This window comes from Ovis canadensis, chromosome 3, assembly GCF_042477335.2.
Source record: "Ovis canadensis isolate MfBH-ARS-UI-01 breed Bighorn chromosome 3, ARS-UI_OviCan_v2, whole genome shotgun sequence".
In the NCBI taxonomy this organism is placed as follows: domain Eukaryota; kingdom Metazoa; phylum Chordata; class Mammalia; order Artiodactyla; family Bovidae; genus Ovis; species Ovis canadensis.
This window is the reverse complement of record NC_091247.1, coordinates 78,287,303-79,440,735: the sequence shown is the minus strand read 5'-3', so window position 1 is coordinate 79,440,735 and position 1,153,433 is coordinate 78,287,303. Positions and strand designations below refer to the sequence as shown.

General features: G+C 42.8%; 2 protein-coding genes, 3 long non-coding RNA genes and 2 pseudogenes across 7 annotated transcripts; 3 read left to right on the top strand and 4 right to left on the bottom strand.

Moving 5' to 3' along the window:
- Positions 1–216,343: 216,343 nt before the first annotated feature.
- LOC138436984 (uncharacterized) lies at positions 216,344–224,892 on the bottom strand. Of its 2 annotated transcripts, XR_011255705.1 has the most exons (3): positions 222,384–223,918; positions 217,441–218,399; positions 216,344–216,862 (listed from the first exon to the last, which is right to left on the bottom strand). It is a non-coding gene; the product is annotated as an uncharacterized lncRNA (long non-coding RNA). The 2 variants fall into 2 exon arrangements; XR_011255706.1 differs by lacking the exon at positions 217,441–218,399 and having other exon boundaries at positions 222,384–224,892.
- Positions 224,893–300,035: 75,143 nt separating this feature from the next.
- Positions 300,036–300,416, top strand: LOC138436982 (coiled-coil-helix-coiled-coil-helix domain-containing protein 2 pseudogene; annotated as a pseudogene).
- A 15,861-nt stretch (positions 300,417–316,277) lies between these two features.
- SRBD1 (S1 RNA binding domain 1) lies at positions 316,278–545,004 on the bottom strand. The gene is made up of 21 exons (XM_069583411.1): positions 544,912–545,004; positions 542,433–542,512; positions 541,445–541,619; positions 529,049–529,429; positions 522,261–522,427; positions 518,294–518,411; positions 516,822–516,960; positions 512,750–512,846; positions 511,282–511,417; positions 492,078–492,181; positions 488,799–488,906; positions 484,279–484,436; positions 480,605–480,695; positions 478,162–478,269; positions 415,823–415,914; positions 406,536–406,618; positions 347,969–348,075; positions 345,946–346,122; positions 339,940–340,122; positions 320,409–320,593; positions 316,278–317,161 (listed from the first exon to the last, which is right to left on the bottom strand). Exons 1-21 carry the CDS (start codon positions 544,960–544,962, stop codon positions 316,872–316,874), a joined length of 3,030 nt encoding a protein of 1,009 aa, XP_069439512.1. The 5' UTR covers positions 544,963–545,004; the 3' UTR covers positions 316,278–316,871.
- Positions 425,309–425,635, top strand: LOC138438131 (peptidyl-prolyl cis-trans isomerase FKBP1A pseudogene; annotated as a pseudogene).
- Positions 545,005–587,388: 42,384 nt separating the features above from the next.
- Positions 587,389–1,133,924, top strand: PRKCE (protein kinase C epsilon). Of its 2 annotated transcripts, none has more exons than XM_069583410.1 (16): positions 587,389–587,602; positions 588,667–589,209; positions 800,495–800,558; positions 930,400–930,559; positions 932,641–932,675; positions 934,024–934,109; positions 936,991–937,120; positions 950,733–950,875; positions 954,512–954,608; positions 957,235–957,434; positions 959,986–960,159; positions 1,039,192–1,039,346; positions 1,095,175–1,095,313; positions 1,101,848–1,102,036; positions 1,105,503–1,105,649; positions 1,130,633–1,133,924. In XM_069583410.1, the coding sequence occupies exons 2-16, from the start codon at positions 588,862–588,864 to the stop codon at positions 1,130,777–1,130,779; spliced, it is 2,214 nt and encodes a 737-aa protein (XP_069439511.1). In that variant the 5' UTR covers positions 587,389–587,602; positions 588,667–588,861; the 3' UTR covers positions 1,130,780–1,133,924. The 2 variants fall into 2 exon arrangements, with proteins under 2 accessions (XP_069439511.1, XP_069439510.1); XM_069583409.1 differs by lacking the exon at positions 587,389–587,602 and adding an exon at positions 587,808–588,462.
- Positions 1,035,218–1,038,980, bottom strand: LOC138436977 (uncharacterized). The gene is made up of 2 exons (XR_011255700.1): positions 1,038,839–1,038,980; positions 1,035,218–1,037,423 (listed from the first exon to the last, which is right to left on the bottom strand). It is a non-coding gene; the product is annotated as an uncharacterized lncRNA (long non-coding RNA).
- Positions 1,084,626–1,093,892, bottom strand: LOC138436976 (uncharacterized). Its single transcript, XR_011255699.1, has 4 exons — positions 1,093,328–1,093,892; positions 1,088,280–1,089,629; positions 1,085,745–1,085,888; positions 1,084,626–1,084,969 (listed from the first exon to the last, which is right to left on the bottom strand). It is a non-coding gene; the product is annotated as an uncharacterized lncRNA (long non-coding RNA).
- Positions 1,133,925–1,153,433: the final 19,509 nt, after the last annotated feature.

Sequence of the window (1,153,433 nt, the reverse complement as noted above, 5' to 3'; positions counted from 1 at the left end):
CCTTTGGAACTCTAAATCTCTTCTGCTGCCTGGAGAGCCCTTAGGGGAATCAGGTCAAAGCTGACTGGTTATGTTCTAGGGAGTATGGTTGGAGGTCTGTTTCATGGAAGGTGGATTAGCCGTGCTCCACGTATCCCGAGGAGACAGGGAAAGTGGGCAGGCAGGGAGGCAGCCTCTGGCTGACCAGAAAAGGAAGCATGACTTTTTAATAGCTACTGGACAGGGAGGAGCCCTGTGTCCCTGGAAGTGGTCAAGAATGAGCTGAGACCAGCTTCCTTGGACACTGGAGACGGGCTTTCATACTAGGATGACCTCTGAGGACTTCTAATCCCCACAGCCCATGAGGACTGCCAGCTTGGGGATGAAATTTAGGCTTTCCCTGCCCAGGTGCCTGGGCAGAGAATGCAGGGCCTTATGAACTGCTGTTTCTCCCATTTTATGGACTAAGTTTCATTGTTCAGTCGCTCAGTCATGTCCGACTCTTTGTGACTTTTGTATCCCCCCATATTTGTATGTTGAAATCCTACCCTCCTGCATTTGATAGTACTAGAAGATGGGGCCTTTGACAAGTGTTTAGGGTTAGATGAGATCAGGAGGGTGGGGCCCTCATGAAGGAGATTAGTGCCCTTCTAAGGGTCACAAGAGAGCTCGCTCCTTTTCTCACCCTCTCTGCCTTGTGAGGATAGAAGAAAACAGTTTCTTCTCCATCACAGAAGAAGGCCCTCACTAAGAACCCCATCATGACGGCACCCTTCTCTTGAACTGCTAGCTTCCAGAAGAATTAGAAATAGTTTTCTGTCGTTTAAGCCTCTGAATCCCTAGTACATTGTTAGAATGGCCCACAATGACCAAGAGCACCCTCTGGGAGGTGGGTACCCTATCCTGGCACTCTCCAGATTTCCTTAAGAGAGTATAAACCGTGGCCATTCCTCCCAGCCCTCTCTGTCTCTCAAATACCCATGAGCTCTGTGTGCTAAAGGCCCTGGAGCCCAAGATCAAGTTTCTCAACACTTCCTGCATAGGGGAACTGAGGAAGCTTGGGCAGTGGAGGCAAAGATTCTGGAGAAAGGTCATGCTACCACAGTGACAGTGTTGTCCTGCAGAGAGAGGCTTAGGATAAGGAGACAATGTGTACTGTGACCTCTTGAGACATTGTATAAATCTGGCTGACCCAGGTCTGAGAGGTTTCTGTGTGGTGAGGTGGCTGGGGACATGTCTCCTAACTGAGATCTTCAGTGTCCAGTTTTCCAGGCGACATCCTGACCTTTGAAAAAGGACACCAGGGTGAGAAATTCAATCTGACATCTTCCTGTTATCTCACAGTGCCCACTGGTGTTGATCGTGGTGTTTGGTAATAAATCAATGGAGTTCTTTTTATTGCCTGGTAAGCTTGTATCCAGCTTTGCTTTGCTTGTGCATTTGTGTGTGTGTGACGGGCACACATACATATCTGTGTGTATTTGAGGAGGTGAGGCATGAAGAGGAGGCATGGCCCTGCTCTGGGAGTTATTTGGACACAGGAGAAAACTGTTTATAGTAAACCCACAAAGGTGGATGCTACTCTGTTGAGTTGGGGGGACAACGGTTGCTTATCAGCCTGGAGGAGCTTAGCATGAAGTTGTGTGTGCTGCAGTCCGAAAAACCCTGGAGTAGTCTTAAGACTTTTATACTTAGTTTAACACCTTTTACTCTGTTTCAAAAGAGTTCACTGAGTGCCAGTGGATGTGGAGGGAGTTGATATGAAAGCTGTGGGCAAGTTGGCTGCCTCCTCCAGCCAAGTCCTTCCCTCTCCACCCGCCCTCCTTCTGCTTTTCCTCCCCACTTCCCTCAACCTTAGCCTGTGGGGAAAATACTCTTCTTATTCTGCCCTGTCCACAGCATCACTTTTCTTTCTGGGGGGACGCAGGGTACCATTTACTGATATTGAGCACCTAGGAAGAGAGGACTTGCTGTGGGCACTGCTTGTTGGGGATGGAAGGTGAGTGAGACCTGGTCTTTATCCTCCCAGAACTCAGGAGGGGCACTGCAGAGCCACGGCCAGCCAGGGGGTCAAGAATGGCACAAGGCTCTATCTCCACCCCACCTGCTGGGCAGCTGTGGATGTTGTGAGCAAAGGTGGGAAATGAGACTAGGAGCGACTTGGGGAAAAGTGGGCCAGTGTGTGCCCCGCCTGGCTCTTGAGGGTGAGCAAGCACCAGCCACATTCGGGTTGAACAGGCAGCAAGAGTCTGTTGTCTGAGCTCCCAGAATGCTCAGTCTTTCTCGCTGACCCTGGCACACCTGGCCAGGCAGGGACACAGCCTGATATCTGACTCAGTCTCTGTTCTCCTTGCCCTATCCTTCCCAGAAACCTGACCTCTTTCCTTGGACTTCTCTGGTTTGTTTTTACTGGGTTCCATGGGAAGCATCCAGAATGCCCGTGTTCAGAGATGTCTACCCAGGCGGCACTGAGAGCAGAGCAAGGCCTCCGGGCCTGGCCTGGTGATGGTTCTCTCTCTTTTCCCACTGAGCGGTTGCCCCCAGTGTGAGAAGGACCTTCTGGGATGCCCCCACCTGACTGAGGCTGATTCTGATGGCTCTTCTGATCTGAATGTACCCGGGTTCTGGGCAGCACCAACTTCCTGATCTCCCCCAACAGGGTCTGCCCCCTTGGGTCCTAGGTTTTCTCCCCTTGAGCTGACCTGGTGCTCCTTTCCTCAGGTACCTCCAGCCCAGGAGGATTTGTTCACTTCTTGGTGGTCCTTGTGGACTTGGCCAGTGCCTCCTCTGAATTCACTGGCCTGGTTTAGCTGCAGGAAACTAGTCAGTATCAGATTCTACACCTTCCCGCAGGCAACTCAGCCCCTCTCTTTTAAAGGGTCTATGTCACTCTGGGGGTGGGCGCTGGTTCTGATTCTTGGCCATGACTCTAGTCTGCTGACCACATAGCAGTTGCCACCTTGTGTCTTCCCCATTGCGGGGAGTATCTTTAGCTCTCCCCACCCCCTCTGCCTCTTTCTAGTATCCCTCTGGAGAAGGGAGGGACAAACAATGAGCTGAATGTTTTACTTTTTTTCCCCTCTCATTTAAGTTCTCAACATCTCTCCTACATGCTTTTAGGCTTTTTCACAGAAAGGAGGACTTTGAGGCTCAAAAAGTGATTTCAGTTGCCTAAGGTTTTACCGGTGGTGAGGGAAAGCTGGGTTAGAAAGTAGTTTCTCTGGCTCTAGGGACCCTGCTCGGTTTTTGTTATGGATTGAATTATGTCTCTCACAGAGAAATATTGAAGTCCTAACCCCTGGTACCTATGAATATGACCTTATTTGAAAATAGGGTCTTTGTAGACATAATCAAGTTAAGATGCATTCATACTAGACTAGGGCGATTCCTAATGCAATCGCTGGTGTGATTGTAAGAAAAGACAATTTAGACAGAGACAGACAGAGAATACCATATGAAGTCAGAGGTAAAGACTGGTGAGATAGAGCTTCCCTGGTGGCTCAGAGGTAAAGAATCTGCCTGCCAGTGCAGGAGACACGGGTTTGATCCCAATCCAGGAAGATCCCACGTGCCAAGGAGCAGCTAAGCCCATGCACCACAACTACTGAGCCTGTGCTCTGGGGCCCGGGAGCCGCAACTGTTTGAGGCCCATGTGCCCTAGAACTGGTACTCCTCGACAAGAGACGCCACTGTGACCAGAAGCCCGTGGGCCGCAACTAGAAAGCAGCCCGCACTCACTGCAGCTAAAGCAAAGCCCTCGCAGCATGGAGACTCAGCACAGCCAGAAGTTAGAATGAATCAACGAATTAACTTTTAAAAAAGACTGGTGTGATATCTCTAAAACCAAGGATATTGGGAGAGAGTCATGTTTTCCCTTAGAACATCCACATGGAACCAACCCTGTGGATAGCCGCCTAAACTGTGAGAGAATACATTGCTGTTATTTTAAGCCACCCAGTTTGTGGTCATTTGTTATGGCAGTCCTAGGAAAATAATACAGTTTCTTGTACTCCAAGAATGCCAAGAACCAGTGGACTCCTTCGAAACCCACTCTCAGATTCCTTCTCGCTGGTGCTGACTCAGATCTGGTTAAGAGCCTATTGCATGAGTCTACCTGGAAGTTGCTCCAGGAGGTCACAGAGGACAGTGGATGAGTAAGCAGCTTATTCTTGCAGCCACCAAGGAAGACTTTGTGAAGGCAGAAATGTGGTAGAGAACAGAAACTGGAGATGGGGATGGAGAGCTATTTGGAGCGGGAAAGGAGAGCAGTGCACATAAAGGCCGCCTGGGACGATAAGGCACAGTGCTTATTACACTGTGATCATTAATGTCAGTGAAAGGACATTAAAGATACAAGATACGAGGAAAGAAGCAGCAACCAGGTATGAACCACTGTAAATTACAGCTTTTAGGCAAGAGCATTGTTAACTAAACTGGGGTGAACTGTCGAGCATGGATATTTAATACGTTGGGGGTAATCCAGCCTCAGGCCACAAAAGTTGTGAATTCTGGCTTTGACTCCGCTGCTCTCTAATTTCTGTCACCTTGGACAAGTCATTTCATCTCTCTGAGCCTCAGTTCCCTCAACTGTAGAAATGAGATAATAAATGTCTCTTGTTTTATAGAGTTACAAAGATAGAATGGCAAATAATTTGAAAGTGCTTTGTAAACCACAAAACACAGATATGAACATTAAGTACTATTATTAATATAATTAGTGACTGGGCAGTTTCTCTGCTGTCCTGGGGAGGCCCCAAACCCACTGAGTCTCTGAGTCTTTGACCATGGTCTCTATCCACTTGGAAGTCCAGCTTTGGTAGGTAGGATTAGATTTGCATAGAAGAACAGAAACCCAAGGCAACAGTGGTATGCTTCTCTCCTCTGACAGTCTGGAGGCACTTCGGGGCTGGTGTGGGTGACTTAGACTCTTCATTTTGTTGCTTTGCGGTGCCTGGGTTGCCATTTCCAGGGTCACCTTATGGCCCAAGGTGGCTGCCAGCGTTCCAGCCATTACGTTCATATTTCAGCAAGGAAGAAGAAAAGACAGAGGGCATCCTTTCTGTCTTTAAGGATATTCTCTGGTAGTTGCATATGCCACCTTTTAATATATTCCATTGGCCAGAAATTAATCATATGGTCATATCTACCTTCTGGAGAAACTGGCTTTTGGTTCTGTGTGGTTTTTGTTCTGTGTGGCCATGTGCCCAGCTAAAAACCAGGGTTTTATTTTTGCTGAATAAAGAGAGAAGAATATTTAGGGGAGAGCTAGTATCTCTGTGAGGCTTCCCAGATGACTCAGTGGTAAAGAATCTACCTACCAATGCAGGAGACTCCGGTTCCATCCTTGGGTTGGAAAGTCCCTTGGCGGAGGAAATGGCAACTCACTCCAGTATTCTTGTAGGAAAATCCCATGGACAGAGGAGCCTGGAGGGCTATAGTCCATGGGGTTGCAAAAGAGGCGGACATGACCTAACAATTGATGCAGAATCTCTCCCACTCCCTTTGTCTCATCTCTATAGATCCATATATCATTTTTCAAAATTAAGTCAAGTTCGTCTACAAAACAAGGCGTTTTTGTTAGGGAGATATGTAACTAGTCTGTATGACACCTTACGCCAGGCAGTGTGAGCTAGCTGCTTTGCACAGTTTATCTCACTTAACTTGCACCACAGCCCTGTGGGCTAGGCACTATCGTTGTGTCAGTTTCATAGATGAAGAAATGTGGCTCAGAGCTGTGAAATGTCACAGCCTAGGTTTCCTAGGAAACAAACCCTGAGACAGTGATTAGTAGTTAGTGGGCAGGACATGTATCAGAGAGTGCTTTGGGGGCTTCATACCTGCGGCAGGGAGGGGATGGAAGCAGGATGGGGCAGAGGGAAAAAGGTAAGTTGTGATGCAGTTCCAAAAAAGCTCTCAGCTGAGTCCCCAGGGGATGTGGAGCTGGGATAGCCCTGTGGAGTCTTTCCAAGTTGTCCCTAGGAAGACAGGCCTTTAGGCCCCAGTTGTTGCTGTTTAGTTGCTAAGTTGTATCTGACGCTTTGGCCACCCAGTGAACTGTAGCCCGCCAGGCTCCTCTGTCCATGGGATTTCCCAGGCAAGAAACTGGAGTGGGTTGCCATTTCCTCCTCCAGGGGATCTTCCCGATCCAGGGATCAAACCCATGTCTCCTGTGTCTCCTGCACTGACAGGTGGATTTTTACCGCTGCGCCACTTGGGAAGCTCAGGCTCCCAGGTGATCACTTATTTGGACTCGGTTTGCCCCAGGAAGGGGGCCTGACCTTGAGCAATCACTCTTCTGCTGAGGCAGTCCCCAAGGAGGCTGACAGCTGAGGGCTTTCTGCTGGCAGCACAGCCCTTGGCTGCAAGTGTACGTCCTTCCTGAAGCAGGATCATGGAGGGATCAGAGTTCAACGCATAAAGTCACATGATTAAGCTTGCAGCCAGTAGGCAGTGACAGACTAAGCTAGTACCAAGACATCAGTTCAGTTCAATCACTCAGTTGTGTCTGACTCTGCAACCCCAAGGACTGCAGTACGCCAGGCCTTCCTGTCCATCACCAACTCCTGGAGTTTACTCAAACTCTTGTCCATTGAGTCGGTGATGCCAGGACATCTGACCCCAGCAATTACGCTCTTCCTTTGCGCTGAGGCTCCGTTTACTCAAAGTCCCAGCGAGCAACTAATGCCCACAATCCAAGTTCCCTCCTCGACATTCTAAATCAATTTGCTCTATTGTCTCCTGATATCTCCAATGGTGGTTCCTCCTGGGAACTTTACCTCTGTGTTTCCTATGTACTGGATTCTTTTTTCTTTCTGAACAAACTCTGGCAGTTAATACTACTTTGGCTGAACTATTTTGAGTCACTCAGTCAAAAGTATTTGTTGGTAAAGGGGGTGCTAGGGGCTCAGCCCTCTGCCAGATGCTGTGGGATTCTGAGGGCAGACTCAGGCTGCTAGGAGAGCCAAGGCTGCTGCCCTCAGAGTTGTTGGTGACTGAGGCTGGACGAGGGGCCCGGAGGGTGGCCCTATGAGTCCCATCTGCTGTGGGGTTCAGAGAAAGGAAAGAGGGACCCAGGCTGGATTGAATGGCTCCCATCCATCAGACTCCTGGGGCCAGCTTTGCCCCTCTTTTGGATCCATAAAGGGCTAGTAACGGGGAAGGGATTTTAGCATCAGAGAACCCAAGGAAAACAGTCATATTTCTCTTCTCAGACATAAAACGCAGAGGCCCAGAAGGCAGCATGACCTGCCCAAGGTAACGCAGTTAGGTGGCAGTGGCATGGCTAGATCAAGAACCTGGGTTTCCTGACCCCTGGCCTTGTCCATCACCCTGAACTGCCCCAGGTAAGTGAGGGCTGAAGAACCAGACACAGACTTCAGGCTGTCTCCTGCCTTCTGACATTCCCAACAAGAAAGGGGACTGTGGAGAAGAGACTACAAACTTTCTATTTTGGGCTTAGCACCTGGGACTGTAGACAGTGTCGAGTCGAAGGAGAAGATTTAGGAGTGATTCCATAGGATGTTGGAGTGTAAGAAGCTTTAGCTCAACAGTTCAATATATGAAAAGCTTTTGCCCAGTGCCCGAGTGGGGCTCCCTAATACATTGTAACCTGCATCTTCCCCCTGAAACATCTTAGCTCCACGAAGCAATAAAACAGTCTGGCCTAAGTGACTGAACTTCTTTGAAGTCCTGAAGTGGCCCATAAATAAGGTGGGTACTTTGGAAGGGGGCGTGTTTTTTTTAGGAGGGATCCCTATACGACTCTTTCAGAGTCATATTGATTTGTAGCTGCCTCTAAGTCAATTTCCTGGGGTTCATAAATCTTGATTTAAGCAAAACGAAAATGTCATTAATATTTATTTGATGCATGTCTTACCACTCCATAGGAAAGGAAGAAAAAAAAAATGTCAGCATTCTCACCCGCTACCCCAGAGCAGGCATGGGACACGGCTGTTCCTGGCTCTTCGAGGGCTATTTCGTCGTGAGCCATAAACCCCGGGTAACAAATGTACCATTTCACGGTCAGCAAGAGTGGTAACTGTCACTGGAGAAATAAAACTGAGTTATTGTTTCCAGTTTCAAAAGAACAGCAACAAGTATAAAAAAAACCCAACTGTATGTGATTCCTGTCCTCTTCCCGTCAGACACCTGCAGCCATCTAATGTTTCACTGAATCCTGCCACATAAATGCATAGCTTCACTCACTAATCCATATGGCTCCAGAGACCACTGTTACATGAGAACTTCAACTGATGGGGCCAGGCAGCCCAGGGCAGCTTAATCTTTTTTAATTCAAATCGACTGAGTCCCATGTGGCCGGGAGATGATACCCTATATGCTGCAATCAGACTGACCTAGACTTCTCGTGCTCTAAATGATTAATGAAACTGCCTCGAGTTTGTTTCTATGGTGATTGGAAACCTGACCCGGACAGAGGAATCTGCCATTCACAGGACCACAGCCGAAAGGGGGGCACTGGGGACCCTGGCCGCTGGTCGGGAGGCAGGGATGCACAAATGCTTCCAGTTCTCCCAAACCTGCCCTCCCAAACACCTCACTTGGAGAGTGGGGTGAGGGGATAGGAAAGAATACGGCCCTTTTAGTAACGTTTTTAACTTGACTCAATTGCAGAATTATCCCCCTGCCCCCTGCAAATCTAAAAGCTTTTTGTTTCTAAAGTATTGATCCAAGAGGTGAGGGAAGACAACTCACTTTTGGTTTCCTACAATAAATCCATAAACAAATGAAATAAAACCGTGAAGTATTTTGATTCCTTCTTTAGAATGAATGGTTTTATCCGTTATGAACATATGAAGCCTGCTGAGCCCCTCGCATGACCTGTTTACTCTCTGGTCGTAGTGGCTTTATTTGTTTTTCCTCCTCATTTGAAATCGGTCCCATTTGGGCTTTATGGAGCAAAACTTTATTGTCAGAACTGGCAGAGGTAGGCAGCTTGGGCCTTAGTGCAGGATTAGATGCTGAGAGAGAAGCAAGAGGTATGAAGAGTTAGTGCCAATGGTCACCTGCTGCCATCTGACTGGTGGGACACTTGGGTCCCGCTGCAGACGGAGTCCATCCTAGGCTTCCCATGCAAGTCCCCAAACCGTGCCCAGGTGCCCCAGGTCCATGAAATCCTGAACCTTTCGAGCATTCACGCCTGAAATGCCGTAGGCCATACCTTGTCATTTGAAAACCCAAGGCTTAACCCCATGTGGCCATTGATGAAGGGCTAATGATTTTATAAGTGTGGGTGAGGGAATCATTCCCCTTCTCTCATTCTCCCCTCACTGCCCACCTACCTTTCTTCACAAGGTCCCCAGCTACCTCCTTAAACACGGTTTCCCCCCTGTAAAACTTTGATGCTCCGTCTTCCCTAGAGAAGACATTCCAGACTTTAATAAGACCCACGGGGCCCTCCAAGGTTTTGCCCCACCTCCTGCTCCACCTCCGTCTTCCACTCAGCTCTGCCAACTGTTTCCTGAATGTCCTGCGTGACTCTCTCATCCTCTATGTCTGGAGCGCCCTCCCCAAAGTCCGAGTGTCTTCCTCACGATCGGGCTCCATTGCCATCTTGGCTCATGGGCAGCCCAGTTCCTCAGCACAGTCCTCCTACCCGCTCCTCCCTTCCAATACGTCTTTTTTCATAGGGTGTCCTGGTCTTCGTCTTGTGTGCTGGGACGTCTAGGTCTCAATTGCAGGGCTTGGCACATGGTATTTGCTCAGTCCATATTTGTTCAGTTGAATTTCTTCTTCCAATCTTACTCCTCGGTCCCTGACTCTGTCACTAGCCAGGAAGTTCATCTGGCTGCCATACCTGTTGTCTCCCTAAAGGTCAGTACTAGCTGTCCCCAGGTGAGCAAAGATTTCAGGACTTCGTGGCTCGGCAGACACCTAGGGATGCTTCTAGGAATGCAACCCGGAGCTGCTCTAGATTGGCTGTGCACCACCCTTCTGACCGAGGTGGGGCTCATCTGGCTTGAGTTTCTGCAGCAGGTTCTCCAAATTGAAACCTTCCGTGTTGAAGGCCCAAACTGGTCACAACCAGGCTGGGTGCTGTGTAGAGGGCATGTCTAGTCCAGCCTCTGACTCATCCATATAGTGGTGCAGAGTCCTCCCTCTGCCCTTGGCAGGAGGAGGGGAACCCGAGTAAGAACAGGTCTCAGCCAGCCTCTCACCCATCCAATTAGACCTTTCCACAAACTGCCTGCTGATGAGCAGTCCCTTGGCCTTATCTGACTCTTCCACAGGGGCAGGTATCATGTGTTCCTGCTGTGTTCTCTGAAGACACAGGTGGCAGAACTTGGGTGTGGGGCTCTGATGAGGAGAGAGCTATACACAGATGCCCAGGAGCAGATAGTTGAGTGAGCAGAGACAGGATGCTGCCTGAGTCAGTGAACTGCCTGAATGTGTTACATCCCCATGTAGTTGCCATTTCACCAAATTACAGACCCCACCACGAACCTCTCATTTGGATTCCCCCCATGCCCTAGCACAGAGCTCCTCGACTCTGCCTCTGACATTTGTCCCAGCCTCTGCTCCATTTGTTAAATGAACAAGGAAGGTCACACTCCCTGTCTGTTATACTTTGTAGTGGTAAAGAATCTTTTCTCCCATTCCTCTTACCTCCCTTACCCACCCCACCCTATCCAACCATGCTGGTACTTGTCCTGGCTGGACAGTCTTTAAAATCACATTTTATTTTTAGAGGTTCAGAAAAGTCCCATCACTTCCATTCGGAAAAGTTCTTCCCTGGATGCTGGGGGCACTCTGTCTGGGCTAGGTGGGAGGGTGGGGGCTGGTGGACAGAACTTGGAGGAAGCAGTTGCTGAGGTAAGGAATGTGAGATGTGACGAGAGGGAAGTGAAGCCGTGAATATTCAGACGAGGAGGAGAGTGGAATTCAACCTGACACTGATACACAGGAGGATTGGACTGATAGCAATAATCTAAAATTAGAAGCAGTCAGTCATGGGAATTTAGAGATCAGACTCTAGAGACAGACTAAGTTAAAAACTGAATTTGCCACTTACCAGCTGAATGACCTGTGGTGAGTTACTTAACCTCTCTGTGCCCCAGCTGCTTCATCTGTAAAGTGGAGCTAATAAAGCACTTCCGCTATGGGAATGTAGTGATGATGGAGTTCATGCAACAATACCTGACACATAGTACACACTCACGTCATGGACTTTCTGGAGGCCGTCAGGATCTTTCTTTCTGGCAGAGTTTTCTTTGTTTCTTTCCCAAACCCTTCCACTGTCCCTCCCCAATCTTTTAATTTGTTTTGAGGGAAAGGAGGGTCTAGGGCTTCCTCTGTTCTACAGAAATACTATACCAGACACATAACAGGAAATTTAAAAATTTCTAGAAGCCACACTAAAAAGTAAAAGAAACAGGTAAAATTAATTGTATGGGTATATTTCATTTAATTTAGTACATCTAAAACATTACTCTTTCAACATGTAATCAACACACAAAAAACTATAGATTTGCTGGACTGGAGCATGTCTGAGGTGGGTGCTGAGAGTTTCAGATGTTGCCTTGTGCTAGCCCCAAGTTCAAAGTTATCCCCAGAGAGAACTGAATCCACAAGATTTTGGAGTGAAGCCCTGCTCCATTTTTGCTCAGTCGTCTGTGAGGAGGTGGGGTAGGGAGCTCCACCCCTTTTGTCTGCTCCTGCAGAGGAAAACTGAGTCACGCTCTGCCCTGAGGACATTCTGGGTTAAGAGGTTCTGATCCACAGGGAGTAACAGATGAGATGGAGCAGATGGACTTCATCTTTGTCTTTTGGAAGTTAAACATTTCAATGAAGAAGCCAGATTATCCAGGTCTAAATCCTGCTTTGATTCTTAAGTTTGTAACTTTGCTCCTCAATTTCCCCATCTGTAAAATCAGGTAAAAAGAGTACCGAACTCAAAGGGCTGTTAATGAAGATAAAATAAGTGAGTCTTGTAGAGGGTTCAGAATGATGCCTCTCAGATATTACATTTGCCAAATAAATGTAATTACTTAAGGGGCTACCAACCATTTGATTCATTGCAGTATCTCCAGCCTGTATAGGTGCTCAATAAATATTTGTAGGATAAAATCAATGCTTTTAAGGAGAGCTTTGGGAACAGTTAGAAGAACAGTTTGATAAGCCACAGAATGTGTGTACTCTAGCAACATGGATGATTGCTAACATCTCTGGGGGTGATGAGGGGAGGTGAGTGTGCACAGCAGAGCTTACTTTGTGAGTTGGGGGCAAAACTAGGTGCCTTTCTCTGCTCTTCATCCACTTCTCTTATTGTTTACTCCATTTGTTTAATGAATGTTTAAAGGCTGCCAGTTTCAAAAGGTGCCAGTGATGGGGCCCAGGACACCCTAAGTTTCTGTCTGACCCTGACTTCTGGCTTTGTCTGTCTCTGAGTGGACCTTGGTATATGGCAGAGACCAGCTGGGCCACATTAGACAAAAACTCTTTCTAGACAGTTAGAGACAATAAGAACAATCCAGAAGCACAGACCATTCGCTCCACAACATGGGAGTTGACAACACAATAAAACCCTCCCCTCAACTACCCATCCACCCCCAGTCACTGATGATGAAGGGTGAATTAGGTAGAGAGAAAGAGAATAAACTCTGTCTGCCAACTTCCTGCCCCATGGACTCCTATAACTTCCAAGGGAGTCCAAGTGGACTCTGAAATGCGCTCCCCTAGTCCTGCCCCCTTTTCTGTGGGGAGGATATAATTAAAGAAGGTGTCATCTATTGATTATCAAATAAGGACAGCATATAACCCACAGTGTGACCCCCAAACAGTGGGAACATTTAGGATGTCTCAGAAGACTGGAAAGCCCATTAGGGCAGGTGGCACAAGAGAATTACAAGGAGGTGGGACTTTGAGGATGCTAGGGCTATTTTAGTCAGTCTGGAGTATTCATTTGTTTTGGCCAGTAAACTAACGATATCTTAAAAGCACTGAGGAATCACGACCCCTGTTTTCCCAACCACTCAGTACTCTGATTTTATCTCATGGGGACTCTGGGGCCTAGCCCTTCACCCTGGTTTCTGTGCCAGTCCAGGCCCAGCCTCTGGTGTGCACGTGGGCTGCAGTCTGCTCCCCCAGACTGTAGACACTTGGGTTCCTGTAAGCAGCTTTGACAGGTTTCAGGAGTATTCCCAGGATGAAAGCTGGTTTCTTTTAAAAAGCAGATGTTGATGACAATAAAGTCTGAAGAGAAGGCTACAATATAAGTGGATTTCTAAATCACTTCTACTTAGAGGAATTCACAGGACATGTTTTAAAAAATACAGTCCCCTATGTGATCCCTATTACTAGTTCCATTGATGAAAAGACTCAGCCACATTTGGTTGAACATCCTTAATACAAAGGGGCACCTTAAAACACATTTCCAGATGAAAAATGATGTACATTTTTTTTCTTTTCAATTAGGCCTAACTTTCTGTCAATGGCTCTCTGTTGTTACCTCTTTTTTTTTCTTAAAAAAAAAATAAAGCAAGTAGTCTCATTTCTGAGACAATTAAAAAGAGATGAAAAAGAAAATGATTTTGTTGGTATTTTAACTATTTTAAGAGGAAACACATTAATATGATTCAAAATCTAAGCAAAACAAAAATATAATCAGCAAAACCCCTCCCACCCCACTCTAGCCACCCTGTTCCCCTTCCTAAAGGTAACCAGCATTATCAGTTTTGTGTTAACATTCCAGAGATATGTCACTCACAAACAAGTATATACCACTTTCTTTTTTTTCCTTTTTGCATGTCATATTCACATACTGTTCAATCGATTGTTTTTTCATTTAGTGATATATCCTAGAGATCATGCCTTTTCATTATATGAGACTTTTCCATTTTTTCCAGCTGTATAGTAGTATTTCATTGTATTTATTTAATAAGTCAGCTGCAGATAGACATTTGAATTGTTTCCAACCTGTCACAATTACAAAAAAGTCTACAAACAAGTGCCTTGTATACACATAATTTTTTTTTACATATGCTCTTATATCCATAGGGTAAATTCCTAGAAATGATAGCTTAAGGTCAAAAGATATGGGCATTTGTAACTTCGATTAACTCAACTTTCATTTAAAAGTCACTGATAATCCCTTCTCCAGTGTGAGTCATGTTACCATTTTTAAAATGTGTAATTTCCCAGAGTTTCTCATTTAATAATCACTTACTGAGTCCCTAGGGGCTGAATGTCCTGTTAGGCCCTGGGTATACAACACTGGAAACAACCAGCTTGAGCCCAGAGAGGTGGTACACGGTGGGCAGAGCAGCTGGTTGGAACTGCCCAAGACACTTGGTGTGAAAGAGTTATTCCCCTCGAATCCCATCAAATCTGGCTTTAACGCCACCCATGCCACGGTCGGCACTAAGTTCAGCGTTAGTTGTTGGGGTCATTTCCTTTCCCATGAATTGTCCCAAAATCCTGGGGTTTTTGTGGCTAGAAAATCGGAGGCGGCTCTCGCATGCTCATCCCACTACCAGTCCCTGTGGTCCTCTGCTCTGACTGCTTTGTGAGCATCTCTGGCTCCCAGCCTTCTGCTATTCCCATCAACCCCCCATGTGGGTTCCCACTAGCCCAGGCTGCTTCGGAGTTGGACGCACAGCCTTTCCAACCTCAAAGGAAGCCTTCACCCCCACTGCCTTCTGTGCCTGGGAATTACTCAGTTTCCTGGCACAAACCCCTCTGCCTTCTCTCCAAAACATCAGTTTCCATTCCTCCCTTCCCGGGCCTGCTCAGACACCCACCGACACCTGGGAGATGAGACCCTCCCTCAAACCTAGTCTTGAAATGGCAAAGGTCAAGCTGCTTTGGGAACTGGGGGGCGGGAATCCCATTTTCCTTCCTGGGTTTTCTATATCTATGGGAATAAAGCAAAAATATATACTGTTTATGTATCCCATCACGTAAATACATAAATTAAACTATAATTGCCAACTTCAATGAGCTCTGTTTTCTTTACTGCTCTATTCCCTACACCTAGAATGTGTCAGACACGTTGTATCTGTACCTGACACACAGTGGTTTAGTTGCTAAGTCTTGTCCAACTCTTGTGATCCCATGGACAGAGGAGCCTGGCATGCTAAGTCCGTGGGATTCTCCAGGCAAGAATACTAGAGTGGGTTGCCATTTCCTTCTCCAGGGGATCTTCCCAACCCACGAATTAAACCCGGGTCTCCTGCATTGTAGCCAGATTCTTTACCAACTGAGCTACAGGGGACACACAGTAGGTGCTCAATAAATATTTGTTGACTGAGAGAATAAAGTATCATGAAAAAAAGAGAGAATATCTGAGAGAGAAAATTAGAGTTAGTGGTGACTGCTCTGGACTGGTGGGTCAGATCTATTTTGTCCAGTGATCCTTGAGAAATCAGCTCTGTGAACTGCCTGGGCAGGAGTCATCCTGACACAATGTGGCGGCCCCGAGGAGGAAAGGAATCAAGCACAAGAAGAAGCCTTGGGCAGAGGTGGTTCAAGGAGGTGACAAAGGAGGGCTAAGGCTGATGATGAGGGACCTTGGAGGGTGTATTAAAGAGTGTAGACTGTAAGCAAACTGTCATGCAAAAACATCCCATAATTTTAAGAGAAGAAATAAAGCATTTTTTATTCCTTAAAACATTTTGAAAGGATCTTCCCAGAAGCTGTCTAGGAGTGGATATGAGCACTGGATAGAGACGTGGGTACATAAGATCCGTAAAAGAGGTCACTACAATCTTCACAGCAAGAAGAGATGAGGGGTGTGGAGAGGATGGAAATTCGTGGACAGATTTAAGATACATCTTGGGGACAGACTTGGACAAGACTTGATCTAGTGTGGGAGATGAGAGAAAGAGGGACATTCTAAGTATTGTTGTGGGCTGGGAATAATTGGGAGAGGAGGGGTGGGCAGGATGCCATTTAGCAGATGGCTGAGGGAGGCAGGCTGCCGAGTTTGTGTGTCTATATCTCTCGTGTAGTGTGAAGAATAAAGGTTAGACTCAAACTGCATGGGCTCTAGTCCTGTCTGCCAGATCAGCCATGGGTTACTGGGCAAGTGACCCACGTTGTGTGCCTTGATGTTCTTATCTGCAAGGGAATAAAATAACTCCTTCTTACATTTTTGAGGATTAATTGATTAATAAAATGCTTATAATAGTGTCTTTAACATAGTAAATTACCTCATAAAATTTAGCTATTTTTATTATCCACTACATTGTCATTGAAAACAGATGGACAGTATTCCATTTTATGAATAAATTACTTATCAAAATCTCCATTTGTATTGCGTCCAATACTGCAGCTTAGTAATCATAGCATAGGGGTTAAGAACACAGACTCAGGAGCTAATTTGCTTGAGTTCAAATCCTGCCGGTATATTTACTAAATATATAACCTTGGCAAGTTACTTAATGTCTCTGTGCCTCAGTTTCTTCATCACCAAGGTGAGAATAATGATAGCATCTGTCTTAGAAGATTATATAAAAGGGAAGTGAGTTAGTGAGTCTCCATCACTCAGAACACATTAGACACCACATTAGCGCTTGCTTTCGCCATTATGCGTCAGCTTCTCTTTTAAGCATGTGACGCGGTATGTCCTCATTTAATATTTATAACACCCCTGTGAAGTAGAGATCGTTCTTACCCTGATGTTACCGATCAGAAAACAGGTACAGACACGATTTGAACCTAAATGCCAGAGTCCCTGGTTCTAACACAGCTAACAATGGCACATCCGTTTATATTTATCTTCACTTACCCTGCACAATTATTTTTGTAGATTTATTTGTTTATCTTTATTTTTGACTGTTCTGGGTCTTCGTGGCTGCATAGGCCTTTCTCTGATTACGGAGAGCAGGGGCTGCTCCCCAGCTGGGTGTGCGGTTTCCATGGCAACGGCGTCTTTTGTTGCACAGGCTCTAGGGCGTGCGGGCTTCACCAGCTGTGGCGTGCGGGCTCAGGGGTTGCGGTTCCCGGGCTCTAAAGCGCAGGACCGATTGCTGTGGCCCATGGAGCTCAATTGCTCCGAGGCATGTGGGATTTTCCCAGATTCAGGATCGAACCTACGTCGTCTGCTTCGGCAGGTGGATTTTTAACCACTGAGCCACCAGGGAAGCCCCGCACAACTATTTCTTTAGGATACTTTCCAAGAAATGAAATTTCATGATTTAAAAGTTATTTTAAGGTATGGCTTTTGATATAATAACACATCATTTCCCAGAGAGTTTATAGTAGTTTGCAAGCCCATGAAATTTATAATAGCTATGTTTTCTTGGTAAATTACTCTCTTTACTGTTAAGCTATTCTTATTAATTCACTGGATTCAGAGCAGTGGGTGAAGTGACCCAGCCCCGTGATCTTGTTGGAAGTGACTCTCTTGGGGGCGGAATATCAGATAGAGTCGATGGCTCTCCTGGCCCGAGTTGTGGGGCGTGGTGGGGCTGGTAAGTAGGTTCCCATCTGAGGCCGGGCTTGTGGACAACAGAGACTGGAAACGGAGGGCAGGGTCACGCCTTGTGTCTAGTTGTTATGCTCCTTAGTTCTCTCCGACCTGAGACAGTTCCCAATTCTTTCCATGGTCTTGATTTTAAAGAGCACAATCCAGCATGTTGCGGAATGCCCCTCAATTTAAGACAGGGAATAACTATTATGAGTATGTTACAGAATTTATAGGAAAAGATGCATAACTAAATTAAGAATTATATGAGTATTTCAGAAAAAAATGGTCACTCCAATATAGAACCCAATGACAGTTCTAGAACTGAAAAATAAATAATCTGAAATCATTCCACTCAACGGGATTAAAAGCAGATAGAACTTTGGGTATTATAGAATGAAGGATCCATGAACTTGGAGACGGGCAATAGAAACTAATCAAACAGAAGCAAAGTGAGAAAAATATTCTAAAAAGTAACAAATCATCAGTGACACATGGAATAATATCAAATCATCTAACATACACTACTGGAGTCAGAAAAGAGAGAGAATATGATAGAAAACTTTTCAAAAAACCATGGCCAAATATTTCCCAAATTAGGTGAAAAACAGTTTTCTCAAATTAGATGAGAAATTTAACAAACCTCAAATGGGATAAATACTGATACCTAGACATATTATTGTAAAATTTCTCAAAAAGATAAGGAGAAAATTTTAAAAGAAGGCAGAGCAACAAAGATTACATACACAGTAACTTGGATACAAATTATGACCTTTAAAAATTAGAAACAGCACAGCCCAGCCAGACCACAATGGAACAGTATATTTAAAATGCTGAAAGAAAAAAAAAATTCTTCAAACTTGAATCCTAGAGCTAGTGAAATAATACATTCTTCAAAAATTAAGGCAAAATAAAGAAAGATATTTTCAGATAAGCAAAAGTTGAGAGGATTTACAGCCAGGAGACCCTCAATACAAGAAATGCTAAAGGAAGTTCTTCAAACTGAAGGGAAGCAATCCCAGATAGGAACACAAATGAACAGGAAGAAATCAAGAGTTTCAGGAAATAGCAAGCATGGAGATAAATAGTTTTTTTTTTTTTTTGTCTCTTTCTTCAATTTCTTTAAAGTACAGTTTAACGCAAAAAGAATAAAAATAATCTCTCATGGGGTTTATGACATAAGTAAAAGTAAAATATATGACCACAATAGTATAAAGCACAGAAAGAGCTAAATGAAAATTTATTGTCATTTAGTTTTTCACTACATGTGAAACAGCATAATAGTGATAAATTCTAGTCTCTGAAATGTTAAAGTTGCAAACTGCAATCCCTAGAGTAAGAATCAAAAATAAAACAAAGAGGTAAAACTAAAAGTCCAATAAAGGGGATAAAATGGAATGCTAAAAAATAATCTCCAAAAAGTCAGGAAAAGTGGGAAAAGTGAACAAAAACAGCTGAGGGACAAATAGAAAGTAAATAGTAAGGTGGTAGATGTAACCTAGCGTAAGATAATTATTTATCGATAATTCCATAAATGTAATTAGGCTAAGCACCTCATTTAAAACCTGACTACCTTGGACATATATCTGGTTCTAATAATGTTGTTGGCCATTTGGTTCCTAATTCCCTTTTACTGCTTTGGTTTTAACTTTCTTTTCAAAAGCTCATTAGTGTGATACTGTATTCAAATAATTTTTCTTGCTCTTTTTTTTAGTCAGCTATTTTTATAGTTGGATTTCCTTTGTGAATTCCCTCTTTGTCCTGAGATAGGCCAGGTATGAACTATATTTAAGGTATAACCAGGGTGGTGCAGTGGTAAAGAATTCTCCTGCCAATGCAGGAGATGCAAGAGACACTGGTTGGATTCCTGGGTCGGGAAGATCCTCTGGAGTAGGAACTGGCAACCCACGCCAGTATTCCTGCCTGGAAGATTCCGTGAACAGAAGAGCCTGGCAGGCTACAATCTGTGGGGTTGTAAAGAGTTGGACATGACTCAGCACACATCACTGATCACTGAACTGTATTTAAATTAGAAATCCTATGTGTTTGGAAGTAGGATAGGAAATCCAGAGGCTTCTTGTAACAGTTTAGCCCATCAGCTTTCTGGCAGCTTTATTTTTAGAGTTGAAATAATTAATCCATCCTGAATTTATGTGTTTTAAGCGTGTAACAGATAAGTTTCTAACTTTATAAATTCCTAGGCCACTGCCCTTATTCATTATATAATCTAGACTTTCCCACTGATTTGAGAATCTCTCTTTGAGTGTGTGCTTGCGTTCTGTCGCTCAGTCGTGTCTGACTCTCTGTGACCCCGTGGACTGCAGCCCACCAGGCTCCTCTGTCCGTGGAATTCTCCAGGCAAGAATACTGGAGTGGGCTGCCATTTCCTACTGCAGTGGATATCCCCAACTCAGGGGCTGAACTTGTGTCTCTTGTGTCTTCTGCATCAGCAGGTGGCTTCTTTACCAACTGCACCTTACTGAATTTCCATCCTGTTGCTCTGCTTGTTTGTTTTGTGCTATTATTTCTGCTTTACATTATTTCAGTTTTAGTGCCTGGTAGGTGAAGGCCCCTATCATCACCCTTGTTTTAAAACATTGCAGCTATTCTATTTCTATGAACTATAGGATAATTTTTTATTAAATTCAAACATTTTCTGTTTGGATTTTATTTTGGGATAATGTTAAAAATGTAACATAATTGGTATTGAAGAGGAAGAATTGGTAGTGAAGCAGTATTAGATTTTTTTCTCCTAGAAATATGACATGTTTTTCCACTTATTCAAGATATAAATATCTCTCCAGGAAAGTTTTACAGTTTTCTTTGTGTGGATTCTGTATGTTTTTCAGAAGGGTACTCTTCCATCCACATTTAGGAAATAGTTTTGCTATCTTCAATGAAACTGTTATTGTATATATTCATATACACATAGAGTTTTTATTGTCCTGAACTTATGCTTTTTTAAAATATAATTTTGTTTATTTTTGGCTGTGCTGGGTGTTCGTTGCCGCAGCGGCTTTGCACTAGTTGCAGCCGGCGGGGGCGCCTCTCTAGCTGCAGTGCATGGGATTCTCATTGCAGTGGCTTCTCTTCTTGATGTGGTGTGCGGGCTCAGTAGTTGTGGCTCCTGGGCTCTAGACTCAATCGTGTGGTGTGCAGGCTTTGTTCCTCAGTGGCATGTGGGATCTTCCCAGATCAGGGATTGAACCCGTGTCTCCTGCATTGGCAGGCAGAGTCTTTACCACTGAGCCACTAGGGAAGCCCCTGAACTCATGTTTAAAGAAACGAAGTATTACAAGGAAAGTTCTTTTTAAAAGCTCATTAGTGTGATACTGTGTTCAAATTCTTTTCCTTTCTTTTTCTTAAGCTAAGCTAAGTCACTTCAGTCGTGTCCGACTCTGTGCGACCCCATAGACGGCAGCCCACCACCAGGCTCCCCTGTCCCTGGGATTCTTAGGCACGAACACTGGAGTGGGTTGCCATTTCCTTCTTCAATGCATGAAAGTGAAAAGTGAAAGTGAAGTCGCTCAGTCGTGTCCAACTCTTTGAGACCTCATGGACTGCAGCCCACCAGTCTCCTCCATCCATGGGATTTTCAAGGCAAGAGTACTGGAGTGGGGTGCCATTGCCTTCTCTGTTCTTTTTCTTAGTCAACTATTTTTATTGAAGTATAACATACATACAGTCAAGTGTATAAATATTTAATCTTGTGTTCATCTTGATGAATTTTTCTGCATATATACATATACCTAGGTCAAGATATGGGTTCTTTCCTGTATCCTCAAAGAGTCTCATGCTCCTCCATCCACACTAACTCCTGAGGTAACTATTGTTCATTTCTCTATCAACAGGGAACAGTTTCACCTCCTTGTGAATTTAATGTAAGCCGAATCATGCAGTATGCATTTTAGTGTCTGGATTCTTCCACTCAATATAACATCTTGAGATTTATTCACTTTGTTGCACTATTAGCAGTTTGTATTTTACAGTAGTCTATTGTGTGTGTGCATATGTGCATATGGATATGTCTACGTTTGTGTGCATGTGTGCATACTAAGTCTCTTCAAGTAGTGTCTGACTCTTTGTGACCCCACGGACTGTAGCCTGCCAGGCCCCTCATCTGCAGGGCTTAATAATCTGCTGCCTGTTGCTCTGGCTAAGCCATGAGAAAATCACCATGGGAAAAGAATAAAAGCAAAATATAGCATAACTCAAATAAAAGTACATTGGGTTGATCAGCTGGGGTTGTCATGCCCTGCTAAGCTAGGGAAAAACATAGTGTGGACCTTGGAACGCTGGGTCAGTGCAAGTTCAGAACACTGCTTGTGCACACACTAAGATGTTTTCCCAAGGCATATGTGGGTCTATGACTCTAGGTGATAGCCCTTGTACAAGAAAATAACCAAGATACTTTAAAGTAATCAATAAAATAGGAGATGTGACTGAGGCCACAGGAGGCTGACTTCATCGTAGCACAACAGATACTTTCTGCTTGCCAAGACACTAAATAAGAGTGCTGTGGCTCCGAGGAGCAGGGCTCTTGACCCAAGAGGTCTTGAGTCCCCTGGTCCCATCTTTAAAACGTTAATTCTGTCTCTAGTTCCTTTTTCCCAATCTGTGCATCAACCATTTTCAATCCCTACCTGCTGTGCTGGCCGCAGCACTTGTCCATGGGGTTCTCCAGGCAAGAATACTGGAGTGTGTTGCCATGGCCTCCTCCAGGGGATCTCCCCAACCCAGGGATGGAACTTGTGTCTCTTATGTCTCCTGCATTGGCAGGTGGGTTCTTTACCACTAGCGCCACCTGGGAAGCCCCTAGGTATGTGTACACATACACATAAATATTTATATACTATATACCACAATTTATCAATTGTTTAATCTGTTCTCCTATTGACAAGTCTTTGGGTTGTTTCTTGTTTGGGGCTGTTGAGATTAAAGGTATACGAAGATTCTTGTACATGTGTTTTTGTGAATATGTGTTCAGCCTTCAGTTCAGTGTACAACTGGGTGTAGATTTGCTGAAATACAGAGTGTGCACATGTTTACTTTAATAGATACTATCAAATAATATTCCAAAGTGGTTATACACTCCCACCATCAGTGTTTGAGAGGTCCAGGGGACATTTGGTATTTTCAGTCTTTAGTTATAGTCATTCTAGTGGATGTGTAGCAATATCTCATTATCATTCTAGTGGGTTCACAGTGGCATCTCATTCGGTTTTTTCTTTCTTTTTGTGTTCTTTTAGGGCTCTTTAAAAAAATTTTATTATTGGAATATAATCGCTTTACAATGTTGTGTTAGTTTCTGCTGTACAACAAAGTGAATCAGCTATCTGCATACACATGTACAATCCTTCCTGACCCTCCCTCCTACCACCCCTCTATCCAGCCCCTCAAGGTCTTCACAGAGCACTGAGCTGAGCTTCCTGCGCTATACAAAAACTATCTCATTAGGTTTTAATTTACAATTACTTGGTAAGTAGTAACATTCAACACCTTTTCATATGCCCATTGGCCATTTAGATATTCTCTTTTTAAATGCCAGTTCAATGTTTTTATACATTTAAAATTGAACTGTTTGAATTTTCTTACTGACTTGTAGCAGTCTTTTATAGATTCCAGATGTGAGTACATTGTCCTATCTATTTAAAGATATTTGTCTGGGGCTTGGTTTTTATCCTCTTCATGATTTCTATTGATGAATAGAAGTCTCAATTTTAGTGAAGTTCAGTTAATCAGTTATTTTCATTTAGGGCTACTGCCTTGTTGCATCCTGATTAAGAAATCTTTGCTAACTTAAAGGTCATGAAGATATTCTTCTACAGTTGCTTCTAGAAACCTTATTGTCTTACCTTTCATGTTTAAATCTATGATTTATCTCAAATCAATTCCTGTATGTAGTATCAATAACCTCAGATATGCAGATGACACCACCCTTATGGCAGAAAGTGAAGAGGAACTCAAAAGCCTCTTGATGAAAGTGAAAGAGGAGAGTGAAAAAGTTGGCTTAAAGCTCAACATTCAGAAAATGAAGATCATGGCATCCAGTCCCATCACTTCATGGGAAATAGATGGGGAAACAGTGGAAACAGTGTCAGACTTTATTTTTTGGGGGCTCCAAAATCACTGCAGATGGTGATTGCAGCCATGAAATTAAAAGACACTTACTCCTTGGAAGAAAAGTTATGACCAACCTAGATAATATATTCAAAAGCAGAGACATTACTTTGCCAACAAAGGTCTGTCTAGTCAAGGCTATGGTTTTTCCAGTAGTCATGAATGGATGTGAGAGTTGGACTGTGAAGAAAGCTGAGCACTGAAGAATTGATGGTTTTGAACTGTGGTGTTGGAGAAGACTCTTGAGAGTCCCTTGGACTGTAAGGAGGTCCAACCAGTCCATTCTAAAGGAGATCAGTCCTGGGTGTTCTTTGGAAGGACTGATGCTAAAGCTGAAACTCCAATACTTTGGCCACCTCATGTGAAGAGTTGACTCATTGGAAAAGACCCTGATGCTGGGAGGGACTGGGGGCAGGAGGAGAAGGGGACGACAGAGGATGAGATGGCTGGATGGCATCACTGACTCGATGGACATGAGTCTGAGTGAACTCCGGGAGTTGGTGATGGACAGGGAGGCCTGGCATGCTGCGATTCATGGGATTGCAAAGAGTCGGACACGACTGAGTGACTGAACTGAACTGAACTGAGTATGAGGTAGGGGTTCATACTTTTTTCCCCAGTATGGATATCCCAAGTTTCAGCACCAGTTGTTAGAAAGATCATTATTTCCTGCACTGAACTACAATGATATTTCCTTGTGAATCAAGTGAGCGTAAAAGTGGGTCTATTTCTACACTTTATGTTATTATTGGTCAAGTTATCTGTCTTGTCATTAATATCACTCTGTCTTAATTACTATAGATTTTCCTCATTGTAAGACTTGAAATGCAGTAGTATGAATTCTTCAATTATGTTCTTCAAGATTATCTTAGCTATTCTAGGTCCCTTGCATTTCTCTGTAAATTTTAGTATCAACTTTTCAATTTCAATAACTATAAACTTTCTGGAATTTTGATTGGGATTGTACTAAATTCATGTATCATTTCAGGGAGAATTAATGCTTTAACAATATTGAGTCAGCCAATCTCTGAGCCTGTGTGTGTCATTTAGCTCCTTTTAATTTCTCTCGGCAATTTGTTGTTGCATTTTCAGTATGCAATGTGTCTTGTACATATTTTGTTAAATTTATCACTAAATATTTTATATTTTGATGCTATTATATTGCTATATGGTTTTTCAGTTTTCATTTTCTATTTTTTGTGGCTCTTTTATAGAAATATAATTTTATAGATTGATCTTGTAGTAACTCACTTATTAGTTCAAATAGTTTGTTATAGATTCTCTGGGGATTACATATGTAATTGTGGCAGCTGCAAATAAAGAGTTTTAACTCTTCCTTATCACTTCTTAAGGACTTTTATTTATTTTTCCTTTTGAAAGGACTTCCAAATAATCTCTTTGTAGACTGATGGCCCTAATTTGAGTCATATGTGAAATGATCTCTAAAAGTGTCAGGACAAAGAAGGCTTAGTTAGACAGAATATTGGATAATTTAATCGAAGCAATGGCATGACTTTGATTCCTCACTGAATGCCCCTGTTGATAGAAAATGTTTACCTGCACAAAAAGATAAGAAGAAAATAGCAAGAGAAGGCAGAGCAACAGAGAAAGATTATATACAAGGTAACACGGACATGAATCATGATTTTTTAAAAACTAGAGTACAAGCCAGACCGAAATGGAACAGCATCTTTAAAATGCTTAGAGACAAAAATCCTCAACCTTGAATCCTAGAGCTAGTAAAATGATATATTCTTCAAAAACTAAGGCAAAATAAAGACATTCATGCATAATAAATATGCACACCAGCAACCACATGGTGAGGTGGGTGGCGAATCACCTTCAAAGTAAATGCAAGAAAATTTTGTGTGAAGGAAAATTTTTGTTAAATAACCAAAAACACTCAAGAGCTTGACCACGAGGCCTCGAGACAAACTTTGCTTATTTCAGACTTTTCCTCTTGATCTTTTGAGGCTCTTCTGAAAGCAATTTCCCCTGTATTTATCTACCTAAGCACAGACAAGATAAAGGCAGGATTCCTGTCTCCTATTCCTACCCTGTCATTTGCCAACTAGATGTTCCATGAATGTTCTTTGCATGAGTGAATGCATGAGCAACTGAAAAGAGTGAATAAGTGGAATTATGAATGAGAGAAGTCAGCCCCAATCCTCAGTTCTCTTTGACAATCCACCCTGCTGAATTTCAGTTTATTGCCATTTTCTGTTCGATGTTCAAATAGCCCCAAATTTGTCCCATTCACAACTTGGTTCCACTAGAGGAAGATTCTCATTTATGGCAGACTGCTCTCAAAGATGGCCTTGGCAATCCTTCTCCCCTACCACTTCAGTCCCACTTCTCAGAGGCTGCTAATGGGCACTGCCAGACAATAAAGCAGAAGTGGATTTGGACTGAATTAGGCCATTTTTTAAAAGCAGAATTTGGCTGCATCAATCTGTGTCTGTACATTGTGTAGTTATGGAAGAGAAGCCATAATTATGGTCCAGCTTCAGTGAGTTTCAATCTGCCATCTGTCAGCTCTGGTAGGGAAATGAAAGAAGTCCCTCTATTCCATCTTTTTTTTTTTTTGGCTGCCCTGTGTGGCATGTGGGATTCCAGTTCTCCCACTAGGGATCAAACCCAGAAGCCCAGCATTGGGAGTGTGGATTCTTAACCACTGGACTTCCAGGGAAGTCCCATGTTACATCAATTTTGAGCAAGTGCTTCCACTCTCTGTCCACATTCAACACTCCTGCCAATGTCCACCAGCCCTCCACCCCTCATGCTGATAATTTACTCATTAATCATATTCGTGTCCATCTTGTTATATAACTTCCCTAGATCCTAGAGTGCCCAGCACAGAGCTTTGCAGAAATAGGCCTTTGGAACAATATTTGCTAGATGCCCAAAATAAGGAAGGAGAAGAAGAGGGGGGTAGGGATAAAAGATGAATTGCAACTAATCTTGGATATTACATTCTGCAAGGTATACTATACATACATTAAATTACATTGGATTGCTTTCTAGTAATTACAGTGCTGGGCTTAAAATGGTTTTTAGAAAGGCATTAGAATTTCCTACTTTAACTTAATCACTGTGTTTAGTTTTCCCTTGGAAGGTACTTTATTTATTTAATGTCACAATACTAAAGTCATTTCATTCTGCAAGGTTCAATAAACAGAAAAAAAAACTCCTCAACATCTATACTAAATTGTTACTAACAAGGTAAACATTTCTTCCCCAGTTTTTTCTGAGTTGATTAAGCACCAGTATATTTAAAATGTTTCCCAAGCCTGAGAAAAACTCCCCTCTGAACATACAACTATTCAGTGTAGAATGTTTTTCCTACCACTTGATTACAATTTGGCAGTAGTTTCTGAATAATTTACAAATTTTAAATTTCTGTGCCCCAAACACACATGTGTTGCAGCTAAACAGACTTGAAAGAATATGCAAATTGCACTTTTATGTCAAAAATGAGTGAATGCAGCTTCATGCAGAAAAAAAAAAGCTAACTGTCACCCTCATGTTTTTGTTTAGACTAATCTGTGTGCTGTCGCCCCCACATCAGACTGCATCAACATTTTCTTTGGGATATTAGACGTAAATGTTTATGGCTGCAGATAGCCTAGAAGGGATTGGCACTTATTAAAAACGACCCTGGAGTATTTTCTTTGGTTTCCACATAAATATCCCAGGGAAATGTTCAATCAAACAGGGCTGCCAGGTAGAGGGAAATGAGCACTGCAGCAGAGCTCTGGGGTCCCTCGGGTCCTGTCAAGTGAGGGGCCCCATCCAAGAATGGAGTAAGAAGGCTGAGCCCAGAGAACTGGACTTCTTTTCGGCATAGAAGGCAATGCAGTTGCTAACTGGAAATGTCCCTTGCTGAAGCTAGGAACCCTCTCCACACCAAAAAACTTCACATTTTAAAGAGTCATCAAAAAACTATTGATGCTATATGTGGGTTTTAATTGCATCTATAGCTGTGAGGTCCAGGCCTGCTTGTGTTATGGAGATGGGACAACTTCATGGCACAGTTGGCTTTATTCATGGATTGAAGCAGGTGCGAGCCTGTTGTAGCCTCACAAATGGTGGGAACTGGTTTGTAAAGTTGAGGTCTGGAAATGTCCATTCTTGAACCCAGAAAAAGCTGAGAAGTGTATTCTAGGCTCTCAGACACTGAGGACGTACTTCTAGTCTTTCCTGCTTCAGCTAAAATGTATTTGAAATCCACTATGTAAAGGCCCAGTAAGTTCTCCTGATACTAATCACTTTAAAGTAATCACTATCCTCCAGCTTTTATCCTGCTGCTGCGGCTGCTGCTGCTAAGTTGCTTCAGTCATATCCGACTCTGTGCGACCTCACAGACAGCAGCCCACCAGGCTCCTCTGTCCACAGGATTCTCTAGGCAAGAATACTGGAGTGGGTTGCCATTTCCTTCTCCATCAGCTTTTATCCTAGATTCCCTGAAATCTAGGGAATGTCATCCCACTCTCAGTGGTCTTCTGCCTAGTCTCATCCACTGCAATGGCTATCATCAAGGTTGCAAACAACCTCCACAAGCCAATCAAAATAAGCAATTTTCAGTTCCTGTTTTATCTTACCCATCAATAGTATTGATGCGTGCGTATATTGGTATGTCGCACTCAAATCTGTGTGACCCTATAGACTGTAGCCCGCCAGGCTCCTCTGTCCATGGGGACTCTCGAGGCAAGAATACTGCAGTGGGCTGCCATGCTCTTCTCCAGGGGGTCTTCCCCACCCAGGGATCGAAACTGCTTCTCTTACATCTCCTGCATTGCAATGCAGGCGAGTTTTTTTTTTACCACTGGAGACACCAGGGAAGCCCCAGCAGTAGTGACAGTCGTGGCTTCTCTCTCCCTCTTGAAGCCTTCTCTTCTACCATCTTCAGTGACATCTGGGTCACTTGGTTTCCATTTATGTCTGGCTGTTTCTGTCACCTTGGCTGGTTCCTTTCTCTCTACACAGTCTTTTTATTTAAGTCTTTATTAAATTTGTTATAATATTGTTTCTGTTTTGTGTTTTGGTTTTTCTGCGTGAGGCATGTGGGATCTTAGCTTCCTGACCAGGGATCAAATTGGCACCCCTTGCATTGGAAGGCGAGGTCTTAACCACCAGACCACCAGGGACGTCCCCGACACAGTCTTCTTAAGTTGACAGACCAGAAGCCACGTGATTTCAAGAGACACAAAAAACCATTTGACAAATTCTAATGCCCTTAGTGCCCTGACCACTTCAGTATTCTTGCCTTGAGAACCCCATGAACAGTATGAAAAGGCAAAATGATAGGATACCGAAAGAGGAACTCCCAGGTCAGTAGGTGCCCAATATACTACTGGAGATCAGTGGAGAAATAACTCTAGAAAGAATGAAGGGATGGAGCCAAAGCAAAAACAATACCCAGCTGTGGATGTGACTGGTGATAGAAGCAAGGTCCAATGCTGTAAAGAGCAATATTGCATAGGAACCTGGAATGTCAGGTCCATGAATCAAGGCAAATTGGAAGTGATCAAACAAGAGATGGCAAGGGTGAATGTCAACATTCTAGGAATCAGCGAACTAAAATGGACTGGAATGGGTGAATTTAACTCAGATGATCATTATATCTACTACTGCGGGCAGGAATCCCTCAGAAGAAATGGAGTAGCCATCATGGTCAACAAAAGAGTCCGAAATGCAGTACTTGGATGCAATCTCAAAAATGACAGAATGATCTCTGTTCGTCTCCAAGGCAAACCATTCAATATCACGGTAATCCAACTCTATGCCCCAACCAGTAACACTGAAGAAGCTGAAGTTGAACGGTTCTATGAAGACCTACAAGACCTTTTAGAACTAACACCCAAAAAAGATGTCCTTCTCATTATAGGGGACTGGAATGCAAAAGTAGGAAGTCAAGAAACATCTGGAGTAACAGGCAAATTTGGCCTTGGAATGTGGAATGAAGCAGGGCGAAGACTAACGAAGTTTTGCCAAGCAAATGCACTGGTCATAGCAAACACCCTCTTCCAACAACACAAGAGAAGACTCTACACATGGACATCACCAGATGGTCAACACCGAAACCAGATTGATTATATTCTTTGCAGCCAAAGATGGAGAAGCTCTATACACTCAACAAAAACAAGACCAGGAGCTGACTGCGACTCAGATCATGAACTCCTTATTGCCAAATTCAGACTCAAATTGAAGAAAGTAGGGAAAACCGCTAGACCATTCAGGTATGACCTAAATCAAATCCCTTATGATTATACAGTGGAAGTGAGAAATAGATTTAAGGGCCTAGATCTGATAGATAGAGTGCCTGATGAACTATGGAATGAGGTTTGTGACACTGTACAGGAGGCAGGGATCAAGACCATCCCCATGGAAAAGAAATGCAAAAAAGCAAAATGGCTGTCTGGGGAGGCCTTACAAATAACTGTGAAAAGAAGAGAAGTGAAAAGCAAAGGAGAAAAGGAAAGATATAAGCATCTGAATGCAGAGTTCCAAAGAATAGCAAGAAGAGATAAGAAAGCCTTCTTCAGTGATCAATGCAAAGAAATAGAGGAAAAGAACAGAATGGGAAAGACTAGAGATCTCTTCAAGAAAATTAGAGATACCAAGGGAACATTTCATGCAAAGATGGGCTCAATAAAGGACAGAAATGGTCTGGACCTAACAGAAGCAGAAGATATTAAGAAGAGATGGCAAGAATACACAGAAGAACTGCACAAAAAAGATCTTCATGACCCGGATAATCACGATGGTGTGATCACTCATCTAGAGCCAGACATCCTGGAATGTGAAGTCAAGTGGGCCTTAGAAAGCATCACTACAAAAAAAGCTAGTGGAGGTGATGGAAATCCAGTTGAGCTATTTCAAATCCTGAAAGATGATGCTGTGAAAGTGCTGCACTCAATATGCCAGCAAATTTGGAAAACTCTGCAGTGGCTACAGGACTGCAAAAGGTCAGTTTTCATTCCAATCCCAAAGAAAGGCAATGCCAAAGAATACTCAAACTGTCGCACAATTGTACTCATCTCACATACTCATCTCCAAGCCAGGCTTCAGCAATATGTGAACCGTGAACTTCCTGATGTTCAAGCTGGTTTTAGAAAAGGCAGAGGAACCAGAGATCAAATTGCCAACATCCGCTGGATCATGGAAAAAGCAAGAGAGTTTCAGAAAAACATCTATTTCTGCTTTCTTGACTATGCCAAAGCCTTTGACTGTGTGGATCACAATAAACTGTGGAAGATTCTGAGAGAGATGAGAATACAAGACCACCTGACCTGCCTCTTGAGAAACCTGTATGCAGGTCAGGAAGCAACAGTTAGAACTGGACATGGAACAACAGACTTGTTCCAAGTAGGAAAAGGGGTATGTCAAGGCTGTATATTGTCACCCTGCTTATTTAACGTCTATGCAGAGTACATCATGAGAAACGCTGGGCTGGAAGAAACAAGCTGGAATCAAGATTGCCGGGAGAAATATCAATAACCTCAGATATGCAGATGGTACCACCTTTATGGCAGAAAGTGAAGAGGAACTAAAAAGCCTCTTGATGAAAGTGAAAGAGGAGAGTGAAAAAGTTGGCTTAAAGCTCAACATCCAGAAAATGAAGATCATGGCATCCGGTCCCATCACTTCATGAGAAATAGATGGGGAAACAGTGGAAACAGTGTCAGACTTTATTTTTTTGGCTCCAAAATCACTGCAGATGGTGACTGCAGCCATGAAATTAAAAGATGCTTACTCCTTGGAAGAAAAGTTATGACCAGCCTAGATAGCATATTCAAAAGCCAGAGGCATTACCTTGTCTACTAAGGTCTGTCTAGTCAAGGCTATGGTTTTTCCTGTGGTCATGTATGGATGTGAGAGTTGGACTGTAAAGAAGGCTGATCGCTGATGAATTGATGCTTTTGAACTGTGGTGTTGGAGAAGACTCTTGAGAGTCCCTTGGACTGCAAGGAGATCCAACCAGTCCATTCTGAAGGAGATCAGCCCTGGGATTTCTTTGGAAGGAATGATTCTAAAGCTGAAACTCCAGTACTTTGGCCACCTCATGCGAAGAATTGACTCATTGGAAAAGACTTTGATGTTGGGAGGGATTGCGGGCAGGAGAAGAAGGGGATGACAGAAGATGAGATGGCTGGATGGCATCACGGACTTGATGGACGTGAATCTGAGTGAACTCCGGGAGTTGGTGATGGACAGGGAGGCTTGGCGTGCTGTGATTCATAGGGTTGTAAAGAGTTGGACACGACTGAGCAACTGAACTGAACTGAACTAAATGCCCTTCCATGTTAATGACACTCAACAAATTTGGAATAGAAGGGGACTTCCTTAATCTGATAAAATACTAATACTCATTGAAAATTAATAGAGATTTTGATACCTATAAGTGGAAGTTGCTGTAACGAATACCTGAAAATGTGAACGAAGGAAATTTTTGCCATTGGTGACAACATGGACGGACCTAAGGATACTATGCTGAGTAAAATAAACCAGAGAAAGACAAGTACCATATGATCTCACTTATATATAAAGCCTAGAAAACAAAACAAATGAACAACCAAGCCAAAACAAAAACAGAATGATACACATGGAACAAACTGGTGTTTGGGAGAGGGGAAGGAGCGAGAAGTTGGGCAAAATAGGTGAAGTGGATTAAGGAATATTAATACAAACTTCTAGGCAGAAAATAAACAAGCCATGGGGATGTAATACACTGCATAAGGAATATAGTCAATGATACTGTAATAATTTTGTGTGGTGAAAGATGGTTACTGGACATGTATTGATGATAATTTTGCAATGTATTTGATTGTCAAATCACTGTGTTTATACCTGAAACTAACATAATATTGCATGTAAACTATACTTCAATTTTAAAAGTTTTTTGTTTAATTTTTTTTATGTGGACCATTTTTACAGTCTTTATTGAATCTGTTTCAATATTGCTTCTCTCTCTGTTTTTTTTAATGTTTTGGTCTTTTGACTGTGATGCATGTGGGATCTTAGCTTCCCGACCAGGGATCAAACCTCCACCCCTTGGATTGGAAAGCGAAGTCTTAACCACTGGACTGCCAGGGAAAACCCTAAAAAGTTTTTTTAATTAGAAAAATATCTGAAAATGAAGAACTGGCTTTCTAATTGGGCAATGGGCAGAGGCTGGAAGAATTTTGAGGAACATGACAGAAAAAGTTTAGACTGCCTTGAACAGACTGTTAATAGAAATACAGGTGGTAATAACTCTGCTAACAAGGACTTGGAAGGGGATGAGAAGCACAGTAGAGAAAACATGACTTGCCTTAGATAATACCTACATCATTACCAATAGACTGTTAGTAGAAATGTGGATATTAAAGGTGGTGCTGTTGAAGGTTCAGAGGGAATGAGGAACATGTTACTGGAAGGGAGGAAAGAGGATTCTGGAAAACTTAGCAGAATTTCAGCCTACAGTAATGTGGAAAGCAGCTCTGGTAAACGATGGGATTCAACATTTAACTGAAATTCCCAAGCAAAGTGTTGAAGGTATGACCTAATTTTCTTGCTGCTTAAAATACAAGAGAAAAGAAACAAATTGAAGTGAGAACTGTTCTTTTTTTTTTTTAAAGGATCTGGGACTTCATGATTTGGGAAATTTTCAGCTAAACCAGATTGCAAAAGATGCTAAAATTAACAGATTCCCTTTCAGGGAAGAGTATTATTGGAAAAGAGTTAAGAGTGTAGCCGGATAACTTCTTGCTAATGCCTCAGAGAAATAAAAAAGCTAGAATATTCATTTACACAGAAGGCTCTTAGAAATGAAGTGTATAACACATAAATGCCCTCAGCTATCCCAGCAGAAGCCACAGATAGAGGTGGGATTATTTAGGAAGAATCTAGTGAGGGACTTTTGTCTAAAGGGAAAGAGGCAAATTCTTGAGAACTTTATACCAGCAGAAATACTGCCAGCTTGGGCCAAAAGGGACAGAGAACAAAATTAAAGAAGGTTCTTGGATTCCTAAAATTCTGTAGGCAGGAAATAGGCTGATGAAACTACTCAGCTCTAAGCACATGTTACCTTTCATAAAAAATGAAGGATGACTCAGAAGATGGAGCCTCAGGCCCAGAGTTAGAGCCACGGACCCAGAGGTTGGAACTGAGAGCACCAGAACATTATTTCTAGGTCTTGAAGCCCAGTGGAGTTGGCCCAGCTGAATGCATACATTTTGGGGGATCAATGAATTTTTCCTTTGTCATTTCTCCCTCTTGTAATCAGAATGTCTATGCCTGTCTTACCTTTATATTTTGGGCACTTATAACTTGCTTCTTTAGCTTCACTTGTCCACATGGAGAGGAACTCTGCTCCAGGACAGATTATACTGAAACTAGCTCACACCTACACTGATGATTTAGATGATGGTATTTGGAACTTTTGAATTGCAGCAATATAGGTAAAGTTTTGAATTTGCTGATGCTGTAATGGGTTGAGAATTTAGGGGATTTGGGGATGGGGTAAAAGTATTTTGCATATGGGGCAGACATGAATCTTTGAGGGTCAGAGAACGGAATGTATGGTGGATAGAATAATTCCCTCCCATCACTGCAGATGGTGACTGCAGCCATGAAATTAAAAGACGCTTACTCCTTGGAAGAAAAGTTATGACCAACCTAGATAGCATATTCAAAAGCAGAGACATTACCTTGCTGACTAAGGTCCGTCTAGTCAAGGCTATGGTTTTTCCAGTAGTCATGTATGGATGTGAGAGTTGGACTGTGAAGAAGGCTGAGTGCTGAAGAATTGATGCTTTTGAACTGTGGTGTTGGAGAAGGCTCTTGAGAGTCCCTTGGACTGCAAGGAGATCCAACCAGTCCATCCTAAAGGAGATTAGCCCTTGGTGTTCTTTGGAAGGACTGATGCTAAAGCTGAAACTCCAATACTTTGGCCACCTCATGCGAAGAGTTGACTCACTGGAAAAGACTCTGATGCTGGGAGGGATTGGGGGCAGGAGGAGAAGGGGACGACAGAGGATGAGATGGCTGGATGGCATCATGGACTCGATGGACGTGAGTCTGAGTGAACTCCGGGAGTTGGTGATGGACAGGAAGGCCTGGCATGCTGCGATTCATGGGGTCGCAAAGAGTTGGACACGACTGAGTGACTGAACTGAACTGAACTGATAGATATCCACACCCTAACCCCGGAATCAGTGAATGTGTTACTTTACATGGGAAAAGGAACTTCACAGATGGGATTAAGGTTACAGACACTGGGACAGAACCAGTATAATCACTTGAATCCTTAAAATAGAGAACCATTCCTGATGTATTCAGCCAGAGGAAGAGCTTTTTCACTGTAGAAGAAAAAATGAGAGAGATGTGCTAGCTTTGAAAATGGAGAAAGAGGGCCATGAGCCAAGTATTGTGAGTGACCTTTAGAATTGGAAAAGGCAGAGAAGACTCCCCTAGATTCAACAGAATGGAAAACAACCCATCTGACACCTTGGTTTTAGCTTGGTGAAGCTCATGCTGGACTCCTAAAATATAGAACTGGAAGATAATAAATGTGTGTTGTTTTAAGGCATCGAGTTTGTTACAATTAGTTACAGTAGCAATAGAAAACAAATACAGTTGTCTATGAAAAACCCGCAGTCAACAGCAGCTTATAATGAAAGAAAAGGATCAAGAACAAAAAAAATAAAGAACATGATAAGGATGTTCTTTCTTGCCGCTTCTATTCAACACTGTACTGGAGGTTCTAACCAGGGCAGCTAGGCAGGAAAAAGAAATAAAATGTATCAAGACTGGAATGGGAAAAACAAAACTAGCTGTGTTTACACATGAAATGATCTTATCTCCAGAAAATCCTAAGGAATTCATTAAAAAAAAAAAAACTATTAGGGCAAATAAATGAGTTCAGCATGGTTGCAGGATACAAGATCAGTATGCAAAAATCAATTTTTATAATACTGGCATGAACCATCAGAAAATAAAATTAAAATAATTTCTAACAGCATCAAAAAGAATAAAATACTTAGGGACAAATTTAATGAAACAAGTGCAAGAGATGCACTGAAAATTACAAAATGTCACCAAAGACTTAAAGAAAACTTAAAAAAAATGGAAAGACATCTCATTCCCATGGATTGGAAGACTTTGTCTTGTTAAGAGTCCGAACTCTTCAAAGTGATCTTCAGAGTCAATTCAATTCCTATAAAAATCCTAGCTGGCTTCTTTTCAAATATAATGAACTTATTTTAAAATTCATATGGAAATTCAAGGACCTAGAATACCCCAAACTTGAAAGAGAACAAACTTAGAAGACCCACACATTCTCATTTCAAAACTTACTACAGTAATCAAGACTGTACTGTTTGCATAAAGATAGATATGTATTGATAGATCAATGAAATAGAATTGAGAATCCAGAACTAAACCTTTGTTTTTGGTCAACTGATTTTTGTCAAGGGTGTCAAGACAAATCATGGGGAAATAGTAGTCTTTTCAATAAATGGTGCTGAGACTACTGGATATTCACACACAGAGGAATGAATTTGGATCTCTACCTCTAAAACACATACAAAAGTTAAAAAGTATCAGAGATTTAAATGTGAGAACTAAAACTATATCTTTGGAAGAAAATGTAAGTTTAAATCTTTGTGACCTCTGATTAGGCAATGATTTCTTAGATATGCCACCAAAACCACAAGAGGAAAAACAGGTAAGTTGAAGTTCATCAAAATTAAAATGTTTGTGCTTCAAAAAACACTGTCAATGAAGTGAAAAATACAATCCAAACAGAATGGGAGAAATTTTTTTCAAATCACATATCTGATGAGACACTTGTATCCAGAATAAAGAAACGTGTACAACCCAATAATAAAAAGACAACCAATTTTAAAATGGGTGGAGGATTTGAATAGACACTTCCCCAAAGAAGATACACAAATGGTCAATAAGTCTATGAAAGAATATACAACACCATTAGAGAAATGAGAGTCAAAACCACAATATGTCACTTTATATCTACTTGGATGGCTATAATAAAAAGAAAAACAGTAACTAGTGCTGATGAGGATGTGGAGTAATTAACTCATACATTGTTGGTGGGGACGTAAAATGATGCAGCTGCTTTGTGAAAATGGTTTGGCTGTTCTTCAAAAAGTTAAACATAGAGTTACTTGATGATGCAGCAATTTTATTCCCAGATTATAAGGGAATTCAAAACATGTTCACACAAAAACTTGTTCAAAGCAACCTTCATCATAAATGCCAAAAATGGAAACAATCCATATATCTATCAATTAACAAATGAATAAACAAAGCATAGTATCTATCTTATATTATATATAATAAATATTATTCAGCCATAGAAAGGAAAAAAATGCAGCTACATGCTACAGCATGAACAAACCTCAAAATCATTATGCTAAGTGAAAGAAGAGAGAGATAAATGAAACGTTCAGAATAGCAAATTCATAGAGATACAAAGTAGACGTGTGGCTGCCAGAGGCTGGGGTTGGAAGTGGAGAGTGACTGTACAGGGTTTCTTTTTGAGGTGACAAAACATTCTGGAATTAGATAACTGTGGTGGTTGCACATGACTGGGAATATATTAAAGTACTGAACTGTATACTTTAAGAGGTTGAATTTTAGGTATGTGGATTATATATTTCAATAATGTCATTACATATTTTGCGGGGAGCGGAGTGGGGTGGGGTAGGGCTTCCCAGGTAGCTCAGTGGCAAAGAATTTGCTTGCCAAAGCAGGAGATGCAGGAGACACAGGTTTGATCCTTAGATTGGGAAGATCCCCTGGAGGAGAAAATGGCAACCCACTCCGGTATTCTTGCCTGGGAAATCCCATAGACAGAGGAGCCGGGCAGGCTTCAGTCCATGGGGTCACAAAGAGTCAGAAGGCTGAGAAATTGAGCATGCACACACACACACTTTAAAAACAAACAAACAAAAAAATAGTTTATGAGCTTCAGGCCTTGGTCCTAAATTCTATTCTTTTTTATACTCTCTCTAGGCAATCTCTTTAAGAACCATGGCTCCAACTGAAATTGACATACCTATTAACCTCAAGCATATATCACATATCTCTCCTCTGAGTTCCTCTGAGTTTCCTACTTGGAAGTTTCAAAATCACCTCAAATTTATCACGATCAAGACTAAATTTTGCTTTCCCATTTGCCATCAAAGCCTGGTCTTCCTTCAGTGTTACCTGTTTAAAAAAAATGGCATCCACATCCACTGAGTGGGAAATATTATAGAAATGGCATTTCCTTTTCCCTAATGCCTTATTAGTACTGAGGAAGTCTAATAAATGACAGCCATTGTCTGCTCAAGTTTATATTCTATGATGTCAAGTTGATAGGGACAAATATTTCAGCATCATTTTCACGACTGACAAAGCCAATACTGGAAAATGTAGCTTGGCTACATAGAGCCTGGTGATTTCTCAATGCCAAAACCTGGATGTAGGCAGACTGAACATCCATCCATGAGCAGAGCCAATTACTGCAGCCTCCCACACAGGACCCTGCCTCTGCAAAACTTAGGTTCTCAGTAGAAAATATACTTGCTTACTATGCACATTTCCTACTCAAGAAAGGTAGTTAATAAAATGCATTCGGGCTTGGAGCTGAACTTGAGTGAGTTTTCCTTCCAAGAGGCATGGCAGAGATTATTCTATTGTTCCTGTTGACCTTCCTGGAAGATTTTTGAAAACCCACACCTGCAGATGGGAAAGCCCTTCATGCTTCATGAGTGTTCGGTGAGTGACACTGAGTACTTGACAGTGGGGAGGTCTGTGCACTCTTCTATAAAGATTTTACGACAGTGGCAATGGGAGGGAGGAGAGCATTCCCCACATGTGGCCAAGCAGAGGCAGCCTCATGCAGCTCTCCCGCGCCGGCAGCAATAAACCTGTTATGGCAGTCTTGCTATCTTGCACACCACATATATACCTGCCTGTGCTAATTGTGGTCTTAATTTACTCTCCCTAAAGGAGGAATCGGAGAAGGCAATGGCACCTCACTCCAGTCCTCTTGCCTGGAAAATCCCATGGACGGAGGAGCCTGGTGGGCTGAAGTCCATGGGGTCGCGAAGAGTCGGACACGACTGAGCGACTTCACTTTCACTTTTCACTTTCATGTACTGGAGAAGGAAATGGCAACCCACTCCAGTCCTCTTGCCTGGAGAATCCCAGGGAAGGGGGAGCCTGGTGGGCTGCCGTCTATGGGGTCGCACAGAGTCGGACATGACTGAAGCGACTTAGCAGCAGCAGCAGCAAAGGAGGGATGCACCCATATCTGATCTCACAACTGTGTTTGTAGCCATAACACTTTTGAGCCTAAGCCCTCTTGAAGTTGGAGGTTTTCCTCCTCCACTTGTGGGGGGGCATATTTAAGTTATGTGATTCCAGTCACTCACTGGATGTGTGCTAGGGTCCTACATGGGCCGCATCTGGGATATCCTACCTATACCCAGTATTACATGGTGTGGATACTTGAACCTGGCCATCGTCAACCATCTGAGCTGTAACATGCCTCTGCTCATTTTTAGGATATAACCCAATAGCAGTACAAGCTACCATGTGTATAAGCTACCTTGTGTATTTGCTGAAAAGCATAACCTCCAGAGCCCTGCAGAGACACTATGCTTCCAGACTCACCATTCTGTCCTTTCTCCCAAAACTTTGCTGGAGAAGCCTTGGGCCAGGGATAGAGAGGAGAAGTGTAAAGGCAGGCATTTTGGAGAAGGATCGTTTTCTCCTCTCCTTCTCTGCTGAGAAGAATTGCTGGGTGTCCAGTTCAGCATGTTGCATCCTGACCTACACCCTTGGCCTTTCGTGCTCTTTCAGAGCCTTTCTTGTCCTACAGCAGCTAAACACACACTGCAAATTACTTTACCTTTCTGAATCCTTGTTTCCCCATTTGGGAACAGGTAATAATACCAACTCCCTCATGAGGTGGGGAGAGGAAGAAATGAGCTAATGTAGGTTAAGCAGAGTGCTTGGGATCTGCAGGGGCCCAGTAAATGTTGGCTGTCATCACCACCACCACCACCATCATTAATCTTCATCATTATCATGATTGTATTCATCAGTTTTAGTTGCAAGTGACAGAAGTCCATCTCAAATGAGTTTAAGCAAAAAGGAAAATATATTGCCTGAGATAATTGAAAAGTCCAGGCATAGGCTGAATCCAGAGTTGCAACAAGATCATCTGTACTAAGTCTCTCTCTCCAAATCACTCTACTTTCCTCTGTCTTAGCTTCACCCTCCAGCAGGGGACTAAAGGACAGCTGAGGGGACTCTAGCCTGCAGAGGCCCACTTACCTTCTCTTCCCCCCAAAACCCTTGTATATGTACATGTGGAAACTCCAGCCTACAAGCGCAAGCTCCATCCACAAAACTACCTCCCAGGAAATGGCCTCCCTTGGCCACCCCTCCTCCTCTGAAAGAGAGACGTTGGGGAGGGCCTTCCACAGGCTCTGGAAATAGATTTAGGGCTGCTTGGGCAGAAAGGTCCAGGTTCCTGGTATCAGGAACATGGTCTATAAATAGGAGTAAGAAGCATGTGGACTCTAGATGGGTGGGCTCATTTGGTCCAACACAATCATCACCCTATAAGGAAGGGTGGGGATGGATGAGGGCTGAGTGGAGCCTTCTAACATGCAAGGGCTCTGGCTGCCAGTTCTAAGAGGGCTATTTACTTTTTATACAATTTTTGTTGTTGTATTAATTTCTCAGGCATGTCTGACTGTCTGAGACCCCATGGACTGTAGCCCACCACGTTCCTCTGTCCATGGAATTTTTCAGGCAAGGATCCTGGAGTGGGTTGCCATGCCCTCCTCCAGGGGATCTTCCTGACCCAGGGATTGAACCCAGGTCTCCTGCATTGCAGGCAGATTCTTTACCATCTGAACCACCAGGGAAGCCCTTTTATATAATTTACTCATAATATAGTGATTGTTGTGGAAGAGTCTAAAAACAGTTCAAGACAGGATATAATTCAGTGTTGTGGAATTTCAGTGAATAGAGAGGATCACTGCTAGAAAGAAATGACTCCTTGAGAAGGAGGCCTTGGAGGATGGGAAGATCAGGATAGACCAGAACATAGAGAAAAGCGTGCCAGGTAAGGAGAGCAAGGTGAACAAAGGCCATGAACTCAGATTGAATCTACTGTTTGGGCCAATGGGGAGCTTAGCCTAGTAAGACAGAAGGTGTGGCTGGGAGAACCAGAAGGTGGCCCATGGGGCCTACTGGTAGAAGCTTTTTAGAAAAGGGGAGTCTAGGTCTAAATCTAGTCTAAGAAGGAGTCCAAGTCCAAATCTGTGGTGATAAGAACTGGGAAGACTTTGAAGGTCTGTGAATAGAGGATGATGGTTGAAAGTGGTGTTGGAGAAGCTGGACATGGCAACACCATGTTGGTGGACCAAGGGGCCCACCCAGAGCTGCTCTTTGGAGGAGTGGATGAGGAACCAGACAAGGGCTATCATGAGGATGATGAGTGGCGGGAGAGTGGGGAAAGTGGAAGGAGAAAGGTAGCCCATATACATGGTCAATGGAAGAGGCTAAGACGGCAAAGGGACCAACTCCAGAGCTGATATGATCAGGAAAAACAAATCCCTATCCCAAGTAAGTTACATACAAATGTCTTCTCAAGATGAGCTGTCAGGACAGACAGGATGGACACATGTCCCAACTTATTTGTGGTTGAGATGACCAACTTAACTGTACCAGGTGTTTGCTTTTCAGTTTTGTTCCAGTCCCCTGATGGGCAAATGAAATTCAGTGAGTCCCTGTGACCTGGTCTGGCCCAGGTTTACAGCCTCTGGATGTCCTGGGAGCAGAGCTGTTGTCTCAGACTCAGGCTGACTCGTTGGTGAAGTTCCTGTGGGCAGAACTGAGGGCTTTTTTCCTGGTTGGTGTTTCTGGGTGGTTTGTAGGGCCTTGTCTGTCAGCCAGGGTGAATGAAAACTGGAATGTATTTGTAAAGGTGGCTTCCAGGTCTGGCTTGTGCCCACCAGCTTCTCATTTGAGCAAGGGGAACCGCAGGTGCCAAGCCAGCCACGTGACTGCAGCTGCGGGGCCATCAGGTCCAGGCAGGTCCCTTTGAAGCCATGGCTCCTGGAGCATGAAGCACTCAGAGGGGCCCACAGATATTCCTGGGTGAGAATAAAGTCATGCTGGGCTATGTTATTTCACCCCAGCCTTTAAGCCAGGCAGTTTATAACTATGTGGTATCCATCAACCCACGTTTATTTATTGACTCCCTATTGTGTCTGCGTTGTTGGTGCCACATGAGAATAGAAGAAATTCAAATGACTTCTAGGAGTTTAAGTATAAAGACTTGGGTTCAAGGCCAGCTCTACCCTCTTCCTCATAAATGGATGTTAGCAAGTCCTCTAACCTTTCTTGTCCTCGGTTTCCTATAAAACAGGCACAAAAACACAATCTTTCTAACAATGTTGATGTGAGAAATACATGAGTTAAATAATGATGCATAATAAGCGGACAGGTATATATTCTAATCTAATAAATGGAGATTAATATGATTTCTAATTTTACAATCTGTTTTTAAATAATAAAATTTGTTCTGAATTTCAACGAGCTCTGTGAAACTTTTCCTTGCTCTTACAAAACAAGTAAACTGATCAGGGAACTAAAACTAACACACATGTGTAACAGCAATGAATACAAGACAAAGAGAGTACATCATATTTTGTGAAAAAGAGGCTAAGAGCCACTTGATATTTCCTCAAGTTTGGCTTAATAAATTTGGTCATTTTCTTCTTTTCTTCTTGCCACCTCTTTGGGAGCACTCAGTTTCCCCATAAGTTCTTAAAGGTGGAAAATACCTACAGTCAGAAGCCACTGTCCCTTTAGTCTCTGTTTACAGATGGGACATCCAAGACCCAGGGAAGGAAGGAGCCTTGTACTGCAAAGACTGCACCTTAGGAAGTGGTAGGGCTGGGACTTGATCTCAGGACTTCTGTCTGTTTCCATCCACTTCTGACCTGGCCATCAAACATAATGTGTAAGTCTGGGTCATTGAAGGGGGATCACTGGCTCCTTCCTCCTTCATTACAGGCTATGTCTTGCTTTCCTTCCCTGCAGGAGTCCCTCACATATGACCATAGGGACAGAAATCACTGTCTTTGGAAATGTTAATTTTGGAGTTAAAAAAAAAAGCAGACAGAATTTCCCTGATGGTCCAGTGGTTAAGAATCTACCTGCTGATGCTGGGGACATGGGTTTAATCCCCGGTCAGGGAAGACTCCACATGCTGCAATACAACTAAGCCTGCATCCTGCAACTACTGAAGGCTATGTGCCTAGAGCCTGCGCTCCATGACCAGAGAAGCTCACACACCACAATGAAGAGTAGCCCTCACTCATTGCAACTAGAGATAGGCTGAGCACACCAATGACGACCTGGCAGAGCCAAAAATAAATAAATAAAATAAAAATTTTAAAAGCCACGGGAAATGTACACACTACTATATGTAAAATAGATAGCCAATGGTCATTTGCTGTATGACTCAGGGAATTCAAACCAGGATTCTGTACAACCTAGAAGGGTGGGATGGGCTGGGAGGTGCGAGGGAGTCTCAAGAGAGAGGGGACACAGGTATACCCATGGCTGACTCATGTTGATATATGGCAGAAACCAACAAAATATTGTAAAGCAATTATCCTTCAATTAAAAAATAAAAATTAAAAAAAACCACCCCAAGCAATAAAAATGAGCAGTGGGGATTTTCAAATGGCAGTGAAGTATAGAGACAGGTAAAACCTGCTGTAGTGCTTTTCTCCCCAAGGAAGGGCTTGTCCACTCTGACCTTAGCTCTTCCCGGTCCACACAACCCACAGCCCATAGTTGTAACTGCTCTCTGAGCAATCTCCAACCAGAGAGAACTTGCAGAAACACCTGACTCTGACTTATGGCTGGGAAGGATGAGGAGGGTTGGGGCTGTTGGGACAGTTACAAATGAGGATGTGCCTTCAGCTGCTTCGGTGGTGGTAGTGGGAATCGAGGCAGAGGAGAGAGGCCACCAGCCTCCCCCTGAGCTGAGCGCTAGAGCTGAGGGCGGCCAAGAACTCGGCTTGGGTTTGCCATTTTCCTATCTGGCAGGAGTTACCAGCTTTTCATTACTGAAAATAACTTCTTGATCCAGGACCCAATCACCATGAAACCTCATATCATTAGGATGCTATTTGTTCCAATTCTGTATGGTTACTGATTTTCCTAATGATGTCCCCAAGGCCCTGCAACACCCTGGAATGCTTTCTGAATCACTAAGGGAGAATTCGGCTGGGTTCAGTTTAGTTTTAATGGGAAGCGATACTTACGTTTTTTTCCCAAAGATTGGAGTGAAAGGCAACTCTCATGGGAACTACTCAAATGTTAGAGAGAAACAAAAGACACCTGTCTATGGGATGACAGTACATCTGGTCATTTCAGCCACTTCCAGGTACCTGCACGCCCACGTCAATCCATGCGTATCTACTCAGCTCTGCTTAGAGCTGTGATGCTTGGTGTTTGTTCAAGGGGTGTGAGGCAGTTTTTGGTGTATCCTGCTCCCCTTGTTTGACTGCAGAGTTCTCAAGGGTGAGGAATGTTTCTCATGCTTTGTCTTTCACACATGTTTGCTGATGACTGTGATCACTCCAGGAGCTGAGTCCTGGGCGGTGCTGAGTTCATGGCAGGGTCAGATAAATGCCCACTCCTTGCAGACATGCGTCATCTGCATAAATGTAAACCTGCCTCCCTCAAGCAATCGAGCCTTGGCCCTTCTCCTGCAACTCAGTCTGCCAGCGCTTCTCTCAAGGAGAGCTGCCCACTCCCATTTCTGCCTGCTCTCCTCACACGCTGCCTAAATTACACCATCTGCCTGCAGGGGCCAGAGGTGGTGAACGGGATGAAGGAAACTGGCTGGCAGGGCAGAGGCAGTAGGAAGCCCTGGCAATGAGATAGTAGAAGGCACAGATGGGTGTTGCCCTCTTTCCATGAAGTGGCTCCTTAACCCAAGGCCCTTAGGAAAAGACTCTTCTGGGCCCAGTTCACCTTTCTGTTCTCAGCACTGACAAAAGGGCTCTGCTTATGCTCAATAAATATTTGCAGAAGGAATAAGGCTTGGAGTCCCGAGTCAGCTCAGGCTTCCATGAGCTCCGTGCCTCATTCACTGTCCTCATGTCTAAACTGAGGGCACTACTTTGTAGTTCATTTACTGCATTATCTTTCACTTCATATATCTCAGAAACATAATGCTGAATGGGAAAAGAAAGTAAGCAGTAGACGATGACATGCAATATTATCATTTCCCAAAGCTCAAAAACAGGCAAAAGAAAATGATGTTATCTTTAGAGATTCATTGGGCTTCCCAGGTAGCTCAGATGGTAAGGAATCCACCTGCAATGCAGGACACCTGGGTTCAATTCCTGGGTTCAGAAGATCCCCTGGAGAAGGGAACAGCTAACCCACTCCAGTATTTTTGCCTAGGGAATTCCCTGAATGGAGGAGTCTGGCAGGCTACAGTCCTGGGGATCGCAGTCCTGGGGATCGCAAAGAATCCAACACAACTGAATGACTTTCACTTTCACTTAGAGATACATTGTATTTCATCAGCCATTACCACAATAACGCTGCCTACCTCACTAGTCTGAACCTCAGCGGCTTACAGCATCCATGCATTCTCACTAGAGTATCTGTGGATTACCTAGGGGTTGGCTGATCTAGTCTGAACTCAGTTGGATTTGGTTCTGTCTTCAGGTTGGGCCCAGGTCTGTTCATCCTCCTTGGACCATCAGGTAAGACCTGGTTCATACTCTTCTTGTAGCAAGGGCAGGAATATAAGAGGAGAAAGTGAAAATGTGATACCTCTTGAGACCTGGGCTTAGAATTAGCATCCATCAATGCCTACCACAATCTACTGGCTAAAGAAAATCTAACATTGCACAAGGAAATGTATTTTAGCTCTCATGGGAGGAACTGCAAAGTCATATGTCAAAGGGTATCTAAAGGACTTGGAACAAACATGGTTAGCAAAATTATGAAAATAATCAAGGAAATGATAAACACAAAATTCAAGATGGTGGTTATTTCTACGGAGGAGGTGTGAGAAAGGAAGGGGAGGAGACTTAATTGTGATGGTCTAGTTCTAAAGGGGGTTGTGGTGGGTTCACAAGTTTTATGATTACTCTGGGTAGGGCTGCACCCCACAAACCTGCAAGCCTATTAGTTGCCCAGTTGTGAGAGTGAAGAAAGAGCCTGGAGGCAGAGATAGAGATGTCAATGGATTGTTGGATAGGAAATTTTACAATCTCTGAAGTAAAAGTTCTGGAGTGACACGCTACTGTGTACAGCAGACAGCAAGCAGGACAGGGCAGCAGTCTTTACTACCAGAGGAGTGTGGAGGGAGAAGGCGGCTACCAGCTATAGGGGGAAGTGATGTCAGGTTGGCTCATCAGTTACCAAGGAAACCAGTGGCCGTGGCGGAGGGCAAGTATGTAGGCAGTTACTGATCAAGTCCCATAATTAAAAGGATTGGATGGTCATGTGAATAGTGTGTAGGTGAAACAGAGACTAGCCAAGTAGGTGTGAACAGAGAGAGCAAGAGAACAGCCATTTTGAATGCCCTGACCTTACACTATAGTTTGCAATTTGTGTAGATACTATTCCGTCCATGTCAAATGTTACCTGATAAAATTACTAAGTTTAAAGGAATACCAGTGCCATCCACTGATAGAAGCTTGATGTAAGAGCTCTTCTTTGGTGATGGCAAACCTCTGAACATTCAACAGTCACCCTGATTACACAGAACCCAGAAACAACTCATGCTGGTTCTGTCTCAGGCCCAGAGAAGGAACTGGCAACCCACTGCAGTATTCTTGCCTGAGGAATCCCATGGACAGAGGAGCCTGGCAGGCTACAGTCCATGGGGTTGCAAGATTCAGCCACAACTGAAATGACTTAGCACACATGCAGTACGGAAAAATGAGAAGATATGTTCCCTGCACTTAGAACTATAGGAAGTTTCTAACTTCCAAACTCATTCTATGAGGCCACCATCACCCTGATACCAAAACCAGACAAAGATGCCACACACACACACACAAAAACTACAGGCCAATATCACTGATGAACATAGATGCAAAAATCTTTAACAAAATTCTAGCAAACAGAATCCAACAACATATTAAAAAGATCATACATCATGACCAAGTGGGCTTTATCCCAGGGATGCAAGAATTCTTCAATATCCGCAAATCAATTAACATAATACACCACATTAACAAATTGAAAGATAAAAACCAAACGATTATCTCAATAGATGCAGAGAAAGCCTTTGACAAAATTCAACATCCATTTATGACAAAAGCCCTCCAGAAAGCAGGAATAGAAGGAACATACCTCAACATAATAAAAGCTATATGACAAACCCACAGCAAACATTATCCTCAATGGAGAAAAATGGAAAGCATTCCCCCTAAAGTCAGGAGCAAGACAAGGGTGCCACTCTCACCACTACTATTCAACATAGTTTTAGAAGTTTTAGCCACAGAAATCAGAGCAGAAAAAGAAATAAAAGGAATCCAGATTGGAAAAGAAGAAGTTAAACTCTCACTGTTTGCAGATGACATGATCCTCTACATAGAAAACCCTAAAGACTCCACCGAAAATTACTAGAGCTAATCAATGAATATAGTAAAGTTGCAGGATATAAGATTAACACACAGAAATCCCTTGCATTTCTATACACTAACAATGAGAAAACAGAAAGAGAAATTAAGGAAACAAGCCCATTCACCATTGCAACGAAAAGAATAAAATAATTAGGAATATATCTACCTAAAGAGACAAAAGAGCTATATATAGAAAACTATAAAACACTGATGAAGCAAATCAAAGAGGACACAAATAGATGGAGAAATATACCATATTCACGGATTGGAAGAATCAACATAGTGAAAATAAGTATACTACCCAAAGCAATCTATAGATTCAATGCAATACCTATCAAGCAACTAACGCTATTTTTCACAGAACTAGAACAAATAATTTCACAATTTGTATGGAAATACAGAAAACCTCGAGTAGCCAAAGCAATCTTGAGAAGGAAGAATGGAACTGGAGGAATCAACCTGTCTGACTTCAGACTATGCTACAAAGCGACAGTCATCAAGACAGTATGGTACTGGCACAAAGACAGAAATATATACCAATGGAACAAAATAGAAAGCCCAGAGATAAATCCACGCACCTATGGACACCTTATCTTCAACAAAGGAAGCAAGAATATACAATGGAGAAAAGACAATCTCTTTAACAAGTGGTGCTGGGAAAACTGGTTAACCACTTGTAATGGAATGAAACTAGAACACTTTCTAACACCATACACAAAAATAAACTCAAAATGGATTAAAAAACTAACTGTAAGATCAGAAACTATAAAATTCCTAGAGGAAAACATAGGCAAAACACTCTCTGACATAAATCACAGCAGGATCCTCTATGATCCACTTCCCAGAGTACTGGAAATAAAAGAAAAAATAAATGGGACCTAATTAAACTTAAAAGCTTCTGCACAACAAAGGAAATTATAAGCAAGGTGAAAAGACAGCCTTCAGAATGAGAGAAAATAATAGCAAATGAAGCAACTGACAAAGAATTAATCTCAAAAATATACAAGCAACTCCTGCGGCTCAATTCCAGAAAAATAAATGACCCAATCAAAAAATGGGCCAAAGACCTAAACAGACATTTCTCCAAAGAAGACATACAGATGGCTAACAAACACATGAAAAGATGCTCAGCATCACTCATTATCAGAGAAATGCAAATCCAAAACCCAATGAGGTACCATTTCATGCCTCATGGGTGCTATCCAAAAGTCTACAAGCAATAAATGCTGGAGAGGGTGTAAGAGAAAAGGGAACCCTCTTACACTGTTGGTGGGAAAGCAAACTAGTATAGCTGCTATGGAGAACAGTGTGGAGATTCCTTAAAAAACTGGAAATAGAACTGCCATATGACCCAGCAATCCCACTGCTTGGCATACACACCGAGGGAAACAAAATTGAAAGAGACACATGTATCCCAATGTTCATTGCAGCACTGTTTATAATAGCCAGGACATGGAAGCAACCTAGATGTCCATCAGCAGACGATTGGATAAGAAAGCTGTGGTACATATACACAATGGAATATTACTCAGCCATTAAAAAGAATACATTTGAATCAGTTCTAATGAGGTGGATGAAACTGGAGCCTATTATACAGAGTGAAGTAAGCCAGAAAAAAAAAAAACCCACCAATATAGTATACTAATGCATATACACAGAATTTAGAAAGATGGTAATGATAACCCTATATGCTAGATAGCAAAAGAGACACAGATGTATAGAACAGTATTTTGGATTCTGTGGGAGAGGGCAAGGGAGGGATGATTTGGGAGAATGGCATTGAAACATGAATATTATCATATATGAAATAAATCGCCAGTCCAGGCTTGATGCATGAGACAGGATGCTCGGGGCTGGTGCACTGGGATGACCCAGAGGGATGGGATAGGGAGGGAGGTGGGAGGGGGGATTCAGGATGGGGAAAACATGTACACCCATGGCAGATTCATGTCAATGTATGGCAAAACCACTACAACATTGTAAAGTAATTAGCCTCCAATTAAAATAAACTTATATTAAAAAAAGAACTATAGGAAGTTTCTAGAAAACAATTTGGATGGCAGCTGTGGGACAGTACTGAGATCCCTGGCTTTGACTCCAATCTCACCTAAATCTTCACTGACATACTCACCAGCTGTGTGACCTCGGGAGTATTACTTAGCCCCTCTGAGTCTATTTCCTATACAAGAGAAAACTATACCTTGGAGGGTCACTATGGATGTTTGAATAAGTGTGTTTCTATTTTCTTTTTGATGTTGAGCAGAGAGGCCATGTTAGTTGGTTAATCAGTTAGATAGTGAGTTGTAAATTCTGATACGTGTGTTTGAGTCTAACTTGTGCTGTTTATAATGATGGGCAGTGATTTAATGTTTCCAAATCTCCATTGCCTTCTTTAATGTGGTGACACTAATATTTTTCTTCAAAAGGCATGTTGGGTGGTTTAAATTAGATAGTGTGTATGATGAATCTGACTCGTACCGTGAGGGGTTCTCAATAAATGTTAATCCCTTTTCTCTCCTGCCTCCAGCCTCTACACAGCTTTTTTCTAGCTGTGACTCAAAGAGGGTAGGGGAAAGAGGTCAAGTTCACAGTCAGGTGTCTTAAGGAGAATCCCAGTCCTCTTGGCTCCAATGGTAGGGGTGTCTCAGGTGTGGGTACTGAGACAGGGGTTGGGCCCAGGGAGGAATTATGTTTTCCATTACCCAAACATCTCCAATTTCAGCCTCCAATTTTGGGAAGCAAAATCATTTTGGCCCCCCACACAGTATCTGTCTCTGGAACTGATTATCTGCTTTGTTAAGTTCAGAGGCATTCTGATAAGGGTAATTGAATTAGGCTTCTCGGGGCTCCTACAAGCAGGCCCGCTGCCACAGTAGGGGGTCTCCATCAGGACCTGAACGCAGGCTCTCCCTACACACGCCTCTCTGGGGCACGCCCCCCTGGGGTGCTCAGTGCCTTGGGCTTTACCTTTGAAGATCTTTGCAGAGAAACCTCTCACATTCTCCACACTCGCAAGGCCATCCTGCTTCCCTGGGGTCCTGCCCTGAATCTGTTCCCAGCCCAATTTGGAGGCCCCGGGTTAGGGGGAACGGAGGAGAGACGAGTCTTCCCTCGAGGCAGAGGAATTTCTGGAGGTCAAGGTTCAAATGATGTTGACCTAAAGTTTTCCCAATTCCAGAGAGTTTCTCTCTCAGGAGAACTTGCCTCCACATCTCCCCACAATCTTGGCAGGACTCTGCCCACCTGAAATGAGAGAAGCCTGGTCATTTGTGGGGATGACTGTGAGTTTTCAAAAATCAGCAGGCTGCAAGAAAAACTGTTTGACCCCCAAAATGTGTGCAGACTCAGCCGCCATTTCTCACACCTCATTATGGTCTCCACATCCCCATCCCCTCCCCGTTTCACGACCAGTGCTGAGAAAATCACAGTGTTGTTGTCTGTTGCTTCATGCTTCTGAAGGTGGTTTCTTCTTCCTCCCACCAGACCAGGGTCCCATGGAAACTCAGCACAAAAAGGGTGACAGAGAAAATCGACTGCCAAGTTCATCCCTCAAGGTTTCAGTTCCATGATCTGCGGGCCCCACCTCACTTCTCTAACTTCTGCTGCAGCAACCACCCTGTCTATCCATCTCCAGGTGAGGCCACTGAGCTGCCATCATCATTATAAACAGAGGCAATGCAGTTTTAGAGACCATTAGAAGAGACATGGGTTCGAGTTCTGACTCTGGAACTTAACTACTGGTGTGATCTTTGGCAACTTATTAATAGTAACCTGGGAAGACTGGCAATAAAACAGAGGCTCTCAAGGTTTCTCAAGTTATGGTATCCTCAGTATATCAGTCTTTTTTTTCACTGTGTCTCTAGTCCATAAGGGAGAAGGCAATGGCAACCCACTCCAGTACTCTTGCCTGGAAAATCCCATGGGCAGAGGAGCCTGGTAGGCTGCAGTCAATGGGGTCTCGAAGAGTTGGACACGACTGAGCATCTTCACTTTCACTTTTCACTTTCATGCACTGGAGAAGGAAATGGCAACCCACTCCAGAGTTCTTGCCTGGAGAATCCCAGGGATGGGGGAGCCTGCTGGGCTGCCATCTACAGGGTCCTACAGAGTCAGACATGACTGAAGCGACTTAGCAGTAGCAGCAGCAGCTAGTCCATAAGAAACAACTCAGAGTCCCTTTTACTAAATGTCAGAGGCCAAATAGGAACCTTCCTACATTGTTGGTAGAAATATAGGTTTGTGCAGCTATTATGGAGAACAGTGGAGGTTTCTTTAAAAACTCAAAATAGAGCTACCATATGATCCTACAATCCCACTCCTGGGCAATGTATCTGAAGAGAAATATAATTAGAAAAGATAGTGTTCGTAGCAGCACTATTTACAGTAGCCAAGACATGGAAGCAACTTAAGTGTTCATTGACAGATGAATGAATACAGAAGTTGTGGGGTATATATATATTTACATATATGAATATTACTCAGCCATAAAAAGAATGAAGTAATGCTATTTGCAGCAACATGAATGGACCTAGAAGTTACTGCACTAAGTGAGCCAGACAAAGACAAATATTATATGATATCACTTATAAGTAGAATCTTAAAATGATACAAATGAACTTATTTATAAAACAGAAATGAAAACTCACAGACATAGAAAACAAATATATGGTTACCAAAGGAGGAGAGGGATAAATTAAAGAGGGGGATAAATTGAAGAGAGGAGTTTAGAATTAAAATATACACACAACTATGTATAAAATAGATAACCGACAAAGATCTACTCTATAGTACAGGAAACTACACTCAATATCTTGTAATAACTTTCAATGGAAGATAATGCAAAAAAAGAATATATATATATATATATACACACATTATACATACATATATATATATATATATATATATATATATATATATATATCTGAGGGCTTCCCAGGTGGTGCTAGTGGTAAAGAATCAGCCTGCCAATGCAGGAGACTTATGAGACGTGGGTTCAATCCCTGGGTCAGGAAGACCCCCCGGAGGAGGGCATGGCAATCACTCCAGTATTCTTGCCTGGAGAATCCCATGGACAGAGGAGCCTGAAGGGCTACAGTCTGTGGGGTTGAAAAGAGTTGGACACAACTGAAGCGACTTAGCACACATACATGTATATATGAATCACTTTGCTGTATACCTGAAACTAACACAACCTTGTACATCAACTATATTTCAATAAGATTATTTTTAAAACTTAGGACCAAACAACATAAATATCTATGTCCTGACAAAATAGTAAACATATATTTATTTTAAATTATTAGTTTTATTTCACTCTTAATGACAATTACTTACTAATGAGATGCATGCACTTCTTGGGCACTATACAACTTCTCAGACCTTGCAGTCTGATGGGAGCCTGTGGCTCTCATCCTGTGTTCCACGCTGATTTTCATATGGTTCTGGTTTATTTATTGCAGCTGCCACCAAAGACCCAGCTCCACAAGATATGACGTCCTCAAAAGGAATGCAGAGTGATCTCACGTTAAAACCGTGAACTACCTCAAGCTAGTAGTTTGTGCAGTGTCTAACAGATATCAAATATCACTATGTTTCCTTCAAAATCTAAAAAAACTCACAGTTTTCCCATGAGTTTGCTTCAATACCCAGAGTTGGGACTACAAGACCAATGTTTGAAGAATGCCTAATATATTACAGGTGCTTTAAAAAAAGGATTCTAAAAAAATTTTAGAATCAGTGTTGGTTGACTTATGACTGCATTGCCTTGCCACTAGACTAGACTACGATCTCACTGAAGGCTACTTTTCCAGCTAAGTATCATTTATGACTGGCACTTAGTGAGTGTTCAATAACTGTTTCTAGAATGGATGGATGGATGCCTTTTGGACCATCCATCTATTATATCATTCATAGTAATATCCATCCATCCATGTACCCTGTGAGCTGTAGAAAGCTGATTCTGCTCTTAGCTAGAACTGCCTCCCAACCTCTAGTCCCTCTCTAGTGAATGGTGTTGGCTCCTCCCTGTCTTCTGGTTCCACCTCATGTTGCCTTGAAGAACCATCGTTCTTTGAGCTCCAGCTCTGGAATTGTCCTTTCATGTACGTATCTTTTTTTTCTCAAAAGTCTCTGTAAACTCCTTAAGGATAGAAACAGGTCTTATTATTGAATCCCATACTTTTTCTGACATGAAATTTTCCCTACACCACTGAAAAAAAGATAGGTACTCAGTAAGTATTTGTTAAATGAATTCTTTGATTTATGCTATGGCTCTACGCAACAAACCAATGTCAACATTTTGGTCAGCTTGTCTATTGACTCATTAATAGCAAAAAATGGGCCTGTAGTGATCATCTCATACATAGATGGAAGTAGGAACTAGGGCGACATCAGCCATCAGTGAGGGCTTCGCTAAGGAGACCAGAACTGAATGTTTAGAGGTGGGCAGGATTCAAAGGTGCTGAGGAAAGAGGCAGGCATTCAGAATCGGAATGGTGAGCACAGCATGAAATGGCCTGAAGGAGAAAATGGGCTTGGGGTGGGAGGGGCCAGTGAAGCAAAAGGCTTAACTGGATAGTGAAGGAATGAGATGGCTTCATGAGGAATAAAGTTGGACTAGCAATTTCTAAGATACTGAAAGCTAGGGAGAAGCATTTAGAAATGTGAACATTCATAGTTAAGTGGGAGGTATACCATAGAGTTGATTGTGTAAAGGTGTTTGCACCATATTGAATCACTTTACCTAGAGAAGAGGGACAAGGGGCGGGGGGAAATTCAAGTAATATGCCCTGTTGCAGGAGACATCCAAATGAAAACATTTTGCTGGGGTCTAACTGGCCATAGGTCTGATGGTTTTCTATCCACCGCACAAGTAAATAGCTCAAGGGCAGGCTGCCCGCCAGCATAAACCTTTGTGTGGAAAATACTGCCAGTGTGGCTATGGAAAATGCCCTCTTGCTGACCATAATTATACAGAATGTGTGCAAATAAAAGCTGAAAGAAAACACTTTTGCAGAGGTGTATTTTTTCTGTTCTTATTTTGACAGAGTGGAAGAGAAATTCACAGACCATTTTCTCAGTCTCCCAGGCCGGGCAGAATGAGCTCATGCGTCAAGGCTGGCTTGGAGGCTGGGTTTCAGTGAGAGACCCCAAAGTAGCTTCTACACACAGACTTGCATTTATGGGTCTTTCAAACCTGAGATGTCCTTGGGGCAGCAGGGGGATTGTTGTGCTGGGGCCTGAAGAGGCATTGCCTTGTTTAGCTCTGCCTAAACCAACAAGGTTTGTTCTTGTTCAGCCAAAGGGAGGTGGCAGAGGTGGGGTGTTCAAAGAATGATTCCCAACCTTTTCAGATTAACTTCAGTGGAAAGTAATTCCTTCCTGTCTTCAACTGTTTCCTGGGGCTCCCATCAGGGATAACCTCTAACTCCGAAAGCCCAGAACACAACAATGGCCTCCAAGTGAGCCCTCTACAAGTCACAAGATGGTGGATTTTGTGCCTTCAAATTTTACACCGGCCCTTCCAGAAAGTTGCCCTTCTTCTTTTTGACATTTTTAGAACTACTTGAGTGAAAACTCCTCCGGTGAAGAACCTGTATTTGTCAGTCTGACTGTGACCATTCACAGATTATCTGGCCCCAGATCAGGGCTGGGCTCCAAAGTGCCAAGGGGCAAAGGATAGACCATCAAAGAGAGACACACCCAAGGACCCAGCAGTTGTAGGTTTGCTGGATCAGGAACTGGCAAACTAGGAGGAACTGAGGCAGCCCTGGAGCCCCGCCCTCTCTGCCAACATTTGTTATTCTGTCTGTCTGTCCCATTCCCTCTGCGCTCGCTCACAGTTTGTTACTTCATCTTGCCTATGGGCGTCCCATTATGACGACTGGTTCACTTAACTTGTGGCGACTCTTATACAAATTTTGGCCTCTGTTTCCAAAGCTGGCTGTCTGTCTCTCTGTGTCTTAGAAATATGACTGGCCCAATTGGTCTTGATCATTTCTAGGGGGCAGGGCCTAGTGCCCTGGTTAGCCTGCAACTTGGCTGCCCTTGTGTTGGGCACCCACTCAGAGTGCAGTCAGCTGAGGGGTGGGCGATGTGCCACTTAGGAGAGGAGACTGTGAACAAAGTAGACGACAACTGCTATCTCTAATGATTGTATTCTGATCACTGCTGATGAAGAAGGCTGTGGCAGGGATCACACACACACACACACACGTGCATAGTTTTTACCAGTTTGACTAACATTTTTTTACAGGTAAAAATAATTATAAGAAGAGAAAACCTGGCTATGAATACCATGTGACTGTGATATAGTCCAAGACACATAGATGTATATAAGTCCAATAATATCCAAATAACTTGGCAAAGAATAGAAATGATTTAGTATCATGTTGGGAAAAAAAGAATACATTCCATTAAAAACAAAGAAAAACTATTTAGCTGACTGAATTTTTAAAAATTTGCTTTTTATCCAAGGGAGAGAGGAGAAATAGTAATATTTAGGTTTTAATCTTGATTTCTTTTTAAACTTAACTTCCCAGGAGGACAACCCTTCTTTGTTCCAACCTATACTTTGGGATACATAAGTGTAGCCATGACCTGTACACATGCATTCAGCAACTCTGGACCCCGTGAGTGGCAGGTCCCCTCAATTACAGTAGATGTTGTACTCAGGCATAGCAGAAGGACACATGAAAGGGTGCATATGTCATTTAGGATTAGGTTTGGCTACTTTAACATACAAAATGTCAGTGGATTACACAAAGAAGCTCATTTCTCAAGTGAAAGTTCAGGACAACCAAGTGACTTTGCTTCACAAAACCCCCAGGAACCCAGATTCATTTTGGGTTCTTTCCATTTTGGGGATTTCTAGTTCACAGGTTTGTCTTCCTGCTATGGCTGAGGATGGAGCACGCCCTGGTATGTCTTTGGTTCAAGCAGCAGGAAGGAGGAAGATGGCAAGAAGTAGGAAAGGACACACAACAGCCATCTTTTAAGGAAGGTCCTTTAGAATCTGCCACACAAACTTCTATTTATATCCCATTGGTCACATGGCCACACTGAGCTGCAGGAGAGGCTGGGAAATGTGTTCTTTATTCCAGATGGCCATTTGCCAGCTCAAATTTCTACTCCTCTGTGTATTAGTCAGGGTTCTCTAGAGAAACAAAATCCATAGGATGCATTTATATGTAAAAAGAGATTTGTTATAAGGAATTGACTCATTAAGTATGGAAGATGGCAGGTCCAAAATCCTCAGGGTGGGTAGGCAGGAGAGCCAGAGGAGCTGGGGCTGGAGATCCAGTTTGAAGGCCAGCAGGCTGGAAAAGTCTTTCTTGCTGCCAGTCTTTCTGCCTATTCAGGCCTTCAACTGATGAGATGAGCTCACCAACATTATGGAGGGCGAACTGCTTTTTTCAGGGTTCACTGATTTAAATGCTAATCTCATTCAAAACCATCCTTACGGAAACAAACCGAATATTATTTGATCAAATATCTGAGCACTGTGGTCCAGCCAAGTTGACACATAAATGACACCTAGATGGCCACTGGGGGACAAGAGCAGTCCTCATCACACGGGGGACCAGCAACTTCGACTTTGAGCAAGCATGTTAAAATTCCTGAGGGTAATGACTGTTTGTTTGGTCACCATTGTATTTCAGTGATTTTCATAACACTTTGCCTGATAATGGTGACCATTAACTGTTGAGTCAATATTTGTTATGTTAATAAGGAACAAAATTAATGTGTAGAGAGGAGTAAAATGAGTTGGAACCATACATGAGAACAGGATCAACAAAATCTAAAAATGGCCCAAGAATAAATATTTTCAGTTTTGTGGGTCTGTCAAAGTCCTCTGCTCTGTGACTGTAGGTGAAAGTGACCACAGACAATATGTAAATGAATGGGTGTGAGCAAATCTGACCCACAAACAGTGGTTAGCCAACCCCCGGACTAGAATATCAGAGCTGGGAAGGACCTAGCCTCTCATTTTATAGGAGACTTGGCTTGGTCTAGGTTACACATGGGTCAATGGCAACAGAACCAGGAAAAGATCACAGGTCTCATAACTCCTTGTTTGGAGCTCAAGCCCTATCATTCGAAAATTAATTTCTGAAGGTCAACAATGTAGAAGGAACAGCTCCTGCTCCTCAGTAATGTCACAGGCCTTTGAAGAACAACACTGTGTCTCTGTGTGGTGGTGGTGGGGGTATGTGTCTGTGTGATACGTGTGTATGTGTGGTGGGTGGGTGAGCATATATTGTGGATTGTATGTGATGTGTAGGGTGCATGGGTGTGTGTTATATGGTGTGTGCTGTGGAGGACTGTATGTGGATGTGGTGTGTGTTTTGGTGTAGCAGGCTTATGTGGTTTGTATATATGTTGACATTCATGTGGAAGGACTATTATCCTTCTATGGGGACGAGAAGACATTTTTGTGCCATGACAAATGTCAACTTTTTTGTCAGAGAAGACAGGAATGTAGCATGACCAACCCATACCCACTTACTGAGCTTACCCGGTGCCTTAAAGGGTAGACTGAGGCCTTGTCCTCTCAGTAAGCAATCACACTGAACAGGATAACAAACGGAAAGGAGGTGCCAGAAGGCACATGATGGAAAAGAGAAGACCTGATGCACTTCCCAGTCTGAAACTACAGAAGGCCAAGATTCTGCCACTGTGGCTATCATTATTACTCTATGGTTGAGCTATCTAACATGGTAGACAGGAGCCATGTGAGGCTGTTAAGCACTTGAAAGGTGTTCAGCATGACTGAAGAACAGAGTTTTAAATATATTTACATTTAGTTCATTGAAATTGAAATTTGAAAAATAACACTTCAGTTCAGTCGCTCAGTCGTGCCCAACTCTTTGTGACCCCATGAATCGCAGCACGCCAGGCCTCCCTGTCCATCACCATCTCCCGGAGTTCACTCAGACTCATGTCCATCGAGTCCGTGATGCCTTCCAGCCATCTCATCCTCTGTCGTCCCCTTCTCCTCCTGCCCCCAATCCCTCCCAGCATCAGAGTCTTTTCCAATGAGTCAACTCTTCGCATGAGATGGCCAAAGTATTGGAGTTTCAGCTTTAGCATCATTCCTTCCAAAGAAATCCCAGGGTTGATCTCCCTCAGAATGGACTGGTTGGATCTCCTCGCAGTCCAAGGGACTCTCAAGAGTCTTCTCCAACACCACAGTTCAAAACCATCAATTCTTTGGCGCTCAGCCTTCTTCAAAGTCCAACTCTCACATCCATACACGACCACAGGAAAAACCATAGCCTTGACTAGACGGACCTTAGTCGGCAAAGTAATGTCTCTGCTTTTGAATATATTATCTAGGTTGGTCATAACTTTTCTTCCAAGGAGTAAGCGTCTTTTAATTTCATGGCTGCAGTCACCATCTGCGTGATTTTGGAGCCAAAAAAAATAAAGTCTGACACTGTTTCCACTGTTTCCCCATCTATTTCCCATGAATGATGGTACCGGATGCCATGATCTTCGTTTTCTGAATGTTGAGCTTTAAGCCAACTTTTTCACTCTCCTCTTTCACTTTCATCAAGAGGCTTTTGAGTTCCTCTTCACTTTCTGCCATAAGGGTGGTGTCATCTGCATATCTGAGGTTATTGATATTTCTCCCAGCAATCTTGATTCCAGCTTGTGCTTCTTCCAGCCCAGCATTTCTCATGATGTACTCTGCATATAAGTTAAATAAGCAAGGTGACAATATACAGCCTTGACATACTCCTTTTCCTATTTGGAACCAGTCTGTTGTTCCATGTCCAGTTCTAACTGTTGCTTCCTGACCTGCATACAGGTTTCTCAAGAGGCAGGTCAGGTGGTCTGGTATTCCCATCTCTTTCAGAATTTTCCAGTTTATTGTGATCCACACAGCCAAAGGTTTTGGCATAGTCAAGAAAGCAGAAATAGATGTTTTTCTGGAACTATCTTGCTTTTTGGATGATCCAGTGGATGTTGGCAATTTGATCTCTGGTTCCTCTACCTTTTCTAAAAGCAGCTAAAACATCAGGGAGTTCACGGTTCATGTATTGCTGAAGCCTGGCTTGGAGAATTTTGAGCATTACTTTACTAGCATGTGAGATGACTGCAACACTTCAGTTATTAGAAAACTTTTAAGTCTGTAACAACCTGTACATGTGAATCTACTTTCTCAATTGGATAGTTAATGGAATCTAAAAGTGAAGAGGAACTAAAGAGCCTCTTGATGAAAGTGAAAGTGGAGAGTGAAAAAGTTGGCTTAAAGCTCAACATTCAGGAAACGAAGATCATGGCATCCGGTCCCATCACTTCATGGGAAATAGATGGGGAAACAGTGGAAACAGTGTCAGACTTAATTTTTGGGGGCTCCAAAATCACTGCAGATGGTGACTGCAGCCATGAAATTAAAAGACGCTTACTCCTTGGAAGAAAAGTTACGACCAACCTAGATAGCATGTTGAAAAGCAGAGACATTACTTTGCCAACAAAGGTCCATCTAGTCCAGGCTATGGTTTTTCCAGTAGTCATGTATGAATGTGAGAGTTGGACTGTGAAGAAAGCTGAGCACTGAAGAACTGATGCTTTTGAACTGTGGTGTTAGAGAAGACTCTTGAGAGTCCCTTGGACTGCAAAGAGATCCAACCAGTCCGTCTTAAAGGAAATCAGTCCTGGGTGTTCATTGGAAGGACTGATGCTAAAGCTGAAACTCCAATACTTTGGCCACCTCATGCGAAGAGTTGACTCATTGGAAAAGGCCCTGATGCTGGGAGGGACTGGGGGCAGGAGGAGAAGGGGATGACAGAGGATGAGATGGCTGGATGGCATCACCGACTTGATGGACATGAGTTTGGGCAAACTCCGGTAGTTGGTGATGGACAGGGAGGCCTGGCGTGCTGCGATTCATGGGGTCGCAAAGAGTCGGACACAACTGGGTGACTGAACTGAACTGAAACTCATCTCATTGTGTACATTAAATATTTATACGTCAATTATACTTCAATGAAGCTGCTAAAAAATTTAAAAGTAAACTACACATGACGATCTCAAAGGTTTAATGCAAAATGAAAGAATTTAAAACATTTCACAAATAATTTTGCATATTGATTATATATTGGATATGTGTTGATAATACAGGGTTGGCCAAAAATTTGTTGGATTTTTCCATAATAACATCTGTTGGAAAAACCAAGACAAATTTTTGGTCAACCCAATATTTGGGTTATTGTGTGTTAAATAAATTATTATTATTTTTAACATTATGTTTTTCTCAGAGTTAATTGGGAGGACTTTTTTTTAAATCTTAGTTGACCATATCATGCAGCATGTGGGATCTTAGTTCCCTGACCAGGCATTGAACCTGTGTCCCTATAGGGGAAATGCAGAGCCTTAACCACTGGACTGCCAGGGAAGTCCCTAAATGTATTATTAAAATTAATTTCACTTGGTTCTTTTTACTTTTTTAATTTTCATTTTGTCTTGGAGTATAGCTGATTAGCAAGGTTGTGATAGTTTCAAGTGTACTGTGAAAAGACTCAGCTCTACATACACACGTATTCATCGCCCCCGCCCCCGAGCCGCAAATCCCCCAATTTTTACTTTTGCAGTGCAGCTACTAGACAAGGTAAAATGACATGTGACTCCCTTTGCATGACTGTGGCATCGTGCTGTTCTACGGACACCAGTCCCACAACCCCAGGACTTCCTCATCTACCCTCTCGTTCCCCTCTCAGGTCCTACAGCCAACTTTGTCCTAATCAGGATTCAGCAGCTTCTCTGTCAAGTCTCTGATTGCGTCATAAAACTCTCTCTCTCATCCCTCGTTAGGTAGAAGTGGAAAGATTTCCACACTCTTGGCAGACCCCAACATACCAACACACTTTGTTGCTGTGTAGTTGCCAAGTTGTATCCAACTCTTGCGACCCCATAGACTGTAGCCCACCAGGCTTCTCTGTCCATGGGATTTCCCAGACAAGAATACTGGAGTGGGTTGCCATTTCCTTCTCCAGGGGATCTTCCTGACCCAGAGACTGAACCCGCGTCTCAATACAACAGGGATGTGCTAAGGACTGAGTGGAATGATTTCTAAGCTGGAACTCTGAAAGCTGGAACTTTGCTCTGACCTTACAGTAAACATGGGGTGATTTTTGCAAGCTACCCCACTGCCCTGCACTTCAGATTCCTCACCTCAAAGATGATTCCTTGTACTCTTCTCAGAACTGTTTTAAACGTAAGTATTAATACCTGAGGATAGCTGGAGAAAATGAAAATGTTATTATAATATTAAATTAATTTGCATTCCAAAATGGAGGGATTCTGCTCGAGCCAGCCCTCCCTTCCTTTTCCTTCTATCCATTTAGCAAGTGCTGAGTGCCAAATACCCCTGATGGGCTTGGGCTACGCTGGGCTTACCTGCACTTCACAATCTCCAGTACCTGCTTTGACTCCACCACCTTTCCTGTCTAGTGGCTCACACCATCTCACCTCTTATAATCACCTGCTGTTCACAAACACAGCCTTGGGGCAAACAGTAGTTTGCCCATTTCATCTTCATCATCCCTGCGTGAAACCCTGAGGAAGAAATCAGCTTGCACACTGTGTTTCAGGCCCACTGTTACCCCCATATGATGAAATGTACACAGAGACCCTCAAAATTGGTGTTAAAAGCACATAAACCTCTTGGATTGTTGAGATTCTAGCCCAAGCAGGGTGTGTGTGTAATATCACTAAAAGCAGGTATGATGGATAAAAATGAATGATGGCCCCTTCTCAACGTAAACCAAGCTGCTCATCCCTCAGGGTTGTTTATAAATAGAGGGGAGTCCATTTGTTCGGTATTCCATGGACAGGCCGGCACTCAATTTAGATAACGACCACACTTTGTGCCCAGCCATCACTCTCTGGCTTGCTGGGTGGTGATTAATCAAACAGTGTTTTGGTTTCTCCTGATATACATCTAGTTCTTCCGGTTTAGAGTGAGCTGAAGATGGCTTCAACAGTTTACAGAACAGCCCTGGGCCAGTACATTAGAAGGGTGTGAGGATGAGCGCCTTGGAGGGCCTATCGGGGTGGACATTCCAGTTGGAATTGTGAGTTGAGAGCAGCTGAGTGAATATGGATCCCAGAAGTCTGGTCTCCCCGAGGCCTGGCCTTCTGGGGGCATCACTGACTTATTATGATCAGTCTGAGAGAGTAAATAACACTGGTCATTGAGATAGAGACGCATGAAGCTGAAGGGACACCAAAACTGGATTAATCAGAAGGCAGCTTTTCCTGATAACATACTCAGATACTGCCCCCAGCCTCCTCAGCTCCATCAGCAGGAGCAAGAAGGGGTCCCAGATTCCATGTGCTCTTACAAGATACTCCGGCCCCAGCACTCACAGCCTCAGAACCATAGTCTGCCCTGCAGAACTTCCTGCTCTTCACTCCTATTTATGTCAAGCACCCCAAGGCATCCAGGACTCCCAGACTATCCTTTACTCTCTAACTCTCCCCTCCAGGTAGATCCACGAAGCCCAGGATCTTAGCCTGTCTCCCACTCCCCCAATTCCTCAAGCTCTCTGGGTCTCATGGCCCACCATGAGTTAAATCCCCTCCATCCTCTGCTGCTCCCTGGTATTCTCTCTATGCTCTTGCTCTGACTACAAGCTGGCCCTCCATTCAGGACACTGGTTCCTCCATACCCCTCAGTGAGGGCTGTTTCCTGTCCTCAATCCCTCCTGCTGTGGAGTCTGGAGCTGGAATAGCGGGTCCTCTCTGATCCTCAGTGCTGCTTGGGCATCACTATTCCTCCCTTTTCGAGAAAATGCCTGCTGTGAAGCGCTGCATCAGCCTACAGACTCTGCAAGAGTCTCTTGTTGCAGTCATCCATAGAGCCCCAGCTCACCACACTGTTTCCCAGACCCTGCAGTAATAAGTTTCAGTGATTTCAACATACATGAAGGGGCTCCCCCCAACATCCGGACATCTCAGCTCCTTGACCACCTCTTCTCCAAATCTCCAATACCTTGTCCTCTCCCCTAACACAGACACTCACACCTTATAACCTCCCATTACTAACGACTGCCACCCTCTCCCAATCTCAATTTCATCCCCCTTCTAGGATCATCACCTGCTGCCTTGTAGCATATCCCTCTAGTGCTTGGTTCCAACCATCTTTTGACCTGGGGTTGCCATACACAATTGCGCATTTTGGGTACTGCCCAAAAGTCCTTGGCCAAGGGGACAAGTGCGCCTTGGCCCAAGCTCCAGAAGGACCTAGAACTTACTTCTCTCACTGCTTTTCCAATTCCTTTCATGCTCTCTCTCTCTTTTTTTAAATTTAGTTATGATTTATTTAAGTTCACAAAGGTTAATACATTTCCCTTTTATATAACATATAAGTTGAAATAATCTGAAGACATTTATTTTCATGACTTTCAATTTATCTATTTTATAAAATCAATCACATTCTTTCAATAATTAGCAATTATTAGCAATTAGCCAATTCCTGAAATGAATAGCTATCTATCTCCCTCGTGCTCTTCCCTCCTTCCCCATCTCTACGATGCTCTATAGCCCACATTCTATGAGTGTAATTCCTCCTCTCTGGTACTGATGAACCTATTTGCAGGACAGCAGTGAAGATGGAGACATAGAAGGACAGACCTGTGGACAAAGTGGGGGAAGGAGAGGATGGGGCGAATTGAGAGAATAGCAATGAAACACATATTAGCATAACTAAAATTAGATAGCCAGTGGAAATTTGCTGTATGAGGCAGGGAAGTCAAATCCGGTGCTCTGTGACAAACGAGAGAGATGGGAAGGGATGGGAGGTGGGAGGAAATTTCAAGTTGGATCATATACCTATGATCGATTCATGCAGAAACCAACACAATTTGTAATGCCGTTATCTTCCAATTAAAAATAAATTTTAAAAAGCAATTTCTTCTCTCAGCTCCCTGGCCAGCTTTCTCCCTTCATATTCTTGGCAAAAGCCCAATCCTTTCATTTATGTTTTGTATTATTCTTATTTTTCTATTGGAGTATCATTGCCTTATATGGCTGTACAGTGAAGTGAATCAACTATATGTATACATACATCCCCTTCCTCTTGGATCTCCCTCCCATTCCGTCGGGATCTTGCTCTCAGTTAGATCATCACAGAGCACCGAACTGAGCTCCCTGCGCTATACCGCAGGTTTACACAAGCTATCTGTTTTACACATGGTGTTATATTTACGTCAAGCCTAATCCCCCAGTTCATGGCATCCTCCGCTGTGTCCACACAACCGCTCTCTACATCTGCATCCTCCATGCTTACACCTGGGCAGGTGACTATGGCTAGAGAGAGACCTACACAAGTTCACAGTCACACTCATGAACACTAACTTCAGGTGGATCCTGAGCTCTGTCTGGGACCCCTAGTTTAGTCACTCCCCAGTTTTCTCAGATATCCACCTATGGTCCATACCCAGTGAGAGCCTTGATCCCCATTTCTGTGAAAACACAATCAGCAGAGACCTCCACGTGCTCTGGCTGTGACATCCACCCATGTGCCTGCATCTGTGTCCCCTACATTGCCTTCCCTCTGCACTTGGGTGAACTGTCCCTGTTCATAACCAAAATCAGCCCCTCCACTAGTACATCAAATGTATCCCTTTTGCTTATGCAAGGGCTTTCTGTAATAATCCTCTCTCTTGCATTATCATTATTTTTTTCTCCTATTGGATCCTTTATATCAGCATACTAACAGGTTATTATATCTCCTGTATTTTACTATTATTATTATTTTTTGGTCGCACTGCACAGCTTGTGAGATCTTAATTCCCCAACCAGAGATTAAACCTGGGCCGTGGTCGTGACAGTGCTGAGTCCTAACCACTGGACTACTGTGTATGCTTAGTCCTCAGTCATGTTTGACTGTTGGTGACCCCATGGACTGTAGACCGGCAGGCTCCTCTGTCTATGGAGATTATCCAGGCAAGAATACTGAAGTGGTTGCCATGCCCTCCTCTAGGGATCTTCCCATCCCAGGGATCAAATGCAGGTCTCCCGCATTGCAGGCAAATTCTTTACCATCTGAGCCCCCAGGGAAGCCCACTGGACCACTAGGGAATTCCTTTTCATCTCCTATATTTATAAAACCTCTCTCTTCACCCTACAACCTCATCCAGCTACTACACCATTTCTCTGCCTCCCACAGCAAACACCTTTCTCAAGAATGGACAGTACCTGCTGCTCGTTCCCATTCTCCCTCCAGTTCAATCCAGTCAGGCTTCTATCCTCATCGCTCCACTGAAATCTTTCTTGTCAAGGTTCCTGATGAATACCACATTAAAAAATCTCGGTGAATTCTCAGCTGGTCTCTGCCTTCTAGATGCTTACAACATATTTCAAGGGACCAGACTCAAACACCTGAATCTGTGAACTGAAGTCACAGGATGTAATCACGTGTTCCAAATGCCAGGATGAAATGTACAGACACTGAGGAGGGGGAGGTGGGGGCAAGGAGCTGGGTGGGAGGCTTCCATCCTCTAGAAGCTGTGGTGGTCAGAGGCATCCGTGGCCTGCCTGTTCAAGTTTGACTCTGCTAGGGCACAGGCTGTCGAGACACAGTCACCTTTTATTTTTTTTCCAGCTGTTCCTTCCAAGGTTGCAACTTTCTGGAAAGGAAGTGCCATCTGGACCCTAGAGCCATCAGACCAGATGCATCAAAGGGCCTGCCCCACATGCTTTGAGGATTAGAGTCAGTCTTATTTAACAATCTAACTAATGTTTTGATAATTTAACAATTTTGTATGCTTTCTGGAGGGCTTTCGAGGGGAGCGACCTTGGCAAATAAAGCCACATTTCCTTTCATTCTCAGAGATGTCTTTTCTGATCCTATTAATGAGAAACATCCTTGCTATCTGGGTTGGGCCAGGAGAGTGAGAACAGGCTTTCCTTCTAGTGGGACGGAGTAAAGGATCCCCAAGAGCATGTCAGGCGAAGGGTGAGGAGTACGGGGGGCAGAATGGCAACCAGCCGTCCTCTCGGCCTCCAGCCACCCCAGGTTGAGGGCCAGTCCTCTTCACTTCCTACTACAGTCATCAGAGCGCAGCACCATGAGAGGCACTCTGCCATCCCGCTGTGCAGCCTGGACTGGGCATTTCCACTCTCTGGGACTCCATTTCTTCGTATTTCAAGTGGACGTGGTAATCCTTACCTTACCTGCCTCAGGGGGTGATGAGCCGGGTGCCTGGAACAGCATTGGAATCCCTGTGTGTGTGTGCTCAGTCGCTTCAGTCGTGTATGACTCTTCACAGCACTATAGACTGTGGCCCGCCAGGTTCCTCTGTCCATGGGATTCTCCAGGCAAGAATACTGGAGTGGGTTGCTATGCCCTTCTACAGGGGATCTTCCTGACCCAGGGATCAAACCCATGTCTCCCACATTGCAGATGGATTCTTTACCCACTGAGCCACCTGGGAAGCCTGGGGAAGTTCAAATTACACCCTAAAACCCAAGGACAAAGAGTGTGATGAGGCTACTTAAGTTCTTTGTAGGATGAGGTGCTCTCCCACGAAAGGCACAACTACCTTCCTCCTTCCAAATCAATGCTCTGTGGAGCAGTGGTGAGGAGCGCAACCTCCTCAGATGGGGGTTCCAATCCTCGTTCCATCACTACCTTGCTGTGGGCTGAGGGGGTGCAAGTTAGTTCACCTCCCTATTCTTTCTCATCTACAAATGGGTACAAGAATAGCCTCACCCTCATCTTTCATAAAGCTTATGTGAGAACCAGATGAGATGATGGATAGACAGCACTCAATCTGCAGAGTTCAACTAAGCAGAAGTTTCAATTATTGTGGTTTAGTTCAATAACGCCAGTCCCAACAACATGGTTCCAATTTCATTTATCACATTTACTTAGCTGTGAGTAATTTCATGAAGAACAAACTTCTCTGCTAGCTCTTTGACCCACAGATCTCCAGGTAAATGACAGAGACTTATCGAGATCGGAGACCAACTGCATCACTTCTGCATGTTTGTTACTCAGTTCACACACACAGGCAGCAAAGCATGTAGCCGTGCTGCCTCCTTGTGTCCCAGTGACAAACCCATGTGATGATCACAAGGGGGAGCAGCCCAAGAAAAATAAAAATGCAGCAAAAAAAAAAAAAAAAGATAGTGTTGGACGTGAAACTCAAACTCAACATAAATGGAGTCATAGAAAAAATGGCTGACCACGGAAATATTGATGCTGCTGCTCTCTGAGGGACTCTTGTATGCTGTGGGAGGAGCAAATGAAGGTAAACTTAGTAACAGAAATGTGGAGAGTGGTTGTGATAAAGAGAGTGAAGATGTCTCAGAGGAAGTGACACCAACAAAAGCTTCACATGAAAGGAAATCTCAGAGGTACTCCACAACAATGAAAGTGCAAATAATAACGTGTTGGAAGCTGATCCAGACTTAAGAGAAAGGCACATGACTCTTTGCCAAAGCATAGAAAAGATGCATGCTCTCTATTGTATGTTCTATAATGAGAAGGCGGCGAGCACTATTCAAACGTTCCTTGATAGAATTTTTTTTAAAAAGAGACAGAACACAGTATTTCTCAATGTTTCTAATGTTTTAAGTTACAGTGTACTAAGTAAATATTGTTTTTTACTATCTCATTTCATTTCAGTAAATGTTTATAAAAGAGAGTTCTAGAGGCTCCCCTAATGGTTTAGCAGGTAAAGAACCCACCTGCAATGCAGGAGACAGAGGAGACTCAGGTTCGATCCCTGGGTCAGGAAGATCCCCTGGAGGAGGAAATGGCAACCCACTCCAGTATTTTTGCCTAAAAAATCCCATGGAGCCTGGTGGGCTAGTCAGTCCAAAGTGTTGCAAAGAGCTGGACACGACTTAGTGACTAAGCAGCAGCAGAGTTCTTCTGTTTTGACAAAGATTCTAAAGTTCACAGAACAATCAACATTTTTCCCGTGATTATTAAGATGGTTTGGAAGGGTTAGCCAGCACAAATAGCCAGCACAAATGGCTATTTTATAGTACCTCACTACAAACAAAGTGAGGACTCCCTGCATATAAAGATAAATGATGGTAGGTGATGGCTGTCCTTATTATCACTATATTGACCCAAGGAGTCCAGAGGAGCAAGCTGTACTGACTCTTTCATCGCCTTTTCTACTCACCTATCAGGTCAGAACAGGACTGGGTGAGGAAACTCTGGGACAATGAGAGGTTATAATAACCAGGAGGAGGAAAGGTCCTGAGCTGGCAAGTCTTAGCCAAGAAATTTTTACTTGGAATGAGTAGATGACTGATCTTCAACCACAGGCAACACAGTCTATGGAAATTTGCAAATGCTTTCTACCATCTTCAAAGATGCTGTTACTCCATATTTGGTAGAATCTTCAAATCTCAAATTTAATTGAACTGACATTAGAAGAGATAGAAACTTTCTGGTTGGGTTCAAGAACCTTCCTCAACCAACTCAAAAGAAAAGGTCTGTAGAGGGGGTGCAAAACCTAAGGCACAGATTGGTCCTAAATTTCCAAGTCTCTCTCATTTGCCTAGTGAACTGGTCAATCTCAATTACTTATTTTATGTTCAGCTCCAGGCAAAAAGAAGGTGTGTGAGACAAGGAGGCAAGGGTTGTAGACAATTTGTGCCAAACTGCCAAGGCTCAAATCTTGGATATACAACCTTGTATTTGAGGGACTGAGGGTGAGTTACTTAACCTCTTCATGCCTCAGTTTCTTCTCTTGCAAATTAAAGATAATAGGAATGTCTTAATCAGCTCAGGCTGCTATAACAAAAATACCATAGACTGGGTGGCCTGAACAACAAACATTTATTTCTCAAGGTTCTGGAGGCTGAGAAATCTAGAATCAAAGCACCAGCAGGTTCAGTGTCTGACAAGGGCCTGCTTCCTGGTTCACAGATAGCCATTTTCTCGCTGTGTTCTCCTATGGCAGAATGGGGCAAGAAAGCTCTCTTGTCATTCAGTTGCTAAGTTACGTCTGACTTTCTGTGACCCCATGGGCTGCAGCACGCCAGGCGTCCCTCTCCTTCACCATCTCCCAGAGTTTGCTCAAATTCACGTCCATTGAGTCAGTGATGCCATCCAACTTTCTCTGTTGTTTCATTCTCTGTTATCCCCTTCTCTCCTGCCCTCAATCTTTCCCCTTATCAGGATCTTTTCCAATGAGTCAGCTCTTCACATCAGGTGGCCAAAGTATTGGAGCTTCAGCTTCAGCATCACTCCTTCCAAAGAATATTCAGGGTTGATTTCCCTTAGGATTGACTGGTTTGGTCTCCTTGCTGTCTGAGGGACTCTCAAGAGTCTTCTCCAGCACCACAATTCAAAAGCATCAATTCTTTGGCGCTCAGCCTCTGGAGTCTCTTTCGTAAAGGCAACAATTCCATTCACAAGGGTTCTACCCTCACTTGACCTAATCACTCCCCAAAGATCCCATCTCCTAATACTATTCACATTGGGGATTATGCTTCAATGAACTTTGAGGGGGTACACACATTCAGTCTATAACAAATAGTATCTATTTATACAGATGAGAGGTCTACAAGTGATCACCTATACTAAGCCCCTTTCTGAGTCTCTGGTACACAGTGACTGCTCTCTAATTTTTTTTTAATTAGAAAATAATTAATTAAAAGAAAAAAAAAGATTCACATTCAAACAGAAAGTTTCAGAAGATCAGATTTTTACCATTACCCAAATAAGTGAATTTTATCCTAAGTCACATGACACAGAAAATTTGTGCTGCTGGTATGAATAAGTAAGCATCAGAATAATCATTGGGAAGCGGACTTCCATGGTCCAGTAGAAGCTTCAAAGCATTACCCATCTTATGGGCTAGGCTCTCACTTCCTCTTCACCAGCAGGAACTGTTCTCCTCTGAATGAGATGCTACTACCACTACTAAGTTGCGTCAGTCATGTCCGACTCTGTGCGACCCCATAGACAGAAGCCCACCAGGCTCCCCTGTCCCTGGGATTCTCCAGGCAAGAACACTGGAGTGGGTTGCCATTTCCTGCTCCAATGCATTAAAGTGAAAAGTGAAAGGGAAGTCATTCAGTCATGTCTGACTCTTAGTGACCCCATGGACTGCAGCCTACCAGGCTCCTCCGCCCATGGGATTTTCCAGGCAAGAGTACTGGAGTGGATTGCCATTGAGATGCTACTGAGTTATTTATAAGAGGAAGCTTCCCTTCATCTGTTTGCACCAATAGCAACCATGGTGGCAGTTATTTTATTTTCTAGAATGGAAGAGATTCAGATTGTCTCCTGACCCTCTCCCCATCTACTTATCAGTCGTATGTTTTTGTGAGAGAGTGAGCTAGGGTTAGGAGTTGGGCTGTAGGAAAAGGTGGAGATTAGGTAAAAGCAAGACCTTGTCCATGAAGTTCTGGCAACTCCAGCCCAAGCTGAGCTCTTCCTTCTCTGATCTTATTACCATTGGTCCTTGATACTCAGCATATCCTACAAGTTTGTCAACTGTTGTTCAGAGAGGTGGATAGTATTTCCCTTGATGGTAAGATGCTATCTTACCCCTCACACAGAGATCCTTTAGCAGCTGTAAGCAGTGAGTACATGCTGATTGATTGAGAGGCAGGACCTCTCAGGGAAGCCAAGTGGAAGCTCTTGGGTTGGGAAGAGCCTGGTGGGAGGGTGAGGGTTAGACACCCAGAGCCCACATCCATCTCATTTTTCTCCCCATAACTGACAGTCAGGACAGAGTTTCTCACTTCCCCCAGTCTGCCTGGGAGTGTGTCTTGGATGATTTAATGGTTCCATGAGAATGAAAGTGGGTAATGGGGGAGCTGCCCTTTCTGGAGCCAGTGGGAGGGAAGGGCCCCTTTAAGGACCATGTGACAAGTAGGACCGGCCAGATAATTTGAGAGGCCCCATGCAAAATGAAAATGCGAGACCCATTGTTCAAAAACTGTTGAGAACTTTAAGGCCATGACATCAGGGCGTTAAACCAAGTATGGGCCTGTGTAAGTACCTGGAGTGCTTCCTGGGGGTGATCCTGACTGCTGAGTATTTACATGGACCATGGTAATTGCTGAAAGAAAAATGCTTTCCTATTATAGATTATTTTATTGAACTATGTAAAATGGGTATCAATAAATATATTTACTCAAAAAAAAAAAAAAAAAAAGGGATGGGGCCCTGCAGTGCTCAGGCCTCAAGTCCTTGAAGCCTTCCCTGCAGTGAATCCAGGAGTGCTGCCTGGCTTGGGCACAGCACATTAACTCACCACCCACGGCTCCGAGCCCTCAGTGTCTGGGGGTGGTGGGGTGAGGGGGGAAGTACATAGTGTCCGGCTCCTTCCTCCCTGGCTGAGAGCAGGGATGGGAAAAAAGGAATGCTGGCAGGCCTAGCATGTTGTGTGCCCTCAGAAGAGGCCCCAGCGGCCCCACGGACGGAAATGTTAAACACAGAGTCTCTGTGTTTATCTCACCCCGTCGTCATGCAGCATGACTAAGGCCTGCCTGCAATTCTACCCTGGGTGTGCTCGGGGAATCACAGCCTCTCCATGACAATATTTACTCCACTGTTGCCTGGGGGAGCTCTAAATTCAGAGAATCACGGTGGTTTTTTGGAGATCTCCACCCTCCAAAAACAGCTGCTTTTGCCTGCTGAGATTGTTCTAGCTTGGGTCAAGAGTGGGATGGAAGTCACCTTTGGGAGAAAACCCGGGGAGAACCAAGTACTTCAAACTCGTACCATGGCTACTGACTCTTAGTTCACTTTTCCTACCGCATTTGACTTGTGAGTGGTTTGGTTTTCTCTGAGCTCTTTGAGATGAAGACAGTGGCCAGACCTCTTTCAACTCTGCCCTCTCTATACCTGAGGACCTCTACGTAGGCACTTCTCATAGAACGAAGGAGGAAGGAAGGAAAGGTGGGAGGCCAGGCTGTCTCCCCCTGTACTGAGTGTGTTGGGCATCAGGAGTTGGGCTAGAGGTGGTGCAGGAAGGAGGGCTGAGGAGGATCTATCTGCTCCTCCTGAGAGCCGTAGCCTCCTCAGCTCTTCAAGGCAGCCCCAGCTGACTGGAATTCAGATGTTGACTTTTCCAAATACTTTAAGAGCAATGAACACTTAACAGCTTTGTGAAGCTCCCCACAGAGGCACCAAGGTTTTCCTAAGGATTTAGCCTGTTGTGCATGTGTAACACCTAAGAAAGCTCTGCTTTTGAGGGTGATGTCCCAGAAAAGCCAGGTAATACAGGGAGATGAGCCTCCTGTCTGCAGGAGCCTAGCAAATATAATGTCATTTTGCTTCATACAGATAATTCTTCTATTCTCTTTACCTTATGGCAATACATTTCCTCTGGCAAATGTATGTCAAACCTATCAACCTGTGTTATTAGAACAATTGAACAGGTTTTGTATTTTATCTTAGTAGTATAGGGCTTCCCTGGTGACTCAGATGGTAAAGCATCTGCCTGCAATGCTGGAGACCTGGGTTTGATCCCTGGATTGGGAAGCTCCCCTGGAGAAGGAAATGGCAGCCCGCTCCAGTACTCTTGCCTGGAAAATTCTATGGATGGAGGAGCCTGGTAGGCTACAGTCCATGGGATCGCAGAGTCAGACATGACTGAGCAACTTCACTGGTTAGCTGCATAAGCTGATGTATCTAACTGATGTAAAGGAGAAATAAGAGGAAAGAAATTTGTTATAAATTGAATTGTTACTATTTTAATCTATGTAATATATATGTAAATGCTATATAGACTATGTTATATACATCGTATATTATATGTTAATGTTGTATATTGTATATTCTGTCAATTTCAGTTACTTAGAGGTAACTTAGGGCCCTTTCATCCAGACTTTCAAATATCCAGATCCTTCTATCTTAGTTGGTCCAGATACTTAAGGTTATTATAGGCATCCATTGAAGAGGGAGGCTAATTCTTTCAGCTGGTGGCTTCATCAGACCGCTAGCCATTTTATATATGTGGCACAATTACACTATTCTGTATGTCATCAAATGATCATTTGCTCTGTATCTTTTCAAATAACTTACTGTTAAACATTTCATTTGCAAGCAAGATTGGCTGCAAACTACTTTATGATTTTGTGAAGTCAAGCCTTGAAAGTGGAATACATATGTATAGCTGTCAGTATCTCAAGGGTGACCATGATGATTGCAGGCTCTTTTAATTGTTTTAGCTAATTTTCAGTAAACAGAACTTGCTACAGGGTCAACTTGAGACTCCACTGCTTTCCATAGTGGCTTTACTTCCAAGTTTTCAAGCCTGGAGGGGTTGGGGGAATTTTCTTCAAATCATGGTATCCATAATTCCCAACTTATCCCCCCACCACACAACTTAATGGGTCATTTTTCCCCAATGTAGAGACATTCTTTGCACACAAAGTAACAGACTCTTGGTGACCTCTCCAATATCAACTCTCTACTGCTTTCTGGTTAACAGTGATTATCTCCCACTGTAGAGTTAAAAATGGCTGCCTAGGCCTGGTCATGTGACCCAGTCCTGACAATGGGGCCTAAGGGGAAGTTGACCTGAGGCTTCTGGGAAATATTTTGCTCTTCAAGAGAAGAGCAAAAAGAGAATGGCAAAACCCACCTGTGGAAGATGATGGAGCACAAGAGTGGAAAGAGTCTGGGTCCTAACGTCATGGCCAAGTCTTTGCAATAACCAGTCTGACTCCTGTCCAGCCTTTCAACTTCTTGCTATGCTAGCTGATAAATTCCCATGTTGTTTAAGCTACCTTTTTTTCACTTTGTTAAGAGCTGCCGAATGTTTCCCTTCCAACTAACAGCATTCACTAGTTAATGGTACACATAGTAGAAGAAGAACACTGTATCAGATACTAATGAGAAGTTCAAAAGAAGGAGAAAATTTTCTTCCTTCAGTGAAATTATCTAGTTGACAGAAAGAAAAATACACTTACAAATACAAATTAAGAATTTCTGCCCAGTGCCTCACATTCATATGTAAAGTACTCTGTGTGTGTGTGTGTGTGTGTGTGTGCACTCAGTCCCTTAGTCATATCTGACTCTTTGTGACCCTCCAGACTGTAGTCCACCAGGCTCCTCTGTCTATGGGATTTTCCAGCAAAAATACTGGACAGGGTTGCTATTTCCTCATGCAGGGGATCTTCCTGACTCAGGGATTGAACCCATGTCTCCTGTGTCTCCTGTGTTGGCAGGCAGATTCTTTACCATTGAGTCAACTGGGAAGCCCTGCAAAGTACTAGAGTGTAAGCTAAATACAAACTGCAAACATTTCTGCAAGATTTGTTTATATTGTCAGTTTTCAACAAGATGTTTTCACAGCATAAAGAGAGATCCAAAGAAAACTTAAGATATAAAATGTGGCTCCCTCCCTTTTCTTTTGTGAATCTGCTTGGAAGTTGACATGGTCTTTGAAAGGCACATACTCTGGTACTGTTCTGGAAAGCAATGGGACAGAAAATATTTCTCAGAAATGGGAACTCAGCTATAGAGGCTGCTAATCGCATACACTACCGCTTATGTCTGATTTGAAATATGCAAGCAATTTGCCTCTTTAAGAATTTATTACCATCAGGTTAATAATCTTCACCTGACATCTGGAGAGTAACTCACAGGGGCCGTCATGTTTTTTTAAACTCTATCTGAGGCTGAGGAGTTAGCCAGTGTTAGCACAAACGCCAATCTGATGGTCAGAAATAATAATTTTGGGCCTTTGCATCTTCCTGGAGGCCACTTCCATTAGGCATGTTCTCAAGGTGGTAACAGAGTGTACTTGTAGGTTTGTGTTACACAGCAGTGATTATGGTGGCAGCTCTGACTCAAACTTTTAAAGTTTGGTGAAATAAGCTTTGTTTGAAAGAGAAACTGGACTTCACATGTTTTCCCAGAAATATGATGAAATAAGACCAGAACCTAAATTCCCTTAGAGGAGCTGCAGGGGGTCCAGCAACTGGGGAGCATCAGGATTTGATAGGACCCCTGTCCTGTTAGGAGGAAGCAAGAATGACAAGAAAGGTATTTGTGGATGTCGGTGCTTCTGTTGCGGTAGACGGACAAACTGTAAAGTACCAGACCTGCATGTACTCCAGATCTTTCCTCAGAACTCTCCTGTGATATCTCAAGTTCAAGCTCCTTATCGTATCTTTCCAGCCTCTCTGCCCCACTGTTGGCCCTATTCATCTCCTCATCATTCTCTGAAGTGCATATGTTCTTTCTGGCTTCCCTGCCTTTGCTCATGAAAGGCCCACTGCCTGGAATGCCTTTCCTCCTCCTGTTTTCCTTCTCCACCTGTCCTGTCTGCCCGATCTTCACTGCCTAGTTCAGGTCCCGTTTCTAACAGGACTATCCTGGTCCTCAGTGAGCTCTCTCTTCTTAAGTTAATAATTATAACAACCTATTAAGCATGCGGCGTGTGTCATGTCATCCACATGCGGATGGGTCTTGTTCATCCTTGCAACACCCTTTGCAAATAGATAATTTGAAGAAATTGAGGTCCCAAGAAGTTTCAGGTGACTTGCAAGAAACTATATGAGTTGTTGCTATTGTTCAGTCGCTAAGTCATGTCTGACTCTTTGCAAACCCACAAACTACAGCACGCCAGGCTCCTCTGTCCTCCACTATCTCCCAGAGTTTGCTCAAATTCATGTCCATTGAGTCAGTGATGCTATCTAACCATCTCATCCTCTGTTACCCACTTCTTTTGCCTTCAGTCTTTCCCAGCATCAGGATCTTTTCCAATGAGTCAACTCTTCACATTAGATGGACAAAGTATTGGAGCTTCAGTTTCAGCATCAATCCTTCCAATGAACATTCAGGGTTGATTTCCTTTAGGATTGACTGGTTTGATCTCCTTGCTGTCCAAGGGACTCTCAAGCATCTTCTCCAGCACCACAATTTGAAAGCATCAATTCTTTGGTTCTCTGCTTTCATTATGGTTCAACTCTCACATCTGTATGTGACTGCTGGGAAAACCATAGCTTTGACTATATGGAACTTTGTCGGCAAAGTGATGTCTCTATTTTTTAATACACTGTCTAGGTTTGTCATAGTTTTCCTCCTAAGGAGCAATCACCTTTTTATTTCATGGCTGTAGTCACAATCCACAGTGATTTTGGAGCCCAGGAAAATAAAATCTGCCACTGTTTCTAATTTTCCCCCCTCTACCTGCCATGAAGTGATGGGACCAGATGCCATGATCTCAATTTTTTGAATGTTGAGTTTCAAGCCAGCTTTCTTACTCTCCTCTTTCACCCTCATCAAGAGGCTCTTTAGTTCCTCTTCACTTTTTGCCATTAGAGTGGTATCATCTGCATATCTGAGGTTATTGGTATTTCTCCTGGCAATCTTGATTCCGACTTGTGATTCAGTGGCTAAATCTGGATTCCCATCAGCTCTATCTGGCTCTAGCTGTTTCCTCTCTTCTACCCTGCCTAATTGTATCAGCTCCAGTGCCTCCTACCCAAATAGCTTTGTCTTTTGGAGAAAGAATAATTAGAACTTGGCTTTCCAGAGTGCTAAATCCTCCTAAATTATAGGCAAAGACTGTGCTATGGTGGACTATATGGGCAAGGAGGGGTGTTCTGGATGTGAAACCTTCTGTGATGGGATGGAGGTTTTCCGCTCTCTATACGCTGTTTCCATCCATCCCCACCTTGGGACCTGGTACACACAGTAAAAGGGCATTTGGTAATGAAATTCAAGGGATTTGGTCATTAGAGCTCTCAGCAAAATGCTGATTAGAGTGTCTTACTAACCTCTAGGAGCTAAAGGCACCAAACTGCTCAGAATGGAATGAGATAGAAATGCAAACTGATTAATATTTATCAGAGGCTAGGGAGAGGCTATAGGACGCAAGGATTAGGGGAAGAAGGGTTAAAGTGGAGAGGGCCTACAGACATTAATGATTTGGTTTCCTCATAATAGAATGAATGATGGCCCCATAGCTATTTGACCAAGAGCCATGATCAAAGGCCTTGCTGGTCCTAAATGGATCCTCAACGATCTATTGAGAAGCTAGGGGATGGGTTGAACAGGCAGAGAAGCTACTCCTGAATTTCCATCCTACTGAAGACTTGGGGTGAGAAATCTACTTGAAAAGGAAGAGTTTTTTTGTCTTTTACTGCTTTGCATATTTTAAGTTTCAGGAAAAATTGTCCCACTCTTGGAAATGAACAAGAGTGTGCTTTCCTGGGTTACTTTGAATGGGGTACTGTCCATTTTCTAGTGAACCCTCTAGGGATTATCTGACTCAAAAGGAGATGTAGCTTTGACTCTCAAGTGATTAGGCTAATTGACAATTCTAGGAATACAAGTAAAGTGGCAGAGAGTTCATAGCTGAAAATGATTCTAATCTATAGGAATCAAATACATGTTATCCAGTAGTAATACAATTATTTAAACCCTGCTGAAAGAGCAATCCCAAATAATACATTTTGTTGTGTTATAGGCTATTACCTAGTTTTTCAACTAACTAGCAAATTTGTTTCGAATTTCTGATAACCTAAACATGAACGCCTGTTCTTTAAATTAACATCTTATTTGTTCTTCTATTTAATGAGTTAGATAAAACCCTTGACACATGTTCATTCTGTATTTGGATAAAGATCATGATTTTACCTTTTTGAAAATTATAGTTCAGCATGGACTCAGTGTGCTTGGCTAGCTGAGGGTGTTTGATGATGAATTCTGCTTCACCTTCTGCCTATCAGTGAGCTGGACAAATGGTGAGAGAGGCAGGATTCTATATGTTTCTCTTTCAGCTATCATACCTCAGTAACTTATGGGAATCATCAAGGAGTTTTTGTAACTAGAGTAACTTCTTAAAGCATTTTTAGCTCTTCTTCCACCTTCTCAAACCATCTGTGGTAAAGGATCAGTATTTTTATTTCCAGTCCACTGCAGAATAATATTTTTGTCAAAATACAATAAAAGTGAATTACTAGAAAAATAACTAAGTGTTCAGATGGTGCAGCTATATCAAATCACTATAAAACTTGTTGAGTGCTTACCCTGAATTCTTTTTTTTTTTTTAAATCCTGAATTCTTATACTTATCTCATGGAGGATGACTACAAATAGTTTGAGGGCTAGCACTAGTTCATGGTTTATACTTTGGGGCATACTGCTCTATCTAAAGGGCAGAAAAGACTTCTATTTTCCTGAACCAACTTGTCCTGCAAAATCCCAACAGACCAAACAGATTCCAGGTATACAAATTTCTTTCCTGTGGTTCAGCAGCTTTTGGTGAGTATTATAAACTATGGGCACATACTTTATAATACGGTTCAGTCAGTTCCTTACTCTGAAACAGTGACCCTTCCAGGCTGAGGCTCCTGAAAGGAAGGTCCGCCATGGACATTCTTTCCCTCCAAAGTTTCCTCTTCCAGATCCAGTTTCTTGTTGTTATTCCTCTTGCTCCCTGTATTAAGTCAAAAACAGGTCTGGCTCCTATAATAAAATCCAAAATATCAGTGGCTCAAACAAGATGAGAGTTTATCTTTCTCTTTCTAACAATCTGAGCATGAATAGTCCCTGGCTACTATGGCATTTTTACTGGGTGCGAAGCTGACTCCTGTCCTGCTGCTCTGCTATCCTATCCTCAACATACACCTTCCCTTTCATGATCTAGGAGCCATTCCAGCTCTCCTGTCCCCACAGCTAGAGTCTAGCCAGTGAAAAGAGGGGTCAGGGGAGAAGAGGGAGACCATACTCCTTCCTTCTTGGGACATGACTCAGAAGTTGCACGCGTGACTTCTGCTTACATCCTATTGGCCAAAACCTAGTCACATGGTTCAGACATACCAGGGAGGTTGGGAAATGTAGTCCTTATTCTGGGTACCCATTTGCCCAGTTAAAACTCAGGACTCTTTTACTAAAGCAAGAAGAAGAGATGGATATTGGGTGCCAGCTGACAGTCTCTGTCACCCTCTTCTTAGAGTTTCTGAGTCAGGTGCCTGTGTTTTTCCTTTCCCAGGTCCTCCTCCCAACAAAGGGAGGAAACTCTGCCTCTTAGTACCTTGTTCTTTACAAAACTTAGGCCAAATGCTCATAGAGGCGTTCTCCTGATTGTGCTCTGCCCTCATCGGAGTGAATGTGAATTTTCTCATTCTAGTTCAGCCTCCCTGCTAGAAAGGTATGGTTATTTTTCTTACTAGAAAAAGTAAACACACCTAAATAGACAATTCTTTAAAATGTGAAGGCACTATAGCATACTCTTACATGGTGGGAAGCCTACTTCTCATGTTAGGATGCTTTGGCTTTGTTTGAGAACAAAAGACCTCAATATCACCATGCTAAAGAGCTCCAGACTCTTCTCTTGTCCCACTTGAGCTGGCTTGAGCTTCTCTCCCTAGGAGGGGTTACCTAAGAGAGGTGGTACAAACTGCTCATTCTATATTCCAAGAAATCTGGGGCGATCATAAACAACTAAACTTTTCTGAAATTTACCAAAGGCTAGATGCTCCTCTAGCAGCTTTACTTGGTTTATTTCACTTTATGCTCATACCAACCCTTTGAGGTTGGTGGTATGATTGTTTTTGATTTACAGATGAAAAAAACTGACACTTAAAAAGGGTAAGTAACTTGCCCAAGAGAATACAGAACCAACATCTCAAATGGTTAAGATTCAAAAAAACATTATATCTTTATTTTTAAATGAATAGTTATTGAGCCTTTTTCTAATGATCAATCTCTATGATTTTTTCCTAATTATCCATTTGTATTGTGGAAAAGTATGGTGAAAAAAATCAATATCACTCATCATACTGCTTTCACAAAGATGATGCTGTAAAAATGTTGCTGTATTTTCTTACAGCCTTATGCCTCTGTCAGTCTGTCTCTCTTTATGTATATCCACGGTTTTACTTGAATAGCCAATAACCTAGCTCTTCCCAGCAATAATTTCAGCTTATAGGCACACCACGAGCCCCCTTCACTGTTAATGCGGCTTCATCTAAACCTTCAGCTTTAGTGTGACCTTCAGAAATCGCTCAGTCTGGATGGGGCCCCTTGTCGTGTAATATCCACACAGGGAAATGCCTGGAGAGCTTTTTCAGGCAACAACAGAAATGCTCAGATATTTTTAAAATGTCATCTGCGTTCTTTGAGTCGTAACTCAAATCCTCCCTGGTGGCTGCAGCTTGAACCCCAGGGCTGCAGAGGAGACAGGACGTGTGGCTTGGTCCCAGTCTGAAGGCCTCAGCTATCAACAAGGAATTCCCTCAGAGGAGATCCCAGGCTTTTTTCAGGCAGGAGCCAAGAAGTTGAATCATATGATGACATTAGATAATTTTAAAAAAATGAAGCACCTCCAGAAGGATAAAATGCTAGGGACTGTGCATCCACAGGCGGTAACTTGTCCCACTCTGCCTGATGTTGGGGCCTAGAGACTGGGGACATGGACAAAATTTTAACTGAGTAAAGATACTAACTGATGCGAAGAGCCTGATGCAAAGAGCTGACTCATTAGAAAAGACCCTGATGCTGTGAAAGATTGAAGGCAGGAGGAGAAGGGGACGACAGAGGACCAGATGGTTGGATGGCATCACTGACTCAATGGAGATGAGCTTGAGCAAGCTCCAGGAGATGGTGAAGGACAGGCTCCCCTAAGCCTGGAATTTTGCCGTCCATGGGGTCATAAAGAGCTGGACAAGACTGAGCGACTGAACAACAGTGACAATAACTTTCCTTGAAGCCAGTTTAATCTTGAATTGTTTAGGCAGTGCAACATTGAGGATCCTATGACTCTTTGAACTTGGGCGCATTTGACCAGACTTTTAGAGGGCTTCCCTTGTGGCTCAGATGGTCTCCCGCAATGTGGGAGACCCAGGTTTGATTCCTGGGTCAAGAAGATACCTTGGAGAAGGAAATGACAATCCAATCCAGTATTCTTGCCTAGAGAATTCCATGGACAGATGAGCCTGGCTGGCTACAGTCCATGAGGTCCCACAGAGTTGGACATGTTGCTGCAGGAAATATTCCCAAAATGCTAAAGAGACCAAGATGAAGGATGTTGAAGAGAACAAGATGAAGCATTCTCAAGACCTCTTTTCTCTCTAAAAGAATCTCTCATCCATTAGTTAATACCCATGCTTCTCTCCTCTGGGTTCTTTTCAACATTCCTTGATTCTTAGCAAAAGATGCCTTGTTACCTTAGCCATCTTCCGAGGGCGTTGGTGGCTTGTCTTCAGCCCTGGATGCTGTATTCATGGTGGCCTTTCTTGCTCTCCCAGGTGTCACCCTCAAGGCCAAGCAAAGTGTTACAGCACACAGCAGCTGCTGTTGTATACGTTCCTGTAGGAGGCTGCAGCAAAACATTTCTGAACCCAGATACTCCAAAGAACTCCTTATACAGGCTTCTGGAGGCCCTTCCCCCATTTATTTATTAAAAATTTTTTTTGGCTGCACTGGTTCTTTGTTGCTGTGCGAGGGCTTTCTCTAGTTGCAGCAAGCAGGGATCACCCTCTAGTTGTGGTGTGCAGGCTTCTCTTTGCTTTTGTTGTGGAGCACAGGCTCTAGGGCACAAGGGCGCAGTCGCTGTGGCATACATGCTTCCTTGCTGGGAGGCATGTGAGATCTTCCTGGACCAGGGATCAAACTGGTGTCCCTTGCTTTGCAAGGCAGATTCTTAATCACCGGACCACCAGGGAAGCCCCATTTACTCCATTTAAGCCTCATAATTTACTCCACTGACAAAGGAGGAAGTTGAAACTCAGGCAGAGAGATTTGCTGAAGGTTTCCCAGTGAGCAAGTGGCAAAAACAGGGCTGGAAATGAGATTTTCTGAGCCCCCCAAGTCCAGCGTTCTTGCCCTGATATGACAGCTGTTCTTACTTCGCCCCAATTATCGAGCTGTGGGAAAACTTGAAGCAATGCGTGTGTGAGGAGGGGGCCGCAGGAGCCCTTCCATGGCCTTTGCATTGCTTTGCTGCAGGCCCATCACACTGGGCCCAGACAGGGCTCCACAGAATGCTCCCAGCAGCCTCAGGCTCCTCATTTTTCGACTGAGATTCTTTCATTCCTTTTCCCCTGCCCCCTTGCCTCCCTACCAAACACAGGAACAACCCCAGGAATAAAATGCAAGCGCTCCACCAACACAAAGGAAAGGTTAGAAATTGAATGCCACCCCTCCCGAAGCCAGGAAATTCCAGAGACGGGGTTCTCATGGCTAGGGGACTCCAAGTTACATATTTTGCAGTCTGGCTAACCAGTTGGACTTTTCAGTGTGAGGCTTAAGACAGGGTCTGCCTGTGCCACGAGGGTGCCTCCAGGGCTCCCAGACCCATATTAGATTGCAGGCAGGCTGTACTGTGGATTAGCTGTGAGATTTGCAAATGTATAGTTTACAATGTGGTAAGAGCCTTGTGGCCCCGGGAGCAAGCTCTGAGAGTGGTTACTGTGGCCGTGCTGGTGTTTGGGGGGGGATTTGCCCTTCAAACCTCAAGGCTGCATTAGCATAGTTGGGGCCTACGGAGCTCCCCTGCTGTAAGAAGCAGTCTACACTTCATTTGAAGTGATTTTCATGAGTCCTCCCTCTTGCCACGCAACCTGATGTGTGTTTCTGGGTAAAACCCTGAGTGCTTCTCAAATTCAGATAAGCCAGGATGCCCAAGGTTTTAGCATCAGAAGACTGGTCTCTATTGGAAGTAGTTTCCTAATCAGGTGTGAGCTAAAGATGAGGTCCTGGGGCCCATCTCCCCCTGCCTGTGTGCCCCAGGGGGCAATGCACTTGTTCTAAATGTCTGAGCACCTACTGCCCGCTGCTCTCTGGCCCTGAGACAGGGCCTAGAAAGTTCTGTAGCCCATGGCAAGTCACAAGGAGGAGACTCATCCCAGCCTGGAGAACAGCAGTGGGGAAACCCCAAGCTTTTCTCCAGAAGTCACCTTAGATTAGAAGCTAGAGAGGTCAGCATCCCTTCCCTGAGTTGGCCCTGGCCCCCACAGAGCAAGCCTGGGCTCTATGTATCATTTCTGGGGTCCATGTTTCAGCAATGGAAGCTGAACCCACGTCCTTCTGCACTCATTTCTTCTTTCAAGACCTCTCTCCTATTTCCCTGTGATCTTCTGTGTCTGGCAGGTCCCAGTCGCCTTCCAGGCGAGGCTGTCTTAGACCCTATCTCCCTCTGGAGCTCTCTCCCTCCCATCATCTAGCCTCACTTCCTCAGGCCTTTTGCCAAACTTCTTCCAGTGAGCTGTCACTCACAAAAAGATCTGATAAAAGTGAGTAATAAAGATGGAAGTTATTGTGTTCTATATCTGAAAAACATACCAACAAATATTCTCTCTTAACTCTCACATTAGCCTATGACATTCTCTCTGGATGATGGAAATGAATATCTATCTTTCAGACAAGTCAATAGGCCTACCCCAGATCAGGAAACTAAGAAGGGATGGGATTTGAATCTAAGTCTTCTGATCCCTAATACTCCATACCCTTTCCTTTAGGAGCTGCTGCTTTCTCACCACTGCCTGGCCAGAGGTTCGTGACTTGTTACTTATCCTAGTGGGGCTTGTGTTTTAGGAGCCAGCACTTCTGCTAGATGGTAAGCCAGCATCAGAGTGAGGCTGATGGGAGGGCCCTTCTGAATCTCTTCCAAGCAGACCTCAGAGCAGACGGCTCCCACTTGACCTGCTCAAGAGAGAAATGAGCTGTGCTCAGGCAAAGAGCTTCTGAGGGCTGTCCTCTGCCAAATTCTAGAAGGCAAAGCTACGGAGAGGAGATGTTACTGGAAGTACCATTCTGAATGACAGGCTGACACTGTGGGGCCCACAGGCTCCCCTCCTCGTTCTCCCCTCTAGGCAGAGAGCCTTCTCTCAGAGACTCTGATTTCGGTTATAAAACTGGTCCTGTTGGCTGTGAGCTTCATTCCTAACTGTGAAGCTGGTAACACTCCTCCCCTAATCCCCTAGAAAGTCTTGATTCCCCTTTCCTTGTTGTCTTTCTTCCTTCCCCTCTCTTGTTAAATATTTGTTGCATGAATAAGTGAATGGATGCTGCTCTATACCTGTGCTCTTGAAACCAAGTCGCCCGGACAACTTATCCTTGTAGATGGAGCCTGAGGAGTATAAGAGGTTACCTTGTACTGGAGCGATGCTCAATTGGAAAAAAAAAAAATGAGTTATTAATGTAATCCATAAGGTCCTTAGCTGGAGAAGATAACTCACCAGGAGTCACTTTAGTTTATAAGCAAATGCATTCAGATGACAGTTGATGCTGGCTCCCTTCTACATTACTGGACTAGATGGTTGCGTGTCTGGCATAACTGGAGAGGGACTAGAATAGTGCTGTCACTCACACCAACCTGTCTCAGTGCCTGGGATTCTACTGGGATATATTACTTTTGCAGTTATAAGAGCCTCTTAAAACTCCTGGCAGTTGACAAACTTTGTCAACAACTCAATATGCGGTTGGTATGACTCTAAGTATTCTGATAATGCATCTCTATGGTTGGGGTTGCATAAAGATAGCATCATTATCCTAATCAAATTAAAGAAAATCCACACATGATGAAATTCACATGCTTCTTATTTTCTGAAACTGAAGGCACTTGGCTGACTCTGATTCTGCCTTCCCTTTTCTTCCCTCTCCCTCTTTTGTCTTCTATATTAGGAGATGGACTCAGCAGCACCTTCTGCTCTTTGGAGTCTCCAGCAGGGCAAAGTCATGTCTATGGATCCCAGACCCAAAGCTTAGAAAGGGTGGGTGTATGAGGAGGAAATGGTGCTGGAGAGAAGAAGGATGGGAAGACGAGGAGGCAAGCAAAGAATAGGACAGGAGAGAGGTAAAGAAAGGTGCTTCCGATGGGGAGAGGAAAGAGAACTATGCGCCCATCTCATACAGGAAGCAAAGATTTGTCTTGGTGATGCTCAGGGTCTAATCCGTCCACTGGACGCCTCCTATTCCAGTTCATTCTGGGGCCAGGAATCCTCCCTTCAGAGATGAGCTGTTTGGTAACTTGACAGCTCTTCGGCAAACCTCACTGGTAAGCCTGGGGCTGGTTTCCTATACTCTGCTTGGAACTGCCTGTTTGCAGTCATCTTCTGCTCCTCTAATTGAAGGTCAGACAGTGAGGCAGAAAGGCTGGGTAGACCCGGCCTCTCATAGCAATGCTTTGTTCACACCTTCACTGGCATCTTCACAACCAGAAAAAAAAAGTTCTAGAAAGAGTGAAACGTGTGGCTTGGTTGGGTCTGATCAAGTTGCTCAGTCGGACTGTCTACCCCAAGTGCAGGATGCTGGGGATGGAGACAGGAAGTTCAGCATTGATCCGCTGGTGTATCTCCTCCTTCGCAGCATCCAGCTCGCAAGTCTCCATCTCCCGGTCATCATTCAGAGATCTGGGTGTGAATTGGGGAGCGGGTCCTGGGGGGCATGGTGTTCACTGCTTTTGGAGGACCAGGCTAATGAGTAGATGTTGCTTTGCCCATTTTCTTTTCTGAACCAAATGTGTGTGTAGATGTTGGGTATTTGGAAACCAGCCCTGACCCTATGTCCTTAGATGTCAGGGCCACCCACTCGTCGCCCTGGGCTGCGTTTTCTAAAGCGTTGTTCTCCAGTGTTAATGGGAGTTTCAGTCCCCATAGCATGACCTGGAGTGGGCAAAGCCTGCCTCACCCTTTGAACCTCTGCTGGGGCTTCTGGGCTACAGGCTTGGGGAGAGAAGTCCTGTTTGACTCTGGCTTCCAGTGGGATATTCATGGTCCCAAGGGGCTCTTTCCTCTCAGCCCCCACAGCAGTTTATTCTACCTCCTTTAGAACTTTGAAAACACTCACTATAACTCAGGAAAAGACTTCTACCTTTAGCTTCTCGTATGGAGCCAGAGGTTTATAACTTAACTTCCACCCTCACAGTACTAAAAAAAGTCCTGCTATATGTTAACATGAATAATACTTCTATGAGAAATAACTAGAGATTCAGAAACGACAACCAGAAACCTAGTGAGAAACTCAGCATTATGTTCCATTTTTGAAAATCTTTTTTTTTTTCTTTTTGAGAGTGCTTTATTCAAAAAGATCTAAGTCAGGTGCTTTAAAACATATCAAAATGTTACAGAAATTCACAGTTCCCTACTGAGGACTTGTCAAGTTACATTAAGATATCTAAACACATCAGTTTATAAATTCAGAACCAAACATTGAACCAGGTCATGTACCATTGCTTGAAAAGCAAGTTATGATTATGATAAAAGATACTTCACAAAGCTAAATCAAATGGGGAAACCCTTAAGAAACACTAGCAGTTATACACCAGAAACCAGCAGCTTGGAAAACAGGTCTGCGATCCGCTGGGGAGGCTCCACGGGTAAACTGAGATTCTCCCTTTACAGCTGGTCCATGTCTAGCGCTCGGCTATAACACAGCGGGAGCTGTAACCTCCCACGACAGGGTTGCTGCTGCTGCTGCTAAGTCGCTTCAGTCGTGTCCGACTCTGTGCGACCCCAGAGACGGCAGCCCCGGGGATTCTGGGGCTGGGATTCTCCAGGCAAGAACACTGGAGTAGGTTGCCATTTCCTTCTCCATGAAAATCTTTTTAAAGGTGGTTTGAATCTCACATGTATTTCTGTCTGCAGTCTGTTGTGATATCATGTCATATGGTCTGTGATAAACTCTGATATACACTTGTCAGAGAATAAGAATGAAAAAAACAGCAAATAACGTCTTCATATTGTTCTGAAAATAGTTTCAGCTTATGAGCTGCATTAAGAACCACTGTTTTACAACATCAGATTTCATAGGTTTCTCAGTATGAACTGCTTTCTCTTACACAGGTGTGGGAGTGCACACATACACACACACATGCTTGCACACACTTGTCTGTCTAGTACTTCTGTTTTGGTAATGTCACAGTGTTCTTGAGATAACTGAAAACTATGCATAGGGAGTTAGCATCCTGCATGGCTAACTAGTGATAGAACAGAGTGTGGGGCTCCACGTTAGAGCCACATAACCTCAGCTTTGGATCCTGGCTCTGTCACTGATACATTATGACCTGGGGATGTTATATAACAACTTTAAAGCCTTAGTTTCTCCTTCTATAAAAGGGAACAAGAATTTCCCTTCATAGAATTGTTGGGAGGGTTAAGAACACACACATACACATACACACACACACACACATATATAAGGCAACAGGCACAGTGTCCAGCAGTGAGAGAATGGGTGTTCAATCCACAGCGGTTATGACTGTCATCATTGCTATTATTATTCAATAATGATGTAAGCTCCATGAGTCTTGGGACTTTGTTCACTACTCTAACTCCAGGCTTGCAGCGAGTGTTCCAGGAATATGAAGGCATGACATTTGACACAAGTTCAGCTTCCTTCAGAACCTTTTAGCCTGACTCAGGGTAATGCATATGAGAGAAAAACAGGCGGTCCCTACCCTTGGGAGCTCTTGGTCTAATTAGAGGGGAGAATAAAGACTTACATTTGAGAAACAGAGCAGTAAGCAAAGGTGTGTGATGAAGAGTCAAAATGAGCAGAGCTGCCAGTATTATTGCAGTGATTCACAGATGGGAACTTCATACACCTAATACGGGGACTGTTGTTGGCTCTAAGGTCTGTTTGCTGGCTGCTGCTGTTGTTTTAATCTCTCCAGCAGTTCGCCTGCAAACCACGCAGTACGGAGGAGACAAGCAGGCAGTCCTCAAAGGTGACTACCATCAAGCCCTCTTCTGAACATGGTTCTCCTCCCATTAAGAGGCTTACTTCCCCTGGGCTGGCCTCAAGACTTACTTTGAACAATGGAAGGCCATGGAGATGGTATTCTGGCACTTCCAAATGCAAGTCTTCTTAAGGCAGATTCTGCTTCCTCCCTCTAGGAAGCCAGCGACCACAGGAGAAGTTTGGCCATCCTAAAACCACCCTGCTGGGAGGAAGGGCCACATGGAAAAGCACCAAGGTACCAGACCTATGCATGAAGCCTTCCATGATCTGCCAGCAGCTACGTGAGTGACCCCAGTTGATATTATATGGAGCAGAACTACCTGGCTGAGTCCAGCTAAATTGCAGAGTCATGAAAGTGAAAGTGTTAGTCACTCAATTGTGTCCAACTCTTTGGAACCCCAAGGACTGTAGCCCACCAGGCTTCTCTGTCCATGGAATTATCCAGGCAGGAGTACTGGAGTGGGTTGCCATTTCCTACTCCAGGTGATCTTCCTGACCCAGGGATTGAACCCGAGTATCTTGCATCTCCTGCATTGGCAAGCAGATTCTTTACCACTAACGCCACCTGGGAAAACATGGTGTAATGAGAAATAATAAATTGTCATCTTAAACCATCATGTTCTGGAGAGCTTGGTCACAGTAATAGAAAACTGAAGCAGGAGGGCAGGGGATGGGCAAGAAGAAGAAAGGTGGCAGAGTTACAGTGCTCATAAATCTCTGGGTCTGGTAGATGGCACCCTTCCCCTCCAACCTCTGGGCACAGAGCAGATAAAGAGACTAGACATACCTTAGCAAAGGTGTGTCTGGATTTGAACTTATATCCTCAAAGGAAATTTCATAAACTATTGTCAAGTAGGAAAACTATTTAGGAAACAGCAGAGCTACCAGGATAGACATGCCCAAGTTTCACTATTAGTAAATGTGATTATCCCTCCTGAGGGTAGTTGCTACTATTAGGAGTTTTCTCTTGAATATTTTTATTTTGCATTCTACTTCAATTGTTGTTTTTCAGTTTCTATGTCTCATCCAACTCTTTGTGACTCCATGGGCCACAGCACGCCAGGCTCCTCTGTCCTCCTCTGTCTCCTGGAGTTTGTTCCAATTCATGTCCATTGAGTCGGTGATGGTATTTAACCATCACATCCTCTGCTGCCCCCGTCTCCTTTTGCCTTCAATCTTTACCAGCATCAGGGTCTTTTCCAATGAGTTGGCTCTTCACATCAAGTGTCCAAAGTATTGGAGCTTCAAATTCAGCATCAGTCCTTCCAAAGAATATTCAGGGTTGATTTCCTTTAGGATTGACTGGTTTGATCTCCTTGCTGTTCAAGGGACTCAGGAGTCTTCTTCACATCACAATTCAAAAGCATCAATTCTTCTACTTTGATTGGGATTACCTAGTTCTTGCCGCCAGACCTTTGCTCATGTTTTCCCCATTCTTTAGACTGCTCTTTCCCTTTTTTCTCTTTCAGTTGAACCCAACCATCCTTTTGTTGCAGGAAGGAGGACCCCTTCCAGGGCCCAAAACTGGGCTCTTCTCTAACACTCGGAAATGAATTGTCCGAGGAGACACATGTGCTGGCAAAGCAAGAGACTTTATTGGGAAAGGGTACCCGGGTGGACAGCAGTAGGGTAAGGGAACCCAGGAGAACTGCTCTGCCACGTGGCTCACAATGTTGGGTTTTATGGTGATGGGATTAGTTTCCAGGTGGTCTTTGATCAATCATTCTAATTCAGAGTCTTTCCTGGTGGCACACGCATAGCTCAGCCAAGATGGATGCTAGCGAGAGGGATTCCGGGAAGTGGATGGACACGCGGTGTCTCCTTTAGACCTTTCCCAAACTCTTCTGGTTGGTGGTGGCTTATTAGTTCCGTTTTCCTTATCATGATCTCCTGTCATAAAACAACTCATGCAAATAGTTACTATGGTGCCTGGCCAGGGTGGGCGGTTTCAATCAGTGTGCTTCCCCTAACACTTTAACATCCCACCTGGCCCATCAGCTCCACTGCAGGACTGCTCTAACTCCAGCTGGTCACACCCTCCCATGAAGGCACACAGCTCCTGTTGTATGTCACATGCATTTTGCCACTTAGAATCCAAGCACTACCAGTGGTGTGAGCTAACTGGACCTCAGAAGTGGAGCCCGGGATAGGAACCTGGAACTCAGGGTAAGTGACTTGCCTAAGGTTTTGTAGTTCAGTGAAACCTGCAACACCGACAATGCAGCTCTATGGTTTTAGTAGCCCCAATATGCCAAATATCTGAGTTAGAATGGAACTGAACCAGGACCACTGAGAACTGGTAATTGCAAAATAGGTTTATTCAGAGGCAGTTCGGAACATGCACAGGATCTTGAAGAGCCAGGGGCAGATCCAGAAAATATGGAAGCCCAATATGACATTTGGGACCATACGTTGGCCTTGGTGCCAAGAAGTGTTTCTACACCTATTGCAAGAGCTTTAGAAAGTTGATCATTCTGTGGTGGAAAAAGCCGTTCCTTTATTTGTATAGTGTGTTATTCTGCAATTAGCGGAAAACACGGTGAAGTGAATCACCCTGCTTTTCCATCCCTGTTAAATCGGGTTGTGTTTGGAAGAGCCAGTAGACTTGCAAGCAGTGAGCATTTTAAAAAGCAGCTTACTGAGTTATTTCAAAACAATTCCCTTTTCTCCGAATGGAGTCAGTTGATACTAAACACAGTACAACTGGCTGATGTGGGAGGAATGGGAAATGGCAGGAATATGATTGCCAGCAGGAGCTGACTGTGCTGAGGATAGTGTGAGTCCTAGGCATTGCTTTAAGCACACTGTCTCAGTGAACATCCTGTCCCAGGAGGTAGTACTGCTGTTAACAGGTGAGGAAGTAAGGCCTGGAGCAGTTCAGGAACTTGCCCAGAAGTGCTGGGTGATAATACAGGTCTGTCTGACCCCAGCGCAGCTGAGGATGGGCTGCCAGAGACGACGGCATGCAGATCTGAGATGAGGCCACAAACAAGCCTTAAACCAAGAACAGTTTTGATGTGCTTACCATCAGGAAGGATGGAAAATCTGCACGTTAGTGGCTATATCCCTTATTGGCCACCTGAGACTTCCTGCTTTTTCTGTTATTTACATTTTCATGTGTTTTAACTCCCAAAGAAGGGGACTTTCTAGTGGGTCTCTTGCCCCCTGTATGGTATGCTCAGAAGCCCGTCAGTGAAAACATAACTGACTAATTAACCTTAGCAGCTTCTTACTCTACCCTCTTTGGAAATGAACAACAGTCAGACCCGTGTATTTTTAAAATGTGGTAAGCAAATTTGGTAAACACTTGAATGGGGATTCTCTAAAATTCTCCCTCAGTACAATGAATTTAACGCTGCCCCTAATTTTAATGAAATTCCCTTCATGCTGTCTTCAGGTTGATGTTTAAAAGTTTACGCTAGACTTTTTGTCAATGTTCCTTTTGCATTTAAATTGTCATTCTTTTATGGTGAACAAAGTGTATATTCTGGTTATTAAAATACCATCTTGGGACTATCAGACTATCCTCAAAGTTGTTTTTTGCTTTAAAGAAAAAGAGGCTCTAGAGTGTCCTTTAGATTTTTTTGTTGGAATAACATATTGATGATACAATACTGAAAAAATGATCAGGAAGCAAAAAGAAAAGACGCACACACACATGGGTTAATGCTAATCCACTACTGTGCACCTGGGAGCATGGAGCCGACTTGATCAGGGTCTAGAATGGTTGACAGACTGTCAACATGTCGATGACTTTCTGATCTGATTCTATTTGTTACTTGTTCCCAGGATTCAGGAAAAAGGGCCATATATTGCCCTTGCTTTAGTGATAACCAGAATATCTTCCTAGCTGGAGAAGAGAAAGCCTCCTCCTTCAGGGAGATGCCACCTCAGAAGGCGAGGAACTGTGGATGGCCCCTGGGCTCATGTGAGTAGGATTTAGTCTGAACATTGTATAGTCTCAGAGAGGGGAAAAAAAAAAAAAAAGGTTTCCTGAGGGAGGCTTGGGCAGCAGTGGTGAATCAGCTATTGTTGTATCGGACTTCAGGGAAGTCCAGCATTAGCAAGACCCCTGTTTTGTGCAAACTGATCAAATACAGATGTTTCCAAGGAGTTGACCTTATTCACCGTGACTTCACTGGAGATTGAATGGCGGACAGCCGGTCAGCAGTGGGGTGAAGGCATGTTTTGGCGAGAGGGTGTAAATGTATATACAATCGACAGGATGTGGATGACACTGGACAAACATCTCTTCTTTCGATAAATCTGTGTTTTATTTCCAGAAGGTTTTATACCAAGGAGATGTAATGAAAAATAAATATGGTTCAGGGCTTTGCTAGGTGTCTCTCGTGTATGTCACACTCTGAAAGAGATGATGGGGAAAATATTAAAAATGAGTTCAACCTTCTGTCTTCCTGAAATATCAGTTTTCATATAAAACTCATCAGCTGAGCTAAGTATTAGGCTTGATCAATGGCAGGAAACTAGGGGATCAAATGCTAATAAATCAGAAACAGATACCCCTTCTTGAGCAGAAAATATATCACAAAACTGAAAACAAGGAAATCATCCGATGATTTTTTTAAATGCATGTGCAAGGAGAAAATGAGCTTTTGGGGGCAGGGGGTGGGCTGCATCTTAAGCAGCAACAAAGAATAAGATTCTTAAACACCATAATCAGACTTTGAACACACGCAAAAGAAACAAGGAAGATCCTGATTTGGGTGAAGTCTGGATCTTGAGGCACGATTTAAGTGTTTATACGGGTGTGCAGATATTAACATGGCAAAGTGAACACATTAAAATCGTACTGCTAATATTTTGCTAGATATTTTAATGTATTTTTTCTCTTCCAGAATTATATCTGCAGCCCTCACCTTTCTATCTTTTAAAAATGTAGTCTCACAATCCCATTCCCTTATTTCTTAGTCTTTTTTCCTCTTATTTTCATTTTGTGAAGACAATGTTTTATTGAAATAAAACATATGTACAGAAAAATGCACCAATCTTAAGTTCACAAATTCATTTGATAAATTATCATAAAGTGGACACACCTGTATAACTAGCACCCAGCATAAGAAACAGAATACCACCAGGACCCCTAGAGGCACCTCTTGTTTTCCTGTTGCAAACAGAAATCACCATTCTGACTTGTCATACTAGATTTCTGTTATCTGTTTTTGAGCTTTATATAAATGGATTCTTGGATGTATTCCCACGTCTGCTTTTTCACTCAATGTTTGTGCGATTCATCCACGGTGGTTTGTTGTAAACTACATTATTTTAATACTACATTATTTTTAATAATACACATACATTCATTTCATTAATGTAGTCTTGTAGGTACAGACACGTCTCTATTTCAGCACATTGACTAGCCTCAGTACTCAGAAGAAAGTTCAAAACAGCAAACAACTCCTAGCAGAAATCACAAAGAATCTACTGATAAAATTCTGAATTGAGTTGTCAGTAATGAAAGGCACGTTATGATCAACACCTTTGAAACATTCATATTTGTTTCCCACTTTTTAAAAAAAAATCGACATACAATTATTTTTTTCTTTTACCCAACTTAATCCAGAGAGTGTGGTCCTGCTGTCTGAATAGCAACTGTCTGCTTCTGTGAAAACAGAGCAAGCTAAATTAAATTAGAAAATCCTGGTGTTCAGTAGGACCAAATTTCCCTTCCTTCCTACTTTGCCATTCCACAATCTATCACCTAGAGTAATTAAGACCAGGGAGGTATCATCTTCACTGGATTAACCTTAACTAAATTGTGCTCATTCAACATGTGCCCTTTTGATTAGTCCGAGCAAGGCCTGCTGTCTCTGATACACCCACCTTGTAATTCTACACACTTAATTAATTTCAGATGAATAGTGGAGGAGCTAAGCTAAATTCTCCAATTAATAAACTATAAGTCCTTATTGTGTGTTAGAGTACCTCAAGATTTTCACTCTCCCCTTATTTCTTTGCCCTGCAAAAGAGAGTGGAGATTGAAATGCACACACGTGAAACACATGTGCACAGCTGCAGTTGTGTGAGGTTGGTGAACAGATCTCTGAGCAGTTTTGACACTGTAGAGGGCAAACCTTAAGACAGAAAATACTGCAAGAATTTTTGGTAAAATACATTATTTTTCTGCCAAGTGTGATTTTTAATGTCCTTTTCCCCCTCAACCTTAGTCTTTAGGTTTTACGTGCACATATTTCCATATCTGTGTACAGATATAAAAATTCAATATTAATGCCACTAATTTTGTATTTTTAAATGTATTTCTCTGAAGTAAAATACTATTAATAGTCTGAGAACCCTTCTGAGAAATGGTTTGAAGTTATGTGTTGAATCATTAAATTTGACAGCTCTCAAATATATAATCAAAATTTGCCCTCATGGGCATCTCTGACAGCAAAGAAAATTATTTCCTTAAAATAAAATAGATCCCAAGGATGTTTATGTGCTATAATTTATCTCATATTAAAAGATGGCTAGAAAATTATATAAGGTAGATTTACAGTCTTTCCTTCAACCCAGAAAATTTATGTGTCTAGTTATTAGTGACTTAAAAACTACTACTAATCTGCATAATTGTATATAAAGAGTTTCCCCAGTAGCTCTTATGTCCTATGAGTCAACTTAATGAGGTCAATTATATTCAGGGAATTTAAATTACTGAAGCTTAGGGAATATAGCCAACATAGCTGTTAGTTTCTTATGTTGGTGTGCAAGGAATTCTAGTTACATAAGACAAAAATAATATATCTTAATATAGCCAATTTTATGTTTAATTAAGCAGAGAGTTTTTTTAACCTATTTTATAGAGAAAATTGTTCAAGATACCATATACTCAACTCATTTATGTCTTTAGATATTGGAACTGTTCCGATTAGTTTCCTCCATTTAGTCTTTGTTCCAAAATGATTAAAAAAAAAACAAACAACTTCAAGTAATTCTGTTAGTATTTTCTATAGTTTAGAAAATGTGTAAATTCTTACACTCCACAACATCACAAATTCTCAAACTACTAAATATTCTTACAAGTTAAAATACTGCTCGATAATTTACCATTAAATGAGTGACAGGGTGTGGAAGATTTTACCATTTTACTAATTGCTGATTTGTGAAAATGTCAAACTGGTGGAGTCATTTGGTTAATTGAATGCAAATATTAAATAATTTTTGATTGATGACATGCATGCTGATAGGTATATCATTTTTCAGGATGCATCAGCTAAATGCTTTATCAGGTTTGTATTATTTCCTGCATCTGAAGCTGGGCACATGGGCATTTTAACTCATGTTGAAAAGTCTTATTCTCTCTGCCTTCCCTAAACCAGATCCTTTTTGACCTTTTAGAAAAGCACAAAAGCAAGTAATTTAAGTCAGCCCACACCTGCACCATCTTCCAAAATCTCATACGAATGCTTAGCACATCTCATTCCTGAGCAACTGAGGTGGCTGAGAAGGGCAATTTATTCCCTCTAAAGAACAAAATACTGACATTGCAGTATGTCTTCTTTGAGGCTTCAGGAAAATTGAGATATTTTTCACGAAAGGGCAGTTAAGCTTGGCCTTGAGATTTAGATTTACTATACAAACCAACGTTCTTTGAATGATGGAATTAGGCATTTACATAAGGGGACTTAGTTGTCTAGCCTGATTTTGTTCTGTTGTTTATGTTACACAATCGGAACCTATGAATTTTTATATTAGGAAAGTAACCGCGTTATCTTAGAATGTTAGCTGTAGTAGTTGTTTAGCTAAATTTCACACCTTAAAAAAGTAACAGGAAAATTCTTTAGAACATCTCCGAAAAATATAATAGTCGCATCACGTAGCGATTTAATCGCCATGTGTCTCGTACTGTTGGCCTCTTTTAACAGGACCTCCGTCAGCAAATTCAAGTTGTTTTTTGCTTACAATCGGTCTTTCAATTCGAACAAGTCCACAGAAAGGAATCAAAGTTTGGATCGTTTTTCGACTTCAGGTGCAGCTGTTCATCACTCTGTCTTTTAAGAATAGCTCCCGTATCCGCACACCCTCGCTCGTTCGGTAAATGATTCTCTGCGCCAAGTAAGGTCGCTCTGGGCCAGTTCGAATTTCTCTGTCTTGACCCTCGGATGGTCGAATCTCCCTCGTCTTTTTCGTGCACATCTCTGAAAAAAAAAAAAATTTTTTTTTAAGTTGGTGGTATTTCTACGCACGGATGGAAGGCAAGCGGGAGAGGCGGGTGCAGGTGCCGGCGGGCGGCGGCAGGGGCGCGGCGGGCTGGAGGCGGCGGCTGCGCGCGCCCGGGGCGGAGGCACGGAGGCTCTTTCCGGCGCCGGGGGCAGCGGGGACGCAGGCCCTGGGCGGCGTCGGTTCGGCGCACGTGGCGCTCGGCGCTGCGCAGCCGGAACGCGGAGGGTGGGGTGTCCGCGGGTAATTGCGGTTTCCCCCTGGAGCCCTACGAGCTGCGCCCAGCCGGGAGGGCAGGACGCCGGGGCCGGCGGGCGGCGCGGGTAACGTTCGCTGCCCCGGGGCTCGGCAGGCGGTGTCCGTGTGGAGTCCCGCCGAGCACGCCCGGCGGCCGAGGGATATCCAGAGGCGCCAAGGCGCGGGGCGGAGAGTAGGCGCCGAAACATCTCGGATCAGCTGGAGGCCGGCGGGAGGGCCGGGGCGGCTGGCTAGGCAGCAAGGCCCCTCGGTGGAGGCCCTGCACCCGGCGGCCCGCCCCTCCGGACCTGCAGGTTTCCGAGGGGAGCCGCAGCCTCAGCGGCGGGGCGCGGGGGCTGTCGCGCTTAGGGCTGGGAGAGACGGGAAGGCACGGGTCTAGGTGACTTTGGGGCGGGGGTTGGTGGGGGCCTGGCCTGGGCGCCTCGTCGGGTGGCGGAGGTGGGCTGCCACCAAATGGTCTGCAGCCCCGACCCTGCCACCTCCTCGGCCACGGGACTAAACCCACGGAGACTGGCAGGGAAAGGCGAACGGAGATTTGTTCGGAGCCGCAGGGCTTGGATCGGAGAGCAAGACCCCAGGGCGAGGATGGCCGCGCGGGCTGGAAGCCCTGAAACCGGACGGCTTTAGTGGAGCCACCCAGACAGTGGGGGCATGGTTGTGAATAAATACGAAATCGGGCTCAGGGGGGACGAAACACCAAAGAAGGCGCAACGTTCCGGGTTCCCCCCCGCCTCCTTCTCCTCACTCCGTTTCCCCCGAAACCCTTTAGACCCGAGAGGTTTGCGGAAACTCGGCTGCCCGGCGCCTCCGGTTTGCACGCACTCCGAGCTCCCACGCAGCATCCCGTCCTAGGGAAGCGCCGCTCAATCCTGACCCCAGCTTGGGAACCGATCTGAGCTTGACTTCTGCCTCTGCTCCGCCCGCAGTCTCGGGACCGCACACCGCGGCCCGCAGGCTAGGACGTCTCCTGCATCGCGCTGGGGTGGGGACCAGGACTATGTATTGCGCAGGATTGAACGGGGGTGTGGGGGTAAGCAGCGGCGAAGATCCCGGCTCCCGGGTGTCGCCAACGGGTCAGGCCCTGAGTGCATCCTTCGCGCCCCCGCTCTGCGGTGGAAGAGCGAGGCCTCCCGGGCCACCCAGGATCGCGGTTTCCCGAGCAAGGTCGGGCATATGGGCCCTTGAACGGCTTTTCCGAGGGTGGGTTGTCCTCTAGCCACTTTAGGGAAGAAGCAATGAGGCCAAGGAAATAACGGGCTAAGGGGCACACACAATCCCAGCGATGCCCTTAAACTCGGGGGCTCCATTCCCTTCGCGGTTGTTTGCGGGGCACACCCTTCCTCCGGCCACATTCCCAGCAGCGCACACGGCTGCCGTGTGCACCGGCCTGTGCGGGGTGGAGAGGCGGCCATCCTTGAGTCTCTTGCCTGTCACATCTGCACTTATTTAAAGCTCGGCTGGTGGTCCTAGCTCTTTGGAATGCCAATTGCGGGCCTGGCCGCCTACGACATTTGCATTGATTAGCAGGCCTGTCTTGCGGGAGGCCGAAGGCAGGCGGGGGGAGGGGCATTTGGGGAGACATGATGTTCACAATAGTCTTCTTGATCTCGTTCCGAGAGACAACTTAAAGCCCAGCGATTCCCACCAACCTGATAGCTGAGTGTGTCAGGGAACAGAGAACTGAACTTCCAGACTGTTCGACTTGTATGGAAACTGGCCATTGCCATTTAGGATATAGGTTATGGCCCGCGGGCACACACAATGGTAAATCTCTGAAGGCTCCAACCACTGAATCAGGCAGAGAGGGTGGGCAAGTGCTGTGACCCCACTTCACTCCAGACCCTGCAAGTGTGGCAGTGTCTGAAATTTGTAGTTTACTCAATGCACAACTCTCAAGAAATGTTTGTTGGTGCAAGTCCATAGAGATTGACCTGCCTCACTTAAAATACTGTACACAAGCTTTTAAAAGGCACAGGCAACCTTGCCCGGGAGTCCACACCCTAAGGGTAAGAGGCCTGGGGCAAATTCGTTGGTGAAAAACAAGACCTGTTGCAACTTACTGTGACTCACAGGCACAGGGTCAGAGAGAAGCAGTTTTTATTCTATAAACCTGGGAGAGTTCAGTCTGATTTTGCATTTGCCTCTGGACTTGGTATAATTACGGGTGAAAATAAGGCCCCTCTGTATTTCTATTCCCCTTGCTTTCTGTGAAGCTCTACCCCAGAGGAAAGTTGTTTTAGTAATCTGGAAATGAGAAACCATGTGCTGAGTCAGCAAAGACCCTGCACCAAGCCAGTTCAGTAACACTGCTATGTTACACACTCTCTAGGCCTTGTGGAGATAATGAAAAATATATTGGAATTTTCATGGCATAGAAATGCCCACAAAGTCTGTTGGCATTTGAGAGCTAGATTAAATGCTGTGTCTTCTAATATAAGAAATCTGTTCTGATCATGTTTTTTTTAACAAGCATGAGACCCAACTCCATTGAATATAAGAGGACAAGACAAATGCAATTCTCCAAACAACCCAGTATATATATATATATATATATATATATATATTTTTTTTTTTTCAAACAGTTTTGTTGCAGAATGTTTAAACATTCCTTTCTGCTTATGTTCTTGTGACAGATGTTCAAGGTGGCTCCAGTGGATACAATCTGATTTTTCATTTTGAATCATGAAAAGCATTTCTCAAAAAAGCATCTTTAAATGATTCAAGTTTCCTTGCAAATCCTGTTGGAACCTTGGAAAAGGCAGGAACCTATCGGTCCTACTTTCACCTTTGAGTGCAAGGAATAAATGTTTTCACAGAGAGTTGCTCGGAAGGAAACTCACTTCTTAAGCTGCTAAGCAACTAGTTTGGAGAATTATTTCTTATCTTTTAACTGCAGAAGTCTTACCCAAATTTGCAAAACCGGAGCATTTCAACTTTGGAACAACATTGCAGATCATTGTATTTTTAGTGACAGTATTTCTGGGAATATTTCTTCATAAGTCTTTTAATCGTATAGTTGCAAAATATGTGGCTTTTTTCTTAAACTAGCATATTGCATAAAACAGCCAAAAGTTGGCTTTTTTCATTCATCTTTTCTATCTCAAAACCTAAATGAAATTAGTACAACTTTTATGCTTGTACTATTTAAATTCTTAAAGACATAGCTGAGTTTTTAAGGTTGTTTTGGCATAATGCAAAAACATCTGGATGTGAAATGAAAAATTTAGTCTGTCACCCAGGTTCCAGATGTTTGGTACTATGTAGACAAAACATCAGGATGAGTGACTGAAATTTTTCTCTCCAAGCCAGATGGTTTAGTGCCTGGTGCTTCTATAAGGAAGCATATTTTCCTTTCTCTAAACATCACATCCTACTGTATCTCACGTTAAGGCATGATTTACGCTCTTTCATCGACAAAATGCTGGGCCGTTTGGAGTGCAGCAAAGCGATCTGTAAATGAAACTCTAAAATGGCAACCCACTCCAGTACTCTTGCCTAGAAAATTCCATGGATGGAGAAGCCTGGTGGGCTACAGTCCCTGGGGTCACAAAGAGTCAGACACGACTGAGCGACTTCGCTACAGGAGTCCAAGTACAAGTGTTCCTGTGTACTTAGAAGGGAGTGGTGGTGGAGAAGCCAGAAACGGGGAGGTAGGAAAGAGAGAGCCTTGTTCAATAGGGAATGACTTGACTAAAAGGACATAGCCTTCTGAGACTCCATTTGTGGCATTCTATCATCTTACTGGGGCTAAAGGTAGCATTTAGCACTAGCCTAGACAGGCCTGCCTTTTGCCTGAGGTGCACTTGAAGTGTGAAATACCCTTGTGCCCTCTGAAGCCCTCTTTCCCCTTTATTCATTCTTGAAACATTATAAAACAAGTAAATGTAACATAACCTTAAAACATGGTTACTTGTGAGCATTACACAGGTAGGCAAATTCTGTGTTTGAAAAGTAAGAAAGCAATATGGTGAATATTTTAATTGGTCAAAAAATATATTGCCAATGAATAGATTTCTCTTCATGTGAAGTGTCTTCACGTATCTACTTGGAGATGAAGAGAAAGTAACATTTCTTCCTTCCTGAAAGTTACAGAGATTTAAAGTCATGAGCAGAGTCTGAGCTTTTCCAAGTGTCTTTGGCTTAGCCATGTTGAGAAAGAAGGACAGATATGAGAGGCCTTCCACTAGAATCAGGAGATGAAATCAACCCAGAATGAATTCCATTCTACTTATTAACCTCACACGCTTACTGGGTTATAGAAGAGTTTAGACAATGAATGGCACTGAATGTTAAAACATCATAAAATTTGACCACATAACAATTGCTGCAAGAAAAACATACCATTTTGAATAGACCTTATAACTCAGAATCTGACACTCAGATAATAAGACCCACAATTTCAATACTGGCCCCAAATCAATCTTTAAAAATAGTTTACAGGGATCTAGTAGAGTTTCAGGGGTACAAATATTGAGTCATCAAGAGCCTCAAAAGTCAAAAAGGAATCTTTAACACTATATAAAACAGAATCACAGTTATTTTTCTTGATCGCTATAATTGGGATATTTTCGTGACCTTTTTTGTGATGCATTTATTAGAATAATAAAATGAAAGAGCTGGAAGGAACTTAGAGCTCATCCAGGCCTCTTCTCTCCTTTTACGGATGAGTAAATTGGGGAGCAAAAACATTAAAGGACCTACCCAAGGTCACACATTGATTAGTGGTAAAGTCAGAACTGGAATTGCTGAGTTCCTGTGGTGACTCACAGAGTCCGAAGCTCATTCCACAGCAGCTTGCCTTCAGAACCCACCACTCAGAGTCACGGATTTCTGAGTAGTGTTCAAGAAACCGACACCCATCACTACAAGCTGGAGACAGCTCAAAACCATTCAGTCATGTTACACATCTAAGAACTATAAAAACAAAGCCAGCATGAAGGCAGAGTTCCCCATTTGTCTCCATAGTAAGAGGGACTATTGCAAAACAGAGCTAATAAAACTTGGGCACGTCAACAATTTGGCTAGTGGGCCTGATAACAACAAATGACAGCTGAGCTTTTTATAGAGAACTTGAAGCACCTTGGAAGAATGCCATGCACACAAACTGCTACAGTCTCTATTTTGAAAATAACATATTCAAACATTTAAAATAAGTGACTTTGATGGGGAGGAGGAGGTGACTGTAGCCATGTCAACCCCATTCTTTACAGAAGAAGACAAAGTGTCCCACAAAGTGTCCAGTGGCTTGTATGATGAAATGGAAGATTAGGATGCATTGGGTAGGTGGAAGGGAAGGACAGGGGTGGGAGAATCAAAGAGAAATAGGCTAGCATGATGTATATGTCCCCAGTCTTGAAGACCTAGGACCTCTCTAGCTCTTCATGGATGGCATGAGCCAAGGAATTGGTCTCATACCTGATATTATCAGGACTCATACCTGATGTTATCTTCTGTTTTATGTTTTATTCAACATCAAAATGAGAACTCAGAAGCATTACTTCTAATGAAAGCCAGACAACTCTTCATCATGAGCATTTTGGTCCAAGAAATGCAAGTAAGGACAGAGATTAGGAGAAATAGAAATGGGTGAAGTGAGTGAAATCAAGATTCAGTATTTGGAGCTGTGAGAGAAGAGTTATGTCTTCATTGGCCTGGAGAGAAAGGAGATCCTGTTAAGGTCTTCTCTTCAAGCTAATTCAAGGTCAGTGCCTTCTGAGATGCAGGATCTGGCCAGAATTTGAACTAGGGGATGAGGGAGGTAGTGATGCTGGGAAATGAGGTCTGACAACCTATATTCTTTCTTTGAAATGCTTAGGGGAGCAACTATACCAGCCAAAGTTAAATCAAATAAAACGAGCATGCCCGCTTACCTCTTTAATTTACTCTCCCAAACAGATCATCATTTGGGCTATTCCCCTGAAGTCAAGCATGAAATCTATTTAGCTGGAGAGCTACCCATTTCCTCTGACCTGCAGAAGAGATGCCCTGTTCTTTCAGAATCGCTGGAATGCCAGAATCTGAAGAAAACTGGAGCCACATGCCTGGGCCCCTTGAGATCCTCCCATCCCTACTCCATGCCAAAGGAACATGCTGACAGAAATGCAGCGGACTTGCAGTGCTTGACCCAGAAGCACAGCTGCCGATTCATCGGCAGAGGTCATTGTGTGACTTTAAGTTGCTATGGATTTAAGAGCGTCTCTTATCAACTGGGGTATTTAAATCTCTTTTGTCCCTGGGACCTTTTGGGCAGTTTTGTAAAAACCTATAGGCTCCTCAGAAAAGATGTTCTTAAATGCCCAAATGATATTGAAATCAAGTTATCAGAATATTTTAAAGAAACAAATTTATGAAGTAGTTATTATATTTTGCTTTCTTATTTAACCCAATAAATGAAAAATCTCGTGATGGGTCTAATAAATTATATAATATTGAAATAGGGAATAAGTGTGAATAATAGTTCAAACTTATCAACAATTATAATGTGATATGAAGGATCTGTGATTTTTATTGCTGACCAAGTCACAGGGACAGCCAATGCTGTAGTTTATTGCCTATGTGCATAATGAAAAATGCTAGTTTGTAGAAATGAAGATGTAATTTTTTTCACATCCAAGTTTATTAACTTCTGCTTTTATTTGATTGCATTTCCTATCACTCCCCTTCCAAGTGAAGGGCCCTGTGAAGGAGAAAGAGGAATGGTTCTGATAGTACAGTACTTTGGACATATACAGTAGTTATAGCCATTTGAATCTATTTTGATTGGATTATGCTGGGCCCAGCTTTGGAGTTTAAACACTGAGCCTGTGATATTAGACTTGGTCCTGAGGTGAAAAGTAACTTTATATTCTAATCCAGTAGAATGGAGATCTTTTTTTTTTTTTTAATTTTTATTTTTACTTTATTTTACTTTACAATACTGTATTGGTTTTGCCATACATTGACATGAATCCACCACAGGGGAGACGTGTTCCCTTCCCAAACAGTCACAGAGGGGAGTGTCAGAGATCACCTGTCAAAGTGGGGTGGGGAGGGAAGGCATAACAAGAGCCAGGAAGGATTTGATAAGGAAGGCGAGTCACCTCTGCTTGGGGAATGAGCCTAGGGTGAGGCTCAGGCTAGAATGTGAAAGGCAGAGGGACTCAGGGAAGGATTGTTGGATGCTGATGGCAGGCAGGGAGTCTCCCAGGAGGATGACAGTTCCAGCCTCTAAGATTTGTGGCCACATAGGAGACAAGTCCAGGCACGAGTCAGAAATGCTATAGCCTCCACCTAGGGACTCTGTAGCAAGTCAGGAGAGCAGAAGGGATGGTTCTACAGGTCAGGACAGGGCAGCCTGCAGCCTAGGAACCAAGAGCACAGAGTCCCGAAGCAGAGGGTCTTCCTGAAGTTAAGGAAAGAGATTGATATCATGAACGCCACTCAAGAACTCCATTCATCAAAAGACATCATTAAGAGAAGGAAAAGGCAGACCACAGACTGTGAGAAAAATATTCACAATGTGTATATCTGCAAAAGGATTCATATCTGAGAATATGTAAAGAATTCTTTTGAATCAATAAAAATACAAACCAAAGTTTATGAATGAACAAAAGACTCAATAGGCACTTCATTAAAGAGGATATCCAAATGGCCAACAAGCATATGATAAGGTGCTCAAGGTTATTTAGTCATCAGGAAGAAGCAAATTAAAACTTCAGTGAGACACACACATTACAGAAGGGCCCAAATTTAAAAACAAAACATTGACAATATCAAGCACTAGAGAGGATGTGGAGTGACTAAAATTCTTACACTGTAGGTGGGAACTGGTAAAAAGTGGTACGACCACTTTAGAGAACTGGCAATAGCTACTGAAACAAAGTATCAGTTCATACCCTAAGGCCCAGCAATTCCTAGGTAGAGGCCCAAGACTGCATTTGCTCAGCAATTGATGTACAAGAATCTAGCTTTACATATTTTCCATGTTTAGAAATATTAGATAAAGTTATATAGATATATATAACATTATTCATTATAGCACTAATGTGGACACAGCCCAAATGGCAGTCTGTTCATGCAATGGAATATCATATAGCAATGAAAAAGATGAAACTCTTGTGATCCACAAAGTGGATAAATCTCACAGACATAACGTACAGTGAAAGAAGCCAGACACCAAAAGTACAAACCATGTGATTCCATTTACATGAAGGAAAAGCACCGGCAAAACACATCTATGGCGCTAGAGGTTGGGATAGAATTTACTTTTGCACGGGGTATTGATCGGGAGGGGGCACAAGGGCACCTTCTGTGGTGCTGAATTATAAATATTATTGACTTTCTGAAGAGTGATTTGGAAATGCAGTCAAGTAAAAGCAGCTGGCTATGCTGTGGATCCAGTCCCTGACTGTGGTTTTATGTTACAAGAAGATTTCAGCATGAAGAGAGTGCAGAGGCAAGTGACAGACTGGCACAAGATTTTTACAGTAGATACGTCTGACAAAAGGCTTGTATACAGTTAGAAATGTACAGAAGATGCAGTCTAGAAAAAAAATAACTGAATGGCCAAGAAGTATAAGGAAAGGTTTTTCTTCAGGGAAATCCAAATTAAAACCACAATTATATACATCCACCCAAATGACTGAAATTAAAAAGACTGACAACAACCGAGATGGATGGTATCTTGAGCAATAGAAGTCTCCTACACTGCTGATGGAAGTGCAAAATGGGATAGCCACTTTGCAAACTGGCTGTATCTACTAATGCTTAATGTGCCCAGCAAGTTAGGGCTCTGTGTGTCTGGTTTAGGAACCAAGTTAAATAAGAACAGGGGAAGCACCAGAGATTTTGGCTAATGAAGTCCACCAGGCTTAGAAAACCCCATACCAAATGTCTGGGTTTTCCTTTGATTCTAGCAAAGTTCCTTATGCAAAATCCCAGCATTGTATAGGTTTAAATAAAGGGGAAGAGGAAGCGTCCATGCTTAGTTCACAACAGTAATAGAGGTGATAGGTCAGGTCTGCTAGGACAAATGGCTAAACCAGTCAGAAAACCTGGAGAGAGCCCTAGAAAACTTTGAAGTGAGTGGGCAAGTCAGGATGGCTACAGGGTTCTCTCCAAGGGTGCCAAGTGAAAAGACCAAGAAAGCCACTCACCTCTTCCCACTGCTGTCCAGGAGATGGCCCTCTCCCTTCTTAGAACTCTTGCCACCGATGGCTGGCATGGACCACACACTTGTGGTGTCCTAAGCAGAGGTGTTTCTGCAGCCCTTCTGTATTTGACAAGCCAGCGCTGCAGGAAGTGAAATGAGAGATCACATTCACTGTGAAAATCTAGCTTGGACGGAAGGACAAAGGGGATGGAGGAGGGATGTGGGGGAAGGGGAGCAAAGTGGCCAAAGCAGCAAGGAAGGCCAGAGCCAACGGAAGCCTGAGGCCCAGTCTTCCGGCTATCCTCACGTGAGTCCATCCATCAGCACACACTTCTGGTCACACATCAATGCTTCCCATGAAAATTGGTGCCGGGACGGATGGGCTCCAGGGTGACTCATAACAAACAGCAAATGGCAGAAGGATGGCTGGGGATTTGACATCTGTTCTTCAGCCCGTCGTTAAAACTCCTTTCCCCTAAACACTGAGGATGGTAGTTATAAGTACCAGCCTTTGCATGTCACTGTCAGAGTATTTTTTTCCTAGTCTGAGAATTTTTCTCAGGAGATGTAACCAATAAAACAACAGCCACCCCAAACTTCCCGGGTCACATGTCCAAGTTCCAAGTTATGATTAAATCCTTGAGCAAAATATAAAATGGAAGATCTAGCCCTCTGGCAAATGAAATAGTTGTTTGTTTTTTTTTTTTAAAGTAGTATTAAACTTCAACCTTATTCACATTTATTCTGTTCATTTGGCTCTGAGCTTTGGGAGGCTCACTTTTTTCCAACCTCATGTTCATTGTGGTCACCATCTACTGACGTGTATTTGGTGCCTACGATGTGTAAATGCTGCATTTCTCATAGAAGAGGTTTGTTTTTTTTTTTTTTTCATAAAAGTTATCAGTAGAATGGCATGAGGTTGCTAAATCCAAGGAAGGAATTCAAGTCGCTCAGTCGTGTCTGACTCTTTGCAACCCCATGGCCTATACAGTTCATGGAATTCTCCAGGCCAGAATATTGGAGTGGGTAGCCTTTCCCTTCTCCAGGGAATCTTCCTAACCCAGGGATCAAACCCAGGTCTCCCTCATTGCAGGTGGATTCTTTACCAGCTGAGCTACCAGGGAAGCCCAAGAACAGTGGAGTGGGTAGCCTATCCTTTCAGCAGATCTTCCCTACCTAGGAATTGAACCAGGGTCTCCTGCATTGCGGGCGGATTCTTTACCAGCTGACAAGCCCTGATACTAAATTTGCATTCTTCCCATTCTTCTGTCCATAGGGATTTCACAGGCAAGAATGGTGGAATGGGTTGCCATTTCCTTCTCCAGGGGATCTACCTGACACAGGGATTGAACCCACGTCTCCTGCTTGCCAGGCAGATTCTTTACCTCTGAGCCATGGAGCCTGGTAACTAAATCCTAAGATACCATTTATTAATTCACTCATTCATTCATCCATTCAAAGAAGCTTTATTGAGCCTCTGCCATGTGCCAGGCACCAAGTAGATGCTGATGACACCAGCGAGAGCCTCAGGATAGAAATAGCCTCTGCCTGCCCCCTGGATGTTTATAGTCCAGTGAAGGAGAAAGATTTTCATTTTTAAAAACCATGCCTTTCTGCACGTTTCACCCTTTCCCTAACCCTCAACTACCTGAAATAGATAGTTGTCAATCTTAGGACAATCAGGAATACATAGTGGGAAATATACTTGCTACTTGAGAGGGCTACAGACTGGGGGAGAAATAAGCAAATTGGTCCAGGGGACCGATGGTCGCATCATACCGATTGTACAGGGTTGGGATGAATGGAGGGCAGCTGTGGCATCCTTCAAACTCTGAGATGTGATCTGGCAGGAAGAACCACAGGTGTGTTGTTATTGTCCTTATCTGGCTGTGTGAAGCCTACGAGGTCAAGAATCCCCAACACTGAGTGCAGAGATTAGGTGGAAACTGAGAGGAGAGGTGAGGCCTCAGGACAGGCGGACCCTGACTGAGATCAAAGGGAACATCATTCTAGGTCTATCTCACCTTGACTCTGAGTGGATCTCCACTGACAAACAAGAATGGTGAGATTTCAGCTAGTACTGCTCCCCACCCAGGAAAGAGGAAAGATGATGGATTACACGCTGCCATCCAATTTATGGGGTTTCCCTGGTAGCTCAGCTGTTAGATAATCTGCCTACAGTGCAGGAGACCAGGGTTCAATCCCTGGGTTGGACACAACTGAGCGACTAACACACATCTGGTTTACGAAGCTCCTTCACGTATGTGGGTGCACTTATTTCTGTTAACAGCCTTTAGAACTGGGAAGGCTGGCCCTGTCACAGGTGAGACAAGGGAGACTTTCTGTAGGTAAAACACTCTGCCCCGAACCACTCGATCAATTTGTGGAAGAGCAGGGATTTGAACCCATTCCCTCTGACTGTTATTCCTTCCACAGGCATAAATATTATTTTACCTTGCAGAGTTGAGAGCATGGATGAACCTCCCCTCCTCCACCCCATAAAAGGAGCCCCAAACCTCCCAAGGTGAAGGTCTGCTCCTGAGCTTGGCAGATAGCATTGAAGACTCTGCCAAGAAGGTATCTTGTATTTGCTGGACACTTCTTGGGAGGGCCTTGTCTCCCTGTGTGCTGAAGAGAAACAAATGTCATTCACAGGTTCTTAGCCTCCAACATTAAGTCCGCTCTGCGAGTCTCTTCCATAGACAGATTGAGAAAGAGACATTCCTGCTGGCCTACCTGGCCAGCTCCATGCACATGGGAGACACACATCTGTCCCCATCATATGATTCTAGAGCAGTGCTCAGTACATTTCCTGGAAAGGGCTGGGTAGTATATGTTTTAGGCTTTGCGGGCCACTTGGAAATTACTTTGGCTGCTCCGGCAGCACCCATGGACAATGTGTGAATAAACAGGTATGCTCCAGGAGAACTTTTGGACTCTGAAAGGTGAATGTTATAGAATGTTCCCATGTCACAAAATATGCTCTTCTATTAACTTTTTTTGCAACCCTTTAAAAAGGTACACACCATTCTTAGCTTGTGAACCGCATAAACCGGCTGGTGGGCCATCAAAGGGCTGTAACTTGCCAAGCTCTGTTCCAGAGGATCGAAGAGGCTTGTCAGTCATAAACATTGCCCCCACATGAACTGCGTATTCCATCGGTTCTTTGTTTCTTTGGGGGATAAACTATACCTCTATAGATTCTTCTTTATAGAGGCAGGTTTCCTGAGAGGAGGGGCATATTAAATTCCTAACAACTTCATATAACCAATTAATAAGATGAGTTAGGATGTCAGTACCATGAAGGCAAGGAGTTTTTCATCTGTTTTGTTCACTGCTCAGTTCATTAAGAGCTTATGACAATGAACTCAGTTTTAGAGATGCTCTGAACAAATTCTGGTTGAGTGGGTGAATTTCTCCTCTGATCTGAAAGACCACCAGAAGGGGCAGCTGGGAGTGCACAGTGAGGGCAACAGGTGCCAGGGGAGATGGGTAGAAGTGATGAAGATAAAGCTTAAAAGTTAATGATGTTCCTGGGCCCCCAGTCTGGGAGATGCTCAAGTCTGCTGATGCTCCAGGAAGCCCATGGGCTTGGAAGAGGTGGGGCATGGGGTGTGCCAGAGCCCACAGAGCCTGGGAAGGGTGTCAGGAAAGTACCAGTGGCTATGCTGGCACTGCCTGGAGAAATGGCACCGGGGCCTGATGGCTCACAAACTATTTCAATGGAGTGGTGTGGTCCCTGCCAAGGAAAACGTAAGAACTTGACAGATCTGACAATTCCCTGGAATATTAAAGTCAAAAGGGGTTTTTGGAAGATGGGGTGCATCTGGACATACAAGATGTTAAAACCCACTTCCGCTGTAGGGATGAGCCAGGAAAAGGGAAGGCTGAAAGAGGGGAGACAGTGAAGACCCTCCCCCAGCAGCCATACATTTTCCTGGGTCACACACATCATCAAATGCTGTAGGAATAAATTAATGTGATGGCTGTATGAGTGTTACTAAAAATAACCAGTATTCCTCACTGCAACTACAATTAAAACTATCAAACTGGACATTTACTGGATGGAAAAGGTCTTGGAAATGAGCTGTACCAGTAAAGGGGCTTGATTTCTCACCCTGAGAAATCTCTCCATGTGCAGAGATGAACCATCAGCCGTCCCCTGGCTGCCCTCTTAACTGATCCGTATCTCTTGCTTATGGCCTCCTACATCTGATATGGTGACTTCCAAACTTGGTAAGTCTGGACCAAATCAGCCGCTTTATCTCTGGTTAGATGAGTCAAGCTGGGGCTGTGTGAGACCTTCCAGATGTTGGTACAGGGGGTAGGGTTCCCTAACACCTGGGCTGGGAGCCCCAGGATTGGGAGGCACCAGTAGGACAAACTCAGTTCCCCATTGGAGGCCAGAGTCTGTACCTGCAACAAGGAAGGTCAATACTTGGGGCCAACACGAAAATCACAAAACATTAAGGAGGGCTCATGATGAGTTGTGCAGACACAGGCTGCATCTCTGCATGCTCAGTTGCTCAGTTGTATCCAATCCTTTTGACCCCATGGACTGAAACCCACCAGGCTTTTCTGTCCATGTGATTTCCTAGGCAAGAAATACTGGAATGGGTTGTTATTTCCTTTCTCCAGGGGACCTTCCTGACCCAGGGATTGAACCTGCATCTTTTGCATCCCCTGCATTGGCAGATGGGTTCTTTTACCACTGCGCCACCTGGGGAGCCCACAGGCTGCAGGTCTCTTCCTTAATGCACCCAAGGTGGCATAGCATAGGAAGTAAGAGTTCAGCAGACCTAGATTGTATTCTCAGCCTTCGTCTCACTTAACTTTCTGACTTGGGGTAAGTTACTTTACCTTATAGTAGCTTGCTTTCAGCAGCTGTAAAGTGAGTAATATCTACCTCATTGCCTGGTGTGAGGGTTGATTGAAATGACATGTTTGATGCTACTAGGATAGTGCCTGACACGTAGGTGATGTGTGGTACACAGCATTTTCTGTTATTTTTGAATTGCTGTTTGATGACACCATTTTCATTTGCTGTTATTCAGCAAGGTTTCCCCTCCCCATTGCCTCCAGCCTCTATGAAGAGAAAGGAACCTCTCCATGTCTCCTGACATGTCACCACCAGCTTCTCCAACTTGCTTGCCCAAGTCTCCCAGTAGAAAGGAAGGCGGGCAGGTTTCCAGCTGGGTATGGCTCAAAGTGGCCCTCCATTTTTGTGAAGTTCCTTTCACGTCTCAGCTTTGACTTAAACATTTCGGCCAATTTTATATTTTACTTCATGAAATGTTTTCATAGACTGTCTTATACATTTGTTCCCACATTATCTCGCAGTAATGCTGAGGTTCCGAGAAGACAAGCGATCAACCTTGAACATATGGAGAATCTCAAGCCAACATGATTTCTGCCTCTGAGCATGTTACCAGATCAAGAGAGGGAGGCCCAGGTCAGACCATCAGGGATGACTTCATGAAGAGGCTTTCATGGAGACTGGAGCTGGCCAAGCAAGACTTGGACATGAGGAAAGAGGGAAGAAGGTAAATGAGCAAGGTCTGGAGAATACAAATGAAACTCTCAAAGAACCACAAAGAAACTTTGTTCCCCAAACTGGGGACCAGGGTTCTTTCTTAAATGAAAGTCACTAATCTTTGTGTCTTGTTCCAGTAAAACCTGACCCCACAGGAGCCAGATCAGCGGTCTCAAGGCCATCAGTCACCTTCAGCAGCCACGCGGTCTCTTCTCACTCTCCTCCCTCGCTCCCTACACATTTGCCATCTGGACGGGAGGCCCCGTGCAATCATGGCTGGCGCCAGGCTTTGCTCACATGCCTCCCTCAGGACTTACGGTCATTAAGAAAGTTCTCATAATGAGCACTTTGGCCTCAAAGCACCCAGCCTTCCCTGCCCCTCTCATAGCCAGCCTGCAGGTTCTGCCCCCCACCCCCCCATCCCAGGCCGGCACCTTCTCATGGTGGGAATTGTCCTGGATTCCCTCCCTCTCTCCCCTCCTTTCTCTGGACAGCTTCCTTCCTGGAAGTGTTAATAAGGGCTGAAGGCCAAGGGGAGGGTGAATCATGAAGTTCAATCAGTTCTGCTACATAAAGCATGAGCTGCCCCAGCACGCTGACCTAACTTGCTTTTTATCATCAGAACACTCCCATTTTTCTCCTCTGATGCCAGCTGGTTTCCTCCAGGTTCAAGCAGAGGCATCATGGAAGCAGATCAAGGTACATTCAATGGGGGGATTGAACAGTGCCCCCTCCCACTGGCACATTTGCCACCTTGGAAGAAGGTCCAAAGAAGGCTAATACAGGATGGTGCCCCTTGGAGCTGACCAGGTCCTAAGAACTACTTCATGAAGTTTGTTCTGCATCTTGAAATGACAGTTTGTGCCCCTGGGGCCTGGCTGTAAGGAAGATGAGGTGAGTGGACCTCTTTTTCCTCATCCAAAGCAGGTAGCTGGGTCTCTGCAGATAAGCTCTGTCTCTTTACTTGTTGAGTATATCACAGGTATCAGTGAATAACTGGATGAAAGATTCATTGGTTTCCAGCCCTCAAGTTTAGACATCTAGTCCTTTCCACACAGAAACCAATGTGGGGAATATCAGCATAGGAGGGCTCTTTAATCTGGGGAGACAGAGGTTGCTGTAAGGCAGCAACAGTGGTATAAGGGACTCGGCAGAAAGAGGAAATCTGGAGAACAAGCTTAGGTTTTTTAATACAGATATGATTCCAACTCCGCTCCTCAGCTGTAAAACAGGTATGATGCTGCGTAAGTAACTGGTTTGCATGAGTGCTAAGTTGCTTCCATCGTGTCTGACTCTTTACGACCCTATGGACTGTAGCTCACTAGACTCCTCTGTCCATGAGATTTTCCAGGCAAGAATACTGCAGAGGGTTGCCATGCCCTCCTCCAGGGGATCTTTACAACCCAGGGATTGAACCAGCATCTCTCATGTCTCCTGCATTGGCAGGCAGGTTTTTTACCACTAGTGCTGCCTGGGAAGCCCCCAGTAACCAGTAGGCTGTGAAACAATTTAGCCAAAATGGACACTTGGCAAAGGGTTTAATACATCATACATTCCAACCATGATCATTTACTTCTTTGGTCATCAAATTCAAGATGGCAAGGTGGATCCTTTGGAAGAGAAAGACATGTACACTTTAGACAGTGGAAGTCAGCTTCTGAAATTCCTTCTTTCTAGGTGTGGCTCCGATGGAAAATACAGAGAGTGCACTGGAGAACTGGGACATATCATGAACACTGGATGCTCTGCCTTTCGAGGCTATGAAGGAGCCTCCTGATGGTCCCCACATCAAACCATGCCTGGGTGTTTCAGCAGTCATGAGATTCTAGGTCAGACAGAACCTGGGTACTGATACTGGGAGGTCTTTCTTGGGATCTGACTTTGTCTCCCTCCAGCCTGCTAATGTGACAGTGCCCAAGCTTAAAGTCAACAGGTGGCCAAGAGTGGCTTCAAAAGTCTCATTACAGCTTTGGGAGGGGACTTGGAGATGCCTGAAAGATAGAGAGCAGAGCAGACCCCATAGAGTCACTGCACTTTGTCAGGTAGTCATGATAGATGGCACCAAAGTGCCTTGTGTCCCCTCCTCTGGACGTGTCCCCTGCTTGTGGCCTTCTGACCCTGGACAGCAAGCCTCAGCTCTTCCAATGCTTTCTCCACTCTGGTCAAGGCTAGATGCTTCCCCGACAGAAGCAGGATCCTCCTTCCACATGGGGGTGATGACCTGGCCACAGCTCCAACAGGCTTTGTGTTCCCAGACTGACCTCGATAGAATTTGTTCAGTATCTGTTTAGCTTAGACAACCCCACTGAACATCAGGAACAAGTCAGAAGACCAATGATGTTTCTGCAAAACAGGTTTGCCTGTTTGTTTTTGTTTTACTGTTTCAACAAGAGGAAAAGAACTACAGAATTTTGTAGATCAAACCTTGTTTTTTTGTGAAGTTTCTTTTATTTAGATCATACCTTTTTTCCCAGGAAGCTAGTAAATAAACAGAATGTGTCCCAGAGGTAAGTGTGGAGGATCAAGACATAAAAAGCTCAGTGGTCTGCTTGGATCACACAGCACAGGTGAGCCAAGGGGAAGGAGAGGCTGCACTGAATTTAGTTTTCCAAACCTCTGGTTTACAATTCTCTCTGGCAGTGGTATGCATTTTTGACTTAACATTTTCCAAATTTGCCCTTCAGACTGCAGCCCGAGACAAGGCTCTACCGGTCCTGGAGGTGAAGCTCACCCATGTCAACCAAAAGGCTTCCTGCTGTCAAATTCTCCCTGGTTGGCCCCTAAAGCCCTTGCTTCTGGCTTCCCACCGCAGCTGGGGTGCTATCCTTAGCCAGAGCGTCCCCATTGTTTGTTCTCTGCTTCTGCTCCTCCTCCGAGATGGCTGAGGATGGTCGGCCAGGCATGCTGGACCCAGCCAGGTTTCCATCTCAGGTTTCCTTCTCAGTACTGCTCATGTCCTATTGTTCAAACCATTTGACGTTCTACCCTACTCCTGCCTGCCTCCAGTTTCCAAGTTATCTCACTCTTACATCACCTCCATCCCTAGCCTCACTCTCAGCACATGGATGTATGTCATTCGCCCCTTCCTCGAGAGGCTGCCAGTACTCTCACCCCCACCCTTGCCTTTATCTCTGGCCCATCACGCCTCCTTCTTGCTGCTTTCCAAGGTCAATCCCTCCACCCCTTTCTGCTGCCCCCAGTCATGCTCTATAAGAGTCCCCTCTCAGATACCTTTTCAATCTCTCCCTCCTTACTAATTCCCCATTAAATATTGTTCAAGGGCCTGTCACCCTCCAAAAGGGCTTTCCTTTCCCATCATCACTGTGAAACCCCTTTGCCTCCACTCTTGCTGCCTCTGCTTCCCGCCACCCTTTTACTTAAGACTGTCCTCCCAGAGGTAACTAATGCTTCTCTTCTTTATTGCTGAACCCAACCAGCTCAGCATCTCCCTTTCTGGGGCCTCCTTGAAGCATCAGAAAAGTGTTCCAGCTCCTCTGAAAACTCTCCTCCCTTTTCCTCTTGGCTCAGCTCCTACTCCCCCTGCTGTCCCCTCTGGTCTGTTGCACTGGCTCCTCTCAGTGTGGAAGTTCCTCTCCTATTTAGGTCCATCTCTCCCCTCTGCTGTCCCTTGGATATTGTCTCATGAAAGACACTGCCAAGAATTCCAACTCCGCATTTCCAGTTGGAACATATGCTTTTTTTTTTTTTTCCCTCTCTCCCTCTCCCCCCCGCCCCAAATCACTTCTCTCAGAGTTCCCTGTCTCTGTCATGGCCATGAACATCTTTCCAGGCACCCTGAAAACAGCAAACTACTTGCTGGTGCCTCCCCTGTTTCCACCGTGTCCATTGGTTGACCTCTGCCCGGTCCCCAGCACCCATTCCTCTCTCCAGGAACATTCCTAGTGCCTTGCAGCCCTCCTCCCCTCTAACCTGGACTATTGAAATAGCCTCTGGTCCCAATTCTGACACATCTTCATTTGGATTTCTCTGGTGGCTCAGACGGTGAAGCAATTGCCTACAATTTGGGAGACCCGAGTTCAATCTCTGGGTCTGGAAGATCCCCTGGGGAAGGAAATGGCAACCCACTCCAGTACTCTTGCCTGGAAAATCCTGTGGACAGAGGAGCCTGGTAGGCTGCAGTCCATGGGGCCCAAAGAGTTGGACACGACTGAACGACTTCACTTTCACTTTCTGGTCCCCTTGCCTCCACTGTCTTCCCTGCTCAGCCTGCTCTCTTTAGGGCTCACAAGGTCTCTAACGAACACACAGTGGGGCCACATCACCACTGCCTCACCCACTCACCCCTGCAAGGCTCCAGCATATTTAAGAGTGCCTGTGGTTTGCAAAATAAAGCATGGCTTCTGTAGCCTGCTGATTAGGGCTCTCAATATGGCCATGGCCCCAGCTCAACTTCAATTCCATTTCCCACCACTCTTCCCACACCACCAACACTACCCGCCACACATCCCACAGATACTTACCTTATTTTCCTTTCATTTGAGACCGCTTGTCATTCTCTAGATACAACTTTTACTTTCATACCTCCATGTTATGCATTTAATCTTTCATACTTGCCCTGGAATATCATTCTCTCCTTTTGAAGTCCTACGCACCTTTTCAGCCTAGTCACCTCCATGAGGCTTTCTCTTCTTCCTCTTGGCATAGCTCACTGCTTCCTCCCCTGAAGTCATGTAGCATTTTGTTTTGTATTTCCATTACAGCACTTGGCAGGCCTAGCAACACAGCTAAGACATAGTGAGAACTTAATCTTTGCTGAATGAACAAGTGAAGGCATGAGTCAAGTGTCCCACCATTGTGCAGGGAAACAAGTATAATCACTTGAGTGATAGATGACAGCACTCTCACAGTATTTATACCTTGGGTTCACCAGAATCTCAGCTCAGACTCAGTCAAGGCCCAAGAGAGCAGCCCTCCAGCTTCACTTCCTTACTGTGTCTCCATTCTTCCATCTGGGGCATGGGCCTCTCCTCTGCCCCTTTACCCCGGGTTACCTTAAATCTCTTTAGTCACTAAGTCATATCTGACTCTTTGTGATCCATGAACTGCAGCATGCCAGGCTTCCCTGTCCTTCACCATCTCCCTGAGTTTGCTCAAACTCATGTCCATTGAGTCTGGTGCCATCCTCTGTCGCTACCTTCTCCTCTTGCCCTCAGTCTTTCCCAGCATCAGGGTCTTTTCCACTGAGTCGGTTCTTTGCATCATGTGGCCAAAGTATTAGAGATTCAGCTTCAGCATCAGTCCTTCCAAAGGATATTCAGGGTTGATTTCCTGTAGGATTGACTGGTTTGATCTTCTTGCTGTCCAAGGGACTCTCAAGAGTCTTCTCCAGCACCCAGTTTGAAAGCATCAATTCTTCGGCACTCAGCCTTCTTAAGTCTGCTGCTGCTGCTGCTAAGTCGCTTCAGTTGTGTCCAACTCTGTGCGACCACATAGACGGCAGCCCACCAGGCTCCTCTGTCCCTGGGATTCTCCAGACAAGAATACTGGAGTGGGTTGTCATTTCCTTCTCCAATGCATGAAAGTGAAAAGTGAAAGTGAAGTCGCTCAGTCGTGCCCGACTCTTCGTGACCCCATGGACTGCAGCCTACCAGGCTCCTCCGTCCATGGGATTTTCCAGGCAAGAGTAGTAGAGTGGGTTGCCATTGCCTTCTCCACTAGCAGTCGTTTAATCAAGGAACTGTTTACTTCTTCACAGGGCCACCATGAAGGTGTCTTCTGGCTATGACAACAGTCACCCCATTTCTTTGCCCTCACTCCTTCCAAGAGTTCCCCTCCTGCTATTCAGATTCTGGTAAACTTGGGTACTTTTTCTTTCACCCTCGCAGGATGGGCTTTGCTTTGCCCATCACTGACATTGTAGTGGAGATCTGAGTCTCTGTTTCCCTCCCTCCAAAACCTCTATAGTCAAGCCTCTTCTGTGAAAGGTTCACCCCCTTTTAAGGTGCGAATTGGCACATTTGGAAAAGGGCAGGGGAGTTCTGAGACGCTGAGATCCATCCTCCTGCTACTGAAATCTTTAAGCAGCCATCTCCTCTATTTTCCACCTCAGTAAACTCAGGGAGGCAGGGACCACACAGATGTCCTGAAGACAGATGTCCTAGCACGTGGCCAGAGGAAGCTAGGCTGGGGTAGGACAGCTTGTAATTCTGGCCAGCCCCAAAGGTGAGTCAGCCTCCCTACAGACAGACCCTGGCTCCTCTCGCCCAGTCTGGAGGGAAGATGCCGAACTGCACACCTTGCGGGCAGCCGCTGAGCCAAAGCCACTGCCTCCCCGACCCCCACCCCCGCATCTACGCATGCTCCACATGGCGGCGGGCCTCATGCATCCTTGCTGGCATTGGATGACCGGGCCTGGGAGGCTCCAGAGCAGCCACTGCCCTGGGAAGCCATCCCTCTAGTGGTCAGAAGAGACCCAGGCCGTCCAGGGAAGAGACAGCGCCTCACTCAGGTCCTGAGGGCACGCAGGTCCCTGCCCGGAACTGACTGTGCTGAAGCCTTCTGTCCCCACGCAGCGGGTGGAAATGGAGCCAGCCAAGGCCACCACTGCCGCCCGGTCTCCCTGCAAGAGCCAAGGTTGGAAGGCCGCCTCCCTTGCCGTGGCTTGAAGTGGTTTGCACCGACCGAGTCCAGAGATGTAATAACCGTTCTCTATTTTCTATGAGAAGATTTATTCAAAAATAAATTTAGCTAAGGGGAAAAAGTTTAAAAAAAAAAAAAAAAAAAAAGGAAAACAGAGGGACAGATTTTCTTGTTGACCGGCTGCCAGGGATTGAAACGTTGAGGCAGCCAGTCCCTTCGGAGGAGACAGCTGTAACATTTCACGGTGTAAAGTCAGCGAATTTCCACCGGCCTGCCTGCCAGAGACCGCAAAATGGTTTCAAACAACGGCTCGCTTCATGATATTTGTGTGTGTGTGTGCGTGTGTATGTGAGTGCGCATGTGTTTGAGAAAAAGGCGAGGGTGGGAGCAGGGGTGGGCAGAGAAGGAGCGAAAAAGTGTCCTCCCGCGGCCGGCCGAGTGGGCAGGGGCGCGGGAGCCGATTAATGAAAATGTTTCGCTGGCACGAGGGGTTTGATTGCCCCACTGCAAAATTGCTTGCAGATTTGAAAACAGCATGTTTCATTTCAAACTCATTCTCTTGCCATACATTAGCACTTGTCAATGTAACCATTAAGCACAGGCAGTGCAGAAATTTAATTACAAAACCATTTATTTTATTGAAAGAAAAATAAACCCAAGCTACCTCAAATGCATTAGGTAGGTTCAAAACATGTTCAGCTGATAACACCCAAGGGTAGGGAGGCTGCAGCAGGAATAAATGCGTCTTTCATGTGCGGTGGGGACTCGATATTAGAAACAGCTGCCTATAGGTCGCTCTTTATTTAAGTTCAATTATGAATTAAAAAACAACTGATTTAATGAAGGGACTTTTTATATCTGAAGTTACTCAGCTGTGGTATGCATTCTTCTCTTCCCATTTTTGCCTCCCCTTTCGGGCGTTTGAATTAAAAATGTTAATTAGGCGAACAAGACTTTTTATTGAATGGGGTCTCCCTCCTTCCCTCTCCCCACCCCCTCCCCACCCCCCACATCTCAGGCTTGTCTTTTGTTCTCTTAATGGTGGAAGAACGCGCGGTCTGTGGTATTAAAGGAAGTCACAAAAATGTGCTAAACACATCAAAAAGTCTCCAATCTGTGTCTTATTTATGTCTTCTTCCCCTCTCCCCCATGTGCGTCTTCTGGGCGGTTGGAAAGCCGGCAGCGTAAGGCTCTCTGGTGAAATAATAGATTTGGGTCAAGCCGTAGGCTGATGTCATGCTGGAGACGGCTTCTCTTAGCACTAATGAGCTGCCAATAACGCGTCTGTTTTACTATTCTGCTGGAAAGGGGAAAAACGAGTTATAACCTTAGCGGTTTGGACTGATTTGTCAATTTAAAGTGCTTTTTTTCCTCCCCCTGTCTGAGATATCTACCCACAATTTCTTACAGACATCTCCTGCAGTCCACTCAAAGGAGGAATCTGGAACGCAAAGGTTTATTTGCTTTTTTTTTTTTTTTTTAACTTTCTCTAGTGAGAATGTGAATCTAAAGTTTCAGGGAGGCATCATTTGTCCGGCAGGAAGTGGGAAGCAGGATATAGGTCCCACAGAGGGGGCTCTGGGACTGAAATTTCAGTTTGAGCTCTTGGAACCAAACTTACCCACAGTAGCGGACCTGTGACACTGAGATAGCAATGGGTTTACATGTGTCGTTGTTTTTCAGGGTGAGACCTAAGGAGGACGTCCTGGCCCTTTTCAGAAGGGCCTCCACGCCTCCTTTGCCTCTTGCACAACCGCTGTGACACTCTCTGGGCGGGGGTGGAGGGTGGGGGAATGGGCTGTGATTGTCCAAACTGTGCTGAAACGTGCCAGGAACAAAATCTGAGCAGCTACACTGTGCCGGCGTCTTGAAAATTGGCTCAATGGGCAATATCTGGGTCTCAGGCTGAGACCTAGATGGTCTGCTCTGCTCCTGACATGCGCTCTCCATGCCAAAGACCCAGGGAGCCTGAGGCAAGAAAAACATTCAGAAATAGAGAAACTCACCACTTTTACCAATAGATTTACATAATCACTTGTTTGGGAGGGAGGAAAAAGGGCAGAAGAATACAGGATAAGGAAGTTGGGAGGGGCAGGTGTTTGTGTCCTAATTTACTATTCTAAGGGAATTGGAATCTAACTTGAGGCCTGTAAATCAAGGAAGCCCCAGAATAGAGTGGACCTCCATCCTGTTATCACATGTGCTCCCAGCAGAGAAAATAGCAAAACACTACAAACATTCACTGGTGGGGTCAAGAAGGTGATGGCCCATTCTGACCCAGCCAAGCAGACGACGGTATTCCATGACTGCGTGTAAGAAAGAACAGGAGGAAAAGGGGGATGATGGGAAGAGAGGGCTGATTGGCTAAGGCACTGTTACTGAAAGAACTGCCATTAGGAATACGTGCTATAGACTTTATGAACATTTCATTTCACTCAGTAAAAGCTCATGCCAACACCACATTCTTCTGCTTATGTCTCTCCCTCTTTGGTGCTTGGGATGGATGGAGGTGTTTCAGCTGGCTTTCAGCTCTTGTTAAAGGTGCAATTTCTAATTAAGTGATGTTTCCTGGCCTGGGCTGCAGGCAGGAGAGTTCCAAAACTGTATCCTAGCTTTAGAAACAGCGATGGTTTTAAAAATGAAAGCAACTCAGTGGATTACTCAAGAATGATTTCTTTTATTTTTGTTGTCTTCGGGAGTAAGAAGTAAATTCCTAGGAAACAGAATAGGTTTCCTCTCCTAGGTGTTGACTTGGCAAAGCAGATGGAGCAAACAATTTCTTCAAAACCATCCTGTAGCTTAGAAGCAAGAATTAGGGAAAGTTAAATGAGCTTGTCTCCACAGTAGCCTTCTGAGCAGTGTGAATGGATAAAGAAAATATACATATACATATATGTATATACTTGTACACACACATGTGCAATGGAATATTATTCAGTCATAAAAAGGAAGGGCATTCTGCCATTTGCTACACATGGATGAGTCTGGAGGGCTTATGCTAAGTGAAATAAGCCAGACAAAGACAAATACTGTATAGTATCACTTATATGTGGAATCTTACAAAAAAGAAAAGCTGATTTCATAGAAACAGAGAACAGAATCCTGATTTCTAGGATCTGGGGGAGAAGGGATAAATGGGATAATGTAAGTCAAAGGGTACAGATTTTCAGCCACAAGAAGAATAAATTCTGGGGAGCTGATTTACAGCATGGTGACTATAGTTAATAATATGATATTAAGTACTTGAAAGTTTCTTGGAATAGGTCTTAAGCATTCTCACCACAAAAAACTCATGTTAACTATGTGAGATGATATGTATGTTAATTTTCTTGATCTTGATAATCAGTCTATATATAGATTATTTTTTATATATATATATATATATATATATATATGCAAGAGACACAAGAGATGCATGTTCAATCCCTGGGTCAGGAAGATCCCCTGGAGGAGAAAATGGCAACCCATTCCAGTATTCTTGTTAGGAAAATCCCAAGGACAGAGGAGCCTGGCAGGTTACAGTCCATGGGGTCAAAAAGAGTCAGGCATGACTGAGTGACTAAGTACAAATTATTTATGTAATATATATTATAAACTATTATATATAATAGTATATTATATAACAGAATATCTATTATAAGACATAATATATTAATATATTATAATATAATTATTGTACATTATATAAATAAAATAATATTATATAATTATATATATGTCAGAAGAAAAAATTTAAAAATTTACAATTATAGCAGGATAGTTTAACACCTCTTTCTGATAGAACCACCAGACAAAAAGTTCAGTAAAGATATAAGATTCAGAACAACTGATTGATATTTATATAACACCACACCCAAGAAGTGAAGGACATTATTTTCAGCTATAGAAGTTTACCAAGAGAGGCTATATCCTGGGCTAAAAAGCAAGTCCTAATAAAATAAAAGATTGAAATAACAGTACTGTGTATCCTCTAATCACAATGTAATTAAATTAGGTATCAAAAAAAATAAGATACCTAGAAAAAACCAAATATTGGAAAATTAAATACACACTTCTCAACAACCCATGGGCGAGAGAAGAAATCAGAGAGAAACAAGAAAATATCAGCAATGAAGTGATAGCAACAGTACAACAAAATTTTTGAGATGTAGCTAAAAGAGTGCTTAGAGGGAATTTTATGGCTTTAAATGCTTATATTAGAGAGGAAAAATGATCTAAAATCAGTGACTTAAGTTTCCCGTCAAACCGAAAGTAAACCAAAGTCCAAATCCATGGATATGGAACCCAAGGATATGGTGAGCCAAATATACTAGGCCCTTTTACTATAAGGGACTTGAGCATCCATGAATTTTGGTAACTGAGGGGGTTCTGCAACTGATACCCTGTGGATACCAAGGGAGGACTGTATAACAAACAATAAAGGTGAGAGCAGAAATGAATGTGGTGAGAATCAGACACACAATACAAATAATTAATAACCCCAGACTTGTTTCTTTCTAAAGAACAAAAAAAATTGGTATTTTATTAGACTGCTCAAGAAAAAGAGAGCACAAATTATCAATATCAGAAATGAAAAGGGATTATCAAGACAAATCTTACTGACATGAAAATAATAAAAAGAGAATATGAGTGAAAGTCACTCAGTCGTGTCCGACTCTTGCCCAGGTCTCCCACACTGAAAGTGGATTCTTTACCATCTGAGCCACAAGAGAAGCCCAAAAGAGAATATGGGAATGTTTGTTATAAAGGACTTTATATCATTAATTTATACAAAATGGATGAAATAGAAAAATTCTTTTCTATAAATCTCTAACATTTACACTACATGAAACAGAAAATCTAAATTCTAGGCACAGGTGATTTCACTGGTAATTTCTATCAAACATTCAAAGAAGAAAAAACATCAAACTTACACAGACTCTTTCAGAAAATAGAGAAGAATGGGGTACACTTCTCAACTTGTTTCATGATGCCTGAAAAATTTTAATACTAAAACCTGTCAAATACATATATAAAGGGGCTAATATCACTTATGGACTAGATGTAAAATTCTTAATGAAATCTTAGCAGGTTAAACCCAACAACACCTAAAAAAGAATAATATATGACCATGAGGGTTTGGGGCTTTCCTGATAGCTCAGTTGGTAAAGAATCTGCCTGCGATGCAGGAGACAGTGATTCCTGGTTTGGAAAGATCCACTGGAGAAGGGATAGGCTATCCACTCCAGTATTCTTGGGTTTCCCTTGTGGCTCAGCTGGTAAAGAATCTGCCTGCAATGTGGGAGACCTGGGTTCAATCCCTGGGTTGGGAAGATCCTCTGGAGAAGGGAAAGGCTACCCACTCCAGTATTTTGGTAGGAGAATTCCATGGGCTGTATGGTCCAGGGGGTTGCAAAGAGTTGGACATGACTGAGCAACTTTCACTTTCATGAGGGTTTATCCCATGAAGGCAAAGTTGATTTAATATTCAAAAATTAATCAGTATAATTTACCACATTAACAGAGGAAAAAAGTCATATGACCTCTTTGATACATGCACAGAAAGCAGCTGACAAAATTTAGTATGCATTTATTATAAAAATTCTCAGCAATCTAGGAGAAGAAAGGAAGTTCTTCAGAATGACCAAGGGTATAAAGATGAAATACTGAACACTTTCCCAGTAAGTCTGAGAACAAGGCAAGGATGTCTACTTTCATAACTTCTGTTCAACATCATACTGGTGGTGTTAGCCACTGCAAGAAGCCAAGAAAAAGAAGTAAAAGTTTTCAAGATCAGAAAGCAAGAAAAAGCTGTTTCTATTTGTAGATGATGTGATTTCTTAGGTAGGAAGTTATAATCTACAAAACTATTATTAGAACTATAAATGAATTTAACAATGTTGCATGTTATAAAGTTAATATGAAAAAAATTATTTTTATATTCTTGCAGCAACCAATTAGAAAATGAAATAGAAAAAAATTAATTTACAAGAGTGACCAAAATGCTGAGAAATAAATTTAACAAAAGATATACAAGGCCTATACACTGAAAACTACAGAATATTTCTGAGAAGATTAAAACATAAATATATGGAGAAATATATTTTGTTCATGAATTAGAAGAATCCATTCCTTGTTATAAAAAAGTCAGTTCTGGAACAAGATGGTGGAGGAGTAGGTGGACGTGGAGTACATCTCTCTCCACGGATACTTCAGGAATACACCTTCAAACACAGAAGTGCATGCAGAACACCAGCTGAGAGAGGACAGTAGTACCTGACCAGTGGAAAAGAATATATAGAACCATGCAAGACTTGGTAGGATGAAGGAACTAGGGGGCAAAACAGGAGTGTTAGTAGGCCTGGACCTTTCCTCGGTGGGTAGGGTAACTGAAACAGGGGACTGATCCCCACATCAGGGCAATTGTCTGAGTCAGAGGAGAAATATTTAAGGCTGAGAGTGAAACAGCTGATCTGTGGCAGCCTAAATGGAATGAGAATCAGATAGTCCTTGCCACAGGCATACATACCCCAGATAGGGATGCAGCTTTCCTGGAAGGCGCAGTTTCTGGGAGCTGGAGTTTAGGAATTGTGGAGCAATCCCAGAGTGAGGGCTGCTATTGATTGAGGAGAGTCAGATGGAGAGGATGTGAGGGAGGGGACTGTGGTGGAAAACGCCTGTGGAGAAAAGCTGGGCAGCCATGGAAGCAGGGCGATACTGCTGAGTCACATGTAGTGGGTGGAGCCATCACCATAGCCTCTCTCACCCCACATGCCATCAGCAGCAGCTGAACAACAGAGAGGCTGGCCATCAAATGCCTGCCACTGAACTATAGAATGGGACTCCACCCAGGGTGCCCCTTAAAGTGCCTGATGCACAGATCTACAGAGTAGTGGGGCGGGGGGGGGGGGGGGGGGCCCTCTATGTGCCCGATGTGCCAAACAACAGAGAAGGACCCAGGGAACTCTCTAAGTGCCTGAATGGGCAGAGCTATGGAGAAAGACTGGCCAAAGACGCCTTCTGATCACCAGCTATGAGAGGCTCAAAAAAACCTCTGATAGAGACATAAATCCTATGGTGGAGGCAGTCCATGTCTCTGCACATTTGGCACCGCCAGGGTCCCTGCAAGCCAAGCAGCTGCACCACCTTCACGCTCAACTCTCACTGGGGCAGAGCTGCCACAGGCAAAAACAAGTCTTGCATCTATGTGCACAAGGTCACTTTGGTCACGTCTGACTCTTTGTGACCCTATAGATGGTGGCCTGCCAGACTTCTCTGTCAGGGGGTTCTCTAGGCAAGAATACTGGAGCATATTGGCCATTACTGGTTGCCTTACCTTTCTAGAGTACTATATTTCCTGCTGCCCTAGCCACCAACTCCCCTGAGTACCTGGTGCTGCCAGAAGCCCTGTGACCCAAGCAGCTGCACCACCTCCACACCTGGCCCTCACAGAGGCAAACCCAAGTCCTCCAGGGCAGACTCAGGAGCAATCCCAGTGGATGACCCACATGCAGAGGTGGAAATAAAACCACAATTGAAACCCAGGGGCAGTGTGGCTTAGGAAGAAGACCCAAAACCTTCCCACCAGCTGTACAAGCTGCTGATTAAATCCAGGCAGACTCTGTGTCTATGGAATATATAAAAGGACATTGGGAGCTCCCACAAGAGAAAACCACTAGTTCTGACAGCTGTGGACATTAGAGGCAAGAACACACAGGGGTAGGACCAGATTAGTAGGACCCATAACAGGTCCAGAGATCAGCACAGTGTGGAGAGCATCCTAGGGAGAGGTCAAGCCCTGAGCCTTTGGAGTGGGAACACTGACTCCAAGACCCTAGACTACCAGAGAACTAACCCTAGGGAGTATCAAATAGTGAGAACTCACACAAAAGAAACCACCTGAATACAAGACCTGGCATCACCCAACCACCAGTAGCACCCTGTGCAGGACACCTCATCTAAACAACAAGGGAAATAAAAATACAAACCCAGTCATCACCAGACAGGATTACCACCTCACTCAGCCTTGCCCATCAGAGGAAAAACAAACAAAAAACTCAGCACAAATCTTACCCTATATGAAGCTTACACAAATCACTGGACCAACCTTAGGAGGACAGAAACCAAAAGGAAGAAAGAATTCAACCTTGAAGCCTGGGAAAAGGAGACCTCAAACACAATAAGTTAAAAAAAAAAAAAAGAAAAGGCAGAGGAATACTACAGAAATGAAGGAACAAATTAGAAACACAGAATTCCAAATAAATGAAGAGAAAATAGGCAAACTACCTGAAAAAGAATTCAGAATAATGATAGTAAAGATGATCAAAAACCTTGAAAACAAAATGGAGAAAATGCAAGAATCAATTAACAAAGACCTAGAAGAATTAAGGAATAAAGATACAGAGACAACACAATTATGGAAATTAAAAATACTCTGGAAGGAATCAATAGCAGAATATCTGAAGGAGAAGAACAAATCAATGAGCTGGAAGATAAAATGGTAGAAATAACTTCTGAAGAGCAGAATAAAGTGAAAAGAATGAAAAGAACTGAGGATAGTCTCAGAGACCTCTGGGACAATATCAAATGCACTAACATTCAAATTATAGGGGTCCCAGAAGAAGAAGAGAAAAAGAAAGGGTATAAGAACGTTTTTGAAGACATTATAGTTGAAAATTTCCCCAACATGAAAAATGAAAAGGTCAATAAAGTCCAAGAGGTGCAAAGAGTCCCATACAGGATATACCCAAGAAGAAACATGCCAAGACACATATTAATAAAACTAACAAAGACTAAACACAAAGAAAGAATATTAAAAGCAGCAAGGGAAAAGCAACAAGTAACATACAAGAGAAACCCCATACACTTAGCTGATCTTTCAGCAGAAAATCTGCAGGCCAGAGGGAATGGCAGGATATTTTTAAAGTACTGAAAGGGAAAAATCTACAACCAAGACTACTGTACCTGGCAAGGATCTCATTCAAAATTGATGGAGAAATAAAAAGCTTTTCAGATAAGCAAAAGTTAAGGGAATTCAGTACCACCAAATCAGCTTTACAATAAATGTTAAAGGGACTTACATAGTCAAGAAATACAAGAGAAGAAACAAAGATGTACAAAATCAACCCCAAACAATTAAGAAAATGGCAATAGGAACATATATATTGATAATTACTTTAAATGTAAATGGATTAAATGCCCCAACCAAAAGACACAGACTGGCTGAACGGATACAAAAGCAAGACCCATATATATGCTGTCTACAAGAAACCCACTTCAGACCTAAAGATACATATAGACTGAAAGCGAGAGGATGGAAAAATATATTCCATGCAAATTGGAAGCAAAAGAAAGCTGGAGTAGCAATCCTCATATCAGACAAAATAGACCTTAAAATAAAGATTACAAGAGAGAAGGAAGGCCACTACATAATGATCAAGGGATGAATCCAAGAGGAAGACATAGCAATTGTAAGTATCTATGCACCTCAATACATAAGACAAACACTGACAGACATAAAAGGAGAAATTGACAGTAGCATAGTAATAGTAAGACTTTAACATCCCATTCACACCAATGGACAGATCATCAAAACAGAAAACTAATAAGAAAACAAGTCTTAAATGATACATTAGATGAGATGGATATCATTGATATCTTCAGGGCATTCCATCCAAATGCAGAAGAATACACCTTCTTCTCAAGTGCAGATGGAACACTCTCCAGGATAGACCACATCTTGGGTCACAAATCAAACCTCAGTAAATTTAAGAAAATTTAAGAAATCGTATCAAGCATCTTCTCTGACCACAACACTATAAGACTAGATATCAATTACAAGGAAAAAGAATGTAAGAAACACAAACACATGGAGATTAAACAATTATTTTCTAAATAACCAACAGGTTACTGAAGAAATCAAAGAGGAAATAAAAAAATTTCTAGAAACAAATGACAATGAAAACATGACAACTCGAAACCTATGGGATGCAGCAAAAGCAGTTCTAAGAGGGACGTTTATAGTGATACAATCCTACCTCAAGAAACAAGAAAAACATCAAATAGACAACCTAACTTTACACCTAAAACAGCTGGAAAAAGAACAAAAAAACCCCCAAAATTAGTAGAAGGAAAGAAATCATAAAGATCCGAGCAGAAATAAATGAAAAAGAAATGAAAGAAATAATAGTAAAGATTAATAAAACTGAAAGCTGGTTCTTTGAGAAGATAAAAAAATTGACAAACCATTAACCAGATTCATCAAGAAAAAAACAAAGAATCAAATCAACAAAAATAGAAATGAAAAAGGAGAGGTTACAACAGACAATGCAGAAATACAAAGGCTAATAAGAGAATATTATGAACAACTATATGACAATAAAATGGATAACCTGGGAGAAATGGACCAATTCTTATTCAATCTTCCAAGATTGAACCTGGAAGAAATAGAAATTATGAACAACTCAGTTACAAGCACTGAAATTGAAGCTGTGATCAAAAGTCTCCCCAAAAGCCCAGGACCAGATGGCTTCACAGGAGAATTTTATCAAACATTTAGAGAAGAGCTAATGTCTATCCTTCTAAAACTCTTTAAAGAAATTGCAGGGGAAGGAACACTTCCAATCTCATTCTATGAAGCCACCATCACCCTGATACCAAAACCAGACAAAGACAACACAAAAAAGAAAACTACAGGCCAATATCACTGATGAACATAGATGCAAAAATCCTCAACAAAATTTTAGCAAACAGAATTCAGCAACACATCAAAAAGTTATGCACCATGATCAAGTTGGGATTAATCCAGGGGTGCAAGGATTCTTCAATATACACAAATCAATCAATGTGATACACCATATTAACACATTGAAAGATAAAAACCATATGATAATCTCAATAGATGCAAAAAAAGCCTTTGACAAAATTCAGCACCCATTTATGATTAAAACTCTTCAAAAAATGGGCATAGTAAAGGCCATATATGATAAGCCTACAGAAAACATTATTCTCAATGGTGAGCAACTGAAAGCGTTCACCCTAAGATCAGGAACAAGACAAGGGTATCTTTTTCCCCACTATTATTTAACATAGTTCTGGAAGTCCTTGCTACAACAATCAGAAAAGAAAAAGAAATAAAAGGAATCCAGATCAGAAAAGAAGTAAAGCTCTTACTTTTTGCAGATGACATGATACTGTACATAGAAAATCCTAAAGATAGTATCAGAAAATTACTAGAGCTAATCAGTGAATTTAGCAAAGTTGTAGGATATAAGATCAATACACAGAAATCATTTGTATTTTTATATACTAACAGTGAAAAATCAGAACAAGAAGTTAAGTAATCAATCCCATTCATCATTGTGAGGAATCAATCCCATTCAATACATTGCAACAAAAAGAATTAAATATCTAGGAATAAACTTACCTAAGGAGACAAAAGAACTATACCCAGAAAATTATAAGACATTAATGAAAGAAATCAAAGATGACATAAACAGATGGAGAGATAGTCCATGTTTCTGGGTAGGAAGAATCAATATTGTGAAAATGACTATACTATCAAACACAATCTAAAGATTCAATTCTATCCCTATCAAATTACCAATGACATTTTGTCACAGAACTAGAACAAAAAATTTCACAATTTGTATGGAAACACAAAAGACCCCGAATAGCCAAAGTAGTCTTGAGAAAGAAGAATGGAACTGGAGGAATCAATCTTCCTGACTTCAGAGTATACTACAAAGCTATAGTCATCAAGACAGTATGGGACTGGCACAAAAACAGGAATATAGACCAATGGAACAAGATACTGCTGCTGCTGCTAAGTCACGTCAGTCGTGTCTGACTCTCTGCTACCCCGTAAATGGCAGCCCACCAGACTCCCATCCCTGGGATTCTCCAGGCAAGAATACTGGAGTGGGTTGCCATTTCCCTCTCCAGTGCATGAAAGTGAAAAGTAAAAGTGAAGTCGCTCAGTCGTGTCTGACTCTTCGCTACCCCATGGACTGTAGCCTACCAGGCTCCTCTGTCCATGGGATTTCCCAGGCAAGAGTACTGGAGTGGGTTGCCATTGCCTTCGCCAGGAACAAGATAGAAAGCCCGGAAATAAAACCCATGCACCTGTGGATACCTTATTTTTGGCAAAGGAAGCAAGAATATACAATAGGGCAAAGACAGCCTCTTCAATAAATGGTGCTGGGAAAACTAGACGTAAAAGAATGAAATGTAAAAGAATTTTATTACTTGTAAAATAATGAAATTAGAACACTTCCTAGCACTATACACAAAGATAAACTCAAAATGGATTGAAGACCTAGATGTAAGACCAGAAACTATAAATCTCTTAGAGGAAAACATAGGCAAAACACTAGATGACATAAATCAAAGCAAGATCCTCTATGACCCACCTCCTAGAGTAACGGAAATAAAAACAAAAGTAAACAAGTGGGACCTGATTAAACTTAAAAGCTTTTGCACAGCAAAGGAAAGTATAAGCAAGGTGAAAAGAAAACCCTTGGAATGGGAGAATATAATAGCAAATGAAACAACTGACAAAGGATTAATTTCCAAAATATACAAGCAGCTCATACAACTCAATACCAGGAAAACAAACAACCCAATCAAAAAGTGGGAAAAAGACTGGAAGAGATGTTTCTCCAAAGAAGATATACAGCTGACTAACAAACACATAAAAAGATGCTCAACATCGCTCATTATTACAGAAATGCAAATCAAAATGACAATGAGATATCACTTTACACCGGTCAGAATGGCCATCATCAAAAAGTCTACAAACAATAAATGCTGGAGAGGGTGTAGAGAAAAGGGAGTGCTCTTGCACTGTTGGTGGGAATGTAAATTGATACAGCCACTGTAGAAGACAGTATGGAGATTCCTTAAAAAACTAGGAATAAAACCACCATATGACCCAGCAATCCCACTCCTAGGCATATACCCTGAGGAAACCAAAATTTAAAGAGACACATGCATCCCATTGTTCACTGAAGCACTATTTACAATAGCTAGAACATGGAAGCAACCGAGATGCCCATCAACAGATGAATGGATAAAGAAGTTGTGGTACATATATGCAATGGAATATTACTCGGCCATAAAAAGGAACACCTTTGAGTCAGTTCTGATGAGGTGGATGAACCTAGAACTTATTATACAGAGTGAAGTGAGTCAGAAAGAGAAAGATAAATATCATATTCTAATGCATATATACAGAATCTAGAAAAATGGTACTGAAGAATTTACTTATAGGGCAGCAATGGAGAAACAGACATAGAGAATAGATTTATGGACATGGGGAGAGGGGAGGAGAGGGTGAGGTGTATGGAAGGAGTAACGTGGAAACTTACATTACCGTATGTAAAATAGATAGCCAAAGGGAATGTGCTGTATGGTTCAGGAAGCTCAGACAGGGCCTCTGTATCAACCTAGAGGGTTGGGATGGGGAGAGAGAGGGGAGGGAGGTTCAAAAGGGAAGGAATATATGCATACCTATGGCTGATTCATGTTGAGGTTTGACAGAAAACAACAAAATTCTGTAAAGCAATTATCCTTCAATTTAAAAAATTAATTAAAAATTAATTAATTTTAAAAAGTCAATTCTTTCCAAATGTATCTATGGAGTCAATGCAAGAGTCCAGCATCCCTTTTTGTAGCAATTAATAAGCCAATTATAAAATTTTACGTGGAACTAGAACTGACCTAGAATTGCCAAGATATTTTTATAAAGAATAACAAAGTCTTTAGTCTACTACCTGGTTTCAAGGCTTGCCATAAAGCTACTGAAATCAAGACAGTGTGGTATTGGCTAAAGGACGGACATAGAGATCAATAGGACAGAACAGAGAGTTCAAAAATAGACTCAGAAATATATTGTCTGATTTTTCACAAATGTGCAAAGGCAATTCAAAGGAGAAAGATGATCTTTTTGATACTGGAACAACTGCATATCCATACATCATGAAGAAAAAGAAAGATGAAAGAAGAAAGAAACTTTCTACACTCTCCAGACCTCATAGAGTATTCAGAACTAAAAATGGATAAATGATCTAAATATAAAACCTTAGATTCTACAACATCTAGAAGGAAACAGAAGAAAATTTTTATGACCTTGGGAAAGATTTATTAGATACAACATCAAAAAAATCACAGAAAAAGAGAAATTAGACTTCATCCAAATTAAGCAAGAAATAAAGTATCACTTTATTAATAGCTGGAAAATTGAGACTTGCACCAGGTCAGAAAGCTAGCAAACGGCAGAGCCTGGAAATGAACTCAGGATAGTCTGATTCCAGAATCTACATTTTGGCATGTAGCATTCCGAATCGCTCTGTTCACGAGATACAACACAGGGAGCATGGACTTTAATAGCACAGCTGAACCTCTGGCTAATAGGCCAGGACTGCACCCCCAGCCGCCCAGTCTCCACCCTGAACCTGGGGAGGCCTGAGTGCTTGAGCTTTAACATTAAATGAGCTTTCAGCAAACCTGGCAATGCTCCATTGCAAAAGAAAAAATGTTATGATGGAGGTTAGGGCCAGGCTCTCCTCCCTGAAGATTTGGTAGCTCAATCTTAATGACTTGTCATTGCTTAAAGGACAAGGGCCATCCATGTGACTGGTGTCACCCTAGAGGCTGTGCTGCAGAGAATTCTATTTTGCAAGAGCCCGCCCCTCAGTCAGGGCTTCTACAGGGAGGGGTAGGAGAGCTTGGGGCTGAAATCCCAGTGTGGGCCCTCACTCACTGGACCTGCCCTACCTCTTTCTTTCCTGCAGTGCCTAACTCAGGACTAGGCATATGGGTATGTGTGTGCACTCAGTCAGGCAGTTGTGTCTGACTCTTTATGATCCTATGGACTGTAGCCCACCAGGCTCCTCTGTCCATGGGATTTTTCAGGTGAGAATACTGGAGTGGATTGCCATTTCCTTCTCCAGGGGAACTTCCTTATCCAGGTATCAAACCCATGTTTCTTATGTCTCCTGCATTGGCAGGCAGTTTCTTTACCACTGGCGCCACTTGGGAAACCTAGGTTTCAATAAAGATATTGCTCAAGAGATGGTTTTTAGATACCATTATTCACATTAGGGATTTATCTGTAGTTCCAAACTCCACGCTTAGGCCATTAGATTATTTCCTCTGTGTTCTATAGAGCAGCACATATAAATCTCTTTAAAGTTCAGACTCTAATCTAATAGGTCTGGGGTAGGGCCCAAGATTCTGCATTCCTAACAAGCTTCCAAGTTATACTCATACCGTCCATGGACCATCAAGATGATCAAGAATAGAGAACACAAACACCAGAAATATCTTCTTGCTTCCCTTTCAGGGAAGAGAGAATTCAACAAGATCATTTTCTTCCTGGGAGGAAAGCCTCAATTAGTTCATTTCAATTCATCTTGTTCATTCACTCATTTTAAAAAGATGGATTAAGACTATACTATGTTTGTATTACAGCCACCAGACAAGATGATGAGGTGTGAGTGCCAGGGCAGGCTCATAGGATGGCGACCTTCAAACACATTTGGACACATGTATTTAGAGGCCATGCTAGTTTTCTCTGGTGACTGGGGAGCGATAACCCAGCCTCCCTTCTGTCTTTCCAAGCTGCCTGAGTCTGGTTCAAACTTATAAATCTCTTGGAGAAAAAAAAGTTGAATCTATTGAATGCCTTGAAGTGTCTCCTCCAGCCACAACTTTCCTTCTTTCCATGAGACAGATCAAAGTATATGCTGCTTGCCTTCACACTTTCTCTGGAAGAATTCTGCTATTTAAGTTTCCATCTTACTTATAATAGCTTGGCAGTCAGGAAAGGCCTTGACTGAGCCATCTTTGAATTGACACAATTATATTTCATTCACCTACACTTTCTCAGCCCACTGCTGAGAAAACATAGACTTTGCCTTCATCACGCTTTCCATCCTCTTAAGGAAAGTAGGCTCACAGCTAAGCAATAAGATCATGTAGCCAAATCCTGGATCATGCTGTACCCAGTCTAACTGTTGTGTAAGCAGGGACAGGTCACTGTGGCCTGGCGGGGCTTGTGGAAGTCTTTGTGGAAAGGGCTGGGCCAAGGCCCAAGGGACAGGAACATATTGTGAATCCAGAGAGGGTAAGCCAAGGCCAGGGGGGAGGAAATTTTGCCATCTGGACAAGTACACACAGGACCAGGCCTGCAGGTGGTCAGAACCCAGCTCCTCTGGGCTTTTAGTTTCTCCAGCCCCATGTTCCTCTTACAAGCACCAACCAAAAGTTCCACAAACATTTCCATCCTGAGTTCAGCCAGGTTGGGATATTTCCTTCTACCAAAGAGAGAAGCCAGTGACTTTGACCTCAATGCATAGAATGAAGGTAGAAAAGCAATACTTGAATTTTTCTTCAGAAAAAGGAAGCAACCACCAATAATTTGAAAATTCTTAATAGAGTAACCATTTAGGATGGCAGCAGAAGCTGCTTGTCAGAGTGGAAAACTGTGAGGCACCTTCCCTGAGCTGCAATTATGATACCATTGTCACTAGGAGAAAGAGAGCCAGTGAAATAACATTGCTGTCTTAGGTCTTTAAAATTCAGGGCTGCCTCCACGATCTGATGCTACAGCCAGGCCCTGGGCCTTTTCTTCACCTGCACCACAGTAAAATGCCGGGAATGGGTGATGGACAGAGAGCTTGGCGGGCTGCAGTCCATGGGGTTGCAAATAGTCGGGCACAACTGAGCGACTGAACTGAGCTGAACTGAACTGAACTGAAAATCATCCCCATGCTTTCTGGCCACTCTTCTGCCTTGTGGCAAGCTTCAAGTCAAAACTGTTGCAAGATGGGATTTGTTTGTTGTGTGTTTGTGGAATAAAGTGTTTTAACCGTTTGGTGGAAGGAGGGAAAGATGAAACCAAGATGGCTGGAGTGTTTCTACCTGCTGGGCCACTCTTGGCAAGAGCAGGGAACTCTGGGGTAGCAGGGTGAAGGGGGCCTAGGGCCCCTTCCTCTCAGCCCCAACTCTGGGCAGTTGCCCAGAACCTTGAGCTGGGAAGGTCCCTTCAGAGGGGCAACTGCACAATGAGAAAGGCCCAGGCGATAAAAGGGGCTACAGAGAGTCAAAGAACAGCACAGGCAAGGGCCACTGGGATCCCCTCGGATCCTAGGTGCCCACTGCTTGGGACTTCTGCTCAAGAGGGTTTTGAATTCTTTGGCCATTCAGATCTACGGGAGGAAAAACAATGACAGGAACAAAATTACACCTGTTTCCCACAGAGTCCTGTACCATATGGGATATATTACACACCCTTGACCAGGACTTGACGGTCTTTAACATATGGACCCGAACTCTCCTCCCAGCCCAGTTGTTCCCTGCATACAACACATGCTCCAGAAAGGCCAGGGCTCCCTCTTCTCTGCCCCTCCAGCCAGGCACAGCCTTTCCTCCTTTCTCTCTTTTCCTAGTCCCACCCATCCTTCAAGACTGCTGACCCTACACATCCACATTAAACTCTTCTTTCTCTAGACCTGGATTGCCCACACTGCCGACCACACCAAATTTAGCACCAGCAAAGCAAGGACAACTAAAAGCATTGTTGGTAAAGAATTTGTTACTAGAAAATTTTTTTCGAAAGTACTGAAATAATCTTCATGGGAAAAACATAAATTTTCTTGTATTTCTTTACGCTTATTTTGTTATTTATTATTGTACTTATATTTAATTACCTTCAGGGGGACACTGTTGGAGAAAGAGATGGCAACCCACTCCAGTATTCCTGCCTGGAGAATTCCATGGACAGAGAAGCCTGGTGGGCTACAGTTTAGGGGGTTGAAAAGAGTCAGACATGACTGAGCGGCTATCACTCACTCAGGGGGACACCCTATAATCTTTCCAGGATTTAAGTCCCCTAGACCTGAACCCTGCTGGTCCCTCTCTGACCACTTTAACCAGTGACAGCCTGTCCTGCATGTTAGGGTTTCTAATCATTCATGTCTTACATATAGTTATGTAACTGTTTTCTGTCTCACCTTCTTATTAATCGGAATCTCCTTCTGGGCAGGCACTAAATTTTCAGCATGGTTACAGATTGTGATGCTTAGAAAGCTGTTAGGACAGTGCTTGGCATATAGTAAAAATTCAGTGCATGTTAAATATTACTGTTGCTATTATTTTAATTTTTTTATCACCCTAAAGAAGAGATTTTTATTTTCTTCAAAGATTAGACATGGGCAACCAGTAGGAGCTCAGTAAATACTTGTTAAATTAATTTGCAATGATATAGTGTCTACTGAATTAAACAATGGGAACTTCCCTGGTGGTCCAGTGGCTAAGACTTCATGCTCCGAATGCAGGGGGACTGTTTTTCATCCCTGGTCAGAGAACTAGGTCTCACATGCTGCAACTAAGAGTTTGAATGCCGCAACTAAAAGAACTTGCATGTCACAATGTAGATCAAAGATCCTGTGAGTTGCAACTAAGACCCAGAGCAGCCAGATAGATAAATAAATGGTTTTCAAAAATGGATTCAAGAGCCAGCATAACATAATGACTACAAGCACAGCCTCTGGAGATATGATGTGTATGTGTGAGTGCTAAGTCGCTTCAATCCTGTCCAACTCTTTGCAACCCTATGGACTTTGGTCTGCCAGGCTCCTCTGTCCAAGGGATTCTTCAGGCAAGAATACTGGAGTGGGTTGCCATGCCCTCCTCCAGGAGATCTTCCCAACCCAGGGATTGAACCCCTGTCTCTTAGGTCTCTTGCATTGGCAGCGTGTTCTTTACCACTACCATCATCTAGGAAGCCCAGAGATATGATATTTGGGTCCAAATCCTGGCACCACCATCTGCTGGACCTTAGGTCTCTGTTTCCTTGTCTGTAATGCCTATGTTATAGATTTGTTAAAAGAGAATTGTGCCATCAGCTCCATCTCAGATCACCAAGCATTAGATCTCAGAGGCTGGGGACCCCTGCTCCACACCAACCCAGTCCTTGGATGTGGCTGTCCCTGAAGCTTCTCCTGGGTTGAAGGTAGGTTTCCTTGGGAGAATTTAATGGGTTAACATTTCAACAGTGCATCACACTATGCCTGGAACATCAGTAAGTCCTATGTAACTATCTGAAATACAAATATTACCCATAGACATTCACTGTAGAGAAAAAGTTTTCTAAGAAGTACCAAGAAAATGGGTGCTTTTAAAAATTAATTTGAGAGAATAGTTCCTCTTTTTTTCAGATAAGCATTTGGTATGCTACTTACATTAATTCCCTACTCTTCTTCAAAGCAGATGCAATAGAATCTTTCCTTGGCAGGCTGTGACTAATAATTAAACTTAAAGTATATATCTTTATAATATTTTTATTCAAGTTCTCTTCTCCCTACGGTAGGCAGATGCTGTGATACTTCACCTAATCCTTCCTCAGTACTGCCAAGAGTGCTGCCAGCTATCAGCCCTCCTAGAGAAACCTACCCTCAACTCAGGAGAAACTTCAGGGACAGCCACATCCAAGGACTGGGTTGGTGTGGAGCAGGGGTCCCCAGCCTTTGAGATCTAATGCTTGATGATCTGAGATAGAGCTGATGTAATAATAATAGAAATAAAGTGCACAATAAATGTAATGTGCCTCAGTTCAGTTCAGTTCAGTCACTCAGTCATGTCTGACTCTGTGACCTCATGGACTGCAGCACACCAGGCTTCCCTGTCCATCACCAACTCCTGGAACTTACTCAAACTCATGCCCATTGAGTCGGTGATGCCATCCAATCATCTCATCCTCTATTGTCCCCTTCTCCTCCTGCCTTCAATTTTTCCCAGCATCAGGGTCTTTTCAAATGAGTCAGTGCTTCACATCAGGTGGCCAAAGTATTGTAGTTTCAGCTTCAGCATCAGTTCTTCCAATGAACATTCAGGATTGATCTCCTTTAGGTTGGACTGGTTGGATCTCCTTGCAGTCCAAGGGACTCTCAAAAGTCTTCTCCAACACCACAGTTCAAAAGCAGCAGTTATTTAGTGCTCAGCTTTCTTTATAGTCCAACTCTCACATCCATACATGACTCCTGGAAAAATCAAAGCTATGACCAGACAGACGTTTGTTGGCAAAGTAATGTCTCTTTTTCAGTATACTGTCTAGGTTGGTCGCAACTTTTCTTCCAAGGAGCAAGTGTCTTTTAATTTCATGCCTGCAGTCACCATCCATGGTGATTTTGGAGCCCCCTAAAAAGTCTGTCACTGTTTCCATTGTTTCCCCATCTATTTGCCATGAAGTGATGGGACAGGATGCCATGATCTTAGTTTTCTGAATGTTGAGCTTGAAGCCAACTTTTTCACTTTCCTCTTTCACTTTCATCAAGAGGCTCTTTAGTTCCTCTTCGGTTTCTGCCATAAGGGTGATGTCATCTGCATATCTGAGGTTATTGATATTTCTCCCAGCAATCTTGATACCAGCTTGTGCTTTATTCAGTCCAACATTTCTCATGATATACTCTACATATAAGTTAAATAAGCAGGATGACAATATACAGCCTTGACGTACTCCTTTCCCGATTTAGAACCAGTTTGTTGTTTCATGTCCTGTTCTAACTGTTGCTTCTTGACCTTCATACAGATTTCTAATGTGTCTGAATCATCTCAAAACCACCCCTCCACCCTGGTCCATGGAAGAATTGTCTTCCACAAAACCAGTCCCTGGTGCCAAAAAGGTTGGGGACCGCTGAAGAGGCCAGTTCCCCTCACTCCAACTTGCAATAACTCTGAAGGTCATCCCAGCCCAAGAGCTCCCCATGGGGTCAGCTGAGGCCTTTGATGAAGCCGCTTGATAGTCTAAGTTTTCTCTGCCCAGTTCTACTTTCCTTCCTCCCTTCCTTAGGTGTTGATCCTAGGTGCTCTCCCTAAGCGATGCCCTGCCCACTCATCTCCATCTCAAAATTCACTTCCAGGGAACCCAGCCTGCAGTAACCAGTTAGGGCAAATTCATTTGTTTTCAGTTATTCTGATATGATCTGTAATTTATGATGACCTGGATTCCATCGGTAACACAGGTGAGTGTGGTTTGTCTGGGAAATCTGTTTGTATCTTTAATTATTAAAAGGTTTAATTGTTAACAGCAGTGTCTTTTCCTTAAAATATATTCCCAGTTTGAGTAATAAGTTATGCAGCCATGCTATCTGTACACAATCTCAATGTCCCCAGGCCTGGTGTGGAAAATGAGCTCTTATTAATATAGTCTGAATTCCCCTCATGTGGAGCTCCTGTTAAATGTCACTTTGTAACCTCAGTGCCTTTGTGATGCTCTTTCCACTGAGCTTCCTCTCTGCCTTCCCAGCACATCTGAGCCACTCTCCGGAGCGAACACACTCTCAACAGCTCTGCCTGTTGTTCCACTCCTGCCTTCAACCTTCTTCATACTCAGTGCTGACAGCGCTCTCCACCCTTCCCTGGAGGGGTGGTTCCCACAGATATCGCTGCCTCTGGGCATCAGACAGCCTTTGAGTGTTTCAGCATTGCCACCAGGCCCAGATGGCCCAAGGAGGCCCCATGGATGCTCAGCCCTGACCAGGTTTTGAGCCTCTATTTCAGTTGCATCTCATATATCTACCTTCCCATGAAATAAGTAAAGAAACACATTCCCTTTGTCTGGTATGTGTATATATATATATATATATATATATATAAAAGCTGGATCCCACAGCAGGATGGCATGGACCCTGAGTGGGTGCAGTTCATCTCATATTGTCCAGCATGTTCTTTCCCACTCTGAGTCTACACAGGCCATCAAGGTGGCTGGATCAGGCTGGGATCGAAAAACAGCCTCCAAACTGTACCTGGAACATCTATATCTACCTACCTCAAGTGGCTCAAGTTCTTCTTTCAGAAGTTTCCTTACACTCCAGATAACTGAGTACAAGCTGATGTGGAGGAATTATAATCTAATTTCACACAAACCAGGTATGTACACAGGCAGTCCTTGCTTTACACAATTGTGTAGGACCATAAACACAATCGTGTAAGTTGAAACTCTGCAAAGTGATCTCCATAATCAATGGGAAACATGACAATTGTTCTGTGATCTTTAGAAAATTTTGTCAAAGCATGAAAAACTCTTACTGTTGGTTCAAGTGCATTGGGAAATGAAAAATTAGTAAAACTAATATTTACTTCAGTTCAGTTCAGTTCAGTTGTTTAGTTGTGTCTGACTCTTTATGACACCATGGACTGCAGCACGCCAGGCCTCCCTGTCCATCACCAACTTCTGGAGTCTACCCAAACCCATGTCCATTGAGTCGTTGATGCCATCCAATCATCTCATCCTCTGTCATCCCCTTCTCCTTTTGCCTTCAATCTGTCCCAGCATCAGGGTCTTTTCAAATGAGTCAGTGTTTTGCATCAGGAGGCCAAAGTATTGGAGTTTCAGCTTCAGCATCAGTCCTTCCAATGAATACCCAGGACTGATCTCCTTTAGGATGGACTGGTTGGATCTCCTTGCAGTCCAAGGGACTCTCAAGAGTCTTCTCCAATACCATAGTTCAAAAGCATCAATTCTTAGGCGCTCAGCTTTCTTTATAGTCCAACTCTCACATCCATACATGATTCCTGGACTAAACAGACTTTTGTTGGCAAAGTAATGTCTCTGTTTTTTAATATGCTGTCTAGGTTGGTCATAATTTTCCTTTCAAGGAGTAAGCGTCTTTTAATTTCATGGCTGCAGTCATCATCTGCAGTGATTTTGGAGCCCCCCAAAATAAAGTCTGACACTGTTTCCACTGTTTCCCCATCTATTTGCCATGAAGTGATGGGACTGGGCTGCCGTCTATGGGGTCATACAGAGTTGAACACAACTGAAGTGACTTAGCAGCAGCAGCAGATGGGACTGGATGCCATGATCTTAGTTTTCTGAATGTTGAGCTTGAAGCCAACTTTTTCACTCTCCTCTTTCACTTTCATCAAGAGGCTCTTTAGTTCCTCTTTGGTTTCTGCCATAAGGGTGGTGTCATCTGCATATCTGAGGTTATTGATATTTCTCCCAGCAATCTTGATTCCAGCTTGTGCTTCATCCAGCCCAGCATTTCTCATGATGTACTCTGCATTTAAGTTAAATAAGCAGGATGACAATATACAGCCTTGACGTACTCCTTTTCCTATTTGGAATCAGTCTGTTTTTCCATGTCCAGTTTTAACTGTTGCTTCCTGACCTACATATAGGTTTCTCAAGAGGCAGGTTAGGTGGTCTGGTATTCCCATCTCTTTCAGAATTTTCCACAGTTTGTTGTGATCTACACAGTCAAAGGCTTTGGCATAGTCAATAAAGCAGAAATAGATGTTTTTCTGGAACTCTCTTGCTTTTTCAGTGACCCATCGGATGTTGGCAATTTGATCTCTGGTTCCTCTGCCTTTTCTAAAACCAGCCTGAACATCAGGAAGTTCACGGTTCACGTATTGCTGAAGCCTGGCTTGGAGAATTTTGAGCATTACTTTGCTAGCGTGTGAGATAAGTGCAATTGTGTGGTAGTTTGAGCATTCTTTGGCATTGCTTTTCTTTGGGATTGGGATGAAAACTGACCTTTTCCAGTCCCGTGGCCACTACTGAGTTTTCCAAATGTGCTGGCATATTCAGTGTAGCACTTTCACAACATCATCTTTTAGGATTTTTAATAGCTCGACTGGAATTCCATCACCTCCACTAGCTTTGCTCGTAGTGATGCTTCCTAGGGCCCACTTGACTTCACATTCCAGGATGTCTGGCTCTAGGTGAGTGATCACACCATCATGATTATCTGGGTCCTGAAGATCTTTTTTGTACAGTTTTTCTGTGTATTCTTACCACCTCTTCTTAATATCTTCTGCTTCTGTTAGGTCCATACATTTTCTGTCCTTTATTGAGCCCATCTTTGCATGAAATGTTCCCTTGGTATCTCTAATTTTCTTGAAGATATCTCTAGTCTTTCCCACTCTATTATTTTCCTCTATTTCTTTGCACTGATCACCATGGAAGTCTTTCTTATCTCTCCCTGCTATTCTTACTGCACTGTAATTTAAAACATTAGAAACATTGAAAATTACTGTGCTTTATTTCTTTATAAAAAACTTGCCAAAAGTAGTTTGAACATTTCTTGCCTTCTTTTTTCTCATTGTATAACTGATGCTGTGGAGCAAGCATCTTGTCTATGCCTTGGTGCATTTTCACACTTGTTTCTAAATTTGGATCAACTTGCAATATTTCTTGCAGTGCTATGAAATGCCTTTGAGCATTCCTTTAAGGTGAAGTTTTGTGTCACTTCTTCTGGAACGCGTACATTTTCTTAGAATTTGGATGCACATTTCACTGCAGCACTCTTATCTGAGCTAGCAACTTTCCTGGTTGCTTAATATCTGTCAGCTTATGCTGATTCTAAAATAATGAGACAAGCCTTTATTGACAGCAAAACGTTCTTCTTTTTTTCCATAATTAATTAATTTATTTCCAGCTGTCCTGGGTCTTCATTGCTGTGTGTGCTTCTCATTGCAGAGGCCTCCCTTGTTGCGGAGCAAAGACTCGAGGGTGTGTGGACTTCAGCAGTTGTGGCTTGTGAGCTCCAGAGCACTGGCTCAGTAGTTGTGGCACACGGGCTTGGTTGCTTCATGCATGTGACCAATCACAGACAGACTTTGAAAGAAGTGATGCTAGTGATCACATCACGATGAACATCTATTTTTTACAAAGTGAGCTGTGTCTTTGAGTGGGCAGTGTAATCTGTATTTTATGCAAGTACAGTCTTAAACTGTGGTGACGCAAATCTGAAACATTTTGTTGGGGACTGGTATTTAGCTAAATCATAACTGAAATGTGTATGTATCAGAACTATCAAAAGGAAGGATCATTTTATGAATGTTGTTTACAAACTATCTCTGAGCACATTTCTAGCACCAAATTTCAGTGACCCTGTAGTTGGGTGACTGCATATGATTATTTCTAGCTAATGAATTGTGAGCAGAAATTACATGTATCACTTTCATGCCAAAGCATTTGATTACCAGTTGGTACTGGCACAGCCCTTGAGGAGATCTGAGAAGGCGGCTGCTCTGTTAGCCTGAGGTCCCTAATAAGATGTCATAGACAATAGCATAAGCAAGATATAAACTTTTATTTCAAGCCATAAAGATCTTAGGGTTGTTCATTTCTGCAGCATAATAGCCCATTCTGACTGATACAGTATATGCTTCAGACAGAACCTAGGAAAAGGAGGATGGGGAACTGGGCAGAATTCAGAACCCAGAAATTGACATCTAATAGTCAAAAAGGTTCCAAATTGAGGCGGGATTGGGGGTAGAAAAAGAATCAGGGGCATGTACTGAAAACAAAAATCTTTATATGGTGAAAAATACACAAATACAGAAAATAGATGTTTAGTAAATTACTGAAAGGTGAACACTCTTACAATTTCTACTTAAATCAAGAAACCGAAGTCTATCAGCTACCCCAGAAGCTCCTGAGTGGGGTGCCCCATCCCCCCACAGACTCCATCCTGTCCCCTATCTGTTACGGATTAACTGCCCTTTTATGATAATGACCTCCTTCCATTCTTCATAACATCATCACCATACACGCATCCCTCAACCCTGTGGTTTAGTTTTATTTTTTTTTATCTCTTAATGTACAAATTTGCCGTACACCCTTTTCCCCTTGTGAATTTATCTGGTGATGAATCTATTTGTTGTCTACAGTATCTGTGATATCACAATGTAGCATCTATCTTTAGCAACAGGAAGGAATTTAATCCTCACTAATTTATGCTGCCTAACCCAGAAGATATGTGAAGGTTCAGCTTTACTCCATTTGGCAGAGATCTTAGGAGCTATGAGGGGAGAGAGTATGCAAAAATCCTTCTTAATATTTACAGTGGAGCTGGCAAGGCACAGTGACAGGTGACTTCTAAATGGATCACCTATAGTGAAAACTATGTTTTTGTTCAGTCACTCAGTTGGGTCCAACTCTTTGCGACCCCATGGACTAAGGCACGCCAGGCTTCCTGTCCTTCACCATCTCCTGGAGCTGCTCAAACTCACGTCTGCTGAGTCGGTGATGCCATCCAATCGTCTTGTCCTCTGTCATCCCCTTCTCCTGTCTTCAATCTTTCCCAGCATCAGGGTCTTTTCTAACGAGTCAACTCTTCTCATCAGGTGGCCAAAGTATTGGAGCTTCAGCTTCAGCATCAGTTCTTCCAATGAATATTCAGGACTGATTTCCTTTAGGATGGATTGGTTGGATCTCCTTGCAGTCCAAGGGACTCTCAAGAGTTTTCTCCAACACTGAAGTTCAAAAGCATCAATTCTTTGGTGCTCAGCCTTCTTTATGGTCCAACTCTCACATCCATACACGACTACTGGAAAAACCATAATATTGACTAGATGGACCTCTGTTGGCAAAGTAATGTTTCTGGTTTTTAATATGCTGTCTAGGTTTGTCATAGCTTTTCTTAAAAGGAGCAAGCATCTTTTAATTTCATGGCTGTAGTCACCATCTGAAGTGATTTTGGAGCCCAAGAAAATAAAGTTTGTCACTATTTCCTTTGTTTCCCCATTTATTTGCCATGAAGTTATGGGACTGGATGATCTTCATTTTTTGAGTTTTAAGCCAGCTTTTTCACTCTCTTCTTTCACCTTTATCAAGAGGCCCTTTGGGTCCTCTTTGCTGTCTGCCATAAGAGTGGTATCATCTGCATATCTGAGGTTATTGATATTTCTCCTAGCAATCTTGATTCCAGCTTGTGCTTTATCTAGCCTGGCATTTTGCATGATGTACTCTGTGTATAAATAAGCAGGGTGACAACATATAGCCTTGACATATTCCTATTTGGAACCAGTCCATTGTTCCATGTCCAGTTCTAAGTGTTGCTTCTTGACCTGCATACAGATTTCTCAGGAGGCAGGTAAGGTGGTCTGGTATTCACATCTCTTGAAGAATTTTCCACAGTTTGTTGTGATCCACACAGTCAAAGGCTTTAGAGTGTTCAATGAAGCAGAAATAGATGTTTTTCTGGAACTCTCTTGCTTTTTCGATGATCCAGAGGATGATGGCAATTTGATCTCTGGTTCCGCTGCCTTTTCTAAATCCAGCTTGAACATTTGGAAGTTCTCAGTTCACATACTAGTTCACTTCACTAGTTCACTTCTCAGTTGAATCCTAACTTGGAGAATTTTGAGCATAATTTTGCTAGCATGTGAGATGAGTGCAAATGTGTGGTAGTTTGCACATTCTGTGGCATTGCCTTTCTTTGTGATTGGAATGAAAACTGACCTTTTCCAGTCCTGTGGCCACTGTTGAGTCTTCCAAATTTGCTGGCATATTGAATGCAGCACTTTCGCAGCATCATTGTTTAGGATTTTAAATAGCTCAACTGGAATTCCATCACCTCCACTATCTTTGTTTGTAGTGATGCTTCCTAAGGCCTTGCCCGGAGAATCCCATGGACACAGGAGCCTGGCAGACTACAGTCCATAGGGTCACAGAGTCGGGCATGACTGAAGTGACTTAGCATGCACTACAGTACCACAATATTTAAATATTAAAATAAGGAATGTGTACTGTTTCCAAATAAAGTAAAATGTGAAAGTGAAAAAGAGGGATCATTTGCATACTTTCCCACAGTGCAGATTTTTCGACTTGTTTCCCCTTGGTGCTATCCTATGTGTTTCTCTGACCCTTGTAGTTCTTCTAATTGCTAGCTGGATCTATATATCAGTCAAATTTGGGTCTGATTATTTTTGGCAAGATGACTTCATTGGTGGTGGTGCATTTGTTCACCAAAATGTATGTAGTCATCTACAAAATATTTTTTTATATTATGAACAGCCACTGATGTTCGATTCCAAGATTCAGCCTAAATTGACTCATTTATCTGGGTTTTCAGAATGGTGAAATTCTAATCCAGAAATTTCCTTCTCCTACTATGTGGTTATTCCTAGTACACTTCAAACAGGAAAGCCAGTAAATGCTTGATTTTTCCCCCCAGAGATCAAAGCTCTGTCACATCCAAATAATTTGCCAAGGTCTAAATTTCACAAATGTTTCATAAAGGCCAAGATGGCCTCCATCGGCTCAGCTTTCTCTCATTATGCTTTTGGTCCCCTAAGAATTCTCCCCAGCTTTGCATGTCCATAGTCTTTCTCCCCATCTCTCTACCCCATCAGAGCCCACTTGCAAGGAGGAAAGGTCCTCCTTTTCTCCCACTTAGAAGATAAATCATTACCATCACCCATCCTAGAGGTATATGGATTTTAAGCCACATCTTTTAAATATTCTGTCACGGTCCTTGAGGAATTGAAAATAGGTAGCCCCAAGCCCAAACCCAGATCACGTTTTGTTTTGGCTTGCATGTTTTTGCTTTTTAGGATTTTTGGTAGTTTTTTTTATTTAAGCTGAACAAGACCATTTGGGTAAGGGGCACTTTCTTTCTAGTTAGAGCAGAGCCCGTCATCTCCTTCCCCTTGTTTTATACTTTCCCTGTTTTCTGAGTCCCAAAGGTACTTGTGTTTGCCACCTCTATCTTAAAGCTGCTGTCCCCAACCTTTTTGGCACCAAAGACTGGTTTTGTGGAAGGCAATTTTTCCATGGACAGGGGACTGAGGGGTGTGGGTGGTTTTGGATAATTCAAGTGCATTACATTTATTATGCACTTTATTTCTATCAGTGCACCTCAGATCATCAGGCATTAGATCCTGCAGTTTGGGGACCCCTGTCTTACAGCAATCTTATAGACAGGTGTTCGGAGTCCATATCACAGGTGAATGAACAAGAACTGGAGAAGAGATGGACCTGAGTGAGGCCTCATGGGAATGAGATGGATAGTGAGTGCTCTGAGAAGCAGATCATGTTAGGGATAATGCGGGGGTGGAGCCGTCTCCAGCCCTGCCCAAACTAAAACCCACATTCCTTTTCAAGGAAGCACGATAAAATGAGGCCTAAGATAATATTTGGGGGGAAAGTTTATTTTTCTATGGTCTGTTTACATTAGACCATCAGGCGAAGAGAGGTGGTTAAAGACTTGTCCCAAATGGCTGGGCTGGAGAAGCACAAATCCAATGTCAATAGATGGAAATATAAGCATTTTGTTTCATTAAAATTCTTTTTAGAAAACATTTCTTCTTTCCTTTTCCTGAGGCAATCGAAGGGAAGGAGATACAGAGCCGGAAAGAGACAGGGAGGAGGAGAGATGGGGCCAGTTGGGGAGCATATTCAGGAGATTGCTCCCCTCTACATGACTCCAGCAGGTCCATGATCTTGTCAGACCTGACCGGGAGCAGTCACCTGGAGTCACCTGCTGGCCCCAAGGACTGCTGCTAATTGAGGGCAGGGGAGCCAGAGTTCCAGCATTTGCTCAGCCACAGATGTTTTAAAAACTGAGGGCCTATGAGCAAACTGTCAAATCAGGAGCAGCTCTGGGAAAAAACGATTTGAATTCTGTATTCTCTCATGGCCCCTTTTGGCAATAGCTGCAGCCTTTTCTTCCCTCAACACCGTGCTGTTTCATGGCTGCCCCAAGGCAGAGGCCACTTCTGTTGAAGCAGAAGAGGGCAGGTAAACTATGGAGGATCTAGCCAGCTTGGGTTTGCAGGTTGAAATTCCACCTCTGACACTTGTTGAGTGGGTCATTTGGGGCAAATTCTTTGTGCCTCAGTTTCCTTATCTCTAAAACAGAGAAATAATAATATTCTTAGCTGTTTAAAGGATTAAATGGAGGAAAATGCTTAGCATAGGAGAATCCCAGGGATGGCGGAGCCTGGTGGGCTGCCATCTATGGGGTCGCACAGTCGGACACGACTAAAGCGACTCAGCAGCAGCAGCATGTAGTAAAGTGTTCAGTGAACGCTTGTGTTGTTATTCCATTATTTTTAATGCTTCCTCTCTCTTTATCTCTGTCCTTCCGTTACACACCATGCTTCCCAGTAATCCCACTGGATTTGTCCACGTAGATAAATGCACCCAGAGAAGGGAAAACTCATGTTCTCTTGCAGGGTATTTTGTATGCTGTCCACCAAGACCCTCTTTCCCAGTAGGTTTCCATGCAGGTCCATGGATACTACTCCCTTACTCTCGTCAACCCTGGTTCATATGGCAACAGCTGCCTGGGTTGCCCTCTTCATTCACCTCCGTTCACTCAAATCTAGTTTAAGGTCTTCATTGTAACTATATGATTTCTGTTCCAAGAAAACCAACTCAAGTTCATATGAGCAGAAAGAAAATGTATGGACTGCACAGAGAACAGTCCAGGGGACAGGTGTGTCTTTAGGCATTGATTTAGGGCCTTGTATGAAGTCACTGGTACCTGGTGTCATCTCTTGATTTTGCTGCCTCCATACTGGCACCACTCTTAGACAGACTCTACATTTGTGGTGGCCAGAGGTTTGCATTGCAAAGTGAACTCCAGGTTAAAGTCCAGTGAGAAAGAGAAATTTCCTCTCTCTTAATAGCCCCAGCAGACACTGCATGTGTTCCTTGGCTGGCATCATAGATTCATCCTGGGCCAATCTTATTATTGGGGGAAAGAGTAAGAAATTAGATGCTCCCACCTGTAACCCTACCTACAGTTCCTGGGCTGATGGAGGGGGAGGAGTTCTTCTCAGAAAGAAAGCAGAGTAGTTTCAAAAATAAAGGAGATTGGACACAGGGGAGCCAAATCCCTGCAAATATCGACTACAGATAGATCTCGTCCAACCCATTCCCAACAACTGTAGCCAGTTCTCTTCTCTGAACTCCTGACCTAATTCTTCATAGTGCCAGTCATGCTGGCAATGTATTTTGCTGTGATCTCTTTGTTAGGAATACATTTTGCTATATCAGCGATGCTATGAACTGCTTGATGCACAAACTGTTCCCATGCCCTTCATTTGATACTGCCTTCTTGTATTGCACTGTTACATTTCTATTACTGATATTGAACTTCCCATGTAAGTATGTCTTCCTTTCAGAGCTCCTTAACTTCCACAGGGAAGGAAATGAGGATACATCTTTCTTTATTAAATTAAAAGATTTTTTATTTATTTATTTTTGCCTGTGCTGTGTCTTTGTTGCTGAGAAGGCTTTTCTCTCATTCTGGCAAGTGGGGGCTACTCTCCAGTTGCTGTGTGCAGGCTTCTCATTGTGGTGGCTTCTCCTGGTGCAGAGTACAGGCTCTAGAGCGTGCAGGCTTCAGTAGCTGTGGCACAAAGACACAGCAGTTGTGGTTTCCAGGTTCTAGAGCACAGGTATGCCACAACAGCCTTAATTGCTCCTCAGTATGTGGGATCCTCCCGGACCAGTGGTAGAACCTGCATTTCCTGCATTGGCAAGAGGATTCTTTACCACTGAGCCACCAGGGAAACCTCCAAGGATACTTCTTTCTATATAATTGTTTAATAGATGTTGATTGATCAAGAATTGAATGATATTTCTTCTCTTGTACCTTTCATTGGTCAAATGTCTAGTAGGTGCTATTAATAATAATACTTTCCCCAGTGCATATTCTTGGCACCTTTGCTGAAGATCAATTGACTGTACATGCACGGATTTATTTCTGAGCTTTCTGTTCTCTTCCATTGGTCCATATATCTACCTTTAGGCAAGTACCATGCTGTTTTGATTACTGTAGCTCTGTAATATATTTTGAAATCAGAACATGATTGCATCTTGATCTAAGCATCACTAGAAGCTCCAGTCTGCCTGTCTGGGCCTGTTGGCTAGAGACCCAGTGACAAGAGCAGTTAAGCCCAGCATAGGAGACAAGAGTACAAACTTTAAATAAACAAAACAAAAGACTTATCTGGCTTTTCATTCCTCAGGGACCAGGATTAAGGCAGACTATATCCTTAACAGTTAAAGGAAATAAATCCATAAAATAAGAGAAATACCAAAAGGGTGGTAAGCTAGTTTAGACATTTCATCCAAAGTTTTTATCATTACCTACACTGTAAGCTCCTGTATATCCAGAGGTAACTTTGTCCCAGGCCCGAGATATCTCTCTGGGACCTGGCCAGGGACTTGATGCCAATGCAATACAAGCTGAGCACTGGGCAAGGCTCACAGAGAGCATTGCTTAACCTGACTCCCAGGTCAAAGGGCCCCCAGGGACACCGACTAGCACTTGGCAAGGAGGAGGAGGTCTGGGGGGGGCATGGGACTGAAAAGGCTCTCCAGTTCTCCTCAATCCTCTTTAATAAGTGCTGGGGGCTCCCTAGATGCTCGTACCATGGCAAGAACAATAATCAGGCCAACACGGTCATCTGCCCCACAGGAAATCCAGATAACTCCAGAAAACTATCACACTGCTCTATGTTAGATGACAGTCAATTCTGATGGCATGTCATCACCTGCACCAACTAAACACCCACATGCCACATCTCTAAAACATTTGATTTCTCAGTGGACAGTCAAGGCCAAATCTCTATCCTGGTTTGAGCTGTGGAGCGACAGAGCAGTGCTGTCCAGCAGTGAAGGGTACTCTGGAGCAGAACTGCTGGGTTTGAATCCCAGCTCTGTCCCACTTTCCATGCCTCAGTTTCCCCATCTGTAAAATGGAGCTAACTCTTATTTTGTAGGGGTTATGAATACTCAGTGAAGTAATTTAGACCAAATCTGTCAGAACAGTGCCCAGCTATAAGTACTATATGGTTGGCTGGTACCACCATGCATTCAGGAGGGCACAAAGCTTTCAAACCTGCCATCTGAGCTAATAAATTCTAGAGTGCAGCTCCCCAGGACTTTGGGGAAAAGCTGAGCCTCTCTCACACCAGGCCCAAAAAGAGATGGCCTTGGATGTTCTCCTCCTCACTCTGGTCTGCAGATCAGAGGCCCTTCCAGCCTCCAGATCCAGGGAGCCACTAGGACTGTACTATTGACTTGGAAGGCTGCACCCCATGTTTGCACAATGTGTCCGGATGTGGCCTCCTTTTCCATCAGGTTTGTGCCAGATGGCTCTATTACCATGGGGTGCATTTCAGGCCTCCTCACTATTATCAGCTTCTCACTTTCAGCTGTTGCACCAGGGACAGGATCCTTCCCTTCCTCCTTTTGCCCCATCATTGGGTATTTGTTTTCACTGGCAGCCTGGGTTACAGAGTTGAGCCACCTCTTGTCCTGCAAGGCTTCTCCCAGCCCAACGCTCAGACTCAACTACATCACCTCAATTAGAACTCACTCATGCCTCCAAGACCCAAACTCAAGTGAATCTATCTTAAGCAGGCTATGGGAGATAAGGAAGGGGCAGGGTAATAATTGTCCAGTTCATGCCACCTGCATTTGAAGAAATCTTTTCTGCAGTGATGATTAGCACACTAGGAAAACTAAGAGGGGAGGAGGAGAAAATTGTAGAGAGGGAAGAGGCAAAGAATTACCCTGGAGTCATGAACAGGTTTACAAAATCTGCCATCCCCTCCACACCCTCTCCTACATTTTCACTCGGGATGTGGCCCCTCCTACTGAGCCCTTGCCCCTCCTCCCTGAAGCTGCCCTAGGACATCAGCTGTCAGTCCTTCCTTCCTGATCATTCCTTCCCAAATAGACTGTAAGCAGGAGCTATGAGCTCTCCCCACCATACTCTGGTTGGCACAGCTTCCTTGAAGTGAGTGAAGTTGCTCAGTCGTGTCCAACTCTGTGTGACCCCATGGACTGTAGCCTACTGGGCTCCTCCATCCATGGGATTTTCCAGGCAAGAGTACTGGAGTGGGTTGCCATTTCCTTCTCCAGAGGATCTTCCAGACCCAGGGCTTGAACCTGGGTCTTCCACAGTGTAGGCAGATGCTTTACCGTCTGAGCCACAAGGGAAGCCTTAACAGCTTCCTTATGTTAGATTAATTCCTCAAAGAAAGGGGATTTTACCTTAGAATAAACAAACAAAATTCTTTAATCAAATTGCTCCAAGAGAAGCCCATCCAGCGGAGGGAACTGTTCAGCAGCTGGCCCCTTTCCCGCCTGGGTTTTTGTCCTCACTGGCAATGCTCTTTTGTTCTCATTGCCACCGAGTCACCTGGTCTGACTTGTTCTACCCAGGTGTGGGCTGTACCTCCACTGTCCCCCTTTGCAGGATTCAGGCAGGCTGGAATCTTCTGAAAAATAGCCCCTAAGAAAATCAACAAAATGAACAAAGAAAACACAAACAGCTGAAGAAAAGATGTGCTGACTGAGTGCAGGTATCTAATCCAAAAAAACCAAAGTATTATCATCCCTGGGCCAGACAGGCCTGGGTTCCTCCCTGCCCACTCCATCTCCCATTGAAAAAGACCCTCTCAAGTAAAACATTTTTGATGTTCTCTCTCTCTCCCTTATCTCCACCCCCCCTAACCAAGCAGAAGTGGGTAAAAGAAAGGGCAGGCGGTACTCGGAATGCAGCCAACACCTGGCTTTGTGTCTGACCTAAGACAGAGGGGTGGTGGTCCCTTAAGTTTCTTGGTCACTTGGTGTGAACTAGGAGAAGGGAGATATCCACAGATAGGGACCTAGCATGGGGACAGAAGCTGGTGAAGCTAGGCATGAAGTCAAGGCCAAGGTCCCTGGGAGCAGATGTCTGGTCCTAGCTCTGTCTTTGTCACTCTGGCCTTGTCCCCATCTTTTCTGGGCCTTAATTTCCCCATTGGTAAATTGAGGAAGTTTGAGTAGGTGATCTCCAAAGTCACCTACTCACTTCAAGCACTTGGGAATTTTGCAGTTTTCTAATATCAACCACCAGTTTCCAGAGGTGAGAAAACATCAATCCACCTAAATGGGTCTCATACATAGGGCATCGGTAAAGGCTTCCACTCCCAACAGCTAAACTTCCTGAATGATGACCAGATGCCAGAAACAACCACATCTACTTTACATGTGCTGACTCATTTCCTTCTCACAGGATCCCTGAGAAAGGCTTAGTCTTCCCATTTCACAGAGAGAAAATTCGTGCACAAAGAGGCTAAGACTTGTGGGTGATTATAAAAGGATGGGCTTCAGGCAGTGTGGCTCCAGGGTCCATGCTCTGATTCCCTAAATGACTTCTTCATAATTCATGACTATAATATATACCGCAGGCACAATAGCCAAAAGGCAGAAACAATACACATGTCCACCCACAAATGAATGGATAAGCAAAATGTGATATATTCATACAGTGGGATATTATTCGGTGTTACAGAGGAATAAAATTCTGATATGTGCAACAACATGGATGAACCTTGAAAACATGCTGAGTAAAGTAAGCCAGTTACCAAAGGAGAAATATTGTGTGATCCCATTTACCTGATTTATCCAGACTAGACAAATTCATAGAAACAGAGAATAGATTAAAGATTACCAGGAGTGCAGATGGTGACGGCAGCCATGAACTTATAAGAGGCTTACTCCTTGGAAGGAAAGTTACGACCAACCTAGATAGCATATTCAAAAGCAGAGGCATTACTTTGCCAACAAAGGTCTGTCTAGTCAAGGCTATGGTTTTACCAGTGGTCATGCATGGATGTGAGAGTTGGACTGTGAAGAAAGCTGAGCATCGAAGAATTGATGATTTTGAAGTGTGGTGTTGGAGAAGACTCTTGAGAGTCCCTTGGACAGCAGGGAGATCCAACCAGTCCATTCTAAAGGAGATCAGCCCTGGGTGTTCTTTGGAAGGACTGATGCTAAAGCTGAAACTCCAGTTCTTTGCCACCTCATGAGAAGAGCTGACTCATTGGAAAAGACTCTGATGCTGGGAGGGATTGGGGGCAGGAGGAGAAGGGGACGACCGAGGATGAGATGGCTGGATGGCATCACGGACTCGATGGATATGAGTTTGAGTGAACTCCGGGAGTTGGTGATGGATAGGGAGGCCTGGCGTGCTGCAATTCATGGGGTTGCAAACAGTCAGACACGACTGAGCGACAGAACTGAACTGAAGGGAAGGGGAGTATGGGGAGTTATTGCTTAATTGGTACAGGGTTTCTGTTTGGGATGATGAAAAGTTCTAGAAATTGATAGTTACGGTTGCTGCAGAACATTATAAATGTACTTAATGCCATCAAATTTTATGCTTAAAATGTTTAAGGTAGTGAATATTCTATGTCACAAATCAATTTTAAAAATATCTATTGCAGAATAGACATCACTTATTGAGCATCTACTATGACCCTATGACAGTAGGTGCCTTATGCATTGCCTCGTTCAGCCTTACAACAACCCTGTGAACTAGGCTATGGTGCCATTTCACCTAGTTTATAGGCGAGGATGCCAAGGCTCAGAGAATAAATTCTTAAGGACTCACAAGTAGTAAGTGGTAGAGCTGATATGTAAACCCAGGTACTGCTGACAGTAAGCTCAGAGAAGATAGAAAGAAACCTGAGCAGGCTAGGAACAAGTTGAGATGAACCAGGGTATGAGGCCATTCAATCCCTCCTGTGTTGGCCACGTTCCACAAAACTCACGTTTGTTTTTTCTCACACCTCTCTCTGCATTTGCTGTGTTTTTCCCCATGTTTTATAGCCAACCAATGCCCTCCTGCCTTGCCCCTCCACAGACACCACCAACTCTGCCTATGTCTGCCCAGGACACCCCCCCGCTCCAAGCACAGTAGCACAGCCTGTCGGATTTAGGGTAGGGGACAGGGGTGGCTCAGAGCTCATCAAGGTTTATCCTGTGCTGAGCAAGACAGGGGCCCAGATTTCTGCCAAAGGTGACCCCTGAGCAAGCAGCTCCCATACCCCCATAGGGCGTTCTGCTGGGGTCAGGAGCAGCTGGCTGATGACTATCTGCAGAAAAACCTCAGAAAGGCTTGTGCAGGCACCTTCATGGGGTGCCAGGACTTGGTAGGTTACAAGTTTATCCCAGTGCCGCAGGTTTCCTTTGCCTTGTAAATAACAAACAACAGGCACATAGCATTCTGCATTCAGGTCACCAGGAAAGCCAAGCACAACTACATTCAGGCTGTCATGCTCCTGTCTAGTTGTAGCCTCCAGAGGCATCAGCCTAACCAAGAAGTTTACATGGAAGCACAAAGTATCCTTAGAAACTCCTCATATGGGAGCTCAAGCAAAAGCACCAGATTCCAAAAATTATGACTGTCGGTGTTGGGGGACAGGGTTGTGTGTGTCGCACAACCTGTTTTCTCTAGCCTGCACCCCCTCAGACATTTTCCTGGCATTCTGCTCCCCTAGGCTCTGTTCCCAACTGGATGGTGGCTGTAAATCCCCAGAAGATGTTCACTGAGAATCTGGAATTCCTCTCAGGGGATCTTGAACAACTAACTCTGACCCAGGAAGTGAGATCCATGGGATTCCAGACCTCAGGCACAGTGTGGGGAAAGATTTTTAAGCAGATGAGTCTTCCCAAATTCCCTTTTAATCGTGTCCAGGAAGAGTGACCCCTGTCAGCAGGCAGATTGAAAGCACAGGCTGTCATGCTCTCAGGAGAGTGTGGAGCTTAACAGAGTGGATGCTGATGTCAGACTTCCAGAGCCTAAATCCCGACTCTGCCACTAACCAGATGGATGATCTTGAGCCAGTTGCGGCTAAAATTTCCTTCTTTATAAACTGTTGTTTTTATTGTTCAGTCTCTAAGTCGTGTCTAACTCTTTGCGATCCCGTGGACAGCAGCATGTCAGGCTTCTCTGCCCTCCACTATCTTCTGGAATTTGCTCAAATTCATGTCCACTGAGTTGGTGATGCTCTCGAGCCATCTCATCCTCTGCTGCCGCCTTCTCCTCCTGCCTTCAATCTTTCCCAGCATCAGGGTCTTTTCCAATGAGCCTGTTCTTTGTATCAGGTGCCCAAAGTATTGGAGCTTCAGCTTCAGCATCAGTCCTTCCAATGAATATTCAGGGTTGATTTCCTTTAGGATGGACTGATTTGATCTCCTTGCTGTCCAAAGGACTCTAAAGAGTCTTCTCCAGCACAACAATTTGAAAGCACTAGTTTTTTGGCATTCAGAAATAATAATAATGCCCACCTCTGAATATGGAAGAGAACCAAATGGGATGAAGCACATAAAGCAGTCAGGACAGTGCCTGGCAAAAAAGTCCTATTCAATAGCTAACATTATTGTTGCTGTTGTTTAGTTGCTAAGTTGTATTGGACTCTTTTGAGACTCCATGTACTGCAACCTGCCAGGCTCCTCTGCCCATGCGGTCTTCCAGGCAAAAATGCTGAAGTGGGTTGCCATTTTCTTTTCCAAGGGATCTTCCCAACCCAGGGATCAATCCTGCATCTCTTGCATTGCAGGCAGATTCTTTACTGCTGAGCCACCAGGTAAGCTAACACTATTATGCAGACAGATACTGGTAGTCAGCTGTAGCGTCTTTGCTCCTGAAGCCCCTGAGATTCAGACTCCTTCTCAGAGCGGCAAAGCAAGTAGCAACTATCAATTGGCCAGGGCATTTTGCCTAAGACATCTGTTTGCAACAATGGCCCTATTTTTTTCTGAACTGGGCATGTAGTGCCCTTCACCTCTCTGTGAGCTCTCTACTTCACCACCACATCCCCTATTACACCAGTTCTAGGATCACCCTCCTCGTAACACATATATGCACTTTAGATGCAAAACTTACCCCACGCACAATTTTAAACAGCTTTATCGAACTACAATTCACATATTATATAACTCACCCATTTAAAGTACACAGTTCAATGACTTTTAGATCACAGAGCAGTGTATGTATCACCACCACAGTCAATTTTAGTGTGTTTTCATTACCCTTCCAAAAAACCTTTACACCTCTTACCCATCACCTTCCCAAATTCCCTTCCCCCACCCTCTCAGACCTAATTAGGCAACCACTGATTACTTTTTGTCTTTACAGATTTGCTTACTGCAGGTATTTCATATAAATATGTGGTCCTTTGTGACTGGCTTCTTTCACTTAGCAAAATGTCCATCCACATGGTAGCATGTATCAATACTTTATTATTTTTACTGCTGAAAAATATTCCATTGTATGAATATAGTATATTTTATTGACTCATTCACGATTGGACATTTGAGTTGCTTCCTCTTTTTACTGTGAATAATGCTGCTATCAACATTTATGTAGAAGTTTTTATGTGGACAGGGGATTTACTGACAGAGCAAGAGAACAGTCATCTTGAGTAGCTTGATCATACAGAGAAATAGATGGATTCCTTGGTGTGATGAAATATCTTTCCCAAAAGTTACCATCTTCCCTTAATAGGTGGGAACCTCCAATCTATATCCAGCCTAAAGGGAAAGTAATAAAAGCAATTCCATTATAGATAGTTAAATAAACAGATGAGGATGCCCATTCTTATTACTATTAATAAGCTCTGGAGATAGTAACCAATAAAATTAGACAACAGAAAGAAGTTGGAGGTATAAAATTTGAAAATAAGAAACAAAGTTATCATGATTTATGAACAGTCTCTTGATGAAAGTAAAAGAAGAGAGTGAAAAAGCTGGCTTAAAATTCAACATTCAGAAAACTAAGATCATGGCATCTGGTCCCATCACTTCATGGCAAATAGATGGGGAAACAATGGAAACAGTGGCTGACTTTATTTTTCTGGGCTCCAAAATCACTCCAGATGGTGATTGCAGCCATGAAATTAAAAGATGCTTGCTCCTTCGAATAAAAGCTATGACCATCCTAGACAGCATATTAAAAAGCAGAGACATTACTATGCCTACAAAGGTCCATCTTGTCAAAGGTATGGTTTTTCCAGTAGTCATGTATGGATGTGAGAGTTGGACTATAAAGAAAGCTGAGCACTGAAGAATGATGCTTTTGAACTGTGGTGTTGGAGAAGACTCTTGAGAGTCCCTTGGACTGCAAGGAGATCCAACCAGTCAATCCTAAAGGAAATCAATCCTAAATATTCATTGGAAGGACTAACACTGAAGCTGAAACTCCAATACTTTGGCCACCAGATGTGAAGAACTGACTCATTGGAAAAGACCCTGATGCTGGGAAAGATTGGAGGCGGGAGGAGAAGGGGACGACAGAGGATGAGATGGTTGGATGGCATCACCGACGTGATGGACATGAGTTTGAGTAGGCTGCGGGAGTTGGTGATGGACAAGGAAGCCTGGCGTGCTGCAGTCCCTGGGGTTGCAGAGTTAGACATGGCTGAGCGACTGTACTGAACTGATAGATAACATGATTGTATATCTTAAAAACCCAAGAGAACCAACTGAGAAATTGTTGCAAACAAAAGAATTTAGTAAAGAAGCTGCAATAGTGTGTTTATAATAAGAAATATATATTTGATTCTTATCTCATTTCTAGTACTATTGTTGTTGTGTAGTCACTAAGTAGTATCTGACTCTTTGTGACCCCATGAACTGTAGCCCACCAGGCTCCTCCTGTCCATGGGATTTCCCAGTCAACAATACTGGAGTGGGTTGCCATTTCCTTCTTCACAGGATTTTCCCAACCCAGGGATCAACCATATCTCCCGCTTGGCAGCAGATCCTTTAGCACTGAGCCACCTGGGAAGCCCTCATTTCTAGTATAGAGCTCCTAAAACCCTTGGAGTTTCCTAAGTGATTAGAACCCTAAAAGTATCTTTTGTTATGTTAATGAGGTAGCTAATGGGCTTCACCAAAGGATGGGGGGCTGGTTACCAGGAGAACCAACACTGTGATTAAGGGTTTGGAACTTTCCATCTCATACCTGACCTTCTGGGAGAGGAGAGGGGCTGGAGGCTGAATCCATTGCCAATGGCCAACAACCTAATCAATCATAACTATGTAATGAGGCTTCAGTAAAAACCCTAAAGCACAGAGCTTCCTGGTGGGTGAACACATGGAGATGTGGGGAGACAAGCATGCTCAGAGAGAGCATGGAAACTGCACCCTTTCCCTATAACTTGCCCTATGCTCTTCCATCTAGCTGTTCCTGAGTTACATTTTTTTTTTTTTTATCATAAACTTGTCATCTAATAAGTAAAATGTTCCTTGGAGTCTATGAACTGCTCTAACAAACCAATCAACCCTGAGGAGGAGGTCATGGAAGCCTCCGATCTATAACCAGTCAGTTGGAAGCAAAGGGGACAACCTAAATTTGCAACTGGTGTCTGAAGCCCAGAGAAGAGTTCATGGAAACCTTCAATCTATAGCCATTAAGACAGAAGCACAGGTAACAACCTGGGCTTGTGCTGGCGTTTGAGGTTGGGGGTGGGGAAAATTCTTATAAGACTGACCCCTCAACCTGTGGAATTTGATGCTGTCTCTAGGTAGTGTCAGGCTTCCCTTGTGGCTCAGCTGGTAAAGAATCCGCCTGCAATGCAGGAGGACCTGGGTTTGAGCCCTGGGTTGGGAAGATCCCCATTCTAGTATTCTGGCCTGGAGAATTCCATGGCCTGTATAGTCCATGAGTAGCACAGAGTAGGACGTGACTGAGCGACTTTCACTTTCTAGGTAGTCAGTACTGGGCTGAACTCTCTGACACTGTGCTGGTATCTGAGAACTGCTTGGTGGTATGTGGGGAAGCCCCCCACATATACATAGACATATGCACTGGAATTGGCTTCAAGAACCCAAAAGAGAAGCCAGTTACAACGTTAATGTATGGTAAACAATAGCTTTTATATTGTGCACAAAAATATCAACCAGTTAGAAGTTACAGTGGAGGAAAATAGGTATTTCCAATAGCAGCTAAAATATAAAATAGCTGGGAACAATCTTTAAAATGTATAAGAAATGTATGAAGAAAACTTGAACATACAAAAGGGACTTGAAAAATGGAAAGGCATAGTATAATCTTAGATTGGAAGACTCATCACCATAAAAATGTCAATTCTCCATACAGTTATTTTCTAAATCTAACACTATCTCGATAAATATAACTACAGGACTCTTCTGCGGAACTAGAAAAGTGGTTGAAAGAGTAAGCAGTCAAGCATAGTCATGAAAATAGGAGACATGAAAATAATCAGCAAACTTTAGGGAATCAAGAAATCAGGGTTCTACAGAGCCTGGTCCTGCCCTCATCAATTGATAAACTATTTGTCACTTTTGTTGGAGCTTCTGTTTCCTCATCAGCAAAGTGAAGCACACAGGCTCTAGAAATTCTGATTAATTCTGTTATAAGACTACTCAAATGCCCCAGACTTGGTTGAAGCTCTATCTGTTCAAAACAGGTCTAGGACAGCTCAGCTTTGCAAGGCACCTGGAAGAGTATTTGGCTAAGTATGAGAGCTTCTGGGGTACCAGGGAAGCCTAAAAAGTGTTCCTACTCTTACTTTTGCCAGCATCCCATCTCTGGTTTGGCTCCCTGGGATTTAGCCAATTGATTGGATCTGGCCTGTCCCTCCATTACCTCGTCACTGAAGAAGTAAGCAATGTATTTGGGTCTTGGCTTCCCAGGTGGTGCTAGTGGTAAAGAACCCTCCTGCCAAAGCAGGAAACATAAGAGACCTGGGTTTGAGCCCTGGGTCAGAAAGATCCCCTGTAGGAGAGCATGGCAACCCACTCCAGCATTCTTGCCTGAAGAATCCCATGGACAGAGGAGCCTGGTGGGCTACAGTCCATGGGGTTGCACAGAGTCAGACACGGCTGAAGCGACCTAGCACGCAAGCACATAGTTCCTACTAGAGCCTTTCCTAGGAGTTAATTTGCCAAGTTAAAGGAAGAAGATGGGGTGCACAGAGCCTTCACAGGAGGAGGATAAACTACTCAGAGCAAAGAAGAGAACACAGAGACACAGAGAACATACACTGGACATCTATGTCCCAAGAAATCCATTCTGAGAGGATCATTCTCAATAGGGCTGATATAGAGAAACAGATATTCAAACAGAGAACCGAGAGGAAGGCACAAGGCCTATACTCAGGCTCAGATGGAATTAAATGCATCAGTATCTTCACCTATGAAACAAGTGCATAGTGGACTGAGCTCAGTATTTTCACTTTGAATAGAGGAGAATAATTTGCACAAGAAGAAAAGAAAACTTCTTCTCTCCCCAGTCAGGAACAGGAAGAAGATGCTTGGTTAGGACGTGTTTCCTGTAAAATCTGGGAAGTCACAGGAGAGGGAGGTGGGGGTGACAGAGAGTGAGGAAGGTTTCGCATGAAGAGAGAGAAGGATAGAGGAACCAGGGAAGAAAGAGACTAGCCCAGGATGGCCAAGCCCCATGAAGGTTCTGTGAACGGACTGACATAAAGTACATTGAAAACATGGGGTGGGACAATGCCCCAGTACCAGGCCCTGGTATGGGAGTTATCAAGGCAACTCTCTGGGGACTAGCAGAATTCCCTATGTTATTACTGCAGAGCATTAGAGGAGCTCTGACTCCCAAGCATTCTTCATCTACCCTTGGAGATGTAAATCATGTTGTATTATTGCCTATGAGTAGGCAATGGTTTGTGTTCAGGTCAACCCAAGTAATTGCTAAACTCTTACCATGAGTTCGGCCCCACATGAAGGATGTGGTGACCAAAAGGGAAGTCAGAATAGCGTCCCTTGCTACTAAGGAATTTATAGCTGGAAAACTAAGAATTCCATACTAGATAATAGTATGATTCATATAACTCACCTGAATCCCAAATTAAATGTAAAAATGTTTTGAAAAGTGAGTGAAGTGTAAGTTCGGAGGGGAGAAAGGACAGTGGGCTGGTGGCCAGGGAGGACTTCACAGAGAAGGTGGAACTTGACACCAACATGTATCTGTGAGAGTAAGGTGCCGCTTCCTTCCCCCAACTCCCCAGGCTACAAGGGGCCCAAGCCAGAGCCTGGGAGTGGAGGAAGAAGTTTCTCTATCGGAAGCTTAGAGATGAGGCTCTAAGTGACAACTTTCTCTTAGCCTATCCTTTTCAGTGCTGTTTGTTTGAGAAGGGAACAGATTTTCCTGTTCCAGCAGCCAAAAAACCAAAATAAATCAAGAAAGGAATGACAAGGATGGACCTGGAAATGAAGTTAAAATATCTAGGCTTGGTGAAGACACCACAAAATGGTTTTCTCCTGAAAGTGGCTGCTCAACTTAGAGGGACGGCAGACCAGACTGCTCTAATGGACCTGGGGATATATTCTCCTCTCTGACAACCCCACCCACCCCTCTTCCCACCCCATTTCCTCCAAAAGCATTTTGCAGATGGTACCACTCAGTTCCCAGAACCAGTCTGGAGCAGTGATTAAAAGATCATAATTCCAGAAACCATTTTTTTTTCTTCTTGGACACCTTGGCAAATGCTTAAGCTACACTGAGACACAGTGAATCATTGAAGAGTGGCAATCAAGATGCTGGAGAAAAACTAAGAATTCCACTAGGCCTGGGGCCAGTCCTCAAAAAGGCAGTTGTTTGAGAAAAGGTAGGGTTCTGTGAGGACACTTTTTAAGAACCCTTCCTCCCATCGGTCCGCAGACCTCCTTCTTGCCTTTCCCCATTTTGCATGGGTAAGAATCATTTACATTACTACCAGTTTTCTTCATATTAGGTTGCAATATAGCCTAGAAAAAGAAATAATGGAAAACTCAGGACCTTCTAGGATCCAATAACCATGATGAATCCTCTATACAACACCGCACGTTCCACTGAAAGGACTCCCCATGTCCTTTTTCCCATTTCAGTCATTTACAATTTTTCCTGACACTCAAGAATCTCTTTCAGAATGCAGGGATGAAAGACAAAGAGATTTAAGCATACAATTGAGTTTAAATAATCACTGTCAATATCATTTCAAAGCATGTAATGTAAGCTTCAGTTGATTTTTGAAAGAAAGAATACTTGAAAGAAAGTACACTGTGAATTGTTCATAATGTAATAGTGATACCCTGGCCCCCCATATTTCAAATCACACAACCCACACACAGAAGATGTGCATGGGAAAGGGCAAAAGAAAGTCAAAGAATGAAACTGTCTTCACGTTACACATGGCTATTCAGTATTTTTAAATTCTTAGCATTGGATTCAAGCATGTTTACTGATAGTTTTAAAAACTGGTAAAAACAGTCTGTGGGGTATGTGTGTATATGTGTAAGTGAGAGAGAGGAAGCACACACAAGAGAAAGTAGCTAGTTCCCTTCCCTTTTAATCAATTTGATGGCAGTTTCTCCCTTAGCTTTACTGAGGTATAACTAACAAATAAAAAGTATATATATTTAACATGTACAACTGATGGTTTGATATGTGTATACATTGTGAAATAACTACTTCATTAAAGCTAATGAACATATCCATCACGTCACATTTTCTTTTCTTTTTCTTTTCTTTGTGTGTGTGTGTGTGTGTAGTGAGTACTTAGTATCTGTATCTGTCCTCTTAGCACATCTCGCGTACAGAGTACCGTGTTACTATCATCACTGTGCTGTGCATTAGATCCTAGAATGTTATGTCGAATACCAGAAACAGTGCCATATGACCACCAACCTCTTATTTCCCCCAGGAGGTCACTTCTAAAGAACCTGTCCTTTGTCCCCACTATTAGCTCAGTCATTCCATGTTCCCCCAGCCCTGCAGGCTTCTGTTTCTGATTTCCCTAGCCTTCATAGCCAGTTTTGTACATTCTTGAGTGCAAAGAATCGGGAAGGTGCAGGAGGAAGGAAGTGGGCAGTGGATGCTAAGGCTCTGCTTTGCACACTTTGCCTCTCGGAGCTCACAGCCTGAATTGACTGGGCTGAGCCAGGGTCAAGGGTGGGGGGAGGTGCTCACTTCAAGGATGCATTCTAGCCCTCTGTGCTATGCCGTTTCTAATTTTTGGTCACTCTCAATAACACAGTACTGAACATGTTCATGTATGTTTTAGTTCCAAGACTTGTACTATTTCTGTCCAAGGATATGGAGTGAGACTTCCCCTCCTACCCCCGAAAGCAACCAGGACTCAACACTAGGGCTGAGAAACCGTGAAGTGCCATGCCATGGTAGGCAGCTTTTGAGATGGCTCCCAGCATGCTCCTTGCTTCCTGGTTGTTGTTGGTGTTCAGTCACTCAGTTGTGTCCAGCTCTTTGCAACCCCATGAATTGCAGCATACCAGGCTTCCCTGTCCCTCACCATCTCATGCAGCTTGCTCAGATTCATGTCCATTGAGTCAATGATGCCATGCAATCATCTTGTCCTCTGTTGTCCCCTTCTCCTGCTGCCTTAAATCTTTCCCAGCATCAGGGTCATTTCTAATGAGTCAGCTCTTAGTATCGGGTGGCCAAAGTATTGGAGCTTCAGCTTCAGCATCAGTCCCTCCAATGAATATTCAGGGTTGACTTCCTTTAGGATGGACTGGTTTGTCTCCTTGTGGTCCAAGGGACTCTCAAGTATCTTCACCAACACCACAGTTCAAAAGCATCAGTTTTTCGACACTCAGCCTTCTTTATGGTCCAACTCTCACATCCATACATGACTACTGGAAGAACCATAGCTTTGACTAGATGGTGGCCTCCTGGTATTCACACCCTTACCTAAAGTGCAGGATAGGACCTCCCTGGTGGACCAGTGGTTAAGCATCCACCTGCCAATGCAGGGGACACGGGTTTGACCCCTGGTTCAGGAAGATTCCATATGCCTCTGAGCGACTAAGTCCATGTGCCACAACTACTGAGCCCACATGCTGCCACTACGGAAGCCTGTGCACCTTAAGCCTATGCTGTGCAACAAGAGAAGCCACCACACTGAGAAGCCTGCTCACTGCAACTAGAGAAAGCCTGTGCGTAGCAATGAAGACCTAGCGCAACCAAAAATAAATAAAAAAGTTAAAGTTCAAGATACTGATAGTCATTCCATAAGTCTAAGTAAAGGGTTTCCCAGGTAACTCAGCAGCAAAGAATCTGCCTGCCAATGCAGGAGATGCAAGAGACACGGGGTCAATCCCTGGGTTGAGAAGATCCCCTGCAGTAGAAAAAATGGCAACATTTTCCAGTATTCTTGCCTGGAAAATTCCATGGACAGAGGAGTCCATGGGTTCACAAAGAACAGGACACAACTGAATGATTGAGCACACAGACACAAGTCTAAGCAGAGACTTCTGATACACTTCTAGAAACTGAGAAAATGGATAAGTGCAATGACATTTATTCAAAATAAGTTCTCCCAATTAGTTGATTCTCCATTCTTCACATTTAGCTAAATTGACAGAGGGCCCATTTGAATTGTCAGCTGATAGGGGCTTCCCTAATGGCTCAGCAGTAAAGAATCCACCTGCAATGCAGGAGACTCAGGAGACTTGGGTTCAATCTCTGACTTGGGAAGATCCGCTGGAGGAGGAAATGGCAACCCACTCCAGCATTCTTGCTTGGAAAAATCCCATGGACAGAGGAGTCTGGCAGGCTACAGTCCATGGGGTCACAAGGAGTCAGACACGACTGAGCATACACGCACACAGATCATTAAAAATAATTTTTGATCATAGGTCACCATGTGATTTTGGTATATAACTGGGAAAGGGTTCAAAAAATTGTTATTAATATAACAAAACTCTCTTCCTACCATATTTTTGTGAACACATCTTCTCAGCAAACATGTATAAGAAAGGAAATTAGGAATAGAACTGAAGCTAAACACTGTTTTATTCCAACAATAAATAACACATATCCATGGATAGAGGAGCAAAAAAAAAGGAAAGCTTTCCCATATCATGAAGAGATACATTTATAATAACATTGTATTTTTCTAAAATATTTACTAAAATTTATATTCTATTGATGGTATTTTGATCAATTGCATAATAAAATTATTTTAATGCACAGTCTAGCAAAGTGTTTTTTTTTTAACATTTAGAGGTTACAGTCATAGGAGATTTTTAATGCTAACTTTAATATATACATACATGTTTATTGCAGAGAGTCTGATAAGCATAAAAAGATATTAGAATAAAATTCTATGGGAGAAATGGAATAAAAAAGCAGATTCAAAAAGAAATAGGAACAATATAAGATTTCTGATGGTAAAAAAAATCTTGTTCATGTACTTTTAAAACACATGATGGTGAATATCAAACTGCTATAGTATTTATATTTATTTGGATATATTTTAAAAGAGTAGTGTTATAGTTTTATAAATCATATTTTCAATATGCCAGAAAGTGCACCTTTTTGCAATTACTATTTAAATCTGTGATGAAAATATTTAGCTGTCAGCCTTAATTTAAGCTTTTCCCCTTATCAGGAGTACTCGCTCCCTCCTAGGACAGGACAGCATGGACACAGAGGGCCCAGGACAGGTGCACACAGTGGGGGGTGTGCCTCAGGCTGCACGGTCCGCGTCACAGCTTTCCAGTGCTGCCCTGAGCCCACCACTCTCTAAGAGCCAAGCAAAAGCACATCCCACAGGCCACCTTAGGGATTTTGCCCTCTGAGCTGAGGATAGCAACAGGCCCTGCTCACATAAATAAAGGATCCCCTGGACTTTCAGGGCACACATCCCTCTACTGTTCTCTACCCTAATCAGTGATGCTTGGATTCCCCTGGGGAAGTGGGCTGGGAGGCCTGGGCTACATACTGCCAACCCAACATCCACCGTTCAGCTCACCCTTCCTCCCAGTAAGCCCTGGGAAAGTACCCTGGAGAGAGAGGAGGGCTGAGGCACCCAGGCTGATGGAGAAAGGAGACAGTCTCTACACAGAGATGGAGAGAGGACATCAGAATCGCGGCTGCCTTGTTTTCAGCCTAAAAGAGGGACTTCGTGCTCTTAATTTTTTTTCTTTATGCTCATAATCCAGTATAATTGATGATTTAAAGAGTCCAGGGCCTTAAATAGTCACAGTGTAACTTTAGGACCAATAACAACAGAAGATAACTATCTATGTAATAGCAAGGGCTTCATAAAAGAATCAAATTCTTTGGAAAAGGCAGTCTGGGAAGGCTGCCTGGAGGAAGTGAGATAGTTGTACTAGTTTTTAAAGGAGAGTTGAGTCTAAGCAACAATTCCATTATTAAATGCCTCCTGGAATGTTCTCTCTGTGGTGAGGAGTTCTAACATGGACATTGCCAGAAACCAGCTAGGGACAGATTAGCTGAAATTTGGAGGAAAGAAGTGAGAGGGTTGGATTGGGTGGAGAGAAAAACAAAAGAAAACAATCCTATCTCAAATCCAATAATATGTCCCTGCTTCATTTCATTAACAGAGAGGAACGAGGATTACAGATGACGACATTAAAAGCTGAAACGTGATCCCCTGGGAAGGAGTATCAGCTGCCTCAGTAATTATAGATCTGCTCCCTGCCTGCAGAGAGCTCCAGGAACAACAGGCAGGAGCCCCTTCCACTGAGGCCCATGAGGTATTAGTTGTAAAGAGCATGGTCTCGCACAGTTCTGAGCCTTGTTGGGTCGCCCGGGCCTGGGGTCTTTGTTGGTAAACTCACAGGAGCTCAGTGGACTGACCAAGGGAGTTAGTTGAAGGAGAGGATGCAAAGCAGTGGGCACCTACCAACTTTTCTACACAATTTGGCCCCTCCCTTCCAGACATTCTTGGCTCCAGGCCAACCAAGCTGTTTGCCCCACATCTTCCTGCCCTGTTCTGCCTAAGCAAAGTCCCTCCTTTATATGCATTTTATTCACGTATCCCCAGTGTTGACCATTCCTAAGGCTCTTCTTCTAGAAAGGTTTTCCTGTGTTCCCATCAACTCACCCAGGCCTTGAACTGAAGATTGCCTGTCATCCTCTGCACTGCTGCCCTTGAGCCACCAACTTGCAATTCGCTCCTGAAAAGTATCCCTTTCTCCCTTGCACTATGGTTTCTTATGTGGTCTGGTTTCCCCTCCCAGTCCAGGGCTAGAATTCTCCATCTCTGTTCACTTCAACTCTATGAACGTGAACTGAGCACTTCCTGGGTGCCAGGCACCGAGCAAGGTGCATTAACGAGGGTGGGAGATACACCAGGTGTTTCTGTCCCAACAGGAGAGCAGAAGCCAAGCACGGCCCAGGGCCATCTTCCTGATCACCTTCCTGACCAGGCTCAGGGCTTGTTCATCACTTTGGCCCAAGTGTGGCTTGGCGGTGGTTTAGTCACTAGGTCGTGTCCAACTCTTGCAACCCCATGGACTGCACCCCACCAGGCTCCTCTGTCCATGGGATTTCCCAGGCCAAGAATACTGCAGTGGATTGCTATTTCCTTCTCCAGAGAACCTTCCCAACCCAGGGATCAGACCCTGGTCTCCTGAGTGTGGCTTAGTTCCAGGTAGTTGGAAGATGGTTTATCTTGAGCTGAATGCAGACCAGCCTGTGACTGGGTTAGGCTCCAGGAAATGGCGGTTGGAAGGAGGTCCAGAAAATATTGCTCGGCACTCAGGACATGGGCTTCCAGGGAATGCTGAGCACACCCTTAGTCATCATCTTTTCTCTGTGTGGAGACCCGGAAGGGACTCTAGGGCCAAGATTCCTATGGGCCCCAGTTGAGTACAGGGAGAACATTCAGTTCATATCTAATAGGTGGTTTCTGAGAAGCTAATGAAAGTTCTGGATGTTCTTTCCAGAAATGCACAGAATCACACACCCTCTGTTTGGCACAAAGTTTCAGGGGATTCACCTACTTTTGGAAATCTATCCACGAATTTCTGGATCTGTACCTTGATGTAAACAATGAGTCCTTAAGTGTGGTTGCTGTGGAACCACTGGCAAGACCTACATACCCTGCAGGAAAAGTTGCTCAGTAAATGTTTGTTGAATTAATGATGATGCTGAATTTAACCATACACCTGCACAAGAGGCCAGGTTCTGGGGCTCAGTGGAGCCTAAGAAGGTTTACCCCTTGATTGCAGGTGACTGTGACCAAGGACTCGTCTGTGCATACTTCACGGTGCAAGAAAATTACAAACCTGGGAAAATATTTGTTTTTCAACAACATATATTATTTCAGTATTTCTTTTTGTTCAAAGTATCTTTGTTTACTTTTCCCCTGGCATTTTCTATTGCTTACGTGACCAAGTATATTTCTCATAAATCTGATACTTATCATCATTATCAAGACAGCCAACATCTAGAAGTTCATTTGCAGTTTAAAATGAAATTTCTGCACAAGCACATCACAATCATGGGCCATAACCAAGACCTCCTAAGACAGACTTCCCTTGTGGTAAAGAATCCACTGGTAAAGAATCCTCCTGCAATGTAAGAGATCTGGGTTCGATCCCTGGGTTGGGAAGATTCCCTGGAGAAGGGAAAGGCTACCCACTCCAGTATTCCTGCCTGGAGAATTCCATGGACTGTATAGTCCATGGGGTCACAAAGAGTCAGACACAGGTAAGCAACTTTCACTTTCATTTTCCTAAGACAGAGTTGAGATTATCTTTTTCTTTGGGAGCAAGAAAATAAACTTTCAGTGTATTTATTAACCTTTGTTTCTGGATTTTTTTCCTTTTCTATTTCTCATAGATAATTTTTTTAACTAGGTGATTTTGAATAAATCACTCTTCTACTGATCACATTAGACAGGGAAATAGGAACCAACCAGGAAATCTACATGCAAATAAATATTTTTACACACTAATATCAGCAAACTGATGACCTTTGAGGTTCAGTTGGAGAGGTTTCTCAGACAAAAACCACGTAGATAACATTAAAAAAGATCCCCAAACTTTTCACTTAATAGAGGGCTCTGCATAAGATATTTTTGGCACCTCAAGTTGTCTTGTTGTTAATCAGTTCTTATTATAGGGGTTCACACCAGAACAATGTTCCCAAAACTCTTTATCTCATGACATAAGCAGAATGGCATTTCAAAATCTCATTTTAAAAAGGCATTAGTCACTAGAGTAAGAAAACACATGCTCTGTACCAATAAAACATAATGTTCAAATAAAAAATGCTTGTTTACATGCATTTTTATATGCCTCCCAATATAAAAGAAACCATGTTTTCATGAGATATTTTCCTTAGGTCAGTGGACACTCCCTCCTATTTCTCAGTCTAATGGGAATCCAACCCATCTTATTGTCATCACCCCTGGAGATGAGGCAGAGATCCAAGAGGGGAGGAGCACATTTGGTAGTTATGACTTTGTGATTCGCAGCTAAACAGTAGCTCTGCCTACCCACCCCCCAGGCTCCACCCCGGATCATCAACTCAGTCTGGTATAAGAACTATAGTTTCTACCGGTGGGCAGTTGTTGCAATGAGCCTCATCACTTCCATGCTCCAAACCCACCTGTTGCAGACCCTGCAAGAGGTCCCATCTTTCTACAGCAACAATAAAAAATCAGTTGCACCAACAAAGGAAAATATAAGCAAGGTGAAAAGACAGCCTTCTGAATGGGAGAAAATAATAGCAAATGAAGCAACTGACAAACAACTAATCTCAAAAATATACAAGCAACTTATGCAGCTCAACTCCAGAAAAATAAACGACCCAATCAAAAAATGGGCCAAAGAACTAAATAGACATTTCTCCAAAGAAGACATACGGATGGCTAACAAACACATGAAAAGATGCTCAACATCACTCATTATTAGAGAAATGCAAATCAAAACCACAATGAGGTACCACTTCACACCAGTCAGAATGGCTGCGATCCAAAAATCTGCAAGCAATAAATGCTGGAGAGGGTGTGGAGAAAAGGGAACCCTCCTACACTGTTGGTGGGAATGCAAACTAGTACAGCCACTATGGAGAACAGTGTGGAGATTCCTTAAAAAATTGCAAATAGAACTACCTTATGACCCAGCAATCCCACTTCTGGGCATACACACCGAGGAAACCAGAATTGAAAGAGACACATGTACCCCAATGTTCATCGCAGCACTGTTTATAATAGCCAGGACATGGAAACAACCTAGATGTCCATCAGCAGATGAATGGATAAGAAAGCTGTGGTATATATACACAATGGAGTATTACTCAGCCGTTAAAAAGAATTCATTTGAATCAGTTCTGATGAGATGGATGAAACTAGAGCCGATTATACAGAGTGAAGTAAGCCAGAAAGAAAAACACCAATACAGTATACTAACACATATATATGGAATTTAGGAAGATGGCAATGACGACCCTGTATGCAAGACAGGGAAAGAGACACAGATGTGTATAACGGACTTTTGGACTCAGAGGGAGAGGGAGAGGGTGGGATGATTTGGGAGAATGACATTCTAACATGTATAATATCATGTGAATTGAATCGCCAGTCTATGTCTGACGCAGGATGCAGCATGCTTGGGGCTGGTGCATGGGGATGACCCAGAACGATGTTATGGGGAGGGAGGTGGGAGGGGGGTTCATGTTTGGGAATGCATGTAAGAATTAAAGATTTTAAAATTAAAAAAATAAAAAACTAAAAAAAAAAAATCAGTTGCACATACTGTGAGAAGAACAGTGATAAAAGTTGGAGTTTCTTTTTTTTTTTTTAATACTTTCTTCTTTTATTCCCAATCCAGAGGGTCCATCCATGAAAAAAACTGCTTATCTTTTACTTCATCCAAAGTAACTGAATCCTATGAGGTAGGGTAATAGTTTAATTTATGCCACTGTAACTCTATTTAATATCTATAGGTTAAAATTTCCCATTCAATCTAATTTATGTATCCTTGTTGAAGTTTATGGGCTATAAGTATCTGAGTTTTGTCTGTTACTGGGTTTGATGTGTTTCTTACTTGTATTTAGAATTCACATGGTGTAACACTGTAAACATAAAACTAGGTCATTCATAGATTGGTCTTATACGCTTAGTACCCTGGGAAGGGATATCAGAGTTAGGATGGAGTTTCTTGCACATAAAATCTACCTTTTTGGTTCTACAAACAAAAGTAAGTGTTGTCTTAAGGAATATTTCATTTTACGAAGAGGTTAAATTTGTATTAAGTAGTAGGTTAATGGTTTATCAGTCTTATTAATTAGACGCCAAAGCCCTAATATTTTAAAGTAAGCTTAATAGTAATGGAGAGGGGCTAGGAGGATAGAGAAACATGTGCTGGAAACTATGCATTTGTGTGTGAGGAATAAGTACAGCCACCTCTAATTCTTCCTTCTGTTCACCTGAAAGTCTTGCAAATTCTAGACAAACTACTTCTCTGTCAGAGTTGAGAAAGAAAAAGAAAAAGCAAAATGAAGCTGACACCATTTTTTGCCCATGATGTCATTTGCTGTCTTCCAAAGCCCCTGGGTCTGATTTTGATGTCAGGGTACGTAACGCTGCGGTGACAGGCCCAAATGTATGTGAAGAGGGAAATAACCTTTCAGCTCTGCAGCAGTCATTTTCCCCATGAAGACAAATATAGCCCAGGCTGAAATCACTTAGTGTCAATCAAGGTAACCAGATCAGCCCAGCGTTAATAATGAATTTGATCACGTGCCCCCACAGAGAGAAAAGTGTGAGATAGCTGAGCCCTCGTTCCGTGGGACACCCACCGGCTTCGATGTCAGGCCACAGTTCGCCTAGCCCAGCTGGGAAGTAACAGGGTAATTTAATCTGCCATCCACTGTAATTGCTAAACTGAGAGAATTATCAGGGTTGCCAGGAAGGGCTTTCAGAGGCCTGGGTCTAGGCTGGTGACTGGTATGCAGAGCTGTGTCTGGGATTATCATTAGGGATGGACCCCGGTTTTTTGTGGGGTCTGAGGCTTAACACACGTGGGGATCTCTCCTTAAGGAAAATAATACAAAATTACAAAAACAAAATTAGAAGCAGAGCCTTGGAAGGGGCCCTTTTAAGTTTGAGACCTTGAAGCTTAAATTTCATTAACATCATCATGGTAAATCTGTCTTTGGTTGCCATGGAAACCAAAAGAGCATTAGCTCCTGTTAGAGTCCTGGATTTTGGATTAACTGTCTCCTTTCTATTCTTATATAATTGTTTGTACTTTTCTGTGTTTTATTACATGAAGATGAAATACATATAATGTTATCAGGGGCTGCGGGTCATCCCTTTATCAACCCCTCAGGCCTTTTCAAATATAATGTTATTTTTTTCTGACAGGCCCTAATCACCAGTTGGTTTGCCTTGGTTGTCCTCAATGATGCCAAATTTTATAGGTTAAGTATATGTCCCAAATATCCTTGTGTGTACAAGCTAAGTCTCTTCAGTCACGTCTGACTCTTTTTCACCCTATGGACCATAGCCCATCAGGCACCTCTGTCCATGGGATTCCCCAGGCAAGAATACTGGAGAGGGTTGCCATGCCCTCCTCCAGGGGATCTTCCCGACCCTGGGATCAAACCCTCGTCTCTTAGGTCTCCTGCACGGGCAGGTGGGTTCTTTACTACTAGCGCCACCTGGGAAGCTTCAAATATCCTTAGCTTTCCCTAAATAATCTGCAGTAAAACCTTTTAAAAAGAGGATAACCACACACTCAATCACTAGAGTCAAAAATGATAGAATAATAGTTAGAGGAGACCTTTATGCAGTCAGTGCTCAGGCAAAGCAAAGACTGCCTGTTCGTGTAAGTATTTATAAGTCAATTACAAGCATTATCACAATTGGGAACAATCAAACAGAATTTATACCCTCAAGTGCAATGTTGGTCCAACGTTTCAAAATATTGTTCACTTAATAGATGAGAAGAGACAAACTATACGATTATCTCAACAGAAGCAGAAAAATTATTTCATAAGATTTAACACTCATTTCCAAGAAACTCTTAGCAACTTGGAAACAGAAGATTTTCTGTTCTTGAAAAAGAATGTCAACCAGAAGTCTAGAGCAAATATCATTTTAATGATAAAACAGAATTATTTCTATTGATATTTGACATAAAGACGCTCACAACTATTTCATATTGACCTAGAAGTCCTAGCCAATTAAATGACAAGGAAAATAATACGTAAGGATTTAAACTGTCAGTATTTGCAGACAACATGAAAACCTGAGAGTCCGAAGTAAACTATCACAATTCATAGTTCAGTTAGGAGGCCAAATACTGTATTAACATATGCAAACAACAGCTTGCCTCTGTTCCACAATAACTATGACAAAAATGTCACGACAAAAAAGATCTTATTCATAAAGCCACAAGACCACTAAGAATAAACTAAAAATGTTTGAGATATAAACAAAAAAGTGATAAAATTTTACTAAAGGGTATAAAAGAAAACCCAAATAAATGGAGAAATTGTTCACGTATCTGATTGTAAAGACCTGGCCTCGTAAAGACAGTCATTCCCCTCTTATTAATCTATAAATTTAGTGAAATCACGATCTAATTCCTAGCGGGATTTTTCAAAGAACTCACAAACTGATTTTAAAATTCTTCTAGAAGAGAACATGTAAAAGAATATTCCAGGCAACTTTGAAAAAGGAGTTCTAAAAGCGGGAGTATGCTGTCGTAAATTTCTGAAGTGGTCCAATAGAAGCTGGGCTTGAAGATGAGTAAGAAGGAAGAAAGCACACACGTTGCATGCCATTGCAGCTGACCTTAAAGGATAAGAGATTGTCATTGACTTATAATTGCTTGTAATTGACTTATACACACCAGGGAGCTTGGGGAGCACAGCTTCCCGGATTTACCTTAATTCAACCCCAAGACAGGCTTGAGCACTGGCCATCGTCAGCCTGCCAGGGGGTAACTGCCAGGTACTGAGAAATCCTAATCAGTGTTTTCTGGAGTTCCTACATTCTGCAGCCACAAATCTCAAAACTCCAGAATGGTTTTGCAAAACCGCTGGATAATGTGGGTAAGCCACATTATCCAGACCTATTATCAGGTTCAATTTCTTGCTATATTGCTATAATGCCATATTGCTGCACCAAACACAGATTAAATGATAATAACTAGGCATCAAACATCTTTGGTTGACCTAAGATAATACAACAGGCCATGTGTGATGCCTGGTTATTATCACTACTCATCCTAAAGCCCATTCTTTGAGGAACTACTGCAAAAATGTAGAAAAGCATGGGCCCTCTTTTCGAACTCCTTTCTCAAAATTTCAGGCAGGCATGTTATTTATCCACTGGGAGAAGCTGAGCAGGTCAAGCCTGGCCATTGCCTATCGCAATATCAAAATGTAATATAAAACTATGGGAAATGAAACATTGTGATGTTGGTGAATGTCTGTCTTATTCAGCATTCTTATTCAGCAATCCCTGCAGCATTCTTGCAGGGATCCCTGGGCCTCAAACATGGTTAGTCCACAACAATATTTCTTGAATAAATGAATGAAATCTTACCATTTAGAAAGGAAAATAAGGCACACACATGAAAAAGATATAAAAATATAAGTCAGGATATGCTAATTATCAAATAATCCCCACTAAAGTTCAGGAGAATTGGACAGAGGAACTGGGAAAAGCTTCCCAGTGGAGGTGGAAGTAAGCTGGTCCTTAGGGGAATCGTACCAGAGGGAGGAAGACATTTCTGGCAGGATGGAGTCAAGGTGCCAGAAATAGGGAGAGAAGCAGGTAAAACAGCAAGGCTGGATCCAAGGTGTCAAGTGAGGTGAGTGCCAGAGACAACATTGGACCAGACTGTAGAGGGACTTGAAGGGTTTGAGCTTTTCTTATGTAAGCAAATGGAGTGCCTTAAATATTCTGAGTGGAGCAGTGGCATATACAGAGATAACCTTTTGACTGTTACATCCTGAGAGAGCAAGGGATGGGCTGTAACAGGTAGGATGGGGCCAGGATGACCAATGAGGCCGCCGTTGTGGTACTCTGGGTGTGAGCTGATGGGCGTCTTTGCTTGAGTAATGATTCCTCTCCTATTTTAAACCCATAATTGTAGAATAAAAGCTGTGATTAGTATATACAGCAAATACAAAAGGTGATTTTGAAAAGACTGTGGAAAGAACAAGTCAGGCGGAGAGTATTCCTCACCATGACCCTACAGACAGAAGATCCAGAAAAAGACCCAGGAAAAGAAGGAAAGTTTTCCAGGCTACTCCTTTCCCGATAAAAATGATCTCTTTTTAGGTCCTCTGTGTTGGCTGAGGCTAAGAGAAGAAACTTGGTTCATTTCTTGCAAATTCCAGTGTCATTCATGGTTTGTAGGGTTTTCAACTACAAGATAATTTTTCTGCTGTCACTCAGAGCTATAAATTTTCTTCAAACTACAGAGTTAGGGTCAAAACAACACCAAAGTGGGTGAGTATGCTTTTCTCCAGAAACGTCTTTTCAGATGCAATATGAGGAGGGATATTCAAGTAAGATTTCCACCCCCCCCATAGCATTTTAATTACACAACAGCTTGAAAATTCTTAACACCTTTCATGTGAGGTGATCAAAAGCAATTTTATTGCACTTGTGGTTTTATTTATATGCAGAAAATCTCTTCAGATTTCAGAAAAGAGTTGATATATATTTTCATCAAAGCTACCCACTCATATAGATGACAGTAAGTCATATTTTACCAAAAAATAAAGCCTTAAAATTGTACTGTCATGAGGTTTCCAGTCCCCACGTTGTAACTTAGCATTCCTGCCAAACTTGCCAAGAGAGAAGGTGCCTTGAACTTTTCTGACCCGATTATGTCAAACACATCTCTCATGCTCTTCAGACTTTGTCTCAGTTCTTTTTGACAATCTGAGATTTAAGAAATTCTCCACAGGAAAAACCTCAAAACAAGGACCATATCTTCTACTCACATCTGGAGCTATATATCACAACCTGTCCTCACAGGTTCAGTTCAGTTCAGTTCAGTTGCTCAGTCGTGTCCGACTCTGCGACCCCATGAATCGCAGGATGCCAGGCCTCCCTGTCCATCACCAACTTCTGGAGTTCACTCAGACTCACGTCCATCGAGTCAGTGATGCCATCCAGCCACCTCATCCTCTGTTGTCCCCTTTTCCTCCTGCCCCCAATCCCTCCCAGCCTCAGAGACTTTTCCAATGAGTCAACTCTTCCCATGAGGTGGCCAAAGTACTGGGGTTTCAGCTTCAGCATCAGTCCTTCCAAAGAACACCCAGGGCTGATCTCCTTTAGAATGGACTGGTTGGATCTCCTTGCAGTCCAAGGGACTCTCAAGAGTCTTCTCCAACACCACAGCTCAAAAGCATTAATTCTTCGGTGCTCAGCTTTCTTCACAGTCCAACTCTCACATCCATACGTGACCACTGGTAAAACCATAGCCTTGACTAGACGGACCTTTGTTGGCAAAGTAATGCCTCTGCTTTTGAATATGCTATCTAGGTTGGTCATAACTTTTCTTCCAAGGAGTAAGCATCTTTTAATTTCATGGCTGCAGTCACCATCTGCAGTGATTTTGGAGCCCCAAAAAATAAAGTCTGACACCATTTCCACTGTTTCCCCATCTATCTTCCATGAAATGATGCGACTGGATGCCATGATCTTCATTTTCTGAATGTTGAGCTTTAGGCCAACTTTTTCACTCTCCTTTCACTTTCATCAAGAGGCTTTTAGGTTAGTTGCCAGCTTTTCCTGACAGAAAGGCAAGGCTGTCCATCTTCTGACTGGGAGCTGGCTCTCCTGAATGCCCTCCCTTCCTGCCTATTCCCTCACGTGAACCCTTGTTTCCCGTTTAGGAAACTGCTCCCCTCTTGGCACTCTGAGTCCTTGGACTGTCTGCCCCTGATATCCTCAGGGCTCAGCCAGCTTTTGGCCTCAATTTGTGAAGTCAAATTTCTTCACTTTCAAAATATATGTATCCTTTAAAATACTAAAGCCCCACTGAATCAGAACCTTGGGGGTGAGACCCAGATATCAGTTAAATTTTTAAAGCAGCCTGAGTAACATGCAGCCCACATTCACAACCACCATGTTAGACAGTCTCTGAAGCGCTATCATCTTTAACATTCCATGATTCTGGAAGGTGCTAACAGCTCACTAGGATACACCACTCTCCTTTTCCTTTCAAGGACACAGGCCTTGGAAACATAATAACCAATCCTAGAAGGACAAATCATTTCAATTCAAAGCCCTACATACTGGCTTAATAGTTGTCATCTAGAGCTCTTAGGTGAGGTTGAAGGCAATATCTGGGCTGGATGGGAAAAGGTTGTATCAACCAGCAGTGTCTGTCATGAGTGATGGGGAGAGCGAGGCACTCAAGACTTTTCCCAGCCTGTTCTAATTCAAGGAGATCAGTCAGGAAGAGATCTCAGACAAGGAAGTAGATCAGTGTTAGCTCTTGTTTCAGGTATGTTATTGCTGTGTAACAGAACATTTCAAATGGAAGTAGCTCAAAGTAACAACCATGTGCTCATGGCAATATAATTTGAACAAGGTTTTTGGGAGACAGCTTATTGCTTTTCCAAATGGTACTAAGGGGGAGGATTTGACTGGGGCTGGAGGAGCCAAGACGGTTTCCCACAGCAAGTCCAGGACCTTGGTTGGGGAGGTTGGAATGGTGGGAGATTGGCTGGCCCCCCCTCTCCTGCAGAGAGATGTTCTTACATGGTGGCTCAAGGCTCTAAGAGAGTGAAAGTGGAAGCTATCAGGCCTCTTAAGAGCCTTTTACAAGGCTCAGAACTGGAACAGTATTGATTCTACAGGATTCTGTTGGTCAAAGCAAGTCGCAAAGCCAGGCTGGGTTCAAGGCGGGGAAAAATATGCTCAGCCCTGTGATGGGAGGCACAACATGTATATCTAGGGATGGGAGGAATTTTTGGCATCATCTTTGCAGACAATTTACCATACTCCTTACTCAGCTCATCAAATGGGTCCTATTGTGTGTCTGAAACCTATATTATAAAGTAGGTGAAGAGAGTATGTTGATGTTCCTGATTATCCACCTGTAATTTAAATTGTTTAAATTGTAATATAACCACAAGAACATGCATATTATTAACATAGTCACAAACTCACATATTTAGATCATCATTTTAGTTAATATCTGAATATTGTCAAACATGGTCATTTATTACATTACTATTTTTACCAGTGAGCATTAGAAAGGGATATTGTGGTTGAATATTAACCTGAAAATCCCTTGGAAGGATTTATTTTGTGGTATTTAAGAATGTCAAGGAACCAGGGTCTCTTGCATTGCAGACATGTTCTTTATCAGCTGAGCCACCAGGGAAGCCCATTTAAGAATACACCAGATTCCAGTTTGCAGATAGACAGTCTCTCAGACGTCAGTGTCAGGATATCACACACAGCAACAAGACTAAGAGCAAGAAGTGGAGCCAGTGGATTACAATCTACTTCTAAGAAATTCAACCCAGTCCCACTCTGACCTTTTTCTGCATATCCATATCTCATCTGTCTCCTTTCGGGGACTGTGTTTACTTACTGGGGCTTCCCAGGTGGCTCAGTGGTAAAGAATCTATTGGCCAATATAGGAGATGCAGGAGAGGCAGGTTTGATCCCTGGTTTGGGAATGGTAACCCACCCCAGTATTCTTGACTGGAAAATCCCATGGACAGAGGAGGCTGGCAGGCTACATTCCTGGGGTCATAGTGAGCATTCATGCACATTCACTTACTGAAGTCCTTTGAACCCTTTCCCACCATATGATCCCAAAGACTTTGCAGGAGAGCTCCTTTTATTTTAATTAATCTTCAAATACACCCCAGCTCTGGGCTCTGTTCTTGAAATCATGTCAAGAACAGTGTGGCTTGGGACCACAACCCTGAGCAGAAACAGCGATTAACCAATTGAGTTTACTTGCTTCTACGTTGTAGTTTTACTAGTTAAAATTCCAAGACAACCTTCTTTGTTATTTAAACAAAATTGAGACTTGGGGTATTTTTTAAACCACAAGACAATTCATTAGAAAGTCATGGAGACATAGTTGACAGGCTGCTTGTCCCATGAAGTTTACTGGAAAAAATACATAAATAGTATCATAGACATAGCCACACATGCAATGCCAAATCACTTGCTTAACAAGTGTTCATTGGACACTTATTATGTTCTTGACATGGTGTTAAACACTGAGAAAACAGAGAAAAACAGGACTCTGTTCTGGCTCTAATAGTTGGAGTGGAGGAGGGAGACATATAGTCCCTTACACTGCAAGCAATATATTAAGTATTCTAACAACGACAATGGAAAATATGAAGCACTTACCACGAACCAAGCCCTGTTCTAAATGCTTTAACTTATACTAATCCATTAAATCCTCAGAATAACCCTATAATCTAGATTCTCTCCTTATCCCCATTTACAAGCCCCTAGGAGGTGGTGGAGCTAAAACTTTGGCGCACATGGTCTGGCTCTGCGATTTGCTCCTTTCACCATCACACAGAGCAGATAGCAACTAATTGGTCTGGGGGAGTTGGGGATGGTCCTCTGGAGGTAGTGATGCTAATATTTTAAAGGATAGAGGGGCTTCCCCAGGTGAAGAAGCAACGTTTACAAACTTGAGGCCAACTTTGAGGACTGAGGAGAAGGCTGTTGAGGCTGTAGAGCTGGGGTGTGGTAAGGAGATGAGGGTAGGGTAGAGGGTGTTTTGATGATGATGAGCCCTGTGTATTGTGACTGTGAAGGCCAGGGTCCATTTGGGAGGGGCCAGCTTCCCCACATCCCCTGTTTAGAGTCTCACCCCTAATTCAGAACCATGTCCTTCCAAATGACATGTTGGAATCTGACCAAGAGAGGTGGGAAATAATGGCCATAAAAATCTCCATGCATCATTTCATTTTCAGAATCAACACACATTCTCTTAACTTCATGTTTTGCAGTTGAAAAAACAGTTGAAAAAATAAGTGTCACCCAGTAAATTCACCCAAAGCCAGGCCTCAGACCAGCCAGGTCTTTGGATTCCTTATTCAAACACCTTTTCCATTGTGACCAACACAGTGCACACCTGTCACTGGACCCCTGAACCTCCAAGGGACCGTTCAGATGACCTGGGTCCAGAGAGCTTCTGTCCCACAAAAAGGAGTGCTAGTGACATGTAGCACGCTGAGACTCTAGTGGAGGTGAATGCACTCACAGTGAAAGTGGCATTAGAGTCTTGTCACGATCACAGTCACAATGTGACCTGAAGGTCTTGGCGTCTTCACCTATAAAGGAAAAGAAGAGTGTTCAAGATGATTTCCAAAGGGCCCGTCCAGACGTGTCTTCCTCTGCCTCCATCACTGTCTACACGTAGCTTCATTATTTTAGTCAACTGCTGTTTTTGGCCATCACTGAGTGTCCAGTTCCACTCAAAACAGAGCTGAGTTGACAGATTGTGCCATTAGAGCTAGGAGCTCAGCGTCTGGGATACAGCCTCAGGCGTGTCTGTATCCCAGCCAAGTTCCTCTCTTCAGTTCAAGCTAACCTTGAAGCGCCCAGCATTTCCATGTCCCACTGTGGGATCTGCTTTGTAGGCTGAAATGAGATACGTGTCTTCCTATTAATATCCTCACACTGTCTGAATGCATTTTGAAAAGCTCACCGTGTTCGGCAACCTGTGGGCCTGTTTTTGTTATTGTTGGTTGGAGTTGCGCATACTTGACTTAAAAGTTAGCACCAAATGCAGCTTTATCTGATCAGGGAAGCATGAAATAGAGAAGGAATGGGTAAATTTCCTTTGCAAAGTAGATACCCCAGGATGTGTTTTTCATGCTGGAGATTTGCATCAACTTGAATGAATGACAGTGGCGGTTCTCACCAGGTGAAAAGAATGCCAGTGAGGTCAGGGAGAGAGCAGTACAGCGCACTGCAAAGGTTATAACACAGATTGAGCCTACTGGGCCCAATAAAAGGGACATGGGGCAAGGGCCTGCTAGCCTGACCCTCTAATCATCTCTCCTGTTTATGCAGGGCTCTTTGGTTTTCAAAGAGTCTTTACATCCTTTATGCATTTCAATTCATTTGATTGCCATAGCACCTAGGAAGTGTCCGTGGCATAGGTCATTATCTCCAGTGACAGGAAGCTGAGGTTTGGCTAAATGGAAAGGCAGGACTAGAACCCAGGTCTCCCAACATCCCAGTTCAGGGCTCTTTCCTCTGCACCAGGCTGCCACAACCATTGGGATTCAAACTTGAACTTCCTGGGGTTCAAGTGGTAGCTCAGTGGTAAAAAGTCCACCTGTCAATACAGGAGATATGGGTTTGATTCCTGATCCAGGAAGACCCCACATGCCTTGGAAGAGCTAAGCTCATGTGCCACAACTATTGGGCTCTAGAGCCTGGGAGCTACAACTATGGAGTCCAGGTGCCCCAGCGGCTGAAGCCTTAGAGCCCTAGAGCCCATGCTCCACAGGAGAAGCTACGGCAGTGCAAACCCTGCACACCACAGCTAGAGAGTAGACCCTGCTCTCAGCACCTCGAGAAAAGCCCGTGCGGCGAAGAAGACCCAGCACAACACGAATAAATAAAATGCTTTTTAACTTGAAGGCAGAAAATGCCTTCAATGTATGCCTCAGGACTTAACGTATATATTCAAGAAATTTTTGTTGAATATCTTGAACTCCAGCTTGACTAATGAGAGAGACTGCCTTTTATGAACTTATTTGAGTAGGATTAGAAAAATACAAAGTTACTACAGTACCTGCAAGCTCCTACATAATCTAGTCCCTGTTTTCTTTCTGATCTCATCTCCTTCTGCTTCTCCCACTGGTCACATCACTGTGGCCACTGTGGCCTTCTTGCTGGTCTTTACACATGCCAGGCATAGTCTGGCCTCAGGGCCTTTGCAATGGCTGGTCCCTCAGCCTAGAACACCCTTCCCCAGACACCCTCATGGCTAACTTCCTCGCCTTCCTCAGGTCTATGTTCAAACATCACCTTCTCTATCAGGCTTGTCCCAAACACCCTGGTTTACATGAACTCTCTCTGACTCCAGTACTTTCAGTCACTCTTACCTTGTTTCATCTTATTCATTGGCACTGTTGTACACATTTCTTGTTTATCATTTGTCATTTGCATACACCTACTAGAATATAAACTCCGGGAGGGCAAGGATTTTTAGTTCGCTAATGTGTATCCTAAGGGCATGGAACAGTGTGAGGCACATAGTAGACTCAATAAATATTACTGAATGAATGGACTTGCAAAGTGACAAACACTTTTATTTCATAGAGAAGCTTTTATTCTCTGGTCTATCCAAGAGTATATAAGCATAACTGAGGTATAATTGACTCTTTGATACTGCAGGGTGGTCAGGGAGCAAGCAGTTGTGGCCTGAATCACTGATCTGGAAACTTTTCCCACTGAATATGGGCCTTTTGACCTCAGGTGGGGTTCTTGCAAAAAGGCATAGAGAAGCATATGGAAAAAAAAAAATACAGGAAAATACATTCTTCATGATAGATTTTCAGAGGGGTTCTAACATCTCAGAATCAGTCAGAAAGCACCAAAAGGGCTACAGAGAGCAGTTCTAGAATTTGAGGAAGGGAGACAGAATGTGGCAACAGATCCACTGACATTGGAACACACGAATCAAGGCAGGGATTCACAGCAGATGGGCAGGCATTGGGCTAATAGCTATCGCTTCTTCCAGACCCAGGCCAGCACTGACTAACAGGGTGGGACATTTCCAGGTATGCCAAACCCAGGCACAGATGAGCTAGGGAGCTGGCTTTTAGCACCTAGACACCTATACAGAGCTTTTGCTGGAGCATTTGCTAGGGTCCTAGGCTGGTCACCTGAGCAAGACCTGAAAGAGACAGGAAGGAGGCTGTGCTGTGCTCAGGCAGGATGGGCAGCTGCTGGTCTGGAGACTTGGGGATCACCTACCTCACCCTAGGCCTGACTGAAAACTGGGGTCGAGTGGAGCCAAAGGGGAGAACTGGGGAGGGATATGGAGCAGCCCTAGCTGCAAGAGAGGCAGGGAGGCAGGGCAGAGCCAAGCAGGGCTGACCCTGATGCATAAGGCTACATCTCAGAGAGGCCCAAAGGATAGATGCTTTCCAACTGTGGTGCTGGAGAAGACTCTTGAGAGTCCTTTGAACAGCAAGAAGATCAAACAAGTCAATCATAAAGGAAATAAACCCTGAATAATCATTGGAAGGAGTGATGCTGAAGCTGAAACTCCAATACTTCTGCCATCTGACATGAAGAGCAAACTCACTGGAAAAGACCCTGATCCTGGAAAAGATTGAAGGCAGGAAGGGAAGGGGGTGACAAAGGATGAGATGGGTGGATGGCATCACTGACTCAATGGACACAAGTTTAAGCAAACTCCGGGAGACGGTGAAGGCCAGGGAAGCCTGAAATGCTGCAGTTCATGGGGTCACAGAGAGTTGGACACAACTTAGCAACTGAACAACAACAGAGAGGACCAGCTCTTTATTTGCTCAGACCTTGTAGAGAGAGAGAGCACAGGCTTTCAGGTCAAGGTCAATGCCAACATCACTATTTTTAGAGTTAGGCAAGATGTTACCATGTCAGAGCTTCAATTTCCTCACTCTTTCCTCACAGGAGTGCTGAAATAACTGATGGAGACAGAGAGCTCAGACAGCTTGTATAGCTCACAGGCTCACTAAGGGCCCCTCTCTGGAAGGAGTGGTGGCCTCTGATTTTTCTACCCTTGCCCGGAGCCAGGCTGGTTGGAGGAGCAGAGGTGGCAGCATGCCCTCCAACCCATTTTCCAACCCTCCCACCCACCCTGTGCCCAGCCAAGAGCAGATTTATTTGAACTAAGAATTTAAATGTAAATATGCAACATCCCTTCCTATCTCCCTCCACTCAGTGGGAGAGAGTGTGTGTCCACCCCTGTAGCTGAAGCAAGAATGCCCTGTGTGCAGAGATCCTATCTTCACCGAAGAGAGCAGAAATATTAGACGCAGCTAAATAAGAAAACACAGATTATTGCCGGAGACCCCTAAGGCCTACTTTGTCTGTGCAATAGTTTGTTTTACTTTTCACAGAATTTATTTTGGCTGCAGCCAGATTGATGGTGATTATATCTGAAATCCCTCCCACATATCTGTCACATAAACACTTCGTTTAATTCAGGTTTGTAAAAGCTACAGGCCAACAGGGAGCAGGGTTTTCCAATTAATTAGCAGATGCTAATACCGGGCATCTTGTCACATGGTCCAACAGCTCAGAGGCTGAGGGTCCAAGGTGGGAATGGCAGGCAACCCTGGTCCCTTTCTCAGGAGCCTAATCTCCTGGCCAATAAAGGAAACCCAAGGAAAAGATGGAGGAAGGAGAAGGCCACTCACTGTCTAGCCTGGCTGAGGAGAAGGATTCCAGGCTACAGAGTGGACCAAAGGTGCCCATCCAGGCACAGCCAGAGGTGGGGTATTGGGGGATTCATAGGCGTTTAGCTGCTGCTGCTGCTGCTGCTGCTGCTGCTGCTGCTAAGTCGCTGCAGTCATCTCCGACTCTGTGCGACCCCATACATGGCAGCCCACCAGGCTCCACTGTCCCTGGGATTCTCCAGGCAAGAACACTGGAGTGGGTTGAAGTAGATACAAAATAAACCCCAGTCATCCTTGGACTTTCTGTTGATAGCATCACTGGATTTGACAACTTCTGCAAAGGCGGAGGGTCCTAGCGGGGCTGAGGAGAGAGGTCTCAGCACAGGCAGCCTAGGCGGGGACACAGAGCCTCCCTGAGACCCCCAGCCGGCCTGCTCCCTAGTGGCCGCTGAGGCCCTGCAGTGCCGGGCAGGATTTCCTTCTGCTGATGGGAGCGTGCCCCTAACAGGCTGCATATGCCTGCCAGCTGTTGCTCTCCTCCTGCCCCCGCAGCTGAGACAAGAAAAGCATTATTTCCTCTGGCCTTCTCATCTCCAGGCCTCCCTAACTTCACAGGCCTTCTTCAGGCATCGTTAACTTGGCGCTGCTTCTCAGGGTGAGTCCCTCTTTGCTCAGAAAAGCCCCCTTTTATTCCCCCCATCCCATTTGCCTTTCAGGTTGACGTGGGGTTCCTCCAGGAAGGGGCTGGGAGTATGCCAAACTTTAACAAGGATATTTGGTTTTCAGAGGCTTTATCTGCATCCTTACTGACTCTGAAGAGGCTGTTCTGTCTACATGCATGACCCCAAGCCTGGAAGAATTCCTGGTAGCCCAAGAACAGACATTTTTTGAGTACGTTAGCCTCTGGTCTTTACATGCACCATCTCATTTTAATAAAAAAACCCAACCAAAGAGCTATTTTGAAACTTATTTCACAGATAAGGGATCTGGATGGTGAGGGGAAAAAAGATGAATGGGAGATATCACCACCAAGAAGAGGCTGAACTAGCCCTGCCTGAATCCATGGGCTAAAATAATCCAGGTCTTTCCACAAAGGACACTGGGATTGTGCCAAGACTTTCCCATTCTTGCCTTTGCTGTGCCACTATTAAGGATGGCCTGGATCAAGTCCGCAGCCCTCCCGAGGCTTTGTTTCCCTCTGTGTCATGGATGGGGGTGGTAGCACATCCCAGGCCCTGCCTTCCAGAACCTCTGCCTCGATTCCACCTCCGAATAACTGCAAGAACTGGCCCATGCCCAGGCTCAACCTGCAGAGGAACGGGAGGCCAAAACCCAGCTCCAGCCATATCCAGTTACTAACAAAACACTTGTCTTTCTTCCCGACTGAAACTGGATGTGCCTGTCGCTTGAGGCTCTCAAATTTTTAACCCTTTCACAGCAGCTGATTTTTTTCCCCAAAGTGCATAAAACACAAGGCTCAGATTGGTCACATGTTACTCAGCTCAGATCTCACCCAGGGAGAAAGATCTTTGGGAGCCCAGGCAAGACACATCGCTTTTGACTTAACCAGCGCTAACAGTTCACTTCTGTCCCTTTTTGTAAATGCTATTTTGGAAGTGTGATTCCTATTTCACTCTCCTTCTTAAAACAAAAGGTACCCTTGTTTAGAAGGCTAGAGTTAGGGGGCAGGAATTGGGGTCAAGGATCATGTCTTGGTACAGATGTGCTGTTCCCCAAGGTGGATCTGGGGTGTGCAGACTTCTGGAAAATGCCTAACCAATCAGGGCACCCCAAGTCTGCATGGAACTCCCCATTTAACTACTTCAAAGGGTCTTAATTCCTTATTCCTCAGAGCTCTCCTCTCGTGATAAGACTGGGGTTAGAGTTTTGTTCTCCTGCACAGAATCTGATTAGATTCCAAGATTTTTACAGCTCCAACCCCAGTGCCAAAAACCAGACAAACAAACAAAACTGAAACAGAACACAAAGCAACCTCAGGGGACAGTGCTGTAGAAACCAGGAGGATCCAAATTCCAAAAACCCTGCATTCACCTCAGCGGTAAGGATGTGATCATCACAGCCAGGAAACAAGCGCGGAGCCTTAATGCTGGCCTCCGGGCTCAGAGGCCTAATTGTCAGACTGTGTTTCCAGATGCAAGGTTCTTGTCTTTGGCACGAAAGTTTTCTATAACAAACCCACTTTGGGGTCATTCATCAGTGCATAAATACACACCTGGGAGGTAGGGGACAAGCCCCCATTTTTCTGGCTTTATAAATACGGAACTCACATTTCTCCCATTGACGTTTGTGGAGAAATGATCGATTAGAGGGCCTTGCGCCATGGAGCAATTTCAAATAAACGCGAGTCGGCTGTGCGTGCTCCCTCTCTCCGCTCCCTGCAGAGGAAACGAGCCCTCCTTTCAGCCACTTCCTTGTTAGATGAGCAGAAGTAAAGAGCCAAGCCGAGAGGGGGTCCAGCTTCAGGCTTTTGACTCAACAAGATGAGGGGAGGAGGGTGATTCCCATTTCACCCACACGAACTCTCTGTTCCACATGCTGCTCAGCAAATGGGGGAATCGGAATTCCAAAACGCAGGGCATTCAGGCTTTCGGGACCACCTGGGACCAAAGAGATGGAAGTGGGTGAGCATCACTGCGGGGTGACTTCCCAGTGTCACGAGTTACAGGGACCTTGGGCCACCTTCTGAATGCTGGCCAAGTTGGTAGTTATTCAAATGGAAAGATTTGAGAAATCACTAGCACTGTTGACTGACCCCGAATAGTGTCTGCACTGATGCCTGCAGTGACACCATTTGAGATGCATTTCTTTGGGTTGAACATGTTACCAGCTTATAACGTGAGGGTACACTGGGAGGAGCTGGGAGTGGACTGGGGTACCCTGAAAGGAGGTTAGTATGCTGGAAGCAGGTAGGAGTGGACTGGGGGTGCACTGGGCGAAGGTGTGTACGCTGGGAGTAGTGGGGTTGGACCTGGAGGAGGTGTGAGGTGTACTGGGAGGAAGTGGAAGGGCATTGGAAACTGGTAATAGGAAAAAAATGCACCAGAGCAAGTGAGGACTCAGAAAGGGCCCTAAAATTAGACCTGGACGTTGATGGTCACCTTAAAGAAGGCAGGTCCAGTCAGCGTGGCCAGGGGATTGTAAGGCATGAAGTGGAGGCAGAGTGTTGATACCGTCTCTTTTTCACAAGGTTGAGATGGAAGGAAGGATGAGAGGGCTTCAACTAGATAAGCCTAGATAAGACAACTGAATAGAGGGCTTGGGGGCATAATCTAGACTATAGGAGCTTCCCTGGTGGCTCAGACGGTAAAAAATCTGTCTGCAATGGAAGAGACCTGGGTTGGATCCCTGGATGGAGAAGATCCCCTGGAGAAGGGAATGGCAACCAACTCCAGTATACCAGGGAAGTTCACACAATACACTTTATGCGAAATTCCATCAAAACAGTAGGGGGCCATGTGGGTGAGAATTTGGGGTTCTAATCAGTAGCTTATAGGAGTAGCAAGTCAGTGGGCAGGAGAGACTGGAGCCTCAGCCAGCCAGCTGTGCCACGCTCTCCTCTTCCACCTCTGTGACCCTCCATAGCCTTTCGGGGATTCTCTCCAGAACTTCAGGGACTGTGTTTTTTCCACTTCAGCCATTATACCCACCCCAGGAGATGAAGCCTGAGCCTTGAGTGCCAGGGACAGATGGGTGTGAAGGAGGATTACTCAAGTCACCTCCTCCTCCTATCAGACCCTCTTTCAATATCAAGCAGGTGTCCAGCACTTGCTGAACTTTTGAGAGAAAGACCAGAGTGGTGAGGGGAGGGCTAAGGAAATGGCTTGGGAGGAGAATTAAATTTCCCTGAAGAGGGCTGTCTTCTTGGAATCCCTGAAAGCTTGTGTGACAATATAATTAAGTAGGAGGCCAGGACAGCCTGTCAAATTCGAAGCATGCTTCTGGCTCGCCCGAGGTGGTGGGTGGGTGAGCAGGGCTGGGGGCGTCAGGCCTGCCATCAGCGCAGTAATTCCAGGTATGCACTTCTCTCTGTCAGTTGCTGAGAATCATAAACAAAGTACACAGAGGCGCTGAGCCAGGTGCCTTTCACAGGTAAGGATGCCAGCTACCCACGGCACCTTTTAGCAGGACAGCGCCACACCTAGGGGAACTGCTACCTCCCCAGCCCCACTGGACCTCTTCTTTCTCCAAGATTAGCCTGGTGGTCACCAATGCTAGTTAGCACTTTAGATTGTTTAACTTTCTGGCCCGTTTGCAGGAGTATTGCCCATAAGTTACCATCACATTTGCCCCTTTGATATGGAAACTGGTGCAGCCAGGAGCAGAGAAGGCAATGGCAACCCACTCCAGTACCCTTGCCTGGAAAATCCCATGGGCGGAGGAGCCTGGTAGGCTGCAGTCCATGGGGTCGCTGAGTTGGGCACGACTGAAAGACTTTACTTTCACTTTTCACTTTCATGCATCGGAGAAGGCAATGGCAACCCACTCCAGTATTCTTGCCTGGAGAATCCCAGGGACGGGGGAGCCTGGTGGGCTGCTGTCTATGGGGTTGCACAGGGTCAGACACGACTGAAGCGACTTAGCAGCAGCAGCTTCAACAGCCAGGAGAGCTTTTGCATCCAGGACAGGGATGCAGAGAGAAGGAAGGGCGGAGGGAGGGCGGACCCTCGACTGAGTAACAAAGGGATGTGTGTGTGTTGTGTGCTAGTTGCTCAGTCGTGTCTAACTCTTTGCGACCCCATGGACTGTAGCCCACCAGGCTCCTAAATCCTTGGAATTCTCCAAGCAAGAATACTGGAATAGGTTGCCATTCCCTTCTCCAGGGGATCTTCCCAACCCAGGGATCGAACCCTGGTCTCCTGCATTACAGGCAGATTCTTTATTGTCTGAGCCACCAGGGAAACCCACCTTACTGCTAATTCCATGGCTCAGTTTCCATACCTGTGACTCCGCCTCATCCCAGTCCACTCTGCCTGTGTCATCCTGGTTCACCACACAGCTGTTTCAACCTGCCTCAGGGTTCCAGTCTGAACCAGTCTTTGGTTGGAAAAACATGCTGAATAACCAACAGTGGCCTCTTAAGTGAACATTATTATCCACTGACAACAGACACTAACACATATGTGAGATAAATATATATGTGTTCTGTCTCCCAATTGTTTTAAATAAATGTTACCACAACACCTCAGCTATGTAGACTTTTAAAAAAAATCAATATTGCCTCAAGCTAGCAAATAAGGAAGGAAATCACTGGGAAATACATTATTCATGAGCTTGCCGGAGTGCTGATGAGTGGCAGTGATAAAAGTCCCAGTGTGAGCAAGTTGCAGTCTGATAGCTCCATATCGAGTCAATCTATCCCGCCTGCTTCCTGTTTTGGGAAGCAGGGATATCAGCTCTCATCGCTTTTCTCATCTCTCTCATTTAGGAGAGTGGGGTCTGTGCACCTGTGGGAACTGAACCTGGCTTTTGCTCAGGTCATGACACACGGGGAGCAGGATGGAGCCAGGCAGAGGAGAGGAATGAATTCCCGTTGGGGCAAACCCTGATGAGAACTACTTAAGATTCTGCCCTCTGTAGCGCTTCAGCTCACACCTTCTGGTGGCTGAGAAAAAACCGTCCTCAGCTCTTGAGAATTCTAACTGGCGAGAGGAAATAATCACTGGACATTAGTCAATACAGAGGCCTTGCCTAGTGGAATTCTGGGAAAGGCTCCCAGAAGCATGAGCCCAGGTCTAGTTAGGAATGGCTTGACTGTCCCATACACTAGCTTTCCTAGCAGAGAATGGCCAACAAGCCTGGAGAAAGGAGGATAAGGAGAGAGGAAGGGTTTGTGGGGCAGGGACTCCTGGCCCTTACAGATCCTCTGCCAGCCCATCAAGTTGCCTCGGGTGAGATACCCCACTCCACATGGGCTTCTGAGCACCTGCCCCACAGTGTCAGGAAAGAGACCCAACTGCTTCTGAAGCGCTGCATGAGCTTGAGTGGGAGAGAGAGGTAAACCTGCAGAGTAAGAAAAAAAGTGTTGTGTTCAAATGAGATTTCAGATGATTAACACCGACTCATGCATAACTTATGGGCACCTGAGAAATGTGTTATGTAAATGAACACAGTTCCAAAGAGCACGAGTTCACATGTGATCATATGAACCCAGAACAGTAAGCACTGTGCCTGCACATGGAGATCACTGGAAGAAGGGGATGACGGATCATTTCCAGCCCTGCCAAATCAACCCCAGTCATTTTTGTTAAGCCTCTGGAGGAAAGGAAGAGTCTGTCTGAAGCATTGGTTACAGGCCCCCACTCCACTCCTTGCCAGACCTCCTAGCACACTGGGAGGCTGGTACTTCCAGGTAGCAGAGTCCAAGTCAGAGATCAATGGATGCAGTTCCAAAGGAGGAGGTGGAGGGCAGGAGTGGAGTCCTCCTGGGCAAGCTGGCAGGGTGAGCCAGAAGCAGTGCCAGGCAAAGCCCAGGCCTCAGAGCTCAGCTGAGGGCAAGGAGGGAATTACTCAGCACAGCAATGAAAACCATGTTAGAAAAATCACACCATTTTTCATGTGAAAAAGTCAGCCTTACAGACTTGTTTTCTTTTTATGTTACATTGACATTTTCATGCACACATAGGGCTCTGAAGGAGGTTAAAAAAGTTCAACAAGTAGCAATTTTGTTGGTCCCATTTTACCAAGTAGAGAAGAATCAGCCTTTGTACTCACATGCTTGACTATATTCAAGCACATGTTCCTAAACTGTGTGACAACTGTGCTTTTAACTGAGCTACCTTTGCTCCTGCAGGTTTTTGATTTTGTTTTTAATATGCCGCAACAGGTACCTGAAGGAAATACTTGCAGGAATCTCAGGACAGGACTATCACAATACTCCCTGGGAAGTGGAAGGAATAGCTGAGGAACAGAAAGCTTTCTACTTCGCCAAGCCCATACTTCGCACTCTTAGAGGACACGTGTCCTCCAGCCTCTTGCCCAGATATGGCACCTGAGTGCCAGCGCCCAGGATCACGAGGCACTGGCAGCCGAAGAAATGCAGCGGCCACAGCTCCGTGTGTCTGCTTTCTGCGTCATGAAGACACACTCATTTCATGTGGGGATTGGGAGACACACAACAAAAGCACCTCTCTCCTTTGCTTAATAGTCCCAGAGTGCGTGCCCGTGTTACAGGACAGCATCAAATAGTAGGACTTGGTGTTAAAAGTCACCTTAAGAGTCACTGGGCTTCCCTTGTGGCTCAGCTGGTAAAGAATGTGCCTGCAATGTGGGAGACCTGTGTTCGATCTGTGGGTTGGGCAGATCCCCTGGAGAAGGGAATGGCTCCCCACTCCAGTATTCTGGCCTGGAGAATTCCATGGACTGTGTAGTCCATGGGGTTGCAAAGAGTTGACACGACTGAGCGACTTTCACTTTCACGAGTCATTAGTCTGTTATTTTCAAAACTGGGGTTTCCCAGAATATTTTTCCTAAGAGATGTTAACAGGTAGGCTGTATGAAAAATGAGTTTGGGAAATATTGAATACTCTCTTCATCTAGTATCACAATGCACCCTGACATATTGAAGGCACTGAGAAGTATCGCGGTAGATAAATCTTCAGTTTGATTTATGCAGCATCTCTCAAATTTATCTAGGAATGGGACACTCTTCTAATAACATATTATGGAATAATGTTATTTTGGTTCAACAGATATCTGTCTTCCTCCTCTCCACCCCCCAGATGAAGCCCTCAGAACACCTGCTTGAATAAGGCAGCTTGTCGTATACGATTGATTCCCTCAATGGCCTCAATTTTCACCCTTCCCTGTATCCACACCCTTTACAATACAACTTTGTGATTCTTCCATAAAAGAGGAGGAGTGTATTCCTCATTCTTGATGCTGAACTGGATCATGTGGCTTGGTTTGGCCAATAGAAATGAGTGTGTGCTATTCCCAGCCTATCCGACTCAAGGGGCTGTATGATTCCTCTCGCTATTCCACCTGTGTCACTGCCACGAGGACATGCCTGGGCTAGTCTGCTGAAGGATGAAAGACATGTGGAGCTGAGCCGAGTCACCCCATTTGCCCCAGACAAGGCCAGCCTAGATCAGCCAATAGCCAGTCAACCACAAGACATGTGGCTGAGCCCAGCCAAGAACAGCAGAAGGGCCTGGCTGACTCCCAGCTGACCCCAGAGGGGTGAACAATATGCACTTACTGTTGCATGCCACTGCGGTTTTGTGGTTGCCTGTCATGCATCATGCAGCATTACTGAAGCAATAGATAATTGCTGTAGCATAAAAGCAAGTACATTGGACTTGGAGTCAATTGTATCAATATTTATATCCAAATCCTCACCCCACTCTCTTTCAACTGTGTGAATCTGCGCAAGCCACACAGTATCTCTTAGCTTTAGCTTCCTTGTCTATGGAAACAAAGATAATCACGGAGCATCATTACCAGTCAACAGAGATAACACGAAAACAACTGAAATAGAGTTTGGCACATGATAGGTGATCAGTAAATGTTGCTTGCTTTGCCTGGAATCCTTGAACTGAACACACAGAACTTTCATCTAAGGCTGAGTACTATCGCATCTTCATGCATTGATCTGAACTGTCTGGAATCAGAACCCAACAGGATTCCCAGGCATAGGGGTCACCCTGATGTATAAAATGTTTAGCAGCCCACTGCATCACTTCAGTCAGTTTAGATCAGTCACTCAGTCATGTCCGACTCTTTGCGACCCCATGGACTACCTCATGCCAGGCCTCCCTGTCCATCACCAACTCCCAGAGCTTGCTTAAACTCATGTCCATCAAGTTGGTGATGCCGTCCAACCATCTCATCCTCTGTTATTCCTTTCCCCTCCTGCCTTCAGTCTTTCCCAGCATCAGGGACTTTTCTAGTGAGTCGGCTCTTCGCGTCAGGTGGCAAAAGTATTGGAGTTTCAGCTTCAGCATCAATCCTTCCAATGAATATTCAGGACTGATTTCCTTTAGGATGGACTGGTTGGATCTCCTGGCAGTCCAAGGGACTCTCAAGAGTCTTCTCCAACACCACAGTTCAAAAGCATCAATTCTTCAGTGCTCAACTTTCTTTATAGTCCAACTCTCACATCTATACATGACTACTGGAAAAAATATAATTTTGACTAGATGGACCTTTGTTGGCAAAGTAACGTCTCTGCTTTTTAATATGCTATCTAAGTTGGCCGTAACTTTTCTTTCAAGGAGCAAGTGTCTTTTAATTTCATGGTTGCACTCACATCGGTAGTGATTTTGGAGCCCAAGAAAATAAAGTCTCTCTCTGTTTCCATTGTTTCTCCATATATTTGCCATGAAGTGATGGGATCAGATGCCATGATCTTGGTTTTTTAAATGTTGAGTTTCAAGCCAGCTTTTTCTCTCTCCTCTTTCACTTTCATCAAGAGACTCTTTAGTTCTTCTTTGCTTTCTGCCATAAGGGTGGTGTCATCTGTGTATCTGAGGTTATTGGTAATTCTCCCAGCAATCTTGATTCCAGCTTGTGCTTCATCTAGTCCGGCATTTTGCATGATGTACTCTGCATACAAGTTAAATAAGCAGGGTGTACATCAAGTACAGCCTTGACGTACTCCTTTCCCAATTTGTAACCAGTCTGCTGTTCCATGTCCGGTTCTAACTGTTGCTTCTTAACCTGCATACAGTTTTCTCAGGAAGCAGGTATGGTGGTCTGGTTGTCCCATCTCTTGAAGAGTTTTCCACAGTTTGTTGTGATCCGCACAGTCAAAGGCTTTGGCGTAATCAATAAAGCAGAGGTAGATTTTTTTTCCCCTGGAATTCTTTTGCTTTTTCTATGATCCAGTGGATGTAGGCAGTTTGATCTCTGGTTTGTCTGCCTTTTCTAAATTCAGCTTGAACAGGTGCATCTATATCATTTAGTGATACAGCAAAATTCTTTCCAATATTTTAATTTTTATGTCAATAGTCTTCTACATCCTTTTCAAAGGTCACAGAGTAATCCAGAGAGTTAAGACATCATCATTTATTCTGTTATTTGGGATGTTTCCATCATCTTTCCCCACTAAATAAAGAGTAAATGTATATTAAATGACAAGATGGATGAAGTGATATAATTATAAAATAACACATAATGAATAAAAGAATAGCAAAAAGAAGACAACATCTTCAAAACTGACATTCAAAATAATGGTCCTGAGTCATCAATGAGCACTTAACATCTCTGCAACAATTCTGTTGAAGAGGCACAGGTAATATATTCTTGAAAAGTGTCATGAATAATTAAAATAAAACTGCTCTCTGCAGGAAAAAGCCACAGTTGCCTGAGAAATGTCACTTCTGAGGTACACCAAAGCTAGACATTCAAATTCACCTGCTGATTCTTAGAACAAAGATGAAGCCCAAACTTTTCAAATTTCAAGGGTTCCAATGGGTGAGATTTGGCTGTTAAAACCATCACGATCTCCACCCTTGTGAACTTATTTTTATTCCTGGTCCTCTCAGTACATAAACAAGAGCAGCAGCATCGGCCTTTCTCCAAAGCCCTCCATGAGCTCACAGTCCCCTCAAAATGCCATTTCCTCCCTCCCCAAACCTTCCAGTGGAAGCAGTAGGTACATCTGAAAACAGCCACAGCCAAGTGGTCACCATTAGCCAATCCCGTGCTCTGGGAGGAAGTCATCCTGGCCTACAGCGGAAGTCCATTTCCAGTTATTACCACTAGACAAATGGCTTTTAAATTACATCCTAAAAGCCTAACAGGCCATTTGTCTTTTTAAGTAATGGTACAAAAATACTGTATTACTGCCACCCCAGCCCTGCAAACAGATTCTGACGTGCAAGGGAGAGTTTGAGTGGGTGGATAGGAAAGGGGTCCAGGAGACAGAAACACCTAATGTGAGGTGGCAGGGGGGCAGTGGGTGATCCAGAAAAGCTGGTGGCTTTTCTAGAATGAAATGGGAGGGTGCACACTGGCTAGATCTCCAAGAAGGCAAAGCTGAGGCGGTTTTCCCTGGCAGTGCCTAAGATAAATAAAGAAAAGTGAAACTGAGCTTCTGGAATGAGAAAGGTGAGTGCGTATGAAGAGCTTTGGAATGGGGAGAGAGAAAGTCAGGCAATGGCTGTGATGGCTGTGACTGGGCCTCAGCCAACAGGCTGCAGTTGAGACTTTATCTTCAGACACACTCCTTTGGGACTTCCCAAGGAAGCGGTCAGGTGCTCTGACTCTGCACTCAGCCTCTGGGCTTCCGGCCTTGCCCTACACTACCCTTGGGAGATCTTAAAAGCCAGGAACTGCTGCCTCCACTGGGCCAGGCGTTAAGTCTCTGACATGTTATGAATAGGGAAACATTAAAGAAAGAATGCCGGCATTCCTCCTGCTGCTGGAAAGCCTTTGTTTACCTTATTAGTCCAGGCCTGTCAGCTCCCCTGTGAGCTGACGGGTCTGGAGGGTGAAGGAAGCTGTCACCGCATGGTTTCCACGCTGACAGTCTGTCTGGCCTCCGTTTCAGCACATAGCCTGCCTCGAGGCACCAAGTCACGCTGCGTCTTTCAGACTATGGCCTCCCCGGGGCATGGCGGGACCAGAGCCCCCAGTCTGGAGCCCAGAGAATCACACAGAGGGGCCTCTGGGTCTACCCAGAACAAAAAACTGCCAGCTTTCAGGGATGAACTTATCATCATCTCCTATGGCTGCCCCGCCTCCTTCCCAGGCAGGAGGTGCTACTTCTGTATAACTTTCTCCCTCCTGGTTTCTGCAAGACATCTGAAGTCTCACCTTTCATGGAAACAGTCATTGGCTGTTTAAGATACTCCATATACTAATTTCATGTCCCTCAAACTAGAGTTTCACACTCAAATATGCTCGCTGTACGATAAATAAGCAACACATGTTTAGGAGAGTTGATTTTCATAAAGATAAGGAGCTTGTGGGGGAAACCACTATTTCTATATTGGAACAAACACAAACATTAAGAAATAAAATGCAAGTTTTACATACATTTTTACAGATAACACAAAAGTCCAAGATTCTTATGGAATGGAGTTAAGCCCCTGGATTACTTGGATTTATGTTTCCACTCTTCTCTGATATTAGGTATTCTCTGGTGAAAAGTTTAAGAACCACTTAACTAACATGACAAATTACAAACTAGTTCCCAGTATCCAGTTTCCTGCAAGTCTACAGAATATGTCTGTCTCAAGTTCTTCATTTACAGCAATAATGATAAAACTGTATTTATATGCCAAGCTCTATTCTAAGCACTTTATGTGAATTATCTCCTTTAATTATGGCCACCAACCAAAGACACAAGGACTGTTATACCTGTTCAAAGAGGTTAAATGACATATCCAAGGTCATGCAACTTCAAAGTGGTGGGACCAAAATTTAAACCCAGTCAATCAATGCAGAGTCAGATACAACAGAGCGACTAACATATATGTATATCTATATATGTATGTGTGCATATATATGTGTATATCAATACACAGATATATATTTACATATAGCATGACACCAGACCTTCTTTTCTTAGCCATTCATCCATACAGACTTTAAAATAGGGACTAGATCGAGTGATCTCAAAGGCCTCTTTCAGCTTTGCATTTCTCGGGCTAAAGTACGAGAAACACGATCCAGTAAAGAGAAACACGATCCAGTAAAGAGAAACCCTATCTTACAGAGACAGATCAAAAATGGCCAGGGTATCCTTAGTTTAGTCTCCTTCACTTTTGGTGGGTGGGAATTCCGAGCTGGCTTCACTATCAGAATCAAGTCGGGCAAACTGAAATCAAGACGGCTTCTGGGAGGAAGCCCTTAGCGTGGGCTCACAGAGCAAGGACCGCAGAGGCTTTCCAGAGCATACAGAGTGCTGTGGTGAGGCCAACCTCTAGAATGGGAGTGGCTGCTTAGTAGCCGCACTTGCCTACAAAGTAAATGGAGAAGACGGTAGTCAAGTGACAAGTGTGTGATATGAGAGGAAGGCGTGTGGCTGAATAGCATGCTTAAGAGGAAGGCCTGTCTGCCTGTGGGCTCCTGCAGGGTCTGAACAACAGAGCTCTGAAGGATGAGGACATCTGGTGCCCACACCCCACCTTCCTTCTCTTTAAAAAAAAAAAGGCTTTCTGGGCCTGTTCTTACAAAAAGCACAGCAAAGGCAGGCTAATCCACGAAGTCAAGAGAGGAAGCAGACGACCAGGCAAGAGGTTCAGCGGAAGAGGAGACAAGGGGAGAGGAGCCTCAGTGAGAAGGTGTATGTGAGGGAAGAGACACCCCACCAACCTCATGGCCCAACAACTGCCACACTGGGGACATGGGCTTGATATCTGAGGAAATGGAGCTTTTATTAGCACTGATGAGAAGTCTCTCTTTACCCGCTTGTCTCTAAATGTCTCTCGCCCCACCCTAAACAGTCCAGAGAATTCCCCAAAATACTTGGCTCAAAATAACGCTCCCAAAGAAACTGGCACCATGATCCCAAGGATGTGATGCATGGGAGATTTCAAAATATTCAACTCTTGGTACAGCGTGGCTACCAATTGGCCAGAACAGGATTCCCATCAGACAACTATATGCTAAGTCCCTTCTACCATCTAGTTTTAACTTTCAGCAATGTCTCCCCATGTGGGGAAGGCAGTCACCCTCAAACTTAGCTTCTTTGGATTTCTCCTGCTGGCAGTGCCTGCCTCTCTGCCCTGAATTCCCCCTCAAGCTTCTCTCAAGTCCTGGGCTCTCTCCAGCAAAGGCCATTAAAGCACATTCATTCCAACCTCCAAGTTGTCACCCAACCCCTGCCCCTGGAAAGTGCCCTCTCCTCCCCTTTCCTGGCCACGTGTCCCAGCCCTGAGCTCTGCCTATGGGCTCCTGACTCCCATAATGCTTCCCTCCATTCCAACCAGTGTTTTTAGTATCTCTTCCAGGACACTTTAGTCTGGACTTGGCATTGGACAATAGGAAGCTCCATCCTCAAGTGAGCATTGCCCTACCATTTCATTTGACTGCTTCATTGATGAGTTCTGCTGCCATACCGAGGCTGTACATTCCTTGGGGGCATGGAGCAGCTTCAGTTTCCTTTTGCAACCCCATGGAGCCCAGGGCAGGACTGAGCCTCTGCTGGTGTTCAAAACCATCAAGCCACCAAACTGATCTATGCCTGGATGCGAGTTCTGGCCCAGACACTGGCAGTCACCCCCAACTGGGGGCCTCCATAAACTGAAAGATTGGACTGTGGTTCCCAATCCTGGTATCACATTACAGTCACCTGGGGACTTATAAAAAGTCTCACTAGCCAGGACCTACCCCAAGGCTTTTGCTTGAATTGTGGTGGGTGGGAACAGACATCAGTTTTTGTCCTTTTTAAAAGCATTCCCCAGTGGCTCAGTGGTAAAGAATCTACCTGCAGTACAGGAGACTCGGAAGATGCAAGTTAGATCCCTGCATTGGGAAGATCCCCTGAAGTAGGAAATGTCAACCTGCTCCAGTATTCTTGCCTGGAAAATTAGATGGACAGAGGAGCCTGGTGGGCTGCAGTCCATGGGGTTGCAAAGAGTAGGATATGATTGAGCACACACACACAAAGCATTCCAGATGATTCCAAGTTGCAGCCAAAACTGAGAACCATCGGATTAGATCATCCCAGTCCTGTGAACTCTGTGCTTCCATGAATTGAACTGAGTTGGATGGCAGTCCAGGCAAGGTCACCCCTGAGTGGCTGCTGCTGCTGCTGCTAAGTCACTGCAGTCATGTCTGACTCTGTGTGACGCCATAGACGACAGCCCACCAGGCTTCCCCATCCCTGGCATTCTCCAGGCAAGAACACTGGAGTGGGTTGCCATTTCCTTCTCCAATGTATGAAAGTGAAAAGGGAAAGTGAAGTCACTCAGTTGTGTTCGACTCTTTGCGACCCCATGGACTGCAGCCCACCAGGTTCCTATGTCCATGGGATTTTCCAGGCAAGAGTACTGGAGTGGGGTCCCTGAGTGGGGGTTAGCTTTAAAGCCCTCCGTGACTGACAGGCAGGGAGGCTGCAGGTGGGGCTATAGCAATAGCTACTGTTGGAACTCAGGATGGGTCATCAACTATTCACATGGTGGGTCCTCCCCTGGGGCTGTTCTTGGGTGAAGTTTACTCCACAGGGCTCTTAGATGCTGAATAAAAGGGTTAAGGCTGCCCCCAAATCTGCCCCCCTTCCCCTCCCTACGTGCTCTTTAGAGTGTCAAGAAAAGTTCAAGATTGCTGTTGGCAGATTGTGCCAAAATTCTTGCCTGAACATATTGGATTATAAAATATGTGGATGTGACAAGCATATCTGACAGATCAGTTTGCTTCACACTAAGACAATGTTTAGAAGAAAGATATGTTTTTTTCACTGTTGTGGTTTAGAGTGTTTTTTGGTCATTTCGTGTGTTTCCTGAGCATTTTCATTCTTTCCTCCTTCTTGAAATATGGTCCTGACTTTGACTTGTGACATCAATTAAAAACTAAGCTAATGAGAAATCAAAACCCATGGGAGTGCATTAAATGCCACTTAGGAAAGTTGATTCCGGCTTTTTTTCCAAGCCTAATCTTGGACACCAAATCATACACAATTACAAACCTTCATTTTTCCTTGGATATAAAAGTCTTTTTGTAACTCTCTCTCTCATTGTGGGGCTGCATAAATGGGGTATATTCATATTCTCTCTCGCCCTCCCTCCCTCCTTCCCTCGCTCTCCCACTTGTTGAAACAAGCACAGTAATTGCATTACCAGATTTCCAGGATTAACTTTTGGTTCAGGGAAAAGAGTTCAGTTTGAGCGTGTATCTGTAATTAGAGGTGGTAGGGTAATTAGCTGCACACAGCTAGACTGTGTCTACAAGGCACCTAGAAGACAGGTCTATTTGTTCTGTTTCATCAAACAATTTAATCAAACAGTGAGTGCCTTGCTCACAGACCTCACAGAACAAATATTTGCTGATTGATTGATTCATCAAACAACTGGTCAATTCAGTTAAACTAGCTCTTTGCTGTCCAGTAATCTAAGGAAAGAAAAATAATTGACCTAAGTCTTTCACTTTTTAAATGGTTGCTTTGCTGCCTTACAGAAACAACGGCAGAACAGCACACGGGAAAGGTGCTGAAATCCACTTCTTTCTTTTCTTTTCATGTCTTTCCAAAATAAATAGCATTTAAAAATTAATAGGCTACGAGATGAAAATCTACAAAAGACACTCATCACTTGGTCTACCCAAAGGCCCCCTTCTCTGAGCAGCCTGTCTCCCAGCAGTCAAGGTGTCTCCCATCGCTGAGAGGCACTTAAGTCAGTGTACCCCTCGAGGGATGCCTCTCAAGTGACAGGAGAGGATGCAGACACGTCTCTGGGTATTTTGCTGTGGACACGATGCCAACAACTAGAAGCACAAGAAACACCCAGTCTGGACCCTGGTGTCATGCCCACTTCACAGAGAAACCTCTGATTTCTTTGTTGCTACTAGCAGACAGTAATGACTGGCTAAAAGCCCTGCTCCGTCCTGCTCTGCTGCTACAAATTCCTGGTGGGGAGTGAAGTGTTTCAACACACTTAATTTTCCATTCTGGACCAAGTGACCAGAGGATATTTGTCTCTGTTGGGCCCAGAAGAAAGAAGCTTGCCCCACAGCAAGGCAAGGCTCCAGCTGTGCACAGAAAAGCCTGGCCGGAGGCTCTCTGCGGAGGCTAAAGAATGGCAAGGAGGCCGTTTTCCATGAAAAGCAATTTAAAATGACATGATGTTAAAGGCCAGAAGTCCAAATAAGGCAAACAGCCCATCACCTGTGAGTGATCCCCTGAGCCGCCACATTTTTTAAAAATCCATCTCACAAATTGTTCAGTGTTTAACTTGAAGTCCATTTGTTAATTTGGTAAACACTGGCGTGATATTGACAATATGACTCTAATCCAGGCAGGAAGGAAGTATCAGATGTCAGACGACTTCAGCCCCCACTTCAGTCCCTCCTCACCTGAGGGTCAGGGAGGGGATAGTGACGGTTCAGACAGCAGGTGGAAGAGCCGGAGAGGCGGGGCCCCTTAACCCTCTGTGCGCCAGGACACTCTCACTTGGGGTGGAGGGCAGAACCCACAGAGCTTCCCTCTCTCTTGGCAGTATAGAGCAATTCACCACTCATAAAACACTTCTCACAGTTAACCTTCTGTCCTATCCCATGCGACCAGATGTGACAAGGGTTAATTTTCAAATTAACTTGACTGGGCCATGTTGACCAGCTATTTGATCAAACATTATTCTGGATGTTTCTGTGAAGGTAGTTTATTGAATGAGATTAATATCTGAATCTGTCAACTTGGAGTGAGCAGATTACTTTCCCTAATGTGGTGGGCCTCATCCAATTAGTTAAAGGCCTGAATATAGAACAAAGTCTGACCATCCCTGAGCAAGAAGGAATTGGGCAGCAACTCTTCCCTGAGTTTTCAGCCTGACAGCCTACCCTGCAGATTTTGGACTTGGCAAGCCTCTACAATCACATGGACCAATTCTGTAAAGTCAGTTTCTCTCTCCTCTCCCTTCTCTCAGAAATACAGATATTTCTGTTGGTTCTGTTTCTCTGGATGACCTTAACTAATACACCAGAAATATGATCAACCCCATTTTACAGATGAGGAAACAGCTTCATTGAGAATAGGAACCCAAATCAGGCCACTGCAGTGTAAACTGGTCAAAGAGACAGGCATTGAGTCTGTATTCTCACCTGATGACTTCACCATTTAGTAACATAAAAACCCAGGGCTGGAAAAGGACCCAAAAGTCAGGGCTTTAGCCTGATAAGATAAGCATATGTCTTGATTATATCACTTTTGTTCTTAATGATTTCCAGGTATGTAAGCCCACTTCTTCCCACCCCCATCGTCCACTGCTTCTTCCTCCACTGCCAACTGGAACAACCTATTCTCCTAACTTAAACCATTTTCTTTGGTGATATCACCACACAAGAGAAAAGTACTGCTTACAAAGTTTCTAGCAGGAGCCCTCTGTGAACTAAAATAAAGTTTTAAATAGCATGTGACCCATAGCTCAGAGCACAATTAATGCACAGAATCAACAAATTAAACAATTGTGTTTGTGGTATCCTACAAAGGTGACCTAAGTTTTGTAAACTATAAGGCAAACATACAAATGGAAATCATCATCATCATTAATGTTCCAGGTTGTAGGACCAGATGAAGTTGAGAAAACATTCAATCTCTCAGGTATAAGGAGCAGACACAAGGTCCGTCTAGTTAAGGCTATGTGTTTTCCAGTGGTCATGTATGGATGTATGAGTTGGACTGTGAAGAAGGCTGAGTGCCGAAGAATTGATGCTTTTGAACTGTGTATTGGAGAAGACTCTCGAGAGTCCCTTGGACTGCAAGGAGATCCAACCAGTTCATCCTAAAGGAAACCAGTCCTGAGTGTTCATTGGAAGGATTGATGTTGAGGCTGAAACTCCAATACTTTGGCCACCTGATGCCCAGAACTGACCCATTGGAAAAGACCCTGATGCTGGGAAAGATTGCAGGCAGGAGAAGGGGACGACAAAGGATGAGATGGTTGGATGGCATCACTGACTCAATGGACACGAGTTTGAGTAAACTCAAGGAGCTGGCGATGGACAGGGAGGCCTGGCATGCCATAGTCCATAGGGTCACAAAGAGTTAGACATGACTGAGCGACTGAACTGAGCTGAAGGCTCAGATGGTAAACACTTCTGGTTCAAGGTTAAGACTGTGTGTGTGTGTTAGTCACTCAGTCATGTCCGACTCTTTGTGGCCTCATGGACTATAGCTCATCCAACTCCTCTGTCCATGGAAATCTCCAGGCAAGAATATTGGAGTGGGTAGCCATTCCCTTCTTCAGGGGATCTTCCTGACCCAGGGATCAAACTTGGGTCTCTTGCATTGCACGCAGATTCCTTACCATCTGAGCCACCAGGGAAGCCCCGATGTTGAGACTGCTCCATGAAGTGAGATGACGTGAGATTTAATATCCTAAATTTGACTGAATAAATTCTGTACCGCTGGCTCAGACCCTTTTCAAATTATCCAAATCCTTTCCTTTCTTCATAGCAAAATAAATAAGTCCCCTTTTATTAATAGTTCTTTTATTAAAGAGAATTCTTTTGGTTGCAAGAAACAGAAACCACCTTACGTTAAGTATACAAGCGTAGGTTCACAGAACCTGAGGGCAAGAGCAATTAAACCTAATGAGCAGACTGGAATCAGAAAATGAAGATCCATGGGGAACCCAGGGGTTATTCCCTTTTTTCTCTCCCAATGACTCCATTATCTCTCTGCTAACTCAGTCCACATAGTGGGGAGAAGCCTCCTTGCTGGTCCAAAATTTGTATTTCTTCTTTGTTTGAAAGTGTTAGCCAAGAATGAAATCTCTTGGTCCTTATTCCAGATTCATGGGTGAGGAATTCTGACAGTGCAGATTTCAGCCAGATGCCTACTCCCTTATCAAACTGACTGGGTCTGGGGTCAGTTAGTACCTTCCACTAGACTGGCAGAGGACCTATGACTATGTACCCTTGTGACCCGAGACAATAGGACGGAGACAGGAAAGTCACCCTTCTAGAGTGTCAACCATACCAGTGTTTCTCAAAGTTGCTCTGCATCCAAACCACGTGGGAAGTTAAGAAAACTATACATTCTGCAAGCCCAGTCTAGCTCAGAGACCTTGGACCAATACCTTCCAGGTGTCAGCAGCAGTCTACTAGGAAGGGGGAAAGATGAGCAGTACCATTAGCAATATCCTTCTCTTCTTTTCTTGCCTGGAATCCCATGGACAGAGCAGCCTGGTGGGCTACAGTCCATGGGGTTGCAAAGAATCGGACACACTGAGCTACTAACACCTAACACTCCTCCCTTTTCCCACCCCACCCAAATGATTCTATGCAACTTCCCTTTCTTCCAGAAACCACTGTAAAATATCATCAAGCAGTACAGAGTACGAGATAGAGAACAGTAATCTAATAACCCTATACCAACCTTTCACCTTGTAGCAAGTGCATCCCCACTTAGTAAGTACTCCCTGCTAGCTGGCCATTGAGCAAGGCTGTTTAATAAATATGATCTCGTTCCACCCTCACAATAATCCCACAAGGTACATGCTTCTCATTCTCATTGGACAGGTGAAGAAAGTGAAGTTCAGAGAGGTTAAGTGACTTGTCCAAGGCCACTTAGCTAGTCAGTGACAGACCACCTACCTGTATGCTCATGTTCCATGAGGCCAGGGATGATATGTAGCTGCCTTTGCCCCTCCCAGTACCCATCCATAGCACCTGGTGCCTGACGAAGGACAGTTGATCAGTAGTGTTTAAGGGGCAAATGTAAAATAAACGAACGGCAGTCTGACAGTCTTCAGTGAGCCCAATCTGTGTATTCCTATCAGAGCTTCCCAGCCACTTGGTTGGTGCTCTTTGGCAGGTCTTGATTGGTTATAGGTCGACTGAGATAAATAATCCCCCAGGAGCTGAGGCAGCCAGAGCCCCTGGACTAGTAGCCTCCTCTGGCTAGAAGTAGCTGTGTCTGCTTTCCTTAGAAATATTCTGTTCAACAATCTTCTGTTCTACATGTGGTATGACTAGAGAAAGGGTAGGAAGTACGGCACCAAATCATTTAAAGGACTTCCCTGGTGGCCCAGTGGCTGGGAATCGACCTTTCAATGCAGATGTGTATTTGATCCCTCGAGGAAGTCAGATCCCACATGCCACAGAGCAACTAAGGTCACGCACTGCAGCTAAGACTTGATGGAGCCAAATAAATAAATATCTAAAAAAAAAAAAAAAGACTAAATATGTGTCCTGCTCGTTAAAAACTTGGAAGATGGGTTATCCTAAATGTCTCTAGTTGTCCTGAGACATTTAGAAAATTGTTCCGCATCCTCTTTCTTGGGAAAGTCCTGGATGACAGCCCTCATGAGCCAGCAGCCTCCTCCTCCCCAGCAAGAACACCCAAAGCATCCAGAGTAAAACCCAGGCCTATGAAAGACCAGCAGCATCTGGCATTCCTCACGTGAAAGTCAGAGGCCCCAAGCCTGATGCCAGGACTTTGAAATGCCTTTCCTGCCAGGGATTATGTTCATTTGCACAGGGTCTGAGACAGAAATTCCAAAGAGATGATACTGGAAACCAAGGCCTCTATCATATTAACAATACAGACAGGAAGGCTCCCTCGGCAGCTGGTAGCAAACATGTCTTACATAAAGATGGGGCCCTTGTCTCAGCCCCAATCCCAGCCAGCCAGCCAGGTCACTTTGGATTATGAATAGAAACAATGAAAACTTACTAGATTTATTAGACACTGTTTTTAGCTATTAGGTGTCTGCACTTACATGCTAATTTCTGAGTCAAAGAATCAATGATTTCTCCAGGTAAGGTATCAACCACAGCTTAGCAGGCTGCAAAAATCAGGCTGTACCTACCTTTTTCTTGATCTTCCGTGCCGTACGTGGGTGTAGCTGTGGCTATGGGCAGAGACCAGAGCCAGTGGAAGGCTGGGTCACAAGGCACAGCACACAGAGCATCAGCTCTACGTTCAGATGCCTTGCTCAGCCAGTCAACAGCTGGGTGCCCTGGCAAGGCAGGACCCACACTGTTAATTGACCATTTTAAACATCAGCCTGCCCAGGCACCCTTAACCCTCACACACCCCAAACCCTGATTCCAGTTCCCAGATTCCTATACCCATCACTTCTTCAGTCAGCAAGCAAGTTAGCTAAGTGGATGTCAAATGCAGGCAATCACACCTTTAATTAGTGTGAGTTTAGACATACACAGACAGCCCTTTAGCTTTCCCATCTATAAAATGACAATACTAATAATCCTTACCAGGATTCTGAACCCTTATGGGTTCATAGTCCTGCTCTGGACCATTAGTTGTGTAACTTGATTTAACCTCTCCTGGCCTCAGTTTCCTCATCCATGAAAGGGAGACTGGACTGTGGAGAGGAGTCATGAGATTTGTATATTTATTCTTTTGCAAATTGCTAAGTTTTAAGTCCATCGACTTTGTATTTTGGAACACTTAGCTTATATTGATTTGTAAGAGCGCTTTACTTATTACAAACCTTGCCCTTCCTCATCAATGCCACCTTTTTGTGTTAGTGTGTCTTTTATTTATGGCATGTAAAGTGCTCAACATGATGACTCTGACATTGGCAGCAATTTTATTATTGAGAAACAGTTCCTAAATGGAAAGTTCCAGAACAAGATGAACTATCATTAGTAATAACCAAGAAGGTAATAACCCAAAGAGAAGCAGCTTCACCTTCCTGGAGAATTGAAGCCAATTTGAGCTTACTGGAAGCAAGGGGTGCTATAGAAAGAGACGTGGCTGCCTAGGGCTACACAAGAGACCTGAGGGCCTCAGGTGAAAAAGATAAATGTGGAGAGGAACCAAGATCCTAAGAATGAAGGACTTTCCTAGAATCAGACTACATCCCATCCCCACTTAAACCACACATGCACACACATAATACACACACACGCCTCATACAGACCGCACATCACACACACACATCACACCTCCGCACTTATCACACACACAACTCACGTCTCACATAAACACCCATACACACACATTATACATCACACACAGATGCACACACGCATCATATATTCTACACACACACCATACTCACATACACATCACACACATGCACATACTCATATCACACACATATACATAACACACACACGCATACTCATCACACAAACACACATCTCACACCCCTATCTCACACACACACACACACCGAAGAGCAGTAAAAAGATTGACGAGAAAGACTGCCCTACACTGTTCCAGCAGTCATGTTCCAGCACTGGAAAGGGGGACTTAAGTTGGGCTTCCCCAGGGCGTCCCTCACCTCCCCTCTCTTTCTTTCCCCTCTCTTTACTGTTCCAGCACTGGCTGGAACAGAAACCAGGCTGAGAAAGTGCCTTTGTGTGAACAAAGGTCATGGATGCTTAACAAGGGGAGCTTTTGAGAGCAAAAAGAAGACAGTAATCTGGGTGCCTGCATCAAGACCTTGCAGGACATAATGCACATTCTTTGATCCTCAAAGCAGCCCTCAGAGGTGACCGGAATAGGTTATTTACAAGTCCTTTAACAGAAGGGGAAACTGAGGCTCAGAAGTTTCATGTTTTATTTTAAAACACTTAGTTCTCAAATATCAGAACCAGGGCCAGGATCTGGGTCTTTTGATCCCTATTCAAAGTCATTCACTCAACAGATGTTTATTGAGACCCTACTGTGGGCCTGGCTTTAAGTTGTTTTTTTCCTTAACCTCTGGTTATTGAAGCTTTCCGAGTTCCGCAAATCTTCCCATGTTGGCCTAATGCACCCTAGGATTCCCAGAACCTGAGTCTCAGGCTGCAAGGACCCTTGGAAAGGACTCTGGCCAGACTGGCATGTCGCAGGGTTCTGCGAATATTCCTATATCATATGCCTAAGAAAATAGAACATTGCTCTGTTTGCCAGACAGCTGGACCATGGCAGTTCTAATAAAGACCAAGCTCAGGGCCCAAGCAGAATTCTCCAGTTTATTTAATAGCATAAGAGGTTTGTGAGCCTAGGAAATACCTTTGGTTTCACTGCCCCGGTTGAAAATCCTTTTACATTCTAGTTCCTGCTGACTCAGCCAGATGAACGTGGCTTGGGTTTGGGCTAGAGGGGAGAAGATACCTCCTGTCCCTAACCCCAAGTTCCCCGGCATGCTGAAACAGCCCCCAGTGGGTTCCATCTCACTTCATTCCTCCAACAAGCACTCCCAACACCACCTGGACTGTTTGGGGGTCTGAGCCGTGATGAGACCACAGAGATCGGAAACATGCCCAGGACAAGCTGCCACAGGGTGATCACAGCTCTCCTGGCCCCCTCCTCCCCAGTATCCTCACCCTCAAAAACTTCCCCCCTTTCAGGAAAGTCTAATCAACCAGGGCCAGAGCTGTGGTAACTGAGCTTAGACACAGGATCGGATGTCCGGTGGGCCCCCACCATAAACTTCAGGTCACATAATTCAACTCGATCCCTCACTCCATCCTACACTTTATATGCTTCGGGGGACACAGCGGCTGATGGTGAGAGAGATATGTCCCTGTGATGGGGCTGCGAGATGAGGGATTGCTCTCAAATGTAAAAGTTACTTCAGATCCAAAGAGAAGCAACTGATTCAAGACCCTGAAGTGGGAAGGGGAGGTGAGGTGAAAGAAAGAGAGGGGAGGGGAGGGCCGCCCTGGGGAAGCCCAACTTGAGTCCCCCCTTTCCACTCTGACCCTCATTGGGAAGACTTCTTGCTTGTGACCCAGGCAAACTCAGAACCCTGTTGGGAGGTTTGGGACCCCTCCATTTTCTCATCTGTAACATGGGAAGGAGAAAATCTGCTGAGAAAATGAGATAAAATATCAGTACACATCAGTCCTGGGAGGAAAAACCCTTGAATAGGGCAAGAAGGTTATTTTCCATGCTCACAACCAGATAAACACAGGGTGTATGCTTCATTTTGTTCATAGGCATTGACACAATGGAGTGCGGAAAATGGTGTATGGAGTCAACATCTAAGAAAGCACAGTCCTCCAAGGAGCATCAGAAAGAGGCTCTGACTCCCTCCTTCTGTTTTCAAAGAACTAGTGCCCCCAGAGCCCAGGAAACCAGGAACAATGGAGCAAGTGGCCCAGGCCCTCCGCCTGCTCACACCCTCCCAGCTCGGGAATCAGACGGGAGGCCCCTTCTCCCAGCCAAGGCCTTGCACCTTTGGCTGCTGTATACCCCAGGGTACCATCGGCCCTGTCACACTTGAGTCCGGGCTTTTCATCTGCGCAAACCTCTCTCCCCACAGTCGTGGCCAAACAAGCCCAATGGCAGGGCCGCTGTGCAACGTTTAGACACATCGCTAAATATTTCCAGCTGCCCAGAGGCCCCTGTTCTAGATGAGGTGAGACTGTGAGGTCTCACCGCACAGGCAAGGACAGCCAAAGGGCATCCCTGACTTCTCTCTACTGTCCTCCATTTGATGAAAGACTTGTGGTTAAACCTTTATCTTCCATAAACATTTAAAATGTGGTTACCTTGATTTCCATGTCTCATTTTCGTTTTATTAAAAAAAATGGGTCCCTTGCAGTAAAACATCTGATACTGTGGATGTTCTGCAGAAAACAGATGTTTCTCCCATGTAATAGACATTGGCGGGCCTCCGCATGCCCACCAGGCCTCCCATTCACACTCACACTCACATGCACACATGTGTCTCGTGAAAGGCTGGACGTGGCTGGGTCTCACTGGGGACAGCAAGGCTGGGGTCTCCACGGCCATGTCACCTTTCAGCCCAGAGGCAACAGCGCTGGGACTGTCCCTGGGAGGGCTTCCTGCCTGAGTTCCTGCTCTCCAGGCTCCGCACTCAGCCTCATGCTGCAGAGCTGCGAGGCTCATCTGAGCACTCCCGTTCATTTTGCCTCCAGGGTGCCAGGGCAGAACGTCACACCGAGCAGGCACCATCTTGATCGAGGGCACACAAAGCAGCCTTGCCAAGTCTCCCCCTAGGGCACTGGGGTGGCCTGGCTCACTCATTCCCCCAGGAATTTACTCTCCATCCCCTCTGGAGTTTCCTCTGGAACAGGCTGAGCCAGCTGAGCCTTGCTTCCATCCCAGGGATAGTAGCACTTTCATAGAGACCCTGAAAATTAAAGAGTTATCAAGACCTAAAGAGGTTTCCCTGGTAGCTCAGGTGGTAAAGAATACGCCTGTAATGCAGGAGACCCATGTTCGATTCCTGTATCAGGAAGGTCCCCTGGAGGAAGGCACGGTGACCCACTCCAGTATTCTTGCCTGGAGAAAGAATCCCGCCCCCGCCCCCTGCCAAAAGAAAGAATCCCAAAGACAGAGGAGCCTAGTGGGGTACAGTCCATGGGGTCACAAAGAGTTGGACACGACTGAAGTGACAGAACATGCACCAAGACCTACTGTTAATGTCTCAGGTGCTCAGAAGCTGTTTCTGGGCAACAGCAGACTCTGTTACGCTGAAGGGGGTCTCTGCCACCTGCACACCATACCCAGAGGACAGTGTTCTAGAACTTGCCCAGCATTGGGATGCCTGGGTTTCCCTTTCAATCTGCCTCTCCTTGTCCCATGACCCCAGCAGCATCACTTCCCCTCCATATACCTCAGGATCACCTAAGGAAGCTGGTTGCAAAGCAAATATCCATGCTGCAAAGTCTCAGTCCTGTCCAACTCTTTGCGACCCTATGGACCATAGCCCTCCAGGATCCTCTGTCCATGGCAGGCAAGAATACTGGAGGCGGTTACCATGCCCTCCTCCAGGGGACTTTCCTGACCCATGAAATGAACCTGGGTCTCCTGAGTTGCAGGCAGATTCTTTACCCACTGAATCACCTGAGAAGCCCCTGTAAAGCAACTGTACTCCAATAAAAAATTCAAAAAGGAAGCTGGACTTTCCTCTCTCTGAGCTCTTATAGTTCCTATGAGCTGAAATTCTGAACCAATGATTCTGTGAAATTACTTTCATAGAATTATATTTATAAATCCAAGTGAGATGTGTAGATACTTACTGAAGTGTGAACAAATTCTCAAAAAGAGAGAGAGAGAGGAAGACAATGATGATATTATAACAAATGACTGAAAAACAAGGATAGAAAAAAATGAGAGGAATCCTACTTACTACACAAAACCTTTGCAAAGGAGAACTGTAAATTTGGGTCTGGGCCTCCTAAATATAGAGTAATGAGGATAATATAGTCAGTTACAAGAAGAATGATATCACTGAGTTGAAAATAGCAAACCATGACTCAGAAGAATCACAGATGTTTTTGAGACTTCAAAGCAATTTCTCACAGGGAATTTTGAGGTGTGTAGTAAACCAATTTGTTTTCATCTAGAAAAACAAACGGGTAAGTCTTTTTTTTTTTTTCCAAATTGAAGTTTATTTTTAAAATGCAAAGAAACGAAACAGACAAAAGAATTCCTCTGGCCAAAGGAGAATCTGGGGACAAGGACTCCATGCTGTGTGCTGGATGCCAAAGTAACCTCCAGCCTCACTCCGCAAACAGCTCAGCTGGATTGACCGGCCCTTGCATGAGTCAGTTTCCAAACCCTGCTGGAAGGTAGGAGTCCCCTGGAAGGCTCGCTCGGCACACAGAACCCACAGCCCCACTGCAAACTGACTGCATTAGAATCTTGAGTGACGAGGGAGATGGGGTGTGATCTGCGGCCCCTGGTGACCTATGTCCAGCAAGCTTTGGAAACACTGCTATAAGCCAATATCACAACTATTTGGCTCAATTAGACAGTAAAAGCTTCTTAGTTGGCAAGCCTCATCCCTGCGAATGTGACATCCACTGGAAGGTAAGGCTCCAAAGGGTGAGAGGACGTGGAATAAACCGTCAGGGCCACAGGCTGTGCTGATTTGGGCAGAGAATTTCTCTGCTCCCTCTCTGGAAGCACAGCCCGCATCTCCACACCAGCTGCCCCCTCCATCCTGCACCTCCCTGCTCTCAAGGTGAAGCAGTCTTACTGTCTTCTCCTCCGAGACATGCAAATGTCATGGCAACGGTGCCAGGCAGAGCAGGTGACAAGACTTCCCTTTTGGGAGGCAGAAGTTGGAAGAGCACAAACTTCAGGTGACGTGATTGGCTGTGGACACATGTTCCATCTTCCTACTCCAGTTCACCCCTCATGAATGAGCCAGACTAGGTTCCCACAAACTTTGCTATCATCAGGGTATCCAGTTTGAAAAGTATTTCCATGGCTTCCCATTGTCCATGACATCTGTGTATGGAATGATATCATGGTGGTTTAGAGCCTGGGCTCTAGAGTCATCAGTACAGTTCAGTCGCTCAGTCGTGTCCGACTCTTTGCGAACCCATGAATCGCAGCACGCCAGGCCTCCCTGTCCATCACCAACTCCTGGAGCTCACTCAAACTCATGTCCATCGAGTCGGTGATGCCATCCAGCCATCTCATCCTCTGTCGTCCCCTTCTCCTCCTGCCCCCAATCCCTCCCAGCATCAGAGTCTTTTCCAATGAGTCAACTCTTCGCATGAGGTGGTCATGGTATTGGAGTTTCAGCTTTAGCATCAGTCCTTCCAAAGAACACCCAGGACTGATCTCCTTCAGAATGGACTGGTTGGATCTCCTTGCAGTCCAAGGGACTCTCAAGAGTCTTCTCCAACACCACAGTTCAAAAGCGTCACTTCTTCGACTTTCAGCTTTCTTCACAGTCCAACTCTCACATCCATACATGACCACTGGAAAAACCATAGCCTTGACTAGACGGACCTTTGTTGGCAAAGTAACGTCTCTGCTTTTGCATATGCTGTCTAGGTTGGTCATAACTTTCATTCCAAGGAGTAAGCATCTTTTAATTTCATGGCTGCAATCACCATCTGCAGTGATTTTGGAGCCCCCCAAAATAAAGTCTGACATTGTTTCCACTGTTTTCCCATCTATTTCCCATGAAGTGATGGGACCCAATGCCATGATCTTTGTTTTCTGAACGTTGAGCTTTAAGCCAACTTTTTCACTCTCCTCTTTCACTTTCATCAAGAGGCTTTTTAGTTCCTCTTCACTTTCTGCCATAAGGGTGGTGTCATCTGCATATCTGAGGTTATTGATATTTCTCCCGGCAATCTTGATTCCAGCTTGTGCTTCTTCCAGCCCAGCGTTTTTCATGATATACTCTGCATACAAGTTAAATAAGCAGGGTGACAATATACAGCCTTGATGTACTCCTTTTCCTATTTGGAACCAGTCTGTTGTTCGTACCAGGGTTCAAACTCTGGCCTTCTCACTTTTGACTGGTGTGCCCTGGGCAAATTTTTGCCTACTCAGAGCCCAAGTTTCCTCATCTGTAGAATAAGGGTATTCACTAGACAGAATATGCTAGCTTGTTTTGCAGTAACAAACAACCCCCAAATTTTAATGGACTAAAACAACCAAGGCTTATTTTTTATGCAAGCAAAGTTGGCAATGGTTCCAGAGACCTCTGAAAACAATTGCCCCCCTACACAGAAGCTCAATAATCCAGGCTAAATCAACCACGTGCCACTGCTGTCTATCACATGCTTCCACAATTGGAATGGGACTCTGGAGGGCCTCGGAGAGACTATTAAATGCTTCAACCCAGAAGCAACGTACATCACTCCACTCACCAATCGTTGATCAAAACTAGTCATACGGCCCTGCCTCCAGTATGGAGGTATGGAAAGCACAATCAAGCAGTACCTAAGAGAAGAGAAGTAGAAACGAGGAAGCATTAAGCATGGTGGTAATGCATATCAGGGTGGGGGGTGGGGGGGATTGGTAAGGCAGGTGACCGTGAGATGCATGGAAAACTTGAGCACACTTTCTGGCACAGCGAAAGGTTTAATAAATGCTCAATATTATCATTATTACCATAGCCTTCCAAAGCCTTGCCTTCTCTTCCATTCCGGCTCTGATCAGTGTCCTAAGGAGCAGTGGCCTATTTCCTAACTTGCAACTTCTTTACCCTCCAGGTTTGGAATTTTGTAGCTCTTCCTTTCCATTAAGCCTAGTATCAGTCATGAGATTTGCATCAGCCATTATAAAAACTCTGGATGGTAAGGTGGCAAGAGGCCAAGGATGATTTATCATTTAATACATATACACAGCACGCACATTCTTGGAATGTGTGCATATGACAGAGGTCATTAACTAATGTTTCATTAGCGCTATTATCATCAGTGACTATAGCTGGTTCAAGGTCAGGGAGAAGGAGGGGCCCACCAGAGGCAGAGGAAAGAGCATTCCTGAGAAATGAAAGAGACCCCCAGGTTCTGAAACCTCAGTGTCCACATCTGTAAAATGTGGCTAAGGATCCTGCCAAGCTCACTGGGGTGTTGAGAATACCCAGCACGAACAAGAAGGCTGGTTCCCCGTGAGGTGTTATCCAAGTTCAGTGCATAGTGTTCCCTGAAAGGCGCCAAACACTGTGGTGCCTCAGAAGAAAACGTGTACACAGAGCCCCTTGAAGATCTCTAAAGCTTGTTTTCTGACTCTCAGCATTTGTCTCCCCAGACATCCCTGTCTCCCACTGATTCTTACTCCCTTGATAACCAGTTCATCATCAGATTGCTTAGCCCAGTATCTTTCTCTCTCCAGATGTACAACGGGTAGGAAGTCAGATTGCATGGGGGAGTGCGTGCAGGTTCCCAGGGCTTTTCCTGCTAGACTTGTGAGCTCTGGGGGATGGCTTATTGCTGCCCTAATCCTAACAAGGCTCATGCCACCATTATACAACTTTAATACCAGTTTTTATGCGGGCATCTGGGGATATGTGTGCTTATGAGCAATTTGTAATGAAAGAAAGCCCAACCTTTAGCAGGCTGGGAGAAGAGGGGCCCAGAGCACCAGGCAAGGCAGGCCCCATCACAGGAGCCGCCCCAGGCTCTGGGGACAGGGCTGCTGCCCCGGGACATTTAAGGCACTATTTGATCTCTTGTTAAGTCCCACATGGCTTCAATTTCCATGTGTTCTGAAAGAGAATGGAATTAGAGTCAACAGATCCATCATGTCTTTCATAAAGATGTGTTCTTAATCAGGAAGGAGATGGAAGAGGAAAGGAAATTCACATTCATGGAAGGCCTACTATGTGCCAAGACCATGCCAAGAGCCTTATTTCATATGAGCCTCATAATAGCCCACTTAGGTAGGATTTGTTATTAACCTTTGCAGTAGTTCACAAAAAAGAAAAAACCACCCCACAGTATTTTGTACCTCAACCCCCATGAAAAGGTGGAGTCTGTTTCTCCATCCTTTGAATCCAGTATTGGCTATCCTCTGGCTTGGGCCAGTGAGGCCTTTGCAAACACAATGCAAGCAGGGGCGTAAACATGATTGTGTATCAAATGTGCCTTTTCTCTCTGCTTCAAACCATTTCACTGCTATGCGAGCAAGCACAAGTTAGCCTCCTGGAAGATGGGAGATGACAAGGGAATGACCCCAGCTGTCCCAGCCACAGACACAGCAGTGAGGCCGTCCTAGGCCACCCAGCCACCGCTGAGGCAGCCCAGACCTGAAACACCCAGCTAATCTAAAGAATCTTAGAAATTACTAAGTTCTTGACGTAATTCTTGACGTAAGCCATCCTGTTTTCGGGTAATTTGTTTTTCAGTAAGAGCTGCCTGATACATCCCTTGTTACAGATGAGGAGTCTGAGGCTCAGAAAGCTTAAATCATGTCTTCCAGATTCCTTACCTGGTTATATGGCTGAGAGGGATTTGAACCCCAGACTTATATTCAGGGCACTGAATTACCAGGGTGTCCCTACATCATGCTGGCATGTGGAGTGGGACTCCTGAGAGCAAATTCTCCTGCATCACCATCACAAGATCATCACCATCACAAGATCATCACCATCACAAGACCATCACCATCATCATCCACACTCTTTTCATCTTATAAAACTGAAACTCTGTACCCGTTAAACATCTCTCCATTCCCTCCTCTCCCAGCCCCTGACAATCACCATTCTACTGTCTCTATGAATTTGATGACTCTAGGTACCTCATGGAAGTGGAATCATATAGTATTTGTCTTTGTGTGACTGGCTTATTTCACTTACTAGAGCATCCTCAAAGTTCATCCATGTTGTAGCGTATGTCAGAATTTCCTTCCTTTCTAAGGCTGATGAATAAGATAGTAATATTAATTATTAAATATATAATATTGTATGCTTATCTATCTACCTGTCAGTAGAGACTTAGATTGCTTCCATGCCTTAGCTATTGTGAATAATGCTGTTATGAACATAAGTGTATAAATATTCCAAAGATTAACTAAACCTATATGGTAGGCCTCCTTTGGCTTAACTACGTCTCAGTTCTCCATTTAGAATCCCACAGATTATCTAGAAGCATCAGTGTTTTTTTTACTTCTCTTTCACCTGGAAATGACAGTGGAGAGTCTGTTGGTAGCAGCACCAACTAATTCAACAACAATATAAATTGGATTCTAATCAGTCTGGAATTTCACATATAAATCCTCACATCTGTGGTGAGGAAGGAGTTTGTGCTTTGGGATCCTAAGCTACTTAAAAGCTAAAGTCTGAACCTGTTTAAAAATAAAATGCATAAAAAGACATGGAACCTGGAATTTAGTTTTGAAAGCAATTGTATGCAGAGGAATTAGGGAGTCGCTAATTGATTTCAAGAGAAAATTGCATCACATTACAAACAATTGGATTTTTTTTTTTTTTTCCAAATGAGCTCCTTCCCCTGCAGTGAAAACATCTGGACTCCCAGGGGCCACGCACAGGCAAAGTCAAAGCCTCTTGCAGCCCAGGACAGATGACAGGTTTTGTGAGTTGCTGTAGCTTCAAGCAAGAAAGGGCACAGGATGGGCAAGTGTGGGATGTTGCTCTTTTTCACATGGCAAGGCAAATCTAACATGGGGTCAGCAGCAGCACGGGATTGTTTAAAATCTCAGCTTCAAGTCCAAACTCCACATGGCATTCAAGGCTCTCCAAAATCAATCCAGTTCCTCGGCAACCTGTAAAACCTGTCCTCTGGAGGCTGGAAGAGGCTCTCCACAGAGCGTGATACTGATGACAGAAGGGAAAATGCTTCCAATGGGGTTGTGGCAATCCATGTGTTCCCCTGCAAGAAAGAAAATTTTAAGAATGGTCACTTGTTAAGTAATCACCAAGAATGACTCAGACACCCACGGTTTGCTCACGGGACACCAGTAACTAGTTATCAAGATACTGCCTGTGTAAACATATCAGTTTGGACACACCAGCCAGATGTTTCCCAACAACCAGTAATGGAGCCAAAACTTGATCGTCTCATGTCTGAGTGAGTTGCTACACATTTTTATTTTTTTAATGGTTGTTTTCCCAAAGTAGAATAAGACAACTCACTGGGAATTCTGTGGGAAACAATGTTTTTGCAGATCATTTTAGCCATAGAATCCTTTCTTCAAGTTGAAATGTCACATGGAAGCCCTGTATTTAAAGCTCAAGGTCCACGGGACAGGCGCCTTCCTTTCAGTCCCTTAGGGCCCCATCTCTGGCTCCTTCTTGGGCAGAGGGGTGGGCTTTGGAAGGCTCTGCCCTGCTGTTTCTACAAGCAGATATTCCACGTAAATGGATAGCCCAAAGAGAGGGCCCTCCACACCCAGTAGCGGGCCCTCCACACCCATCAAGACCCTAGGAAAGTAGTTGCCCCCAACCTACTCTGGACTCTCATCCTCTGTCTTCTCCTGCTTGAATCCTCACTGACTCTTTTGAAGGTCCAGAACTCTTCTTTACTGATGAAAGCAGGTAATTAATTCAAAGCTATAAAAAGCCAGGCCATGTGTTGGGGGGTGGGGTGGGCAATACAATTCTGAGCTTCCTGTTTCACATAAGGGACCACACCCCGCTGTATGCGGGATGAGGATGCTTCCTCCTTCCCCGCCCTCTTCTCCCCTCACTTCCCTTTAACCCTTTCCTGCCCACTGGTTGGAAACCCTAAGCATCCATATCGTTTCCTCAGTAGCCCCATCTTTCTCCATTCAATTATCAGTTCCTAACCCCTAAGATCCCTCTCCACATCTTGCAAACTTCACAGACTCTAGCAGTGTCCTCTGACTGTCCTGGCACCTTTTCCCAACCCAGTATCTGCTTTCTATGGAACAAGGGAGGGTGCGCTCTGGTTTTAAGGTTTTCCTGCAATGTGGGGGGAAGATGACAGTGAGACATTCCTTTCCCGGATGTGGCTATCTTCTCAATGGTAACCCACCATCATGAGGATCAATTCCTTAAAACAACAGCAACAGCAACACAACACCTCAGCTGGTCTTCAAGAGAGATTTATACTCCTTCTTTAATGCAATTTTGACTTATCTGTTGTTGTTGAGTTGCTAAGTCCTGTTCAACTCTTTGCGACCCCATGGACTGCAGCACACCAGGCTCCTCTGTCCTTCACTGTCTCCCAGAGTTTGCTCAGATTCATGTCCAGTGAGTTGGTATTGCTGTCTAAACATTTCATCCTCTGCTGCCCTCTTCTCCTTTTGCCATCAATCTTTCCCAGCATCAGGGTCTTTTCCAATGACCTGGCTCTTCACATCAGGTGGCCAAAAGAGTAGAGCTTCAGCTTCAAATCAGTCCCTCCAATGAATATTCAAGGTTGATTTCCTTTAGGATTGACTTATCTGGGGAGAGTTAATAACCCTGGTCATGAATAGCACTATGCCTACATCTCTTCCAGTAACACCCAGGCTTCTTCCTTGCTCACGGAACACAGAGAGAGGAGGAGTTGTTTTGTCTGTCTATTTCAATTAGCTAAAAGCAGAGCTGGTCTTATTAAAATGATAGAAATCCCTGCCCCTCGAGCCCTCCATTCCTCTGCTAGCATACCTCCTCAATAAGGTCGCCAAATTAAGCAAATAAAAATATGGGATACCCAGTTAAATGTGAATTTCAGATAAACAATGAATAATTTTTAGTATGTTCCAAATATTACAAGGGACAAACCTCCCCCTGCGGCAGCCCCAGGGAGCACGGACTGAACCTACCATGTGGAGACGTTGGCTTCAGTTAGGGGGTCGCAGCAGTTGATCTCTAAGATTTCTTCATCCTAAGGACTCTGATTTCTTGTATACCAGCACACCAAGAGTGAGGGTTTCACAGAACATGGGTCCTTGTTCCTGGCAGCAGAAGGGCCCCTCCTTCTTGAGCCTCAGGTCCTATCCGGGGCTCTGTCTATGGTACTGTCTGCTCTAGCTCAGGGGTCTCAGACTCTGCCCCTTGCTCTCTCCTCAGCCCACAAGCTGTCTCCACTTAGCATTTCCAAGTGGCCACCAGTGTTCAATAATGGGCTTCAGTTCTGCCTCCAGCAACTCTCTTACCTGCTTTCCTGCCTGGGACTCTCTTCACTAATTTCCTACAGCTATCACACAACACTTCTGATAAGTAGCGTGTGGCCAAGGACTTGGCTAGGAGATCAGGCTCCTCCCAGAGCAGCACAGACCAGTCTCTCCTGGCAGCAGAGGGTCCAAGGCTTCCAGAATGAGATCCCTTGTCAGGAAAGTAAACGAGGTGTCCCTTCTTAAAAACAATGAGCCAAGATCACCATACAGGAGAGAGAACCCTGTTTAGTTTGGCTAAAGCCAGCTCTAATGGAGAGTGTATGATAATCATCATCTCCAGGCTCAGCTGGGGGATACAGATCGAGGGGGAAAGAGAAACTGGGCAGGGAACTCATGGAATCAGAAGATAACTGAGGGGAAACACAGACTGAAATGCAGGAATGCACCCCGCCTTGGTTCACCGGATATGTTGGAGCAAGCTTACAGATGAAAAGATAAAGATGCTGTCAACAATGCTAGAGTCATCCTCCAAAAACCTCAACTATCTCTCAAACCAGAAAAGAAACAGAGAGAGAGAGAGAAACCACCTCCATTTCTGTCTCTTTTTAAGATGGGCAAGGGTGATGCCTAGTTAACGTCAGCCCCAGGCATAGAGCCTTCACCCAGAGTAATTAGCTCATGAGCGACAAGTGAGTGGACCAATAACTGAAAGTAGCTGCCCAGGTAGCCCTCCGTCTGCACTCAGAACTGGGACGCTGCTGTGCCTAGTCCCCTCGGTCACGTTCAGTCTTTGCAATCTCATATCTGGGTTTGAATCCTAGCTCTGGTACTACCTGTGCTATGGCCTTGAGCAACCACTTGATCTCTCCAAAGCCTCAGTTTCCTCATCTATAAAATGGCATTAATAACTGAATTAGCTTCACCAGACAACAGTAAGGATCAAAGGAGGTGACATATGAGGAGAAGGCCTACAAACTCTAAAGCAATTCTCAAGTAGTAAAAGTACTACAAAATGCAATCCCTTCCTTTAAGCAGCTTACAATCTGACCTGTACAGTCCAATACAGTAGCCACTAGGCACGTGTGCCTACTGAGCATTTGAAATGTGACTGATGGCAGACTGTTTTACACAGGTTGCTAGTATATAATACATGCTAGGGATTGTGCAGGGGGAGGAGGGGTGTGTATTTTAATAAAAAAAAATAATTTAAAAATATCTCGTTGGTATGTTTTATAATAAACACATGATGAAATGGTACTGTTTTTATACATTAAACTAAATAAAATGGCAGTAGCTTATTAGTAAATAAATACTGGCCAACCAATGTGTCTTGGTTGGCCTCCCAGGTGGCACTAGTGGTAAAGAACCTGCCTGCCAGTGCAGGGAACGAAAGAGACCTGCATTCAATCCCGGGTCAGGAAGATCCCCTGGAGAAGGGCATGGCAACCCACTCCAGTATTTCTGCCTGGAGAATCCCTTGGACAGAGGAGCTTGGCAGGCTAAGGGTTGCAAAGGGTCAGACATGACTGGAGCGACTTAGCATGCACAATGTGTCTTGAATAAGTGTAAGCTGATCATGTGTCTCTCTTCGTCACCTCTGCTGATCAGAAGAGCAAGCATAAATGTTTCGAACTCTAAGTGACCTTCAGGACAATTCAATCCAACACCTTGTTTTGTTTTTTTTTCAAATGAAGAATCTGAGCTCCAGAGAGGTTGGAGACCTAAGCAAGATGACATGGCCCATGAACGACCCAGTGTATTTTCTATTAGACAACAGTGAGGTTTTCAGAGCTTTTCAAATCTTTTTTTAATAAAGATTGCCTAAAATTGAGTCACATGATAATTCTGGGAAATGACAACGTATCCACATTTGGCAGATGAAAAAACTGAGGTTCTGAATGACTAAACAGACACAATTAATGGCATCTTTGAGGCCAGCACTCTGACCTTTCACCCCATGCTCTCCCTCCCACCGCAGGCTCCCTCTCTAGGCCCGGAAGACGGTCTAATAATATGTAGCATCCCATTCCCCGGTGCCCCTACCACCTCTTGTTCAGGACACGCCTGTGAGCATTCTTCAGCCTAATTAAATAATGGAACCACACTGATCTTTTCTTCCAAGGTCCAGGGGCACTGTTTCCTCTCCACCCCAGTTCTGCTTGGGAATGTTGACTTTGGAAAACGGCACCAAATACACTCTGACTGCAATTTCCAAATCAGAAACAGCCTCCAAATCCTTATTCAGTGGAGAGTAAAAGATCTCAGAAGGGCAGAGCCTCTTCAGGCCATGAGACTCTAGAACCTCTTCTGCCCTCAGAGCCTCCAGGGACAAACAGGTCGTTACAAGCCAGCTCAGATCCACACATGGGTACCTGCTGCATTTCCTGGGATTCAGAGATGACTGAAACAAAGCTGCCACCTCTTAATCATTCCAGGCCCAACAGAGAAGATTCACACAAATGGTTAGCTGGACTATGAGGCAGAAGGACATGGGTACCATACTTTGGGGGCCTAGAAATTAAGGAGCCTCAGGTTCGGACTTCCCTGGTAGTCCAGTGGTTAAGAATCTGCCTGCCAATGCAGGCAACAAGGATTTGATTCCTGGTCCGGGAAGATCCCACACGCTGTGAGGCAGCTGAGCCTGTAGGCCACAACTACTGAGCCCGCACCATAAAGCCCGTGTTCTGCAACGAGAAGCCGCTGCAGTGAGAACTAGAGACAGCCCTCGCAGCAGTGATGACCCAGCACAGCTTTAAATTAATACATAATGCTTTTAAGAGAAAGAAAATTACCTTTTAGAAAAAGGAACCTCAGACAGGCTTCTTAGCCAGTGGGGTCGGACCCAGTTCTGAGAGGACGAGAAGACATCAGAGGCAGAGAAGGGACTGATAAACTTTCCAGGAAGTGAGAGCAGAGATTCAAGAAAACTTTAGTCTTTGAGGACATGTGGGTTGGCTCATCCTTTCTGGTGCCCTCCTAGGTCACTCTGAGCCAAGCTTTTGCAGCCGCAATACTAATAGTACCTCCTCACCTCTCTGGGATGCTTCATGGCCAATCTCCTTAGATACTCACAAACACCCCAGAAAGCAGGCAGGACAAATGTCACATACCCATTCTCCAACATCAGGGAAGACTTGGGCAAATTAGTGCCCTGACTGGCATCGCATAGCAATGAATTGACAGAGCCCAGGCATCACCAAGCATTTCTGGCTTCTTCACCTCTGATCTCTCTTCCATACAGTTCAGCACCCAAGAATTGCAAAGCTCCAATTTTCCCCAACCTCCCTTGTCTTAAAGGCAACTTGGTAATTGCCAAGCACCACTTACCTTGCATAAATGGCCTTGCTGCTGCTATTAGCTCAAGGGCTGTGTCTTATCTCCCAAGGTGCTTCTTTTGTCTCTCACAACGTCTAGAAAGTGCTCAGTAGACTTGTAGATTCATGGATTGGTAGGCCCAGTTCAGAGATAATATCAAAAGGGAAAGGACATGTTAGAAAAGGATTTTAAATGTTGCTCTCACTACCTAAATTCATAGCCACTTTCTTTGAAGGTCTTTAAAAAAACTGAGCTTGCCTCTGTCATCATCTCCTATCCTCATGCCTGTCATGTGCCTACAAACGTCTCTTTAATCGCATTCAACCAACTCACTTCCCTGATATTTTGACTTTCCAGACTGCTAAATAAACACCAATCCATTTAACATCTATATCCTGGGCACCAGTGCACAGGTGTGTGTGTCTATGTGTGTACATAAGGGGAGGAAGGTGTTGTAAGGAAATACATAGCCGTGCAGTGTCCACTAAACCAAGTGTGGCTATTGAGCACTCGAAAGTGGCCAGTCTAAATGAAGTCAGGCTGTAAGTGTTAAATATACCCTGGATTTAAATGATTTAGTGCAGAAAAAAAGAATGAAAAATAACTCATTAAAATTGAATATACATTGAAAAGGAAATCTTTTCAATATGATGGATTAAATATTATTAAAATTAACTTCCTTTCTTTTTACTTTTGTTAATGTGGCTAGTAGAAAGTGCTATGATACACCTGTGGCTCACATTATCTTTCTATTGGACATTACTAACCTTCAGAGGGAGTCTAACCAGGGAAAGGAACAGACTTGTGAACAAGCCACGCAAGTAGGACCCGGAGTGTGGCATCCCTCGAAACCTTAGTCTTATGGGTTTTAATTTCTTCATCCATTTTCTCCACATTTGGTCCTTTAATTTGTCCAACCCAATAACTATTTAAATCTCCCCTCCTCCAACTAATTCAAACACACGCAGTTCAGAATGCATCTCAAAGCCAGCCTCTACCCACGCTGCCCACCGCACATGCCTCTTGCCCAGTTCCTGCCTTATCAGCCACAGGACGAAAAGCCTGCCACAAGGTAGTCCCTCGACAGTGACGTGAATATGGGGTTGAGAAATGAGTAAACTAATGTAAAGTGCATAAGGCAGACACACGTGTATGCACACACACAGTCCTGTTTGGCTTGCTTGTGTTTCTTGTTCCATACATACATCTTGTGTCGTTGACTATGAGAGTTCTGCCTTAAGGTCTTTACTTAAGCTGCAGCCACATCATCCTCACGCTGCTGCTGCTAAGTCGCTTCAGTCCTGTCCAACTCTGTGTGACCCCATAGAAGGCAGCCCACCAGGCTCCCCTGTCCCTGGGATTCTTCAGGCAAGAGCACTGGAGTGGGTTGCCATTTCCTTCTCCAATGCATGAAATGAAAAGTGAAAGTGAAGCTGCTCAGTCGTGTCTGACTCTTTGTGACCCCATGGACTGCAGCCTACCAGGCTCCTCCATCCATGGGAGTTTCCAGGCAAGAGTACTGGAGTGGGGTGCCATTGCCTTCTCCCATCTTCATGCTAGATCATCAAAATATTCTTGTTGGCTAATAATTCTTTCCTTTTCTAAAGCCAGACGGAAGTCTCACTTCCTTCATGAAGTCTCTGTTATCTCCTTCCACAATGCTCTTCGTCCTGATTCCCATGGAGAGCCTATTCTACACTATGTGGCAATCAGTGTCTTGTGTTTTCTTTTTGTTTCATAGATGAGTTCTGCATTCCTTTTGGCCTTTCCTCTACCCACACTCCCTGTGAACCATAAACTTCTTTGAAGCCTGAAACTATTTTCTCTTAAAGCTCTTGCACAGAGCCTGAAAAAGTGAATTTCCTAAGAGGTTAGAGCTAGGGAAGTGTCTTTTGTTCCATTAATGAGGTAGCTTTTGTAAAGCTCTTAGGCAAACTAAGGATGGGGGTGCCTATTGACAGAGCAACCCACCTTGTGATTAGAGGGTAGAACTTTCAGTTTCGCCCCTGACCTCCTGGGATGGGAGAGGGGAGGAGCTGGAGATGGAGTTCAATCAACAATGGCCAATGATTTAGTCATCCATGCTTCTGTAAAGCAGCCTCCACAAAAACCGAAAAGAATGGATCTAGATAGCTCCAGGTTGGTGAACTTACAGAGGAGATTTGGGGAAAGTGGCTCACCCGGAGAGAGCCTGGAAGTTCTGCACCCCTTCCCATATATCTTGCCCTGTTCATCTCTTCCATCAGGATGTTCCTGAGTTATATTGTTTTATAATTAACCAGCAATCTAGTAAGTAAAATGTTCCTCTGAGTTCTGTAAGCCACACTAGCAAATTTATCAAACCCAGAGAGGAAGCCACAGGCTCCAATCTGTGGCCAGTTGACCAGAGGCACAGGTGGCAATCTAGACTTGCAGTCATCTCTGAAGTCATTATGTGCTGAGGGGCACGGGGAGTTGGAGACAGTCCTGTCGGACTGAGCCCTTAACCTGTGGGATCTGACTCTATTTTTAGGTGGACGGTGTCAGAATTGAATTAACTGTTAACTTGAGTTAACAGACGCACATGGAAAGTCTTGAAAGGAGATGTATTTTGTGAGCTTGGTGCCTGGAGCCCTTGGGGCTTGGATCTCTACCGCTAGCATTTACGAAATGTTCATTAAAAATAAAAATAGGCCAAATAAAAACTACCTTGAAGGTAGTTGCAAAGAGTCAGACATGACTGAGTGATTTTCTCTCACTCTGACTGTCCCATAAGATTGTGGAGCCACCAGCAACCCCAGCTGAGACATAAGAGACAGTTTATTCACCATCCTCACTCACTTTTCCTCTGTGCTGTGAGGGGGTGGGTCTTCAGGCTCCCCAGGAAAGCCTATCCCTAAAGCTGCTGTGATGTTTGGGATTGCCCAGCACTGCCCCTGGAGTTCCTAGGGGTCATCCTCGTTCACTACTACCAGGGTCTTATAAAGCCCTCGGTGTATGAGAGAGGGCTCTGCACTTGGGAGGGTTTTCATTTTAGCCCCATTTCCAGGAGTAAGGGGAGGAAAGGGAGAAAATAGCCAAACATCTCCCAAGCCTGGGCACTCAGCTTGGTGATTTGCACCCACCTTGGCCTTAGAAGCACTCAGGAGACCCCTCTCTCATCGTAGAGCCCCTCCTGGCTCCGTGGGAATACTCTTGGGGGTGCTGTGCACACAGTGGGTAAGACTTCATTCAAAAGGGCTGTCCACATTCTAAGCTCAGCAAGACTCGGAACAAATTTCTGAGCAGCTCTGGGGCAGCTGAGGTTGAGTAATAATTGGTGCATATCCTGAAAAGGTGCATGATATACGGAAACTTTCTGATCACCAGAACTTACATAGGACTTGGCTTGTTGTACAAGTGGTGATGCTTCAGAATTTCTTTCCAGGACTTTGCCACTGGTGGTCCAGTGGCAAAGAATCCACCTGCCAATGCATGGGACACAGACTCGATCACTGGTCCAGGAAGATTCCACATGCCTGCAGGGCAGCTAAGCCCATGTGCCACAACTACTGAGCCTGCGCTTCACAATAAGAGAAGCCGCCACAGTGAGAAACACGTGTATCGCAACCAAACCGTAGCCCTCACTTGGCGCAACTACAGAACGCTCACATGTAGGAACGAAGACCTGATGTAGCCAAAATTAGGTAGATAACTAAATAAATAACTTTAGAAAGAAGGATTTCTTACCAAGGCTCTGTGCTTGCTTACTCTTGGGGCTAAAGCAAGGCTCTTAGGCCTGGGGAATTGCACACAACCAGTGGGTATCTGTATTTCCCATGGACATCACCACCATGTAGAGATGCTGAGAATCACTGGACTGGACTCAGGACTGAAAGCAGGAGAGAATATCTTGGAAACATTACCCTCCACAGGGCCAGAAACATGGTAAATGCTCAACAAAGACTTGCTGATCATAATGCCTTGGTCTCTAAATGGATTTGTCAGCAACCTCAGTACAGGGGACCACAGTCAGGTCTGTCCTGGCCGTGCAATTGGACCACACTGTACCCCCGTGTTCCCCTTCCCAGAGAACAGGCCAAGTCAACAGAGCAGGGAAGGCAATAAAGTGGCTGATAGGAGATCTAGAATGAGGGCTTTCAGATGTCCAGAGGTTGACGTTCATCATGACCTGGAAAGCTGATGAATCCATAAAGAGACCCAGGCCGCCAGTGAAGCCAGGGTCAGAGAGGCTGGCAGGCGAAGCAGGTATGGGGGCCTTCCTGGGAGCACCACTAGGATCCCAAGGAGGACATGGTGGAGAGCCCAGAGCAGGCTTCAACTCCAGGTGAACTGAGTCCTGAGTCGGGGGGCTGAGCAGAGACTGAAGTTCTGGGGACAGAGAGACACCTCAGAAGAGGTGGCCTGATGCTGCTCGTCCAGAGCCCCTGAATCAGCAGCGTGAGCCCCCACATCCAGGGAAGCCTGAGCTGGAGGCTCTGCTCCTGGCCCCTGCAGGAAGGTGACTGGGACACCTTCAGGGCCCCTGCATATCATTTCCAACAGTGGAAGCCAAAGAACCATACCAACTCACCCTGTGTGTGAGCTGCCCCATGCTCGGTCACTTCCGTTGTGTCCGACTCTTTGTGACCCCATAGAATGTGTAGCCTGCCAGGCTCCTCTGTCCATGGGATTCTCCAGGCAAGAATACTGGAGTGGGTTGCCTTGCCCTCCTCCAGGGGATCTTCCAGACCCAGGGATCAAACTCGTGTCTCTTATGTCTGCTGCACTGGCAGGCGGGCTCTTTACTAGTGCCAGCTGGGAAGCCCCAGCGCACTCCAAGAGGGGTCAGAAAGTGAATGCACCTGTGCCTTCGGGGATAACCCTGAGAAAGCCCAGGCTAGGCCAGCAGCCTCTCACGCATGTCTCACCATCCCTCAGCCAAACAGCCTCCTCAAGCCCCTCGCGTCTTCAGGCCAACCACTTCAGCCCACGTTCTTCAAGTGTGTGTACGTGTGCACACACCCACCTCAGGCATTAGAAGAGCAGGCATTCCTGCTCTTTATTGTCCTCCCAGGCACTTCTATTGAAGTTCCATTTACCTCAACCTTTATTGCAGGTGAAAGAAATGCATAAATGCGCGGTATGGAATTACCGACACGTTTAGGATATACGAGAGGCATTAAAGGCGCTGCTAGGATTTGATGACAGCTGCCAAGAATCTTTTCTACAACCATAAATGAGATAGGCACGAAGCCATGAAGATGACATAAAAATCCCAGTGCAGGCCAGGGCAGGTGTTTCCCTGCTGCAGTTAACGACCCTGGGGGAGTTTGCTGCAGACCTGGAACGTGCGTGGGCACCCCTGGCCCAGGGCTTGGAGGGCTGGGGAGGCACGCATTCTTGATGTCCGTTCTTACCTGCATTTTCCTAGCTGATAGTCCTGCCTGGAAAATATGTCCTCCTGGCATTCATCTGTGGCAACTTCTGCCAGCCTCTGAGTTTCCCAGGCTCAGCTGGACCCTCTTCCTCCGGGGAGAGAATCAGCCTGAGCACCTCCAGTCTGCATTGCTGGCAGAGTAGGGTGTTTCTTCATTCCCTGCAGGGCGCACACTGCTCATCCAGGCCAATATTTCATTGGGCTCTTCTCAGCTCCAGCCTGGAGATATCTCAGTGAACATGGGGGTATCTACTGCCTCTACTGTTCTTTCCTCTCAAACACCTCCTCCCTTCCTTCCCAAAGCACTCTGTTCTGAATTCATATTACGGATGCATCCCACCCTGTTAATAGTTTTTTCCCTACAGAGACCCTTGAGCAGAATCAGTCTCAGAGAATCCGTGAGGTTCACAGAGCTTATCTCAGGGCGTGTTTGTCCTTCCCTCTCTCTGCTCCTCTCACCCTGCCCATACCCAGGCCTCTCAAGCCTCCGGGGTCTCACACAACTGGAGAACCCGGAAGCATGGGGAAGGGGTGAGGAGCAGGGCGGGGTGGCTGCCATTTCAGCACTCAACCCGAAAGCAGATTCCTAGCAGTGAGGCAGCAGGGATGAGCCCTCTCTCTGGAGAAGGAACTGTTTGTCATGTCCAATGTCTTACTGTTCTAACACACACTGCATGGAATTTTGGTTGAGGAAGCTGAAGAAACTGAGATGATACATAACTTCCCCCAGTTTACTCTGGAGACAGTGCAGTGCCAGACTGCCTGGGTTCAGATTATGCCTATTTGATCCAGGAAAGTTATTCAAACTCCCTACATCTCATTTTTCTCATCTGTTAAATAAGGATAGTAGTACCTGTCTCTTAGATATGAGAGTTGGTCCATTAAAGAAGGCTGAACACTGAAGAATTGATGCTTTTGAACTTTGGGGCTAGAGAAGACTCATGAGAGTCCCGTGGTCTAGCAAGGAGATCAAATCAGTCAATTCTATAGGAAATCAACTCTGAATATTCATTGGAAAGATTGATGCTGAAGCTGAAACTCCAATACTTTGGCCATCTGATGCGAAGAACAGACTCATTGGAAAAGACCCTGTTGCTGGGAAAGATTGAAGGCAGGAGGAAAAGGAGGTGACAGGGGATGAGATGTTGGATAGTATCACTGACTCAGTGGACATGAATCTGAGCAAACTCCAGGAGATAGTGAAGGACAGCAGAGCCTGGTGTACTGCAGTCCATGGGGTTGCAGAGTCAGACATGACTTAGCAACTGAACAGCAGCACTGAGACACAGGTTTAGCAGACCTTAGAGGATGTGACTCCTAACTGCTGCCTCCATTACATCTAAATCTTCCATTGTGACATAGCTCCATCTTGCATCCCAGTAGAGAAATAACAATCAGCTAAGATGGCAGTGGTCAGGCTCGCTCACCCCACATTCTCTCACTCTTGTCCCACATTCTGTAAACAGTGACTTTGCATGGTTATGTAACTCTGAGATCATTTATAGCACTACGCACACACATCAAACCCGTGTAAACATCACCTGAAAAGCCCATGCCGCACCTTGCAGCGGCATCAACCATCAGAGAACAAACCATGTCTGCCTTGCTACTGCAAATAAAAACTCTCTGCACTTCTTAGGCTCCTTGCATCTTTTTCCAACGTTTTCCTATCTGCTTCCTAGCTTTCACCTTGCCTACCCTGGGTTCAGCAAATAGCAAGACAATACCAAGTGTTAGACTCGCTTGGGCCTCCGTCCACCACATCCTCCATAGCCTTGACTCACTGTTGTGATGAGGGAAGAATCTTGCTCTGTCTCCAGGGGGGCATGTACCTCACTCTCCTATTGGAGCAAATCCTTAGGAGAAAATGCCAGTGCAGCAGAATAGAACCATGTCGCCTACTCTTTTCTTGGGAAACAAGGTGAAGAAAAGAAGGGCCAGATAAAGACAGGTGGCTTAGGTGACAGAGAAGCGGCTCCTGCTGGGGGTCAGAAGGTTGAGGGGCAAGCCTGGGGTTGCACCGAGGTGAAGTGACTGCCAAGGGCACCTTAGATGAGCTTCTGCAGGGCCCCTGGGGATCAGTGTGAGAGCCTGGCAAGCAGGAACTACATAAAGACTGTATGGCCCCATCCCTCCACCAGAATTAACTGAGAGAACAGGACTGCACTGTGCTGTGAGCCCGTGGGGGTCGGGACGCTTTGGAGAGGGGGAGTCCTTCTTCCCTTGACTCCAGGGCTGGGCTCCTGTAATCCCACAGTGAAAGTACCCTCTCAGAGCAGTCAGTGATGGCCTTGAGCAGTCAGGGCATGAGCATAAGACTGTCCAAGATTCTTCTCTGAAGGGCAATATACACAAGTATGTGAGTTCTAATGGGGTTCTATTCTTTACTTAAACACCGTGCATTTGGTCCAATAACCTCGGCATTTCTTGGATTTTTTACCCTAAATTAAAGGTTTGGGCTTTATGGGCTACACTGAATTCCTATGGTTCATGAGAAACACAGGCGTCTTTTTCAGTTTGTGTTGAATCCCCCATGGACCATTTCAATCATTGTTTGCACCTCTCCATAGTAGCTGTAGGGATTTCTGCCCACAGTGGGTTTAAATGGATGACGTTCATTGGTCTACTCTTGTGGGTTTACATAATAGCAGTGGGAATGAGATTAACTACCTGGAAGCAGAGGCTGAAACTCAGAGCTGCTGGACACCCCCTCACGGCCACAGGCACCTGTTATACAGGTAAGATTTGGCAGGCCGTGCTGGGCTGAAATAGGACATTATCAACAGAAGGCTTCAACTCTCTTTTCAATCAAGAAAATGCATTTTTTGTTTGTTGTTGTTAATTTTTTTTTTTTTTTTTGGTCAACCTCCTATCAGGAAAATGGAAAAGAGAAGGAAAAACAAAAAACATTGTTCCCTTAAGCTTGAGAGTGGCCAGACCTTTTGATAATTCAATGGCATTTTTACAGACCCTTTGGGTGGTTTCCACAAGCAACAGATCATAGGCAGCTTCTCTGTACCTACTTATGATAGCAGCAATAAGTAATAGTGCTTCTGGGATTGTTTGCAATTGGAGAGCCTCTGACATGAGTCAGCTCCAGGCTCTGGCTCCCAGCAAGAAGGACCTCAACTCAAAATTGCTCCAGGTTACACACAACACACTCCAGGGATTTGCCATCTGCACAGCTTCAAGCTTCACACCAAACATCTGTGAGATGGATGGCTGACCCTTCGTACAAGCTGGTTTTAGAGGCAGAGATTGAAAGTCTGGTCAGATTCCTAGGAGCCCTTGGCCAGCACTGGGCATCAGATTCACTGACGGTTGTTTCCAAAAGGTGTAATCCCGGGCCTCCCCCCCACAGAGGTTCCCTTTATAGTCCAATCCAAGGCATCTGTATTCTGCAAAAGCAGCTCAGTGACTCTTGTTTATCCCCAGAGTCACTATACACGGCTGAACAGTACACAACTGCCCGTGGACCCTCTAGCTCTAACTGTTGGAGTTGACCCAGCAAGGCAGACAGCTTCCATCCAGAAACAAGCTGGGACAGGATGAAGAAGACTGGCAGGGTGACCCTTTGCTAGCAGTGGGAAGCCCTTGTCAATTCTGATACCGAGGAGACTGGCTGGAAGAGTGTCAGGCCACATCCCCTAGAAACAGCTTTAAATTCTGACTCAAAACCCATCAGTCAGCAGGGTCCTGCCCAGGAACGACTAGCTCAGAGGGTGTGGGCTTTTGAGCTCTTTAGAAGAAAACCAGAAAAGAATTTTTTGGTTTAAAGAAAAAAAATTATAAGCTTCCAAATATAATGTGCTAAAACGTAGGGGAAAAAGTCAAAAAACCCTGCTGCTTGTTCCCAATAACCGGCCAAAACTTTCCAACAAAGCTGACTACTTTGGTGGTTAAAAGCACTTTGCAGGTGCCAGACTGCTGGGTTCACATCCCAGCACAGCCACTTACTATGTGACCTTGTACAAGTTTCCCTCTCTCTCTCTCTGAGCCTCAGTTTTCCCCATAGGGTAGTTATAAAGATTAAGTGAGATAATATTTATAAAGTGCTGAGGACGGGGCCAGGTCCAGAGTGCTGTGTAAATGTTAATCACTTGTTATTACCAGGTGCAGTGTTATCACGACCAATGCCAATCATGCTTAGGCACCAAGACCCCCAAAATAAAGATCTGAGGAACCATCTCCGTGCTCCTGATGGCATCAGCAAGATGAAGACTCTCCCCTCTTCCAGACTTTTGGAGAGTAGGGTCTTGGTCAGAAATTGGGTTAGGAAGTATTTAGATGGACTGGTTGAGTCAATGTTGGCACATTCATATGTTGGAATGTGATATGACCATTCAAAAAATGCTGAGTGCATAGGAACACTTATGCAAGACTTGTTTGATACAGTGCTGAGTGAAACATACAGGTAACAGAACAGAATGGCCCCATTTCTGCCTAAAAGTATATATAAGCAGCATGTATGAATCACACACCATAAACTCAGATGTGTAAGAAGGATCACATGTCATTATTTAAATCAACTCAAATCTGACTTTAAGTTTTACCCTGCTGGGCTGGCAGGAAATTCAGTCCTGGTATCACTGGGGTTTCTTCTTCCCCTACCTGGCATCACACAAGAATCTAACATGCTAACATCGTACCAGAAAGCAAAGGCTGGCATATAGCCTCCCATCCCTTGACCTCCCCCTGCCATCATGATCAAGCCCAAAGGTCCCTCGTAGGTATGTGGCTGTTCATGAAATGGGGGCATGGGGAGTGCTCCTTAGCAAGGCTGGAGGTTCAGATGCCTTTAACCTGTCCCCTGGAGAGGTCGTTTCCCTCAAGTACCATGTCTCCCTTCAAGTCCTGCCAGGATAGGTCGGGTTCCGTGAAACTTGGGGTCCACCAATCTCCATCCCTGACCAGGATGGGGCTTCAGGAAGCTTGGGCTTTCCTGAGAGAAGGAGAGTGTCAGCATTTGCTTCCTGCTCTCCTAGAGGCTCCCCAGGCTAGGAATGCATGGGCTTAGCATAGAGGAGGGAAGGAGCCAGGGAGAACCCACACCAATTAGGAGCCCAGGACATTCCTTAACACATTGCATGTGTGTGTAGGGATAAGTCTGCATGTGGGAGCCCAAATGTAGTCTGTCTAGGAGAGGGGAAGTTGTGGGTGACTGGAATTTTCTCCTTTTAACTCCTCTGTACTTTATACGATCAATATAAATCATTTGCATAAAAAATTAAAAAGTTTGACGATGCATTTGGTAAGGAAGCTAGAATTTGTTTAGAAGCCTGGATGACAGTCTCTGAAATAGGGGAAACCTAAAAGCAAGGGAATGGAACCAGCCTTGTGAGCAAAACGAATATCATCTGAGTGATTTTACACCCAGCGCATGCTCTGAGCATTAAGTTCTTGCCCACGTGTAAATAACTCCATGTGGTAAGAGGCACGCTCAGAACTCTCGGTGGACAAGTCAAGAGCTATTCCCTGGGGACTTCCTCGGTGGTCCAGTGGTTAAGACTCCATTCTGCCAATGCAGTTGGCATGGGTGGGAACTAAGATCCTGCATGCTGGAACATCCAAGAAAAAACAAAAACCAAAAAAGTTACTCCTTGTTCCACCATCCCCTTTACAAGGAACCAGCTTTGCCAAGTGCTTGGACTGAACTGTGCCTGCTAACGTCAAGCAGTGTGTGTGTGTCCATAAGTTGTCCCTGAGTCTCCTTCCCATCCGTGCATCTCTCCCTGAGCTGCGCCTCCAGATGTGTGTTTATGCGCACCACCTTCCCTCCCCACAGCTGTCCCCGGCTCAAGACAACACAGAAGAGGAGTGAGAGGGGCTGCGTGCCACTCACTGCCGCTCTGCGGATCTGGGGGACCTAGCTTATTTGTTCTGGTGAGCTGGCCAGCTGTGAGCTGTTTGGTTTGGGGCCATAGGATTAGGACTGTTTTCCTTTCTGAGTTTGGTGCAGTCAGGGGTGAGAAGGATCCCAGGTTGAGCACACCAAGTGCCTGGCCTTTCGGCGCTGGGTTCTCAGGGCTGCTGCTGGGAATTCTAGCTCCTGCAATGAGGGTGAGGACACTGCCTTCCCAGGAGGGCAGCTCTTTGGACAGGACAGCTGGTGGTTCCCCATGTCTAAGGGGCCAGCTCCCCTAGCTCCTGGAAGAAAGCCCCTGTGTGAGGGCATCTAGGTAAAATACAGAGGAAACAGGAGGGCCACAGCCCCTCTCTGGGCCACAGGGATTCCCCCTCTCAGACCTATCAAAGGCCATTTCCCCCTCCCCCTCCCAGCAGATTCTCAGCCTTCCCCGGACATGCAATTTGTGGGGAGGATCTTTAGACCCTCAAATCCATTGGAGTGCCAGGACATAAATACTATGCTACTACCCCGTCACTGGCCCTCGGGAATGACAATGCCTATGCTTTTAATTCTGACTTAGATAACAAATGGCTAGGTTCTATTTAATGATTCCCATACCTGAGATTTTTCCCCGAAATTGATTAGAAGTTCTTTTAGGGTAGACATCATTTTCCCACAGGTTGAAGCACAGGGCGAAAAATGACAAGGCACCCAAAACACACTTGTTGATTGACTAACCTGGATAGGTAGATGGATAGGTGTACAGACAGACAGATGGATAGATGGATGGATGGCAGACATCCATCATGGAAAACTTCCCATAACAGAAAGTTTTTCTGTGCATTTATCTGAGAAATATTTATTGTGAATGAACTGCATACCAGCCATTGTTTTAAGCCATTGAGTTTCATCAGTGAACAAAAATCACACACACAAAAAAATCTGTCTTCCTGGAACTTATATTTTATCAGGAGTGTTAGTTGCTCAGTGATGTCCAACTCTTTGTGACCCCGTGGACTGTAGCCTCCCAGACTCCTGTCCATGGAATTCTCCAGGTAACAATACTGGAGTTGGTAGCCATTCCCTTCTCCAGAGGATATTCCTGACCCAGGAATTAAACCCAGTTCAGTGGTCATGTATGGATGTGAGAGTTGGACTGTGAAGAAAGCTGAACACCAAAGAATTGATGCTTTTGAACTGTGGTGTTGGAGAAGATTCTTGAGAGTCCCTTGGACTGCAAGGAGATCCAACCAGTCCATCCTAAAGGAAACCAGTCCTGAGTGTTCATTGGAAGGACTGATTTTGAGGCTGAAACTCCAATACTTTGGCCACCTCATGCTAAGAGTTGACTCATTAGAAAAGACCCTGATGCTGGGAGGGATTGGGGGCAGGAGGAGAAGGGGACGATAGAGGATGAGATGGCTGGATGGCATCACTGACTCAATGGTCGTGAGTTTGAGTAAACTCCGGGAGTTGGTGATGGACAGGGAGGCCTGGCGTGCTGCGGTTCATGGGGTCACAAAGAGTTGGACACGACTGAGCAACTGAACTGAACTGAACTCCCTGCACTGCAGGCAGATTCTTTACCATCTGAGCCACCGGGGAAGCCCAGTTTATCAGGAGAAGACATATAAACAATAAACATTTCAAAACAAGTAATTTCATAGCCTATCAGAAAGTGATAACTACTATGGAAACAAAATAAGTAGCATAGAATAAGGAGTATTTGGATTTGAGTAGAGGCAGGTTGTAGTGTACACAAGAGTCAGAGTAGTTCTCATTGAGAGGATGACATCTGAGCAAAAATTTGAGGGAATTGAAGGAGTGAGCCGTGTGGCTATTTGGGGAAGGAGCACTCCAGGAGCATGAACAGATAGGCTATAAAATGGAGCACCCTTGGTGTGTTTGAGGAACTGCCAAGAGGTCAGTAGGCTGGAGAGGAGTAAATAAGAATAAAGGCAGCAGTAGAGACTGCAGAGAGGTAGAGCTGAGATTGGTTGGCAGATCCTATAGAGAGATGGGGAACCACTGAAAAGTTTTGAGAAGAGGAAAGACATGATCTTATTTAAATTTTGAAAGACTCCTTTTAGTTGCTGTTTCGAGAATAGATTGCAAAGAAACATAGGGGGAAGCCATTTGGAGGCTATTATGGTAATCCAGGTGAGACATGATAGCAGCTCTAACCAAGGTGGCAGCCATAGGGGTGGCAAGCCTAAGCAATTGAAGGATGGAGTTGCTGTGATGATGGAGATGGCTGTGGGCAGAGCGGGTTTATGAAGCAGGAGTGGGCACAGGGCAGATAAGGAGAGCATGCTGAACTTATATCATCCAGGCAGACTTCCAAATACACATCTGAAGGCTGGAGGTATACATTTCAATTCAGACATCAACAGTGATATATGATGTGCAAAGCCATGAGATCAGGTGAGATCACCCAAAAATTAATGTAGATAAAGAAGAGAAGAGAATCAAGGACTGAGCTCTGAGGTATATCAACCATAAAATATCAAGGGGATGAGGAGGAACCAGCAAAGGAGACCCAGAAGGAGCAACTCACAAGACAGGAGGAACAAAAAGTGTGCTGTTCTGAAAGTCAAGTGAAGAATACATAACAGGGACGAAAAGTGATCAACTTGCGTCAAATGCAACTGAGTGGTTAAGATCAACAAAGTAGTCAAGACAGACCTGCTCACTAAACTCGGCAATATGAAGGTTGTCACTAGTCGTCTGGTGAATACTAAGCGGGGAGGTGCGGGGCGGGGGTGGTGCGGGGCGGGGGGCAAAGGCTGATTGGAGAGTGTTTAGGAGAGAATGGGAGGAGTCCACATATTTAAGGTCAACGGACCTTCACCAAGTTTGCCAAGAACACACAATGGGGAAAGGTTAATCTCTTCAATAACTGGATATCCACATGCAGAAAAATAAAATTGCATCATTTCATACCACATACAAAATTAACTCAAGATGGATTGCATGTAAGAAACCAAACTATAACACTGCTAGAAGAAAATATGGCGGGGAGGGGGCTTCTTGACATTGATCTTGGCAATACTTTTTATGGTTATGACACCAAAGTAATAGACAACAAAGGCAAAAATAAAGTGGAACTACATCAAGCTAAGCTTCTGTACAGAATGAAAAGGAGAAAATATCTGTAAACCATATATCTGATAAGGAGTTAATATCTAAAATATATAAGGGACTCCTACAACTCAATATTTTTTTAAATGATTTAAAAATGGGCAAAGGACCTGAATGGGCATTTTTAGAAGACCAATAGGTACATGGAAAGATACCAAACATCACTAATCATTGGGGAAGTGCAAATCAAAACCACAATGAGCGATCACCTCAAACCTGTTAGAACAGCCATTATCAAAAAGACAAAATATAAGTGTTGGTAAGGATGTGGGAAAAAGGGAAAACTTGTGCACTGTTGGTGCGAATGCAAATTGGTAGAGCTAATATGGAAAACAGTATTAAAGTTCCCCCAAAAATTAAAAATAGAACTACCATATGATCCAGCAACCCCACTTCTGGGTATATATCCAAAGAAAATGAAATCAGCATCTCAAAGAGATGTATGTACTCACATGCTTATGACAGCCTCATTCACAATAGTCAAGATATGGAAACAAGCTAAATGTCCATCAAAGGATGAACGGATAAAGAAGATGTAATTCTACATATACATATTGCAATGGAATATTATTCAGTCTTACAAAAATGAAAGAAACCCCCCCTTTTGTGACAGCATGGAGAACATTATGCTAAGTGAAATAAGCCAGACACAGAAAGACAAGTTCTACATGATCTCATTTATATGTGGAATTTTAAATGGTCAAACTCATATAAACAAAAAGTAGAATAGTGGTTGCCAGGAGCAAGGAGGATGGGAGGAGGAAATGAGGTGTTGGTCAAAGGGAACAAAATTTCATGAATGAGTTGTGTCGTATGTAGCATGGTGATGGTAATTAACAGTATTGCACTGTATACTGGAAAGTTACTGAGAAGATAGATCTTAAAGTTAAATCTGAAATTAAATCTTAAAGTTAAATCTTCTCAATTACTTACACACACAGAATGGTAACTATTTAGAGATGATGGAAGAGTTCTTGAGCTTGATTGTGGTGATCTTTTCACCATATATCAAAACATCAAATATACCAAAACAATATATCAAATATACCAAAACATCAAGTTGTATGCCTTAGATATATATAATTTTTACATGTCCCTAATATCTCAAAAAATTTGTTTCAAGAGAGATAATGGGAGAAAACTAATTGGAGACAGTGAGTGCAGAGAACCTTCTGGAGATGTTCCGCTACAAATGGGGAGCAACCAAAAAGTTACAGAAGTGGGTTCAAAAGAAGGATTTTACAAAATGGGAGAAATAATCACAGGCCTGAAAGTTGATGGAGATGATTCAGGAGAACATGAACAACTGAAGATGGAGGAGAGAAGTAGGCAACATGTCTGGAGCAATATCCTTGGTAGGTGAGCAGGGTCCAGAGGGATGAATGGAAAGTTCAAGTTACGGCCAAGGAAACAGAGGATATGCGGGAAGACGGAGGCAGGCAGGGAGATGTGGCGGAAAAGTCCACAGAGGTTCTCTTCCGATGACTTCAACTTTGTCATAAAGAAACAAAGCTCCATTTTGGGGGTGGGGGAAGCATTAATGATCTGGAGAAGGAAGTGACAATGTAGAGCTGTCATCCAGGATAATGGGGGAGTGAGTGGACTAGCAGAGCAGAGGAGGATGGCCTGGCAGCAGCTGAAGGCCGCCTTGAAAACCGTGGGCATAAATTTAAAGTGACACTACTCACCATGGAGGTGCTTTTTTCCTTAAACCAGCATGGAGTGAATGGAGAGCTGGAGTCAACCTTGGTTGTGGTTTTGCAAGACGGTACAACCAAATAAGAGGGGCAAGGGAGTGATTACAATGATTGACCATAGAATTTAAGCTGTAGTCTAGAAAGAAGGGTTTCCATTTTAGTAAATGGGAACATGTGAGGTCTTTCACTTTGCCAAAAGTGAGCTGTGGATGGAAAAGTCTAAGACTCAGTGCCCTGGAGTCATCATTAACTCAGGGGCTCCCTGAGGATTTAATGGAGATGACCTTCTCCCGAACTGGCCCTCACGATTGTCTTGCCAAGAGGTGTGTCAGCACAGGGGTTGGCTGTGGAACAGGGAGGCGAGGCGGTGTCATATTTGTACTAAACTTGTTCTAAGGCTGCCCGAGGAGCTCCCCTTTCATCCCAAGACAGAGTCCTCCCTGGACCATCACCAGAATGAGTCCATCAGTCACCTCTGACCTCATGCAGGTCTCTCAGCTCCTCCAGCTGGGCCAAAGTACCCCCACCAGGCATCTGCCTGTCCCTGTCCTCCTTCCTCCCCTCTTGCAGCTGACCTATTCTTGCCCCATTTGTTAGTCCCAGGACAGCAGCTCTACTTCAGCTCATGTCCTTTGAACTTTCAGGGATTTCTGAATTTCTGCTCTGGGCTTATGTGACTAAGTCCTTGGCTGTTCTGCCCACCATTCCTCCCCACTGAACTGATCCCATCAGACACGCAGACTGGACCTCTGCACACCCACCTTATCAGCCAGATTCATTCTTATGTGCTCAGACCAAATGTTTTTTTGGCTTAGTTTCACCCACCCATTGGCAGACAATCAGTGTCTAGGCCTATTTCCAGAATTATGATGACAATAATAAAACAACAGTAGTAACAACTGCAGAGTAACTGCTGGGAAGATAAGAACCTGATCTACTTTGCTCACTGCTACTTCATGTTCTCAGGATTCAGACAGAGCCTTACAACAGTAGGTACTCAGTAAATATCTGAGGAATAAAAGAATCAATGAGTAGCATCTGCCAAGTACACACCAAGCCCCAGGGATGGCACAATATCTTTTTCACATGCGACCTAATTTTAATCCTCCCAACAACCTCCTTCAATGCAGCAGATGGTACTGTACTAATTTTATTAAGGAGGAAAATTAAGATCTAGCTAAGGAACCACATAGCTAAAAAATGGCAGAAACAGAATTAGGACCCAGTTCTGTCCATTTTTTAGCCACTGTATTATATGGATCCAGCCTGATGTGTCCTCAAGTCACCCTGGTCTTTCCCACCCTTCCCTTAGAAAGACAGAGCCAGAGGTTGCAGCTGACAGCACCCAGGCCAGAACCCTCACCAGTCAAACCACATGCTATGATTCGTGGTGTAAGAATGGTAAACCCTTGGCTGCCAGAACTGTCCTTGGTTCCCCACTCTTGGATTTGGGATGCCAGGCTCCAGTGATGGCCCAGCACCCTCAGGAAGTTCTGCACAGGGGTACCAGATGATCATCCCGAGTTCTGGCCAAGGACCCCAGAAATTCCTCCCATGGGGACCACCGCTAGTCCCTCCCTCCACATCCAGCCCCCTTGTGCATTCCAGGCCAGTATCTTAGATAAGAGGTGGGACTTCAGATATTTGGCAATCAAGATGCCCGAAACAGATGCAAAGACTATAAACTGTCCGCAAACATCCATTCTTTATTTATAAGAGAACTCCTAAATTTTAGATGGGTATACAGCTTCCAGTTTTTTATGACCTTATAACTAAATTCTACTCAATAGGATAACACTAGAATTAATATGTACTTTCACTCGGTCAGTGATTCTCAACCAGAAGTGATTTTTGTCTCCCCTCCACAGACATTTCTGGTTGTCAAAATGAAGGGTGCTACTAGTATCTAGTGGGTAGAGGACAGGGATGGTGCTAAACATCCTACAATGCAAAAAACAATCCCCTGCAAAAAAAGAATTATCTGGCCCCAAATTAACAGCCAACTATGTCAAGGCTGAGAAATTGTACTCTAGATCATGCCCTTAAAAGGAACGTACATGCCCTTCTCCAGTCTTCTCCTCTCTTCCTCCAGGGTATGATTAAGGAAAAATTGAGCCATGTCCTTGGACCTAGAAACAGAAGCCAGATGTTTGGAGATGGAGAACCACCATAGCGGCCCTGGACTTCCTATCTCCATTATCACCAAGGGAAAGAAATAGTTTCTTTTGCTTAAGTCTTTTATTATAGCAGCTTAGCCGATACCCTAACTGAAGCAGTAAATTTTAAGAGGACAGGGACCTGGGCCCCCCAAAATGACTTACACAGTCATCAGTGTCCGACTATGTCCTTTGGCCCATACTCCAGACCACTCTCTGTTGCTGTCTGAGATGGTTTCCTCATCCCGGGATAAGTAGGATTTCAATTTAGTATAATTTCATGTTATTCCTTTTCTCCCACATTCATTTTCTCTCTCCCTCTCTGTCTCTTTCTCACCCTTCCTTGCTGCACCTGTTGTTGTTGCTCAGTTGCTCAGTCACGTCTGACTCTTTGTGACCCCATGGACTGCAGCATGCCAGGCTTCCCCATCCTTCACTATGTCCTGGAGTTTGCTCAAACTCATGTCTATCGAATCAGTGATGCCATCCAACCATCTCATCCTGTGCTGCACCAGTCTCCTCATGCCTTCAATCTTTCTCAACATAACTCCCTAAACATATGTATGGGCTTCCCTGGTGGCTCAGACAGTAAAGAATTTGCCTTCAGTGCAGATCTGGGTTCGATCCCTGGATCAGGAAGATCTCCTGGAGGAAAGCATGGCAACCCACTCCAGTATTCTTGCCTAGAGTATCTCATGGATGGAGGAGCCTGGTGGCCTCTGATCCATAGGGTTGCAAAGAGTTGGACACGACTGAAGTGACTTAGCATGCACGTATACAAACATGACTATGTCCTAATCTCCAGAACTGTGAATGTTATGTTACAAGGCACAGGGGAATTAAGGTCACCAATCAGCTGACTAAGGAGAGTATCTTGGATTATTCACATGAGCCCAATATTGTCACAACAGTCCTTATCAGTGAAAGGGGGAGGCAAAGAGGCAAAGACGGAGCCATGCAGTATAGGAAGGACTCCACAGCCCAATGTTTACTTTGAAAATGAAGTGGGCGCCGCAAGCAATGGAATATAGCAGCCTCTAGAAGCTGGACTAGGCAAGGAAATGGATTCTCCCCTAGAACCTCCAGAAGCAGCACTGCCCTATTTGATTTTAGCCCAGAGGCCCATTTAGGATATCTGACCCCTAGAACTGTAAGACAGTAAATTTATGGTGTTTAAAGTGTGTGATAATTTACTAAGCAGCCATTGGAAATAAATATTCACCTGTCTTTCTCCTCTTTCCTCTCTCTCTCCCTTTCCAGCCTCTACTTATTCTCTATAAGAGTCTGAGCGAGTGTGGCACATAGATCAAAGGCCAAGGTGGTGAACTTCTGGGGCTTCCTGGAAAGCTCTTACCTGTACGCTAGAATGAACACCTGGGAGAAGAGCCTGGTCATGCCAACCTGGAGCATGGGATGGGTCCAGCCATTCGTGGTTTTGGGACTAATTCCCTTTATGATTTGCTTTCAGAAACATATACTTCATCTGCCCCCAGGATTCTGCAGTAAGTAGCCCAGTCCTGCTCTTTATGAAATCCAGGTTATCATCAGATTATCTGCAATTCCAAAGGTGCCTCTGCCCAAAGCCAGAGGGACCACTAGGTGATAGACTGACTGGAGGTGGAATTAGCCAACCCTCTAATTCCAAAGTGTTTAGCTTTGGAGCACAAAAAGTTAAACACCTTCTTGCAACACATTGTAAACATGTCAGTGTGTTTAACATGTTAACCGTCCTCTGTTCTCCTGCCCACGTGTTTAGAAAAGAAACAGGTTATGATGTTTAACTAGTGAATGGATGTATGTGCTCATAGCAGCTAACACTTTTTAAACACTTGTGGATGCTTAAAATTATGATGTGTTTAAGATTTGAACACGTTTGCTTTTCTACACTCTTAATCCAATGAGTGTTGGCTGCATTTTTCCCCCCCTGAACAGCAAGGGTTTGTCCACCTTGCAAAAGCCACTCTGCACTAAGTTCCTAGAGCTGCAAATTGCATTGTTTTTGGTGTTTTTGTTTGAGCAAGTTTTGTGGGTTTTTTTTTTTTTAACATTTTCTTTCATATGTGGATCCCTCGCTTGTTATTATTGTTTAGTGTGTGGCTCTTTGCGACCCCATGGACTGTAGCCTGCCAGGCTCCTCTGTCCATGAATTATTCCAGGCAAGAATACTGGAGCAGGTTGCCATTTCCTCCTCCAGGGGATCTTCCCAACCCAGGGATCAAACTCATATCTCCTGCTTGGCAGATGGATTCTTCACCACTATGCCACCTGGGAAACAACAGTCATTCATTGCAGGATGTCTGGAGTCCTATTCCCTTAGAGAATCTAAAGGGTTTTAGTGGAATCAACTCGAAAGCTTTACCAATTTCGCTATAATTTTAGAAAAGAAAAACCGAAGAGGCTCCTGATTCTGCCCAGGCCTCAAAGAAGTGTGTGGAATACCTCGGGTTAAGCCAGAACTCCAGGTGCCTCCTGGGGCTCCGTCTACTTGTCTTCCCCACTGGCCTGCTCAAACCAGTAGCTGGAAAAGGCATTAAATCCTCCCAGTCCCTTCCAAGCATGGACTCACAGTGTGTAATCATGGAGAGGGTTGTTTGGGGATGGTTGTGGAGCTGCTTTCCCGTTTCACTGTGACCTCTCCACCTGAGGCCTCCATTCTCTCTTGCCTGAGGTCTCTGGTGATCTCTCCACTAATCCTCACCCACTTATGTCCACTTGGTCCTCTGTGCCCCACTCCCATCACAGTCCCCGTGGACATGGCCTTTATATGGCCCTTTACTGGAAAAGACCCTGATGCTGGGAGGGATTGGGGGCAGGAGGAGAAGGGGACGACCGAGGATGAGATGGCTGGATGGCATCACTGACTCGATGGACGTGAGTCTGAGTGAACTCCGGGAGTTGGTGATGGACAGGGAAGCCTGGCGTGCTGCGATTCATGGGGTCGCAAAGAGTCAGACACGACTGAGCGACTGAACTGAACTGAACTGAACTGAGCCCCTGCCCTGACCGGCCTTGTTTCTTGCCCGCGTCCCCCTCCTTTGCTATGCTTTGCTGGTCTTCTTTTCGTCCTTGCTACTTTCTGCCCCCGGGCATTTAAATTCCTCTCTGATGAAAGTCATTCTTTTCAAGGACCTCTTCAACTAGATAACTGGTTTGAACAGCAGTGTCTCAGGAAAGGGTCTTCCCAACTATTCACACCCCCTCAAGTTGAGGCAGACCCCCTGCGCATGCCATCCCAGCAATCTGCCCCTTTAGCACCTTATTGTTGTTCAGTAGCTCAGTCACGTCTAACGCATTGTGACCCCAAGGACTGCAGCACGCCAGGCTTCCCTGTCCTTCACCATCTCCCAGAATTTGCTCAGACTCATGTCCATTGAGTCAATGATGCCATCCAACTATCTCATCCTCTGTCACCGCCTTCTGCCCTTGATCTTTCCCAGCATCAGGGTCTTTTCCAATGTGTTGGTCTTTGAATCAGATGGCCAAAATACTGGAGCTTCAGTCCTTGCAATGAATATTCAGGGTTGATTTCCTTTAGGATTGACTGGTTTGATCTCTATCTGTCTAAGATGCTGGTGCTGTCAAGAATCTTCTCCAGCACCAGAGATTGAAAGCATCAATTCTTCAGTGCTCAGCCCTTTTTATGGTCCAACTCTCACGTTCATATATGACTCCTGTTAAAACTATAGCTTTGACCATACGGACCTTTGTCAGCAACATGATATCTCTGCTTTTTAGCTACCATGTATTTAGGTTTGCCTCCCTGCATGGGACTAAGCCTCCCATGAGGGCAGGGTCTACTGCTGTCTTTTCATCAGTGTATCCCCAGCCCCCAAGGCCAGACATGAAGTCAGCACCTAATGAATATTTGTCAAATGGCCAAAAGGACTTCTGGCTCTTCAGCCAATCTTGGGGTCAAGGAAAGAAAGACTGCATTGTGAGTTGGGGGCTGTGAGCATAGCTTCTGACTTGGTGCAAGCTGTTTAATTTTTCTGATTCTCAGCCTGTCTACACGCTGGATGGGGAACCAGCTCAATTCAGCAAGTGTTTTTGGAGAGGTGCAATATTTAAGGATCCTAATGGGCTCTCTCAGTGCCTACAGAGATGAAAACCACAAGGGGCTTGCCTTCCTTGTCCTCAAAAAGTTGGTAGTTTAGCATGCGAGATAAAACTACATAAATAACCACTATAAAAGGCAAACTTGATAAAACTTCCAGATAATTTGAAAGGACTAACGAAAGCATAGAAGAACCCACTTGTAAATGTCAGACTAAGAAGGTCTTGTGGAGGAAAGGACATTTAGGCAGACCTAAGAACAGGTAGGGCTTTAAGAGACCAAAAGGTGGGGAAAATAAGAGGGAGTCTTCTCATCAATTCAATGATATTAAAGGCCCAGAGATGGAGAAGACTGGGACAAGCTTGAGAAATGCATGGGATCTAGCTTAACTGCCAGATAAGACACAGAGGAGGAGATGAAACTAAAGAGGTAGATCAGAATCAGGTATGACTGAGAGTCATACATGTCATACATATGTATGAGAGTCATACATATCAGTGTCAGCTCATTTCAAACCAGAGATCATGAAATGCCACTCAGGCGTTTGGAGCAAGTTCATAAGGCACAGGGAATGCTGCAGGGCTGTGAGCAAGGGAGAGTGCAGTGAACGGTGCACTTAGGGTAGTTAATCCAGCTGCAAGGATTGGGCTGGGATGATCACTTGGGAGGTAGTGCGGTTATTCAGGAGAGACAGGAGAAGGCAGATGGTGGTGAGAAAGGCAGTGAGAGGAAACAGCTGAAATCAGAGACCAAAGATAGAAGCAGAGGGATTTAGGAGCTGATTACATAAATATGAAGTCAAGGGAGAAAGTGAAGCCCAACAAGGATGCCAAGGTTTCAGGCTGGGACCATCAGGAACATGATGCTACAATGAACGAGAACAGAACACAGGAGTAAGACAGGTGGGTGGGGGTCAGACAGCATGTTTCAGAAATGTTTACTGTGAGTCAGTGATGAAGCTGCCTAGTAAAACACTATAGGCAATGAGAAATGCAGGGCTTGATACTGGAATGTAGATTAGTATTTTTCTGGCCTGGCTACAGGACTACTGGGAAAATCAAAGGAGATGGTGGGACAGAAGGCATTTGGAAGCATACAAGTCACTCTGGATGTGTATGGCATGATGGCTTGTATTTTTGGTACGAAATACATCTCTAAATATCTCAGAAGTAAAGTTGGGGAAGCTATGTCTGGTCTCACTCCCTGGAGACTTGAAACCTAAAATTATTCCCTAAGTGTTAAAATCAACCCATAAAGCCGCAGCCTGGAGGTCCATGAAAAAGACACAATGGGCTCAGGGCCAGCAAGTAGCGAGAGAAGGACTGAGTTATCCCTGGGGACACAGGAAGGGAGAGAGTGAGGCATCACTGGCCTTCCCCACCCAGATATCATTTAGGAATGCAGAGGTGGGAGCATTTACATCTTCTTGGAAAATCTGTCCCTGGCAGCACATGGTTCTCTGACCTAAGTACTCAGTCAATCGATCAATATTACTGATGCCTGGATTCTGTCGCTGGTAAAGCCCATTAATAATCCCCCAGGAAATAAAAATAGAATCTGAGTAATAAAGTCTGGCCATTTTTCCCTCCTTTCCTTTGTACTTAGTCTAGTTTCACTTGCTCACAAGGTTCTGTGGCAGAGGCCTTGTCCCTGGCACCTCAAAATGAGTTCTTGGCGAGAAAGGGCTACATCCGACACCTCAGCTTGGGGACCATGTGCAGAAGCTGTGCTGCTGCTGCTGCTGCTGCTGCTGCTGTGTCGCTTCAGTCAGTCCGACTCTGTGCGACCCCGGAGACGGCAGCCCACCAGGCTCCCCCGTCCCTGGGATTCTCCAGGCAAGAACACTGGAGTGGGTTGCCATTTCCTTCTCCAATGCAGGAAAGTGAAAAGTGAAAGTGAGGTTGCTCAGTCATGTCCGACTCCTAGCGCCCCCATGGACTGCAGCCCACCAGGCTCCTCCGCCCATGGGATTTGCCAGGCAAGAGTGCTGGAGTGGGGTGCCATCGCCTTCTCCGAGCAGCTGTGCACAACACTCAATTCAAGATGGTAGCAGTATGCCATGTACAGATGCTGCGCCTGGCACTGAAGCTGGAGCATGAGCAGCACAGCTCTGCCACCTGCAAGGGCTCCATCCGCTCCCCTCCCAGCTGCCTAGACCACAGCCTTATATTTAGAAAAGCTATGAAAGTGCTGCACTCAATATGCCAGCAAATTTGGAAAACTCAGCAGTGGCCACAGGACTGGAAAAGGTCAGTTTTCATTCCAATCCCAAAGAAAGGCCATACCAAAGAATGCTCAAACTACCGCACAATTGCACTCATCTCACACGCTAGCAAAGTAATGCTCAAAATTCTCCAAGACAGGCTTCAGCAATGCATGAACCATGAAATTCCAGATGTTCAAGCTGGTTTTAGAAAAAGCAGAGGAATCAGAGATCAAATTGCCAACATCCACTGGATCATTGAAAAAGCAAGAGAATTCCAGAAAAAGATCTATTTCTGCTTGATTGACTATGCCAAAGCCTTTGACTGTGTGGATCACAACAAACTGTGGAAAATTCTTCAAGAGATGGGAATACCAGACCACCTGACCTTCCTCCTGAGAAACCTATATGCAGGTCAGGAAGCAGCAGTTAGAACTGGACATAGAACAGACTGGTTCCAAATAGGAAAAGGAGTACGTCAAGGCTGTATATTGTCACCCTGCTTATTTAACTTATATGAAGAGTACATCATGAGAAACTCAGGGCTGGATGAAGCACAAGCTGGAATCAAGATTGCTGGGAGAAATATCAATAACCTCAGATATGCAGATGACACCACCTTTATGGCAGAAAGTGAAGAAGAACCAAAGAGCCTCTTGATGAAAGTGAAAGAGGAGAGTGAAAGAGTTGGCTTAAAGCTCAACATTCAGAAAACGAAGATCATGGCATCTGGTCCCATCACTTCATGGCAAATAGACAGGGAAACAGTAGAAACAGTGGCTGACTTTAAGTTCTTTGGGCTCCAAAATCACTGCAGATGGTGACTGCAGCCATGAAATTAAAAGATGCTTACTTCTTGGAAGGAAAGTTATGACCAACCTAGATAGCATATTAAAAAGCAGAGACATTACTTTGGCAACAAAGGTCCATCTAGTCAAGGCTATGGTTTTTCCAGTAGTCATGTATGGATGTGAGAGTTGGACTATAAAAACTGAGTGCTGAAGAACTGATGCTTTTGAACTGTGGTGTTGGAGAAGACTCTGGGGAGTCCCTTGGGCTGCAAAGAGATCCAACCAGTCCATCCTAAAGGAGATCAGTCTTGAGTGTTCATTTGAAGGACTGATGTTGAAGCTGAAACTCCAATACTTTGGCCACCTGATGTGAAGAGCTAACTCATTTGAAAAGACCCTGATGCTGGGAGGGATTGGGGGCAGGAGGAGAAGGGGATGACAGAGGATGAGATGGTTGGAAAGCATCACTGACTCAGTGGACATGAGCTTGAGCGAACTCCGGGAGATGGTGAAGGACAGGGAAACTTGGTGTGCTGCAGTCCGTGGGGTCTTAAAGAGTGGGACATGACTGAGCAAGTGAACAACAACAACCACAGCCTATGGGGAAAGCCTGTGTTGCAGAGCATGAGCTCGTGCTTCTCCATTCTCTGATTCAAGAATAAAGCTTACCTTTGCTTCTGAACCATGATTTGTCTCATTCTGTTGGTTCTAATGATACCAGGCAGGAGGATCCTTCCTCAGGTCCTACTGGAAAGGGCTGGTTACAGTTCTATTCCCAGAGATTCAGATTTAATTGACCTGGGGTATGGTCTGGATATTGAGTGTTTTTTTAAGTTTTCTAAATAATTCCAATGTGTAGCAAAGTTTGAAATATATTGTTTAGTGCCTTAAGTGATCTCATATTGTACAATCTTCTCATTTCAACCTGTGACTTGTCAACAGGGAAAGAATATGTGAGCTAGAAGACCTAGACAACTTAAACCTCACACCCATCAGAAGGGCTATTATCAAAAAGACAACAAATAGTAAGTATTGGTGAAGATGTAGAGAAAAGGGAAACTTTGTACACTATTGATGGGACTGCAAATTGGTGCAGCCACTATGAAGATTCCTTAAAAAATTAAAAATAGAACTAACACGCAATCCAACAATTCTACTCCTCAATATTTATCTAAAGAAAATGAAAACACTAATTTGAAAAGATATATGCCCCCCGTGCTCATTGCAGCATTATTCACAATAGCTAAGATATGGAAGCAACACTGATAGATAAATGGATAAAGAAGATGTGGTGTATATATATTACTTAGCCATAAAAAAAGGATGAAACGTTGCCGTTTGTGACAACATAGATGGACCTAGAGGGTCTTACGCTAAGTAAAGTAAGTCAGGCAGAGAAAGAAAAATATATATTTCTACTTACACGTGGAACCTAAAAAACAAATGAATGACCATAAAATAGAAACAGTCATAGATACAGAGAACAAACAGGTGGTGGCCAGAGGGGAGAGGGATGAGGGCCGAAAAGAAGTCGGAGAGAGAGTAAGAGGTGCACACTTAGAGCTACGCAATAAATGAGTCCTGGGCATGAACTGTACCGTGTGGGGAATATAGTCAATAGCTGCATAATATTTTAGTTTGGTGACAGATGGTAGCTAGACTTATCTTGGTGATTGTTTTGAAATGTATAGAAATACTGAATCACTATATTGCGTGCCAGGAACTAACACAGTGTTGTAGGTTAATTATATTTCAAACACCAACCAACCAAAACAAACAAGCAAACTCAGAGAAAAAGAGATCAGTTTTGTGGTTATGAGAGGCAAGGGGGTAGAGAGAGAGAATTGGATGAGGATAGTCAAAGGTGCAAACTTCCAGTTATAAGATACTTAAGCACTAGGATGTAATGTACATGATAAATATAATTAACACTGCTGTACATTATGTATGAAAGTTGCAAAGAGAATAAATCCTAAAAGTTTTCACTGTAAAGAAAAAAATTCATGTTTCTATTTCTTTAATGTTCTACCAGCAAGAGAAGATGGACGTTCACTAAACTGATGGCGCTGATCACTTCCTGATGTATGTAAGTCAGGTCGTTATGACGTACCTTATACAGTACTGTATACCAAATATGTCTCAAAACTAAAATAAAATTTTAAACCAGGCTTGGAAAATTTGTTTAAATCAATATAAAATTATTTCAGACATTTTGATGACTTTGGCGCAGTCTCTCACTTCCTGGTTTCTTCATCACTTGCAAATGGATAGACAGCCCCTCCCACTCACTGATGTCTGAGGTGACTTCCAGATAAAATTATGAACTTGTGTTCCAAACACAATTTAAATGCCTTTCTCCTCTAGCTTTTCTTTTCTTTTTTCTTTTTTTCTGTGATTCCTTTGGAATCTGGTAGTGGACGGTTGGTTCCCTGCAAGTGGCCTCCCAGATCCCTGCGGTTCCTCTGCAGTTTTCTGAACCAGGTAACTTTTTGGGAGGTATATTAAAACATTTAAATTTTAGATAATACACTAAATCACTCATATCCTGAGAATAGCACTGCTCAGTGTATCATTCAGTGTCAATATTTCAGCTGATGCTACCTGCTGGCTTGAGTTAACTGTCCGCTGGCTGGTCCCTGGACTAGTCAGGAGGCCAGGAATTCATGGCATGCGATTCCAAGTGTGAGTCAAAACGTGCTTGATAAATATGGAGTCAGAGCAGCTGAGACTGTTTCCTCTTGCCTCTGGGATGCACAGCCTGGTAGACTTTACTAGTGTCTACTCATGACCAGTTTTCATCCCCTTTCTGGCAACAGGAAGGCTGCACTCTTCAAGCCCCTGGAGGGTGGCAGAGCTCTATGCTCTAAGGAGGGGTGTTCCAGTATGAAGCACGGAATAGCCCAGGCATGGTTTTCCTTCTCTTCTTCAGCCTCGTTGATCAAGGAGGCTGTGTTTCAGACACAGGGCCCTCATGGATCCCTGAGGACATTTGCTTTGCAGAGTCACTGGGACTGGTGTGAGTGAAAAGTTAATTGTGTGTGTTAAAACATTGATAAGAATGAATGAGTAGCGAAGACTTCTGCAGAAGGCATAGGCACCCACTGCGTCATCGTGGACAGTGAGGTCCAAGGTTAGAGGTATCAGACTGCTGGTTACCCACAGGCTTCTGTTCAGGTCTGCAAGGATATGATCAGAAGAAGATCGTTAGTGTGAATATGAACAAGTGCACCATTTTCTTGGGTGGCCAGAGCCAAGGAGAAACAAACAAATCCAAGCCACAGCTCCTCTGCACAGCAGCAGTGCCAGTCTGAGACCTCATCATCCCCAAGATGAAAATGGATACCAGCCCATGTGGTATGGTCACCTCCCTGGTGGAGACATGTCCATCTTAAAAGACCAAGTTGGCTGGGGTGGGTGAGGAGCAGAGAGATGAGCAAGCTGCCTGCATGCAGACATGAGTGCAGGAACCCCAAAATGCTCTCTTCTTTTCAACTCTCTCTTGCTCCTTCAGACTCTGCAGTCTCCTGGTAAGGTTTTCTCTTTTAAATACCTATATCTGAACCATGCAGCTGGCCTCCCTCCCTCCTCATCAGTTTGCCCATTCTCCATGTCCTTATTTCAGCTCCTCCTCCTGGCTATAATTTTCAGAAAATGGTTCTCCCTATTCAGCTCATTCCTTGAGACCCTTTCCATTTACCTTCCTTGAGGGAAGTCAATCCACTCATCACCAAACACTCAGAAGGACTGAATCCCAAGAGAAAGGGGCAGTGCCCTAGAAAACTCTGGGTTGAGGGGTGAGGATGATGCCTCATGGTGCTCATGGCTCCAAGGGCTGCCATGGGGCTCAGCCAGGTTCCCCATCCCTTACCTTCTTTCACCAGGTCCTGAGGCAAAGTCTATTCTCAAGGATGCTGCTTGTCTCAGACTATGAGTGTCTTGTGAAGAGATGGAGCCACTTCCAGCACTTTCCAGCACTGGACGAGACATCACTAGCAGTTTAAAGGTGACCAAGAAAGAAGAGGGAGACAAGGCAAGAGGAAGGGGGGTGGGTGGGAAGGAGCATGGCCCTTTATCCCAGCCTCCATGCCTCCGTTTATGCTGAAATCTAAGCAGACTGTCCCACGACCACTCCTGCCCTCATTGCCCCCTCCCCCAGCCTTGCCATCACTTAGCAGAGAGACGCCTGTGCCTGCACAGCCAGCCTGGATTCAGCCTGCCGGCGCTGCGGCTGAGTGCTTCCTGTGCGTCAGTCCTGAGTACACACCTCCACTGCCAGCTGCTCCTTGTAGGGGCTCATGGGCCTCAGTGCAGCCCGGATTGGATGATGGGGTGGCCAGCAGCTGAGGCACCCTGGTGGCTCTTGTCGAGGAAAGGGGAGCCCAGGGCACATTCCAGCCCTGTCAGCGCTGGCTCAGCCTGAGCAGTGTAAAATCTCACGCCTGGAGCCCCGGGAGCTCCTGGTGCCAGCTGCAATTTTATTGGTGGTCTGTGACTTCAAAGGCCTCTTTTCCTGCATGGCTAAGCCAGGCAGGCTGTGGGACAGGAGGCCTTGTGCCCAGGGCACTGGGGAATTCCCCTGGATGGGGCCCTGGACCCAGCTTCTCTCTTGCCTGCCCTGTCGCTTTCTTCTGGATTCATTAAAAATGACTTTCCCAGCTCACTCTGTGACCACAGCAAATGGAGAGAAGCTTCTTGTTTAGGAGATTGATTCCATGGGCCTGTATGTCCCAGTTTGCAGACTAGACACTTGTGACCAAATATCTATTCAATATCCTGGCATTTTTTTCCCTGCGACTTTCCTGGTGGTCCAGTGGTTGAGACCTTACCTTCCAATGCAAGGAGTGTGGGTTTGATCCCTGGTTGCAGTGCTAAGATCCCACATGCTTCGCAGCCAAAAAGCCAAAACAGAAACAAAAAGTCACATAAAGCAAAAGTAATATTGCAATAAATTCAACAAAGACTTTGTTTTTAATTGAGAAAAAAAGAAAACCCCACTGGTGACAAGTCGGCTGGCTGGGCTGTGGTCTTGGTGACATGGGCACCCACTAGACATCTCTGTGCCTCGCCTCATCTATAAAGGGAAGTGACACCCAGCCCCAGCTGCCAGCCTCCCTGCGCTTGGAGGCTTAGGAGAGGTCAAGTGTGGGAGAGCAGGATAAAATCTCTCAGTGAAAGGTAATGCTCACTCCACACTTGCTGGCAATCCCTCTCTGGCAGGCCCAAAACTCAATCAAGTGTTTAAGATGCACTCTGGGCTTGAATCTCAACTCTGACATTTCCCAGCTGTGTTACCTTGGGAAAGTTACCCAACATCTCTGAGCTTCTGTTTCCTCATAGGGATTAGTTAACATTGGGAAACACTTGACCAGTCCCTGGTAGGTACTAGAATAGTGTCTGTGATTGTTACTATCATCACACACATACCTCGTCTTGCTTGTTAATTCCACACAAATGGGTGTGTCTGACTGTGAGACGAAAAGTTTCCAGTGTTCCTTCCTCCTCCCTGTGACACACACAGGCACACAGGCAGCCCAGCCTCGTATGGTAGCAAGAGCAGCCCCAGGGTCAGATCCTGCTCTGTCATCTGCTTGCTAAATGAGCTTGTGTAAATTATGACACCCCTGCAAAACCAGCTGACTCATTATGATGAGGAGCCAAGAACAACCTGCTTCACAGAGCAGTAGAGAATTTACATGAAATTTCAGGAAAGCTAGCAGTGAGTATTCATGAAGCCCAGCATCTAGCCTGTAGTCAGCATTTTAGTGAATCTTCTAGTCTCAAGGCTGGACATACCATAGCTCCACAAACACCCACAAACACCGCTGGCCTGTGGCCAGTTCTGCACATGTGTTAGACTGGGAGGTCATATCAAGTCACTACCTCCAAGGCTACACCTTCCCTGACAGCCACACTTAGAACTGATGGGAGTGAAGCCCTTAAGGGCAAGGACTGACTCTTCTCCCTCACACTTGCCAGCAGCTTGTCTCACTCGGTACTTACAATGGGAGACACACCCCCCAGAAGTGACCCTGGCTGCCTAAAATCCTGTCCAGAAGAAAATTATTGAGAGAAAGCTGAAAAAGGAAAAGCTGCCCTCCAACATGCCCAGAATCTCGCTGGAGATGGAAATGAACAGGGATGGGAACATGAGAGCAGAAGAGTACAGGCCGTTCTGAAGTCTGCCCACCTGGGAGTCAAGCCACACTGAAAATCAATAAGGCATCAAGGCCGGGAGCACGGAAAGCGGACTGGATACCTGCTTAGACCTCCTTTAAAGCAAGGAAGCCTTTGAAGTTGCAGACGACCAATAAAAATACAGCTGGCATTTACAGCTTCTACTCCTCCTGCCTCTGCTTTTCACCAAGTACCTCAAGCTGCAGCCACAGTCACTCCAGGCTGGAATGTTGGCCCAGGACCACAGGGCCCATGCCGTTGACAAGGCCAGCGGCTCCTGGCATGCACTGGCTAGGGACTGGTGATTAACTCTAGGCATGCTGGCACTTTCCCAGGACAGCCCTGGCTGGGGTTCTGCACACCAGACGCGGTGGCTGAGGTCTCCCTGGATTACTTTAGTAAGGTGAGCTCTGTCAGAAGCGGTGAGTCATGGCCAAGTTGAGTCCCGGGGAGGCTGTTGTTTGCATGGGATGCTTTCCATCCATTGCCTTGTTCTGTGCTCTCTCCTGAAGGCCTGTAACACCAGAAGGATGAACTTGCGGGAATGACTCCCTTCCCCCTTACTTCAGAAGATGGAGCCATCCAAACAGAGCAGGTTTAAGCAATTAGCGAAAAAAGCAATGGAAGTTATAATGAAAGCGCCCTAGAACCCAGCTCCCAGCCCAACGCTGAAGACTTAGGGTGCTGCAGTTGGGGGCTCTTCTCACTTCTCTCATTTTAGGGAGCTCCGTAACTTCGCTGTCCTTTCAATAAGCACATAATGAGTTCTCAGAGCTTGAGGCTTATGGTCCAACCCAGGAGACAAAACTGAGAGAAAATATCCCCCCAAAAAAGTGATAAAGGAGTCTTAGAATGAATGGAAGATATTGTACCGAACAAAGTACATGGGCAATGTCAGGCCTAATGACCAAGCTGAGCTAATGTAAATAAACAGAGAACTATTAGGAAATTCATTAATCAAGGTCTTGTTTATATGCCTATTTGTCAACTAAACTATTTGTTTGACTTGTGGCCTCCCTGGTTTATTACGGTCATTTCTGTCATCAGCAGAGCGGGGCTGCTGGAATTTCACACATAGGCAGGGCCTGCAACTGTCTTCCTCTGTTGTCTTGGTTGCCTTCTCCAAGAACCAGAGCTCTCATCAGGGGCCAAGATCTGTCTTCAGTTAACAAATAGCTGCTCTTTGTAATCCAATGGCTCACCGGACCTTAATGAATTGATTTGCTAATCACTGTTTCCTGTTTCCAGAAGTTGACCTCTGAAGCACCCTCCAGCTCTTAGGGGAATGTCATCAGGGAGAAACTGCAGGCTGAAAAGCAACAGCAGGGTTGAAGGGGACTAGCAGCTCTCTGAAGACACCTGCGGTCCTGCCCCACCTGGATGTGGTCTTATAAGGTCGTCTCTCACTACCGCTTCCCTCTACCCCATCCATTTCCTTCCTGCTGACTTGGCTCATGCCTACCCACCCCACCCCCAGCCCAGAGATCAAGCTCCTCTAAAAAGCCTCCCCAAGACCTTGAAAGCCAGAAAGGATTTTGTCCCGCCTCGGGCTTTCAAACTGTGTGTGTGTGTCTGTGTGTGTTAGTTGCTCAGTTGTGTCCGACTCTTTGTGGCCCGATGGATCCCACCAGTCTCCTCTCTCCTTGGAATTCTCCAGGCAAGAATACTGCAGTGGGTAGCCATTCCCTTCTCCAAGGGGTCTTCCTGGCCCAGGGATTAAACCCAAGTCTCCCTCATTGCAGGCAGATTCTTTACCATCTGAGCAACTAGGAAATCTCTCCAGCTACTCAGTCCCAATGATTGTCTCTGCTCTTCTGTTGGCTCTGTTCCTATTCAGCTTTGCAAACTGCACTTCAGCTAGTAGCTACTGGGTAAGTTTTTGAGGGCAAGCCAACCTTAAGGGTTTCACAACTTTGCATCCTTTCTCCTTGGCCCCACTACCCAACACATACACACATAAAACGTGGACCTGTGAGAGTACCCTGCTCTGTTATGAAATGTAACTTTCATTAGGGGTTTTACTTCCCCCCAGACCCTAAGGTACCCCTGTGGAAGGCCCTGCCCACAAGCAAATAGAAAATGATAATCACCTTGGCAACCACCTTCTCTACTTTCATCTTCTAAGCTGAACTAATTTCTGGGGTTTCCACCTCCTCTGAGCCAGTGCTTCCTGTTGAGGAAATAAATGTCAAATGATTTCACTATTCAGAGTGATGATCACAGTGGATTTCTGGGTAGCAAGCAGGCAGGGGAGGCCCCCTTTAAAAAGTAGACATCCTTGATTACTTTGAAGGGAAAAGGGTGAAGGGCTTTGAGGGGAGTGGGACGAAGGGTCAGATTTCTCCAGAATGACTCAGAGTAATACCTCCTCTCAGCAGCCACCCTATGAATTCTGACACATCTCAAAAAACAGGAGTCTGGAAAAAGCAGTCAGAATCTCTTACCTTCTGCAAAAAGCTACTGTGCACAGTCTGTCCCTTTGTAGTTTGAGGTTTTTTTTTTTTTTTTTAAATCAAACCATCTTGGAAAAATCAAAAAGCAGATGCACCCATAATTGAAGTTGGCAAGAGCAACAGAAACCTTGTTATAGGTGTTACAGGCCCTCACACCTCAATTAACCTGGGGGTGCGGGAGTGGAGGGGCTGTGGGTTTCTCTGCGCAGATGTCTCAGGGGAGAGGCCCTGGTGGGCAGGAGATTTAGGTACCCTGAGATCCTTCTGGAAACTAAGGCCCAGGACCCTCAGCCAGTCCTGATGCAGAAACACTCTCCAGCATTGGGAAAGCCACATCCAGGGGAGTCCTGGCCCCGGGATAGTCTTGGAGAAGCAAGACTGCTGTGCGGCTGCCAGCCCACCCGAGAGAGCGGGGAGCACCCGCAGCCACGACCCGGGGCCGAATTTTACTACCTGCCGTTTACCATTCTGACGGGAAAACAAATTTGAAACACCTGGGCATTTATGTCTCTGATGGGTCGAGTTGCACTGTTCCATTATATTAAATAATCCAGGCGGTGTGCTTCAAAGGCTGCCATCTCCAGGAGGGTAGGCTCAGGAAGAGCCTTGTGCAGGTTCAGAGGTGGAGGCTTGCAGAGGGCCCAGGGTTTTCACCTGGGACCCATGGCCCCGCCAGGCCACACCCTGGCCCTGCCGACACACCCCTACCCCAGACTTAGTGGCAAAATGGGATTTACTACACATGATCCGGTCATATAGCTCCATAGGTCAAGGTGGGCGCTGAGCAGAGAGGAGGTTAGGGTCAATAGAACACTCAAAAGGCTAAGGCTGGATGGCGAGAGTGGGTCAGAAGAAGCTGCAGAAATGTTTCGGACACATCTGAGACTTGGGGCCCAACAGACCTCTGAGGATGGGGCAGCCAAGAGCAGCATGGTGTTGGGGGTGGGGTGGGGGCAGTACTCTGGCACCCTCCAGAAAGGAGCCCTCAGTATTGACATTAACAGTGGGTGGGGGGTCCAGGGCTTTTCCTGAGCTCAGGAGGTGAAGACCACCTGCCCAGGAACCAGGCAGATGCTTGGAGACTGAAACCAAAAGACTGGTTTATGGGCTCACAAAAAATCCACCTTGGAAACTTCCAGAAAATACCAGAGCAAGGGTAGGGTTGAGCTGTGAGCTGCTCTGGGCCTGGAGTGAGGGCTAAGAAGTTTCCCAGCATTTGTCGTCTGTCTGTGAAATGGAAATAAGGCCTCCTGCTCCCTCTACTCACAGCCCTGCTCTGAGGAGCAGAAGGATATTTCTGAAAGCACATTGTGAACCTAGGATGATACAACTGAAGGACTTCCCTGTGGTTTAGAGGTTAAGACTCCACACTCACAATGCAGGGGCACAGGTTCCATCCCTGGTTAGGGAGCTAAGATCCTGCATGCCGCACAGTGCGGTCAGAAAAGAAATGATACAGCTGAGTTCCTATTAGCGCAGTTATGGACAGGGAGCCTGAAGAACATCTCACAGCTGCAGCAGCAGGAAGAGAAAGGCCGGGAGAAGGGGTCTCACTCCCAACGTTTTTGCCGTCCGGCCCCCACCCTGTAGGGCCCACTCCCTCCTCCCTGTACCTTCTCATGACATCTCTGCATGTCATGACTCCTTCCCAGTCTCTGGTGCCATCCAACTCAGCCACAGCACCAGGGTGTAGAGAAAACACCACCATGACGTCTCATCTCTGTACAGCTAAAAGGTTTGCTAGAACAGGCATGCGCTTCAGTTTCACAGCTGCTATGTGGATATAATCAGCCCATACACACGTGCAGCAGAACACTTAGGAAGCTGCCTGCCTTGGACCAGGGCTTCAGAGGCTAAAGTCCCAGACCTGGGTCTGCCTCCATCTAACTGTGGCCTCCGGGGAACACATCACTTCACCTCTGTCTTGTTACTTTGCAAGTGAGTTCACAGGGCTGCAGTTCATGAAGCCTCCCAACCCCTTCCATGATTCTTGACTTTGGCAGCACATGTGAGTCATCTGAGGGACTTCGAAACAGATCTATTGCCTGGGCTCCACTCCCAGAAGTCCAGAAGTTTCTATGTAATAGGGCTGGGATGGAACCTCAGGAGAGTGCATCGTGTAAGCACAGCTGGGGATACTTGCGCTACTTGCTGATAGGATTTTATTTAAGCAACAGTCAAGTCTATGGCCCGAACCTGGAAACCCTAAGAGGGAGCCCCTGTGAGTCTCATTTCCCCTCCTGGAATAAAACTCTTGAGAATTTGGAAGCCCTGAAGGTGATTTCATCTTCCCTGGTGGCTCAGGCAGTAAAGAATTTGCCTGCAATGTGGGAAACCCAGGTTCGATCCTTGGGTCAGGAACATTCCCTGGAGAAGGGAATGGCTTACTCGGGTATTTTTGCCTGGAGAATTCCCGACAGAGAAGCCTAGTAGGCTACAATCTATAGAGTCACAAAGTCAATGGAGTCAGACATGACTGAGTGATGAATACTTTCAAATGACGGTACTAAAGGCTAGGCCACCAGCTGTCCTACGTAGGTCTGTTAAGAGTAGGCCCAGCCATGGCCTCAGTGTTAGTTGAGTTCACTGGACACAGAAATACAGCACTGAACTACCTGGTCTCCTGGGTAGGACAGGTCTGTGCTGGAGAGACCCCCAAGATGAAGGGGCCCTTTGAACCCCCATGCCATCCAGGCAGCATCTGTGACCTCTGTGTGGTCAACCATCCCTCTAGGCCTCAAGGGAATCAAAGACCTGGGGGCCATAGTTTGCTCTCCCACCATGTAGAATGTCTTCTGAGCGGACATAAGAGAGACCCCAGAACGTCACTGCTCTGTGGACTAGAATGGGAAGGACTTGGGGAGCCCTGAAAAGTTCTCCATCAACGAGTTTAAAAGAAATCCTCTATTAATCTTCAAGGATACCGAATGGCAGATGTTGGAGCTCAAAGCGGCCTCCAAGGAGCACCTACCTGCTGGCAGGAAGGTTCCTTATCCCTGTGTTACCTCTGCCGTAAAAACCCAGAGGAAGGACTGATGATGTGTAGTCCATTGGTCTGCTCTAATGAAATAGAGTCATTTCTAGTTAACCAAACCCCACCTGAATGGATGCAACTGACAGGCTTGGAAAGACTTCCTTTCTGAAGTAATAACAGTAATACTTTCCCTTGATTGCATGTTCGATTCTAATGTGCTTGCACGGAATGACACTTCACATCCTCTTTAGATAAGTGAGGCAGGCATTAATATTAATGTCACTGTTTACAGACTAGGCACCTCAAGTCAAAAGTGACAGGGCAAAAGCATTCTGTAAACCGGATCTCCTGAGTATCTGCCAGGGACTCATCTCCATCTCATGTTGCTGATAGCAGTTCTCTCTCCAGCTACAGCCAAGCTTATACCATTTGCTTGTTCAGGAATTTCATTTTTAATTTAAAGGCATATGTTGTGTCCTCACTTATAAAGCTGTAAAGAATGAATAAAATTCTGTCTGAGGTATGTTCCCAGCTTTGCAAAGATGTGTATGCATGTGTCACTCACATGAAATAAAATAACCAAAATAAGATAATATTATAGATATTAAGATATTATGGTCCATAGTTATCTATAGACAACGAGACTGTGGTTAACTTTCTTCCTTTTCCCTTTCTCTACATTGTAAGCCCTTTAAAACAAGCACATGTTGATTCTGAGAGTTTTGAGACAAGGTATTTTAGAAACAGAATTTTGCTTTAGCGAACTGTGCAACAGTAAGCTTCAGCTGGGCCCCACCTGCATCATCGTGAATTTCAAGATGGCACCTATCCAGTTGGGAATGACAATCACCAAGGGAGGGCTTGTGGCTTAGCACCCCAAGCGAAGCCCCACATTTATGGCTGTTAGCCATTACAGTGGCCGATTTCTCAGGGATCACTCCAATTAGGGTCTTCTCCACGGCTTACAACACTGCCCTCTGACTTCAGACAGGGAGCATCTGTGGTACAGCTGGAGCAGCAGGGTTGGAAAATCAATCACTGCCCAACAACTGTGCGGCTGATGGGCCATCAATCAGAAACACAAGGCATGCGCTCCATTTATAAGACACGTACACGCTCTGGCAAATCTGCAAATGCAATAAGCAGCCCCAGTGATGGAGAAACGGCAGCACCAGTCACTTTGGACTCACAAGGATCACAGACCAGCACCACCAATGAAGCACGACTGGCCCTCCGAGCCCTTGCCGTCCTCAGGGACCCTGAGTCCTCCTGATACCCACAAGCAGGGCTGGCTTTGAGATTTTTATTGGCCCTGAAAGCTACTTGTGCTATAACTGTGGGAATGCATCCGTACTTCAAGAGTTTCTTTGAGATTTTCTAAAATGCCCATTTCCTCCTTTCTTTTCCCTTTGCCTTCCCTTTCTCCTTCTTTGTTTCTTTCTAACCTCCAAATGTTAAAGGAGAAATGTTTGTTCCCTAGACTATGGTCAGGTGATGACCAGATCTGCTGGACTTTAATACTCACCCACATATGAGCAGACTTCTGGGGTGAATTTACTTTCTTAGTAGCCAAAAGACTTTGCCACAGGGCCCATCTGTACAAGATATGACTCACATAGTATTTCTGAGGCCCTGGGTACATAGGTTCTGAATAAATATATAAATAAAACAATCCAAGTTCACGTGGAAAAGCACCAAAGCTGCTTCTCTTCCCCCCAGGCCACCCTGATGCTGCCTGGTGATACCTTCTTCGCTAGCCCCTGGAGGAAGTTGTTGCACTTTGACTAATGTCGTGGAAAGATAGTCCAGCTATTATCATTGGTCCCTACCAGGATCACTTAATACATTTCTCTTCGAATAATAATAACGAACATTATATGCTGTTGTGTGCTCTGTAGATGATCTCATTTGATCCTAAAATTCTTGTGAAATAGTCATTATTATTATTACAGGTGAGGACTTTGAAATGGAACTAAGGGGAAGAATATTTCATGAGGATCTCTCAGTGATGGGCCTGGCACCATGCTAAGCGAAAATGAAAGAGTTGCTCAGTCGTGTCCAACTCTTTGAGACTTCATGGACTGTAGCCCACCAGGTTCCTCTGTCCATGGAATTATCCAGGCAAGAATACTGGGATGGGTTGCCATTCCCTTCTCCAGGGGATCTGCCTAACCCTGAGATTGAACCCCAATCTCCTGCATTGCAGGGAGACTCTGTACCATCTGGGCCACCAGAAGCACTTTTCAAATGTGAGATTATATATTTCTTAGGACAACCCTGAGGAGTGTGGCATGTATACATTATTAGCCCCACATTATAAATAAGGAATTAAGGCTTGAAAAAGACAAAGAATCAGAGAGGTTACAAGACATGCCAAGGTTATAGGACATGTGATGAGGCAAACTAGGATTTAAATCCAGGACTTCTGACTGCAAATCCTCAAAGCTTTCCAACTACAGATTTTGAACTAAAGTATGGTAGAGGTGTGCAGGCTTCCCAGGTGGCTCAGTGGTAAAGAATCCACCTGCGATACACAAGACACGGGTTCAATCCCTAGATCGGGAAAATCCCCTTGGGAAGGAAACGGCAACCCACTCCAGTATTCTTTATTTTTTTTTAGTAATTGTATTTATTTTGGGCTCTGCTGGGTCTTCACTGCTGCCCGGGCTCTTCTCTAGCTGCAGGGAGGGGGGCCACTCTAGTTGTGGTGCATGAGCTTCTCATCGCCGTGGCTTCTCTGGTTGGGGAGCACTGTCTAGGATGCTCAGGCTTCAGTAGTTGTGGCTCCCAGGCTCCAGAGCACAGGCTCAAAGGTTGTGGCTCGTGGGTTTAGTAGCTCTGCAGCATGCGGGATCTTCCCAGATCAGGCATCAAATCCATGTCTCCTGCACTGACAGGCGGATTCTTTAACACTGAGCCACCAGAGAAACCCCAACTCCACTGTTCTTGCCTTGGAAATCCCATGAACAGAGGAGCCTAGTGGGTTAAATAGTCCGTGGGGTGGCAGAGAGTCGGACATGACTTAGCGACTAAACAACAATGGAAGGGGCATAGCTCTTTAGGTCATCTGAGTTTAAGGAACGGAGGAATTCTTTTTAGCAACAGAGGGTTGGACCAGGAAAACCCCAGAGTGGTCCAGTCTGAAGTCCAAACTCACCCTGAGAAGAGTTCCCCATGACCCACCCTAGTCTATTTCACCATCAGGCTGGAACGTGGCATTCTGGGGATACCATAACTTGCATATGCTACACTAGGCCATGTCCTCTTGGTCCCTGCCCAGAGCCCAGAACTGCAGGCTCTACTTGCTCCCCAGAGGATGCTTCCTGAAGCCCCAGGATCCCCTACCTGCATTGTTTGGGAAAAGAAATGTTGAGCTGCCTTGTCCTCAGCTTTGGGGGCCTTTCTTTCCCTCTGTGAGCCCGGAGCACAGGCCATGGGCAAGAGTGAGTGCTACCGGGACTCCATTCCCCTTCTGAGAATCGTAACTGTCATATTACTGCAGGGTCAGAAAACTCCAGGCAGCAGAACCAGACTGCCAAACCACAGTATGCCTTGGGGCAAGCTATGAAACAACAGAGCAGGCAGGGCGCTGGGAGCCTGGCTGGGTTAATGGTGTTCAGAAATAATAATCGTGGTGAGCAGTTATTGAGCGTTCACATGTGCCAGGTGGGAGAGTGATTGAACTTTTCAGTATGGTTCCCAGGGGAGGCATGAGGCCCACTGGGAGGAAGATAAAGGGAGACAGATTTCCAGCTACACAACATTCAAAGGGCCGCCTTGAAGGCTCGCGGCTCCTCCTCACTTGAGTTGTTCAGACATAGTGTGGACAGTCCTTTGCTGTGGTGGTGGAGACAGGATCATGGAATAAAGGAACACCGGGTAAGATCTCAAGATTTTAACAGCCCTTCCAACAATGAGTTTTCTGCAATTCTGCTTCTGTGTTTTAGCCACGTGCCTCCTCTCTTCCATCCTTCAAACCAAGCACTCATTAATATTCTCCAGCTCTTCTCGGTAAACGCCACATCCCCAAAGCTCCTGGAGAGGCCAGGACATGAGGCCTTCTTTTCCTGTGTCCCCCCACAAAGGTTTAAGACTGTGCCCCACAGCTTCCCATCATCTTGGCATTAACTAGTTCATGCATGGAGGCCTCCCTGTACTCCAAACCATAGCAATGTTAGATACAACAGGCAATGAAAACATTACAAAGACCTAGTCCTAATAGCTCAAAACCAGATACATACCTCTGAGGACTTGAAAGCAAGTAGAAAGACAAGCTAGCAAACAGGCGGCAGCTTAGCTCTTGCAGGATAACAGGGTCCAAGAGTGCTGCAAGTAGGTCGATAGCTGGAGCCAAACTCAAGGTCTGAAACCAGGGGTTGGGGACATGGTGCAGCCTCACAGGCCAACAGGGGCCCAGCTGCCCACTGGCTCAGGACAGGAAAGCTGGGCCACAGACACCAGGCCTGAGCCTAGATGGGATTCCTGGGACACTGTGTGAGGACCCTTCAAAACTGCTAACAGAGGAAAGAGTGCAGAGAGAGAGATAAAGAGAACTAAATTTCAAACGAGCTTGTGAACAAAACTCCCCAGACCTCAGAAAAAGAGGCTGAAAGACCAACAATCAGGAAATGAACTTACTCCAAATGAAATGAAAATAAAAGAGAAATCTGAAAGCAAATTTTGAATAAGCATGTTTAGGGAAGGAAGTATAAGAAGAAAAAGCAATGATATTTTAAAATTTGTGAAACAGAAGAAATAAATTAAGAAGAGGGAGAGAAAAATAAGCAAAATTATAACCTTGGAAGTAAAAATAAAGTTGATGAAATAAAAAATGTAAATTCTACATGGGATACAGTTAAAGAGAGAACTAATAAATCAGAAGATAGTACCAAGTAGGAAATAGCAACCGCACTCCAGTATTCTTGCTGGAAAATTCCATAGACAGAGGAGACTGGTGGGCTACAGTTCATGAAGTAGCAAAGACTGAGACACGGCTGCGCACACACATTCTGAAAGGTAATTATTCAGAATGCAGCATAGGGAGAAAGAGAAATTTTAGGTATCTGTTATATACAATGTATATATACATATATACTGTTTAAGAGACATAGAGGATAGATTTACACATATATATATTTTAATATTTATTTACTTATCTGGCAGCACCAGGTCTCAATTGCAGCAAACAGGATGGGCTCTTTAGTTGCAGCATGTGAGATCTCATTGCTGACCAGGGATTGAACCAGGGCCCCCCCTTGCATTGGGAGTGTGGAGTCTTAGCCCCTGAACCACCAGGGAAGTTCCTCAAACATATATTTAATAGAAGCTCCATTAAAAAAAAAAATGAATAAGAGGAGGAACATTCACAGATATGATGCTGGGAATTTCCCAGAATTGGAGATAAAACTCCTTGACTGAGAGTCATTATGGAGAACAGATCAGGATCAAGAAAACCAACTTGACCCATCCCCATGCCCATGCCTAGGAGAAGAGCGACATCATCAGAAGCTCCCGGAGCCTGCCCCGGTAGAGTTCTGCGTAGGCACACTCAGGGAAGGCCGGGCCTAGGAGTGCTACCTTCTTCCCTGGTCTCTGTAACAGGAGCCAGCTTGGTCCTCAACACCAAGCAGGAATGGGCACTGTCCTGCTCTCAGGTCCGCCTGGTGCCCAGGGAAGCGCCCACAAACCCACGGTCCTGGAGAAAGGGAGTCTGTCAGCTTCCTTCTGGGAAGCTTGTTTCCCAACCCAACAAGATTTTTTTTTTAATAAAATTTATTTATTTGTTTATTTGGCTGCACCAGATCTTAGCTACAGTTTGCGAAATCTATTCCCTGACAAGGAATCGGATCTGGGCCCCCAGCATTTGGAAGTATGGGGTCTTAGCCACTGGACCACCAGGGAAGTCCTGAACAATTTTTTTTATAAAACCTCTGAGAGTCACAGTTAGCCCTCTCTGACACTTGCAGTGAACATGGAATTCAGAAAATTTCTCTGTCACTGAAATCATGTTTCTTTCCTGGTTCCCAAAGACATGTGTCTTTTGGAAGGCATTGGAGTCCTTCTTTCACTTTTACCAATTGCTGTTTTTCTTTACCTTGTAACTTTTGGTTTTTCCCACAGTATGTCACTCTGGAAGGAAAATGTGGAAATGGGGCTTTCACATGTCGGAGACAGAGAGCTAACTCTTGTTTGGAAGAAAAAATCTGGAGCCCCCAAGCCTGAGTCAAACTTTCCAAGGAATCAAGATCCCTGCTTGCAACTTGAGAGGTAAAATTAAGTTGTAATATTCCAGCAAATAGCTATTGCTACTCAGAATGCTACTCCTGGCTCCCTGGCTGCATCACAAACCGATGAGGAGGCAAATTTAATTACCTGTCAGGAACTAAATAAAAGGTTTGCTTCATCTAATACTCCCAGCGTGCAGGACAGCTATGAAAACAAGCCTGATGCTCAATCGATCTGCTGTTTACAGAGGCCCAAAGAGAAGCCGAGACATACAAGTCGGCCGCTTGAAGCTTCTGGAAATTTAAATATTCCTAATGCATTTGTCTACTGTTCCCTCTTCCTCAGCTATCCTCAAAAAAAAAAGGGGGGGGGGGACAAACCACTGCTCATGCACAAGGACTCTTCAGTTATTCCTTTAAAATATCCCATAACAATCTTTCTTTTTAAATGTCCAAGATGGCTAATAAGGCAAGCCCTACTCCATTAGCTTATCCACACAAGAAGGCTCATCTCTCTCTGAGAGAAGCTTGTTTTCTGGGGTCTGTTGTCTATTCATCAAGACCTTCAGGCTATCTTTTATCACCACCAGCACTGCCCATCAGTTGAGTCATAATAGAAAGAAACTTTGGCACCAGGACTCTTTGGGGAGGTAGATTGGCTAAGTTCACATCCATTGCTCTAAACTTCAGTTTCCCCAAACACAACTCGGAGAATATTGATGCTGAAGCTGAAGCTCCAATACCTTGATGTGAATAGCCAACTCATTTCCCTGATGCTGGGAAAGACTGTGGGCAGGAGGAGAAGAGGGTGGCAGAGGTTAGATCGCGCCCCCGACTCAATGGACATGAATCTGAGCAAACTCTGGGAGACAGTGGAGGGTAGAGGAGCCTGGCGTGCTGCAGTTCGTAGGGTTGCGGAGTTGGACACGACTCAGTGACTGAACAACATCAACAACAGCTCTACTCGCAGGGTTGCAGCAAGCCTACGTGTAATGATGAGGAGAAACCAGGGCCAGCTCTGGAGGTGCTATGATTGCGGTTAATATGGATATTAATCACTGAGAAGTTGGACAACCAGCGGGCAGGGAGAGAGGAGAATCCATTTTCATGGAAGCTGGAGGTGGAGGCTGTGAGTAGCACCACTGAGAGCAGAAGGAAGGGAATAGACAGGTGCAAGCACAGAGCAGAACCCATGGCATGAGCTGGGCAGGAGAGAGCTGGTCCTCGGCATCACCAGGATGCTCCTCCAAGGCTCTACAGAAAGCAGAGTTGGCCCATTACTGCTGTTTCAGGGGAGATGCCGAAGAGGCACAAAGCAGCAGCTGGTTGGTAATAAAGGGCAACATCAGGCCTAGGGAGCAAAGTTTCTATTTTTAAAAAACTTTCCTGTCTAGGGCCAAAAGCCAGCAGAGCTGGTTTGTAGGGTCAAACTCTACATTGCCAGTCCCTAAAACACATTACTTTTAACTTCTCAGAGCCTTGACTTCCTGATCTATAAAATAGATTCTGAACCGGTTTATGACTTTCTTAAGCGAAAATCATTCTGGAAACCATGATTGCACTTTGATGGATTCTAACCCCTCTTCCCTAGGATCCTGGAGGACTTTGGCGAGTAAACTGGGTTCGAAGTCCTCACTCTGGCCTTAGGAGGGATGTGAGAGAAAGGGGAGCCTGGAGCTACCCCAGAGGCAGTGCCAACCTGGATCTGGCTCCTAAACCTCAGGTCACTGGTCAAGTGGGCACATTTTTTTTTTTCAATTTAAAGGCCCCAGGCTCTCGGCGTGTGTGTCCTAGAACCCATCTGTCCCCAGATCTGACACCCAGGCACTCCCCCGACCTCCAGCAGAGCTCTTGCGACCGGAGAGGCTTCGTGTCCTTTCTCCAGATGCCTTCCCCCTGCTTCCCTTCTTGTCTCAGACAAGTGCCAGGACTGAGGTGTGACTCACCACCTCTGCTGGCACTTCTGTCACTGGAGGGGCCCCTGGGCTCTATCCATAGGGAGCACTTCCTCCAGGAGCAGCTTCTCAGCCTCTGTGACCTCCACTCCTCCACCTGCGCCCCCGCAGCCCCCCCACTGAGTCAGCTCTCAGCACCCAACAAGCAGGCGAAGCCTCGCGGCATGTCTTCGGCTGCCTCTCTGTTAGAAGTAACTGGAGAGAGAGGCTCGGGTCAGCCCCACAGGCCTGCTGCCGGGCCTCCCTCCCCCACCCCCACCTACACAGGCATATGGGAGCCCGACAGGGGATGGGGCATGTGGATGGCACTGGAAGCCCCACAGGCCACCAAAGTAGTGTCTCACCCCCAAAGCCCTCAAAGGGGCTGAGGACAGACTTAGTCCTGACCTGGCCAAACTCAGGGAGGCCCAGGCTGTCCTAGCACAGCTGACCGTCTAGTTAATGATGGAATAGATAGCAGCTTTTAGAGATCCTCTAATTCCTTTATCCAAGAGCAGGGAAAAGAAAGCTGCTCCTGCCACAGCTTTAACGATGCATTATCAGGAAGGCACGGCATGTAAAATTTCTCTCCATGGTGTTTTCTTTTCTTTCCTTGCTAATAAAATCTCTAACCCACGTGGCAGCCCCACTGCTCATCAACTATCAGCTGCCCTCAGGCTGCATCAGTCTGTTTATATTATAACTAACGGCTGAAATATGCTGCTTGCTCAGTGCAGGCTCCTTGGGGGCCAATGGGGGAGCGTGGCCAGCCCCTCCCTGCTCCCTCCCACCCCAGCTGGGGGAGGCGTGGCCCATCAGAGGCCTTGCCTGAAGCCAGCTCCTTTGGACATTAACAAACCACTACAAGGATCTACGATCCATTCCTAGAATCCTGGTTTAATTATTTAGGAAGAGTGCTTTTGCTGCCCCCAAGCTCTGCTCCCTGGAGCCTGAAGAATCATTGTTCAATGCTTATTACAGCTAGGGCCCCCAGGCACCGTGTGCCAGAGACCTCATTTCAATATTTACCACTTAGATCACTTAAGGGCTGTCAGCTTTAATAACATTTTATCAATTGGATACTTATATTATTCACGGCTTCATAAAAGTAACAAGACCTGCTTTGGCATTTCAATCATAGCTGGGCTAATTTCAGTGACTGCTCAGGGATTTTGTTGTTATTAACGTTTAGATCTTACGTGACTGCTTCTCTTCCTGGATGCATAGTGCAAGAGTTGGCCGAGTGGTGGACGGTGGAGAGTGGGCCGCACAGACCTCTGCCCGGGGCATGTGGTCAGCAAAGGTAGGAGCCAACATATCCACAGGTCAGGCTGAGATGTTTCCCCAGTTATGTGACTCCTGCGTGGTGGGTAGGGTGACCCAGGGCTCTGTCAGTTGGGAACTCTCTGCTTGCCCTTGACTTGACAATTGGGCCCCCAATTCACCTTCTTCCTTCTGGCTCCTAGGCTGCAGACACTAGGGACTGTCCCATGAGCCCCAGAAAGCAGCGTTCTCTTCCACAAGACTCAGTCTGGAAAGCTTCTGCTCTGTCTTCCACCTGCAGAACACTGAGCATCCTTCCAGTCTCACCTCCAAGATCACCTCCACCATGAAGCCCACCCTGCTCCCCAAAAGCCTGCATCGTGGTGGCTGCTCGGAGGGGCTCTGGAGGCAGCCGGTGCCCATGTGTCCACTGTGCACCTTTGGACAAGTTCTTTCATTTCTCTGTGCCTCAGTCTGTTCATTTGTAACTTAGGGTTAGTGATACCTCATAGGATCACTATCAGGATTAATAGATGTGAAGTCCTTAGAACAGGGCCAGGCACACAGTAAGCCAACTACTATTATTGTAGGTTTAGAGTGGCCTTCTGCACTTCCTACCAAGAAATTTGCCCCCTCTCCTCTGCACACACACACTGCCACTTCTCTCTTGGTGGCTGGTCATCATTCACCGCTGAGCCCAGGAAGGTGCACTCAGCAAAGCCGTGACTCTCTTACTTTTGTGCAGTTGTTGTAGCTGACCAAGCAGAACTCACACCTAAGGAGCCAGGCTTTCTTGCAAGAAGATGCTTCTCATTCTTATCTACTGCACGAAGACAGACTCTCTGGATCCCCCAAGAAAAAGCCTGTTCTTTGTAACGGAGACTTACAGGAAGTCAGTTTCTCACAAGTACTCCCAAGAAAAGGTTGTGGCATCAGCAGGCCCCATGGGGCAACCTGTGCCCCTGGAGAGACAGGGAAGGGGAAGCCTGGAGCCAGCTTCTCTGGTCCTTCCACCAGGAAGATCACAGCCCGGCCTGCCACTCTTCCCCTGGCAGCCGTTTTCCATACATACACAGGCGTTCCAGAACTGCCAGGTTATGTTTGTGCTCCAGAAACTGCACAGTTTCTGCCGGTAAATCTCTCTATTCCTTGAAGCTTCTATTTCTATTAGAAAGACATTAGATGTCTCCCAAGAAGGGGGAGGGCTCCAGGGTTTCCAGCGTCTCTGGGGCAGTGTGTGTGTGTGTGTGTGTGTGTGTGTGTGTGAGGGGAGCTATGTGAAGTAAGACCTGTCCCTTTTGACATCCTGGGCTGCCTGGGTTCTGTCCTTCCAAATGTCCTAAATTGCAGGAGAAATCACCCTGACAGACCCTCCCACTGACAGACAGCGTCTTTTGTTACAGACAGAGGTGTTGATCCTTCTCTAATCAACAGCTTAATTAGGTCTGCTGAGATGAAAGAGTCATTTTTACTTGGGGAGTTAATATTTATAGACAACCCTCTCCCCAGCCCCTGCACTGGAGGTGTTAACAACTTGAGGGCTGAATCAAATAAAAATTATAAAACTTATTTCTCCACTCTACTAAAATCATGGGCAAACTCAGAACCCTCCAGACTATGGGCCGCCTACAGAGCAGCTTCGTTTGTGGCAGGAGAGCCCAGCAGAGGTTGGTGGCACATGGAAAGCACTTGTTGAATTTTGAAAGAGTAGAGAGCCAGCTGGATGGTTTTCTTCTCTAGTTGGAGTCACTAGGACACTGTGGTTAAAAGTCAGACAGACCTGAAATTGAATGCTCGCAGCCTGGCCACTCAGCTGTATGGTCTTGGACAAGTTGCTTACCATCTCTAAGTTTCAGGTTCCCTGACTGTTAATTGGGACAATGATAATAATACTTAATTTATAGGGTTGTTACTCTGAAAGCCTGTAGCACGATTTTTGACGCATAGAAGCATCTTTGCACTGGCTGCTAGGAGCAGAGATCGGGGGTAGAGGGGGAGGTGACAATTAAACCTTAGAGTCTCTGCTTCTAAGGAAGGTCTCTGGGCAGCTTTTAAGCTCTCTCATTTCACAGACTTCTCAGTTCTGTTAAGAATATATTAGGCTCCCTCATAAGAGAAAAGAAAATCAAAACCACAATGAAACACCATTTTATATCCACTAGGGTGGCAACAATAATAAAAAAAATCCAAAAAAACAGAAAATAGCAACTGTTGGCTACAACATAGAAAAATTTAAGCCCTCATATATTGCTGGTGAGTATGTTTAATGGAGCAACTGCTGTGGAAAACAGTTCGGCATTCCTTAAAAAGTTACACATATAGTCACCATATGACACCATCCAGTAATTTCACTCCTGGACATATACCCAAAATAACTGAAAACAAATTCAAACAGATACTTGTACATCAATGTTCATAGCATCATTATTCACAATAGCCAAAAAGTGGAAACGACCTAAATACCTATCACCTGATGAATGGAAAAACAAAAGGCAGTATGTCCAAACAGTGGAATAGTATTCAGTCATAAAAAAAGAATGAAATGTAATACATGCTATAGCATGAAACTTAAAAATATTATGCTGAGTGAAAGAGGGCAAAAGCTGGACCAAAAAGGCCATGTGCATTGTATGATTCTATTTATATGAAATAGCCAGAATAGGGAACTCTGTAGAGACAGACAGGAGATTAGTGCTTGCTGTGGTTACCCACCTCCAACTCCCCACACACAGCTGTGGGGTGTAGGTAGAGACTGCTGATGGGTACAGGGTTCCTTTATGGAGTGATGTGAATGCTCTGGAATTAGTGGTGATGGTTGTATATCACAGTATACACTAGGGACTACTGAATGGTACAGTTTAAAGTAGTCAGTTTCCTATGCTGTGAACTACATCTCAATTAAAAAAATGAAATAGAGACTTTCAACACATCCATATGTACATATCCTGCAGGCAGCCTCCTTCATCACCTTGTTGTTTGAGACCAGAACCAATGACTGTTTTCAAGGTGAAGCCTCTACAGTATAAAACTTTTACAAACACTTTACAATTTGCAAGCCACCTTCCAATTTGATCCTTATGCCAGCCACAAAAAGGGGTATTATTTTCACTATTATGAAGATGTGGAAACTGAAATTCAGAAATATGAAGCAAATTGGCAGATGAATAAGTAGAAAAGTTGGAACTGGAACTCAAGCCTTCAAAGTCCAACACCCTCTGTTTCCCCTACCAATGAAACACAAATTGACAAATGGTTCCCTCAGATCACAACAGTGAGCCAGTTCCCAACAGTGTCTGGATTACCTATGACTTCAGCCTTTCACCTCATCTATGTGGGCAGCATTCCTGACTCCATTCATTCCGGGCCCCCCCAGTGCAGACTCTGCAGGTCAGAGACCCTCACCCACAGGAGCAGCTCACCCAGTTCCCATCCCACCCAGGCAACGAGTTTGTGACTCATGCAGCCGCCAGTGAGCGAGTGAGTGAAAGTTGCTCAGTCACTCTTTGTGACCACATAGACTATACAACCCATGGAATTCTCCAGGCCAGAACACTGGAGTGGATAGCCTTTCCGTTCTCCACGGGATCTTCCCAACCCAGGGATCACACCCAGGTCTCCCGCATTGCAGGCAGATTCTTTACCAGCTGAGACACCAGGGAAGCCCAGCTGCCAGGTGCTTCCCCAAATGTCCTGCTGCAGTTGACACTGACTGCGCACCGACGGGGCGATAAGGAAGTCCCTGGTTTGGGTCATTCTGTCTCCTCCCTTCCCTACATAAGCCTTACTCTATTTGGAAGAAGCCTTCTCCCGAAGTTCAGAGGCTTTTAGATACAGAGGTGAACCAGGTTTTGAGAGCATCATACCAGGGGGTCAAGAAGGAAAGGACGGATATGAAGGAACTGAGAAGGGTGAGGAAGGCTTTCTGTTCTGCACTATTGGGATGGGAAGTGAGCGAAAGGGAGAAAGGGGAAACCAAAGAATAGAGTGAAAAATGTGTGGAAGGACCCCTGAGGAGCCCAGCCTGCTTGGAGCAGAAAGCGCAGAGATAAGGCTGGACAGCAGAGGGTAACCGGATTTAATCTATCAACAATAAATGCAGGAGAGGGTGTGGAGAAAAGGGAACCCTCCTACACTCTTGGTGGGAATACATATTGATACAGCCACTATGGAGAACAGTGTGGAAATTCCTTAAAAAACTAGAAATAAAACTACCATATGACCCAATGATCCCACTACTAGGCATGCACTCTGAGGACATCATAATTGAAAAAGACACATGCAGCCCAATATTCATCACAATTTACAATAGTGAGGATGTGGAAATAATCTAGATGTCCATTGACAGGTGACTAGATAAAGAAGTTGTGATATGTATACACAATGAAATGTTAGCCATAAAAAGGAACACATTTAACTCAGTTCTATGGAGTAGATAAATCTAGAGTCTGTTATACACAGTGAAGTAAGTCAGAAAGAGAAAGACAAATATTGTATTCAGTTCAGTTCAATCACTCAGTCGTGTCCCACTCTGCGACCTCATGGACTGCAGCACACCAGGCTTCCCTGTCCATCACCAACTCCTGAGCTTGCTCAGACTCATGTCCATTGAGTCAGTGATGCCACCCAACACATATGTATGGAATCTAGAAAGATGGTACTGCTGGACTCATCTGCAGGGCAGCAGTGGAGACGCAGACACAGAGAACAGACTTGTGGGCACAGCAGGGGAAGGAGAGGGGGGACGAATGGAGAGAGCAGCGCTGAGATGCACACATTACCATACGCAAACAGATGGCCAGTGGGGAGTTACCGCCCGATGCAGGGACCTCAACCCTGGCGCTCTGTGACCACCTAGAGGGGCAGAACAGCGTGGGAGGCTGGCGAGTGGCTCAAGAGGGAGGGGACATACACAATACCCATGGCTGATTCATGCTGATGTACAGCAGAAACCCACACAATATTGTAAAGCAAGTATCCTCCAATTTAAAATAAATGAATAAAGGGCCATGGAGTTTGGGTGGCAAAAAGGCTTTAAAAAACCAAGTTGAAGATTACTTCTGGAGGAATGGAACCAATGGTGTGTAATACTTTTGAACAAAACTTCCCAATACCCCCTTCTTTATTTTACCTCCCAGTACCTCATTGGAATAGACACTGACTCCCTTTGGAATCAGTCAGATTTAATAGGTGCAAAGAGAATGGCCTCATCACTTTTTTTCTGTAGTCACAATAAATTATTTCTTCTTAAGGCTGAATGTGACCTTGAAGTCGTTGATACTTCCACGTTGATGCTTTCAGCTCCATGCTGAAGCTGAAGCTGATGTTCTAAAGTCACCTCCTTGCTAAACTAGTATAGCCTCTGCCTGCACACCCACAGTGACAGGGCTGTCACTGTCTATTAGGTAACCTTCTCTAGCTTTAGAAATATCTGGCTTTTTAGAAACTATTTCTTTGGATAAAGTAAAAACCTGACTTCTTGTGGGCTCCTCTCACTGACCTCATTCCACCTCTCAGGGCCATTTAGAAACACATTTGCTCATCCTTCCACATGATGCCCTTCTGTGTTTTAAGCCATCTATTAGATATGCTGATGATACCAATCTAATAGCAGAAAGCAAAGAGGAACCAACGAGCCACCTGATGATAGTAAAAGAGGAGAGTGAAAAAGCTGCCTTAAAAGGCAATATTCAAAAAAACTAAGATCATGGCATCCAGTCCCATCACTTCAGGACAAACAGATGGGGGGAAAGTAGAAACAGTGACAGAGTTTATTTTCTTGGTCTCCAAAATCACTGCAGATGGTGTCTGCCACTACAAATAAAAGAAGCTTGCCTCTTGGAAGAAAAGCTATGACAAACATAGATAACATATTAAAAAGCAGAGACATCACTTTGCTGACAAAGATCTGTATAGTTAAAGCTATGGTTTTTCCAGCAGTCAAGTACAGTTGTGAGAGCTGGACCATAAAGAAGTCTGAGCACTGAAGAATTGATGCTTTCAAACTGTGGTGCTGGAGAAGACTCTTGAGCGTCCCTTGGACTGCAAGGAGATCAAACCTGTCAATTGTGAAGGGAATCAACCCTAAATTTGGAAGGGCTGATGCTGATGCTGAAGCTCCAATACCTTGGCTACCTGAGGTGAAGAGCTGACTCATTGGAAAAGACTCTGATGCTGGGAAAGACTGAGGCCAAGAGGAGAAGTGCATGACAGAGAATGAGATAGTTGGATGGCATCACCAACTCAATGGACATGAGTTTGAGCAAACTCCAGGATATAGTGAAGGCCAGGGAAGCCTGGCATGCTGCAGTTCCCTGGGGTTGCAAAGAGTCAGATACGACTTAGCAACTGAACAACAACAACAATTATATCCTCAATACCTACTGGAAGAGGCTTCTGTTTGTATTTCTTATGTGACACTGATTGGAAGCTCTAAGTCCTAGTTAGCTCGCTTTTTTTTTTTTTTACATTTCACTTTCTAGAGAAGAAAAAATTCATATTTTGCATTTCTTCTGAGATACTTCAGAATTTCCCTTCCATGGCTCAGCATTGCATTGAAAACTTCACAGTAGGCATGGCTTTATCTCCTTCTCACCCTCCAAGCGTTACATCTCAGAGCAAGGCCATGCATGGGTGGAAAGCCACAGTGGGACCTGGAAGCAGACCCATCAGCTGGGGTGTAGCAGGTTCTGGGAGGAAGTCAAGTACAACAGCAGAAGGTGATGTTTAAAGTGCATGGAGACAAGGAGCAGCAGCCCTCAAGGAGTCAGTCCAAGAGGGAAGGTCTCAAGGAAAATGTCCCCACAGATCCAGTGATGGACATTCAGGAGCAAGCGATACCCCAAGAGCCAGGCAATAGTCTGCTCTAGAGAAGTTTTGTAACAAGTGGCCAAGCCTCAGGCCCAGGGCCCTAGTCTGGTGAAAGCCATCAGGACATAGGCACAGAGCCCCAAATCTTGGTCTGAGTGTGGAGCTTGTACTTGGCCAGGTGGTATGCCAGTTCTGATTCATTGGTAGAGAACCCTGGGGCACCATTTTGAACCAGATTCTGGTCCCCTTCTGCTGGTCTAGCCTCTTCTCTGCCCTTTTTTGCTCCAGGAGGCTGAGGTCCTCAGGATTCCCTCTACACACCCTGCACATTCTCCACTCCACTCCTTGTTTTTCCCTTCCTCCCATTCTCTCACTCCCCATCCCAACAACCTGGAATAGGAAGCCCCCCCTCACTAGCTCTTTTCGGCTTCACATCTAGCTTTTCTTCTTGACCCAGATAGCTGGATGCCCCAATACCTGATTCATCTAGATTCTAAGATAAGATTCTAAGGCTGCTTCCAAAAAGTTTCATGATTGTGTTACTTCAGACATAAGAGGCAAGAGGAGTGTTATTTCCAAACTAGCTACAAGGTCATCTGCTAGACCTGGGGCCAGGGTAAAATGCGAAGAGCATCAGTTGGTACTTGACACTGTGGATCAGAGATTTTTCAGTCCCTCCTGCTGATGAACGGGGTCCAGGGAGTAGAGTACAGTATAGCTGAGCCTGCACAGGTCTGAGGAGAGAGAGTCTGCTGAGGCTGGGTGGACAGGCAGTCCTGACAGTCACAATCTTCAGGTCCCCAACACAAGGCTCAGGCTGTATAAATCCCCCAAATCATGCTGATTCTTGACTTTTCTCACTTTAGGTGGTAAAGTTAGGCAATCAGAAAAGCATTCTGCAGAAGCAACTGTTACAGTGAATAAAAGGAGAATTCCTATTTATGTGAAAAAAGGGAGGGAGATGTGGGGGTAGAGAAGACAGTGAATGTGAAGGTGGAAATAGTAATAGAGAGACAGACTTCTATCATAGCACTTGGCTAAATATTTGAAACTTACAAATATTTAAAAGTTTCATATCACTACTTGGAAGGTAATCCTGCATGTGAAACCTGTAAAAGAAACTGGCTGGATTTTCTCTGAATGATTTTATTGTAAAAAATCCACATTGCTAATGAGGCACAGGAAAGTCAGAGGAGGCCACCAGGATGGACCATGGCAAAGGAGGACGGCTGGCATATCCTGAGATGTTTGGAGCCTGTCAGGACATTTGAGTAGGATTTTATGCAAATCCAATCAGCTCCCAGATCAGATCACAATTATTTAACCCATTATCGCTGGTCCAGAATAGTGGCAGACACATTATTCTTACCAGTCCTTACTCTGTCAAGACAAGGAAAAACAAATTCAAGTGTTTACTTTGATTATTATGCATCCTGTTATGAGCCCCATCGTCGCTAAGTGCATGGAGCACCTTTAACTAAAGAAACTAATTGCAAGCCACTTTCAATATCTCTCGTTTTTTAATTTAATGCCCTCGGAGAGATATAATTGGGCTGGAGGGAAGAATTTTCACTGAAGTCATGAATTTGCTATATAAATACAAACAAGAAAGAAAGCTAATACAGTAAGGGAATATGGGATTAATTTTGAAATTGTCTGATTAGTGGATTGCTGCCCATCAATAATTGCCTTATATTTTCCCAAGGCCCTCTCTTTATTAGAGTCTGGCACCGCATCTGCCCACAGTCTGTCAATCAGCCTGTGCAGCTGGGAGGGTCTGCAGAGAGACCGCAATTGGAAGCCTGCTGGGGCGCCTTGTTAGACAAAGCAATATATCCCAGACGTGAAAACACTGCCATCTCGACTCTGGCTGCTAACGTCTTTACACTCAATCCTCCCATGTTGGAGAAGGGACTCACCGTGATTAGGTTTGATTTTTAAAAAGAATAAGAAAAAGTCACAATTGTTTCTTTACCTGTGGTTTACATGCCTGGGCTCTGATAGAGTTTGAGGTCACAAATGCCTTCCCCCTCACAGTAGTGGCTGAATTGCCTATAATGTCATTAAAAAGAGCTTGGCAACAGCTGGAATTTCTAAAGCAACATTGGTGTCATGGGAGACAACTAAACATGCTTCATACATTCACAAATTATGAAAGATTATCACAAGGGTTACGAGCAAGTGTGCAGATGGTGGGTTTCTAACTTAATTAATGCTTAAAATCTGGAATGTTCCTCAAGCTCCCAGAACCCTTCCTGTCTATCCTCTCCAGGCCTGATGTTCCCAAGTTCTTAAAGACTCTTGATCAGAGAGAGATGAGGTGGGTCTGTTGATTGAACTCACCATAAACATCTTTTCAAACCACACAGACACACACACAAAGTTGCAGCCTGGCTAATGATATGTTTATGTCATGTCCATTTCCAGAAATATTTATGTCTATCTTGCCAGCAATCAGTCAAAATATACAAAAATGGATTTGCATGTAAGGATGCTTCGTTTGGAAGACAAAATATGATGATAATAGAGCAAAGATGGTTCAGAGCGTGTTCTTTTCTTGTTTTTTCCTTATCATCTACTGTTTTCCTTTTCTGTTTGGTAAACTGAGCATTTGTTTTAGATTGGGATTTTGTTCTTGTGAGGTAGAAAACACTGGAGCCAAGAGTCCTACAGCACCCGGAAGGGTTTATTAGCTACTGGAGTGCAATTTCCTCTCAAAGTCCAGGTCCCTGCTTTGCCCTGTGGCCAAGACTAGCCTTGGCACCGTCCTCCACTGGGCAGTGTGGACCTCTAGGCCTGCCCCTTAGCACGTCGGCAGCCTGTGAGGTTCGGGGGCTGAGGTCTGGAGGACGGAGCTGGAGCTCCTCCGGTCTGGCGTGATAGAAACACGGCTGGTACACTGAGGACTTGGAGGGTTTTCATTCGGAAACCTTGTAAATGCATCAATTCTCCTTCCCTCGAGGTTCCATTTGAGTCCCGGCCCGAGGGTTGCTCACACCTCCCTCCCTCATGGCTGTGTCTCCTGCCCTGAAAGACTAGTAGGAGCAGGCTCATCAGCGCTGGCGCTTGGACGGCCAAAACCATCCCGCTGGGGCTTGCTGCCCAGGTCCACACTGCCCTGAGTTAGCAGGCCCAGGGCCGCTCTCAAGATGTCCATCTCCTGCCAGGTGTGAAGGCGAATTCCTACAGCAAAGTTGTGAGAATTGAGAGATAGAATAGGGCGGAAGCGATTTTTAAGCTGTAGTGTAGAGCTTTCTGCCCAAGTAAGGGGCTATTTTGCTATTAACAATACTAGCATGGGAATTCCCTGGTGGTCCAGGGATTAGGACTCTGTGCTCTCACTGCTAAGGGCCTGGGTTCAATCCCTGGTTGGGAAGCTAAGGCCCCACAAGCTGTGTGGTGAGGCCAAACAAACTACGGTACTAGCGAACCTCTAATGACTGCCCGTGTGGCAGTACTGAGGCAGCTACCTTGGCCGCTTGCTGGACTTCAGGGGGGCCACGAGCTCAGGCCACAGGGACACGGGGGCCTGGCTCACGCCAGCAAACTTCCTGGGTCCTAGATGCAGCCCCGGAGAGGGTGGAGTGTCTTCTCTGCCTCTGTTCTGCTTTTCCAATCTGCTGCCTCTCCAAGGCCCCTCAGATACTGGACCTCTTCTCACCCTAACCTCGAGGAAATCACAATCCCTTTCCCTTCTGAATCACGAGCCCCCGTAGAGTAAGTAGTGGCAGGCAGTCTTCCTTTCAGGGCTTCAGCTGGCTTCATGGACCACCACGGTGCTAATGGCTACTCCCCACATGCAGCCGCCTTTTCTCTCAGGTTGATCTCATTGCCCCTTCAGAAGGCCTCAGACTCTCATTTGTCTACCTTCTTGCCTCACCTATGATACTTCTCTGATGTCCTCCCATGGCCCAGACCTGTCCCTCTTTAAAGCCCATCCATCACCTCATGGCTTCCAACTTCATCTCGCTCCATTTTTTCCGACCACACCAGCCCTTGACATCTCCTCCTCCAGGACTCTTGTGGCATTTGTGTTGGGTAGTTGCCACTAGACCCACTCCAGTGTTCTTGCCTGGAGAATCCCAGGGATGGGGGAGCCTAGTAGGCTGCCATCTGTGGGGTCACACAGAGTCGGACACGACTGAAGCGACTTAGCAGCAGCAGCAGCAGTTGCCACTAGACGATGGTCGGTGGGCTTGTTCCATTCTCAAGTGTTGAGGGTCTCCTAGGTGCTCAGCACAGTGCCAGAGCTGATCCACACCAGAACATATATCCTGATGTCATGTCTCATGTGGTGTTTGTGATGTTCACCTGTCTGGCTTGATTTTAAGCTCCTGGAGAGCAGGAACCATATCCTACCCTGTATTTTGCAAATGTGCAGTTATCTGTAAATAAACTCTGAGGGTCTTTGGAAAAGACCCTAATGCTGGGAAATATTGAAGGCAGGAGGAGAAGTGGAAGACAGAGGATGAGATGGTTGGATGGCATCACCACTTGATGGACATGAGTTTGAGCAAGCTCTGGGAGTTGGTGATGGACAGGGAGGCCTGGCGTGCTGCAGTCCATGGGGTCACAAAGAGTCAGACATGACTGAGCAACTGAACTGGACTGAACTGAAACTTTGAGTGAGTGAATCAGGGATAACCAGGTGCTACAGAGGTTCAAGGGCGAGCTTGAACCACAGAGAAAACAAGGTCTAGAATATCAAAATAATGGTGCTCTAGTTAAAATGACAATGTCCCTTGCCTCATAGATGGCCTGCCCCATAGTCTCCAAGCACATAGCATGACCGATGAAATTAAAAAGTCACACCATATTCATATCCTTGCTCTAGAACAACATAATCAACTCTGTGGTTCAGATGCAAAATGGAAATGGGCTGATGCCCTTGGTTTCATGGTTCTTGGTCCAAAGGCAGGCTCCCCACTTGCAAATGAGGCCAAATAGCCACTTGAGACCTAGGGCTCTGGCCTAGAAGAGGCTGTCAGGACCTGGGCCAGAGCTAAATTCATGAGATACTCAAGGTCACTGTGGGACAGGAGCCTTAGTCACCAACACATAAGGCTTAGTTCTGGACTGGGAGGCCCAGGAAACCAAATGGAGACTTTCACAAAACTGCTAGACTGGGGTGATGAGCTCAGCATCAGCTCTTCTTCCTCTTCCAAACTGACGAGTGCTGGATTGCCCCATGCTCAGTTCTTGGACCTCTGCTCTTCTCCATCTACATAACTCTCTGAGTAACTCTCTCCAGTCCCACGGCCCTGGTATGACCATTGTACTGAGGATGTTGTATTTATATCTCCAGGTTTAACCTCTTCCTGAGCTCCAGATACTCAGATTTCTGATAGCATCCCAAAGTTTCCATGTCCAAACATACCTCCTGATTCCCACCCCAAACCAGCTCTGCCTTCTCCCCTATTCTCAGTAAATAGCATCACCATTCACCCAGCTGCTTAGACCCAAATCTAGGAGTTTTTGAGTTCATTTATTCTCACACCTGACTTGCTACTCCTCAGCAAGGTCTGTTGGCTTTATCTTCAGAAGAGATGCTGAGTTTGATGAGTTTTCATCACCTCAGCCCCTTGCACAGTACACGAAGCCAGCCAACACTTCTTGCCAGATTGCTGTAGCCATCTAGCTGGTCGTCTTGCTGCTCTCTTGTTCTCTACTCTCTGTTCTCCACACAGCAGTCATAGTGATGTTTTATAATCATAAACCAAAACATGTCGGTTCACTACCCAAAATCTCCTGGCTTTCCCTTAGACTTAAAATAAGTTCTCAAATCCCTACCTGATGTGGCCTTATTTTCCTATCCAGCCCTTCTTGCACACTGGACTCTAGACATATGGGTTTCTTGCTCTTCCTTGAACTCATCATCCTGTTTCTTGCCCCAGGACATTTCCACCTCCTTAACATCCTTCTCTGGGATCTCTGGATAGCTCCCTGCCTCAATTCACTCTAGCCTCCACCCAAACGTCACCTTCCAAAGAACATCTATCCTGTCTACAGCCCCCATAGCCCCACATCCTTGCTGCTATTCATCTCCTTTCTTGCTTCATCAGTCTTCACATCAGCTGTCTGAAACTATGTATTTTGTTGTTGACACTGCCCCATACAAGACCCATGAGGGTAGTGATTTTGCTGCTTTTGTTCAGTTATAACCCCTGTGCCTGAATTGTACTTGGCACATTAAAGGCACTCAATGAATATTTGTTGAGTAAATAAGTGAATGGATAAATAAATAATAAGCAATAAGCTAACACAACATTGTTACCCTTATTAGCATGTATATAGTAACTCTCAAGGAGTAATTTTTTAAAAAATGGGTTTGTGAGGGGGAAAAATGGTCCCAAAAGAAACAAAAACACAGAAGGTGATGACTGGACAGATAGATTATAAAGAGAGCCTCTAGCTCCCCTATTACAGTGAAACCCAGATGGCACAAGTTTGGAAAAGGATATCATGGGGAGGTATGACCCCTCTTCCACCAGCACCCCCACTCTTGCCTTAAGAGCTCTGAACCATGACTGCTTTCATTTATCAAAGCAGAACGAAGACCAGATTGGAACATCCGAAAAAGATGTCACCAAAGGGCCAGGGGGACTGAAGGAAAGGCTTCACCAGGAGCTGGGAGGGCACGCAGAGAAGGAGGAAAGAGCTCCAGTTATGACATTTCGCCAGGGCCAGTCTCGCTTCCAGGATGGCCTCTTTGAAAAAGATAATATAAGCTTCGGTTGGTCGCAGAAGGCCTTAGAAATGGATGTGGGAGTGTGCTTCTGCTTTTACTTGTTCACTTCAGTCTCTCTCACCATCCATGCAAGCTGGTAGATTTTAATCCCAATTTTTCAAAAGCAAACACCGTGCTTGGAGGCAGGAGTTGAAATTAGGTCTGCATGACCAGAAAGCTTTTTGAAACACCTTGGGTTACCCTTCCACCAGAACCCACTGAACCAAGGTCCCTTCTCTTGCTGGCACCTCAAGAACATTGCATGAGTTCGTTTACATCCCATGGTCTTAAAGAATCTACAAACATGTGTGCTGGCTTGTTTTAAAACAAATGCTATCACCCTGATTCCCCAATGAGTCACACAAAAATGGGCTGGGGAGGGGGGAGAGGGGAAGGAAAGGGGATGCACAGGGGATGGAAGGCTCTGAAGCAAATCTACTCACTAACGATAGGCCAAAACCTTGCTGGAAACATGACTGATGATGTGATAAGAGGGTGCCCATGCCCTACCGTACTAAATGCGAAACAGGAATTGCAAGGTAACAGATTGCATATAAAGGAATAGGTAATGGGCTGCATATTAAGAACACAGTTTCCATTTAGCCACTTGGAACAGAACAATCTGCAGCATAAAAGGAGAGGAAAATCTGGCAGGGCTCACTGGGAGCTGGAAAGGAGGCATGAGTGGAGAGAATTCCTAAAAGAGAACCTAACTTAATCAATCACTGGAAGCAGGAGACCAAAGGCTGCCTTCGGAAATAGATCAAAAGAGTTCTATGGGCCCAGGCGTGCACACACCGTATCAGTCTCTGGCCCAGGCATGCGGGCTCCAGGCATCGCCTCGGAAGCATGCCCAGAGCAGCCTGGTTTCATTTGTAAATGCACAGGAAAAGCTTGAAACAATCCCAGAACAAGACTGGTGGGGCAGCGGCCAGGTGGGGTAGGAGTCAGGACCAATTGGAAATTTCCTCTGGTTCACTTTCTTACTGATTTCATTCCCATGGAACATACACCAAATACATCTTTAGCCTGACAATTAGTGGGACCCCATCTAAGGAATGGGAAAGGGCCTGAGGCAAGAAAGACCAGCCAGGCCTGGCTCACACCACAGACAGAGGACCCGCCCCTACTTCCTGCATCCACATGAGCTGGACTCCAGTGACTGAGGCCATGCCTGTGACCCATCTCACAGTTCCAGACTGGGCCCAGTGGCCAGCCTTTGTTCACCTAACATTCTGCACAGATAAGCAACCAGCTAGGTAGCTTTTATGTTTACACAAAAGGGATTAACTATGCACTTCATTGTCCATGTTTTCTTTTCAAAAAAATAGTCTGTTTATTAATATCCATTTATTTGACTGTGCCAGGACTCAGTTGCAGGCTGCAAACACTTAATTGCATCTTGTGGGATAGAGTTCCCTGACCAGAGATCTATCTCCAGCCCCCTGCATTGGGAGCAAGGAGTCTCAGCCGTTGGACCACAGGGAAGTGCCTGTTGTCTATTTTGTTTTTCTCACTTGAGGCCTGAAGGCCACAAGGTATAATATGTCGTGAATGGATGACCCAGGTGAAGAAAGACTGATGGAGTGTTAACACTGTAAGGTGAATTATAACTCACCTAGTCCTGTACTGATGGACAGTTGGGTTGTCCCCTCACCCCACTTTTCCCCCAACTATTACAAATAATGTTGCAGTGAACATTCTTGTAACATAATTTGGTGAACTCTTGCAGGTATATCTGTAGGGTAAATTCTCAGCTCTGAAACTAGTCTTTGTTGCTGTTGTTCAATTGCTCACTCATGTTCGAGTCTTTGTGACCAAATAGGCTGCAGCACGCCAGGCTTTGCTGTCCTTCACCATCTCCCTGAGTTTGCTCAAACTCATGTCCATTGAGTTGGTGGTGCCATCCAACCACGTCATCCTCTGTCATCCCCTTCTCCTCCTGCCTTCAGTCTTTCTCAGCATCAGGGTCTTTTCTAATGAGTTGGCTCTTCCTCATCAGGTGGCCAAAGTATTGGAGCTTCAGCATCAGTCCTTCCAATGAATATTGAGGATTGATTTCCTTTAGGATGGGCTGGTTGGATCTCCTTGCAGTCCAAGGGACTCTCAAGAGTCTTCTCCAACACCACAGTTTTAAAGCATAAATTCTTTGGCGCTCAGCCTTCCTTATGGTCCAACTCTCATATCTGCACATGACTACTGGAAAAACCATAGTTTTGACTAGACGGACCTTTGCTGGCAAAGTAATGTCTCTGCTATTTAACATGCTGTCTAGGTTTGTCATAGCTTTTCTTACAAGGAGCAAGTGTCTTTTAATTTCATGGTTGCAGTCACCATCTTCAGTGATTTTGGGGCCCAAGAAAATAAAGTCTGTCATTGTTTCCATTGTTTCCTATTTATTTGCCATGAAGTGATGGGACCGGGTGTCATAATCTTCATTTTTTTTAATGGTAAATTTTATTTAATATAAATTTATTTTAATCGGAGGCTAATTACTTTACAATATTGTATTGGTTTTGCCATACATCAACATGAATCTGCCACGGGTGCACACGTGTTCCCCATCCTGAACCCCCCTCCCATATCCCTCCCCATACCATCCCTCTGGGTCATCCCAGTGCACCAGCCCTGAGCATCCTGTCTCATGCATCAAACCTGGACTGGCGATTTGTTTCACATATCATAATTTACATGTTTCAATGCCATTCTCCCAAATCATCCCACCCTCGCCCTCTCCCAGAGTCCAAAAGACTGTTCTATACATCTGTGTCTCTTTTGCTGTCTCACATACAGGGTTATTGTTACCATCTTTCTAAATTCCATATATATGCGTTAGTATACTGTATTGGTGTTTTTCTTTCTGGCTTACTTCACTCTGTGTAATCGGCTCCAGTTTCATCCATCTCATTAGAACTGATTCAAATGTATTCTTTTTAATGGCTGAGTAATATTCCATTGTGTATATGTACCACAGCTTTCTTATCCATTCGTCTGCTGATTGACATCTAGATTGCTTCCATGTCCTGGCTATTGTAAACAGTGCTGCGATACATGTGTCTCTTTCAATTCTGGTTTCCTTGGTGTGTATGCCCAGCAGTGGGATTGCTGGGTCATATGGCAGTTCTATTTCCAGTTTTTTAAGGAATCTCCACCCTGTTTTCCATAGTGGCTGTACTAGTTTGCATTCCTACCAACAGTGTAAGAGGGTTCCCTTTTCTCCATACCCTTTCCAGCATTTATTGCTTGTAGACTTTTGGATAGCAGCCATTCTGACTGGCATGAAATGGTACCTCATTGTGGTTTTGGTTTGCATTTCTCTGATAATGAGTGATGTTAAGCATCTTTTCATGTGCTTGTTAGCCATCTGTATGTCTTCTTTGGAGAAGTGTCTTAGTTCTTTGGCCCATTTTTTGATTGGGTCGTTTATTTTTCTGGAATTGAGCTGCAGGAGTTGCTTGTATATTTTTGAGATTCTTTGTCAGTTGCTTCATTTGCTATTATTTTCTCTCATTCTGAAGGCTGTCTTTTCACCTTGCTTAGTTTCCTTTGTTGTGCAGAAGCTTTTCATTTTAATTAGGTCCCATTTGTTTATTTTTGTTTTTATTTCCAATATTCTGGGAGGTGGGTCATAGAGGATCCTGCTGTGATAATCTTCATTTTTTGAATGTTGAGTTTTAAGCAGCTTTTTCACTCCCCTCTTTTACATTCATCAAGAGGCTCTTTAGCTCCTCTTTGCTTTCTGCCACAAGGATGGTGTCATCTGCATATCTGAGGTTGTTTGATATTTCTCCTGGAAATTTTGATTCCAGCTTGTGCTTCATCCAGTCCAGCATTTCACATGATGTACTCTGCATGAAAGTTAAATAAGCAGGGTGACAATATACAGCTTTGACGTACTCCTTTCTCAATTCAGAACAAGTTTGTTGTTCCATGTTCGGTTCTAACTGTTGCTTCTTGACCTGTATACAGATTTCTCAGGAGGCAGGTAAGGTGGTCTGATATTCCCATCTCTTTAAGAATTTTCCCGTTTGTTGTGATCCACATGGTCAAAGGCTTTAGCACAGGCAATGAAGCAGAAGTAGATGTTTTTCTGGAATTTCCTTGCTTTTTCTATGATCCAATGGATGTTGGCAATTTGATCTCTTGTTCCTCTGTCTGTTCTAAATCCAGCTTGAACATTTGGAATTTCTCGGTTCACACACTATTGAAGTCTAATTTGGAGAATTTTGAGTAATACTTTGCTAGCATGTGAGATGAGTGCAATTGTGAGGTGGTTTGAACATTCTTTGGCACTGCCTTTCTTTGGGATGGGCTTCCCTGGTGGCTCAGACGGTAAAGCATCTGCCTGCAATGTGGGAGACCCGGATTCGATTCCTGGGTCAGGAAGATCCCCTGGAGAAGGAAATGGCAATCCACTCCAGCACTCTTGCCTGGAAAATCCCATGGACAGAGGAGCCTGATAGGCTACAGTCCATGGGGTCGCAAAGAGTCAGACACGACTGAGCAACTTCAGTTTCTTTCACTTTTCTTTGGGATTGGAAATGCAAACTGACCTTTTCCAGTCCTGTGGCCACAGCTGAGTTTTTGAAATTTGTTGGCATATTTAGTGCAGCACTTTCACAGCATCATCTTTTAGGATTTGAAATAGCTCAGCTGGAATTCTATCACCTCCACTAGCTTTGTTTGTAGTGACGCTTCCTAAGGCCTGCTTGACTTTGCACTCCAAGATGTCTGGCTTTAGGTGAGTGATTACACTATTGTGGTTATCTGGGTCATGGAGATCTTTTTTGTATAGTTCTTCTGTGTATTCTTGCCACTTCTTCTTAATATCTTCTGCTTCTGTTCGGTGCATACCATTTCTGTCCTTTATTGTGTTCATCTTTGCATGAAATGTTCCTTTAGTATCTCGAATTTTCTTGCAAAGATCTCTAGTCTTTCCCATTCTATTGTTTTCCTCTATTTCTTTGCATTGATCACTGAGGAAGGCTTTCTTATCTCTCCTTGCTATTCTTTGGAACTCTGCATTCAGATAGGTATATCTTTCCTTTGCTCTTTTGCCTTTTGTTTCTCTTTATTTCTCAGCTATTTATGAGGCCTCCTCAGACAACCATTTTGCCTTCTTTTTTTCCCTTTGGGATGGTTTTGGTCATCACCTTGTTCAAGCTGGATTTAGAACAGACAGAGGAACGAGAGATCAAGGCATTAGAAACTGAGTATTTTGCTTCTGTTGGCATGTTCTGAATTCATTGTAGCTTGAAGCCATAGGAGAAATGACAATTCTTGTTTAATAATTTCACCCTATAACTACTGTCAACAATGCAGTGCCTCTAAGAGCAAGGCTTGTGAGAGTACACAAGGGACAAATTTATGAAAAGCTCTGGCTCTTATCTATCTTATCTGTACCCACCAGTCTTAAGAATTTTAGTATTAACATTTTAAAATGATGTATCAATCTGCCACAAATCTTTCTGAATTTCCACCTTTCTTGGTGATAGAATTGGGAGAGTATTCCCATTTAAGGCATGAATCATGCCTTAGTCCATTTCAGATGCATTTCTGCATGATTTTGGGGAGGAGAAAGGGAAGCAGTCCACACTAATTTCCAATGTTTCCAGAAGGCTAGTGTTGCATCTAAAAATGAAATATACATCTAAGTTCAGGTCTTATGTTTTCTTGAACACTTATTCAGACTGGTAGGGGAATCATTTTCATTAATTTTGCCAAAAGATGGTGGGATGCTATGAACTAATATTGTTTATTTGGGCATATGTCTCCTCATTGTTGCTAGTCAACCACCTGCTAATCAATTATTCTTTTCACCATATAGTTATCAGATTTATATTATTACATATAATATATATTTTATATTTATTTTAATTTTTTTACATTCCCAGGACAATATAACAGGAATGTTATATTCTACTGTAAATAATATGTATAGCAACAATGATTAATAAACTTTTTATAAGTCCTTCACTTATTGATGGTCTAATACTTTTCTTTTGTTATTAATATTACTTTTCACAAGGTAATTTAAATTGCATTCTTCAAAATAGAATATCTATGAGAATGAAAAGACAAGTCATACTGAGAGAAACATTTGCAAGACATATCTAATAAAGGACGGCCACCAAAATAAACAAAGAACACTTAAAATTCAGTAAGAAAACAACAACCCATTAAAAAAGGGGCCAAAGACCTTAACTGACACCTCATCAAAGAAAATACACAGATAGTAAATAAGCATATGAAGAGATGCTCCACATAAATGCAAATTTAAAGAAAAATGAAATACCACTACACACTACACACAGTCCAAAACACTAACAACACAAAGCACTGGCCAGGATACTAACAGTACCAAATTTTGGCAACAGGAACTGTCATTTATGGCTGATGGAAATACAAAATATCACAGCTGTTTCAAAGACAGTTTACTTCGGTGATTTCAAAACTAAACATACTCTTCCCACGACATTCAGCAATCTCACTCCCTAGTCTTTACCTCGGAGAAGGCAGTGGCACCCACTCCAGTGCTCTTGCCTGGAGAATCCCAGGGACTGGGGAGCCTGGTGGGTTGCAGTCCATGGGGTCACACAGAGTCGGGCATGACTGAAGCGACTTAGCAGCAGCAGTCTTTACCTAAAAAACCTGAAAACTTAAGTCCACACAAAAACCTGAACGTGGATATTTATTTAAACTTAATCATAACTGCCAAAATTCAGAGACAACCAAGATGGTCCTTCAGTAGGTGAAATGGATAAATAAACTGACATATCCAGGCAATGGCATATTATTCAGCACAGAAAAAGAAATGAGCTATCAAGCTATGAAAAGACATGGGGTAAACTTAAATGCATATTACCAAGGGAAAGAAGTCAATCTAAAAAGGCTATATATTGTGTTTCCAACACTGTTGCAATCTAGAAAAGGTAAAACCAAGGAAACAATAAAACTGTCAGTGGTTGCCAAGGATTAGAGGTGAGGGTGAGATGAAGTGACATAGCTTTGGTGGATACACGTCATTACACATTTGTCTAAAGCCACAGAATGTACAACACCAAGAGTGAGTTCTAATGTAAGCTGCAGACTTTGGGTGATCATGAAGTATCAATGTAGGTTTAACAATTTTAACAAATGTACCACTGTGGTGGGGGATGTTAATATTGGGGGACCTTATGTAAGTTTAAGAGCTGGGGATATATGGGAAGTCTCTGGATCTTCTGCTCAGTTTTGTTGTGAACTTCTTAAGTAATAAAGTCGATTAAAAAAAATAGAACATCTACCATTGTACAGGTGTAGGATAAAATGTTCCCAAAACATAAACTAGAACATAATATCCTGAACTTTATAAAACCAACTTTATTTAATTAGAGGTAATTCCTCCTTCTCATATTTTGATGTGATTTAATAATATCAAACACATAATTATAAACATGTTTCTTTTCAATCATTAAATAAATTACTAACTTCATCTCTAACATCTGTCAAGTATCCAACTCTGCCCACATTTTAAGACATTTTAGGATGTTCTAGAAAACTGAAATTCAGCCTGATTATACTTTGTTCACAAAGGATTTATAATTTCCAATTTTGTCTTTCTTTTTTAAATCTCAGTTTAACAAATTTAAGCTATAAAAATGAGATTTATCTAAAAATTACAAGAATAAGTAACAGAAATTTCAAGTCTTGGAATGGCTCTTTTGGCAAAATTATGAGAAATTGAGAAAAAGGAAGATTTTAAAGGTGAGGAAACAAAGTTTTTTGCAAACTGGGTAGTTTCTAATTCCTGCTTTTCAACAAAATTGAGGGAGGATCTAATCAACTTATCAGTGATAGACCATTAAAAATAATATTTGATTCTGGCATATAACTTAAAGGATTTCCAAGACCTGGTTGATATTATAAAATAAAACTCCTTTTACCTCCATCTAGTTACTTATGTAAACATGGGTTCTCTGCTCTGATAGCTAAAAAAACTAAAAGGAGGAACAGAATTGATGCCAAGCCTGTCTCAGGCTTGACATTCTGAAAATGTCATACATGAGTATTTACCTGTGGTTACATGAACTAACAGAGAAATGCCTCACCAATATCATTATGTGATAGCTTTCGAACAACTTTAATTAACATTTAGGAGACATACAGGTATAGGAAGTTAAAACAAATTAAGAAATGTATATTGAGGTATAATTGACATATAACATTATTAGTTTCAGGTGTACAACATGACAGTTTGGTATCTGTATATATTGTAAAATGATCACCACATAAGTCTTGTTAACATATGTGATTTTTATTGCAGAGTAATATGATAGGGTAATCAATAAAAAATTTTCAAAGTAATGATGTTACATTAAGATAAAATTATATGGAAGAAATGGAAAGGAAATATAAGTTGAAGGTAAGAAGGAATGATGTACAGTATTTGACTACTCAAGAGAACTTATCCATGTATTTTGGTGCACATCAAAGCATTATGATGTTTAGATCTGAATGGATAATTGAAAAGCTACGCGGAGCTGGGTTGTAGTTCACTGAATCTTGGTCTTTACCTAAGAAAGTGATAGAGAAAATGTAAACAATGCAGATGAAACTTACAAATATGTCCTGTCTGTAGACATTGCATTGTGAATAGCAAAAAAGGAGAAAACAACAAAAAAACCCAAATGAACTATTTTTACAATATTCAAAAACTGTCATCCAGTTCAGTAAAGATGTCACACATGCCACACAATTGATGAATGAATGAAATGCCAACATGTCTTCACTGTTTCCCTTCCATCTCACTTGTTAACATTAACAAAATATATTATTCAACATCCATGTTGAAACTACACTTGCAGAGCCAGTTGTTAAGTATCAGCAGCATGCTCTATACTGAACTTAAATATGTGGTTCTTTAGTTCATCTCCTCTTGTTTGTAAAACAAATTTGGTCTTGAGGTAACTTCTGCCACCAGCTTATCCATTTTCCTCTTGTTACTGTGCCCCAAGGATTTAGGTCTTACATTTCAGGGTAAGTCCCTCAAATCTGAGAAACACACTTGGTAGCTTGCTCTGAAACCTGCAGGCACAAATCCTCTGCTCTTATCTCTGCATGCTCTCCTGCTTGAGCTCCATAACTTTTTTGTTTTATCCGAACCAAATAACCTCTGCCTTTTAATCAAGAGACTTATATTTAAAATAATTATTAATGTATTAGGGTTTACAACCACTATCTTACTATTTATTTTCTATTTGTCTCATCCATTCTATTTTCTTTCACTCTTCTTTCTTGCATTTTTAAAAAAAGTTTAATCAAATAGTTTTTATAATTTCATTTCCTTTTTGATAAGCTTATTAATTATACATTATTTTACTATTCTTTTCATGGTTAAAGATTATAACATGCATCTTAATGTGCTAGAATCTAACAAGTTTGTATTTTTACCAGTGCCAAGACTACGGAACACTTTATGGTTTCAATATCACAGTAATGCTAGCCTCATAGAGGCTGAACCAAAATATCACATAACATTTAATAATTGCCAATATATTTATTATAATTTACAGATTAGTTAACAGTTATATATACAAGATAATTTTATAAAGTCCCAACTAAAACTGGTTACATTTAAATCATTAGATCTGAAGAAGCCAATTTAGAAGTCTTCTAGTCCCCTAAATTTACCTTCCCTAAATAAAAAATAAAATAAAATCTGATAGTTTTGATTTCAAGTTAAAAATGATGAGATGGGTGTTATCACATTTTAATACTCAGAAAAGGAAAATTTACTTGTCTGCACAAAGCCTTTCATGTGCTACATTGATATGTAAAGCACCATTCCAAGATTTTAAGTGTGTAAAATGTTCAATTAAAACTTCCAAGGATTTTGTTTTTAAGACTGAAGGTTTAACTTTGTTCTAACAACTAGGATCTGGACAAAACTGATAAGAATTATATTTCCCTTGTCCAGCTTCAAAATGGTCCCTTTGGTCCTTTCTCATTAATGTCTGATCACTTCTTTTAAAGGAGGGTAGTAAACGGAAGAATTCTTCACCAAGCTTTTACGTATTTGGTAGTGAGGTTGGAATCTCAAAGGAACAATTCTCCAAAATCCAGTAAATGTCAAGTGTTAATCGCTCAGTCATGTCTGACTCTTTGCGACTCCATGGACTATAGCCAGGCAGGCTCATCTATCTGGCCATGGAATTCTCCAGGGTGAATACTGGAGTGGGTTGCCATTCCCTTCTCCAGGCAGAACTGGTACAATTTCTTTCATTAAATGTTTGGTTAAGTTTCCCAGTGAAGCAATCTAGTCCTGGAGCTTTCTTTGTAGGAAGGTTTTAAATCGTAAATTCAATGTCTTTAACAGATAAAGCACAATTCAAGTTATCTATTTCTTCTTGAGTGAGCTTTGGTAGTTTGTGCTTTTCAAGGAATTTATCTGTTTTATCTGTTGTTGAACTGATCAGCATAAAGTTATTCTTTCACTCGTATCACTTTTAATATGATTAGGCTCTATAGTTACATTCCTGCTCTCATTCCTGATAGTGGTTAACTTGTATTTTATTGTTTTTGTTTTTCTGATCAGTCTGGGTAGAAGTTTATCCTTTTCTCTCTCAGTCAGTTTCTGGTTTCATTGACTTCATTATTTTTCTGTTTTCTAATTCATTGATTTTTGCTCTCGTGTACTACTTTCTTTCTTCTGCTTGTTTTCATTTGCTTTTCTGTTTTTTAATTTATAAAGGTTGAAGCTGAGATCATTGACAAGACTCGAAGGGTAAGGATTCCAAAGAGAATGGTGGTATATTCTGCAAAAACTTCCTTTCAGTGAATTTGCTGATCTTAGCTTATGTACCACAGGGAAAGGACCAAAGGAAAGAGTGTCAGCTAGGACCCTGGGAAGTCAATCAGATCCTTTGGCAATCCCTCAATTTCTGGGTGGCAGAAATTGTAGAGATCAGTGCCCACCAATGAGAAAGGGCCCTCATATTCTGCCCAGACTTCCACTCTAGGTGTATGGCTCAGTAGGAAATAGAGCAGTAGGCACAAAAGACTGAAACCTACCTTCAAACGAGCTCATCCCAGATTGGCTTAACACGATCTGTGTCTACTCTTACTGACTGCTAAATGGCAGGTTAGTCTTCTCTGATACATTAGCCATGGCCTCAATTTATATATACAGTTTTCCTTTCTCATGTCTGGCATTCAATCAAAGAATTATCAGACATGCTATATGTCAGTTCAAATGTGTTATACACAATGTTTGTGGTCTTGGCTGACATTTAGAAGTGAAAGTCACTCAGTTGTGTCCAACTCTTTGCAACCCCATGGACTATACAGTCCATGGAATTCTCCAGGCAGGAATATTGGAGTGGGTAGCCTTTCCCTTCTCCAAGGGATCTTCCCAACCCAGGGACTGAATCTAGGTCTCCCTTATTGCAGGCAGATTCTATACCAGCTGAGCCACAGGGAAGCCCAAGAATACTGGAGTGGAGAGCCTATCCTTTCTCCAGTGGATCTTCCTGACCCAGGAATCAAACCGAGGTCTCCTGCATTGCAGTCAGATTCTTTACCAACTGAGCTACCAGGGAAGCCCATTTAAGAAATTGGCTAACATTTAAGAAATTAAAAATAGAACTACTATGTGACCCAGAAATTTTAGTTCTGAGTATTTATCTGAAAGAAATGAAAACAATAACTCAAAAAGATATATGTACCACCATGCTCATTGCCAGTATTATTTGACTAGAAATAACTGAAGTGTCCATTGATGGATGAATGGATAAAGAAACTGTGGTATGTTCATGTCTATGGAACATTATTGAAAATCTTGCCATTTGCTACAATATTGTTGAAATTAGAAGGCATTATGCTAAGCAGACAGAGAAAGACAAATATCGTATGATCTCACTTGCATGTGATATCTAAAAACAAAACCAAAAAACAAGCTCATAAAAGAAAGTAACTGTCTTATTGGACCCCAGAAAGGTTATCTTCATGAAGAAAATAGATTTTATTAAAAGGTAGCATAGTGAAGAAAATGAATGTTTTAAAGTTATGGTGAGGGACTTCCCTGGCAGTCCAAGGGTTAAGGTTTTGCCTTCCAATGCAAGGGGTGTGGGCTCGATCCCTGGTTAGGGAGCTAAGACCCCACATACTTCTTGGCCAAAAATCAGAACATAAAAAACCAACAGAAGTGATATTAACAAATTCAACAGAAAACTTTAGAAATGGTCCACACTGAAAAGAATCTTGAAAAATTTTAGTGAATGTACATACTGTATATGGTTCCCAGCTGGCTCAGTGGTAAAGAATCTGCTTGAGAATGCAGGAGACCCAGGTTTGATCCCTGGGTTGGGAAGACCCCTGGAGGAGGAAACAGCAACCCTACTCTGGTATTCTTACCAGGAATATCTCATGGATAGAAGGACCTGGCATGCTACAGTCCATAGGGTCACAAAAGAGTCAGACATGACTTAGCAACTGAGCACATTTACTGTATATAACGTATATAATCTTCATAAAATATATATATATTGAAAAGAAAAAAGAAAAGTAATTGAAAGCTTTGGGGGGCACTGTACAAGAAATGTAGAGCAACAAAAATACAAGGATACTTTTCTCAGAGTATAAAAAAGACAACTTGTTTGACATGATACTTGGAACATTTTCCTCTATGAGTTAGTGGTATAGGATTATGCGTCTTTCTCTGAGGCTCCAATAACACTATTTTACTCCGTGGCTCACAATATTTATACAGTCCATAATAATTTAACCAATGTCTATTTTTTCCATTTTTAGACTAGCTTACAGACAAAAAAAGTACAGACACTTAATTACAGTTACAGAGAAGAATATAAGTGCCATGAATCTTAGTGCAGTAAAAATAATGGAATACTAGCAGATGTTGCTTGGCAACAGAGCATAGAGAAAAGAAAAACAGAGAGAAAAAAGGAAAAGGAATTGTAGATATGTTTATTTTCTTAGTTACAAAGTAACGAATCAAAATATATATACTCTAAAGTTGATGGACAAGAAATAGAGGTTTAAATATGTTTGAAAAATAAAAAGAACTTAATAATAAAATGATCAATCTCTCATTTTAAGATGGAAAAATAAAGAAGTCTCTGACTGTGTTACAAACTGAATGCGCGTGTCCCCTGCCTCCAAATTCATGTTGAAACCCCACTTTCCAATGGCCTTTGGGAGGTCATTAGTGCTAGAAGAGGTCATATGAGTGGAGCCCTCATGGATGCAATTACTCTTTAAGAGTCATGAGAGCTTTTGCTTCCTATCTCTTTGTACCATGTGAGGACATAAGAAGACAGCAGTTTGCAATCCAGAAAAAGTTCCTCACTAGAACCCAATCATGCTGGCACCCTGATCTCAAAAAAATTTCCAGCCTCTAGAACTGGGAGATATGAATTTCTGTTGTTTATAAGCCATCCAACGTATGCTGTTTCTTATAGAAGCTGGAGTTGACTAAAACTGAGTCTGCTTTCTGAAACCAATCTGAAACAGTAAGAATAAAAATGGAATAAACACTCCATTTAGGAAGAAATCAGGCAATACTTTTGCCCTAAACTTTAATATTTATAAAGAGGAGCTGCTGCCAAGTATGTGAAAATGTGACCAGAGAAAGAACCCCAAAAGACAATACCCGTGGTTGCAGAGCTCAGGTAGAGTCAACAGTTTTCCAAGGCAAAAATCAAGTTCCTTGTTTGGGGAAAAAAGGCTGAGGCTTGCAAAATGGCTCTAGAATTCTCCATGATCTGTTTTGAGATTATACAGGCATGACATTCTGCAAAAAAAAAAATTTTGAGGTAACAGAGAAGCCAAGGCTAATGAGTGACCCTGAAGCTACCAAGTGTAGTCATTAAAACTTTGTGAAGTCTCAATACACACTCACACTCACAATAAAGTCCATTAAACCTTGTATATGCTTTATTTTGAGTTAGGACAATGTCTTGTTGGTCCAGAGGTTGTTCAGAGCCTCTTACATCTCTCTCACATTTTTCTTCTCTATATAACTGGTCCAGTAAGGAAAAATGAGAACAGAAAAAGGAACCAGGAAAGGTTTCATGACTCTCTGAAAGTACTTAAAAGTACTGAATTATACACTTTAAGTGGTAAGTTACATTGTATGTGAATTGCATTTCAATAAAACTTTCGAAGGAACCAGGAGACAAAATCATTCTAAGAAAAAGGCAAAGGAGAAAAGAAAAATTCAGCATTCATCAGATAAAAATTTATGGTGGAAAACTTGAAAACTGTGACCAAAACCTTCTTTCAGATTCAAATAATTCCGTGAAAAAGTGGACTACATGAATCAAAAATCCAAAGCACTGATAAAAGAACTGAAGAAGGAAATGATAAGGTTGACCTGAGTGAACCTAGGAAAGACATAGAGAAGTAATGGCATACAGACATGGAGATTGCAGGCAGGAAAAACACTTGTTGTTGAAAACAAGCTAAAGGAATGGAGGATAGGCTCAAGAAAACAGCAAAAGAAAAGGAGGAAAAAATAATTTTAAGGAATTACAGGAAAAAATACATTTAAGACAGATTGGATGTTCAGTTATGCATTCAGAAGACAGAACAATCAAGCACACAAAAAATATTCAAAGTATAATTCAAGAAAATTATTCTGAAATAAAGGACTTGAATCTCTACCTTTAAACAAGCACATCATTTTCCAGAAGAACCAATACTAGAACTAGAACATATCCTAATGAAGTTACTGGACTTCAAAGATAGGATCTTTCAGAGAGAAAATCAAATCACCTCAAGGGGAAGAGAGAGAAAATCAAGCTGTTTCATACTTCTTTAAAGTGACATTCAACATTGTAGCAATTTACTGCCTCAGTATTCTCAGGGATCCTATTACCTAAGAATTTTAGTTCCAGTCAAAGTATAGTTTAGGCATAAAGATAACCTGCTGCTGCTGCTAAGTCGCTTCAGTTGTGTCCGACTCTGTGCGACACATCCCATAGATGGCAGCCCACCAGGCTCCCCCGTTCTCCAGGCAAGAACACTGGAGTGGGTAACCTGCAGATGATTTCAAACATTTAAATCCTCAAAGAGCATAGTTCCTATGAATCTTTCTTAAAAAAAAAAAAAAAAACTATGCCAAAAATAGCTTGTCAATTGACAGACAAATGAAAAAAGTAAATAATTAAGCACTCAAGGAGTTAGAAAAAAGAACAACACAGTAATCTTAACAACAACAAAAAGGAGATATTAGTAAAGGTAAAACCAAGAATTAAAGAATAGAAAACTATAGTACAAATAAACATATCTTGAGAAAGTTCTTCAAGAAAAAACAAAACGGTAAAAATTGAGCAAAGCTAGTCAAACAATATAAATGAAAAAAGAAGCACATATATAGGTTTGAAAAATGAGTATAGAAAAATAAGTATAGATACTTAAATGTAAAAAATTATAAGAATATATTGTTCAGCTTCATGTAAATACCACAAATAGGGAAATATAAACTATTAAAACTGACCCCAATAAAGGAAGAAAGTTATAGATAGGTCAATTTTTAGAGAATTTTATAAGTGAATTCTATAAAATCTTTATGGAACATGTAATTTTAATATTACTTAATGGTTCCAGAGTATTAAAAGGAAAGTTTCAAAAATCGCTAAGTTGTGTCTGACCAACTCTTTGTCATTCCATGGACTGCAGCATGCCAGGCTTCCCTGTCTTTCTCCATCTCCCAGAGTTTGCTCAAATTCATGTCCATGGAGTTGGTGATGCTATCTAACCATCTTATCCTGTGCCCTTTCCTCCATTTGTCTTCAGTCTTTCCCAGCGTTAGGGAATTTTCCAGGGAGTCATCTCTTCGAATCAGACGGCCAAGTATTGCAGCTTCAGCATCAGTCTTTCCAATGAGTATTCAGGGTTGATTTCCTTTATGATTTCTTTTACAAATTCCTTGACGATTTCCTTGCAGTGAAACAGACTCTCAACAGTCTTCTCCAGCACCACAATTCAGAAGCATCAATTCTTTGGTGCTCAGCCCTCTTTATGGTCCAACTCTCACATCCATACATGACTACTGGAAAAACCATAGCTATAACTAGACAGACCTTCGTCATCAAACTGATGTCTCTGTTTTTGAATATGCTGTCTAGGTTTGTCAAAGCTTTTCTTCCAAGGAGCAAGTGTCTTTCAATTTCACGGCTACAGTCACTGTTCGCAGTGATTTTGGAGCCCAGGAAAATAAAAGCTGCCACTTCTTTCACTTTTTCCCCATCTATCTGCCATGAAGTGATGGAACCAGATACCATGATCTTTGTTTTCTTAATGTTGAATTTTAACCCAGCTTTTTCATTCTCTTTCACCCTCATCAAGAGGCTCTTTAGTTCCTTGCTTCACTTTCTACCATTAGAGTGCTATCATCTGCATATCTGAGGTTGTTGACATTTCTCCAGGCAATCTTGATTCTGGTCTGTGTTTCATCCAGCCCAGCATTTCTCATGATGTACTCTGCATATAAGCTAAATAAACAGGGTGACAACGTACAGCCTTGTCTTACTCCTTTCCCAATTTGGAACCAATCAGTTGCTCCATGTCTGGTTCTAACTGGTACTTCTTGTCCTGCATACAGGTTTCTCAGAAGACAGATAAGGTGGTATTCCCATCTCTTTAAGAATTTTCCAGTTTGTTGTGATCCACACAGTCAAAGGCTTTAGCGTAGTCAATGAAGTAGATGTTTTTCTGGAATTCCCTTGCTTTCTCTATGATCCAGTGACTGTTGGCAATTTGATCTCTTGTTCCTCTGTCTTTTCTAAACCCAGCTTGTACATCTGGAAGTTCTCGATTCACATACTGCTGAAGGCTATCTTGAAGGATTTGGAGCATAACCTTACTAGCATGTGAAATGAGCACAACTATACGGTAGTTTGAACATTCTTTGGCATGGTCCTTTTTTGGGACTGGAGTGAAAACTGACCTTTTTCAGTCCTGTGGCCACTGCTGAGTGTTCCAAATTTGCTGACATATTGAGTGCAGCACTTTCACAGCATCATCTTTTAGGACTTGAACTAGCTCAGCTGGAATTCCATCACCTCCACTAGATTTGTAGTAATAGAATCTAGTAGCACATAAATCAAATATATGTCATAATTAAGGAACACTCACACCAAAAATGCAAAGATGGCTCAATATTAATGAATATATTAAGCAATACAGCATAAACATGAATCAAAAGAGAAATACTATGTGAACATTCTTGCAGATGCTGAAAAGGTATCTAATAACATTTCAATATCCCTTTCAATAAAAAAAACCTTATTAAAAGTAGTAATAGATGTTAACATGAAAAAATACATATATCATTAGAAATGCCAAAAACTATACAGTGAAACACTGAGTTGTATTAAAATCAGAAACAAAACAAGACTGCACACTATGGCCAGTATTATTTACCTTTGGCCAATACTAGCCAACGTCATTAGAGAAAGAGAGGGAAAATTACAAGGAAAAGGAAAGGGAAGGAAAGGAAAAGGAAGAAAACATTATTCTTTGCAGGTGAGATAATATTATGGCAGAAAATCAACTTTAAAAATCATTACAAGATTTAGACAATTTAGTAAGGTAGCTGAGAGCAAAATTAAAACATGATCAATAATTTACCAATATATGAACAATCACCTAGAAAAGTATTCAATTTACAAAAACAAGAACTACAAGAGAATACCTAGGAATGAATCTAAGAAATGTACAAGATTTACATGAAGAGAATCCACCCGGGTCATGCACCTGTTGATGTCACTTAGCAGTGCGGTCAAGATGGCTAGTGGAAGTTGAAGCCGTGCTTCCTGCATGGCCGGTTCTGCCAGCTGCGTGCCTCAGATGAGAGCAGCACTGAGGTCAGTGCCCATAGCTCAGCCACCAGCAGCGGCTCCCCCCGCTGCCGCTGGTTCCCCTGCTGCTGTTCCCCAGCAGCCAGGTCTGATGGCCCAGATGGCTGTGGGTTTTGCCGTGGGCCACATTCTTCATCACGTCATCACTGGGTACTTCAGTGGGGGAAGCAGTACTGAGCCCTCAAGCCCTGACATCACTTACCAGGAAGCTCAGGGAACCCAGCTGCCACAGCTGCAGCAGAATGGCCCTTGCTTCTATGAGGTGAAACAGTTTTCGGAGTGTGCCCAGAGCCAGGGTGACCTTCAATTTTGTGACGGCTTCAGTGAGGTACTGAAATAGTGCAGATTGGCCAATGCTTAAACAAGAAGTTCGAATTGAAGACATGAAAAATCACCTCTCGTGACCATGTTGATTTAGCATTTAAAATATAATTAATAATGAAGATGTTAAAGTTCAACATTCAGAAAACTAAGATCATAGCATCTGGTCCCATCACTTCATGGGAAATAGATGGGGAAACAGTGGAAACAGTGTCGGACTTTATTTTTTGGGGCTCCAAAATCACTGCAGATGGTGACCGCAGCCATGAAATTAAAAGACGCTTACTCCTTGGAAGGAAAGTTATGACCAACCTAGATAGCATATTCAAAAGCAGAGATATCACTTTCCCAACAAAGGTCCGTCTAGTCAAGGCTATGGCTTTTCCAGTAGTCATGTATGGACGTGAGAGTTGAACTGTGAAGAAAGCTGAATGCCGAAGAATTGATGCTTTTGAACTGTGGTATTGGAGAAGACTCTTGCGAGTCCCTTGGACTGCAAGGAGATCCAACCAGTCCGTCCTAAAGGAGACCAGTCCTGGGTGTTCACTGGAAGGACTGATGCTGAGGCCGAAACTCCAATACTTTGGCCACCTCATGCAAAGAGTTGACTCATTGGAAAAGACTCTGATGCTGGGAGGGATTGGGGGCAGGGGAAGGGGACGACAGGACAAAACGGCTGGATGGCATCACCGACTCAATGCACATGCTGCTGCTACTGCTAAGTCACTTCAGTCGTGTCCGACTCTGTGTGACCCCATAGACAGCAGCCCACCAGGCTTCCCAGTCCCTGGGATTCTCCAGGCAAGAACACTGGAGTGGGTTGCCATTTCCTTCTCCAATGCATGAAAGTGAAAAGTGAAAGGGAAGTCACTCAGTCGTGTCTGACTCTTTGCGACCCCATGGACTGCAGCCTACCAGGCTCCTCCATCCATGGGATTTGCCAGGCAAGAGTACTAGAGTGGGATGCCATTGCCTTGAGTTTGGGTGAACTCTGGGAACTCATGCCAGGGAGGCCTGGTGTGCTGCGATTCATGGGGTCACAAAGAGTTGGACACGACTGAGCGACTGAACTGAACTGAAAGTATGAAAACATCCATTAAACCTCTCCTTAATCATTAATAGCTTTTGTGCTTCAGGACTGTGGTGGAAGAGGATGTTGTCACTATGCAGAAGTTCATTGTGATGGTATTGAGTTTGGGGTTGGGCAGAAGAGGCAGCTGTGGTCTTGTAAACAGTGCTTTTCTGATGTTATTGTTTGTGAATTAATTAGAATAAAGTGATTTTCTTTCTAAAAAATAGATTCACATGAAGAAAACTTTGAAGGACTTCAAAAGGTCATTAAAAAGTTCTTGAATAGATGGTAAGACACACTTAAATAATGGAAAATAATGGCAATCGTAAGTTCAGTTCAGTTCAGTCACTCAGTCGTGTCTGACTCTTTGTGACCCCACGAATCGCAGCACGCCAGGCCTCCCTGTCCATCACCAACTCTTGGAGCTCACTCAGACTCACATCCATCGAGTCAGTGATGCCATCCAGCCATCTCATCCTCTGTCGTCCCCTTCTCCTCCTGCCCCCAATCCCTCCCAGCATCAGAGTCTTTTACAATGAGTCAGCTCTTCACATGAGGTGGCCAAAGTACTGGAGTTTCAGCTTCAGCATCATTCCTTCTAAAGAAATCCCAGGGCTGATCTCCTTCAGAATGGACTGGTTGGATCTCCTTGCAGTCCAAGGGACTCTCAAAGAGTTTTCTCCAACACCACAGTTCAAAAGCATCAATTCTTCGGCGCTCAGCTTTCTTCACAGTCCAACTCTCACATCCATACATGACTACTGGAAAAACCATAGCCTTGACTAGACGGACCTTTGTTGGCAAAGTAACATCTCTGCTTTGAATCCTCTCTAAATAAATATATAAATTGAACTTTTTCAAGAAAAATACCAACATTAACATTTTGGGAATAAAGCAAGAAAATAGTAATAATAGAGGACTAGTCCTTACCAGATATTGAAAAAAATCATGAACGTTATAGTAATGAAAACAGTTTCGTACCAGCTCATGAAGAGAATAGATATCCCAGGAATAGATGCAAATAAATACTGGGATTAGTTTCTGATAAAGCTGGTATTTCAAATCAGTGGAGTAAAATGATATATTTAATAAATAGTATTAGGATAAGAGGGTAGCCATCTGGAAAATATGAAATTGGATTCAGTCTTTCACTTACACCAAAGTAACTTCTAAATAGAGTATTAAAAAAAATTAAGGTAACAGAAACGATATAATGGAATTTGTAAAAAATTTTCATTTTCTGTATGGCATGGCAAAAAATTTCAACTATATTTTTCATTTCCAAACATTCATTCGGTTATCAGACCTATTTGATCACTTTAGAAATTTTCTTTTTCCTTATTCAAATGGTTTATATGTTCAACCTCGTCTTTCATTTAACTATATTAAAAGTATTTATTTTATAATCTGTATCTCATGATATTAATATGGGAGGACTCTTTTTTCCCCCTGTTGTCTTATCACAGTGGTTTCTTATTTTTGTTTGGTTTAGTTTTAAATTTTTGACTGTGACAGCTTATTCCTTGGACTTTTGAGAGAATTCTTCAGCAAAGACTTGCATTTAATTCCATGGATGCCAAGGGGCACAGTCATTTTAAACAATATTAAGTGAGTTTGAGACCACTTGGTAGTATGAAACCAGCAGTGCTAAACAGTATTTTTTTTTTCTAATTCTCACTGTGATTGCTTCTTTGACAGATGAGTTATTTTAAAACTTCATTGTTTTTAGCTACTCTCGATTATTCTCCATGAGCATTCTGCAAGTGAAACTTTATAAGTACAACCTTACTCAGGTCTTTGTTAATCTCCTGCCTAGTATACTAGAAAAACCAGTATGTGTGGTCTATAGCACCGATGTCTCTGCACTTAGGGGAGAATGCTCTTTATCCTTTGTATGTGTATGTGTGTCTTTAAACTGTATGTAGTGGCATGTCTAATCCAGATCTTACAAAGTTATTCCAGAGGAAAATTTACAGACAAAACCTCCTAAGGAAGACATCAGTGATGAACTGAATCACCTAGTTTCACCTGAAAACAATGGAGTCCATTGAATCAAGGCAGTCAAACATGCCTCCTCCAAGGACACAGAATTGATTTGTTTAATTTCTGAAAGGTCATCTGCCCTGGGAAAGGGAAGGGGAATTCTGCATTCTCGTCCACGGTCTGTAACCTCATCCCTGACAGCTGCAGGGACACGTGCACGGGAGGACTCGCTCCTTCCCCTCCTCCCACCTCCTGCCTTGCATTCACACATAGCTGTGTGGCAATTTTCTTTTATCACCATGGCCTGGGATGGGCTTTACTTGCTAGGCATCATGTTCTCCACAGAGGCTTCCCATGGGAAAGTCTTTCTCAGGCCCTTCAAATCACCAGACCAGGCATTTTTTTCCCATCTTGAGTTCATTCTCAGATTGACCTCAGTGCATCAACAAGTCTTGATGAGTGTATCTATCCATGCCCAACTCTGTCTGAGTCAGTGCCTTTTCATACTGTCTTAGACATTCTCAGTTCCAGAAGGCAAAATACAAGGCAATAGAGCCCAAATCAAGCCGAAGCCAGGCTCCCATGAACCTGTACCTTGAATGCTGCAACTGCCTCCTAACTTACCTCCCTGGTTTCTATCCCTGGGACCACTCCCAATGCATTTATGCATGTCTGCAAGAGTAACTGACCTCAAATTTAACTGTACATACTTAAATGACCACCATCCCCTTTCCTCCACCAAGAATTTTCAGAGGATCCTCTTTGCTTAGAAAATCAGGTACAAATGAAGAGTGCCAGGAATGATGGAGAAAAAGGTTAATATAACAAGCTCTATAATTAGAGTTTTTTGCTTTCTTCTTCCTGCCAGCAAATTTGGAAAACTCAGCAGTGGCCACAGGACTGGAAAAGGTCAGTTTTCATTCCAATCCCAAAGAAAGGCAATGCCAAACAATGCTCAAACTACCACACAATTGCACTCATCTCACATGCTAGTAAAATAATGCTTAAAATTCTCCAAGCCAGGCTTCAGCAATACGTGAACCATGAACTGCCTGATGTTCAAGCTGGTTTTAGAAAAGGCAGAGGAACCAGAGATCAAATTGCCAACATCCGCTGGATCATGGAAAAAGCAAGAGAGTTCCAGAAAAACATCTATTTCTGCTTTCTTGACTATGCCAAAGCCTTTGACTGTGTGGATCACAATAAACTGTGGAAAATTCTGAAACAGATAGGACTACCAGACCACCTGACCTGCCTCTTGAGAAACCTATATGCAGGTCAGGAAGCAACAGTTAGAACTGGACATGGAAGAACAGACGGGTTCCAAATAGGAAAAGGAGTACGTCAAGGCTGTATATTGTCACCCTGCTTATTTAACTTATTTGCAGAGCACATCATGAGAAACGCTGGACTGGAAGAAACACAAGCTGGAATCAGAGAAATATCAATAACCTCAGATATGCAGATGACACCGCCCTGATGGCAGTAGGTGAAGAAGAACTAAAGAGCTTCTTAATGAAAGTGAAAGAGGAGTGAAAAAGTTGGCTTAAAGCTCAACATTCAGAAAACTAAGATCATGGTATCTGGTCCTATCACTTCATGGCAAATAGATGGGGAAATAATGGAAATAGTGGCTAACTTTATTTTTCTGGGCTCCAAAATCACTGCAGATGGTGATCGCAGCCATGAAACTAAAAGATGCTTATTTCTTGGAAGAAAGTTATGACCAACCTAGACAGCATATTAAAAAGCAGAGACATTACTTTGCCAACAAAGGTCTGTCTAGTCAAGGCTATGGTTTTTCCTGTGGTCATGTATGGATGTGAGAGTTGGGACTATAAAGAAAGCTGAGCACCGAAGAATTGATGCTTTTGAACTGTGGTGTTGGAGAAGACTCTTGAGAGTCCCTTGGACTGCAAGGAGATCCAACCAGTCCATCCTAAAGGAGATCAGTCCTGGGTGTTCATTGGAAGGACTGATGTTGAAGCTGAAACTCCAATACTTTGGCCATCTGATGCGAAGAGCTGACTCATTTGAAAAGACTCTGATTCCGGCGAAGATTGAGGGCAAGAGGAGAAGGGGACGACAGAGGATGAGATGGCTGGTGATGAGAGTCGGTGATGGCATCACCGACTTGATGGACGTGAGTTTGAGTGAACTCCGGGAGATGGTGATGGACAGCGAGGCCTGGTGTGCTGCAATTCACGGGGTCACAAAGAGTCAGACATGACTGAGTGACTGAACTAAACAGTAATATAATATGATAACAAGAATAAGTTCAAAAGTGGGGAGAGACAATAGAGTTATCAGGAGTAATGTTTCTGTCTCACTGGGAATAAATTCATTTCAAAGCAGGTTCTGATTAGGTATACCTGGTAAGCCTGGAGAAACAATAAGAAAATAGCTCCAAAGAGCTCCAAGTAAAGAAAACTACAGACCAACATCTGTTATGAATACAGATGCAAAAATCCTCAACAAAATACTAGCAAACCAAATCCAAGAATATATAAAAAGGAGAATACATTGTCTAAGTTTGCCAGGGTTGCCATAACAAAGCACCACAAATTGGGTGGCTTAAGCAACAAAAACTTATTCTCTCTCAGTTCTGCAGGCTAGAAGTCTGGATTAATGCATTGGCAGGACTGGTTTCTTCAGATTCCTGAGGTTATCTGTTCGAGGCCTCTCTCCTACCTACTTACAGTTCCACGGTTTGTGGCAGTGTAACTCCAATTTTCAAATGATATTCTCCCCATGTGCATGTCTAGGTCCAAATCTCTTTTTATAAGGACATCCATCACATTAGATTAGGGCCCACTGTAATCCAGTATGACCTCATCTTTAATTATATCTACAGCGATCCTATTTGCAAATAAGGTCACATTCTGTGGTCCAGGGAGTTAGGACTTCCACACACACATTTTTTCAGGGACACAAGTCAACCAAAAACAAACACCATGACCAAGTGAAACTTATCCCAGAAAAGCAAGACTGGTTTACCATTTAAAAATTAATTCATGTAATACACTATATTAATAGAATTCAACAATCTTCATGATAAAAATATTAAAGAAACAGGAATAGAAAGGAACTTCACCAATCACCAAATAACAGAACCCTCACAACTAAATCATACTTAACAATAAAAGACTGAATACTTTCTTTTTCCTTAAGATCAGGAACAAGACAAGAATTCCATTGTCACTACTTCCATTCAACACTGTATTGGAGGTTCTAGTCAGAATACTCAAGCAAGAAAATTAGATAAAAGGAATTCAGATAGGAAAGGAATAGGTAAAACTTATCTACATTCATAGATGGCATGACCTTATAATCGACCATCCTAACAAATTCACTAAAAAAACTATTACAAGTAATGAATGAGTTCAGAACGTTTGCAAAATACAAATCAATATAAAAAATCAGTTGCATTTCTATACACTTGCAGCAAACCTTCAAAACATGAATATGTATACGAAAACAATTCCATTTATAACTGCATCAAAAAGAATAAAACAGGAATAAATTTAAAAAAAAAAGTACAAAACTTAAACTCTGAAAACAAAACACTGTTGAAGAACTTTAAGAATACCTAAATAAATGGAAAGACATCTCTCCCGCGTTTCTGAATTGGAAGATGCTATATTGCTAAGATGCAATACTTCCCAAATTGATCTATGGATTCAGTGCAATCCCTATCAAAATCTCAACTGATTTCTCTACAGAACTGGTAAGCTGATCCTAGTATCTTTACCAAATGCAAGAGATCCAGAACAGTCAGAACAACTGTGAAAAAGAACAGAGTTGGAAGACTCACAGGAAACAATTTCAAAATTGCTACAAAGCTGCAGTACTCAAGACTGTGTGGTACTGGCATAAGCACAGACATAAAGATCAATCAAACAGAATTTACCTACATGTCTATAGGACAGAACTCACGGTCAACTGATTATGGATAAGAATGCCAAGATAATTAGATGGGGAAAACAGTCTTTACAACAAACAGTGCTAGGATAACTAGATATTCACATTCAAAAGAATCAATTGGACCTCTACCTCAGTCCATATACAAATTAACTCAAAATGGATCAAAGACATAATTGTAGGAGCTAAAACTACTAAACTCTTGGAAGAAAACATAGATGTAAATCTTTATGACTCTTAGTTAGAAAATGGTTTCTTTCTTCTTTAAAATTTTATTTGGCTGTGCCAGATTTTAATTGCAGCATGCGGGATCTTCACCGTGGCATGAAGGCTCTGAGTTGTAGCATGCACGATCAGGTTCCCCAGTGAGGGATTGAACCTGGGCCCCCTGCTTTGGGAGTGTGGAGTCCCAACCACTGGACCACCAGAGAATTCACTAGCCAATGACTTCTTAAACATGACAGCAAAAGCACAATCAGAGGAAAAAAATAAACTGGATATCATAACAATTTAAAAAACATTTGTTCTTTAAAGGACACTTTCAGGAAAACTTATTTAAAAGTCCAGAAGTTATGATAAAGTTTTTACAAATCATAGATCTGATAAAGGACTCATAGTGAGAATACATAAAGAACTCCTACACTATAGAAAAAAATTACCTAATTAAAAAGTGGTCAAAGAGTCTGAACAGATGTTTCTTCAAAAATAGATATACAAATGACTAATAAACACATGAAGAGATGCTCAATATTATTATCCAGGAGGGAAATGCAAATTAAAACCACATTGTGAAACCATCTCATACCCATTAGGATAGATATTATAACCCTTATACATTGCTGGTGAGGATATAAAATGGTAAAGCCAGTTTGGAAAAAGGTTTGCCCAAAAAGTTAAACACAGTTACCATTTGCCCAACAATTCCACTATTAGGTATATACTCAAGAGAAATAACAACAGGTGTACACAAAAAGCTTGTATGTGAATATTCAGGGCAAAAAGTGATAAACAATCCAAATGCCCTCCAACTTATGAATGGATAAAGAAAATGTGGTACATCCATGCAGTAGAGTATCATTCAGCAATAAAAAAGAAATGAAGTACTGGTACATATTACAACATGTATGAACTTTGAAAACAGTATGCTAAGTGAAAGAAGCCAGTCACAAAAGGCCACATATTATATTATTCCAATTATATGAAATGTCCAGAAGAAGCAAGTCCATACGGACAGGAGTAGACCAGTGGCTGCCTAGCGCTGAAAGTATGCAGCAAGTGCTAATGGGTACAAGGTTTCTTCTTAGGGTAATGAAAATAAATTCTAAAATTTATTACAGCGATGGTTGCACATGAGGAACACATGTACTCCCATGGCTGATTCATGTCAATGTATGGCAAAAACCACTACAACATTGTAATTAGCCCCCAATTAAAATTAATTTATACAAAAAAATTTATTACAGTGATGGTTGCAGAACTCTGCAAATATACTCAAAATCATTCATTTGTACCCTTTAAATAATTAATTATATCTCAATTAAGCTGTTACCAAAACCAAAACTCAAACAAGAGCAAGGTAATGTTCCAAGAGACAAATACTTCATTGCAGACTATTTTCCTTGGTCCTGGCTCTAGTCACTGGGGCCAGCAGACTTTATTCGTGAAGAATTGGCCAAAGCCCAAAGAAAGTCTCTTCATCTGTGCTTTGCCTTGAGCAATTTATTTTTAAATAACCCTTTGTCAAATTAGACATACGCAGTCTGGTTTTGCATATCCTCTCCTAGGGGTTTTTGATGTTTTTATCTTGGGTGGGGCACTGAGGGTATGTTTTCCTTTTTAAAAGATGTGATGGGTTAAGAGCCAATTAATTGTCAGTTTTAGTTATCTTGGCCCCTGACTCCTGTCCATTTGCAACTCCAACAGCTTCCAGTATCAATCACACAGGAGCCAAACTCTCCATGAGGCAGAGAGATTTTCCCACTGCTTGAATCTCTAATTTCTTCTTTAATGGACCTGCAGCTTCTGCTCAGTGTTCTTAGAGATCTAGGTAGGAGGGAAGTAATCTAATGGGACCTTGTAAACCATGAAGGAACAGAGGTTTTTTGCATCTAGGTTACTGGGCGCTGCTATAAATTGTGAAGCCAGGGCTGGGGAGGTTCTGGGGCTGGTTTGCTTGAGAGCTGGTTGGGGAGCCTGGGATAGAGGTGGATTTCATATGTACAGAATAGCAGCAAGGGATAAGAGGGGGAGAAGAAGGGGACAGTGGGTTCATGAGCTAGTGGATCACGTAAGCCAAGTTAGTTTGGAGAAACTTCAGTCCTAATGCTCTACCGGCTGTACTGGACCTGTTTATGAGGCTCCCAGATTCACTCACTTCCTCCTTAGTCAGAAACTCCATCAGAAGCAGTTTGCAATGGTTCATACACTTACCATGAGACACATAAAGGGTACTGATATGGAAAGATGTGTATGCTATATTGTTAAAAAAAAAAATAGGACAATATATATATAATCTGACCCTGACTTTTAAAAAATCTTTAATTATGGAGTGTATGTATAGAAAAAGGTTGAGGATATACATAAATTATAAAAGGTGACTACATCTCGAATGACAGGGGCTTTTTTCAACTTTTATACTTCATTATTTATACTTTTTATACCATATGTATCTCCAACAAGGAAAAGTAGAGATAAAAATAAAGTTATAATGACCAAAAATAACTTCAGATGTTTTCTGTAGGTGTTACTACAGGTAAAGTGACAGTATATCTTACTTACAGTTGTTTTGGTTATTGAAGTAGCAAATTATACCAAATTTGACTCAGTTGGCCTTTTGACTTTTAGCTTCACAGAATCCTTTTAACCCTGTGAAGCAAAGAATATGAACAAATGTTGGGTTTGACTTTGAATGCTTCTCCTTCAAGGCCAAGGGACTTATCCTGGGAAGCAGGCGGGCAGATGTCCAAAGATCAAAGAACCAGCCACTGGGGTGGAGAAAGGCATTCAAAAGCTTGCTCCTTTGAGGAAACTTTCTGAGTTATTGTGGACCTGGCCATAAGGAGATGGAAAGTTTGTCAGAAGTAGGCCATGTTAGGAAGCAGGATGTCAGTCTTCTGTTACCTGACTGCTTTTGCAAAATACTGCAACAAATCTGGAGACTTATACTTGGCCTAATTGCGTGGATAAAACAAGACTTGAAACTTGAGACAAAACAAAGCTTGGCTATTCCAATGCTTTCTCCCCCTCCTTCACCCCATCTCTCTCTACACCACTCTATCTTTAGCTTTTTCTGTAGGACTGAGCTACGTAACATTTCAGACCTGTCACATTGGATGAGCTATAGAGTTTTGACAAATTCTCTGGTACTTGAGAGGTTTGCCTGTAGTATTGAGATTAATCATTTATTTCCTTTCTTCAGCGTTAGACTCTTTTCTTTAAAAAAACATTTAGTAGGGGCATACTAAATCTTTTAGATTCTTGATATGAGGTCAGAGAATAGCAGATCTTTTCTGGGGGTGGTTTTTAAATTAATTTCTAAAAAGGTAATTTTTAGTGCTGACAGGACAAGAGTCTGCTGATCCCACTCTCCCTCTAAATAATAAATGCAGCCATCATGCACAGAATCATCCTCACCATATAAAATGAGTGAGTGGGAAGAAATCTATATCTTTCTTCCTGTGAAATGGACTGCTCTGGCAGTGAGCCCAGTCATTCAGGAGTTCTCCATGATCTGTTATTTAAATCCAACTCATTATGACTGATTTTAGGCAGGAAGCCAAAATAAAAAGATCAACTATATATTTTTTTGGTTTTTCCATCCTATCCTCTTTCCACCTTCAATTTTAACACAAGTGCTAACTCTGAGGTCAGGGTTAGATGTACAGACACCTCAACACAAGCACTCCATTAATCCAAAACCAAGCATTCCAAAAGGGTCTCGTGGCTTCAAATGAGATGGGATGACACTATATTCTGAAATAGACAGCAGCCAAGTTTAACTCCAAAATGCCCATGATATTTAACTTGAAATATTCTTTGCTGCAGCTTAAATTCCAACTCCTCTAGGCTGCAGACATCATCAAGATACCATGTTCTTCTTTCATCCCCAGTATCTGGCATAGGGTCTCAAGCGAAGAACCCAACAAAGTCTTTTGAATGGAAGTTTTAAATCTATAAGGCCATATTTCCTATACTTTTTCTTGCATTCCATAAACATGGCTATTTAACCACTTTTTAAAGACTTTCCGTGTTTGCTTGTTGTTTTTTAAAATTTTTATTTATGTTTAATCCATCTGGAACTATTTTTGTGGTAGTGTGGCAGTATGATTTTGCCCCAACCTGACATGCCACTTTTAACATATATAAATTCCCCTTGATTTTGAATTCTCTGTTTATCCCTCTCTTCTGTTTATCTATTCCTGTGCTAGTACCACACCATTTGAATGAAAGTTTCGGAGTATACTATCTGACAGGACAAATCCCCTGTATCATCCAACTTAATTACTTTTTAAGGATATTGATTTGACCTTTTTCACACTCTTCCAAATAATTTTAATTTTTAAAGCTTAAATAAACATATAAAAAGCAAAGGTAACTGAAATGATGACTGGAATTCTGGCAAAAGTAGATCTATCTATCTATCTAGATATGATAATTTTTGAAGGACTGATCTTTCTACAGTGTCATGTCTTCTAGTCCAGGGACATAATGTCCTTTAATATGTAGTCAAGTTTTATCATTTTTCTGCATATTGATCTTGTACATTTTTATTTTTAGATATTTTATAGTGTGGTGTTATATAGGAACTGTTTATTTCATCATATTGTTTTACATGCTTAAGGAAAACTAGATTTTTCTGAACACTTATATTAACCATTTTATTGAACTCTCTTATTAGCTATTTCTTCATCTAATCAATCAACATTTGGCGAGCACTTATCACAAGCCAGGTGTTTTCCTATGTAGACGGGTAGGGACAGCACAAATCTTATGTCACAGAAAGTATTTTGCTGTAAACCTCTGTTCACCCCCCAACAGCTGAAATAAATGTATGAAGGTTTTGTTTTTCTCACACAGCATTAAGTCCAGAGTAGGCAGTTAGTTCAAGGTTGCTTTAGTAACTCCACAATGACAAGACGGATTCAGGAACTTGCTATCTTTCTGTTCAGCAGTCGCTATCTAGTGCTGGAGATGCACTGTCTGGCCTCCAGCACCTCTACATTCTATGTGCATTCCAAGCAGGAAGGAGGGCCAGGGCAAAGGATAAGGAAAGCATGATAGCTGAGCCTGACCTCCTCACTCTTTCCGGCCTTCTGCAGAACTCCAGCCCATAGCTTTTTCCCATATGCTCTAGCCAGAGTTACCTCACATGGCCACATTCACATTATTAGTCAAATTGCTGCTCCCCTCAGATGAGAATTCCTTTAGCAAGGAAGAAGGGGAGAATTCTGAATATACATCTAGCAGGCTCTGCCCCTACAGAGACATTCAAATAACTTATAGCTGAGTGTCTTAAGATTTCCAGCAACCCAGCCCTTGATCTCTCTCTGCTCCCTATTATTTCTATTCATTCCATTGGTGATCATACTCAGTCTCATGGCTATAAGTACAGTTATATGCTGGTGACCACCAAATACACATCTCTATCCCAGCCTTCTCTCCTGAACTTCAGACTGAAATAGCCAACTACCTATTTGTTCCCTCCACTTAGATGTCTAATGAGTATCTTAAATTTAACCTGTCCAAAATGAACTTCTTTGCTAAAATTTCCCTCCCATCTTAGTAGATAATACTTTCATCCCTCTGGTTCCTGTCTGCCTCCCATCTTTTATTCAAATACCCCAGGAAACCCTGTCTGACTCAACCTTCACCTTCCAACTGTATTGGGAATCCTATCACTTCTCACCATGTCTAACACTAACATTCTGGTCCAGGTCACCATTATTTCCTACCTGCATTACTGCAAAAATCATTATCCACATATAGAAGAACTTTCTCTTCTCTAATGAGCTTAGCCTTGTTCCCCTGCCTCTGCTACTTACTTCCACAATCATTCCCTATACATTGTTACAAAACTACCCCCCAAACCTCAATTTTGGAGTTAAACATCCAATTTTTCACAACTACTCTTTCCCAACCATGACACCCTCTATTAATTCCACCATAACACTGCATCAGGACCTATAATCCATCATCAATCCCATTCTTTCTCACTGCTTCTCACTTTCCCCTCATATTCTTACTTTTCTTCTTACTGGGCTTAAATTCCATGGTCAATAATTTCTTTGTTCACATGACTTCAACTTTCTCGCCCTTCTATTGTATTCACTTGGCAACCTCCCAAACCTGATTAGATCCATCTTTCTACCTAACCTGGACCTGTACCACCTAGCTGATATAGCTAAAGAAATATATAAGAAAACTAACTAGCCTACATTCAACTGATCACTAACCCAACAGACCATCTAATACTGCTTAGAAATCATACTCTATTTCCCTGGGGTTTTTTTCACTTTTTTCTTATCTTTCCTTTTCTTCTCAAACTTTCAACTCCTTTCCCCTCTGAACTTCAGTCTCAGTCTTCTTTTGCATTTCAATGAGAAAATAGAAGCAATACAAAGAGATCTTCCATGAGCATCCATCATCATATCTTCCTAACTACATACATCTGTGCCCACATATTCAGTCTTCTCTAGTTTATTATGGATGGACTCTTTGTATCCCTATCTTAGACCAATCATGTGTGCACTAATCTATTCAATCTCATCCACCCAGTGATCCCATTCCAGTAATTCTCCTCTTCATCTTCTGTATCAAATTTTCCTGGATCTTTTCTATTTGTATATATTATTATTTCTTCTGTTTTTAAAAAAGATACAATTCTCCCTGTACTCCATTTTCCCCTTCCAGCCACTCTTCTATTTCTATTTTTCCTTTACAGCAAAAACCCCTGAAAAAATTATCTATATTCACTATGTCCAATCTAACTCCTACACTCTCTCAAACCCATTTCAGTAAGGCTTTCATCTCCACCATTTATCAGAAACAACTCTTGCTGAGGTCAACAAAACATCTGCCCCAGTTAACTTCTAGTCATTTTCACATCTCAGTTAAACCTCACTGAAACATTTTCCAACTTTTCTGTAAAGGTCAACTCATCTATTATATGCTGTCACTATTATATTGCTTATCATGCTTGTGATTTTACATTTTCATATGATTCTTAATGAGTCTTTTTTCCTCAATAAACTTCAAGCTTCATAAAGGCAGGGATAATCTCTATTTTTCTGTAACGATTGTATGGTCAGTGTCTAGGACAATGCCTGGCACACAGGAGGCCATCAACACAGTTTGAAAAAATGAATGCTTTATTATCATCATCCCTGTTTTAAACTTGGGACAAGAAGGCCCAGAGCAGAAAAGGTACCAGCTTAAATGCACACTGTTGATTATTGGTAGAACAGGAATTAGAACTAGCTGAATATACTGACCACCAAGCATCATGCTACATTATGGAATTATGAGATAAATGAAATGAGCCCTCTTCTCCCAGAGCACTACCATGTTTGGGCTGAATAGGATAAATCATGAAACCTAGTTCAGTATCAAGTCCTCCTTGGGTCTCCAAGGGCTTAGCTACCAGGTCAACAGAGATGAGTCACACTGTTGACTACTCTGGTTCCTGTACTCAAAGTGCCCAGGGAGAAGGCCCTTTCCCTGAAAGCATTTGTTCGGCCAAGTATGGTGATGGGTGTTAACGAGACTGCTTGTGATCGATCATTCTGCAATATATACAAATATCAGATCATTATGTTGTATCCTTGAAACTAAATATAATGTCATACGACAACTATACCTCAAACTTTTTAAAAAAGCATTTGCTTGAAATTACATTGCAGGCTTCAGAATAAGACTCTTCAGGTGCATATCACTCATCAATGATCTACAAGCTACGAACCAGGAAGAACACAGGGAGGAGTGAGCAGGAAGGCCAACTTAGAGTTACAACATTAAGATCCACTGTTAGTTGAAGACCAGTAAGAAAGAGAGAAAAAGCATTTCAGAAATGAAATCGTCAGGCAAACAGGAATTGCATTATATACTTTTAAGGAACCCACGGCATTAAAAAGATCTACGTAAACCAGCTGGAAGGCTGCAAATTTTGAAAAACATGAACCATGCAGAACCATCAATAAACACAGTGTGATTTACCACTTTGTAAGGGACTGTTACTATTAAGGGCTTCCCTGGTAGCTCAGATGGCAAAGAATCTACAAAGATGATCATATGATTCATTATATAAAATGGGGTACTTTGAACAAAAAGAAGCACTATTTAAAATTATGCCAGGGCAATGAGGGTTTATCCGGACTGACTGTCCCAGGTAAATAAGCAGGACTGGTCACCCTCTTTAGTAACCATGTACTCATTATGTATTAAAAAAACAAAAACAAAAACCAGGTACTTAATCTGGTATGTAAATGACTCCTTCAGGGAAATCAACCACAGCAGCCAGAATGGACAAGATACCAGTCCAGTGTGGGCTCTGTTTAAATCATTTTTACCCTCTATGATCCTGCTAATATTTACCATCTCTACTGAAAAAAAAAAAAGGAGAGTTAAGAGTCACTGGCTTTATCTACTTGTTTTTTTGTCCCTTCGCACCTGATATATTCAATCTATAGGAGGGGGCCATTTCTATCCCCATTTGGAGTTTAATATTTATGCTTAATATGGCTTTCTGTGATAAGTCAAACAGAATGTCATTCTTTGGATTTCTAGAGATTTCCATTTTCCCCAAAGCCACAGGTGGCTTATACAAAATTTGTATGAATATGTGCCATATTTACTTCAATCAAGACTGACTCTTAGATAATTCACTGAATTAACACAGCAAAAACAAGATCACTAACCACAACATTTTATTGTAGAGATGAATATATATATTCTGAGAAATAATTTGAGCTATTCACGTGATGGTTATGAACACATCAGGATCTGTTTAATTGGTATATTTTGGTTTGCTAGGCAAGAGAAAAATCACAAGTCAAATCCAAAAGGTCTGATTTTTTTTTAAGTCTATAAAAAGAGAGGATTAAATACTGCCAGCTCTACTATCAAGAAACATTATACGATTTAAATTACGAAGATAACTCCACATAAGTCCAGCAAGGAGTGTTGGCAAGTAGAAGTGAAACAGTCTATTATACAAAATGCAAAAGGATACAAAGATGGGTTATAAAAAATAAAATTTTGGTCAGAAAACTACATGAAGCCACATAAAGGTGTCTGTGAGCTGCTTTTTTTAAGGGGAAAAGAAATCAAGCCATTAGCTCTCTATTTATTCAAAAGGAAAAATAAGGAAATGTTTGGAAAATACTTCTGATATTAAGTGAGTTCTTTCTCATCTGCCATCCAGAGCTCACAAGCATCTAACTTATTCTTGCCAACCTATAGAAGTGAAGGAATAAAACCACTGTCTGGCCATCAGTGGCACACTCACAACACCCGAATGAGATCCAGGGTAATCCTAGATCGGGGAATGTCAATGTTGAGTACTCGGACTTCCACTCTTTCTCCAGGGCCCAGTCCAAGACTCCTTCTCTTCTTCGTCTTAGAAAGTTTTGCTTCTGTTACATTTCGTATGGGAATCAGCCCTGATCTCCCCACTCCTATATCCACAAAAATTCCAAACAAGGTGGCATTCTCGACTTTGCCTGTAAGAACTGTCCCAACCTGCAGGTCTTCCAAGCAGACTATGCTTCTTTTGAAATCAGGTTTATCGAAATCTACAACAAAAGGGGAAAATGGACAGTGTGTATAAATAATTGTTAGACACAACATAATCTAATGAGTAAGTACTAAATACATGTCAATTGTGTGCCCAGACCAGTATTAAGCATTGAGGGGAGACATAAAAGGAGCTGAAGATATATGCCTGCCTTCAGAGAAAAGGCATCCTAGTTGGAGAAACAGCACGTGCAAAGCAGAAACAACTCAAGACAGTTTACTCAAACACTGTCTTCTCAAACTCTGTCTTGCTAACCTGTGAACATTAGCACATACATAAGGGACTTAAAAGAGTAGAGTGTCTTATTTTCTTCTTTATGAAGAGGAGATGAGAAAATACATTTGCTCAATGAATATGCAAGGCTAAATCACAAATACTGAGAAAATAAGACCCTTGTTGACAGAAGAATGGGAGCTTTCCTCCAAGTGACTGAATTCTCAAAATGTTTAAAGTGGGTAGAGAACATCCATAAATGTTTAGTTAAATGTGGTGAAATTTAAATGTTCTTTCTCACTTCTCCCCCCAAATTTTGAACTCAAGGATCAATTCCTATCCACTTTGAATAAATGCATCCAATCAAAAAGAATGGATTCTTGATTATCTATTGCTCAGAAACCCAGATGGGCCAGTACCTTATGTCCTTTCTCCTCTTTCAATTCAATTCATAAAACATTTATTAACTCCTATTAGCACTCTACCAGGTACTCAAGAAACAAAGATGAAGCACAGATCTCTACTCTCGAGTTCTGATAGCCCTCTTTCCCTTGTTCGTGCCAGTGTACCAATACATTTCTCTGTTCATTAACACTACCCCCCACCAAAGACAGGCACAAAGCCTGCTGAGGAATCATGGCTTAAGTTAAAACAAAACAAAAACAACAACAAATGTTTTATGATGGAGAAGGTTACAACTAACAATTGAAACAGGGCTTTTGGATTATCTGTGGATTCCATTTACCCATGCTCCTCTTGGCCTCCTTTCCTAGGATTACTGAATGTTGATTCTAATAACAAAGAACACATTCTATGCTTGGATCTCCTTTTACTAAGACCTCATTTTCCCCTCCACCCATTCCATTTCCTTTTCCTCCACAGCTGTTGGCTTTATCCTGATTACTTGTTAAAACTATCCTTTACATTTGTATTAGCAACTGGTCACCTCTTGGTTCCCCTCCCCCAGCCTAACCATACTGAAATCAAGGTGTTGTTTTTTAAAAAATCCTCTTTTTACCTTTACAACAAAACAAAACCCCTCTTTAAACCTTAAATCTCATTTTCTCATAAAAAGGAATATGCTAACACTAGAATTGATTGTGTAGAATTCCATCTGATGCGCAGGTGTGAATTCCAAAAATAAAGAGCCCACTGAATATGCCATTACACTGGGCAAGGACTGTGTCAAAGCAAAGGGAAACCAAGTTGTTGATCATGGTCAGAGGTAGGATGGTCTCTGAGGCCTCACAAGTATTGTTTTTATACTTAGAAACTCTCCCTCTTTCTTACAGAGGTCCAGTAGCTACAATTCCCAAGGGTTTCTGATCAGCTGCTTAATTTTGCATGGAAAATCGGAGTCAAGAACTACTTAACACAGCCTGGGCCACTGAGAAATCAGAAAAGCCTCCATGTACCAGGGAAACTCTAACACTTTGATTGCCAAGGCTACATACTCAGTGCCCTGTCACCAGGCTGCTTCTGATGAACACAATTATGGAAACCAACTGGCGACCAGAGTGTTAATAACATAGAGTTGATTATATCACCAGAGAAACAGAAGTCAGGATGAGTATAAAGAAAGAATGAGGCAAGAAAGGAAGTAATTTTGAGACAATGGAGGAAAGAAAAGAGATGTAACATAAATGCAGAAACATTCAAAATACTATCTGTTCTTTTAAACGTATGACTGTCTGCCTTTCTTCCTGATGATGTATTTAGTGTTAAAATGAAAGTTCTCAGACATCTAGAAATCTGTGACTTATGCTAGGGCAAAAGTCAGTTCCAAAGAGATCTACTGGAAATTTCTCTTGAAACAATGCTAAATACTGCAGTAACTGGTAAGCTCAATTTAGAGCCCAGGTGTATGTTTCTGCTCAACTAGAGGCATCATCAGGTAAAGACCAACTTAGCTGTTGGTTGTCTAACTCAGCTATGTAATCTGAGGGCTGATCTTTGCTCTGAGTTTACAGTGTAACTGAGATCATGTAACAATCAACATCAAGATCAAAAAAACAAAGATGGACAAGAAAAGCCAGAACAGAGCGTATTTGCCAACCTTCTAATGTAGTGGTTTTAGGCATAGTACTCCCACCCTGCTTGAAAGCCACTGCTCACTGCTAGACAACACCTATGGAATTCACACCTAAGAATAACTGCAAAGGGTGAGGGATTTGTCCACGGAAGTACTCACTTTGGACGGACCACCCAGAAGGCTTCTACTACATTTTTGGCATAGGTCTTACTGTATGTTTCATTTTATTTTTCTCCGACCTTAAAATTAATTTCAAATTTACACAGATATTGAGGGAATGGTACATTGAGCTTGACAGATGAACACAAATTCCCCCAGACCTTTTCAAAGAAACCACCTCAACACAGCATAACCCAGGATGAAATGAGCCAAGCCCTAAACATGGTATCATAAAAATGCTGTGAGACAAGCACAGATTCATTTAAATCTCAGGGCTTCCTAGTCAAATTTCCTGGGGAAGTAGGTCATTTGATACCTTAATTCCTTCTCACCGGGGCATTGCTCTCAATAACTATGGCTCTTAAACTTCCTTCACCATCTACCTGTGCTGAAAGCCATGAGACTTTTAATTAGAAGGAAAATCAACAGAGAGAGAGTATCTTTTTTCTTCAGTGTTCACTGACATAGAATCCAGGAACCTGGAAGGCTGTAACTTAGAAAGAAGACTCACTTTAATCTGTGAACTGAATGCTTTACCTTGGACTTCCGACTCTTTTGAGGTAGAAACAGTTACAAAGGGATTCTGAAAAACGCATGTCTCCATGAACATGGCAGCACATGCATGACGTTTTTAGTCTAGTGTGATGGGAAATAAGCCTGGGAGGAAGAGTCTGGAGGCCTGGCCTCAACTTTGGCTCTGGATACTTACTAGCTTCAGTGACTGTGAAGGAAGGTCACTGTGCTCTAGTTTTCTCATGGAGAGAAAGGCAGGACAGAGGATCCTGTGGCGTAGGACCACTGTGAGCTATTCAAGTGAATGGTATTCACATTCATTGTTTACCTGTTCGAAAGTCAAAGCTCTCGGGCTGGCTAAGACCATCTATGATGACCTGTAAGGTGTGTACTGTTGTTTGCAATCTTTCTGCAGTTTTCTCCATTCCTTCTTTTTCGAGGAATGAATTTATTTTTTGTTGCATTTCTGGCTTTCCAATCTCATATAGTGTCCCTCCAACGAATGACAAAAACCTGCAGAGGAAAAAAAAAAAAAAAGAACCCCCACCACACATTAATAATATTACTTATTTTCCAGTCTCCTTACATAAATCACTCCTCTTCATCTCAGATCCATACATCAACCAACCAACTGGTCTTTACTGGAAATCTACCATGTGCCCCATGCCATAAAGGTGATCTGTCTTGGGAGAAAAAAGGAAAGGGATGATCTGAGGTTTTTGAGTTACTTTCCAAAGAAGCTCCTGCTCAGAATCAGCATCAGAAACGTTTTACAGTGCAATGTTCTTAGAGTTTAGTGCCAGATATATTTTCTAAATAAGGACACCTATATCTGTTTCATGTATCTCCAAATTTCAGTTAGGAAAATGTTCTGCATTTAAATTAGCTATTAGGCAAACAATGAATTGCTGCTATCAAAATCCAGCAAAATACCCAACAAGGATTGCCCGCTTTTGACAAACAAATCACTTTATCCATATGCCATATCTCTTGTTCTTTACTTCTGTGTACCCATGATGACAGTGTAACCTGTGCAAGCATATGCTCAATCTAAGAATTCTCCATCAACGGTTATGCCTCACATGGATTAAATCATATGAAGTATATTAAGGATTCAGAAGTCAAGAGAAAAAGGATGAGAGGATTATCAAAAAGTGACTTCTTCCTCAAACAGAAGCTCTGCAAGGAAGACCTCTACATAATCTTAAGGTGAATATTACTTTATATACTTTATATATTGCATACCTGTAATACTTAGGAGACTATTTGCCTTTCTCAATTTCCCTTTGCTATGTTTACCATTCCCCGTGTTTGTTTAGTCGCCTCTCAATTATTCAGCTGTGCAGTTCAGTAATGAGTTAATCAAGAAAAAAACAAAGGGTTAAAGATGAATTTCCCTTCAATCTCATCTGAATATTAAGTAAGCTATAGCTTACTTCCTTGATATTCCTTGGCTGTGTACCTTTCCACATCATTAAGTTCCATTTCCTATGATTAATGGCTCTTAAAAAATGTCAACACAGTAATCAGATAGATAGTGATACTAATGCCCCCAAATCCTTTCCTCTAAGGATGTCTCTGGAATACAGGTAGGGGAAAAAGAAACTGTTGGAGGCTTGTCTACATTTAGAATTGGGATGTATCCTATTTGTTAGGTTACTGCATGATCACAAAAGGAATGCTTGTTATTTCCAATCCCCCCCCTCCAACCCCCCACTGTTGTGTTCAACTAGAGAGGGCCTCTTTAATGATAATCTGGTAGTGATAGTTTGTTATCTAGTGGAGAAACTCTCTCATCTCTCATTTAACCAGGGTATCTCTTTGAGCTCAAATGTGTAATCGTTTTACATTTCCAAAGTCATAATTTTGGTCAAAAACAGACTGATGAAAATCCAACCTATTTTCTTTAATATATTTTGGTTAAGGGTCTCACGAAAGACTAAGGAGTTAGTGCCTAGGCTCCTTTTTTGTTTGTTTTAAATGAGCTTCCATCCCAACTGGTGGCCAGTGAGTTATACACTTTACGTCTGTGTGTCCATGGCTTCCTGGGCCCATGGACAGGCAGTGGGATCTTTAGTGCTGATAGGTGTCTGTTAGTAGCATATAGCGGCCCTGGTGACAGGCAACAGCTGCTATAGCTCTGACTGACGGGCCAGATGACACATGGCAACCTCTGTCCACAGCCAACTTCCTTGCACAACTTTCTAAATAATACTGGCCCTGCTGAGCAGACTTCCCTGGTATTTACCCTCTTGGCTTGATTGGTCTGCAACTGGCCACTCAGCAGAACATCTTTCAAATCCCCAAGATTTTGGCTTACAATCAACAATTAAAAGGCCAAAAAAGTATATTTGTGGGTTGAAGATTCATAATAAACTTGAGTAGCATTTTATAATTAATAAAATAACTAAAAGAAACTTCCCAAAGTACTGTACATGTCTTGGCCTCAATAGCAAAAACACTGGCTCAGGAGGCCACTTGGAGACTTAAGGTTTTGTGTGCGTGTGTATATAACTAACTGATACTAAAGTCACTTCCACATAAAGGATTCTGTTTATAGTGGCTGCAGATGCACAAAGATTATTGGTCTGTTTAACCTGGGTGCATATTTCATATATCATTTTCATCCTCACACACACAAGCCTGAGGGCACTGGTAATTAAAATCAATAAAAAAGCACCAAATTGAACTCCTAGCTAATGCTTCAGTATTGATCAACCCTATTTTTAAATGACTATGCAACAGAGTCAGATGCTTTTTTTTATTTTGAGAACTTTCTTAAAGTTACAACAGGATTGCAGAAAATGGAAACTAACAAACAAAAGGGAGACTATAAAATGAACTGGGAATAGCATTGAGTTTGACCTCTCTTTAATTTAATTGCAAAAATATTCAAATGTAAACCATAGGAAACAATGTTTTTTGCTCAGTAGCCACTTAATAAACATGTGTTCTTTAAATACACTAAGAATAACTTATTCTACATTATTCTGAATTTTTACTCTAGAATCAAGTTGATAAATAATATCCAACATACGGCTTCATTTTAGAAATAAGAAATACTGAACACAAAGTATTTTCTGGCTCAGAAGTATCATATAAAAACACAGTGTACTTTATGAAGCTTAGAACTAGAATGTGAGTGAACGTGTTCTGAAAAAATAGTGCTTGATAGATGTTCTCATTTAATCTTGACAATAATCCTAAAAGGTAGGTATCATATCATACAGAAAGGGAAAAACGAGCTTTAGGGAGGTTAAATAACCTGCCCAAGGCCACATAGCTATTTTCACTAACTGGAGTTTCATGCTATACACATCAGTGTATGTCTGTTTATAACTGCAGTTATGTCAAAATTAAAGTGTTATATTTGGTTAAGATATAAAACAATACTTTGGGTAACATTTCACCAACACGATTTAATGGCAGATTAGTTTTAAATATTAAGAGAGTTAACATTGATGAATCCAACAGAGAAATTATTACATAAACATATTTAAGTAGACAATTCTCTCAAAAGTCCATGGGTTATTAAAATCATAGTCTCATTTTCTTTACTGTCTCTGAAAGGCTTTTTCAGTTTGCTAAGGACTGCTGTCTGAGCTGCTGTTTCTATTTAATATGTAATTTCATCCATCTTACTTAAAGTAAGAAAGTAGCATAAATGCAACAAATAAGCACATCATGTTCTTTTAGCACACATCTGCACAAAGTTAAAACACAGACCTTGCAGCAGAGAGAGGCTGCTTGTTTTTCAAACAGAATGCTATATAAAACCTAAAATCGCTGATATCTTCAACAGAAACTTGTTACAAATGCAAGTTCTCCTCCTCAAAGAATAAGAAAAGTCTTTGTAATATTTTTCTTGAAGAATAAGAAATTCTCAAGATTCATTAGACTTCAGATATAGCCATTCAGTTTTATGTAATCATTTCCAGCATGGAGAGAGAAATTTAGGAGCCCAGGACTCATTACATTAAAGCAACATGATATCCCACAGAGCACAGAAAAGTCATGGTGATGCAACTCCATCACTTTAAAAACAACTTAATATTAACATGTGCTTTGTGGGCTAAACACACAAGATTTAAGGCTCCACAAAGAACCATGCTGCAAGGGCAAAGTACTCCTAGCTGTCCATCCACGCTAGATACTTTTAAAAGAGACTTTCATACTTGTTTATTTTTATCCACTGGTTTTACTCAGCCTTAAAGTAATCATATCAATAAACCAATAAACGCAAGAGCACAGTCATTTTAGAAAAAGTAGTTACAGATAAAGCAGAAAGCATCATCTGTAATACAGGCAGACATTCAACAATTTAAAACAAAAGAGGTAACCTGTCCTTCTTACCTGTGATTGTGATTATAGAGCAAGTGGTAGGACACAAATGAAAAGTTCAGTTTGTTATACTGAAGCCCACACATTCTATGCATTTAAAATGTATTGCTTTATATTAAAGACAATGTAAATTCCAACATGGTAAAGGAGGGAAACCCACTACTCCTTTACGCTACCTATGGGAGCTGCACTCACCTAGGTGAGCATGGAGCAGCGCACTTTAGTTTTGCTTAGAGCAGTGTGGCTTTACCACATCTGCTGTTTCAGTAGTCAAATCAAAGGGGTGGCAGTGTGAACTGCACTTTAATCATCATCAAAGAATCTTTTCAAACCTCTATTAAACCAAGAAACTGAACTGGGCCAGAATCCTTCAAAATCTTCACTGATGTAAAATCCACAAATAATGGTAAATTCAAGTAGAGGGCATTTACAGAGAAGCCCACAGAACAACATACTGGGCTCAGAAGCTAGCAGGTATCTAGTGAAGGTAATACTGAAGTGGTTTTTGTTAGCATATCATCAACCACAGAAAGTTACAGCAAGTAATTTTTCATAAAAATGTAACAGCTTTTGAAAACTTACACACTGCAGATAAACTTTTGAAAAAATGTAACCCTTTCAGAAAGGGTAACCAAGGTATTTCTAAAACTCTTTGGGTAGCGGAGGGGGGGCGGGGGCGGGGGCGGGGGGGCACGTTTAGTGTCATTGCTTGGTACCATTTAGAGTGTCTTTGGAGTACTTCCTGCATCTAAACACACTCTTGGATCTATGAGCAGCAGAAAAAAACACAAGAACCAAAAAGAAACTACCACAGATTAAGGGATGCAGTCTGTCTTCCAAAAGACTTGGTTTATAAGCATCAGACTGTTAACCTGATTCTAACTTCTGAAAAACTTAGTAAATGTTTCCTCCTTTTTCAAAGGTCTATTAAACATGCATAGAGGCTGGATACTTGATGCATGCTGCATTAATTGTGGGAGAACATACCCTTAGAAAGCGGTTTTATTTTAGCAGTTTAGTAAAGGGAATGAATTTTGTTAAAAAAAGAAAACAGTTAAAGTGAGCTTATATAGACATGCTCTAAAAACCTGAGATTAGAATGATCTCTTTAGAAATAGCTGAAGAAGACATGCAGTTACAAAATACCTAAGATCAGAGAAATAGTAACCAATACCACAAAGAATAAGCAGCCTTGATTTTTGTGTAGGTTTTCCTATTTCAGAACCACAGTATGATATACTGTGTGATCATGATATAATTAAAGCTATAATTTAAAAAACCCAATGTATATATACATACATCCAAATGCACATGAAAATACAAAAATCGAAAGGCATCATGTATTGAAAATGTTGTGATTACTGCTCTAAAGATTTCTAAAATCCTGTCTTAGAAATAAATTTATAAGTGACAAAGGAAAATCAGTTTTCTTACACTTGTTAAAACAATAATCTCCTGTCAAAAAAAAAACCCACAGAAAAAAACCCCAATAACCCAATTGCTCAGTTTGATCATCCTCTTTCCATTGAGTCTGTGTTGTTTTAAACACATTCATACACACACACACATCTTCAAATGATAAAGATTTGTTTAAATCAAGGCTCTTCAAAGGCTTGAGACAAAATGCTGAAGTGAATTAAAAATAATTTAGAAAATCATTCTGTTTTCCTCAATAAATACTTATTTACTGTGGAAGAAGACTCTATGAAACATGATAACAGAGACTGCCCTGAATGAGCTTAGTCTAATTTAAGTAATGACAGTATATCAGAATTAATTATCTTCCATTTATATCTGCTGTTTTAGAGGTAGGATTTTACATGCAGACAAATACTTTGAAAGTGCTCAGTAAAGATGACTTCATTTAATTCTCTCATAAATTTATTGTGGATACAGATTTGCAGATAAAGAAATTTAAACTTATATAGATTAAGTGACCAGCCTAAAGTCACACAGCAGAGACCACAAGGCTGTGGCGAAGGTAAAATTCGTTATATACCACATCTTCATTAGCATTGCTTACTGCTTAACTCCGGGAGATTTTCAATGTAGACAGAAGATTTAGGTCCCAGATAAAATCTGGCACATAGTACCACTGCCTGGGAGTAATTTATTATTATTTTTTAAACCAAATTCAAAAGGAAAAAGTTTGGCTCTTTTTGAGTTACTGAATAAGAGTTGTACAAAATTAAGTTAGTGGTTTCAAAGGCTGCAGACTCGCTACAGCTCAAAAGCACTGTGTTCAGAATTCATATAATTTAATTTACTGTCTGTAAAGCCATAACGTGGATTAGTGCCTATGAATATTTGAAAGAGGAGGGCAAATTAAAAAGCAGTATTTTAAAAAACATACAGGCTCATGATAGCAAAGCTGAAATGAAAAAGCTCTGGCACTACTAGGGGATAAACTCCATCTACTGGAATAAAGAATTTTCTTCCTTGGGAAATAGCCTTTATACTATGAAATCCATCCTGTCCAGGAATCCTTCTTTCAAGAAATTTGAAAATGTTCAACACCTGCCCTTTCCATAAATCTCTCCAATTGTCCTCTGAATGGGCAGAGCCATTTTCATTCCATTTAAAGGTTGGGCAATTGAGATCAAAGTAATTTGCTTATGGTCACACATAGAGTCAGAAGCCACGCTAAGATTAAAATCCACAGTGAGAGTGGGGACAAGAAGGAGAGAAGGGAGATAATGGGAGACTAAATCAATACCTGACTGAGTTTCAGGCTCCAGACTGAGCAATCTAAACCTGAAGAAGAGAGAAGAGGAGAAGGAGAAGGGCAAATATGCTGGAGATGGAACAGACAGAAGCAAGTACTATGGCTGGCTGGCAACTCCCTCTCATTGACTACAAGGTTTCTCCAGATATGCAGGAGAGAAAGCAGTGTTTTTTCAGTTCCAGGACCCAGTGTTAACAGTAATTAACAATGTTAAATTATATTATAATTTAATTATACCTGGATCATACAGTAAAACATTTTTTTCTCCTGGGCAGCCAACAGTTGTAAATCAGCCCCACTCCCCTTTTCCGACTCAACTGGACAGCCCCTTCATAATCACAACAAAAATAACAGCAATGACTAGAGCAGTAATAACAGCTTACTCTCTCCCAGGTGCTAAGATTTCTCTATACGTTTAGTCATGCCATCCCAAGTAGTTGTTGTTCACTCGCTATGTTGTGTTCAACTCTTTGTGACTCCATGGACTGCAGCAAGCCAGGCTTCTCTGTCTTCCATTATCTCCCAGAGTTTGATCAAATTCATATCTATTTAGTCAGTGATCTAACCGTCTCATCCTCTGTCACCTCCATCTCCTTTTGGCTTCAATCTTTCCCAGCATCACCATCTTTTCCAATGAGTTGGTTCTTGAATCAGATGGCCAAAGTACTGGAGCTTCAGCTGCTGCAAAAGTCCTTCCAGTGAATATTCAGGGTTTATTTCCTTTAGGATTTACTGGTTTGATCTCCTTGCAGTCCAAGGGACTCTCAAGATTCTTCTCCAGCATCACAATTCGAAAGCATCAATTCGTCAGTGCTCAACTTTCTTTATGGACCAACTCTCACATCTCTCATCCAAAGAGACGGGTAACATTATCCTCATTTAACAGATAAGAAAACTGACATATAGGGAGGTTGAATAACCTAGGCAGTCTGGCACTGCTCTGCCTCCAGAGTAAGCTAGCAGGAAGTTAGGTGCTATCTCAGGTTCTTCAGCTTCCTATTTACCTCTGCCAGCCTTGCCCAAAACGTCATGTGGTGTGTGTTAGAACAGTGAGTAAGACGCTAGACATGACAGTCGGTTCCTAAGTATCCCACATCCTGGTCATCTGATTCTCCAGTGGGTAGAATCTCTTTCATCATCTTTCTCTTGTATGAAAGCATTCTCAAAAATATGATGAATGCTACTTCCTGGGAATTATAGTAAGCTATCTGGGTATTTAACTAGAGTACTAACAAGGAAAAAACAAACACCAAAAATTGCTTTCCGTAATCTGTCCTTTTTATGATCTTTGTATTTTAGGTTTGGTCTCTCTTTTGTGATGTTATGTCTCTTTATGAAAAGGCAATATAATATTGTCTAATCATAGCTCCATAGAAGAAGTTAATGTGCAGTAATTGATATATACCCTAAGACATCACTTATCAAAAGCCAGAAAAGATTCTGCCTTAATTTTCATGTCTGAATGCTGCCAACTCTTGTGAGGCAAGTCCAGAAAAATTTAAGATCTTTCAAACTTACAAATTACTTCTTAGGTCTGTTTACCTAATCTTCATTTATTTTACAGCATTTGTAGCTGGGTTTCTTTTCAGGCAAGTCTCCCACAAGGAAATATGTTTTTATCATTGTAAAAGTTAGTTGGCACGCAAATGCTGAATAAAGCTGTGGTGAATTTTAGATGTGGGAGGTGTGTCAGACATACTCATTAAACTAAGTGACTTACCCTCAGAAAATTACAAATCACCACAAGTCAGGGGCCTTCTGAGTTGCTCACAGTTGAAACTATGAATACCAATGTTCTACCACTGCCATTTTGTTTTGTTTTTAAATAAAAACAACCTCAACTTCCTGTATTACAGCTGCTTATTAGCTACAAGGCTTCTTGCTGGGCAGAAAGCTGAAGTTGGAAAGAATGTGATAAAACCTCTGAAAGCAAGGCTAAAAAGAAAAAAAAGAAAAAGAGTTCAGAGGTGCTCAATCCTTGAACAGGAATGGGAAAGAAACAGAGATTGAGATGTGCTCAGTTATTACAGGTCTTCCGTATGGGCCATCAAGCTCTCTGGTTTGATTCATGTTAGCCCCATAGCAGTGCACAAGGCAGGATCTCCACAGAGACTCTCTAGCTCCTAGGCCCCCAACTGCTTTTAGCTCAGGAGCAATAGTTGGGATCCATTTCTTGTTGAGTTAATTCTACTTCTGTAGGCCTTTCTCTCATCAGCTTCACTGAGATATAATTGACATATAACAGTGTATAAATTTAAGGTGTACAACTTAAACTTATAAGCTAAGGTGTACATCTGATACACTTATAATAGCAAAATGATTACCACCACAGCCTTAGCTTAATACCCTCATCATGTCACATAATTATCATTCCTTTTTGGGGATGCAACACTTAAGATCTACTCTCTTAGCAACTTTCAAGTTTATAATAGAATATTAACTATAAATCACCATGCTGTACATTATATCCCCAGAACTTGTTCATCTTATAATTGGAAGTCTGTACCCTCTGATCAACTTCTGGTGTTAAAACCCAACACAAGTCCCCCCCACCACCCCCCATAAATAAAGAATAAACATTGCTTAGCTTTCGTACAGATCTCCTGTCCTCAAGAAAATATTTTGTGAGGTTAAATGATTATTCCTGTTCCAGACCTGAATTTTAAGTTGGTGGTTGTTTACTCTCTGAAAACATACTTCTCACACTGATCATAAGGGTCAGAAATAGGAATATCAGCAGTAATAAAAGAAATATCACGTTACTAATATAACAGTGCAAATACTGATGTAAATCATCCCTTGATATACGACTTTCCTAGTCCCTCACTCTGGTGCTGTATGCCATATTCCTGCTAGAAACTAACCTTTTAAAAATTTTCCCTGATGACCAAAACAGAAATAACAATTAACTACTAGCTAAAGCTTTATCAAAATGAGTGCAGAGTGACAATCCCGACATTAAATTTCCTGGCATTTTTCAAGTTAAACCAAGAATGTAACAACTTTCAAGCTTAGCTATCTGGAGTGAATCAAATTCTTAATGCAGCAGATTCTCTGGGAGAGTGCCAGGCCTCAGTGTGATGTGTACAAATCAGCATAATCTCAGTACAAAGCACTGCCTCCTGGCACCTTATTTAAGAAAAAGGGGAAATTGGACACTTGCTGTTGGCTCTCCTGACCAACCAGAATGGCAGGACAAAAACTGAGGAGGTGTGGGGAAAGTGGCAACCCTTCCACAGACTGCTTTTGGGCTTCATTCTACTCACAGCAGCAATTTTATTCATGGCCCACAATAGCCAACATGATGAAATCACTCACACATGGAGACATCGTGACAATTTCTGGATGATGGCAGAAAGTGGGAAATAACCCTCTTTCATGGTCAATGAAAAGAAGGAGTATTGAGACATATGTTCTAGGAGGAAGTAAGATTAAAAGTGGTTGCTTTTTTTTAGCTTTCAGGGAGTGAAGAATGGGAGACCAGAACGTTTCCAGTCTGTAAAATCTAGGAAGTCCTGCACTCTAGACACAGTACTGTATGAAGGCATGGGATTCAACATGGGAAGGTCATAAAACCCCTTCGATCCACAAAGGATTCTAAAAGAAGCATTTATCAAGAAAGGAAGACGGAGACCTTCTGGCAACAGTTTTGCTCACACAACTACACTGACCTCAGTCAGTTTAGACTGAAGAAAAAATATTTAAATTGGAGTAAAGCTAGACACTTCATTTTGCTCTATTAAAATCATCAACTCCTAAATATAATTAGTTCTGTTTCCTCAGTCTTCTCCTATATAGTCATCTTTCATTCTCTTTTTCTATCTTTTATTCTTTTATTAAATAAATAATGCCACGCCAATCTGTGTCCTAAAGCCACAGGATGAGGAGAAATCACTGAGTGGGGGGCCTGGTGATCCAAGTTTAGCTCTTTAACTTCTCTCTTTCCCATTCCCCTCCATTACAAGTTATCACTTCATCTTCCAGTGTCTCTGGTATTCATATTATTTTTGTCATTCATATTTACAATTACTGTCTTTCATACCCTTCATTCAACCTGTCAGCAAATAGTATTGACTCTTCTTTAAAAACTTCTCATCAACTCTTCCATCATCTTAGTCTCAATCATCACCAGCTTTCACCTGGATTGCTGCACTTAAGTCTAACTGGTCTCCCTGTTTCAACTACAACTTCTCATGTCCTTAATTCAGCAAACAATGTATCCTTTAAATGTATAAATCAGAGCATGCCACTCTTCAGCATAAAACAATGCTGTGGCTCCTGACTTCACAGAATTAAGGCCACGTCCCTATAATAGCCTCCCAATGCCCTTTTGACCAGATCTTCTGCTTTTCTCTCCCTTGCTCACTGCATTAGCCACCCTGGCTTCCGTGCTATTCCTTGACCTTGGCGGGCCAGCTCCCACTTTAGGGCCTTTATACTGTCTGGTCCCTCTTCCTGGAACACTCTTCCCTCAGATATCTGCATGCACAGCTAAATCGTTTACTTCCATCAAGACTTTGCTCAAATGTCACCTTCTCAATCTGGTCTACCCTGACTACTCTACTTAAATTTGCAAGTTCTTATCCATAACCCTGGTAATCCTGATCCCCATTACTCTGCTCTTCCCTCCCCCACCCCCACTGTTCTTATCACATTTATCATACGGTTTATTCATTATGTTTATTGTCTACTGTCTGTGACCTTGAGAGCAGGGATCTTTGAATGTAATCAAGATTACACAACAGTACCTAGAATATGGCAGGCACTCACTTGGAAGGTATATGTTTAATGAATAAATGAATAATTTGTTAATTCTAGCTCTGACTAATGGGAAGACAGTTGTGCCATTAACCATTCATCACGGGACAAGAGGGGAAGACCAAGCCTTTTTGTTATTTGTCTGTCTTGCTTTTGTATAGGGCTAGTGAAGAGGACTGATGGGAGAGGTGGGAGTTATAAATGTAGGGAAAAAGAGGATACAAGTTGTACTTTTAGATATATTGAGTTTGAGTTGTTAAGATATTCCTGAGAAAATCTCTCACAGCCAAATGGAAAGGGAAAGCTAGAATTTAGAAGAAAGGCCTGGACTAATGTGGAAATGCAGGACTGGAATTGACAGTGGAGGGGTGAGAGATGAAGAGTCATATGAGTGGATGCATTCAATCAGAGAAAAATAAAGAATAAAAGGAGAAGGTGAATAAGGCAAAACCTGAAGTCTATCTACCTTGAGAAGGCCAGAGGAAGAAGAGAGGATAGAATGTGAAAACAGTCATGGAAGATCAGTAAGCTAATAGAGTCAAAAGTAGCAGAATAGGTTAAGTGGTTTAAGGACAGAAAGAGGCCACTTTCTGACAGTTAGGAGGTTATTTGTTGAGAGAGTGATTCCAGAGTGGTAAGGATAGAAGCCAATCTATAAAGGCTGGGAGAGAACAAGCAGTGAAAATTAGAGGCAGATAATTCTTCTGAGACTTCTGGCAATGAAAAGGAGCATTGAGACAGAAATTCTAGGAGGAAGTAAAAAAGTGGTTGCTTCTTTGCGCTTTTAGGGAGTGAAGAATGGGATACCAGATCAGCAATAGGTCTGTGGGGCAAAACAAAAGCAATAAATGACGGAGACATTAAGATAGAAGAGATAGTCATAACATTTTATAAAGAGAAATAGAATCAGGAGATGGAAGGGTAGGTCGGGAAAGTGTGGGACAGAATGAGTAAAGATAGAGAGATAATCTCAGGAAAGTGGCTCTGAATTTTTTCAGTGAAGTAGGACACATCAGCTAAATGTGAGCAGATCCTGAAATAAGTAAAAGATTGAGAACAGAATGGGTTCCAAGGACTATTGAAATAAAATCTATCTGTGGCAACAGTAGATTTTTAATCCCATGTTCTTATACCTTCTCTAATATGGGTTTTCTTACTATGCTTTTAAATTGACATTTATTGAAGACCGTGCATTATTCCTTACTCTTTCTCGCTTACTTAAAAACTTTCTGGCAGAGGTGAGTACAATGCTAGGGTGAACATGCTGCTGCTGCTCTTCACCCGCCTCTTCTCTTAAAATGATGGTGACCAAACGCTGTCACTATCAAGCTGCTTATTTTGAAATGCACATGTTTCATTCTAAAAAAAAATGTAACGAAGGGAATTATTTTGGGTGCAGTACTCAACAAACATTGTATTTGCAGCATAACAGCATAAAATTCTGCATACTCTACATGAAGAATCCATTTCCTACAGAACCCTTAATAAAATAAAAAAGGCAAAGTTTCCGTTATCGGAGGAATAATGTTTTCCCCAGAGGAAAGACAGTCTAATTTCATGTGATGATACAGAAGAACACCCAAAGACAGCATATTCCAGATACTCTTTTTTTTCTTTCCTTAAGAAGCACACAAAACACAAGTCTTGCTACATTTTTGTGCTGAACACAGACTATCTTTAAGGGTATGATTCCCTTAATCTGAAAGACCATTATGATTACATTTAAATCTGGCTCCAAACTAGCTTTTTAATTGTTAGCTCAGGTTTTGGAGTGTCACAGATCTGGTTCAAATCTTGGTTTCACCAGTTGAATTATCTTAGGCAATTTACTTCACCCATCTGGGACTTTGTATACTTAAAGGAGTGGTAATATTAATAGTCCTAACCTTATACAATTGCTGTGGGGTTTAAACAAGTTGATGCTTCCAAAGTGCCTGGTAATGAGGATATACTCCATGAAGGTTTGTTTTTATTAACTGCTCCTCAAATCTGACCTGAGCTATGTTTTCCTATCTCCATCTCTTTTAAACATCTCTTTTCCTCTTTCTACTGGCTGAAACACCTAGCCCAAATGCCATCTCCTGCATGAAACCTTGTAAGAAATTCCGATCTGGAAATGAAATCTTTCTCCTGTGAACAAGTTTGTGTTTCAAACTTAGTGAAAAGGGAACCCTCTTACACTGTTGGTAGGAATGCAAACTAGTACAGCCACTATGGAGAACAGTGTGGAGATTCCTTAAAAAACTGGAAATAGAACTGCCATATGACCCAGCAATCCCACTGCTGGGCATACACACCAAGGAAACCAGAATTGAAAGAGACACGTGTATCCCAATGTTCATCACAGCACTGTTTATAATAGCCAGGACATGGAAGCAACCTAGATGTCCATCAGCAGATGAATGGATAAGAAAGCTGTGGTACATATACACAATGGAATATTACTCAGCCATTAAAAAGAATACATTTGAATCAGTTCAAATGAGGTGGATGAAACTGGAGCCTATTATACAGAGTGAAGCAAGCCAAAAAGAAAAACATCAATATAGTATACTAATGCATATATATGGAATTTAGAAAGATAGTAACGATAACCCTATATGTGAGACAGAAAAAGAGACACAGATGTATAGAACAGTCTTTTGGTCTCTGTGGGATGATTTGGGAGAATGGCATTGAAACATGTATATTATCATATGTGAAAGGGATCGCCAGTCCAGGTTCGATGCATGGGACGGGGTGCTTGGGGCTGGTGCACCGGGATGACCCTGAGGGATGGATGGGGAGAGAGATGGGAGGGGGGTTCAGAATGGGAAACACATGTACACCCGTGGCATATTCATGGCAATGTATGGCAAAACCACTACAATATTGTAAAGTAATTAGCTTCCAATTAAAATGAATAAATTTATATTAAAAAAAACCAAAAGGGCTGTTAGCAGTTATTGACTTCTGACATGGGTTATCTGTGACTAAGTTTCATCCTCCTTGTTTTGGTAGGGTCCCTGGGACCATAAAGCACCTCTATTCATTTTTATATTCTTTAGGCCCTACCACAGCACTCTCTACATTCAAAGTGATGAATGAAATAATCAACAATAAAATTCATAACAGTAAAAAAATGAAACTATAAAGACCATGAAGAAAATATGGGAACACTGAATTCATCTTAGAAATCAGGTATCTTAAGAAAAATAATAATACAGTTACTTCATAAAAAATTAAACATTCATATTTCAAAACATATCTGCATTATAAGCAGATACAAAATTAAATCAGAAAAAAAGCTCAGTCCATATGAAACACTTTAATATTTAATAGAGAATCCTTACACATAAATACAACTTTTAAGTACTATAAATAATAAAAATAGTTTAAAAAAGTAACTTTTAAAAACCACTAAATGCCTAACTTAGGTTATAAAATACCATGATCTCAGTTTTCTAAAATATGAATATGAGAGAGAATATCATAAATACAAAAGTAAAAAGACTTAATGGCTTCACATTTTGGTGTATTTCTGGGAGTGACATCATGGTAGGGTAGCATTAAAGCGCTTTATGTTTCTACTACTTTCCTAATATAACTAAAAATGAAATTTACTGCAATGGAATTTACTTTTACAGGACTGAAATCAAACCAGTGATGACCTAATCACATCCATAATGAGCTTCTCCTCCCTGGGAAGACCCTTTTGTAACACCGTATGAAAAGTATGACATACCTATGTTGAGTGATGTCTGTACTAAGTATAATAGAAAGTTAGAAACCACTATCACAGTTCCAAAGTGGATAACGGGGATGGTAAGCAAGCTTAGATAAATTACCATTTTTTCCTCCAGATTTTAAAGGTCAAGAGTGGAATTTCATGTAGAGAAATTTTCCATGAAACAGTCCTCAAGTACTCTGCTTCTGAGAGACAAGGCTACTCCCAAAGAAAGCAGAGAGAAGGATGAAGTCACTGGTAGGGGTTTTTATGCTCCACATGCAGAAACTAGCCTGTGTGAAAACTGGCAGAGAAGTCCTGTCTAATAGGAGAAATTAAAGATTTCTCAAGCTTGAACATTGCTGGTGGCATTATAAATCAGTATGTTACTTGGCAATGTATATTAGGAGCCACATAAACTTTCAAACCCTTTGGCAGAGTAATTCCACTTCTAGGAATCCATCATAAGGAACCACTACTAGTATGACTATTGGCTTCCCTGGTGGCTTAGTGGTAAGAATCTGCCTGCAAATGCAGGAGCTGCGGGAGACTCAGGTTTGTTCCCTGGGTCAGGAAGATACTCTGGAGAGGAAATGGTAACCCATTGCAGTATTTTTGCCGGGATAATCCCATGGACAGAGGAGCCTGGTGAGTTACAGTCCATGGGGTTGCAAAGAGTTGGACATGACTAGGCATGCACAGACTAGTACTACTATTTCTAAACTACAGTCCAGTCATTAGATGGAATATTATTTAGCCTTTTAAAAAGCAATATGCAGAAACCAAAAATGTGTGCTTATGTTAGAAAGAAACTTGAAGAACATATAAACCACATTCAAACTACATCATGGAACCAAACAAAAGTGTATATTAAAAAAAAGATACTGGCTTGCATACAGCAAAATGCTAATTTGGAGATGGCAACTCTTGCAAAAAGTCTATAAATCCATGTGCATACATGCATCTTTTCAAACAAACACTAAAAATACAATTACTGTGAGACCACCATTTTTTTTAATATTAAAAAAATGAGAACCATGTGCTAGGATTAAGAATGGGACAAAGATGCCCATTCTGACCACTCCTATTCAATACAGTACTGAAAATCCTGGCTGTTGCAATAGGCAAGGAAGAGAAACAAAAAGCATGAAGATTAAAAAAATAAGTAGTCTATTTATTTGCTGATAATGTAATTGTTTATACAGGAAGATTTAAAGAATCTACAAACACCTACTAAGAACTAGTAAATGAACTTATCAAGGTCACAGGATACAAAGTTACTATTAAAAATCAATTTTGTCTTCACATATTAGCAGAAAACAATCAGCAACAAATTTTTAAAAATTCTACTTGCAATAGTGTTGAAAAGCATGAAATATATTTAATAAAACATGCACAAGACTGTGACACTAGAAACTAAAAAACACTGTTGAGAGAAATGACAGAAGTTATAAATAAATGGAAAGATTAAGTAAGTCCATGAGCAAAAGACTCCATAAATATTATGAAGACATCAGTTGTTCCTAAATTCACCTATGGACTCAATATAAGCCCAATCAGAATCCTACCAGGTTTTGTTTTTTTTTTTTTTAATGTAAATTGACAAGTTCATTCTACAATTTATATGAAAATCAAATCCTCTAGAGTATTCAGAGCACTGTTGGAAAAACAAAGTCGGAGGTCTTACACTATACGACTTCAAAATTTAGCATAAAATTATAGTAATCAAGATAGTGTGGTACAGACAAAAAGATCAATGAAACAGAAGAGAGAGAGAGAAATAGATTCATACTTACACAGTCTTCTGATTTTCAACAAAGGCACAAAACAATGGGTAAAGAGAAGTTGTGTTTTTGTTATTGTTTTTTAAAATGGTACTGGAATAACTAAATGTTCACAATGAGGAAAGAAAGTGAACCTTGACCCCTACTTCCAATCATACTAACTTCAGATATATCACTGTATGTAAAAGCTAAAATCATCAAGTTTTAAGAAGAAAACATTGAAGAATAGATTCATGACTTGAAGTAGGCAAAAGATTCTTAGCACATACAAAGTAGTAACTTCATATGGAAGAAAAAATGGATAAATTAGACATCACCAAAATTTAAGACTTCTGCACATCAAAAGACATTAATAAGAAAATAAAGAAGTAGGCCACAAACTAGGGCAAAATATTTGTGGAACATATATTCGACAAAGGACTAATATACAGAATATGTTTTTAAAATTCTCGTGACTCAATAACAAAAAAAGCAAACAACTCAACTGGAAAATGGCTAAATGATATGAACAGAGGGTTCACAGAAGAAGATATACAAATGGCTAATACGCACATGAGAAAGTGCTCAATGTCACCAGGGAAATGCAAATTAAAACCAAAGATACACTACCACATATACAAATACACGAGAATGGCTAACATTAAAAAGACTAATACCAGATTATGGCAAAGAGAACTGTTAGCATTGTTGATGGAAGTGTGCTAAGTCACTTCAGTCGTGACCGACTCTGTGTGACCCCAGAGACGGCAGCCCACCAGGCTCCCCCGTCCCTGGGATTCTCGAGGCAAGAACACTGGAGTGGGTTGCCACTGCCTTCTCCAGATGGGAGTGTAAAACGGTACAATTAATTACACTGGAGTATGGTCTAGAAGTTTCTATAAAAAAACTAAACACTCACCTGATTTATGACCCAGCGAATCCTCTCCTAAGTATTTTTCCAAGATGAGTGCAAACAACACATGTCAACAACAAAAATTACACAAGAATGTTCAAAGTGGCTTTACTCATAATAGCCAACTTGGAAATAGGCAAGGTTCCTTCAAAAAGGAGAATAAACTACGGTATAATCATACAATGGCACATTATTTAGCAATAAAAAGGAACCAGCTACTTGTTTATGTTACAGCATGAATTAAAAAAATCTCTAAATGTTGAAAGAACCCTTATTCAAAAAAGTACAACTGTATGATGTCATTCATATGAAGTTCAAGAAGAGGGAAACTAATCTTTGGCTGAAAAATGTGAACATGTGGTCAGCTCTGAGAGGCTAGAACAGGGATTATGCTGGAATATGGGATTATAGTAATCCCAGGGATTATCTGGGAAGGGGTACAAAGGAACATTTTAGGATGGTGGTAATGTTTTTCATCTTGATAGAGGTTTGGGTTACCAGATGTAGGTAGGTATTTATTTGCCAAAATTCAGCTCTTATATACCTAAAATTTAAATGTATGTGAATTTTACCTCAAAAGACAAAAAGATAAAAAACTACTGAATTCTAGTTAATGATATACATGCCACAGTATTAGCTGAAAGTGTGCTGATATCTGTAATTTTCTTTAAAATATATATAAAAAAGAAATGGACTAATGGACAAGAAGATGGATGAGTGAAAACACAGGCATAGCAAAATATTAATGATAAAATCTAGGTGACGGTATATTGGGATTCATTGTAAAATTTTTTTTCAACATTTCTCTCTTTAAATTTTTTTATAATAAAATATTGGGAGAAAAAGGATATCACTGCTGATGTTGATAGAATTTTCTTTTTCTATTTTCTAAGTTTTCTATAACGTTTATAGAAATTTCTAAAATGTTCACAATCTTAAATATTTTAAAAGAAATTAAATTACATTTCTTAAAATACTCAAACATAAATTATTTTAAACAAGTTAAAAACTTAGATTCAGTGAAAATTAAAATGTCCACTATTTTTAAACTATTTAGTCCACTAGAAGCCTTAAGTATGCAGTTGTGTAGCAAGTCACTATTTTTGAACTAATTAAAAACCGTGAACTGATCAAATGTGGTATTAAATTTTTTTCTTTTAATGCCTAATTTTAAACTTTCCCTTGTACTCAAACCTTTCCCTGTGTTAATTAATGTATTCTCATTAAAAGTATATCACTTCTTAGACTCTATAATAACTAAGCAGGGCAATATTTCTTATGAAATCTGAGAGCTGGCTGTTTACTAAAGGCCTTTATCTTTAGATAAGCACAAGCTTTAAGCCAGGTGCTAGTCATTTGTGTCTTATTAATTTCCAAAACAAACAGAGGAGAGTGCCATGCAATTTCCATTACACACACTTCACCATTAGGACCAGGGTTTATTAGCTTGACACTGCTCCAGGAATAATGGTTTCATTCCTCACTGAAATAAAATAATGTGCCACACAACTCAGCAATGCGGAACTTCTCAAAAATGTTGTCATTTTAAACATGGTCATATTTTTAAAGTCTCCATTATGCCATAACAAAGGCCATTTGCTGTAGAGAACTCATTGTGAGCATAGAGAATTCCCACAGGGGCCCCAGACTTACCTCATTGCTGTGTCATACGATTCCGGGTGAATACAAGTTTGGTCCAAAGGATTTGGCTTTAGTACAACATTCACTGCAGTTTTGCTCCTTTTCTTGACTTGCTTCTCATTTGTGACCTCAACACCTGCTGAAGCTGTTACAGCAACTCCCTGAGTTTCGCCTGCAGATTCAGTTTGTTGACTACTGTAACCATTTGAAACAGAAAATAAAATTCTGTAAAGCAATTATCTTTTAATTAAAAAATAAGATAAAATAATACTATCTTTCTGTCATAAAAAAAATAAACAGTATGGGGGGATATGGGAGGGCTAGAGGGCAGGCAGAGGGTTTTAGAGCCTTTCATTAAAAATGAGCTTATTTCTCTGCCAAACAAATATAAACAAACAGCCACCAGACTTTGACCATGCACTTCACAGAAATTGCCACTTATTTGTTTAAACCCATTAATAGGACTTTCTGTTACTTAAAGCCCCAACATTAATTGATCCTGCCTGTGTAATTGGCATTCTAGGAGAGAACAGAGAAAAACAGACGAAAATAAATTAAATGAGGAGGAGAAGGAAAAGGTGATTTCTCAGAGCTGAAAAAAACACAAGCTCCCCAAAGGAATCTACTGAGTATAAAACAGAATGAATGGGAAAAGAATAACTAGAAAAAGACTCATATTTGACTTATGACAGGAAAACTCTAGAATTTTAAAAATTAAGAGATAAAAATAAAACATTACTTTGAAAGGAACTAGAATCAAACTGGCATCAGTTTTCTCACTGACAAACACAGATGCTGGAACACAGTGGAGCAATATTTTAAAAGTCTGAGACAAAATGATTTTGAATCTAGAATTATATACCTAGCAACTAGCAGACAAGTTAAAATCACTTTCAGACATGTATGGACTGTGGTACAACCCATATAATATACTCTCTCTGAAAAGAAATTCTTAAGTATAAATTCCAACAAAAACACTGAGTTCAAGAAAAATGATAATGTGGACTATAAGAAACAGTGATGAGCACAGAAACCATAAAAATCACTAGGTTAAATAACTGCTCATGAATATTGTAGAACATATATAAAAACAGTCTGAAACTAAAATCCCAGATTATCCCACCATAGGACACAGCATTGACAGGAGGAAGGTTGGGAAGAGACCTTTGGCTCTAGTTTTCTCTAGGAGGAGTACAGAGACACCTATTAACTCCAGAGACCAATCCAAATCAAATTTAAAGATAATAACCAGAAGCATAGAAGATACAAAAGCTGGAATCACTAAGAGGAGATAAAGATGAGTAAGGAAGACAATCTGATTTCGGTGTTGGCCACATGGTGATGTTCATGTGTAGTCTTCTCTTGTGTTGTTGGAAGAGGGTGTTTGCTATGACCAGTGAATTTTCTTGGCAAAACTCTATTAGCCTTTGCCCTGCTTCATTCTGTCCTCCAAGGCCAAATTTGCCTATTACTCCAGGTGTTTCTTGACTTCCTATTTTTGCATTCTAGTCCCCTATAATGAAAAGGACATATTTTTGGGTGTTAGTTCTAAAAGGTCTTGTAGGTCTTCATAGAACTGTTCAACTTCAGCCTCTTCAGTGTTACTGGTTGGGGCATAGACTTGGATTACTGTGATATTGAATGGTTTGCTTTAGAAATGAACAGAGATCATTCTGTCATTTTTTGAGATTGCATCCAAGTACTGCATTTCGGACTCTTCTGTTGACTATGATGGCTACCCCATTTCTTCTAAGGGATTCCTGCCCACAGTAGTAGATATAATAGTCATCTGAGTTAAATTCAACCATTCCAGTCCATTTTAGTTAACCGATTCCTAAAATGTCGATGTTCACTCTTGGCATCTCCTGTTTGACCACTTCCAATTTGCTTTGATTCATGGACCTATGCAACACTGCTCTTTACAGCATTGGACCTTGCTTCTATCACCAGTCACATCCACAACTGGGTGTTGTTTTTCCTTTGGCTCCATCCCTTCATTCTTTCTTGAGTTATTTCTCCAATGATCTCCAGTAGCAGATTGGGCACCTACCGACCTGGGGAGTTCATCTTTCAGTGTCCTATCTTTTTGCCTTTTCATACTATTCATGGGGTTCTCAAGGCAAGAATACTGAAGGGTTTTGGCCATTCCCTTCTCCAGTGGATCACATTTTGTGAGAACTCTCCACCATGACCCATCCGTCTTGAGTGGCCCTACATGGCATGGCTTAGTTTCATTGAGTTACACAAGGCTGTGGTCCATACGATCAGATTGTCTAGTATTCTGTGATTGTAGTTTCAGTCTGTCTGCCCTCTGATGACCTCTCTTAGCACCTACTGTCTTACTGGGGTTTCCAAAGAATAGCAAGAAGAGATAAGAAAGCTTTCCTCAGTGATCAGTGAAAAGAAATGGAGGAAAATAATAGAATGGGAAAGACTAGAGATCTCTTCAAGAAAATTAGAGATACCAAGGGAACTTTTCATGCAAAGATGGGTATGGACCTAACAAAAGCAGAAAATATTAAGAAGAGAGGGAAAGAATACACAGAAGAACTATACAAAAAATATCTTCACGATCCAGATAATCATGATGGTGTGATCACTCACCTAGAGCTAAACATCCTGGAATGCAAAGTCAAGTGGGCCTTAGGAAGCACCACTACGAACAAAGCTAGTAGAGGTGATGGAATTCCAGTTGAGCTATTTCAAATCCTGAAAGATGATGCTGTGAAAGTGCTCCATTCAATACGCCAGCAAATTTGGAAAACTCAGCAGTGGCCACAGCACTGGAAAAGGTCAGTTTTCATTCCAATCCCAAAGAAAGGCAATGCCAAAGAATGCTCAAACTACCGCACAATTGCACTCATCTCACACGCTAGCAAAGTAATGCTCAAAATTCTCCCAGCCAGGCTTCAGCCATACGTGAACCGTGAACTTCCTGATGTTTAAGCTGGATTTAGAAAAGGCAGAGGAACCAGAGTTAAATTGCCAACAACCGCCAGATCATGGAAAAAGCAAGAGAGTTCCAGAAAGACATCTATTTCTGCTTTCCTGACTATGCCAAAGCCTTTGACTGCGTGGATCACAATAAACTGTGGAATATTCTTCAAGAGATGGGAATACCAGACCACCTGACCTGTCTCTTGAGAAATCTTATACAGGTAAGGAAGCAACAGTTAGAACTGGACATGGAACAACAGAGTGGTTCCAAATAGGAAAAGAAGTACGTCAAGGCTGTATATTGTCACCCTGCTTATTTAACTTATATGCAGAGTACATCATGAGAAACGCTGGGCTGGAGGAAGCACAAGCTAGAATCAAGACTGCCAGGAGAAATATCAATAACCTCAGATATGCAGATGACACCACCCTTATGGCAGAAAGTGAAGAGGAACTCAAAAGCCTCTTGATGAAAGTGAAAGAGGAGAGTGGCTTAAAAAAGTTGGCTTAAAGCTCAATATTCAGAAAACTAAGATCATGGCACCTGTTCCCATCACTTCATGGCAAGCAGATGGGGAAACTGTGGAAACAGTGTCTGACTTTATTTTTGGGGGCTCCAAAATCACTGCAGATGGTGACTGCAGCCATGAAATTAAAAGACGCTTACCTCTTGGAAGGAAAGTTATGACCAACCTAGACAGCATATTAAAAAGCAGAGACATTACTTTGTCAACAAAGGTTTGTCTAGTCAAGGCTATGGTTTTCCCAGTGGTCATGTATGGATGTGAGAGCTGGACTGTAAAGAAAGCTGAGCACCGAAGAATCGACGCTTTTGAACTGTGGTGTTGGAGAAGACTCTTGAGAGTCCCTTGGACTGCAAGGAGATCCAACCAGTCCATCCTAAAGGAGATCAGTCCTGGGTGTTCACTGGAAGGAATGATGTTGAAGCTGAAACTCCAATACTTTGGCCACCTGATGGGAAAGGCTGACTCATTTGAAAAGTCCCTGATGATGCTGGGAAAGATTGAGGGCAGGAGGAAAAGGGGACGACAGAGGATGAGACAGTTGGCTGGCATCACCGACTCAAGTTTGGGTAAACTCCAGGATTTGTTGATGGACAGGGAGGCCTGGCATACTGCAGTCCATGGGGTTGCAAAGAGTCAGACACGACTGAACAACTGAACTGAACTGAAGGAAGACAGGGAGAAAAACAGGGAGGAGCCCTGTTAACTGATAAATGTAACAAACTGCATGAAGGCATGAAGAGAAAATATATAAGATGGAAGTTCAAACATATCAATATGCATAATAACTGTGAATGGATTAAGATTAAGCAAAACCAGAAAATCTATGAGTCATATAAAAAACTAAATGTCATAGAAAGTTTGAAAATAAAACATACCAAGCATATTCTGAAAAGGCAGATATGGCAACAATGCTAGCAAATAAAATAGATTTGAAAATAAAAACACTCAATAAGATAGCAATAGTCATTCTGAATAAAGGCATGACCTATCAAGGAAATATAATAGTCATGAATCTTCAAGTCCTTCATTACCAATTGAAAAAAACTAAGGCTTTAAAATAACCCAAATGTTCACCAACAGAGCACTGATTAAATTACAGTCCATTTATAAATTAAATACTGTGCTGGCATTTATAAAGAATGATATAAATCAATATGTAATACATGGAAAGAGATCCAAGATACATTACTGAAACAAAACAAAGTTTCAACTAGTTGTATACTATAAGTTGTTCTGTATGCATTTAAAAATAATAGACACATATATATAAGCTTATATAAGTATAAATTTATTTTTAGAAGCAATATATAAAAAACTATTTTGAAGGGACAAGTTGGGGTACACTTTTCACTTTATTCTTTTTTATACTCCTTGAATTTACTAACCAAGTGTTTTACTGGTTAATTAATCGATTTTCCCCACTATATGAAATGTCACCTTTATCATAAATTAAATTCCCTCTGTGTTTTAGTGTATTTCAGACTCTGTTCTGTTCTACCTATTTCTACATCAAAACCAAACTGTTTTAATTACTATGGCTTTATAATATATTCTGCTTTTCAGAGGGGCTGGTTTTCCCTCAGTCTTTTCCAGAAAAAAAAAAATGATTGTAACTTTTGTGTCAGAAGAAAAAAATACACAATGAATGAATCAAGTAGTTCCAAAGAAGCCAAGGCATAAAAGCTAGTCTTTTATGATTACAAAATGCTAAGAAGTTTACGCAATTTCTTTGCTTTTTGTGCTACCAGGATTAGAAAGCAAGAATTTAGCTCCTAATTTACACATCTGATAATTAATGCCTTGGCCAGTTTTCACTGAGGAAGAAGCAGGGAAACTCAATTATGCTGCCCTTTTTTTGGGGGGGGGGCAAACCCCCATGGCATGTAGAACTTCACTGACCAGGAATGGAACTTGTGGCCCTTGTAGTAGAAGCACATTGTCTTAACCACTGGACCACCAGGGAAGTCCCTCAACTATGCTTAGGGGAACAGCTGTCAATATGAAGTGGTCATTGCAAAGTCTTCTTTGTAGCCTCATGTTGTACCAGTCCTTCCACTTGTGGTGCTCCGATCACATTGGCCTTAGCTTCTTTTCCTAAATACACCAAAGTGGTCCTGCCTTAGGCTGCTGCACACATATTGTTTGCTATGCTTGAATGCCTTCCTTCTGATCCCTATGTGACTGGCTCCTTCACTTCATTCAAAACTCGGCTCAAATAACTTTTCAGTAAATAACTCATATAAAGCAGCTTATTGCTCCCTAAGATAGTGTCATATTGCTTTGTTTTAATTTTTATAACACTTATCTGAAACTGTTTTACTAGTTTATTTATTGTCTGTCTCATTTATTAAAACTTAACTCCATGAGGCCAGTGAATTTGTTCATTTGTTCACTGCTGTATTCCCAGTACCTAGTAAAGATTAAGACAGTCTATACATATTGAATGAAGGAATGAAGAAATGAACAGCTAGGGTTTACGCCAGTGAGAAGGATGGGTAACAGTACAGAGGAGGAGGTTAATATTAGAAACAACAGTGTACACTTTAATAGTCACCTGCAAAATGTTCGAATATAATCCTGGTTGACTCTGATGAAACCAGCACATTGTTGGAAAGATTTTGGACCCAGCCCTTTCACTTTCTTCAGCTGTTCTCGGTTGATGAATGGCCCATTTTTCTCACGCCATTCAATAATATTTTTGGCTCGGTTGGCATTGAGTCCAGCGATATGCCTAAAAAAATAAACAAAATGAGTAATGTGGCCAATATAATTGTTCTAAGAGAACTGAAAGAAAAGATGGCATGTAAAGAAACATAAAAGCAATTGCAATTATATCTTGTCCTATGTCTCTAAGCTCAGTTAATCAAAGGTGGGTTATGTCAAAAAGACAAAGGGGAAACAGTTTTCCAAGAGGAGTGAAGGACAGTAGACAGCAAAGTAGTGACAAACCAGGGCTGTCATAAAGACGCTGGCAAACTGGTTAACAGAGGTCTAAGAAAACTACTTTCCTACAGTATTTCTACACTAGTTACATTACTTATGTTTCTAAATCAAGTAATAATTCTGCCTATTCCCAGTTAGCTTACAAAGTGATTCAGGAGCAGATATTACCACAGCTACAGCTGGGTTGTACTCTCTTATTTTTTTGTCAGCCAAGACTTAAACGGTGGAAAGGTACTTATCCATGACAAAAAAAAAAACTCTGTCATTAGGTAGTTGACTTGATGTTAATTAGAGAATCTGAATTCTACTATAGAATTCCATATATGGAATTATGGAATATTTATTACTATGGTAGAAAGTTGCTGTTGTGTAGTTGCTAAGTTGTATCTGACTCTTTGCAACCTCATGGACTGTGTAGCCTGCCAGGATCCTCTGTCCATGAGATTTCTCAGGCAAGAATTCTAGAGTAGGTTGCTATTTCCTTCTCCAGGGGATCTTCCTGATACAGGGACTGAACCTACCTCTCCTACTAGGCAGGTGGATTCTTGACCATTGAGCCACCAGGGAGGCAACACCTTAAAATGCAAGGAATTATTTTCTGCTGTTCTAATTTCAAAGCAGAAGAATCTAGATTTTTTTTCCCCAGAGGTCCAGAATTTCCAGACTTGTATAATAAATGCAAGATTAGGAACAAAAGAACAGCTCTTCTATAACCCCAGGGGGGAAAAAGAGCATGTAAGACGTGATAATAGTATTAATATGATGAAGATTTTGATATGTAACTTGAGGAATCAAGGTAAAAATATGGTAACCATATACCCTGTTCCCTCAGAATTTATCTTCTGGTGATGGCCAGCTTTGACAGATGTAAGCAAGAGACTGAACTAGTAAAAAATATCTCCCTATTATGTGATGGGAAATGGCTCTTTTCCATGTTAACCTTATTTAAATTCTATTAGTGACTCAATGGAGAAGGCAATGGCACCCCACTCCAGTACTCTTGCCTGGAAAATCCCATGGATGGAGGAGCCTGGTGGGCTGCAGTCCATGGGGTCGTTAAGAGTCAGACATGATTGAAGTGACTTAGCAGCAGCAGCAGCAGTGACTCAATGGAGAAGGCAATGTCACCCCACTCCAGTACTCTTGCCTGGAAAATCCCATGGGTGGAGAGGCCTGGTAGGCTGCAGTCCATGGGGTCGCTAAGAGTCGGACACGACTGAGCGACTTCATTTTCACCTTTCACTTTCATGCACTGGAGACGGAAATGGCAACCCACTCCAGTGGTCTTGCCTGGAGAATCCCAGGGATGGGGGAGCCTGGTGGGCTGCTGTCTATGGGGTCACATGGAGTCGGACATAACTGAAGTGACTTAGCAGCAGCAGTGACTCAACAGTTATCATATGCTCTTCATTTTAGATTTTCTATATTAAAAATGATAATGTATATGAATTGTTATGATTATTTTCTTAAATGATGTCTTCCTCCCTGACTGATTACTTAAAGCAATGTATGAACTGATCGATTTTCTATACTTGGCAACTTCACACATGTGTCCCCTTGTTTTAACTGAGTTTGGACAGTCAGTAAAGAAACTCAAGATTCTGTAATCTTCAGCCACAGACTTCTTGTCTCACCTTAACAAAACTTCTGAACAGATGTTAATATCCACTCCCACAAAACTGACACATTCTTCTACAACACTGTCCAGTGTTGCCTTGAGCAGGGTCTGAGATACATCGTGCTGAAAAGAAAGATCAACCATCAATCAAAAGTAAAGAACATGGAATTCTTGGACTACTCCATTACTTTGCCTGTATTACAGATAGCAGGCTCAGTTAAGACACCGCAAAGTCAATTTGTTCATTTCTCTTAAACACGGTTTGCTGATGTAATTGACCTAAACTTTAGGAATCTGTGTTTCATACTCTCTACTTAAACACCTGACTTGAGTACAACAGCATTGGTATTTTTCCCTTAGCTTGCCATAAAAATTACCTCTCAAGTTCGTTAAAACACAGGTTGCTGGGCCCCACACCAAGAGTCTTTGATTTAGTAGGTCTGGGTTGGGGCCTGAGAATTTACATTCCAACAAGCTCCAGAGTAATGCTGCTGCTGGTTCTGGAAGCACACTGAGCCATGCTGGTTACTATCATTTGCATGCTGCCTTGAAGTCTTATCTTCACTTGCATGTGACCCTTTGTTCTTAAGAGAAGAGTGAACAGGAAGGAGAACATGAATGTTCAGTAAGTTTGACAGTAAACCGAACTCTCATATTTCATGAAATTGAAGAGACTATTGCTTATAAGTCTTTTTTTTTTTTTAAAAAGATGTCCTTTTCATCATAGGGGACTGGAATGCAAAAGGAGGAAGTCAAGAGATACCTAGAGTAATAGGCAAATTTGGTCATGGAGTACAAAAAGAAGCAGGGCAAAGGCTAACAGAGTTTTGCCAGAAGAACATACTGGTGATAGCAAACACCCTCTTCCAATAAGATAAGAGAAGACTCTACACATGGACATCACCAGATGGTCAATCCTGAAATCAGACTGATTATATTCTTTGCAGCTGAAGATGGAGAAGCTCTATACAGTTAGCAAAAACAAGATCAGGAGCTGACTGTGCCTCAGATCATGAACTCCGTATTGTAAAATTCAGACTTAAATTGAAGAAAGTTCGGAAGACCATTAGACCATTCAGGTATGACCTAAATCAAATCCCTTATGATTATACAGTGGAAGTGACAAATAGATTCAAAGGATTAGACCTGATAGAAAGAGTGCCTGAAGAACTATGGACAGACTATATGTTACAAACAGACTATATGTTACAGACTAATGTTACAAATTATACAGGAGGTGGTGATCCAGACCATCCCCAAGAAAAAGAAATGCAAAAAGGCAAAATGGTTGTCTGACCAGGCCTTACAAATAGCTGAGAAAAGAGAAGAGAAAGGCAAAGGAGAAAAGGAAAGATAAACCCATCAGAATGCAGAGTTGCAAAGAACAGCAAGGAGAGATAAGAAAGCCTTCCTCCATGATCAATGCAAGGAAATAGAGGAAACCAATAGAATGGGAAAGACTAGAGGTTTCTTCAAGAAAATGAGAGATACCAAGGGAACATTTCATGCAAAGATAGGTACAATAAAGGACAGAAATGGTATGGACCTAACAGTGTGATCACTCCCCCAGAGCCAGACATCCTGGAGTGTGAAGTCAAGTGGGCCTTAGGAAGCATCACTACGAACAAAGCTAGTGGAGGTGATGGAATTCCAGTTGAACTATTTCAAATCCTAAAAGATGATGCTGTGAAAGTGCTGCACTCAATATGCCAGCAAATTTGGAAAGCTCAGCAGTGGCCATAGGACTGGAAAAGGTCAGTTTTTATTCCAATCCCAAAGAAGAGCAATGCCAAAAAATGTTCAAACTACTGCACAACTGCACTCATCTCACATGCTAGCAAAGTGATGCTCAAAATTCTCCAAGCAGACTTCAATAGTACGTGAAATGAGAACTTCCAGATGTTCAAGCTGGATCTAGAAAAGGCAGAGGAACCAGAGATCAAATTGCCAACATCCATTGGATCAACAAAAAAGCAAGAGAGGTCCAGAAAACCATCTACTTCTGCTTTATTGACTACACCAATGCCTCTGACTGTGTGGATCACAACAAACTGTGGAAAATTCTTCAAGAGATAGGAATACCAGACCACCTTACCTGCCTCCTGAGAAATCTGTATACTCAAACTGAGTTAGTACAAGTTATCTTTCAACTGAAAATTTTAAATTTTGAAAAAAAAAAAAAGAACAATAAAGCAAGTTCAGCTACCAGATTTGGTAGTGAAAATGTTGACTCCACTCAGCAATCTTTGACTTTATTTGAACCACAGTTTACATATTAAAAAAAACTTAATTTTTAACATGATTTTACAAATATGGAAAACAATAACAATGACAGACCTATTGTGGTAATAATGTCCTTAAACGTCTTCAAAATTAAAGGCCAAATAAAAATGTCCTTATCAGAACAGCTAAAATGAAAAAGATGAAAAATACCAAGCATTGATGGGATGTGAAGCAACCAGAATGCTGAAAATGTCATCATGATAGATGCACGTTAGGTCAGATATGCAAGCAAGGCAGTTGTACGGAGGATTTATTTTGTATGGTTTAAATGCAATTTCTCACATAAAGCTGAAATCAGATATTTGCATATAATGTAAAAATGTATTATTGTTCAATATAAATTAAACTAGATAAACTGGAAGGAATAAAAAACAAAAATTCTTAGAAATAAACAAATTGCCAAAACTGACTGAAGGAGAAATAAGAAAAATGAACAGACCTATCAGAAATCTCCCCAAAGAGAAAAATCTAGGATTGGACATCTTCACTAATGAATTCTACCAAATATTTAAAGAATTAATAGTAATCCTTTTAAAGCTCTTTCAGAAAAATATATGAGGAGGGAACATGTCTTAACTCATTCTGTGAGGTTAGCATTACTCTGATATCAAAGATACCACCAGGTAAGAAAGCTATAGACCGATATTCCTTATGAATACAGGTGCAAAAGTCCTCAACAAGACACTAGCAAACTGAATCCTACAACGCATTAAAAGGATCTAACATCATGAGGTACAATCATGCACTCAGTGGATGTAAAACTCAAGAAATACATTTTTTTTCAGTTGAAAAACAATTTCCCTCACCTTTTTAAAACTTAACTGTGGTTCTAATGAGGTGGATGAAACTGGAGCCTACTATACAGAGTGAAGTAAGCCAGAAAGAAAAACACCAATACAGTATACTAATGCATATATATATGGAATTTAGAAAGATGGTAACGATAACCCTGTACACGAGACAGTAAAAGAGACACAGGTGTATAGAACAGTCTTTTGGACTCCATGGGAGAGGGCGAGGGTGTGATGATTTGGGAGAATGGCATTGAAACATGTATAATATTATATGTGAAATGAGTTGCCAGTCCAGGTTCGATGCATGACACAGGATGCTAGGGGCTGGTGCACTGGGATGACCCAGAGGGATGGGATGGGGAGGGAGGTGGGAGGGGGGTTCAGGGTGGGGAACATGTATACCCGTGGCGGATTCATGTTGATGTATGGCAAAACCAACATAATATTGTAAAGTAATTAGCCTCCAATAAAAATAAATAAATTTATATTTAAAAAATGCCAAAGTAAATGTAGAAATAGAAAAAAAAAACTTAACTGTGAAATAACTGCAAGTTTAGAAGAAAAAAAAAAACCCTGCAGGAGTAGTATAAAGGATCTCCTCATAGCCTTTTTTCAGACAAATACTTTAGTGTGCATTTCCAAATAATAAGGACACTGTATTATATATGACTGTATTAATATGATAAATAAAATCAGGTAAGTCATCAGCAATGTAATATTATCTAATGGGCTTCCCTCGTGGCTCAGTAGTAAAGAATCTGCCTGCAATGCAAGAGACTCAGGTTCTATCCCTGGGTTGGGAAGATCCCCTGGAGAAGCAAATGGCAACCCAGTACAGTATTCTTGCCTGGAAAATCCCATGGACAGAAGAGCCTGGCAGGCCACAGTCTACGGGGTCACAAAGAGTTGGACATAGTGACTAGACAACAACAATCCTATCTAATACAGAGGCCAAACTCAAATTTCATCAAATGTCCCAATTCTACCTAACAGCATTTTCTTCCCAATCCAGAACTGAATCCAGGGCCACACACTGCATTTGAGTTGTCTTATAATTTTATACTCTGTGCTAGGCAGCTTCCAAGATGGTTCCCAGTAATTGCCAACTCCTGGTATTCTTGCACTTGTGTATCCTATCTCTGAGTATAGAATTCACTGATGATTCTTGCCTGTATCAATGGACACGTTCATTCAGTCATGTCCGACTCTTTGCGACCCCATGGACTACAGCCGACCAGGCTCCTCTGTCTATGGGATTTTCCAGGCAAGAATACTGGAGTGGGTTGCCATTTCCCTCTCCAGGGGATCTTCCCAATCCAGGGATTGAACCCAGGTCTCCTGCACTGCAGGCAGACTCTACCATCTGAGATTATTTTACCACTTCCAAGATTATTTTACCACTCTCAATTACCTCTTTCTGTGAAAAATATTTATCTTGACTCAATCAAAATTTAAAAGAATAGACTCAACAGTATACCATATAGGTTCACCGTCTTCATGTGTTCTGGACTGGAACAAATTTATGAACAACTTATACTACCCATGAAATCTTTATGAATGTTTTTATTTGAGGGTTAAAAACCCTTGTATTTAAATATAAATAAAAAACAGTGTTTAATTTTATCATAAGTAGTAAGGATAAGTATTATATTGAGGAGCTATTATTTTGAATTATGTTTTACTGTATAGAGTGACATATACATATATGCAAACATATGTGTGATGAGTATCTTGATCATGGTATAAAATATATTTTCTACTATGTATCATGATCAAAAGGTATAAAAAATAATGCGCTAAGCCAATATCACCAGTCTCATTCCACTTAACCAGTCATAGGAAATAAAATGTGAAGGTATATCTTCTGAGGCTTTCAGAAAGAGACATCCCTCTTAAATATAGACCCATGTCTTTTCTTCTTTTCATTCAAGAATGCCTCCTACAGCTGAAGTAAGCATTATCTTGTCACCAGGACTGGCTTGAGGATCAAGCTGACTCCCTGAATATGGCAGGTAACACATATGCAAAGACTCTGGATCTTCCTGAAATCCTGTACTGACCAGTTCTGGATTTCTTAACCACTTTGCCCCTGTCCAAACACACACAATGACCTTCTAGCAATGACATTTCCTTATTGTTTAGTAAAAGAATAATAAATTTCCTTATTGTTCAAGCCACTTGGAGTTGGGATCTCTGATGTTTTTCTAGTTGAAGCAGTCATTTTATTTAGGAGCTTGATGTCTAGTGGTAAGACTGCTGTTGCTGCTGCTGCTGCTAAGTCGCTTCAGTCGTGTCCGACTCTGTGCGACCCCATAGACGGCAGCCCACCAGGCTCCCCCATCCCTGGGATTCTCTAGGCAAGAATACTGGAGTGGGTTGCCATTTCCTTCTCCAAGTGGCAAGACTAAAGCAACAAAAACAACAATACTACCAAAGTCCTTGAGATTTTACTGTCAGGCACTGTTATAAGGCTTTTATAATATTATCTAATTTAATCCTCACAACAATTGTAAGAAGTTTGTGCATGATTTCATAGAATTTATTCTAAGGAAATAGCAAGACTATTGTTCAAAGGTATGTACGCATGTGTGTGTACAACCTAACAATTCACCCAGAAGGTACTGATACAAATAAATTATGAAATAACCACAACACGAATTACTATAAAGTCATTACAAAGCATAAGGCAGAACAGCTATATTTTTAAAAAGCCCTTTAAAGAAAATTTAAAAAGCTAATGCTTTAAAAAAAAAAAGGGTATGTCCAAGATAACAACATACTAGGTTGAAATACTTTTTAAATCCCTCTAGCAGTTAGACTCATGTAATAAAAATTTTTGCTGTTATCTATAATCCTGGATTTTGCCTATATTCTTCCCCAACTATTTGCTTACAAAAGTACTAAAGAATTAATAGTATTTTCTAAAAGTAAAAATCATATATGATTAGGGGAGGGAATACTGAACAGAGTTCCACATTGTCCTCATAATAGTGTCTTTGACATTAAATCAGAGGCATTGATATCTGTCATTCTAAAAAACATTTTCTAAGCAACTATTATGTACCAGACACTGTGTTAGCTGTGCTTGGTACTGAAAGTATAGTAAAAACCATATGAATTTCATGTCTTCAAGAAGCACAGTTTACATCTGCTGAAAGCTGGGCTGTGACATACCACTCTACTGGTAGTCATGAGTATTAGAGGCAAGAGGATCCCAGGAATGATTGTGCTAATCGTCAAGGACTTGATGCCAGGAAAGATGAATTGTTCTTTTTTTTTTTAAAGTTACCTTATTCTGAATTCCAGGGCAAGTTATTTCAATTTTATAAACAGACCGTTTCAAATTCAAGGAAATATTGTTTGGGTTATTAGATTTTTACCTAAAATTTACAGAATTTTTAAAAAGGAATATAAGCAGTCATTTATAATCGTCAGCTTTTTTTTGAGGTCAGAATCCACATTGTTATTATTGCTCTACCACAAACTTCTAAAGAATTGCTGATCTAAACTGCTCTTTTTAAAAAAAAATTTGGTCCTAAGCACTAAAATTATCTCACAATTATTTAAAAAAATCCTCTCAGATGGAATACTGTCTGTAGACTACAGCAACAAAATTTCACTTTGCATATTCCATATAAACTTTAGGTTTATTCCCAAGTGGCTTTCTGATGCAACATTCTTGAGTATTTTCTTTAGCAATTATCATTCACTCATGTCCCTTCCTGTTTCTTATTATTGTCAAAATGCAAAATGCACTTAGAAACTAAAAATGTAAAAACCTTTACAGGAAAAGTCTAGCCAAATTTCTAATAAGGCAAGTTCATTTCCTCATCTTACATCTACTTTTCTTTGGTTGACATGTGACAGTTTAAAAGTCATCCAGAAATGTGTGGGTTGAATGACCCATAAAAGACAGAACTGACAGAAGAATGGAAAACATTTGAGAAAACAGAAAATGTGTATTTAACAGTAGTTCCTCCTCCAATTCTTCAAGTCTAGTATACAAGAGGTCTTCATATACTTCCTTTAAAGACTAAGACAATGTTCAGCACCATAGAAATACTGCATGTAACACTGTTTTACTAAAAGTAAAAATCAGATACATTTAGGGTAGGGAATACTGAACAAAGTTCCATATTTTTCTCATAGTATCTTTTTAAAAACTTATGTATTCTCTACTGGATCATACACGTTTACAAGTAACAGACAAATACTCTTGAAAAGTCTTGAAAAAGACTTTAAAAATATTTCTTCATAAGCAGATTCTTTTGAAAACAGATACTAACACCAGCACAACATCTTTGTTTTTTTAAATGAATAAACCATAGGTACAATGAACAACTCACTGTGCCTATGGGGCTCTGGGATTAAGATGGCAAAAGGCATTTTAGCACTGGAGGTACTTTTCTAAAAGATATGGAAACAGATTAAAGTATAGCCAGTGGTTGTAATGGGAAAAAATAGCCTAGAAAGACATTCTCTTTGTAAATCTTCCTCCTCTGATAAAGCATATGAAGAGTATGCTGGAGACTCCTTTACTGTCAACTCAGTATTTAGGCACCCAATTTGCATTAACTTATACCACTCAATTTAAATCAGTTTATTCGAGTTAACTTGACAGAAAGATCGCTAGGACAATGACTGTTTCTCTGTTCTGCAGAAGACAAATGGAAACTAATTTTTAAACAAATCAACCTTCCACTCTGACTCCAGGGCTAGAGTAGCTCCACTCCTAAGGCTTGGATCTTCTGGGTCTCAAAGGAGTCCCCACACTTGTTCAGTGAGGTCTCCCCACTTCTGGACAACCAGAATTTCTGTTTCCAGGACACTGCATAATCTCTGAAATCTCCATTCGGCACAAAACTCCAGGACTTTTTATATGCTGGCCTTAAGGAGTCTTGGCCTAAATATGTGTACCTTAGTATCTGGTCAAAGACATTTTTGTGAAAAACAAACAAGTCTTCTACTTTTAGCTGTAAGAGAGTAATTGGTACCAGAGTACTTTTCCCACCATTAACAACTATAAAACTGGCTAAATACTTGGCTACATATACCCAGGGCACCAGGACAAGACTCTACAAACCAGGCAAAAAAAGCAGCTGTCTGGGAGTTTGAGGCTATACGGAGATTTCTGTGACTGCGAAGTCCTGCCTGTCACTGTAGGGAAACCTCACTGATCATCCAGGTATTTTGCTGATACCTCTGAAACGTCAGGCCTTAGAAATGGAGCTATTCAAGTCCTAGAGTAAAGGTTACTTTACATCCATTTTAACAAACTTTATAATAATCCTTTTCAGACTCATTCATTCTACCAAACATTTAAGGAAGAAATCATACCAGTTCTCTACAATCTCTCCCAGAAGATAAAAATAGTTTTATTCATAATTGCCAAAACTTAGAAGCAACCAAGATGTTCTTCAGCAAGTGGATGAAGAAATAATCATGGTACAATCAGACAATGAAGTATTACTCAATACTGAAAATAAATGTGTTATTAAGCCATAGAAAGACAGGGTGGAAACTTAAATACATAACATTACATGAAAAGAAGTCAATTTAAAAGGGCTGCATACTGTTTGATTCCAACTCTATCACATTCTGGAGAAAGCAAAACTACAGAGACAATAAAAAGATTAGTGGTTGCCTGGGGTCAGAGAGGAGGGAGGACACAATCAGCACAGTTCAGACTATCTTTAGGGTAGTACAACTATTCTGTATGAGACTACAATGGTGGATACATGCCGTCATGCGTGCGTGCTCAGTTACCTAGCTGTGAATGACTTTTTGCGACCCCATAGACTGTAGCCCGCCAGGCTCCTCTGTCCATGGGATTTCCTAGGCAAGAATACTGGAGTAGGTGGTCATTTCCTCCTACAGGGGACCTTTCTGTCCGAGGGGTCGAACCCACATCTCCTGTGTCTCCTGCACTGGCAAGCGCATTCTTTACCACTGTGCCACCTGGGAAGCCCACATGTCATTATACATTTGTGAAAATCCATAGAATGTACAACATATTTAGAGTAATTAGCCTTAATATAAACTAGGGGCTTCCCTGATAGCTCACTTGGTAAAGAATCTGCCTATAATGCAGGAGATCCCAGTCCAATTTTTGGGTTGGGAAGATCTGCTGGAGAAGGTGATAGGCTACCCACTCTAATATTCTTGGGCTTCTGCTGGGGCTCCGCTGATGAAGAATCCGCCTACAATGCGGGAGACCTGGATTCAATCCCTGGGTTGGGAAGATTCCCTGGAATAGGGAAAGGCTACCCACTCTAGTATTCTGGCCTGGAGAATTCCATGGACTGTATAGTCCATGGGGTCACAAAGAGTCAGACACAACTGAGCAACTTTCACTTTAATATAAACGATGAACTTTGGGTAGTATGATGTGTCAGTATATTCACTGAATGTAACATGTATCACTCTGGTGTGGAATGTTGATAGTGGAGCGAGTGGAGGGGGCAATTGTGCATACATAGGAGCAAGGGGTAATGGAAACTGTCTTTCCACTCAATTCTGTTAAAAAGACATAATAACCTATATAAAATTCAATCTGATCTGATAATAAATTTACTGATTGCTAGAATAAAATTTTAGACTACAGATCTCTTCAAGAAAATTAGAGATACCAAGAGAACATTTCATGCAAAGATGAGCACAATAAAGGATAGAAATGGTATGGACCTAACAGAAGCAGAAGATATTAAGAAGAGGTGGCAATAATACACAGAAGAACTATACAAAAAAATATCTTCATGACCCAGATAATCACGATGGTGTGATCACTCACCTAGAGCCAGACATCCTGGAATGTGAAGTCAAGTGGGTCTCAGGAAGCATCACTATGAACAAAGCTAGTGAAGGAGACGGAATTCCAGTTGAGCTATTTCAAATCCTAAAAGATGATGCTGTGAAAGTGCTACACTCAATATGCCAGCAAATTTGGAAAACTCAGCAGTGGCCACAGCACTGGAAAAGGTCAGTTTTCATTTCAATCTCAAAGAAAGGCAATGCCAAAGAATGTTCAAACTACCTCATGATTGAACTCATCTCACATGCTAGCAAAGTAATGCTCAAAATTCTCCAAGCCAGACTTCAACAGTATGTGAATCATGAATTTCCAGATGTTCAAGCTGGTATTAGAAATGGCAGAGGAACCAGAGATCACACTGCGAACATCCACTGGATCGTTAAATAAGTAAGAGAGTTCCAGAAAAACATCTATTTCTGCTTTATTGACTATGCCAAAGCCCTTGACTGTGTGGATCACAACAAACTGTGGAAAATTCTGAAAGAGATGGGAATACCAGACCACCTAACCTGCCTCTTGAGAAATCTGTATGCAGGTCAGGAAACAACAGTTAGAACTGGACATGGAACAACAGACTGGTTCCAAATAGGAAAAGGAGTACGTCAAAGCTGTATATTGTCACCCTGCTTCTTTAACTTCTATGCAGAGTACATCATGAGAAATGCTGGGATGGATGAAGCACAAGCTGGAATCAAGACTGCCAGGAGAAATATCAATAACCTCAGATATGCAGATGAAACCACCCTTATGGCAGAAAGTGAAGAAGAACTAAAAAGCCTCTTGATGAAAGTGAAAGAGGAGAGAGAAAAAGTTGGCTTAAAGCTCAACATTCTGAAAACTAAGATCATGGCATCCGGCCCCATCACTTCATGGCAAGCAGATGGGGAAACAGTGGAAACAGTGGCTGACTTTATTTTGGGGGGCTGTAAAAATCACTGCAGATGGTGACTGCAGCCATGAAATTAAAGGACGCTTGCTCTTTGGAAGAAAAGTTATGACCAACCTAGACAGTATATTAAAAAGCAGAGACATTACTTTGTCAACAAAGGTCCATCAGTCAAAGCTATAGTTTCTCCAGTTGTCATGTATGGTTGTGAGAGCTGGACTGTAAAGAAAGCTGAGCACCGAAGAATCCATGCTTTTGAAATGTGGTGCTGGAGAAGACTCTTGAGAGTCCTTTGGACTACAAGAAGATCTAACCTAAAGGAAATCAGTCCTGAATATTAACTGGAAGGACTGATTTGCTGAAGCTGAAACTCCAATATTTTGGCTACCTGCTGTGAAGAACTGACTCATTTGAAAAGACCCTGATGTTGGGAAAGATTGAAGGTGGGAAAAGGAGATGACAGAGGATGAGATGGTTGGATGGCATCACCAACTCAATGGACATGAGTCTAAGTAAACTCCAGGAGTTTGCGATGTACAGGGCGGCCTGGCATGCTGCAGTTCATGGGGCTGCAAAGAGTCGGACATGACTGAGTGAACAGAACTGAGAATAAAATTCAATACTCTTTAAAAGAAGACAACAAAATCTGCAGTTACAAAAACATAATATCCACGATGTCCACCATACAATAAAAAATAACTCGACACAGAAAGAAGCAGACAAATATGACCCATATCAGAGTGAAAGTGTAGAACAGTCAGTCAATAGAAACCAATTCAGAATAACCCAGATGTTGAATATAGCAGACAAGAACTTTAAAGCAGCTAAAACTTAAAGGAAAACACGATCATAAATGGACTGATGGGAAACAGCAGCAGAGAAGTGGAAGCTGTAATAAATAACTAAATAGAAATTCCAGATCTGACAATACAGTACCTAAAATGAAAATTTTACTGGAAAGGTTTAACAGCAGCTCAGAGATGAATAGAAGAAAGGGTCAGTGGACATGAAAGTGTATTGGCTGATCAGTCGTGTCTGACTCTTTCAGACCCCATGGCCTGTAGCTCACCAGGCTCCCCTGTCCACAGAATTCTCCAGGCAAGAATACTGGAGTAGGGTGCCATTCCCTTCTCTAGGGGACCTTCCCATCCCAGGGATCGAACCTAGGTCTCCTGCATTGTAGGCAGATTCTTCACCAACTGAGCCACCAGGCAATCAACCAATAGAAATTATCCTCTGAAGAACAGAGATAAAACAGAGAGGGAGGAAAAAGTAGAGCCTTAGTGACCTGTGAGACAATATCAGAATATCTAAATATGTGTATACAGAGAAAAAGAGCAAATAGGGATGATAAATATTTGAAAAAGTAGTGGCTAAAATTTCCTCAATATTTTCAAAATCATAATGTATACATTCAAGAAGCTCAGTGAACTCACTACCAACAGACCTAGACTACAAAAAATGTTAAAAGAAATTCTTCAGGCTAGAAAACACACGTACACATGAGTATATGTGTATTCTAATTTACTTAAAAGACATATGACCATTTAAAGCAAAAATTATAGCACTGTACTTTGGGATATATGTATATGAAAACAATCACACAAATAACAGTAGAAAGCTGGTATAATATTAACTCTAAATAGACTGTGAAAAGGTAAGAACATAAATTGCAATCCCTAGAGTAACCAATAAGTAAAAAATGCAAGAAAGTACAGGTGAAAAGTCCATAAAAGAATTAAAATGGAAAATTAAAATTATTTGATTTTCTGCCAAAGTAAGGCAGAAAAGAAAAAAACAGGATAGAAAAACAGATGGGGCAAATAAAAGAAACAGCAAAACTGTAGACCTTAATTCAACTCTATTAATACTTACATTAAATGTTAATAAGGTAAATGCTTCAATTAAAAAGCAAAGATTATCAACCAAGATATAGCTATATATTGTCCCAAAGAGACAGAGTAAATATAAACAAATAGGTTGGAATTAAAAGAATGGGAAAAAAATATGCAAACGCTAAGACTGCAAAAACTAAAGTAGCTATATTAATAGCAGACAAAAAGAGATTTCAATGAAAGGAGAATTAACAGAGAAAATATGTCTTACCTAACTACAAAGCTTCAAAACATCTGCAGCAATTGAACTACTAAACATTTATCTAAGGGAAACTTTTACAATAGGCCTCCCCTCAAACCTTGTGCACAAATGTCTGTAGCATTTTTATTCACCAATAGTCAAGAACGAGAAATAGTCTAGGTGGCCATCAATAGGAGAAAGAATTTTTAAAATGCATAATTTCATACAATGGACTACCATTCTGCAACAAAAAAAGAACAAAATGCAAAAACATTGATGAACTGAAAAAACTTGGATGCAATGAAAGATGAATTATATAATGTCATTTAAGTAAAATTTCAGAACAGACAAAACTAATGTGTGGTAGAAGAAAACAAGAACAGTGCTCTGTGTGTGGGAAGGGGCAGGAGTGAACTTTCTGGAATGACAGAAATATTCTACATCTTCACAGATGTGAGTTATGCATTTGTCAAAATTCACTGCAGCCATTTTCTATATGTAAATGATACCTTAAAAAAAACTATAAATAAACAAAAACCCCATCTAAGTTTCTGAAACTGTTAGGCCAGATGATCATTTTAGGAGGGATCACTAATGCCCTTCATTACATATCTCTCTCAGGATTTACAACTCTAGGGCAGCTATCCAGGGTTTTTGGTTTTTAGAATCTGATAATAGATATCCTCCCCAGATGGCTCACCTTTTAAACCCAAAAGGCAAGTCTTTTCTATATACAGTAATTTTCAAAGTCAGAATCATTCTCAGCATCACTTTGGTAGATCACATGGAAACTTAATGAAAAAAAGCATGCGGTTAAATGGCACAAGTGTGCTAGTTTGCTTCTTGTTTGGTTCTCCTTCCATAATTATCAATATAAGATACTGATCCTGCCTTAAGAAGTTTCCCATGATGATTAAAATTTAAACAAAATGTATACTTCTTTATGAATCATGAAGCTAAAAAATCTTTTCATAATCTCAATTGTCCAGTGTTTAAATTTTAATCTAGCCAGGCTTTCATTCTGTCTTTAAGTAGGTGCTCCTATGTCCCCTAGTGGATACAGGTTGACACGGTGTAAGAAAGCCAAGTAATATTGGCTAAGTAAAGGCCCATAAATCCTAAATGTCTGCCTTGCCCACAGACTTTTCCAAACCAGTGCCTCACACCATCTAATTTGCTGTAAACAAAGGAAAACATTAACACATCTAACTTAGGTCACACCTATCTGTTCCATGTGTGGTCACGTCTAGGGCCTGGGCTAGCACATACTCCTGGCTTATGACATATGCATGAACAAATGCATACCAATTAGCTAGACATTTTGACCTAACATAATACGAAGGACTCAACATTTCCACTATAAATCTCTATTTTTAGAAATTTATAGCTTAGTCATAAATGTGAACTTTAGAAAAATTTAGGGTGCAAAGATTAGCCACAAGAGGGAAATTTCCCTTCTAATAAATTAAAACACGGTGTGTAGAAAGTCTGATCTGAAACTATTGTGTATGTGGTGCATATACGAGAGAGGGCGAGAAATCCTTGTGCACAGAACTTTTGACAGCCTGGTGTTTAAACTAGAGATGAGGTACAGGGGTTAGGGTTAAAAGGAGGTATTACTGCAAAGTAATAAAAAAGGTTTTTTCCTCCCCAAATGGTAGAAACTAGGTTCCTTATGGATATTTCCAGTAGTAAGTTCTAAAGATATATTTTCTTTCCCCAAATACACATACATATACTCATACATGGCCACACATGCAGCTAGACACAAACTGGCTTCCAGTCCATTAATATTCCAGACAGTAAATTTTCCTCAGTGACACCTGAGGCTGACACCACAAGCACAGGATCCACATTAACGGGTTTCCATAGGGCTGAATATTAATATGTAAGGTAAGGTTCCCTTTTGTGTGCAGGTCTGCTGCCTCTACGTGACTATGACAGCAGCAGGCTCGGGAGGTCAACGGAAAGTGAGATGATTACTCTATACCTTGCCTCCTGCACTGGTGGGAGTGAAGACAGGGATCCAAAATACTGCCCCCCCAAACACTCTTACCCCATTTCCAATTTTATTTTTACCACGATACTTATCATCCACTTCACATAGGTTTGTTGCGTAAGTTAATAAAATATTTATGTTTTGTTTGCTGCTACATCTTAGTACATAGTAGGCACTCAACTGATCGCTGTTTTAATGTGTATTTCCTTGAAAACTGGTTTAATTGAGGATCTCGCTGTGTGTTTTCTATCCATTTAGACTTTTCTCTGCACTCCCCCTTACTAACGCTATGTTTCTTAGAACATGGTAGTAGATACTCAATAAATTAGAACTTGACAGGATAAAGGAAGGAACCCCAGAAACAAATCTGTGGCAGTTTTGTTTTTGCATTCTTCTTACTGAAGTTGGAAATTTGGTTTAAGAGAAAGAGTTGCCTTAAAATAAAAGGAGGCATTAGTGACATGGAGTTGGTTGAGGGTATTATAGTAATACAACTTAAATTCATATTATAGAATTTAAGGAATCAATTAACAGTAAGCTCAGAAGGTGATATTTAAAAATGAAATCTAAGATACCCTAACATAACATGTCAAGAATGATCATAGCCACAGGCTCTCTCACTTCAAGCCACCAAATACTCTGGCAAATAGTTTCTGGTAGGTTTCTAGGTTAATAAAGAGTACTGGTTAACTCAGACATTACTCAGAGACTAATCTCTCATGCTTTTAATTCGAAAAGCTTAAGTATTTTCCTGGAAATTGAGTTAAACTTAAGCTTCTGTCATTTTGAACATGAGCTAAGTACAAGCATCCTTAAAAGAAGCCAAAGAACCCAGGATATTTGGGCCCAGAATGCAAAGAAACCCTCAAGAAGAAAGTCCTGATTTGCCACCTCCCAAGTCAAGACTTGTGAGACTCATTCATTGGACTCCATTTACCACAGACAATCTCACGGTCAACATGATTAGAAAATGATTAGGCACCTCTAGCAGAAAGGGCAAAAAGCAAACCTAGGTATGTACCTTGATACAACCAAACGTTATTTTTAGACAATCTTTTTTTTAAGGCTCAATATAGTATAATGACTCATTTTCCCCAAGTATCTCTATGAGTCATGGTAGAATTGGGGAAAATCAAAAATATTTGATGCATAGAGCAACTACACCATTCATGGACAAGGATTAGGTTACAGAGTTCAAGAAAATACAAATTAGAGAATCTGTAAGAGGGATACAGATGTTCCTAACTCCTCTTTACCAAGTAAAGAATTCTAGGGCATAAGAATTAAACACTGGTCCTTATAGGATCAACTATGCAAGCAAGACCCAAGTGCAAATAATTCATCTTATTCATTCCTCAAACCACCAAGGGGAATATTCTGTTAGAGTAAATCTCAGTTTGGAACTGACAGTTTATTTTAAATAAATTTGGGTTTTAGAGTGAATTAGCAACTCATTTCCATTTTAGTATGAAAGGATTTAATTTTTTTCTGATATTGAGAGGAAATGGGAGGAAAAGGTAGTCTAGCTGCCTTCTTTACATACCTCCCTCTTATAATAGTCTAAAAAAACGTCTTTCCTTCTCTTTGAGGCAGGAGTGTCTTTTATTCATAAGAGTAGGTTTGTAATTGGAGAAGGAAATGGCAACCCATTCCAGCGTTCTTGCCTGGAGAATCCCAGGGATGGGGGAGCCTGGTGGGATGCCCTCTATGGGGTCGCACAGAGTTGGACACGACTGAAGCGACTTAGCAGCAACAGCAGCAGCAACAGGTTTGTAATAAATATCTGCTGTTCTGAATGCAAAACTTCAGAATCAACCAAAGTCCTTCATTCCAATGGGAAGCAGTAGTAAGCTTCACTCCCTTTAATAGTCACTCTGACCCAGGTTACGTTTAAAACCAGCTTGGCTCAGTCATGTGGCTCAGTTGCGTTCGACTCTTTGCGACCCCATGGACTTTGGCCTGCCAGGCTCCTCTATCCATGGGATTTCCCAGGCAAGAACACTGGATCAGGATGCCCTTTCTTCAGGAGAATCTTCTTGACTCAGGGATTAAACCCGTGTCTCTTGTGTCTCTGGCACTGGCAGGCAGATTCTCTACCACTGAGCCACCCGGGAAGCCCCAAGAAAACCAGTACTTTTATCATTAACTGCTGTAGCAGACAGACCCTGAGGTGACCCCTATGACAGTCACCTCTTGTGTAATTCCCTCACCCTGAGTGTGAGTAAGACCTGCCACTTGCTTCTAAGCCGTGGAATACAGCAAAGGTGACAGGCACTCACTTCAGTGATGAGCTGAGGGTGTAGAGGAAAGGCAATTTTCCTAATGTCTTGATGAAGTAAGCAGTCACTCTGAAGAAGCCCATGTGTCAAGGAACTGTGAGTGACCTCCAGAATCTGACAGTGGGCTACAGCCAGCAGCTGGTAAAAAGTTGGGGTTCTCAGTCACTTAGTCAGGAAATGAACTCTGCCAATGACCTGAATGAGCTTGGAAGTGTCCTAAAGAGACTCAAAGCAACCTTTCTAATGCTTCTAAGAATTCACTCACTCATTCATTCATTGAGTGTCTATTTTGTACCTGGCCTTATTCTAATTAATGAGAGTACAGCAGCAAACATATAGAATATATCATTAAATAAATGAATAAGAATGACAACTTGTGACAAATGTTATAAAGGAAATAAACAGAGAACCATGATAGATCAAGGAATTAAAGGTGGCTACTGGGGCGATCGGGAATTGAATCTTTGAAAAAAATATATTAAAACTGACACTTGAGGAATGAGAAGGAGCCAGCCGTGGAAAGAGCCGGAGAGATTATTCTAGACTAGGGAAAAAAAAAAAGTGCAAGAGCCCTGAGGTGGGAACAAGATACAGTGTTCATGAAACTGAAAAGAGGGCAGTGTGACCAGAGCTCAATGGGGGTGAAAAAGTGGTCAGAAATAAGACTGGAGAAGTAGACAAGGACTGCACAGGTCCCATGGCAAGGAGTTAGAATTTTATTGTTTTATTTTATTCTTCAGCTGGTGCTGAAGGTGAAGTGCCAATACTTCGGCCACCTGATGCAAAGAGCTGACTTACATTAAAAAAAAAAGCATGATATAGAAAATGGGTTGAAGAAAGACAGAAATGGAAATAGGGAGTCTTGATAAGAGACTTTTTTAGCAAATCAAGAGGGAGATGATGGCTGTCTAGAGTAAGGTGGTTGGAGTGAAAAGAGGTAGATGAAATTAATAAAGCAAAAAAGGAAGAATCAGGGATTTTCATAAAAGTGATTTTTTTTAAACGAGACTAGGATTTCATTTTAAACTTGGGGGAGGCAAGGAGCTGAGTAGAGGGAGGCCAAGAGTTCTTTTCTAGATATGTTAAGTTTGAGAGGTCTGTTAGATTTCCAAACTGAAAGTTCAGGTTGGTCAGTAGATAAATGGAGTTTGGAGTTTGGGAAACAGATCTGTGGTGGAGCATTCTAAGTACGAACCCCCTAGCATGCAAATGGAAGGAACATAATAAATACTGAAAACCTTGGGAGGGACGCAGAGCTTAGGGAGAAGAGCTGGCAGCATCAAGGAGCACAAGTGGAAATGGGCATACTGCGATTAGCTAAATAAACAAAAACCTAATGTGATTTTTTTGCAGTCCCCATGTGCAAATAATTCTGAAATGCACCTTTTAAAAAAAGAAGTAACTACCTACTTGTCTTGTAAGGAATGGTGCTGTCTCCAGAATCCTTTTAATGTACACCTAATAACTTTCATTGGATGAGGTGTGTAATCTTTAATGACAGGTATGGCATAAGTCAATGTCTGTGACAGGGTTGAATTTTCATAATTCGGTGCAGTTGATACTACCACAAAGGGGCAAAATATAAAGTGTTACAGAGAAGCTGTTAAAGTTCTTCAAAAGCCTTGTAAAAGAAAACTCATTTTATATAATAACACCAGAAAATATTTATATTGGGTGCTAATAGGTATCAGGAATTTTACAATGCTAATTTAATTCATCTTCACAATCCTGTGGTTGTTACGTTATATTGTTATTATTTCCATTTTACAAAAGAGGAAACAGACACAGAGAAGTTAAATATGTCACCCAGTGTCATACAACCAGGGAACAGTTGAAGGCAAAGTCTTGAGCTGGAGCTCTGAACACTACACCACTGTGTTTCATATAAGTAAAGTGGTATCAGCTGATCTAGCAATGCAAATTCCAGCTCTCCTGAAAAGAAAACCCATTAACTTCAACTATTTTTTAAGGAAAAGTTTCATAACAATCTGGAACACATTTTTTTTTGTTTACAAGATAATGCTTTCTCTTCATTTATAAGGCTTACTATGACTAAAAATAATCTGACAAAATAGACATGTTTTAAAGATTCTGTATCACACTGTTCTTATTACAAATCTTATGTAAATGGTAAGAGTGTCTATGCAATAACAGAAAAAAAAAAAAAAGGAGATTTCTGAAGGAAGTACATGGTACCTTGCTTTGACAGGACACTGGTCTTTTCTATCATGAAACTATAATTTACTTTCTCCTGTTCCCTTTCCCTCTGATTTTTCTATCCCTCTGTCACTAAGCGGCATCCACTGCAGCATTTTACTTGACAGGCTGAAAATAATTATGATTTGCCACGTAACCAGCTCAGTTATGAATGACAGGTGCACTTCTTTCTCAAAGAAAACCTCGAGACAACTCCATTTCTACTTGGTTCCTTTACAGCAGCAGCACAGTAAGTATAGAGACTGGCACAGTAGGCACGTGTCAGAGTCAGAAGTAAAGGATTATGTCCCTTCCACCGGCAGTTCTCTTTCCTTCTCCTGGAGGGGAAAAGCAAAATTTGAAGATTACCCGCCTTCCTTCTGTTGGCAAAGAGTGCAGGTGAAAAGAAAGATGTCCAAAGGTCTATTGCAATGTCACAATTTTAGAAATGGAAAGGTTTAGAAGAGGTCGTCATATATAGTATAATCAATCAATTCACAGATGAGAAAATCTAAACCCAGATAAGCTTTATCTGTTAATGTGCTTTCTACCATGAAAAAGAACTACAACTTGAGTTTCCTCAGTTTGGTTTTTCTAGAGCCACGTTTCAAAAGAGAACATATTTCCCTTTATTCAAGCAAACACTTGAGGACACAAAAGGTGGCAAAATTGAAAGCTACTAATTGAAACACAGTATGATGAAACAGAATGGTTCCCAAAATTCAGTTCATGACAGAGTTTTCAGTGGTCAATAACAAAATGAGAAAAAGAACAATGTGAAAGTTTTTCAACCAGATCAATTTATTCAATCTAAAAACTGTCCCTTACTATAGTATTATGACATTCCTACTATTTTGGTACTAAAATAGTCCTTATAGTACTAAAATAGTCCTTTCCTTCTTATCTGTGACAAGGAAAACATGTGGAAACATGTCAGTTCTCCACAGCTCTACTACACTAGTTATCCACTGATGTTTATCAAATTATGCCAATACTTAGCAGCTGAAAGTAATGAACTTTTATTATCTCACAGTTTCTGAGGGTCTGGAGTCTAGCAGCAGCTTAGCTGGGCACTTCTCTCAGTGAGAGTCTCTGATGAGGCTGCAGTCAAGATGTCTGCTGGACGGAAATAATCTGAAGGCCTGAGTGGGTTGAAGGATATGTTTCTAAGATGCTCACTCATTATGACTCTTGGCAGAAGGCCCGATCTCCTTATATACTGTCGGCCAGAGGTCTCAATTCCTCTCCATATGAGTACCTACCAGGGCTGCTCATGACATGGAAGTCGGCTTCCCCTCTTCCCATAGAGAAGTGATCCAAGAGAACAAAAGCATCTAAGACAGAACCACATGTCTTCACAACTCTCAGGAGCGATATACCATTACTTCTGCCATACTGTACTGTCACAAAGGCCAGTACAATGAGGGAGGAGAACACACCAGAGTGTTAGTACCAAGAGGCAGGGATTATTGAGCACCATCCTGGAGACTGGCTGCCAGAACCATAAATGTTCTAAAAAATTATTTTATCAGTCTTTGAAACCAAAAACTGTAGAAAGGACATAAAAGTTAAATGATTATTGTTCTAGTTGTAAGTAAAACACAAGCTAGTGATGGATAAGTCATCTCATTTTTAGGCTTCGGTTTCCTTAGACTTAAGAAGGTTGGGTTTGACAGTCCTTAGCTGCCTTTTGGTGCTTAACATACCACAGTTGTACAACAGGAATGACAATGATGGTGACGATGATGAGTACAACAAACCTGATACGTTGCCCAAGGCCAGCAAGCTAATAAATGGGGAAGCCAAATTTTGAACTCAGGCAGCTGGACTGTGCGGTCTATCCTATCCTAACCTTAGGAAACAAATGAGGATGAAAAGTAGTGAGGAAGACCAAGCAAGTCACATAACATTTTGCTGCCTTACTTTCATCAACTGTAAAAAGGAAAGGATAAATACCATCCTATCCCTATTAAGTACTTCATAAACACTAATTAGCCAAAGCTATGGTTTTTCCAGTAGTCATGTATGGATGTGACAGTTGGACCATAAAGAAGGCTGAGTGCTGAAGAACTGATGCTTTTGAACTGTGGTGCTGGAGAAGACTCTTGAGAGTTCCTTGGACTGCAAGGAGATCAAATCAATTAATCCTAAAGGAAATAAACCACAAACATTTATTGGAAGGACTGATGCTAAAGCTGAAGCTCCAATAATTTGGCCACCTGATGTGAAGAACTGACTCATCTGAAGAGAACCTGATGCTGGGAAAGATTGGAGGCAGGAGGAGAAGGGGACAACAAAGGATGAGATGCTTGGATGGCATCACTAACTCAAAGGACATGAATTTGAGTAAACTTAGGGAGATAGTGAAGGGAAGCCATGTGTGCTACAGTTCATGGGGTTGCAGAGAGTCGGACATGACTTGGTGACTGAACAACAACAACAAAACACTAATCAACTTTGCCATTATTACTGACTGAAGAAGCTGAAGTTGAATGGCTCTATGAAGACCTACAAGAGCTTTTAAAACTGACACCCAAAAAAAGATGTCCTTTTCATGATAGGGGACTGGAATGCACAAGTAGGAAGTCAAGAAACACCTGGAGTAACAGGCAAATTTGGCCTTGGAATGCGGAATGAAGCAGGGCAAAGACTAATACAGTTTTGCCAAGAGAACGCACTGGTCATAGCAAACACCCTCTTCCAACAACATAAAAGAAGACTCTACACATGGACATCACCAGATGGTCAACACCGAAATCAGACTGATTATATTCTTTGCAGCCAAAGATGGAGAAGCTCTATATAGTCAGCAAAAACAAGATTAGGAGCTGACTGTGGCTCAGATCATGAACTCCTTATTGCCAAATTCAGACTTAAATTGAAGAGAGTAGGGAAAACCACTAGACCACTCAGGTATGACCTAAATCAAATCCCTTATGATTATACAGTGGAAGTGAGAAATAGATTTAAGGGACTCGATCTGATAGAGTGTCTGATGAACTATAGATGGAGGGTTGTGACATTGTACAGGACAGGGATCAAGACCATCCCCATGGAAAAGAAATGCAAGAAAGCAAAATGGCTGTCTGGGGAGGACTTACAAATAGCTGTGTGAAGAAGAGAAGCAAAAAGCAAAGGAGAAAAGGAAAGATATAAGCATCTGAATGCAGAGTTCCAAAGAATAGCAAGGAGAGATAAGAAAGCCTTCCTAGAGATCAATGCAAAGATATAGAGGAAAACAACAGAATGGGAAAGACTAGAGATCTCTTCAAGAAAATTAGAGATACCAGGAGAACATTTCATGTAAATATGAGCACAATAAAGGACAGAAATGGTATGGACCTAACAGAAGCAGAAGATATTAAGAAGAGGTGGCAAGAATACACAGAAGAACTATACAAAAAGATCTTCACGACCAAGATAATCATGATGGTGTGATCACTCACCTAGAGCTAGACATCCTGGAATGTGAAGTCAAGGAGGCCTTAGAAACCATCACTACGAACAAAGCTAGCGAAGGTGATGGAATTCCAGTTGAAATTTCAAATTTCAAATCCTGGAAGATGATGCTGTAAAAGTGCTGCACTGAATATCCCAGCAAATTTGGAAAACTCAGCAGTGGCCACAGGACTGGAAAAGGTCAGTTTTCATTCCAGTCCCAAAGAAAGGCAATGCCAAAGAATGCTCAAACTACCACACAATTGCACTCATCTCACACACTAGTAAAGTAATGCTGAAAATTCTCCAAGCCAGGCTTCAGTAATACATGAATCATGAACTTTCAGATGTTCAAGCTGGTTTTAGAAAAGGCAGAGGAACCAGAGATCAAATTGCCAACATCCACTGGATCATGGAAAACAGCAAGAGTTCCAGAAAAACATCTATTTCTGCTTTATTGACTATGCCAAAGCCTTTGACTATGTGGATCACAATAAACTGTGGAAAATTCTGAAAGAGATGGGAATACCAGACCACCTGACCTGCCTCTTGAGAAACCTGTATGCAGGTCAGGAAACAACAGTTAGAACTAGACATGGAACAACAGACTGGTTCTAAATAGGAAAAGGAGTACGTCAAGGCTGTATATTGTCACCCTGCTTATTTAACTTATATGCAGAGTACATCATGAGAAATGCTGGGCTGGAAGAAGCACAAGCTGGAATCAAGATTGCCAGGAGAAATATCAATAACCTCAGATATGCAGATGACACCACCCTTATGGCAGAAACTGAAGAGGAACTAAAAAGCCTCTTGATGAAAGTGAAAGAGGAGAGTCAAAAAGTTGGCTTAAAGCTCAACATTCAGAAAACTAAGATCATGGCATCTGGTCCCATCACTTCATGGGAAATAGATGGGGAAACAGTGGAAGAATTTTTGGGGGCTCCAAAATCACTGCAGATGGTGACTGCAGCCATGAAATTAAAAGACGCTTACTCCTTGGAAGAAAAGTTATGACCAACCTAGACAGTATATTCAAAAGCAGAGACATTACTTTGCCAACAAAGGTCTGTTTAGTCAAGGCTATGGTTTTTCCTGTGGTCATGTATGGATGTGAGAGTTGGACTGTGAAGAAAGCTGAGTGCCGAAGAAGTGATGCTTTTGAACTGTCGTGTCGGAGAAGACTCTTGGTGTTGGAGAGTCCCTTGGATTGCAAGGAGAATCAACCAGTCCATTCTAAAGGAGATCAGTCCTGGGTATTCTTTGAAATGACTGATGCTAAAGCTGAAACTCCAGTACTTTGGCCACCTCATGCGAAGAGTTGACTCACTGGAAAAGACCCTGATGCTGGGAGGGTTTGGGGGCAGGAGGAGAAGGGGACAACAGAGGATGAGATGGCTGGATGGCATCACCGACTAGATGGACAAGAGTTTGGGTGAACTCCGGGAGTTGGTGATGGACAGGGAGGCCTGGAGTGCTGCAATTCATGGAGTCGCAAGAGTTGGACACGACTGAGCGACCGAACTGAACTGAACTGAAGATAAACCTGTCTTATCAACTTGTAATAAAAAAAAAAATGCTTCTTGTAACGCAAAATTTACACTGTAAAATCATCATGCTTACTACTGCTGTGGTATTACTCAGATGACTTTGGTAAAGAACACCCAACAGCCAGCAAACCTTGTGTGCAAGCTTAGAATGCGAAGTGGGGTAGATAATTTTTAACCTTGGTATTTTTCTTTCTTTTTCCTAACAACTAGTTTTAATTTCACAGAGAAACTTCATAATAGCTTAGTTTTTGAAATAAATCTTTTATTTTGGTTAATATTTTTTTGAGAAAAACATCAAATACTATGCAAATAAATGGACCAAAGACCAAACTATTTAATATAATGGTTTTAAGACGTTAAACTACAATGGTTTTAAGCTCTTTATCTTTCTCTTTTCAGTTAATAATAATATACATATGCTACTTGGAATCATATTCAGAATAATTTCAGTTATGTCTTTTCTGTATTTCCTCTGATTGTCCTCAGTTCCCCAAATACTACATTCCCCTGCACTAGAACTAGAAACCACTGGGGGAAATCCTTTGGCACCAATATGAAACAAGGAAAATCTATGACTCTGTAATTGTTTCACGTTCAGTAGAGGCAACTTTCTGGCATGAAAGCAAGGCCAGAAGTCAGTATTTGAGAAAAAATGAAGTGAAATTTTTCAAAAACCTCGCCAGAGGATGAACACGAAAAATAGGGCCAAAGGAACATTATCAAATTTGCTCTCCATTTTAGGAACTCAAGGAAGACAAAAGGCAATTCAGGAATAGTAGACAATGTTTCCCTTGCTTTTAACTGTGACAGTAGGAAAAAGCATTCAACGTTTCAGGCATTCAAGAATGACAACTGTCTTTCAGACAGTTGGAAAGAACTTGGAAAAACAGTTGTTGGAATAAATGGAATGTATCTTGGCTTCTGTGGTCAAAATTTCTGGGACTCAGCTGAAACAAGATTCTGGCCTAAGACTTATATGGTTTTCATCACCCTATAAACATTAACATTATTGATGCGAACCTGTCACTTGAAATATTTTACCCATATCCTCAAGAAAAAAAATTTGCTTTTTACTCATTCATCTCTAGTGACAAATTTGTGGCACTTACAAATTTAAAAGGCTGTCAAAATCTAATAATGAAATCTTGGGGGAGTCACGTGGGGACACAGATCAGAAAGAACCAAAATTAATTTCAGAGGATTTACTACATAGGTTAGGGGTCACAATGAGGTGAGTTTCTCCCTACAATGTGAAATACACAGAAGCAATACCTTCCTAGGAGTAAAGAAAAAGTAGAAAAGAAATTAGTGCTAGCCAAGCCATGGCATGAAGTTAGAAACACATTATAGAGACCAACACATAGACCGCGTAGAAAACCACATGTTGTCAGTGACTTAAATCCATGCCCAGACCCATGCTTGTCTTAACAATGGCTATTACTAACAGCCAGATATACCTTTAAATTATTGATAACTCACCTAGGAAGCTTTTCTCATCTCAACAGGGATTGAATTTAAAGGCTTGAGTTCTATAACGCTTTCCCAGGGAAGTGTAACAGATGGAAAGATAGTTCAAAAAGAAACAAAGCCAAGGCTTTTTCCTTTCCTGTGAAATACCTCCTATTGGAGAAAAGCTCAATGGCTAAGAGAACATTATCTTCAAAGTGTCCTCTGGCAGAAGGGGGAAGTCGCAAGCTGATGCATTCACTCAGGAGACACAGTGGAGGGTAACTTACGAGGTGCACTAAGTCGGGGAGAACCTCTAGAGAGGCTCTGTCCTGGGATATGTCAGAGATCACATTGTATAAAGCCTGGGTGGGAAGAGTCAACATGTCATAGACTGATTCCCAGCAGGCTGACTTCACACAAAAGGAGATGGCCTTTAGCACTGAGCATTGTGGGAAAAGTAGCCCAGTGTTTAAGACAATCCCGAAAGAAAGCTGAGGTGGTAAATCAGGCCATGACCTCAAAATGTCCCCAGTGCTGGAAATGCCAAATCTAGAGTGCTCAGTCCTCTTTATCACACTGGGGATGGGCTAATAGTCCCCCAAACACAAATGCCAGCTAGCATAACAAGAGCGGAGATAAAAAGCTCTGCCACACTCCACCATGACTGAGGCTCCCCAGGCCTTATCTATACCAGAGGAAGGGACCATCCATGCCTACTCTTCAAACCTAAAATCTCACAGCCTAGGGATGAGGGATCCTTTTCCCAAGCCTGAGTTTTCAGGTGTATGTTCTGGTCCTTTAAAATTCTTGTGTACAGTCCTCAGATGCAACAGGCTAGGAGGTAACAGATGCTGTTCAAAGGTCTGGTGGGTATGCTGGTCAGGTCATTAAGGTGAGTTTGCTGCACATCTGTTTTGGTTTCATAGGGTTACAGAAAAAAATTACCACAAACTGGGTGGCTTATCCCAATAGAAGTTTATTCTCTCACAGTTGTGGAGCGCAGAGGTCCAAAACAAGGTGCTGGCAACTCGCTCCCTCTTGAGACTCTGAGGGACACTGTGCTCCATGCCTCTCTCCTAGTCCCAGCGCTGCCGGAGATCTTTGGCGCTCCTTGGCTTGCAGCTGTATCACTTCACATCCTGTCTCCACCTTCACATGGTATTCTCTCTGTGTGTCTGTTTTCTCCTCTTACATGGACACCGGTCACTGGATTAGGGCCCACCCTAATCCAGTTATGACCTCTTCTTAACCCATTATACCTACAAGGACCCTATTTCCAAATATGGTCACATTCTGAGGTCCTGGGTAGACATGAATTGTGAGAAGACACTACTCAACCCAGTATACTTTCAAATTCTCCATAAGCAGCATCCAAAATGTTTATTCCACCTTTCCAGCCAAATATTTACTCCATCTTTTCTTGTCAAAAAAGAAAAAATTGTAGGGTTCTTCACTAAAAAAACTAAAAAGTTTGCTCTGAAGAAAAAGTCTTCTGAAATGTGGCAGGTAAACATTCCCAGTTTAAGAATAGCTATCTTCCCTTAAGAGATCTTGATAAAGCAAAACCTGCTAATAAAAGAAACTCTACTGCATATAGCAAAGACAGCATATTAAAAAGCAAAGACATCACTTGCCAACAAAGGTCCATTTAGTCAAAGTTATGGTTTTTCCAGTAGTCATGTACGGATGTGAGAGTTGGACCATTAAGAAGATGGAGTGTAGAATTGATGCTTTTGAACTGTGGTGCTGGAGAAGATTCTTGACAGTCCTTTGGACTGCAAGGAGATCAAACCAGCCAATCCTAAAGGAAATCAACCCTGAATATTCGTTGGAAGGATTGATGTTGAAGCTCAAGTTCCAATACTTTGGCCACCTGATGCAAATAGCCAACTCCTTCTGATGCTAGGAAAGATTGAAGGCAAAAGGAGAAGAGGGTGGCAAAGGATAAGATGCTTAGATAGAATCACTGACTCAATGGACATGAATTTGAGCAAACTCTGGGAGACAGTGAAGGACAGGGAAGCCTGGCATGCTTACATTCCATGGGGTAACAAAGACTCTGACACGACTTAGTGAGAACAGTAACAACAAACTCTTACATAGGAAGAGATTACCAAGATTCTCCAAAGAAACAGAGAGACGAAACAAATGAACAACAAAAAAAGCAGGAGAAACAGGGATAGAGGGAAAATCTCTTTGGTCTGTATTTTTAGGAAAAGTAAACACAATACTACATGCCCACAAAAAGAACCAAAAATAAGAAAGTAATATTATATAAAAGGGGAATTAGAGATCAAGAAAACATTTCTTAGAAACGAAAAATGATTACCAAAATAAAATATTTAAAATAAAATGACTAGAAGATAAAATTGAGGGCTTCATCAGAGCAACAGCAATGACAAAAACCAAGAGCTGAAATTTTTAGAAAAGAGAGACAGAGAGGTTCCATTTAAGGGGCTCAATCCTACCTTAATGGAACCAGAGTAAACAAAGAACAAGAAATCAAATCAAATCCCTTATGATTATATAGGAGATGACAAATAGATTCAAGGGATTAGATCTGGTAGACAGAGCGCCTGAAGAATTATGGGTTGAGGTTCGGAACACCGTACATGAGGCAGTAACCAAAACCATCTCAAAGAAAAAGAAATGCAAGAAGGCAAAGTGGTTGTCTGAGGAGGCCTTACAAATAGCTGAGAAAAAAAAAAGAGAAGCAAAAGCCAAAGGAGAAGGGGAAAGATATACCCAAATACAGAGCACAAGATATTTTCCCAAAGTTGAAGGAGACCTTCAGATTATAAAGGTCCAAGAAGCATCCAGCCCACAGAACGAAAAAAACCGAGTCCTATGTATACAAAGGAAGATGCAAAAAGTCCTGCAGAGATGTAAAAAACAGGTCACTCTCAAATAAATCAGATTCAGATCACCACCAGCACCAGCAGACGACAGAAGACAATAGAATAGATGCAATATAATCTCTGAAAAAATATTATCTTCAACCACCCAAAATCCTATATCTTGTGAAAATATTACTAAAGTGTCAAACATCTTTTCAACACACACTATTTCAGAACATTTACCTCTTACATACCTCCAGTTATCCATGATTTTAATTACTTCTTTTTCTTCTAACTTTCCATGTACTACTAGCATGATAAATGTATTCATCATCAAAGTTTTTGTAAAATTATAATTATCAAGATATTTATAAATGTTTTTGTTATCTTTATTATAAAAGTATTTGCTTAATGAACACCCTTTCTCTAAAGAGTTTAAAGCAGAGGTTACTTCTACAATTTTCTTCCTATTCCTATCACTCTTAAATAATTTTTTAAATTTATTTTTCATTGGAGAATAATTGCTTTACAATGTTGTTTTAGTTTCTGCTGTACAACAATGTGAAATCAACTATAAGTACATATATATCCACTCCCTTTTGAGCCATGACACAACATATTTCCTAATTGGGATTCAGATATGACAGTTAAGTGACTTAACCCTAATAAGATTATTATACATTCTGGAGATCATTATTATTTTTCTTCCATATAGAAACCAATTTTCTACCTCTAATCAGAATCTCTCAAATTGGTTTCTTTTGTCAAAAGAAAATCAAAGGTGAAACAAAATATATCTGAGATAATAGGCATTAAGTATACAGGACTATGAAAGTTGGATATCAAAGTATTTACCAGAAAGCTTTGTTTTTATATACTTAGATAGTAGAGGGGTTATGTTATGTTCCTGAGTATGTTATATAACAAGAAATGAGCATATCAGAATTACATATTTCAATCAATATAGTTGTACATAAGAAATAGGTATACTATTCCTTAGTACAAAGAATAACATTTGTACCAAGTTTTCATGGTATAACCCCAGTATTTCCTCTCTATATCTTAACACATAATGTAAAAATGAATTAATGTGGTTTAATAAATTATCAACAATAATAGTAAAACCCCTTTCTCCTTAGTCTGTAACATGCATAAACAAGAATGGCATTATTACTGTACAGTCCTCTTGTCAATAATATAAGCAGCATGGTTAAAGATTTGCAGTGACACTAAAACATAATTATGAATACAAGTTAACTATTAAGTTAACTTTAAGAGCACTGAGTTTGACTCTAAGTAGATTTAGCTTCAATTCTCACCTCTACTATGAACAGATTCTTAATCTCTTTCAGCTTCAACTGTTTCATCAATAAGATGGGGGAAAAATAGGACCCACCCCTAGAACAGTGAAGACCAGATTATATGATTAAGTTTTACTCTAAGACTGGCACTAACAAGTCAACAAATGGTAACTGTTAATGATCAACATCATCTCCACTACTGCTATTGTCATGTATTGGGTAGGCAAAAACAAAAGCCCAACACTGAAGAGGCCCATTCTCCTAGTGACAGAAGTGCTCAGGATCAGGCACAAAGCTGTACAAACAAAACATCTGCATCTCAGAGGTCTGGAAGATTACATAAATGTATGAATCAGGCCAGGAATGAGAGATGGGTAGGGGCTGGTGGTACACTGGAGAGGTTTGTGCCCTCTCCTAAAGGCATGCAAACAAATTATTTTAAAATTCCAGTGCTAGCCAAGCAAAATCCTCTGCTGGTAGAATATGGCCTATGGGTGACTGCTTTTCACCTCCTGAACTAGGACCATTACTCAAGCTGCCCTGAATGAAATTAGAAAACAGGATTTCTAGATTTCAATGTGTCACTACTATTTTTTTCCCTAGTTTCTCGGTTATAAATCTGTTTTTGTCCCAGAGGATAAAAGTTACAGGTTTTAATTATAGCAAATTAGGAAAGTACACAGGTGCATAAAGGAGAAGAAAATAATACACACAATCTTATCATTCAGAAGCAACTCAACTTGTAGGGATTTTTCCTTCAACTTTTGCTGGGCAGATTTTTTTTCCATGATACAAGGATGAATCCAGCTTTTTGACAGGATATTTGAACATTTTATTTTAGACTCTTACAAATTTAATATTAAATAGTTGTAGATTGCTCAATTACATGGACACACTTAATCCAGTCTTTTTTAAAAATTGAACATTTTCTTTTTCTCAGTTCAATTATTATAGGTAGTACTATATAATACGTTTATACATAAAATTTTAAATTAACTTGCTCCCCTGGGACACAATTCTTAAAAAAGAATTGGTCAAGACAAAATAGGACATTTTAAGGTCCTTTATACATAGTGTCAGTCTACACACTGAAATAGTTACAAAGGTTGACCGTGCAACCAAAAGGACAGTGGAATGCCTTTTTGGCTACCTGTTCACTAACTATAGGTCTATGGGTATTCTTAACACATACATCAAATTAAGTTACCAAAATTGTTCCTTTCACATCATCAAAATAGGGAAAATGGATTTAAACTCTTATCTAAAAAGTGATTCTGAAATTAATGTCACTGTGACTTCAATGTTATATTATTTTTACTAATCATGCATTAAAATGTATTAGCTCTCTGAAATCCTCTATATTGATACAAATGGATATGGTATGATTTTATTTCAATTATCTAAGTTATTGGGGGAGCAAAACCAGGGTGAGACATTGAAATTTAGGGACAGTATCAAAATTATCATTTTAGCCAATATTTTCCCTGAATATCAACCCTGAATTTCTGTATCAGAGCTGTAAGAATAAGTTAAAACACTGAGTCTTGTAACATACTCAGAGGGCATTCTGTCCAGCATTAGCTCACACTCTTGTGTATACGCTACAGAACGTAAAGTCTAGAACTGACCTAAAAGTAAAGCAGCAGCAACATGCCAGCTTAAGTTAATACAAAATGAATAATCATCCTGAGTCAGCTGTTTAATTAAATGTGCAATGGTATGAGTTGAGAATTGTGAAGATCAGTGCTTCAGAAAAGTAGTCAGGATCTACAGTGATTATCTGTCTCAGCTCTCTACCTTAAGACAGGTGAAACCAGGTTATCATGTGTAGATGTTCAGGGTTAATACCTCCACATAACACAGTAAGCAGTGCCCTAAACTTCAGAAGTAAAACCATTGTTTTACATTTCCCAGTAGATAGCACAGGACCACAAAAAACCCACAAGCCAAAGATACTAAGTTTCCTAATTTATCCCATAAAACTATTATATGGAAATCAAATACAAGAAAAACTAGGCATTTGAAAAACTAAAAATCATTGCCATTAGATGTTAATAAACTGATGTGCTTTGAAGCACTAATAATCAGTTAACTATAATCATATATGGAATTCAAAGTTCCTTAAGGGCAGGGATCATGTATTTTGTGACTCCTATGATTTATAGCATATTGCTCTTGAAACTGAGGGCAGAATATAATTATTTGCTAAGTATAGTAATAATATTAATAAGCTATATTTGTATAGTATCATACACAGAATATTTTTCATAGTATTTTAACATAATGAATTGAATTGTTAAGTCCTGGTAGCAACATGTTTATAAACATATTAGCTCCTCCATACTGGCAGAAACAATTGCAATATTCCTAAATTTTTTGTGCTCTGTAACATTAATTGCAAAATAAGTTCTTCTCAATTAACATCATAAAGTGAAGCACGGTCCTGGTCCATTAGATGTTCAAGGGAGGGAACAAGGCAATGACTATATATGTCAATTAAAGCAATTACAGAACAGAAAGATGTTGGGATGAATATCCATCAAGTTAGTTTTAGAACATATAAGAAGCATCAGAGTTTTGGAGGGGGAAAAAAAGGCAAAAGTGCCCTATCTTGGCTGAGTAGCACTATTAAATTCAGATGCAGGGTTCTATTTAGCTTGGACAGGTCCCAGCCACAGAACAAAGTCAGTCTGTCTTAGTACCATAACTGAATTCTACAAGTTAACAGCTTTTCATGAAAAGCTGCCATTTCAAAATGTCAATCAAATCTGAGCATAAGTGGGAACTCCTGCAGAAATAACCAGCTGCAGGTTTGAAAAACATTTTTCACTGAAAGTGGAAACACAAAAGATGTTTGAATGGGATCTCTTTTCATTCCTGTAACAGTAGACGGCCATTTTCACAACATCAAGGACAGAAAACAGAGGACAAAATTGCAAATAATGTCTTGAAAGGACTATTTGCAGGGGTGATGACTGATGCAAGTTACAAATGACAGAATTATTGGCAAATGGGAACTCATTAATATGAAACTGTTTGTTTCTCATTAACTGATCACAGTCCCAGATTATTCTTTTAATTGCGCCTAAATGATTATGCCATACAGACTGAAATGTAACCTCAAGTTTTGACATTTATTTCAATTTCTTTACAGAAACTGATGAAGGTATTGCCTGAATTTCTGGGAGGGGGGTGGAAATCCACCAATTGTAGTTTATGAACAAATAAAAAAGAAACATTATTTCACTTTTCAGAAAGTCAAAGATGGTAAAAAAATATCATGCATAAATAATGCACATTTCTTCCAAGGAAAATTCCCTTGTAAGCAATGATGCAATAAAGTGAAACTAAATAACAGTGTAGTAAATATGATATACTATCAGAGTAGAAAGGAGATGGGACTTACTCAGGGAGACGAACATTAGAAAACAAGACTCTACAGAAGATCTGCACCATGCTACGTCTCCAGAGACATAAGACAGCATAAAGATCAATCAGAAAATAACTTTTAAAGATTGTTTCACAACTTGAAGAAAGTTATACAATACAAATATCCTCCTTTCTTTTTTATATCACACACTTTAACAAATCATTTTTTTTTCCGTTTGTTGGCAGCCAACAGAAGAATTTAAGTTCATAGTAATGATGATTCCTCTTAACACCAACGCAACTGTCTATAACACCAATGCAATCATCTCTCTATGCAGTAGAGATGCTATCAGTGCTGATTTCCTTTTATACAAATGAAAGGTAAAATTAAAAGTAGTGTAAATGTCTCTATCCATACCTTGAGGTTCTATCAGAATTTGGGGGGCTAATCTCCAAACAGTTGAGATCTAGAGAACTTGTTTGAGACTTGTTTATTTATTGTACCCATGTACCCTTGCTTATTTAATGTAACCTATACTGTCACTTAAATATAAAAACAAAAAAGTAATTTAGAAATTAACTTTCCAACCTCAGATAAATGCTAAAAATTGTTCAAATCAAAAAGTGCTTTCATATGGCACAGGATAATTCATGGACAATAGAATCTGTCTTTTATTTCATAAAAAAAGTTAATTCTTTCATTTTCAAAAATTCAGACTTTGTTTTTTATTGACACAAAAATTAACACACAACTATCTCAAATGCAGATTTATTTAATTTTAGTAAGTATGGTCTTATTAACATAATTATCTCTAGCCCAAATTATGATTCTAGCTGAAATTGTGGTTTCACTCATATTTGTATACCTGGAAATTTCTCTTGGGCTCATACTCAACAAGAGCCAAGCCTCCAAACAAGCATCTAACAATATTTGTATAGAAAATTAAGCAGAGATATAAAGACTCACTAATCTCTCTCAATCTTTCCAAAAGAGCTTCATTCACGTTCAGAATATACTATTCACATTCTCCATTTTAAAGAGAAAATACAAACTCTTTTATCCTAATTTGAGTAAATGAATTCAATTTTAATATATATATGTGTTTCCAAATACATGATAGTGAAGCCTTGGCTCAACAGTACCTTCTGCTTTATTTTAAGAACTTTTCACTTAGTATGATAGCATTCGTAGGTCTTCCTAAGAGAACATTCAATATTTAGTTCCAAATGCTTTTAATGCTTGTGCTCAAACAGCTGTATGAGGTTGTGGCGCTTATTAAAAAAAAAAAAAGAAAAACTGTTGGGCGGGGGGAGGGCATGAGTTGGTTACCAGTTGTCACCCAAAGATAACAGTTACTTTTATTGGGGTATTACAAATGCAAATGGTTAATGTGGTATAAACTGTATACTAGATTTTAGTTAGAATGTCTAAAGCTATCACACAAGGCATTCATCTGCGTTCCCTGTTTATGGGAATGAAATATGTAGTCATTTGAAGTCCACAATATGTATACTGTGTTTGTAATAACTGCAGATTTTACAAGCACATTATTCTTTCCATTAGGATTAAAACCTCACCGAATAGCAATTTGTGAAAGAATTCTAGCAGGGCCCCGAGCCCAGAACTCTGACCTCTGATGAGATGCTTGGCAGCAACAAACTCTGGGTCTAGGCAAAACATCTGGTTTGAGTTAGACTTCCTGAAAAAATAGCCCCTGTACTGGGGAAACTGGTATTCACTCAGCTTTGTATATATACTTTGACTGACTTCAACACTGCTATAGGAAAAAAGAGAGAGAGAGAAAGAAAAGACTACCAGAATGCTTGTCAATCAAAACAGACTTCTTGGTGGCCTCTCTAGAATTAAGCTCTTATTAGCTAGAACAGTCTTTCTTTCCATATTTCTTGGGTATCTTCCCCCACATTACAGCCTAACAGAATGTAAAATAACTTCAAAATAAGTTCAGATTTTTGACTAGCAAACACAACAATACATTACTTTTCTTTTAATCACTCAAGAGGAGGAATCTCTGGTAAATTTTTACTTATTCTATTTATATTCATGGAGAGGAAAAAGGTAAGACAGTAGTGATTTGAGGGTTCCTATAAATTTGGTAAATACTAAAACTGAAAAAAATTAAATGGCTTCTAATCAAGGTTCCTTTCTTCTAAAATGATAAATGTAGTAAAATGTTTGCCTTCTCTGGTGGTTCAGCAGTAAAAAAATCAACCTGCAATGCAGGAGATGCGGAGACATGGGTTTGATCCCTGGGTTGGGAAGATCCCCTGGAGGAGGGAATGGCAACCCACTCCAGTATTTCTGCCTGGAAAATCTCATGGACAGAGCAGCCTGGCGGGCTATAGTCCAAGGGGTTGCAAAACAGTCAGACACAACTGAGCAACTGAAACAACAAAGCAGGACAACAACAGTGAGTATTTATTGTGAAGAGGTTCTCTGAATTTTTGCAAATTTAATAAAAACAATTCAAAATGATTCTTCTGATACATATTCTAGAGAAAAATGCTCTGGATTAACATGAAACAACAATTTGACAACAGGGGATTATTTGAAAGTTCTCCAGCAAACTTTCATTTTCTGATCAAATATGGAATGGAAATCCATTCACTGCAATTAACAGTTCACTTAAACTCGTTAAAAGGAGACCATTAAATTATTTCACATTCTTATACATACTATCTATTTTTAAAAAAATATAATTGACTTATAACATTGTGCTAGTTTTGGGTGTACAGAAAAGTATACATCCACTCTTTTTCTAGATTCTTTTCTCATATAGGCCATTACAGAGTATGGCGTAGAGGTTTTTGTGCTGTGCAGTAGGACCTCCTTTCTGTTTACATATTTTATATATAGTAGTGTGCACATGTCTTTTGAAGCACTGTTTTTATATATCAGACTGAAACTGACCCCAATCTACATATGGTACTAAAAAACAAAAGGCCAGCATCAGGTGAGTTGTTACAGCCAAAGGTTAATGTTTGAACCTAAACATAAAAGCAAGATATTCCAATGCAGTACTCTCTACCTTGACTGTGACTTGATTTGAGTCTCTAGTAAAAGCAAATATATAACCCAATTTATACCATTGCCAATGTATAAGATTAAGGTCATATGGGATTATAAGTCAAAGCATGATTTCAACTTTGAAGAGCCTGGGAGAGTTCTGTCAGTCTCAGAGGATGGTAAATTGACATTTTACCTTTCTATATATCATTTTAATTTAATTAGTACCTTTGTGAACAGAACTACAAACTAATTTATATTTAGTCTTTGGGAGAATAGCATGGGAAAGAATGCAAATTAATAGTTGTACAAATTTACTTTAGGTACAAATTTACTTTTCTGCCCAGTGGCATTGCTAAGGACACCACTGAACAGGAACACGTTGCTTCAACACGTATGAGCAGTCTGCAAACCGTACTTTTACCAAACTTCAGGAAGCTATTCATGAATAGCTAAAGGTTATTTATGCCCTGCTTAAACATTAAAAATAAACTCTTATTGATCAAACTCAAACCAGAGTCTGCTCAACGCTCCTCAGGACCGCATGAGACAAATGTACGTGTCTGCTTACTTGTCACAAAGTACATGGTGTTTAATGTATGTCACAGCCATTATTCAGCAAATTATAAACTTGGTACTATCTCCAAATGATACAACTTTTAAAAATTGATATTTCTACCACAAAGTCTAATCATTTCTATCATAATCAGAATCAACAAAATAATCATGGAAAATAAAAAATTTTGCTTCTCCAAGCTCTGTTTCTTCAATCCATGATTTTTATACATTTTAACATGAAATGTTCCTTTGCCAACTTTGACTAAAATACCATAGAGCTTAACTTCAGCACTTCCTTTCTCTACACCCTTGCAACCTTCTTTTGTACATACACCATATACACAATCCCTCTAATTTCTTAGCTCACTATGAATTGAAATGTTTCTTTGAGATACTCATTTTGATACAAAATAACAGTTAATAATGAAGAAACTGACAAACTTCTCATTTAAATATATTTTTGAGAGAATATGTCATAAAATTAAATATAGATTAATAATAGCAACTTTCTGTAAACACATATTTACTTTTCCACTCAAAGCAAGGATAAACTAAGGCTATAGTGTTCATTTTAGAAAGAAGGAAGAAGTATTTTTAAAATTGTGTAAGCATGCATGCAGAATTAAACATATTTATATACTGCAGGTATACGGTAATAAACTTAAGGATAAAGTTTTTTAAATATAATCATTACCTAGGATGCACATACAAATTATTTTTCAAAGTCTGCTTTTCCTTAAACCTGACCATGAAACAATTCATATCTGAGTCAGAGCACAAACGTCAAGGAATATGACTTGACACCTGCAGGGGTTTTGTCTGATGATGATAAAAGAGAGTTATTATCCTAATTCTGAAGGCCACTTTGAGAAACCCTCTGAAGCACAGGGAAGGGGATTCCTCTGTCATCCTCTTTACGACAGAAGTAACAAAGAAAACACTCCTCCTGACCAAACTTTGGAATATACGTAGTTCAATTCTGAGAGCAGAGATCTAAAAACTGAGTATGTTAATGAATAGTAACAAAAACTAACACTGGCGATTTTCTATTCTGGTAGTACTTTTATACTGGAATTAACCAGCAATTTTCTTTCCAAAAGGCATAAAGAGCATTTCACTGCTAACCCCCTGCATTTTTTAAAGCTATGGCCACAAAGGCACATTTATAAAATAAGCCCCCACTTGTTAAAACTGTAACATTGCCACCATCACTAGAGTTTCACCTTAGTGACTTAAACAAATATAAATAAAGTAATAAACACTATATGTTTTATAGAGTTCTATGAACCAGCAAAAAAAAAAAAAATCACCTTACAAAATAACCTCTTGGCAAATGCAAAAGAAAAGCTAAATTTGGTTTGCCCATATTTTCTGAGTTCCCAGAATATAAGAAGCAGCTAGGGGAAACTTATTTAACTGAAAGACTTTTGCTTTTTTCATTTTCCACATTAGCCTTTTTGGAAAGCAAGGGGAAAAAGTATTAAACAGGAAAGGATGAAAGAAGTAGAGAAGGGCAATCGATGTACTAAGAAGTAAATGGGAGTTTAAAACTAGGTATCTTTCATATTTTAGGTTTTAAGATGACCTTGATAGGAATCTTCTTACTGACTGAGGTTAAATGTTGAAAATGAGCTCTGTAAAAATCACACATGATGACTTGCTATGCTGAGTGGTCAAAATGTTCGGTAAGTAAATAACTCATTTTGCTTTCCATCATTAAGATATGGTAAAGCTCTTCATGTTACTGTTATCTGATGGCTGTAGTGTACACTGTTTCATTCAGAACTGAGGAATAAAAATTTTAATGGCTACTGTCATATGAACAACTTAAAAAATATATTGTTTCAGACTTGTTAATATACTAATGGAGATTTTATAGAGTTTAAATATAATTTTTGAGTCATCACCTGTATAACAGCAATAACAACAACACTTATTTTATATAACTCCAAATTATATACAGTTGAGTAAATTTTAATTTGTTTTCATTTAAGGTCTTCTAAAGTTGAGGCCAGCACGTTGAAGAAAAATATTAAACTATCTATAACGCTGTGTCAACATATGATGCTACTGGGAATGGTAAGTGAATTAATTTTCCAAGGAAAATTAATTACTTATGACTTACAGTTGTAAAAGCAAACAACGTAACACTGGATTAGGGCACATTTAATTTCTGTTTGTAGTAGCGATTAAATTAATTTTATATAATTCATGGTATGTAATGGAAAGCAGAACAAAAATGAAATTCTAGACAATGACTGACACAGAAAATGTATATATTTATGAAGCTGATCCAAAAATAAAGGTCATGGATATTAATCACTGGATAATAAAACAGTAATTTTAATAGCTCTATAATAATGGATTTTTAGCACAGTTTTTGAGAAAGCTTTACTGAAAAAAGCCTAACAGAGAAACAAAAAACTGTAATAATACCCTGTAACATCTCCTGAATCTCTCCCTCTCCCCCTTAAAAAGCCAGTCGGAATAAGGTTTTGCACATCTTTCATTTATAGTGGTAACTTTTGTTCATTTAGATTTTGGCTAAATGAAATATATCAGTTAAAATTAAATATATCAGTAAATAACTGGGGGATGAAGTTCTTAAAATTACAACTAAACTCTCTTCCCCTGATACCCAAAGAGCAAGGTGCTTCTAAAATGGATCATCTGTGATTCATTTAATTGAATTATGTACCTGAGTACTACTAAGATTTTGGCTAACTAATAGGGCCCTAAGAATACATGTACAGCTGTACATATAAAAATATTCATCTTTATACCCCACTGCATCCTACCTGTTCCAGTTAAGCTAGACATAACCTTTTAAATTTGGACTCCATAGTACAGCTCATGTATTAAAGAATTAAGTCTTGCCCTGATACTAATTGTAATTAAATAGTTTAAAGTAACTATTAGAGAATGAAACAAAAGAGTATAAACGCATCCATGTAACAGAAATAAAAACTATACATAAATATATTTTAAATATTTAAATATATTTTCCTTAAAATTTTACTTTTTACAACTTTTAAAGTATTCCCTTTTGTAGTTATACCATCTATCACAAAGACAGTATCCCACATTATTTTTAAAATATATATGTATATAGAGAAACATTATTATTTATGTAATGCCTTTGAGAATGAAGAGAAAAAATTACTGAAAATATTCTAAATTCCATTTTACTCTTAAATCTATCAAAGGAAGAAGAATTTGTGACATTACTTTAGAGTTAATGAAAATAAAAATTTGTGGCAACATAGTTTTTAAGGGATTTTTTTTTTTTGGAAGTAACTCAGTACTGTGAAAAGATTCGTTAAGGAGAGAAAATCTGCCATTCCCAGAGAAGCTGTGATTTAATCATGATTAGAAAATGTTTTTGCTCTATTCTGAAGAATAAAACTAAATAAAGCAATAGAAACCTCACCTTTCTGGCTTGTTTTCCTAAAACCAAGGGTTACTCTTATTTCAAAATGGACCTCACTCAGCCTAATCCAGATTGAAAGGGGTTCGTTTATAAAATGTTCTCGATATGTTCTCTTTGGGGTAAGAGGCACATTCAGCCTTTTTTTTTCCCCAGCTAGTAAAGCTATCCAAGGAGGCTGTAACATCACCTTGGACTCACAGAAAATTTAACTTGCCTTCCATTCTTGGTTTCCACATTGAAACCGGGTTGTAAGAAGACAGAAGAAGAAGGAAAAAAGGAACAAAAGTGTGTCCTTCTGCACAAAAAAGAAACCTGTTGTGGTGCCCACATCAATCCTGCCTAACACCACTCAGGAAAAGAGAACAAAGGCAAGAAAGACAAGGAAGACGACAAGGGAAGGAAAAAAGAAAAGGAAAAGAGGGGAAAGAAAGAAAGGGAAGGAAGGGAGAGAGAGAGGGAGAGAAGGAGGAAGAAAGAAAAGAATGAAAGAGAGAGACAGAAAAAAATGAGACAATACAGAATCCTTTTCTGATTGGCAGTAGAGTCCACAAGACAGGGAAGTTACACTGAAATTCCCTCGTTAGAAGGCACACACAAAACACTCTCGACATTCTCTTAAGTCTGAAATGAATGTCAGAACTCTCCTCGAGCATCCTTCTTTTATTACAACCCACATCCATATTTCAGTAGAATCACTACAAGGGAATCACTAATTTTTTATCTAAACTATGACGTTTTGGCAAATGCTACACAACCAGCTATAAATCTACAAGCCTCAAATACTAAAGACTTGGTAATTATATGATGAGAAACAGCTTGATTATGGGTAAGGCAAGGCAGGCTGTCAACAAACAAACAGCTGTTTCTTATTGACAACCCATAACCAAATGGTGCATCCCAACCAATGGAGGAGTTTGTTTCTGTTGTTGCTGTTGTTTGTTTTTGACTATTCTCCCTTCTTTTCCTCCCACCTCCAAAACACTGAGTCAATTTAAACATTAGATGTGAACCACAACAGAAGAATCAGATACGCAAGGATAACAAGTAAAGCACTATAGACTTACAAAACATTCTCTAGGTAATAACTAACAGAAGTTTAAAGTGTACTTTCCAATTCAACTTCAAATGCCTATCTGTCCCTGTGCAACACGTCCTGTCATTACTATTTATACGAGGCAGCTCAGGCAATGGGCCTGTTTCCTCATTCCTGGATTATGACCACAGCAATGCCGCCACTCCGATTCTTTGTTCTGGAAGCTTTCCCCACAGATTCTTCTGCCCTCCCTTCTAGCAGAGGCCATGAACATGCTTATACCTGCCAGTGTGAAGTAAATGACCTCTAAGGTCTCCTGTGGCTTGAAATGACTCTAGAATACTTGAGAAGATTTGAATAAATAATAGGAATAAACACAACCTTAAAATAAAAGGGGCTTCCCTGGTGGCTCAGACGGTAAAGCGTCTGCCTGAAATGTGGGAGACCCGGGTTCGATTCCTGGGTCAGGAAGATTCCCTGGAGAAGGAGATGGCAATCCACTCTAGCACTCTTGCCTGGAAAATCCCATGGACGGAGGAGCCTGGCAGGCTACAGTCCACAGGGTCGCAAAGAGTCGGACACGACTGGGCAACTTCACTCACTCGCTCACTAACATAAAAGATTTAAAAACAAACCCACCAGCATAAATGGAATCTGCTTACTTTTTATTTTTGGCTGTGTAGCTTGTAGTTCCCTGACCAGGGACTGAACCTATGCCCTCAGCAGTGCAAGTATGGAGTTCTAACCATTGAACCACCAAGGTATTCTCTGGAATCTGTTTGATGGTTCCATCATATGAAATAAAATCACTTTCACATTACACCTTCAGGCATTTTCATATATATATATGTATATATATATATGTGTGTGTATATATATATATACACACACTCCGTTTAACAGTTATTCAGAAACCATATAGGTAACCTGATTTTATTCTTCAACAAGGCATGGAAAAAAAAAAAATTACTTTCCCAAGGTCACGAAGCAAATGCAGCTAAACCAAAATAAGACCACAGCTCCCTTTGGTGCCCTGGGGCTTTGTGTTCCACTTCAAAGAGCCACACTGAAATGAGGAAAGGACCAGCAAGAATGTTTATGCAATTTCAGTTTAAGTTCCCTTTAAACACACCCTGAATTATAACTACCCAGCAGAAAGGAGGGGCATATGTCAATGAGCATAGTTACGTGCCCCAGGTATGACTAAGTATTTGAATCTAGAATCCAAATTTCCTTTGCAGACTTAATGATAAACAGCATTTATCTACAAGAAAATAGCTCCTATCTCCCTCTCAGTATTCAACTTTATTTAAACCATGCCTTTATTCCCTGGTATCTCAGTTGGTAAAGAATCTGCCTGCAATGTGGGAAACCTGGCTTCAATCCCTGGGTCGGGAAGATCCCCTGGAGAAGGAAATGGCAACCCACTCCAGTAATCTTCCCTGGAGAATCCCCATGGACAGAGGAATATGGCAGGCTACAGTCCATGTGGTCGCAAGAGTCGGACATGACTTAGCAACTAAACCACCACTACCATCAAGCATAATGGGCTGGATGTCTTCCATGTTCCGCTGCCATCGTGGGGTCTATGTGCAGTTAATACTACTCTGGTAGCATGCCCATGAATTCACTGTTTGGAAAACTCATGAAGTTGCTTAAATATATCAACACACATCTGTACAGTAGGTTTCAAATCATAAATGAGAGCAGAATCTTTTTTTTTTTTTTTTTTTAGTAATGTCTGGTTGTATTTCACATCATATGAAGAGAGGGGACTTGAATAAGGGACAAGGGAACAGACTACCTCCTCAAAAAGCAGCCCACAGGAGGGTGGAAGGCAGACAAAGAAAGAGCTACATAAGCAAGAGGACACAGCAGGAGAAAATACAGAGAAAGGCAGAGAAGAATGGAGGCCACACATTTGGAATCAAGGTTCCCCCATGCTTTTAAAATAACTGGTGTGTTCCACATTGGTTTGAGCAGGACATTTAGGAGGGGAAAAAAAGTCACAGACTTAATGCCAATCCCGAAGAATAATTTTTAAATCTCGATCTTTTAAAAAGTAACCAAACCATGATGAATTCATGTGGTGTCAAATATAATGTCTCTTGGAATGTCCAAAACATGAATTCATTCTACTAGTGAGGATACCTGGAAGTTTTGAGAAGCCCAACCAATGTCACTAAAATTAGGTTTTGCCTACAATCCAGTTCCTTTTAAAATTAAGTTCCTACCATAGTGTGGGACTGTGGATGGTCATTACTAATCACTGCGGCTGAACCAGTCTCAAAGCGCACACATTCTCACCAGGACTGACAGCACATGATGACTAACAACATAACCAGGGGTGCCAGGGTCCCCTCCCAGCCCACCCTGTTTACATAAACCACAGGCCTGGACCTCCCTCCTCTAAAATGCCTCTAAACTATACAAATAATGCTTCTCCTGGCTTTTGCCAACTCTCTGGGCAAGCGCTATGAGGGAATGACATAATTTTTACAGCAAATTTAAGGCTCTGAAGAGATACGTGGTGTGGCATTCCAAAGAAGCAGAGATAAAATATAAAACTGATTGTCACCCTTATTTTCATAGCGTCTTGTAATATGCCAGGTATAAAATGCTTTAATGAATTCTATCAGTTAAGACTGACTGATTTCTGAATTTTTCTGTGTATAAGTGGTTGGCACTTGGCACATCTGGAAAAAAGAAGGGGTCTTTCAAAAATACCACCAGGAAGATGACCTATTTTCCACCAGGTTCTCATCACCTGATGATGCTGGATATGGCACAACTCCAGATAAAACAGCCTTTTCTTGGTCTCTCAGTGGCTGTTTATGAGTATACAGCAAGTGCTTTATACCCCTGCAAGCTCATTAGATGGATGGCTCTTCTTCTGGTTCCATTCTATAGTGTGTGCACTTCCAGGTGGCATGACATTCTCACCTTCTCCCACAATCCACTCCTACTTCCAAACAAACGTTTGTCAGACACTATTTTATCGCAGATTAATTTTCTTTTCCACTATAGTATATGTTTATAAATGCATCCAACAAAAGGAAAAGAACAGGTGCCTCACTTCCTTAACTAGCATCTGGTATCAGACAGTCATCCTCATTGTTGGAGGGTTTAGCAGACTGATTTACTCTATGGAGTCCTCCTCTGAAGCATGTGTGGGCTACCTGGAAACCATAAAGATGTTACCCACTTCCCTAGTGCCCTAACACATAAGCTCCTTCTCCCTCCTACCCCCTGCCCTTAACTTTTCAGTAAATACACAAAATAAAGGAAAAATTTTCAAGTTTAAAATTGGGCAAAAACATTAGGTGGGGGGGAAAGGGAGCCATTTTGTAGATAAACTTCATGCTCTGCTGTTGAAAGTTAAGGTCCACAAATCAAAAAGCAGTCATTTCTACAGAGCTAGGCTTTTCCACCACTCTCTCAGTGAATCACGCTGTGGTTAGTTGAAAGTGCTGTTCACATAATAAATTAACCACCTCATTTCCTTCATCACCAAAATATACATAGCACCCCCATACAGATTTGTTTTAATAAAAGTAATAAAGCAAGCCCAGAGGTTATGGCTGTTATGACATAATCACACCTCTGAGATTTAAAAACACTCACTTGCACATCATGCCTCAAAAAGTCTTTGCAAGCACCTCCCTCCAACAAAACTTAACTACACTCATACTCTCTGGCCCCATTTACTTCAAATAAATAATGAAACAAAAGCCTTGTATACACCAGGAGAAAATTCTCCCTTTCAATTAGACATTTGAAAAGAAAATACATCTTTTTAAATAATACTATATAATAAACAGCTTGGATAGGCTGATCTAGATTATTAAAGAAAATATATCACCAGAGTTAACAGTGCACAAAGAAGGCAACCAACTAGCCTACTGTGTGCATGCTCAGTTATGTCCAACGCTTTGTGACTCCATGGACTGTACAGCATACCTTCTGTCCATGGCGTTTTCCAGGGAAGAATACTGGAGTGGGTTGCCATTTTCTTCTCCAGGAGATCTTCCAGAGCCAGGGATTGAACCCACGTCTCCTGCACTGGCAGACAGATGCTTTACCACTGAGCCACCGGGGAAACTCGACTAGCCTACTTACTATCTCACATCAAACCTAAGATAACTTCTAAAGTTACTTGTTCAAAAAGTAAACAACACATGTATTTCCTTCTATGTAAGTGAGAAAAAAATCTTCATTTTTATACATATCCAGGCAACTTAATTTTTCTTTTCTGTAATATTTAAAATTATGGAGAATAACCCGGGGGGAAAAAACTTCTCATCTATATCTTTTCCTCAAATACAGACCTTTCCCCTTAGAATGCCTTTCCACAGTTACCAGAAGAAAGACACTGTAACACAACTGTCCACAGCATAAAAGCTTTGGTGGACAAATGTGCCTGCCATGAGTGAACTCATAGCATAATTTAAAAGGCCAATTTTCCTATCTCTGTACTGCATTACAACCACTTTGTAGGCAGTTCATTTCTGATCTGAATTCTGTCAAACTCACAGCCCTTTCCATAGGATCATGCATTTAATGCATATTATCACTGTGATGATGAAGTGTTCACTTGAATTTAAAATATAATCTTACTAGTAATTAATTTTGGAGAAGGCAATGGCAACCCACTCCAGTACTCTTGCCTGGAAAATCCCATGGACAGAGGAGCCTGGTAGGCTGCAGTCCATGGGGTCGCTAACAGTTGGACTGAGCAACTTCACTTTCACTTTTCACTTTCATGCATTGGAGAAGGAAATGGCAACCCACCCCAGTGTTCTTGCCTGGAGAATCCCAGGGATGGTGGAGCCTGGTGGGCTGCTATCTATGGGCTCTCACAGGGTCGGCCACGACTGAAGTGACTTAGCAGTAATTAATTTACCAGTGCAATTCTTAAAGCCCATGATCAAAATCTACCCTCAACACATATTTAGAGGAATGAGTTGATAAACATTCATGAACAATATCAGATACTCAGAACATAGTTTTTAAATTCTCAGAACTGACCTTCCTAATATTTACACATTTTATTTCTCTTCCCAATCATTATAATTATCTAGTACAATCTAGAATCTGAGTTTTCAGTAATTCTTTTTAATATGAACATTATTATATTCAGACAGTAGTTTTTCTCTACTGAAAAAGAATTACATCTCAGGTTCTCTTTTTAGTATGCCAAACAATTATCTACACATAATTATATTCAAATATTCAGCAAAATAGATAGTAATATGTACACGAATGCCAGAAGTAAACACTTTTTTGCAACACTTGTATTCCACTATTTTTTGTCTATAGACTATCCATGCACATATAACAATGTCAGATCTAACCAGTATACTGAAAACTTCCTAGACCTCTGTGGAAAATAAAGATGAAATTTTAAAGAATTCCATAAGCTTACATTTTAATAGATAATTTCACTTTAAAAGAAAAAGTCTGTTTCAACGAATTTCATGGCAACAAAGTTTTTTCATAAAGATATTATACTACATTAATCAAAGATCCTCAGAAATACTGTTGTACTAATTTAACCACAAAGAACAATCCTATGTAAGTATGCCCTCTGATCAAAGTATTATTTTCATAGAAAAAGGGATGGTGTGTGGTGTCAAGGGGGAGAAAGGAATGAAGAGATACACGCTATAAAGAAACTCTGGTTCTTTCATTCTCAGAAATCCTTTACTTTCCACAGTCATTCTCACTCTAACCACATGGCTATTCTAATGCTTTCTGCTCCTAAATTCTCAAACACTTTTCCGAAAAAGAGATTCATTAAAATACTTGTAACCAGCATTTTTGGTTTACCACACAAAAATTTTAAGTGAGAGGCTATAAAAATTCAAGCTATGTTCACAACAGAGTTAAAAATACAATAAATGAGCAACTATACTGATAATCTACCATTTGTTCATCCATTCAGCAAATACTTATTGTGTACTAGGTCCTGGGAGCCGTGGATAGAGGTGGAAACACCTTGAGAAACACATTCCACTAGAGGAGAGATGGTAAACAAAAGAATACTGTGATTTCAGAAATCTTAAAACTTTAAGTTCTCTTTTGGGGCAAGAGTGAGGGGTATAAAACAGGAGGCGCCTACTTCACAGAGAAAATAAAACTAGTCTCTAGGCAGGGGGGCAAGCTCTTCCTATTCTGCTCTCTTCACTTCTTCCCAGATACCCACCATCCCACAAGGTTCTCTCTTCTGAACTCCTGTCAATTTCCTTTCTTAGTCTATTTCTTAGTTTAAGCTGTGGATGTCATCTCAGGCACTGAGGTTCCTTTCTCTCTGACATCTTCCACTTCTCTACTTCTACCTTCTTCCTATAACATTTAAACACATTTAAATTTCAACCTCCTTTGAAAACTCTCTTCTTTAAAGAACTGTATACACCTGTTTCGAAGTGCTCACCTTCGAAAGGTGAATGAAAGATTCAGTCCTGTCTACTTCTGATTTCTGCCTCCACCACTCCAGTGAAATCATTCTTGTTATGGTCACCATCAACATTTTTTAAAAACAAAATGTGAAACACACATTTTCAACTCTTAACCTACCTTTACTCTTTTCAGTGTTTTACAGTATGAATTTTTGCTTCTCAAATGCTCATCTCCCTTAGATACCGGCATGTCCTAATTTTCCTTCTACATTACAAATACTGTAATGTTCATTCAAAACACGTGGAAATCTTGTTAAAGTCAGATTCTGATTCAACCATTGGGGTTAGGGCCCAAGAGACTTTTAGTAGGGCCTCTTGTTACTCAAATTGTAATTCTCAAACAGCACTGATATCACCTGGGAGATTTGCAGAAACACAGAATCACATGCTCCACCTTAGGCCAGCTGAATCAGAATCTGCATTTTAATGAGACCTCATGAAGGTTTTTTTTTTTAATTGTACATTCAAGCTTGAGAAGCATTAGAGATCAGTGGTTCTCAAGCCTTAACCATTAAAACACAAATTCCAGTGCCCTACCCATTGATTTTGTGATCCTGTATGTCTCAGAGCAGGTTACAAGAATATGCATTTCTAACAAGTTCTTAGATGATATTGATACTGCTGATCCAGGGGCTGTACTTTAAGAACCAATGGTTCTCAATCCGGCCTATACATTAGAATCACCTGTGGAATTTTAAAAAGTTTGTTGATGTCTAGGGCTCACCCCAGACCAATTAAACTAAAATCTCTGGGGACATGGCCTAAAGGCTGGGATTTTTAAAAGCTCCCCTGCTTAATCTTAAGGTTTCTAATTTAGGTAATTTAGCAGCGTGTTGGTTGAGAGGGGTAGTGGTGAAAAGAAAATAGTACAGGATGAATGCTAGTCATATTATGTAACATTATTACAACACATTATACTATAACTCCTTAAACATCTGTTCTACCCAACTCTGCCCTGTAAATAAACACTAGAAATTACAACAGTCTACAGGTTTGTCCTAGGCCATGTCTCAAATGATCATTTCAAATAATGGAACAAAACAATATTTAATTCTTAAAATTCAGAGAAGAATCCAGTATTTGCAAAGTGAAAAAAAAAACAAAGATAGTGTTAAAACTCTGCATTAAACAAGTGTTTGATTTGGTGCAAAATCAAGAGTCTTGAAGATAAAAATTTGAAAGAACAGTATAAAGAGAAATGTAGCCTAATAGGAAAAGTATTTTTTCATTTTCACTGGGAAATGAAAACAGCTGTATTTTTCTGATTATATAAATCCTCACTGTAAAATACACACACACACAAATGTATAAGGCAGAAATTAAAACTAATTGAAAGCCAAAGTTGCTGAGATAAAACAACTTTATCATTTGACCCAGCTTTCCTGCATCTTTTTATAAAACTGGACTTATTTAACAGAAGGTTGCAGAGCATATTATAAGGGACACCATGAGCCTACCAAACAACTTAAGAAACACAATATAAACAGAACAGAAACTCCTGCTGCACCTCTCCCAGTTCTCAATCCCCGCCCATCTCATGCCCCACTCAAGGTAACCACTACCTAGGGTTCCAGTGCTTATTTCAATGTTCTTACTGTATATACTGGTACTCACAAACAGTATGTAGTATTGTTTTTCATATTATAAATTTTTATATTGATCATAAACTACTAGACATATTCTGCAACTGCCTTCTCTCTTAATATATTTTATGAGGTTTATCCAAATTAATGTGGGTAGCTTTAACTGGGTCATCTTTGCTCCTATATAATATTCTACCATCTGAGTATGCTACAGTTTATTTTTGTTTTTCTGAAGAAGGACATACTGTTTCTAAATTTTTTAGTACTATAAATAAAGTGAATTCAGTGAATTTCTTGTAAATGTCTTCTTGTGCACATTTAAGATAATTTTTCAAGGCTATGAATATCTAGCAACAAAACTGTTAAGCTGAAGAGAAGCCCCATCTCCCACTTTATTAGCTTCCAGTTGCTCTTCAAAGAGGTTATCAGTTTATACTTCTACAAATGAAGTGTAAAATTACCAATGCTCCGCATTATTGAAAACATTCAAACTGTCAGATTAATTTTTGAAAACCTGAGAGGTTTTGCATTGAAAACCATGTTGACTAGTAGTTTGCATTTCCCTTAACTACTAGAGTAATAATTTTTTTCCTATCTTTACGTGTGTGTCTCTGCTTATGTCAATTACCTGTTTGTGTCCCTTGCCTATTTTTCTGTTGAACTGTTAAACTTTTTTCTCTTAATTGTAGATTTTTATAAATTATGGGCTCTTTATAGATTTTAAGTGATGCAAATACCTTCTCCCTGTCTGTGACTTTATATGTATTATTTTCTGATTCAGAGACATTTTATATTCTAATACAATAGAACTTAAAAATCTTTTTCTTTGTGGTAGTACCTTTAGTGTCTCATGTGTAATTTTCTTTCAGTCATTCATGATAAACCTAGTTTTAAACACTGTGAAAATACTTTAAAGTTTTAGAAATCCTAACAGTGATTTTTGTGCTAATATATGAAACCAGAAAGTGAACTTAAGTAGAAACTTGAAATTGATCTAGTTTCACTGTCCGAGGTCAATGACAGACAAAATGTAAGTAAACAAAAGATAAAGGAAATTAGATATTCATTGTTAATAATTCAGGCACTATTTGTAACAGGTTTCTCAAATCACACTAACACCTCACATTTCTTTTAAAGATAAGTAATGGTGTTTTACTAGGGTGTGTGTATATATACCTGGCTTATTACATCGGCAGTGATTTCCAAGAATCTAAGAAAACTATAGTTAGTATTTCAACATAGGGAGGATAATTCTTCCAGAAGTGAAAAAAACACACCCAGAAAAGAAATTTTAAAACTTTAAATTTAGGAATAACTAGAAAATTCTAATATATAAATTCATACTCCCAGAGAAGGTCAATTAATTACTTGTTTTTGTTCAATTATAGAAACAGCTACGTTATGGTAAAAAGTAAATGAAATACCTGAATTGCAAAACTAAATTTGAATTTCATGCATAAATACTTGGTAAATCAGAGATTCAAGCAGAGCTAGTATCCTGGGATCTAAAGCTGAGGAACAGGATTGTGAAAACATTTGGCAAGGAACTCATTTATGTGAATAATGCCTAATTTCTAGAACAATTTCCTCTTATGTTTCTTTCACCTTTGTGTTTTATTGATTTCAAAATATTGATTTAATATTGCATAGAAGGCAAAAATCCAGGTAAAGTCATCTAAGTGGATATGCATGGGACAGAGTTTTTTCTATATACCATGTTAAAGTAACACATCATTAATGGATTAAAATGTTTAAAATGATTTGGACAAATAATACAGGACAGGTGAGAATCCTTTACATACCTGCAGTAAAACATTTCATAATCCTTACAATATTAACTATAAAATAATTTTTTAACAGAGTAATGACACCACCGAAGAGTGGGTTTTGGGGGGTCTTGTTTCTCTCCAGAACTTATCCTACAGAAGGGGTGGGGAAGTAAAGTACAAATTCCTACCTTTGAGGTTTAACCATGAAAAATTTCAGCTGGGAAGATGATTTTCCTTTTACAATGACTCCTCATTATACATAATAATGAGGAATAAAGATGGCCTGGATACAGAAAATCCACTAAGGATTTCAGAAACTCATTTTGGAAAACCATTTCACTCTCTAGTAACGTCAAATGATCTAACAGAGAGGCACAAAGGAGGAAAGGGGACAGCCCTGTCTTTCCTACTTTACTGTGAATGCTCATGAACAAATACAGGTGTTAATGAGCATGAAGCTATCTAAAACACGATCCAAGGAAGAAATAAATAGCAAGTAAATCCGACATATTCAAGGTCTGCTCTCTTGATACGACAAGGCCAAACTAAATCATCATTCCCCATGTCCCACAGAACTCAAACAGAGCCAACCCAGCATCATCGTGCTCTCACCCTGGAGTGTTTTCTTGGGAGTAACACCAAGCCACTTTCCAGCAAAGTCTTTAGGGGTCAGTTAGGGATATGTTGTCATTCGACCACACTGGCTGCCTCTCTCTCCAGAAATAATGACAGGCATGTGTTTTTGAAATCAGCTCTCCCCATTTTCTAAGACAAGGATTGGAGTGCTGCCTTGAGCATTTTAGCTGTTATTAAACCAAAAGTATTTTAGTTTCTATTGAAATAATAATATTACAGCTTCTATTATTTCATATAACTATTTAACATTCTTTCGTTGAATAGCTTTCATTTTTAAAATCGACAGTGTTTGTCCAGCTACTCATAATTTAAATCAGAATAAATACAAGTATTAAATTTACACTAAAAGCACTTATAGGTCCCAGCTAAAAAGAAATACAGTCCCATTTTGGTTGTACTGGAAGTCTATTTTATCAAGGCTTAAAATTAAGTGGTCCATTGACTGGGAAATGGAAATATTTATTTTACAACACAGTTTTCCTAATATGTAATCACTACAGAAAGTTCGAAAAAAGGTAAGAAAACAAAAAAAGAGAAAAATCCCTAATCACATCAACAAAGATATAAATATCAGTCAACAACCAGTTACTTTTTTCCTTCAGTGTAAATGCACATCTCTAATTCTAAAACACAAATTGGTTTTATTCTGTATCAACAACTTTTTTGCAATTTAAAGATATTAAGAGCAGTTTCTCATGGCATTAAGTCTAGCTGGAAAGCCTAAATTTTTAATGGTTGTATAATATTTCAACTGGTAGATGTACCATAACTCATTTAACTCTTTTCCTATTGTAGTTGCTTCCAACATTTGTTGTAATGCAAACTTGTATGTGAATCTTAGAAACAGTTTTTATTATTGCAGTAGAAGAGACTCCAAAAGACAGAAATACCAGGTCAAAGCAATGCGTATTTTTAAAATGCATCGGGATAGGTATTAACTATTTACTAGAAATAACAATTTATATAACACCTGCAGTGTTTATGAATGTTCCTTTTACTGTATCTTTTTCATTTGCACAGATATTTATCATTTTATTACAACTTTACTCAATTATTAGGTTGAAATAAATATCTCTTTGTCTAATTTGGGTTCTGATAGAGAAAATTTATATATATTTCATCCATATAAATGGTATGTAAAGTCTCCATAAAATTTTGTCAATGTTTTATAGGAACCAATAAATAAATGTATACAAATTATAAGAAAACACCAAATAATAATAATAAAATATGTAGTTATCATATGTATATATATATTTGTGGCCAATAACTTCCCTACTTCATCATTTGGCTTTAAACTGTAACACAGCAAATCCACTCTAGGTATATATTCAAGAGAAATGAAAATACACATCTTAAAAATTTGTACACAGTTTTACTATAAGTTCATATCTCTCTAGATACAAAGCCAGTAGACTAGGTTTGGATGGATCCACTAAACAATGCTATCTCACCTAAGAACTGAATACCTAACAGTAATTTCTTGCTGCCTGCTAACCAATACCTGTTTAGAAGTAAAATAAAAATAAAATAGAAACTTGTACACAAATGTTCATAATAGCATTATTCATAAGAGCCCCAAAGTGGAATTAACCCAAATTTCCGTGGCCTGATAAATGGATAAATAAAATGCGGTATATATACATACAATAAGGTACTGTCACCCACAAAAAGAATGAAGTTCTGATACATGCTATAGCATGGATGAACCTTGAAAATATTATGTGAAAGGAAAGAAGCCAGTCACAAAAGACCACACACTGTATAATTACATTTGTATGACATACCCAGAATAGACAAACCAATAGAAACAGAAAATAAGTTAGTAGTGGCCTAGGTCTGGGGAAGGAGTCGGGGCTGGAGAGTGACTGCTGATGGTTTCTTTCAGGGTAATGAAAATGTTCAAAAATTAGACAGTGCTAACAGTTTCACAACCCTGTGAATATATGAAGCATCTTTGACATGTACACTTTAAGTGGATGAATTTATGTATTTGTGTAAGGTACATGATTATATCTCAATAAAGGTGTTTTTAAAATATATGTGTCACTATACTGTGGTCTGTTAAAGCCCCCACCAAGAAAAGTGAACTTGTCTCTTGCTCTAATTTTCAGAAGTGTTTAATACTGCCTATTTTTCTGAAACTATGCTGTTAGCATTCTATAATGCTCAGAGCAATTTTATTTTCTTGGGATACTGTTCCACAATTAATATTAAATAACCCTTTTTGACCTTGACCTTTGATCTTAAATGCATTTTGCCTTAAATTCTATTTCATCTCACATGTTGATGTTGCTGAGTTTTCATTCATGTGGAATATTTTTCTCCACATTTGAAATATCAAGGTTGCTTCTTTCTTGAACATGTGTACACCCGTGGCAGATTCATGTTGATGTATGGCAAAACCAATACAATATTGTAAAGTAATTAGCCTCCAATTAATATAAATAAATTTATTAAAAAAAAAAAAGAAGTACCTCTAGCACATATAAGCTTCCATGGTGGCTCAGTTGGTAAAGAATCTATCTGTAATGAAAGAGACTGCTTGCAATGTAAGAGACCAGGTTTGATTTCTAGGTTGGGATGATCCCCTGGAGAAGGAAATGGCAACCCACTCCATTCCTGCCTGGGAAATCCCATAGCCTGATGGTCTACAGTCCATGGGGTCGCAAGAGTCAGACACACACATCTCGGTGCTATATTTCATTTGTAAAAGTCTGAGATTCTATTCACAGGGAAATTTAATGCTTTCACTTTTACCTATTAGTACACTTATTTCTGTCATCATATATTTTTTTACTATACTTTCTTATTTTCTTTCCTCTACCTTTGGTTGGAATGCTAAACTTTATTTATTTATTTTTTCACTCTCATGATTTATATTAGTTGTCCTATGTGTGGTTATTATTCATATATTTCAGATTATGTTTTTCTAAAAAATTAAAGAGTTAATCTATATTTGAATCATTTTCCTGAAAAAGAGTCCTAATATTCTATCTCTTCTTTTTATTCTACTCTCCCATGTTTAGTTGATCTGCTCCTGACTAATTTAAAGATGAACCTTATAGTTAAAAAATTATGACTTAACAATACAAATACACTTTACTGGATATGTGTGTATTGTAAAGCTCTCTGCTGTTTCCTTACTTTGATACTGCTTCCTCAAAACATGACCTCCACTTTTTGGACCTCCAATACCACACCCACCCTCCCACATTAGGCAGGAGTACTAGCATAAATAATTCTTTCAAAGAAGGTCTGTAACAATCAGAGAAGCTGAATCATTACAGATCCAAAACTATTTTTATTTTATTTTCCTCTCACACTGAATTGCTGGTTTGCCTGCATACAGAATTACAGGTTCAATATAAGTTTTTTCTCAACTTCAAAACTACTACATTTCTATCTTCTATTACTTCTTTTTACCAATAATAGGGCTAATATCTACCTGATTTTTTCCTTTGTTGGTAAACTGTGTTTGCTCTCTTAAAAGTCTTAAGTCAGTTCCTCCTTATTACTAGCATTCTGAAATTTCACAGGAAGGCATCTGAGTGTAGGTTGTTTGTCACTCTTTTATTCAGTATTCAGTAGGCCTTTTTAGATGGAGAAGGCAATGGCACCCCACTCCAGTACACTTGCCTGGAAAAGCCCATGGACGGAGGAGCCTGGTAGGCTGCAGTCCATGGGGTCACTAAGAGTCTGACATGACTGAGCGACTTCACTTTCACTTTTATGCACTGGAAAAGGAAATGGCAACCCACTCCAGTGTTCTTGCCTGGAGAATCCCAGGGATCGGGGAGCCTGGTGGGCTGCTGTCTATAGGGTCGCACAGAGTTGGACAAGACTAAAGCGACTTAGCAGCAGTACCAGCAGGCCTTTTTAGAAGACTTGTCTATTTTCAGTTTGGAGAAATTTCATCCTATTATTTCTGGGATTATAACTCCCCTCCACTCTCGTTTATTTGAAGTTCTATTAGATGAATGTAGAAGCTTTAGATGGAGAAGGAAATGGCAAACCACTCCTGTATTCTTGCCTGGAGAATCCCATGGACAGAGGAGCCTGGCAGGCCATGGTCCCACAGGGTAGCAGAGGGTCAGACACGACTGAAGCGACTAAGCACAGAAGCTTTAGAAGGTACTCTATAGTGTACGACCTTTTGCTCATGCTTCCTACCTTTTTAAGACTACACCCTAAAGAACCTAACTCCATCTTCTACTTCATTAATTTGCTTCTGTGTCCACTCTATTTCACCTATGAGTTGTTTTTTCTTTTTTAAAATCTTAACAATTAGATTTTAAAATTCTTAGATTGGTTTAATTTCATTCTATTCCATGTTTGTTTTAGAAATGTAATAACCTTTCCTATGTTACCATGAATGTTAATCTGACTTATTTCAGAGTCTGTTGCCTGTTCATTGTTTCTCTGAGTACAGTTTTTTTCTTAAGGTTGGAGCTTCGTTTTTCTATCATACGTTTTCCTCAAACATTTAGTGACTCTTGGCAGCAAGGTCATTTCAGAGACTCTCTGTGTCTGTCTGTGTATAATGGTTCTGTTCACTACCATGAGCCTCAAGTAAAAAATGTGGGATATGAGGCCAGGTGTCATGTACATGTCAGGAGTTTGTCTTCCTAGGAAGAAACTCCTTGAGCTTTCTGACAATCAAAGGCTACCTGAGGGATCACCAAGCCTCTCTGGCCTCTGTATTATACTCAATTGGGATTCACAGAAAAGTGAGGGAGAGGGGTCACCACAGGCCTAGCCATTCTATATGTACCTCCTTATCTAATCATACAGACCCCCCACTCTTTGAATATGACTCTGGTTAGCGAACACTACTGGTCTATATATTTGGGGGGTGTGGCTCCACCATGCTTTATTTTTCTGTGGATGTTACTCATCAAACTTAATATCTTTCAAGAATTCTTATAATTTCGATCCACTGGTGGGACCCTTTCTTGTTTTCCCAGACTTATTAGTTGATTAACATAGTGAGTATTTATATAGGTACAGACATGTATGCACACTTTTTCTGTCCTCTTATGGAATCTGGAACATGACAGCGGCGGTGGTAATGTAGTTAAAGAATAGCATGAGCTCAGCCTACTATCTGGATCACTTTCTCAGTGTCACTGTTTGCTCAAGGGTATGTACTCTAGTGTTAACATGGATGTATCTCTAAATCTCAGACTTGTATATCCAACTCTGAGCTGATACCTCTTCTTGTATTTCTTTCAGGCACCTCAAATTTAACATATCCAAAACTAGATTACTGATCTTATCCTCACCAAATCTGCTCAGGCATCCTCATGACCCTTGCAGCAAATTCGACACAACTCCTTTTCACTCATATCACCAAGTAGTCCCTACAAAATATATTTTATTTCTTTCCATTTCTACTGAGTGCCATTAACTTTGTCCCAGCCATTACCTTTCACCTAGAATAGTCAGTCAACATTCAAAAATACAAATCAAATCATGTCATTCCTCTGCTTAAAACTCTTCCATTACTTCTCATTGCTTTTGGAATGAATTCCACAGTTTTTCCACATTAAACACTACTCTGAATCCAAATCTGGAGACAAGGTCCCTGCTATTTACTTAAAGACCTGATGCCAACAGGTTATTAGCCTCCTGGGTTATATAAGTTTGACTTTCCCTTTCCTTTGTTCCACCATCTTGTTGAGGTATTCCATAACTTCACCTTAATATAACTTCTCTTAACTATGATGCCTGTATTATAAAACTGCTATAGTAGGGATACTCTTTAGATACTAGGTATTTTATCTATCTGTAACTAGATCAGTCCCTTTAGGAACCATCCTTGTTGAATGAACAAGTCCAGTTAAAGCTTTGGATGACTCTTGGTTCAACTTACTATAAAATGGGAAAACTCCAGTTAAGTCCCATATATGACAGGTTAGTCCAGGCTTTGATAGTGTGAGCCTGGGTAAAAATCCTAACTACTCTTGGACACGGCTTCTTTTCCTGTCAAATGAGCAGGTAGGGCTGGATGATCTCAAAGGTCTCTCTCTTCCATTTCTAGTGGTCACAGATCCTATGATGTAATATAGTATTTTCTTAGAGAAAGTACAGTACCTATCACTCAAATTTCATGAAAATTATACAGAAGGTAATATTCTCCTTCAGGCCTAAGTGGAACTTTCACCAGAGAGGAAAATAATTCAACTTGAGGTTTCTGGAGACCACTTAAACCAGTATGGATTCATTTCATCCAGATTAAGTGTCGCCCTCAATTGCCTAAGGAATACAAACTCAAGAACTGAAAATACAATAGCAACAACAATAAGCACTATTACTACTATTATTGCTACTACTACACGGTAACAAAAATGCAAGCTTTTAGCTCATACTGGGAAATGACAAAAACAAACTATAATAATCTAATAGGAGTGAAAAACAGGAAAAAAAAAATAACAGTAAGTACCAAAGGCTTCTTCCAGAAAGATCAATAAAGATCAATAGTTCATATGTGTTTACCAAAAGAGCCAACATACTCCGCTTTATCCACATCCCCTCCACTTTTATAAAAACATTAAAAGGAGAGGCTCTTCAGACTTGCATCTAACATTTTAATACTGTCTAACCTGATTATAACTAATTCTAAGTCTTGCTCAAAATCATAAACACCAGAATAAAAAATTCACTCCTTCCTTAGTAATTTATAATACCTAACTATCGTTCTACAAACTGTATAACCGTTGAAAATGGGAACTTATTCCCACTGACAATTACTATACCAAGGTTTGAGTACTGCTCTCTTTATTGATGGATTTCATAAATTAAATGATCCACATTGCTTTACCTGATACATTCCAACTCCGATGTGCTTTGGCTCGATTTTCACTAGCTCAGCTAATGGATCTTGTACACGCCTTGCTATGGAAACTGAAAAAACAGAATCAGAAAACAAGTATAGCTTAATGTGAAAAGCAGTATCCAGATAATTACTATTTTAGTTTCTTATAATACAAGCAGTTATCCCTCTTTATTCTTCCCCCCAAAAGACCGACAGTTTAACCAAGTTTCAAAGTCTCCCCGACCCATACAAAAAGTGAATGCAAAACTTCAGGATTGATTATGTCACCAAAACTCCTAGGCATACCTAAGCTCAAATGCATTGAAAGGGTTATATATTTGGAAAAACAAGTAAAACGGTTGCTATATTTACACAATTGCCTGTTCATTCGTTAAATACAGTATGCAAGGACACCTCACAATTTAAAGAACAAGTAGATATTGTTTTATTTTTAAATAACCCTGCCTTACTATAAACATGATACACATCTTTGCATTAAATATGCTTATTAAGACTACATCTTGATAATGATGAGTAAATGATAGAATCATATTTTACTGCAATCAGAGATCAAGTTAGCTGGCTAGTGAATATACTTGTATTGCCTTGAATATGACTGCAAGATTAGTCTGGGAAGTGATCTGCATGCTAACTGCTTGGTCCTAACACATGCACAGTCCTAATTACATCCCTTTCCTGACCATCACATCGCATTTTTAAGAGACTTGAGAGTTAAATTCAAATATTGCTTTACTTGTGTCATGATTTTTACTTAGTCATCATTTACTATCACCTTTTTTAAACAAAATCTCATAACTAATTTAGCTTATAAGACGAATTTAGTTGGAAAAAAGAAATTTAATATGAATCTTCAGTTCAGTTTAGCTGCTCAGTCGTGTCTGACTCTTTGCAACCCCATGGACTGCAGCACGCAAGGTTTCCCTGTCCGTCATCAACTTCTGGAGCTTGCTCAAACTCACGTCCATCAAGTCGGTGATGCCATCCAACCATCTCATCCTCTGTCGTCCCCTTCTCCTCCCGCCTTCAATCTTTCCCAGCATCAGGGTCTTTTCAAATGAGTCAGCTCTTCACATCAGGTGGCCAAAGTATTGGAGCTTCAGCTTCAGCATCAATCCTTTCAATGAATATTCAGGACTGATCTCCTTTAGGATGGACTGGTTTGATCTCTGCAGTCCAAGGGAGTCTCAAGAGTCTTCTCCAACACCACGGTTCAAAAGCATCAATTCTTCATCAATATGAATCTTAAGGATAATTCAGGCAACTCTTTTTTTTCCCCCAAGTAGCATAGATGCACTGAGTGTTTACATATGAACAGGATTCATTTTCTAAACACATGAAAGTTAGTCAATGTTACCTACTCATTTAGAAGGTTGGATGAAATATAAATTCATTAAGTGAAAACATTAAGGATGTTAAAGGAAATTACATGGCTGTTTTTGTGTTAAACTGTTCAAGGACTGGTAAAAGAAGCCACCTCTTAGAAGTGACTATCAGATTCTCCTAATGTGTGCCACCTCTCATCAGAGATAAGATCCACTGTAAACATCAAGTTCACTGCACAGTCATTCAAGTTTTTTTTCACATCTTTTACTAGTATTGCTAAGAGATAGTGACAATGGCAACTTGCAAAATAAGCTTAGAGAGAAATATGCTGGTATCTTATAATCTGCCTATTTCTCCCACAGAAGAGATGGGAATTCCAAGGACTTCACATACACCTATCTTATCAAATTTCATATAAAGTTAATTAGTGCAAGCATGGAAGTATAAGTGGTTTCTTGTAATAACCACATTTGTAGTTACACATTGAAACATATGTCACTAGAGACATACCTAGTATCCTCTAAAAATAAAAGAGTCAGCCCTCCACATCTGTAAGTTTCACATTCACAGATTTTGCTATGGATCAAAAATGTTTGAAAAAAAATTCCAGAAAGTTCCAAAAAGTAAAACTTGAATTTTCCGCATTCAGCAACTATTTACATTGGACTTACAACTGTTTACATAACATTTACATTGTATTAGGTATTACAAGTAATCTAGAGATGTTTTAAAGTATACTGGAGGATGTGCATAGCTTATATGTAAATATTACACTATTTTATATAAAGGACAAGAGCATCCTTGTGTTTTGGTACCTGAGAGGGGTTCCTAAAACCAATCTCCTAAGGCTACCAAGGGATAACTGTATTATTTCTTTATTCTAGCCTTTATATATATAATACAATAAGAATGAATTTCAAACATATACACACATTGCCAAAACACTTTCAGATTAAAGAAACAACAATTAACTCACAACAGTAAACCAAGTTAAGGTAACAGGCATCAGAACATATGTTGCATAGGAAGGCAATATTAGAAATTCAGTAAAAGTATATCAATAATACATAAATCTTTCAAAAATACACCTTCAGGAAAACCCACATTATGAAAACCTAAAACTCAGAAAGTGGTTACAGCATTGTGTATAATTGGTAAGTATGAGTAGATCCCATATTTTAACATTTCTGAGATACATAAAAGGATTTTCAACTATTTTCTACTGGATTCCCTTCCAACAGTTCACTGCCAGTGTATCATTTGTTCATCCAAATATTACTAAATATTAGCAATGATGGATTGAAAATGATGGTTTCTAGATGACATTAATTCTACAATAAGTCCCAAGGGCTTCTGGAGTTACAGTGTACCCAGTAAACAACCCTTGACAAAGATCTAATATTTCTAGGATTGGCATTTCACTTTCAGATGCTGTTCATTCTATGAAGTATAAAAACCAAATATGGAAGAGACAGAGGCAGGAGGAGAAAGACAGATGAATACTGTTTAAAGTAGAATTTGAAAAGTAGTATGCTCAAGCTTTGAAGAGAAGATGGAGCTGTTTTTCTGCTGGCAGGATAACCAAGAGAAACATTATGCAACAAACAGTAATAATGATCAGGCTAACAACAGATTTCTGCAAGTTAGAGACAGATAAGTAGCTCAGGCAAAAGGAGTCTAGTAGATTGCTGATTAAGAAAACGAAGACAGAGTAAGGGTCATGGCCCCAAACTTGCGGCACACTCACATTTGAGTTAGAAAGGAAAAGGAGGAAATGGTGGCAGAGGCAGAGGAGGAGTGGTGAGGCAAGTATAGTAAAAGGAGTAGAAAAGACTTCTGGAACATGTTAAACAGAGTCACCCTGTGTCCCCGAGTTTTTACTTCTAGGTACATGCTCAAAAGAAATGAAAATATCTGTCCAAATAAAATCTCGTACATGGATGTTCATAGCAGCATTACTCATAGTAGTCGAAAAGGTGAAAACAACCCAAATATTCAACAACTGATAAATGGATGAAGAAAACATGGTATATACCAGTATGGTGGTACATTATTTGGCAATAAAAAGGAATGGGGTACTGACAACACGCTAGAGCATGGGTAAACTTTGAAAACACTATACTAAGTGAAAGAAGCCAGTTGGTCACAAAAGACCTCACATTGTAATGACTGCATTTCTATGACGTATCCAGAATAGACAAATTTATACAGACAGAAAGAAGGTCAGTGTTTTCCAGAGACTGGGAAAAAGAGAGGAAGGGGTACAAACTGCTAATTGGTATGGGGTTTCTATTTGAGGCAATGAAAATGCTCTAAAATCGGATACTGGCAATAGTTACACAACTGACTATACCAAAAAATGATGGCATACACTTTAAAAGGGTTAATTCTGTGCTATGTAAACTGTATCTCAATGAAGTTGTTATGTATTTTTTAAATGCAGAATGTCCAAATGTATGGCAAATGTTACCTATTTTTTCCCACATATGATGCCAACACTTCTCTGTATCATTGTTACTATTCACCACTGTTCAGGAAATTCTAGTTAACACAATTGGAAAAGAAAGAAGACATGATTACTGAAAAGATAGAAATTAGATTACTTATTATTATTTGCAGATGATGACTGTCTTCTTAGAAAACCCAACTAAGTCAACTGAAAAAAATATCAGAACTAATAAGATTCAATCAGTTGGCTGGTTTCAAGACACCCACACAAAAACTGATGCTCCATCATATGCCATCAACAACCAATAAGAAAATATCACGAAGGAGAATCCACTCACTGTTTCTGTGTGTATGTGTGTGTGTACTGCATGTAAGAGAAATAAAATGTGCATAACCTGTGGAAGGGAGCCCAGACTGAGTGAAGATTACCATCCTAAAAGGTAAGCAACCAGAGCTACAGCCATGTGCAGTACCACTAAAAGCAGCATTCTCCCCTCATTTATAAGGTGTCTTATTTACAAAGGATAAAAGGAATTATATTGGTTTTGGTCTTTAGATCCATGAAACACATAGAATCTTAAAGCTTCCAGAGCAAATAAATGTATTGTTGAAAAGACTGTACTAAATTGTGCTGTCTTTAAAAATTTTCTTTATTCTGTTACCTGAGACTATAAAGTGGAAACTTTTCAAGTCCAAAACTCACTTCATTTTTGTACTTCTCCTTGCCATCAGACAGCAACAGAGGAAGACAGGTTAATCCCCATGCTGTCTTATTTCATTCAAGAACCCCAAATTAGAATTTTTTCACTAGAAAAAGCTGATTAAAATGTAACTGCAATGCTCTTAATACACATCTTGATCCTCTAATCAGTAATTGCATGTTTCAATAAGGAGCTAGCAAATCTGTTGACCTAATATAAACAGTCTGTATCTTGACTGCAGCACTTGTGGTGCCCTGACTAGCATAAGCTTTTAAAAATTCATAGATGGTATACCTAGAAAGGGTGAACTTATTTTATGTAAATATACCCTTAAATGAATGAAGTATCTTTTCTCTAAGGATATCAAGCTTTTTATTTTTCTTCTTTCTACACAGTCTCTATTTCTCCCATGTAGTGTATACACTCCACCCCCTGCCTCATATTTTGGCATTTAACAGTATAAATTTTCCTTACATGCTAAGTGAATGATGACTTTCCATCAGAGGCAGGGTACTAAAAACCTGACTATAAGTGCTTTGCTCAAAGGTGGGGTTTGTCAGTTGTAGGCTTCACTACAAGGTAATTTGGCCATTTCTCTGTGAAATCTCTGATCTCAGTTTCTATATGTATTTTCTCTTGTGTTGGTTAGAATCCCCTAATTTCCTGCATGGAGGTTTTAGTCCTCTCTAAGGTATCTTAAAGCTCAACATTCAGAAAACTAAGATCATGGCATCTGCTCCCATCACCTCATGGCAAATAGATGGGGAAACAGTGGAAACAGTGGCTGACTTTATTTTTGGGGGCTCCAAAATCACTACAGATGGTGACTGCAGCCATGAAATTAAAAGACACTTACTCCTTGGAAGGGAAGTTATGACCAACCTAGACAGCATATTAAAAAGCAGAGACATTACTTTGTCAACAAAGGTCCGTCTAGTCAAGGCTATGGTTTTACCAGTGGTCATGCATGGATGTGAGAGTTGGACTGTGAAGAAAGCTGAGCGCCGAAGAATTGATGCTTTTGAACTGTGGTATTGGAGAAGACTCTTGAGAGTCCCTGGGACTGCAAGGAGATCCAACCAGTCCATCCTAAAGGAGATCAGTCCTGGGTGTTCATTGGAAGGACTGATGTCGAAACTGAAACTCCAATATTTTGGCCTCCTGATGTGAAGAGCTGACTGATTTGAAAAGACCCTGATGCTGAGAAAGATTGAAAGTGGGGGGAGAAGGGGACGACGGAGGATGAGATGGTTGGATGGCATCACCAACTCAATAGACATGAGTTTGGCTAAACTCCAGGAGTTGGTGATAGACAAGGAAGCCTGGCATGCTGCAGTCCACGGGGTTGCAAGGAGTGGGACATGACTGAGAGACTGAACTGAACTGAAATGAAGGTATCTACAACATCAAGTTAATAACTATTTAATCCTTTTTTTTTAATAGGTATTCCCACTCTTGCGTATAACCCATGTCTTCTGGTGCAGAAACCTTCTATTTAATCCTCTCTAGAGAACAATTTTCCAGTTTTCTGCAAAAGTGGAAGGAGAGTTACTCAGCTTTGTGGACTAGGTCTAATTCATTTTTTTTTTACTGATGTGAAATTCACATAACATAAACTTAACCATTTTAAGGTGTAACTCTCACTGGTATTTAGTACACTTACAATATTGTGCAAACCACCACCTCTACCAAGTTCCAAAATATTTTCATCACCCCCACAGGAAACCCAGAACACATTAAGCAGTCCCTCTTCACTGTCCCCTCTTCCTAGTCTCTGGCAACCACCATCCAGTGCTCTGTGTCTGCAGATTTGCCTATTCTGGACATTTCATATATATATACATAAAATCATACAATGTGACCATTTGTGCTCAGATTCTTTTGCTTCGCATGTTTTCAAGGCTCATCCATGTCACAGCACGTATCGTTACTTTATTCCTTCTTATGACTGAAAATATTACTTCATCATATGGACAAACCACATTTTATCTATTCACCTGCTGATAGAGATTCAGCTACTGGACCAATGCCAGTTTTTGGGTATTGTAAATAGTGCTGCTATGAGTATTTGTGTACAAATATTTGCTGAGTACCTATTTTTAATTTTTTGGGTATATACCTAGAAATGGGATTGCTGGGTTATATGGTATTCTATGTTTAACTTGATCTCATTGTTTTTTTAAAGAGACTTTTAATCCATCTTCTTATTTTAGACCCATTCTCAACCCTCCCAAGATACTTCTAACAGTTCTGGTGTATTCCCTAAGTCCTCAGGGTTTCTGTGATCTATTTCAGGTTAGTTCTGTTTTCAACAATGCTGTCTCAGTATTCCAATTTCTCAAGTTGGCTATATCTCAACTGATTTCCAGCTTCAAAACTATTGTTGCTATTTTCTCTTCCCCATTCTCCTTGTCCTAGTAGTTTATGCCTTCATTCTATCAAGTTATTGTCATTTTAATGAGATTTCAGAAGACAGTGAAGGATATTTAAACTTCATTTTAAATCAGAAGTCCAAAATAAACATTTTAATACCAACTATCTACCATTCTATTCATCCAATTTAAATCCTGTCCATATAATGAATTTATTATGAGGGGAATGAAAGTATATATAAGGATAACTTCTGTTTTCAATAAGCTGATAAACTGGTCAAAAAGATAGTAAGATAAAGGTCATTTTCTTACATATGTTTAACACTTGTAAGAATGTTGAGGTTCTCTTATATTTGATACAGTAAACTTATGGAGGGTTGAAAGGTAAAACCCACACCCATAGGCAGATCTCAAATGAAGTGTAAAGTCATCCCCAGCATCAATCACTAGGAAAGAGGAAGACTCCCAGTCAGAAAACAGGAATTGAAAAGGAAGTGGGGCCCTAGAAAGTCAAGAGTGGAGACTCAGTTTCAACATTTGATTCCAGGTCCAGACACCATGAAGACTCAAAATGTCTAGGTAGGTATTTTGAGTTGATATGGATCAAACAAAGTCGTTGCCAATGTGGAAACAAGTTAGACAAAGAAAGAAGGCACATCTGCAGTGAATCACAAACTGAAGACACAGCTAGGTTTTGAAATCAGAGTAATTAGGACTATATACCAATTCCCTTTTTTATTATTTGCTATTTTCACAGTCTTATTAGAGCATTACAATTTTGTTCCCTTATAATACTGTGCAGTCATGGATCCACACAGGCCAGTAGTAGAAAGGAAACAGCAGCAAAAGGGAAGTTTGAGGGACTGCCACCACCTATGTAACATTTTTATCAAACGCCCTGTTAGATGACTATCTTTCAGTGCCAACTTGGGAGGGAGGCTCTGAATTTTATTTTCTGTAAAGTATTCCTTTATTTTACAAGTTAATACACAAATATTATGTACACACTTACTTGGCTATGCAGCCTCTTTAAGCCTTGGTTTCCTCATCTGTAAAGGGGGAGTAATAAATGACTCAGGGCAATTGTGAGGATTAAATAAAATAATCCTGGTAATGTACTTACCACAATGTTTCACATATATTAAGTGCTTAAAAAAGATTAGCGTTAGTAGGTCCCACTCTGATTACCCTAGCTATTCTTCCTCTTAGTATTTTATTACTATTTATATAAGGCAAGTATCAAAAGAGAACATGGCAAGGAGGCAGAGACCCCATTGAGTTGGTATGACAGGAAAAAGTTTCACTGAAGAAGCAAGAATTTGAGCTGGGATCTGAGTTTGAAGAGATGATCATTGTAGACAGGTGACTGTATCATAGAATGAACAACTGAAAGGAAACTACAAATTCTTTTGGATTACAAAAAAAGTCTTTAGATTAATGCAAAAATCTTCAAATACCTATCTACAGGTATAAATTTCAAGAACAGTCAATGAAATTTGATGAGAATCTTTTAAGGGGAAAAAATTAAACAAGAAGTCTATTTCCCCTAATTTGGCATTTCCTAAAACTGGGGAGTTATGATACACAAACTACTAAATATAAAATAAACAACAATGATATATTGTACAGCAATGGGAATTATAGTCATTATCTTTTAAGAACTTTTAAGGAGTATAATCTGTAAAAATACTGAATCACAATGCTGTACACCTAACAAATATAACACTGTAAATAAATGATACTTCGATTAAAAAGTAATAAATCAGTAAACACACACACACAAGTCCTTTCTAACAAAGCAGTCTAAATATCCACCTATTACACAGAAAAATGCTCTGACCAGATCTAATTACTTTAATTGGATGTCTCAAAATATCTTAATTCCTTCATACACAAGATTTAAACTATTCCACAACACAGAAATCAGAGCAATTTTATACAACTAAAATCAAATAAGGCTGATTGAAACAATACACTAATGACAATTCATATTAGCAAGACAAGAGAAACTGATCATTCAGCAAATATTTTGCAATGGACTGAAAATCTGTAACTGTTTATGCATTTGCAGTTTAAATATTTTTATGTTAACATATTACTTTCCTCCAACAAAAAGCTGTAATATTTCATAATAATGAGAGCTGAGAGTGTTTTATTGTACTATTAACTCTCCAGCATTTAATTTTACTAATAATGTTTTGGGCTAATTTTTCACCATCTCTAGAATACTGTGCAATGTTCCTTAAAAGCAGTTTTCTTCCGCCTCTTTTCCATAATGCCCAGTATTATTCCATTCAAACACTTTCTTTCTAATATGCCCATAATACAGCTTCTAAAATTTCTTAGATATTTAAATATTTTGTTTGCTACAAATTTAAGTCCAAAATACTAAAATCACACGCTTTTGTGATGGTCCATAGTTTCTTACCTGCACTTCTCAAATTAGGGTCCAGTCCTGGCATCTCTTTGTTAGCTTCAGGGCTGACACTGTAGATTGATGCTCCTGCTTCACTGACGATACTGAGAAGAAAGAAAAGGGGAATATCATTCGCCAAACTTTCTGCCTGCCCCCCAAAAATAAATGAACGAGAGTAGGTATTATAAGAGAACTGAAGGGCAAAGCACTCTTTTAAATTTCAATGGTATCCATACCACTTGATTATTCATTAACATAAGTGATTAAGCAATGTTTTTTCCTTCACATAGGAAATACACAGGCTTAAATCCATAATGAATTCATTCAGTTGTTTTCTGTCAGTAGTAATAAGTTTATAAATGAACACAATGGATACTCCTCCATGAGGCCAACAAAATTTTCAGAATACTTAGCTTCCCTTGTGCTTATAATCTTTTATAGACTGACATTTATGACTCTTGTCTGAATTAATCATTCTAAAGCATGTTGGAAAGCACAGACATGTATGTGGATATGTGCATATGTGGATACACACAAAAACTATTTCTATAAATGCTGCCCTGTTGTTGTTGTTTAGTTGCTAACTCACGTCTGACTCGTGGGTCCATGGACTGTAGCTCACTATGCTCCTCCATCCATGGGATTTCCCATGCAAGATACTGGAGTTGGTGGCCATTTCCTTTTACAGAGGATCTTACCGACCCAGGGATTGAACCTATGTCTCCTGCTTGGCAGGCAGATTCTTTACCACTGAGCCAACTTGGAAGTCTTCACCATTATTATTACTTGGTTATAATTAACAACAACAATGTGAAAAGGAAGCAGATCAGACACCCCACTTCTTTTTAGGAGGGTTTCAAGTCATCCTTTCAGTAAACTTGAAACATTATCACTTTAGGCAGGTTTTAAACCATTTCTTGTTTCTTTTAATCAAGCCATCATACAACCTCTTTTTTTCTTCTCTGGCTCCATATACTTTACAAACCACACTGGCAGCACTCTCTTACAGATGACAGTTGTATAGAGGTTGACATTTGTACAGTTTATCTAACATTTTAAAATTATGGGCTTTCTTTATGATATACAAAAAATCATCTACTTTAAGTATTTACAATACCTTTGGTTCTCTACCATGTGACTATCTAGGTGTCAAGATTCAAAAGTAGAAGCACGGTGGTGCTTAATTTTTAATCTACTCTTAGGAACCTCTCCCTTTCTTGCTCTTCAGCAGTTACTTCAATTATGAGACAAGTTGAGCAGATAACTTCTAACATACTGCTCCACTGTAACCACTCAACAATGATAAGTAAATGTGAAACAGTTAGTTTACTACTCCAAAGAGTTCTTTGCAGAACTCCTAACTGAACTTTGATGGTTATAAGCCACTAAGACTTGAGAGGATTACTTGGGGCAACAAGAAGATTTATATATTTTTTGCAAACAAGATCTATTATTCCAAATTTCCTAACAGGGAAAATGAACACGCTTCAATTGTTCCTGATCAAACCCCCATCAAGATACAGTAAGAGGTACATATTATATACAAAGCACAAAGCCAACCCCTTTGTGAAACTGAGGATAAGTAAGAATATTCAGCCACCAGCCATGGAAAATTTAGTTTCAAACACAAATGAACACTCAGCCTAACAAAGTTCTTTTCCAAAAAAGAAAAAAACCCAGAGTATCTGTGACGTGCAGGCAGGACCAATTATTAAGAGAAAAGAGTATTTTAAAAAATCTTACCACAAATTTATTTTCTGTCATTGCCAGAAACCTCCAAAATTACCACTATTTGAGCAAAGGGAACTTAAACGGTAAATAAAAATTCCAATTAACTGTGGGCTTTAGCAATTGGGTACCTGAGAATTTTCTGGGTGATTCACTGTCTCTTGGAAGTTATAATTCTCAAAAGACTGAGGGAAACTGTTGCAAAGAAAAACACTCAGATAATAAATATTCCTCCAAATACCATACTGCCACTTCTTTAAAACAGAGGAATACAAAACAGATGTGACACGCTGCACCCAAAGATTTTAGATTAACATTAATATTAAATCAATACAAAATGTAGTAAATTTCATATGCTTTAGTTACTAGATAGCATGGGTCCAATAAACAGTTCAGAACTAAGCGCAGATCAGGACGCTTAAATAATCTAAGTGAACAGAAAAACCTCAACACTGATTACTTCAATATAAAACATATAAGGATCTGAGAAGTGTATGTAGCAAGAATTAAATGAAATAAATCAAGCTGGGAGTGGTGATGATTTTTTCCAGGAGAAGCTGCTAAGAACAAAAGTTACAGCATTTGCCCTCTTCCTTTTTTTTCTTTCATATTTAGAGTTTAAGGATAGATATTATATGCGAGATTTTACAAGGCGCTCTTCTTATTAGGAAGTTTCCCAATAAACTATTAAAAAGTTATTCCAATTATCTCTAGTATATTTTAAGGAAAGCAAAAGTAAACTTTGCACAATATCCAGATATCTAACATTTAATATGTATCATATATCACAAAACAAATTTCACTCAGGTGTAAACTAATTGGGCTCATAATCTTAGCAATTTGATTATTTTATTTATTTTGCCGTAAAACAGACAAGACTTTGAGTAAAATTTATAATTTTGGGGAAATTTAACTAACACAGTTCTATCTAAACTCAAAAGTTTTAAGATTATTACAGTGCTTAAAATACCTTCAAATTGCTTGTTTTGACAAATGCATAAATAAATAATATGGTATCTCAAACTTCAAATATACAAAACTACATTTCAGAAGCTACCACTGCATTTTTATATTGTCCCAGATCTATAAGTTAATGTGCTAATTCTCTAGAATGAAACTGATCATTCTTAAAGCACTTTATCTAAATCAGCACTATAGTAGAATCTTTCTAGGTCTTTTATTAAAAAATAAAAAAAATATATATATATAAACCACACACTCATAACCTAAAAATCCAAGTGTAATGCCCATAATATAGATGCATTTACTTTTAAATTCATTTAAAATGTTTTAAACAAAAAGTCTGCAAGTGAAAAACACTAATTTTTGTTATTGCAAGTAAAAGTCAATGCTGTTACATAAATCTGTAAAATAAAATTTATTTACAAAAATAAATATAATTTATTAAAAAATATATTTAGACCACATAATTTATTTCTACACAGTTTATAAGTCTCTTCTACCAAGAACCGAACTGAGCTGAATGTTGAACCAAGAAAAATTGTACATTGATGACTCTTTTAGAGCCACACTTGCAAATACTTTTCTTACAGTGACTATTCATTCTGATAGTAAAAGAATGGTAATTCCTTTTGCCAAATTGAGATGAGAGAATTACTTTCATGAGAGAGGAAAATGAGCTGTTTTGGTTTTTTTGTTACTGGGCTAATAGTTTTCACATTCATTTACAAGGTTGCTTGAAGCCTCAGTATGAGTCTCCTCCTCTCTTCTTATTTCCCAGATATGAAAATAGCTTTTCTGTTTTTCTTATTTTAAAATAAACTGCATGCTTCCTATGTTGAAAATTTAATTCAAAATTAATCTACTTAAATGAAAACACAATTAATATTTAGTAAGACATCAAAAATCACCCAGGACATATTTGCTTAAACTAATAAAAGCTGATGTTTTCAATTTTTACAAAAGTATACTAGAATTTCTTATGTTTTATCAATATTTAGCAGTTCCCTTTTCCTCCCTCCTTCTGCCTACCAAAAACATACGTACTAAAAAGTTCTGATGCTAAATGCATAGCTCATTTCACTAAAGTCTTAGAAATAATTTATCTAAAAGTAGTTCTTCTAAATTTTCAGACTGAGAAACATTTATATGAAAAGCAGGTAGGTAAATGACTTAAATTTCTCAACAAGTAAGACAAAGTGTCTAAAAAAGTTAATCATTTGCTTTGCTATGAGGTAATCTGTTCTGAAGTATGAAAGAATAGTTGTTTGTATTTTGGGGATAGGAGTCAAGGCCAAAAACTAAATCACATAAATAAGGATTTACTGTTTAAAGAATACTTATTTTTTAAAAAATCAATTTTAAATTCCTTTATTTAGTGATGAACTGTCATTTCAGGGAGTCTCAAATGAGCAGTATATAGTCACTTTAAAAACTGAGGCGGGAATTCCCTGTGGGGTCCTGTGGTTAGAGGACTCTGTGCTTCCACTGCAGGCGGGATGGGTTCGATCCCTGGTCGAGGGAACTAAGATCCTTCAAGCCATGCATGCGGCCAAAAAAATATAAACTAAGGTAATCTGGTGATCCTAAGGATGCCAGGAAACAAGATCCCACACTGTTAAGGATGTTTAAACTGTAAAACTCTTTTGGATGGTAATTTGAAAATAAAGATCAAGTCACAAAAATACCCATTCTTTCTGAACTGGCTAATATATTTTTAGGAACTTATATGAAAGAAATTTTAATTTATACAAAAAAATAAATAGTGCTATGAATCATAGCATGGCTCTGAATGAAAGAACCTGAAATCAGAATGCCTATCATTAAAGGGTTCTTTAATGAAAAACTATACTGTCATCAGAAATTATTGTTGTGAAGCATTAAGTGGAAAGGTTGGTTATAAAACTATGACATAAGACCAATTTTGATATTTTTAAAATATAGGTATATAAAAAGAAAAAAGAAACATTTATGGTAATGTTAACAGAACTTAACTATCAGTTATTCCTTTAAATGAATTTTTGTTTCTTTAAATTTTTCTGCAATAACTATATTTATTTGTAAAAATAAAAAGTTTATAAAATTCAAGTTTCAAATGACCATTGTTTACCTGGCCAAGAGATCTGATATCACATAATATCCAATATTCGTTTAAACCAAACTTTCTTTGAAAATTATGAAAGTTATTTTGAACTTAAATGTGGGTAAACATCATTGGTTAGTAATAACTTCCAAACTTGGCTCCTGTGAGACCTAAAACAATAATATGATATTGTTTTATAACAAGAAAGACACGTGACCAAACAGAAAAGTCAAGAATAGCTCTCAACTTGCACATACAGGTCAAAAAAACAAAGGCATGATGAAAAATTTTACAGTATAGAATATATTTTGTGTCTTTAAGTTATAACTTAGTCCTTGGCCTGTGAATCTATCCACCAAGCGAATCAATCCACCAAGTGAATCACCACAGCAAAATCAATTCACTATCTACCACAGAAAAGATGTGAGGTGACTTGGTTATACACCAGGAAAGTAGTGTGTGGAAAAAACACACACTAAAAGCAAAATATGGTGAAACAGAAAAAGAGCAGAAACACACAACCTCAAAATTACAATGACACCGAAGGAATTTACCTGCAGGTATGTAACACTAGCACCATCTGGTGGAAGACCAGTTAGAAGCAATTCTCCAACTATCACAGTTTTTTTAGAAAAAATTCTGAGTTATTTTTCAAAGAATGAGCATTTTCCAAAGAGAATGAGTCTAGCAACGGTAGAGTAATTACACAGAGGTCCCATAATAAGCCTATGAGAATTTACAATGTCTACCAAACAGAGGGTGAAATGTACCCTGGGATGGACATCTCATCATATCCACAAAGCAGAGTTTCAACCATACAGAATTCTCTGGGCCTACTTTTCCTTCAGTATCTCATATCATATCAGATGAACACTGTTAACCCACAAAAGAAACCTAAAAAGGACAAACCCAAATAAGCAACTTCCAAACAGAATTGTAATTTGGAATTTGGGGTTCCTCAAAGTACCAGCTACCTACTCTCCTGGCCCATAAACTCAACAACGGTACTCAGGCCACAGGAGAATCTAATTCTGGCTTATGTTTACAATGACACTGAGCTGCTACAACGTACCACAACGTGTCAAAACAATTACGTTTAAATCACTTTTACTGTTGTCAGTGGGCTATTCACAGATAAAGATGACAAAAATCACTGGTACCTTCAAATGCCGTCATGGGGAAAGCCAATCAACAGACTGAGGGACAAAGACACAGAGCTTCTCTCCATTTGTAGGTGGTTGGGTCCCTCTATCAAGGCAAAGCAGTTTCTGACAAAGAATAGAACCAGCAGAAATTGTGGGTCTCTACCACTCTCCAGGGTAAGCATTCCTTTCATTTCCTTTCTCCCTTCCCTTCACTGTCTTCTGTTTCCCTTGGAGGCGAGGTGGTGGTGGGGAGAGGCGGTGTTGGGGGTGTGGGTGGGAGCCTCCTTTCTGCCCCCCTCCCCCATCTACATTTGAGTCCAACATGAAGCTGATACAAGTACTGCACAATATCACTAAAGGAAGCTCATGGAAAAGACAGTCACAGGAGCAACCAAGCAGCAGGCCTGAAGCTTAAGTGAGTTTACACTGGGCACATGGAGAAGGGCCCCACTGTACCAGGACAAGAAAAGCAGGCTCAAAGAGTAGAACACTAACAATGGAATAGGCTGTTGTTTACAGCAATGCTGTAAACACTTCACGTTCGCTACTAACAAGTTCCCAAAACTAAGAAGCCAAGGAAGAAACATTCATCTAATTTTACAATTAACTGTGCTTTGGTCACCATTTTGAAATGTCCTGATTTTAAAAACATGATGTCAACCTCCCTACCATCCTTACTGCCCAAACATATCAAAAAGCGTGCTTCTCCTGATTCTTGTGGTTAACTTCAAAACTGTCAGATTTTAAGGCATTCGATTTGTATTTACTCATATAATAACAGATTATCTGTTTGGTTATTCTTGTTCAAATATAATTCTACATTTAGATATAAATCTAAGAGTATGAATTAGCGTTTTCTTACAAAGGGAGGTTTACTTTTTCTTTTTTATGCCTTCTATCTTTTTTAAGCTTAAATAGATCTTTGGGAATTTATTCACTAATAAAATATGTGGAATTCAGACTGCTATAGCATAGACTTTTTTCAGAATGTAACTTATGGCAAGATATATTATTCCTTTATTATCCATCCAATAACAGAAGTCAGAATGAGAATTACCAACTTAGAGGGTTATAGTATTTTGTTAATAATAATGCTGAATAATACAATTGAACTATTAAAAGTTTTAAGAACAAAAAACAAAAGGAGAGAAGCAAAGAGAAAAAGACAATGAGAAATAAAATAATTACAGAGAGAGACAGAAACTGAGATATACTTTACCAGCAGCTAACAGCTCAGTTCTTTTTACTTATAGTTGAATAAAGCTTTGGAAAAAACTGATGGTTTGTGCTACATTTCCCAATATTCTCCCAGATGCTATTGCTGACAATCTCAGTGAACTCCACTAATAAATCATACATATTTTATCATTTTAACACCATTACTCATTCCTCCTTTCCTTCCTTGTCTTATGTTTGTTTCTACCTCAAACCCCCCACCCTGCCAACCCCTCCTTTCCTCTGAAATGAACTTATACCTCTGCAGAAGTCATCCCACCCCCCGTTTAATGGTGACCTTATCTACAAACTTCACCTAACACATTCACCAACCAGCAGTCTCCAGTTTGAATCATCAGACCCTTTTCTGGGACAACCAAAAAACTTCAGAATTTCTTTGGGCCACCCAGACAAAGCTCAGGGCAAAAGAAAGAAAAAACATACAAACCCTGAAAGCACATGCCAAATGTAAGATGACGACTCTAGATTAACCACTTTTTCTAATCGTGCTTTTCAAAAGTACACTGAACAGACAGAGGGAGAGAAGGAGTTATTCAGTTCGGCAGGCTGCTCCATTTACTTCTTTATCTATGGTCAGATCTTTACTTTTTTGGGATCACTGCATATTTCTGGCTCCGCTATATTATACTGTGTAAATATTTAGGAGAAATAATTCCTTTCAAGGATCTAAACTTCCACTGTCGTTATGGCAAATGAACCTGTTTATGCAATGTTCGTTAAGTAACAGCAAGTCTAAAAGAACACAGGGATTTACTAATATATGTGGTACACAAACATCACAATCATAAACCTTCTCATAGGGGCATATCAAGAACATGAAAGGCCAGTTTATTTTTACTCCCACTGCCCTGTAATTTTCTTTAACTCTATTACAACAGTCCTTAATTCAAACCTTTCCTACAGTTACAGTAACAGGGTAGACTGAATGTATGTAAGCTGTACCCAAACTACCCACATCTCCATTTAACCTTCTTTGATTCTCATGTGGTTCTCAAACTCAACGCTGCATCAGAGTCTGCGGAAGGTTGTTAAAGCACACATGTCCAGAGTTCTGGCTTTACTGGCGTGGAGAATTTGCATTTCTAACAAGTTCACTGGTGATGCTGATGCTGCTGGGACCATACAGGTTTTAAACCTTTACTGAGGTATAATTTACATTTCATAAAGTTCACCCATCTGAAGTATATAATTCAATGTTGTATGACCATCACCAAAATTCAATTTCAGAATATTTCCATCCCCAAAAGATCCTTTGGTGCCCATTTGCAGTACTCATCTCCAACCCCAGGTATTCACTAATTTACTTTTTGTCTCTAGACATTCACCTGCCTGGACATATCATATAAATGGAATCATAAAGTATGTGGCCTTTCTGTCTGGCTTCTTCACTTATAATGCTTTTGAGATTCATTCATGCTGTAGTATCACTACTTCTTTTTTATTGCTAAATAGTATTCCACTGTTCTAGAAATACTGCATTTTGTTTATCCATTCATCAGTTAAAAGAATTTGGGGTTGGTCCAAGTTTCTGATATTGTAAATAATGTTGCTATAAACATTTATTTACAAGTCTCTGTGTGGACATATGTTTCATTTCTCTTGGACACATTCCCAGGAGGGGAAATACTGGATTGTAAATCCATGTTTAATTTTTAAGAAACTGCCTCAGTTCAGTTCAGTTCAGTCACTCGGTCGTGTCAGACTCTTTGCGACCCCACGAATCGCAGCACGCCAGGCCTCCCTGTCCATCACCATCTCCCGGAGTTCACTCAGACTCACGTCCATCGAGTCCGTGATGCCATCCAGCCATCAATGAATAAAGACTCCAGTCTGTTCATTTCCTAGACAATACTTGCTGTTGTTTGTCTGTCTTTTGACTACAACTATTCTAGTGGTCATGAAGTGCTATCTACTTGTAGCTTGTTTTACATTTATTATTGATGATGCTGAACATTTATTCAATGTCTTTGTTGGCCTTTCCTAATCTTCTCTAGTGGAATATCTATTCAAATCTTTGCCCATTTTTAATGGGCTTGTCTCATTGAATTATTTGTTCTTTGCCTATTTTAAGTACAAGTCCACCATCAGATACATAATTTGCAAATAGTTTCTCCCAATCTTTGGCTTGCCTTTTCATTTCTCTAACGGTCTTTTGAAACATAAAAGTTTTAAATTCTAATAAAGTCTACGACTTTAAGAACCAGTGTTCTAAAGCCTCAGGGAGGCGTGCTAGGGCACGTGCTTAGCCGTTGCGCGGAGGGAGGCAGAGCCGCACAACCGCTGCCTGGTCGGCTCGGTCCAGCCCGCCCACCTGTCTGCCCACCCAGCGGCAGGGCCTCCTCCGCCATGGGAGTGCAGGTAGAGACCATCTCCCCTGGGGACGGACGCACTTTCCCGCAGCACGGTCAGACCTGCGTGGTGCACTACACGGGGACGCTGCAAGATGGAAAGAAATTTGACTCCTCTCGAGACAGAAATAAACCCTTTAAGTTTGTGCTGGGCAAGAAGCAGGTGATCCGAGGCTGGGAAGAAGGGATTGCCCAAATGAGCGTGGGTCAGAGAGCCAAGCTGACTGTCTCCCCAGACTACGCCTATGGGTCAAGAGGGCACCCAGGCATCATCCCACCAAATGCTACTCTCATCTTTGATGTGGAGCTTCTAAAACTGGAGTGACAGAATGGCCTCCTCCCTGAAGTCCCTATTCTTCAATGTGCCATGGAAAGACACTGTACCTCCAGCTACCTACAAGTCCGTGCGGAGCTTTTCCTGATGTTACACTACTCTTCCTATAACCATCGTCCCTAGTTGAATGTGTTCTGTCACTAGCTTCACTCCTCCCCCTTTCTCCTCATATGTGTGCTGACCTGAACTAGTTGCCATAAACCTCAAGTTACTCATTTTAGTTTGTTTTTGTTTTGGGCTGAAGACTGAGTTTTAGTTCTTTGGCTCTAGGTTTTCAGTTAAGTATTAGTCAGGTATTAACACCCACTCTAATGTTCTTGCCTGGAGAATCCCAGGGACGGGGGAGCCTGGTGGGCTGCCGTCTATGGGGTCGCACAGTGTCGGACAGGACTGAAGTGACTTAGCAGCAGCAGCAGCAGCAGCAGCAGCAGCAGCAGCAGCAGCAGCAGCAGCAGCAGCAGCAGCAGCAGCAGGTATTAACAGCACAAGTAATAGAGTAAGTTCAGAGCAGTAACTGGTGTGTGGAGTGGGCGGGACAAGGATATTTAATTTTACCTTGGATGAAAGTCTTCTCTATTATATATTAAACATTCTTACTGCTGCATTGCAAAGCCATAGGAGACCTGAGACGCTTTTTAGGGCCAAACTATTCTCCAAGTTGAGAGATGTCCTTGGGCTGAATTAAAAGCCCTACCCAAAACTAAGTGGGAACGGGGAGAGCCTTTGCCTCCACTGCTCTATCCCCCAATCCTCCCCTTAAATCCTCTGCCTTTTGAAAGAAAACTGTTTTCACTGAGATGTTGGACACCACAGGTGTCTGTTCCAAGACTGACAGGGACCTCTGATGCCTTCTTCAGGGCCTGCCTTTTCTCCATCCTGTGCTTTTTTGTAATGGATATCCAGGACCTTTGTAATCTCATAGTTATCCAAGCTCCACTTCCTAAATTTTAAGAACTTTAATCAAAAGTTAAATTTAAGGTGCTGTTTGTAGACACTTAACACCCATGAAAGCCCAGGCCATCATGACACGGCCATGACAAATCCTTGAATTCTGCCTTAAGAAAATGCTGGTCGTCACAGCATCTCTTGTGTTTTGATGGCCAGCTCCCCCTGCTGATCTCAGAGATTCCTGGCTTCTCCCTCTCACCCTTGTACTGTCCTATGTAGTGATTTGGTGAAAGAAACTGCTGCTTACTCCCCTACCCCATCCCTGCACTACATATGAGTTTCAAGCTTTATTACTGCAATAAAAGTGCATGCTGCTGCTGCTGCTGCTAAGTCGCTTCAGTTGTGTCTGACTCTGTGCAACCCCATAGATGGCAGCCCACCAGGCTCTGCCATCCCTGGGATTCTCCAGGCAAGAACACTGGAGAGGGTCGCCATTGCCTTCTCCAGTGCTTGATGCTGGCTTTTCTTTAAAAAAAAAAAAAAAAAAAGCCTCAAAAATTCAAAAGAAATAGTAAACCCTTGAAAAATGTGAAAGCTTAACAGCTTCCATTCACACAAGCAATATGCAAATATCACTCATAGTATCGGCTTTTCTGTTTTGTTTTAGTAAAGCCTATCACAACTATCATCCTAAACATTTAATCTTTTTAGAAGAAAGAGAATAAGGAACTTGCAACTAGCTGGCTTTAATACATTATAAAATGAATAAATTCAGCTGCAGGTGGGCCTAGCTACCACCTGAGAACAGTGGATGGCATCCTGGCACTAAAGAACATGGACCTCTGTGTCAGGGTTTTCAGAGTCATTCATCGGTCAGATACCATTCTTAAGAATATAAGTATAACTCAAACAGGGGCTCTGTATCAACCTAGAGGGGTGGGATGGGGAGGGAGATGGGAGGCAGATTCAAGTGGGAGGAGACATATGTATACCTATAGCTAATTCATGCTGAGGTTTGACAGAAAACAAAATTCTGTAAAGCAATTATCCTTTAATTAAAAAATAAACTAAAGAATATAAGAAATATGTCCACCTTACAAACTAGTAGAAATAAAGATAAATAGTGTACCATGGAAGACAGTATAGAAAAAGAGTGTATTATTTGGAAGAATACATTTATTTTGATGTTTCTATTTTTATTAGTTTTTCATATCAAGCTTTTAAAATAATTCATATATAAGTACAGCCCTTTCTTTGTTGAATATTTACTGTACCTTAAATGAAGAAGAGTCAAAGATTGCAGATAAAATTCAAATCTTATCTAGGATCATAACTTGCAAATGCATAAAACATACTTCAGGAATATACAGGATATGTTTGATTCAGGTAGAAGCAATTTAAGATGATTCATTTCAAGGGTAAAACCCAAATTACTACATGCTTATTTTATTTTTTTCCTTTTTTCTTGATAACTTTAAACTATTTTGTATTGGGGTATAGCCAATTAACAATGTTGTGGCAGTTTTCTAGGTGAACAGCGAAGGGACTCAGCCATACATACACATGTATCCATTCTCCCCCAAACCCCTCTCCCACTGATTATCTGCAAAAACCGAACTGTAAGATAAACTTATATGAATAAGTTTACTATTTCCATAACCATGACCTAACATACAGATTCTGTGATTTTATGGAAAAACTACAGCAACAAGAAGGATCCAGTTAAAAGATTAAAACCCATTTAAATTTGCAGAAGAATCCTTCTTTATATAACTCAAGCCAGTCGAGGACTCAAAGCAAGTAGCTTTGTATACTGAAGAACTCCTAGGCCTCTACTATAAAATGTTTTCAAATATTTATGTTCTAATTCATGGACCCTGTTCATAACATAAAAGCCACTAGTCCTCATTACCTTTCAGTTGCTGGAGATGGATTTTATTATTTTATTAGTCTTCATAAATTACAATACAACGAACAAGTCTGATGGCCAATACTCATTCTTTTTGACTGAGCCACCCAGAACCACTTAAGAAGCTGTCCAAACAGATGTCAGAGAATACAGTTTCATAAAAGATCCAAAGTCTCTCAAAATGGTCTGGCTCCTAATAAAAACTTATAAGGCATCTTCTCCAACCACTTTACATTTTCTGTAATTCAAAATAACTAAGAAGTCATTGGAACATCTTTCCCAAATTACACAAAATTAAGATATTACCATCTCTGCGACATTACTGAACTTGAGATCCTAGATAAAGATCAAGACATAAGAAATAATCAATTAAAAATAAATTTTTAAAAAGAAATAAAGGAAAGAGCTTACTCAATAGCCAACAACCAATTATAATTTATCCATAAAATTGAAAGGTAAGAAAAAGAAAAATAATAAAATTTTTAAGCCTTCGTTTTATAACAGTGTTCAAGCCCCTTCTTCAACCAGTTAGATTCCAGTTACTAGCAGGAACAAACTCAGCAGGTTACCCTACTTTTCCTCCTGTCCTTACTTACCAATCAGTCTTCTGATCTTAGAACATCAAGGCTCAATGGAAAAAAAAAAAAGAAGCAGCAGCAGCAAGGACCTCAAACAGGAGGTCTTACTTTGACAGTTATCTGTGTGTGCATCTGTATGACAATATGATCGTAAGAGAAGCTCATCCTCTGAAATCTACAATTTCCTAGTGAGGTTCTTAATAACAATAAGGTGCAAGGAGAACTGCATCCCCTGCCCCCAACTCTCACCATTTATCCTGTGAAATCCAAAGGATAATCACTAAAACCTTTCCTTATACAAACAGCAAATTAATATCACACATAATAGGTACAAAGGAGAATTAGAACACATAAACACTTTTGATGCTTTTTTTTTTTTTTCAAATCTGGGTGCCTCTCTCCAAACTAACAGAACTGTACTACTATAGCAATTCATCCATCTATGAACAAATGCTCCCAGCCTATTTCTGAGAAAGGGAAGAATGATCAGTTATATCTGTCTTAATCTTGACATTTTTCAGCAAGTAAAGGTTCCAAATGGCAGGTGTCAGAATGTCTTAGCCTCACACGTGGTGCTGGAAGGCAGGAAAAGCAGCAGCAGCATGTGGTCATGTCAGAGCAACACAGAAGCTGCCTAGGGAGCACATTCTGAAAAGAGCAAACCTCAGACTCGGTTAAATCAATCTAGTGCCAGATGCCACTCTCAGAACAAAGCTGCAGTGCCAAGGACTAGCTGCCCAGAGAAACATTCAACTCAAGGCTCTCACAAAAGGGAAAATAGCTGAGTGCAATGGCACCTGTCTATATCCTGTCTGATAATTTGGTCAAACTAGCTCCTTCAATGCAGAGGCAAAAAAATGGTCAAAGAATTCTTTGCTTAGTCTACAGGTGAGTATTATTTCCTCAAAGCCATTTTCAGTTGATCTGAAATCAACAACATGAATCTCTTGCAATTCTGTAGTATTTATAGCTTTTTTAAGTGCTTTAAGATCTAATTCCTATAAGGAAGTCAGAATCTTAAGTATCCTCTTCATTTTACCTGTGGGGTTAGAAAGAACCAGAAGTAAATAAAATTAAATCAAGATCACCTGAAATTCAAACTCAAAAAGGAAAAACTGGTCTCTGGACTGTAAGGCCAGGCTTCTACCTACTTAAATACCACCCTCTGTTCACTTCTCACAGCCCAATCATCTTTCCACAGGTTTTTTCAATAACCAGAAAGCTCTGGGGCCTTTTGAAAGTTTTTTTGTGAAAGTTAATCAGTAAGCATTTTTGTTCCCAGAGATTCACATATTGGCCTGATGGTCTACTTTACTTCTCCTCCTATCTCAGTCTAAGAAGAAATGATTTGAAGGAAAACTCAAAGCAGGAGATACTGTACATGCATAAGTGTTAGTCAGTCAGTCGTGCCAACTCTTTGCGACCCCATGGACTACAGCCCACCAGGCTCCTCTGTCCATGAGATTTTCCAGGCAAGGATACTGGAATGGGCTGCCATTTCCTTCTCCAGGGGATCTTCCCAACCCAGGGATGCATAAGAATAGGTTATTTGTTTAGAAAGGAGCATTCACTGTCAAGTCATCTGGTTAGATACAAGAGAAACTGAACAAATTGGGATCCATTCAGATGAGTAGATCCATTCAAGGAGCCTGGTGTGCTGTAGACCATGGGGTCGCAGAGAGTCGGACATGACTGGGCAACTGAACAACAGATGAGTGGTACACAGTTAACGGTATAGCCATCCATGGAAAAGAACACTCAGTATCATTTAGGTTTTTATATTCTACTGAAAAATACAAAGGGATCCTTGGGCCAAGGATTGATACCTCAAAACACCTGATTTCTTCCCATGCCTCAAAAGACAAAACACAAATAAGAACCAGGACTTCCTTGGATATTCAAGTTAAGTATTTTAAAATAAAATAGTGTCCAAGTGAGAACCTTTGGAAGCATCCAGAACAAGCATGGTCATCCAATTCTTGCACAAACTGGTTCCTTCCTCAACATTTCACTCCCTGTGTCTACATCACTGAAATGTATTTATTTGCCGTACCCCTTTAGTGCATATTTTCAAACTAAAATAATTCACCAGAGTCTACATTATATTGTCTTGCCTTCTAAGCAACTATAGATACTATTCTTCAACTCTGTGCAGCTGGCTCAAGTAATTTCTTTGTAATTTTCAGATCTGAGGCCAATTAACATAAATAGCACAGAAAGGATAAAAGTAAATACGAATTAACACAGACCTACAATCAAATAAGGACAAAGAGTACTCTCAGATACATATTCTACAGTCTGAAAATCAAATAATAAAATTAATTATTAAATAAATGGAAATTTCCTAAATTAATTTCTTATTCACCACTTAGTCTGCAAATTTCTATTTCTATAAAAAAGGTCATTTTGATATGATCATTTTCCATGTCTGCTGTCTTTTTCCTACACACTTTGCTAACTTAATTGATTCCAGACTTTCCAGCATCTCATGTTTTTATGCTTTACTCATTGAAATAAGAGGGATTTGTTTTTTTCATTAACATGGATAAAAACCAATTTGGGTTCATGTTTGGAATAACGATGAGTGTTGGTAAAAACAAAGTGTGATGCTGTTGTCAAGGAATGTTTATTGTTCAAAATCATGCAAATGATAAACAGACACATGAAACGGACAAGCTTTGTGCTGGCATCAAGTTTAGTATATATTTCAACTGAAATAAAAGCAGAACTAGGACAAACCAGAAACAGATATCTCATAATTTTCAACGTCATTGTAAAGAGTCATGCTAAGTCATCGGTTTTTTTTCACTCCACCAAAAAGCAAGAGTACAAGCCAGGGTACTTAAATGTTAGTTGGTTAATGACACTGACTACAACCTCTTTAATTAAGCCTATGCTTATTAAAGTCACTGAACATTCTCTTAAAATCTTCTGATCTCTTTTGGTATCCCTGGAAATTTTAAATCTTGTTTTGGGCCTTCTTTTGGGCAAAAGTATTTTATCTCTACACTGCTCAAAGCTAAAATGAAATCATAACTGGGGGTGGGGGGGAGGATCCCAAAACTATGAAAAAATATAACCTCCTAGTCTAATCTTACCTAAAAGTAATGACATCTCCCCTATCCCTTCATAAAGTTTCCTGCTCCAAGTTCTTAAAACCTGGCCAGTAGATATTTATACAATTTTTAAAAAACAGTATACTAAAGAAAGCTGGAAGGTTGTTCGGATACTTAGTCCTACTGTAGCTTAAAGGTATAAATTCTTGAAAATTAAAAACAAATATAAAGATAACACAAATAAAAAGAAAGCTAAAGCTGTGTTCTTGAGATTCCCAAAGGTAAGAAAGGAAAAGAAAGTTACAGCAGTCACTTAATTTGTTCTCAACATCATGTGTAAAGAAAATCTCTGATATAATCTGATCCTGAAGAATTTAAACTACAGACTTCCTGATTCCCCAGTGCTGGCAATCACATCCAACAGTAACTATGCACAATGGCTGAAATAACTTTTAAAATTATTTCATTTTTTTCCTAAGTTTGTTTTAACTATGAAGTCTCCATTTCCAAAGTAAATTTTAAATGACTTGATGTTCTGAAAATATATTTTATATCAAAGGGCTCCACTGAATTTTTCCTATTAATTTCTAGTTTACTAACTCAAGCATAGGACAATTATTAGTAAAATTACAATCTCAAAGTAATATTAATGTTTCATATCACACATCTGGCATCATATTTCAACATCATTTTCATCTGAAAGTTAAAAAACAGAAAGATGTTATAATACAAACCCAAGTATATCTGTGTTGGAGTAACTTTGAGTTTTTATTCCTAGAAGAAAACTGAACAGTGTTTGTTCTTTATGAGAAATTACAAACAATGAATTGTTAGATATCATAAGTGATTTTACTAAAATAGATATAAAATCATAAATCTTCAAGAAAGAAATTATTTATAGTCATAGGCATTCTTAAACAATGATATGAAAGATGCTTTTCTTCTTTTTCCCTTATTTAAATGAGAGGGAAAACAGAAAGAAGAGAGAAAAGGAGGGAAGGAAGGAAAGGGAAACAGACAAATATTTTCAGGGAAGTGAGTGAGCAAGCACACACATAAACATTTATGACTGGCAAATCCATGAAAACATTTTTTTCTCTCTTAAATATTTTTCACTTAATTAAGTAGGATACAAAGTAATAATGACTTATAAAGAAGTAACAGAACATAACCAATTGACTCTAAGTAGGCTACTTCTCCAAATTATCTACCCAACCCAATACCAAGGAGATACATTGATCAGTGAAATGAACATATTTTCCTCATCTGGAATAAATAAATCACCTCCATCGTGACGGTCCGTCTAGTCAAGGCTATGGTTTTTCCTGTGGTCATGTATGGATGTGAGAGTCGGACTGTGAAGAAAGCTGAGTGCCGAAGAAGTGATGCTTTTGAACTGTGGTGTTGGAGAAGACACTTGAGAGTCCCTTGGATTGCAAGGAGATCCAACCAGTTCATTCTAAAGACATCAGTCCTGGGTGTTCTTTGGAAGGACTAATGCTAAAGCTGAAACTCCAATACTCTGTCCACCTGATGTGAAGAGTTGACTCACTGGAAAAGACCCTGATGCTGGGAGGGATTGGGGGCACGAGGAGAAGGGGATGACAGAGGATGAGATGGCTGGATGGTATCACCGACTCGATGGACATGAGTTTGAGTGAACTCCGGGAGTTGGTAATGGACAGGGAGGCCTAGCATGCTGCAATTCATGGGGTCGCAAAGAGTCGGACATGACTGAGTGACTGAACTGAACTGAACCATCATGAGCAAGTTCGAGAGTACCATTTCCAACCTTATCTTAAAACACAAAACCGCACATATTAGAAACACACACACAGAAGGAACCAAAAAAGCACTCTTTGCTGTTCTATCGTCTATTTCCCAGGTTTAGAAAGCAGGCTTCTCTCAGCAGATATTTTTCAAACACCCACTTCAGTTTCAATTTGGTCCTTAAAATATTCTCCAAGATACTTGGAGAAACATAGATTTCTAAGATAATTTTTCAAAAATAAACTACCATGCATGCTTATGTATTGTGTATGCACGATTTGCTTCAAGCTTTAACTTCTCCGATTAAAAACATAAATTCTCTATCATACAGAAAGAGATACAAACCAAGTAACTCATATCTGAAATTAGTCTCTTCCACTATTTTCAAAGGCCAAGGGAAATTTTTTTAAAGAAACAACACTTCTGAGTTAGAAAGATTTAAACTATGACATAACTAAAAAGGCCAAAAAAACTTACATATTTTATACCTAAATTTATTGTCCCTATGGAATGTTGCTTTGTCACACAGATCAGTATTTATTGCATTACCCCCACATCCTAATATCTATAGAAAGAAGTCTTTCAACCATGTAGGAGTACTTTAGGTGAAGTTCCTAAGAAAACACCTGCCAAAGATCTTGAACTATCATATGAAGTGGATCACAGGGTTTACAAAGTGCTGCAGGCGTTCAAAGGCATTCCCTGCCCTGAGTATCACAATCATACTGAGAGACTTCAGGCACATGCCTAAGTCGTTTCCCTGAATTGTTTCTTGTCAAATTAAAACGTCAAAAATTAGGCTATCAAATGCTGTCCCTGAGGACTCTAGCTCAACCCAAAGAGCAGCTACCAATTAGTAAAGTCGGGTCTTTTAAGGGGGAAAATTCTTCTTTTTCTATTGGTATCTGGAATTAGCAGGGCCCCCAACAAAAAGTTTCATCTCAGCAGTCAGTTTAAGTGCTACTGATAGCTATAATCACATGCAGGCTGCAATTTCTTTTGAAAGGCTTTTCAAATGAACAAATACAAAGAAAAAAGAGAAACACAAGTGTTTTCATAGTGAATGACTGCCTAGGATGATAGAGGTATAAAAAGCCAAGGCTAGAGATCCAGATATACATGAGTTTTGTGAACTAACAAACCAAAGTCAAATGAAATCCTTGCTCACTCTTTTGACAAGGTCAGTGCACTCATCCCTTAGCACAATATACAATTGAATTTCAGGTTGTAGAAGGTGCTTCAGGAAAATAAAACCCATCACAAATCATTTAATGTTTCTCGATTAAAATCCTCTAAGAAAAACATTTCCTATTCACTTTTTTCCCCCCAAAGCTGCATATCTCTCAGAGACTGCCTTGGTGAAGTGTTCATTTGTTAGCGACATAAATGTACAGATATGATAGATGTTCTTTAGTAGCCAAATCATACTGTAATTTTTCCACCCAATATCCAGATGAATGTATATAGTGCAAGATGTGTAATTTATTCACAGAAGAGAAAATCATATTCATGTGCTAGAAAGAGCTACTGGTTGCCCACGAACTTCCCCCAAAAGGTTCTAAAACTTGATTTCAAAGGACAAAAATACAAGCAACAAGCCAAACATGCTCACAGAACATGACTATTTACATGAGGTATGCATTTAAGTTGCCTAGGCTTACAGTTTGGCAAAAATCATTATATTACCTGTGGCTACTAAAGTAATTAAAAAGGTCAACTTGAACTGTGGCAAGAGACAACATTAAAAGCAAAAATTTAACACTATACATATATATTCCCATGTATACAATCCTTCTTCACTTTTCACAAAAAGCCTCTTTGATTTCAATTATCAAACATTTCCCAATGTTGTGGCTTTTAAAGCCTTCATTCCCAGACACTACGTTTCTTGGCTTTGTGGCTCAAGCGATGACAAACAGATCATTTCCTATTCTCTCCACTTACCTCATCATCAACAAGACTGTTAGAATCCAGTTACATTAAGAATTATTTTTAACAGCCACCTTCAATTACAAATGTTTGACATGATCACAGACTTCCAATGCTAATCCCCTTTCAAGTTGAAATACCCACAGAAGGGCCCTTTGAGACACACAGCATGGCTATTTGCTTTGCTTTGCCTTATCCTGCAAAGCTGCTGAAATACATTTGAATCCTTTCTCTCCTCCCCCATCACTATCATACATTTCTTATGCAAAGTTACGTGCAGACCCACATGTTTTTGTCTGACAAAGCAGTTTTCATGGATAAAACGTTTCTCCTGTATACCTCTAAACCCAAAGGCTGTTTTTAAAGAAAAGAAACGTTTCATGCAATTGACTCTCATTTCCCCAAGTTCCCTACCTATAGACTATCCTACCTTAGTTTACATATATTTGTATGACCTGAGTATATTTAATTTTCAGAACTTTATTGCTAACCACTCGGTTTAGAAACTTTCTGTCTTGTATATTCAGGAAGAAAGTCTACCACTTAACCCAATGTAAAGAAAACCTGAATCTATAAAGAATAAAACTATCAACAAACTAAATAATGCTTATCTTACTTGAGGAGAGATTTTTAAATTTCAAAGAATAATATGATTTTCCAACACACCAAATTCAGGCACTTATACCAAAGGCACAAATCTAAGTCTCTACTATTTCCAAGTGACAACCAACTGGGGTTTTGAACAGAAATCAATGTGTAAGTGGACTTACTAAAATCTGTTCTTAACTTGAATTTTCATAACTCAAATTCCGTTTTAAATGCAACAAGAGAGCTCATGAGCTAAAGGAACTATGAAGTGAATTTTTCACAGTGCAAAGAATTCACTGGTAAAGCAACTGGTCATCCATTCAATTAGGAACTTTTAACTTTTGATTTTGTGTTTAGAGTTTGCAGAAGTGAGTAATATTTTTCTTTAAGCCTGTATCCTATCTGTGTTAATCATGGAAACAAGGACCTGTATGTTCTACTATTAGAGCAAAGATAGCTCTATGCCCTTAACCTACATCTAGTTTATGCTCCCAAGGGAACTGGGAAGAGGTGACCACATCCCACTAAAGACCAAGTGAAAAAAAAAAATTTTAAAGACCAAGCGAGAATACAGCAACCATTCACAAATTACCCTTGGAGTATACTCCTCAGTTAACAGGAAGCAAAATTAGAAAGTGGAGGGAATCAGGATATGTTACTCCATGATATGCCACTCTGACAGAGTAATTATTTTAAGCTGAAGGAGTGTGAGAGAGGGAAAGACTCTCTGACCTTCCCTTTCTACCCTGAAGCAGGTCATAAGACTCTCAAGTGAAAGGTGTTGTCCTTATACTTGGAGGAAAGAAGCAGCCTTATCTCCAAAGATAGAAGAATGTTGAGAGGAATTTAAAATCACAGACCCTGCTGTTTCCCCCAGTTTACTAACCTTAGCTAAAATCCTTCATGCCTCCTATTATATTTATTTCCCCACAACTTTCTACTCTTCATCAAACCCAGTATAAAAATGCTCAGGCTTAACTGTTTCTTTGGATTTTTTTCCTTATGAAGGTTTCTGTGTCATGTAAAACATAATTACATACACTTGTATGCTTTCTCTATTAATTTGTCAGTTTAATTTTCAAGCCCAGCTAGGGGCCTTAAGTAACCATCCCCCCTTCCCCCATTTGTTTTCTTCACAAAATAATAATTTTAAATTCTTACTAAGAGTCTTATTAACTCCTGTAACTTAATTCTTCACAAATTCCCAGTTGATGAAACCACATTCTATGACTCAGTGACCTACTGATAAAGCACGTAAGCCGGGACAACTGATTGTGGAAAGGCAGCAGTGGGATAACCACCGGTGCTAACTACAAATATAACTTCACAAGTACATGAGTATGAAACTCAACAAAAATAAATACGAGAAATAAAAGTTATCTGGCAACCCGTCCATGAAAGAAAAGGAAAAACGACTACATGGCCACATATTATTTCCTAAAGTGCAAAAACATTCTTTGAAAACACATCCCAACACAGATAATTTAACTATGACTTATACTTAGCTAATTTTCAAGGTAAAATTAGGCAGAAAAATAGTTTTCTTAGATGTCTGCACAATCCATGACTGAAATGAAAACACAAACATGTCACACTTCTGGACTCTTCTCAGCAAGAATAAAACGGAATGGGGGAGAGAGAGTGTTGGGACTGAGACCTTCTAGCTTGGTCACTATGGAAATCAAAGAAGAGTCTGACTCTACGTTTCCAGAGGAAGTATCTATTTTCTTCACAGTCTCTCTGGAACAAATGCTTTTCAAAGAGTTCAAATTCTCATTGAAACTGCTTTAATAAGTATTAACAACTTTCTAACACCTTCAAAATTATTAGCACAATTTCAAAGCATTTCAACCAAAATTCCAAGTCTGTCTTAGTTTATGTACAGCTATGATGAACCGTATTCTTTAATCAAATATCCTTATTGCTTTAATCACTGCATGTCACTCTTTAATTAAAAAAAAAAAATTCTAAATCTCATGAAAAAACATACCTCCAAGCAACGTAACACCTGGAAACCAGGAACTGTGATTTTTTTTAGTAAACCTTGTCTTGTCTTCTTTGTTGCATATCTTCTCTATTCTAAAAAAAATACTCCTAATCAAGTACTCAGCCTTGAATTTAAACACAGGCAAAAGGAAAGGAAGAGAATGAATAAGCTCATTTGAAAGTGTCAGAACTTAATGAGTTCAGTTTGTAAAAAAAATTTGAGATAACACTACTAAACACTGGCTAGCTTATAAAAGCTTGCTTAAAACTCAACATTCAAAAAATGAAGATTATGGCATCCAGTCCCATCACTTCATGGCAATCGGTGGGGAAACAATGGAAACAGTGACAGACTTTATTTTCTTGGGCTCCAAAATCACAGCAGACGGTGACTGCAGCCACGAAATTAAGGACACTTACTCTCTGGAAGAAAAGCTAAGACAAACCTAGACATCGGATTAAAAAGCAGAAACATGACTTTGTCTACAAAGGTCCGTATAGTCAAAGCTATGGTTTTTCTAGTAGTCATGTATGGATGTGAGAGTTGGACCATAAAGAAGGCTGAGTGACAAAGAATTGATGCTTTTGTATTGTGGTGTTGGAGAAAACTCTTGAGAGTCCCTTGGGCTGCAAGGAGACCAAACCAGTCAATCCTAAAGGAAATCAACCCTGGATATTCATTGCAAGGAGTGATGCTGAAGCTGAAGCTCCAATACTTTGGCCACCTGACGTGAAGAACCAATTCATTGGAAAAGACCCAGATGCTAAGAAAGATTGATAGCAGGAGGAAAAGGGGACAACAGAGGACCAGATGGTTGGATGGCATCACCAACTCAATGGACAGGAGTGTGAGCAAACTCTGGGAGGTGATGAAGGACAGGGAAGCCTGGCGTGCTACAGTCCATGGAGTGGCAAAGAGTCGGACACGACTGAGTGACTGAACAATAACTAAATATACAGACTGTACCAAGAGTCAAAATAAGAATCTTTTACACTTGGGAAGGGAGAAAAGTAGACACTGTAATATAAAAACAAAACTATAAGACAGTACACTATTTTTTTCAAAAATAAGTATTAACACTAGGGGTAACTAGTAGTTAAAGCTGTTTTCACAGGTGGGAGCCATGTGCTTAATAACACCCCTGGAAAGAAAAATCCATATTCTATAAAAGAACCATAAAATATGTACATGCAATAAAATGCCATTTGGTAGTCCTTAAAAATGATAAGGAACCCTCAAAACCTACATTTATCTATAACACATCAAAAAGTAGGGGGAAAGATAGGTATTCATTAATGTTGGATTGTATAACATACACATATACAACACAGAGGTATCTGAGATCATGTTCACCAAAATAATAATCATGACCTTTGGATGGTGGAGTACAGGTTATTTTCTACACTCTTTAGACTACTTTTTCTGCTCTTTAGACTACTCTGTACTGTTTGAACTGCTTACAGGAGTACATATTTACACACAAACACAAAAGTGTTCTTAATTTGTAAGTATTTAGTGTATAGGTATAGAAGACACCTTACAATTTCACAAAAAAAAATGGTTAAAAAAAAACTAAAAACGAACAACTTAAGAAAGAAGTTGTACCAATTCTCTACACTCTCTCTTAGAGAACAGAAGAGGGAACACTCCCTAACCCATTCTATGAGGTTAGCATTACCCTACTACCAAAACCAAACAAAACACTACAAGATAGGAAAATAACAGTACCAGGATCTCTCAAGTACATAGATACAATGATCCTGAACAAAATATTAGCAAATAAAATCTAACAATGTATTTACACAATGAAAAGGATACATCCCAGGAATGCAAGGCTGTTTAAACATTCAAAAAACAATACAGTCCACCCATCAAGATGCTATAAAATATCACCACACTAATAGATGCAGAAAAAGCATTCCACAAAAATCCAATACCAATTAATGATATAAAGTCTCAGTAAACTAGGAATAGAAGGGAATGTCCTAAATTTGATAAACATTATCTACCATAAAAAAAAAAAGCATAGCTAATATTATACTTCCTGGTGAGAAACTACAGGTTACCCACTAAGATCAGGAATAAGACAGGGATGTCCCTCTCACCACGTTTTTTTCAACATCACACTGGAAATTATATCTTACACAACGTGACAAGAAAAGAAAATGTACACAGGGTGGGAAAGAAGAAATAAAATCATCTTTGTTCACAGATGATATGAATGGGAAAGAAGAAGTAAAACTGTCTTTGTTCACAGATAACATCATTACCTATGTAGAAAATCTGAAGAAAACGAGCAAAAAAATAAAATAAAATTCCTGGAACAAATAATGGCCCCAGCGTCCACCCTGGGCTGCTGCTTCAGGTCCTCCTGCTCCGATGCTATCCCCTATAAGGCAGTCTGCCACTGCCAACAGTAAGCAGTACACATATTTGGAGAGAACAGAGTTGCCTCGAGCCACGGCCATGCTATGACCAGGGCAGAAGGAGTCATTGCTGGTGCACCTGGCCATGTCTGAGCACACACTTGGGAACAGCAGAACCAGCTCAACAGTGCAGCTCCAACCCCTCTACCTTCAACCCAGCCTCTAACCAAAGGCGTGCACACCAGGGAAAAAGTTGAAACAGTTCGGCAGTAAATCCCAAGGCCTCAGGCCCCGGACACCCCTAACTGAGGCAGCATCATACTCCGCCTGGGAGAAACTCAATCCCCTCAGGGCTCCTGCTCCATCCCACTGGGCCTGAAGCCTACCCACCACTGGGAACAGTGGAAGCCCTGGCTTGCACCTGGATCTGTCACTGGCCCCTCCAACTCCAGTCCATGCTCCTAGCAAGGTGATGGCTGCCAGCACATCCCAGGGGAAGATGCAGCTCGTGCTGACTTCAGACCCAGCCTGCCCACTAAAGCCGCAGGGCACACATATGCTGCCAAGGAGAACTCCTGTAACAAGAATACACCTTCCAGACCTGGCTAGGTATCTGCTTCACCTAATTTCATAGAGTCAAGAAAGATAAACGAAATGTGAAGAGAGAGGAATATGTTCCAAATAAAAGTAGACGAAGGAAAAAAAAAAAAACCTAAAGAAACAGAGATAATTAACCTGATAAAGAATTCAAAGCAACAGTAATAAGGATGGTAACTGCACTGGGGAAAAGAATAGTTCGACACGATGAGAATTTTAACCAAGAACTACAAAATACAAAAAAGAACAAGACAGAGTTTAAGAATACAAAAACTGAAATGAAAGATACACTAAAGGGAATTAACAGCAGATTAGGTGATACAGAAGAACACATAAGCTATGTGAAAGAGAATAATGGACATCACCAAAACAGAAAAGCAAAAAGAAAAACAAATGTTAAAAGATAAGAATAGTTTAAGAAACCTCTAAGACAACATCAAGCATATTAACATTTACATTATAGGGTCCCAGGAGAAGAGAGAAAAGGGTAGAAGATGAGAATTTCAAACTTTCAAAATTTCAAACAGTTCAAAATTTCATGAAATTATGACTGAAAACTTCCCAAATCTGAAGAAGGGAAATGATATCCTGATATAGAAAGCAGAGTCTGAAACAAGATGAATCCAGCAACTCACATCAAAACATGTAACTAAAATGTCAAAAGTTAAAGAGAGAATTCTAAAAGCAGCAAGAAAAAATAAATAACCATATAAGGTTATCAGCTGATTTTCAGCAGAAACTTTGCAGGCCAGAGCAAGCAGCATAACATATTCAAAGTGATGAAAGAAAAAACCCAACAATCTAGTATAGTCTCTATGCAGCAAGGTTATCAGTGAGCAGGGTGTTAAAATCCTCCATTGTTAACCATATTAATATCAATTTCTCCCTTTCTATTGGTTAACATTTGCTTTATGTATTTAGGTGCTCCTATATCAAGTACATATATGTTTATGAATGCTGTATCTTCTTCTTGTATCCATCCCTTTATTATAAAATGCCTTTATTATAGACTCTGTTCTAAAGGTTACTTTGTCTGACATGAGTTTGCTAAACAGCCTTCTTTTTGTTCCCAGTTGCACTGAATATCATTTTCTATCTTCTCACTTTCAATGTGTGTGTCTTTTGCTCTGAAGGGAGTCTCTTGTGGACTGCTTATAGCTGGGTTTTTTTTTTTCCTAGCCAATCAGCCACCCTTGTATTTTGATTGGACAGACTCACAGATACAGAGAACCAGGTAGTGGTTACCAGGGGTGAGATGGGGATAGGGAAAGGCAAAATAGGGGATGGGGATTAAGAGGTACAAACTACTAGGTAAAAAATACATTAAAATACAAAGATGTCACATGAAGCACAGAGAAAAGAGCCACAATTTTGCAATTTTAAATGAAGTATAATCTATAAAAATATTGAATCATAATTTTGTACAATACTGAAAACAATATTGTAAGATAGATTTTAAAAAGTTATATTATCCAAAAACAAAATACTTAAGTATAAATTTAACAATACACACATAAGATTCATCTATAAGTGAGTAAAACTACAGAACTCTGATGAACAAAATCAATGAACTAAATAAAAAGGCATATAGTCCATGTTCATAGATAAGAAGACTCAATATTGTTAAGGTGTCACTTTTCCCCAAAGTGATCTATAGATTCAATACAATCTCAATCCGAATCTCAGCATGTTATTTTACAGATATGAACAAACTACAGTTTATAGCTGACCCCTGAACAACATGGATCTGAACTGCACAGGTCCACTTATACACAGATTTTTCTTTTAAATAAATATACTGGAAAATATTTTGGAGATGTGCAAGAATTTTAAAAAACTCAGCCTAGAAATCGTTTAAAAATTAAGAAAAAGATATATCATGAATGCATAAAATGTATGTACATACTAGTCTATTTCATCATTTATTACTATAAGATAAACAGAAGTCTTATGAAAAGTTAAAATCACACTTGCAGACTGTATATAGTTTTATTCCTAGTCAAGAGAAATATTAAATCTTAATTGCAGTAATACAGTACTACTGTAATAATTCCAGAGGCACCACTTGTTGCTACTATACTAAGAGAGTATCTATTTAAAACACTGTGTGATGGTAATCATCACTGTTTGAGCATTTCATCTCTCTAATATATTGTGTATCACAATGAACAGTGATCTCTTGTGGTTCTTGCATATTTTTCATTGTGTTTAGTGCAATTCCATTAACCTTGAATAACACCACATAAGGTGCAAATAATGATGATGGAAGTGCTCCCAAGAAGCAGAGATGTCATGGCATTACAAGAAAAAGTTGAACTGCTTGATATGTACCATAGACTGAGGTCTGCAACTACGGCTGTCCATCACTTCAAGCAAGGTAAAGGAATCTAACATAAGGACCACTGTAAAAAAAGAAAAGCAAGTTTGTGAATCCATCAGTGCAGCCATGCCAGCAAGCATAAAATCCTCACCCTTTTTGCAAAATACCTTTTTCATCTCATACTGGAAATGCAGCTTTTATGTCAGTGTACGTACCTATAGACTCTAATACAACTTGAGAAAAAGTGAAGTCATTGTATGACAACTTAATGCAAAGGGGAGGTTAAAGATAGAATTTAATGCTAGCAAAGGATGATTTAATAATTTTAGAAAGAGGTTTGACTTAAAACATATCAAGATAACAGGAGAACTAGCTTCTGCCAACCAAGAAGCAGCAGACAAGCTTCTAAATGCCATTAAGAAAATTATTAAGGAGAAAGGATATCTGCCGGAATAGAGTTTTAATACAGACCAAAATGCTCTATTCTGGGGGAAAAAATGCCACAAAGGACATTTACTAGTAAGGAAAAAAAGGCAAGCACAAGATTAAAGACAGGAAGGAACAGGCTAACTGTACTGTTCTATGCAACAAAACTGCCCTTATCTATAAAGCAGCTAACCCCTGAGCCTTGAAGGGAAAAGATAAACACTAGCTGCCATTCTTTGGGTTCTACAAGAGGGCTGAGGCAACAAGTATCCTTTTTCTGAATTGATTCCATCAATCCTTTGTCCCTGAGGTCAGGAACACCTTTCCAGTAAGGGACTGCCTTTCAAAGTTCTTTTGAAATTGGACAATGCCCCTGGCCACCCAGAACCCCATGAGTTCAACACCAAAGAAGTCAAAGTGGTTTACTTGCCCCTAAATACAGCATCTCTAATTCGGCCTCTAGATCAGGGGGTCCATTAGGACCTTTAAGGCTCATTACACACAGTATTCTATGGAAAGGATTGTCAACACTATGGAAGAGATCTCCAATAGAAAGATCATAAAAATCTGGGAAGGAAGATACCACTGAAAATGACTTTGTTGCAGAAAAATCCACAAAAACCATCAGGTCTGAAACAGTAAATTCCTGCTGAAAAAAAAACTGTCTAGACATTGTGCATGACTTCACAGAATTTACAACACAGCCAATCAAGGACATCATGAAAGAAGATTGTGGATATGGCAAAAAAAGTCTGGGGGTGAAGGGTTTCAAGATATGGATCCCGGAGAAATTCAAGAACAGACAGACACCATACCAGGGTAATTAACAGAATACTTGATGGAGGTGAGTACTTCTGACCCAGTGCCAAATGAGGAAGAAGATACAGAAGAAAACTAATTGACCTTATACAATCTGACATAAGGGTTCCAATTATTCAAGACTGCTTTGGGCTTCTTGTATAACATGGACCTTCTATGGTCAACAGGCTCTGAAACTAAAGCAAACAAAGGAAGACGGACTGGTGCCATACAGAAACATTTTTAGAGAAATGAAAAAGCAAAAAGCAGAAATTACAATGTGTTTCTATAAAGTGACACCAGTATGCCTGCCTCTCCTGCCTCCCCTTCCATCTCCTCCACCTCTTTGGCCTCTGCCATCCCTGAGAAAGCAAGACCAAGCCTTCCCCTTCTTTCTCTTCCTCCTCCTCCATCTATTCAACATGAAGACAACAAGGCTGAAGACCTTTATGATGATGATCCACTTCCACTTCATGAAGAGTAAATAATAATTATGCCATACAGTGAAGAAACTTATCTGTTGTGTATGTGTGTGTCTTTGTGTGAAAATCTAGCAACTGTACAGCAAAAACTGTCTGTGACATTTTGGGGTCATCATCACCACCTAAGAATCCACAATGTATAAAACACTGTGTGCAAGACTTTGTATTGAACTGGATAGCCTACGCTTAAGGAGAGTGATATTTAATATAAAATTAATAATGTGTTAGTTTTCTTACTGTTTTATTACTTTGCTCTCACAGAATTTCATTACTGTATAGTGTGCCAGTCTTTCTCCTAAGTGGAGAAACTGCATATCAGCCCACAGTTACAGGTAAGTGGTTTAAAAAAATAAGTAACAGTATTTCTGATAATGTATCACAAATATAACTGTATTGGTATGATGCAAAAATTTTATAACCATTCATTCATCAGTGCACAGGCCAGGCCACTGTGAAGCAATCATATTGATTACACTAAACTACCATAAAGAAATCATATTGCTACTTCTTTGTTATCAATGCTTGAATCACTATACCTATAGATATGAATTTCTTTTTTACATGAACTTTTCACTTTTGATGTCTAGTGTTAGTAATACTAATTATATAATATTTATAGTATTTTATATCATATAAGATGACATTGATGTAGGTATTGATAGGTGATTCACCTTGGAAACAGATAAACTTAGAGTATCAATAAAGTACAGCACTATAAATGTACTTTCTCCTCATTATTTTCTTAGCATTTTCTTTTCTCTAGCTTACTTTATTATAAGAATACAGTGTATAATACATACAGCACAGGTGACTGACACATCAATCAACTGTTTATGTTAAGGCTTCTGGTCAACAGTAGGTTATTAATAGTTAAGTTTGCTGCTGCTGTTGCTAAGTTGCTTCAGTCGTGTCCGACTCTGTGCAACCCCATAGATGGCAGCCCACCAGGCTCCTCTGTCCCTGGAATTCTCCAGGCAAGAATACTGGAGTGGGTTGCCATTTCCTTCTCCAATGCATGCATGCATGCTAAGTCGCTTCAGTTGTGTCCGACTCTGTGCAACCCTATGGACAGCAGCCCACCAGGCTCCTCTGTCCACAGGATTCTCTAGGCAAGAATACTGGAGTGGGTTGCTTTCCTTCTCTAATAGTTAAGTTTAGGGGGAGTCAAAGTTATACATGGGCTTCCTTTGTGGCTCAGCTGATAAAAAGTCTGCCTGCAATGTGGAAGACCTGGGTTCGGTCCCTGGGTTGGGAAGATCCTCTGGAGGAGGGCACGGCAACCCATTCCAGTATTCCTGATTGGAGAATCCCCATGGACAGAGGAGCCTCGTGGGCTTCAGTCCATGCTGTCACAAAGATCTGGACACGACTAAGCGACTAAGCATAGCACATAAAAGTTATACATGGATTTTCCATGTTGAGAGTGTGTTTGGTGCCCCTAGGCCCTATGTTATTCCAGGGTCAAGTGTATATGGAGAGGCAACCAACACAATACTGAAAGAGAAGATCACAGTTGGAGGACTGATATTACATGACTTCAAGACTTACTATAAAGCTATAGTAATCAAGACAGTAAGGTGTTAGTGAAGAACAGACAAACAGGTCAATGAAACACAAAAGAGAGCTCAGAAATAGGACCACATTAATATAGTCAACTAATCTTTGACAAAGGAACGGAGGCAATGCTATGGAGTAAGGACAGTCTTTTCAACAAGTAGACCTAGATAAACTAGACTTCTACATGCAAAAAAGTGAACCTAGACACAGATTCTACACCCTCACAAAATTAATTCAGAGTGGATCATAAACATAAAACATGAAACTATAAAACTTCTCTAAGATAATATAGGAGAGATAACCTTGGGTATGGATATATGACTTATTTAGATATAACACCAAAGGCATGATCCATTAAAGAAACAACTGATGAGCTGGATTTCATTAAAATTTAAAATTTCTGCTCTATGATAAACAACATCAGAGAATGAGAAGACAAGGTACAGACTGAGAGAAAATATTTACAAAAACTATCTGATAAAGAACTTTTATACAAAATAGGCAAAGAATTCTTAAAATCCAACAAGAAAACAAACAACTCTATTTAAAAATAAGCCAAAGAAATTACAGGCACTGTACCAAAGAAGGTACACAAATGGCAACTAAGCATATGAAAAGATGCTCCACATGATATATCATCAGTAAAAGGCAAATTAAAATGAGATTCCACTACATAAATGTAAGAATGGCCAAAATCTAAAATACCAACCACACCAAAAGCTGACAAGGATACAGAGAAATAGAAAACTCTCATTCACTGTTGGGGGAAATGCAAAATGGTACAGCATTCTAGAAGATAGCTTGATGGTTTCTTATAAAACTAAAAATACTGTTACTGTACAATCCAGCCATCACGCTTCTTGGTGTTTACCCAAAGGAGTTAAAAGTTTATTATCCATAGAAAAACCTACACACAGATGTTTACAGCAGCTTTATTCATAACTGCCCCAAACTTGGTAGCAACCAAGATATCTTTAAACAGGTGAAAACAAATAAATTGTGGTACACCCAGACAATGGAATACTATTCAGAGCTAAAAAGAAATGCACTGTCAAACATAAAAAGATACAAGGAAACTTCATGAGTAAGTGAAAGAATCCAATCTGAAAAAGCTATATACTATGTGATTACAATTAAATGACATTTTGTAAAAGGCAAAATTATGTAGACAGTAAAAAGATCAGTGGTTGTCAGGGGTTGGGGAGAGGCGGGAGAGATGAACAGGGAGAACAGAGAGAATTTTTAAGGCAGTGAAAACTACTCTGTATGATAGCACAAAGATGGATACATGCCATTATGTATTTTATGTATTTGTCTAAATCCACAGACTATATACAACACCAAGAATGAACCATAATGGAAATTCTAGACTTTGGTGTAATTATGATATATCAATTTAAGTTTATCAATTTTAATACCCTCTTGGGAGATGTTAATAATTGGGGAAGTCTGTGTGGTGTGCAGGGGCAGGGAAAATAAAGGAAATCTCTGTGCCTTCTTCTCAATTTTGGTGTGAATTTAAAACTGCTCCCCAAGACAAACAAAGAAAAACTAGGTACTTCTACCATATGTCAATATATGTTGTAAGAAATTTTAAAACTGCTCTGTACAGGAAGGCAATTTGTTAATGTAAATGCAAGGTAAGATAAGTTCTGGTTATACAGAATCCATACATTTAGTCAAGTATACACCTGTGCTAGATGCTGTCCTATATCCAGAGAAAACATAAACAACCTCCCCAACATCCACAGAATTATATGTTAGTAAATATTTATTAACTGTTAAATTGAAAGAGTATATAACTCAATACCTAAAAACACATATACTGATACTCAGTTACAGAATACCATAGCAAAAAAACCCACAAAATTTCCACCCCCCAAAATCAATAGCTGTCTATAAGAGTTATACTAATTCATACACACTACATCAAACACAGTATATGAAGATATCTCACTACATACTCATCAGCATTAACTATTTTATTTAAATTTAAAAAATAAATTTAAACATTATCATGGAGAAGACTCTTAAGAGTCCCTTGGACTGCAAGCAGATCCAACCAGTCTATCCCAAAGGAGATCAGTCCTGGGTGTTCATTGGAAGGACTGATGTTGAAGCTGAAACTCCAAAACTTTGGCCACCTGATGCGAAGAGCTGACTCATTTGAAAAGACCCTGATGCTGGGAAAGGCTGAGGGCAGGAGGACAAGAGGATGACAGAGGATGAGACAGTTAGATGGCATCACCAACTCAATGGATATGGGTTTGGGTGGACTCTGGGAGTTGGTGATGGACAGGGAGGCCTGGCTTGCTGTGGTTCATGGGGTCGCAAAGAGTCGGACACGACTGAGCGACTGAACTGAACTGAAAACATATTCTTCCTATTGCTTTGCTATGCTTATTATATCTTTTAAATAGCCTTTTTGGCATTTTCTTTTGTATTCAGTGATCTCTATTCCTATTTTTTCAGTGCTTTGTAATATGTTTAATTTCAACATAGCATTTCAATGTAGGAATCAACTTTTACATTAATGAAAGTTGTCATTTTAACAAATTGTGATAACAAGCAAGTCTAAAACACAAAGTAGGTTTTAGCAGGGCAACTAAAAGCAGGAAAGTGCTAAATCTCTGAGAAGAGATGACAGCTCTTTTAGGGCAAAGAGAAGCTGGTGTGACAAGCTTTGAGTAGGTCTAGTGAATTCACTGAGCAATAATTTCTCAGAAATTTCCCACTGACATTACATAAAAGTTAACTCTTGAACTAAGTCTTTGAATGTAGTTTTAAAAATAACTTGATAAATTTGATATTGTAACTTTTTATGTGTATATAAAAGTAAAATATGGTAAAAAATGTAAGTCAAGGAAATTCAAAAAGCTACTTGTATGTGATGATAAAGCACAATGTCATAATTTGTCACTTTTTTCCCTAAAGGTACATAAAAAAATGGTGTGTCTTAAAAGTGATAACATCTTAAATTCATTAAAATACAATAATATATTTAGCCCCCACAATAACCCTTCGAGTTAAGTATTATTATTGTGAATATCTTTACAGATAGGAAAACTGAAAAGCTAAATAAATCACCCAAGTATATAAAACTAATAAAATATTAAAGTTAACCTGACTCTTCTGTGCAATACTGACCCTTCGAAGAATCTACTGAATATTTTCCACAACACCTCCCAAGTTACTTTAGTCCTGCTACATGAGATTATTTTGAGCAGAATGAATAGGACAACAGTACTGTGTAGTAATCTCCAAGCAAGACTGGCAGCACTTGTCAACCCAGGTATTTGTGAGCAGAGTGAAAGGGCGAAGAAAGAATGGAGGGACAGGCAGAGGCTTCAAAACCCCAGGCCATGCCTCTCATTACCTTAATCCACAGTACCTTGTTTGGAAAACCACAGCTAAGGATGGGGTAGGTAGTAATCTTCCACTTTACATTTTTACGTGCCCAGGGCTTTCTTAAGAATCAATCAAGGAAACATCTTTACATTTCTGACACTCTATAAAGGAACAGTTTGGAAATGGACAGATTACAGAGTAACAACCCCAAATTTTTCTATACAAAGAACATAGTTGTATTCAAGCAAATAAATCATTTTAAACACAACTATCTCATTGACTATTTGTTTACATTAATGAGTCAATTTACAAACTGTCAAAGCGTGTGTTTTTTTTGTTTGTATACCACTAAAAGAACTTATTTCAATTTCATTTTTCCCAGAGAAAGGACAGAGTTAGGTTTTCTTTATGATTTTTTCAGTATGAACTCCTGAAAATGAACAAGGTTGAAAAAAAGAGGTAAGGAATGGATGGATCCTAGTTAAAGCAGGGCACAGAAAAAGGAAATAAAAATTTTACTTTTCTCAAAAACAGAAAAGTAAAATTATCAGTTGCTCCTAGAAACACAAAGGGAACAACTTTACCAAATTCTCATATTCAAGGGTGCTCAAATCTACAACATGCATATCCCTCTGCCCTTACCGCCAGCTCACCTCATACTACACCTCTTTCAGACTAAAGCTTGGCTTCCACTGGCCCAGGAAAAGGAATGCCTTTACCAGAGCAAAAGCTGCGCTTCCAAGGATCTAGATGGCCATTTGGGTGTACAAGGTTATCTTTGACTAAGGTTGATTTTCACCGTGCTTTCCCTCCCCCTCCATTATACTTTTATTTCCTTAAATACATTCAACATATGTACATTATATTCTTTATGTGATAATCCCAACAACTGCATGTTTGTTGATTCAAAAGCAAATTTGTTACTTCTGCTAACTTAGGCACATACATTATGTGATTTGTGCGTATTAATTTGCTCTGGAATTTTAGCTCTAAAAATCTTTGATGCCTGGGTTTAATGCATTTTCCCTTCAGAGAGGATGAAATCTGCCTTTGCTACATAGCAGAGGATGACCCTTCTAAATACTTAATCATTTAATCCCTGGAACAACCTTATAAAGTTGCTCTTTGTGTTTAAAAAAGATATATCTAAAACATAAGACACAGAAAGGACAGAAGTAAAAGAATGGAAAATTACATCCCAGGCAATTACTAATCAAAAGAAAGCATTTCCAGATGTCAGTTAAGGAGAGCCCCAAAACAGTCAGCAATGCAGAATCAACAGCGGCAGGTTCCATGGCACCAGTGGTACTTCTGGGCTATCGCTGGGTTCAGTTAGGCCCATACCTGCAGAAGTGTATTTGCTCAAGTTATGAATCACCTGCAGAAGTGTATTTGCTCAAGTTATGAATCTGGCTTTATTGAAGAGTATCTGGAAGAGATACCCCTGACAGCCAAGGATACCTTGCGAGAAAGTAGATTCACGCCTGTTCATACTGACAAAGAGCAGTTTGCTTTAGGCATCTCGGATGACAGCTACAAGATCTCCACATTCACTACCAGGATGCAGCCAAAAAGCAGAAAGAGCTGGAGAAGCAGTGGAAAAGAGCACAGTTCTAGGATATATAAATAACTCCTACAAGTCAGTAACAAAAGACAGACAAGCTGATTGAAAGGAGTAAGGCACCTGAATAGACTTTTCACCAAAGAAGAGATACAAACAGCCAATAAGCAAATAAAAAGATGCTCAACATCATTAGGCATTATGGAAATGCAAATCAAAACCACAATGAGGTATCACATCACACCCACTAGGAGTGCAATCATCAAAAAAATAAAAGAGAAAAGGAAAATAATGTGTTAGCAGAATCCTTGTGCATTGTTGGTAGGAATGCAAAATGGTGCAGCCACTGTGGAAACCATTTTGGCAGTTTCTCAAAAGTTTAAACATAAAATTACCATACTATCCAAAATACCTGAAGGCAGGGACTTCAGATATTTGTACACTAATGTTCACAGACACCATTATAAACAACAGCCAAAAGGCAGAAACAACCCACATGTTCATAACAGTTGAAAGAATAAGCAAAATGTAGTATATACAAACAAGATAAAATTATTCAGCCATATAAAGGAATTAGGTTTTGACATATGATATGGCAGAAAGTGAAGAGGAACTCAAAAGCCTCTTGATGAAAGTGAAAAAGGAGAGTGAAAAAGTTGGCTTAAAGCTCAACATTCAGAAAACAAAGATCATGGCATCCGGTCCCATCACATCATGGGAAATATGGGGAAACAGTAGAAACAGTGTCAGACTTTATTTTTGGGGGCTCCAAAATCACTGCAGATGGTGACTGCAGCCATGAAATTAAAAGACTCTTACTCCTTGGAAGGAAAGTTATGACCAACCTAGATAGCATATTCAAAAGCAGAGATATTACTTTCCCGACTAAAGTCCGTCTAGTCAAGGCTATGGTTTTTCCTGTGGTCATGTATGGATGTAAGAGTTGAACTGTGAAGAAGGCTGAGCGCCGAAGAATTGATGCGTTTGAACTGTGGTGTTGGAGAAGACTCTTGAGAGTCCCTTGGACTGCAAGGAGATCCAACCAGTCCATCCTGAAGGAGATCAGCCCTGGGATTTCTTTGGAAAGAATGATGCTAAAGCTGAAACTCCAGTACTTTGACCACCTTATGTGAAGAGCTGACTCACTGGAAAAGACTCTGATGCTGGGAGGGATTGGGGGCAGGAAGAGAAGGGAATGACAGAGGATGAGATGGCTGGATGGCATCACCGACTCGATGGATCTGAGTCTGAGTGAACTCAGGAGTTGGTAATAGACAGGGAGGCCTGGTGTGCTGCGATTCATGGGGTCACAAAGAGTCGGACCCAACTGAGCGACTGAACTGAACTGAACCACATGGATGGAGCCTGAAAATACTATGCTCATGAAAGAAACCAGACAGAGAAGGAAAAATATTATGTGAGTCCACTTATTTAAGGTATGTAGAATAAGCACATTCATAGCAGAAAAAAGGTTACTAGGGGTGGGCAAAAAGGTGGTAGGACAAATTCTTACTTAATAGGTACAAAGTTTTGGTTGTATATGATGAAAAAGTCTTGGACACAAATGAATAGTAGTGATTGTTACATGACATTGTGAATATATTTAATACTAATGATTACATACTTATGAGTGATTAAAATGAAAAATAACATGTTATGTATACTTTAGAACAGGTAAAACAAATTTAAAACAGCACTGGTGACAAAATAAAAGTAAATAAATAAAAACTAAAAAGATAGAAAAAACATAAAGTATGTTCTACAATCAAAATAGAATAAAATTAGAAATGATAAAGAAATTTGGGAAATTCAAAAAAATATGGAAACTGAAAAATACACTAGTAATTAACTGATCAAAGAAAAAAATCAAAAAGGGAATTAAAAATAGTCTGAATGAAAATAAAGACAAAACACCAAACTTCATCAGATAAAGCTGAAGGATTGCTTAGAGGAAAAACTACAGCTATAAATGCTTATATTTTTAAAAAATGAAAAAATAAAAATAAAAAAACTTAAATGTCCACCCAAGACACTGGATAAAAAAGAGCAAACTAAACCTGAAACAAGCAGAAGGAAAAACATTAAAAAGAACATAAATCAATGAAACAGAGAAAGAGAAACAATAGAGAAATTCAATGAAATAACAAGTTAGTTTTTAGGAAAATATCAAGAAAATTAACAAACTGTGCGCTATACTAACCAAGGGGAAAAAGATGAATTAAATTAATAAAGTTAGAGAAGAGGACATTACTACCTATGTTAAAAATATAAAAATAACTTTAAAGGAATAGTAAGAAAAATACCAATAACTTAGTTAATTTAGGTGAAATGGACAAATTCCTGAAAAGACAAAAACTACTGAAAATGTATGACTGAATTTGATTATACCAAACACTAAAAAAAAAAACAACACACACCAATCCTCATAAACTTCTCTACATGGAAGAAGGAACACTTCCCAACTTATTCTATGGGGGCTGTAGTTGTACCCTGATACCAAAAGCAGACTAAGACAGCAACAATAAAATACAGACTAATGTCTCTTACAAATGAGGATGTACAAATTCTCAACAAAATACTAGCAAACCAAATTCAGAAACATATAAAAAGAATTATACACCAAGACCAAGTGAGACTTACCCCAAGAATGCAAAATGGGTTCAACACCCAAAAATCAATTAATGTAATGTCATATTAACAGAATAAAAAAAAATTCATATGATTACCTCAATAGTTAAAGGCAACTAACAAAATCCAACATACATCCATGATAAAAAAAAAACAACTAAAAAAAAATGAGGATTAGAAGGGAACTTTCTCAACCAGATAAAGGGCACATAAAAAACAAAGCAAAGCAAAAAAACCCTCATAGTCAACATCACAGTTAATAATGAGAGACTGGATGCTTTTTCCTAAGAATGGGAACAAGTTAAGGATTCTACTCTGCCCACTTCTATTCAACACTGAATTGGAGAATCTAGCTAGGGCAATTAGGTAAAAATAAGATTCACCCAGGTGGAAAAGAAAAAAATAGTATTATCTTGATTTATAGGTGGTATGATCTTATATACAGAAAATCCTAAGGGATACACTAAAAAACTGTTAGGACCAATTAATATGTTCAGCATGTTTGTAAGATACAAGATTACAAAAATTAGGCCTGTTTCTATACACTTGAACAATCTGAAAATGAAGTAAGAAAATTCCATTTACAATAGCATCAACAAGAATAAAATGTCTAATAATAAATTTAATAAAAGAAGATAAAATTTTACTCTGAAAACTACAAAACACTGTTAAAAGAAATTAAAGAAGATCTAAACAAATAGAAATACACCACATGATTGGAAGACTTATTGTTAAAATAATAAAACCTCAGTAATCTCCAAACTGATGTACTCACTCAATACAGTCTGTATCAGAATCTCAACTGATTGCTTTGTAGAAATTGTCAAACTGAACCTGAAATTCATACAGAATTGCAAGGGATCCTGAAGAGCCCAAACAACACTGAAAAAGAAGGACAAAGCAGAGGACTCACATTTCCTGATTTCAAAACGTATTATAAATCAACGATTATCAACATAATGTGACAAGTGGCACTAGGATAGAGAAACAGATCCATGAAAAAGAAGCCACAAGTAAACTTACACTTTTTTGGTCAACTGATTGTGATAAGGGAGCTAAGATCATCCAATGGGGACTCTTACCATGTATAAAAAGACAGTTAACACATAAAAGTTAACTCAAAATGGATCAAAGATCTGAATGGAAGAGCTAAAACTATAAAATTCTTAGAAGAGAACATATGAGTAAATCTTCATGACCTTGGATTTGGCTAAGGATTCTTATATATGATCTCAAAACATGAGCAACAAAAGAAAAATAAGACAAATTGGATTTCAACAAGATTTTAATACTTCTGTGCTTTACATGTGATCATCAAGAAAGTAAAAACACAATCCACAGAATGTATCTAAAACTTATAAAGAAGGCTTTAAATGCAATAATAAAAAATTTTAAAAATGAGCAAGGGATCTGAATAGATGATATGTATTCAAGGAATTTATACAAATGGCCAATATGTATATGAAAAGATGCTTGATGCCATCAGTCATCAAAGAAATGCAAACTGAATCCACAGCAAAACACCACTCCATACCCACAAGAATATCCAGAACCAAACAGTCTAGTAAGTGGTGAGCATGTGGAAAAGTCAGAACCCCCATACATTGCTGGTAGGAATGTAAAATCATACCAACACTTTGGAAAACATTCTGCAGTGCCTCAGTCAGTTAGAGTTATCACAGCAATGCTCCATATGTCTACACAAAAAACTTATACATGAATGTTTATAGCAGCATTATTCATAATAGCCAAAGAGTATAAATAACCTACATATCCATCAACTGATGAATGGATAGACAAATCATAGTGTATTCATACAATGGAATATTATTCAGTCATAAAAAAGAATAACCATGTAAAAGTGAAAGTCTCTCAGTCACTCTTTGAGACCCCATGGACTATACAGTCCATGAAATTCTCCAGGCCAGAATACCAGAGTGGGTAGCCTTTCCCTTCTCCAGAGGATCTTCCGAACCCAGGGATCAAATCCAGGTCTCCCGCACTGCAGGTGGATTCTTTATCAGCTGAGCCACAAGGGAAGCCCAATAACCATCTGATACATGTTACAACACAGATGAACCTTGTACTAAAAAAGCAGACAGTTACCAAAACCGTATATGCTATGATTTCATTCATATGCAATGTTCAAACCAGAGAAATCTATAGACACAAAAAGTAGATTAGTGGTTACTTACAGTTGGGAGGAGATGGATGGGGACTGACAGCTAAAGGAACAGGGTTCTTTTTGAGATGATGAAATGTTTTAAAATTGATAGTGGTACATATCTGTGTACCACTGTGTATCATATGTACACTGTACATATCTGTGAATATACTAAAATCACTGAATTGTACACCTCAAATGGGTAAAGTATACAGTATATAAATTACAGCTCAATAAAGGTGGTATTTAAACAAATGAATTGAGACTGCCAAAAAAAACCACCTGTTTTTATGTCCACCAACTCTAAAATAGAAAAATATTGTATAATTAATGAATCATAGTTTTATATATACATATACATACCAAAATGAATGAGTCTATGAAATAATCCTGAGTAAGAAAAGCTACTCACAGAAGAATACATGCAATAGGATTCTATTTCTATAAAGGAGCCATTATGCAAAATAAGAAGGGAATTATTAACACAGAGTTCAGCAGAACTACTATTTCTGGAAGGAGTGATGAGAGGTGTACTGAAGAAGGGATAGACAGAGGGCTTCAAAAATACTGATAATGTTATTTGTCTTCCAAGCTGAATGGTGAGGACACAGATCATGTGGTCATTATTTAAATTATATATTTTCTTTTGTTTGTAGGGTATATTTTCAAAATATTTTTCAATGTATTGATAACACTCTGGTCTAATCTGGAAAACATACCTTTTTTGTATCCTCCTTAGCCCTTATAGAATTATGTATGCACATAAATACACATGTATACATGCTCTCCATATACGTATCTCCCAGGAGGGAACGGTTACCAGTTTTAAATCAGTTCACACTTTTGAATACCAACATAGGCAAAACACCAATCAAAGTACTCTTCTAGAAGCATGAACAGCACAGTCTCCCTAGCCACATAACAGTTACACAAGTAGAGCAATATAAAGAACACTGTGCTTTATGCATCACAGTAGAAATATATAGAAAGTTTTATGAGAATATGAAGGAAAGCAAGATTAGTTCCAACTGCAGACACTTAAAGGGTTTCATGGAGGACGTGGCATCTCAGACAAGACCTGAGATACAGGCATTTTATCTTAGACATCTCACACTCATCTCAGACAAGCCCTGAATATTGCCCTGAAATTCAAGCAACAACAGAGGATGAGGAAAGGGTATTCCATAGAAAGAAACAGTATGAATAATAATAATAACTTATTATTATTAAAATATAATTTTTCTTATACATTTAGTAGTTACAATAAAAATGTCATTGGTGTTTAGTCGCTAGGTACTGTCTGCCCCTTTTGAGTACCACAGACTGTAGATCGACAAGCTCCTTTGTGCATGGGATTTCCCAGGTAAGAATACTGGAGTCGACTGCCATGCCCTCCTCCAGGGGATCGTCCCAACCCAGGGATCGAGGCTGTGTCTCTTGCATTGGCAGGCAAGTTCTTTACCACTGAGCCACAAGGGCAGCCCAATAAAAATAGTAGCAACTAATATTTACTGATTGGATACTATGAATCAAGCACTATTTTAAGTATTTTTAAATGTATTACTCCATTTAATCTTAACTGAAATCCTACGGTAGATACTACTGTTATCTCCACTTTAGAGATGAAATAACTTGTCATTGTGGCAGTAAGAAATGAGGCTATAATTTGAATCTGGCTCCACAGCCTGTTCTTCAACTACAAAAGAGGCAGGAAAAAAAAATCAAACTACACCACACATGTTTAAAGAAAAATATTCCAATTTACTTGGCATATAAGAATTCTTGATAACTGAGGACACTTAGTAAGAAGAGAAAGGGCACTTAAGTGGAATCCACTGAAAACAGGAACAAAATATTGTAAACAAAGCAGATCAGGGGACATAAATGAGGCTACCCCGCAAAATAAAATACTGAAAATGGATATATTTAGCTTATATTTAATAAAATATAAATTATAACTATGCTAATTTTTATAATGAATCAACTGTGGATTATAATATTAAATTATATGAGTCCTTAATGAATGGCTGGAGAAGGAAATGGCAACCCACTCCAGTATCCTTGTCTGGAAAATCCCATGGACAGAGAAGCCTGGTGGGCTACAGTTCATGGGGTCGCAAAGAATCAGACACGACTGAGTAACACTTACTTAATAAACAGCATCAATGGCATAACAAAAAGATAACTGTGTAGACTCAGATTACAAATGCTTGAAAGATCATGTCTTGGGTTGAAAGGGAGTATAAGAGATTTACATTGGGAAAGTAGTTTGAAGCCAGTTTATGACAGGCTTAAATTCTCAAAGGAAAAAGACTGGCAAACAGGAGACAATGAAAGGAAGAAATAGGAAAAAACAGACCAGAGAGAACTGACAGGACTTGCTGACAGTCTGAATGGAGTATGTAGCAGAAACATAAATTAAAGATTACCAATTTTGTGACCAAGGAATTGCTAGACCATCAACAAAGGAAGAGCTAACAAAAGAACAACAACAACAAAAAAAAAACACATGAGGAAAACTGGCATTGGGAGCCAAAGCAAGGAGTTCAGTTTGGTTGAAACAGAGAGGAAACTCAGGAGACTGGCAGTCAGCCACTGAAATTTGAGTCCAGATCTCTGGAAAGAACTTGAAACTAAGGATGTAGATTTAAAACCTTCAAATGAAAAAGGAGCCTCATAAGTAGATGGAGAAATTCTCAAGGAAAAGATATACAGAAAAGATAAAGGGAATGAAGAAAATAGTTGGGCGTTATCTAAGAATAAGAGGTACAAAGATGCATAGAAAAGATGACTATCGAAAGCAGAAGTAAGACATTCAAGAGCAGTGGGACAGATAGCAGACTATGAGATTGAGGAGTACAGATGAGCTGGATCAAATATTAAATGAAATATTTCACTTCTACGTTATAGCAACAAAAAAAGGGATGCTATTGTATACACCAGATTTTGGAGACAAATTTTCCCTGAAAATACTAAATTCTTAGAAAGAGAAATTAAGAAATCAGTCCCATTCACCACTGCAACAATATCTAGGATCACATATCTAGGAATAAACTTACCTAAGGAGACAAAAGAACTGTACACAGAAAATTATAGGCACTGATGAAAGCAATCAAAGATAATAGAAACAGATAGACATTCCATGTTCCTGGGTAGGAAGAATCAATATTGTGAAAATGACTATACTACCAAAATGCAATCTACAGATTCAATGCAATCCCTATCAAATTACCTATAGCATTCTTCACAGAACTAGAACAAAAATTTCACAATTCATATGGAAAAACAAAAGACCCCGAATACCCAAAGCAGTCTTGAGAAAGAAGAATGGAGCTGGAGGAATCAATCTTCCCAACTTCAGATTATACCACAAAGCTATAGTCATCAAGACAGTATGGTACAGCACAAAAACAGAAATATAGACCAATGGAACAAGACAGAAAGCCCAGAAATAAACCCATGCACCTATGGGTATCTTATTTTTGACAAAGGAAACAAGAATATATGAGGCAAAGACAGCCTCTTCAATAAATAGTGCTGGGAAAACTGGACAACTACATGTAAAAGAATGAAATTAGAACACTTCCTAACACCATACACAAAGGTAAACTCAAAATGGATTAAAGACCTAAATATAAGACCAGAAACTATAAAACTCTTAGAAGAAAACACAGGCAGAACACTCCATGACATAAATCAAAGCAAGATCCTCTATGATCCACCTCCTAGAGTAATGAAAATAAAAACAAAAGTAAAGAAGTAGGACCTGATTAAACTTAAAAGCTTTTGCACAGCAAAGGAAACTATAAGCAAGGTGAAAAGACAACCCTCGGAATGGGAGAAAACAATAGCAAATGAAACAACTGAAAAAGGATTAATTTCCAAAATATACAAGCAGCTCATACAACTCAATACCAAGAAAACAAACAACCTAATCAAAAAGTAGGGAAAAGACCTAAAAAGACATTTCTCCAAAGAAGGCTAACAAACACATGAAAAGATGCTCAACATCACTCATTAATTAGAAAAATGCAAATCAAAACAATGAACTATCACCTCACACCAGTCAGAATGCTGCTGCTGCTAAGTCACTTCAGTCGTGTCTGACTCTGTGTGACCCCACGGATGGCAGCCCACCAGGCTTCTCTGTTCCTAGGATTCTCTACGTAAGAATACTGGAGTGGGCTGCCATTTCCTTCTCCAATGCATACATGCATGCTAAGTCACTTCAGTCGTGTCTGACTCTGTGCAATCCTATGGCCAGCAGCCCACCAGGCTCCTCTGTCCACAGGATTCTCTACGTAAGCATATTGGAGTGGGTTGCCATTTCCTTCTCCAACCAGTCAGAATGGCCATCATCAAAACAGTCTACAAACAATAAATGCTGGAGAGGGTGTGGAGAAAAGGGAATGCTCTTGCACTGTTGGTGGGAATGTAAATTGATACAGCCACTATGGAAGACGGTATGGAGATTCCTTAAAACACTAGGAATAAAACCACAATATGATCCACAATCTGACTCCTAGGCATATACCCTGAGGAAACCAGGGTTGAAAAAGACACATGTATCCCATTGCTCATTGCAGCACTATTTACAACGGCTAGAACATGGAAGCAACCTAGATGCCCATCAACAAATGAATGGATTAAGAAGTTGTGGTACATATACACAATGGAATATTACTCAATCATAAAAAGAAATGCCTTTGAGTCAGTTCTGATGAGGTGGATGAACCTAGAACCTATTATACAGAGTGAAGTGAGTCAGAAAGAGAAAGATAAATGTCGTATTCTAACACATATACACGCCATCTAGAAGAATGGTACTGAAGAATTTACCTACAGGGCAGCAATGGAGGAACAGACATAGAGACTAGACTCATGGACATGGAGAGAGGGGAGGAGAGGGTAGGATGTATGGAAAGAGTAACGTGGAAACTTACTTTACCGTATGTAAAATAGATAGCCAACAGGAATTTGCTGTATGGCTCAGGAAACTCAAACAGGGGCTCTGTATCAACCTAGAGGGGTGGGATGGGGAGAGAGATGGGAGGGAGGTTCAAAAGGGAGGGGATATATGTATACCTATGGCTGATTCATGTTGAGGTTTGACAGAAAACAAAATTCTGTAAAGCAATTATCCTTCAATAAAAAAAAATTTAAAAAGATATTAAATTCAACAGAACAAACTCAGTTTACATTTTTCCATCTAATAAAAACCTGTCACTAAGGAAAGGTAGCCAGAAGGAAGACAGGAAAGAAAAACAGCAGTAAGAAAATGAAAGAGGATGAAGAAATCAAACCTGAAAAACCTAAGATACTTCAAAAGTCCAAGACATTCCTAAGAGATTCTCAGGTTAGCTTTCTCTATCTACTTCTCATAACTGCCCACCAAAAACCATGAATGAGAAAAATATCAAGTCTCAAATTGGAAAATTTGAGCTGAAGTTCTTAACATCCTATCTTTCTGCACCCAACAAAATTTTATTAAAACGGAAAAGAAGACCAATTTCCTGGTAAAAACTTTAATTATTAGTCTTTGCACTAAAGGCTAAGCTAACTAAAAGTAGCATTTCGTATTTAGAATCAGACACAGAGTCTCACAAAAGGTTAAGAGGTAAGGGTCCTCTAATAAAGCAATAAAGATAAGAAAGAAAATAGGTTCTTCTTTTATGACCAGTAAATTTTAATTCAAAATAAGTCCTGGAAGACAAGGAAATCACTGAATCCTAGTGGCCTGAAGAGAAAGGAATATCCTCAAAGTATTTCTCATTATACACTGAAGACATATTGTAGAGGCTTCTTCACATTTTTATCTTTCCTCAAAGTTTTTGCATTTTGCCCACACCAACATCTTAATTCTGAGCCAGAGACATCTACAATATATTATGAAGTGTCATTTAAAATAGCAAGTAGAATATGATAATGACAATGATGGCAACATCATGATTTAAACCATGGAACTGTCTGAATTTAAACCTGTTGGGAGTTGGGAATATAGTCTAACTTCTTATGGTCCCTTCTGTAGTTCATGAACCTTGTGTTGAAAGGAAAAATAAAAATACTTTGAAGAATAATAAAAATTTTGGGTAAATGAAGGAAATATAAGAGTCAGTCAAAAATATACTGATCAACTGCTAAGTTTGACTTGCAAGTTCAAACTGTTTATCACTAAGTAACTAATGTCACTTATAACCCTTCACTGTTGGTTCTTACCAATCAAGCTTTACATTAACTTATAGCTAATAAGTTCAAATACTGTGCAGCAATATTTAATAATAAGTACAATAGTAGGGCCAAATCATGTGGTTTTTAACAATACTGTTTATAAATCAGATAGGATGCACAAAAACTCCAAAAAAAGTCAAAAGCATTAGTTACTATGTCAACCAAAGGCCTCCACAACTCTGCCTCAGGAAAGCTAAAATGCTTGCAAAAAAGATCCTGATTACTTTTTTTTAGGCAGCTGCACTGCTCCCAACTGCCTATGACTATGATGAATCATGTCAAATTATTAAAGGAACCTAGCCTGTATGCTGAAAAAGATGCTGTTAACTGTGAAGGGGGGATGCATCAGAGGTTGAAGAAAGTTGTGCCATGAATAGAAAGCCATACATCTTCCAGCTTTCATTCTATTACCTATTTCCTAATATCCATTTCTCTCCATCCCCAAAGTCACTCTTCCTAATGCCAGGGGTGAGCCATATATGGCTTACAGGAATGGCAGCAAGTTCTGCATTTCTCATATATCAACAAATGGGCAAGATAAACCTCCTCCAACCCATTCCTTATTCACAGATTCAAATGCCATACAAACTAAATACACTGCTCACTTTCAATATACACTTAGTAAACTATCTCCTTTCGGGAGACCTCTGTAGCTTGTTCTATATTGACAAAAATAGAATGTCTGTTTGTCTATCTCAAGTATCTGCTTTCCTTATAAAGAAAAGGCCATTATCAAACACCTATATGTCAATGGTAGTGCTGGTTTCTTATATTATAGGCAAAATGCTTTAGTACCAAGACCAGGTCTGGACTGAAATTTATCCTCCCACCACAGGAGAATAAAAAGTTAGTTAAGCATGGAAGTGCAAACAAAAGGATTAAAGAATTAATTAAACAAAATTAAAGAATATCAAGAGAATATGCTATTTTTAAAGCATTCTAATACTACACAAATACATTTTGCATGTGCGCTCAGTCATGTCCAACTCTTCTGCAACCCCACAGTCGATAGCCCAGCAGGCTTCTCTGTACATGGAATTTTCTAGGCAAGAATACTGCAGTGGGTTGCTATTTTCTTGTCCAACAAATACATTTTAACAGATACTAATTACAAGAAAAGTTTTTATTACAATGGATTTTAAAAGACTTCCACAAGTCAAGTTTATGTTAGTTAAGTTGAAAATATAAATCTGAAAACAAGTAAATTTCATTTTATAAGACATTCTGTAACTCCTATTCTTTACTATTCAGATTAAGATGTTGTTTAGTTGTTTAGTTATGTCCGACTCTTTTGCAACCCCAAGGACTGTAGTCTGCCAGGCTCCACTATCCATGGGATTTTCCTGGCAGGAATACTGGAGTCGGTTGCTACTTTCTTCTCCAGGGTGAAAATTAAGATAATTCATGGTAAAGATGATAGGAACAGATCCACAGACAATCCTTGTAATTATTTTAAAAGCAAAAAGGTTTTAAATATTTCTTAAGTAGAAGAAACACCAAACAAATACTTGTGAAACAAGGAAGAAATCAGTTTCAAAACTGAGCTATAGGAAGTTCTACCCCATATATTCAGCCTAGAACAGAGACAATAAATAGACTCTAAAACACTGGTTTACAGGAAAATAAATATTCCACAATACCTATGGCAAGCCTCTTCTGAGTCCTATTTCCTTTGTTCTTAAGACTCAGTTTCCCACATTACTATGCTTAAAACCTTTTCTCAGATAACTCAGTAAAGAATAAACAGGCTGTGAAGTTAAACTAGTTAAAACAATCTTCTGAATAAGATACTGACATTGCCTTTTATTCTTGCTTTCCTAGAGGTCTGATGAATTCTCTTTGGACACCTTCTTCAGTCTTCTTATAACCCAGATGAGAACCTTATCACTCGGATCATAAGCACCACACTGGACTAAACACTACCCAACCCGAAGGAAAACACAAAAACAAACCATCTTGGGTGGAGCACGGCTGAAAAAGAATATTTCCTTAACTTCTCATTTACTCTCTTCTCTAGCTAACCATTGCCACCCAACCACCACCACAACTGCCACCATAACACACTCTACCCCCATCAAGACTTGAAACAACTGCTTTAAATTTCTTTTAGCGCAGCAAGCAATAGCTTGTAAAAGGATGCAAACCAGCTGAAACATTTGACAGACAGTGTTAAATACCAGGGAATTCCTATCAACCATTTTACTTTAAAAGGTACTTTGATGTTGGCTATCTTTCATGTACCTCTTTCATGGCACATTAATAAAGAAAACGGAGCTGAAGTAAATCAAGTCCCTAGGTCACATCTAGAATTACAGCACTGTAGGTACCTGATGAAATACGGATTAATGCTGCATGAGTAGTGAATAAATAAAAGCTCTTCTACCCACCAATCAGGCAAGTTTTACAAGTGCTTCTGAACTTTATTCTGCAACTAGACCTGAGACATCTTTAATCCCCTATGCCCCTGAAACCTAATTATCATAATGTGAACCCAAATGTTAGGGTCCCTTCAAACTGCAAGTGCTGTGAAGCAGAAAAGTAATGGGAATTAAGCTGGGTGTAACCTTAGAAATGTACAGATGTGGAGAACTTGAAAGTGGTATTTCAATAAGTTAGGAGAGCGTAACACAAAGATTTAGCCATATAAAATACATTAGAATCAAAAGGTGCCCCCCTCAAAAAAAAAAGTTTAAAACACAAATAAGGTGGATTAAAAAACTACTGTTTACAAATAGCAATTTCTGGTCCCGTAATCTTCAAGTTCTATATAACCAAATGAAAAAGATCTCAACGACAAAGAATTCTAGTACTTTTTTCACCGTTTTAATGCAACTGAAACATGAAACAGAGCCATAGTATTTCTGCATAACCCAAACAGTTCTAATTAAAAAAATTTAATGTTCCCAAATAATCAACTGAATATATTTTTTCAAGTACTGGTCAAATGTGAGGGACAACAGCAAGCTGTTTAATGCCAAAGAAAAGAAAAACATGAATCAGAATAAGCCAGAGTTGACAATCTCAACATAAAACTTGTTCCATTAGCAACCTGTTGATAAGGCATTCACACATCTAATTTATTCTAGGAACTATGATCAAAAAGAGTTAAAATTACATAATATAAACATATTCTTTTCATATTCACAATACACTGGTGTTCACTATTACACAGAATTCAGCATAAATCAGGCTCTAATCACAGAGACAGGTTATTTACAGTCCCAAAAGAGCTATATTACAACACTATAATATGGTTGCTAACTTCAACAAATATATATTTTTTGAAAAATCAATGTAATTATTTTGTCTACCTATTTATAAGCATGAGAATTTTAAAAATATTTTTTCTACTCAACCATGTATTGATGACAAAATAGTGTTTATTTGACGTATGCACTTCAAGAAATAACTGAACCATGTATATATAAAATTGGTGAACTCCACTCTGCTTTCAAGATCACAGTAAAACACGAGCATAGAGGAGGGTATAAGAATATAAGACGACATACACAAACTAATCTGGGCAGAGAAAAAATGTAAAACAATTGCTCAAAATAAGGCATTGTTCCTTCCATTTCTAAAGGTTATCAAAAACACTCAACATTCCAAAGCTCATCAATTCTTACATTAATGTTGAACATATTTAATTTACATTTTTGGTTGTTATAGCAAATACACTTGTCTAAACAGAACATCTGTTTTGGTTATAATACACTGTATCTTTGGCAAGAACCTACAATAAAACTAACAAAAACAATCAAGACTCTTTATTGGATCTGGCAACAAAAGCAGATTTGTAACCAAAAACCTCGAGACATGAAATGACCATCACTGGGCTTGAAGCCAGTTCTAATCTAAGTCAATAAACAAAGATGTGCAAGAGTTAAGGGGAAGAGAGGGAAGCTGGGGTAATTCCTACAGATACTTAAGTTGGACTTGGGGATAGAGAAACACATGGATTACAAACTGCTAAACCATATTTTATTTTGATCAAAAGCTGTCAAACTGAATCTGAAACCTAATAGTATTTTAAAACCACATACACACCATAATTATTCATTCCTTATGCCTCCCTTTCCAACATACCTCACTGAAATGGTCTCTCTATACAGGTATATTAAAAAAAAAATATTAGGCATTTCAACAACATGAACATAAATTATACTGGATGTACAACAGTTTTATTTTTAAACTTACTCAATGTCACAAACATCCTAGAAAATAAGCCTTATAAACAACAGTCTAGTATTTATAATAGTCAAAGAAATGGAGGAAGAAATACCAGTAGGTGAAAGACAACAAAACCCTAGAATATCACAGCACATTTTCTCAAGCCATCACTGTACTCTGTCCATGGGATTTCCCAGGCAAGAATACTGCTGTGGGCAGCCATTTCCTTCTCCAGGGGATCTTCCAACCCAAGGATCAAACCTGTATCTCTTGCACTGGCAGGTGGATTCTTTACCACTGAGCCACCAGGGAAGCCTTTCCTGTATCCTATCCTTTTATAGTACACCAGTTGGGCAATTAAACTGTTTTCCTGAGTTCTTTGGGTCACTCTAGCAAATTAATCAAACCTGAGGAGGGTTTCCAGAGGTTGGGAACTCCAATCTACAGCTAGTTAGTCGGTCATAAATACAGGTGACAATCTGGGGATGGGAGGAGTTTACCGTCACATGGGACTGAGCCACTGGCCTATGGAATCTAAGCTATCTCTAGGTAGATAGTATCAGAACTGAACGGCAGGGCATCGAGCTGGTGTCAGAGCACTGCCTGTCATATACAGGGGACTATACATAGGGAATTCCCCCAAACTTTGAAATTTGGTGAAGGAATTCAAAAGAACTCAACCCAGTACAAAATACATATATGCCACTAAAACAAATATTCATGAAATAATACTTAGCCTTTTCTATTGTTTCCTATTTAATTTTTTTTAATGCTGCTAGGACCCACTACTGCCTTCACCTTCCACTAATGGATTGCAATCTACAATTTGAAAAACATGGCCTTACAGAGCCGTATGACATGGAAAAGATGACAATAATGACACAAGTCTGGATAACACAGATAAACAAGGACATAAATTCATCATGCTTTATTTCAGCCTGGGTGGTTTCCTTAATATATATCTCATACATCACACCACACAAATAGAATTCCTATCACTAAAAGACAAGAGTATTTGTTATATCTATCTCTACCAAAAATGTCACTTCTTGTCCCTCTCTATCCACTTACCTTGCTTTTAATTCTCTATATAGAATTTATCACTAATTGACATAGTATATAAACACACACACAAACGCAGACACACATGCGCCCTTATCTTTTCATCTGTTTTCCTCCCTAGAATAAAGGCTTCAACAAGGCAGGTACCTTGTCTGTCTTGTTCACTGCTCTTACTCCCAGCACGGAGTACTGCACCTGCCATACAGTTTGGGGAGGTACATACTTTGCTGACTGCATGAGAGCACCTCAGGTGGAAGGATCCCACTTGCCCCATGTCAAGTGATGGGGCTTCACTAGACCAACATGTGAATATAAGAAGGAAAATAGATGTAAGAACAAGCATAGGAGAGAGAATAAAAAGGGGGAGAGCTGCACTCATCTGCTGATCCCCCTTTCAGAGTAAGCAAAGATGTATGAGCCAGATAGGTCTGAAGGAGGAAGTAGGAGGTAAGCCTGAAAGAGATTATGTTTTAAGAGGTGTGTGTGCACTCAGTCACGTCTGACTCTACGAACCCATGGACCACAGCCTGCCAGGCTCCTCTGTCCATAGGATTTCTCCCAGCAAGGATTCTGGAGTGGATTGCCATCTCCTCCTCCAGGGGATCTTCCCTACCCAGGGATTGAACCTGTCTGTGCCTCCTGCATCAGTAGGCAGATCCTTTACCACTGTGCCACCTGGCAAACTGCTCTGCCCCGGAGGGCTGAGTAGCAAAGGATCCCAGAGAAGAATAGCCCGCCTAAAGCCTGGGTCTAGAGAAGGAGAGTCATAACCAGAGATGTCTGCCAAGTCACAGGGATCGCAGTTCAAGGATCCTATTGGTGAAAATCTCAGAAAACAAAAACAAAAGTTTTTCAAAAACACCCCACAGAACAATGGATCAGCAACAGTAAAGGTGCCACTGAGAGGACTCTCTCCTCTAGAGTCTAGAGTCTAGAGTCTAGTCTAGAAGGACTAGGCTTCTTTTCCCTATTCTCAACTCTGAGAACTCAACTTGGAGAAAATTCAGCTAGTGAATTAGAGAGGAAGAGAAAAATAGCAAGAAGGGAAAAGGAAGGAAGTTATGGCTCCTGCAAAACCCATTAGTACAGCAGTATTTCCCAGAGTGACATGGAATTTAATTTATCTCAGGTTTGGAGCTTTGATTATTACACTAGAGAAGATATTATGATTGCTAAAATGAGACTACCCTAATGACTAAAAGGAAATGAATAAGCTGAGATCTCTCCATTATTACAGGCAAGAATGAAAAGAACTACTCCAAACATGATTATGGAGTAAGAGAGAAATTAAGAGTTTTCTTCTTGCACTGTTTTGAGTCTATCTCATTCAATTAATCATCTACATATGATAAATATTTGTTGAATGAATGAATAAAGTAAAATAACTATTAACAGAATAAAATATAATAAAATATTAATATCATTCTCTGAGTGGTGAATTACAAATTATTTTTATTTTCCTTCTCATATTTTCCTGGACTTTCAAAATTCTTCCAAGCATACTTTTTTAAAAAGGCTAGTAAACTGACAAAGAACAATATCATGTACATATTTCATAAGCATTCATACCCAGAGGAAAGAGGAAAAAGAACCAAATAGTTCTTAACCTAAAAGCATAAATTGAGGGAATTCCCTGGCAGTCCAGTGATTAGGGCTCAGCAATTTCACTGCTGCAAGTGGCAAGGTCAAAACAAAGGAAGTATAAATTGAGATGATTTTAAATGATCATCTTCTAAATCTCACACCAAATTTTAAATTTAAAGCGGACTAAGGACAGAAAATTAAGTAGTGACCATGTTGCCAGTAATACGGAAAACTGGTTAGCCGCATCAACAGTTTATTGAAAACAAATACAAATACTAGATATAATACATCTTCTTAAATGCATTAGCGAGTTGGCAAAAAAAAAAAAAAATACTCTAGCAAAAAAAAAAGGGAAGATGAAGAACACAGGAACCTTGATTTCTGAAGCTTACTTTTACCTGAGAGCATTGCTGAACCAGGTGAATTTTATGGCCTCAGAGAGCTTCACAGAATTAGAGAAGAGCTTCACAGAAGACAAAACCCAGGGTCCACCTGGGTTTTAGATGGTATTAACAAATGATTCCTCCAACAACCCTCCCACATATAAAGCTGATATCCAAAAGTGTTAAATCTGCAGTATATGGGTCAAAGTATACCCTGTACCCTAACCCCAGGACATTGCAATGACAATGGACTATCTCAGACCTTGTCACAGGAGAAATCTCTGATGCGAACATGGAACCATAAGCCATCTCTTTCGTTTGCAGCCGAAATTCACACTCCTGGGTGGCCAGCAAAAATAAAAATCAAGCCGAGAATTTAATTTAAATGATCCCAAATTGGTAGTGTCTACAGGAGCCTGACAGAAGGAAATACAAATCCTCTTTGAAGAGACTCACAATCAATCCAAGCCTCAGTGAATTCCCACAGACAAAGTTCCATGAAAATAAGTTTTCAATAAAAACTAACAGAACAAAAAAAGGAAACAAAGCAGAACCAGCAGTAACAACAGATGGCAGAAATAGACTTGAAAGGATTTTAGATATTAGAATTATCACAGACTACAAAATAACAATGCTAAGTATAATTAAGGAAATAAAAGACGTTTAAAAATATATTTAGGAACAAGTGAAAAACTGTAAGATGATCAAGCAGATTTGAAAATAGTTTCTAGATATTAAAAAAATAACTGAAATCAAAAATTAAACAGATGGATGTCAACTCTCTACAAATTACATTATAGAATCAACTCCCATGCAAAATCCCAGCATGCCCATTAGCACAAACTGAAAGGCTGATTCTGCAATTTATGTAGAAGTGCTGTGGACACAGAAAAGCCAAACAATTTTGAAAAAGAAGTATGAAACTGAAGGGCCACACCATCTAATTTCATCACTTATTAAGCTATACAAATCAGCACTAGTAGTGTTAAAGATACAAAGATTAGTGTAAAGACATGTAAGTTAATGAAACAGATTCTAGAAACAGATCCACACATGTATGAGCAGCTGATTTTCAACAAAGATGTCAGAGCAATTCAGTGGGAAAAGGAAAATCTCTCAACTAAAAGTACTGGAATAATCCATAGCTATATAGAAAAAAAAAAAAAACTCCTTACCATATACAAAAATTAACTTTAAATGAATCACAGACCTAAACAAAAGTTAAAGCTATTTCTAAAACAAAACACACAGGAAAATCACAGTGACCTTAGTTTTTTTCAAACATTACTTACATAAGACAAAAGACAAGAACCATGCAAAACAAGTTGATAAATCCAGCATCATCAAAACTTAAAACGTTTGCTTTTCCAAAGACCACGTTAAAAAACGTAAAGAGTGGAGACTGGAAGAAAATGTTTACAAAACATGTACTTATAGGCTCTGAACTCAGAATAAATATTAAAAAATATAAAATACTCTTAATAATAGGAAGAAAAATAATCCAATTTTTTTAATGGGAAAAAGATCTGGACAGATACTATACGAGGAAAATACATGGATGACAAATAAGCAAATAAAGATGCTCAACATCATTAATTGCTGGGGAATGTCCATTAAAACCACAATGAAATGTCACTACACATCCACTAGGATAGCTAAATTTAAAAGACCTCTGGCCAAAGCAAGCAAATTGATAAGGATATGGATAAACTGGAACTGATACACTCCTGGTGGGCACACAAAACAGTAAAAGCACCTCAGAATACATTTTGGCAGTTTTTTAGGTTAAGTTATGCCTACCATACCACATAGCCATTCTACTCCTACTTACATACCCAACATGAATGAAAGCATTTTGTCCACACAAAGACTTGAACAAGAATGTTCATACAATTTTATCTGTAATAGCCAAATACCAGCAACAATTCAAATGTCCATCAACAAGTAAATGAACAAACTAATTATGATTTAATCATACAATAGATTACTCAGTAACAAAAAGAACTACTGACAAATACAACATCATGGATGAACCTCAAAATAATTACACTGTATGACTATATACTATATGATTCCAATTACATACAAGTCTAAACTGTGCAAACTAATCTATAGCTACATAAAGCAAATCAGAGGTTACCTGGGGGAGGGAGGGTTCAGGGAAGGCAGGACGGATTACAAAGGAATATGAGGAAATTTGGGAGGTGATGGGTATATTCATTATTTTAATTGTGGTGACAGTTTCATGGGAGAACACATACGTCAAAACCTAGGAAACTGCAAAAAATTAAATATGTGCAGTTTATTATATGTCAATTCTGTCTCAATAAAGCTGAAAAAGTAACAAATAGGACTTCTAGAAGTGAAAAACTACAGCTTCTAGAAATGAAAATTCAATAGATGGGTCTGAAAGCTAAAGAAAAACCTAGTGAATTGGAGAAAAGGTCTGAAGAAAGCAACCAAAATGCAGCCCACAGAAATAAGAAATGGAAAATGAAAAGAGAGAAGTTAAAAAACATGGAGGATAGAGTGAGAAGGGTGAGTAGATGTAAACAGAATTTCAAAGGTAGAAGAGAGGGTAAAATGGGACAGAGGTAATATTTGAAAAGTGATGGCTGAGATTTTGAAGAACCAAAAAATATCACTCTATCTACTTAAGAAGTCTAGGAAATTTTAAGTATTAAAAGAACAAAGAAAGCAGTATAGAATGCTACCTAACAGCAAAAAGGAACAATAAAAAATTTGATATTTTATTTCTTATGAACATATATATACCCTTCTGACTGAGTTGTAAATAATAAATTTGAAAACAGAAATGTCCAGAAGAACTCTCACTGGAAAAGACCCTGATGCTGGGAAAGACTGAGGACAGGAGGAGAACAGGGCTACAGAGGACGAGATGACTGGACGGCATCACTGACTCAACGGATGTGAGTTTGAGCAAACTCTGGGAAATGGTGAAGGACAGGGAAACCTGGTGTGCTACAGTCCAGGGGATTGCAAAGAGTCTGACACAACTGAGCAACTGAACAACAACTGTCTCCTCAGCTCATTACAAACACCATAGCCTACAAATAAACACTGAAATTATGGTCAAATATCTATACTGACAGGCTTAAAACTAAAGATACATCAAAGATAGGAAACAATCCAGCTGTCAAATGACAGGAGATGCCAAAATATGATATAACTAAACAAGAGATTAAGGGAGGGGAAAGTGATAGATACAAGGAGGGAAGGAGAAAGTAAAGAGAAAGGGAGGGGGCGGGGGAAGCAAAGGAGGAAATCAGGTGGCTCTGCTGTTTACAAAACCGCAGAGTTGGCAAACAGGCCTGAAGGGAAACTGGCATCCTTCCATATTCAAAACTACCCTGAGGTTATTTCACAGCCTTCTACTTTCTATTTCTGTTATCTAAGCTTATTGAAGTTCTCTCATTAATTTTTGGTTTCTTAGAGAATAAAGCTTCAAAGCAACCATACAAGTAACTGAGAGGATAATGAGGTTTTGTGACTTCAAAACAAAAATCAGAAGACAGAAAGAAAAGTTTCAAGCATGATACAAAACTCGTAAGCCATAAAGAAAAAGATAAATAAACTGAAGAAAATAAAATATGAAATTCTACATGAAATAAAGCTCAAATTACAAACACAAAGATGGGGAAGTGATTTGCAAGATTTGCAAAAATTATAACAAACTAATCGTTAATACAAAGACAATTTACAAATCTGAACAAGATGAGCAATTACGAACAAAATGAAAACTTCCAAAAAAAACCCAAAAATGGACAAAGGATACAAACAAGCCACTCACACATACACGAAAACTACAGAAATAGGAAATGAATATATAAAATTATATTTGACCTCATTAATAATGATGTGCTGTTCTAAGCACATTATACTACATATATAAACTCATTTAACCTTCATGATAACTCTGTAAGATGAGTACTTTTATTATTTCATTTTGTGCATGATGAAACTGAAATAAAGACAGATTTATTGGTATGAGAAAAAGAAAATATACGAAGTAGGGGAAAGGTTATAACAAATATACAGTGATCAAAGTCATTTATAAATTGCAGATTTTAGAATAGGAACACTAAGAGAAGGTGTGAATTAACAGCACTAAATTCTGTTTTCCATTTTCTGCTCCCAGGTTTAAAGGGGCCTCATATAGTGTTCGGAGAAGGCAATGGCACCCCACTCCAGTACTCTTGCCTGGGAAATCCCATGGATGGAGGAACCTGGTAGGTAGGCTGCAATCCATGGGGTCGCTACAAGTCAGACACGACTGAGCAACTTCAGTTTCACTTTTCACGTTCATGCATTGGAGAAGGAAATGGCAACCCACTCCAGTGTTCTTGCCTGGAGAATCCCAGGGATGGGGGAGCCTGGTGGGCTGCCGTCTATTGGGTCACACAGAATCAGACACGACTGAGGTGACTTAGCAGCAGCAGCAGCATATAGTGTTAACATTAATATTCAACAATTCAAGTTAGTAAATATTTATTGAGATGCATCTATAAGTATAGAAATACACAATGTGAAGGAGGCAGAGACAAGTAAAACATGGTACCCTGATTTAAGAAGGTATCAATGTAGGAGAAACCAGATACAGTACATAAAAACATAAATGTTTCATAAGAAGCTAGTGATTTCTACATTTCAATAAATTTCACCATTACTATATAAAAGGAAACACTTTTTTTTTTTTTACAAAAGGAGAAACAGGAATTGAAAAAAAAAACCAAAATAATCAAGTATGACATTTTAAAATGAATGGGAACAAATACTCAGATATTCAAAAAATAAAGTGATATCTACTATGGGCCAGAGAATTGATCAAATCATTCTAGCACATACTTAAAACAAATGATACATGTAATACTGTGTAATTCCTTTTCACAAACACTTCCAACTTTAAACATATGTGACAAACTAAGTTCCAACATGTCATAATCTGTAACTTAATCCAGATTTTTTTTTCCTTTGATAAAACTGAGATTGAAGCTTTGGATGATTTTCTCCATAGAAGGTATAAGTGCCAGAGTTTATTTCAAGAGAAATGACTGAGACAGAAGTTGGATAGATGGGTCAGAATGCATGGGGTTTACAAATTAGAAAACAAATCATGCTGTATGTTAACCTATGGCAGATAAATCAGGGCAAAAGTTGTAGAAGAAATAGATAAGAAGGAACGTGCTGGTGGATTGTCAGGAAAAGGTTTTTCATGATAAATAAGTAGCTGACAGAATTACAGGAATGCCCATTAGATTATCTGTTCAGGAGTATTAAAAATGACTGCCAGAGAAAGCTTGGAAATTTCAACTTAAATGTAGCTTGCAATGTCATTTCAAGGCACTGGATGAGAAAACATGGTTTCTTCATAAAGGTATGTTGAACTGGCAAAATGATGATAAAGTGAAATTGAACAGCTGATTTTCCTAAAGCTCACACTGTAAATTCTGATTATGTATTTGCACCATTTGAGGATTTCAAAAGCACATAATAAAACACTAGCAAATATATTCCAAAAGTACATTAAAAGAATGATATACTATGACAAAGTTCACATTAGAACTGCAAAGATTGTTCAATTGTAGGAAATCTACTACTTTCAGAATTCAGCATATTGATCAAAAGAGAAAAAAAACCTCTTTAGAGAAAACCATGGCAAAATTCTGAAAAAGCATTAATGTTATCTTTTATTTTTGATTTTTTAAGTACAATAGGAATCTATATTTTTAAAATCCTCATAAATAAAGACTATTTCCTTTAAATGATTTTAAAATATATATACAAAGGCAGTAACATACTTAAGGGAAATACTAGAAGCATTGTAATAAAACTAAAGGAGGGGAAAAAATCCACTATCATTACTATTTAATAGCTTTTCAAAGATACTGCATGATACCATTAAAGAAGAGAAGAAAATAAAAAGGTTTACAACTAGAAAAAGAATTGATAAATTCAATACCTTTTATAAATGATATGATCATATATTCTCTTGAAATCCAAGAAAATGAATTGAAAAACTAATTATAAACAATGAAAGAATTCTGTACTATGGTTGGGGAACAAAATTAACATCCTTTATAGAGATACAAAGTAATATAGTAAAGCAATTCTTAATATAACACAAAAAGAAATATTAAAGAAAGTTTTAATATTGAATATGGAAATAATTATAAAGAAAATTTCAAAATGTTACTACTGAAAGCAAAAGCATTCCCTATTTCTTTCCATTTTCTGGTCTATTTACACATTTACTGCATTTTCAGTAGGCCAGGTATTAAAGCATTCCCCATTTTAATGATGAGGGAAAGAGAAGGCCGGAGAGGCAGAGTAAGCCTTCCAAACACGCATAACTAGCACATAATGACAGCAAAAGACAGGCCCAGATTCTTCTGGCTCCAAAGCTCACCCTCCTCCTACCACCACACACTGCTGCAAGTTCAAGACAGGGGAGAGTCTCTAAGCAAATTCAGATAGAATCCAACAAATCTTCAATATTTAATGTCTTTAACAAAGTTCTATTTACAATCACTGTAAATGTATGCAAGATATTTATATCAAATTAATATGAACAAGTTAAACAGAAATCAGAGCAGTTGCCAGAAAGAAAGTGAATTAGCTATGTCAGGTCCTAGTCTTACGTTCTCAAAAGGACTGAGTGTATGTGTGCAATTCCCAGAATAGGGAAGATTCACAGTACTTCCTAGACTGACCTAACTAACATGGAGAGGGAAAAAAGCTAAGACAGACAATTCAACCTGATTCTATCCTGAATCATGATCCCATATCACCTACAGATTGACCCTACCCTTCTAATCCCCTTTGGTTACCCTGAATTTGCTTTTCTAACATCTTGATTATATTCTTGGCATAGAAAAGTGAAAAAAGAAGTGAAACGGTCACTCAGTCGGTCCAACTCTTTGTGACCCCATGGACTGTAGTCCACCAGGCTCCTCTGTCTATGGAATTCTCCAGGTACTGGAGTAGGTAGCCATTCCCTTCTCCAGGGGATGTTCCCAACCCAGGGATTGAACCCAGGTCTCCTGCAGTGCAGGCAGATTCTTTACCATCTGAGCCACCAGGGAAGTCTCTTGGCACAAAGAATATACTACAATACAATTCCACATACCAAGGAATGCTACACTAAATAAAAGCCACCATCTTTTGGTCTATCAGAATGGATCCTAGCATTCTTCTTCCTGTACTGGGTTTTGTTTTGTTTTGTTGATCCTGATCACATACTTATTAGCTGAATTACATTTTTCAAAAAGCAAGGGAGATGGCTCTTACATGTTTTCCCCTAGATATCATCCATTGTAACTATCTTCTCTTGAATTAAACTCTAAGATTTAGCATTCAACCGTACTTTGGAAAAGGGAAAGATGGCTATTTGAGGTTTAAAAGGAAAGTGAGGAAACAATGGTGAATGAAAGCAGAATTACTACAGAACCAGGAGCAGAACTACTACAGATCTAGGTCCTGCTAATCCAAAGCTATTTAATTCGCAGACATCAAATTGAAACACACACATTACCATATATAAAATATAATAGCTAGCCAGTGAGAATTCGCTGTATGACATAGGGAGCTTAAATCTGGTGCTCTGTGACAAACTAAATGGGTGGGATGAGGTAGGAAGGAGGTTCAAGAGGGATGGGACATAAGTATTTATGGCTGATCTACGTTGACATATGGCAGAAGACAATATAATACTGTAAAGCAATTATCCTTTAATTAAAAATACATAAATTAAAAAAAAGAAAAACTTTTGGAGAAGAAGGCTAAGCTATCCACAGTCTACAGCTGCTGGGCCAGGACACCATTCTCCTTAGTCACTAGTTATCTATAGCCCTTACACAATGTACTGCCTGAAAAATCCCATGAATCCAAGCCCTAAGTTGCTGCATCAAATAAGCAGTTTCAGGATACTGAAACTCAAATTTCTCCAAGAGACAGACACTTTACATTGTCCTGCAAAGCTCTTAAGAATGGGAAGAGGTGATATATGATGACAAAAAGATATACATCTTAAGAGAAAGAAGAATTTATCATTATCGAACTTCAGAAGTTCCTTTGCCTCTCAAAAAAAAGAGAGAAAGAAACATTTCTAACATCCTTACCAGTAAACGACATCCAGTGGTGCAAAGTAGTTGTTCATTATCAGGTCAGCAAAGTAAGCTTCTGTTTCCCGGCAGGCAGTTCCATTTCCAATCACCACTGTGCTGCAGCTTGAAGAAGAAACAAAATGAAAAAAGGGATGAGATCAAGGCATGCTTATAAATCAATCAGGAGAAAATGGACAGAATGCACAAACAATATTATATGACGCTCATATTGTCTCATATATCCAGACTTATGTAGAATAAAAGACAATGCCTCTGCACTTGGTATTATAGGAGGTCAAGGAGAAATGTTTTATGGTCACACAGTCTCAAAAAACAGCTTTCTCCCCACCTAGAAGTAACCAAGTTTAGGCAAGAATAAGTGAACAGTTCAGTTCAGTCACTCAGTCGTGTCTGACTCTTTGCAACCCCATAAGCTGCAGGACACCAGGCCTCCCTGTCCATCACCAACTCCCAGAGTTTGTTCAAATTCATGTCCACTGAGTCGGTGATGACATCCAATCATCTTATCCTCTGTCGTCCCCTTCTCCTCCTGCCTTCAATCTTTCCCAGCATCAGCATCTTTTCCAATGAGTCAGTTCTTTGCATCAGGTGGCCAAAATATTGGAACCTCAGCATCAGTCCCTCCAATGAACACTCAGGACTGATCTCCTTTAGGAGGGACTGGTTGGATCTCCTTGCAGTCCAAGGGACTCTCAAGAGTCTTCTCCAACACTGCAGTTCAAAAGCATCAATTCTTTATCTCTCAACTTTCCTTATGGTCTAACTCTCACATCCATACGTAACTACTGGAAAAACCACAGCTTTGACTCTACAGACCTTTGTTGGCAAAGTAATGTCTCTGCTTTTTAATATGTTGTCTAGATTGGTCACAGCTTTTCTTCCAAGAAGCAAGTGTCTTTTAATTTCATACCTGCAACTACCATCTACAGTGATTTCAGAACCCAAGAAAAATAAAGTCTCTGATTCCATTGCTTCCCCATCTATTTCCCATGAAGTGATGGGACCAGATGCTATGATCTCAGTTTTTTGAATGTTGAATTTTAAGTCAGCCTTTTTACTCTCCTCTTCGACTTTCATCTAGAGGCTCTTTAGTGTCCTCTGCATATCTGAGGTTATTGATATTTCTCTCAGAAATCTTGATTCCAGCTTGTGCTTCATCCAGCCTGGATTTCACAAGATGTACTCTACATACAAATTAAATAAGCAGGGTGACAATACACAGCTTTGACATACTCCTTTCCCAATTTGGAACCAGTCTGTTGCCCACATCTGGTTCTAAACTGTTGCTTCTTGACCTGCATGCAGATTTCTCAGGAGGCATATCAGGTGGTCCTTTAAGAATTTTCCACAGTTTGTTATGATCCACACAGTCAAAGGTTTTGGCATAGTATTTCTGGAATTTTCTTGCTTTTTCTATGATCCAACGGATGTTGGCAATTTGATTTCTGGTTCCTATGCCTTTTCTAAATCCAGCTTGAACATCTGGAAGTTCTCGGTTCACATAATGTTGAAGCCTGGCTTGGAGAATTTTGAGCATTACTTGGCTAGTGTGTGAGATGAGTCAATTTACAGTACTTTGAACATTCTTTGGCATTGCCTTTCTTTGGAATTGGAATGAAAGCTGACCTTTACCAATGCTGAGTGTGGCCACTGCTGTGTTTTCCAAATTTGCTGGCATATTGAGTGCACCACTTTCACAGCATCATCTTTTAGGCTTTGGAATAGCTCAGCTGGAATTCCATTATCTCCTCTAGCTTTGTTCATGGTGATCCTTCCTAAGGCCCACTTGATTTCACACTCCAGGATGTCTGGCTCTAGGTGAGTGATCATACCATCAGGGTTATCTGAGTCATTAAGATTTTTTTTTGTATAGTTATTTTGTGTATTTTTGCCACCTCTTGCTAATATCTTTTGCTTCTGATAGGTCCATAATGTTTCTATCCTTTATTGTGCCCATCTTTGCATAAAATGTAATTGAAATGTAATATAACTGAATAAGAGAACATTCTAAGCCATAATAAAGAACTATGACTGAATCATGTGGTATGTTTTCAAGTAATTTCTGAAGCTTCCAACTACTGCCAAATCCATTCCTCAGATCTACGAAAAAGAAAGAAAGAGAGGGAGGGAGAGAAAAAGGAAGAAAGGGGAGGAGGAAGAAGAGAAAGAGAAAGCCGAAAGTGAAGAATTAAATGGTCACTTTTGCTTATATTACCAACTTTGTTTAGGCAACTTTGAAGGCTGCAGAAGCAGGCAGCATTCCTCCAGTCTCCAAATAGCAAAGTTCTCCAGCAATTTGCCCCAACATGGTTTAACACAGCTCCTTTTCTCACACCAAGGCACTTCCCTTAATACCCCCCTCCAAATTAGGAACTTCAAAGGTTATCTCTGATTGGCTGAGCCACTAAAGTACTCAAAAGGTTACTTATTTTCATACTTGAAATTCAGCAAAAGCCTCTTTATTTTCTCGGCCTCTCGGAAGCCTTGTCCACAATGCAAGTATACCACGTCAGTATGAAGTATCTGACCTTAGGAAAAAATAAAAGGAATAAGCCATTTTGTAAGAAATTACAAAACATAAAACACCACTGATTTGATTAAGCAAGTTGAAACTGAAAAGCAAAATGATTTATCTTTTTTTGAAATGCAGTCTGAATCTTTTTATATATATATATTATTTCTTTTTAAAATGTATTTATTTTTAATTGGAAGTTAATTGCTTCACAATATTATACTGGTTTCTGCCATATATTAACTTGAATCAGCCATAGGTATACGTATGTCCCTTCCCTCTTGAATCTTCCCTTCACCTCCCACCCAAACCTACCCCTCTAGGTTGTCCCAGAGCATCAGTGTGAGCTCCCTGCATCATACGGCAAACTCCCACTGACTATCTGTTTTACATATGGTACATATGATTCCATGCTACTGTCTCAATATTCTTTAATCAGATACCACCATAAGGACTCTGAAATTTTGTTACTTTTAGAGTTACTAGGACTCTATTTTGCTACACAAAATCACTAATAACTAGATAATATGCCATGATACCTTAAAGAGAAATGATTTTTAGTAACACTTAATATCAAAAATAGTAAAAGCTAACATTTACTAAAAATTTATTACATATCAAAGTGTTATAATACTATTCTATTTCTTCCTTTGGGTTATAGATATGTAAATTTCTTGACCTTGTGTAAATTTTTTAGCTACGTACTTGTGAAATGTGACCTGTTCTGTACTGAACAATGTTTCAGCCAGAAATACATTTTAAAATATGAGGGTAACTACCTAAAGAATAGAAGTGATGAGCTAAATGGCCAAGTTAGGAAGTTAGGAAAAGGACAGTAAAATAATCTCAAAGAAAGTATAAGGAAGAAAATGATAAAAGTTAAAAAAGCAGAAATAAATGAAACAGAAAAGAAGAAAACTCATATAACAGAGAAGATCAATGAAGTTTAAAATTAAAAATCACCTATTAAGAAAAATACATAAATTTTGCAATACCAACCAAGAAAAATAAAGATGATACAAATAAATTGTATTAGAAATGAATTTGAAGATGCAGAGAGAGTACTATAAAAACTTTATGTCAATTTAGATTAGAATAAATTCTGGAAAAGTCTTAAAACAGACTGAAAATATATATGTGTATATGCATGTATGTATGTGTGCATAAAATTTTAAAAAGAACTATCCTATAAACAAATACAAATACAGTAAAGGATAAAAGCCATATGAGAGCTCAACAAATGCAGGAAAAAACACTGACAAAATACACTACCCATTTATTAATACTATAAAAATGCATAATATAAAAAAAAGAACTGGGACAGCAAAATAAAAAACCCATGAATATATTTATTAAAAAATGTATCCCCACAAAGCCCAAAAGATGAGCAGGTGGGAACAATGAACCAACAACTACCAAAGTGGATGTGTATCAGCATTTCTATCAGAAGAGGCAGAGCGAAACACTGGAGAATCTCATGGACCTGAGATCAGAAAAAGCCTCAAAATATCAGAAGGTACTTCCCTGGAAATCAAAACTGGTTCATTTGACACCAGGAAGTAAAACTTAAAAAAACTTTTGCATACTCTAATTTATAGGTCAGTATAAACATTGCACAGTAAGTTCAGAAAGGATTGGAAAACTCTGATCTCTGAACTCTTGAAACTAATCCATAGGATATTCAAGACAAAACGTCACAGTGAGAAAAAAACTGTTCAGAATCGTATCCACACTGGCCTTCCCTAGTGGCTCAGGGAAAGAATCTGCTTACAATGCAAGAGACCTGGGTTCAATCCCTGGGTTGGGAAGATCCTCTGGAGGAAGGCATAGCACTCCAGTCCAGTATTCTTGCCTGGAGAATCCCCATGGACAAAGGAGCCTGGTGGGCTAGTCCTTGGGGTCACAAAGAGTGGGACACGACTGAGCACACAGCAAGGACAGTATGGGTGAAGGGGGCAAAAAGGTCTAGACAAAAGGGAAGAAAGCAAATTTTAACAAGTATAAGGCTATCTCTCTTTCCAAATAGACATAAAAGTTTTTTTTCTGAATAATTTGGAAAAAGTAGAAATGACAGTTCTAGAGATATGCAGCTACCCTAACCTAGCCTTCCATCCTAAAAGTTGAGGAAAACTCATTTTATGTAAAATTAAGCAACAGAAAAGCATCACAGTCAAATTTCACATAGAATGATTATTTCTCAAATCAGGAAACAAAAAAGATTAGTAGGATATCCTTACAGAAAGATGTGCCCCCAAACAGAGAAAAACTGTAACCTAATATATAAGAACAAACAAACAAACAAAAGATTATAGAAAATGAGAATAAAATAAATCAGAACTAGAAAACGTCAGAAATAAGATGAAAGAATACAGGAATGAATTAAATGTGAAAGAAAAAGTTATTCCAGAAATGGAAAACTTAAACCAAAAGAAACATGAGAAAAATGTAAATAATCAAAAAAATAAAAGGTGAAGAAGTTCACCATGGAACTATAACCCATTTTTTATGAAGAAGTTCACCAAAGAACTATAACCCATTTTTTATAAGTATCAAATGGAAATTCAAAAACTTTAAAACATAGTACCTTAAATTAGTCAATGGATGAATTCAATAGCACATTAGACATAGCAGAATAAAGGATTAATTATAAAGACAGTCAATGGAAAATAAAAGAATTGGAAATAGAAGAAGAAATTGAATGATCTAAAATACATGTAATTAGAATTTCAGAAAAAAGATTCAAGAAGTTCTACAAACCTCAAGCACAATTTCTGTTCTCCTCCTCTCAAAACAAACAAACAATACACACACACTAAAGAACTAATAAGTATTTTACGAAAACTTTTGAAAACCAAAAAGAAAAAATTTTATCAGTTAGAGGAAAAAATTACCTTCAAAGAAACAATAATAAGATTTTTGGCTGACTTCTAAACAGAAACTATAGTAGTCAGAAAAGAAAAAAGACATCTTTAAATTACTGAAAATAACTGCCAATCTTGAATTCTATACCCAGCAAAATATTTTTCAAATCTGAAGGCAAATCAGAAACTCAGTCAAGAAAAAAAAATTGACACAATTTTTCACTACCTGATCTACATTAAAAAGTAACAGGCTAGGGTTTTGGGAAGAAAGAAAATGATCTCAAATGGACATAGAAATGTAGAAAGAAATGAAGATAATAGAAAGGGCAAATAAATGAGTAAACAGGAAAAAAAATACTGACTGGACAAAACAATAAAAATGTCTTGTGGTATTTAAAATATATACAGTATTAAAATGCATCATACATAAATGCATCACAACAAAATATTTTTCAAATATTTTGATAGGGGATAAATAAAATTATTAATGTTTGAATCCAGTTAATCCTCAGTATCTCCATTGTGACCCAGGGAAGGGCATAAAAGTAAAAGTTGAGTGTTTAGGTCAACAGGACAAATAGGAAGGAAGTATGATTCTGATTCCCATATCCCTTTTTGTGAGTAAACCATCTTCTATTCCTTGAAAATTAAGATTATTTCCACATTCTCGTGAAATACATGAAGTGAAATTTATGACCAACCAACTTCTATACCAAAAAAAGTAAAAGATATGCTTACTAGTTGGAGAAATTACAGCTAATTTGCAACCGTGTTTATAACCGGGATCCACTCCCATCAAGGTACGCCCTGGGACAGGGCTTGTTAAAAGGAGCTGACGAAGATTCCGTCCAAACATCATTACTGACTCCTTCTCTGCATCTGATGTTAGTTTGGCTCTTTAGAAACAGAAAAGGAGAAGAAAAAAGATAAAGTATTCAGTTTTTAGTTCACTCAAATTTTCTTCCAAAAAAAGAACACAATTTATTTTGTACAATTATTCCTCACTAGTGCATTCATTATAACAAAGTAACTTAAGAGAAAAAAAAAAATCACATACAAAATTGCATTGAGTCTCTTTTTGCTAATTTCAATAATACATGTACCACAAACAATTTTGTGGCATCAAACCTGCAGAGTTTGTCATACTGCCCTTCTTCTCCACCTACTCTCCCTTATATAAGTAATCTACATGTACACAGATATTTATCTGTGTATATGATAGAGACAGAGTATATCAAGATTTGGACATTACATAGAATGTCAAATTGAAGTTTATCAGCTGATTAAAAATATAAACATATGATTAGTGATAAATTATTGAACCCAAGTAGCCTCCTCCATCAATACTTAGTTTTATACCCTTCACCTAAATATCTCTCAGTGCCATGTTCTCATTCTATTCCATCCCCTTTGGCATTCTCACAGTTAAGTGACATGATCACAGATATTAATATCAGTCAAGAACCATACCTCATATAAATAACTCTCGAATTTTATCCAGAGAAGCTTTTAAAAGTCTAATTTTAAAACTTTTTCTAGGATAAAAACATATATGTCTGTACTGGACTTAAGGGCTTCCCCAGTGGCTCAGCAGTAAAGAATCCGCCTGCAATGCAGGAGATCCAGGTTGCATCCCTGGGTTGAGAAGATCCCATGGAGGAGGGCATGGCAACCCACTCCAGTAATCTTGCTTGGAGAATCTCATGGACAGAGGAGCCTGGCGGGCTACAGTCAATAGCATCGCAGAGTCAAACACTACTGACTGAAGCTGAAGCGACTGAGCACATTGGACTTAAGAGGCATTTGGAAACCAAGTTTTACATCATTCATCTACTTAACAAAAGTTCTTAATGTATTATCTACTGAAATTCAAAAAGAATCTATAAAAAGTATCTCTTCTCTCTTAGACAAGGTTCAAAAAAAAGTGCATGCCAATGGCCACAAAAACAAAAGCAATTCAGAGCACAGATCAGTGTTGAGATAGAATTATCTACATATCTAAAGGTATACATAGCTAACTAAAGCTAACAAACATTTGTTTGGGGGGCTTAATTCAGTTTCTTAAGGGTTTTCCCTCATTTTGTCTAGTATTTCAACATCATTCTCCCTGTTTTCAGCCAAGCAACATGCAAATATCATTATAAGTATTTCTAAATCTTCACTGTTTATTTATTGAGTGAGCATCTGTATTCAGTCTTACATAAGGTACTGTGATCAGTGTGAGAGATACAAAACTCAAAAGAAAAAAACAAAAAACAAAAAACAAACCCTGCCCTGGAGATCACTGTCGAGAGAAAGAAACAGAAAAATTAAACAGATGAGTACAATATACATGACAGGGATGGTTAAATTAGGAGAACTTCCTAAAAGAAATGACTTCTCAGGTGAATCAAGAAGGATAAGTAATAGTTAAGCAAACAAAGGTAGGAAGAGTGGCTGAAGAGCACAGGAGAAAATATTGCAGGCAATAGAAGCAGCATATATAAAAGTTCATGGCTCATTTACAGAAAAAGCAGTAATATCACACAAAAAAGTAAAAAGAAATATCAAGACAAAGGGCTACAGAGGAAAGGTTTTTCTAAAGAGCCTGGATTTCATTCTGGAGACAAAGAAGATCCACTGAAGGATTTTAAGTTAGAAGAGTGTGAAATAATCAGATGGGAATTTTAGGACAGCAGTGTAGAATATGTATTAGGAAATTCAAGGCAGAGATCACCTATGACCCTAGTACAGTTATTCAGATAATAGCCAGGACATGGAAACAACCTAGATGTCCATCAGCAGATGAATGGATAAGAAAGCTGTGGTACATATACACAATGGAATATTACTCAGCCGTTAAAAAGAATTCATTTGAATCAGTTCTGATGAGATGGATGAAACTGGAGCTGATTATACAGAGTGAAGTAAGCCAGAAAGAAAAACACCAATACAGTATACTAACACATATATATGGAATTTAGGAAGATGGCAATGACGACCCTGTATGCAAGACAGGGAAAGAGACACAGATGTGTATAACGAACTTTTGGACTCAGAGGGAGAGGGAGAGGGTGGGATGATTTGGGAGAATGCCATTCTAACATGTATACTATCATGTGAATTGAATCGCCAGTCTATGTCTGACGCAGGATGCAGCATGCTTGGGGCTGGTGCATGGGGATGACCCAGAAAGATGTTATGGGGAGGGAGGTGGGAGGGGGGTTCATGTTTGGGAATGCATGTAAGAATTAAAGATTTTAAAATTTAAAAAATAAAAAACTAAAAAAAAAATAAAAAATAAAAAAAATAAAATAAAATAAAATGAATGAGAAGCAGGAAAAAAAAAAAAGAAACAATGATATCCTGAACTAACCATGGATATATTTTCTCCTAATAAAGATGGAGATAAAGAGGAGCCAAAATCAAGATACAATAAAAGATAGTATAGAAGACAATATTTGACAATACTGATAATGTAGTCTTGATGAAAGAGGTATGTATAAAAAAAGGAAACATGGATAACTGATCATGAAGTCAGGGAAACAAAAATGTAGAAGCAGACTATGAATCTTAGCTGAGTAAAGTAGCTGCAAAATAATATAGTATATATGATCTCTTTTAATATGCACACATGAGTGGAGAAAAAGTCTGGCAAACTAAGTAGTGGAACTACGTGCCTTTTTTTTTTTCTTTATGTTTTACTGATTCTTTCATTTTTCTACATTTGGACAAATTTCTTTTTAATTAAAGACTTAATATAATTTTCTTTAAGAAACAAATCTTAAGGGGTTTTCTCTCTCAACTGCTGTTAAGGTAATTACAAGTGTTTCTACCAAGTGACACATCTGTAGACAATGTCTGCAAACTAGCTTATGGACTAGAATTAAGATGTATTTTTTTAACTACAGGCATTTTAGAAAAAGAGAAGGGAAGTGCTCTCACTTGCCACTGCTAACGAAAGTCAGAGAAGAATTATACATTAAATATCCCACACCAAACTAAATATATTAAATCTCAATGAGATTATTCCACAGGCAATAAAAATACTCACATCAAATATATACAAAAATGTCAAAAGCACCACTGGATGTTATATGCAAATAAGAAAATGATAAATATATAGCAAAAAGGGAATTTTTGTAAGATAATTTTTTTTTCTTCATTAAGAACAAAAGCCCTTTTTAAAAACATTATATCCCAGCACTCAAAAGCAAGTTATGTTACTTCACAGACTTGAAATGAGATAGGGTTCCAAAAGAAACAATATTTTTAAGGGATGTCTGGGCTAAAAAGGATGAATCAAAACAATGAACAACCTTGATAAAAAGAAGTTGGACAGAAAGAAGCTATATGTCCTTTTTAAAAGTATCCGCTCACTCCCTACTCTAATGCCTCCAAAGTCAACGGTCAAGTCCAGGAAAGGAAAAAGAGACAAACACAAAGGCTGCTATAAATTCTAGTGAGGCTGAAGAGATGGCTACAATTTCTAGTTTCTGGTGACTCTTGCTAAAACCTTTAAATAAGTCAGAATAAAGAAAATCTATAGCACAAAGGAAAGGATATATGAAGGCATGGCTGGTGTCTAAAGGCTAACTACCAAGATAAAGGTTAGAGAGAGGCAGAAGAGAGGGTTTTTACCTCCCAACATTTCTGTCCATCTCCTCCCCTACAAATAACTCAGTACCTCACCTCTTTTGCAGTTTTTTATAAACCTTAGTTCTTCTGCTAGTCCATTTAGACGGTCACTTTAACAGTCTCATAATATTTGCTCATCACCGCTGATAATTATTCCTCCGAACAACTCCCATTTGGAGTTTAAAACATATACATTAGCTTTCTCTCACAGTAACATATTCATCACGCACTCTACTGATTTCCTGATGCCTTTTTTGGCTCTCTTACCTCTGAAACTGCTGCCAACTAACTTCTCTATTAACTGCTTAGTTTGTTTCTCCCAAGCCAAATCTCTCATCAATAAAACCATTTGTTTGGCTTGGTTGTCAAACTGAAAGACTGGTATTGCAGAACTGGAAGGGGTATACATTAAGTGGTCAAGATTTGAAAAGTATACTGTAATTAAGAGCTATGTTTTATGATCTATGCATGTGAATGCCTCTACAGATTGAAATCTAGGCTTTAATTTAAGACTCTGTGATTCTGACTCAGTTCTCTGGCTTGGTTAATGGATCGACAAATATTTACTGCACGCTTTAATGGGCCTATTACCATACATAAAAGTAAACAGTACACAAAGTTAAATAACACAAGATGCATACCTGAACTCTCTACAAAGGAGAGGATAAATAAGGCGTTTAAAGGAATCATCCAGTGAGTTGTATAAGATCTTCATTAACTCTGGCCTTGCAAAGCCACGTGGTCTCCACCTGCAAAAAAGAAAAGCCTATTCTAACACTGATGTAACAAGAATAAGACCATAAAAGGGCTCCTGGAAGAGGAGAGGGGAAGTGGAAAAGAAAAGGGGGAAAGAAACTTTACTGAAGCCAAAGTAACATAATCTGTGAGGAGAGGCTGTGATGTCTGAAAATTATTACTATGACATCTGGAGTTCTTATTTTTAAAAACCTGGTAACCATGGTCACACACAAAACTTAAGGAAGGAAAAACCTATTCTGAGGAGAGTCCCCAAGGCATTATTAATAATGGCCAAAATTGTTAAGCTATAAGAAAGTCACAAAAATTACTGAAGCACTGCTATAGACTGAATTATGTCCCTAAAATTAGTATGTTGAAGCCCTAACCCCTAAGTTGGATGGAGATGGGGCTGTTGAGAGATAATTAGGTTTAGATGAGGTCATGAAGGCAGGGTCTCCATGATGGGATTAGTGCCCACATATGAAGAAACATCAGATACCCGCCTCTCCACAATGCTAGGTGAGGACATAATGAAAAGGCAACTGTCTGCAAGCCAAAAAGAGGGTTCCCACCAAAATCCAAGTCAGCCTGACCTTGATCTTCGACTTCCAGCTTCCAGAACTGGGAGAAAATTTCTGTTGTTTAAGCCACCCAGTCTATGGTATTTTGTTATGGCAGGTAAAGCTAAGACAAGCACTGTATCCTTCTTTTACTATTTCTTAATCTCTTCCTGAGAGTTAAAATAGATTGAATAAAGGAGAAACTCTGTTTTTATCCATTGCCTCTTGTCATTCTTGAGTAGAACTCATTCTATTCCTGAGGTTGTACTGCTCTATTAGGTAGCATATCTGCATACATACTGATAAATACAAATATCAGAGAACCCATCATTAGTAGAAATTTGCAAAGGAATAGTAAGATAAAAACACAAGCTAAAAAGGACAAACAAATTCAGCCCTACCCCTTCTGTGTACTCTACAACGACAGCATTTCTGCCTGCATCCTTCAACGGCTCTTGAATAGAAAAATACTAATATTTTATCAATCATTCTTAATAAACCATTAATATACTTTAGGGACACTGTCATCTCCCTTACTTATCTCAGCTAGGAAATTAACTAAATTTCAGTGAACAAATATTTAAGCATTTATAATATGATACAAGAGCTTCCCTGGTGGCTCTGCGATAAAGATGCCTGCAATGCAGGAGACCTGGGTTTGGTCCCTGGGTTGGGAAGATCCCTTAGAGAAAGGAATGGCTACCCACTCCAGTATTCTTGCCTGGAAAATTCCATGGACAGAGGAGCCTGGCAGGCTACAGTCCATGGGGTCACAAACAGACACAACTGAGCGTGCATGCAGACACACACACACACACAAAAGGCTACATAACAACTAACTGAATCCCTTTGATAGAAGGGTATTACTTGAGTAGAATACAGTTTTGCTTTTTAATTTGAATGAATGCAATTTTACGTAGAACATATAGCCTTGCTTCCATCCAAACCCTGTTTCTCCCTACTGTCACCTATTCCTGTTGTCATGAGAGGTAGAGAGAACTAAGATGTGAATTAAGACACAATTATTTTTATATTCTGTTGCTGTTATAGGCACACCTCAGAGATATTGTCTGTTAGGTAGGTTCTAGACCACCACAATAAAGTATCACAATTAAGTGAGTCACATGACGTTTTTGGTTTCCTAGAGCATACATAAGACTAATGTTTATACTATACTGTAGTCTTTTAAGTGTGTAATACTGTTATGATGATGATTCTTCCTCTAACTCAACAGTTAAACATCTCTGAATAAATACTAAGACGGGCAGCACTTTAATTAAAATCCCACAATACTAAAGATATGGTATATAAGATGTGTACAATGAAACACACAGATTAAGACAGAGGTCACAAACCTCAAATTCCTACATGGGTCAAGAAAGTACTGTAAAACTGGGGCTCTGTAACAACCTAAAGGGGTAGGCAGGGGTGGGAGGTGGGAGGGAGGTTCAAGAGAAAAGGGACGTAAGTACACCTATAGCTAATTCATGCTGCTGTATGGCAGAAATCAAACCAATGTTGTAAAGCAATCATCCTTCAATTAAAAATAAAGAAATTAAAATTTAAAAAAAAATTTTTTTAAGAAAGTACTATAAACTAATGAAAAAGACCCAGGGCTTACATGTGTGTTTTTGACAGAGACATGCTTTGCCAACCCCTTTAGACAAAGAAATATACTCCACTTTGGCAAAGAAATACACTCCCCCCGATTTTGTATCTATAGATAAAGGTAGGCTCTCTCCATCTAGCTTTCATTTTCCCATATTTAAAACAGAAATGGATATCCCTATATAGTTCCCTTTAAATCTACTACATGACAATCTACTACAGAACCACTTTAGTGTAGCATTTTCTCAAAGTGATGACAAACACCTGGGGACAGAATGATTTTCTATAAGACTATCCCATGCACTGACACTAAAAGCTCATTTTAAAAAATAAAAAAGGCCAGTGGCCAGTCATTCATTCATTCATTATTCATATGATATCTGATAAAATTTTGTCTCAATTATCCATAATGAACAAAAGACTTCAGATATACTATACACAGGATGTTTCTGTTAATTCATCTTTTTCAAAAAAGAAAAAACACTCTTTATAAAAAGATTTGGAGAAGGCAATGGCAACCTACTCCAGTACTCTTGCCTGGAAAATCCCATGGGTGGAAGAGCCTGGTAGGCTGCAGTCCATGGGGTCACGAAAAGTCAGACACAACTGAGCAACTTCACTTTCACTTTTCTGCATTGGAGAAGGAAATGGCAACCCACTCCACTGTTCTTGCCTGGAGAATCCCAGGGACAGGGGAGCCTGGTGGGCTGCTGTCTATGGAGTCGCACAGAGTCAGACACAACTGGAGTGATTTAGCAACAGTAGCAGCAGCATAAAAGATTTATATGATACAGACTAAACTGAAGGTCCTTCTTCCCAGAAATAGCCATTATTAATAACTCTTACATACTTCCCAGATAGTTCCTATTTCAACACACACGTTTTATAAAAATGTAAAAAGGATACACATCTATCCGTTTATTTTTTAACACAATGGACATCTTTCCATACAGATCTCGATCAAGCATTTTAAAAATGAAAGAAAGAAAATTCTGCAAAAACCTATAAACACACCTGTTTTGTATGCACCACTTGCAGAACTCTTTCTTTACTCCATCAGGAATGTTAACCTTGACAGTCAGTATCTTCAAATTTTCTCCACGGTTAATTGCCAGAATCTGAGTGCAAACATACAGAGCAAAGAATGATGATCCACAAAATATATAAATGAACAATTTAATCAGTCAACACTTGTGAAACAAATTGGGTGGTTACCCAGGTTAGAGTTCTATCAGTTGTGCATTCATTTATTTACCAAGAATGTATTCAAAAATACTCATTTTTTAATACTTTTTACCAAAATAAAATAGAGCTACAAAGCCTATGACAGTCACAGGAAGAGACTTCAGTGATCTAAAATCTCATTTCAGATTCTACTAACTGAAAGTTTTTGATCACCTAGAGCTCCAAAATCACTGCAGATGGTGACTGCAGCCATGAAAATTAAAAAGACGCTTGCTCCTTGGAAGAAAAGCTATGACAAACCTAGAGAGAGTATTAAAAAGCAGAGACATTACTTTGCCAACAGAGGTGTGTCTAGTCAAAGTTATGGTTTTTTAAGTAGTCATGGATGGATGTGAGAGTTGGACTATAAAGAAAGCTGAGTGCCAAAGAATTGATGCTTTTGAACTGTGGTGTTGGAGAAGACTCTACAGAGTCCCTTGGACTGCAAGGAGATCAAACCAGTCCATCCTAAAGGAGATCAGTCCTGAATATTCATTGGAAGGACTGATGCTGAAGCTGAAACTCCAATACCTTGGCCACCTGATGCCAAAAACTGACTCACTGGAAGAGACCCTGATGCTGGGAAAGACTGAAAGTGGGAGGAGAAGGGGACAACAGAGGATGAAGTAGTTGGATGGCATCACAGACTCAATGGACATGAGTAAGCTCCAGGAGTTGGTGATGGACAGGGAAACTTGGCATGCTGCAGTCCATGGGGTCACAAAGAGTTGGACATGACTGAGCGACTGAACTGAACTGAGAGCAGAGTTTCCCAACCTCTGGGATGATCTGCAGTAGAGCTACCGTAATAATAATAGAAATACAGTATACAATAGTGAAGTGAATTTGCTCAGTCGTGTCCGACTCTTTGCAACCCCATGGACTATTGCCTACCAGGCTCCTCCATCCATGGGATTTTCCAGGCAAGAGTACTGGAGTGGGGTGCCATTGCCTTCTCCAACAGTATACAATAAATAGAAATAATAAAACAAAGCACACTATAAATATAAAGGGCTTAAATCACCTGAAACCATCCACTCCACATCCTACTCCATCCCCACACCCGAGGCCTGTGGAAAAATTATCTTCCACAAAACTGGTCCCTGGTGCCAAAAAGTTTGGGGACTGTTCTCTAGGCTTAGAAGGATATATTTCCTTTATTTGTTCAAAGACATCACTAAGATAAATACAAATATGCAAAACTCTAAGTGGAATATTTAACAACTACTAATCATTACCATTTATTGAGCAATTACTAATTGTCAGGTCCATCTAAGCACTAAATATGTTATCTCATTTATCTTCAAAGCCACCAGTAATGCATGTGCTATCATCTTACTTTTATATGATAATTCTTCTAAAACTAACTTGTCCCAAATCAAAAGGCTAGCAAGGAGCAAAGGAGGAATTTAAATTCACATCAAGCTGTGTCTGCTCTTAATTAGCATATTAAAAGAATAATTATTTTAAAACACATTAAAAACACTCCTCAAAAAAGGGCAAACGAAGCAAACCTAAAGCAAGCAGAAAGAAGAAAATAATAAACAATGGAAGGGAACTAAATAAAACAGAGAATAGAAAACAACAAAAAATATCAACAAAACCAGAAGCTAGGTCTTGGAAAACATCAGCAAAATCAACAAGCCTTTCACTAGATGATCAAGACAAAGAAGGAGACATTCCAGTTATCAAAATCAGGAATGAAAGGAGCCATTAATCTGAATATTATAGAAATAAAAATAAAAGGGATCATAAGAGAATACTATGAACAACTATACGCCAAATTAGGTTAATCAAATGGACAAATTCCTAAAAAGACACCAACTTCCAAAATAGAACAAAAAAGAAAGAGAAAATCCAAAATGATTCCTAACAAGTAAAAAGATAGAATTAATAACTTTAAATTTCCCACAAGGAAAAACCCAGGCTCCTATGGCTACACTGCTGAATTCCACTAAATATTTAAAGAAGAATCAATACCAATTCATCACAAACTCCTCAAAAAATACAATAGGAACAAAAAAAGCTTCCTGATTCTGTTTACCCTAACACCAAAACCAGACAAGAACACTAAGAATAATGTAAAGACTGTTACTTCTTACGAATATAGATGTAAACATTCTCAATAAAATACTAGTAAACTAAACTCATAAACATATTTTAAAAAATTATACATGAGGCTCAAAAGGGATTAATTCCAGGAATGCAAGGTTGATTTAACATCCAAAAAGGAGCTAACATAATACATCATTAACAATAGAATAAAAAGCAAAAATTACATGGTCATGTCAATAAATGCAGAAATAATATTTGAAAAAATTCCAGCAGTTGTTCATGATAAAAAATACAGAGTAAACTAGGAACAGAAAGCAAACTCTTCAACATGATAAAAGGTACATACAAAAACTCCACAACATAACATTTAATAGCGAAAGACTGGATGTTTTCTCTCTACGATTACAAAGGTGTCTCCTCTTGCACTTCTAGTCAACACTGTATTAAAGGCTCTATCCTGGAAAATTACGCAAGAAATAAAAGGCCTCTAGATTGAAAAGAAAGAAGTAAACCTATCTCTATTTGCAGATAATATACTCTTGCTTACACCAAATCCTAAGAAATTCACTATAAAACTACTTGAACTAATACAGTTCAGCAAGGTTGCAGGATAATCAATTTCTACACACTAGCAATAAACATTATGAAAATAATTTTTAAAAATTCTATTTACCATACCACCAGCAAGAATAAATTACTTAGGAATAAACTTAATAAAATAAGTTCAAAACTTATACTCTTGAAAACTATAAACACTATTTTTTTTTAATTGAACCCAAATAAATGGAAAGACATCCCAGGTCCATGGACCAAAAGGCTTAATATTGCTAAATGGCAATAATCCCCAAATTAATTCACAAATTCAATATAAGCCCTATCAAATCCCAGTCAGTTTTGTTGCAGAAATTGAACAACTAACTCCAAGATTCAAATAGAAATTAAAGGAATCCAGCATAAACAAGTCAATCTTGTTTAAAAAAAGAACAAACCTGGAGGACTGTCACTTCTCAATTATAAACTACAGTAAACAACCGTGTGGCATTAAAGATAAACATACAGATCAACAGAATAGAACTGACAGTCCAGAAGTAAGTCTATACATCTACCATCAAGTGAATGTCAACAAGGCTGCTAAGACAGTTTAATGGGGAAAATAGCCTTTTCAATAAGTGACTCTGGGACAATGGATGGTCACATGCATGAGTATGAAGTTGGATTGTTTCCACACAACATACACAAAAATTAGCTCAAAATTGATCACACCTGTTGATATGAGACACTTTAGAAGAAAATACATGGGTAAATACATAGTCTTAAGTTACATAAAGCCTTAGGTAAAACACCACAAGCATAATCAACACAAGAAAAGAACTACACAGATTACTTCAACAAGATTATACTCTATACCTCAAAGAATACTGTCAAGAAAGTGAGAAGAAAGCCCTTAGCAACAAAGTTTCTAAAGTTTTGCAAATCATACATCATACAAAGGACTTATACCTGAACATACAGCTCATAACTCAACAGTAAAAAGATACAACCTAACTAAAAATATTCAAAAGGGCCACAGTCATATTTTTTCAAAGATAATATAGAAATGTTCAATGAGTACATAAAAAGATGCTCAACATCAGTTTTTACTAGAGAAATGCAAATCAAAACCATAATGAGATATGACTTGATAATAAAATGGCCACAATAAAAAAGACAGAGAGTAAGTATGGATTAGGATATAAAGAAACAGAATCCTCATAAACTGTTGGTGGAAAGGTAAAATAGTGTAGCCACTTTGGACAACAGTATGGCAGTTCTTCAAAAAGGTTAGAGGTATTATATAATTCAGCAATTTCACTGCTACATAAAAAAGGAAAAGTATATATCTTTTTGAAACTTTATATAAATTTTAAAAGCATTTTCAAGTAAAATATTAAATACAGAACAAATTGTCAAAATTTAAAAAACTATAGATACTTTAAAAATACTTTAAATATATTTGAGACATTTATAAGGTAAACACTGGCAGAAATAATCACTTAAAAATAAATTTTTAATGCAAAATAAACTTTATTTGGGGCTGGACAAAACCTTCAATGTCTGCCAGCTCTCTAAAATAGTGAAAGGAACACTCAACAGTAAATAAAAGTTCTTTATCCAAAGATTTATAGATAATAAATTCATTCATGCAGAATATAATAACAGAGTAGAAGAAGTTATTTAATCTTTATTTATAAAAATATACTACCAGGCCATTCTCACCTTTGCTCCAGAAAAACACCTAATTCTGCTTTATTGACTATGCCAAAGCATTTATCTGTGTGGATCACAACAAACTGTGGAAAATTCTGAAAGAGATGGGAATACCAGATCACCTGACTTACCTCTTGAGAAATCTGTATGCAGGTCAAAAAGCAACAGTTAGAACAGGACATGGAACAGACTGGTTCCAAATCAGGAAAGGAGTACATCAAGGCTGTATATTGTCACCCTGCTTATTTAACTTATATGCAGAGTACATCATGAGAAATGCTGGGCTGGAGGAAGCACAAGTTGGAATCAAGACTGCCAGGAGAAATATCAATAACCTCAGATACGCATATTACACCACCCTTATGACAGAAAGTGAAGAAGAACTAAAGTGCCTCTTGATGAAAGTAAAAGAGGAGAGTGAAAAAGCTGGCTTAAAACTCAACATTTGGAAAACTAAGATCATGGCACCCAGTCCCATCACTTCATGGCAAATAGACAGAGAAACAATGGAAACAGTGAGAGACTTTATTTTGGGGGCTCCAAAATCACTGCAGATGGTGACTGCAGCGATGAAATTAAAAGACGCTTGCTCCTTGGAAGAAAAGCTATGACAATCCTAGATAGCATATTAAAAGCAGAACTCAAAATGGATTAAAGACATAAATGTAACATCAGAAACTATTAAACTCTTAGAAGAGAACATAGGCAGAACACTCAATGACATGAATCAAAACAAGATCTTCTATGACTCACCTCCTACAGTAATGAAAATAAAAACAAAAATAAACAAGTGGGACCTAATTAAACTTGAAAGCTTTAAAAGGTGAAGACAGCCCTCAGAATGGAGAAAATAATACCAAGGGAAACAACTGATAAAGAATTAAATTCCAAAACATACAAGCAGCTTATACAATTCAATACCAAAAAAAGAAACAACCCAATCAAAAAGTGGGAAAGGGACCTGAAGAGACATTCCTCCAAAGAAGACATACAGATGGCTAACAAGCACATGAAAAGAGGCTCAACATCACTCACTATCACATAAATGCAAATCAATGAAACCACCATATAACCCAGCAATACCACTTCTAGGCATATACCCTGAGGCAATCAAAACTGAAAAAGACACACATACCCCAATGTTCATTGCAGCTCTATTTACAATAGCTAGAACATGGAAGCAACCTAGATGTCCATTGTCAGAAAATGGATAAAGAAGCTGTGGTACATATACACAATGGAATACTACTCAGCCATAAAAATGAACGCATCTGAATCTGTTCTAATGAGGTGGACGAAACTGGAGCCATTATACTTAGTGAAGTAAGTCAGAAAGAGAAATATAAATATCGTATACTGACACATATATATGGAATCTGAAGAGATGGCACTGATGAATATATTTTCAGGGTGGCAATGGAAAAATGGACACAGAGAACAGATCTATGGACAAGGTGGGAGGAGAGGAGGGAGAAGGGGAGATGTATGGGGAGAGTAACAGAAATTTACAATACCGTGTGTAAAACAGATAGCCAATGGGAATTTTCTGTAAGACTCAGGGAACTCAAACAGGGGCTCTGTGACAGGCTGAAGGGTGGGGTGGGAAGGGAAATGGGAGGGAGGTCTGGGAGGGAGGGGAAATGGGTATACTTATGGCGGATTCTTGTTGATGTATGACAGCAAACCACAAAATTCTGTAAAGCAATTATCCTTCAATTAAAAAAAAGTTTTTTTTAAAGCAGAGACATTACTTTGCCAACAAAGGTCCATATAGTCAAAGCTATGGCTTCTTCAGTAGCCATGTATTGATGCGAGAGTTGGACTATAAAAAAAGCTGAGCGCCGAAGAACTGATGTTTTTGAACTGTGGTGTTGGAGAAGACTCCTTGGACTGCAAGGAGATCCAACCAGTCCATCCTAAAGGAAATCAGTCCTGAATATTCACTGAAAGGACTGATGCTGAAGCTGAAACTCCAATACTTTGGAAACCTGATGCCAAGAACTGACTCATTTGAAAAGACCCCGATGCTGGGAAAGATTGAAGGCAGGAGGAGAAGGGGAGGACAAAGGATGAGATGGTTGGACGGCATCACCAACTCAATGGACATGAGTTTGAGCAAGCTCCAGGAGTTACTGATGGATAGGGAAGCCTGGTGTACTGCAGTCCATGGGGTCGCAAAGAGTTGGACACAACTGAGTGGCTGAACAGAACTGAAAGACATACCAGAATTACTGTAGATGACAGCAGCACTGAATATAAAAGAGGTACTGTTAAAAGACACAGAAAGTGAGACATCAGTGAAAGAAGCTATTATCAAAAAAGAACGGGAAGGCTGAGTTACAAATCCATGTTGTGGAAAGGAGCACACTAAGGACCAATGTACAAAAAAAAGAAAACAAGATGCAGCAAGAATTCATGTAAATTTAGTAGATAGCTACAACAGCTCCTCCCACAGTATTTGGAGGAGTTCCAGCCTCTGTTGTTCCTTTGTCATGGTCTGTCATCACCCTCCCTTGCTGCTGTCTTCTGGGGTGCTATATATATGCTTGGCTATCTAAGTGGAGGCTGAAAAGCAGAGTTTAGAGTTGGGGACATGAGGCCTTAGCATCATAGGGATTGAAAAATCATCTTTCTGAGCTGGCATATCATCACTCTAGCCTCCAAAATAACTGAAAAGCTCTCAAAACACAGGGCTGTTCTTCAAAACTGACATTCCCAAAACGCTCTACTTTCTCAGGTCTTAGTATTGTCACTTAGAAACATCTGTCAATCACAAACTTAAATGCAACAACAACTAACTCAGAATGTCATATGTGCTACACATACTAGTTAAAATGCAGAAACCAAAATGTTTTTAAGCATTGAAAACAAAGTATTAATCATATTTATTAACAGAATAAAACTATTTTTTCCAAAGCTGCAATAAAATTAAATCAAATAAAAGGAGACAATATCTAACAGCACAATCATTTCTGCAAAAGGAATTTTAGTAGTAACTAGTTTTACTAAAAATTATTTTTCATTAGGCTCTATCAGTAGACAATAAGTAGGTAAGTAAAATTTCACTCTAACAATTTTTCCAATTATCAGAAGTATGCACTTTACCCCATGTGATACAGTGTACACAAAAGTAAAACAGACAACTTAGATATAACAGTGAAACACTTCAAAAGCTCAAGAGCAGGGACCATGTCACCTATACACCCTAAGAAGGAACCAATGCACAGTTAGTGTTCAAGAATATTTGTAGCATAACTGAAGATTCTTTGTTGTTACACACACACAAAATAAAAATAAACATTTTTACATGTATACCACCGTTTAAGTTTTGAAAAACTTTAGTGATGATAATTAAACATCATTATAAAAAGTAATACATTCTAGTCTTTATCATTCAGTTCAGTTCAGTTGCTCAGTCGTGTCCAACTCTTTGTGACCCCATGAACCGCAGCATGCCAGGCCTCCCTGTCCATCACCAACTCCCAGAGTCCACCCAAACCCATGTTCACTGTGTCGGTGATACCATCCAAACATCTCATCCTCTGTCGTCCCCTTCTCCTCCTGCCCTCAATCTTTTCCAGCATCAGGGTCTTTTCAAATGAGTCAGTGCTTTGCATCAGGTAGCCAAAGTACTGGAGTTTCAGCTTCAACATCAGTCCCTCCAATGAACACCCAGGACTGATCTCCTTTAGGAGGGAGTGGTTGGATCTCCTTGCAGTCCAAGGGACTGTCAAAAGTCTTCTCCAGCACCACAGTTCAAAAGCATCAATTCTTCAGCACTCAGCTTTCTTTACAGTCCAACTCTCACATCCATACATGACTACTGGAAAAACCATAGCCTTGACTAGATGGACTTTTGTTGACAAAGTAATGTCTCTGTTTTTTAATATGCTGTCTAGGTTGGTCATAACTTTTCTTCCAAGGAGTAAGCATCTTTTAATTTCATGGCTGTAATCACCATCTGCAGTGATTTTAGAGCCCAGAAAAATAAAGTCAGCCACTGTTTCCCCATCTATTTGCCATGAAGTGATGGGACCAGATGCCATGATCTTCGTTTTCTGAATGTTGAGCTTTAAGCCAACTTTTTCACTCTCTTCTTCCACTTTCATCAAGAGGCTTTTTAGTTCTTCTTCACTTTCTGCCATAAGGGTGGTGTCATCTGTATATCTGAGGTTATTGATATTTCTCCCAGCAATCTTGATTCCAGCTTGTGCTTCCTCCAGCCCATGAGGTACTCTGCATAGAAGTTAAATAAGCAGGGTGACAATATACAGCCTTGACGTACTCCTTTCCCTATTTGGAACCAGTCTGTTGTTCCATGTCCAGTTCTAACTGTTGCTTCCTGACCTGTATACAGGTTTCTCAAGAGGCAGGTCAGGTGGTCTGGTATTCCCATCTCTTTCAGAATTTTCCACAGTTTATTGTGATCCACACAGTCAGAGGCTTTGGCATAATCAATAAAGCAGATGTTTTTCTGGAACTCTCTTGCTTTTTCAATGATCCAGTGGATGTTGGCAATTTGATCTCTGGTTCCTCTGCCTTTTCTAAAACCAGCTTGAACATCTGGAAGTTTATGCTTCACATATTGCTGAAGCCTGGCTTGGAGAATTTTGAGCATTACTTTACTAGCATGTGAGATGAGTGCAATTGTGCGGTAGTTTGAGCATTCTTTGGCATTGCCTTTCTTTGGGACTGAAATGAAAACTGACCTTTTCCAGTCCTGTGGCCACTGCTGAGTTTTCCAAATTTGCTGGCATATTGAGTGCACCACTTTCACAGCATCATCTTTTAGGATTTGCAATAGTTCAACTGGAATTCCATCACCTCCACTAGCTTTGTTCATAGTAATGCTTCCTAAAGCCCACCTGACCTCACATTCCAAGATGTCCGGCTCTACGTGGGTGTGAGTGATCACACCTTCATGATAATTTGGGTCGTGAAGATCTTTTTTGTACAGTTCTGTGTTTTCTTGCCACCTCTTCTTAGTATCTTCTGCTTCTGTTAGGTCCATACCATTTCTGTCCTTTATTGAGCCCATCCTTGCATGAAATGTTCCCTTGGTATCTCTAATTTTCTTGAAGAGATCTCTAGTCTTTCCCATTCTATTGTTTTCCTCTATTTCTTTGCATTGATCCCTGAGGAAGGCTTTCTTTTCTCTCCTTGCTACTCTTTGGAACTCTGCAGTCAACTAGATATATCTTTCCTTTTCTCCTTTGCTTTTTGCTTCCCTTCTTTTCACAGCTATTTATAAGGCCTCCTCAGACAGCCATTTTTCTTTTTGCATTTCTTTTTCTTGGGGATGGTCTTGCTCCCTGTCTCCTGTACAATGTGTTTTTCATTATCTTCTCCTTATTATAGTAAAATTCAGAAAGGAGGACAAAATAAAAATTTTAAATGATTTCTTGAGGAATTCCAGGTTTAAAGAACATTGGCAGTGTCTTGATTCCAAATCTCCCTCATCCTTCTATAAACCAATAAAGTAAAGGAATAAACAACACAGGACCCATATCTTTAGCACTTCTAGAAAACAGAAAATGAGACTGACATCTGATTTCCAAAAGCAAAGAAGCAAATAAAAACATGCAAAGCAAAACAACAGAGGAACAGATTTGACAAACATAAGGAAAGGAAATGCAAGCAAAAAATATTATACTGAGCCAAGCTGTCCTTCAAGTATCAAGGACAAAGGAAACAATTGTGACTGTGTCATAAAGTCAGAGAATACAGGTGAATCTCAGAGATACTGCAAATTCAGCTTCAGACTACTACAATGAAGCAACTATCACAATCAAGCAAGTCATATTTTTTGGTTACCCAGTGCATATAAAAGTTATATTATACTGTAGTCTAGGTAAACAATATGTCTAAAAAAAAAAATGTAATTTAAAAGCAGCTATCATCAAAAAGAATGGAATAGGGAACCCTGTACACAGCTGCTGGGAATGTAAACTGGTGCAGCCACTGGGGAAAAGAATATGGAAGTTTCTCAAAAAACTAAGAGTAGAACTGTCATATGACCCTGCAATCCCACTCCTGAGTGTATAACCAAAACAAAAACACTAGCTCAGAAAGACACATGCACTGCAATGTTCAAAGCCAAATTATTTACAATTGCCAGGATATGGAAGCAATTTAAGTGTCCTTCAACAGAAGAATGGATAAAGAAGATGTGGTATATATCAACACCACACACACAGCCATAAAAAAGAACAAAATTTTTGTCATATGCAACAACATGGATGAACAGGGAGGGTATTATGCTAAGTGAAATAAGCCAGATAGAGAAGAAAAATATTACATGATATCACTTACATGTGGAATATAAAAATACAACAAATTACAAAATACAGCAAAAAAAAGATTCGCAGATATAGAGAACAAACTAGTGTACCAGTGGGGTGGTGAGGGAACGGGGGAGAGGAAAAGATAGGGGAAGGGGATTAAGAGGTACAAACTAGGGACTTCCCTGGTGGTCTAGTAGTTAAGAATTCACCTGCCAAAGCAGGGTACGTGGGTTCAACTCCTGGTCCAGGAGGATCCCACGTGCCATGGAGCAACTAAGTCTGTGTGCACAGCTACATAGCTAGGGCTCTAGAGCCCATCCTCCACAACAAGAGAAGTCACCACAGTGCAAAGTCCTTACACCACAACAAAGAGTAGCTCCTGCTCTCTACTATTAGAGAAAGCCTACATGCCACAACAAAGATCCAGGGCAGTCAAAAAAATGAAATAAAAATAGACAAATTTTTTTTAAAGGGTTACAAACTACTATGTATAAAATAAGCTACAAGGATATACTGTACAACACAGGGAATATAACCAATATTTTATAATGACTATAAATGGAGCATAAACCTTTAAAATTTGTGAATTGATATATGTAACCTGCAATTTATATAAAATTGTACAACTATACTTCAATAAATATTTTTTTAAATGTTAAATACTTCATTGCTAAATAATATTAATTCTCATCTGAACCTTCAGCAAGTCATACTCTTTTTGTTAGTGGAGGGTCTTCCCTCAGTGTTGATGGCTGCTGAATGATCTGGACGGTGGCTGCAGAAGATTGGGGTGGCTATGACAATTTCTTAAAATAAGACAACAATGAAGCTTGCCACATCAATTGATCCTTCCTTTCAGCAGCAATTTCTCTGTAACAGGCAAATGCTGACAGCATTTTACCCACAGTAGAACCTGGAATCAATCCCCTCAAAACCTGACACTGCTTTCTCAACAAAGCTGATGTAACATTCTATTAATAAATCATTTGTTGCCATCTGAACAATCTTTCCAACATCTGTACCAGGAGCAGATTCCATCTCACAGAAACATCTTTCTTTGCTCATCCATAAAAAGTAATTCCTCGTCCATTAGTTAAGTAACAAGATGATTACAATTCTTTCACATCTTTAGGCTCTACTTCTAATTCTAGCTTTCTTGCTATTTCTATCATAGCTTCAGTTATTTCCTTCACTGAAATCTTGAACCCTTAAAAGTCACCCATAAAGACTGAAATCAACTTCTTCCAAATTCCTATTAACATTGATATCATCTCTCTTCCCATGAATCACAAATGGTCTTAATGGCATCTAGAATGGTGAATCCTTTCTTGTTGTTCAGTCGCTCAGTTGTGTCCAACTCTTTCAGACCCCATGGACTGCAGCACTTCAGGCTTCCCTGTCCTTCACCATCTCCTGGAGCTTGCTCAAACTCATGTCCATCGAGTCAGTGATGCCATCCAACCATCTCATCCTGTTTGTTGTCTCCTTCTCCTCCTGCCTTTTATCTTTCCCAGCATCAGGGTCTTTTCCAGCTCTTCACATCAGGTGGCCAAAATAGTACTGAAGCTTCAGCTTCAGCATCAGTCCTTACAATGAATATTCAGGGTTGATCTCCTTAGGATTGACTGGTTTGATCTCCTTGCAGTCCAAGGGACTCTCAAGAGTCTTCTCCAACACCACAATACAAAAGCATCAAGTCTTCAGTGCTCAGCCTTCTTTGTGGTCCAACTCTCACATCCATACATGACTACTGGAAAAACCATAGCTTTGATTAGATGGACCTTTGTCGGCAAAGTGATGTCTCTGCTTTTTAATATGCTATCTAGGTTTGTCATAGCTTTTCTTCCAAGGACCAAGCGTCTTCTAATTTCATGGCTCCAGTCACTGTCTGCAGTGATTTTGGAGCCCCCCAAAATAAAGTCTGTCACTGTTTCCATTGTTTTCCCATCTATTTGCCATGAAGTGATGGGACCAGATGCCATTATCTTCATTTTTTTAATCTTATCTAGAGGTTTTCAATTTACTTTGCCCAAATCCATCAGAGGATTTTCTATAACACCTATAGTCTTCTGAAATGCATTTCATAAATAACAAGACTTGATAATCAAAATTACTGCTTGCAGAGTGGATGCTGCATTAGCAGGCATGAAAACAACATTAATCTCATTGTACATCTCCATCAGAACTCTTGGGTGACAAGGTGCATTGTGAATGAGCAATAATATTTTGAAAGGCACTTTATTCCTGAGCAGTAGAACTCAACTGTAGGCTTAAAGTATTCAGCAAACCATGTTGTAAGCAGATGTGCTGTTATCCTGGCTTTCTTTGTTGTTCCATTTATAGAGCATTGGCTTCAATTTCAAGTCACCAGCTGCATTAGTCCCTAACAAGAGAGACCGTATCCTTTGAAGCTTGGAAGCCAGGCATTTTTTCCTCTCTAGCTATGAAAGTCCTAGATGGCATCTTCCTCAAGTATAAGGCTGTTTCTTGTCTATAATGAAAATCTGTTGCTTATTGTAGCTACCTTCATTAATTATCTTAGTTAGAGTTTCTGGATAACATGTTGCAGCTTCTACATTAGCATGTGCTGTTTCACCTTTTTTTTTCTTTTTTTGGTTGAGTTGAGTAGCACACAAGGTCTTATTTCACCAACCAGGGACTGAATCTGTGCCCCCTGCAGTGGAAGCATGGAGTCCTAACCACTGCACCACCAGGGAAGTCCCCACTTTGCACTTTTAAGTTATGAAGATTGCTTCTTTCCTTAAACCTTCTTTTCATGAACCAACCTCTGCTAGTTTCAAACTTTTCTTCTGCAGCCTCCTCAACTTTCAGTCTTCAAAGAGTTAAAGATAGCTTGGCCCATGCTCTGGATTAGGCTTTGACTTAAGGAAGTGTTACTGCTGCTTTGATCTTCTATCTAGACTACTGAAAATTTCTTGATATCATCAAAAGGCTGCTTTACTTTCTTATCATTCTTTGTTCCCTAGAGTAGCACTTTCAGTTTCCTTCAAGAATGTATCCTTTGCATTCACAACTTGGCTGCCTATTTGGCATGAGAGGCTAGACAGTGGCCTATCTCAGCTTTTGGCTTGTTTTTCTCACTAAACGTAATCATTTCTAGTTTTTGATTTAAAGTGAGAGATGTGCAACTCCTCCTTTCATTTGAACACTTAGGGGCCACTGTAGGATAATTATAAATGGCCTAATGTCAATATTATTATATCTCAGGAAATAGTGAGGTCCAAGGAAGAGACAGAAAGGGGGACAGCTGACTGGTGGAGCAGTCAGAACACACATGGTACTTATCAATTCAGTTTGCTGTCTTATACAGGTGTGGTTGTGGCACCCCAAAACAATTACAATAGTAACATCCAAGATCACAGATCAATATAACAACATTTAAATTTTTTGAAACATTGTGAGAATTACGAAAATGTAACATAACAGACATAAAGTCAGCAAATGTTGGAAACTGGTGCCAACAGACTTGTATGACATACAGTTGTCACAAACCTTCAATCTGTAAACTAGGCAGTATTGGCAAAGCATAATAAAGCAAAGCACTATGGAATAAGGCATGCCTGTACTATACACATAAAATCTTCTTGAGAAAACATTAATACAAGAGCAGAGGCCAGCAAACTATGGCCCATGGACCAAATCCAATCCAACATCTGTTTTCACATACAGAATTTTGTTTAAAACACAACTATGCTCATTGACTTATATATTATCTATGACTGCTTTCATGCTACAATGGCAGTTGTGAATTTGCAGGAAGAGCCATCTAGCCCACCAAGTCTAAAATACTTTCTCTCCGGTCATTTACAGAAAAGTTTTGCCAACTCCATACTAGACTAGAGAATGAGCTTCAGTCAGCTAAAGGAAGACTAGAAATTTTTAGCAAAAGAACTAAGGGCAAGCATTTCATATAATTGAAAAGTTAAGATTAAAACAAGGGTGGAATCAATTTTCATTAAGAAAATACAAGTTGCAATCCTGATGTCAAAGTAGACTTCAAACTAAAAAAATTAAACAAGATAACACTTTATAAGGCTAAAGTCACATGCTGGTTTTAGAACAGAACAGGGGAATACATGCTGTTAAATGTGGTATCACCAAAGTGGCAGAGGAGGAAACTCTAAAATCCAAACCTCTACAGAAGTAACAAGCTAGCATAAAACTGTCAGATTCAATTTTTTCTTAACTCTGAAATCTAATCAAAATCTTACAACCAGAGGAACACAAAAAGAAGAAAACTTGTAACAAACTGAACTGAAACTGAAAAGAAAGAAGCTGCAGAATTTTGGTAAAACAGCACTTTTAATGTACCCACTTACCATCCTCCACTCTCCAGTTCAACAGTGGTGGTACCGGTAACAGCCTACTTTTCTGGTGCAGGTTGCTAGTACTAGAGGGAGCAATATGGACCTTATTCTCAAAAATTTGTGATTATGTGTTTTGATCTGTTTCATGCTTCCTGAGGGTTTGGCTCAAGGACTTGCCTTTGTTTTGCCTGTCTCAGAGCTTCCCCAAGACATATGTCATTTCCTGGGTGGTATCTATCCAAAATATTTAAAGGCAATGTGTTAGCTGCAGTCTCAAAGGTAAAGGAACGCTTGGAGATAAGGAATTATAATTAGAGCAACATCAGACAGACCAGAAAACTGGGAAAGGAAGAAGCCAGTAAATGAGACACTTGAGGGAAAGAGGCTTTTTAAAATGTCTGCATATTTTAGGGAATCTTAGAGGTCATGTGTCTTGTCTAGCACTCAGCACCAGACAAGACACTTGCTCTGAGAAGACCTTAAGTTTTCACTTCTGTCTGACCTTAGAGTTCCATGCAAAGAGGAAGTGAAGGCTAAGGTAGAGCTGTAAACACACTCACTAAATGTTGATGAATGTCCCAATGAGAGCAAATATGCAAGACTGGGAGACAGTTATTTGTTTTGGCTCCAGGGATTAAGTAAATCTCTGTCAAGTAATCAGATGTCAACTAAGCTAAGGGACCAGAGACTTCAGTGTATTCATGATACAGAATACAGACTACAGAAACAATTTAGAAGTCCCTAAACAAACCACAAAACAATAACAGCAATAACAACAAATGCTGGGGAGAAGGAGAACTTGATTTTCAGTGTTGACAATCAAACTCCAAGTTTTAACAACAAATTACAAGGCAGGCAAACATTCACAAGCAAAAAGAAACTAACAGAAACTGTCTCTGAAGAAGCTCAGACCTTGGCATTAATAGACACACTTTAAATTGTCTAGTCAAGGCTATGGTTTTTCCAGTAGTCATGTATGGATGTAAGAGTTGGACTATAAAGAAAGCTGAGCACTGAAGAATTAATGCTTCTGAACTGGTGGTGCTGGAGAAGACTTTTGAAAGTCCCTTGGATTGCCAGGAGATCCAACCAGTCCATCCTAAAGGAGATCAGTTCTGAGTGTTCATTGGAGGGATTGATGTTGAAGCTGAAACTCCAATACTTTGGCCACCTGATGCAAAGAACTGACTTTTTGAAAACACCCTGATGCTGGGAAAGATTGAAGATGGGAGGAGAAGGGGACGACAGAGGATGAGATGGTTGGATGGCATCACCGACTCGATAGACATGAATTTGGGTAAACTCTGGGAGTTGGTGATGGACAGGGAGGCCTGGAGTGCTTCAGTCCATGGGGTTGGACACAACTGAGCAAGTGAACTGAACTGAACTGAAACTGCTATAAACATGCTCAGTTAAAGGAAATCATAGACAGAGACCTAAAAGAAACCATGAGAATGTTGTCCCAACAAATACAGAATATCAATAGAATTGGGAATCATAAAAAAGAACCAGAGAAATTCCTGAGCAAAGAAATATAATGACTGAAATGAAAATTTTACTTAAGGGTTTCAATAGTCAATTTGAACAAAGAGAATAATCAACCTGAAGATATGTCAATTGAGATTACAGTCTGAGAAGAAGAAAGAAAAGAAATGAACAGAGCCTAAGAGACTCTAAAGCATGCCAACATACATTTAACAGGAAACTCAGGAGAGAAAAGGGCTCAAAGAATATTTGAAAAAATAATGGCCATAATTTTCCCAATTTTGATGAAAAACATCTATCTATACAACCAAGAATCACAACAAACTTCAAGAAGAATAAACTTGGAGATCCACAGCAAGACAAATTATAATCAAATTGTCAAAAGTTAAAGAGAATCTTAAATGAAGAAGAAAAGTAATTCATCATATGCAAAGGCTCAGTAAGATTAACAGCTGATTTCTCATCAAAACCATGTATGTCAGAAGATAGTGGGATGACATATTCAAAGTGCTGAAAGAAAAAACTGTCAACCAAGAATTCTACATTCACAAAAGCTGTTTTACAACACAAAAAAACAAAAAACCTGGAGATTGGTTGCACAATAATGTCAATATACTTAACATTACTAAACTGTACCCTTAAAAATAGTTAAGATAGTAAAGCTTAAGTTATATGTATCTTATCACAACTAAAAATCAAGCTGGTTTTAGAAAAGGCAAAGGAACCAGAGATCAAATTGCCAAACATCCACTGGATCATGGAAAAAGCAAGAGAGTTCCAGTTCTGCTTTACTGACTATGCCAAAGCCTTTGACTGTGTGGATCACAATAAACTGTGGAAAATTCTGAAAGAGATGGGAATACCAGACCACCTGACCTGCCTCTTGAGAAACCTGTATGCAGGTTAGGAAGCAACAGTTAGAACTGGACATGGAACAACAGACTGGTTCCAAATAGGAAAAGGAGTACGTCAAGGATGTATATTGTCACCCTGCTTATTTAACTTCTATGCAGAGTTCATCATGAGAAATGCTGGGCTGGAAGAAGCACAAGCTGGAATCAAGATTGCCAGGATAAACAGCAATAACCTCAGATATGCAGATGGCACCACCCTTATGGCAGAAAGTGAAGAGGAACTCAAAAGCCTCTTGATGAAAGTTAAAGAGGAGAGCGAAAAAGTTGGCTTAAAGCTCAACATTCAGAAAACAAAGATCATGGCATCTGGTCCCATCACTTCATGGCAAATAGATGGGGAAACAGTAGAAATAGTGTGAGACTTTATTTTTGGGGGCTCCAAAATCACTGCAGATGGTGACTGCAGCCATGAAATTAAAAGACGCTTACTCCTTGGAAGAAAAGTTATGACCAACCTAGACAGTATATTCAAAAGCAAAGACATTACTTTGCCGACTAAGGTCCGTCTAGTCAAGGCTACGGTTTTTCCTGTGGTCATGTATGGATGTGAGAGTTGGACTGTGAAGAAGGCTGAGCACCAAAGAATTGATGCATTTGAACTGTGGTGTTGGAGAAGACTCTTGAGAGTCCCTTGGACTGCAAGGAGATCCAACCAGTCCATTCTGAAGGAGATCAACCCTGGGATTTCTTTGGAAGGAATGATGCTAAAGCTGAAGCTCCAGTACTTCGGACACCTCATGCGAAGAGTTGACTCATTGGAAAAGACTCTGATGCTGGGAGGGATTGAGGGCAGGAGGAGAAGGGGACGACAGAGGATGAGATGGCTGGATGGCATCACGGACTCGATGGACGTTGAGTCTGGGTGAACTCCGGGAGATGATGATGGACAGGGAGGCCTGACGTGCTGCAATTCATGGGGTTGCAAAGAGTCAGACACGACTGAGCGACTGAACTGAACTGAACTGAAGATTTTTCCAGAAAACAAAAATCTGAGGGGGTTGACCCACCCTACTTGAAACATAACAGGAAGTCCTCCAGGCTGAAATAAAATCTAGATAGTAACTCAAAAGCATACAAAGAAGTAAAGAACAGTGATAAAGATAGCTACACAGGTAAATATAAAAGTTAGTGTTACTGTATTATTGGTTTGTAAAAAAAAAATTTGTTCTACAAGTTAAAGCAACATTCCACATGTAGCTATATAACCTATAACTACAATTAGGATAAGAATTAGTAAAATGAAAAATGAGATTAAAAGATAGATATAATGACTATAATTTATATAACTAGGAGAGATTTTTCATACTTTATTCTAAATCAGGTATCTCTAATTCATATTTCAGATGGAAAGGATCCAGAATTGAGCTCATATCCAGATCAAATCTTTTCCTGGGAAGGAAATTCTAATAAGAAAGATCACCTGCCAGAGAGCCAAGATACCTAGTGTTATATTGTTAGCTCTGCTAATAATTCTCAGTGTCATTTACTAGCTTCTGTGGGTCTTGAGATTCCCATTTGTGAAATGCAGAGGATATAAGAAAATTATAAAAATTTATATGAAGGAAAAAAGAAAATAGCTGATTGAAAATTCTTTAAGTCGTTAGTAAAAAAAGTAATAAATGAATCTGAAGAATTATCATTATTACTATTATCAGCATGAATAAACAGTTTCCTGATTTACCTGATGATGTTGGATGTTTCTTATATTGCATGAGAAGTTTTGATAGAGCTGAAACTTATCAATATCTTTTTCATTTACTTTTTTTGAGGACACTTTTGCCAAAGATGACTGGATATGAATATATCTATCTTGGCACCTGTTCAGATACACAAGTATTCAACCACAAGTAGTTATTAACATGTATTTCAGTAAAGAAACACATTATACAGAGAAATAAGATGAGCAAAAAACTAAACGAGAATTACCAAATAAGATTTTTTTAATATGATGCTCAACTATAAAAATGATATTGACCCATGAAAAAAGGACTCCTCACTTATTCATGCTAGCATAGGTCTCACGTATCTAGCACAGCACAAATCTATTCATATATCAACCCAGTCCTCCTGTAAAATATCTAAATGAGTTTAGATACTACCTGCAGTTAGCCAAGAGACCAATAACTCTGGCCTAGATATCATCATTTTCTAATCACTGAGTTAGGGAGTCAGAACCAATTAAAAGCTAAAAAGAGGGGAAACGATGTCAGGACAGCTTCCAACGACAATTTATGAAATTGAACCAAATTTCAGCAGTATGATTACTTATAAAAACACACTTAAAAACCTGGGCAGTTCTTCTACTTCAGCTCATTTCTGTGAGGGCCACTGAGAAAACAGAAAATTTTTCTCCCTTATATCAACAAAAACCCTGATAAGCAACAGTAGTCAACTGGTTCATCTCCACCTTTGCTCTCCTCTGCACAGTTCACACAGCTAGAGATATCGAGAGAGAGGAAGAACAGACCTCTGCAAAAAAAAATCAAAACTGTCTTTCGATATACAGAAGAAAAGGAAAGACAGAGTACCTAAAAATAGGGTTTTTAAACAATGCTTTTTTTTTAGAAGGCATAAAATCCATAAACCCAAGTAGTGTCTAGGTCAAAAGGTTTTACTTTCTTATAAATTGGTGTGATAATATGGATAAGCTGCTCTCTCTATCACCTAAAATTCATTTTGAGGTCATCACATTTATCCATACCTGATATTACACATTTCCAAGGTAATCCAACCACTGGTAAATACTAGAAATGAGATATTATAAAATGAAGTACATACATCACAATTTGCTTAAAAAGCAATGCCACCCACTCTAAATAGTTATGAATTGCTCTCTAGCATACACTGCACTAGGCAGTGGTTTTTAAACCATGTTCCTCAGAGGCCTCTGCTGAGGTGCTTCAGAATAAGGAGGATGAACAGGCAGAGTTCCAGGATCCATGCCCAGAATTCAATTAAAACAACTTTACTTTTATCTGTTTCATGTACTCGGGTTCTGTTATTTGAACAAAGAATTCTGCTACTAAAAAAATTTTACAAAGTTTTAAAGTCTGAAAGTAAAGTTTTAATGAGCACTGGAATTAGCACTAACTGTGCAACCCTTAACAGCATGTGTCCACAGAGCAGAAAACTCTCCCAAAGTTACTCACAATTTCCGAATGAAGTCAAGTGTGTCTTTGTCTTTAGCAATCATGTCTGCTAAAATATGCTGCACTCCTGTTTCAATATCCTGGAGCGCTGAAAGCCCTTTAGGAGAAGGGTAAGAAGGAAAACAAAAGCAAGAACTAGAGATTGGTTTTTAAATCTATAATTAAATCACAATAAATTTTTTCCAGTCAAAATAAAACCTTAAATCGACAAATTTAAGACAGAAAAGTATCATAGCAGTGACAAGCTTCCCTCAGCATTGAAAACAAGCCTCCAAAAACAGTAATACAGGGCCTTAACATACCATATAACCTAGTGGTAAAAAAATGCAAGTCTGGAGCCAGGTGCCTGATCTAACCCTGGCTCCACCATCCACCAAATGTGTGCTGGGTAAGTTACTTGTCCTCTCTGTGCCTCAGATTCCTATAAAAATGGTAATAATAGTATCTACTTCATGAACTATTTACAAATATTAAGTGTGGTTATAGGAAATACATATTAATAGTAATATCCCAAGGTATACTACTTCATTCCAGTTATAAAAATTCTCCTTTACAAGGCATTTTATTAATATCCCAATTTTGTTTATGAGGCATTTATTCACATTTTCAATGACCTATTTGAAATAGATCTCAAATCTCAAATAAGCACAAAACAAGAGTCATTATGTGGCTATTCATCTTTACAGCTGAACTGTCTACGAATGGTATGTTAAGTTCTCTCCGAGTGCTTTCAGTTTGCTAATTTACAGCAGTGTCTTGTATATTATGGTCCCTGCAATATCAGCTTATATACCAAGAAATCATTTGCAATGCATTCCTTTATTCCTTTTGTCTTTATTGTTCCATTTCCATTAAAGCTTTTTCTTGCATTAAAGCTTCAATTACACTAGCACTGAGTATCATGTTTTTCTAAGAGCACAAATTTAATGAGTAACAGGTACAAAAGACAAAGAGAGCAGGATGACAGACTTACAGAATAATTAATAAAGAGGAAATGTCTTGTTGGGTCGCATTATGATAACTGATCTTAACTACTGATGTAATTGCATTTATTTCAAGGAAATTTGGTAACTGAAATCAATAGGTATCCTGTTTACATTTTAAGAGAATTTCCCTAGGAGGCAATTTTCAGGAACAATCTGATAGGTGGAAGGCTATGTATATAAGAACTTTGAACAGCTATGGCACATAGTAAGCAGTCAGTAGATGTCTGTTCTGTGTTAGCTTTCTTGCTAGACAGTCTTTATCCTAGAAAACTACTCACTATGCACTCATTCCTGGAGTCCAAAAGTACCTCAGAGTATCATCACTCAAAGTTTAATGAGACTACCAGGGTGAGAAGTCAGTAGCAAAGGGGGAACCTACAATGAGATCAATTAATGAGAGAGAACAGAAAGAGGAAATTATATATTTGGCGATTAAAACAGTTTTTGAAAAGTTCACATCATTGAGGGAGATGTAGTTTGTAAACCTTATGTATTTAATGAACCATATGTAATTAAAATTATTCAAAAGCTCTAGAACAATGGATTGTATAGTCTAAGGACCCTAAAATAAAATTATATTACATACTTGCTAAAAATATAGATCCTAGACTGTGGCATTTTATTGTTTTACAAAGCATCCCAGATGATTCTGATACTCATTAAAGCTTAAAAAAACCATTGGTAGGGAGGTACATTGAACTACCTCAGAGCCAGAGTGCTTAACAGTAGGTAGAAACATTCAGCCATTCCAAGAGCTCATCCAAATTACAAACCCCCATCTCAGTCCAACTAGGGAGAGAGAATTGGAAGAGAGTCTTGTGTGTTTTAAAAAAAGCACCTTGTCTCATCAGAGACAATTGTTCATTGGGGCTTAATACAGCCAAGGATAACAAGAGTTCAAAAAGTTTAGCATCTCAGTAAAATCAGGAGAAAATAATGTCCAGAGAACCAGAAAATCATATCCCTTGCCTTGCAGTGGCTTGCAGAGCCACACACTCTTCAAACCTCGAAAATTAAAAAACTGGCCACTTCTCAGCTTATCTGCACTAACACCACCTCATCTTACTTACAAAGGGGTGATTAGCCACTCCTCCTTATAGAGGGATATTCTGGATCTTCTAGGATACAGTCCATTTGCAGCACAGCCTATCTTTCTTTCAGACCAATTCTTGTTGGTCTGTAGTAATTAAAAGTGCCTCCTATGTTGGGGGGGGGTGGTGATACTGAAATATTTGGTTTCTGAAATACTTCTTTGAGGAATGATGGGAATAAGGAAAATACTTATTTGGAAAAATAGTAAGGAACAGAGAGTGATCAAGAGGATGTATGTAGCGTAAAGAACGAAGAGACAGAAGGGAAAAACATTCCAAGCAAACTTTGAAAAGCAATTCAAAGTTGTTTAGAATCGATTACAATACTACGTTTGTGATTAGAGTAAAAGAAAAAGGGAGAAAAGCAAACAGAAAAGTTCTGGTATGTGTGCTAGATGGGTTCTGGTATGTGTAACTGTGCTGGGCCTGACCTACCCCATTATCAGAAGTACACCTAGTACTCATCATCAGATAGTGCATGAGCATCACCCCATAGGACAAGTAAAAGATATAAGGTTATCAAACATACTGAATAGGAATGTATTCAGTACCAGAGGAGGTGAAGAGTAGAAGGAAAGGAAACAGACCAGAAGATAAAAATAAAACAAACCATAAATCATTGTGCATCTAACATTTTGAAAGCTCCAACATGTATAATAAAACATACCAACACTGGGCTCAGACAGTTTCCACTGTGGCTAACCTCAATGCTTGGTTAAACAGTTTCAGCTAACATTAAAATATTAAAGTTGCAACCATTTGAAAATATAATGGGAAATACACATTAAAAATTAAACTTGAATTTTACTCATTTCAATCCATTTCTAAATTCAAACAATACAAATTTGCTTTTTCTTATTACTGCCCTTTTCAATACAGATATTAAGGTGGGTGTATTTGGGTATGAGCAGATATTCATATTTTCGCAGACACACATATTCAATTCTTCCAACTGTAAATCCGTATTTGCCAGATTATTTAAAAAAAACACAGGTTTCAGTACGCTGCTTCTCTACAGTTTAGTACATCCTGCAGATTTTGTTATCAGAGACTGCCCCCTACAGACCATCTCCCAGCCTGAAGAACAGAAGGTCAAAAAGAACTAGAATGAGAGTAGTGATCACTAGAGCATCAATCTCCCCATTCAATCCTATCAGAGCACTCCCTGAAAAAAAGCCATCACTCTTACTTAAAAAGCTCTCACTTCAAGGCTCATTTTGACAATAAAACCAACACACCCTGACATGTATCATTTGTCACTTTTCTTGGGTTTTTCTTAGAAATATCTCTCCTTTACCCCTTTCCTCTTTCATCCTTTCCTGTACATGTACACACACTGAGATAAGAAGATACACTTCAGAAAAAGACAAGCATTTTACTCCTGGAGAGCAGATGTGTGGGAGTAGGACTTTCTTTTACAATTAATGTCTGTCTGAATTGTTGAAATTCTTTCTAAAGAGTAGATATGACTTTTCAATTGTAAAATTTTTATAAGTTTTTAGAAATAGGATAAAGGTTTTAAAAGAATATAGGAGTATCTGTATAATCTTGGATGCAAAGGGAATTCTTTAAAAAGAAAAAAACCAATTATCTTAAAAGATTAATAAAATTGAAGATAAATAAATTAACTATGATAAAACTAAGACTCTATTTACCAAAAGATAGCATAAACAAAGTGAAAAGAGAAGATACAAGTTGGGAGAAAAGATCTGTAACACACATAACTCCGAGACAGAATATCTAAAAAATACTCACAAATTAATAAGAAAAAAGAGAAACAACACATCAGAAAAATGAGCAAAAGATAAGAACAGGCACTTTATCGAAAAAGGAAAGCTAAATGGCTAAGAAAGATATACTGGGATTTGTTTTATTAGAATAATTTTCCCTTTATATACTATACTATTCTTTTGTGTTACTTAATGAACCAATTTTTTTACCTAAGTTTTTAAATTAGAAAAGAAACAGGAGAGACCTCTTTAAACAATTAAGTACCTTTCACATTGGGTCTAATATAAGAGAGCAGACTCAGCTCCCCCGGATTCTCCAGCAGTGTCCTGGCTGCTCCTTCTAATCCCAGCTGCTTTGCTCTCTGGGCTTTGGTGCCTTTGCTCCCAGTTTTATATGGCGCTGACTAGGGTAAAAAATCAGAAAACATACCAAATCAATCAATTTTAAAAAGAAAAAGTTAAAATTAGGACACAAAATGAGAGGACATGCAAGAATGCTAAAGACATCCTCTTTTCAACTCTTTCTTCTTCCTTCAGAGAGGAATAATACTAACAAAGAATACAAGTTGTATAAAAAGTTATTCCTTATCAAATGCTTTATACTTTCCTACATGCTTGCTGCTGCTAAGTCACTTCAGTCGTCTCCGACTCTGTGCGACCCCATAGACAGCAGCCCACCAGGCTCCCCCGTCCCTGGGATTCTCCAGGCAAGAATACTGGAGTGGGTCGCCATTTCCTTCTCCAACTCATGAAAGTGAAAAGTGAAAGTGAAGTCGCTCAGTTGTGTCTGACTCTTAGCGACCCCATGGACTGCAGCCTACCAGGCTCCTCCACCCATGGGATTTTCCAGGCAAGAGTACTGGAGTGGAGTGCCATTGCCTTCTCCCTTCTCCTACATGCTCAAAGTTAGCTATTTGCTTGGATTCATTCCCTTTACAAACTCAGTGCTTGGGCTGCAAGGACTACAAGTTCTCAACTCAAGCAAGCTCCTCTAAAACATGTCCACACACAACGCTTCTACTTCTGAGTATATATTCACTACTCAACCCACCTCCACCTGGCTTCTCTTTCCATACACCTTGCTGAAAATGGTATCACAAAGGCCATAATGATCCCCTAATTACCAAATAAACATTTTTCAGTCCTTATCTTGCCAAAACTCCCTGCTCTATTTAATTACTTAACCACTGATCATTGCCTCCTCCTATGACTCTCTGCCTCTATCCTATGGGTACCTTATCTCCTGATTCTCTTCATACTTCTCTCACTATTCTTTTCATGTCTCCTTCTTAGGCTATCCCTTCCTCTACCCATCCTTCAAAAGTTAGTTTTCCTCAATGGTCTACCCTGACCTGCTTACCCTATGATCTTCCCTTGAGTGAAATCTTCCATTTTCATGGCTCCAAATACCAACTACATGCTGAAGACATTCACATCTGTGTCTCCAGCTTAGCACTCTCCCTCAAGCTTCTCACTTCTGTTACCCACTCTTTTTTCTTACCCAACTGGGAACTCCTTGAAGACAAGTACTATGTATTAGTCATCTTTGTAAATCCAAGTGCCTAGCACAAAAAGAAAGGCTTAAAAGATGTTTACTGAATGAAGAATATTTTGTTGAATAATGATGGTGGCTGATGACTCTGGGGCTTTTTACTTCTGGCTATTTTTTAACTATAAAAAGATACAAATTATAATATATTCAGGTAGGTATTACATTAAATAAAAAGGGTTCCTTACCACATGTTCTAGTTCTTCGAAAGTCTTACAGTTCAGCAAAGCTTTTAACAGGCACTCAGACATCTTCCCCTCCTTTTTAATTTTTTGGATTGTACTATGAGCCTTCTTTGCAACAGCCCTGAAAATAAAAATTTTTGTAATATATAATAATATCAATATTATGGGCTTCCCCTGTGGCTCAGCTGGTAAAGAATCCACCCACAATGCAGGAGACCTGGGTTTGATAATATATTGATATATTATATTCTAACACTCAGATCTCATTTAAGTTTTACTAATTGTTCCTATAATGTCTTTAATACTGAATTCAGCTAACAATGAGTTTTATGTAATTGCTATGTCTCTACAATCTCCTTCAAGCTGAAACAGTATTTAGTCTCTCCTTGATTTTCAAAATCTTGATATTTTAGAATATATTATTATTAAAACCTCTCATCCTATTTTATTACCTATTATTATTTATAATCTGTCTAACAATGGTACTGATAAAATGACAGGCAGAAAGTTAGAGAGATGATAATATAAATTAGTAAAAATGATTGATGGAAAAGAAAACTAAATCTGCTTATGGAAAAAAAAAAAAAAACACCAAAGGCAGAAGATTGTAAGTTAAACAGGAAGAAATATGCAGTTCTTCGATCACATCTCTGTGTCTTTTACATTCCTGATAGCCCAAGATTGCTTTCAGACACTGAAGTCTACCAGGATCACTTTGACAAAAGGCCAGGAGCCACTGACTTGCATATAAGGGAGAGGCGAGGCATCTTCAGAGGAAGTTTACTGTCTATAACCACAGTCATTTTTTAATTCACTTTTTTAACAGGGACTCTCAGTAAGAAATATATTTTACCCTGCAACCCAATATATACACATATAATTTCATATTCATTAGGTTTGTGCAAAAGTAACTGGGGTTTTCAACCACAAATTTTAAATCATTATAACTAGGCTCAAACACATCTTTATTAATCAAAATAGGAAACATTACAATCAACACATTTTTAACAATGAGAAATAAGCTTGCTCTTTTGTGCAGCATAAAAATCTGTGCTTTGGGATTTGACAAACTCTCAAAAAGCATTTTCTGTCTCCTGCTGGTTGTGGAAGCATTTTCCCTGCAAAAGTTGTCGAGATGCTTAAAGAAGTGGCAGTCGGTTCGTGAGAGGTTAGGTGAATATGCTAAATGAGGCAAAACTTCGTAGTGAATTCAATCAACTTTTGAAGTGTTGGTTGTACAACGTGCAGTCAGTTGTTGCTGTAGAGAAGAATGGCGTCCTTTCTGTTGACCAAAGCCAGCTGCAGGCACTGCAGTTTTCGGTGCATCTCACCAACTTGCTGAGCATACTTTGCAGATATAATGGTTTCACCGGGATTCAGAAAGCTGGAGTGGATGAAACACCACCAGACAGTGACCATGGCCATTTTTGGTGCAAGTCTGGCTTTGGGAAGTGCTTTAGAGCTTCTTCTCAGTTCAACCACTGAGCTGGCTGAACAACCACATAAAATCCACTTCTTGTCACACATCACAATCTGATCAAGAAATGGGTCACTGTTGTGCACAGTAAGAGAAGAAGAGAAGACAACACTTCAAAACAATGATTTTTTAAATTTTTGGTCAGCTAATGAGGTACCCACGTTATCAAGCTTTTTCACCTTTCCAATTTGCTTCAAATGCCGAATGACCATAGAATGGCTGACACTGAGTTCCTCGGCAATTTCTCACATAGTTTTAAGAGGATCAGCTTTGTTGGTCCTCTCCGTTGGTCATCGTCAACTTCCAGTGGCTGGTCACCACACATCTCACCTTCAAGGCTCTCATCTCCTTTGCGAAAGTTCTCGAACTACCAATGTGCTACACGTTTGTTAGCAGTTCCTGGGCCAAATGCATTCTGATGTAAATTATCTCCACTGCTTTATGACCCATTTTGAACTCAAATAAGAAAATTGCTCGTTCACTTTTTTCTAGCATCTTTTCCATAGTCCAAAATAAATATAAAATACACAGTAAGTAATAAGTTATCAGCAAAAAAACATAAAGCGAGAAATGCACATTAAAAAGATGTATAACCATAACCACATTTATTAAGAATGTATTTCAATATCAAACAGCAAATTTCAACAATGCAAAAACTACAGTTACATTTGCACCAACCTAATAATAAAGTTATACAAACATATGACAGTTCCATCAAACAATATTCACCTTTACTACAGAAACTGCACTCATATTTCCTATTCTCTATTTCATTTTTTGTTAAAGTGGTAATGACCCACTAAATTAGTTTCACTACTCATTGATGAGTAGCAGTTAACACATTGAAAACCATGCTCTAGTCATAGGAAAAGCTTAAGAAAATACCATACCTAATTACCAAAAAGAAATCTCTGTATGACATAAAAAGATCTTCTAAGTCACTACTAATCATTGCCACACTTACTTAGAGAAATAGTCCTCTACTAATATTTAATGTATTCCTTTATTAATAGATGCCCAGAAACTGAATTCTGTTACAGCTGAAATGCTTTTTAGAGAAAAAGAAAATAATAATAATAGTAATCGACATAAAGCTCCTGTCCCTCACTCAATAAAAACCTAATTGGTAGAATACTTTTAATTTTTTTTAAGTAAACTATTCCTGCTTTTTTGCGACACTCTCCCCAATTTCACACCCCCAAATCCTTAAATTTTCTTCATTACTTTGCCTTCAACCAAACAGAGAGCTTACTTCAGAATTTGTAAACTGCTGAATTTCTAGACATGGCCTGTAGATGATTTTGCTTGACCTACAAAATTTTTATATCAAAATTCAGATTACTGGTTTTTCAAAAATGGGAAGATCCAGCAATTTGAGTAGAGAAGACTGCATACTATGATCTGTTGGAGATGAGCAGTGGTTAGCCCCCTTAGGACCTGTCATCTCCAATTTGCAGCCCTTAATGCTTGATTATATTAGACTAGCCCTGGAAGATCTGACTCTGAAACCACTTGATTAAACTGTCATTTATATTTCTGGGTTGGCTAATTGATTCTGCTTCTCAATGAACTATACCTTCCAACAAATTAGCATTTGAATCCTCCTGGCACCAAAAGAAATCCCACAAAAGGGACAGAAATGTTAGTGAGATGCAAGTCCCTCCAAAATTATTAGGCTTGTTCTATTAATAAAAATAATCCTTGGCGCTTTTAGAATGGCTTGATGGTAAGATTATATCCAATTTAAATCAGATCCTTGCTAAAGAACACAAGTATCAACAACACAGCACCTGGCAGGTAGGATACATGTAGTAAATAAATGAATGGGGAAGAGTGTTTAAATAAACTCTACTGAATAATATAGTTAGATACTTATAGTCTCTGGTATGCTTATTTCTGAGTTCTTACAATAAGTCCAGAGGAATAATATTTTTAAAGGGTGTTTTCCATTCTATAATCATAAACAAGTTACAATCCACTACCATTAAATTACTATATCCTTTAGAAGAACAGAAAAGGGAAATATATATTATTTCCTAGCAAACTCGATACAGTCAAAGAACTCTCCATTTAATAGGGACTTTAAAGTTATTAAGAGGACAGTTTTACAAAAGCTATTGAAGATTTAGATGAAACTGTATTTTCCTGAGTTTCCTGCTGGTAGTTCTAATTTTGCATTATGCAAAATCACTTCTATGAGAGAAGATGACATTCAAATTCATATTAATAATGCAAACCACCTTGTGCAGATTCATGCCCAAGCTATGCATGAACACACCAGCAGCGGGACTCTGCATACCTCTAAATAAGTAAAATGAAGTTGGCTTCCTCTTTTAGGAGGGGATTGATTATATTCAGATTACAATAAATCAAGAAAACAAAGTATCGGAACTGTTAAAACAGACTATCATTCTCTTTCTCACTGTTTCCCCTCATTGGCTCACATGCCCTCTTTCCCCTTACACAAAGCTCACCCCTTCCCAGGTTTCTTACCGTAGCTCCTCTAGAGTTTGTTGAACTTCTCTCAAGGAATCAGCATCAAGATTATTAATAAGCTCTCTTCGATAACGTATAATGAAGGGAATTGTGTTATCATCATTAAAGAGACGAATAATATTGGCACAAACCCAAAGTTCAATATCAGTTCTCTCAGATAAAACCTGAAAATTAAGCACATTTAGTGATTTAAAACCCTGAAAAGTAAACATCTATATTATAACATATGGTTTAAAATATAATATCAAATAATGTTTTCCAGTCACTTAGAAACTAACTGCTGTGGTTTAAAAAAAAGAAAATTGCATGAAATAAAGAATATATATTGATAATCACAGAATAGTCATTTCACTAATTCAATAAAACCCAATAAAAACCACTCTGTATCATCCAAATTCTACAGGTCTCAATGAGATAAGCATTTTTAACCTTTCAGACTGACATCAAAGATTAAAAAGTTGGTAACTCATTGTGTTGGCATAAATGATGAGAAAAGCCACTTTCAATTATTGCTAATGAGAAGGTACAATGCTATAACCTCTGGAGGAAGAACAATTTGCAGTATTTATCAAAATTTATAATGCGTAAAGTCTATGATCCAGCAATTACACTCCTGGGAATTTTGTTCTGACATATTCATACTTCTGGAAAATGATTCTTATTTACAGTGATATTTTTTGAAGAACTTTTTATAGTATGGTAGAAGTCAGCAAAAACCAGTCTACAATGGGGAACTGGTGAATAAATTATACACCCATGGAGAATACCATGTAACTTACTCTTGTATGAACTGACATGGAATGAATTACAAGAACTTGGAACATGGCTTATTTGGGGGAAAGGTAATTGGTTGACTTAGAGCTAGGGCAAGAAGATCCTTCTGTGTCTTTGGCATTTTCTGATTCCCATTTACCACATACTCAAAATAATTATTTTTTTTAAAAGTCTATAGGTCTCAGCAAAAGGTACATGTAAGCAGAAAAGTTCAGAGAAGTTAGCCTGGAGAACAGAAAAAACAAAATGCAATTTCAGTCACTGTTCTCAAAAGCTAAGCGGATTTTTGAAGTAAAGCATGAAAGGCATATGTTTTATTATTATTTCAATCCTACTGCTTGAGATATGCCAAAAATTAAAGAAAAATTCAAAACTTATTAAAGAACTGTCATTATCAACTTGTCAACAAAATTAAGGCAATATATAAAACAGACTAAATTTCTAAACAACAGATGAAATAAATGGCTTAACTCCAGAGACTATTGAGGATACTTTCATTCCTCTGCATACCTGAAATCCTTTAGGCCTACATCTTATTATGTATTCTGATGAATTAATACCAATTCTCTGGGGAGAAAGTCAGCTTCATATCTCCAGCCCTTGCTCTCTTCCGCATGAGCTCTGGACTCATTTAAGTAAGCTACCTGATGTATTCTCTTGAAAACCTATTAGGCATCTCAAATTGCATTCATAGAAGTATTACTCTTCATTTCTTCCCCACAGCCCAGATTGTCTTTTACTGTTCTTGCAAGCTTCCCAGGTAGCACAGTGCTAAAAAATCCACCTGCCAATGCAGGAGGTGCAAGGGACATGGGTTCGATCCCTGGGTCAGGAAGATCCCCTGGAGTAGGAAACGACAACCTGCTCCAGTATTCTTGCCTGGAAAATTCCATGGACAGAGAAGGCTGGCAGGCTATCGTCCATGGAGTCGCAAAGAGTCGGACACAACTGCGCAACTGAACTAAACTGATTTTCATTTTACAGATATAAAAACTGATGCTCAAAGAAGTCAAGTAAATGGCCAAAAGTCCCACATGCTATTTTACCAGTTCAAAAATTTGATTTGTGGGCAAAGCAGGATGATATTCTTCAGGCAAAAGTACAAATTAATCAAGTTGTCTCACTTCTCTTCCTGAATCCCACTGCAGAGGAGACATGGTGCTGTCATGGTATCCAAAACCCCTAACAAAATGGCCTTCTCTCCAAGTGGCCTGAGAATCTACTCTTCAAAGTCTATATTTCCATCTTCTCAGTTAAAAAAAGAAAAATTCTGGGTATCAACAACTAAACTATTGCCTTAATAATCCAGGTAGCACCTGGATTTATTAAGTTTAAAATAACTTATATCTAAATTAAATAACACTTAAATGACTAGCACTGAGAGAATTTTTTATTCTTTCAAAAATCAAACCAGCAACTGGACACCTCCCTTCTGAAATGCTCTCTATTACTGCTGTTCTCTTCACCCTAACCTATTTATTACATCGCTTATTTTACCACACAAATAAGTTTCCTAAAGACTGCAAAAGGAAAACTATGTATGATGTTAGAAGTCAGAAGAGTGGTTTTAGGAAAGGGGACACAGGATTAAGAAGGGGTATGAAGAGATTCTAGGCTGCTGTTAACATTCTGTTTCTTGAATAACTGGAAAGTTATTACATGCTTACATTTTTGAACACTTAGATACCAGACCACCTGACCTGCCTCTTGAGAAATCTGTATGCAGGTTAGGAAGCAACAGTTAGAACTGGACATGGAACAACAGACTGGCTCCAAAGAGGAAAAGGAGTACATCAAGGCTGTATATTGTCACCCTGCTTATTTAACTTATATGCAGAGTACATCATGAGAAACGCTGGACTGGAAGAAACACAAGCTGGAATCAAGATTGCCGGGAGAAACATCAATAACCTCAGATATGCAGATGACACTACCCCTTTGGCAGAGAGTGAAGAGAAACTAAAAAGCTTCTTGGTGAAAGTGAAAGAAGAGAGTGAAAAAGTTGGCTTAAAGCTCAACATTCAGAAAACGAAGATCATGGCATCTGGTCCCATCACTTCATGGCAAATAGATGGGGAAACAGTAGCAGACTTTATTTTTTGGGGCTCCAAAATCACTGCAGATGGTGACTGCAGCCATGAAATTAAAAGACGCTTACTCCTTGGAAGAAAAGTTATGACCAACCTAGATAGCATATTCAAAAGCAGAGATATTACTTTGCCGACTAAGGTCCATCTAGTCAAGGCTATGGTTTTTCCAGTAGTCATGTATGGATGTGAGAGTTGGACTATGAAGAAGGCTGAGCACCGAAGAATTGATGCGTTTGAACTGTGGTGCTGGAGAAGACTCTTGAGAGTCCCTTGGACTGCAAGGAAATCCAACCAGTCCATTCTGAAGGAGATCAACCCTGGGATTTCTTTGGAAGGAATGATGCTAAAGCTGAAACTCCAGTACTTTGGCCACCTCATGCGAAGAGTTGACTCATTGGAAAAGACTCTGATGCTGGGAGGGATTGAGGGCAGGAGGAGAAGGGGACGACAGAGGATGAGATGGCTGGATGGCATCACGGACTCGATGGACATGAGTCTGAATGAACTCCGGGAGTTGGTGATGAACAGGGAGGCCTGGCGTGCTGTGATTCATAGGGTCGCAAAGAGTTGGAGACGAATGACCGACTGAACTGAACTAAGGTATATGAAGTTGAAGTGAAGTACTTTAGTACAATTTTCTCCATATATATTTCAGAAAGTTTAAGGTCCATCATAAATACCTCCAGCTAAATTATAAAAAAGCAAGGGTCAACCCAACTGTTTTTACTTAATTCCTCCTAACAAGTGACACATGCTTATATGTAAAAGTGCTGTGAGAAAGTTAACTCAGAGACATTCATCTCCTTCCCGTCCCACTTCTTTCCCCTATTCTGTCACCCCGTGGTCTTCCTCACCCACATTATTTCCACATCATCTCTTGCAAGAATGGGGAAAATGGCTAATAAATAGGTTTTGCTCACTCTTCCTCCCTGATTTAGCAAACATTACTAATATATTGCATATGGCTCCTCTACTCCCACCTCCCTCAAAATAGACTACATAATAGCAATCACCACTTCAGGGCATTTAATTTTCTCAAAAACTGCTTGTAGCTAGTCATCTCTTCAAATTCTTATAAAGGTTATGGTATTCACAACGTATTTGCTTAATGATATAACATACTTTAACAAAAACTAATTTCTTAAGGCAACCACACATTTGCAGTTTGCAGAAAAGCAATGAAGTAGGTTGTTTCTCCCTGAGGAGTCTGGTGATCCCAGAACCTGATCAGGAAATAGATACAGAGTGTGTTTATAGGTAAAGTCCCTCCCCAAACAAGACAGTGATGCTCCTGAAAAAGTTATGGAACTTTAGTGTTGAAAAAAAAAAAACCACCTTGAAAGGAAAAAGTTAAGAGGACCAAGGTATCATGGTGGGCAGGGTCCATGGTCCTTAAAATGAAGGAAATATAAATAACATTTCCCTTATGTTCAAGACTGAATAATTCCTATACAGTTAATTTCCATCACCCATTCCTTACTAATGAGGTACTTGTCAGAACTTCCCCAAAGAACTTGAGCATACATTTCATTTTGTGGTAGTTAATATGTATACCACAAGCATTTCACTGAGTCTCACTCAAATGTTCAAAGCCTTCCTGATTGTCTTGCTGATTGACTTGGCATTGCTGACTCTCACTCTGCTTTGCCCGTTTCCCTTTAACACCTGCCACTATTCTCAACATGTTTGGCAGATAAAATGATTCTCTCTCCTGCTTATGGAAAATAGCATAGGACAGAAAGTCCACATATATGACAAGATTTAAAAGTAATTCAAGATTAGACAAGGATGACTGTACCTGGTTAAATCTTTTAAAAACCCAAACAAGTAAGCCACACCTAAAGTTCCCCAGGCAATTTTCCTAAACCCATTTAGAAAATGCTGAGCTTACTAGTGGTCCTCAGGATGCTCAGCAAAGGTCACAGCTGAGGCAACCACTTCTCCCAACTCACATGCAACGGAGTGGCACATTCTGAGAATGTGCTGCCAAAAATCACTATTCATATAAGGAGAAAAAAATGCTTAGAATTGAAAGGAAAGACAAGCACACTCATACTACCCAGATAATATGGTCAAAGGCCATAAAATAGTTCTAGACCTGAAAGCTTACTTCCATTTGATATTTAAACATCACATGGACATTCCTGCTACCGGTTTACAGATGAAACTTTTACTCCTGGCTGCTCTTCTTCTGCCACTCACCTTTTGGCAGCTGGGGACCTGTTCTCACCTTACACTTTTCCCTCTTCACTAGCTAAAACTAATGGTAAATGAATTGTGGGGCTGTCATCTCCCACCTTTCGTAAAGAAGTAGGGAAATCTGATCTGCTTTCTGATTTGCCAAGAGAAAACAACAACTCAAACACAGAAGGGGTGAAAATGGGTGATCATGAAATCTCTGAAATAGAGAAAATTGAGAAAATGGCTTCCTCAAGTCCTCAGTTTTCCAATTTCTGGTTCAAGGCCTTAGAAGACTTGATCACGCTTTGTCCCTTGCATTCTTCGAAAGGCCCCTGCATCCTCTTTTCTGCTTAAGCTCATTAGAAGCATGATTCTATTACCTGTAAACAACTGTCATAGGTAGGGTTATTTTCATTTCTTTCTTTTACACAGATTATGAGATATGGGTGTGAAGCAGAGTTTCATAGAATAACTAACCCGACTTCATTTTGCAAAACTTATTTCCATAGTTCAAGAGACTTCCTGTGCTTTGAAACCATCCCCCTCCTTCCTACTCAGGGTCAGCTACTAGAGATAGATCTATGTCAACAGCAGAGATAGGCTGAGAAGTTAAGGTGAAGAGAAGGGAAGTGGGACACACCCACCTGCCCTGGTAGGTCTGCATTGGAACCAAGGGATCTGCATGTCAAGAAAGCCTTCAGGGTGAACCTGATGCAGCCTGTTTTAAATGTCTTTTAAAACATTTCCTTGTAGGCCTAAGTGAAAAAAAGAAAAAGAAGGCATAGAAAGGAGCCTAATTATGCTGTTTTTCAATTTTGGACTGTTCAGGGATGAGAAGAAAGCTATGAGGCAACATTCTATTCCTTAATGAGTCAGACAGAAGAAAAATCATAATTAAAAGTTACTGGCAATGTTCAACTAGTAGGTAATAGAAAAGGCAGCATGGGTAAAAAGAAGTTCCTCTAAAGAGAAAGGTAACACACAGACAATTACAGACTGAGAAGTGGTATTTCCCAGGAGAGGCACTGGACTCTAGAGCAGTTTTCTCCCAGCAGAGGAAGGAGCACTCGTCAGAATCACCATGCGTCAGACAATAAGGGAGGCGATCCCCATCCACCCTGAGGGGGTACTGCTATGATTAAGTCTGAAATGTTCAGAGAGTGTGTGGGGGTGGACAAAACATTGGGAATCACTGTTTAATGAGTCACTCCTCAGGTCTTCTCTACCATCCTCAAAGCTAGTCAAAGAAACTGGAAGAAATATGATTTCTCCTGTAGTAAGAAATATAATTATGGGAGCCCAAGTTGGAATTTGGATAGAAATTTCCTTCAAGAAGTTACTAGGCCTGGTTCATAGTATATTACAACATTACACTAAGAGCTAAATAGATGTACTAACAGCCAATGACTTAATCACTTGCACTGCTTTCATGGGGCATTACAGTCCAAGTACAAAGCAAAAACTTACCAAGGAACTTAGGAGGGCCCAATCTGTTGAGGTGATCTGTCTAGAGAATACATGTTCATGTTTACTAGAACACCATGGAAAGAAATCTACTCTCCTGAGGTCACAGCTTTTAACTGAAGAATTAATGACAATAAGCTATAATACCGAACAACGTACCCAAGAGCCAAAGCCTACAGGAACCACTGGCAAAAGTGACAAGGGAACTGAAAACTCCCAGGTCTCCCCTCAGTCAAAGAGAATCAAACTGAAGTGACAGAATAAGGCTGTGCATACCTGTACTATGTCCCAATTCATTTCCACCTCCTCAATATTACTGGCATTTGCCGGAAGCCTGACAGGCTGCCCCTGAGGACACGTTTCAGTCTTCACTTTCTTCAAAGGAGACTGACCACATGTGAAGTCGTCTTTGTTCTCCTCTTCCTTGCACCCACCTTCCCATGTGGCGCTAGTGGACGGCATCTCTGTGCTATTATTTCTGCTCTCTAAGCTGCTGGCTTTGTTGGCTTCTTCATCAGTTTTCAGCTTTTTAGTCCTCCGAGCTGAAGGTGACTGAGCTGAATTTTTCCGTTTTGTCTTTGCTGTTTTCAGAGTCTGCCCAGTCTCCAATTTGTTTTTGTCTTCTAAATCAACATCGGCGATAGCGATAGAGTTATTCTAGCAAACCACAAAGAGAACAGATGAGAATTAGAAGATTTTAAAAAATCAATGGCCCTGGAATATTATTTAGCAATGAAAAGGCACAAATTATTCACATAGATAGTAATTTGAAAGACTCTCAAGGAAACCGTTGAGTGGGAAGAAAAAGACAATCTCAAAAAGTTACATACTGTACAGCTGTATTTATATAATATTCCTGGAAAAAATTAATGGTTACTTGGGGGCAGTCAGAGTTGGGGGTGGAAGTTGGGGGAGAGGTGGGTGTGGCTATAAAAGGTCAATCCTAGGGATCCTTATGGTGATGGAATTGTTCTGTGGGGTGGATACAGAGACCTACACATAGGGTAATACTGCATAGAACTAAACCCACATATACACATACATGCATACAAATGAATACAAATAAAACTGGAGAAATCTAAGTAAGATCACTGGGATTTTATCAATGTCAATATCTTGGTTGTGATATTTAAACTATAGTTTTTCAAGATGTTACTATAGGAGGAAATTGGATAAAGGGTACATGATATCTTTCTGTATTATTTTTTACAACTGAATGTGAAATTATAATTATTTAGAAATAAAAGGTTTCTTTTTTTTAATGAGTAAAGGAAAGGTATACACCTGGCAGAAAAAAACAAGATTTAACATCTGCAATCAAAAGTCAACCCTTTATGAGAGAAGAGTTACACAGGCTCATAAAACTCAACAGGCTACACCTGCTACCTGTTTTGCTGAAAGAAAACATGGCAGGACAGCATGGCAGTACCAGGCATTTTTTCTTCGTAGGAGCCTGCAGCGCAGTACACACAGGTGTCCTCTGGACCACCCACCTGCCGGGTGACAGCTCAGGAGTGAAGGACGGACATTTGGCACTTGCTTTGACACTAGAGTGGGAAATAAAATACAGACCTTGCCCCATGGAATTTTCAGTTTCACAAGCTAGCCTGTTTTCAGTTACCTGAGTGAAGCAGATGGCACAAACTCGAACAAAAGAACTCCCAATTAAATGTCAGTAAACATTCACTTTCCTCTCCTAGCAGATATTTTTTCCCAGCATTACTGACTACTGAAAATACTAGAAACTACAAACCACACCCTCATCCTAACGCCCACCCATCACCACCTAACCTGGAAATTATATACATTAAATAACCCTCTCAGTATTGCATTTGTAATTGGAACAAAATGGATAAGAATAGAAGTACAAAAATAGAATTTCCCCTGAAGTCCATAAGAGCTGATAATAACCTGATCAGATTGACATAGCTAAAGAAGGAATATGTAAATCATACAAGAGTTCTCAGCCCCAGAAGAACAGAAAAAGGAGATGTGTAAAAGGCAAATATGATCAGCATTCTACTGCTGCTGCTAAGTCACTTCAGTCGTGTCTGACTCTGTGCGACCCCATAGACGGCAGCCCACCAGGCTCCTCCGTCCCTGGGATTCTCCAGGCAAGAACACTGGAGTGGGTTGCCATTTCCTTCTCCAATGCATAAAAGTGAAAAGTCAAAGTGAAGTCGCTCAGTCGTGTCTGACTCTGTGCGACCCCATAGACGGCAGCCCACCAGGCTCCTCCGTCCATGGGATTTTCCAGGCAGGAGTACTGGAGTGGGGTGCCATTCCCTTCTCCTGATCAGCATTCTAAGTAATGCACAAAGAAGAGAAAAAGTCAGAAAACAGATTTTGAATAATTTTATTCCAATGGTAAGACTGGTGTCTTGTGAGATAGATACATCAGACTACCTTAGATTTATGCAGTTAAAACTAGTGTGACAAGCAGAGTACCTTGACCATATTAGGTATTCAATAAACCCCCAAAATTCATCTAATTCTCCTAATCTGAGCCCATGCTCATCAAGTAAATTTCTGATTATTATTTCTCTACTTACTTCATCTCTACTTATTTCATCTCTACTTCATCTCTTACTTCACTTCCATCTCTACTTTCTCTATTTACTTCAATGAGATGAGAGCACTCCGATGAGAGACAGTGCTAGTCACAGGAACTTAACTCCTTGTGATGGTTATATCAAAACTATGCATTATTAAACCATCACTCTGGTCTTATGCAGGCTTCCCTGACAGCTCAGTTGGTAAAGAATCCACCTGCAATGAAGGAGACCCTGGTTCGATTCCTGGGTTGGGAAGATCCAATGCCGAAGAGATAGGCTACCCACTCCAGTATTCTTGGGCTTCCTTTATGGCTCAGCAGGTAAAGAATCAACCTGTAATGCGGGAGACCTGGGTTTGATCCCTGGGTTGGGAAGATCCCCTGGAGAAGGAAAGGCTACCCACTCCAGTATTCTGGCTTGGAGAATTCCATGGACTGTATAGTCAATGGGGTCGCAACGACTGAGCGACTTTCACTGGTCTTATACACTCTTATGACCATGGTTGGTATAAAGACATCCAAGATAGAATGGTTCCTGAAATGCTGAAAAAATTCATGTTCCTGACTTAGAAACCCAGTTCTATGACTTATTATCTGTGGTCCACGAGCAAGTCACTTAACATCTCTTGCCTTGGCTTTCTCGTCTATAAAACCAAGATAATTACAGCATCTGACAACAGGTTGTGAAGAATAAGTAAGATCATACAAGTGGACTGTTGAGCATGCTGCCTGGCTAAAGATAAGTAATCAAATATCTGCTGATACCACCATCATTATCATGGCTACTACACCCAAACCAATTACCAGGAGAGAGAAAAGGAAGTAACTGAAGAAATAAAGAAAAAGTAAAATGACTTAAAGCTGGGGAGTTCAAAATAAGAGAAAAACGGTATCTTCAAGTACTGGAGTCTTCAAGTAAATTTTATCTAATGTTTATCAGTGTTGCTCACAGACACAAGACCCTTTCAAGAGATCTGCAGGTTTACAACTATTTTCATAATAATGTCAAGGCACTTGACATTTCACTAATCATACAAGAGCAATGGTAGCAAAAACCAAGACAGTGCACCAAGCCATACTAATAATCACTGTTCCCTTCACTGTCACACACTTGCAATAAAACAACTGTCAGTTTCACTTAAGAATGAATCAGTATAAGTTACTAATTTTTAAATTTTCAGTCCCTGAAAACACACCTTTTTCGTATTTATGCTCTGTAATGAAATGTACGTAAAGCACAAATGTTCACATAAAGAACTTCTGCTGCAGGCCAATGCATACTGATGTGCAGCGGTTGTCTCACAGTAAATCTGTGAACCAGTATTTTCCAAATGTTGTTTAGTCACTAAGTCATATCCAGCTCTTTGTGACCCCGTGGACTGTAGCCTGCCAGGCTCCTCTGTCCATGGGATTTCCCAGGCAAAAATGCTGGAGTGGGTGGCTATTTCCTTCTCCATAGGATCTTCCCAATGCAGGCACTGAACCCGCATCTCCTGCACTGGCAGGCTGATTCTTTACCACTGAGCCACCAGGGAAGCCTCATCATTTGCCTAATGACCAACACATGTTACAAGTTCATGCATGGGTAAAAGATCCATTCGAATAACACAGACCAACAGATTCTAATGTAACAGAATATAGTGTCATTACAGATTCCACAAAGAAACCTTTTAGAAAGTACCACTTACTGAGTTTGGATATAGTATCAAATATCCACAATTATCTAAAAAAGCTATTACAACATCAACATCATATTACTTTTCCAAATACATACCTGTGTAGAGGCTGGGATTTCTTTTTTATTTAAATTATCTTCTATCTTCTATATGTCAGACATTAAAGATAATTGCAAAAATGTAAAACAACATCATTCTTTCCATTAATTTTTGGTTGTTTTGAAAATATATACCTATTTTTCATTAAAACATGTTATTTGCATTAACATGAAATAGGTTTAATAATATTTTTAATTAATCAACTATTTTCTCATTTTTAATTTCTAATATGGTATATATTTACAGATATAAACCACATAAGCAAAAGTCCCTTAAGGTCCTTAGTAAGTTCTAAGAGTGTAAAGCAGTCCAACAACCAAAAATTTTGAGAAAAGGTGAATCTAAGCATGTTTAGATCAAAATACAGATCAAAACCATATGGCAATATTGCTCCATTTTTAAAGCTTCTAAGACTCTACAGCCTTCCCCAGTGACATACTCAAGCTTAACAAGCCATGAAAATATTTTTTCTCCTTATATTTAACCTGAATCTTTGACTGAATAATCATAGTACATTTTCTTTCACCTTCATAGGTTTTTAAATCACTCATAACACTTCAAATGCTAATTAGGTAGCCTATGAGGTAAACCAAAAACTCCAGGAAGAATCTGACCATCCTTCTTTATACTGTCTCTGAAAGTTGTAAACTGTCTAAATCAAAAAAGTGATTCATTATCTTTACCAGTTGAATCAGTCAGTAGGCCTTGGCCTTGACAGCCTTATCTTGTACTGTGTGAGCTTGATAGCTAACTGGAAAGGGATATGGAGTCAAGGGAAGGCTTCTTTAAAAGTAGATGTAAAAGAGCATTTTTATACTCAGAAACAATTGAGGAAGAAAAGCTGACAAGAGAAAAAGAAAGGCGATGACAGAGGGAACAGAGACTCTATACGAGAGAGGATGAGATCATAAGCCCAAGAGGCAAACCCATCCTTGGTACAGGGAATGACACTTACTCCGTGGCAACAGGATAGAAGGTGAAAACAAATATGAGCAGATCATTATTTAATTGGTCATTATTATTTAATTGGTCTCAGCTTGGTCATGGGAAAATGAGAAACATCACATATTCTCAAATAAACAAAAGGCAATAGCATCAGCTGAGTGAGAGAAGGGAAAGGAACAAAGGAAGTTTAAGAGAAAAAAGTCGAAAATCAAACTTGGTGGAAAAAAACAGTAAGTCTACCAGGTATTTCTGATGCAAATCAACGGTCTGAGGTTATGAATCTACTGTAGAACAAATTGGTATGAATCTAATGTAAAACAAATCAAGTCATTGGTGAAGATGTTTTCTGCTCAGTGCAGGCAGAAGCTATGGCTCACCTAGTGCCTCAGTTTAAGTCAGCCACGTAGGATCAAATAAAAGGACTGGAAAAGGTCAGGTTTCATTCCAATCCCAAAGAAAGGCAATGCCAAAGAATGCTCAAACTACCACACAGTTGCACTCACCTCACACGCTAGTAAAGTAATGCTTAAAATTCTCCAAGTCAGGCTTCAGCAATACGTGAACCGTGAACTTCCAGATGTTTAAGCTGGTTTTAGAAAAGGCAGAGAAACCAGAGATCAAATTGCCAATATCCGCTGGATCATGGAAAAGGCAAGAGAGTTCCAGAAAAATATCTATTTCTGCTTTATTGACTATGCCAAAGCCTTTGACTGTGTGGATCACAATAAACTGGAAAATTCTGAAAGAGATGGGAATACCAGACCACCTGACCTGCCTCTTGAGAAACTTATATGCAGGTCAGGAAGCAACAGTTAGAACTGGACATGGAACAACAGACTGGTTCCAAATAGGAAAAGGAGTCCATCAAGGCTATATATTGTCACCCTGCTTATTTAACTTCTATTCAGAGTACCTCATGAGAAACACTGGGCTGGAGGAAGCACAAGCTGGAATCAAGATTGCCGGGAGAAATACGAATAACCTCAGATATGCAGATGACACCACCCTTATGGCAGAAAGTGAAGAGGAGCTCAAAAGCCTCTTGATGAAAGTGAAAGAGGGGAGTGAAAAAGTTGGCTTAAAGCTCAACATTCAGAAAACGAAGATCACGGCATCCGGTCCCATCACTTCATGGGAAATAGATGGGGAAACAGTGGGAACAGTGGCAGACTTTATTTTTTTGGGCTCGAAAATCACTGCAGATGGTGACTGCAGCCATAAAATTAAGACACTTATTCCTTGGAAGGAAAGTTATGACCAACCTAGATAGTATATTCAAAAGCAGAGACATTACTTTGCCAACAAAGGTCCGCCTAGTCAAGGCTATGGTTTTTCCAGTGGTCATGTATGGATGTGAGAGTTGAACTGTGAAGAAAGCTGAGTGTCAATGAATTGATGCTTTTGAACTGTGGTGTTGGAGAAGACTCTTGAGAATCCCTCGGACTGCAAGGAGATCCAACCAGTCCATCCTAAAGGAGATCAGTCCTGGGTGTTCTTTGGAAGGACTGATGCCAAAGCTGAAACTCCACACCTCATGCGAAGAGTTGACTCATTGGAAAAGACTCTGATGCTGGGAGGGATTGGGGGCAGGAGGAGAAGGGGACAACAGCGGATGAGATGGCTGGATGGCATCATTGACTCAATGGACATGAGTTTGAGTGAACTCCGGGAGTTGGTGATGGACAAGGAGGCCTGGCGTGCTGTGATTCATGGGGTTGCAAAGAGTCGGACACAACTGAGCAACTGAACTGAATTGAACTGAAACAGTCTTATTATTTACTATTCAATAAAAAGTGATTATGTAATCTAGGCTAGATTAGGTAGGAAAAAATGGGGCTGATGGACAATGACAGAGCTCTAGAGTCAAAGGATTAGGTAGTGGATCTCAACTCTGACTATACATAACAATCACATGAGGAGCTTTAAAAAAGTAATACCACTGGTACCAAGCTCACCTCCAGGATTCTTTGGAAAAGGGGTCTAGGCATTGGCATTGTTTCCAAGCTCCCTAGGCTGAGAACTGCTAAGAAGTTGTGAAGAAACAGCAAACTTGTGGCAGTGAGGGCATCTGAGCAAGTAGAGTGGTAAGACAGGAAATGGTGAGCTGATGGTACAAAAGTGAGATAGACATAATAGAAATGTCAGAGGTAGCACAGCTTCTGGTCATGACAAGATTCAGGTTGAGACCATGAGACGGAGAGTGAAGGCAGAGAAGAAAAGGTCACTGGAGGTGTGGAGGTTAAAGAACCAGGAACACAAGGTACTAGAAGGCTCATCAAGTGGAGAGGGAAAGCAGTGAGAAAAATTACAGAAGATGGCAGAGAGGAAGACATGAAGCTGGAGCTAAATTCTTCAAATGAAGAGGAATGGCCAGTGGATTGGCAAAGTATAGCAATATGGAAAGGAAGAGACTGAATAATGATGGATTTTGTCTACGATGCTTGCTAGCAACAGATTTTAAAATTATTAAGACACTACCAATTCTAGCTCCACCCAAAATAGGATTTTCAATTATTTTGTTCAGTGGTGGTTACATCATGGCAAGATGAAAAACCAATGAAATGAAATCTTCTCAAATGCTCCATGTGTTTTGACTGAGCTAGAACACTAGCTCAATATCCCTTGAGATGCTTCCCATTGAATTCTCTCTTTCCCTTTAAAAAAAATATACATACATCAAGCATAACGGAAAGGATCAAAAAGTCACCATGACAAGGGTTCTTAAGTTGTACACTCTTAAACTTTAAAACTTAGAGGATGGGCATGTACATGTGTTCCTGAAGAGAAAGTTCATAACTATAATCAAATTATTGAAGGGTTAGTGACCCCAAAACAAAGAACCATGCAACTAAGATATATTTCCTATTTAGACGGCCAGGCTACTTTTAAGCGCAGCTATGCCACCCTTTATAAAAAACCTCCAAACTCTTCTAACAAGTCAATACTTTCTTCAGTTCAACTCAGTTCAGTTGCTCAGTTGGGTCTGACTCTTTGCGATCCCATGGACTGAAACACGCCAGGCCTCCATGTCCATAACCAATGCCTGGAGTTTATGCAAACACATGTATATTGAGTCGGTGACGCCAACCAACCATCTCATTCTCTGTCTCACCCTTCTCCTCCTACCTTCAATCTTTCCCAGCATTAGGGCATTTTCAAAAGAGTCAGATCTTCATATCAGGTGGCCAAAGTATTAGAGTTTCAGCTTTAGCATCAGTCCTTCCAACGAATATTTAGGACTGATTTCCTTTAGGATGGACTGGTTGGATCTCCTTGCTGTCCAAAGGACTCTCAAGAGTCTTCGACACCACAGTTCAAAAGCATCAATTCTCTGGCACGCAGCTTTCTTTATAGTCCAACTCTCACATCCATACATGACTACTGGAAAAACCAAAGCTTTGACAAGATGGACCTTTGTTGGCAAAGTAATGTCTCTTTTTAATAAGCTGTCTAGGTTGGTCATAACTTTTCTTCCAAGGAGCAAGCGTCTTTTCATTTCATGGCTGCAGTCACCATTTGCAGTGATTTTGGAGCCCAAAACAATAAAGTCTGTCACTGTTTCCATTGTTTCCCCATCTATTTGCCATGAAGTGATGGGACCAGATGCCATGATCTTGATTTTCTGAATGCTGAGTTTTAAGCCAACTTCTTCACTCTCCTCTTTCACTTTCATCAAGAGGCTCTTTAGTTCTTCTTTGCTTTCTGCCATAAGAGTGGTGTCATCTGCATATCTGAGGTTATTGATATTTCTCCTGGCAATCTTGATTCCAGCTTGTGCTTCTTCCAGCCCAGCATTTCTCATGATGTACTCTGCATATAAGCTAAATAAGCAGGGTGACAATATACAGCCTTGACGTACTCCTTTCCCTATTTGGAACCAGTCTGTTGTTCCATGTCCAGTTCTAACTGTTGCTTCTTGACCTGCATACAGATTTCTCAGGAGGCTGGTCAGGTGGTCTGGTATTCCCATCTCCTGAAGAATTTTCCACAGTTTATTGTGATCCACACAGTCAAAGGCTTTGGCATAGTCAACAAAGTAGAAATAGATGTTCTTCTGGAACTCTCTTGCTTTTTCAATGATCCAACAGATGTTGGCAATTTGATCTCTGGTTCCTCTGCCTTTTCTAAATCCAGCTTGAACATCTGGAAATTCACAGTTCACGTGCTACTGACACCTGGCTTGGAGAATTTTGAGTATTACTTTGCTACTGTGTAAGATGAGTGCAATTGTGCAGTAGTTTGAGCATTCTTTGGCATTGCCTTTCTTTGGGACTGGAATGAAGACTGACCTTTTCCAGTTGTGGCCACTGTTGAGTTTTCCAAATTTGCTGGCATATTGAGTGCAGCACTTTCACAGCATCATCTTTCAGGATTTGAAACAGCTCAACTGGAATTCCATCACCTCCACTAGCTTTGTTTGTAGTGATGCTTCCTAAGGCCCACTTGACTTTGCATTCCAGGATGTCTGGCTCTAGGTGAGTGATCACACCATCGTGATTATCTGGGTCATGAAGATCTTTTTTGTATAGTTCTTCTGTGTATTCTTGCCATCTCTTCTTAATATCTTCTGCTTTTGTTAGGTCCATACCATTTCTGTCCTTTATTGTGCCCATCTTTGCATGAAAAGTTCCCTTGGTATCTCTAATTTTCTTGAAGAGATCTCTAGTCTTTCCCATTCTACTGTTTTCCTCTTTTTCTTTGCATTGATCACTGAGGAAGGCTTTCTTATCTCTCTCTGATGTTCTTTAAAATTCTGTATTCAAATGGGTATATCTTTCCTTTTCTCCTTTGCTTTTCACTTCTCTTCTTTTCATAGCTGTTTGTAAGGCCTAGTCAGACAACCATTTTGCCTTTTTCCATTTCTTTTTCTTGGGGATGGTCTTAATCATTGCCTCCTATACAATGTCACAAACCTCCGTCCATACTTCTTCAGGCACTCTGTCTATCAGATCTAATCCCCTGAATCTATTTGTCACTTCCACTGTATAGTCGTTCAGTTCAGTTGCTCAGTTGTGTCCGATTTTTTGCGAACCCATGAATTGCAGCATGCCAGGCCTCCCTGTCCATCACCATCTCCTGGAGTTCACTCAAACTCACGTCCATCGAGTTGGTGATGCCATCCAGCCATCTCATCCTGGGTCGTCCCCTTCTCCTCCTGCCCCCAATCCCTCCCAGCATCAGAGTCTTTTCCAATGAGTCAACTCTTCGCACGAGGTGGCCAAAGTACTGGATTTCAGCTTTAGCATCAGTCCTTCCAAAGAACACCCAGGGCTGATCTCCTTTACAATGGACTGTTGGATCTCCTTGCAGTCCAGGGGACTCTCAAGAGTCTTCTCCAACACCACAGTTCAAACCCATCAATTCTTCGGTGCTCAGCCTTCTTCATAGTTCAACTCTCACATCCATACATGACCACTGGAAAAACCATAGCCTTGACTAGATGGACCTTTGTTGGCAAAGTAATGTCTCTGCTTTGGAGTATGCTATCTAGGTTGGTCATAACTTTTCTTCCAAGGATAGTAGTAAGGGATTTGATTTAGGTCAGACCTGAATGGTCTAGTGGTTTTCCCTACTTTCTTCAATTTAAGTCTGAATTTGGCAATAAGCAGTTAATGATCTGAGCCACAGTCAGCTCCCGGTCTTGTTTTTGCTGACTGTATAGAGCATCTCCATCTTTGGCTACTAATATAATCAATCTGATTTCAGTGTGGACCATCTGGTGATGCCCATGTGTAGTCTTTTCTTGTGTTGTTGGAAGAGGGTGTTTGCTATGATCAGTGCATTCTCTTGGCAAAACTCTGTTAGCCTCTGCCCTGCTTCATTCTGTACTCCAAAGCCAAATTTGCCTGTTACTCCAGGTGTTTCTCAACTTCCTACTTTTGCATTCCAGTCCCCTATAGCAAAAAGGACATTTTTGGGTGTTAGTTCTCAAAGGTCTTTTGGGTTTTCATAGAACTGTTCAACTTTAGCTTCTTCAGCATTATTGGTCAGGGTATAGACTTGGATTACTGTGACACTGAATGGTTTGCCATGGAAATGAACAGAGATCTTTCTGTCATTTTTGAGACTGTATCTAAGTACTGAATTTCAGAGTCTTTTGTTGACCATGATGGCTACTCCATTTCTTCTAAGGGATTCTTGCCCACAGTAGTAGATATCATGGTCATCTGAGTTAAATTCACCCATTCCAGTCCATTTTAGTTTGCTGATTCCTAAAATGTCTATGATTACTCTTGTCATCTCCTGTTTGACCTCTTCCAATTTGCCTTGATTCATGTGGGCTGCCGTCTATGGGGTTGCACAGATCAGACACTACTGAAGCAACTTAGCAACAGCAGTAGCATGTACCTAACATTCCAGGTTTCCATACAATGTTGCTCTTTACAGCATGGGACTTTACTTCCATCACCAGTCACATTCACAACTGGGTGTTGTGTTTGCTTCGGCTCTGTCTCTTCATTCTTTCTGGAGTTAGTTCTCCATCAATCTCAGCAGCATACTGGGCACCTACCAACCTAGGGAGTTCATCTTTCAGTGGCCTTTCTTTTGCCTTTTCAGACTGTTCACGGGGTTCTCAAGGCAAGAATACTGAAGCGCTTTGCCATTCCCTTCTCCAGTGGACCATGTTTTGTCAGAACTCTCCACCATGACCCATCTGTCTTGGGTGGCCCTACACAGCATGGCTCATAGTTTCATTGAGTTAGACAAGGCTGTGGTCCATGTCATCAGACTGGCCAATTTTCTGTGATTGCGGTTTTCTTAGCTATAGGTAAAACCAACTCACCTACCCACTAAAAGTGTGTTAGTGAAAAGTTTGCCTGTAAAGATGAAGAAACAGAGGTACTGGCTAATAGGAGAAAAGATCAATTCAAAAGCCTGATAGAAGGGCACAGCAAGGTGCAATGTAATTCTCCCTCTATCCACAATAAATGAGTCCTGGGGAAGTCAGGCATTCACTGCATATTAAAAGAGTTATTCTTTTAAATGAACTAGGGAAGCTGTTATTTTTAGAAATACCACAGGGAATGATTTTTAGAAATGCATAATTCTTTTGATACTGCAACAAAGCCTATAATTTATTGTTGTTGGTGTCTTTTAATCCAGATTGGTACAGATACAGTGTTTGCTTATGGCAAGACAGACATATGTGCCAGGTGATAAATATTCTTCTTCCTCCAGTGTGATAGATCTGATGGTAAATACTATTAAGACCCCCGGCAGAGGACACCACTGTTCTGCAGTTTATGCCATTTACCTGGTTTTTCCTAGTCCACATAAGGAGAAAGTAGCATCACTAATTAAGAAGACACTGCAGGGGGCTCAGCCACAATAAACATGTGTCTGCCCTCCAAAAAAAAAGACACTGCAGGGTTCCCTCTATCCAGCTAAAGTACCTACCAGCTCCTCCTTGACAGCCATGTCTTCTGAGCCATCGCTGATCTGCAGCGTGTTCTTCACTCGTGGTACTCTCTTTGGTTTGGACACCTTGGAAACAGGTGGCTTACGGCTTCTGGGGACTTTCTTTTGGGGTTCCCAGGCACTGTCCTCCTTATCATCTTCAGAGGCAGATGATCTGGGAGTAAAACGACAAAAATTTTCAGGAAACGGAAGCCAAATGCTAAAGGTTTCTGAAAAAGAGACATATGATTCTTGAAAAAAAAAAAAGAAGGTAGGTGTTTAAAATAAAATGTAGTGATGTGAATTCAGACTATGAACTGAACCAAGAAATTTGACCAGAAATACCCTCACAGGTATAAATAAATAAATATAAATAAATAAATCACAGGTCTTCCTTCATTTTCCTCTTACCTAGCCAATATACACAACCATATACTCAAGACATAGGAAATTATTTATTACCTTAAGTAGTAAATAGTAAATGGGTCATGTCACACCATAGTCATGGTGAGGTTTTCCATTTTTAAACAATATCTAAAGACATTTTTGATTGTTACTACTCAGGTCGGGGAGGGGGGATATAACCAACTAATGGGTAGAGACCAGGGATGCTGCTAAAGATCCTACAAAGACAGTTCCCATATCAAAGAATTATCTGGTCAATAGTGCTGAAGTTGAGAAACTGTGCTCTAAATAAACATAAAAAACTCCTTTACTTCCATGGATCGTATAGTCTAGTGTAAATATAATATTATATACTTAGTTGGTCACTTTCTCCTTATTCAACAGTGTATCATCAACACCTAAACAGAGCCTGGAACACAGCTCTGTTCAATAAATACCGTGAGTTCAATAGATATTTGTTGCATGAATGAATGAAAAAACAAAGCTTTCTTCCAAAAAAAATGACTTAAGTTAGTAAATGACAGAATGCATATCCCTAAAATGTACATCATTCTCCCATGCCATATAAAACAAGTATGCTTACAACTCAGAGAAGGAAGAGAATTCATCTTTGGATATCACAGTCTGGACCTTTGCTTTTGCTCTTCTTGGCAATGATGACATCTGGAAGAAGAAATATAACATGAAATCGCCATGATTTAAATCCCCTGAATGACTGATAACTTATTTTGTCTACAAAATGATGTGCCATTGAAAACTAACAGTCCAATAGCTCTTCTGCTAGAAAATGCCATAGGAGGAAAAAAATGACAATCATTCACAAGCCTGAACATTTGTTTTCCCTTCTATGGCTGCCAATTATAAGGGCAGCTAACAGCCTTCCAATAACTTCAAAAGCCTGGTGAGTGTGGGCCATCTTTGGAAAAATATAAGTCCTATAGGGTGAGAACTCTTAATTTTTTTTTTTCAGAATTATAGGCTTGCATATACTCGAAGTATTATTTGATAACTTATCAGTCAGCAAATAATAAAGTCCTTTATTAAACTGTATCTCAAAGACAAGAAATGTCTTCCCTCTTCTTTATCTTCTTAAGAGTACATTTGATGCCGATCTACATTACATGATGCTGATTGACTAAGCAGCCAGGTTGTTCCTAAAACAAGATAATCTAGTCCCTTATTATAAAATTTCACAATATTTAAGTAGGATAATAAATCACAAATGCCACTAGAAAGTATTTCCGAAATTCAAAGGCCCAGCTCTAAATGGGAAAAAAAAAAAAAAGAGTCAAACAGCCAGAGATGTCATACAATACACAAATTTTGCTTTAGCTGATAATTTTACTACCTAAAGAACGTATGTCAAACCTAAAAACTACACTGGACTCTACCATGCTTGTAAATCTTTCAACCAGTTCCTAAACGAAGCCTACATTATAATGCCTCTGTTCTAATTTCTTCTGAGAGAAGGAACACCTCCCAGAAATACCAAAGGGGTTGTCACAAAAAAAGGGAACACATCCTCCTGGCAGCTACCCCTCAACTCAGTACAGTGGGTACAGAAATACTGGACAGGAAAGCACCCCGAGGGAACCAGAACAAAAGGAAGTAGACAGAAAATTCTTCCATCTTCTCCTTCACCCCCTTTTTGGAATTTTATGTTTCTCAAGGCCATCATTCCTTAAATAAGTGCTCCTTGATACTGATCATAAAGGAATAGATAACTTGTGATTTCTGTGTTGAATGTATTGTACCACAACACAGAAACAGAGGAAGTCAGCATATGATACGGTGGCATTTCAAACCAGGACAGAAATGAATTATTCAATAAGTAGTATTATGACAACCAGCTATCCTCTGCAGTAAAACAAGTGTTTAATTCTTGCTTCCACACCATGAACTAAAAATACATTCCACACTGATGATATAAAGGTACCAAATTAAAAAAAAAAAAAACTACAGTACTACAAAAAGTAATATTTTCATAACTTTGAGTGGAGATGGGAGAATAAAGCTTTTTCTAGGCATGACTCAAAATTTCAAAAGCCTAAAAGATCAGCAGATTTTACTATGTAAAAATTAAACCAAGTCAGCAGTGGGAGCATTTCAGAACCAAACCAATTTTCTCTCCTGCTGCTAAGTCGCTTCAGTCGTGTCCGACTCTGTGCGACCCCATAGACGGCAGCCCACCAGGCTCCCCCGTCCCTGGGATTCTCCAGGCAAGAGTACTGGAGTGGGTTGCCATTGCCTTCTCCGAATTTTCTCTGCAGTATCCTCCAAAAAAAGCACAGGACACAGTATCTGATACCTCAGAACTAAGGGTAAAGTGAGTAAGAGCTGGGTGTATGCTGTCTGAGGCAAAGGAATGTCTCTACAAGTTCTACTCTGCTTCATGAATTTAACAAACGCCCCAGGAAAGTCTGGAGGTTTCTTCTCCGGAGAAGGTAAAACAGAGTCTCTAAACTAGGGGATACTAAGTACAGCTGTTGGTAGGGGAACCATACAGAGATTCCCGGTCCCGTTCTCCCAGTGTGCTCCCAAAAAAGCCGCCAGACAGATTCCTACCATCTAGGGAGTAGTGTGTAAAGACTCTTCCTTGTGAACCTGACCCGCCCAAGAATAAAAAGCTAAAGATACTAAGCTCCCCACAAACAACTTAACCAGATCAGTGTGCCCCTAGGCACAGAGCTGAGGATCCAGCAGGTTCTGCCCGGGACATGATCTGAGAGTCAAAAGAGCGCTTCCTACCCCACCTCCGCTCATTTGAGGTATGAAAACCATCTAGGTCTACCTGGCTTTCCCACAACTGCGCTTATGTACTAAGTGCTGAAATTTGACTGAGAAGACGCGCCAGGTGACACGCAGCAGCTAGGATGGGTTTTCCGAGGGGGTAGGGGATGGGATACTGCAGTAATATGTAATGAAACTCCTCACTTTAAAAACGGATGTTATTCCCCTAGTGATCGCTCAGAACTTTTTTAATGGTCCCAAAAATATCGGAGCCCGGGCACCTGGCTCCAGCGAGCCCGCAGGAAGCCCGCGAAGGCGGACGTTCGGCTCACCTTCCCGCCCGGCGTGTCAGAAGCTCCGTGATTCTGTGTGCTAGACAACATCTTCCGGTTCCCGCCGGAAGTTTTTCAAACGCCGGAAGTCCCGCCTCGATCCCCCCGGACTCGCCGCTTAGGCGCTCATCTCCCAGAATGGGGTGGAGCCACGGTGAACGGAGGCGAGGCTAGAACGAGGGTCTCACTGAAGCTCTGGGATGGGACCCTTTTCAGGGCTGGGGGCGGGGCTCGGTTTACCCGAACCCGTCGGAGGTGGGGCCCGAGGTGTTTGGAAAGGCCAACCCACCTCCCTGTCTTTCTTATTTCTCCTTCTCTTAATCCGCTTTATTTTTATTTTCTTCTCTCCTCTTTTAAATTTTTTTCAATTATGTTTCTGTTTATTGCATTGTCATTTTCAATGGAAAAATGAAAATCAAGTTTTAGTCTTTCTAACGTGAATGTTAAATATCGGTAATTAACTTTCCTAAGGGTGTTTCTTAAACCCGGAGATAAGGGTTTGCTATAACCTTACGGGCATATCCAAATTTTCCCTCTTCTGATAAGCCCTCAAAGGTCCGTCTTTGCCAACAAAGGTCCGTCAAGTCAAAGCCATGGTTTTTCCAGTAGTCATGTAAGGGTGTGAGAGTTGGACTATAAACAAAGCTGCGCCCCCAAAGAATTGATGCTTTTAAACTGTGATGTTGGAGGAGACTTTTGAGAGTCCCTTGGACTGCGAGGAGATCCAACCAGTCCATCCTAAAGGAAATCAGTCCTAAATATTCATTGGAAGGACTGATGCTGAAGCTGAAACTCCAATACTTTGTCCACCTGATGTGAAGAACTAACATTTGAAAACACTGTGATTTTGGGAAAGATTGAAGGCGGAAGGAGAAGGGGATGAAAGAAGATGAGGTGGTTGGATGGCAATACCAACTCAATGGACGTGAGTTTGAGTAAACTCTGGGAGTTCGTGATGGACAGGAGGCCTGGCGTGTTGCAGTCCATGGGGTGGCAAAGAGTTGGAAACGAGTGAGCAACTGAACTGAACTGAACTGAACGGAATGGATAAGCCCTCACAGGGTCCTTGAGGTTTATGGGGAGGTTTAGCCCTGGTGGGGCATTCCTGGTAGCTCAGACGCTGAAGAATCTGCCTGCAATTCAGGATACCTGGGTTGGATCCCTGGTTTGGGAAGATCCTCTGGAGAAGGGAATGGCTACCCACTCCAGTATTCTTGTGGCGGGCTATAGTCCATGGGCTTGAAAAGAGTCAGACACTACTGAACAACTAACACACTTTAGATCTAGCATCATTACTCTCTTGCTTAGGTATCTTAGGCAGCTTAGGGGAGACACCTATCAACATGGTAGAGTGGTCAGTGAGAGCACCTCTTCCCACAAGTACATCAAAAAAACATCTAGGAAAAGAAAAATACATCTAAGATTCCCCTGGTGGTCCACTGGTTAAGAATCTGCCTGAATGCAGCAGACACAGGTTCAATCCCTGACTAGTGAAGGTTCCGCATGCAGCTAAGCTGCAGTGCCACAACTACTGAAGCGCTTACAGTTTAGAGACTGTGCTCCGCAACAGGAGAGGTCACTGTAATGAGAAGCCTGTGCACATTAACTTGAGAGCAGCCACTGCTGGAGGCAACTAGAGAACCCATGCACAGCAATAAAGACCCAGCACAGCCAAAAATAAATAAGTTAAAAAAAATTTTTTTTTATTGTGTGTGCTCAGTCATGTCTGACACTTTGTGACCCCATGGACTATAGCCAGGCTTTTCTGTCCATGGAATTTTCCAGGAAAGAGTACTGGAGTAGATTATCATTTCCTACTCCAGGGGATCTTCCTGACCAAGGGATTGAACCCGAATAGCTGCATTGGCAGACCAATTCTTTACCAGTGCACTACCTGGGAAGCCCAGATACATCTATAGCTGGAATAGTTCTCACAGAATACCTACTGACGCAATAATTCAAACAACCAAAATTGAAAGAAAGATCTCCACATGACCAGGTAGGGCAAAAAGGGAAAAAAAAGAGGAATCCCAGGTACACTGCTAGGCACACCAATTTGGAAACTCAGTTTACTGAAGAACTTTCTAGTGTTCTGGGCAAATGCTTTATGTCTCTGGATTTTTTTTCCCCACAGTCTACCTCTCTATCTCACTCCTTACCTGATAAGGTTCCCTGCACATATGAGGGGTGAGTACTCATGAATTAATTTACTTGAAGCAAAGGCAGGTCCTAGTTATGTAACTTTCTTGGGCGAGATAGAAAAATTCCTTTCATTTTTAGATTCTTGAAAAGTGCTGTGTGTTAAGTCCTGATAACCTAGTATCCTAGGTGAGATGTCCTGCAGATCCATCAGCTTCATTCCCTTCCCACAAAACACAAAAACAGCTCCTGCTTTTTATTTTGATGAGGCCAAGTATCTTAACCCCACTTCTATACTCTCAGCCCCACTTATTTTTATTAACTGAATTTAAAAGTCATTATAAAGGCCTCCCAAGAAATTCTTATTTCATCTTACCTTGAATATATTTTCTCATAATTAGTCCTCATTAGAAATGAAAAATGACGTTTTTGGTTGTGGTTGTTGTTGTATTTTTTTCACTAGGTACATTAAACTCTAAGTGCACAGAAAGAGCCCAAAAACTTAGACTGTAAAATTAGGGGAATAAGACTGCTCTTAGTCTAAATTAGAATTAAGCAAATCAAAAGCCCAGGGATTTGTCTTAGAAGACTCTAAGAGCAACCTTCCATGCTACTCACTGATTTCCAGCAATTCTAACATATTGAAGAGCTGAGCAAGCTTCAGATCCTTTGGGTGCTAAGTGAACATAATTTTTATTGGATAATTTTTGCAATGGGGAGGAAAACAGGACTCTAACATTATTCAGGGCCATTCTTCTATATCTAAGATACTGGGCAGTAAGGATCCATTTCTGAGATTGATTAGGGATTTTTTTTTCTTAATTTGAAGCCCTGGGTTGCCTTTTATAATAGTTCCAGGAGATCTGGAACTCTGCTACAATTACGGTGGGTTCCACAATTTCTAATTTTAAAAGACTACTAGAGCACACATTACAGTTTAGATTTTGGGGAAGTGAAACCAGGTCATAATCAACAACAACAATTTCCTATTTATCATTCACCTAATTTTGATGTTGAATTGTGCTACACAGGTTTAAGGTAAGGGTAAATCAAGCTGAATCAATATTCTACAAAATCTTTTGACATAAGTTCTGCCCTGAAGGAATTTTCAAACAAAGCTGAGGACTAGATATAGTCACAAGAGACTACAGACAAGACAATCTAGATTCAAGGGCTAGGTTGTGCATGGCAGTAGCCACATAATCAGTGAGAACAAGAGTAGGGCTTGGCCCCCACAGTGTTGGACCTTGACTCGCCTCTCCTCCACCAGGGATATTAGTCTTTCAGCTGGGAAAGAAAAAAGATTACTAAGTTAAAGTAAATAACCTGGTAAAGTTTTAGATATCAGACATCAGCCATATGGGGCAAATAAAAGGTAGGACAGAATCCTCTAAAATTAATGTAGGTGTTGACTTACTCCAAAGGCAAATGAGACAGTCCAGAACATATTTCCCTTGGAATTTTGCAAGAAAGCCACTTACACTAAAAGCTGTCAAGGGAAATTTGTAATCACTAAGTATAAACCAGACTCCACTGCAAAAACTGCTTTTTCTCTCTAAGACCTTGCCCAGTGTGTTGTTTAACTTTGGATCTTAAGTGCTGAATTCCAAGAAATTCGTGGATTTAGTTTCACAGCCTGGAATAATCTGAACACCCACCTGAGAATAATGCAGTAGAGTTTAGGAGTAATTAAAACATGTCTTGGGTTTTCTTGGAGGTTATTTATTTTCTTGTTCCAAAGCAAATGGCTCATCATATGATATTCATTGGTATGCATTACTGTAATAATAATAGTAATAACTTACAGTTATTCCTCATCTACCATGTTCCAGGCACTAAGTTTATACTTTTACATTATTTGTGTATTTTATTAACATATCAGCTCAATGAGATGTTGCTATTATCCTCTTTTTATAAAATAAGAAGGCCAAGGTATGGTAAGTTACATAACTTTTCTAAAGTCATGTCAAATATTAAATTGCAGATCTGGAATTCAAAACCAGTGATCTGCCATACTCCTATCCAGTACTCTTCATTAAAGATATCCAAATATTACCACCAACTTGAAGCAAAGGTCTTTTCTTTCTCCATTATGGTGGCCAGTGTAAGACTCAGAATCTTTGAGATGCTCAAGAACCACTGAATCTCTAAATGCACTAAATAAATTACTATCTTCCCACCTAAAATAGAACAAAGCCATTCTCCCTATTAACTTCAAACTAATTTAAGTTCCATGAGAAAAAAAAAATTTAATATAGATGCAACAGTTTCACCCACTAAATTGTAAGATACTTGGATCTAAGTCCTGGAACTAAGTCTTAGTCATTTTGGTCTCCCTTTCTCCATTTTCTCCCTCCACTGACACAAGATTTAATAATATTGACAAATACTAGGTACTCAATAAAATAGTACACTAGCTCTTGGTCTCAAGAATGTGCCTGGAATAAAGAAAAGCCCTTCCTTATACTAGAAAAGTAGTCTAAAGTTTTCCTGCAACACTGAAAGTGGGTTACCATTGTAAAAATCAGGTGTACTTTTGGATTTTATTACTTAGAGCCAGTCACCCAACAAAGTCAAAAAAAGGGACTGTTTCACATTAGAGGATGTACAAATTGAAACTGAGCTTTATTTCATAAATTTGTGTGTTGCTTCCTGCCCATCCACTCTCCCACTGTCAGAAGTTCTCATTTCTAAACACTAAAACTAACCGGATTCAGGACTTTCCTGATGGTCCAGGGGCTAAGACTCTGCACTCCCAATGCAGGAGACCCAGCTTCCATCTCTAGTCAGGGAACTAGATCCCACATGCTGCAAATAAGAGTTCGTATGCCACAGTGTAATCTCACAGGCTGCAACAAAGACCCAGTGCAGTCCAACAAATACTTAAATAAATGTTTCAAAAGCAAAACAAAACAGATTGGCTTCAATGAGCTTCTCTCAATAACTCAGTCAGGAACTTAGAAATTTCCTGCAAGATCTAAGAGACTGGGAAGCAGAGAGGGAACTGCCTCTGTTTCCCAGATGAGAAAAGGGTTTCTTGTCAAGTGAGGTAGACTAGGCTGGTAGATAAGTTCCCAAATTTAGACTTTCCTGTTACTCTTTCATTCTAACTGGGAACAGCAGCATAGTTCCAGAGTGCTAGTCTGGTAATGAAGACATTGCTCTAGCCCAGAGTGAGTTTGTCAGTCTTTCTTTTGTGTAAAAGAAAAAAAGATTCAAGAGATTAAAATCCTGAGTTTTGAAAAAATATTAAATTGATCTTGAGAAGGCATCAGTTAAGCCTGAGGAAATTAATTGTACAGATTTTTCAAAGAAATTGGTATTCAGGCATGATTCATAAGAATTACATACATTTAAATTTATTTTACATGAAGTAAAATTGTGGGCTTTACTTATTACACTAGAATATAATTTTAATCTTTACCTGAAAACTGAATTTTGCAGTGTTTTGTGCACTTAATCTTTTATAAATCCTCAAAGTAATTTTTGTAATAAATGTAATTAAAAGCAACACTAAGAGGGAAAAAGTCTGAATCATAGATAAAATACTGTATCTATTGCATGGCCCACTGTTCCATCTTCACCTGTCTGGCAAATTCACTAGCTCAATCGCTGACACTCAATCAGTTGCTTCCATGCACAGACAAATTGCAAATTTTTCTCCTGGTGAGTTTCTCATCCTCTAGTAGTATCCAGAGACCATCTCAAAGACCTAAAATATCCATTGAATAGCCTGAGATCCAAACATAGACACCCCAGAGAACTCCTTAGGATCCTAATGACGGCATGGCTGGTTGATTGTGGGGAAGGAATGAAAGGCAGTATAGTGGGCCCAGATTTATTTTGTTTTTCACCACAGGAAGCCATGTCTGAAAACTCTATACATCAGAACCAGTACTTGGTTTCCAGTACCTTGAATTCATCCTGCAGCTTAATGAGCTGGAACTATCCTGCAAGGTGCTTATTTGAAACATTCATTCAGAATGCTATAGTCAGAGTTTTAATACTGGAGGCTTCATAGATGAACTGAAATTCAAATTTAGAAAAGCATCATGTGTCAGACCAGTCTATGTCCAAATTTGTGTATTTTTTGTTTTTGTTGTTTAGTTGCTAAGTTGTATCTAATGCTCTTTTGATCCCATGGACTATGGCCCACCAGGCTCTTCTGTCCGTGAAATTTCCCAGGTGAGAATACTGGAGTGGCTTGCCATTTTTCTTCTTTTCTTCTTTCTTTCTCCATCGACCCAGCAATGGGACTGGCAACTCCTGCATTAGCAGGAGGATTCTTTACCAATGAGCCACGAGGGAAGCCCTGTTTTTGTTTTTAAGTCAGATGTATTGAGTGTAAGTTACATAGAGTAAAACTCAACTTTTAAATTTTGACAAACATATACATTCATGTAACCACCACTCAGTTCAGTTCAGTTCAGTCGCTCAGTCATGTCTGACTCTTTGCGACCCCATGAATCACAGCACACCAGGCCTCCCTGTCCATCACCATCTCCTGGAGTTCACTCAGACTCACATCCATCGAGTCAGTGATGCCATCCAGCCATCTCATCTTCTGTGGTCCCCTTCTCCTCCCGCCCCCAATCCCTCCCAGCATCAAAGTCTTTTCCAATGAGTCAACTGTTCGCATGAGGTGGCCAAAGTACTGGAGCTTCAGCTTTAGCATCATTCCTTCCAAAGAAATCCCAGGGTTGATCTCCTTCAGAATGGACTGGTTGGATCTCCTCGCAGTCCAAGGGACTCTCAAGAGTCTTCTCCAACACCACAGTTCAAAAGCATCAATTCTTCGGTGCTCAGCCTTCTTTACAGTCCAACTCTCATATCCATACATGACCACAGGAAAAACCATAGCTTTGACTAGACGGACCTTAGTCGGCAAAGTAATGTCTCTGCTTTTGAATATACTATCTAGGTTGGTCATAACTTTTCTTCCAAGGAGTAAGCGTCTTTTAATTTCATGGCTGCAGTCACCATCTACAGTGATTTTGGAGCCCCCCAAAATAATGTCTGACACCATTTCCACTGTTTCCCCATCTATTTGCCATGAAGTGATGGGACCGAATGCCATGATCTTCGTTTTCTGAATGTTGAGCTTTAAGCCAACTTTTTCGCTCTCCTCTTTCACTTTCATCAAGAGGCTTTTCAGCTCCTCTTCACTTTCTGCCATAAGGGTGGTGTCATCTGCATATCTGAGGTTATTGATATTTCTCCCAGCAATCTTGATTACAGCTTATGTTTCTTCCAGTCCAATGCACTACTATCAAGATATAAAATATTTCTATCACACACACAAATGTCCCTTGGTAGTTAACCTCCTCCTCCATAGCCAGCCCCCTGGGAACAAATGATTGGTCTCTGTCCCAATAATTTCACCTTGTCAGACTGTTATATAAGCAAATTCACATACTATGTAGTCACTTGAGTCTTTTTTTTTTTTTCACTTACTCAAAAAGTGAAAAAGAACTACTTACTGGGTCCTTGTTGCTGCACGCGGGCTTTCTCTTGAAGCAGCAAGCGGGGGCTACTCTCTAGTTGCAGTATACAGGCTCTAGAGTGCACAGGCTTCAGTGGTTGCAGCTCACAGGCTCTAGAATGTGGGCTCAGTAGTTGTGGTGCGGGCTTAGCTGCCTCACTGCATGTGTGATCTTCCCCAACCAGGGATCGAACCTGTGTCCCCTGCACTGGCAGGAGGATTCTTAATCACTGGATCACCAAGGAAGCCCAATAGAAGGCATTTCAGATTAATCTATATTGTTGCACGTTTCAGTAGTTTGTTTCTTTCTATTGCCAGTGAGCATTCCCTTGTGAGAATGTTTGTTTAGCCATTTGGCAACTGATGAAAAGTTAGGTGTTTTCTTTCCACATTTTGGTTCTCATTAACAATGCTGCTATGAATACTCACATACAAGTTTTGTATGGACATAGTTTTCATTTCTCTTGGTAAATAAATACCTAAGGAATAGGATTGCTGAGTCACACAGTGAGTGTTTAGCTTTATAAGAAACTACTAAATTGCTTTCAAAAGTGGCTGTGCCATTTTGCTTTCCCACCACCAATGCATCAGAATTCCAAATGCTCCACATCCTCACAAGGATTTGGTATTGTCAGGTTTGTCTGTTTGGTTGGTTTTTTTTTTTTGCCATTTAATAGGTGTATAGGAGTATCTGATTAGAATTTAATTTGCATTTCTTTAATGTCTAAATAACACTTATTGCTAATATGTTTATTTGCCACCTACATATCCTCTTTGATGAAATGTCTGTTCAAATATTTTGACATTTTCAAGTTGGATTTTTAATTGTTGAATTATGAGTGTTCTTTACATATTGTGGATACTAGTCCCTGATTAAATATGAGACTTAGCTTTAAGTGCTGTGAGTTATTGTACGCAACAGCCATCATAATGGCACACAGAAAAATGATTCCTTCTCTGATTATGAAGAAAACTCTACCACAGCCAAGTGTTTTTCAAAAGACTAGCTAACAGATGGTATCAAAACCACCAGTCTTTTTACATACATAAATTTTCCTGAACCCACCATTACCACAGCCAGAAAACATTTTTTGTAGAAAAATGGCCTAACTTCACAGTGAAAGATGATCAAAGTATGAGCTTACAATACCCTAAGTATTTGTTACCCTAAAGTAATCCTTTAAAATTGAGAAAGTGCCACCCACAAGCTTTAGCAAATAATGTGAAAGTTAGCTAAACCATAATGTTCATACAACATAAATGGGTGTTTTGTTTAGACTGGACCATGACCTGAGTGTAAGAAAATACAGACAGTTTACTTAGAAACTCCTGTTGGATTCTGAAAGTTAAAGAGTTTAGCAGAAGTAGGTGTTGCATATATAAGGGTCTTTCGTAACTTTCTGAGTTTTTTGTTGGTTGGGAAACCCAGATTTATAGTTCCTATAACTTTTAGGCCTGTTTCTAGAAATCATTAGCTAGTATTTCTCAAAATTTTATGCACATTAGAATCACAAGCAGAACTTCTTTTTAAACAGTGATTCCCAGTCCTTGTGGTGGTGCTGGAGTAGATTCTTGAGAGTCCCTTGTACTGTAAGGAGAGCAGACCAGTCAATCCTAAAGGAAATCAACCCTGAATATTCACTGGGGGGACTGATGCTGAAGCTGAATTTCCAAAACTTTGGCCACTAGATGAAAAGAGCCGACACATTGGAAAAGACTTCGAAGCTGGGAAAGACCAAAGGCAAAAAGAGAAGGGGGTGGCAGAGGGTGAGATGACTAGATGGCATCATCAACTCAATGGACATAAATGTGAGCAAACTCCGGGAGATAGTGAGGACAGAGGAGCCTGGTGTGCTGCAGTCCATGGGGTCACAAAGTGTTAGACACAACTTAGCAACTGAACGACAACAATAGTCTAGCACCCAAGATCCCAAATGAGTGAGTTTGCCTGATGAAGGTGTTTATACATTACTGGAAAAACTGACTTAATTCTTAACATGTACTGAATTTAGAAAACTTAGAGGACTGAGCTATAGTAGTATACTTTCTAAATATAATGTTTTATGGTGCTTAACCTTAAACATTGCCACTCTAAAGGTGGACCAAATAGCTCCTGCTAGCCACACTGACTGTTGTGGTGTGTGTGTGTGTGACTGTTGTGGTGTGTGTGTGTGACTGTTGTGGTGTGTGCTAAGTCACTTCAGTGGTGTCAGACTTTGGGCAACCCCATGGACTGTAGTCTGCCAGGTTCCTCTGTCCATGGAATTCTCCAGGCAAGAATACTGGAGTGAGTTGCCATGCCCTCCTCCAGGGGATCTTCCCTATCTAGAGATCGAGCCTACATTTCTTGTCTCCTGCATTGGCAGGTGGGGTCTTTACCACTAGTGCCACCTGGGAAGCCTGACTATTGTGGTATAATTTATTAATTGAAAATAGCTTTCACTTAGGGATTGCTTAATATTTGTGAGATATTACTTTATAAACTTTCTCATTTTGTTTTTAAAATAATTTTGAGGCAGTTGGACGATATATTTATTTCCATTTTAAGATGATAAAACTGAAACTTTGCACACTCACCCCAATTCACCCAAAATTATACAGCACTATTAAATAAATGTATCACAAACTAAAAAAAATTAGTTTTATGCAAACTAGCTTTATATCTACAGCTAAACCCTTACATATTAGTTATCTATTGCTGCATAGCAAATTATCCGATAATATTTTTTTTCATTCTGTAAATGTTTTAAATAACCTCTTGGTAAATAAACTGGATGAACTGGAGTTCAGAAAGAGAGTCTGGATGAGTAAGAGTGCATATTCAAAGACTATATTTGTCAATCAAATTAAATGACATGTTAAAAATAATGTTCCCAGACTATTTTATAACATAGCAAAAACTTCCAGTTAAAAGACAAGTTCTAGGAATGTAATGGACAACATAATGACTATAGTGAACAATATTATATTGTATATTTTAAAATGATTAAGAGTAGATATTAAAAGTTCTCATCACAAGGAAATGTTTTATGTTAGCTGCTTGTTAAATAATTAACCTTACTAAAAAGTAAATTTATATAAAAGTAGGTCTGTCCTAATCCGAGCAAGTATTTTTTCTGTACCCCAGCACACAAACCACTGAAAATTGTTCCTTTTACTAAGGGGCCTTTAGACTTTCTTCACCTTGCACCAGCCTGTTGATAAGAGGGAACCACAAATGCCAACAAGAACTGATGGTAATCACCCTGGATCTGTTGTTATCCATGCCCAACCAGCACTAGTTGGATCCTATCTACATCAAACTGGAAAGCTTTGGCCCTGAAAATTCTTCCTCTATTCTGTATTGAACTTTTTTAGCTTTTTTTTTTTTTAATAGGCCTGACATCTCAGCATAGCTCTGGTAGCTACTATTTGCCATCCAGGATTGCTAGAATTGATTTTGCTTACTTGAGATTTAATACTACTTTTGTGTGTAGAAAACATTCAGAGTGGTGTGGGAAGTGGCTATTTGCATTTCTTTTTCTTTTTAATTTATTTTTTTTAAATTTTAAAATCTTTAATTCTTACATGCATTCCCAAACATGACCCCCCCTCCCACCTCCCTCCCCACAACAACTCTCTGGGTCATCCCCATGCACCAGCCCCAAGCATGCTGCACCCTATGTCAGACATGGACTGGCGATTCAATTCTTACATGATAGTTTACATGTTAGAATTCCCATTCTCCCAAATCATCCCACCCTCTCCCTCTCCCTCTGAGTCTAAAAGTCCGTTATACACATCTGTGTCTTTTTTCCTGTATTGCATACAGGGTCGTCATTGCCATCTTCCTAAATTACATATATATGTGTTAGTATACTGTATTGGTGTTTTTCTTTCTGGCTTACTTCACTCTGTATAATTGGCTCCAGTTTCATCCATCTCATCAGAACTGATTCAAATGAATTCTTTTTAACAGCTGAGTAATATTCCATTGTGTATATGTACCACAGCTTTCTTATCCATTCATCTGCTGATGGACATCTAGGTTGTTTCCATGTCCTGGCTATTATAAACAGTGCTGCGATGAACATTGGGGTACATGTGTCTCTTTCAATTCTGGTTTCCTTGGTGTGTATGCCCAGCAGTGGGATTGCTGGGTCATAAGGCAGTTCTATTTGCAATTTTTAAAGGAATTGCCACACTGTTCTCCATAGTGGCTGTACTAGTTTGCATTCCCACCAACAGTGTAGGAGGGTTCCCTTTTCTCCACACCCTCTCCAGCATTTATTGCTTGCAGATTTTTGGATCGCAGCCATTCTGACTGGTGTGAAGTGGTACCTTATTGTGGTTTTGATTTGCATTTCTCTAATAATGAGTGATGTTGAGCATCTTTTCATGTGTTTGTTAGCCATCCGTATGTCTTCTTTGGAGAAATGTCTATTTAGTTCTTTGGCCCATTTTTTGATTGGGTCGTTTATTTTTCTGGAATTGAGCTGCATAAGTTGCTTGTATATTTTTGAGATTAGCTGTTTGTCAGTTGCTTCATTTGCTATTATTTTCTCCCATTCAGAAGGCTGTCTTTTCACCTTGCTTATATTTTCCTTTGTTGTGCAGAAGCTTTTAATTTTAATTAGATCCCATTTGTTTATTTTTGCTTTTATTTCCAGAATTCTGGGAGGTGGATCATAGAGGATCCTGCTGTGATTTATTTCTGAGAGTGTTTTGCCTATATTCTCCTCTAGGAGTTTTATAGTTTCTGATCTTACATTTAGATCTTTAATTCATTTTGAGTTTATTTTTGTGTACAGTGTTAGAAAGTGATCTATATTATCATCAATCGGAATGAATCAGCAATGCTGGTTTAGTGACACGGATAACTGCTAGCATCTTAGAGTCATTCATTGCATCTGCCTCCTGGTTTATTTAGCAAACACCATGTATGAGCTATCATGGTAATCTAATGGTTGCCAAGTGCTTTGGTGCCAATTAAAAAAATTTTTTTTCCTTTCAAGATATATCTCTCCTCCTCTCCCTAGATGCTGCTAGATGGTTCTGCTGAAAGTCAACATCTCATAAAAGCAGAGCATCTGATATATTTATGCTTTGCCTTATGGAACAATTTCATCAGTAGAAATGTGAAGGAAGCAATGAGAGGGATAGCTATAGTGAACTCATTTTTAACCAATAAAGATCTGGTTGGTGATTTGAAAGTGACAAAAAACTTGGGGAAAAGGGATGATGTCAGTTGGAGAGTGCCTGGCCAGGCTCAATGCTGATCTTGGGTTGAGAGTGGGGTATATGATGGCACAGTCATGACTAGGAACAAACACAAAACTGTACAAATCTGAACAAATATAATGGTGGCAGGAGGATCCAAGTCCTGTTGCACTTTTAGAATTTGAATTATTGTTCAATTGTTTCATTTATTAACATAATTATGTGATTCAAATAGTGAAGGATACAAAAGGGAATGCAATAGAAATCCTGTCACCTCTGCTCCCCAGTCACTTCGTTTTCCTCCCTTTGAGCAATATTTTTTTTACCAGTTTCTTACAAATTCTCCTAGAGAAACTTCTTTGCATATGCAATCAAAAGAAATAATATACTTTACCAAACGTATAATCCCGTTGATTACAAAATGTACCATTATTATGCTTATATACTATATGTATATAAAGTATGGAGCTTCCCCGGTGGCACTAGTTGTAAAGAATCTGCCTGCCAATGCAGGAGATACAGGAGATGTGAGTTTGATCCCTGCATCAGGAAGATCCTGTGGAAGAGAATATGGAAACCCACTCCAGTATTCTTGCCTGGAGAATCCCATGAACGAGGAGCCTGGCAGGCTGCAGTCCATGGGGTTGCAGAGTTGGACACAGCTGAGCGACTGAGCATAGCACAGCATACTATATATCAGTCAGTTCAGTTTAGTCGCTCAGTTGTGTCTGACTCTTTGCAACCCCATGAATAGCAGCGTGCCAGGCCTCCCTGTCCATCACCAACTCCCGGAGTTCACTCAGACTCACATCCATTGAGTCCGTGATGCCATCCAGCCGTCTCATCCTCTGTCGTCCCCTTCTCCTCCTGCCCCCAATCCCTCCCAGCATCAGAGTCTTTTTCAATGAGTCAACTCTTCGCATGAGGTGGCCAAAGTATTGGAGTTTCAGCTTTAGCATCATTCCCTCCAAAGAAATCCCAGGGCTGATCTCCTTCAGGATGGACTGGTTGGATCTCCTTGCAGTCCAAGGGACTCTCAAGAGTCTTCTCCAACACCACAGTTCAAAAGCATCAATTCTTCGGCGCTCAGCCTTCTTTACAGTCCAACTCTCACAAGTGTATATGTTCTATGGTATGCTATATTATGTGGCATATATTATGCATACACTATAATTATAGTACGTTATACTACTAGAAAAGAAAAAAATTAAAAAGCACTACCAAATAAATTACTATTTGCCATCAATACAATGGATTCTAATTTCAGAGACATCCAAAGTATGAAAATGCATGCATTTTAGAATCAATGAAATATGCCCTATATTCTTTTTTCCAAATTTTACACAAAAGATTGTAGCCTATGTTTATGATTCTGTACTGTCTTGCTTCATTCAACAATATATCTTGGAGGTTATTTCATATCAGTACCTAAGGTATTTTCTCCTCCTTTTTTATGTGGGAGAACTGTGAAAAAAGACTTTAGCAAATATATTTTAATACAGAAAGTGAAAAAGAAAGGAATAGGACATTCTTTGGAAAAGACAGTGAATAAACTACAGATGACTGAAATAAAACACATAACAACCCTTATTTTGCTTGTTTCTTCTCCAAGGATAAAGTTATTGGAAAGTTGGATAGGATAAACAAGGATAAACAAACTGGAAAGTTAAATGAAAAAGGACTCACGTTTGCCATAAAAGTTAAAAAAAATAGTAAGACAATGTCTAAATAATTTACAGGAGCTAAGGCATTTGAGCCTGAACAAATGTAAACATAGTACTAAAAGAAACATACAGAGGGGATAAAATCACTTTGGGTAATTCTGTGAAATAATGAATGCGAGAAGAGGTGACTAAAGATGCAGTAATGGGTTTTTACAAAAGGGGAAAATGTAAGTTACAGGAAATACAGGCTAGTAAATTTTCCTATTCACAGGTTTTAAAATACACAATTAAAATACGATTTACTAGCACTTAAGAAGTACAAATGTTATGTGTGTTTAATCGCTCAGTTGTGTCCGACTCTTTGTGACCCCATGAACTGCAGCCTGCCAGGCTCCTCCGTCCATGGGGCTTCTTCAGGCAAGAATACTGGAGTGGGTTGCCACGCCCTCCTCCAGGGGATCCTCCCAATCCAGGGATCTAACCCAGGTCTCCCACATTGCTGGCAGATTATTTACCATCTGAGCCACCAGGGAAGCCCAAAAATGTCATACTTGTTTTCAAAATTAAAAAAAAAATGAGGTGATTAAAAGGAACCAGAAGAGATTCACTGGAACTGTTATGCCACAGCTAGGTTGTGACTCTGGTGAAGGGGAAAGAACTGAAGAGACGCTTGCTGTGCGAACAAACTGAACAATTGCCTTGCCAACAGTCAAGTGACTGTGCCCTACACCTCTGCTCTGAGTGACATGAAGAGCAACAAGGTGGGAAATAGAACTGGATTCAAGTCCTGCTGCTGACACTACCTAGTAACCTCGGAAAAGTCACTCATTTTATTTTTACTTATCTAAAATAAGACTTCATTTGTTAATTCCTAAATTTCTTTCTGTGAATTATTTTTTAACTATTAATCTGGTTATAACTATATTTTTGTTGTCTAATCACTAACTCGTGTCTGACTCTTTGTGACTCCATAGACTATAGCCCACCAGATTCCTCTCTCCATGGGATTTTCCAGGCAAGGATACTAGAGTGGGTGGCCATTCCCTTCTCCAGGGGATCTTCCTGACCCAGGGATCGAATTCATGTCTCCTGAATTGGCAGGCAGATTCTTTGCTGCTGCGCTACCAGGGACGCTATAACTATATTACAAAAAGCTATATACTATCACTATAATCTAGAAAATTTGTAAGATCAAGAGTTTGTTGCTGTAGGCAAAATGTCTGATGTCTTTCATGATATCTTTGTGGAAATAATAAAGAAATATGGGTTAGGTTCCCATCTAGTTCCAACCAAGCTAATGTTTCTACACAATAGGTTGGTTAATAAATCAAATAAAGACATAGGATTGGGAAAACCAGGGTTCAAAATCACCTCAAATTTATGAAAAACTACCTGAATTCAATAAAGGGAAATTTAATAAAGTTGATCCTGAGCTCCTCTATTTTGTTTTGTCTTTTGCTGTACCTGTTTGCATGTGGGATCTTAGTTCCCTGCCCAAGGCCTGAACTCGAGCCCCCTGCATTGGAAGCATGTAATTTTAACCACTGGACCACCAGGGAAGTCCCTCCTCTATTTTGACTGTTAAAAAAAAATGTTATTTATAGTGTGGAGAAATTAGAACCTTCATATGTTGCTGGTAGAAATGTAAAAACTGGTGCAGACACTATGGAAAACAGTTCCTCAAAAATTTAAACATTAGACCTGCCATATGCTATGCTAAGACACATCAGTCGTGTCCAACTCTATGCGACCCCATAGATGGCAACCCACCAGGCTCCCCCGTCCCTGGGATTCTCCAGGCAAGAACACTGGAGTGCATTGCCATTTCCTTCTCCAATGCATGAAAGTGAAAAGTGAAAGTGAAGTCGCTCAGTCGTGTCCAACCCTCAGCGACCCCATGGACTGCAGCCCACCAGGCTCCTCCGTCCATGGGATTTCCAGGCAAGAGTACTGGAGTGGGGTGCCATTGCCTTCTCCGAGACCTGCCATACGACCCATCAATTCCACCCCTAGATTTATACCAATGAGAAATGAAGACATGTGTTCATACAAAGACATGTACATTAAAGTTTATAGCAGCATTTATAATAGCAGAAAAGGGAAACAACCCAACTGACTATCATTTGACAAACAGGTGAGTAAAATATAGTATATCCAGACAATGGAATATTAATCAGCCACTAAAAGGAATGAAGTATTGATACATACTACAAGATAGACGAACCTTAAAAACATTATCCTCAGGGCTGTGTGCTTTATTTCCTAATTGGAGGAATCTATGAATAAATTAGGCAATCACTTAACAATTGATTTAGATCATGTGAATTCCTTTTTACTGCCAGAGAGGGTTAATTAGATCAGATTGTTTTGCGGCCTTTTCTAGACTTCCGTATCACTGACATTTTCTCCCCCTTTGTGTTCTTCTATCTTTTCCTTTCATTATTTTCTTTTTAATCTCAAGAAGTGCATCCTTTTATCTATATTTTAATTGATAAGAAATTTTTTTCCTTTTGTTGAATTAGAAAAGTTGACAATAAATATTTCTCCAACAACAACAACAAATTATCCTCAGTGAAAGAAGACAAACACAAAAGGCCACGTATTGCATAGATGCATTTATATAAAATATCCAGAATAGGCAAATCCATAGAGACAAAAGGAGATTAATGATTGTCATGGGTAGGAATAGAGGCAATGAGAAATGACTGCTGAGAGGTATGAGGTTTCTTTGGGTGATAATGAAAGTGTTCTGGAATTAGATCGTAATGATAGTTATGCAATCTTGTGAATAAACTACACACCACTGAGTTGTACATTTGAAAACGATAAATTGTATGGCATGTGAATTTTATCTTAATATAAAAAAATAATTTAAAATGTATTTACAGAAAATCAGTATGGCAGAATAGACTTCATAGTTTAATAAGATGAAAAGAAAACTGTAATTTTGAGTTGGCTATGAGCTCTTAATTGAATTATCAGGCTGAAATAGCTGCTTAAGAAACTATGCCACCTTGAATTTTGTTAACACTTCCTGAGAATGTATTGGGAATTAGCCAAGCATTTCCAGGATCATCAGAACAATTCTGTAAATGGCTGCTGTTATCTTCATTTTACAGACAATGAACCTGGAGGTTAAGTGACTTGCCAGAGAGCAATCAGGTAGGAAAGAGAGGGGCAGGCTTCCAGGGCCTACATACTTATCTATGTGGCAACTGCACCATACTTGTGTTAAGAAAAGACGAAAACTGAGATCAATGGAGTGATAGCCTGACGGCCAACACACTAATCATACTTCATCTTGGCCATTGTGGCCAGGTCTGAAAACCACGGTTTTAGATTATGTGCACAAGCTCTTTGATGCTGCTCCCTTCAAAAGGTGAAGCCAAACTCCCTCCTTGAATGTGGGCGGTGCTTTGGAACTGGCTTCTATAGAATAAGAAGGAAATAATAGTGTGTGATTCTGAAATTAGGACATAAAACCTATTATATCCCTCTTGCTTTCTCTTTTGGATCAGTACCTCTAGAGGAAGCAAACTGCCATATGTTGAGGACACTCAAGCAGTCCTATGGCGAGGTCCACACAGTGAGGAATTGAGCCCTTTAGAAACTCAGGCCTCCTGCCAAAAAGCAGCAATAACTTGCCAACCATGTGAATGGGCCTTCTTAGAAGCAGACCTTCCTGTCCCATTCCAACCTTCAGACGATTGACTCTTGATTGGGACCTTATGAGAGACCCAGAGCCCAGAACCACCCCTAAGCTATTTGTGGATTCCTGACTTTCTTTTTGGAATGATGAAAATGTTCTGGAATTACACTGTAATGATGGTTGCACAACCTTTAGTGAATACATTAAAAATCCCTGAATTATATACTCAGAAATGGTGTAGAATAATATACAGTTAAAGCTTCAAACAGCTAAGTTTTAGAGTCATTCGTTTCATAGCAATACATAACTTTAAGGGACACTGAAAAACCTAAATGTTTCCTGAAAAGGACAACCAGGAGGTCTCCAGGGTAAAAGCTCTATCATATGTGGAATGCACTCTAGGTATTTTTGTCTGGACTAGGGGAGTCTGATGAGGACTTGGCTTCTGTATGCAAATATCTTCCAGGAGGGTGACACCAGCATCAAGGCTGAATAAGATGCCCCCTCATTATGTCCCCTCAACGGCAACAATTCAGTATCCATCCATGGACAAAAGTGCCTTGTGGGAGCTGTGGGATCCAGCATCATGACAAGGGGCCTGGGAGGAATTTTGCACACTTGTGCATCAAAGTAATAAGCATATAGACCTCAAAGCCAGGAATGGGCTCAACCTTTCTTGACCATGGATTGAGAGCCCCTGGAAAATATTGTCTTAGACAAACACCTATGGATGAGAGATTCTTTGTGGAAGTCCAGATTTCCAGAGGAGGTGTATCAGCAAGCAGTTGGAACAAAGTAAATGAGTTGGACACACTGGAAGAGGTTAGTAAAGACTGGAGGAGATGAGTGTTACTTCAAATACCAAAATAATGATGCAAAACTTCACAGAACATGAAAAATCATGGAAACATGACACTACCACAAGCTTATGATAATTTTCCAGTAACTGACCCCAGTGATATGGAGATCTATTCTTTTCCCAACAAAGTATTCAGAATAGCTGTCTTACAGAAGCTCAACAAAACTAAGAGCTGTTTTTCTGAAAAGATAAACAAAATGGGCACATCTTTAGCAAGACTAAGAATAAAAGAAGATATTCAAATATATAAATTAAAAATAAAAGAAGAAACATTACAGATGATATCACAGAAACATAAAGAATCATAAGAGACTATGAATAATTATACATCACCAAATTGGACAATCTAGAAGAAATGGATAAATTTCTAGAAACACATAACCTACCAAGACTGAATCATGAGGAAATAAGAAAATCAGCACAAACCATCATGAGTAAGGGAATTAGATCAGTAATCAAAAATCTACCAACAAAGAAAAACCAAGGACCAGACGCTATTCCTAGTGAGTTATACCAAACATTAAAGAAGAATTAATGCCAATCCTTGTCAAACTCTTCCAAAAAATTGAAGAGGAAGGACCACTTTCAAACTCATTTTATGAGGCCACCATTACCCTAATACCAAAGCCAGATAAGGACACTACAAGGAAAGAAAACTATAGGCCAGTATCCCTGATGAATATAGATGCAAAAATTCTCAATAAAATGTTAACAAACTAAATTCAACAATACATTAAAGTATCATATGCCATGACCAAATGGAATTTATCGCTGGGATTTAAATAGTTCAATATATGCAAATCAATCATCCGCTGGATCATCGAAAAAGCAAGAGAGTTCCAGAAAAACATCTATTTCTGCTTTATTGACTATGCCAAAGCCTTTGACTGTGTGGATCACAATAAACTGTGGAAAATTCTGAAAGAGATGGGAATACCAGACCACTTGACCTGCCTCTTGAGAAACCTGTATGCAGGTCAGGAAGCAACAGTTAGAACTGGACATGGAACAACAGACTGGTTCCAAATAGGAAAAGGAGTACATCAAGGCTGTATATTGTCACCCTGCTTATTTAACTTCTATGCAGAGTACATCATGAGAAACGCTGGGCTAGAAGAAGCACTAGCTGGAATCAAGACTGCCGGGAGAAATATCAATAACCTCAGATATGCAGATGACACCACCATCATGGCAGAAAGTGAAGAAGAACTAAAAAGCCTCTTGAAGAAAGTGAAAGAGGAGAGTGAAAAAGTTGGCTTAAAGCTCAACATTCAGAAAACGAAGATCATGGCATCTGGTCCCATCACTTCATGGCAAATAGATGGGGAAACACTGGAAACAGTGTCAGACATTATTGTTTTGGGCTCCAAAATCACTGTAGATGGTGGTTGCAGCCATGAAATTAAAAGATGCTTACTCCTTAGAAGGAAAGTTATGACCAACCTAGATAGCATATTGAAAAGCAGAGACATTACTTTGCCAACAAAGGTCCGTCTAGTCAAGGCTATGGTTTTTCCAGTGGTCATGTATGGATGTGAGAGTTGGACTGTGAAGAAAGCTTAGTACCGAAGAAATGGTGCTTTTGAACTGTGGTGTTGGAGAAGACTCTTGAGAGTCCCTTGGACTGCAAGGAGATCCAACCAGTCCATTCTAAAGGAGATCAGTCCTGGGTGTTCTTTGGAAGGACTGATGCTAAAGCTGAAACTCCAGTACTTTGGCCACCTTATGTGAAGAGTTGACTCATTGGAAAAGACCCTGATGCTGGGAGGGATTGGGGGCAGGAGGAGAAGGGAATGACAGAGGATGAGATGGCTGGATGGCATCACTGACTCGATGGACATGAGTTTGAGTGAACTCCAGGAGTTGGTGATGGACAGGGAGGCCTGGCGTGCTGCAGTTCATGGGGTCACAAAGAGTCGGACACGACTGAGCGACTGAACTGAACTGAACTGAACATGTGATATAACACATTAACATAATGAAAGATAAACATTATATGACCATTTCAGTAGATACCGAAGAAAGCATTTGACAAAATACAACCTCTTTCATGATAAAAGCTCTCAATAAATTGGGTATAGAAGGGATGTACCTCAACATAATAAAGGCCATGTGTGACAACCTCACAGCTAACATTATACTCAAAGGTAGAAGGCTGAAAGCTTTTCCTCCAAGGTTAGGTAAAAACCAAGGGTTCCCACTCTCACTGCTCCTATTCAACATGGTATTGAAAATCTTAGCCAGGACAGTTAACCAAGACAAAGAAATAAAAGGCATCCAAATAGAAAAGAAGTAAAATTTTCTCTGCAGATGTTCTGATCTTACGTGTAGAAAACCCTAAAGATGCCATCAAAAACCTGAGAACTAATCAGTGAATTCAGTGAAGTTGTAAGATATAAAGAAATCAGTTGCATTTCTATATACTAACACTGAGAAATCTGAAAAAAAAAAAAAGAAAGAAATTTTTCATCCAGCCCTTAAGGAATGAGCAGCCTTTCTCTATGTGACTCTGGCAGCCAAGCAAACAAACAAAAAAAGGTAGATGTGGACTACAGTTCTTACTAATGAAGCATTTGTTTACAGTCAGAATTGATCCACATGAGCAGGGATCAGAGAGTTAACTTAGAGAGTTAACAGGAGGGTCCCACAAAATGTTGCTGCATGGGTTCCCTCGTGGGAACCCGGGATATCTCCTTGGGGACATCTGAAAGCACCACCACCACCCATTGTATAGTATCCTGTTTTAGGATATTCACTTGCAACTCAGAGTGGACCACAGCCCAGCCGTTAGTGTAAATGGGTATAAAGAGCTGTCTTCTGTACATCAAATCATAAGCTATTGGAGTTCAGGATCTCTGACCAGGGCTGAGCGCTGAGCATGAGGAGATGGCTAAGGTGACGTTTCACAATAGTAGTATTTACTTCCGCACAGGCGTCTAGAGTTTTCAGTGTGCTTTTACATTGTTTGATCTCTCATTTAACTTCAACACTGTGAGTAGGTGGCAGGGATGACTCGCCTCTTTTGTACAGAGAAGGCACAGAACCATTAAGTGACTCACCCAGAAGCACACAGCTGGTAACTGGTCAGGCAGGGACTCAGAACATGGATCCAGTCCAAGTTCTAAGAGAACTGTCACAAGGAAAGTTGAACTACAGAGAAACAGATCCTGCTGGGTAGTGTTCAGAGGAGATTTGGTAAACTCTAAAGCTAAATAGAGCAAACAGACCAGCAAAGGAGAGACCAGTTTTACTGTGTGTTCCCAGAATGTTTTCAAGAGACTGTCTTCCACCTGCCTCTTCTAAACCAATCAAATTACCTGAAGGAACAAGTGTGTGGTTGCAGGAGTGAAAATCAGATAGTTGAACAGTTTCCTTTCCTGGGAAAGGGCAATTACCTCCTAAGTGAGATGAGTGTGAAAAGGAAGCATCATTTCCCAGACCGTGGGGTGCAAGAGGGAAATTGGTGACAATAATCAATAAATTGGAGGCTTTAAAAATGTACATTCTTCATGGTAGGCTTAATCCCTTTTCTCTTAGAAGTGTAGCTGGTGCTTACTGGGAAATTTCTTGTAAGAACTGGAGGGAAATGGAGACTCTGGCTCTGGTCCCAGTGACACTACCTGAAAGTTAAAAGCCCAGTTCAAACAGGGTGAATACACCTCTTCCAGGGCAGCGTGTTCTGCAGGCTGAGGGTAGGTGGATTGGAGCACAGGGGACGTGGAAGAGAAGTCAATAGAACTGTCTCTTTTTTCAAACAGACTTTTGGTTCAGTCTCCTGTTCACCAAACCTGGGTTGAAACAAGCTCCAAAGCCTGAGATAGGCAACTGCCCTTATTGTTTCATTTTTGAGTGATCCATGGTTCTGGGGTTTACTGAGCAGCTCAGGTCTCTAGAGGGCGATGTTAAAGCTCTGTCATTTCATATTCAATGTGGCATGTCTTCCTTAAGCAATGAGCCCAGCCCCATTTCATCAGAGAGTTCATTGCTCCCTTCTGAACACATTCTGCTCTTACTGTGAAGGAAGTGACCGAGAAGCCGGCATCTAAAGCATCTCACACTCATTCTTTGCCCTCAGTCTTGAGCCTTTCCTGACTTCCACTGGGAGGCAGCATTTTCTTGTATGGAAAACAGGCATTGGAGCCAAACAGACCACCATATCTTGTTTCCGTCACTTAGAAACAGTGTGACATCATCCCCCTCTGAGCATCAGTTTCCCCATATGAAACTGGGAAAGATACTCCTACTTACCTCATGTAATGCTCATGGGGATTGAATGAGGTCATACATGTAAGGCACCTAGAACAGGCCAAGATCACAGGACCTGCACAATAAACATGAGTCCCTTTGCTCTCAGCTTCCATTCCCAGCTGCCAGTACCTCCAACTATGTCAGTTAACTGGGAAGGTTCCCCTAGGAGGTAGGGTATGAATCTTCCAAATGTGTTCTTCTTATAGAAACTGGCAGGCCCTTAGAGAGACAGGGCCCTCTGAGTGATACCCCTCTTCATGAAGGAGGAAAGTTGGTACTGAACTATCTACCACTACGTAGCTGGACTCTATTATGCCCAAGGGTGTGTGTGTAGAAGATGAACAGCCAAGGTGAGGAACAACGTCTACAGGCAGGGTAGGGATGAAACATGTGACTCTTCTTTTTCAAAATTTATCTTATCATTTATGTATTCATCTTGGTTGCACTGGGTCTTCGTTGCTGCATGCGTCCTTTCTCTAGTTGCCACGTGCAGGGTCACGGTCTAGTTGCAGTGTGTGGACTTCTTATTGCAATGGCTTCACATGTTGCAGAGAGCACAGGCTCTAGGCTCCTGGGCTTCAGCAGATACAGCTTGTGGGCTCTAGAGTTTGGGCTCAGTAGTTGTGGGCATGGGCTTAGTTTCGTGGCATGTGGGCTCCTCCGGACCAGGGATCAAATCCATGTCCCTGCACTGGCAGGCAGATTCCCACCCACTGGACCACCAGAGAAGTCCTGACTTCATCCCTGAATATGGATAAGGGACAGGCTAACTGGCTCACTTAGGGTTGAGGCTGGGACTCTGAAGAAAGGTTGACTCTGGAGAGGCAGTGGATTCCTCTTCATGACCTGCGGGCATCCCTTCCTGGGTCTTGATTTCATTTAAATGCACAGGAAGTATGTGCCACCTAGCTTGCTTTCCTGTGGCTACTGCAACAAATTACTGTAAATCAGGAGGTTTTAAGAACCAGACATTTCATGCTCTCACAGTCTGGAGGCCACAGGTATGAAATCAAGATAACCACAGTCCCTTATTCCCTCTGGAGGCTCTAGGGGCAGAATCCTTCCCCACCTATTCCAGCTTCTAGTGGTGTAGGCATCCTTTAGCTTTCTTGGCTTGTGACTTCATCACTTCAATCTCTGCCTCTGTCTTCACATCACCGTCTCCTCTGTGTCAGTCAATCTCCCTCTGCTTCCCTTATAGAAGGGTATTTGTCATTGGCTTTAGGGTCCACCCAGATAATAGAGGATGGTCTTCTTATCTCAAGATCTTTGACTTAATTACATTGTAATGACCATTCTTCCCCAATAAGGTAACAGTCACAGTTGTCAGAATCAAGTTCCAGAGATTAGGATGTAGACATCTTAGGGGGTCACTATGTAACTCATTACACCACATGAACCCTTTTAGAGAGCTGCCCAACTAACTCACAACAATGTGAGTCCAAGTATTAATCCTTCTCAGGGTCTTTGCATTATAAACATATTAATCTAAAAGAAATGGGCAATGATTAATTCAAAAGGAAAAATAATCACTAGCAGTAGTATTTCAGATACTATCAAAGAACTGTTTCTTTTCATCATTTTCTCCTCAGAAAGTGCCCCAGAAGATACCCCTCACTCCCAACTCTCACTGTATAGTTTTTTGGAACTTTAAAAAATAATTTTATTCATTTATTTTTAGCTGTTCAGTGATCAATTTTTCATTAAAAATAATTTTTTTCTCTCTGTGTTTCATTTTGGGTTATTTCTATTGCTATGTCTTCAAATTCACTCAATCTTTTCTTTTGCAATGTCTTCATTGCCATTAGTTCCACCCGATGTGTTTTTCTCCTCAGATACTGTAGTTTATATCTCTAGATGTTTGTCTTATTCAGTTCAGTCCAGTTCAGTTGCTCAGTCATGTCCAACTCTTTGCAACCCCATGGAATGCAGCACACAGGCTTCCCTGTCCATCACCAACTCCCGGAGCCTACTCAAACTCACGTTCATCGAGTTGGTGATGCCATCCAACCATCTCATCCTCTGTCGTCCCCTTCTCCTTCCATTTTCAATCTTTCCCAGCATCAGGGTCTTTTCAAATGAGTCAGCTCTTCGCATCAGGTGGCCAAAGTATTGGAGTTTCAGCTTTAGCGTCAGTCCTTCCAATGAATATTTAGGACTGATTTCCTTTAGGATGGACTGGTTGGATCTCCTCGCAGTCCAAGGGACACTCAAGAGTCTTCTCCAACACCATAGTTCAAAAACATCAATTCTTTGGCACTCTGCTTTCTTTACAGTCCAACTCTCACATCCATATATGACTACTGGTAAAATCATAGCTTTGACTAGATGGACCTTTGTTGGCAAAGTAATGTTTCTGCTTTTGAATATGCTATCTAGGTTGGTCATAACTTTCCTTCCAAGGAGTAAGTGTCTTTTAATTTCATGGCTGCAGTCACAATCTGCAGTGATTTTGGAGGCCCCCAAGTAAAGTCTATCACTGTTTCCATTGTTTCCTCATCTATTGCCATGAACTGATGGGACTAGATGCCATGATCTTAGTTTTCTGAATACTGAGTTCTAAGACAACTTTTTCACTCTCTTCTTTCACTTTCATCAAAAGGCTCTTTAGTTCTTCTCCATAAGGGTGGTGTCATCTGCATATCTGAGGTTATTGATAGTTCTCCCGGCAATATTGATTCCAGCTTGTGCTTCTTTCAGCCCAGCATTTCTCATGATGTACTCTGCATATAAGTTAAATAAGCAGGGTGACAATATACAGCCTTGACATACTCCTTTCCTGATTTGGAACCAGGCTGTTGTCCCATGTCCAGTTCTAACTGTTGTTTCTTGACTTGCATAAAGATGTTTGTCTTGTGTCTTTTCAATACTCCTCTCTCTATTTAAGATTTTGAATATATGGCATTCAGTTATAATAACCATTTTAATGTCTTCATCTGGTAATGTAACATCTTTGCCAGTTCTGGATCAGTTTCAAATGATTTGTTTTTCTCCTCATCATGGAACTTATTATTTTTTTTTTTTTGCTGCTTTGCATACCTGGTAATGTTTTATTGGATGAACAATCAAAATTTCAGCAGAATTTTTGGCAGATATAGGCAAGCTGACTCTAAGATATATGTGGAAAGGCAAAGGACCTTTGAAAAAGAAAAACAAAAGTTAAAGGACTCACATTACTTACTTTTGAAACTTATCCTAAAGCTAAATGATTGAAACAATGTGGTACTGGTGAAAGTTTAGACAGGTAGATCAGTGGAACAAAATAACAGTCTTAGATCCTCATGAGTATGATCAATTTGTTTTTTAAGATTGTTTTGTTAAGATAAAATTCACATGGCACAAAATTTACCACTTAAATCATTTTAAAGTTTATAATTCATGATTAATTGATTTTTAACAAAGGTTTGAAGGCAAGTCAGTGGATAAAGGACAGTCCTTTCATCAAATGAAACAAGACATCCACTTACAAAAAAAGGAAAGAACTTCAGTCAAGACATCAGAATATAATTTATAGGAAAATTAACTTCAAATGGATCATAGATCTGAATGTAAACCAAAAAGTATAAATTTTTATTTAAAATTATGTGAGAAAAAAGTTAAGCAAAGAATTCTTGAGAAAGTGAAAGTGTTAGTCCCTTCAGTTCAGTTCAGTTCAGTCGCTCAGTCGTGTCTGACTCTTTGCGACACCATGAATCGCAGCATGCCAGGCCTCCCTGTCCATCACCAACTCCTGGAGTTCACTCAGACTCACGTTCATTGAGTCAGTGATGCCATCCAGCCATCTAATCCTCTGTCGTCCCCTTCTTCTTCCGCCCCCAATCCCTCCCAGCATCAGTCTTTCAGTGAGTCAACTCTTCGCATGAGGTGGCCAAAGTACTGGAGTTTCAGCTTTAGCATCATTCCTTCCAAAGAAATCCCAGGGCTGATCTCCTTCAGAATGGATTGGCTGGATCTCCTTGCAGTCCAAGAGACTCTCAAGAATCTTCTCCAACACCACAGTTCAAAAGCATCAATTCTTTGTGTCCAACTCTTTGTGACCCCATGGAATGCAGCCCACCAGACTCCTCTGTCCATGGAATTCTCGAGGCAAGAATACTGGAGTGGCTTGCAGTTCCCTTCTCCAGAGGATCTTTCTGACACAGGGATCGAACATGGGTCTCTCAAATTGCAGGTAGATTCTTTACTTATGTCTGACAAAAGAGAAAAAATAGATCTATAAAGGAAATACAAAGGAAAACTGGACATCACCAAATTAAAAGTTTTTGTTTGCAGAAGACATTGTTAAGAGAATTAAAAGGCAAGCTACAAACTGGGAGATAATATTAACAAATTATATGTCCAACAAAGGACTTGCATTCAGAATATGTAAATAACTTTCAAAAATTAACAGTAGGAGAACAACAATCTAGTTTAAAAATAGGCAAAAGTTTTGAATAAACACTTCACCAAAGAAGATATATAGATGGCTGACAAGCACATTGAAAAGATGCTCAACATTGGGGTGGGAGGGATAAATTAGGAGTTTGGGATTAAAATATACATACTACTATATATAGAGTACATAACCAACAAGAATCTACTGTAAAGCACAGGGAACTATGTTCAATATCTTGTAATAACCTATAATGGAGAATAATCTATCTATATACACATATGAATCATTTTGCTATACATCTGAAACTAACACAACATTGTAAATCAATTATATTTTAATAAAAAATTTAAATAAGAAAAGATGCAGCTTCATTGGTCATTATGAAAACATAAATTAAAATCACAGATATTACTATACACCTACTATTATAATGACTAAAGTAAAACAAAAACAAAAACACAACTGAAAATATAAAGTATTAGTGAGGATGCAGAACAGCTGGAACCTTCGTGCATTGCTTATAGGAATGCGAAATGGCACAGACACGCTGAAAACAGTTTGACACTTTCTTCTAAAGTTAAGTATGTATTTACTATATAATCCAGCAATATCACTCTTAGATATTTACCCTTAAAAAATGAAAACTTATGTTCGTACAAAAACCGATACATGAATGTTTATAGCAGCTTTATTCATAATTAACACACACACACACACACACACACACACACACCAAAACTGGAAACATTCTAAATGCCCTTCAGTGAATGAATGGCTAAGTAAAACATAGTCATCTATTCAATGACTCTCTACTCAACAATAAAAAGGAACAAATTATTGATATAGTCAACAACATGGATAAGCTCATTTTTCTAAGAGAATGAAACCAGTCTCCAAAGGGTCAAATTATATGGTTCCATTTATACACTAGTGCTGGTGCTAAGTCACTCTCAGTCATGTCTGACCCTTTGCAACCCCAAGGACTATAGCCCCCCAGGCTCCTCTGTCCATGGGATTCTGCAGGCAAGAATACTGGAGGGGGTTGCCATGTCCTTCTGCAGGGGATCTTCCAGACCCAGGGATCAAATCATGTCTCTTATGTCTCCTGCATTGGCAGGCGGGTTAAGGCAACACTATTAGGATGAAGATCATGGGAAGCAGAATTCCAACAATGTTAAAACAAGGGAATGTTTTTTGGAGGGTGGTGATGATGGAACTGTTCTGTGTTGCTCAGGGTGGTGGTTGTACAAATCTATACATGTGTTAAACTCATAGAAGCGTACACCTCACTCTTTTAAAATAAAAAAGAGGTTACAAATATTGAAGATATTGTGCTCAAATGTTTAAAATGTTAAAGATGCACCAGCAAAAAAAGTCTGGAACTGGTGCAGGCCCCTCATTTTCCAGCTGGGAAAGCTGAGGCCAGAAGGCAAAAGTAACAGAAGTCCAAATAAAAATCAACTACAGGGGTGGACTTTCTCTTGGGAAATATCTCTGATGCCTATCCCTTACTGCAGGCCCACCCAGGCAGGTTTAAATGGGCTTCTGTTTTCCTTCAAGCAGTTTCTAAATTCAGAGTTTTTTGTGAGAGACATCACTTTACTGACAAAGGTCCGAATAGTCAAAGCTATGGTTATTCCAGTAGTCACATATGGATGTGAGAGTTGGACCTTAAAGGAGGCTGAGTGCTGAATAATTAATGTTTTCAAACTGTGGTGCTGGAGAAGACTCTTGAGAGTCCTTCGGACAGCAAGGAGGTCAAACCAGTCAATCTTAAAGGAAATCAACCTTGAATATTTCTTGAAAGAACCAGAGCCGAAGCCGGAACTCCAATACTTTGGCCACCTGATGCAAACAGCAGGCTCATTGAAAAAAGACATTGGTCCAGGAAAAAGTTGAGGGCAGGAGGAGAATGGGGTGACAGAGGATGAGATGACTGTATGGCTTCATTGACTCAATGGACATGAGTTTGAGCAAACTATGGGAGATACTGTAGGAAAGAGAAGCCTAGAGTGCTGCAAAGAGGGGTCCCAAAGAGTGGGACACAACTTAGCAACTGAACAACAACAACAACAAAATTCAGAGTTTCCTGTGGGAGACAGAAAAGAATCATGGTTATATGAAAAGTTAAAACAAAATCAATCTGAATGAAAAAAATATATATATATCTTGTCTTACAGAGTATGTGGTCATCATGAGCCTGGTTCCTGGTAGACAGACCTAAGGGGAAATGTTTGCAGGATGCCTGAGGTTGCAAAAACAAACACACAGATAGACTCTGGGCCACTTGTGTCTGAAACCAGGCTCTGCAACCTACTAGCAGTGGGACCCTGGTTACATCGCTTAGTTTTTCTCCAGTTTACTTGCTTCATCTTTAAAATGCACCCTAATTTAATATACTGCATTGCAGGGGGATTCTTCATCAACTGAGCTACCAGGGAAGCCCAATTTAAAGTGCTACTATGAGATAAAAAATTTTTTCACTAGCCATTATAGTACAACATAGTTTTCTTATCATGGATTTTAAAATGTTAAAGTGTAATTTTAAAACTATGTCTTAGAATGGGAGAAAAATGGTAATACCTATTTCATTGGGTTGTTTTAATGATTTAAAGAGTTGTTATATGTTAATGCCTGGCTCAGAGTTTTCAACCAGTAGAAAGAGAACCATTTTTATTATTAATATTGCTGCTATTGTTACTACTACTACCACTACGTTAAGAAGTGAGTAGTGGGACTCACGATGCAATAAATGGTCACTCACCCTTCCCATTCCATCCTGCCTTTTCACATGCCCTACGCTCTTTGCTGTTGAATTTTCAAGCTCTGGCACAAGCAAACTCAGAATGCGTGGACTCGCCAGAGGACAACATGAGAAACAGTTACCACTTCTTCATTCTTGCTCGAGAGAAACCACAACGACACGCTCTGTGCTGCGCTTGCCAGGTCAGTTCTTGCACTGGCATGTACGCTGGTTCTTACCAGATGAGGGAGTCAGAGTGGGAGCCTAAACGAATTGAGCAGGGTGTGTGTCAATTGTGCACTGATGGACAGGGGAGGACTGATGGACAGGGGAGGACTGATGGACAGGGGAGGGGAGGCCGTGTCTAGGGTGGCAGGAGGAGCAAGCTTCTGGTCTGCACTTTGAGCTCTGCCCCCTGCCCCAGCTCGCCCCGTGTTCCAGAAGCTCAGCTATGCAGGTAGCCCGACTCTGTTTCTCTGAGAGACACAGATAAATAATCACTACTTTCAGCCATCGAGGGTTCGAGTTGGGTTAAATGGCTGGAAAGCTCAACCACAGCTGCAAGTGGAAGCTGGTTAGCCGCACGATTTGTTTCCTTATTATTTGTATTTTTCTTCAAGTTCCTGAATGTTTCCTGAAGTCCTCTGTCTTACTGTGGGGAGGAGCGGTAGATAGAGGAGGGGGACTCCAGATCTGGCCTCAGGGCCATTCTTAGTGGAGTGCTGGACCCAGGGCAAACCTCTTTGTGTGCCTGGACCCTTCATATCAAAACCCCACTATCCAGTGGCCAGGTCTGTCAGTGCTAGAGAAAGGATTTTTTTTTTTAATATTCCTTAGGGAGTCAGTCTATAAAGTAGTTTCCCGAGACCCACTCAGAGGCAGGCACTGTACCTGGCTGTAACACAATGACCATTGTCATTCTATAAGGCTGTTGTTACAAACCCCTGTTACCTTTGAATCAAGCAGGGCCCCCTGAAAGGCAGATTACTTGCTCAAGATCCTAGAACCAAGTCCCTGAGCTTCCAAATTGGACTCCACCGCACTCTGTGTGGCTTCCCTTGTGGCTCAGCTGGTAAAGAATCTGCCTACAATGCGGGAGACCTGGGTTGGGAAGATCCCCTGGAGAAGGGAACGGCTACCTACTCTAGTATTCTGGCCTGGATAATTCCATGGACTGCATAGTCCATGGGGTCGCAAAGAGTTGGACACGACTGATGACTTTCATGCTTTTTCTTTCCACTCTGTACTGTGCTGAAAGGACCAGCCAGCCTGTCCAGATTGCCCAGATGACAGGGCTGAGGGCTTTTAATGAGAACCCCTGGTCTGCCAAGCAATAACTAAGGATCTTTTCACTTAACAAACGTTTATTGAGAGCTTAGTCTTGTTCTGGGCCTAGGAATACCACCAGCAAATCTGACACACAGTCCCTGAATCAGGGAGCTAGCTTGCAGAGTAATGGGAAAGATAGATATAAAAGCATCCTTAAAAATTCCAAGTACAGAATAGCCTTACAGCTGATGTTTGTGCCTGGTGACTTGCTCACCACCCCACACTTTCATCCCACACTGCACTGCAGCATCTCCAAGGTCAACTAGAGGGAAGACCTTGACCAAGTTCACTTGGGGGTTGAGTGGATGCTCCCCGACCAGGAAACAGTAGGTGATGTTTCCCTCCACGCCACAGCATGCACTGAAGTTGAGGGAAACTTGGACTGTTAATGGGCAGGGAGGGGGCCATTATTCTAGAAGGTGATAGCCTCTCTAGACACCAGCACCCTGCTTTCTCCTGTTTCCTCATCTCTTCTTTGAGTTGCACTTGCATCTCTTTCCCAAACTGCAGTGTCTCTGTAGCTCTTTTTAACACAAAAGAATGAGGCAAATGAAGAATGGATGAAATTTGCACATAGGTTAATCAAATGGATCCTCCTAATCTCCAGTAAAGCAGGAAGAACCAAGTGGGAAATATAGCTCTTTGCTCACCAAAGGGACACGCTCTCCTCATCCTAGACTGGTTCCCAGACTCCCTTGCAGTTAACAAACACATGGCCACGTGACTAAGTCATAGCCAACGGGATGAGAGCAACCTGGCTTTTCTGGCTCCATGATCCTTCAAGATCTTTTCTCTTTCTGGATGGGTCCATTGGCTACAATCCCCAGAGTGACTGCTGCAGCCTGGGAAGAACAGGGCCACCACTCGGACCTGTTCTCCTTCTTACTACTGCTGGGTGAACAAAACATAAACGTCTATTGTATTTGAGCTTTTGTACATTTGAGAGTTTATCTGTGAGAGTAGTTAGCCTACCCTAATTTAAACAGAATTATATAATTATATTCAAACAGAATATAGCCCACAAGTCCTGCCACCTCCTGGAAGCCCGTCCTGATTTCTCCCTTCTTTCTACCTCTTAGACCTCTATCAAAGGCTACTTTATGTTGCCTCTTAATCATTTCACAGGCACGTACACTAAAATTTAAACTAGGGACTCATATCTTTCTTTTTTTTTAGTTTTACATCATGTGTCACAAAGAGATGCTTAATAATTTTTGATTAAATTTTTTCTTCCCTCGTGCATTTAGTGGCATGTTCCTCCACCAAGAATGCCCTTTCTCTTTGATAATGTACCCCATGTCTGTGCTCACTTTCCATCTCTCTTCCTCCAAGGGGGCTTCCCTTACCACTCTAGGTCAGAGTGATCTTTTCTTCTTTCAAGGTTTACAGCACCTTTGGTCACTCACCTGACATTTTCATCAAGAAAATATTTGCATTGTCTTAGCATTCTGCTTCAGATGGTAAAGAATCCGCCTACAATGTGGGAGACCTGGCTTCAATCCCTGGGTTGGGAAGATCCCCTGGAGGAGGGCATGGCAACGCACTCCAGTATTCTTGCTTGGAGAATCCCCACAGACAGAGAAGCCTGGCGGGCTACAGTTCGTGGGATCCCAGAGTCGGACACAGCTGAGCGACTAAGCACAGCACAGCACAACATTCTGCAGTGTAATTATTAAATAATAATTCACTGAAGAGATAAGCAGAGGAAGAGAAGAACAAAAGAAACTGAAGAGGAGAAGCTGTGGAGGTAAGGAGAACATTTTGGAGAGCTCAGCCGTCATGGAAAGAGAGCATTTCCAGGGGAAGGGAGCATTTCAAGGAGGGAGGAGAAAACAGCATCCTATGCTGCCAAGAGAGTGGCCAAACCAGGTAGATTCCAAAACGAGGCTGGGCAGGGTGGGAATGACTGGAACCCTCCACGAGAGAGGGCCCAGTGACTCTCAGGGCACAGGTTGAGGGAGCGGATTGTAAGGAAGTAGAGAGTGAGAGAGTGTGTAACACTTAACTTTAGGGAGGGGGCAGAAGTTTGAGAGGTAGCTGGAGAGAGATGTGAGGCTGCGAAGAGTGCGACGTAATTTTCAGGATGGGTGAGACTTACTGAGGGGAAAGAACGGTGGAGAAGGCGAGGAGCAAGGGGTGACCAGCAGCAGTCTCTGAAACGGAGGAGTGTGCAATGGATCCAACACAAGTGGGGGCTTGAGCTGGAGGGACCCGTTTCCATGACAACTGGTGGGATGGAGAAATGACACTCCTTCTTCCTCGCTTCCTAAATGGTTTTGGGTTAAGTGGCAAAGTCGAGTCAGCCCCCAGCTGATGACATCTGTGTTTTTTTCATACGAGGAAACCAAGTTCTGTGCTGGAATGAGGGGAGTAACCTCTGAGGGGACCTCAATGATCTGCTGCTCCCAGTGTGTCCCACTGTGGATGTGACTTTTCCTGTATGGTTCCCTGGCCATTTCTCATGACCCTCACCTCAGCTTCAGGAACTGACTTGCTGTCTTAAGAAAAAAAGCAGGGCCAGCCTCTGGCCAGTCAGGAGGCCCTTTGAGTTCCTGCTCCTCAAAAATCTGGACCCCCATCTCCTTTATTTCTGTTTTTCCTGGACCTAATATGGGTTTGACTGGCAAACGGATGGCCTATTGCTCTAATGCAGCAATAGGAACAGAGTTCTTTATTTTGAGAAGCCTAGTCCTTTAAAAAAAAAAAAAAGCACAATATTCACAACACTTCATACAGCTAGTGACTGGATCTCCCCTTGCTCGCGATGGGCATGTGGATAAAGCCAATGGTCACATACCATGTTGTCAGCCCCTTGACCTACCCCTTCAACTTTAAAAGATATCCTAGTGCTCCCAACTCTTGGAGCCCCAGCCCCGCGGATTCCGAGGAAGCAGAGGCGATCAAAGCGCCGGAGAAACCGGGCTGGGCACGCTTACTTCCGCCAGAGGGCGCTGTCGGCTCGCGGAGCCCGGCGCCGTAAACGCAGGCTCTGAGTTGCCACCGCGACCCGCCCAGCGTCCCAGGGACTTCATCACTGGTTGCCTTGCCGCAGAGAGACCCAACCATGGCCAAGGACCTTATCTGGGTAAGGAGGGGTGAGGCTAACAAGATTTGTGACACTCTTCTTATTTCAAAAGGCCATCCTTGGGACAAATACTTGCAGAGTGCAAAGTTGTAGCTACTATGTCCAAGATACTGGGGAACAAGTATGGAGAGGCTTGCTCCCCAAACTGCATCTCCAAACTTAAAGACTTTTTAGAGAAGGAACAGAGTTAAGACAAATACCAGACAGGAGACTGCAGTGCTGGCCTGGCAATGAGAAGTGAGGAGGAGGGGAAGGGCAGTTCAGGGAGGAGAATTCATAGCATCCGCTGGAGGAATAAGGTCTGAGTTCAGAGAGGGTTTGGGTATTGAAGGGGAGAAGGAATTGCCAATTATGCACTGCACATTAGTTGCAAAAGAACCTGTGAGCTTACCCAGCTCTCATTTTACATTTGTTAGACCTATACATTTGCCATCCTTATCGGGGATGAGAGGCAATTTCCCTGCCATGGAGCCCCAAGTCCTTGATCCTGAAAAGTAAATTAGAAATTCAGTTCAATTCAGTTCAGTCGCTCAGTCGTGTCTGACTCTTTGCAACCCCATGGACTGCAGCACGCCAGGCTTTCCTGCCCTTCACCAACTCCCAGAGCTTGCTCAAACTCATGTCCATCATGTTGGTGATGCCATCCAACCATCTCATCCTCTGTCGTCCCCTTCTCCTCCTGCCTTCAATCTTTCCCAGCATCAGGGTCTTTTCCAATGAGTTGGTTCTTCACATCAGGTGGCCAGAGTACTGGAGCTTCAGCTTCAGTATCAGTCCTTCCAATGAATATTCAGGACTGATTTCCTGTAGGACTGACTGGTTTGATCTCCCTGCAGTCCAAGGGACTCTCAAGAGTCTTCCCCAGTACCAGGTGGAAATGGCTTAACCAAATGTCCAGAACATGTTACTGATCTACAACCTAATCTGAGCAGTCAGATCCATCATTCTGCTAATTGATAAAATATCCACCGGGAGCCTCAGGAAACAGCTGCTACACTTGATGCAGGTATCATAAAATCATATGCTGAAAATTCACCTGACTGCTGTTACCAGAGAAGACATAAAAATAGAGAAGTTGAGGAATAATAGAGTCCTTTTGTTTTTAAGATGTGTCACCAAAACAACTTCAGGAAGAACTCTATCAATATTATAGTTCTCTGAGAATTATTGTTGTCTAAATGTTGTATTTCACCAAGGCCAATTAAACTGCAAGTCAGTACGTGAAAACAAACTTGGATGTTAGGTTTATAGAAATTTTGTTTCCAAGGAATTAAAATGGGATTGGGGTTATTATCATTACATGGCATTGCATTAGTTCCACTATGACAATGTAGAAGAAGAGTGAACTTAAACTAGGAAGTTCAAGCATTTGTTTGGACCTCTAAGTAGTGTTTAGGTTATTACTATTATTTTTTAAAATTTTCTTGTGTGGCAAGGCAGTTAACCTCTCTAGGACTGAGTTTCCTCATTTAATAGAAGAATTTAGTAAGAATTTAGAATATAGGCCAGGTGATCTCCCAAATCCTGCAGAGTAAAGCAAATGAATCTTAGTTCTGTTGAGTCCAAATCCTTCCTTAGTGCTGACTCGGATCTGAAGTCACTTCAAGGACCTGCAGGTTCTGAGAAGTTAGATGTATCAAGGGAAGAACAGGAGCTTAGGAGGTTGCTAGTCTGGTAATTGGATTCTCCAGTTACTGGAAGATTCTGTATGCAGTGACCCAGGGCCATCGGGTTGCAAATAGTCTAATTGTGATGCTCATGTGCCCTTAAATCATCATAGAACTTTCTGACTGTGCCATTTATCTGCCATTTACCATGTGCTACCTTGAATTATCTCTGTGTACCCATTATCTGAAGGCAGTCTTCAGTGCTATTTGTCAAATATTCCAGGCTCCTCACCCTGCAGGTGGGAGAACTTCTCAGCTCACTTGCCTATGAGGAAGAGAGGCCATGTGACTGGTTCTAGCCAACAACTAGTGAGCAGAAATAGAGGTTAGCACTTCGAGTGGGCTATTTAACTGCCTAACACCCTCTCGGGGTTCTTTTGCTCTCTGCCTGTGACCAGCTGGGTTCCAAAAAGTGACTTTTCTGTTGGTCTACATGCAGGAGTGGGAAAGATGCTGATGTGGACAACCCCGCCATGGACTTACAGCCGTGTGAGAAGAGATCTTTGTTAGTTTTAGACTTTGGGATTTGGGGACTACTTATTACAGCAGCATGAACTGGCCCATCCCAACTAATAAAGTCATTATGTGCCATCATCTTTGTTTCTCCAGGGGTCTAAACGACATGGTATTCAATACCGACTGCTGAATAAATGAATGACTGCCTGAACAGATCTTCCTATCTCCCCAGCCAGAGCAGGAATCATCAAGGAGTGGGAATATTTATTTGTCCTCCCTAGAGCAGTCATGACGTCTGGTCCCATCACTTCATGGGAAATAGATGGAGAAACAGTGGAAATATTGTCAGATTTTATTTTTTGGGCTCCAAAATCACTGCAGATGGTGACTGCAGCCATGAAATTAAAAGACGCTTACTCCTTGGAAGGAAAGTTGTGACCAACCTAGATAGCATATTCAAAAGCAGAGACATTAGTTTGCCAACAAAGGTCTGTCTAGTCAAGGCGGTCATGTATGGATGTGAGAGTTTTCCAGTGGTCATGTGTGGATGTGAGAGTTGGACTGTGAAGAAAGCTGAGCACCGAAGAACTGATGCTTTTGAACTGTGGTGTTGGAGAAGACTCTTGAGAGCCCCTTGGACTGCAAGGAGATACAACCAGTCCATTCTAAAGGAGATCAGCCCTGGGTGTTCTTTGGAAGGAATGATGTTAAAGCTGAAACTCCAGTAATCTGGCCACCTCATGTGAAGAGTTGATTCACTGGAAAAGACTGATGCTGGGAGGGATTGGGGGCAGGAGGAGAAGGGGACGACAGAGGATGAGATGGCTGGATGGCATCACCGACTCAATGGACGTGAATGTGAGTGAGTGAACTCTGGGAGTTGGTGATGGACAGGGAGGCCTGGCGTGCTGCAACTCATGGGGTCGCAAAGAGTCAGACACAACTGAGCGACTGAACTGAGAGCAGTCAATCCTAAAGGAAATCAGTCCTGAATATTCATTGGAAGGACTGGTGCTGAAGCTGAAGCTCCAATACTCTGGACGCCTGATGTGAAGAACTGACACATTGGAAAAGACCCTGATGCTGGGAAAGATTGAAGGCAGGAGGAGAAGGGGATGACAGAGGATAAAATGGTTGGATGGCATCACTGACTCGATGGACATGTTAGAGTAAGCTCTGGGAGTTGGTGATGGACAGGGAAGCCTGGCGTGCTACATTCCATAGTGTCTCAAAGAGTCAGACAAGACTAAGTGACTGAACTGAACTGAACTGAACTGAGAGCACCTGCCCCAGCATTCTGAACATAGCAGTTCTCAATAAAGATGGAGGGATGAATTTATGGATTTCAGAGTCCCAAGGTGCAGCCCAACATCAGAGCCAAAGACAATGTGGCATGTGATATCATCTTCCATATGGCACCTGAGAGAGCAGGGCTCAGGGTCAAGGGCGCTGAGGAGGGAGGGATAGCAGGTCATTTCCTACCCATTATGCACTTTTAAGTTCTATAGAGTTCCCTCTGATCCTTCCATCTCTTTGTAGAGTGTGAGTGAAGCTTGTCTCTGGGTCACTGCAACAGAGTTCAGAGCAGAGACAGGGCCAACATAAGCAGACGGCAGGCCAGACATGGGCCAGGAACAAGAGGGCGGGCCTAGGGTGGGATTAGAAGCTGGGCTGGAACTCAGGTGGGAGTTAGGCCAGGGCAGGGCCAACCAAATTCTACATGGTTTTCGTTTTGCTGTGCTACTGCACGCATATTCCCATCACAGGGCTCAGATGGTTGAATCTGCTCCACAGAGCACATGTGGAATCTGTGAGAGACCCTAACCAGGCAGACCTTTGCAGAAGCCATTAACATCCCACAAATGGCAACGACCAGCAGAGCAACAAGGCTGTGAATCTGAGTGTGCTAGTCTAAGGTTCCGACACCCCTCGTTTCCTTCTACTCAGCTCAACAATATCCATAGACTGTTTCTTTTTTGATCAGATGGAGGGTAAAGTGTCCTCAGACTTGGATCTTCTGTCTCCCTGACATCCTGTGTTTGGGGTGAGACTTCTGGAGGAAAATTACAGAAGTACCCATCCCTGAAAAATTGCTTTTTAAAAAGTATTAACTCCAATTATGCTGCTTCTTCACCTTAGAAGGATCAGTGTCTCTCAAGGAGGAAGTTCCAACTTCCTTTATAGGCTCTACAAGGCCTTAGTTATCCAGTCCAACCTAGCTCACCTCCTCTCACCTCAAAGGCCAGGTATACCCAGCTCCTTACTCATCCCAAACAGCCATGCTCTTACCTACCTGAGCTTTCTACACTCTGTTCCTGTTGCCTCCAATGCTCTATTCTCTCCTCTTTGCTTTTGAAGAAACTCCTGTTGAAAAAGCCTGGGCTTGGTGGGTGATGCCTTCCCAGGCAACCTCAGGCGAAGCGTGAGGTTCTTCTTTCATGCACTCCCAGAGGCTGGTACAGCCCTCTATTTGCAGCTTATCATACTGCCCTAGGGACCCTTGCTCCACCAGTCTTTTTTCATGAGCCTTAATTTAATTTTATCAATTTATTTTTAAAGTGTTACTTTACATTTTTGGCTGTGCCGGGTCTTCGTTTCTGTGTGCAGGCTTTCTCTAGATGCGGTGGGTGGGGGTTACTCTTCATTGCAGTGTGCAGGCTACTCATTACGGTGGCTTCTCTTGTTGCAGAGCACAGACACTAGGTGCCCAGCTTCAATATTTGCGGCAAGGAGGCTCAGTGGTTGTGGTGCGTGGGCTTAGTTGCTCTGAGGCATGAGAGATCTTCTCGGACCAGGGATTAAACCCGTTTCCTGCAGTGGCAGGTGGATTCTTAACCATTGTACCACCAGGAAAGTCCCTAAGATCCTTAATTTTAGAAGGAGAGAATCATCGTCCTTGTCAAACTCTTCTATCATTTTTCTTCTCTTCCTCTTCCCTCTCCCAAAGATAACAAAACAACCAGGCCATAGTTGGACTCTAAAGGGTGTTTTGTAGTAGGCTCAGTTGCTAAGTCATATCCGACTCTTGGCATCCCCATGGACTGTAGCCTGTGAAGGATGTTTTTTACTCATGGCTACAGCCAGGGCTGTCCTGTCTTTCAGGACTATACAGGGGCCAAGAGAAGGATGAAGTAGGCAGTAATTATTGATTGGAATTTTACATTCTAAAACCTCTGCCCTGCAAGGGCTTGTTTTTCTTTTCATATGAAATCTGGAGCAGTGGGTTATTTTAGATCCAACCGCCCACCCGCAGGTAAATTTAAAGGTTTTCCCCTAAACAGACTCACATCTGGCATCTCCATGGTGCCCCTAGAGGATATATATTTTCATTTAGCCAAGTTTGAGAGGAGAATGGTGAGAGATTGATTTAGAAATAAGCATGTAATAATTGTCAGGAAATTAGCAATGGTTTTCCATAGACAACCAATATTCTCCCTTTTTATTTAAATATTCTTCCAACAGAAAACAGAAAGTTTGTTTGGCCAAGTCTTTGAGTTACCCTACCTTCCTCCACCCCCAGGCAGAAAGACTTGAAATTGAAAGGAAAGGTCGCCCTGGGGTTGGTCACATCTGAGGATTGCAGTACGATTTATTCGATTTATTCACATGGTGCTACAAGCAGTCTGTTAAGAGGCAGATGCAGTCTTTCTGTATCCCTACCCCGGTCCAGGGAAATGGTATTAGAAGCTTGTAGGTTATTGGTTTTACGAATGCCTAGTCCCTGAGACAGCAACAGGCCTATTTAATAACACTGGGGTTCTTGCCTGGGGAGGAGGAGGGGAACATAAGAAGATGTTAAAAGTTCAAATTTAGTGTGTCTTTAATTCTAAATATATTTCCTGTTACAAGCATTGAGGAGGAAGGATTTTGACCACTGTCTTCAATCCTTGTACTTGTCTGTTTGCTGGTAAGATAGGACTCAATCAGAAAAGAGCAGAGAAAAGGTATGAAACACTCAAGAATTCCTCCTTCATGAAATCTATGCCGTTCTCTAGTGTCTCACAAAGCTGGGGCTGGGGCAAGGCAAAGGAAGCCCTCTTCTCAGGCACAAAATTTCAGGGGTGCCCAGAAACTCAGCAATACAAATACTATTTTAATGTAATATCTAAAACTATTTTAAAATGTGGATATTGGGTTCATCTTGGAACTCTACATTCATTTTTATTTTTTCAAAATATCATATTAAAATATTATTTATCTTGATGGCCAGCTTGTTGGTAGCCCTTCAATTTTGCCTCTTTTGTCAGGCATCTTATGAATCTCTAACTCTTGCTCGGCTTCCAAATGCATTTGTAGATCAAGCCCATCACATGGCCCCTGAAGGGGGAAACATGCTTAATAAGAATAGAATGGTGGTAGTAAGAAGCGAGGAGGAAAAAGTTCTGATGATCAAAGAAGTTAACAGCGATGAGATATCCCACCTGTGCTTTGTCAAACTGACAATTTTTAAAATATGCCTCCAGCTGGTGGGAGTGGCCCTGGAAGGCAAAACTTTTACATCCTGACTTTTTCCAAGGGAACTCTTCTGTCTCTGATTGTATGCTAGCTCTCTCTACCCTGCTGCTCCATCTAACTTGGAGGGCTGCGAGGAATTACTGGTAAGCTCGAGAAAGAGCAGTAGCTGCAGGCCCTCGGAGAGGATCTGCCTGGGACTTTTCTGATCATTTTTGCAACCTGTCTGCGGCACTTGGTACCCTGTCGTTCCAGGGGTCTGTCTCCTTCTGCGCCTTTAAGCCTTTGTAAGCCTCTAAGCCACAGACAATGATAACTTTCCTTTTTTTTTTTTTTTCCACTGAGAAAAAGTGATCGAGAGGTGGGTTTTAAACTTGGGCTAACCAGAGTCGAAAGATAAACACAGCTTACCACGATTCCTACAAACTCCCTGACTTGACTTGGCACGCGGGCGAGGGCCGAGGTTTTCTTTTTCCGTTTGCAAAACACCCCCCCCCCCCCCCCCCGCCCCCCGGCTCGCAGGTTGCGGAGACGACCTCTTTCCAGGGCTGTCCTCCTGCAGTTCCAGGCAGGGCCGCGCCCCGGACCTCCGCGCTCTCCGCCCCGCCCTCCCAGGTTCGCGTCCCCAGGCGCCAGGCCGTCCCTCGCCCGGCCGCCTTCCCCGTCCCCGGCTCCCCGCGGAGGAAATTCTTCCCCAGCAGCCCAGGGCCCGCCTCACGTGATCAGCTGCTGCCGCGGCTTCCAGCAAGAGTTTAAAGGTTACGGAGGAAATTAACACGGACACAGCCCACAACCCCCAGTCCTCCCCGGAGGACGCGCCCCGTTTTCGCGCAGCTGGGACGGCCGCTGTCAGCGCGCTGATCAGAACCCTGTCCCCCGCAAAGGGCACAGGCTAGGTCTAGAGTAAATATGAAGTCACTTTGTAAAATATAAACAAACACACGAACCGAGCCGGGGTGTTACTAAGCTTTCGCTTGCCAACAAGTTCTAGCAGCCCGAGTTTGGGACAGACCCCCAAAAGGGAGAGTGCCCCCAAAGAAAGGGAAGAGAGAGTAGTGTTTTAGAACTCACACAGAGCCTTGCACGCCCCTCCCTTCCCCCCTTCCCCCACCACCGCGGAGCGGAGCGTCTCCGGACAGAGTGACAGACAGACCGACCAATACTCCGCAGGCTGCCCCGGCGAGCCACGGCCAGAGTAGGGGTGGGGCCGCGGGAGGGTCTCGAGTCCTCTGCAGCAGCGCGACCCCTGCCACCTCTCCACCCCCGGCTGTAAAAGACAGTGCTGGCCGCAGAGCCTGGAAAGATGCGTGGCCCTCTAGTCTCCTGCGGGAGACCACAGACCAGGTATCCACAGCCAGCGGGCTCGCATCCCCCTGCCCCCAAGGCCGCCACTCCCCCGGGTCCCGCGCGGGGTCCCAGTCCCGCTCCCCCGCCGGCCGCCGCGACCCCGAAAGCCTCGCCAGTTCTCGACAGTCCTCTGCTGGGCTCACTTTTCCCGTATTGCTCCCCCAACCGGCAAAACTTTCTATTTCCCCAAACACCAGGGCGCGCGCGCGCGCGCGTGCACACACACACACTCACACACACACACATACACACTGACGTCTTTTGCGCATTTCCTGCATTAGAGGGAGGGAGACTCGCTCGCACACCGACGGAGGGAGAAGAGACCGAGGGGGAGAGCGGGCGGGCAGCGAACGAGCGGCAGCTGAAAGCCGGGACGCGGGGAGCGCGGCGGGCGGGCGCCGGCGCCCGGGAGGTGGGGCCGCGCCGAGTCGCAGTCCCGGCCCCGCCGCGCTGCGCACCGCCCGGTGCCGGCCTGCGCCCCAGCCGGAGCCGCGGCCACCCCGACTCTCGAGCCCGCGCGGATGTGAGATTCCCGAATCCTGGCGCCTCCCGATCGCCGACTGCGGCTCGGCGCGGCTTCGCCCAGGAGGAGGCGGCCGGGCTGGCCGTGTGGCTTGTGGATTTTTTTTTTTTTTTAAATTTGGCTCCGAGGAGGACCATTTCCTCTGGACATGCATCCCTCCGGGTAGACTGCACATCCCTGGGTCCATCCCCCGCCCCGCGCGGTCAGAGGCAGGCGCTGGGTGTGCGAAGAGGATCCGGGTGGAAATCTGCGCCCCCGTTCTGGTCCCCGCCCCGTCTCACCGCCCCCTCCCCCTCCTGGAGTCGAAATTTCCCGGGGATTATGTTTCGGAAAGGTAGGTAAGCGCCCGGCGCGGCGCCCACTTCCCCGCAGCCCCGACCCCGAGAGCCAGCGAGGCGACGAGACAGCCCCCGCGGCTTTTGCAGCGGAGCCGACAGCTCGTCTCCTCTTCTGGAGGTGCTGCTGGTGGTGGTGGGGGGGAGAGACTTCTCCAAACACGGACGTCCCCCAGCTCTCCCCCCTCCCTGTTTTCCGTTAGGAACCCGGCGAGGAAATACATGCACTGGCTGAGAATCGCCCGCGCCAGGGCGCAACGCTACAAGGTGTAGGGAGAGTGTGGGGTGGGGCGAGAGGGGACCCAAGAGTCCCGTGCTCGGAGCGCCGCGGCGTCGGTTCTTCGTTCCTGCCCTCTGGGCGGACGGAGTGACCCCGGCCCCCACTCCCCGCCCCGACCATGGTAGTGTTCAATGGCCTTCTTAAGATCAAAATCTGCGAGGCCGTGAGCTTGAAGCCCACAGCCTGGTCGCTGCGCCATGCGGTGGGACCCCGGCCGCAGACTTTCCTTCTCGACCCCTACATCGCCCTCAACGTGGACGACTCGCGCATCGGCCAAACGGCCACCAAGCAGAAGACCAACAGCCCGGCCTGGCACGACGAGTTCGTCACTGATGTGTGCAACGGGCGCAAGATCGAGTTGGCTGTCTTCCACGATGCCCCCATCGGCTACGATGACTTCGTGGCCAACTGCACCATCCAGTTTGAGGAGCTGCTGCAGAACGGGAGCCGTCACTTCGAGGACTGGGTGAGTTGGGCGCCTCCTGGTCCAGCAACTAGGCTTTCGGGTTCCAGGGGCAGAACTCACGACCTTGGCTTTGGTCGTGGGGCTCAGGGATTTAGTGCCATTTGGCGGCTGTGTGTGTGTCTCAATTACCTTGGGGAAGCACATTCCACTTAGTAGTTGGGGAGAAGTAGCCACTGGGGCATGGAAGATGAGTCTTGGGAAGAGGGTAAGGTCCTCTGCCCTGTCCAGACAGCCGGCGCTACAGGGACCTCGAAAGCTGGGAACCCCAAACTGCCGGTGCTGAAGGTTGGCGGAGAAGCCGGCTCCTTCCGCCAGGCGCGTGGTGGGCTGGTTGTGTGTGGGTGGGTTCCTCGGTCCTTGGAGAGGCACGTGGAACCCTACACTGAAGGCTTCTTGCACGTCCTGGCTTTGTCCTGAGTAGCCGAGTGAGGAGCTGTTTTATTTTTCCCTCCGGGATGAAGCTGGCTCATTTCTATTCTGTTGTCTGGCAGTTAGCTCATCTTCTGACATGCGGGGAGAAAAATTTCTTCTCCTCTAGTCCCCTCCAGGGTCCCAGAAACATGGGCCGAGCTAGTTTTGCCCAATGCATTGTCCATCCATCCGGAACTAGCGCTGTATTCTACAAACGGTTCTGCTTGTGATTAATTGGCAGTCAGTGCTTTGAATCCGACTTAAAGTTACATGTTTCCCTGTTTTGATTTTCAAGACACTGTGCAATGAGATACTATTTTTGAGACCAAGTTAATTGATTACACTGTCAAAATATTAGGGACTTGGTAATAGGCCTTCTGCACACACTCTAAACCAAATGCATTCAGCCTTGGCACTCAGAGACGCAGGGAGAAGCAACCTTGTTTTAGCTCTGTTTTAGAGGGAAGGTGTTAAATTAGGAAATGGTTTTCTTTATTTTTATATTTGTTACATGTTTCCAGGGAGAGCAGATGTGACTCTGGGTGTATATGGTTTTAGGGTTCTTTGGTCTACACAGAGAATACCTGATCCTCCTGGAGAGATGTTTAATTATTGAAAACAAATAACTTCATGATGTCCTATGGTCGAAGGTTGCACATGAATCACCTTGGCATATCACCTTACATATAAATGCGTACATACATACATACATATATATATACCTACCCACACATATGTATATATACACACACTTTTTTTAAGGAGATGGAATTTTAGGGGAAAATAGGAAAAAGCTTTTCGTCTTCCCTTGATGCTCCTGGCTGTGATGTAGTCTGCCCGAAACCATGGTTACAGGACTTACAAGGAAGCTCCAACAAACCACACCAAGTACAACCGTGGGAGATTTGTGGCTTATACTTTGGGAAGCAGGCAAACCTTTATGGAATCCCAAAGAACACAGTGTCATTCCTTTCCATTCCAGTTCACCAATGGCCCTGGCCACTGCTCCCCTCCCACCACCGGAGTTCCCACTCATTTCCCATTTCCTGTCCACCGGCCTTCAGTCCTTTCACTCATGAAAGTGGTGCATCTCAGAGGGGGAACTAAAGGGATAACTAATTTCAAAGCCAGATCTTAACAGCAAAACCTGTGGTTTTCAAGTTGTTGTTTTAGGACAGGAAGGGGAAGAAAAAAATATGATTATGGTAGTGAGGAAATGAGGCTTTTTGCTGTGTATTCGATGAAGTTGGACAGTGAGGCAGAGAGCAGGTAGGGTGAACAGCTATCTGCTTTTCTTCACAAAACAGATGCTAGTTGAAGGGAAAGGTGTCTGAGTGTCTCTGATGATGCTTTGCCGGGACCCACCCAAATCCTGGGTACACTGGGACATGATCCTCACTTTGGAGCATGTCCAGTGAGGTGTGAACTGGACACTAGTCTTGTCTGTCACTCTCTAAGATATTCAGATTCACATTGGACTTGGCCCTAGACCAGATCATCCAGTGATAGGCAGTTTTCACAGCCAAGGATGCTGAGTCCCAGAGCAGCTAAGTGGGTTCCTGAGGTCACAGGACAAGCAGAAGGGGCAGGGTTGGAAGGAGGGACCACAGCTCCTATTGCTCGCAGCTTGCTCAGTGGAGAACTAGGTCCTCTGGTCTCTCTAAGTCTTCCTGCAGATTCATGTGCTGTGTCCCCGATGTTTTTATTGTACATGATAATTTAAAGTGCTTTCAGAATCAGCATCTCTTTTGCCTTATAGCAAGTGTGAATTAAGTGTTGGTAGATTAAAAAACTTGAGATACTGAAAGGCCAGAGTCACAGGATGGATGAATCCAGTAGTGGAGCTGGTTCTGTTGTTCTGGGGTTGTTTCCACGAGGATGATCTGGCCACACTGGTTCTTCCAACTGAGGGTGAGGATGCAGTGGCAGACGTGACCGGACCGTGGAAGCAGACAGGTTGCACCTGGGATGGCTAAGGCCACCTTTCCCATCCCTGTCAGCCAGGGGACACACACAGAATCACACCTTTGGGTAGAATTTCCTGGGCTTCAGCCTCTGCTCTCTTCACCTGGCAGTAATGAAGAGGTGTGGCTGAGAAATCTGGCCTGGAGTAAGGAGATCCAGAGGGCATGCAACAGCCACCTTTCTCATCGTTGTGGAACATTTCATTCAGCTGCGTGATGAATTCCCAGGTATCCACTGAGTTCCTATTTTGCACTCAGATCCAACCAGGAACATTTAGCTCTTTGGGTAATCCAGGAGTGAAAGAGACCATGGGTTACTCTCAGGAGGCTTCATTTCACTAGGGAAATAACACTGAATAGATACTCTTAGACACTTAAGTAGCAATTAGGCTCTAAATGAGTGGTACCTTAAGTATGTTACAGGAATTCAAGAAGGGAGTATGCTGGGATGGCTGGAAGAATCTAGAGGTTCCTGGAAGGAGGCTTGAATTGGGCGTGAAACGATGGGTAACATTTAAAGAGGTATTTATGGGAGAAGACAGTGTTCCATGGGTGCAGACATGCTGGAGTAAAGACGGAGTGTGCCTGGGTCAGAAATGTGTGGCTGAAACTGAGGGCACCTGTCAGGAAACGACCAGACAAAGCGAGGCGCCCCAAATTTAAGACTTTTATCTGAGTACTGCCAGTGCTGTGATGGATTTACTTAATATTTTAAAACAGTAACTCTTTGATTTCCCACTTAAGCCTCAGTATTTGTGAAATCACAGGTTTGGATATGGTAGTTACAGTTTTTCGGTATTGACATTAAACTAAACGTTTGTCTCTAAAATGAAAATGAAAAGCTTACCTCAGGTGCCTCTTAAAATCATTAGCGCCATGGGGGCTAATGATTCCACCCTTTGGAAACCGTGGGATAAAGTTTAGAAAATTGAGGTGGATTCTAGAATGTTTAAAACCAAACTGAGATTGTCATTCTCCAGACAATGAGAGGCATACCTGTTATGGTGAGAAAAGGGGTTGCTTAAGAGAAAGCTCATTACATAGAGATGGGAAGATTTCACCTATACTTGAAGCAGAATCCCATGAAACACAATTGCTATAGCTCACTTCCCCGAAACTGTTAGAGGTGATAACTCTCCTCAGACGTTGGTGGGCAAGAGTCACTGGGTGGGGTCATTAAAAATACAGGTCCTCCTGCCCCACTTTCAGAACTTTTCATTCTGTTGTTTAGGACAGAATACTCATTTATAACAAGCTGTTCTGGAGATTCTGACCAGCCCATGCCTTGAGAGACACTGAACTAGAATAGAAATTGCAGACAGGGAAAGGCTCCAGATAATGAATATACCAATATTTTGTGCATAGAAATGTCCTGAGATTTTTGAATAGATTTGTTTTTTACATTCGTCTAATTTTCTAAAGTTTATTTGTAATCGGAGGACAATTGTTTTGCGATATTGTATTGACTTCTGCCATACAACCACGTGAATCAGCCACAAGTACACATATGTCCCCTCCCCCGTGAACCTCCTCCCCACCCCTCTAAGCTGTTACAACGCCAGCTTGAGGTCCCTGTGCCCATACAGCAGTTATCTCTTTTACATATGGAAGTGTATACATGTCAGTGCTACTCTCTCAGTTTGTACCCCACTCTTCTTCACCCATGAATAGACTTTTATAATTCCTAGTAGCTCAGTTGGTAAAGAATCTGCCTGCAATGAAGGAGATCCAGGTTTGAGTCCTGCATTGGGGAGATCCCCTGGAGAGGGAAACAGCAACCCACTCCAGTATTCTTGCCTGGCCCACCTGGGTAAAGCAAGATTTGTAAGCAGGATTGGGTAAACTAGAAGCATTGGGATTTCTGAATGGATGCTGGTTGGAGCAGCACTCGCATTTAGGACAGATGGTGGGGTGCTAAGGGAGCAGGAGGATGGCAGAGAGCGTGGGTAGAGCGTGTGGGTTACAACTGTCTGGTCCTGTCACACTCTGGAGCCTGCTCGCTATAGCCTTTGCTCAGTTCTCTCCTCCCTGTCCCCAGGCTCTGAAGTCATCTTTGCTGGTGTCGCTCCCATGCTTCATGCTACGGAAGAGGCCCTCATCACAGTGGCAATGACAGAAAGCCATTTTCTGACAGGTGGTTTGGTGGGGCACCTGAGGGCAGAGCTCTGGAGCCCGGCTGCTTGGGCTTGAATTTCTATCACCAGCCACTTGTGAGACCTTTAGGGAGCCATTTAACCTGTGTTTCTGTTTCTGCCTCTGTAAGAAGTGGGCCGTGGTACAAGTCCCCACCTATAATGCAATGGGCTTGTCCTGAGGATGGAAGGAACAGGTAAAGCACATCAGCCAAGGGCTCTGTGAATGTTTAACAGCTGTAGCTATTGTTGTTATGTCCCCCTAAACCTACCATGGGTAGGCCCTAGAGAGGGGTCTTTATTGAGCTGAATATTATACAGGATCTAAGGAAGCCAGTTTTTCATAGCCTCCAAAATGTTTTTCATTCGGGGAGTCTCATTTGGCAAGGAATGGGGCACTAGTGTTTCTGTTTCATTTTTCCAAAGTAGCCCATTGACAGGGTCTTTCAAAACTATCCCACCCATGGAATTTCCATGGTGGTCCAGTGTGTAAGACTTCTGCTTCCAGTGCAGGGATGTGGGTTCGATCCCTTGTTGGGGAACTAAGATCTTACATGCCTCATAGCCAGAATACCAGAACATGAACAACAGAAGTGATATTGTAGCAAATTCTGTAAAGGCCGTTAAAAATGGTTCACATGAAAAAATAATCTTTAAAAATTGAGGGGAGTGGAGAGAGGGTGAGATGTATAGAGAGAATAGCATGGAAATTTACCGTATGTAAAATAGATAGCCAATGGGAATTTGCTGTATCACTCAGGAAACTCAAACAGGGACTCTGTGACAATCTAGAAGGGTGGGATGGGGAGAGAGATGGGTGGGAGGGCACATGGCTCTTGTTGATGTTTGACAGAAAACCACAAAATTCTGTAAAGCAATTATCCTTCAATTAAAAAAATGAAGTGGCCAAAAAAAAAAGTTATCCCACCCTGCTGACACTGGGAGATAGGCTGATACCCCTTTTGGAGAGGTTGGATTCAGGGGGATGGGGTACCTCCTGGACCCCAAAGACCTTGGGGAGAGTCTTCCAATGTAGAAGCCAAGGAGAGGGTCCTAGTGGCCCAGACGCTGTACCCTGGACAGAGCCTGAGGACATACACGTGTTCTGCTGAAATTACCCTAGGAATTACTCAGGTCTGTGCTGGTGGTGGCCTGAGCACGTGTGGATATAAACAGCTTAAAGGCCCGTCTCTGTCTTAAGGGATTTTGTAAGGCAATCTTTCAGAGGATCTCTGAGACCTCTCCTATCATTTAGACAGGGTGAGGTGGGATTGTCCAGAGAGTAGTGTGGAAGGACTGGGAAGAGTCCACACCCACTTTGTGGGCACCTCTGCCTTGAACTCTCCCAGCACCTGGGGCTCCAGGTATCTCCCTGCTGATTCCCTACTGACCCCTATGTTGTTGTTGAGTCGCTGATCTTGTCTGACTGTTTGTGACCCCATGGACTGCAGCCCGCCAGGCTTCTCTGTCCATGGGATTTCCCAGGCAAGAATACTGGAGTGGGTTGCTATCCCCTCCACCAGGGGATCTTCCCCACCCAGGGATCGAACCCATTTTCTGTGTTGACAAGTGGAGTCTTTACCACGGAGTCACCGGGAAAAGCCTATAATACCTAACATCTAAGGAAACATTGCTTCGCATGGTACGGAACTGGTTATTTAGCAATGCAATTCTTGCCCCAGAGCTCCCACAGAACACTGACTGACAGTGGGTCCCTGAAGTTAAAGGGCCGCAGGCCTCATATGCTGTCGGGCCTTGGCTGCCTGTCTTGTTCCTCTTTCTCTGTGTCTGACCAGCAGCAGATTTAGTGAATATTTGAGACCCTTAAGCTCCCTAGCTCCTCAGTAGGCCTCTTGCCCTGAATCCATGAGCTCTAATTGCAGGATGCCTGGATCACTCACTAGCTGTATGTCTTTGGGCACCTGACTTACACTCTTGAAATCTGTTTCTTCCTTTGTACAATGGGAATATAATAGTTCTTACCTCTTAGGGTTGTTGTGAGACATAAGGGAATCTGTGTAAAGTTCTTAGCAAGGGGTCAGGCTACTGTACATTCTAACAGTTTTATTAATATTTAAAGGGTTGTATTTATGTGTTCATAGTTTTAGAATCTTAAATCAGAACATATGGTCCAGTGAAAGGTATTTTTCCCTGTGTATTTATATGAGAAGTCTCACATGGTCTAAAAATATACATATAAAATGTACTTATATGAGAAGTCTCACATTGTCTAAAAATAATGTTAACTTAGTTATACTTAACAATTGGATTTTTGGAAATTTAATAATAGAATTACTTGAAATGAAATTGTTTTGGAAAGTCTAGAACTGTGGCCGCTGGAGTCAAAGGTTAAGTATTTATTGAAGCATATGATTAATTGGAAATAGGGATATTTGGGAGCTGCTGTTTTGGTTTTGCTGTACTGAATAATCTAGTTTCATGAATTTAAATACATTCCCAATGCTGTTGACTCTTAAGTTCCTAATTCCATCCCATATCTGCCCTTGAGATTCAGAACTCATATAGGTGACTGCCTTCTTGTCATGGCCATTTGACTGTGTAAAGGGCATCTCAAACTGTATATTATGCCCCAGATTGTATATGTGATGTCTCCTCTCCCCATTTTAAGCCTTTCATAATTTTCCTCATCTCAAGAAATAGCAGTTCCACCCTTCCAATTGCCCAGGCCATTCCCGACACCTCGCATTCTCATCCACGCCATATACAATCCCTCAGCAGTGTCTGTTTTCTCTGCCTTCAAAATAAGTCTCAAGTCTGATCATCTTTCCATACCTCTGCTGATGCTGCTCTGGCCTAAGTCCCAGCCGTCTCGCACCAAGATTGTTTCAACAGCCTTCTAACTGACTCCTGTCCCCTACCCCAACTCTATCAGATCATGTCACTCTGCTCACAGACTTCTCAGGGTAAAAACCCAAGTCCTTATCACCATCAGTAAGGCCACCACGGCCAGGCCTCCTGTTACAACCTCTCTGACCCAGTCACCAGGTATTCCTCACCTGTTCGGTTCTCTCCCAGTCATATTCACCCACTTGTACCCTTACACTTACTGTGTTCTTTGCACCTGCTTTGCACCTGCTATTCCATCTTTGTAGAATATTCCTTCCTCAGATACACTCATAGTTTAAATGTTTATTCAAATATTATTGGTACATTCTCAGGCCTTTTCTGGCAATCTCATCTAAAATTTTACCCTTCTCCTTGACACTTTATATGCTGTTTTCCTGCTCTATTTTTACTTTTTAGCTCTTATCTGTCTTATAGAGTATATATTTGCCTATCCTCATTGATCATCTCGAACACAAGAACAGAGGTCAGATAAATGCAGAGGTTTTTGTTCACTCCTCTGATCTTGGTACTCAATTCCTGGCACATTGTTGAATTAAAGAAAGCTTTTAATCAAACAAAGGTGTATTCCCCTAGTGTTGACTGTGGTCTGGTGCTGTGGTAGACACTGGGGGCTTGGGAAGACAAAGTAGTGGACAGTATCATTCCTGACTCTGAAGAGCAGGAAATCTAGTTGGGAAGACCAGTAGGATAAGCAGTTGAGTGAATTCCTTAATCAATCTTTCTGTATGGTTGAAAGAAGTAAAGAAATGGTAGAAGAAAGGGATATTTTATTCTATAAAAATCTATGGGATCCTGGAAGGTGTTTTTATGAGAGAATGCTATATTATTTCCATGAGGCAGTTTGCACCAAGCTGAAGCATCTCCAGCAGGTGTGAGGTTTCTTTTTTCTTTTTTGATTTTTTCCCTCAGCCTACTGAAGTATGTGTGTGTGAAATTTGCTCAGTTGTGTCTGAATCTTTGTGACTCCATGGACTGTAGCCCGCCAGGCTCCTCTGTCCATGGGGATTCTCTAGGCAAGAATACTGGAATGGGTTGCCATTCCCTTCTTCAGGGAATCTTCCCAACTCAGGACTCCCGCATTGCAGGCGGATTCTTTACCATCTGAACCACCAGGGAAGCATAATTGACAAATAAAAATTGTATACTTTTAGGGTGTACAATATGATGATTTACTATATATATATATATATACACATTGTAAAAGCTCAAAGCATTATTTATTTATTTGAAGTATAGTTGATTTCCAATGTTGTATTAGTTTCAGGTGTACAGCAGATTTATTCAGTTCTCTATACTTTTTCAGATTCTTTTCCATTATAGGTTATTATAAGATATGGAATATAATTTCTTGTGCTATACAGTAGGTCCTTGTCAAACCATTTTTACAAGTGGGAACTGTCACAAAAAAATAAAGATTCCAAATGCCAAATAACCATTACAGAGCAAAATGATGGTCTGAGGTTTCTGAAGGAGGGAATTGTGTACCCTCTGGGTACTGAGGACCCCTGCAGAGTGCTGTGATAGGGGGAGAAAGAAAAGACCCACTTGTTCTCCCTTTGCAGAGTTTAAAATCAAGTTCAAATTCTCCTAAGGGCTTTAGAGACAACACCTTTTGTAACTGGCAGCAACAAGAAGTAAAATTTTACATTCCCGCACCTGAACTCAGAGCTCATTGAAACACATGCAGACAAAGCTTCCAGAGTCTTCACTTAGAACTCTGGAGCAGGCCTGCAGTATTTTGCATAAATAAAAGCTACATTTGGCAAAACATTGTGTTTCTCTCCAAGTCCCTCCGGTATATACGGGCTTGTTAAGTAATTACAATCTATTATAATGCTAATCAGCAGGCTGCACCTGTTTGAAATCTAATTTTCTGGCAGTAACTCATGAAAAGTGGGCAAAAGTCTGCATTGTGCTGGGAGAACAGAGAGGACAGGGACAGGCTATTGTCTTTGAACTTTGTCGACCTCTAAACAGAATGGAAATTCCGGACAGAGTATGATTGATCTCTGTAGTATTTATTGCCTGGGAGGAGGAGGAGGGTCACAAGCCTGTCACCAGATCCAAGTTCAGGAAAGAAGACCTAGGAGTGCCTCGTCTCCCCTCCGGGTCCTGTCAACCTCACCTTGAAGTCTGAGAGAGGTAGTTTTGAAGCTACTGAAAGGTCACCTTCCTTTGCCCGCAAGGAATGAACTCATTGAACGACTGTCCCAGGTTCTGGATATAATCAGATTCAAGAAGAATTGAAAAAATCATTGTGGGTGCATCTATGATTAATTATTGAGGTAAAAATAGACTTGGAGCTTGCTTATGACCTTCTTGAATAAATGTGTTTGTTTTTTTCAGATGAGAGCACCTCTTGGTGTCCATTGTCTTTCAGATGTAAATATCTTAAGCAGGTGTCTTCCCCACCAGTCAGAATATGAGCCACTCAGAAGAAGCAGGCTAACGTACTCACTCATCCGTGGGTTGAGTAAAAGGCTGCCTATTTGGAGTCTCAAATAGACAGCACTCTTTAATCAAACTGACTTAGATTCTGCACCTCTTAGAAACTCATCTTCCAGTCTAGTACTGAAAAGAAAGATGGTGCAACTCACAAAAGATTCTAACCAGTGGACAAAGAGGAGTCTTCTTCATTGTTCCAGCCATCCTTTCAGCCAGTTAGCAAATATGCATTGAATACTTCGAAGCTGATCCCTGATCTCATGGAGTATATGGTCTAGTAGAAGATACAATATCAATCAAAGAATAACATAAATATACTGGTATGGAAAGTTACAACTAAGAAGGAGAGTTGTTCACAAGTCTGGGGACCCCTAAACCTCACCTCTTCAGGGTTGGATTGACTAACACCTTTTTCTTTCCCCGAGAAATTCACTGAATGGTGAGTCAGGTGAATTCTGTTATGCAGTAGCATTGGGCCTTAGATTCCTTATGTATGAGAGCAGGAGAGCGTAGGCTGGAGACTTTGTAAGGCCTCTGTAAACAATGGTCCTGACTTGGCTTTCTGCGTCTGGGGCTTTGACTATGTTCAGCTAGTGCAGGATACTATTTTATCTTTATTGTTTTCCATGAAGCTAACTCTCATCTCCTCTGAGAAACTGTCAGTGTCTGATTTTTCCCCTTCTCATCTTTCTTTGTTGTTGTGATCAAAAGCACAAATGTGTTTTGAAAGCTCACTTCTTTGCCTAGTGTTCAAGGCCCACAAAAATACATTTATTAATATTTTTAAAATGGAGCCCTCTCTCTGTATCCTTGAGCCATTTGAAAGATATTCTGTAAACAAATAAAGCAAGCAGAATTTATAGAATGCAGGGTCTATGAATCCATCTCTCTACCTTCCAGACTGATGAGCCTTTAGACCATTTTGGGAAGCTAATAGAATCATCAATCAGCCAGCAAGGATGGAGCATGTGATCGGCCAGTATTTGCTAGCGTGTTTTTCAAAACATTGGAATCTTGTAATGTTTTCAGGTTGCTGTGATCAAAGAATTCGGGAAATATTACAGAGTCAAATATACATGGATATATAACTCTGTATATAACCACCTATTCCCCAAATTATTTTGTCATCGAATGCTCTTATTTGTCAAAATTTATTAGCACCATAGAACTAGTGTTTTGTGGACAAATTTGGAAAGCATTATAGTTAGAAAAAAGGAGTGTACTTTCTTCAAGTGGGTCATTTGGGGATTCAAAAGTAATACCCTTTTATGAAACAGTGAAGTTGAACTGTGGGACTTTGAAGGAGACAGGGAATCACTGTTGATTCTAATAGATGGCAGGGGTTTCTTGGCAAGATTTGGATCTAGTCCTCGTAGAAAATGGAATCTGAATAGATGGACAAGGGAGTCTCTCTAAGTTGAAAGAAGAGCATAAAGAATGTTAGGCCATTTCTAGCATTTTGGATTATGAGGGAAGTCAGGAAATTAGTGAGATTAAAGTAAGAATGCAATCCAAAAATAATTGCTTCACTAAAAAATATACACACAAAACTCAAACAATAAGATAGCCAAAGAAAGGGAACAGTGCATAGAACCTGGTATTCATTCATTAATCTATCCATCCATCTAGCCCGCCAGCCAACTAGCCAGGCAGCCATTCAATAAATATTAATATATGTTGAATTCTTTCTATGTTTCAGGAATTTTGCTCAGAGCAAAGTGTTGACAAAATCACTCATGATGTATTGAACTGTTTATTATCAAGGAAATCTATCCAGAGGCCTAACCTCAATCTCTTATGCCATATTTCCAGTTAATTTTCTATTGTTTGTTTCTTGATAGACTTAATAGAGATGAAGAATAGCTTTGTAGCATCCTTCATGTAATTGAGTAGCGGCTTGTCCAAATTCATGAACGTTAAAAACTAGTGTAGTATTTGGAGTCAGTCCATCCTAGACTGAATTCTAGTTTAATCAGTTTTGGCTGCATGCTATTGGGCAAATTATTTAACCTCTCTGTACCAGTCTCATTATCTATAAAAGGGAAATAACAACTATCTTGTAGAGTTATTGTAATATTAGATGAGCAATATAGTAGGTTGGCCAATAAGTTCAGCTTTTTTCATAAGATCTTATGGAAAAACCTGACTGAACTTGTTGGCCAAACCAATAAAAGTGCCCAACTTCTAGCAAATTTAAAAACATAATAGTTAATTATTATTGGTAAATATCTGCAATGAATATTTATTACCAGATACAGGTAAAATTATGCTTCTGTCCTAAGATTTTGTTCAGGAATACTCAACTAAGGAGTCTTAAGCAAAACCTTTTTTCAATCCTTACTTCCCTCCCTCTCTGAAATGAACTAGCAACAGGAATTTGCAGTTTGCTAATTCCAGGTGTGCAGAACTAGAACCCCACTCTTGGCCCTTCTTTAGGCGACCCCCTTGGGGTGGGAGGTGCAGGAACATAGATGACCTGCCCTTGGACTCTCTTTGGTCCTGATGGATGGACCTTCCCAACACATTGCCCCCTCTTGTCTTTTTGTTTTTTTGGCATGCCACACAGCATGTGGGATTTTAGTTCCCCAACCAGGGATCGAACCCCCTTCCCTGCATTGGAAGGGCAGAGTCTTAGCCATTGGGCCGCCAGAGAAGTCCCTCTCTTACCTTTTTAAAAAGCAGAGACAGCACTGCATTTTGATCTGAACATCACCTGCTTTAGCTTGTGGGCCTAATGTAGTAACTGAGTCTTGAAGGTTTTTTAACAGCCAGATTTGCTGTGGTCCAGGGCTCATCTCATAGCTCAGTTGGTAAAGAATCCACCTTCAATGCAGGAGACCTGGGTTCGATCCCTGGGTTGGGAAGAGCCCTTGGAGAAAGGAAAGGCCACCTACTCCAGTATCCTGGCCTGGAGAATTCCATGCACTATACAGTCCATGGGGTCGCAAAGAATCCGACATGACTTTCACTTTCAGGTGTACCCCCATTTCTCTGGGCCAAGGCAGCTGCCTTCATTGCCCTACTGCGTGTCTCTTCTGTAAACCCAGCCTTCAATGCAGTGCACACCGACTGCTCTGTTGTCCCCCCTTATAGGCAGCACCCAAAGCTACTCCACTTAGAGAGTAGGACTTTGCTTTTGACCCAGACATTGGAGTTGCTGGGCTTCCCTGGTAACTCAGCTAGTAAAGAATCCACCTGCAATGCAGGAGACCCTGGTTCAATTCCTGGGTCAGGAATATCCGGTGGAGAAAGGGATAGGCTACCCATTCCAGTATTCTTGGGCTTCCCTGGTGGCTCAGCTGGTAAAGAATCTGCCTACAATGCGGGAGACCTAGGTTTGATCCCTGGGTTGGGAAGATCCCCTGGAGAAGGGAATGGCTACCCACTCCAATGTTCTGACCTGGAGAATTCTTTGGACTGCATAGTCCATGGAGTCTCAAAGAGTCAGACATGACTGAGTGACTTTCGCTTACTTACTTACCAAGAGTTGAAGAATAGCCAGTCTTTTGAAAAGATTGTATATATACTTATATACTTGTAAGGAACATTGACTTGTTAATTTTCTAAGACCCTGGTCTTTAAGCTCAGATTTCATTTTATATAACTTACATTGAAGTAACAGAAATAAATGAGGCAGATAGCTCATCTTCCCTTCTTTATGGATTAGTTTTCAGAAACTTCCTTTTTCTTCTCCTCAGTCAGAGTTCTTTCCTTCCTTCAAGTTTTTCTTTAGACTTCACCCAGGAGCAGGAGGTAATTTTTGTGGCTTTGTGACTTTGTGAAAATTCACTTAACAGCCTCAACCTTTAGTTTCCTAGTTTATGAAAAGCATTAATATTATTTTTCATCTTAGAGAAGACAATAGCATTTAAGTTCCAGGTGCCTGAGTACTAACTCATGATGATAGCGTTAGAATTGGTTTTGTATCTTTATTAGTCTGGGTCTCTGGAATCCAGAGGATTTGTGTGGGAGTTGTACAGTGGTACTAAATCCCCTTTCTGGGTGCTCAGAACCAAGGACAGTCTCCCTCCACCCCAGCAGCTTATAGGATAGAGTCCAGCCCCATTATCCTGCCAGACTTTAAAAGCCCTGCATGGTTCCCTCCCTCTCTCTGCCCCATTTAATGGATCCCACGTCCTCTGTGCTGGGAACTGCCTCCACAAGGGCTTGTTTCTGTCCTTCATGCCCGATGTTTCATGGTGCTTTGATCCCCCAAGTCCATCTTCTTTGGTTAGTCTCCACCCAGCCAAGTCTTGTCCTTTTTGGGCCATCGTTTCTAGAACTCTCCAGGCGACCTTTCGGCCTTTGGAATCCTGGTAACATTTTCCACTTGTGCCCCTCAGTTACAAGTATTGCTGTCTAGTGTTGACGATCCCATACTCCCTATGTTCTCTTACAGAGGTAGCAAAGGTCCCAGAGGAGAGGAAAAAATGCCATTTTGTGTTAATGCTTGGCATGTTGCCTTGAATATAATAGATACTTGCTGGGTTGGAACATTTTAACATTAAATACAATAAGATTTACCTAAAAAAATAGATGCTCTTTAGATACTTGTTCTGGAGTATTCTCTCTCCTCCTGTGACAGAAAGGAATGTAATATTTAAAGAATCACACACACATCTGCATGTGCTTTAAAAAAGAAAAAAGCAAGAGAGGGTGCTGATACATTGGGAAGACTTTTATCTTTTACTTTTGTTCAGCATTTAAAAAATTAATAAACTTTATTTTTTAGCCAGTTTTGTTGTTGTTTAGTCACTAAGTTGTGTCTGACTCTTTCGCGACCCCATGGACTGTAGCCTGCCAGGCTCCTCTGTTCATGAGATTTCCCAGGCAAGAATACTGGAGTTGGTTGCCATTTCCTTCTCCAGAAGATCTTCGCGACCCAAGGATTGAACTCAAGTTTCCTGCTTGGCAGGCTGATTCTTTGCTACTGAGCCACCAGGGAAACTCTGGAGCAGTTTTAGGTTTATAGAAAAATTGGAAAGGCAGTACAGAGCGTCCCATAAAACCGCTCTGACCTCCAACCCTAAGTTTACCCTATTATTTTATATATATATTGGCTTTAAGGAAAAGGGGGAAAGATGCAACATAGCTACTGCACATGGTGCAGTCCAGCCCCATACTCCCCCATACTCCCCCATACTCCCATACAGCCCCATAGTCCACCACGCAGGTGGTGTCATGGTTAAATGCCGAGGGTTTGCATTAGAGGGAGGTGGGTTCTAATTCTGGTTGTACCATTGAACCAGCTGTGAGACCTTTTGACAGACTGGGTAACCTGTCTGAGCCTTTGATGCTTCATCTATAAAATGAACTCAGTAATATCTATCTAATTGTGTTTTTGGAATAAGTCATATAATGAATGGAAGGTGCTTAGAAAATTGCTTGTCACATGATAAGCACTTTAAAATGTTAGCTATTATTGTTATTCTAATTCTATTATTAAAAAAATATTCATTGTAGATTATGTGGCTTGGGACTTAGGATGTTGTCCGAGTCCAGCTGATTTGATTCTGTTTGTTAGAGGGTGGCTTCGATGTGGGGTTGATTTTTATACGAGGGTTATGTTCAAATAGATGGTCGTTTTCGTTGTTATGGGTGACAAGGAAAATGACAGTGGTTTGCCAAGTTTGTATATGCTGTCTGCTTTCAAGCATTTATAGACCAGCATACATTCACAAAATGCTGTGTTCACGGTGGCTTATTTGTCCTTTATCAACTCAGCTCCACCACTAATGAGCTGTGTGACCTTGGGGAAGAAATGTAACCTCTCTGAACTTCAGTTTCCTCTGCTGTCAAACAGGAATAGTCTTATTGCTCTGCTTGCCTTGTGCGGTTGAAAGAGCCATTTACTCTACCTCTGAAAAGCGAAACATGTCACATGTGTGTAAGCAGTGATGAGCCGCTTTGGGATTGGGGGAGGGTTGTGGCCGTTCATGGGAAATTTCCAGATGGGATAACTGAGGATAGAGGTTGTCCCCCGGCAGGGACTAAAGTGGGTCTTATCTCCCCAAGCCCCTGATAACACTGAGTGGTGAGCAGCATTTGAGTTTCTGAGCCAAACAGTCTGCCTCACTCTCAAGTTGTTGGTGCTGAAGATTTAAAATTGATCTGCTGGTTTTGTTTCTAGGAAATGGGCATCTTGGAAGCTCACCCCCACAAGCAAGAGAACATGTCTCTCTTTCTTTGCTTCCTTATCCCTTCTTGGCTCTTTAAATTTTTGTCTTTATCACTGCTTATCATATGACTGGGCACAGACAACCATAACACCAACTATTTTAAGGGGAAAAGGGGAGGAAGACAGATAAGACAGTGATTCAGAAAGGATCAGCAAAGTGGAGTCACGTGGTTGTGACTTACCCGTGTGGGTAAGATGTGCGGCAGTTTTTAAGACTGAGAAGGCCTCCTGAGTGCCTGGAGAATAAATTAGGTGCGTCGAGAGCGCATTTTAAAGCCCTTCCCCGTTAGGAGAGATTCAGAGCCCAGGCAGAGCACACGAACCACACGTGTGTGACCTACTGCCCTGCTCTATCTCTGTGTGTGCTGGGTGCAGTGGGGACTCCAGAGAGAGGTCTTGGCACCTGCCCCCAGGAATAGGAACGGGAGAAGTAATGCCCACTTGAAAAGACTGATCACATAAGTTTCAGAGTGAAAGGAAACTGGGTCTTGTCCTAACCTTTTTGGTAGAGGTATAAATTAGTGAAGTCTTCTTTTTAGAGAGCAACCTGGCAGGTGGGATTGGTAAAAACAAAAATGTATATTACAAGGTATAATCCAGATAATGTGTATAATTGACTCCATTGATAGTTATCAGTCATGTGGATACATTACATTGACACTATTTGAGATCCAGATCATGGCTGAAGGGGTAGCCCTATGGGTGTGCACATATCCTTAAGACTGCTGTAGGTCGTCTCTGATGGGATTTGAATTTTAGGCAAGCGAGCATCATTTGACCCTTTTGGATCTGTTTGTTTTTAATGGGAAAAGACATGAGATAAGAGGATAACACCTCTTGATGTTGTTGTCTTGTTGAGTTTTTCAAACTAAGGGTCAGGCCCTGTCCATTGAGGTCATGAGATCACTTAGATGGCTCTCAAACAGCGATTTTAGAGTTGGAAATAGAACAATATCAAACTGATCAGAATGCATCACAGGCAGTAAAGGTAAATATTACTTTAGAAAACCTCTGCTTCCATTTTATGTGAGTTTTATTTATATGATGACCTTAATTCTTACTGTTAGGCTGTGAAAGTTGCTCAGTTGTGTTTGACTCTTTGCAACCCAACGGATTGTAGCTTGCCAGTCTCCTCTGTCCATGGAATTCTCCAGCAAGAATGCTGGAGTTAGTAGCCTATCCCTTTTCCAGGGGATCTTCCCGACCCAGGAATTGAACCCAGGTCTCCTGCACTGTGAGCGGGTTCTTTACCAACTGAGCTACCAGAGAAGCCCAATTCTTACTGTGGGTCCTAGTAAAAAAATCTTTAAAAATTGGGAAACATTGGTCAAGAACACAATTTCTGATTTAATAGGCTTGTGATGAGTACCAATAAGAGGGAGATGAAAAGGAAAGAAGATAGGGTTCTCTCTATTCAATAAGCTTCCAACTTTCTCACCTCCAAAACTCCATAAAGGTGGTGACTATTGAAGAATGGGATAGACTGCTTCTGAAAATTCTGCTTTACTGGTTCCTCAGTGAACAAAGATTCACAGCTATGTAGGATGCAAAAGTGACCTGATGAACCGAAATATCTTGTGTTCTCCAAGAGTTCCCATCTCCTGACACCCCTGCGAATGGCGTTCAGTATTAGATAGTGGTGCATCAGGGTTCATGACTTTGAACCATCTGGAGTTCAAGGTTAGAGAGCTCAGTTTGTGCCCTGTGACACATGATGGGTTTCTCTAGAACTGGCTTCAGCCAGCACAGGACAGTTTTACACTTTTTTGATCAGAAATGTAGGGTCTTGTGTGACACTGCATAAGGTTAATACATTTATTTAAAAACCTGTACTTTCCCTCTTGATTCTCCCATCAAACTTGTAGAGTAGTAAATACATGTTCTCCATCTTAATTTGACATTTAAGGAAAAGACGCAGGGAAGTTAAATGATGAATCGGAGGCTGGGGCAGATGAGTGAGTCTTTTGGTTTTTTGGAGAAGGTGGTTTAGTGCACATGTGCAGGTATATTGTCTTCCAAACGCACTGGTCTTGGAGGCCCAGGGTCTGGTTCAGAAGGTATTGATATCAATACCATTATACATTTTATTTTTTTATTCATTAATTTACTTATTTGGCATGTGGGATGTTTGATTATTTTTTTGGCACATGGGATCTTTAGTTGTAACATGCGAGGTCTTAGTTGGGGCCTGTGGGATCTAGTTCCCTGACTAGGGGTGGAACCCAGGCCCCTTGCATTGGGAGCTCAGAGTCTTAACCACTGGAGCACCAGGGACGTCACCACCATTATACATTTTATACCATTATGTATTTATACACTGAAGCTCTATTCAAAAGGCACTTGAATGAATGAAAATTCCCTTCTACCTTCCTTTCCCCCCCTCTTCTTGCTTCACCACCTCCTCTCTTTCTTAGAAATGAGCAAATGGAGGAAAGGTTCATGGAACATTTTTCCTCTAATTGAAATTTTGCAAAAACTGCTCTTTAATAATAGATACCCACTAAATCCTTATGTATAGATGGAAAACTATAACATAAGTGATTTGATCAAGGTAAAAACTCCAGTAGAGACAGAGAAAATATGAGAAAACAGGTTTCCTGATTAGTAGCAAGGTGATTGCATAGCTATACCACATTGGATCCAACCATCATCCACTACCAGGCTTCCACCATGTGCCATTATACATCTGTCCCATTTACTGTCATAAGTTAATGCCAGTACCATGGGTCTCAAACTTTTAGTTAGGGAGGTTGATTAATTTATTTATGTTTTCAATTTGTTCTTCAGCTGTTGACTGAGGCTGGGGTAGATGATCAGACCACCATTGAATCATTGCCTGTTTGGTGAGCTGACCATTTGCCTAGCTCTCTGGAGTTGGTCTTTACATGTCAAGGGGATGTTAAAAAATGCAATGAGGGGTAATTGTAAAGAAAGTGAGTTCCCTTTTTCGTCCTCTCACTTCCAGAATTCTCTAGAGTGTCAGGATACATTGACTTTGTAATTCAGCTTGTTGTACTGACAGGATCCTTCCTTTCAAGTTGGAGTAGGTTTTTCCAAAATATGTTCTACAGAATAGGAAAAGTTAATAGAATATGTACATTCAAAAAAGGAATGCCATGTCAAGATTTGGCAAACAACGGATTAAATAAAACTGCAACATTTATTGCAGGACTTTTCAGAGCCTTTAATAGGATGATTTCCATTAATCTTCAGGATGGCAATTGGATGAACAGTGTTCCCAAACTCATTTGATTATGCACCACTCTTTTGGGGACAGTCCTTATATCTCTTGAAGTACTGTCATTTAGGAAGTACTAACTGAAATCTGGCCTCTGTATTTAAAGCAAATATATATTTGGGGCTCTTGACCAAGGGAGACTGATATGGTGAACAGGAAGGGATGGATCCTTATTAGTTTTTGTTGATCTTTTAATAAATAAGTCTAAACCTTTGTTTTTAAAAATGGAATCCCAAGTGTTATTTATAGGCCTCTGACCCTAAAGAAGGGAGAGAAGCTGAGGCTGGACAGTTGTTTTTACATGAAAAAAGGAGAGCAAATAGGGGTCTCATTCGTAGGATTTTCTACATGATATTCTAGAAGTTCATCCTTGCTCTGTCTTTAGACAGTGACATTTATAAAGCAGTCGCCAAGCTAATGTTATGGTTCCTGAGATTGTTCATATAGAATTACATGGGCTGAGATCAGAGGCCCAGGGTTCCTCCTTCCTGACTCAGGTCAGGATGAATAGTAGCCAAGTGCAATTTAACTCTTGCTCCTTCTCTTCAGAAATCATTTGTTACTGGGTTATTGCTCCCAATTAACTCTATGGTGGAGGCATATTTTAATTTTTCATTTTCTTATGTTTATTAGAAGAGACGGGGGGAAAGCTACATGCAAAGATCTGAGTGTGATCCTGGGAGCTGACCTGCAGTTAAAAAACACGAGGGAGGCAAAGATTGCTTCCAGGTTTTCATGTCTTTGAGGGTCCCTCCAAGGCTGGGGCCCAGTCAGGTTTCCTGGGTTCCTCTTAGCTGACAAAGCCATTTACACTGGGCTGTCCACACATAATGAGTTATACAGACTGCAGAGGAAGCGATCCTTCACCCAGAGGGTGACATCCTCGCCTCTGGAATTTTCAGATGTCAGTGATAGGTAAAGATGAGCTTTTTTGGACAAGAGAAATCTTTCAAACCAGGAACTCACCTGTGACCAGGCTATTACTGAGACTATGTCAAGACTTCATGTAAACCTTCAGCTGTGGGTGAGGACCCAATTCACCTGTGCTGAATGGATGTATTTCTAGATTACTTCACATTTGAAATACTTGTCTCCTGCATCTGTGAGGGATTAGTGCTTTTCCACTTTAAAGGAAGAACAGGCCATAAATTACTGAGGAATTTTATGGGACTGTCCAAAGCACAGACTGGAAGCCAAGGGAAAATAAAATCCAGCTTCTTTATGGAAAATCAAATGGAAAAGAGAGAGTGCTTCCTGCAAAGAGAGAGGCACTGCCTTGTGGGAGTGGAGGGATAAGAGACTTAGGAACTCCTCTTCTGGTGCCCCTGCGGAGTTTAGCAGAACTCTGGACCTCAAAACGATTTGAAGGCAAAGGGAAGCAGGTGTTTGAACTGTTTGGAAAGCGGGTGAGAGGAGTGATTATTTCTGGTAGCAAGATTTTTGTGTTTGGATTCTGCCTGTTATAGATCCAGTATCTAAATTTACATGTGCCTTAGTAAGGCAAAGAATTCCCCAGGTCATTCATACACCTGCTTCTAATTCAAGGTTCATTTAGTATTGGAGAGGGAAAAGAAGGGGTGGCATGGAAGTTTTCTGAGGCTGGCCAACCACGGACAAAGTGGACAGATCCTGCGGGCTTGACCTCCTTGTAAATTACAGACAAACAGAATAGTCTAGAGCACTGTATATTGCAAAACAAGAGAGGACCAGTACAAGAAAGCACATCATAAAGCAGTGTCCTTTCTAGCAACTGTTTCCCAAACCAGGAAGACCCAACAAACCTAAGCCTTCAACGCGTCTCAGCTGAGCTTTTCTGACAGCGGCTACACATGTCTCTGCTTTCATGCCTTCATCCCATCTCAGAAGAGGTGGGGAGACTGTGACTCGTTTTGGGTGGGGGATGGTAAATACAATCGTTTCACTGTCATTTTTTCGTTTCAGATTTGGAGTGAATCTAAATGAATCATAACAGTCGCATTTAATAAATTCTCTTGGGTATTGGCTAATTTTAAACCGGTCTGACAAGTTTTAAGATCCATGTGGTTTGGGGAAATTCACTGGTGCATTTCCTCATTTGGTCACCCCTTATTTCCCTCCAGCCTCGTTCCTTTTCAGCAAGCTGATCTACTTGGCACGGTTATCTTTGATCATCTGAGGTTGAGAGAAGGGGAGGCTGGGGAGCGGCTGAGCTGAAGGTCATGCAAGAAGCATTCAGGCCTCTCTTGTGAGCCAGCACGACTGGGAATTCCACGGGGTCTCTGGGAGCTGGTCTTCAGCTCACAGAGGCCACCAGGTGAAAGACCACCACTTACCAGGAGGCTCCCACCTGGCAGACGGGAGCTGGAGAGGGGGCAAAACTTTGATTGGGGAAATGAAAGTATCTCAGCATTTTGCTTTTCATCAAAGTCACTGCCTCCACTCCAGGCATGAGCAGCTTTAGCTGGCCTATCCACAATGACTTTCTGCTTTGGCTCCGTTATCATGGTTGTTAGTGGATGCCAGGTGTGTGGTTTGCTTGTTTGTTTGTTTTTTTTGGTGGGGGGAAATTATTTATTATCAGAGTGAGATCTTCTGGGCTATGGGAAGTTCAGGGAGCCCCGAGACAGCTTCATTGAAGAGGATCATTACCAGAATCATCCCCAATCTCAGGTTGTCCACCTCTCCCCTCCCTTCTCTGCTGGATGTTCAGCCCTGTGGATGTTTTATAGCTCACCTGGGCAGGTTCCCCCAGTAACCTGGGTTTTGACAATCGTTTGCCTCACAGGGCAAGCAATACAGTGATTGAAATATTCCTGTGACGATTTTTAAAAACCAAAACAAGAACAACAAAACCATTTAAACCACTGAGACAATTTAACAGTGCAGAGCCCTTTCCTTGCTTAACACAGACAGTTCAGAATGACATCCATGAAGACCATATTTTTACAGTATGAGGAGAACTCCGTTCCAGGCCGGAGTGTGGACAGAGAGGATGGTTCTGCTTGAAGTAAATTCTGACCTACCCACCAAAGGAAAGCTGGGAAGTGGTGCGGGTAGGTGCAGATACCATCACCTTCTGCATTCTCTGTCTGACACCCACATTGTTCTATTGTGATGGAAGATTTGCTTTAATGAGGAGGGCAGTGAAAAGCTCAGTCCAGGTTCTCAGGAGGTTTCGAGTAAAGGCAGCATTTGCCCCTCCTTCTGTGGTCCGTCACTGCTAGCTGTTGAAGGAGGGAGGTGTCAAGCGTCTCTGTTCTTTCCTTTTCTCTTCCTCATTTCTAGATCATTAGAGCGTTCACTTGTTCATTCAATAAATCATTAGAGAGCCCCTGCCCTGGGCCAGGCTTCAAGCTGGGTCCTGGGGGTATCACTAGGGTCATGACTGATCTATGTACGTTGACCTCTGAGGGCTTCTAGTCAGATGGGGAATAGATAAGTCAATGGGCAGTTATATAATATGAAAAGTGCTGTGATGTTGGCCATGGGGATACTTGAAAGGGACCTCAATCTAGATTGTGGGGTGGGGGAGGCTTTTGGGAGACGGTGACGCTTTAGCAGAGGCCTGAAATGAGAAACGGAAAACATGATTGTGTTGTGAGATGGGGTGGCTGGTGGGAGTGGGTTGGAGGTGTGGGCTAGAGTAATGTTTTTTTTGTCAGCTGGCCCCTCCCTCCACCACCCTCCCTCTCTTGCTGTCTCCCTCCCTCCCTTTCTCCCTCTTTCTCTCCCTTCTTTCCTTGAGAGTTAATCTTTGGACCATGAGGAGCTGCTTCGGGTGCAAAGCAATTTATGAGTTTGGATTCTATTCTGGGGTAACAGGGGAGCCAGGGAAAGGGTTTTAAACTGAGAAATAGCTTGACTAGATTTGATATTTATCACCCTGAAGAATGGACCGGAAAATTAGGGGACGGGGGTAGTTAGTTAGCAGGTTAGAGATGCTGGTGGTCTGGAGTGGGAACTGGCAGGGCTGCTAATGATTGGAGAAGGCAGAACTGGTGGTGGGTGGACTGTGGGGAGTGAGGGTGGCTAGGATCAAAGATGAACCTCATGTTTCTGACTTGAGCAGTGGGGTGGCTATGGGTGATCTCTCCTGAGATGGGTAATTCAGAGGAACAGGTGTCTTTGTGGGTTTTTGATGGCTGCTTTAGATCTGCTTTGGGGAATTTCATTGCGGAATAGATAGGGCCGTTTAAGTAGTGAACATGAGGACAACTGAAAGGTCAATTAAGTGATGGAAAGTCTGAAGAGAGAGTGGGAACCGAGTTGAGCATATCACTAACTTCTCCTGCCCTTTTCTCTGCCCCTACAATGTGACTATCAACCTGATTTTACAAGAGTCAGAAAAATCTTTTAGAACCAAATCAATCAAGGTGGTGGTTCATCCACTGATCCAGGAGAAAAGCTTTGCATCTTTGTTGTAATGAGGGAATTTCCACTTACCTGACTTTTCTGCCTTCCTTATCTCTTTTTAGTTTTCTTGGATTCTGTGTGTATGTAAATACTTCATATTGAAATTTTTTTTTTTTTTTTGCTTAAACTTTTAGTATTCTGGCATCTGGCATGTAATGCTCAGTCATGTCCAACTCTTTGTGGCCTCATGGACTGTAGTTCGCCAGGCTTCTTTGTACATGGGCTATTCCAGGCAAGAATACTGGAGTGGATTGCCATTCTCTTCTCCAGAGGATCTTCCCGACCCAGGGATTGAACTGGGGTCTCCTGCATTGCAGGCAGATTCTTTACCATTCTACCTGTGTTCAAATACATTCGGAATATACAATATAATTCTTTTGAATTATCTAGGGCAAAATGTTCTTAAAATGTCTTTTAAGTTAAAAAATAGAAGAAACCAAAGTTAAGATATTAAATTTTATTTTGGTGTCTGTTAGTAGTATGATGGAAATTTTGGTAGCATTATTGAGGGATCAGGTTTTAAAACTCTCTCCTATGTTATCATGTTCTGCAGATTTCAAATGTGTGCAACAACTCTTGCCAAATTAAAAAAAAATGCGCATGTTATTTAAGGGGACCAGTTGTTTCTAAACTTTCCTGGCTTTATGGGCATAGAATGAACTTGGGTAAATCAAGTGTTAAACAAGCATTAGATGAGGAAATTTTACAGATGTGAAGTTAGAAGGCAAAAAAGTTTATATTGAGGGAAATTTGGAGGGAACTCTTCTTCCAAGATAATTAAATTATTTACCATCCAGAAACTTATTCTGAAATTATCTGGAAATTTTTTTCATTTCTCTGAGTGTAAGCTCAGGCTCAGTGGATTCAGATCTCACAAATACAGTGTCTTTTTAAATTTCAGAAGTCGTGTATCTGTGGGCATTTGTGAGACAGTGCAAGTAAAATGAATAGATACATATTTCAATTTTTTTCATTCTATTGCTTGCTTCTCCTTCTATTATCTCCTTATCAACAAGATTCATCCTTGATGAAGCCTAGACAAGTGGAAAGTTTCTCATTTTGAAGTTTAGTTGTTTTCTAATTGGTCACGCTAAAGAAAGGCTTACATTGATTTTGAAAGACAAAACATGTCATTGTTTTTTTCACCCATGCCCAACTTCTACATGGCTGACTGGATATTGTTCAAATTTTCCAAAAGAGAAAAAGGAGAGAGAGAAACACCCTCATTTTGGGTCAGAAGCCAGTCATGGAAAATTTCATCCCCAAAGGATAATTTTTCATAAATATGCAAGCAGCAAATGGCAATGTGACTACAACAGAATCCACCCCTGGATTTCCATAGACAGTCTCTTGCTGTAAACACTCAACCTCAGGCACACATATTAGGTCCAAAAAAAGAAAAAAAACCCTGCAGTATTGGAAGCCTAATTATCCTTTTCCACTGGGATTGAGACTTCTTCCTCTGGGACCCAAGTTGGGGTAGGCGCAGGCCCCAATTTTGTTTTTATTCCACATTAATTCATACATTTTTAGAGCATGTCTACTATGCAAAAGGTAGTTTTGCTAGGGAAAACTCTGCCCTCAGCATTTGCAATCCAGTTGGGAAAATAAAGTGCACCTATATAAAAATCTAAGTCCATTTGTAGTAAGTGCCAAGCATGTGATTTCTGAGAGGAAGCATTGTCAGTTTAAGAAGGTCAAGCTCAGGGTATATGGGCTGTAATAGTTCAGGAAGTCCTCCTGGGAGAAGTAGAACTCAAGTGATAGGTTGAAAGATGGGGTGGATTGGGGCACAAATGCGGTATTTACGTGAAGAAGTGGTGTGGGAAGCAGATGACCACCAAGAGCTGGGAGCCTGGAGCCTGCAGATGTACGTGGGACGCTGCTATCGGTTTGTTGATTGACTTGAATAGGCACTCTGCCCCCACTTTTATCTGGGTTCCTGCCACCTGAAGCAGAGAGGCCGGCTCAGCTCTGCTCTTTCAGGTCTGACCCAAGGACTGTGCGACATGAAGGTGAAATCCTTACAGAGCAGAAGTCATGAGAAGTCTATTTTGCAAATCCAAGCTCCGCTTGTTTCCTGCACTTTTATTTCATGTTATTAGATCTGGGAAGAGGTTGAGCATCTCTCCACGTTAATAGAGGACTTTAAGAGAGATTGTAATAACTGTTGAGAGAGAGAGGCAAAGAGCAAGAATCACAACAGGTGTGTGTTGAGATGAAGAGTGAGCTTACAGATTTGAAGCAAGCATGCACAGATTTGATGATGGCTGTTCTAGAAACAATAAAAGTCACTAGACAAATAAGGAGGGGTGGGTTGATATTGGAGCTGTAAATCTCTAGAAGTTGCCAGCTTTGTTGAGTTTGAATGTGAGTGCTAGACACCATAGCAGACCTCACTGCAAGATTTGTTCTTTCCAAGTCAGGAAATCCTCGTGTGTTCAGGCTGATATAATAGGCTCTGTATGCCCCTCTCTCCCCTCACTGGGAGGGAGAATAGAAAAGGAGGCTTATGCTTCTGATATCCCAGAAAGGAGCTAATATATGTCATGGATGTTCACCCTTGCCCTCTAGGCTCAAACCTGTTCCTTTGACTAATAGTTTTATGGTGCCCAGAGTTAACCATTAAAGTCAAGCTATTTACCTGCACAGGACATGGAGACACAAACTGGGGAAGTAAAATAAAGCAGACTGATAAGCATGGCCCACTTCTGCCATTAGACCAGAACTCATGTGCTCTCAGATATATACACACATCCATAACTAAGGCACCTTGCTGTTGAGTGATTTTTCAGAATAGAAAAACCTTTGTACAAATGGCCATGTTGCAGAGATTTTCCAACAGTCTTCTACATTTCAGCTCATGAAAATAAACAAGATATAGTTGTCTCCAGGTGCTTATAACAAAAATCTGACTAATACATATAAAGCAGAGTCTTATATATCATATTTGTTCTTCACTCAACAAACCTTTATTGACTACCTACTGTGTTCTACGCACTATGTTAGAGGTTAGAGATTTTAAACCTCTAGTAACTTAGATACAACAACCTATAAAATGTAATTTAAAGGCAGAGTATTTTCTTCCTATGCTTTTTATAACCACTGTTCATTTGTCTCATGATAGGAAATAATTGTGACTGAATACCTAGGGCTATGTAGTTATTTTAGATTATAACCAGGTGGTTTTTTAAATTGTCATTTGGAAATGTGTCCTGTTATATTTACCTGTAAACCAAGTCATGGAGTTTTCAGAGCGGCTGAGTGGGCATTTATGTGCCTGACTAGAGGCCAATCAGATCTGTTTTGGTTTTAGTGTTTATACTTAAGGTTAATGCCCCTTTAGACTGGGCAATTTCACCTGTATTATTTATATGCCAAAATTTATTGAGTTGTGTTGGTTATCCCTCCATTGGCCTGGGGCAAGACCAGGAATGCCAGAAGCTAGGGTCGTTTCTTGGTGACACACTGCCAGGCCCACGAGTGGACAGGAATGGGTAATGCCTGTGGGAATCCAAACACCGAGACTGTGAAAGGAACGCACAGCTTGTGTTTAAAACAGCTGAGCGGCTGGGCTCCCCCTAAGTGAATACAGTCAGCAGTCACTACTCCTATAATGTGTATTGTCTGGGTCACTCATTTGGCACTTACTACATCTTGTCTTGGGTTATTAGTAACTATTGCATGTATCTGCTTTTTTTTTTTTTCCCTCCCCAGTTATACTACCCCATCATTGTGGATACAGGCTTTCTTCCTCATTCAAATTGCTAACCAGCATTCTTTATGGGGAGCAAACTTGATGGGTTGTTTTTATTATGAAATAGAAGTATTTCATTTATTAAAATATAAGTATTTTTTTCAAACAATTACAAATTGACCAATTGAACATCTTTTTAAAAACGAATTTCTTGAGGCATTGTTGACATATAATAAACTACATGTATACAGTTGATATAGAGAAGGCAATGGCATCCCACTCCAGTACTCTTTCCTGGAAAATCCCATGGGCGGAGGAGCCTGGTAGGCTGCAGTCCATGGGGTTGCTAAGAGTCGGACCCGAGTGAGCGACTTCACTTTCACTTTTCACTTTCACGCATTGGAGAAGGAAATGGCAACCCACTCTAGTATTCTTGCCTGGAGGATCCCAGGGACGGCGGAGCCTGGTGGGCTGCCATCTATGGGGTCGCACAGAGTCAGACATGACTGAAGTGACTTAGCAGCAGCAGCAGCAGCAGCGTACAGTTGATAAATGTACCATTTGATAAGTTTGGACTCCATAACCTGAATTAAAAAAAAAAATTCAATGGGCACCGACTTTGTGTAGGTTGCTGATCTACAAGTGTGAGTTAGGAATTTTCAAAGTGACACTTACGTGGTGGTGAAGGGGTGATTTGGCTCCCAGATGACTTTCCTAGTATAGTTTTCTGCCTTGGTGAGTTGAGCTCCTGGCACTCAGTGGACGTGTGATAAATCTTCCTGATGGTCATGTGTCTATAGTTGTAAAGTCTTTATCCCTGTGCCTGCCCTTTAAAAAGCAATCGTTTCCATCTTTTATTTGCTTACTTTTTAATAGAGGATAGTTAAAAAAAATTTTTTCCCAACTATATTGAAGTAAATTGACAAACAAAAACAGGACTTCCCAGGTGGCGTTGGTGATTAAAAAAAAAAAACCTTGCCTGCCAATGCAGGAGACGTAAGAGACCCAGGTTCGATCCCTGAGTCAGGAAGATTCCCTGGCATAGGAGTGGCACCCTACTCCAGCATTCTTGCCTGGAAAATAGCTTGAGCAGAGGCACCTGGTGGGCTACAGTCCATGGGGCCGCAAAGAGTCAGACATGACTGAGTGACTAAGCACACACACACATATTTAAAGCATACAAATGATGGTTCAATATATATATTGTGAAATGATCACCACCATTCATTAATGTAACTGTCACCTCACATAGTTACTTTTTAATTTTTTAATGGAGGATAGTTTCCAATGCCCTCAGCATTTTGTCCTCTTGACAAATCCAGCAATGATTTTATTTCCTGAGTACAGTGATGCTGGCTGGCCATCTTTGTAGGAAGATACAGCCAGAAAGTCTGTGGATATTCTTGTGGCTACAGAATCTCTTACTCTCTGGAGCCCTCTTTGATTTCCATAAGGGCTGAGCGAGTCCTGTAAGAGAATTGAGTGCCAGGGCAGACCAGCTGAGTTTTAATTGATTCTAATTAGCACCCCCATAGACTGTAGCAGTTTTTTTTTTTTTTTTTCCTTGAAGCAGTCAGCCAAGTAGCGTTAGGAAAGGTGAGACATCTTTCTGTGGAAGCAAGGAAGAGGCAGAACTATTTTCAGGCTCGGTCTCTGCAAGTCCTGCCTTTCTCAGGAGTAGGGATGAAGTGAGATAAGTAAAAGAAATACCTGAGGAGCAAGATGCCGGGGAATATTCACTCTAAACCTAGCAGTGAGCTTAGTACAGCAGGACGAAGATGCTTCAGGTCTTTGCACTCAAGTACCTTCCAGTGGAGTTGGAAAGAATGAGCTATGAGATGTAATCAAGCCTTAATGTTTCTTGCAAGCTAGGGAAACGGTTCTTGGGAGCAGTATTTATGGACATTTCAGAAAGTGTTTTCTTACCTTGAACGGGTCATTAGAGCCGCTGCCAAAAGAATAAGTATAAGAAAATGAACAGTGCACAGACAGTCCCCAGTACTCCCTCCCCTCGTAGCTGCACTCAACAGGGACCCAGTGCCTGCCTGTAAGAGTAGGTGCTCCTGTTTTCCCATCTCTTGGCCAGGCATATGGTTTCCATTTATGGCAGCTCAATTTGCAGCCAGTTGTCAATCCCGTGTGGTGTTCTGGGGACAGAGGTAACGTGGGAAGCTAGAGCCCCCAGTCAACCAGAGGCCTTATTAGTCAGAAATTTCAGTCTTCCGTGCTGTGCAGCACCATAAATGACTTCAGGGTACAGCTGGCTTGGTCTTTTGGGGCTTGGCGGGATGGAAGGACGAGAAGTTACGCCAGCGCTGGACAATATTATGAAGTGAGGTGGGATAGCTTCATTTCCCTCCCCTCCTTTCCTTAATGCAGTGATTTTGATGGTCACTTCATCAGAACTTGGTCTTAGACACATCTGCTGTCAACCACTTAGACCTCAGTATGACAGTAAGTCTGTGGGTTCCCATTTTAAGGAAATTTGCCTTTGAAACTGGGTCTTTTTGGTGAACTGAGAGTCCTAGGCTTCAGGTGAAGGAATCATAAGGAGGTGAGGAATGGGCAGGCCTGCTTCTGAGATTTCACATGGGAGGACAAGGCCTGCCTCATGTGCACTCAGAAGACCACCACAGGCAAACATCAGCCTGGGGTTTTCAAAGATTTGAGCTGGACCAACAGTAGCAAATACTTTCTGTCTTGTGACACAGGGTACACACATGAGGAGGAATAGATTAATACCTGTCTTCACTCTGTGAGAGGTACCTGATCATTTTAATAACCTATGGCTTAATTTAAATAATGTTGATTGGATCTACTAAACTGATTTCACAGCCCACATGTGAGTTAATGGGCCAGGCCAGGCTGTGTTTTGGGTTTTCTGTACCAGGGTGCATAGTCAGGGGATTGGTGGGGGCTAAACCTTGATTCTCATTTCTCTTGCCTAGCAGGTGCCCAGACTTGGCACTGGGTCTCCCAGAAGAAGGAATACATTATAGAATGTATTCATGAAGTGATCCATGTGCCCAAGACTTGTATGCATGGTACCTGTGTGCTCCACCCAGCACCATTTGTAATTCACAAATAAGATCTGTGTGGCTGGTAGTGTCCTGTCAGTAGTCACCTTGCAGAAGAGAGAGAGAGAGAGTAGAAAATTACAGGTCAGGAGAGGCTAGATCCAGAGTGAGAAAGGATGCCAGATGTGGCTCGGGCATTAGTGAGAGAAGAGTTGAGGGGGACTGGCTCCGGGCCCCCCAGAGATACCAAAATTGGTGGGTGCTCAAGCCTCCTATACAAAATGGTCAAGTATTTGCAGTATGTAATCTACACACATCCTCCTGCATACTTCAAGTCTCTCTAGATTACTTGTAATACCTAATACAATATAAATTATATGTAAATAGTCATTCAGTTCCATTCAGTTCAGTTCAGTCACTCAGTCGTGTCCGACTCTTTGTGACTCCAAGAATCGCAGCACGCCAGGCCTCCCTGTCCATCGCCAACTCCCGGAGGTCACTCAAACTCACGTCCATCGAGTCGGTGATGCCATCCAGCCATCTCATCCTCGGTCGTCCCCTTCTCCTCCTGTCCTTAGTCCCTCCCAGCATCAGGGTCTTTTGCAATGAGTCAGCTCTTCACATGAGGTGGCCAAAGTACTGGAGCTTCAGCTTCAGCATCGTTCCTTCAACACAATGTAAATACTGGGTAGATGCTTTACCAGCATGCAGCAAGTTCATGGTTTTCCCTTTGGAACTTTCTGGGATTTTTTTTTTTTTAAGGTTTTCTATCCACGGTTGGTTGAATCCTTAGACGTTGAATTCATGGATATGGAAGTTCCAACTGTATCTGCTCTCAGCTTCTTCCTCACATCCCCTTCGTTTTGTGATCTGGAAGGTGCCCAAGACAAAGGGGAAGGAGCCCATGTAATTTAGACACTGGCCACTGCTTCTTAGATTTCTCCGAAGGGAGGAGCTGAATTTCTGTCTGTGATGGAAAAATTAAATGTAATAAGGACCAGTTTTCATGTAAGAATTGAATCGCCAGTCTATGTCTGACGCAGGATGCAGCATGCTTGAGGCTGGTGCATGGGGATGACCCAGAGAGATGTTATGGGGAGGGAGGTGGGAGGGGGGTTCATGTTTGGGAACGCATGTAAGAATTAAAGATTTTAAAATTTAAAAAATAAAAAACTAAAAAAAAATGTAATAAGGAAATAAGGAAAGAGCAATAAGGAAAAAATAAATGTAATTAAAAAATGAAAGTAAATAATACATTCAACAAATGTCTGTTGAAAACTTTCTCTGTACCAGAGACTGAATCAGATACTACATTGTTTAAATAGTTTTTTATATTCGTGGATTAACGTTTTAAAAAATGAACCCATCTGCATGAGTGCCCTCATTTGAATTCTGTGATTTTTCTTCACTTCTAGCTAGTCACTAAGCATAAGTTTCCTGAAAATAGAAGAGAGTCAACTACTGTTATTCAAATAATGACCATTTTGCCAGGAGGGAGTGTTGGGGAGTTGAATAAAGGTAACAAAACCATTGCCAGGTTTCCTAGATTAAGAAAAGGTTTTCTTTACCCCTGTGCTCTTGATACCACTATGGACAACATAGAAGACTAAGAGGCATTTCTTTTGTGTCACTCAGAGTTTCTCATTCAGGAAATTCTTATTGAATATGCACTGTGTCTCAGACACTGACTAGGCACTTGGCATTATGCAGGATGGAGAAATCTCTGACCTCAGGGAGCAGAGTTGAGGGGAAGGTAAGGCTTACTCATGAGCAAGAAAGGGCCCTGAGATGCCCTTATATGGTGGTCACTAAGGGGCCTACTCAATGGGTACCATTTAGGAATAAGTGTGTCTGCATGTGGAGAAGGCAATGGCAACCCACTCCAGTACTCTTACCTGAAAATCCCATGGATAGAGGAGCCTCGGAGGCTGCAGTCCATGGGGTCGCTAAGAGTCGGACACAACTGAACGACTTCACTTTCACTTTTCACTTTCATGCATTGGAGAAGGAAATGGCAACCCACTCCAGCGTTCTTGCCTGGAGAATCCCAGGGACGGGGGAGCCTGGTGGGCTGCCGTCTATGGGGTTGCACAGAGTCAGACACGACTGAAGTGACTAGCAGCAGCAGCAGTAGCAGTGTCTGCATGTGATAGAAAACCTAAAAATACTTAAAGACACTAGGTTTTACTTTCTCAAAGGTTAGAAGTTTTGATCAGAACTGATGTGGTATTCCATGATGCTTTCAGGGACTTAGGCTTCACTCATCTCACCTCTCCAGCATCCCTAGTGTGTGGTCCTCATTCACACGGTCCAGTGTGGCTGCTAGAGCTCCAGCTATCACTTAGTCATTCCAAGAGAAAGAGAAGGAGGGCGTACTTTCTCCCTTTTAAGGAAGGTTAGGAAATATATTCTTGATTCTAGCCAGTCATATGCACAGCTAAAATTCAGGAGGTTTATTACTAAAGAAGAAGGGGAGATGGTATTGAGGTAGGCAGCTAATAACATCTCAGGCACAGGGTCCAGGGGTGAAGGAAAGCTTTGTAAAGGAGATGGGATGTGACTAAGGCTTTCATGGACTGGGTAGTATTTGAAGATTAGCGGACACTCTGTTCACTGTACACTAGACCCCTCTGCTGTGGCAGATATAATAGAGCTTGTGAAGGTCCTGCCCTGGCAGCTTGTTTGCTACCTTTCCATTGATAGAGCCCTGACCACCTAGTAGCTCCAAGAGTCAAGTTGTAGCTTAGCAGATTTTGATTATTATTGTTATTTAAAAATTTAAGTATAGGAGATTTTGTAGGAAATCATACTTGGAAGTTCTTAGAATGGAATCTTAGTTACTTATTATTTATTTATTTTTTTTTGTCATCCACAAAACATACACCTGACCCTATAAAGCATGGCAAATAAAGGGGAGGGAGGAGACTTCCCTGGAGGAACCGAGGTTAAGACTCCAAACTTCCACTGCAGGGGACAAGGGTTTGGTCCCTGGTTGGGGAACTAAGATCCGACATGCTGTGTGGAGCAGCAAAAGGAAAAAAGTAAACAAAGTTAAAAAAAAATAAATAAAGGGGAGGAGAAGACAAGCTGAAATCCAGAGACACTCAGCAGGGGCAGTGCAGTTGGATGGTCCTAGAGAAAAGCTTTTCCTTCTTCATAATTCCCTTGCTTCTGTTTCACCCACATCCCAGAGTAGAAACTGGCAATTTGATTTTCTCCCTTTTTCTTCTCCTCTAAAGTTTGCAGAATACAGACAAGCAGGATTACATGAGTGTCATGCTGCCAACAAATTAAGGATGTCTACTACCAACTGCCTGTATTAAAAGATTGTTCTGTAGGTACTAGCTGATGCACTTGGACAAGACAAAGTACACATATGGAAAGCAAGAGGTGGAATTATAATTATGTGCGTATTATATACTTATATACTAAATGATACTCTGTTTATTGGGCTTCCCTGATGGCTCAATGGTAAAGAATCCACCTGCAATGCAGGAGCTGCACAGGACGTGGGTTTGATCCCTTGGTCAGGAAGATCCCCTGGAGGAGGGTACAGCAACCCACTCCAGTATTCTTGCCTGGAGAATCAGAGGAGCCTGGCAGGCTACAGTCAATAGGGTCACAAAGAGTTGGACACGACTGAAGCAAGTTAGCATGCACACACATGCTATTTATTAAAAAAAAGAGAATAGAGTAAGGTAGTTTGACATGAAATTAACATACAAAAAAGCTTTAGAGAAGAACAAACTGGTAAAAATAGTAGATAGAATAGAAGCAGACTCCATTCATAGCAAGGATATGTGAGAATAATTAAGATGAATTAGTTTTGTAGGATATTACATGTTTTAAATATGAATATATTATACATATTTAAATAGTATAATACTGACAATTGAAAGGACAGGAAGATCAATAGTATAGAATAGAATCCAGAACTAGATACCAACATTATATTAAAACTTTGTCTATAAATGAAGGTGGCATTATGTATCAGAAAATAAAATGATAGATTTTTCAATAAAACAGTTTGGGACAACTGGGTAGCCATCTGGAAAAACAAAAATTGGATCAATACTTCACTTCTTATGCCAACATAAATGCCAGATGGATAAAAATTTTAATATTAAAAGTAGCTGAAGACAGAAGTTTTAAAAAATCTTGTGGTAACACGGTCTTCCTATGTATAGTACAAATCCTAGAAATCATAAATTAAAATGTTGATATATTACATTTTAAAAAACTAAAAAAACTCATACCTCATGGAGGCTAGGTCCCTGATAGGTTCATGGACCATCAGAAAGTCAAGAAACAGTGAACAGAGAATTACATGTAAAACCCAAGGACTAATATCCTTTATAAAGAGCTGTAATAAATAATAGAAGATCAATAACATAATAAAAATGGGGAAAAACAAGAATAGAATATTGACAGAAAAAAGAAATAAAAATGACTCATATAGAAAGATACTCAACCTGAAACAAAGTTGGTTTTTTTTTTAGACTATCTGAATGGTAGTTAAAAATTTTTAAACTAGCAGAATGATAAAAATTTATCATTGAGGGTGAAGGGAACTGAAATTCATGCATAATAGCTGTGTAAATTGGAAAAACTTTCATGGTGGGTGTTTTGATTAATCTTTATCAAAATGAAAAGTACACATTAACTTAATAATTCCATTTCCAGAAATGTTATCCTGCCAGAAACATTTTTAGAAGATTCGTCGCTACATCTCAATGTCATCATTGCTCTGTGTTTCGTTTTGCTCATCTTTGAAGTGGCAGTAAGGGCCTCTCAGGTGGTTCAGTAGGTAAAGAATCCACCTGCAATGCAGGAGATGTGGGTTTGATCCCTGGGTTGGGAAGATTGCCTAGAGGAAGGCATGGCAACCCACTCCAGGATTCTTGCTTGGAGAATCCCATGGGCAGAGAAGCCTGGTGGGCTACAGTCCATAGGATCATAGAAAGTGAGATATGACTGAAGAGACTGGGCACACGGGCATGCATGAGGTGGGAATAATAATTCTAGTTTCCTGATGCATGAAATGGCTGGTGTAAGAGTACCTCAGGAACAAGCTAGGCTGCCTGAAAGAAGAAGAAAGGTGGTCTTTAATTTTAAGACATCATTCTGGTGTTTCAGAAAAGGGGTCCTCATTATAAGGCAGTTGCCCTGTGCTTTGCAATACCGGAGCTAACCTTACACCTGCTTTTCTACTCTGGCATCAAGAGTTGTGTTTGGATGCACCTGGAAGGCTTTTGGAGGCCAGTATGATGGGGGTGGCTGGCAGCCTCTTTGGCACAGGGCCCCAAGAGATGGAGCAGTGGGTCCGAGCACCCCTCACCACATGCAGTCTTGCCTTCTCATAGGCCTCAAGATGGAAGATCTCCTAGGACCATCTTCCTGGGTCCAGCATGTGGGGAGCCTTCAGATTTGACATTATTTTAATACCAATGTTAATTTGACTCAGATAATGATGCAACCTGTTACACAGCCTATCTACATAATTTTAGGTAAGGAAATTGCTCAGGGAGGTCCCTGAGTAGTTGGAGGCCAGAAAGAAATATTTTCAAGTAATTAATGGGTGGACAGGTAAAGATTTTTATTATTTAAAAAAATGGAAAAGTCCTAGAATAGCATGTTATAGACCATATCTGTCCAGAAAAGGGTGTCAACAAGAAGAAGCTGAAATTCATGGATGCAGAAACTTTGGCTTTAATTCCTTTTCTTCTTTAAAGTTGTAAAACTCCTTTGTTATAGTTCCTTGTTATTTTTCCCCCTTAACTCCCAGATAAGGCCTAATAAAATAACCATTCTGAGAGGCTAGAATTTAGCAAAATGAAGAGAATTTAACTTGGATGAATACATTATGCATAAGAAATAGAGCCTCAGTTTGGGCTTTCTTAATGGCAAATGCCTAAACCACGAAATGATTGTGTTGCTTTTGTGGGTTTCTTGAAAGAGATAAAACATTTAACATCTCTTGGACTTGCATAATACTTCAGCTAGTGCATTGGTTAAGTCAAGAAAAATAAGGCAAGCAGAATGGGATTTCCAGTAGAGCTTCCTATCTGGGTTGGAAGAATACACTCTAATGATTTGCTATGATCACTTTATAAATTGCACCTATAGCAAATGCACCTTGGGCCTGGGGTCAAGTGCATTAGCTGAAAAGGCTGTCACATCCGAAGGCTTTTGAAATGCCTGCATGAAGTATAATTCATTAGTTGAGCATCAACAGCATAAGCGAATTGGTGATGACCTTTTGGGAGCTCATGTTTCAAAGCAGATCATGCTGATGTGGCCAGAACCTAAGAACACGAGAGAGAATGAACCAAATGTTGCAGCACTGATGAGCCATCTGTGTGCTGTTTAAAGTAAACCTCATAAAGGAAAAACAGGGAGAAACAAACCTAAATTAATTAGGGATCATTGCTTTGCTTTTCACGAAGGGAGAGATTTAAGCACAACTCTTGTAACACCTTGGGAAGAGAATTTGATTACAAAAAAATTTAGATTTCAGCTTCCCTGTTTTAAGCATGTCTTATGAATGAAATAAAGAACAGTGAGGCCTCATTTACCAGGGAGTAGATTTCAGGTCACTCTGGGAACCGGGACAGGCCCATGAGTATGGACATGCTATGGAAGAGCAGAAAGAACTGAAGGGCCAGAGGTCCAGCCTCAGCCACCCTCTGGCTGTTCTCTGGACCTTGGTTTCCTCATTGTTGAAATGAAGGTGTTAGACAGTTTCAAGGTCTCTCTCCCTGTTAAAAAAATTTTTTTTAATGTGCAATCTTTGTTTTATTTGTGTTTATTGTTTGTTGTTGTTTAGTGGCTAAGTTGTATCCAACTCTTTTGTGACCCCATGGACTGTAACCCACCAGGCTCCTCTGTCCATGGGATTTCCAAGGCAAGAATACTGGAGTGAGTTGCCATTTTTTTTCTCTAGAGGATCTTCCCAACTCAGGGATCAAACCCCACATTTCCTGCTTTGGCAGGCGGGTTCTTTACCACTGAGTCACCAGGGAAGCCCATTTGTGTTTATACATTTATGTATTTATAATATTTAAAAAAGGTTTAAAAAATGTACTTTGTAAAGAAGTCAAACAGTAAAAAAGCAGATGGCAAAAAATGACCTTCCTCTTATCCCAGACTCCCATCTCACTCTGCAGAGGCAACCTTTATACTAGCTCGTTGTATATCCTTCCAGAAATATCTTTATAGGCGTATTACGTATGTATCTTTTGAAAGTGAATGAGATAATTGTCATGCACACTGTTCTGCTTCTTCCCTTTTTTGCTTAACAATTTTGAAAACTTTTTACTTTATACTTTTGGAAGTTGTAATTATAAGCTTGATATTTATTTTCTCTTGCAGACTGGGCAGTATGATAATCCGTAGTTCAGTCATTAGTTGAACTAATGTCTTGTTGATGAAGAGTCAGATTATATTCATAGATCTTCAGCTCCCTATAGCTCTACATTTCTATGACTTTTAACATCTTGGGGAAAGATATCTGGGTAAGAAGAAATACAGCTGTTACAAATCACATGTGCTGCTCCTCTTGGGAGATAAAAGCCCACCCGTTATCAGTCCTTGACCACAGTCACATATAGAATGAGATGGTGGGTGAAACGCCAGTTCTTACATCATCGGAGGCAGGAGATGGAGGAAGCATATGGGATCTCACAGGGTGGGCCTCCTGCACCATCTTTTTTTCTTTTTTTTTTTTTTTAATCTTTCTGCAGTGCTCCCTGGCATGTTGGATCTTAGTTCTCCTACCAGGGATGGAACCCAGCCTCCCTGTATTGGCAGAGGGTGTCTTAACCACCGGACCACGAGGGAAGTCCCTGCACCTTCATTTTTACCCAAGTGAGAACCTCTGTTCCTGTTGTGGGCTAGATTATTGGTAAAAGGGTGAATCAGATTGGAGACCAAAACTTCACTACCTTTTAAATGATGTATACCTGTTAGAGATTTTGCATATCAGAAAGCTAAAAGAATAATCTGTGGTTGCTGAAGAAGAGGTTCTTTGGCAAAGAGGGTTGAGCGGATAGAGTGGGAGCCGGAAATAAGGGCGTTCAGAGTTAGGGTTGGTGGGGGTGGGGCAGGGTGCTTTTTTTCTCTGTGTCTAATGATTAAGTGACAATACCCCTGCCCTCTCAGGGTTGGAGAGGAGACAGTGGAAAGGCAATCTTGGACTGCCTGGGTATTTACCAAGAAGCTTCAAAGTAGTCATCGTGGGAAAAGCCTGAACTATGTTGAACTTCCTTCTCTTATGGCTTGGTACTTGTTTTGTTTAAAATCACACATGAGGGGAGTACTAAGTTTTTAGGACTGAGGATCTAAAGGCCACACTCAGCCCTAAGAGGGAGCTTTAGGCAATCAGCAATCCGTGTCCCCCCACCATGGCCAGGCTGGGCGGTTCTCGTCTCCAAGCTGGACGGTTTGCATTTGTGTGGCAGGATAAGGGGCACATTCTACAGCTACCCCCCCCCCACCCCCAGACCTGACTTTCTCACAGGAGCAGGACTGCACCCACCTGCTGTGTCTCCAGAGAGGCTGTGGGTTTTCACTGTGACTCACGGGTCTTATTTATGACCACCGCGCTGGTGGAGGCACACAGACAGAGTGACGCAGGCTCACAGAGTGATTCCCCTCTTTCCATTCAGAGATTTTTCTGGAACGCCCCCAGCATGTTGGTTTTCAGCATTCAAGAAAGAGAAAAGAGGAAAAACTCATTATTGGGCAAATTCAGCCACCTTCTCCCCACCCTGTTTATTCACAAAAGGCCTTTGGTTTAAGGGTCCACTTAGTTGAATTCCAAGCATTTCGGTGTCAGCATGGACATCTTGATAATTATGCTCCGCTTCACTTTGTGCGTGAGGAGAGCCAGTCCTTATCAGCCTCCACTCCTCACACCTCTTTTAGTAAATCTTGTCTCTGCTGGCTGGTATTTGAGGTCATTAGCTTAGTGAAACTGGGCTTCTGTGGTGGCTCAGGGTTAAAGAATCTGCCTGCCAATACAGGAGATGTGGGTTCCATCCCTGGGTTGGGAAGATCCCCCGGAGAAGGAAATGACAACCTATTCCAGTATTCTTGCCTGGGAAATCTCATGGACAGAGGAGCCTGGAGGCTACAGTCCATGGGGTTGCAAAAGAGTTGGACACAACTTAGCAACTAAACAATAACAGTTGACAATAAGCTTAGTGGAACAGGGCCCTGTGCTAATAAGTCCAAGGTCACAACTTTGCATAGAGGGAAGCTTTGCTCTCCCTTGCAGGGCACCTACCAGCTGCCCATGTTTCCATCAGGTTCAAGGAGGCCATGAAGAGGGTACAGGTGGCTTAAACTCAGTCCATCTCTTTTTCTTTCTGGACACAAAATACAGAGCTGAGGTTCTTGTGATTGTAGGTCTGTAATTCTGTCCTAGGAAATGATGGTTTAAGTATGCATTTATATTCAAGTCTCAGGGATTAATGTTTGGAAAAATTTGCACTCATGGCCAGAGTTCCTCATTGTGCATGGTTCATTTTTGTTCATGAAGTTAATGAGTTTCAAGGACTCTAGATACTGAGATAAGACATAGTTCCCACCTATGTTAGTTTCCCAGGGCTGCTGGAACTAAGTGCCACAGACTGGGTGGCTTACAACCGCAGAAATGTATTCTCTTGCTGTTCTGCAAGCTACAAGTCTGAAGTCAGGGTGTTGGCAGGATCAGACTTCCTGTGAACCCTGGAGGGGACTCCCTCCTTTTCCAGCTTCTGGTAGCCCTGGGCCTTCCTTGGCTTGTGTCAGCAGAGCTCCAAGCTCTGGCTCTGTCTTTCCAGGGCTGTCTCCCTCCTTCTGTTTTCTCTTCTTATAACGACAACAGTCATTGGATAGAGGGCCCACCCTAATGACCTCATTTTCACTTGATTACATCTGCAAAGGCTCTATTTCCAAAGAAGGTCACATTCACAGGTGTCAGGGCTTAGAACTTCAATATACCTTTCTGGGGACACAATTCAACCCACGACTCCACTTGTCCACAGGTATCTTTTAATTCATGGGGAAAAGTGTTGGAAAAGGATGGTGACCTTAGTACTAAAAGAGACCTAAGCACTGTGTTGTAAGAGTCCAAGGAAGGAAACACACACACACACACTCCAATACCAAACATGCGACTATGGAATGATGCAGAATGGGTAAGTTATAAAGACTCTCTTGGAGAAGTTTTCCTGGGCATGTGGCCTTTAAGGATAGGGTTTAGTACTAGAGAAGCAGGCAGTGAAGGGAATTTCAAACTGAGTGTAAGCAAAGTTCTGAAAGTACCCTTGTTTCAACCTGGGAAGAAAGATGCTTCTGGCAGAAATGTGAGGGCAAGATTGGAGATCTGGAGACCAGAGGCCTAATGGGAGATTCTGTAGGAGCCTCAGGCTCACCAGAAGGCCTGAACTTAGAGATAGTTGTGGGGTAAGAAGTCAGGGACAGATTATAAGGACTGGGGTGAGGGTGGGGCATTGGTAGAAGGTAGCAATGGATGGTTACAGGGAGATGGTCAGGGGAGAGATGGCTTTCAGTGTTCTGGTAGGGTTGACTGGAGGGAGGGTGATGCCTTTCAACAGGAGAGGGAGCTTAGGAAGAAAGCACATTAGAAAAGGAAGGTAAATTTGTAAATATGTTGAGTTTGAGGTCCTTGCAGCTCTAGGTGGAGACGCTCAGCACAAATGCTAAAACTTGAGGCATTCTGGAAGAAGAGGTCCAAGTTGGAAGTAAGAATGCCAGCATGCTGATTAGAACCATGGGGGTGGATGCAGTGACCTGGAGAGAGGGGACAGAGGCAGAGGAGCAGTGGGGCAAGGCCCATGCCTTGGGGGAATGCCCAGGAAAGGGACAGGGTTAGGAGACAGTTGACAGGCAGAGAGCGGAGAGTTCAGAGCGGACAGGGAACCCAGCAGGGCTTTGTCGGCCTCACACTAGCCGGGGAGACTGTCAGAGCTGACAGCAGATGTTCTGGCTGAAGACTGATTGGGAGAAAATGCTCTCAGTGGGGTGATTAGGGGCAGGATCCAACTTGTAGGAGGTTGAGGAGATGAACGGGAGATGTGGCAGGGGGGCAGCAAGGGTAGACTGTCACTCTGGAAAAGGAGAGGAGGGTAGACTGTCACTTCTTGGCAGGATGAATCAAGAAGGCAGGTCACCTGAGGAAGCAGAGTAAAGAGAAGGAATAGTCAGTCAGGAAGATAGAAGAGAGGATCATTATTGGATGAGATGAGTTCTGGAAGAGATAGCAGGCTGTGGGGTGGGTGGCCAGGAAAGAAGTGATTCTCAAGGGAATCATGTAAGATTCCTTGTATGAATGCAGCATGAATCTTGTGGGGATTTTTAATTCATGAGGATCACTCACAGCCCTCCCTGAAGACTAGAGACTGGACGAGTTGACCTGTGGACACAGAATTTTGGGACTGTTGGGCCTCTGCTGTGCCCTACTGGTGTGGAACTGCAAGCTCACACCCAGTTCCGGAAGCTTCCCCTTGAGAATGTATAGATTGATGTCATTTTTTTGCCACACTGCATGGTATGTAGGATCTTAGTTCATCAACCAGGGATTGAACCTGCATCCCCTGGAAGCATGTAGTCTTAGCCACTGGACTGTTAGGAAAGTCCTGAGATTTGTCATTTTCTGGCTGTTTCCAAAACTAGGGGATAGCTCTGCCATCCCAGATAGGCTTTCTCTGACCTAAGGATTAAAGTGTCATCTGGGTATATAGAATGGCTATAGGAGAATGGCCTGGAAATAACCATTTCCCCTCTGTTAGTATCCAGGGGAACAATTATGTGTTTTTCCTCACCCTCCCTCTCCCTAGATTTCAACCTCTGGATCTGGATCTGGATCTAGGGAATGGAGTGAAAGTACAGGAGTTATATGAGAAATGCATGTGTGCTAGTTTTGTGGTTCTGAGGGGAGAGGCAAGGTTGGTGTTGGCTGGAGTGGTTGAGAAAGGCTTCACGGAAACAAGAGTGGGACTTTGAATGATGGGATGTTTGCACAGATAGATAAGAAATGCAGTAGCATCCTAGGTTGATGGTCAGTGTACTGGAAACAACATGATGTGTCCAGGAGACAAAGAGAAGACTGGCCAGACTAGACAGGATTATATCTGGGCACGGATGTGATCAGGAGGGAGGCTGGAGTGTGGAGGGCTTTGAAAGAAAGGCTGAAGATTGTGGACTTCACGCTCAGAGTGAATGGGAGCTACAGAAAGTTATAGAGCAGGGGTCACGTGGGCACGTTGGTGTTTTGGAGGGAGAATTGCCTCTCCTTTCTCCTTCAGTTTGGCTGTAGAGCTAACTTGCTCATGCAGGAGGCTTGGCTGTGTTCCCTGTCCTGGTGGAATTCACCTACAAGAAGGGCACTTCTTCCATTCTGTTTCTTCTCGCTCTGTTAGGAAACATCCCCCAGGAGCTTGGGTTTATTCTTTCAAAGTGCAGAATGCAACTTACTGTAAAGCTAGAGGGGAAAAACCTGTTTTTCAATTTTTCTCTTCTTCCTCCTCCTCCCCCAACATTGGTCTTCTGCCTTAGCCTTTGAGGATCTTGACACTATTTTTCCTATTCCCATAATGAGTTTTCTAAAATCTTCACTCCTAGAAGAGAACCCCAACCCAGACTGGAGGTGGAGAGGCCGATTGCATTCTAGTCTTTCTCTCCTTTCCTACAGGGAGATGGTATGTGTGTTAGATAAACGCACCTCCACTTAACAAAATAGCTGCCCATCACAGAGCTCCTTGAAGAAATCCTAAAATAACAATAATAGAGCATGTCCCACACTTGTGGGAAGCAAGGGCTTTGTGGGGAAGGGGGTGGGGAGCAGAGAAAAGAAACAGATTTTAATGTCAGGCTGACAAGAGTTTATTATACACATCAGTGGTTAAAATAATTACTTTTCTAAATTATGAAAAAGGCTTTCTGGGGGCCCTGTTAAATATCAGCTGCAGTTCCTCACAGTAGAGTTGCTGGGGCCACAGAAGAGACACCTTGCTTTTTCAGATGCCTATGGGAATTTTGGCAGGAGGCAGCGAAGAACACCCACTCTCTTCCTGCCCTCACATTTCGGATTTTGGTTGCAGTGCTTTGTGTGTCTTTACTCTCATGAGGGTGTCTTCAATCTCTCCATCTCCCATCTTGAGTTTGCTACTGCTTCTCCAAGTTCTCACTGCTCTCAGGAGAGAAGCCAGAGGGCCATAGGGCAGAGGAAGGTGCCACTTGGCATCCTTTTTTCTTTTCTTTGAAAAATTTAGGCCTTTTCTGGAATAACCAGTGTGACAGCACGCTGCTAAGACAGTAAGGGTGAGTGCAGACCTGAGACTCGGATCTCAGTTTTCCCATCCAGCTAGTATCTTCTCACTGGAAGCTGAGAATGCTGAATGTCAGATTGTTCCACACAGTGAAATCTGGCCACGAAGTGGCTTCTTGTTCAAGTATCAGGCCTTTTGTGACATTTTTAGACTCATCACAAAACTTGAAAACTCTAATAATTTAAAATCTTGACTTTGCAGGTAAGGACCAGGAAGTGGTTGCTCAGGACGTGGTTTGGTCACGTGATTGATCATGTGACCACTGCTCCCTGGTCACAGATCTCCTGCTCTCCCCTTGGAAATCTGAACCCCACTTCCTTTTAATTCTGAGCCTCCTTTCTGCCTTGGGTTCTGTACCTGCCGAAAAGGGCCATGCTTGGTGCACAGCTGGAGGCAAACTCTTTTATGACTGCTCTTCCCTTCATGCTCAGGGTGATACCGAGGATTATCCCCTGAGATCAAAGGTGGATTTTGCTCTAATGCTCAGGAAGATGCCTCTGTATAAAATGAAATGTTCTGGTGTAGCTTACAAGTGATTACTTTCTCCTTTCAAAGCCGGGGAGATGGGGATGGGAGTGTCACGATTGCCCTGTCCTCCTGGTTGCCCACCTGCTTACATTCCGCTTGGCTTTGATCCTGAGGGTTTTGTTTTGTTTTCACTTTTGAGGTTCAGAAAATTCTGGTCTGGCTCACACTATTGCCCTTTCTGCCTTCTCATGGGGTTCTGATTCTCTGTTGGTCTTGGTATTAATAAAAATATGGGTATAAATCCAGTTTCTTCATTTAACTAGGGCAGATAAGGACTTTCACAGTCAAAAACAAAACCATACACCAAAAACAAACAGACAAAACGAAACCAAACAAGCAAAACCAAACCGGAGTGGAAATGACAGCTGGAACCTCCCAACAAAAGCAAAGAGTTTGGGTCCAACATAGTACAGGCTCCTGCTCTTTGCTCCATGTGGCCTGACTGGCACATGGATGGGGCATCTCCAGCCTCTCTTTTTTTTCACTCCAGTCCTGGTTACATCACACCTTAGGCAGCTTCCTGCAGGTGCCAGCTTCACCTGGAGGTCCTGAGACCTCACCTACCTCCATTCTCAGGAGCTGACCGGAAGGAACTTCCTGTTTCCCAGCCCAGCCCTTCCCTTGAGGGTCCCATTTCCAGACTGAATGAATTTCCAGACCAGCCCAGCTGACCACCCCAATTGCCAGCAAGTTTTTTTTTTTTTTTTTTTATGAACCGGCACCTAGATACTCCTGATCGTTGATAGAATTTGTCCCCAGTTTCTTTTAATTGTATATGTATTTGTTTTCTACATTGAAAGAAGCTGAGAACATTGAAACTCTTGAGCATTTCATTCTCAGCCACTGTGAATGGAGTGCAGCTTTTTGAGAGACGAAAGAGACCAGTTTCCAAAGAGCTGTGAGCATGTGTCATCTCCCTGTAGACTTATTTTTAATTTCCAGGCAGCTGCAATTAGCGTGGACATCAAGCCTGTGTTGGCTTTATTTTCCGTGGATGCTCCACTGGGTGCCACATGCACACGTGGGCAGCCCACTCTCGTTTTGTGGGCCAGCTTCTGGACAAATGGTTACAATAGGATTTTGTGTGTGATTATCTACTTCACAGATAGGCAGAAAGGACCTAGACTATGGGTGGATGAATCTGATGGAACCTTTTTTCTATCAGAATCCCAAAATGTTATTTGGATTTAGTAAAGTTAATATAATCTGGCTTGATACAAAACATAAATCTCCAGTTGGAGGCTGGGAGTGAAGGGAAGGGGCTGTTTGGAGGGAGTGTTCTCCCTCTCCTTCCTCCTAAGTTGGCACAGGGATATGGCTCCCTGGAGGTGGGGGAGGGGGGTGACAGCTTTGATTTTGCCCAACATCTCTGCTAACGATGTGGTGCTCAAGTAAACAGCACGTTAATGGACTTCCCAGATATGTGAAATTCAGCAGCTGTTGCAAACAGCAGTGAGCACAGAAAAAAAAAAAACAACAACAACTATAGAGGAAGAGAGCAGGGAAGAGGAAAGAGAGGAAAAGGAGGGGAGGGAGGTCAGCAATGTGAGCAGGAAACAACAAGGATGAGGTTTCGTCTTTCAAATCCAAATTCTTGTATCTGGGCATGATTGCAGATGCTTGGAGCTTAGGAACCCATCTGCAAAGTCCATCAATCTGAGAAAGTCCCTGAGGGCAACCAAGGGCAGTTGTGTGGCCGGGAGTCCTCTGGGTTTCTTAGGAACAGGTTGTGCACATAGAGATGAATAGAACAGGCATCATATTGGGAGACATGCGTGCTTATGCCCCTTTTGAAAGAATGAACATTCATGACCTTCAAAATTCACCATTAGTCTTGTGATAAGATTTATGTGTTGTCTAAGGCATGGTAACAAATTATGCCTTGTCAGTTAATTATAAGATCCTTTATAAACTACCCCTCTATTTTATCTTTTTAGCTTCATCTATTTATATTTTTACTGGATACCCTACACCACAGGTGAGTGGTGTGGTTTATTATTGCCATAACATCTTATTCTTTCCCTTGGAAACTCTACCTTATGACTGCCACCCCTTCCCACCCTCCTCCCTGTCTTATTGGCCTTTGCAAGCAAAAGAGTGAAAGTGAAAGTCGCTCAGTCGTGACCGACTCTTTGCGACCCCATGGGCAGTACAGTCCATGGAATTCTCCAGGCCAGAATATTGGAGTGGACAGCCTTTCCCTTCTCCAGGGGATCTTCCCAACCCAGGGATCAAACCCAGGTATCCTGTATTGCAGATGGATTCTTTACCAGCTGAGCCACCAGGGAAGCCCAAGAATATGGCAGTGGGTAGCCTATCCCTTCTCCAGCGGATCTTCCTGACCCAGGAATCAAACCAGGGTCTCCTGCATTGCAAGTGTATTCTTTACTAGCTGAGCTACCAGGGAAACCCTGGTAAGCAAAGGAGGGGCTTCCCCAAAGCCCCAGAGACTCACCCCCATACTCCTTTTGCTCTTACCTCTGTTGGGGCGTTCACTCTACTGTATTTTCATTGTTTGATTCCTTGTCTGTGTCTCTCTAGCATCTCTAAGATGCTGAAATATAGGAACAAGATGGACCTCTGTTTTTTTTCCCCCCTCTATCAATCCCATTGTCTTAAATTGTTCCTTTGATACTATAAGAACTGAAAAAGGTTGGCTGAGTCAGGGGTGGGGTGTGAATGGGTTATGAGTTATAGAGTGAAAGAGTGAAGCAGTGACCAGGTGGTTTTCCTTAATGGTTCCACACAGAGACCTTTGGGTTGATGGGCTGCTGGTGGGGCTGAAGAACCCGTCCCCAAGCTGGGTTCCTCTAGGCATAGCTCTGCCGTCCTCATCAATACACAGGCCAAGTTTCCTTCAGCCATGGTGACTTTTTGTTTCGATCCATTTTGGGGTGTTGGGTCTTCCTTGCTACCTGCAGGCTTTCTCTAGGTGCAGTGGGCAGGGGTTCCTCTCTACTCATGGTATGCTGGGCTTCTCATTCCGATGGCTTCTCTTGTTGCAGAGCAAGGCTCTAGGGCTCAGAGGCTTCGTAGCTGTGGGGCATGGGCTTAGTTGCCCTGTGGCACATGGAATCTTCCCGGACCAAGAATCCAACCCATGTACCCTGCATTGACAGGTCGGCTCTTATCCACTGGACCACAAGAGAGGTCCCATGGTGACTTTTAAAAACTGATCTCAGGGAAACCTGCCATGATTTTGATGGTCCTGGAGAATTTCAGAAGCAGACTGTTGTGTGTAGTGCTCAGGGTTGAACAGGCTGTTAAAAGTATGAAACTGATTCCTCAGAAGGTAGTGGCTTTGAGGAGATGTGTGTGGCTGCCAGCTGATGAGGAAGGTGTGAAGTGGAAACACCCTTTAGGCCTGGAAAGCTCTAGTGCCAATGTTGCCTCGTGTGTCTGGTGGGAGGGAAGACACTTGGTTTTCACACTGATGAGGGCTGGATGCAGGGTAGGGGGAGCTGTGGAGTCAAGAGGGTTGTGCTGGATGAGAGCTCTCTGGTTGTTTTCAGTGGTTGGCAGCCATAGGCTGGGCTGGAGTGGGGAGGCTGTCTGGGCCCAGCCTGTGAAGGAGAAAGGCTTAGGTCACAAGGCTAATGATTGCCCTCAGCTAACCAGGCTGCTTGAGGCTGGAGGTGAAATGGTTAACTGAGGTTTCTTTCCAAGGACAGAGGACTAAGCTCTGAGGCCCCTAAGAGCCAGGGGCTGGGCTAAGAGTCAGGAGTACAGCTGTGAGTGAAGCAGGGAGGTGCTCCAACTCAGATGGTGGGGAAAGACACCTATCAAATAATCCCCAAACAAATGGAAAATTGCATCAGCGATGAGGGCAATGAGGAAAGGAGAATGGTATGAAGACATTTTGAAGTAGGAGATTTTGACTTGGGGGGTCAGAAAAGGCTGTCTGGGGTCAGGTGTTTGAGCTCCTTGGAGCAGTTGAGTCAAGACAGAAGAGAAGAGGTCTGAAGCTCAGGAGCTGCAGGAGAAGCACGCTGCTGTCAGTCTTTGGTGTGATGACTTCTTCATGGTATCTGTGCTTCTGCTGCCTGGAGATCATCTAGGACATGAAACTGAACCTTGCTTTGACTAGAACCTTGTAGGACCTTGAGGTCATCACTCTCTCATAGGTGGGTATTATGAGTTGAATTGTGTTCCCCCCACCCCAATAAAGATATGTTGCAGTCCTAACCCCTTGTATGTCAGAATATGACCTTGTTTGGAAGTAGGGTCCTCACAGGGGTAATCAACTTATGGTGAGGTTGTTAGAGTGAGTTCCAACCCAATATGATTGGTGTCCTTATAAAAAGAGGACAGTTGGACACAGAGGGAGACCCAGGGAGAAGTGGGCTACATGAGGATAGAGGCAGGGATTGGTGTGATGCTACCACAGCCAGGGAACATCTGGGGCTACCCAAAGCTGGAAGAGGCAGAGAAGGAGGGTGCATGGCTCTGCCAACACTTTTATGTCAGACTTGTAACTTCTCGAACTGCAAGAGAATATATTTTTGTTGTTTTAAGCCACCCAATGTGTGGTTCTTTGTTGTGGCAGCCCTAGGAAAATAATATAGTAAGGGAGGAAGAAAAATGAAGGTTTGTGTTAGAGATTAATATATACTAGTATATATTATTAATATTATTATAATATTAATAAAATATATAATGTAAAAATATTATATTCCAGGAACTATTGTTATCTTACGGGGTGGATTCCATTTTGCTTTCCAGGTTTGTGTGTGGGTGTGTGGGTGTGTGCACGTGCACACACGTGCTTTGTGTTTCTTTTTGTAAAAACCGGAAGAACTGAAGTCAAATTGGGCTGCCTTGTAATCCAGTCTTTTTGATCATCAGAAAATTCGCACTGGAGAAAGGCCTTTTGAGTGCAGTGAATGTGGGAAATCAAGTAGTAGCTCAGGTCTGTTTGGGTATCAGAGAGTTCACACTGGAGAAGGGGCCTTATGAGTGCAGCTAATGAGGAGAGCCAGCACTGGCATTCGTGGAGTCTGGAGTGACCCAGGCGCAATCATCAGGTAGCAAATGGACCATTTCTGGGGAGAAATTTGAGGCACAGAGAGGGTGTGTCTTTGAATTGTTACCTCCCAGCAATGGACAGATATTTGGGATTCAGTGTCAGGTTGTCTATTTCAGGACAAGGGGAGTCTGGTCATTGTGATCCTCTTTCCTTTCCAACCCAGCTTTGGGAACTCAAAGAATACCTAGTCCACCCTCTGTCCCTGGCCTGCTCCTCAAGAGTCCTGCTCATACACTGCACTTCATGCTCGGAGGCCACAGCTATGCACTAGCAAGCAATATTCCTGGTGTTCCTGTGAACGATCCCATTATCCACCCGGTAAAGCTCTGTTCCCACCCCCTCCATGCCACAGCATTGCAGTGGGTTTAGGGCAGCCAAGAGTGGAGAAGAGACTTGCATGATACTGGATGATATCTCTTACGTGCAATTTTAAAACAATACAAGTGAATACACATGCAAAAGAGGAAGAAGCTCAGGTTTAGGGGCTTCCCTGGTGGCTCACTGGTAAAGAACCTGCAGGGCAATGCAGGATATGTGGGTTCGATCTTGGGTCAGGATGATCCCCTGGAGGAGGAAACGGCAACCCAGTCCAGTATTCTTGCCTGGAGAATCCCATGGACAAGAGATCCTGGTAGGCTATAGTCCATGGGGTCGCAAAGAGTTGGACACGACTTAGCAACTACACAGATATGGATGGTAGCTACTATAGAGAATTTTTCACTTCCTTATGCTAAAAAAAAATGCCCCAGTCAGTCCACTTATGGTCAGATCTCCAGCCCTTTATAAAAGGACAGAACTTTAAAATGCATCTGCCCTGGGAAGTAAGTCTCAATGACTTGCAGAGGCATTAAGGGGTAAATAATTCCTCAGATCTCTGGGGGACAGTTTTGATCTAGAGAGGGGAGAGTGCCGAGCTTGCTAGGGCAATAAAGGCCTGCACTGCAGAAGAGGCCATACCAGAAGGGATGACACACTGAAGAGAGCAAGTGTTGTTCACCTCATTTTGGGTTAACCCAGGCATGGCCCCGGGTGAAGGCGGAATTCTTCTTATTGGTCCAGGCAGCTTCCCATTCCCACTTATATTCCAGGATGATAAAGACGCATCTTTTACAAGGGGGTTTTATTAAGCACCTGGATTCTTAGAGACATCGATGGGCCTGGATTATTTTCTTCCTTCCTTAGTATCTGAAATTTAGGAATCACCTCATAATATAAAATCACAAAGCAAACACAAAATGAGCAAACCTGAAATGGGGAGTTATCCACTGAAGTCTGAATCAACCTGGTTTTAGTAGCTGGCGAGAAGGCTTTGATGTTAGGTGGCCTGGGAGCTCTAGTCCCAGCGCTTGGACAAGTTATTTCCTTTTGTCAGTGTTGATGTCCTCATCTGTTACATAAGGATGGTAGTACCTACCCTACATACAGTCCTTGTGCTGCTGATCAAATAAGAACATCTGTAAGGTGTCTGTTGGTTGTTGCTATATCTACTCTGAGATGTGGGATTTATGCCTCCTGAAGGCTGATCTCTGGGATCTAGATTTTCTTTTTTTTCTCTAGTTTTTTTTTTTTTTTTCAGCTTTGTTAAAGTATAGTTGACAAAAATTGTACATATAGGTATTTCTTGACTTATGATGTGGTTCCATCTGATAAACCCATGCTAAGTTGAAAGTAGCAAGTTGAAATGCTTTTAATATACCTCACCTACCAAACATTGTAATTAGCCTTGCCATCCTTAAAGGTGCTCAGAACACTTACAGTAGCCTGAAGTTGGGCAAAATCATCTAACACAAAGCTTTGTTGCTGTTCAGTCACTAGGTCGTGTCTGACTCTTTGCGACCCCATGGACTACAGCACACCAGGCTTCCCTGTTCTTCTCTATCTCCAGGAGTTAGCTCAGACTCATGTCCATTGAGTCTGTGATGCTATCCAACCATCTCGTCCTCTATCTACCCCTTCTCCTCCTGCCCTCAATCTTTCCCAGCATCAAAGTCTTTTCCAATGAGTTTGCTATTTACACCAGGTGGCCAGAGTATTGGAGCTTCGGCTTCAGCCTCAGTCTTTCCAATGAATATTCAGGATTGATTTCCTTTAGGATTGACTCTCATGTCATCTGTTGACTACTGTACTGAATGTGAAAAACAGAATGGCTGTCTGGGCAAAGAATGGTTGTAAGTTTATCAGTTTTCTCCCCATGTGATTGAGTGGTTGACTGGGAACTGCCACTTGCTTCCCTGCCCAGGATCATGAGAGAGTATATACTGCATACCGACAGCCTGGAAGAAGATCAGAATTCAAAGTACAGCATCTACTGAGTACATATTTACACCATCATAAAGTTGAAAAATTTTAAGTCAGGTCTGTCTGTATTTAGGTTATGCAATGTGATTTTTTAAAGGTGTACAATGTAATGTTTTAATATATGTATACATTGTGGTCATTTTGAAATGACTGTGAAATGATTACTGCAATCAAATTAATTAACATATACATCACCTCACATGTGTGTGCTAAGTCGCTTCAGTCGTGTCTGACTCTACGACCCTATAGACTACAGCCTGGTAGGCTCCCCTGTCCATGGAATTTTCAAAGCAAGAATATTGGAGTGAGTTGCTGGAGTGCCCATCTGGAGATGGAGAATGCCCATCTCCAGACCTCACATAGTTAACTTTTTTTTTTTATGGTGAGAACACTTGAGATTTACTCTCTTATCTAATACCAAGTGTATGACACAGTGTTATTAACTCTAGTCACCATGTTGTACATTAGATCCCCAGCATTTATTCATCTTATAACTGGGAGTTTGTACCCTTTGACCAACATTCCCCTCTTTCTGCCAACCCACCCCCAGCCCTTGGCACCACGGTTTAACTCTCTGGTCCTATGAGTCTGACTTTTTTAGATTACATATATGAGAGAGACGATACAGTATTTGTCTTTCTATGGCTTATTTTGTTTAGCATAATGTCTATCAGGTTCACCTGTGTTGTTGCAAATGGCAAGATTTCCTTCTTTTTTGTGTCTGAATAATATTCCATTATGTATATGTCTTCCTTATATACAGGGGATATGTCCCAAAACCCCCAGTGGGTGCCCAAAACTTTAGAGAGTATCAAACTGTAGGTATACTGTTTTTTTGATACATGCATATCTATGATAGAGTTCAATTTATAATTAGGCACAGTAAGAGATTAACAACAATAACTAATAATAAAATAGAACAATTACAGCAATGTGAAGTGAAGTGTCAGTCACTCAGTTGTGTCTGACTCTTTGCAACCCCATGGCAAGCTCCTCTGTCCATGAAATTTTCCAGGCAAGCCCTTCCCAGCCCAGAGACTGAACCCATGTCTCCTGCATTGCAGGCAGATTCTTTACCATCTGAGCCAGGAGGGAAGCCCCAATTATAGCAATACACTGTAATAAAAGCTATATGAATGTAGTCTGTTTCTCAAAATTTCTTGAGCAAATTTAAGGCTTTTCTATTGGAAATAAACCGTAACACAGACTATGGCTATAGTTTTTGCACTTTGAGGTGCGACAGCAAAACTAACACAAAATTTTTTTTCTTCACAGTTTTGTACAAATAGAAATTTCATTCCTATCATAGGTCTTAGCAACCTCAGCATACGATGTTTTTTCCTTATTAAGTTGAGAACTCTCACCTTTTCACTTAAAGGAGGGCTTTATGACTTTCTTTGGCATATCTGAATTGTCAGCATCATTATTCTTGCTGGCTTTGGGGCCATTATGAAGTAAAATAAGGGTGACTTGAACATGAGCACTGAGTTACTGCCACAGTTGATCTGATAACCAAGACGGCTACTCAGTGACTAAGGGGCATGATACACTGGACAAATGGGCAGTATGGAGTGAGATAGCATGAGATTTTGTCATCCTATTCAGAGTAGTGTGCAATTTAAAACTTATGACTTGTTTATTTCCGGAATTTTCCATTTAATATTTTTGGAGCACAGATGACCACAGGTAACTGAAACTGTAGAAAGTGAAACCATGGCTAATGAGAAAATGCTGTTTTTTTAAATACACATATATAGTTGATGGACAGGGAGGCCTGGCGTGCTGCAATTCACGGGGTCGCAAAGAGTCGGACATGACTGAGCTACTGAACTGAACAATATTATATAAGTTATAGGTGTACATTATAGTGATTCATAATTTTCAAAGTTACTGTGATCATAAACTACTAGCCATGTTGCCATGGTGTACACTGTATCCTTCTAGTGTATTTTGTGCATAATAGTTTGTGCTTCTTAATCACCTGCCCCTGTCTTTCTTTCACCCCCTCCCCTCTCCCCACTGGTAAACACCAGTGCGTTCTCTGCAGCAGTGAGTCTGCTTCCTTTTTGTTATATGCACTGGCTTGTTGTAATTTTTAGATACCACATATCAGTGATATCACACAGTATTTGTCTGTCTTTCTTTGACTTATTTCACTAAGCATATAGTAAACTATAGAAAATTCTTCAAGAGATGGGAATACCAGACCACATGATCTGCCTCTTGAGAAACCTATATGCAGGTCAGGAAGCAACAGTTAGAAATGGACATGGAACAACAGATTGGTTCCAAATAGGAAAAGGAGTACGCCAAGGCTGTATATTGTCACCCTGCTTATTTAACTTCTATGCAGAGTGCATCATGAGAAACGCTGGGCTGGAAGAAGCAGAAGCTGGAATCAAGATTGCCAGGAGAAATATCAATAACATCAGATATGCATATGACACCACCCTTATGGCAGAGAGTGAAGAGGAACTAAAAAGGCTCTTGATGAAAGTGAAAGAGGAGAGTGAAAAAGTTGGCTTAAAGCTCAACATTCAGAAAACAAAGATCATGGCATCCGGTCCCATCACTTCATGGGAACTAGATGGGGAAACAGTGGAAACAGTGACAGACTTTATTTTTTTGGGCTCCAGAATCACTGCAGATGGTGATTGCAGCCATGAAATGAAAAGACTCTTGCTCCTTGAAAGGAAAGTTATGACCAACCTAGATAGCATATTGAAAAGCAGAGACATTACTTTGCCAACAAAGGTCCGTCTAGTCAAGGCTATGGTTTTTCCGGTGGTCATGTATGGATGTGAGAGTTGGACTGTGAAGAAAGCTGAGCACAGACAAATTGATGCTTTTGAACTGTGGTGTTGGAGAAGACTCTTGAGAGTTCCTTGGACTGCAAGAAGATCCAACCAGTCCATTCTAAAGGAGATCAGCCCTGGGTGTTCTTTGGAAGGAATTATGTTAAAGCTGAAACTCCAGTACTTTGGCCACCTCATGCGAAGAGTTGAGTCATTGGAAAAGACTCTGATGCTGGGAGGGATTGGGGGCAGGAGGAGAAGGGGACGACAGAGGATGAGATGGCTGGATGGCATCACTGACTCGATGGACTTGAGTTTGAGTGAACTCCGGGAGATGGTGATGGACAGGGAGGCCTGGCGTGCTGCAATTCATGGGGTTGCAAAGAGTCAGACACGACTGAGCGACTGAACTGAATACCCTCTAAGTCCATTTATGTTGCTGAAAATAACAAAGTTTTATTCTTTTTATGGCTGAGTAGTACTCCATCTATCTATCTATCTATCTATCTATCTGTCTATATACACACACACACTACATCTTCTTTCTCCATTCATATGTTGATGGACACTTGATTGCTTCCGTATCTTGGCAATTGTAAATAATGCTGCTGTGAACGTTGATGTGCACATGTCTTTCCAAATTAGTGTTTTAGTTTTCTTTCGTATGTATACCCAGGAGTGGAATTGATGGGTCATATGATAGTTCTATAAGGGACCTTCACACTGTTTTCCATAGTGGTTGCATCAGTTTACATTCCCACCAACAGTGTACAAGGGTTCTGTTTCCTCCACATCCTTGCCAACATTTGTTGTGTTCTTTTTGATGACAACTATTCTGACAGGTGTGAGGTGATATCTAATTGTGGTTTTGACTTGTATTTCCTTGATGATTCGTGATGTTGAACATCTTTTCATGTGCCTGTTGCCATCTGCCTTGTCTTCTTTGGAAAATTGTCTGTTGGGGTCTTCTTCCCATCTTTTAATCAGGTTGGTTGTTTTTTTGATGTTGAGTTGTATGAGCTGTTTATGTATTTTAGATATTAACCTCTTATCAATCATTTCATTTACCTGTCATTTTAAAATCAATATCCTTTCATGGGTACTTAGGTTGTTTCCATATCTTGGTTATTTAAAGCACCTAGCTTTGTATCTGGTTCTATAATTATTTATTGAATCACTAATGAATGAGATTTAGCCAATGTTCCACAACAGTGATATCCAAATTATTATTATTTCTTTTTAGTAGTAAGAATCCCCCTCCCCCTTTTTCCTAAGTAAAGCTCTAGGGTAACCCCTGCAGAAACAGTAAATCCAAGAGGAGCTTCTCTTATTGAGCGCAGACAAGGGCTGCCTCTCTCTGTCTCCATTACCTTTCCTTTATCCTCCCCGAGAAACACCCTAGAAGGAGCCATCTGAAAACCTTACACTGATGGAAGAATGGAAAACTCCAGTACAATTGGAAAGGATTTTTGCTTGTTCAGGAAGTCGGTCCTTACTGCTAACTAAAAAATCTTAAAATTTAGCTGTCCTTAGTGAGGATGGAATGTGTTGCACCTCAGCATCTGTGTCATTCTTTTTTGCATTCCTGGTAATTATTATGTCCCCCTAACTGAGTTAGAGACCACAACACCATTTCCTTTCCCCCTAGGTTGTATTCTCCAGCCTATAAATGAACAATTCAGTTAGAAGCTCCTGGAGGGCAGGGTTCATGTGGAATCTTGTGAGTACCTCCTGCTTGAAGGACACACAGAGACCCGCTGTCTATGGAACTGATTTGTCTTTAGATTTTCTTTTATTGTCCTAAATAGAAAGCTTCACTTGTGCTTGTAAAGATTCTTTCCTAGAACATTTATTTTGTTTTGTTTTTTAAAAGACAATAATTGGGCTTCTGTCACAATCTTTGGAAAACTATCTTTAACTCTGCAGCCTGTTCACTTGCAACAGAACATTCATATTCTTTCCTCCATATGTTCACAGAAGATAAAGCTAAAATAGCTTGAGTTATATTACAAGTATTAAAATGACAAATATGTCTCCAAATATCAAATGACTGGAATAGCACAGATTTAAATTCCGCTTAGATTGGGAGGCATTATTACTGACAACAGTATTATTCCATCCATTCATCCACCCATCCAGCCAACACTTACTGAGCGTTTATTTGGTGCAGGTCCAGAGACTCATGGGTGATACAGACTTGCATTGAAAAAGGCCAAGGAAATCATGGCAGGGAGCAGTGTTTAATACTTAAGATTATTAGCATTTTGTCTCCATTTAATTTCTTTTATTGTTTTTAGAATTAAATATAGGAAAACCAACTACATGTATCTCTTCAGTGTAGTATATCTGAAGGCCACTACTGGATTGCTATGTAGGAGATAGTTTTCTGGCTTATAGATGATTCTACATCATTTGTTCCTCATTCTCTGGTTATTCTGTACTTTTGGACCATGACTGTCTCTTTTCAGAAACTGGGCTGTTGGAGAAGGATAGGAAAGGAGGGACAAGTCTTTAGATTTTGTTAGCAAATCCTAAAGTGGTTTTTCTATGTAAAATGTTACTTGAGGTCTTTGAGTTTTCCTGAGCCTGGCATTCTGATGTGAGGACATGGCCTTTGCTACTTAAAGTACCCACGGGAAGTACTCATTCTGCCAATTACAGGCACACCTTGTTTTATTGCACTTTGCTCTATTGCACTTCCCAGATAAATTTTTCTTTCTTTTTTCTTTTCACAAATTGAAGATTTGTGGCAACCCTGCATTGAGCAAGTCTATGGGTGGCATTTTTCCAGCAGTGTTTGCTCACTTCCTGTCTTTGTGTCACATTTCGGTAACTCTCACAATATTTCAAACTTTTTCATAATTATTAGTTTGTTACGGTGAGCTGTGATCAGTGATCTTTCATGTGACTGCTGTAATTGTTTTGGGGAGCCATAAACCATGTCCATATAAGACAGTGAACTTTACCAATAAATCTGTGTGTTCTGATTGCTCCACTGACTGGTTCTTCCCTTTGTCTTGCTCTGTCTTTGCAGGCCTCCTTATTCTCTGAGAATTATTCTCTGAGAATCTATTGTCAACAGTATTGACATTAGATCAGTTAATAACCCTACAGTGACCTCCATATGTTCAAATGAAAAGAATTAATCAATATGGCAGATTTCATTATTACCTTATTTTAAGAAATTGCCATGATCTCTCCAGCCTTCAGCCTCTACCACTCTGGTCAGAAGCCAGCAATATGGAGGTGAGATCCTCCACCAGCAAAATAACTATGAACCTCTGAAGGCTCAGATGGTGTTTAGCATTTTTTAATCACTAAAGTGCTTTTAAATTAAAGTATGTCCATTATTGTTTAGACATAATGCTATGCATGATCAATAGTCTGCAATATAGCATGAACATAACTTTCGTATGTAGTGGGAAACCAAAAAATTCGTGTGACTTTCTTTATTGCAATATTTGCTTTATTGTGATGGGTTGGAACTAAACCTGCAGTATCTCTGAGATCTACGTGTACGACCTGGCTTATCTCATCCACTTCCTCTCAAGGTGGGTGTAGTGCTTCCAGTGTTGTAGAAGTTTTGTGAAAATGAGATACCTGGTATTGTGTCTGGCAAGTGTGGATGCTCAGTAAATGTCAGTCTCTTCCTACTAATTTGTGAAAATACCAAACAAGATAATCGAGTTTTAAGAAACTTTGATAACATAGTTCAATGCCATATTTTAAGATTCTGTTGTAACTCCTATTCTTAACGATTAAAAGCTGTAAAACTTGGCCTGGGAGGACCAGGGTTCAAGAGGGTGGTCTTGAACTTAACAACAGTAATATAACATGACCTTTCATCATTCTCTTGGAGAGAATGGTGGCTCAGACGGGAAAGCGTCTGCCTGCAATGCGGGAGACCTGGGTTCGATTCCTGGGTCGGGAAGATCTCCTAGAGAAGGAAATGGCAATCCACTCCAGCACTCTTGCCTGGAAAATCCCGTGGACGAAAGAGACTGATAGGCTACAGTCCATGGGGTCGCAAAGAGTCGGACACAACTGAGCGACTTCACTTTCTTCACTTTCCATTTTCCACTTTACTTCCATTTTACCATCTGTCAGATGGGATCCAGGAGGGCTGGCTCTTTCTTAGCCCCAGGGAAGCCACGTGGTGTGGATGACACTGTGGGATCAAGTATTTTGAGAAGTCTGAAGCTTACAAGTGCCTACAACTTGCTATCATCACTATTTGGATAGGTTGAAATGAAATTTGAGTCCCTCATTCACTGTTACTTTTGGAGGAGTATCTTTTCACACCACATTTAATGCATACTTTGTCCCTGGATCTCTGGAGATTGGCCCCCTGTAACCCTAAGGACCTGAACTATTATTGCTATATTCACAGGACATAATTTTATGTGGGGTTGGGGGGAGTAGCAGCCTTTCTTTCACCTTCTTAAAACCCTAAGTTGCAAAAAAAAATTGGCCCTGACTTTCCAAAATAAATTCACCTTTGGATCGAGTCCAGGAGTGGAAAATTTTAGCTGGAAACGATGGCTTGTGAGAAAACATAGGAGTGACTGCAAGCTTGGGCATATGTACTCATCAGGGTAGGCTGGGTGTAATCTCATCCATACCATCCTCTGTCCTTCCCCTGAGTCTCACTGTATAGGTTATAGGCTCCATGGAAGGAGGAAGCCAGGGGAAAATCTCAAAAACTGTCTTTTTTCCCCTGTCAGATCAATCTCAAGGCTCTGGCTTCTGGACTGATGGGTGGCTTGCTTTCATTTTGTGGCTTTGATAGCATTTGACTCTAATTATTCCTCTCAGCTGAGTACCCCTGACGTGATGGTGGTATTGGTGGCTTTACCAGACATAATTCCTATCCATGGAGTGTCAAAAGAAGGTGCTTATTTTCAGATCAAATGCTGCTGACCTGATTAAGCCTCCTGTCTTGCCTTGAAGCAGAGGATAATCAGTTTGTCTGGCTCAGTGGCTGGTGGGACCTGGGGCTTTTTGAAGATAGTTCTGAGATTGGATGCTGAGCCGGCCTATGTAACCATCAGATGTGTCAAGTTAGATGTACACTTTGGAGCTCTGCGTCTGGCTTCCTATGCTTTGGTCATTCGGTTCCATAGGACATTTTTGCAGATAAAGGAATCTCTGGTCCTCCTTGAATTTGCCATTGTTTGAAGACCAGAAACTGTTTCTTCCAGGGATTTCACCTGGACAGAAATGTGTCAAGATCAAGGTTTGGGGGTGGAGTGGGTTAGGAGAAGAAGAAACGGAAGCCTGGGGACTTAGCGGGTAGGGTGGGGGAGGATTCTGAATTGATGCCAGGGTAGAAATGCCACAGGGCTGGCGGGGAGGCTAGGACTTAACAGCTGCTGTCATAGTTGGCAAGAAAAGTAGGCTATGAAGTGAAATATTACACAGAATTGCCCTAGACTCTCAATGGAAAACTTTTTCCCCCTTCAAACAGAGGAAATAAGTGCATGGTGATGGTAATGAGAAAATAAGCCATGGAAAGTGTCCTGTTTTTCTTCATTCTCATCTTTCCCTTCTTTTCCCTCTCTGCCCTTGTTTCAGGTCTCATCCAATCTGTCAACCAGTCTGGAAAGGTATTTGGAAATCTGGGCTCAGCCCTGGCAGGAGTCAGCCTGGAATACAGAATGATCTTTGCTTTTGCTTTGAATGAACAGTTTGCAGGTGTCAGTTGGTTGCTGCCTCACTCCAGCAGTGTCTTCTCTTTTGTTCATTTCAAGATAGCATTTTACACTGGCTGCAGGATAGCTGGGTGCCACCACCATGTATTAAATTCCAGCAGAAGGAGAACGGGGACCCCTGTCTTTTGTGTGTGAGAGGATCTGAGAATGCTGCAGGGAATTCATAGGGAAGAAATTTGATGATCGATAGCAAGAAATACCTTTCTTCTGATCTGTATCTTTTAGTTGCCAAAGTGCTTCCCCATTCTGTACTCTTGTGAGGAATAAACAGGCATATCAGGGTGGTTAAATGTGCAGAAGATCCCCAACCAAGTAAGTGGTGAGAGGCAGAAACCTGTTTTGCCTTTCATGGGTCAGTGGAAAGTTGAGTCGGTTTTCCACTTTTGCTTGGGAAATAACTCCTTTCCCCCAAGGACTGGGATCCAGGCCAAGTGTAGAAGTCTGATTTTTTTGACTGTATATTCCTCACAGTTCAAAGATAAACAGTACCTGAGTCTGTGAGAGTTGGCTTCTATGCAGTGGAAGTGCCTCATGGATCACAGTTCACTCTTTCATGTGCACATATTTCTTGGTTAGAGCATGTGTCCCAGAACACACCAGGCCTATGTCTGGCACAGGTTCCTGCCTCAGGACCCATTTCTTAAATGTGGAGGCCGTTGCACTGCTTCAGCTCATTGAGATGGAGCCTTCTGCAGATTGTAATTTTTGTCAAATGTCTGAATTTGCTGGAGAGGCAGGACGGGTCAGTGCATAATAACACCTTATATTCCCATGTAAAGTGTTATACTTTCCAGAGCCATTTACATGTGGATTATCTCATGCTAACTTCAGAACAGCTTTTATTATCTCCATTTGATAGATGGGGAAAAAAAATGGAGACACAGAGAATCTGTCACTTGCTCAAGGTCATGAAGCCAGCTAATAGCCATGCCTGCTTTTTGATCTTTCCCCTCTGTTGGCCCCTTGGCTTGTGGTGGGGCTTGGTTTCTCCCCTGAAGTCAAGAGTGTTCTCACCGACGTTTTTCTTGGCCCCCTGCTTTTGAAATGCTTCATTGGGCGAGAAAGAATGCATCTCCTGGGGCTTCTCACGTCTGTGGGACACAGTGCATGATGAATATGAAATAAAATGGAAACAGCTCCTGCTTCCTTCCCACACAGAAGAGGTGAGAGTCTGCCTCTGACGTGAGAGCTGGGAATGGGGGCGGGAGGTGGGGATGGCTCTGGCTGTCCCCTTCTCCTTGCTCCTCCCGCTCCCCTTGCACAGTGGTTCAGGGAATCCCAGGCGTGAAGCTCTGGTGAGTCAGACCATAGTGTTCCTGCAAGACGGCTGGTGCCTGGCACCCCTGCAGGCCCCAGGCCTCCCTTCACCCAGCCCCGTGCTCAGCAGACACATACACAAGGGAGGTTTGCTCAGTGACAGGCCACATGCGAGGAACGCTGCTACACAGCCACCACACAGTCCCTGGCCTCGATGAGTTCCTGGCCTGGTACAATCTGTTGCTGTCACTGCTTCCTGCATGTCATAGCCTGGGCATTGAGACCATCGGATTCCCGTTATAGTCACCTGGGCAGAGTAATTCGCCACTTTAAGCTGGGGCTCCAGACCAGGACTATCAAGTGCCACAGAACAAAGATGTGCTGCTGATGATAGCAGGTGGCCTTTGTGTCCACCAAAGCCAGTTTCTTCCATTCCCTGGGCAAACACCTAGACTGTACCTCTCAGCTTCCCTTATGGATGGTGTGGCCAGGTGGCTGAATTCTGGCCAGTAGACGATGGATGAAAGGGATAAGTGACTCTTCAAGGCTGGCCTGTGAAACCTCTGGGACCATGCCCCATGTGCCTTCCCCCTCTTTTGGCTTGAATCAGCCAGTTATAGTCATTGTCGGGACTGTGGGTTGAAGCTGTCAGAGTCACAAGGAGGAAGGAGCTGTGGTCTCCACACGCCATGTGGATGGGTGCACACGATGGGACTGAAGATTGCCTTGAGCCCCTGAATATCTGGGTTTTCTCTTGTTTTCCTAATAAGGCAGTTTTATGAACAGAGTTTCTGGCTTGAGTCAGGAACACAGAATCAGTCTGGATGAGACAAGTAAGGCTGTGGAATTTCTTGGGCTGCTTCTTCTAGACTCGTGCTCGGGCCTGGAACCACTACCAGTGTGATTATGTAGGTGGTGAGGACCTGTAGTCCCCACTTCCGAGAGAGAGGAAGTTGAGCCTGAGGCCTCTGAGGACTGCCAGAGCTTGGTGGCAGGTGCTGGTCTGGAATAATCTGGGCTGGGGCCAGTGCATGGCAGACCCTGCCAGGCCTGGGTGGCAGCTGCTTCAGCCTTGCCGAGACCTAGATGCTGGGCTCCCAGCCTCCCTGGGGCATGGCCAGCAGGCTGAGGTGGTCAGAGATGCCCCAGATCCAACAGCTCTTGGCTCTTCCTCCTTTCCCACACCAGCCAGCTTGGACAAGGCCCTTCTCTAGCCCTCAGCGTGATTCTTTTCCTGCCCAGTGGGCTGGGTGTGCACTAGATGATTTTGGATATTTCCGAGTGTGAATTTTGAAAACTTTAGTGTAAACCATACCCCAGGGATTTGAAGAGTTCTTGGGCCATGCCACTCCATCCTGGATTCCAATACCCTGCCTTAGGATAACTGCTGTGGCAGTAGTTGAATAGCGCTGCAACTTTTCCCGTGATGCCAGATCAGTAACTGCCAGCTTTTAAAATATCTATACTCTTTTTAAAAGAAATAGAAGCATCTCGTCCCCAGCCCGGGCCTCCATGGACTTGGATATGATCATGTCCTCAACTGTGAGAGGAGAGATGTCTCATGTTTCCCCAGCCTATTTATCTTAGTTAACAAGCATACACACAGCACTGCCTAGGTGTGATACACTGTTCTCAGAACCTTCTGTGTATTAACTCACTGAATCCTCATAACCTGATGAGACAGGTACTGTCATTATCCTCATGTAACTAGGGGGAACGCTGAGGTCTAGGAAGATTGAGGAACATGCCCCAAGTCTCTTAGCTAGTAAGTGGTCAAGCTGGGATTTGAACCCAGGGAGTCTGACTTTGAAGTCCACACCCTGTGACATGCAACCCCTTTTATGCGCTCCTTCAAAGTCCCTCAGAACCTGTAACCTGTGCTCGTGGTGGTTTTGCCCTCCTGCTTCAGAATCACTGCCCTAAATGGCCTTGTCTTGGCCAAACCCCACTGAATATATTTTTTAGCTGTTTCCTTCTGTAAAGTTTCCCACATGTTTACCTCCTTCGGAAGCCTGTACATAGACAAATGGTTACATGGCCAGGCCCCTGGCCAGGACAGCAGAAGGCTCTGGACTCTGCGGCTCCAGCCTGGCCCAGAGTGTGCCCGGGCCCTGGGGCACTGCTGTCACCGGGATTTACAGCTGTTGCTAACTGACATCTTGTTTTTGGCAAGACCGATCAGTGAAGCCCAGGCCTGACTGAGATGTCATTGTTTGCCATCCCCTTACCCTTACCCCCAAGGGAATTGGGGTGCTTTATTGCCCAGCTAACAGGCCTGGCTTGTCTGCCAGGCTGAGCGGGGGTGCTGGGAGAGAGGGGGAAGTGTGTCTTCTCTCTTCTCTGCTTAACATTTGGTGGGAAAACCTACTCCAGCTTCTTGCCCACTGCTCTTGGCATTCAGCCTTCCTCCAGGTTGCTGCTCCCTTTTTCACACTTTGAGAATGAAGGGAGAGGGGAGAGCAGTTAAAAGCAGTCTCACAGACCAGGATGCAGTTTGCATGTCTGCCGTGTACTGTAACAGATGTGTGACTTTGGGCACAGTGCTGGTTCTCTCTGAGTCTCAGTTTCTTTGTCTGCAAAACAGGCACAAAGAGTGCCTACCTCCTAGAGTCACTTTGAGGACCAAAGTAATACACAGTGGCTGTAAGGTAACTTACCACAGGGCTGAGGCATAACAACCAGAAGACAAAGAAGAGACTGGGGTCAGACTGCCTGGATCGAAACCACAGCTCCATTACTTACTGCCTGTGTGACCTGGTGTAAGTCATTTAACGTCTCTCTGCCTCAGTTTCCTCATTGGTAAAGTGGGGATAATTAAAATACTTATTTTACAGCATTGTTTTGAGGATTAAATGGACTAGTATTTGTAAAGTACTTAGAACAATGCCTCATACCTATCAAATGCTATCTAAGAATTAAATTTTTTTTTTGGCCACACCATGCAGCTTTCAGGATCATAGTTACCCGACCAGGGATTGACCTTGTGCCTCTGCAGTGAGAGTGCAGAGTCCTAGCCACTGAACTGCCAGAGAATTCCCTAAGTATTTGTTAAATAAAGTATATAAGTTCTCAATTTATGCTGGCTATCATTTTTATTCTATTTTCATTATTATTAACAACTTTATCGTAGCCCCACAAAGGAGGCAGGACAAATACTATTATTTCACTTTGCAGGTGAAAGGTAAGTGAGAAGGGCAGACCTCCTGTTTAGCTCCCCCTCTGTCACTTGTCTGAACAATTACATGTCCTCACTGAGCTGCGTCCCCAGGCGCTCCTGTTAACTGCTAGCCGAATCTGTCCATGCTGTTCTCCTGTTTAATGGTCCAATGGCGGTGGCTTCTGTGAGTGGCCTTCAGAAAAGTCTTCCCTCCTTAGCGACTCCCATGAGGCCCTTGGCTAGCTGGCCCTCGCTGCTCTCACTTTACGTCCGCAGTCCCTTCATGGTGTGTCTCACTGCCATGGCCTGGGAGCACTGTTCCCTCAGCCCAGAATGACCCTTCACATCTTCTCCATCCATCGAAGCCCTCCTTCAAATTACAGCTCAAATGCCCCCTCCTCCTTGCTCCTAGAGAGTCAGGCTGTCCATCTCTGGGTTCCCAGCTGCATGGCTCTAGAATTCCAAATGCAGTACAGATTTGTTTAAGAGACGGTCAACTTGTCCAGGCCACTTTCTTTCCTTGATGGGGAGGAACCATGTGTCATTTATCTTGGTACCCCCTCTTCCCCACATGCCTGCCTGCTTGAGCCTGAGAGAACAGGTGATACTTGGTAAATGCTCAGAGATCCTGAATGGAGGCATAGTGATAGGAATGGCAGCGCTGTTGCCCTGCATCTCCAGTGTACATCGTGATTTCAAGGCTCTCACACCTTTGCATTTCCACCTTAGTCCTAATCTGGTGCTGACTCACAGAGCTGTCTTCAGTAAGCTCACTCATCTCCTGGGCCTCAGTTTTTCCACCTGTAAATGACCTGCTGCTGCTGCCGCTGCTAAGGTGCTTCAGTCATGTCTGACTCTGTGCAACCCCATAGACGGCAGCCCGCCAGGCTCCCCCGTCCCTGGGATTCTCCAGGCAAGAACACTGGAGTGGGTTGCCATTTCCTTCTCCAATGTATGAAAGTGAAAAGTGAAAGTGAAGTCGCTCAGTCGTGTCCGACTCTTAGCGATCCCATGGACTGTAGCCTACCAGGCTCCTCCGTCCATGGGACTTTCCAGGCATCCTTATCCCACGGATCTTATAGAAGTGAGTGCTTGCTTTTTGAAGAATGTGTTTGGAAGGGAGCTCTACACATACAGAGGGCATCATTGTTTTGCACATCTTGCCCTTGGCCTCTGCAGCCCATCGCCTGGCCAGATGGGAGCAGCTACAGGAGAGCACAAGCCCGGGGGTGACTGATAATGCATGCCCTATGTGGTTGTGTAATGCATGGTGGAAATGGAGAGCTGTAAAGACTTATTATGTCCTGTGTGGCTGCAGGGAGAAGTGTCCTCTTCCTGAGTTACTGATCACTGATTGTGAGGCTAGGTCCCCCGAGGAGCCATCCAGTACACAGGTAAACCCTGTTGTAAGAAGACTCAGTAACGGAACATCTAAATCAGCACAATAGTGGGGCATCATTACTGTAATAAAAATGATTCTTCAAAAGAAAGGATCCATTGGCATTTCCTTAAGTAGGAACCCATGAATGTTTATGGGTTGAAAAATTAAAACATACATAATAAAGGGCTTGGTAAGGAAAGGGGAAGGCAGAAGACGCTAAAGCTGTGACGTTAGCGTTCCCTGTTGGGGTAATGAGAAGTGAAGATAAACACCTCTGAGAAAGTGAGTCTTTCTGGAAATTAATCTGAATTTGCACACATTTTGTTTACAGGTACCTGTTTCAGAAGCAGGTCTGTGGTTTTAACAGAGGGACCCCAAACTATGTTCATTTCACAAAATGAGTTATTCTATAAAGCATTGATTTGTAAACGGTTCTTTTAATTTGGTTACACTGCACAGCATGTATGATCTTAGTTCCCCAGACCAGGGATCGAACCCTGCCCCCAGCATTGGAAGTGTGGAGCTTTAACCAGTGGACCACCTAGAAAGTCCTGGTTTGTGAATTTTTGCGTTTCTTGAAACAATAAAATGACTCCCCTCTCTCCACCTTTCTCCCCCGCCCCCCAAAGGGGAAAACATCATGCTCGAGTTATGCTCTTTTAATTTTACCAAGCAATGATTTAAAAAATAAATTTACCATTGTAATTACTTCATAAACAAACAGAGCATTTTCATTCAGTGATTGGATAAGCATTTATTGAGAGCTGGTGTGCTCCAAATGCTGTGCTAAGTAGTGGCTGTTTAGTAGCAAATGAGACGGAAATGGCCCCTGATCTAATGGGACTTAAAGTTGAGTAGGGGATTGACATAAAAGAAGCCAGTAAATAAATAACATGTTCTAAGAAGGAGTTTGAAGAAACACAAGGGGCTAAGATTGAGGTGAAGAGAGGAGGTTGCCTTCCAGTAGTATGTTCTGGGAGGGCCTCCCTGTGGAAGGGACAATGAAACTGAGACACAGAGGGAGAGAAGGCGCTTGAAGTGGAATGGACGATGTGTTCCAGGCAGAGGAAACTGCATGTGCAAAGGCCCTGAGGTAGGAAAGGACTTTGTGGGTTCAAGATAGAAAATAAAAAAAAATAAAGACAGAAGGACTTCCCTGGTGGTGCAGTGGTTAAGAATCCACCTACCAATGCAGGGAACACAGGTTCAATCCCTGGTCCAGGAAGATCCCATATGCACCGGGGCAACTAAGCCCATGCTCCACAACTGCTGAGCCCATGAGCTCTAGAGCCCTCAGGCTGCAACAAGAGAAACCACCACAACGAGAAGCCCAAGCACAGAAACAAAGAGTAGCCTGCTCGCCACAACTAGAGAAAGGCCTCTTGCAGCTACAAAGACCCAATGTAGCCAAAAATAAATAAGTAAAAAATGAAAAAGTAAGACATATCGCAGAATAAAGGATGGCCCTTTAAGTTAAATATATTCAACGTTATGAAAAACTCAAAACCATGTCTGACTGTCTTTGTCCCTCCCTCCCTGCCTAGTTTTACTGTGGCCTAGTAAAAACTTTTCTTGGCTGGGCACTGTTAAAGAGGTGATGTGCTTTCCAGGTGGAGAGTGCAGACTGTATGGGGAGGAGCCTGGCAGAATCCAGGTTAAACTTAACAGATGACCTCTCGGACTCTGGGGATGGGCCTTGAGGCTGTTGAGTCTGTCCTAGAATCTCGGGGCATTCTTGGAGTCTAATTTCTGTGTCCCTAAAACCAAGGCAGACCTGAAGCGCTGCCACTGGACTGAGTAATACCGGTCACATCTGTGAGCCAGCGGGTCGCTGCCTCATGGTCTGTGTGTTTGGGTGGCGCTGACGGACAACCACTGGGCAATTCACCTCTCGGCCTCAGGGTTTCCAGCCCTTTCAGCTTCCTTCCCAGGTTTTGTTGTTTTCCCTGAAACAGATTGGAATTGTTCCCTGGCAGGAAAGGAGACTGGGCTTCGCAGAGCTGTGAACTGAATGAAGAACTCGTTCACTCAGTTAACAAATATTTTTGAGTGCTGACTGTATGCAGTCGTGAATGTGACTTCATTGGCCTCCCTTGATCTGCACTCTATCGTCCTTTGCCATGAACTTTCCCCATGTATGGGCTGCCAGCCGTAAGCTCTGCCTGGAGGAAGCTTCTCTTGACCGTCTGTTCTGACTCCCTCAGCCCCTGGTGCCCTTTGACACCGCCAGGAGGAGTTGGAGAATCTTAAATTATGTTACCTGCTTTCAGATCCTCAGGGAAATCAGTGTCCTTAAGTACATGGTTGATTTTCTCTCTGATCAATTCCAGGTCTTCCTCTTGGAGGAAAACCCTCACCACCTGCTTTCATCTATCCATTGTCCCTCGCTGTCATGGAGCTTCTGAGGAGTGAGGGGAGCCTGCTGTCTCTCACAAAGACTTGGCATCTTCTGGAATTTTCTAGGAGTGTCAGTCAACTGTCTCCATAGAAACAGACTAGTATATTCTAAGGAGTTGGCATGTCTTTCAGAAATAAAGTCTGAATGGTGAGGGGATGAAGATGGGAGGGAGAAGGACCATACATAGATGGATTCTGAGTGCCCCCTGCTTTACTCATACCACCTGGGCTTCACAGCTCTCGAAGGAAGGCCTTGTCACCATCTTGCAAAACAGGAAACTGTGTCTCAGGAAGTGAACCACATCTCCTCAGATCACTCAGCTTCTCTGTGGTGGAACCAGGCTTTGAGCTGGGTCTCTTGGGTTTTGGAGCCCTTGTGTGTACATCACACCAGGGTGCCTCCTTTCCTGAGCTAAGAGCTCTCACTGGTTCCTGATGAATAATGGCAGTGTGTGTGTATGTGTGTGTGTGTGTGTGTGTGTGTGTTGGGAGTGGAAGAAGGTTGCTTATTGTTCATCAACGTGGCCTAAGCCATCTTGCTCTCCTACTGCTAACTCTTGCCTTCTAGTTCCACTTTCCTTCCTTCTTGCTGTCTTTCCTCACCACATAAACTGCCTTTCTCTGCTAACTCAGTTATTTCCTCTTGCTCCTGTTTTTGAGACAGGATGGGGTCTGATGGTGTGGGACAGGTTGAGCAGTGTTAGCTGAAGGCAAACTGAAGTCCATAAAGCCCATCTTTATTGCCCGTCCTCCCTCTCTGCACTTTGTCCCTGGAGCCTCTCACTTCAAGGCACCCTGAACCCCTCCCTGCTGGGAGGAGGCACATGGGCCTCTCCTTTCAAGGCCATGCCCCACATTCTCAGCAGAGTCCCACCTGTTCAAATCCGGTTTTCCGTTTTTAATCTGGAAAGTGCCTTTTGAAGCCTGCAAACCCTCCTTTCCCCTCCCTCCCTGTTCCTCCTTTCCCCTCCCTCCCTGTTCCTCCTTTCCCTTCCCTCCCTGTTCCTCCTTTCCCCTCCCTCCCTGTTTGCACTCATGTCTTATCCACCTTCAGCTGTTACATAGAGGCAGCATTAGAATTCTCAGGAAGGGTCGTTTCTCCAGTTTCCAAAGGTCAAGGCCAATGCCATGGTGATAGTTTGGCTGCCCCAACCTGTTCAAGGTCCTTAAGGGAACAGATGGGGCTCCCAGTGTGTCCTCCACCCGCCCTTAGTGCAGACTAGACCCAGATGAGGATGACCTTGCTGCTGGAGGGAGGAGGAGCTTAATCCTCTGGTTTGCCATCTAGAGGGCAGCTTCTCTGTCTTCCGGTTGTGGGTGTGTCTGTATCATTGGACCCAGTAGTAAAGAATCTGCCTGCAACGAAGGAGTCTCAGTAGATGAGGGTTTGATCTCTGGGTCGGGAAGATCCCCTGGAGGAGGGCATGGCAACCCACTCCAGTATTCTCGCCTGGAGAATCCCATGGACAGAGGAGCCTGGCGGGCTACAGTCCGTGTGGTCACAAAGAATCAGATAGGACTGAAGCGACTTAGCACTTCCAGTGTCATTGGACTGGAAGGAGAGCAGGCCCTGTGAGTTAGGGAGCAACCCTTAGACACCAGACACTGGAATCTCAGTCCATTCATCAGCCATCTGTCTACCTATTTGTCATCTATTTTTTTCTATCTGTCTTCCCATGGCACATGTGTGTCAACACAGATGCATCCATAGTTTGGAGCATTTTGCTTGTATAAGAAAAGCAGTGTTGGGTTCCCCTTAAAGTGTAATGGTCTGTGTGCATAGCTATAGGTCCCACGGAACACAGTATGTCCCTTCTGTCTGAGATCTTTAATCTGTCTCGACTTCGGGAGGAGGATCCTGAGTCTTGTTTCCTACTGTCTTGTGTTTTCAGTGGGGATGACACTGTTCAGTCGGTTGAAGTTGTCTGTGACTGACAGTCTCATCTTTTGCTTCTTCCTCTGTGATGGGAAAGGAGGCAGCTGAGGGGCTCAGTACCCACTAGCTTGGCTGCTCCCACAAGCTGGTCATTACTTTTTTGAGCAAATGACATTCCAACTGTGTAAGTGTGTCTGTTAACTAAGTAAGTAAGTGGAGGGCAGGGCCGAGATGCCTGTTATCACAGGGTCGCTCTATGGTGACTGACCTTTGTGCCCAGCTCCAGCTTGTATATCTTGTGGACATTGAAGAAGAGGCTCCTTCTCTGCAGAGCCTGCAGAGGCTGATGGCTGGTTGTCAATAACCCTTTTAGGGCAGCATTCGTTGTTTTGGCCAATTTACCAAGATTCTCAAACTTGCAAATCAAGGCTGTGGGTTTATAGGGTTCCCAGCTTTAGCACTACTGGCATTTTAGATCAGACAACTCTTTATTGTGGGGGCTGTTCCGTGCATTATAGAATGTTTAGTGGCATTCTGGCCTCTATCCACGAGAAACTAATAAAATCGCATTGCGGGTTGTGACAACTAAAAATGTCTTCAGATATTACGAGATGCCTCCCACCCCCCGCCTCCAGGGCAGAACACCCCTAGCTGGGACCCACCAGGTTAGAACATGAGAGAAGTTCCAGGCATCTGGGGGAGCTAATGGTATCGGAGTGTTTACGATGGATATATAATGTCAGGATGCCAGTTCATCCTGTTACAAGAATTAGATGTTAGTCTAAAGTTTGAAAAAAGGGTTTATTAGCAACAGGTGGAGAAGACCTGAGGCGTCCATTCCCATCAAAGGAAATCCTCACCTGCAGGCAGGGCTGAGCTGGGCACTGTCATCATATGCTTTGAGATGTCCCTCTTTCCTTCTCTCTTTGTTGCCTCTCCCAGCCTCTTACTTTTTTGAGCTTATGTTAAAGCATTGAATCTGACTGAAATCTATTCTAAGTGATTGACTTTTTTTTAATTGGTGCATAGTTGCTTTACAATGTTGTGTTATTTTCTGCTGTACAATGAAATGAATTAGCTGTATACACATACATATACATGTATACATACATATACCCTGTCCCTCTTGGACCTCCCTCCCGCCACACCCCACCCCATCCCACAATCTAGGTCACCACAGAGCCCTGAGCTGAGCTTTCTGTGCTCAGGTTCCTACTAGCTAAGTGATTGACTTTTAAATTTTTGTGCTGATTCATTATTGTGTTGATCTTACAGTTTCATTGTCAGAGGGTAAACTGTGCTTCTTATTTTAAAGTTTTTTCTTAAGGAGGATATCAGTGGAGGTTGGAGTGCTGACATCACTTTAAGTCATATCCCCAGGGTGTCCTGTGGACCATGGGAAGAGCTGTTTAGGCATCTGCCCGTCTTTGTTTCATCAGATCTTTCCCACTCTTGGGAAAGCAGCACTGGGCACTTGGGAAATGTGTTCTGAGTGGATGGGTAGATGGATGAACTGATGGTGGGTTGCATTTGAAAGATGTCAAATGCGTCTTTCAGGGGTCAGACAAAACCCAGGGATCAGGGTTTTGTCTAAAAAATATTTCAAGGTGTGGTACATCTGAAATATATGTGCACAGTACATCGTTGTTATACACATGTAGCATGTGGTGATGGCTTGGAAGAAGTTTCCTCTTTCTCCTTTGCACTTTAGATCAAACAAATCATGGCCCCCTGGAAAACAATTAAAATACTCAAATTGCTGTCCTGAGTGCACACAGGGTTTATTTGCTGAAGTCCCTTCCCAGGGATCACAGTCCAAGGCAGTGGAATCCGAATTCACACAGTTAACAGCATTCCTTGGCTGCTTCCTGTGTCTCTGATGGCACTGTGGGCTTCCTGCCAGAGAGTGAGAGAGGGAGCGGGCTGAGAACTGTGGCGAGGTGCTCTAGGTGAAGGAGACACACCCCCAAAGCTGGGAGCAGCCGCTTCCTCACTCCTCCGGGAGTTCAGAGTGAGCGAAGTGATGCACCATCATTTCCGCCTGTTGGTTGTTTAGGGAACTAACTACCTGGAAAGCTGGCAGAGCTGGCATTCCTCCTAGGGATTTAAGGATACCCCGAAGACCCGCTCCCGCCAGGAGTGGCTTGAAAAGAAACACTGGGGAACCTTCTTCTATGAGTGAGTAAGAAGCTTATGATCCTGAGAGATATCTGAGGAGGATGCTGAGAAAATGAAGTTCACATCTGAGATAGAAATCTGTGGCGTTTGGGTGGATGATGTCTTCGGTAGGGCCCTGTCCACTGAGTGCCAATAATTCACACCCACTAAAAGCCAGTAGCCTTCTTTCCCCTCCCTTGTTTCCTAGTGTCCCTCTGGGAAGGACATACTGTACCCTGATAAGACCTCACCTTTGTGCATTGATTCATGCATCATTCACTCATTCACTCAGTAAGTGTGGGTGATAGTTCATGCCATTTCTGTCTGTCGTAGCAGCGCAGTTACGAAGAAAACTGCTCAGCCTCCTGCCCACCAGCACCTTGCATGGAGCTCAGGATTGTTCCAGCTGTTCGTTCTCAGAAAAATCCTAAGTGGTATTGGTAGAGCAGGTAATTGGCTGTGGTTCACAGAAAGTTTGCTTACTCTGCATGTTTGAAATGAGGAAACTGAGGCTTTGTAACTTGCCCAAGGTCAGCCTGCTAGTTAAGAGGAAAAGCTAGGATTGGGACCCATTTTCACAGTTGCACATTGCCTTGGGAAGCAAGACACACCCTCGGGGAAAGTTAAATAACAACAGAAGTTACATAACCCAGGACAGTAATGCAGGAGATGTCACAGGGCAGAGAGTGATGAAATGTGAGATGGCATGGAAAAACTAGTTGTCAGGGGAGATCAGAGGGTGGAATTTTTCTTAGAGGTCTGGGTCATCTGGGAGATTTGGAGGAGGGTATAGAGTTTGAACTAGACCCTGAAGAATGGGTAGGGTCTGAAGGACTGAAAGCAACAGGGTTATACAGATGGAATGAGAGCTTCCTTCTTACGAACTAGTGGTTCTCAAACTTTTAAGTCTCAAGAGTGAAATTTAAATGATTTCAACTTAAATATTTTAAAATTACTGAGGACTCCAGAGAGTTTTTTTGTTTTTGTGTGTTAGATCTGTCAATATTTACCACATGAAAATTAAAACCAATACACTTTAAAATTAATTAAAAAGAAACTCATTACATGGTAACATAAAAGCACATTTTTGTGAAATATTAACTACATTTTCTACAACAAAAATCTTAGCAGCATGACATTGTTTTACAGTTTTGCCAGTCTCTTCAATGACTGGCTTAATAAAAGTCAGCTGGATTCTTCTCTCTGCTTCTACGCTGTTGCCATGTCACATGTCACATTGTCCCTGGAAACTCCACTGGACACTCCTGAGAGTACAAGAGTGAAAGAGACCAAAAAGAACGTGTTTGTATTATTCCAAAGATAATTTTGACCTTGCACATCAACTGAAAAAGTCTCAGGAACCCTTGGTGTGTTCGTTGCTAAGTCGTGTCTGACTCTTTTGCTACCTTGTGGACTGTAGCCTGCCAGGCTCCTCTGTCCATGGGATTTCCCAGGCAAGAATACTGGAGTGGGTTGCCCCCATGCCCTCCTCCCGGGGATTTACCAGACCTGGCATTGAACCGCGTCTCTTTTATCTCCTGCATTGACAGGTAGGTCCTTTATCACTAATGCCATCTGGGAAGCCCCAGGTACCCTTCAGTTCAGTTCAGTTCAGTCGCTCAGTCATGTCTGACTCTGTGACCCCATGAATCGCAGCATGCCAGGCCTCCCTGTCCATCACCAACTCCCGGAGTTCACTCAGACTCACGTCCATTAAGGATCCCCAGAACACACTTTGGTAACCACTGCCAGGAACCAAGAAAACTTACATGTAGGCAGAAGAGGGTGTTGAACTCAGGATGATGGTCTTGGTGAGTCTGCCCAGGGAAAACAGGAGGAGGCCAGAAAGCAGATGGGAAAACATCCTTTCACTTCCTGGAATGACTGCATGGTCTGACTCTTGAGTCTGAGTGTACTAACCAGGTGTGACTCAGTGCTGGTGACAGATTTGGCCTGTTTCCACTTGGAGTTCTAATCTCACCTTTTGTGGGTAACAAAGGCACCTCTTGGCTTTCTTCATAGAAGCCCAGGAATGCACTGTCGTTGGTGAGAAGCTAAGTTCACAGCATATCTTCTCCATTTCCTGACAGTGGGAAACAAGCCATGTATGAGAGGTGACTTGTACTCTCCTGGAGCTTTTAGTCCACACGTTTTCACATGTGGTTTCCCACTCCTGGAGATTCTTGGGAGAAAATGCTGTGAATCCTCCCTGTTAAAATATGCAATATGGGGAGAGAGGTCCCTGTGAGCCCAGAACTCAGTTCACATGTGTTTTCATGGTAGTCATCAGAGGGTACCTGCATGAGCTCCAGGAATCTTTCAGGGTCTGAGGTTTAAGTATTAATTTTCAACACAGATGTGCTTCTGGGCTTCTGGGCTCTAGGTGAAGTGTGTGTTGCTTATTGCTATCCTTTGGGAAGGGACTGTCCTTTTTCCTAACTGGTTTGCTCTGTGGTTGGTTACAATTTACCATTCACTTCTGCCCACTGTGGATTTTCTGCTATTCAGGACAGCTTACTGGTTTTGAGCTGAACATTCCAGTACACGTTCTTTTAATTTTCTCATGCTGTGATGACATGGCCTGTTCTTATATTCTTTTAGGAGATCCTGATTTTCGTTTTTGTTTTGTGAGCAGTGTAAACAGTCTAGGATCTCCAGTTACCGCTGCCTGGCTTCAGCTACTGGACAGTGTACTGGGATCTCCACTGCCTAGTTTTGCTTCTCAGATCTATTTAGCCACCCAAAATATTGCTGATTTAATGAATCAGATACATCCTGGGAGCCTTTGGCTTCTGACAGTGGTGCCTTGTACTTCAGCCCTATTTCCCCAAATGACATGGGGAGTCCTTGTAGGGCGGCTGTAGGGCAGTAGAAAGGGAATTGGAACTGGATTCCAATGCTGATTTTCCTGTGTGTTGTCTGGGTGACCTTGGGCAAGTCACTTCACTTTCCTGAGCCTCACTTTCCTCATGGGAGACAGGTTTAAGAATGCATATGAAGGCTTAGTATTGTCAAGCTCTATTCAGTTTAAAATTTGGCCCTATTTCTTATTATTGTTAATGGATCTGCCATTCACTGGGAGAATTTTCTAGGTGACAATGTATACCTGGATGCATGTCATCGTACAGTTACTTACCTGCCTAAGGCGAAATTAATTTTCTATGACTGGACATGGTTGATCTTTATTAGGCTGGTAGTGCTATCTTCTCCTGAGAAGAGAGTTATGTGTATATTAAAAATGGTTTACTCACACATGTAGGCTCTGGTTATTTATTCAGTGTGTGCCAAGTGCAAGGTGAAATGGGAGATAAAATAAAACCGTTTGGAAGTCCTTTCATGAGCATGAGCTGTGTGTCAAGGACAGAAAACAAGCAATGGCAGAATGCTTTGCATGTCCAGTGAAAGCTTGGCAGTCAATGTGAGCCGGTGTCTCTAATGGGAAAGATCACTGGTGCATTATTACCAGTGGTCTAGGAGGAGGGGGGGAGGGGTGTTGAGCCTTGCCTTAGGGGATAAGAGGATTTGGATTGGGAGGGAGGGCATTCCCAGTAGCTTAGAGGATTTAGCCAAGCTTTTGTGCAACATCTGTCAGTCGGTCCAGATGCATGGGTTGTCAGTTGAGCCGTGATGACGCTGCTTCCTTGCCTTCACAGTGGTCTGTTCTCCTTGGCTCCATGCTTTGAGCATGCATTTTCACACTGTATCAGAACTCTGGGTAGCCAAGAAGGATGCACTATTGATGGTAAATCCCTGATGGGTCTAAACTAGGCTAAGAGAGGTATATTATGTAAACACCGTGCCTTGTGCTCTAAGTATATTTTTTAAAGTGTGACTTCACATCCTTTCTGAAAGCCTTTTGTAGTCCATCAAGGGAGTGAGATGATGGATGAGAAGCTTTTCTACATAGATTAAAGGCACTTTGGGTTTTTGCTTCAAAGGGCAAAGAATCAAGGTTAGGGTAAAGAGACATCTCTCCCTCCTGATTTCTGCGGAAACAGTTTTTAACCAGGCCCTAATTGCCTGCTTGGTACCTAGAGGACCAGAAACTTCTCTAGATGCTGGTCTAGACAACCCAAGAATAACAATGCCAACAGTTTCAGCTGTGGTTAACCAGTGGTACCCCACCCCCGTCACACCCCTCTCTCAACACCCCCACACCAGGCACACTCACTCACTCTTCACATGACCCTGTTATGCACGTAGCCACCTTTGATGGTGGCAAGTGAGCTATGGGATGGCATTTTATATTAGAATTGTAGCGTTCACATTTTAGCCTCACCTCTTAGTCATAGACTTCTAGAATATCCCCCCTGGAAGAAACCTTAATGATAAGCCCCTTATTTGACAAACAGGGAACTGAAGAGTCCAGATTATGCAACTCAAGTCCAGGTCCTTCTTCACCAGTTCATGGTATTTTTTGCAGTATCTGAGAAAGAAATAGCGACAACTATGACTTATCACGGCCCTATATGAAGTGATTTTCATGCCTCATGTCATTTATTTCTTGGAATGACTGTGTGACGGGGTATTATTGTCATCCGTCCTTTAAGGTTAGAGAGGCCGAGTAAGTGGTTGGAGACTGATGTTAATGGGTAGTGGTGCAGAGATGTGAACCCAAGATGCAGTCACCCTAGAGCACTAGCTCTTAACCCTCAGGCTGTGCTGCCCTGTTTCCCGGAGGTTTCCCCTCTGCTGTCACTTCTCTCCCGCTTCTACCCCCTTCTTTCCCTTTCCCACCAGGGACCTCCATCTCTACCATGGTACACAGGTATGTGACTGCCACGATGACTCGGGAGCCTGGGCCCCTTCTTTTTATTTATTTATTTTTGGTTGCACTGGGTCTTTGTTGCTCTATGTGGGCTTTCTCTAGTTGCGGTGAGCTGAAGCTCTCTTCATTGCGGTGAGCAGGCTTCTCATGGCGGTGCCTTCTCTTGTTGGGGGTCAGGGGCTCTAGGTGCTTGGGCTTCCACAGTTGCAGCACTCAGGATCAGTAGCTGTGGCTCACGAACCCCAGAGCTCATGGACTTCAGTAGTTGTGGTGCACAGGCTCAGTTGCTCTGAAGCATGTGGAATTTTCCCAGATCAAGGATCAGACCCAAGGCCCCTGCATTGATAGGCAGGTTCCTATCCATTGCTCCCCTGGGATAGTCCCTCCACTCCTTCTTTTAGAGCCATTTCAATGGCTCAGATTCCTCATCCTGGGGCACATAAAGGGACTGACACACATCACTGATACTAGGAATCCTGGTCTGGTTAAGTGAGACAGTTAGGGCAGTGGACGGCGTAATGCAGTCCCTTATTGCCTTGGCTTTTTATTTTTAAAGTAACATTATTTTTTAAAAATTTATTATTTGTCTGTTTATTTTGGCTGCATCGGGTCTTGGCTGTGGCACTCGGGATCTTTTGTTGCAGCTCGCCGTCTTTCTAGTGGTGGTGTACAATCTCAGTAGTTGTAGGGTGTGTGGGCTTAGTTGCCCTGTGGCATGTGGGATCTTAGTTCCCTAACCAGGGATTGAACCCACATTCCCTGCATTGGCAGGCAGATTCTTAACCACTGGAACACCACAGAAGGCCCTGCATTGGCTTGTGAAAGATTGAGCAAAACAGAGTAGAGAGAAAGTGGATGGAAGACTCCATGGAGCTCACCCCCAACTCAAGCACATGCCCTCCTAGCACAAGTCACTTGCATCACTTTTATTGTCAAACAGCATGTTCCCAACATGGACATAGTGACATAGGTGTGGTTCCATGCTGGCTGAGGGGCTCCTGCCTGCATTTTCCACCGGATGCGTCTGTGGCTCTCCCTCTCATTCTCTTTTCTGTCTTCCTTCTCCCTGTCATATATCAGTAGCCTGACAGATATTACTTAGACCCCATAAGGTTAGAATCAGTGACCTCTGGCTTATATGAATTTTATACAGTATTGGAGGGACTGGTATACTCAAGAATGCAGCAGGTTTTGAATCTTTACTAGAGATTTGAGGCTGTGCCAGAGGCTTCATCCTCTATGGGGCATATTTTTCAAGTCTGAGCAGAAAATAGTTCAAGGGATATTGGTAGTCTAACTGGTAAGCCTGCATGCTGACTCTGATGCAGAGGTGGGGCTGAAAGATGCTCTGGTCATCCTTCACAGGGATAAGACTAGTACCTTCATCTTTCCCCAAGGTGGGTAGACTTGGCAATGGCTTAGGAATCTACCAAAGTGGAGGCAGGGTTCTAGACCCTTCTGGGTTCTTAGGAGAGAAACACATCCCTATGAAGGAGGTATTTGGGTCACAGGTATATTTTGCATTTTTTAAAGGATATAGGGTTATATTTTTATGGTTCAACAATACTGACCAGCACTGATGTTCGTGAGTCCCCTTGTTAGCCTTGGAATAGAAAGGAGGGAGAAAATGGAAACCACAGCACTGGTAGTACAGTCGTGTTGCCCAGGACAACGAACCTAAATTGCCGTTTGGGGCTTTACAAAGCACCACAGTTTTACCTGTCAGTAACTTTCATCACTGCTAGTTTATTTTCTGTCTTTTAAGAGATACTTCTCCCATGAAAAGGAAATCAACTTTTTATGTATGCCCAACAAATCATGGAAGACAGAGAACTATTATTTGTAAAATGTTTTAAAAATAAAATTTTACATTCGTGGGCCATGAAAATGATGTTCCCCAGATTTTACTCAACCAAATCCCACTGGTGTGAAACCACATACAGAGACTGCTAATGACAGTGTTGAGATGAAGGAAATAGGAATGTGGAAAATAGTGAAAGCTTGGGTGCTTTTGAATCAGGAAGAACTCTGAGGCCAAAGGTAAGTCCTGGGGATAGTCTAGGGATCGGTGAGGTGTTTCAGGGCCAGTTGATTACTGTGATTAGTTAGCACTAGGCTTTGTGTTTTTGGGCTTCCCTGATGGGTCAGATGGTAAAGAATCTGCCTGCAATGCAGGAAACCTGGGTTTGGGAAGAGCCCCTGGTGGAGGGCTTGGCAGTCCACTCCAGTATTCTTGCTTGGAGAATTCCATGGACAGAGTAGCGTGGTGGGTTATAGTCCATGGGGTTGCAAAGAGTCAGACACAACTGAGCGACTAACATACACATAAATGAAATTTATGTTTTCCCTGGGAATGACTGTCATTGAAGGGGAGGAGATAATATAGGGTTTCTGGTCACCCCAGGGCAGACAACAGGCCCCCCAGGCAGCTGGTAGGTAGGGCTCAGGTCTTAGAGAGATGTGGATTCCAGATGGCTCTGCCGGTCGCCCTGTGGTCTCTCTCCATCTGCTGAGTCATGAGCCGCCTAAGGCCTGCAGAACCCTGCCTTCTCAGAGCTCTGACTTCATGTGGAGCCAGAGTCTCATGCCGTCCAGTGTGTTAATAGTTCTTGGGGTGGTCTCAGTTTTGCAAGAAAATCTCCTTAAAGGCAGTGCTGTCCCCTACTATTTATGGACTTATACCATGAAACAGAGGAACCAGAGATCAAATTGCCAACATCCGTTTGATCATTGGAAAAGCTAGAGAGTTCCAGAAAAACATCTACTTTTGCTTTATTGACTATGCCAAAGCGTTTAACTGTGTGGATCACAACAAACTGGAAAATTCTTAAAGAGATGGGAATACCAGACCACCTGACCTGCCTCCTGAGAAATCTATATGCAGGACAAGAAGTAACAGTTAGAACTGGACATGGAACAATAGACTGGTTCCAAATCAGAAAGGAGTATGTCAAGGCTGTATATTGTCACCCTGCCTATTTAACTTATATGCAGAGTTGCTGCTGCTGCTAAGTCACTTCAGTCGTGTCCGACTCTGTGTGACCCCATAGATGGCAGCCCACCAGGCTCCCCCATCCCTGGGATTCTCCAGGCAAGAACACTGGAGTGGGTTGCCATTTCCTTCTCCAATGCATGAAAGTGAAAAGTGAAAGTGAAGTCGCTCAGTCATGTCCAACTCTCAGCGCCCCCATGGACTACAGCCTACTAGGCTCCTCCGTCCATGGGATTTTCCAGGCAAGAGGACTGGAGTGCGGTGCCATTGCCTTCTCCGTACATCATTAGAAATGCTAGCCTGGATGAAGCACAAGCTAGAATCAAGATTGCCGGGAGAAATACCCATAACCTCAGATATGCAGATTATACCACCCTTATGGCAGAATGGGAAGAAGAACTAAAGAGCCTCTTGATGAAAGTCAAAGAGGAAAGTGAAGAATTTGGCTTAAAACTCAACATTCAGAAAACTAAGATCATGGCATCAGATCCTATCACTTCATGGCACATAGATGGGAAAACAATAGAAACAGTGTCAGACTTTATTTTGGGGGGCTCCAAAATCACTGCAGATGGTGACTGCAGCCATGAAATTAAAATACGCTTGTTCCTTGGAAGAAAAGTTATGACCAACCTAGACAGCATCTTAAAAAGCAGAAACATTATTTTGCTGACAAAGGTTCATCTAGTCAAAGCTATAGTTTTTCCAGTAGTCATGTATGGATGTGAGAGTTGGACTGTGAAGAAAACTGAGCACCAAAGAATTGATGCTTTTGAACTGTGGTGTTGGAGAAGACTCTTGAGAGTCCCTTGGACAACAAGAAGATAGAACTAGTCCATCCTAAAGGAAATCAGCCCTAAATATTCATTGGAAGGAATGATGCTGAAGCTGAAACTCCAATATTTTGATGTGAGGAACTAACTGATTTGAAAAGACCCTGATGCTGGGAATAATTGAGGGCAGGAGGAGAAGGGGATGACAGGACGAGATGGTTGGATGGTATCACCGACTCAATGGACATGAGTTTGACTGAGCTCTGGGAGTTTGGTGATGGACAGGGGGTGATAGATAGTACAGGGGGTGATAGATAGTACATGGGGTCACGAAGAGTGGGACACAGCTGAGCGACTGAGCTGAACTGAACCATAAAGCAGGAGCTTTCATATGACAGATGGCACAGTGTGGAATGTGCCCTTGAGGCTGGGTAATCATGAACTGGCTAAAAAGCGCCCAGTTTCAGTTGTTTGGGTTGGAAGTACAGGGTGATGGAAAACATTTGATGGAAGCTCAGTTCCACATTGACAGTTGGCCCTCATCTTAGGTAAGGAGTGCCATCCTGAAAGGCAGCGCGATTCTGTGTGCAAGCGTGCAGTCGCCCAGGTTGCATGGCTTGGTCTTTGGAAGTGAGTGAGTGTCTGCGGAACAGCCAGCTCTTGGTGCACCTCTGGAGTCAGGCACGCGGGAGAGGAGGGAAGTGCCCAGGTCCGTGCTCCCCACTTCCTGGGAGCAGCAGGATTTTAGCCTGAGCCTTGTGTCAAGATAACCCATGAGCCTCAGCGTTAGTGATGGATCGCAGGTGAACAGACCCCCTGGGCACCTGAAGCATTCATTCTCCCTGCTGCTGGGAGAGATGACTGATGGCTCACAGTCACTACAGTCCCTTCTTCTGCAGGCTGTTGCCTTCAGAGGATAGCCTTCTGGCCTCAGATCTGCCCCTCCCTGGGAAGTCACAAGGCCCCACCCCCTTTCCCCACTGTGGGACAACTCCGACTCTGTGAGGCCATCCTCCCCGCAGAGCTCCTTGAAGCCTGGCTGAGACCTTTACGGCTGCATCAGGGTCCAGGGGGCCCCATCCCACATCATCACTCCTCGCTCAGTGGTGGATGCTGAGAGTAGCCCCCAGTAAACCTCCTGCACACAAATCTCTATCTCAGAGTCTGCTTCCCGGGGACCCAACCTGTGACACTAGGCCAGGCCAGGCCAGCCTCTGGTAGAAACGATTGCCGCTGGTGTGGACAGATCAGTGGACGTACATAACTGCAACACTGTCTGTGCTCTGTCACCCTGTGGGGTGGCCAGGGCCTATGATAAGGCTGTCCACCGTCGTACTCTCCACTAGAGGCTGGTATCTCTGAGTTAAATATGCTCCTTGCTGCAGGCTCTCCTGTGGCTCTATGCATTCCTTGGGGACTGTCACCTCAACATGAGTTAGTATCTCAGAGTGCTTTAGTCCCTACTAAGAGCAACCTAAGCTTCCCTAGTGGCTCAGCAGTAAAGAATTCGCCTGCAATGCAGGACACAGAGGTTCAATCCCTGGGTCAGGAAGATCCCCTGGTAAAGGAAATGGCAACCTGCTCCAGTATTCTTGCCTGGGAAATCCCATGGACAGAGAAGCCTGGCAGGCCACAGAAGCCTGTGGCTCCATGGAGTCACAAAAGAATCGGACATGACTCAGTGGCTAAACGACAACAACAAGAACAACCTAAGGAAACTGTAAGATGCAGAGGCAGTGCGGTTTGGTGCTAAGGACACAGACTTTGGATGGGGACTGTTTGGGTTTGCATTTCAGCCCCCTTCCGAATTAGTTTCAGTGACCATGGGCAAGGCCTTTAACCTCTATGTATCCATCTTCATTGTCTGAAAAATGGGGTTAATGATGGTATTCACCTCGGAGGTTGTTTTGCAGATTCAGTGAAGTAGTGACTCTAAAGCAGTTATGGAGGTGCTTGGCACACACCTGTGTTAAGTGTTGGCTCTTGGAAGATTCATAGGAAGGGAAAGGAGCTCAGGGGAAGTGGGAGATGATAAAAAAATGTAAAGTGTTCACCAAAGAGAAAAATAACTCTTAGAACATGACCATTTTGTGCATTTTGTCTGAAGATGCACATGGGAATGAATGAAGAAGGCAGGCCATCCCCTTATCCTTGGGAGGATGGGAGCAAGGATAGGAGATGCTTCTTGTGAAAACCAGGGCTCAGATTCTCAAGCTGGGGGAACGGGGAAGTGGAAAAAGGAAGTAACACTAATTGGGCACCTACTATGCTAAGCCCTTCCATTTATGTCCCATTTAGTCCTTACTGAATCCATTTGACATACATATGCTCATTCCTGTTTCATAGGTGAGAAACTGAAGTTGTGAAAGATTAAGTTGCTTGCCCCACACCAGAGAGCTGTTATGTGATAGGCAGGTCTGTGTAACAGTGGGGCCATGTTCTTGTGACTAGATCACACTGCCTATGGCATTTTGCTTCGGTGCCGTCGTTGTGCCAGGAACAGAGGGACATAGGAAGAAATCAGTTACTTACAGGTAATTCAATCTGTTAGGCAAATCACACAGAGAAGCCACCTCCTCCAGGGTCCCCTGCCCTGGAGTCTGCCCCTTGCCCTGACTTCTCTGACACTGCAGGTATCACTTTTCCCTCTAAAGCTCCTCTCACTTCCTACAGGGTGTCGCGGTGACCGAGGGGCTGTTCTCAGCCCCGTTTCACAGTCTAGTTTCTGGAGAATGTGAGAGGCTGAACCGCGTTCCTGCTGTTTCTCCACGCATTGCCTTTCCCCTAGCATCCTCCGTAGTATGCAGCAGTTTCATGGAAAGAATGAATGAGTAGGAACACTAGACAGTGGTGAGACGTGACTAGGCCTTGCAGCCTCAGGCGTTTAGAAATCAGATAGAAATAAGGATGATTTTGGAGACAGAGAGTCGGGAACTTTTCTGAGGAGGTGAGGCTCAAACCCAGATATTGGAGAATGGAAACAGTGAAGGGTTGGGTAGGGAAGACAGGGAGCTGTTGCCTTTGGGGGATGGGCAGTAGTCAGTTGTGGGCGCCTCTCCTGCTGTGGGCTATCAGGACTGAACCTGGTGAACAGTGTCTCTCCTGCAGCACCGGACGCTGGAGGTTCCCCCTGGGGCCTGTGGCTATGCCAGTGCTGCCAACCTGAGACCAAACGTTCCTCCTACACAGCTGTCTTCAAGATGAAATCCTGATGGGAGGTAGGTGAGCAAGCGAGCATGAATTACCCCTGGCCCACGTCTTGGCTTGCCTATAGACTGCCTGCTGCTTGGTTGAGCTTTCTCTTGTCTTTTAGATGAATCAGGAGCCCCCAAACACTCCTCAGAGAGTCATCCCCTCTCTCCCTTCTCGCCTTGTTGGAATTAAGGCCTGCCAGTCCTGGGCCACTATATATTCTTCCTTGGAACACTCACGCACTGCTTACCTGTCTACCTTCCACACGGGTGGGCTGAGAGGCAGGGTGGGAAGAAGTGTGTCTATCCGCATGGCTAGAAACTGAGGCCCAAAGTGGAGGCCCATTTGTCCAGGCTCACGGCTCGTCTCGGCTGCCTGGCAGAGTCATGCTCGTTCTCCTCTGATTTCTCAGCTCCTTTTCTGCCTCTTTCACAGGCACCTTTCCTTTCATCCCTAACATGTAGATGTTCCCCAGCATTTGCCACTACTGGTCCCCTTCTCCCCTGGGGCCATAAGCTGTAGAAAGTCAGAGCTGGGAGAGTCAAGTCCAGCCAGGTGCCCTCTGCTGATTCTCCCCACCATCCTCTCTTGAAGGCTCTCCATGTTCTGCTTGGGGACCCCATCTACCCCACAGCTCTTCCTCTCCTCCCTCTGGGGCCCAAGGCATTTCCCATCTGCTAACTTGTCTGTGTTTCCAAATGGTCCTTGGACATCTCAACCCGGGCATTACCCCAGCATCCCAAATTCAACAAATCCAGGAATGCATTTAATAAACGTAACCTCCTTTCCTGATGATAACCACACTTCCACTCTTCTGGTCTCCCTGGTTCGTGCCCTTTTTATTCTTCTTCAATAGCTCTTTGAAAGTCCTGTCTGTTGGTTCTGAGAGCTTCTGGTACCCAAATCCTCTGGTCCACAGTCCTGGGGTGGGCGAATGTGACTTACTGCCTGTACTCCTGGGCTTCCCTCCTAACTGGCCTCCCTGCTGCCAATCTCTCTCATCTCCATCTCAGCCTCCACACTATTACCAGATTTACAGTTTTAATTATGTTAATTAAAATCATTAATTAGCACAGTTTTAATTATGTTATTTTCTTGCTCAAATCTTTCAGGGTTCTCTCTTTGCTTTAGGATTAAATAATGACTTCTTGCCTAGCAACTAGAATCTTCTTTAGTATTTACTCAGTCTTTTTAACTTAATCCCTTTATACCTGTGGATAAACTACACCTCAAGCAAAGGGCACATTTGCTGTCTTCTGAATGAGGTGGGAACTTCCCTCCTCTGTGCGTTCTTTTCAATGGCACCCCACTCCAGTGCTCTTGCCTGGAGAATCCCATGGACGGAGGAGCCTGGTGGGCTGCAGTCCATGGAGTCCCTAGGAGTTGGACACAACTGAGCCACTTCACTTTCACTTTTCACTTTCATGCATTGGAGAAGGAAATGGCAACCCACTCCAGTGTTCTTGCCCGGAGAGTCCCAGGGACGGGGGAGCCTGGTGGGCTGCCGTCTATGGGGTCGCACAGAGTCGAACACGACTGAAGTGACTTAGCAGCAGCAGCAGCAGGGCCTCCTTTTGCTTCTGCCCTTCCTTCTCTTCTCCACTGTTTGAAATCCCATCCCTTCTCAAATTACATGTCTTCAAGGATCTTACTCTAACTTTCCCAACCCAAGCTAATTTCTTTGCTTCCCTTTGAATTGCCCTTGTGATAGAGACTGTGTCTCATTAACCCTTATGTGGTCACAGATCCTAGCCTCGTGCCTTGTTCTCAGGAAGCATTGGCTGAACTCAACTGGATTTGGGCGCTTTAGGAAGAGATAGCCTAAGTCTCTTAGAAGGCCTAATTGATGCTGCGAGGTCTTGGATGTTTGGTTGTCATGTGTATCCTAACAAATGCTTTGCCTTAGGCCTTAGGGTTATTGGGAATTAGGATGTGATAGCTCTTTAAAGGCATAGGATTGGGAATCATGTTTCTACAATTTAAAATGGATGAATTTTAATATCATGTGTCTGTGGCCCTGTCTCTGAGCAGGGAGATTGCATATGCATTACTTTTATTAAGCAAGTAAAGGAACTGTATTGGTTCAGTCTGGTCCATGATAGATGGGAACAAAGCCAGATGGGGGTACCCACACTGATTTAATCACATTGCTGTCTTGTCCTTCTAGGCTGCTGTCTTCTGGCTGACTCTGTTCGCAGACAGGTTCTTTCTGTGTGGTGGCAGAAATGATTACCTGCAGTCCCAGGCTTAAATTCAGTTATTAATATTTTAGGAACCCACAGCATGACAAGAGGAGATGTCTTTCCAGCAGAAGTCCCTGAGAGGGTCTGTCCCTGAGTTCAGTACTGTGGCCAGGGAGATATGGTACTCTTATGGGGTGGGTCTGGGCCTCACTGGACAGAGAAGGACATTGTGACTCTTAGAAAGGCTAAGTGACTTACCCAAGATCACACAGTGCCCTGAAGAGTGTGTCTTCTGACCACACTTCCTGTTCCTTGGATTACCCTCCCTTGTTCCGGGGCAGCTAGTGTCTTTTTATGTCTGTGTATGTGAGCTGTTTTTATTTTGGAGAAGAAAATGGCAACCCACCCTTGCCTGGGAAATCCCAAGGACAGAGGAGCCTGGCGGGCTATAGTCCATAGGGTTGCAAAGAGTCAGACACAACTGAGCAACTACACAACAACAACAAGCGGGAGCCCTTTCTATTTAGGGGCAGCCCTTAGCCACAAGGTCTGTATTTTGATGGTTCCTGCTTTCTTTTGTCTGGACCTTCTGGGGTCTGTCTGAGGACTCAGCTAATGCCCAGTTCCTTCTAATTCTTTTTCTTCCTATCTTCTTTAAAAACCTGATATTGCACTCAAAAGGATTATGTCGAGTGAAAGAAACCAGACTCAAAAGGCTACATACTGTATGATCCTGTGTATCTGGAAAAGGCACAACTACAGGTTTGGAAAACAGATGCCGTGAATGGGGTAGGGGTTGGGGATTGACTACAAAGGTGCATTGGGCAGGTTTTTTGAGGTAATAGACTATTTTATATCTTGGCTGTGATGGTATTTACAAGACTGTATATATTTGTCGAAATTCATTGAACCATACACAAGAAAGGATGAATTTTATAGCATGTAAACGATACTTTAATGAACACAACAGAAAGCTCCTGATCTTAGATCCTGTTCCAGCCTGAGTGGCCGTGAGATCTGCATCTTAATGAGCACCAAATTTTAGGCTGTGATGAGCGACATAGCTTTGAGATACCACCGCAATTGGATAGCAAGAATGAAGACCCACAAAGCACTCAAGCCATTCAAGAACACTTGCTCTCATCCCCTGAGAAGTGAGTGCGCCTTCTCCGCGATGAGTGGCTCAGCGGCTCTTCTGCTGCCGCCACCATCTGACTGACAACAGGGAGTCTGTGTCCCAGCTCCCCTCCCTTTGACCGAGTCAGGGGTGGAGGCTTTCTAGGGAGTGGGGGGCATCTGGGATTGGTGCACAGGGCCTCAGGCACAGCATGGGTGACAGAGGCTGGTAGGTTGGCAGGAGGGTGGGAAATATGAGCATTCACAATGTTTAACGTCTACACCCCACCCCCGCCCCGCTGTTCCTTCATCCTGGTCACTTAATTTTTTCTTTAGGATCCACTCAGATGCCTCCTCCCTGTCTCCATTGTGAGTCCTCCCCACATAGCCTCCCTGTCCTTGGCTCCAGGAGTCTCCCCCAGGGGACTGTCTCATGCCAGTCTCTGTCTTCCTTATTCTCCCAAACTCCTCCCCAGTCCCTTCCAGCTCATTTCAATACAGTTGGGGCATTTTGCTCTTTCATTCCTGTCTGATTATTCCCTTCTGCACCCCTAAGTGTTCTGATTTCTCCCTGCCCTACCCCAACTCTACCTAGTACCCTCTCACACCACAGTTGTTCAAAGGCGCAGCACCACCAGGATACACTGTAGAATATACAAATGACATAGTGGTTTCTGAAGTTTTGGTAGCCTTCTGCTTCATAGAAGTCTCTACTGACAGGGAGTTAGACATGCATTCAATTATAGAGCCCTATCACATTTTCTGATTGAAAGCATCTCATTAAAGATACACGTAAGGTGCAAACATTTTTATTTTTTCTGAAATAATGCTTTTACCAAAAAAAAGTTGCCTACCAATTACAAACTAAAATAGAGAAAGCTCTAATGGTGGAATTGAGGTATAAGGAAGCTGGCTTCAGCCATCCCAGTGGGATCCCTTCTATCTGTGTCTGTCAAGAAGTCACTGGTTCTGGAAGGAGGTTTGTGCTAAGCTGCAGGTAGAAGCAGGGGTCAGAGTAAACCTTTGTGTGTTCAGCCTCTAAAGGATATATATACACACGTATGTTTATACTTATATATTTTTAGATGTGCAAGTCCTTTATGGAAAAAATATTGTACAACTTTATTGAACAACGTAAGAGCTATATAAATGGAGAGAAGTACCATGATTTTGAATGGGAAAACATAAAGATAGAAATTCTCCCCAAGTGAATCTGATAAGGCCAGTAATACAATTTTTTAATCAGACTCTAAACTAGTATTTTTTTACAGCATTAGACAATCTGATTATAAAAGGGACGTGGAAGCATAAAGGGCAAGAGGAGCCAAATAATTTTGAAGAACAGTATGGGTGAACTCACCCTACCATATACCAAGGTCTATATATACCCTGCTGCGTAAAACAGTGTTAATTAGCTGGTGTGGTCATGACCCACGTAAACAAATTAATGGAAAGGTCTGCCTTTTCACCCTTGTTTTCTAACTCCTCTTTGTGTCCAACTACTTGCCAGCCACCTTGAACGATACATGCCAGCACTCGTGCCTTGGGTATTCCAGGACTGTAACTAATGGATATTTTTGATGAGTTGGAAATCAGATTGAAATACATACTCTGGAAACAAGGTTGAACCTGAGACTCTAGTTGTAATAAAGCTCCTGAGAAACATTTCCTGGCAGTTGTTTATAGTTTGCTTTTAGCTAAACTGGTCTGACATGTCCAGCTTTAAGTTTCACAAAAATAGTCAGTTTTAGGGAGTGGGACAGGAGTTTGAGCCCATTAGGAATGAGTATCAGGGTATTCTTGGGGCAAATAGTGCCAGTTGAATGGGGCCTGGCTTTGGCAGAGAGAGAGCAGGAGCTCCTCTGGGGGAAGCCAGCTCTGCTCTGGTGGAACGAGGCCTGCTCTCCGGCTCTGACACGGTGGGTCCCCGGCAAGTGTTCTCCCCTCAGGTTGGAGATCTTGCCAGCCCAGCCCAGTAGATGGACTTGTGCATGTTTTCGGTTCGTGCCTGGGCTGGATGGCAATGCTGATGGGCTGTGGGCTGTGGTCTCAAAGGGCAGGTTCAGGAGGGAGCTCGATGCTAATACAGCCTGTGCAGGATTAGCCGGGAAGGCTGCCAGCGTGACCGCTACTGCAGCCAGAGAGTGCAGCCAGGCTCTGCGCCTCCAGCACCAAGCTTGAGGCTGTGAGACATGAGGGTCTCCCAGTTAATCCCCCAAATGACTGTTACCTCTTTGGCCTCCGACAGCAGCTGGGGGTGCTCTGTGCTGTAGCAATGTTGGGAAGACAGCCAATGGTCAGAGTGCAGAGGACTCGTGTGCCCCAGCTTCCGGGTACTCCCCACCTCCTCTCAGAGATGGAAACAGGTGTCTTAAGGCCTGTATTGGACCTGTGGCACTGACAGATCTGAGTGAACCTCTGCACCTGCCTCCTTGAAGGAGGTATAAACTCAGGTGCCAGAAGGGGTCTGAGAGGGAGGAGACTGACCGCTGGAACCTGGCGACATAGCCAAGGCTGGTCTCAGAGAGACAGCCTTAGAGTTATCCATGAAAGAGGGTAGAGTTCAACAGTCTAAACATCCTTGTGTTTTTTCTCTTTATTAATGCTTGCTGCTTAGTTGTGTCTAACTGTTTTGTGACCCCATGGACTGTAGCCCACCAGGCTCCTCTGTCCATGGAGTTTTCCAGGCAAGAATACTGGAGTGGGTTGCCATTTCCTTCTCCAGGGGATCGTCCTGACCCAGGGAATTGAACCCATCCATGTCTCCTGCATTGCCAGGCAGATTCTTTATCACTGAGCCACCTGGGAAGTCTGGCCAGGTTAAAATTCTAAGAACTGGGGATAAAGAGTCAGCCAAAGGCAAGTTGATGGAAGTCTTTCTCCTCTCCTGCTCTTTCCCACTCCTCACAGACAGGTCCAGGAGCCTTCCAGACTAGACTTTTCTGCCTTTGAAGTTGCTTTGGAGAAAGCAACCAGGAGAAGCTGATGTCGGAAGTTAGCTCATCCCTTCCTACGGAGCCAGTTCTGGTTTATCTTTCAGATCCCGCCCTGCCTGGCTGCAACTGTGTACATTTACTTATTCCTCACATCCGTATTGTGGGCGTGGGCTTCCCCCCTCCCTTCTCCCACTGTTTCTTTTCAAAACCTTGCCCCAAGCATGAGGTCTTAGATTCTGTTTAGTCCAAATAGTTTGAGCCAGCACACCCACATGAGCAGATTCTGCAGAGAGCTCGATTCCGGCCCTGGTTCCTACAGATGTTCTCTCAGCTTCTGGGCCATCAAAATAGGAAACTGGCCTGGCCAGAGATGGTCCGAGTGCCAGAATGACCTCATCGCTGGGCCCTGGTGAAGGGTGCGGAGACCTGAATGTACAGGAAGGAGCCTAACTCCTGAGAGCTAAGTTGATTGTGGATTTGGCCATTGATTTTTTTCAGATAGTGCATCTAATAAATAACGTATGGAAAGAGGCAAATAGTCCTGCGCGCAAGTCCCGAACCATCTCAAGCTGGGTAACCTTGGGTTGCTTGCTTAATGTTTCTGAGCTTAGTTTCCTCATCTGTAAAATGGGAATAGAGATACCAACTGTGTTTTTTGATATGAGGAAAAATAGAGTATGATTTGTGATCCTCATGTTGTATCCTAGAAACTATATTTTTCAAAGTTCTCCAGGTGATTTTGATGTGCTTTCTTGTTGAACCAAAGGGAACAAATTGCCCGGAGTAGAATTTTAGATGTTGCTGCAGGGTGAAGTGTAGTTGGCTAAAGAGGGAAGGTTTGCAGGGCAAGGACAACTACTTTCTGGGGCTTCTGAAATCAATCACTTCTTAAAATTGTCCTTGTCCGTTCTTCGAGGGTTTTATAAACCACTCTGTTCTGAGTATTCTGTCTGTTCCTGCAGTGATGGAGGCAGATGCTGGTGGGAGTGTTTGGGCCAGGACAGGGGAGCCCTGGTACCCAGTTGCCGTGTGTCTCACTGTGCTCTGGGGTCTGCTGCCCCTCTCCCCGCCCAAGCCTCAGAACTTGTGCTTAGAACCGCAGTCTTTGAGCCTTCCTTTCCCCATCTGCTCTCGTGTGTTTACCTTTCTCATCCCTGTTCTAAACAATTTTCCTTTCTCATGCCCTATCCACATTCTTCACCCTGCCCTGCGGGTATCTGACCTCTGGATCTTGCTGTAATTTGAGGAAGCTTTCTCATTTACACTAAGAGATGTGAAGGTTTTGTTTTTCTCTGTTTAGGGTCTATATAGATAACTTCCCCCAAAGAGAAGTGGGTATGGCATTAAGAAAATTCTAATCTCACTTCTAATTCCAGTCAGTTTTGTTTCTGGTAGTTAATAGGGTAGCTGGGGGGTGGGCATACCGCCTGATTAGTCTCCCAGGGAGCCCATGGATGTGGCCCAGCCCCTTAGAATATCTTCAATATCTGGACATAAGTGAGATGGGGAAACCAGAACAGTATTAGCATTCTGAGAATCAGAGTTTAAGTTTCTGTATTTTGGCTTGTTCTGGTCGGCATCTAATTTTTTTATCCACCTTGTCTCAATTCTCTCTAGCCCTGAGTCACTGGGCTAATTTAAGTGGATAGCCTAAGAGGTCATTATATCTCAAGCCACAAACCTATGGATTTTTACTGTACTAAGATGCGTTATGGTTTATCTTTTTTGTAAATTAATATCAATGATTGCGTGCTCATGTGTGACCATTAAGAGAAACCAGGCAGTGGAACTGAAGGAGATTAGGCAGCAATCCCAAGTATGCCTGCCTCTCATTACTGAGAATTTCTCTTTCCAGCCCCTCAACTCTTTCTTTCTCTCAAGCTTTTGTTTGTAGGGAAAGCTGTCAGCTATATCCAGTTCGATGGCTTCAAATATCTCCTATATACACACAGTTCTTAAAATTTTCCCTCTAAAGCTTAGACTTGTTTCTAAGACTCGTGTATCCATCTGCCTAGGTATCCACTAGGCTTCTCACATTTCAGATGTCCAAACCTGAGCTCCTGGATTTTCTGCCCAAGTCAGCTCCTTCTGTAGTCTTTCCTATCCTCCATGTCAAGAAGAGTGAGTGCCTAGCATGCAGTTGGTGCTCACTAAATACTGATAGATATTTATAGACCAAAGAACAAGAAAATGAAGAGTTCACACCTTTGTGCTTGCAGTCAGGAATGGATGGATTCATTCCAAACTCTGCAGCTAATGAAGTGTGTATCACCAAAGGAGCTCCTCACCTCCCTACTGCAGCTTCTATCCCCTAAAATGTGGATGATGTTACCATCTGTTGTGGACATACTGGAACAGAATGAGAAAGTGGTGCTAGGTAAATGCTAGCATTGTATCACACACCTTCCCCGGAGCATTCGATGCCTCCCTTCGTTTCTCCCTGCAGCATCACATGGACATTTAACCTGGTTTTTATTCAGGACTGCTTTACACATCTCTTTTGAAACCTGTCTGCCCAAGTGATTTCTCAACACAACTCCTTCTGTCTAAGGAGGCAGATTTCTTCATCGTCTGGGGGAACATGTCATCACGTTGCTGCTCTGAAGTCTCCCCTCCCAATTCTAGATCTGGATGCCCTCCTCTATCTCCAAGCCTTTCCAGACTCTCCCTACCATTTAAGGCTTCAGTTCCCATCGTTTGAGCCCCACCCTGCCCGACTGTGCAGCTGCACTGATTACTAGCTTCTCTGATTTCTCCAAAACTGACCCACATTGGATGGTACCCTGACCCACACTGTATGCGTTTATCTTCTTTCCTTAAGATTGTAACCCCTTGAGGCCAGGACAATTTATTTCTCATTTGCTTTCATCTTTATAGTACACACCATGAAACAACTGTGCACTTTTATTTTCGGCAAGTTAAAAAAAAAGTAGTGGTAAAATACACATAATATAAAACTGACCATCTTAAGTATTTTTAAGTGTATATTTCAGTGGTATTAAATACATTCACATTGTTGGGCAACCATCACCACCTTCCATCTTTGCAGTTCTTTTCATCTTGTAAAGCTGAAACTCTGTACCTGTTAAACAATAACTCTGCATTCTCTTCTATCCCAGCCCCTGACAACCACCATGATACTTTTTATCTTTATGATTTTTTACTACCCTAAATATCTCATATAAGTGGAACCATACATTATTTGTCTTTTTGTGACTGGCTATTTCACTGAACATAAAAGGTTCATCCATGCTGTTGCATGTATCAGAATTTCCGACTTTTTTAAGGCTGAGTAATTTTTCATTGTATGTATGCACCACATTGAGTTTATCCATTCATTTGTCAGAGGATACTTGGGTTGCTTCCACCTTTTGGCTCTTGTGAATAATGCTGCTGTGAACACGGGAGTACAAATATCTCTTCGAGACCCTGCTTTCAGTTCTTGTGTGTATTTACCCAGAAGCCAAATTGCTGGATCATATGGTAACTTCCTGAGGAGCCGCCATACTGTTTTCCATAGTGGCTGGATCATTTTACATTACATTTACAACAGTTCACAAGGGTTCCAATTTCTCCACATCCTTGCTAATTCTTTGTTATTTTGATAGTAGCCACTGTTTACATTTCCCTAATGACTAGTGGGTCAGAACCCAGATGACACAGTGGTAAATAATCCACCTGCCAATGCAGGAGGCTCTAGAGACACAGGTTCAATCCCTGGGTTGGGAAGATCCCCTGAAGTAGGAAATGGCAACTCACTCCAGTAGTCTTGTCTGATAAATTCCCTGGACAAAGGAGTCTGGCAGGCTACACAGTCCATGGGGTGGCAAAGAATCAGACACAACTGAGCACGCACACACACACACACACACACACACAAAACACAGCGTGACTAGTGATATTGAGTATCTTTTCATGTGCTTATTGACCATTTGTTTATCTTCTTTGGAGGACTGTCTGTTTACACACTTTGCCTATTTTTTAATCTGGTGATTTCTTTGTTTTTGGTGGTTGAGTCAAAAGAAGAATTCTTTACATATTCTGGATATTAACCCCTTATCAAATATGTGATTTGCAACAATAGGGTAATTTTCACCAGGAACTCATTGCTAATCGTTCACCCAGTATTCTAGATGTCTGCATTTCAAGGTCCTAAAATGGCAGGTAATTTGAAAGAAGTCTTCTGACCTGTGCCAGACATTTCCCATTCTTGATCTCAGGCAGAACTCACAGCCATCCTGTAAGGAATGTAAGATCACTTTCAAGCTATAGATGAAGAGACTGAGGCTCAAAGAGGTCAAATAATTTACTTAAGGTGCTCTAACCTAGTGAGTGGCATAACTAGGTTGTGAAACCATGCCTGCCTGCCTCCCCATACCTCCTGTGCCTTCAGGCAGTGTGTGTGAGAGCATGCGAGAGAGCTTCACACATGTGTTGCTCATCACTCGTGTTCTCTGGATTTCATTAAAGAAACCCCTGTGCCTGGCAAGCAAGCCACTGCCAGCACCCCTGACTCTGCAAAATGTTATCCCTCCTTATGTTTGGGTCTCAGTGTGACTCAAATCCCTGGTGTTCCTTTACCCAGCCTTCACTGGGATGGTAGATCCTCTGGCTTTTCCAATCTGTTATCTCCCCTGTCCTGCGTCTAACCTAGGACTTCTCAGAGTTGCTCACATGCATTAATCCACTCTATTCGACAGGAAGTTAGTGCTGAGCAGGGGAGGCTTTGTGCTGGGACAGGGGGATGGGTGGGAAGACAGTCTCACCTTAGACACTGCAAGGCTGGACTGGACAGCAAATGTAACTCTGGAGGAAGGAGAGATATTGTGTCTTTGGAGGCTGAGTACATGGTGCAGTGCACCCTGTCTGGATGCCAAAAACACAGAAGGAACACAGTTTTAATGTGTTCTGGAATCATCTTCCCTGACCCACTGTGGGAATGTGCTCAGAAAAGCCAACCTGTCAATGTCAGACTGAACAAAATATGTTCAGCAAGGAAATATGCTACACACAGATTACACAGCATAGTCCAAAACTGAGAGATGCAATCTTTGGATTATGCAATTTTTAGCTCCCTGGGTCTCAGCTGAGTTGGGATTGAGTGTCTACCACAGAGTGTCATTGGCATGGGACTCAAAGCTTATAGGGTGCAGTTATGCTACAGGACACAGACCAACCACTCAGCTGAACAACTGACAAAAATTAAGACAAGTCGTTCTAAGAGGGTTTCACCAGTCTCCAAGAGGGATTCCACAGTTCCAGATATGGAATGGCATTCATAAGATGTGAATTGCATATTTTAGCACTGATAAAATTATAACCCACATAATGAGCACTTAACTGCTTTATGAATGCAATCTCACATTATTTTTTTTTTATAAAAGTCCTATGAAATACAGGTACTGTTATTAGTGAGGCAAAGAATTCTCCAGACTCTCACAACTGGTAGATGATGGAACCCAGACTTGAACATGATTCTGCTTCATTTCTAGAGTCTTTGCTTTCAAAGGCTGCACTTCACCACCTCTCCATCACATGTGCTCCTGGAAGCTAGGACATCAGTTGCAAAAAAGGAAGTCAGTAGAAATGCCTCTTACCTTTGCCCACACTTAACATTCTTCCTGAGATATTTGTAGGTGTCAAAAATCATGTTAAAAAACGAGGACTTTTGCGAAGAGGGGGTAGAATATTTAAACTGTATTAAAAGGAAACTTTGTCTGCAGCCGGAGTTCTTTCAGCATGGCTGATGTTTCTTGGCTAAGTAGTGAATAATGTGTCAACTTCCACAATTTCCTTGTCCCTACACCCCAAGGGTTTTTCTTTCCAGTTAGGGTTCTTTTTTGAAGAACCCTTTTTGTGGTAAAATACACACGATATACAGCATCCCATTAGTGACCTTTGGTAAAGTCCCAGTGTTGTGCAACCTATGTAGTTCCAGAATATTTTCATCACCCCAGAAAGGAAGCCCTGTAGCCATTAAGCAGTCGCTTCTCATTCCTCCCTCTTCCAGCTCCTGGCAAATAATCATCTGTTCTCTGTCTCTATAGATTTTCTGATTCTGGATATTTCATATAAATGGGAACATACAATATGTGGCCTTGTGTGTGTCCTGTCACTTTACCACTCAGGGTTCCTCCTTTCCACCCACCATGTGCAGCCCCACTGCCCTAGTGGGGGACTGTATCACACGGTGGGTACAGCTTTGCAATCAGAGTGATAGAGCTGGGCAAGTTCTTTGACTTCTTTGAGCTGGTCAGGGTTGTCGGATTAAGTGACATGATGCAGAGCTCCTTGTTCTCGATCTTAGACAAGTTATTCAACACTTCTTTGCCTCAGTTTTCTCTCCCTGTAATATGGAGATGTACTAATATCTACATCATGGGGCGATTCTGAGGAATAAGTGAGGTAATACATGGAAGTACATAGGGCGCTTGCATAAGGGAATGGAGTCATGTGTGTCAGTATCAGTGCTCGGTTGGTGGCATGAGTTAGATCAGGCCTGACTTCATTTGCTGAAAGAATAATGGAGACCCCTCAATGGCCTGTCTGCCTGCAGACCCAGCCTGGATGTTGTCACCAGAGCCTCATTGGTCACTCACTCTTCATCTCAGGAAACTTCCAAGACTCTCTACTACCTGGAGAGTTCAGATTCCTTAGCTTTGTGTTTAAGACCCTCTGCCTCTTGCTTCCTTCCTTTCTGGTTTCTCTTCCCATCCTTTTCCCCATGAACCCTTTCCCTGCCACTGCCCTGGACCATCCTCAGTTCACGTGGGCTCCCTGAGCTTTCCAGCCTCTGTGCCTTTGCTGCTACTCTCCCCTCTTCTGAGAATGGCCTTCCATCACCACCATCCGGCCACGCTCCTGTCTTCCTCTCGGCTCTTTCGTGCATCGTAATTGTGTGTACACTGCAGGCTTGTTCTGAGATCATCGGACATGAACACGACGAAGATGACACAAGGTCTGTAATAATGTTAGCTGAGATAAAGAGCACACGTGTGTGGGAGACGTCTGGTAATTGTTCAGTTTGTGTTAATTAGTTAATTTTCTTTGTATCATATCATTATTCTATGAGGACTGTTTGTATACACCTGCTTTCTAAGAGAGACGGCACATTCCTTGAGAATAGAGCCATATCTTATGTTTATATCCCCACTGGTGCCTAGATGGAATTCTGCATATACAGTTTCCATAATCATGTATTTAACTGTATTAAAATGAGAGATCTGTGTGGTTCTTCCCAACCCCTGTTTTCTTTAGTTGACAATGAAGTCAGAGCCAGTTGGGGAAACAGGCTGAGTTTGTTTGCTTTAACCATTCAGACTCCACCCTAGACCTCCTGCATCAGAAACTGTGGGGTGTAGCCCAGCAACCAATGCTTTAACAAGCCTTCAGGTGATTCTGATGCCTTTTTAACCTATGATATGCGGTGGACCCAGCATTACCCTGGTGCCTTTGGTACCCAGTATTCCCATGTTGCCTCTGGGTTTCCAATAACCGCCTTACAGGGCTGCCCCAGCCAGGCCCCCTTTTCCTGATCTAGGCCTTTCACTCCTAACTTCCACACTTCAAAACATACTCATACTGTGTCCCTTTACTCATCCAGGTGTTTGGTAGGTGAATGGTGAGTTAGTCTGACACTGATTAATGTCTCCTTGTTGAAGAGGGGCCAGCTGTGCCACAGATTCATTGTGTGATCTTTAGCAAGCCCCTTCATCATTCTGATCCCAATGTGCTCTCAGGTGCTGCTCCTGGAGCTTCTGCCAGGAAGGAAGCTTGCCCGGTCCTGGGCTTCCTCGCACCCTCCATCTGTGCTTTTGTTTACTTTCCTCCCTGCGTGGAATACTTAATGGAGACATCTGGGTTTTATCATTGTCCTTAATTCTATCTTTTCATGACTCTGTGTGTGTGTGTGTGTGTGTGTGTATCTACATGTATACATGTACACAGGTGGCTCTTTGTATCTATGGATTCCACATCCACATATTCAGTCAACCAGGATCCTCTACTGTGTTTGCAATCCACCATTGGTTGAATGTGTGGATGCGAAATCAGTGAATATAGAGGGAAGACTATATTAGACCATTTTATACAATGGACTTGACTGTATGCGGTTTGGGTAATTGCTGGGTTCCTGGAAACAGTTTCCTGCAGACACCAAGGGACAACTATGTATGTATGTATATACATACATACCCACAACATATATATATATATACAATATATTTATAAATACATATACACAATATAGGACTTCCCTGGTGGCTCAGATGGTAAAGCGTCTGTCTACAATGTGGGAGACCTAGGTTCAATCCCTGGGTTGGGAAGATCCCCTGGAGAAGGAAATGGCAATCCACTCCAGGACTATTGCCTGGAAAATCCCATGGATAGAGGAGCTTGGTAGGCTACAGTCCATGGGGTCGCAAAGAGTCAGACACGACTAAGAGACTTCATTTCACTATACACAATATATATACGTATACATACATAATATTTTGTAGTTCAGTCACTCAGGTGTGTCCAGCTCTTTGCGACCCATGGATAGCAGCATGCCAGGCTTCCCTGTCCTTCACCATCTTCCAGAGCTTGCTCAAATTTATGTTCTTTGAGTCAGTGATGAGTGATGCTATCCGACCATCGCATCCTCTGTCATCCCCTTCTCCTCCCTGCCTTCAGTCTTTCCCAGCATCAGGGTCTTTTCCAATGAGTTAGTAGCCAAAGTATTGGAGTTTCAGCTTTAGTCCTTCCAGTGAATATTCAGGGTTGATTTCCTTTAGGATTGACTGGTTTGATTTCCTTGCAGTCCAAGGGACTTTCAAGAGTCTTCTCCAACACCACAGTTCAAAAGCATCAATTTTTCAGTTCTCAGCCTTCTTTATGGTCCAGCTCTCACATCCATACCTGACTACTGGAAAAACCATAGGATTGACTATAAGGACCTTTGTTGGCAAAATAATGTCTCTGCTTTTTAATATGCTGTCAACATTGGTCATAGCTTTGCTTCCAAGGAGCAAGCATCTTTTAATTTCATAGCTGCATTCACTATCTGCAGTGATTTTGGAGCCCAGGAAAATAGTCTGTCACTGTTTCCATTGTTTCCACATCTGTTTGCCATGAAGTAATGGGGCCAGATGCCATGATCTTCGTTTTTTGAATGCTGAGTTTGGCCAGCATTTTCACTCTTCTTTTTCACCTTCGTTAAGAGGCGCTTTAGTTCCTCTTTGCTTTCTGCCATAAGGGTGGTGTCATCTGCATATCTGAGGTTATTGATATTTCTCGCAGCAATCTTGCTTCCAGCTTGTGCTTCATCCAGCCCAGCATTTTACATGATGTACTCTGCATATAAGTTAAATAAGCAGGGTGGCAATATACAGCCTTGATGTACTCCTTTCCCATATTGGAACCAGTCCATTGTTCCATGTCCAGTTCTAACTTTTGCTTCTTGACCTGCATACAGATTTCTCAGAGGCAGGTCAGGTGGTCTGGTATTCCCATTTCTTAAATAATTTTCCGCAGTTTGTTGTGATCTACACAGTCAAAGGCTTTGGCATATTCAATGAAGCAGAAATAGATGTTTTTCTGGAATTTTCTTGCTTTTTCTATGATCCATTGGATGTTGGTAATTTAATCTCTGATTCCTCTGCCTTTTCTAAATCCAACTTGAACATGTGGAGGTTCTGTTGAAACCTAGCTTGAAGAATTTTGAGCATTACTTTGCTAGCATATGAAATGAGTGTAATTGTGTGGTAGTTTGAATGTTCTTTGGCATTGCCCTTCTTTGGAATTGGAATGAAAACTGACCTTTTCCAGTCCTGTGGCCACTGCTGAGTTTTCCAAATTTTCTGGCATATTTATACACAACATGGATACATATATATAATCTTTTATATATAAATTATAAGTAATTAGATGTATATAGATGTAAATGTATCTGTTATATATAATCTTCACTTAACATCAAACACTGATTTCATTCCTTAGCATTTTCTCTTGTTTCTGTAATCACATGTGAGAAATCAGGTCTCTGAAAGAGAGCCTTTGGCGTCTATTCTCTAATCCTCCACAGTATTTAGTACCAGGTTGTGAGACAAAATGAGTTTAATTAACTTTAAAAAAATTAGTGAAGCAACATATATATGCCTTAGAAGTTTTTGAAAACACAAAAAAGAAAGAAGCTGTTCCTGTAATCCCACCCCTCATGCTACCACTGCTACCATTAAAAGAAGTTAATATCATGTGTAATAACTGACATAATTAATGAGTGCTCTTATGTACTGAGTCGTTTGCTAAGTCTCCATCTGATTTAACGCATTTGTTTCCCTTGTGAGGCAGGTGTTATTATTATCCCCATTTTACAGACTAGGAAACTGAGGCACAAATAAGTCAATTATCTGAGGTCACAAGACTTGTAAGTAGAGGAGCTGAGTTTGAAACTCAAGCACTTTGGCTTTAGGGTCTATACTAAACTCTGTGTAAAACTGCCCGGCCCCCTCCCCACAGCCTTTGAGGTGTTCCTCCGTCTCCCTTCCTTCATGTTTAATGACACAAATCAGCACTGGGACTCAGGATTTTCCTTCTTCCATGCATTCACTAGCTGTAAGGCCTCGTTGAGCCTCAGTTTCCTCACCTATAAAACTTGGAGCTGGCCTCAGCAATCTCTGTTATTCAGCTGGAACATTCTGTGATTTTGTGAATTAAACACTGAAGCTGGGACTTGCTTTTCATGCATGTTCTTCCCCACCTCCTCATCTGCACACCTGCAGGCCTGTTATCTTTCATCCCTGTCCATGCAGGCAGGCAGTCGGGTCACCCTGACCCAGGTACCTCCCCCCACTTCTGTGTGTCTGCAGAAGCTACCAGCCAGCCCCAGCGCTGTCAGTGGGGTTTGCCCAGAGGTTGGGATTTAATGGGTTATGTAAGCCATTTATGATCCATTTTAATAGAGTGTGCATCCTTTGAACTGCAGATGGGACGCCTGCTGTTTATGGGGCTTCCTGGAGCACTGGCTGGAGGGAGGCTCCTCGGGGGTTTATAGGGCTTCCCAGGGTGCAGGCATTTAATTGGGGCTGTGTCGTTTCATTTCTCCCCCACTACCAGCTTTCTGGTCCTGGTGGTGGCTGCAGAGCAGGGTTTGTCTGCATGTGCATGCCTCTGCTGACTGTATAACGGGTTCAGAGTAATGCTGGGTCGACCTTGTACCACAGGTTAAATCAGAATCACCTGAAGGCTTGTTACAGTGCTGGTTTCTGGGCCCCACCCCAGAGTTTCTGATTCAGGAGGTCTAGGGTGGAGCCTGGTAATGTGCATTCCTAACAAGTTTCCAGGTGATGCTGAAGCTGCTGGTCCTAGGACTACACTTTGATAACCAACTGTACTGGAAGATTGAAACTTTACATGTAAGCACTTACCTGAAACAGAAATATTTCTGTCCATATTTTTAGGTAAACATTCTTCACTTTTATTCTAGTATACTAAAAAAGTAATTGAATATCTTCTTGATGTTGATAGTCATAGTTATGAGTATTCATTATTGTAGTTGGCTATCATTTGGGATCTCCAAGACCCTTTGGTGGTTGGTCCAGGCTATTTGAGTTGTTGGTTTGCATTTGACATTTTCCATTTCTTCCCTTGAGGTCTGGTGGTCTGCCTCAGACTGGTGCTGTGCCTGTAGAATTCTTCCCTGCCTGTTTTCTTCTTTAAAAACTTTCTTATTAAAACATTTGCACCTTTAAAAGTTGGGAAAGTAGAACAACAAACTTCCATTTACCCGTCATCTAAATTTTTAGCATTTTTGCTTCATCTTGTTTTTGGTGGAAGTATTCTAAAGCCAAGCCCAGACATCATAACATTTCCCTCCCAGATATTTCCAACTGCATCTCTAAAAAATAAAGACACTTCTTGCATAACCACAAGACCATTATCACAACTCACAAACCCAATAGTAATGCCTCAATATCATCTAATGCGCAAACCATGTTCAGATTTTCCCCAGTTGTTTCAGAAAGTCTTTCCTGTTGAATCAGGATGCAAAAAAGGTCTGTGTCCACATTGCCATTGACTAGTAGGTACTTTCCCCTTGGAATTTGCTATTTTGGGGGGGTCGGGATCTTCAGGGGATTGGGGATAGACAGCTGCTGTTGGTTACCAAAAGCTAATGAAGTACATCTAAAGTCGGGAAAGAGAATTTTGAGTTAGTTTGTGAGAAGAGTGCCTCCTCTTGCAGGGGCTTAGAGACGTCTCTGTCTTAGAAACAGATGCTCTTTTACTTTCCTCTCTTTCCTTTGATCTGCAGAGGCAAGGAGGCCAGGCGTGTGACTTCCAGATCCTTGACTTGCTTTCATGTGGGAGTATGTATCTGTTAAAAGATGTTTATAAAGCAGCTTAGTTGCCCAGGGTCAGCAAGGGAGTCCTTGGCCCCAAGGCCTCTTGACTGTGGGTGTTCTAGAGTGTCTCGGATGTGTGTTTTATTCTCCACAGGCTTTTCTTTCTCCCTCTCTTAATAATCCAGCCTCCATCCAGGCTTTGCGGGGAGAAGTATTCCTTGGAGTTCCAGGCTCTGGGAGCTCACACACACCTAGTCCCCTTGGGTGGCCTGGTTTCTTGCCAGAGGTATGATGAATAAATATTGATGTGCTGTGCCTGGCTCCCTCTCAGCCCTGCCTCTGTGCTTATTCTTCACGTAGGTGTTTCAAACATGTTACAGTTTCTAATTTAGCTTCCCAATCAAAATCAAAGGTCCCTTGCTACAATTTAAATGCCACAGTGTACCCGTGGCTGGGGCTGACGTGGATTGGAAAGCAGAGCTGTTCTGCGTCACACAGCATCAGCTGTACTACCATATGGGCCATAGCATGGTGCAAAGAGGGGCTGCCAACTTCAAGGAGGGCTGAGGATAGGATCATGAGGCTGCCGGGAGGGGAGGGCCTTTCTGGACAGGGACCTGATTGTCAGGAGCTTCTGGGGGCTTTGGACTACTAGTTCAAGGTTCAGGACCAGGCAGCAACACTGTGACCTGCAGTGCATGGAGATGCCTTAGGTGATCTACAAGGAGGGCCTGGAAGAGAGAGGAGAGAGCTTGGCTGTTGGCCTCATTTCAGCTCCACACAGTTTTCTGTGCTGCCTCACCAATTCCCTGACAGCCCCCTCTGTGCATCTATCCAGCATGCTCCACCAGAACACCTACCACACTGGATTATAAAGGGCTATTGCCTCTTTCTTATCCTCCTCTGAACAGGAAGGTCCTCAGGGCAGTGATGTTCACCTTCTTGCTATTTAGCACACAGTGGCACTCAGTAATTATGCAGCAGATAACGTTACTGTAGCCCAGGAAATGGAGAAAAGGGGGGTGTCTTTGTGGTGAGTTAGGTTAAGCATATAATACAAAAGCTCAGAAATGGTTCTGAAAGTCAATACATCTAACGTGGGCAAGATAGGGGGCTTCATTCTACCATGACTTCTTCTGGCTGCTGTCTTCCTGGGACACTCTTGTCCACATCTTGTTCCTCACCTTTTCCTGCCTGGTAGACCACTGCGATATTTGGCTTAAATGTCTTATGGCAGTTACCATGCTGCTTAGAAATATTTCAGTTGTAACTATGTCTTATCCCTGACCTGTACTTTATGGTGCTTGAGGATAGCAATTACATTTGGTTTTTCTTTTCCTCCTTAGCCCTGGCACTGTGGTTTACACATACTAACAGGGACTCAAATCTAGTTGCCCAGGGAAATGAGAGACTATGTTTTGGGAGTGCTAAAGGAATGGCTCACACAGTGACTTTTTTTTGAATTAGGGGAGGGAGAGCTCCTTGGGCAGTGGAGTCATCTGGAGAATCCTCCTATAGGGAGTTGGAACTGATTGGCTTGTTGAGAATTGGGAAGGGTAAAGAGGAGCAGGAGGAAAAGGAGGAAGGGAGAGAACAGGTTTGGTGTTGGAAAGATCAGGGGAGACTTTGGATTTCCACTGCTGGGTGGAATAAAAAGGTGTGGCTAATTAGTTTGGAACCATCAGCTTCTGGGTGTTTACTAGACATACAGTGAACTGCCAAGAATTATATAGACTGACCACAGGGAAGGGTGGCTTCAAAATTCTTAAAGCATGATGCTCACTTCAAGTTCCTGGTGAGACTGATGGGGATGAGTCAGGTTGAAGCCGAGACATACATTTACTTATCAGATGGAGAGCCACCCTATTATTTAGGTTTTTGGATTTTGAAATAAAAAACATGTCTTCAAATACCAGATAATGGAGCAGGATGAAAGAAGAAAGTAAAGAGGCTCCTGGCCCAGGGCTTTGATGGTTTAACTAGAAAAGAAATACTGAGGTGGGTTTGAGATGATGGAAAGATGTAAAGTTTCAGGCTTAGAAAAGTGATTATACAGTTGCTTTGGAAACCAAAGAGTTTCTTAAAAAGTTAAACATAAACCTATCATATGATCCAGTCACTCCACTCATAGGTATTTTATTCAAGAGAAATGAAACATATGTGCATGCAAGATCTTATACAGGAACATTCATAGCAACTTTATTTGTAATACTCCCAAACTGGAAACAACTCAAATGTCCATCAAGAGATGAAAGGATAAACAGACTGTGGTATGTCCATACAATGGAATACTATTGAGCAGTAAAGAAGAAATGGCTGATTCCCAAAATAATTGTACTGGATGGAAAAAGCTAGATTAAGGAATATGTCTTATAATATCACTCTTACAAAAGTCTTAAAAATGCAAAGTAATCTATAATGACAGAAAGCAAGACAGCAGAAGGGGCAAGAGGAAGATATCGTAGAGGTAGATGAAGAACCTTTTGGGGCTGCAGGATATCGTCATTATCTTGATTATAGTGATGGTTTTACAGGAATAGATATATATGTCAAAACTTAAAGTTTATACTTCAAAGGTATTCAGTTTATTGTCTATTAATTATACCTCAATAAAGTTGCTACAAATAAATAAAAGTGGTGATTGAGAGTTTCATTGCAGTTCAATCAACAGTCCATAATTGCAAGCTTACCCATTCCTGAACTAGAATGGATTCATTTCAGTGAATCAATTATAAAGGAGGTAAATCAATCCTTTTTTCTTTATAAAGGAAAAAAGGACAATTTCAAAGAGGTTAGGGTGGCAAGGAAGGGCCACTTTTGAAATTGAGCACAGTGAAGGGAAGCCCTGATGGAAGTTAATACTGGTGAAAATATAAGGAACTGCCTTTGAGAGGTGTCAGGGAAAGCTCTGGGTGGGTGTAGGACTGAAGATGGACTTCACTGAAAGGAGAGAATGTTGAAAGCACAGAGGTGCCAAATGAGGAAGCCCTAAACGATAGAATCCACAAGTTGTGGATTCTACAAAGGAGAGGCCATGTAGGTAAGGCCAAGGGTGTAGTTTAAATAGGGCTAATATCAAGAAGTAAGGCTGGATGGGCTGGTGGGCAAGGGCATAGGTGATGGAACCAGACAGCCTGGCTATGTCTCTTGAATACACAACACTTAGAAACTGGGAAACCTTTGGACAAATTACCTAGCTTCTCTGCGCCTCAGTTCTCTCATTTGAGAGATAGTCCAGATCTCATAGGATTAAAGTGAATGTGAATGTACACTAAATGTACACTAAATGTACATGAAATGAGTCCATGTACAAGAAGTATTTGGAATCATGCCTGGCATATATTAAGTGCTTAATAATTGTTATTTTTACTGCTCTCATCATCATTATCATTATCTGCTTTTGGGCAGGACTTTGAATACTAACTTTTAGCCAATAGCTTCTTTTACTTAGTATGTTGTTTCTGAGGTTCATTTATGTTGTAGCATGTATCAAGAAAGCTTTGTTCCTTTTTATGGTTGAATACTTTTCCATCATAATGGGTATAATACAATAATACATTCTGTTCATCATTTCAGCAGTTTGTGGACAGTTTGTGGAGTTCTTTCTACCTTTGGGCTATTATGAATACTACTGCTTTGAACATTTATGTACAAGTTTTTGTCCCCTTCCTTGTCTTTAAAGCTTGTACTTTTTGAGATTTAAGCATCTCCTCTTACATGTTGTTTGAAATGACAAGGTGAATTCAGTCATTGAAAGGAAACTTAGAAAATAATAAACAAGGATTTATAATATAGCACAGGAAACTATACTCAGTATTTTGTGATTACCTATAAGGGAAAAAAATCTGAAAAAGAACATATATGAGTATATATATATGTAAATAACTGGGTTGCTGTATTCTATACTTGAAACTAACATATTGTAAATCAACTATACTTCAGTGAAAAAATGGCAAACAACCTAATTTGGATGCTTTTAGTCAGCTTAAAATATACCATTTCAAAATTTAGAGAAAAGTGTTTTTCTAATTAAAAAAATTGTGAAATATGTAACAAAATTTAATTTCTAATAAAATATGAAGAAATTAATTAAAATATTTGCATAACTATAAAGAAGATTCATATACAACTAATACTGAAACTAATTTGTATAGGTAGTATTCTTGTAATAGAATTCACGCGAGTGCAGCCCTTAGCCCACTGCAGTCACTGTGCACCATTCTCCCACACCCCGTTACCAGGCAACAGTTATCCCTGGACCTTTAGTGGTCCCGCTTTGCTGTTGGTTGGTGCTGCAGTGGCCCTGCCTTCAAGTAACCAACCGTCAATGAGAGACTGTTAGTGGTCCTGGTCAGCCATTGGTCAGTGCCACAGTGGGCCCTGCCCCCAAGAGGCCAACTATCAATGAGACCGTTAGTGGTCCTGCTCAGCCATTGGTTGGTACTGCAGTGGGCCCCGCCCACAAACCACCAGCTGTCAAAGAGCAACCCTTAATGAGGTAATTCACCGAACGGTTGGTAGAATGGTGGTCTTCAGGTGGAAAGTGAGGTAAGAGGCGTATCCCGGCCTGCTTTCTGGGGGCCCCTCAGTTTACCTGGTCTTGGGCCAGCGGGTGAGCTGGAGCGTCCAGGTAACGGGCTGGGGGCTGTGTCCTGCAGGGCTCCAGAGCCCTCACCAAGGTCATTCACTGGCTGGGTCCAGACCTCGAAGCAGTGGTGTATCTCTCCCCCATCTCTGTCTCTGCAGCCTAAGAGCAGCGGCAGTCTGCTTGGGTCCTAGACTGCGGGACCTGGCCTCCTCCGTTTGGGTGGCCTGAGGAGCTGGAGGGCTAGTTGGGTTGGGTGCCTGGCTCCCTCAGCGATGATTTCTGGGCAGGATCTGGGGACCTGACCCTGAGGGAGCTGCCAACTGAGATTTGCTTCCTCTCAGCCACGACCTGGACCTCAGACGGTGGCAGCTGTGCCTTGGGACCTGGTCCTTTCTTATCAGAACAGGGAATAACATTTGTTTGGTCAAGATTTACAGGAACATCCTTACCTGACTGTGACGTGACCTCAAGAACAAAGGATTTGACACCAAGTTTGCAACAGCTAACCACACCCCACCCTCACCTTTCCTACAAAAGGGCTTTACTGAAAGCTTTCAGGGGCATTTGGGGTTTTTATGGCATAAGCCACTCATTTCCTTGCATGGCCCTGTAATAAACATTTCTCTGTTCCAAACTCCAACGTTTTGGTATCATTTCGCCTCACTGTGTCAGGCACATGGACTTGCATTTCGGTAACATTTTCTGGCTCTTAGAAATTCACGGTATGTTCTTGATGGACTAGAGTTGAGTAAATTGAGCAAGGCATATTGCTACCTTCAATTTTCTTTATAATATCCTGCCAATGAAATCAAAGACACATGTATGGTTCTAGAGATTGCATTATGAAATGATACAAATCTTGCTATCAGTAATATAAAATTATATACTTAAATGATATGTTTTTGAAATAATTTCTGTGAAGTGTTAACTTTTAGTGTTACCTCCATTAAAATGTTTGGACAAAGAAACTTACAGAATTATTCCAACTATTGCATGATAACTTTATAAACAATTTCAGGCCACTTTTCAAAATTGAAGGTTTTAAAGCAAATAAGCATATTTAAGCATTAAAAAAAAATACATAAATAAGGGAAACTTTGTGATTTTCCAAACTCCTTTTCCCATTGGATATGGTGCCCTTTCCTGCTTGGGCCTCACAGTGAGGGTCCCAGCTCTAGACACATGCAGGAGATGAATATTTTGGAACGAGACAGTTTCAGTTGGTGCCAGCTGAGAGGTACTTCCCCAAGTACCTCTTGGGGAGTAAAGTACATCCATTTACTCTGACATGAGCTGTTCCGTTTTAAAAGGGAGTGAACTCCTTCTGCAGAAGGAACGCGTTAGGCAGACGGGGCATAGAGATGGAGGGAGGCACTGACACGTGTGTCAGAAGAGGGGCCAGCCAGATGGCTCTGATTTATCATGTCAGGACTGGGTTGGAAGGAGCCCAGGCTGGCTGGGCGCTCCGTGCCTGGAGGCTTCCACGCTGCTAAGCCCTTGGGAGGCTGGGCCTCTGCCCTCGCACCTGAGCTTGCTGGGGAGGCAGGGGTGGCAGCGGCTGGGAGAAAGCCTGTTGTTCCTCCTCAAGTTCAGCAGTTAGCTCCTGCTCTTTCAGGGCAGGCCTCCTCTTTGCTGTAATCTGAAATGTCAGTTATCACACTCATTTGATTTAAGTATAGAAGCGCCTTGGTTATGCTCTTAGGAGTAAGACAGAAATAGCTAGTCAGTGTGGGTGAGTAATCTTCTAAAAGCATTCGCAGGGATCATCTTTGCCATGGCATCATGTACTCTCCAAAGCCTGAGTGAATGTCAGGCGTTCAGCATTTTGAGTTAGGGGTGGGGAGGTGGATAATCTTAGGGAAATCCTGGGTTAAACCCCTCAGAGTCTCTGAACTGGATGATCCACCAAGCACTTGATATTTTTTAGTCCTCAGTGTGTGACTCTAGTTGGGTTTTATGGGAGTTGCTAAAAAGTGCAAGACACAGCCCTTGGGTCCTAGCTTAGGTGCCAGTTAAGTGCACAGATAAGAGGCTGCATATTTGAAAGCACTGCATGAAGGGGCTGAGAGAGCTCTTAGAATTGGGGCAGGGAGGTATCCCTGTAGACTGGGATGCTTTAGGGTGTGAAAAGGTGAAAATATTAGGGATAGAACGTTTTGCTTTTACTTGATCCCCACCCTGCCATTGTCTATTAAGGGTGAAAGCACCTTATACAAGAAAGTTAATGGCACCCCACTCCAGTACTCTTGCCTGGAGAATCCCATGGAGAGAGGAGCCTGGTAGGCTACAGTCCATGGGGTTGCAAAGATTTGGACACGACTGAGTGACTTCACTTCTCTAACAAACATAAATAGAAAAATGAGGCATGAAAAAGAAAGAAGTGGCTAATCTAGTTGCTCTGATGGAGCCCTACATTTGGTTTTGAGCTTCTTGGCAGCCAAGCCAAAATGAAAACCAGGTTAATTACATAGCTCTCTTGATCAGAAAGGGGAAAATCTACCAGCTCCTGAGGGGAGGCAAAATTCTTCCTGGCACATTTTCCCAAAATCATTCTTCATGTAGGAGTTTATACAAAAGATTCAAGGGTATAGTGGACATTGATCCATCAGCCATGAAAACTTTTATGAATTGGGAGGATTGAATGCCAAGTTGTGACATGGTGAAGGTAATCAGGCCAGTGGCTAAGCTGGCAAGATCCAGCTATGTGATTTTGGGGGCTCTGACTTGATGCAAAAGGAACTTAGAATCATTTGCTGGAAGAGTAGACAGGAGAGAAATCCTGATGGAGCCTCTCTAGTGGAAATTCAGAGGGGAAGCTCTTTGGTCTTGGTGAGATTATACCCAGGGAAAGAATGTGGATCCTGTCTCCCCAGGTTCCCACTGGCCAGCATATAATTACCCTGTCTGGGGATCAGATTTGGTGCTGAGTGTCCTGGCAGCCAGAGGCACAAAATGAGACACACGTCTGATTCCAGAGTCTGGAGCTGGTCTTGTCTCTGTCACCAGCAACCCTTTAGTACACTATCCCTTGGTCTATGTTAATGGAGGCCTTAAAGTACCTGTTCTTTACTCTGACATTTTTTCAAGCAGTTTGAAGTCTAGAAAGGGTAGTTTTACTTTAAAAAATGAATCCAAGATAGGTACAAGTTCAGAAGAGATTGCACACTAGTAGATTAGCTTTATAACTTTTCCTACTATCGAGAGCTACCATTTATTAAGTGTTGACTGTCCCTAGCATTTTACCTACATCCTGTTTATGTCATCCTCAAAACAGTTTCCAGAAGTGTGTGCTGTTATTGTGTCCATTTTATTGGAGAGACTGGAGCTTGTGAAGATTTACAAGCTTGAGGAAGGTTGAGGAAGATTTCAGCTGGCCTTATTTTAGGATCTGGTGGATTGAATCTTGGCTGCCTGTCCAATCCCTGGCCACAGATCTCTCCCTCTCCCATATCATGCCTAAGTTTGTCCTGGGCCTCCTGCTAGTCCCTGGCCATTTGTATGAGATAGGTACTTTCCCACCTGATCCCGAAGATTTTTCTTCTGGGCCTCATGCTGCTATGTCTGTCCCTGGAGTCACACCCTTTTCCCCCTTTTCTACCCGAACCAGTTCTATCTCTGTCCCATCAGTCCCATAAAAGCAGTATCCAGATCTCCTTGTTTTTACAGCCTGTATTCCTTTCAGGACCTTCCAGTGAGTTCTTATTACCCATCAGGAATACTGCAGGTAAGGGACTGAGGGGAGGGTCAAGCCAGCTCTTATTTCCATTCCGCTCCTTCACCTGAGCTCCCTTGGTTGACTTTTTGCTCAGCCACTCTCCAGGGGCATAGCTGCCATGTACCATGGCCATTTTATCATATCAAAAATACTTGAAAAACTACACAAAGATTTTCATTCTCATGAATGGAGGAGGAACCCATTTTAATAAACTCTTTTACTTCGGAAAGATTTGGGATTCTTGCTGCCTTTGGACCTCTGGATCAGTGTGTGTTTCTTTTTATGCAAAGTGATTATGTATTTGGGGATGATGCCAAGTTGCTCCCCCTGTACAGGGAAAGCTGGTGACCAGGAAAGTTGGATTTCGGCTTAAATTCCTGCCCCTGCTCGGTCTCTCTTCGGCTCCTGTTGACCTCTGTCACTGGGAATAGGGTGAGATGAACTGAGTGGCCTCAGACACATGTCTTTGAAGGCTCAGAGGGAAACTTTCGGAACACCAGGATTGATTTTTATTTTTTGAAGCTTTTGAAGGACAGTATTATCAATGGGATCCACTTGTCCTCTTGTGTTTGGCTGTCTCTGGAAGGGCTGGCCTAGGAAGACAAAGAAGGTGGATGTCTAAAAGATATATTGTATGGCAAAGTTACTTCATTAAATTTGGATAAAATGTTGATTAAATATCCAAGTCTAAATAACCATCATTTGTGTATTGGTTAGTCTTTCGAATAAAGTTCCACTTCCATGAAAATAAATACATAAATAAAAGATATAATCAGCTCTCACCTGGGACTCTATATCTGAAAGTACACTGATGACTTAATTTCTCCATCACTACAATAGCTGCCATTTATTGAGTACTCACTAAGTGCTTTAAGTGTATTACTTCTTTAATTTGCACAGCAACCAAACAGATACCTGTCAGCCCATTTTACAGATGAGATGGGAAGCCCTGTGTTATAGGAGGCTTTCAGGTTGTTAGGCACAGAGTAGTTTTAGAGCCCTTTATGGCGCTTTCTCTCTTTGGCCCCTGGAGATCTTGGATGTGCTTTGGCTTGGGCGTGTGGATGGGAGGGGTGTTTCCTCGTCAGATGAGACTCCCTTGCGGTACAAAACAGCAGAGATCTGTTTGGTAGAAGCTTATGCCAAAGGGTAGGGGCTGAAATGATTTCATATTATCCTTCAACTCCATCATTCGAACCCAGACTCAGTGCTATACAGCCAAGTAAGGGAAATGTCAAGTCTTTGGCCACGTCCCATCTCTCTCCCCTGATGTCCTCTAGAGATGACCATAGCCCTCACTGACTCCCCTTAGTCTCTCAAAGTCTGAGCATTTGGATTCTGTGATATCCAACCTAGGGCTTGATTCTCCAGCCTCACTTGGCAGCACTCCCTAATGTTGCTTCAGTCATTGGGGTCCCCCCAGACTCTTTTGCCACCCTCTGGTCCAGACTCAGTGAACCCCAGAGTCAGGAAAGACCTAAGGGCCATGTATTTTAATCTACTCATTTCATCAGTGAGCAGAAAGGCCAGCTCTAGTGTGTCTTTTATGGCAGAAGGAAGAATTATACCCTCTTGTTGAAAGAATCCCAAACCAAAGTGAAAAGATCGGGAGCTTTGTATATTGTTTCTTTTGATGGATGCTTTCCTGCATGCCTGGTATTTCTCCTCTTAGATCTGAAAATCTTTTACTGAATTGACTGTGTTCTTCCCCTACTCCTCCATACTGCTTATGTTCTAGATTTGTTTTGATTTTTAGTATCAAATCACAGACCGTCAGAGCTGGGAGGACTCTTTGAGGTCATGAAGTGTGATCCCTTCAGAGCAAATGCTATAGATGATTGTTTACAGAGTTCTCTCTCAAGAGAGGCTTATGGGCACCCACCACTGGACTGAGGCCAGTGCTTCAATTATAATACCCCAGGAGTTCTTGTTATTGGTGACTTTTTGGAGGAACCTCCTCTTTGGAGGAAACGAGGCCTTCCACACCAAGAATAGTCATCTTTTTATCTTTTTTTTTTAAAAAATGCTGACTTTCTTATTTTGAGTTTCTTAAAGGAGAGCCCACCTGTGTGCATGTCAATAAGTGAAACTGTTGACTCATGTCAGTTACACTTGTGCAGTATTAGATGGGTTAAATTATAATCTGCTTGAGGAAATTTAAGCACATGTTTTACTAAGAGCGTGTAAATGGAGGTAGAAGATTTTAGTTCAAAGAAATAAATGATTATAGTTGACAATGATAGCCAAAATGGGACCTTATTTAAGGAATAATTAAGTGATAAACTAGTTAATCTACCATCAACAGGGTTCATTCTTTAGGCTTGACCTGTGTGTATATACATGTATAAGAGTTAATATCTGCAGCTCAGATGAGTGCAGTGTGACAGTCAAGACCCTTAAACACAGGGAAATTCAGATCTAAAGCTGAGTGAAAGAGGTGGGTGTCAGCAAGTTTAAATTCTCCAAAATTTTAAAATCCATTTTCTGAAAACCTATAAAAATTGAGGACAATTCAGCTGTTCATTTAAAAGCCCACCTAGAAGTAAATTCAAATTATGTCCATGCCAGAGGCTACAGGAAGGAGTTCTGTTACCTTTGGAGTGGAAAGAAATTGCCATCTGTTCTGTTGGAGATGAATTAGACTACATTAAAAAAAGTTGAAATTGTGTAGCAAAAATATCCATAATTCCTTCCTTTATTCTGTGAGATCTTGCCCTTGTATCGTGAAGAATGGGTTGACTTGAATACTTTAGAGAAAAAGGAACCTCTGGCATCTCTTGGTTCTCTTGCTGTCAGGAGAAGACATGCTGAAGAACCTGGGCCCCACTTGAGCCCCAGCCTTTTTCCCTGTGACCTTGGCCTGGGGTAGTTCTGGATGCCAGATCCTTAAAACCCACCCACCAACATGGACCTTGTTGTTAGCAAATCCTCAAGCCTGGATGGAGGAATTGTTTCACTCTTAATATGTTGTTAAGCCATGTATAACTTTCTGAGAAATTTAGCCATGTGCTTCTAATTAATTTGTACTTTATTCTTCAGTGGGTTTTTTTCTCTTCATTTTTTTTTAAAGAGAAAAAGTCACATGATGAGTAAAGTGTGGAGATTAAACTCTATGAAGAGATTTATTGACAATATAAACAGTATGTTTATAGAAAGAAGTCTATGGGATAGGCAGGTTGGGTTCTCAGGTGTGACCTGGGGATGGAGTTCTGAGGAGATGCTTCATTTGCATCAAATTCACAGGGTACCAAGCTCCAACCTGACCTCATTCTAAAACTCTACCCCTTCCTTACAGGACCACTATGCTGTGTAGCAGTACCTTTTACAGTTTGTGGCTAAAGTCTTCATTCAATACCTGGTATTTCTCTCCACCATATTGTGGTCATCCTCTTCTAATTCTTTTTCTCTCCTCTTCTCTCTCCCTTTCATTTGGGTGAAAGGGCTTATGAAAAGAGATCAAATATCTTGGCTGAAATTTTGATGGTGCTGGAAATAGAACTCTGGACCATTGACCCCCACATCCCAGGCCCAAAGATGAGACCACCCAGCAGGATCCTGGGCTGCCCACGGAGCTGCTTCCAAGAACTGGGCTCTTGGCAGACTTTGCCTTTCAGAACACAGAGCGTTACTGCACGGAAGGGGATTTCCCCTTTTTCCTGCCACCCTCCCCCCTTCCACTTAGAGCCATAAGAGCCAGTCTTGACCGAGTTTAGGAAAAGGGAGTTACGCTGGGTGAATGTAGGAAGCTGAAGTAACCAGGAACCTTATTGTAGTGAACTTGCAAGTCCGGAGGTTGGTTCCAACCTAACATCACCACCCACCCACTGCCTTGCCCCCCAACCACCTATTTCCAAGTGGCAACTAGGAAACTTAGATGCTGGAGATGGGAGAAATTCTTTCAGAACTTGGCAAGCATGGTAGTTCCCTTGTGTTGCTGGAAGGTACCCAAGTTTATCCATGTTTATGGGGATTTGTAGTGTTGAGCTGCAGTGGATAGAAGTGTGTAGTTCTTCAGGCTCCATAGTCAGTTAAATTTCCTGCTCATCCCTAGATTTCCAGCCAAGACAATCAACTGGGAGAAGGAAAGAAGAGGTTGTTTATTAATCTGAAGGATTTACACCAATGTTCTATTACCTTTTGGTTCAGGATGCTGTGTAGATCTCTGTTGATTCTGAAAGAATTGAAAGGCCATTCTAGCACTTTCTCACTTGAGTAAGAGAGAAAGCCCTGTGGCTTCTTTCAGGTTTGTCCCACTCCCTTTTTTTTTTGCAGTCTGCACACCTTCTAGTCTACTTTGAATAAAATCAGAGAAATTCCCAGAGAATTAATGGAGATACAGAGAGGCAGAGAAAAAGGGTTGAGAGAAGTTTGATAAACAAATCACAGTTAGCCAATAAAAAGCCTGGGGTGTAACTGTTTAACCCCCGATAATGAATCTTAATGGTGGAGTTTTAGATGCCAGGATGGGCTGGTGGATGGGGAAATTTTTTGAATGTCATATCCTGAGCCTCTTACGTCATTCTTCATAGAGGCAGGCGCCTCTTCCACTTACATTCAGGTTCCTAGTGGTGGGACGAAATGGAAGGTCTGACTTCTTGTGAGTAAATTTGTAAAAATAACATGGCCCTATGGAGGAGGACATAGCAGCTCACTTCAGTATTCTTGCCTGGAGAAGCCTATGGACAGAGTATCTTGGCTGGCTATAGTCCATAGGGTCACAAAGAATCCGACATGACTGAAGTGACTAAGCATGAACACCGCCTACTTTGGTCTTTATGCTTACCTTCCACGGAGATGTACTTTTTACTTGAATAGGATCTGCACAGATAATCACAAGAATAAGATGAAGGCAACAGTTTTCTCAAATACTTCCCTTCTGGAAGTAGTGTGGAATTATCCCTCCTTACTCAATACATTGATTCTCTTTGTTTTTTTTTTAAGAGGGAAGTAAAATGTCTGCCCAACATTGTCCCCTTTTCATTAGCCTCCTAACGGGCCATTTTAAGCACTTTCAGAATTGGGAAGAGTGCTGATGTCATGAATATGTATCATCTCAGCATCCTTGTGTTTATCCCAAAGTCTTGATCTTCCTGCGTCTTCTCATTTATGTAGAAAGAGAGTATGTTATCAACCAAGTACCTATTACAGAGAGTTAATACAGGAAGACTCTAGCATGGCCTTTGTGATACTGAGGGTTATACATACAGAATAGTTTTCTAATTCAGCACACTCAAACTACTGGAGCATACTTTTTCTCTAATTATTGCTCTCAGGTTCTATTAAGGATCAAAGAAACCGCGTTAAAGAAAATGTACTTTCATTCTCAGCAGAAGTTCTGTTGACTTGCTAGCCACTTGGCATGGGCATCTGCTGGGAAGGATCCTTGAGTTGGATTCCTTACTGTATGACTTAACTGGAGGAGATTTATTTTAGGAGTTAAGAAGATCTCTTATCCTACCCTTCCAGTTGTCACAGGTGTTTGCCTCTCAGAGCTAGAAACACTGAGGGATAGGAAACTTTTTGGGGGAATAGTGGATTCATGCAGAAATAACCCAAAGAGCAAACTTTAGCATGCTACCAAGCAGAGGAGTTAAAATTCTGAGCGCCAAGCCTCCAAAAGCTTTCTGGAGAGAGGCTATTCCTTGAGCAGCAGTGTCAATGCCCTGGTGAGACTGCAAAAATACTGGCCTGGCCCTGTGGATTGTTACCCAAACCCAGATGTCTAAGGTCATGGATAAAGAAATCTGAGGAAACTGAGCTTTTCACATTCTTTTCACTCAGATGCTTTCTTATGGGTCGAGACCACCTCTGAAGATGTTTGACAGTTGTGTTGGTAGCAGGAAGTCGAAACAAGGACAGAACCTCTAAAAGCCATTACATTGCTAAATGTACATTGTGGGAGTGCTTTTTTCCTTGGTCCTGTCCTGGCGTGATTCTAATTACCTGTAGAGGCATCCGATTAACCTCAAATGACATGGTCTATGTGTGAATCCCTTGGGGGATGAGTTTTGGAAGGAGCCATATCGCATTCCATTAGCTGGGTCCCTTCTTGCAGGTGCTATCCAACCAACTTGGTTGAGAAATGAAAGATGTTTCAGCATTTCCTTCCCTCTTTTCCTTCCACAAAAGCTTAAGCAACTGATAGCTGGCTGGAAGGATGGGAGAATATGGCAGAGTTTGAAGGGGACAGTTCAGAGTTGGGAGATAATAGTAGATAATTCTTTTCCTTCTTACATGGACCCCCACCTGAATAATGCTCCAAACAGATAAACAAGAGAATGGATATTGAACAAGAGAATGAATACTGTTATCTCAGGATAACAATCTGAATAACTTCCCTCTGTTATCCAAATCCTCTGTGTGTTTCCCATGCCAGTTAAAGGAAAGCTTACTCTTACCTCTAGTTATCTGTCTCTTCTCTGAATATCAGCAGCAATTATGGTCATTACCACAAAGCCTGGCACAAATTTTACACCCACGGACACTGTTTCTTATATCCAAATGGTGTGTGTGTGCCTTGTAGTAGAGTCAGATGCGACTGAGCGACTTCACTTTCAATTTTCACTTTCACACATTGGAGAAGGAAATGGCAACCCACTCCAGTGTTCTTGCCTGGAGAGTCCCGGGGACAGGGAAGCCTGGTTGGCTGCCATTGTGGGGTCGCACAGAGTCAGACATGACTGAAGTGACTTAGCAGCAGCAGCAGGTTATTGGTGGCTTGGAACTCATTGCACATCTTTATACAACCGCATTGCCAGGTTAAGGCTTAGCCACCAATATTTATCGATCATCCTTTTATTCTCCTGTGGACACATTCATCTTGTCAAACCCTGGTTTCTGTGTCTAGCAGATTGTGGGCAATTTTGGCAGCAGAGCCGTGGGGCAAGATTTAAGCTATTTGTTCCTATTTATCAGTGAACTGGGCAATCCATCCACATTTACAATTCCCTAATCAGATTAGCTCATTTTTAATCATCTGGAGTCTGGCTGGGTTTGTGCTGTGTGGGAGCCAGCAAGCCCCAACTGTTGCACTGACTTCCTTTGTCGCTCCTGACGAAGGTCTTTTTATCCTCGCCCACCTTGTGCCTTCAAAACTATGAGTCAAGCTGCGTTTCGAGGAGCTTTTTTTCTTCTTCCTCCTCACGGGTATTTTTTAGCTGCCATTTTCTGTTCCACCTCGTTTGTTAGGTTTTATGGCTGCATATCATGATGCTTCCCCTTTAGCTCAGCTGGAAGGAGCGTGCACGCGTGCACATGTGTGTGTGTCCATCTGCATTTATGTGTATGTCTGTGTGGATTTGTGTGGGTACTCAGGCACATGTATGTATGTGTATATACACATATATCCGTACATACCTATTGGTACACACACATGTGTGGGTTTTAGTGTGTGCATGTAAGTGTCATGTGTGCATAGTCATGCATATTTGCTGGTGAATAGCCCCTGCCTGACTAACATGGAATGAGTAGGATCTAGGACCCCAACAAAATGAAGAAAAAAATAGCTTTTTTTTTCTTCCAAAGACTAGTTTATCTCTCACTGCCATTAAGTTTCTTTCAGTTCAGTTCAGTTCAGTCGCTCAGTCGTGTCTGACTCTTTGCAACCCCATGAATTGCAGCACACCAGGCCTCCCTGTCCATCACCATCTCCTGGAGTTCACTCAAACTCATGTCCATCGAGTCGGTGATGCCGTTCAACCATCTCATCCTCTGTCGTCCCCTTCTCCTCCTGCCCCCAATCCCTCCCAGCATCAGAGTCTTTTCCAATGAGTCAACCCTTCGCATGAGGTGGCCAAAGTACTCGAGCTTCAGCTTTAGCATAATTTCTTCCAAAGAACACCCAGGGCTGATCTCCTTTAGAATGGACTGGTTGGATCTCCTTACAGTCCAAGGGACTCACAAGAGTCTTCTCCAACACCACAGTTCAAAAGCATCAATTCTTTGGCACTCAGCTTTCTTCACAGTCCAACTCTCACATCCATACATGACCACTGGAAAAACCATAGCCTTGACTAGACGGACCTTTGTTGGCAAAGTGATGTCTCTGCTTTTTAATATGCTATCTAGTTGGTCATAACTATCCTTCCAAGGCGTAAGCGTCTTTTAATTTCATGGCTACAGTCACCATCTGCAGTGATTTTGGAGCCCCCAAACATAAAGTCTGACACTGTTTCCAATTTTTCCTCATCTATTTCCCATGAAGTGATGGGACCAGATGCCATGATCTTCATTTTCTGAATGTTGAGCTTTAAGCCAACTTTTTTACTCTGCTCTTTCACTTTCTTCAAGAGGCTTTTGAATTCCTCTTCACTTTCTGCCATAAGGGTGGTGTCATCTGCATATCTGACGTTATTGATATTTCTCCCGGCAATCTTGATTCCAGCTTGTGCTTCTTCCAGCCCAGTGTTTCTCATGATATACTCTGCATATAAGTTAAATAAGCAGGGTGACAGTATACAGCTTTGACGTACTTTCCTATTTGGAACCAGTCTGTTGTTCCATGTCCAGTTCTAACTGTTGCTTCCTGACCTGCATATAGGTTTCTCAAGAGGCAGATCAAGTGGTCTGGTATTCCCATCTCTTTCAGAATTTTCCACAGTTTATTGTGATCCACACAGTCAAAGGCTTTGGCATAGTCAATAAAGCAGAAATAGATTTTTGTATATATAGTTATATTATATATAGTATGTATGTATAGCTATATATAGTATATATAGCATAAGACTTAGAAGTTTGTTTAATGGTGCAGAATTGTGGAGGGATTCTGTTTCCTGAGTTTGTAAGTTATTCTCTTTTCTCTGGGCTTAAGCCAGCCTGCCTTTAGCATGAAGTTTGTATTCTGTGCTCATGTATGGTGTGCTTTGGTGTGCTTTGCTTGTTGGGGCCATACCGAGGATCTAGGATCAATCATATATAGATTGCCATGTGGATGGTTAGCCTTTGGTAAGTGCATACTTGTCTCCAAATCCTCAAATTCCAGCACCCTGGATAAAACTGTAGGAGGAAAAGGGAAGGACAGATGGACAGAAGCATGTATGCAGTCCCAGTCTCCATGGTTCCTTGCTCTCACCAGAGTGCAGCAGGCTTGTGCCTACCTCCTACTCAGTCACATCCTCGCTCCTGGATGTCCAAGTAAATACTCACACATGATTGCCACCAAGGATATGCAATTTTGCAAGAAGGAAGGCTAGGAAACACCGTCCTCTTCTGCTCACAGGACTCCCATCACTTCTAGCTGGTTCTTATATAGGGGACATGAAGCGTTAGCTTCAGAGTGAGTTCCAATTCGTTCTCAGGGACGGCCCTCTTGGGCAGGCGATATTCTGATTTCCACCCACTTCTCTTCCCTGGGGTCAAGCGCAGAGCAGTCAGGCACAAGCTGGAATTACTATCCAGATGCATCCAGAAGGTGGAAATTCTGCTTCCTCTGTCTGGAAAACACAACCCTGGCTGTGGCTTTTTTATTTTAGGGACATGATGTCGCTCTTCTGTTTCCAAAGTAAGAGTATTGCCCCCAAATTCGTGAAGATTGTAGTGTTTGAGTTCTATTCAGTCACAGAGATGGTAACATTGAAGGTAGAGCCTGAGATGTCAGGTGTATGCTGTCCCTTCTGCAGTGCAGCAAAAGTATGAATTTCTGTTTTCTCAGCAGCCTGAATTTCTTTTTAGCTTTATACCTTCACAGGAGGACCAGGCTGACACAGCCATGGTCCCACCCCCAAACCCACAAAAACACCCTGTGATTTAGGCAGGCGGTGGCTATGGTTATCTTTACTTCATAGGTGGATGATGAAATTGAGACAGTGCGAAGCCCAGGGACCACGATGCCAGCCCTATAACCACATTCTCCCTCTTGACCTGTGAGTTGCTAGGACAGGCCCCATCCGCAGCCGATTATTTCTTCCTTCCTAAAAATCCAGGCTGCTTCTTGCCATGTGAAGACAATGAAATCCTTAACCACGGGTGAAAAAGACCAATGAAATAAAAACAAACAAGGGCTTTTTTTTTACACTTTTCTTAGGAAGTCATTAAGGAATTATTGAGCTGATTAATGTGGGTGGAAAATATTTAAGTTTGGTCATTGTTTGGGCTGGCCAGTTTGGCTGCATTAGGAATTGACGTCGAAACCACTATACTGCTCTCTCTAGGCAGTCCTCTTAGTTCTGGAGTACTATAGGACTGGATCAGGCCACCCCTAAATTCAGGGATGAGGAGGGGCCACTGCAGTGTTTAGGGGGGGCTTGGTGAATAGGGAGCATGGGAATGGGAGAGGATGGTCATTTCAGATTTTCCCAGGCTGACATCCTGTCTTGTCCTGTATTGGCCAAGATGGAGATGACCTAGGAGATCTGAAGTGAAAGGGAAAACAAAGGGAAGGACTCAGGAGGAAGGCCAAGCAAAAGGAACAAGTGGGATCTGTTTATATAGGGCTTGCATTAAGCAGATCCTTTTCCTGGCAGATGCTGCTGTCCACAGTGGGCTGGGGAAGAGCCCCGCAGACAGCAAATGAGAGGTTGTTCTCCCCGGTGCTGCCGCCTCCCTGCCCAGCGAGCAGGCAGAGATGGGGAACCTGCCGGCCCCAGGCTGACCTCTCCCTGCAGCTGCCAGCTCCTCTGAGATGCAGGCACGATGCTGCTGTGTGTGCTCTGCCGCCCAGGTTTCTCCTCCTTGTGCAAGCTGCCCTTTGTGACATGGACTGAATCCTGTCCATCTTCCTCTTCCTCCTCCTTTGTCTTTTCTCAGAACTTTTGTTCCGGTTTTGCACTTGCCTGAAACACAGAGGAAGTGGGGTGGTCCTATTGGGGTGATTCTGGAAATGGGTGTGTGGGGGGAGCTGCCCACCACCAGGAACAGGCAGGCTGTGTCCCTTCCTCTCTGGATGCCCCCAGCCTACTTCTGCCCTTGCTGGAAACCTTCCTACGAGTCTCAGATCTTACACAGGCTGCTGGGGGTGGAGAGGAAGAGAGTGGAGCTAGAACCACATGTATAAAACTCCAGCCACCTGACTGGGATGCTCGGTCATTGCCTTGAGGGGCCAACCACTGCTCCCTCATCTCTGAAAGCATGCTGTAAAAGGCCAGAGAGGGCAGGAAGGGAGGGCAATCCCTCCTTGTCTCATTTCATTCTCCCAACTGTTCTTGGAAATGTGTTTCCATTTGACAGAGGAGGAAACTGAGGCCCAGAGAGACTGAGTGACTTCTTCAACCAGGTAAAGCAGTAGAGTCAGAATTAGCTCCCAGACATGCTGGTGCCTAAGTTAGAGCTTTTGCTTAAAGCTGGAGTGCAAAAGAAAAGCCAGGGCAGTAAAAGTAACTGAAGGAGAAAGGGAAACAAAGAGACTTATGGGAAAGAGAAAAGGGAGCTGGTGGAACTGGGAGCCTGTTAGGACTCTTAACTTAGTGAGTGATGTTCCCCTGTCTGCCTCCAAGGGTCACAGTAAGAAGGAAATGCAGTAGACTCATCTCCCAGTAAATGCAGATTTTGTTCACTTGCCCAATTGTTTCTTGACCATTTCCACTTATCAGTTTTTTAAAAACGCTTATTGACTATCTTCTGGTCACCTGGCCTAGCCCTGGGCCGTCTGGGACACTTGCGATAGAGGAGAGACAGGCTGTTCCTTCAAGGAGCTTGCAGCCTGTGCTGGATCAACATGCCCCAAAGTGCTAAGTGATGGAGCCAAAGGTTGTTGATAAGGAAACGTGATTTGAGCATCTGCTGTGTGGTCAGCTCCATTCAGGCCCAAGCTGTGGGTTTTGAGGAACAGACTCTGAATGGGAAAGGCCACCAGGGAGGGTGTCTCAGGGGCAGGAGCTTGAGCTGGAGAATGGGCTTTCTCCTGTCCTCACAGGGAAAGGCACTGGAGAAATGTAAAGTGGGCAGTGCTGGGGCCACACCCACGATGGCCCTCTGCACCTGTGACAGCCTACTGGGTGCCCTATTTGTTGGGTGTTGAGAATCAAGCTGGTTTCAATTTGGGTGGTGATGGCAGGTGGCTGATATGATGTCTGGGCTGAATACCAAGGCTTTCTAGAAACACGGAGCTTTGTCATTCCTGGGAAGGCAAAAGCCCTGCCCAGTGGTCTCCCCTGGCTCTTCTGTCTCCTCAGGCTTCCTTGGGTATTGGCTGCCTGGCCCCTGGAAGGGGTTTCCTTTCCAGGCTATCAAAGTCCAAGAAACTACCTTAGCTCCTGTGACCCACAGCCCTCCAGTGCTGCCCACTGGTGGATGAACCAGGCAGAGAGGCTGTGTCACTGTCCCCAGGATGCTCCCAGGAAAAGGGTTGCAGGAGCATGGGGTGAGGTGGGAGTGGTGGGCAAGGGAGACCCAGATCTAGGTTTGCTCCTAGGCAGCTGTGTGGCTTGGCTGAAGACGACAACGATGAAAGTAGCAATAGTCACTACTCCTGTGCCCAGACTGTGTAGTACATCACCACAGACACGACTCAGTTGATCTTCCTAGTGGCTGTGGGAAGGGGGTGCTGTCATCACCCTCCTCCTCCAAATGAGGAAATGGAAGCTCATGGAACTCATAGGCACTGGGAGGCAGAGTTGGCCATGACTCCAGAGGTGCTGCCCTAATGATTAGGGCACACCACCTCCTTATCTGTTAGCCCAGGCCTCTCTTTTTTCTCAAGGTAAGAATTTGAATGAGCTCATTGCTTGGGCTCCTCTGGGCACCATCATTCTAGAATTTTTAGGGAAGGATGTCCTCAAGTAGGCAAAGGCAAATGGCCTTAGGAATGATGGTGCTTCTGAAATGATGAGAAGACCCAAGTTGCTGAGCCCCTTTTTGCTCCATAGCAGCCTAAGGCCAATTTCCAGTTCTTTCTCCCCTCATTGCCCTGAGCACTCCTGCCCTGCTGGGAGCACTCCCTGACCCAGAGCCACCCATCTCTAGAGAAAGTGCACTGGGGCGGAAGTACAGTGAGGCACTCCCCCCGCACCTTTCAGGCTGGTCCTTAGTACCATCCCCTCTGGGAGTGCTCCTCACCAGTCAGAGCTGTCTGCTGCTGTCAGCTGCAGCTGCTGCTGACTGCCACATCAGGTTAGAAATAGAAACTCCCTGCTGGGCCCCCAGCCCTCCCCTCCTGCTGCTGCTGCTCATCTGGGGGCCCCCTGTGCTGTCTCAGTTGGTGAGACCTCTCTCAGAGGAGCAGGGAACTGGAAAAAGTCAGGGTTGTGTCAGCCTTGGAGCTCCAGGGCCAGCCCTGCTGGTCCAGGCCTGTGACTGACTCACCACCTCCAGGCCTCCCCTCTCTCAGCAGCTGCTACTCAACCTTTTGGAAGGTGATTTGATGCTGGCCTGGCAGGGTGGCTCACCCTGCCACTGGCGGCTTCCAGCCTTGTGCTTGTGAAGGGCCTTTCTGAATACGTGTTGAACTTGAGTTATGAACACAGAACTGGGCAGGATCCCAGCAGGGCTACCAAGGCAACCTCAGATTTAGAGGCTGAGTGCTGCGTTTTCTCTTTTCACTGAATCCCTTTCCTTCCCATCTCTCCTGTGTTTTTTTTCCAAGATATCCAAGCACGCGGTATTCTGCCTTGGAAACAGTCGATGTTAGGAGTCAGGTGTGTGTTCTTGTGTGACCCTCCAGAGCAGGGCAAAGGGAAGAGTGGTGTTCTATCCCAGAATTGTTCTGGAGCCACAGGTCTTGGGAGACAGACAGGCCTAGGCGTCTGGGACCATCTTCTCTCCATCTTTGCCTGCTGACAGATGATCCAACCTGAAAGGTCTGGTTACCCTGCCTTTGACCCATTCCTGGAGGGCCAAGCCAGTACACTCTTCCCCATGTGCCTCTGAGCAGCAGCCTTGCTCCTCCCATTCTGAAGGCTGTCCCTGAGTCCAGGGTATCATGCTGAACTGAGGAAGCACAGCGACATGGTCCCAGCAGGGTGTGGTGAAGGAAGTTGTTTTTATTCATGGTAAACAGGATAGTAAAATAACAATAGCAGTGTAGATGCTTCTCAGTTATTTACCAGTGGATTCTTCTGCATTCTGGACATCCACACCTTTCTCTTCCCAAGGTGGGATTGGTCCCTAAGGGGTATTAGCAGTAAAGAAGGAACTAAGCTTTATTAAGACTGTACTATGTGCCAGACATTGTGACAGGCATCTAAACCACATCTGTTCTTGTCATTGTCCCTTAAGCCTCATATGTCCCTGGTTTATCCCGTTTGCTCTGTTTGCTCAGGAGGAACTAAGTCTTGTGGACTTTAAATAATTTGCTTATGGTCACATGGTTAAAAAGCATCCTAGCTGGTTTCCTGACTTGCTTCAGAGATTTTATCTTCCTACCCTGTGAGTGTGTATGTGTGTGTGTGTGTGAGGGCAGACACATGGAAGGATAGACTCCTTGAGGAACCCCCTCCCCACCCATCCTCAGCCTCATGCTTCATGGAGTACATTTGAGGCTCCTGAAATCCTTCTACCAGCAAGAATTTGCTCTTCCCACCGTGAGGTTCCAGGGGCATTTTAAATTGAAGTGGCCCTATGAGTCTGAGTGAACTCTGGGAGTTGGTGATGGACAGGGAGGCCTGGCATGCTGTGATCCATGGGGTCGCAAAGAGTCGGACACGACTGAGCGAATGAACTGAACTGAACTGAAACATTTCCAGATAGTTATTGTTTTCTACTTATTTTTATACTTCCCTGGAATATGGAAAGGGGATGCTGAGACTATTTCAGAATGGAAAATTCAAGGTCAAAGAAGGAAAAAAATCCAGGATCTGACCCCTCTTTTGCATTTCCACCCCCTGTTCTGAGCCCCCGCCATCTCCTGCCAAGGTCATCGATCCGAGTGGCCTCTTCACTGATATCTCTGCATTTACCCTTGCTGTTCCAGCCCACATGGTCTTCACATTATGTTATTCCTCTGCTTGGAATTCCAGGATGGGTCTTCATCATGGGTGAAAACCCCAGTCCTTCTAACAGCCTGTGAGTCTCTGCATGTTCTGTAGATAGCTTACCCCTACCCCTCTGGTTTCATTTTATACTTTTCTCTCCCGACTCATTCTACTGGCCTTTGTGCTGGTCCTAGAACAGACCTTTCCTGTTTGCACTGGCCATCACTATGCCTGGATCATTTCTGTTATCAGAACCTCTCCTTTCAATTCTTGGCTCCAATAACTGGGCAAAATGGGGGCAATCCTGAATACCCAACTTAAAACTGCTGCCTCCTTCTCCACCCTGATCCCACTTATCCTGCCTTTTTTAAAATTTTTTGGTCCAGAGTACTTATTGCATTCTAAAATGTCATGCAGTTTACTTTCTTTACTGTTAATATGTAGACTTCCCAAGAGCAATGACTTCTTTCCGTCTTGTATTCACTGATAGATCTTAATCATCTAGAACAGTACCTGGCACATAGTAGGCACTTTAATAAATATTTGATGATGAATGAAATCACATATCAGGTTAGTCTGGAACTCATGACTAGAGTAAACCTCACCAGTAAAACTGGTGTTTTACTCCCAAGATAAGGATTCCCCAAGTGTTTTGTATTAGAACAATTCTATTTTGGGGGGATAAATAAAAACTCAACCTAGGCATAGAAGGCAGAAGAGCACCAACATGTACCATGCATGAGACATGTGCCAGGTACTGCGTATGTTATTATCTGCCAAGTACTGTGTATATATTATCTCACAAATCTGCACATCTCTTCCAGGAGGACAGTGACACTCACAGAAGATAAAAAATGTGCCCATGGCCACAGCTACTCACTGTTTAACCTCAGCTCTGTCTGCCTCAGAGCCTCTTTCCTCTTCTTTCCTGGAGAAAGCAGCACTGATAATCAAGCTGTCTGGGCCTCATGTTCCTGCCAGCTGTGCAGAGAATCAGGCTTGATGCTGAGCCCACCTCTCTGGGTCCTGCCCCTCTCCCCCAATATCCTGTGAACTGCTCCCTGTCTTGCTCTTCCTTTCTTGTGGGGTTGTGGGTAGCCAGGACTATATCCATATGTAGTCCTGGTCATCATGCAGACCTCGGTCATCAGGTCCTAGTGCTTGGCCATGAGTCAGCTAAAAGCAAGCCAGCAGGTTGCAAAAAAGCAATGGCAGAGTTTGGCTGCTCACTGAAGAGCACATTGGTGGCTGATTTCTAGGGCCTGGGCACCACTGCAGCCCTCTCCTCTCCAGCTGAGCTTGATTGTAGGTTCCCTGAAGGAAGCCTCAGGGAAGTGTGATCTAGACCAACTTGTGACTTGTGACTTGCATTCTTGTCCCCCTGCGGTCTCCTCCCCAGTCCTCCAGGCTGGGGTTCTCAGCTTTTGAAAGCCAACTTGGAAAAGGTTTGAAAGCCATCCAGGATGAGCATGCTGTGTCGTGCACCTGTCTATTTCAGGACTCACCATCTAGATCATGTTAGGGGCTGAGAAAGATACAGTGAGAAGTGAAGTCATTCTTCTCACTCAAGAAGTTTCTATTCTACTCATATAAAATAACTAATGTGATAGATCCACAAATCAGAAATGTAAATATAATCCATAAGTTGTGTGCTGTGAGTGCTTCTTCAGTTGGTAGTCTGCAGGTGAAAAACACTGTATAACCTATAACCATAATGTGTTCTTAACATGGAGAATGACGTGTGGAAATACAGCAATCAGAGAGTTAGTCCCCACACAATGAGGGGCACATGTCGCTGTAGGTTTTTGTGACAGAGGTAGCATCATCTTTGAACATGGAAGGGCAGACACCCCAGGCTAGGCCTTGGGTTATAGTAGCTCATATTCATCGGAAAAAGATATCCATTTTGTCCAAAATGGCCATTAAAAATCTTGCTGTTGGCTACTGAGAGGACGATAATTAGGAACACTGAACACACCTTTCAGAACATTGAGTTCCAATGAAGTGAAGGCTTCGGCAGTTTCCATGGAAACAGGAAGGCTTCACTTGGGTTTCATGTGGTAACTTAAGGGCATTTCCTCTCTGCCTACTCTAAGGCACCAAGGGACCCAAGCTACTTCTCTTTCCTCAACCTCAGAATCTCATGGACTGTGGAGAAAGTTTGAAGGGTTATAATAGAGCCTAGTAGGACTGAACTCGTTCTTACAGTTTTTGGATTTCATTTACCACTGGAGTGTTATAGAATTATAACTGTGCTTTCTCATATTTTAGTTAGACAGTGGATTCGGCACTTACTATGGGAGTAAAGAGTGAAACTTCTGAGAAGAGACAATCTGATGATGACTCCACCGCCTGCTTAAGGCCTGGTTCCAACCTCCTCCACTCAACCCTTTTTCTAGAGACATTGTTTCCTGGCCACCAGCTCCGCCATACTTAGACTCTTCTTATTTTCTGAGCCATTCCTTTGGCATTTTCCTTGAGGTCAGGGATCAGACATTATACGAGGCATTCATCCTCACACACCCTCAATAAATGCCGGCCGACTTGAAAGGAACAAAAACTGCCTTTGCCCACTGAGGAGAATGAATGACCAGGAGCTTGCAGATTGGAGGACAAAGAGCACCTTTTCTCAGGGCATCCCACTAAACTGGCCAAGCCTAGAGTTTCATCCACATAATCTGGCTGGATTTTCCTCAGGGGACTTCAGTCTTAACTCCACCACCAGGCCTGATATTTTCCAGTAGGTGGTCTGCTTGCAAACTTATTTACTTTGACTTGAGCCATGCCTGTGTGAGAACACTTAATTCAGATGATCTAATCAAAACCACACATGAGGCTCTAATGATGCTACTCTGTCTGCTGCTCCTCATCCTCCACCCCATCCCCTGTGGCACTCTGATCTTGTTTAAAGAAGTCCAAGGATGATTCCAGTGCCTTGGAGAAAACTGCTGGAGGAGGCCAGGCTCATGTGGCCTTTTTTCATAGATGACTGTTTCTGGTTCTTTTCTGGACCAGAATTCTCCTCCCAAGAGCTCAGAATGCTAACCCTTTCCAACCGATCGAGTATCTTGCTTATGAGAAAAATCCCAGCCTTAATATGAAATTGTTCGTTGGGTTAGAAATGTATTAGAAATTAAACTGCAGAGACTAGAAATTGCAATTTCATTTTATTTTGTAAGGAGCCCTTAGGAGCAGCATGGCCTAGGGAGAAGTGTGCAGGTCTTGGGACCATGGGGCCTCAGGGGCCTCTGGGTGCTACAGACTCATTCTGCTTCTTGAGCTGGTCACTGGTCACACAGGTGGCACTACCTTGTGCACTTTTCTGTAAATATATTTCTCTTCTTAATCCAAAGTTAAGAAGAGAAAGTAAGCAAGAGGACAACAAACACAAATTTAGCATTGTGCCCGCTTTGGGTAGGGGATGGCAGGAGGAGGGCAGTGGAGGGCCATGCATGGGCAGCTTTGAGCCTCCTTTCCAGTGTTTACTTTGGATATTAGGTTTCTTAGAATTCTTCGCCATAACTCACACATATAAAGACCCTTTTATAGATATCAAGAATTAAATGTTAAACTACATGGGGTTTAGAGAAAAGATCTTACAGGTTTTATGGTGAAACAGACCAGGTTTGACTCTTGTCTTGCCACTTACTGGTTTGGGGGTCTTGAATGAACAGCAAAAGCTTCGAGACTCTCAGTTTGCCCATCTGCAAAATGAGGATTTCAATCCACAACCAAGAATCCAGTTACATTTAGGCTGTGTATTACATAGGGAAGTGTAGGGAGCATAAAACAATAGAAGCTAACCTAGCTAAAACGGAATGGGTTGGAAGTGGGGTTGTCATGGAAGATTTCTGTGAAAAGGTTATGTTTCAGCTAGTTGTTGATACTGGGCTAGTTTTAAGTACACAAAATCAGTACCTGAATTTCTCTCCCCTCATATTCATATGCTAGATATGTCCTGTGGCAAGTGGGGGATAAGGATTCCAGAGAAGCATGGAACTTCAAACCCACAATGGATTTCAGAGGACATTACATAACCCTCTGTCTCCTGCCCTCACTCTTCCTTGATTTCACCAGTGAAGGAAATGAAGTTCAAGAACTAATGTGACTTGCCCAGGCCCCTCAACTGATGAACAGCAGGACCTGGACTGGAACACATATGTCTTTTGGCTCCATTACTTGCCAGACACAGTTCCAGTGCTTTACACACTTGATATTTAATCTTTATTAACATCTCTATGTACTAGAGCTGCTTCCTGGTGGCTTAGATGGTAAAGAGTCTGCCTGCAATGTGGGAGACAGGGGTTCAATCCCTGGGTCGGGAAGATCCCCTGGAGAAGAAAATGGCAACCCACTCCAGTATGCTTGCCTGGGAAATCCCATGGTGGAAGAGCCTGGCAGGACAGTGTCTATGAGGTTACAAAGGGTCAGACATGACTGAGCGACTAACACACTATATACTGTCTGTTATATTATTTCTTGTTTACAGATGAGGAAACTGATCTCCAGAGAGTTTAACACCGCCCCCCACCCCCCACCCCCCCGCCAAGGTCACACAGCTAGCTCAGGACAGAGGATTTGAACCTAGCCTGGCTGCAGAGACTACCCCATCTCCACATTCCTAATTACTACCCTACACTCCCTCCTACCAGAACCTCAATTTGCAGTATTTCTGCTACCTTGACATTTTTCCTACCCTCACAGAGCTACTGTCTTTTCGGGGAGAAGAGATGGCTTCAGTACAACACAGATGAGAAAGCCCGGCTGAGGGAAGGGTTGGCTGAGGGAGTAGCCTGTCAGTTCACCTCTTGGGATTCATTTTCTTCATTAGTGAAGTAATGTTCTCTGAAGTGCATTGGCTGGTAGGTCACTGGCTGGACTTCAGACCAATAGCTGATGACTGTCACCAGGCAGAGGAGTTCAGACTTGGTCTTCTTGATCAGTTTGGGGTGGTGGGGGTGGTCAGTATAAGGTTCTAGGCAGTGGGACGTGAAGAATGAAGACCTGGGAGGCTCTTTTCTTCCAACCATGTGTCTCTGGAGACTGATCTCCCAAGAGGACACACCTGGTCACTGAGGTCCACAGGGGAACTTATTGCCTTTGGTTGCGTTCAAGTTCCTTTTCAGGTGAGGAAGGTTGAGTCAGGATTTGGACTTCTAGGAAGTTCTCACTCTCAGCTGGAGTTCTGTCTTTGCAACGGTACCTCCACTTCTGCCCATCATGCCCTCTACTGCCCCTCCCCCCAGTATTCCTAACATTCCTACCCACCCCTACCAAGGGATCCTGGATGGGGTTTCATCATTGGTACTGAGGATATTCTTCTAAGTCGGTGCGTTTTCTTCTGCTAACCTCTGTTTCAGTGTTATGGAGACATTCATAGGGAAATGTTCTCCTTAGAGGAATGTTTTCCCCTTCAGATGGCCCTCCTTCTATTTGCATAACAGCAAGAAAACACTACTGCCACCTAGTGGGACTTCAGAGTGTGACCTTCAGCGCTCCTCCTCCTGACCCCAGCACATTATTTCTGTTATTAAAATTTTAACTAAGGAGCAGTTCTGAGTAGTGTTCTTTCCAGTGTATGGATGCAGGTGTATTTACAGGTGCCCTTTCCATTCTCCTAAAGCTTGCAGCTGTGTCTCAGAGGCTTTGTTTTGTTACACAAAATAGAGCCTTTGAAACAGGGGCAGTGGGCTCAATCTGCTTTCCCGTGGCTGATCTTTACAGCAGTCCAGTGAGGTAGGTACCTGAATCCCCACAGACAAATGAGGAAATCAAGGTTCAGAAAGGCTAAGTAACTCAGCTGTGTGGTAGGCCTCCTAGGTAGTATGTGCTTTATGGTTTGTTTTCCTCTGTAAGTGTGCTATCTATACACACGCGGAAAGTGTTGTCAGGTCCTGGCCATCTTGCAGAGAGGGAGGCCCTTGAGCCCTGAGGTAGTCCAGCTCAGGGCTCGGATTTGAAAGTCTGAATGGGAGGAGAACGTGTGGTGAATGAGGGCACAGGAGGGGCACTGGAAGGGGGCTGCCCGCAGGTGAGGAATGGCAGCCAGTCTCGAGCTGAGCCCTGTGTCCTGGATGGAGGTCCAGGATACAGAGCCCTTGAGAGCTAGGCTGGGGGCTCCCGGGAGTCACTGTGTCTACTCCCACACTGCATTTGTTCATTGAGAAGTAGGACATATTTGATGGAAGAAGCTGAAACAGTGTAGAAGTATGTAAAGTAAAAAAATGAGTATCTTCCTCTAGTTCCATCCTCCCCACAAAACAGAATTGATAAAAGTTTGGTGCATATGATTTCTGGAGGTTTCCTATATTTATAAACTTATATAGATAAATATGCCCATTCATATACACATAAATTAATACATGTGTAGGTAGTACGAGTTATTTTAAATTGGATTATTTTAACTACAGTTTTAAAATCTCATTAAAACTCTATATTATCCCATGGGACTATTGCTCATTACTGTAACTCATTTTTTAGCACTTTGAAAGCCTTTTACAATGGAAGACTTTAAATGTATATAAAAATAAAGCAGTATAATGAATGCACTCTGCTAGCTTCAATGTTTGTCAGTGTATGGCCAATCTTGTTTTACCTCTACGTCTCTCCGAAGTTTCCTTACAACTGGATTATTTTATTTTATGTTTTAATTTTTGTAGATACTAATAACAGTCTTGTATTACTTATATTCCTATAATAGTAATAGCAACATATTTCTCAAAGAGTCAGACACGACTGAGCGACTGAACTGACCTGTACTTACATATATTTTATTCAAGGGCCTCAAAGTCATTGCATCAAACAGTGTGGTATTGGAAGCCCAAGATTCCACAGCATATTAAGTCTACTTAGTTATGGCACAGGAAATGGACTCCCAGCAACAGACCCAAAGTAAATGGCTCAAAGAGACAAGCCTACTTTTCTTGCGGTTTGTAATTTTTTGAATCTCCAAATTTACTACTTGTATCCCACCATACCTACAACACTGAGTCCAGGTAAAAATGACTTTTACACGTTAGGAATAAGATGAGGACCAAATGGACAATTTATCTTTTTTTATAGTTTAGCCATCCATCGTTGAAAAGCATGTGGTGGAATGCCAGAAGTGGCTTTTAATAATGCAACTTTACACATTATTGATTTATGATAATCATGGCCAGGATACCCTTGGGTAGAAGAGAACATTTTACATTGGAATGATATATATTAAATATGATGGAGTCGTGTCTTTGGGCACACATACATTTAACGCAAAAGCAGAAGTGCCTCAACTCACTGAAGGTCAGACTTTAAGTCTTTAAAGCAACAGAGCTTTCTATTTCCTTTCTGTTTCTGTTTCTAAGGTAGGGGGTTTAACTCTGTCTTAGAGTTTAACTGAAAGACGCAATTTAATATAGTTTAAAACGAGTTTCTGTGGAATCCACGGCGTGTCAGGCCCACTGGAGTGGCGCTAAGGTCAGTGTGATAAGCCCACTGCGTGAGAGGAAGGGATCCCTGAGTTGCTCAGCTCTTGACTCAGGACACAAAGCACAGCTTTTCTTGGTCAGGGACCCAGGGTATGTATTCTGAGCATTTTATTTCTTATACAAATTTCCAACACTATTTGAAAAGCAATTTCTTTTTGGATAATGTGGTCAAGGCTTCTATCTTTCAGTCAGATATGGAGCTAAGTTAGCTCTGCTTGTGTCCTTCTTTATTTTGGAGGAGATATAATATACGTTTATGTTTGCCAGAAGTTCATTAGCCTGAAAAACATTGATGATATAAGGGTTTTAGTATAATCTTCTGGGTGCAAATGTATAGCTCACTCATAGCCTATTAATGACATTTTTTGCCCCTACTGTGCCCACATATAAAGATAGAGACTGAAGCCAGAGAGATGCTGTCTTAGCTTTGGTCAACCTGAATTATTTTGAAGAATTTTCCAGCCATCATACATTTCATCTGTAAATATGTCTGTATCTATCTCAAAAGATAAGAGCACTTTAAAAAAGTAATTAAGATGCCATTACCACATTAAAGAAAATATGAATTCCTTTATATCATCAAATATCTAGTCAATGTTCAAATTTTTCCAATTGTCTTATAAACTTTTTAGGAGCTAATGTGTTTGCGTCATGATTCAAATAAGGTCCATATATTGCATTTGGTTGATTTTTTTTAAGTCTCTTTCCATTCATAGATTTCTATTGCCCTCTTTTCCTTTTTTTGGTTTTTGCTATGTATTTGTTGAAGAAATGGGGCTTCCTTGGCTCAGTGATAAAGAATCCGCCTGCCAATCCAGGAGACACAGGTTGGATCCCTGGGTTTGGGATGATCTCCTGGAGAATGAAATGGATTTGCCCTGTAAATTTCCTGCATTCTGAATTCTGCTGATTATATCCCCAAGGTGTCTTTTAACCTGTTCCGCTGTTCCTATATTTCTTTTTTAAAAATTTATTTATTTTAATTGGAGGCTAATTACTTTACAATATTGTGGTGGTTTTTGCCATACATTCACATGAATCTATATTTCTTAACAGATGGTTAGTTTTAGGGGCTGGAGCAGGATCAGATTTGATTTCTTGGCAAAAGGGCTGGAGCTTTTTAGGTAGGGAAATGACCAGGAGCAAGAGTGGTGGCTTTAGAAAAGAAGGGCCTCCCAAACTCAACCCCTTGTTTTGCTCTCCCTAGATGCAGGTGGGAGACAAAGGGCAAGGGTGCCCCTGAACTTCTGTAGGGTTGGCTTCCAGGATGCTTAGTTGCTGGCAGGAGTGTGGTTTGCATTTCATCAGCACCTTCCATGGGGGCATCTGGGGCCATCAGATCCCATCATCTGACTAGCAGCTGGCTCTCAGATGATAGAGTAAACCATCCATCATCTATGGAAGTTTATGGCTTCTTCCTCCCGTGGTTTTGCCCTGGCTTTCTTCCCTTCTTCCTATATGTAGTAGGTCACCACTTAAATGCACACACACATACACATAAACACATACACACACACCACCATAAATACAAATTTCTTTCCTCTTCTCAACCCGATCAGCAACCTGATCAGTGATCAGTTGACACTGCTGAGCCACTGAGGACAGCTTAACTGTCTCAGCTCAGAGCTAGGAAAAATCTGGAAGTGTTTGCAGACATTGCTCGTGCTCTTGAAATGCTTTACACATCACATCACAAACTCCTACAGAAGAATAACTTAATTTAGAAATTAAACGACAATCCCTGAATCCTCCTTCCCACCTCATCCCCAGAAGCCCATCTTCAGCCACATTTTTCTTTCTTCTTTTTTGGCAACACCACACAGCATGTGGGATCTTAGTTCTTTGACCAGGAGTTGAACCCCTGCCCCCTGCAGTGGAAGCATGGCCTGTTAACCACTGGACTGCCAAGGAAGTCCCTAGCCACATTTTTCTTAAATGATCCTTCCTAGCTTTTTAATACCTTTGATCAGCTTCCCCTCCCTCTACCATTGAAATCAACTCCTTTTCTTAAAGACAGATTGTCTGCTATTTTCTGTTCATCAAAGGCATGGGACCAGAGCAGCTCACCACCAGCAGTTAATATGGGGCTTTCACAATGACATAGTATTAAAGCAACTAAACTTGACTGGAGAACCCTGGACCAGGTTATATGGTCCAGGGTTCTGCCTGATCCATTCCCTCCCAAGTCCCTACACTTAAAAGGAAAATATCATCTGAATCTTAGATGGGTTATATCATCCCTCAGAATCAATAGGTAATAAGTAAGATCAGGTTTGGGGCTAGGCTTTGATTACGTCTGTTTGAGCGTTACAAAAAGCCTTATATTTTGTTAGGTTTACCCACAAGGTAAGGGCTTCACAGGTGGTGTTAGTGGTAAAGAATCTGCCTGCAGCACAGGAGACCCAGGTTTGATCCCTGAGTTGAAAAGATCCCCTGGAGGAGGAAATGGCAACCCACTCCAGTATTCTTGCCTGGAGAATCCTGTGGACAAAGGAGCCTGGCGGGCTACAGTCCACAGGATTGCAGAGTGGAACGTGACTGAAGTGACTTAGCATAGCATGGGACCCACAAGGTAAAGTCCACAGTAAAGGATACCTTTCATATATGCAGCTTATGAACTGGGGATTATTTAAATGTGCCATAGAAACTTTTTTTCCCTGACCTCATCACATGGCATGTGGAACCTGAGCAACAACTGGAGAAACACAGCAGCAAAGACCCAGCACACAGAAAAATAAATAAGGAAATAAATAAACGATTTTAAAAAAGAAAGAAATCACATGCCAACCTGTGGGTGAAGGTTTGCTGAGTTTTCCCTCTCTGTGTATGTGTGTGTCTGTGTTTGTGTGCTTGAGCATGTGTACACATATTCAATCCCTGTGGCCAGGGACTGAACCCACGTTTCCTGCATTAGAAGCATGGAGTTTTAACCACTGGACTGCCAGGGAAGTCCCACTGTAGAAACTCTTTGAGCTGAGTCAAGGGAGGGATACTTCCTTGAACAGGTTCCCAGTGCTTCACCAGGCCTCTTCTTATTGTCTTTTTGTTCTTATCCTTCTTCTGAGTCTAGCGTGACAACCGCTCACAGGCTCAGCTGCCCACTCCCTGGGAATCTGACTGTCTTCACATCCCTGCATGGTGGCAGTGTGTTTTAGTGAAACAAGCCCAAGACAGACTTAGGTTCAAGTTCTGAGTCCCTCCTTGGTGGCAGTGTGGTATCTGAGCAAGTCATTTAGGTCATGAACCTCAATTTCTTCATCTCTAAAATGGGCTGACAGTCCCAATCTCAGGACTGGTGTGACCATTCCAGGCTGTACACCTCCAGTCCTTGTCATATACCACATGCTTAATAAATGGTTGCCATTGTAACTGTGGAGAGGCAGAGATGAATCCAGCCTTCAGGGAAGTGGGGATGAGAGAGAGAAAAGATAGAAGGCCAGTGTTTTCAGGATAATGTACGCTTTTGTCTGACCCTGAGATTTGGGAAAGATGGTTGTTTTTTTATGAACTACCCACTTTTTCCTTCACAAGCTAAAGACTGAATTGAGATAATCAGCTCTTTGTCATATAGCCTCTTGAGTTATTTTGTTTGATTATATGTACACACATATGTACACATGCTAACACACACACACACACACACACACACACAGGGAAAACTCAGCAAACCTTTACCTGCAGGTTGGCATGTGATTTCTTTTTTTCTCTTTCTTTCCTTATTTATTTTTCTGGGTTGGGTCTTTGTTGCTGTGTGGGCTTTCTCCAGTTGTGGCAAGTGGGGGCTACCCTCTAGTTGTGGTGCACAGGCTTCTCATTGCTGTGGCTTCTCTTGTTGCAAAGTGCGGGCTCAGTGGTTGTGGCACATGGGTTTAGTTGCCCTGTGGGATGTGGAATCCTCCTGGACCAAAGACTGAACCTATGCCCCCTGCATTGGCAGGTGGATTCTTAACCCCTGGACCACCAGGGGAGCCCCTGGCATGTGATTTCTGGCAACTTGTTAGCCATGGTTTTCTCAGGTCTGAATCCAGAAAGCAAACTAGATAGGAAACAGTTCATAAGAAGTATGCCCTCGGTTGACCTACTTGGGTACTTCCTCTTTATTATTTCATTACTTTTTGTCCCGGCAAATTTTGCTCTTACAGTTTCAGGATAATCAATTTATTTTCATGCGCCTTCCCCATCCAAATTGGATTACAAATATAAATAGCCGTATGCTGGCCCTGGCGGCCAGCTTGTGCTCCCAGGCTGGTGGTTGGCAGCCTGGGTCCTCAGGCAGCCTGGGCTGTTTGTTTATTTTCAATTGAAACTGTAAGTGCTGGAATGTCTTCCCCCTCCTTCACACGCAGCCATGTCAACACCCCTTTGTTCCCTGGTTGCAGAGGACAAATACTTGGGTTTTTAGTAGTTGTGGTAAGAATGCCAGTTTCCTCAGCATCATCCTGCTGGTTGCTGTCCTGTGGTTAGCCTTTTTATTTAAAACATTTTCTAATCATTACATGCATTTTTGCACACATTTGCTGCACCCTGAACTCTGCACCTTGAAGTTTACCTTACTGTTGGTTTTCCTTCCAGGCACAGGAAAACACCACGGTGTAATATTATAAGGGAAACAGGACAAGGACCCAGGACAGGAATTGTGGTTTCCTTTCCTGGGGTTCAGCTTGGCCCTCTTTGGGAATCTACTTCTATCTGCATTTATTTCACTTTGTGTCATCTTTGATTGTTTGGAAGTAGTTTTCTTGCTATTTATTCCCACCTCCAGAGACAGGTAGAATTAATAGAACTCAAGTTAGGCTCTGCCAGCTGGAACACCATTTTCCTTGGTCTTCTAGCCATAAGGATGTTCAGTAACCCATCCTGTTCTGTACTCACAGATGGTATGTCTCTTGGAGTGGTCCAGAACTAGTGGCATTATCTTCCAGGAGCTTGGGAAGGTACAAACTCTTGAGCTCTATTCAGACTTGTAAAGTCTGAGCTTCTAAGAATGGGACCCAGGATCTGTGATAAAAATTCACAGAAACAATGTTGGTCTGCATATAAACTGCCATCATTGAAGATACTGGGGCTACCACCATTTCTTTCTTTCTTTACCTTTAAGGCTATCTTTGAATAATCTGTGGGCTTCCCTTATAGCTCAGTTGGTAAAGAATCAGCCTGCAATGCAGGAGACCCTGGTTTGATTCCTGGGTCAGGAAGATCCGCTGGAGAAGGGATAGGCTATCCACTCCAGTATTCTTGGGCTTCCCTGGTGGCTCAGCTGGTAAAGAATCTGCCTGCAACGTGGGAGACCTTGGTTCAATCCCTGGGTTCGATCCCTGGGTTGGGAAGATCCCCAGGAGAAGGGAAAGGCTACCCACTCCAGTATTCCGGCCTGGAGAATTCCATGGACTATACAGTCCATGGGGTTGCAAAGAGTTGGACAAGACTGAGTGACTTTCATTTTCACTTTGAATCTGTAGGCAGGCACTTATACCTTCATCCACATGATTGTATCTCTACTATCTTTTCTTTGATGCCAAGATAATTCTGCCCTTGCCCTTAAGGAGCTTAGGGTCTAGTTGAAGAGATAAGGTGTGTTCATATTAAAAGATAGGTAACAACAGAAGGCAAGGAAGGCTAAGTGCAAATGTGCAGCATAAACTTGATTTTACAGGAGAGGAGAATTACTGGCCTTGTGTGGGGTCCTGAGGAAGGGTGGTATGGGGCAAGAGGTAGGCGGGAGGTCCCTCAGAAGGAGCCACGTGAACAGCAGACCCACACTGGGGATGAGAGGCAGGTGTGGGTGGGAAGGGGCACTGAGCCTGGCCAAAGGAGGTGGAAGAATTGGCTGATTGTGAAGGAATGCTGGTCTAGGAGAAGACTTTCTATGGGGAGCTTAAAAAATAATCAGATTAGTTGAGATTTAGGGGAGAAAATTTGGCAGATCAGTGCTATAATCAGCATCATGTTGGGATTTGCAAAGTCAGAGCCCAATTTCCTAATTTGGCATCTTCCTCTTTTGTTAGTTCAGGGTGCCCCAAATTGTAGGTCTCGTTCCATTGGAAGCTCTGGAGAAGATTGTAGATAAAGGCAGGGCGTTCCATGATTGAAAAAATTCTTTTTATTATGAAAAGTTTCAAACACATACAAAAGAATAACATTATCTAATAAACTTTTATTTAACAATGAAAAAGCCATCAACATGATGTTCAAGAATAGATAAAACTAATCTATGAGGATGGAAATGAAAATGGTAGTTGCCTCTGGTCATCAGGAGAGATTGAGTGGAAGGGGCATGAGAGAACTTTCTGGGATAATGATAATGTTTTTTGCCTTAACTGGGCCGTTGGTGACACGGTGTATCCATTTGTAAAACAGCCAACTGTACACTTAACACCTGGGCATTGTACTGCATATAATTCTAACTCCAAAAAATAATTTTTCTTCTTTTCTCCTAATGTTCTTTCAGTCCTTCTGATCATATCAAGGAGACACTCTCAGGTTGGGGCCAATGTGTCAGTGATGCGTGTGTGCTGAGTCACTTCAGTCATGTCTGACTCTGTGCAACCCTGTCCATGGAATTCTCCAGGCAAGAATACTGGAGTGGGCTGCCATGCCCTCCTCCAGGCGATCTTCCAGACCCAGGGATCAAAGCTACATCTCTTGTGTCTCCTGCATTGGCAGGCAGGTTTTTTTTACCACTGGCGCCACCTGAGAAGCCCCCGGAGTGTCAATTTAGTTCAGTTTGGTCACTCAGTCGTGTCTGACTCTTTGCAACCCATGGACTGCAGTATACCAGGCCTCCCTGTCCATCACCAACTCCCAGAGTTTACTCAAACTCATGTCCATCAGGTCGGTGATGCCATTCGACCATCTCATCCTCTGTCATTCCCTTCTTTGCTCGCCTTTAATCTTTCCCAGAATCAGGGTCTTTTCAAATGAGTCAGTTCTTCACCTCAGGTGGCCAAAGTATTGGAGTTTCAGCTTCAGCATCAATCCTTCCAATGAATATTCAGGACTGATTTCCTTTAGGATGGACTAGTTGGACCTGCTTGCTGTCCAAGGGACTCTCAAAAGTCTTCTCCAACACCACAGTTCAAAAGCATCAATTGTTTGGTGCTCAGCCTTCTTTGCAGTCCAACTCTCATATCCATACATGACTACTGGAAAAACCAAAGCTTTGACTGGATGGACCTTTGTTGGCAAAGTAATGTCTCTGCTTTTTAATATGTTGTCTAGGCTGGTCATAGCTTTTCTTCCAAAAAGCAAGCGTCTTTTAATTTCATGGCTGCATTCACCATCTGCAATGATTTTGGAGCCCAAGAAAATAAAGTCTGTCACTGTTTCCATTGTTTCCCCATCCACGTGCCATGAAGTGGTGGGACCTGATGCCAGGATCTTAGTTTTCTGAATGTTGAGATTTAAGCGAAAAATTTCACTTTCCTCTTTCACTTTCATCAAGAGGCTGTTTAGTTCTTCTTTGCTTTCTGCCATAAGGTTGGTGCCATCTGCATATCTGAGGTTATTGATATTTCTTCCGGCAATCTTGATTCCAGCTTGTGCTTCATCTAGCCTGGTATTTCATGTGATGTACTCTGCATATAAGTGAAATAAGCAGGGTGACAGTGTATAGCTTTGCCATACTCCTTTCCTGATTTGGACCAAGTCTGTTGTTTCGTGTCCAGTTCTAACTGTTGCTTCTTGACCTGCATAAAGATTTCTCAGGAGGCAGGTAAGGTGGTCTGGTATTCCCATCTCTTTCAGAATTTTCCACAGTTTTTTGTGATCCACACAGTCAAAGGTTTGGCATAGTCAATAAAGCAAAAGTAGGTGTTTTTTTGGAAGTCTCTGGCTTTTTCGATGATCCAGTGGATGCTGGCAATTTTATCTCTGGTTCTTCTGCCTTTTCTAAATCTAGCTTGAACATCTGGAAGTTCACAGTTCATGTACTGTTGAAGCCTGGCTTGGAGAATTTTGAGCATTACTTTGCTATCCTGTGATATAAGTGCAATTATGCAGCAGTTTGAACATTCTTTGGATTGCCTTTCTTTGGGATTGGAATGAAAACTGACCTTTTCCAGTCCTGTGGCCACTGCTGAGTTTTCCAAATTTGCTGCATATTGAGTACAGCACTTTCACAGCATCATCTTTCAGGATTTGAAATAGCTCAACTGGAATTCCATCACCTCCACTAGCTTTGTTCGTAGTGATGCTTTCTAAGGCCCACTTGACTATGCGTTCCAGGATGTCTGGCTCTAGGTGAGTGATCACACCGTCATGGTTATGTGGGTCATGAAGATCTTTTTTGTATAGTTCTGTGTATTCTTGCCACCTCTTCTTAATATCTTCAGCTTATGTTAGGTCCATACCATTTCTGTCCTTTATTGTGCCCATCTTTGTATGAAATGTTCCCTTGGTATCTCTGATTTTCTTGAAGAAATCTCTAGTCTTTCTCATTCTATTATTTCCCTCCACTTCTTTGAATTGATCACTGAGGAAAGCTTTCTTATTTCTCCTTGCTATTCTTTGGAACTCTGCATTCAGATGGGGCTATCTTTCCTTTTCTCCTTTGCCTTTAGCTTCTCTTCTTTTCTCAGCTATTTGTAAGGCGTGGTCAGACAACCATTTTGCCTTTTTGCATTTCTTTTTCTTGGGGATGGTCTTGATCACTGCCTCCTGTACAATGCCATGAACCTCCATCCATAGTTTTTCAGGCACTCTATCAGATCTAATCTCTTGAATCTATTTGTCACTTCCACTTTGTAATCGTAAGGTATTTGATTTAGGTCAAACCTGAATGGTCTAGTGGTTTTCCCTACTTTCTTCAACTTAAGTCTGAATTTGGCAATAAGGAGTTCATGATCTGAGCCACAGTCAGCTCCTGGACTTGTTTTTGCTGACTGTATAGAGCTTCCCCATCTTTGGCTGCAGAGACTATAATCTGATTTCAGTATTGACCCTTTGGTGATGTCCATGTGTAGAGTCTTCTCTTATGTTGTCAGAAGAGGGTGTTTGCTATAACCAGTGCGTTCTCTTGGCAAAACTCTGTTAGTCTTTGACCTGCTTTGTTTTGTATTCCAAGGCCAAATTTGCCTGTTACTCCACGTAGCTCTTGACTTCCTACTTTTGCATTCCAGTCCCCTATAATGACAAGGACATCTATTTTGGATGTTAGTTCTAGAAGGTCTTGTAGGTCTTCATAGAACCATTCAACTTCAGCTTCTTCAGCATTACTGGTTGGGGCATAGACTGGGATTACTGTGATATTGAATGGTTTGCCTTGGAAACGAACAGAGATCATTCTGCTGTTTTTGAGATTGCATCCAAGTATTTTGGACTCCTTTGTTGACTATGATGACTACTCCATTTCTTCTAAGGGATTCTTGCCCACAGTAGTGGATATAATGGTCATCTGAATTAAATTCACCCATTGCAGTCCATTTTAGTTCACTGATTCCTAAAATCTCAACGTTTACTCTTGCCATCTCCTGTTTGACCACTTCCAATTTGCCTTGATTCGTGGACCTAACAGTCCAGGTTCCTATGCAATATTGCTCTTTACAGTATTGGACTTTACTTCCATCACCTGTTACATCCGCACCTGGATGCTGTTTTTGCTTTGGCTCCATCTCTTCATCCTTTCTGGTGTTATTTCCCCACTGATCTCCAGCAGTATATTGGGCACCTACCGACCTGAGGATTTCATCTTTCAGTGTCATACTTTTTGCCTTTTCATACTGTTCATGGGGTTCTCAAAGCAAGAATACTGAAGTGGTTTGCCATTCCCTTCTCCAGTGGACCACGTTTTGCCAGAACTCTTTGCCATGACCTGTCTGTCTTGGGTGGCCCCACAGGGCATAGCTCATAGTTGCATTGTCAGTAACACCTCTGTAATATTTATCTCCCTTTGAAAACTTAGGAAGTCCTTGGAAGAATATTGTTTTGTGTTCATTGCATAAAAAATAATTATTTATATCCAATGATACTAGTCTTTCTAAGTAGTATGATAATGCTGTTCTTCAGAAATAAAATATTTAAGAAAAAGAGATAAGTGGTAAGGATAGAGAGTGAAAACCATGGGCGGAGGTGACTGGCAGACATTTGAGGACCACTGATGGGATGGGGAGTCACAGTGTCAGGCCCCCTTGCTGGGCAGATGGGAGGGGTCTTACTGAAAAGTGCTCTATTCTTATTCAGTGTCACTCAGACATTACTTGTTGAGTTTGATTTTGTTTTCTGAATTCCAGGTGTTAATTTCCTGCAGAGCCAGTGGCATGGAGAGATAGCCATTGACATCGGGGGGTTGGGGAATCTGTGGGAAGCTGGAGGAACAGCAGATGTCAGTGGTTCAATCCGAAACAAAACTCTGACCTCTGCTTCACAAGCTGCACCCGGTAGCTGGGAGTAGCTGGGAGTCCTGGCCATGCTGTCTGTTGGAATAATGAATATAGAGACAGTGTCATGAAGTTTCCTTGAACCATCTCCCTGCTCACCTGTGACTGTGCCCAGTACCTTCTAGGGATCGGCTACAGGGGCAGGAACAGGTTATGGCCTAGCTGCCTTGGTGCTGCCCAGGGACTGAGAGTCTCACAGCCCTGCTGGGTCATCGTAGGGCCAAGTAGATACCCTTTCTCTCCAGCAAGCTGAGGCCTTCACTGACACCTGCTGGGATCTTTGTTGAAATAAATAATGTACAGGGAACATGGCTTGTGGTCCTCCAGTGACTTATTTATGCCCTGTGCTGCTCCTGTCCTCCAGATTCCAGGGAGTCCGGGCTCGCTAGGACTGCCCAGTGTCTCTGTGTATCTGGCCATATGGTAGAATTCATCCCACATCCCTGGGGGTGGGAGGGGGATCACAGTGAAGAAACAGTTCAAGTGACAGGTGCTGTTTAACCAACTTCCAGGGGTTCCTGGAAAACTGTCATATCAGTGAAGTGTGTGTCCCTGCAACATCTTCTGCTCTGTACACCATCATCACTCCCCACTCTGTCTCTCTCTGCCAAATGCTTGTATCTCCTTCTAGCCATTTTATTTTTAGATTTCATCTGCTCATGACCCACTTCACTGCGGTAGATCCAAGGAGGCTGCTCCCAGGAATGGGACAGGTCTTCAGGGCATGATCTGGGTACTCTTGAGTGCTGGAGGTTCAATGTTGAAGGCAGAGTATTTAGTGTGACAAGTCAGAGGTGGGGGCTGTGGAAAGTGTCTAACTTCATTATTAGTAGCAGCAAACCTTCTTGGGGGGCTACCATGTGCCAGGTGGGCTTGAAGTGTTTTGTGCACCCTCGAGGCCTCCTAATCTTCCAGCAATCCAGCAAGGCAGCCACTGCCATTGCCTGTGCTTTACAGGTGTGGAAACTGGGGGCTCAGGCACTTAAAGTCACTTGAACAAAATGACATTGTGATAGTAGAATAGGATCCAAGCCCAGGCATTCTGGTTTCTGAGCCTCATAAGTAACCATGAAGCAATTTTACCTCAAACTCATCTGTTCATAGTAATCTCTTGAGACTTTGGTTCACGTGATAAAACCCAGGTGATTTCAACAGGAACTAGGACCTCATGAGTTTTGGAACCTGCACATCCAATAGAGTCAGGCCTTTAGTGAATTACCCACTGATGGGTTTAGAAAATTCTGCATCAGGTCATTTGGAAGTGAGGTGCTGTCCCCCGCTAGCTGGGAGGAGTCCGGCTGTGGTTTGCACACTTTGCTGGGAGCAAAGCTGCTGGCGGGCGCTTCTTGATGTCTGTGTGCTAATAAACCTAGACTTAGGAGCTGATCAGAATGAGATTCAAGATACAAGAGCTCAATCAGCAGACACAGATAGGCTTGAGGATGGATGTGGGGAACCAATAAAAAGCCTAGTAGAATAAAATGTTAAGAGGGGGTTCTCACCTGTACCAGAATAGCAGCTGGGGGCTCCACACTAGCAGTCAACACTGGGCAGTGTTGGCCACAGAGCAGGACTGAGCCTCTGGGTAGGGGTCTGGGGTGGGGGACCTGGAAGGTCCTTGCCAAATGACTTCCTAACTGAGTGTATCACGGAATTTTGATGGGAGGGAGTAGTAACAAGACTTTAGCTACCAAGAGTCCTTCGGTCATGGGTACCCCATTTTATCTTTGTAATATATTTGTGTTCCATATTTCATTGTTGGGGGTGGGGAGGATGTGAAAACCAGGGCCTTACAGTATAAACAGAAGTGGGCTGATGAACTGGCTGAGTGGTTGAGATTCGGGTATTATCCATCCCAGGACTTTTCATTTAAAAGAACTGTCTTTATTGTGGTTAGTGTGGACATTCTCAGCAAGGAATGGCAGGCGTGGAGACCCTGTGCATTGGAGTTACATTTAATGGGAGGCCCACCTAGAGCAATCAGGTCCTACCAGCCAGGAAGGATGCCCCAGGGCTCAGCTGTGCCTGTTTTCAGTGAAAGTTCAGAGGACTGTGTCTGTGCCCTGGTACCTAGAAAGCCCAAGCGTCAGGAGCATCCATGACCATTTCCCTGTCTCAGATCTCACTGTCTCCTGACTCCCAGAGGGAGGCAGATCTCTTCTTGGTCAAGCTGAAGCTCTTCCTGCTAAAAGGTCTCCTACAGAAGTCTGTGGCTATCTGGGAGCTTCAGGAAATGAGTCATTCTGGGTGGCAGCAATTTCCAAATAGCTTAAGATTTACCCCTTCTATCATACTTGGTGTTTATTATTACTATTTTTGAGGGAAGTCATCACCTATATTTTAGCTTCTATAACCAGGTTATCATGAGCATAATTTAACTTGTTCTGAGTGACTCTGGACTATTCTTAGGATTATCAGTGATACAGCACCTTGATGTCCACGTGCCCTTTCATTAATGAACCCTGACTTTCATGCTTTTTTGTGTGCTGTGTCTACTGATTTCAGTTTTTCTGTCCCTTCCCTATTAGCACTCACTTCTCACTGCAGTCAGGGGACCCGCTTCTAATAGTCTCTCTCCTCTTTTCTACCTGCCCCCTCTATCACTTCTAATTTGTGTGATTCTAATCTGCTGATGGTTTAGAAACCAGATAAATGATTTTGTTTCAACAGTGTGTGAAACGAAATGAACAAACTGCCCATGAGGACCCAAGGGATACTCAGCCTGAAAGGGATATATGTGGGCATCATGACATCAAATTCTGTTGTTCACTCAGATGCCTTTATTACTTATTTCTTATTTAAGGTAGGCAAAGCATTGCTGTTCTTTGGATTTTTAGAGCTGGAGAAATGTCTGAAGATAGATTTCCTGAGTTCTCTATCTTTGTGTGTTTAAGGATAACTGAATCAGAGCGGTGCAGTGACTTAGACTAGTGGTCCTCAACCATGACTGAATTCTCAAATAATTTTCAAATGTCAAGGCTCAGCCCCATCCCGTACTAATTCAGGATCATTGCGGAGCTGAGTCCCAGCCATTGATGTTTTAACATTTTTTCTTCGGATTCTAATATGCAACCAAGATGAAGAACCACTGACTTAAATTTCTGCAAAAGCATCACACCAAAGACCCGTGTTCCCTTAAGATCGATCTGCCCATGAGAACCACCTGGAGGAGGTAGGAACAGTTGAGGGTATCCCTACTGCCAGATATTTCTAATGAGCAGTCAGGGTTAAGAATTACTGCTTTAAGGTATTTTGCTAGCAATATTGCTGTTTCTAAATCTGTGTTTTCTAAAATGCTTGGGTATCTTTTTTTTTTTTTTTAATGTATCAGTGTCTTTCTGAAGAGACAACCTTTGTCTTTAGATTAGCTTTACAAATCGAATACCCAAATGGTAGTATTTGCTTATATTAGAGGGATAGGAAGGAAAGGAGAACTTTGATCAACCACCTGGGATGCCACAAATTTGTCTGTGATCTTGAAAGTGGAAATCCCAAGAGCAGCCATGAATTACAGATCTGGCAGGGCTCCCAAATCGTTTGTGGATCAGCCTTTGTGATGGCCGCCTTGTAACTAGGTCTTCAGTGTTTTCTCGTGTGTATGTTTATATTTGCAAAAATACGCATATCCATAAATGACAGCACTGTCCTTCAGGCTTCAGTTCAGATGTGCAGCTGAATGAGGAATGCTAAAGAGATAAATCAATGCAACAAAATTCTCCAGTGTTGCTGGAGAGCAGTGGTTTAAACCAGGCTTCAGCGGGAAGGATCCTGTGAATCTGTGTGAGGGGGCCAGAATGTGAGAAAACTTGCAGGATGTGCTGAGAAAAAACACACACGTGTGTGTTCCAATCTCACAGTTTTTGATTCTCAAATTCACTATTGAGCTTGTGATATATTTAGCCCTGTTATCAGTGCCTAGAACAGGTTTTCAAGGCTTGTAGGATGTATCTATTAAAATAACCTATGTGACTGAGCAGCTTCTCACTATAACATTGTTGTTCCACTGAAACACAATGAGAGGAAATGGGACTCCAGGAAATGGCCATTATATCAGGGGATCCAAAGCAGCACAGGGCCACTCCAGTATTTACACACATTCTGGCCATTGTGCTTGCAACCTTGGGTAACCTTCTACTTTTTTCTGTTCCTTTTTAATCTTCTGCAGACTTTGAAGGCTGTCATGCTTGAGGAGGGATGTACAAAGCTTTGGGCATTGGGAAATTGATTTGTGAACACACTTTGTATCTCTTTCTGCACCTTCCTTGGACTTTTTCAAGGTTGCTGATTTTTTAGCCAAGCAGCTGACTTTTGTGGCCCAGATGGTAGTGATCGTGGATGCTTTAATAGTTAAAGCATCTATTAAAAAACAAATATGTATTTGACTATATCCATATAGTGAAAGCTGTGGTTTTTCCAGTAGTCATGTACAGATGTGAGGGTTGGACCATAAAGAAGACTGAATGCCCAAAGATTTGATGCTTTCAAATTGTGGTGCTGAAGAAGACTCTTGAGAGTCCCTTGAACAGCAAAATCAAGCTAGTTAATCCTAAAGGAAATCAACCCTGAATATTCATTGGAAGGACTGATGTTAAAGCTGAAGCTCCAATACCCTGGCCACCTCATGTGAAGAACCAACTCATTGGAAAAGATGTGGATGCTGGGAAAGACTGAAGGCGAAGGGAGAAGAGGGATGCAGAGGCTGAAATGGTTAAATAGCATTGCCGGCTCAATGGACATGAGTCTGAGCAAACTCCAGGAGACAGTGAAGGACAGGAAAGCCTGGCGTGTTGTAGTCCATGAGGTCAGAAAGAGTTGGGCATGACTTAATGACTGAACAACAGCAACAATAAAAGCATCTGGGCCTTCTGAGGAGGCCAAGTCAACCTCTCTCTGCTTTTGTCATCTATAGTCAGCTCAATTTGTTGACAAGGGGATGTTTATAAATTGGCTTGTAGAAGTGCCCATGACCTATTATGGGAATGGCTGGGGTAGGTCATGGTGGCCTACACTCTGCTGGTCCCCATCCCCCATTCCCTCCAGATCTGTTCCCTCTTTCCATTTTAGTAGATATTGGACTTTCCGATAAAGAGGATCCTGCTACTGAAAGACTGAAATCTACTACTTGGAATAACTCACGCTAGGTATGGAAAAGACCCTAGGAGCTATAAGTCTGGCTCTCAGGCTTCCAATAGGGGAAATGCCACAACCAAGCAGGTGGAGGAACCAGTTCAGAGTCCTTTGCCCAGTGGAGCCCATATAGCAGCTTGTCAGCCCAGTCTTCAGCCCAAGAGGTCTTTGCTTCCTTCTTTCAGGTACCCCTTTGGGTCATTAGGATCCACATACACAGTATTTTTATAATGCTCTAATTTCTCTAAGTCCTTTATTTCTTTAATTTCTTTCTTGAAGAATGGAGTCAATTAAGTAACCAAGTAGAAACCCCCAAAATACCTGCTGAATTAAATCCTGATAGCTAAGTTAATTCCCCATCTTTATGGGTAGCTTTGCAGAGCAGTTCTGCTTTCCTTGAAGGCAGCCTGGTCTAGGCATGAGGTATCTGTGCTCAGGTCTGTCCTTGCTGAGATCAGAGCAGTGCTAAAACTCAGATGCTTGTGGCCAGTGCCAGTTCCAGCAGAGCATCCTGGTTGAGAGCATAGACTCCCACCCCAGCTGTATGGATGGGAATCCTGGCTCTCATACAAACCCACTAGAGGACCTTTCCGGGTCTTAGTTTTCTCATCCATAAAATGAAGATAAGGGTGCCTGCCCCATAGGGGTTATAAATGACCACACACCTGAAGGGGCTCAGATGACTCACTATAAGGACTCAGTAATGTTATGTGTTATTGTCAGTAGCACTTCCCTTCACGATCCTAAACACAAAGCTAGAGAAACAGTCCCTCACATCTCTTCATCTCTATTTAGCTTATTCCACCAGAGAGTAGAGTAAACCACCCAAGTACATATCCCACTTCTACCACTTGCTCACTGTGTTACCTTGGGAAATTTCCTTAACCTCTCTGTGCCTAGGCTTTCCACTTGTATAATGGGGTTATCTTCCAATGATCCCATAATTATTTTTAAGATTGCATGAGATAACACTTATTAAAATAGTAGGTGGTATAATTTACCTTTCCTTCTTCCAGAATAGATTTAGAACAGGTCACTGAAGAGGTATTCAATACCTAAAATGTGCTTGAAAGCTCTTTGATGACTGTGAGAGAGCTATGGGAGATCCTTCCTCTTTGTTGTTTGGATGAGCAGTGAAGAAGCGCAACTTCGAATCCCATTGGCTCTTGATCTATTTCCTGGGCTGCTGCTCTTCTTTCTCGTTTGATCTCTTTCGTCCATTACGAGCCTGTGTTCTGTGTTTGGTTAGACAGCCCTGGGGAAGGGAAGCAAGCTGAGAGAGGAAGAAGGAAGAAGAAATTTTATCTCAACTTCCCCCAAGCCTTGCTCCTTGGGCACCGTGAGAGCTCACAGGTGTTCTTTCTCTGGTTTCTGTGCCACAGAATTCCTGATCAATAGCTTCAGGCTGTTTTCCTCCAGCAGTGTGAGGTTTGTGTCAAAAAGCAACTCTTACAAGGCCGCCTCCACTTACTGATTTTCTGCCTAATGCTCTTCCTTTTACTTCTGAATAAGTATATGTGGGGCAGCTAGCCAATGCCAGGTGTGTGGTTCTGTTTCCACAGCTCTGATCAACGCCAACGACTGCGTTTTGGTTGAGGCCATCAGGAACCATAAATAATAGCAACAATTGTTTAAATTTCCCCACAGATACAGTTGGCCCCCAGTATCCATTGGATTGGTATCTGTGGGTTCTGCATGTACTGATTTAACCAACTGCAGATTGGAAGCACAGTGCACGGCCTACAGTTGATTGAATCTGCAGATGTGGGACCCATGGATGTGCAGCCTGAGGGTACACAGGGTCGATGATGGGGTTCGAGCAGGTGTGAGTTGTGCTGTCCCCTGGGTGAGGCAGGGATGGGTCCTGGGACCAACTCCCTTGATGGATACTGAGGGAACACTAGGTTTGCATCCAGGATTTGGGCTCAGCCAAAACTTGTGCAGGTACCTGTGAAGGATGAGGACTTATGAACAGTCTTGCTTAACAGCCAGGCAAAAAGGGTGCTGAGTCATGACTGTAAATCATTGGGTTTTTGCCTACTTCAGATTGGTTATTGGTGCATTAACAGAAACTGATAGATTTAGATAAAACCCACAGTAATCCCACATCTCAGTGCCTGAATCCCAAAGAACATGATTCTAACTGTCGCTGAAATTTTGCCTCATTATTGAGGGGCAGCAGCCCTGGAACCCTGGCTGGAGACCCAGGGAGCCGCAGATGTTTCAGCTTGCTGCAAATGGAATTGTTGACCAGTCGATGCAGAATGCTTCCTCAAGTGTGGCATCATTGATTTATGAATTATGGCCCTTTTAAACTGTGCTTGCCTTCTCGGATATTGATGTTTTAAAAAGTGATTTCTCATGTGGATCCTTTTCAGAAACATACAGAGGAATCCAGATTAGTGCTTATGCCAGAATAAATGGAGTGGAGCACTCTGGGCTGATGTTTCCTTTGAATAATGAATTATTCAGGGAATGGTTTTTGTTTTTGAAAATGGCAGATGCATTGCCAGGATAGACAGGAAGGGATTCCACTCAGGGTTGGGTTTCTTCTTATCTTCTGGGGAAGGGTTAATCAGCCCAAATGAAGTTAGAAGCTCATCTTTCAATCTCCTGCCTTATTCTAGCATAGTCCCTGGTGCAAAGCTTTTCTGTGGTTCAAAGTGCCTGGGGAAGAACCTGGGTCTTGCTGTTACTAGAAATCTTAGGAAGAGTGAGACAATTGCCCAACAACACCGTCCCTGAGGGGAGAAGTGTGACTGATCGCTGATAGTTCACAGCTTTGCTCATTCCCTTCTGCTGTCTCTGACTTCCTGTCTTCCTCATGTGGTGCCAGTTTTGGGTGGCTGGAGTGCCACCATCATTCTTCGTTTCTAATCGCTTGTGATAGTGACCATAACTAGAGCTGTTGTGTTCTGCTCACGTGCTATGTGCTTGGTCACTGTGCTGGTTGGTGCAGTGTCAGTTAATTCTCATGGAACCATATGGGCGGATAGGCTGTTATTGCCCTATTTCTTTTTCAAGACATTGAACCTCAAAGAAGAAATTTCAAGGTTACAGAGGTAATGAGAGCAGAGAAATTCAGATCCAGCTTTTACAGTTGGTTTGTTGTCGTTGCTTTCCAAACTCTTCTCTTTATTCTGTGTTCCACCTACCCTTCCAACATTGCTGCCAGGTGAGGAGCCTGTTTCCACCTTCTTGGGGAGGTGAGGTCAGTCCCTCTCCCTCACCTCCAGGTCCTACCCCACTGAGGTTTCCAGAGACCTCAGCCCCATGCTTGTGAGCTAGCCAGGCCCCTGGCCTCAGCATTCCTGGTCCTGCTTGGGCAGGTGTGTCTGCCTCAGGGACTAGAGCTTGCACCTGGAGCTTCTACTCTTGAGGCATCTTGGCACTGGCCTTTTCTGACCTCAGGCTTCTTAACCCCAGTCTTCCACCTCTTCCTGCACACCTGTGGCTCTCCCTTGAACCTTGAATGCTTGAACGTTTTCAATTTACCCAGCCTCTTATCTGCTACTTGGCCACACCAGGTTCCCTGCCTGGCTTGAACTTCAGAACCACACACCCTGGCTCTTTGGGCTCTGATTTCCTCCCCAGGGGTTTCCTGGCAACCAGTCCCTGTGCTTTGAGCCCTTTCTCACTTTATTGACTGCCAGCACCACCCAGGGGGCCAGGAGCAGAGCAGAGCTGGGCCGCTCCCTTGGACTCCATGCATCTATCCACTGCAGATTTGTGCTTTTCTTTGTTTATGATCTCCACTGATGCATGACAGTGCTTTAAAATTTTTTCTTATTACAAACAATTTCAGGCATTCAGGAAAGTTGAAAAAAATAAGGAAACACACAGTTCATTTTCTCTAAGGAATTCTCCCATCCTCATTTCCCTTCACTCCAGTCTTATTTGCATTTTTTTGAATGCTATTATTCTTCATACCTCTGTGCATTTGCCCCTGATGTTCCTTCAGTGTGGAATGCCTTTCCCTGCTCTACTTGCCTGACTCCAGCTAATTCTTAGACATCTTCTCCAGGGTCTCCAACCAAACCCCTGCCTCAGGTTAGTCATCCCTCTCTATGTTCATAAAATGTCCAGGTGCAGTTAGTGTAATATGCTTGATAACACAAGCTCTGGAACCAGGCTGGGTGGATTCAAATCCTAGCTTGCTTACTAGATGGGATCTTGGGAAGTTAATTCTCTATGCTTATGTCCTGGTGTGTAAACAAGGTGATAACGAGTTAATATATATTATGCACTGAAAGCAGTGTCTGGTATGTATTAAGTGCCACATACATAAGTGTTGGCTAATACTGATTTCTTATGATAGCATGTAATATTTACCAAACTGAAATTATCACTGACCTTGAACTTGAGAGGAGGCATTGCTTTAACTTGGGCAGTCTAATTCCTGGCAAGTCAGCTGAACATTTCTGGCCTCAGCTTTTTCATTTGCTAAATGGGGTCACTACAATATCTATTTCACTTGGTGGCTGGGGAGATAAAATGAGTAAATAGTGGTAAAGTGCTGAGAATAGTGCCTGGTGTGCCTAGATCAATAGGCCAAGCCATTGTTATTAGCTGTTGTTGTGTGTTTTGCCCAGGCTCAGGTCAAGAATTGTAGAGCTGGAAAGGTCATGAGGGTATTTTTTTTTTCAACTTTACAAATAAAAATAATACAGTAGCTTAAAAAATTATTCAGGGTCACATAGCTCTATTTGCTATTTATTTGAGATATAACAATGCAGAAGAGAGTGTGCCTAGGAGGGTCCGAGGTGTTTCAGACAACGAAGACTTGCAGAGAGGGGAGAGGGGAGAGAGTGGAGTGTGTGATATTTTCACTGTTAGCTCCTCTGTGAAACAGGTTGGGGTGGGTATTCTTAGCCTCATTGTCCATGTGGAGAAAGCTCCTCTACACCCATGCTAGCTGACATCACGCAGCTGGCCACTAGTGAAGGAAGGTCAAGACCTGGTCATCTTACTCCTTCTGCCACATTGCCCAGTCTTCTTTGAGCCAAACCCAGACCAAAGACAGCTGGCCAGGTGGGTGGGGGAGGGAGAGCCATGGATCCCTACGTCCTTATTGGAGTGACTCAACTCTCCATGACTGGGATGACAGCTTGCCTCAACAGTCTCATTTACACCTGTGGACTCAGTTAAGTGATGCACAGCGCACCTGTTGATTCTCACAAGTGTCTTTTCCAGAGCTTGGGGGCCATATCTTATGCCGTATTTGTAACTTCTCAGTAGGCTTCTTCTGGGCCCAGGGCTGAAATCACCATCCTTCTCAATTTATTCCCTGTGCAAACCAGCTGAGCCTGTTGATGGCTTTAGAAGGCAGTGGGGCCCCTCAGAGAGACCGAGCATTTGAACAGGCCCTGCACCTGGGCCCTTCAGAGGGTGTCATATCTGGAGCAGAGCCCTGTTGGAACAGACAGCTGGGACTCTGTACACTCAGGAGGGGCTGCCTTGCAGTTCACTGTCCTGTGGAACTGGGACTGTCATGGCACCTTTGGTGTTCTGCTTTTAGCATAAGTGCTGCCGTGCTCTACCTTGGCTAAGGGGGTCTAGGCCTCTGTATGTGGCTTTGGTATTTGGCTGGATTTTAGCTGGAAGGAGAATGCAAATTGTCAAGACAGCAAAACCACGTGCTGGGCTTATTGAGCCCCTGGATTTGTGGGGCAGGGGGGAAAGACAGGGATATAGCCTCATTCCCACTTCCTGATCTTCATTTCCATGAAGTCTCGGAGGTGTATAATGTGGGAGCCAGCTCCTTGGTATCCTTGGTGAGGCCAAGTTTAATGAAGTTTCCAGGGCCATTTCTCTATGTACTCTGTCCCAGCTGGAGATCAGGGAGCAGAGCAGCAGAGTCATTTGTGCAAATGAAGTGCATGACTGAAACTACTGTTGCTCTGGGTTAGGTTAAATAAGATTGTAAAAGGCAGATGGGAAATAGGAATAAAGAATTAAAGACTATGAAAGGGGAATTTAGATTATGAAACATGTAATACAAGCTAGATTTTACCATGTCCGTTTTACAGACGTGGAAACTAAGGTTGCCAGAAGTTAAGTCATCTAGCTAGTAAGTATAGAGCCGTGATTTGAACTTGAAGGTCCATGCTCTTACCACTGAGACATGCTGCTTCCTGCTTAGACTCATACACACCACTGCCCCCCAGCCTTACATGGGACCAGCTGCATACCATGTATCTAAATATTTAAACAAATTAACTGTTAAATATAGTCTAGCTCCCTAGCTTGATAAATATACCTGCAGAATAACAAAATTTAAAAATGTGTTAAAGCCAGAGTTTTATATGATTGAAAGTTACTAGTAAAATGTCAAGTTCAGCTTGCATGTTTCATGGGAATATTTTTCTGCCTAATTTTCATCGTTTTGATCAGTAATTAAGTCTTGAATCTTTACTAAATCAAGAATTTGTAATATTCTGTTTCAAGTTGTATGTAGGCCATGCTCAACAGAAGTATCTTTTCTTTCAGTGTTTTCAGTTTTTAAAAATGTAACATTTTCCTTCATTACTGGTTTTCTATTCTTTTTTTCTTTTCTCCAAGCTCCACTTTCTTTTCTGTTTCTACTGTGATCTCATACTCTGTGAGCTAAAGAATTACAGAGTAAATTATAATAATAGTCAACTTGACTGTATTTTTAATATAAAAATAAAACTTGATTATATACTTGATTATAGTATTAAATGATTATATTTTTAATCAGCTATATAAATTGGGATAAAAATAACCATTTTAAAAATTAAATTACTGTCAAAAATTATTTTTCTTCCAAAATATTCAAATTATCCATGAAATGAAAAGGCAAAAATGTCAGTATAATTAGTGACTATTAAATGTTAATTTAAAGTACTTAAGTAAGATTAAATTTTTAATTTAACTTTAAAAAGAAATGAAATCACAATAATGTTTTTATAAAAATAATAGTATTCACAATGTTAGGATTCTAATCCATTTAGCTGTCAATATACAGTCAGTATGACTTTTTTCTTGCTATGTCTAGACCTGAGTCTACACACATTTAAGAGTAATGTCAATTGATATTGCAAAATGTTCCTCAGCTGCCATTGTAACCACCAATTCCACACAAATTCGTGAGTATCTTTTGAACTATGAGTTGGGATGCAAAGAGAAGTGAGAAAGTGATTGCTTAACACTGATGAAAAATATACTTGGTTATGCAAGACTCTATTGCATTCAGTTATGTCATATGAAAGAAAGACCTGTTCAAATTAATTGGTTTGCTACTTCTCTTAGGCATTTAGGTTTCCTGGATCTCCCCCTGTCTCCAAAGCCAGATTGGTCCCCATGTCTGAAGCGGCACAAGGCACACATCCTCCTGGCATTTGGATATAGTCATCTTAGGTTTTGAGGACCTGGGCCAGGAGATGTGAGGGAAACATATCCTTTGGGCCTGAATTATGTTGGTACAAGAGTGAAGTTTAGGGTTATGTGTCACGCTGCTCTGTACTGTTCATTGACTCCTTAGCAATAGGAGCACCCTTAGCAACAGGTACTTTTTAAATAAACTTTTGTATGTTGTGATACACATGGCTCTCTAAGCAGGGCTGGGCCAGGGCTGTCCAGCACAGGCAGTATCGGGAGCTGGTGTTGCATCTCCAGGCTATAGCTGAGGGAGGGAAGCCCTTAGCATCTGGGTATCTGGACTCCTCATTCATAAGGTGAGGAAAGCCAGGGTGGAGTAGTACTGCCCCACTGGTGGCCCTGGGGAGGGGGAGAACAGGTATGTGGGTAGTTCCCTCCAGGCTTGCCAAGCCAGCAGGGATTTCCTACCTAGTTCGCTTGGCTATATAATGTTGAAGAGATACAGTTGCAGGAGGTGGGGTGGGGGTGAGGAGAGGCAAATTGCACCAGTCTGGGTGATAAGTTACAGCAAATGTATGAAACCGTGTTGTAAACTCTGCTCAGTTCAGGCACAGGCCATTAGGTAAGGTGGGGCTTGGGTATTTTCAGGAGACAGGAAAGAACAGAACAGGCAAGTATGAGCACTGTGGGATATCAGCTCTGAGAACATGGGGAAGCCTGGCCTGAATCCCATTGTCCAGGTAGGAGCACTTCCCCAGAGCCCCACCCTGGATGCCCACTCCAGAGAGCAGTCAGGTTGCCTGTGTCTTTGGCCCTGGTCCCAGGCCAGGCCTGGGTTGGCCAGAGTCCCACAAACCCATAGCCCCTGGCTTGTACTTAAGGAGGTTTTAATGGGGAGTTGGCTACTGGTTCTGGCTGTTGCACTGAGGACCTGGTCTTGAACTCAGGTTCGAGAGTAGCCTCCATTGCCCAGGACTAAAGACTGGAGAGAAGGACAAGGGAGAACCACAATTTGGCAGAACTGGCTGCTGGGCAGGGGTCAAGGTCATGCCTTTTAGCCCCATGGGAAGTTTCATCCTATGGAATTCGAAGCAGAAGAACAAAACACCCATCATTAAAACTGGGGACGAAGGTTGAAACTTAACTAGTAAATCTGGCTTCCCCCCTGCCTTCTATGAATACTCATTATTTGTCTCCTGTGCACTGCGCTATACATTCACAAGTATGAATGAGCCAGGGTCCCAGCTCCTTCCCACCAAGCGATTCAGATCCACCCTAACAGGTGGACAGAAGAGACAGTACACAGACACCAGTGCTGACTTATGTCAGAGAAGATTCCTCAGCAAGTCTCAGTAGATGGATAAGAATTAGCTGGTAAGGGGATTTCGGGAAGGGAGAACAGCACAAGCAAGGTGGGTGATGTTGTTGGACTGCTCTAGGATCTCCATGGCGTGAAAGGGGGGTTGGGCGGAGCATTCTAAAGTGTTTCATCTTCCCTGGAGGGTTTACTCCATTTGGTTAGAATTGTGCCTTAATACATTTTAATTTGTTTGTCATTGTGAAGATTAAGTCAAAAGACAGCCTCAGCCTCAGTGGGAGGTAGGTTGTCAAGGGCCTTGTAACAGTCTTACTCTGTTGAGATTTTCAAAACACACTCACATTAATGGCAGTCGTTCATCTAACCTCATACATCATCATTTTTAAGATGAACCATTATCTTATCTATCACTAAGAAAAATAATGTTGCCAATTAAATATAACAGACATTTGTACAATGTATCTGGAATTCATAGATGCTTACAACAGACTGGTTTCAAATAGGAAAAGGAATACATCAAGGCTGTATATTGTCACCCTGCTTATTTAACTTATATGCAGAGTACATCATGAGAAACACTGGACTGGAAGAAACACAAGCTGGAATCAAGATTGCTGGGAGAAATATCAATAACCTCAGATATGCAGATGATACTACCCTTATGGCAGAAAGTGAAGAGGAACTAAAAGGCCTCTTGATGAAAGTGAAAGTGGAGAGTGAAAAAGTTGGCTTAAAGCTCAACATTCAGAAAACGAAGATCATGGCATCTGGTCCCATCACTTCATGGGAACTAGATGGGGAAACAGTGGGAAACAGTGTCAGACTTTATTTTGGGGGGCTCCAAAATCACTGCAGATGGTGATTGCAGCCATGAAATTAAAAGACGCTTACTCCTTGGAAGAAAAGTTATGACCAGCCTAGATAGCATGTTCAAAAGCAGAGACATTACTTTGCCGACTGAGGTCCGTCTAGTCAAGGCTATCGTTTTTCCTGTGGTCATGTATGGATGTGAGAGTTGGACTGTGAAGAAGGCTGAGTGCCGAAGAATTGATGCTTTTGAACTGTGGTGTTGGAGAAGACTCTTGAGAGTCCCTTGGACTGCAAGGAGATCCAACCAGTCCATTCTGAAGGAGATCAAACCTGGGTGTTCTTGGAAGGACTGATGCTAAAGCTGAAACTCCAGTACTTTGGCCACCTCATGTGAAGAGTTGAGTCATTGGAAAAGACTCTGATGCTGGGAGGGATTGGGGGCAGGAGGAGAAGGGGACGACAGAGGATGAGATGGCTGGATGGCATCACTGACTCGATGGACGTGAGTCTGAGTCAACTCCAGGAGTTGGTGATGGACATGGAGGCCTGGCGTGCTGCAATTCATGGGGTCGCAGAGTCAGATACGACTGAGCGACTGAACTGAACTCAACTGAAGGCACAAAACTGCATCATCTCAGATGCAATAAAACATCCTATTGCTTTTAAACCTGAGCCTAGATGGTAGATATTATCATCCACATTTTGCAGAAAAGGCAAGAAGGAGAGGTGCTAGACTGACTCCAGTCCCAGGTCTGGTACCGGCAGCAAAGCTGGGACCCTGACTCAGTTTCCAGACCAGTTCCAAGCACTACCCTAGGACTCACAGTGGCCTCCCCCTCTCATCTTGCCTGGTAACTGCCAAGAGATACAAGGGAAGGATGTCCTCTGTGGGACCTCATTTCCTTTCCTCCAGAATCTCCACTCTCACTATGCCCCCTAGGCCTTCCACAGGCCTTTCTCCAGGAGCTCACAAATGGTGCCCTTCATCTCCCCACCATCAGCCCTGACACATCTCCATCCCAGTGAGCATGCCCCGCTTCCCATTCTTGCCACCTTTTGCCTGGATTCTAGAAGAGCCCTTGAATTGGTTTCCTCCTCCGGTCTTTCCCTCTCCAAATGCATCCCTGACAAATTCATTTCAAAATCCAAGCTCTGATAAGGCACTAAAAATGGCCCCTCTTCAGCTTCAAATCCTTCCATCATGGCCTCTGAGATCAATGAGCAGACACCTGAACCAAGCAAGCTGGGCCCCCAGGTGTGGCTGACCTACTCCAGCCTCCATGATGGTAGGATGATAATACATACCATCTAGGTTCAGGTTTAAAAGCAATATGATGTTTTATTGCATCTGAGATGCAGTTTTGTGCCTTAGCATCTATGAATTCCAGATACATTGTACAAATGTCTGTTATATTTAATTGGCAACATTATTTTTCTTAGTGATAGATAAGATAATGGTTCATCTTAAAAATGATGATGTATGAGGTTAGATGAATGACTGCCATTAATGTGAGTGTGTTTTGAAAATCTCAACAGAGTAAGACTGTTACAAGGCCCTTGACAACCTACCTCCCACTGAGGATGAGGCTGTCTTCTGACTTAATCTTTACAGTGACAAACAAATTAAAATGTATTAAGGCACAATTCTAACCAAATTGAGTAAACCCTCCAGGGAAACTGAAACACTTTAGACTGCTTCACCCAACCCCTTTTCATGGCAGCAGATTTGATAAATATCTAAAAGCAGAAAGGTTTTTGAATACATAGGGGCTTGCCTTGTGTTCCTTCCATAAAGATCCAGTTCAGTGGTTCTCAAACTTCAAGGTGAATTAAGTTCATTGGACACAGAATCATAGGCATACACAGTATACACACTTTATGGTGTGGGTGATTTAAGATTTTCTAGGACAATTTTGATTTAGGTCATACCTGAATGGTCTAGTGGTTTTCCCTACTTCCTTCAATTTAAGTCTGAATTTGGCAATAAGGAGTTCATGATCTGAGCCACAATCAGCTTCCGGTCTTGTTTTTGGCTGCTAAGAATATAATCAATCTGATTTCAATATTGACCATCTGGTGATGTCCATGTGTAGAGTCTTCTCTTGTGTTGTTGGAAGAGGGTGTTTGCTATGACCAGTGCATTCTCTTGGCAGAACTCTATTAACCTTTGCCCTGCTTCATTCTGTAATTCAAGGCCAAATTTGCCTGTTACTCAAGGTAGCTCTTGACTTCCTACTTTTGCATTCCAGTCCCCTGTAATGAAAAGGGCATCTTTTTTTGGGTGTTAGTTCTAGGAGGTCTTGTAGGTCTTCATAGAACTGTTCAACTTCTTGCTTAACAAGACCTTGCTTCTAGGTCTTAACAAGACCAGTCACATCCACAACTGGGTGTTGTTTTTGCTTTGGCTCCGTCTCTTCATTCTTTCTGGAGTTATTTCTCCACTCTTCTCCAGTAGCATATTGGGCACCTACTGACCCGGGGAGTTCATCTTCCAGTGTCCTATCATTTTGCCTTTTCATACTGTTCATGGGGCTCTCAAGGCAAGAATACTGAAGTGGTTTGCCATTCCCTTCTCCAGTGGACCACATTTTGTCAGAACTCTCCATCATGACCTGTCCGTCGTGGATGGCCCTACATGGCATGGCTCATAGTTTCATTGAGTTAGACAAGGCTGTGGTCCATGTGATCAGATTGATTAGTTTTCTGTGACTTTGTTTTCCAGTCTGTCTGCCCTCTGATAGAGAAGGGTAAGAGGCTTATGGAAGCTTCCTGATGGGAGAGACAGACTGAGGGGGAAACTGAATCTTGTTCTGATGGGTGGGGTCATGCACAGTAAATCTTTAATCCAATTTTCTGTTTATGGGTGGAGCTGTGTTCCCTCCCTGCTGTTTACCTGGGGCCAAACTATGGTGGGCTTCCCTGATAGCTCAGCTGGTAAAGAATCTGCCTGCAATGCAGGAGACCTGGGTTCAATCCCTGGGTTGAGAAGATCCCCTGGAGAAGGCAAAGCCTACCACTCCAGTATTCTGGCCTGCAGAATTCCACGGACTGTATAGTCTCTGGGGTCGCAAAGAGTCAGACACGACTGAGCGACTTTCACTCACAAACTATGGTGGAGGTAATGAAGATAATGGTGACCTCCTTCAAAAGGAGGTGACCTCCCCCATGTATATATTGCTACACTCAGTGCCCCTAACCCTGCAGCAGGCCACCACCGACCCACGCCTCCACTGGAGACTCCTGGACACTCTTGGGCAAGTCTGGGTCAGTCTCCTGTGGGGTCACTGCTCCGTTCTTCTCGGTCCTGGTGCACATAAGGTTGTGTTTGTGCCCTTCAAGAGTCTATTTCCCAGTCCTGTGTAAGTTCTAGGAGCTCTGTGGTGGGATTAATGTGACCTCCTCCAAGAGGGCTTATGCCATACCCAAGTCTGCTGCATCCAGAGCCCCTGCCTCTGCGGCAGTCCACTGCTGACCTCGTACCTCCACAGGAGAGGCTCAAACACAGTTTTGTCCCAGTCTCTGTGGGGTCTCTGGGTCCTGGTGCACACAAGGTTTGTTTGAGCCCTCTGAGTGTCTCTGGCAGGAATGGGGTTTGATTCGAAACATGAATTTGCCTCTCCTACTGTCTTGCAGGAAGTGAAGTTGCTTAGTCATGTCCAACTCATTGCAACCCCATGGACTGTAGCCTACCAGGCTTCTCCATCCATGAGATTTTCCAGGCAAGAGTACTGCAGTGGGTTGCCATGTCCTTCTCCAGAGGCTCTTCCTGGGATTGAACCCAGGTCTCCCACATTGTAGGCAGATGCTTTACCATCTGAGCCACTAGGGAAGTCCTTACTGTCTTTATGATTATACTGTGGAAGAGATAAATAGATGCAAGGGTTTAGATCTGATAGACAGAATGCCTGAAGAACTATGGATGGAGGTTCATGACATTGTACAGGAGCCAAGGATCAAGACCATCCCCAAGAAAAAGAAATGCAAAAAAGCAAAATGGCTTTCCAAGGACACCTTACAAATAGCTGTGAAAAGAAGAGAAGTGAAAAGCAAAGGAGAAAAGGAAAGATATACCAGTTTGAATGCAGAGTTCCAAAGAAAAGCAAGGAGAAATAAGAAAGACTTCCTCAGTGATCAGTGCAAAGAAATAGAGGAAAACAATAGAAAGTGAAAGACTAGAGATCTCGTCAAGAAAATCAGAGATGCCAAGGGAATATTTCATGCAAAGATGGGCACAATGAAGGACAGAAATGGTATGGACCTAACAGAAACTGAACATTTTAAGAAGAGGTGGTAAGAACACAGAGAAGAGCTATACAAAAAAGATCTTCATGACCCAGATAACGATGATGGTGTGATCACTCACCTAGAGCCAGATATCCTGGAATGCAAAGTCAAGTGGGCCTTAGGAAGCATAAGTACAAACAAAGCCAGTGGAGGTGATGGAATTCCAGTTGAGCTATTTCAAATCCTGAAAGATGATGCTATGAAAGTGCTGCACTCAACATGCCAGCAAATCTGGAAAACTCAGCAGTGGCCGCTGAACTGGAAAAGGTCAATTTTCATTCCAATCCCAAAGAAAGGCAATGCGAAAAAATGCTCAAACTACCGCATAATTGCACTCATCTAGTAAAGTAATGCTCAAAATTCTCCAAGCCAGGCTTCAACAATACGTGAATCGTGAACTTCCAGATGTTCAAGCTGAATTTAGAAAAGGCAGAGGAACCAGACATCAAATTTTCCACATTGAAAAAGCAAGAGAGTTCCAGAAAAACATCTATTTCTGCTTTATTGACTATGCCAAAGCCTTTGACTGTGTGAATAACAACAAACTGTGGAAAATTCTGAAAGAGATGGGAATACCAGACCACCTGACCTACCTCTTGAGAAATCAGAATGCAGGTCAGGAAGCAGCAGTTAGAACTGGACATGGAACAACAGACTGGTTCCAAAGTGGGAAAGGAGTACGTCAAGGCTGTATATTGCCACCCTGATTATTTAACTTATATCCAGAGTACATCATGAGAAATGCTGGGCTGGATGAAGCAGAAGCTGGAATCAAGATTGCTGGGAGAAATAGCAATAACCTCAGATATGCAGATGATACCACCCTTAGGGCAGAAAGTGAAGAAGAACTAAAGAGCCTCTTGATGAAAATGAAAGAGGAGAGTGAAAAAATTGGCTTAAAACTCAACAGTCAGCAAACTAAGATCATGGCATCAGGCCCCATCACTTCATGGGAAATAGATGGGGAACCAGTGGAAACAGTGGCTGACTTTATTTTTTGGGGCTCCAAAATCACTGCAGATGGTGACTGCAGCCATGAAATTAAAAAACACTTACTCCTTAGAAGGAAAGTTATGACCAACCTAGACAGCATATTTAAAAGCAGAGCTATCACTTTGCCAACAAAGGTCCATCTAGTCAAGGCTATGGTTTTTCTCACATGTATGGATGTGAGAGTTGGACTATAAAGAAAGCTGAGCACAGATGAATTGATGCTTTTGAACTGTGGTGTTAGAGAAGATTCTTGAGAGTCCCTTGGACTGCAAGGAGGTCCAACCAGTCCATCCTAAAGGAGATCAGTCCTGGGTGTTCATTGGAACGACTGATGCTAAAGCTGAAACTCCAATACTTTGGTCACCTCATGAGAAGAGTTGACTCATTTGAAAAGACTGTGATGCTGGGAGGGATTGGGGGCAGGAGGAGAAGGGGACAACAGAGGATGAGATGGCTGGATGGCATCACCGACTCGATGGACATGAGTTTGAGTAGACTCTAGGAGTTGGTGATGGACAGGAAGGCCTGGCGTGCTGCGATTCATGGGGTTGCAAAGAGTCAGACACGACTGAGCAACTGAACTGAACTGAACTGATTACAAGTCCTGGAGAAAAGGGAGAGTGTTTAGAAGCAAAAGAACAAGATTTGGTGTAGGCCCAGGTGTCAGAACTGTAAAGATGATGTGGCCCTTTAGCTTGGACCATTTTGCGCTACAAAATAAGTCATCTGAAATGAAATCCCAGGTCAGGAATGTTGGGTAGCATTTCGGGATCTGTGCGGTACTGTAGGACCTGAGACTAACCCTGAATTGTCAAGTTTCAGTATGTTTTCCCCACTGGGATTTTGTCCCCCGGGCAGTGTGCCTTTGGCCATGAGCCATCATCACAAGGTGGCCTGTGGCTGTGTTTTTGCCACAGGTCAGAGAGAAGGGTTTGCTAGAATCCCTTTGGCCTTGCTTATAACATTTGACTTATGAGAGTAGTCACTGGGAGACTTTAACTTTAATCTCTCTCTGCTTCCAGCTATAAACTGGCCTTTAATATTTGTTGATGGCTTAGATTTGGACAGTCCTGGACTTGTCACCATCCTTAGCAGTTATGAGTGCTGGCTCAGCCACTGTGGGATACACTGAATTAAGGCCAATAGAATAAATGTTTAGTAAATTGTTTCTGAAGTGTTTTAGTAACGAAGTGCTTCCCCCCAAAATATTGTATACACTATAAATTTAGTTACTTTTAAACAATGTATTTTACTTTTTGGAGGGCAGTCCCATAAAATTATGTCTAAACTTGCGAGATTCTGCAGGGAGTATGTTGTTTAAATGAACAAAGCTTGAAGTCAGTTTTCTTGGTCCTTTTCTTCACCCCATCCTGGGAGAGGGGCTTTGATCACAAGTTTCAGCCCAGCCTCAGATTCACTCGTTTCTCCATTACTGGATGGAGGAGGTGGGAGGAGAGTGGGGGCAGGGGGGTCCCAGTGTGCTATCTGTGGCTGATTCATCTTTGTTTCTGCTGACATACCATTCACTTCAATGTCTTGCTTGCCATCAGTGCTCAGTGTATGACCCACATGAGAGCTTTATGAAAGAGCTGCATCCAGTACAGCAAGCTTAATGCAGTGTAGCTAAACCGAAGAGCTGTTAGGGAAAACAGCAGAGTGGGTCTCAACCCTGGCTAAGCATCAGCATGATCTGGAGCAGCATTACAACCTACAGATGCTCAGGGTCCAACCCAGACCTGCTGACCTGAAGCTGGAGGAAAGGACCTGGGCATATTGCATCCAGGTCAGTTCAGTTCAGTCACTCAGTCATATCTGACCCTTTGTGACCCCATGGACTGCAGCATGCCAGGCTGCCCTGTCCATCACCAACTGAGTTTGCTCAGACTCATGTCCATCAAGTCAGTGATGCCATCCAACCATCTCATCCTCTGTCATCCCCTTCTCCTCCTGCCTTCAATCCTTCCCAGCATCACGGTTTTTCCAAATGAGTCAGTTTTTTGCACCAGGTGGCCAAAGTATTGGAGTTTCAGCTTCAGCATCTGTCCTTCCAATGACTACTCAGACTGATTTCCTTTAGGATGGACTGGTTGGAACTTCTTGCAGTCCAAGGGCTCTCAAGAGTCTTCTCAACATGACAGTTCAAAAACATCAATTCTTTGGCACTTAGTTTTCTTGATATTGTCCAACTCTCACATCCATACATGACTACTGGAAAACCATAGCTTTGACTAGAAGGACCTTTGTTGGCAAAGTAACGTCTCTGCTTTTTTAATATGCTGTCTAGGTCGGTCATAGCTTTTCTTCTAAGGAGTAAGTGTCTTAATTTCATGGCTGCATTCACCATTTGCAATAATTTTGGAGCCCAAGAAAATAAAGTCTGTCATTGTTTCCATTGTTTCCCCATCTATTTGCCATGAAGTGATGGGACCAGATGCCATGATCTTAGTTTTTTGAATGTTTTAAGCCAACTTTTTCACTCTCTTTCACTTTCATCAAGAAGCTCTTTAGTTCCTCTTTACTTTCTGCCGTAAGGATGGTATCATCTGTGTCAGTGAGGTTATTGATATTTCTTTCAACAATGTTGATTCCAGCTTGTGCTTCATCCAGCCCAGCATTTCAGATGATGTACTCTTATATAAGTTAAATAAGCAGGGTGGCTATAAATATACAGCCTTGACGTACTCCTTTCCCAATTTGGAACCAGTCTGTTGTTCCATGTCTGGTTCTAACTGTTACTTCTTGACCTGCATACAGATTTCTCAGGAGACAGGTAAGGTGGTCTGGTATTCCCGTCTCTTTAAGAATTTTCCACAGTTTGTTGTGATCCACACAGTCAAAAGTTTTAGCCTAGTCAATGAAGCAGAAGTTTTTCTGGAATTCTCTTGCTTTTTCTATGATCCTGGATATTGGCAATTTGATCTCTGGTTCCTCTGCCTTTTCTAAATCCAGCTTGAACATCTGGAAGTTCATTGTTCATGTACTGTTGAAGCCTGGCTTGGAGAATTTTGAGCATTACTTTGCTAGTGTGTGAGATGAGTGCAATTGTGTGGTAGTTTGAACATTCTTTGGCATTGCCTTTCTTTGGGATTGGAATGAAAATTGACCTTTTCCAGTCCTGTGGCCACTGCTGAGTTTTCCAGATTTGCTGGCATGTTGAGTGCAGCACTTTCATAGTATCATGTTTTAGGATTTGAAACAGCTCAACTGGAATTCCATCACCTCCACTGGCTTTGTTTGTATTTATGCTTCCTAAGGCCCAGTTGACTTTGCATTCCAGGATGTCTGGCTTTAGGTGAGTGATCACACCATTGTGGTTGTCTGGGTCATGAAGATCTTTTTTGTACAGTTCTTCTGTGTATTCTTGCCACCTTAAAATCTTAAAGTCTTAAATCTTAAAATCTTCAGCTTCTGTTAGGTCCATACCATTTCTGTCCTTTATTGTGCCCATCTTTGTATGAAATGTTCCCTTGGCATCCCTAATTATCTTGACGAGATCTCTAGTCTTTCCCTTTCTATTGTTTTCCTCTATTTCTTTGCATTGATCACTGAGGAAGGCTTTCTTATCTCTCCTTGCTATGCTTTCCAAAGAATTGCATCCAGGTAGCTTCAGGATATTCTAATGGTCTTTCAGTACTTTATCCTGATTAGTAATAACTTCTCCTACACCAGGTTGCTGAAGGCTGTGGGTAGGGGAAGGACCAAGCAATGGGGAAACCTAAAGCTCTGTGGACTTTGGAGTTGGTCAATGCAGTGGTGGAGGGGGACAATGGTTCCATTTGGAAAGCAATTCAGCTCTCATATTGAGAGAAAAGATGGCTCTTCTGCCTCCCTATCCACCCAGTGAATATAGAGATCCAGGGACTTAAATCTCTGGCAGGAGGCTCCATTGTGTGGGTGTCTGGATGTCAGAAATCAGAGATTAGGGCAAATTAGCTCAGGAAGTCTGACTAGGAATCAGATTTGATTGTTTCAAAAGGTGTCGATATTTGTTTGCTTCATTGGGAGATTTTGTATTAAGCCTTTAAATTCTCTGTTCAGTTAATGTCATCAATTGTTGTGTTTTTTTTTCTTTAATTTTATGTTTTTTTGAGTACTTACTGTATGTTCCCAGGTCTGCTGCCTAAATCCTTCTAGAATTAGGTTAAATATTTGGAAGCAAAGAAAAGGATACAAAAGGAAAGTCAAAGACCTACTAATTAGACTAGGTAAGCCATCACTTCATGGGAAATAGATGGGGAAATAGTGGAAACAGTGTCAGACTTTATTTTTTTGGGCTCCAAAATCACTGCAGATGGTGACTGCAGCCATGAAATTAAAAGACGCTTACTCCTTGGAAGAAAAGTTATGACCAACCTAGATAGCATATTCAAAAGCAGAGACATTACTTTGCCGACTAAGGTCCATCTAGTCAAGGCTATGGTTTTTCCAGTAATCATGTATGGATGTGAGAGTTGGACTGTGAAGAAGGCTGAGCACTGAAGAATTGATGCTTTTGAACTGCAGTGTTGGAGAAGACTCTTGAGAGCCCCTTGGACTGCAAGGAGATCCAACCAGTCCATTCTGAAGGAGATCATCCCTGGGATTTCTTTGGAGGGAATGATGCTGAAGTTGAAACTCCAGTACTTTGGCCACCTCATGCGAAGAGTTGACTCATTGGAAAAGACTCTGATGCTGGGAGAGATTGGGGGCAGGAGGAGAAGGGGACGACGGAGGATGAGATGGCTGGATGGCATCACTGACTCGATGGACGTGGGTCTGAGTGAACTCTGGGAGTTAGTGATGGACAGGGAGGTCTGGCGTGCTGCGATTCATGGGGTCGCAGAGTCGAACACGACTGAGCGACTAAACTGAACTGAAGCTATAAATATCTCTATTTCCTTTTTAGATTCTCTTTTGAGCATTTTGATCATTGATATTTATCCAAATCTTTATAGGAATCCTATGAGTTAGACCTTGTTTTTGTGATCACTATTTTATAGATGAGGAAAAGCAGGCACAGAGAGGGTGAGTAATTTGCTCAGGGTCACACATAGATTCAAGTCCAGGCCAGCTGCATGGTTGTGAGATCTTCACCACTATGCATACGGCCTCTTAATAAGAATTTAGAGCCTGATGGGGAAAAGTGACCCAATTTGAGATGAGTCCTTCTTTCTTGGCTGGGTTCAGTGTCCATGCAGACTCAGCCCACCATGCTGCTGTTTACTTGCCTCTTCCCTTTCCTCATCTGTTTTCCTGGGCCATGACTTCTGGAGGACAGGACCTGGTCTCAAAAGAATAGACCTTGTAATTAAAGCTCCTCAGAGAACTTTCACTTATCTAAAACCTGTGCTAAGTTTTTGCATGCACTATCTTCTTGCTCCTATCACAGCATTCCTGTGTCACATGGAAAGAAATGACCCTTAGCAAAGCCAAGGAACTAGCCCAAGGTCACACCACCATCCAGCATGTCCATGCCAATGCCCTTGGGCTCCCATGTCCCACTCCATCAGTATTTCCTAAACTGAGTTCAAGGGCTTTTAGCAGACCATGAAATACGAAGTGAGGCTGGGGCTTTCATTCCACACTTCATGGGGAAAATTCTTTTACCACATGTACATCATTGGGAAAGTATATTCTAGAAGTGTTTTGCTCTGGGGACCCTGGCCAGGTCATCAGGTCATCAACCAGACAAGCCTTTGTGTGTGAGAAAGCTTGGGGCCTGAAGAGCACCCAACACATATACAGCGGTTATTACTCTGTGATTGGCACATCAGTGGGACTGCCCCCCCCCAACCATGCTCAAGCATGTCCATCTCTCCCTTCGCTCATGTTCACTCCCCCCTCCTGCTGCATCTCTGTGAACAGTATATGTAGGAAATGTAGGCTAGCTGGCCAAAGAATGCTCAAACTACTGCACAATTGCACTCATCTCACAGGCTAATGCTCAAAGTAATGCTCAAAAGGTAATGCTCAAAATTCTCCCAGCCAGGCTTCAACAGTATGTGAACCATGAACTTCCAAATGTTCAAGCTGGATTTAGAAAAGGCAGAGGAACCAGAGATCAAATTATCAACAGCCATTGGATCACCTAAAAAGCAAGAGAATACCAGAAAAGCATCTATTTCTGCTTCATTGACTACGCCAAAGCCTTTGATTGTGTGAATAACAACAAACTGTGAAAAATTCTTAAAGTGATGGGAATACTAGACCATCTGACCTGCCTCGTGAGAAATCTGTACGCACATCAGGAAGCAGCAGTTAGAACTGGACATAGAACAATGGACTAGTTCCGAAAGGAGTGCGTCAAGGCTGTATATTGTCACCCTGCTTATTTAACTTATATGCAGAGTACATCATGAGAAACGCTGGGCTGGAAGAAGCACAAGCTGGAATCAAGCTGGGAGAAATATCAATAACCTCAGATATGCAGATGACACCACCCTTATGGTAGAAAGTGAAGAACTAAAAAGCCTCTTGATGAAAATGAAAGAGGAGAGTGAAAAAGTTGGCTTAAAGCTCAACAATTCAGAAAACTAAGATTATGGCATCCGGTCCCATCACTTCATGGCAAATAGATGGGGAAACAGTGGAAACAGTGACAGACTTTACATTTTTGGGCTCCGAAATCAATGCAGTTGGTGACCGAAGCCATGAAATTAAAAGACACTTGCTCCTTGGAAGAAAAGCTATGACCAACCTAGACAGCATATTAAAAAGAAGAGACATTACTTTGCTGACAAAGGTCAATCTAGTCAAAGCTATGGTTTTTCCAGTAATCATGTATGGATGTGAGAGTTGGACTATAAAGAAACCTAAGCCCCGAAGAATTGATGCTTTTGACCTGTGGTATTGGAGAAGACTCTTGAGAGTCCCTTGGGCTGCAAGGAGATCCAACCAGGCCATCCTAAAGGAAATCAGTCCTGAATATTCATTGGAAGGGCTGATGCTGAAGCTGAAATTCCAATACTTCAACCACCTGATGGGAAGATCTGACTCATTGGAAAAGACCTTGATGCTGGCAAAGATTGAAGGCAAGAGGAAAAGGGGATGATAGAGGATGAGATAGTTGGATGGCATTACCAGCTTGATGGACGTGAGTCTGAGTAAGCTCCGGGAGTTGGTGATGACAGGGAAGCTTGGCGTGCTGCAGTCCATAGGGTTGCAAAGAATCGGACATGACTGAGCGACTGATCTGAACTGAACTGAAGGTAGCTGGAGCAGAACTCAGGAGATCTAGTTGTCTTCTATCACTGGATTCTCCATTCACTCATTTATTAAGTTATAGTAAAATACACTCATTTTTTAAGTTATAAAATTTACTGTCTTAACCATTTTTAAACATACAGTTCAGTGGCATTAAATATGTTCCTATCATTGTACAGTCATCACCACCATCACCTCCAGAACTCTTCATTGTCCCCAAAGGAAACTCTGTACTCATTAAATACTGACTCCCATTCCCCCTCCCTCCAGCGCCTAGAAACCAGCATGACTCTATGAATTTGAGTACCCAAGTACCTTGTATAATTGGAATCACACTGTATTTTTCCTTTTGTGACTGGTTTATTTGACTCAGATGACTTGGTTGTTCTCAGGTTGAGTGCAGATGAGGGATGTACCTGAGGGAGGCAAAGAGAGTGTGCCAGGAGAGACCATGTGTGTATGTCAGGGGCCTAAGGAGAGAGGTTGGTGAAGCCCTGAAACTCCAGGAGCTTTTGCAAAGGGATGGGGGCTTGGCACTCAGAACTTCTGAGAGGCTGGTTTAGAAGTTGAGTCCTTGTGTACATTTTGCCTAGAGATGCCCTGTAGACAGTTCTCACCAAGGCTGATGAGAGGGCTGAAGCAGCATCTCAGAGCTCTCTGCAGGTCTGGGTGGATGGAGCAGGACAGGCCACAGGGTAAGCTTGGCATGGGCTGGGGAGGAGGTAGACCTTGGTTCTGCGTACAGACTCCATCTTTTATAAGTTCTGATCTTGAGCCAGCCACTTACCTGGTCTCAGCCTCAGGGTTTTCATCTATAAAATGAGAACAATAATCCCTACCTTGCAATAATGTACATAAAGTATGAAGCATTGTGTCTGGCATGTAGGTGTTCACAAATAGTAACACTGGAATGATCCCAGCTGGGCTTCTTACACTCACTTGGCATTTTTAAAGAAAGTGAAATCTTCAACCAAACCATGTTTTCTGGTTTCTGCTTATGGTGCAGAATCATGACTGCTAATTTCTGTTTAAAGCAATGTGTTTCACACAGAAATGAGAAGTGGGAGTGTGGTAGAGGTGGTAGGTAGTGGTTGATGTCTACTGATCCCATTTCTATAAAAACAGACAATAGAAAAGGGCAGAAAGCTATTCATAGAAATGGAAAAGAGCAGGGTGCAAATTAAACAAAGCATCACTCCCATTTCATCTCTCCCCTGGGAGACCATCTGGAGCTCCCAGCTGTTCAGGATTCATGGCCCTCTACTGTCTGGTCCAGTGGTTCTCAAAAGTATGGTCCTTGGACCAGCAGCATCAGCATCACCTGATACCTTGTTAGAAGTGCAAATTCTGAGGTTCCACCCCAGAAGTCCTAAATCAGAAACCCTGAGGGTGGAGCCCAGGAAGCTACACTTCAACAACCCTTTAGTATACATACAAGTTTGAGGACGAATGCTCCAGCCCCCACCTCTGTTTCTGCCCTTTCTTCCCTGTATTTATTTATTTATTTATTTAAAAGTTATTTTTAATGGGATTATTTGAGTAGTTAGGTAGATTCTTTTTTTTGATTTATTCATTTTTAAATTGAAGGATAATTGCTTTACAAAATGTTGTTGTTTTCTGTCAAACCTCAACATGAATCGGGCATAGGTATACATATATCCCCTCCCTTTTGAACCTCCTTCCCATCTCTCTCCCCATCCCACCCCTCTAGGTTGAGACATACAGTAAATTCCCATTGGCTATCTATTTTACATATGGTAATGTAAGTTTCCATGTTACTCTTTCCATATATCTCAATCCCTCCTCCCCTCTTCCCTGTATTTAATACAAACTCCAGCCAGACTAGTCTCCCTTTTGAAAATACAGGGGACATTTCTACTCTCACTCCCTCACTGTAACACCCCCTGCACCTGAAATGTTCTTTCTTTTGCTTAATTGGGGTCTTATCCATCCTACAAGGCTGCCCTTACCCAGAGTACTCTGGGTCACCCCAACCCATGGTCACTCCCTCTCTGATCATTTATAACTTTTAGGATCCCACCAGCTTACCACAGCTTTTATCACAAGTTAACTTCTCTGGAAGTTGGTCCAGTCTGAAACTTGAGTTGTAGGTGGTTGGCTGGCAAGGAGTGAGCCTTCCAGTTTTTTCTTTCCCTTTCAACTTTCAATGTGTGCTTTACCCTGATGAGTACCTCCTTGATCAAAGGATGTTTGTTGGCTTGGAAGTTTGAGAAAAGGAACTGTAGAAAATTGTCAGGGGAATACTGTTCCTGTCATCTTTGATGGTACATTGATATCAACACTAACCACCATAAGAAAGTGTTATTCCCTGTACGCCTGGCTTTTCACATTAGAGGAACTCAACACAACAGGTGTTGCTGGAGAGCTGATTAAACAATTATCACCTCTCCCAGTTTCCTGTTTGTGTGCAGTCTCTAGACTGTAGAGGACATCAGAGTCACTAGTTCTGCCAGCCCTTCCTCTGCCACTGAGCTGGCAGCCAAGGAACTACCAGGATTGGAAGCCCCCACAGCCTGGGGCTGGGAGTGGGTGTGAAGATTGTCTCTGTACCTGGCGCTGCTGGGCTAAAGATGCTCTCAAGGCTGCTGAGACTATGCTTTGTTTTAGGTAGAACATTGTGTATACTTTTAGGCCTGGGAATCATCTAGCGGCATCTCTGCTGAGTTATCTGAGACCCAGTGGAGGGGAGCTCACTAGGAGCAGAGCTGGAAGGGGTACCCCTTCCCTGATCCTAGCTTAGTGCTTTATCTCCAGCTGTACTTGGGATGCGCATGTGTGGAAATGTTGTTTGGGATCTCTTTGTATATCTTGTGTCCTGCCCACTGGCAGGCCAGTATTTCTAAATCACTACTGTACCCTGGCTCAGAATCTAGCACCAAATAGTACTCATCCATCCAGGTGACTTGTTCCCTCTGTGACTTTTGTGGGTATGAGATTTTGAATGAACTTGTTGTGAGGCTGGGACCTCAGGTGTATCCTGGGCTGGTGGCAATGGCTGAGATATTCCCTACCCCCTGTCCTGAAATTCTACAGGCCTTCACATAGATCCCTATAGTTTTCTGATCTAAATCTTCTCAGAAGTAAGATGGGGTCTAAATCAGTAAGTTTATATTAGAATCTGGACAGTTGAGAAAATTGTGCTGATTTGTTATCCTGTAGCAAGAATGGTAATTACATGTCATTCAAAGTTCTTTTTGATACTAATGACCATTTAGATTGTGACCTTAAGAAGCATTTTGAGTAAGGGCTCCGGGGGGATTGATTAATAATGTCTGTCAAGACAGTCTAAAGTAAAATTTGCAGTTGCACAAAGATGAAATCATGACATACTCTATTAGTAAAAATTTCTCTTAGAAGTCATTTCATTGTTAGGTTTCACTCTAACAGAAAACTCTGAATAATAGTCACTGAAGATAGACATGTGTTTTTCTTGCACATAAAAGTCTAGATGAAGTCTAAAACAGGTGGAGTACTCCCAGGTCTCAGACTTGGGCTCTTTTTGTTTAGGGTTGTTCTTAATATCATTGTCCAAGATGGAACCATCTGTATTCCAAGCAGCAGGACAAAGTAAAGGATTATTAAAAGATAATTTTTAAAGATAAAATCATAGCTGTCATGCAAATGTAAAAATAAAAGCATTGTAAATATTTTGTTTAACTCAATGAGGGGACTAGTAAGATGTCAGAGTTGGTTTAAAGAAGAACTGAACATACACATATATAGGCCACCAAGAGTGCTGAATGAGCTTATAATTAGATGCAAATTGGGTCAATATTTACTGCAATATCAACTTCAATTCTACTGACATAATTTGTATTTTTATGAATGGAAATCATTCATATTATTGACAGTATTCTACCACTCACAGAGTTGTAAGGTGGCTCAAAGACAACCTAAGTCTGATATAATACAGAAGTGGGCCCTGGACAGGACACCAGTAACTGTTTTTGTTCACTTCACAAATTTTCCTGGTGAGATAAAAATGAAGCAAGTAAAGGGAGGACATCTGCTTTCTCACAAGAGAAGTTCCTAAAAATTGCCAAATAGTGCATTTGCTTACATTCATGGCCAGAATTTGTTCATTTGGCCATACTTATTTGCAAGAGAGGTTGGGAACTGTGGCCTTTATAAAATTCTCTTGTATGGAAGAAAGAGACCACAGATATTGGGGAGACCTAGCAGCCTCTACGCAGCCATGATCTATGGTTATTGCAGCATTGTTCTTAATAGCAGACAGTTGGAGGCAACTAAAGATCCATCAGATAATTTGTGGTATGTCCATACAATGAAATATCACATAACCATTAAAAGGAAGGAGCTGTGTAAGTACAGATGTAAAGATCTCTAAGATAATTGTTCAGTGAAAAAAACACATGCAGAAAAGTGTGCGTAACAGTCTACACTCTGAGTTGGAAAAATGTATGGATACGCTTGTAAATACATAAATTCTCACTGGAAAGAATAAGGGAAAGAAGTAACAGTTTGTGGGTAACTGAGGGCCAGAGGGAAAAAGGACACTGATTTTTCATTATGATTGTTTTTCCTGGTACTTTCTAAACCTGAACAGTGCTCATGTATTATCTATTGTCACTGAAATAAAAGTCATCATCATGTATGGCTTGAAGAAAAAAATGGCCATCATGTGTGGCTTGTAGGTAAGCTTTCCGAATTGTTACAGTAGGGTCGTCCAAGTATGGAAAAAAGAAGGGCTTGGAGAAAATGGGCCCTGGAATCAAAACCCATGATACAGAGATTTTTAACTGCATAGCCTTTTGTGATTCTTGAATTCTGAATCACTGGGATTTCATATTATTTTAAAATGTTGATACTATTTTTTAAAATAAAAAAAATTGTCTTTTGACTGCTGTCAGTGCTATTTAAAACATTTTGAATAACATTTTAAAGTTGTAGTAGCTGGGACTCCCTCATGGCCCAGGGTATGAGTCCATGCTCCCACTGCAGCTGGCACGGGTTTGACCCCTGGCTGGGGAATTAAGATCCCAGTGCTGCTTGGTGTGGCCAAAAAAAAAATTAAAAAGGTAGCTGTTTCAGATAGCGCCACACTTCTGCACATCCTCTTGTATTTACCTCTTTCTTGATCTCTAGCCCCATCCCCCACCCCCATTCATATCCGTAGCCACATTGTCCTGTCTGAGGGATTCCCTTGCAGGGCAAATCTCCTGACAGTGTTTGTAGTCATTTCTTCCCAAGGTGGGAAGAAGAGTGAACCAAGAGGTAGGAAGCCTGGGTTTTAGCCTTAACCTCAGCCTCAGCCCTGAAAAGCTATGTGACTTTGGGTGAGTCATGCGCCTCTCTGAGTAAAGGTTCTGCCTCTGTAAAAGCGGCTTGCATGCACTTATTCTACTTACCTTCCAAGAATATCCTCAGATTTGTGTTTGGGGGAGAGGTGATCTGTTGACACTTGAAAAAAATGTAAAGCATTTGTTCAAACGCAAAGTATTATTATAACCCACTGAGAGAAGAAGCCATGGATCTCAGATCGCATGCAGGAAATTTTATCACAGGCAGCAGAGAGGCTAGCTGAAACATGAATCTGAAGAATGAACTGAGGAGCTGTCTGCCAGTAAAGCCAGTACTTATGGAGCACTGGTGTGTGCCAGCCCCGTGCCAAGGGCAGCAGGGCATGAGGCAGTGCACTGTGATGGTGAAGGGCTCCAACGCCAGGACTGCTGGCTCTCCTCCCACCTGCTGGATAATCTCAGGCTGCTGACTCAGCCTTTCTGTTTCTCAGTGTCCTCTGCTGTACAGTGGGGGTAATATTAGTGCCCATCACGTAGGCTTGTTTTCAGGAGTAAATGAATTAGTAGGTGTAAAACACGTAACAAACATGCCTGGAAAATGGTCAGTGCAATGAAATGATGGCAGTAGTGCCTCAGCAAGTGATAGTCATGAAATGTGCTGTCTTTTGTAAAGTCCCCAGCACAGGGCCTGGAGCCTGTAGGTGGCCTCACAGTAGGTGAGGTGGTGGGAATGAAGACACAGAAGTGTTAGTAGCATTGTTCCCTGCTCTTGTGTGACTTATAATCTAGGGGTGGAAAGATGCATGTGAAACAACACACACTAGCAAAATAACAATATACCAGGTGAGTGTTTCAGTGTCCAGTGGGCATATTAAGGTCGTGGTGCTTTGGCAGGGTGACAAGTACCTTAAGGAGAGTTCTTAGTTTGGTTGCAAAAAACACGGACAATTAGAAGAAAATGGCTATTGAAAATTCCATTTCTGGGTTTCCTGGCTCCACTTGCAGCCCAGGAATGAGCCTTGTTGCGGATGGAGTTAATAAGCTCTGGCATTTAGTTCCAGGCTGCAGAACTTCAGGGAATTTGTTATTATCTCATGCAGCACCATGATCCCCAGCCAGGAGGCCACTGCACCTTCCCTGAGGCATCTCTCTGAGGTCCTCGGCTGGGCTCCCAGGCTTCTCTCTGCCAGAGCCTTAGGGCTGGCCAGTCATGGGTCATTTTTTAAAAGGACCTAAAAGTGACCCCCTGGCTGCATGAGCAGGAGGAGGTTCACAGGGTTAATGGCTTCAGAGCATACAGATGGCTCTCACTGGTGACTCTTGGGCACAAAGCAAGTGCAGGTGCTAATGAGGACAGGGTTTGTCCCTGAGCAGGGGGGGGGGGGGGGGAGGGGCAGTTTTATTCTTTTTTCCCCCTGTGTCCAGCTCTCTGCTAAATGGATGTGGGGACCACAGGAGCCTCTCTTTCTGTTTCATAGAAGAGAAAATTGGGCCTCAGGGAGGTGCGAGGTGGTCATCTGGAAACTCAGGCCCAGCACTCAAGGTCAGAGCACAGCAAAGGGTGGGGGTGGGGAGCAGGCAGAGCAGGGTCCAGATCATAATCTGTCTGTCAGGAGCTTTCCTCTGTAAGTAGAAATAACTCTGTAGAGTGTACGTTAGGAATCTTTGCGATGGTGTAAAGTACCTGATATGGCACATAGCCCATGCACCCCAGATGTTTGCATTGGTTCTCTACTGTTAGGGCATAAATAGAGGTGAGTTTAAGTGTATATCTGTGAAATTTTAGCCTCCAAGAGCATGTACAGTAACTCAAAAATGAGTATAGTTTCGGTGAATTCAACACAAACCGTTTAAATTGACAACAGGAAACAGAGCACCTAGGGTCAGCAGAATAATCAGAAAAGGCCCTTCCCAGCCCCTGTCCCCAGATTAATTTGAGAAATAGATGAGAAATAAGTGAGTCGATTGCAGATTAGCGTGGGGTAACAACCCCCACCCCCAGCAATCGGTGACCGGGCTTGTGGTGGGTGGCTAGGAACCCAAGCGTGACTGCTGACAGATTGAGAAGAATCTTGAAGCCAGAGCTACAGATTGGAAATGGAAAACTGGTTGGGTTTGATCAAATTCAACCAGCCAGGAAGGACAGAGCCCGCAGACCAGAGTAACCGATGGCCTCTGGCCCCCAGCCCTGCAGCCAAGGGCTGCCAGGTAACTCTGCCGAAGTGCTCCCGTGAGGAAGGCAGCTTTTCCAGGGGACAGATGGGGAGGTCAGAGCTCTGCCTCTGTTCAGATCTCCAGTTTCATTCCTGGCACCGCTGCAGGGGTCTGAGTTTACTCCTCCTCCAGTGGGAATTTAGGTATCTTTCATGCTGAAAACCAGGAAGACAAAGCTCATAGACAAAATATGTAGTTGTATGTGCAAAAGAAGAGATGGATAATCCTGCATCCCCACTAGTTTGAAAGGAAATGTCCAGTTCCAATTCTCCTGGGGTCTGGGCTGCTTGAGAGTGAGAGCCAGGCATCTTGATTCTTTCAGACCGCAGGCACATTCAGGAGGGACTTTGGCGCCAAGAATATTTGGTGCGACAGAGTTGCTGAAATATCCTACCCCTGGACAGTGTCTTGCGGGGCACTTTATACTCTCTGGAGGGAGGAGTGGAGAGGGAGGAGGGAGGAGGGGGTGGAGGGAGGAGAGTTTCAAAGCACCTCAGCCACAGGCCGTGCTTGTTTGGATGGCTCCTGAAGAGGAGAAGAGACCCAAGAAGGGTTGTGGGGAACACCACCCCATGTCCCAGGCTTGGAGGCTGTGGCAGTATGACTTCACCACAAATGAACCTACAAGGGCATTGTGTTAGGTTCTAATTTCCTTTCAGGTTTAAAGCTCCATGCTCCTGATTTGAAATGGTTCGATTTGCACCCACTTAGAGCAAGGGATCACAAGTCTGTGCTTCCCTCCTGCTTCACGTACTCAAGAATGCCCCTCTCCCCCAGAGGAGAATTACCCAGTGGTATAATTTAGTTCCCAAGCCAGAACCTCATTACCATTTAAGAAGGCTCTAATCTTGTAAGAGGATTATGCAGGAAATTTGATACAGCAGTTTCCCTCCCCCACTCCCACCCCTTTCTCTTTACTCTGGTGGTTCAGGGTCAAAAATATAATTTGTACACACACACACACACACACACACACACACACACACACACACACAGACACACACACACACACACACACACAGTGTTTAACAAGAAATGCCTTTGGTAAAGTGCTGATTCTAGAGCCGAAAAGAAGCCGTGTGTTCTTTAAATTGTGACCATAGCAGGCGGGCTGTGAGCCCAGGTGTTTTGAATCCTCTGCCCCAGATCCATCCCCTCCCTGGACACAAGTCTTAAGGAATCCTCTTCTTACTTTGTATTTCATTGCCTCCTTTCAGCTTTCCAACCCTGGATCTCTGTCGTTTTCTTCCTGGGTTCCCTCCATGGGCCAAAAAGCATGTCCTGATTAGTCACTTCAGAGGGGAGGTGGCCTAAGTGGATGAAAATCATCAGGTAGATAACCTGAAGTTTATAGTCCGCGTCTCTAGCCCCACGCAGGGAGACTGTTTTACTGATAGAGTATTCCTGCAAATAGGCCGCTTTCTCTGTTTCATTTGTAAGAAAGAACTAGGAGGTATGGTTAAGGAATGCCCTAGAATTAAAGTAGAAAATCAGCACTCCCGGTTGTTACTGCTGTTAGAACTTGTGCCTCTGTCACCTTCTGGTTAGGTGACCGTGGGTAAGTCATCCTCAGGTTTCCATTTCTCTTCTGAAAAAATGGGAGTCATGGGATCCACCCCACCCGAACGCTCACAGTCTCAGTGGTACAAAAGTGTTAACATGGGCACCTCCATGAGTCTGGCAATTAAGGCAGGACACATCCAGGACACATCTCTCATTTGACCATTTTCTCTTGGCCCATGAGGAGTACTGAAAAGGCACATCTTTATTTATATTTGCATTTATTCACCTATATGCCTATTAGTACAGCTACCGAAATTCCTACGACTGTCATTGCCTGACACTGCATAATCTGGAGCTTTGCTATGTGGCCTTCTCTGATGAGTATATGATCTCTGGGTTCTGCTTTCAAGGCCCCATTTCCCTCTTCCCTGAGTCCCAGACTGACCTGTGAATGGGGAAGGACAATTTGCCCTACATGACCAGACTGAATGGAATTCGCTGACGGTCCTCTAGACTTCAGTGAGGTTTAATGTTTTGGGGGCGCCCTGGGGACCTAGGAAATCATTCAGTGATTTTTCCTGGGGATGAGACCAGGTGCACTTTCTCCAGCATGTAGCACACGGGTATAAAACTTGGGACCTCATTATCCCTCACACCTAGAGGTGTACTTGACTTTCTGTGTCAACCAGACAGAAGCAGTTCAGTGCTGGTCTGACTCCAACCTTCTTGTGAAACTTCTGGCTTTTGATTGTTTTGTTTTCAATTAATCTTTCTTTTCCTTATTCTTAAGCTCCTGCCATTATAATTATTTTTTAAGTGCCAGGACTTCGTTTTTGGCATGCTCTTGCTTTCCTCTCTGTCATATCATCCTCAGCCCTGCTCTGGCCCCTGGCTCCTCCCCATGCTGCACTGCCTCCCCATCCCCTGCATCAGATGTCCCCTCCCTGCCTTCTCATGTTCCCCTTGCCTCTCTGGTCCTCCTCTGAGCCTCCATTTTCTAAGTGGTAGAGGGTGCACTGGTCCTAGGTCAGAAGAAGGGGATGAGGGTAATTCACTTCAGAGTTGTTAGATTTGAAAATGTTTCTGAGAATGAAATAAGGATACCACCACTGTTGATGAAGATGTAAGAATTTATTCAGATGCTGCAAACAGGAGTGCAGCTGATGAAATCTTTCAGGAGGGCAATATGGCAAAAATATCAAGGTCTTTAAAAGCATGCAGTTCTCTTGATCCAGCAGTTCCACTTCTAAGAATGGTAAGAGTGATCATAGAAGGGTGTTCTTTTTAGTGTTATTTAAATTACTGAAATACTAAAAAGTAAATATCCCCAGTTGGAGTATATTGTGGGTACACAGATATTAGTCAAGTTCAACAGCTGATTAAAACTTGGCTTATCTATACCGTGGAGACTATGTAATCATGATACTAGAAAACATAATGAATAAAATGTAAAGATTTTCAAGATATATAAGTAGCAACATTTGCAGGTTATGTTTTATGTTTGGTTTGGTGACTCAGCAGACTTTGCCTGGGTTTGAACCCAGGCTTTGCTGCTTAAAAGCTATGTGACCTTGGGCATGTTTCTTCTCTGAGTTTCAGTTTCCTCATCTGCAAAATGGAGGATGAATGGTACCTACTCAGGGGTTGTTGAGAGGATTATATGACTAAAATCATGTGGTTAATCCCATACCTGGCATATAGTAAGTATTTGTTATGTTTGCTATTATTAAAAAATCACTCGTGCATACATATACATACAAACATATGTATAAATACACATGCAAACAGCTATGAAAGGCTGGAAGAAATATATTGCAAATTATTTATGGGTTGTGAGATTATGGTAATTTTTAAAAATTTCTCTCTTTTATAGTTATTACTGTGAACTTTTGTCATAACTATTACTAAAAATCCAGAGTGCAGGAAAATGATTGTTCTGTAAGGAAATTATTCAAGTGACAGAATCTCTGCAGGGTGTGTGTTTGAGTGTATTTGTGTGTGTGTGTGTGTGTGTGTGTGTGTATTTTGGGCAGGTATATGCCCCAGGAGAGGGACAAGCCTCCCTTTGGCATTCCTCTATGCCAACAGCTGCAACCCTACCCTTTTGAATAATAGCAGTATGTAGCTAACTTCTTATTGGGTGTTGCAGTTTATGTAATAGGACTATACATTTGCAGAGCACCAAATTTCAAATATCTTTATCTTTTAAATTCCTTAAATAACCCTCAAACTGTGCTGCTCTTGAGGCTTAACTTGGTTTAGTGGCTTGTCTGACACCACCCAGTTAACAAAGGAGAAGCCAGGAATGGGGTCCTTGAGTCTTAAGGAAAGGGCAGTGTTTGCTCTATCTGCCCTCTGAGAGCCAGGAGGAGGGGCACCTGATGCCTGCCTGCTCTCAGGGTTCTGGGCAAACAAGAGGCAGGGTTTCATCTATCTGTGGTATGAATTAGGAGAGGCTCAGTTTCCCTGGACTTTTTCCTTGTTAACCGTGAAGTCCTACAGAGTTTAAATGAGTTTGGTCTTTTGAGTACGAAAGGAAAAAAGTCAGTCAGGCATTGATTTGGTGCCTTTACTCCTTTGGGTGCAGTAGGAATCTCACAATCACTTTGCATAATCAGTTGGTCCATAAGGTAACCTTTATTGTCTGCTACATAGAAATTAGGTTCTGTTTTTATTTTTTGGCATTCATGGGACATGTTTTTGTTACATCAAAGTGGTCATTCCAAATGTTTGGGATTAAAGGCGTAAACAAAAATCAATCCTGTGACTTGTAGATTTCTATCTCTTTGGCTTCAGAAGATGGATAGATAGTCTGGCTGCTCCACACCCTCTTTTGGATTTGAGCATTGACTTTCATCTGAGCCTTAAGGATAACATTTATGAGATCAACACCCCAACGGAAGTTTTAGCAAAGAATGAATAAACTACACTGGGTCTCAGTCACCGTAACAGATGTTTGTCAGAAAGGACAGCACTCTGGTAGGCTCAGAAACTATGTTATGAAATGAATCTAAAGGGTTCATCTCACACTTTGGGGTTCAACTTTTTACCCTGCTTTCATCCTCAATTTTTCCCATCTGCCTTATCTCCTTCTTGGACCAGCTCCTGGAGCCGACAGTTTGAATTCAGGACAGAAGTCTCAACGGGCCTCTGGCTTTGGTGGAGATCCACCATTGAAATTTTAAGACGAGGAGGTGGAGACTTGTTTTTGATCTTTTTAATGCCTTGCTTTCTCCTCTTCCCTGCTTTAGCACTCACATGCCTATTTCTGAAATACATGTAATGATAAAAACCTGTATAAACATTCTTGAATTTGCCACCAAGTGGATCCAGTAGCTTGTAAGAAATCTGGGGTGTTGGCTGAGGAAAGGAAGCAAGTGAGAGCAGTTCACTTTGATGGTTTCCATGCTTGAATGGATGTTTAATGTTTGAGATGTAGGAGGTGAAAAAAGGAGGTGTGGGGAGAAAGGATTTGGAGTATAGTGTCCAGTGACAGGAAGATCTGTGCTGAGGGTGAGGCATTTGCTTTCCTGCCTAAATAAAGCAAAGGAGAGGAAGTAATAAAATAACCATAATTATGCTATTGATGATAATAGTAAATGTTTACTCTGTCAGACGTAGTTTCTATGCATTTTATATAAATTAAGAACAATGCTATGAGGTAGGTACTGCTGTTATCCCTAGTCTGCAGATTGAGAATGAGGAATAATTGATTACCCAAGGTCACTCTGCTGTTTAGTGGAGGTGGTGCTCAGGAAGTCTGGCTCCTGGATGCACTTTCTGCACTGTGTAGTATGGCTTTTCCTCTTCAGAACTCACCTGGCCCAGAGCACTATTCTTTCCTCTGGGGTGGTCAGGGAGAACACCACTCATATGAGTCCAGGTAAAAGTTAATTCCAGAGGACACGCTGTCAGTTACAGCCCTGGAGAAGAGTGACTGCTCTGTCCTTCCAAGCCTGCGGTTTCAGGGATGGTTCTTCTCTTCCAGCTCACTGTCTGCCAATCTGGCTGGTTGTTAGCATGTGGTTTTCCCTGTTCCTGGGCTAGGGATGAGAGTCCAGGTGATGGAAAGGCAGCATATACATAGTATGGATGGGATGTGAGAGCGGGGAGGGTGGAGATTAGTTCTGGGTGACACTGTATAGCAAGCTGGTTTGTGAAATTGTTCACCTCAGGGCCTTGAGAGTCACCAGCAAAAGCTTTGAAAACCATATTGGTGAACTGAAAAGTGGGACATATAAAGCAAGTCCTAATTCGTTTCTCCTATAAAACGTCAGACCTAGATCTCTGGGTAAATGGAGAACAATAGTAAGACTGCAGGGAAGCGATAGCACAAGGACATAATTGCATCAAGATGGGTGTGGGCCATGTCATTGCACAGCCCACTGTCTTCAGAATGTATGGATCTGGGGTGGCTGCTGCTTTGAAAAGTAATAGGGAGTTTAATGGGAGTTGGAAGTGATCACTGGCCTGGGAAGTGCAGATGGAAGTTGGATGTAGCACTTTTATAGGACTGAGATGAGCTCACCAGCAAAATAAAGGAGGATGTTTTCAGGGGGCTGGACCCAAGGCTGAATCCTCAGTGGGATCCTCCAGCTGAAAGTAATGGAAGCATCAGGGAGTCTCAGTTTTTCTGGATATCACATCATTTAAAATCCAGGTTTACTGAGCACTTTTTTCCCAGTGGGGAGAGGGGACTCAGAAAATATAGGAGAGGACCTGCGCTTGATGGACCCATGTTGAGAGGGAGAGCAGATTTGGGTGGAGATAGGCCTGAAAGTTTAGGTAGATTTCACTTGGGCTTTTGGCAGGGGGTGGTTTGGAAGGGACGAAGTGTGCTGAAGAAGGGAGGGTAGGATGCAAAAGACCTGGTACAGTAGGAGGACAATATGGCTGAAGCATAAGGGGGTGGGAGAAAGAGCTGGAAATTCCAGTTGGGGCCGAGTTTTAAAGAATATTAAATGCCAGCAAGAGAAGTTGTGACTTGTGGCAATAGGAATTACAGAATTGAGGATTTTAACTTTGTTATTTGAAAGGGAGGTACCTAGGGGTCCTCCTGTCCTTAAGTCTTTTTTCAGAATCTAAAGGCCAAATTTTGGGTTTTCAAACTGAGAGCTTCAGTCTCTTTATTTGTTGAGTTCTTGATTATTCTAAACATTCTGGTTTATGCATGACTGTGGCAGGTCTCTTCCATGCCCCTGTGGGAGTTCATGGTTAAGACAATTAAGGCTCTGAGAGATTGTTCTGGGTCATGTGGATGTTAGTGGCAGAGGCCAGGGTTAGAAACTTGGCCTAGGTTCTTCTCCCCCATGACAAAGAGCTGAAATCCTGTGAGGTCTAGCACCCTCACTTTCAGAGAGCTCCTTTAGATCTGGTAACAGATCACCTTACATAGGACTGCACAAAGCTAGTATCTCTGAGCCTCAGGGGTTGGGGGAGCCCAGCTTAGGGTAGGGAAGTCAGGGAGACTCTGTGTTCAGGACTTCTAAAGCTTTTTGAACAAGTTCAGTCGCTAAGTGTATCTGACTCTCTGCGACCCCATGGACTGAGGCACGCCAGGCTTTCCTGTCCTTCACTATCTCCTGGAGTTTTCTCAAACTCGTGGCCATTGAGTCAGTCATGCTATCCAACCATATCATCCTCTGTCATCCCCTTCTCCTCCTGCCTTTAGTCTTTCCCAGCATCAGGGTCTTTCCAATGAGTCGGCTCTTCGCATCAGGTAGCCGTATCTTCAGCTTCATCATCAGTCTTTCCAATGAGTATTCAGAGTTGATTTCCTTCGGGACTGACTGGTTTGATCTCCTTGCTATCCAAGGGACTCTCAAGAGTCTTCTACAGCACCACAATTTGAATTCATCCATTCTTTGGGCACTCAGCCTTCTTTATGGTCCAACTCTCACATCCATACATGACAACTGGAAAAATCATAGCATGGACCTTTGTCAGCAAAGTCTCTGCTTTTTAACAAACTGTCTAGGTTTGCCGTAGATTTCCTTCCAAGGAGTAAGCATCTTTTAATTTGGGGGCTGCAGTCACCATCCACAGTGATTATGGAGCCCAAGAAAAGACAATCTGTCACTGTTTCCACTTTTTCCCATTCTTTTTGCCATGAAGTGATAGGACCAGATCCCATGATCTTTGTTTTTTGAATGTTGAGTTTTAAGCCAGCTTTTTCCTCTTTAACTGTCATCAAGAGGGTCTTTATTAGTTCCTCTTTGCTTTTTGCCATAAGGGTGGTATCATCTTCTTATCTGAGGTTATTAATATTTCTGCCCACAGTCTTGATTCTAGCTTGTGATTCATCCAGTCCAGCATTTTGCATGATGTACTCTGCATATGAGTTAAGTAATCTGAGGAACAATATATAGCCTTGACGTACTCCTTTCCCAATTTTGAAACAGTCAGTTGTTCCATGTACGATTCTAACTGTTGCTTCTTGACCTGGTTACAAGTTTCTCAGGAGACTGGTGAGGTGATCTGGTATTCCTATCTCTTCAATAAGTTTTCCACACTTTGTGATCCACACAAAAACTTTCACATAGTCAACAAAACAGAAGTAGTTGTTTTTCTGGAATTCTCTTGCTTTCTCTATGATCCAATGAATGTTGACAATTTGACCTCTGATTCCTCTGCCTTTTGTAAACCTAGCTTGTACATCTGGAAGTTCTCGGTTCATGTATTGTTGATGCCTAACTTGAAGGATTTTGAGTATTACCTTGATAACATGTGAAATGAGCACAATTTTATGGTAGTTTGAACATTCTTTGGCATTGCCTTTCTTTAGGATTGGAGTGAAAACTGACCTTTTCCAGTCCTGTGGCCACTGCTGTTTTCCAAATTTGCTGGAATATTTAGTGCAGCACTTTAACAGCATCATCTTTTAGGATTTTAAGTAACTCAGCTGAAATTCCTTCACCTCCACTAATTTTGTTTGTAATAATGCTTCCTAAGGCCCACTTGACTTCACACTCCAGGATGTCTGGCTCTAGGTGAGTGACAACACCATCATGGTTATCTGGGTCATTAATACCATTCTCGTATAGTTCTTAAGTGTATCCTTGCCACCTCTTCTTAATATCTTCTGCTTCTGTTAGATCCTTGTCCCTTTTTTCTGTCCATCTTTGCATGAAATGTTCCCTTGGTATATCCAATTTTCTTGAAGAAATCTCTAATCTCTCCCATTCTATTGTTTTCCTCTATTTATTTTCATTTTTCATTTAAGAAGGCTTTCTGGGCTAACTCCCCCCTTCAAGCTTCCCCCTACCAACCCATGCCCTATGGTAACCTCATAGGCTGTAGGCACACAACCTTTTTGTATTATTTAGAGACTGGTTGCAATACAGTAAAGCAATTATCCTTCAATTAAAAATAAATCTAAAAAGAAGCTTGTTAATATATGGAAAGGTGGTATAGCTTTTTAAAAACATATTTATTTATTTATTGGCTGCCCTGGGCCTTAGTTGCTGCATGCAGGATCTAATTCCCAAGCCAGGGATTGAACCTGGACCCCCTGTGTTGATAGTTTGGAGTCTTAACCACTAGACCACCAGGGAAGTTCCAGGAGGTATATCATTTAAAAATTATTGTTTGTGTCTAGAGTTATTTTACTCAACATTGAATACCTAGAAATTGAAGTGATTATCTCTGCTAAGTTAGGTTCAGTTCAGTTCAGTCGCTCAGTCGTGTCCGACTCTTTGCAATCCCATGAACCGCAGCACACCTGGCCTCCCTGTCCATCACCAACTCCCGGAGTCCACCCAAACCCATGTCCATCAAGTCGGTGATGCCATCCAACCATCTCATCCTCTGTTGTCCCCTTTTCCTCCTGCCCTCAATCTTTCCCAGCTTCAGGGTCTTTTCAAACGAGTCAGCTCTTCGCATCAGGTGGCCAAAGTATTGGAGTTTCAGCTTCAACATCAGTCCTTCCAATGAACACCCAGGACTGATCTCCTTTAGGATGGACTGGTTGGATCTCCTTGCAGTCCAAGGGACTTGCAAGAGTCTTCTCCAATACCACAGTTCAAAGCATCAATTCTTTGGCACTCAGCTTTCTTTATAGTCCAACTCTCACATCCTTACATGACCACTGGAGAAACCATAGCCTTGACTAGACAGACCTTTGTTGGCAAAGTAATGTCTCTGCTTTTGAATATACTATCTAGGTTGGTCATAACTTTCCTTCCAAGGAGTAAGCGTCTTTTAATTTCATGGCTTCAATCACCATCTGCAGTGATTTTGGAGCCCCCAAAAATAAAGTCAGACACTGTTTCCACTGTTTCCCCATCTAGTTCCCGTGAAGTGATGGGACCAGATGCCATGATCTTTGTTTTCTGAATGTTGAGCTTTAAGCCAACTTTTTCACTCTCCTCTTTCACTTTCATCAAGAGGCTCTTTAGTTCTTCTTCACTTTCTGCCATAAGGGTGGTGTCATCTGCATATCTGAGGTTATTCATATTCCTCCCAGTGGTCTAGATTCCAGCTTGTGCTTCCTCCAGCCCAGCGTTTCTCATGATGTACTCTGCATAGAAGTTGAATAAGCAGGGTAACAATATACAGCCTTGACGTACTCCTTTTCCTATTTAGAACCAGTCTGTTGTTCCATGTCCAGTTCTGACTCTTGCTTCCTGACCTGAATACAGGTTTCTCAAGAGGCAGGTCAGGTGGTCTGGTATTCCCATCTCTCTCAGAATTTTCCACAGTTTGTTGTGATCCATACAGTCAAAGGCTTTGGCATAGTCGATAAAGCAGAAATAGATGTTTTTCTGGAACTCTCTTGCTTTTTCCATGATCCAACAGACGTTGGCAATTTGATCTCTGGTTCCTCTGCCTTTTCTAAAACCAGCCTGAACATCAGGGAGTTCACGGTTCATGTATTGCTGAAGCCTGGCTTGGAGAATTTTAAGCATTAGTTTACTAGCATGTGAGATGAGTGCAATTGTGCGGTAGTTTGAGCATTCTTTGGCATTGCCTTTCTTTGGGATTGGAATGAAAACTGACCTTTTCCAGTCCTGTGGCCACTGCTAAGTTTTCCAAATTTGCTGACATATTGAGTGCAGCACTTTCACAGCATCATCTTTCAGGATTTGAAATAGCTCAACTGGAATTCCATCACCTTCACTGGCTTTGTTCATAGTGATACTTCCTAAGGCCCACTTGGCTTCACATTGCAGGATGTCTGGCTCTAGGTGAGTGATCACACCATTGTGATTATCTGGCTCATGAAGATCTTTTTTGTACAGTTCTTCTGTGTATTCTTGCCACCTCTTCTTAATATCTTCTGCTTCTAGTAGGTCCCTACCATTTCTTTCCTTTATTGAGCCCATCTTTGCATGAAATGTTCCCTTGGTAGCTCTGATTTTCTTGAAGAGATCTCTAAGTTACAGATGCTAAAGGAAAAGATGGAGCATCACAGCATGGGGTGGAAGCAAACAGCAAACACATGTTTATTGAAGAACTTCTTTATGGGATGTTTTCTAAATGCTAGAAGTTGAGGGATGGGGGTGGGGTTGGGGAAGGAAGAATGTAGGATGAAGTACCTTGAAAAAGTACTTTTGAGGACTGGTGATACAAGTGAGAAGATAGTTCCTGGCCATTTAAACAATGCTCATGCCAAAGGAGTGACTCAGATAGAAGATGCTGGAGGAGGCAGGAGGAGACGGACTAGACCCCAGGAAGGGAAGCATTGGACCCCAGTGTAAGGCATACCTGTGGGATCTTGCAGGATGGTTATGTGAGCCTGGCTGCAGCACTGGGCATCTGCAGTGGGAAAGAAGGACTAGGAGGAACACAGGGACAGTTTAGAAGAAGTGGGCTGCCGTCTTGAGGAGTTGAATGTCACCCTGTGGGCAAGGGGCATTTTGGTGAAAGTGGCATCATGATGACAACTGTGTTGTAAATGGGTCGTGATTCCAGTAGGGTAGATTAGTGCTGAGAATGAGGGAAATGTAGGTTATCAGGCATATTTTATGAGGACTGGCACCAAGCGTAGGCATGGAACCAAAGGGTAGGCACAGAAGATTATGAAGAAGGATTCAGGGGCTTAGTGACTGATGAGATTGGAGGGGCAGAGTATGGGAGGATCTGGGATGGCTCCAAGTGAAGGGCCTGGGAGAACAGGCTGCAGAATAGTCTGGTGGTTGTCCAGGGCCCTCTCTTTCCAAGTTCTTCATATATATCTTTTCAGAAGGTGTTGTGTTAAGTCAGTATATGTCAGTTTCCTGCATGTGAAACATGTGTGTATGCGAAGGCACAGGGAGACAGGAAGAACACGTTCCTGTCATCTCCAGAGGGAGAAGAGTAATTTGTAGTTTGGGGAAGGCCGATGGCATTTTAGGGGCTTCCTCGATGGCTCAGCCAGTAAAGAATCCACCTGCAGTGCAGGAGATGTGGGTTCGATTTCTGAGTCAGGAAGATTCCCTGGAGGAGGGTGTTACAACCCATCCCCAGCATTCTTGCCTGGAGAATCCCCATGGACAGAGGAGCCAGGCGGTCTATGGTCCATGGGGTCACAAAGAGTTGGACACAACTGAAGTGTACATGCACATGTGCACACACGTGCACATACACACGTGTGCACACAAGCACGCGCGCACACGCACACACACACACACATATGGCATTTGTAGAGCAGCTGGTTTCCAGAGGATGAAACTTGAGCCAACTCTGGAGAGAAATGCTGTGGCTCTTGGGAAGAATGAGAAGGCAGCCAAAATCGTGAACCCACAAGTGGCCCCAGTAGATAAGGTTGTGTGTAAGCATTGCTGGAGCTCCCCACCTCCTGCCTGCATGGTGGGGTTGTCTGTGGGTGCGTTTGTTGTTGGAAATGGACAGTAACTGCCAAGGATCCCCAACTTGCATGGCTACTTTCTTCCTTTTTCCTGGGGTTGGACACCCTATAAGGACTCTGGGCAGCAGAGAGCTTTGTGCCAAGGCAGGCTTTGCACCCTCAACTTGGTTAATTCAGGTGGCTTGGCCATTGAGGTGGTGGTAGGGGTGCAGTTGGGAATGCCGTGGGTTTAGAGTTACAAATCAATGTCAGTCACTGAATGAGTTGCATAACCAGGGGCTAAATCTTTCTCATAAGACTTTTTTTTTTTTGGCTTGGTTAAGAGCATTTGTTTTTTAATGTTCTCTCTTTGTGAAGAGAGTTGCTTCTTTTAATTTTGGCAGCGATTCCCTTATGCAGAACATAAGCTCATGTTAATAATTATACTATCCCCTATGACAGGGGTTCCCAACCTCTGGGATCTAATGCCTGATAATCTGAGGTGGAGCTGATACAATAATAATAGGAATAAAGTGCACAATAAATGTAATGTGCTTGAATCATCCCAAAACCATCCCCACTGCTCCCATCTATGGAAAAATTGTCTTGCATAAAAGTAGTCCCTGGTGCCAAAAAGGTTGGGGACCTCTGTCCTCTGTGAGGTCCTATGATTGATACTTAATGGCCCAAACAAAGCATAACACCAGGTAAGTGAAGTTTTTCTTTACTCTTCTGATTGAATCCTGGTAGTCACTTTCCTGTAACTGACACCTGTTCCCGCCACCCTACCCGAGTCGCCTGGGAAGACAAAGATGAATGGGAAGCTGTTCTGGAAGAGCCCAGGTTCCTGCTGTGATGGCTCCCAGTCATCAAGCCCTGTACCCCAGGTAGCATGGCAGAGAGTGAAGTGATCTCCATTAGGTCTCTGAGCACTGGAGTGAATTCCCAAATCTTCAGTTCTTAAGGCTTGAGAAGTTGGCCCGACAATCACATCCTTCCCACTGCCTCAGATAACACACCTGGGGATGCCAGGTTTGTCACCTGCTTTTTGGATGAAAAAAAGTGGGAATTTGTTGGAAAATGATTCACTCCAAGTGGCTGAGCTATTGAAAAATCACTTTCTCAGGGAGGCTCTGGCAAGCTTTGGGTCCCCTTGAGTTGAGAAACCTGTGATTCATCCATAGCTTTGTGAACAAAAGAGTCAGAGTAACTTGATTTCAAGAAACAAGTGGTGAATTTTCTCATATTTAGGTAATTGGGTACTAGGGTTTGTGTTACACTCCAGGAGTTTCATTCACAGTGATAAAGTCATAGGGGTGAAGGTGACAAAAAGGCAGCCGTGAGTGGGCCCTGGCAGCACCGCCCCACCCACCCTGCCAACCCATGCTACTTGGTTTGATGTGCTTTGCAGGCTTCCAAGGAGGGCATCTTCCATCTGTGACAGAGAACTTCAGGTTTTCTATCCCTTCTTCTGGCTGCATTCTCTTTATTTCCCAGTTTGTTCCCTGAGCCCAGTTCTACCTCTGAGGGCTCACTCAGCTCTGCTGTCGGCAGTTACAGAGGCATCTGAGATATGTGTGTTCTGGGCAGCTGTTTCTGTTCTTATGCTGGTGGAGTGTTTATACAAGATGCCAGCCAAAGGGTCACAGCCCCAGGGATGCGTGAGGGTAGAGCATCTGGCCTGGCTGACATGGTATAAGCTTTGCACTACCAGGGTAGATGCCCATCAGATCACTGGCTTTTCCTGGCACTGCCAAGGGGTTAGCAGGCTTACTTCATACTCTGGAAGCTGCCACAGCCTCAGTCCCTGCAGAAGGCTGACTTTGCACTCTGGCTCACTACCGGGGCACAGCCTAGTGTGGTCATATGAAAGCTTACTGGGTTTGGTGGTGGTGAGGTAATCTTGAGGCAATCAAAGTAAATGAGGGATAATTTGCAGGCTTCAGCAGGACAGTCACATTGTTAACACAATTAGTTCCATTAATGCTCCCTAATCATCTAAGATAAACAGATGGCCTTTGAAGTCGGGGAAAATATCTCTATGAAGTAAGGAAAGGATGAAGTGATCAGCTTCTTTTTTCTTCAAAGCACTTATCAATGTGAATCCTGACCAAAACATTAAAAACACCCACCGCCTACCATGTATGCATGAGGGGATCAGGGAAAGGGCTTGGGGAGGGGGTGGGGCAAAGACCAGATGGACAGCTATGGCTTGGGTTTAATTATCCTGTGTCTGCAGTAGGGCATTGGGTTAGATTGGTTGGGACAGGAAGTGGGAAAGACTTGGGTTAAATGAGGTACCCTGCTCCCCAGATAAAGTCTTTAAGAAAGGCTAGGATGAGCCCAGGTGGTATATTGTTCTCTACTTCCTCCCTCCCTTCCTCTTTCCCTCTTTTCTTCCTTCTCCTTTTCCTCTTCTTTATCTCTTATTATGGAACATCTCAAACACATATAGAAGTAGACAGCATAGAATAATGGATTCTCTTATATGCACCATCCAGTGTCAACGGCCATAACCAATGACCAATTTTCCAATTAATATTTAGTTATCAGCACCCCTGCTCTATGGGGGATTTTTCTTATTCATTGAATGTTGCTCATCTGTTTATGAATGATGGGGCTCCTGGAATTTCTGGTAGAGATTTCTTGTCTCTTTTTCTTTTTTTCCTTCCTTAGAAGTTGAATGGGCCAACAATTTAGGTCGATATAGAGGTTTTCCTAGGAAGCTGCATCCAGGGCAAGAAAAGTAGGTGAAGGAGGTTGAGTCATGGGGCCTGCAAAGGCAACAGAACCTGGGTCCATTGGTGGGCTAGATGCAGTGGTGAGTGGAAATGCCTCTTCATTTCTATTTTTAATTGCTGACAAGTCAGCTTATCTCTAGCTGAGCTGTCCACTCTAGACCATTTATACACAAGAATAAACATGGGAATAATAGCTTCCATAACAGTAGCTATGTCAGCCTCAGCTTTACCTGGCTGTGATTCTAAATCTTCTTAACCTTTTCCTGTGCCTTGCCTCAGAACACACGAGAGTTTCCCTGTGGGGATCTTGCTTGTCTGCAGTCCAGGAGAGCACGTGAGAGCACGTTGCTCAGGGGATTCCAGCACCCAGCATCTTGCTCCGTTGTTTTCTTGCAATAGGCCTGGGAGTTGCAGTGCCCCACTGCAACTCCTCTTCCACTGTGCCCTGACTGAATTTGGAGTCAGGGTGTTTAATGGTCAGGGCAGGGATACTCAATCTGCTAGAGAAACAGCAGCAGGCAGATAGGCTTCCCAGAAACAGGAAATGCCTTTATGCTAACTTCAAGCATTATTTCAATTTCTTCACATATTTTTTCTCACCACATGAACCCCATGCTTGTGTGCCTGCTCAGTCACTGAGTTGCGTCTGACTCTTTTGTGACCCCATGGACTGTAGCCCTCCAGTCTCCTCTGTCCATGGGATTATCTTGGCAAGAATACTGGAGTGGGTTGCCATTTCCTCCTACAGGGGATCTTCCTGACCCAGGGATTGGACCCTTATCTCCTGTGTCTCCTGCATTGCCAGGTAGGTTCTTTACCACTGAGCCACCTGTGAGGGCCCCCACATGAACCCCACCTCGTAACAGATACAGCAAGTTCAGTGATACATGAAGTCAACATCACGTCAGGCTTTTAAAAATACTACTGTGTATAGGGTGTGGGGGTAGGGCAGGGATGGTGAATAGAAAGAGTTTTGGCCCTCTCTTCTGAAGACACAGAGAAAGCTAAAAATCAAGGCCTAAAAATCTGCCACAAGTCTGGAATGAATGTGCATGTTTGGTGTGGTGGTTTGGAGGAAGGAAGGAATGAAATCAAAGCAGAATCCACCTGGGGTAGGCAAGGCTGGGTCTTTGGAGGTCTTTCAGGCATCTGGGCTGGTCCCTCTCATCTTCCCAATCTCTCTGTTCTTATAGCCCAATCTATAGATCCTCATCCCGTATCCAGCCCTCTCAAGGCCCAGATTTATTTAGAAATTCAGAATTTCGTGTTTTCTAGAATTTATTCTGTATATTCCATAATAACCCCAGCAGATTCTGGGGCAGTCCTTTATGACTGAACAAATTAATATTTCTATAACACAATTGTATAAATATTCACACTAAGTGGAATAAGCAGAGACAATAAATAGCCATATGTCATCTTGGGTCAAGGTTTGTGGCCAAAGGATTTTGACTCAAATTTCAAAAAAGTCTAATTTTTAGAGCATTTTGGATGTCAGGATTGTGGGTCAGGGGTTTTAGCTCTGTACTGCCTCTCTGCTAGGGACTTCTGAATTCAGATCTTAAGCTTGGACTTTCGCTCACCCTTGGCTGTCTCAGAGGTGTCTCCAGCCATACCTGTTCAAACTCTGCTCCTGATGTCCACTCCTGCCCTACCCCCTTCCTTGTCCTCTCCTGCTTGGTCAAGGACAGCTTCATGTTTTGCTCAGGCCCCACAACTCCATTCTAGCCTCAAGCCCTCTCTTTATCTTATGCACTGTATCTAATCCATTAGGAATCCTTCTGGCTCCACCTTCAAAATATGTTCAGAAACTGACCACTTCCCCTCACCTCCACTATCCCACCCCTTGCTAGTCATCTTCCCTGGATTATTATGAGAGCCTCCACCTCTCCACTGGATTACCATGATATCCTCTGAGCTGGCCTTCCTGCTTCCTCTCTCACCCCCAAGGTTTATTCTCCACACAGTAGCCAGAGTGATCCTGTCAAAGTGCCAGTCACAGCACATCACCGCTCTGCTCAGACTTGCCTCTGGCTTCCCATCTCACTCAGCCACAAAGCCCAGTCCTCACCACACCCCGGCCTCTGGGACCTTGTCACTGGTGACCTTCTTCACTCTCCCCGTCTCCCACCCTGGCAAAGACCAAGTCCTCTCCCACCTCCCAGCCTTTGCACTTGCTCTTCCCTCTGCTTGTTACACTCCTGTTTTCCTCCCAGAAGTCTGCAGGCCTGACTCCTTGAATGTCAAGAAGGCCTTTCTTGATGACCTTAGATAAATGGACACTCAGTCACCAAACCCAAACCTTTTACTCGACTTTTGATAAATAAAACATGAAATACTCTGCAGGGAAACCAACAAAAGGTTTAACAGGTTAGAAAAGATCTATTAACTGAAACTTGTTTTCTGTTACATCTACTCTGGGCAGTGAACAAAGCATTGACTATTCTAAGGACAGACTTAAAAATTTTGAAGTTTATTTTCCTTTGATGCCTTTGAAAATCTGAGGACTTTTCTGAGCACTTTTTGTGTGCTTTCTTCTACTTATTTCAGTCCCTGCATCTGTTAATTAGTGATTGAAGATAGCCCTACACTATCCTCACAAAGTGGATGGAATCGAGAGCCCCTCTCATATGGTCTTTAATACAATATACTTGTGATATAGGTCTTTTCTGTACTTGTCCAAAATATATGGAAATCTGATGTCCACAAGAGAAAGTCACAGGTTCAGAACTATTCCAGCATTCAAAGTTTGGACAACTTTCTGATCCCCTTTGCTATGAATTTCAGGAAATATCTTTCCTTCTAGTTCAGATGCTGGTGGGACTTCAGCACGTGCATGTCTGATTTGTGAGTCCAACTGTATTTGCCTATTCATTTTACAAGGCTTGCAACTTCATAAATGTGTAGAAAACAAGCAGAATTTTAAGGAGAGTTGCTCATTTTCAGAGAATAAATAGTCCCTGCTTTCATGTATTCTTTGTATCTGAAAACCAACATAATCATTTATTTATAGAAAAAGCCCAGTTGAACATTCACACATGCTTGTTAGGTTACATGTTAAGGTAGGCTTTATTCCAAAAAACTAAAGATTGTATCAAACTTATTTTATCTTCTTTACTGTTTTGACACAAAATCTAAAATTTTTAAAAATTTAATGTTTTCCTTCAAAATTAAACAGAGTCAACTGATTAATATCTAATTGAAGATAAGATTTTACTGATGTTGACCTGCCTATTAAATTCCATTTTCCTCTGTATTACGTGTTTGAGGTCTATGCTTGGTTTTTTTAGAACCAGCATTTTACATTTTTTATAAATTTTCTTTAAAAAATTATAGGACAGTGAGGACAAATGAGAGAATATACTCCTAAGAATGCCTGTAAAAACAAAGATAGTGATACCATGTGGCTAGATGTTAGCCCAGTATGGTTATATCATAGAAGTGTTTGGTCATTACCTGGTTGACAAAGTCTATGCTGATTGGAAAGTTTGTTACATGGAAGGTAGTTTAAAAGGTAACTGTATATAAGGTGTAAAAATATGGGCCACATCATCCCACAAAAATGGAGGAACGGTATCGTCATCATACAAAGGAGATTTAATCAAAACAAACAATTTTGAAACTAGTACATTCTATTTGGCTGAGCTACTGAAGCTTCTCTTAAGATGTTCTAACTGTCCCCAAATGAGGAATATGCCTAGCTACTAATCCCTTGTGATTAGGATTGAGTAGTGCTGTGAAACGTTGACCAGAAAATTATACTTTTATAGAAGCATGTAGAGTGAACATAATTTGTCCCATTTTTAGCTTGCACCTTAAGGAATTCTGCAGTGAAAATCGGGATAACTGAGTGTCTTTATTTTCAGCTATACATAATTTATTGATATGACTGACTGGATTGCTTGACCTTTCTGTGCCTCAGTTTCCTTACCTGTAAGTGAGGGGACTGAGCCACACAATGTCATTCAAGCAACAAGTTTATTGTTTGACTTTTTAAATCACAAAAGTTACAGTAGAAAGTAGAAGAAAAGACGAAGTTTAGAAAGCTATGAATATGCCCGAAGAAAAATCACACATTATTTCATTCTCTGTGGATAACATTTTATTTTTTAAAAATTGGGCCGTAGTATACATATTCCATTGTTATTTCATTTTCTTTTTTTTTTGTTATTTCATTTTCTTTCCATTTTTAATACCACATTTTGCACATCTTTCCACGTCATTAAGTATAATTCTACAAGTTGTTTTTTTTTTTTGCAATGGCATGGTATCTAATGATTTGAATATGCTACAATTTATTCAAATAGTTTGCTATTATTGGACAATTAGTTTCTAATTTTATACTCTTCAAAATGTTGTAATAATGATCCTTGTATTTAAATCTTCTTGCACATGTGTGATTTGGGATAAATTCCCAGAAATGGAATTGCTACGTCAAAGGATATAATGGCAAACCGCCCTACAAATTTTGTGCCAATTTGCACTTCATTAGCAGTGTATAAGGGGGTCTATTTCTCCTCTGCTCTTGGATAATATCATTTAAGATGATATGTCTTTGGAATTTTCATTCAAGATGGCCTTGGAGCAAATACGTTGATTGCTTTGCCTTCTCAAGATCCCAATTAAGTAATAGAAAAGTAAAATGATGGGAGATACAATTTTATAACAATAGGTGAGCAGAAAAATTCCATCAACAAACTATTTCAGTGAATTTTGGGGAAAAGAAAGGAGAGGGCAGGTGGCAACCATGGGATGGAATAGAGATACAAAGGAGCCACAGCCCAGAACGTGTGTGGAAGGGTGCCAGAGCCCCGCCTAGAGCTAGCTGTTCTGCAGAACCCTCAAGGAGCTCAGGCATGGAGACTCAGTCACCCCGGAGGCAGGAGTGAGATGTGCAGCTGAAAGCAAGTGACTGTTTGAAGGTCTATATGTAGAACATGCCAAATAATAGGAATTTCATAGAGAAAAAGAAGAAGTCAGTAGCAGAGGACACATAGAAGAACCTATCCCACAAATTCAATAAGTCCAAAGAACAAACACAATGAATCAAAAAAAAAAAAAAAAAAGATACCCTGCGGCATATCATGGAATTTCAGAACTCTGAGGATAAAAAAGAGATCCTAAAACTTCCACAGTGTAGACTACTAACCACATGTTACTAATCATGGCATAAGATCCTAAAACTTCCAGAGAATGAAGACAAAATAATGTCACCTACTAAACAAAAGCAACCAGGCTGATATTAGAGTCCACTGGCAATATTAATGTTAGAATAAGTTCTGATAATGATTTTTTTTTTTACCTAGAACTCTGTCTGTAGCCAACCTCTAAACTATCAATCATGTGTGAAGACAGGCATGCAAGGTCTTAGAAAGCTGGCTTTCTATACATTCTTAATCAATATATCAATCAGAATGTACTTTACTGGCAAAAACAAGGGAATGACTCGGAACAAGGAAGATGATGGATTCCAGCAACGGTGGCTGCATGCAGTAGAGCAGGTATCAAAACTGTGTTGGAGACCAGAGAGCAGCCAGCCCAGATCAGGGAGAAATGGACAGTGAAGGTCACCAGAGGGGCAGACCCTTAAAAAAGTGAACCTGGGGGAAACTTAAGGATCTGAGACAGGCAATTGGTAGAGTGAAAAAAAAAAAAAAGCAATCTATTTGAATTTGATGCCAGGTATATTCTTCATTGAGTGGCATATGGGTTGTCACATTGGACTCAAGGAAAAGAAAGTATATGTGATATCATTTACAAAGTTGTAATTTTACATAAATGCTATTAATTCATTTTCAAATGTTGAAAGCAACATATACATAAAACACGGGACTCAGCTACAGTTAGGAAAGCATGTCAGTATTGTTAACATTGGTGTGTGCTTACTTAGTGACTCAGTCATGTCCAACTCTCTGTGACTCTGTGGACTGCAGCCCGCTTGGCTTCTCTGTCCGTGGGATTTTCCAGGCAAGAATACTGGAGTAGATTGCCATTTGCTCCTCCAGGGATCGAACCCATGTCTCTTGTGTTGGCTTCTTTACTACTGAGCCACCTGGGATGCCTGTCAACACTGATAGTCGAACAGTAAACATGTGAAGGATAGGGGTGGAGCTGGAAGTATTCATGGTCTCCAGTTAGAATGTGGAAGGTCAAGGGATATGGTCTATAGTTGATGAAACAAGAAATTGACATTTAGATTGCTTTTTAGCAGTTGTAGAGAAGAATAGAGAAGGAATTGAGAACTGCAGTATGTAATTATTTTGTAGAGGGAGGAAAGTAAAGTGAGGTGGTGAGTGAACTAAATCCTCATCTATCACAGCAGCAAGGCAAGAGCGAATATCTAAAATAAGAAATCTGGAAATTGAGGCATAAACATATTATTTCAGGACACTAGAAAAACCCAAATAGAAATTATTAAAATTGGCTCCCTCTGGGGAGTATGGGGCAAGAGACTGCTGCCTCTCATTGTAAGTTCACATGTAGCTTTGATTTTTAAAAACTGAACACATCATGGTACTTAATTTTGTTTATATTTTAATAAACAAATAACTCAAGAATACATAGCCCCCAAAGAAACTTTGCCTAATTTGATAGGCAAAAGAAAAAAGTCTTACCCTTAGTTAAATTTGCCTTACTTTGCTTATTTGAACCAAGTGTTTTCAAAGTAGCTAATGAATCTTAGCTTTCATGCCTCTATGATTTTTATAAAACCCTTCTTTTCCTCATCAGGCATGGTTCCAACTATATATTGCAAGTGAAGTCACTCAGTCGTGTCCAACTCTTTGTGACCCCATGGACTTTAGCCTACCAGGCTTCTCCATCAATGGGATTTTCCAGGCAAGAGTACTGGAGCAGGTTGCCCTTTCCTTCCCTGGTGGCTCAGACGGTAAAGCGTCTACCTGCAAAGCAGGAGACCCAGGTTCGATTCCTGGGTCGGGAAGATCCTCTGGAGAAGGAAATGGCAATCCACTCCAGTACTCTTGCCTGGAAGATCCCATGGACAGAGGAGCCTGATAGGCTATACAGTCCATGGGGTCGCAAAGAATTGGACATGGCTGAACGACTTCACTTTCTTTCACTTTCACTTTCTCCAGGGGATCTTCCTGACCCAGTGATCCAGTCCAGGTCTCCCACATTGTAGGCAGGCACACACTTTACCCTCTAAGCCACCAGGGAAGTCACTTAATGATGATATGATGCAAAGCAGAGGCAAATAGGACTTGTTATACAGAAAATCTCAATACAGCAATATTTCTAGGAGGGCATTTACTCCCTGAAACTGGGCATCGTGCCCTGTGTTTGTGTCTTATAATCCAAACCTCCTAGTGGTTTTGCTGTGGGATTGGTGTTCCTTCAACTATGAACTCCAAGAGGACAATGAAAAAGCTTTACTTTCATTATTCTTGTTCCCGAGAAGCAACTCTGCCTTCATGCACACAGCATGGGCTCCATGAACAGCTCACAATGTGTTCTTTCTCCAAGATCTCCTTGAGTCCTTACCTTTGATTGGGCCCAAGGTAACAGGAGCATTGGATAGGGAGTTGGAGAGCCCTGCCTTAATGCAGGCTTCCCCTCTTCAAGCTGTGAGGATGTGGGCAAGCCACTGAAATCCCTGAACCTGTTTTCTCATTCCTGAAATGGTTAAGATAAAACTCTCATCCAGGTAAGATGTGCGAAGTGCTCAGTAAAGGGTGTCTATTAGACTTGCGATTATTAGCATGAACAAAAGAGTCTCTCTTTTGAGACTCTCAAACTGTTAAATAACAGTTACAATGTCTTAGGTTGAAGGGAGTCATGAACTGAACACCTTTGTGAGCCATTGGTAAAGGTCCTGCTAAGTCGTGATATTATAGAGACAGAAAAGTTCCTGGTCTGGAGATAAATTTTCTGGTTGCACAATCTTGAGGTCCTTACTGGGGCTTAGCTCTGTTCTACGTGGATCCATTGAATTCCACGTGGAGTCTCTACTGATTCCCTCCCATGTGCCCAGTCCTGGATCAAGAACTGTGGACCCTTTCTCCCCCTTAAAGGGACATGTGACTTTCCCCCAGAGGGTCTCAAAGTCTAGGCAGGCAATAACGCTAACGACTTGACAGCTGACATTGAGAGGATTCTAGCAGTGTGTCAGGCCCAGCTCCAAGTGCTTTACCCTCGCATTTGATCCTCACAACACTCTGAAACAGGTCGCACTGACATTCTAAATGTGTAGGTGAAGAAATTGAAGCAGGGGCCACACAGCTTGTGACAGGCAGAGCTGGGGTTAGGCTAGCTTCAGAGCCTTGACACTCGTTCACTGCGATTGGCTTAGGGTAAAACTTAGGAAACATGGAACAAAACACATGGATATGAGTATGTGCAGTGAGAGAGAGCATTGTAAAGCAAAATGCAAAGAAGTGCAGATGGGTGGTGAGTATTTTTCACTTCAAAATACTGGGGGTAAGTGGTTGCATTTCCTACTGTTTGCACTCAGCATCTCTTCATGGTTTACACTTATACTGTCATCCCTGACAGAAGAGAGGAAAATGACACCCTGACCTGGCAATACTTTGTAAGCCACTGCACACCCTTGGCATTAGATTTGGCACTTTGGGATGTTTTCTCAGCTCAGGAAAGCATCTATATACACAGACTTATTTGTTTTTAGCCACCTCTGTCATCAGAGGGAGCCAGCTCTCTGGGTCTATTTCTGAGCCTGTTGAAAAGAGGAAGCAGGTGCTAGCTGAGTTGACTCCATTTGCGGCCTGTGGGGAGCTGGAATCTGTAACAGGCCTCCAGTTCAGCCAACAGGGCTTCCACACGGAGATGTTGGCTGCTGCTCCATCTAGGACCTGGTTACGGGGGATGGGCAAGCAATGTGTCAGCCAGTTTTGAGGGGCGTTTATTTAAGATGTGTCTGGGAACGGAAGCAAGCTACTCTCTGGGGGACTGGAGGTTAGAAATAGGTAGTGAAAAAAGGTGTTGACTTAAATATTGTGACAAGTTCACACAAGGACACGATTTTTTTTCAGTTGGAGTAAAATTGCTTTACAAGGTGGTGTTAGTTTCTGCTGTACAAATTGTGAATCAGCCATGTGTATACATATATCCTGTCCTCCTTAAGCCTCCCTCCTCTCCCCATCTCACCCCTCTAAATCATCACAGAGCCCTGAGCTGCACTCCGGTGCTATATAGTCGCTCCCTGCTAGCTAGCTATTTCACACATGGTAGTATCGGAGAAGGCAATGGCACCCCACTCCAGTACTCTTGCCTGGAGAATCCCAGGGACGGGGGAGCCTGCTGGGCTGCCGTCTACAGGGTCGCACAGAGTCGGACACGACTGAAGCGGCTTAGCAGCAGCAGCAGTGTATACATATCAATGCTACTCTCTCAATTGGTCCCACCCTCCGCTTCCCCCACTGTGTCCACAAGTCCGTACTCTAGGTCTGCATCTCTATTCCTGCCCTGCAAACAGGTTAGGAACATGATTTTAAAAGTCAAGTGGTTCAAAAGAGCATAGAGTAAGGAATAATGCTCCTTTTGTGATTTCTGTCCCCTCAATACTATAGTTTCTATTCCTGTTGATTAAGCCTCTTTCTAGAGAGAATCTCTGCCTCACGAGTATGAGTGTGTATATGTTTGTATACCCATATGTGCACCCATTTTGTTCACATGATAGCCTGGTATAATATACCCATTATACTATACTTTTTTCCCACTTACTATAACCCAGAGATAGTTTCATATAGGTCAATACATTTAGATCTTTTCCTTCTTTTTATAGAGCCTGCATAGTGACCTACGGAATGATTTCCCATGATTTATCCAAGTATCTCCTAATCATGGATATTTAGGTCCTTGAGGTCATTAAAAGCCATTCTAGAACATTTGGCCTATTTTTTTGTTTTGTTTTGTTTTGCGTATGAGGAAATTGAGATCCACACACAGAAAGACAGGTTTAAATAATTCAGCAAAGAACCTACATTTTGGATGTTTTTCTTGCTATTGCTGTATTTTGATCACAGAAAGACAAGAGAAGGTGGCTGTGAGTGTTTTGCACATGTGGGTGGGTGTGTGAATATATGCCTACACAGGTAGGTGTACATTATGTTGGGTGACAGATGTGTTCTTGAAAAACTCTGAATGAACCCTTTTATTTTAAAAAATGGAATATGAAATTTTAAATGCCCTGAGGGTGGGAAGATGATTTATTATTTAAAGAAAAATTGTAGAGCAATCCTTGTGTGAAATGATGTCTTCATTTTTTCCTTTTTTGAAAACGACTTTATTGAGGTATAATTTACATGCAAGAAAATGCATCCATTTTAAGTGTGCGACTTGATGTGGTTTAACAAATGTATGCGTTCATGTCACCACCACCTGATCAACATATAGAAAAGTTTCATCTTCCCCAAAAGTTCTTCTGTGCCTCTTTTTTTAAAAAAACTGAATATTTACTTTACCATTGTAAAATACAAAACTCAAAATCATTCGGTCATCCTCTACGCCTCGTTGAATCCAGTTCTCATTTCCACCTCCAGGAGGTCGCTGATAGTCTTTTTGTCATGATAGATTCGTTTTGCCTATTCTAGGACATTATGTAAATTGAATCGTATAGTATGTACTCTTTTGTATGTGGCTTCTTTCCCATAGCATTCAGTTTGTGGTGTGTACCAGGAGTTCATTCTTTACTGCTGAGTAAAAGTCTATCATATGGACACAGCCTGGTTTACTTATTCATTGATCTGTTCTTGGACATTTGGGTTGTTTCCAGCATTTGATTGTTATGAATGAAGCCACTAGGAACATTCGTGTACAAGTTGATGGTTTCCCAATGCAGAAGACATCAGTTCGATCCATGGGTTGTGAAGTTTCCCTGGAGTGGGGAATATTGGAGTGGGAAATGGCCACCCACTCCAAATTCTTGCCTGGAAAATTCCATGGGCAGCAGAGTCTGGCAGGCTACATGGGGTCGCAAAGGGTCAGACATGACAGAGCACTCATGTACATGGTTATGTGATGGCTTCCCAAGTAAATACTCTCCATAATTCAGTTGTACAGATCCTCTTTTCATTCACGGCACCAACATTTATAGATATTATTAAATCCCTCCAGTGTGCTGGACAGGCAGAGTTTTGCCCTGCAGGATATACCCGAAAGTCTGCATAATATCTTTGCACCACCACGGAAGGTGTTTGAGATAGAAGCCATCCTCTTCTCCCCTTATTTCATGAAAGTAAGTACTGTTGGAAGCCTGTGAACCAAGTGGAACTCTTAAAATATTTAATTACATGTGTACCCTCTGCTTTTTAACCAGCCAGTGCTCTCTACCCATCAAGCTAGCAGCAAACTCCTCTAATGAAGAGTCTTTAGTTTAATTGGCTGCTAACTCCAAAATCAGCACCCAGCAGCTGCTTAAGAGCAGCCATTGCGGTCTCCACATTTACTGCCTTCCAGAAGCAGTGGCTGGGAGGCAGGCCACCTGCTGCATGGAGATCTCCTGCTAGGTCTGGCTTGCCTCTTCCATGCCCAGCGCCTCTGGGGATGGTAGTGTGCCCAGGGGGTCTCCAGGGGAGACGAGCCAGCGATAAAGAGAATGCAGGCCTTGGGAAGTGGGTCCTCTGCCTCGGAAAGAAGCCCCGAGTCTTCTCCCTCCTTCTCCTTCCCACTTCCTCCTCCTCCCTCCCCACCCTCCTCCAGGAAATAAAAGAAACAGTCTATTATCTAGGACTTAATTGGTGTAACAGGGGCGGTGCAGCCTCCTTCTCCTTTCTGGAGTCATCTTTTTCTGACCCACTCTCTCCCTTTTGCTTCTTTCCAGGCCCTAGTGCCTGACAACAGATGGAAAAGGAAGTGAAACTCAGATGGGGCCTCTGTGCCCTTTGTGGGCTGTTCTGAGGAGAGGTTTGCCTTGAGGTCCTCAGTGAAAGTGGAGCCTATAGTTAGTAGGAAGCTTGACTATGAATTTTTTACCTCCTTTGTCTCAAACCCCATTACCCCCAAACACAGGCATGCACAGTGACACACAGCAGCGACAGCTAAACCGGCTGCATGGGTGGGGTGCTAGTCCAGCGGTCAGAGTTCTTGCTGGGCAGGTGTGGTGTGGTGGGAGGAATAGAGGTTGCTGAGAGTCGGGCACTGAGGGGGCAGGTTCTGACTCTGCTGCTCATCCCTGACTCTGAGCTCATCCCTAGGTCCGGGGGACTGGTCCCCATAGACGACCAAGTGAACGCTGCCCCTGCAGTTGTGTGTGCTCTCACTAGCCTGTTTACCTTCCTTAACTTCAGTTTTCTCATCCTTAATGTTGCTAATAATACTTCTTACCTTACAGGTTAATTGTGAGGAATCAATGAATAATGCTTGTGAAGGACTTTGTGAAGGGTCAGGCAACATCCAAAAAAGTGCCTGTAGGTCTTTTTGCTTTTCAGAGGTGGCTTTTTGCTGGTTTCATGGTTTGAGCTCTTTCCCTGTTGCTTTGTACTGAATTTGCAGGAATGGAGATCTTGTTGATGCCCAGACCTTCCCCAAGTGGGGGAAGGGGAGGATAGGTGAGGTATTCAGGGCGTTGCTCTGCCTTAAACTGACCTGGCTAGGGAGCCGGTCAGTTGCACCTGAGAAGGACAGTGAACCCACAGAGGACACAGCCAGGGGCTGCCCATTCTGGGCTGGATGGTGCTTGAGATGGGAACCCTGTCAAAGAAAGTCATCTCTCCTGTGTGCTCGAGGCAGCAGCACTGTGTGGGAATCCCACTGAAAGTTTTCTGAACCCAAGCTTTTCAATCTGAAAAGTGGGGAATATGTATGGGAGATTGTTGTTGTTGTTTAGTTGCTCAACTATGTCTGACTCTTTGCAACCCCATGGACTGTAAGCCTGCCAGGCTCCTCTATCTATGGGATTATTCAGGCAAGAATACTGGAGTGGGTTGTCCTTCCCTCCTCCAGGGGATCTTCCTGACCCAGGGCTCAAGCGTGGGCCTCCTGCACTGCAGGCAGATTCTTTACCATCTGAGCCACTAGGGAAGCCCTCAGAAGAGATTGGGTGAACTAATTCAGGTAAAAAAACTCAATACAGTGTCCCAGGCCTAGTAGAGACAGCACATGGTCATCTTCTGCTTCTTGTCTCATAATCACTTCATGACCCTCTGATGAACAGGGGCTATAGCCATTTTTTGCCCCTGGGTTTCCTGCCAGGGGAGGGTGCAACATTCTCACCTTGGTTCTACATCTGATACTCAAAGCAGTGTAAAATCATCAGATGTACTGGAATATATAAAATAACATCAACTTTGGGCAAGAAAATGCTTTGTGGCGGGCAGGGTTGGGGGAGAGTTTGATACAGTGGAAAGAACATCACATCGGATTAAGTAGCAAATTTAAATGCTTGACTTTTGAATAACAACTGTCACTGGGCTCAGTCACTAAGCTGTGTCTGACTGTTTTGTGACCCCATGGACTCTAGTCCACCAGGTTCCTCTGTCCATGGAATTTCCAAGGCAAGAATAGTGGAGTGGGTTGCCATTTCCTCCTCCAGGGGATCTTCCTGACCCAGGGATGAAACCCGCGTCTCCTGCATCTCTTGCATTGGTAGCTAGATTCTTTACCACTGAGCCACCTGGGAAGCCTTTAATAACAATAGCAGCAACAATTACTGAGTGTTCTGTGCCAGGCACCATGCTATGCACTGTACATAGATTTTGCATTTTACATCAGGACAGCCCCAGTGTCACAGGACCTGTTATTGGTTCCATTTCACTGAGGAGCATTCTGAAGCTTAGAGGAGATAGTTTCTTGCTTCAGGCTGGAGAGCCAGCAAATTCACTCTTAACCATTATATACTGAGTAGCTCCCAAGTGCCAAGTGCTTTGTATGTGTGTCTTGTGGAATTTTCGCAGCAACCTGTTTCACAGATGAAGAGATAGAGGTTGAGGTTCAAAGAGAATACATAATTGACTGACCTGTAAGTGGCAAAACTGGGATTCAGTCCTGATCTGACTCTAAAGGTTGTGTTTATCTCCCCCACGGTTCTACTGCTTTGCTTCTGGCCTCAGCTGAAGGTTGAAAGAGAGTCATAGTCAGAAACGGAGATAGTATCAGGGAAAGTGTATCAAATAAGGGCATGAGATTCAAGGCGATTTGACAAATGGGGTTGCCTCTGGGAGAATTGGGAGCAACCTGAAGCCTGGGAGAAGGAACTGAGAAGAAACTCTGGGAATGGTTGGGAGGAGGGAAAAGGCCTGCTTTTATGTGGTGCCAGTTGCCTGGTGGTGATGCTGGCTTTCAGGTTGCAGGGGTTTTGCAGGGCTGGGCACCTACATTGCTTCATTATCCATACCACGTAATTGTGAGCAGAATTTGTGATTAAGCTAATTTGGCCATGAAGTTGCAACGCATTCCACCCCTTTTTGTACCAGATAACCCTTCCAGTCATCCACGTCGAAGTCACACCAGTCTGGATGGATTCTCAGAGCCTCCTCACTCAGCTTGCTTGGGGCTCAGCCAGCACTCCGTGGCCATCTGCCCAGGCTACAAAGTTCTTTGTTGCTCTTGGCATGTTTAATAGCTTAATTTCTATTTTTCTGTTTGGAAATGCAGTTCATCGGCATTGAAGCAGCAGTGGGTGCTAAAATGGTTTCTGATTGCTATCTTGAATGTTAATATCCTAATACATTTTATCATCAATGACCTGTTCCCCCTTGACACAAGCTCTCACTCCCTTTTTGCAAAGATAGGCATGCAGCCTGCCTTCCGATAGGCCACGCGGCCCATCTCATTCCTTTGCTGTCTCCCTCCCTGCTTTTCTCAGATACCATTGTACTTTGCCAATGAAGTCCACAGTCGTGGGAAATCTTTGACTTGGAGGATATGAGAAAGTGTTTCATTTTGCCGGCAGGGTTTAATAGGAATGATCTAATCTCTAAGAGGCATACATTATTTAAATTCCATGCTTTTGGACAAGGGGGCCCCTGAGACTTTTGAACTGTAGCAGGGACAGGATTTTGGTTGGATTCTGTTCAGTAGAGTCGACGGATGGTTTTCCTGTTTGTAATTCGGTGCAGGGGCCAGGTTATGCTTGTGGCAGGGGACAGTACTAGTGGTAAGAATGCTGGAGAACATTTTCTTTATCCAAAAACCTAAAATCATGGGCTTTTGGGGCAGAAGGGGTGCAGAGAGTCATCTCCTGGCATCATCAGTGTGTTATTTGGCTCCCATTTGGACCCCAAACTCAAAATCTCAAGCTCAGTTGAGTGGCCCCTGTGGAGCTACCTGAGAGCTTTCTGCCCTCCCTCCCTGCCTGCCGCCCTCCCTGCCTCCCTCCCTCCCGCCCTCCCTGCCCTCCCTCCCTCCCGCCCTCCCTGCCCTCCCGCCCTCCCTGCCCTCCCTCCCTGCCGCCCTCCCTGCCGCCCTCCCTGCCGCCCTCCCTCCCTGCCGCCCTCCCTCCCTGCCTCCCTGCCTGCCTGCCTCCCTGCCTCCCTCCCTCCCTGCCGCCCTCCCTCCCTGCCGCCCTCCCTCCCTGCCTGCCTCCCTCCCTGCCTGCCTCCCTCCCTGCCTGCCTCCCTCCCTGCCTCCCTCCCTGCCTCCCTCCCTGCCGCCCTCCCTGCCGCCCTCCCTCCCTGCCTGCCTCCCTCCCTGCCTCCCTCCCTGCCGCCCTCCCTCCCTGCCTCCCTCCCTGCCTCCCTCCCTGCCTCCCTCCCTGCCTCCCTCCCTGCTGCCCTCCCTCCCTGCCGCCCTCCCTCCCTGCCGCCCTCCCTCCCTGCCGCCCTCCCTGCCTCCCTCCCTGCCGCCCTCCCTCCCTGCCTGCCGCCCTCCCTGCCTGCCGCCCTCCCTGCCTGCCGCCCTCCCTGCCTGCCGCCCTCCCTCCCTGCCGGCCTCCCTCCCTGCCGGCCTCCCTCCCTGCCGGCCTCCCTCCCTGCCGGCCTCCCTCCCTGCCTCCCTCCCTGCCTGCCTCCCTCCCTGCCTGCCTCCCTCCCTGCCTGCCTCCCTCCCTGCCTGCCTCCCTCCCTGCCTGCCTCCCTGCCTGCCTGCCTGCCGCCCTCCCTGCCGCCCTCCCTGCCGCCCTCCCTCCCTGCCGCCCTCCCTGCCCCCCCTGCCTCCCTCCCTCCCTGCCTCCCTCCCTGCCGCCCTCCCTACCCTCCCTCCCTCCCTCCCTCCCTGCCTCCCTCCCTGCCTCCCTCCCTCCCGGCCCTCAGAGTGTGCCTAAAAGATCACAGGGGCCTCATCTGGGGCGGGGAGGGGCATTAAAGACACCTGTGGGTGGAACTGAAATTCTGAGGGAAACTGTCAGCCCTCTCATCCACTGAAAGGCGGAGTCAGGAAAGAAAGTGGGGCTCACACGTGGCTCAGGGAGTGTGGATCAGGAGTGGAGCGAGATATTGGGGGCAGGGACCCAAACAGCATTAGTTCACCGTGAGTTTTTACCTCATAGAGAGTCTCCGGTGCTCCAGGTATAGCTACCTCTTCTTCCCCTCGTGCCTCTTTGGAATATCATTTTAGTACAAATTACCTACCTTCCTTCCTGCCTAGGGAAGGGGCTTGAAGGAGTGAATAATTCCAGAATAGGCTCTGGGACACCTCCAGAAGTGGAGACTTTCCCCACTTCTGCATAGGTTTATTGGCTGTGTCTCCTGACCAGCAGACAGTAAGCTAAACACTGGGGGTGCAAATAGGATTGTCAGAGTCTCTGCCAGGCTGACAATAGAGACATACTGACAATGTATTATAGCTTGATAGGAGCCGTGATTGAGATATGTGTGTCTACTATGAGAACACAAGTGAAGAGTAATTCATTCTGACTTGGGAATATCTGGAAAAGCTTCAGAAAGGAGGCAATAACTGATCTTGACCTTGGAGGAGGAGGAGGTGTTCACCAGGCTGACCCTTCCTAAGTAGTACTTGCTAAATATGCGCCTGCTCTTTGCTGGACCATGGACAAAAAAGGGAGTTCCTTCCCTCAAGAGACTCACAGCTTGTTGAGGAGTCCAGCCTGGCACGACTGAGCCAACTGAAACTCTGCACAGGCAGATGGAAGGCGGGGGTGGGTACCAGGGTTACTTGGTGATCCAGGGTTTCCGGAGTCACTACTCATGGAGAACACACTCTGTAAGGACAGCTCAGACCTCAGAAGGATATTGACTACAAGAGGCCCAGCTCCTCTGACCTTGCTCATCAGCCTGCTTCTGTATAGAAGTAGCTTGCTGGATTGGGAGGTGGGGAGGGAGGGTATGAGGGTGGGTGGACAAGGTTGGTGGTGAGAATTTAGTAGGATTGGGTTTGTCAAACACAGGTGCCAGCACACCCTTGAGCATGGGGTCCTTCAGTCCTGCACGAGCACCACTCACATGCCCAGCCTTTGCCTATGATGTTGCTTTCATCTGGAATGCCTTCCCTTTCTTGCCCAGGCTGCTCTTTTATACTGATTTCAGGTTCACCAGAATATTTTATATCAGTTAATTTCTGTTCCTCATCATTAAGCTGGGTTTGGCATTGTTCTCTGTTGTTGTTGTTTTTAACTCCCCAGTAAGATTATAAGCACCTTGAGAGTGGGAATAGTGTCTTTTTCTTTTTTTCTTTTTTTTAATCTCCCATGAGCAATTTGTGTCATATAAAGGATAGGGGTTTCTGGAGACAGTCTTGGCATTGAATCTCAGCATTGCCATTTACCCTGGAATGGTGAGGTCAGTTTCCTTACCTGTGAAACGAGATAACACAGTTTGTTAACCTTGACTTTGTCAGCAAAGGGCTGGATAATCCTTTGTCGTGGGGGCTGTCCTGTCTGCTGCAGGAGGTTTAGTAAGTAGCCTCCCTGGCCTCCACCTACTAGATGCCAATAGCACCACTCCCTCTTCAGTCATGACAATCAAAAATGTCTCCAGATATTTCTGTGTCCCCCCCATAAGTGTTCCTTGTGCCAAGTGTCCCGGTGCAGTTGCTTGTGTTGTCACATTTTGCTTGTGCAGCAAAAATGCTTCCAGTTGGGAACCCATGGGATGGCACTGCCTGTTGGGGATGTATCAAACCTCATCGTTAGTGCATCTGGAACATAGTAGACATTCCATAAATGCTGATTCTCCCTCATCCCTAATTCACCCAGCACTCTCCATGTTGCAGGTTGATGGATTGAATGGAGCTGTGACTCTAGGTTTTAGCAGTTTGGGTTGGAAATGTCATGAACTCTCAGATTTCCCCCACGATGCACTAACAGAGTTACTATCATTTTCTTAATTGCAGATTGATCTGGAGCCAGAAGGAAGAGTGTATGTGATCATTGATCTCTCGGGGTCGTCGGGTGAAGGTAGGAGAGTGTGACCTCTCGTCCTTGTTCTCGTCCATTGACCCTTTTGTCTTTTAGTCTCTCCCTTCCATCTTTGGCTGGGACATATTACAGTGACATGTAATTAATTGGCACGGTATAAAGGAAAAGATTATTTTGAAGATGTTTACGCCTATGTACCAAAAGAGACCAGCCATGCCATCTGTTAGCTCTGGTGGAGCAGAGGGAAGATTTTCATCTTACAGAGTCAGACCAGTAAAGCAGGCATTCCCGGGCACAGATGCCCAGGCAGGCTTTGGAGGGGTGACTGCCTCTCCTGGGAAGGTCGCATGGGGTTTGTGTGTGTGCAGTGGGACGGAAGTAAAACCAGTTGGTGTAAGGGTAGTCAGAAATGAAATAAATGAGGTGTCAAATTTCAGAGTCCTATTTCTTTAGAGCTTTAATAGAAATGTTACTTCTTATAAAGAGGGATAAATTAGGAGTTTGGGATAAACATATGCACTTGAGAACAGGGAGGTGGTGGCAGACTTGGGCTCTAAGGAGGTTGGGAATTAGGACTGAAACTTAGTTATAGGGACCATCTTTCCTCTCCTCTTCTCTATGAGGGCAGGGGACAGAACGGTTGGCTTGAATGTCACTGCAGAAAGATGGGATGAGCAAGGCAGGTTCCTCTTGGCAATGAGAAATGATGGGGATTAGAGGTTGTGGTTCAAAGGGAAAGGCACAGCTCCTGGCTGGAAGACTTGGGCCTTTTACAGCATCTCCCTGGAATACTGGGGATTATAAGCCAAAGCCACAACCCCAAAATTTTAGGGATAAAGCTCTAGTTTAAGGTTCTGTAATGGAGGGGGGATTATGCAAGAAAATTCAAAGGAGCTGGTCAAAAGATGCACTTGACAGGTGTGCCTGGTGATTTTTATTTGACTGTTAACACCTGATTTTAACAGGTGTTCAGAATAATTCAGTAATTGTGTGTATATGGAGCTCATAATAGAAGTCAGTCCTCTTATAATAGATCTCAATTATTTGGCATAGGTTTAAAACTTTAAACATTCTTCCAAAACTGGTCTCTTACATTTTCTGCTCTTTATTGCAATTACATTTTGGCATTTCCAACTTTCCTTCTCTACTCTCAGCTCTGAACAGCCCAGAATAGAAAACTATTGTAGAAGATTTGAAGATTTAACAATATTTAGTATGAAATATTTAAGATGTGCAAAAAAATAATAAAATGGGATTAAGAAATAAAGCACTCAGTAAGGTAAAGCCTTTGTTACTTTTAACATAATGACTGATCCCAAATTTACCATGCTTCACAGTATTACAGTGGTCTCCTGGTTGGAAATATGGGTGAAACATTTGATGGGAAAAATCAATCCCCCTTTTCCCTTACATAATTCTGCATGCAACAGGATAATTAATTAAATATGTACTTCCTGTGCCAATATGCTGGACAATCATTGGGAGGCTTGGTTATTTTTTCCTTTGAAAAAAATAATGACTTGCAAATTATAGAAGATGTCCTTTTTTTACATTAGCGGGAAAGGATATGGACAAATGAATAAATAAATAAATCAGAGGCAATTGGTTTTTTCCTTCTTGCTTCTACAGCTTCTTGCATGTGAATGACCAAAGCAGTTTTCATTGGACTGAATTCTTAGTCTATTTTTTTTTAATCTCTTTCATCTAAAGAAAACAGGGTTTACTTTGGAAATGCTGACACATGCCAGACTCAGTAAAGTGCTAGCATGTGTTGCTCTGAAGAAAAGGAGAAGTTTTCTCCTCTTTTTTCTTGCTGTTCCTGGATTTGGAATTATTTCTCTGGATAGTGGGAGAGACTTCCAGCAATCTCTTCCTAGAAGCTGATCTTGGTGCATTCTGTTTGTGTTCTACGCTTCTGTTCTCCCAGTCCTGCTCTGGGATGTTGAGGACTCATGGTCCAAAGGTGGTTTTGTTTTTGGAAAGGTTGGGAGGGTGAAAAGAGGAATGGAGAATAAGCAGCCAAAACGTTTGCTACCTTGATTGCATGGTAAGGGTCCAGGGAAGAACAGGTTAGTCACACCCAGACTGTGGACATTCATTGATTCTTATTTAAGTCCTTCTCTTTAGTGAAAATTCCTGACTCTGTATTCTGAGAAAAGGTGAAAAAGAGAGCTGCAATGAGGCACAGCTGACATTTTCACTGCTCTATTATTCTGCCATCAAGCATCCCTTCAGCTTGCCTATTTCAAGTGCTCCAGTCAGTCCCATCAATGGAAAAAAAAGATATTCATAGCAATTGCACAAACTTTACACCACATGCAAATAGCAAAGAGCTCAGGGAAAGATGTGGGGGTGAGGCTGTGTGAATACACCCCCTTCTTCTGGGATGTGCCAAAGGATTCTTTTTTCTTGCTAACACACTGTGGAAAGCCTGGACATTTACGTCTGCTAGAGCTGGAGTTAATGTGATTTCTAACTGTCTAATAAAATTCCATTGCTTGCATGTCCTGTGTAGTTCATCATAATGGGATTTGACTGATATGAGCTTTAGCTAAACCAGGCGACCTAACCTCAGACGCATGGGGTCAGGCTGGATAACAGTTAAGGTCATTTCTGGTCATGCAGTTTTGATCGTTGGTATAATTTGAATAGACATCTGTCAAAGCTCAAGCTGAAAACTGGCTAATATCTGTAACCAGTAGAAGGGGTTGACAGGTACTGTGCCAAGGACATTACCTACATTATCCCATGCAGTAAACCTTCTCAGAATGTTTTATGTGTCGCTCTAGACTTGGGTGCCTCTTGTGCATTAGTTGCTCAGTCGTGTCCAATTCTTTGCAACCTCATGGACCGTAGCCCATCAGGCTCCTCTGTCCATGGGATTCTCCAGGCGGGAATACTGGAGTGGATTGCCATTACTTCCTCTAGGAGATCTTCCCAACCCAGGGATCCAACCCACGTCTTCTGCGTCTCCTGTATTGCAGGCAGATTCTTTACCCACTGGATCATTGGAGAAGCACCAGGTGCCTCTTAGTGTTTGAAGGCAATGGCACCCCACTCCAGTCCTCTTGCCTGGAGAATCCCATGGATGGAGGAGCCTGGTAGGCTGCAGTCCATGGGGTCGCTAAGAGTCAGACATGACGGAGAGACTTCACTTTCACTTTTCACTTTCATGCATTGGAGAAGGAAATGGCAACCCATTCCAGTCTTCTTGCCTGGAGAATCCCAGGGATGGGGGAGCCTGGTGGGCTGCCGTCTCTGGGGTCACACAGAGTCGGACACGACTGAAGCGGCTTAGCAGCAGCAGCAGCAGCAATGACCATGGGGCTTCCTGGTAAGCACAGCACTACAGACTCATCAGATACTTAAATCAGAGCATAATTAGCCTAGGCAACAGAAGCATAAAAAACAATGTATGTAATTCTCAGTTGTGCAAATAATTATTTCCTGTTGTGGACATTTGTTAATATTTTTCCCTTTGTTGTGATGTGATTTGTATATTATTTCTATTCTTTATAGTAATATGATAATGAGCCATCATTTGCAGACTCCCAGAGGAGGGGCAATCAGGGTCTGACCTAGAGATTTTTAGGCTCTTCTTCTCCCATCTTCCATCCAGGTGTCATGTTCACCCAGGAGAGTTTTTCAGAGTTTAGACAATAATATAAAGGACAGGAAGTGGATCTCAGTGGTATGTTTGGGTCCCCAAACTGTTTCTCCAATAAAATGCTGAAGATAAAAGCAATTGGAAAGATTTTTGCAGCACATCCGTCATAAATACTGCAGGTAGATCAGGTTGGGAAATTAATACATATTGTGGAAGTAGAAGATGAAGAGGTGGGTGAAAAAGCAAGCCCTGTCTTCTTTTTTCTGTTACCACAGGCTTCAGAAAGCATTCAGTCTCCTCTCTGGGAAAGGAGAGGAGAGAGTAAACAGAGCCTTAGAAATACATCAGTCAGTGGACCGGTGGACTGCACTGACTGATGGACTCCTAAATCCTAGCTCCAGTGTTTACTAGCTTAGAGCTTCAGATTTCTCAGCCATCAATGGGGCTAATAGGATGTATAGTAGGTTTTGATACTGTGATAGAACTGCTTTGAGGACAGAGTACTCACATGAAGGGGCTGCTCGATAATATCTTCAGGGCCCTGGAGACCTGAAGGCAGAGAGGTGAGCAACACTCTAGTCCAGTGTTCAGGAAGGAGCAGCAGGCTGGATATCTAGGGAAACAGTTTGAGGGCAAGTTTCTGACTTTGGGGCATGGCAAAAGGTCCAAGAATAGAGCAAGGTGCCAAAGAGGAAATTCATAGAATAATATCTGTATCTTTCAGGGGCTATGAGATTGCTTTTTGCAGAGTTTGGACTTTCCCATAGTTTTGTCCCATTTTCTTTCTCTTTCGTCAGCACCCTTTTCCCACTGAAGTATTCCCCAGAAGGACATTCATTAGCTTGTCTGTGTCTTGTTTCCCTTAATGCTACGAATGTCTGTTTTCCTAAGCCTGGGCTTGTACCTTCTCTGCTCAGTGCAGACAGAACATGTGGTCCCCACACTCTCATCAGCCCTGGGTAAAAAGCCCTGCATATATTCAAAGATGGTTATTAAATCTCTCTTCTTCAGGTTGAATCAATCAAATTCCTCAACCTTTCTGAAGAGAGAGTTTAGAAATCTTATCTCATCTTTGCAGCTCTCTTCTAGATTTTTTTTCAAGTTGCACAGACTGGTGGACATGATCAAACATGCTTCGCTTCTTTATAAGATGATAATGTGTGTAGAGCAAGTACAGACATCTTCTGGCGGGAGATGGTGACATTGAGAGGTCAAGTGATGTGCTTTAGGCCAAACAGTTGATCACCAGGCCCTGTTGGTTCCTATTCCCGGCTATGATTCAGGGCCCTGCCTGGATTAGGGCCCCAGTAATGAGTCCCCCCATGCCTCTGTGGCAGACACCTCCTCACTGCTTTTAACAGTTTAGTTCTTTTCTTCAGGAAGCTTTTTATAGAAATAGGAAGGTAAAGTTTTTAGTTTTGAATCCAAAGATGACCCAAAGAATCCATTTTATTAATAAGCAGATCTTTGCCCCACTGAAATGAAATGAAAACTTACATGGTCCCAGTTTAGAAATGGTCAGCTCCTTTTCAGGCTGTCTGTAAGGTGCATCCATAACTAAGTCTTGGCTGGACTCAAATCCCAGCAGATTAATAATCTTTCTTACCTTGTGTCCATGGCAGGCATTAGAACACTGCCTTCAGAGTTGAAATAGAGAGGCAGGCTTTCCTCTTGACACTCTGCCACTGGTGGTTTTTATCTAGATAACATCTTTCTGATTCCAGAGTCCCACTGAATCTTTCGCTTATAAGAATTCTACTGTTTCTCTTAAAATTTCTTTATTTTTTAATCCATTGCCTTCTGAGGATCAGATCATTAAGCAGAACCATTCATTCAGATGTAGAGTATTCACTAATGCATCTTAGTAAATATGCCAAGTTTGGTGTCCATGCTGAATTTGGGGACTGGGAAGTGGAAAATGAGACACGGCGTTTGTAAGAGCGCATGCCCTTGCCGTCAAGGGGCTTGCAATTCCATCAGGAATCCGAGACACCTGCAGGACAAAAGCATTAGAGAACAAGTGCAAGACAATATCACACTGAGTGCTTAACTGGTGTTACCAGGAGTTCTCCAGACGGGAATAATTTGCAGCAGTCGTGTCCGACTCTTTGCGACCCCATGGACTGTAGCCTACCAGGCTCCTCTGTCCATGGGATTTTCCAGGCAATAGTACTGGAGTGGGTTGTCATTGCCTTCTCCACAGAGAAACTCAAGAAAGAAGCAAAGCTTGAAGGCTGAAAAGGAAAAGTTAGGTATACCAGATTGACAAGGAAGAAGTGGGAAGGCCATTCTGTGTAGAGAGCATCATATCATCATTATCAAAGACAGCTTTGAAGCTCTTTTTTTTTTTTTTTTTTTTTTTTGGTAAGGCAGGACAGACACTATAAATTAAATAGATGCCATTTGTATTCTCAAGGAGCTTCCAAACAAAGATAGTCATCAATGTGGCAGACAGAAATTTTCAAACAAGGAAATGAAATAAATGATTAAGCTGTGTTTGAAGATTGAGGGCAGTTCTTTCTGGATGTGTCTTCATCGTCAAGGCCTATCACTCACCTTGGCCACTAAGGAGGAGGGATGTTCTAGGCCAAGTATGGTCAAGTCTGGGTTATGGCAGAGAGCACATTTTTAAGCCCGGGACTTAGGTGATTTGAAGGACAAGACCGGTACAGGCATCTCTTTGTGGCCTGCTGTGGTCTTTTCAGCAATCTCATGGAGTCCCACGGAAAGCCTGCTATCACCCTAAAACTTCTCCTTCTCTCCAGCCTGTCTAGCGGGTGTCCCTGCATCAAGCCTGACACTCTCACCCTTTTCAAGTTCTGTTCAGTCTCTAATGAGAAACATTACTTTGTATGTTAAAGGGACCTACCCACCCAAAAAAGGGACTTCAAAGTCAGGCACTGCTCCAAGGAGCTGATGGGTCTCCCTCCTGTGAGGTGTCTCTGGCAATAAGGTTGTGATCCTGCTCACCCCCACAGGGTCCCCAGACATTCGTGGACAAGCTGGATTCTCCAGTAGCGTATGGAGAACAGAAAGCAGCCTCAGTATCTGATAAGAGTGAATATTAACCAAAGCCAGATGTTCAAAACCATCATTCTTGCAATGTGCACCCCACCCCACCCCCACTCCCACATATTCACTTGCTATTGCAACTCAAGACTCAGGGAATGGGCCTATTAATTTCCAGATTTTTGGCTCCCTCCTTTGTCCTGATGGAATAAATGCTTGTTCCTGGCAGTGGCCATATGCACCAGATGAGACAGGGAGAGTCAGCTTGAAAGCAGTGAGGACCAAACTCCCATTAAGGGGTTTATAATGTCACAAAGAGAGACAATGCTAAAATGCTTGATGAGAAATAAGCCAAGAAACCCTCATTTCCTTCCAAATAGGCTCGAGATGCGCAGCAGTTCCTCTGAAATGAATCATCCATCCACAGTTAACAACACCAAATGCCAGCCATTAGCAGATGAAAAACAGAATTGAATCCTGAGTATGTGGAGAGCAGAGCTCTTTAGGATCACTACCAAAGCCTCCTTCCTCTCGGCCTTTATGGGAGCGTAGATGTGCATTTTCTACTGACTTGTGTGCCTGTTTCACTAATGAAGTAATTGAAGGAGGAATAGTCATGTTGAATAAATAAGTTTAATAGAAAGAATCGGTTTATAATAGATCCTTAGTCAAGAAGCAAGCGCCGGGTATCATGGTGTGGCCTCCTATTCTGTCTTTGTTGTCTTGCTAGACATCAGTTCTGTGTCTTACAAAGAAGATCGTTTCGGGAAATTCATGTTTGCAGCTCAGATCATACTGGGTCAAAGTGGCTTATAATTTAATCATTTACTGCTGTTGATGTCCTTGTGATTTGGCTTAAAACAAAAGGGTATTTCCATTCATCTAACTTAATTTAGAGAGTTGTCTTTCAAGACCAATTACTTTATTCTTTTATCCAGTTGAAATTGGCCAGTGCTGACAGTTTTATTGATTTTTCTTATTACCTAGCTTCATTGAAACATTCACATTCTCACAATCAAATGCATTTACCATCTTATTCAAGCTGCTCACACTGGGCCTTTTATCTTCCTCCTGTATTATAAACCTTTGGTGTGAGCTTTTGGGGGCCTGGGAAGATGTGTTTTTTTGTGCACATGCATATAGCTAAGAACGAATGTTTGTGAATCTCCTCTCTCTCCTTCTTCCTCAGTGGCCCTCATTTGAAGCGTCTCTTATTTACTTATCTGAGAAGTGCTAGGCCCTAGGAGGATAGAGTTAACGAAGATGGTCCCTGCTCTAGGGCATCTGTGCTCTTAAGCAATAAGGCAAACACTACACCAGTAAGCACCGTGATGTGTTTGATCATTTGGGTAGCTACTGGGAGAACAGAGTATAGTGGGACTGCCCTTTCTGGAGTATGCAGTCAATAAATTATAACCTCCAGTACTTCCACATGCTCTCGTCCGCTCCATGGCAACCCTAAAAGGCAGGTAATAACAGTTATCCTCTTTTCTTGGTTGAGGAGACAGAGCCACTGTCCACTGAAGGCACATCCAATCAGAAGATATAACAAGTGCAGAGTAGTACTCTTGCCTGGAAAATCCCACGGATGGAGGAGCCTGGTAGGCTGCAGTCCATGGGGTCGCTAGGAGTCGGACACGACTGAGCGACTTAGCAGCAGCAGTACTTGATTTAGGGCTTCCCAGGTGGCGCTAGTGGTAAAGAACCTGCCTGCCAGTGCAGGAGACATAAGAGATGCGGGTTCAGTCCCTGGGTTGGCAAGATCCCCTGGAGGAGGGCATGGCAACCCACTCCAGTGTTCTTGCCTGGAGAATCCCATGGACAGAGGAGCCTGGTGGGCTACCATCCATAGGGTTGCAAAGAGTCAGACACGACTGAAGCAACTTAGCACACATGCATGCATGAATTGCTTTACCAAAATGTGGAGCTTTCGGGCATACCTATGACCTACACATTAATTCATTCAACACAGAACTATTTGGGCACCTTTGCTGCTGCTGCTGCTAAGTCGCTTCAGTCGTGTCCGACTCTGTGCGACCCCATAGACGGCAGCCCACCAGGCTCCGCCGTCAATGGGACTCTCCAGGCAAGAACGCTGGAGTGGGTTGCCATTTCCTTCTCCAATGCATGAAAGTGAAAAGTAAAAGTGAAGTCGCTCAGTCGTGTCCAACTCTTCACGACCTCATGGGCTGCAGCCTGCCAGGCTCCTCCGCCCATGGGATTTTCCAGGCAAGAGTACTGGAGTGGGGTGCCATCGCCTTCTCCGTGGGCACCTTTAGCAGTTACTCTTCTCAGTACCAAGGGCTTCCCTCGTGGCTCAGAGGTTAAAGCGGCTGCCTCCAATGTGGGAGACCCGGGTTCGATCCCTGGGTCGGGAATATCCCCTGGAGAAGGAAATGGCAACCCACTCCAGTATTCTTGCCTGGAGAGTCCCATGGACAGAGGAGCCTGGTAGGCTACAGTCCATGGGGTCGCAAAGAGTCGGACACGACTGAGCGACTTCACCTTCCTTCACCTTCTCAGTACCAGGGACACACAAAGTGTGTTAGTCGCTCAGTTGTGTCTAGCTCTTTCTGACCCCATGGACTTGGCTCTTCAGGCTCCTCTGTCCATGGAATTCTCCAGGCCAGAATATGAGAGTGGGTTGCTATTCCCTTCTCCAGGGGATCTTACTGATTCAGGGATCGAGCCCTGGTCTCCCACAGTTCAGGCCGATTTTTTACCCTCTGAGCCACCAGGGAAGCCCTACACCAGGGACCGAGAAGTGAACAGTGAAAACAGAAATCCTTGCCCCCAGGCCCCTTCTCATAGACATGCTTGGGGGTGTGTGGGCTGTCTCTGCATGATATATCACATACTGGGAACCAGAGTTGTCTCTGGGGAAGGGAAAGGGTGAATTTAGAAAAGGGGGAACCATTTTTGTCAATGTCTGGAATCTTGGTTTTCTTTCCCATGTGATGTACATGAGCTGTTAAAGCAATTAGAAAATTTGAAAAAAAAAAAAAAGAATTAGGCAGAAATGTTACCATTCCCATATACACAGAGACTGTGGCTTGCCCATGAACACAGGCTGCAGCAGGTTTCAGAAGACCTAGGTAGAGAGGAATGACCTGCTTAATCCACAGCGTGAATGTCTAAGGGCAGGGAGCTCAGAAATAACGCATGACACCCACTTCATGTCACTCAAGACATCTCTGATCTGAAGTGGGATGTGCTGAAATTGAGGATGCTGTCAGCGTGTGCCTGTCTCCAAGGACCATGTGCTTCTGACACGTAGAGGCTGGTGGGCCAGGTAGCCAGACTCCGTGGAACAAGTGATGGATGAATGATGCTCACAGAGCGTTCATTGCAGGAAGCTGCTGGCCTCTGCATGCCCACTCCTGCTGCTGAGAGGCTGCACACCTCTGAATGGACAGTCCCATGCAGGTATTTTTCATTAGCACTAGGCAGCGCTCTCCAGAGTTCAGGGCCAGCTGCTTCTTGTTCCAAGTTTAGTCATCTCCACGGACTGAGAGACTTCACTAGCTGAGGTCCCTTCTGCCTAGCTAAGTAGAGCACACTGGCTGCCAGGGGGTTATTCATACTCTATAGACACTCAAGTTTGCCTGTTTCCTGAAAATTAATAGTGATGTTTAGTTCAGAGAACTGTTTTCTGCAGCAGGAACTCATGGCTTCGACGAATAGCCAGGTGTAAGTTCTTTGGCAACTGTCAGAAAGAATGCAGTTAGGGGAAGTTAAGTCCACTTTCAGGTGTATCTGTGTGTTACTGGGACTAGGATTTCATAGACACCTGCACTTTAGCTTTTGTTCCACAATTGGTTAATTACTGGATATACTGCTGATTCAACAGATGTACATGCAGAGTCTGTTGCCTGCCTGGCACCTTGCCAAGAGCTGGAGAGAACAAGATGTAAAAGACATAGGCCTTGCCCTCGAGGAGCTCCCAAGCTAGGGTGTGTCTGGCAACAAGGCAGCTGCTTCACTTGGGCCTCCGTGGCCTCCTTGGTATACGAAGAAAGAGAGAAATGGGACTATTGACCCTATGGCCCTCTGCAGGGCTGAATTAAAACCAAGATAAGTTTGCTCAGAGCTGGGCACCTAGAAGGAGGAAGGGAGAGAGGACAAAAATTTTTAAGCCAAATCTCTGTACAGAGATTATTTTAAAGCCTAAATGGATCTGCCATTTCATTATCCCTATTTTACAGATGGAAAAATTGAGGCTTAAGGAGTTTTAATACTGTGAATCCCTTGGATCCTGTGAAGATGCAGATTTGATTCAGTGGGCCTGGGGTGGGGCCTGAGTTGCTGCATTTCTCATTAGGTCCTAGGAGATGCCCTTGCCACGCGTCCTTGGACAACACTTTGCGTAGTGAGAGACTCTTAAGACCTGTGATTTCCTCTCTGAACCAGTTTCTACAGGATTGAAAATTAAGAGAGAAATCTGCTTTTTTCTTCCCCAACTTCCAATCATTTTGTCTTCAAAATCAAGAACTTTTAATCCTTTTTTGTTTAGTATCTTTTCCCCCACCTTGTCCTTTCTTCTGGAAAAGGGCTGGAAGGGCACTTGGCATATTCTTAGGGAGGTAGGCAATTCCCTGGGCCCTGGTATTCAAGTCCCAGCTTTAATAACCTGCAGAAGGTCAAAATGGATAGCATCGGTGTTCTTTAGGTAGGAGAACAGGCACCAATTTATACCCCGAAAACAAAAAGCAACCAGTCAGGATATTGGATTTTTTGTTTTTGTGTTTGCTTGTCTATAAATACCCTCAAGTATTGAGTGGTGCTTGAATTTGACCCCACTGTGCTAATTTTCTCCCAGTTCCTGAGGCTTTAATTAAAGTAACTCACCCAGGGACCTTGCTAGAACTTACCTCTCCGTGATCCTCCTCTGAGGCAGGCAAGTTGCACCTGCCTTTAATGGAGGTGGAAATGCAGGGGGAGTTCTGTTAGGTGCTGGGTACACAGTAGGGGCATAATTTTTAACGTCACACAAATGAATGTGTGCCTAAATGAAATAACAGGAGAAAGTGTCACTTTAAAAGGAAACTATGGAGATAAACAAGGTGTTTGGTCTGACCTTGCTTTGGATAATCGGCTGTTTTGTATTCCAGTATACAATCAGTTTCACGGGTGGGAGTGAACCTGCGTGGTTAAACTATGCCTGGTACTTATTAGGGGTGCTCTGAGGCCACCTCAGGGCCTCCACGCACAACAAGTCCCCAATTATAATATCCTGTCCCCTCCCTTTTAATTCAACTACTTCTCTGTTCTTTCAAAATTTGATTTCAAGTTTGCCTCCTCCTGGGGACCTTCCCACACCAGCTGGCCCACTTCAACCTACCGGTTCACACAGTTTTTGCTCCCACACTCTTCTGTGTCTTTCCATACAAGCATGTACTCAGATATTTATATTGTATCTATAACTAGAGTCCTGGTTGTACCCTGCCTACCCCAGTGAGCCACAAATTATCCAAGGGCAGAGACTTCTGGAACACGGGCTTTGAGCTGAGAGCTGGCCCAGAGCACATGAGGCTCCTGGCTGGCCCTGTGATACAGCAGTGCTGAGCCCAGGGCGCTGTCCTGCCATCTGGACTACACAAAGCCAGACTGGGAACAAGGGCTATCTCTGTAGTTGGACCTTTTTGTCTGCTGGGGACTCAGATCACCCAAAGCCGTTGTGAGACTAGCTATCGTGGCGGCTCCAAGCAAGTCCGCAGGAGTCTTCATCATCACAAGGCCTCTTCATGCTGGGCACATGGCCCGTGGTTAGTTATACTGCATTCAGCATAAACAGCTTTATGATGAAGTGTAGTGTGAGCAACCCCTTTACTGAAATCAGAAGCTTGGATTCTGTTCCTGGCCCTGCTTCTAACCAGTCAGTTGAAGGTGAACAAATTATTACATGTTTCTGGCCCTCAACTGGATTGCGTAAGAGGCGTTAAGATGCTGTGATTCAGTGAATGCTTGGGATTTTGGATTCCCAGATTGAAGACTTTCTGAATCCAGGTGTGAGTCATTGACAGTGTTTCCTCATCTCTCTCTATACTTGACACCAAGGAGCAAGACTCAATCATTCCTCAGTGAAGCATGGGATCCTGAGTAGTCAGTGAGACATGATTGGGTTTCTTAAGAAGTTACAGTGTAGCAAAGAGGAATAGGGGAAAGACTTATCCTGTGGCTCTTGGGCAGCCCAGGGACCAGAGGGATAGCAGTTACAGGGAGGAACTTTAAGCTTAGTTTAGTAACTACTCATTAGCAGTTAAGTGCATTTCAGCAGTAAAGAGGGAGCTCTCCATCTCTGTAGGTATTCAAATAGAAACTGAGTGAGCATTTTTAAAAAAATTGTAGAAAAGTGTTCTCTCTTTTAAAAAATATCGATTTAGTTTTAATTGCTTGATGATTGGCTTACTGTCTTGGTTTGATTTCTGTCCTACATCAATATGAATTAACCATAGGTGTACTTATGTCCCCTCCCTCTTGAACCTCTCTCCTACCTCCTGCCCATTCCCACCCCTCTAGGTTATTACAGAGCCCCAGTTTGAAGATCAGACTATCTGTAACATAACTTCCATTAAATATCTACAAATGAAGGATAATAAAACAACTGTTTATTTTATTTGAAAAAAAATCCAAGGTCTACATGGAAAAAGAGGTAGAGAATAAAAGTGAAATACTGGGAAAAGAGAATAAGCTGGACCTCAACATAGATATACAGAATAGTTCTATTTCTGGAAAGTTTAGTCAAAAATGGAAATGTTGAGATTTGAGTCTTATTTCCAAACATCTAAGGAAGGATTCTATTTGATTGGACCCCAAATTGTGTGAACCTGTCCTGGAAGCCTTGCTTTTAAGAGGAATAACCTCTTGTAACACCTATTTTGCTCGTTAATTCTCTCTTATATGGAGATGAACATGGAGTTCACTTAAAAAGTGGTCCACTGGTGTGTGTGTGTCTGTGAGCAGCCCCATCTGGGAGAAGGAAAAAGAGCAACAGAGATCCCTGACTCAAAGGAAAACATCATTTCATCATGCTTGTCATGTCTGCTGAGAAGTAATGGTTTACTCCTCAGACTTATGAAGGTATTACATGCAAGCTACAGAAGTGGAAAGAAATGGAGGTTTCTTTGCCTCTTAGCCTCTTGCCCCAAGAAAGGGTTTGATTTTGGGTAGATAGCTTCTCCCTATGGTGGTTGATGATTGCCGTGAACAGGTTGAACCATTTACTGCCTATGTGAGGTGAGGGCACTAGGAAGGTGGTTGACTGCCTTCCCCCACCATTGACCTACGTTTTGTCTAATGCTTGAAATTACCTTCAGAGCTTTCACACGGGTGGTGGTTTTGATGCCATCCCATAGCTAGTTCGTTCCTCCCCCCAAAGAAAAGAAAAGATCAACCCTTTTAGAAAGATGAAGTCATAAATGTTATTAATCTTCTCATGCATGAAGGACCAATAGCCAGGTTTGCAGTCCCCTAATTTTGTGCATGATACCTTTCTTAAAAAAAAAAAAAAAAAAAACGCACATGTCTGAAGGGCAAAGAAAGTCTGAATAACTGAGTTAAATCTTATAATAGGGGATTCCATTCCCGGAAAACAAAAGTATATTATAAAATCCTCTCCTCATGTCCCATTGTGTAGGCATAATTTTTTAGTAATAATTCCAGCATCTTATTATTTTTTCTTTTCTCCTTTGGTCACCTGGGCAGCCTGTCAACCTCCTTAAATGCTAGAAGGGTACAGCTGAGGCTAAATAGGACCTTTTTCTGCCCCCGAGGACCCTTGGCTGATTTTCTGTATTCTCTAAAGGAGAAAAGATGCATCTTATCACAACAGCCAGTCTTTTCCCTTTTTCCCTTATTCATCATTCTTACTTAAGAAAAAGGGGCCAGAGCAATAAAATATTCAATAAATGCACAAATGCTTTCTTTAGACTCTAAGCAGGCCAGGACTGTGTCTATTTTGGTCTCTGTTGTTCTTTTATGGCCTCAGTGCCAGTGAACAGGGGTGCTTAGGAAATACTTGCTCCTGGAATTAGTGAGTGACTGCTGTCCAGGTGTATGTGGCAAATGTGTGGAGGTGGCTCCGGGTCTCTGCAGGCAGAGAGCACTGTTGTGAAATGTCATTGCTGTCTGACGGCAACTGTCTCTGTTTGGCCAGTGTGTTGTTTGAAGGCGAAACATGTGAAAGTTAAGAACTGCCTGTAATGGGGGGGTGTGGGGTCATTGGGACCATCGGCAGTATGCCTGAGCATGGAAAACAGACTTCACCTGCTTAATTATAGATGGCCATCTAGCTGCCCGACCTCTCCCTGGCTGTAATTATGGCCCTTGTAGCCACTCTACTGCCAGGCCAACTAGAATCACCTAGCTCTGCCTAAAGAGGGACCTATTTTACTTTTATTTCTAATTTTTTAAAGCAGAAATCAAACCAGTGTCCTTCGGATTTAACACTCATTTCCTGTGCTGCGTGAGGCCTTCACCAGGCTTCCTTGCCTTAGAAAACCAACAAATGATAATGTTTTTTCTGGACATAAGAAAAAAATATCCTCTGTCATTGTTTCCCTCGAATCAATCTGTCTTTTGGGATTAATTTAAATCAATCTTACCCTCCCTCCTTTCCTCTATGGTCATATGTACCTATGAGCCAAATTTAAAAAAGAAGAACATTTCCAGTACCTTTGCAGCCTCCGGGGCCCTTCACTGACCTTGTCTTTGCCTTTTTTTCCCCAAAGGTAACTATTTGGTTTTGGCCAAAAAGTTCTTTTGGGTTTTTCTGTAACATCTTTTTGGCTAACCCAATACTATTCTGAATTTTGTGCTAAATTTTTTTTTTTGCATTTTTAGATTTTTACCACCTATATGCTTATTTCCTTAAATAATATATTGTTCTGTCTTCTCTACTTTTTAGTTTTATTTAAATAGTACCATCCTATATATTCTTTATGATTTATCCATATTGATGTGACTGTGACTATAGTTCATGTTATCCCATTTATTAATAGCAAAATTCCTTTATCCATTCTCCTATTCATGGACATCTGGGTTATTTTCAAATTTTTGCTGTTCTGGAACACATTGCACCTATAATTTCTTGTGATTATATGCTTAGGTGTGGAGCTGATAGTTCAAAAGGTCTTTGTATGTCCAATACAAAGGTAATGATAAGTTATTTACTAGGTAATGATGAATTGTTTTCCAAAGTGACTGCAGCAATGGATGCTACCACCAGACGTAAATATACTTGTTTGCAATTTCCAGTTACTTTATATCTTCACAAATACTTGGTGTTATCAAACTTCTAAATTTCTGCTAGTGTGGTAGGTGGTATGTCGTTATACTTTAAATTTGTATTTCTCTGATGGTTAATGAAATTGAGAACCTTTTCATGTACCTACAGGTTTTTGATCTTTCCTGAGAAATATCTGTTCATTCCTTTGGTGCATTTTTCTCTTATGCTTTTGGTCTGTTTCTTATTGTTTCAGAGGCAGTTATGTTTGTTGCAAATGTGTGTGTGCTCCACTTAGTTGTGTCTGACTCTTTGCAACGTAATGGACTGTATCCTGCCAGGCTCCTCTGTCCACAGGATTCTCTAGGCAAGAATACCGGAGTGGGTTCCATTTCCTTCTCCAGAGGATCTTCCTGACCTAGGGGTCAAACCTGACTCTTGCATCTCCTGCATTGGCAGGTGGATTCTTTACCATTGCACCACCTGGGAAGCAAATCAGTTCAGTTCAGTCGCTCAGTCGTGTCTGACTCTTTGCGACCCCATGAATTGCAGCACGCCAGGCCTCCATGTCCATCACCATCTTCCAGAGTTCACTCAGACTCACGTCCATCGAGTCCGTGATGCCATCCAGCCATCTCATCCTCTGTCGTCCCCTTCTCCTCCTGCCCCCAATCCCTCCCAGCATCAGAGTCTTTTCCAATGACTCAACTGTTCGCATGAGGTGGCCAAAGTACTGGAGCTTCAGCTTTAGCATCATTCCTTCCAAAGAGATCCCAGGGTTGATCTCCTTCAGAATGGACTGGTTGGATCTCCTTGCAGTCCAAGGGACTCTCAAGAGTCTTCTCCAACACCACAGTTCAAACGCATCAATTCTTCGGCGCTCAGCCTTCTTCACAGTCCAACTCTCACATTCATACATGACCACTGGAAAAACCATAGCCTTGACTAGACAGACCTTAGTCAGCAAAGTATGTCTCTACTTTTGAATATGCTATCTAGGTTGGTCATAACTTTTCTTCCAAGGAGTAAGCGTCTTTTAATTTCATGGCTGCAGTCACCATCTGCAGTGATTTTGGAGCCCCAAAAATAAAGTCTCACACTGTTTCTACTGTTTCCCCATCTATTTCCCATGAAGTGATGGGACCAGATGCCATGATCTTCATTTTCTGAATGTTGAGCTTTAAGCTAACTTTTTCACTCTCCTCTTTCACTTTCTTCAAGAGGCTTTTTAGCTCCTCTTCACTTTCTGCCATAAGGGTGGTGTCATCTGCATATCTGAGGTTATTGATATTTCTCCTGGCAGTCTTGATTCCAGCTTGTGTTTCTTCCAGTCCAGCGTGTCTCATGATATACTCTGCATATAAGTTAAATAAGCAGGGTGAAAATATACAGCCTTGATATACTCCTCTTCTTATGTGGAACCAGTCTGTTGTTCCATGTCCAGTTCTAACTGTTGCTTCCTGACCTGCATACAGATTTCTCAAGAGGCAGGTTAGGTGGTCTGGTATTCCCATCTTGTGGCTAATCTTTTCAGTTTCTTTGTGGCCAGCTGATAAATGGAAATCCAAAGAATGAAACTTACTGGACCTTGAAACAACTCATTTTTCACATCTGTGCTTCTGTTTCTGCTTGGGTGAATGAGCACACTGATGCATCCTTACAGTGAGTGATGGCAAAATGCATTGACATTTGTGAAAGCACATTTTGAAAGTAAAACACCATACATGCTTACAGAAAGTCTAGTTTTCTTTTTACATTATCCTAGTGCCTCCATTTTTATATGAAAACATACTCTCTGGGAATATATATATATATATATATATATATATATTGTTTTTTTTTTGGTTTTGAGTTGTTTTTTAAATTGCACTTGTTGCCTTTTGAAATTATAATTTGTTTGTTCACTTGTTATGTTTGTCCCTCTAGAATGTACACTCCAGGGGGCAAGAATTTTATCTTGTTCATCATTGCATGTCTAACAACTTGTAATAGTACCTGGCACATAGTAGGTGCTCAGAAAATATTTGTTCAGTGAATGACTAAGCTAGTGGTGTTAGTAGTAGTCATGATATCATTGCTATGTAATCATCCAAAATCAAGATTTGCTTCCTATTCAAATAACTTTCAAACTGATGCAGTGTATTGTTCAGTGTATCCCTGGCCTTTTCCTTTCCAGAGAGGGTGGGTGGAGCCTGAGAAAAAGAATTGTGCCCTGGGGATCTGAGAGCTCAGTTTTTAGACTTGTAACTGGGGCCCCCTGATGGGCTGGCACTTCTGTGAGGGCAGATTTCTAGGGTGAGACCAGAATTTCCCAGGCTATTTTTTTTTTCCCCTCCTTCTGCATGGTCACGGTCAAATTTGCTGCTTTTACAAACCCAACTGGCTTGTGCTTGGTTGCTATGGAAACCAGAGCTGGTAGTTTGGGGGGAATGTGTGTGCTTGAGAGGGCTGGGGGAGGGTGTGTCGTGGAAGTGGTGGAGAACCAGAGCTGGGTGGTGGCCACAGACATGGAGTGAGTGAGGACAGCAGGAACAGTCAGAAAGCTCTGGGAAGGCCCTGCCCACTTGGGCAGTGACTCTTCAGAGAGCTTTGGATTTTGCATGGTGCACACTTGGGGAACAGGCGTCTCTTTGTAGATCTGCAGGGCTCCCCGGGCTCCAGTCCAGCCCTTCAGTGGAACATCTGGAAAGCCTTGGCCCCTCCCTGTGCCAAAGCCGCTGAGCCCTGGAGACAGAGATCAATGACTTCTTGGCTGCTCCTTAACCCATGTCCTGGACAAGCGTTTTTTTTTTTTTTTTGAAGGGGGGGTGGTCAGGAACCAGTGAGTAATGCAGGTCTTTGATGCCAAGTCCTGTGGGCTGTCACAGAAAGACTTTTCATTTCTGCTAAAAGAGTGGGAGCAGAGCAAGGGTCTGGGTAGGGAAAGCAATGAGGATTTGGCTTTTCAGGAAATCAGAGCCCTGCTTCCTACTCACTGGTTTTCTGGTTGAGAAAGCAGCAAGCTGAGCCATTGCCTAATGTTAATGCTGGGAATGATTGAAGGCAGATAGAGAAGGGGACAACAGAGGATGAGATGGTTGGATGGCATCACTGACTCAGTGGCCACGAGTTTGAGTAAGCTGTGGGAGTTGGTGATGGACAGGGAAGACTGGCATACTGCAGTCCATGGGGTCGCAAAGAGTCGGACATGACTGAGCAGCTGAACTGAATTGAACTGAATGCTCCTTCGTAATAGGGCTGATATTAGGGTGGATGTGGGCTTGAGGCAAGAGACTGATTTGGTTCTGACTCCCGAAGGCAATCCTTGCAACCTTGGATGGTAATTCTGAAAAAGCACAGGGTGATTTTTTTAAATTAATATGTATATAATTTATCACTTACTGGGTTGTGGCAAAGACAGTGAAAAGAATTTTTGATATATAATAGATTGGGGTAAATATGCCATGTAATTACCTGTTCTGCAGTAATGTTTTATAACCCATGTGTTAGGTTGCACACTTAATATTTATCATAAAAAAAATACATGTACACACAACAGAAAAAAATATAGGAAGAGTAGAAATGCCCTCAAACCCATCCCTCAGTAAATGGCCTCTTCCTACTCAAGGTCAGTTTACCTTCAGTGTCATTAAAATAAGAGCTCCTTTATTCTTTTTTTATTGCATATGGTAGGTATTCAGTAAGTGCCACTTAAACTGTTGATAGGAATGTAATTAGGATTTCCCTTGACCCAGAAATCCAGTTGCAGGTTTATCCCCTTGGCAAACCTGCTCAGGTAATGTAGAGACAAATCAGCAAATCTGGAACAGAGAAATGTCGGAAAACAAGGTAAATGTCTGCAGCTAAGGAGCATTTTGTATCTTCCTATAATGGAATAGTAAGCAACCATTACAAATTTTTAGGCTGATTGTGTATATTAATGGGGAAGTATTTTCAAAATAAATGGTTAATAAAGTAAGTTGGAATCATATGTGTGATGTCATTTGTGCTACAAGAAACACATATACATATACACACGCTAGGTCTGTGTACACACAAAATTTTACCTCTGAATAATGGGAAGGGGGACCAAAAGACTTTCTGTTCCCTCCATACCTTTTAACTCATTGATGTTTTTGCCTTGAGCTTATAAATATTTTAAATCTGTTCGTCTGAATTCCTCATTACGTTGCCTCCTACTACACATAACCACCTCCTCTTCCCCCAACAGTTTGTTCCTCTCTCCCTTCCAGTTCTCAGCACCTGCATAGAACGTCCTGCATCGTCCCTGGCAGGATTGGCTCTCTTCTCTGAAACCCACAGAACTCCCTGGTCATACAACTCAGCCATGCATTAGGCCTCTCTAAGGTTGTTTTCTGCCTTGTTCTGTGGTGTCAACTACCTTCAACCAGACTGTCAGGAGGGAAGACTGTACCGAGTACAAGAAGGCATCAGGTACGACCCCCCTGGGCAGTCTGAGAGGCAGGGTCTTAGCCTGGCTCCGTTTGGCTTCCTGTGTCCCTGGAGCTGGACTCTGAGTCGATGACTTTATGGCTCCTTCTCAAGGGCTGCAGTGCTAGGAAACATAGTCCCAGGTCATCCCACTGGTGATGTGAATAAGGGTGCAAGGCTCAGGGCACTGATTGTTGCTCAGACTCACAGCAGGCAGCTTATTAGCAAAGTTAACTCTGTTCTGCCCCAGGCCTGAGTGTGGGCCTGTGCAGCACCAGTACTCACGGGTATACATGCATGCTCACATACACAAGTGTGATCATAATCACTTGTTTGGTTTCTCCTGGACTCCTGGCTCAATGGATACTCCAACGGCACTGGAAGCTCAGGTACCCTCCTGCCCCACATCTGAGCATTCTGATTGAGAACCATTCTGAAAAACAAGCTTTCTGGTTCTCTGGTCTAGTCCCTGGTACCAAAGGCTCCATAGACCCCTCTCTGGAATTTGTTGGGACCCGCCAGAGGGAAAGGAAGCAGCTGGGGACAGTATATGACTTTGAGGGGCTGTGAAGCTGTGGGAAAAGGTAGCCAGATGCATGGTTTGTTCTATCAGTGTGGGTTTGGGGTCTGGAAAGGAGGGTATACTGAATTAGGCTCCCCATTTCCTGACATCCCAGCCCCCTACTGACTACTTTGTTTGGAAGCACTTGACTCAGAATGGAAGGTCTCAGGGCCACCCACCAAGCTGCTACTTCCTACCTAAAGATAGGACCCCTAAAAGAGCTGTGTTTTGTTCTCCAGGCCTGCTTTCCAGGTCAAGGAAGGCGTCCTCAGCCTCAAGCCTATGGGCTAAGAGGCCTTGAATCCTCTGACATAGAGTGCAGTGTTTTCTGTATTTTCCGGATGTGCATTTTAAGAGCAGAAGGTGTATAGCTTTGCTCCAGTGTCAGAAGAATTTGGGACCTCAAAAAGCTTCACAGTAATCGCTCTGGGGAAGAGTCTTGGGTCCTGCCATGTTCCCTAGTGTAATCTTTCTTCTTGTCTCTGCCCTCATCCTCTAGATACAAATACTTCATGCAAAAGATTGTTCTTAGCAATCATTTTCCCCTTGAAAGAAATGTAAAACATTGTAATAGAAATATTTCTGAAATGTAAACTTAGTTGCCTCCTTAAGGAGAATGTACTGAACACAACTGACATGTTTAATATTTTGGACATTTTTATGAACACCAATTATTGGCCTGTTTTCTGAGGACCCCAGGTGGCTTTGTTTTTAATTCCTGCCTACCAGTCCCACCTACGTGTCCAGTGTCATAGGTTATAAAGAGAGATCTTAATTGATGTGTGCTTGCTTGCATGGGAGCCTGAGGATGGCTTCAGCTTCTCTGTAGAAGTGACTTGCTGTGTATATAATCACTACTTGCTGCTTGGGCAGTACAGAGTTGTGTTCTAGACTCCATAGTAGTCGATCTTGAATCTAAGCATGTATCAGTGTTGCCAGAAGGACTGGTTCGTGTGCAAGCAGCCTGCTGGGCCCTAGCCCTAGTGTCTCTGTGTCTGGGGTGAAGCCCAATAATTTACATTCCTAGTAAGTTCTGCACTTTGAGAACCACTATTTAAAAATAGCCCTTATCAACTTTAATGTGCACACTAGTTACCTGGGGAAGCTGGTCAAAATGTAATTTCTGATTCAGAAGGTCTGGGGTGGGCCTGGGATTCTGCTCTTTAAACTGGCTCCCAGGTGATGCTGATACTGCTGATCTGCGGAGCTCTCTTTCTATAGAAAGATATTAAAGCAGTGGATCTCCATTCTGACCACACATTCAAATCACGTGAAGAGCTTGTGCAAGAATGAGGGAGGGGGAGGGAAAGAAAAAAAGTTTTATCTTCAGACAGAAAAGCCTGAATTTCTGGAGGTGAAGCCTGGCCCCGGATCCCCAGGTAACTAGATGGGCACTCAAGGTTGAGAACATTGTTCTCAAGGTTGTGAAGTTGCTGAAAGTCTGTCTTCTAAGTAAATAGTGTCATAGTATTGACTATTTGATGGGCTAGTCATTGGCCTCCAACTGTGGTTTCACTTTGGAATCATCTGGAAAGCTTTAAAAGAAATTATCAGTTCATTCGCTCAGTCGTGTCCGACTCTTTGCAACCCCATGAATTGCAGCACGCCAGGCCTCCCTATCCATCACCAACTCCCAGAGTTCACCCAAACTCACGTCCATCAAGTCTGTGATGCCATCCAGCCATCGCATCCTCTGTCGTCCCCTTCTCCTCCTGCCCCCAATCCCTCCCAGCATCAGAGTCTTTTCAAATGAGTCAACTCTTCGCATGAGGTGGCCAAACTATTGGAGTTTCAGCTTTAGCATCATTCCTTCCAAAGAAATCCCAGGGCTGATCTCCTTTAGAATGGACTGGTTGGATCTCCTTGCAGTCCAAGGGATTCGATATTGATACATGGATAAAATAATATGATGTTTGGGATTTGCTTCAGAATAACATGGTGGGAAGAGAACTGGCTGAGAATATTGATCTGTGCTCTCCAGTGTGTAGCTGTCAGCCACCTGTGGCTGTTTAGATCGAAATTAATTAAAAATTATTAAAAACTGAAAATGCAGTTCCTCTGTGACCCCAGGCACATTTCAAGTACTCATTAGTCACATGTGGCTAGCAGCTATATTGGACAACGTTGATGTGGAACATTTCCATCACTGCAGAAAATTCTACTGGGCAGGGCTGGTGTATGAAATGAGATTGGCCAGAAAATGGCTGTCTGGGGAGGCCTTTCAAATAGCTGTGAAAAGAAGAGAGGTGAAAAGCAAAGGAGAAAAGGAAAGATATAAGCATCTGAATGCAGAGTTCCAGAGAATAGCAAGAAGAGATAAGAAAGCCTTCTTCAGCAAACAGTGCAAAGAAATAGAGGAAAAGAACAGAATGGGAAAGACTAGAGATCTCTTCAAGAAAATTAGAGATACCAAGAGAACATTTCATACAAAGATGGGCTCGATAAAGGACAGAAATGGTATGGACCTAACAGAAGCAGAAGATATTAAGAAGAGGTGGCAAGAATACACAGAAGAACTGTACAAAAAAGATCTTCATGACCAAGATAATCATGATGGTGTGATCACTAATCTAGAGCCAGACATCCTGGAATGTGAAGCCAAGTGGGCCTTGGATAGCATCGCTACAAATAAAGCTAGTGGAGGTGATGGAATTCCAGTTGAGCTATTTCAAATCCTGAAAGATGATGTTGTGAAAGTGCCACACTCAATATGCCAGCAAATTTGGAAAACTCAGCAGTGGCCACAGGACTGGAAAAGGTCAGTTTTCATTCCAATTCCAAAGAAAGACAATGCCAAAGAATGCTCAAACTACCGCACAATTGCACTCATCTCACACACTGGTAAAGTAATGCTCAGAATTCTCCAAGCCAGCCTTTAGCAATACGTGAACCGTGAACTTCCTGATGTTCAAGCTGGTTTTAGAAAAGGCAGAGGAACCAGAGATCAAATTGCCAACATCCGCTGGATCATGGAAAAAGCAAGAGAGTTCCAGAAAAACATCTATTTCTGCTTTATTGACTATGCCAAAGCCTTTGACTGTGTGTATCACAATGAACTGTGGAAAATTCTGAAAGAGATGGGAATACCAGACCACCTGACCTGCCTCTTGAGAAATCTGTATGCAGGTCAGGAAGCAGTTAGAACTGGACATGGAACAACAGACTGGTTCCAAATAAGAAAAGGAGTAAGTCAAGGCTGTATATTATCACCCTGCCTATTTAGCTTCTATGCAGAGTACATCATGAGACACGCTGGGCTAGAAGAAACATAGGCTGGAATCAAGATTGCCGGGAGAAATATCAATAACCTCAGATATGCAGATGACACCACCCTTATGGCAGAAAGTGAAGAGGAACTAAAACGCCTCTTGATGAAAGTAAAAGAGGAGAGTGAAAAAGTTGGCCTAAAGCTCAACATTCAGAAAACGAAGATCATGGCATCTGGTCCCATCACTTCATGGGAACTAGATGGGGAAACAGTGGAAACAGTGGCAGACTTTATTTTGGGGGGCTCCAAAATCACCACAGATGGTGAATGCAGCCATGAAATTAAAAGACGCTTACTCCTTGGAAGAAAAGTTATGACCAACCTAGATAGTATATTCAAAAGCAGAGACATTACTTTGCTGACTAAGGTCTGTCTAGTCAAGGCTATGGTTTTTCCAGTAACCATGAATGGATGTGAGAGTTGGAGTGTGAAGAAAGCTGAGCACCGAAGAATTGATGCGTTTGAACTGTGGTGTTGGAGAAGACTCTTGAGAGTCCCTTGGACTGCAAGGAGATCCAACCAGTCCATTCTGAAGGAGATCAGCCCTGGGATTTCTTTGGAAGGTGTGATGCTAAAGCTGAAACTCCGGTACTTTGGCCACCTCATGTGAGTTGACTCATTGGAAAAGACTCTGATGCTGGGAGGGATTGGGGGCAGGAGGAGAAGGGGACGGCAGAGGATGAGATGGCTGGATGGCATCACTGACTTGATGGACGTGAATGTGAGTGAACTCTGGGAGTTTGTGATGGACAGGGAGGCCTGGCGTGCTGCAATTCATGGGGTCGCAAAGAGTCGGACATGACTGAGCGACTGAACTGAACTGAACTGATATTTGCTGAAGCTGGATGATTGGTCACCTGGGGGTTCACCATCCTTTCTTGTCTACTTTTATATGTCTTTACTTTTTTTGGTAAAATGCTTTAAAAAAATGCCCAGGCGTTAGGAGCACACAAGTATCAGTGGGATTTTGGTGGCTCCCCAGGTGACTCCCAGGTTGAACCAGGGTAAAGTCTCCTGGGCTAATTCAACAGATAGGCTTAAGAATGATTAGAGCCAAGTGTGTTCCTGACCTGCCTGATCGTCTCTCCATTGTTTGCTACCTGCTTTTCTTCCTCTCATCTGAGAAATCTGTATGCAGGTCAGGAAGCAGCAGTTAGAACTGGACATGGAACAACAGACTGGTTCCAAATAAGAAAAGGAGTAAGTCAAGGCTGTATATTATCACCCTGCCTATTTAACTTATATGCAGAGTACATCATGAGACACGCTGGGCTGGATGAAGCACAAGCTGGAATCAAGACTGCCGGGAGAAATATCAATAACCTCAGATATGCAGACGACACCACCCTTATGGGAGAAAGTGAAGAGGAACTAAAAAGCCTCATCTGGTTAATGAGGGTGGAGAGATATTTGTCCTTCTTTCCTCTCAGACATAGTAAAATCTAGAGAGAGTATTGAGAAGACTTCGAAAAATGTCAGCCACTGAATATACCTAAGAGGTATGTTGTTTTTCCACGTTCCAAGTCTTGGAGTGGAGTGAGGCCTTGGAGTAGTGTTGCCAGATAATGCAAAGAAAAATAAAGGGTACCTAGTTCAATTTGAATTTTAGTTAAACTACAAACACATTTTAAATTCTTTAGTATGTTCCATGTAATACTTGGGACATAAGTATGCTAAATACTTATTGTATTTTATCTGGAAACTATATGTTGGCACCTCTTTTCCCACCCACAGTGGATAGAGGCCCTGAGCATTTATTTGTAGCAGTACATCTGTGGGACTACTATCTTCACTTAGGGGCTTTTTCTGATAACCGTCATTGTGAAGGAAGGTATTATTATTTCTAAACCTCTGACTTGAGACCAGGTTAATAGAGTTGGAGAGTTTGCCTTTAAAAATCAGTGGAGGAATGCCCATTTATTTATAGATTGTTTTGATTTCTTTTCATTAGAGGTTTGTAGTTTTACTGATGAAGATCATGTACCTATGTGGGCTTTTTTTTTTTTTTTTGGTGCTGATGTGTTTTTAAGTTCAAACTCATTGTCATGGCTGGTATATAGCTAAACAATTGACTGTTGTATATTAACCTCGTATTTGGCAACCTTGCTCCAGTTTCTTATTAGATACAGGAATTTTCTGTCAATTATTTGGGATCAAAAGTTGCCAGAGGCTGGGGTTATGGAAGGGGAGAGAGAAAGAAATGAATATGTAGAGCATAGGGGATTTTTACGGCAGTGAAACTGTTCTGTATACAGTAATGATGGATATGTGTCATCATATGTCAGAACTCTTAGAACATATGATTCAGAGTGAATCCTAATATTGACTGTGGATGTTAATATATCAGTATTGGTTCATCAGTTGTAACAAACATACCACGCTAATACAAGGTGTAGATAATAGAGGAACCCGTGTTTGTGGGAAGCAGGGGGTGTTTGGGAATTTTGTACTTCCTGGTCAATTTTTCTATAAACTTAAAACTGCTCTAAAGTTAATTTTAAAAAACCCACTGATAGAGGGACCTTGGTGAAAAGAAGATTCCCATGGCATGCTTGCATATTTTGAGTCTTTTCTCAGCTGAGAGAATGACTTGCCTGATGATTTGATTATGTGATGAACCGAGGTGTTTCTTAGTTTTTTCTTTGTGTTTAGGCTAAACGTGACATACTTTTTCCTCTGTGTCCTTGAGGCCCTGAATAGACCTATGCTTCATAAGGTGGTAACCTGTTCCTAGAATAAGAATGAAGTGGGTTCAGGTAATGGTTACAACATTCACACAGTTATATGCCACGGTAGCCTCTGTGTCTCAATGGAGTGTGGCTCTGAAGGGGTGGAAAGGAGTGGAAGCTTCTGTTTCCTCATCTGGGAAGTAATGATAATGTCCTCTTCTCCCTGGGCCATGGTGATTCAGTGAGTGAAAGCATGTTGAATTCTGGGTGCATAGTAAGATTCAGTGGTTATAAAGACCCTAGATCTTCAAAGAGAATGAACGCAGGGAACCAGTGGCCCTCGGGAGGAGCAGGCTTCCCAGAGGACAATGAGGCTGTGCTTGGTCCCCAGAAGCATTTGGGCAGACAGTGGGGGCTGGCTGTCAGGGACACTCTGGAAGGGACTTCTCATAGAGTGGCATGCTCCAGGGACCTCCAGATACTTCTCGTCTTCAAAGAATCAGAGGTGTCCTGTTTCTTCAGAGAGACTGCAATTGGATGTGGAACGATAAAGTGGGCACCTCAGTTAGTCACCCATATGGGAAGAGACCCTCTTCCTCAGACCCCCATGTGGCTGGTCTGACCTGTGGGCATCACCCCACCCCCTGCTCTGATCCCTGTCAGGAGAACCTTATCTGTGTATGGCTCTGGCTTAAAGAGCATTTTATGCCCTCCCTGGTGGGACGAATGGAAGTTCCAGCAGGTTGACATGTGCACCTGCAGCTGGGACCCAGTATCTTTGTGTGAAGGTGCATTTAAATGGCCCAAATCCTTCACCTGTTAAACTCCCTGTGAGACCTGTGGTTAGATAATCCAGCACTGAGGGGGAAAAAATGACAAATAATTGCTCTGTTGCTTTGTGTTGCTTCTCTTGATAGAAATTGTGTTTTCTCAGCAGCAAGGGTGATAAAACCATTTTAGAGGAGGAGTTGGTTTTTCCTTGACTTTTGGAGAGCAAATGATTGAGAAACAGCTCTATAGGAGGTTAAACGGAATTCAGGTAAACAGCTGAAGGGTTTACATGGGATTAATTAAAACAAAACCAAACCCTCCTAGTGGGTACTTTCTTTTGCAGAGATGAGAGTGCAAAGGCAGGTCAGTGGTGAAGAGCACACTTCTCTATGGTCCCCTCCAGAGATGGGACACAGGCCTCTTCCACACCTGGTGGAATCATCCCCTTAGATGCTGAGATGTTTTCTGTCTGAGTCTGATGACCAAGCGGAGAAGGGGCAACTGGAGGACCTCAGACCAGCCAGATGGTGACCCACAGAACTGCCTCATTCCACAAATGTACTGAACACCTACTGTGTGCCAGGCACTGGGGCAGACGCTGAGGCTTCCATATGGACAAAACGCACAAAAACTTGTGCCCTCGTGGCTCTCCCGCTGGCGGAGACAGATCGTAGATGAGAAAGTGATTTTTATGTCATTGTCACTGTTATGGAGACAGTTAAGCAGAAAAGGGGATATGAACTGTAGGGGTTGAGGGCTCTGAGATATTAGGGGACCAGGGATAACTTTGAGTAAAGACCTGAAGGAAATGAGGGAATGAGCCATGCAGAAATGAAAGAACATTCTGGACAGAGAAAACAGCAAGTGCAGAGGTCCTGCTGGTGTGGAAATGTGACTGGAGCTGAGAGGATAGGGAGACAAAGGGCAGAAAGCAGGTCAGAGAGGCGGCAGGGAGCCAGCCCAGACGTGCAGAGCAGGTTACAGATAGGACACTGGCCTTTGCTCTCAAGAAAGGTGGGGCCCCCAGAGGGTTCTGAGCAGAGGAGCGGCCAGTCTGGGTTTTAGGAGGCTCATTCAGGCTGCTGCCTAAAAGTGGACAGTGGAAGGGTCCATTAGGGGCCACTGCCAGGAACCAGGCCAGCAATGAGATGGCAGTGGCCTGAATTGTGGTGGTTGGATAATAAGAAGTTGGATTTTGGGTATACCTGAGCAGGTAAGTTGAGAATTTTATTGATTTGTTTGAAGTAAGTTGTGAAATAAAGGGAGAAATCAGGGATGACTTCAAGATCTTTGGTCTGAGCAGTTGGAAGGATGGAGTTGCCATTAACTGATGGGGTGAGCCTGCAAGGGGTGGGGTTTCAGAGCTCTGTTCTGGTCATATTTAATTTGAGATGTCTGGGAATTGTCGAGGGTGGATGTCAAGCAGGCAGCGGAATGGTTGGCTCTGACTTTGGGGGAGAAGACTAGGCTGGAGACATAAATTGCTGTATTCTAAGCATGTGGATCGTCTATGGAGCTGTGAGTCTGGAGGAGAGCATGGCACCTGGAGAGCTGGAAGGGTCCTTAGTGGCTGCCTGGTTCAAAGTTGTCTTCTTCTCAAAGGAAACTCAATCACCTGGAAAAATGCAACTCAGAGCAATATTGGGAGGTTAGATAAAATCGTGGTATAAGTGCCTAGTAGAGGAATTGTTGCTAAAGAGATTGTTAATAAAAGTTCTGTCAAATCACACCATGTGGATAACTTCCTTCTTAGGATCCAGACTTGTTCCAATCTTCCATCTCTCAGACTCTTTCCTCTGGGACCCTTCTTTCCCTTTCCCTCCCTTTTCTGCCTATAAGATATTTTGGTCAAAATGCTGGATCCCAAGGTTCTGGACAGGCTGCCATGTAGTATCTTCACCCACAACTCCAGAGGGCTTCCTTCCTGCTGGTGACCAAAGGAGGAAGCTGGAGGGGCTTTGGTGATTGCCTTTTCTTGCCCTGAACTTGTACCTGTCCTCTTGCCTCCCACCCTACTATCTTCAAGGCTGAATGGAGGAAAAGGCTCCTCAGCCTAGAGGGGGCTGTCAGCAATCAGATATGAACTCCCTCCAGTTAGGCAAAGCCTCCTGGAGCTGTCTTTCCCACTTGTCACTTGCCTGTGAGATGGTTGCCAGTTACCACTCTTCCAGGACCCTCTGCTTGCTTTCTTTTAACTCTGATTTGAGTCTTTGGAAGAGATGCATTGGACAGGGTGTGGCCACAGGGTGTGTCAAATATCAAGCTTGGGGGCCTCACTTGTTTTTAAGTGACAGGTTCTAAATTCCCACTGATTAATATGCAGCTGGTGGCTTATCATTCCCAACACTGCATTCCACTGTTTACAGAGACGAAGGATTCCTGCTTTCTGCTCCCTGCTGGCCCTGGATCTCAGATTGCAGAATATGCCACTGAACAGATGGCAACTGGGGATATTTGGGAATTAAGTGCCTTATTCTGTTTGTCTGGTTCTGGCCCATTTTAATTTGATGGTATAGCTCAAATCTACTTGGCCTATGTTTCCAGTATCCTGTTTTTCTTATTTCAGCGAGAAGATATATATATTTTATATATATAATATATATATACATAGATATATGGATTAACTATGAAATATATGTGTGTGTGTGGAGAGAGAGAACATATCTCTAACAGGTGCACATGGTCTTTATGGCAACCCACTCCAGTAATCTTGCCTGGAGAACTCCATGGACAGAGGAGCCTGGCAGGCTACAGTCCATGGGGTTGCAAAGAGTCAGGCATGACTGAGCAACTATTACTCACAGAAACTGCAAGATAAAGCATGTGGATGACAGAGGCTAGAGGGATGGGAATGTACAGGCCTTTGACCAGCTCCTTCAGGTGAGACCTAGAGCAGAAATGGTACAGCAGAGTCTAGGAGGAAAGAAAAAAACAAAAGCAGATTTCCTTATCTGTTGAGTCCAAGGTTCAACCACCAATATTTGTGATACAATTCAACATTTTCATCCATTGCCTCAAGGGGCTATGATTTAAAGCCTGCTGATTCTGTTCACAACTGTGTTAAAGACTCTTCAAGTTGGAGGTTGGTTCTGGTATTGCTTGCTAAGGAGGATGTTGGCACACCAGAGCCCAGCTCTGGAGGAAGGGAGAGAGGTGTCCAGAGGCTCTGATGGAGGAGGGTTGATAAAGAGATACCTTGCATGTATCAATCTCCCTCAAGTCAGGTGTCTCCATGGGAACGGTGGTTATATAAATATAGGTTCATTGTGTTCTGTATTGATCAGAAAAACAGTAAAGACAAGTAGGGTAAATGTAAGGTCATGATAAAGATTTCCCACAACTAAACTGGCTGCTTTGTGGAGGTGGTAAGCTCTCATCACCCTAAGTGTTCATACAGATGTTGGCTTACATTCTGCCTTAAAGGGATTTCAGCAATCCCTGGGAGGTTGAACTAAATAGGTTTGCAAACTCATTGTGCTGACATTTTTCTTTGTGACCTGTTATGAAGGTACCTCCCTCCAGTGTTTGCTTCTGCAGGTACCTAGTATCTCAGTCCAACTTAAGCCAAATTTAGGGCTCAGTCTCTGTCTTAGTCTGTTTGGGCTGCTATAAGAAAATACCATAGGCTTGGTTGCTTATAAACAACAGACATTTATTTTCTTACAGTTCTGGAGGCTGGGAAGTGAAAGATCGAGGTGCTAGCATATTCAGTGTTTGCTAAGAGCCTTCTCCTTGATTCTTTTGCTGTGTTCTCACATGGTAGAAAGGGCAAGGGATCTCTCTATGAGATCTTTTTTATAAGGGCACTAATCTCATTCATGACAGTTCCCCCATTATGACTGAATCACCTAAGTCCTCACCTCCACATGCCATCACTCTGGGCTTAGGATTTAATATTTGAATTTTGGTGGAGCAGGTTCTCCCCAGTTTCATAGATCTATACGGGGATTTATTTCCAGTCATACCTTTATTCTAAGGCTTGGGATCTTTTGGGTCCTAGCATATTGAGGGTGAGAGTCTATCATTTGAACCTCTTCTTTGAGCATGCCCTAATCTTTTATTTTTGTCCTCCTGATCTTGAAAAATCTTCTAAATTTTCATTTTCCAGAATTCACAAATGCCCAAAGTGCCTCCCTGTGTTCCCATTTTTCTTCTATTTCCCTAGCTATTTACTGCTATCTTGTCTACACTTTTGATACCTCAGAGAAGAATTTTAACAATTTTATGCAGCATTTTTGGTTGTTATTTTTAGTGGTACATTTGGTTCAAATAATGTAGTCTGATTGCCAGCACTGGAGATCTCACTTTGAATGCCACATCTTGGGTTGAGACTTGGCTGAGCCCAGTCTTAATTAGGACTCCTTGTTACACACTTTCATAACCCTGGCTTTTTCCTTCATGACATTTATCTCAATTTATAACTTTATTTTTATGATTAAAGACTCTGTTTACTGCCCCTATGGCTATGTGAGGTCAGGAAGTATATGTGGAGAAGTGCCTAGCACAGCAGCTAGTTCTCAGTAGGGGCACAGTCAATATCTTGTCCCTTGAAAAATAAATGCAGCAGAGTACTTGTTGATAAGTAGGTAGGTACTGGCTAGATGCAAAGGGCTAGGGTGGTTTAAATGCAGTTTTGCAAAGAAGCACACAACTTGTCCCATTTTTATAGGTCAGTATGAACTAGATATTAAGGGCTTACAACAGCTTTTTCAAGATTTCAAGGTGTGTTTGCCTTCACAGACTGCAGCTTCCATCTTAATGTGTTCACCCCTCCCTGCTCTGTGCTATAATTGTTGGTAGAAGCAGAACAGGAATTTAAGGCAACCATAGGTAAAATGTGCTGTGTTTCGACTTTGTCCTTTACGTACTGAAAAACCAAGGATGACGTCAGTGTTGTAATCTAGGTATACATGTTGAAAAATGTCTAGGTGTGTATATTTTTGATTGATAGAATTCCCAGGCCTTCTTATTCTTCATAATATATAGTACAGATACCCTTTAGGTACCTAAGTCAGAAATTCATGAATGTAATTATTGTTATTGCCATTTAAAAATCTTTTAGTCACAGTGCTTAGTCGGTCTTCAGTAAATGTGCATTAAGTAGCTATAATTAATAATAATAGCAACTCTTATATGGCACTTACTGCATTCCTGTAATTATTTTAGCCATGTTATGTATAGTGATTCATGTAATCATTTCAGTAGCACTATATGGTGGGTCCTGTTATCATCCCTGTTTTTTCAAATGAGGACACTGAGGCCTGAAGTGATGGAATAACTAGGTCACGCAGTGGGAGGCAGAGCCAAGATTTCAACACAGCCCTCCTGGTTCTGATGTCTGTGTTCTTAGTCTTAAATGCTGTCCTGTTGCAGGAACAAGATTGAGTGATAAGTGTTTTTTCCAGGCCACCCAGGGCTACGTGCAGCTGTGCAGGTCAACCAGAAGCTTGGCGTTAGCTTGCAGACCTCTGGGTGGAGGGAGTTCCATGCATCATTCTCCCACAGCCTCCATAGGGACCGTTCTCTGCCTTCTGTTGGATTTATGAATTATTTCTAGAAAGCTGTGTGCCAGATTTGACTGGCGAAGGGGAAACGTGTTTTCATGGAAAGACAAAAAACCAAACATAAGGAAATAGCTTTTAGAGCTTAGAGATGAGATTGCTCTATTATATCTGTTTCTCCTCTTTGGTGACTTGTCTCACCTACTTTCTTCCTATTTATTGGTGATATACTTGATAACATGTGGAGAGCAGGCTCTGAATTTCAGGGAGAGACTGTCCTGTCGGTTCACCTCCTTGTGGAAGCTGTGAAGGGGAGCCTCAGGGTTGATATGACCCCTTACCCGATGCTCTCAGTCACACAGTGGTCTGAGGCATTGACCTCTTGGGAGTGGCTTCATTGGTCAGTTATCTTGTGCTGTTGGGTCAGCTGCTGGATTGAAGAATACAAAGAGATATTAGGGTCTTGCTTTCAAGGATTCGGGGGAATATGATGTTTGGAATGTTATCATTGCAGAATAACGTGTTGATTGGTCTCCTCCCAGCTGCTTTCTCTTTGATATTTGGAGGGTATTTTTCTTTCCAGAATTACCTAGAGAATTGGCCTAATTCTCAATGACTCCCTGACCCTGAGGACCTGTCCGCAAATGGAGGAGAAGGATGCAGAAGAAAGTGAATAGAAAGAGTTGGCCTGACAAACTGGAATTGTTGATTCCCACGTGCACCTTTCGGTCTGTGCTGGACTTTTGTTTTTAAATCTTCACGTGGCCCCTCTAAGTCCACTGATTCCAGGGTAAGTCTGGCTTCTGTCATTGCGGCCAGCAGAATGACCCTATGTGGACACAGGCAGGCTCCATTCAGAAGGGCTTAGAACTTGGAAGTGTAAAGGTTTTCCATTGGTTCATCTGGTAATACTGGTCTAAAACCACACTTTATAGCAGTGTGTGGTGCAGACCAGTCACTGCTGAAATATTTGGCTCTCTGGGCTTTAAATCTTAGTGGAGTTAAGACAAAAATCCACACATATTCAAATTCATATTTTAATACTGTTCTTGGGTATTTGCCCTCCAGCCAGCGTCATGTGTGTCCATGTGTGTGTCCACTGCACTTGAGCCCTGCCATGTGAGGCTGCCCTCCACAGATTGCTCCTGAACAGAGCCAAGTATGGATTTTGATTTTGTAGCGATTAACTGATCACTGAGTTTGCATTGATTGAAAGCTGCAGAGCATTACAGAGTGGACTCTGAGGGCTCTGCAGGGATGACTGTTGGCTGGCCTCCCGTGGGATGTGGGTGAGTCCCTGAGGCTTGTTACCTCCATCCCTGGCTCCCATGGGAGCCCTTGGTGGAAGGCTCCTGGGGCAAGGTACTCCCCCCGCCCCATGCTAGGGCTGTATCTGCTGTTCAGATCAGCTCTTCCTCCCTGCTTGGTCCTGTGGGGTGTTAAATTTACACTGTATTTTGTTGTTGTTGTTTTTCACGTATTTGTACTTATTCTTGTGTAAGCCCTGAAAGTGAGCTCTTACACCCACAGAGCTACTCCACTGCCCCAGTGCGGATGGCGTCAGAAGCTCCTGAGAAAGGAGTTGTCCTCTTCTCTGCTGGAAGGAAGGGCAGGCTGGGCTGGCAAGTCCACTTTGCACAGCTAGTGTGGGGACAGGGTGACATCACAGCACAGCCAGGGGGTGGGCAGGAGATGATCCATGCCAAGCCCTGAGAGGTGCTCAGGCTCAAACTTTGGGGAAAGGGCCTGGGAATCTTTCCTTGAGAGTTGATTTTCTAGTTGTCAGTGTCTGCAGAGCTGAGGGTTTAGTTTTGTTTTTTAATCTTTTCTGCAGAGCAGCTTGGAATCTGCAAGGCTGCTCAAGGCCTTCTGGGGCACAGGAGCTGTGTTTTGGAAAATGCCTTGAGAATGGGTGGCTCTGTGGACAGCCCATGGGCCCTTGTTCCCACCGCACAGTTTCTTGTACACGTGTTTTTGCAAATTGTCACAAATCAAGACTTCTGTGAACATCTGGAGGCCTGAAACCAGCACTGTATTAGGTGGAGGGGACAGCCTAGAGAGGTGGCCTGGAATAGCAGCCAAGAAGTAGAGTGAGAGGATTTCTGGATTCAAGTCCTGTGTGTCACAGGCAGATTACTTGACCTTTCTGATTTCAGTTTCCTCTTTGGTAAAACAGAATGTTATTTACTCATTTGTTGAAAGGATGCCAGTGATAGTGTCTCCTTTTCATTGGTGGAGAGACTCAGAAGTGGCCTGACCAACATTCACAGTATGAAGATAGGATAGTGGTCGAGAAGGCCTGGGATCAAGCCCAGCTGCCTTCGCTACAGCCCCAGTGGCCCCTGGCAGGACACTTAGCCTCCAGAACCTTTGTTTTATAGAAATAAAATGGAAGTAGCTGCAGTCTCGGGAGTGCCTTGTCTTGATATCTTTGACGATGTTACAGGAATAAAGGGAAGCAGTCTGTGCCTTATAAACTGTAAGCAATCTTACAGCTATGAATCATTTCTACCTTTACAGTTTCTTGGTGATGAGCAGGGCTGACACTGAGCTTTTCAAAGTTCCTGGCCTGTGAGCTCTTGAAGTGATATATTCATGGCTAGTTTTTCTAATTAAAAAAATACATTCGTGGTGAAAATTCTACTAGGACAGAAGAGTGTGCAGTGAAGAAAGACACCCCTCCCCAGTCAGTGCTATTCCCTGGAGATGACTTCTGTTTACTTCTTGTATAACCTTCCAGTAATTACCTGGACACATGGATACATATAATGGGTACTTATGTCCATATATATGCTGTATGTCATCAGTTCTATATGCGTCATAATTTCTTTCACCAGGAGCCCAAATGACGAAGATCCAGGTAGTTTCTGGAGTTTCAGTTATAGATGCCATGCCACAGTGAGCAGAGAGATGCTTCTGTCTCGATGCCCCTGGATTTAAAACAAATGTTGAAAGCCAGTGCCTAGCGGCTCAAAGCTTTCAGAATTATCTCTTTTGCACTTGGCAGACTCTCTCCTCAAAAAGAATTATGTTGTTAATACTGTGGTTTTCCACTACTCCACCCAGTTAAATTTAATCACATCATGTGACTTCCAAATAAAATGATGTGTGTGTCTGGAGGGAAGGGTCCTGACAAAGCTTCCCTTTTTTTAGATCCTAGAGAATACAGCAAAGCTCTCTTTCGAAGGCCCTGCTTTCAGAGCCCTCCTGCCTGGGATGTTTGTATCTGCAGCTCACTCTTTACTGTCCATGGGGGAAGCTGTTGCCATTAATTGGGTTTGCAAAGGGTAGCTATGTGTGTTTTCAAATATGTTTTCCTACACACAAAAAAAGGGCAGCCAACTTTATTTTATAAAGCAGCTAACCTACATGAATTCATATATCTCTTTGCTGTTTCGGCAGTGCAACACTATACTATAACCAAATTTTTTTCCCCTGTTGTTGATGACAAATGGGGTTTAGTTCTCTAGTTAAAGAAAGCACTTGAGACATCCTAAAGTGAATGTTTAGGGGTTAAAGCAACTCCTCTGATTTCATGGTGCAGTGTGAAATGGTTTTTCCTATGGCTAAAAGAAAATCTGCCGATCTGTGCGGTTTGGGTACTTATATTGCCATTTTCCCAAAATGTTATACATCAGATAATTTAGAAAGCTAAATTTTAAATGCATTGCATGCATGCAAAGTCACTTCAGTCGTGTCCGACTCTGTGTGACCCCATAGACGGCAGTCCACGAGGCTCCTCCGTCCCTGGGATTCTCCAGGCAAGAATACTGGAGTGGGTTGCCATTTCCTTCTCCAATGCATGCATGCATGCTAAGTCGCTTCAATCATGTCTGACTCTGTGCGACCCCATAGACTAGGGAGCCTTAAATAAATCTTGTAGAGTTAAGTATTTTGTTTTGTTTTAATGAGGGCATTTGTGTTCTATAAATCCGAGAATCAGGTGTGGAAGGGATGTGGACCTCAGCCCTCTTCAGGACCTGAATCCTCCCCTCAGGCCTCCCAGATCAGTGGCCTCTCCCTCCTCCCTCACCCATCCTCTTCTTCCTCCTCTTTGAGAGGCCTGCTTGGGCCTCTTGTGACAGACTCGGCTCTTGCTGACAGGTGTAACCCTTGCTTACATTGCCTGACCCATGGGCTCTGGGCCCCATATGCTGGCAGTCTTCTGTTCTGGGCCCTGGAATACATGGTGTGTTAATTACAGAGCTGTCCACAGTCCCAGGAGCTCTGGCTGTTGGGGACTCTCATTCCCCTCCTGTGCTTATCCCAGTTCCTAACCACTCCTCCTCTGCACGTTGAGAGCTCTGAGCTTCTCCGTCTGGTCTGGCTGCTGCCTTCTTTCCTGCCTGTTTAGACCATTTCTTCCTGAGAACCCCTGCCTTATGGCTGTCTGTTAACTTAGAGCAGCGCATAGAGATTGTGTCAAGAGGGTTTGCTTCCAAGGGACATGGCGTTTTAAGGCTAGCAGTGAAACTAACCTGACACATTGATTTCCTGTGGTGTCAGAAAACTAAAGAAATAGGAGTGATGCTTGCTTAAAAACAACAACAACAACAGCAACGACAAAAACTCAGGACTATGTGGATAGAGGAAATCTTCCAGACATTTGCAGGATGGCACAAAAGGACAACTGGCATGAAAACAATAACCCTGCAATGAGTCTTGCTAATCCTGTTGAAGTGAAATGATTTTTAAAAACCTTTTCTGTGCTTGGCTATAACCTAAAGCAAGCATTTCATTTTCAGTGCTCTGATTTTTTTTTATGAAGCTCATAAAACTTTGTCTCTAAATGCAGTGTGCTAAAATGTTATGTATTAAAAATTTAACAAGTTTCTTTTAAAGTATGGAAAGAAGGGCATTCTTTTCTTGGTTATGATTTCTGGATGCTAGTGGCAATATTAATTAGTAGTGGTAAGTGCCGTCCTTTTAATAGAATACATTTTTCCCCCTCAAAGACCTTTCAGATCTATTCACTTCCTTCTTATGAGCTAAAGGATGTCACTGTCCCCACCTGGCTCACATGAGGGTTGGACTATAAAGAAAGCTGAGTGCTGAAAAATTGATGCTTTCAAACTGTGGTGTTGGAGAAGACTCTTCAGAGTCCCTTGGACTGCAGAGATCCAACCAGTTCATCCTAAAGGAAATCAGTCCCTAATATGCATTGGAAGGACTGATGTTGAAGCTGAAACTCCAGTACTTTGGCCACCTGATGCGAAGAGCTGATTCATTGGAAAAGACCCTGATTGAAGGCAGGAGGAAAAGGGGATGACAGAGGATGAGATGGCGTCACCAACTCGATGGACATGAGTTTGAGTAAGCTCTGGGAGTTGGTGATGGACAGGGAAGCCTGGCGTGCTGCAGCCCATGGGGTCTCAAAGAGCTGGACACGAGTGAGCTACTGAACTGAACTGATATACAGTTGCTGCTCTAGAAGGAGTTTGGCATCCTTATTGCTTGGGAAGCAGACATCTATGTTGACCTGACCCAAGATGTATATGCCTGGCTGCAGAAAGCCAGCTCTGCAGGTTTCCCTTATTGGCTACAGTCTGCCATTCAGGAGGCTCCCACCTGGAATGTGGACAGTGATTCAGTTTGGAATCCCACTGCCTTCAAGATGAGACTGAGAGGTTAGGCCACCCTTGCTGGGACACCACTTGAGTTGGAGAGTAGGTCGAGATCCAGTCACAGAAAGCAAAATCCACTCTAGCAAACTTCAGGAGGAAGGGACTCATTATAGAGAATGAAATGTCTTGAAGACTGATGGAGCGTTCCGAAGACACAGCTAGGTCTAATAAAGGCAATACTTTCACAGTCAGCCAGCAGCTTCTCCACAGCCATGTTGGGATGGCCAGGATGGAGAGGCTCCCACGATCAGAACCATGCTGCACTGCTAAGATCCAGACCTGCAAGCGGGTGTCCCGGTTCTGCCTCCTGACACCCATGAAGCTGGCACCTTTGCTGAAACTGTCACAGAAGAACCAGGTGCCTCCTGGACTTTGCTTGTTGAGGAAAGAAAAGAGCAAAAACCACAGAAGTATGATCTCTGCCTCATGTTTCTTTCTAAATTTCGCAAAAGTACATTGGAGTGGCCAAACCTAACTCACACCTGGAACCTTCACTGTAAGGAATCTGAGGATGTGCAGGACACACCAGAACTTCTTGAAAACCAATCCTTCATATCCTCTAGGCCCAGTGGTTAGTAGAAGTAGACCTTAGTTTCCAGAGTCAGCTGAAGAGCACAGAACTGAGGTTATAGCAGAGCATGGAGTGGTTGGGAATCTTTTTGGGGTTGTATGTTGATGACAGCAGCAAATAATAGTAATAATAAGCAGCAAAGAGTTAAGAGTAGCAAAAGGCCATGGGTTTGCCCTCTGGCTTCTGCTTAGCTTTTTTGGGACTGTTTAGCTATAGTTGCAGCATCTCAAGGGGGAGTTCTAGAGAACTCCACTCTTGCTGGATGTTATTAGGGAAAATGAGATGATAAGAATATTCATGTCTCAATTGCAGAGTCTTCACCATGCTCGTGTGTGTGTGCATCTCCCAATGGGGATACAGCATGCAGGGGTTCCTCAAACTTACTTGGCCACAGGGAAGCCCCACTTTTAAAAGATGTGGAAGTACTATTTCTCAATATATGTGAGAAATGCTATTTTAAAGAGGAAGTCAAGGAACACCTTTGAGAAAATAGTTTGTTTTACTTCCAAGGAATTGACCTTTCCAATGACCTTCATAGGGCACGTCACAGACCATTGACATGATACGGCTTTTTAAAGTGAGGATGGCACGCTGCCCTTCAAGAAGGACCAAAAAACCCTCCCCGTGGAAGTGAGCCTGTGTGGACAGAGAGGGTTCGCTTAGGAATCCAGATGGCCTGAGAGTCATCCTTAGGGAGACCCCTAAGGAGGAAGCTTTGTAATCACTAGTAGAGGTTACCACAATAATAAAATATTAATCAGTTGTGGACCGCATCTCATGTGTGTTGATCTGTTAAGGAAACAGAAAATGAATTGCATTTAGTTTAAGGAAAACAAGGGCAGCACCATAGGGAACTCAGCTTCAGGTGAGAGTGTCCTGAGTGGAGGGGGGCCTGTGGGGGGTGTGAGGGCAGAGACTTCTGTGTGGGTGACTTCTGTGTGCAGCGAAGCAGGGCATGAAACGCATGAAGACAGGAGAGGGAGTATTCCTGCCTAGAAGGATTTGCAGCCATGATGGCAAAGGCCCAGAGACAGTGATGAGAATTGGACCAGTAGTTACCACCGTTCAGAAATCAGATGCTGCAGAAGGAAAAGAAGGCAACTTCAGAGATGAACTTAGAGTTTATAGTGCGTGGTTCATTGATTTTATTTTTTTTAAACTTCTATTAGAGTTTAGTGATTTACTATGTTGTATTAGTTCCAGGTGCACTGCAAAGTGAACCAGTGATGTTGTTGTTCAGTCGCTAAGTCGTGTCCGACTCTTTGTGACCCCATGTACTACAGCATGGCAGGCCTCCCTGTCCGTTACCATTTCCCGGAGTTTGCCCAAGTTCATGTCCATTGAATCAGTGATGCTATCCAGCCATCTCATCCTCTTCTCCTTTTGCCTTCAATCTTTAATATGGTAACGCATATACATATATCTACTCTTTTTTTTGGATTCTTTTCCCAATAAGGCCATTACAGAGTATTGAATAGAATTCTCTGTGCTATACAGTAGGTCCTTATTAGTTATCTATACATTCATCAAATTTAATTTTCTACCTCAACCATCTAACAAAGAATTTGTAGCATGTGTGTGTCATTCTCAAGCAAATCTTTTTGAAGGTTGAGTTTAAGCACTGAAAAAATGCTGGCAGTTTGATAAAGCCCTCAAATCGGGGCGTGCAGCTCTTCTTAACACTAGGAAGGCAATCAGACATGCCTTAAGTGGATTTATGTGCAGCCTTCCTGGGAACCAGGAAATGGGAGTTAGATGATTAAATTAGTTTGCTGAAAGGTGGAACTTATGACTGTACAGAATCACAAGCATGTTTCTGACTCCCTAAGTTTTTCCATGTTCTGATTGACTGAACCTGAAGTTATGCTCTGGCTAGAACTAAAGAGCTTCTTCATGAAAGTGAAAGAGGAGAGTGAAAATGTTGGCTTAAAGCTCAAAATTCAGAAAATTAAGATCATGGCATCTAGTCCCATCACTTCATGGCAAATAGATGGGGAAACAGTGGAAACAGTGGCTGACTTTATTTTTCTGGTCTCCAAAATCATTGCAGATGGTGATTGCAGCCATGAAATTAAAAGATGCTTACTCCTTGGAAGGAAAGTTATGACCAACCTAGACAGCATATTAAAAAGCAGAGACATCACTTTGTCAACAAAGGTCTATCTAGTCAAGGCTATGGTTTTTCCAGTGGTCATGTATGGATGTGAGAGTTGGACTGTGAAGAAAGCTGAGCGCCAAAGAATTTATGTTTTTGAACTGTGGTGTTGGAGAAGACTCTTGAGCGTCCCTTGGACTGCAAGGATATCCAACCAGTCCATCCTAAAGGAGATCAGTCCTGGGTGTTCATTGGAAGGACTGATGTTGAAGCTGAAACTCCAATACTTTGGCCACCTGATGCAAAGAGCTGAATCATTTGAAAAGACCCTGAAGCTGGGAAAGATTGAGGGCAGGAGAAGAAGGGGACGACAGAGGATGAGATGGTTGGATGGCATCACCGACTCAATGGACATGGGTTTGGGTGCACTCCGGGAGTCGATGATGGACAGGGAGGCCTTGCATGCTGCAGTTCCTGGGGTCACAAAGAGTCAGACATGACTAAGCGACTGAACTGAACTCAACTGATCAGTGTCCTGTGTATATGAAGGCATTCCATAGTGTCAACCACTTCTCCTCCAGTTCCAGAACAGGATAGGGGTGGGAACACAAGAGCTGTGCAGTGGAGGGCATCACCCCACCACCACCACCACTACTGTGCTCTTTGGGTTCAAATCCCTTTGTACTAATTCCCTTAATGAAGTGCCTTTTGTTTTCTCTGTAAATACTTTATTAATTGGAGGTTTCACATCATTAAATGCCAGATTTTTCTATAAACATGGAGTTCAGTGCTTCCCATTTGTCCTAAGCAATTACCAGAGTCACCAGAGATTTCAATCCCCTCCCCATCGGTTCTTCAGCTCTCAAGGATAATCTTTTGTTGTTGTTCAGTCGCTAAGTTGTGTCCAACTCTTGGTGACCTCATGAACTGCAATACACCAGGCTTCCCTGTCCTTCACTATCTCCTGGAGTTTGGTCAAACTCATGTCCATAGAGTCAGTGATGCCATCCAAGCATCTCATCCTCTGTCATCCCCTTCTCCTCCTGCCCTCAGTCTTTCCCAGCATCAGGGTCTTTTCCAATCAGTCTGCTCTTCACATCAGGTGGCCAAAGTACTGGAGCTTCAGCTTCAGCATCAGTCCTTCCAATGAATATTTAGGGTTTATTTCCTTCAGGATTGACTGATTTGATCTCCTTGCTGTCCAAGGGACTCTCAAAGAGCCTTCTACAGCACCACAGTTTGAAAGCATCAATTCCTTGGTGCTCATCTTCTTTATGGTCTAACTCGCACATCCATACATGACCACTGGAAAAGCAATAGATCTGACTATACGGACCTTTGTTGGCAAAGTGATGTCTCTGCTTTTAAATATGCTGTCTAGGTTTGCCAAAGCTTTCCTTCCAAGAAGCAAGCATCTTTTAATTTTGTGGCTCCAGTTACCATTGCAGCGATTTTGGAGCCCAAGAAAAAAAAATCAATAACTGTTTCCACTTTTCCCCCTTCTATTTGCCATGGAGCAATGGGACCAGATGCCATGATCTTAGTTTTGTGAATGTTGAGTTTTAAGCCAGCCTTCTCACTCTCCTCTTTCACCTTCCTCAAGATGCTTTTTAGTTCTTTTTTTCTTTCTGCCAGTAGAGTAGTATCATCTGTATATCTGAGGTTATTATTTCTCCTGCCAACCTTGATTCCAGCTTATGCTTCATCCAGCCTGGCGTTTGGCATGATGTCCTCTGCATATAAGTTAAACGAACAGAGTGACGCAATACAAGCTTGTCATACTCCTTTCCCAGTTTTGATCCAGTCCGTTGTTCCATGTCCAGTTCTAAGTGTCGCTTCTTGATCTGTATACAGGTTTCTCAGGCGATAGATAAGATGGTCTGTTGTTCCCATCTCTTTAAGAATTTTCCACAGTTTGTTGTGATCCACACAATCAAAGGCTTTATTAGCCTAGTCAGTGAAGTAGAAGTAGATGTTTTTCTGGAATTCCTTTGCTTTATGATTCAGTGAATGTTGGCAACTTGATATCTGGTTCCTCTGTCTTTTCTAAATCCAGCTTGTGAAGCCTAGCTTGAAGGATTTTGAGCATTATCTTGCTAGCATGTGAAATGAGTACAATTGTACTATAGTTTGAACATTCTTTGGCATTGTCCTTGTTTGGGATTGGAATGAAAACTGATCTTTTCCAAAGATAATCTTAAATGACTATAAAAATTAAATTTTTGATAGTTATTATTTAATCTTTAAAGTTTTAATTATGGGAAATTTTAGTATCAAAATAGAATAGTATAATAAATCCCCATGTGCCTCTTCCTAGCTTAAGAGTTTAATGCTCATGCCTGGCCAGCCTTGTTTTCTCTTCCCCATTATAACAAAAAAATTGTAAAAATATTTTTATGTTATTCTACCCTTTTTATTTCTCTGTTTCTCAATATTTTTACATAATCTTCTAAACGCTGCAGCAATAAGGACTTTTAACTCACATGAGGGGCTTTTCAGATTTTGCCTTGAATATGCAAGTTCAGTTCAGTCATTTAGTCATTCTGACTCTTCACGACCCCATGAACTGCAGCGTGCCAGGCTTCCCCGTCCACCACCAACTCCCAGAGCCTACTCAAACTCACGTCCGTTGTGTCGGTGATGCCATCCAGCCATCTCATCCTCTGTCGTCCCCTTCTACCGCCTTCAATCTTTCCCAGCATCAGGGTCTTGTTCAGCAAGTCGGTTCTTTGCATCAGGTAGCCAAAGTATTGGCCATGAACCCCGTGAACAGTATGAAAAGGCAAAAAGATATGAATATGCAAAATGCAATCCAGATGGATCTATAGGCATAAACAGAGCCGCTTGCCTGCCCAAGGTGGTGTGATTGGTATGGAAACAGGTCAGGTTTTGCTGGATGGGTCGGGGGTGGCAGTGAGGCGGCAGATGTGCCCATATTCCTGAGAAGCTGTGGGCTCTGCTCTGATAACCCTTGTAGTCCAGTCCTCGGAATGTGGGCTAACAGAGTAACAACACAGGTTATGTGCCTGATGAGCATCTCTGTTCAGACATGCTAGCGTGGCTCAGCAGAGCAAGGGGCTGTGTGGTCTGAAGGTTCAGAGTGGTCACCATCAAGTTTCAAAGTCCCCGTGGGACTGTCTGATTGGTGGAGTAGGTCACATACCAGAACAGCGGCTACCCAGGGAGAGAGAGGCAAGAACCGGGGATCTGGCTCCTTTAGCTTCTCTGGAAGACATGGGATCTGCCTTATAGCAAGAAGCATGTCATGGGGGGATGTGGTCTTCCCAGATATAAAGGGGTTTTAAATGCTAAGCATCCAAAAAAGATAAGGGTTCACTTTGAACATCCCCATCATCTTGGACTATTTCCTCTCCATTGTTTCCAGTCTTCTTTTTCCTTGAAAAAGCCCTTTGCATCTGTTGCTCCCGGCTTCCTATCCCCATGGCAACTGCGAGCGCCCAGGTGCCACAGAGCATCTTCTGTGCAGGTTTCCAGCTTTTAGTCACTCCCACCTCCAGTTCTTCCTACACAGGCTGCTGCCACTGCTTTCATCGCCACTGAAACAGCACGGTGGCTCAGAAAACCTTTGATATCCTCCTGCTGCCTGGAAGACAAAGGCTAACTTTTTACATTGGTCCTGGCTTCCACAAGTAGACATCTGGTCTCCATTTCCAGCCTTATCTGTCGTTCCAGAAACTCTCTTCTCTGGCTGAGCAGGTCCCCAGGCACATGCTGTGCCTCGCCAGCTCCATGCATTGCTCATCGGTAGTTCTGTTGTCCGGAGGCCTTCCCCTCTGCTAACAGAATGCCTGTTCTGCTCACATTCTGCTGACCTTCCTGGAGAGAGGTGACTGCCTTCTTACACTCCTGTGGCATGTGTATGCTTTGCTCCAGGGCCCTTTCAGCCCTCACATATGTCCATGCAGGCCCTTGAACTCACTGTGCAGTGAACTGCACCTGTGTGCTTCTCTCTTGTGCTAGCGCAGGGCTGGGCATACCGGAGCTCCTGGATATTTGAGGTTTTCCTTTTCCATAGGAGGAGAGAACAGGGAGGAAAATTAGAAATAGGGAAAGTTAAATGCAAAATGCTGCGCTTAGTCGCTCGACCATGTCTGACTCTGTGACCCCATGGACTATAGCCTGCCAGACAAGAATAATGGAGTGGGTTGCTATGTCCGTCTCTAGGGGATCTTCCCAACCCAGGGACTGAATCCAGGTCTCCCACATTGTGGGCGGATTCTTTACCATCTGAGTCACCAGGGAAACCCTAAATGCAAATACAGAGAGAAATGCTTATGTCAGAAGTTTAGGTCAGCAGGCTGAGGACTTGAGAATGGAGGGCAGCCAGTGTGGGAGGCTAGTTTGGGAAGATGGGGTGGTTGGTTAGGTATTTGCTCTGCGATATAAACCAGATGGAGACTCTTTGGTTCTATTCTCCTGGGTGTATGAGTGCCCACCTGGTTTAAAAGGATGCTCTGGAGATGCTAACAGCCCAACAGCAAGGATTTCTGGAGACTAAAGCATGTATCTGTATAAATAGAAGTAAGAGTACAGGAGCACCCTTGGCTGCTGATGAGGTATGGATTTCCTAGCACTCATGGATGGCAGATGGATTGTCCTCACAGTTTGCTCCGCATGGTACTTTGATGTGTATCCTTGTGCTCTTTGCAGGAAGAGGGAGCAGAAATGCATAACAGTCAATGATGTACCCCTTGGGGCTTCTCTTGGTCGTTGACTTCTCGAGGGCAGCATCCCAAGGTGGCTCAGGGCGTCACCGTGAAAGTCAGCCCAGGCCTTCTGCCCATTAAAACCATCAGCCTTGCTCAGCTGTTCAGAGAAATGTTGCAAGGGGCCCCCAATTTGGGCTGACTGTTTGCCTCTCTGCAGGGTTCACAGAACCCTGAATGCTGTGCCTATAGATTCAGCTACAATAAGAAGAGAAAGTTGGCAAGGTGAACTGCCCAGCTGAACACCTGGAGGCAGTTTGGTGGAAACAAAGAAGGCAATGACCTGTGCCTTGAGAAGCTGTATGGAGAGTTGCTGAGAGAAGGAAATGCCCATGGAGATGACTGCTGTCTGGTGCGATCAGCATGTAGGGTACTTGGAGGAGAGGCTGGTCATTGGGATCAGCCTCTCTCCTTCTTACCACAGCCTGACTCATGTCCCACTGGGAGTTTCCCCAAGTGCCACCACCTCCCACTGCAAGTGCCACCCTTGCTCAGACACACATCGATCCTGCTGCAAACACTCGCTTGAGGTGTAAGTTGCTTTCCTTTTGAACAGCTAGGCTGGCTCTCCGAGCCCAGGGCTTGTTCATTCTCTGTAGGCCCTAGGGTCCTTAGCAGTGCCCCCACCAGTAGTGGGAGACCTCCAGAGGGTCTGGGGCTGTAAGGCCATAATCCTTCCTTCCTGCTTCTTGGTGAAAGACTTCTAATCTAAGTCTGCTCATTCGCAACATGGATACAAACATATCTCAGATTAAAAGTAACATGTGATATCCCTGGACATAGCTGACCTTCAGTATACAGCAAGCTCTGTGTGGATGACCACCCTCCCACACCCTGCAGTCCATCTGTATTGCCACACAAGATCAGTATGTAATAGTTGTTTCATTAACACATGTCTGTGGATTAAAGATGATGAGAGTTGTCATATCAGTTCTGAAGGTCGCTTTTAGAGCTCTGCTTTTAACCTGCAAGCACTTAAAACTAGAGCTACTGAGGGAAAGCCTGGAACTTGTCTTCTTTAGAGTGACTAAGGAAACAGGCTGTTTGATAAAGAAAGATTAAAGCAACTAATTACTTTGCTGAGCAGTGAATATCTGGCTAATGCCTGATAGAGACATCTTAACAGAGAGGAAGTAAGCATCCAATAACAGTAACAGTAAAAATGAAGAAGGGAAACTTAAGGGGAAAAAAATAGATGAATGCCATGGAGTGAGAAAGTGTTATAATAATAGTGAAAGATCTTCTAAGTGGAGGCAGCCTGGCAGTATGTCAGGGAGGGCAGATTTCTGCAAGTTACTTAGTACGTTTGAGTTTCACAGAGTTGATGTCAAGATGGGATTAAAATTTTTTTAAATCAGTTTTATTGCAGTATACTGTACATATAATAAAATTTAGCAATTTTAGGTGTAAATTGAGTTTTGACAAATGTATACAATCCTCTAGCCACCACCACAATTATGATATGAACATTGCCATCATTCTCAAAGTTTCACCTCTGGCCAATGACAGTTACTTATCTGCTTGATGAATCTAAAACTTTACATTTTCTAAGATTTCATAAAAATGGTATCATAGAGAACATATTCTCTTGTGGCTGGTTTTTGTCACTTATGAAGTCTTTTAAGAATCATTCTTGTTGGACGTAATCTGCTCCATTTGATGAAGATCGGACTTGACAGTGTATATGAAACATTTTGTGTTGCCTGGTACACAGTAGTCCCCTTCCATTTCGCTCTAAAGTAGAAAAAATGTTCACTTAAAAAAGTGATCTCAGTGTCATCTTTTCTTCCACTTCTACCTGGGTAAACTAGGGACTTAGGCAGACAGAGGTGCTTGTTGAGGATGTTAGTTGTAAGGATTTCACTACATGCCAAACAGATAGTTGGCTGAGAAATAAGTTTTTTCCAGAATAAATGGTGTTGATCAGGTACATTTTCACAGACTGATTTCTGTTTTTTGTTTTCACTCATGGTCACTAGGTGTGCTTCCCTGGAACATAGACAGCTGTAATAACAGTATCTCCCAGCAGTGGTGAACCTGACACTCATAAACTATTAACTTTTCAATGAATAGAAGAGGGACTTTCTCAAAAGAAAAAAAAAAAAAGGCCTCTGGTGTGCAGAGGTCTGGTTGTCACTTTGTATCCCAATGTCTCTTGTATGGACTCTGGATCGTGGGGATAAATGGTTCAGCTAACTAAAGCAAGACAGCCATGTGATGATTTTAAAGGGACTAACAGGATGCCAGGAGACGCCTAATTCATTCTTTAGTTCTCTAATTTAGCTAGGGGGAAAATGCTCCTAGGAGTTTATGCAAAGCAATCACGTTTTATTCATTTGGTTGAAGTCACTCTCGAGGTATTCAGGGTTGATGATGCCAGCTTTTCATGTCAGCTGAGTCGAATTTCATCAAGCCCTTCTGTATGCTGGGTTAGGGACTGGGGAAATCAAGAGGAAGAGGGCATAGTGCCCAAACCAGTTTGTTAGGAACACAAGGGTCATCTCAGCAAGGTGAGATCTCGCAGGTGTAGGGGAAGGAGACCCTCTAGGGGCCAAGAGGGAGGAGACACTAATATAGAAGGGTGAGGCATGGATCAGGGGATCCAAAGGAGTGGGGGTGTGGGCTGCGGCTCACTGAGGAAGGTGAAGGAGGGTGCTTCAGGTGGAATCCCAGCTCTTTATAATTCTTGTCCTGGACGTGCCTAAACCAGGGTGGTCATCCACAGAGGGGCATGGGTGTGGGAGGATCTGGGTTCTGAATCTCACTTTCAACCTGGTTTTGTTACCTTGTCCAAGTCACTTAACCTCTTTGAGGGACGCACAGCTCTTTGTAGATTGGTTCAATGGTCCTGGCCATCCCCACTCTGCTTATAGGTGGTCTACACAGGCTCCCGGGGAGCCTGACTTTAAGGGGCTACGAGAGAAAGAGCTTTTTGCTCCACCCTGTCTTGTTGTATCTCTCAGTCCTTGTATAAGGACAATATGACTGTCTCAATGCACTGTGCCAGGAGATGGTGCCACATGTTCCACTGCGTTTGATGCCTTTCATGGCAAAGCCAATCTCTGTCTTCTTTCCTGGTTTGTCAGGCTGAAGAAAGAGGAGTCAAAGTCAGTTCTGTGGTGACTTAGATGGAGGGAACTTCACAAGATGGTGCATAGCTTGAGAGAAAAGCTCCCTCACCTACCCAAGTATCTTTCTGTTGATTGCCAGCTGCTGGCAACTCCATCACTAAAGATTCAATTCTTTGAGTTAAGAATTGGTTTTTAGTTGGTTGGCCAGAGTTTATCAGAGAGGGACAATACATAATAAACTGTTGGGAAGATATAAATTTTCCCAGTCTTTGGTATAATCTGTTAGTGTGCCTGGCACTCATTTAAGAAGTATATACCTTTTTTTATTCAGCAGTTCCACATGTATCAATTTATGCTAAGGACACAGCCGACAAGCCCACAGAAGACACATGGACAGTTTTCCCACTGCAGCCTCATTCATGCTAATTGGTAATAGCTAAATCACTTATTAAAAAAGAATTGGTTAAGTATATTTTGATATAATTAATAAAATAGAATGTGACTATTCGAAATACGGTTGTAATTTTAACTTTAATGACTTGAAATAGATTTCAGTATTGTTGAATGACAAAAAGATTCTACGTAATACGAGCTCATTTTTGTAAGAAAAATAAAGACAACCCACACACACACACACACACAAGGAAGAAAGATGAAAAGTTATATCAAAATGATAAAAATTAGTTATGTAAATAAGACTGTGAGTAATTTAAAAAGTTTGTTCTTATGTATATTTAAAATTTTAATTAAGCATAGAGTAGTGGTATAAAAATAAAGTTTTTTAAAGGTAAACTTTCTTTAAGTATATATATTTCCTAAGTGGTAAAAAACTGTCTTAGGTTCCTGTTGAGGCATAACAGATTACCCCACAAATTTAGTTGCTTTATGAAATAAATGTTCGCTTCCAGTTTCTGTGGGTTAAGAATTCAGAAGCTTAACTTTGTGGTTCTGGCTCAAGGACTCTCATGAGACTCCAGTCAGTCTTCTGACTGGTACTGAAGTTATCCAAAGGTTTCACTGAAGCTGGAAGACCTGCTTCCAAAATGATTCTCTCATGCAACTGTTGGCAGGTGGCCTCAGTCTTGCTACCTGAGTCTTTCCATAGAGCTATTGAGTGTCCTCACATTATGTCAGCTGGCTTCCTCCCCAGTGATTACAGAGAGCAAGGAAGATGCCACAGTGACCACTAGCTCATATAAACTAGTCTCTGAAATTACACACCAACACTTCACCTTTTTCATTCCTTAGAGGCACGTTACTTAGTGCAGTCCAAGCTCAAACGGAGGTGAATTAAGCTTTGCGTCTTGAAGAGAGGAGTATGCATGAATTTGTAGACATTTTAATATAACCACAAACACATGAAATCACTTGCAATCATTAACATATCAGCATGATTAGAATCTGTCCATTAGGAGCCATCTTTCCTCTCAGTGGGTAATTGAGAACAGCCCTAAAGGGGTAAGAGTTTTGGTTTTGAGATTAATATGTACTTGGTAATGTTTAAGGAACAGAAAGATATTCACAGAAAGAGAACTGGGTTTTTGGAACCTGGAGACTTGATTCTGCGGCATATTGCCCACATACCTTTGGTAAATCAGATGACTGAAAACCGCTCTCCTTGGTTTTCCCATTAGATTGTGCTGGGGGTCAAATAAACTAATGCAGTTGAGAGCCCCATGGGAACGGTAAAGCAGTAAACAAAGCCAACTCTTGCTGACCCTATTACCTCCACTGTTGTTGTTGAAAAGGGGCACCCACTGGGAGTCGGAACAGTAGGACACAGACATGGGTTAGCAGTGGTCCCCAACCTTTTAGGCACCAGGCACCACGTCTGTGGAACAGTTTTTCCAAGGACTGAGGGTTGGGGAAGTTTCTGGATGATTCAAACATATTACCTTTATTGTGGACTTTATTTCTGTTATTATTACACCAGCTCTACCTCAGATCATCAGGCATTAGATCCGGCATTAGATTGGGAACCCTTGGGTTAGGGAATAGAGAAAGGGAATTGAACGCCATTCTACCCAGATTATTATTCCCTAGGACTGGCTCCAGGGCCGGGTAGAGAAAGCTTATTTTACACATGAACCCACATGATGATTGTAGGGATTTCTGTGAAGGACTGCTCTCTTGGGTCTTCACAGGACACAAAGCCTAGTCCATGAGATCTTGTCAGGGCTAGAATGTATCAGGAAGACAACATTCTCCCATCTCTGGGATCAGAAAATCCTCACGCTTCTAGGTTGGTGTCGTGTGTTCATTTATTGTTCTAAGAACTATGTATTCATTCCCAGCTGGGTGACAATCCCTGTGCTAAGGGCCAGGAGATACAGTTAAATTGGCCACAGCTTTTTTTCTCCCCAATATCCAAATCCAGTGGGAAAGGCTGATGTGCAAACATTTTAAAAAGTGAAAGACTGAGCCTTGGCTGGTGGCCTCATTCCCCAAGCCTGGATTTGAGTTTCAGGAAATAGTTTTCTCAGATGGCCTTATTCTTTCAGAGGTCACATAGCTCTGAAAATTTTATGTCTTTGGAGATTAAACCCTTTTCCCTCCACTGATGTTTATAGGCTCTTGGAGTGTTGGGCAAAGATAAAGCCAAGCAATTGCATTCAGATGGCTGTAATTTCCACTCCTCCTTCCTTCCAAGTCTTAATGGCCAATACCACACAGTTTCCAAAGTTCCTTTTATGCACTTCCAGAAGTGGCAGGGCCTATAGTTAGTGCTGCACAGAGCAGTTCCTGCCTGAGATTCCACTTGCTGTCAGCTGGGGCTGTTTGCAGAAAACGTTAATACCAGTATGGGGAGAAAGCTACCTAGCAGTTGGTTCTCTTTACTTGTTTATATTTCTAGTGGGAGGTGGCTTCCAAATATTCAGAAATAATCCTTGTGCTGTTAGCCCAGGCTGAGCTGTGAAAGGTAAATTATTTAGCTGTTCATGACCTCTGTGCATTGGGTAGTAACCCAAGTCAAAAGTTTTTTCTCATTAGATCCATTCATCTATAACGGACATAAATGGGAACTGTTGCTTCAGATAAAATGTAATTAGCAAAGAGAAACAAAACAACACAACCCAAAGAAACAAACAAACAAACACAAATAACAAATGTTGAAGAAGATGTGGAGAAATTGGAACCTTGTTCTCTATTGGCAGGGATATACAATAATGCAGCCGTTGTGGAAAACAGTATGGCAGGTCCTCAAAAAATTAAACATAGAATTACCATATGATTAAGAAATTCTACTATTGGGTATATACTCCAAAAATCTGAAAGCAAGGACTCAAATATTTGTATACCAATGTTCAGTGAAATATTATTTTTGATAGCCAAAAGGTGGAAACAACTCAGATGCCCATTGATAGATGAATGGATTAACAAAATGTGGTGTATTCATGCAATGGAATTCTGACACATGAAACAACATGGTCAACTCACATGATTCCACTTATATGAGGTCCTAGAGTAGTCAAACTCATAGAGAAAAAGTAGAATAACAATTGCTAGAAGATTGCCGGGAGAAATATCAATAACCTCAGATATGCAGGTGACACCACCCTTATGGCAGAAAGTGAAGAGGAACTCAAAAGCCTCTTGATGAAAGTGAAAGAGGAGAGTGAACAAGTTAGCTTAAAGCTCAACATTCAGAAAACGAAGATCATGGCATCTGGTCCCATCACTTCATGGGAAATAGATGGGGAACCAGTGGAAACAGTGTCAGACTTTATTTTTCTATGCTCCAAAATCACTGCAAATGGTGATTACAGCCATGAAATTAAAAAGCACTTACTCCTTGGAAGGAAAGTTATGACGAACCTAGATAGTGCATTCAGAAGCAGAGACATTACTTTGCCAACAAAGGTCTGTCTAGTCAAGGCTATGGTTTTTCCAATAATCATGTATGAATGTGGAAGTTGGACTGTGAAGAAAGCTGAGCACTGAAGAATTGATGCTTTTGAATTGTGGTGTTGGAGAAGACTCTTGAGAGTCCCTTGGACTGCAAGGAAATCCAACCAGTCCATTCTGAAGGAGATCAGTCCTGGGTGTTCTTTGGAAGGAATGATGCTAAAGCTGAAACTCTAATAGTTTGGCCACCTCATGGGAAGAGTTGACTCATTGGAAAAGACTCTGATGCTGGGAGGGATTGGGGGCAGGAGGAGGAGGGGACAACAGAGGATGAGATAGCTGGATGGCATTACCGACTCAATGGATAAGAGTTTGGGTGAACTCCGGGAGTTGGTGATGGACAGGGAGGCCTGGCGTGCTGCGATTCATGTAGTCGCAAAGAGTCGGACATGACTGAGTGACTGAACTGAACCGAACTGAGGAAGTTGCAGGGTGGAGAGGCTGAGGAGGGGGTCAGGGCTTAATGGCACAGAATTTCAGTTTGGGAATATGAAAGTCCTGGAAATGGATGGTAGTGAGAGTTGAACAGCCATCACCAGCCCTGAAATGAGGCTCCAGGGATTTAGCATTGGGCCAGGCAGAGGACCTGAGTACAAAGGTCATCTCTTACATTGTTTTCTACTGATGAGGGATGGACAGTAAACATTAAACTGATGAAGAAGGTGATACAGGTACTATAAGGACTTTGGGAAATGTAAAATCAAGAATGTGGTAGAAAACTGTATTATACCTGTGCACGGGGTGGGATGTGCTTTAGCTGGTGTGACCCAGGAAGGACACTGAGGAGTTGACACTTTGAGTAAGTTCTGAATGAGAAATGATTTGATCAAATCTTAACTGAATATGTTTGGACCCCATTTTACCTGAAATCTCATTGAAATTTCCAAGATATAGAAATGTCTACAAAATCCAAATCTTATTAATTGTGCTTGCAAAGCATGAGTGTCTGTGTTGTGTATTCTTAATTGATTGCTTGGGGACCGAGAAGGGGACAAACAAGGCATTAGCAGACTAGAATGTTAAAGTGTTTCTTACTACCAAGTGCTCAGACCTGGCAGTATTTTCACCCAGGAAATGTTAGCCGGTTGCATATTTTTCCAGGAACTGAATCCAATGAAGTTTGCCATGAGCCTTCTTGGAAAGCCCTTTATGCATTTTAGAAAATAATTGATTTACAAAAATTGGTTTATAACTGATATTTTTAATCACTTGTTATCATTCAAAAGGAGATTCTATTTCACCTTGGAAACTAGGGCTATTTATTTAAAGCTTTGTGTGTGGAATATTTTTTTTTTTTTTTGTAATTGGCTTGAGATGGAAAGAAATATGCTTCTGGGACAATGAAGTGTGTGTAGAGTTGATTTGTACGATGTGTTTAGATTTCCAATTATGTGTTTTAGAGACTCCTCTGTTGTTGCCCAGATTTTTCTTTTTAAATCGGAATCTCAGGGTGAAGATGAAAGCTCCCTGAAGACTATGGAAATACAGTGGAATTGTTAGAAGTCTGCATCACACAGGCCTTGATTTGTGATGGAGCTCACAGCACAATGTCTGTAAAACCCTGAAGCGGCCCATTAAATAAAAGAGTCCTGTGACTTCAACATTAGAGAGCAGGTCATTTTGCAGTCTGTTCTTTATCAGAGTACATGGCTATCTTAGCCTTAGGATAATGAAATAGTATTCCCCAGGACAGAAGAAGTGAAATCATTTGAATATCAAGGCTGTAGATGACGTATCATTCCTGGAAATTTTGACCTATGAAATTTTCCCTAACTGGGAAATTATTTCAGGGTCATGGAGATCTCTGGTCTTCTCAGGTCCCTCCTCCACTGGTTTGGGTTGGGTTGTTTGCTGGGCAGTGGTGACTGATGCCAGGGGATGCACAATGCATGGCTCAGAAGGCAACTCTGGGATTAAGTTTTCATCTTTAATGGTGCCTGAGAGAAATCAGCTCCTGATTCTTTTAGGAGAGCCATCCTTTGTTTTTGAAATCAGCAATGATTAGAACATGGGTACATGAATAGACACGCTTCTGTCAAAAAGAATTTAACAAAGGCCTATTGGGTGCTTGGCCCATCTTGAAACAGGGGCTGTTGTGAAGCAGGAGAAGTGTCAGCCCAAGTAGCTTCAAGCCTGGTTGAGGAGCCAACAAATAAACAGAATCAGAAAACAATAGCAGAAGAATCAAATCAGCATACCTGGATTAATGTCTTGAGGACATGGGCTGTGTGAATTGATGTGCTGGGATTCGTTGCTGAACAAAAATTCAGAGAAATGAAGAAGGAAGCGGTCAGTGTGACTGGAGAGACCAGGAGGTCAAGGAGGCTTTGTTGAGCAGGTGGAGCTTCGGTGGGCTTTGAAAGAAGACCGTGATAGAACAGTCTGGGATCAGGGCCAGGAACACTTCTGAAGAACTCAGAAACCCAGACTTAAACCAGGGCATAGGAAGAAATCACGTCTAAAGGGTTAGTTGTGTTTGAGACACATTCATCAGTTTCTAGCAACCCAAGTGTTATCTGTAGGGTTAATAGGGATTAGATGGAGGAGGTGGCAGCCTTTGTGATCTGTGGTCAGATGAGTTTGGTTCATGTTGGAATAAGCAGCTCAGAGTTTCCCCCACAAGATTCCTCAAGCCTTTCATATGCTGATGTTCACAGTGCCTTTCCCAGCTGGGCATAGGCAGTGTGCAGTTTCCTGCTTATTCAACCACAGAACCATTTTTCCCCCCCCCCAGGAGGATCCTACAGGAATAGAATTCCAAAGAATATAATTGAGTTGGGGAAATACTAGCCTAAATGATTTTATTTCAGTATGTTTTTTAGTGCAAGTCACTAGCAATAGAGTCACGTTTTCAGTGGTCTGAAAGCCCAGGGGTGTTGACTGGAAAGAAGTTAGAAGGACTTCATTTAAAGAAACCAGTGAATGAGGGGTCCTCCAAGAGAGCCCAGCCTACAATAAAATACCGTGGGGCTCTCTAAATTCAGAAGGTATTTGATATATTGAGACACTTAACATAAGCTTTAAAAACTACTGTTTTTGTTAACATCATTCCTTTTCTTCTCTTGCAATATGAGAAATGATTTTGCATCAGCAATACAACCCCACCATGGGGATAGAACCTTGGGTCGTGGTAGTTGGGGCTGTGAGTGAAGAGAAAACTCCAAGAGCTGGCAGGATTGGGGTTGTAGAAAAAGTACAGGCTGTCTAGTCACATTGAACTTCACACTAGCGCTGCATAATTTTAAAGGTAAGTATATCCCAAATATTGTATTGGACATACTAATACAAAAAAGTATTCATTGTTTATCTGAAATTGAAATTTAACTGGACATCCTGTGTTTTTGTTTTCTAAATCTGACACCCTTGCACAGGATGTCTGGGAAATCTAGACATGTGGACCAGAAAGTGACTTAAAATGTAAAGGCAAGGTAGCAAGAATCTGCTCCAAGTTTTGGAGACCTTGGAGCCTCCTCCTGGGAGATGGATTACTGCATCCTCAAGCTCCCTCTCTCCTGCTCCCTTTTATTACATCTCCCACAGTTTGGGAGATTTTATACATGAGAGGTTGCAACCTGGAAGGTATTTTATTTGGCTCACATACTTTTAAAAACAAACAAATATAAGGTCCAAAACTTTCCTTTGGGTTAAAAAAAAATAGCATAGATTTTCAGCTTCCTTGGAAAATGCAAAGTATATAGTTTTGTAGAATGAAGCGAGTTGTGTCTGAACCTCATACTCTTGAAACCACAAAGACTACAAATTCCCTGCCTGCAATGAACATGGTAGGGGTGGGCCCAGTGTAGTCCAGGGCAAACCTCGGGGTAGAAGAGAAGAGAAGACAGGGTTACTGAATGCACCTATCCTCCAATTGTGGAATTTTAAATGTAATTGAGGACACTGAATTCTCACATGTGAAAATAAAGCAATGGTATGGAAATGTGTTTTTGTATTGACTCTAGATGAGATGAAAGTTTTGTGAGGGAGAGATGGGCTTATTTGGTGTAGGGGAGGCTCTGTGTGTTCATTTCTCTGCCAAGAAGTGAAATGTCTTAGCTCCACACTCAGTGATGATTACTAAATGGTCAGGGCTTACCAGCAGACTCTGCTTGGGATCTTATCAGGAGGAAAAAGAATCTAGCTAATCTCTTTGTGGAAAAAGTCTCCCCATGACCCACTGGGAGGCCAGACTGCTTGTCCCATCAGCATTCTTCTTTTCTGTAACTCAGCCCCCTGCTCTGTGCCTCAGAAGCTCACCTTTCCCCCAGCCCTGCACATGCTTCTGAGACCAGGGACTTGGGAGGAACAGTGAGGTGGCCCTGTGCTGTGAATAGGTGTCCCCAGGCCCAGGGGAGGAGTCAGGGATGCTGTGGAGCTGGGCTGTGGGGGCTGTGTTTGAGGGCCAGGGCTTGGTGCTGCTGCTGATCATTGTACAGACACTGGCAGGGACTCTAAGGTGCCTCTGCTAGCATTTGTGACCCGGAGGATTGCTGGCTGCCACCAAAGTAAATCACGCCATGGGTGCTTGCTGTATCCTATGGCAACAGTAGCTCCTTGTTAATTCAGTGATGCTGGGGGCTGACAGTATTACAGGCTACTTCACATTGGCTGGGCAAAACCCCAGGTCATGAGCATACTTGATTTATGGCCAAACCCCAGGAACCTCTTTGCTTCCTCTCCATCATCCCTGCTCCCCTTCCCCCACCCCCCGTTTGGAATTTGGTAGTGAGTGGAGAGGGAAGCTCCAATAAAATGTTCTTCCAGGGGTCAAGCAGAACCCTGAATAATGAGTCCATTAGACTCCACAATCAATATCCAGCTTCTAAACATTATGTATATTGATGAGCTGATTGCTAGGAGACTAGTGCTGAGGGAATTGGAATCCATTTTACTGGGGCCAAATTGGTTGTTGATGGGCTATAGTAGACTGTGACTTTAACAATCAGCTAAAAATGTCCTGTCATCCAGTAAAACACAGCTTCAGCACATTGGAACCCCTGAGTACTTTCCTGAAAGCTCTGAAAGCTAGGCAAGGCCGGGCCTTCACTGGGCCCTGCATCATGGCCCTGCAGGCTCTTCCTGAGAGAGAGATAGGATGACCGGGGCTCCCGAGGAAGCCCCCACTGGTGCTGGGATGAATAGAGGGAGACAGGCAGGTAGGGTGGAGGCAAGAGGGTAAACCTCGCAGCTGTGATACGAAAGCACCAACCTGTTCCGAAGGGTGCATGAGGCCTGGCTCTTGGCCCTTGTGGTCCATGTTTACACAGCCTGACCTGCACTGCTGACCCAGCTCTGTTCTTGGGCCATGCAGGCCACAGAGTGAGATGCAGTTCCCACAATGGGAAGGAGTTCCCTTTACGGTTTTTTTGTCTAGGAGGCACGGTGTTGGAAGGCTGTGTTTGTGAACAGTGTGATGCGCAAGTGTGCATGTACCTAGGGGTGTGTTTGTGGGGGGGTGAGGGGAGGGCTGCTTTCATTGAAGCAATTCAGCCTTCCTTCCCCACCCACACATCCCAGGTATGGTATATTACATGGTTTCCTGGAACATGCTGGAATCTAATATAAATTCTCCTTGTAATGAGCTGGGCTAAAGAGGAACCAGAGATCAAATTGCCAACATTTTGTTGGATCATAGAAAAAGCAAGAGAATTCCAGAAAAACATCTACTTCTGCTTCATTGACTAAGCTAAAACCTTTGACTGTGTGGATCACAACTAACTAGAAAATTCTTAAAATGATAGTAATACCAGACCACCATACTTGCCTCCTGAGAAACCTGTTTGCAGGTCAAGAAGCAACAGTTAGAATGGGACATGAAACAAAGGACCAGATCAAAGTTGGGAAAGGAATACATAAAGACTGTATATTGTCACCCTGCTTACTTAACTTTGGAGAAGGAAATGGCAACCCACTCCAGTAATCTTGCCTGGAGAATTCCATGGACAGAGGAGTCCATGGGGTTGCAAAGAGTCAGGAATGACTGAGCAACTATCACTTATTTAACTTATATGCAGAGTACATCATGCAGAATGCCAGGCTGGATGGAGCACAAACTGGAATCAAGATTGCTGGAAGAAATATCAATAACCTCAGATATGCAGATGGCACCACTCTTATGGCAGAAAATGAAGAGGAACTAAAGAGCCTCTTGATGAAGGTGAAAGAGGAGAGTGAAAAAGCTGGCTTAAAACTCAACATTCAAAAAACGAAGATCATTGCATCCGGTCCCATCACTTCATGGCAAATAGATGGGGAAACAACAGAAACAGGGAGAGACCTTATTTCTTGAGCTCCAAAATCACTGCAGATGGTAACTGCAGCCATGAAATTAAAAGGCACTTGTTCCTTGGAAGAAAAGCTATGACAAACCTAGACAGCATATTAAAAAGCAGAGACATTACTTTGCCTACAAAGGTCTGTATAATCGAAGCTATGGCTTTTCCAATAGTCATGTGTGGATGTGAGAGTTGGACCATAAAGAAGGCTGAGCGTCAAAGAATTGATGCTTTCGAACTGTGGTGTTGGAGAAAACACTTGAGAGTCCCTTGGACTGCAAGGAGATTAAACCAGTCAATCCTAAAGGAAATCAGTCTGAATATTCATTAGAAGGACTGATGCTGAAGTTGAAACTCCAATACTCTGGCCACCTGATGTGAAGAACTGACTTACTGGAAAAGGCCCTGATGCTGGGAAAGAAGGCAGGAGGAGAAGGGGACAACAGAGGATGAGATGGTTGGATGGCCTCACCTACTCGATGGACATGAGTTTGAGCAAGCTCCAGGAGATGGTGAAGGACAGGGAATCCTGGCGTGCTGCAGTGCATGTGGTCGCAGAGTTGGACACAACTGAGCAACTAAATAATGAAAGCTGGTCACTAAGTCCAAGTTGAAGAGTCTTGAACTCCTGGTCTGTTGAGCATCCTTCCTGCTCATTTGGGCCACTCCTGGGCATAGAAATGCCGAGTCTGGGGTTCTAGTGCTGTTCAACAGACATAGCCTGGGCCAGGTCACTGCCAAGTTTTGGAGAACAGGTTTTTGGAGGCAGGAAGTCACAGGTATTTAGGTTAATTAAACCCTTACAGCTCTCCAGCTGGAGAACTGCTCTGAGATACTCTGGAGATTTGCAATTGTGCATTTACTAAAGCAAAGCCTAAACACACCCAAAATTAAAACAAGTTGAGCCTCTTCTCCCTGTGGTGCAGTGCTTGGCTTGGCGCAGTTTAATTTGGGTCGGGGGAAGGTTAGTGTTTCCTGTATTCCCTCTGAATATCTGTCATCTGATTCTGAACACAGGCCTGGCTGGTGTGACCCCCGATCATTCCTGGTTGTGTGTGGTGCCGTTTCCTCTGACTCTGCACGGTGCTGCATCCCTCCACCTGTTCCCTGGTTAAGGGGCAGCGGGAGCAGAGGCTGTGATTTGTTGCTTTTGGCCCTCTACCTTCTCTCAGGTGGGAGCTCTGGGTATCTGTGTTCCAATAGTTTCTGAGATTCCTGACTGAGTGAGCAAGGCCTGCTGAGACCGGGGCAGGGGGGCAGCACTGTTGGAGATTGGTTCCATGCCACCCCACTCCAACTTGGCTGAGCCAATGTTTGGCAGGGGGTCTGCCTGCAAGGCAGCACTGGGCTTTTACTCATCAGTCCAGGCCCAGAGGTCCTGGTTGGGGCCCTGGGTGAATAAGGGGCACAGATGGCATCCTTCTCACAGCCCCTGCAGGCATTGCTGTGGGTGGTGCCCCTGGTGGGCTCCAGAACAAGGGAGGGGAGGGTTAAGTGTGGTGAAGAGGGTAGAAAGAGGGTTAGCAGGGTCTGAAGAGCAAAGGTTAAAATCCTTGAAGTGATTGGGTCAGCAATGGAGGAGAGAGCCTGGAAGAGAGGAAAACTGAGTCTTAAATATCATGGAGCGTCTGACTGGGAGTGAGTGAATGGGTTTTAAGTGCACTGGCAGTTGGCAAGGGGAGAAATCAATTGGCCCCCTGTTGAACGACTTTCAGAAATTAGAGGCAGGCCAATTGGATATTGAGGAAATATTTGAAGGCACTGGATGATGTTTGGGTTCGGAGGCTAAGAATGTCTTCGAGGCCCTTTTGTGTTTTCTGAAGAGCTTCAGGGGCTACTGTCCTGCAGAATTAGTAAAGAATTGGACTAGATTGGGTTTCTCCCTGGCGGGAAGGTAGCCACATTAGAACGCATCCCCCTGAGGGCTTCCCCAGTTGCCTTGCTGGGTGTTTTCCTGCTGTGGAGGTGGCCCTCGAGGGTGTGGCTGGCTTGTCCCGCACGCAGCTCCTGTTTTCCTCCACAGTCAGTCTGCAAGACCTTGACTGCTCCACGGACTGTTCTATCCTGAAGAAAGAGGAATAGCCTAGAGCCAGTGGGAGGCTTGCTTCCAAGGCCCAGAGCTGCCCTGGGCCTCCTCTCCCAAGCCAAGCAGAGCAGATCCGAGCCTGCTTTTGTTCCAGCATCCCTTTTGCACTTACCCACATGGGTCACCGTCAGCAGACTCTTCGCCTCTCTGGGTCCCTGTGCCTTGTCCTAAACCGGACACACCAGTAGTATGTGCTTCTAGCCTTGTGCTGGTTAGGTGGGTTAGGATTTATAAAGTGCTGAGATCAGTGCCTGGCGTCTGTATTAGTAAAGAAAACCTTGTCCAGAATGATCTCTCATGTCACTCCGTTTTCCCTTCTTATAATTCTGTTTCATGTTCTCAAACCTTTAAGTGAGGAGGGTAACTATAACCTTATTTGGGAGATAGGAAAAGCACAGAGAGACTTTGGGTACGTTTTCTGAGTGCAGGTGGTTGGTTAATGGATGGAAAAACCAAGAACTCAAGAACTTGGTTCAGGAGGGGAAAGAATTGCATTCAAGTTGAGTGGCCCTGACTATCTCTCCATGCCCCTTCAGTTTCCCCTCCACTTTCCAGTGTCCTTGGCCACAGGGGCCTGCTTCCCAGACACAGGATGAAGATAGTAAAGCAAATCCTGGGCATTGGGAAGAAACAAGTCCTGAGGAGGCAGCCAGGCCCTGGGCTGTGGGAGCAGGCTGGCAGGCCGGCTGCTGTGCAGCCTGTAGGGAGGAGGACTGGGGAGGGCTCGAGGGTCTCGGCTTGAAGGCTCAGAATGTAGTCTGCTTCTGAGTGCTAAGGAAGTGTGACCGGAAGTGGCCACTCCAGCCATTCAGTGCCCTTTGAACAAAGGCCTAGCAACTGGAAAGGCGCATTTCCCACAGCGCCAAAGGGGCTGACCCGCAGGTTGGCCTGCATGGAGAGAAGGAGAAAGCTGTCCTCTGAAGGGGCTCGTCTAGCCTGTCGGCTTCTTGCTGAAAACCGACATGGTCTGCATGGGGATCCTACTCCTTACCAGACAATGCGGGGCCTCATCAGGATTAAGGCAGATGGAAGCAGTTCACCAGATACCCCGCCAGGGGGTCTCACCCTTGTCACCACCGCCCCACTCCCTGGCTTGTGGGTACCAGAACAGCACTTCCTCAAATGCTAAGTGCACAAAAGTAACCTGGGCATCGCAGACCGATGCAGATTCTGACTCAGCGGGTCAGGGCATGACTGCGATTCCGTGTGTCTACTCAGCGGCCAGTCTTGCCGAGGCTGCTACTCAGGGACCCTGTGTGAGAAGGGAGGATTTAGAAGGCGTGCTGCTGGGCCTGGATGTCTTTCCTGTTGAGAGCACTGTGCACAGGCTTTATTTTCCTTCTCATGCTCACAGGTTTCTCAGCACCAGCCAGATGGGAGCAAGCCTGAGGGAGGCTAATGAGGCCCCACCTGGGCAATGTGGCGGACCTCCCTGAGCGAGCGTTGCTCTGCTTTCCCGTGAGGAATGAACTATCCTCCAGGGTCAGCAAAACCCTGGAGAGAGGGGAGCAGGCAGGCTGTGGCTCCCTCCTCCCTCCTCTGAGCCTGCGGTCATCTGTTCAGGCAGCTTTCTACTTAACACTCTGATTTCTGTGTCTAATCGATTGGCTCCTCTTTGTGCCCCGTGAAAATGCATGACTGAGTTTTGACCTTGAAGCTGGCAGGCCGTGCAGGCAGGCTTCTGTCTCTCACTGGCTCTTTGAACTTAGAAAAAGGTGAGGGAAGAAAAACAGCAAACTGCTTTGCCAAAAAATTGTTGTCATTAGTAATGCAACCTCTTTGCATTAAATCCTATAATTATTAATAATATAATAACACCACTCCCTTCCATTTGTAGATTATATTATGTTTTACAACGCATGTTCACGGTCATTATCTTAGTTGATAGTCAAACTGCCATTATGAGATGAAAGAAGATTATTGTCCCCAGGAAACTGAGGCTCACATTGGCTTAGGAGCTTGCTGAAGGTCACAGTAGCAGTGGCTAACAGAACTGGGATGCGCTCACATCTTATTGGAGTGATATTGACAGTTCCATAGACTTGCTGACATTGTAGGTCATAATTTTGCCTCATACAAAACATTGTGATTCCATATTAAGGAAGACTGTCAAGGTGTCATCAACCTGTAGCTGGGTGTTAAGACTTTTCCTAAAATGAACCTAAAGTGCATAGCTGAGAAGGCTCTGAAGTTTAAAAAGTATTAAAATAGAAACTAGAGCAAATAAAGTCAGCAAAAACAAATAAAACCATAGGGAAATAAGGTAGAAAACATGTTTTAAATTATTCAGCCTCTCCTTCCCTCCTTTCTCTTGCTTTCTCTCTCTGTCTTCACACACACACACACGCACGCACGCACGTGTGCTTAGCTTTCCGGGCAGGGTTAACCGTCCACAGTGAAGCATTTAGAAAAACCACCCAGGTAGGAAGGAGTCAGTCAGTCGTGCAGTGCGCGTTGGAGTCCTTCCTGGAATGTCCCCTCTGTATCACCATACCTGTGTCCTTCCTTCAGGCAGGCATTCCAAGCCACTGCCCGCGACAAGGCCAAACACGTGGACAACCTCAACTTAATTTCCCCCAAACCTTCTTTAGGTCCTTATTCCTCCAGGGTTGCCATGGAGACAGCCTACTGCCTCCTCCCTCAAATAGAAGTGGAATCTCACTTCTGCTTCTGTGCAAGGTAGAAGCGATAGGGCAGCATTTCTGTCAACGACCCTTTCCAGTAAATTCCCCCCACCTGCCTCCACCTAGTCAAATGCCCAGGAATGTGTGAGCAGGGCACCCAAACTCATGCTGAAGGGCACTTGAAAAATAAAATGCCCGCGATTAATCACTTCTAAGTTCCATGTGTAGTTAATGATTCTAGGAATGCCACTGCTAAGTTGCTGTTTTTAAAAAAATGTAGCCATGCACAACTGGAGCCTCCCCACAAAGTAGTCTCTGAAGGCTGTTGTCATCATGGACTGGTTGTTCTGGAGTCTCGGGGGCTGTGTGCTTAGTCCTCGTCTGGGAACAACTGGGAAGTGGGAGGAGGTGGCAGTGAGGAATCTGGAGAGCGCGGAAGCAGGGGTCCCAATGTGCCCTCAGATCCTAGTGCTGCCTTGGGGTTCTGGTCACTGGGCGGGCAGGGACACAGGCTACTGGGCACAGAGGTGGCTGCAGGTCAGATCTTAACTCTCCCACTTACCAGCTCAGGGTCTTTGGGGGAGTTTCTTAATATCTCAGAGCCCCAACTTCTTCCTCCTTCCTCAGGAAGGCAGTTACAAGCATCACATGACCCAGTGTGTGCTGAAGAGCCTAGCATCAAGCAGGTGCTCAGTGGATACTAGTTCAGTCCTCTGCTCATCACTACCCCTACTAATGAGGATGGGCCAGGGTGGAGGAGCTGGGGAGGAACATCCTGAGCTGGGCAAGAGCAAGGTCAGTACTTGGGGGTCAGAGCTGTGAGTGTGGACGGGGCAGTGAGCAGATGCTGGACAGAGCCCCGAGCTGCATGCCCAGCACAACAGCAGGCCCTGTGGGGAGTGTGCACTGAAGGCAGCTTGTTGAGGGTCACGCTGTGAAGGGAAATGAAGGTCAGGGATGGAGGCTAAGGCAAGAAGCGATGTCACAAAATGAAAAAAAAACTGAAACTGCTCTTCACAGGTGAACATTCTCTGGGTTGGAGAGCTGGGCTGACGACTGTAGTCTGCTCACATCTGTGTGCCATGGCTCAGACTTAAGGAAAGGCTTGCATCTTCCACCTCAGTGTCCCAAGAGATATTGACCACTGGCATTTTCAGCCTAAAGGAGTTTTTCTTTATGAATTTGCTTGGACTGGAATCCAAGGAAAATGCTTCTCAATTAACGTGAAGAAGGCATGGGTCATTTAAAGCCAACAAGTAAGCAAAAGCTGCCTTTTCCCATAAATGCCATCTCCAGCCCCCAACTATGCAACCTTCCCCAACATTTCTCAGAACATGACTGGTTGAGGAAAGGAGCTGTAGAGTGGCCGATGCCTGCCCACCACTGGGGGGCGAGTATCGCCTGTCCATAGGTACCACGTTGTGTGCCTGGAGTGTGGACATCTCTCAGGATGATGGGTCAGCAGATCCCAAATGTGGCCTGAGGGACTGGGACTCTCCATGTCTAAGAGGCCATGCCCCTGTGCTGCACATGGTCTCATTTCCTCTAAACCCTGGAGACCTGAAGAGAAGTTGCTTAGCAGGAGTATTCTTTGCAAGCTCTGCCTGGAGGCAAAGAATGGATTAATGAGATGACCACTTAGAGTCTCTGTCAGCCTGTTTCCCGAGACTTCAGAAATCCTCCAGGCCGAAGGGTGACTGAAACAACGTGGTGCAGCAGTTACAGACGAGAGTGTTGACAGACTGGAGGAAAACAGAGAATTTCTGGTTTGCCAAGCAGCCAGAAGAGTGCTGCCCGAAGCTTTCCTTTCGGTAACTGGGTTTAAGGGCGTGAGCGTGCCTGGGGGCTTTCTCTCTCCACCAGAGTGAGCTTCGGGGGGAGAGGGAGGTCCCCATATTGGCTGTTGTGGTTTACTTGAGCAGTCACTTAGTTGTGTCCAAGTTGTGTCTTTTGTAACCCATGGACTGTAGCCCTCCAGGCTTCTTTGTCCATGGGATTTTCCAGGCAAGATACTGGAAGGGATTGCCATTTCCTTCTCCAGGGGATCTTCCTGACCCGGGGATCTTACTGACCCGGGGATCCTCCTGACCCGGGGATCCTGAACTCTGTGTCTCTCGCATTGCAGGCTAAGCCACCTGGGAAGTCCCACATATTGGTCATAGTATTACAATAATAGTAGTAATAAAACCTTGCATTTTCCAAAGTACTTTTGTATTGTTGGATATGTACAGTACTCTGAAAGATAGGGAGGGTGCGATCCTGGATCAGAGAGCAGATGATAGGTCAGTGTCCTGCCGGGAGCCATACAACTAGCTCGTGACAGATGGAGGGCCTGTAATCCATGCCTCCTCAGTTTCAGGGCAATGATACTTCCTTCTGAGCGAGCTCCAGGTGGTGGAGGAGAAGGGAGAAACAGGAAAGATGTCACACAGGCCATCTCCCTGGACCTGCTCTGCTTCAGCTGTGTGGAGGAGGGGCTCCGCCTTAGGAGTGTAGACGGTGCCTGGTGGACGGGCGCCACATGCTGCAGGACCCTGACTTCAAAGGGTGAGTCTAAGCCATTGTTAAGGAGAAGGTGTGTGACAGCTCCTGGGAGTAGAGATAATTCAGGAGGCTGAGGGCAGCCTCTCTGGGGCAGAGGCTTTGCAAGCGGCACGGAGTGGCCTCAGAAATGCAGCTTAGAGGAATCTCTTGGCAGAAATCACCACTTGAGCAGCCAGGATCGTTTCTTGGCCCCTGGCTTCAGCCAGATAGAACTTGAAGGCTTCTAACACAGAGTAGATTTCAAAGGAAAAGCTTTGAAGGGAAAAGAGTCTGTGAGAGGAATGGTTTGGAAGTGACAGAATAGGGTTTGGAAATAACAGAATAGGCTGACTTTGCTGAGGAATCTAGAAAGGACTCCTATGGACGTCTGCGGTCTGCTTCCCGGGAGCCTTCTGGGGGCCACCAGTCGACCCGGGCCAGAGCCCGGAATGAGTGTCCTGAAGAAGTTCAAGCCCACATTTCACCGGGCCACACTGGGGATACAGCAGTGACATGATGGCATTGTTGAAATGTACAGGATTGGTGTTTAGGAGCCGCTTACCTCAATGAGACAGCTAGCTATGTCTCTTCATCATAGTTGTCTTTCTGACCCCCAGATGCAGGCAGAAGAAGTGAAACAGGGCCTGTGGACACATTGTGTAAGTGACGGTCCAGTCAGAAACCAACAGGGGTGCTGCTGAGATGGAGTTCCTTTTATTCAGTGAGGCAAAGGTCTTGGCTCCTGCTCCAGACTCAGTAGAACATTGGAGTTCCGGTGTTCCTTGGATTAAGTGATTCTTGTTGGGGCCTGCTTATAGTCTTTGAGGACCAACCTACTCTCACCAGTCCCTGTTTTCAGGACTTGTGGCTGAAAGACCTACTTCAGCATCGCTAGTTTTTTTCTATCTACCTATCCATTTCCTCACTCATTCACCTACTCTCTCACTCGACAGCTCAAATGTATTGAGTGAGCACAGCCCGACTTCTAGGGGTATAACCTGCAGGCATTACCCGTGCCGTCCAGGCGTTCCGTGTATAGTCAAGGAGAGGAGCCAGGTGTATAAAGGTTATAGTGTCATTCAGTGTGTATCTCTCATCCATGATGGTTCCAGGACTTTCCTCGTAATGCCAGCCAGCCAAAACTTGAGTATCCATTCCTCAGGTCCTAGAAAAACAAGGATTTCTCCTCTCGCCCCATTTTTTTGGGGGGTGCAGAATTTGTGGAGATTTAATTTGCAGCCTACCAACTTAATGGAAGTACTTTTCTTCTTGAGTGGAAACCGTTAACAATGCCAAGAGCTGTTAGTGGACAGTTTTCTCTGCATGTGTAGCAAAGTGTAATTCACATTCTGATTCCTGAAATAACTTATTAGTGACTTAAATTATAGATATGTATATTGCATCATGCTCAGTGCTGTAAGGACATTAAGGCATTTGCTACATAATGTAAGGGAGATAATACATTCATATGTGAATTCGAAAAATAATGGTGCTGGCCCAGCAGAGGGTAAGTACCTGAGTGCCTAGACTGGCTAATAAGATGACTGGATGGCAAAGCCTGGAGCTACCTATGGGAACACAGGAGGAAGTGACGAGTTCTGTTTGGACACATGGAGTTGGATATGTCTTGGAGACATTGTAATCAGAGGGCTGGGGGCTCTCTGGATCTGGGGCTGGGAGGAGTGCTCCAGGCTGTAGATCTTGATTTGGGGATTAGCATTTGGAGGATGCAGTGCTATGGTGGTCAAGGAAGAATGTGTAGAAAGAATCCAACAGAAAGCCAAGCCCAGGACAGAGACCTGAAGAAACCCCAAGTGCATGGAATAGACAGAGGGAGACTGACCAGAGGAGTGAGTGTGAGATGGTAGAATGAGGTGGGGGCTGGTCCCCAAACCAAAGAGCATTTTGAGAACAGAGAGGGTTGTTTACAGTTTCATGTATTCAAGAGTGATTAAAGTGAACAGTGGTTGTTGGATCCTTGGGGAGAACCGTCTCAAGAGGAAGTCAAGGGCAGAGGTCAGAGTGCACTAGAAAAGAGGGGCAGTGGAGGAGTGGAAAGTGCAGGGAGACCCTACTTTCAGGACTGTAAGGGCAGCAGAGAGCATGGGTGAGAGCTTTCACTATCCCCCCAGCCCCAGCCCAAAGGTAGGGGTTGTTACTTTCTGTTTACAGAGGAGACTGAGTTCAAAGAAGTAAAATAACATGCCCTTTTCTACATAACTATTATAAACAGAAACCCCACCCCCACCCCAACAAAAGTTATTATTTAAAAATGTTTCCAAAACATTTGCAAAAAAGAAAGTGGCAGGGTAGGGATGCAGATCCTAATATACCTGACTCCAAAATCTAGGTCTTTGCTAGTCAAAGTGGTGGTTCAGGGGCCAGTAACATGGGCATCACCTGGGACCTAGTTAGAAATGCAGATTCTCAGATTGCACCCAGACCAACTCAGACTCTGCCTCTTAACAAGATCTAGGTGGTACCCATGCACACATGAGAAGCACCGCTAGGGCTTTCTGCTATACCACGTTCAGTAATCTAGGTATCGGGTAGGGAGGATCCAAGTCATCAAGTTGACATAAAAGCAAAGAAATGGGTGGGAGAGACACGCAACTCCCATCTTTCCCTGTAGTGGCACAAGACATCTGCATGTCCTTTGCTGAGCTCAAGTGTTCATCTTCACCGTGAAGGGTAGCCACTGGCCGGTAAGGCCTTCCAGTGAGCCTGGGAGGGGCCTCCTTCACCATAGGATGATAGAGCACACTGGACTCTGGGCAAGCTTTGCTACATTTTTAATTAACAGTCATTTTCTTCACATAATGTAAATGCAAAGGAAGAAAACATCTTTTCAGTCACTAACATAATTAAGCTGCACAGATCAGCTTGATCTTTGCTGCCTCTCCAAAGCTCTCCAAGGGAAGATAACTCATGTACATGGAGATTTGCTCAGATGTTTTTGCTTCTCAAGGATTTGGTAACTGCCTACCTGTGATGTGTTTTAATTACAGTAACCACCTCTTTGACTACTTGTTTTTGAATGAGTGCTGCCTTCAAGGTTCTCTTTGGTCCTTCCTCATCTGTACCTAAAACAACCAAACCACATGCCAAATACCAAGAGAATCTAAACCCATGTTTTCTTCTTCCTGTGGGCACACTTTCTTTTTCTCACCTTTACTTTCTGTTTCTTGAAAGCTATATAGTGTTTTCTTGAGTTGATCATAAAATGAATTAGGCGAATCTTAACCCACATTTTATAAAAATATGCAAAATGAAATAGAAAATATCAAAGTGCCTCCTGTGTAAATAGGGGCAACAATTGTTTGTGAAACTTCTGTTTTCGTTATGTAAATGTGCATATCCACAGTTTCTGTGCAAAGATGACTTCCATACTATGAGTTATGGTTGAAAGGTATGAGAGCCACTGATCCATTTCAGCGGTTCCCTATTTAGAGAATCACTGAAACATAGAATGTTTTTTAAATTACCCATTTCCAGGCCTGTTTCCACCCATTGATTTCAGGAATCTTTATTTGAAAGCATTTTTAGAGATTGCAACCATCAACAATATTTTAGATCTGCTGGCCTGGTTCAAACTCCCACCCCAAGGAGGATTCCCATTAACATTATTTCTGGCAGGTGATACCCAAACCTCTGGGTGCCCTTTTCACACCTATCATATGTATGAGGACCTTCGCTTGTGAGCACACCTCCCCCCAGAATAGCACGTAGCCCAGGCCTTGTGGGATTTGGCTTCTCATAAGAAGCGTCTCCTGGAAGCGGACCCAGACCCTGCTTGTGCACAGCTTTCACCCTTGCCGGCTTTGGTCAGTCCCCTGGAGCTCTGCAGAGCACATCTGTCATGTCCTCCACACTGACAGCCTTCAGAGACGGAAGAGCAGCTTTTACTTTCTTCTACAACTTCTGTCTCTCAAACGAAGCAATTCCAGGGTCTTAAAGCGTCCTTTGTCAGTTATGGTGGCAACTCTGTTCCTCATCCAACTTTAGTATCTCTGAACTACTCTTTTGTCAAAAGGAGAACACAGTTCACTGAACACAGTGTAAACAGCGCTGTGAGCCAGGAGTTCCACTGCTCTGAGAACCAGTGACATGACCCTGGGCAAGCCATCTCGCCTCTCCAGTCCTGGGTTTCTTGTTTGTCTAGTGAGGCTGCTTGATTAAATGACCCACTTTCTAAAGTTCTGGTTGTAGCCTGCACTGGGAAGAACTGGAAGGAGAGCACGCGGCTCTCAACAACAAATACGATGTTCATTTCACATTGAAGTTGACGAGCCATAATCTGATTAGAAATCTTTTGAGAGTCCTTACAGTCTCTCATTGATGGTGAATTAATTGTGTGTTGCTTTTATTGGCTTGGGATATATGGAAAGGAATGAATACCATGCATTTCTCTCCAGAAGCACCCAGCTCTTGGGGATTACACATGTATACCCAACAGAGAACCCTGTCTTGGGCTTCCCGCCTCAAATTTCTATTTTCCCTTATTATCAACCCCTGAAAAAGTATCCTTTTGCTAGAATTTGCCATAGTGTGCTTTAGACTGAAGAGATTATTGTCTTTTCCTTGCCCCAAAGTTTTGGGCAAAATAATTTAAAGTACCGGAGGAGTTGGGCAGCTTGTCCTTTCAGCCTAGTGAGAGTCTTCATTTTTTTTTTTTTTTTAATAATTAGATTTTTTTTTTTTTTTAATGTCCAGCCAGAGCATCTGTTGTTGTTGGCCTCTAAGCACATCTTAGGGATCCATGGCATGAATTTGCAAGAAGGAAGGTTTTAAATATTAATAAGATTGGGAATTGGCTCTTTTGTATGAGCATTTTAGAATTCACTAAAGCGCCAGTGAACCCTGAAGAACTTGGCTTCTTGTCATTAGAAAGTGAAGTTCCCAGGGGGCCTTTCTAGGAGCAAGTACTTGCCACCTGAAGAGTGAACAAAGGGCAAATGAAAGGCATTTGAGCCTCCTAGGGATGAATATAGACTTTCAAGCCTCCCTGAAGTTTCACCAAACCCATATAATCTTTTCTGAGTTTGCAGATTAGCAAGTGGTGGCTTTGTCTTGGTGTGACTCAGTTCTGTCTGACCTTGGTCTCAATAGGAAATGACAATAGATGTGAGTGGACTACAGAAATCTGAGAGCACCCAGAGGGTATGGCCACCACACCCCACCCACCATGGTAACTTCTATAGCGTCTAAACCCCCTTAAACAGAATTGTCATCAGCCAGGAAGAAGCAGGGACAATTTCTGAATTTGTCTGCGCGAGCTTACCGCTTACAGCGAAGAGGGAAGAATTTGGAAGGCATAGTTCTGGGACTTATGTGAGAGGAGATGGTTATGTTGAGAAGGAGCTCTGCAGATGTCAAGGACCAACGTGGGATCAGGAGGTTGTTGTGTTGGTCTTGGCTATCGATACTTATTTTTCCCTTAAAGTTGTCTAGGGTGTAGAGTTCTTAGGACAAGAGAGAGCAATAGATTCCTTTGTATTGAAGAAATTTCCTACTTTAGAAAGGTAAGTCTGGAGGAATATTGTTTTATTTGGGCAATTTTCACATCCTCTCACACTGAGGATTCTTTTAGCCAAACAGAGAATCTTAGATGCTCTGTTCTTTTAAAGAAGCTTTATATTCAAACACAGTAAAGCCTCATTAAAAAGTGTCTATTATTCATAAATTGACTTAATATTACAGAAAAATTTCACATGCTAGATGTAAAAGGGGTAGGTGGTGCATCTCCTTCTCTATCATGAGTGGAAAGCTTCTGAGGGTGGCTTTAGATTTATCTCTGAATGTCTAGTCTCTAACAGGGCTTTACTCTTAACTTTTTCAAAATTATAACTCATTTATTTTTAGTTAAACTTTGATCTTTGTATCAGTGATTATCAACAACACACTTTTGAGATTAAGTCTCTACTATTCAACTAACATTTTTCAAGGACAGTGGAAGAAAATAGGACCAGAATCGAGAAGCACCGAAACATAAGGGTCAAGGTCAAGGTAACTGTTATTGTTGATGTTATTAAGGCTTATGCTTGCAAAACTCAGACTTGGATGACAGTCATAAAAGACCACGTAGGATTAAAGACCAGCAAAGGGCTCAGACAATAAATGCAATTGGAGGAGGGAAAAGTCACCATATATATCATTTTAAGGTTTCTATAGTTCCTTTAAAACCAGATGATTCAAATTCAGCTCAAATCCCTAAAGCTTTCATGACAGTGTATAGTAAACCAATCTGTCCACCAGCTGGAAAGTCACAGTACTTGCAGGAATCATTTTCCATGGACCAGGCTTATTGCCAGCTCGAGTGCTTTGTGGTGGGCAGGGGAATCTGGGGGGAGAGGTGAGCACAGGAGGGTGGCAGGGGCTGAGGTTGGCAAGGGGGCAGGAGAGGAGAAGCCAAGACCTCAGAGCCTGGCCATGAGCTCATCTGTGTTTTGCAGACTGTCATACTAAACATCTTGGAGGTTGAAGTTTTCACAACTCATTTTATGGCTCAAGTTATGTTCCCTTTTCTTGTCAGTCATTGTCTTCAAGGGGTTTCCCATTTAAATGAGAATATGGTGGGGGAGGCAGAGCTGAAAAGCTGAACAACAAGGCAAGATGTATGATATGAGCACACACACACGCCCACCCCACCCACCAGAGGAAGTACTTCAGAATGCATAGTGTTCTGTTTGGATGGTGGAGTTTTGAATAATTTTTCTTTCATTCCGGTTCAATTTGCTAGATTTTCTTTAATAATCTTTTATAGTGTTTATGATGAAAAGAATATTAAAAGGTAGCTATTCAAGAGATGTCACAACAGGTGGAAACAAATGCCAGGGGAGGTGACAGGGACAGTGTGTGGACCAAGGTTACTGGGAGGCAGCTGTGCATAGGAAGTGCAGGCTGGGCAGAAAGTGTGGAGGGCGGAGAGCAGAGCTGCTTCAGCGGTGTGGAGGTGCCCACCCGGGCAGAACTGCAGGATATGGCAGTGGCCAGAGTGTCACAGCTGGGCTGGACAGCCACCCAAAGAGCGTGTCGGAACAGTTAGGCCTGGAGCCAGCCCATTTTGGCTTGATAAGGCAGTTTATGTAAATCAAGGTTGTTACACGGAAACAGCTGGTTTCACTTTAGTTTAATGGAAAACAAGAGGACATCAAGGGTGGGGAGACAAGAGGGGAGGTGGGTGGACAGAGAGAGGATGAGTTGGGCCCATGGGATGAGGCGGTGCAGGCAGGCCGCCTGACCAGGGAGTGAAGGCAGGTGGACAGGTGTCAGCATCAGTTTAGCTGAGAGGTCCAGGTAGGGGGCAGGCTGAGCTGGATCCTTCAGGCCTGGCTTGGCCTGAGAGATCCCCTTCCTTTCCAAAGCTCATGATCTGCACATTACATGGCCATGGAGACCACAGGAAAGCCCGTGTTTGTGAAGGTGTTTGCCTCTACCCTCCTGTCTCGCTTGATTTGATACTTTTCCACTGAAGTGTGTATGGATGCCCCATTTCTGGCTTAAAATGGGGGACCCTCCTCCTCTGGGGAGCCCATGCCTCTCCTTCTGTCCCTGTTTCCTGGGTAAGCCGGCACCCAGGGGTACTCAGTGAGGTCGGGTTCATGCTTTGGATAATGCTGGGAAAATCTAGGGTGGACAAGGCCATGAGGAGACACAGGCCATGGAAAAGTAAGGAGGCAGCTCAAGTGAACATAGGCTGTTGTCAGGAGCCACCTTTGTTTTTCCAAATCCAGGCCTTCTGAGACTAGTGTGGGGAGAAAAGCTCACAGTAAACAGCCTGCAGACATTTGTCTCAGTATGCGTGGGGGCCTTCTGACAAAGGAAAGCAGGGGAAATAAATGAGAGAACTTCTCCAAATGAGGTAAACAAACACATGTGTGGAGTTCTCACTGCTCAGGCGAGCATAAGTGCTCCCAGTAGATGTGGAAAGGAGGCGAAGGGAGGACCCTGTGCAGTGGAAGAGGAAGGACTCAGACTCAGGACCTGGCTCTGTGCATCCTGACCCTGCTGGGTGCCAAGTGGCCTCGGGCTGGCCGGTGCATCTCCTGTGTCTTTGTTTCCAGGTGCAGGCACAGTGGACCCAGCCAGCGCAGATACAACCCTGCCATGTTAATCTCCTGCAGCCCTGAGGCTGCTAGGACAAGAACTAGTAGTTCCCCTGGAAGGTAAGGACACAGCTTTACTCTTCAATGGTCAAGCAGGACAGAGCAACCTCACAGTCGAGTTCTCTTTGACAAGAGAAAAACTTTGCTCCTGAGATCTCATGGAGGAGAGTGAAGTGACATTCGTTTGAGGCTAAACGTTTAGAAGATGAGTATACACTAAGGCCTCAGCTTGAGACTTTCTAACTGTTTAATAATTAACCAAAGAGGGGAATGTAAAATGGTGCAGCTGTTTTGGAAAACATTCTCAAAACGATTATACGTAGAGTTACCATGTGACCCAGCAGTTCCACTCCTAGGTATAATCCCAAGAGAAATGAGAGTGTACATTCACATAAAAACTTCACAGTAACATTCTTCATAATAGTAAGAGAAAAGAAAAACAACAGATTACTCAAATGTTCCAACAACTGAATAGAGAAATAAAATGTGAAATAGTCATCCGAGGGAATATTATGGAGCTGTAACAAGGAATGAAGTACTGATACACACAACACCATGGATGAACCTTGAAAATAATGTGTGTAAATAAAAGAAACCAGACACAGAAGACCATATGCTACGTGATTTTGCTCATATGGAATGTCCTGAGTAAGGAGGTCTATAGATACAGAAAGCAGACTGGTGGTTGCCTGGGATAGAGGTGGGGAGGGTTAAGGGGGAAATTGCCACGGTAGTCCTAGTGGCCAGAACCCCTGGACCCATTGTGAGCAGCTCCATTCAGTTCCCTCTGTGTGCTGATCAGATATCATCACTTTTCACACACCTCGTTCTATAAGAAAGGAGGACTTACAGAACACCACCAGGCCACAGCCCTTCTGTGAGACCTTTGTGGGGAGACCTAGCGTTGTCTTCATCCTGATATCTTCTCCTGGTGTGATGTCCACAGGCTTACAGAAAGCACTCGACACATATTTATTGCCTGGGGAATGAGCTAATTTGCATATATAATAAATGGAGCAGTTAACTTATGTCTGTATTGTTTTGATATTTGGTTTGGTAGTGGGCATAGAATTATCATAAAATATTTATCCAACTATGCCCTTACATGGAGGAAATGACTAAGATTCAAATGAGATTAGAGGTGGGAAGTTGCTCTGAGATCTCTAAAACAAACTCTTTCTACATCGGGGACTTCTTCCTCTTTGGGACTTGATTTTCTTCAGGGTACCCCATGGTGTGAATGCGGTTGCTAATGAGCTGATGTTCCTTTGGGAGGTCAAGTTGAAAGATCTGGGGTGGAGATGGCATGAGTGTCTCTCTGTTGACATCAGTTTGAGGTTGTGTCTGATCCTGGGGGATTGCTGTGGCCTGAATAATAAAAATCCATGGAATTGCTTCAGGACGCAGACCAGTTACGACCTACTGCAAAGCTGCTGTCCCTGAGGAACCCTCGGATCAGTGTGAATTGCTTTTCCTGTCCTTTCTATTGCCCAGCTTTCAGGCCAGAGGTGAGTAGACTGGGCAAGAAGAGAAAGAGAGTCTCACCTGTCAGTTCCCTTGCCCTGCAGCTTCCCTGCACCTGCTTACTGCTTTGTGTTGTTTGATATATTGACCTCTCTCTCTGCCCAGTGTAGCACCTTCCTAGGATAGCTGTATTAATATACTGGCCCCTTGGAATGGCAAAAATTCCTCCAGACATACAATTTTCTCATCTGTTTTTCACAACAGCCCAAGGATAAGCAGGGCAAGTACAATTATCCCTCTTTTATGGCTGAGGCTTGTGAAGCACTTTATTTATTTATTTTTTTCCTGTTCTTGAGTTGGTTAGTGGTAGAACTGCTCACCAGCCCATGTATCTAGGTCTGAAATTACCACATGTTCTCTGATCCTGGATGCTTATTTCTGTCCCTCAGAGCATCTGGTAGAGCTCAAGCTCCATAAAAACCTGTCAAATCATGATTTTAAGAATCCCTGTTAGCTTTCCTATTATATTTAGTGTGATTCAGTGGAAAAGAGCTGTGCTAGAGGTCCCCAAATTCTTTGTATTGGCTGAGCTACTAGCTGACCATGGACCTTTCTGAGGCCAAGCCCCCTCAGACCCTTAAGGGGCATAGCATCTAGAGAGGAAAATAGGATGCTTCAGCCCCCCACCACCCAGGGGGTTAACTGCCCTCCCTGTGCCTAATTTTTAATTGCCCCTCTTATGTCTGGACACCCTGCCACCAACTCCCTTCTCATCAACCATCTTCATTAAACTTCTTCCTCCTGGGCTGCCCTCACGCCAAGCCCATGTGGCTGGTCTCTCCCTGACAGCTGGCTGCCCAGGGTGACTCCAGCTCATATCCGTGCTTCCCACCAGGCCATAGCCACTCTTTAATAGAGACATGCAGGCTGATCCTCTTGCTTTTGTCGCTAAGCAGCTGACTTTTGGTTGCCTGGAGATTATCATGGAGCCAAGACCGCGCAGTGGAAATGTGTGTCTCATTCTGCACTAGGATGTTCTTGGGCACCTAAGAAACACCAATCCTTTCTTTTGCAACTCTGATTTTACATTAAATCTCTGGAACTTGAGGCTACATCCTTCACGTGTTAGTTACGGAAGTAATAGTCACACAGGTGATCATGCTCTGATATCCCCAGTTTATAGGGATTGGCAATTCTTTAGGATGCAAGAGGCGGGAAAGTACTACACACCTTCTGTAAAGCAGGATAAAGAGAAGGAACAGACCTGAGCCCTTGTGTTTATAATGGGGGGGAGGGGAACGGTGTTTTTGAACTTTCCCTTTTATTTGTATGGGGAGCAATAATTGGAGGAGTAGGCCTTGCTGAGAGGAGACCATTTCAGAAAGTCCCTGGGGGAGAGACTTTGGCACTAAAGTTTTTTAGGAAACGCAGAGATTATAGGTGCCTGGATCCCTGGACTGATGGTATGACACAGTTTACCTCTTGAGGTTTTTTTCAGTGTTCAGATTCGGAGATAGGTATGTGGATGAATTGGGAGGATTTAACCTGTAGTGTGTGCACATGCCCAGAACAGTGGCCAGGAGGAGCCACTGAGAGCCCTCCACCCCACCCCAGGCTTGCAGCATGGCGTCTCTGGAGCTCTGGGGAGAAGATGCCATGGGGCAGCGGGGATCGGTAGGATCTACGACTCTGGCCTGCAGTTCGTCATTTTTGACACTGGCCTTGGAGGTAGAGCAGCTGAAGCCCAGAGCCTCCTCCAGCTCTGTTGTGTTTTGAGCTGCACTGGCTCTTCATTGCTCCTGCAGCTTTTCTCTAGTTGCGGCGAGCAGGGGCTACTCTTTCAGTTGTGGTGCTCAGACGTCTCACTGCAGTGGCTTCTCTTGTTGCGGAGCACGGGCTCCAGGGCTCATGGGCTTCAGCAGTGTGGCACAAGGGCTTGGTTGTGCCAAGGTTGTCCCACATCCTCGGCATGTGGGATCTTCCCAGACCAGGGATGGAACCCGTGTCTCCTGCATGGGCAGGCCGATTCTTTACCACTGAGCCACCAGGGAAGCCCCCTCATCCAGTTTTCATCAGCCAGCCAAGTGTGTTCATCTCCAGTGTGTATTCCCAGCCCCATTTCAGAGTCAGTGGTAGATGTAGGAGCACAAGACACGTGCTTTTTGCTCCCAGACTAGTTGAGAAGACATGTGAAATACCCTGTGATGGCGTAGTTAAGCACTGACTTTCGGAGCATAGACTTTATGAGGTAGGAGCACAGAGCAGGGAGCTCACCCTCAGGATTTGAAGGGTTCAGGAGGCTCCGTGAGACATGGGAGCCGGCTATGAAGGATGGATTTGTATGATCAGAGGGGAATGAGGGAGGAAATTCCAGGCAGGAGGTACCTGGTAAGCAAAGGTACAGTGGTTGGAATGAGCTTGGAATGAGGTAGGGATGTGTGAGAACTAGCTCACCTGAGCTGAATGTTCTCAGGGCAGTGGGAGGGGGGTTATTGGAAGCATCGAGAAGAGTAGTATGACTAAATTAACATGTAAACATGAGTTTGCTACATCCTGGCTCCTTGGAGATGCTGAGGGGGGTGTGAACATTCCCTCCACAAGCCTTGATTCCCGATAAACAAAGGGACTCAACCCACTGGACCGCATTCTCCCTTCTCTCCTGGGACTTAAGTCTACAGAAACTTCCATGGAGCCTCTCCTTGTAGGTGGAAAAAGGCAGTGGAGTTGACTTTCGTGCCTGGCCATTTAGTTGGTAAGTAATTGGTTTCTTGATCATTGTAGCAAAAGGAAAACAAATGTACTTCTGTTTGGGGAGAGCTAAAGCAGATATGTCCACTGCCAGAAGAAAGACATCCTCATGCCAAATTTGAGGTTTTCTTCACCAGACCAATTGTTTTTGAATAGGAAGGACTGAAAGCAGGGGAGACATTAAGGAAACCGTGATTGCTGGGGTCAGTTGGAAGGAAGCATTCTTCCCTGTAATGGGTGTTCTATAGAGACAGAATGGCAGAGAGGCTGGGAGTGCAGCCTCCCGCCCAGATTGGACTGGGCTGTGCCACTTCCCAGCATCAGGGGACCTTGGGCTGGTTGTTTAACTCACTAGGGAAAAATGCTAGTATTCACCCCAACCCCCTTCATAGAGTAGTTGTAATACAGGGTTGAACACACATATGGAATGTTGGGATGCGTGCTTGGCAAATAGTATGCACTCAAGTAAATGTTAGTTAGAAATGCCATTTTATTACTGACCCCAAACACAGCACTGAGAAAAATGGGTGTTTCATTCTGTATCAGTTGCAGCAAAGAGTTCCACAGAAATTGATTGATGGGAGATGGGAGGCTGAATGCAGAGCGACCAAAGCCAGGCCTGGCGTGGGGTGTGCAGAAACCAGCAGAGCCAGCTGGGGTGTAGACAGCTCTGAGCACAGAGGGTAAAGAACCAACCTGAGGGCCCATGGCAGGCAGGGCTGAGCAGCCAGAGTTCTTGGGTTGCCCAGTAAACTGAAACTGAGAACACTGAAGAGGATTAAGACAGACAATGCTGGGCAGGGTGTCTCTAGGGTGTGCAACCTTGCCTCAAGGGTAAGCTTGCTAAAATCCTGAAGGACAAAGGACTATCTGGAGCCTGATATCAGGCAACCAGGACCTCAGGGCTATTCTTTAAGATGTCCAGTTTCTCATTTTTGAGCTGACTTGTACTGAAGGATGGGGTTTTTATCCTTTCTTGTAGACAAATTGTCCTGCTAACTTATTTCACCTGACCTTGTTAAGCATGGGGCCTCCCCTGGAGCTCGGTTGGTAAAGACTCTGCCTGAAATGTAGGAGATCTGGGTTTGATTCCTGGGGTGTAGACACCCCAGGAAGATCCCCTGGAAAAGGAAATGGCAACCCACTCTAGTATTCTTGCCTGGAGAATCCCATGGACAGCTACTGTCCATGGGGTTGCAAGAGTTGGACATGACTGAGCGACTTTCATTTCACTTCACTTGTTAAGCATCCTACCTTTCTATCATCAGTTATTATCAGCAAGTATTCACTGTGTTCCTTAGATACAGCCAGCTCAGCAATGAACCCAAGGAATAATTCTGGAGCACAAGCTCAGGGAACTCACAGGCTGGTCAAGGATCACTTAGTCTGAGGTTAGTTTTCTCAAGAGCTAAGATCTGTGATGTTGATGAGAGAAAGCTGCTGTCAATCATTGAGGACTGGAAAAACCTGTGCCAACTTCCAGCCAAGATGGGACTTCAGCATGGATGTCAGGGTCTTCATAAGCAGACAGAATGATGGGGTAGACATTCTTGACCCCCAAGTAGGGGTACCCTGAAAGTGGGGTTCAGTGGGGAGGGTAGTCAAGGCTAATTTAAGTGAGTAGGATCAGATTAGGAGAATTCAGTGGGCGGAATATTAGATACCTCATTGCCATCCACTTTGGGTTGGAAATTTCTAGAAGAGCATTTTACCAGTTTCTCCTACATCCCAGGGGCTTCCCCGATGACTCAGTGGGTAAAGAATCGGCCTGCAATGCAAGAGACACAGGAGATGTGGGTTCAACCCCTGGGTTGGGAAGATCCTTGGAGAAGAAAATGGCAACCCACTCCGGTGTTCTTGCTTGAAAAAATCCCATGGACAAAGGAGCCTTGCAGGCCATAGTCCAAAGAGTCACAGAGAGTCGGACACAACTGAGCAACTGGGCACACCTACACCCCAAGAATCTAGGGACCTGAATCTCACAGACTGGTACAGTATAAATAACTCAGAAATTGTGAGAAATGTCAGGGTTGACAGGCATGAATTTTCAGTCGACTGCTCAGCAAGCAGCCGACTAAGTTGCTGGGGCTTGCAATGATATGCATGGGAACCCAGGTGGCTAATTTTGAATTCTCCTTTCTCCAGAGCCCTGGCCAAGGATATGTGGGGAAGAAGTGTTTCTCCTTGTTTCAGGGCAACTGATGTACAGAACCACTTTCTTCAGAGCCTGACACACATTTCTACTGCATATTAAGTCAGGAAGGAGTTAGTGAATTCAATGAGTTAAATGAGTACCTACATCCTAAGGATCGTTTGTGTGTCATGATGATGGTGATGGGAGCTGCGGTCATGTTGGCCGTGGTGGTCATGATGGTGATGGCAGTGGTGATAACGGTGGTAGTGATGGCGAGAGCAGTAATGTGGTGATGATGGTGATCATGGCAGGAGTGATGATGATGAAGGTGGTGATAATGATAGTAATGATGATGGCGTTGGTGATGGCGATGCCGGGGGTGGTGACGGTCATGCTGGTGGTAATGCTTATGACGGTAGCTGTTGGAGAGGTGGTGACAGTCCTGGGGATGAAGAGGTGGAAACCTTGTACTTACATAGTTATGGCAGATTAGATAGCTCTTTTGTACAGGTAATTTTTCTGGCTGCTGCTAAGCCACTTCAGTCGTGTCCGACTCTGTGTGACCCCATAGATGGCAGCCCACCACGCTCCGCCATCCCTGGGATTCTCCAGGCAAGAACACTGGAGTGGGTTGCCATTTCCTTCTCCTTGAGCCTAAGGCAAAACTGTGAGGTAGGCAGAGCAGGTGGTGGTGTACCAGTTGAAAGACCCAGGCTGGGATTCAGAGAGTTTTTTAAAGTCAGGGTTGTTTTGTCTGTTTTACATCACTGTCTCTTTCCAATGAGTATCAATGAGTTGTATTGACAGTTACAGACAGAAGTGTTAAAGAAGGCTTTCTGTTCGCCAGAGTCACTAGAAAGGGTTATTGGAAACAGAATTTGAACTTAGAAGTTTCAGCTGAAAAGTAGGACACAAGAGAGTCATAGGTGTTACAAAGTTTATATGTGCACATGTGAGTTTATACATCCAAGAAAAAGGAGATTAGAGAGTAAAGATATAATTGGTTGAGCTAACAAGTCTTGTTGGATTTCTCTGGGATTGGAACCTGGAGAAGAGAAAGAAGTTCATATTCATTGACTGCTGTTCAGTGTGCCAGGCCCCAAGCTTTTAATCTGTCTTTTCAAAAATGTGTTTCTTTTATATACATTATTTAAATTTAATCCTCATGTGAAGCAGATATTGTTTCCATTTTACACATTGAAAACTGATGGGTAAACAAAATAAATACTTTCCCCAGTGTCACCAAGAAAAGCCACATGAATTCAGACCTCTCTGACCCAAGGATCCTAACTTTCTACATGGTGTGTAGCTGCTGGTCCAAAGGTATGTTACTGATTCTACACTCCAGACTGAGGGGCGTTGGAGAAGGGGTTTCATTTCCAGAACCTCGAATCAGCAGGAGGTCACTTGTTTTTCACAGATGCTGATATTCTTTCCTGTGTTGGATTTGAATATTTATATGTTTACCTATTTAATATCTTCTCATTAAATAGGTAAACGTATAACTGCCAACTGTTGGTGTAGGCTGAGGAAGAACACAGCTTTACTTTTCTTTAGCTCTGGGAAGACTTCTGTATAGTGACTCTGGAAAGTCTTTGATCCAAGGCTTCATTCAGATGTGCGACTTTCATGATACCTATCGCCCACTGCATGTCCTGAAGGAGGAGGATGGATGGATGAGCTGAAAGATCTCAGTGGACGTGGAGACTTACCTTTGAGCCAGGACCTGTCTAGCTTTTCTGTGTTCTCTGGGGACACTAAAGTTATACCCCAGCACCACACCCTTGACTTCTAGGGTATCCTCTCTTCTCCTCTCCAGGCTCTGGTTTCTAGAGGAGCTTGTCTTATACTGTGATCCCTGGGAGGAGACGGCTTAGCCCTAGTGCCTTCTGCAAATTTAACTCAGGGTGTGTAATCATGGGTTACATGTCAGACTCATAGCAATGATGCTTTACGTTTGAATGTAACCTTTTACTTTTCTGTACATGTTCATTGTTCCATTTTAGTCCTTCCATAACCTCGTGTATAAAAGTGATGTGGATATTTTTAGCACCTGATCCTGACCCCAAGAGAGGTGAAGCACCTTCCCTAGAATGACAAGAGTCGAGGGCAGGGTTTTCTCAGGCCCACTTCATGCTTTTTCCTGCCACCCACTGACAGTGCTGATGAGCTTTTATTTTTCCTAGAAAGGCCTGCAAGCCATGCATAGAATTATAGAGGATTATTCTGCATATTATTATTCGGACAGAGCCCTCGGTGCACTCCGGACCTGCGGCCGGCCTCCTCTAAGCCTGGTTTAGAGACAGTCGAGGAGACCTGTCTGTGAGATCCTGGCCCCATCTGTCTGAGCCAGGCTTCTTCATGCTTGTTGTAGGCGGAGCAGCCCTTTCTAACGTGTTGCCGTTTAGTTCAGAATTGTGCGTTCTTGCTGCTTCCCCTTTTAGAAGGGCTGGATTTAGCCCTGGCATGCCAAATACAAACCCTCACTTCATCTCCAGAGCTCTTTCCGTCCACCCCTCCTCGGGCAGGCTATTTACAGACTTGTCATCCCACCACGCGGGTCAATCCACCAGTGAAATGAAAGGAAGGAGAGGCCCTGAGCCAACGAATTCGGGCAGATGAGACTTATATAACACGTGCTAAAAATATGCAGCTAATTGGAATGGAAAAGTGAAAAATGAGTCGTGCCTGAGTCTGAGACACCAGAGTGATGGGGAAGCAGTTTCTCCCAGCGGAAGATGCACATATAGAAACCTTTTTACTCTGTGCATACATACTCTCCTTGCGGTTTTTCAACCATGTTCAATTCCCACTCATACCCCCATGGAACTAAATTCGGGCAGGTGATACCAAGACTAAGGGAGCATCAAGCCAAAAAAAAAAAAAAAAAGATACAGAGAGCTTCTGCCCCTGCAGAGCAGAAGGAGGTGGTGTCTGGGGGTGTGGCCAGATGTTAAGATGGTAAGTAGAGCTCCCACTTCTGACTGCTTCTAAAACCATACAGAAGACTCATCTTATCAAAGGGTTCTTTCTGCCCTGAAAATTGTTTAACATTAGTGATTTTTCTAGAACTGAAGAAAATACTGCTTTCTTCCAGCTCCATCCTCATCTGCCTCCCCCTAGCCTCCAGGTCCTCTGTCAATTATCTCCTCTTTCTCTTGCAATGTTCTTTGCTTTTTCTCTTGGCTTCTTCCCCTCTACCTATAATACGCTCTGTTCTCCCTTATCGTGCCTTGTTGTGTGTGTGACTGGGGCTTCTCTGGCAGCCCAGCTGGTAAAGAATCTGCCTGCAATGCAGGAAACATCAGTTCGATTCCTGGGTTGGGAAGATCTCCTGGAGAAGGGAAAGGCTACCCACTCCAGTGTTCTGGCCTGGAGAATTCTACGGACTGTTCAGTCCATGGGATTGCAAAGAGTTGGGCAAGACTGAGCAACCTTCACTTTCACTTTCATTGTGTGTGTGATTAGTGATTAGGCTGCGCATTTCATATAGAGCACAAGCACCCTGAGGGAAGGGTCTTGGTCTAACCCATGCCTGGGTTTGGGTGGACTCCAGGAGTTGGTGATGGACAGGGAGGTCTGGTGTGTTACGGTTCATGGGGTCACAAAGAGTCGGACACGACTGAGCAACTGAACTGAGCTCTAAGTCTGGTCCAAAGTGAGCACCAAGTAATTTGTTGAGTAAATCAGTCATTCAGTGGATCAATGAATGGGCAAACCAAAGGAGACATGTTACAGTTTCTGAAAAGTACCATGCGAAAGATATGAACCCTGCTCTTCCTATTCTGGTCTGATAATGGTCTCTTTGGCAGTCAGACTACACTTCTCTGCAGCTTATCAGTCACCTCATGACTGTTCTGTGTGACACTCCACAGTGAGGACATGAGGACTCTAAAGATAGCTGAGTAAGATGTAGTGTTTAGAGAGCACATGGTTGATAAAAGATGTGGAGGTGACCGGGTACTACTCATCAGTTTTAAAACGAGGGAATGGAGGCTTAGCGAGTTCAGAAAATTTGGCCAAAAGATCACAGTTTGTGAGTGGCAGATCTAGGCCAGTGCCTGCTGGCTCATGTTGGATGCTCAATAAATCTTACAAATAAGCATAGAGTTAGTCTTTAGAACCTGATTTCAACTTCTTCCCCAGACACCACCATGCCCCTTACTGGGGAGAACGGGAACATTCATTGAACCACATGCCCAGCGGCCTCCCCACTACACAGGCAGATCCAAGGAAGACTCTCGCTGCCCACCTTCCAATCTGAATGCCTATCTTCTCTTTGCAGAGGCCACACAAGTTACTCTGTAATGAACTCTGCTGCCTTGTCATTGGGAGCCAATCACCATCACTCATGTAATTTATCCCACCTAGAATCTACTTCATCTATCTTTGGTTGATTCAAAAATTTGTTCCTGCCTAGGTCTGAGTCATGTTGAGAGGGCAACCCCATAGACTCCCATTGTTGGGGTGTCCTGGGCAGCCTGCTTTCTTCATCCTATGGCTTGGGATTCAGGTCCTCCTTGGAGTCTGTGAGATGGCCCAGGGTCTTCCCAATAAATTCCCCTTTGTGCAGAAGCAGCTTCTTTTAGTCTCTGTTACTTGTGAATGAAAGAACCTGAACTGATCCAGTATTGGAGCAGGAAGGAAGCAGGGTATCCAGTTCCTTTTTCACTTTTTAGGTAGGAGAACTGTGGTCCAAAGAGGGGAGCTCGGTGGTCTCCCCATCTCACAGGAAGAGGATGGCAGAGACTGGATAGGATCTTTGTCCCTGGACTCCCCACGCCCCAGTCCACGGTGTCCACCTCTGTGGGATCCCAGCACCTGCTCCTCCAACAGTAGGGGGCTCTCAGTGGGTGCTGGGTCAGGAAAAGGAAAGAGCCTGATGGAGGGAGACCTGGGAAAAGGATAACACTAAGTGTGGCATCAGTACGTTTGTACTCAGAAATTTGTAAGGCTTTTTGTAACCAACCCCTGTCCTAACTAGTGTATCAAATTATTCACGAGTTATGGGCCTTGCGACTTCCCTGGTGGCTCAGACAGTAAAGCGTCTGTCTACAATGCGGGAGACGTGGGTTCGATCCCTGGGTCGGGAAGATCTCCTGGAGAAGGAAATGGCAATCCACTCCAGTACTATTGCCTGGAAAATCCCATGGACAGAGGAGCCTGATAGGTTACAGTCCATGGGGTCGCAAAGGGTCGGACACGACTGAGCAACTTCACTTTCACTTTTCATGGGCCTTCATCAAGATTGGAAGTGTAAAATCATAAAAGTGGCATCTGATTCATAAAAAAAAAAAAGTGTAGCTGCAAAAGGGATTCCTGGAGATAGGTCAGAAAGGCGTGATATAGAGTGCCCCTACCCCAGGAGCCACCTTCTGGAAGATGTGAGGAAATTTAGGACGAGGAAGGATCCAGATTCCACCTTCTTTTCTGCTTAAGATCAGAAGTCTACACAGACTTTGGGAGAAGACAGCTACCGTACTTGTGTGTATGCTGCTAGGCACATAATTGTGTCCTAGATCCCCCACTTCCTCAGCTTTATCTCATATAATTTATCTCATCCTTATACCAACATTATAAGGGCACAACTCTCCTCACTTGGAGGTTGCAAAGCAGAGGTCAAGGATATTATATAAACCTGCCCAAGATCTGTCATGCTTCAAAGCCAAAGCTCTTTGTTTATTATGAAGTTGCCCCTGGATAGATAATCTAACATTTCTAGTTCCCTGCATTAGCAGACAACACATTTAATTTATTATATCATTGTTACATAATTCTAATGTTGTATATTAATGCTGAACATAGTGGTCTTCATTCTTGTGGGATGCCTAACCCTGTGCTAGGTTCTGGTTTATTTTAGACAAACAGCACCAGAGTCTCTGCTTTCAGGGAGCTTATAGTTAAGGTGAACACTCACCAGACCTTTGCATAACAAAATGAGACGCCATGTGATTAGATGCTAGGATGAATAACACGGGTGTTAAGCGCCCTAACAGCACCTTCTGGTGCCATCAGCTTGTTGACCTAAATTTTCCCTGCTCCTGAATGACTCCCTGATGGTGAATTGCATTCTAGTTGAAGCCCGGTACATTATTTTGCTCCACCAGTGTTCCATTAGGTCTTGACTTTCCCACGTTCTTGTGTCCTAAATATTCCATAATTGAATACTTTCAGTTCAGTCACTTAGTCGTGTCCGACTCTTTGCAACCCCATGGACTGCAGCATCGACTCCGTGATGCCATCCAGCCATCTCATCCTCTGTCGTCCCCTTCTCCTCCTGCCTTCAGTCTTTCCCAATATCAGGGTCTTTTCCACTAAGTCAGTTCTTCACATCAGGTGGCCAAAGTATTGGAGTTTCAGCTTCAGCATCAGTCCTTCCAACGAATATTCAGGACTGATTTCCTTTAGGATGGACTGGTTTGCTCTCCTTGCAGTCCAAGGGACTCTCAAGAGTCTTCTCTAACACTACAGTTCAAAAGCATCAGTTCTTTGGTGCTCAGCTTTCTTTACAGTCCAACTCTCACATCCATACTTGACTACTGGAAAACCATAGCTTTGACTAGATGGACCTTTGTCAGCAAAATAATGTCTCTGCTTTTTAATATGCTGTCTAGGTTAGTCATAGCTTTTCTTCCAAGGAGCAAGAATCTTTTAATTTCATGGCTGCAATCACCATCTGTAGTGATTTTGGAGCCCAAGAAAATAAAAGTCTGTCACTGTTTCCACTGTTCCCCTATCTATTGGCCATGAAGTGATGGGACCAGATGCCATGATCTTCGTGTTTTGAATGTTGTAAGCCAACATTTTTACTCTTCTCTTTCATTTTCATCAAGAGGCTCTTTAGTTCTTCACTTTCTGCATTAAGGATGGTGTCATCTGCATATCTGAGGTTATTGATATTTCTCCCAGCAATCTTGATTCCAGCTTGTGTTTCATCCAGCCCAGCATTTCGCATGATGTACTCTGCATAGAAGTTAAATAAGTAGGGTGACAATATACAACCCTGATGTATTCCTCTCCCAATTTGGAACCAGTCTGTTGTTCCATGTCCTGTTCTAACTGTTGCTTGTTGACCTGCATACAGGTTTCTCAGGAGGCAGGTCAGGTGGTCTGGTATTCCCATCTCTTTAAGAATTTTCCACAGTTTGTTGTGGTCCACACAGTCAAAGGTTTGGCATAGTCAATGAAGCAAAAGTAGGTGTTTTTTCTGGAACTCTCTTGCTTTTTCTATGATCCAACGGATGTTGGCAATTTGATTTCTGGCTCCTCTGCCTTTTCTAAATCCAACTTGAACATCTGGAAGTTCATGGTTCATGTACTGTTGAAGCCTGGCTTGGAGAATTTTGAGCATTACTTTGCTAGCATGTGAGATGAATGCAATTGTGCTGTAGTTTGAACATCCTTTGGCATTGCTTTTCTTTGGGATTGGAAGGAAAACTGAACTTTTCTAGTCCTGTGGCCACTGCTGAGTTTTCCAAATTTGCTGGCATATTGAGTGCAGCACTTTAACAGCCCCATCTTTTAGGATTTGAATTGAATGCTTCATTATATGCAATGCTACATATGTCTGATTTTGTTATTTTATGTCAACTTTTAAAGTGACATATACACACAGAAAAATGCCTAGCACATAAGTGTACAGCTCAGTGAATTTTCACAAAGTGAATACACCAAGTGATCAGCATCCAGATGAAGAAACAGAATATGACCAGCCTCCCGATGCCTCTTCCTGTCATTGTCCCCCTTCTCCCCCCATCTAGACTTCCAAGGGCATAGAATAGTTTTACTTAGTTTTGAACTTTAAAAAGGTGGATTCATATGATATGAAGTTAACCCTTGAACAACATGGTTTTGTACTTCATGGGTCCACTTATATGTGTTTTTTATTTTTTTCCAATAAATACTACAGTACTACTGATCTACTGGGCTTCCCTGGTAGCTCAGCTGGTAAAGAATTAGCCTGCAGTGCAGGAGACCCTGGTTTGATTCCTGGGTAAGGAAGATCCTCTGGAGAAAGGAAAGACTACCCACTCCAGTATTATAGTATAGTATTATAGTATTAATACTCCAGTATTATACTGTATAGTCCACGGGGTCACAAAGAGTCGGACACAACTGAGCAACTTTCACTTTCACTGATCTACAGTTGGTTAAACTTGTGAATATGGAACCATGGATAACAGAAGGTTGAGCATCCTCAGGTTCTGGTATCTGCCTTGGTCCTGGAACAATCACCTCTGCTGATACCAAATGATGACTGTACACTCTTGTATCTGGTTTCTTTCATTCAACATTCTGTTTATGAGATTCATCCCTGCTGTTGTGTATTGTTTAGTCATGAAGTTGTGTCTGACTCTTTACAACCCATGGATTGCAGCACGCTAGGCTTCCCTGTCCTTTCCTGTCTCCCTGAGTTTGCTCAAACTCATGTCCATTGAGTCGGTGATGCTGCCTAACCATCTCATCCTCTGCCACCCTCTTCCCCTTTTGCCTTCAGTCTTTCTGAGCATCAGGATCTTTTCCAATGAGTCGGCTCTTCGCATCAGGTGGCCAAAGCATTGAAGCTTCAGCATCAGTCCTACCAATGAATATTCGGGGTTGATTTCCCTCTGGATTGACTGGTTTGATCTCTTGCAGCCCAAGGGTCTCTCAAAAGTCTTCTCTAGCACCGCAATTCAAAAGTATCAGTTCTTCAGTGCTCAGCCTTCTTTGTGGTTCATCTGTTGCGTGTGGTTTGTTCATTTTCATTGCCATGAAATTGTGGGAATAGCTATCTGTTCTACCATTGATGGGCACGTGGTCATTTCCAGTTTAGAAGCAATATAAATAATGTTGCTGTGAACATTCTAGTTTGCATCTTTTGGTGAACAAATGTACACAGTGGTGTTGCACGCATACCTAGGAATAGGATTTTTGAGTCATGAGGTGGCCGCTGTCAGTGTCCCCAAATGGCTGTACCAACTTACTCTCCCACCAACAGTGTATGAAGAGTTCCAGTTGCTCCATGACTGCCAAAAGTTGATATTGTTAACACATGCCTAATCCACTTTCAGCACTTCCAGTGGATGTGTTCCATTGTAATTTTTCTTCTTTTTTTTATTGCGGTAAAACACACATACGTAACATTCAGATTTACCATTTTTGACCATTTTATAGTGTACAGTTCATCAGCATTAAGAACATTTATGCTTTTGTGCGATCATCACCACTATTCAACTCCAGAACTTTCCTCGTTTTACAAATTGGCACTTTGTACCCGTTAAACACCAAGTCTTCATTTCCCGGGCCTTCACGGCTGACAAACACCATTCTCTCTCTCTGAATCTGACTACTCTAAGTACCTCATGTAAGTGAAATTGTATAATATTTATCCTTCTGTGACAGGTATATTTTACTTGCATAATGTTCTCAAGCTCATCCACGTTATAGCATGTGTCAGAAATTCCTTTATTTTTAAGACTTGAATGGTATTCCACTGTATATATGTACCATATCTGTTGATCCATTCATCTTTTGATTTTATTCTGATTTTAGCTTATATTTCTTACAATTTTGTGTTTCTCTTGAGCACCTTTTATATGATCAGTAGCTGTTTGGATATCCTCCTTTAGAAGTACCTACTCAAGTCTTTTGCCCATTTTTCTATTGGATTGTCGGCCTTTTTCTTTTTAATTTGTGGGAGATCTTTATATATTCCAGAGCTGACTCTTTGTTGAATGTATGAATTCCAAGTCCCTTCTTCTAATCTGTTGCCTGCCTTTTTTAGTCCTTAGGGATATATTTTGGTGAATAGAAGCCCTCAATGAGGCAGTCCAATTTGTCCAATATTTTTTCTTGGTTTTTCTTTTTCTTTATGGGTAACACGTTTGTGTGTGTGTTCTATTCAAGAAACTGCTGTCTGCCTGAAGATTATGGTATATCCATCTTTGTTTTCTTCCAAAAACCTTATTGTTTGCCTTTTCATGTAATGTGTCTGCCTTTTCAGTTAGTAGTAATTTTCAATGCTAGGGAAACAAGGATTTGCGAGTACTCCTAGGATGTGGGCAGCACTGTAGTGAAACTGAATTAACCTGGGCAAGTGGTAGCCAGCTCAGTGACTGATAAAAGCCTGCACTGGTGAAGGTATTCCTTGCTTGGACATCAGATGCGCTTCTGAAGTGTTGCATGTCTGTCTAGCAAATTTGGCCATGTTATAAATGCTGAGTCTGCAGCTTTTCAGATCTTTTCACCAAAGGTTAGGAGGTATTCTCTTAAACCACTTCCCCTCTACAAACTTGCCAAACTCATTCTCCCTCCCATTCCTTCTGACACCCAAGAGCACACTTGAAGATTCTCATTAGTGGCTCAGGGGCCTGTCTCCATCCTTTCAGTTGTATACTTATCAAAAGTCACTTGTGTTTGTGGTTTTTCTTCTAATTACCTAATTTTGATCCAATCACAGTTAATCTAATGAAATTAGACCATGAAAAGAAAACGTTTCTATGAAAACTAAGTTGAATGTATTGGAAAGAGTCACTGAAGATAAATTGCTAATAAAATCTGTTGAATTATGCGTGGGAGGGAAAAACAGTAGGATCCTGAAGTGGGGAAAGGGACAGATAATAAAGCTTTAAAAAGATTCTCAGTTCATATTGACAGTCTGTTGTTCCACACCCCCACTCCCACCCGCAGCGCCTTCCACCCCAAAGACTCTCCTTTGCGGGTATTCATCTACTCCCTCCGGTGGCGCGTCAGGTGGTTATTTTATGAGTGGATTTCATTTATTAATTCAATCCTTCCCACCCCGCCCCGCTCCCCGGGTGTAACAACAATAACCAGTGCCCCAGGCCACGGTGCTGGGAAAGTGCCTTGAAGACGGGGGAAACCTTTTGTGTAGGCACCCACACGGTTCTGAACCACCCGGGGGCAATCAGCCTGAGTCACTGCCTTGGCGGAAGTGGGCCCAGCAAGGAATTAGCCAGTAGGTTTCTCTGCTCACCGATGTCCTCCTCCTCCAACGTTGTTTCTTTCCGGAGAGGAAGCCTGTGGGAAGCCCAGATCATTCGTTGACTCGCGCGCCCCCGTGTGGCCATGGTGGGCGGTTGGAAAAGTGCGACCAGATTTTCCTTTGCCCAAGGCCAGAGAAGGCAGCAGGCAGCCTCTGGTCCACCTTGAAACAAATATTTTCCATAATCTTCAACTGTTTATTTCTGTTATTTTTTTCAAAAAACTATTTGTAGTTAATTTGGTGAACATGTCGATTCTTGTGGAAAATTATGTGATTTTATTATAATCATGACTTGGTCATAGTATTGTCAAGGTGAGCTTTGTTTTTTAGAGCTTTTTAATTGAAGTATAGTTGATTTACAATGTTTTGTTAGTTTCAGGCTACTATTGTCATTATTTTTAAACGTCATTTTTATTGCTGTTATCAACAGTTAAACATCCTGTGGTCTTATTCAACTCAAGTTACAAGGCATGGTTTATGGAGCCCACAGATTTTCTGCAGGTGTGATCAGTTCTTGGAGACTTCCTCCAACTCACAGCCTCTTACTGGTACATGTTTTTATCAAAAGGAATAGAAACGAAAGCTATAGCTCTGACTGTCCTTTTTCTACTTTCAGGCTATTAATCAATCAGTGGGGCTGAGCTAGCGGATCTCCAGCATGGAGGCCAGGGCCTAGTACAGGTACAAGGCTTCTGGTGCTTATATTTTGAGTCCTACAGGTGCTTGGACTTTCTTTTATGGATCCTTTGGGCAGTGATACGAAAGAGGAGATGTGCTCCCTACAGCAGGGCTATCCAACCCCCAGGATCTAATATCTGAGGTGGAGCTGATGGAATAATAATAGAAATAAAGTGCTCAATAAATGTAATGCACTAAAAAAAAAAATAAATGTAATGCACTTGAATCATCCTGAAACCATCAGCCACCCTACTCCGCCCTGCCCCCAGTCCATGGAAAAATTGTCTTCCATGAAATTGATCCCTGGTGCCAAAAAGGTTGGGGACTGATGCCCTAAGGGATGATTCCCTTTGGGAAGAAAACATCCAAATTCCATTCACTTTTTAAAATCTGCCTTAATTTTTTTTTTCTTTTTGTGTATAAGTTTATAGTAGTAATTCAATAAAAATAGCTGGGGGTGGGCAGTAGATGCTCCTGGTGCCCCAGCACAGCCCTATTCCTTGGTCCACCACTGAGGTCATCTGCAGAATACCCAGAAGCATCCCACATGTCTCTGCCTGAGGTGATCTAAGCCACAGTCTTATGGAATAGGGGCTAACACTCGATGGTCCCCTGTTTTAGGTGGTTTGATTTTAGGAAAAATGCTCTTAGGTACACATCATTTCTTGAGTGCCTACTGTGTGGCTGATGCTTTAAAATGATTATTTTGTAAAGGTCGCATGAACTTTGGAAATAGATGTTACTAACTCTTACTTGGAGATGAAAAAACAGCCTTAGCAAAAGGATCTGGAGCAGAAAACAGGTCTCACTGGGCCCTGTCCTCCCCCAGCCCTTGCCGGCTTCCCCATGGTGACAGTGAGCTCCAGCCATGTCCCTCCTAGGGCTCCAGTCCCCAGATTCTCACTGTCTCCGTCCCTTCTCACCTCTACTCTCTCTCCTCCTCACCTCCCTCCCCCCATCTCCGCCCTATTCCTCTAGTGTCATCAGGAGCCAGTGTGGCCCCAGGAGTGAAGAGTTGGAACCTCTTATGATAACCATCCGCTCAGAAGGAAACAGGAGCTTTGCCTACCCCCAGGGCAGGCTGCAAGGGAGATTTTCAGCCCCTTGGAGAGGATTACAAAGGTAGACACCAAGCCACCAGGTGGCTTGGCCAAAGAAGGTGCTGTCTGGCAATTCAGTGCATCCTGTGGGCTCTTGAGAACCAGGATGAGTAGTTTATCCTCCAAGAAAGGACACAGTTGAGAGTGAGAGGTGGTGCGATTCACAATGACTCTGGAAAAACAGGCAAATTCCAGGACTCTCGTAGGTGAAGTGGAGCCTGTGTTCTCCCTTTCTGCTCCATATACCTCTCCTGACTTTCCCATGTTTTTATGACTGACCTCTGCATCTCTTTTTAATATTTTGGTACCTACCCCTCTCACCATTGTCAATCCTTACAAAAGCCATTTATTCAGGGAGCAAACTCTTTCTGGCCTTCAGCTTTTGTTTTTTTCTAACTTAGGACCCCCTTCTCTTTTGCCTAAACTTGGCCGTTTCTTGATTATTTGACCATAAATTCATTGTGCCGTGCTTTATTCAGCAACTTTTGGAACAAAAGGAACAAATGTACACATTTGCTTAAACTGCTTAAATGTGTATGTATAAGCATGACACTTTTCTTTCTCACTCATTTACTGTCTCAGAAACATCAGCCGCATGCATGATATATGATGTTGTAAACCTCCAGGGCAGAGGCTGGTCCTCTTTCCAGCTAGGCATGGTGGGCACTGCGTGGACCGCTGCTTGTAGCTCTGCTCCTGGAGTTCTGTGGCTGAGTCAGCACTCAGGAATCCAGCGCAGCAGGCTAATTCCCCACTGGCTCCAACCTCATCCAACCCCAGGGAGATCCAGCCCAGAGCATCCTGCCAGGGCAGAGGAGGTGCCAGCCTGTCACTTACCAAGTGATTTCGTCTCCTGGAAAATGTCAAAAAAAAGAAAAAGAAAGCAAGTGAAAACAGCCCTCTATACATCATACTCCTCTGAGCCTCCTTCTTACGGTCACTGTGGGTCCTTAGTAAAAGAAATGACTATTAGTCTGAAGAAAGAGCAATTTGATGGAAATGTGAAATGTTATTATTAAACATCCTAAGGTTTATCTTGGTAGCACCCCAGTGACAGACAGGAGACAGGCTTGTTAAAGCCAGCACCACTGCCTTCCTCAGGACTCACCATTTACATTCCCTCATAAGCAGCCCTATTATCCGGTGGTCAGGCCCTGGAGCTGACCTTTTTGCTGCTCTGTCATCATTTTATACCCTACTGTCCTGGAGACTAGCATCTGAGCACTCTTTCATTAGATTACTAAGGCTTTCAGAGACATTTCCAACTCTGTGTCATTAAGAGAAAAATGCATTGACTTAAAAAAAAAAGTGTTTTACTTAAGTGATTCCAGCAGCCGTTAGCTAATGCACTGTTAAGTCATGCCTGCTGTAAATTGTTGTGGGAATCCGCTGTCATTTCTGAAATGTGGGTGTATCGCATCCCCTCACCATGCTGGGCTGGCAAGTACATTCAGAAAACAGGCACCCACACACCCACTTGCCCCCGTATAACCTCAAAGAGTCTTCTTGCTCAGTTGATTTCCTGCTCGAGAGCTCACCTCTGCATCTTCCTGGCTGCTGCCTTTGTCCCTCTCGTAATGGCTCCTAGAAACTGGCATCAGCAGTGCAAATTGGAGACTGTCTCCATGTGCAGATGAACATAGACTCCATTTCCAGCCCATCTCCTGGCATTTGCTTTGAGTAATCCAATGGTAACCCTCATCAGGAGGTATGTGAGAGTGTGAGTGTATGTGTGTGTATCTAGGGGAGAGGTGAGAAGTCGGACTAGGGGTCATATGGTTTAGGGGCGTGGCATCTGAAGTAGAACCTGCTTACAGCTCACACTCGGACCACGTGTGCCACTAGGAAATAGGAAACAAACAAGAGCACTTCCATTTGCATCTATTTTCTTACCTAAGAAACAAAAGAATGATTGCATTTTAATACTCAGCATATAGACTGCCAGTACTACATGTTCATAATCTATAAGAAAATAAGCCTATATGTCAGAAAGTTTTTACCTATACTTACAGTCAAAAATACTTGGAAACCTTTGGCTTAGTCGACCCACATAGATCCAAGGAATGGAAGAAGCAGAGAGCATGTTAATCAGAGCAAAAGTGAAGGTGGTTACTTGTGTCCAGGGCCATGTACAAACACGTGTGCATGCACACTCATGCACTCACCCAAGATATGCACATAGTGTACCTGTGTACACTCACACATGTGATCACACTCACCTGACACCTGATTGTATCAACGCACACACATTACTCATATTCACTACACCAGCATACCACATGCATATCATACATACACACCTACCTTCACTTACTGCTCACTCCTGCACACACTCACTACCAATCGCATTCATTCACAAACACAGACACTCCCATGCTTCCCCCCAACTCACATGCACATACAAACACACCACATGGTCTCAAACACAACGCACCTTTTGGCTAATAAACTTAATAGACACCTATTCCCAAGGGGAAGCAGTAGCATGATTCATCCCTTGAAAATGCACTACCGGCCATTTGCTGTCTAACTTAACCCCTTTTGATGGCTGGCATCAGACCTGAACCTTAGGAAGTTAGTGTCCAGTGTGTACACACTGAAACTTTGTGACCAGGATATCTTCTGCACACTCAACACCATCAGTGTAGTCATCTGCAGATCAGGTGACATGAGGGCAGGTGAGAGGCAAAGACATGGTCTCTAGTCTTGAGACACTTAATATCTGGATTGGGAGATAATACAGACCTTTGTCAACTAGGCACTGACAGGTGTTTACGATAGAGCAGCATTTGAGGGAACAGAGGGACAGAGGTCAGTGGGAGGAGTTTGAGGAAGAAGTAGGACTTCTGCTGGGCCTTGAAGGGTGGTTGAATTAAAAAGGGAGAGAGAAGGGAAGATTCAGCCAGCACAGTTCTGTCTGTAAGGGGCTGAGGATCAGGGGAGCTTAAGTCACTTATTCTGCAGTAGCGCCCTGGTCATCAGGCAGTTCAAGCATGCACTGGGGGAGCTTAGAGGGATTTCAAGTGATGGAAAGTTACTGAGCTAGACAACTTTAAGATTCCCTTGAGCCCTGGGCCTTTATGATATGACAGCCTTTCCTGGCACACTCTGGCTAAGAAAGTGATAAATTTACTGATTATGGGGAGATTATTCTTGGGGATGAAAGACCCCATCGCTGGAGGGGTTGAAACCTCTTCTACAGCGATTAAAACAAGAGGTTCAGGCAAGAGGCTGCTGTGGTTAGCTGGAAGTTCTGGCTCAGTGGGGTCTGTCTTTCCAAATAGCTATCAAAGCAAACTCTTAGAAACCAAACCTAATTGCTGTTTTGAATTTGTCACTTCTTCTTGTGGCATGACACCCTAGCTTAGTCCGTGGAGTGTGAGCACTCTTGCTTAGAGAGAGAAATATAGGAGCCAGGCATTAAAAACAAATATTTTTTACTTTTTCTTTTCATCTGAGGCAAATCCAGTAAGGATTCTATTTCTATCTGTTAAACATTGACAGAATGAATCGTTGTGTTAGTTAAGTTCCAAAGACACCAATTAAAGAAACATTTTGGCCAAAGACATTGCCTATCTGAGTATATCCTGAGATGCCTGGAAAAGATCAACATGTGGTGAGATGATAACCATGATAACATCATTTGGTTGATGGTTTCCAAATTGTACAGGTGAGAATAAAAATAACAACTTAGGCAACATTTCCTTCTTAGAATCCATTTAGGTGCTGTAACTGAACGGGTCTTATGTCATCACAGGCAGCCTTTGTGATGTGAAAGCTCCTGATACAGTCTCAGGAGGGGACTGATGGGGACTGGCACAGGCCATGCGCTTAGTAAATTATATTGGCCTGATGATGAGGTCCTCGTAGAAAGGCTTAGAACGTGAGTAGATTATGAATTCCCTCCTTCCCTGTGCTTTGTTACAGAAGCACGCTGTTTTCTGATTCTACAATTAATTCTTGGGCAAGTCATTCAATCTCCTTGAGATTCAATTTTTTGACAATAAAATGCATTGTATGTATTATAATACACACATAATTAAATGAGTGTATTGATGTCAAAACTCTCTGTCAACTTCAGTCTTGATTAAACATTATTTAAATAATAAATACTGCATGTGCTTATAGGAAAAGACTGAATAATATGGAGGAGTGCTTTAGAGAGTGAAATAAAAGTTGCCTGACCTCTCAGTTCCCCTCCCTGGAAGCCTGCTGCTGTCCCTTTCTTTTTTTGATAGATGTCAGTCATGTCTGATTCTTTATGACCCCATAGACTATAGCCCACCAGGTTCCTCTGTCCACGGAATTCTCCAGGCAAGAATGCTGGAGTAGGTAGTGATCAAAGTGCTACACAAATACTTGCAATGATTTATTTCAGATAATCTTTCACCTTTTGTAGTATTTTGTAAATTGACAAATCATTTTAGCCAAAGAGAATAATTGCATCCCATGAGCTAGGACACAGCAATGAAGATTCAGGAGGATTTAAGAGCTCATTGTTGGTAATTTTCTACTTGTCTACTTTTATTATAGGAGGACAATTCCTTTGTTAAAGGACATCATTCAGTTTCTCCTAAATTTTACGCTCCTTTATTTATTCCTTCATTTTTTTAAAAAAAGAGAATTTTTGCACTTACCATGTAGAAAGTACTTAACCAGCCTATGAAGGATTAAAAGGACCATAATCATCTATATATATATATAGAACAGGGTATATGGGCATTAAGAGGGATGTGAGTAGAAGTCGCAGGAATTGTCCATGGACCCTGCTAGCCAGGGGTTTCCCAGGAGGACGTGGCATTTGACCTGGGGCTTGCAGATGAGTTACAACTGAGACATACAAGATGAGAACTAGTTTTCCTATAAAAACTGGAAATCTGTGAAGTTGCACAGACCAGAATTTCTTCTTCCCAGAGTTCTTTTTTTTTTTTTCTTAAATGCTTTTGAGTTCCACTGTCCCAAACACTCTTGAGGAGGACCCAGGAAGATAAAGTTCTCATCAGATGACAAGAGTATGAAAATGTGTCAGCTGAGTCGCACTTTCTCGGCATAGACCCAGCCTCCACACCTGCTTTCCTGGGTCCTCTTCATGAAGAGTCCCTGTTTGCAGAGGGCACCAGATAGCTGCCCAAGAGGCTGTGTCTGTGTTAAGTCAGCAAGGGAGAATTTGGAGTCCCCATGCAATGAAACTGCCCTGTCTAGATCACTGACACAGAACTAAGTTGCTGGAGCCAGAAAAGACGTAAAAGAGCATTCAGTCCACAAGTGCATCATTTTACAGAGTTTGGAGACGCAGGCATGGAGCAGTGATGTGATTTACTCCAAGGCAGTGAGATGGCAGGGAGAAAACTGAGTCTCGAGTGTGGGAAGAACCTAGGTGTCATGAGTCAGTTCCAAGGCTCAGTGGCTGTGACCCGCCCCCCACCCCCACCCCCTCAGAGGGCCGTTGCTTGTAGATTCTTGCCCAGATTCATTGACACCACAGCCTTTAGAATTGAATCACTGAGTTGGTGATTCAGTTCTACCCACCCCCATTCTGCCTCACTGTTCTAGTTCCATTTACTCCCTTTAGGCTTCTTGGTCGCTATTTTATTTGTATCTTATGGATGGCCACAGGCATCAGGCTGTAGGGGAAGGACATGTCTCCCCAGTGGGCATTCCTGATGTGTGAGCTGTGTGCGGGATTCCTTGCAACCAGTAGAGAAAAGACAGCTCAGCTCAGGGTGGTGGCTGCACTGGTGCATAAGTTTGTAAGAACTCGCTGACTTGACACTTAGGATCTCTGCATTCTACTTTATGTAAATGAATAGTTAATTACAAAAGAAAAAAGCCACTCAAATGACTTCACTTGTAAATCCTTGGATATTAGGTGGGTAAATTCTGCCTACGAAGCCACTTTGGGGTGGATACAGAAGTGGCACTCGGTAAAGTGAGGATGCTGGTCTTCTGCTTCCAGCCATCCCTCTCATTGCCCTTTCCCTCTCCAGGAATGGTTTTTCCATTTCCTGCTGCACTTCCAACCCCCTATATACTTCCCATGGGCCTCCAGCTGCCCTAGGTTGGTCCCATCAGGCAGGGAAATGACTGCCACACCAGAGCCCTAAGTGTAGGGTGTGTTCTGAGAGAACTGTAGTCCCAGGGAAGGACCCGAGAGGCCCACACTGCACACTGTCGCTGGTTGAGCATGCACTGTGTGCCAGGCCCTGAGCTCAAAAGAATGACTTGCTCACAGTAGATCATAAGGTACTGATATGGTGAAGGGCTTTTTCTTCTTCAAGGAGACCACATGAATGGCCGCTTATACCTATGAGTGTGGCCAACTGGATGGCAGTGATGATAAGCCCAGAAATGAACTGAATTAAGTACTCTGCACATGTAAGTCATTAATAAACACAAAACAACTAGGGCTGCTGTTAACCCCCCATCTGCACGGCCAAGATGGATTGTGAAGTTGGCAGAGGCCCTCCTGGAGTATAGGATGTGGACTGAATATCAACCAAAGTGACCCGAGTTTGTAGAACCCTTCTGAAAAGGAGCCCCAAGGAGCCCTGTGTCTCTCACATCCTTGCCCACCCCTGGGCTCCACACCCTCAGGACCCTTGATCAGATCATCTCTGGCTATGAGTCATACACAGTCACTCTGTGGCTGACCATGCAGTAAGCCCACTTGGCCTAGTTGTCTTCTGGCTCGCTTTACCTGAATCTATTTTCCATTTAAATTTTATGGAAATGAATTGAATTGTAAGTTACCCAACTCAGAATCCTGGGACATGTTGGCTCAGCTCTTCACAGGGTTTGCAGGGACAGCTGTGACGTCTGTTCACTTGAGCGGAGAGAAGGCGAGGGATTGGAGAACAGAGCTGTCTAATCCCAGAAACAGCAGCCTCAAGCTCTTGTTAAAAGAAGGAGGTCAACAATGCTGAGAGAAGGGGGAGTCATCTTGCGAGCTCACTGCCCGCCCCTTAATCTTTTTGAGATCCACGCCAATGCCCTGGGAAATAACCAGTCATAGTTGTAAGAGGTTCTTACTGGAGTGCTGTGGAGGAGATGATGAATTAAAGGTCAGTAGAACAGTCTGTGATAAAGGTACCAGTGTGATTTGTGGGATTCATCCTCCTTTGCTTGCTGCATGGAATTTCCCAGGAGAGAAAGTCCAAATGCAGGAGGGTGTGTGACCACCCTCTTGAGTAGTTCAGAATGCTGCCCCGGGCACACCTTGGCTCTCACCACCCTCCGGGGGCAACATCCATACACCATGGATGACAAAGTGAACTTGTGTCGATTATGCGGTGGCCAAGTGCTCCAGGACCTTTTCTCTGCTGTGGATTCAGCAAATAGTCAGTGCCACCCTCAGAACTGGAGAGGTAGGCTTTGGAATCAGACTTGGGTTCTCAGCCTGCTTTGTCACTTTCTGTTGTATCATGGTTGTACCTCTATAAGTTTTGGTCTTCTCATCTGAAAATTAGGGTAGTAGTAGTACTTTCCTTGTAAGTGGTTGCGAGGATTACTGATAATATACACAACCACCTATCTCCATGCTTGGTGCATAATCGACGGTGCCTGCTCTTATGATGATGACTGAATTATTTCCTTCCTCCTAGCTATTTGCATTGCCTGACTTCTGTAGTCCCTAAGTCAGGTTCAGTCTATAGGATCCAAGGGACAGCATCCTCTTAGTTCTGCTTCCCCCTGTCCTTCTCTGGCCTCAAATTCCTGGTTGAGTAGCCCCAGCTCTACCCTGACTGGGCTTTCTGCAGCGGAGAGCTACTCTGACTCCATAGTCAAGTCCGTGGTCTGGCCTCCTGCTCAGTGTCCCAGGACTTTCCATGTACCCGGACCTGCCCTCGAGCCTAGGCCTGTGCTTGGGCCACTCCTCCTGTGGCTGGATCTTCCTTGGGAAGCTGGTTGCCTGTAAGCCCCTCTGCCTGTCCTCTGTCCTGCAATCTCCTTCCTAACGTCCTCCTGTCCAGCACCTTCTACCTATGCTAAGCCCCTCCTTCCTTGCCCCCCTGCCTCCCACCCCACTTCCTTTTCTCTTTTCCCAGATTGCACCAGATGTCAGCTCTCCCCTCTAGAGACTCTGGTCCCTAGATCCAGACCTCCAGTCTGGCCTGTCCTACCCAACAGCCAAGTCCCAGTTATAACCCAGGAGACCTAGACTCTATAAGACATTCACTTCCCCCAAGGTCATCAATCAGCCCCCAAAGTAATTCATGTTAGAATAGGGTAGAAGGAAGACTCTGCAAATCTCTCTCCATTGTTCTTATTGTAAAGATGTGTATGTCTGCTGAGTCGCTTCAGTCATGTCTGACTCTTTGTGACCTCATGGACTGTAGCCCGCCAGGCTCCTCTGTCCATGAGATTCTCCAGGCAAGAATACTGGAGTGGGTTGCCATGCTCTCCTCCAGGGTATTGTAAAGATAGGACCACAGAAATAAAGTATGGTATATCCATTTAATGGAAAATTATTTGGCAATAAAAAGAAATAAGGTACCGATACATGCTATGATATGGATGAACCTTAAAAATATTATGCTAAGTGAAAGCACCCAGACACAAAAGGCCACATATAGTATGATTCCATTTATATGACATGTCCAGAAGAGGCAAATCCATAGAGACAGAAATGTCATTAGTGATTGCCAGGGGAAGAGGGAGGGAGATGCAGAATGCCTGCTAAAGGGTATGGTTTACCCTTCAATGTCTGTAAAGTTTCTGTGTACCTGTGTGCGGGCAAGCATTCATTCTGAATGTGACATTATCACATGGGGTTTCTTTTTGTCATGATGAGAATGTCCTAAGATCTGTAGAGATGGTAGCACACCTGTGAATATACTAAAGACCATTGATGACCTGCTCCAAGTAGGTCAGTGGTATCAGTTTAGTTCAGTCGCTCAGTCATGTCCAACTCTTTGCGAACCCATGAATCGCAGCAGGCCAGGCCTCCCTGTCCATCACCAACTCCCAGAGTTCACTCAGACTCACATCCATCGAGTCTGTGATGCCATCCAGCCATCTCATCCTCTGTCGTCCCCTTCTCCTCCTGCCCCCAGTCCCTCCCAGCATCAGAGTCTTTTCCAATGAGTCAATTCTTTGCATGAGGTGGCCAAGGTACTGGAGTTTCAGCGAATAGTGACCCACAATACGGAGACATTCTGTCCCCATAAAGCTGTTTCCAAAAAAGATAGTTAAGGAATAAATATTAAAAGGTTAAAGTAATGTTGATAATACAGTGCTAGCATAGCCGTTCTAATTTTTATCTATCTTTGCTTCTTCAGCTGCTTGAAAACATCTTTTTATGTGATTATAGCTTCAGTGTACTTTTTCCATGTTCTTTTTAGCAAACATTTGTCCATTTTATTACGTAGTCTTTATAATTATTATTTGCATTCTATCAGTTTGAAATCTCATTTAATTATTTTCCAGTTGGTGGGCATTTATGTTTCTAGATTTGTTGTGGCAGTGGTGGCATTCGTAATTCTAGAGTTGTTGTGGCAGTAGTGATTGTGATAGTGTTCCTATAGAGCTAAAAATGTCTTTAGGATTATTTCTTTGGAGATGGACTATTCAGTCAACATTCCTTTCAATGAGATTTCTGTTCCTTTTCTAGTCTGTTTTACCCAATAAAACTTGGAGATATAAAAATGGCTGAGAAGCAGGGGAAAGTCAGAGCACGGTGGACAGGTGAGGTCAGCAGTGTTCTCTCCGAGCAGTAATGAAAATCTCTGTCCCACTCCCATCCTAGACACCGTTCAGGCATCGCTCACATGTCAGTGTCTGTTGTGTGCATCCTAATCCCAGGCTAGTAACTCCAGCTTGAGCAACAGTTCATCTGTCAATTGTATCTGGTTTAAATTTGCGCTGTGCAGGACAGTCACAAGCGTTCCTGTGTTACGTCTCCAAATTCAGTGGACTGAGTTCAAGTCCTTGAGGTATGATAATGTCACGTTCAGAATGAATGCTTGCTGGCACAAGGGCACACAGAACCTTTACAGATATTGGAGATACTTCAATCACACATGAAAAAGCAGGAATAATTTAGTGGCAACCTTACTACCTCTAGTTTGCAAGTATAAAAATGTAATATTTTCTTCAGATCTTTTTCCGTGTTAGAGACAAGAGATACAGTTGGAATTCCCTTGAGAAGAGATTTCTGCTCCTCCTGTTTCCCAGAGGTAACCACTGGGATGAAGTTGGTGTGTAGCCCATTCATGTGTGTGTCCATAAATTTTTGTAAATTTGATTTTATATAAATGGTATCATTCTGTACATTTTCTTTTGTAATATTTTTTAAGGGAATATGTTTTTAATATTTGTGTTAACATATCTAGTTCACTCATTTTAACTACCAGATGATAGTTCTTGTATGACAGTATCAAAGTTTTTATTCATTCACTTACTAGTAAGATATTCAAGCTGTTTTTAGTTGTGGGTTTTTTTTTTTAAACTACCACACTGTTCCAGTGACCATCTTTGTGTGAATTTCTTTGATATATGTGTGCAAATTTCCCTAGGGGTATATACTTTGGCTTCCTAGGTGGCTCAGTGGTAAAGAACCTACCTGCCGATGCAGGAAACACAGATTTGATCCCTGGATCATGAAGATCCCCTGGAGAACGGAATGGCAACCCACTCTAGTATTCTTCCTTGAAAAATCCCATGGACGGAGGAGCCTGATGGGGTCACAAAGAGCTGGACATGACTGAGCACACACATGTACTTAGGAAAGAACTGCTGAGTTGTAGGATATGTATATCATCAGCTTAGCTCATTATTGCCAGATGAGTCTTCAACATGGTTATATTAATTTGCACCACCTTGGGACAGTATATAAGAGTTTGCTTCTTTACCTCGTCTTCAAAACTTAGGAATGCCAGATTTTTAGTTTTAGCCAACCAATAAATAAAACATGGTACCTCATCGTTGTTTTATCTGAATTTCCCTGATTATCTGTAAGGTTAAGGATTCTGTACAGACTTCCCTAGTGGCTCAGATGGTAAAGCGTCTGCCTACAGTGAGGGAGACCTGGGTTCGATCCCTGGGTTGGGAAGATCTTTTGGAGAAGGAAATGGCAACCCACTCCAGTACCCTTGCCTGGAAAATCCCATGGATGGAGGAGTATGGTAGGCTACAGTCCATGGGGTCGCAAAGAGTCAGACACAACTGAGCAACTTTACTTACTTACTTAAGGATTCTGTAATGGACAGCTGTATGTCTCCTGAGAAGAAACTATCCATATCCTTTGCTATTATTTTTTTCTGACTGTTGGTCATCTTTTTTTTGATGGTAGAAGTTTCTGATGCATACTCAACTACCAAATCTGAGTCTATTCTGTGTGGCAAATATCTTCTCAACATGTCTCTAGCTTGCCATTATAATTTATTTCTGGTGTCTTCTTGCAGTTTTATGTTTTAATATGATTATATTTTTATCATAAGTTTGTGCTTTTTGCATTATGAATAAATCCTTCTCTATCTAAATGACAGAAATATTTTCCTATGTTTTAAGATTAAAATATATGTGTGTGTGTGTGTGTGTATATATACACACACACATATATATGGCTATGCTGGGCCTTAGTTGTGGCACTCAGGATCTTTAGTTGCATTGAGGGAGCTAGCTACATGACCAGGGATGGAATCCAGGTCCCCTGCATTGGAGGTATGAAGTCTTAGCCAGTGGACCACCTATAGGAAGTCCCTATTTTAAAAATAAAATGTCGATCCCTGGATCATGAAGCTCCTCTAGAGAAGGAGATGGCAAGCCACTCCAGGACTTATGCCTGGAGAATCCCATGGACAGAGGAGCCTTGCGGGCTACAGTCCATGGGGTTGCAAAGAACTGGACATGACTGAGGCAACTTAGCACACACAGACCTAGGTTCAGACTGTGATCATTCTCTGGGGATAGGAACTCCGGCTGGGTAAGTGGGGAATAGCTTTCAAAGTCATCACCAGGCTTTCTTCTGGACTCTGCCCCAGTTTCTCCAGGGACCACCAGATGCCTGATTTGATGACGCCCCAGGCTAAGTGTCTGATGAGCAATGGAGTAAGGAAGAGTACTGCAGGCGCATGGAGGGCTGAGAGAGATGCATGCTGAGGGGTGGGGTGCAGATCAGCACAGTGTCTGCCCCCTCTGCACGGTTCACACTCCTGTTGGCCTCAAGGTGTCAGGTGGTCAGAGATGAGTAGCAGCTGAAGGGGAAGTGGGAGGACTGGCATTCCGTAAATGCCTCTTGAGAACTCAGCTCCCCGATTAAACATCCTCAGACTACTGGGCTAATTTTTTTGGGCTGTCTTTGCCCACTGGGTGGCCCAGATTGTCTGCCTGGGACCATGTTCACTTGGCCACCGTGACAGAAGGCCCTAAATGGTGTTCCTGCTCTTCTTCTGGTATCATCTACCCTTGATCATGATTGTAAATTACTCTCCAATCCTTCCTCAACTAATACTCAGACAACGGCTCTCACCTGTGTTCTCCAAACACGGTCACGTTGTCTGTGCTGTGCCAGTGGTACTAGATTCACCAGGGAGCTGACTGAAATTACAAGTTTGTAAGCGTCGCTCAGTGGGACTGGGGAGTGGTTCAGGATTCTAGGGCTGTACCAGCTTCACAGGTCCCTCCAATAAGCATCCAGGTTTGGAGAACTACTCCTCTTTGTAACTTTAGCACAGAACTCTAGGGAGGAACCAGGTCATCTAGGAAACAGTTTCATGAAGACTGATCAGTAACTAATGTTTCCAGTCACAGTCATCTCTTTAGATATTGGGTTGGCTGGGACTTTTTTTCGGATTTTTCCATAACTTCTTATGGAAAAACCCGAAAGAATGTTTTAGTCAACCAAATATGTCCCTCTGCCTTGCAAATCTTTGGGCTTCCATAAATCCTCCTTTACCCTGACTTCCTCGCTGGACCTGGGTGATATTTATGTGTATATGATCTCCACACTTGAGCCACACCTCCCGTGGGCTCAGAAGGGTAGATAGCCTTTTGGTCATGGGACGCCACCACCCCCGCCCCGCCCTGACTTTGATTTTAACCACGAGATTTGTGCTTTCTTGCCCTTAGGTTTAAAGGGCCAGGCTAGACCGTGCAGCACCTAACACAGTGGGGTGGGGGAGGCGGCTGAGGTAACACAACCCTGTGCTGGGGGCAGGTGCAGCCAAGGCCGAACACTTTGTGTAGTCTACAGCCTGCGTGACGGCACGCAGTGCGCTTGGCTCTCCTGCAGCCCATCCTCCACGTTTGTGCCAAGCTGAATCAAAGCACTACCTGAGTGGTTCTAAGACCTTAAAATTTGATAACCTCAGATGCCCCAGACTCTTCAAAGAAGCCCCAAATCCTAAAATGCCAGAGCTGAAGAGAACTTTAGAAACCAGCTAGTCCAATATTTCTGACATAGCAATAGGCAAGCTAAAGCCTAGAAAAGGAAAGAGACTCTATCAATGGCACACAGCTGGATGGTGGTGAGCAGAAGGAAGGACCTCAGTGCCCAGCCCACAGTGATTCTCCTCATTTCATGGCACCGTGCAGCTCCTGGGCCTTTGTAAGCACAGGCAAGTCATCACTGTTCTGTTCTGAGTTTGCAAGTGGCTCAACACACAGAAGCGCAGTCAAGGTTAAACCAATATAACACCCCTCCTTTTGCTGCACGTATTCTGAAGGAGTATAGGCTACAGCAGGATTTATTATAACACACCCCAAACCCCTTAAGGGTTCAGATTAAGGGTACATAAAACAACCTCTATTTTATATCAAAGTTGCTATGTTAAAATTTAGCTTTACCAAACAGTTGAATTAAGTACAATTATTAGCATTACCCAAGAAATTAAGTCACTCTTCAAAGGCACTCACCACAGGAGCACTTAATGTACATTTAAAATTGGGTTTGATTGATGGAAATTCCGCTGATACACAGCTTTCCAGGAACACGACTGTTGTAGAAAAAGTAAGCACACTGAAAGTGCTTCGCTTAAGCCATGCCCCTCAACATGAAGGTTCTATTAGATAACCAGTTCCTGCTTCAAGGAGCTTATTAACTAACAGGGCAAAACACAGTAGCCAAATAAACCTGTAGATTTCAGGATGAGCATTTGTTTTACTTGGGAAGCTGAGTTCACCCTGAAAACTGGACAGGAAGATCAAGTCAGCTGCCTTTTTTTTTTTTGACATCTCTGAGTGATGTTTGAGAGGATGAAATTCTCAAATAATTGAGGACTCCAAAATAACCCTCCGCCACCTCTTCTCAAACTTAAATATTTGCGTTAGGTTGCCTGGGAGAGACTCAGCTCTGATGCCTCTTTTTCCCGTTTGCCATGGGGTCCAACCTCATGTCTAGTGAACACTCAGGTGATGTTGTTACAACACCTGGAAAAATCTCAGAAGCTGAAGGGACCTGAAAGCACACAGCTATCCATGTAACATGGGAGAATGAGGCCAAGGCTAGTGAAATGACTCACCTGGGGTCACGTATATGTTTAGTGTCAGAACGAAGACTTTATTTTTTTATTATTTATTTTTACTTGGCTGTGCCAGGTCTTAGTCGTGGCATGCTGGAGCTCCAGTCGTTGTTGTGGCATGCCAACACTTGGTTGTGGCATGCAGGATCTAGTTTCTTGACCAGAGATCAAACCCGGGTCCCCTGCGTTTGGAGCATGGAGTCTTAGCCACTGGCCATCAGGAAAGTCCCCAGCACCAAGACTTTATCCTCCATCTGCCAGGCTTTCAGTTCAGGGCACTTTTCAATTAGGATGTAACATCTTCCCCTCTCCCTCCCTCCCCTGCCCTCTCTCTTCCTCTTGGAATACCTCCCTTCAATATCCAATTCTGAGTCATGGCCCCAAAACAAACATTGACCCCAAACGCTCATTCAGTGTCACTGGTAGCTGCTGAGTCACATGCCTCTGGCTTGATCAGTGCCATGTCCCCCTGGGCCTCTCCTGATTTTTACTGGCCCCACCACCTCCCCTTACTATCAGTGCTTCTTCACTCTGGCTGCACATTAGAATCCCCTGGTGGCTTTAAAGTGCCAGTGCCTGGGCCCCACCCGCAGAGATTATGAATCAGTTGTCTGGGGTAAGCTGTGAGCACCAGCAAATCTCAGGCCTCCCCGGGTGAGTCTGAGGGTACGTGTCATTCAGGATTAGGTCTAGTTATTTTTGTGTACCTGCTGACCGTTATTTGCCAGCCGATGTGGGAACAGCATATTTAGGTAGGTGAATGGATTCCCCGTAGCTTTCTACTTTCCTAATAAGGCACAGAAGCTGTACCCCTCCTCCCTTGCAATCTTACCTAGTGCCTTTGCCTTTTTGGAAAAATGAAAGGGGACATATGGAAATGCCATTTTCTGTAACTTTTGGTTTGGGGAATAAAATAAATCTCTTGGTTGTGGAAATGCTCTCATCACCAGTTGCAGGTCAAGGAAAGGAATAACACAGGCTTCCTTTGGGCCAAGAAGCCCAGATCTGGTTCACCAGTGGTTCTCAGCTTTGATTCCCAGTTATGATCACCTGGGAAACTTAAAAAAATCCCCCGTGGAGTGCCAGTCCCCATTTAGATGGGAGTCTCTGAGGGTGGGGCCAAGGCCTCTCTGTGTTTTAAAGGTGAAGGGCCCCAGGGTCTCTCTCGGGAAGAATATAGGAAGAAGCTAATCACATGGACTTCCCTGTATCTCAGATGGTAAAGCATCTGCGTGTAATGCAGGAGACCCAGGTTCAATCTGTGGGTCAGGAAGATCCCCTGGCAAAGGAAGTGTCAACTCACTCCAATATTCTTGCCTGGAGAATTCCATGGACAGAGGAGCCTAGCGGGCTACAGTCCTTGGGGTCGCTAAGAGTTGGACTCACCTGAGCGACTAACAGACAGTCGTACATGAGGGCTTCTCCGAGGTCTTCAGCGCCCTCTCCTGGGGGTGAGCTGCATTGCCCACAGCCCCTCCTTCAGCTCCTGGAAGAGCAGGGCTCAGTCCTTGGCACAGTGGGTGTCCACGGGCGGATGTGGAATTGCAGTGCCATTCTCCCTTTTGAATTTACATCCTTCACATGACCATTCACCCTCCATTTACTCATTGGCCAATCTCATCCCCAGTGTTAGTCACCTACTCACAGGAAATACTTCCATGCTGACCCAGTGGTTCTGCCCTTAAAACTTTCTATCAGAGCTCCAGGAGATGTGAAGGCTGCAGACTCCCTGGGAACGCTCCAAAGATAGCTTATGAGAACGCCTTGGCATTTATTATTTGTGGACTTTTTGATGGCCATTCTGAGATATTACTTATAGGTGGAATCAAAAAAATAACACAAATGAACCTATATACAAAACAGAGACAGACTCAGGCATAGAAACCAGACTTATGCTTACCAAAGGGGAGAGGGAAGGAGAAATTAGGAGGATGGATTTAAAAGATACAAACTACATCATGTAAGCAGACAACAAGGATTTACTCTACAGCACGGGGAATTATACTCAGTATCTTGTAGTTGCCTCTAGTGGAATATAATCTGCCCCCTAAAATCACTATGCTGTATACCTGAAACTAACATTGTAAGTCAATAATACTTCAATTACAAAATCGCCTTGGGAGCCTCCCCCCCTGGAGCCACCTGAGGCTGTCTTGATGAAAGGATGGTTCAGAGCACTGATGGATTAAAGAAGTCTCTGTTGCTCCTCTTTTCTCTGGGGCTATTTCCTGTGTCTCAGTCCAGAATTCTCTGCTGATTCTGGTGACTCACAGAACCATAGATAGATTCAGGTAGTCTTTGATTCTTAAAGTGCCCTCTCCTGATGGCCCAGCAGCATCAGCGTCACCTGGGAGTTTGTTAGAAATGCATGGTCTCAGGTCTCAACCCAGAGCTCCTGAATAGAAACCCAGGTGGGGCCCAGAAACCTGTGCTTTAACAAACCTCCGAGAATTCTGAGGCAGGCTATGGCTTGAGAACCACTGGCCTAGTGGTTTTGTTTTATATTCACTGGTATAGGAGCATTTGTGTGTCTATTTTATTTTGTCTACGGGTACATAATACCTAAACATGTACCTTTAGGCTATAACTAGAAAGGGCTGGATTTGGGCAAAATCATGAGCTTGGATGATGATCTTGTCAACTTTCTGAAACTTTTCAATGCTCCCTTCACTTTGAAGGGGGCCTCAGAGGGTCACAGGGTCTTCCTGCAGCCCCAGTGATTCTGGGCAGGGACGAAAACAATTCTTCAACTCACCCACACACATACTGTGATATTATTGAATAGAGTCTATATATCCAAATGAAATGAAGGCCGATGGTGTCCTTATCACTAAAAATTCAATACAGAGTCAAAAGAATTTAAATGTCTGTTGGAATATTTCTGAAGAAAAAAATAATTTTCTTATCAATATTGCATTTTCCATTTGTGGTTTACCATCAACTAAGCAAAGAACAAATAATGAAATGTAACCTGAGACTCGGAATATGATGGCAGTAACCCAGCATGGTGTTCTTCTTGCATCACTGTTCTGCAGGATTAAAAGACTAATTAAATTGGCCTATCTAATTTAAACACAAGCATGCATGAAAACTGGAAACATCTGTGGAGGGGGTCTATTAACTCAAGATGCTTGGCCAAAGACTTCTAGAAGAAAACAATGTATAGAATTCATTTCATTATTGTCAAAAAAAATGAAAAGAATGCAATTCTCATTTTAATGTGCTGTTATGAAAGGAATTGAGTACAGTGGAAACAGTTACACGTCAGGAAATGCAGGTACTTACTGTGCTATTGTGGGTCCTTTAGGGATTGTTAAATTGTCTAGAACCAGGGGTGGATTTTATTTTATGAAAAGACATTTTAATCACCTTGTATGCAAAGGAAGAATTTACAAGGATTTTGAGCTATGAGCAGATGAATTGCAATGTGTTTAATACCACATTGCTTCTCTTGCCTGCTGTGGTTGATACCTCAGCATTTCATTCAATTAATGATAGTTTGAACTAGGCAGTAGAGGTATTGGAGGTGATGGTTGGGGAGATGAATTCAAGAGAAATCTTAAGAGCTTCTACTTCTAAAGTAGCTAGCAATGTAGTTGAGGGAACAATGAAAACACTACATCAAACACTCAAAGTGTGTAATTAAATGTTTAATGGATGAATATCAAATTGAATGGTAAAACCCCCAAGTCCTAAGATGCTGCTCTGGCAAGGAAGGTTTCATGGAAGACTTAGGTCTGTAAGAGTGGGAAAGATTGAGATTAGAAGAGGGGAGAAAGCTCTGTCCTAGCAGGAGGGCTGATGAAATTAGAAGCTTGGGAGGAATAAGTGTGACTTCTGTGGGGGGCAGTCAGGAGATCCACCTGGTTCGCGTAGTCAGAGCAGGGAAGGCAGAGACAGAGAGGACCTGGTTTGTACTTGACCCCCCAGCTTTCTTTAGACTCAGGTTTGCAATCTGTTCTGCTCCCTTGAGGTCTCAGTTGTAAAGGCTGGTTAAATGCTTCAGGCAGATGTGCACTAAACCATCCTCAAGGCAGTTCTCCGTAGCTCTAGTAGCTGTTGACACAGGGCTGAAGCTTCCATAGATCTTTCCTAATTACTCCCCTCTGCCCCGCCACTTTTTTTATAAATTAAGGTATTGCATGGGTATGTGTTAAGTCGCTTCAGTCATGTCTGACTGTTTGCGACCCCTTGGACTCTACCCTGCCAGTATCCTCTGTCCGTGGGATTTTCCAGGCAGAAATACTGGAGTGGGTTGCCATTATGTACAGTAAAATTTGCTTGTTCTAGTGTATAGTTTTGTGGGTTTTGACAAATACATAAGTCGGCTAACCTCTACTGTGATCAAAATATAGAACAGTTTCACCACCTTTCAAAGTTCTCACATTATCTTTCCATTTCATAGTGAAACTTTTTGCTCACCACCCTGCCCACCCCCCACCCCCCACAGCACCTGGCAACCACTGATCCCTTTGCAGCACGTATAGTTCTGCCCTTTCTGGAATGTCATTTGGATGGAACATACAGTATTTAGCCTTTGGGGCTTGATTTTTTTTTCCTTTAGTGCGTTACGTTTGACATTCATTCATGTTGATGAGTGCATCAGTAATCCCTTCCTTTGCTGAATAGAATTCCACTGTCTGGATGTAAACCAATTTGTTTATTCGTCCCCCAGTCCAAGTACTTATGGATTATTTCCAGTTTTTGACGCTTACAGATAAAGCTGCTAAGATATTTGAATATAGGTTTTTGTGTGAGGATAAGTTTTCATTTCATTTGAGTAGATACCTGGGGATGGGACCGCTGGATCGTGCATGGTAAGCATATATTTGATTTTAGAAGAAACTGAAGTGTTTTCCGAAGTGGAGAAACTATTTTGTTTTCACACCAGTAATGAAAGTTCCAGTTAGTTTGCATCCTCAGCAGCTCTTGATATTTTCAAGTTTTATGTTATTGTTGTTGTTATTTTAATGTTTTGTCATTCTAACAGGAATATCATGGTTTCACTGTGGTTTTAATTTCCATTTTCCTAAAACTAATGTTCAGCATCTTTTCATGCATAATTACTATCCATATATCTTTTTCTGGTGAGCTGTCTTTCAAATATTTAGCTCATTTTAAAAAATTGGTTTGTTTCCTTATAAATGAGTTTTGAGAGTTCTATAAATTCTAAATATTAGTGCTTTACCAGCTATGTATTTTGCAAATATTTTCCCTCATTTTGTGTCTTATCTTTTTATTCTATTAACAATGTCTTTTAAATAGCAGTTATTAATCTTGATGTTCAATTTATCCATCTTTTATGAATTGTACTTTCAGTTGTAGCCAATAAAGCTCTAACTTTAAGGTCATGAAAACTTTCTCCAATGTTTAGGTTTCACATGTTTTTCTATTACCTATTCCGAGGTAATTTTTGTACAAGATGCAAGGTATGAAGTGTGTAAGTCACTAAGTTGTATCCTACTCTTTGAGACTCCATGGACTATAGCCCACCAGACTCCTCTGTCCATGGAATTCTCTAGGCAAGAAAACTGGAGTGGGTAGCCATTCCCTTCTGCAGGGGATCTTCCCAACCCAGAGACCAAACTTGGGTCTCCTGCATTGCAGGCACATTCTTTACCATCTGAGCCACCTGGGAAGCCCCAAACTTATTTTTTGTGTATGGATATTCAATTTTTCCAGCATCACGTGTTGAAAAGACTATAATTTTTCCTTTGAATTGCCTTTCTCCCTTGTTGAAAATCAATTTTAGATATATAAGTGGGCTGATTTCTGGATTCTGTTCTGGTCCATTGATCTAGTTGTCTGTTTTTTTGTTGTAATGGTGAAAGTGATGGTCTTTCTAATTTTTTCTACATCCTAAGCCAGGCCCTAATTTATTTTGAAAAAATAAGTGTATCACTCAGTTGATTCAGGTAACGGATAATGTGGTCCAGACTGTTCTCAGAATTTGGTCCTGGATCAGCAACATTAGGATCACCTGTGAACTTGTTAGAAATGAAATTCTCAGCCCCTCTCCAAACTTGCTGAATTAGAAACCGGAAATGGGTCCAGTAGTGTATGTTTCATCAAGCCCTCCAGACATTTCTGGTGTAAGGTGGAGTTTGAGACTATGCAAAGGTGAAGACTTCAACATTTCGGTTGTTTAGAAGAAAATAGTGATGGAATTGTGTTAATGAACTTAATTTAGGGTCTTCTGTTTTCTAATTCAGATTTGATAAGAAACTGTGGCTATTTTCCGACTGACCATTGACTGGCTCTTATCTGAAAGAGAGAAGGACCTTTTTTCCATTTATTCTGGCCTTTAAAACATTTTTCTGAACTCCTTTGCCATCATACTCTAACATCATACTCCTCCCCTTGAGGAGTGAGAAACCATTTCTGATACCTAGAGAGCCTTCTCTGGTAGCTCAGCTGGTAAATAATCCGCCTGCCATGCAGGAGACTCCTGTTCAATTCCTGAGTCAGAAAGATCCCCTGGAGAAGGGATAGGCTACCTACTCCAGTATTCATGGGCTTTCTAGGTGGCTCAGATGGTAAAGAATCCACCTGCAATATGGGAGACCTGGGTTCGATCCTTGAGTTGGGAAGATCCCCTGGAGGAGGGATAGCAACCTACTCCAGTATTCTTGTCTGGAGAATCCCCATGGACAGAGGAACCTGGCGGGCTACAGCCCATGGGATTGTAAAGAGTTGGACACAACTGAGTGACTAAGCACAGAGAGGATTTCAAGCAGAGCATCAACGTGAGAAAGAGCCAAGTCAGGAGTCTAATAGGTGTACAATTCAGGTTGATAGGTTGAGAATCAACCAGAAGTTCTAGTTAATGATTTACCACTGGGTAAATCCCTGCAGAAGGGAATTTCTGGGTCACTGTCACCCAGAAATCAAATGGCTATCCTCTTGAGCTGCAAATAAGGGGCAGGGGAAGATATTGTAAGAGCTTATAAGAAGCCCCAAGTTTCCCAAGTACCAGAAGAAAATTGTTGTCCTGTTCTACCCATTCAGCAGTAGATGCGATAAGAGCTCTCCTTTTCAGTAAATTATCTGGGCCAGGCTGCTCAGCAGCGAGGCCAGAGTAGCTCCAGAATAAAGGAAGGCTGCCTTGTCTCTTCAACACTGCAGCCTTTTTTTCTCAGGAAGGTGATTTGAAGGAGCCAAAGGTATAATGTTCTAGCATCATTTTAATCCTACTACCTTAAACACACACACTATTTTAGCTTCTCACTTCGAATTTTCTAGGTTTGGTCTGGGCCTTTGCTTACTGATCTCTTTGGAGACAGAGGATAATGTTTATTTTAAAAAAAAACAGCAGCGTTAACTTTCATCTTTGTAGCTTCAGGAGTGAAGAGGGGACTGACCTGAAGAAGAGGAAAAAGTGACTTTTCCTTCAAGGCCCAGTGTTCCTGCCGACAACCACAAGCTGGCTTGGGGCAGGTTTAGGGAACACCTTGACCTAAAGCTTTCTTCCCTGCTTGGCTTGCACAGATAGAAACTTTTTGTTCTGGGAGGTTGTGGCCTATGTGATGGATTTATCTGTTGCCGCATCGTACCTCGTATCTCCTCCTGCCTTTCACGGTTCTGTAGGAAATGCCTGGAAGTGGTGCACACCAGCAAAGTGTGGGTTACGGTCGCATTTCTGCCTCTTCCCTGAGCTCCCCCCGCGTGTGTGCTGTATGATGAGAGCGCCCCATCTCTATGAGTTTTCATCTTCTGCTGCTTTGCCAGACGTCTGGTTTCCAGAACAACTTTCAGAACTTCTCATCAAACGCTACATTCACGTGAAAGAAATGGGCCTGTCTCCTTCCAGTCTGCTATTAATTTTTTCACACAAGTTTTTTCATTTATAGCATTAGAGGAGCAAAGTTCATTTTTTAGAAAATCTATAAACTACTTGTTAGAATAATGGAAACAGCATGCTTGAATTTCTTGAGTGTTTTTTTTTTCCAGTTTCTATATAGGAAGAAAAGGGTAGAAAATGGTCATTTTGTGTTCTTTAACGTATGTAGTATGGTCGGGAAGCAGTGAACTTTGGAGGAAGACAATCCTTGTACAAAATCAGGTTCTACCGCTTAGTAAGGTGTGTCCCTGGGTGAGTCACCTAGATTTATTTAGCCCCAGTTTCCTTATTTGCATAATGGGGAGAATAATACTGATCTTGTAGGCTCTCTTCAAGAAACAAAGATATGTTTTAATGACACACTGTATGGTAAATGGTACCTATTATTTCTATTACTAGATTTGTTTACAAATGGAATTTGTCTCTTACTTTAGAATGTAAAATTTCCAAAATTTATCTCCTAACACCACTCTCCCTGCAGGTTCTACATGATTTTTTTCTACCTTCCCAGTACAACCTCTAAAAGAGAATCTGAAATTCAGCCACACTAAACTCATAATGGCCCTCCCAGAGGATCTGTGTTTTAACAGGGCTTAAAGCCTCAAGCTTAAGATAAAAGCTGACACAGTGGAGCTCAAAGTAACAGGGATCATTTGCTTTTTAGGACGCCACTATGTCTGAATTCCCAGCTCTCAGGAGCCAGGTCAGCCTAACTCACTTTTTCATAGGCACTGGCATCCATGTGATCATGCTTTTAATATAACCAGTGTTTGTTTTCCTTTGTCCCTCTCCAGAGGAGGGATAAATGTATAATTCAGAGGCCTGGTACCTAGCACCCTGGAGGTGCTCAGTAAATATTGGCTAAGTGAATGAACAATTGTCACAGTGAAAACATTTTTCTTCCAATGTTTACCCTAAGTCTCTTCCTGCTTGGTTTATCAGTTACCTCCTGAATTATAGATATCTATTGCTGAGTAACAAATTATCATAAATTTATCAGCTTAAGACAATAAGAAAGAGTATTATCCCATACTGTTCTGTGGGTTAGGAATTCAGGAGCAGCTTTAGCTGGATGGTTCTAACCCATAGTCTCTCGTGAGGTTGCAGTCAGGATTGTTGGCTAGGGCTCTGGCTGACCAAAAAAGCTCAACTGGGGCTGGAGGATCCAGTTCCAAGATAGCTGACACTCAAGGCTCATGAGTCAGTGTTGACTGACAGAGGAGGTCTCTCCCAGTCAGTTTCCACCAAAATGGACCTCTGCACAAGGCTGCTTGTGTGCCAGGACACAGAAACTGGCTTTCCAAGAGAGAGCCAAGAGTGAGCAAGGTGGAAGCTGCAGTGTCTTTCATAACCTAGCTTCAGCAGTCCCCTTTGTCATTTCTGCAAAGTCTCTTTGGTTCCACGAGTCAGCAGGGCAACTCTAGTCATTGTAGGAGGGGCCTGCACAGAGGTGTGAGTGCCAGGAGGCACGGATCCCTGAGGGTCGTCTTGGAGATTGGCCACCACACCTCTCATGCAATCCTTTCTTTTTTTTCTCCCAGGAAATGAAGTTTCAAATCTTTCCTCTAGAAGCATTTCACTTGTCTTCCCTTGGACATCTCACACATGCTAGGGATAGCCAGTCTCACAAGCCCGGCTAAGATGTGGCAGAGGTGTGCTTTGGCTGGAGCAGTGCTCATCCACTACTCAGGATTCTTGAGACTCTTAAGACTGTGGTAGATCTTAACCTTAGCTTAACCTTTGTTGACTAGCCCTGTTTACGCTTAAACCAAGACCTCCTGAAAGGGCAGGCAGGTGACTACACTGTGTTCAGGGCCCAGATTTCCAGATTAGGAAAGTGTCCTCTTTTGTAAGTAAAGACATGGCTCTGGGCTGCCCTGAGGTCGTAAGGTCTAGGATGGGAGCTGGGTTTCTCAGAGAGAAATTGATTTATAGTAGCTGTAAGTATCAATACTTCTTCCCGAGAATGCTGGTGACCAAGAATGTATATCTGCAAGAAGCTTGCTGAGATTCAAGGCAGGGTCTGTGACTGGTAATATTTTCCCTCTGGACAGAGATAACTTACTCACTTGGGGAATTTGATCTCCTCTCGTACTTCGTTAACAGTAAGACCCAAGCTGACTGGGTCTCCCTTAAGCATCTGAGGCCTTAGAATATTTCCTTAGTCTCATTAAACTGAAAATTTAAAAACATTTCCCTTGCCCCTACCCCCATCTTTTTATTTTTGATGGTTTTAATTTTCTGTGTATAGGAGTTTCTAGATATGAGACTCCAAATTTAGCAGATGTCTCTGTTGTTTTGTAGGGCTATTAGAAGTACATTTTCCTTCTCACATAGTGGCCGTTCTTTCCACAACGTTCTCCTATCACTATGAATGACAAATTATGGAGAAACAGGAGTTTCCGAGGCCCTAAGATGCAATCCTGGGAATGCCATTGGTTTTTCCAGACTGCAGTGTCCCCTGTATTGAAAGAGATGCCAGCAGCAGGGGGTGGATCACACCGTGTGTGTGTGTGTGTGTGTGTGTGTGTGTGTGTAATCAGAGCCTGTGAGCCTTGAAGGGGCACAGGGCTGGATTCTGGCTTTGTTTTCAGTTATTAAAAGCATTATTGTTTTTGACCTCCTTATCCTTCTTTCTACATACAGAGTTGTGATCACTATCTCAGTGGAACATAAAACTTATCAGAAAAAGTTTAAGCAAGTTTTTGAAGCCAAGGGGAAGATATAAGTTCTATGGGCACTATGCTCTTGATTGTTGCTCACTCGCTAAGTCGTGTCTGACTCTGCAACCCCATGGACTGCAGAACACCAGGCTTCCCTGCCCTTCACTATATCCTGGAGTTTTCTCAAATTCATGTCCATTGAGTCAATGATGCCATCCAACCATCTTATCCTGCCCTCAATCTTTTGCAGCATGAGGGTTTTTCCAATGAGTTAGCTCTTTGCATCAGGTGGCCAAAGTATTGGAGCTTAAGCTTCAGCATCAGCCCTTTCAATGACTATTCAGAGTTGATTTTATTTAGGATTGATTGGTTTGATCTTGTGGCTTCCCAAGGCCTGATAGCCCTGATAGCTGTTTCTATAGGATGATCTAGGGGTTTTTTTTAACCTCTGGTAAGCTTCCTAAGGAAGGTCCATCCCCCCAATACCCTGCTCTGGAAACTAGCTGGGAAGGAGGGTAGAAGGAAGGTCAGTGTGGAGGAAGGGATGCAGAGAGTAAGACAAACTCATCTGCTGTCTGGGAAGGTGTGGGGTTCATTTGGCCAATCACCAGCCTGGACTTCATGACTTAGTAATCATCCTTACTTCTTTTTATCTTCTTTCACCAGCTCCTTTGTCTTAACAAATCTTTCATTGCCTGTTATTTTTTTTGCTTTTATCTTCTGACTCCCTGAAACTTGACTTCTTTCTCAGGTAGTCTGATAAAGACCCACCTGGCCATCTTTCTTGGAATCCTGCTCAGGACTTAAGATCTCTCTGGGAAAGGCTATGGTTTTTCTTTTTAATTTTAACTTTAAAGTATTAGCAACAGTATGGAACTACCTTAGCAAACAGAGGAGTTTGGGGAAAATAAACAGGTGAGTCTGTCGTGGTAATTTGGGTGACTGTGTTTTGAGGAGGTCTATGGAGGCTGGGAGGAGGTCTGCGGAGGCTGGAATGAGATGGTAAAGGGACCACTTGGTATTAAAGGGTGTGATTTCTAGCTCACTCTTCTTGAACCTTTCTGAATCCTGCCTGCCACTGACTGGATGTTGTGGAACAGCTAATAGCAACAGTACTGATGGATGTGGGTTTTTCAGTAAATAATCCCATAACCCTTTTGGCCTGCCTGCCTTGGCATTAAGAGGCCTGTATCTGGAAAGGGGGTTGCCACCCTTCACTCAGCATTGGCACTCCCCCGCTTCATGCTGGGAATGGACAGACGTCCTGCTAAGACTTCTGCCACTGCTCCCCCACAGGCGTTTGTTAATAGAGCATTTTAGAAACACAAACCATGGACATGACATCATGGACATGAGGTCCTCGGGGCTCAGATGCCCAGTAATTCAGCAACAGCTCAGTTTCCTGTGAGATGAATCACAGGACTGTCACTGGCACCAGCGAGGACTCTGGCCCCACCTTTGGCTGGTGCCCTACTTGGCTGATTTCCCGGGATGAGAAGGCTCTTTGAGCATTTAGCAGGTCTGCCTGAAGGGATTTTGCTCTGTGGTTTTTCTCCTGGCAAGCAGTGACTTTTCCTGGGTCCCAGAAGCATGTGGTAGTTCCAGTGTAACTCCAGTGTTTAATTATGAATGGATGGAGGAGGGAGGGAATGAATAAATGCTGATAGGCAGGAAGCAAGGAGACTTCCTACTTAAGGATGATCATCGTTCTCCAGTGGTTCTCCATGTCCCCATGTACACCAGAGCCCGGGTGGTGGGACTGGGGGGCTGCCCCCCTTCTCCCTGAGGCGCCTTCCCTCAGTGACCGTCCAGTTGTCCTACCACCACTGTGTTTGACCTCAGTTCACCCTAATGCTACTCTCTCTACCCTGTCAAGTGTCCAAATGTTTCACTTTTTTTTTTTTCTAACAAAGCACAAACTAGCTTAAGCTTTAGTTTGATTAAGTGGACAAGAGCTTATGCCCTGCCATGAATACAGAATAGGTCATTCGGAAAGGAAAGATGAGAAAGAAGAACATGATTTGTAGTAAATTTGAGATGCTAATCTTGAAATGCCACCAGTGCTCTTCTGATTAGATTACGCAAAGAATAACACATGTGGACAATTCCAAACCTCTCCTCCTAGACGTTTCTGCTTCACATCGTGTGGCTCTCTGGGAAGACATAGATAGTTCAGGCTAATCTCTCTCGGGGAATTAATTGCTGTTTCCTCTTTTCCTGTTTTGAACAGAAATTTTCTTTAATGTATTGTGTGAGTACAACATGTAGAACATAGCCTTTGGTATCACATAAATATTTACTTAATCGTTAAAACTCACTGTCATGTAGCATTTATTTCAACTTGAAAATATTATAAGCTATTTTCCTCATGGAAAATAAATTGGAAAGGCACTGCTCCTTTGATTTTCAGTGCCTAGGTTTTTTTCATTTTGTTTTGTTTCCGTTGGTCTTGCATTTTCACATTAAGTCCATAAAGTTAAGCCAGAGATTTATTGAGTAAACTCCTCAGATCCTGAGTGGGAAAAATTCCATCTAGTCTCTTCAGGGGCATTCCCCACCCCCAGTCATAACCACTGTTGTCTGGACAGTGACAGCAATTCCTTGCTTTGTTTGTGGAGACCCACCTATTAAGGATCAAATCCAAAATATCTGAGAAGAATAATTTAGAGAGTGGCTATGGACCATCCATTATGGCTAAGAGTCTGTGCCAAGAATACTACCTGGCATCCAATATCCACCTAATAAACATTTTTGAGAATGTGCAATTTTTAACCCTTTAGAAAGTCTCGATGTGTTTTTCTGTTTATGTTGTTTGAGGATATTTATCCTTTTCTCTTTCTCATTTTATATCAATATAAACTATAGACATGTTTCTTAGTTCTCTTTTTCTACATATTGTTTCTTGGTGGGACTTGGCGTGTCTGCTTTTTGAAGCCACTGCATTAAATTCCATTATGTGTGTGCCTGTGAATTAATCAGTCCCTTTTGACTTTCTAAGTGTCTAGTTGAAAGCAGGATGAGTGTGTGGAGAGGTGAATGGGCAGCAGCCAGCAAGAGACTTCCATACACAAAGTTGGGTACTAGGGACACAAGCTATTCTGCCCTCCTTGTAAAATATGGGTGGATGGGTCAGGGTGGGAATTCTTGAACTTGACACTCACTGTTAGCTATGTGACCTTGAACAAATTACTTAACCTCTTGAGCCCTTGGTTTCTTCATTTGTAAGCTGAGGATAGTAGCACCTCATGATGTTAGATGTAAGTTGCTTACAGTATCTTGTGTATATGTAATAATACCTCATGTATTTTTAATTGCGCTTTATGGATGTGTAACAGTATCTTACACATAAAGTAGCCCCTCGTGGATACAAAATACTTAGAATGGTGCTCACCACATGACAGGGGCCCATACATGGTAGCTGTTATTTTTCAGCTTCTGGATCATCCAAGAGTTGACAGTTATTTAGATAAAATTATCAGGATGTTTGAGTTGTTTTCTTTGCGTTGTGAAATAATCTGCCTTGAAAACTGGATTCACTCTTTGCTTGGCTTCCGAGACAAGCCTTCTGAGGACGTTCCCAGCCTTTTCTCAAACTGGTCACATTTCTTACTGGTCTTGTCCCAGAGCTGAGTCAGTGTTTTTACCCAGCCCAGTTTTCCCAGGACTACTCCACTCTGGAGGTGGAGTGTGCTCCTCTGAAGCCGCTGATGCATGGGGTGGGAGGAGATGGAGCCGACCCCCTTTCATTCACAGTGGCAGGGCTGAACTATCTGGAGGCAGTCGGACCTCAGCCAGGGGAGGTTTTGTAGTGGAGTGGATGAGAGTATTCCACTTTGCCTCAATCAGGAGATGTCACGTTGGCACCTGGGGCAGAGAACATGCCAGCCTAGTGTTTAGACAGAGCCATTGCATTGCTATTCCTGATGGGTAAGAAAACAGATGCCTGAAGAGATTAAATGACTTGTTCTAGGTTATAACGCAAGTCTGAGGTAAAGGCAACATTTGTCCAGTCTCCCAGCACCTAGTTCAACCATGGTGGTAGAAAGAAGGAGGTGAGAAGAGATCAAGAAGACCACCCATGGCACACTTGCTTGTGGAGAAGACCCCTGCCCTATGTGTACTCAAAATCAAGAGTAAGTAATTAATTGAGAGATCGCCTGCAGTGAGGAATGACAGTGGTGCCCAGAGGTGGCCAGTCGGGCATATTGGTCCTTCTGACTGGTCCAGGCTCCAAGGTCAGGGGTCTTGGGCGAGCTGGAACTTTGGGCTTGGCAGTCCTTGTTACACATGCCCTCGAAGGAAGTGCCAGCATATGGGGATTCATAACCATCAGCCTATTAGGAATTCCCTGCTAGATATTCTTTCACTGAGAGGCATTCAAAGAGCACTGAGTTTAAGGATGCCAGTTCAGTCCTGTCATTTGAGCCCGCTTTTTATGCAGGAGAACATGAGATGAGGTGAGGGAGGTGCTGATGAAGCAATGGGACCTTCAATAATCAGACAGACCCGAAGAGGTAGCAGAGGGTTTGGTGCCAGGGGCTGCCTCTCCCTGTGATTGTGAGTGTCCTTCTGGCCTAGACTGAGAAGTCTCAGCCCCAGGAAAAGGGGCCAGGTGAGGCTGATCAACAAAGCAAGAACTGTGAGGTGTGGGTTCTTTGTGCTTCTTCTGCCCCTTGCCTGCAGCCTGTCAGAGATTCTTCTGAGCTTTGGGCCTGTAAGATACTCATTGGTATAGAAGACCCTAGGAATTTGAGATTATAGGCAAATCAAAGCCAGCAGAAAACATTCTTGTTAGAGATTAAGGTTACCGAAGATCTCATAGCTGCTTCACAGGGTGTCTCCTTAGCTTCATGCCTTTGTGAATTCTTGTTGTTATATCCGGGCAGCCAAGATCTTCATTTACAATGAAAGTTTCACAAGAGTTATCCAACTTTGTGTTGGCCTCTCCCTGACTTGGGTCATCCCTTCTGCTGTGTGGTAGATGCAGCCATAAAGCAAAAGATATGTGTAGGCAGAAAGGAAAGGAAAGGAAAGGAAGGAAAGAAAGGAAAATCAGCACTGGTTTTGCCTTGTGGGCTGTGGCAAATGAGCCATCAGCCTAGGTGGGCGTGGCTGAGTACGTCCAGTGAAGTGATGTCAAGAGCATGCTTCAGAGCAAGTCACAGATGTCGGGGCAAGTTGGGTGACCCAGCTCAGAACCACAGGCGACTGGGGAAGCTGATAAAATGTATCTTGTCTCTCCCGATCTCCAGGCCAACATCTGGTGCCCTTTCCTCCTCATTCATGCCGTGTAGTCCCCCACTCCAGCAAATGAGTGACCCTTCCATTGCCTAATGCTTTAGGTGGAAAGAACTGCTATTAAAAATCATGAAAGGACTTCTCTGGGAGTCTAGTTGTTAAGACTCCAAGCTTCCGATATAAGGGGTGTGGTTTGATCCCTGGTTGGGGAACTAAGATCCAGTATGCTGTGCGCTGCAGCCAAAAAGAAACAATGTGTTAAAAATACCATTAAAGAGCATTCAGTCAGTTCAGTTCAGTGGCTACGTCATGTCAGACTCTTTGCAACCCCATGAATTGCAGCATGCCAGGCCTCCCTGCCCGTCAGCAACTGCCAGAGTTCACTCAGACTCATGTCCATCGAGTTGGTGATGCCATCCAGACATCTCATCTTCTGTCATCCCCCTTTCCTCTGCCCCCAGCCTCAGAGTCTTTTCCAATGAGTCAACTCTTCCCATGAGGTGGCCAAAGTACTGGAGTTTCAGCTTTAGCATCATTCCTTCCAAAAAACACCCAGGACTGATCTCCTTTAGAATGGACTGGTTGGATCTCCTTGCAGTCCAAGGGACTCTCAAGAGTCTTCTCCAGCACCACAGTTCAAAAGCATCAATTCTTCAGAGCTCAGCAAGCATTAGAGAACATTTTTCAAATATACAAATACATAATCCCATCCTAGTTTAACACAATAATTCTTTTATGTTACCTTCAACCTGTAGATATGTTTTGTGTTTCTGTGCCTCCTGTTTTCAGTTTTAGATCATGTTTCCCCATGTTCCTACATAGTCTTCTCTCAACATTTAAAAATTGATATAGATGTAGTATAATTCATTAGACCATTCTACTAATGTGAGACTATCAAGTTACTTCTATTTGAAGGCTGATTAGACATGCCTTGGGGAACATGTATAAGTTATAAGTGTATAACTTTTAGTTTATGTTGAATTATTGACTTAGAGTTACTTACTAAGGAATTGCCTAATCAGAGGATATGAATCTCTTTGTGATGTTTGCCATGTACTGTAATATTGCTTCTGAAAATATGCAACATTGCCTCTAGCAGTGAATGAATAAATCAGTTTAATAGCAGCCTTCCAAACAGCTGATAATACCATTTTAAAACAAATTTGTTTCTTTATTAGGCATTAAATGGTATGTCAATGATAGGTCAAGAGAGCTCTGTATTTTAAGAATTCCTAGTAAGAATGAATATTTTATATTTTTCCTCCTATAAATTTTATATTTATTTCATTTATACACTTATCTATAGCTAAAGATTTACTGATATGTACACCTCCATGGTATGTTTGCCATTGAATTGGAAACTAATCAAATGGGAACAAACAAATCCAGGCCATAGAATGTTCCATAAGACAACATGCTATATTTTCCATAACTTTGTCATAAGAATGATATAAGTCAAGAAAATTGTTCTTTATTAGGAGATTAAAGAGACATGGCAAGCAGATAACTTCCTTGAGCTCTAACTAGCTCCTGGATTAAACATTTAAAAACAATAGCAATGATAAAGGACATTTAGGGGACAATTGGGTTTTCCAGGTGGCGCTAGTGGTAAAGAACACACCTGCCAATGCAGGAGATATGAGACATGGGTTCGATCCTTGGGTCTGGAAGACCCCCTGGAGGAGGGCATGGCAACCCACTCCAGTATTCTTGCCTGGAGAGTCCCATGGCCAGAGGAGCCTGGCAGCTTATGGTCCAGAGGGTTGCAAAGAGTTGGACACAACTGAAGCGACTTAGCACACACACGTACAGGGGGCAATCAGGGAGATTTAAATATGAACTGTCTATTGGATAGTTATAGCAATGTTAAATTTCTTGACTTTGATATTGTGATTATGTCAGAGAATGTTTTTATTCTTAGGAGATAAACCCAGAAGTATTTAGGGGTGAAGCATTGCTTCAGACAGTTCAGAAAAACTAGATATCATATATTCATCTTATATAATAATATATTGCTATGAATATAATTATAACATAATTATGTCATAATATAATTATGTAAATGACACTAATATATCATGCTGTATTATATATGAATGTATAATGAATTATGCGTGATATTTGATATATATTGCTATTATATTGCACACATGCTTGTACATATATGCTTGCATTTATAGTCTATTCTTTCACTGTCACGCTGCGCACCCTCTCTTACCCATATAGGTGTCTGTGCTCCTGCAGGCATGCGCCATGCATTAGCCCCTGCCCCATGGAAGCTGCATTTTAATAGAGACCCTTCACACCAGGGGAAATGCTGAAGGTGATCCATTTCTAGCAGTTTCTCTAGGCCCAACGAGGAGATTCTATGGGGCTGAGGAGCCCCGTGGCTCCCCTGTCCAGAGGTGCGTGGAAGGCAGGTGTTATCATCAGCCAGGAGTCCCATCCCCTTTCTCCTGCAGCCTCGTGTGCAAACCTCCTTGGAACACGAAGTTTATTTGCCTGTTCTTTCTGTTGCCTTTAGTCTCCCCACATATTGAACATAGTCATTGAACATGACTTCAGGCCATGCACAGTGTGCTCTGGGGCAGGATAACAGAACGTTTTAGAGAAGTTAGATCAGACAGACCCCGCCTTAGCATGGGGTTATCCTTGGCTCTCCTTCTAACCTGCACCCAAGACCCTCCCATCCCCCCCCACCTCCCACCCCCTACAAATTTTATACAGCTTTTCTCACAGCATCAGTGCACCCCACAAACAGATTTTCGAAAGTAAGTGGGGTTTGGCAGAAACCAACATAATTCTGTAAAGCAATTATTCTTCAATTAAAGAATAAGTAAATTTTTAAAAAGCAAGTGAAGTTAAATTAACTGGCTGCTGCATTTATCTATTAAATCAGTTAAACACAGTTTAGAACATCCAGTTTGGTTACTGTGGTCATTTCTATAAAAAGTTGAGAAATAAGGCCCTCGGGGACCCCTATAACCCCCCATATGGCAGCGCTTCTTTGAGAAAACTGGATTAAACTCCTCACCATTTTGACTGAGAACACAATTTCCAGAATCAAGATGACTAGAAAATCTGAGGAATTTGTAAATCAAATTGCATTTTAAATGCATTAGAGTATACTGTTGATATACATTCCACGGTAACACCTTCTGTGAAAGAATTTGATGGATGCTTTTGTACAAAGAGAAGTCCCATCCCCTGGCCTGAGCTACCCCAAGGCTGAGTTTGGGGGGGGGGGTTGGGTTTTTTGTCAATCAGTTTTGTAGCAACTAAGCGCTATTGAAAATATTTGTTTTTTAAAATACCACATTTTTCCAGCTTATAAAAATAGAATTTTCTAAATATACTGGAAAGTATGAAGCAGAAATGAAAGTCACCTGTAATTTCACAACTGAGAGATGATTGTCGTATTTATGCATGCATGTGCCTATGTAGACATCTCTAGTTAGAAGCAGGACCTTTCCTTGTGAATTTGCTCTGCTGGGTCTTACCCCCTAGGTTGTAGAAAGTAGGTGGTGGTGTGGGCTTTCTATACCCAGAGGTAATTGGTGTCAGAGACTTTGTGAAACAATAGGCACCGGTTAAACAGGAAACCCCTGCAGGTTGTGGGGTATGAAGCAGGAGGCCCACAGGCAGAACCCCTTCTGGGTCATTAAGGGGCAGTCCTGAGGACACAGCCTGGGAGCCCAGCCAGCCGCCTCCAGGCAGCAGTTCTGCACACTTGGAGGCTGCTTCCCTCTCAAAGCACATGCTGGACGTTTGCTCCCCATTGTTCTTTTCCTCCTTCAGTTTGATGTTCTGTCCACCCCTACCCTCTCTGGACTGACAAGATGCTCTTGGATTAAACAGATGTTTGACTGACACGCATGACCACCACTGCAGAGAACCTTGTGTTCAGAGAGGTCCATGAGGGGCAAAGCTTATTCCCCTCAGGACTGACACTGTTAGGCTGGGGTGATGGGCACTGGCTGGTGCAAGAGGGCTGTGGGGGAGATGTAGCCTTCCCAGCGTATTTTTACCCACCTTCCAGGGCTGCTTGAGAGTGTCAAGAGCCTGGCAGGAGACCCATAGCCTGCCTTCTCTGTGCTAGGGGAAGCCTCAGGCAGCCCAGCTCTTCCCTAATGAGAGCCACCAGGTGAGAGCTTTGGAGACTTGCTGTAGGGAGAGTGGGCTGTCCCTCAGAGCAGCAGGTGGCCAGTGGAACAGGGACCTCTCTCTCCCTCTCTGGTATGGAATCTGGGCTCTACCACTGTGTGTATGTTAGTCACTCAGTAATGTCCGACTCTTTGTAACTCCACGAACTATAGCCTGCCAGGCTTCTCTGTCCATGGAATTCTCCAGGCAAGAACACTGGAGTGGATTGCCATTCCCCTCTCTAGGGCTCTACCACTAGATAGCTGTATTAACAGAAAAGGTTATTTGAACACTGCATTCTTCAGTTTGCAAATCCAAGAAATGGGGGTAATAGCGGTACCCTTCAGGTGGGGTTGTGATGCTTCAATGAGTTATCACACATAATGCATTTAGCATGGCACCTACCAGAGTGCATAGCTAAGGTGGCTCAGATGGTAAAGAATCTGCCTGCAGTGTGGGAAACCCAGGTTCAATCCCTGGGTCAGGAAGATCCCCTGGAGAAGGAAATAGCAACCCCCTCCAGTGTTCTTGCCTGGAGAATCCCATGAGCTAAGGAGGCTGGTGGGCTACAGTCTGTGGGGTCACAAAGAGTTGGACCCAAGTGAGCGACTAACACTTACCAGAGTGTAAGCCCTTGCCAGCCGTTAGCTAGCATTGTCACTGTGTTAGTCTGCTCAGGCTTTAACAGAATACCATAGACTACAGGCTTAGACAGCGGAAAGTTACTTTTCACAGTTCTGGAGGCTGAAAGGTTGAAATCAAGATCTTTGTGTTCTGGTGAGGATTTCTGCTTGGCTGGCTTACAACCCCTTTCTCGTTGTATCCTCTCATCGCAGAGAGCAGGCGGGCTCAGGTCTTTTCCTTTTCTTATAAGAGCACTAATTATGCGGGTACACCCTCATGCCTACATTTAATCTTTATTACCTCCTAAAGGCCCCCCCCCCCAACTATCACACTGGGGATTAGGGCATTGATGTATGTATTGGGATGTGTGGTGGCACATTCAGCACTTACTGGTCATTATTGTTTTTATTGTCCCTTTGCAGGGTGTTCTTAGGTTTGGGACAGTCTTTGAAAGGGAGGGAAGGAAGAAGTGGGAAGATCTTTCTGTCTCCAGTAGGTCTTAAAGCCCGTGGTGGTGGGTCTTGAACCTTTTAGAAACTATCTACTTTCACAGTGTTCTGTTTCCCTCTCCTTTTAACCTTTAGGGAAAGGCTCTTTTTTGCTTTACTCTAGGTAAGAGGGAAGAGGAAGAAAAGTCAAGTTTATTCGGCAGCTACTTCTCTGAGCTTGGCCTCTGGGTGGGGAGGGAAGTCACACCATTGACTCCAAGCCACACCCCTTAGGGCCGTCACCATCATCCCCCTGACAGAGGACAAGGCCTGCAGAGGCTCCAGATGAGGAGCACAGGCAGTCCTAGGTCACTCCTCAGAAGTTTCCGTAAGATTTGAACCTGAGCCTCTGACCCCACACCCTTGCACCATGTAGCTGGTGTGGGGAGGAGTGAAGCGGCCACACCTGGCGCAGGAATAGGCTTGGGATGGATGCTGAGTGCAGCTGTTGTGGGAAAGTGCACAGTCTGGGCCTTGCAGTCACATGGTGCATACTCACTGGAGCTAAGTAGTGAGGCTCTTTAGACCCCTGAATCAGCAGCCACCAGTGGAGGCTGCCCCCCCACAACCTCCAGATCTCCCAGGCCAGAGTAACTTTCCCACAGAAGCTCATTTTCAAGGGATGCTAACCCAAACTGTATTTTCTTCTGTGCTCTTGTCCCTCCTCAGCCCCTAAAGACAATGAAGAGCGTGTGTTTCGGGAGCGCATGCGGCCCAGGAAGCGGCAAGGGGCTGTCAGGCGCAGGGTCCACCAGGTCAACGGCCACAAGTTCATGGCCACCTACCTTCGGCAGCCCACCTACTGTTCCCACTGCCGAGATTTTATCTGGTAAGGTCCTCTTTTCTGGAAACCTCTCAGTTAGACTTTTCGGCAGCAAGAGGTGGGGGGAATGGGTCAGGAGATTGGACACTTTATATAAAAAATGCTCATGTGCTTTAATTCTTTGACTACAGAAGACTTTTCTGCAAGGCCGAGTGGTGCTTGGGGGGCTAGATGGGAAGAAGAAACTATGATTCCTGGTTCCCACATATGGAGATACGTAGGATCATATCATATCTCATATTTGAGGAGTTAAGATTTTATAACCAATGATGGCATTGTGGTTTGTGGGTGTTTTTTAAAAGAACTCTTAACTTTTAAAGAGGGAATCTGAATTATTTACCAACATAATGATGGATTTCTTAGATTTGTTTTAAAAAAATAACTGGAAGGAGGGGTGAGGGGCTAGGGGTAGAGATGAAACAAGGCTGGCCATGAACTTATCATTGTTGGAGCTACTCACAGATACCTGAGGGCCTACTATATTCATCTCTCTATTTTTTTATATATTTAAATGTTTGCATAGAAAGCTTAAAAATATTTCATTGCCAATATTTATAATACAAAGCAGTTCTTAGTAACTGTCACAACACTGGTGCTGATAGGATGCTGAGATTTCAGATAAGAGAGAAGCATTGGCTGGAGTACTCAGGGAAGACTTCCTGGAGAAGGTGGCAATTCTCTTTTTATGATGACTAGGATTTTGATAGGCAGAAACAGGTAAGTAGTAGGCCTTTTTGGGAGGTGGAGAAAGACAAGGAATATTGGCCTTGGGGATTAGAGGGGAACTTTTGATGAATACCTACCTTGTGTCAGGGTTTCTCTTTGGCTCTGGAAATCTCTAAATCTTCCCAGCATCCTATGAGCTATGTATTATGAACACCATTCCACTAACAACAATGCTGAGGCTCAGAAATGAGACCAGCCTATGGCCCTACAGCTAGGATGTGTCAGAGACCTGATTCCACCCTGGTGAGCACAACTAATAGCTCATGCTCAGCCTTCCTAGCCACCTCTCTTAGCTCTCTGGAACTGATGTGGAGTTCGCATGTTGGCAATACCATGGAGGAGAGTGAGCAAGGCCATACTGCAGTATGAATGCAGAAGGGGAACATTCAAATTGCACTCTGAGGACCCCCTGGATTCCCATGGTGTCCAGGAACACCTCGTCTCATCCTTGTGGTGTTCTGGAACTAGTCACAGAGGTTGGCATGGACATCCAAGGTGACACAGTTTAGAGCAAAGTCAATCTGATTAAAGCAGAAATAATACCCAACTCCATCCACAGACACGTCTTATTCCTGGGACTGACAGCCGTCTGACCTGTATCTCTGTATTTTGGTCAAGAATTGGGGAACAGGTTCTGAAAGCTTAGCCCTAGAGATTCAGGTCTCCTCTAAGCCCATGGCCAGTATGACCAAACTCTGGGTTCCCTTAGCTGTAGCCCCAGTGACTGCTGGCTCCTCTCACTGGACTGGGCACTGCAAGGAGCTGACCAGTTGGTGGTGGTGTCCTGAGCACAGGGCTCAGGCCAGGCTGGCTGGATTGTTCTGTGTCCAGGCTGACCCTAAGCCTGCCCTAGGGGACCCATGCTGGTGATGGAAGGAATCTGTGATGTTGGTCTTTACCCCAGTGGTAGATTGAAATCCCAGTCCTGGCCACACTCTGCCCCATAAATCTTGACTACTCCTGGAATGCTCAGGGAATATGCTTGCCAGTGAGAACCTTTCTCCACAACTGTCTGCAAAGAAGGGCACACTCAATGACTTGAGGCCCATGGAGAGCAAGCAGGGTCTCTGGGGCTTTCCAAAACACAGCTGGGCCCCTGGAGTGGCTGTTTGTATAGGAAACTGAGCCCTAACACTGACCAAACCTTGCACCCATTCCAAGCACTGGGGCTGTTCTTGATGGCCTTCAGAAGGAGTCATTTTAAGGCACCCTTCAAGTGGGAGCGAGATTACTACCCCACTGCTGAGTGGACTCCACTCAGCATTTGGTACGCTGTGGGCAGTGGCCGGAATGGGGTGGCTTTGTGTGGCTTTTGACCTCCTGGAATTCATTTTCTTAAAGAGCTGTGTTCTTCTTTTCAGGGGTGTCATAGGAAAGCAGGGATACCAATGTCAAGGTAAGAGCGTGTTGTATGAAGTAAATCCCTGGGAACCACAGGTCAGTTCAGATCACGACTGCCTGTGGAAACAGGGGCTGGTTGGATGAGACTCAGAGCCCTGTAGGCCCTGCATGGTCATGCTCTCTCTCTGCAAAGCGAGACCCCGATTTTCTTTTGTCCCTGCCTGGCCATCGCTCCACTGTATCTATGTGGGAGTAGATGTATAGGAGTGCCTGTGGGGACCACCATCTGCAGGTGGCCCAGGGGGCTCAGCCTTTTGGTGCAGTGTTTTCGGTGCACCTTCTTCTTTCCCCATGAGATGGAAAGCTTCAGGAAGATGCCCTTTGGAGGCCCCCTGTGTCCTGAATCAGGTTCTGTGTGTTCTGTTAGCTCCTCACTCTCCAGCCCCCTGAAGAAGCTTCCTGCCCTGCTTGTTTTATTCTGTCTCACTCATGGTCCTTGCTGTTTCTTTCTCTCTCCCTCTCTCTCTCTCTCTCTTTTTTTTTTTTTTTGTCTCTTCTGTATCATCATTAGCTCTTAAACATTTAACAGTTGCTCGAAAGTATGAGAGAGTTTGTTTATTCCCCAGTTAATTGACTGCAAATGCAAGGTTAAGTTATGTAGAACTGGAGGGTAGTATGTAATGAGGTCATGCTGAGGCTTCTCTGTGGTTGGAACTGGGGGACCAGCCGCTAGTTGACTTGAGTCTCACCCCTGGGCCTGGGGTAGCTTCTGTGGGATGTGGCTGTGTCCTGGAGGTGATGTGTGAACAAGCGATTACACATGTGACGGTTCTTAGATTCCTTGCATCACCTACTGCCCACACTGGCCCATGACACTACAGAGTGTCAGCCATTTCTTGGGGAAGTATTACATACAGTGAAAAATTTTAAATTTGGCACAAAAGGTATATCCAGATCAAGGAGCTAGAGAACTTCTGCGTCACAGAACAGCCACTCACGTGCTGCTGGCCTCCCTCCCACCCCAGCCAGCCCTGGTGGGACCTTGAATGGAACGCAGGGAGTTGACAGTGCTTCACGACTGGGCGATTGCTTCCTGACGCTGGCATAGAGAAGCAAGAAAATTGATTGGTAGTCCTGGAACTAGAGAGAACTGCTGATGCCCTTTGGATATAAATGGTCCATTCTTCTGCAGAGCATTTAGGAAACCCTAATGGCTCTGATGGCAGAGTGCTTTGAAGTGATTGCATAAAGGGCTTCAGGTAGGGCATTACCATAAGACTCTGCGTTGGAGACAGAAGGGGCAGGGCTCCCCTCGCTCCTCCACAGAAACCTCATTGAATCCCGGGACGGAACCTTTCTTCCCCTGCTTGTCGCTCAGCTCTCTCATGTTTTGCTGTTTGCAGTCTGCACTTGCGTGGTCCACAAGAGATGCCATGAGCTCATAATTACGAAGTGTGCTGGATTAAAGAAACAGGAAACTCCCGACGAGGTAAATATTTATAACATTGAAATTCTGGGCTTTCTTCCCTGCCATCCCCACCCTCCACTGCCTCCTCTGTGGTCCTCAAGAAAAACCTTATCTCTCTGAGGTCCTGTTGCTTTCTTCATTGTGTTGATCAAAAATGAAGGGAGTTGTCCACAGCCTTCCGGCATGAGGTACAATCTACAGAATGAGTGCAGCTCACAGTCAGGCTTGTGTGTGTGTGGATATGATGCCAAGGGTTGTATGGTCCCCAGAAGAAAGCCCAGAGGAAAATTTGAGTTATTTTATGTCGTTATCTCATCGAAACAGTGAAAGAACTCACTGACATGTCAAGGGCTCCACACAGCTCATAAACAGTGAGAGACAGAACACATAAGCAGGAGCCTTATCTTTATGAGGTGATGGAGGAATGGAGTGGGATTAGCGAATCTAAGAAACACTTAAAAGGCTGGAAGAACCACAGTAATAACAATAGCTGACATTCACTGGGTACTGGCTGTGCCCTGATTTAAGCACTTTATCATATATTATTTAAAGCCATAACAACCTTAATGAGATCTATCTTCAGTTTCCAACAGAGAGAATAGAAGCATAGAGAGGTCAAATTAACTTGCCTTAAGCCTCACACCCCAGTATGTGAAAACGCCAGCCAGTCTGTTCCAGAGTCTGAGCCCTTGACCACTGTGCTATGTTCTCCTCATCTTAGAAACTAGTGTCAGACTGACTGTTACAAAAGTTGTTAGGAGTAAAGAAGTAAGAAAATTTGACTTGAAGCCAGGTTTCTCTTAACTGAGTAATTGAGAGAAGAGTGGATCCACGAACAGAAGTAAAAAAAAAGCCTCTTCGAGAAAATGACAGGTGTGAATGTGAGTAGAGGAGTTATCTGTGTTCAAAACAGTTGATTCCAAAGACATACTTTTAATTCTTGGTGAAATAAGTAAATATCGTACAATCATAGGCCATTAGTGTGAGATAGACCCTGGGTGGGATTACAATCAGATAGGTTTATAATTAGGCTTCCAAAAGGAGTCCCTTCTATTTTTAAGAAGCAGGGTCTTCTACCTGCTTCTTGAAAACAATTCAACAAAGTAACACCTTAACACCCAAAGCATCTTTATGGAAAGCTCTTCCATCTCCTTCTGATTTCACACCATCTCTGGAAAGCAGGAAGGGACGAGGCTTAGACTGAGCATCCCACGTCCCTGGAAAGCAGGCAGCCCAAAGCACCAAAGTCGTTTACTGAGGTTCTGCAGTCATGGTGGGAAATCGCAAGGCACTGTCACCTGGCTGTCCTGATTCCTGTTCTAGGATCGTAACCATAAGTATGCTGTTACTCTCATTATCTTTTTAAGTAAATGTAAGAAAAAAATAATCTCCTTGCTGTGTGTCTGTCTGTCTTCTTAGGGACGTTTTATTGAGCATTTATTGAGCACTTCCTGTATGCCAGATGATTGCTCCATGACCCACAGAAACAAAGAGAAATACATGATTCCTGCTCTTAAGGAGCTCATAAGTCTCAATAAGGTTTTAAAAAATGATCTCATAAGTTTTATCAATTGTGAACCTCTGCAGATGTTTAAACCTCTTTCAAACCTTCTTGGAAGGAAACCCTATGACTTCACGCCATGCAGGCTAGAGGGTTGACATTTGAAATGCACAGAACCCAGCTTAATCTGTGACCTAGTTTTTCTGATTGTATTTTCTGGCATATTGAGCACTGAAAAAGAAGTTACCAATGAGGCGAGTTCCCAAATTTGGTACCTGTCCCAGTGGAGACTAATTGCCAGGGGTTGATTGGGGGTTCTTAGTGTAGTGGGATTGGTTGCCTGCCCTGCTGCTCCCTGAGCCCAGTCTCTTTTAGTTATTATATTCCTGGCCCATCGGGGTAATGCCTGTGCCCTCTGCCGGGCACAGCCCTCGGGGGACGAACCTTCAATTTCACTCTTTTGTGTAACCACCCGAAGTGTGAGACATGTACACACTCATCATACATATACACCCCACACCCACATGGCTCTAAACACCAAGCATCTAATGCCCTCCCGTTAAAAGGGGGCTCTGCCAGTGGGCTCCCCGGAACTTTGGCCACAAGCGCTTGGCCGATGCCCTCATCCTGTCTTGTGTCTCTGTGCTCACACTTAGGATTCTTGCCGTTCCCCAACCAACCAAGAATGCTCTCTCTCTGTGTTATCTTCCTTCCTTCTCTTCCTCTGTGGCTTTAATCTTCTGATTCTCTCTCTCTCCCTTTTCTCCCTCACTGAGTCCTTTCTGTTGGGCTTGCTCACCCCTCTGTTGCTGTATTTTCCTCTGAGTGCTGTGTGCGTCTGAACTACACCTGTGCTGCCTTCCTGGATGCTCGCAGGCCCTCTGATCCTGCAGCACAGTCTTGTGTGTGTGTCATCATTCTCACTCACCATCGTCTGATACTTTGGAGTCCTTAGTGGCTGCAGCTGAGGGTCACACAGCTCTCCCACCCCCACAGACCTCCTAGCCACCTGGGATGCTTCCCTACCTCTTTACCTTGGTTGCCACCTCATCCCTCTGGGGCCAGTCCTGGGAGACCATGACTCTCCCCTTAGTATCGACCCAGCATGTCTGCAGTACCTACAATAATATGTTTCCTGCCTCTTCTGCCCTCGGGGTCTCATTGATCCCACAACCCTGTCTCCTAATGACAACTCTTCGAGGCCAAAATGTGAGGTCCAGATTGTGGGCTATGTGCCAGGGGATTTGGAGGTCTGGAGTCCTGGATGGGACTGGTAGGGGATCAGAGTCCACAGAGAAAGTGGGGTCAGGGCCCTGGGAGGAAGGCTGTCTTCACCATGTTCCCAGGGAAGCTTCAGAGCAAGGAGCTTGGCTTTGACCCTGTGATTTGCCATCCCTGCAGGTGGGCTCCCAGCGGTTCAGTGTCAACATGCCTCACAAGTTCGGGATCCACAACTACAAGGTCCCCACCTTCTGCGACCACTGCGGCTCCTTGCTCTGGGGCCTCTTGCGGCAGGGTCTGCAGTGCAAAGGTAAGGCGCTGGGTCCTGCTGCTCCTACCCCCTGCACCCGAGCCCCTGCTGTCCCTCCACTTAAAGACTCTTCTTGGAGCCTCGAGAGTGCTCTCCAGGGCTGACCAAAGGACTGGGCCCAAGCCCTTGCTAAGCCGTTGTTAGTTACTCTGAGCATTTGCCAGGCAGTCTCTGTGCAGAGGCCTTCCAGCGGACTCCATAGAGGGAATCAGAAGAGAGGAAGTGTGACTCCACCTTTTAAGACAGTGAACAAGCTGGGACCGCAAGATGAGTCTGAAAAAGTACAGGAAAAAATTAAGGGAAAGATACACTGGAGTAGAAGGGAAGAAAAGTGTTTGGAGTCAGACTGTGAAATAAGTCATAGACATTTTTTCTGTCACCATCCGTGGTTCCTAGTTTACTTTCAGAAAAACCCCTGCTAAAATGCTGTCACGTAAGACAGATTGCTCCTTCATAGACCTGTGATGGATGTTACATTATCCTTCTGGTCCCCGTGAGGAAATAGGCTCAGAGACTAATTTAACCTCTCCAGGTAGCTCGTGAGCAGAAGTGGGGTTTGAACCTTGACCTCTGGGTCTGAGTTTCCTCCTTTATTTCCTGCTGTTCTGCCTTTGAATTGACTTCTGCTCAAATGAGTGTCCTAAGTGACACAGGGAACACCACATAATATGGGGAGGTGGGTTCACACTCTGGGGTCTGATAGAAGTCCAGGGTCACAAGCTAGGCCAACTTGCTCACAGAGTTGGACAACCATGAACTATTGGCCAGGAATACCTCACAGACACTATTTATAAACAATTTTTTATTATTTTATTAAATATTAAAATTTTATTAAGTAAATTTAAGCTTAAAAATGAAAAGGTATTAAACTATGAAATTAGTTTGTTATTAAAAACATTATTTTATTATTACTGAATGCATCATTAATAAATTCCCATTGTGGAAATATTAGAGAAAGAGCTAAAGAAGGAAATTGAAGCTGTGAACCAATTGGTCACTGAAAGGATCCCAGTGAGAAATTATGAAGATTGGAAATAAGGTATTGGCTGTACTGGGAACAGAGAAGGGAAATAACCTAAGAGGTGCTGATGAGTGATTTATTGTCTGTAGTGATCAGATCCAACTGGGAGGATGGTGGAAACCCATGAGGGAGGGCAGGGCTGGAGGCAGGGATGGTGGAGTTGAGCTGGGGACGTGTCAACTTTGAGGCACCAGTGGAAAGTACATGAAGCTGTCTGACTGTTGGAAATTCTCACTGAAACTCAGGAAAGGCGTCTAGATGGAGCACTTAGATTTGGATTTGTCAGTGTTTGAGTAGTAGTTAACCTATAAAGTAGATGTCATCCCCAGGATAAGTACCTTGAGTGAAGAAAGAAGACACCTTGGGAATCTGGGGACGAGGTAGGGTATCAGCATCCTAGGATGAGTGTGCAAAGGAACTGCACGCTCTGAGGGAAGGGCTTCAGAGATAGGAGGGAAAGTGGCAAGGAGTGGAATCATAGAAGCCAAAAGAACTGAAAGTACTTTTTAAAAAATTTAAACAGGGAGTGATGGATAGTGCCAAATGCTTCCAAAAAGTTATTTAAAGTAAAAAGTACAACATGGGAAAATAGAACTATCATACGATCCAGCAACTCCACTTCTGGCTATTTTCCTGAAGAAATAGAAACACTACTTTGAAAAGATACGCATACCCCCTGTGTTCATTGCAATATGTTTACAATAGCCAAAATATGGAAGCAACCTAAGTATCCATCAACAGATGGATGGGTAAAGAAGAGGTGTTGTGCGCATGCACACCCACACATACGTGTGCGCAGTGGAGTAGTACTCAGCCATAAAAATTAATTAAATCTTGACATTTGTGACAACATGAGTAGAACTAGAGGTATTATGCTTAGTTAAATAAGTCAGATTGGGAAAGACAAATAGTGCATAGAATCTTCTTGTTATTGTTGTTCAGCTGCTAAGTTGCATCCAACTCTTTGTGACCCCATGAACTGCTGCACGCCAGGTTTCCCTGTCCTTAACTATCTCCCTGAGCTTGCTCAAATTCATGTCCACTGAGTCAGTGATGCTGTCTAACCATCTCATCCTCTGCCGCCCTCTTCTCCTTTTGGCTTTAATCTTTTCCAGCATCAAGGTCTTTTCCAGGGAGTCGGCTCTTCACATCGGGTGGCCAAAGTATTGGAGCTTCAGCTTTAGCATCAGTCCTTCCAATGAATATTCAGGGTTGATTTCCTTTAGGATTGACTGGTTTGATCTCCTTGCAGTCCAAGGGACTTTCAAGAGTCTTCTCCAGCACCACAATACATAAAACAGAAACAGACTCACAGATACAGAGAACAAACAGGTGGTTGCTGGAGGGGAGGTGGATGGGGGATGAGGGAGATTAAGATACAAAATGAAAGTTACAGAGATGAAATGTGCAACATGGGGCACAGACTGACTAATACTGTAGCATCTCTGTATGGTGACAGATGGTAACTAGACTTACTGTGGTGCTCATTTTTTAATGTACAGAAATATTGAATCATTATGTTTGTGCACCGGTAACCAGCATGGTACTGTAGGTCAGTTATGCTTCAATAAAACTGAAAAAAAAAAAAGGTGGAACATGGGGTTGGATTTAACAATAAGGAGATCACTAGTGCACTCAGCAGGAGCTGTCTTGGTGGGGATGGTCACCCAAGTGCAGAGGCTGGAGTGAAAACAGAAGGTGAAGTATTTTCAGGATATTTTATATAATCAGAAAAAAGACAGTGGAAAAAGAGACCATTAATGATCCAGGAGAGACAGGGGATTCTTGATAGAACAGGGATAGAGAGATGGACACCCCTCTTCCTGGTGAAGGGAAAGACTCAAAGCCAGGCCTGCGTAGAGATACATGTCCTGTGTCAGGGAAGGGGGTCCAGGAGGAGATGACTGGCAGAATGGTCATTTAAGTTCCGAATCTTTTGAGGGCACTGCAGTTAAAAATAAGTTCCTTTTTAAATTAAGTTTCTAAAGGAAACGCCTTACTGTTCTCCATAGTGGCTGTATTAATTTACTTTCCTACTTCCCTGGTGGCTCAGATGGTAAAGCGTCTGCCTACAATGTGGGACACCCGGGTTCAATCCCTAGGTCGGGAAGATCTCCTGGAGAAGGAAATGGCAACCCACTCCAGTATTCTTGCCTGGAAAATCCCATGGACGGAGGAGCCTGTAGGCTACAGTCCATGGGGTCGCGAAGAGTCGGACATGACTGAGCTACTTCACTTTCTTTCACCTACAGTGTAAGAGGATTCCCTGCTCTCACACCCTCTCCAGCATTTATGTATAAAATAGATCACTAAGGAGAACTACTTTATAGCGCAGGGAACACTACTTGAAACTCTGTGGTGACCTAAATGGGAAGGAAATCCAAAAAAAGAGGGGATGTATGTATACAGCTTTCCAGGTAGCTCAGACTGTAAAGAATCTGCCTGCAATGCAGGAGACTCAGGTTCGATCCCTGGGTTGGGAAGATCCCCTGGAGAAGGGAATGGCCACCTACTCCAGTATTCTTGCCTGGGAAATCCCATGGTCAGAGGAGCCTGGCAGGCTACAGTCCATGGGTTTGCAAAGAGTTGGACACGACTGAGCAACTAACACATATATGTATGGCTACTTCACTTTGCTGTACCACATTGCAAGCAGGACATTGTAAAGCAACTATGCTCCAACAATTAAAAAAAAAGGTCAGCAGATAAAAGACAACCCCAGACTGCAGCACTTCTAACATGAGAGCAGAAAAGTCTTTTTAATTACTCTGTTTCTGATGTTGATAACAAAGAAGATTAGGTAGTGATGGCATTAATTAGAGTGTTATCAGTGATAAAAGACAATAAATAGCACACCATTTCATTTTATTAGCTAACCCTTGTTAATTTCCCCAACTTTGATCAATATAGACATTGGCCAGATTTCTGAGTTACAGTGTGGGGCAGCGGAGAGAGAGAGTTCCCTTACTTCTGAAATAGCAGATCCTTTTCAGTTGAGGTGAGAAGTAAGCGGGGGTGTGGAAGGCACAAGGAGGGTTGGAAATAGCGTCATAAGAAGTGAGGATGAACGGGACAGGAGGAAGTGCTGGCCACTGGCACATCTTATGTTCTGTGTGAGCTTCCCAGATGTCCTTTCCCTTTCTAGAATTTCAGCAGTGACCTGAAAGAAACAGGGCCTGTCCAAAATCCTTTTTGCCATTAGGTAACATGGAAACAAAAAGAAGAGAAATAAAGCAGTACAGCAGGAGTCTCGAATGCTCTCAGCTTTTGGAGAGTGGAGTAGTGGTTGCCAGGAAGCAGAGCGCCTGCTTTGGATGGGACTCTGATGAGGCCATGTCTGGTTTTAAGTAACTCTATTAATTATTGATCTATCTAGGGACTCTAAATGAAGACACCATCATCTCATAAATATTGATAACTTAGAGGCAGCCCAGACACCCAGATGTGGCTGCCAGGGCCGTGGGTCCCTGAATGACCCCGGGAGAAGGCAAGGTTGGGGAACAGTGTGTTCAGCTCTGTTTTGGCAGGAAGCACCCCAAGCCTGCTCAAGTAAAGGATGGGGAGAATGAGGCTGCCTCAAGTGAGGATTCCTGGTCACTGGAGCCCAGCGGGACATGAGAGGAACAGGCTACACAGAGATGAGAGGGTAGAGGCAATTCAGAACTTAGGGCCCCAACAAAGGTTTACAGATACTCCTGTCCTATCCTCTGTTACCATGACTTGGCCTTTCCCCTCTTGCTCCTTTTCTCCTCCTGCTGCACTTTTCTCCCTCTTTCAATTTAGTTTTTAGATTCACAGTAAAACTGAGCAGAAGATACAGAGATTTCCTGTATATAGCCTGCCCCCACATATACCCAGCCTCTCCCACCATCAACATCCCCCACCAGAGAGATGCATTTGTTAAACAGTTGCTGAGCTTACACTGACATATCACAGTCACCCAATATCCATAATTTACATTAATTGCACTCTTGGTGTTGGACACTCTGTGGGTTTTGACAGATGTTTAATGACATGTATCTGCCCTTACAGTATCATACAGAGTAGTTTCACTGGCCCCCAATCCCCTATGTTTTCTTCTCGCTTTTTATCGTTTTTCAGCCTCAAGTCTATTTGTCCCTGCAGGCCCCTTATCCTGTGGAGAGGGCGATAGCCAGAAGAGGCTGGGAGGGTCCTAGGCAGGGGCCCCTCTTACCTGGGTCTAAGTCTGGTTCCACTCCTTTGATTGCTAAGAAAAAGAAATCAAAAATTCCTGACCTGCCTGGGGGCTCAGAGCAAGTCCCCAGGGAGCTGGAGTTAAACCCAGGCAGCTGGCTCCTGCACTGCCTCTGGTCTGTGATCCACACCCTCTCCTATCTATGGAGACTCCTTCAGGTCTTCACCTTTGTTGAATCAGGCTGGCTTGGCCTCCTGGGCTGGAGCCCCCATCCCCTGGTCATGGTGGGATACAAGCCACTTGACCTGCTGGTCTGTGGCTTCAGCTTTGTTGCCCATCCCACTCCTGAGGATAAAACGTTTAGGTGTTTTCAATGAAGTGGGTTTTTCTCAAGCTTGCATCTATAGTGAAGAATCCATGAGATGGTCCTGGTCACTCTCCCTTCAGCCTGAAGTTGCCTGAGCCACATGGGTTCAAGGGTGGTGGATATACTCTTCCAGAGACTGTCCCTCTGTCAGCCAGGGAGAGAGAGCATCACTACCCCCTTTTACTGGCGGGGATGGAGACCAGTGCGCACAGAGGGGTAAAACCAGGGACCCGTGGGAACCCACCACCACCCTCGAGGCTGCCTCCTCCCTCCCGCAGCCCAGAGGGGCCAGACGCTTGGAGAGTGCTCACAGGCTGTGTTTGAGAAACTGAGCTCCTTTATCAGGGTAGAAAGACACCAGCACTAGGCAGGATATTTCATTGCTGTCTTTTTTTTTTTTGGTCACCTAGCGGGGTCCTAGCTTCTCAACCAGGGATTGAACCTGTGCCTTTGGCAGTGAAAGTGCAGAGTCCTAACCACTGGACCACCAGGGGACTTCCTCCTGTCCTTTATCTTATGATTTAAGTGCTGGCACAGTTGCGCTGTACCTCTCCATAGACTCACTGAGGGTCTGTCTGAGCACCTCAGCCACTATTAGCCTGTGCAAAAATTAGCTTCAGATGTTCAAATACTAGCGTCACTGAGGCCCTTGAACTCTTTTTATTCTTTTCATTTTAAGCCTGCTGCTTCCTTGACCTGACCTTCACCTGCACAGTGAGTGCCTCCAGGGTCCTCTCACATGTGCTTTATTTCTCCATTGACTTGTGGAGTCAGTTTCCCCAGAGGTAAAGACTCCCAATACCTTATGATTTTTGTTTCCTTCTCTAAAGAAGATGTGGGGTTCTCACCTGCCCCGGCCACCACTCCCCCGCCCCCCACTTTTCTTCTGCCTGTTAGCTCACATGTCTCCAGCACAGCTTTCTTGACATCCCCCAGCATCTGGGTCAGTTTAACAGAAAGCCAGACCTCTTTACACAATTCAGTCTGCCCTGCAGCACCTGCAGCAGCCCTGGCTTTCCTGTTCTCCTCTGGGGTGAGCCCCCTGCTCCTGCCTGTCCACCCTGACTGCAGCTCTGTGCCAAGGTAGGGAATGAGGTACAGTTGGAAAAGGTCTGGTCTGGAGAGTCCTGAAGAGTCTCCTTCCTGGCTTCTTGACTCTCTCTGAGATCCTATCCTAATAGCAGCTGTGAGCCAAGGCTGCTTTTGTGGACTAAGGGGGAGAGAGTCACTCCCGTTCCTGCAGGTAATAAAGAACAGGCCATCTATTTAGGGGCAAACCCCCTAGGCAGAGAGCTGGAAGCAGTGAAGATCCCAGATTAGGAGTCTAGGGAACTGATCTGTGCTGGTTCTGCCACTGCTTGGGCTGGGTAGTTGCAGGGAGGCCCCCTGGTTAGGCGACCCTGGGCTTCCTTTTAACTCCAACTGCATACCCACCTTCTGAGAATTATAATGAAAGTAATGAAAAGTGGCCATAGGAGCCACAAAGATAGGAGGAAGGGAAGGTTTTCTCGCTCCCTTCCCTTCCCTTCCTTTCTTCCTTCCTTCCATTAAAAAAAAGTGGATATTAAAAAAACAAAACAGTAAAGTTAGGAAAAAGGATTTTTATTCTCATCAGTTTTGAAAATATCAGCCCTTTACTATTATTTTTTAACAAACAGTTTCCTTGTCATAGGGTTTCCCTGGTGGCTCAGCTGGTAAAGAATCCGCCTGCAGTGCGGGAGACCTGGGTTGGATCCCTGGCTTGGGAAGATCCCCTGGAGAAGGGAAATGCTACCCACTCCAGTATTCTGGCCTGGAGCATTCCATGGACTGTATAGCCCATGGGGTCACAAAGAGTTGGACACAACTGGGCGACTTTCACTTTTCCTTGTCATATCTTCAACTTTTATTTGTATTTTTAGAATTAAAAAAAAACACAAATAATACACAAATAATTCTCACTATGAAAGATTCTAGCAAGACGTAAGTATATGTATAAAAATGTTACAGTCTGTTATATTCTCTTACCATGTCTGTTTCCAGCCCTAACCTCTACTAACAATTTTCTGGCTCCTTTTGAGCCCTTTTGTGTACATTTGCTACTCCCATTCTTGTCTCCTGCCCAGGACTCTGCATCAAGCACTCTCCCACCCCTGCCAGCCTCCATGACACAAGCACACAACTTCCTGCTCACAGTTGTGTGTGTTTTGCCCCTGAGCGTGGTGTGGCTGGCTGTAACCTGCTATGCTATTGAACCACTGCTCTGGCTCACCTACAAGGGCCAGATGACCCTCATGTAAAGAGATTTCTGGAGGACGCTTAGGCCTGCCGGGCTCCCTTTGTCGCTTTCTCTCACAAGGTCTTCTGCCTGCTTTGGGAGGATTCCCAACAGCATAACCCACCCCACTGCAACACCGGCTTTAATCTCAGCTATGGAAAGGGTGGAAACATGGAAACGAGAATGAAGGTCAGCATGCCCCAGCCCCCGTCTGTCCTGAGAACAGCACCGCCTATAGCGCAGAGTAGGAGCTCAGCAAATGTGTGATGAGACACTGGGCAGAAGCAGAATAATGATCTTCCATTTTGAAGAGCCCCAGCAGTGCAGCTCATCCCGGTGAAGCGGTTAAAGCATGAACAATATGAAGCAGCCTAGAATGGGAATCCTCAGGGGACTGGCGTCTGGGTGCTCACCAGTCTGGATGAGGGAGAGAAGGGGGTGATTCAACTGGTTTGTCTGCCTTGCATTATTATAAATGAGCTTCACGTTTCTTTGCTTCTAGCACTTACTTTCTCTTCCTGACCTGCGGCCTCCAGATGTTACTTCCAGCTTCCAGGAACCGCACTGTGGCTGCTTAAATTATGTCAAATTCTCTTCTCTCAGCCAGCTTTACCCTTGTGTTTCCAGAATTTTCAAAGCTCTTTCAAAGTCTCTTTTTCATGTGGTTCATGTTAACTGACACGTCACTGGGGTTTTTTTTTTAACCTTACATATTAAGACAACTACACAGTTCTCCCAAATAAATAACAGATTTTTTGTAACGATAAATGAAGTCCCCAAATATCTTTCTTGTTTTGCTGACCAGTCAACCTGAGCGAATTTGTTTCATTAGGATGGACAGGTTGGTGTTACAACACCAGAGGGCGCCAGCAGCTAAATCACATAGATAAACTACCCGTGCAACGAAATTCTCTTCATTCGGTTGCTTCATGCTTGTCTATTCTGTCACCTCAAGAAGAGACGGAAGAGAACTTGTATGCGATGGGATGGGTGGACAGGTGCAGATGAGCTGAGCTGAGTATCAGAGGGTAGCTTTGCCAAGGGCAGTGGGACAGAGAATTCGGAGTGCTGTTGCCTGGAGTCTGGCATGGGTCTGAGGATTTTTGAGCATTTTTAGTAAAAACTCAATTAATGCAGGCAGCACCATGGCCAGGCTGTGGTGGAGCTTTCTTTTTGTTTATATTGCCTGAGAAAGCTCCCCTCCCATCAGCACACATGCTTCCCCACCCCCATATTTCTGCCTTTGGCTCTGCGGGCATCTTCAGCCACATAATTTACTTGAGCTCTTCAAGCCTGGGTTGGATGCAGGAGAGTAGGGTCAGTGCTGTCCCTCCTCCAGGTCAGTGGTCAGGTAGTGCAGAACCCTGAGGTCTGGTCATCCTGCCTGATTTTATTCCAGAAGAGTGTGTGTGTGTGTGTGTTAAAATAGACTTTAGCTTTTGGGGTAGTTTTAGGGTCAGAGCAAACTTGAGGAGCAAGTACAAAGATTTCTGGCATACCCTCGTACCCTCGCCCGCAGACAGCCTTCCTCACTATCAGTATCCACACCAGAGTGATACATTTGTTAAATCAATGAACTTGCATTGACGCATCATTATCCCTCCGTTTACATTAGGGATCGCTCTTTGTACTAGACATCCTGTGGGTTTGGACAAATGTACAACATGGTGTATCCATCCTTATAGTATTTATACACAGTAGTTTCACTGCCCTGAGAATCCTCTGTGCTTTGGCTATTTACTCTTCCCTGCCTCCCCTGCAGCCACTGACAGTCCCTGATCCTTTTACGACTCCGCAGTTGTGCCTTCCTGTCATGGAGGAGGACGTCATGTAGTAAGAGCTATATGCAATGTATAGGTTTTTTTTTTCAGGTTGGCTTCTTTCACTTAGTAATATGCAATTCAGGTTCTTTTATGTCTTTTCTTGGTTTAATAGCTAATGTATTTTTAGTACTGACAAATATTCAGTTATATGCGTATACCGCAGTTTAGCTGTTCAGCTCCTGAAGGACATCTTAGTTGCTCTGAAGTTTTCATAATTGTGAATAAAGCTGTTGTACACATCCGTGTGCTGGTTTTTGTGTAGACCTACATCTTCAACTCATTTGAGTAAGTACCAGGAGTGTGATTTTAATGTCTTATTGGAGAATTGTTCCCTTGTTGTGCCTTAGATATCTCTGATAACTTCCCTTGCTCTGAGTCTACTCTATTAGAAATTAATGTAGCTATTCCTGCGTTCTTTTAATTAGCATTAGCATGACGTATCTGTCTCCATACATTAATTTTAATCTATATGTATCTTACATATTTAAAGTGTGTTTATTCTAGGTAATATGTACTAGGTTTTCTTTTTTGATCCACCCTGACAATCTCTGTCTTCTACTCAGTGTATTTAGACCATTGCCATTTAACGTGGTTTTCAATATGTTTGGATTAATAACCGTCTTTTTTGTTACTGTTTTCCATTTGATGCCCTTGCCCTTTTTTTCTGTTTTTGTCGTTCACATTTTTCCACCTTTCGTGGTTTTAATTGAACAATTTATAAGATTCCATTTTTTCTCTTGGCATATCCATTCTTCCTGGTTGCCCTAGAGTTTGCAATATACGCTGACAACTAACCCAAGTCCACTTTCAAATAATGCTCTAATACTTCACAGATAGTGCAAGGATTGCATGTGTGCTAAGTTGCTTTAGTCGTGTCCGACTCTTTGCAACCCCATGGACTGTACCCCGCCAGGTTCCTCTGTTCATGGGGTTCTCCAGGTAAGAACAGTGGAGTGGGTTGCCATTTCCTCCTTCAGGGGATCTACCTGACCCAGGGATCAAAGCAGCATCTCTTATGTCTCCTGCACCGGCAGGCAGGTTCCTTACTGCTAGTGCCACCTGGGAAGCCCCAGGTGCAAGTATTAATACCTTATGATAACAAAGGAATTCTCATTCTTCTGCCCTACTCCTCGTATCATTGTTGTCATTCATTTCACTTATACATAAGCATATATTATCCATACATATGATATACATAAGCGTAATAATTGAAAACATCGTTGCTATTGTTGTCTTAAAAATTTATCTGTTAGATCAAGTAGGAATTTAAAAAATAAAAGTTTGTATTTTACCATCACTTATTCCTTCTCTGATGCTCTTCCTTTCTTTATGTAGATCTGAGTTTCTGATGACTGAAGGAAGGAAAATGCCTGATAGCATTTTCCTTCTTTCTGAAGAGCTTCTTTTAACACTTCTTGCAAGGCAGGTCTATTGGCAATAAAGTTCCTCAATTTTTGTTTGTCTGAGGAAGTCTTTATTTCTCCTTCACTTTTGAAGGATAAATTCACAGGGTACAGAATTCTGCATCTTCTCCCCCTCTCAATACAGTAAGTCCCCTACATATGAACCTTGAGGTTGCTAACTTTCAAAAATGTGGAGGTGTGTACACATGACCAGTCATGTAAGTTAGTCACACGCCTGGTATGTATTGTCACGTGTGTGCTTCCTCTCTAAGTGTGGTGCTTTTGTGTACTGTATAGAGTACAGTATACAGTAACTTTATTTCAAGCCCAGGATGTCTAGGAGCAAGTGTGAAAGCAATGTTGATGTGACTGTCACTGCTAAGAACCACCAGCTATTGTACTTCACTATTATACTTTTCAAGGTACTATAGCACTACAAGAGTACAAGGTACTGCACTATAAGATTAAAAATGTTTTCTTTATTTTTATATTTGTTTTTTATAAGCAAATATTATAAATCTATTACAGTACAGTGTTACATAGCCAGTTGTGTTAGTTGAGTACCTAGGCTAACTTTGTTGGACTTAATTGGATTTATGAACATGCTTTTGGAACAGAGCTAGTTCATGTGAAGGGGATTTATTGTACTTTAAATATTTCACTCTACTCTCTTCTTGCTTATGTGGTTTCTGAGCAGTCAGATGTAATGCTTGTCTATGCTTCCCTTTGGGTAAGGTGTTATTTCCTTCTGACTTCTTTCAAGATTATTTTTCTTTATGTTTGATTTTCTGCAGCTTGTATATGATATGCCTAGATGTAGCTTGATCCTGGTTTTGTTCTTTTTCATTTATCCTGTTCTTTCTTGTCATTTGTTGGTGTTCTCTAAGCTTCCTGGGTCTGTAGTTTGGTATCTGAATTTATTTTGAGGGCATTCTCAGTCATTTTTACTTCAAATATTTTTCTGTTCATTTCTCCCTTTTTTTTCCTCCTGCTAGTATTCCCATGCACATGTTACACCTTTTGCAACTGTTCTGTATTTCTTAGATATTCTATATATTTTTTCCAGTATTTCTCCTTTTGTTTTTCTGTTTTAAAAATTTCTATTGACACACACCCTTAGCATATTAATCATAGTTGTTTTAAATTCCTGGCCTGGTTATTCCAGCAACTCTGCCATGTCTGAATCTGGTTCTGCTTCTTGCCCTGTCTCTTCAAACTGGTTTTTTAACTTTTAAGATGCCTCACATTTGTGTGTATGAGAGAGGGATAGTCAGACATGACATGTCAAGTAACAGGACCAGCAGTAATAGGCCTTTAGTAACATGGTGCTAAGGTGTTGGGGGAGCGGAGGCATTCTGTAGTTCTGAGATTGGATCTCAGTCTTTCTGTGAACCTGTTTCTCTGAGCTATGAGCTGTATACATGCTTCTCAGGGTTTCCCCCACCTTATGTAGGACAAGATAGCTAACACAGGTTGGAGTTGGGCATTTTCCTTCCCCTAGGTTGCTTAGGATCTCATAAAGCTGCAGTAGTTTAATCTCTGATGAAATAGCTTCTTCTAAGAGCCAGCATTGTTAAGAACAGGGAGCTCTGCCGTATTTCAAAATTCCTTCCCTGTCTCCCTGTGATCAGCATGTGGGATTTCTTTCTCCAATATTCCCTGTGAGAACATGGTCAAACAACTAGAGGTAAAAGTCACAAAACTGGGGGGGACCCTATGACGGGGTCAGCCTAGAGTCTCTGACAGATCGTCCACTCTGGGACCCCAGCGGCTCACCATTTAGTGCAGGCTTCCCTACCCTGTGCTGCTTTTCCTCTGGGTTGCTACTTGGGAGTTTCTGTTCCACTGTTAAGATTCATATCTGTCTCTCCCACAGGGCAGCAGTTTGCCCTGTGATGTTACTTCTCTGTTAAATCTTAAGAAGACTTGTTGATTTTCCAGTTTGTTGAGCTTTTTACTCATTAGGACAGAGCAACAACTTCCAAGCTCCTCACATACTGGACTGGAGACCAAAACAGTTAATGTTTTCACCTTGGGTGTCCTGCACCAAGGTCAGCTTAAGTGATCCAGATAAAGCAAAAGACAAAATTCAAGCATGGCCTTTGTTCCTTCGAATCCAGATTTTGGATTTGAAGGGGACCTTGGAGGTCACCTTACTCAGGCTCCTCATTTTTAGAGATGAGTTTCTTTAGAGGCTGTCTACTGTGAGTGTTCTTCTCTTGGGACCATTCCCACATTACAGTGGAGTAATATAGTGCACTGTATACAGGGGACCCATTTAGGTTCAGCATCTAAATGAACTTTCTTCAGAGAAACCAATTAAATTCTATAGTCAGTGTTCTGCTCCCTGAAAGGAAATTTCAGTGTGATTTTTATTCATCCATAACCTGATTATCTCCATGAGGTGGCTGATTTTAGATCTGTGTGAGGGGATGATGGGTGATTTTTTAATTTTTCTTTTTTTGTCTTCCTGCATTTTCCAAATTCTAACAAGTGAACGTGTGTTCCTTTTACAATCAGAGCACAATAAGGTAACATTTTAGGCCATGACCCTTTGGAAGCCTCTCCTCCGTGTCTCCTTACAGTCTGCAAGATGAACGTTCACCGGCGCTGTGAGACCAACGTGGCTCCCAACTGTGGCGTGGATGCCAGGGGTATCGCTAAAGTGTTGGCTGACCTGGGTGTTACTCCAGACAAGATCACCAATAGTGGCCAGAGGAGGAAAAAGGTAAGTGGTTCTTGGGTGATGTTTCTGGAGCTCCATATGAGCCGGCTTCTCCATGCTGACTTCCTGAGAGTCCCTTGGAGTATAGTTCTGAGACTGCTGGGTTGAGACACTGGACTTGAAACAACATGTGCTTAAAGAACACAAAGAAGAAAGAGTCATGCAGGGAACGCAGAAGTCTCCTTCGTCGATTCCAGAGGTGAGGAAAAGCCAAGCAAGTCTCAAGTGTTGTGTTTCCTAGGGCTACATCATCACCTTCGAGGTGAGGATTCTGGAATTCCCTCCAGAAAATATTCAATTCTAGACAGGGAAGTAGCCTTATCTGCCTCCAAACCTGGCATGAGAGCAATGTTCACATTTGAACTTTGCCTCTGGTATCACTATAATGAGGATAAATGGATGAAGAGCTAGAAACACATTTCTTTCTAGGGAGCAAGCCAAGAAGATTTGTGATAGTGCTGGCACTTGGCTGCCCGAGGAATATTGTTAATGTCCCACGACATGAAACATCTGGGCCTGTCTTTGGTGACCAAAGCCCTGTCTCTATCTGTGTGACATTCCGAATGTCAGTAGGAAAAGATCCATTTGCTATAATGTTATGTTGGTGAATCAGGCCCCGCAGATGTAAACAGAGCTAAAGATATCTCTAGCATTTTGTTTGAAGGCTCGTCCTAGCCTTGGCTCCTAGCCTAAAAAATGTAAGAGGGCTCTGAAAGAGTAAGTTAATGAAAAAATGGGAACCATGTTAACTGGGCAAGAAATCCTGGTAGGTTGGCATGGGCAAGTGGCTCTCATTGCCCAGTGTGTGTGTGTATATATATATATATATATATATATTTTTTTTTTTTTTTAACTAAAAAACAAGCCTGACTCTGGTTGCCTCGACAGTATTAGCTCCTAAATGTTGTCCCTAAAAATGTTGTCCCTTGAAATACTTTCTGAAGGACTTTGTGTTTCCCTTCTTGTTCTAGAAGCTGCCCATACCTTTTCCCTGCTGCCTCTCAGAGGAGGCTTTTCCCTTGAATGGGAAGGTTTGGGTTGTTTCCATCTTTTTAAGCATTTTCTTCTTTACTTTTCCAATAAACAAAGCTATTTTGTAAGGTTTCGAGTAAAACACACCCTCTCCTCATGACTAACGTGAGATTTGGTGCTTCTGGTGGCCCTTCTCAGCTCTCGACAGTCCCACTGGTAGAAGCAGGACTTCGGTTATTGACCCAGGACATTGAAGCTACAAGCAGAAGGTCAGCACCCCTAATGCTGAGGCCCCACCCCGAAGGCAGGTTAGACAAACACCCTGTGACGGCGGTGCTGAACACACGCGTGCACGGCTCCACAGAGAGTCCTGTTCAGCAGACATGAGTTTGTTCCTTGCCTGAAGTAAGCTGGCTTTAGAAAAGGCAGAGGAACCAGAAATCAAATTGCCAACATCCGCTGAATCATCGAAAAAGCAAGAGAGTTTCAGAAAAACACCTATTTCTGCTTGATTGACTATGCCAAAGCCTTTGACTGTGTCGATCACAATAAACTATGGGAAATTCTGAAAGAGATGGAATATCAGACCACCTGACCTGCCTCTTGAGAAACCTATATGCAGGTCAGGAAGCAACAGTTAGAACTGGACATGGAACAACAGACTGGTTCCAAATACGAAAAGGAGTATGTCAAGGCTGTATGTTGTCACCCTGCTTATTTAACTTATATGCAGAGTATATCATAAGAAACGCTGGGCTGGAGGAAGCACAAGCTGGAATCCAGATTGCCAGGAGAAATATCAATAACCTCAGATATGCAGATGACACCACCCTTATGGCAGAAAGCAAAGAACTAAAGAGCCTCTTGATGAAAGTGAAAAAGGAGAGTGAAAAAGTTGGCTTAAAGCTCAACATTCAGAAAACTAGGATCATGGTATCCAGTCCCATCACTTCATGGCAAACAGATGGGGAAACTGTGGAAACAGTGGCAGACTTTATTTTGGGGGGCTCCAAAATCACTGCAGATGGTGATTGCAGCAATGAAATTAAAAGACGCTTACTCTTTGGAAGGAAAGTTATGACCAACCTAGATAGCATATTAAAAAGCAGAGACATTGCTTTTGTCAACAAAGGTTTGTCTAGTCAAGGCTATGGTTTTTCCAGTAGTCATGTATGGATGTGAGAGTTGGACTATAAAGAAAGCTGAGCACCGAAGAATTGATGCTTTTGAACTGTGGTGTTGGAGAAGACTCTTGAGAGTCCCTTGGACTGCAAGAAGATCCAACCAGTCCATCCTAAAGGAGATCAGTCCTGGGTGTTCATTGGAAGGACTGATGTTGAAGCTGAAACTCTGATACTCTGGCCACCTGATGTGAAGAGCTGACTCATTTGAAAAGACCCTGATGCTGGGAAAGACTGCGGGCAGGAGAAGAAGGGGACGATAGAGGATGAGATGGTTGGATGGCATCATCGACTCAATGGACATGGGTTTAGGTGGACTCCAGGAGTTGGTGATGGACAGGGAAGTCTGGCGTGCTACAGTTCATGGGGTTGCAAGGAGTCGGACACGACTGAGTGACTGAACTGAGAAGTAAACTGAGTTGGAATCTTTACTGTCATGGAACATTTCAGAGAAAACTCAATACCTGCCCCCTCCCCTGTATTTATATGGCCTGTAACGAGAGTAACCAGGCATTGTCTGTCTGTCTTGGATTTGGGAGATCCTGCTGCTAAGAAGCCAACATGGAGAAAATAAGGAAGGAGCAGAGTCAGAGACTAAGAGACTTCAGTCCTGACAGTTTTATTGCTGTGTTGCTTCTGATGCAAAAGCTGGAAAAAGTCAAGCAAACCAAGTAGTACCTTGAGTTAGTACGAGAGAATGGGAGACCAGTACCCTTGGCCAGAAGCTGAGGGAGCTTCTATGTGGGAGCATCAGGCTTTCTGGAGCCTGAGTTACCTTCATAGTGTCCCTTGCAAGCAGCCGATCATCCAGGAATGACGTGTGTGCACAGTGAGTAGATCAAGAGTAAAGGGGAACAGAAGTGCTTGTGATCTCTTGAGTGCAAACTTCTGCCTTTAATCGGAACTTAGTATGAATATACCAGCATCTATGCTAAGAAATAGACTTCATGGAGGACATCCGGCTAGAAATTTCCTGATTGCCAACAAATATCGATACATCTGAAGATGCTGATTGAGCTTCTGTTATGTGTATCACTCTGTGCAATCCCCAGGAGCAATACAAATACTAGAGAGGCTCTTAGCCTTCAGAGAACCTACAGGCTACCTGAGTAGAGATCCCAAATTAAATAAAGCTGAACAAGGTAGGGAATAAATACCAAGCAGCTGTCAAGCTTGCTCTGGATGAGATAACTGCCATTGCTTGGGTAGGCAAGAGAAGTTTCATGAAAGGGGTAAGGTTGAGCTTTGCTTGGAAAGGTCAGTTGTATTTGGGTAGAATAAAAATTAAACAAGCTGACATCACTTGTTTTCTTTCCTTTAATTGACAACCTTGAGTCTCTGCTTTTGGATGATCAATTCAGCAAAAGCTACTGTGCACCACGGACTGCTACAGCCCCTGGCATCGTATCTTGATGCTTTTGACTTTAGGGAAACTCCCCATCTCCTTTCTGACTCTTTTCTCCCCTCGTTCTCTCCCTCTCTCTAGCTCATTGCTGGTGCTGAGTCCCCGCAGCCTGCTTCTGGAAGCTCACCGTCTGAGGAAGATCGATCCAAGTCTGCCCCCACCTCTCCCTGTGACCAAGGTGAGACCCTCAGATTTGCTTCTTTACCTCTGAGCTCCGTCCTTGCAAGGGCCAAGGAGTCCAAGGCTTGAGAGTGTGGCACTGAATGGCTCTGCCACCCTGACATCACTCCCAGGCAAGGGTAAAAGTGAGAGAGATGGGGAGCTGCGGTTCTTTTCTTTCGCCTATCTTCCAGCTTCCACGTGCAGGAGAGGCAGAGAGCACAGCCCTTCTCTCACCACACTGCCCAGCTCTGCTCCCAGCCCCCTCAGCACCACTCAGTTGAGTTGAATCTGACTTCCTTCCTCCCTGAACTTCACCATCATACCCAAAAGTTGCGATCAGGGCAGGAGTCTGGAGATGGGTGGGTGGGCATAGTAAGGTGAAGCTGGCAAAGCCTGCGAGAAGCCAGCTCCGCACCTGACTCCCCTCTAGTGCTCAGCTCAGGATGTCTCCTTCTCCATCAGAATATGCTGGAAGTTATCAAAGGTTTCTGAATTCTTCAAGTATCCAAGGATGCCAAGACTGAGGAGGGATATATACACTTTAGAACTTCCCCTCTGGTAACCAGAACCAGATCTCACTGGCAAGGGATGTTTGTATCTGCGGAACAGGGATAATTATTAACAAGTCAGAACAATAGTGCCTTGATGTTCTATAGCCCCTTTTGTCTTCCTTATCCTCATTCTACACTCAAGCCAACTCTCTGTCTATGCTCCCTTACTGTCCCCAGGTTACAGGGTGAGAAGTGTAAGGCAGAGAGTTAAAAAGTTTTGCCCAAAGGTCAGGAACTAAGTCAGTGGTAAGGGCAAGATGTCACCCCTTATGGCCTAGGGACCCCATTCTTAGAAACCTTGCCATAGAACCCTCTGTGGAGGTCATCACTGCAACCCAGCCCTTCTTCCCTAGAAGTAAATAAAACAACTGCAGGGGGTATGCCAGTCCTGAAGTCACAAAATAATTGATCTGAGTCCCTCTTCATGCTTCTCTGATTAACTTTCTGCACCTTTATACTCTGCTTCCTTTCAAAAGAGGCTTGAGCCCTTCCTAAATAATCCAGTGGTTCCCCGGAGCCTCCAAACAAGCAGATGCTGTCCCTGTTCAATGTGGGCATTTTCAGGTTTTGCTGTTTTAAGACTGAGAGCTCCTTTGAGAGCTTCAAGGGGACAGAGTCATATGATAAAGTAACCCCAGGCAAGCATGAGGCAACTAGGTTTGTAGGCCTGGTTCCTGCCCAGCCTGTTGTCCAGCCTCGGCAGGACACCAGGCCCCTCAGGACCTCTCTTTGTCCCCCGTCCGTGAAGGTACAGTATTTCCCAGCCGTATTGTGAGGACAAATAGATGTGAAAACCTTCTTAGCAAGACAGTGCATTATTGCCGAACTGAAATAAGGCACAATTCCTCTTCTCTCTGTTGTAAGAACACATAGAAAGATACTTTCTTCAAGTTTTAATATCCCCAGCATCCAAGTTCTGTTTTCCAAAATTCACTTAATAACTTGCTTGTAAGTTATGAGTAGAAGCTCTATGCTGAGAGCAAAAGTTATACTTAGTTAAGAGTAAGTGATAGAAAACTGCGGTGCTGGCACGGGCATGTCTGTAGACTTGGAAGCTGTCCTCACCTCTCCCCTGCACTCTGTCCCGGCACATCTCAGAGAAGTCAAGCCTGCAGACCATGGAGCCTTCATAGGCCTCCGTTCTGTAAAGGAGCTGAAGCTGTCTTTATGTCAAGCAGCAGCTGATCACTCCTGCTTGATTCTGATTCCCAAAGGTTAATAGTTTGTGTTTCCCTCCTGTGATCCCAGTTATTCACAAGCATCTTTTAAAATTGGATTACGCTCGAGATGTCCACTTCTACACAAAGGAGCCTATGTCTTGGTGAATGTATAGCTAACAGTTTTCTCAAATAGAAAAGGTCAAAGGGTCACCCAGCGTTATCATCCCCAGGTTAATTCAGGTCACATACTCTGCAGCAGCACAAGGCTGTGTCATAGTTATGAAACTGCTGAGGAATTCCTGCCCTATCTGAGATAAATTTGCAACATGTCACTCTAGGGACATAATTCTTTTGTTAACGATAAGCCCACTGCTCATTTGGTTAAATAACCTTATGGAAGATGGGTATTTAGAATAAACCCAGCAATAAAGCCAAGTAAAGTCCCTTAGAAGGTAAAGGCTTCTTAGTTCCAGTTATTGAAATAATTACCTCACCAATAATTATTGTGACAGTGGTTTTCCATTAGTCATTGTTTTACTTTTCAAAGGAAACTTGAAGGATCCCTATTGCCTTTGGGAGGCCAGGATTCCTGCACTACACCTAGAACAATGCAACAGGCTACCGGCTGAAGGGGGCTTTCAGAGAGGTGGCCCCGTCCCAGAATAAAAGGCAGATCTGAAGGAGAGAATTGGCGGGGACCGTGTTTCTCTTTGTGTTCCTAGGCCTTGCTGTGCATTAATTAGGTGCCAGTGAAAGTGTGCAGAGCAAATGGAGGAACTTACAGGAGTGCGTCGCTGCGTCTGTTGCTGTGAAGAACCAGAGGGAGGGTTGAGAGTCGTGGTGCGGGGGGGAACATTTTGAATATCAGATCCTAACAGGAAGGGCTTGTGAGGTGCTCACTAATGCCATATCTTGTCACCCTTGGTCCTAGAAATAAAAGAACTTGAAAACAACATCCGGAAGGCCTTGTCATTTGACAATCGAGGGGAGGAGCACAGGGCGGCATCATCCACCGATGGTCAGCTGGCAAGCCTGGGTGAAAATGGTGAAGTCCGGCAAGGCCAGGCCAAGCGCTTGGGCCTGGATGAGTTCAACTTCATCAAGGTGTTGGGCAAAGGCAGCTTCGGCAAGGTCTGTGGCACGCAAGGGCAGAACTGCTGGTCTGATCCAAAATGTGATGAACATTTCATCCTGGTCTGGTTATGTTTTCCTTCCTGGTTGAGTGAGAATGGCCTGAGGCCAAGGAGACAGGAACCAGGGTTGTGCTGCTCATGGGCTGCAGGACTACAGGACAGTCATTCCACCTCTCTGGGATTCAGTTGTTCTCATTTGTCAAACAGGAGCAGGAACCAAGTGAGAGAGCGGGCAAGAAAGCACTCAGAGCAGTTTAAATTGCTTTATGTGTGCTTGGCCTCCCATTATCAATAATAGTCATGAGAGCTTTCTTCCTTTCAGAGATCCATCTGAAATTCTGTTTTCTTAATTCATTACAAAAATTTTGGAAATTAATTCTAGCATCTCTGCCCTGAGTGAACTTGAGGCTCAAAGGAAATCTTAGAGTGTATTACTTTGTAAATTAAATGTTATTTTAAGTGACTTTTCTGGCACTGACTAAGTGTCTTTTTTATCCTGCGCCTGTGGCGAGAGAATGAGCACAGGCATCTCAGGTCTTTGATCAGGGGCCACTTCCCCCGGAGCCCTTCTCCTCTCCTGCTCCCCTGAGCCCAACACAGTGAACTGGGGCGTGGGTGCAGAGTGTGCCCATTAAAGCCTTCATGGTGACCAGCCAGCATTCTGAAGGTGGGATGAGATGGACACAATAACCCCAGTTTATTTTAGAAGATGGAAGAGCAGGGAACCTAGGAAACTGGATAACATTTCAGCTCAGACCCCTGCTTATTCCCTGCTTATCACAAAGCCATGCCTGGGATCAATGGGCGTCACCTTTCTAGGACCTCCTAGAGTAAGGTGGCCATGCTCTGGAGCCAGGTGCCTGGCTCTGGGAACTCCCAGGGATCTCATGCCCTTATGCATCCTGGACTTTTGCAGGCTAAGCTATAGACCTGCTCCACTTCTCTCCAAAGGTAGTGGCTTTCTGGAGCCCCCAGAGGATGAGACCTGGTTCTCAGCCATCTTACCTGCCACATTTCATCCTGAGACTATGGGTGGCATTGACTTAATAGCAAAAGTCACTGGTGGGATTGACTCTAATAGCAAAGGCTGAAGCAATCAAATTCTTCAGAGACTGGTTATGTACGAAGCAGACCCCAGTCCTCTGATGGCATAACTCTGGAATGTAAGCAGGACCTGGTTTAATTCTGAGCAAGATTCAAGAGGAAAGAAGCAGGTTCAGAGGCTCCAGGTTTCCACAGGATGTAAGCAGGATGTGAACCTTGATGACTTGGGAGCATTTGGGTTGCTTCTTCAGAAAAGTTGCTGCCAAAGTTTGAGCCAGTTTTAAAACTTTATATTGTATGTGGGTGACAAACATCTTCAGGGTAACATCCTGAATGCCCTCATTAAGCTTCTGAGTTACTGCTCTTTAGCTCTGATGACTGAAATACTGTATTTACGAGTTATTTAATGGGAGAAAATCTTGTCACATCTGTAGGGAAATGAGTGCAAAAATATCAAATGATAGGAAAACTTTAAGAAAATAGAGCTATTAATTCACTCTCTGGAGAAGGAATCACATTCCAGCTTTAAAGCTGTAGAAGAAATCATAAAGGTAAATAAGGACAGATTCAACTACAAAAAATAGAGGACCTTGTTCAATAGAAAAAATAGCAGAAAATCATATGGCAGGCTTAGAAAAACCTTTGCAGAAATTAAAGTGGTAGTAACTTTATATACCAAGCTCATAAGGATTCCTAAAGAATGTGGTGGTATAAAACAGTAGATAACTGGACAGAGGACAATAATTCGCACAAAAAGAAAATAGAAAACAAAGATTTTTAGTTTCATTACAAGTTAAAATAGCACTGAGGAAACATTTCACACTCATTACATAAGCAAAGCTTTTTATGTGAAAGTACCAACATTAGTGAATGTACATGAAACTAAAGCACTTCTACATTACTAGTGGCAGATTATATAGTATATCCTTTTTGAAAGTCAGGAAATGTACACTTTTAACTCTATAATTCACTTTGAAGATTTTCTATCTTAAGGCTATGATCTCAAAGAAAGAAAAGTTGTATGTATAAACCACCTGAAGCAATTTATTTATATAATACTTAATAATTGGATGAAACTAGTTTGAAGTACATGGTTAAATAAACTGTTATACTTGAACTGAGTATCAGCAACCATGATATGATGGAGACTATATAGAGAAATGCTTATGAAATAATGTTCAATTAAAAAATCGATGCTATACTTGTTGTACTCATTGCAAGTATGACAAATTATATGAACATATGAAATAATTATTAATATGTTCATATAATTTGTTTAACAAATGTGCATTGAACTTTTCTTTGCCTGGACACAGTGCTAGAGATTAAAAGCAAATAAATTATAGTAGCTGTATCAGGATGGATAGTCTTTACATTTTAAATACTACAATACTATTTAAAATTAAAGATAAAATGAGTTAGTTTTCAAAGCACTTCGTATTGACTTGGGTTTCTTTTAATTTCCTATATATATAGACTTATGGGGTGGTTTTGGGTAATTATAGGTCATGCTGGCGGAGCTCAAAGGCAAAGATGAAGTCTATGCCGTGAAGGTCCTAAAGAAGGATGTCATCCTTCAGGATGATGATGTGGACTGCACGATGACAGAGAAGCGGATTTTGGCTCTGGCTCGAAAACATCCGTACCTAACCCAGCTCTATTGCTGCTTCCAGACCAAGGTATGCTTAAGAGGAAGCTGGTGGATGCCATCTGAGGGTTGTGCTGGAGGATGCTATAGTATTTTGCCTGTCAGATAAAATCTTAAAAATCAATCACAGATCCCCTACATTCTTTTATCAGAGACCTTGTAAAATGGAATGGATTTTACCCTTGAAAAGATCAGGGAGTCTTTGAACAGCATTCTCTTTTTTAAGAGTAAGGGATTTTCCACTCAAGGGTGTACTTGTGAAGGAATGAGAGGGTTATGGAAGTCTTTATGAATGTAGCTGGACAAGGAAAGTCAAATGAATAACCCCGGTGTTTGCTCCTTGGATAAAACAGCAGGCATGGTTTATCCTTGCTCTGCTCCTAACTTTTTGTCTCTTGGCAAATCACTTAAATTTGTTGTTGCCCTCAGATCAAATGAAAATAGAATAAAGGCCACCTGAACTATGTCTAATCTGTGTACCATCGTATGAGGTAAAGGGTGTGAGCAAGTACTAAAAATGCCATATGGGGAATTCTCTGGTGGTCCAGTGGTTAGGACTTGGCTCTTTCACCACCATGGCCAGGGGTTCAATCCCTGGTCAGGGAATTAAGATCCTGCAAGCCATGTGGCACGGTCAAAAAAAAAAAAAAATCCATCATGAATCACAAATTTAAGGTAGCATTTTAAAATTACCATGTAGGTGCCTAGAGACCAGAAGGTGGCAGTAAAGAAATGAAAATAATCTGCAAGCACATTATGGAGTCAGTCATGAGGTCAGCTTTCCTCTTTTCTCCGCCTGAGAATAATTCTGAATTAATGAGAAACTTATCCTGTATTTCTTTATCTTCCATGGTGCCTATCAAGGGCCTCATACATAGTAGCTGGTTGCTCTCAGAGATGGAGGGGTGGGAGATTTTTTTTAAAAATTCTCTCTTCTGCTCTGCTTTTTGCACCAATGTGAAAATCAGATTTCAGACAAGTAAGTCTTTGACCCAGACACTTGGTATTCGCAGCCGAGCTACCATCTCACCTCTGGGACTTCCAGTTTAGTGGGGACTGCTCTGATACCATGTTGTGTTACCCCACTTCCCCTACCCGTAGCAGCTGCGCCTTATCTCTTACTATCTGAGCTGGTTTCCTAGCAGGGTTCCACACTAGCTTGCTTTCTTTGGACACATTGCCAAGAGGTCCAACATCCCAAGAGAGGTCCAGTCCAGCTGTAGGGACCTTGTGTAGGGACCTGTACGTGGTAGACCTGGGGAGCCAGCAGAGGCTCTGCTTCCTTGCAGTGTTGGTGAATGAGGAGTGGGATTGATGTCTTTAGGGTCAGCAGTTTTCTCCTCTGTGCATTTAGAATATCAAGGCTAGGGTCCTCATTATGTGACTGCTCTTGAAGCAGAAAATGGTATCTAATGATACCATGGGTTTTCTTTGTGGCAGAACAGTGACCAAATGACATGGAAATTGGTGTCTGAGTGGCCAGAGGGTAAGGTTGGGGAGAGAAGGGGCTTACCTCTGTAGGTCAGAGGTTTTTCCTAGGCCAATGTCAGGTGGCCACAGTTACAGGAGCAATTCCCAGACCATGCAGTTGACCATGGCACATCTCACTTAACATGACAGATAGTGTGTTCATCTAATTTTTCCAAAGCAAATCATAGTTTAATCTTTCCAAAGGACCTTAGCTTACTAGTGAAAAAAATCTTAGGAGGAATCATTGAATAACCTCCCAGCTTAATGGTTAGAAAATGTGGCTTTTCCTATGGCAACCAGTCATCATGATTTTAAAGAATAGCTGATGTTCACCTGACTCTGAGGTAGGTTCTGGATGTGGAATTATCAGCAAAAAGGAAGATGATTCTCAAGTGGAGGACTTTACTCAATAAGGCATGAGGGGGTTGTACTACCTTCCACAGCAAACAGCCTTGAGTAGTTACATTCTGGGTGGAGGTGTTCAAGCCAGGAGAACTCAGAGGAGGGGGTGATCCTTAGAGTCCAGAGGTGAGGAAGGAGTTGGATCCAGGCCCTGCAGTGGGGAGGGCGGGAGCAGGACTTGGGTGGGAGTGGAGCTGACTTCAGTGGCCATAGTACAGCACAGCTTTAGTTTAGCTTTTCCCGAAAAGAAAGGATGGTGTTTCTGAGCCTTCGTAAACTTGTTTTTGACTAAGTCTCTAACACATGATTAAGGAACACAAGACCTGTTTACAATCCTATTAAGATTTCTTTCATTCTTGCTTAATTATGACACAGAGAGCAGAAATGGTGTTAAGCAGGGTTTAATTATTTTTAGGTGAGCCTTTATTGTTTGGTATGTAGAAGAAACAGCCCCTACAAAAGCATTCCTTTGCGAAGCTCCTGAGAGACTGCACATGACTTCAGGCCATGCACTACGCAGATTGCCTGAAAGGACTTGGAAGTGCGTAGGGTCCCCAGTCTGGTATGGTGACCAATGGCAATGATTGTGTAAACCCTCTGGCGCCAATTGTGATGTCAGGTCTGGTTATAACAGCCCACTAAATGACCAAGTTACAGGTAAAGACTGTTGTGGCCTTTTCTGTGCCAAGCCCACCTGTTCTTGACTCCTGTGCTCTGATCATTCTCCATGGGATCTAGAAGGAAAAAGCAAATGAAATGGCTCTAGTGCTTGTGAGAAAAGGCAGAAGGCCCTCAAATTAAGCCAGTAACTTCAGTTTCAATCAAATTCAATCAATTCACACCAGTGTGTTTGACTGGAATTCTCCCTATGCTCTTTGGGATGCTAGAATCACCTGAAACAGCTGGAAAAATCTACAAAACTGTATTTAATTGTGTAGCAAACATATAGTATGAGAAGGAGGTAAAAAGACTTCCTACTCCAGTTGAGAGAGAGTAGCCTCATTTCTCTCAGGCCCTCCTTCTTACAATTAAAAAAAAGAAAATCCCTGGGCACAATTCTTACTTTATAAAGGCACTGTGCTCTTCAAGATTGACATCAGTTCAGTTCAGTCGCTCAGTCATGTCCGACTGTTTGCAACCCCATGGACTGCAGCATGCCAGGCTTCCCTGGCCATCACCAACTCCTGAAGCCTGCTGAAACTCATGTCCATTGAGTCAGTGATGCCGTCCAACCATCTCATGCTCTGTCATCCCCTACTCCTCCTGCCTTCAATCTTGCCTAGCATCAGGGTCTTTTCCAGTGAGTCAGTTCTTCACATCAGGTGGCCAAAGTATTGGAGCTTCAGCTTCAGCATCAGTCCTTCCAATGAATATTCAGGACTGATTTCCTTTAGAATTGACTGGTTTGATTTCCTTGCAGTCCAAGGGACTCTCCAGGGTCTTCTCTAAGACTACAGTTCAAAAGTATCAATTCTCCAGTGCTCAGCTTTCTTTATGGTCCAACTCTCACATCCATACATGACTAATGGAAAAACCATAGCTTTGACTAGATGGACCTTTGTCAGCAAAGTAATGTCTCTGCTTTTTAGTATGCTGTCTAGATTTACCATAACTTTTCTTCCAAGGAGCATGCGTCTTTTAATTTCATGGCTACAGTCGCCATCTGCAGAGATTTTGGAGCCCAGGAAAATAAAATCTGTCACTGTTTCCATTGTTTCCCCATCTATTTCCCATGAAGTGATGGGACCAGATGCCATGATCTTAGTTTTCTGCATGTTGAGTTTTAAGCCAGCTTTTTCACTGTTTCACTTTCATTAAGAGGTTCTTCAGTTCCTCTTCGCTTTCTGTCATAAGGGTGGTGTCATATGCATATCTGAGGTTATTGATATTTCTCCTGGAAATCTTGATTCCAGCTTGTGCTTCATCCAGTCTGGCGTTTCACATGATATACTTTGCATATAAGTTAAATAAGCAGGGTGACAATATACAGCCTTGACATACTCCTTTTCCTATTTGGAACCAGTCTGTTGTTCTATGTTCAGTTCTAACTGTTGCTTCCTGACCTGCATACAGATTTCTCAGGAGGCAGGTCAGGTGGTCTGGTATTCCCATGTCTTGCAGAATTTTCCACAGTTTATTGTGATCCACACAATCAAAGTCTTTGGCATAGTCAATAAAGCAGAAGTAGATGTTTTTCTGGACCTCTTGCTTTTTCGATGATCCAACAGATGTTGGCAAGATCTCTGGTTCCTCTGCCTTTTCTAAAACCAGCTTGAACATCTGGAAGTTCTTGGTTCATGTACTGTTAAAACCTCGCTTGGAGAATTTTGAACATTACTTTGCTAGCATGTGAGATGAGTGCAATTGTGCAGTAGTTTGAGCATTTTTTGGCATTTCCTTTCTTTGGGATTGGAGTGAAAACTGGCCTTTTCCAGGCCTGTGGCCACTGCTGAGTTTTCCAAATTTGCTGGCATATTGAGTGCAGCACTTTCACAGCATCATCTTTCAGGATTTGAAATAGCTCAACTGGAATTCCACACCTCCCCTAGCTTTGTTCGTAGTGATGCTTCCTAAAGCCACTTGACTTCAGACTCCAGGACATCTGGCTCTAGGTAAGTGATCACAGCATCCTCGTTATCTGGGTCATTAAGATCTTTTTTGTATCATTCTTCCGTGTATTCCTGCCACATCTTCTTAATATCTTCTGCTCCTGTTAAGTTCATACTTTTACTGTCCTTTATTGTGCCCATCTTTGCATGAAATGTTCTCTTGGTATCTCTAATTTTCTTGAAGAGATCTCTGGTCTTTCCCGTTCTGTTGTTTACCTCTGTCTCTTTGCACTGATCAGTGAGGAAGGCTTTCTTATCTCTCATTGTTGTTCTTTGGAATTCTGTTTTCAAGTGAGTATATCTTCCCTTTTCTCCTTTGCCTTTAGCTTCTCCTCTTTTCTCAGCTATTTGTAAGCCCTCCTCACACAACCATTTTGCCTTTTTGCATTTGTTTGACATAGCCATAAAGAATTATAAGCATTGTACTAGCTGTTGGTATGGATGAGAAACTAAAATTTTCATATTCTAAACTTATTCTTAATGGTTGATATTAGATTAACAGCATATTTAATATTTTCATACACACAATAATTTCTTGCTTAAAAAATATATGGCTTCCCTGGTGGCTCAGTCAATAAAGAATCTGCCTGCAATGCAGGAGACCTGGGTTCAGTCCCTGAGTTGGGAAGATCCCCTGGAGGGGGCATAGCAACCCACTGCAGTAAAGCCTATAATTAATTCAGTGAATATACACGTATTTATTGGGCATCTGTTGTATGCTAGACATTACTGAGGCTACACAACTCAAAACATACTAACTCTGAATGCATAAAGATTGCTGTTTAGTGGGGAGATAGATAAGCAGCAAGTGATACTCTACAGCACGGTAACTCTTCTAGTGGAGCTCTGTAGGTGATTCATTTGAAGCTCTGCCAAAGGCTATTGGGAAGGCTTCCTGGAAGAGGTGGCACCTAACTTGGACCTTTAAGCAGGGGTAGCATTTGTAAAGAGGATGATGGAAAAGAGATGCTTATGAAGACTAGAACTGATCTCCTACTCTCATTTTCATTGTGATTGTTCCAGCACTGGAACTCCTACCTCAGTGTGTGTCCTGCTTTTCCCAAGGAAATGTTGATGGCTTAACAACTGCAGTGAAGGAGAGGAAGAAAGGGAGGATGTTGGGGAAATGAAGAGGGAGGTTTCCTGCATCTGCAGAATCAGATGTTCATTGGTAGAGGGGGAAAGGCAATACTGGGACCCTGCTTCTTTGGGCTCTAAAAGTTATGGGCTACTTAATGTCAGGGCTTAGGAGGAGGCATGATTTCAGGAATTGCCTCTTCCGCCTTCCCTCATCCGTGGAAGGCTGAGGATGGGAGAGCCACTGAGGGGTAGGCTTGTTTTTGCTTTTGTTTTTCTGGTTATTAGAAAGAAAATTCTCAGGCATTTTGAGCTGCTGAGTATGATCTCCCTTGTGAAATCATCCCTTCCAACAAAACCTGACTTGAGTAAATTTGTCATGATTTTTTTTCTCATTCAAAATAAGAGTCTCTACGTAATTGTCCCCATCCCTGATCCTTTGGCATTTCCTGCCAGGCCTGGGAAGAAGATTCATGGAGGGCTTGATCAGTGTGAGTTGCTAAGGAGGAAACAGAGAGTGAACTAAAGAATCTCCCTCATCCAACCTTCCTTGCTGCCCTGGGGGAAATGCAGGATGGAAAAATCCTTAAAAAGCAACTGGAGATATTTTTCAAATGAGTTTTAATAAGCTGTGTGAGCAGGGGGTGAAAACTGCCGGGAAAGGAGTGTTGATGATGCAGGGGGAAAATTGTGGTTTCAAGGAACTCGGATGTCTCTTATGACTGTCAGTTCTGAAGAGCAGCAAACACAAAAACAAAAAGCAGAGTAAGAATTAGGCCACCGGTAGATTTTCTTTTTAAAGAGGTAACTATGTCAAATAAAATCTAAAAGAGCTGAGAATGAAGTATGGGTCTCTTTTGTACTAGAGCATGCCTTCCCAGGCAGTGTGGTATCGGAGTGCATGAAGAGGCTTTGATAGGATTGACAAGTGTCTGGCAAGAGTATGTTGAGAGGTTCAGTACCATGAAATGGTCTGAGGGTCAGGCAGACACCTGGGAATCAATATATTTGCCAATAAAAGAGATAGCCTCAATAGTTTCTAACAGATTTCAGTGAAATGAGGTCTATGGTAGAGGGTATAGGCTCAGCATTGGCAGAGGCCATTGCCAAATTGATGAGACTCCAGCAAACTCTCTTTACTTCTAAAGACCATCCTGTCCTAGAGCAAGCTGGTCAATGGAGCCATGGCTTTTAATCAGACAACCAAACATCTTCAGTGAGGGCCTGCAGTGTACACATCACTATGGGGCCTTACAAGACTTTGTGATAGGTCTTCTGTCAGAATAGTGGGATTATAGTTGGCTGTTCACTTGAAGCCTGTGGAGGGCTGGTGGGGACTGAGATGGAGGAGGTGGTGGGGAGGAAGGAGAGAGGAGAGAAAGAATGTGTGTGTGTGTGTGGGGGGGGGTGTGTGTGTGTGGGGTGTGTGGGTGTGTGTGTGTGTGTGTGATGGGGAGGGGTGAGTCTGTGTGCAGCAGACCAGGGGTGCCCACTGCAGGTAGGGAGAGATCACAGTTTTCATAAGCAAGGCTTCACAGAGGTGACATAACAGGATGCATTCTGCATGACGAAAGGAAAGGCTGTAGAGTTCCTTATGGCTCCTGTACCCCCTGGAGCAAAGAGATACCTGTGTGTGTGTATGTGTGAATGTAATGTAACGTACAGGTAATCCAAGATGCCGCTGCCTCAGGCAACTTCCTTGTTCCAAGGAAACTTTGCATTTAAATGGGACAGTCACTTTTGCCTTCATTTCATTTAGCTCAGCCATCCTACACATTTGTGATGACATCTCTGTGACTTAAGTAAGGTCACTTCCTTCTATGGATGAGAAAACTGAGGCCCAGAGAAGTCACGCAAGTCTGTATTGGAACCCAGCTTGGCATCAAGGTGTCCTGTTGACCCTTGTTGTTACTCTGTCTCCATCACCTCCCTCCTCTCCAAGTTCCCTACCTCACATATCCTCACCTCTGAACTCCCTCCCCAGTCTCCATATGCTGTCATACACATGAGAAAGGGTCTCAGAGTGACAGCTCTGTTTTGCCTAGATTCAGTGAGATTGGAATTAAAAAAAAAAAACAAATGCCCCTTAAGCTGGTGAGAGTAGCTGAATCTTGCAGCCTGTTTCTGGAAGCGTTTCTGTTTTCTGAAACTGTGAGAGAGGAGAGAGAAGGAATAGGGGATGGGTGCAGGGAATATATACAAAATGGGCTGGAGCAGGATGCGCCCCTCACACCTGCCCATTCAGTCACTGTTAATTGAGCATCTACTAGGTACCCTGTGTATCATGCTGTGGGCATCATGGGGCACCTTGCCACCTGCCCAGAGATTTAGTAGTAAATTCATTGCTTTGTTCTCCTGCAAAAACCACTGGCCTTAGCCTTTAAACAATAATAGTAAGGTATTTCCCTGGTGGTCCAGGGAAGACTCCATGCTTCCACTTCAGGGTGCTCAGGTTCGATCCCTGGTCAGGGAACTAACATGCTACATACTGTGTGGTGTTTGCTAAATAATAATAATAATTATTATTATTATTGTTTATGACAAAGAATATTTGTTAATTGTAGAAATTTTGATAAATTTGTAGAAGAACAGAAAGAATTGTTCTAATGACTACTAACATTTTGGTGTATATATTTCCAGTTTAAAAGTGCATATCTGTTTAAACATATATTTTTAAAATTGAAATCATATTTTCAATTGTCTCACCAAATGGTATTTTGAAGCTATTTCTGTTGTCACTAAATATTCTTTAACCAAATGATTTCTAAAGTTCACAGTATCCAAGGGCTTCCCGTAGAGAAATCCTGAATCTGGGGGCTTGCAGGTCACCAGAAAATGCTTGGCTTCCCGTGGAGCTGATGTTAGTGGTAAGTGAACCAGAAAACACTGCCCAGCGATGCCCAGAGAGAGCATTCACTGCCATGCAGCAGAACGGCCTCCTTCTGTTTGTGCTTCTCTCTTTCTGTAACATAAATTGAGTACAACTTGCAGAACCTCTGACATTGGCATCTTGTAGAACGGGATTTAAATTCCTCTGACGTCATATGCTTGTATATATGTTTGTTTAGTAGGTGTTTTTTCACTGGTGTGGAGTATGTTTACCCACCTCCTACACGATTTGCTTATTCTGCCAAGCTGTAGTTTCTGAGTTAGGTTTTGTGGACGTGCCTGAGGAGTTTCTGTGTATGTGTATGTGCGCATCCACACATGCACACACACACTCTGAACACACAGACCCTGGTGTGCTGTGAAGACAGGGCCTACACGTTCCTCCTTCCGTCCACCCAGAGAAGTCGTACCTTCAGCTGCTTCTCATGTTAGTATTCCAAGTAAGATACCATTTGAAGAAAGGATTATACTTTGGGGGAAAAAAAAAGTATAACGCCACTGCAACTTCTGCTGACAGTTTGGAGTAAGTCTTGATGATTCTTACCTGTCTATGTAGAATCAGGTATATATACACAGATATCATTTCTTGAAGATTTCCATTATATATGTCCTTACATAATTAAAATGGGCATGTTCCTGGAACTTAGGCAGAGATAGAATTATGGAAGTAGATTCAAAACTCATACGTTTCCTTTATTCTCTGTGAGTGCTGTCTCTAGTTTAGTTGGATCATTAATAGAAACCACTTTGGCTCACTGAGGAAGGTTTTCCACCATAGAAAGAGTAAGATGGATGGAATGTAGCTGGGTTGTAACATTACTCCAATGACACACAAGTTGACCATGAAAATCTGCTCTGTACTAGAACCTTATTAGGTGCCATTGGGAGATAACAGGAACTAGGACTCTTACGTTCAAGGACAGATGATAAAGTAGACATAAGCAGTAAGGAAATGGCAACCCACTCCAGTGTTATTGCTTGGAGAATCCCAGGGATGGGGGAGCTTGGTGAGCTGCCGTCTGTGGGGTCGCACAGAGTCGGACACGACTGAAACGACTTAGCAGCAGAATAGAGATAGTATGTGCTAAAGAGAAAAGAAAAACTTACTGAGCACCTATTAAGTGGCAAGGCTTGTGAGAGAACCAACTTCTTTAATTTTACCCAAGTCTCATGGAGTATAGGTATTGTCCTTTCTCTGGGGAGGGAAAGAAGCTGAGACTAGGGGAGCCTTAGTCACAGTTTAATGATGGAGCTGGAATTCAGACCAACCATCCCCACGCTTGCCTCCTATGGGAGAGAAGGACTACTATGGATGAGGAACGTGCTCTGTGGGGAGTTAGCAGGAATTACTTCAGGGAGCTTGAGGAGCAGGACACAGCAAGTTTGAGGGAGGGAGGACTTTGACCCCAAATTTAGGGTGAGTGATGATGTGCTGTGTTGGAAAAACGGGCTCACTTTAGGAGGGTATGAGAAAGACCACTTCATAAGGAGAGTTTGGCTAAGCTCTGGAGTTCTTAAAGTATGAAACAAGGAGCTTGAACTTATTCTGAAAGTAAAGGATTCTTTGAAGGTTTTATAGGCAGTGATGACTTAAGAAGCAAAGCGGGGCAGCTCTGTGTGGTTTGGATTAAAGGGGAAAATAAAAAGTATCTACCTGTGTGGAGGTTGCTTCAACAGCCCGCGAGTCAGGAGGTGGAGGAGAACTTCTGAAGGAAGAGTTGCTATAGGCTGTTCAGTTTTCTCTCTTCATTCAGGAAGGTGGGCCTGCTTGAGAAGGAAGTGGAGCACTGCATTTAATCCTCTGGAAAATATCAATTGTACAACCCCAGGCTGGTTAGCAATAAGAACTTAGGTTGCAGGCAGTTGGGTTAAGTGACCTAAGGTGTCATTTGCCCACATTTCAATGGGTTCATAATGTTTGAATTTAAATTAAAAGTTTCAGCTTGAAATCTAAAACCAGAGGTATAATTTATCTAACCTGTTCACCAAACAAAGCTAGTTTCCTCATTGATTGATGTCAGACCTCCCATCTAGCCTCATCTATTGGATTTCAGAATTTATTATTATTATTTGTGTGTGTGTGCCTGTTTTTAGATCGAAGTTGAATTTTGATAGTGGACTGTTATTTTCTATGTGGGGCATTTTGTGGAGAAGCTTCTACCCAGTCTATTTGAGATTACTCAGCTTAAGCAATGGGCTTTCTTTATACATATAATTTCTATTTATTTTTGCTGTGCTGGGTCTTTGTTGCTGCTTGGGCTTTCTGTAACTGCAGGAGCAACTTTCTTGTGTTACACGGGCTTCTCATTGTGGTGGCTCTCTTGGTGTGTGTGATCTAGGTGTATGAGCTTCAGCAGTTATGGCGTGTGGGCTCAGTAGTTGTAGCTCCTGGGCTACAGAGCACGGGCTCAGTACTGGTGATGCACAGGCTTACTTGCTCTGTGCCGCGGGATCTTCCCGGATCAGGGATCAAACCCTTATCTCCTGCATTGGCAGGCAGATTCTTTACCACTGGTCACTAGGGAAACCCAGCAATAGGATTTTCTCATTTAACCTGAACTTTTTCTTCCAATGGTCTCAGGTACTTCAGATAACCCTGCTGGCCCTTGATTCTTTGAAGGTTTTACCAGCGGGTAGCTATGTCCCATTTGGCTATTTGTGTTCATGTGTGCCCTCTTCATTGGTAAGGAACATGGGTTCCAGGAAAGAGGGCTTTGTGAGGAAAGACACTCTGGTTCTAGCTCTGGCTCCTGCCGCTGATGCTTGACTGAGATGTTTCTCTGGACATTGACTTCCTCGCTCATAATAAAAGATTGGGGAAGGACACAAAGAGAGGAGATGACATTATCTTCAGTATAAGATTCCTAAATCTGATTCTGAAGATCTGTGAAAACTCAACTCATTGGCAACCATACATGGGACCATTACTAACTTGCTGATGCATGAGCGAGAAAAGAACAACAATAAAATCATATGAAAAGTGCTCTATTTAGTGTTCATTTTTCAAAGTTCAATTCAGTAAATGATCCTCCCTTGATCAATGCCTTTATGTTCACAAGACTATTGTTTTGCATCACGGTTCCGAATTCAAACCCACTTTCAATGACTAATGGTCCCACATCAGGAGATCTACCATGAGGTGTTACAATTGTCTTATAAAAGCACAGCACAGTTTCTAGCACACAGCAGGCAGTATAATTTTAGCCTCTGTCTTATCCACGTCTGTCTTGTTCAGTTAGCAGTTTCAGTATGCTTTATATAGGTAAGTCTTCCACCCCCAAGCTGGACTGAGAGCTTTGCCACATTTCTGTTAGCCTGTTAGTCACTCAGTCATGTCCAACTCTTGCTACCCCATAGACAGTAACCCACAGGCTCTCCAGACAAGTTAGCCTATAGGGAAGACCTTTTCTGACCAGCTGGCTAAATGTTCACAAAACAGAATTGAGAAACCATTGTTGGTAGAGCTGAACCCCCTTATGAACCTAGCTTCATAAGGAGGAAATGTACATTACCTGTCTCCTAAGCTGAGTCCGGATGTCCTTAACTACGGCTATGGCCCAACCTCTTAACCTGACTAGTCAGTCTCACAAGTGTTTCAAGAGGGCATCGAGCAAAAGATTACCAAGAGCCATCTCTTCTCCCAAATGTCTATGCCCAACTAGAGGATGAAAGCTTTGTTATATTACTTTTATTTCTCAGTTGTAAAATCTAGTCAGTTTAGAAGTGTGACTACTTAACGTGAAGAACACATCTTCGATTGTGTGTCCCTAGAAGTCAGGTAGCTTGTCCTTCTGACTGTCTGACCCGTGGCTTGAGCTGTGGTAGTACAAGTGGGTCATCTTGACATTGGCTTCCATGTGGTTTCTGAGTGCTTTTATTTATCCAAAAGAGTCCAGTGAATTCTTGCTGTATCTTTTGTCTCCTTCATGCCACTGGGACAGAGTGGGAGATGTATGTCACATATTAGGGCTGACTCCCCAGTATGAAAAGAAAAGATTCCTGGTTCCAGTAAAGAACATCTTAGAACTGCTCCCTTGGTGGTTTCACTTTGGAGGCTGCCATCCTAATTCAAGAAATGAGAGAAAGAGAGAGATGGGTCATCCTTGGATCAGTAATAATATCACCTTCCATTTCAGGGTCATCCTTGGATCAATAATAACAAAAAGAACAACAATTTATATTATTGTTGCTGTTGTTTAGTAGTACTTGTTAAATGCCAGGTTTAATGTCAAGCATTTTACATGTATTAACTTGTTTAATCTTCACATCAACCTTCTAGGTAGGAGGTCCTAGAGAGGTCCCAAAGAGAGGTCACACAGCTGGAACTGGCAGACCCAGGCAGTTGGCTTCCAGAAACTTCATTTTGTCCTAGTTCCCAGGGGATATTAGGCTCCTGAGGATTAATGATCACAAACCAAAATCTCAAGAGACCAATGTATAAATAAAACAGCAGTCAGTTATCATATAGTGAAGTGATCAGACTATTTATGTCTATTACCCAGGGTCTCTGGAGTAACTCTTGCTGGGAGGGGAATTATTTTAGGCAATCCAAATTGTATTCAGAAAGCAAGAAGAGGAAAAACAGGCCCTCTTCTTCCTATTATGAGGACTCTTTTCTTTCAGAGGCAATTGGAAGTTGAACCATCCACTTTTTGAATCCTTCAGAGCATTTTATTTTACCGTGACAATCCAAAGAGAATGCCAGGAGAGATCATAGACAAAAAGAATTCTCTTAGTTGACTCCTCTAGTGTGGCAGAAGGTACAAATTAACTCCTTTGTTGGGTCAATAGGATATTCACTTGGAATTCATCAGCAGTATGTAATCCATTTTGTCTGGAACACTTGTGTGCAGGTTGCTAGGGAACTAAGCTCTTTACCCAGCCCTGGCTCTTAGAGCTGAAGCCTTCTGGCTCTACAGATAGGTTGGGGCCAGACCCACTGATAGTGAATTGGGTGGTGACAGGGACTGTGGCCTTAGCTCATCTTACAAAAGACACAGCATAGTAACAGTCTGAGGATGAGAGTGGTTGGAGAAGCTGATGTCTTTGTTCTCTGTGTTTCTTTCACCATTTATCCAACCCATGCCGGTTTTGTTTTTCAAGTAATAACTTAAATTCAACTTCCTTTATCAAGCACTAATTTATGAAGGCTTTCTGGATGTACCAACATTAACACTAAAGCCACACAAATGCAACCAAATGAAACACATTGCTATCAATTTTGAAATACTCCCATGATCTCATTCACCTGGAGTTTTGTACTTCTCAGGGAGTTGATTGGAGATATGGGAAATATTTCTTGATGTATATAAATTGGAAGGGAATGTAACAAAGAAGTACAAGTAGGTTCACTAGAAGAAAACTTGAAAATAAACTATGGCTTTAAAAAGTAATCATTATAAATGCAGGTGTGATTTGTTCATCTTGCAAAAGCCAACGACTTTTATAAAATGTTTTTGAAATAATTCACTAGGAAAAAACCTTGGGTTGGCAAGATGCACTTGGTTTGCTGGGTGGAATGGCTGAGGGGTAGAGGTATTGGGCAGAGTCACTGAGACCTGAAGTGTTGAAAATGGTAGTACAGGAGGAGCCGTACAGGGGGAGGAAGGAAGACACAGGGAATATATCCCATCAGTCAGGGAACAAGTATCCTGCTTTAGGAAACAGTAGACAGCCAGTATTTCCCCAGTACCTGGTATGTCTTTTGCTTCTTACTGGGTTCACCAGTGATGGAAAAAGACACAGCCTTTATCCCAAGAATTTCTTGTCTATCTAGGAAGGTAAGACGAGCACAGAGGAGCCAGAAAATAATGAAATATTCTGTGTAAAATTGAGTGGTGCAGAAATCAGCTTAGAATGTCAGAGGAAGAAGTGCTGTGAGTGGGCTGGAGGAGTGCACATACTCCTGCAAGTGGGAGGGACACTCACATATGAAGGACTTTGTCACGGGAGTAAGAACCCTGGATCCCATCCATCTTTGAGGAGCACAGTGGTGAGAGTCTGTTAGCACCTTTGGGATTGGCTCCATGTGGTCTCATTATTTTGTGACAAGGAGCAAGACCTGTCTGAAGCAGTTGTGCTTGTTTACTTCGTTTGGATCCTTCCCTCTAGTCGCCTGTCCCAGTGCTGATCTCTGCAGCTTTAAACCACATTAGCCTCTGGAGGGACAGGAGGGGGATGGGATCCGCCCATCACCGTGGGAACTGAAGAGAGCCCAGTGTCCTCAGCACTGGGTAAACACAGGAAGTCAGCATCTCGTGGATGCCACGGGCAGAAACAAACAGGGTCCTCCAAAAACTTAAAATGATAGATGGATGCTTCCAGCCCCAAAACCATGTGATTCCTATGCATCCACATCCCCTGAAAGGCAGCTTCTCTTTAGCTCTTTGAGCTACTCCTTAATTCCTGGATCTTGAAGACATTAAGTTCAGCCCCAAATGCATACATTCAGATGCTCCTTCCTCATCTGTAGGAAATGGCCCTAATACTTTGCAGGATTATGAGTAAAAATCCCATTTGATCCAAATAGACATTTTTGTGGGAGCAAAAAGTATTAAGTTGCAGGGCTTTGTCAAAATCTACATAAATTGTTCAAAGGTTAAGGTAATGATGTGAAACTTAAAATCCCAATTCCCGTAAAAATGGACATTTAGACTTCATAGGTAAGGAAAGACAAGAGTAGAGAAGAGTGTGAGCATTTGGACAAAACTGGAAGAGACATAGAAAATTGCAAAAAAATATGAAGAATATGGAACTTAAGGGGAAAAGACCTCCTTTTGGAGGATGGTTATCATTTGGAAGGTTTGAATGCATTTCTCCCATCTTTAAATCTACCAAAAATGTCACTCTGATGTATGGAAATAATATTTGAATACAGAAGGTGAGGGACTGGCCACAGATTACTAAAATATGGCAGACAGTCCACATCCAAGGGAACAGAATGAATCAGTTCAGTTGCTGTCATGATATTTTAGGGAGACTAAAGGGATGTCTTTTAAAAGAAAGGGTGCTTTTAAAAACTAAGATCTCAACAAGAAGAGCTGGTGATGACAAAGAAGGAAACACAGACTAAAGATGCAAGTCAGTCCCAGAAAGAGCTATGCAGCATAACTGCATTTATATAAAGTCCCCAAATAGGAAACATTAAACAATGTATTGTTTAGAGATAAATGCAGAGATGATGAAACTATAAAGAAAAGCAGTTTAAGGCAATAATTACCAGGAAGGTCTACCTGGTGATTACTCCTGGTGGGAAATGGAGGAGGGGATGCGATCAGAGAGGGTTAAAACAGCTTCTGAAGACCAGCAACCACCTGCTATCCCTGATGGCTCAGCGGCTAAAGAATCTGCCTGCAATGCAGGAGACACAGGTTCGACCCCTGGGTGGGGAAAATCCCCTGGAGAAGGAAATGGCAATGCCTCCAGCTTTCTTGCCTGAAAAATCCCATGGACAGAGGAGCCTGGTGGGCTACAATCCATGGGGTCCCAAAGAGTTAGACATGACTGAGCACCTCATGACTAAAGGAAGTTTGTTTTGATTATTCTTTGAAATATATATTTTATATATTCTTCTGTAGGTATATAATAAAAGGAAAGAGCAGAACAAGATCATGAAAAAGATCTTAACTGCTATAGATATTAGCATTTTAAATGATATTGCCTCAAAAAAATTCTCACTGTAGTAAAAAATGAGCTTGAGGACAGTGTCTACATATCATTATTTTGCCACCAAAGTCTCGTTTTTCCTGTTGTCTTTGGCAGTGAGGTCTGTCTCAAGGACAGGAAGTGTAGCCACTAGTCCCGTGGTCTGTTTAACTCAAAGGATAAAGCATAGACCCTATCTCCTTCCCAAGACCAAGGCCAGGAGGGGGCTGAAGTCTCGAGGTTATCTGCAGAAACACTGGCCCATCTTCAACCCAGGCTAGGACCTCCCCTTCACAGGTTGAGCTTTCTCAGGGAGTAACCCAACCCAGCCTCACCTTTTCAGCATGCAGCTCTGCTTAGGGAGAAATCTCTCCTAGTCTCCACTACCTTGGTGTTTTTCAACATTCTAAAATCTTCTTTTATAGCCAAGAAGATGTCGTCAAACATTTCATTGGTGAGTTATGAAAACCATAGAAATCTTTATTCTCTCTCTACAAAATTATATTATAAATGAACTGCTTTGCAGTTATATGAATCAAACATGTTCTCTCCAGATCCTGACATATGCTCTGTGGGGGACATGCCCCTTCCCGTGCCTCCTTCCCCCATACCCTCCACTGGTGGAAAATAGCTTTCCTTGCTGCCATCACCAGCACCGAAGATTAATAGAATGTTTTCTGTAAGCCCAAAATAATAGCAGCTGACATTTTTACAGCATTTACTATGTACCATTTTTAAAGCTCTTGACATATTTTGATTAATATAATCCTCGCAAGGGCCTTATAAGGTAGACGTATCCTGAGACTCAGAGAGGTAAAGTACCTTCTCCAAAAATCGCACGGCTAATAAGTAGCTGAACTGGGACCGGGACCCAAGCAGTGTCCACGCTGTTGTGCTAGAGCTCACCGTGCTGTGCGGCCTCAGCTAACACGATAACCACTTTCAGGTGTGACTGGCTCACCACATTTCCTGCAGTTTCATCACCCCCCCTCATTTTATGGATAGGCAGACTGAGGCTTGGAATTTAATTTCACAAAGGGTTGGTGGTGCAACCAATGAAGAGCTTCTTTATTCACTGTCCCCACACCCACTCCTTCCCCTGCACCCCTCACACCAACCCCCACCCATCTCCCTGTGAAAATGGAAAGTCTTCCCTTTTCCCCAGTCCCAGGGTGTGTGGCTGCTGCAGCAGGAGGAAAGAGCAGATCCTGGAGTGAGAGCGTGAGCAAGCCAGTTCATGTGTTGCTAATTGCCTAAACATCATGGAGTTTGTCTTATTATGGTTATTTATTTATTTTTTTGTGGGAAAGCTTTTTATACAATGCTGGCTGACTCCTGAGCCTTAAAGTAAACAACTACATCATCCTGTACAGAGAGTCAGGAAAAAGGAAGCTGTAAGAAAATATCAAACTCCTCCAGCTCACTCTCCTTTTTAAAAAATGTAAGTGAAGGAAATAATGTTTAGAGGGATTTACTGGGGTCCTTGAAACAGAAGGCTCTGTGATTAACGGCCCCCTTCCCAAACTACGTATTTGAGTAAATGCTTCCCATACCATGCTTTTTTTCTCAATGCCCTTTCTGTGATGTAAGGAAGACAGTCCACCCAGAAACCATGGCTCAAAGACTTTATAAACTCATTAGAAAGTTAAACTACCTCCCATCAGGGAGTGGTGAAAAGTCCTCACTGTGAAGCTGCTGGGTGGCTGAGTGGGTTGATGGAGCTGACAGCTCTTTGTGGTCCTTGAATCCTGGGGATGGAACATGTATGTTTACTTGTCTCCATCCTTTAAGAACGTGGACACTGTGCTTCCCACTGAGATCACAGCACTCAAGAACCTTCCAGATAAGAATACAGTCAGAGGCACAGCAGACTCAAAGAGAAAACACCGGTGCTCCAGCCATAAATCTCCTTGTCAGTGGCTGAATCCTTTAAACCCACACTGGGCCTCTCTGGAGGGTCTTCCTGGTTGCCTGTCTGACTTCAGCTTTTCGTGTCACCCCAGAATCACTCAGGGCAGTGATATGTGACAGTGAGGGTTACTAGAAGGGCAGAAGATACACTTACCCAAATCACCCATGGGCTTTTCTGACCATGTGTCCATGCCAAAGGTTGTGAAGGGCTGTCCCTTCTCTTCCATCACTGTTACTCCTCAAAAGTGGTTGCATCTTTCAGAGGTGATTGGAGGATGTAGAAAATCTAAAGCTGCTGCCTTTAGGATTGCCAGAATGAATGTTTCCTAGGGTTGCTGCTATAGTAAAACTTCTCCATAGCACACTGTAATTATGTCCCAGCAAAAAGAAATTGCCCACTTAAATGAATTTGCCCCTTTTCACCTCCCAGTCCACCCCTGGTTTCTGCTGGTCTCGCATGATGTGGGATAGTCCCTGTCTTCCTGCTCTCCAAACCCTAGGATCCCTGCTGTCTTTGTCTTCCATAGATCAAGTGAGTTTCTTTTCCCTGAGAGTAGTAGTTTTCATTTTGTGTTTCCTTTTATGCTAGGTAGGAACTTCCTGGGGTGTGTGTCTTGCACTTGTCCTCCCATTCATTACCTGTAGAGCATCCTGTTGTTGAGCAGCTTTTCTTGTGATGTAGCAAGCTCCGTGTGTGTAGGAATGGACATTTCAGCAGACTTGCCGTAAACACTATTTTGAGTAGTAACAGGAACAATAGATTTTAGTGGGGTAGCCATTCTTATTTTTATTAGAAATGGACCGCTCCTGGAAGAAGTTTTACAAACACAAGGAAGGAGCTTCCCCACTTTGCCACCCTCTTCTGGGACTTTGGGCCCTGCCAGTGGCCTGTAGCGTAAAATGCCCTCTGTTGGATTTCAATCAGCTCCTAAGCTTCACTGTCCACTTTCTGGATGCTGCCGGGCAGATCCCTGCTTTCCACCTGTTCCCCTAGCTTGGGGTGGCGAAGCCCTACTTCTCTGGTTAACCAGATCTCCAGCTGCTGCAATCACAGCCCATGTCCTCTGTGAATCCTTCGGTTCATTCAAAGCCCTTTAGTGTTTATTAATGACTCTTCTCACTTGGCACCCAGAATATACAGTGTGACTAGCTCAACTAACCTCTCCAAGCCAATTATAAGTATCCGAAGGCCAACACAAAGGCGCTTTTTTACCGGTGTGTGCTGATTTGCATGTGTGTGTGTGCATGAGTGTGTGTGTGCATGAGTGTGCATGCATGCGTATGTATGTATAGGAGAAGCCCACTTAGGAAGAGTAAGTGCTCAGTAAAGGCATGCTGTGGCAAGGATGGTAGTGACAGCTAGTGTGATTCAGCTCAGCAGGAATCATTTGGGGAATTAAAATCAGCTGATTTAACAGTGTCTTGCAGCTAATCCATCATTCTCCCCCTTTCAGCATATGGCTGTAGAATCCTGAATAGGATTCTGTTATATTCCAGTCACATTGCTCCTCACAGCTCCTACTAATTGACTGCAATTAGCATGGGAGAGAATCCAAACTTTTTTGTTTTTTTAACTACCTCTCACCTTAGACACACTCATCTCTCAGCCTATTAGAGACAGGGTATCTCACAACAACCATTTAGTTTTCAGAGACCTATTATTTTGTCTGATTTTTAAAAAACTTACACCAGATATTGAGAAAGCTCACAAATCTTGGTTTCCTTCTCCACAAAGCAGAAGTACCTCCACATCCTTGGGTTCCACATCCATGGATTCAGCCAACCACAGATGGAAAATATTTGGAAAAAATTTCCAAAAAGGAAAACTTGAATTTGCAATGCACATAATGATTTACATAGCATTTACATCATATTAGGTATCATAAGTAATCTAGAGATGATCTTCCCTGAAGGTCGAGTGGTTAAGAACCACCTTTCAAGGCTGGGGAGCGGGGTTAGATCCCTGCTTGGGAAACTAAGATCCCACATGCTTAGGAGCAACCAAGCCTGAACACCACAGCTGCCAAGATTGCTCACTGTTGTGCCGTAACCAGAGTCCTTGTACCACAGCAAAAAATCCCAGTGACGCAGCAAATATCCTGTGTGCCCAACTAAGACCAGACTCAGCCAAGTAAATCAATGTTTTAAGAATGCAGGAGTTTGTGTGTAGGTCATATGTAAATACTTCACCGTTTTATATAAGGGACTTGAGCATTGGCAGGTTTTGGTATCTCTGTGGTCCTAGAACCAGTCCCCTTTGGATGCCGAGGGACAACTATAGTAGTGCTCCCCTCCACAGGCTGCCAGGAGAGCTTAGTGATAACACGCATGCCTCTAGCACAGTGCCTGGAAGGCAGCATACACGCAATCTCACATTGCTTCCTGGGGTCCTTTGTGCGTCATTGCCTCGCTTTATCTTCACAGAACCTACTAGATAGGCTGGGTGCTGGTGTATTTTCCTTTGATAGATGAGGAAACAGGCACAGGTCAGTGAGAGAAATCGCCCGGGGCCTGTGATTCATGAAGAGCCAGGACTGGATCTGAGGGCTCGCCCAGCCCCCTTCGCTCCAGTGCTCCTCCTCCTGGCAATGTTCCTTGTGGGGGTGGCAGGAGAGAGGACGGCCTTTGCCTACGGAAGGAACTCCCACCCTTGGCTTGTGCTGAGGAAACTACTGTTTGTCTCAGAAAGTGAGCCTGAGTGTGTCTGGGGGACTCACTCTTGTTAAGGTCAGGCTACCTCCTTACCTCCAGCCTTCCTGAACTTTCGCCTCTACTTGTGGCCAGCAGTAGGATTCATTAAAGGTTAAAATATTGTGTATTTGTCGTGCATCCCAGTTATCCTGGAAAGTTCCAGATGACTTGGGAGATTTTATAGGCTCCACTGAAAAACACCCAGGCTGTGACGGGCGTTGATGCTCAGAGGCCAACTGACTAAGCGAGGGGTGATTTTTGAAAAAGCCCTGTAACCCTAGAAGCTCCTAGTCAATCAGGAGGCTAAGAGAAAAGGATGAAGTGTTTTAATCCTCTCTATAGTCTCCTCATTAAGTGACTCTCATTAGTCACGGGTAAAGTTTCTCTCCCAAGGTGTGTGCTTTTTGCAATATTAATGAAATTTCAGGTTTCCCAGCTCAGGCTTTCACAGCTGTGGCCTGCCAGTGCTTTCGGTGGTGAGAAAGAAACCCTTTGCCAAGAATTCATCATGTAATGAAAACAGGAAAGTATGGAAAATGAAGCAGTTATCATCAGTGCTTCTGCTAAAGGTCACAGTTTCATTTACAGAACTGGCGCTATCCAGCTGGAAGAGAAAGGCTCATTCTCATCTGCAGGCAGCATGAAGGGTATAGAAGCAAGGATCAGATGGCCTCCACTGACGGCGCGATGTAGCGGTCCACATGTAGTATTTACAGAGATCAGTCATTTCTGGGAAGATTATAGAGGAGAAAAGGTGAACCAGACATTAGTTATGGACTTAGGCAGGTCACTTTTAGTGACAGGAATGACAACACATCACCACATAGGCATTTGGAAGCAAGACAGAGATCAGGGAGCCATTGCTCCTCATTATTTTCATTAGGCATGCTGGTGGGAAGTCCCCCCAGAGTAAGAGGTCTCCTTGGTCTCCCCAGCAGAACTCCACGCCCTGTGTTATGAGTGCTGTCAGACATAGACCTTGCTGTGTGAGTGGATTAGTGCACCACCCTTATGGCAGAGGTCTCAATACTAAGGTGTATGCATCTCCCAGGGAGCTGGTTAAATGGCAGATTGGTAGAGCCCCCTACCTGGAGATCTAGATTACTTGGATCAGCATTTTTTTAATGCAAAGTGGTTGCTGACAGCACTTGAAGAAACACTGCCTGGTAGTGGCATGGCTACCTATTTTTAGAGAACTGGCTTTATTATTTTTTTCCCATTTGCATTTTATTTTATTAATATAAATTTATTTATTTTAATTGGAGGTTACTTTACAATATTGTATTAGTTTTGCCATACATCAACATGAACCCGCCAAAGGTATACACATGTTCCCCATCCTGAACCCCCCTCCCTCCTCCCTCCCCAACCATCCCTCTGGGTCATCCCAGTGCACCAGGCCCGAGCATCCAGTATCATGTATTGAACCTGGACTGGCGATTCGTTTCATATATGATATTATACGTGTTTCAATGCCATTCTCCCAAATCATCCTACCCTCTCCCTCTCCCACAGAGTCCAAAAGACTGTTCTACACATCTGTGTCTCTTTCGCTGTCTTGCATACAGGGTTATCATTACCATCTTTCTAAATTCCATATATATGCAGTAGTAGACTGTACTGGTGATTTCTTTCTGGCTTTCTTCATTCTGTATAATAGGCTCCACTTTCATCCACCCCATTAGAACTGATTCAAATGTATTCTTTTTAATGGCTGAGTAATACTCCATTGTGTATATGTACCACAGCTTTCTTATCCATTCATCTGCTGATGGATATCTAGGTTGCTTCCATGTCCTGCCTATTATAAACAGTGCTGCGATGAACATTGGGGTACATGTGTCTCTTTCAGTTCTGGTTTCCTCAGTTTGTATGCCCAGCAGCGGGATTGCTGAGTCATAAGGCAGTTCTATTTCCAGTTTTTAAAGGAATCTCCACACTGTTCTCCATAGTGGCTGTACTAGTTTGCATTCCCACCAACAGTGTAGGAGGGTTCCCTTTTCTCCACACCCTCTCCAGCATTTACTGCTTATAGACTTTTGGATCACAGCCATTCTGACTGGCATGAAATGGTACCTCACAGTGGTTTTGATTTGCATTTCTCTGATAATGAGTGATGTTGAGCATCTTTTCATGTGTTGGTTAGCCATCTGTATGTCTTCTTTGGAGAAGAATCAATATAGTGAAAATGAGTATACTACCCAAAGCAATCTATAGATTCAATGCAATCCCTGTCAAGCTACCAACGGTATATTTCACAGAGCTAGAAAAAATAATTTCACAGTCTGTATGGAAATACAAAAAACCTTGAATAGCCAAAGCAATCTTGAGAAAGAAGAATGGAACTGGAGGAATCAACCTGCCTGACTTCAAGCTCTACTACAAAGCCACAGTCATCAAGACAGTATGGTACTGGCACAAAGACAGAAATATAGATCAATGGAACAAAATAGAAAGCCAAGAGATAAATCCACACACCTATGGACACCTTATCTTTGACAAAGGAGGCAAGGATATACAATGGACTAAAGACAATCTCTTTAACAAGTAGTGCTGGGAAAATTGGTCAACCACTTGTAAAAGAATGAAACTAGAACACTTTCTAACACCATACACAAAAATAAACTCAAAATGGATTAAAGATCTAAATGTAAGACCAGAAACTATAAAACTCCTAGAGGAGAACATAGGCAAAACACTCTCCGACATAAATCACAGCAGGATCCTCTATGACCCACCTCCCAGAATATTGGAAATAAAAGCAAAAATAAACAAATGGGACCTAATTAAACTTAAAAGCTTCTGTACAACAAAGGAAACTATAAGCAAGGTGAAAGGCAGCCTTCTGAATGGGAGAAAATAATAGCAAATGACGCAACTGACAAACAACCAATCTCAAAAATATACAAGCAATTCCTGCAGCTCAATTCCAGAAAAATAAATGACCCAATCAAAAAATGGGCCAGAGAACTGGCTTTAAAATTAATCACTAAGTGACTGCCCCAGGCACTGTCCTAGGCCTGTTGGGATTTGCAGAAGATTCATACACTGTGAGTCTTATCCTTCAGAAGAGTATATTGGGAATGGAGTGGGCAGAGCAGGATTGGCCAGAATTAGGTGCTGGACCATTGTTGGGGTTCCAGGAGGGCTGGAGAGTCAGGGTCTGCTGGGCAGAGCTGATGGGGCTCTGCTGGGCCTGGAGGACTGGAGCATTTGCACAGATGGCTCAGAGGGAAAGAGAGCATTTCTGATGAGGGGCTACCAGTGTATAGGCAGCCTTGAGCTTGTTACGTTACCAGCCTGAAAGCCTGTGTCTCCATTTCAAGAAAGTCATAGGTTCAGTGGGCATTGGTCAAGGCTCCCTGAAATCTGGTGTTAGTGAGCCTCGAACAGGCACCAGGTCTGAGCAGCAGCCCAGCCCACCATCAGCAGGTGAGGACTTAGTCCAAACCACGCTGGACAACAGTCTAAGGTTTTTAAGACTTTGCTCAGAGGGTATTTGGATCACCATAGACTGTGGTCTATGGGAGTTCAGAGCCTGAGTATTTATACCTTGATGTTTGTGTGGAAAGTGTGTTCTGGATTTCAAAGCACTCAATTCTATGTGATCCTGTGGTGGGACTTACGGGACTGTCACATCTCTTAAAGGATAAGAAAACAGGTGGGTTGTTCTTGAAATTCTCACAGAGATATGGGGTGGAATTGAGTCTCTTGTCCAGGCCCTGTGACCTCCCCCCACTCCCCAGCTGAGTTTATCCTGCTGCCACACTGAGAAAAGTTGCACGAGAGGACCTAGAGCTCTTAGAGGCATTTTTCAGTTGCTGTCTCTTTAAAATGTGTGTGTGTGTGTGTGTGTGTGTGTGTGTGTGTATGTGTATAATTTCCTGTCTTATTAGCCTTCAAGATCCATCTAAAATGTCTCTTTCTGCACAAATAGCTGTGTTATCTGGGACACCCCCACCCCCGCTCAAGTCCTATCCTTCTGAACAGAGTCCAAATTTCTTCATCCTTTCACTTATTAAGATTGTTAAACTATAGTACTATGTCCCCTCTGCTGCTTTATATGGTTATTGTGTCTATGATAGGGTTTCCCATTATGCTAGACTATAAAAACCTTGAGGTAAGGAGTTAGGTAATAGTTATACTTTTTTCTTTTTTCCCCTGCTTTAGCTCTTAAGGTCATAATGGATAAAAAATACTTGTCTCACATTTATTAACCCTTCATTGTGAACTTGCTGATTGATTTCAGTTTGCCTAATCATAAGAATTCAGTTCAGTTCAGTAGCTCAGTTGTGTCTGATTCTTTGCAACCCCATGAACCGCAGCATGCCAGGCCTCCCTGTCCAACACCAAATCCCAGAGTTTACCCAAATTCATGTCCATTGAGTCGGTGATGCCATCCAACCATCTCATCCTCTGTCATCCCCTTCTTCTCCTGCCCACAATCTTACCCATCATCAGGGTCTTTTCAGATGAGTCAGCTCTTCACATCAGGTGGCCAAAGTATTGGAGTTTCAGCTTCAGCATCAGTCCTTCCAATGAACACCCAGGACTGATCTCCTTTAGGATGGACTGGTTTGATCTCCTTGCAGTCCAAGGGACTCTCAAGAGTCTTCTCCAACACCACAGTTCAAAAGCATCAGTTCTTCGGTGCTCAGATATCTTTATAGTCCAACTCTCACATCCATATATGACTACTGGAAAAACCATAGCCTTGACTAGACGGACCTTTGTTGACAAAGTAATGTCTCTGCTTTTTAATATGCTGTCTAGGTTGGTCATAAGTTTCCTTCCAAGGAGTAAGCGTCTTTTAATTTCATGGCTGCAGTCACCATCTGCAGTGATTTTGGAGCCCAAAAAAATAAAGTCTGCCACTGTTTCTACTGTTTCCCCATCTATTTGCCATGAAGTGATGGGACTGGATGCCATGATCTTAGTTTTCTGAATGTTGAGCTTTAAACCAACTTTTTCACTCTCCTCTTTCACTTTCATCAAGAGGCTCTTTAGTTCCTCTTTGCTTTCTGTCATAAGGGTGGTACCATCTGCATATCTGAGGTTATTGATATTTCTCCCTGTAATCTTGATTCCAGCTTGTGCTTAATCCAGTCTGGCATTTCACATAATGTACTCTGCATATAAGTTAAATAAGCAGGGTGACAATATACAGCCTTGACGTACTCCTTTTCCTATTTGGAACCAGTCTGTTGTTCCACATCCAGTTCTAACTGTTGCTTCCTGACCTACATATAGGTTTCTCAAGAGGCAGGTCAGGTGATCTGGTATTCCCATCTCTTTCAGAATTTTCCACAGTTTATTGTGATCCACACAGTCAAAAGCTTTGGCATAGTCAATCAAGGAGAAATAGATGTTTTTCTGAAACTCTCTTGCTTTTTCCATGATCCAGCAGATGTTGGCAATTTGATCTCTGGTTCCTCTGCCTTTTCTAAAACCAGCTTGAACATCTGGAAGTTCACATACTGCTGAAGCCTGGCTTGGAGAATTTTGAGCATTGAATTACAATATTTATATTGGTTGATTCAGTTTTCTAAGGCTATGCAACAAATCACCCCAAAACTTAGTGGCTTTTAAAAATAAATTATTCCTCTTATTCTATGGGCCAGAAACTTGGGAAACTGGACTAGGTGGCTTTTCTGCTCCAAGTGGCATCAGTTGGTGTCCCTTGTTTGGCTGTGTTTGGCTGTATTCAGCTGGTGGCTGGGCTGGGTTGGAAGGTGCCAGGAGGCATCACCCATATACCTGGTGCTCATCCTCCAGTGGCTGAGCCCAGGCTTCTTTCCAGCATGGTGGCTGGCTGCCCCCAGAGAGTTCCAGAGGCTGCCTGGCCTCTTAACAGGTAGACCCTGAACTGGCATAGTTAGTTATCACTTCTTTGTATCCAGTTGTCCAAAGTAAGCCACAAGGCCAGCCCAGGCTCAAGGGGAGGGAAGCAGATTCTGTCTTTTGATAGGAGGAGCATGCCCATCAGGGAAGGAGTACTAATGGGGCCATCTTTGGAGACTATCTTCCACAGTCATAAGGGCGATTAATATTGAGCTTTCATTCTTGTCAGGTACTGTGCCAAGTATCTTAATGCTTTTTGTCATTTAATCCTCATACAGTTCTAGAAGAAGGTGCTATTACCATTTCCTTTTTATATTAAATAAAGAAACTGAAGCTTGAAAAAATTAAGTAACTTTCCCAAAGTGACACAGCTCTCCTTTGAGAGGAGTGGACTTGAGACAAGATAATCTAATTTAGAACCTCTTCTTGGCAAAGAGAAACCTTGATGAAACTTGTTGACAAACTGAATTCTTTTATGTGCATGTCTTTACATTACTTGCTGTGGGAAATCAAAAAGAATAAGCCACATCTGGGAAATAAGACTGAAATATAAAAGATAATATATGTATTGAGTAATAATATAAGCTAATAAGTAATATGTTAAACAGGATGGGCCCTTCAGTAAATGATGGAGGAGTTTGGAAAAATGGAAAGTGCAGCTGTCTTGAAGGAGGTAGGAGATGGGTCCTTTGGATGAGCTGCTGATCCTTAGGAATATTCATGGGACTAGGAATTAGCATGAGCCCTAGCAGGAAGGCCAGGAGAGACTGGTGCTTACCAATGGAGCCAGCAGATGGAGAGTAGACTGGGTCCTGACCCCACAGAGCTGGGAGGGCCAGTCAAGGAGGTCAGACTTCCTAAGGCAGCCTAGAAGGGTCCTCTTATTATGAATAATCAGATATTCTGGCTGGAGAGAATCCCTCCAGGCTGCTCCTTGACAGCTAGGACTGTGGTTGTCCATTTCTGCTTACCCTAGAGGAGCCCAGTGCCAGTCAGAGAAGTTATAACCAGTGCCACTCGGTTAATATACATAAAAGAATATACCTCAGAGATCTTTCATCCAACTTCCATGTTCAGAGATGGGGAAATCCAAGTTCAGAGACCAAGTGATTTGCCCCATGTGACAGCTAAGACCACAACAGAAGTCCTCTGCATTCCAGGGTGTTTGGCAGCCTACATGGAGGTTAAGATTTTGGCCTCTGGAGTCAGACCCTCTATTTCTGATTAGGTAAATACCCTTGAGCAAGTTTCTTCACCTCTCCAGGCTGGAGTTTCTTCATTTGAAAAGTGGAGATATTAATACCTACTGCATAGAGGTGTAGATGAAGTACCTTGGATAAAGCACTGAGAACAGCGCCAGTCTATAGTGAGTATCAGTGAATGACAGTAACTATAAGAAAGCCTTCCTCAGTGATCAGTGCAAAGAAATAGAGGAAAACAATAGAATGGGAAAGAGTAGAGAGATCTCCGAGAAAATTAGAGAGTAGACTGGGTCCTGGGAACATATGCAGGTCCTGGGAACTGGGTCCTGGTTCCCTGGGAACCAAGGGAACATTTCAAAGATGGGCACAATAAAAGACAGAAAAAGTATGGACCTAACAGAAGCAGAAAAGATTAAGAACAGGTGGTGAGAATGCATAGAAGAACTATACAAAAAAGATATTAATGACCCAGATAACAACCATGGTGGGATCACTCACCTAAAGCGAGACATCCTGGAGTGTGAAGTCAAGTGGGCCTTAGGAAGTATCACTACAAACAAAGCTAGTGGAGGTGATGGAATTCCAGCTGAACTATTTCAAATCCTAAAAAACACAATGCTGTGAAAGTGCTGCACTCAATATGCCAGCAAATTTGGAAAACTCAGCAGTGGCCACAGGACTGGGAAAAGTCAGTTTTCATTACAATTCCAAAGAGAGGCAATGCCAAAGAATGCTCAAACTACCACACAATTGTACTCATCTCACATGCTAGCAAAAGAATGCTCAAAATTCTCCAAGCTAGGCTTCAACAATCCACGAACCAAGAACTTCTAGATATTAAGCTGGGTTTAGAAAGGCAGAGGAACCAGAGAGCAAATTGCCAACATCTGCTGGATCATCAAAAAAAGCAAGAGAGTTCCAGAAGAATGTCTACTTCTACTTCATTGACTATGCTAAAGCCTTTGACTGTGTGGATCACGACAAACTGGAAAATTCTTCAAGAGATGGCAATACCAGACCACCTGACCTGCCTCTTGAGAAATCTATATGCAGGTCAGGAAGTAGCAGTTAGAACTGGACATGGAACAACAGATTGGTTCCAAATAGGAAAAGGAGTACGTCAAGGCTGTATATTGTCACCCTGCTTATTTAACTTATATGCAGAGTACATTATGTGAAATGCCAGACTGGATTAAGCACAAGCTGGAATCAAGATTACAGGGAGAAATATCAATAACCTCAGATATGCAGATGGTACCACCCTTATGACAGAAAGCAAAGAGGAACTAAAGAGCCTCTTGATGAAAGTGAAAGAGGAGAGTGAAAAAACTGGCTTAAAACTCAACATTCAGAAAACTAAGGTTATGGCATCCGGCCCCTTCACTCCATGGCAAATAGATGGGAAAACAATGGAAACAGTGAGAGACTTTATTTTCTTGGGCTCCAAAATCACTGCAGGTTTTGACTGCAGCCATGAAATTAAAAGACACTTACTCCTTGGAAGAAAAGCTGTGACCAACCTAGACAGCATATTAAAAAGCAGAAACATTACTGACAAAGGTCTGTATAGTCAAAGCTGTAGTTTTTCCATTAGTCATGTATGGATGTGAGAGTTAGACCATAAGGAAAGCTGAGCACCCAAGAATTGATGCTTTTGAACTGTGGTGTTGGAGAAGACTCTTGAGAGTCCCTTGGACTGCAAGGAGATCCAACCAGTCCATCTTAAAGGAAATCAGTCCTGAATATTCATTGGAAGGACTGATGCTAAAGCTGAAACTTCAATACTTTGGCCACCTGATGCCAAGAACTGACTCATTTGAAAAGACCCTGATGCTGGGAAAGATTGAAGGCAGGTAGAGAATGGGATGCGGAGAAGGCAATGGCACCCCACTCCAGTGCTCTTGCCTGGAAAATCCCATGGACAGAGGAGCCTGGTGGGCTGCAGTCCATGGGGTCACTAAGAGTCAGACAGGACTGAGCGACTTCACTTTCACTTTTCACTTTCATGCACTGGAGAAGGAAATGGCAAACCACTCCGGTGTTCTTACATAGAGAATCCCAGGGACGGGGGAGCCGTCTATGGGGTCACACAGAGTCAGATACGACTGAAGTGACTTAGCAGCAGCAGTAGCAGCAGAGAACAGGATGATAGAGGATGAGATGGTTGGATGGCCTCACCAACTTGATGGACATGAGTTTGAGCAGACTCCAGAAATTAATGATGGATAGGGAAGCCTGGCATGCTGCAGTCCATGGGGTTGCAAAGAGTTGGACATGACTGAGTGACTGAAAACTGATTGGAGGCTTTCCCTGCTTCTTAAAGGAGGGATCTGTGTGTTTATGTATGTGGTATTATGTTCTTCCTTGGTCAGTGTATCTCACATCACTGGCCTTAGTTCTGAGCGCATTATCTATAGGTTTCTGGGAACTGCTCCATCAAATGTTAAGAAATAGCAGCTGCTTCCTCTCCACAGACCTCCCTTGGTCCTTCTCACATCTGGAGCGGCTCCACCACAGCTTAGTCTCATAACCTGCACCCACACCCCCTCCCTGATGGTTTTGGGAGAACTCTGAGGCCATGGGCTGAGAGAGGCAGCCTGGCTAGAACCCAGACCAAGATTCCCATCCAGACTCAGCTGCCTAACTGCAGGGGGTCCTTAGGCATGTAAACTGCTCTGACTTACCTTAGAGCATTTTTGGGAAGATTAGAGACATTGTTCTAGCATAGTACCAGGCACATATTAGAAACTCATAGTCACTTGATTAATTCCTGGTGGCTTCGGGGGCTACTGTCTCATTGGCACACACACTGCCTGGACATTGGAGTGACCACATAATGGCATCACTACATGTCTCTGCAGGTCTTGGTTCTGGGAAGGGGACCATGAATCTGGATTTTATCCAGAGAGCTAGTCTCAGAAGCAGCCTGTGATCACCTGAGTTGTCCTTCTAGAGCCAAGGCTCTCACCTATCCTCTTGTCTCAGACAGGGTTTCCTTTCCTCTGACTCAACAAAATCAGGACCGCAAACTCAGGGGTCACAGCAGAGAGTGCCTCCATTGGTCACCCCTTCCAGGACCCACCCCCACCGCACAAGCCCACACTTGAGGGCTTCTTTTTAGTACCTCTGTAGAAACATCAGAATTGAAGCTGAACTGAAAGCCCAGAGACTTCTCTGTGGCCCTAAGGACCTGAGCTCCTTTCTCATGGAGAGCAAATGAGGTCCAAAATCTCCCAGGTGGCAGGAAGCACAGAGGTACCAAGTGCCAGGGCTCAGTATGACTGTCCACGCCTCTTACTGAGGCTCCCTTTATAGAAAGATGCAGACTAGCCTGAGAAGTTCCCTCTTGACTTTTCAGGGCTGCCAGGTAGGAATTCATCCTTGAACCAGATGTCAAGTGGATGATTCTATGGTTCTCTTATGAGTACAAGCTCAACCTGGGTGCAAGACTGTAATGTTGGAGAAAGGTGTAATAACAGGACACTTGGTCTTTGTTCACTCTCCTCCTCCAGTACCTCCCTTCTTCAGACCACGTTGTGCCCTCCCAGCCTTGGGGAAGGAGCATTTGAAATGAATAGACCAACAGGGGTCTGAGCACAAGGACAGAATAATATTGTCATTTATAACAAATATCTGTTGAGCATTATGCTGGTATATATATAAAGGGTAAAGGGTAAATGTAAATTGCATGTATATGATATGTCTGTATATGATATATACCATATATATATGATAAATACACAGAACAAATGGCCGGGCACTATGCTAAGGAAAAGGGCTATAATACTATAAATTCATTCATTCATTTAGCACCTGTTTCTTATGTCACTGCTACGTACAAGGCACTGAGTGTTGGGAATCCAGCAGTGAACAAAACAGCTGGAAATCTGTGCCCTCATAGAACTTATATTCAAGGGGGTAGGAGGGGGACGGCAATAAACAGGTTAAAAAACCCACAATGTCAAGTGGTGATAAGACAAAAACAAAGCAGGAAACAAAAGCAAGGGCAGGTGAAGCAGGGTTCTGAGAAAGGGTATTTGTTTGTTGTAATCTGGGATATTCACAGAAGCTTTTTCATAAATTACAGTAACATTTGAGCAGGGCTGTTAAAGTGTGAGCCATTTACCTGGGGGAGGAGTGGTCTAAACAGAGGGAGTGGCCAGTGCAAACACCTGAGCAGGACTGTGCCTGGCATTCCCGAAGAACACAGAGGAAGCCATCGTGGCTGAAGCAGAGTGAGCTAAGGACAGGATAGGAGGAGATGGGCCAGAGGGAAGGCAGGCACTCCCCTGACCATCCTAGAGAAGAAAGAACATAGTCTTGTAAAAGCTTAGATAATGGGACAAGGTAGAATGTGGTAAGGACAGACTAAGGGGCCCGGTGATTTTAAAACAGAAGAGTGTCCCCTCTGGGACGGGGGCAGTCAAGGAAGGCCCCTGACGGGAGCCAGGACTTGAACCGATAAGAGGAAGGACAGTGCAACCAGGTGGAGGCTGATTCTGGCGGGAGAAATGCGAGAGATGCTCAGGGAGTTTGCATAGGGACCTAGTGAAGATAAGGCCAGACACGAAGGTGAAGGCTGTGTTTAGAGGGCCTTGGATGGCTGACGGGAAAGTTGTGAAAAATCAGTAGAAGCCTGCCTGTCCCACATTCCATACCCTGACGCAGACAGCCTGGCCCAGGCCAATGGTGGTGCCGGCTCTCAAAAGCTTCCCAAACCCAGCCTGTTCTTGTCTCCCTGCCTGGGGTTCATCCCTTCCCTGCTGACTCATACTTTCCTGTATCCCTTCCAGTGATGACTATGGCTCTGCCAGGGGCACAAACCAGGTCCCCTCCCACCCACAGTCACCCTGCCCGGACATCAGTCTTTGAGTTCTGCTGGAATTCTCTTTCTGTCTTGCTGGAACTGCTGGATTCCCACAGGCAGTGGGGGTGGATAGCTATTCCTATGAAAAGTGTTGCTCAGTTTCTGAATGAAAAAGGCATGTGAGAGCTGAAGATAAGGATTCCCCCATTCCCTCCAAGTCAGGCTTAACCGTGAGCAAACCCTGAGCCTTACTCACCTCTCCATCCATCACTAATGACCTGGGTATGAGAAAAGCAGGAAGGTGTTGTCGCCATATGACATGGCAAAAAGGGATTAGCTGCTAATGCCATTTGGTTTAGAGATGCATTGTTGCATAAAATACTCTGAAGGAGTTCAAATGTCCCCCAGGCTAATGCTTACATCCTCAGATTGGTAACACTATAGCTGAGTATTGTTTTACTTGCCATTTTTCAAAAGAGGGAGAAAAATACTCAAGCCATTATTCAGTTGAATAATAACACATTTGAAGGAAACAACCACAACTCTCAAACCCTACTTCTGTGGGCAGGATGTGGTGGGGCTATTGTTCCCTCCGAGGCCACCTTTCCACCTACAGAAACTGGTCTGGGTCATGATCAGATTATAGGGAGTATTAGGAGGCTTTGAGGATTTGGAGAGAAAGTCTTAAAGATGGCAGCCTAGCTCTAGCAAAAAGGATACGATCACTGTCTTCAAAGCCAGAAACACGTGACCTCTATTTTTGGTGCTGGTTGACTCTGAGCACATTGTTGAAACACCTTGAACCTTAGTGTTCTCATCTTAAAAATAAAAATAAAAATAAATAAGTGGGCAGGTGTTAGCAACGCTGTGGAGGTAATCATCTTGTAGTGTGGAAGTATATTTAATCAACAGGTAGTATGCACTGCTTTGAGGTAATTACATCTCAGTAAAGCTGGCAAATAAATGAGGTTAGGGTGGTAATGACCATCTCCTAGAGTTGTTTCAAGGTTTGGGCGTGAAAAAGTCTGGGAAAGTGCCTGCCACAGTGACTGAATAATTCAGCTGGGACTCAGGAAGAAGGGTAGTTGGGTGTGGTACTGATTGGCTAGAGGCCCTTCCTCTATATTTATCTTCTTTATGAGCCAATTATACTTTTGATATAATTTTGAGGAAAAAAGTTGAGGCTACATAGCATTTAAAACTCTTAAAAAAAAAAAAAAGCATACTGGCAGTGATTGCCAAATTATTGAAGTTCCCAGATGAAGGAGTGAATGTTGGGTCTTGGCAAAGTGGTTTGGGGAATTTCTGAGTGTGAAATTTGAATAAAGAAATCTAAACTAGGGGGAAGAAACGTTTCTCCAGATCTTATCACTGTATAATGAAGAGTTGTATAAAAACTGTTTGTCCCTACTGCATGTTTACTTACCAATGAGCAGGATATCTTGCAGGCCAAAAGTTCAAACTACTGTTAGCTCCCAAGTGTTGTGTGAACTTAAAATGAACCAGCTTCAAAAGTGGCTCAAAAAATACTCTGACCCACAGATGTTCCCCCCTCCCACATGTTCCCCAACACTTGCCATGGTCCTGGGGAGCTGGGTATTAAATACCTGGAAAGATGAAATGAAGGCCTAGTGATAATGCTCTCCCTCCTCAGTACAGCCTCTACTCTCAACATTTCTTCCAGATACTTCCTTGGAAGTAAAGTTCTTGTTCCATTACATCAAGCTTCCAGGCTTAGCCATAGTTTATAATGATAAACAAAGCTCTGCCAACTCCAAACAGTGAATTGATAAAAATAGATTTATTTTGATTTGTTTTTTAAATGCTAGCATAGTTTTAGAGTTTTCATACTTTTTGCCATAGTGACTATGATATATGTCTTCAAGTTAGGACACACTCTTACTGATGGGCATTTGAAGTGTTAGCATGATTCCTTGCTTACAGTACAGATTCCATGTGTAATTTTTGTAGTTGCTTAGGCATCATATATACTGTTAACATGCAGTTTAGTGATAGTAAGATCGATCATGGCCATGTCCCATCTCTGTTTTAACTGACTGTGTGATTTTGGTCAAATGACTTAACTTCTCTGTGCTTCAATTTCTTCATCAGCAACATGAAGATAGCAGAAACTAATAAGGCTACTTTTGAGGATTCAGTGGATGAATAATGTGAAATCTTCAGTAAACTATATAACACAGATAATTGGCTGGGATATTTATTATGGTTCTCTTCAGCTTTACCATTTCTTGCTCTCCTACCTTCCACCAGTTTCTGTGTGCCTCTCATACCTTCCTTCTGTGAGAGTTCCAGGGAGCTTGGAAACCAGTTGTCAGTTTTGCCACCGTTTTCTTTTCACAATGCACTTGCCTCATCAGAGCCTTATGTCCTCACACAGATGTTCCTAAAAACTGTTGTTAAATAAACAACAGTCTTACTAATCACAGTGAATGAAAAGCTAGAAAGAGAACTGAGATCTCCGGGTTCTTCCATTGGGCTTACAGCACTTCTTAGAAGCTAATAGACATTAAAGATGTCCCAAGGGGAATTTTATCCCAGCCAAGATACCCACAAACCCAGAGATACCCACCAACCCAGAAATGACACCCATGCTCTCCCCAGACTGCTTAGCTAAGGCAATAGGAAAAAAGTCCTTCTCCTGAAATAAACCTCAACCTAGGCTATCCCTTTTATCTTTACTGACCATGTTTCTCTGACTGCATTATGGGTTTATATTATTAATTAAAAAAAATAATCTAATTTTGCTCCTGGGGTCTAAGCTGAACCTTTGGATTAGTTCAGCCTTCCTCTTCCAGAAGACTGCTCTGCCTAGTATTCCTTAAAGTGTCTCTTTTCTTATTTATTCAAGAAATAGTTAAGGATGACAGTGCTGACATTTGATAAAGCTGCCTTGATTAGGCCCCGAGTCTCCGCTTGCTAATTCACCACTGTTCTAGGAGAAAGATGTCTGGGGTTTCTACCTCCCTCTCCTCTCATTGAGGTGGTTCTGTGGGTCTCCATGGCGACTTAGATTTATTCATCCTCCATTGGAACTGGTTGTGCTTCCCAGCTGTTATGCTTGCAGGCCTGTTCTGTTTCTGGAATTGCCATTTTTTACCTACTAAGGGTAGGACATTTGATCTTAGCTGGTATCTCAGAATTAAGTTTGACTTCTTAGCCATGGCTGGAAGCTCCCTGAAGGCAAGTCCTGTGTCTTGGGCATCTGAGCTGTACACAGGGTCTGGCTTCAGTGGGTGACCAGGGAACATTCACTAAATTGAACTGAACCAGGCCTTGAAGGATGATGAGAATTTAGCTGGAAGGACTGGAGAGCTGGGGCCTTCTAGGGAGAGGTTTCTACAGGAAAGAAGAGACAGGTGGGAAGCAGGAATTACAAGGGGGTAAACTGTAATTGGATTGCAATTTAGTTACATATGAGAGTAATTGGAGGGCAGATAGATGGCCATTTGCTTTGAATACCTTAGAACAGTGTTGTCTATTCTGGCTTCAGGTTAGAATCACATGGGCTACATTAGAGCCATACACCCACCTGGCCTCACCCTAGTTCAGTTAAAATTGAATCCCTGTGGGTGAGGCCTGGGGACGCTGAGAACCACTGACTCTGACTTAGGGCTCCTAGGGACACTTTGCAGGCTGTGGTGAGAGCCCCACACCAGGAGGCCTCTGCTACTATAAATTGTTAGTGGTCGTGGGGAAATGCCAGGATCGGTCTCTAAGTCTTCCAAGCTGGAGTTCAAAATTCTAGAGTGACTCTAAAAAGAATTGGGTAAAAAAATCAGTGAAAGAGATCCGTTGATGACACAGCAAAATGATCGGTAACGACTAGTTACAGTCAGGGCAGCCAGTGCTACAGACTTCTGAAGACCCCGCTGCCCCTGCTCTGCTGCCATCGTAACCCTTGCACTCTGAACGTGATTGCTTGCAAACTGACGAATCTCAAGTTTAAGCGTAGTTCAAATGTCACCCTATATCTAGGTCACGGCAAAAGTCACTATAAGTCCCAGGAATGAGAAGTTTTCAAGTTAATTAGGGTGCTGTTTACATTTGCAGTATTCAAAATAAATCATTCTGTCTGTCATATCCTGACTTTTCGAAAATCGTTTCTCTTCATGAGTAAGTGACAGAAGGTGCTCATTTCCTAAGTAAGTGTAGGTTTTCCAGGTGTTCAAGTTCACGGCAAGAACTCAGTCTCAAGTGTGTCTTATATTGGCACCAGTCATTGAGCCATGAAGGGAAGTGAAGAGAAGAAGTGAAGAGAAGTCGCTCAGGCGTGTCCAACTCTTTGCGACCCCGTGGACTGTAGCCCACCAGGCTCCTCGGTCCATGGGATTTTCCAGGCATGAATACTGGAGTGGGTTGCCATTTCCTGCTCCAGGGGATCTTCCCAACCCAGGGATCGAACCCGGGTCTCCCGCATTGTAGGCAGACACTTTACCGTTCAAATAGCCATAGGCCTAGCAAATAATCACCCTTGATTATGGAGTCCTGGGTACACCTATGTCCTGTGTGAGAATTTTAAAGCAATATTGAAACAAAATGCTTCTCATGGAAGGACGCACTCATCTGTCTTTTCTTCCATAAGTTATCTCCTGATGCTTGGGCTTTTATTAAGTCGCATAGATTTAATACAGCACTCATGCCCCTTTGGGAAGAGCATACTGGATTTTAAAAGAAAAGCACATAAGCATGTTTCTCCTTACACTTGTCCAAATTCAGGTCACATCCACCCTGGCTTCTAGAAGAAAGGCTGAAAATTACAATGAGAAAGTTGCAGCATTTGCAGGAATTATAGGAATCTTGACGCATGGTCTTGGACAAGCAAATACTAGCCTGAGTAACCATGAAGGCAGTGACTTTTTTACCGAGCTAATTGGCAAGTCACAAATAAGAGCTTTTCTGCTTAAAGAGAAACAACAGAGTACCCAAGTGTTTCCTTGTGAATACTTTTCCATGTGCATCATAGCAAAGTAGAGATCAGTTTACATTACATTGTTTAAATTCAGAATTCTTTGAGCTGGAGGAATTTCGCTTAAAACTGCACCACACTCCCAACACTTTCATGTTGGAAAAGCAAGGTTCTGGGTCTTTTTTCTTTCTGTAAATTTATTTTTTAATTGGAGGAAAATTGCTTTACAATGTTGTGTTAGTTTCTGCTGTTCAGCAAAGCAAATCTGCCATAATTCTACATACATCCCTCCTTCCTGAGCCTCTCTCCCCTCCCCCAGCCCACCACTCTAGGTCATCAAGAGCACCAGGCTGGGCTCCCTGTGTTGTATAGCAACTTCCCACCAGCTGTCTGTTTACACATGATGGTGTATACACATCCCACCCTCTCCTTCCCATCCCTGCATCCACAAGTCCAGTCTACATTTGTGTCTCCATTTTTAACACTTTAGCTTGAAGACTCTTATTTTCTACACTGAAGACATTGTAAGACATTGGACTTCTCTGTGCTGGTTGTTACTATGACTTCTATAGCATAGGTTATGTGTGATACAGTTTGATGTGACAGTCCCCTTTCTAGGAATTCTATTTTTGTTTATTTATTAATATATGAGCTATAGCTAAACTCCAAAAGTTGACTGCTGGGAATACCAGCCAGTTAACATTAACATTATTGAAAATAGTAGGTTAGTGGGAAAGGAGAGTCCAAATTGATCGATTTGCTGTTTATTAAGGGCCTATGCCTGCTGGTTTTTTACAGCGTGTGGATCTCATTGATTCCCCAGCTAAGAAGCTTCCGTGGCTGACCTACATTCTGTTTCTTTGAATTTCCCATTCCTGTTCATATTTTCCCTCCGATGTCCTAGCCACAAAAGCATAATGTTTCCCCCTTTTATTGTTACTGAGGTGAGAAAAAAAGTTTTTCCCATTCATTTACTACCCAGATGAGTGGAATTTTTTCAGAAGGAACATTGGTAAGAAGAGCAAACAAAAGTAAATGGGAGAGGTTAGAGTCCAAGATTCTGTTCCAAATTTAAATACGGTCTAGCCACAGAGTAGAATAGCCAGCCAGGCTTAAGTGGTACAAATGCCAGTCTGTGATTCTTCTCCCCTTTGCCTCTGGAGAACCAGGGCCAAAGCTTCCCTGTCCCCTTGAAGCCCATGGTATGTTCACCTCTTGGTCCTGTTTCATTTCAACCAGTGGCCTGAGCCCTGAGCACTGTAGAGTCAAGTAACCAGTGGGAGCAGCAATCTCCTCTAGGCCTTTCCATGGGAGTCTTCTCTCCATCTTATAAAATCCCAGAGGCAAGGGCAGGGGCTCATTTCCCACAGCCCAGCTATAAGACCCTCTCCTGGTTCTCCCAGGTAAATCAGTCTGGTGACTTCAGCCTGACTCTGGGCCTCTTCATGTATATTCCTATTCACAGGCACTGCCCTGGTCAGCATTTTGATTTTCAGACATCATTCTATCCATGCTGTTGTTTTGTGCATAGAATTTTTAATAGAAGGAGAGCATAGAAAACTTTCAGAAACCATATTGTCCTGTCTGTAGTTCCTACCTTTTCAAGCCTTTTAAAATCATGGTGATTTCCTGAGAGAGACTCTTTGTTTTATAATTTCATTCTAAACTCACAACTTTCCATCCAGCTTAAACACTTGAAGTGGGAAAACTCTGTGGTGGGGCCTTTGGGAAAACAGTTTTTGAAAGGTGTTGTGTAAATATGGGATTATTACTCCTCCTTGTGCCAAAATCATGTCAAATAAAACAGTTTCAGATCTGTACTTTTACTGACCCAAAGCCCTCTTTCATCACAGTTATGTCCTTAATCTGTTCTAGGATCACTGCCATAATCTTATCACTCTAATTATAGCCCCCAAAAATGTGAAATATGTTATATAACTCAGAGCTTGTTTGGACTTCTTATAGCCATGCTTATACGGCAACAAAACAACTTTCAGTTCAGCTGTGAAGGGGAAGAGTGAGGTAATTATTCCAATTTTTTTAAAGTAATGTTAGAAATGTCCAATTGACATCTTTTTGTATTGCCTTAAAATTTTTTAAATCAATGGGCGGTTACATAGTGCACTCCTAGAGATGTGTGGGTCTGAAGGCAATTGCTGCCTCTAATTATTATGGTAAATAATCCACGAGACAGTGAAGACGGGCACCTCTCCAGTTGGTGGGGAACAGAAGGAAGAATTTGGGTAGAGCGATTGGGACCACGGAGGGGCCAACCTCCATGGAGACGATGGTGGGTCCATAGATCCCACTGTGAGCAGAGGCTGCGTTGCTGGATGACAAAGCAGAAATGTCTTTGCTCCATCTGCTTCCCCTGGCTGGAGGAGCAGGTGTGAACCCGTCAGCGGGTCCAGAGTGCCATCTCTGAGTGGTTGCTCCGCAGCTGTGTGTGTGTCTTCGTGGGTGTATGGCACAATGGACTGGTTTTGTCATTCTCATGGAGGGGTTGCAGCATCTTTCCTTACAAAATACTCAGGCCAATGGCTGTGCTCGTTTTCCCCCCAACACCCTCCCCCAGCATCTGCTCATCCCTAGACTGTTGTTACATCTCAGAAAAGGCCAGCAATGGTCTTAACCAATCTCACATGGTTCTGCAGGGCCCTGATTCCAGAGGGACAGCATAATTTTTGGCTGGAGCCATTCCATATAATAAATGCTATTGTATAAGCTATGACACAGTCCCATTTTGTTTTGGCCATGCGTCATGACTTGGGGGTTCTTAGCTCCCCAAGCAAGTATTGAATCCCGAGCCCTCGGCAGTGAAAGTATAAAGTCCAAACCACTGGACCAGCAGGGAATTAATTCCCTGTCGTAGTCCCTTATCTGATGCCAGCCAGTGCTCAGAATTTTCTCTTCACAGTCTTTCTCTGGAGCGGAGGGGGTTGCTGATTTAGTATGTAGTTATTCAGTTTAGGGGCTTCTCCGGTGGCTCAGAGGGTAAAGCGCCTGCCGGCAATGCGGGAGACCTGGGTTCGATCCCTGGGTTTGATCCCTGGGTTGGGAAGTTCCCCTGGAGAAGGAAATGGCAACCCACTCCCGTGTCCTTGCCTGGAGAATCCCATGGATGGGGTCGCAAAGAGTCGGACACGACTGAACGAGCTCACTTCACTTCACTATTCAGTTTAGTGTTTATGTCTTTCAGTGTTTTCAGTGCAAAGTCCTGTAGAAACCTGGAATGCCCAGCAGCTCCTGACAGCAATAGGAACGCCGTGGAGTCATCGTATACAAAAACTTCCGTTCATGCTCATTCGTTGATTATGAATGTGATTGGCAAATAAATTACGGCAAATGAGCCATGGAGCTGCTCACACTTAGGGGTTCTCAGCTCCTCGCTGCCTCAAACAAGGGCATCTCCTCCGGAGGGGGTGGTGGGGAGTCATGGCTCTACACTGAGCAGTTCTAGTGGGTGTTAGGTCCTGTGCTTGTATTTGAGTATCCTATGGGGTACTGTATCGTGTCTGTTGTATATTTGTACTATTTTATTTTACAGAACAGTATACACAAAATCACATTTCCTGTATACTGCTGCTGCTGCTGCTAAGTCGCTTCAGTCGTGTCCAACTCTGTGCGACCCCAGAGACGGCAGCTCACCAGGCTCCCCCGTCCCTGGGATTCTCCAGGCAAGAACACTGGAGTGGGTTGCCATTTCCTTCTCCAATGTATGAAAGTGAAAAGTGAAAGTGAAGTCGCTCAGTCGTGTCCGACTCTTAGCGACCCCATGGACTGCAGCCCACCAGGCTCCTCTGTCCATGGGATTTGCCAGGCAAGGGTACTGGAGCGGGTTGCCATTGCCTTCCTGTATACTACAGGCTAGTTAAAGCAGCATTTTTTTCAAACTCCAGGTTATGTTTTTGACTAGTGGGTCATGAAATTCACTTAGTGTGTTTCTATGAGCATTTTTTCTTTAACGGAAAAAAATAGGTTAGAAAATATGAGAGTACAGCCATATCTTCTACAGGTAGTAAAGATAAGAGTTGTACTGGGAAACAATTTCAGTTACTGGTTTCTGTGTATACGTGGGTTTTGACCTACAGTGTGGGGCCCTGCCAGGGGGAACTGAGTCAGCAGAGGAGAGACCAAAATAGCACACCTAGAGGGCAAAGGCAACTCCTGGAAGGAGGTCTGACTCACAGAGGGTTCCCCCTCTGTCATGGGAAGATGGTATCTGATGGTAAATCCCAGCCTAGCAAGCAGTAGCTGGGATTCCATCGTGGTGGAGTTCATGGGGTGAGGGCCCAGGGCAGATGCTATTCCTAAAAGATCAGCTGCCATCCTTTGTCCCAAGAAAATTGGCTGCTCAAAGGTTGGCGAATAGCCAGACTCCCATCTCCAGGCTGGCTTGGCATTCTCCAGCACCCCTGTGTGGGCTCTGGGCCTTGTCTGGCCTCCAGGGCTAAATGTCACTGTTTGCCAGCAATACGTGGTGACACTGAGCTCCATGGGGCAGTGTTTCTCAAAAAACACCCCAAAGAACTTTGGCTTCACCTCATTGTTATCTGCTGAAGCAGAACCTCTGGGCTGAGTCCCAGGTGATTTTGTTAATAACAAATCTTCCAGAAGACTCTCTTGCACTTGAAAGTTTGAGAATCTCAGCTTTAGGATTTCTTTAATATACATATCACATTGAAAGATGGAAAATCCTAAGCCTGGAGAGTTATTTTTTAATATGGCTTAATTTGGGGTTCTTCTTCTTGGTCAGGGTTTTTACAAACCTGGTTGAAAACTTAAAAGGGGGCAAAAAAGTCAACTGTTTATCTAACAGCAGCCACAGGATAGCTCTCCTCTGAAGGCCAATATCTTGGGCACAACCCCTTCAGGAATCCTCCTGAAAATACCCTCTGATAAACACGGAGTTGGATGGGATTCAAAAGGTATTCCACATTCTCTGTTTATTTATTTCTATGATGAGTGAACGTCATTGGAAGAGCCCTATATCCATTTTCATCTGTTAATCACCAAGCAGCTCTTAAAAACTCTTCCTGGGTCTGACACTGAGCATTTTGCCTCTTTCCTCAACTCAACATGGAAGGGCCATGCTCAGCCTTTTTCTCTTGTCCCTTCTCCTGTAGTGAATTCTTCCTAGGTCAGGAGAGATGTATCTGATATCCAAGGACTATTTGAAGGAGAGCTCCTGTGGCTTTTTTTTTTTTTTTTAACCCCCTGGAGACTCAGCCTTCCTGGCCATATTTATCCCCAGTTAGAGAAGTTTAAAGGCACAGGATTAAGAAGAGGCCAGGACAGGCAAGCCATGGGCTCTCCCTGAGCTGGGCCACATCTGATAACTCTTTGCTGAGCTGTTTTCTAAAAACTCATCAGAGAAAGAGTACAGAAATCTCATTTCCAGTTGGCCAAGGGAACTCAGGGCACTTGACTTTGAAGAGATCTCATTCATTTCAGTTCAGTTGCTCAGTCATGTCCGACTCTTTGTGACCCCATGAACTGCAGCATGCCAGGCCTCCCTGTCCATCACCAACTGCCAGTCTACCCAAACCCATGTCCATTGAGTCAGTGATGCCATCCAACCATCTCATCCTCTGTCGTCCCCTTCTCCTCCTGCCCTCAATCTTACCCAGTATCAGGGTCTTTTCAGATGAGTCAGCTCTTCACATCAGGTGGCCAAAGTATTGGAGTTTCAGCTTCAGCATCAGTCCTTCCAATGAACACCCAGGACTGATCTCCTTTAGGATGGACTGGTTGGATCTCCTTGCAGTCCAAGGGACTCTCAAGAGTCTTCTCCAACACCACAGTTCAAAAGCATCAGTTCTTCGGTGCTCAGATATCTTTATAGTCCAACTCTCACATCCATATATGACTACTGGAAAAACCATAGCCTTGACTAGACGGACCTTTGTTGACAAAGTAATGTCTCTGCTTTTTAATATGCTGTCTAGGTTGGTCATAAGTTTCCTTCCAAGGAGTAAGCGTCTTTTAATTTCATGGCTGCAGTCACCATCTGCAGTGATTTTGGAGCCCAAAAAAATAAAGTCTGCCACTGTTTCTACTGTTTCCCCATCTATTTGCCATGAAGTGATGGGACTGGATGCCATGATCTTAGTTTTCTGAATGTTGAGCTTTAAACCAACTTTTTCACTCTCCTCTTTCACTTTCATCAAGAGGCTCTTTAGTTCTTCACTTTCTGCCATAAGGGTGGTGTCATCTGCATATCTGAGGTTATTGATATTTCTCCTTGCAATCTTGATTCCAGCTTGTGCTTTCTCCAGCCCAGCCTTTCTCATGATGTACTCTGCATATGAGTTAAATAAGCAGGGTGACAATATACAGCCTTCACATTATCCTTTTCCTATTTGGAACCAGTCTGTTGTTCCATGTCCAGTTCTAACTGCTACTTCTTGACCTGCATACAGATTTCTCAAGAGGCAGGTCAGGTGGTCTGATATTCCCATCTCTTTCAGAATTTTCCACAGTTTATTGTGATCCACACAGTCAAAGGCTTTGGCATAGCCAATAAAGCAGAAATAGATGTTTTTCTGGAACTCTCTTGCTTTTTCAATGATCCAGCAGATGTTGGCAATTTGACCTCTGGTTCCTCTGCCTTTTCTAAAACCAGCTTGAACATCTGGAAGTTCACAGTTCATGTATTGCTGAAGCCTGGCTTGGAGAATTTTGAGCATTACTTTGCTAGCGTGTGAGATGAGTGCAATTGTGTGGTAGTTTGAGCCTTCTTTGACATTGCCTTTCTTTGGGATTGGAATGAAAACCGACCTTTTCCAGTCCTGTGGCCACTGCTGAGTTTTCCAAATTTGCTGGCATATTGAGTGCAGCACTTCCATAGCATCATCTTTCAGGATTTGAAACAGCTCAACTGGAATTCCATCACCTCTACTAAGTTTGTTCGTAGTGATGCTTCCTAAAGGCCCACTTGACTTCACATTCCAGGATGCCTGGCAAGGGGCCGATAAATACAATTAACCTGGTGATGCAGGTGGATTTTTATAGAACAGTGAAGACTCATGGCTGGAACAAGAAGGTAAAATACATGTCTGAGAAGATGTGGTCCTGGGAGGCCACCTCCCCATCTGCAAGCCCCAGAGCTCACAGTGCTGTGCCACCCACACATGGAGGGCTCTTTTGGGCTGCATTATGGATAATGTACTGAGTTAGGGATCGTGTAGAGCTCAAGCCACTAATCCCATTTTAGATGTTAGATACTGGAGAAGCTGTGCATTTCGAAACACTGAAGTGGCTCAGGACAAAACCTCAGCAGTGTCTGTTGTTTCACTTGTTTAGAGCTTCAAATCAAAGCAGTTCCCTTTCTCTCTTTCTCTTCCTACTTAATTAGCTCATTTATTTTTAAGTGAGAAAGCTGAATAACTCAAAAGCAAAAACTTGGGGGAAATTTTTTATCAGAGACTCTATTGTAGCCTAAAAAAGAAATCTCATCAGAATATCTCCATTTCGACTGCTGACATTTGACCTGCATACAGGATGTCTTCTCTCAAATACCAAACAAATCCTAGACAATTTAATCTGAAAAGTGAATATTAAAATGCAATTCTCTCTTTGGTTGCACCCAGACCAGCGAGGTGGCTCATTAAATGTAAAAAGTGTTTTGAAAATTAGAAGGCCAGCATACTTATGTTAACTATTATTAGCTGTCATAAAATCAATGTCTCTTAATTTAAGTCTTATTTCTACAGAGTGTGCAAGAATTCCACAGATAAGCCTACCTGCCCACTACAGCAGGGTTTACTGACTTGCTTAAGGGCACATGGGGACAGTGAGGAAGAGGAAGATTAAGTTCTCTGTTCTGTTTTTTCTGACTAGCTGTAGGATAGCTAGATGATGATCCTTTTGTACCTCAGTTCCCTCATCTGTGAAATGGGTTCAACATTCCTTGCCTATTCCATTCAAGGCTGTCCCGAGGTTTAAAGAGCAGCATTTTGAAAAGCCCTATGGGTATTCATGAAATGGAAAGCTCCCACCTTGTGTTCTCTTCATATTTTACAATCTCCCATCCACTTTTTCACGTCCTAATCTTCAACAGGGACCCACATGGGGCTCACTGCACTGTGTCCCACCAGCACCGCTCTCCATGAACCTCCCCCCAGACAGCTGGCTTTCTGAGCAAGGAGCACAGAGGGATGGGCAGGTTTGCCCAGCACAGACATCTGCCCAGTCATCCTTGAGCACTTTTTTGCTAATGCTTGGCCTTTTCCAGGGAGAGTCGGGTGATTGGCCCTGCATGGGGGTTTTGGTATCAGTGAAGGAAACCAGTGTCTGACAGGTGAGCTGTTCCATTTGATAGGAAATACGTTGTGCTTTCCCCACCTGGGCAAATTCTGCCAATCCTGCAAGACCCAACTCAGTATGAATCTTGCCCTCTTTCTCCTCCTTCCAGGGAGAATGCACTCTCCCTTTCCATACCTCCACATGGCAAAGACCAGACCTATGGCCGTGGGTATTATGACTTTCCAAAGATGCTTTATGTATGAGTTTAGGAGGAGGAATTCAACAGAGGTTCTAAAAACTGTTTAGTTGGCTTGTCCCTGTAGTCTATCATCCCAGGGCCTTCCGTGGAATCCCCTGGTAGAGATGACTTGACCTTTATGTCAGAGTCAGACAGACAGAAGGACACAACAAGGCTCTTTCTTCCTCCTCTGGATCTAGCTTGGGCCAGAGTTGTCTCTCCAAGCCCATCTTTCCTGGAGTTTAACTGACCCCACCCCTTGCTCTGTTTAGTGGTCTCCAGGACCACTGAGTTTCTACTGAGAAGCTTCCCAAGCAGTCACTAGTTCCCGACAAGGGAAGAGTGTGATGGAAGCCCCCAGCCCTGGATCATACTGCTCTGGTTTCCTTCCAATCTTGCCAGTGCACACAGCCCAGCTCTCTCTCAGGCTTCCAGATCCTTTAAGCTGCTATTGACTCAGAGTGGTCTGAGATAGACTGAAATGGGAGAGCATGCACCAGACTGGGGCAGAGCCCTTTACACACATGTTTTGCAGTAAACTGTAAGCCCAGATCAGAGTCCAGGCCGTGAGGAGCCAGGCTGGTTTAAGCCTGAATGGTTTCCGAGAAGCCCTCTGGTCAGTGGGAGCATTGGTGTGTTTTATGCCTGCTGCAGGGAATACTTTCTGGTCTCCTTGTCACTGTTGGGGCAGTACCCTCACCTGATTCCATGTAGGTCACCAAGGGTGCAGGGGCCTCACTTCCACTTTTCTGTGAGCTCTTATAAATCCTACCTATTCTAGAACATCTGTCTTGATCTCCTCTCATTGGTTTCCCTCTTGCCTTGTGCCATTTAGCTGTTGAGGATGTAGCATTTTATGTTCCATGAGTTCTGATTCCCCATCATGCCTAGAAGACCTCCGGGGCAGACCCAGGCCCTGGTGTCTGCTGACTCCAGCACAGAGCTGGCTCCCATGAAAGGGGCCATGAAGCGCAGTCCTCAGGGCCGGAGCTGGAGGCTAGAGGGTAAAAATGAAGCCCCTGCCTGATGCGGAAATGCTGAGCCCTTGCAGGGGGGTCCTTGGGGCCTGGCAGTTTCTCCACTGACCTCCCCGTGCCTCCTCTGCCGCCCTGTTCCTGAGTTGGCTCAGGTGAGCTCCCGGCCAGGGATGCACAGCCTGAAATCTGCAACGCCGCTTCCCTTCCATCATGTTTACCTTTCACAAGAAAAGACTCACAGCAGGAAAGCTTAACACAAGCACCACCACCAGGAGTCTGGCACTGGCCACTTCTTACGGGCCTTTTGTGATTGTCTAGTTTACGAAATCTAAGTCACCAGTCCTCCTTCTAATCCCTGAGCCGTGAGAAGCTATTGGAGTGTTTGCTGTCCCTGCGTGCCTGTCCCAGGGCACACCTCAGCTCTGGTGTCCCACCCATCAAAAGGTGTCTAATTTCTGTAATCATCTCCGAGTCTAATGGCTTTCAACCACATGGGTTGCAGCCGAGAGAAAACATCATTTCTCGTCATTTGGTTTCCTTTCCTGCCTTCCCCACCTCCTCTGTCTCTCCCTGCCCCTCCCATGTGAGCTGATGGATTATAAAATGTTAGGTGTGACCTTGGGGTTGGGGGAGGAACAAAGGCTTCAGCTTCCCCCTCCCTCCCACTTCCCCAGCGAGGGCCCCTTGATGAGGTTCTAAAGGTTATGGGGCAATTTCAGGACACAGCCACCAGGGCCTGGAAAAAACATAACTTGGTACATATTTGGTTTTTTCCAGCCATGTCCCAGGAGTAATTGGGAGGCACACTGGCATATTTTGTGTGTGTCTTCTCCCTTTCTCTTTATATCAAAGCTTCACTATTTTCTAGGAAAAAGCAAAAAACAAAACCAACCAACAAAAAAAAACACAAAGATTTTTCTCAATGCCCACCGCAGACAGAAGCATCTCCTGTGCTGTCCTCTGAGAAGTCCCACAAAGGCCCCGATTCTTAATTATCCTCTTCTCCCTTCCCTGCACTTCTATCCGGTGCCCACAAGGAGAGGAAGGGAGGGAAGAGCTTGTGTGTCATGTTGGGTTGGATGTTATCGTCTGAGGCAAGCCCACAAATACATGTGGAGATGATTTCAAGTCCTCCCACCAGAACTATGCTGGTGATAGTTTCTCTTTGTTACTGCAGTTCTCGAAACACTTCCAGCTCATGTCATTTGATCCTCAGATCTGACCTTCCCAACTAGGGAACCAGGAGTGGATTGGAGACAGGCTGTGACATGGCTCTGCCTGCCAGCTCTGGGGACAGCACTGGGGCAGCCCTGGGTAGTGCGGCCCTGGGCTGCTGATTCCTGGTGGCGGGGAGCCGTCCACATTCCCCAGTGTGTCACACACGTGCTACCTCAGCCTCTCTGAGCCGAGATCAGAATGGTTGGGAAGCCACAAGCAGGACAGGAGTCCTCATCTCACTTTTACAGATGAGAAAACTGAAGTCCAGAGATGTTACGTGTCACAGCTAATCCCCTGAGTGTGAGGCACTGTCCTTGCCATTCTTCCCACCAGCCATGGATTTTAAGGTGGCTCTGATATTTGAAGTTATGCTACATTATCAGTGTCTTAGGGGCTGTTCTATCTTTTTGGTGCTTTAACACTTGTAGGCATTGTGTTCTTTTTTTTTTTTTTTTCAGGCATCACTGAAGTAAAGTGAGAGACAAATACTCAGGGATGATTTCCAGTGCAGAAAGGGAGAGAAGAGAGAATAGCTATATAATCTAAGGAGCTATTAGTGTCAGCATGATCCCCTCTTCCCTTTGGTCATTGAGTATATCTAAGACTTGAGCCTCTTTTGAAAAGGCAGTGTGTACAGATAACATGATCCTGTATGTAGAAAATGTTAATGCGTATGAACACACATACGCAAAGAACCTACTAGAACTAATAAATGACTAGAGGAGGGCCATAGGATGTGAGATCAATATATAAAAAACAGTTGTCTTTCTATATACTAGCAGTGAGCAATCCACCAGTGAAATTTAAGAAAAGAGTTCCATTCACAGTGACGTCAGAAAGAATTAAATGCTCAGGAATAAATTTAACCAAAGGAGCTGGGGACTTATATACTAAAAAATACAAAACATTGAGAGAAATTAAGGAAAATATAAATAAATATAGAAACAGTTCATGTCCATGAATTAAAAGACTCAGCATTGTTAAAATGGCATTTCTTCCCAAATTGGTCTACATATTCAACACACTTCCTATCAAAATCCCAGCAGACCTCTTTGCAGATATTGACAGTCTGAACTTAAAATTTGTATGGAAATATAAAGGACTTCAAATAGCCAAAGCAATCTTGAAAAAGAAGAGTAAAATTGGAAGATACATGTTTCCTGTTTTCAAAAGTTCCTCTAAAGCTACTGTAATCAAAACAGTGTGGTACTAGCATAAAAACAGACACACATGTCAAGGCAGCAGAATAGAGAACTCAGAAATAAGCCTTTACATTTATGGCCAATTGGTTTTCAACAGTAGTGATGAGACCATTGAATGGAGAAAAGAAAATGTTGTCTTTCCAACAGATGATGAACATTTAGATTGTTTTCCAACACCATACTCGAAAATTAAGTCAAAGTGAACCCTTAAACAAGAGCTTCTCATACAACAACTTCCTGTGAAGTTACAAGGATGAGAATGTCAAAGGCTGGGAGCACCAGCAGAAGAGACATCGGTAGGAATGTAAGATTATATTTTTGTCAAGAGCTTCAGTGATTTCAAAGAAGTAACTGCATGTGGGAGGGGAAAAAAAAAAAAAAAGAGTGACAGCATGGTGAGAAGCAAGTCCTGCTCTGAGGAGGAGAAGCCTTTCTGTCACTCTTCAGACTCCACTAATCATCTGCAGCCTAAGACATTTGAACTCAATAAGGGGCCTCACCAGGTTCTGAGGGAGCTTACTTTTTAGTATAAAACAGCTACTTTTTATTTCAAGTTCTTCTTATTTCCTATGTGTAGGTCTCCCCATCCCCTACCCAACGTCCTGGTGAAAGAGTTACCATTATCTTCATTTTAGCTAACAGTTCTCTCAGGCTTGCCATGTTGCCAAGCTCAGCTCCCAGCACTTCATAGATTATTAAGACACTGAATTCTCACAACAGCCCTAGGAGGTGAATCCCGTTATCATCCCTAGTTTTCAGATGAGGAAATTGAGGCCAAAGTGGTTTTGTGACTCACAGCTAGCCAGATGCAGACCTGGGAGACAGATTCCGGCCGTGTGATTAGGGGACCAACTCTTCCACACCTAGTGCCGCCTCTTATCACTCGAGTTTGATAATTGAGGAAATTGTAGTGCAGGGACGGTAAGTGGTTGTTTGGGATTAAACAGCAAGTGCTATGTCACTTTATCTAGAGCTTTTTTCTGCATCATGTGCTCACCCTATCCTCCACTAAGAACACAGAGCCCCCAGAGGTAAGGTGTAGGTAGACAGGAATTACAGAATAAAAAATCTTCATTCATTCGTTCAACCTTTAAGGCAACTTCTGTCCTAATTTAGAATCTCTGCATTTTCAACCATGCACAGAATCCTGGGGTTCAAAGACTTCTCTTAGAAATCCTCTAGTTTGGTCTCTCCATCAGGGCTAAAACTTCATCAACAGCTCTCCTGCAGCTGCTGCTTGTGCATTTTCTACAGTAGGAAACCCATTACCTTGTAACTAACTGTCAGTCATTTGATATACCTACTAGCTAGAAAATTCTCTTTTTGGAGCCCTGGTTGGTATTGGCATTGCTGTGACTTGCATTCTCAGTTTTGGTTCTGCCCTCTGGAACAATGCTCAGTGTGTCTAATTTTACATGCCAGTCCTTTGTACAGTTAAAAGCAGGACTCAGGAGTCTGATCACCTGGGTTTGAATCCTAACTCTGACACAAACATGCTCTGTAACCTTAGGCCTTAGTTTCTTCATCTGTAAGATGGAAACAAGCTGTTTAGAGGAGGCATCAGATAAGCCTCATCAGCAGGAGTTCAATAGATTGTTCAATATTACTATATTTAGAAACAATAATTACATCCTTTCTCAGTCTTATTCTTCACTATCAGTATCCTGATTCTTTAACCTATTCTTAAACTTTATCTCTTGACTTACAGGCCAATCACTTTTAGGTCTTGCTCTTCTGGGTATACTTTATCTTCAAATATCTGTCCCCAAAGACTGAAGCCAGAACCAAGCTCAGTGACCCCTGAGCCACCTGACCATACCCACTTGTGAACAGAGCATAGAGTCCCTTTTGGATGGGGCTAGTTTGTCTTCTGATAAAGCTGTGTTTCATGAGTAATATCTGGAGGGTTTGCATCCTGCCTTCCTCAAATCATCTCTTTCCTTTTTCAAAAGGTATTGTATTGATAGAAATTGGCAGCAATTAGTAAATTTAGGTGTTTCCAGGTTTTAGATCCTTCCCTTTTGAATTACTATTCATTAGAAACTTTACTATGCATTATGAGTAACTATCTCTTTACCTAAAAATAAATATTGGATACTAGTCAAGGCTGGAGTTAGATTCTGTCCTCATCATACCATCCTTTCAGTGGGTGGTGACCAGGCTGAAATCACTCCTCACATTCTTAAAGGTGGCTTTCGACCTTTTCAGTTGTAGTGGTGGAATCACAATGAGAAAACCACATATATAAAACACATGAAAGCACTTCTGCTCTGGCTGAAACTTGGGACTTGGAGCTGTTTTGATTACTGTTGCTACAAGGGATCACCTCGAAACTTGGAGGCTCGGCTGCTTGGTTCTGGCTTAGGGAAGTCAGAAGGTGGTTGGAACAGTGGGGTGACAGAGAGCTGAAGTACCTGGGGGCCCTGAGAATCAGAAAAGCAGTGGCTTATCAAAAGATCTGAGGATACATATCTGTGTTAGGAGCATTCACAGTGCTCTTGCTGTAGTAGCTGAAACACAGGAAAAGCGAAAGGCTACTCACCAGCTGACTGACAGATGAATGTAATAGATTCAGACTTCAGGAGTTGCCTCTGAACTGTTTCCTTTCCTCTGCTCCTTCTTTGCCCTCGCTTAGAGCCTTGCAACAGCCAAATAATGAGTGAATTCTTTTTTTTTTTTTTTTTCAGTGCTTTGCAGTTCCAGCTAGAAGGAACTTCAGATGCCATGTAGTTCAATTCCTTTGAGGTTTAGTGGCCTTCTCGAGCTCATACAGATGGGAGACGTGGCTGGAGGGAGGGCCAGGTTTTACAGCTTCTGCAGGAAGCAGGTGACTTCAACTTTCTCTTCTGACAGGACACAAATGTCCTGGGCTAAGTGGCCTTCAGTGGGTCAAGAAGAGGAGGAGTCTCTGGAAAGCTGGACCGGGACTGGCTGGGGTCCAGGCACTCATTGTGTGGGGATGCAGTGAAATGTTTCCAGAGGAACTAGCTCATTGTTTAGGATGCTAAATATTTGTTTGATCAAATCAGTCTTCAACTGAAGAAGCCAAAAGATCTGAATTTTAAGTCCCACAAACTTGATTTGGAGGGAGTAGGGAAGAAGGGGTAAGAGTTGTTTCCAGTCCGAAAACTGTGGGGAAGATACTAATGCAGGACACTGTCTGCATGTCACGTGGTGAAAGGGGATTGTGCCCCCACCGCAGCAAGGCAGACAGAGGCACTGCCAGTTTTCCAGGTGTTCCAACAGCTTTACCACTTGCCATGAGTTCAGTCACATGGAAGGAGTCTTTCTTCCATTATTTGAAATGATACCTTTAAATGAAGCAAAATAGTATTGATGCCTATTTTCCTACACTTTGTTTCCCTTTGGCCACTAAAGTTCTCTTTTACAACTTTTTGGGCATAGTGACCTCCGTCTGTAGATCATTCCATCAACCAGGGTGATCCTTGTCATTCAGCTTCTTCAAGGAAGCATGGCTGTAAGTGATCAGTTGGTTCTTATGGAGTGACTGATGCAGAATCTGATTCATAAAAAATACCATCTTCAAGACTGTTGGGATTCATCTTGCTTCTGCGTGGATTAGTGATTTTGCTAATGGTTCCTGGTCAGTGGGAGAGGCATTTCATCCTTTCGGTTATTCTCTGCTGTGCCTCTACGTCTTACTATTCTCTAAGCCCAGTGTCTGGTTTGGGCCATCTGCTCACCACTTGTGATGTGATCCTTTAAGACAGTATCTGAATTACTTTCTAAATAAACTAAAATTCAAGAGATGTTGGACATTTCAGAGATTAGCCAGCAAGTATTTCTTGTTGCTAACCTGATGTTTCCATATCACTTTATGCCAAGGCCATGTGTTTGCACTATTACCACATATATGGTAAAAAATGAAGACTAAATAAAATTGAAAACTTTGAAGGACTAAGGAAAATAGGAATTGAATTAATTGAACTTGAATTATTCTGTATTTTACTAACTTCAGAGAATATTTTTGGCTTTGAATTGTGTGCTTTTAAATGTTAGGAGGAGAGAGATTTTGCTGTGTATCGTTTCTCTAAAGAACACTACATCTTTCAATTTAGGAATGCATTTTCAGCCCCCAGCCCTCCCAGAATTGGGCTTAACAAAATGAATGACCAACTAAGCAAGTTCATGTATGATCATTACACATAAAATCAGACAGCCCTTCCCTTCCATGCATACTGCCTGGACTGTCCAAGAACCTGCATGACTCTGTCTATGGTTTCATGATCCCTGCTGTAGATGAGACTTTGGGTGCCAAGCAGCAAAGGGTAAGTCTCAGAGCTCTACCACCCCTCCACAGCCCACAGACACACACAGACAAAGAGAGCCAGCATCCTGGGGAAATGGGCCAGACCAGTGAAGGCAAACAGTACCCACACTGCGCAGCACAAGCTGTGCAAAGCCATCCTTCCCTCCAGTGAGTGAGTTACAGTGGGCCAATGGGAGCCGGGCTCTGGAAAAGTGCTGTATGCTTCTAAGATGTTCAGCCCTGCTCACATCGAAGGTGTCTGCGTCTGTGTGTCCAGCTCAGTGTCCAAAAGAATAAGCAGTCTAGTCCTGTCTATCTTGTGTTCAGATTTTAATTTTTTCTGTAATTGTGTCCTATCTGTTCTAATTTTTTCTATAAATGTTTTAGCATTATTCTCTGGTTCAGATAATCAGCTCTGTCTGGTACATTGTCCTGCTGAGGTCAGTGTCCTGGAGCTGTGGTTTCAGGCTGTTTATAATAAGGGAATGGGGCCTGCAGAGCAGAGGACTCTATAAAACTATGCAAGAGGAAGCCCCTTTTATTCAAGGGTGCCATGGGACTTGGCTGCCTGGTGGCTGGCCCCTAGTGAACCTCCTTGACATCTAAAATTCCTGGAGGAGAGTTTTAAATCCTCTCTTTTAGTTGTTGGGGGAAATTGGGACTGGAAGTCAGAGTTTCCTGGATATTAGCATCACACTTGCTTTCTCGAGCACTTTTTCAGTATCTTCCTCTCATTCATCCATGAACAAAATATTTCTCACTCTTCTGCTAGGTATAAAGCACTGTGTCAGGTGCTGTGAGATGGACACAGCTCCTGCCCTCAGCAAGAGGGCAGGGTTTTAGAATTTCAGGAACAAAATCTGACCCAATGTGCCACTAGTTGATGTGTTGTGGTGACAGGCATCCCTGTAAGTGCTGCCTCATGGAATGTGTCTTGCCTGATCTGGTCAGCCTCCTCAAGCAAACTGTTTCCCTTAGGAAGCCGCAAGAAGCCCAGCAAGGCAAGAAAGTCTTGCTGTGACTCTCAAACTCTCCCTGGCAAGTAGGGACTGGACACAAACTATGAGGAATAAGAAGTAAATAGGAAAATTGGACAGAATGAGGGCTGAGGTTCTCTGTATTATAATAGCGTTCAGTTTTCTTTATTTTGAATTGACTACCTCTTCCCTCACTTTAATACTCATATTCTTTTAGCTAGGAGTTGAAGAATAAAAATTCGGTTCATTAATGAACGTTTTCCTACATTTAAAACAATGGCATACAATCCTTCAAACATGCGTCTCATTTAACTAATATTTTCTTGGAAATCAGAAAGCAGAGAGGTAAAACTCATCTTTTTCCCTCCCCGGCCCACTCTCTATGATCCAGTTGCTGAGTAGCTTGCAGTTAACAGCTTTTGCCACTAGAGAGTGATCATAGTCAGAAAAGTAGAGCTGAGACGTCAATACTGAACCAGGGGAAATTGATGAAATAGCAACTGGTTATTATGTTTGATAGATCCAGGACCAGAAAGAGCAGACTGAAGACATAAAACGCTTTCAGCTTAGCTGAATGAGAGAATTTCTGATATTCCAGAAGAAGAGATTTTGGAATTGCCATATACTTTTTTTATGGGCAAGATCCTGAAGTTAGGCGGTAAAGAATGGACAGAAAGTCAGGGGCAGAGCTGTGCTTTTCTTTTAAAAATAGATACATAGAAGCATGTGTTTGTTTGTTCCTACTTGGTGTTTTTGTTTTACTTCTAAATTGAGAACAGCTGAAATAATTTCTAAATTGTTCTGGACTTTTGAGCACAGACTCCCAGACAGTTTCTGTGGTCTGGGCCTTCAAAAACCCATCTGATGAGAGATGAAGCCCCATCTTCCAAAAGAGCTATTTGAGGCTCTGTGAAGCAGCTGAAGCTTGTTTGTTTTCCCTTGCATTTGAAAATGGAAGTCAAGCATGCTCCCGGGACACAGGATTCTGCTACTGTAACTGTCTTGAAAGGGGCAGGAAAGGATTTGCACAGTTTTGCCAGACAAAGCAGTAACAATCTCTTCCTAGTGACTTCTAAATTGGCGTGGCATTTTCCTATCAAACTCATTTGAGAAACAAATTATCCAATAACTCAGGAAGATTTATTTCTGATGACTTCCAATAACTCAGGAAGATTCATTTCTGATGACTTCAAAGAATCCTAGTTTCTCCCTGAACCCCAAGAGTCATTGACTGGAATGGGGTTTTAGTCCTCAAACTTGTTAATTTTTATGTATGTAAGAATGGCTAACTGCCTTTAAGATACAGTGTTATTCCTCTGATATCCCTAAATCGTCTAAATGTATTTATAAAAGAAGTTCACATGAATTTCAGTTAATGATGTGTTTCTTAATACTGACTGATAGGTAACCCAAGTTAATTGGATTTCCTGACACTGATGGTTTCTTTAAAACATGGTATTAAATGATAATGGAAAGGACAGTCTTGGCAACAAGTGCTTAACCAGTTGCCTAAGGGATTTAGATGATCAGCAGCAGCCTGCAACAATTAGATAGAAAGAAGAACTAGGGAGGGTCAAGGAAACATTTTCCAAGGCTGATTATATTCTGATTGGGGTGACAAACTGTGGGAACTGGAAAGTGCCTCATGGGTCAGAACCTGGGAGCACAGAAACTACTACCAGGGGCATTTATTTTTTTAATTCTCTTGGGTTCTCTCTTTGGGCTCCTTAGTATTATAAAAATTGTGGGGGGTAGAGATGGGGGAGAGGGCTGTTGCTGACAGCATGCAGATGTCATCCTTCATTTTTAACCAGAGTGTGGAGGAGAAGGTGTTGACTTTCTAACTGGCAAGGTCATGCTCTTAACTGATTTTTACCCTTGCACGTTCTTGACCCTTCAAAATAGTTTTACTTCTTCCACACTTCAGAGCTAGGATCATAGAGGGTCTGATAATAGTTCTCCAAGCTTCTTGTATTCAGATGGGCAAAGGAGTGGGAGGTTGATATAATTTACCATTTATTTAAACCTAAAAGCCTACTATTAAGAGGGGAAAAGGAAAGAGGGAAGCACCTGTTTAAGACCTGTGCCTTCAAAGAATGCTGTTTATCTAGTATCCACTGAGCAAGGAATGTGTCTGCGGGTGAACTAAACTCCTCCAAGAATCTCAATAAGAAACAGTGTTTGGGGTTTGTCGTAGTTTCTCACATACTCTTGAAATAGTCTCTTTCCCAACAAGCAAAAGTAGACATCACATCACGCACAGACTTTCTCTGATTCCATCAACAGTCCTATCTTACTGTCTGTCCAATTAAGCGTCACAATCCAAAAAAAAAAAAAGAGAGAGAGAGCACAGCAGTTTTGGTGAATAATTTGTTATTGTTCCCATCTAGATAGCCAGCTCTTATTGGTGGGTGAGGACCATAGTTCAGATAAGATCTGTTGTAATCTGAAGAAATTACTGTCCAGATGTTAGAAGAACCCTTTTTAACCTTCTTATTCTATAATTAGCTACTCTGACATGCGTTGGCTTTATCTTAATGATCAAGATCTGATGTCACTAGAGGTTAGAAACACATATGAGAAAAATTTTTTTAATATTTTCCTATTGGAAAATTATCCTGAAATATTTGCATTATATTTCCAAGCCATAAATGATCATAGGTGCTTTGAGTCATGGTGCTGATTCCAAGAAAGTGTTTGCGCAATTTTAGAAAATAGAACAGACCAGTTGATTCATGCTTTAGCTGATGGTATTGTCTCCTGGGAAGCTAAAGCACCCTTGCCTTATGCACAAGGGACTCGTGGAGTGCTGCTGCTTAATTTGTCTTAACTCTCTTTTGAGGCCGTGTTGCATGGCCCTCCTCCACCCCAGAACCCATTTGCAAAGATCCAGCAGCAATCCTCCAGAGATTACTGTTTCCCAGACATTCCAAAGGGCTAGATGGCACTAGCTCAGCCATTTAACCTTGGCATTTCCCTTAAGAGAATATATCAGTAACAGACTGCGATCTAGAGGAAGAACGTGGAAGTGGTAAGGGGCTTCAGGGGTCTTCAGGGAGAAGAGATAGCCCAGTGCCATACTGAGTGAAGGGGAAGCATTCATCAACTTCCTTTCCTGTGTCTTGCTGTTTCCCCTGATTCTGCCAGCATGCCCACCTGAGTGCTGGCTTGGTTTAAGTCAGCCCAAAGAAAATGTTACAGTAATAAGAGTCACCTACCTTTATTTAGATCTTGCTTTCCTGCCCTTCCATTCTTTCCCCCCAAATTTATGAATGAAAACAGATAAGGCGAGGTTGAAATAGCCAAGGCTGTAGGTTGCATCTTGATTTTGAGGTCTCTGGGAAAGAAGAGAGGGAACCATCTATTCCAATTGAAAATCCTAGGCTTATATTCATTTAACAACTCTATGATACCCAGTACAATTTGTTCAAATAAATTGTGAAAATAAGTTATATCTAGTGCTCAGGGCATAGTTTGTGAACCGGTTTGTCATCTCTCATAAACTTTCCATTTGGATGATCAGAACAGGGCAGAAGTTTCTCGCTGTGCTGTTAGGCTACAGGCAACTGTTGTCGTTGGTTGACCCTGGGTGGTAGGTACATGGGAACTTGGTTGAAGGCTTCACAGAGAAGAGGAGAGCTAGTCCTGTGGTGAGGTCTGCCTGTGGGTTGGTGGAGTAAAAGTGAAAGTTGCTCAGTTGTGTTTGACTCTTTGCAGTTGAACAGTCAGACTCTATACAGTCGTGTCTCTTTGTGACCTCATGGACAGTACAGTCCCTGGAATTCTCCAGGCCAGAATACTGGAGTGGGTAGCCTTTCCCTTCTCCAGGGGATCTTCCCAACCCAGGGATCAAACCCGGGTCTCCCGCATTGCAAGTGAATTCTTTACCAGCTAAGCCATAAGGGAAGCCCAAGAATACTGGAGCAGGTAGCCCATTCCTTCTCCAGCAAATCTTCCTGACCCAGGAATCAAACTGGGGTCTCCTGCATTGCAGGTGGATTCTTTACCAGCTGAGCTACCAGGGAAGCCCATGGGTTGGTGGAGAGCTCTTGCTAATGAATATTTTGTCAGTGCTTCTGTTTTAAACAAGTTGACGGTGTTTTATATTATCCACACAGATACACTGCAAAAGAAAACTAATATGGGCAATTAGAATTGGTAGTAAATCTGAAACATACGGAATGTATTCAAAAAGATGACAGGAGTTAGAACTGCTCACAGGTGGTTGCCAGGCAGAGTTTCCTCAGAACCTTCCATGATAAAGTGATAAGGTTAATTGTAATCAGCACACTTCCCAAATGGATGGGTACTATCAATGTGCTTAAAAATGTGCTCTTAAATTAATCAGAAAAGTTTGTACATTTGAGCATTTGACTTGGCTATGAATTGGCTAAGCAATGTATTTCTTTATAAAAATATATTTCCAGTTTGTTCCTGTTCAAACTATCACAGTCTCATATTTGAGCAAATGCCAGACTGATGACATGTACTAGATAGTGAGTCCTTGTCCATCAAAATATTTTGGTGCAGTGGTTTCACGAGAAAAGAATGGTATTAAAGTAGTGATTTGGAGCCTGAGAAACAGTTTCAGCCATGCCTGGGAGGCAGAGGTGAGAGGTAGCTCTCAGCCCAAGGGAGCAAACTCTGTGCTGTTTTAAAGTCTTTCTCACTTTACCTACATGTTCAGGTACTCAGACGTCGACCCAGCCTACGTGGTACAAAATGGAATCTCATGTTTAATTTCAAGGGTAGACACCATCTTGGAATTTGGAACAATTTATGTGTTGGGCTGTCTTGCATCTGCTGCTGCTGCTGCTAAGTCGCTTCAGTCGTGTCCGACTCTGTGCGACCCCATAGACAGCAGCCCACCAGGCTCCCCCGTCCCTGGGATTCTCCAGGCAAGAACACTGGAGTGGGTTGCCATTTCCTTCTCCAATGCATGAAAGTGAAAAGTGAAAGTGAAGATGCTCAGTTGTGTCCGACTCTAAGCATCTAGTAAGTGCTAAAAAAAATTATGTGCCAGAGGTTAGTTGTTTTTATGAAATGAATGTACCAAACTTCCAGTTAGTTTAGCAGAGCCTGGAAGACCAAAGTTGCAGGATTGCCCATCCTTATAGAGGCAGTTCACTTTAAAATAGTCCCTTAGCTCTCCTCCCACTTGGTAAACCAAGAATCTGATGCAACAGAGAGGAACAGTAAAAGTCATGCAAATCTGGAAATATACCCCTTTTCCAAGCATTTGTTTAGAGTTTCCTGGCATTGGATTGTTTATAAGTCAGTATTGCAAGAGAATGCACATTTTCACATAATTCTGTGGTTGAAAGCAATTTCCTCACCAGCTGACTGATTATTTCTCTAAGGAATTAGTCAGAAGGCAATTGAAAAAAAAATTTTTGTTGTCCATGTGAGACTCTGGTGGTTTGCTTGTACTTTATATCATTGGGGGTGGATTTCCCCTAAGGACTTCTTAAAAGCAGGGTCATGAATGGGTATAAACCTAGGCTGGCTTGTATCCAGGATGGAGAGAAGTATTGGGGTGAGCCACTTAATCAGCCATCTAACTCCTGAGCATGCCTGCTCTGTTAGGTCCAATAAAGGATTTAAGAAAAGACCTTAGGGGCCACTCTGAGAAGCAAGACTATGAAACGGTTTTGAATTGGCTTGTCTAGAGTAATGCCACTGACCCATTTTAGTAATTTGGACAATCTTACCTAAGTAGAACCCAAATTAACTACATTGATTGGTAAATCTAACCAGTCATTATTAATTAAATGACTGTTATATGAAAGGTATAATTGCTGCTCTCAAGGAATGAGAAAGCCCAGTTTAAGAAGTAGGAGTTTTTAAAAAATAACTGAGTTAAATAACCCTCTTTGCCTTAATAATGTAAATCTATGGTATAAGGTTATAATGTACAGGGTAAGATTAGTCATCACATGGGTGGTTTAAATACTGCCATGAATTCACAGGAGGAAGAGTTTTCTAAATACTGTCTTCCCTGGAAAAGGCATCACCAAAGAAGAAGAGGATAGAAAGTATTTGACAGGTGGAGAGGAGGAACTTGGAGTAGAGTTACCAGGATTGTTCAGAATGAACAGGAAAAATGAGTGGTTGCCATATGAAAAAAAATCAGCTCAAGTGGGAAGCGGTGCTGTGTATGTGTGACTCTTACCACCCCATGAACTGTAGCCTGCCAGACTTCTCCATCCATGGGAATTTTCGGGCAAGAATACTGGAGTGGGTTGCCATTTCCTCCTCCAGGAGATCTTCCTGACCCGGGGATCAAATCCACATCTCCTGTGTCTCCTGTATTGCAGGCAGATTCTTTATCCACTAAGCCATCAGGGACACCCAGGGAGCAGTGAGATAGGCTGAAATTTAGATCACCACCAGACTACTGGCAGTTCTAACCTGAATTAATCAAAGTGGGATCAGTCAAAGTGGAATTCCTAGACTAGCAACACTGCATCTCCTGGGAACTTGTTAGAAACACAGAATCTCATGTCCCAACCTAGACCTACAGACTCAGTACTTTTGGGTGTGTGGTTCAGGAATTGGGGTTCGTTTTTTTTTAAGTGTTCAGTTGACTCTTGTGCATACTAAAGTTTGAAAAGCACAACTACTGGCAATTTGAGTTTTGTCCCAAATGACTGAGGCTCTTGAATGGAGAAGAAGCATGTTTTTCAGTGGGGAAGCAAGTCAGTGCCTTTGGGATACTGTCTTTTATGTGGAAGACATCCTCCCTTATAATCCTCCCTTACCTACTGCTTACCAAGATGAAATCTTTCCAAATCCTAGTCACATAACTGGTACAGTCATGTAACTGTTCTTTGGAGTAGTTTCTGAAGGCTGAGTCTAGATCTTGTCTATGTAATGGTATGATATGCACCTATTGTATTTTATATAAGTTGGGATTTTTTAAAGTGTGTGCTTTGCAAGATCTATATGAATCAGCAACAATAACAAATTTATATGGTGCTTTATAGTTTAAAACATAATACTCATTCATATATTTCTGACCATTTAAAAAATTCCCACTATTTTGAATCAGGTTGTTTATCTGGCATTTATCAGGAAATTCAGATTTCCATGTTACAAAGGTAATATGAGCTCTTATAAATCAGCAAACCTTTTTGATAGAAAAATTTTTCCAGACTTTTTCATTATATTATCATTAATACTAGTAGGAATACTATATAATAATAAAATCAGCGTGTATTTTTAAGTGTTGGTAAAGTTTTGAATGTTTCTTTTACTTGGTGACTTTGATATAATAATACCTTCAGGGCTGTAAGAAGTTAGGACTGTTATTCCCGCTTAAATAGGCCCAGGCTGGCAATTTTTTGATCAATTCTACCAGTCTCTTTTATCTTTATTTCGCACCCTGAGAAGACTCTTGAGAGTCCCTTGGACTGCAAGGAGATCCAACCAGTCCATCCTAAAGGAGATCAATCCTGAATATCCATTGGAAGGACTGATGCTGAAGTTCAAACTCCAATATTTTGGCCACCTGATGTGAAGGACTGACTCCTTGGAAAAAAAACCCTGATGCTGGGAAGGATTGAAGGCAGGAGGAAAAGGGGACGACAGAGAATGAGATGGTTGGATGGCATCACTCACTCTGTGGACATGAGCTTGAGTAAGCTCCAGGAGTTAGTGATGGACAGGGAAGGCTAGAGTGCTGTGGTCCATGGGGTCGCAAAGAGCCGGACACTACTTAGTGACTGAACTAACTGACTGACTGATTTGCTACTCCAATAAGCTAGGAAGAATGGAGTTTTCTTAAGGTTAAAATCCTAACCTTAATTTTGCCAGCAGTGTCATGGAGTAGCCCTTGGCCCATGGACTTGAGGGTGGTGTTAGCTTCTATTGTCATGAATACTGTGGGTCTTGACACCAGTGTTTTCCCTTGCCCACTCAAGGGACATTTTCCCCCTGCAGTTTCACAGGTGGAGTTTGTGGTGGTGGTTGTCAGATGGTGGAGTTTGTCAGAGAGCAGACCGTTGCATAGAAGGCTTGACGCTGTATTCACTTAGATTTCATGTTGACTCTAAAGATGTCTAGGATCCCAAAGAGAGGAACAGATCCCTGTCATGCTCCTTCAAAAATCAGCAGTTTGTGTCCTCGAGACTCAAGACCACCTCTGTAAACACACAATGAGCAAAGGCTTAAGGTGCAGACCTTAACACAGTCTCTAACCCTAGCCCCATATTTCTGATATATAAAATGGGAGCTCTACTGTCAGCTTTAATGAATGATGCTGAGGGTTACTCCTGGTGTAACAGAAAGAGCCCAAGCTTTGGGACAGACAGATCTGGGTTCGAATTCTAGCTGTACTACTTACCAGCTCTGTGGCCTCAGGCAAGTCAACTTACTCCTCTGAGCTTTTGTATCTTTGTGGAAAATGGAGGTGTTAACACCAGCTTTCAAGACTGCTGTGTCAGTGGAAAAGTAGCTTCATATATAGTAGGTACTCATTATAGCCCTTGTCACTTTCCACTTGTTCGTTGTGTCCTCACATTAACCTGAGATTGTAGTTTTCTAAGAAAAACAAAAAGGCCAAGATAGCTTTGATGCTTCAAACAGCTAGACTTCCTCAGCGTTCCTGAAGTCTTCCAGACGCATCCCACCTCTGTGCCTTCATGGTTCTCCTGCACCTGGAAAGCCCGAACTCTGCTTGGTTTGATTCCCTTCCCCTTTTAAGTCCCAGTTCTTCCATGGAGATTTCCTTCACTGTTTTCTTCATCACAAATCCACAAATAATAAAATACCCTCCTGTGGTGTTAACCCTTATTTCATTAGAGTTTCTCATTCTTCCAACTAGATTATAGCCTTTTTGAAAACCTTCTATACCTACAGATGAATGGACTGATTTGAAATAACATTCATCACCAAGCCATATACAGCTGCTGGATCGAGTCTTATGAATGAAAAATTGAAACTAATGTTTTCCTCAGCAGTTTTTTTGGGGCCAAGAACCCACGCTACAGATAATCTATTATAATTTTCCAAGAAGTAGCTGCTATTGAACCTTGATTTTATAGATGGGGAAACCCACACTCCTGATTGTCCAAGTTCTTATAGTCAGTGAGTAGAGGAGCTAAGATTTAAACACAAGCAGTCTGGGTCCAGAGACTGAGTTTGGACCACGGCACCATGCAGGTGAGACTGTGGGTGGAGAAGGCTATCAGAACATTCAAAAACACCCACGGACAGAGTTCTACAAATGGGGACCAACTACAGCCAAGTTATAAACCTCTCAGTTGAGGTTCTCTATGTCATTTTTTCTCATTTGTGTCATTTAACAAATCATTTAGATCATGACTTTCTACAGTTAGAGAAACCAGCCTCCTCTCTGAATTGTCAGCCCTTGGTTCGTGTAAGAGCTGTGACTCAGTCCTGAAACTCACTTGCTTTGTCTGTTTCACCACCTTTTCAGGTCATTAAGAACAAAAGGTCTGTGAACAGATTAAACACAGGCTGTTTTTGTTCTGCTTCTACAAGCACCTATGCCTGTTGAACGCAGACTGCACGGTGTTGATTGCAGTCTGCTCATAGATTTTTTAAAAAAACAACACATGCCGGAATCCCACACCTTCTCACAATAGCATAGCTGAGGTTAAACAGTTCCTTGAAGAGGCCCCTGTGCTATTACACTAAATACTTACAAGTTTATTTCACCACACTGCCTGGGGTTCAGAGTAAACCTGGGTGGAAGTACGGAGATCAAAGAATTTAACAATCAAAAACCTCTATTCACGCTCTATCTGTCATCTAAAGAAAGTATTAGGGAAGTCATATGGAAATCCTCTCCAGCCTGCCTACAGCCACCAGCCTTGCCACTTAATATTTAAAACAATGTGACCAAGTGTTCAGAATCCACAGGATTGAGTTGTATGTAACGTTAGTGTATTATTTCCCAGTTGCCAATTTTCCCCAGCTTAGCACATTTTCATTTCGGCTTTATTAAAGAGGTCAGAACATGAAAGGAGATTTAGCACAGTGGTGATGTCAGCAGCGCTTCCTTGCCGTTGTGACATGGTTTATTTAGTTCAGGGCAGCCATGCATGTGAATCCAACAAGGTGTCTGTAGGACTGAAAGTCAAACCAAGTGGGACTGGTAAAAAGGAAAAGACAAGAAATACAATTATGTGGTGAAACCACAGCTCTTTAACTGTGGGTGGGAATTTCAGGCCCTCGATTTGATTTCATATGGCCCCATAGTTACAAAACCATGGTATAGCATGGTATCAGCTATGTAGTAAGTGCTTTATTATGACATTAGTGGAGTGGGTGGATGAGCCCAGCATGGTGTGGAGCATTATAAGAACACAGCCAGATGCAGGAGACATGACCCCCGTCATTCCAGAAGATTCCTCCTGTTGTGGAAAGCCATGGTTTTCTTAAGAGTACCTGTCTGTCAGAGTCCTGGGCTGGAGGAAGACTAGAAGCCACTGGTCCAAGAATTTATACTCTGGTTGGACTTACCAGTACATAACATTCTCACAAAAAGGTACAGAACCAAACGCAGTGAAATCACCTAATCTTGATGTCACAAGCCAGGGCAGTTGTCCAATCCAGCGGTTCCCAAACCTCACTGAGCATTAGGAGCTACCTGGGGAATTTAAAAGGAAGTGGACATTCCCAGGGCCCAGCTAGAATTAGAAACTCTGATCAAGGGTCCTGGAAATATGGATGCTTTAAAATGCTCTCACGGGATTCTGTGGCTTGGCCAGCTCACTTGACCAGTCCCCTCAATGAACAAAGAGGGTTTCTGTTAACAACCCTACAAAGTGATGATCCACCCAAGGCTGACATCCTCAGGTTGGAAGGAACTTGCTGCACAGCAAGGCAGCAGGACCCAGGCAGAAGATGGGGGTTCTCTAAAGCATTTCCTCAAAGTGAAAGTCGCTCAGTTGTGTCTCTTTGTGACCTTATGTACTTACAGTCCATGGAATTCTCCAGGGCAGAATACTGGAGTGGGTAGCCTTTCCCTTCTCCAAGGGATCTTCCCAACCCAGGGATTGAATCCAGGTCTCCTGCGTTGCAGGTGGATTCTTGAGCAGCTGAGCCACAAGGGAAGCCTAAGAATACTAGAGTGGGTAGCCTATCCCTTGTCCCGTGGATCTTCCCAACTCAGGAATCGAACCAGGGTCTCCTACATTGCAGGCTGATTCTTTACCAACTGAGCTATCCTAGACTTTGATAAAAGGGCCTTTGTTTATCTTCTACCCATTTTCTTAGTTAATCTGCAGTATCACAGGTTGTCATTACCGAGATGGCGGTCCTGCAATTGGTTACCAACATGTCAATCCTTCAGGTGTTTGAAGAGAGTTCCTCTTCAGTTTACTCCTTTGTCTGATACCTGATTCATTTGTTCATTCATTCATTCATTCAGTTCAGACTGTCAGCATCCTCTAAGAGCGGGTTTCTTGAGGCTGACCATTGCCACCTCCTTCAGCTACTTCTTACAGATCTCGGCTTCTTCACCCTGTCCTGTTTGCCTTCCTCTGGATGAACTCTAGTTGTCAGTGTCAAATATGGTGCTCAGAATGGGACACCACACTGACCATGTGATCTGATGAGCGGAGTCCAGCAGGAGCCACAGGAGCAGTTGCTACTTGTGCCCTGCTTCTCCTAAATAGTGTTGTTTGAGAATAACCAAAAACTCAAACGGATGCAGACAGAAGGATCTGGAGCCCAGATCAGGAAGGGAAAAGGTCAGTGTGGGCTGACCACGTCCTAGTGAATGGGTAAGCTTTGGAATGAAAGAGAGTGCCATCCTTCCGGTGTTCCAAGTGGAGAAATAATGTTTCATTGGGAACCCGGATATTTGCTGCATCAACCACACTGTGCGTGTATTAACGGGTCTGCAGGCTAAGTGGAGGCTCTCGCCACATCATTGCTCCCTATGTGTAGGATCAGCTCTGACTGCTACACCGACTAGAGGTGCAAGGGGCATCTTTCCTTTCTCCTCTGTTTGGTGGGCTCAACCTAAATATTTCCATCTAAGCAGGTTATGGTTCCTTTCCACAACTGAAGAGAAATAGCGATGTACCTTCTCTCCTTAGGGTCAGCTACCTGGTATTTGCTTATGTTTAAAACTGTCACATGAACTTTGCATATTCTTTGGGAAACAAAAAGTAAGAAAAGAGAAACTGTTGTGACAGCTGGTTGTAACATTAACTGGTCAGTTGTTTCATGCAGGTAAAATTGGAATAACATTTCTTTGATTACTTTTTTGCTGAATAGACTGGTCATCTAATCCCCTCATTGGTTAGCAGGATTTCATTCTAAATAGAATTAAGCAAGTAAGATAAGAAACAAAAAACAATGGGAAAGAAAATAGCAACACCAATTGCAGCCATAACACGATTTGAGGCTTGGCCTTACCCAGGACTGGAGACTTGTTGACAATAGTAGACGCATGAGCCTCCTGGAAATCAGACCTCAAATGTGACCTCTGTAGGCGCTTCTTTTTGTATTGGACACAGGAAGTAATAAGGTGACATCTGAAGCTTCCAAAATCAGAGTAACAGCTATATTTGTTGTTATTGTTGTTTAGTCGCTAAGTTGTGTCCAACTCTTTGTGACCCTATAGATCGTACCCCACCAGGCCCCTCTGCCCAAGGGATTTCCCCAGCAAGAATACTGGAGTGGGTTGCCATTTCCTTCTCTGGGTGATCTTCCTAACCTAGGGATCAAACTTGTGTCTCCTGCATTAGCAGGTGGCTTCTTTACCACTGAGCCGCCAAGGAAGTGCAGCAGCTACTTGAGCTGCTTCAGTTCTGCCTGGGCTCCATCTCTAGCATGTGAGCTGGAGGCCAGAGACACTCATTTAGTTCTTCTCTACCAGCTAGACATACATCGAGCCTAGAGAGGGTGTGGAGACACCAGAAAAGGGCATCTTGAGCCCCAGCTGTTGGGCCTTACGTCCTGCTGGAGACACAGGAAGGTATATTCTGGGGCAGTCAGAGTTTGACGCAATCACACACCAGATCGGGAAGAGAAGCCTGAGTTCATGAGAAGAGCATTGATAAAGGACAAGACTACATGTGGGCCTTGGCTGGATGGGAAGATGGGCTTAGAACAAGAATACTTTCATTCCTGTGCTTAAAAATACAAAGAGTATTCTTTCAGTTCTTAACTTCAGCTGCTGACTGCTGGTGACACTGGTGAACATGGACTCCAATGAGCAACCAATGTTTTCTTTCTTTTTAAACAGACTCTTGGGATCATTAAAGAGAGATCTAGTCTGCCCAGAATGGGCAGACCAGATTCTAGGTGGGTAGCAGGGACATGTGAAATCTCTGCAAGATGACCAGGCTGCTAAGTTGGGCAAATGAGTCAGGGGAGAGTTTCCTGATGCTTTGCTGCTTTCCTGGAGTCCAGGTCAACAACCAGTGGCAGAGGATGACAGCCGGAAGCCATACCCCAGGAGCAGCGCTTCATGGAGAAAGCAGTTCTTGGGTGAAGAACCAGGAGAAAGCCTGGTGCTATGAGGTGATGCTGACACTCTGGTGATGCGATGAAATGAAAGGAAGAGCCTCAGGAAAACCATACCATTGTCCATTTTATTGCCGTGTTCCCCATCTAAACCCCTCTGACTCTGTCATTTTCAAAGAGAAAAATTAACAGCAAGTCATTCTTCCTACTTACCTTCAGATGTTGCTCTTATTCATAGCACAAGGTTACTCTAGTGTCATCATCGTTGAGATGTAGCCTATTTGGGGGCTGTCCTGTATGTCCTGTCACGTCATGTGATAGAAACTTCATTTTCCTAAGATGTTGACGACCCTCTGAAAGCGACCCTATGAAAGGCAAGTGTTCTCTGACATACTGATCCCAAAGCCCTACCCTTTCCCTGGCTTTCACACACAGATGAGAGTACCTGGGGCAGGATGACAGTAACCTGAAGTTGTTCCCTGGCCTAAGTGTAATAATCCCTCTAATCAGATGCAGAAAATGTTCATTTTGAGCTTAATTGAATGAGTCCGTTTGGTATAGCTTTTAGGTCACTTTAAACTTGGGGTGTCCTATGTACTTCAAATAAGTAGAGTTTAAAGCAGTTGGAAACAAGTATCAGATGGACATGAATGAAGTTTATACCTCTAAACTATCAGGCTTCTGTGTGGAAGTTTTGCTGTTTGACTAATTCTGATTAGGTTAATACTTTCCCCCAAGAAAATACTTCTCCCTTTTTATCCAAAGAAGGGTGGACTCTACCCCTCTGTGGCCTATAGAAGATTCTTATCAGAAACAGCAATGTGAAAACCCATTCTGTGTTTTCTGTACCACTCTTGGCATTGATGGAATTAACCATGGCTGTAGGAATTTAGCTGAGATATATCTAAATTTGGGGAAAGACTACAACAGGGTTGTTATTCTAGAGTAAGGCCTTGCACAATGGGAGAAAGCTGAGAAGTACTGAGAACGTGTGAAAATTAATTTTTCAAACATGTTTCAGGTGATATTATTGTTACATAAGAAAGTTTGCATAATCAATCATAATTAGTATTCAGATAAGATTGTCTTTCTCTGTTAGTTGGCAGGTAAGCCTTCAGTGAGAGGAAAGATCCTTTCTTTTTATTCTCCATACCTCTCTTTCACCTAACTCAGTGGAAGGTCTATGACACCAATAAAACAAGGCTCTGCCTCTAGTCCGCATATGGTATGTCTGCCTGAGAGCTGTAGAATCCCACTCATGAGTGTCTGTTTTTAGTTTATTGTAATGATGGCTGTGCTTTCTTGATGAGGAAGTAAAATTGATTTATAGTTTAGTTTAATAGTTAAGTTTTCCAAAGTGATTGGATCTTTCCTTTCTTTTGACCCAAGAAGTATAATAGAGAAGAAGAACGGTCGCTCGCTGTTCTTTCTCAAAGATAATAGAACAGTTTACACAGTGGAAATAGAGAAGAGATGGGATAATAACTTCAAGCAATCTTCCATCAATCCATCATGAACTCTGCCTTTAGAACAGTTTTTAAATCAGCTTTAATTATGCCATTTTATAACTCAGAAGATTTCTAGAGTTCTTTATTTCTCACCTGTGTTTTCAGAACCATCTCTCTTTCTGCCCCCACCTTGTCTGTCTCCTTCATACCCATATCCAAGTTTTTCACTGCCTCATTCCTCCCCTCCTCATCCCCACATGCAGTGATCACTTTTGCTTACCTCTACCCTTCATGTGTGTGCTTCTAACTTGCCAGGCCCTCTACTCCTCCCACCTTCTGCTATTCAAGACCTTAACTGTGGTCTTTCGTGTAATTTAGATTTGTCTCAACCAAATCCCAAGGCAATGGCCATTTCCATCAATACTAGTTGTATTATGGAAAATAAAATACAGAAAGAGTTTTCTTATGGCCTTTTCTTATAATGATCTTTTGTAAGTGCTGAGGCCTGGATGATAGACATTTCTTCTCTAAGGGCCTAAAAAGCTAAGGGCACAGATACATAGGTTTCATGTCTGATTTGATACAAGACGTTTAGCGCATAATGACAGAGCATTTTATGTTGCTTTGTATGATTTCCTGTGTTCAATTCCTAGTGCCCAGAAACCAAACCCATGGCTTATATCATCTTCCATATCCCCCAGTCACCTACCCTAGGTCTGGGCACCCAGGACAGACCTGCTGAGTTGATAGGTTATAAGATGGAGACATGGAGAGGAAAAGGAGATGCTACAAGTGAGAGGTCACTGGTGCATCAAAGGTAGACTGTTCCAAGTCCAGTCTTTTGTTGGGCAGTCATGTGAAATTGATTTAAAAGCGATAGAATCTTTGCACATGTAAACAGCTAACAAACTATGGTGACTGTGTGTGCAAACAAATCCAGTTGGCAGGACATGCAGTGCTGCTGAGAGGAAGCCTCTGGCTATCCATCACACCTTGAAAGATGAACAGGGCGGGCCAGATTTTCCCTTCTAAGTTAGGAAAGGTTAGCACTCTGGGAAAATAGAGCCCAAAGGGAATTTCAAACACATGGTGTGGCCCTTCCAGCTTGCAGGTCGTTATTACCTATTCTTACCCTAAATGGCCATGACATATAATCTCTTTCCTAATTTTATTAGTTTACTTACTATCACAAGACCATAACTTTTTAGACATTCAGGTGTGTCTAAGGGAGGAGGAGATAGAATAAGGCTTTTAAAATCTTTGATTACCTCAGAAAACGTATTTGCTTACTTTACCAGGAAGTTGGGTTTTTTGTTTTGTTGTGTTTTCTACCCATGCCAAGAGGGGATTAATGAATGAGTAGCTGCTGGGTTTGCCAGCTTTCTTTTGATTTCAGTTTATGTAATTAAGCAGTTCCCAGAATGACTTCAGGTTCTCACTCTGCATCAAAACATGCTTCTCAAATGGGTTAGGTGTGGAGACCAGAAATAATCCAGACTCACTGAATGGAGGGAGGAGGAGTGGAAAACTTCTCTTGCTTTAAAAGCAGTCCCTCCTGTGTTAAAAGGGCTGACCATGCTTTGGGGCCATGCACATTGAGCTGTATTGAGTAGAAAAGTAAGTTAAAACTGAAGTTCAAATGGGCTAAAGTTAGAATAACTCGAAATGAGGTTAACAATAGAAATAACATGGGGAAATCAACTCTGTTTACAATTGAATTTCTAGCAACCAGAATCTTCTCTATGGTGGGCATTCAAGACTTCATGCATTCAACAAAGACACACTAGGAACCCACTGTGTTTCAGGCTCCATTCTAGTTGCTGGGGATACAGTGAGAAGCTAATGAGAACCCCTCCCTTAAGGTGCTAACATGGAGTGAATGTTGGATGAGCAGATTTTTATTGAGCACTTCTGAGCTAGTAGTGGCCATGGCATTGTTGGGAAGTCTAAGGTTATGTTCCTCAAGGAACTGGCCATCTCATGGGGAGGTGAAATCATCTGTCCAAGGAACCAAAGAACTGTTCAAAGCTGTCCCAAATACTGGGTGCTGAGACAGACCCCTTAAGGGTGAAATGGTCAGATTGGGCACTCATGGGCACTTTCTATAGGCAGGAGGCTCACTGCAGTAGCCTGACTCATCTTGAAGCCTTTAATTCCCTAAGCAGTAAGAGACTGCCGATACAAATATCAGAGCATCTTTTGATTTTGTTTCTCTTGTAGCCCCCTGAGCTGTTTAGTTATTCTATCCACATGATGCTTGTTTTAAAGGAAATTAGAGGCACTTTTCTTTGAGGTTAGGCTAATTCCCTTAAAAACCAACAGGGTAGAGTTACCAACAGTTTTTATCCTCATGAAGTATGCAGATTACTGAGAGAGAAAGACATAAATCAGTGACTCAAATCAACCCCCGGCAGAGAGTGTAGCATGTAAGAGGAGGTTTTGACCTGGTGAGAAAAGTCAAGGACAGCTTCTTAGAAGAAAAGATGGCTGCACTGAAATCTGAAGGATGAGGAGGAATTAATTAGGTGAAAGGTCAGGGAGACACAGGCCAAGCAGAGGGAGTAGCATGAGCAAAGGCCCTGTGGCAGGAGGGAGTTTTCTGTTGAGGCGAAGGGAACAGCTGGGAGTGAAATGACTGAGAATTAGATAGGGCCAGCTTACTCCTTGGAAGGAAAGTTATGACCAACCTAGATAGCATATTCAAAAGCAGAGACATTACTTTGTCAACAAAGGTCCGTCTAGTCAAGGCTATGGTTTTTCCAGTGGTCATGTATGGATGTGAGAGTTGGACTGTGAAGAAGGCTGAGTGCCAAAGAACTGATGCTTTTGAACTGTGGTGTTGGAGAAGACTCTTGAGAGTCCCTTGGACTGAAGGGAGATCCAACCAGTCCATTCTAAAGGAAATCAGCCCTGGGATTTCTTTGGAAGGAATGATTCTAAAGCTGAAACTCCAGTACTTTGGCCACCTCATGTGAAGAGTTGATTCATTGGAAAAGACTCTGATGCTGGGAGGTATTGGGGGCAGGAGGAGAAGGGGACGACAGAGGATGAGATGGCTGGATGGCATCACTGACTCGATGGACGTGAGTCTGAGTGAACTCCGGGAGTTGGTGATGGACAGGGAGGCCTGGCGTGCTGGGATTCATGGGGTCGCAAAGAGTTGGACACGACTGAGTGACTGAACTGAACTGAAGTGAGATCACACTGGCCAGGAGGCATATTAGGGAGTGTTCTATTTATTCCAAGAGTAATATGAAACCCTTGAAACAATCAGTAGAATGAGGAAAGGAAGGCACATACGCTGTAATAAGATTTTCATTTCAGCATGGTAACTCTGCCCACAGTGTGGTCAGTGTTTGGTGTGGGGACTGGAATCAATGTAGGGAGCACCAGTGAGAAGGCACTTGCAAGCATTTCAACCAGAGATGATAACTGCTTGGGCCAGAATGGTGGCCACAACGGTGGCAGCAGCAGAAGGAAGTAGGCAAATGTAACAGGTACAAAGGTAATAAGTGCAAAGGTACGAGAGGTAAAAGCAATAGGACTTGGTGATGGATAAGAGGGATAAAGAGGAGGCGGGTGTTGAGAATGGCTTTTCAGGTTCCTGACTTATACACTTGGCTGGATGGTGAAGCCCTGCCCTGAGACAGGCACCCTGGATGAGGACCAGTTTTGCCAGGGGAAGATTATGAAGCAGTTTTGAACATGTTGGGATTGAGTGCCTTTGAGGCATCAGAGAGAGATGACAGAAACACAGCTGGGTAAATGGGTTCCCAGGTTGGACGAGAGGTCTAGGATAGAGGGAGATGTTTGTGAGTCATCAGTGTCAAGGTGCATTAGACACCGTGGGTGTGGATGAGATCACTCAGCGAGTACAGAAAGGGGAGGAGAGAGGAGGGCGTCCAACCCCGCCTTGTGGGATTCCAACACCTAATGGCTGGGGAAAGGAGAAGCCTACCAAAGCAGGCAGAACAAACCTGCCAGAACCACAGGGAGAATAGCAGGTGAAAGCCGAGGAAAGCAAGCATTTGTTGGGAGAGGAGGTCATCAGGGAAAAATAATGCTGAAAGGATAGGGAAAATGAAGACTCAATAATGACAATAATAACTGTCATACCACTAGCTATAATACTATAGTAATAATCATTATTGACAGTCTTTATGGAGCCCCAGTTATGAGCCAGGCACTTTAACATATAATTTAATCCTCATAGGAATTTTGTAAGGCAGGTCCTGTTATCAGCCTCATTTTCACAGTACAGAACACTGAGCACAGAGAGCTGAAGTCATTTGCTTGAGGTCACACAGCCAGTGAGTGAAGAAATCAAGGGGGAAGCTCTTCTTTCTCACTCCATGGCCCCTGTCCTTAAATGCCTTGCGGGAAATAAAAAGCAGCCAGGGAGGCAGGGTGGGGAGGGGAGATTTAGAAATTTGGATTCTTTCAAGCAAAGGCAGGAAAATGTTCCATGGTTGCTAAAGCCCAAGTTCAAGTTGGTGACCAGGAACTGGTATTGCAGCAGCTGTTTCTGATGATGGTTCAGCTAGATTGGGGTAGTGTTGAATGCATGACAAGGCTATATTTCCCATGGGAAAAAGCCTTGCTCCAAGTGTTCTAGGGCATTGGTTCTCAAAGTGAGAGCTCCAGGCCAGCAGCCTAGCATCACCTGGGAACTAAGAGATGCAGATTCTCAGGCTCTAGTCGAGACCTTCTGAATTAGAAACCCTGTAGGGCAGAAGCGGAGAAGGCAATGGCACCCAGTCCAGTACTCTTGCCTGGAAAACCCCATGGACGGGAGAGCCTGGTGGGCTGCAGTCCATGGGGTCGCTAAGAGTCGGACACGACTGAGCGACTTCACTTTCACTTTTCACTTTCATGCATTGGAGAAGGAAATGGCAACCCACTCCAGTGTTCTTGCCTAGAGAATCCCAGGGACAGGGAAGCCTGGTGGGCTGCCGCACAGAGTCGGACACGACTGAAGTGACTTAGCAGCAGCAGCAGTAGGGCAGAAGGCGCGGAGGAGGAATCCATGCTCTAATAAACCTCTGTGAGATTCTGATGCACAAGTTTGAGAACCTTCTTCTTGGGAGACCCTTGAAAAAGAGGAAAACCCTAAAAACATGATCCATATATCTCACCTTGGCAGCAACCAGATGGGACAGTGTTTCTTAACCCTGGCTGCCCACTGTAATCACATGAGGAGCTTTGAGAACTACGATAGCTGGAGTCCACCCTCAGAAATTCTGGTTGCATTGGGTTGGCACTGGCCTGATCATTTGAAATAAGGATTTGAATGGGGAATAGATGATCGAATGAACACTGATCATCGAATGATCATTGAATAGATGATTGAATAGATGATCTGAACACTTCTGAGTGCCCGGTTGGGCCTGGGGGAGAAAACAAGGCAGGCTTTCAAGGGGAAGGTCGAGACAAATGGAAGAGAAGCTAGATCTTAGGCACTTTGTGAATAGCAGTAAAGCTTGAATAATTCTGGAGGTTGTGGTGGGGAGAGAAGGTAGTCTGAATTTATAATAATTCTTAAGGGTGACTTAGTTTGAAAGAGATGCCAGTTATAAAGTAAATATGTGGTCAAGGCTGCTCCATGAGTAAAATATTATTGTGATTTTTCAGTTCAGTTCAGTCACTCAGTCATGTCTGACTCTTTGCAACCCCATGGACTGCAGCACACCAGGATTCCCTGTCCATTACCCACTCCCGGAGTTTACTCAAACTCATGTCCATTGAGTCAGTGATGCCATCCAACCATCTCATCCTCTGTCTTCCCCTTATCCTCCCACCTTCAATCTTTCCCAGCATCAGGGTCTTTTCAAAAGAGTCAGTTCTTCGCATCAGCTGGCCAAAGTATTGGAGTTTCAACTTCAGCATTTGTCCTTCCAATGAATATCTAGGACTGATTTCCTTTAGGATGGACTGGTTTGATTTCCTTGCAGTCCAAGGGACTCTCAAGAGTCTTCTCCAACACCACAGTTCAAAAGCATCAATGCTTCGATGCCCAGCTTTCTTTATAATCCAACTCTCACATCCATACATGACTACTGGAAACACCATAGCTTTGACTAGATGGACCTTTGTTGCAAAGTAATGTCTGCTTTTTAATAAGGGGTCTAGGTTGGTCATAACTTTTCTTCCAAGGAGCAAGCGTCTTTTAATAATGTCATGGCTGCAGTCACCATCTGCAGTGATTTTGGAGACCCCAAAAGAAAGTCTGTCACTGTTTCCGCTGCTTCCCCATCTATTTGCCATGAAGTGATGCGACTGGATGCCATGTTCTTAGTTTTCTAAATGCTGAGTTTTAAGCCAACTTTGACTCTCCTCTTTCACTTTCATTGAGAGACTCTTTAGTTCCTCTTCACTTTCTCCCATAAGAGTGGTGTCATCTGCATATCTGAGGTTATTGATATTTCTCCCGGAAATCTTGATTCCAGCTATACTTCATCCAGTCCAGCATTTCTCATGATGTACTCTGCATATAAGTTAAATAAGCAGGGTGACAATATACAGCCTTGACGTACTCCTTTTCATATTTGGAACCAGTCTGTTGTTCCATGTCCAGTTCTAACTGTTGCTTCTTGACCTGCATACAGATTTCTCAGGAGGCAGGTCAGGTGGTCTGGTATTCCTATCTCATGAAGAATTTTCCATAGTCTATTGTGATCCACACAGTCAAAGGCTTTGGTGTAGTCAATAAAGCAGAAGTAGATGTTTTTCTGGAATTCTCTTGCTTTTTTGATGAGCCAATGGATGCTGGCAATTTGATCTCTGATTCCTCTGCTTTTTCTAAAACGAGCTTGAACATCTGGAATTTCACAGTTCACATACTGTTGAAGCCTGGCTTGGAGAATTTTGAGCATCACTTTGCTAGTGTGTGAGATGAGTGCAATTGTGCAGTAGTTTGAGCATTCTTTGGCATTGCCTTTCTTTGCAGTTGGAATGAAAACGGACCTTTTCCAGTCCTGTGGCCACTGCTGAGTTTTCCAAATTTGCTGGCATATTGAGTAGAGCACTTTGACAGGATCATCTTTTAGGATTTGAAATCCCTCAACTGAAATTCTATCATCTCTACTAGCTTTGTTTGTAGCAAGGCTGCCTAAGGCCCACTTGACTATGCATTCCAGGTTGTCTGGCTCCTTTACTGTGCCCATCTTTGCATGGAAAGTTCCCTTGATATCTCTAATTTTCTTGAAGAGCTCTCTAGTCTTTCCGATTCTGTTGTTTTCCTGTATTTCTTTGCATTGATCACCAAGGAAAGTTTTTTTTAATCTCTCCTTGCTAGTCTTTGGAACTCTGCATTCAAATGGGTGTATCTTCCCTTTCCTCCTTTGCCTTCACTCCTCTTTTCACAGCTATTTGTAAGGCCTCCTTAGACAACCATTTTGCCTCTTTGCATTTCTTTTTCTTGGGCATGGTCCTGATCGCTGCCTCCTATACAATGTCATGAACCTCTGTCCATAGTTCTTCAGGCACTCTGTCTATCAGATCTAATCCCCTGAATCTATTTTTCACTTCCACTGTATAATCATAAGGGATTTTATTTAGGTCATACCTGGATGGTCTAGTGGTTTTCCCTACTTTCTTCAATTTAAGTTTGAATTTGGCAATAAGGAGTTCATGATCTGAGCCACAGTCAGCTCCTGGTCTTGTTTTTGCTGACTGTATAGAGCTTCTCCATCTTTGGCTGCAAAGAATATAATCAATCTGATTTCGGTGTTTACCAGCTGGTGATGTCCATGTGCAGAGTCTTCTCTTCTGTTTTTGGAAGCGGATGTTCTGCATGTAGAAATCTGTATGCAGGTCAAGAAGCAACAGTTAGAACTGGACATGGAACAACAGACTGGTTCCAAATATGAAAAGGAGTACGTCAAGGCTGTATATTGTCACCCTGCTTATTTAACTTCTATGCAGAGTACATCAGTGCATTTTCTTGGCAAAACTCTATTAGCCTTTGCTAATTGTGATTTTTATTCAGTCTTAATTGAAATGATTCTACTAATTTTAATCCAAGATAATATGCTGACATCCGCCTAGCAGCTTTGCTGAGACTGTGTCTATATGTTCAGAATGTACTCTGACCCTCTGCCCTCCCCAGCCTCACTGCTTCCTCTTTGCTCCATGGACCTTCCTCCCTGGCTGACCTGGTCAGTTTACTGGTCCCCAAGCACTGTCACTCTGTTCCCTTGCCCTGGTATTTATTGGTGCCTCCCCCCATCTCCTCCTCCTCTCAGGGAAGACCTATCTCCTTCTAGAATCCTCCATGGACCCCCAGTTCAGAGAGTCCCCCTTTCTCCTAATCCTTTTAGCACCAAATATCTTTAAGGCACTCTGGTCCTGTTTAGTTTTCATCATTCTACACATTTCCCCTGGATCATAAGCCTTATGTGTATGATCCCCGCAACATTCAGGACAGTGGTGGCTTACAACTTTTTGCCTCCTGCCCAGCACAGCACCACATACTCTACAGGCTCAGGAAATAGTAGTCAAGAAGCTGTACGAAAAGTGAATTTCAGTCCCTCTTCTTCCCACATCATCATGATGTGCAGAAAAGAAGGCACCAACCCCAATGAGATGTGATTATGGTTTGACCATTCTTGAGGGCAAAATCCATAGGAAGCACATCAAGGTGGAGATCCCAGAGGGAGCATCCTCCAAAGTGGACGTGGCCCCCTGCCCGGGAGGGGCTCTCACCATCTTATTAGTCCATGTTGTTTTGTATTAGGTTCCAGTACTATCTTAGCAAATCACCACAAACTTGGTGTTTTAAAATAATAGAAATCTCTCCTCTCACATTTCTGGAGGTCAGACGTCTGAGACCAGTGTCACTGAGCCAGAGTCCAAGTGCTGATGGAGCCATGCTCCCTCCAGAAGCTCTAGGACAGACCCTTCCCTGCCTCTTCCAGCTTCTGACAGCTCCAGCTTCTGGCAGCACCACCTTCCTTGGCTTGTGGCCACTTCGTTCTAATCTCTGCTTCCTTGGTCACACTGCTTTCTCCTCCCTTCTCAAATCTCCCTCTACTTCCCTCTTATAAGGACACTTGTGACTGCATTTAAGGCCCACCCTGGTGATCCACAATAGTCTCCCCAACTCAAGATCCTCAACTTCATCACAACTCTTTAAGTTCTTCTTTGCCATCTCAGGTAACATTTACACATTAAGGGGTTAGGACTGGGATATCTTTGGGGCAGCTGTGATGTAACCTACCACACAGACAAAAGTAACTGGAGCCTCCAAAGGGACAGAGACTTGTCCAAGGTCACACTTCAAGGTTGTAACAGAAATTAGGCAGAGATCCAGGTCTTCTTTCTGTCAATCTTAGACTCCTCCCACTAGAGCATGCTGGTTCCTGTGAAAGTAAGACAAAGATATTAGAATAACGCTTCATACCCTGATTCCTTGTCTTCTCTCTGGAACATGTGCTACTAGAGTTCCCCCACCTGTGCACTCTGTCCCTGCTTGAGTCCTCGTTCTGTTACTTCGAACTCACTGTACATTCGCTGGCCTGTGTGGGCAGCTGCAGTGGACTCACTAAATGACATTTTCTCCTCTCCCTTCAGGACCGCCTCTTTTTTGTCATGGAGTATGTGAATGGTGGGGACCTCATGTTCCAGATTCAGCGCTCCCGGAAATTCGATGAGCCTCGTTCCCGGTTCTATGCTGCAGAGGTTACATCAGCTCTCATGTTCCTCCACCAACATGGAGTCATCTACAGGTACCTCTCCTTACCTCCTCTCTTCCCCCAAAGTGAAAAAATAGAGAGTCTTCTGGATGCTTGAACTGAGTTTGGCTTCCACCCAACTGGTCTCTTAGAACTCGCTTTAAATTAGTTGTTTGTTTCAATTTGCTTACAGAGGGCTTTTTTAGGGGCTGTTTATCACTGTAAATGTTAATATTTGAATAGCCCCGGGAGATCTGATCCACTGTTTGTGCCAGTTTTGATTGAAAGCTTAAGCAGGACGTTTTAAAGGCCCAGTGCCAAGTAACGTTGGGGTGACCTTCATTTCTCTCTCCCCACCGCCACCCCAACCCTCTTCCTTGAACATCAGGGCATTCTCTGCACTTTTTCCTTCTGTGCCATGAACTTCCTCCCCTTCCCAACCTCTTGCCACTTCCTGAGTTTGTTTGGCTTACTTGTCTCCAGCAGATAGAATCAGAGAAGGAGGAGTTCCTTGTGGGGGTCTCAGGGTTTATGATCTAGGAGGGAAGAGGGGAGGGGAACTAGACAGTATCTAACAGGAAGTGACTCTCTGCAGATCATCCAGTCCCTTGTTACTGCCTTGTCCCCCTTCCAAGAAAACATGGAACACACACACGCACACACACACACACACACACACACACACACACACACACACAAATTTTCCAGTAAGAGAGCAGTACTACTTACGCAGGCTCTTCTGTGAGGTCAGGAATTCTGGGAGGAGTAAATATTTATAATTAGCAACAAGGACACTAAAGTTCCTTCGGGTTTTTTCAATGATTGTCCATTTCTTTACTTAGATTTTGCTTCCTCCTTTTTCCTTCAATTGGGTTGAAGAATAGCTGGCTTGATTCAACCCAAAATTAATCCCTCACCAGAACTTCACTGGCCCCACTCCTGGGAGCAATGCCCTCACTAAAAAAAAAAAAAAAAAGTTCTCCAAGGGGTTCTGAAACCAACCCTCAGCTTCCTTAATTCCTTCTGCTCAAAAATAGTCAGTGGCTCCCGATGGCCTGCATAACAAAGCCCACACTCTCTAGCCTGCTGTTGTGGTCCTCCACGTCACAACCACACGTTTGCTTCCTATCACTGCATAACAAATTACCACAAACGCAGTGGCTTAACGCATTGGCTGCTTCACAGTTCCCACAGGGCAGCAGTCTAGGCACAGCGTACCTGGGTCTCTCTGCTGTGATCAATGAAAGCCAGGCTGCTTTCTTGTTGAAGTTTGAGCTCCTTTTCCAGGCTCACATGATTATGGGCAGAATTCATTTCCTTGCAAATGGAGAATACACGTGGCTTCCTCATGGTCAGCAGGAATGAAAGCCTTTCTTGCTTTGAATCTCTAACTTCAGGGAGGCCTGGACCCTCTTTGAAAAGGATCACTTGATAAAATTGGGCCCACCCAGACTGATCTCTCTTTTAACTCAAAGTCAAATCATTTGGGGAGCTTAATTATGCCTGTAAATCCCTTGGCCCTTGCCCTATATGTCTTATAATTGTGAGTGATATCATATCCCTTTCCACATTGGTTTTTTTTTTTTAATTTTTATTTTTACTTTATTTTACTTTACAATACTGTATTGGTTTTGCCATACATTGACATGAATCCACCACGGGTTTTGGTTGAAGAAGTCACAGTTTCTCCACCATAAACAAGGGGAAGGGGTTATGGGATTATACCAGTGTGTTAAACATTGGGGGTCACCTTAGGTTATATCTACTACAGCCCAATATACCTCACTTCCTATGATCTCTTGAACCTACCAAGGTTCTTGCATGTGTGTGTGCTAAGTCATTCAATCGTGGCTGATTCTGTGCGATGCTATGGGCTGCAGCCTGTCAGGCTCCTCTCTCCATGGGATTCTCCAGGCAAGAATACTGGAGTGGGTTGCCATGCCCTACTCCAGGGGATCTTCCTGACCCAGGAATCGAACCTGAATCTCTTACATATCCTGCACTGGCAGGCAGGTTGTTTACCACTAGCACCACCTGGGAACCCAAGGTTCTTAGCTTGCTTCAAGCTCATCTGACAATTCCCTACTTTCTTGTTCTTCTGTCCTCCTCTTTCCAGCCCAGAAGCCTGATGCAATACTGCCTGCCTGCTAGAAGCCTGGTCCCTCCAGCCAGAGCAAGTCTCTCCATCCCCCGCTTTATTTGTAACTTGGGAATGTCACACCCTCTACCTTAGGACCATGGCTGCTTCTTTATTAACTCTTTGACCTTCTTATTTTACATCCTCTTATTATCTTGCACATAGTAAATGAACAAGAAATGACCCTTGGCTTCAGTTCAAATTCCTAATCTCTGCCTCCAAAGCAGCTTGCCGACTAGTTAGAGATATTGGCATTAGATATGTGAAAATATCACCCATATTACAAGGCAGTGAACTCTTAGGGAGCCAGTGACTAGAAGAATTGTCATTCACTGAGATATCATCCCTATCCACTCCCTATCAGAGTGGGTATAATCACCCACAGTTTACCAGCAGAGATTCAGAGATTCCCCTTTAATAGTGGGTGGGCCAAAAGGTTTGTTCCAGTTTTTCCATAACATCTTATGGAAAAACCCGAACAAGCTTTTTGGCCAACCCAATAAGTTGCCCAAGGCCATATTCGGTAAGTGACAGACTTAGGAAGTGTAACTGACATGACGCTTGTCATGGGCCTGCCAAGTCCAAGTCCATACTCTTTACTAGTCATTCCTGACACTCCAAAACTTGACTTTTCCTTACATTTCTAGTTTCTTTTCCTTTCTGCTTCCCTAGATGAATACTTGCCTCTCACCTACGTTTGTTCTAGTGACTTTTGTGAGCCATACTTGTCCCCTCTCTTCCTCTCCTTTCCACTTCCCTGGCCACTTCTCCTTAATCTCTATATAACGTGGCCTGATCCTTCTCCCCTCCAAGCCCCATCCTCTAAATACTGGTTTTTCCCGGAGCCTTCATCCCTAAATTCTCTCCCTGAGCAATTTCAGCAGTTGCCTGTCTCCAAATGACACCTGTGTGCCAGAGACTCCCATATCACTGTCTCCAGCCCCCAGTTCTCTCCAGATCCCTGCACAAGACTACTCTCTCAAGATGATCTCCAAGGCTTTCTACCTTCTTTCCCAGGTAGTTTGCAAAAGTTTACTGGCCTGAGTCCTCACTGCCTCTTGCTCTTCTCCCTCCTATCTTGTCTGCCTCCCTCTCCATCGCAGCCCAGTGTTCTTTCAAAGTGCAGGCTGATGGTCACATGGTGCCCTCCTTAGCATCCTTCTACCTTTGCTAGATAAAGCACAGCCCCTTTTGCTGGCCATCAGAATCCATCAGCCCTGGCCTGTGCACAGCTGCGTGACTTGGGCGTGGCTTGGGAGGGGTGGGCCCAGGCGGTGAGTGGGAGCTGACACCCAGGTCTGCTCTGCTAGCGCGTCTGGCTTCAGCCGGAGGAAGAGATGCTTTTTCTACCTAGAGGAGACCCTTTTTTTTGTTTCTCACAAAGACACCATGCATGCTAAAAGGGACCTGGTCGCCCCCAATGATCTTTTGATCCTTATCACTATTCCCCCAACTGTGTAGCCCACCCTCTATGCCCTCCAGATGAGACCATTCTCCCCCAAATGCCTTTCTCTTTCATTTCTCCAAGTCTTTGTCTTCACCGTCCCTAGAATTCCCTTGTTCCCAATCTGTATCTTGCTCAGTGAGGGGCTCCTATGTCACATCCATGTTCTGACTGTCTAAGGGTCCTTGGTTGTTTTTTTGTTTTTTTTGTTTTTTAAAGGTAGATTCCAGAATACTAAATGAGGGGACTACATCAGGATATAGATGGGGAAAGAATGGCCATGAGCTGATGATTGCTGAGACTGGGTGTTGAGTACACGGAGGTTCACTATTATGTCTGCTTTTGTGAATGTTTTAAATTTGCCGTAATAATCATAACTTTTTTTCTTAAAGAATAGCAGTTCCAAGGTAGCATTCTTAGAGTCTTTGTTTCATTAGGTCTGGTATGGGACTCAGGAATCTGTACTTTCTTAAAGAATTTCTCAGGTGACTGGGGACCACAGGTATAGAAAAGTTCTGTTCTGCCTTCAGAACTATGTAAGATGCCCCTGCTCTGGGAGGCTACCCTGACCACTCAGCCTGTCATGGGGATCATGCCTCCCTTGGGTGACAGCATCTCTCTGTTTCAAGCCAGTTCCCTTTGTCAGCCTTGTATTTTACCTATTCTGTGATTGAGAACTCCATGCAGGTGTGCTTACCTGGCCAGCCTAGCTTATTATGCTGCTTGTAGTAAGTGTTCACTAAATACTTGTTTTCCTCTCTAACGCTCCAGAACCCTACAGTCCAGCTGGGTTGCTACCTCATCAGTTCAGTTCAGTTTAGTCCCTCAGTTTTGTCCAATACTTTGCAACCCCATGGACTGCAGCACGCCAGGCCTCCCTGTTCATCACTCACTCGCAGAGTTTACCCAAACTCATGTCCATTGAGTCAGTGATGCCATCAAACCATCTCATCCTCTGTCATCCCTTTCTCCTCCCACCTTCAATCTTTCCCAGCATCAGGGTCTTTTAAAATGAGTCAGCTCTTCACATCAGGTGGCCAAAGTGTTACATCTTGTCAGAAACTTATCTTTTGTACATGTTCTCTCAGATAATCAGCTTTAGGTTTTCCTGATCAGTTGCCCCCCATTCTTTTCTTCTACTTAATTCCTATCCCTCCTTTCTGTTTACATGTCTTCCAGGGCCTAAGACTTCACTCTGCTCTTTTTCTAATTTTTGGGAGTGGATGCTTATTTTGTGTTCAGTATTTCCCAGCATCAGGGTCTTTTCAGATGAGTCAGTTCTTTGCATCAGGTGGCCAAAGTATTGGAGTTTAAGCTTCAACATCAGTCCTTCCAATGAACACCCAGGACTGATCTCCTTTAGGATGGACTGGTTGGATCTCCTTTCAGTCCAAGGGACTCTCAAGAGTCTTCTCCAACACCACAGTTCAAAAGCATCGATTCTTCAGGACTCAGCTTTCTTTATAGTCCAACTCTCACATCCATACACGACTTCTGGAAAAACCATAGCCTTGACTAGATGGACCTTCCTTGGCAAAGTAATGTCTCTGCTTTTTAATATGCTGTCTAGGTTGGTCATAACTTTCCTTCCAAGGAGTAAGCATCTTTTAATTTCATGGCTGCAATCACTATTTGCTACCTCGTACCTGTGCACTTTTGAAAGTCTGTGTTGGAAGCATCTGTTGAAACACACAGTTTTTCTTCCTTGACCCTGAATTGCCCCATTCCTGCATGTTTCTCATTTCATAGATGAATTAGGACCACGTGATCTCTCTTCCCCATGCTCCTTTGTTTGAAGCTGCCGGCACAAGGGCTGTATGATACATGTCTCTGCCTGTTCGCCTGTGAAGCCGAGATGGCAACCATATTTTGAGTGGTGCAGGGTTTGTCTGGGAGGTTGGCAAGACTAAATTTTGCAGGAGAGACCTGATTGCCAAGGTTGAGATAGAATTTTCCAGCCTTCCTGCTGGAAGTTATACACAAACTAATTAGTGACTAATTGGCCAGAGTTCCGGAACTAAGGGAAGAAGTTGTTCCTCTGGCCAAGGGCTCACACTAGAAGGTGTGCAGGCTACTTTCCTCTGGGTCTCTCTAGTCAGGTTCCCCACGTGGGTGGCACAGGGCACTGTCTCTGTTTTCTCTGCTCAGCATTCCTAGGAATCCTCTGTGTGCTGCGGTAGGAGCAGGTGTTAGCTCACTGTGGGTCCACACTTTCTAACTATGGCTTTTAAACATTTTCTTCTCCTCCCTTATGCCTTCACACACACCATGATGGGGGAAGTTTTGAGGGGTGGACTTTCTTCTAAAATTTGATGTAGGGAGCTTTCTCCTGCTGTGCACCATGCTCGGGGCTTATCTGTTTTCCTCTGAGCTGCTCAGGACAGCAGATGAGTCTCAGGATACTCCTCTGTTCATGGGACAAGGAAGCAAGAGGATGGGATCCTCCTCAGACACAGAGGGCAGTGGGGTCCCTGGGAAGAGAACCAGAGGCTTGGCAGACAGAAAGGCATCTTCTTCCACAGTCATAGTTACTGCGGCAGAGGGTGGTAAAGAACATGGCTTCTGCCCCTCTGGCCAAGTGTCTTAACACTAGAAGAATGAATTCTTTCCTTTGTTTTTATAAAACTAAATTCCTGTGTTTTTAAATTACAGAAGTAATAGTCATAGGAAAAATCAAAATTTAAACAGAAAAGTAAAATCAGTTTTCTCTTCACCAACCTCATAACCATCAGGGCAAAACAGATGAAGAGTTGCTAGAGAATCCTTCAAAAAAATTTGAGCAAGTGATTGGATTTCTTTTTGAGTGGCTTCCATGTGCGGTTCAGATAATACCTGCCTTGTCTCCTCTCTAAGGTGGTTGAGTGTGGTCATGACAAGTTGAACTGTACAACTAAAAGTGAAGGATATGAAAAGAAGGGGAAATGATGAGGAATTTATGTCCGGTATCATTGATGATTAACTTTTGTCACACTGAGCACTAAAATTTGGTCTTTAACCAGAAGGAGAGGAAATTGTAAGTTATAAAGCTCTCCTGCTCCTTTAATTCTCCAAGATTGTCAATCCTCAATGAGTCATCACCATCACCCCACAAGAGTTGATCTATGCCTGATGCCAGAACTGAGAGGCCATAGCGGACAGGAGGAGAGAAAAGGGTGTTTCTGCTTTGGCCCTGTCTAGGCCACTCTACTCAAGAGGTGCTTAGAAAAGGTTTTCGTGTTGATGATGATGTTTATAAGTCAGTGAAGAGTTACGAGCAGGGAACAAAGATTTAATTCAGACTCAGATAAGCCTGAGTGTGAAATGTCTAGTTCTCTCCAGGGCTGGGGGATGAAGCCCAAAGGGAGGAACTTGGGAAGAATTTCCCTAGAAAGAGCTGCAGACCGAGGTCTCTGACTGTGCCCTCCAAGCCAGGCCTACCCAGGAGATGCATACGGAGTTGTGATGTGCTCTGCAGTCTTGCCTTCCTGGTGGTCTGTGGGGGAAGATTGTGGGCCTAGTTTGGGGACTGACAGCCTGCCTTGATCCTTGGAAACCTCTCCTGCCATGGCCACAGGTAGGTGTTTCCTGAGATGAAGGTCTCTGGTTAAAGGCTACATTAATAACTGGAAGGTCTAATATTCAGAGTCTCATCTGCTTTCAGTATGTTTCCAATGTAGCTAATGCTCATACAAAACAGAGGATGGGGAGGAATTGGGGAGATCCCTTCTTCTTTCCTTCTCAGTCTTCCAAGACCTGGTCCTTGGAAAATCTCAAGGGGATCTTTGTCCCCACTGAGCACTGTTCTCAGCTGTCAACATTCTCCCACCCATTGTAGAAAATGATACTTTATTTATTTATTTATTTAACTTTATTTTACTTTACAGTACTGTATTGGTTTTGCCATACATCAACATGAATCCGATACTTTAATGCTTTAGTGTTAGCTAACTACTAAGGATCTAAGGGTTGAGTATGTAATGAGATGATATCAGTTCCCATGGCAGGAATTGTGGTGTGAATGTTAGATCAAGGGGGACCTCAGAGGCTATCTCATCCAACTCCATTTTATAGATACAGAACTTGGAAACCAAAGCCAGGCAGTAACTTATTCAAGTTTACACAGCGAGGTGTTATAAAGCTTAGATGTTATTTTAATCAGAGATATACATAAAGATTCAAATAGTTCTAACCAGGTACTTAAAGAAATGAAAATCTGTTTTCTGCCCTTCCTCTCCAATAATTTCCCCTTCCACAAAGATACCTGCTTGCAATTTTTTTAGCTTATGCTTCTAGTATTTCTAAATAAAAGGGTTTTTTCCTTTCTTATAGCTGATTGGATTCTGGTATATGCAAAGTGATTCAAAGTGACCAAATGTATATATTTGGCCTTTTCCATATTCTTTTCTATCATGCTTTATTACAGGATATTAAATATGCTTCCCTGTGCTCTACAGTAGGACCTTGTTGTTTATATATTTTAAATATAGTAGTTTGTATCTGCTAATCCCAAACTCCTAATTTATCCTATCTTCAACCCTTTTCCCCTTTGGTAACCATAAGTTTGTTTTCTGTCTGTGAGTCCACTTCTGTTTTGTAAATGAATTCATTTGTATCATAACTTAGATTTCACATATAAGTGATGTCATGTGATATTCGTCTTTCTCTGTCTGGCTTACTTCACTTAGCCTGATAATCTGTAGGCCATCCATGTTGCTGCAAATGGCATGACTTCATTCTTTTTTATGACTGAGTAATATTCTTGTGTGTGTGTGTGTGTGTGTGTGTGTGTGTGTGTGTGTGTGACATGTACCACATGGTCTTTATCTATTCATCTGTTGATGGAATTTAAGTTGCTTCCATGCCTCGGCTATTATAAATTGTGTTGTTATGAACATTGGAGTTTATGTATCTTTTTGAATCAGACTTTTCTCCATACATGTGCCCAAGAGTGGGATTGTTAGAGCATATGGTAACTCTATTTATAGTTTTTAAAGAACCTCTGTACAGTGTGCCTCTATTTCTTTGCATTGATCACTGAGGAAGGCTTTCTTATCTCTCCTTGCTATTCTTTGGAACTCTGCATTCAAATGGGTATATCTTTCCTTTTCTCCTTTGCCTTTAGCTTTTCTTCTTTCTCACCTATTTGTAAGGCCTCCTCAGACAACCATTTTCCCTTTTTGTATTTCTTTTTCTTGGGTATGGTCTTGATCACTGCCTCCTGTACAATGTTACAAACCTCATTCCATAGTTCTCTTCAGGCACTCTGTCTATCAGATCTAATCCCTTGAATCTATTTTTCATTTCCACTGTATAATCATAAGGGATTTAGGTCATACCTGAATTGTCCAGTGATTTTTCCCTACTTTCTTCAATTTAAGTCTGAATTTGGCAATAAAGAGTTCATGATCTGAGCCACAGTCAGCTCCTGGTCTTGTTTTGCTGACTGTATAGAGCTTCTCCATCTCTGGCTGCAAAGAATATAATCAATCTGATTTGAGTATTGACAATTTGGTGGTGTCCATGTGTAGAGTCATCTCTTGTGTTGTTGGAAGAGTGTGTTTGCTATGACCAGCGTGTTCTCTTGACAAAACTCTGTTAGCTTTTACCCTGCTTCATTTTGTACTCCAAGGCCAATTTGCCTGTTACTCCAGGTATCTCTTGACTTCCTACTTTTCCATTCCAGTCCCCTATGATGAGAAGGACATCTTTTTTCAATGTTAGTTCTAGAAGGTCTTGTAGGTCTTCATAGAACCATTCAACTTCAGCTTTCAGCGTTACTGGTCAGGGCATAGCCTTGGATTACTGTGATACTGAATGGTTTGCCTTGGAAACAAACAGAGACCATTCTGTCATTTTTGAGAGTGCACCCAAGTACTGCATTTCAGACTCTTTTGTTGATTATGAGGCCTATTCCATTTCTTCTAAGGGATTCCTGTCCATGGTAGTATCTAAGGGATTCTTGCCCAAAGAATAGCAAGGAGAGATAAGAAAGCTTTCCTCAGTGATCAATGCAAAGAAATAGAGGAAAACAATAGAACAGAAAGACTAGAGATCTCTTCAAGAAAACTGGAGATACCAAGGGAATATTTCATGCAAGTTCCAGTTCAGTCACTCAGTCATGTCCAACTCTTTGTAACCACATGGACTGCAGCATGCCAGGCTTCCCTGTCCATCACCAACTCCCAGAGCTACTCAAATTCATGTCCATCGAGTCAGTGATGCCATCCAACTTTCTTATCCTCTGTCGTTCCCTTCTCCTCCAACCTTCAATCTTTGCCAGCATCAGGGTCTTTTCTAGTGAGTCATTTCATGCCATTTCATGGCACAATAAAAGACAGAAGTGGTATGGACCTAACAGAAGCAGAAGATATTAAGTAGAGGTGGCGAGAATACACAGAGAACTATATTTAAAAGATCTTCATGACCCAGATAACCATGATGGTGTGATCACTCACCTAGAGCCAGACAACCTGGAATGCATAGTCAAGTGGGCCTTAGGAAGCATCACTACAAACAAAGCTAGTGGAGGTGATGGAATTCCAGTTGAGCTGTTTCAAATCCTAAAAGATGATCCTGTGAAAGTGCTGTACTCAATATGCCAGCAAATTTGGAAAACTCAGCAGTGGCCACAGGACTGGAAAAGGTCCGTTTTCATTCCAATTGCAAAGAAAGGCAATGCCAAAGAATGCTCAAACTACTGCACAATTGCACTCATCTCACACACTAGCAAAGTGATGCTCAAAATTCTCCAAGCCAGGCTTCAACAGTACGTGAACTGTGAAATTCCAGATGTTCAAGCTCGTTTTAGAAAAGACAGAGGAACCAGAGATCAAATTGCCAACATCTATTGGATCATCAAAAAAGCAAGAGAATTCCAGAAAAACATCTACTTCTGCTTTATTGACTACACCAAAGCCTTTGACTGTGTGGATCACAACAAACTGTGGAAAATTCTTCAAGAGACAGAAATACCAGACCACCTAACCTGCCTCCTGAGAAATCTGTATGCAGGTCAAGAAGCTACAGTTAGAACCAGGCATGGAACAACAGACTGGTTTGAAATCAGGAAAGGAGTATGTCAAGGCTGTATATTGTCACCCTGCTTATTTAACTTATATGCATAGTATATTATGAAAAATTCCAGACTGGATAAAGCACAAGCTGGAATCAAGATTGCCAGGAGAAATATCAATAACTTCAGATACACAAATGATGCTACCTTTATGCCATAAAGCAAAGAAGAACTAAAGAACCTCTTGAGGAAAGTGAAAGAGGAGAGTGAAAAAGTTAGCTTAAAACTCAATATTCGAAAACCTAAGCATCATGGCATCCGATCCCATCACTTCATAGCAAATAGATGAGGAAACAATGGAAACAGTGAGAGATTTTATTTTGGGGGGATCCAAAATCACTGCATTTGGTGACTGCAGCCATGAAATTAAAAGACACTTGCTCCTTGGAAGAAAAGCTATGACCAACCTAGACAGCATATTAAAAAGCAAAGACATTACTTTGCTGAGAAAGGTCCTTCTAGTCAAAGCTATGGTTTTTCCAGTAGTCATATATGGATGTGAGAGTTGAACTATCAAGAAAGCTGAGTGCCAAAGAATTGATGCTTTTCAAATATGGTGTTGAAGAAGACTCTTGAGAGTCCCTTGGACTGCAAAGAGAACCAACCAGGCAATCCTAAAGGATATCAGTCCTGAATATTCATTGAAAGGACTGATACTGAAGCCTAAACTCCAATACTTTGGCCACCTGATGCAAAGAACTGACTCTTTGGAAAAGACCTTGATGCTGGGAAAGATTGAAAGCAGGAGTAGAAGGGGATGACAGAGGATGAGATGGTTGGATGGCACCACCAACTCGATAGACACAAGTTTGAGCAGGCTATAGGAGTTGATGATGGACAGGGAAGCCTGGTATGCTGCAGTCCATGGTGTCACAAAGAGTTGGACATGACTGAGCAACTGAACTGACTGTATAGTTTTCCAGGAATGCAGCAATTTGCATTCCTACCAACAATGTAGGAGGGTTCCCTTTTCTCCACATCATTTCTATTCGTTATTTATAGACTTTTAAATGATGGCTGTTTTAGCCGTATGAAGTGAAACCTCATTGTACTAAATAGCATGGTTTAGTGTTATTTTTTGAATTTTATTTTAGGCATTATCTAGTGACTTTCCACTAGGCAAGGGAGAATTTAGTTCTCTGCCCTACCTAGTACCTACCTTCCACCCCATCACATCGACATAACCTTACAAACCTCCCATCTTCTCAACAGAGATTACTATAATTTTGGTTACATGAATGTACATTGTATACATTGTTATGACTGTGAAAAGCTATAATTGCTTTTCCTTTCCAATACACTTTCTTTGTTTTCCCTGGAGTTGATACGGATGCTCTCATGTCCGCATCTCCCTCCAAGATGGTGAGGTGCAACAATCATTCTGTCAGTATTCTTGGATGCGCTTCTCCTGAGCCTTCTGAACTGCTCCAGTCCTAACACTTGTCCTCAGTCCCTGCTGCAGAGCTGTCGTTCTGGGACCCCCCGTCAGTATTGTCTGGGTGTCTTCGCCTCTCCCATGTGAGAGCTCCTCTCTTATGTCACATCGTCTCTTCCTTGATACACTTTCTTGAGATGGTGATGTACCTTCCAAGAAAAAGTACGGGAAGTAAATTTTTGAGACCTTCCTTCTTTACCTAAAACCATCTTTATTGCACTCTCAAACTTGACAAAGAGTTTGGCTAGGTAGAGAATTCTAGACTGAAAAGTGTTTTCACTCAAAATGTGAAGGTGTTGTCATTGCCTTTCAGCTCCTAGTGCTGCTATTAAGAAGTCCACTGTTTTATCCTTGATCCTTCTTATGGACCTGTTTCTTTTTTCTGGAATCTTGTTTAATTATTTGTTAATGATGTGTCATAGACCTATTTTCATGCACTGTACTAGGCCCTGGGTGAACCTTTTTAACTTAGAAGATCATGTTCAGGAAAATGTCTTATTTCTTTCTGGAACTATCATTCAGATTCTGGAGTAGTCAACTTGGGCATCACTACAATGAATCATCTGACTTGCCACTTATTTGGGGAACTTTTGACTATCAGTATTTTTAGAGTTTTTTCTCTTGGAGGCCTCAGTTTACCTTGGAAAGACTCTTCCAGAGTCCTTCCTGTAGAGACAGAGCTTGGCAGCAAGATGAGCCAAATGAGAGAAAAGCATTGGAGGGCCCAGCTCCCAAAATACATATATCCACCCAATTGCCCTATTTTTAGTTCTATACCCTGGTGCCTGCACTCTCCCTGATTCCACCATGGACCTTGAGACTTTCAATTTCTCTTCTCCAGAGAGTAAGTCTCTGAGGCAGAGAAGGGGGTATGCAGAGTAAGAAGAGAATCTGAGTGTATAGTTGCTTTTCAATCAGATCTTTATCTACATCGCCCTCATCTCCAGCAGTAATGGTTATTATAAATTCCTGAGCTTTGTTAGAGCAGGAAACGGGAGATTCTACAGCATAAATTTGATTGTCCTTTACTTATCCCATTGCTGGCTCAGGATGCTGCTCTTTCTCAGGTCTACTGAGCCATTCCCACTCACCCCTTTACTTTCCTGCTTCCAAAATTACATTGCTGTTCTTTCTTCTGTTGTTTCCCCCATCTTTGTGTGTTTAGGCCTTTGTGTGTAATTTGGGGAAGGAGAAAAAAATAATTTGTGAGCATTCAAGCTACCTATTTATCTAGAAGTCAAAAATAATAACAAATAATAACTGCCGCAGCAGTAGCAGCAGCAACAACAACAACGATAGCAAGACACTCATTTTAGGCTTCGTGACCAGCCAAACTCTATTCTGAGCACTTTGCACCCATTTACTCATTTAGTCATCACACAGTAACCCTATGTGGTAGATACACATAATAGCTACACCCTATGTGGTAGCTGTTATTCATGGGATTTATGATATTTCCAAAGAAGGAGATCCTGCCAGATCCCACGCTGCTGCCAACTGTCAGGTCAACCTGTCCCATTGCTGCCTCGTGTGGGAGCAAATTTGTGTGTTGGAGACAGCACTGAGTTGGAGTCAGAGAGCTGGGGCTGGATCCCACATATGCTGGATCTTTGTTGTGTTTTCCTGAGCAGAATACTTGAACTGTTTGAAGTGTATTTTCCTCACTGTACCATGGGAATTGGAATGAGAACTTCCCTGGACTGTTTGGAGAATTACATCAGAAAACATTTTTCAGACGTGCTGAGCACAGTCCTTGGCACCTAGGAAGCTCTATAAATATTGGTTGGATGAGTGGGAGAGTGGAGGGTTATGGAGTCAGAGGATGTTATGGACTGAATTGTGTCCCCTCCAAATTCATGCGTTGAAGTCCTAATTCCTAGTACCTCAGAATGTGGCTGTATTTGGAGATAGGGTCTTTAAAGTGGTAAAAGGTAAAATAAGGTCATAAGGGTGACCCCTAATCCAGTATGACCAGTGTTTTAATAATATTAGGACACAGAAATGTATGGAGGGAGACCATGAAGACCCTAGGAGAAAATCCATTTATAGGCTGAAGAGAGATCTCAGAAGAAACCAGTCCTCAATCTGGGGCCTCCAGAACTGGAAGAAATATGTTTCTGTTGTTCCCAACAGAGTGTGTGCTTGGCTCTGGCAGCCCTAGGAAACCAATGCAGAGATCCCAGGGTGCAGTCCAAGCACTGACACTTGCTAACCGTGTAGCCCTGGGCAAATGGCCACAGTTTCCTGTAAAATGTGGAGCTGATACAAATGGAGCTCCTAATAAATATCAAAACAAGACGGCCAGGCCTGCCATTCTGGCATAAATTGAAAGGTTTAAATAAACTGATAGACCTAGAAAGGACTCTGTAAGTTGTTTGGGACCCAGTGAGGCATGGGGAGGTGCCAGTATCCCAGCAGTGATGACACCCTGTCATCAGGGTGGTGGACATGTGAGGCTTTGCCCCTGTGCAGAGCCCAACTAAGGGCCCAACAGGACAGGGCTTAGGTCTCAGAGTCAGGCAGTATTTCAGGGGAGGGAGCCTTTCCTTGGCATTATTTCAATACTACGAGCACCTAGGGACCATAGGGCAGGATGAGTGAGTGCTGAGAAATGCATGAGAAAGTGACCAACAGGGCTGGAACACCCGAGGTATGCCTGCATTGGAATGCTGCAGAGTCTAATTTCTGTACCTCAGCCTCCTTGATGGCTCCCTTGGCACCTACCATCTTCACAAGCTCCTACACCCACTCCCTGTTCCTTACATGATCTGCTTCAGCAAAAAAGCTGACTTCAAAAATGTGCATCTTGGTAATGAGACTTATTTCACCCCTCTACCGTGTTGCATAATTGAGGGGCTTGTCCTCTTGATAAAGGAGTATTAAATATTATTGTGGAGTTTTCAGGGATAGTCACTTTTTGGTGAGTCTGGGTTTACTTAGAGATGGGACTGTCTTCACCCAGAACTCCTTTCATACAGTGTCACCTGCTGATGTCCATGTGGGGTGAAGTCGTTATGACATGATAAAGGAGAGAGGAAGAGTGAATGGAGACAGAGCTGGTTGGGACAAAAGCCAAGTTTACAGTCCTCTGAGGAAGCCACGTTATTGCTGACCAGATCAGAAGTAGAATTCTGACTCCATTGACATTGGACGTTCAGAGCAAACAGGAAGCTTGGAACCAGAGGGAAATTCCTGATTAAATGTGTCTGAGTTCCCAAGGAGAGAAAATGACTGGGGCACTATCAACTACTTTTGTGTCTCTCACGATACTCACCACAGAGCTGAGGGCCCAATGTAGTGGTTAAGGACTCCTGGCTCAAATTCTGTCTCCATTGCTTGTTAGATATATGATCTTAGGCAGCTAACTTCTCTAACTCTCAGTTTCTTCATCTGTAAAATGGAGATATTACCTCCCACAAAGAGAGATTGTGAGACTCAAATACATGTTAATAGGTGTAAAGTCATTATGATTGTGTGATTGTGTCCGTTACAGTGTAAACACTGAGTACTCGCTGCTGGTATTGGCATTGTTATTCTATTTCACAAGTGGTTGAGTAGACAATCGGTAAGTTTCACCTTGTATCTTGCTAGCTGGTAAACTGATGAAAACATCTTGCCAGGTTAGAGTCTCCCAAACAAAGGCTACTTTGAGGACCTGGATTCTGTCTTATGAAGCACAATTTCAGTATCTGTAGCTTTTAAGGCCATGCAGTGGCCTTTAGAATGTAGACATCCTTAAACACGTATTATCAGTGTATTCAACAGTAGGACTTGAATTCTCCTAGGCTTAGTTTGATGACTTTGTTTCTTCAATGCCTTTGGCTAATGATTGCACTGCAAAAAAAAAGGAATTGTTTTAGCAAACAATGGGTAGTTCTGCCACGTGGTACATAGAGTCTATGCAGACACTTGAGTGGATCCCAAGGTCTCAGTGGGCCCTGGATGAGTCCAAGATGACTCAAGCCAGTGAGGGAGAGGGGGGATTTCTTCAGCCCTTGGAAGCATTAGGGGCCACATTTAATTAGCTTTGCTTCTCATTTTGGTTTTGTGGTGACAGGCTAATGGATTAATCCTGGTGGTTGTTGCCGTCTTCTCTCTCCTTGCTTCTGGTTCTCTTCTCCCGACATTCCTGCAGATTAATTGTTGTAAAACCAGGAGTTGGGGCATTTTCTTGCTCAGAAGTCTGCAGTGACTCTGTGTTATCTCAGAATAATGCCCCAGACACTTCTGCCTTTTACCTGAAGCCATCCCCAAGCTGACCCTTTCACTAGCTCCTTCTCCAGGCTTTGCACACAGTTCTGTTCCTACCTACCCTGCCTTCTCAAGTTTTTCTCCCACCAGACTCCCCTGTGGAGCTCTGCTTGAACCTGGCAGGTGTCCTCACCAACACAGCCACACATACTGTACATTTATCACCCAGATCCCAAACATCGACTCCTCTTGTTACCTAGGAATACCGTAACTTTTCCTAGAATACCAGATTTTCTTCTTCACTTTCTCATTTTCTCTTTCCCATCCTTTAAGATTCAGCTTCAGTTTATTTTCCCCTGGCCCTTTCAAACAAAGTTAGTCCTCTCTTCCTCTCATTAACACTGCATCTATTCCATTATATTCTAGTTGTTCTCACATTGTACTGAAACTACTTCTTGATTGAATGATCTTATAGAATTTCTGCAGGTTATTCTGAACTTATGATTTAGCCCAATTTCCCGTGAGTTCATGGCTCCACCTATTCAAATATATCAAGCAAAACACCTCCTGGGAGGTGGGGTGACTTTCTAAACATATTTGGTCGCAGGGATGCACTTTCTAACAGACTTCTTGCTAGACCCACATTTCCCTGGGGTTTCCTTTCTGTGTGCACTGCCCCATTCCATGGTCTTTTTGCTTTTCACAATGTCTGGTCAATGAAGTGCTATGGTAGAAAGAACATGAGGCCAGGAATTGGGCCAGAACTCTAATAAAGCTTTGCCTCAGTTGGGTGACCTCAGGCAAATTACTGCTTCTCTCTGAACCTCAGCTCCCTACACAGTGTCTGCTTTGGAGGGTCTTGCTCTGTGTGCCTAGATCCTAAGGTTGTTGTTCTGGGAATTCCAACAGATTCTGAAAATAAATCTCTAAAAATGGCATCTACAGATTACCTCAGTGAGTCTCCAGAGGTGACTGAATTTAAGTAGCAAGAGTGTCTGGTGCCTGCTGGAGAGGTTAGAGGTCCTAGAACATGAGATTTCATACACAGGTAGTCCTGGGCTTTGCACTCTGAGTATCAGATGACAATCTGCGGATCTACCTGCTAATGTATCCATAGATCCCCCCTCTTAAACCAAGTAGCTCCAGAGGCAGTAACCACTATATGGGTAGGAGTTCAGTCTGAGAATCAGGGCTGCTTGCTTAGAAAGTCACGGTCATATCAGGATTGAACATCTCACACCCCATGACTCCAAACCCTCTCTGAAATGGGACATCTCTCAGATGAAATTTGCTCCATTGTTGGAAATTTGCTGATGCAAAAGCATTCTTCCAAAAGGGATTTTGGTTTGAGTTTGTACCTTTTCTTGAAGAGTACCGCTCTGTTGTTAAGAGAGCTGTGTCCTACTCATTTATTCAGCCAACAATGATTGTGAAGCCTCCTTAGTGTATCAGGAGGTGTATTGGTGTATTCATGCAGATACCATGAAAAAAAAAAGACACGCATTCTCTGTCCTCCTAGCCCTTAAGTTTGGGTGGGGATGCCAGACAATGGACAAAAACAATTTTTAAAAAACTGATGAGGACGGTGATCAGATAGGGTGCCAGAAACTACATGGCAGAGATAGCTTGGCTGGATGAAGAAAACCAAGGAAGGTTTTCTGGGGGTAGTGATCTCTTCCAGGAAGGCCCCTGTAGAGTCAATAGGAGTTGGCCAGAGTAAGAGGTCATAGGAGAGTGGACCACAGAGTGGGAACAGGATGTATGAAGGCTTGGGTGGGCAGAGCACCAGACGGGTCTGTGGGTCTAAAGAATTTCTACAGGCCTGCTTCTCAAAACACAAAGGGAATCTTGGTGAACAATGAGACCCGAGGGGACGGCATGGACCCACCCTGTCCTGAGGGGAATAGAATGACGGTCCGAATCCACATGAATTCACGCTAACGTGCTGTTTGGTTGTGTTATATGTGGGAATTACGGAAGAGGGGCTGACTGTATAATAGAATTTCAGAGGTGTGAGTAAACTTGAAGGTCAGCTACTCCAGCTCCATCTTTTATAGATGAACAAACTGAAAGTCAGGGAGGTGGTGTGACTTGTCCAAAGTCATTCAATCTCTTGGTAATGTAGGAAGAACCATGAGTGGGAACTCTGGGGTTTTTTGATAGTATGCGCTGATAAACTGACTCCAAATAGACAAGCAGAAACACCTGATTTGCAGTTGATTTCCATAGTGTAAATATTCCCTCTGGGGTGGAGTGAATTTCAAGCTACCCACATTTCACAATCAGGTCACAAAACTCCTGAAAATTTAGCAATCTGATTTGTGAACTGGCACCAAAGAGGAAAGGGACTTCCGTGGGGGCTCAGCAGTAAAGAATCTGCCTGCCAATGCAGGAGACTCAGGTTCAATCTCTGGGTCTGAAAGATCCCCTGGAGAAGGAAATGGTAGCTCACTCCAGTATTCTTGAAAACTGGAAAACTCTATGGACAGAGGAGCCTGGTGGGCTACAGTGCAAGGGGGTCACAAAGAGTTGGACAAGACTTAGCAACTAAACCACCAAAGAGAGAGAGAGCTATGAGCATCTCTTCCCAACCAACTCCATGGTCAGTGACATTTTGTTGGTAGGTTGATATCAGCCATGGTGGGAGTATTTGTACCGTGGAAATCGTCAGTGCTACAGATGAAAGCTTATTTCCTCTGGAGAACTGTTTCTACATATTTATCAGTACACTGCTGTAAAATGAAAGCTATAGATTAAGTTGGGCAGTGCTGTTCAAGTCAACTATATCCTTGTTGGTTTTCTGTCTGCTTGATCTATCACTAAAAGAGGGTATGTGTGCATTTCTCCTTTCGGTTCAATCTTTTTTCTAACAGTTTCGTTGCAATTTAATTTGCATACCATACAGTTCACCCACTGAAAGTATACAAATAAGTTTTTAATATATTCACACAGTTGTGTAACTCTCACCAAAGTATTTTCATTCCTCCAAAAAGAAGCTCCATGTTTTTTACCCATCATCTCCCAGTCCTCCCCTATCCTCTCCCCCAGCCCTAGGCAGTCTACTTTGTAGATTTTCCTACTCTGGACATTACATATAAATGGAATCATATAGTATGCAGTGTTTTGTAACTGGCTTTTTTTAAAATATAGCATATTTCAAGGTTTATCCACATTGTAGCATGTATCAGTCCTTCATTCCTTTTTATGGCTAAATAATGTTATGTTGTATTGGTATAACCACATTTTCTTTATTCATTTATCAATTGGTGGGCCCTTGGGTTGTCCACCTGCTGCTAATACTGCTATCCAAGTCATTGAGTGGACATATGTTTCCATTTATCTAACCTAGGAATAGAATTGCTGGGTCAAATGGTTTAAGTTTTTGAAGAACTGTCACGCTGTTTCCCAAAGTGTCTGCACCATTTTGCATTCCCACCAGCAACAAGTGAAGGTTCTAGTTTCTTCCCATCCCCACCAACACTTACCATTGTCTCTCTTTTTCGATGATATATCCCACTGGGTATGGTGTATATCTAATTGTGGTTCTGAGTTCTATCAGTTTTTACCTCTGTCTATTTAGATATTCTGTTGTTAGCGACCCCATGGACTGTAGCCCACCAGGCTCCTCCATCCATGGCATTTTCCAGGCAAGAGGACTGGAGTGGGGTGCCATTGCCTTCTCCATTTAGATATTCTGTTGTTCAGTACATTCATGTTTAGGATTTTTAGGTCATCTTGAAGACTTGATGCCATCATTATATAATGCACCTTATTCCTGATAATTTCTCATATTGTGAAGTCTGCTTTGTCTGAAATCAATATAGATAGCGTAGCTTTCTTATGATTAACGTCAGCATGGTAGTGCTCTCTCCATCCTTTCACTTTTAATCTATCTGAATCTTTATTATTTAATGTGTGTTTCTTATAGACAACATATAGTTGGGTCCTGTTTGTTGTTTCTTAATCCTCTCTGACAATCTGTCTTTTAATTGATATATTTAGACCATTCACACGTGAAGTGATTATTGATAGAGTAGGATTAATATCTATCATTTTTAATGATTTTGTATTAATTACATTTGGTTTTTGTTTCCCCTTACCCCTGCTGTTGCTTTTTTTTAATTAAAAAGAAAAATTGCCAATTGTAATTGTAAGATGCACCTTAAATTCAAAATTTTTTAAATGTAAAAAAAAAAGTGTGTTCTAGAATTTATGAACCATAGTCATGGTACTGCTCCCCCCATAAGGAGGTTGTGGGGCTTAAACAGGGCTGTGCCTCAAAGTACTTAGTGCAGTGTTTGGTATGGCAGTGTGTAGTAAATGTTAACCATTATCATAATTACTATATTAGTCCTATCCAGTTACTCTATGGATCTCAAAGCTGACCTGGACACCCCAGTTCTATCACTGCATCACAGTTGAAAATAACTACCCTAAATACATGAGCATATGGTCCTGGATTGAGTTTTTTGTGGTCCCTTACTGTAAACATGTTCTCTTGGCCAGTTTGTTCTGTAGTCCATATTTAAATACAAAACTCTGAGATCAGATAGTGCTGTATTTGAATCCCAGATTCATCACTTACAGAGAAATGACCTTGAGAAATTTACTAACTGCTGTAAGTGTCAGTTTCCTTATGTGTAAAATGTTTATATCAATACCTTCCTTGCAGAATATGGTTAGGACCCAGCAAGTGCCCAAATCATAGCTATTATTTTTAACAGTTGTCATCCTGTCAAATTTCTCTAAATTAGAGTTTACTGTGATTACTGTGCCTCAGTATCCCTTTCTGAGCTGAAAACTCTAAGCAGGACCTGATGGGTACCGAGAATTTAAACACTGGCAGGGGAAATGCCCTGAACCATAGGGACCAATCTCTCCAGGTAGATTTGGCTATGGGGAAAGGGGCTACTTCCTAACATTTCTCACATGCGGGGTTCCCTCTTAGCCCTGGAGAGGGTCTGCTCTAGGGCTAAAAGAGGTCCCGATTGATCCAGGCAGCAGGGGCCACCTGAGGGCAGCCATCCTTCTCCCAGCCATCGTGAAGCAGTGACTCCTGGTAGAACACCAGCTGCAAGCCATCCTTCTCCCAGCCATTGTAAAGCGGTGACTCCTGATGGAACACCAGCTGCATTCTCATTGGCTCTGTGGTGGGGGCCCAGAGAGGTGATTGTGCTTAAACTCTGCAGCTTTCTCCTCAGGAATATTCTAGATAATGCTAATAATTCATTTTCCTTTACTTCCTTATTCATTTGTCTCCTGTGTTTTTGTTTCCTGAATCCGCAGTTTGGGTTTAATGGGAATGAATTGATGCCTCTCTCTTCACTCCTCAGTTCAATTCAGTTCAGTCGCTCAGTGTGTCTGACTCTTTGCAACCCCACGGACTGCAGCACGCCAGGCTTCCCTGTCCATCACCAACTCCCGGAGCTTGCTCAAACTCATGTCTATTGAGTTGGTGATGCCATCCAACCATCTCATCCTCCGTCATCCCCTTCTCCTCCTGCCTTCAGTCTTTCCCAGCATCAGGGTCTTTTCCAGTGAGTCGGTTCTTCACATCAGTTGGCCAAAGTATTGGAGTTTCAACTTCAGCATTTATCCTTCCAATGAACACCCAGGACTGATCTCCTTTAGGATTAACTGGTTTGATCTCCTTGCAGTCCAAGGGACTCTCAAGAGTCTTCTTCACACCACAGTTCAAAAGCATCAATTCTTCTGCACTCAGCCTTCTTTATGGTCCAACTCTCACATCCATACATGACTACTGGAAAAACCATAGCTTTGAGTAGACAGACCTTTTACATCTTTAGAGTCTGAATAACACCAGGCTGGGCCTTTGGACCCACATGAGCAGGGGATATCCATTGACAGAAGAATCCTACAGTTTTTGGCTCTGTTTCATGGTTGTGGAGAATATGTCAGCATTGAATTAAACATGAGAAGAGCTAGGTCTGCCTAGAGAAAATTTCTCTGTTTATATAGTTTTCTGTAGTTGGGGACTTTTGTTCATGACTTTTCTGAGTCAAGGCTGCAACCTTTCCAGAGGCTGAGCATCACTTGGCCAATACAGCCTGAAACAACAGTATCCTTTCTAGAGTTACGATTTTTAGAAAAATCTAAAATTCTTAACCTCGAGAGAGGTTAAGCGGTACTTAACAGCTTAAGTTTTGTACTTTGCTGTACTTTATGGTTCAGTGGGAATTTTGTGATATACTGACATGAATTTTAAAAAAAAATGGGGAATTAGAGCAATTATCTGGATCACCCAAACCAAGAGAAGGGCAGGATTTGGAGAAAAAGGATTTCAGGCCTCAATAATATACATTTGGATATCCCTTTTCCCAAGAGATAGACGATTCCAGGAAATCCTGTCCTATTGCCAGGGGCTGCTGAGGAAAGGCAGGGGCAGTTCCACGAAGTTTCCAACATTTCGTGACTTTGCCTCCATATGAATGGCACCCCTGGAGTGCCATTTCTCCATCCTATGTCCCTTCTGGACCACAGCAGAACTCAAGCATCAGTCCTAAGCCCTGGAAGGGGTCAGGGGAACTTATTTCACAAGTTATCCACTACCCAAAGCAGAACAAAGTTTTCAGCCAGTCACCTTGGACTTTGCAAGCTTCCACAAATAGGACCTGTGCCCAGACTCTGCTTTCTGTCTTTTCCAGGTTCCTGTGAGATAGTGGAAGTGTGTCCTATTGGTGAGAGTCTGAAAACCTAACCTATTTTTTGCACAAAAAAATCCACATCTCATTAGACCCCCAAGCCCCAGTGAAAAATGTCCACCCAGTATGTCTTATCCAGAAAACTTAGCTGCTGAGCACATGGCTGGAAGAATAAATCAAGGGGTATAAGGAATCCAGAAGCCCCACTTGCCTACAGATGTCATAGAATTCTCCAGTGGGGACCTTTTATTGTCAAAGGTGCATTTGTGTGCATACAACAGGGTACCAGACATCAGAGATACACCTTTGCCTGCAGGAGGCCAGATTTAGGAGCTGTCTGTATGTGCATCAGTGCTCGCTTCATAGCTGCTGAGTTCTATCTGTGTGTTTATCTGAATTATAAATCAGTGTTTCACGTTGACGCAAGATGCAGAGCTATATTTAGAACCCACTTAGAATCAGACACAGGCTCCTTTGCCCCTCTGTAATTAGCACTTCATTATAGACTGTACCCTAGGGAATGCAGCTTAGAGAGAGCCTTCCCATCATTTGCCTTCTTTTCATTTATCTTTGTGTATATTGTTGTTCAGTCACCCTGTCATGTCGGACTCTTTGCAACCCGGTGGACTGCGGTGCGTCAGGCCTCCCTGTCCCTCACTGTCTCCCGAAGTTTGCCCAAGGTCATGCCCATTGCATCAGTGATGTCACCCAGCCATCTTTGTGTTTAAGTCTCCATTTTTGTTTTGTTTTTCATTATAAGACTAAAATTTTCTCACAATGGGGAACCAAAGGCCTAAAGTTACAGAAAGAAAAACTTGCTTTATAATATTACGGGGTCAGGAAGATTAGCATAAGATTTCCCAAAGGTGAATGAGCATTTATTTGTACAGTGGCTTATGGGATTTCAGACTGTGGCTAAGGAGGTAGCGCTTGCTCAGTCTAGAAAGGTTTCACTTTTGTTCATATGTCTCCAAATTTAAATTGTTAGCAATTGGAGGTCTGGGAACATGACCTCTCCTCCTTTGGGGTCCTCCAAGCTGCCCAGAAAGGGCTGTATATGAGGTAAGCCAGTTTAAGAAGGTTATCTCTGTTATGCAGGTGAGCGTGTTCCTGCACATAGAAATTGTCAAGTGAGAGGTGCCTTTTAGAACTTCTCAGAGAACAGTGTGCCCACATGGATATGAATTGCAACCACAACCTGCAGAAGAAGTCTTGAATTCTAATCTAAAACATCCAGAGTAATAAGCAATTCAGTAACTGTTGCCTGGATGCTTTCATCCTAGTTTCAAATAAAATAAGATGATGATGAAAGCTGTGAGACCAGACTGGTGAGCTGTTGGTGACCCAGTACTGTTGACACCTTGGAACAATATTTTCCATAGAACTTCCAGATGTTCAAGCTGGTTTTAGAAAAGGCAGAGGAACCAGAGATCAAATTGCCAACATCTGCTGGATCATCAAAAAAGCAAGAGAGTTCCAGAAAAACATCTATTTCTGCTTTATTGACTATGCCAAAGCCTTTGACTGTGTGGATCACAATAAACTGTGGAAAATTCTGAAAGAGATGGGAATACCAGACCACCTGACCTGCCTCTTGAGAAATCTGTATGCAGGTCAGGAAGCAACAGTTAGAACTGGACATGGAACAACAGACTGGTTCCAAATTGGGAAAGGAGTATGTCCAGGCTGTATATTGTCACCCTGCTTATTTAAGTTATAAGCAGAGTACATCATGAGAAACGCTGGGCTGGAGGAAGCACAAGCTGGAATCAAGATTTCCAGGAGAAATATCAATCACCTCATATATGCAGATGACACCACCCTTGTGGCAGACAGTGAAGAGGAACTAAAAAGCCTCTTGATGAAAGTGAAAGAGGAGAGTGAAAACTTAGCTTAAAGCTCAACATTCAGAAAACTAAGATCATGGCATCTGGTCCCATCACTTCATGGGAAATAGATGGGGAAACGGTGGAAACAGTGTCAGACTTTATGTTTTGGGCTCTAAAACCACTGTAGATGGTGATTGCAGCCATGAAATTAAAAGATGCTTACTCCTTGGAAGAAAAGTTATGACGAACCTAGATAACATATTCAAAAGCAGAGACATTACTTTGCCAACAAAGGTCCAGCTAGTCAAGGCTATGGTTTTTCCAGTGGTCATGTATGGATTTAAGAGTTGGACTGTGAAGAAAGCTGAGCGCCAAAGAATTGATGCTTTTGAACTGTGGTGTTGGAGAAGACTCTTGAGAGTCCCTTGGACTGAAGGGAGATCCAACCAGTCCATCCTAAAGGAGATCGGTCCTGGGTGTTCACTGGAAGGGCTGATGCTGAAGCTGAAACTCCAATACTTTGGCCACCTCATGTGAAGAGTTGACTCGTTGGAAAAGACCCTGATGCTGGGAGGGATTGGGGGCAGGAGGAGAAGGGGACGACGGAGGATGAGATAGCTGGATGGCATCACCAACTCGATGGACATGAGTTTGAGTGGACTCTGGGAGTTGGTGATGGACAGGGAGGCCTGGTGTGCTGCGATTCATGAGGTCGGAAAGAGTTGGACAAGACTCAGTGACTGAACTGAACTGAACTGAAGATATGGAAGCAACCTAAGTGTCCATTGACAGAGAATGGATAAAGAAGATATGGTATATATATACAATGGAATACTACTCTATTTTCGCTATAGAAAATACTGAAATTTTGCCATTGGAAACAATGTGGGTGAACCTGGAGAGGATTATGCTTAGTGAAATAAGTCAGACAGAGAAAGACATTCTGTGTGTTACCACTTGTATGTGGAATCTAAAAAATAAATGAATACATATAACAAAAGAGGAATCAAGTGAACCGTTTTACTGATGGTCTGTGCTAATAAAACTGACCCTAACCTAACCCACAGCCTTCATGTGCCTACCAGGTTTATAGGCCATGTGTTTGTCCCCACTCTGCCCTGTGGTTGGCCAGTGACCATAATTTAACCATCAAGATCAATAATTTAATAAACATGAACATCCTATACTAAAATTAGAGGAAGAAAAACAAGTAGCAAAAGAGGATGTACTTTGGTAGTTAGATTTGGAGAGGGGAAAACAAAACTGTGGGTAGTAGAAAGACCTTTCACTTAAAGAATCTAAAGAATTTCTGGTGGTTTTTCTTGCTATTGCTTAAAAGGAAGCCAGCAGTAAAGAAAATTATAGGTCAAATTTCATAGAAGAAGGAACATGAAACAAAGGATTTTATCTTTATAGCTAAGAACCCAATTTAATGTTTGAAGGAAAGTGGAAAAATAAAAAAAAACAATGGACTGTCCAAAGGAGCTATGGAACCCTGTCAAATTAGCTCCTCCAGAAAGCATGTGAGGGCATCAGGGGCTGGGAGTTTCTCAATTCTGCCATAAGGAAACAGACTGATTTTTTTCTAAGCAAACAGAGCAGAGTTTACACATCCAAATGAGTGTTATCATCTGCTTTAAAAGAGTCCTCCTGGGAGACTATTCTCAGGGCAAAAATATTGCTTTTCCTCTGAATATTTTTATACCCCTCTCTAGATTTTACTTTGAATATCTCTTTTGTGTCTAATAGTCCTCCTTTGGAAGTAAATCTGGTTTCTGAACATCATTTTGTAGCAAAAATAATGTGTGCCTATGACAGAAAAGCCCTGATTTTTCTGATTGGCTGTGAAATGATGGATTCTGACAGACCTTCTACATAAGGTCCAGAAAGCAAGGGGACAGCAGCAGCAAGCTCACCAGTCCTTTCCCAGTAGCCTCCAGGGACCCCAATGTGCATCAGCTGGCTGGGTGATAATATATACCTGTGAACTAGACACATCTGGGGTTATAAGATCCTGGCTCTACATGCTGGCCAATTCTTTTTCCCTTCTGACCTTCACTATCCTCATTGAAATCCTGGGATGTGTTGGTTTAATTGCTAAGTTGTGTCCGACTCTTGAAACCCCGTGGACTGTAGCCCGCCAGGCTCCTCTGTCCATGGGATTTCCCAGGCAAGAATACTGGAGTGGGAATCCTGGGTGTGATTATTGCGTATGATTATTGTGACTATGAAGTGAATTAATGCTTGAAAAACACACAAGAAGGGCTTTATAATTATTTATTGTTATTATTATTCGCTTATAATACCTTAATGTGGAGCCAAGTACATGGTAAGTAATCACTAAATATTAGTTGGTTGGTTACAAGGTTGAGTCTAAATGTGTCAAGTTTTGACTTGAAAGTACACTTGTACTTTCAAGTGTGGGGTCATCTAAGGTAACTGCAGGAAGGCTAGGAGAACATCTCTAATCGTTAATCCCATGAAAGTATTCCAGAATGGCTTTTATTTACCTTGAAGGTCCACCCCAGCTCGAACAGTCTGTGAAATTGACTATTACATCAGATAATGGAATTAATATGAACAATAAGAAAAAGTGTTAAATAGCATGGATAATTGAAGAATAAACTGTCAGGGTGTCAAGTAACTTTATAGGCACAGCCTAGGGGAAAATATCTTGAATAACCTCCTTAGCCCACTTTTGTGGAACTGTCAGTGGGAAAGACTCCTCTGTGGCCTCACTCCTCTGTGGCCTCGTCACTTAAGACGATGAAGTAATTTGTTTAACCTGGGCAGGAGAGGCATTGCCAAGAAGAAAACCTACCTGAAACTCCATAAACAAAGAAGAGTGGGCACTTGGGGAGCTGTGGGACAGGATGGGGAAAGAGTGCCAAGGTTGGCCAGAGAGCTTTTCGCCTTTTTATAATGCTTTCAGGTTGGTAAAGAAGGTTTTCAAGCTTTTCAGAAGATTTGAAAGAGAGAATAGATACTGGCCATTATGTTGCCATGTTGACTGCATGTTAACTATAAAACCTGGTGTATGTATGGTATTATAAGTAAGATATTAAAATTATGGCAGGAAAGGCAGAGTCACAGTATAGTACCACATTCATAGAAATCCTTGAAGTAACAAAAAAGAAAAATGGTGATGAGACTGTTTAATTATTACTACATTATAACAGATTTCACTAAGGAAGCTCCTAATGCAATCTTGTAACCACAAAACACAAATCAGGAAGAAAGTGACTTAAAGCCAAAGAGATGTAAGGTGAGGCATGTAAAGGAAGACGTTTTTGACCTTCTTGAGGATAAAACATAAGAATGAAAATCCTAGTGATGGACACGAGTGATGGGCCTGGAGGTTTAGGCATTGGCCTGTCCAAAGGTAGGCCTGGAGCATGGGCCCCAGGGAACCTGGTAACTTCTGAGAAAGCAGGTTTGTGACCCAGGACCCTCTCGTTTTAACAACCTGATTGAACCCCAGTCTGGGACAGGTGCTTTTTGGGATGCTGGAAACTACCTGGAATGGAACTGGAGAAGGAGAGTGAATAGGGCTTTTTCTTTCACCAGGCCCCATGGAGTTAACACAATACAATTAACAGGGTTAAGTAGGCAGATTTGCGGGTTTGGAGGCATAATTGGTCCTATTTTTCTCTAGTCTTGACCTAACTGGAGTTCACTGGGTATGTAATGGAAAAAAAACAACCAGCTTGATATAAAAATACAGGAAATGCCTGCAATCACTGCTGATTACAGTAGCAGCTTTCCTTCTGTTATTTTTGTGAAGGAAAAAAAAAAACAAAACAGGATTTGTTAGGTTTGGTTTGGTTTTGCTTTTTTTTTCCCTTTCCTAAATGGTAGAAACAATTTAGCCTATTCTTTTAGGGCATTCTTTACTCTAGCTAAATGATGTCATTTAATCTTTATAAATAAGGGATGGGATGGGTCAAGGAAGACATTCAAATTCTATCTTTAATATAACTTCTGTAAATATAAAATATATTCAAATAGTTCCAAATATGGTTTATTGGTCCTGGGGGCTCATATTTTCTGAATTTCCTCCAATTCCTAATCTCTCTAGGCTGAACAGTTTGAACAAAGCTTTTAGCATAGTGCCTGGTTTTACAGTGTGGTTTATGTTAGCTCTGCTCCTGCTGCTGCTAAGTCAGAGGTAATACTGTATCCAGTGATTTCTTTTCCCAGAAACCATCACTTTTGAGCAAGTTGAAGACTCCTTCAATGAGGCCTTCTGAGCCAGTGGACTGAGAGACACACAATGTCCCATCAGCAGAGAGAGCGCTAGGCTCTCATCACCCAGGGGCTATCAGGCAGCATCCCACCCAGTGTGTTAGTGGAAGTCAGTTAGCAAATCTTGATTTTGGCTTCAGGGTTCTCAATTTCTGTTGCTGGAATTTGGATCAAATAGGTGAAATCTGTAGTTACAATGTGTTTTAAAGCACCACCAAGAAATCTGTGCATTCCCTGTCCTTCAGCTGGGAGGACTCTGAGAGCTTGCAGATGGGAAACTCACTGGGCACTGCACAGAACATGCTGTAATCTGCAGGTAGAGCCATGAGGCCCTTCTGTTCCTGAGGCTCCAAGAAATGTTGTCATTCTAGATAATGGAGCAAGAAACTCGATTCCTTATTATGCAGAGTACATCATGAGAAACGCTGGGCTGGAAGAAGCACAAGCTGAAATCAAGATTGCTGGGATAAATATCAATAACCTCAGATATGCAGATGACACCATCCTTATGGCAGAAAGTGAAGACGAACTAAAAAGCCTCTTGAGGAAAGTGAAAGAGGAGAGTAAAAAAGTTGGCTTAAAGCTCAACATTCAGAAAACAAAGATCATGGCATCTGGTCCCATCACTTCATGGCAAATAGATGGGGAAACAGTGGAAACAGTGTCAGACTTTATTTTGGGGGGCTCCAAAATCACTGCACATGGTGATTGCAGCCATGAAATTAAAAGATGCTTACTCCTTGGAAGAAAAGTTATGACCAACCTAGATAGCATATTCAAAAACAGAAACATTACTTTGCCAACAAAGGTCCGTCTAGTCAAGGCTATGGTTTTTCTAGTGGTCATGTATGGATGTAAGAGTTGGACTATGAGGAAAGCTGAGCACCGAAGAATTGATGCTTTTGAACTGTGGTGTTGGAGAAGACTCTTGAGAGTCCCTTGGACTGCAAGGAGATCCAACCAGTCCATTCTGAGGATCAGCCCTGGGATTTCTTTGGAAGGAATGATGCTAAAGCTGAAACTCCAGTACTTTGGCCACCTCATGCGAAGAGTTGACTCATTGGAAAAGACTCTGATGCTGGAAGGGATTGGGGGCAGGAGGAGAAGGGGAAGACAGAGGATGAGATGGCTGGATGGCATCACGGACTCAATGGACATGAGTCTGAGTGAACTCCGGGAGTTGGTGATGGACAGGGAGGCCTGGTGTGCTGCGATTCATGGGGTCGCAAAGAGTAGGACACGACTGAGCGACTGAACTGAACTGAAGAAGGATTTCATTCTACTTAAAAAGAAGGATTTGACTCTTACACAGAAGCCCTGTTTGGGGAAAAGACAATGAAATCAGGCTGGGAACACTGTCATTGGCTATAGTTTCTTCACCCCTGATGAGATTAGAGTGGGTGATCCCTGATGCTCCTCTGGCACAAAGACTCTCAGCTGGTACTGACATTTGACAGAGCCTGGAGTCAGTTTCGGTTGTGCAGTTTTGGTTGGTGCTGTTGCTGGCGTGGCTAGAGGCCGAGTCTGCTGCTAAACGTCCTGCGATGCACGCACAGGCCTGCCCCCACAGCAAACTGTCCAGCCCGAGATGTGAGTAGCACGAGGAAGATAAACCCTGCCCCAGCTCCAGAGCTCTGTGATTATGCAACCCTAAAGCTTGGAGAGGTCATGAGTTAACAGAACCCTTGTTTTGGCTGCTAAGGCTTATGTAGTTTAGGTGGCTTATGCAGCCAGAATTGCAGACTTTTCAGACCTTGAAGAAACCAGATCAGGCTCTTTGAATCCTTTTGAAGACAGAGGAAGACATTTCCTTTCCTTTTTTCCGCTCAGCAAGGTTCTACAATTTAACGTCTTAGACTGTATTGGATATTCTTTCAAATATTCCCAAGTTAGAAAAACCAAAGGTTGTTGGGTTGGGGCTGTTTTTCTTTTTTGGTAAATATCATATCAAGACATAGTTAATCTATCCATATTATAAAAACTAGAATAGCCTAAATATGATCTTCTCTTCTTATTAATTTCCCACCTCTTTAATCCTTCTATATGTGTCCCATAAACATGTGGCAATATCCATTTCCAGACAAAAACCACTCCTCTCCAGATAAATTTTATTTCAAACAAAACACACTTTTTCGAAAGTCATTTTGCCATCACAACTCGATCTAACCAGAGCACCTTCATCTTACCCCACCCTTTCAGTGTCTTTTATGGGGAAGTTTATGCCAGTAATGGTTTAGTGTTCTAGGGATTAAAAGGATTAAGAATACACAGACAGACAATTTTCATTTCCACTTCGGTGCACCCATCATAAAGTAAACATTGCATTGTTTATGGCCTCTTGGGACCAGACTGTCTTAAACATTTTATGGCCTGAGGGGGGCCCCACCCTACATGCTGAAAGAAGTCTCCCAGGTCTGTTCTCTCTGACCCCAATGTGCCCAGGGCATGCTCTCCCCATCTTTGACACCCACTTGTGGATGCCTGCAAACACCTGCCCAGTCTGTACCACACAGCACAATGGACTCTGAGATAGTATAGGTGCCCATGGGGAATTTATAGGACCTGAAATTGTGTCAGGCTTGTAGGGGATGGCTAGAGAATGTCAATCAATTTGTTGATGTGAAATTCTGGGATGATGGTCAGGCTTATCAATTTCAGTACAAGGATCATACAGCAGCAGGTGTTTGGCACACGTCAGGAGGCATATTCAAACTAAAGTCAGACCAGCATGCAATCTCTGAACACATACAACCTGTCCTCATACACCTGATCACATACCAAAAATGGTGCTTGTAGCTGCCTCAGAACCGGAGTTAGGCTCTGATCATAGAGGAAAGAGCACAGTTCTTTCTGATCAGTCAGCTCGTTCATTAAATAGGCCTCTCCCAAACTGGGCTTGTGGATTACTTAAAGTAGACCAGAGAAACCTTTATGCCTGCCCCCATTTTATTCCCCCTCTTCTTTCCTCCCTCCGTCCCTGTTTGCCTCCCTTCCTCCCACCTCCCTCCTTTCCTTCCTAGTTCTTTTTTCTTATTGAGGTATAATAGGCCTATAGTAAAATATGCATTTCCCAGATGTTAACAAATTTTTACATGATCGTACACCTATGTTACCCAGACTGAGATAGAGACTGTTTCCTGCAGCCCAGCAGGCTAATGCCTCCTCAGTCAGTACCATCCTTACCCCAGGGGTTACCACCATTCTGACCATAAGTAAGTTTTATATTTAGGTCTCTTTAAAACTGACCTTCGTGCTAAAACAATTTAAATAGCCCTCATTGTCTCCCTCTGATATTGCCCAAGTCTGGGTTGGTACGTGAAGCTCTTCATATTGAAAATTACTAATAATAATTATTGAGAAATTAAATCATGCCTAGCAATAAGTGTTTTTCCATCTGTTCCTTCTTTTAACCCCTGGGAACACAGCCTGTGAGGTAGATAGTATTGTCCCTACTTTACAGATGAAGAAACTGAGACTTCAAGTTGTAACAGAAAGTAAGAGGTTCCAGAACCAGGAAGTGGGGGTGCAGCATTGGAACCTGGCTCCGTGGACACCACAGTCTGTATTCCTTAGCACTATGCTGACAAGCATGTTCTTCCATTATACTTAGAAAAGCTAGCAAAGCCAAATTATTTTTCTTATAAAATTGAGTTCAATACTCCCTAGTAAAACTGGAGGAGAGATTCTAGAAAACCTTACCAGACCACCTTGCTGTTGGTCATTGTGGCAATGTTTACTGCCCAGTGGTCATAGCCTGAAACCTCTCTTGTAATGTATGTTTAAGTTTAAGAAATACGTTTACTCAAGTTCACTGGCAAAAATGTGTAAATACAAGGAAAGGAAAAGCTTTACAAAGGAAAACACTTGAGCCCCCACCCTCTTTGGTTTGCTAATAGGAAACTCAGAGTAAAAAGATAAGCAAGTCATACCCTTTAATGTCTCAAACTATTACCTCTCAATTGTGGAAGTTACTGGAGAGTAGTGAGACTAGAATAAGGTTCAATGAGAGTATGAAGATAAAAGATTTGGGGAGAGTCAAAAGCAAGACCCAAAAAGCAAAGAATTACTTCTCTTGGGGGAATAAACAATATCTCACTTATTTACTATTTGGCCACCTGATGCAAAGAACTGACTCATTGGAAAAGACTCTGATGCTGGGAAAGATTGAAGGCAGGAGGAGAAGAGGATGACAGAGGATGAGATGGTTAGATAGCATCACCGACTCAATAGACTTGAGTTTGAGCAAGCTCTGGGAGTTGGTGATGGACAGGGAAGCCTGGCATGCTGCAGTCTATGGGGTCGAAAAGAATCAGACACGACTGACTAACTGAACTGAACTTACTGTTTAGGATCCTGAAGAGCTCTGTTTTGTATCACAGAGATCAAAAGCACATATATTGGTTTTACATTGCATTATGTTTCCCCTTAGGTGGTGAGGATTAGCACCTTTTCAAGCACAGAGTAATGAGGTTCCCAGTAATGAATGAAGAGACTTGTGAGGTGCATACTGATGCAAGGGGAAGCAAACTCAAGGCATGGCTGATTTCAAGCAACTGACAGTGGTCAAGCGATTTCTGAGTCTCCTAGTTAGAAACGTGGTTTTTAAATGCTGTGTGCGCAGTCATTCAGTCATGTCCAAATTTTTGCAACCCCATGGACTACATGCAGCCATTCAGGCTCCTCTGTCCTTGGGCAGTCTCCAAGCAAGAATGCTGGGGTGGGTTGCCATGCCCTTCTCCAGGGGATCTTCCCAACCCAGGGAGCAAACCCACGTCTCCCGTATTGCAGGCAGATTCTTTATGGACTGAGCCACCAGGGAAGCCTGATTTTCAAATGTTTGCTTGTAAACGAAGATACGAGGGCACTACTTTTATTTCTAGTTAAAATGGTGTTGCTGCCACGAGGAATATGAATAGACAGTCATCTGGGAAGAATTTCCTCTTAAGCAATGTGGTATTTCTTCAGTCATGTCCAACTCTTTGCAACCCCATGGACTGTAGCCCACCAGGCTCCTCTGTCCATAGGATTCTCCAGGCAAGAATACTGGAGTGGGTTGCCATTGCCTGCTCCACCTCTTAAGGAATAGTTCAATTTAATCAGCTGATATTAATAGACTCCAGTCCCTCCTCCTCTGTGAAACCTTATTTGACCAGTACCCTTGACACTACCCTATAATTCTATGTTCACTCCCCAGCTGGATGTCCCTATTTGTGTTTAAAAAAAAAGATGACTATGTGAATCATGGCTCTACATTTCTGTTAAGGCCTCTGGGTAGAGGAAAGAGGGCATATTCTGAGTCCTTAGTACCTCATTCCTTGATCTAACTTTGATAGACTTAAACACTTTAAAGACTGGGAACAAGTCTTATATCTCTCTGATCTTCCATTATATCTAACAAAGATCTTTACATAGTCCTTGTGGTGAATGATAATGATAATTGTGTTATATGTTTATATACCGTCAAATGACCCTGAACAATTAAAAATATTTCTCCACTAGCAGCCTCCATGTAATTTGTAAATATGGTGAGTCTCAAAAAGAACTCCTTACACACAGTTACATCTTTTCTAGAAAAAATATCACACTTGGATTCTCTCACTGGGGCACAAAAAAGACACTCTGGTAATGGTTTGTTTTGCCCACTTTAGCCATTAATTGCCCAATACTTTCTCTCCGTAGCGATTTCTGAAATTCTACTTCACTGACTTTAGTCATATATATGTATACAAACTTTAGAAAATTCGAATTCAGTTGATTTGCATTTATATTTATCTAAATATTAGTAAAAATGTCTTTGGAAAATGAATTGATGTTCTGTACACAGTCCACACATTCCACAGAACTCAGTGATCCATATTCTAACAGAAAGGAAAAATTAGCATGGTCCTCAGTGACTTTGGGGTTGCATTTTAGGTAGCAATGATTGGGTTTACTAGTTTGAGTTTCTGAGAATTCATCTGGAAGAGAGGAATCTTTTCTGAAGTTGGTCTATTGGACCAGAGTTTGGCTTTTATCATGCAGAACTTAAAGAGGGTAGGAGAGACAGAAGTCAGTTTCCTGGGTAGGGTTAACTATATCATCAGGAGGGAAGTGAATGAGTCATTCACTTCATCTAGCCAAAGTAACTGGTGAAGTTTTTCACCTTTTTAGTCTCTTTAAGTAATTTCCTTCTACTAAGTTCACACATGCCGATAAACACATACCAGAAATAAAAAAATTAACATGTGAAGGTACTTACTAGGTACATAAGTAAGCACCCTCTGAGAAAAACCAATGTTTCAGCCTATGACAATGAGTCATTCCTAATTCACATTAGGATTAAATAAGCATGAAAATCAACTTCCATTCCATATATAATTACTGCCGTAATAAACTGGAGTGTGAGTCAAAATCCAGTTGTACGTGTCTCCATTGTATCTAAGTGAAGTACTTGTTTAAAATGATTAAAAATTATTCAAGGCAAGTTAATCTGTACAAACATCAGGGCAAATGTAAGCAACAGGATTGGGACTGCCAAGCCATGGTACTAATAGCCCGACAGGTTGGTTCTTGTAGAGTGTGTCTATTAGGCAGTGTTATTTTATCAGCTTAGCATCCAAGCTGTGGCACAGACAACACTAAGTTTCCAGAAGAAAGTTACTTCATGGATCTTTCTTTAGTAAGTACTCCCAAGTGTTGCCTGTCTTGGAAGCTGACCCCCTTCAGCCCACAGAGCTCTCTCTGGATTTCCTCTGAGCACCTCTGTTCATTTTTAAGAAGTCAGCCATTACACTTTTAGTAGGTGCCAAATATATATATCCCAGACACTGTGAGAGGTCCTGTGGGGATGAAGTGGCGAACTCGACTGGGTCAGTTTGTCCCCTCCTTGTGCCCAGTGGGGGAGATAGACAAACAGGCGTTCACATTTCATTGTCACGAATAGTATGGTGGGGGAAGTCCAAATACCTTGGCACTTCTTAAGAGGAGCACTGAACCTAATTGGAGGAGCTCATAAAAGTTTCTTGCAGGAAATACTGGGAGGTGACCAGTGAGGAGTGGGAAAGAGTGTTCTAGGCAGAGAGGACAGTTTCTGCAAAAACCTAAACATGAGCACTTATTATTTATACCTTTTATTTCATACTTCTTGGTACTTGAATCTGTATTTCCCATTGTAGTGTTGGAGTAGAAGCTTTCTTTCCCAGCAGAAACTTTCTTTAGTATCCTTGGGTCTCCCCAAGAGTTTGGCAATTGTGTTTCCTTCCCACTTGCCTGGAGGGTGAATGGTGGTGCCCCAGGTTCTCAGGGAAGCTGGGAGGGAAGAGCGGGGGGAGCACAGGGGAAGCAGACCCTGTGCCTAGGGGTCAGGCAGCACTGAGGACAGACAGGGGTGAGACAAGGAGCCCTGGGTGGTGAAGACACGCCTCACTCAGTGCTGTTTTCCTTAAGGCCCAGCACTAATAGGCTTACCTGAGATGAGCTCTTTTGAAACATGAGTGTTGTCCTTGAGCTTTAAAAACTAGAGTCTATTTGTGCTATTTTAAGCTTCCAGACCCTTAGCCTAGGAGTTGAAGGGCAAAGTATGGAAAAAGGCAAGGCTTTGGGGCCAGAAAAGCCTACAGATTTGGGCCTTCCCAGTAGCTCTGCTGCTTTAGTTTCGATTCTTTATTTAGCTTTCAGGTTTGTTCAGTGCAAACTCGTTGATCCTTGCCCTTAAACAATTCATCATTGATATTTTCTTCACAGATTGCTAAAACTCTGGATTCCTCATCTCTTAATACAGTGTCCTACGGGAGGATTCCTCTAGGTTTTTATAATATGCTTAATGTTTTTTCTTATTTTGAAGATGGAGTAGAAACAGCTGTATAGACCTGTTTTTTTTTTTGTTGTTGTTTTTTTAAGGGAGAGAGCCTTAAACCAGCATCTGATCCTAACCTCTAAGCTGCTGGGTCATGTCAACATACACTGAGTAGCTGTTATTTGCCTCAGCCTTCTCTTAGAGCATGAAGACCAATGCAGTTGGTATTGCTGGTCCTCACTGTTCCCAATATCGGTTTCAGCTCCCAACCAGCACTGTGCGCAGAGTAAGTGGTCAAAAGGTATTTGTGAATGTATGGTGACTAGCAGGGCCTCTCCACTCTCAAAATCATTGGCCTGGCTCCTGAGATAGTTCCAAGTTTGTAAGCCTTTGACAATGAGCAGCTGTCATCACGAGCAACCCGTGTGAGTGAGGGGTATTTAGATTGGCCTGGGACTGGGAGGGGGTTAGTCAAGGGTCTTAATAGTAAGCACAGCTCTGGCTAACTTGTACAGAAAAGGAATTTGTTGGACAGAGATAGAGTAGATCATAGACACAACAGGCAAGCTGGAAAATCAAGGGGAAAATGGGCAGGGATCAAGGAGGCTGGACACAGCCATGTCTCTTAAACTTCACCATGGCACACCGCAGTCTGAACAGCTCACAGGTCCTTCATGCCTCATGCCTCAAAAGTCCTAGAAGTATCAAAATGGACATGTCTGAGTGTCCCATGCCCTTCCACAACTCACACCCAAGGTACCCACGCCCTCCTCCCATAACAAAGTCAACTAGAGTGGGAAATTAAGGCAAAATCTTAGCAATATAGCCCACATTCTACAATTCCTATTTATATTTCCTCATTCTGGTTTTCCCTTCTGTTGGTGGTGGTGGTGGTTTGCCACTGTGTTGCTCCCTTACAGTGTCACTTAAAATATAGTCAGTCTAAAAAATCCAACAGACTTTCAAATCTGTTTCTCTGGCAGATAGTAATTTTTCGGTTGGTTAGAGAGGAGTAAGAAACTAGTGGTTTGAATGATCATGTTTGGAAATTGCTCATGAAAGGGAATTAAAACTGATCTTTGTCAAGTACCCACTCTTTGCCAGGAACTGTAATGAATTCTTCACATATGATCTCATTTAGGCATCACAGTAAGCCTTTGGCATGAGTATTGTTACCCCCATTTTACAGGTGAGGGGCCTGTGGCTCTGTGAGCATCAGTCACTGTCTTCACATTATCCTTGATAATAATTCAGTCAGAGTAATCTTTAAGCTCACATCTGTGAAACATCACTGACTCCTGCTTGGTCTCTGGTTCTCTGCCTGACTAATCCTCCCATGGCATCACAGAGAGTCCCTGTCTTGGTGAACATCCCCTAATCCTTATGTCATTGACCTTTAACCAGTTTTCCAAGGGCCCCAAATCTAGATTTGCTTTTGACCATTAAAAATAAGACTGACAAGACAATGAAGTGTCCTTATTTAGAAATCAGGGCTGGATGACCACACAGCAAAAGACCTTCTGGTCTGAAGATTTGGGTGGGTGATCTTGGAGTGACAGCATCAGACAACAACCAGGCTGTCAGGGTTAATGACCTCTCTTGGCACTTGTGCTGGGGCAGGCACTGTGGGCCTGGGGAGGATGTGGATGGTGGAGCAGATGTGGTTCCTTCTCTGGGCAGCTTATAGCTTCTCAGGAAGTCCTTCAGTGCCAATGTCTCTACCATCCAGTGTAGACACACGTGGACTGTATGGTTAGGAGCTCGCTCTGCAAGGAGCAGGCCTTCGTTCCGACCTCGACACTAACCATGGGCTTCTAGACAAGCTGTTTACCCTCTCAAGTTTTGCCATCCATAAAACAGAAGTGATATTAATCCCATCTCAGAGAATTTGATGAGATCTTCTACATGAGGTGCAGCACGGTGACTTTAGGATTTTCTCCTGGCTCCAGCTACAAGTGGCAGAAGCCAAATATTAGAATTCTGTCTCTTGAAAGTTATCTCACAAAGGCCCAAGCACTTAGAAGGTGCTCAATAAATGCTTGTCACTTAGTGGAAAAGAAACCAGGACATGGACCAGAGTTCATCCCAGGCAAAGTATTGATAGCACTTTCATTTATTAACATATTATTTATTGTTATGTTAATTGATTATCAATTTCCATATTAGAATGTAAACTCCCTGAGGGCAGGGGATTTGTTTCATCCACGATGGTACTAGTCACACAGTAGCTGTTCAGTAAATATTTAAATGCATGAATAAATGGTCTTTCCTATGAAAGGGAAATAAGTTGGCTAGAAACCTGTGGGCAGTCTCTGCCCTGTAACCTCCTAGCCCTAGGCAGACCGTCCCACTGTCCCACGGAGACTCCAGCCAACTTGGGTTCCTGCTGGCAGCCATCCACAGGAAGCTGCCTGTGCCTGCCCCTGGCCCCAGCCAGCCAGCTCACCTGTGGGGCCCAGGGCAGAGCTTTTCAGATTGGCAACTGCTTAGTCTGATGTCATAAAACTCACTGAGAATTGCTGCCATTTGGATTTATGATTTTCATTGTTTTATAGTTTATAGTTGTGCCCTGCAGTGATTTTCCATTAAATCAGAACATTTATGTTTCAAAAAAGAGCTGATGTGGTTGTGAATATATATATATATATCTTAAAAGCTGATCGCTGGCAATTAAAAACTGACAGTTATGAGCAGATTAGGAAATTAGCATTTGTTTAATAAAGTTCTATTTGAAGCTCTTAGTGCCTGAAATGTTTTTCTAGCCTGATAAGGTGGCAGATTTTACGTTGGTATACACTGAAGGCTTCAAGTGTAATTGTTGTTTCTACCCCTGTTAGCATAAACCAGTAGGTAAAAATAAGTTGCAAACTTGGGAAGGGACCAATGACAGAGTATAGTCTAAGAAGTTACTAAAACTTCTATTGATTTTAGGTAAAACATATCCTATAGGTACATGTATTATACTATATATACATACAATAATTATATAGAATATGAATATATATATACAAATTATTATACTAAATATCATTATGTATATTAATCATAATAGATGCTTTGTTACAGACATACTTTGTGTAATAGGCAACATACAACTCCCAACATCTCTCTATATTTGGTACGTATTAATCCTACTATATATTATCTATATGTATAGTTCAGTTGACCCTTGAACAGCACAGGGATTAGAGGAACCAAGCAAAAAGTTACATGCAAGCTTCATGTATAAACTTCATACAAACTTCATGTAAAAACTTCATGTATAAGTTAGAATCAACCCTTCATACTCATGGTTCCATATTCATGGATTTAACCAACTGTGGAGTGTTCAGTACGTATTTATAGGAAATAAAACCACCAGATTGACTTGGTTTGATCTCCTTGCAGTCCAAGGAACTCTTAAAAGTCTTCTCCAACACCACAGTTCAAAGCATCAATTCTTCGGCACTCAGCCTTCCTTATGGTCCAACTCTCACATCCATACATGACTATTGGAAAAACCATAGCCTTGGCTAGATAGACCTTTGTCAGCAAAGTAATGCCTCTGATTTTTAATATGCTGTCTACATTGATCATAGCTTTTCTTCCAAGGAGCAAGCATCTTTTAATTTCATGGCTGCAGTCACTACCTGCAGTGATTTTGGAGCCCAAGAAAAGAAAGTCTGTCACTGTTTCCATTGTTTCCCCATCTATTTGCCCTGAAGTGATGGGACCGGATGCCATGATCTTAAGTTTTTTGAATGCTGAGTTTTAAGCCAGCTTTTTCACTCTCCTTTCACTTTAATCAAGAGGCTCCTCAATTCCTTTTTACTTTCTGCCATAAGGGTGATGTCATCTGCATATCTGAGGTTATTGACATTTCTCCCAGCAGTCTTGATTCCAGCTTGTGCTTCATCCAGCCTCGCATTTCACATCATGTACTCTGCATGTAAGTTGAATAACCAAGGTGACAATATACAGTCTTGACGTATTCCTTTCCCAGTTTGGAACCAGTCCATTGTTCCATGCCCAGTTTTAACTGTTGCTTCTTGGCCTGCATACAGATTTCTCAGGAGGAGGTAAGGTGGTCTGGTATTCCCATCTCTTAAAGAATTTTCCACAGTTCATTGTGATCCACACAGTCAAAGGCTTTGGCATAGTCAATGAAGCAGAAGTAAATGTTTTTTTGGAACTCTCTTGCTTTTTCTATGATTCAGCGGATGTTGGCAATTTGATCTCTGGTTCCTCTGCCTTTTCTAAATCCAGCTTGAACATCTGGAAGTTCAAGGTTCCCATACTGTTGAAGCCTCACTTGGAGAATTTTGAGCATTACTTTGTTAGCATGTAAGATAAGTGCAATTGTGCAATAGTTTGAACATTCTTTGGCATTGCCTTTCTCTGGGATTGGAATGAAAACTGACTTTTTCCAGTCCTGTGACCAGTGCTGAGTTTTCCAAGTTTGCTGGCATACTGAGTACAGCACTTTCACAGCATCATCTTTTAAGACTTGAAATGGCTCAGCTGGAATTCCATCATGTCCACTAGCTTTGTTTGTAGTGATGCTTTGTAAGGCCCTGTTGACTTCGGATTCCAGGTTGTCTGGCTCTAAGTGAGTGATCACACCATCGTGGTGTTTTGGGTCATTAAGATCTTTTTTTGTATAGTTCTTCCATGTATTCTTGCCACCTTTTCTTAATATGTTCTGCTTCTATTAAGTCTATACCATTTCTGTTCCTTTTATGTGCCCATCTTTGCACAAAATGTTCCCTTGGTAGCTCTAATTTTCTTGAAGAGATCTTAAGTTTTTCCCATTCAGTTGTTTTCCTCTATTTCTTAGCATTGACCATTTAGGAAGGCTTTCTTACCTCCCCTTGCTGTTCTTTGGAACTCTGTATTCAGATGGGTCTCATCCATATCTGTGCCCAAACAACCTGCTCTACTGTGAGGATATGTTCAGCTGGTGATTGCCAGCCAAGTCACTCTGAATTTTAGCTGAATGACATCACGAAAATCCAAATTCTGCTTCAAGAATGGTCCTATGGTTTAAAAAAGAAAAAAAAAAAAAAGGCAGCTGACTCCGGCTGGATTTAGAGGTGGGATAAAGAGGCAGCCACTAGGAGAGTCCTAGAGGGAACCTCCGCCCCCTCCAGGCAGAATTTGGAAAGTGGTATCACACCATCTCCTCCACTAACTCTCCAGTCTTCTGACAAGTCTTTGGAGGTTCCTGAGGGAAGTTGTATATATCAAGCTGCAAATGCCCATCTTAGCTTAATGACACTTAACAGATTTGCAAGTCATCAGAAGGACTTGTCGTTTAGGGGAGAGTAATTTTTCAAGGTAAGGGAGTGAAAAATATATCCTGAGTGCAGTTGCCCCCTCCAGTGGAGCAGTAGGTAGGGAGTGCCAGGGAGGGCAGCCACAGGGCCATGAGGCTGGTGGAGTAGCAAGAGGGACCCAGGAAACTGGACTGATGTTGGGCTGGGTGCACCCACTCACGAGGAGGAGGAGAGGAGGAAGCTGCTAGGTCTTTCTCAGTTAGAGCCTGGAAGCCTCCTGGAGAACATGGAGCTCCAGTGTGTTTTCTCTGAGTGAAAGTTCTTCCTATGTGGACACTAGGTTGTCTTATGCAGGGACATATCTCCCAGTGTCACTTGCAGAACTGTTACGTTATTTTTTTTCCTGAGTGAAATTTTGGAAATTCCTTCTCTTTTTCCCATTGACAAGTTTGACATTTTCTTTTCTTTACTAACACTATTCACCAGGCCACCCCTGGCACATGATACCTCTGTTGATTTGGCAAGTCATTCTTAAAATGTATAATTTATTATTAGTGCGTACTAAGTTACTTTAGTTGTGTTCAACCCTTTGTGACCCTATGGACTATAGCCTGCCAGGCTCCTCTGTCCGTGAGATTCTCTAGGCAAGAATACTGGAGAGGGTTAGAATACTAGAGTAGGTTATTGTTAGTAGTATTATCATTACTATTATTATTATTTCTAAATTTTAGTCACAAAGCATAAAGAGAAAATATCATAAATATAAATAAAGGTAAGCATTGTATCTCCCTGGGCCTAAGTTGGATAGAAAGAACTTGGAGCTGCTGGATCACCAAACTTGAGGCCCCCAGCAGCACGGCAATAACTGCCCAGGCCCTTTGGTAGACTGTTCCTCCTCCTCGGGCTTCCTGGACATTGAACCTCCTGAGCTTCCTCTCTGGTTGTTTGATTGCAAGTCCCACCCGTTAAATGCTGGGCTTGCGCACAGACCAATTTTAGCTTTCTTCTCTTCTCACACTGTACCATCTGTCTTCTCAGAAAATCCCACCCACACTCATTCATTCTCCATCCCAAACCTTCCTATGTCACCACCTGGTCAGTATGTTCAGTTAGGTGTTGCCAAGGCATCTCACACTCGGGCTATGCGAGTTGAACTACTGTCAACCCCTGCCCTCACTCCACAACCTGGACCTCCCCAGTATATATATAGTAGGTGCCTCATAAATATCTATCAAGTGGAGCACTCTTCAGTGCTCCCGCACTCCCAGCTCTAACTGTCTTTGTTTCATAAACGCTGCCAGATTATGTCCTCCCTGATAAAAGAGAGGAAACTTTTTGACCTGCCTCGTCCTCACGGACCTGTGCCTCCCCCTTAGCCCAAGCCCACAAACACACGTGTGGCATGAACACAGCACGTACCCGTCACTAGCAGCGTGTATGCCTACACATGAGCATACACCTACACCTCTAATCAGCTGAAAAGCACCACTCGGTCTCAAAGCAAATACCTTCTGTGGCCAAATTAAACAAATATAAATATACAGCTTCTTTTTTAAAGAATAATAAAATCTGTTTTCTGTCCCTTCAGAGGTCAGTCCATTTTCAGCTCCCTGGCCTTGCCGGAGGCCTCTGACATCCTCCAAGTAACTTGAGTGACCCCCACTTTGCAGGAAGACGTGCTTGCCCTACATCCTCCTCAACTTGTTGGAGTTGCATTTGCGTTTTCTCAGCTCTTTATCTGGGCTGGGCTGACCTGTGAGGGACTGACCACTCTCTGAGCACATGGCTCCTTGCGTAGCTGGACAGGGAAGCCGTACACTCACAATACGGCAATTTCTCATCCTGACAAAAGCGTCTGAAGAGTGGTTTTCTGGCCTCCCTGTCCGGGAATTCTGGGCCCTGACTAGGGTTCCATAGTCCACTTCCGCCAGACTCCAGGCACGCCCCCTGGAGGATACTCAATAGGGTACTCTTGGTCCTTTAGCTGGAATAGCCCTTTATATGATGACAGAGTGCTGGCTGAGTTCTGAGCTGCAAATCGCTGGGCCCAAAAAAGACAAGACCAGCAGCCCTTGCCTTCTAAGGACAGTGATGGTATCCTGTTTGCCCTCTGGTATAGAACTTACCATCCCAAGTGTTCTGGACTCATGTCCACTTGTGTCTTAAAGACAGAGAGCTTTCCTTGAGGAGAGGGACTGTGTCCTCTCTTAGTATCCACAGGGCCCAGCTCTAAAGCAGACCCTGAGCAGCATCTCAGTAAATAGTCTAAAGCATTATGTAGCAGGGCCAAGTAGGCAATGGATGTATTAGGAGTTGTTGTCGTGCCACTAAGTAGACTGTCCTTAGAATGGGCTTAATATGGATCCCGCCCGTTATATGGATCCAGACACTCACAAACATGAAGGCCAGGCATTTTGAAGGCTCTAGGGACCAAGATGCAGACACAAAGACATAGTTCTCATGGAGCTCATGTGAGGGAAACTGTAAACTCAAGGACATAAGCAAGCAAAGTAATTGCAAGTTGTAATCATTGCTGCATAGGAAATGACCAGGGTGACTGAAAATAAAGGAAGGGGAGGGGCAAGAGGTGATGGCATGCTTTAGACAGGGTGGCCAAGAAATGCATCTTTAAAAAAAGGGGATGGAGACCAGAATGCCAGGGAGCCTGTTCTCTAGGGAGAGGAAACAGCCATGTGGGAAAGGTCTCAAAGCAGGAAAGTGCTCAGTGAGCTTGAGGAGCTGTCACACAAACCCTGTGGCTGGACAGAGGGGAAATGGGCACCAAATGAGACAGGGGAGGGCCAGCCCTAAGGCCGGAGTACGGCTCTCAGGTGCCGATCTGACTGCCATGGAAGTTGCTGGCGTCAACAAAGGGTTCTTCCCGTGTGAAACCAGAGCATGGACTGGAAGGTGCAAGGGAACCTTAGAGTCAGCTGCCTCTGGGAGTTTGGCCTTAGTTTTAGTATTTTTTTAAAGAACAGTGTATCTTAGTAGTTGCGTATGTTATCTGAAAATAGGATCATCTGACTGGAGGAGCCTGATCCACAAAACTCACTTCTCTATTCATTCCTTTGTTCATTCCTCTGACCAACAGGTATGGAGAAGCTAGGATGCTTCCGGCACTGGAGGATTCCCAGGCCCTGCCCCAGTGGAGCTGGGCATTGTGGAAGACAGGTACTCCTAGTGGGGCCTGTACCAAGATATGGAGGCAGGAGGCAGTCTCAAACATCTAGGAAACTACCCACAGGCCCCACGTTTGGATTTTGAGGGGGTATGTTGAGGGATGAGGCTGAAAGGCCAGGCTCGTGGAGACCACACAGCATCTCACATACCATGTTAGAAAGCCAGTTCATGGGGTGCCCTTGAATAAGGCAAATAGTAGGAGAGAGTGGTCAGATTTACATTTTGTATCAAAATGTCTGCTGGCAAAGGTTTGCTCAGGAGTAGAAAGGGAAACATTTGGTATCCAACAGCCAGGATTGCAAGTTCAAGCTTGGTGTGTTCCAGCTGCCTTAGCTTCCCAGGATATTAGAGGAAGGGTCCTGGGGGATTATAAGCTCAGAAAAGCAGCTTGCTTGAAGTCACCATTGTCCTTGGTCCTGGTCTATACACTGAACCCCAGATAGCCATTTCAAAGCCGAGTTGATTGATGACCTGGAGAGGAATGAGAGGACTAGGTGTTAAGTGTCCGGTCAGGGCAGCCCATCCTCCTTGCTGAGGACACAAGTCAAGGCCTATTTCCCACCAGTGGAGGTCAGGATATTATCCGTGAGTATTAAGGATAAGAATTTGCTTTCATTACTGTGGGTGGAAAAAAAAAATAGTAATTGGAGAATCATGCGATCAGACAAGTGATTCGACAGTGATTCCAAGTCTTAATGCCCAGGTACAGCCCCAGGCTGTTTATTTTGGCCATGAACAGGGATGCTCTTTCACACCTCAGGTTTCCAGTTGTCTGCTGCCTTCAGACAGGGGGTCTTCTATTTGGTCCAAACTGCAGAGTGTAGCTTATCAGTTACATCTTATAACCATGTTGCCATGAGACAAGAGCAACCACCACCCCAAAAGCAAAAATTGGGTTTTCAATCCCACAAAAGGGCAAAAGCGTGGTACAGCATTTTTTTCCTCCCCAAATGACACAGCAAAATGGGATTGAGAACATGAGAGTTGATATCAGACAGCCCAGGTCAGTGACATCTGAGACCCTTCTTCCTCCTCTTTAAGAAGGAGAGAATAATAATCTGACCAGATTCATAGACTATTTGTGAGATTAAATGAGATAATGTGTGTAAAAGATGTACCGCTGAGCCTGGGCATACAAAAGCATCTGAAAAAAAAATAGTGGTTATGACTTGGTTCCTAAATGAATGAACTTTTCCCTATGACTTGGAGAAAGATTTCTCTGCAGATTTTTTTTTAAATCATTTACCTTGGTTCTGAGAGCACATTATGCTTTTCTGTTTGATGGACAGGCAGGAGGTGCAGTCTCCTAGGCAGGCTTCTCATGTGCCATCCCGTCTGGCATAGGGTCGTACTTGAGTGACATGGCCTCCCTGGGAGAAATGGGAGGTGGCTGCAACAGAGAAAGCCGGGAGAAAGGATGACAGCTGGTCACCAGCATCTGCTGCCATCTTGAGGGTAGTCTGCATTGAAGCGGCAAATGGTCTTTCTGTTGAACTTATTATTAAGTTTGTGAAAGTGTTTGACGTCATCTGCCAGAAGAGCCTGGATTCCCATCTGATTAACCACAGTCATTTGCAAGTCTCCACTGCTTGCCCAAGAACAAGCAGAGTTTCTTCATAACCTCCCCCTGAGGGCCTGTTCTCTGGTGATCCAAATACTTGGCATCCCAAGAAGTAATCTTTTGCATCTCTTATCTTCACATAAATGGAAGAATTTACTGTCGTTTCTGTGGCACTCAGGCCTGAGCTTTGTGGAATTAGCCTGCTGGTGGGGAGCACATACCAGGAAGTGAGGGCACTGAGAATGGAGCCAGGGTGAAGGAGACAGGCACATATGGGTCTCTTCCTTTAGGGCATGTTTTCAAGTCAAGAAAAACATTTTTTTTTTTTTTTTTTTTTTTACTTTTTTCTTCTGAGTCTCATGGGTGCCAACCCTTTGCTAAACGCTCTGTGGTTTACAGAAGAGTTTCTTGGCCTTTATTCCTGGGAAATCTAACCATCAAATTGGGGCACTATAATTTTACAAATGGCAAAGAATGACATTTTCAGTCAAGATGGTGCTATGGGAGGAAAAGAGGGCTGTACCCAACTTCTGAAGTGCCAACCCCAACTCACGTCACTAAGCTTTGTGTTCCCCAGGCTCTTTGTCTGTGAATTGGGGGTGGTGCTACCCACTGCCCAGGGCTGTTGTGGTGAGTAAGAAAGATAAGGCATGTGGTAGCCTTAAGGATGTGTAAGCCCAGAGCTTAGGAACAGGTTACAGCGGCGAACCACAACCACCCTGTGGGCCCCACTCCCAGCTGTGGAGATCCCAGGTCCCGAGCAGTTTGCTAACTAAGGGTCTGGGAGCTGTCACGGCAGTCCTGATTAGAAACACCTGTGTTGCCCCACCCCACACCGCCCCCCTCAGTCCCTACCTTCTTCCCATTGTTTTCTCCCCTGGGGCTGTAGGTGTTCCCATCAGGTGTCATTCCTCAGGCCCAGGGGAAAGGAATCTGTGATTTTTCTCGCTGGGCTATACTGAAAGTTTCAGTCTCTGTCCCCTTTAAGTGTCAACTGTCGCTTTCTCTCATATGTTACAGTTGCACAGGCTTCCATTTTTCAGCCCGTAGTGTCTCTCTGTGTGGCTTATACACAGTAGGATGTGCTTGTTAGTTGCTTTGTCATGTCCGACTTTTTGCGACCCCGTGGACTGCAGCCCATCAGGCTCCTCTAGACACAATACGAGCTAATAGGTATTTTTCAAAAGTTCTAGTGACTTGCCCTCACATGGCAGGTGGGTTTGAAGCAGTGACTGTTAGAGAGCCCTGCAGAGTACTGGGGTAGCTACAGTGTCTCAGGCATTGTGCCTGAGCTTTCACCTTGGTTACAGCATTCAGTCATGGCAGTGTTCTGCTTGTTTTACAGATAAGAGCGCCGAGTCCTAAAGGTACTAGTCCAACACCATCCAACTAAAAAGCAGCCTAGTTAGGATTTAGATGCAGAACGGTCTCACTGTCCATCAGGAAGAGACAAGTGGGGGTACCTCCCCAGCATCTCAGGTCACAACACAGAGGCATCCACAATTTCCTTGGCCTTTAAGTGCATAAACAGCCATGGGGAGGGCGGGTAGGGGTGTACAATTCTAAGAAGCCAAATTATGTATTTCAAACTATCGTGGATACATTTCTAGAGATATCAACAGTTGATTCCATGTCATGCTAAAAGTATACTTTTGGTAAAAGTTAAAAGTATAATTCAACCTAGTGCTATTCTCCCCCCATCTCTAACAGATGTGGTAGAAAGACCTCACTTCTCCCCAGCTCACAGCAAATTCATTGTAGGGACCTTTGCTTTCACTCAAAGCCCCCTTTCCCTTTTTTCAACACAAAAAACTAGTATAGTTGATCAGAGAAGAAAAGTTAGGGTTTTTTTTCCCCTCCTTAAAACCAACTGCTAGGCCTCCCTGCCATCCCCATAGGTTTTATAGAATTTTTTAAGGTATCTTGTTTAGAGAATTTCCTTTCTTGCTGTCTTTGGAATTTTTGGAAGAGAGCTATGCTCCTTCCCCAAGGGAGCCTTGGTCATACCATCCTGCCTCTAAATCAGCCCATCCCTGTCAGCCACTGAGACCTCTCAGACTCTGTAGTCCCCTTCTCACCACAAAGCCTTCCTTTCCCAGCCCAAAGGATCTGGGCCCAAGCAGCAGATAGAGATTTTCAGCTCAAAGGTGGGTCTTGTATTTGGCATAAGGTGGTCACGGGCAGCTGTGTGGAATTAGCATAGCATTGCTTCTCACTGACCTGAGGCCTTGGGCAAGTAACTCGCCTTTTCTAAGCATTCATTTCTTCATACATTTAAAAAGGTGGTTGTTGATGCCAGATGTCAGAAGGGTGGCTGTGGTCAGGGTTCTTGTCTCCCGGGATGAAATGGCAGAGGATACCGTAGGCAGATGCACCCTCTCCTGGTAGCCAGAGCATGGCTCCCAGATCCCTCTTTGGCTTCATGATCTGGGTCAGGCCGTCTTGGAGCTTTGGATCACTGTTTAAGACTTAAATTTGAGAAGCAGTTGTCCACCAGAGGCCCTGCAAGGAGATGTTTAACAATGTCTAGAGCCATTTTTCTTGCCTGGAGAATCCCAGGGACAGAGGAGCCTGTTGGGTGCTGTCTATGGGGTCGCACAGAGTCAGACACGACTGACGCGACTTAGCAGCAGCAGCAGCAGCGCCATTTTTGGTTGTTACGAATTGGTGGGTGGGGGTCCCTGAGAGCATCTAATGTGTAGAGACCGAAGATGCTACCAAACATCCTACAACGCACAGGACAGCCCTCCCACAACAAAGAATTATCCAGCATCGAATACCAATCCAATGTGCCAAAGGTGAGAAACCCTGGACCGGAGGGACAGTATGTGCCCTGCTCCCTAACTCTTTCCCTCCAGTCCCCACACACCCCATTTTGACCTCTAGCAGCTGTGGGACTAATAGAGCCTCCATGGACGTTCTCACCAGTCCTCCGTCTAGTAGAGAAATACAGGAAGGTAGCCTTCATCCAGGTGCCACGTGACAAGTGTGTTGTGCCTGAGGAAGAAATTCTGGGAGCACCCTCCCCCTAAAATCAGGGACTACTAAAAGTGCTCACTATCACCATTATTCTTTAGCATTGTTCTCAAGGTTCTAGTCAATACAACCAGATGGAAGAAATGGGTTAGAAATATAATCACTGAAAAGGAAGAGATAAAAATAATCACTAATACAGATGATTTGGAAAAGCCAGGAGAATCAACTGGAGAACTCCTTTACAAAAACAAAAGTTCAGTATAGCATCAGAGCACAGAATGGCCAGCAGAAATCAATAGTTAGTGCAAACATGTGTAACTTGATAGAAAATATAATGGAAGACAAGACTGTATACAATAGGAATGTGAAATATAAAATAGTAACTTGGGTTATTTAGAAGTAGATTCAGTTTGCAATTAACATGTAAAATCCAGACAACAGTGCTTTAAATAAAATACAAATTTTTCTTTTTCATGTGAATGTTATCTGGAAGTATAGGTAGTCCAGTGACCATTCCTGGGGCAGGGTCCTTATCTTCAGGGTTGAAGGTGGCTGCTAGGACTCCAGGCATTACAGCCGCATTCAAGTAATAGGCTAGAGGAAGAAACGAAAAAGAAGAGTAAGTCTCTTCCTTTCAAAGAGACTTTCACACATCTGATTGGCTAGAACCTAGTCACATAACCATGCCCAGCTCTAAAGAAGGCTATAAATCCTAGTTTATAGCTGCATCACTGTGTGCTTGGCTTAAAAGAAATCAACATTCTCTCACTATGGCAGAAAGTGAGAATGAATATTGGGACCACGGGCAGACTGCCATGAAATGTAACAAAAAGGTAAAAGATCTATGAGAGAGAACTTTAAAATGCTCCGACAGGACACAGACGAGACTTGAACAAATGGAAAGACAAACAATGATATTGAATTGGAAGACTCAACATCACAGAAGGATCAATTCTCCCTGAGTTAATTTATAACTTTAAACATGTTTCCAATAAAAACATCACTAAGAATTTTTTTTAACTAGACAGATGATTCTAAAGTTCAAATGGAAAAATAAATAAGCAAGAGTAGCCAGGAACTTTTGAAAAAGGAGAAGGAGGGGACCAGCCCTACTGTCAATTAAAATATATTTTAAACCTACAATAATTTAAAAAGTGTGGTACAGATCAATGTTATAGAGTGAAGAGTAAAGGAATAAATCCAAATATATATGAACATTTAATACCAGTATTTGATAAAGGTAGTTTTTCAATCAATGAGGAAAAGATGAACTACTTAACATATGGGATTGGGACACTTTACTAAAAGTCTGAAAACAAAGTTGGATCTATATTCCCCACGTTTTATCAAGATAAATTCCAAGCATATCACAGACTTATCTGTATATAATGAAAGCATAAAAGTACTAGTGAAAAACCTTGGGAGAATGCTTTTATAACTTTGAAATAGGTAGGACAAAGCCTTTCAAATGAAAACATAAACTCTAAAACCTATAAGCTTAAACATCAATTCACTTACATCAAAAATAATATTGGCCTGGCAAGAACTGGCATATGCAGTGTCCAAGTCAAAGAGTAGACTGACACAAGCATTTGCAATTCTCAGCCCACACAAAGGTTGTTTCCTAATATAGAAAGAGCTCCTGGCAGTCAACAAAAACACACACCACAGAACGAAAATGGGTAACAGACAATCCACAGAGAAAAAAAAAAATACAGAGCACCTTCAGACATGGGAAAATTGCTCAAACTTACAGAGAAACCTAAGGATACATACTGAAGTACTGCTTTTACCTATCAGACACCAGAAACCTGGTAACACAGCAGGGTAGCAAGCAGGAACTATCACCTATGCTTCTGGAAGTATAAATTGTTCAGCCTCCAAGGAGAGCAGTTTGACAACATTCATCAAAATCTACATTTTTGTACTATTAGACTCAAATTTCTAGGATATATGCACAAGTACCTTCATATATGTAAAGATTTCATAGGTACAAGCTAAGTCACAGCAGCACTATTTATAATAGCACAATATTAGAAGCATCTTAAACAGGCCCCCCAAAATTATGATGGAGTATTATGCAACCATAAAAAAGAATTTGGAGGCTCTTCATGTACCAAGACAGAAAGATGTCCAATATATCCAGTAAATGAGTAAAAGATACAAGGTACAAATGAGTGCATATAACAAGCTCCCAGTTAGTTAAAGGAGAGAAATGAATGTGTATTCACATTTTCTTATTTACATCTAAAGTGTGACCAAGAGGATGCACAAAGAATAAGTTAAAAGCAATTGCCTGTAGCGGGGAAGGGACAGAGGCAGAGGGGAGAATATTTCCTGTATGCCCTTTACACTTTGAGTTTTATACATGAATGTATTACCAACTGAAAAAGATTGAGTGAAACTATTAATAGATCCGCTTAATAAAGGCCAGTCACATTGGCTCATATATAGGGAAAGGGATGTTGCTGTATTTGTTTCCATTATTTAAAAAAAGAAAAAAAAAAACCTACTCCTTAAACCAAAGGATTAATGATTTCAAAATGTGGTGTTGGAAAAGACTCTTGAGAGTCCCTTAGACTGCAAGGAGATCAAACCAGTCCATCCTACAAGAAATCAACCCTGAATACTCGTTGGAAGGACTGATGCTGAAGCTCCAGTACTTTGGTCACCTGATGCAAAGAGCTGACTCATTGGAAAAGACCCTGATGCTGGGAAAGATTGAAGGCAGAGGAGAAGAGGGTGACAAAGGATGAGATGGTTGGATGGCATCACCAATTCAATGGACATGAACTTGGGCAAACTCTGGGAGATCGAAAGAGGGAGGCCTGGCATGCTGCAGTACCTAGGGTGGCAAAGAGTTAGACATAACTTAGCAACTGAACAACAACTGCATAGACAGTGTTCCAGTCCTCAAAAGTGCCCTGAATTGTATTGGGGGATTGAATAGAGAAGGACTGATGTCTAGGCAGGAGCCCCTCTTTGCAAAGCTGTCAGTCCCCAAGTTTGGCAAGTACCTACTCCTTGCTCTGCTATGACCCAAGGGCCAGGAGAAATTCCCTCAAAAGGAAAAGTCCAGTCACTCTGCCATGCAAACTGGACTGCAGAGAAGGCAAGGCTGGGAAAGGACTGTTTCTGACCCCACTACTTGGGGAAGCTTAGAGATCCCTAGAAAGAGGCAGCACTAGAAGCCCAGAGGAGAGAAATCCTGGGGCAGGAAGAGCAAGTAGAAAGGCAGGGAACCGCAATGCTGGTTGGAGAAAGGAGGGAGACCACGAGGGGACCACAGTCTTCAGCCGGCTGCACAGCAAGCAGAATTTCAAGGCTACCCCTTCCCCGGGCAGCCTTCATCCCCTCCCCTCCTCTCTCTCCACCTGAGCAACCCTGGCCCTGGGCTTTCCTGAGCGCTGCCATCCCCTGAAACCCCACCTGGGAAACTCACTGAGAGCCTGAGACAGGACATGTTTGGTCCCTGTGGTATTTTTCTTTTCAATGAGACTAGAAGACCCCCCAGAGAAAGAGTTCCACCAAGGGCCTCTCAGGCACCCAGGGGTCTTTCAAGCTATGCTAATCTTTACTGTTACAAGGAAAGGAACATAAATCATGAAGTCTTCCCTGGGACTTGGTTTCGTGTGGGGAGTTGAAGTTTAGATAAATACAGACGGTAGAGGGGCAATCTGAGGAATATGTCAGGCACAAGTGACAAGACAGCAGGAAGAAATGCTTTGGCCTGGGTCCTCCCTTCGCTGCAGCAGAGGGGCAGCTGCCAGCAAAATGTGCTCCGTCCTGGCGGCCACCCTGGCCTTCCTTCATTAGGATTGGCTTCTCTCTCCTAGAAGCAGAGGGGCAGAGAACCCAGGGATGACGTGCGCCTGAGCCAGGGCAAGGGAGGGCAGAGAAGAATGGGAGACAGGGAGGAACTGAAGGTTCCACCTTCTCTTACTCTGAGTAGGAGCCCCAAGCCGAAGGAAAGGCTGAGCTTGATGGACCGGAAATGCTGAGTCTCGATTTTCAGAATGAGGGCAAGGTTCAGGCTGGCTCAGAATCTACTGAATCTATTCCATTCACACAGAAGCAAACGAGTCTTTCCTGTGACATAATGAGCATTTTCAAAGAGAGTGCTTTGAGCAATGGCATGCGGGGCTCCTTTTAAATTTGGAGTTGGTGGCTGGCATTGAAAATCTGTCACTGAGAAGGCCAGAAGGTGGGGGAGTGTCATACCCAGAGGCAGTGGTGCCCAGCTTCAGGTTCTAGATCCATCAGCACCCTGTCACCTTACAGAAATCACTTACCTCTTCCGTCTTCCCTTGGTTAGTTTCTGCCACTGTCATGCAGAGTGCTCTTCCTAACGGTCAGTTGTTCAGAATACGACTGTGGTTTGTCAACGACCAGGCGCGCTTCCCGCAGGCTTTGGTTATTAGCAGCCTGAGTGTTGCCGTGCTGATCCTGGTGGGCAGGGGTGGGTCTTGGAAAAGCAGCTCCAGTCTAGAGAGCAAGCAGGGGCCCTAACTCGGTGGGGCCCTGAGTCAGCCTCAGCCACTCGCACGTTTGCAGGACTCCCAGCTCCCTCTCTGTTGCCTCATGTGTAAAGGTGTTAAAGATGGGCTACTTTGACACACTCACCACAGTAGTCCTTCCCACCAGCGCATGAGATTACAGACCTGCACAGGACCTAACCCCTGTAGTGATTGTCCCCCAGGCTACCTGAGCCCAGGCCGTGTTCCTCTCGTCATTTTCCACCCTCATCGCCCCAGCTAGAACCCAGCCTTGACCACACACAGAGGCCAGAGAGGGGACTTGGTGAGCCCTGGTCCCAGGGGCTCGGCTGATCGGATGCACCCTTCTTTCTGTAGTTCCCAGGCATTTGCTTAGAGCAGCACATTTTATGTGCTTTCTTTTTTCTCAAGAAGTCCCAGCTGTACGAGGAAATGGGGCCACGGGTGCAAGACAGGCCAGCCTTAGAGTGCTTCCTGCTGCACCTTTGCACTCAGGCCTGGATTCCTGACAGTGGCTGGAGTTCAAGTCCAGACGCCAGCAGGCCTGTGAGAAAGGTCCCTCTTGCTCTGCGTGCTGTGGAATCAGCTGTCTTTGCAAGACCCCCACCCCCACCCCAGAGTAACTGCTGAGAGAGACCCAGGGTGAGGACCTCCATCTGGATCTTTCTATGAGATGGGTCTAGAATTTGCAGACTTGCCTGGTAGGGGATTTATCATCCAGAATCCTAGGTTATATGTGAGATCTTATGTGGAACCCCTAACTGTGGAACTGGCCGTGTGGGAGCCGCACTGCCTGAGGCCTGAGAACCACCCAGCTTCAAGAGTCCTGGGAACTGCAGCTAGTGTGCCTTCTTTCCTGCACTCAGGCCCTTCCCCCACACGGCCTGCTTGCCCCCAGGAGACTGAGCTTGCAAATGCTTCCTGCTAGTGCAGGCTGGGCTTCAGTTATCCTCAGCCCCTCAGCATGAATTTCAGCTTCCTTCTTCCTGGTGTTCTAGGCTCTTCATGGCTGTTTTCAACATGCCTGTCCTAGCTCACTGTATCCTGGGACCCAGTGCTCTGGCCTCCTCGTTGCCTTTTGCATCTATCATGTTGGCCGTCCCCTCCCTCCCGCCTTTTCTCTTCATGTTCTATCCTTTCTCTTGAGAGTCAGTTTTCTGGAAGCCCCCCCTGCCTACACCAGCCATCAGTGATCTCCCCACTGGAAACAATAGCTCACATAGTGCCTTGTAAAGTAGCACTTGGTTCTTATGTGTTTTATCTGCTTCCCTGGTTTCAATATGTCAGTCTTGTCCTTCCAGCTGATTCCTATGATTAACCCATGATCTGAATAATACAAATTTCCACGTATAGTAGTGTTTCAATGAATAGCTGCTGACTTTTTTAAACCAAAGCAGGGTTTAGACATTCCTGAGGTTACAGAAATTCCTCCCTCGTGTTGGAGTGAATGGGGGTCATCTTTGAGGGGGTGGCCATGTGGGTGAGAGCCCTGTGGGTGAGAGGTCGGTTGTTGGCAGGTAAAGCCTCCTGGAAGACTTCCCTTTTTGTAGCAGGCTTCCCTGAGATGTGCATATCTCTCCAACTAGAAAGGTCATATTGGGATGAGTGAAGCACTAATCATGTGGTTCTGCCCTGTCTTATAGGGATTTGAAACTGGACAATATCCTTCTGGACGCAGAAGGTCATTGCAAGCTGGCTGACTTTGGGATGTGCAAGGAAGGGATTCTGAACGGTGTGACGACCACCACTTTCTGCGGGACACCCGACTACATTGCTCCCGAGGTAAGACCATGAAGATAAGGGGCTACCTCCTCCCACTGCCAGGGCTGAGGCCTGAGTTCATCCTCATGTGTTGGGGTCATCTAGCAGTGCTGGGTGAAGGCTGTGGAAAACCAGGATGAATTCCAGGGAGGAGGGAAAAAAGGAAAGGTAAAAGGCATATCAATTTCTCCATAAGGAAGTGGTGGTGATGAGGAGAGAACGGTGAACTGCTTGTGCAGGCTGGGCTTCAGAATAACATGCCATTCTCTGAAGCTAGCCAGGCCCTCACTGAGCATCCCATCTCATCCCAGTCCAGAACCATCACAAAGCTAGGACCAAGCAATGTTTGTTGACTTGTATTATTGTTTTTACTTTTCTTAAGGTAGTACTGTGTTTTACTTTTTAATTATTTGTTTAGTTTGGCTGTCCTGGATCTTGGTGGCTGCACAGGCTTTCTTCTGGTTGCAGGGAGCAGGGGCTCTCTCTAGCCGTGATGTGTGCCCCCTCGTTGCGATGGCTTCCTCATCGCAGAGCACAGGCTCTAGGGCACGTGGCCTTCAGTAGCTGCAGTCCTGGGCTCTAGAGCGCAGGCTCAGTAGTTGCAGCACATAAGCTTAGTTGCTTCATGGCATGTGGGATCCTCCCCAGTCAGGGATTTAACCTGTGTCTCCTGCATTTATAGGAGGACTCTTTACCACTGATCCACCAGGAAAGCTCTGTTTTCACTTTTTAATAACCAGACTAAAGGAGCACCATTGATAAAGGCAGAGCTAAGCTATACAGCTTTAATTGCCTACAGCAAAACCAAAAATTAGCTGCCATTTCTAAGGTATCATGGATTCTGCATAGCAGGCACACAAGGTTGAGCAGGAAGAGGAGAGCATCTAAGCCTCGTTTTAATGGAGATCAGAGATGTTCACTGTGAGCCTCACCAATGGGTTGCCTTTTATGGAAGTTGCCTTTTATGGAAGTCTATCACAGATACTTAATAAAAATGGTCTCAAGGGTTCTGAAACATGTGAGGTAAGAAGGAGGTACTAGTCCCCTTTAAGCATTGTCCATGGTGAGTAGGAGTTAGCGCAGCCAGATTTCATTTCTTTCCAGTGGGCACTGTTTGAGCACCTGCTAGACACAAAGTGGTGTGAGGATGAAGAATTACTGAGACCCTGGTGGCTCTCCTAAAAGGCTTTTGTGTCTCAAGAGAGTGACAGCTAGTTAAGCAGAATAAATAGGTACACAAGATGGTAACCTCAGGACTCAGGGAAGGTTTCTTAGGGCACCTGGTGGATGCATTGAGTTGCAGAGAGTCAGCAGGATTTCCTTTGGTGGTATGCAGTGGCGGGGGGGGGGGGGGGGGGGGGGGGAAGGGGAGCATTCCCGAAAACAACAGGAAGGGTTGGGGTGGGTGTGGGGCAGGGGAGGAGATTCAGTATCCCTGGGCTCTGAATCCTTTAAGGCAGAGACTTTGTTTCTAATCTCTGACACACAAATCAGTCTCTTAGTAATGGTTTGTTGAATGAATAAATAAATAAATAAATAAGGACTTGTAATACTCCAACATGAGCAAAGCCTGGGGGATGAGAACATTCTTGGCCTTTTTTAGAAAGGAAGATAGTATGGCCAGAACAGAGGGTTTCTTAGTGCTCTTAGTAATGAACAAGATTAAGAAAAAGGACCAAGGAAAGTGGCCTTTATTCTATAGGATCTGTGGACCCCCTGAAGGTTTCCCAGTGGAGGGAGGGACATCATCAGACCTGTCCCAGAAAGAAGACAGGCAACAGGAATGTAGATCAGAAGCCAGAGGGCCAGAGAAGATTGGTTGAGAGTTTTTTACAGCCCAGATAAGACACAAGGAGGCCTGGGGAGGTTCGCAGAGTGAGGATGGTAATAGGTAAAGTCTCACTGGACCCTCTATCTTCTAAAAGATCTGAAGAATAGAAATTTCAGACTGCCTCTACTAGTAAGTTCTTTTAGCGGAAACATTAGGAGTTTAACCTTCAAGGAGAAATTGAAAGCGAGGGCTCTCAGTTGAGACCTGATTTTCCGCCACCTTCCTCATTCACTCTTTATCATCAGAATGGTTGGTTCTAGGCCCTCTGTGAATTGATGTCAGAGTCAAAGGCTCGACGGCCTAGTGTAGCAGTCAAGGACCCAGCCCAAGACAAACATTCACTTTATGATGAACAGAACACCCACACGACTTTGATGAAAGGCAATCCATTGGCGAAACTCCCAGTGGATAACTGTGGTTTCTGTTTTATAGGGACCCAGACACTGTGCCTTCTCGCTCTGCACTTGTGTCAACTACGCAGCATCACCACTCTGTGTGAAATGCCAAGTGATTCCTGGCCTTACTGTAGGCAGATTCTAGCTGATAGGGGCATTGCTACCTTTATCAAAGGGTCACTGAGAAGGTTAAATGAAATTATGCTGCTAAGGCATTTAGCCCAGTGCCCAGACCACAGTAAGTACTGGGTCAGCAGTGGCTCCATCACAATCATCATGGTTGTTGGGTCACGCAGTGGGGTGGGCAAAGCACAGTACTAAGAGTTGAGAATCCAGGCTGGACTTAACCATGAAAACCCCCATGTGACCTTGACCAAGTCTCAAAATGTTTTTGACCCTCAGATTCCTCATCTTTCAAATGGGAATGATAATACCTGCCCTAGCCGCCTCATCAAGCGCTTTGAGAATCTAATGCAATTAGAGCATGGAAATGCTTCAGAAAGCATAAGCCTATATCCAAATAGGAGGGGTTGTGAGGTGCCTGGCTAACCCTGAAACCAGAGACACCTTCTGAGGCACTGACTCTACCCTGAGGCTTCTCCTTCCACCACATGCCCTTGGCTGACCTCCATGGCAACCCCTCCCCTATCTCCTCACCTGTTCCCCAGACAATGGTGGCCAGCCCTGGGAAGTGCCTGGCATCTTTAGGCCCAATGCCTGCTCTTCTTCCCCAGCTCTGACCCATCTAGGGGTTGGCTGCCATGCCAGGTACCCTCCCATGGCATGTGAAGACTTGCCTTCTCACCAGCTCCATCCATGACAAGGTGATTTAGAAGCAGATAATTAGGGTCAAACCTGAGGAGGATTTTATTAAAGATGCCACCCCAAACAGGAAGCCTCTGGAGGGGAAAGGCGGGCAGTGCAGCTCTGGTGGTTTCCCTAGCACCATCCTGTCTGAGCACACACAGGGTCACCTGGAAGCCACCTCCCCACCACACCCAGTTGTACCAGCCCTGCCCTGAGGTTAGCGGGTAGCTACCTTAGCACCAGGGTCCCCAGAGCCCAGGAGAGCAGGGAGCATGCCCTGGAAGATACGCACAGTGGACACAGCTGGCAGCCAATCTCCCTGAGTGCTGGAAACAGTCACGAGTAGATCCAGAGAACTGGTAAAGCCCCTGTCCTCTGGTGGCTTATGGGTGCCCTGGGAGATAGTTGACCATGAAAAAGCAATGGCTAAAATCATGGTGGTATGTGGAAAGTGCCTGTCAAATCTTAAGGCCAGAGGTCTTAGGGTGCCAGAGACTAGGAGAAAGGTTAGAGAAATCCAGGAAATCTTTTTGGAGGAAAGCTTTTGGTGATAACCATGACCTTGAAGGGGTACCACAGTGAGCCAGGGTGGGGCTCTGGGTCTTTCAAGGTTGAGGGAGGTTCAGACTTTGGCTTTAGCACTGAGCAGCTTTACTGGCTTCTCAGTGGAACCTATATCTTTGACCTTTCAGATACCCTGTACTGACCACTGGACTAAGAGATCAAAGATCCTAACCAAGCAGATTACCAGCCCCAAATAATTTAAAGTTGGCTGCATTTGCTCACATTTCTTTTCATTCTAAGTTCTAAGGAGTCCTAAAATGTGCATTTTTTTTTCTTTACGATTGTCAAAATGCTTCTCCCGCCTTTTGATTTAATCCCAAGCAGTCTGCAACCTTGAGAAGGGCATTTTGAGCAGACCCCAGACAGTCCAGATCCCTGGGTTCAACCTCGTCTTCTGTCTGGTAATCTGAGAACTGAGCTGGACCTTCATTCTGAAATAGGTGACCTGAGAATGTTACCTGCCTGAGGTGACCCACAGGCTGGAGTGACCGTTGCCATCTGGGGAGGTGTCTTCAGACTATATACCCTTTGAGGATGTGCGCTCCAGTTGTGCTCCTGCTCCCTTCGGTTTTTGGAATTCTTTATAGGATGATAGCACTGAGAGCAATCAGAGATGACCTGTTACCTTCCCCGCTGTCTCTGGGCAGCACCACGCCTGGTCCTGCTGACTGATAAGAAGAAAATATCACTGTGGAGTGGGAACATCACTTCCTTAGCAGTGGGGACAATCCAGCATTCTTTCTGCTCAGAGCCAACTACACATCACTGACATGCTACATACCACACACACATGGAGATGAAGTCTTGTAAAAGTAAAATTAGATTTAGTACCACCTTCCAATTATATTGGGCTTCCCTGGTGGCTCAGAGGTTAAAGCGTCTACCCGCAATGCGGGAGACCTGGGTTCGATCCCTGGGTCAGGAAGATCCCCTGGAGAAGGAAATGGCAACCCACTCCAGTATTCTTGCCTGGAGAATCCCATGGATGGAGGAGCCTGGTGGGCTACAGTCCACGGGGTCGCAAAGAGTCGGACACGACTGAGCAACTTCACTCACTCACTCACTCACTCCGATTATATAGAGCTTTGTATCTGCAGTAGGCTTTCGGAATCTTCCATCTTAATTAATCTTGTGAGGTTAAGCTGAGGATCTGAGCCTCATATGATAAATGAGGAAGTCAACTGTCTGGCTTGAGATCACCCAGAAATATAATGCCAAACTTGGGGTGAAATTAGGTACCTCCTGGTAGATCTTCTATCTCTAGCACCTGGCCGGCACTGCAGAAAAATTAGGAGGGGGAATTTACTTGCTTTTCCAAAAGTTCTGCAGCTTCTCAACTCAGAGTTCCCCTCCTGCACTGACATTCTGATTCCATCTGTAAAACTTCAGTCCTCACACACCATTCTGTAGGAAGCTGATGTCAGCATGTCTTCAGCATCATGTACTAAGTGCATGTAACCTGAATGACTCTGACTCCGTATACTTGGAGGAAGAGGCAAAGAGAACATAGATAAGAGAAGTGACATGTCCTTATTTGGAGGATTTGTCAAAGAAAAATGTAAAGACAAAATGCACCAGACAACCAGGATTTGACTGGGCTCTTGGAATAGGGAGAATTTTATGGAATGCCTGAAATAAAAAGGAGAGCGGCTGCTGCTGCTAAGTCACTTTAGTCGTGTCTGACTCTGTGTGACCCCATGGACGGCAGCCCACCAGGCTCCCCCGTCCCTGGGATTCTCCAGGCAAGAACACTGGACTGGGTTGCCATTTCCTTCTCCAGTGCATAAAAATGAAAAGTGAAAGTGAAGTCGCTTAGTTGTGTCCAACTCTTAGCGACCCCGTGGACTGCATCCTACCAGGCTCCTCCATCTAAGGGGTTTTCCAGGCAAGAGTACTGGAGTGGGGTGCCATTGCCTTCTCTGAAAAAGGAGGGAATCCACTCAATATGCAAGGATCACTGACAAAACAAACCCGCATGTTAAGCTAATTAAAATCTATACCTCTTTAGTTTTCTCAGTATGAAACTAGCAAGTAGTAAGTGAAATAATATGGTAAGAAATTGATGGAGTTTATTATATGTTTGAGCACAAAATTGTGAGCTAATTATAATGAATATACCACAAAGCAGATTAGTGTCATGTTTAACAATATTTAGTAATGGATAAAACATAAACTTTGAACTTAGTCAAATCTGAAGTAAGATTGGAACGAGTGCATAAATCTGGCTTTATTTCCTGCAAGTCACTTAATTAAATGTTTAATTTTTTCACCAGTAAATTAGGAAAAAGAAAATAATCTGTGTAAAAACTGTTATAAAGGTAAAATAACAATCATTTTTTAAAGGGGTTCTGGGGCTTCATAAAGGAAGGGAAATGATTTGTCAGCAGGCCTTAGGAAAGTCATGAAGAATAATAGAAATGGGTCTTTTCTCAGAATATGCAAGAGCATAGAATGGTCCTTTATGGTTAGAACACAGATGGGGAGATTTATTAACTGTAGTTTCTTTTCCAAGAGCCCAGGGCTCCGTGAATTCAGCGTTGTCACTATCTAAAGAGGACTGAGGTTCTGATCACCCTTGTTTAGTGAGGGGAGACCTAAATTTGCTGCACTCACTCACTGTGATTTTAGTGCCGAGAATATGCACAATTTTTTCACATGGTCCTCCATGCAGGTGAGGAACTTCATCTGGTACTCAAGCAAAGAAGCTGTAATTTGTTCCCACTGCAAGGCAGACTGTGGGTGTTGACTCTGGAAACCTGGCCCCTACACTGTGCCTCCCAAACTCAATTTTCACTAAACTAGCTGATTTAGAACCCTAATTTTTAGAAGGCAGCCCTACTCTCTGGAAGAACAAGCTGGAAATAGAAACCCAGGTCTTTGCAAGGCCGCTTGTAGTGCAGGCGTGGCCTGGGGGGGCAGCTTACAGGGGGGCCCTGATGTTGCCCATCTCCCGAACAGATCCTGCAGGAGTTGGAGTACGGCCCCTCAGTGGACTGGTGGGCCCTGGGGGTACTGATGTACGAGATGATGGCCGGGCAGCCCCCCTTTGAGGCTGACAACGAGGACGATCTGTTTGAGTCCATCCTCCACGACGACGTGCTCTACCCGGTCTGGCTCAGCAAGGAGGCAGTCAGCATCCTGAAAGCTGTGAGTCATCTGCCCCTGCCCTCTTTCTGCTCCCACGCCTTCCCCCCGCCCCCACCCCTTTCCCCATCCCACCTCTGCTCACTGCCCAACAGAAGGGGTGGAGGGCAGTCACCACTGGGAGTTCAGGTCCACTGCAGGGGCTGCTGTTGAGAAATTGAGCCCAGGGACACCACATCTGCATTCCCAGAGGAAAGCTCTGTGCACTTGTGTGTCCTCCAGAGCTGCAGAGGGGGAGAACCAACCCCGCTGGTGCTGGGGTCACCCCTACTGCTCACATTCTGGGGGCAGTACCCCCTTTCCTGATCTGCCACCCATGCCTGTCTACCTCTGGGGCTTGCAACGGGGAAGAGAGAAAGGTGAGGAAGGGGAGACGCTGTATACCTGTGTCGTCAACAGTGACACTGATCAGAAAAGGTGTGTCCTCTCAAGACCCCTGAGACCACCATGGATTCAGATGTAATAGCCTTTCCCATGCCGCAAAATAGTCCCTTACAGATGATAATGCTTAGCACTTGCTCAGTACAACCATGGCTACAACACTGAGACATTTGTGCTACAGCAAGTAAATGAAGTCATCTGTCCCCTGGGAATGCTCGGGGAGGTGAGGTGCAGGGCATGTAAACAGACCAGTTTACCTGGGGAGGGTCACCCCACTGGGTTGAGGCCATGACAACCCAGGAACCCTGACTTCTGTTCCTGGCTCCTCTCACCCATCACAACGCCCCTAATCTCAGAGTCAGCATGCCACAGTCCCAACATTCGCCGTTCCAAAATACCTGCTCTATCATGGTTTATTTTTCTTGTTTTCCAAGTCAAGTCCCAATATTTACCTAATTGTATATATACAGAAATATTATATCCCTATCATAAATGGAAAATCAGTATTGCTTGCCATAATTGATTAACATAAATCATCCTATAAAAATAGTAAAAAGGCCTAAAATCATCTCACAGGTGTCTGGAGGTGACTTGTACCATGTTTTGGAAACTGCTGCATCCGAACACGTTGCCTCTTTCTGCGGTTCATTGTTTCCTTCCTCTTCCCTTCTTTCTCTCATCCTCCTTCCTTCCCTCCCTCCCACATCCATTTCTCTTCGTCTCCCTCCCTCCAGTTCCTTGGTTCAGTGAACAGCTATCTGTTGAGTATTTTCCTCTAGCATTGTGCTAGCTGCTGCATGAGTATAACAGCCATCATTCTTGCCTTGTGGAGCCTGTGATCCAGCAGGAGAAGGTGGGAAATAAGTTAAAAAACACATCCATAGGTGGTCACCATTGGGCTACGAGCAGTGAAGGAAGCAAAGAGAATATGTTCATTCAGTCATTTATTCAACACCTATTTATTGGGCATTTGGATGTGCCAGACGCTATGCCAGAAGCTGGCAAAAGAAGACCCTGTAGCACCTGAGGCAGCTAGGATGCCCTCAGCAGAGCTGATCGCTCACCCTGGGCCCCAGACACCAACCTGATACACCTTCCAGTAAGCACCCTGCCGCTGCCCTAGATGGGCTGTTTCATCATGAATGATCAGAGCAGTGGTTTTCACCTAGGGATGGTTCTGACCTCCCAGCCCCCCATACTTCCATCATCCCCTGGAGACATCTGGCAATGTCTGGAGATGTTTTAGTTATCTCAACTTGGAGGGGAGGGGTGCTATTGGCATCTAGTGGGTGAAGGCAGGGATGCAGCTAAACACCCTGCACTGTACAGCCCCCACAGCTAAGAAGTATCCAGTCCAAACTGCCATCAGCACAGAGGAAACTTCAACCTGCAGAGACTGAGAAGGAGGTTGCGCCTGTGTCAGCTGGTTGGTGAGGGCGAAATGTCTGGGAAAAGATGAGACTCTGGCTCAGGCTCAGCTTCCTGAGACGCTAAAACCTGTGTGCTTATCCATGGCGCTGATACTTCCCCTCCCAGAAGTGGGAGGACAGGAAGAGCTGAGGGAGCAAGGAGAAGTCTTCTACTCCCTCGGCCTTGGAACACTTCACTTCCTCACATTGTCGCTTGACTCTAGGGCCAGGCCAGGTTTTCCATGACTCTGGCCACTGAGCCGTGTCTCTTGAGGGCTGCTGCCTACGTGCAGAACTCTCCAGAAGCCTTTTGCACCATAGAGTTATGCAGTGCACCACCTGTGCAACAGTGCGTAGCGGTCCTGCTCCCTCCCTTCCTCATCCCTGTGCCCTGAGGCCCAGCCTTCAACCCGCTGTTCACTCATCTCAATGTACTGAGTGCATACTGGGAGCCAGGCACTGAGCCAGATGCTGGGAAGATAGGACTGATGCCTATATTATAGCGCTCACAATGGAGAAAAAAATTTAGACAAAGTATAATTTAAATAAACAAGAAGCATCTACCCAGCACCCCTTCACCCTCTTATCTCTGCCCAGGTAAGATTCTTTGGCTTCAGCAGTGCCAGGCAGGAGTCAGTAGGAAGTTCTTGCTACCCAGGAAACCCTCCCTTGCTGAAGCCCGAAATGCCATCATTATAGATTTATCCCTCTGAATTTAATTTATACTTTGTCCTCTTAAGGTCCTTTGTTTAAACTCTCAGTCTTCACCCCATGAGATATAACACTCAGCCTCTGACACCATGCAAACACACACCACTACCTTTATTTTGGTTGGCTGTCAGAAATGTTTCCACCTACCAGCACTGATTTTTTTTCAAGGTGATATTTTTATACAGCTACTCAATTAAATTCACATTTGCCATCAGGACTGACTCATTTAGTAGGAATAGTAATTTCACTTGGGTGTATGAGTTCACAAGACACCAGCCAAAAAGTACAAAACACATCAATGTGGTTTTTACAGACAAGCATTGAGAAGCAATAAGCCTTTCTTTTTCCTGTTTTTTATCTGTTAATCTACATTGGGTTTTGTGCTAGCAATTACAAATTCAAAAAAAAAAATTTTTTTTTTTAAGTAGGAGGGCCTACATCCAGGAAAAGGAAAGGGGAGGAGGTGCCTTTGAAAACTGACCTTGATATGAATATCTGGTCTTCTTACCTCCAAAAGGGCTGTTGACCTCTTAGTATGAGGTTATCAGACTTCAGTCTCCCTGATGAGAAGAGTTAAGAATCTGAGGGGAAATCAGAGGGTTAGAAAAAGTCTAAGTTCCTAATCTTGACTTGATACCTCGCTGACTGTTTGACTTTGGCCAAGTTAATTAACTTCTCTGAGCCTTAACTACCTCACTTATAAAGTAGGGATCGTTTTAGTCCCTCAGAAGGCTGCATTGCATGGAATGAGTCAGTATATGTATATGATATGTGTAGAGCGGTGGCTGGCTCATAGTAAGTCCTACTTAAGAATGAAAGAGTACCCTGAGGGGCGAAGCTCCTGAAAGTACAGAAAGTGGGCTTGGGAGGTGACAAAGATTCTGCCTTGGCTAAGCTCCACCTTCGCCTCAGTGCCTGTGCCTGCCGGGCCTCTGTTCCTGATTCTCTCTCTGTCTTCATCCCCCCAGTTCATGACCAAGAACCCCCACAAGCGCCTGGGCTGCGTGGTGGCGCAGAACGGTGAGGAGGCCATCAAGCAGCACCCGTTCTTCAAGGAGATTGACTGGCTGCTCCTGGAGCAGAAGAAGATCAAGCCGCCTTTCAAACCTCGCATTGTAAGTAGGCCTGTAGCTTGTGCACACCGGGGGTGGGCGTGGCATCTGTGCACAGAGATGAGGGTCTGGGCACATTTCACAACCAAGATGACAAGAGCAGAAGGTCACCAAGAGACGCCCTAAAAGAGTCTCGTTGACCCTGGAGGTTTACTGTCAAAGATACATAACCAATAGCTGTAACCAAGATGATGACTTACATGGGACACAGAGGAACCTTTTGTACTTTAATCAAATTTTATTTATCTTGACCAAAATTGTAGGCAATACTGATTTTCTATGTGTGGTAGAGATACAAAGTTTCTTTATAAATAAACTGTTTTTTAAATGAGTCAATTTAAAGAAAAATATTAACTCAGTGATAGTCGCAGTCATTGTTTGGAGCTAGCCCAGAGCCTGAGGCTGAGACTCAGAGGGGGACATTTGAAGAGGACTGTCCCCAGAGCAGCCCGTGGAGCCCGCCTCTGTGAGATGCCATTTCTTTAGACCTCGTCTCTGCCCTCTTTGACCCACTCTCCCTTCTGCCTTCTCTTCAGCCTCAGCACACACTTCTTCCAGGTCCTTTTGCCTGTTGTGATCATGCCAGTCAGAGGAAGGTGCAATCATTGTGTTTGAAGCTCAGAGGTTAGAAAGAGGAATAGGCCTGTCGAGTCCAGGCTTGACTCAGAAAGCAGAGACCACATTGTGGCAGTGACCTGCCTCTGGAAGGGAAAAGGGTCAGAGGTGCTTTCCTTAAAGTTAGAGAGTGGGTGTGTAAGCATGCGTGTGCATGTGTATGCACACATATCTGTGTGTGTGTGTGTGTGTGTGTGTGTGTGTGTAAGGGGAAACTCTTAGTTCTTTTGCATCCTAGCCTGATGAAGCAATCATTTAGATGAAATTTTGGGTAACCAGCTAGCTATTGTTCTGGGAGTGAAGGGGTGCTGTGTAATGAAGTTATAGGGCAGAGCCCCAGAATGGTGGGGCTGGGGTCTTGGGCAGCGAAGGCTTGTGATTATCCAGTCAGCCTCAGTCACTCCACATTCTGTCAGAGGATTCCTTCTCCATCACTTCCATACATAAAAAAGACCCTCCTGTGCCTTGGGAATCATCAGAGAGGAAATCCACTATATTCCAGGAGGTTTTCTGGGGGGGAATGGTTGACAGTGCAGGGATCTTAGAAATATTTCATGTTGGGGTAAGATTCAGCTGAAGGGTGTGATCCAGGCCTCGGCCAGACAAGAGCATGCAGGTGGATGGTCCCTGGACATAGTCCCATCACCATTCTTTGTTTGCTTCCTTTTGAGTTCTTATGATTTTCTCTGGCTGACACACAGCCTGGAACAGGCTAAGTTCAGGTTTACCTTCTTTCTTTGATAACATCACCCACAGCTCTGAGGCCTGTTGTTCTAAGCCTGTGATGTGAGCTCAGAACAGGGCTTATGGCACATGCTAGCCTGCTTCAAGGCTGCCCCCACCTCATCCCTAGGGTCTCTGCAGGTGGTCTTTTAGAACAAGACAAACTGACAAGTTTCCCCAGACAAAGTGAGGCGGTCAGGAGACCAGAGGCCAGGCAGAGGAGCAGAAACTTATTTTAGGTTTAATCTAAGTTGATCAAACCCAAAGAAAATTGGGAAATAGACCTGAGTAAGGAATCTGGGCCCAACAAAGAGGAACCCAGGATGAGCACAGGGCCCAGTCAAGTAGTGCAGGTCTGCAGAATGACTTGAACTCCAATCTAGAGGCCAGGTCAACAAAAGGACTTCCTGCTAGGCTTGCAAAGGGGCATGGCTGGAGGAGCAGCCCCTCCTAGGGGTACAGGCTGGAGGGGACAAGCCCCAGGGGACCATCGTCAGCAAGGGGTATGAAAGGAACCAGGGTCTGGGTGGGGCAAAGGCAGGCAGGGAATCTTTGCAGAGAGCCCACAGGGGAGCACGGAATTCAGGAAGCTGTTTGTGGTAAAAGGCACAAGGAAGCTTTAAAGGATGAATCCATGGGCAGAATCTTTCTCTGGAGTGGTCTGGTGGCCGACTGTCACTCGGATCCAGTGGAGGCAATTACTCTGAGATAGCCAAAGAAGCCCCAAAAAGTGCTGGTCTCCAGGATCTCTTCCCAAAGCCCCAGCAATTCCTGGGGCTTCCACCCTCCAGTCTGAACTCTGAGCGCAGTGAAAGGGCACACCTGAGAGCAGGGACACTTGGAGCAGTCCCTGGCTTCCCCAGAGAGAGGCGAGGGCACGAAGGATAGATGTGCAGTTTCTATGGCCTACAGGATGGACAAGGATACAGACGAGGGGGCGGTGGGGGGACATGAACCAGAAGGCTGAGCTGTAGCCTTCTGCTAGCTGTAGCCCTGGCCCTGGCCAGGGGTGTGGGTGCTGGGTATTCCTGTGGACAGGGAGTGATGGCTCCCCAGGAATCAGCAGTAGAAGTCCATCCTGGGTCAGGGGTTCTTTCTGTCCAAGCAGAATGCAAGAGCCCAGTGCTTCCCTTCCCTGGGCCTCTCGACAGCCCCAACCTGGGACCAGAGGGCAGGACTCTACTTGCTTCCTTTGCTGAGGGGCTCAAGTAGGCTTCTGGGGGCCATCCAGGAGCTCCCAGCACGTTCCCACTGTTTAGCATTCCTAGAGACTGAGTCGTCATTGCCTTGGAAATGACCCTCTGGGCATGTTCCTGCTCGCCCCCCACAGGCCTGCAGAGTCACTCTCAACACTGTGGGGGGTCAGGAGAGGGCATTTATTTGGTTGGTTTGAATTCAGTTTGGAGGAAGAAATTAGAACATCGTCTGAAGGAAGGATAAAAAAGGAAACTTACATTGTATGAGAGGTGTTGCTGGTCACGTTTGGAGCTGAATGATGCTGACCCTTACTAAGTTCTCAGCTATAGGGCAGTCAAGATATATTCAAGTTATTTAGATCTCTGATCACAATTATATCCTTGTGACAAGAGATTTCTCTCCAGAGAAATATTAAAATCGGGAAAGAACAGATGTCCCAGATCTGTCCCTTGATTGAAAACTCTTCTCTGAAAAATGTTAATGGCATCATCCTGAGTCATCTGTGGGCTATGTGTAATAGAAACAAGTTTTAAGTTGAATTAAAGCCCACTGCAATGACGGATATACTGTATCTTATCTCTGAAAGCCCTAGTTGGACCAATGTGGATCACACAGGTGTTTATAAGCCATCACCTCCCCTAACCATCTCAGGATTCTCCCTGGGGGTGTGGAGGCCTGCCTGGCGCAGATGCCAGCAGTGAGCAGGGCTCTGTGTTCCAAAAGCTGCGTCGGTATAAGCCATAGACAGAGCCACACATGAGAAGTCATTGGAGAGACCCTGGGAAGCTGAAGTGTGTCCCCATAGACGTCATCTTTTGCTCATGGGACAGGGAGTTCAACACAGGACAAGCTCTCCCTGGGCTTCAGGTGTCACATAACTTAAGGACACACCAGATGCCTTCTGAGGAGAACCACAGAAGAATGGCTTTGACAGAGAGGAAGAAAAACTGGATTGACATTGGGAACAAGTGGCCAAGGTGGTGGATCACAAGCGGCGAAGGACAGTGGGAGCTTCTTAGATCTTAGGGACAGACTCCAAGTCAAAGGGAAAAAGCCACTGTGAGAAGGGAGGGGACAAGTCTGTGATCAAGCATCTCCAGCTATGCACCTTGGTGGTGGCCTAAAGAAGACACTGGGCATGCGTTCCAGAAGCAAGGAAAGCTATGCACGGACTCCTCATCTCATCAGGCTGAAGATCTCTAGGGTGTTCAGTCAAGAGCCTGGGGCTCCAGAGGGAACTCTGGGGCTCCTCTGTTCTGGGCTTGCTCTACTTGCTTCCTGCCCATGCCCTGCTGATGTCTCACCAGGATGCCACCAGTCCCCAGGAGCCTGCTGAAGAGCTGCTTTCCACTGCTCTGCTGGCCCTACTGAATCTGAGCCCCCTGGGCAGTTGGCGGAGGGCGAAGGGGACAGGGCAGGCATCTTGCCTGTCTGATTCAGGAAGGAATTGGTTTTGTCTGGTAGTGGGTGCTGGGGAAACAGACTGATGAGGTCCTATCATCCAGTCTAGGAGTTATGCAGAGACAAAACGTAGTGGCCTGTGTTCCAGAGTTCCTAACCATCCCCACTCCCCCACACAGACAGAGGCCCTACGCACGGGTGGGCACAGCAAACTGCACTCTGCCCATGCTGGCTCAGCTGGAGGCTGGGGTCCCTGGATCACCCACACAAGGGCTGAGGATATGGCAGGAGAACAGCTTCCAGAACTGGTTTCCATCCCCTCCACAGGAAGCCTCGCCCCTCTAAAGATATCACTGAGGAGATTGTCCAGATTCGTAGCTGGAATTTGGCCTCTGGTCAGGTTCCAGCACAGACTTCGATTGGCTGCTATTCCCTCCAGGCCTTTGCCTTCCTGAGATGTTTGCTGAGCTGAGATTTCTGCTCCCTGGCGCCTGAACCTCCCTGTCTAAACCCTGCCCTGACTCACCAGCTGTCAGTATTTCCTGGGTTCCCTCCCTTCAGGTTTTCACCCCTTTGTGCTAACCCCTCCCTAGGACATTTTTCAGTGGCCTTTGCTTCTGCGTGGAACTTTCCTTCTCATCTTTCCTCCCAGCTATCTTATCTTGTATATCCTCCCTCCTCCACTTTCCTTTTTATGCTCCTCCCGTCCACCCTTTCTCCACTCCCATACTCTACTGAGGTACAAGCGATGTGCCATTAACACCGAACTGGAGACTTGGTGCCATCATGCACTCAAATCAGTTCTTCTGGGGTGGCTTGTGGGTGGGGGGATAGAAAAACCAGCAAAGCTGGATCTCTGACCTTTGATGCTGGAAAAACTCTCCAATATGGAATTCACCATCGGTCTTACTGGGGATTCGTTTCCAAGACAGTGGCATCATTTGCTGCCATTAAAAGCAGCCTATTTAGCTTTTGTGTTCCTAGTGGGCTTGCCTTCCTTGGGGACCATCGGGGACAGAAGTGATGTGTTTGGTGTGGTTGAAGGGCATCATCTGACCTTGTAGATCTTGGAGGTATTTTGCTCACTAGCACTCCTCCTGCATACTCCCACCCTGCCCCCCAGAAGCAGGAGGCTCTGAGATTATGGCTTCAGCGCTGAAATGGGGGAAAGCCAGTGGAGGAGGGAAAGATCTGCCTTCCCAACAGCCCACCTGTCCTCAGTGAAAGCCAAAAACAATGAGGGAAATGCCAGCCAAGTAAACTTCTCTTTGTGTACATGTTCTCTCTTTTCAAGTTTGCTTCAGTGTGAATGTCCCTCTTTAAGGTAAGGCCTCCAGAATGGGGAGTCTCTCCAGGTAGGTGAGCCCTCAGGCCTGGTGACACGGAGGCCCCTTTCAACCTCATGATCTGTTCCATCCAGCCATCCACACTGCATGGCGGGACCCTCAAGGGAGGCCCTTCCTGCATGCTCCTGCATGACCAGGCTATGCTGAGAGAAAACTGGGAAGTGGGCCTGAGACCCTCACACCCTCACCAACTCAGCGGCCAGAGGAGGAGCCCTGCAGAACAGGCAACCCTTTCCACTAGAGCCAGCCCACCAGCTGAAGACCTCCTGAAAGCGTGAATCTTGAAGACAGAGCCCCAGAGACCATGAGAGGCTGTCCCCATCTTCCACGTGGCAGGCAGGAGTGGGGCCCAGTCAGTCCCACAGACATATGAGGACAGCTGACTGGCCTATGTCCATGCCAGAGTGACAACTCTTAGCCTCCAAGAAGCTGCAGAGTCCCTCCAAGAGCCAGGGTGCGGGCCCAGGGTTGAGGGCATGGGAAAAGTCCAGGAACCTGTTTCTGGTAATTGGCCCAGGGGGTGGCATGGTGCAGTGGACAGGGCACTGGCTGTCACCCCAGAGGGGCTTGGTGGGAATAAAATTGCTCTCATAGGATAGCCATATGAACCTAGGAATTCACCTCTAGCCTTCTTGAACCCTGACCTCCTTATCTGTATAATGGGCTTGAGAATACCCGCTCACAGAGTTACTACAGGATTAGCTTACAACCCTCAGATGCTTTGCGTACTACAGAGTCTCGATAAATTTTAGTTGCTGTCTCTTTCCATTCACTACCCCCAACCCAGCCTGTTATAGCCCTTCTTCCTCTTATCCCAAGATTCCAAGAATCGAGAGTTCCGGATTGCAGGAGGTGGTGTGATATAAATATTTGAAGGCTGAGACGTGGAATCAGATACAACCAGGTTCCAGTTGGGGCTGTCACATCTTGAGAAAATCATCTCATTTCTCTGAACTTTTGCTCATCCATGAAACAGGGATGATAAAATCTGCCATACTGGATTGCTGTCAGGAGGGAAAAACCTGGTGATGTGAAGTGATTAGGACAATCCTTGATATGCAGGGGTGCTGGGGCTGGTGCTGATGCTGATGGTGGTGGGGATAGTGGGGGTCTAAGCTGAGGGAGGCAGTTCTGGACCAGATTTCTGATCTAAACTGGTGGAGGAACCAGGCATTCAGATGAAGGGTAACACCTTGTGTGCAGGGGAGCAGCCATCCATCGCAAGCAGAAAGCCATCTAAAGACTAGCAGAGAACACAGTTTAGACTCTGCCAGAGAGCCTCCCGGGGCTTAATGCTGGCATAGCCACTGGTCTGAGCTGGGGGCCTTCTCGGAAGGAGGAGCTGCAAGACAGTGATCCACCCTGGACACCAGTATTCAAGCCCTTTGTCCCTTGGAATATCCCAAGGTTCCCCACCTTTTATTCAGTGAATTTGCCCATGACCTTTACTGTTCCTGCCATCATCCAACCTTTACTGTCCCTTTGCTGAGCACGGCTGTGTGACATTCAGTGTCCCAGCCCTGAAATGGTAGCAGTCACAGCTTCCCAAGTATTTCTAAGCTAAACAGCCTCAGGGGGGTTCCTTTGACTCTGCACAGTAAATTTCTCTCAGAGAATTCTGACTGCAGGAGCGTCCCTGTATCCAGGGACTGGAGGGCCCATGTGTGCATCACTCTGGTCCTCCCAGCCCCCCACCCCAGGGGAGGGCATTTCCATAAGCTCTAAAGTTTTTATTTATGACTTGATAGCTGTTATATTGGGATTCATCTTCGTAGTTTCACCAAACTAGTGCATATTGAATTTAATCTCCTTTCTACCCCATGAGCACTTAAGATAACACACACACATCCTATCTGGGAGCATGGGACCTAGTAGGCTGTTCCTGACTGAAGTAGGGAAGGGCAGGAGCATCAGGGAAGGTTCTTGAGAGTTGCTGGATCTTGGCAGAGAACGCCAGGAAGGGTTAGGAAGAGAGCTACCTGGGAAAAGGTATGACAGGGAAAAGAGAAGGGCAGGATTCAGAGCAGCTCTTTCTAGCCAGTGTTTAGTGAGCGTGTGCTTTGTGTCCTGTGGGATGCCCCGGGTGCAGGGAATGTAAACATAGAAGGAAAGAACCCCCTAGGAACAGAGAACAATTTCATGTCACCATGTGACAGAAGGAGCTGAGCTGGCAGGAGGAGATACTGAACAGGGAATCCCCGAGGACTGTGAAAAGTGAAAACAGTGACAGTGAAGTCGTTCAGTCGTGTCTGATTCTTTGCGACCCTGGGAACTCTAGCCTACCACGCTCCTCCGTCCATGGGGTTTTCCAACCAAGAGTTCTGGAGTGGGGTGCCATTACCTTCTCCAGAGGATCTTCCCAACCCAGGGATCGAACCCTGGTCTCCTGCATTGTAGGCAGACACTTTACCGTTTGAGCCACCACAACAGGATAAAATCCAGGATTTAACTTTGGGAGTGGAGTCTTGAGGTTTAGAAGACAGCCTCCTCCCTGATCAGGCCTGTGTGGGTCACGGGAGCCACTTCCCACCACCATCCTGTGGATGGTCCCATCCAGGGTGGCACATAGGTGGATGAGTGGTGCCCACCTGCCCACCTCTGCAGACAAGGCTTCAGGTCGTCCTACAGCCAGGGGTGGAGGCACAGTGGTCAGGGGCTGGGTAACATGCGTCTAAGTAACAGCAGAACATTAAGCTTTTCTCATGGGTGGGCTCTGTCTTCCAGCCCTCAAGCTGGCATTTGCTAAAACATTGTCCTAGAGTTCTGGGGCCTAGCAAACACACATTGGGTTTGTAAAGGTTTGTTAAGTTTGCACATCAACCTCAGTCTGTTTAAAGTGAGAAAGTGAGAAGGCCTGGATCACCGGCCTGCATCCTTCCGAGCCTGCGTGTTATTTGGGCTCCTCCTTTCTGGGACCTACTCCACCCATAAAGAAGTTTTCTTGGAGCACAGAGCTTGGGTGTCAGTGGAGTATTTCAGGTGTGTGAGCCCAGCTAGGTGTGGAGGAGGGGCCAAAATAATGGGGACAGTGAGATATGATCATTGCCTGAAGCAGGGAGATGGACAGATAAGCCTGGAGTGGGGATTGTCAGCTGAGGTGACCTGGAAAATAAACCAGACCTTGACTGGGCACTTCAGCCACTCCTTCCTCCTCCCCATAAGTAGCTGGCGCCTCACTATTGCTGGAAACAACAGGATTGCTGGTCCTCCTAGGGAGACATTACAGATTCAGGCTACAGGTACCCAGGCGCCTGGGATGTGGGTGTTCCACCAGATGACTCAGAATACCATCACCCCCAAAGCAGGGCATTCCAGAACTTAGCCCCTGCTGTATGTCACAGGCAGTGAGCTAAAGAGAAGTCACTGGACAGGGCTGGGTCCAGGTCCCCACTGGGAGAGTCTGTGAGACCCTGCACAAGACAGAGTCTCTCTGCTCCTTTCCTTAAAGTGAGGGACTTGCGTGGTCCCTCAGATTTCTCCCAGCGCCAGCTATTCCATGTAAACATGCTCTATGCCGGCAGGGATGTGTGTGATTTTTAAATTTTATTATAACTGCATTTACAGAGCCTAAAAGTTACCTGTTAAAAGTGTCCATTTTGGTGTGTTTTAACAAATGGATGCACCCATGTAACCACTGTACATGAATGTATGAGCACCTCTATGTCCGAGCAGTTCCCAGATGCCTTCGCCACCAGCAGCCCTTGATCTGCTTTCTGTCCCTGGAGAGGAGACCTCTTTTTCCTTGAGTCTCACGTACATGGAGTCATGTTGTATGTACTCTCTTATGTCTGGCTTCTTTCACCCAGCATCAAGTGTGTGAGATTCATATGTTTAACTCTTCATTATGGAAAATTCCAAGCATGCACAAAAGTAGCAAGAAAAGTAGAATCCCCATGTGCCCATCACCCTACAGCGACGATTAGCAAGCTCTGGTTCAGGTGTTAGAGGAGCGATGTGCTTCCCTTTCTTTCACACCTGTGTTCTTAGCAAAAACTCCTGGCACAGAGTAGGGATTCAGTATGCCTGTGTGGGATGAATGAACGAAGCTCTACAAGTGTTTTTTCTGGAGAATGTTTCTCTCCCAGTTCCATCTCTAAGTTCTTGTCTCACTTTTTATGGCCTAAGATCTGTTCCGGTGTACACCTAGGAATTTGGGGTGATAAGATCCTGCATTAGGAAACCTGAATTTTTTGAATGGTAAGAGAAGGTGGTGACCTCATCTTGACTTGAGAGGCATCTATTAGAGTGTTTACAGTTGCTGTTTTAAAGCCAGTAGGCAGAGCCATAATACCATCTCTTCCCCCTGGGCCAAGAGAACTTGATCTCCATCCAGGGCATCTTCATAAATATGGGGAGAAAAGACGGGTCAGTGGAGGACCAGGGTTTTTGCCAGGACCTATTGGAAAGTTTCTTCTTTGTGTACCAAAAAGCATCCCTAGAGTAGCTAAACTCAACAGCTGTCAATGATGACACTGCTTTGAAAAGTTAATGATGAATGAAAAAGAGCCCCACGGTTAGAGGCAGAGCGGGGCTGGCTTTGCCACTGTGTCTGCCCACTTGCAGTGGGAGCGGCCACGGGCCCTGCTGCTGCACACCCTGCCGCATGGGGCTAGCTCACTGCAGAGCCTGGCCCGGGGGCTCAGGCTTAGGGCAGGTAGCATGCTGTCTCCTCCTAAGACTTTTTATTCCTGGGTATCAACCTTGTATTTCCTACACGTTTTCAGTTCCAGACACCCTGCTGGGTGCCCCTTTACCTGACTTCTGGATCTTCCCCTCAGTGGGTTGTAAAATCAATTTAGAAGGTTAAGGCAGAAAACATTTTTAATGAAGACTAGGATCAGGTTGACTAGGGTAGGGTACAGTAGAAAAGAACTACGTAGAGAGACTAGAACCCAGACTGAGTCACGCAGAGTGAAGGTAAAGAGTAGCGAGCTGCACCTTTACTTGGGGGTGGTGGAGTGAGGTGATGTTCACTAGGTTACACAGAAACTGTATGTCTATTCTTGGTCATAATGAAGAATTTCAAAGGACCGTGTTCCTCTTCACCCTTCATGTTGAAGAAATGACCCCAAAGGGTCTAGTGGGGATGGCAGCCTCATGCACTATGAGAGACTCAGAGCGGAAGGCAATTTTTGCTTATTGATCGGTTGGTTGGTTTTAAATGCAGCAACAACACTATTGGTGAGAGATAGTGACTGCCCACCGGGCTGGGCTCAGAGCCTCAGCCTCTTGTACAGGTGACCACAGTGATACCTCTCAGTGGGAGGCAGGACGACACACTCCAGGGACACAGCCCGGAGTCAGAACAGGCTGAACCTAATCCTGGCTCCCCCACCTGGCACACGTTGGGCAAGCTGTGTGCTGGTCTCCAGTGGCTGCTGAGGCAGCATTGCCTCCCCAGCAGCATTGCCTCCCCGTAGGGTAGATGTGAAGTTAAACACATCAGACAGGTAAGCTTTGTAATACAGCCTAGAGAAGGCTCCGTTGCTGTGCTTTATTATGTTGTCCGCGTGGAGGGACTGGGCCATGCCAAGCCCTGTGCTGGTGCTGGCGATGCATGACAGACACCCAAGCCCAATGTCCAGCCTGTGGAGGAGACAGTTAACAAATAAGTCATTTCTTAGCCCTGGTTACAAGGAGGGCTGGGAAAGAGGGGCACAGGGAGGTGTCAGGTATGTGAGGGGGACCAGCCTGGGTTGGGCACAGTTCCCTAGGAAGGGACATTTCTTTCCCACATTAGCAGCTCATAGACCCTTCTTGTTAGCAGCAGAATGGAAGCCTCCTGGGCTCAGGGATGGTTTCAAGCCCCTTTGCAGTATTTGAGAGGGAAACAGACACTCCTTTCCTCTCATGTCCGGTCTTGGAGAGGGGCAGGCTCCCCAGTGTGAGAAGAGCTCTCCCTCTGAGCCATCACCTGGGCACTCAGCAGGGTCCACTGGTTGTGAGCCAGGTACCACTAGTGACCGATGGTGTAGGTGTCCCACCCTGCCCCGAGACCCTGCCTGCCTCGCCAGGGAGCCAAGATTCTTGGGGCACTTGGAGACACCTCTAGGCCACTTAAAACTCCAATCTGAATCTCGTCAAGGGCCAGTGAGCTCTGTACAGACGATGCAGACATGAGCAGCATATAACTACATGGGCCAAAGTGAATCCTGGCTGAAATGTATGCTCTGTATTTTCACTACCAAGTTTTAAAGGCAAATAATCACAGCCAACAGTGTGCCCACGTGTGGACCTGGGCAAACCTGTGAGGCTGGAAGGCTGTGAATGTTTCAGGAGGCAGGTGCCGACACCACCCCCAGAATTGTCCAGGAATGTCTCCTTCCCTAAAAGAAATAGAGAAATACCATGACTGTGGTTCCACCTGGTCTTGGAACAGCCTTGGCTACATAGTCTGTGTCAGGACTTTTCCCAGCTGTTTTCATAGGGAGCCTTCGCGTGGAGCTCCAAGAGGCCAAAGGCGACACTCTGTGTTGGAACCTCCATGGTGCAAGGGCCTAGACCAAGGGGAGACATTTCCAGTCCTGAAACTGCTTCTCAGGGTTTTCTTCTCTCTGTGGTTCCTCAGGGAGTTATTCCACAGAGAATTTCAAGCCTTGTATGAGGGGAAGCTTTTCAATCTGTGGTTCTTAACTTAGCAGTGAAGTCAGCATCCCTTCCAGAACCTGCTACAATGAACTCCTCCAGGAAAACCCAAATATGCCCGTTTACACAACATGCATCACTGTATTTTAGGAGGTTCAAGGAAGCCCTGAAGTCCCTTCTGTAGTACAGCAGTCGGCAAACTCTGGCCCACTGGCCAAGTCCGACCACTGACTCTTTCTGTACAACCCTCAGACTGTGAGTGGGTTTTACATTTTTCTTCAGTGGTTGAGGAAGAATGCTGGGTGACGCTTGACCATTATAAGAAGTTCAAATGTCTGTGTCCATAAATAAAGTGTTCCTGGGACTCAGCCACGCCCAGTCACTGGCACCTTGTCTAGGGCCACTTCTGAGACACACAGCAGGGGTGGGTAGGTGTGACCGAGGCCCCATGGCCCACAAAGCCTAAAATATTCACTAACTGGCCCCTCACAGAAAATGTGCCACCCATGCCCTGGGAGTGGGAACCCAGGTCAATAAGTCTTGCTTGAAATACCTTACTTTTAATTTAAATGATTGAGCCATGGAATTTACAGGTAGAAGCAGCTTTGAAAGTCACCTCAACAAACTCCCCACTTGATCAAAGACCACGTTCCCTGCTTCTGTGGGAGCAAGGGGTACAGGGAGTTGTGTCTTGGGGTCCCCTTTCAAGCTTCTGTAGGTTTCTAAACTGGCCCGGACTTCCAAATAACCTTCAAGTAGTTGTCCCAAAATTTTGTTTTAAAAGCACCGTAGCAAGTGTTCCAAGTTTGGTAACAACTTCTTTATAACAGGGATAACTGCCCTTCCCTGTAAAGGAGATCATGGAGAACTGAGTCTATTGTTGTTCAGTTGCCAAGTCATGTCCACACTTTGTGACCCCATGGACTGCAGCACGCCAGGCTTCCCTCTCCTTCACTATCTCCTGGAGTTTGCTCAGATTCGTGTCCATTGTGTTAGTGATGCTATCTAACCATCTCATCCTCTGCCACCTTCTTCTCCTTTTTAACTTCAGTCTTTCCTAGCATCAGGGTCTTTTCCAATGAGTCAACTCTTCACATAAGATGGTCAAAGTATTTGAACTTCAGCATTAGTCCATAGAGTGAGTCTATACACCCCTATAAACCCCCAGTTTATAGACAAATTGTGGTTGGCTAAGCTCCTTTGGTCACTGAGGTATTGCTAGGTGTGAGGGAGGAGGTTAGTGGTAGCTGATAGGAGTTTCCCATGTAACTCTTCAAATAGAATTTGTAAAAACTGTGGATTTTTTTTTATAGTCTGGCAAACAGTAATGAGAGGGGGAAATGGTTGAATTCCATCATGCAGTGGATTTGATAGAATTCAACTGTAGTTGGTTGTTCAGAGTGCCTGATGGTCTGAGAGACTTCGTCCATTAAAAAAAAAATCAATACATTTATATATTTAAAATCGATACTCAACAAGGACCTACTGTGTAACAGAGGGAACTCTGCTCAATGTTAGGTGGCAGCCTGGATGGGAGAGGAGTTTGGGGGAGGTTGGATATGTCTATAAGTATGGCTGAGTTGCTCTGCTGCTCACCTGAAACTATCACAACATTGTTACTCGACTATACTCCAATATAAAATAAAAAATTTAGATAATTAAAAAAGTAAAAAATGCATTTAAATATGCATTTAAATTTAAATTCACTTGGGAGTGAAGCCACTTTCCCTCAGATAAAGTTTAGATGAGGCTGTGGACCAGATTATGGGGGTGGAGGCATTTGCCCTGGCACTTGGGTGGCTCTTCATTTCCGTGTGCCAGCGACAGAGGTCAGGGTGCTGCCATGACTGTCTCCAGTGGACCAGAGAGTGGCCAGGGGCCACGTGGCTTCCCACTTTTAAATGCCATGAAGCCAATCGTTTGTGCTTAAAAAGCAAATGGGTCTTGATCTTTTCCCCTAAAACGTGGAAACAACTTTACTAAATAGAGGTCACAAACTGGAGGACTGTTCGACCCATTCAGCCAGGCTACTCTATTTTTTAATTGACTTAGTTGGCAAAAATTAGGAAATCTAGCATTAAAATGTATCTGGGACATTTGTTGGGAATTCAGAAGCCCTGGAAAGGGAGGGTCTGTGTCCTTGAAGGCAGCGTCAGCGGGTGAGGCACGCACTGCACACCTTCCCCTGTCTCTACAGCTCCCCGTGGACATGCACACCCCTGCTCATTACAGAGAAAAGGATATATGATGTCACAGCCAGCAGTGCTGGAAGTAAAATTCATCTTCTTTCTCATTTTTGTTTTTCTTATTTTATTCCAGAAAGTTTAAAGATAGCCCACCAGGATGTATAAAAGCACATACTGTAAATGTGAATACAGTGAAAATGAGGAAAACCCAACAAGGGTCGGAAGGCAATAAAAGATTCAGGAAGGTCCTTTTGGGTGGGCCACACTTCCGGCTCTTAGCTTTTGAGAGTAGGCTGGTGACTTCTAGTGTTTGGATTATGTAGGAAATGAATGCACACGGTTGCCCTGGTGAAATGATGATTATTCTATGACCTGAGATCAAGGACCATCCAAAAGATGATGCTGTTTGTTCTCATCATACTGTTGGGTCAATACTGACAAAGAAGCATTACTAACAATTTATATTTACTCTCTGCTGGGTACCGTTCTCATCGCTTAAATGCATTATTTCACTTATCCTTATAACAAGTATATGAGGACTACTAATATCCCCATTTTACAGATGAGGAAACGGAGGCACAAGGGAGGCGACATGATTTACCCAAGACCATAAAGTTTAACATGCATGCTAAATCACTAGATTATTCTGCCTCTCAGAAGGCAATATCTAAAGAAACTAGTGTGGCTTGCCAGTAAGACTCTTGTGTGCCCAGATTTTATAAAGACCAATCAATATAAACTAAGTGAAGAATGGCATGGAATTGAGAAGGAATGCTAGTATATTGTGTGACCTTGAGGGAAAGCTGAATCCAGGCTTTCGGACAACAAAGTAGCCTTTTGAAACTAAGAAAAAGAAGGAAGAAAGATCCACTGATCTTTATACAGAGGGGCTTGGCCAGGATGCACATCAGAATCATTCACAGAGCTTAAAAAAAGAAAAATGAAAAAGCCAGATCTGGGCCCCAGCCTGGACATTCCAGTTCACGAGATAGGGGTTGAAACCCAGGTGTCCATACAGATGCGTGTTTGTTTCTGATGCACCGGCAGGGTGGAGAAAACAAGGACAAATAACAAGGCTGTTATTTTGCCTCTAAATTTTTTCCCAAAGAGAAATATCTTCATTGTACAAAGATTAGGGCAGAAACCATTGTTAGGTGAACTGAAACCCATGTGAAGTACTTTAATGAATTATATCTAATGAAGTCAGATGGGAGCTATAACTCACCCAGGCCAGATCCTAGAGCAGTTACACTGAATCTCTGGGATAAGGGTAGCATCACTTGCATTTAAAATTCCCTGGTGGTTCTGTTATGCAGCTGAGGTTAAAAGCCATCTCAGAGGCCTGGGTGAGTTACCTCTCAGGTTGGCAAAGAATTAACCAGGTCCACTGTTTGGTGGTTGGGATTTGACGGAATAGAGCAGTGGTACCATAGATCAAATTGCCAACATCCGCTGGATCATCAAAAAAGCAAGAGAGTTCCAGAAAAACATCTATTTCTGCTTAATTGACTACGCCAAAGCCTTTGACTGTGTGGATTACAATAAACTGTGGAAAATTCTGAAAGAGATGGGAAGACCAGACCACCTGACCTGCCTCTTGAGAAATCTGTATTCAGGTCAGGAAGCAACAGTTAGAACTGGACATGGAACAACAGACTGGTTGCAGATAGGAAAAGGAGTACGTCAAGGCTGTATATTGTCACCCTGCTTATTTAACTCATATGCAGAGTACATCATGAGACACGCTGGGCTGGAAGAAGCACAAGCTGGAGTCAAGATTGCCGGGAGAAATATCAATAACCTCAGATATGCAGATGGCACCACCCTTATGGCAGAAAGTGAAGAGGAACTAAAAAGCCTCTTGATGAAAGTGAAAATGGAGAGTGAAAAAGTTGGTTTAAAGCTCAACATTCAGAAAACAAAGATCATGGCATCCGGTCCCATCACTTCATGGGAAACAGATGGGGAAACAGTGGAAACAGTGTCAGACTTTATTTTGGGGGGCTCCAAAATCACTGCACATGGTGATTGCAGCCATGAAATTAAAAGCCGCTTACTCCTTGGAAGAAAAGTTATGAGCAACCTAGATAGTATATTCAAAAGCAGAGACATTACTTTGCCAACTAAGGTCCGTCTAGTCAAGGCTATGGTTTTTCCTGTGGTTATGTATGGATGTGAGAGTTGGACTGTGAAGAAGGCTGAGTGCCAAAGAACTGATGCTTTTGAACTGTGGTGTTGGAGAAGACTCTTGAGAGTCCATTGGACTGCAAGGAGATCCAACCAGTCCATTCTGAAGGAGATCAACCCTGGGATTTCTTTGGAAGGAATGATTCTAAAGCTGAAACTCCAGTACTTTGGCCACCTCATGTGAAGAGTTGACTCATTGGAAAAGACCCTGATCCTGGGAGGGATTGGGGGCAGGAGGAGAAGGGGACGACAGAGGATGAGATGGCTGGATGGCATCATGGACTCGACAGACGTGAGTCTGAGTGAACTCCGGGAGTTGGTGATGGACAGGGAGGCCTGGCGTGCTGCGATTCATGGGGTTGCAAAGAGTCAGACACGACTGAGCGACTGAACTGAACTGAACCAAATGATGGGAGATGGGCAAACAGGCTCCCAGTATTCAAAAAGAGAGAAAATGACGTTTGGGATACTCTGAGATGGATGTGATTAAAGCAGATTTCTAGAAGGTTTTATGAGAAGATGGTTTGTGGACACTTAGGGGAAAATGGTAATTGCTGGGAGCCAGTTAACTTCATTTCTAGACTAATAGATCGGAGAAATGCTGCAGGCATTGTGTATCTCTATTCCAGCAAGACAGTTGAAAGTCTCTGTTATCATCTTCCTGAACCTGATGGAAAAAGTGACCATGGCTGGTTGATTAACAATGAATTTAACAACCATACCCGCAAAGTGTGTTGGTGAGACTGGTTCTGTCAGCTTTATGAGAGGGCTGTTTGTAGAGGGCAGGTCAGAGGGTTCTGAGCCTGAACTTGCCTTATGCAATATTTGTATATGCATCTTGATAGAGAGAGGGGAGGCATGGCAGTCAAATTTTAGAATGACAAAAAGCTGAAGGAGGGGGCTTCCCTGGCAGTCCAGTGGTTAAGACTTCACCTTCTAGGGGAAGCAGGTAGGGGTTCGATCCCTGGTGAAGGAGCTAAGATCCCACAGGTCTTGCAGCCAAAAAAAAAAAAAAAAAAAAAACAAAACAAAACATGGAACAGAAACAATATTGCAACAAATTCAGTAAAGACTTTAAAAATGGTCCCGAAAGACTTTAAAAATGGTCCCGATCAAAACAACTTAAAGCTGAAGGATATGGCAGATGAGCTAGATGACAGAATTAAAATGACATTCATATAGTACTTTCTCAAGTAAACTCTAGTTTACATGAGGTTTACTATTATGCTGTCATTCAATCAGCAAGCTTGGTAGATTTATTATCCCCACTTTTCTGGTAAAGAAACTGAGATCCAGAAAGGTAAATCACAGAATTGTTATTATGGTAATCTTGACAGGCTAGAAATAAGTCCCACCATCAGAGGAAATCAAGGTTAAATGTCAAGGGTGACATTCAGATGCGAAAAGTCCATTTCAGAAGATTGGGGTTTGTGTTAGTTTCCAGGGGCTACCATGAAGTACCACACACTGGTGGCTTACAGCAACAGAAATGTGGTCATTCTGGGTGAGCAGTCTTTGGTCTAGGTGCCTGCAGATCAGGTTTCCCCCTGAAACCTGCAGGGGAAGGCAGACTTCCTTGCCTCTGTCAGCTTCTGGTGGTGCCAGATGTCCCTTGGCTTGGGGCTGCAGCCCTCCACTCTTCACATACATTCTCCCTGTGTCTCTTGATCAGGTCCTCCCGCTGTACATGTCTGAGCTCTGTGTCCAAATTTCCCCTTCTTATAAGGACACCAGTCAGGCTGAATTAGGCCCCACCCTGCTGACCTCATCTCAATTGGATTACATTTTCAAAGACTTTATTTCCAAATAAGGCTGAGGTGCTGGTGCTTAGAATTTCAACATAGCTTTTGAGGGAGACACAGGTCCACTCATTCAAGGTTAAACTGGATTGGTAAAGCTGTAAGAGCATCACTGTGTTATCACAGCTACTCCATAAATGAAAAAACACTGACACCATCTTAGACAATGGTTTGAGGGCTTCCACCAAGTAGAAACTGGCTGCCCTTAGCATTGCCCAGAACAGAGTCAAGGAGCAAGCCATCAGTTCTGGCCACCACATTCTAAGAAGGAAATGGATTAAAGAATGATAGAACACCTCCCTGGCAAGATAGGTGCTGTGAAAGCTTCCACTGGCAGCCCTCTGTGTGTCTTACTCTGTTTTCTATAAGGAAAATTGGGAAAGGGATAGAAGAACATGTTGAGAAATTTCTAGGCAAATGATAGTTAACTTGAAGTTGTGTCCCAACTCTATTTTTATCAGGCAAGACACTATGCAGTTTCACATTCCTAGTTCATCTAACTTCACAGGTGAACATGTGTATAAAGATGTACATATATACTCTGAAAATATATGGGTTTAATTAATACTGACTCAGTGGACATGGGTTTGAGTGGACTCTGGGAGTTGGTGATGGACAGGGAGGCCTGGCGTGCTGCTGTTCATGGGGTCGCAGAGAGTCAGACACTCAAGCGACTGAACTGAACTGAATGAATACATATATCTATCTAAAGATCTAGTTAATTGATATTGAGCAAGCATTCTAATTATTTTCATGTTTCCTTTTCCTTAGAGGATATTTAAAAGAAGAAAATAGAGCGTAGATAAGCATATTGACATTTCAAAGAAAATAGAGCTTAGATAAGCATACTGGGACATTTCAAAGCTAGGAGGCATTTTGAGTTTGACTTTTATGGTGAGTAAAAGAATTTTGAGCAAATGAATATGAAGGGATTGCTGTGTGCCCTGCTTTGCAACAGGTACCTTGAGGGATATGAGAGGAAAATGTGACGCACATAAAAATATTAGGAGGTGGGGGGAATGCATGTTCCAGGAAGTGCTGTGGGGACTGGGAAAGGAGGGTGAGCTGGAGGGAGGCTGGAGGCCGGGAGACTCAAGAGCGAGCTGGAACCTGAAAGCTGGGTTCTTGGACACTGCATCGAGACAGCGTGTCCCCCCAGGAACAGTTTGTCTCCCAGGTTCTTGTCACACTCATGGGGCCAGGACCCCGGCTTGTGGTCACTCTGCTGCCTATGTGTCCTTGCTGTCATGCCAGGCACAGATGAAGAGGTGGTCTGGGACCAGCACGGTGACTATAGCCCCATGCCCCGGTCTGTAAGACCAGGGAGTTTTCTCTGCACTTTAGAACAAAGTCATCTGTTATCTCCTCATAATCAGATGAAGACAGAAGCAGAAATCACTGGCTTCTCTGAAAGCTTGTGTTTATGATTTCAGTTCAGTGAGGGCTCTGAAAGAACTCCGCCAGCCAGACAGGAAGCAAGCATGCAGGCAGCCTGCCTCTGTCCGCACTGGAGTCCAAACATGGCCACAGCTGGCTGAGGCTCCAGCCCCCCACGGCCTCAGGGTGATTTGACAGGTCCACCAGCTTCGCCTCTTAGATGGAATTTCTCAGAAGACTCTAGAGTGACCTATAACTCTGTCTCCATAAGCACTGCCTCACTCTCCCACTGCAGATACCAGAAGTGTGCCCTTCCCCAGGTCAGCCCTAGACTTCTCAGATCTAAGACCTGACTTCTGAAGGAAGCCAAAGGGAAGAGGAGTGTTGTTTTCCCCTGCACCAATAGTGGGGGTTAGGGACATACCCACAAAATCTCCAAACTTCTCTTAGCCTATCTGTCTCAATGGGATTTGCCCAAACCCTGGTTTGTTCCATTTCTGTCTCATACCAGCAACTGAAGAACTTTAGTGGCCCAGGCTGACTGCGGATGGCAGAAGACACCCTATTAACCAGGCTGCCACGGGCTAGGGCACCCTGCTCTGGGCTTTTTGTGAGTCAGTCCTCAGCCTTCTCTAAACAAAAATACCTATTGGCCCAAGAGTGCCTCAGGTCCAGATCACTTCAGTGGCTTTAGATAAAGTGGTAGCAAGAGACACACACTCAATCTTTTTTCTCGGTTGTTTATTGAGCACTCACTATGTGCCAGGCAGTGCCCAGCCTGGGGATGGAACATTGAGTTCAACCTGGTCCCTGCCTCCAGGAGCTCACAGATTAATCACAAAAGGAGGTGGACACCCCGGGTGGCAAGTGCTGTGATAAAAGTTAGAGGAGATGACAGGACCCCAAGAAGAGACCTGGAGAGACAGAGAAGTTTTCCTGAAGGCAGGATATCTAAGCCAAGATGGAAAAGGTGAGCAGAAGTCAGCTAGGTAACGAGGAGATGGGGCAGAACTCAAAGAGGGGAGAGGGTGCTCCAGGCAGAGGATTGGCTGATCAAAGGCTCAGCTGTAGGAAGAAGCCAGTGCATCCAAAGAACTTCATGGTTCCATAGGGCCTAGGAGATAAAGCTGGATAAGTGGGCAGGGACCAGATCCCAAAGGGCCTTAGGAGTGATTAAGAAACTGGTGCTTTTTCTGAGAGCAGTAGGGCACCGTTGGAAGAATCTCAGTGGCTAGAGGAAGACCAGGATGTCCAGGCAGGCCCTGGCTCAGCACTAGTTCAGAATTTGAAAGCGCACAGATAAGTGTGAGCTCAGGCCCTGCATGCCAAAGCTCATGGCGCCCATGGGCTGAGCTGGAGATCCAGCCAAGCTGAGCGTGAGGTATGCCCAACGCACATGGTGCTAAGACTAAGAGGGTGGGAGCTCACATTTATTGGGTGCCCACTATGTGTCAGGATTTGCACTGAGGCGCTGCACATCTGGCATCTAACTCAGTCCTCAAGGCTATTGTAGGGCTCCTGGGACCACCCCCATTTGACAGATGAAAAGACCAAGGCTCAAAGAGGTTTCCTTCACAGTGTCATCCAACCAGCAAGGGGATGGTACCAAGACGGGAGGTCAGCCAGTGCTCTTTCTCCTCCTCCATGCGGTGTCTGCTCCATGTGGGTCAGAGGGTGTGGGAAGGGCTTCCTAGAGGAGACAAGGTATGAAGAGTTAGAAGGCTGTTCCCTGTGTCCCAGTGTCACCTCTCAGGCTGTGTGGTGGGGGCTGAGTCAGGTGTGTAGGCATGAAGGGAGGCAAAGGGGATGACTGAAGATCCAGGTAAACAGGGACTTTGTCCGTCAGAACCTTGGACGTGAGTCCCGTACCTGCTGTTCAAGGGAAACAGCCGCTTTCCAATGAGTGAAACCAGTGAGTAAAGGATATAGTCCCCAGTCCTCTAAACGTGAGGATGTGAGGCTGCCTACATGCTATTAACATGGGGTGGGTTTCCTCAGAGATACTTGCTCTAGAAAACCTCCCAAGCCTCTAAGGTTAATTAATAGTCAGGAACTGTCAGTTGTACGAATGGAAATGAATAACTGACAAGGATCTAAGATGTCTCCAAGGGGAAAAAGGCCTGGACCAGGTAGCATAAGGGGTGCATGAGCTAAGTAGGTTCTTCTATAGAGTTCTTGAAGAATGGCACCCTCGCTTGCATGCCACCAATGATTCTGGGACCCCTGGAAAGCCCAGAGCTGAGCTTGATTGCTCCCCAAGCCAGCTCATCATGCACCTGGAAAAAGATGTCCCTAGCTTTGTTGACTGAGCCTGGTTCCCTGGTAGGCAGTCAGCAAGTTGGGACATTCAGACATGCTATGAAACCTAGCTCCATCACTATGCTCAGTTGACCTCAGGAAATGAAACCAGTTTCCATGACTAGTGGACTCAAATGATTAAAAGGTAAAGCACAAAAAGTTAAAGAGGGGAGTCAATGCCAAAGCCTTTACAAATTTCCCGAGGTTCCCTTTACACCAGCCCCCGTCCCCCATTAATGACCAGTGCAGAGGAGGCTGGAAGGAGGGGGTCCTGCCCCTGAAAGGTCCTGGATATAGCCCACCATCAGTGGTGCTCAAACTGAGTTTCCCTTCTGCCCTATTCTCTGCCAGTCTTCTTCACCAACTCCCTCTCCTCCTGCCCCCACTGGGATGATACTTGGTGCTTCCCATGCTGCCGTCGCCTTCTTCCCCATCCTGCTCCTTCCCCAGCACCATGGGCCACATGCTGTTACCCCTCTTTAATCAAAGTGAACCCCTCACTCCTGTGAGAGAGAACTTCAGGAGAGGAGTCTTCATACCCTCTCCCCAGGCAGCTACCCTCCCGTGCCCCACATGCATCACTGTGGAGATGGACTTTGTGGTTCCCCTCTGAAGTCTCTCTCCATGCAGGGCCCACCTTTTCCTTTTGCACCCTGGAGGTGGAGAACGTGTCCTCTTTGGCCTGGAGCCTGCTCTCTTGTAGGAATGGCTGAGCCACTCCTCAGTTTTCTCACCTCAGGGGCGGCACACACCCCCTTCTGCTGCGAGTACTGTTTCCATCCCTGCAGCTTTCCTCTGTCCCCTTTCTGTCCGCACCCCACCCCCCCACCCGCCACAAGGTCTCTGAGCCCTACTGAGCTCTGGTGGCTTGAGGCCGGAGAGAAGGTGCCAAGCAGGATGGATGGGGGCTGCAGTATGGGAAAGATTAGCTCATCTCTTCTGCGTGGTGTCTGTCTGATTTGGACCTTAATCCGGGACAGTTTGAAAACAGACTCCCCTGTCAAGTTCACTTCACTGTGTACCACTCTCTCCCTGATCCACAGCCCTCTCCCACCATGCTGGCTTACTAGCAAGCCTTTCTGGCTTTACTTCAGCCTAGTAGCTTGACCTAAAGGTCTCCTGGTTGCATTTGAGCCTGGCCATGTCTTCTCATGTCTCCAGTGTCCAGCTCTCCAAATATTCTGCACCATGAGACGCATCACGCTGAGAGCTGAACTTGAGTCTGGCCTCACTCTGAACACAGTTGGGTGACTCTGGGCAAGTGATCAAACGTCTGTGAGCCACAGTTTCCACATCTGTAAAATCAGGATAATAACACCTGCCTGTTCCAAGGATCAATAAGCAAACGAACATGAAGATGCTCTGTAAAGTGGCACTTCCCAAACCACGTTCTGCAGAACTTTGCTCCCAGGACAGATATTGAGAGAATATTTAGGAAAAAAAAAAAAAAGGACTTCCTTGGCAGTCCACGGTTAAGACTTCATCTTCCAATACAGGGGGTGTGGGTTCGACCCCTGGTCTGGGAGCCAGGATCCCACATGCCTCATGGCCAAAAAACCAAAACATAAAACAAAAATGATACGGTAACAAATTCAATAAAGACTTTAAAAATGGTCCACAGCAAAAAAGAATCTAAGAGAATCTTTAAATAAAACAGTCCACATATATATATATATATACATATATTTTTTTTTAAGGAAAAAAAAAAGTTTTATGTCATTCTGAGGAAGACTGGCCTGAATCAAATCAGCCGGTTTTCTTGACTGCAGGGTGTCCCACATCCTTTCATTTGCTGACATGCATGGTGACTCTCCCAGAGCAGAGTGCAAAATATAGCTTTGTCTCAAGACTACTTTCTCACACAGACTATCACTAACCTTTTAGGTAACTGATTTCCATAGAACATAGTATATGTTAATATTTATTCTACAAATAATAATGGTCACCACAAGAGTTATTCCATCATCCAGGGCGCTAATCCTGGATAATGCCGATTACTCAGTGTCTGAAAAAATATTGCCGGAACCCCTTCAGCCATCTCAGTGTTGTGCTGTGGATGCAGGGGAGGAGGAACTTGGTACTGCAGGTCTCTCAGTTGGACTCCACCCTTATTTCCCGCCATCCCCACACTGCACTCTGTGACAAGCAGCCTGACCAACCCATTGTCCTGTATACACATCTTTCGTGTTCCCAGTCTCCTGCCTTTTCCCATCTTCCTCTCTGCCAAGGTGCCTTCTTCCCATCTCTACAACATGATGGTAATTCATTCTCCAAGTCTCAGCCAGGTCCCACTATTCTGTGAAAGTTTTCCTCACCCATTGCAGTGTGTGCTAGAAAGGAATACTGACCCCAGCCCAGCAGGGAGCCCCCAAAGGCAGAGAGAATTATTCTTACTTCCTGATTTTCTCCAAAACCCAGAGTTTGTTTGATCACTGCCCTCTCCCCCCAACCCCACACACAGACCATAAGCACAATTTTGGCAACTTGAACTTCCAACTAGGTATGGGTCCTTCTACCCTAGAGAGTCAGTGGTGGGCTTGCTGATGTATTCATTCATTCAGTAGATGCTTAGTTTAGTGGACTGCTAGGAACCCAGGGTTGAGTCAGACAAGGATTCTGCCTTTAAGGAACTCATGGACAGGACAGAAGCATTAACAATTCACTGCAAGTCAGTGTCTTGAGTGTAATGATAGAAATAATGTGGGAGCACAAAATAGGATTCAGGATGATAGCAGGTGAGGATCAAGGCAGGCTTCCCAGAAGATGGTCCCAACCCCTACTCCATGCATCCCCCTACGTATAGAGAAGATGTCATCTAGAAAAGACATGGTAAGGTGATGGGGGTGGTGATGCTTACCTTTATGGAAGAAAGACCACTGGAGAGCTCATAGGAGGGCAATTCATGTTCATTCCCTGGATCACAGGAAGGGAGGACTCAGTGGAGCCAGAGGGTTGGGGCAGATGCTGAAAGGGAAAATGTCCGAACATGCACACACACACAGTCTATGGGAATCCCACTTCCTTGCTTTTCCATCATACCTCTCACCCCTTCTTCCTTCTCACTTGACCTCATTCTTCCTTTCCAAGTCCTCCGTCACCTCGCGGTCCTGGGGCCATTCATTGTTACCTCATTGAAACAGCTCAATGTCTGCTCTCAGTAGCTAGAGGTCTGCTTTGGCAAGAGGCTGGTCAGCGCAATGCCCACTCCCTGTGGGGGGGCCTTGGGGAGGAAGGTCAGCCTAGAATCAGTGCTTTCTCTTATCTCCCCACAGAAAACCAAAAGAGACGTCAATAATTTTGACCAAGACTTTACCCGGGAAGAGCCAGTACTCACACTCGTGGACGAAGCGATTGTGAAGCAGATCAACCAGGAGGAATTCAAAGGCTTCTCCTACTTTGGTGAAGACCTGATGCCCTGAGCAACCGCTCCCGGTGAAGTTTGGTGATGCTGCAAGCAAGGGCGCCGGGAAGACTCCTATTTTCCCATCAGATGGTCTTGAACTACTTCTCCCCGGAGCCCAGTCCCTTGTCCACCCTCTATTTATTGCATTCCCTCACCCCGGGGCCAGCTCCTCCCCACTTCCACCTGATGACCAGAAGGCACTCTTGATTCTCGTCTCACCAGTACTGCAGAATTGTGCAGGCTCAGCAGTTCACTGGACCACTGCTGAGTTTGGTCTGTTGGCAAGCCTGGCTTTGCTCCTTGGGGGCTTCAGTAAGGAAGGAACTTCAGGTCTTTTACTGCAAAGAAAAGAAGGAAAGAAAAAAGCAAGCAAGACTCGGGCTCTGTTTTTGAACATAGAGTCCTGACAATTCTTGCTTCTCCTCACTCCAGTCCCCCACCCACCACCTGCCACCCTCTGCCATTCTATCCAGAAGAGAAGAAGAGACTGGTGCTTCTTCAGCCCAAGGGTGAGCGCCCTCTAGGCGTGCCCAGGAAGGAGTGAGGTCGGAAGACACCCTGATCGGCTCCCTGTGTTGGTTTGCTCTGGAATGGCTCATCGTCATTTGCTTTGGTTTTAGATTTGGGGCATGCCGAAGTTGTATAAGCATGTATCTTGTGGAAGAAATCGCTCTCCATAGAAAAAGAAATTTGATTTGAACTCTATTAACATTTCAAAAATAGATTATCAAATTTGCTTTCTAATTGGCCAAAAGAAATAAATTCCAGTGTTAATAAAGGTAGATATTAAAGGGCTAATATACAATGAGAAAACCATCATCCATGGTGTATGCTCTTAATGCTTTCGTGGCACCTGGGGGCTCTGAATTGAGAGAAAAGGAAACTAGTAGAGCTCTTTGTTGTTCAAGTTCTGCCTGAACTCCATGGCTACCCTGCAGAGTGGTCGAGACCCTGGGTTCTAGCAAAACTCAGCTCCCAGATTCTCTCTCCAGTTTCATCCTGAATCCCCAGCATCAACTCTATTTATTTTCTGCAGCAGTGTGTGATTTTTGCGCACTTCTACCAAATGATAGTACTACTGTGTTGTGGTTTTTAAACATAAAACATGTAAAGTTAAATATAAAATATCTGCTTTTGGAACAAGCAGCCTGAGGCTAAACATGGGTTATGTAGAGGGTATCAGGAGATTGAAGAGCGACTTATTGGAACACTGACAGGGTGGCAAGATGTTCTGAGCGTTGTTTCTGTGTGACATGCAAGGGCCATTCCTGTGGCCACGTTCGATGGGTGTGATGTTACCTCCCGCAGATACGCTACCAGTGTTACGTTCTCTGATTTCCAAGGGTTCTCTGTGGCTTCGTGTGTTATGTGTCCCGGAGGTCATTGGATTATCTATTTCACTGAACTGACTTAGCAGGGAATGGAATCCATTCCAACGATTGCACGTGGATTTCCCAGCTGCCCCTAAATATCTATACTTGTGAGTGGCAAAGTGGCACTAATGAAGCTTTTTGCCTTTTGTACATTTGAGATTTTTTGTATATAGTGTTTGCTGCAAGGCCTGTGGAATTAATTCATTGAATTTAGAGGTATCAACTGCTGCATGTTCAGGCATATTATAAACTTTAGTCTATGAAAGAATAATTATAATAATGTCCAGGTGCAATACTCTGTAAGCGTATTGGTTCAAGTTACCGAGAGATAAGGTGTGTTTCCTTCTTTCTCTCTTTTTCTGGGAGGCCGGGGGGTGGGAGGAGGGGTGTTCTTCATATTGTTTATTTCATGTTGGTTTATTTTAAAAGATGTAAACATGTATTAAGCGATATTACATCTCACATATAGTTCTCCTGTGCTCTATGATGTCCTGATAGAGATGGAGAAGAGAAAGGAATGTTCTGGATGGTTGTTTCAAAGTCTGTACAGTGACTAGCTCAAGCCCGTACAGAGCTGGTGTCCGTATTTGCATCTGGCTGGTCGTGGCCTTGGCAACTAGTGATGACATTCACTTCTCTTTTGTTTTGATTTTTGAAAAAACTCAGGTGTAATTATTATCTGTTCTTGTTATAATTTCAAATATTATGCTATATCAACTTGTGTGTTCAGCATACCAGTGAAGAGATGAAGAACAGTAGATTAATTTAATTTATCTTCGGTAACTTGACATAGTAAGGGGAGACTCTCTTCCGGAGTTGAGGACAAGCACAGAAACATCTTCATGGTGGCGTCATCTCATTTTTTAGGAAAACATGACGATACTGCCCATCTTACTCACGAGTCCCTACTGCTCTCTGCTTTCTTCTCTGCTTCCTTCACCCTGATGATCGAACGACCAAGCAAGCTCTTAAACTGTCATGCCGAACGGGCTTGTCCAAAATATTCCCATGTCAGCAGGCACTGGGCCCTTCCTGCAGAACAACTGGCATTTTTGTTGGAAGACAAATAATAATACATTCTACCCAGCAGCTCCAAGCAGTCACTCAAGCAGGTTGCCTGGCTCAGAGATGCCCCCTTCCAGCCCCCAGAGCTGGGCTGACTGGGATGCCTCCTGCTTGAAAGCTGGTCAAGTTCTCACACAGGCAGACTCAAATCCTATTTAGTCTATAGAATAGAGCTTATATGTTCCTTGAATATTCATTGTTTCATTTCGGTTTTCACAAGAGTTTGGAAGCAGACATATTATTACATTTCTGCTAGTTCCTTCTAATCTTTCCAACTAGCTTGCTCACTCTTTTTTATTTTTTTGAGACAAAAAAAGGAGGGGAGTGTAAAAAAAAATGCCAAAAAAATATATGAAGGATAGCTGTTCTCCTGTGTTCTCTCATTATGGACTTTGTGAAGTGGAAATAATTTTTTTTTCCTCCAAAGGTGAAAAAAAATGCATTCTTACATTAAAAAAAAAAGAAGGCTAAAAATTACCTCTTTTTAAATTATGTGCAAAGTAATTCTGGCTAAATATAAAATGTATTCAACTTTAGGAATTTTTTTTTTGTATTGTGATGCTTTATTTGTACATTTTTTTCTTTTCGGGGTGTAATTTTAATCTCTTGCCATTCATTAGTGTTATTTCATTGTAAACATTATTGTGCCAAATGTACTGTATTCAAAAGGATGTGAATGTGTATTGTTTCAGAACCTAATAAATACAATGACGTTAAATCTTATTTCTGGGTCCTATTGAGCATTTTATCTCCTGGGCTCCAATTTATCTCCTTGGTGAATGACAAGGTGGCACTAATGAAGCTTATTGCCTTTTGGACATTAGAGAGTCCAAATTCCCAAACCTAGACAAGGTTTCCACTTTTCTCTTATCCTTGGAAGATGCACAAAGATGCAAATGACCGTAAGTGCATCCTCCCCTTGCCCACCCCTGTCTGGCCTCTGCATTTCAGGGACTGCCCACCAGAAGCATGGAGGGGCCCTGAGCACACTGGATGGGCCCTGGGCTGCCTGGGCGTGAAGCTGCCTTGGAGTGCTGGGAGATAGCCAAGCAACACTGAAAGCACTTCATTTTCAGCTTTCTAGAGAAGAAAAGACTGGATCTTCTTGCAACCCATTCAGGCCTCTTCAAGACTCAGTTTCTTACCAGCTGCTCAGAACTTTAGGCCTTAGAAATCCAAGAAGCTCCTACGAGGCTGGAAACCTCCCATGACTTAGGTATATTATCCTGAAGGTACTCACCTCTCAGTCCCTTCCCCCTCCCCGACCAGCAACCTCATCTGCCTACCTGAAGATGTAAGCATGGACCTCCAGACCCACTCCAAGAGGAAGGTTGTTCAGTTCAGTCTCTCAGTCATGTCCGACTCTTTGCAACCCCATGGACTGCAGCATGCCAGGCTTCCCTATCCATTACTAACTCTCAGAGTTTACTCAAACTCATGTCTATTGAGTCAGTGATTCTACCCAACCATCTCATCTTCTGTTGTCCCCTTCTCCTCCTGCCTTCAATCTTTCCCAGAATTGGGGTCTTTTCTGATGAGTCAGTTCTTCCCATCAGGTGGCCAAAGTACTGGAGTTTCAGCTTCAGCATCAGTCCTTCCTATGAATATTCAGGACTGATTTCCTTTAGAATGGACTGGTTGGATCTCCTTGCAGTCCAAGGGGCTCTCAAAAGTCTTCTCCAACACCACAGTTCAAAAGCATCAATTCTTCAGCACTCAGCTTTCTTCATAGTCCAACTCTCACGTCCATACATGACTACTGGAAAAACCATAGCTTTAACTAGACGGACCTTCGTTGGCAAAGTAATGTCTCTGCTTTTTAATATACTGTCTAGGTTGGTCATAACTTTTCTTCCAAGGAGCAAGCCAAGCAAGGAGAAGGTTGTATTTATCACCATTTTCCTCTCTGATTCAGACAGCTGTTTCTAGGTAAATGACCATCCTAGGAGAAACAAGCTTCCCACCAGCATGTCTGAGTTTAAATAAAAAGAAAATCGAATTAAAAGATGTTGTTCTTAGAAGGTCAGAAGACATCTCCAAACATTTTACTGAATGAAATATGACCAGTCTACACATCCCTTGCCTAGTGGTCCAGAAGAGACAGCTCCAGAGTCCTGGAGATGAGGAAGTTCATTCTCCCCAAATCCATGTGCTCGATAAATCACCTTGAAGCTATAAAAAAGGTCAATTGCTGATCAGAGTACTTGGTTTAGAACCTCTTTCCTCAACTCCAACTATGTTCTAGAAGAGGAAGTCAAGCAATGCCATGCCTATTCCAGGAAAACCATGGCCACTGGTCCCTGGCAAGAGCTAGGTGGCTCCAGAGCGGCTTTAAGAAAGCCTATCTGTGTGGCTTTGCCCCTGAACTGAGAAACAACAGGTCTAACAGATTTCTCGCAGAGGAAATCTATGGGAAGACTAGTCCTTCTCTATTTCCATGGACCTGAGTACAGTCCAGTGCTTGGATTACCAGGAGCCTGAAGATCTCCATGCAATAAAATTACTAAACCACAAAGCACGTGTTGTCATAGTGCTTACAGTAGCAGAGAGATGGAGTGGGAAAACAGGACAGAAGCCACATCATGAAGTCGGGTTTTCAGTTTAAAGTTCTTTAGCCTAGATAATGATACGACTTGGATGGTATGGACCTGAAGGATGAGGAGCTGTCCTAATCAGGAATACACCCTCTAGGGACCAGCTGATTGGATAAATAGGCAGTGTTTATTTAGAAGGTACTACAAGTGCTTCTTTACTATGGACAGAGGAGCCTGGCAAGCTACAGTCCATGGGGTCACAAGAGTTGAACAGGACTTAGCAACTAAACCACCACCACCAGAAGTGCTTCAGCTCTTTTTCATCTCCCACCAACTCCTGGGGGTTTCGTTGAAGAATTCTAGAAAAAGATTCTCAAGGAAACCAGTAGCTTATTAATTAGCATAAAGGGTGTCAGAAAGATGACATCAGTGGTGTTTGAGATAAGTGCATTGGCAAATATATTTTAAGACAAATATCCATTTTTTTTAAAAAATCAGGATATAAGAAACTAGAGGGTCTTTAGTTTCCTTAGTGGTTAGGGAAATGCAAATTTAAATCAAACTGAAATACCACTTCACACCCACCAGAAAGACTAACCTAAAAAGACAGACTTACCAAGTGTTACTAAGGATGTGGAGCAACTGGAGCTTTTAGTTTCTCAGATTTGAGTATAAAGTGGTACAACTACCTTGAAAAACTTTGGCTGTATCTACTGAAGCAACCTTGGCTTCACAGAAAATTTACCAGCTGGATAAATAAATTGTGGAATTTTACATTAACACAGTAGAACACTAGATATACATGAGAATAAATGATTTACAACTACAGACAACAACCTAGAGGAACCTCACAACATAGTGTTGGGTTTGAGAAGTCAGGGCTGGTGCAGACTGTGATTCCAGTCACATAAAGTACAAAATAGTCTGTGCTGCTAGAAGCCAAGCTAGTGGTTGCCCTTAGGGGAGGAGAGGCAAGGACTAGGAGGCAGCATGAAAGGGCTTCTGGAGAGATGGTTTCATTTTTGTTTTCATTTTTGTTTTATTTATTTAATTGGAGTATAGTTGCTTTCCAATTTTGTGTTGGTTTCTGCTGTACAGCGAAGTGAATCAGCTTTATGTATACATATATCGCCTCCCTCTTGGACCTCCCTCCTACCCACCAACCCCCTCCATCATCCTACCCCTCTAGATGATCAGAGAGCTGAGCTCCCTGAGCTGGGCAACAGGTTCCCACTATCTGCTGCACACTTGGTAGTGTATATAAGTCAGTCCCAGTCTCCCATTTCATCCCATCCCCTCTTCCTTGTCCCCCGTGTCCATATGTCTGCCTCTCTATTCCTACCCTGCAAATCGGTTCATCTGTACCATTTTTCTAGATTCCATCTATCTGCATCAATATGTGATGTTTCTCTCTTTCTGACTCCTTCACTCTGTATGACTGTCTCTAGATACATCCACATCCCTACAAATGGCACAGTTCTGTTCCTCTTTATGACTGAGTAATAATCCATTGTATCTATGTACTACATCATCTTTATCCATTCATCTGTCGATGGACATATAGTTTGTTTCCATGTCCTGGCTATCGGACGTGGGGTGCATGTATCTTTTTGAATTATGGTTTTCTCAGGGTATATGCCCAGGAGTGGAATTGCTGGGTAATAGCATAGTTCTATTTTTCATTTCTTTTAAGGTATCTCTATACTGTTCTCCACCATGGCTATATTAATATACATTCCCACCAACAGTGCAAGAGAGTTCCCTTTTCTCCACACCCTCTCCAGCATTTATTGTTTGTCGATTTTTTGATGATGGCCATTCTGACCAGTGTGAGGTGATACCTCACTGTGGTTTTCATCTGCATTTCTCTGATAATTAGCAATGTTGAGCATCTTTTTATATGCCTCTTGGCCATCTATATGTCTTCCTTGCAGAAATGTCTGTTTAGGTCTTCTGCCCGTTTTTTAATTGGGTCATTTGGGGTTGTTTTTTTTTTTTTTTTTCCCTGATATTGAGCTGCATGAGCTGTTTGTATATTTGGAGATTAACCCCTTGTCGTTTGCTTCATTTGCAAATATTCCCTCCCATCCTGTGGGTCTTTCTGTCTTGTTTATGGTTTCCTTTGCTGGGCAAAAACTTTTAAGTTTAATTAGGTCCCATTTGTTTATTTCTGTTTTTATTTTCATTACCCTAGGAGGTGAGTCAAAAAAGATCTTGCTTTGATTTCTGTCAAAGAATGTTCTTCCTATGTTTTCCTCTAAGAGCTTTATAGTGTGTGGTCTTACGTTTAGGTCTTTAAATCCATTTTGAGTTTATTTTTGTATATGGTGTTTGGAAGTATTCTAATTTAATTCTTTTACATGTAACTGTCCAGTTCTGCCAGCACTACTTATTGAGGAACGTGTCTTTTCTCCATTGTATATTCTTGCCTCCTTTGTCATAGATTAGGTGCCCAAACATGCATAGGTTTACCTCTGGGCTTTCTACCCTGTTCCATTGACCTATGTTTCTGTTTCTGTTCCAATATCATACAGTCTTGATTACTGTAGCTTGGTAATTAGTCTAAAGTTAAGGAGCCTGATTCCTCCAGCTCCATTTTTCTTTCTCAAGTTTACTTTGGCTATTTAGAGTCTTTTTTTTTTCCATACAAACTGTAAAATTTTTCCTCTAATTCTGTGGAAGAAAAAATGCCATTGATAATTTGATAGGGATTGCAATGAATCTGTAGATTGCTTTGGTTAGTATAGACAGTTTCACAATAATGATTCTTCCAATCCAAAAACATATCTATCTCCATCTGTTTGTGTCATCTTTAATGTCTCTCATCATTATCTACGGTCAACTTCTGATGGCCAGCCACTACACTCATCTTCAAGGCTCTCTTGTCTCCTTTTTCAAAACTTCTTAAATCACCACTGCACTGTACATTTGTTAGCAGTTCCTGGGCTAAATGCGTTGTTGATGTTGAGAGTTGTTTCCGTTGCTTTACAACCCATTTTGAACTCAAATAAATTGCTTAAATTTGATTTTTATCTAAATCATTTCTGTAGTCTAAAATAAATTTAAAATAAGCAGCAAGTAATGTCATTAGCAACAAAAAAAAAATGAAGCGAGAAATGCACGTTAAAATGATGTATAATGTAACCACATTTATTTAAGAATGTATTCTAATACCAAAAGGCAAATTTTAACGATGTAAAACTGTAATTACTTTTGCACCAACCTAATATTACAGTGAGCGTATGATGAGGCTCAAGATCTACTGGAAGCTGAATCTTCTGCCATCTTGGACCCAGTTACGTCTAACCAGTTTAAGTCATGTCCTTGATGGCTAGATTATTCTTTTCAAGGTTGTGCCCTGCCTCCTTCCCTCCTGTCTCGTTGCTACCACTACCTTCTTCTACCCACATCTTCCTATTCCTTCAGTGCCCTCTCATCACTGCCTCTTCATGGCTTCGGGATGTGTCAGATGCCCCAGGAGTGCTGAGGGCCAAGATGTTGTGATAATGAGGGGAGCACAAATCAGAGAGAAGGAGGAAAGGTGGCTCCTGTCTGTGCCAAGTTGCCCTTCCCCAGGATGCAGGAGAAGTGCGGTAGCCCTCACGTTATTTCTCAGCAGAAGATTGTCAAGGTCATGGAATCCTTTAAAGTGTGATGCTCTCCGCAGGCGGCACTGTCTCTGAGAGGGCCCAGCCCTCACCTTGAATAAAGGCTCCTTGTCTTTGTGTAGGATGAAGGAGTTCAGCTTTCACTGCCTGCTCTCTCTTGAGGTCAGGTAGACACTGCCTGAGGGTTGAGATCAGACCAGCCTCAGTTCTAGGACCCGAATGCTGAGGAAACAATTGCAAACCTCACTACTTCTCAGCCCTTCTGCACTTTAGGGCAGCCTCCCTGGTGGCTTAGCGGTAAAGAATCTGCCTACAATGCAGGAGACCGCCTGCATTGCAGGAGACATGGGTTAGATGTCTGATTCAGGAAGATTCCCTGGAGAATGAAACGGCAATCCACTCCAGTGTTCTGGCTTGAGAAATCCCATGGACAGGGGAACCTGGCAGGCTACAGTCCTCGGGGTTGCAAGAGTCAGACTTAGCGACTAAACCACCAGCACCGTCACCCCCTTGGGCTGTTGTGAGGGGCTCTGAAAGGTCCCTTTCTAGGCACAAATTGTAGATTCTCATTCTTCATGCTTTCTTCTTTAGGTTATTAATCGTTTAAGTGTAACATGTATTATCTTCTTTGTTTCAGACATTCTGCTATGTATTTCACACAAGTCATCTCTTTAAAGCTCACAAAAATCACATGGAATAGATATTCCAGTTATCCCCATTTCATACATGAGGAAACTGAGGCTCATAAATTATATGAAAGTCTTTAGTCCTTAAAACTCCATGAAACTGTTGTATTCTTATGCCCATTCTACATAAAATCAATTGCCCAGATTCTCAGTTCCAGTAAAAGCTGCTTGAACAGGATGTAGTGTTAACACACAAGACAGATGACAGAAATATTCACTCATTTATTCCATAAATTTATTCCTCAGTTGTTCATCAAATTCCTACTATATGCCAGCCATTCATCTAGACAGCAGTAAACAGACAAAACTCTTCACCCTTACCGAGTTTATGTAGAGGTGGGGTATTGGCAGGCCATAAGCAATAAACATGACCATTAAGTGAATTATATAATGTGTTAGAAGATCCAGGCCACCCCTAAGATTTGAAGCAAGGGTACAAATGGCGGTCCAGACCAGGGGGCTAAAGATTTTTTGTTATAAATCAAGCTATTGTTAAAGAATATGATCTAGCCTTATCCCTTGACAAAGACACCATCATAACAACCTGGAAGGCCAGCTGGAGAGCGGGAGGGGAGAATGAACAGGCAGACAGACTCATAAAGGAAGAGAAAGACCAGGACGGAAGAGAGGGCAGTGGCCAGGGTGAGGCAGCTCACTGCTCAGGTGAGTTGTAGACCTCAGCATGGCCCTCGCCCTGGCAATGTGAGCCAGGGACTCCATGCCCCCAGCCATGTCAGCTGTGTAAGGAGGTCCCACCCCTGAGGGCCCATCCCAGTGGGCACTGTTCACTAAAAGGTGGTGTCCATGAACTATCACAGCACATGGACAAGGGCTGGACTGGGTAGTCCACCTTGTAGCCCTCCCACTTAATCAACACTAGTTCCTCCCCCGGAGCTCAGTCCCACCATGGGGGTGGGATCAAAGGACCTTGTCCTGGCCAATACTTCCTTCAGAATCATGGTCCATACTAATGTCCTTTCTTGCTGGCCCTGCTTTGCACTCCACCCATCGCAGCTGTGCTTGGGGGTGTTTAATCTGTCCCTCATGTGGATGTTGGGGTGAGGTGGGGGCTCAAGCTTGATCCCTGGCAGAGGAAGGACAGAGTCTCCCAGCCTGGTGAGGATAAATGCTGCCACAGGCAAAGGGAGGTGCAGCCAAGCAGGAGAATCTGTTCTCCCAAATCACCCAACCAGTACCCAACAGACAATGAAAGAACCAAGAGTGGTGGGAGTAACTAGAGACCGGGATGTGCCTGCAGTAGAAGGGCGGAGAGACCCTGGGGCGGAGTCAGCAGCAGCCGCTGGGTGCACTGTCATGGCAGAAATGGAGCTGATGAGATTGCTGTGGGCACAGATGTACCTCAGGTACCCTTCTGCCCTCTGTGCTCTGATGGAGGGAAGGAGGCTGGATGCCAGTGTGCCTGCCTTGGGCCAGCTGAGCACCATTCCACTGGCGAGGTGGTCATTTGGTTCCCCGTCTGAGGTGCTGCAAAGTCAAGAAATTCTCCAAGCTGCACAGGCAGCCCCTAGCAGATCTAGGATGCAAGCCTGTCGTTTACATCTACACCCAGTTGGGGACAAAGACGTCTCTCCCCACTGTGCTCCTGGTCCTGGTCCCGACACAGGTCCTGCATGCTTTTGGCTTCCTTTTTCTGGAGAAATTTCACATCCTTGTGAAATGATACAATTTGTCTGATATAATTAGACTGCATTGCTCACTCTAAAGACTATGAATGTGAGCACCGAGGAAGGCATGGCTAGGGCATCAGGCAGAGGCACCTGGGGACTCTTACTGCTCTTCTTTCCCACCTTTCTGCCTGTGCTGCCTCCTAGCAGAGTCCTGAGAGCTGGTCCTCAAGCCCAGCAAAGCCTGCATCCTCCACCCTCAGACACCCCTCCCACCACCAAAAAAAGAAACCATCCCTATGGACTATTCTAAGCAGGAAGCCGAGTTTTCAGTTCACTGGAAAACAGGAAATGCCTCCAAGGGCCTGAAGTCTTTTTATTCCCTGCGCCCTTCATGCAGGGTCTACGTCCCAAGCCAGCTGCTGAGGACGACGCCCTAGAAGTAATGTTGGTTGCTCAGTCATGTCCAGCTCTTTGCGACCCCATGGACTGCAGCCTGCCAGGCTTCTCTATCTGTGGGATTCTCCAGGCAAGAATACTGGAGTGGGTTGCCATTCCCTTCTGCAGGGATTGAACCTGAGTCTCCTGCATTGCAGGCAGATTCTTGGCCATCTGAGCCACCAGGGAAGCCCTCAAAGCAAGATCACCTTAAACCCCATCCCCAAGAATGCGATCCTCGGTGCTACTCGGAAGCTCTCTCTACTCCTGGAGCCAGAGCTGACTTCACCCGTTGCTCAGGACAGTGGACATTCTGAGTCAGGTGATAGAGATGTTGTGGGAAGCACCACGGAGACGCATCAGCTTTGCAAGGGGCAAATACTGACCGGGGATGGTGTTCTCAGCTCAGGCAAAGACTGACCTCTCACACCCACCAGATGGAACTCTAAACCCCATCAGAGATAAGCTGACCCCCAACAAAGCCTGACTTCCTAGCCCTTCCTAAGTTGGCTTGCCCATCCTGCTCCAGATTGACTCTCTAACCTTGACTTATCAGAAACTAGCCTTTATACTCACCACAGCCAAGCTTTCTAACCCCGAACACAGACCTAACTCAAATGTTTGCCCACCTCCTCATCCATTCACAGTCATCACTGAGCTTCTGTGGATTGCCATGTGCTGTGAGCCCAGCCCAGTCCTCACAGACGTACAGCCTGGGGGAGGGATGCACCCCGCAAAAACTTTAATCAGATTGTGGGTGGGGGAGAAGGGAGGCTTATCTGAAACCCAGCACTGTCTCCAATTTGCTGGATCTTCTGCCTTCCTCTGCAGTGGGCCAATGTGCCTGGATGGTGTTGGAGATTCCAGTCCTCAGAGCGCATGCCTCCATGGTGGAAGCCTAGACCACCCTGGGTGTCCAGAAAGTGAGGCATCATCAGTAGCGTTAGTGTTACTCTTGGGAATGGGAAAGTCAGCCTCAGGAACATGTCAGCTATCAGGCACTTTCCCTTCTACCTGCTAGAGGAGAGCTCAAGGAATCCCTCCTCCATTCGAACATCTGCTTCCACTATAGACTGTGTGGCCCTGATTGAATGCCTGCCTCAGCTTTTCTGTCTGTAAAACAAGCTGTGATACTCGCAGAAACTTTGGAAGCAGACTGATCGGCCTGTATGAACATGTGGTGATTCAGATAGAAGCCTTTTCACTGATTGGAAAACAAGGATTTCGGCCATCTATGTTAGCCTAAATGTTAATAGGAAATAGGATGATTTGTGAGTAGGAACCCAGGGCCTGGCACAGTTTGATTTCCCCAAAGGGCACTGGGTTGGGGGAGGGGGTAGAATGTGGATGCTTACAGAGGGAACAGACTGTTACCTAAAAACGTCTCCCCACCTGCCAGCAGACCCCTCATGCAGTGCTCTCTGCCTGAAAGTCTGCTATGAAGGAGCAACATCAAGAACAGACACCATGCGCCCATCACTTGCACATCACCTGTCCCTGGTCACCTGCATGGGGCCCACCTCCTTTACCAGCCCTCTTCCTTACATCAGCGGAGAGCAGGAGCCTGTAAGAAGAGCAGACGCTGACTGGGAGGGTCAAGCCAGAGCAGCTGAAGGGATCGGGCCTAGAGTAGCAGTGCCGAAGGGAGGGCTGTGGACCCCTGGGGGTCTCCAAAACTGTTTTGTGTAAGTTGTTAGTTATCTCTTGCTTGTCAGAATTCCCCTAAATCTCAGCAGCTTAAAACAACAAACATTTATTACCTCACAGTAGCTCACAATAAGTCAGGGATCTGGGCATGACTTAGCTGGATGCCTCCTACCAGGTCTCACAGGCTCTGGTCGATCTGACAGCCCAGCTGGGGGTGGACCCACCTCCAAGCTCAAGGCCATGGTTGTTGGAAGGATTTAGTTTGTTATTAGGGGCCTCAGTTCTTCACTGAATTTTGTCCAGAGGTCTCTCTCTGTTCCTTGCCAGATGGGGCTTTCTATCCTGCAGCTTAGAGCTGACTTCCCTGAGAGCAAGGGAGCAAGAGAGGCCTCCTTAGGATAGAAACCACCGTCTTTCTGTGTCTTAATCTTCTGAGTGAGGCGCCATCACATTTGCCATACCTCTTGTACCACTCACTTCCTTGGAGGTGATTCATCAGATCTAGCCCACACCCAAGGGGAGGGATTGCACAAGGTATGAAGATCAGGATGTGGGGAGGGTGCCCTGGGAGACACTTTAGAGGCTGCCAAACACAGGGCATCCACGAAAAATCTCTTTCCAACTCTCTGTCTCTGGGATACTTGGCTTTCTTCTTATACTTCAACCAAAATGTGTCATAAGAGATTTCATGCAGGAGCACATATCAGCTGTCCCATATTAAGCTCACAGTAGAGAGACTCGCGGGGCTTCCCTGGTGGCTCAGTGGTTAAAAAACCTGCCTGCCCATGCAGGAGACGAGGGTTCAGTCTCTGTGTCAGAAAGATCCCCTGGAGAAGGAAATGGCAACCCACTCCAGTGTTCTTCCCTAGGAAATCCCATGGACAGAGGAGCCTGGCAAGCTACAGTCAATGGGGTTACAAAAGAGCTGGATACAACTACGTCACTAAAACAACAACAACAGAGAGATTTGTACAAACAGAAAACCATGCCACTATATTGACAGATATAAGACACATTAATAAAAGGTCTTTGGGGCCCTTATAATTTTTAAGAGTATAAAAAGGATATGAGATCAAAAAGTTTGAGAACTACAGCGCTAGGATATTTCTCAAGGGGGGCTGCCCTGGGTGGGGAGGGCGTGGAAGAAGCACTGTGAGAAGCCTTTCAGCCAAACACCATCAGATGCCTGGACACCTGAAAAAGGGGTGGTTAAAGACAGCAAGTGAGAGGAAGGGCCTACCGTCTCCCTTTCACTTTCTTTACAGTTCTGCACACAATGCGTCTCTGAGAGTTTGCCCTTTCTGCCTCTGTGTGCAGAGACAGGTCCCCCATGCACAAGCATTAGTCCACATGAGCACATATATGTGTGTGCGTGCACACGGGCAGATCTGGGGGCACATGTGTAAAAGTTGCTGCGTGTGTGCATATAGCTGCATGCATGGGCCTGTTTAAGCAGAGGTGTTCCTGGGCCCCTGGGAGTGGACAGGGCCTGGCCAGCAGGCCTGAGGTCACCCTGCCAAAGGAGAAGGGTGGGCAGAAGGTGGGGGGGCATGACCACCACCACCACGGCTGTATGTCCCTGGAAGGCCCTCTGCCCTCAGCCCCTGCTCTCAGCACGACTCTCAAATATTTTCATCTTCTATGGGAACTTCCTGATCAGCTTCCTGTTGTTCTTGGAATTTTCTTTTTCAGTTTTTTTTTTTTTTTTAACATCGTAATTCTTTAATCTGCCTTTTTACTTTGCTTTGAGAGGTCTTGTGGCCTCAGTTACCTCTGAGAATGGGAGAAAATATGCTGCCAGGGCAGAGCAGGTGCTTGGCTGAAGTTAGAGGAGCCCAGGAATTGGGCCTGGGGAATCAGCTTCTCTTTCCATCAAGATAAATGGATCCTTCTAACCCTCCCCTCACCCCTGTTAGTTTTGTAGAAGGTGTTCAGGGCGAGGGGCAGTGGGAGGGAAGGAGGCCTGAGGGGAGTGGAATCAGCCTCCCCTAGATTTGCCTCTTGGGCACAAGGGTCAAGTTGAGCTAATTATTTTGACTCTTTGCAACCCCGTGGACTGTAGCCCACCAGGCTCCTCTGTCCATGGGGACTCTCCAGGCAAGAATACTGGAGTGGGTTGCCATGCCCTCCTCCAGCGGATCTTCCCAACCCAGGAATCAAACCGGGGTCTCCTGCATTGCAGGCTGATGCTTTACCAGCTGAGCTACCAGGGAAGCTCTAAGAAACAGACGTGAGAGAAGCTCTAAAAACAGAACAGAGGTAACTGTTTTGTGGGGAGGTTTACATTTGCGAAGAAAAGCTGCCTTTGTGAGGATGTCCCTCTCAGGACTCAGAAGAGAGCTTCTGCAGAGAAAAGTTTCACCACCAGAGAGACAGACTTAGTTTTCCCTACATTTCCCCTCTCACCCTCCAGGGCTGCCTCCACCCCCTAGCAGCCCCAGATCCCTATCCCTGGCCTTAACTCAGGGTGGTATATAAGCCTCTCGCAGTTTTGTGGGGCCCCTTGAGTCGGAACCAGCATACTTAAAGCTGTGTTTTTTTCTCCTGTTAATCTGTCTTATGTCAATGTCTTTCTTAGACGAGTCACAGAGCCCAGAAGGGTAGAGGGGAGAAGATTCCCTCCCCTGCAGCCTCGGGGCAGACTTCTCTGGGGGCCAGGGAGGGCCCAGCTAAGGCAGGGTTCCCAGTGACTCAGCAGTTCTGCCTTCCACCTGCCTATCCCACCACTTCCGAAGCTGCAGAAGGGAATTCAGCTGACAGGGAATTCAGACGGCTGCCAGGGCAACCTCAGCTTGGCCCAGCAAGGCCCCAGCCTCATGCCCGGGTGGCCCCCCACCCCGGTGGAGGGGCCTCTATACGGACTGGTGCCTGTGCCCTGGCTGGCCCTCTGCTCATGCCCGTCATTTCCCAGCCACCCTCCGCTGCATCAGGGTCTTGTTCTAGGTTGCCCTCAGAGGGCCCCTGGGAAGCCTTCCCTGGCACTCCTAGGCTAAGGGAGGAGCTTTGTCCACAATGCACCTGTTCCTCAGGGACCCCCTCCTCGGGACTCCCATTACCTGCCCCAGGAGCCAGTCCAGGGGTTGAGCTATTGTGCTCTGACCCCCTGGATCTCCTGTGTGCTCCGGCAGGTCTCCAGAGGCCCAACAGCCCTCCCCAGGCCTGCTCCTCCACTACAGCGCCCTGGGTTCTGAACCTATTCCTTTTATCTCCCTACTTTTCCTCTAGATGTTCCCAGGGCAGGTTCCAGCCTGGTTTTCTCGCTGTTACTTGCCCAAGCTGTAACTTGCCAAGTTGTGAGCTGGCACAACTGGTCCTGACTAAGGATTTGTTTTTCTTTTTGTTATTTACTCTCCCATTGCATTGATTCAACAAATTCGCCTGTATTTAACTGATAATAGCTGATGTACTCCCCCCTACAACCCCAAACAGAGAGATGACTGTTTTAGCTGAAGATAAAACCTAACTGAAAGGAATACACCTGACTGTGGGATTTAAGGCACGTTGGAGGAGAGGGGGTGGTGTGCAGGGGCTGCCTCTTTCACCCCTGCTTAACTATGAGAGATCAAAGCCAGGCCACTCCACTTTTCTTGCCTACCTAGAAAGGGAAACCTGCCTTCTCCACCAGTTAGTGACCCAAGAGGATCCCACACAGACAGTCCTTTCCAAGTATCATTCAAATAAAAATGTCGATTCTCAGGTTCCACCCCTCAACCTGTGAAGTCAGGGCTGAGGGTTTCCATGGTGATCTGGTGCACAACCAGGGCTGTGAAACTGCCCTCCTGTGGACAGGGTGTCCTGGTTTCTAGCTGGGTGGCTGCTGTGGAAGTCACCCCATAAATGCTCAAAGAACTGAACGAGAGGCAGGGAGGTTCAGTGCAAGGGGTGTGTGTTCTGAGCTCTGCGCCTTCCTATGGGACACTGGGCGTGTGTCTTACATTGGCCAAGTGGAGACACTTCCCCCTGCCTCGCAGGATTGCTGGGAGGGCAGAGATGCCAAACGTTCCTAGGATGGTCCCTCACAGGACACAGTGGAGTCCCTGAGGACAGTGTGCAAAGAGAAACCTCTTGGCCTGCCTTCAGGAGCTAGGGAGGACCAGCATCTGCCGTTTCTTAGCGCTTCCCCTCCCCAACTCTGGCCTGAGAGAGATCCTCAGAACTGTTATTTATGTAACCCACCAAGACTGCTCCTCTCGGCCCATCCCCAACAAGCAGCTTTCCTGGAATCTATTGTTTGTGCGCAGGGATAAGAGGACAGGACCCCACTTGCTGGGGAAACCATCCCCTCTAGAGCTTGTCTCTGCCCAGGATGTCCAAAAACAGCCAGCCCAGACACTTTTGCCCCCGAGGCTGCTGCCCTCTGAAGCCACAGCAGCCTGTAGAGGTGGTTTGGGCTGTGAGCCTATGACCCACACCCACCTCAAGGGACTTTCCCTTCCTCCCTGCTGTCCCCTTCTGGACCCACTGAGGGATGGGTCCCCCCAAACCAGCTCAACTTCTGTCATCTACCTTCATTTGTATGGATAAAGCTCCCATCACCTCAGGCTTCCAACCTCCCAAGCCAAGGAGCCAAGATAGAAATCTAAAATGCTTTTTCTTAGGAATTCCCTCGTGGTCCAACAGTTAAGACTCCATGTTTCCACTGCATGGGACATGGGTTCAATCCTTGCTTGATAATTAAGATCCTGCAGGCCACATGGTGATGCCAGGTAAACTAAATAAATTAATTAAAAGGTATACTGAAATTGAAAGTTGCTCAGTTGTGTCCGACTCTTTGCGACCCCATAGACTATACAGTCCATGGAATTCTCCAGGCCAGGATACTGAAGAGGGTAGCCTGTCCCTTCTCTAGGGGATCTTCTCAACTCAAGGATTGAACCCAGGTCTCCCATATTGCAGGTAGATTCTTTACCAGCTGAGCCACAAGGGAAGCCCAAGAATACTGGAGTGGGTAGCCTATCCCTTCTCCATACTAAAACTATTTAAAAAAAATAAAATGCTTTCTTTTCTCCTAGTCCTCCCTAAGACTGACTAATCCCTGCTTACCACCAGAGTCCTCAAACCTTCCTTCTTGATTTACAGCTGGGCCCAGTTTCATCCAATCCTCTGCTAATCCTTCCTTCTGAGCCTACCCATTGGACCCCCACCATCTCAACCCCACCTTTAGAAACCTCCACTACGTTTTCAACCTCTGTACCTTTAGTCCTTCCCAGAATGCTGCCTGGCCCCTGCAGCCCTCTCAGGTGGACGCAGGTTTCCTCCAGTCTAGAAAGGGGGTAGGTGTTTTCCTTGCCCTCCACTGACATTCCCAAGCCTTTTTATTCCTTCCTTCAAAATCTCAGCTTCTCTGACAGTGAATTCATCTTAACATATTATTATCTGCCACCATTGTCCTTCTGCAGACCGCCCAGCTCTTCCCCTCATTCACTGAAGATTCTTATTCCCGGCTGTTTCTCACACCTGCCCTCATTCTAAGCAGTTTTAACATCCATGTGGCCACCACATCTAACATGCTGACCTCCCCATTCCCTGTCCCCCTTGCCTCCAACTCCAACTTGCTTCCACTCCAGGTCAGACACTACCCCCACCGTATGGTCACCCCATTCCTATGCAATATCAGCAACGACAGCACTCCTGAAACAACTGAAGCCTCACACCCTCACCACAACCTTCTAGCCCTAAGTCCACCTACTCTTATATCCCCTCAAGGAGTCTTTAACTCCCAATCCACTGACCCCATCATTTCCCCATTATTATTCTGCTGTTGTCTTCACATTCCTCTCTACCTGGCTTAGATTCTTGTCTAGCAAAATCCCAAACTTGGCTAAATTCAACAGTGTTACTGAGCTTACCCCTGGGCAGCTAAAAATTGGTTGAGAAAAATCACAGACTCTCAAAGAAAAAGTGAAAGTGTTAGTTGCTCAGTCATGTCTGGCTCTTTGTGACCCCATGGACTGTAGCCCATCAGGCCCCTCTGTCCATGGAATTCTCCAGGCAAGAATACTGGAGTGGGTAGCCATTCCTTTCTCTAGGGGATCTTTCCTTCTCCAAAGGATCTTCCCAACAACCTAGGTCTCCTGCATTGCACGTGGATTCTTTACTGTCTCAGCCACCAGGGAAGCCTCACAGATTTCTCTTTATTTCATGACCACAAACACAGTAGACATTTAACTCTTCCTGGAAATCTTTGGATGGTTTGCTCTCTCACTCCAGAAAATGATTCCCCTCTCACCAAACCCCTGACAATTTCTTCCCATTCTACCACTTACTTTGCCTTATGCTCCATGGAGAATATAAAAGCCTTCAGTCACAGAATCCCTTATCTTCCCACCTTCAAATCCACCATGGGAAAAGAGAACTAGGCCAGTTTGTATAGAATTCATTTTGGGGACAGTCTGGATTTGTTCCTGGTTTAACAACAAGCCTATAGCTTCCATATTAAAAATAATGATTGCAATAGGATTTTGAAATCTGTCTCTATTCATATTACTTTCTAATAGCTGTTTGTTATGAGGTCTAGTTTGTTTGTTTGTTTTCCCAGGAGTGAGTGTTGAATTTAGTTAAATATGTTTCCTATATTGACTGATAGAACTATGGTATATAGAGACCATAGACAAATGAATAAGAAATAACTGTAGATCACTGGGACTTGAGTAATTTGTTGCACAGCACTATCACAGCAAAATCCGACTAATGTCTTGGTAAAATAGATCGGGTAGTTTTTCTTTTCTTTCTGTTGTCTGAAACAAGTTGTATGTTTTCTTATCTTTGAAACAAAGCTTCCTTATAAAGCCACCTTAGGCTGGTATCTTTTGAGAGAAGGAGGCTTTGGTTACTGATTTACCTTCTTTAAGTCTCATGGGCTTATTTATTTATTTTTAAACTGTTCTTCATGAATCAATTATTACCATTTATATTGTTTCAGAAATGTATTCAAGTTTTCAGATTTTAGCATTTTCTAGTCTTTCTAATAGGGGCATTCAGTACTATAAATTTCCCCCAAAGCAATGTTTTCACTTCATCACAGATTTTGATATCTGGGTTTCTATTTTCTTTGAGTTGAAAATATTTTAAAATTTCCCTTGAGATTTCTCCTTTCACTCCTGTGTTATTTAAAGGTGTGTTGTTTAATCTCTATGTATTTGGGGATTTTCCAGTTTTCTTTCTGTTGCTGATTTCTAGTTTAATTCCATTGTGGTATGAGAATAGACATTACATGATTTCCGTTCTTTTCAATTCGGTGGTGGCGGTTTAGTTGCTAAGTTGTGTCCAACTCTTGCAACCCCATGGACTGTAGCTTGCCAGGCTCCTGTGTCCTTGGGGATTCTCCAGGCAAGAATACTGGAGTGGGTTCCCATTTCCTTCTCCAGGGGATCTTCCCGACCCAGGAATTGAACCCAGGTCTCCTGCTTTGCAGGCAGATTCTGAACGGTAGTTGCTGAGCCATGAAAAATGCCTTTCAATTTGTTAAGTTGTGCTTTATGATGAAGAATATGATCCACTTTAGTGAATGTTCCATGTGAGCTTGAAAAGACTGTACATTCTATTGTTGGATAAAGTACTCTATAGATGTCTGTTAACATCCAGTTAATTGATGGTGTTTTTGAGATTAATTACATTCTTACTGATTTTCTGTCTGCTGGTTCTGTCCATTTCTGATAGAGGGATGTCAAAATCTTCAACTACAATAGAGGAGTCCCCCATTTCTCTTTTACATTCTATTAATTTTTGCCTTACATCATTTGTTGCTCTGTTTTTAGATGCATACATAATAAGGATTGTTATTTATGTTTTCTTAGAGAGCTGACCACTTTATCATTATGTAATGCATTTCCTTATCCCTGATAACTTTCCTTGCTTTGATGTGTGCTCTGTCTGAACTTACTAGAGCTACTCCTGCTTGCTTCTGATTAGTATTAGCATCGTATATTTTTCTCCATTCGTTTATTATTCATCTATATGTATCATTGTATTTTTAAAAGGATTTCTTTTGGACAACATAGAGTTGATTCATATTGTTTTGATCCACTCTGACAATCTGTTTTAATTGATGCATTTATATCATTAATGTTCAAGGTGAATACTGATTAGTTGCCTTAATAGCGATCATATTTGTTACTATTTTCTATTTGCTGCCTTTGTTCCCATTTTTGTCTGCTATTCATTTTCTACCTTTTGTGCTTTTAATTGAGCATTTTATATTATTGTATTTTCTCTCCTTTTTTACCATGTCCTTTTGTGTATGTGTGCTTTTTTTTTACTGGTTACCCTAGAGTTTGCAATATATTAATATATTTAAATAGTTGTCCACTTTTTAAATAACACTGTACTGCTCCAGAAGTAATATGAGAACCATATTTTAACAAAGTAATCCTATTTCCTCCTCCCCATCCCTTGTATCATTGCTGTTATTCATTTAATATATTAATATATATATTACACATGCACGCTAAGTCACTTCAGTCCTGTCTGACTCTTTGCAACTCTCTGGACCATAGCCCAGCAGGCTTCCTGTCCATGGGATTCTCCAGGCAGGAATACTGCAGTGTGTCCCCACACCCTACCTTAGGATATTATACATCTGTTGTTGTTGTTTAGTCGCTCAGTGGTGTCCAGCTATTTGCAACCCCATGGACTGCAGCATGCCAGGCTTCCCTGTCCACCATCTCCCAGATGCTCAGACTCATGTCCATTGAATTGGTGATGCCATCCAACCATCTCATCCTCGGTCATCCCCTTCTCCTCCTGCCCTCAATCTTTCCCAGTATCAGAGTAATTTTCCAATGAGCTGGCTCTTCGCATCAGGTGGCCAGAATACTGGAGCTTCAACTTCAGCATCAGTCCTTCCAATGAATATTCAGGGTTGATTTCCTTTTAGATTGGTTGGTTTGATCTCCTTGCAGTCTAAGGGACTCTCAAGAGTCTTCTCCAGAACCACAGTTCAGTAGTACACATATGTATATATATAATTGCTTTTCTTTTTAACAAAGTGTTATCTGTTAGTTTAGTTAAGAATGACAAAAAATAGAAGCTTTTAAATATTTTACTTTCACTTATCCCTTCTTCAGTGCACTTCCATTATGTGAATCAGAGTTTCTAGTCTTTACATTTTTCTCTGTTATTTACAATGAAAACCTGGTTGAACTCTCGGAGGTGAAATTTATAAAACCGTGAGACCATCCCATGACTGAGTGCCCCTGGATTTTTTAGCCCTCACATCTGTCTGTAGAGCCTCTAGCAATTTGTTAGTTACAGTTTTCCTACTCCAGTGTTGGGTCTCACAGTGTCGGCTCTCTATTCTTAAGTCTTTATTCCGGTCAGCAGAGATACCCTGTATTCACCTGTCCATCCCTAATCTGTTGGCAGTGGTTTTCCCTGTGTCCTCATCTCTCTTATGGATCTAATAATTGGTTTTTCAGTTTGTTCAGCTTTTTATTTGTTGTTAGCATTCAGTGGCAGTTTCCAAGCCCCTTACATGCAGAATAGGACACCAGAAGTGGCAATCTCTATTTTTAAAAGATTTTTGTGCAGATGAGGCATTTATAAAGCTTACAAGTCAAAAGGTATAAGAGTTGCATAATAAGAATTCCACTCTGATAATGGAGTAGGTGTCTCCAATCTACCCTCCTGCTGAGAACAGCTGAAGAAGCAAGATAATATTTTTTTAACAACTATCTTAGAAACATCAAAGAATTTG

Bases quoted from the DNA above. Each gene is read 5' to 3' on its own strand.
- PRKCE (XM_069583410.1), top strand. From the start codon at position 588,862: ATGGTAGTGTTCAATGGCCTTCTTAAGATCAAAATCTGCGAGGCCGTG. The intron at 932,676-934,023 runs GTAAGAGCGTGT...TGCTGTTTGCAG, and splicing joins GCAGGGATACCAATGTCAAG to TCTGCACTTGCGTGGTCCAC. The intron at 1,105,650-1,130,632 runs GTAAGTAGGCCT...ATCTCCCCACAG, and splicing joins CGCCTTTCAAACCTCGCATT to AAAACCAAAAGAGACGTCAA.
- SRBD1 (XM_069583411.1), bottom strand. From the start codon at position 544,962: ATGTTGTCTAGCACACAGAATCACGGAGCTTCTGACACGCCGGGCGGG. The intron at 542,513-544,911 runs GTGAGCCGAACG...TTCTTCTTCCAG, and splicing joins CTGACACGCCGGGCGGGAAG to ATGTCATCATTGCCAAGAAG. The intron at 511,418-512,749 runs GTGAGTAACTTT...GTATCTGAACAG, and splicing joins CTTGACTTCATTCGGAAATT to GTGCCAAGATAGATATATTC.